The following is a 1,088,480-nucleotide window of genomic DNA, read 5'->3' as shown; positions in this document are numbered from 1 at the left end:
TTAAGACCCAAACTAGCCATTGCCTAACATTCACCCAGATGAACACAAATTTATTTTCTTACCCACAGGCTCCACTCTGTTCACAGATTTCTTAAGAGCTGCTTTCCATAGATGTGCTGAGGAAAACCAGTTAGATTTTCTTATAAGGGTGATGGGTCTCTTTAGCATGGTCCTCATGATGTGTTGCAAGTTTGTCTCCTAGTGCTGTTTTTTGATGTGGGATGCCTGTAAAAAAAATAAAAAAAAATCCTTGATGACCTTCCAAAAGTCTCTGACACCATCATGAGTCTGCGTGACTTCTTCATGCACCCCCAAGCAGTGCTGCAGGTTCTCTTGGCAGCCAGAGCTGCTTTTGATCTTGTGTTTTCTTTTCACCTGCTGTTCAGGAATTCCACTTTTTTGGCACTTAGATGCAATGAAAGAGGTCTGTTTAAACAGGAGGGAACACAGTGCTAATATTTTAGTCTTCGTACAAAGAAAAGATTTTTCTGCAGAGGGGAAAAAGAAAAGAAAAAAAAAAGACGGCTCTCAGCACTGAAGCCTGGTTTTATTTATAGATGGGTTAAGTATGCTGCTTTTTTTTTTTCTGGCTCATTCCTCATCCAGCTGCTAATGTTCTTGGTATATTAAAAAAATGAAAAGCTCAACCTTTGTTTTAATTGTCTCCAAATGTGTCACTGGCCTGAATTTAAAAAAAAAAAAAAAAAAAAAACACTACCAGGTGCTCAAGTGTTTTGCTGTCTTTGTGGACTTCAGCTAGGATCTGAACGCTCTTTATGGTTACGCACAAAAATCCCGGAAAGCATCATGGAAAGGGCTGTCACAACGTCATGCTAACAGAGACATGTGGCATGAAAGACTACGTCTCTGTCTCGTTGAGATAGTGTCATCACATTTTTTGCATCTGCCATGCCTAATCTTTCTTGATCATAATTAATATTTATATAGAGTAGAGCATGCTTAATTCACAATAATGACTCAAAATGTACTGCAGAGCAGTTTGTCAGTAGGAAAGCACAGTAAACCACATGCAACAGCGATTGCCTTGACAATAGGGCTTTCGTTTCAGCGCCAGGATTTTTGACTTTTCTTCATCCATTACAAAAGAAAACGTAGCCTGTTTTCTAAAAAAGAGCGAACAGTGATCTGAGGCTTCATAAACACAAGCTGCTGCACTTCTTTGCAGTCTATAAATGATTAAAAAGTGGGAGATTCATGAGTCTCTACTATATTTAAAAAACAGACACAGATGAAATTGTTAATTACTTTATGAAGGCTGAGCTTGGTCGCTGTGGTGCCAAATCAGCCTTTGGGCATGGCTTATGCCTTCACCTGGCAGCCCGGGGTTGTTCTGGGCAGCCCGCAATCAAAGTGGTTTCATGCCAGGTTCCCAGTGTCATGCTCACAGTCTCAGGCTTATTTATTAGTAGCATTAACATAATCCAGAAACGTGTTGGTTTTTTAAATTCTTTTTTCAATGTATTGCTTGGTCTCTGGAGCACGGTTACAAGGGTTTAACACAAAGTACCTCCCCTGCAGCGATGTGTTAACTTGGTTGACTGAGAAGGCACGGCTGGTGGGGTCCGCACTGTCTCTTGGGTTACACACCTCTCCCACCCACACCAGGAAGCAGCTTTGCACCTCCCAGCCACCACTCGTACCTTCAGTAATACCACAAGGAGAATACCTAGGTTGTCTTCAGTCCCTTAGGGGTCTGGATGGTGCGACCTTGCGTCTTCGCCTCCCAGCGCTATGTGAGCCTCTTGCAGGGCCTGCTTTATTTCCCCTGCCATCGAGTTCTCCTCCAGCTGGTAGCACAGCCGTGATGGAGCAGCCCCTTCCCCAGGCATTTCGGTATCGCACAATGCAGAGCCTTCAGGCAGGAGCAGTATTTCATTCACGTATAAATGAGTTAAAATAATTTACTCCTCTTCGTCTGCCTCTGTAATTTTTTTCCTAAATAGAATGTGCATAATAATAAAAGAGATTTCACTAGAAACATAAAGTACATTTTAATGCGATCTCATTTATGAAAGTCTATCACTGGGTACATATGGCCAGGAAATGAAAGTATTCGTATAACAGATTAATAGCCAAGATCAAATATTTCACTTTCTAATAAAACCCGCCTATATGTGCTTTTAATTCCTCACTAAATTTAAATTTAAAAGGGCTTTTTTTTTGTGCATTGAAAGCAAGCCCCTGCCTGCCATGCCATCCCTGGTTTCCCATTACTGCTCACTGATGGCTTGCTTTCATCAGCAGACAACGACTCCATCCCTAGCCCTCAGAAGAAGAAATAACTCTTTGTCTCCAGGAAAAGTAAAAAAGAGACGGGAAGGTGCAGGAAGGGAAGGCGCAGGAAGGCACCGGGACCTCTCCCATCACAGCAGCGCGATGCAGCCGCGCCTGGCCCTGGCTTTGCAGCTGCGTCCTCCATGCACGTGTAGGAGTTTGCTGCCAGCCAAGGCACCTCCAATCTCCTGATCTTCTGCAGTACAACTTCGTAAAGAAATCATGCTCTGAAATGCCCTTCCATAAGACAGCCTGTTTAAAAGAATGTTTTTTTTTTAAACCCCCCCCGCAACCCCCCCACATTCCCTTTTTGAAGCTTTTTATTCTGATTTAGTCCTTTTCTCTGCAGAGCCCACACATCCATAGGCACTGCCCCCTCCGGCCCTCTCTCAGGGTGCCAGCACTCGGCTGCTCCCTGAATCTGAGCTGCATCACAGTCCTGTCCTCTTACGTGGAGAAGTGCCGAATTAATTTGCTCAATCATTTAATTAATTAGCATAAATTACACTAGTTTCAATACGAGAAGTCAGGAAATAGTAGCACAAACGTAATACTCTCTATTTAATTAAGCATGCCGTAGAATGTGTGTGTGCATCAAAAGGAACTTAGTGCTGTGCAGCCAGTGAATGAAACGACACTGATTTGTACCAGCTGCCTCTCGATTCAGCCTCAAAAGCAAAAAGGCTTTTTTCCCCCCCTTTCCTTTTTTATTTTTTTTTTATTTTTTTTTCCTTTTTTCCCCTGCTTTCAACTGGCCTTGAAGATGTTATAAAAACAAACCAAGACATCCCAGCAGGAGCCTAGCACAGCAGCAACGCCATGGTTTTATTTTTAGTCCCACTCGCCGGCTGGCGCACCGCGGCTTGTGCACGACGTGCGTCACGCAGGGCTGGAGGAACGTGATGGTGGCACTGCCGGAATTGAGCCCAGCATCCCCGACCCCTCCATCCTCCTGCTGGTTACAGGCAGATCGTGAGGCTGCCTGCACCAGGATGGGGCAGCAGGACACGTGCTCCTGAGCTCCCAGAGGGTGTTTTCTCCAGGAGAAACCCTTAAAACACCGATGTTTGGAGTGCTGCCTGCCTCGCTCTGCTCCATGTCTGTGCATCTGACCCCTGGGCATGGAAAATGAAAAGTGATGGTCTGTTGGACACACGTAGCAGCGAGTTTACCCTTAAAACGGGGGCGGCTGCAGAGCTCAGCCAGGAGCCAGCCTCACTGCCAGGAGCCTTGCAGCGCCCACGGCCCTTCCCTGCGCACCACCACTGCATGGGGCTGCTTAATTATAACAAACAGGACGGGCTGAGAAAGTGAGGCAGCGATTTATTCTGCAGCTCTTCCATTTTGGTACCTGAGCATCCCAGTGCACAGATGTGAAATGCGGCACTGCACGCCTGATGTGGGCTGTAAGTAACTAACCTCAAAACACAAGCAGTTCACATCAGAGGAACACTTGGAGGACTTGCGAATTTCTTTTTCTCTGCTCCACTCCGGGTAAAAGCTGTGACTAACGGCGACACTGCAGCTCCCACACAAGCAGGCTGCTCTCTGTCTGTTTGCCTGATGTTTCAGCAAGACTGCAGCCCGCCCTCTTCTTCCTTTGCTCACTCTAATTTAGGACTTTCAGTGTTTTGAGCTGAATCAACAACAAAAATACTGTTTATTTAAAATATAGTGAAATAAGCCCCAAAACTGTTGTGAAAAGAGAAAATGAACCTGTCCCTTTTCCATATATATTACATTGCAGTGTAGTTTGTATCCCCTGCCAATAAGAACTGCACATTTGCTGGCACGGCTCTGCAGAAACCTGAGCACTGTCAGCAGCTATTCCACGGAAAACCACAATTATTAAAAAAAAAAAAAAAAAAAAAAAAAAAGCAGCACCCTGTGCTCTGCTGGACCTTTTATTCCATTTCTGACTCATTTTAATATTAATTTATGAGCAGCAGCCCTCTTTGCAGGTGGTTTTCTCCCCACAATTAGCCGTGTACATTACACTACCACCAGTTACAGCGTGTTACATCGCAGGGTGACTCCTGCCGAAGCCCCGACCTGAGCGCCGCAGCTTGGCCCTGCAGCACCCCCTGCCTCTGGCCCACCTCCAGAACTAGTCCTTCACACCCACATAGGTTTTAAAAACTCTTTTTTTGGCTGATTGATACAACCCCGCTACAACTTTGGGTTTTAAAAACTTTGGGAAGGGAAGGTTTTAAAACTAGGGAAGGGAAGGGAAGGGAAGGGAAGGGAAGGGAAGGGAAGGGAAGGGAAGGGAAGGGAAGGGAAGGGAAGGGAAGGGAAGGGAAGGGAAGGGAAGGGAAGGGAAGGGAAGGGAAGGGAAGGGAAGGGAAGGGAAGGGAAGGGAAGGGAAGGGAAGGGAAGGGAAGGGAAGGGAAGGGAAGGGAAGGGAAGGGAAGGGAAGGGAAGGGAAGGGAAGGGAAGGGAAGGGAAGGGAAGGGAAGGCTTCAGCATTAAGGCTTGATGGTTGTCTCAGTAGAAATGACTTTACAGAGCATCAGCTAATCCATGGAAAAATGTAATCTCACGACTCTGCCATGCATTACCAGCTGCTCTTGGCCTGTTCCGTGATCTTTTCCCCCTAATCAGAGGGGGGGAACTCCGTTTTCTAATTGAGAGAGTACTCTGCTGAGTAAAGGCAGGTTTTTCGATTCATACCTTGCCTTTCATAAAATGACTGCCTGAAGGAAGACCAAATGCCAGTAAAAATGAAGTGTAACATGTTGCATCTCCCTGTTTCTTCAGAGGTAACAAAATGCTCTTTACTATAAAAGCCATTTTCATTAGCTGAGCTTTCATCTAATATTAATGGCCCACCCTGGGGAATTGTGAGTGTGGCTGAATGAGAAGCACCAAGCTCAGACGTTCGTGCACGTGCGGAGCCCTCCTGATGTCACCCCACGTGGTTACCAAGTCTTCTCGCGCGGGGCCAACACTCTAAGGCCCAGGCACTGAGCACTGAAACGCGTCTCACCTGTTGCTTAAATAGGTGCCTGGCTTTTTTTTTATAGGCAGTTCCCTCTAATTTGGATCTGAACTTTAAGATTTAGATGAGGGGACACAGGTGAAAGGTTTTGCAGTCCCAACCAATTGTAGGTCACCGTCTGGAGCCTCCAGCTGCTCACTGATTTCCAGCAATGTTCAGTGCTGCGTTTATATGCCGACAAATGTGCAATTTAACAAACATCTTGCAAACGCAAGCTCATGTAGCGGTTCCCTCATGCACAACATGTACTACAGCACTGCATCCCTGCAGGCACCAGCGCTCATTTAGCTGGGTATAAATGAGACATTACAAAACTGACATCACTTATGAAGCCGCTGAAAGGTGACGTGCGGGTTTACACACGGCCGTTTCACCGGGTTTGTCCTTTCCTCTTCCTGGTCTTGCACTTCGAGCCCCATTCCTCTGCTAACACCCCAGGAGCTTTCTCAAGGCCCTTAATTTAAGGGCTCGGGGGTGCCAAGCCCACAGCCCTCCTTGCCACCAGCCTGTGGCTGACCTGCAGCTTGCAGAGCGCCGGCAGTTCATCCTTTCTCATTTGCTCCAAGAGCTGCAACAGCCCTGCTGCCTCTCCTGGCTGCAGCCTGTTACACAAATATTGAAGATCCAATTAGGTTGCCCAAGCACCCGGTGTATTTTATGTTTTTTTCCCCCCACAATGGCTGTTGTTAGCACGGTGCAGCCAGCAGCTGCCCTCCCACAGCTCCTTTCGTGGGCTTTTTGTATGGACAGGAGGCTCCCCTGCCGTCCCCTGAGATCTGCATGGTGTGTTGGGTCCGATGGGAGACTGGCATAAAAACACACCTAATAAGATATAAACGACTGCTTTGCCAAGGAATTCTTATAGTCAACTGATCAGCTCCTCAGGAGATTGCAGTCATGCTATCCCAGCTTGCTATCCCAGTTTGCAGTTTCAGTCCCAAAAGTGCTTACATGAAGACACCGGTGGCTCCCAGGCACTGCACGACAGGGGAGGGAAACCCGCTGCTCTGCGGCAGGCTCCTGCTCGGCCGTGCCTCCTCTGGAGGGGTCACTGAGAAGAGAGATGTTTGTGCCTGCCACAGGCTCAGGAGAGGCCTTAGTCCTGTACCAGAAGAAGAAAGGGGCAGCTCATTTCTGCCTGAACACCACCCGCAGCTCCTGTTGGTGAGCGCCACACGCACCAGGCTGGGACGCAGCGAGCTGCCTCTTGCCCACGTTGGCACAGTGGTGGTGACGGTGGGCACCAGCAAGCAGCTCTGGTCCCATTGAGAAAGCGTGTCTGTGGTGCCAAGGAGAAATCAACGATTTGTAACCCTCAGCATCGGACCAGGCCGGGCTGTCCTCACCTCCATAGGTCGGCGGTGCTGCGTCTCCTGGGCTCTGCACGGCGTGAAGCAGAGGTCCTGGAGCCTACACAAACATCACGGCAGGCAGAGAAATAATGTATTTCATGTCAGAGAAAAAATGGGCTCCTTTTCCAGGCTCATTCCCCGCCTTCTGCATCACTCCCCGCCTGTTTTCATAAGGCACAGGGGCTATTTTTGAAAGCCGATGTGGTTTTATTAGTGACGAGGCCATAAACAAACACCCTGAACTCGCTGGTTCCCTGTGGGAAGAGCTTTGGTTCAGAACCTCTCCATTTATGGGCAGAGTCAAAAGTAAGTTCCCAAAGAGAAATGACATCTTTTACATTTTTTTTTTCCAGTAGCCACAGGGTTGGTTCCTGCTGGGGTGAGAGAATACAAGAGATCCAGAAGAGATGCCTCCTTGGAGCCCTGCTCTGTCCCAGGGCTCAGCCTCTTCCACGCACACACCAGGACTCCTGTACACAGCATAAATCTGGCTTTTCCAAGCCCTGCATGGTCCTGAAGACAGCCAAACACCCCCCCCTAAGGTCAGCAGTGTCTATAGGGCTAACAAAAAAGCTTTTGAGGGCTGCACAGAGCAGGAAAAATTGATTTTTTTTCATGAGTTGCTGGATGTGGTTATTTTTGTCCCCAAAATCAAACCTCAGGAGAGAACTTCTGCTGCCACGCCTAATGACCGCCAACAGTGACTGCCACTGCCATGCCAGTCACCCCTGCCCACAGCAGAGCCTCTGTAGGCCGATGTGTTTGTAGAAAAACAGCACTGAATCCATATATACGTAACGTTTTTCTTATTACAAAAATATTTTTGTCTGGAGGGAGAGGCACAAAAAGGAGTCCAATTTATTTTAATTCTTTCACTTTTGAATAAAAGGCATGGAAGAGACTCCGAAGAAATACCAACAATTTCCATTCCTCGGTGAATCCTAAAGCTTCCCTGTCCAGAGGAGCAGGACTTGGCTTGGAGCCACTTTGTAAGGAGTTAACCAACATTTAAAGGTTTGTTTGAAAAAAATAAAGCCCCCAAAACCCCAACAACTTCCATGGCTCAGTTTCCTCAAGCACTACTTAACTGCACGCTCTTTAGCAACCACACCTGACTTTCACATGCATTATGTGAAACCACAAAGAGCTGTGGCCTCTCCAGGCTGCACTTCGGTGGGGGGAAATAATACATAACACTTTCTTCCTGTAAGCTATTATCACAAAGCAAATGCATCTGCTTTCCCCACGACAAGGAGCAACGGTGCTCACAGTTGCATTTAGTCCTGCTTTGCCCAGCACAGACAGATGTTGGGCAAAGCAAGACTAGATGGACAGATGGACAGATGGACAAAGGGACAGCTGGACAAAGGGCTTGCCAGCTAAGCCGCCCTCGAATCTGGGGTAATGTTTGTGTGTTTCTGCTGTACCTGCTATTATCGTTGTTTGGCTCCAGCACCTCTTTGCTCATTAGCCTTGGGACTACAACGGGAACGTCTTCCTTTTGCTATTCCCTTCAGATAAAACAGGCGAGACGGAGGCTTTTAGCCTTGCTGCTGGCTTTCAAAGTAAACTGTTTGGAATGTCGTTTAATTTCTGTTTCAAGGAAGGATAAAAGACAAAGAAAAAAAAAGTTTTAATCGTCATATGAAAAAAATTAAAGTTTTTTTGATGCCAAATGGGAATTGTTGACTTTTTCTTTTTTCCTCTCCTTTTCTTTTGGGACCAGCTTAACCCACAGAAATGTCCTGTTCCTCCACTAAACCACTGAACTGAGAGATCAGTCACCTGTCAGGGTCCAGGTATAAATACAGCTGGAAACTCAACCCTCACTGCACACAGCTCTGTAACACTGAACGTCTCCCAGCGAGTTTCACAGGTGTTCTTTATTTTCCCAAATACTCCCTACTTATGACCAAAAAGCTAACCCCTCCACTTCCTTAAACAACACTAGCTGTAACGCCTTAGAGCTTTTGTTTTATTCTAGGTAATTAAAAAGAAAAAGAGAAAAAAAAATAACCAGAAGCACAAATTCCCACCTACAGGCATCCTTCCTAGATTCCAGTGGGCAGCAATATCTCAGCAGCTTATGGCCTGATTTGCTGCTGCTGGATGGTTCCTACCTCCTTGTGACGGGGAACGTATATATCCTTTACAGTGCAATAATACCCATCTGATAAAGCAATAAATAATGGGAGATTTAACAGTATGTGGCTTTTCTGTGTGCCCTGCAGGTTTATGCTTTGGTGCTAATATTTATGCCCTTGATTTATTGCCTTGATTTTCTGCCATCGTGAGGAACTCCCGCTGCAGGAGGGTGAATCTCCCATCCCAACCCCCCGTGCAGCTGCTGTCCGAGCAGACTCCCTTGCAGGGATGCAGCGCGGAGCAGCAACGCGACACGAATACACCTTGATAACTACAACTGTATGCAAAACCCACCGCCAGCTCAGCGCCAGGAGGGAGCAAGATTAGTTGTACCGAACAAGGGATTCAAGCAGAGAAAGAGCGGTAAATGATGTCTTTTATGGAGAGTGAAAGGTTTAGCTAGCAATTCCCAGCGGTGTATCAGTTAGCAGGCTGGACTGATCTCCAGGATGGGGAATGTCCCTAGAGAAAGAAAGGGGGAAGCTAGGAGCAGCATTGCCATTACATGGGCAGCAATTGCTTCTGCCACATGTGCACTGAGGGCTGATACGGAGTCAACCAACGACTGCTGCAGTGCACTAGGTAAGGCATAACCTGTATGGTCAGGCACCGAGCCTGAGCATACAATGTGCTTCATGGCTGCATGAAGGAGATGGACTTTGCTGTAAGGGTTTGACCAGCTAAATAAGCACAGTCATACATAAGGATGGCCGGAGAGAAGAAGAGAGCAGAAGTCATGAACTAAATGTACACAGATTGAAGTCAGGAGCCTTGGGCAAGCAGCTGTGGGCTGCTCTGCTGCCTCTTCTATTGGACATAAGGACCCCAAGAGCTATAGCCTCTCTTCCATGTCTGAACCTCCCTGCCAGGAGGTTTGCTCCATATGTATACCTTCCTTTGTCCCCATAAGGTACATATATCTACGTATATAGTGTGGGCAGTGTGGAATAAAGCCCTAGGCCAGAACAGGGAGCAAAGCAGCTTGCTGTGTGCCTGCCTTGGAGGAATGGGATCCCTAAAAGGCACATGAGAAGTTCATTACCATATGCAAGAGCAAATCCAAATGCTTGCAGGCAATATTATTAAAAGCAGACCCTGGAACCTCACAAAAAAGCAAACACTAACCTGCTCCATGTGCTGCACAAATACAACCAGGCTTGCAAAGAAAGCCACCCCAACCTCAGAGCATGCAATCACTTCCTAAACTCTGCACAGATAAAGCCAAGTTTCCAGCACAAGGGCAACCTAACGCAGCTCCGGCTCCAACAAAATCATTTGACTCTTTCCATCGGCTATTTCCATAGAGAGGAAATTGTCTCGGCCTTCTTGAGCCCAGGAGCTGCACTGATGGCCATGTGAGAGCTGAGTTTTAGCAAACAGGTGCTTGAAACGCGGGGCTCTGCAGATACACACAGATGACTAATATCCACCAGGCGCCTGTGCATGCCAATGGCAGCTTTCCTGCTGAGCTACATGCCCAATTAGGACCCATAATTGCACATAGATATTATCTAGGTTGCTGATGTCTTTGACCAGCTAAACGTCTCAGTACAAACGCGCATAACTCAGCCTGTGAGCAGCTCCACTGAGGCCCAGGTCGGTGTGTTTAAGGCCATCAGGATTTGTGCAGCTTGCTGCAAGCAACCCGGGGAAGAGAAGGGTTTATCTGTCAGTTCAGCATGAGCTAGAGGTGAGTTATTGTGTACATATATCAGCATACAACACAAGTGTCTCCTTTCCAGTGCAGAGAACCTAAAAAGACAGATGCAGAGAAAAAAGAAGAATTCACAAAACATTTCCATCAGAGGATGCTGCAAAGCAAAGCCCCGCAAGACCCCTCCCAGCCCCAGACTGTTACACAAAAGGCATCACCAATGTATATTTCTGTATTTAGCAAGTTAGCAATACTTTTTTTGAGCAAATGGTGCCTGCAGAACACCAGCTCCCATGTGTGCATCCCTGGAAATTGTGCCACAAACTGTGTATCGTGCTGACCTAGGAGCCGAGAGGTTGCATCCTCGGAGTACCTGAGTTACCTTAGTGTCAGCAAGGGGGTTCAGAGTATACATGAACCTGATGTAACATGCACAGAAAGAGCACCAGGAAAAGGGATAATGTTTTGTTTTTTCCCTCCTGATTCCATGTCTGGAGCAGGTGTAGCTCAAACTTTAATCTCGGGCAACTTCACTGAGGGTGCAAAGGCAGCTGGCAAGCCCCAGTACCGCTCCCAAGCCACGGAGAGCTGTACCCACAGCGCCCTGCTCAGCTGGCAAGGCACCCAAGGGACAGCACAGCCTGTCTGTCCTCCAGCCGCCTGCACCCTGCGGGGACACAGGCCACTCTTTGAGCCAAAATATTTGGCAAAGCACAGTAAGCAGCACGGCAGGCCAGGACATGGCTCGGGCCACGAAGACAGGAACATATCACGTACCTTTTGCCTCCTAAATCCAGACATTGAGCAGAGACGGCTGAGTACAGACACTGGCTTTGCATGCTCGTACCCAGCTAACGGGTGTTTGCTTTTCACTCCCAACACACCTGTGGAAATATTGTCCATCAGTTATCAAGGATTTTCATATTACTATCACTGGTGACAATTTTCTGTGCAATACACAGTGGAAAAGACACACTGATGCCCTCAAAGCATGCTTTCCTCTGTCCTGTGGATAGCTTCTTTTGTTAACAATTTTCTTGAGATAACTGGGACAGCAAATTATTTTGAAATTGTTCTCAAAGATATATAGATATTCCATTTTTTTGGCTGACAGCTTTAATTATTCAGCCCTGCTGTAGCACCAGACGAAATATAATCATAGGAACAGGCTTCCAACACCACAAATAATAGCCAGTTGTGGGGATGGCATGTTAAAATCAACAGTGAAAAACAGCTTATACTCTCTGACCTCTACCCAGCGAAATCCTACTGTTGCTATAGCTGCTCTTCTGGACAGAGCGATATTTCTGTTAGCAGTCACTTGTGAGAGAAAAGGACAACATTGCCTTTCCCTGAATCGCTCCTGTGGTTCCCAGTCATTGTCTTAGCGGACTGATCACTCATTTACAACACACACCTATTAAAAAAGGTAAACATTTCTGTGCCGCACTTGACGTACATTTCCCATGTGCTCCTGTGGAGAGGCCGTGGTTCACGCACAAGATCTGTGCTTCTGAAACTTCTCTCCTTAAAGCCATCCTTCCAATGATTAGTGCTTTCCAACTCATATTAGGGCCTTTCAGTTCAGGTTGAAGGGATAGCTCACAAGAGGCACCCCAGAGCGCCCGGTCTGATATGCAAAACCACCTAGATGATGATGAAAATCCGATTAAAGCTTCCTGGGGCACAGCTCCTTACACTGTGTTGTACTTTTTCCTGCAAGCATCACCATAAAGACATGAATTACAGCAGCACTACACAGTATTTGAGCAGTCTGGCAACCCCCTGAACTGTTTTTTGAAGGCTCCTCTGTTGGTGCCCGACCACGGAGGCTGTTCTTTCCCCACACACTGAGCCCTGGGACAGTGGCTTTCTCCAGAGCAAGCCTTGCTCCACCAGCCCAGCAGACACTGATGGTGACCCCTGAACACGTAGACAAGCTGAGTTTTGTAGTGGTGTCTCAGGCCCTCCAGCTCTGCCTCCACCCCACCTGAAACCACAAATCACATCTGTACTTGCAGGGACATTTTACCACCAAACATAAAACTGACATTTCTTTTTTATCATTTATGGGAGCTTACGAAAAATAAAACTTCTACTTTCTTGCTTTTGGGATGAAGCTTTTCAAGCCATCTAAGCCTTTCTGATGGGTTTATTACTTAAAACATGTGTTGGGAGGCAGAAAATCCTGCCCAGAGCCTTTGGGCACTGCACCCAGGATGACTGAAACCCTCCGAAATGACCCCAAAGTTCAGAAGTGAGCCATGGTGAGGAAGTACATCAAAGCCCAAATATGAGTGGAAAATGTCACTAAGTGCTTCTAAAACCTTGCTGAAATGGGGTACAAGAGACACTGTGAAAGGACTTTTGTCTGGGTATAATCAGTGAGGTCGAGGAGCACCAGGCTGGTTGGAAGGAGAAGGGCATCAACATGACTGACAGCAATGTGGGGCTTTATGGCATCCGAGCCACTCCCCACCTTGTGCACAAATACTTCTTTAAGTGATTTTCAGTAAGGGAGCAGCTAAATGGCCAGGCTGGAAAATAATTAAAAGCTAAGGAAGAATGGAAAGAAGAACGTGGCGAGGAACAGGACCTCGCCAACTCCGTTTGTTGAAGTGTTCAGTCTGGTTCCTGTCTGGCAAAAGTCAGAAACACTGGCTGGGAAATTCACTTAGTTAAGAAGAGAAGGAAGAGTAAGAGTAAGTAATTAAGGTTCACATTATCCTTTGAGTCTGGCATCTACTTAAATTAGCTCATTTGATCTCTACTTTCTCCTCTAATCCGAGTAGTTCTGAAAGCATTATTACAGGACCCAGGTCTCTGTTCTGCTTTACCTCTTGGCCCTCCTGTTTATCCAATTAATTTCTTTGCTATGTATTTTACATTCCTTTGTCTGCATTTACCAGGTCCCCTCCAAGCACTGTCTGATCTTTCTGCCTGTGTTCTCAGCTTCCTTCCCGCACAATGCATTTGGGTTTGGGCTTGTATATTTTTGGTAGAGGAATTTCCAAGGCTTTTCTTAAGACTGCTCAACCCTGTTTTGGTTATTTGAAAGCAAGGCAGTTTTCATTTTGCAGGTGCTGAAGGTCACCAGTGTTAAGGGTTCAAAAGAGCAGCACCCTTGGGCTCTGCACTGAAAATCCTTTTTGTTCACCATCCTACTGCTTTCTGTGCGCTTGGGAAGGAAGCGGTCCTACAAGCCAGATGTACTCTCAACATTAAAACAAGACCCACTGGATTTTATTAGCAATTTTCTACTTTGTTAGCAATTTCATGCTGCCTATTAACATTTGGGTTTTTTATATATTGTTATCACTCATCATGAAAGGCTAATCCTATTAGCGCTTTCCGTATTGTATTACAGAAAACAAACAAGAACAGCACAGTTATTCCTCCCTGTGCCATTCCCATGTACTTACAGACCGCGTTCTCCTCACTGTCCACTCACAGCCAGCGCTGCCCAAGAGGCCAAGGCATGGCTGGTGGGAAGGTGCCACACCAAACATGCTCAAACGTGCAAAAACCAGAGAGGAGCTCTTTGCAGGCAGAGCAGAGTGATGCTTTTTCATGTACAGGAGCGTCCTGTTGAATCTAATCAGAAGTGATGTGTTTCCTGGTAGCACTTTTTCTTCCTCCAGTTACAAAACAACTTAATAGAAATCCTTTTGTTATCAGTTTTAGTATTTTTTCAATATTGCCAACAGCCAATACCATTCTGCTTCGGTTTGATTTTTAACTGAAACTTCAAATAGATTAATTTTAGTGAAATCACTAATGAAATATCTATTCTAAAATCTATCCTAATTGATTCATCCCCCACTAAATACTGTAAAACATTTTCTGCAAGAGACATTCATGCATGCAGATGCATCTACAAAATACAGAGTGCAGTATTTAAAATGGAAGCATAATATTCTTGTTCATTATGAGCAGGGGAATGTATGTTTTGGATATATATCCTAAACTCATCTTTCCCTTTTTTTCCCTTGTCACCCTGGAGTTCATTACAGGGTAAGAAGCAGTAGCAGCAAGAGATGTCAGCAGTAACGTCCCCGGGAGGTGCACCATGCTGCTCGGGACAAGAGCTGCCCGTGCTGCTCGTACCGCCCTGAGCCCTGTGCTAGTAAAGAAGTACGTGATACTGAAATGTCAGAAGACATATATATAACGTGTTGCAGTATCTCACAAAAAAAGGGCCTGAATGTTTGTCCTCCGCAGCAGGGCAAGTTTTCACCTTGCTGGTGCATTTGCATTCACAACGTTTTTTAGGCTTCATAATCCTGTTTTTGCTTTCACATCTGGGACCACATTAGCCTGACTTCCATTTAATCCAGGGACTATCAAGAGAAAGAGAGGGGTACATCTTCTGCGTAGTGGCTGTGAAATTACCCTTATCCTTTGATATATTAAAATTGAAGTGCTGTAAATTTCTGTTGTCATGGAGATATTTTCCATGCCACGCCGTGATTGGCCGTCTGAATTCACTTTCCTTTGGGTTTTCCAGCCTAATTAACTGTTATATTTTTTTGCTGGTAGAGAGGAAAAACCCACATGAACGGTTTTTGGTCTGTGATTGCACCCCTTACAGAGCAGACTTCATTTTCATATACTACTAAAGGCAAAATGCACCAGCTTGGCTTGTATTTATAGAGCAGAACTTCTGGGGGGCGGGAGGGGAACGCAGTAACGCTCACGAAGGAGTCAAGCGTTATTGGGTCTGAGCACACAGTTGGTATTTATATCTATAATGTAAAGCAGCAAAACCCTGGTTAAGCCTACACACTGCGTGCTACAAGGGCAGGGCACGACGGCGATGCGGGCGGTGAGGCCGTAACCGCAGGTGAGCGGGGCTGCAGGCAGAGCAGGCAGCAGAAGCCAACCGGGGCTCACCGTGACCCTGGTGCATGGCACCCAGCCGCGGCACGGGGATCCCAAAAGACATGTGCAAACAGTTTGTCTGGGGCCAGGCAACAGAGGAGCACCTCTGGGCAAGGTCTAAAGCAGGCCAGTACCAATCACATAAAGAAGCACTGTGTTTACTCATGCCCGTATTTTCCTTCCCCCCGTGTCGCTGGATTCTCCAGACTCGTCTTCGGAGCCTAGGGATGAGCTGTCAGATTCAGAGAGTGGGCAATCCCACTTATTTTGGTTATATCCCCGTGCAATTTCAGCTTACTGGTATGCTTCCAAGTGTCAGATACAACAAGTTAAACACCCACGTTATCAGATGCTGTTTGAAGAGAATGACTGGGGTACAGGTTCATCCATACCCAATCCCCAGTGATTAGGTTGATAACAAATTCAAAGCTAATTTATCTGCTCCTCCAAGGTCTGCAACATGGACAGGCCTTGAGATCAGCTTCCCGTATGTTTTTCAAATTAAAGCGTCTTTGATGTACTTCCCTTCCTGCCTTTGAACATTTGGAGTCCATTGGTAACGAACTGAATGCTTTGGTACTAAATAGACTCCCTTCTCCTTCCCCCCAAGAGGATTAGCATCAGGTCTTAATTTGCTAATGGACTACAGACATCCATTAACTTAGCAATTAATTCAGTGCTAAAGTGCCTGTACGATGGAAACACGCTGAGTGCACCGGGAAAAACATTACATGTGATGTCTTCCCAGTGAGCATCACAGGGCTAGGGTAGAAAAGACAATTTAACAAAGAAATAGCGCATTTATTCCTCGTCTGCAGCTCTGTGTCTAATTACAGCATTTGACAACAATCCTACACTCGATTTTGAATTTTTGGATGAGCGTCCAGCTTTTTCCGTCTTTGAGAAATTAAGCGCAGCGCCAGCTCACGCCAGCACAAACAGCGGCAGCTCCCTCTGAGCTTGGCAGAGCACTGCCAGCAGTGGGGCAGGGTGCTGGCTCCCATCCCGGCTGGCGAGCCGCGCCGCCGCGCCAGGAGCCTCGAGTCAACGTGAGCAGCTACAGCACCTCGCAGCAGCAGCGCGGGTGATTTCATGCACACCTCACCCTACCAGCGCCGTACGTCCGCGTTGTCCAAAAGCAGTCTGTCCTGCAGCTCTGGGGCCAGCAGCGCGTTTCGTTGCTCCCTCTAGACCTGCCTTCATGGGTGCTGGGCAAGGAGATGGTCCTGAGCGCTTGGGAAGATGAACTCCGCTTCTGCAAACCCCACCGGCGCTCTTACAAAGTGAAGCTGGGTATTCAGCACGCTGGCATGCCGCTGCTTTGTTGGTGTTTGTAAAAGACAGGACGGGTGTTCCTCGTGTTTCAGATCCCCTCTGCTGATTGAAATTAGCCGTCCTTCTGAAAATAATTGCTGCCAGTGGCGATTATTACAATTAAAATGTTTACTAATGGTCTGCAATGCCCAGACTAAACTAGGCACCGTGTGCCAGGTCACAGATGAACTTAATTAGAGATTATTTAGAAGCACGTCTTGGTTCATAAATTAAGCACCTTTCCAGCTCTGTTCATTTGTACGGTATCCATTGCATTCAGATGAGAAAGACAAAAGAGTAACAGAGCAGTTTGCGCTTACAGCTGCTCAAAGCACCGTGAAGCTGATCAGGAAACATTTTTTTAAATGCTAGATTACCTATTTTAGGAATGCACCAGCCAATTTAAATAAACACACCAAATTAATGAAGCATAACAATTACGTGAGTTCAGGGCTAGCTAACATGAGCCTTCCAATGAATTTCATGTGGCAGAGTTTAATTTGGATGGAGAAGCTGGGCTGCAAAGGATATTGCAACCTTGAAACAACCTGCACCAAGTTACTGTTGCTGGGTTTGTGGGTGCTGTTGATACACATCCATGTGGCTTTTATCATTGCTTGTGCTTTGACCCAAGGGCAAGAATACACCAGATTACCAATAAACTGATTGTTTTTACCTGGTGAAATGTTGCAGACAGTGAGTACGTACTGTGGTTCGATTATTAAGTATCAATAGGATAATGATTTCATGCTGCATTATCAGCATGAACAGGATGATGGGGGTGCTCAGGTCCCAGTGTTCCTGGTGATGCTCATCAGTGACTGCTCAAGTAGGGTGAAGAATTACCGAGCTAGAGATACAAGCAACCCTGTTGACTGTTTATCGTGTACCTAAGGCAACATCCGTTGTGTTACGCCCTCCTTGGTCTCAGTATTGATCACAAGATGACGCTCCAGATGTGTAAATAGCTCATCTGCAAGAGGGAAAAGGTTTCCTGAGCTATGTTTTTGTTCATCCAGTGCCAGCTGAACAGCTTGGCTGCCTCCGAGCCAAACCAAGCGTGTCCTGGTGTGCTCCCAGCATAAATCCTTCGTGAACATCTTCACCTCTGAGCCCAGGCTTCCTTTTAAAAACAGGGACAGGAGTTGCACATGGTGTGGGTTTGTAGGTACACAGAAGAGGTGCAAATGCACCCTTTGGGTGGGGACGGAGAATTTTTGTTACTGTGGTCTTGGCATCATGAGCATTGTTTGTTAACATTCAGATATGGCCTCTGGCTTCAGACAAGGCATGGCAAAGGGGCTATGTATGCTGTTTGCTTCTCAGAAGGAGGCTCTGGGACGTGGTGCTGTGCTCCTTCACCTTGCTGCCTGTGGCACCTCTTCTGGGAGAGCCTCCCTGGCCATAGCACTGCCTGCTATTGTAGCCTGCAGGAGCATCCCCAGCGCTAGCAAGTCGCCCTCACCTCCTATTTATCAACCACTGAGTGCCATCCGACAGCAGGGGACTTCGTGCCCCTCTGCTTTCATGCTCTCCTCTAAGAAAAGGAGCTCACATCCCAAGCACATGTTTGACTTCAAAGCTCTTGTGATCCGCTGGTGACATACATACGTTAGAGTGGCAATCCACGTGTCGGTCAGAGCTAATAGTGGGGCTCTGCACACAGCATTCTCTCTGGCAGGAGCCAGTGTAGTATCAATATGCATGTGAGGGGTGAGCGTGTTTGGTACAGATGTGTTTACACAAGACGGGCTCAGGCAGGGACTTAGTGTTCTAGGTGGGAACATTTGGGATAACCTCAGAGCTGGTGCTACGCAGACGTGTTATCCACAAACAGAGGTGGAATAAGGTCTTCTACTGCTTTCCTTGCCCGTGTCTGCTTCTGGATCATGCCTTCAGATAGTTTTTAGAAGTTAAAATAAACATTAAAGGCGTCAGAAGCATTTTGAAAGCTGGCATCTTGGCACTTCTCTCTAATTCTGCCACTGCATCAACGAAGATGGGGTTTTTTCAAAGCACTGCTTCTTCAGTTGGAAAGAATGGATCAAAGGAGACCAGAGATGACTGATGCCTATAAATATCCTACTTAAATTCACCACAAACAGAAAGGAGCTGCATGTCGCTGTGAGCTGCGTTCACTCCTAATGCTACCAACAGCCCAGCCGGACTGGCACGGAGCGGGGCAAGGAAATTTCCCCTGAGGCTCTTGCTTCTGTGGTTTTAACGGGCTATTCTGGCACACTTTATTGGGTACCTAGTAAATAATTTTTAAGAGGTTTTATACAAGCATGAGCCAGCTACACTCAGGACTATAACTGCTTTTTTTTTGTTGTTCCAATCAATCGTCCATAAAGCTGTGAGCTGATGTTTACCTTCTTAACACACTTATCTGGTATTAATGGGGCAGGGGATAGAGGAAATGAAAAGCCCAGAGAAGATGATGCTACTGTGATAGACAAAAAGGAGCCTTTTTGTACTTTTTTAAATTCATTCTCAGTTGAGTGGGAAGTGACTAGTCTAAAGAGGAATGTGAGACACTTCCCAAGACACTCGGCTGGCTGTCGCTATATGCAGACAGTGCACCACCAGTCTCTACATATGCAAAAAGGCATTGCACGTGGTACCAGCAAACAAACACGTGTCCTCATCCTCAGCTGTTTGTCTGAGGGCACCCAGACACATGTGAGCTCCGGTCCCAAGAAGAAATGCCCCAAAACGCCCATAAACACAGCCCCGTGTGCTGTGACCTGCAGCTCCCCCCAGCCCACAGCACTTCATCACCCCACCACCTGCAGAAGTCACTAAAGTCTCTTTCCTTTGGCTTTGCTCCCTGTTTAACAATATATAGCGTTTAAACCTTGAGCCTCAAAGGCCAAAATTCCCCCCAAAACATCCTGAATTGCCTTCAAACACCACAGCTGTGTTGTTGGGTAAAACCAATGGTGCGATGCGGACCACAGCACGAAGGGCAGCAGGATGCTGCTCTTTGGGGCTCCTAACCCTCACAGCTCCGCTTCACAGCTTGCCCCCTGCGAACCGCGTGTATCAGTCATAAGCCAGAAGCAGAAAACCTGTGAAGTTTAAAAAATCTCCCCCCAAAAGCTTTTCCCAGTGTTCAAGGCCAAGGAAAACAAACCAGCCTCACAGCATGCAGTGGGGAAGGGAACGGAGACCAAAAAAAGACCTCTTAATTAGAGCAAAATTCAATAAGCCGTAGGCTTGTTTTAAAATGAAAATGCTACCACGTTTTTGCAGTGGTGACCTTACTTTCTGCCTTGAGGATTAATACAAAGCACAGAAGCATTTGCAGCCGAAGTTTTCAGTGCAACTGCCTGAGAGCATGCGAAGTTTGGAAGATAACGGCTTTCTGGGTCAGGCTGGCGGTTTCTCACTGAGGTTTTGACTCATTTTCTTCCATTTTCTTTAACTGTCTAGCTCTGCATGGCTCACCATGCTCATTTCAGCACCCAGCCACATGGCTCCCAAACGTTCTATAAACATCGGTCACATCCCACAGCTCTCCATGGGGACAGCACCAACTTTGCTCCCGCCCGGGTGCGACACCGAAGCTGCAAGCAGAGAGCAGAGCCAGGACTAAATCAGATTTAAATCAGACACTTGTTTCTCTTCAGACCCACTTGCTGTGTACAACAGTAGCTAATTTCAATACACCTGAGCTGAGTATAATTAGCTGAGTATATGAGAGATTATTCAATTTATTATGTAAATGAGATAATGATTTTCCTATGGGTTTGCAAAACATAGCAGGATGAGAAGGTGCTAATCTGCACTTCCAGCTCTCACCTGCCACCCCAATATTAATACAACATCTTAATATATTAGATGCTATATAAACATTATATTAACATTTGTATTAAAGCAATATGAATACTAATCTTATTTGCCCCCGGGACTCACCCAACCATACGCCTGCCTCCTCCCTAAGAGCCCATTTGTCCCCACGATGTGCCCATGGGCACGGTGTGCACATCATCAAAGCACCCGAGGTGCCTGTGTGAGCTGTGATACCAGACTTTCCCCCGCTTCTCCGCAGCCCCATTCTGCTCAAATTGACAGAGATGTCCAAAAATCCTACTCCCTCACACTGGGCTATGCTTTAATGATCACACAGCGATGATGAAAGCTTTCTTGTCCAGCATCACTCAGCATGCTCCGCTCTGCCATTTGTCTATGGGGCCCCTCTCCTGCCAGCATTTAACGGTGTTCTGCATAAAGAGCTTTGTGGTACCTTGAGCATGGAAGGTGTTACTTACAGCACATTCTTACACTAGTTGACTAGGTGTGCACACGGGTGGATTAGGCTGTACTGTACCGGAGCTGGAGCAAAAATGATGCAGAAGACTGGAACAGAGGATGAGCATCTCCAAGCTTGCACCACTGCGAAACACAGCCACTCGGAGCATCCCTGAAAAGTCACCCAGGGACCTGCTTGTGGTGGCAGAAAAACAAAGCTTTGGTGCAAGAAAAAAAAAAAAAAAAGCTCAAAACCCATGACAATATTACAGAAGCAGGTGAGCAGACCTGAAGCTGTTCCTGGAGCTTGCTTTGATTATCATCCGTAAGGCTCTATTTGGAGGGAAGGTCAGAGATGGTGTTTTTCCTCTCCAGTTTCTATTACATGTTTTTCACATTTTTTCACATTTTTTCATGTGATAGTTTCTATGAGAACTGCACACCTTCCAGCCACTAATAGAAAAACTCAGATAATGAAGAGTACAGCTCATGATAAAAACTCTCCAAGAATGACCTAGCCCTAAATAGTAGTATTTTCTGCTTTAAAGTTCATGTTTGTATGAAAGTAAAAAAAAAAAAAAAAAGGCTGATCTGAGAAATTGTAACTTCACTACAAATCACAAGCCGTGAAATACTGTACCTCGAGGTACAGTGGGACCATTTTTAATAAAGTGGGACCATTTTTAATATAAGATAAGGGAGCCATGACTTTGTTTCACCTGCTCAGACATGTCTGTGTAGCAGAGCAGCCTGCTGTAATGACTCCTTATTTCAGCTGTCCATTTGTCACAGCAGGTTTTCTCCCTGGTTTGGCAGTGCAGAAAAAGACCAGGGCTGGAAACTTTAATTCTCTGTTATTTTTTCCTGCCTGTAATTTGCAGATTCTCATGTTTCCTGGTATTACATGAATCCCAGCAAAAGGATTTACACCTCTCAGACTGTGCAGGTTGCTTCTCCAGCTGAAGTGCAGAAGACCTTTCTGTGGCTGACAGATGCCCAGGAGCTGTTCAGGCATTTTCGGGATGCTCCCCAGTTCAAGGACAGCACACAGCCTGCACTGGTGCCACTGACGTGGGAGAAGGCAGGAGGATAAAGCTTTTTACTAGGAATTGTTGTGAGTGCATCAGAGAACTGTGTCTGCCTCCCATTTGTACTGTGTGGCATGTCGTCTCCGCCAGCTCTGCGAGATCTTTGCACGGAGCTTGCAGTTATGCACATGAGTAGACACAAGACATCTTCATTGCTGAAAAGGTCTCTTACATACCCAGACAAAAACCTGATGTTCAGAACTACTCAGACACACTCTGAATTGCTTCTGTGGCCTTCCAGAAAAAGGATGAGGAAGGTATTATTTGCTTTCTCCCACCCTACCATATCTGTATTCAGAAGAGTGTGTCTGCTACGTTCATTAAGCCTGGCTTCTGTGGTTCCTGGGCAGCTTTGCCAAAGCATTAAGTCCGGGCAGCAGAGCTATAGGTAGTAGAGGCCACGGGTGTCTCTACAACCAGTGTAGTCAAAGCTCCTCTCTCCGGAGGGACGTGTGCTTGTTCATCTTTTTTTCACCTTCTAGGAGAGCTGGAGCAGTAACATGCTCTCTACTGTAGTCCAGAGGGAGCAAGGATGGAGAAGAAATAGTCTGAAAGAAACAGTCTGTAATTTTCAGAAGAAAATATGGGATTCGGGATCCCAGATGCTATTCACATCCTGTGGGATGTGGCTGCCCTGGATGCCTCTGGAAATCCTACGGCAGTACTCACTGTCTCACAGCGCCCAAGCAGCCCCCACATCTCCTCTGGGCTGTGATGTTGTTTGCTACACCTTTTTTCAGTGCAAACCATTTTCAGATCCTCTTGGGGACAAGCAGGGGTCCACCTTCTGTCTCAGCCCCTCTGCCAGAGTTCATTCTGAGGGTCACTGCCATTCCTCGCTACGCTGACACGTTTTCCAAGCTGCTTAATTCAGGCTCCTGGTAACAAGTGGTTGCCTTACGAGCACGCTGGGACTCAGCACCGGGTGTTCACTTTCCCTGCACAGGAGCCTCAGCTGGCAGGCAGCGTGTGGCTGCAGGCGGGGGAGCTTCTACAAGCAGAGACAAAATGCTGCTGCTAGCTGGCACTACAAAGCCAGGCTCAGATGGCATGTCGTCCCTTGGAGGTACAGAGATGAAAAAACCAAGATGTGAAGAACTTAAATATTTCATCACAGACTTTGCTCCGTTTTGTTCTTCATTTACATTAGTAACACACACTTTTAGGCTGCAAAAACACAGTGTTCCATGGTTGTCGTCTTCTCGGCTCAGGATGACAAAGAGCACCTACCTACTTGCACCCTCTACATCCCAGAGGTAATGATAAGCATCACCTAAGTGTGTCTCCACGATGAATGACCACGTCTACAGAGCTTCGCCGCCAGTCATGGGCCACGTACAGAAAGACCATCCCGGGATCCAAAGGCAGACTCTTCTGTAGGCACAAAGGAGTGCAGCTCGTGTCCTGAAGGAGTACCTCCGTGTGCTGCACTAGCAGGTGCTCTTTTCAGAGCATTGCATCCTCAGGGGAGGAAGGTGGCTGAAGGGCCAGAAAGGAAAGGGCAACGAAATTGGAGCTAATCACAGCAACTGGCAAAGGAGCTGCCTCAGAGAGGAACTGTTGTCTTTTGCAGAGGAAGGCTGGAAAAGAGGTAGAAATGTGAAAGAACAGCCAAGCTACTAATGAGGCAGGGAATAGCAACAGAATATAATAAAAGAGATAACTCCATAAAAAACTCAATCTCTCGTTTGAAATCGGTGCCTGAAGTAGCAGTTCAACAGTGCATTTACTCCACCTTCCTAAATAATCCTGGGGAAAGTACTTTGTTCCCAACCTGCTTTCCAACCTGCTGCATACAAACATGGTTTCACAAGGCAACCAGCAGCACCTAGCTGAACGCTTCGCTAGTAGTGACTCCAACACCATGCTGGTGAGAACAGCAAATAGCAAACCCCCTTTTGACAGCAGGAGACCCCGGAGGAGGGCTCAGTATCTCAGACTGCGGAGGACCATTCAAAAATTAATATCAGTTAATTATTCGTGACCATTTTTACTGCCTCACTGAAACCTCCCTGAGCTCTCCTCTGCTGCAGCAGTGGCTAAGAGCAGAGCTGGACACTGACAATATCAACTTGCCTTGAGCAGGGGGCTGAAGGAGGTGACCTCCAGAGGTCCCTTTCAGCCTCTGCTATTTTCCGATTCTAGGAAAAATCAATTTGCTGTAACTGAAATCTAACTGTGAGAGCCAGGTTGCCAAATCCCAAAGAACTAAGAAGGGATTTTGGTTCCTAAGCCCCATGTGCTCTTTAACAGTTCTCTGACCATGTCTCAAAGGCCAGCGTAATTCCCTCTCTGCAGTGTACCCCTAGCGGTACCAAACTGTTCAGGCGAACGGTCAGTAAACTCCGCTGCCCGGTGGGCAGGAACCAGCTGGAATGCTCGTATCGGTCTCTGTTAGTGCTGTGAGCGTGCTGCTAATTGCAGAAGTGATACAACCCAAAGTGCTAATGGGAGACTGTTCTGGCTGCAAAGTGTCACTGTTTGATGAAATCATCTGCAGGAGGAAATGCCTCGATTAATTTTTCTAGCAGCTGTTTACAGTGCAGTCCAAGAAGGCTGAAGCCTTGTCCCAGTGGTCTGCAGTAACGGCAAGACCAAGGCAGCAGCTTCGTAACCACCCCAAGTAACCAGCAGGTCCACGGAGGGCTATGGAGGAATGTGGGCTGCAGGACGGGTGTCCCCCTCTCCGCTCACAGAACCTGGCTCTGTGTCTTATGTGTAGCTGCCATTTCATTGTGCACACCCAATGGGGGAAGCCAAAGCTCATGCTGTAGGACTTGGAAAGTGGAAAACTGAGCAGCTAAAGAGCTTAATGAGATCCCCGAGAGGGTATGGTGTCCTGGTGGGTCACCTTATGCAAACAGCCTGCTCAGACGGTGCCTGGACAGGGCTACAGCACCAAATAGTCCAGGACCCAGGCAAGGAAATGGCTGTTTTCGAGGTAATTTTTATTTACTTCCTATATATTTTTGAATCTTCAGATTACACTGGGAAGATAGTTTACAGACCACAGTTTCTCTCCCCATTACCACATTCTACACTTAACGCTCACTGAGGAAAAAAATACCCACAGCAAAGCACCTCATGTAGCACACGCGTTGGGCATATACTGTACTGGAGAACATCCTGATGTTCTCATGAAGGTTTCCCGGTCAGTATGTGAGTCATTTTTTGCTGGTTTTTAGTTTTAAGGTAGCATGGCTTAATGTACAAGTAATAGTTGCTGTCTCCTGTGACTAATCACTGCCTGTGACTGCAACATGCACAGCAGCTGTCAACGTGTGCCGTGAAATAGGAATTGCTATTTCAATTCACTCAGTAGTCAACAGCTACTGACACCAGCAGGGTCAAGGAAGCACCGAGTGCAGAGCTGACCGAGAACGCTGACTGAATTGACTGAAGCTGGTAACATTAACTCGGATGTCCGCACGTTTGCAGAATTAATCCTGATGTGCAATAGGCACCTTCAATTCCCACCAACTTCAAGTTGCGCAAAGGCATGGCAGCTCCTTCAGGGACAGGCTCAGAGCCTGGCTGAGCCGGGAACTTCTCACCCCACCAAAGTGTTTCTGCTGCTCCCACCCAGTGAAGGAAGAACTGCATGGTTACAAATCTAGAACAGGTAAAAAAATTGCACCATGTAGTCCCCACAGCTGAACAAACACAACGTCTGCAGGAAAGCATCAGATCTCAGTGTTGAAAATGACTGGCATGGTGCATTTCTCCCGAAAAGGATTTCTGTTCTGCAGCAGAGACTACAAGACCAGAAGTTCTGTGTGTAGAGACTGCCAAAACACTCTGTGTGCATACACGCAACCCTAACCATTAATGCCTTTTTAAGAACCTGGCACAAGGATGTCACAATAGGGTGAGCTACCAATTTCCATAATCCTAAATCACTTCTTCCACTGGGCTTTGCAGGACCGAAAGCTGCCCACAACTGGATAAAGGGTGACTGCACCCTTCATAAATATTGTCAGCAGAAATGTCATGAACTGATAGATTAATCTGTCTGAATTTAAGAAGGATTAGTACAAATCTTTCTTCAGCCCGTTACTACACAAGTGTGAGCCCAACCTCCCTGGGTGCTCCAAGACATGCAGTTGGCTTTTGTTGCAGGCTTGCTCCCTGTCCCAGGAGCCACCCAGACCAGGGCCAAACCTCGCCCAGGTTCGCGATGGGTTTTGGGGCCAGAAGCAGATGTGCTGAATTACTGTGACAGCCTCATCTTGAAGGGTTTCCAGGCAGGCTGGAAGCAGAAATCAGTGAAAATCTGGTGAGAATATCTGCCTGTGTTGGAGTTTTCAGCCTCGTGTTTGGAAAGCAAACGTGGTAAGATCATTTGGAAAAAAACTTAGAAATAATATGCATGACACTTTCTCTCCTTTCCCTCATACAAGTCCCGTAGCTTCCCTCATTTCAAATCCGCCTTTTGTTCCACTTTCTCATGGAGATGCTTTCCCTCCTGGCTCTCCTGAGCCCTTCCCATGCAGTGTCCAAATTCACCACTCCCTCTGGATCCATCTCAATCTGGTTAGATCTGTTTTTTCCCCACGTGGCACAGAACATTTCAAATGGCCTTTCCTCACCTTTTCATATTATCCCTCTCCCGTTGTTTTCAAAACTCAGGCAAAACCCAAACTTTTGCTATAACTTGAACTTTTCCAGTTTTCCCATTTCTGTGTGTTTCGTGGCTCAGCTTAACCCATGGTTATTTCAGTCCATTTGGACTGGACATGGAAACACTTGGATTTTCCCATAAAGGTTACCTGCCTTCTTTTAAAGCCACCTCTGGTAACAACCAGCAACATTAATAAAGTATTACTTATTTCATTTCTTACTGATCAGGACCTCATCAGCGCAAAACCTGAAAACAAATGCCACAAAGCTGTAACAAAATGATGGCAGAAATGCATCCAGAAAGAGCACAGCTCATGAAAATAAATTTTCAGTAGGGACAACCCAACAAATTCTGGAAAAATAAAAGACCATAAGACTACAGACAAGAAAAGAAATCTTAGACCTCCTTTTCTGATATTATGAGGTTATGAGTGAATTAACTTGGCACCATTTTCTGGAATGAGCAATGGGGCAGGCTGAAAAAGACTTCGCTGTGGTCTCTTGGCACGAACACTAAACTCTCGGCAGATGAACCAGAAAAATAGAGGGTGGGGGGTGGTGTCTCATAGAGCACGAAGAAAAATATCTGACCACTTCTTATTTCTGTTCAGCGCCACGTAGACAAGATGCATCACACAGACACCTCCTGGGACAGCGATACGCCCTGCTGAACTCACTGGGTTTACACCACGAGCTGGCTCAGCCTTCCTTTTGCCCTGTGGAAAGATGAGGCTGACCAAAGCTCTCCAACCCAGCTGTCTCCTCACCAGTAATAGAAAGTGCAGACAGCCAGCGTGAGTCATTTACGAGGCTGATGTAACAGTCTGGAATAGTCCCAGGCTTTTCCCGAGTGAGGCCTAAGAATCCCCGCGGCAGTGAGTGCTTCCATGGCATCGCTCTCGAGTTGTTCTTGGAGGGACACGAAAGGTTCAGGCTAGACAGGAAAGTCTGTTAGAGCTGAAACTGGTTGTGTACGGGACACCTTTGGGGACTGCTGGGCTTTCCATGGCCTCAGCATCAGACCGTGAGCAGGCAGTAAGTGCTAACCTGCTAACTGGGCTGAATGAGAGGAGAAGGCGAGGAGGACACGTGGCAGCTGCCTGTGCTGCTCAGTGCTTGCAGTGCCCCAGCACCTACTGAAAGCGAGGAGGAGGTGTGCTGGGCCAGCCGTGGCTGGGTGCTCTCGTGTTTTCAAGAGTTTTGTTCCTGTAGGAGAAAACCTGTTGTGGCTGGTGCTGGGCTCACGCCCATGGAGGCAGCCAGCCCAGCGAGGGTCACCACCCAAAGAGGAGAGAAAACAGAAGGTCAGGGCAGGTAAGGGGAAGACTGCAAAGAACTGAGAAGGTGAAGGATTAACTAACATGACAGCAAGTGTCTGCACCATAGAAACACCTTAAGTACTGCCTGTTGGTTTTGTTTGTTTGTTTGTTTGTTGTGGAAAACAAGCCAAAAAGTTTGAACAGGACCGAGAAAACAATTGCTTGCATGAGGCACATCATTTTTGGAGACACACACCATCAGTCCCTGGAGGACCAGGCAACACCCAGGCATTCCTGTGCAAATTGAAATCATATTTCATGGACATATGAAAGAGATTGGCCCTGGGGGAAAAAAAAAAAAAGAGAGAAAAAAAAAAAGAAAAAAAAAGAAAGCCTATCTTAGCTCTTACATGAATAGTCCTTGATGAAGAAGAGGAAGAAGATGCACGATGCCTGTGGCTGAGCTGAGATGGGCCCAGCCTTTCTCCCAGCCCCCCGAATTGCACACCCGTGTGCACACTGCAGTGTGCAGCACACGAGGTGTCAGGCTGTCCATCTGCAGTGACAGGTACAGCGACACCACCATGGGATGCAGTCACTTCTAACAAACCTTACACAGCCTGCAAACCGCTGCAGTTACTGCACAGACTGCCATTAGTGTGACTCAGGAATTTAACCCTCACACTCATCCTTAGCCAGAGAACTCAACAACATTAAAAAACAAACATGCAAACAAGTAAAGCTCTGCCAAAATTCAACTTGCAAACAAAAGTCAGTTGACATCCAAGACAAATTCAGGCATGCAATGAGCAGAAAGCTTGCAGTCCGGGTGCTTCATGAAGCCAGGGAGACGTGAAGGTCTTGTGGGGCTACGAATGTTTTCTCTGGGGCGTTCCACCCCAGTGCAGGTCTCAGCACTGGCCATGCCAGCTGGCAGCCGACCCGTAGCCAGCCCCAGCCTCTCGCCTGGCCAAAACCTGCAGGCAGGGAGGCAGAGCTGAGGCTCGGCAGGGCCCAAGCAGCAAGGATCTGCGACGTGGCAGGGGTACGGCCTGAGACTGCAGGGCTGGGCCAGGGCAGGGCCTTCACGGGGACGCTGCCAGCAGGCTGGATGCTCCACCACCGGTGAGGTGGAGACAAAGAGTGGCCTGCTGCACGCAGCAGCTCGTCAGTGCTTTTCACGGCAGTGAGATGCCCTGGGCAAGGGCAGACCTTGGGAGAAACAGAGCGGAAAAGCTACAGAGAAAGCCCAGGGAGCAATGCCTGGGCTCAGGAGGGATGAAGAGTTACAGGGGGATCCTCAGCTCATAGGTTTTTCACTTACAGAATCTGCAAATTTGCGAGCATTGAAGTGAAACCAGGCTATGAATGGGGTTGTCCCACTTAGGCGAGGTGAGATTTTGCATCGGAGAGGCTGGGTAGTAAGAAGTAAGGCATTCAGAGAGGTAGCTGCAAGTGCTACGTGTCTGTTTTAGGTTGCTACAGGGTTTTGTTCTTTTTTGCTCTGCCAGTTAAGTTTCTCGGTGCCTTTCACTGCTTTAACAACAAGAAGCCAAAGAAACAAACGCTCATCTGTATATCACATCACACCCTGCTTCCTTCACAGAAACATACAAATTGGTATTCTCCCTTTGAAACATCCCCAAAGAGCTACCAAACAATTCGTACCCCTCTTCCATCAGCCTCCATCAAGTGTAAAGTCAAGCAGATGCCGCAGACTGCACATTTCCCAGCACTGAGATTAACGTTTGGTGTCTTAAGTGCTTCCAAGAAGCCATCAGAAATTTTCAGAAGCTGCCCCTTTTCCCTTGAGGAAATTTCAAGGGAATCCCAGGAAGTTTTGTAGTTGAGGCTCTACCATAAAGCAGCAATTATGTGAATGAACCACTACAGGAAGCACCTTCAAAACCAGAGGTTGGGAGCTCACGAGTAGGCATAGCTGAAGCTTCAAGTGCTCTAAAACACCCTTCGGGTTATTTTCCTGCCATCTGGTGGGCTTCAGGCTTGAGAAGCGCTAGGAAATGGTCAGTGGCTCCCTCCCAGTCCATCTGAACAAGCAGGCAGTAATCCAGCAGGAGGGCAACAAGGCTGATGTGTCTGCTAGGCTGACAGGTTTCCAGGCATGGAATTCAGGAGCGCAGAGCTCCCCTCCCCTGTGCTTTCCTTGGCAGCGTAATTTGTGCTGTCTCAGTGCCATGGACCTCTTCCCATGGGTCTTTCTTGGGACCTAGGAAACAGTTAAATACCCATGCGAGTAGTGCCCTTGGCAAGTGGCTGACACCTGCCCTTCAGAACGCATGCCCCGCTCCTGCTGGCAAGGCAGATCAATGTCTAACACAGCACCCTGACGGTGCTGTTAATAAAGATGCACAGAGTAAACAAGGGAAACATCTGAAATGGCAAGGCCATGCCATCCAGCTTGCTCCTCGGGGTCTGAGCTGATTTGCAGTGAATTTATGGCAAGAGTTGTAGAGATGTATAAATAAGGGCTCCATCCTGGTCTCCATCTCAGCCTCACGTCTCTGCTTTAAAAATCACCTCTTCCATGAATTCCCCCTTTTAATCTCCCCAACAATAAGTTCTGCACTAAATCCCTGAACTGAATTAGCTGAGTGTTGTGCAGGCCAGACATCCCACAAGCCTGTACGCTTATTGAGACAAGCGACACAGCTAATGCTTTGCCTCGCAGGCACCAGGCACTTTAAGGAGTTTATTAACACTGGTAAATAGTAAGGTTTTATTCTCTGCATTAAGAATAAACAAACCTCCAAAGATTTTTCAGTTCAGGGAGTTATCCAGACATCTGGATGCTTACTGCAGCTTCTCCAGACTTTGTTGGCAGGTACACTGTGCTGGAAATCATGAGATTTCCAATGGATTTTTGGTTTTGCTCCAACTGGAAATACTGCAAGAGAAGTTTTTCTTTCCAGGGTTTCTAGTCCATGTGCAGGGTGGACTCAGCATATAGAGAGAGGCATGAAAAGAAAGCCTTGATTAAGAAAAGCTGCACAAATATCTGTACTTCAAAGGCATCTTTTCAGCTTGGGGTGATGGTTCTAATTAGTTTCTAATGAAGCGAAGCTAGTGAAGTCCTACTTGGTGGGAATGTTTAGATGACCATCACAGTTAAGAGACAGGGATGCCAAGGAGGTAAGATCTGCACCAAACACGTGTTTCTGATCAGCTGTTGTGGGCGATCAGTGTCTGAATCACCCAGTTTTGAGCAAGAGCTTATCTCAGTTTCTGAGCCTCTCTTATTTTCCAGCCTCCAGGCCTCACTCAAGGACACATGTGGGGACTGTTTCTGCCCCCTATTTTGCAACATCAGTGGAAAGTGAGGAGGAGACAGCTGCTCTGAGTTCAATGGCATTTTCCCATGACACCCTCCAGCAAAAGGACATAGGGAAATGGATCAAGGGAAAGGGAGAAAACTACAATGGAAGGGCAAGGCAGAGATCCAGAAACGCTCGTGTGACAAATAAGGGGAAAGGAAAAGGAGGAGGAGGTTGAGGAGATATGGTTTGAGATAAAGGGGGGAAAAAAATAAATACACACACATGGCCTCTTTCCTCCAAAATCAGGAAAGACAGAGCAAAAGATAAAGGCCAAATCCATATAGGGGGTGGTAGGAGACAAAGCAAGGACAAACTGTAGGAGCAAGGGAAGCATCACCAAAGCAGAAAAAAAAAAGTGCTACTCAGTGAAGAGGAGATGCACCTCTGAGACACCACCTGTGCTGCACTGTTGGTTTAGTAGCACCACAAAGCACCCTGTTACCACCACGAGTGGGTCAGCTTTAGCACAGCTGCAGCAATTCAGTAACAGCCCTGCTGGAAGCTGGTCCTCCATACACCAGTCGGACTTGTAGAAAGCCTGCTCCCAGTGAACTCATTAAAACCAGGATTCCAGGAACACAGATTTCACACATTTGGAAGAATTTTGCATTATATTTAGTTTCATCAGCATGGGATGAACCAACAGCAGGTTTCAGCAGCTGTGGGCTCTGAAAGCTGTGAACACATTTATCAGCGCATTGCAGGACACAAAGCACGCGGCTGGCACACACTCAAGGTCACCAACAGGTGATGATGCAGACAAAGCCAGACTAGATGTCCTGCCATGGCCTCTCACACTTCCACTGCGGCACGCTCTTCCACTTGCTCTTCACCCACAGCAGGTCAGGGGACACTGCTTGTGTCCATCAGAACAAACAAAGGCAGTGTAATTTCTTTGAAAAGCACTGCCTGTCGATGTCATCTATGGAAATTACAGGTACTTGGCTATGAAGGGGTGAGTTTTCCTCATGGAGTGAGCACAAGGAGCTGAAGGTAGGCAGAATTTTCGTTAGGGATGCTAGGTGTTGTCAAGTCTGCTGTTACTTCTGTATGCTTAAAGGGACTAAGTGTAAAATGCTATTTGCCATAAAACATCTCCAAAACTTGAGCTGATTCACTCCAGAGAACCATTCCCAACATGTTTTAAGACTTCCGGAGCTATCAGAATAAACCAGAATTCATTAACAGAGAAAATAAGATTGTAATTAATGAACTTACTGAAATAAGGAATCAAGGACTACACAAGAAAGGCTATGCATCACTTTGCAAGATATTCTGTTAATCATCTAACTGGGCAGCAATATTTTCATTAATAATTGCACTAGAAAGTGCTGATCACAATACTTAATAAATCCAGACTGTTAATTCTACAGACTCTATCTCTACTCTGAGACGTATATACAAAAAATCCATCTGGTATAAGGGGAGGTTTGGAGTTGTGTCCTCAGAGATCAGAAACAAGTTTTCACTTTTGCAATCTGACAGTCATAGGGAGGGTTGGGAACTCACCTATGTTCTTTCCCTGTCTTCTGCAGAAGGTTCAGGCCAAGTGGTGTTTTTAGTGACAACTCCTAAGGAAGGCTGATTTTGAAATCCCAAGAGGGGAACACTTATAATGTGAGAAATGCAGTAAGTCCATCTCTTGCCCTATTCTTTGGAGCCGTCACAAAAGGCAAAGGAGCACAGGCATTTCTGCTCTACACCGTCTTTTAGAGAGACAGGGGACGTCACAGCCACAAGTTGCACCCGTTTCTCACCGGTGGAGAACCAAGAGTGGAACAGTGACAACTCGTGCCATGGTTGCAGACAGAGCAGTTCTCCTGCTCCTAGTCCTACAGCGACCATGACCACAGAGCAGATCAACAAAGAGCTACAACCCGAGACGACAACCCTGGAACTGCAGTAGCCAACAGCCAGCTCTTGCATTTCCCAGATATAACTCACCCTGTTAGCACCTCCCTACGAAGAGGAGACATGGGTGTCTGCCCAACCCTAGACGGGGCAGCAGCAAATCTCCTGGAGGGTCCGCAGCCAAGCCCCAGCTCAGGAGCTCAACCTGGCCCCACGTTAACTGGGGCTGGGGGACAACAGCACCAGCAGCCCAGCACCAGCAGCCCCCCTGGTGCCTTGGCTGCCTGGTCTGAGCTCTCTCCTGCATGTCTCAGCTCTCTTTTCCTTGGCACCCTCGTCCAAACCCTAATCCAGCCCCTGCGCTGAAATTTATCGGAGGGGAAAGCAGCAGTCAGCTGGCCAAGGAGCAGCCTTCCTGCACTTTGGCAGCCCCCTCCAAGCCCACACTTACCATACGTACTGGCTTTTGTTTTCTTGGATCCCAAACCCAGTGGAACTTCAATAATTTTTACGTGTTTGGGATCTGAACGTTTTATCAAGCCTTTATAGACACATCTCAATCCAGACATATGGAAAAGCATGATCCAGACTCGTTCTCACTTCTAGGCCAAGTAAAAGCTCCTCTGCTTTGCCTAAAACACCTTAATTTTATTTCAGCTGTGCTATTCATCCAGTCTCATTTCTCTCCTCCTTGTCACTTATTCGGGACTTTTTGACTTTGTCGATAAAAGCAGTAGAACAGTCGCACGGAGTCGTGAGGTCTCCAACTGCCTCATATCGGAACCATTTAATTCCTCCATTTGATACAAACACCAGGCTGTTAATATGCCAAGTGCAGTGCTTCGCTGCATCAACTTCTTCCCTGAGTTGCAGACGTACTTTACAAGCAATGGACCTGTAAGGTTTTGTTTGGCGACACTGAGATGTAATTTTTGCCCTTTTGTCTTTCTTGCTCTTTTTCTCCCCACAGATCTATTTGCTAAAATAAATTGAAACTGGGAAAAATAATATAAGGCACAATTTATACTAGATATATCTGCAATTACTAACTCTGAATTAAACATATCCCTTCATGAATAATGAAGCAGAAATAGGCCAGAGGAAAAATGAGATAAGATCTTCAATCCATGTATTTTTAATTGCTTCATTATCTAAAATTTGGTATGAATAGCAGTGGATACAGTTTGCTGTTAATGCACAAAAAGAAATGAGAATTTCCAACCAAATCACAAAAGGCTATCAAAAATTAATTTTGTGTGCTGTGATCATTGAAAATGTAAGTGATTTTGTGGCAGAGTGACATAAAAAATATCATTTATATGCTAATAATGAACAAGTCATATTTTTACATTTTGATGCAAAATAAATTTTATTTTCATTTTAATGAAGTGTAATGAATTATAAGCTGTTTCTTTTTATCTTTAGGTAAAAGCTGGAGGACAGATAATGGAGGGCTGACAAAAAGACCGTCCCCGAATGAAAATAGGACGGAGCAGAGCACGACCCTGATTTCAACCAGTTAAACTTCACCACTGACTTTGCAGCCCATGGTAGATGGGTGCTTTTTAGACCTGAGGTGTGCCCTGTGCTCTAACAACACACTCCATCACGGGGCAAAAAATCTGAAAACCAGCCACACTGGGCAGAGGAACCCAACATTTATTTCATACAAGACGGAGCAGCCTCAGAAGGGGGTCTGGCACGTACCCGGCCACGCACGTGAAGCAGCTCTACACTTGGGGATAACTTCCGTAACTGCAGATGAAGCCAGCAAGGGTCGTAAGGTATACTAGATATATTTGCAGTCCCTAACTCTGAATTAAACATGTTCTTTCATGAATAATGGAACCAAAAAAAGGCCAGAGGTACTAAGGAAACTGATCCAAAGCCTATTAAAGCCAATGAAATGTCTCACATTGATGCATACCGTATTAATAAATAATTATGGGATGGGACTTTTTTGCAGTAATTCTTAGAAGCACTAGACGTAGTCAGGATCTTTATCACTCCAGTTGCTGCGCACAACGAAAGAGATAGCCCTGTCCTAAAGGCACTACAATGTAAGGATAAGGCAACAGACAGCAAGCTGGATAACAGTGGCGCAGAGAACCCAAACAAACCACGAGATTATTGTGCTCGGTAATTACATGCAGCAGTCTCAGCATAGCAGCTGCTCCAACACTTCTGAAACTGTTGAGCATGCACCGACACCAGCTGAAATCAATAGGTATCGCAAACATTAAGCATCCAGGAAAACCTGGCTCAGCTTTTTACAATGAGCCAACCACAATGAAAAGCCACTTCTGAAACTGTTTATCCTGTCTACTGCTCCCTTCTCCCACCGAGGGCTTCCCTCAGGCTACCTGTGCCTGCCTCAGTTTGAACATGACTCTTTTTGCACCTCTCTTGCATGGAGGTTGCCCACACGTGATCAAATTCTTGGTTCAACTCTCTTCTTGGGGTCTTCTGCCTATTCTTAAAAACAATCTGTCGCAAACTCTGAAGACCAAAGTGCTTCTGGATTCCAATTTGTGCTTTCATGCACCAAAATACTTTTAAAAAGCTCATTCTAAATAAGTCCATCTCAAGAAGAGCTCTTCTGCTTATTTGTACTGGAATAGTAGCAGTAAGACATTAATATTTATTTGTCAAACTTTGCCATGAGAAATAACAAGCCCAGACTAAATCTTGGCAACAGGACAAGCAGTTAATGGATGTGAATTATAATACAGGAAATTCTATTAGATATTAGGGAAAATATTTTCACCCCGAAGGTATTCAGCTATTACAACAGGAACCCAGAGAGGGTGTGGGATCGCCACCCTTGGACACACTCCAAACTGGACTGGAAAAGCACCCTTCTGTGACTGGACCTCCTTTGAGCCCTGGATTGCGCTGGAGACCTCTAGATACTCTTTTAAATATGAATTACTCCAACACTATATGTCAGGGAAGTTTACAGCCATTGCAATGTCACAAGAATGACAGATGGGTCTTATTGCTTCGAATTACCTTCTGACTCCTGCAGGCCTCCTACACAAACGCTGTATCAGAGACTACAGCCCTGAGACCCCGCCTCAAGGGAAACCTCCTTTCACAGTGCCACAGCCTGCACGGACTGCAATTCCCAACAGAAAATGTGCTGTCTGACATGGTCAGGGCAGGCATCGTGCCTCTGGGGACAGCAGCAGAGCTGGGCGAGATCCCACCAAGGAGAAATCACCATCAGCAGCTGACCCACAGCTCTCCACTGAGCACGTCCTCCCAGCCCTGGGGACTCTGGCCCTCCTCTGTGCGTGAAGCACATCGTGTTATTTGTGCAAATATTTACTTGTGTATTCATTATTCTTTGCAGCAGTTCTACTTTTGCTACTCCTCTATGAATAATGCAATTAATGGGGGAAAAATGCAGGAAGTAGCATTTTACCTGTGGGTTGTGCCCTTGGCCAAGCGCTAGGAGAGGCAGGTGGTGATTAATAGCACTGCAAGCCCTGCTCACATGTCTCACCGAGATACTTGGGGAATAACCTGGGTAAAATTATGAAATAAATGAAGGTGCACTGAAGAAATGCATTATTGAAACCAGCGTCCACGCTCAAAAATAAAATAAGACAGAGTTATTTGGCAGCCCAAGTTAGAGTTCCTTGGTAGCTGATTCTCTAGGTTGATCTGGCCTTAGCACCTGCATGGGATTTCACTTGGAAGGGGAGTATCGGGTTGGAAGAAGACAATAGCAGGATCTTTTTCAGGCACTACCACTAATGCAGCTGCATCACATTTTATCCTGCCAGTTGAACTGGTTTCAAAATTAGAAAGCCATCGCACTCACAGTAAATATTTTCCTAATTCTTTACTGAAATTGTGATAACGCAGATCTCCCACAGAGCTGTCCAAAAAATAAATAAATAAATAAAAAGATTGAGGTGAAAAAAGGGGGCAGAAGTATTAGATTTTGCCCCAAAATTAAGATGTCTCAAAGTGTTTCTGGTCACTTTGATCCATCTTTAACTTAAAGTCTAGCCAGCGACTTTTTGAATGAAAGAGAAATGTGTAAGCTGCAGCTAACAAGTTCTAGTATTAAAATTAGTTTTAGGAATTGAAGGGAATAGCATAGCATGGAAAAAACACGTGAGATGACAAAACTAAACCTAAAAGAAACCTGATAACTGGCAAATATTTAGAAAAAGAAAGAATCTGTGATAATAAGGCATCAGAGGAACATGTAAAGCAAAGATGACAAAGAAGGAGCTATAAAATATTTACATGTAAAGAAAATTTCATTCAGAAAGCAACTTTTAATCCTAAAATTTGAGAGGAATTTATTACCAGTTGTATTCAGTGATGAACCTGCTCATCAAAATACAGAAATAATGCAGTAGCAGTCATGTCCTGGAGAAAAAATCAGGCACAGGAGCTGGACTGGAAGAAACTGACAGATGCAACCTCTTTTTGTGATAAAATAAACATGTGAGAGGAAGCTTATTTTGTTAGTGTATTGATTGCAAATCAGATCAACCAAAAGGGCTTTTACAGAAGCAGATGTTGGCCAATACACATCCAGTGCTAACAGCAAAAAAACTCAAAGCACCACATCTCACCTCTAAAAGCAGGTCTTGGGATCAGGGACAATTCCTGTCCTTTCCTTGTGGCACTTTGATGTTCCTAGATTGGGTGTCATATAGAAAGATGTGTTGAAGTTCAGCTGCAAATTATTAAGGCTGAAGAGAAACCCTTGGGCAGACAGTATACAATTATCAGAACAAAGGAACTCATCATCTTCAAATTAGGGTCATGGAGCGGCGTGGTGGGCGAACACCTATTTTTGCAAACCCAGACTGATTCCAAGTCAAATACAGCAAAAATCAGGTGCAGAAACCCATGGAGTAAACATTAAGACTCTATAAAGGCTGAGACAACTCAATAGCCCAAGGTTTTCATAGCGTGCCCTGCCCTCCAAGCTCATCCCAAACCAGAAAAGACTGATGAGGCCAGTGCCTGCAACACTGGTTTAGCTAATAACCCAGAGGTTATTATTAAACCTGGAAATTATTTATGTTTTGTTTTAGTGCCTACTTTGATTTTTTCCTTGAGCCAAACGCTAAAATTTCCAGTTGCTACGGGAGCGAATAGTTTAAGACCTCATTTGCAAACTCTGCTTTGTTTTTCTCCTCATCTCCAAGACATATACAATACTTGCACTGCATCTGACAAGATCTCTAACACAAAGCTTTATTGCAAATCCTATTGGTTTAATGTAATTATGTCAATTAATTTGATAATTAATTTTAAAAAATGACAAGAAAAAAGGAGTTGCACAAAAGACCATCTAAATGAAGCTTGAAGAGGAATGGACTATGTTTTCACTTTTGGAAATTTGCATAAAAAGGCTATGTAAGCAATAACAGAAAAATAACAGATGTCTACAAGAAAAAAAATGAAGAAAACAGAGAGATCAGAATAAACACAGTTCCACTCAACCAATTAGAAACATTTGTTTGGTCCAACAAAGAAGCTTTTACAAGTCTTAAAATTTCTGTTTTAGTTATTGTCCTAACATAGTTGCTGAAAATTGCCCAGATTTTTAAGGATTTGTCCTAATCATATAAAATTGTACCATCATTTTCTTTGGCTGTTACTGTGCTCAATAGCAAATCTAGCCAACAAGAGACATGTAAGTCTTAATCATGCTTCAATAAGAAAGACCTACAATTCATTTCTCAATGAGACATAACGAGTCAGATAGAAAGTGACTGGCTTGTTCACATTGTTTGGGGAAATTCAAGTACTATAGATTTTCTAGAAGCTCTACATACATTTTTGCGAAAAATAATTCTGTTATTGTATTTTCTGTCTTTACATTTTTCCTCTTCTTTTATCATTGTATTAAGGTTTGGATATTTGAGAAACAGAAATGGGGAGAGGCAAATATCTGCCCTCTTGGCACACTTCTGTCTGTTGGCATTCTGGAGAACTGTGGTCAAGTCCTCTGGGCTACATCGGGCCCCCTCCCTCCACTGACTGCAGCAGCACTAAGAGTAATTGAATTAAATCTTCCTGAACAAATCTTGCTCTCAGATTAATGATGGTTTGCTCACATTTCAGCTATCTGCAGGCTACACAGGCAGGAACTGACCCTTCTGAGCTAGAAGTCTCAGGAGCAAGCAGGACTTCCAGGACCACAGGCTACAGCTGCCCCTATGCTCATGCAAAAATTGCACAGCCTGAAGCAGGGATCGAAACGTTCCAGGTTAGCCATACCTTGGCATAAACGGTCCATAGAACTGATGAATTTAGTAAAGCCTACCTTAGGACATAGAAGTGAAAAATAGTTTGCATGAAGTCTGATCCTTTCCCGATCACCATTCAGTATATCCTCCTCACCAAGAACCACCTGCTCACCTACTGAATGCTTGCAATGGTCATTTATCACATCCTGCGCACGCATGGACTGAAGCCCAGAAATGAATCCAAAACAAGAATGGCAGGAGGGAAAAAAAACCTTCCCGTCCTGCTGCTCTTTCATGTAGCACACACAAAACCTAACCACCACGTTCTTCAGATGACCCTGAAAAGTCTCTGGCATCTCATCACCCTGCACTGATTGTTGGTCCAATGATCACCCACGCTCCATGAGTTTTCATCTAAAAGTTTAGAGGAAAAAAAAAAAGTGAAGCCTGTTGGTTTCATCTTGTGTATTGTTACGAGGTTTATTATTTTTTTTTTTAACTTTAGTCCAGCATGAAGAAAATCAAAGGGATATTTTAATGAACACATTTTTTTTTCCCCTGTAAGACAAGACTTGCTCTGTGATAGTATGCAGAAAGTATTGGGTGATAGATCTGAAAGGAAGGTTAATGAAGTGACAGGATGGGTATTGCTGTGCTGGCACCAATCGTGCCCTTCCAATATACCTCCATGATCAGATGGCTCCACGTACAGATTGGTTCCTACAGTCATTCAGTCAACAGCAGTGTTACCTTGGATGACGTGGGCATCTTAATTCACTGGCAACTAGACTGAGATCTTGACTTGCTCTATGGTTTGTTTTTTTCAGCACATGACAAATCACATATGATGGATGTGACTTCGTGTCCATAAGGAGGGCCTGAAGTTGTCCCTCCTCCAGACGTGCTTTGCTGCGTGTTACCCTACTGGTTTTCACCAAGTACTAGGCGCAGCAGCTGCATCACCCACACTACCAAAGAAGTTCATTTTTCTCTGACATGAAAAGTTTGGCACATACGGAGCAATACAAAGGCCTAACAAGAAAAAAAATCCAAAATAATGACTACTTCTCCAACTGCATGAAATCAGTTACGAAAGAACGTAAAAGTTAAGAGATGTTGATGCAAAAGGCCAGAATTCATTTTACATCATTTGAGTCTGCTCACTTTTGGAGAGCATTGTCTGCAGATTTATGATTCACCAGATAGCTCTAAGGCTGTCTAGGCAGTTTGGCAACAGCCTCCAAGATTGTTATAAAAGAGAATGGAAATCGAAGCTGAAGAGGATGCAGTAAAGTAATTGGATTATTAACTGCTTCCATTCTGAATGACATGCAGGTGCATCCAAAAAATGTTCTTTCCTATTACTTTTGGACACACTGTACCAGGTATTTCCAACACATTTCACAGAATGCCCTACTTAGAGGAGAGGTGCTTTATTCTCTCCATTAAGGAGAAGGTAGGAGCTATCAGCCAAATCGAGGTCCTTTTCAACCACTTGCTAAAGACTCTATGACTCATTTAGAAAAAAAGGAGGAATGACATCTCTGACAAATTTCAAGCTAGGTAACAGGCTTTCGTCTCCCTACATTTCCTGTTTTCTTTTGTATTTTACAATGTGCTTCATTTTGGCATGTGGTCAGAAGGAGACCACTACTGGATATGACCTCTAGGAACCTGATGCTTTTCAAGTGGCTGCTGTAGGAAAACAGAACTGCTGAGTGCACGACAGGGATGGTGTGCCCATGTGCATTCGCAGAGCTGGTTTCCAGTGCTCCGCCTTTGAATCAAGCAGACTCCACAGGGCTAAGAAAGTCAAAGACAGAACTCAATCAAAGCCGTGTTAAGGAACCCTGCTGCCTCACTTCTTACTTTCCTTTATTCTATTTTTAAGCAATGGTAATGAATAAGGACATATAAATACAGGCAGCCTGAAGATGCCTGATTCCTACAAGAAAATCCTATAACAGCACCCCATGTAACAGTGCAGTGCTCACTTTGACAGGCAAAACGATGTGGCATGGCATGTGAAAGGTCACAGGAAGGTGGAAAGAAAGGAGGGGAAATAGAAAGAGGACTTTTTTTTGTTGACAAGAATTGAGTGACAACTGCTCCCTGCAATTGTTTGCTCCATCCTATTGCCTTTCCAGCTGACACAGTTTCATTCAGTGAGAGCAGAAGAGGAATGGGGGAGAGAGAGCTAGAAAAGAATTCTGTCCCCTTCCATGGAAATTGCAACAGTGAGGGGAGGGGAGCGATTTGATTTGAAGTAGGACAACATGGCAAAGACTTTCCATTGTCCTTACAAGTATGCAGAGCAGCAGCACGTAAAACCACACTAATGAAGCCCCGAGAAGGCTCATTACCAAGAGCCTGGGCAACAGAGCTAGCGCTCGCAGCGAGACAGCCAAATTTCTTGCAAAACACGAGTGCTCACAGACAACTCGCTGCTTAAAAGCAACAAAGTACTGTGAAACAGTAAGTTAGAACGATCTTATGGATGCCTTAGCAAAAAGTAAAGCTTCAGGAAAACACAGCCAAGTCTTGGTGAAGAGGGGAAAAAATGTATGTTGAAAGGTGAATTGAAACGTGTGTGTGAGAATAGCGTGAGACAGACCAGCAGCACAGCAGTCATCCTCTCTTCCCTCCTTGCAGAGAACAGGGAGGCAAGAGGGAAGAGAAGACGCACAAATGCCAAGACGTTGCAGGGAGGATATTATGTTTGGGGAACGTCTTAACAAGCAATTGCCAAAAGCAAAATTGATAGCAATACTTTTTTTTTTTTTTTTTTTAAAAAAAAGAGATATTTTGGAAGAAATTAATTATCAGAGGAATTTTGCATACCATGCATTTCAGACATATCATTTTACACACAGAACAGATCAAGCTTTTTTCTCACTTTTTAGGGGAAATAAGCCGCAGGGAGTCTCATAGCCTCTCCGTATCATGTCAAAGGAGATGTGAACATTTCAGACAGTCAGATCTTTGTGAAGCCTGTTCAGAGGGTACTGTAATGTACGGTATTTGGCAATGAGATTTTCAAAGTGTTGCCAAGCCCCAGTCAGTTTATAGATTTAAGACCCCGGTTGTTTAAGACCCTGTTTACAAAGCAATGCATCATGTCACAGCGTGGCAGTGAAGTCGTAAATGGCTCCCAAATTTTGAAAAGGCTCTGTGCTGCAGTGGAATACAGATCACCGGGACACAACCATAGGTTTCAGGAGAAAACGCAAGCATCTTCCTACAAAATCTGCATGTTATATCGTGAGCTGGCATAAATCAAGGTGACCCGTTTTCAGAAAAAGAACACAACGCTGATTTACACATGCTGAATCATACTGAGTATCTTTTGAGTAACACTGGCCTAAAAGCCTCAGGACTGGGTCCTCAGACAGACCTAGCTGTCTAATTCCTGCTGGCTGCACCGAATTAGGTATCCAAATCCCTTCACGGGTCTAAGCCTAAGTGAAATAGCAGCCTACAGGTGTGCTTACAGCACGTGATAAACACAGTACACTTCATTCATATCCAGACTAGTTCCAGATTTGGCACCAGAAGAGAGACAACAAGTGATGCATGGGCTAATTAGCCCTGCTTAAAGAGCCGGATGGGACTAACACAGATATCCTGCTCCCAGGAGCTGAGCCACTATCCCTGCTCAGCTATGCCTTATGGCCGTATGCACTCGCTCAACACTGTTCCACGGCTTGCTAACACCAGGCTAAGCAAGACGTTTTCATCAGAGACACATGCCTATCCGTTCACTACAGTGCTGCAGGGGCTCCCAAGATGTGAGGAACTTTGCTGGCAAACCCACAGGGAGTCAAGCTGGAAGAAGGGAGCAGTGTTTGGGACATCACAGCTCAGGTACACTGCAACCACGTGTCACCCCACTGCTAACAAAGCCAATGCATGGAGCTGGCTTGTGTCCCTCTGCACCCAGTCCTCCAATCTTGCTGATCCCAGACCCGTGCAAGTGAAAAATGCCTTCATCTCTAGCCACCAACAAGCCTCAGACAACACTTTTCCTTCCCACCCCCAAAAAGTCTGCGCAGACTTTGCTCAGACAGGATCTGCTTACGCCTTTCACCATTCAAGGGCACAAAGGCTGCATTCAGCTGGGTTGTCCTGGCAGCTGCTCAGCAGGGTTAAACTGACCTCTCGGCCCAGCCGTCTTCCTCTCCTCCACCGCTGCCCTCGGGGTCCTCTCAAAGCCATGCACTTAGCTACCACTGGGATCTGTTCTTTTCAGTTCTGCCTGAAGGACCTGTGTTTTACAGACAAAAACCAACTATTAAGAACATTTCCATTTCCCCATGCTCCTCTGACAAAACAAAAGCACGGAGGTCTAGCACCTCTGCAGGAAAGGAGCTGGGTGCTGGTGGACACCAAGCTCAACGTGAGCCAGCAATGTACCTTTGCAGCAAAGAAGGCCATCAGCATCCTGGTAGGGCCTGGGTCATCCACGGCAGACCATTGCCAGTGGTGGAAGAGGTAATTGTTCACCTCTGCTCAGCCCTAGGGAGGCCTCTCTGGAGTGCTACTGTCTGTGGCCACTTCTGGACAGGTTGGTACTCAAAAAAGTCCAGCAAAAGGCCATTAAGATTAATAAAGGCTTGGGACACCTGACATGCAAGAGGCAGAGAGAAGTGTTTATTCATCCTGGGGAAAGAAGGCTTAGGGTGGTGGAGGACTTATTTGTGTATGTAAACATTAAATGGGACAAGTAAAGAAGAATGAGCGAGACTCTTCTTGGTGACAGCACAAGAAGCAACAGGCACAAGCTGAAATACAAGAAAATCCACTCAAACATAAGAAAAAGCTTTTTTTCTCCTGTGAGGATGATCAAACACTGGACCATGTTTTCCAGATAGATTGTGGAGTCTCCATCCTTGCAGGTATTCTAACCCAAACGTGGCCCTGGGCAACTCTCTGTAGTTGACCCTGTTTTGATCAGGGGATTGGACTGGGCGGACCCTAGACATGCCTTCCAACCTCAGCCTTTCAGTGATTCTGTGACTACTCCGCTCCATTTAGATGTGGAGTTATACTTGCAGAGCTGAAGAGAGCGGCAAACCTCAGGGGAAAAGGAGAGGACAAGCTGTGGGTAGTGGTGATCTCTGAACCCAACACAGCTGTGGCCAGGTCAGCATTCCCAAAGGTAGCTCCACGCTCCAGTCTGCAGTCTAAGCCACACTCAGTACCGTGACACCAGCCAGGATACACCTCAAAGGCATCAAAGTGATTGCTGGAATAATAGACGGAAATACAAAATAAAGTGGGATTTAACTGGCACCTGATGGGGTAAGCAAATTGGGACATAATTGGAGGACAGAAGTCCTAATGAGTTATTCCGCTTTTAAGTTACTTGCTGTAGAGTTTCATTACATTTTTTCATACCAGCTGAGCATGAAAGTTCTTCCTCTGCTGATAGAAAGAGAACAGATAAAACCCAGAACTCTACGCAGCTTGCTGCCTCGTTCCTCTGCTGGAAAACGATAATTATCTCGGGCCTGCCTAACACTGTAGGATTTATCCCAGAGGGTTTTAGTGCGTTCATTGTTCTATACAGCTCTGGGGTTTCTTCATCCACAGATCGCAAACTGTTTTACTGTGGGGAAGGCAAGCTGATCTCTTTAAAAGACATAAAACTCTCTTCAAGCCACATGCATTTTATGATGTATTCATCTCTCTTTGTATGTGATTGCCAGAACTGGGACAAGGGCTTGGCAAGTCATATAAGACAGAGGGAAAATCTTTGCAAGACTTGATGGGGGGGAGAAAAGCCAGAAAAATGTAAAAAGCAACACAGGACTTGGTGCCCATGCAAAGAGTAAGGATGGTGCTGTAGTAGCTTTCAAGCTCTTTGCCCTGTTTGTGTTCAGGGTGGCTTCATGTTCAGTCCCAGGTGAAGCACCCCCCGATCACCAATAAAGTTGCAAGAGCCTTCAAGGGCCTTAACTGTGTCCAGGCATGCTTGGATTTCTTCAGTTCTGAGATTTGGAAATAATATGGTCTGAATGGGTCAACTGGTAGTAAGCGATGTTCTCCTGGGAACTTGTACTCAGGCTTCAGACACTGCAAGAACCTCCCAGTGGGCCAAACATCCTAAGCTTGTTGCCTTTGAGCACTCTGATCCTCCACACGCAAGTGACAGGCAAGATTTCTGACTGGCGTAAAACAGATAAAGTTTGACCACAATCCAAAAAAACCGTCTTTCTTGCTCACCTATTTCAATAGAAGATTACCCGTCCTGATCAGCTCAGTACCCTGCCTCTGATGGCGATACCTTATGTATTTATGGAACGAGGAGCAGAAGTAAGACAGCCATGGAGTGCTCCCTCCTCTACGATCCCGCCACCTCTGGCAGTCCCCAATTTCGGGAGCTCTTAGACACTGGCAGTGCATTGCACCAGAATGCTGATTAGCCACAGATCAACCCTTCAAAAACTTGCCCAGTTTCTCCCTAAACCACTTATAGCTTTCAACTCCACATTTCCCATGACTGATTTCCACATCGTATGTATAAATGGCATAAGAGATTTCCTTTTTTTATTTTGTATTTGAAATGTATTGCCTATTTCTATTCTTGCTTTTCATTTATTGAGAAACAATGAGAAAAAAAAAATCATACCTAATTCACCCAGTCCACACCACTGCAGATTTTACAGAGCCCTATTTGATCTTCTCCTCAGTGATCTATTTTTCCAAGACGAAGGCTTGTAGCCTTCTCACACAGAAGCTATATAATAATATTCATGCCTGTCTCCACGCTAGTCCTACTTATATCCTTTCTGAGATGAGGACTTTAATAGCATACCAAATCAGAGAGATGAGCACAGCTTTATACAGTAACATAATGTTTTGTGGATTGTTCTCACTTCCTTTCCTAATAATTCACAAGAGTCAATTTGCTTTTTTGACTGCTGCTAGAATTAGCTGATGCTTTCAGAGAAATATTCACAATGACTTTCAGAGCACCTTCCTCGGTGGAAATAACTAATCTAGACCCCATCAAGGTGTCTGAATACTTAAGGTTATTTTTTCCCATGTATATTACTTTGCATTTATTAATACCGAACCTTTGGTTCTGTGCTGCCATTCAGTCATTTTTTATCATGTGTATTCTGCAGTCAATTTTAGTTTTTACCACCTCGAATATTACATTTCAGTAAATTTTATCATCTCACTATTAATTAATCCTCTTTTCCAGACCATTTATGAATGTGTTGAATGGCATAGGTTCTACCTAAAATCAACAGAAAGCCCATCAGTAGCATCCTTCCAGTGTAAAAATAGTCATTTTTATCATTTGCTTGCTGTCCTTTAACCAAAGTGCTTTCCCTTATTGAAAGCTTAGCTGTTAGTGTCAGACTACCAATGAACACCAGCTGGATAACCCTAATATACATGATCTTCTTAGAAAATTCTCATTTCTGAGACATAACTTTCTTTTGTATAAAACCTATTTTAATTCTCTCATGAAATCATATTTATCCATGTATCTTCTGTTTTTTTCTTTAAGTAAATGAACAGAAGCTAAAATCCCATGTACTGTTTTATTTTCCCAGCAGATCCCCCCAGAGCCATGAAAGTCCTGTCTTTTAGCCTCTTGCTTAACAGACTGCACTTAATATTAACTCACCCATGAGACTAGTGGTCGATGTGGTTATCAATTTCTAATAATCAAACCCTCCCAGCACTACAACCAGTCTGCCTGTACCAGTGGGGGCATTCCTCCTGATGAGAAGATCCCCTAGCTGGTGGACGATTCCTCCCGTGTGACCTGTTTCTCCCTCTCCCAGAAGATGCTCTCCTCCTACCTAGCAGTCTCGCTGGATTGAAGGTTGGATGGCTCCACCATGTCCCTGCAAGCTTTGCCTACGTATCTCCTGGTCTCCCTAAGTTGCACCGCAGCTCACCAAGGGCCAGGAATCCCCTGCACTACCTGGAGACAGAAACCATCATTTAATCAAATCAACAACTGTAACCAGAATACATCAGGCAAACAACAGACCTCCGACCTACACCTACTTCCTTTTTGTCTTACTTCTAGAGGGTTTGGTCTACTTGCTTCCCATCTGTTTCTTTCAGAACTTTTCTAAAAGTTTGGGTGTAAAGAACACCAGAGCTGAACTCCCCACATATCCACCCTTCTTTCACTCAATTCCAACCAAAATGCTGTTTCCATTATTAATGCCAGAAATTTGGGTGACTTTGAAGATGTCATCAATGAGGCTAGGTCAGAGTTTCTTTGCCAACTAGAGATGATAAAAAGTCTCTTCAAATTTCCTTTACAGATTGATAGCACCTATGCCTTGCTTCAATCATGTATAGTAAAAGACGTCAGTCAAATCGGTGGCAGGAGTGTGGTGATACGAAGTAAAGCTATATATTTACTTAAACTTTGAATATAAAGAGTGAACAAGACAGAAAAAGGAACAACTCCTTAGTGTGACTTCAGCAGTTGAGAGACAAAGGTGTTTTTTAGGTCTGTCTCTCCTAACACTTATTTTATTACGTATCACTGGGCCCTTTCTTCCCCTTTTAGATAGAAGAGCAATATCTGCTTTTTCATGGTTGAGTTTGCTGAAGGGCAAAGAAAGGTCCTAGGTTTCCACCCTCTGTCCATCAGTATCAGGAAATCATTATTTCTATCCTGTGTCCTGGACTAAACCCATATAATAGTGCCTTCATTTCAGCAAGTTCAAGGTTGGCCTTAGGTTGGCCTCCCTGTGAGCTTCCTCAGGAAGAAAGGGTTGTTACTAACTAGCCATTAGCTAGACAAGAATATCAAGAAAAGGATGTTCTAGTGTCAATGAGACAAAAAGAAAAAAAGATTTCTTCTGCCAATTGGCTGCTGCAGCCCTGAATGGCACCGATTGTTCATGACTGACTTTTGCAATGAGCAAAGCCAGAGCTCTTTGGCTAACGCTTCTTTCTGTGCTCACTGATCCCTTCCATGGACAGAAGTCTAGAATAGTCTGGTGTAACTTGATGTGCATGAGCAGAGAACCAGGTCGCATATTTTCATCTTTGTTGGGCTGAAACTTTGAATTTAGTCTGTAAGAATTTGAGTACCTTAACTGCTATTTGCAAGAGGCGCATACGAGATCTGTATTACATTATCAGCCAACGTACTTACACCAGATCAGCCTTCCTTGTCTTGAATTTGTACCTTGCACGGAGGTGATAATGACAGATTGAGCTACTGATAGAAACCTGCAAGCTCTTCATTATGCATCTTGCAAAAGAATTCATTAAACAGTGGTTCGAGATGTGAAGAGATCCTTAAAGAGTCCTCCCCAGCCACTTCAACATTTTGACTCTTAGAACTGCAGTAAGTGAGCCTAATGTTCAGGAGCTGAAGAGGCTCAGTGCTACGAGGGAACGAGCATTCAAGTTCAGTTTGGCAGAGATGTGAGATGTGTGCAGCTCCAACAAACTCGCTAGAAAAAGGAAACACACCCTCTAATACAATCTAGAATTTAATTTATTTGAGAACATTAAAAACCTACAAAGACATTTCATTACAGCCTTGTCTCACCAATAGCAGTATCTAAGCTCTTTTTGAGAATAATTCACTCACCAGAGCGCGTATCTTAAAGATATAACACCTCACCTCAAAGCCAAAGGGCTCCAAGCATCTTGAAAATGGAGATACATGGAGGAATAAATATCTGCAGCAGAAAAAGGGCTCTTAAATGCAAAGCACTAAAGCCCTGTTGGTGTTTATGTGCACAACCATGGGGCAGCCAGACCAAACAGGGTCAGTTAGTCCCACAGATCAACCACTACCTCAGATTTCTTAGGGTCTGCCTCTTGACATGGCATGCTCAGCTTCCCAGATCACTGAACTGCCTTCCAAGACACTGGCTACACGACGTGCCCCCAGCGAAACTCCAAGTCAAAGGACCAACAACAACAGCTCCTCTTCCAGCATCACCAGATAGCCCTCTGGACTGAGGGACCCAAGGTATTGCTTGGCTAGGTGGCAACTGAGAGTTTTCTTGACATGGTAAGGAAGCCTGAACAACAGCCTAACAGTCTGTGGATTTAATTAAGGCTGCTACCCCTCACTTATTAGCATTTAGCTGAAACTAGAGTTTAACTATCATTAGAATCAGCATAATTACCATGTGCCAGAGATCCATTCACCAAGCTATGTATCTCCACTATTTATATTTCAAGACTAACTTGGAAACAGTATGAATTTTCTATCTAACACCCCTTTGAAAATTAGACTATTAAAATGATCATGCAGTGTAATACACACTATTTACTATTTCAGGTTTATCTTGCAGCCTTATAGTTTACAGCTAGCTACTGACTGGTAACCTAATTTTGTAGATGTGTAAAATGTTGCAATAAACAGATTACTACATATTTCAAACATTAATTGCCTTCCAAGGTCTAGAAATTTCTCAGTGAGCTCACCAACAGGTTTTATTGGCAGTACAAAATTTACTGTGTTGACATACCCTTTAAAACGCCGAATACATCAGAGCTAGCAAAACACCGGGGTGAGATTACAGAGAATGAGTCAAAATTTTTATATGAATTTCTTCCCACCCCATGCCCCCCATGTCTTTGACACAGCAACCCAAATTAAGCCACAGGAGAAGTGACAACACTTGTAAAGAAAAGTAATCACTCTTTACCAGAAGCATTCGCAGGGAATTGCTAATGAAGCAATGCATTTATGCCAGAGAAGTCTAAGACACGAGAAAAAGGCCTCATTATATCAGGCGTTTGCAATATCTCACCAAGGCAAGCCAACGCAACGCAAGACCTTTCAGTTTGTCAGACAAAATGAACCACTTAAAGACACTGTTGTGAAAGTCCTGATTTATATTAAATGAAATTTATTGCTATCTTATTAAGTTGACAGCTTCTGTAAAACTTACCCCTGAGAAAGGCATGCTGGCATCACACAGTTTGACCTAACTATTAATAGGAACTTCCAGTAGACAAAACGAGAGTACTTAACTCGGAAGAGAATTCATGAAGACAACAGACATTCGAATTAAAATCAGAGGTGAAGACTGTCTCTCATAGCCAAAAAGAACACGTGAGACAGAAACAGAAATAACTGTAGATAGAAACTCACAACCTTTTCCTTTAGTAAATGCACGGCCTGAAAAACAATGGTTTACAAGAAAGGTCAATAAACTATAGTTTTATGTACATCTAATCTGTTCGAGCAAATTTGATTTTATCCGTTTTTATATATCTTATTCAGTGAGGGCACACTGTATCTATTTTATTTGGTGGAAGAACTACCCAACTAAAATGCCCCTGCCTGATGGACTTGATTGCCTTACATCCTTTTAGACAGCTTCAGAAGCAAGTTATTTTAAACCTTGCTGGAGCACGTCTCTGAGCCCCTCTAGAAGAGGTGACACCATGGCTCCCACAGCATCCAAAAACAGGGCAGCAAACATGGCCTTTCCCAAGGGAAAATAAAACAAAAACGGCATAGTAATGTTCCCATAGTACAACTGTGAATAAACAAATATTCTTTATGTGATTCTACAAAAAAAATAACAAAAGAAAAGCAATACTTCAATTTCCAAAGAAGGAGTATTAAAAAAATATGTTGAAAACATGCAGTTTGCTTTAAAAAGTAGCAATAAACTCAAAAGGACTCAATCATCTTGAAAAGAATAAGCAGACTCCTTCCTGGGAAACGCAGCTTTTCCTCCTTTCATGCCAGAATTGACTCAAAGGAGATTTGCTATTGCTGTGTTCTGTGAGAAATTCAGCATTAAACATGTGATCGGTGTTATCAGCATGGAGATGTCTGACTGCTAACCACAGCCCCCACAATCACCAGAAATTAGGAACAACAGTCACAGCAATCCCCGCCCCGGCTGACAGAGTAGGGTTGGTTAAAACCTAGTAGCTATTTTTCCCAGTGTTCATTTTCCATGCAAGTCCACGTTTAGGTGCACAGAGAACCCAATCCCCAGAGCCTGGAAGCATGATATAATTACCTGCAATTTTTTGCCCTTCTTGTTTGTCTTCCTTTCTCCAGTTGTTTCCCCATTTCACACCGTGGATATCTATTCCCTCCACCTAACATGATGAATACACAGCTTTTGGGAAGTATGAAATTTTCTCACCACACCTACGCAATCTCAAGGCACACATCAGTCCTTTTTGAAAGCAAGCACCTTCCCTCTTCCCTGGACTTGCACATCCATCCTGCATGGCAGCCACCTCTTCTCCAAAGCCAGCCCACTCTAATGGATGCCCATCCGTGTATAACTGTTCTCTCTGACAATCTGAAAGCTGCAGGAATTGCATCAATTTTTGTGATTTCATTTACCTGTATGTAAACCAACATCAGCTGGGAAGATAAATAAGCCCCCCCATTTAATTAACGCTGATACAGCTACCAAACCCTCTGCATCACTCACATCATACACTGGGTAAAGCCCAATTGCACTTCTCTTGAAAAGCCGTCATGAAAACATGCATCCATAGGCACCTGAATCTACCAGCCTGAATTTGGCTTCAAAAATATGTGCACGATTGACATTCAAGAGCCATAAACAAAATTAGCGGCCATCATTCAAGCAGAAAGTTATTAACAGGTGGCACTAAACAAACATGGGCTCAAAGTGGAACAGAGGTTTTTGGTGATTTTTTTTTCTTCCTAATAATGGATGTATGAGTAATTTAACTAATCGCTACAGTCGGTCTAGCAGAGCACATTTTTCTGGTACATAAACAAACAGAAACCTGGGAAGTTATAAGGACTGCGCTAGCAAATTAATCTTGGAATATAAATGTCACTCATGGAAAATTCCTAAACCCTTTCATTTTCTATTTGAACTATGGATTCATTTCAGTTGTTTTAAAGGTTTAATCTGGACCTGTATTCCAAGAACTCAAATACCACTGAAAGAGAGGGAAGGAAAATGGCATCCAGCCCTACAGCGGGCTGGGCATGGCCACAGCACCACAATACCTCCCTTCTGCAGGTGGCAGGATCAGGCCCCAGTTAATTAATTCTTGCAGGTTTCTAATGAGCAGAGATGGTTTATATTCACAGACTGCATTTGCTGCTGTTTCATAATATATGCAGTAATTATGCAGCTGATGGAGCCTTATGTAGCTGCTACTTCTTTCCTATACATAAATTAACAGCAGGATTTGTGTAATGATGGGATAATGAAGGCCCAGGTCATTGGTATTCATCTGTAGAAGGCCTTGACAGGCTGGGTCAGACAGAAACGTTAGTTGGCTAACAGAGACAGAGACTGTTAAGGCATTCGTAATCTTACTCCACTCAAGACCTACATTAACTCTCTCAAGGGCTGATAAAAGAAGTTTCCTCCCCCCCCCCTTTTTTTTTCTAAATGTGTTTGAGGGAAACATTGTCCTCAAAAGACTAAGCCTGTGCTGGATCCCCCATGATTTGCCATAGCATGAGGGGAAAACCATGTGTAGCAGTCCCACACTTGGGTCTGGGCATGCAGGAGCAGATGGGAGCGGGGACAAGGCCTTCTGGAGCCCAGCTCCCTCTCCTGCCTCCTGCAGTTCTCTCTTCTCAGGGCTCTGGTTCTCCTCCGTGCCACAGCACATTTCCGCAAGTGCAATCGAGGCTGTGTTTTGGCTGCTTGGGCAGCAATGTTTTCATGTTACAACTTCTGGGTGCCTTTACTGGTTAATCTCCTGGTTTTGGCACTCAGTATCTGTGTGCTGAGAGAACATCTCATTCCCTCTCTCCGTATTGCATTCCCACTGCCTCCAAATCCTCTCCAGGTAAATGGACCATGGCTGTCTCGCTACAGAGGGGAGCAACGAGGGACACAGCCCCCTGAGGAGTTAAGGGAGAGCCATGCATGGATGATGGAAGCATAAAAAAAGATACTCTAAAACATCAGCACAGAGGACTGTCACTGGTTTACATGTGAGCCTGAGAGGTGTAAGTCCCTTTCACCCCCTATGTTTTCCAGTAAGAGCACTTAAAATAAATATTTGGTTTAACAGAGATCTTTTCCCGACACGTCTGATTTTATGAAGCACTTTGAGGTCCTGTGGGGAAGAGGGATGCTGCACCACAGGGCTTAGGAGCTGTTTGAATGCTCCTTTTCCATGGTGCTGCCTGCGAGTCCAGCAGCGATACCTGAACTGACTGGTACAGCCAGTGCCTCAGGGGGACTCTCCTTCAATAGTCTTAATCCCAGGATCCACTCCTCTTTGATCTTTCCCGTCCCTGAGATTTACAGTGTAGCAGAACCAGCTCCTCTAATGCCACTGTCTTTACCTCGCCTCTTTCATTTTTAACTGATAGACTTTCAGTCGCTTGCACATCCCCATATACCCTCTCTGCTTCCTGTGCACTGGTACAGCATTTTGTTCATCACCTACAGCATCCAGCACCCACACCTCCAGGCTTCCTAACCTCTGCAGTCCAGCTTCAGCTCTTCCACTGTAAGCTTTGCTGATCAGATCCTCCAGCTTCTCTCCTCGTGTTCCCTTTCTTTCACAGCATCAAGGTAAAGCTTCTCATCCTTGGATCCAAGCTTGAGGAGCTCCCCAGCTTTCTTCACCACTTCTGTTCACTCCTACCTCTTTTGCATTAACACCTGCTACTTAACACACCAACTCCACTGCTGCAACAACACAGACGCGCTGAAGTTATCTGTGGTTTGCAATCTCTTCTCCAAACTTACAAGAAATTGCAATATCATATTAACAGCTGAGCTAGAATGGAATTAGTAATAATTATAGTAAATTAATATCAATGCTCCAACCAGTCATAATTTTTATAGTTAGTTTATAGAAGCCTCAGAATCATGAGCTCAGCAAGTGCACGCATACAAAACACTCATTTAGCAAGAGCTGCTGACAGCTTCTGAACATGACACAGTATCTCCTGGCTCTGTAACTCCGGTGACTCAGTGGAGAGGATCTGAACTTCCTTGTCATTATTAGCTTAATGAGAATACCTTAGTGAGTTTTTCTCTCTCCAGTTTAGAGAGATACGTTTGGCAATGGCTGAGTCCAGCCAATGGCTGGAAACCAACCAGCTTGCTGCAATAGAGATATGGTAGAAGAGAAGTGCTCTGATGACTACACATTGCTCAACAAACTGCTTTCAGTGATACAGAGAACTACTGGGGCAAGAAATAAGGGAACAGGGTTTGAAAATAGCAGGAAAGAACATTTAAAGTGTAACATTCAGAGCTGCAAAATGCTTGTCCATCTGTGCACAGCAATCTATGTCTAAACTTTTCTTCTCTGCTGAAGCTGTTACACATTTAGTGGAAGTACTGAATTTTAGGGGCAGTTTCAGCCTCACTGAACTGACATTTCTCATGCCTTGGTAGTGGATTCAGGACAGAAATAGAGATGACTTCCCATCCTATTCATTCTCATTATGAACCTTCTCTCCCTTCTGCAATCAACATACACATACATGCTTACAAAAAAGCATACATCTCATTACAGTTTCCAAAACTGCTCGCTGGACTGTTAGAGATGCCAGTGTGGATTAAGTCTCTCTCGAGAGATCCTCTAATAGCTTTGGAAGCTTTAAAAGCTTTGTATATTCTATTACATTTATTATTATTTGAGCAAAGTTGTCAGAATGAGATGTTTTGCTCCAGCTTTAGTCTCCTTGCCCAAACAGAAATCATCTTACCAGCCTTTAAAGCACAAGTATTGATCAGCAACACACAAGCTCTAACAAGAGTAACCACCCCACAGCCTATAGTCCCGATCCTATTGTGTGCCTGCTGTGAACAGACCCCTGTACAGCCCCAGTGAGATCGGTAAGACCCCATAAAGCCATGTGGGTTTTGCCATGCAGATCAGATTAAGAGCTCAAGGCCTGGTAATATCCTCACTTAAATCACCCATAATGTGCTACACCATCTACTATGAAGAGAGCAGGAGAGATAATGGTTTATAGCCTCCACTTTACATACAAATTCAGCTGTACATCTGTCCAATAGTCTCTTAAACTATTTCCAAAGGGCTTTGGTAAAATATGTTATTCTAATTGTTAATCATCAGAACATCACAGCTGAAATGAGAAAAACACTGAGAAATACCTTAAAATACTCATTACAGCTGAAAATGTCTATTTCTGACATGCTTTTGGAGCCAGGAAATCCCTCATGCTTTCCTTTGCCAAATATCACATTCAGTGTCAGTTCCACCATCATTTACATCGAACACTCACCCAGCACAACGCCAATAAAATGCCATCCAAAGCCCCTATTTGCTCTCAACCTGAAAGCACACAAAGGTTTATAAGCAAGGGAAGGTCTGACCTGACCAGCGCCTTTCTCAGGAAACAGCCAACAGCAGGACTCCTGCTCATGCACTATCTTAGGATACCTTTACTGGGAGCCAGCCTTTCGGTGCAATTGGCAATATCTGCACACTCCCTGCAAACCAAACCAGGAGCATAAAGGGGTTAGAAAGTATTTAAGCTTTTAAGCCCCCAGATCTCCCTCTGAAGGTGTCCTGCTCTTCTTTTCTAATTCATTAGAGAATAAATCTGTGATAAGCAAAGTAAATTAGATTCAGTGACATTCTGCTAATTGAGTCATCTTCCCCTGCCTGGCTTGGCTGGGTTTTTAATTACCAGCTAATCTCATCAATATGGTGGATGACTGGCAGCGTGCAGATCACTGCCGTACAACCGCAGCGAAATAGAAAGAGAAGTTCACGGCTCATTGCCTGACCCGGGTCTCTTTTGTCATACACAGGAATAAATTGGGCAGATCTGCCAGTCGTGTAGTGACCTCGAAGTATGGAGAACAAGGAGGATGACGGAAGGCAAACAAACAAGCAAAGCCAGTGGAGCTGCTGGGAAGACCTGCAGCAGCTTCAGGAAGGAGGGAGCAGGAGAGAAAAGGGCTCTGCAAACCCATCCTGCATCCCAATGAAGTCCTAATGCAGCGAGGCCTTGGGGCTGCAGACAGGATGAGTTGTGCAAGACATAGCTACAGTGGTTGTCATTTTCAAACTCAAGCCAAGGCAGCTGGCTAGGCAGTGACGCTACCTGCTTTCCTGCTGCCCAGTTAAACTCAGTTGCATGAAGCAAATTTTCAGCGTCACTGAAAACATGACCTGGACATTTCTTTGCTGTGGTTCCCAGCAAGACTGACCCTGCTGTCAGATTTATACTGGTGGATCCCAGTCTGCAGGGATCCAGCCAAGATCTTAAAGCAGGATCAAGGCTTACATTTCCCTGCATCTGTTTCTTTGACATTTATTTTTAGGCATAGCTATAAGACTTAATAGCCTAGGATAGCTTACTGCCTCCAATAAGAGATTTACTTTAAAAATCTCCGGCTGAAAGATGTGCAACCTTTAAATCAAACACTTGATTCATAAAGCACAGACCATAAATATTTCTTACGCTTTATAATTCTCTCAAGCCTCACACCTGCAGTGTTGACATCAGTGGAGTTTTATATCAACTTCAAAGGGGGCAAGCTCAGAGTTTTTATTTTTCCAAAGTATCTTTTAAGCTTAAGCTTCCTATCTATTTTTTATCTGGCAATAGTAGGTTTGTTAGGGTAATGGCCAAAAGCAGCCTTTTTTGAGCAGAAACTCAGTTCCATTTGTCTCTATAATGTAACTGTTAGTGTCTCAGACAGTCTCTGGAAATAGCCAAATAAACGGCTGCCCAGCATAAATATGTTCTGACTGTATAAAGTATTTATAAATCATCCATGTCATCCAGGAGCCCGCTCACTTAGAGCATGCTGTTTCAGGGAACAGCACTGACAGTAAGTGCTAAACGAGTCACAAAAAATGAGCATGGGAGGGATGCAAGCACCATCGCAGTAAAGCCATTAAACATTGGAGTTAATGTCTCTGTTTTAATCCCAGGAAGAAAGGAAAGGTTTTTAAGCATACACTTAGATCTCTTTTAAAATGCAGTCCTTAGAGAGCCTGTTTGGGCACACACATGCTTTCACAGGAGCAGAGGAAGTAACATTGCTGTAAGAAATAGAATTACTCCCTGCATTTCTCACCAGAAAAGCCAGCAGAGCCAATGCAGCCCCGCATGGAGCATCGAGGGGAAACGGAGGAAGGGAATTGCAATAGCAAGGGTCCTGCCTGCAAACACCACACCCTCTTCTAGTTCACGTTTCAAAGTCCTTTGGAGTCCACTGTGCAAAACCAACGAATATTTAATTCCTAAAGGCCTGAGGTGAGGTGCAATGATTACACCCCTGCCAGCGCTGCCTGATGGCAGCTGGGGGCTGCCCGGGGGTGTGATGGCCGGGGAGAGGCACTGGCAGGGACGCAGCTTCGGCACTGCAGGAGCAACTCAGTGTCCTACAACAAAGCCCTGCAATGCAAAGCTTTGTGCTTGGACTGTGTCCATCTGAGAGGGGTTAGTCCTCAACTGCCTGTTCAGCAAAACTGGTCTTTATGTTCTGCCTGCAAACACCCACCAAAGCATTCCCAGCACCCAGCCAGCTGTTTCCTTGGCTGACTTAAAACCAACCTGAGCACCTGCATAGATACCTCTGAATCCCCCCTGCTTCTCTGTAGGGCAGAGCTTAAAAGGAACTATATACTTAAGTAACTGCATAGATTTTTCTTAAACTACGTAGCCAAAGGCTGCAGACAGAGATGGATTCCCAGGGGCCAGGGAATCGCTGGCTGCATCTACTCTGCCCAAGCTGGATTGATGACTGCCAGCCTTAGATAGGAAACCCAGCAGACAGCGATGTCTCCCAAGCTGACAACAATGCAGGGGGAACAGGAAATAAAATATCAATGGCTCAAGTTAATTCTACCAACCCTCCCTCCCAAATAAAACAAAAACCCCATGTGAATATTTGCTGGGCAGCCAAGTCCCTGAGCTGGTGATCAGAGGTTGGTTCTCATGAAACGAGGCTATTGACTTCTGTGGAAAATTACTGCTCCAGGAAAATTCAAGATGAGACATCACACTTGGCCTTTCCTAGGCACTTGAACAACTCACCAGAAGAGCATTCAGATACTTTCTCAACCTATTTTGCTTCCTACAGAAGGAAGGAGGAAGTGCTACAGCCAGCTCCTGGCACACGTGCGCTGTTTTCTTCTCATCTGCTGTGAAAGCAAATTGACCTCAGCTGTTTGCTGCAATAAATCTTCTCCCATTTTCTCCTTCCTTCATTCTTTTCTGTTTAAAGTTATTTTTACATTAGACTTAAATACATTATACTCATTTTTCTAGGAGCCCTGACACGTTGTTAAATGACCATGAATCTATTTTAGTTGCACCTTAATTTATTAACTCCACTGCCTGCCTCCAGTGTTGGTGCCTCTATTGTAGGATCATAGGAGGTTTGGGTTGATTATCCCTCTAACTATTTCATATGCAGAGCCATTATTTCACTCTGCTCCACGCTATTATAATAAAGCAAAAAGCTCTCATTTTTTCATTTCAGCTCACATTGGGGGACTACATACCTTATTAGTTTCTTCTAAGTTCTTATATTCCATGTGTTGTGTAGTGCAGTCAGAATACAGATGTGTTCTGCCTTAAAAGCTGCTTTGCAGAACTTAGTGATGGAGACAACCTGAAGGGAAAGCATTTCTCCTTTTTTTTCCTTCTTTTTTTTTTTTTTTAAATCAGGTGAAGCAGTGAATTTTAACTCCTCTGGCTCCTTTCCCTATCAGTGCCACCATGCCGCCGTCCCATCTCCTTAGAGACATGTAATTTTCAACCTGCCCACTGATACAGCCCTGCCCACCACTGGGATATTGGTATCAATTCCTAGCTGCCACTTGGTCTCCAAAACGCTTCTAACCCCATAGTGGACCTCAGCATCTGTTGCTCTACAAAGCCCAAGTGAGCAAAGCAGCAGCACTGCCTGCCAGCTCCCAGCCGTGCCTGGAAGGGGATGTCCCCAGCCCATCAGCCAAGACTGATCCCATGAAGGCCCAAAGCTGGTCCTATCCCACTCCCCAGGTGTTTTATCCTCCCTAAAAGAGCAGACATGGTTTCTCCGAAGAAAATAATCTTGCCCCTTTTCAGCAGCTCCATTTGCACGCTGATTTTTCTTTGCCTTGATCAGCCAGTTTCACTCGAGCTGCTCTTCAGTCTTTGACTCCCACCGCTGTTTGCAGCCCTACTGAATTTGTTAAGTGGACTCAAGTGGCCACAAGTGTCTGATTAGCGCTTGGTGGCCCCCAGACGGCCTCGTGCCACCCGGGGGTGGGTGACCTCAGCTACACCGGGATCGGAGCACAAGGCAGCACGTGCACCGCAATGCCCCTGGGCTGCCTGCAAAGAGCAGCCCCTCCTGCGTGCCGGAGTAGCTATTGATTTTTCCTGCTGTTCTCAGGGGAACTCACAAGAAGAAAATGATTTTCTTTTAAGTTCAAGCGCAGGAGTCTGCCTTGCTAAAGGGCTTATCTTCACATAGAAGTTTTACCGATTCAGCTTGAGTTGCATAATTAAAGTCGTGCAACCCCCCATAGTGTGGAAAATCCTATAAAAATGCTTTATATGGAGATAGCTGCATGAATTTAAAGCACTCTCCTACCAGTATAAATACCACCCTCCATGAGAGCCACTACAAATATAGTTACTGTCCAAAAGCATACATCAAGGAATTTTACAACTCTTCTGTGATCTATGTCACTGTACAGCACCGAGCAGCATATAGAGCTCAAGCCTTCCAAACACAGCAGATGAATCTTTAAAATCTCAGGAGGAAAAAAAAGATCTATATTTTATATCATATATTTATATTTTATATTGAGCGTTAATTTAAGTGCCAGTTATTTCTCCTTGGATTTCTAGCTTCAGTTCAAATGGGTTCTGATATATTCATTACAATTCAGTCTGTTTATTTAGCATTAGAGCTAGCTGAACTATTCATTACTCATTTAGCCTACTTATTTATTTTTATTTATTTATGGTAAGTGAATCTTCACCAAATAAATCCTAGCTCTCCTCCTACAGTGTTCAGACTAGCGGCATTCCCTGAAGACCTTGGGAGAATGATTATTCAGACCCATGGTCTATTCACATGTATCAATTCCCCATTTATTCTCTGTGGTGTGTACCTGAATGCCTGAGCATTCGCGATGCCTCCTAGGAGTTCCTGCAAACCTGTTTCCGGGACCAAACATTATTTCCCATTGAGCTGTGCTAAAACAAACAAGCAAACAAACAAGCAATAATTTAAAAAAAAAAAAAAAAAACGCAATCCTCGCTCTGACACCCTGCCTGAGCACTCCAACCATCAGTGTGACACAGTGCCGTGTATTTTGGTGAACGGCAACAAGTAGCTCTCATCCACAGCAAGCTGGCTAATCCACACCACCAATGTAGATTCCCATTTGCATGCTCAAGCTCATTCTCTCCTTGCTTCTTTCAAAGATAGAAAGAGCAGAATATTTTGCTGAGATTGTAGATATCTTAGTAAGAGTGGGCAATATCTCAGGTTACCTCACAGTACACACTAGCAAGGATATAAATAACTGAACCTTTGCCATCATTACTGAAAGAAAAAAAAAAAGGACCAGAGAACATCGTGTGCTGCAGCATCCTTATTTTCTGGAGCTGACTGTTCACTCCTCCAGAGTTCACTGCCTCAGTCTGCTCTGGTCTGCATTATATATTGCCATGTTTATTTTCAACCACTTTAAAACGCGCTGCTGGATGGATGCTTGCACACACCACTCGGCGAGATTTGAGAGGACAGCCAGGTACGAGCTACAGTTCATTCCTCTAACAAACAGCCCTGCACACCGTGCTCGTTCTGCAGGAGGTTAGGACGCTTCCTAGGGCGTTACTTTCTCCTGTGCCACATGCCCAGCTCTTAATGCCCTAACGCAGCAAGAACAGACAATGCTGCTGACCCTAAAAGCTCCCTGCAAACCTCTTACACACCACAGCTTGTGAAGCATACGCCCCAGAGAACCACGGGGAAGCTCTCAAGCTGTCATCTCTGTGAAAAGGAGATTCCCACAGCGATCCTGGTGCTTTGCTGCAGATAGAACAGTGCTGAACACAGGGCGAGGGAGACCACCAACCTTGCCCACAGCAGCCTTTGCTGCTTTGCTTCCCCTCAAACCGGCAGTTCAGACTTCCCAGCAGCAGTGGGTATTTTTCACTTTTAGTTTCTCTCTTTCAGCACTACCTATATATTTCATTTTTTACCCCTGCTATAACCAGGAAAAAACAAAGTGAACACCAGCATCTGACACCAAGAATAGAAATCCTGCTCATCTTTCAATTCCTGCCTTAGCGGAAGTAAAATGTTCTCGAAACGTGGTTTTGGGCAGGAGGGCATTCTCAGCTCTAGGCGTACTCTGTGCAGAGGTTCTCATTGCCCGGAGACATCCTCAAAACTCCTCCTCATTGATTCAGTCCCTGACCTTTCAGTGAACCGACTCCCGAATTTAAAAACACCAAAGACTTGAATATGCTTAACACAATAACGAGTACTTTCCCCAGCTGTTATCACAGCAAAATCTTTTCCATTTATTTACCCCTAACTCATTCCTTTAGCTGACCACCAAAAAGCCAAGAGTGTTCAGCTTCCACCCTGTTTGACTTCCCTTTCAGGGCTAAGAGTGATAATACATGAGATGATGCATCAGTTTTCAATTTAAAATCAGTAAATGTTCTGTTTGCTTTCAGGTTGTTAGTTCATTCATCTTCTGCTGCAACAATAATATAATATTCATCTGAAGGATAATCCTGTGCAACTCAGGCTGCCATCACCCCCACATATCAAACTGGTGCCCAAAGAGGCAGCAGTTTCTGCAGGGCTCTGACTCTGAGCACTGCAGGACCCTGGGCATCAGCCCCTCTCCGTGGGACCCCAGAGCTGCTCTCACACCTGCACCACCAGCATGCCAGGTCACCTACCCATCCGGAGACATTGAACGGGCAGCTTGTGCTCCATGTGAATCCAATGGTCACAGGTTAATTTGAGATCTTCCAACAGATAATCTCAGGCTGTTTTGTTCCTTGCCAGTCCTAATCTGTTTTATCACATACTCTGCAAGCTCTGCCAAAGTTTCCAGCTGGACCCTTCAACCTGTCACTCACCAGTTCTGCGGCAGCCCCAAATGTCTTCCAGATCCTTCAGTTAAAGTCTGCCTCTCTGAAGTACGCCACGTTAGCAGAGCAGTACTGAGACATCTTCAATACACCGACCCAGACCATCCTCCATGTTCCCCAACCACCACCAAGTAAGTATGTGAAGTGCATCAAGGCTATCACCCTGAGAAACAGCACCTCTGGCTGTCTGGCTTTCCAGAGGTGCTCTGCACATACAAATGCAGAGAGAAATACTGTTCAATCCTTTTCCAGCTGTCTTCAAGACTTAGCAGAGCTTTTGGCAACTCTGTTCCTCCATTCAGACTATTATCTTTTCCTTCATGGCACCATACACTTGTTCAACATTTACTCAGGGCCCAACATATTCGAAAAATCTTTTATTTCATTTGCCACCTGACAATGCCCCCACGCTACACATTGTGCTACCATTCCCAATAGTGTAAGGGGACTCGGCGGCAGCTCAGAGCAACCTCAGTATTTATGACACCTCTTGGCTGCAGGAGGAGCCTCCTCCCAGCCCTCAGCTCACAAAGTCTCTTCTAATGACCAGCCTCCCTTTGCAATCAGCAACCATTCAGCCCCCCACCTAAGGCACATGCCCCAGCGATCGCCGCTCTGCACTTACTCATCACAGATGTCCTGCAGAGCTGGCCCAGAGGCGCACCTCGGTCGTGTTTCTAGGAACTCCATGCATTCACATTCTGATGGAGGACTAACAGGTCCTGTGGGAAAAAAATGCAAAACTATTACAATCTGAAATTATAAAAGCCAAAATAAACTAATTTTCATTCTAAAAATCACTTTCTTTTCCTTATTCTTTACTTCAAAATAATGGGAAATGGCTCATCATGCTTACAGACTGCATTACTCAACAAGGTGCTGAGAGTTTCCACCTGCAGTAAAAGCCTGATGGGTCTGTGGCAGATACCTCCACTTGCACTCTCCAAATCGCATGCTTTAGCTCACAGGCTGCAGCATTAAGGCAGAGCTGTGAGTCATCTCCAGAAGACTTTCACGAAATGGTTGAACTCGCCTGTTGATCATCTTGAACTCAAAGCCATGGCTCTGGGGTCGGTCCTCCCTTTCTCCTAACCAGCGTGTGGCTGGGACGCGGTGACTCATGGTGAAGTCAAGAGGGTTCAGTCCACCACTTTTCCTTTGGTAGGAAATGATTCAAGATTTCCTGCTACTTTTTGTGTACTTTTTAAAAGCATGTCTTTTAACATTGGCTTTTATAGTGATGTTTCCGATCCTCTTCACCCCACAGGGTTTCAGATCACAGATGGTCAGGGTTAAGCACTGAGCAAAGCAATTCTGGTCATCAAAGGACAGTGTGAGAACATGCTTTGTCAGAAAACAGTGGTGTTCAGAAAGGCTCTCACAGCATTCACGAGCGTGCAACACTTCCCTGCTTCAATCTGCTGCTGCCTGTGATCCTTTTCACTTCCCCCACATAGCTTCACTGGCACTGTGCATGTTTTGGGTGACCTCTACATCAGTACCGCAATTAAATAAACCCCATCGTTAGTATTGAATAAACCCAATATCTTTATGCTACCTGCCTATCCAACATGATTACCCAAGGCTTTCTGTCCTAAGGACACGATGACAAGCATATTAGGTCTGGCAACTAGCTCTGGTGCCATTGTCCTGCACCACATAGGGTCTCCCTTCCCCCAGAGCACCTCTGAGAAATTCCTGCTTGCTTTGATTCCATCAGAAAACAACCTGGTACATTCTTCTATAGCAACATATGGAGACCCATGCCTGCTAGGAACAACATGACCCTCTAACACAGCCAAGCCGAAGAGCTTATGTAGCTTTAAAGACATGTCGAAAATCTTCTAAGATTAACAAAGGACCCCAAGATGAGCAATTTTAGTGGGAAAAGCATGATATTTCTTTGCAGGCAACTTCTTCCTGAGGAAAAAAAAAAGGAGAAAAAAAATCTAATTTCAGATTGCATTTGCCAGATGTAAATTTGGTATAAAGTTGAATTCAGCTTTGTCTAAAAGATGAGCCTTCAAGATTCATACAAATATTTGTGTCCTCCTAACACAGCAGTAAAACTCCAAGCAAATCCACACTCTCTCCAACCTCAGGATTCCTTAGCAAGAGGAGAAATTTTTTATTTTGATTTTTCAGTTTCATCTGTAACTTGGGAAGGACAAAAGTCTCTCGCTGTACACAGTGACCAGGTCACAGATGGGCCTTTGTTTGCGGCAGGGGATGCTGGAGGGGCTTTGCGAAAGGCCCAAAGTCTTGAATAATGCAGGAAGTGAAAAGTGATTTAAACAAAAATAGTTTCTGACTAAGCCTTCTTACAGATACTCACTATCCATGTCGTGTAAAGAAACTAATTCTAGTTAAACAGAGGTTTTGTTGTGCTTTTCATCATAAGGCCCAACAATGGTACAATTCAAGGGCATACCGGTGAGTGTCATGATCCCTTCAGTTCCCGGGGCAGCTGTAATCGCTGCTCCAAGAGGCTCACAACTGGAGCCCTCACAGAGGAGGGCAATGCACATCCACCTTCCCACAGCAATAGTATTGGATAGTTGCAATTAACTAATTGGCAAGAGAGCATGTTGAGATTTTGGTATTGCTAAATCAAAATCTAGCTTGACTTGTACTGACCTGGAAACATTCCCAAGAATTTCCTCCATTCCAGTTAAAACTCTACAGAATTAATTTCACTTTTGGATGTCATATCCTTTATTTCTTCCCATTAAATAATTTGTTTCCAAATTATCTGCCATCCTAGTCTGGGAAATACTTTGAGAGACAACTGTCACAAACTGCTTACAGACTACCACCTACACTGCATCCTGTGGGGCATCTGTTTTGCTTTGTTGTTTAAAGGCTCATTGATGTCCTTCTCTCCATTTATTATATATACCCACACGTGTGTCCCCTTACAGGAAAACAAAAACTAAGAGATACTTTCTTCACACACATGAAGCTGGAATCTCTAACATCAAGAATTACTTGCTTACATCTGTTTTCCCTTCAGGTTTCTTCTAGCTCATCAGTACATTCTGGAATGACAACCCTACATGCAGTTCCAGTCTTGATAAAAAGAACTGGTTAAACTTCAGTGAAAGTGGTGATTTTGGCTGTATTACTGAGTCACTGAAAGAAAAGAAGGTTTGTGATTAAAAGAAATGTTAACATACTCATGAGATCTGGCTTCGGCTCCTGACCCTGCCTGGCTTGTGAACAGGCTGAGACTTCTTCCTGTCAAAGCCTTTGTTTAACGTGCCTGCTTTGTTGCAGAAGCTGCAGACACTGGCAATGTCAATACAGTGCCTGTAGCAAGAAACTTCTCAGAAAGAAACATACATCAATTCAAATAATCCTAAGTGGAAGGCTTAGAAGGAACGACCAGGATCTAGGCTTCAAACAGCTTTAAATTGCTTCTACTCCCGTTAATATCTTCCAGTCTGCGGGAAGGCTGACCTCTTTATTGGTTTGATAGTCATGGGGAAATATTATTCTGAGGTTTACAAAATACACAGGCAAAGGAAGCTGGGGCAAAGGAGGTCTGGAGATCCCAGCTACCGGGGAGATCTGATAGGGCAAATCTGATTAGCACCATGACCAAAATGCTCAGCTCTGCCCCGTCCCCTGTAACCGTTACCCATACAAGCAGCTGCAGCATCACTGAGAGGACCATGCTTGTCTGCCCAGCACTGCAAGACCTCCCACTTCTTGCAGCGAAGAAAAAGTGCCGCGGTTTTGGTTTGCAGCTTTTTATTCTCAGTGTCTGAGGCCCATCTTTCTTACTGGATGCTGACAGTGATAAGGAACAATGCTCCTGGCATCTCATCAGCTGTTGTACCGTGGTAAAAATGTTTGATCACACCCACCGCTCCTCCAGGGAGGCTACTGCTTCATTTTTGCCTTACTGAACATCCAGTTGAAGAACATGGGATTACACGACCGTGTTCAGCAAATCCTGTTGACAGCCACTCACAGAGGTTCAGACCTCTCTCCCCAGGATGCCACCACAAGCCATCATGTCCTTGTGCTGGGGAAGTCTCCGGTGCAAGGCAGAGAACTGATGAGAAAGAGCAAAATCTGTCCTTTGGAAATTCTGAGGCTTCAAAATTTGGCTGTGACTTGAAACATAAGAGACACTGGTGAAATGAAGGTCAAAAAGATGACAACGTGATGACAAGGTCACATGTATTTTGGGGAATTTTAATGCTTTCCTTTTGACTCTTATCTGACATGTGGTGAACTCTAAAACATTGGCAACGTTGCAATCTATAGCTCTCCAGCCCATCCCAGATCCGTAGGCGGGACTTGGCTGGAAGTTTTGGGAAGGGCTGCAGGATGGCGGCCAAGTGATAGAAACACCTAACCAGCCACGTCTGAAGGACGTTTCCCAGCCCTTCACATGCATGTCTGATCACACGACAGGGAAAAGTGCTGCTTAAAGCTCTCAGCTACTCCAGGATGAGCAGCCAAGACTACACCAACAAAAGAGAAATCGCTACGCACTTCATTTGGCTCCTGTTCTCTATGGCAAGGGACTTGATCCAGGCAAGAATTAATCTGAGAAGTCTTTGATCTCATGTCTCATGTGCTGGTAGAGGTGAGTAGAGGGGTACCTCCAGTTTCACTTGGAAAAACAGATAATCTCTCAGAGAAATACACTGAAACTGAAAGCTGTGATCCCAATTCAAAGTTTGAACATTTCCTGTCCCGTCACAGTGCCTAGCTAAGTCACATTTGCACCCTACAGAAAACCAACAAAATTCAACTCTTCTTTTGCTTTACACGCCCTTCAGGTTGTTTCCATTCCTGTAATGTGTCATGCCTGTATCATCTATGTCTGCACTTTAAATAAGAACAGGGAGCTAGAATTAGTGAGTTTTAGCTAATGACTTTAATTGGTGTTGAATAGCTAGCTTTGAAAAGCCTCCTTTTTGACCTCTACCCTGAGAGCTGAAGTGTTTATCATGGAGCTTAGCTGCAGTTTTGCAGTGCTGTAAATGAGCGTTATATTCCTAGGTGCTGCTTCTCAGTGGCATCCCTAAAGGAGACGCCACATGAGCAGGACACCGGCATTACAGTACCTGCACACCGAGACCAACGGCACCTACGTGGCATTGACCTCCGAGCTGAGGACTTCACCTGCTACGACCAGAAGCAGGCAGGAGGGTGGGTAACGCTGCCTGCTGTACGACGTCAGTGTAACCACACAAATTATTTCATGCTTCCAGGACTGGTCAAGAGTGGGGGACCTGTGAGACCCCAATACAATTACAAACGAGAAACAGGATGGTGAAATTCCACTAAATCTTCTGCTCGTTCACTTCAAGTAACCTAACAGGCAAAAATTTCAAAACCATCTAAAAAGATACATTCTGCAAAATCTTCAGGTGGTATCTAGTGTCCAGCACGTGACTGGTAGCTGCCTCAGGTGATGAATGCGCAGCCATGCGGCTCTCGAAGCGTCTGAGATGGCAGCACTGTAACGCAGCACAAAGCCATAATGCACCGCGTAGGTGAACGCTTGGCAGAGGAGCGAGGCAGTGTTTGATAAACACTGCCTCTGACAGACAATCCCATCACAACTGGGGCTTAGAGGTTTGTTTCAAAATGAGACTCAGAGCCATAACACAAAAAACCCACAACCTCTGAGTAATAGCACTTTGCAGGATGGTATGAGGAAGAATTGCTTTATTAACAAGTAAAAAAAAAAAAAAAAAAAGCAGCAGCTCAGCCAGATGTTATTTGGAAGGCTTGACCTGACAATTGATATATTGATACCTAGTTATTGCCAAAGCAGGAGAACTCAATGAGATGCATCTCTCTCACATGCAAATAAATCAAACGGCTCCCGCAGTGACACCCCGAGCACTGCCTTGCATACAAGTAGCAAAGGCAGAAGGCTCAGGGAAGATGCAACAGCACACCGCACTGCCCAGCCAACGAGCAAAACAGAGCACACAGGAATCCACGAGGAGAGCATGCAGCAAGCGAGGCAGCTGAGGTGGCTCTTTGGCCGTCAAGGAGCAGCACTGAGTCACTGAGAGGGAAGGACAAGCGAATGATGTCACAACAAAAAAAAAGAAATCCATGTCTGAGGTTAATGATACACTTCTGTGTGGGATGAGCCAAAGGAATATTGCTAATTGGCCAGCACTGCTGCAGTGTTAATTAATTTGGGATCTAGTAGTAGAGTAAAATAACCAGATCGTAAATCAGACCAATTAGAGCAGTCAGATAACAAATCTATGCAAGAGAACTTCAGTATTCCATAATAATAATAATAATAATAACTCCATAAGAGAGAGATGCCATATAAAGATCATGCTAAACGTGTCTGCAGTTGAAAGGCAGAAACGTACTCTTTTAGGGGACCACCAAGGGTTGCCTTGGCGAAAGGATGGTAGCTGGAGAGACCTTCAGGGCACGAGCACAGCTCCTACTTCCGATCTCTGAGCAGTCCAGTATCGCAATTTCATTCTGTTCGTCCCCTACAAGGCCAACAGAGTTGGTGCCAGGGTACAGTGGCAGTTAAAGAAGTGAGGCCAGAGTTACAAACTGACCAGAAGCACCTCGTGCTGATCCAACTGCTTCAACCACCCCCACCCCACCCCATCCCACCCCCCAAAACATGCTGACCCCCAGCAGATGCAGCAGCTTGGTTTTAGGGAAGCGCATTAAGCAAGCCAAAAACTTGTAACGATGCTCCAGACTCAGCTAATATCAATTATTGTGGCTCCACTGACCACAGCAAGGCTCTGGCTCTCTGTTGAGATAACAAGCTGCATACTGCTTGTCTGCCATTAGACACATGGCAATAGTAGACACAAGAAGGACTCATCCAGACTGCAGAGCGTATCAGGCACATCTTGCCTAACGAGAACAAAACAAGGTGCTGGGGATGCAAAGGGGATGGGAACGGGCACAGCAGCGCTCGCACAAAGCCAGAGCCCAAAGCAGCACCAAAGAACAACAGGGGCCATTTGAAGCAAACAGTTTCTCGCAGTGATCCTAGGCTCATAAAAGCAAAGTAAGGATGGCCTAGGAAAAGCTATCATAAAAAGATAAGGAGTATCAGAAATTCATCGTCTTCTGCCAAAGCAGATAAATTGAGTGCTCAGCTCAAAGCGAAAGCCAATTCAGCCCATGCATTCCACTGCCTAGCCATTTGGCCGTATTTGAGCTTTTGTGGAATATTACCACTGATGGATTTCTGTGCTCATTTGACAAAAGCTGCAGCCACTAGCAAACATCATTACAAGAGCATCATATGCATTTCCTGATGTCCTGTCTGCCAGAATGTCTCCACATAACGGGCATCCCATTTTTACTTTACACAGAAAACAGTTCCACTGAACATGCTGTGGAGACAGCTGACTGCAACAGCCCTTCTGCTGGAAGAGGATACAGTGGGGAATGACGGAGGCAGGTTGTCCTCCTACTACGATTTACGCTCCACTTTTCTATTAAAGAATAGCTGTCCTTCAAACCTCTTTTCTAGGAGCATTTTCAGGTTTCTTTCTCTAGCCTCCTCTTCAAAGTAACCGGAGAAGGAGCTGGAAGGGTATTTTTCCCCCTGCAGCATCCATCACTGCAGCCACAGGAAATCCTCTGGCTGAATATTTTTGTCTGGAGCAAAAAGTACTCCAGCTTCCAAGCCGATGCCTTAGTAATAATCACAGCATGGTCTATCACGTCTTCCTGACTGCAGACACCTAAAGCGCATTATTTTTGTATAACCCTAGCTCTCCAGAAGCGCAGTTCCCTCCAGGACAGAAGGCAGCAAAGCAGCAGATCAGAGCGCACTAGCAGGCTGCGCCCCGCACAGAGCACGTACCTGCTGCCTGGGAACACGGGTGGGAAAACCCCGCATCTTGTGCAACGAAAGCTTATCCTCCCGGACAGAGCCCTGCAGAGGGCATGTTTCCATAGCTCCCCAGAACACCAATACCAGGAAAAGTCCGCTTGGTGAGAAGCTCTTGACATCAGCTCTTCAGGCTTTGGTCTGCATTAGCGTAACAGTGAGGTTGTTTACAGAACTGCCTTTACAGAACTGCCCACTGAAAACGTGCAAGAAAAAGGTGTGATTCCAGAAAAGCACCTCACTCCTATTCTCCAGCTCAGGAAATACTCATTTTCATAGAAAGTAGAATACTTAGCAAGACTGAGATTGCCTGGGGAGTGTGGGATTGGGTATCTTCATCTCCCCTAGTGCCGCACGCCTGACCCTTTAGCTCCAGGCTCCTTCCAGGAGCACTGCAGGGAACGTGACATTGCCTGCGGCAGAGCCGGGCAGGGGTACAGGGCACGGGTGTTCATCTGCTGGCCCCTCACCAGCTCTGCTGCCCGCAGAGAAGTGCGGCTCCACTGACTTCGTGCTGCATCATGCGGTCCAACCGCCCCCTCTGCCCGAAAGCATGCAGTTGGTGCTGCCCACAGGAGCTTTGCTACCTCAGGCCAAACACCTGGCCCACAGCTGTACCTCCTAGGAAGGGAGCAAAGAGCAGCTCTAGCGCAAGGTGCTGCAGCTAAACAGCCTAAAATCTCAAACACCACATCACAGCTTGGAAGGCCTAAGACTTGGGAAGCAGTGATATGCTCCAAGCCAGCAGCACCACGTACACGTTAACGAGGGACCTGCACTACAAAACTCAAATTCAAACACATAATTCCCAAACCCAAAACTTAAGCAAAGGTCCCAATTCATTACTGTGTATGGAACTATACCACCAAAAAGCCAGCAAAGGCAAGGGGGATGCTCCTATTAAACTCACCCTGAGGGGGGGGGAAGCAGACACCCAGGGTGAAGAGAAGCGTGGCTGAGCTGCAGCCGGAGGGATGTGCATTTTTTTAGAGCTTTTGGTAAAGCTTGGAATTTACTTGTGAAAGTATAAAATTCACCATTCACCTATCACAGCTTAAAAAAAAAAATGTTTAGGCTTCTTCGGAACATACCACATGTGTGCTTTATTGCTGTGATTTACCTCAACCCTTCAGTTAAGGAAGAGGATTTAACAAGTGCAAAATACCTGCTGGAAACTTAGGTACTGGAGCTAGCAAACGTTCCTGCACTCAGAAGCCACTTGAATTCAGAGAACATGGACATTATTTCCCAATATAACCTCTGTAGTCCTCTGTTTCTGCTGCCAAAGAGATAAGGACTTAATTTTGGTTGTTGAAGTTTTATTACCTCTCCCAAAACACTAATTAATAATTTCCCTGCTTATTCTAGCAGAAATCCTAGACAGACTGAAGATACTTTCCTTCTACCAGCTTCCTTTGTGTTTTTTTTCCCCTAAGTCAAAAGCCTTTATTTAATACTTTCACATCTTCATCACAAGGAACTTCCACTTCGTCAGCGAAAAGCTCTGCTCTTCTGCCACTAAAAGTGCCTGGCACACAGGGTACAGCCAAGCAGCCTGCGGAGACGCCGTGTGATGGGAGGCTCCCCTCCCTTTCTGAGGGTCCTTCAACATTCCTGGTCCCAGGACAACTACAGGGTTGCAGGTCAGCAGGTTTGAGCCCCAGGAAAAAGAAAAAGGCACCAGAGTCTTTTCCCACATATTTTCTCAGCCTAATTTTCAACTGAGGCAATGTCAATAGTCTTTTGTGGCATAGGAGAAACTCAGGTCAGGAGCAGAAGAAACCCATCTCTCCTGTTATAAAGTATCAAGCTCATTACACCTTCAGCACTGCTTAGACATACAACTGTTGGGTGTAAAGGAGTATTTTATCTCCTGCTCTTGAGGCAGGCAAGCTGTAAATAACACTGCTGTTGGCCAAGATGCCCCAGGAACTTTGAGAGCTGATTTAAAAAGTGCAAATCGGGGATTGTGCAGTGCAGGAACCTTCTGCTGAGGCACAACAGAACAAGTTTCCTTTGACAACGTAAGCAGCTGTCACGGAAGGTGCTGCTGCTTCATTGCAGAGCTCTGATGGCGCAGGAAGATAAAGAAGAACCAGCACAGCAGCGCTTTGAAATCTAAAGAAAAAGATGTTCAAAGAGACACGAGTTCACCTGAACGTTCAAAAAGCAGAGCTTGGGAAATAAAGAACCTAGAAAAACATGTAACTAATTCCTCTCTTTGCACGTCCACCAAAGGCACGGATGTCACTTCACTTCCACTCCAAAAATCTGTCAGAAGCTGTACGTACACAGGGAGAACAGCAACGCGCAGCACTGTATTCATGCAAAAAGCCTTAAGACAGCTCTGGTTAAGTGTTAAACACTGGTGCTGCCGTGGGATTATGAGCTGCTGTGAACATGAAGCTTCATTTTAGCAACTGGTGGAAGGAAGGGTTACAGCAGAAATTTCTAGAATACCAGCACACATCTCGTTAATGGCAGACGTTTTTTCCAAAGTGCTGTAAAGACAGGGTCAGGCAGTGAGTGCAGATGATGCACGTGAGGATTGGGTAAGGAGCCTGCTTAGCAGCATCACTTCTTTAGGTTAAGACTCCAGTAAAATGGTCATCCCAGGCAACACGAAAACTTACTTTTTAATAGTCTTACAGATCAAGCCACGATTTCCTTCAGTCACAGAGCAACCCCATGGAGGAGCAGGATGACCAGCATCCCTCCCAGTTAATCAGCCCATCGCCACCGCCGTGAGCCCAGTTTCAGCAGGTGATATGGTAAGGGCTGCATCTGGCCTCGGTCCAGCAGGCAGCACACAATTTCTCTTTGGATGGATCACCTGCTTTGGCCACTCCTCTCCAGCAGAAAGCATCAGGAGCGCAGCAATGCGAAACATAAATCACAGCTATTCATCCTTGTCCTCTGATTTATGCAGGTGTTAAACTAAAAAATCCTCTAACCTGGTACAGCCATACTTTTCACATGAAGCAGCACTTGCGGGGCGCACGGTGCCCACTGCTCGGAGGCTCGTTTTCTGCCATCCCTGCCCCTTTGGGTCGAGGTCTGGCTGAGTTGAGCAGCACATATGTGCATGCACGCACTCCACAGCCACGGGCGAGTACATCTTAAAGTGTACAGCTTACCATGCAGCAAACCAACCACGAAACAGTACATAGAGTAGATGTAGTACACAGATATGGAGGACGAAGAAGGTGCATCGAGACCCATCACCAAACTGCTGTGGCAGCTTATGCCCTACTTGTCCATCTGCAAAAAACAGAATAAACCCCATACACACACAAGGTGCCTCAATGACCCAAGCAGGGAAGGTACACGCAGGCTTGCAGCAAGGAATCAACCGTCCTTCCCCCAGTAACACCTACAGCACACACGTTGCTGCAGGAAGAACCACCCCTGCCTTCTGCTACTACCCATTCACACCTCATCTTCCCCGACTGCTCAGCGCTCTAACTTCACACTGTAGCAATGAAAACTAAATGCTATCAAGCACGTTTAAACATCCTCACATAACAGATGCATTAAGGGATATTTTGTTTAGTGAGATATATGGACAGGACCAGCACTAACTATTCTCAGGCAATAGTGAGGGAATTTCCCATCTGGAGTTTCACATTTTGTTGATTTGGGCCATAAAAGGAATGGTTTTTAACGTAGCAATGGACAGGTGAAATTAAAACTAAGATCTGTATCTACTCTGAATAATATTTTTCACATTATTTCCACTTGAATATGATTAACTCCATCATTTTTATTTCTTCCCATGATTTAAAGTCATCACACTGAGTTACAGCAGCTGGGGGAATAGGAAGGCACCCAGCTGCATGGAGCTATGCAGAAGATGACAAAAAGCAGAAGAATGTGCTCAGGCTACTAGATGAATAAAAATAGTTAGAAATTTACCACTGTTTCACCTCAAGAATCCTATCAGCAGCTAAATCTCTATTAGAAGAATAAAAAGGCTCAAATCAGAGAACTGGAATGGAGTAATTCCAAGGGAAAAACAACATTTTGATTTAAAATGGCCTTATTAAGTGGTATCAAGTCCTCTCTTTAGTTCTCTTTCAGAAATTGTTCAATACTGTTCTAAGTTGCAAAAGCATTGCTCTTTTCTTCTCTTCTGTACAACAAACCAAAGCAGATTATCAGGATGCAGTTACACTTGGTTACTCCATACTTGACTGTAGTTTTGTTAAAGAAAGCAGATTCACCTCCACCTATGCCCAGTTTGTATTTATTCCTGAATCTTGCTTTTATGTCCAGACAAGAAAACTGATGCAAATTTCTTGAAACTCCATGATAGTCCATTAAAAAAAAAATAATATCTGCTGTAATCTGATGAGGTATTTTTTGCTATAAGGGCTCAAAGAAACAACTACTGCCAGGAGGACGCAAGCACAGGGTTAGAAGCACCAGCACAATCTCATTTACTGACACGCATGTCCAAAGCCAATTTTAATTTGGAATTCCCCAGCTTCTTAGGCTGAGGATTATAAACCATTTCTGTGAAATTTGCAGAACATTTTGCATTTGCTTCAGTGGAAAATTTGACTAATGCCACCAGCATGACATGACTCTGTACTGGGAGACTGCAACGTGGGTATTTCCTTCAGAGCACGCTGAGGGAGAACCAGCCCAGCTGGGAGGTCCTTCATATAAGAAAGCAATGACAGAGAACAACTAGTGGAAAGGTGTGGGGGGAGCTGTTTTTGTTTTGTTGTTTGTTATATCTCACATTTTCTATTTAAATTAATTTAGCCCTTCTGAAAAGCCCTGGGAGAAAAGATTTTGTCCAGAGTCTTTCATATGAAAATTATCCAGAGGGCTGGTATAATCCTCAGCTTATTTTTTTAAATCAAATGTACATTTTAGAAAGTCATTGGGATCCTTTTTTAAAGCAACTATTTGCAGTGTCTGAGTATTAAGAACATTATGCATTCATATGCCAAACGCATACAGACAACACTAAATACAAAGTTTCTTTGCATAATACAAAAGCAGTTCTGATGTCTTTAATGAATATTTTAGCACTGATTGAGGTAAACAAAACCATCTTCTGAAGGACAACAGATTTCACCCTCGGTTAAAAATGTCTCTCGGTGCAAAACTGCACCCAAACTAGAATACATTATTATTATTATTTTTTAGGGCCAAAGGCATTATATATTGCTTCTGTGCCCAAAGTGCAGTAGCCCAGGGGGAGGGCTGCGAGGCTGGGGGGCTTCCTGGGGCACTGCTGGCTCCTTGTTGTTTCCAGAGCATCACAGTTGGGTTTTGGTCCATAAGTAGGGTTTCTAAAAGCAATTGCAATACAAATGAAGTTATTTACAAAGCCCACTAAGCCCTCCTTTCTCTGCAGCTGAAAACAGGTCAGGATTAGGCCTTCAGAAAGATGTAGGTGTCTGGGGGAATTTCAGAGAAATTAAAATCCTGATGTTAGGGCACTGTCACCAGGACAAGGCTCCCCCACAAGCGCTAGGTGCTCACCCAGTCGGTGCTTCCCATACAGGGAGCTGCTGACAATAAAAAAAGATATTCAGAATTAAACCAAAACATATGTTCTGGGTGTTAGGGAAATGTCAGACCCTGGGAACCGTTCATTTCACAGTTTTGAAATTCAGTATCGGTATTTTGGAACAAGTCAGTCCTAAATTCATCACTGAATATTTATGTTATTTTCACATTTCCTGGTAGCCTAATTGCAGGGACGCAGCACACACCACAGCCTGCCGATAGCAAGCCATAGGATGAAATCGTGTTAGATGAAACACAGCTCTTCAAAGTCAAGCTGATTACAGTGCAGACAGGCACTTGCACACAGAAAAAAATGCTTTAGCTCAGGAGAAACTGTCTATAAATTATTTTTTTAACTGAGAAATTATTTAATTGGTGTGATGATACGCATATTAAGGAAGACAAAAATGAAAAAATGAAGTGAAACATACTCTATTTGCTTTTTTACTAGCAGAAAAAGAGGCTACACATTATTTTGTACACATTTCTGAGCTGGAAATGACTATCCTGAGAGCATTCTTGAATGTGACATCTACCTAGTGGGCTGGGAAGCAGACAACACATTTCTTATGTTTTCTGCAGGTGATGCAGAATTAACTTTGAATTTAAAGTTATAAACAAAAAGGTATTTTACTGTCAAGTTAAATGATGATAGAATTTGGCCACGTTCATGTTGAGCGCAATACCTTAGAAAACTTCGTACTAAAGAACATGACAGAAACAGGAATTTAACCTGAAAGGAATTCACACCATGCTTTGACTTCCATGTACCACTTTCTGCAGAAAGAAGGAAAAAAAGCAGAACTTTTCATTGCTCCAGGACTTGTACCTTCTTTCTGCAGCAGTGTAATTCGTCAGTGAGCAAAGCAGATTTGGTTCATTTCACCAGGTGGGGTCAAACCTCTGAAGGGCTCCTGCTACTTTGCATCAACTGATGGACAAGCTAGGAGCCTGGAGAAAGAAAAAATTAAAGGTTCCTGGGGAGTGGCAGCATTTCTGCTGATCTTTCTAATGCATGTACCTTTTTCATATAAGGTGAAAAGGTTTTTTTGCGTGCATGTTTCTCCTGATCAAATTATTTTAGTCACCAATAGTCAGTTTCCTACCCTATGGTTCATTTATAGCGAAATTAATGAACCATTTGCACAGCACTTCTCTGCTTTCCTAAGTCTGCTCTCACAAGTACATAGTCATTAATGAAGTGTCCACTCAGCTTTTCCACTGCTCTGTCTGAACATCCTCGTAAGCAAAAAAGTGTGGCCGGACATCCTCCGGTATCCTCATGCATCCTAATAAGCAATATATTATCGGGTCTTACTGGCTCTGTGCGTGTGTCATCAGAAATGCCTCGTGCCACAGGGGAATTCACCTTGCGGCTGGAACACGGCAGCGCCGGGTGGGGACGAGGCGCTCGCTGCTGCAGCCACTGGGAAGCGCAGGGGCAAGAGGACGGACGTGCTCTGGGAAAATCCCCCAGTGCATTTAAAACAAGCAAGTGCAGGTGGTATTTCCTCGTTGTTAGTGCTTCTGCAAGAAAAATCTAATGTACGTAAGCTAATGAACTTCTTTGTCATAGAATAACTATTTTATTGGCTCTTACATACATTGCTAATCCTTTAGTTGATTTTTTGGGGATTGTTGTAGATTGCTACTAAGGGAAAAAAGTTTCAAATAATTCTAGTAGTATAATCATAGGAAAGATTGCCATATTATCACATGAGAAAGTCTGAACAATGCAGATGATTCTGCTATGGTCTGCTTTCGGTACCAAACATTCGGTACCTTTTAATCCTAACCCAGAATTTAGTATTCTCAGGGAACACAAGTGATCCTCGTGTTTACAGTAAATGCTTAACACAAGAGGAGTACCAGAAAAAGGAAGAAGGACCTTTAGAAAAATTGCAAAGTCAAGACCCGTTCCATATTTTCCTTTCAGTCATACAAATCTTTGGCTTAAAAATAAAAAAATAGAAATACCTCCCCAGACTGATCTGACTGCAGACACACGGCATGTCCAGCCTTGTGTACCTTTTTGGACAGACACCAAGTAGGCACGCTGTGCTGAAATAACAAAATCCCCATCAGTAGGACAGGGGTCTAATCTGATCCAACCAACCCATGCTCCTTAGCATGTCCAAAGTCCTAGAATCACAGAAGGGTTTGGGCTGGCAGGCACCTTAAAGAATACCAAGTTCCAACCCCCTGCCATGGACAGGGACACTCCCACCAGCCCAGGCTGCCCAAAGCCCCATCCACCCTGGCATTAAACACTTCCAGGGACAGGACACCCACAGCTTCTCTGGGTAAGTCACCGTACAGCAGTGATGCATTGCTACAAGATTTCCTCAAGGTGAGGTGCTCTGCTTCTCTTTGTGTCCCCTCTGCTATTTAGGCACCAATCATGGCTATTTCCCCCCAAAAAGGAAACATTCAGCTTACACGGTAGTAAGAGAACAGTTTTCAATTTCAGTTAACCTTTACAGCAGTAACACTAATTTGCAGTCTGTTCATAGTGAATGCTAAAGCCTGTCTGTTTCCTGCTCTGAATTTCATCCCATGTCAATTAGTGTTATGGAGTCGGTCTAATAATGATGTATGGTTAACACGGGGTTTGCGTCGGAAAGCTAAGAGGAATGCATGGAGGACAGATAATTGCAGTGGCGCCATCCGTGAACTATTCAATGCTTTGTTGAAGCTAAAGGGTCTAGAAATGTGCTATAAAAACATGTTTCAATGTAAGTGCTGGTAACATTTAGGGAAAGAAAGTTCCCAGCACCTTTGCTGAAGATAAGTATAGGATCCAGCAGCTTTTAGCTGTGTGAAGGTCAAAGGCCACAGAAGCGTTTCCTCTTCCTCTTCACTGAAAAGTGGTGTGCAAGGAAAACACACAACCAATACCCCCCAAGACCACTGCTGTGCTTGTTCACATTAACATGCTCAAAATACACAGAGACAAGCACAAAGTGATGCCTGCCGAGTCCCCTGGCTTTTTCCATATTACAGCCATAAGCAGCTGCCAGGCAGTGACAAGAAACAATAACAAGTGATCCTGTCAGACCTGAGATGAGCAGAGCTTTGGCCACAGGACGTGCTATGTGGCATCAGGAGGCAGGGCAGTGAGTTACCTCTTCCAGAGCAAAGGACACCCAGAAACTTTGGACCAGATTCAGCACAGCTCACTGCAGCCACCGGCAGAGCAAAGCCCATCTGGAGGAGTAACTGCTGCTTCATCAGCGTGAATGAGGAGACAAGCGGCTTGTTCTGGGTGGGCAGCGTGCTACCCACCTACACCTCCAGCAGTGAGAAGAGCTGTGGGAAGCACCTCCATCGCAGTGTCACTGCTGCTGGTCAAACACCCAGTGAGCTCTGGACTGACCATCAGGTGGTCCTGGCAAGTCCTGCTGCCCCCAGGATCACCCCAGCGTTAGGTGACAGCAGCAGAAGGTCAAGAGAATGATTTTCACTTATGCTATGGGATCAGCAAGTTATCTGGGGGATGCATGTGAAATGTAATTAAAAACAAACACTTTTCCAGCCCCTCTAAGAGCAGAGCTGGATCTGTTCCCAGGCATCCCTCCACCAGCAGAGCTCCGGTCTCCCCTGAAGGTGGGCGATGACACAGGGGATGCCCACGCTGAGCTCCCTGCTTCCCACAGTGCTGCTCGGGCTGGCTGGGTTCACGCCAGCCTGGGCAGGATGGCACAGGGCTCGGTGTTGTCACCGCTCCAGGCATTTCCTAACTTTGACAGTATTTGCTAACTGACACGTTCAGGAGCTTGCTGGCACGTCACTCCCAATCATTTCTGGCAATGGTACATTGCATCTTCCAGAAAAGAAATAAAAATAAAAAAACTTATCACTATTCCTCTCCCATTTCCCCTTCCACTTTGGGCTGTAAAAGGAGGTAGAAGGCAGTAATGATCCGATGAGCCTCAAAACTGCTACCCTTAGGCTAGCAGAAGTACCTTAGGAAAGCAGTGTGCACATGCCTGTAGATGTAGAAGATTAAGGAAGTAATGGGAAGAAGCTAGAAATGAAATAATTTTAGAAGAAAAAAAAAAGAGGAATGCAGTTGCACAGCCATGATGCTGTATCAGTAAGATATATTAAAAATCCTGATGAGTTTCAATATCAGCCAACACACTGCCATAACAAACCAACGTGGTGGCAAAGGGCAGCCTTTGTTGCTAAGCTGACCAAAATAAATTAGTCACCTGTCACTACTTGCTTACAATTTCCCAGCATATCAACTTTTGAGGAAAGAGCAGAAAATAACCAGCACATTTTTCCATCAGAGCATCGCGCAGAGCGAACAAAGCGCTTCGTCTTCACCAGTGACGTAATTCCATCCTGCACAGGGAACGCCTCCTCTGGGAGCAAGATGCCGTCTCGCTGGGGGGCATGGAGCAGCCCAAGCTGATGAAGGCAGGCAGAAGCAGCTGGGGACAGGTGGGAACTAAGGGAACAACACAAAAAAGTATACAACACAAAATAGCCAGGGATAAAAGAGATTTTCCTGTAATTAATTTATATTATTTTTGTTCAACTTCCACATGCAAGCATTTAGCAAAGTAGAAAGACTAAAACACCTAGAACACCCAAGAATTTAATTGTTAAATATTAACATTGAAGTTGACTGCACTCATTCAATTGAGAAACAGAAGCATCTTCAGCAAATTCCAGCAGCTTGACTGGGGAACACCGAGTCACAGGGAACCTTGGGTGAGAAACCCCAGCCCAAAAATTATTTGCAGGAATTAGCTGGGAAATCATTACAAGTAACAAGCCTGGGAAAACAACAATTCTGCCACAGACAATTCATAAACCAAGAAAGGAGGCGATGTTCAGTCAGTCAAGTGATTTGCTACAAATTATTTGCCCAGGGCCACTCTTGCTGCTAAAGCGATCAGCGAAGATGCACGACCCGGAGCGATGCAGGGACGGAGCTCAGACTAACAAGCTGCTACACACAGCGCTTTAATTAGGCCAAACAAGGAAACAGTAATAAACCAGCAGGTCAAAAGAAAGAAATCCCTAACTGAACAGAGTCAAATTATTTCTTTTTATCGTGACAAGATAAAAAAACCTCTAAAATGAGATTTCGGAACTGCAGTGCTCCCCAAACTTACACCGAATGGGAGTGAACCCGTTCTGCCTGCAGCACGTCAGCTCCAGCCCCTACCCCAAGCAGCAATCTGCCGGTGTTTTATTTTAGCAGCAACAAATGGCTGGTTGAGCAGAGCTGCTGCAAACCGGGAGGTGGGAGGCAAGGACAGGTGTGCAGTTGCTTGAAATATTCTTTCAGGGCTCGTGGCACGGAGACTTCTTGCAGACGCAAACCGTAAGGCTGAGAAGCATCTATCATGCTTAGCTCTGGAAGTAGGGATTTCAGGGAAGTGTGATCACGAGGTGATAAGAAGAATGTGATTGGAAGTTGATGTGTTATTGCTTAATTTAGACAGAGGAAGGCTCTTTTTTTGTCCATGCCATCTGCCAGCCTAGAAACCCAAGAAATAAAGGGACGAGCCGCAGATGGCTTCTGTAACGGCTGTACTCAAGCTGCAGAGGAGCAAGAAGGATAGAAGCCGTATAAATCAAGCAGCAACATCACTGTGGCTGAGCAATAACCAAGCCACCAGTGGCATTCAATAAAAACAGAGAAAACCAGAGACACTTCCCCAGCCTGCTGCACTAGGATTTGGCTGCACCTCCCTGCAGGCACAGGGAATGGCCAGGACCCCCCTGCAGTTTCAGGTAGGACCTGACCCTTCTTCTCGGCAGAGGGAGAACTGCCCCATATGCAGAGGTGCTGTTGGGAGCACGGTGCTGGTAGAACAGCAAGGCAGAACAGCAAGAAAAACTCTGCTTACAAATCGCATTCGCACACGCAACTGTTTACAGGCTAGTTCTTATCCTTTCTTTCCTCTCTATTTTTTTTCCTCTCCAAGGGATGAAGGAAAGAGAGAAGAAGCTAGTTTACTTAAAGCCAGTAGGAAGAAAACAAGCTTGGATGAGAGACGCAAGGCTCAGCGGGACGGGCACAAGCTGCTGCTGGCCACGCAGCGCCCCGGGATGACCGCCTGAGCCCTGCTGGGCGGCATGAAGGGGCGGCTTCGCTTATCTTGCTCCAGCAGAGCGGCGGGGCACCGGACACAGGGCACTGCAGCACGTTACAGAGGCTACTTCAGTATTTTCCTCCTAAACAGCTACATCAAACACCCACGTTTACACAAATATAACAGTCGGAACTGGGTTTCCAGGCAGGACTGGTGGCACATGGACTGACAGCACACACATTAGAAAGCAGAAGAAAATAAAAAAAGTTTAGTTCTGTTTATTAACTATACACACACACACGTTCATTTCTTTGCATTTTTGTTGTTTCACAATTTCTGATTCTTTCCTGCTTCCCTGCAAAGCACCTCCAGCCCACCTGAGCAGAGCTTGCTGACAGAGCAGGGCTGCCCGACCATCAGTCCTGGGGGGAGTGGGACGTTTTCCCAGGGAAACTTGCCTAGCTTCGGAGCTTTGTTGCCAAATCACAACATTTTGGTCAGTTCACATCAATTGAGGAGAAACTAGGATCTTACAAGACAGAGCAAGAGGGAGGACGTCTCAGGTGCAATGCAATTTTGAACTGATGGCACTTTAGCTGTATACAAGTGCCCTTGGGGCTGAACCAGGCCCAGGACAACCAAGAAATGTTTGGTCAGCATAACACAGGAGCCTCAAAGGTATCATTGCTAGATGCATTCAATAATCTTCTGCAGTTACACAGACCAGATTTACTTTCGGATAGTTCCAGAGCACTTACAACCTACAGTTTCTCTCTTTTGCAGGCAATCAGATGTTTCTGGGCTGTTCTGCCACACACCAGCACTCTAGGAAATAACACACGTTTAGAGGGCACCGACAGCCAGGCTGTTGTTTAAGGCTACGCAGACAAGTCCAGCAGGGGCCCTTGCCCCTCCGGGCTGGGGGCAGGCAGACTGCCCACTGCAGGGCTTTTCCTCCACCTCGCACTCGCACCAAGCGCAGCGTGGTGGGGTTGGTGGGCACTGCTGCAAACAGCAGCCCTGTGATATGGATCCATCCCTGGCAAGATGCTAGAGGGGTCAGCGAAGGCAATCCATGGGCAGTGCTGGCCTGAGCCACCTGAGAAAAATAAAGAATAAAAACCAGAGCTTGCGGACATGCTCAGCCTGCCTCAGGTGAGGGCAGCTGCAGGGACACTGCTCTCCTGCCTTCGTACACGCCAACATCAAACGAGCAAGTTCAAACAACACTGCATCAACTAAGTTGCCAACCCAATAACCTTTGCTATTAATTCATGACCTCCTGGAGTTTGCTGGGATCAGGAGAGATTACTTTTCATGCGCTCGCATTCGTGAGTGGGGGAAAAGGGAGAGAACAGGGAAAAGTAAACCAATGATGCAAGAGATGCCTCCAACTCTGAGTCTATCCATTATGACAGCGTGAGCTGCGAGAAAGCCCCGAGGTCATCTGCCCGTGTGCTCATCAGGAGTCTGACACGTATACAGCCACAGCACGCGGTTAGACAAGTACTGCTGTGGCTGGAAGCGCTAGCGGAGTTCATCCTGCACATCCAGAAAGGAAATTAAAAAAAAGAAAGAAAAAGCTAATCACCAACAGAAGATTAATGACACCTTGTCTCTTCGTTAAACCCCACACCACTGCAGGGGCTGCTCTGTAGCGTAACAGTGTATCTAAGAGAGGAACCGCAAACATTTTCCTTTGTCCTCGTGCAACTCCATTGCTTCTCAGCTGCTGTCCCTTCAGGATGATCTGGCAGAGGAGCTTCAGCAGCCCCTGGCTGTAGGACAGCCCTTGCCTAGGGCCCCTCTACATCCCCTCAGCCTCGGCAGCACCAGGATCAGGAGTTGTGAATTGCTCAGACTGACCGTGGTCAGCACAGAGGAGTGACCCTGGGCCATGTCCAGGGGGTAGTCAAAGACCCCCTCGCTTCAGGCGGGAGCCCAAACTTCCACTGGGAACGTTTTAGGGTTCTGTAAATCCCAGCAGATGCAAGCTGCCGCTTTAAAGCTGCTCTGACTGTGCCCAACAACTGTTACGAAATACCCTAGACAGCATTAACTGCCCCCCTACCACCCCGCCCCAGAACCTGGAGGATTGCCTCTCCTTTGACGCCACAGCCAAACAGCTGTTTCACGCAGCCACAAGCAGGCAGCGTCCCTTCAGGAGCTCTGGCTGATGGTTCGGCAGCTCAGCTGGGGCACTGTTGCTAGCTTATCCTTCAGTGATGCTTCTTGGAGTACAAGGGGCTTTTGCTGGAGTAATTCAAACAATTAGTAACCTACTCACAACTCTGGTAAAAAGGGAGTTTTTTTCTTGAACCTGTTCTTCACCATCACTGCAGGGCTTCAGCTCAGAGACCACTTGCAGAGCTGTTACATGCTCATCCCCATTCTAATTCAACATTGGTGCAGCCAACCTGGAAAACTCTCTCTAGGCTAAATCCTCCCCAGGTCAGCCTTCCAATCAACCCTTCTTTTAAGAGTTTAATGAATAAAAACCTAGCTGGAAATAGAACAGAGCAGTACTTGGAGGCAGAAGACAGAGCAGCACACTTGAGCCACAGATCAGACCAACACAACGCGGCCCTTACTGGGGCTGATGCTGTTGGACACGTCCACTGACACCAGCTCAAAAGGCATGACCCGGCACAGACAGCTTCCTAAAATGCTGGAGGAACACAGACATCTGAGTTGGGTAAATCAATAAACACAGGCACAAGCCTTTTCCAGATTCACGTAGCACTACTGAGGTTGGGATAGGTAAAGACATGTTTAACTCAGAAGTTGGAGTAAACTCCAATATTAAGGTATGTGCCTTTTAGAATGATGGATGAAAAGAGATCAGAAAAGATACATAAAGTGAATAAAAATAAACACAACATGGAATTGAGAGAATAAGTAAATATAAAGGGAAAAAAACACTTATCTAGTGAAAAAGCAAACACGATGATCCAGCCCCCAAATGTCTCATTTATGTGAGTCTACAGTGGAGCAGGAACCACTCGTGTGCTATCGCTCAAATGCCTGGAAGCAGCTTCGTACAAATACCTATGTTGCATAAGGACAAAGAGGCTTATGCATCAGCAAAAGCATTCACCACTCATTAATGTTAATTCTCTATTTCAAAACATACAAACTACTCACAAAATAGCAAAAAGGCAGATAGAGCAAATGCTTTGTGCGATCAATTGCATAGCATGAATAGCAAATAATCAGAGAAAGCTCTTGGCAGATTCCTCACAGATTAAATAAATGCAGGCAAATTATGCAATAAAGACTTACAAACAAAGCCATTAGTGGATTGGCTTATAAAGAACTCTCATAAGAGGGAGCTTGGTGTTGGGTGACCTGTTTGCAATGAACTCAGCCACCCGTAACACTGAAGTACCTGACAGACTTGCAGCGCTGTGTTTACCACGAAGCATCACAGCAAGAACCTTTTGTACCAGTTTGGATTGGCAGCTTTTCCGACTCCCTTCATAAAACATGAATTTCCATTCAACTGGAAAGACAAGAATTTTAAGAAGCTCGGTATCTTAGCAAGTAGAAGAAAAATAACAGGGGAAACAATGGGGCGAGATGAAAATAGTTTTCAAAACAAGAAGAAGTGTTCCTAAATACAGGAAAAGAAACCAGTGGCATGAACAGGTCTAAGCAGCACATTCTGACAGACCGAGGACAGAGATTGGTATAGATTCCCTGGACTCAAAGCACACCAATGTTCATCTTATAAACAACCAGAGAGCATCAGAGGGCAGCTTGCTCCGCGCAGGGTTCACAGAGGGGACACATTGCTATTTACAACACGGCACATTAAAATGACAGTGACACACACCACTCAGAAGTGATCATTATTACTGGCTGCTTAAGGGATGATTTGAGAAATGATCTGTAAATTTAATTTTTAATTAAGCCAGAAGCCCTAAGGGCCTTCTGAGTTCAAGCATAAAGGAGGGGTAGAGGGGGAAATCAATTCTTGGTGATGGAGAGGTCTAGCAGAATCTAATAGGCCTGGGTAATACATCAAGAAGCTTTTAAGATCAGTCACACAGCTCAACAGAGGAAAGCCTAAAACCCAATTTCAGATTAAAAAATATGCTGTAAAGTGGAATGGATAGTCACCATTGTTCAAGCCTCTGGAAAGCTACTGTCTTGAGCTCTGACACACAAATTACTCAGAAAATAGATAAATGATCAACTCTGGTGCACAGAACCTCGCAGGGAAGCCCTCCTGCTCAGCTCCAACCAACTTGGAAAAGCAGCTGTATCCCAATGACCTTGCAGCCGCAATAAAACCTCAGCATAGCCAGAAATATCTACGTTAACAATTAAGAACCGGTCATCAAAACCTTGTGGAAGGTGACTTTGTGCTTAAAGACAAAACCTTTTCCCTTGATGCACGGCACAGGTTCATCACAGGTGCCAAGAAAATAGGCTGATGTCACAGCTAGGCTACTCTTATCATCTTAGCGATGTTGTTTGTCATGATTGAGGGAGATCCCAATGACCGGAGAAAAACAAGTGTTGCACCCGTCTTCAGAAAAGGCCAAGAAGAGAGTCTGGGGGCAGTCAGCTTTGCCTTGGCTGGTCCCATCATGGACTGGGTCCTCTTGGACCGGGCTTGGAGAAGGCAGCAACTGGAACCAGTCATCATGGATGAGGCAAATTGTGCCTAACCAACCAAACTGCCTGCTCTGGAAGAATGACTGAAGCTGTGGATGACGGGAGAGCAGTGGATGTCATTTACCTTGACTTTCACAACTTCTCCCTTTCAACACCGTATCCCACAATCTTGTATACAACTCAAGACACAGTCTGGATGCCAGTCTGGAAAGCAACTAGATGGGTAAGAAGCCAGTTGGGTGGTCGGGCTCAGGGGGTAGGAGTTACTGAGCACCTGGAAATCTCCCTGTCAGGCAGGGTACTGCAGGGATCTGTACTGAAACCTGTCCTCCTCCATACCTTTATCGGAGACAAGCAGGAGCTGATGATAGCACTCTCATCAAGTTTGTAACAGACACTCAGCTGAGGAGAAGAGCTGATATGCTCAAGTACAGGGCTGGCACTCATCAGGACACAGCCACAGGCTGTGGGAAACACCCCAATCTCTCCTTGAGGACACATCTAATTCCACATGCACATTTTCAAGAAGAAAGTTGGGCAGAGGAAACAAACGAGAAATGAGATGAATGGTCTTGTTTTCACAAACCTTCTCTTCTAAGAAACAAGTCATTTATCAAAGTGCTGTAATCCTACCAACTGTCATAACACTTGGTCTAATTACATCTGGAGAACAATAAGCTGTATGTTCAGGAAGAAACCGTCTGCAATGCGGTCGGTAGGGGAACTGCTACGTGCGCACCTAGCTCACACGTCCAAACGCAAGCACAAACACCACCAGGCAAGGGGTGGGTGACATGTAAAGCAGATGCAGCATATTCTGTGATTAGAAAAGTGTTCTTGCTTCATTTTCTGAATTTTCATAAAATACCATTCCTGTTGCGTTAATCTACATCAGAGAAGGTCCAAAGTGTGTTTTCAGGTTAGACGTTGATTGGGGGGGGGGGAGGCAGAAAATGCATCTTTTGGAACAATAAGCACATTGAAACATTGTTAAGTGCTAAAAAGCTGACTGGGCTGAGGCTTCACACTGAAGCTTGCCGTAGACTTACATTGCTGAGAGCCGTAATACAATTACTTATTTCTTAACTTTGAACCTCGAAGGAAATGTCCTTCAAAGCTCACACTTTAAAACCCACCACATAAGGAGTCTACTACTCCTCCTCCACAAGAAGGTATTCCAATGTCCCCTGTGCATCCCCTGCCTCTGAACTCTACCAGGCACCTTTGGCCCCAGTTTTGGGCCTGGGACTCTAGAAATAACTGTTGCTCTGCATCTGTGACAAGATGTTACAGATAAACTGGAAGGAGTAAGAATTATTCCCTATAAATTTTGCTCTTTACTTAATATATATATATATATATATACACACACACGCACTTTCTGAGTTGTATTGAAGCAAGTTGTAGGGAATTCTAGTTTAGTACTTTCTTACAAAAAGTGTTCTCTGATGAAGAAATAGGCAAGTGGAAAAACAGACATCAGATGACAGTATAGTTTCAGACTCAATCAAAACCAATTTAACTCAAAGAAATTCTGGCACCGACACACCGCCTCCAGTGCCTTTATTTGCCCAGGCAGGCACTCGGCAGTGGCTCAGACATCCCCAAGCTCCCGCTCCAGGATCCTGAGCCTCCTCGGGGAAGACAGATGGCGAGTTTTTCCACAAGTACTTGTTACCTGTCAGCTCCAACTGTGAGTCACAGTTAGCAGGCAGGTTAAAGCACTGCACCGTGCCAAGGTGCACAGAAAGCTGAATATTCAGGTGAGCAACCCAGTGTCCAGAGAAGAGGCAGGGCTGGAGGCTGTGCACCTCCACACTGGTGGGCTGGGCTCTCGTGGTGAGCAAGAAGTGCAGGAACAAAGGCCAAAATCAGCTTGCTTGATAGTTATCTGCCAAGAGAAGACTTGACACCCTATCCGGTGGCTTGAAGAGCGCATGGAAGAAGAGTTGCTCCCCTCTTGCCTTGCTCGCACACAGCTGCCCAGGCAGCGCTGCAGGAGTTCCTCCAGCCCCCGTGCCTGGAGGCACCCTCACTGCCCTGGACTCGTGGAGACCCAGCCCACCACTTTGTATATACTCACTGTGGGAACAGCAGCCACTGTTAGAAGTTGAGAGTCCTCCCAAGATCACATTTTATGGTTACTTGAAAATTAATAGAGGGAAACATTAATAGAAATGTGAAATACAGATGCAGAAGGACATGCAAGGAGTGCCTGTGCTGCGAATGGAATAATCATGTGTGTTTTGGCAAGCAAAACTCTGATGAACATGGATGAGCCCTGAAAAAGGAACACATTAACCATGGAGACCATGCCAAGGGCTCTGGCTAAACCCCCCCCCGTCGGTGTCACACCACTCCTCTCCCTTCCCTGGGGCAGCTGGAATAACTAAAGATGCAAAATGCTTCATGGTCCTCGAGCAGAAGCTAAAAACCCTCAAAAAGCCAAATTGCAAAGCCAGTCCACAGTGGGAGTGGGGCACCAGTTAACTTGCTGGACCCCCGTCCCAAGCATGGCCCCCGCTCTGCCCACAGCGCAGCTCAGTGAGCCAAGGGCAGATGCGTAAGAGCAGTTCAAGGTCTCAACAAGGCAGAACTTTAAAGCCATCCAGTTTGTTCGGATTTTCTTTTCCTCAAGGATAAAACAGGATATGTTAGCTTATTTTGCATTTTTATGTCCTAAGCAAAAACAAACAAGCAGGAAACAAAAAAAATCCAGCAATACCGCCTCTTCTAAAGTGAGCAGCCTTGAGAAATCTTTTCACCATTCACTTGGGTACGATGCTAGAGCTGGCTCGACTTTTGGCAGCGAGAGAAAGAGAAGGCAAGAAGGGCCCTTGGGAAGGTGGGGAATCTCTAATGTTTTCAAGGTTAGAAATCTGTCACCTCTTTAGGGGAGAAAATTCAGAATGTAGGAAAGAAATGTTTTCATTTTGATACTTCTTAAAACAGCATTCACTTTTCATTATTTTTCAGTTAAAGGAGCAAAGCTGGTAGAAAAATCTGATCAGAAACCTTGCTTGATCTTTTCTTTCTCCATAACTTTAGAAGAAAGAAGCCAAGAATGCCTCCTCCATAGACCCCCACTTTTTATAGCTATTCCAACTTTTCCTGTGAAAGGATGAGGGGAGGAAGTGAGAAAAAACAAGTCCTAGATTTGAGGCAAAAATAAGATTTCTACAAAAATACATTACATAAAAATCCTACACATAAATCATTAATTTTTAAAATAAAACCCATTAATCTACAACCTTTTTTGTTGTTAGAGGTGTTTGACTACCAGTCGCTGATGTTTTGCAAATATAAACTCAGCTCTCTGTAATTCCTTATATTATACATTTAAAGCTTCATACAGATGCCTGTTATTCACCCTCTGCTGTCGTACCACTACAAAGGCTGCCTCCAACCTGGCAGAAAAGCATCACCAGCCAGGTAACCAAACACTCGGTGTGAGCGTACAGCAGCCTGGCCGTAAGGAGCAGCAGCGTCACTCACACGACCCACTTGCCAGTTGCTTGCAATCCTTTAACATACCAGAAAAAAAATGAGTTAGATTCATAAGTTGTCTCCTGACCAAAATTATTTGGTGACAACCTTTTTAATATTATTTTAATAAATGGGCTAAGGTCCCCCATAGATGCTGTCCACGATGTCTAGATGACAGCAGCTGTAGGGGTTTTTGTGTGTGTATGGTTGTTTTGTGTTGCGTTTATTTTTTTTTTTTAACAGGCCCATATTGGGTTTCAGCTGGAATCAGGACAATGACTGTGAAAACCAGATGATGTGCCGGCAGGAACTGAGGAGTCTGAATAACACAGACAGAATTAACCTCCTGAGGTATCCCTGTGGAAGAAAAACCATAACCATTGCTTCTGCTTAAAGCCTGCACTTTCCCAAATACAGCTTGAAATTCAGAGAAATGAGAATTACTCAGACACCACAGGCGACCAGTGCTGGCCCTGAACCATACAGCACACGGGAAAAGCTGCAGGCTGAGCCTCTTTGCACCACCACCCAGTTTCTGCTCCAAAACATGCGCGTCAACTCGGTAGGAACCATCTACTGGTAGGACACCAGGTCAGCCCAGATAGTGCAAATCTTGTCCGCTCCAGTTTAACAGCAGAACTCCTCAACTCAAACACAGAACAATCTAGTCCCAGAGGGGAAGCCCCCAACCCCAGAGTTATTTTCCTTCTAACAAATGCATAAATATTTTCCTCTAACAAGGATGTGAATAGCATAAAATAATTAATTACACAGATATGCAACAAAGCCAATATGAGAGAATCCCTTGGTTACACAGTGTTAGCATTGCAGAGGTTGTAATTAAACTTCGATTCCTTTACAACTCGAGACAAGTTCCAGACAGTGGGCTGAAAATACATTTCAAACAGATCTTCAACATTCAGGACCATCTGTTTCCTTTTTGTGTGAAGTATTTTTATTTGCTGCAAGTAATAAGCTTAAACAGATTTTTAAGAGGTTTGTTATTAATAAAGGAATCTGAGAAATTTGCAGAAGGGTGAGAGAACCACATTCTACAGCCTGGGGCTGCTCAGGAGGACCCTGGGCACGTGCTTTGAAGGCGCCGTTTTCTGTTATGTCCCTAAATCCAGTTTCAGGTTCCTAAATAAAGGGGATTTCATCTCCAGCACTAAACACCATTTAGAAGAGGAAGATTTTCTACACCTAAATTTTCATCAGGAATATATTGGTGAAAGGGCAAAATGCAATTAGGCAGGCTGGATTTTAGCCAGAACATTAGGGTTAATGGCCCTACTGCTGCTAAGTACCACGGGTACTTAGGAATACAAACAGGGAAGGAGGCCACCAGGGGTGTCCTCCGGGGCAGGACACCTCCTGTCCTGCCACAGCACCCTAAGGAGCATCCCTCTCACCAACATGGGGCTTTACACCAAGGCTGAGCTGGTCACTTGCACGCACCAAGGAGCCAGGTGATACCATCCGTGAGGGCAGACAGGGACCTAAATGTGTTAGATTTCCGATACCCAGTCAAATCTTACTTACATTATGCCAAGAGGCTGCATCACCACTTAAAACTCAGCAACCTTCAGGCATTTAGTGTGTCTATTATTAAAGCTCTGCTTTGGCCAAGACAGATGTGTGAAATACATCAACACCAACTGGCAAAAATGCATTAGCTGCATCATTTAAAAAAAAAAAGAAGAAGAAGAAGAAACCCTTTTCTCCTTGGTTGTTCTTTTGCTCACAGGAGCACAAAGGACCGCAGCCCTCCTCCACACCTTTTTCCCCAAAAGCCAGGCTGTAACATCTTCTCTCACACCATACACTGCTACGGTGTGAATTCCTCACTGCAAAAGCAACAAAGCCAAGGCAACACAACACCCCCTGGGCCAGGGTTCCACGTACAGCCAGGAGGCCACCAGCCCAGAAGGGTGTCACTAGAGCAGCCACCACCACCAGGACTTGAGGCCCAGCACCACTACCCTGTGGTGCCTGTTCAGGCTGAGCCAGGGAGAGGCCAGCATCTAACTGCACCTGAAAATATGCTCACACAAGCCAACAGCCATTCTCCAAACATAATTACATAAATAAATAACCAAATGAGGCTTCAGCCTTCCAGAAAGTCAAGGTCTTCATCTGAAGGAGCAAGCAGGAGTAACCAAGAGGAACAACGCCTTCCCCCACCATCTTGCACCAGACCGCTCCCTCACAACCCACCCTCACAACCACACGAGCCCTTTCCCCTCCCGGCTCCTCACTTCCCCACCACAAAGCACTGGCTGCAGCAGCCCCCAGGTCACTCACCCATGCTGGTCACAGCCTGCACTGCCACACCTCGGAGAACAAAGCCGTGTGGTCACATCCCAGGCCTGGAAAGCTCCCCGTTTCCTCAGGACAACTTTCCTCCTCACCCCTCAGAGCAGCCACGGCCCAGGTGAGGGCACAGCTCTCGTTAATTCCTCCTCCAGCCTAACAAGGCCCTACAGGTGCGGGATCAAATTCCACTTAGCAGCCAGCCAGTAAGGCTCCACAACCACTGATGTCCCCAGAGGCCCCGGCACTGTCTTATTTGCCCCAGGTGAAGCTTGGTGGAAGGGACAGACATGCAACTTGTGACACAGGAGTTTCTTACACAGCCTCACCACATGGAGCCTGAAGGACAAGCGTGTGGTCTGTGCTGTACACTTACCCCAGGACAAGGGCACCATCGGGTCTCAACTCTCCTTGCTGGCACCCAAAAATTGTGGTTTGGGCAGTGCTACTTTTAATACCGATATCAGAGCATTTACCACTGGGGTTAGGACCTAAAGCTTGCATATTCATGCAATAGCAATGAAGTGCTTAAGTGTTTAATGCATCTGGCTGGGCCATGTCAGTCTTTTATTTACTGCAGTCAGTCCCTAAATCTGTACTGCATCTGCTGTCTGCATAAATAATGAATAAAGCAATAAATTTGGCAGGGTTACCCAACACTTCACTCAGCTTGTCCTGAACCTGTTAAATTCTGCTGTGGTTCACCCACCTGGCTGGGCTGCAGAGAGATGCTTCTGGGGGAAGAGGAGGGGAGGGAATGGAAGCAGAGGAAAACTTCACTTCTGTGTCCTGCTTTGGAGCTTCCAAAAACCAATTCCCTTTCAACTGAAATCCTGCTTTTTCTCTCTCTCATTTTTATTTTGAGGCACAGAGGGAGAAAGAAGCTCTTTTGAACTACAGAATCTTACCCTGTTACAGGTCCAAGTCTTAGATTTTCAGAAATCTCAGACACCTATATTAGGCTTTCTTTTTATGAAAATCCGTTAGCAATTTTTCTTCCGGGACAATGCCACCAGAAGTCACTTGCTATTATGCTTTCAGCGAGAACCACGTTCACTTCCCTCCTGATGTGGTGGTGTGGGGAGGTGCCACCGTCATCCATGGGGCAGGACAAATTGCCAGGCTGGGGCAGGACGAATTACTGGGCTGCTTGCCAAAGGTTTTTTGGATGACCACAGCTCGAGCCTTTGGCAGAAATATTAAGCAGAGCCTGACAGTGGTGTTAGTGCCGATGGGCTATTCAAGAGTCACAGATATTTGGGTCATCTCTTAAAAAAAAAAATGCATGATTTAATTGATGAGTTTTCCTGCTGTTTTCTATGACTATGGTGAATTTCTAACTTACAGTATTATTATCATATATATTACAAGGCAATACCTTCCAGACAGAATAAGGATGAAATCCATTGCACTGGTACCTTATAACCACATCCAATATTCAAGGCAAGAGCCTATAGGATCTGATTTGACTGAGCAAACAAGAGGAAGAAAAGTTTGGTGCTTTTATTTTCCAGAGCAGAACCTGCCCAACACTTGGTAGCAAAATTGGGCAGAGCTGAGAACATGTCTCCTGGCTCCCAGGCCACAACCTTAGCAAGACCACATTTAACCATGGGAAGTGTATTCAATACCCAAACAAGCCCAGAGACTGCCTCTCTCCTCACACTCCTGTTTAGAAGTATTGCCTGGCTAGGTATTTCAAAAGAGACCAGAATAGATTTTATTGAAGTGAAAATCAGTGGAACAAGAATAATCCAACTTCATTATGACAGTATTCTGGCAGTAATATAGTGTGTACATGCCTGCATCTTTCCAATGGATTGCAAGGTTATAAACGTGGAGGATCTGACAATGCAGTCAAATACAGGTTCTCGACGCATTTCTTTATGTATTATGGTATTTTTTCTTTCTGCTATTCTTGTTTAATTCACCAGTGTAGTACATAAACTTTACACCAGTAGTGGCACTGCTTACTCTACGCTCCCTGTGCTACCTCTGCTTTGATGTTAAATTTCAAGATGTCATCTGATACTAGGTATGAGACAACGACTGATAGGAATTGGTAGACCTAATATGCAAACAGCCTCAAAAAAAAAAAAAAAGAAAATATGTTTTACAAAAATAAAGCCAGTTTTCTATCTGGAAAAAATGCTTCTTCCAGCTTAAATTAATTGCTGTTGCTTCACTATGTAAATCGTTAAAGCTTTACTTTCACTATATGGCTTTTTTCCCCACAGAATGACTGCTTTCTGTGCCATGCACACTTACCGTTTTCTTCAGTCCTTATGCCTTTTTCTGGATCTCATCATGCTCAAAGCATATTACATAAATTTCTGCTTGCCCCAGCTGACTTATTTGTTAATAGATGCTCCATCTTTGGTGTATTTATTTCTTTCTCCCCACTGTTGAAAGAAATTATCCAACAGCAGTAAAATCACAGTTATACTAATGAACAGCTCCGTGTCATGGATTTGTCTTATTTTAACAGCAGAAAAAAATCAGCAGATTCAACATGCTATTCAGTTACCTTTCCAGTCATGTTTCTCCATTTCAAAATAATTCATATTCTTTTACCAAAAGCTCTGCCAGTTTGTACCTTCGACATCATTTTGTCAGCTTGATGGTGGCTTTGTTTTTTGCCCTGAATTTTGAGCTGGCAGTGTGAGAGGCGTATTCCTAGAACGTGCGAGACATCAGGACCTGCCTTTTACTCTAGATCACCGCTATTTATTTTTTGTCATCCAACTGTATTTTTATGCAGGAGCACTTGATATGCAACAGTGCACACGCTGTCAAGGAGACCCTGACCTGGGACAAATCTCCAATCTGTACTTTGGTTTTGGAACCATAAACACGACATGCTCGGAGCACAATCCTGCCCTGTCGTCCAAACAACCATCTCTATTCTCAGTGGCAGATGCAGTCTGATTCACCCGACTGCACTTGTTAATAATACAGAGGTAAGGTGTACTTCATCAATGGATGCGAGTCATTGTTCCCTTCCAGTTAAATCCAAAAAAAAGATTTAACCGCCGCCCAAGGAAATTTGCATTTCACATATTCAGAGTGAATAAAATCTCCTTTTTTCCTTGTTCTTAGAAGCCCTTATAAACTGCCAAAGTCAACTTGGGGGGGGGGAGGGGGGGCATGATAGAAGAGATTTACACAAAAATCTTAATAAAATTCCTTTGGATCTATTTATCTATTTACAAGACTGAATGTACATGACAGATATCTTTTAAGAACCTGCTTGAAAATTGTATACATATAAGCCATGTCTTAAAAAAAAAAAAAGCCTGGTGCCATTCCCCACGCATCCTTCTACTTAATGGTACTTTAAACTCAGCTGTGAAATTCTTTAAATCACCCTGAGTAAAATCACACCATGACTGCACTTGTGCCCCGTTTGTGGCATTGTGGCTGAGTGCCATTGGCAGCAGCTGCTGCTTCGGGTGTGTGGTTGAGAAATGCCCCAGGTGGAGGCGAGGTGTCAGCTTTTCCCTCTCCCCCAGCTGTGCTCCCCACCCCCTGCTGCCCTCTCCAAGCCCCCTGCCCTGGGAGCCACCCCGGTCACTCGGTGCAATGTTCCTGCAGCACCTCTGTGCCTGCAGCACCTGAATCCAGGTACTCCCAGGACTTTGCACATAAACCGCCTGAATCCAGGCCGAGTTCCAGATGTCTGCGAATCTCAGCTGTCCTCAAAGAAGGTAAAATCAAGTTCTTGGTAGAAAAGAACCCATCTTATCTGTCCAGGCAGGCTGAGGGACATGTGCAATGTCCTTTCTGAGTGTACTTTCAAGACCAAGCCCCTCCAACGTTTCTTCTAAGGCCACCTAAAGCTAGCCTCAAACACAGGCAAGTAGCATGGACAGGCAGCCAAACTGGCCTTCAGCCTGCTCAGCTCAGTACTATAAATGCAGCCCAGTGGGTCGGGAAGGCAGGAGACTGCCTTATCTCCCTTGCCAACCTGCTTCACCTCCAGCCTGCCGCATCCAGGAGCTCTGTCTGAGCCTCTATCAGGTCTATGTGCTACGACAGATCCGTGCTTCTCTGGTTTCCCTCTTATCTTCTGGTTGCTTTGTGATCTGTCATCCACACATTAACCAAGCAGACAGCAACAATTTGCAGGCAATCACCAGGAAAAAACGACAGTCCGTTTAGCACACTGTTTTGCATTGTCTCAGGCTGTCCGGCTCCCCAAACGATGTTAAACTGCTTCCGCCAATTGGTGTGAATGACGGTGGATGCTGTGCCCGCAGCTACATCAGAGGCATACTTCATGGAAGCCATTAATATCTTTTAAACTGAGTACTTTTTTTTTTTTCTACTGGCATTTTCTTAAATGTTTTTAAGCTCTAGAACTACCTTCCTTCCTTCTTTCTTTACAGAATATTACCCTTTCCCTGCCAGATCTCCAGCTGGAATAAATTTGGCCTCCAAACCCTGATTCAATTAAATGATGTCAACATGTGCATTGAGTTAAATAGGCTGTTCACATGCTTAAAGCCTACAGATAAACGCTTGGCTTGTGGAGGACTTCAGATGCAACTCAGAGAAGGACATGCCCAAGTCCAGCCTGTGGACTGTGATATACTTCAATATACCTGTGAAACAACACAAACAAAAACGTGTCCCAAACGAGCCTTTCTGAATTAGGGAATACCAGGCACTTCCCAGGCACTCGTTTAATTACAACCTGATATTGTGGAACATAAACATCACTGAATAATGTAATTCATTCAAACTCAGAACAGTAATCTTTGACTAACTGAAGCATAAATACAGTTCACCTAGGGCAAGAGATAAATTACATTAATAAAGTGTGGTGGTGTTAATTAGTTTGCCCAGGCGTGACAGAAGATGGTATTATTGAAAAGCTCCATTTCCAGAAGTAAGGAATTGGTGCTGTAGATCCCAATCTCTGTTTTGGTGTTGTTTTTCTTTTTAACAGCTTCATGAATTGATAGAATATTGCTCTAAAGAGGATTTCACAGAACAGGCAAACATGAGCTCGTCAGCAGAGGCTGACACTGCTGTCCTTGTTGTTTGGTGTCCATAACCTGCTTCTCTCTCATGCCTGCATTCAGATGTGATCTCCTCCTAATAGATCCTACAGATTTTCACACTCAGACCTTGAACCCATTTCAGGTTGTGTCAGTTCCCTGCACCACGCTCCCTGCTGTGGCCCTGTACGTTGTTTTTTAAAGGCCAGATTCCTGCTTCACTGATGCACTTGAATAAATTTCAAAACATATCTTAAGGTACCCAAACATGTATCTGACTACTGGGAAATGATACCTGTCTTCAGAAATCGGTGAAAATGCTTCCTTTGAATTTGCTGAATCAGAATTGTATTCTTTCTGAACTCAGCAGCTGTTTTTCTTTTGACATGCACAAATGTACAGATTGTGGCTAAAATTTACAGCTGATTATGGTTCCAGAACAGCTTGTATCCCCAGACAGCAGACAGTCAGTCCTGCCAGAATACAGGCATTCTGCTGTCACCAAACCCTAGTTTTGTAAGGCAGCTCCACTAAGGTGGATAAAAAGGTCTTTCCTGCCCATCGATCACAGAAATCCAATTTGGAGACTTGTTTTCTCTACATGACAGTTACAGGAGATAGACCTGATTAAATATTTCTGTTCTGATCAAGAAGCATCTCATGGGTAATCCCGTGACTGCAAACCGAATCTTTCCCCACAGCTCAGCCGCACGCTCTGCCCCAGGGGCTGTGCTGAGCTCTGCTTCTTCCAGACCTGTGAAACAACACACCTGGATACCAGCGCATGATGAGATTGTAGCTTCAGGAGCAGAGACCGGGCTTATTTGTCTCTGTACTCTTATCCTTGAGATCCAGCCAAGAGTGCTTCCAATCTAAGGACACTCAAGGTTTTCCCAGGTTTCCTGAAGTACACGCAGAGCAACTGTTCATCCACTCTCGCACACCTCTCCTTAACGCCTTCCAGTTAAAACACTGACCGAGTTGATGGCATACTTCATTAGCGCCCAAACGGCCAGATGTCAAAGCTCCACATGCTGCCTATTTATCAAGCAGCACTAAAGGCTGTACTAACAAGTCCAACGATATGGAATTTGATTCACATTTCACATGCAACCCGTTCCCTCCAGGAATGTTCTGTTACAGGTCTTTTCATGGCACAGGCACAATAACTGATCGAACGTATTTCTTGAAGGTATGCCAATAGCTATTTGCTGTGTTTTTCTGCTTAGCAGTGGAGACTGTGGCGTTGATGTTGCCCTCAATTGAATAACTGAGGATTAATTCCTACAAAACAGGTTACCCCAGCATTACATTTGAAATCAGAATCAACATTACCATAGCTGAATAATTACAGTCAAGTAAAGAACAGCAAAGCACAGAGGCTTTGCTGTTTTCTCCAAAACACTGTAGCTCAGACCCTTTCGGACCAGTACAACTCAAAATAGCATTCTCACTGATGCCAACTGACATCACTGCACTTAGTCTAAAGGTAACGCGGAAGCACAGTGGACTTCCCAGGGTGAGCACAAATTTCAGAGTGCATTCTTGTTTCTGCCAGTCTGCTTCAGCGACATGCTTAGCCCACTGCTGTGCTGCCCCCGACCAAATGTTCTGACAAGTCTGACAGTATTCAGCTTAAATCACTTCTCTTGTCCTTCAGCTCCTTTTACAATATCGTGCCCTTTATTCGGCTCACTGTGGAACGTCTGAAACACTCCATGACACACTCATTAGGTGGATTTGAAAGAAAATTCCCCCGAGAAAACTCGCCTTTGAAAAAGTTCCTATTGGAAAATTTTAGAGCTCCCAGAGGATACAAAGACAGCAGGAGGAAAGCAGATTTCATGTTTGCACGTAGTGTTAAATAAGCTTTTGATTCCAAGCTAAGTGATACATTTTTGTAACTGGGGACAAAATTTAAATGATTTCCTTTTATTCTAAGAGATTATTGTTTTCCTTCCAAAATATCTCATTATAATTGTTTTTTTTCTAAAATTAAGGTTCTAGACACAGAGAAAAATAATTACTCTCAAAGCTCTGTTTTCAAAAAAACCCTCACTGGGTTGCTTTTAAAGTGGCAATATCAATGACTTGTATTGAAAGAACAACAAATAAAGGCACTTTCTGCCTCTCCCTAGCTACCTTTTAAAAGTCTGTCCACCAATCCAATGGTTCCATCTGTTTCCAAAACAAAATTGCATTTTACTACTAGGATATTCTCTATCCAAATGCTGAACAGCTTGTAGCTAAGTATTAATCCATAAAAACCTGAAAACAATATCTTATTAATTCACAAAAGTCAATATTCCAGTACACATTTTGGAGCCAGTTCATTACAGTTAAGCTCAAATTTATACCACAGTCAATGGAAAACTTTCCAGAATGTTTCACTTATAATGAGACAAACTGGTTGCTAAACCTCATTCTACCAAATACAAGGTCTGTGACAGAAATCTGGTTTAGGGAAAAAGAAGAAGTGACCTTACAGTATATGTAATCCTGGTGCAGTAGTTACCTCTTCTTTAACACAGAATGACACAGGTATTCTTTGGTTTTCTAAAATATCCTGTAGTCGGGACATTTAAACGAAAAAAAGAAAAAAAGACCAAGCTCTATACCTGTTCCCATGACAATTTTTCATGAAGTCTGTCCTTCAGTTCAAATATCCTTGAAAAGCACGTGCCATCAGAACAGGCTTAATCACATCAGTCTGGGTGTCCCATCACATTCCTTTGCAAACTAAATCCTATAAAGGCTGATTTTCCTAAATAATTCTAATATCTTCAAAAATAATTGGGGGTGGGGGGAGTAAAAATACCCAAAGTCTATAACTCTAACAATGGTGTTCTCATTAGTAATTCAGATTTCAAATACAACAACTATTGATACCAATGAGAATTCTTACACTGGTTTCAGTATGTATCTGTTCTGAGGTCCTAAAAATAAATGAAGCCTAAAATTCACAGAAATAAGAGTCTATTGTCACTCAATACATACATATAAGCATACATATGTATAGATATATATACATGTTTATGTATGCATGCAAATATATGGGGTTTTTTCGCTAATAATGGAAAAGCTTTCTGTTTCCATTACTGACAAATAAAATATTATCATTTTTCACATGGCAATATCAGGCTCTAAGATTTTCCCTCCTGTTCTCCCTTGTTCCCAGAATGAAAGTGCTTCATGAATCATGAAGGTTAAATACAAATAACTTGCATTACCGCTCACAGAAAACATGTGGTTAATCGCTGTCTGCCTTTATTGTTAATTGCTGAACAACAGCGCACTGACACACCTACCACAGGCTTCTGAGGGTAAACAAACACAGCATATGCCCTAATTGCTTGCATTCTCTTTACATCACTTTTTTCTTCCAGAACAACAAGGCTAAAATTCACAGATCCTGTCCCTAAATCTCCTTTCCCTTACACTAATTTTAAACAGGTCAGGTCCTCTGGCTGAGAACTCCTGTGCTACTCCAAGTCAGAGAAGAATCACGCCAAATAAATTAAGTAATCTGCTCTCCATCCTCTAAGACTAAGATTTCTTCTCCACCTCTTTTCCATACACGAGCTGGGTTACTACCACTCCTGCTTCTGTTGAAAACACTGAGCTGAGCTGATGTTCCTTCCAACACCAGAGAGTAAGATGTTCTTATCAGCCACACCCTGCTCTAAGAAAAAACAGAATGGAAAAAAAAAAAAAAAAACAGATAAGATGGTGTAGGGAGATGAAGCAGCTCCATCATTTGACCGATCATTTCGTCCAGGTTAAACTCCCTGAAGGAAAGGTGAAAACTTTGGCTGAGGGATGCGGTCACCCAGCTCTACCCTGATGGTGTTCGCAGCCCCCCTGAGCCCTTGCCAGCCCTTCCCTGGGTTATCGAAGAGATTTCTCCTTGCTGTCAAGAAGGAAAAAAGAAGGGCCAGCAGGCAGGAGCCCCAGGACGAGATGCCCCACAGTACATTTTTTCTGAGAGGCTAAGCCTGGCTGGTCACAAAGGCAAATCTCCCCTTTTGAAATAAATCCTGATCATGCCAGGAATTGTCCTGTAACACACAGCACTTCAGCCTCCCTGCAAACTGTAAACGCATCAGGAGCCTGGAGCCCGAGCCTCACAGTATGCAAATATAATTGGATTCACCAGATGAGATTGCATTGTCAAAGGGTCTCCAAGAACGGGGAGTGCACAGATTAGAGACAGCACATTTCTCTGATCAAATCAATGGATTCTGACAGGAAAACAGCAAAGTATTTGCTGGAATGATACCCCATCTGTGTGCCGTTTCTCTTGAGCTTCCATGTCACGTTCGTGTTAACTTCCTCATTACTGTCCCTCACAGCCATTTTATTTTCTCCTCACTTTTCTATGACATGAACAAAGTTCTGCTGGAGAGCGAGCGTTTCTTCTCATTGCATTTAATTTCCTGTCTACAGAAGCAGACTAGCAAGAACCATATTTGCCAGTCTATTCTTGGCCATGCCATGTTCCTGACACACAGGCTGAAAACCTTGGAAGGCAACCTTGCCAAAAAATTCAGGTTGCCACGCAAGGAGATAAAATCAGTAACAGAAGTCATTAAGGAGCTGGAGGTGCTACTTTGCAAGGGAAGACTGAAAAACCTGAATTTGTATAACCAGGCTGAATGACAATTAAATTAGCATACCTACAAGCTACCGAGTAATTAAAGCCCGAATTTGCAAAGACTTGGGAATCAACAGGATTTAGGCACCTGAATGGCTCCCAAAAGCCAGGTCAGCAGGCCAGAATCTCTTTTTTTCTCACTCTTTTAGGGAGGATTTTTAGTTTTGCCATCGCATCTCGGAAACCAGCAGAGTTAGTGAAACTTTAAATAACTCCATACAGGAAAAGCAACAGAATCACAGCTGAGGGAATTAGAGGATAGTTAGGTTCATCTATCTAAGCACTGACAATTAATGGGATAAAACTGAAATTAAAAAGCTGCAGTATACAGTATAAGGTGAGGTTCTCTTACTTCCAGATCAGTGGCAATGGAGAAAAGAGTAATAGTGGAAAATGAAAGTATCAGTTTCTGACACACTGAAAAGTGGAGCAGCCAAAAGACCACCAGTGAGGAGAGCGTTGCTCTTGCAGGTGAATGAATGCTTATATGTAATTCATACACTGCCTTTATAAAACACCGCATCTTGCAGCTCCTTACAGCAGTATTCCTGGATCCCCACAGCCCTCTGCGAAGCTGGCAAGTGGCAGTTCTGTACTTCCCAGGTGGAGGCACAGAGGAGGGTGCGTGATGGGCCAAGGCCAGAGGCCCAAGGCTGCGGGGTCCTGCCGGGAGCCATCCCACCTCTCCTCACTGCCTGTGTCTATTCCTGATAGCCATCACTCTTTACAGATGTCATTAAAATCCAGGTAAAACACAGCAAATACTTATTATGAATTTCCTAAGAATATACAGGGTTGTTTTTTTTCCATTGATTCCTGGCAGATTCTTTCTTGAAATTTGCCGGATTGGTACAAAACCAAATATGTACAAATTAGCAATATATGACATGACATGAATGAGAACATTCACACTCTTTAATCATTCCCACAAGAATTTTGTCATCTTTCTGTCAGTTCTGCTCATAGGAAAGGAAAACACTTCGCAATTTTAATCTCTTCTCCCCAAGCACATTTAGTTCTTAAAGCTAATGCATCCGAAATGTGGGAGACTACTGAGAAGTAGGGGGAGCTCTCTGTTTCTTCATATTTCAGAGGGAACAAACATCCACTGGCACTTTTTGCAGCCATCTCACTCCTCCCCTCATCTCCTCACCTCCCTAAAATAAGCAAAGACATTTTCTCTGTGAACCTTCACGAAAAGGAAAAGGACAGATACCTCCAGCCAGTCTTTGTGATTCAGCCAAAAGTTTGCAACAGCCACTGGCTGCCTCTGCCCAACCTTGATGTAAGGTCAGAACTGCACAGCTGTATTCTCACATTTTCAAAACTGCACCATGTCAAAGGCATGGAGGCACAGGAGAAACAAATGGGGAGCTCAAGAGCTGGCGATGAGCACCATGGCCCTGCCATCCTCCCTGCCCAACCTGGGGGAATTTTGCTGCTGTTTTTGGATTTTGTTTTTGCACACCCTTTCTTGCACACTGCAAAGCAAGCCCTGAGCTCTGCACAGCACATCTAGGCATAATCAAAAACAATATGATAAATCTGTGACAAATATGATGCAATACGATGTGCTGCAATAATATTACTACTGCACAGAATATGACATTGCACAGGAGAAAACAAGAATGGCTGGGAAAATATAAAAGGATACAAGAGGCCATTATTTGTTTGACAAGAACTGAGTAAGATATCACAAGAAAGGAAGGGATGAGGAATTACATCGTCTCAAGGCTCCCAGCTCCTGAAACCCATGACTGCCAGCGTTCACGGTACAGCTGAGACTTGCAGATATCAGGCCCAAAGGGATCCGAGGGCTCACCTTGTGCCCCAGAAGTCAGTAAAGCTCCCAGCAACTGCAGAGATTTTTAATGGGGGCAGCACATAAACAAAAAAGCGTCAATGACTTTTGATTAATTAGGCCCAAAAAGCTAGTGTGGTCATTCAGAGGGTAGCCTGGCTCCACGAGACACAGAATTAACTTCTCAGAAAGGGATTCTTCCATGTAACAAGTCCAAAGCATGTCTTATAAACAAGAAAGACAAGTAGATCTTGTGAATGCAGGTATTTAGCCATCCCCCAAATTAGAGGCATCTAATAAAAATCTTCTCTCATATCAGTTTATATTGCATTTCTTGGCTAGGATCCATTTTCTATGAATATAAAGTGCGTGTTTGTGCCTATTGCTTTATCTTTTTCATGCCTCTCAGACCTAGCTATTATCCATCTTGCCAACAGTTATTTATTACTCTGTGATTATAGGCAAAGTAGGTAATGACCTATTAAATCACAAACCAACACTTATTATCACCAAAACCAAACTCCAATTGCCAGAAAAGAATTGCTTAATTTCATATGTGGTTAAGAGTTTACTTTTTTTTGCAGCGAGATAATAGATGGTCGTTGCAAACCTTTTTCCCAGGAAACTGGCAGTTGCAGTAAGTACTCTATAGCTCATTTTTAAACTGTAAACAGAGGAATTGTTCTTGATACATATTCCAGGCATAGAGCTATGCCCCAGGGTAGATGAAAACAAAAGCACATTTATTTTAGGTTTTACCTTATAATGTGCTCTAAAAAAGTGTTGGCATTTGTCAGCACACTACCATCTCTCTTTGACCAGTGAGAGATGGATTATGCAGGCAGGTGATGCAGACAGCCTTCCCTCTGATCACGTTGAACTCTCTCCAGAAACGAGGCATGACTGCCTGATTGAGGACCAGATCCAGCATAGATACAGGCATGTTCTTCCACTTGCAGCAGGAGAAACAGAGAGGCAAAAAAGGGGTGCCAAAGCTAAATGCCATCTTTCCATGGAAATGCTCCTTTTACAGACGAAGAGACCCAAGTATCAGCCTGCAACATCACTTGTGCATTTATGTCTTTATGATTCTGGATATATCATTTGTATTGGCTCTGAGACGCACACCAAGTCATACAGTGGCAGAAACAAGCCTTAACAAGGAAACATCAAGAAACAAACGCGATAGACATTTAGATCAGGTATAAATCAAATGCACATATTCTGTATCAGATACTATATTTAACTGGTAATCAAACAACTTACCCAAGAGCCATTGCTAGCGAGAGGCTGAAAAAATTGGAAAAAATTCAAAATCAAGGCCAAACAACAAAGAAAAATGTAGTTAGGTTTGACATGCCTAAATGAAAGACTTCTTTGATAAGCAACTGTAAGCCTTCTGCCAGGGCCTGACTGACTGCCAAAAGGCTGCATTTAAAAAGATTGCTAGCACATCACAGGCTCAGGTCTCCCTCCCAAAACCTGTGAAGTTGAAAATAAAAAACTCTGCAATGTTCAGTGTGTTACCTTCCCCACTCCCAACAACAACCGATGTAGCACAGAAACCCTAGTGCAGTAGATAAAGCAATTCTATGTTATCTGCACGTAACACCTAGTTCATGAAGAATTTCATCGTCTCTCCTCCGGGCAGGTGGTTCCTAAGACAGCTAGGTACTACCTTCCTTTTGCAGTACCACCGCACTCAGAGGTCAGGATTTAGCCAGCAGTAAAACCTAATTCAAGTCACCACGGGCCTGGGACAAGCTCCATCTCTGCTGCCAGGTAATCCTCTCCCCACTCCCTCTGTGCTGACCTCCCTAGAGCACGTTTTCTCCCACTTACTTTCTTAGCAAAAGCACACATGGTAGTGAGACCCTGCGCAGTGCTCGGACACACAGACCCCCCCTCAGTGTGACTTTCGCTTTCCAGCTGAAGGAAGCTTTTCCAAAAATTGATTTCCAGCCTTCAACTTTTGCATCCTAATAGCCGAAGCCATCACCTGCCTATATTTAAGGAGGTATTAAGCATGCTTAGGAATAATAAATCATGCACTGGTCCAGTGGGGAACTTTTCATTATAATACGCCTCATTTTTAACAGAAATTTTTCTCAAAGAAAACAAAACAAAATATGATAAATGTTTCAGCCCCTTCAGGCCCTTACATTTATTTTCCCTTCACCAGAGCGTTTTGCTTCTTTTGGGATCCTCTTGCCTCTGAAAATCCGACTCAGCATGATGGGGTATTTATTTTGATCAAGACTGCAGTGCCCAGGTTTGTGCAGCCTGAGACAAAACCATGAGAGAGCATTATTCCCAACCAGTTTTGATCAGGTTTTGCTGCTGTGACAGCCTGAGTTTAAAGTCATTTCTTATGCTCACTTAAATGGCTGAATCCTCAGCTGATACAAGCAAGCATAGCTCTGCTTTGACTTCAGCACAAGATGTCTAATGAAAATACACCTCGATAGCTTTGGAACCCGAAGTCAGGTGTCCCTGTGTGACCCCTCATACAGTCATGTGGAGAGAAGGGTAAATAATACATTTTCTTTAAATATGTTACTCATTTCTCTTCCAAGAATAGCCCCTATAGACTATCAATAAAATGGCTTTTTCAGATGCAGTTAATTATACAATGGAACACAGAGATCCAGCAAATCTCCAAAGTATCAGCAGAAAACAATGATGAGAGACTTCTGCCCAAGAAAGCACATAAAATGTTAGTTAAAGCATGCTGACTTCTTTCAAAAGAGCCCAAAGGGTCTTAGTTTCCAGACAACTTTTTTCTATTATGGGTTTGCTAATACTAATGTGAAATCAGGGTGCTTTGGGCTTCGCCTGTGCACAATCTAATGGATAGCTTAACTGTCCTTTTTTTTTTCTAGAGCCATTCTCTTGTTTTTCTTCTCCCCATTACAGGCACTTTCAAACAAAGTCCTGGAAGAAATGTGTGCTGAGGGTTCTCAAAATCCTGCAGCTGGGAGAAAAGTGCAAGGGAATTATTACTGTTTCTATTTATTTATTTGTCTTGAAATACTGCCCAGAATGTCATACAACATGATAGGATGCAGGACCTCTGCAGAGAATAATTCACAATCTAAATAAAAAAGCCCAGCCAAATGCCTCACTGGGTGCTTATATCGTGCCAGTCACTTCTTAGATTCTATCAACTCAGCTGCCAAAGCCAGCTCGCAATCACCACCGATCTTTCCCTTCTTTTGTCCCGCCCCCCTGCAGCTTTGCATTAAAGCCCCTGCACAGGAAGAGGCACAGTGGAGGCTGGAAAGAGTCAGACCGATGACGCCTAGATAAGCAGGCTTCCCAGCCACGAAGCAGAGGCACTCCTTGACCAACCTCATGTTTTCAGGACCGTCCTGGGAGTTCTTTTCTGTCTTCCTTGCCAAGGAGTTGGAGGATCCTTCTTCCCGTCAAAGGTTATGTGGGACCACACTTGCCATACAACAAAGAAACGTAAGAAGTATATTGGCCATTTTAACTGGGATACATATAACATTCTCTGCACAAAAATAAATAGTCCTTAGAATAAAGGAAGAGACCTTTACTGGTTACACAGATACTATTTACAACACATGAAGATTAATCTCTTGGTAAATTTTGTCCTCCCACTAAAATAGGAAAAATGTCAAGAGTTCAACAAAGGAAGTAGAGAAAGTTTACCTCCATCCTGCAAAGCAATCTCCCTTTTTTCCTGTTGTTGGCTGCAAGTTTTGTTAGGCAGTTCATTGGGAAAATTTTCTATTAAAGTACTTGCTAGGACAGTCTTAAAAAAGTATTAGATTTAAACAGAATTCACAGAACCTATCCAACTGAGAAATAATCCACAGAAAAGGTTGTTCTGTAGAGTCCAAATTCAAAGGCCATGACATTTTGTCTTGTAAGTTGCTTAAGGAAAATTGTAGTTGAAAAAAAAAAATGATCCTGGGGAAAAATCTGTATGAAGCCAAGTCTTTTGAATTCCAACATGTATTTGCAGGTCAATGACTGATAAGTATCCATTAGCTCCACATAGCTCATAAATTTCTTTAACAAAAAACACATGCTTGGAAGGTAATGCACTGTGCTAGTGCCTAGTTCTTTCTATTTCAGAAGGAGTTTCTATGAATTATACCTTCTCTAGCCCAGGAATCCATACACTACTATGTAGCTCGCACTTACATCTAAACATGCTAGGTAGATGGCCCCTCTCGTGCATTAACTGGGTATATGTTGCATCAGCACTGCTGAGAAGTGAGTGTCAGGACTGCACAGTATTTGCTGTCCAGTAAGATCTGATAGCTCTTCTCCTGGTTGATTTTTTTATTTCTTTTTTACTGCAGTTCATCCCACCAGATGGGAGATAGTCTTCAGAATACAGGCCTGTAAAATTCTTGCACAACGATGGTATATGAGGAATCCTGTTCCAGCCAGGCGCAGGGCTCATCAAGTCTCCCTTTACCACTTACGTTGCCTTTACCAGCTGAGTAAGTTCCACAAATACTGATCTCTTCTGGAACACAGACCTGCTACAGCTGAGCTTTGGGGTAGTCAGGAATTTGGCCAGAGTTTTGGGCTTTCTTCTCATTGTCTCTGTAGGCCTTGCTTTTGACCTGCTTTCTGGAAACATCCAGGACTACGTTAAGATCAGAGAGCTGAGAAACTTTCTTCCAAAAATCAAAATAATTATTTAAAATAAAAATAAGAATTTCTTCAGTCCTCATCTGATCAGCATATAGCTGTAGCTCTCTTTAGATCTGGCACCACCACCAAGTAACAAAGCCTTCTACAGACCTAGTCTATCCCTCCCAGCACCCTAGATGTTCAATTGTGTGAAGTTATCCAGGGCCTACAGAATCCAACTTGCAAATCTGAGGGTACCAAATTCCCTTTCAAAATACCTTCTTTTTTCTTTTTGGAAAATTATTTTTTGTTTTGTTGCTGGTTTTGTTTGTTTGTTTTTCAGCCGAGGCATATACTACTTGTCATAAATAAGAGCTGCCAGCTATGAAAAACATTCAGTTCACTGTTCTAAAAATGCTTTATAATTGTTTCTCTCTACAGCAAAGAATCCTCTAACTACTCTGTGGTGCATCCAGCCGACCAGGGGGATGTAGTGCACGGAGTACCCATAATCTATCACTGTCAGTCAAAGGGACTGGAGCCCCTAGAGTGCCCTCACTAAATAGAAAGTGGGGCGTTTGCACAACACCAGCCAATCCCTTAGGATTACATTGCAAATGAGGATGCTCAAGAAATACTATCATACAAAATGAAAATATAATACCAAACATGTTAAAATCATGCCCTTACCAGACCTGGGATGTAGTTCTCCGCTTTTAAACTGTCATTTGAGAAAGAGTGGGTATTGATCACAGGAAAGAACAAAACAGTTTTTGGTAGTGAATGCCTAGCTTAGAGTTGAGAATGAATAGCGATGCTGAAGAAGACATTACTCTTGCAGATGGTATTGCCTGCAGATGAAGACTGCAAGAAATTAGCAAATTGACTAAAAAAACTCTTGCTTTAGGTAACTTTCTTGCAGTGTCTGAAACAGAGCTGGAGCATGGAGAGATGAACTGCTCCAAACTTGCTTGTCAAGCAATTCACATCAATTCAGACAGATTTTGTTGAGCAAAGTTTTACATTTCCCTTTTATATTTATAGCCTGAACAATACTAAAGTGAAAAGAAAAAAGTTTTAGTTTAGATAGTCAGGGACCAGTAACCAGGAGAAATTATGTTTCATCGAGCTTTTGAACTTTGGGGGGAAACCCAAAATAAGAAAAGGAATGAAAAAAAAAAAGAGCACTAATAAGTAGCTGAAGGAGTTCACAAAACAGAAAGCCAACGGCGTAGCCAACAATCGTCTTTCTATACGCTGAAAGTTATTACACAAAGACAACAAATTCTAGGTTATTCTCCACCTTCGTGAGTGAGAAAGCAGGAAGGAAGAATGATTAAAAAAAAGTGCTTTATTAGCAAAAAAAACTTTTTTTGGAAGAAAAACATTATCTTAAGTTAATAAGGAATTGAGATGCTGCCTTTGGATGCGCATAAAGCACTGCACTGCAGCTGTTAGGAACAGTTAGATTGTGAGATGTCCTGGGAGCTGTGTGGGCTGACTTGATCCTTCCTCAGAGTGGCACCTTCAGCTAGAAGGTCTCTGGAGGCTCTGTGCAGCCTTTCACCCCCAGCTTTGTGTGATACCCTGGTGTGACATCGAGGGGAAAGATTAATTCTGCCTTCCTGTGGCCAGAGTTACACTGGTAAATATCTCACTGGGGAACTGAGAGGAAGAAGTTTTCATGCCAAATGAGAGAGCGGATGACAAAGACAGCCTTCAGGCTGTAGCCTGGGCAATGAGGGAACGATCACATAAATGCTCGCAGCAAATCCAGCTGTAAAATAAAGCCCACAGTCTGAGCAGAGGCAATACAACTTTGAGGGAGCGGTTTTCTACAGGAATTAATGTTGCTGTGTAGAAATGCACAGCTGCTGCTTGGCAAAATGAAATACTCTCAAATGGGGTCATGATTCCCACAGCTAGATTTTGGTGGTTACAAAAATGATTACTTATACTATTAGGAAAATGCTGGCTGAGGACGTAGACTGAGGGTTTGTAAAGCTAGGTTTCACTGTGCTCTCAATAAAATCAAAATACTTCCATGGGAGAAAAGCTAGACCACTGCAAGGGAGCAATTTTGCAGCAAATAGGTTGATTTTTCTGTCCTGTGGCAGCAGGATTTTCAAGCACTCACTTCAGTCACTGAAGCAGCCACCTTCAGTGTCCACTGAGTAGCACCTCACCGCCTGGAAGTCCTGCTTCTTTCACAGGGAGCACAGCACTGATGCAAGCAGTTGCTGACATTTGGTCTTCCTTCTTACCCAGAAAGAGGAATGGATGTCATTGCTTCTTCACGCAGTTGTCAAGAGATGGTTGGCTGTCATTGCTCCTTCTTATCACTGAGCTCTTCATCTCTCGCCCAAACCTGTTGGCTCTCGTAGGATATTCTGGTTTTGATGAAACACATGCAGGAAGGAATCCCACCACCCTCATACTAGTTAGCAGAGTCATGCTGCTGCTAATCTTGTTATGAAGCTTGGGATAAAAGAAATACTAATTAGTCATTTTAACATGAATATACAGAGAGCTCGATGAGAGCCAGTATTTTCCAAAGAGACCTATGCTTAGATGTTTTCAGGTTTGGAAAACATTAATAACCCCATTTTCGGAAAGCCCTGGGCACTCATACTTTGGGGAAGAAAAAGAAAATTAGGATTTGTATCTGAGCATCAGAGGCCACCTCAAACCTGTGCACTCAAATGCAGAGTTATATGTAAGTCTAAGCAATTTAAGCAATAAGCATTAAGGTGAGAAATTTCAGGTGATAGATCTGTACTCCAGGAGGGAGCAGCAGGCAGTCCCCAGAGCCCTCCAGCAGCTTTGCTGACAGGGTAGGGTGCGTGATGCATGTGCACCGTGGCTAATCAGTGGCAAGACTTCAGTTTTGAAATGTTCATCACATGGTTTAATACCTCAACGCAGCAGCACAACGCAATTCATTTTGGAGGTGATCTATTCCCATTTAACATAACAGTTGGGCTGTGTTTACAGTGAAATTTCTTTTGTCCTTATAGTGCTGGCTTTTCAGATACTGAGAAAACGTAAATTCTGGACTGATGCGAAGTCTCTACGTGGGTAGGTAATTTGGCTCCAAGCTAGTATCAGACAAGGGGATACATTAGAGCCTACACGAGAGCTCAGCATAATACCTGTAAGGGAAGGTCGGGATGTGAACGTTCATGCAATTTCTCCCTCACTGCATTTCTGCTCCATCCACCCGACAGCCCCTTCATGCTGTGCACAACTGGGCGCTGTTTCACCACCAGAAGTGACGCGCACAAAAAGAACACTTGTACAGCTGTGGTTTATGCCCAGTGCTCCAGCAGTGGAGATCACACCTAGGTACCGACAATATAGTATCAGCTAAACAGGATGCCAAGGCGTATTTCAGCAATGATAAAGTAGACCATGCCAAAAGAGAAGACAAATTTAGCATTTGTGCACGGAGAAGGTAGCTGCTGAGCTGGAAGCTAGGTTACCTGTTGCAGAGGTCTCTGTAATTCTCATGGTTAAGACATTTAAATTTTCATAGCCTAATTTCCAGCAGAGCTCATCACCTCTTGTTGGTTTAACAGCTTCAGGGGGAGCTCAACCATACTCAGTAAATGCCTGATTTTCAAAGAGACTTTAAATTTGTGACTTTGTAGGTCATAATTTGGATCCACAGTCTTTTGAAGGCTCAAAGGGCTAAAATTGCACTGTCAGAGAGGTCCAATTAGCGCCATCTGCACCCGCAATTCATTTACAGGTTCGAAGACATTGACCTGGGCAATTCCTATTGAAAAACTGAGCTTGAAAAATAAAAAGATGTCATTTTAGAACATCCTCATTAGGCAATATAATTTGCTTGTAACATAAAGAAATCAACCACCTTGAGTGGCAGGATAGGGAAATCAAATAGTGCTGTGCAGCCAGACCCACCCAGCAAGCACTTGGACAGTCCTTACACGCAAATCCAGACCTTTCTTAAACACATACATGCACGAAGCTACACAGCTGATGTTAAAAACTGACACAAGTTATGCCATTAATCCAGAGTAACAACCTTTGCCATGGCCAGGATCGCCCTGTATTCTTCCTACAGAACCCAGGATCAACACTGGCCTGTTCCTGATGTTTTCCTCATCTGCTGGTAGCAATTGTCAGATACACCAAGACAGTACTGCAAACTGAGCAAAAGGAAACTGAATTAATTGTATATTCACACTTTGTAAATTTGTATTGAATTTAGCAATGAGTTTAATCAAAGAAAGAGAAATACTTAAAAAGCCTACTGGTCTTACTTTGTTTTCAAGATTACTAATACCACATTTCACACAAATTTTACTCATTTTTTTCAAAGGAAAAATTAAAAGATTTAGAGCATTTGAAAATAAAATTAGCTATTCGTTTCAATTTGAATAAACATCTGGGTTGAAGCGATGCTGAGTTTTTTCTTTTTCAAGAAAGAACTACCTGGATTCTCCCCCTCCTCCCCCCCCAATTCATTTTCTTATTGCTCTTCTCATAAGAGGTGGTAGCATGTTGATGGCATTTACTGCCTCTCAAGGAACCTTATGCTCATGCTGGCATAGTGAGGCCACAAATCCAAATCTCAGACTGTATTTACAAACAGGTACACAAAAGCCTTTATGCATGTGAAAGGAAATGACAGCTTTAGAAAAGGAGAAGGGGAGAAGAAGGTCCACATACAGCTTAAATTTAGTAATAGCTCTGCAGTTTGTTTTGTGAATCAAGTCACTCCCAGATTCCTTCATCACTCTGCAAAGAATGGATCCTATCATATTACCTGCTGGTACCGAAATCAACTGATTATATACGACAAAGTGCTCCCAGAACCTATTACGTGTGCTATAGGAAGGTTTTTATTCTCCTACCTCAAAGCACTCAGAGTATTATTTTCACTGCTATGATTTAGCATAACTTGAATACAGGTGCACACAACTTTTCGAGATGCCAGAATGATTATAACGTTATGAAGTCGAACAGGATAATGGGACGGTATTTGTCACCCCTGTGATACCTAGTACTTTTGGAGGGATAGTGCATGAAAAGGACAACCAATCCTGTCTACATAAGTGTAGAAATACATACAGGAGCTGAGTTAGAGCAGTTCTGTGGTGTAGGATGGATTTGAGTACGTGGAATAAAAAACATGGAGACATCTCATGCAAGCATTATAAATAACACCATGCACTTCATTGCTGGGCAGCCCTAAGGGAACACCAAAGGGCAGGAGAGATTCACCCACCTTCGCAGCACTGATTCACATGACTTTTAGTGTTAAAAGGGCCTAGAAGGGTCACTGTTCCAACTTGCATAAGACATAATTTTGCCCAGGAAGACCTTCACCAGACACGTAACTTCTGAGTTGATCTTATTTTTAGAAAAGGCATCCAGTTTTGATTTAAAGACTTCACATGACAATGAATCCAGCACAATCCAAGGTAAATTGTTCAAATGATTAATTCCCCTTGCAGCACAAATGTATACCTGTTTCTAGACATAATACATCTACTCCCCCTTCACTGGTTTTTCGGTAACCAGGCAAGATGCTTCAACCGGTGGAATAGCTTTTTGAGAAAGAAAACTCTCTCACGGCTGTAAATGTTACAGTCCGTTCATCCGTAGAGAGGAAAATGCCTTGTTCCTACAGCTTGGTGTCTGCAGAGCTAAATGAGACCTGATGGGCACTTGTTCTGTGAACTGACACTGGTGCGGCGAGCCTTTGTACATCGCAGGGGGATAAAGAGAGGGGGAGCAAGCGATGCGGGGAGAGAGGAGGAGGCAGAGCTGCCCACCACAGGGCCAGGCACAGCACAGCTCCCTGGAGAGGGGGCAGCAGGCAGATGCACGTGGGACGCCAAGCCAGCAAACCCCCCTGGTTTGACTAGGACAGGAGCCCCTAGCTGTTCATCACAGCATCCCGACTGCCTACACAGCTTCCCGTGGTTTAGCCGGAGGCAGATCCAAACATAAAGGATACCAAGGATATACAGTAGGGCTGGGCAACCTCTTAGCCTTGCCCCCATCACAGGATATAAACCACAAACCTGCACAGCGCTAACAAAGGCTACAGTCAAGAATCTGCCTCTTTTCTTGCCAGGATCAAGCAAAACAGAGTCCAGAGACAAGCCAACAACCTTGTAGTACCGAGCGTTATGGATGTATGAAAGCTCAAAACTTTTCCATCTTGACAACAGCAGTGATTTACAGCAACACAAAAGCTCTGTAGAACAACTTAAAGCAAGGCTCCAAGGAGCCAAGATTAGTTATCAGACAGTAGAAAATAGGAGTAATCAATTTTGTTCAGCCTGGACTGAAGTACTGCACCTTTCCTGCAGATCAAAAGAAACACAAAGGTGTTGGAACATTATTTTTTTAAGCTGTTGAAGAGAAGATGATCCAAAAAGTCATAGAAGGAGGAAAAAAAAAAAAAAAGCATTGCTTGGCTTATGTTTGGCAGTTTGGGACGTATAAACCAAACTTAAGTAAATAGGGGTTAACATAAACGAGGATGCAGTTAAGATTTTTCTGTGTTTCTCCTGGGGCTACTTTCTGCCACACTCACTGCTACTAAGTAGGACCTTGGTCCTTAAACAGTTCACTGTGATCAGCAAGATTATTCAGAGAAAAACACTTTATACAAGAGGCTAGATCAGACTACAGGAAAAGCAAAGGCAGGATCTGAATAAGCGGGTGCTTTAGGCAACTGGACTTCAGCTGTGCTGAACTATATCCTTGGCTTCTCACTGCTCAGTGTGGCTTCTTGGCTGCACAGTCTCATTTTATCTTCAGTAGGTGAGCCAGAAACAATGGGAAGCAGCAGACTAATGGAAACAATGAGTGATGAGGAGGGCTTTGAACACTAAGGGGTTTATAGCTGTGCTTTTTAAATAAAATGCTCTCACAGAAAGGTTTAACAAAATTTACCTATGTTGAAATACCCTGCTAGATTAAAGACTTAGGCGCATTTGCAAAACCAAAATGAATCCTGTGTTTAATCATTGTATTATAATATTCATTAATATTGCAACAGCTTTGAATTACACAATTACACAAATATTTTGCATTCTATGATTTGATTCAGTAATCTCATTTATTTTAGATTTTATTAGCTGTTTGCTTCAAATGCATTCAGTCAGATACTCATTTGGTTTGCAGCAGTGGGAAGAATGATTTCTTCTTCCTAATGGGAAGAAGAGAACCAGCCCTCATATCTCAGTGCTGCTCGGAAGACTAAGTCTCTTCTCCCTGGAGCATTGTTATTCTCACAGAGGGAGGTAAGTTAATCTCCTACCTTTCCCGTATTTTCCTAAAGTAGAGGGAATACACTGGATAAATAACTAGTGCTTTCTGCTTGGGGAAGTCTTCCCAGCTCATCATGGACCTCACTGCTCCCTTCCCTCATTGCTGCAACACATTTGATAAATTTCCTCCTCTCCAGTGGGCATCTCCCCCACTTTTAATGATTTCCCTTTCATTCCTCCCACGGAGTCAGCATACTATAGTGCAGCCTCACGGACAAGGGCCAGTGCAGGTTTTTGTTGCTGAGACTACTCAGACCTGCAAAAGAGCACATCATTTTAGCGCTTTAGACTCTATGCTGCTGCTGTTTATATGCAGGATGAAAAAGGAGGATACTTTAAAGTCGGAGATGTGTTCAGTCCAAGCCTTCAAGGATTTTGATTAACTGTGCTGCAGTTATATACCCTTTCCTCCCCATCCTCCCCCAATACATAGGTCATAACCAAGCTAGCTTATCTGAGCTTAATAGAACAACCGAGCAAAAAAGAGCAAAAAGAAAGTCCCCGCGAGAAGTCTCTGCAAACACAAATACCATTCCTGCTCCCTACTGATCTGGGAAGGAATTTGTTTTAGCAAGAAATTATGAGTTAAATATACAAAATTGAAATGTGCCTGTAAAAGCAACGGTCCCACTCCCTTGACCACTGCCCAGGCATCTTTAACCCGGAGATGATTTGAGCATCAGGAACTGAAGACCACTGGGCGTAGTCCTTCTGCAATCACAATGGATGCTATGAACGGGTAAAGTAAAGCCTGAAGGAAGCATTTCTCAGGCAGGTCAGCCTACACAGACACGCACACACACATTCTCCATTCCAAGTGTTCAGAGTATTTTGTTATTCGGAGACAGGATTAAGAAATGTAAGCCCCCCAAAGCCTTTCCCTGAAAGCAAACATGTGATAACAGTTTGAGTTGAATCATAAAGCAGTGAAAGTTGAGATTGAAAACAAAAACAAAATGAATACTGCAGATTCACAAGTAATTCTTTTTAGGGGTTAAAAAAAGGATAAAGCAGGATTACAGCAGCCATCTTCAGGCTTTGAGGGACTTTGAAGGCCAAGAGAGAAAGAAATATTTCCAATGTAAAAGGCTTCCTTCCAACTTGAAGGGCAGAGGGAGGAAAATAAGAAATTATAATGGGTGTAAAGTTCTAGTTCATAGACAACTGAAAATCTTATTTCCATATTCATTGTGGAAGAATAAATCTGGAACCACAGTATGATAAAACCGCACAAAATAAAATCTGCAATCCAGTACTCCAGGGGCTGAAAAAATAAAACAGCTCTTTTAATGCCATGTTGGCAAAAGAGGGTGAAGTATATAAAATAACTGAGAAATACCAAATATCCATTTGTGAAACAAATCCCTGCTCTGTGCAAGTGTTTATAAAATATTGATTCCATTTAAAAATAGCTTATACATATAAAAACATTCAGCTTGTTTAACCACTCACAAAGATAACATCTCAGTACAAGCATTTCCATTTGCTGCTAAGTCTACAAGAGCTGAAGATGTTAAAGCCTATGTTTAGACATCATCCACAAAAGGGTGCCCAGAAAGAATACAGTAAATTCAAGATACACATTTTTACCAGATTAGTTAAGACCATATTACATTGCTGTAAAGTTCATCTATGTAGAAATGGTCTTATTTCATTTTCTTATTTGACTTTGGAAACGGATTGAGAAACTGAAATTGAGTACTTTCAGCAGTGTGCATGGCAGTTCAATCCAAACTCTCAAGCCCCTATAAATGTTTCGACTTCATAATAATGCACTTCCCTAAAACAGGTTATATACCTCAGCCCTCCCCAGAAACACCTCGCTTGTACCAGAAGTAGATAACACGGATGTTAACTAGAGTGAAGAACTCCCTGCCACCAAATGCTCTGCCCCGTGCAATGCATTCAGCACAAAGCTAGGGCTGACCTGTGCCAAACCCTGCTGGCGCCAGCCACCCCACTGCTAACGTGCCCGCAGTCTGCAGCCTGCTGCTGGCTCAGCTTTCTGGTCTGCTGGCAGCACCTGGGTCGCCTGCCTCGTGTGAAACAATTTCACCAAGCTGCCAAATAACAGGTCACCCCAAGGAAGTTCTGTAGGCCACCTGCAATAGCGGTGGGCTTTGCTGCTCACCTCCATCAGCTTGTCCCGCCGCAGGAATAGCACCTCACCGACAAACTGTGGACAAATGGACTAAATTTAAGTCAACTCCTAAGGGAAATTACAATCTCAAGGAAGGTTTGGAACCAAAGCACTGCCTATCAATAAGGTCTCAATTGTTATTAATGGAAGGCTATACCATTATGGAACTTTTCTCAGCCCTTTTCCCCTGCTGAAGTGGACTTCAAACCCCCTCCCAGCACAGGCTTGTGGTGCTACACAGATGGAGCTCAGAGGATAGCAAAGAGGTCAGCGATTTCCCCACCACTGAGGAACTCTGAGATGCCTCTGGAGGCAGTTCTGGCTACCCCCAGGAAGCTGACTAGCTTGGCAGCCTCTCTCAGGTTCAAGGCAAGGCACTGACAAGAAGAGAAGTTCGACCACTTCTAGCTTCTCCCTGCTGCTGCCAGTCCTTTCTGATGGCCTTCAATCCTAGGCCAGCACAGCTGGGATGCCAGGGAACTCTGTTATTTAAAACACCCACTGAGCTTGGGAGGTGGTCAGCTTCTCCCTGGCTCTCAGAACTGTCAAACGGATCCCAGAGCAGGCATGCTGCTGCAAGCATCACCCCCTGGGAGCAATTCCTTTCCCTTCGAAAGAAAAGCACTTATAAACATGTAGGTGTACTGCATTTCTCTGAAACACGAATAAACACAGTGCTTCCAAGGTCATTTGGGTGAGAATTAGCATTATTTTCCAACATCTCTTCTCACTGACTATCATTTAAGAATAGTTATTCCTGCCTTTGCAGACCAATTTTCAATGGCTTAATTCTGTTGCTTTTGTACATAGAACAAAGTATTTTTAGTTATACTGAAATCGGTAAAGATCTCTTTCCTGAAGATCAAGTGTCTTTTTTTTTTTTTAAACTTGCAGACCCGAAGTCGCTTTAAGACAAGGAATATCTTCATATCATATTTAGGGACCTCAGTCACCGTTTCAAGGCAGTGAAAGACATGCAGGGCCTCAAGACGGGTCTTCTTATGCAGCAGTACCTGTGGCTGAATGAGAATCAGGCTTATTAATTCTGTCACTGAAATAAAGCTGCAAAGTTGATGCATTTGTTAGGCTTGCAATTTTTCTATCATTGCCTTCCCTTTAGGTACACATCTCAAGGGTCTTTCCTCTTCTCCACTACTTTCCTGGTCCAGCTGCCATGGTACGTGAGCTCCCCCGAAGGCAGTTATCCTCCTGGCCCCAGGGAGTCAGAATTACCTGCTCTTCGTACTTGGGAGACAGGGTGCAGGTAGGCTAAGTGCCTTGTTCAAAGTCACGCAGGACATGCACAAGCTCCAGACTGCTAACATCAGCCTGGACAACCCCTCCTTCACGTTAGGTGCTCTTTATATAGTATCAGCCAGCCATTCTCAGCTAAGCGAGTCTTATAAAGACATGGAGCAAGGCATGCATGAAAAGAAAATGACTGTGCAATAGAGGTAGGGGGTTGACACTAACGGGTATTTGAACTACAAAACCAAAACCAAATTAAAATTAAATCTCCCTTATTAAATTTTTAATTGTCGTGTGATGCTGCGCCATCATTTTTAAACCACCAGCATCTTCGTTTTATGTGAGACAAGTGGAGGAAAAAATGGGCTGAATCCAAGTCTTTGTTTGGTTTTATTATGTGCAATTCCTTTTTAGCATTCTGAGCATTTAACCTTGAAAAATAGTGTTGTTTTGCCACTGTGTTTTCTGATTGTTAGTCTCAAGGCATCTCAGTGGCATCTTTATAAATCTGCTGTAGCTGGTAAATATTTCTTGCAGTCCAGTGCTGAAGACTGAAAAACCCAGATCACTTTTAGCTGTCAGGCAATTAATGTAATCCAGAGGAAATGAAAGGTATGTGCAACTAGGAGTGCTGTTAATAACGCAGGGTTCCTGACTCACACTTCTAAGGGGAAGACTGAGGGGGGGGGGAAATTGCTAAAATAAAGCATGAAGAGGGTGCTGAAAACCATCCTGAGACTCTGAATGCTGCTTCATTGCAGATTATGTGACAGCTAATATTTGGACAGACTAGTATTTGGAGAGAAAACATGATAAATGGATTTATTGATCACCTGTTTCAAACGACAGCCACGGTAAACTTACACAGGGCTGCATCATATCACATCATCAGTTTGTAATTTTTCCTCTCCTGTGTTTTAGGTACAGTCAAATACAGGAAGGAGGTATTTGTGTTTAGGGATGCAATGCCAGTATTGATGGCTGTGTTCCTAGCCAAAACACAAGAGGACAGAGGGAGCTAAGCCAGGGAGATACGAGGGTAGTAATACACAGGATCAAGAAGCTCTGCATATGTGCCAAGTCTGAAACAAGTTCCAGGCTCTGCACGGGCAGAGGGATTTGAGCCTGAGTGCTGTTGCTATCAGCAGCAGCAACTGCCCAGCAGGTGCCACCGAAGGCCAGGCTGAACTTTGGGCTGCTGTCATTTCAAAAGTCAGACCAAGGTGTATGGTATGAATCTGGGAACCCACTGCAGGTCCCAGCAACCTTTTTATTTGGTCTATAACCATCACTAGCTGGGGACGTTACTGCTCCAGCTGAAAGGACGACAAAATCTGGGAGGAAACAAAACCACATCTTCCAACCTGAACAGTCCCTCTAGAGCAGAGGTGGGACAGCATCAGTGTTAAGACACGGGATTTTCCAGATGTTTCTCTGCCCGCTTCTACCCTGAGACCCACTTAAACAGACCCCTGTACCACCAGCAGAGCTTCTGTGTACGTCTCTGCAAGCGTCTGCAGCATTCCCATTTGTGTCTCCTGACCAGTTCAGCTTCCATCTAGCCTTTTTTCCTCTGGAGCCAGAAGGAGCTCTGTCTGTATTAAGATGGCAACACATGAAACTGCCAATACAGAATAATTAAAGCAAACTAAATGAATAATTCCAGCAGATGAAAATTAACTCGGTCACATAGGCAGATAAAAGCATTGCCTGTTATTTGAAGCATCTGTGGAGCTGTACCTTTAAACGCCATGGCAACCAATGCTATTACTGAGTTCTTTTTTAGATCTCATTTAAAATGTAGGAAAACTGATGCTTTATTCACTCAGAGTAAGGTGGGTTTTCTTTTTTTTTTAATATGAAAAAAAATTTTGAATCTGGTATGGCCCTGCTTTTAACAACTAAATCCCTTTTTCTGTAACAGCTTTTCTCATCCTTCCTCACACTGCTTTTCCTTCTCTAGCTCCCTGCAGGTTGACCATTTAACTGGCACCAAACATTCCTCTCTGAGAACCACTTATTGATCTGTTTTCTACTCTTTAACGTATCCTTTCCCAGCTCTGAGGGCTGCATCTCCACTCAAGGCTAAAAGCACTGGCTTAGTATGCTTTCTTCTTGGCACCCAGTTCTCTCAACAGTCCACAACTGCCACATGCTTTTCATCAATGAAACAATCTTTTGTTAATCCTGTTTACTAACTTACACCCAAGTATTTGCCTTGGCTAAAGGACAGCCATGCCATATCCCCGTTCATACACTGCAGGTGCTGGGAAGGGTCTTCCTTGGTAAGGTATCACCCAGCTTTGCTCTCCCTGGTTTGGATGGATGGTTTATGGTCAGCCATTTCCTTTCAAACACCAGTACAGGTATCAGCAAATATACGGAAAACTCAAATTTTCTCTCGGACTGGTTTAGCTTTAAGAACAGAAAGGCTGAAGACTGTGTAGGAATTACCAGATGGGATCAGCCAGCCCAGACAAGCATCTAGAGACCAGTCCCTTTTCAGGAAAAGCTAACAATTAATACCCTGCCACAGGAATACGCCAGCAACCTCTCCATCATACTCTGCCACACATCTTCACCTCAGCTCTGCTGGGAAGCCCTACGAGATTTAAAAGATATGTGAGAACTGCCAGACTGGATGAAGCCTCTGGCTTGTGTGGTCCGGCTGCAGGACACCAGGCAACTTCAGATCTTCCAGAGAAAGGCTGCAACATCCCTGCAGCAGGGACAAGGCGATAATTTTGTCATGACAAAAATGCTTAATTCCAGCCACTAATAAAGTTTACTCTATAATTTGATGGATGACATAATAATTCCCTTCCAAAATTTGCTAACATCACCCTTCTGGATGTTCTTTCCTAGTTCAATTACAAGCCCAATCCCCTTTTTATTCTTGCTGTATCTTGGCCACAGTGAAGTTCCTCAGGACAGCTTTAACACCCCTGCTTCCATTCTGCTTGCTGTCATCATCTAAGTGTTCGCATCCTTTTAGAAAGGCCAGAAACCCGCCGTACCACTAAAATATACAGGAGGCAATTTATATCTGACGCATCTAGCTGGGAGATGCAACCACACTCCTGAGTCAAACTGTTCATTAAATGACTTGTTCAATAAATTTAGCCATTTTTCAGCTCATTAACTGCCCCTCCAAAAAACAGATTAATTTTTACAAGTTTGTTCATTACTCACAGCTGCTGTTTAATGTATCCAAGAGTGTAGACTATTCACAAGGTGGCCATAGAGAGAACTTAAAGTGTTAGTGGCTATTTGGAGCTCTGTATTTAACTCTGTCTCTCTGTGGTTATTGGGTATTGATCCTCTCAGCCAAATCAAACATTTCTGGTTGTTTCAAAAGTAATTTTTTATTGGTCCTTACCCACATTCTGCTTCATCAGACACACAGATAGAATTCACCTTTTCGTGAAAAATTACCTAACTAAACTTCAGCCAGACAAGTGTCCACAAACAGTAAAATGGAGGAGGAATGAGTCCCCAGGTGCTTCTGGAGATCATAGGACTCACCTTAACACTGCCACTGACTTTCTAGGTGATGTGAGGCATATCATTTTACCATTCTGCTTCTATTCTCCATGTTTAGGACGTATAAAAGATCATGACTGTTACATAAATCAGTTAGGATGATAATTCGACCATGTGAAACATTAAGCAAATACCAGGTACAATTAATGGTGTTGAACATATTAAATCTATAATCCTTCCCACCAAGAAGTTTTACTTTGAACAACTCTTCCACTAAACTGCTTATTGTAAATGTGCCATCACAGGAAGGGCAGATAGTTAGATCCTTCTGAGGAGTTTAAATAAACAAGGAAGTTCTGCAAGCTATTTCGTTTCAAGAAATTTGGCTTAATCAGCAAATAAGTTACAGCAAAGCTTGTACAGATCCATTTAGTCCTCAGGAGAGTTAAAACTGCTGCATAGTCCATGATTTGCACATTTTCACTCACTTAAACATAAAAGTAACGACATTTTCTACTCCATTCTATACACTTTAACTTAAAGCAGCAAAAGCAAGCTCTGAGCTTTCAGCTCAAAATACTCCTTGCCATCACAGATACAGCAACAGAAATTTTCAGGGATGCAATTTTTACTTGCTGGGTTGCCTTTTCTGCCGCCTATTAGTGCAGAATATATTTTTTTATACATATCTATACACACTATTGGGAGTACACGTGCTTAATCTAAGATGAGGTTTAGACCCTTCACTGAAAGGGCTGTGAAACACTGGAACAGGCTGGCAAGGGATGAGTCACCATCCCTGGAGGTATTAAAAGACGTGTAGCTATGGTGCTTAGGGACATGGTTTAGTGGTAGACTTGGCAGTGCTGGGTTAATGGTTGGACCTGATGATCTCGGAGGTCTTTTCCAACCTAAATGAAAATATTTTCAGTAGCCAGAATTGTCATACACGGTACCAGTAATTTTTGTTCAGAAACAGCTTGTTAACCAAATGAGTTATTGCACCCAACTACCAGCAACACCTTAAATTCATTGTTAGCTTTTTTCTTTTTTCCTCTTTTTTTTTAAAGTTGTTTCACTTAGTGACCTAAAATATGTTTACAACCACAAAACGTAAGCACAGATGTGCTATTAAAAAAGATTTTAAAGAACTGAGGAAAATGAAATATTGTACTATAAGCCAAAATGTTATCTTCATAGACACCATCTTACTAAAATCTGAGAAGCAGCCCTTTTAGTACTATTCCTTCTATTGCTATATGGAAGAGTGCCTATGATAACATATTAGCTTTCAGATTCACCCACTTTGTTGCTTCTATGTCAGAAGCAGCATTCCTTCTCCTACGGCCAAACAATATATACTCTATTTACATCCTTTATATTGTGTGGGCCCCTATAAACAGTTGGCCAATTTTTGCCCCGTAGTAAGTATGCCATTACAACTGCAAATCATCAAACCTATCTCCTCCAGAGAATAATTGTCCTTTGTGTCCTTAAAACTGGATGTTTTTCCTAGAAAGTAACATGCTTTCATGGAGCTGGCTTTGACCCCTTGACGGGGGGAAGAGGAAAAAAACAAAACTCCCACTGACTTCTGTACACTGCTGGTGAAAAAACAGGATGTACAACATATTGATATTTGTTTCCATTTGAAATTGAATGAGAGCACAGAATATGCAGTAAAAGGAAAATTCAAGAAGATTTCATTCCAAAAAAATACTGACATATCTGATTGTAAAACGCCTGGGACTGTGCCCATGGCAGCTATTAGCTGCATACCTCCTGTCCTCCATCTCCTCTTCAACCAGGCTCTGCTGCAGGGCTGCCATCTCCCAGATGAATCACTGACACACAAATCCTGCAGCTCCATGAGAAGAGAGATGTCCCAGTACCAGGGGAGCTGTACACAAGCTGGAAACCTGGCCAATGAGAGGGAGATACCCATCACTAAAAATACATCATCTCTGGCAGTTCGTGTTAATATTGAAATGATCCACAGTATCTCCTTGAAATATTTTCTGTAAAGAAAAAGAATTTTGACAAAAATCATAATTTTCTTCTAAAAATATTTTGATTTTGTGGAAATAGAGGCAAGGAGTTGCTTGGGGACTTTGCATTTGAAATTTACAGGAAACTTGCACCAAGTGAATTCCCATCACAACAGCAGCAAAAGCAAATAAAAACCACAAAATACTTGAAGGCATCCTTCAGTAAGCTGGTCCAATGTAATTTACTATAAAACCCCCACACGATCTTATAATATATATGTTTTTGTAGCACAGAAACTCACGGACATTACTGATGTGCCCATCCTTTTTCAAGGCACTATGTTAATATGCAAGTCAATCACTCAATTACTTTTGCCATGAGGTGCACACATCAGATGAAGTTTCATTACAAAGAGATTTCTATAATAAATAATTGACCTCCACAGAAGAGAAAAGATTTCATCCTTTGTATATAGAGCCAAGCTATATGGATGCCCTTAATGAACTCCACGACTGCACTTAGACAAAGTAGAAAAGTTCCCATAACAATTAAGACCTATGCCCAAAGTAACAAAACAGACATCAGCTGAGATAAGAGAGTGCTGAGATTTTACAGGGACTCTGCAGGATACATAAATGGTTCTCCACTCTTCCCCGGTCCTTGATAATATCTACCTCCACAACTCTTTACTCTCCTTCAATGATTTGCAGAATACATTTGGTTTATGGAATTTCCAAGATTAAATCGCACCAGGAAGTCTTGGTCATGCGATTAAAGTGGTATTTGACCCCGTTGTTTCCATCACCTCTCAAGAAGGCAGGATATCGTTCAAAGACTTGCTGTTGCCAAGATGCCTTAGCCAGGATCTTCATTTTCGGATATTCATGATACAGGAATGTAATCTGATGAGACTAGCAACAATATAAATATATATATATATATATATCTACTAACTACTTTTTGGGCTCCAAAACAAACCAGTTTGACCATCAGAAATAATGCATCAGACAATAACCAGCCTTTATATTCACGTACTCAGAGCATGTCAGAAGGCAGAGATGTAAGCAGGATACAAGTCACAGGCTGGGTGAAGAAGGAAGGGAGCAGCTCACGTGGAAAGAGCAGGATGAGGGGCTGAGGGCTCCTCCTCACCTCCAGAGAGAGGTCACCGCCTCACCAGCAAAAAGAGGTCTGATTCTGCCCTCGGCCCAGTTCTGCAGCCCTCTGCACCAGGCTGTGTACCGCCTTGGTGCCTAAGAGCATCTCGGATAATTTCCCTGCCTAATTCACCATCTGACCATCTTCTTTCTCTTTTTTCTTTTTAAATCATTCGCTTGGCTTTCTGCTGCTGCACACTCACAAACAGCCCTGAGGAACAGGTCCCTTCACAATGGGATTTTCTGCCCTGACAGCTTGCTATAAAGATCCTCCTCAGCCTGGCTCCATAGTGTCTGTGTCACTTCATATTAGAACTTAAATAATAGGAATAAATCAAGTAAATGAAAATATGCATCCTGAAGGCCTAACGTAAGTGATTTCATCCATTTTAAAAGCCACCAGACCTAATTTACCTTAGAACCTTGCACCTTCCTTGAGGGTGCCTCTGAAGTACCCTCTGACTGATGTCCTTATTTTTAATTTTGTAGCAGAAGCCAAGGAGAAATTAAAGAAATAAAATGGAAAAAATAATGAGAGCTCATTTCAGCTTATAATGGTATTTTCTCAGGTGACTAAACATTCATTTGACTTTTGGTAGTGTTGAATTTGTTCTCCATTAGGGCAAATATGATTTGGAGGCTAACTTGACCTCTGGAGTGTAGAATTTTTCTTTATCTTTATTGCTGGCTTCAGTTATTTATCAGGTCAGTGTGTGCTCAGATTCCAGGAAAACTGAGCAAAGAAATGAAATTAGCACTGCAGACAAACACAATTGGAGGAGCTGGCTGTTGACTCAGACGAGCAATTTCTTTCAGACTGTCACTAGCCTCAATACAAGATGAGATGTCTGTCAGAGTCCAGTATCTGTCATCTAACGGTTCATTTCACTGTATGACAGGAATAAGAAAAAGCATTAAAAAAAAGTCAAGTCTGCAAGAATTTGCAACGTGTTTTTACGAGTACCTACTCCCTTTGGCGTGACCTTACAGTGTACAACTTCTATGGGAGAAGTCTTAAAAGAAGAACAAAAGTTTGGAGATATATTTTCAGGAAATAAGATTGCTGTGGAAAACACACCTAGTAATAAATTTCACATAGAAGAAACAAATGGTCTCCTAGAAAAACAAAAACAACTTACTATTTGAAAAACAGCAAACTCTGTCTGTCTGTGAGAGAGAAAAAGAGGGATCGCTTTCAGATTCTGTGAGGAAATAACAGATTTTCCTGATTCAGGTCAAAATATTCATTTATCCCCCTGGCTCATCTGAGTACACGTGTTGGGTAATGGCTGCATCAAGGTTTAACCGTGACAAGTGCGCTGCTCCTCTCCTGGCATTGCTTAGGTTATCTTTGCCACAGCCCCGCCGTAGCGTACCAGTGAGTTTGCACCGCATCCACAGGGGTTAAGAGATTTTGCTAACTAGAGCATTGCTAACTTATTTAGCAAAAAGTCATCCAGGACAAGGACCTTGCTCGAGTCTGTTTTGCTGAGCATTCGCATTATGAAGAGAGAGACTAAAGTGGGTTGGAAAGCTATTAGCAATCCTTCCTCCGTCCCTTGAGAAACACTGAGCCAGATTCAACAGGGCTCAGAAGCTCCATGATACAAGTAAAAATGGCTTCGAGCTGCAAAAAAAAACCTAGCAGGACTCCTGCTCTGTCAGTGGAAAGTGCTCCATTTAACAAATTCAATTCTTAGAAATGCAAAGTGCAAACTAGAATGCTCCCCGCTGAATAAACGGCACAACTGGTGAAGTTCAGCCAGCCTATATGAAAGGTGACATTTTGCTGAGAAACGCTTCTTAGAAAATAAAGGATTTTTGGTGATTATTTTTTCACAGATCACAAGGGGAATTTCTGCACTAGTGAAAGGTGCCAAAAGCAGCTGCAGATATTCAAATGCTATTTATTGCTCAGCTTGAACAGCAAGCAGCAATGCAAGCCTCTTGAAAATGTCCTTGGAAGGGCCGTTTCCAGAGGCGAGCAGGAGCTGCAGTTCCCAGCTCCATCAGCATCCATCTCTGGGAGGGGTTTGCCAACACGGGTGCCAAACGCAGCCTCTGCAGGACGTGGACATAGTCACATGGGAACAGGGGGGCAATACAACAAATTCCTCCTATGGGGGAACAGAGGCAAGGTGTTTGTCCATGCACTAGCCAAAGCTGCAGGAGGTGGACTCACAAGGCAGGGACCAGTGGCAGGACCGAGGTCCTGAGCTGCCGCCCTCTCCTTGGCAGTAGGTTGAAAAACTGCCGAATGTTTGCTCCTTGCTCCCTCTCACCCTCCCTCACCTTAGAAGGGGGAAAAGAAATAAATGAGGCTTTGGGTGTGAAAGAAGGAAAAGCAATTGCCTTCACTAATTGAAACTAATTTGCATAAGAAATTCTTTCTGAGTAGCTGTGCTTCTTTCAGTACGTGCTAGTTACCTGCTGGCCCTGCTGTTAGAGCTGAGTGGCTCCTTTAGACAGAGCACTTCCCTCTTTTGTTTTTTTGAGGACATACATCCTTACCATATTATTAGCTGGATGTCGTATCCCAGATCCCTCTTCATTTTTTGTTCTACTAATAGTAAAAAAATTCAGTTTCTACACCACGGTGTGTCCCTATGCATCAAGTATACTCAGTTGTGCTGTTAATAGGAAACATACAGCCTTCTTCAGCAAAGTGCTGCACACAGGAGCAGAGCCTTTTTGCAATTAATGCTGAAAGGATAAGGGGATCAGCTCAACTGCTGCAGCAAGGACCAATACATGACAGAGCTTTGTTTGCTTTTCCATTTCAATGGAAGAGAAATAACCTGCCTGAGAACATCCTGTTCGGGACATTGGAGTGATCATACCGGCTATTTCAGCATCCCATCCCCACAAACTACAGCAGTGCATGGAGAGGTAAGGGAAAGAAAAAGTGTAAGAACCCATACTCCCAGGGTAGACTCAGAAAGATCAGAAGGGGAACAGAACCACAGCAAATCCTGAAACTGGGACGGGTGCTTTTTTAATCCCTTGCACAGAACTGAGGACCCCTTGCAAAGAACCAAGTATCCCTTTCTACAAAAAGACTAAGTTCTAGTTGTTGTTTTTTCAAATTAATCTGTGAAGGCTGCTATTCTGCTTTGGGTAGGATTTCTGGTTGATAGCTGCTCCTTCCAGTTGTTTAACAATTTAAATTACAGTCACAGCGCCACGTCTTCATTCCACCGGTCAAAGGATTTTGCCTCCCACAATGAATTAGAAAATGCACATTAGAAAAAAGCTGGCAGACAGATTATTGTGATTATCTTAGCAGCAGGTATTTAAAGCTCATTGTTGCTAAAGCTCCTTGCCAATGCCCAGATTCTTTGTCACAGTCGTAAGGTCTGTGCTGCTGGGACGGTGCTCTGACAGCCATCTCCACCAGTGACGGCTCTTGTTTGGACTTTGCGAGTGCGGCTCAGCATGCGCTGAAGTAGTGCCACGGTGACATAGGCCGTTCATGGAGAGGAGATGCGACCTGCCATCTGCTCATCTTATATTTTATGGTCTTTAAATTGCACTGTAATAATTTCCTGGCTGTCATCCTGGAAGGAGAAACAGGCAGCGTGAGTTCAGCCAGCCGGCGAGGCAGAGGTGAGCAGAGCTTTCAGGCATTGAGAAAGATGCTTTCACAGTATACATGGCTAAACTGGGAGGAAAGAGATCTTCTCTTTCCTCCATCTCTCTCTTCAATATTTGTTCACTTCAGACCACGTTATAATACAAGGTGTTTCTGAAGGGGGATACCTGGGGGCTTCAGGACAGGTGAAGTGGCAGAGCACAGCTCCATGGGAGGCTGGTTTTTCAACCTTTTTTATCACTCAGTTATCTGGAGCTTGAAAGTATCTTTGCTCTAAAACTGTAAGACGTACAAGACAATACAAAGTGGTTTAGGGCCAGCTCTGATCACAGGACCACCATCTTGCACTGCCCACCTCTGAGGTTTTGACCACTGAAGCTGCACCCCAGGCCTGGGATAAAGGGTGAAGCTCCAGGTGAAGCGTGACAGCCAGGCCTCCTGGGCGCACGAGGCTGAGCCAGAGGATAACTGTGGCTACCGAATACAAATAGCAGGTCAAAAAGGCAGCGGGAAGGGCACGACACCGAGGCCTGATGAGAAACAAGAGGAAGGCTGTTTGCCTCCGCAGGCTGCGGTGGATGCACACACGAAGAGCCACGTGCTGCCGGCAGCTGTCCTCCAGGCAGGAGCCAGCATCCCCAGGGATGGCGGGAGGCACTTCTCAACGGGAAGGTACTGGGGTCAAAGGCTGAAGTCAGAGCAGATTATAATTTCTGCCCTTTCTGTTATTTTTTCCCCATTGAACCAATTAATAGTGATTATGAAAGGTCAAAAGCCAAAGGTCACATTTTTAAGAAGAAGGAGAATACAGAAGTAACTAACTTCCAAGGGAAAGCACTGTTATTAACAGTGCAGGCGATGTAAGCGCTGGAGCCAAGCCTAAGGAAACATAGGATGCTGGCAAAAGAGTGAACTCATTTGGGGCTCCTTTAATTTTTAATTTACTCTCTTCTCTGCGAAGGCCAATTGTCAACTCTTAAGGATGGGAAAAATATGTTTGTTTGCTTATCAAGTCACAGAGAAAGGCGGCTTCCTGAGGCATTTTTCCAGCAGCACGTAAGCACAGCTCTCTGTATGGGCCATCAGTGACTGGGTTACTTGCAGATCTGCCCCTCGTTAATTCTTCTAATTGTGCAGGTCAGCACGCGTGGCATACACAGATTCAGTTAGCGCCTGCCCCGACGTACCCTACTCACCCCATAGCAGCTTTGGTGGCTACTCCACACAGAATTGGTGGCTCTCATCTTCTGGCCTTCTGGTTATGCAAGGTCATCAAGTCAGTGAAGATTTTTGAGCCAAATTCTCTACCAATGTAGATGAAGTTTTCCTTGGCCTTTCTTTCTTTTTTTTTTTCTTTAATTAAAAAACACAGAAGGTAAAGAGATCAGGTGATCACTCTTGATAAGTAATTTTAAAACAAATATTTCTGTGAAGACAGACCACATTTTACGTTCCAACAGTGGCATGGGCAATAGGCATGATTTTTTTTCCTCCTGTTGTACTAAGACTTTATGTCAACCTGCAAATGAATTTGATGCAGAAACCGCTCAGATTTCAGTCACCTTCACTTACTGCCCAGCTCTGGACTTGGAGAGTCCTTCAGACAAAAGGCTTCATTTCTTTGCAATAATCTACCCAGCAGCCTGTTTCTTCCTGAGACTTGTTAAATCCTGACCTGGAGCTGGTACAGAAGGATGTTTGATCACCATGCATCACCTCCTCTTAGCAATGATCTGCAGCACCACATTTCCCTTCCATAGGTGTAACCTCTATTCGACAAATTGTATTAAAATTTAAAAAAAAAAAAAAAAAGGAAGAAACTATAAGAAAACATTCCCTTGTATTTATTTTTCTGTCTGCATAAATCACAGATATCCCACAGCAACTGGAAAATGTGAACTGGCAGAGCATGCCACCACTGCTCTTCTCAGGGTATGGGCATTATTAGCAAGAAAAAGGATCTTATTATTTGAGCCATAAATAAGGCTCCAATTGAGTCTATTAAAGAACATCAGATAATGACACAGCTACTTGACATATTCCACGTAAACTACAGCAGCTACTCAAAGGACAAAATATTTAATCAGAAATACATTCAATACATTTAGATTAATAAAGTAGCAGTTTTTCTTCTGGCATCTATTTCAACTGAAAAAATGTTCTTCAGACCTCAGCTCTAGTTCTTTTATCATTATTTAAAATACCAATCCAATATCCACTGTATATTTTTAGTAAGGCTTCATGTGCTAGGACAAAGTGACCTGCCATTACACCCTGTGTCTAAAGACCACTGCAATAAATGTAAAGTTTCCCAAACCAATTTTGTATTGCAAAAGATCTACCAGTTTGGGCCTGTTTCTCCTCCTTTTTGTGTTTTGTTTTGCTGCACATTCTAGGATCACGTTGGAACAAGATTTTATATTACACCGATGTAAAAGAATCAAGAGGAAAATCATTCCAGTGTCACCCTGGGGTAAGGCTGGCATGGGAGGAGACTCAGGCCCAAAGACTTCAATAATAATGCTCAAGTCGAGGGCTCTGTGTGGATGCTTCTGAAGCTGAAGTGGGCTCTGATAGTTCAAGGAACCCCCTGCAAGGACCAGCTCCTCCGTTGGAGCTGAGGGTGTTTTTACCGTAGCCCTTGCCCATCAGCAACATCTCGCTTGCTCGGGCAGGACTTCAGGTGAAGTTTCTCCCCGTTACCAACCAGCTAATATCAAATCAGTAATAAAACCAACCCCAACTGACAGCCCGTTGCTCTTCGGGGGGTTACAGCACCTCTCACCAGCTCCCTGCTGGGTTTGGGGGCAGCTGGATTAAAACAAAGGCAGGGTTTAAGAGGGAGGAGAGGCAGAGGTAAGCTGTGTGGCCACCAGAGTGGGACCAGATCGCGATAAGTGCTGCCTCCCGCAGCATCACACAGCTCCCCCAGCCAGCAGTGACAACGGGAAACGCTGGCACGTGAGCTGCTCCTGCTTAGCAAGACTCTAATTTCAGGCAAATGAAGAAAAATGCAGAGCGAGACCCCACGGGTTGTTGTAGCTGGGATAACTCTTTACCTTTCCTTGTCAGAAATGTCAACGCAAACAGGGTGAGCTATGAACTCAGGAGAGCTGCTGGTGTTTGCCAGCTGGCTGCATCCAACTTCCTACGAGATGTGATAAGAGACACACAGCGCTGCCTCCCGTCAGCCAGACTCGCTTGTCTGTCAGCCTCACTGCAAGTAAGAATTAATGCTCTTTATAAAAACGAGGGTATTTGTGTTACCTCTTTTTGGGGAATCCATACACAGAAACAGGGAGCAGTTCTCCCTATTCCCACCTTCTGGATTTCAAGAAAACAATAGAACAAGTCTCCAATAGGAACGACATTTGGTCACTGCAGTGTAGAAATCACCAGTTCCATGCCTGATAAACATTTAAAAAGAGAAGTCGAGGAGTGGCACCCAGGGACGGCAAGCAAGCCTTTCCTGTAAGATACAGAGGGAGCTGCAAGAGGGTGCTGCACACCCCTGCAGGGGGCTGCAACACAGAAATCAAAGATTTCTCCACCTCCACAGGACTAAACCCCTCCAGTAGATTTGAGGGCATCAGGCCATACCCTAAACGACATGTTGTTTTGCCCCACATTGCCATCCACTGACATCCTGTATCCTTCTCAGGGCCCCCAGGTGCGCCCCCATCTTAACAGGCGAATAGCTTGTGATAGAACCAGTTGTTTAAATGAATTCATTATTCCTACATTTATTAATTTGGACAGTTAAGCTGTAAAGGAAATTTACAGCTGGAGGTAGCATCATTTGTTTGTGCTTATATTTACAGACTATGCTATGGTGCGCTGCTGTCTTCCTAATAAATCAGCGCAAACCCCTGCTGTGTCTCGCTACTCCGATACATTCAATGCAACAGTCTCTCTTCTATTCTCCTGCACAGAGGAGTATCTCACATCGGCCAGGGAGATTGCTCTAAATGTCAGTGGAAGTCAGCAATCACAAATCCCCGAAGTACTGAGTGTCCCTGATAGCGTTACAGCGCACGGACAGCTGAGCACCACGTCGAGCTCGGTACCTGCTCCAGCAGCAGGAAGAAAAGCGCTGCCTGGAGGGCAGAAGTCCGTGCAGGACGGCAACCACGCAGCAGAGGGATTCCTGGAGCTGCTCCCATGATAACTATTAAACCGCAAATCTGCATTTTGCAGCAATGCTGGTTAGTTTTCCAGGAACCATCCCTTAGGAGCTGTGGCTCTCTCACCAGAAGGGCAGAACAAGCCATCCTTCATCAGCCCACGCCACATTTCAGACACGTGAGAGCTGCCGCCACGGGGAACGAGCCAGGCTCACCCAGAAAAGCACACCGCTGCCGTGCACACTGCGCTGCCCAGCACCTCCACGTTCCCTGCGCCTTGGAAATACCAAGGTGACCACCCCAGCAATCACCACCAGACATCACACCCCAGCCGGGCGCTTCCGCAGGTTGCCCTGCATGGAGGATGACCTCTGTGGAGCTAACACCGCCCGCCGGCTCCGAGCGGAGGTGCTGAGCCACCCGAGGAGGACGGCCCCTTCCTCCCACCAGGAAGGCCAGCCCAGGGCACCCGCGAGCTGCTCCCGCAGGCTGCCCAGCAGGCAGAAGCCGGGGGCAGAAGGCTGCCTGCCGCTTCCCACCAAGCCGCCCTGAGGGAAGCCCGGTCCCAGTCCCAGCTCCAGCACCTCCGGGGCTGCTCCGGCCCAGCGGAGTCCGACGCTGCCACCTACCGACCCTGCCCGGACGGCCACCGCCACGCTTCCCAAGCCAGGCAGCGGAGATGGAAGCTGCCACCGGGCCAAAGACGTCTTAGGAGCAAGGAATCTTCTGGGTTTCACCAAGTGCCGTTCCTGGCTCGCTCCAGACTTAGCAAGCATCCCACAGACACGAAGCAGATCAGCGAACAGAGGTCAGCCACGGGGACAGGCTGATAGGCACTGGGATGCCGGGGTGCTTCTAAAAGCCACGGTAACGTCTGATACTCTCGGCTTATTAACACAGAATGAACTAATTGTTGATGCCAGTGCAGTTGGTCTGAGCGCTGCGCTCGTTTACAAGGACAGCCAAAACACGGACAGAGCGAACACTGTTGTGTATGTGACCAGGTCTGTTTTAACAGGGGGAAGTTGGGGATAGTCAGACCAGAGACAAGAAAATCAGCACTGGTCCCATCTTCATTAGCTGGTGCCCACTTTGTGTTAGGGGGCCACAAACAGCTCTTCCTAATGAGAAGAATGGTGTGAAAGCAAGACTTAGAGCACAGAGGAGAAAACGCTGCAGCCAGCCTTTATACCGGGTCAGGCAACAAAACCACCACAGCTAGAAACCAACAGAACGCAATAAAGCAAAAATTGGCATTTTTTTCATCCTGCACGGTCTCCAAGTACCGCGAGCGGAGGCATGCAGACGGCAGCGTCTGACAGCTGCCCGCGAGGCGCTCGGCGTTGGGACCGCAGCGATGGCGGCGGGGGCTGCCAGGGGCACAGCACCGAGCCCAGCCCTTCCAGCTTCTGGCGGTCGGTGATGTTTGCTGCTATGCTCGTGTCCGTTTTCCAGCCCCTGTACCACTGACCAGACCGGTGGCGATTTGGCAGCCACGGGCTCTGCCTCCAAGACCGTCACCAGACACAAGGCACAGGGCCAGCCCCGGTGCCACCTTCCCATCCTCTTCATCCTCGGGCTGCCTCGTACCTCGGGTCCTGGTGGCACGGCACTCGGTTTGCTCCCTTTTCCTCCTCAGCCAAAGGATTGTCCGTAGCTTCGCTCCCCCGATCTCCTCCCACTCACACTATTTGGGAGCTTTAAAGAGATGATTTAGTGGGGATAACGCCGCCCTCCCCAAACCCAGCACACGGCCTTACCTCGCACAGCTGCCTCCCCTCTGCAAATACCCACCAGACAGCGAGGTTTAACCATCTACCCTCAACTCCTTGGGCTCAACCCCTCAAGAAAACTCAGATCTGAACCAGACATCTCAGAATTAAAGCACAGATCCGACAGCAAGTTTTCCACCACATCTTCCGCTGCTTGCAGTCCAGAGTGAGTGGCCAACCTCCCTCCCTGCACCATCCACTCAAGGAACTCGGCACTTACGAATTCCAGCCACGCGTTGTGAACTGTTTGTTCTAGTCAGACCAGGAATTATTTAGGCAAGAAACTCACAAACAATTTGTTGTAATGAATCGTTTGAGAATTTAGCAATCTGCTCACAGGCCATTTTCAGACAGAACAAAAGAGGAATTCATCCAATAACTTAATTGCAAATTATTTTCTCATGTGTAACGGAAGGACTTTGCACTGAGCTGCACCTCCTATGCAGAGATGTCAGAGCGCTTTGCACACAGGAAAGCTGCAGTACGACTGTGCCGTGAGGGGAGAAAATTGCTCTGCTGTAGAAATGGAGAACAATGGATGGGAGTTAGATGTTAAAAAAGTGGCTAAAATAGCCAAAGTGCTAAGTGACTCAACTGTGACGTTCAGATAAGGATGACCCAATAGATACGTGGAAAATTTTTTGTCCTGGGGTAGGGAACAAAATTGAGACTTGGTCCTTCTCCAGTTTATCCCAAGAAGTAAGGTCAAGATTTCTACATTTTTACATGCAAAAACAAGCAAACAAACAACAAATGGAGGAGTTTCACATGTTATCCTGAATTCTTTGTTATAGAGCTAAGAAGATTTGTAAAACGTTCTAAAATGGAAATTTAGAATCCTTTTTCTGCAATTTCGGACGGTCTTCAACAAAACTCACTTGGGGAGTCTCGTGGAAGCCAGCACTTTCCTGTGATGTCCCTTTCCATAAAAAAAAAAAAATCTGAGTTCTCAATCTCTGATCCCAGGGAAACCCTGACCTCCCTCCCTCCTCACTCCACACCATGCCCGTGCCTTGTAACCCCAAAGGCAGCCGATCTTGCAGTACGCTCTGCCCAGGGCGCCAGTCACTCCAGGTCTGATCTGTTCTCCGCTTGCCTGTTCCTCTTGTGGCCCATGGGGCATTTTGCTGCTCTTTTACATTTTGGCTTCAACTGTCTAATGCACTGCAGCAGGAGGATCAGAGGAAATTAATCATTGATAGAGGAACGTCAGAGAGATTGGGCTCCGGTACAAAGTGGCATCCTCGGTGTCCCCAGGCCTCCTGGCGCGATGTGCCCCGAGGACAGCCATGGGGCATCAGCCTCACGCCGAGGGCAGAGCTCCCAGCTGGGGCGAGGTGTGCAGAGGAGGGGACTCAACGCGGTGCAGACACTGCATGCAGCCCTGCAGCAGAGGAAAGCAGCTTGCCCAACTCCTGCTGCAGGCAGCAGCCCTGCAGAGGAGAAGCCTGCCAAGCTCTCTGCTCCCCTGCCCCGCAGAAGATGCGGTTTAGGGGTGCAGCCTGCCCGTGCCAGGGTCAGGAGCATCCTAAACCTCCAGGCCTGCATCACCCAGCCCAGGACATTTCAGCTGAGCAGTTAACCCCCAGCAAGGGCTTTGCTCTTCTCAGCAGAGTCAAGGTGAAACGTCAGCAGATGTGCCTGGTCTCCTGGGCTAGCCAGGACTGGTGGCTGCACCTGGCTGCAATACACGCAGCACAGGTTACAACAGCTGTCAGCTCTAACCACCCAAACTAGCTATTTACAGCTTCTGTGAACTCTCAGAAATAGCGACGCCTTAGAAATAGTTACAGCAAGTCCCTCTTCCGAGAGAGGTGGTATAGGACAAGAATAAAACAGTTGTGCTCACAGCTATATGCAGCAATGCAAGCCAGACCAGATGCAGCTCAGTTGCATTTTTTTTTTGCTTGCTTGGAGTAAGAGGTTTGTTGTTCTTCCTCCGCGTCACTGAGGCCTACTCGCTTTCTGACATGATAATGCCAACTTGGTGCCGAGTGCCTTTACAGAGAGGTGACAACACCACAAACACAGCCCGAAGGGCTTTCGGACCCCTTTGAAGTGACACTCCAAAACAGTTTGGCTTCATTCAGGCAACTCTGAGCAGCACAATCCAAAACACACATTAGGATCCCCTGTCTAGTCCAATTAAAACTCTTTCAAGATCTCCACTGTCAGGCATAAAATAGAGCTTGCACGGAGAAGTATTCACCTGAATGCATCCTTACAGTTAGCTTATTTTCAAAAACGCTTGGCTAGAACATCACGTCAAAGGATCATTATGCTTTCAGCAAAGTTAAGACTTCAGAAGAGGCTGTTCTGGTGTTTTAATCGCCTCCTCCAGTTCCAAGGTGCTATTGTACAAATAAAGTATCTTTTAATTGTGCCACATAAATTAGCTCCACATACAAAAGGGAAGTCAAATACTTCAATTAAGGTTTATGAGGTACAAATATCCTCATCTAGATTAGTTTAAAGGAAAGTAAGCTCAAGACTTGGAAAATCGTTTTCATTCTTTATCTCAGCATAGGAAGAACATCTCTGAGACGGGGTTGTGGGGGGATAGCTGCTGCTCTAGTGCTTCAGGACGTCCCCTGCACTTAGCAGAAGCACTCAGCCTTCTGGTCTCAGTTCCCCATGGCTCCGCTGCACCTGGACGCCCACCCCAGCCCCCTCCTCCTCCTCCTCCTTCCTGCCCTGCTTCATGCCAAGGCCAGCCCTCCTCGCCTTCCCCTACCTCTTGCTGCACTGAAACTTGTTCATGCCCAAAGCACTGCTGAAGAATACTGGTGAGAAAGGTCGTTGTGCTTCTCTCCTTGGGGCCAGGGCACGGGTCACCAAGGTTTGAACCATCTCTCACAGGGCACATCTTCCCATGGATGCTACGGCTGCCTTCACCCACACGAGCTCCTCTCTCAGCCCCTTGGCCACGCACACATCAGAACTTATCTTTGTGGAGACCACTCAGGAGCTTACTTACCACTTTGAGATTAATCCTACAGAACTCAATCCTTGACCCAACTGAACTCCCAAAGCGTCTTCAGCCTTGGCTTAGGTTCCTATGCCATCATCACCTCAACATTCCCAGCCCAGAGAGAAACCCGGTGATTATCTGATGAGCTACCACAAGACTATGTTAGAAACAAAGCACAGATGACATCAGTAGTCCAAGATATTCCATAAATTGCAATAAACCCTCAGAATTCAGCCCGGTTCTGTCTCTCAGAGCAGCTGCTCTAGCAAAGCGCTCTCAATGGTTGCTTAAAAGCAGAGTAAATTCCAGTTGTCACACCATCAGCACAGCCGATTGAATTAGAGGAGCATATTTATGTGCCTAACAAGTTTGAATCTGCAGAAAAACCTGCTGGGAGTGATTTGAAAAGACTAATGAGACTTTTCCCATCACCGGCCTGGTATACTCTCCTTTAAAGGTTTATGAGCATGTCATTTAGTTTCACTACAGCTTTTGCAAAATCATTAATGAACTTGTGAAAACAATTAGAGAGATAAAAGGGCAAGAAATGTGTGTGTTAGCTTGAAACCTGTGATAATACAGAGCAAGTGAAGCAGAGAAGAATGCACTGCTTTGAAGGCATCAGACAAGATCCTGATGTTTTATGCCTGTTAAAACTATCATTCCTAGCTTTGCTCCTGCTAATCCTAAGGTGGAAAAATATCTTTGTAGAACACGATCTTGGAGTCTCTGTTGCTTATTAAAACAAGAGGAACAGCAGAACAATCTCGTTAGAGTAAACAGAAGATATGAATGTCAGGCCATATAAAATGCACCTCATTAATATCTGCATCAACTGAACAGCAGAGCTAGGAATGCTGTAAGGACTGGATCTGACTTTGATCTTTGGAAGCTACCTTTGAGTAACTCCCAGCCAAATCAAACACACATTGCAGAAGAAAACGGACTGCTGAAAGGGAGAAAAGCCCTAGAATTACAGGGGTCTTTTCTTGCTTTGGGTGCTCATGGGTTATTTTGGCAGGCAGACCCAGCTCACACCACGACCAGTGAACACGCCGACATTTTTCCCTTGGAAAGACATTCTCCTCCTGTGCTAAAGGGAAGGAGAAAATTACACAAGCGGGAGTGGACATGGAGAAAGTCCATCTCTAACCAGTTCAGCTTTAGAGCAGCACATCCCCACCACACAAGCAACCCCAGCTGTCCAGCAGCACTGATCTCCCGTGGCTTCAGGCACCAGTCTGCCTGTATCACCACTCGAGTGCCAGCCTGTCCTCGTGGGGCCGAGTGGTTCCTGGGCAGCGGGGAAGGGGCTTCCTGGTGGGGACCAAGCACAGGACGGAGCAGAGCACAGTCCTGCCACTAGCTCAGCACGGGACTGAGCTGCACAGCAGCTGCCGACCTCCCTCCAGCTATCATACTGCTTCTCCGCCAGCTCCCAGCTGCTTGGCAGCCCCCAGCACGTCTCTTCCAGCAGAGACAGAGCCTGCTCCTCAGCTCAGAGCCTGGGCTCCACCCAAAAGCATACACCTCTTCGTTTATATCTATCACCATTAGGAAGGAGACACCAGGCTGCAGTGACAGCAAACGAGAAAGTAATAACTAACTTAACTCCTACCACTTTCCTCCTCTGTACAGCTACTGGGCTCTTAGCCCTGTGCAACCGGGTGCAACTCGCTGTGCTTCCACTCAAGTGATTCTCTTCTTTGCTGGTCTGTCTGACCAGTTTTCTGGAGCTCTCAGAAAAACAACTGCTAACTCACAAAATGGAGACTGAAAACTTCACTTCTTACCTTGGAAGCACTGCAGGTTTGGCCAGCTATGCAGCAAAAATATAGCTAAATATAGGTCAAAAAACAATGCCAGTTCTGGATGATTTGTAGGCTAGGTTTGAATGTGAACTGCAAAAGAAACTTGCTGTCCCTGGGAAAGTCTGAAAACAAGTTCCTTCCCTGCACGTTAATGACCTGCAACTGGCAAATGGGATCACGATAGTCTGTCCCATCCCAGCCTGATGAGTTAGGTAATGTCTGGAAAGCACTTGGACCTCAGGAAGGAGAGCTTTTTCAGTGCAGTTTCACTTCTTAAGTAACTAAGTCACTTTTAGAAATAGAGCTTGGCTGCCTCAGCCGTGGCATCATTTGTAAGTGGTTTAACCTACGTGCTGGGCTCTCTTCTCCAGTAGCTGCGGATAGTTCCAGTTTGGGCCTAGAGTCCCAAGGCCTGGGACAAATACAGAGAACTCCTGGCTGCGAGTCAACCCATCCTGGAGAAAAAGAAATCCGTACAAGTGGCTCAGAGTCAACATACACAGGGAGGGAAAAAAAAAAGTAGGATGTGTCTGCCATCCCCTACACCCACACTAACTGGACTGAACAGGATTGGTCCACAGCCCAGAAAAAGTACTGGAAACCTTTGCAATGACTTCAGTGAATTTGAATCCTGCTCAAAAGCTCACAGGTTTTGGTGGTATGAAACCCGAGCTGGAGTCTTCTGTCTCTAGGATATGCTTCTAGGAAGAGCTGCATTGTGCCTTTTGCTGCAACAATCGGCATCTTGCACAGACTGCCCTGTGCACAATAGCCGGGACTGCAATCCCTGCTGCCACTCCACAAACCTGTGCACTCCAGTATTTGCTCCACTGTATCAGAATTTGGCCCAGCCCCTGCGTCTGGCAGGGAAAAATGCATTTAAGAGTTGTACATAGCAGCCATTCCTCCTTTCCATAACATGCTCCAGTCTTAATTGCCTTGTTTGGATTCTCCTCTCATCCCTCAAACCTTCCTGATGGGAATAAAACACACAGTAGATGACAACTTTCAAGTAATTTTCATGTCACATCTGATAGCTGCTGTAGTAAGGTTATTGATACTGTTATTAATTCTTTCATTTCAATTTTCCCTATACGTTTCTGCCCCCAGCAAACCCTCAATATGAAATTATTTTCTGAACTGTTTCCAGCCTGCTCCTGATGTTGCTCTCAGAACGATCTGAAGACAGATAATACAGCTGTCATTTCTCAAGACTCCCCTGCCATGCTTTGATAAAACCCATATCGTGGTTTTGATGGTGCCAGATTTTACAAGCCTATTAAGCTGTCTCTGCCAAGCGATGGTTTTCCCTTTACAAGCCCTGGGCTGACACAGAGTTTCCAGGCTCTCCACAATGTTTAACATCCCATCTCCACCCAACTGCCTCCCATTTTCTCTCTTTTTTTTTTTTTTTTAAAATCTGCCTGCCCATTATACCAGCAGATTCAAGTGAGGAAACCAGCATAGCCACGAGGAACAATTGCCTTATTTGTCCTCAAACAGGATGATGAGGAGAAATATTTGCATTTAAATAGAAAAACATAAAACCTGCTAAAAAAGATATCCTGCTGCATTCTGTTTCTGATTTCTGTGTGTTTTTTTTTCCTAACAAAGAGATCTCCATTCACCAAAGCATTTAGCACATATTTCAGTCCCTCCTAAATCTGATAAATTAGAAACTAAACACATGCCCAAGCACTTCATGGAAATCCCATCAGCTTTAGTGAGAGTCAGCCATACACAGACAGCAGAGACGTGGCACAGGTGGGAAGAAAGAGCTGTTATTCACTCCAGCACTGTTTGGTACTGTCAGACATTGACTGTTCTGATGTACGGAACGGGTCTCACGGGTGATATCTGCCCTTCTGCAGCCCTCCCAGATTTTGCTCATGTGGGTCACTGCACAGGGGAGCAGACGCATTAAATTAATCTTTAATTAAACACTGACTCCCCATAACGTTGCCCACTTTGAGTTTTCAAGGGTTCATCAATTCTTGTGGTAAGTAGCCAAATAACAGAGTTCAGAGAAGGAAATATTCATCATAAACAGAGATGGCTCTTCTGGACAGCAGCACAGCCTGCCCACAGCAGATGGTTGCTTTGAATCACAGTCACTGGCTTCTCTGCAACTGCCTATAAAAGCTCATACACCTCAAACAAGCCATCTCGTTGGTACCCTAATGCCTCCACAGTGGGCACCAGACCCAGCTTCCCCTCCACATCCCCATCTTTCTCTTGATACGCAGCAGAATCCCAACAAAGCGAGTGGGAGCAGTTCCTCTTCCTCCACGCTGCTGAAACCCAGCCAAGCCTGAAGAAAGCTGGTTAGGAATTTTCTAATGTTGACAAATGTCAATTAAGTTGCAAGCAAACTGTTTTGAAATGGGGTCACAGGGAGATGTCTCTCATTTCCATGAGCACTAGTAACACGCAGACTACTGACCTGGCAGAAAGCAGCAGCTTGGCAGGCTGTGCCGATGCCCACGAGTCTCGCGGAGCCCCAGCTCCCACAGCCCCAGCTGCACTGGCTGCAGCAGCGAGCATGTGCCGCACTGGGTTGCTGCAAGGCAGCACGTTCGGGAACCAAAAAGATGTGGCTGGATTTACAAGACAAAAAACGATACAGAGGAGAAAGCAATGATCATGGAAAATAATTCTCACTTAAGCTCTCCGCAGTGCTGATGATGGTCTTGCACAGCTGAAGTGTTGGGCAGCATGAGGGTGACCTCGATTTTGTATGGAGACCTGAGAAGCCCCCAGGAGAACTGCATCCAGACCAGAAAGTCAACTTTCAGAGAATAAGAAGACACAGAAATGAGTTTAAACAAAAGCCAGAAGAAAAACAGGACCTGGAGAACAATTCCCGCTGAGACAGACATAAGGAATTTAATGTGTCTGAGCAAAACAAAGGGACAACTCAATTGATGCTCACAGGTACTTGCACACAAAAAAGATAGCCAGGAGTAATCCTCATCAAAATAGGACCCAATGAGCAGAAACTGAAGTCAAACACATTTAAGCTTTGAAATAAAAGCTTGTTTCCCAGCAGTGAGAGTAATTAAACCATTGGAACAGCTTCCCTGGGGAAGTGGCAGACTTCCCCACTGGGAAGTGTATCACTGCTGGGTGATATACTTTAATCTGCTTCATCTGTCCCCGCAGACCCGCGCATGCCAGGCCGACATATTGCAGTGGTCCCCTCCCACTTGGCCTGCCTCAGGGCTGAAGGCCCTTGGCTTAATCTGTCCTGCTGGGAACCAAGAGCATGACGCCAAGGAGCTCCTTCCCAAGCCAGGGCTTGGCTCTGGCTCTCCTGGCAGGGTCTGTGGAAACCCAGGGACCTCCAGACCATGCCAGGCTCAGAGCTCCTAAGCTCTCAGCTAACTCCCAGAGCAGCAGTTTCCATCCCCAAACAGGGAGCATTGGTGCAGGTATCCAACAGCTCCACTGCACTGCAAAGCACTCCAGTTCTTCCCCTCTCCTAGGGAGTGTTGAGCTGTTCACTTCACATTCAGAAACAGAACCTGTTTATTTCACCATATTCTAGTCGAAAGACCTCTAAGAGGACAGCCCGTTGCTGAGAGGCTCTCTGCTCCCAGCTGGACAGCCCGTGAGCAGAGCTCACCAGCAATGCTGCCTGACGAGGTCCCTCCAGCCCTGCAACTACAGAGCCCAGAGCTCCGAACTGGCAAGAGCAGAAAACAGACTGGAACAGCCATCTGCACCATCTATCACCAGGCCACAGATCATCCCAGAGCAGTGTCACAAAACGGGCTTGGTTTTCCTCAACACTTTGCACTGTGACTGGAAGCACGCTTCCCAAACAAACACGTGGGGCACCAGACCAGAAACCCATAGTGTGAGTAGCAGGACCAGTGTGCCTTCAATGTGAGGCTCAGGAAACAGTTCTCTTTGAATTCTTCCCTCCCAAGCATTCTAGACCTGGAAGGGGGCAGTTCAGCAGCCAGACAACACCACTCATTCACCTGCCTTCCATTCCTTATACATGTTTCCAACCAAGAGACTTTGCTGCAACCTGATAAGCACCGGAACCCCATTTGCACTTGCCTCCACGTTGCTGACTCCCCAGTAACCACCTTAAGATGGCGAGAACACTAAGTTAAGTGGCAGTCATTTTCCAGCACGGAGAAATGAGGTCAGTATCTGCCTAGTCTACCTTAGGTTTTCCAGCGCAAGCGCGAGCCATTTCTTTTTATGCATTGCAGGCGCCTTTCAAGCATACAGTAGGTTGTTTTCTAACGAGCCAGAACATCTTGCTTGATGAGATCTCTGTTCAAATTGTTATTTTCCTCCAGCGGGGTCAGGGCTTTCTGGCTTTGGCACAACAAGAGAAGCACACACATTTTCTGAGATTTATGTATTGTAAAGACTCAAGTGTCCACACTGGCAGAAGCGGGGCTCAGACATCCACCCTGCTCCGACAGGTTGCTTCCCCTTCCTACAAAACACTGCCTACAAGGGGACATTTCCCCTCCCTCCACCCTGATCCCACCAGTCTCAGGGGAGCAGTCACGGTCCTTGCACTTGACTACACATGCAATTGTCCTGTTGCACCCACCAGGCAACGTGACGGAAATACAGCATCATACAAAGAGGAGGAGCAACGCATGTGTGAGGCGCACGGTGCAAATGTTGCTCTCAAGAGCAACACAGCAGTGCAGCAAGGCTGCAAGCGTCAGTGCCAGACGAGTTCACCTGTCACGACTGATGGAGCCCTTTCAGCACTTGGCCAACATGCAGTTATTTGCTTTTATAACATCCCCTGTTTGATGACAAACCTACCCAAACCTACCTGCTGCTGCTTCAAAAAAAGAGATGTTTCACAAATAACCACGCAGGGCTTTAATCTTCAAAGGCAATTCCCAGCGAGGCCACTGTTTCCACTCCGGTACTCTCCCTCCACTGCCACCAGGTGTCCACCCTCCCCAGCATGCAGGGAGCAGCAGATGTGTGGCAGACCACATTGCACAATCTGTTAGATCAGGGCTAGAAAAACAATAATAATCCTGCCTGAACTCATGAATAAACAGACTGGTTTAATTATGGGTATGCTCTAACAGAAAGAATTTCCCATTTAAGCCTTTCATAGCACTCTCTCAAAAATACACGAGGACCTCAGGAATATCAACATGTGTATCCTCACATTACCCTGATGGGTGAAGCAAAATCCATTTTACAGAGGAGAACCTGAAGTAGTGTTTTTGTGTGTTTTGACTAAAGAAGTCTGAGGCCTATGATTATCTACCAGCCCAGTGAGGTGACAGCAAGAGCCTGATGGTGGAGAGCTGGACTTCCCATCCCAGGCAGGCAGCACATTGCACTCATGTGCCATATTCTGCCCAAAATGCCATGGTGCTTTATTAAGTTTTGGGCTGTAGTGCTTGATTTATCAGTGGAAAAAAAAAAGAATAGAGGCAATTCCTACCTCTTTCCATTCTCCTGGCCTGCCCTCAGACTATCCAGTACCTAGACTGCAGAACACAAAAGCTATCACGTCTTTCCTAGCCATGTTCCTTAAAGCCACCCAGTGTGCCGGCTCTGTGTGGTGTTACAAGTTCCTGCAGACACGCAGCACCAAGATTACTGGATACATCCCTTGGTTTACTTGGTAAAGACTTAAGGTCAGACATCTCTACAAGTCTATCCCACTGAACCATAGGAAGACTTCTGTCCCTTCAGACACGGAAATGTGTGAGAAGACAGCAGAGCAATCATCACCTGATGGATTTAATTTTTACTCATGCTGCAATTCCTGCTCTCTGCTGCAGGTAGCCCATACACAGAAGAAAAAATGCCAGCCAACAACTGAGTATCTAGGGAAGGAGATAGAACCATCGCTACCCAAAATGCCCAAGATAACGTCACAGGGAAGGTGCAGCCCCGCAGAGACAGTTAGTGCCTGGTGTGCACAGAGTAAATAAAGCAGTGCCTTACTCACCAAGGATTCAGTAACCCCTCACCCTGACTTTACTGAGGTGTACAGATGCCATAGGAATGGAGAAATGGGAATTTGGGTCTACTTGAAAGTCAAAGGTCAAGTAGATAGTCAAGTGTAAGCCAGAGTAGCGCTTCAGCTGGCATTTAGGGGCTGGGTGCATAGGCTCTCACCCATACGTCGGAGCACCAAGAGCAAAGAGAGGGACAAATGTGCTCCCTGCACCTTGTGTTTCTGGTCAGACATTATTTTGTGGCCACTGCCACCTCGTGGCACTGTCACCAACAGAGGGGACCAGAAACGAAGTAGGGACTCCTTCACCCCCATTACAACTTAAAACAAAGGAGCTCTCTGGACTTCACAAGAGCACAGAAGCAAGAAGAGACCAGGCTTGAGTGTTTTTACCTGGCTGAAATACCCTAGCAAAACATTGTCTGCCTAATTCCAGGCCTGTTAATTCAGCCCGGGGCTTTGAAGCCCATCCCTGTCAACACAGGCTCTGCTGCATGCAAAACAAACTTGGAACTAAAACATTTTGTGTGTGTTACAGTTTCTTTAAAAAAAAAATAAATCTAACATTTAAGAGAAGAATATGGCCTGGATATATCTGAAGTTTTCTGTTCTGGCAGATGGCTGAGAAGAAGCAATGCTCCTATCACCACAAAAGTTGTCTGGGGTTTACTGGACAGTACCTCCCTGCAGGTAAAGTGTGATCTGCTTTATTCCTGCTGCCTCTTGCTATCTGAGAAGCTTGTCCAACAAATTTCCATCCATTACTGCTGCTCACTAACAGATTGGTTTCTTTAGATCCAACACCAACAGCCCAGGCTCAGTGATCCGGACACCCCGGGTTCAATGTGCACCCACAGCCTCCTCTGAAGGCTGACATTTAACACCTCCAAACTGTTGCTACACCCTGTTTGCACACAAAGTCAAGGACAGACTCTGCCCGTGTCACCAACAAGGACCTACTGTGAGGCTACATTACCTTCATCATGAAGGCAGGCCCTGGTTCTCCCTGCAGATTGACACTCAAATGTCCTCAAGGCCTTCCAGCTGGAAGTCCTGTTTGCCAAAGGTAGCCTACTACCACTAATGAGTCTTCCAGGGCAACTTGATCACCAACCACCATTACAATATGAACTTCTGAGGACTGCCTTTAACAGCAGGTCTTAAAATTCAATGGCTAGTGCCATTTGTGCATGCTTTCCATTACTATGTTCTTAAAGATCACTGTGCACATAAGCACAGCGAGGCCTAAATCAACGTACACAAACTACAGATGAAATTGTAAGAAATGTCTCCTTGAAAGTGACTTTCTTCCTTATAGGGGAAAGAGAAAAGCTGAGGTTATATTCTTAACAATCCTGAGCTTCCCTTCACCATAGCTGAACAACCACCTGACACCATTTGAAAAGATCTGATGCAGAGCCCTTGTTTTCATTGCCTGCACGCGGTCCTTTGGAGAAGGATCACTATGGGTTAGTCCAGGCAGCGCAGCAGCAGAAAACATTTCCACCCGGGACACAAAACCTTCCCCAAACTTCCCCTCTGCAACTTCAAAACACTAGCAAAGGTGGTGTAAAAATCTGTGTGAAACGTGCAAGCTATACCTTTAAAGATGAAATATCTGCTTTCAGGTGCCAGACAGCAGACAGACCTACTTCTTACTCCACCAGGTTATATTACAAGCAGATCTGGGAGTACATGCACTGAGCAAGCACCCCGCATGCACACAGCCTTAATTATAACTTCAAACTGCCTTATCCCGACCCTTCTGCAGAAGCGTGTTAGCAGGAACCCTTCTTCTCTCTGCTGTGTGACCTCTGCCTATTGTCTGTAGTGATATTTACCGTTGCTTTTGTTTCCCCTGCTCTGTAGGCTGGTTCCCAGAGCCTTTTCATACTTGGAATGTGTCAAGTAAATAGAAACACTGACAGGGAGACTAATTTAAGCATCAAGGAACCAAACTACCATTAAAACACTAACACGCACAAGAACACATTCTAATATGCTAAGGAATAATAGCCAATCTGAAAAACAATAGGTAATTTTCTTCTGCCTCCTGCTCTTTTTATGGTTCATACTACCTGCCATAAGTAGCGATTACAGAGCCCATAACTCGGCATGGAGGAGAGGAGGCGGGGAGCCCAGCATACACTACAAAACATTCACCCTCAAACTCTGCCCATCAAAGGGAATTTAATCTCCAGATGTCTACCATTTAAGAAATATCAAGCAAAATGGTGAGAATAGACTGCAAAATGCCTTTTTTTTTGCCATTATACTCACTACTGAGGGAAAACATTTTTGATGGGGTGACCTTTGCATTGAGCTGTGTTCATACTGAAATGCATTTTGCAGACCATGAAAAAAGCAGCTCCTTTTGACAGCTGAACTCAATACGTAGGAACTATTTAAGAGAAGCTGCTTTACAAACAGCAGGCGGCAGATGACAATTAGTTTTATTCTTCTATTATGGTACTGATAGGAAAAAAATTATCTCCATTAGTCACAGTTTGCTTGATACTACAACAAAGAGACACCAGGCTCTCCCTGTCTTCTTTCCCTTATTTTCTGTGTGCCTGCCCGCATCGCCTTAATTCCATCCTATGCATACACTTACATTTACTCTTCTGTCTGTTCCCAATTTTGCCTCCCCTGGGTTTAATTCAGCCCTAAACATGTTGCATATTGAAATACGTTAAATGCAAACCCTAAACTATAGCAGAGCTTTACATTAGCCTTCGAAGACCAAAACACAAAGCTGAATCCATAGAAGACAAGGACTGAGGAGGAGAAGGAAAGCAGCACAGAACAAGCCCTTTTACAAGATTATTTTCTTTCAAACCCTCACCTTTTACCTCACGGTGGTGACTCCAGCAGCTGAGGGAAGGCAGGGGCCATGCCAGGACCCGCACCAGAACCACTACTTCCCTGCAGGGAAACCAGTTTTGCTGTTCCTGCTTAGAGCTAGAAGTTTTGGGGCAAACCAGCACTTGTGGCTGTACACAGGGAACACACAAACGACAAAGCCCACCAGAATGCCTCAGAAAGAAGCACTGAGACACCCTAGCGCACCTCCTGTCACGCCCAGGTCTGCCACCATTACATGCCCCTCCCTCTCACAGCCACCCCGGCCCCACAGGGAGGACCCCTCACTCACCCACCCTCACAGCTAGAGATGGTAACAGTCTGCAGCTGCCTTCCATGTCATCCTCACCAGCTCGCCAGGAGGGGCCAGGCCCACGCAGCACAGCTGTGAGGGGCCTGCACTGGGGCAGGGCCGGCAGCCATGTTAGGTGGCGTCCCTCAGCTGTGGCGCCCCCCTCAGCACGGCCCTGTCATGCCGCTGGGGCTGGTGGAAGCACTCATCTGTTTACTGCCAAACACTGGGATATTTAATTCCTTCAAAATATCCTCCAGAAATGCATCTTCCTCCAGCTGGTTAACAGCTTCTCACTGATGGCCCAGTGTGTGAGGAGAAAAGCACGTGGCTGTTTCGGTAGTGGCAGTGTGGCTCTTAAAGAGCTCTTAAAGCTCGGCTTCTATGTAAACGTCTTTCAGCAGGCACAAAATCATGAAAGTCCGAGTCTGGTGGTGATTGCTGAGACAAAAGAGAGAGAAATGGGACACTGGAGTGCTTTTGGAAGTAGAGCTGCAAGAGCATAGGGTATCAATGCAATGTTTGCTGGCACTTGTGCTGTATATACGACAAGGGCCCATTCCCTTCCCTTGCTCATCATGTTACCGAAAATGACAGCCAACTGCTTTTGGAAATAAAAAGAAACACAGACAGACTTTGCACCCACTTCTGAGTGCCATTTGGGGAAGCACATGCATCTGGTGCCTCTCTGAAAACCCAAAAGGTGAGGACAGGGCACCAGGACTGCAGGTTAGCAAAGAGGGAGAACCCCAAATGCGCAAAGGCAGCCCAGCACCACCAGTCTGGTCCCTCTGCATGAGGCTGAGGAGGGCCAGGAGGGCAGCAGTCCTTGTCTGTGGAAAAAAACAAACGTGGGTGTTGCTTAGCCTCTGAAAGGCCCGGCTTTGGAAGCACCAGCTCCTACACAGGAATCCCCAAAACCCCACTATTACCTTGGTCTGCCCCAGCTGCCACCCAGCATGAACATCACAGGCGGGAGCAGACATGGATCTAGAAATGCCTCACCAGTGCTCGTCTTCCCATCTCCTCCCTGTCATTCCCAAGCTAGACAAAAGGATTAACCCCACCAGCATGGACACTACTTGGAGCTGGTGTCCTCACTAGTATTCAGTAAACCAGGAAAAGCTACAGCACGCACTTGCGCTTGTTGTAGGTGTTTCACAATTTTTGTTTCTTGTTCATATAAGTGCATAGTAAGTTTCTTCAGCGATAAGCTGAATTTGAGAAGAAAGCTTTTTCAGTCTCAGGCTGGTCTGAGTATGCAGCATCATTTTGCTACAGAAGGGACTAATTTCACTGCACCATTTGCAGAAAAGTGATCATTTTCCTCAGCTTGTCAGACAGCTCATAAGAGTGATGGAGCAGAGGCCACAAAGGTGGCAGAAGAGCATTCAGTGTGGTCTAGGGCCTGAGAGTGCTGTGTGAGACACCAGACAGTGACCCACAAAGACAAAGAGATTTACAGAACCCATTCTCATCCAGGCAAGCGTGTAAATGAAAGGGCAAACAAAACTAATAAAAATATATATCTTATAAAGAAGTTATTTGGCCATAAATGAACACCAGGGTGGCAACATCAGGCATGACAGTTCCCAGATATGTTTTTTCCTGAAGGTCAGGCAGCCCTTTGACTAATAAAATTTGAGAAGCATGCCTATAAAGTCTATTCCTGCCTCTGTTCTCTGCCTGCAGAGAGAATATATGTGCATGAGCCTGTATTTCAGATAGCTGTGGCCAAGGATAACTCAAAAGATCTTCCTTGATAAAAATATCCTGTGTTGCATGGCAGCTCCCAAACAATGATTTTGGTAGAAAATAGGCATAGTCACATGAAAAGCTACACACAGGATCCAAAAGGCAACAAACAAAAGTATGTGAATTCAGGCTGTTCTTTAAACATTTTAATATCAGCTGAAGCACTGAAAATGTGATCAGCATATAGTTAGGAGACACTTCTTTGCATCTAAAAATACCAGGCCAGCTCTGGAAGAGAGCAGTCATCAGCAGACAGGAAAGTTACATGAGCCTTTGTGTGCCATTGTCTATGAGAAGCAAAAGGGCCCCAGGTGCTTTCTTGGTGTTGTGGGAAATAGCACATACTTTATCAAGCAGGTTGATTTTTATGACAACTACTGTAACAAATCCATCAGGGTCATCCTGAAAGAACCACAAGACACAGGTATTCATGTTATACATTGGCCTCCTTTGATAAAAGGCCAGGCATCACCCATAGCACTTAAAAAATAATACCTACTTTTAAATGTACAATCTCCAAATAACTTCTTAAAGCCTGAAGTGAGAAACAACATTTGGGGCCAATTTTGTGACTCTGCTTTGCATGAGGCCATGCTCCCAATACAGCAGAAACAATAATGAACTCCATGGACGGCTTCCAGTTGGATTTATTGGGCAGTATTGCCTCTCGGAGCCATCACAGCCTGGCGGTGTTTGGATCTGTGCCAGCGGAAATCTTCCCTTCAGTTGTTTGAGCTTTGGATCACGACTGACTTGCACAGACCTTTAAATGTGAACTTCAGCGAGATTCACTGAGAAAGGTGAATTCAGCACATATTGCCTATTAAAGGTCACTGGTTCAGGGACAAATTTCAGCAAGCAGGAGCAGGCAGTGGCCAAGATCAGACATTATCCTCAAGACTGACCATAAATTACTTTATCCTTCAGATCAGCTAAAAGCAAGGACCTGAACATCTCCTAGACTGCTAGAGACACCTGAAATCTGGGGCCTTCTCAGGCCTACACAGAGGTTTTTATCCTTCCTTCCTTTGTGGCTGAGGAATGGTGAGCACTGGCACGGCCCCACACCAGTCCTGCTGCAGTCCCGACTCAACCCCATTCCCCACACCCCCATGTGCTTCCCATATAATCTCAGTTGTTGTTCCAGGCAGATGGCTCTGTTTTTACTTAAGGCAATTCCATGCCTTTCATTGTGTTTTTAATGCTCATTTCACCAAGATTCACTCCCACAACTGTGCTTTCTGGCTTCCTCCAGCTTTTGTCCTTTATTTTTACTGCTGGAGTCAGAGATGATTATCTCTAAGAAAAAGATTTCAGCTGAACTATGTTGATGGTAATCACTGTTTCTCCTGTTCTGTCTGATTTTCCATGCAAGATGTTTTTTGTACAGCTTTAAGCGTTTTATTATTTGGAAATTGGTAGCCACACCTCCAGGTCTCCCTTTCCCTGCTGTGGAAAGCTCCAGCATTGCTGCAGGGAGGGGACTGTAGCCTCTGGCAGGCCTGGATAGGAGAGGACCACAGAAACATTCCACAAACACAGGCTGCTCCGGGGCACTGTCACCTCCTGTGGTGGCACTGAGGTGGCTCTGAGCACCTCTGTGTGCCCCTGGAGGCAGGGATCTTCCTGCACCAGGGCACATCTCACTGAGAGGCAGCAACAGGAATGCAGGCTTCCCAGCAGCAGCATGTGCTCCAATGTGACACAGAGATAGATCCTCGAGCCATCTCTGTTGCTGCTGGTGCTGGGAGGTGGCCAGGCAGTGGGGAAGCATTGCTGAAGTCCAGGACTGAAGAAGGATCCTGATGTCACTCCGAATCAGCACAAGTTGGGGGTGGACAAGACTGTCCTTCTAGAGCATCCTCTTCCCCCTGGCACGAGGTCTCAGAAGATGCTACATGCATCCGGCCATGACTAAGGTCCTCATGAGAAGCACTTCCCATCCTTTCAAGCAGAAGGAGCCAAACCCTCCCCAGCCGCACTCTACGTTAGACCTCCCCATGTTTTCTTCCCAATGCTGTCGCTGCCTACTCACAGTTTGGACCACCAGATCTCAGCTGCTTCTTCAGCCACTTTTCACACATCCACAGCAGCCTTGCTGTCCTACGCACCTATTACACAGGACCTGGCAATGATGTCAGCCCTCTTACATCACTTAGTGGGCTAGCACCCAAAGCTAGTAGAGCAGATGACCCTGTAAGGGAAGGAAAAAGCATTAGAAGTGTCCCCACATTGCCACAGGCTGCCAGCAGGTCCAACAAGGTCCTTGTCCCCTCAGCTGGCCATGCTGCCCAGGCACTACAGGGGAGACTTGTCTGACTTCAGCCAAATCACTGCTGTAACCCAAGCATCTGGGTTTTTATTCCCTGCCTACTCATTGGATCCCTGCATCAGTATAAATTACCTGCTTATCTCACAGCATGCTGAGAAACGGCAGCTTCATGCCCATACAAGACCTCCTCGTACCATGCAACATCCCATGGGCTTGTGAAATAATATGTGGTCAGAACCAGGAAATAGAGCAAGAACTATTGATAGCCACTGCTGGCTCAGCATTTTTGTTTTCATCAAAGCAGCGGGTTTTTTTGGTAATAGTTTTTTCCCCTTTTGGCATTTTCATTAGAAAACCAACAGGGAAAAAAAAAAGGAAAGGAAAAAAACCCTCAACAATCTCTGAATAAAAGTTATAAGCGGCCTGACACCTGGTAATGAGATATTTCAAGCCATAGCCTGGCACTTTTATAGTATTTCTAAACTATGCACTCAATCAAGTGAACTTCAGAAGAATGGAAAGTCTGTTACTCCCAGACATATGTCTTAAGGTTTTTCATCTTATATTTCAGCAATGGAAGAATACAGTACAAATAAGGCAGGCAAATAACTGGCAAGTAAATACTTTTGCCACACTATAATTATTTCCCTCAACAAAAAGACTTCCAAGACAGCTCCTGACACAGTACTCAGCACTCACAGCCAACCTGAGAAGATCCTGGCTCCTCTCATTTAAAATACTTCATGAATTTTCTTAAGGAAACAGAGCTCAAACATTCCCTTTGTCTGTCCAGCCTGTTGTCTTCCCTTCCCCAAGCAAATCTGCAATCCCCTAGCCAATTTCACTCAAAGTTTGAACAAGGCACTAGAGGTCCAAATTTTCCATTTCTGCATGTTCCCATTAAATCATAGTAGAAGAGAGAAGAAATCCTAGTGCCACTGCAGAAAAGCAACTGGAAGACAGGTACCCATGGAGCCACTTGTCCAGATTTGTCCAGAAGCTGCTGCAATGGGACCCGATGCCCCACACCGGTGTGGGCACAGTGAGGTGCCTGGCTGTGGCAGGGATAAGCTCTGCTCCAGAAACCTGAAAACAAATGGCAAATATAGTAGGAAGCCCTCATTGAACCAGGCAATACTTTTAAGATTAATCTCAGGGATCAGGCCAAAACCCTGCAAAATCAGAAGGGGAAGCTCAGCAGCGGGGCTGACAGATCCCAGCACAGCTGGCAGGACTCGGCAGGCTCTGGGCACGCAAGCAACAAGCGCCTCCCTGCGGGGCCCCAGCACGGCTCCTGGCTGCTAAGCACTGGGGACAGGGGCATCTGAAAGCACCCAGCAGAGAAAAGCAAGGCAGGGAGCAGGAGACGAGCAGGTTCCCATCAGCAGAAACATGGGCAATGGGCACACTCAAGCAGCCAGCCATATCGTCATCACCAATCTCTACTTGGAGCATCCAACTCATCATAAGACTTTTTTTTTTTTTTTCAAAAAAAATGTTTGTATTTTCTCAAAGCACAGCCGTGCCTAGGCCACTTGCTCAGATCCCGCACGTGATGCCATCCTTTGGTGCTAATTGTGGAGACAGAAAATCATCCGCATTCTGCCCATAACGATCCATTGTTATTTTTATGCATGCACACACAGACACGAGTAAAGAACCCTTCTCATTTCAAGCTGTGCTATTATGCTAACTACAGAGAAATAAATATGCCACACTGTAGCTAATAAGTGTCATTCACATCAGTATTTATTCCAAACATGTTTCCCCCATCATGTCTGCTCTGCCTGGAACTGCTCATCACTAAAGAGGAGACCTTTATTTCTAGTGATTTAAGCAGACAGGAAAGAGTTAGCAATTAAAGCACACTTTTGTACAGTTTAATGCTTTTTATTTCAGCTATGACGAGTGTCACCTGCCATCACAGTATCTTTCTATTTTTGAGCCACTACCTACTGGCACTGGGCTCTTATTTCTCTGATTTGCAGGTTGGGTTCTCCCCCATGTGTGGTTGCCTACCAGGAAGACAGGCTTGGGGTCATTTTTACCCAAGCCCTGGTACGTTCCCCATACTGCTGCCACCAGCTCCTGCCACCAGGAGGTTGCTCAGTGATTCCCTTGCAGGGTTACTTCTCCGCTCTTCAAAGGCTTGCTGGCAAAGACTGAACATCACTCAGGAAAAGTGTTTCAGAGCTGAAAATAGAGTCTCCTGATTTTTGCTTTTCTCCCAGAACAAACGTCTGTCTGCCTTGCAGGTAGCAGATGACTTTAGTGGTCCTACCACCACAAACATCTCATCTTTCGCCTGACAATGCTTCACAAACACAAGCATTGCACCAAACTCAGAAACTCCCTCTGCCCGGACTAAACTATAATTATTTCTTCATTTTTAAAAATAGAGCCAAGCCAGAAATCTTCCACCAGCTGTGGAAAACAAGCAAGGCTTTGACTCCTGCCCAGGAGGGACAGATCCACCTACCCAGCCGCACCAGAGCAAGCACCAGCCTCTGCACAAACACAGCTCCTGGATCTGCAGCCTGCCCAAATGAAGTAAAAATGGCTTCAAAATCGAGGACTGCAGATGCTCAACTCAGGGGCTGATGTTGCAGCCCTAAGGAGTGAGTCCCGAGGACTGAACGAGGGCCAGCACTAATTACCTGCTCAAACAGACCTGGATTGTATATTCAGGATCCTGTTAGGCAAGAATGTAGCTGGGCATGCCGCTGCAAGTGAGGAGACAAGCAGCCATGGGAACTGCAGAGGTGTAGGGAGAAAAGAATGAAAAAGTTATGGGGAAAATGATTTTTTTTCTTATTATTAAAGGCTTGATTTATAAAGGTATTAAAAAGTATTTAACCCCAGAATTCTCACTGATTTCCCTGGACTTTACTTTTTAAAACAAACTCATACTGCATGAAACAATGGACCAAACTATTAGGTTAGGCTCCATCCATAGAGTTGGTAAGACTGGGGAAGTCAACCAGAGGTGGGTTTCAGCAGCAGCTTTTATTTTAAACTCACTCGTTGGCTGCTTTTCTCCTGCTGCTCCCAGACATAATCCTTGCTCCTTCCTGCTCACAGCCTGGTCCAGCTGAAAACACAATTTATGTGCATCAGTGGAAAACAACAAGAACGGCTACACTACATTTCTTCCCCACAACAGAACAGACAAATCCCACCCTAATCTAGCTGTGGAGAAGACAGGCAGATGTTGCACACACGTTTCTATCCCAGATCACTTACCAAGTGTTTTGCTAGCCCTGCCTTTTTCATATTTTCTTGTGTTGGGGCAACAGGGACATCTAGAGATCACAGGCAGAGGAGTGCAAGCTTCTGGAAAAACAGCAGTTTTCTGTAGAAGGGGTAGCACAACGTGATTACAGAACTGGAATAACAAATAAAACGAATGGAATTTGAAAGAAATCAACTCCTGGTTATAACCAATGGGACTCATGGCTTGCCCCCAGGCTGTGGAGAGAAGCACCCCCCTGGCAGACCAAGCTCAGGTTGGGTCGCTCAGTGTACGTACCCTGCTAGGGAGCCCTGTCCAAAAGCAGCCGATACACAAGGAGTGCAAATGCAATGAAAAGTGCAGCACTAGTAGACATAACACCTGATAAAACTTATCTAAACTAGACTCAGTACTTGAATCCTGCCTTTTCAATTCCAGTGCATCTCTGAGAGCATCCCTTTGAGCTGTTGTTTTCAAACCAAGGCATTTTCACATGACTTTCTTACTGGATCAACATCTCCCCTGGTAGAAGAAGCCCAAAACTCTTCCAGAGCCATTTCGCCGTCACCAAGTTTGTGGCGTGTTAGTGCAGATGCAGGATGTGGGGGGTGAGGATGCACGATGGGACTGTCACGTGGGGCCAGTGACACCCCACAAATCCAAGCCTGAATATTTCATTGCCCCTGTAGGGTGCTGGGACTCCTCCATGAGCCACAGGAGCTACAGAACTGTGAGCTGCCAGGAAGGCCTGAGCACTCATGAAGAGCAAAGTTGTTCCATATGTAATATTTTGCAAGCAGTCGTGGACACACAGCCTCATTTCCGATCAGCTACTGGGTAGCCAGATATATCCGAAAGCTGAGCATGAAAACGAGTATTGCTGCAGTGTAACAGAGCATTGTGCTGGGCACCAGGTAATTATATTTGCTTTTAACTAACTCAAAGAGTAAAAACTTCCTTCGGTTTACTCATTTTTATATGCCTACAGCCAAACTCACAAGAAAAGTCATCAAGCAGCCCAGAGCAGGTAGAATAAGCTACCTATTTCATTACAATATGCACCAAGCCCATTTGCTTTTATAGAGCGTTCGGCATCGGCTTTAGCAATTTTTTATGTCACTATAAAAACCTAAGTGGTGGTTGCTGATCTCAAGCGCCCTGCATTATGCTGTTGCATGGCACTAAAATTTGATCAACTACAACCGTGCAGTGACTGTTGTCCTGGTGGCAGCCCAAGAACAAAATACACGTCCCTGGAGGTTTGTCTTAAGCAGCTGAGTGCCACAACCAGCACATGAAGGAGCAGAAGCAGGGCTGCAGGACACACAACACGGTTGCAGCACAGTCAGCTACAGCTAATCCATTACAAAGAGCAGATCTTTGATTACCTTGTTAGACTGAAACTTGTCACCAGCATGTACAAGACTTTCATAAACTTGCTTGATGCTTTCTGGGAGTAATTCTTGTAGCTTTGCTCTGCTTGTGAAGGTGGCTTCACCACTACAATATCTTCCTGTTCGTGCTCACACCTGGACAGCACCAAATGGGGTGAAATTCAACAGGAATGAGGTCTGGGGCCTTTGTTACACAAAGTCAGAGAAGGTAACCGAGTGTCTCTTCTGGACTTACTTCCTAACTCAGATGTTAGAAGGAAGAACAATTATCCTAACGACAAAAGTTTTATTTTCCCTAATTTTATGTGGTGTGCATTTTTGGCCCACAGTTTTCCTTCCTCCATCCTTAGCGAAACTACAGCTGGAACGTGCGGCAGATGACGAAGGAAACCCATTTCCCTGCTTCAGGAGAACTGGCACACCAAGGAGTCAGCCCTCCTGAAGCACTAGAACCCAGCTGAAACTGGTGCTACACAGACTGAGCTTGATGAAAGTACTGTCATATCACAAGTATTGCATTTTTCCAGGTTGCAGTTTGGTTGTTAATCAAGTATCTGCTCATCCTTTCATTCCAGGTAAGGCATGGGGAAAAAGCAGGCCCAAAGATATTTTTTCACTGTTGTTTTTGAAGCATCCTAGCGAAGCACACATCCTAACCACACACACAGCACCGAGTTATATCACAAACTCTCACAACGTGCAGTCCCATCTGTTTCTAACAGACACAACAATCCCGCCCTTCCCCAGCTAACAGCGGTGCCTCCCAGCCTTCCCAGGAACAGGCTGAGACGCTCTCAAACACCACAAACGAGCAGGAAAAGCCACCGCTGTTAGCTGCAGCCTGTAGAACAGTGGATGGAAAACCCTACTGATGTTCAAGCAGACGGGTCTGGAGAACACTGACCCAGACAAAACAAGCCCCTATCCACAGGAAAAGCTGCCTCTGTTTTGAGACCCCTGTGCTTTTGCCTCCTGGTGTGTCTGGAAAGCCTTCCTCACTGACCAAACTCTAAAACTGAAGACTATCATGGGCAGCCTTCAATGTTTTTTGCTGCTTACTCCAGCTGCAGCCACCATCCACCATCTCCGAAGCATCCCCTCTCCGACAGCTCCCCAGTGCCTCCTCTCACCTCCCAGGCCCTTCAGAGATAAATGAAGCCTCTTCTACTTCACCATCAGGTTCTCCTGCACATCTCCATGACGTGCCCAGCACTGCATCGTGTTCCTGCACCCTTCACTCAGCGCTCCCCACACCAACCAAAAGCAACTTCTCTTTCACTGCCACAAAATTACTCGGTGCCAAATCCACTGAGGCAAGTTATAAAGCCTTGTTTGTCACTTCAACCCATTTTCTCTCCCTGCTTTCTGTAGCACAGCAATGTGCATCCTTGTCTGTCACTGCTGGGTTTTGTCTCAGCTCCAATAGGCGTGAAAGAGTCACTAAAATATCTGTGCAGACATCCACGATCGAGGTTTAATTACTGCTTGCATTTCTGGTGCAAGTAATTGACACACAAGTTTGAGAAACAGAACACCCATGCTCCACTCAGAACTGAGCTGACCGAATTACCTGTGGCAGAAAACAAACACAAAGGAAACGGAGGAGAGAGGGCATTTCAGTGAACTGTCACATACGAGGGTTTACCCTGGTGCAGTATTTTGAAGGTCCATATTTATTCTTATCTCTCATATTATCTCAAATTAGGCTCTGTTGGATCAAAGAGAAGAAATTTCTTCATGGACCAGAGTACAGGCCCGGATATTTAGCTCCGTACAAAGAGCAGAGGCCGGCAGCAACGCCAAAGCCCTCTTAGGACTCCTCTCATGATACAGATTGCCTTCGAAGTCTCCAGTGATACAAAGCCGGATGCTGCCATCTGTTGACAACTTCCCACTGCAAAAATAGATTTGTATTTCTCTTAATGCACGGCAGGCTGTTCAAACATGCTTTATTCTGTTCTTAAACAGCAGCATAACAGGAAACGGCAATCAGCATCAGGAAACACCGACCATGTATCTGACAGCACCAGCGTGGCTGGGCTGTATGAGTGATGGATCACCAACCCTCTCCTGACTACACCCCTTAGTAAGCAGTTTTCCTAACTCAGACCAACTTCTGACCCCGTATCACCACGTGGGGCTCAGGCTGCTGCTGCTTACTTACCTTGTAGTCAGCCAAACAGAGCAGGTACGGAGGGACCGCAGGCAGCACAACGTTGCCACACACTGTCCGTAACACAGCAGCAGCCTCTCCCGCAGCACAACAGCTGGGCAAGCTGGCACTCTGCTGTCCTGCTCACACAGAGCTTGGTGTTGAGTTTGGGCTTAGCAAGTAGAAGCAGCACTCTAGCCAAAAGGCTAAGACCTCTCTCTACATCTTGAGAGGGTATGGAGGTGAAACAACCGCTTCCAGATAGCCAGGGCAGCACCAGAACTAAAACTGTTAAGAAAGGGGTTTGCAGCACATGCACTTTCTGCAGCTGTCACTCACCCTTCCAGTTTTCCCCATATGAAAGTCAACTGCATCTGTCCCACCAGGGTCTCCTCCATCAGCACGCCCTTCCGCTCCATAGGTATCAAAAACCTTCTCTCAAATTAACGCTTTGCTTTCACTGCCAGTTGTAACCTGTACTGAACTTTCAGGTTTGTGCCATCCTACCTGTCACCTCTGTTAATCCTTTTGTTACCCCAAAGGACAATGAACTTTTACCTACAAACATTGCTTTCCCAAGGTGTGCAGCCTCAGCTCAGAAAACATCACTGAGGCTTAAAAAAATACCCCTTTCAGGTTTTAAACGTCAGAAAATGAGAATTTCTGCCGACCCACATAAAGCAGCTGCATTCCAGGGCACGTCACAATCCTGGTGTCAGCTCCTGAACCCCACTTGAGAAGTTTCCTGGACCCCAGCCAGCAGTCACCACCCAGGGGCAGAGAACTCTCACTGGAGAGCTGCAGGCAACGTACTCAGAGATCATCTTATGAACTCGGACCAGCCGCATTAGATTCCGCATGTGGCACCTCAGCATGTAATTGAATTACCTTTGTTAGATACACTGCAGAAAAGGTGCATCTGCTGCTGCATGTTTCCCTGCAAGTCTTTCTGTTCACAGTGGAGCTTTCATTTCCATTTTCTAGTTCTAATAAAAGGTGTTGGGCTGGCCTGTGGAAGAAGTTAACACAGATTGGTCAGCTGAGGATATTAGAAACACTCTTGCTTCAGAAGTCTCCGTGCTGGGGTCTTAACAGAGAGTGCACTTGTGCGGTAGCAAAGCACATACACAGGTAAAGTTGTTCAGAAAAACTCATGTGTTGTCACTAATTGGTTTAAAACATGAATGTCTGGGAATCACAAAACCGTCATAGAAGGGGTTGGGTTAGAAGGGACATTAAAAATCACCTATTTCCAACTGCCTTGCCATGGGCAGGACACCTAGCATGTCCTTCAAGGTACTTGAAGCCCTAGCAAATTCATCTAAAGGAAGCCTTTTTGATGCACCTCTGATCTTCTTCCATCAGGGGTCAGGAACATTTGTTCTATTCGGGTCTGATACAAATCAAGATTTTATAAAAAGGAACAGAGGAGTCTGGGTACAATTTTCAGGGTTACTTTGAACAAGAAATGTAACAGCTCAGCTTGTATGTGCAGTCAATACTGCAGAATTACCTCCACTGTGGGTGCCAAGACAATAAAGATGTACCAAAATAGCTTGATTTGGCAATAAAAAGGACCAAGAAATATATTGTTTTACTTTGTAACAGCTCTGTAATAGCTTCAGCTAAGCAAATTTGTCTCAAGTTAAACTGAGAACCATACTGATCAGATCTGCATGTTTTGATGCCATCCGCAATTCAGACTTGGCGACTTTTAACTGAATGGGACTGACAAAGCAGGAAAACCAGCTTTTTAAATCATTTCCCTGCTCTTCTCAGGTCAGCTGCAAGTCTCTACTACAGGACACTAGTGTACACCACGCTATTATTGTAAGCATGCTTTTGCAGCTCAGTTGCTAGCTTCTTGTTCCTCAAAGATCCACATTAGGCAAGACTGTATGATTGCCTGGAAAGAGTTAAGACCAGTTTGTTCATCAGCCAGCCATCACATCTTCCTCTGTAAAAAACAACAACAAAAAAAACTAACAGACTAATTTGAAATAGGTTACATAGTTACAAACTATAGTTTAAAGGGTTGTGCCTACAGTTGCTTCCATCCCAAGCCTCTCTGAAAGCTCTGTGAGGAAGCATTGTGTCCTGGTTCCAGTTAGGACAGAGTTAATGTTCCCTCATAGTAGCTGGTAGGGTGCTATGTTTTGGATTAGGATGAGAAGAGCGCTGATAACATGCTGATGTTTTAATTGTTGCAGAGCAGTGTTTACACCAGGCCAAGGACTTTTCGGCTTCTCGCTCTGTCCTGCCAGCGAGCAGGCTGGGGGTGCAGCAGGAGCTGGGAGGGGACAGACCCAGGACAGCTGACCCAAACTGGCCAAAGGGGTATTCCATACCATCTGACGTCATGCTAAACAATATATAGGGGTGGCTGGCCGGGGTGGGGGGGCCGGCTGCTCGGGAATAGGCTGGGCATCGGTCAGCGGGTGGTGAGCAATTGCATTGTGCATCACTTGTTTTCTTACACATTATTATTGTTAATACTATTACCATTATCACTATTATTATTATTATTGTTATTATTATTTTCCTGTCTTAATAAACTGTCTTTATCTCAACTCACAGGCTTCACTTTCCCGTTTCTCTCCCCCCATCCCAGAGAGGGAGGGGGGAGGGTGAGCGAACGGCTGTGTGGTGTTTAGCTGCCAGCCGGGTTAAACCACAACACATTGCCTTCAAGGCACAGTACATCTACCCAAGCAATTGTACTCCTGACCAGAACTTATCACCAAGAAGGAAAATTGTGTCCAATGGTTTCTATCAAGAACCACAAATTCAAGTCGTTTTAAGCTGTTGAAACAGGTTTGCTACATTTCAATATGAGCATTCCTAACAAATACTCCAAAAAAGCAAAATAAGGCAAAGATTTCCAACTGGTGTTGAACAAGAAGCCTGCTTCCCATTCTATACCATCTGCAAGCAGCTCTTCAGCAGTAGTCATCTGCTCTGTGTGCTGCTTTGAAGGAAGTTTGCTGATATGTCTGTATCGAGCACACTACACTGTCACATATCACATGCCTGAAGACTAACAGCTCATTCCATACAGAACACACTTTCTTCCTCACTATGACAAGTGACTTACAGAAATCCCAGTTCTTTGCAATCATGCAAAGCAGAAACACAGCAACTGCATTGCCCAAACTCTGATGTTTCACAGGACTATCAAACCAGAAATGCAAAGGAAAAAGAACACTTCATCCCTGTACCTCAACTACTCCTTAACACTGTATGATTTAAAAGAATTCTGAGATCTAAAGTCAAACTTCAATCATCTAATTACTCCACAATCCCACATCTCATAACTTCTAAAATAATCTTAAACCACAAGCCTTGCCAGAACGCTATTTCCTGCATCTTCTATTACTTGGCCAAAAAGTGAAGCTATGGAGTTGCACTTCTGTAACTGTGGTGACCCACATATCTAAGAGCTAAGAGGCGATCCCACCAGCAGGTAGCAAAGTGCAGTTTTGCACTTTGGTGCAAATGTGGTAACTATTACAAGTATGTCATATCATTAACAGAAATTAAAGTTGTAACCAGGAACGTGTGGAAACCAAGTATCATTTGAAGTACAGGCAGAGCTTAAGCACTGTTGAAGAGCTTGCTGTTACAAGCACTATTGCAGATAGCATTACAAGTCTTTAAAATACCAACTGGAAAGACCAGAGTCCATTTGAACAATTTATTAGTAACCTCTTTTACAAGTTTTAGAAAAAGAATCCCAGGATTTTGCCTCCTGTGTGTTTTCGCCTAGCCTCCTCATGGTCCATGATGCCAGCTGAGGTTGTCAGAACTATGTACCTATTAAGAAAGAACAAACATTCAGTTTATTGTCAGTTTTGTTCTGTGCTTATGCAGAGCTGACGGCACTAACTTCATTTTTGTATTACAATAGTAAGATTTGATTCTTTCAGTAAGGGCCCAACATAGCTAAGATCGTGTTATCAATGAAAAAGAAACTCCTCTCACAACTCTGAAGCACACACAGCACATCCGCAGCCTTCTGTTCTCCAGTGAAGTTTACTCACACATTCCTACCAGAAGTCAGGTTAGCTGTTCCAGCAGTAGCAAGTAACAGTACTCAGTCTGCTTCTATTTCACACAGACATTTTTCTTGGGAGCAGGTAGAGTTGCCATGGTGCCAGACAGCTCAGCTCCAAGTGCTTTGTCACTCACTGTTCTGAACACTGCTCAGCCTGATGCAGATGAATATCTGGACCTGGACTGACAACTAAAGCAGCCTGAGTCATTTCTAACGCCATCATTTGGATTATCAGCATACTTCACACATCTTCGTGTTTGAAAACCTCCTGTCCTACCACTCTATAAATACTCTTGAAAAATCTCCATATGACAACACACGGTAGTAAGCCATATAGGTACAGCTCAACTACGCAGCTTATCACCGGAGCTTTAAGAAGAGAAATGACAAGGAACTGTTAATCCTGCCTTTGACGGGGCAGAGTAGCTGAGCCACTGCAATTTATTACTCTTGACTAAGTGAGTTTGGGGAGGGAAAAACAAACTGTAACATCTACATTTTGGAGTTCAAAACGCACTGAGTCTTGCATCACTTAATATCTCATTCAACTTGTACACAATCAGGAAGCGTAAAGCACTGCAACCTACTTCCAGTCATCTACTGACTTCCACTACTCCTCTCCCATCTCTAAAGGGCCATTCATAAAATTAAAAAGAGCAAGAGAAAAAGCTGATTTTCTTGCTAAACTACAGAAATGGTGAAACCAGAAAGTACCAAAGCCAAGCAAAACAAAAAAACGTTCTTGCTTCATAGTGCCCCTTTAGAACTGGTTAAAAGGAGTATTTATATGGAATTTGAATTTTTAGGCTCTTACCTACTTTCAGACTAATGAGAGATGAAAGGTATCAGGTGACTAACTCAGGCAATATCAAAGTGTAATTAAAAAAAAATCAGTTTCACGTATGCCAGCCACGGATTCAACTCCTCTCCATACTTACCCAAACTGACGCGAAGGCAATAGGTTGTTCTGCCACTTTTCCAAATCCTTCAGCTGAACATCAAATCTGGGACTGATTACACCACACTATAAAAGAGAATTCCATTACAAACTGGAGAACTGTATAAAGTGCATTTGTACTTATATATAAATATAAGTACAATAAATATAAATATAATATATATATATAAAGTGCAGCTGTCATTCTAACTCATTATATGAAAGAGTTAAACAACTGCAATTAAAATATTTTGGCAGCAAAAGATAAAGCATGTATCATCACCGTAGTATGAAATAGCTTTCTCTCAGAGAAACCACGACTCACGCAGTCATTCAGCTTTTATTTCCTTAGCCTTGCCTCCTTCCCCTTGCCTAAACAGAGTGACATACACTGCTGCTGATGCTAAACAATTTAATGACTAGACCTGGGAGAGCACAAAAGCATGCTATAAACCATTAAAGATTAAGTAGTATCCTACTTCATCAAAAAGCTGAGATTATTCAAGGACAAACTACTTCTAATCGTCATATGGAGTTAGCAAAACAAAACCTAGGTTTTAAACAGGGAGAAAGTAACACACACAAAGCCACCAGCATTGCCAAGTTAATCGTATTACTTATTGACCATAACCACGACTACCACCTCCAGTTACCTCACTGGCTCCAATTTTCTTAACTTCTAAGAGCAAAACAGGACACCTTACTGCAGTGACGGACATTTTCCTGAACCAAACAACTGTTCCCTTATTGTAGCTGTTGAGAGAAACATCACATACAGCTGCACCCTGCAAGATCTGCTACAAAATCATCCAGAAAGAGTTCAAGAAACACTATTCTCTATTCTGACACAGATTATTCTTATGACAGACACACAAAACTAGTAACTGGGGGTTGTGTCAGAATTCTCTGCCACTACACTGAGGCAGTTTTCAGCTGCATTATCTGTTCATCATGGAGACAGACCTCAACATGTTTTTGCAAATTAATTTTAGCTTTCTTTACTTAAAAACCACCTCTCATTCAAATAGCGTAACTGGAAACAATGGTGCACGGCATGTCATCACAGAAGTAGAAAACTACTCAATATCTTAAGTCAAATGCATTTAAAAAATGCCAAACACCTATAAGTACCTCATACACCCCAGGAATCCGCAAAGCACTTGTTAATTAACATTTACCTTTCTCTCAACCATAAGCAATGCCCGTCTGGCAGCAGCAGGAGGGCTTGTCTCTCACCATTTACAGGTATTAAACATCAACTGGAAAGCAACTCGGTTGCTCTCTCTTATGACACAAGTCTCCTAGATAACTAAGGTGTCAAATAAACTGAGAAATCACTAGGTAGCAAGAAAGTCCTTAAGAGAAACACACCGTACCTACAAGCTGACCTCCCTGAAGATGTGGCTTATTGTATGGTGTATTTAAAAGAAATGTAATTAGCCAACTGAGCTATTATGAATCTAAAGTTTAGCATCTAATAACTACTGGTACCACCCATATTACTCTCGTTTACGTGGACTTAATTAAATACCCTCTCCTCACAAGTAATTCATTCAGAATTGGAGCAGACAAGCAAAAAAGCCTCATTTAAATATTCCCCCAGAGAACTGAATTCAGGAAAACGAATCCTACCTTGTTGAGTCTGCCTGTGAGATTGACAACAATCTTCCCAGCTCTGTGATCGTCAATTATCTCAAATTCACCAATGTAACCTACAGAAGATCAGAAAACAGACAAATCAAAACATGGTAACTAGATCCAGTACAGCTTACTTAACTCACTTCAAGCATCTTGATTTAAGTCAAAAAAACACCTTAACGCTACAGCATCTGCAGAATTCCAGAAGTTTTCAACAATTATGCTTTAAGTCCCCTTACATGTGCCTCTGGTATGGCTCAGCTGCACCCAAATATTAATTGCTGTCTTTAATTACACTCTGTAAAGGTAGAACCCAACTGGAACAGTGAAGAGGGAGGCTGGTTGGTTGGTTTTTTCTTCTCCAGAACTTGTCCTAGACAAGGACACTTGTGGTAGTTCTAATATCTGGAGTTTCTTTATAAAGAATACAGTAATCAATAAACTTAGCCCCCCAAAACAATTAACAGCCCATTCACCTAAAAACATGCCTGCATACATAATTTATAATCATTTTAGAGCAACAATTACCACCAATTCACTGTGAAAATTTGAACAGAACCAAATCAATTCCACAAGACGCTCAAGTTTTACCCAAAGATCTCCTTCATTAAAGCAAACCAGCCACAAACCCTGAACCAGAGCAACATCAGCGCTGCAGGGTCTACACTCACCATGTTTCATCATCACAGTTAAAAACCGGACGATTACTTTAGAGCACGGTCTGATGAGAACTTGGCGTTTCCCACGTTTCTCTGCATTGTTGATGCTTTTGAGAGCATCGGCCAGTACGTTCATGCGCACCATGGTGCCTGGGGGGAAGGAGAGAGCCAGTTAGGTACACCAGGTTTCCACCAGGGCCACACCGACAGAAGCAGACCTTTTTAAGACTGATTTTAGATCTAAGAGACCTAAGACTGATAAAGAAAAAAAAAAAGAAGTTGCACTAAACCTCGAAAGCAAAAAAACTGAAGCAAAAAAGCAAGTCAAAACATGCACTCAGGTGTGCTCATGAGAATTCACAGCTATTGTAACTTGGGAAATCTTGACACAGTGTTGTTTATACTTGGACTTTATCAATAAGCACATGTGAAGATGTGAAGACCACCGTGAAGACAACGTCATCCGTGTGACATCTCTCCCAGGTGAGCATTTGGGGTTTTAAAACCCAGTTACACACTATTAGCCCCACTCAAGGACCAGCACGCGCAAAGCATTAAATATGCCAGGTGGTGCTTAGCTTGCTCATCACCACGAGAGCTACAGGACATCAGTAACACACGGCTCTTCCACCCAGGAGCGTGGGCATCAATTGTTGCACTCCAGGGACGAAGACAAGCCCCACAAGCCATGACATGCCACCGTGCCACCCCCTAACCGAGCCAGCGCTGCCGCAACCCCCCGGGCAGCCGCCGGGCCCAGGGGCCGCTCCCCGCGGGCCAGCTCCCGCAGCACTCGCGGCTTCACCGCAGAGCCGGGCAGCCCCCAACGTCCCCAGGGCCGAGCGCAGCTCCCCGCCGCCCGCCACCCCTCACGGCCCCGCTCCCGCCGCCTCCCTCAGCGCCCTCCCTCCCCGCCCCCCCCCCGGTTCCCCGCGGGCCCCGCAGAGGGCCAGGCGGGGGCGGCGGCGGCTCAAAACGCCCCGGGCGGGTCGGGGGCAGCCCCCGGGTCCCGGCGGGGCGGGCGGGGGCGGCGGCGGGGCGCGGATGGCGGCGGCAGGCGACGGATGGCGGGCGGGGGCGGCGGCGGCCCCCAACTCACCGGCGCCGCAAGATGGCGGAAAAGGAAGGGGCCGGCCGCGCCGCGCGGGGTTATGGGAAGGCCGCGGCCGCGGGGTGGCGAGGGCCGCCCGGAGAGATCTCGCGAGAGCGAGCGAGATCCGGGCGGGAGGCCGCTGCGCGCGAGGCTCGGCCCCTCCCCATTGGTCGGGAGGCGCGAGTGGCGCTTACGGGGCGAGGCGGCTGCCCGCGTTCCCATGGCGACGGGGACGCTCTCGCTACGGCGGCGCCGAGGGGACAAAAGAGGCGGCGGACGGCGTTGGGTAAGGGCGGGGAGCAGCCGGGGGCTCCCGCTGTGCAGCCCCACCGCCGGCACGGCAGCGGCAAGGCGCAGGCGCTCCGCTGGCCGGCAGCCGCACGGTGTGGAAATCCCTGCCGCGTTCTGCTTCCACCGAAGCAGGGCCACGCGCACAGCCACTGCTGCTGGTGAGAGGGTTACCCGCGGGCTGAAGGGTTGGGGGTAACCCAGCTGCACCATGACGCGCTCGTCCTGCTGAATTTTAACCCAAAATGGGTTGTCACAGACAGCTCACGCCCTCTGAGCCAGCACCAGAGGTGCCAGCAGAGCTGCCAGCACCCAGCCCCAGCCGCCTTTTCACACTCCCCCTTCCTCCCCGCAATGGTTTGTGCCAGTTAAGCAGAGCATTTCCCAAATAAATACATCTCTGCTGCTGAGATTTACTCCAAGTTTTACTTACTGAGCCTGTCTGTCCACAGCCCCAGGGGCTTCCACCAGTGTTAATTACCCACAGGTAGCATTACAGCCTCACAGCCCTCCCCCTCTCCAGCAGGAGCTGGCCCTGCACTGCCAGGGCAGGACAGGAGCTGTGCTGATCTCAGTGCAGTATTTCAAGAGGACCCAGCCACGCATGGGACTGCCACATGACACAAACACAACTTCCTCCTCCAGTTCTTCAGATGCACGCATGGGATTTTTTGTATGGTCGCAAAGAACAAGTCTGAGAGAAGTTTCTTTTTAGTCTGTATTTGCCTATTCAACAGTTACAATACACCAAGAGTTCATTTTAAAACAGTCAACTTTTAAAATGCATTAACACAGGTTTTAGCTTTTCAAAGAAAAAAGTTCGGTTTTTAAAAAAGAAGGGAGGTCATAGAAAAGCACAAAACTCAGACAGGCTTATTTACAACAGACAAACTTAGGATATTCAGGGTGATTTTGTGTACAGACAACATTCATAAAAACCAAATGTGCTACATGGCTCCGTGACAACAGCAGTTTCAGAACAATCAGCTGTTGAGGTAACACACCTTACCTCATTATCTACAGTCTCAGTGCAATAAATTGAGGTTGACACTACAGCTACATAACTACAATTTATATATCCAGACCCCAATCTAGCAGACGATCCGGTCTATGCAGCCAAAAAAGCAGACAGATTCAGTCAGACAACTAGCTCACCTTCTGCCCCAGATGCGGGTACGCCTCCTCAGCTTTGGTCATTCTTTCCCAACTAGCTGTGCCCCTTCCACAAGGCTCAGTAGTAGCAAGCTTTCAAGAAGCATAAGCTTTCAGAGCTTTCACACTTGCCTTAACTACAAGACATTAACCAGTGAAGCTACAGGTTACAAGAACACTGTCGCACATTACAGCTGGGATGGGGCACTTACTGAAGGGGCCTCTCAATTTGCTGAAGAAACTAAAGCTCCGCAGGGCAAAGGCCAGGATCCTTCCTACAAGACAGCTGCAGAACCTTAACCTGGACAGCAAGAGAGACACAAACCCAGAGCAGCTGCTAGAGCAACATTTTCACTTCATCAGGGAGCCAGTAAAAAAAAAAGCTAGCCAGTGAGCAATACAACTTCTATTATCTTATGTATACATTAATTCTCAAAACTCTTTCCAAGGAAACCTTTTACAAGAGCAAACAGCAGTCAAGTCTTCATTCATTTTTCTTTTCCTTGTGCTTGAGAAGCTTGTTTATCTCCCTTTTTGCCATTCCAACATACTTTGTAATGATCCCATGCTGGTTTAGTCCAGGAAACAGCAGCAAGAAACTCACTGGAGAAACAAAACCAAAAATTATTTACTAACCCTTTAACAAGCTTCTGTCACCTTGCAATTCCTCACTTCCCTTAAGCCCCGCTAACTGCTGGAAAACAAAAATAAAACCCCAGGCCAAAAAAAATCCCCCCACAAATCAAATCTTAGTTCCACCAGCCTCATACCATTTTAGGAAGCTAACACACACAGTTTTGCTTTGCACACTACACACTTACCAATAAGATAGGTCAGAAAAAGGTTGTGAACTTGCTGTCCAATCCAGGCAACCACAGCAAGGGAACAAAGCATGGTCATGAAGTACTAAAAAAAGAAAAGGGAACAGTTACCACAGATTTCTCAGGAATTTTCCACCTTCCCTTCAGCATTCAGCAACATGTCAAAGTGTAAAACCTGCTAAAGTTCCCTGGGTCATCCCCATGCAATACTTACACGCAGCCTTGTTAGAATTGTGATTACACAGACTACATCTGTACATTCCCTTTTAGTTCCAGACCATCACTATTATAGTAAGGCAGCTCTTTTCTATCCAGATATCCCTCACACTTTACTATTCCCATTGGTAAAGCTTCTGCTTCACTCAGCGCCTGAAGCTTTATTCTGATCAGTGTACTTTGTAGCTCCTGGACTTACCCTGACACAGTATTAAGGTCCTGTTTTTCAGGCAGTTAGCGTGCACACACCTATTTTACTGTGCTCTTTACAGGCTGTTTCTAAAAACTGGCCTATCCAAAGAAACCCAATTTATCTTTATTTTAACTTCAAGGGTATGCTCCTAACTGAACAGTATTGCAAGTTTATCGACAGGTATCCTGCCACTCAGGGTTTGAATAGCATGTGTGACTGGCATTAAGCCACAGGCAGAATTGTTGGTTCTTGCTTCAGAATACGGGTTTATTCAGACATGTCCCTTGCTAAAGTACTTAGGACTGAACAAAGCAGAGATCACTTAAAACCAGCTCCCAGAACTCATTACCATTTTAGGCTTCTCTTCCTTTATTGTGAAGAGACGTTTCCACCAGCCAACAATTCGGCGACGAGACTTGACCAGGTTGCTGCAAATTTCATGAAATCTTTGCTGCTGTTCTGTAGTCCTTTTTTTTTTTTAAAAGGAAAGAAGACAGGAATAAGTTTTTTTTAAATGTCCCATACTATTTCCCAGTAGAAAAAAATTGTCCAATACTTATCCTGACATTTGCTTCACTTTGTTTTGTGCCCTATTTTTAACTGAGCATTATAATGTCTCAAATCAACTCCGAAAGAACAACCCCTATTCAAAACAGGAGAGCGCTGCTTTTAATTATTAAACACCAACGTGTGTTACTTTGGTACATTAGACAAGAACATTTATCCACTAGTCAAAGTATACTAAAAATTTTTAACACAAAATTTAGTTCAAATATGGTTCACCTCCAGCGTACTGTTTTTATATAAGCCTTGCCCTTCTTTGAATCCATTTCAATCACTTATGATCACATTCACAGTCTTAAGATCCCTGTACATCACTTCATCTTCATCATATTTACAGCTACTACTTTTTCCAAACGTAGAATACAATCCTCTTCATATTCTTAGCAGAACTAGAATCCTTAATGGACAGCAAAGAATGTACCCTGCCCCTTCAACAGGAACAATAAAGACATGTTGCAGTAGTTACATTTCAAAAAAATAATGCAGGACATTTTACACTAGTTCTCACTTCATATACTATAGAGATTGTCAATTGCAATGACTATATAGGAATCATTTGACACTTGCCAAGTGGAAGATATCCATTTTGCTAAGATTAATAATTTCTTTACACTCAAGCTATTTAAATTTGAGCTTTCCTCACCATTTATTAGAGCCAAAGATCCTAGGTGCAAGAGCAGGAACCAGATAATCAGCTAAACAGAGGAACATAACGAAACAGGAGACACCTGAAAGAACTGATGGATCCAAGTAGTAGATCATCCTGGAAAAAAAACAGCAATAATAAATACTCAACGTATTCATCCACCTTAACAGATTGGCTAGGGACTTCAAATAGCAAACCTACCCCCTTGCCCAGCCTCATTTTTTTTTCCAAATTTGCTTGACTTACTAATAAAAAGAGATTTAAGTACTTCAAATGCATTACAAGCAAATTCAGATGAAAAGATCAAAATACATTTTTCTGAACGCACTAGAACAAAATTCTAACATAAAAAACATAAAAAAGTTCTGGGCACCACAGTATAAAAAGGACATGAAACTGTTGGAGAGTGTCCAGAGGAGGGCTACAAAGATGGTGAAAGGCCTGGAGGGGAAGACGTACGAGGAACGGCTGAGGTCACTGGGCCTGTTCAGCCTGGAGAAGAGGAGGCTGAGGGGAGACTGAGGAGGCTGAGGGGAGACCTCATCACAGTCTACAACTTCCTCGTAAGGGGGTGTCGAGAGGCAGGAGACCTTTTCTCCATTAACACCAGTGACAGGACCCGCGGGAACGGGGTTAAGCTGAGGCAGGGGAAATTTAGGCTCGACATCAGGAGGGGGTTCTTCACAGAGAGGGTGGTTGCACACTGGAACAGGCTCCCCAGGGAAGTGGTCACTGCACCGAGCCTGTCTGAATTTAAGAAGAGATTGGACTGTGCACTTAGTCACATGGTCTGAACTTTTGGGTAGACCTGTGCGGTATCAAGAGTTGGACTTGATGATCCTTAAGGGTCCCTTCCAACTCAGGATATTCTATGATTCTATGATAAAATGCTACAATACAGCAAGCACAGTATGATGTTTACTACAAGTAAAAACTCATTATTGCTCTCCCAGAAGATGAGAAGTTGAGTTTGGGATAGGAATGAGTTAGGAAACATGTGAAACAACCAGCCAGGCTGAAAGCTCTCATCTTGTTGGTTCTTAAGTAAATCAGTGTCCAGATCCACTCCAGGCTGCCATTTACTGCCTCACCTGTGACAGCTAACCAAACCTGTTTCAGACAAGGAGTCATAAGCCTCCAAGGAGGACAGTACTGTGCTCTTATATGCAAAGTTTGCCACCACTTAAATGCGGCTGTACAGGTAGTGGCCAAGAACTAGCTTTTCTCATAAGCCTGTTAACATTCCATTGAGCCCTGTGTTACTTATTTGCACTTGCAGAACTTCTTGAACAGTAAAGAAATAAAGAGACAAACCACTGCAGGGCCAGCCTTTCTACGCATCTGGCACAGTGCTGCTGTGCTGTACGTCCATCTTCAGTACAGCACCAATTAAGAATTCAAAGCTGTTCTATTTCCTCCAAGTATTATTATTCAACACATGGTATTTCCTGCAGTCACATTACTTTTTAAAATTACAATTACTTTTTAAAATTACTCTTCAGTTTCATTTGACTTACATCCTCCTCACCTCTCAAGGGCCGTAAAATCTGTATTAGCCAGAAGACAGACTGTTCCTACCTCACCTCATTTGGTATTTGTTCATCCCCTCTTTTCCTTAGTCCAACAAAGCATGCAGCTGCAACTCTCCAGCTGGTACAGACACTTACCTGTACAAGGTAGGTAGGAGCCACCTTGACTACTACCCTGGCACACAAAGGCATGCACACAGGCCTCCAGCAAGCCCATTTTGTATCCCCAGTCAAAAAACAAGTAACATCCTCCCACTTTGACTCAATGCTGCATTCAGCCTGTCCTTCTTTCTTTCTCAAAGGAGAAAAGAGAATCTAGAAGGATCAAGTTGTGTGAAACCAGCTGAATTTGTCACTAAACACCAGAGAAAAGAAACAGAATAGCTAGTAAAGAAAGTTTGCCCTATGGAAGCAGGTTTTCCCTTATGACCATAATGACATTGCTGGTAGCTTAGGGAAGGCGGCCAGAAGATGACCAGATCTGACAAGCAGAATACAAACACACCAATGAACAGCATACAGCTGAGCATGCTAAAGAGATACAGCAACTACGCCTGCCAAACAGCTTTTGCAGAATGCAGTGTCCCCCCAGGTAGGATACAACTTATGTTACTTCCTGTTCCCAATACTTCTAGGTTCTTCTTTTCAAAGTTTACATGCATTCAGAAATAGAACCTGAAGAAGCTTCCTAGTAGATTTTTTAAGATGTCTTAGTAGTCTTCTCTTAGCAGTTTTGCTACTAGCCGTGAGAGTGCAGTGCTCGTGCTCTCTCCATGAGCTACTTACAGGAAAGAAAAGGAAACAACACTCATCAGTGCAAGAGGAAACCAGGCCCTCTCCCAGCGAAGAATCTTATCAGTCATCAAAATCACTTCTCCCCATCCTTGCAACTGCTCTTCCAAGCTAGCAGTTTCCGCAGCCTACACAAAAAGAGAAGAAAACGTTATTACTAATCAGAATCTGGTTAGCTCCCACACAGAGTAGCTGAAGAAAATGTCAGAGACCCCAGCCACAAATCCAAACAATTAAATTATTAGTAATGCACTAAGTTATGACACTATAGGAGTGAAGCAGTAGCGTATCTTATCAGACTAAATGATACCTCCTCACAGATTTTATCAAGGTATTCTCCTTGAATCTTCCCTCCATGGTACTCTCTTCCCCCAGTTTAGTGGAAAGTCAAATTTTAAAGCCTAGCTAAAACCTCTCAAATTTTCAGTGTCAACATCAGGAAAACATGTATTTTAAACAGCTCTCACATTGCAGTATTTTCAAAGATAACCCTAACACACTGAATCAGTTTTCTAGTTGTTGTCCAACACTAACTTTTTGCTATCTGGAAGATGGTTGAAAACACTCAGAAGTACAGTATGGAAAAGTTATCCAGCTGATCACATTTGGCATGCAAAGAGATAGTTTTCCTACCAGTCGCCCACAACAGTGACCAGACAAGCCTTTAAACTCCTGTTCCCATATTATTCCTCCATTCCTCCCCACGTACCTTTTGCAAAGAGGCCCTGTCTGCTCTGGCAGCAGCTTGCTAAGCAGTTCACCTCAGGTGTGCCACATTTAGCATGGCTTAATAGTTTGCCCTCAGGGGGACAATGGATCTCACAGATTACAAAATCCTTGTAAACATGAACAGAGCTGACTTCCCCCGCAGTAATGGGTTAAAAGTCTTCGAGACCAGCACATGTGCTGTGCAGAGATAGCAGAGCAGATTTAGCTCTCAACCGCATGATACTCTTATCTTAAATGAGAGGCCTGACACCACTAAATAAAGACAGCCGAGTGCAGCTACCACTGTAAGGCATAGTTTACTTTTGTCATACCATCAGAATTATTTGAAAACCACAGTTCAGGGCAAAAAAAAGAGCAGAAAACTATCTCACAGACTGCTGAATACCCTTCAGTCATTACATCTACTTCATGTTATAAACACAAAACCGCACATAAAAAAAGCTGCTTTTCTCCAGAAATCATTTGATGACAAGCTGTTTTGGTTTTATTACCTCCGGCTGCATGCATTTATTGCAACCAAGAGAAAACTTAATGGGAAGCACACTGGGATGTAAGAGCATTATTGATCACGGTCAGACTACCACAAGTTGTCTTCCCACTACGCCAAGCCAGCTTTTGCCAACACCGCTCCTGTCCTAAACACTCCTGATGGCCAGGATCTACAATGGGGTTGTTGTTTTCCTTTCCCCTCATTAAACAGAGTTTCTATAAACATGAACTTCTGTTGTGAACAGGGCATCCACTCCTCTAGAATATTTGCATCTAAAACATAGCCTTTTTCTGCAGAAATTCAAACTTCCCTTCCAGCTCTGAGCTGCTGAGGGTTTCCTTCACCCCTTCCCAGGTGAGGGACAACAGACACTGATGAATAATGCACTAGGAAGCTTCCCTTCTTCACCCGCTTTTGTTTTTTAACGCTCCTCCAGCACCCATCGCTTCCTATTACAGACACAAACGCATTTCTTTAAGCTTATCGGTATTTCAGCCCACCCCTACACGCTTCCCGCAGACCAACGGCCCGGCCGCTGCCCCCTCCCTCAGCCCCGGAGCTGACAGGACGGCCCAGGGAGCCCAAACAAAGCCGCGGACGTTAAACGCTACGCCTCGCGCACCGAGCAGGGCGGGATATCGCCACCAGCTCCCGCCCGGGCGCCCGGGCACCAGGGACACCAGCCCGGGAGCCCCGTGACGCCGCCGGGAGCCCCCCGCCCGCTCACCAGCTGGTAGGCGCTGTTGTTGTCGCCCTCCGCCATCTTGTGCCGCCCTCCTCACGCCGCCGCGCCCCCGCCCCCGCCGCCTTTTGTAGCCGCCGCAGCCCCCTCTCCGCGCCCTGACTGGCCGGCTCGAACGCCGCGCGGGCCAATCGCCGAGCTCCCGCCGCAACCCCGCCGCAGCCGGTTGGGCGGCGGGGTTTGAAGCGAGGCGGCCGCCCAATCAGCGCGCGGGGGGGGGGGGGTGCCTCCTCCCTTCTCTCCGTCGCAATGCGACGGCGGCGGCGGGCGGGGCCGGGCCCGGTGCGGGCGGGGGCTGAGGGGGCTCGGCGGGGGGCTCGGCAGCAGAGGGACTGTCAGCGCTCGAGGCGTGTTTTTAGTTTAAAACTTGCCCCCCCCAGGGCCTGAAATGTCGTTTTTAAGAGGCAAATAAGTGAAGGTTCGGTGTTTTCTAAAATTCACAGAGCCATTAGGGTTGGAAAAGCCCTCCGAGATCATGTGGTCCAACCATCCCCCTGCCACCAACGCCACCCACTGAACCACGTCCCTCAGCACCACGTCCAACCTCTCCTTGAACACCCCCAAGGACGGTGACTCCACCACCTCCCTGGGCAATCCGTCCCAATGCCTGACTGCTCTTTCTGAGCAGAAATGTCTCCTCATTTCCAACCTGAACCTCCCCTGGCACAACTTGAGGCCGTTCCCTCTGGTCCTATCACTAGTTACCTGCGGGAAGTGTAACGCATGGCACACATGGCTTGGGGATGGGTTTGGGGCTTAGGAACTGGAGGGCGCATTGCTGAAATAGCACACTGCCCGACCTGCGCCACCACGCTGCCCTTGGTGTAAAGCTGGCACAGGTATTTAACCAGCTCGCAGGGCAGCACAGCAGCTGTAAGGCAGCCCAGCGCCTGTGTGTGAGATTCCTGGATTACCACACAGGAAGGCTGCCCGGCTCCGACAACCGCAGCTGCCTGACCCAGCTGGTGTAATTGACACCTGTCCTGCAACTTGCTATTTTTTATTATTTTTTTTTAGAGGCCAGTGCAGCATGGGAACGGACGTAGGAGAAAGGCATTAGGATATAAATATTTTTTTTCTGACACAGCTTCCTAAATGTTTCAGTCACACACAACGCGAGCTTAATCATAGTCTCTGCAATGCAGTGCCAAAAGGAGAGCAAAAAAACCCCACATTTTTAATTATTTCCAGCACAAAAACTGCAGTGCTTTTACACTCTTTCTCCCCAGCTTCATATAGCGGAAAAAATGAAGGCCAGAGAGCAGGCTATTATCTCAGATGGTGCCAAGCATACTTTAATATGTGCCTGTACGGAATTGTTTGATCTGTTCCAAGGTTCTCTTTGGACTCACTCAAGATTGTGTATAAAGAACATATATATGATATTTTTGAACAACTTTCAAATTAATTTACATGTTATTAAAATTAAGAATATCTTAGTGTACTGTTTTGCACTAAGAAATGGTGGAATCCACTCTCAAAATCTGTAATTGCACCATAGCAAAGCTCAAACAAAAGCTAATTTCTTAAGGAAATGATGCCAACGGTGATTTTGAAGAAAGTATTTGAGGAAGCATGGTCTCAAGCAGAAAGCGAAGCCTTTACCATTCCTAGGAGCATTTGCAGCCTCCATAGCTACTTGATATAACAAGCCAGCTCCTGGTTTCATCCATCTGTATGATTCTCGCCGAAAACCACAACCACTTACCACTGAAAAAAGCAGGAACTTCCATCATCTCTAATGCCGCTGTCAGATTCATCATCTTCCAACCAGTCTTTCGAATGCCAGCGCCCGCATCAGTCTCCCATTAGAACTTTCCCCCCATCCAAGTGAACCCCCGCAGATGCCATTTCCTTGTGTGCTTCTCCGTGGCTGAGGGGCAGGTGGGACAGCGAGCCTCGTGGGACAACCTTGCCACCCCGAAACAGCATGCACCAGCATGCTGCAGAGAGCAGAGCACAGAGCCCTGTCCCACTGTCCAACACTCCCCTCACTGAGCAGCCAGACTGTTGGAAGCACAGTGTAAAGTGGGCATTAAGCATCACCAATGCTTTTAAAGAAACTTCATTCCAAAAACTTAGAGGATATTTTCTCATTTTCATTGGAGAAATGGTTCCCACCCTGTTTTTTTCTTTTAACTGAAAAGAAAAATGAAGCAACTTAGTCTTACTAAGGAACATATTACCTTTTAGAAGACATGCAATTAATGCAGTCTTATTTAATATGCAACATGCAAGTACAGAATCTACATTTTAGGTTTAACCAAGTCTGTACCAGTGTGCCATATTGTCACCCTTTACCAAGAAGAACATGTCAGCTCACAAATGCTGACAGTCCTACTAACTCCTAAGCATTAGGTGTTTAGGTGTATCTTCAACATTAGCTAGGCAAATAAGTCTCTGTAGAATGCTGTTCTAATTTGGGATTTGTTTTAAATTAAGCATTTTATTCTCCCCCATAACTTTCAAAACCACAAGTAGTTTGACATAAAAGGAAATTATGAATACATTTTATTTTTTAAAATTTTATTAAATTACGCAGTAAAGAACCCATCTCCACACAAGTGTTTCATTTCTGGATAGCAGAGGTATAATACATGAGCCACAGGTGAGTGCATTACCCCTCCCTTCCCCCCAGCTTCCAAGAAATAAAACAGCATGTATAATACACTCTTGTTACTCCGGTACTCCAAACAGATTGTTCGTAAGGTCATTTTTAACTGAAGTAAAAAAGGACCAACAGTGTAAAGTGTCTTGTTCTGCATATGAACGTTCTTCACGCAACATTCAAATACCTTCTTTCTTGCAATACTGGGCATGGCAGAGGGTTCAGGAAGCAATGACAGTGGAATGCATTTGCAAGGGTATTGTTAAATATAAAGCCTGTGATTTCCCTAGAATTATTCAGGCAATCAGAATGAAAAAAAAAAAAAGGCCGTATGTCTGTTGAAAATTCTTACACTTCAAAGTGCATGTCCACAAAAAATTGGCAACAGAGTAGAAATTGAATCCTAAGACCTACTGAGGAGGCAGAGCAGTTAGTCAGCATAGTGCAAATAATGAAAATAATACAAGTTCTATTACTTATGCCTGGTGTTAATTTATATTACCTGAAACTAGCCACGCTTTCTACTCAGATGAACTGCTGCAAATCCATTCAATTGAATGAATATGTTGCCAGTAGTGAGCTTGGCTCAAATCCTTTAATACTTAAATTTTGATTGAAAAAATGCTGTATTTAAAGTGTGCTTTTACTCTGAAAAGTGACTAAAATGGCATAAAGGATCTTCCCATACCTCATTCTTCAGCAACTGCGTGTAATGAACTCACAGAGTTTACAGAAAAGAAACACTTTTCATATATAGCTATGCAAATTTATCTTGGTTGAGAATGCCAGTGTGGATTTCTGCTTTAGCTATCAGCACCTGTAAGATTCTGTTGTTGTAACTGAATTGTTAGATTTATTTGCTGTAAGAAAAAGAGGTTGCCTTTTCCTAGAGGTGTCCCACTTAAAAAAAGGAAGCAAGAAGTATTTTAAACAACTCTCAGACAAGCAGGACATAGATCTAAGAAGATGCCATTTTTAGAGAGACTCTTCCGATCACAATCACACTTTGTGTGCAGAACTGATTTGAAAAAACTTGGTGGAAGATTCGCTATGGCTGCATTATTGAACAACCATCTATAAAAGCAATATGGCAAAGCAAAATTACTTTGCAGAAATCTTTACAGATCTGGTTGAACAAAAAATCTGAGAGTCCTTCATTTCTTGGATTATATGTATACCCCTGTGAACTGAAGCACTATAATTTACAAGTGTGAACTAAAAGTATTAGGAAAGTGAAGTAAAAAGCGTATCACTCTACCTCCACCAGAACATCACTTTATTGTTTATCTGTCATCAACAATGTAAAACTCTACTAGATACTCTATCCTGGTTTTTAAAAAGGTAAAGATTACATTGGATTAGCTACGTCGTACGAAAGAAACTACAGCAATCACAGTAGAATGAGATTGGAGGGACAATTTGAATTACAAGAAAGTGTACACTGCAAGCAGAGGGAAGTGCACATTAAATCAAATGCCTGTAGGATTCATTACTTTTAAATGCACAGTGACAATTTTGAGAAACTGTACATAATAGAATCACAGAAATGACTTTAAAATAACCAAAATTACATTTTGCATTTGACCATCCAACTCATAAGTAATCATTGATGTTCCATGTTTTCAGTGCTTTTCGAAAATTTGTTTACCAAACAAAATTTAAGTTGTTAATTTGACTAAACTGTGAAGTAGAAGGATTGAAATAAAAAGTATATTGGAAGTACGCCTAACCTACAAGAATAAGCCAAGAGGGGTGTATGCAAGGAGAGGCTGGGAGGGAGGAAAGAAAGGAAAGAGGAAAAGGAGAAGAGAACAAAGGCTTTTTCTTCTATCTCAGAAGTTCTTCCAATGCAGCGTATTCCTGATGTATAGCTCTTTGCTTTCAGTCCATTTCTGAAGTTTTGTAGCCTTTTTCCGTACTAACTGGTCAACTCAACCAGCACTGTTGCCAAGCAACAAGAGTAACAAGAATCTGAATGCATCAAATCTTCCTTGCTGTGATTTCTTCATGGCCCCATTTTTTCTGTTTTTCTTTGAACAGGGTTCGGTGTTTCCTGAATTGTTCACAGGGTCAGGTGGAATTGAGTTCCAAATCACTCTGCGGTTTGTAGCATCCCGATTTCTTTCTGCAGCTAACCCCCAGACACGTTTGCAGTTCTTCCAGAGCAGAAAGACAAACCGTGTTGTTCAAGCGGTGAACGTGCACCCTTGACCTTGGGGGTTGCAGACCATTGTGTTTAGCGTATCCCTGAGTGCAGCTATCCTGCAGGATTCACTTCCCAGTGCACCGAGATTTCCTAGGTTTCCTCAGATTAAGCCCCAGTATGCATCACCACCGACTGTGGTGCGGCTATGGATGCCTGAGGCCGAGTTGATTCTGGTGGATGTCTGACCTTGCTGAACCAGACTGATCTGCTTTCTCCCTACTCATACCCAGGCAGTCCAACCTTCATACAGCTGAGCCAAGTTATCTAGATTAGTTGCTTCCTTAATCACAAAGTCAACCTATTAAAAAGGTCAAACAAGTAATTAAAACATATTAAATTTTTTTTTTTTAAGAACGCTTAAGTGATCTTAACATTTACTGTCAAATTTCTTCACCTGCCCATACAAAATTTCAGTAAGAAAATCTATAGTCACTGTAAACTTATATAACTTTCTGTATTCCAGATAAGAAATAAGAACTTGTACTGGAGGACCAAAAAGAGATGAAGCATCATCTCGTTCATAACCCCTACACTGAAAAGTCACAACGTTCTCAAATTTATGGGTCCACTGAGAACTTCTCAGAGAGAAGCATGGCTGTGTTTGTTATATGCCCGTGAACAGATAAGTCTTGTCCTTCACGCAGCTATAGAAAGCTAATATTCTCACTGGATACCAACAGCTGTTTAACAAATGTTAGCTTACTCATGTACAAAAAGCCATTTCATCATTTCATTAGTTTATATAAATCTGATAGAGGAAACAAAAATATTGGATAAAAAATATTGGATAAAAAATGCAGCAATACAAGGGAACAGCCTACCTTCACTTGCTTTGGAATTTAAATAGCTTATCTCTAAAGGAACCACAAAAGGATTTCAGTCTTTAAGACTGAAATGCATGCATGTGTGCATGCATACACACATACTTACTATGAAGTATTTAAAGCAAGGACTGGTACTTTCCAACTAACCTGTTCAGCAACAGACATTCTCCTGTTGGGATCCACATCTCGGCCCTCTAACTTGGCTTTGACTCGCTTCCACACGCTAACAGCATATGAATTCCTTTCCTGCACAGCTAAAGGCACAAAATAAAATTCAGTTTTACATTCCTGCATAGAAGCCAACCGAGGGGTTTTTGCTGCTGTTGCCCATGGTACTCCTGTATTTACCTTTTCCTGTTTTAGGGTCCCTGGCTGTCTTTTTGGGACTACAGGCAACACTTTTGCCAGTTCCTGGGACTGTGCTCGGAGGAGTATCTGCTGACGTGGCAAGATTTTTCTGAATTAGCTTTCTTGCATTCTGTGACATCACCTCTGGCTGAGTTTTCTGCCCCGTATTGCTACGTACAGCTGTGAAGAAAGTTTGAGTGTTTAAGGCATTTTAAATAAATATTAGATAAAAGAAAGCACAATTAAATGTGTACCAAATGCAGCTACCAGTACTTCATCATAAACAAATGCACTTTACATGTGTAGTTTAAACTCTGCACCACTTCTCTCTTCAGTCTTACCATTTTCTAATTTCTTCCACTTTACGGAATTAAACAAGAGGTTTTATTCTATTGCAGAACATTTTCATTAAGCACAGTTTAATGGGCTCTCTTAACCTCTCTAACTTAATTGTTTTATACAGTTCTAAAACACAGTTATTGCTCTTAATGGAAGTCAGAAACTTGTGTTTAGCCTAAATATTCAGAGTAGAATAAGTTTTTAAATAGGAAGAAATCCATACTTCGGAGAAAGTTTATTCATGTTTTTAACTGTGAAGAAATGAGATTATTTGGACGTGAATACATTTGTTGGGTTTCATGATTAATTCTAAAGTTTAATAATTTCAACAGGAATTACAGTTCAGTTTATATACGTGACAACAGGTTCTGTGTATTCTGGGCTTTGTGGAGCAAATCCAGATCTCAAAGACTAAGATCAAATGGTCGTTCAGCCTATAAAATTAATGTCATTCAGCATATAATCGAACAAATTTTATGGAGACTGCATTTCAGAAAGTTAACTCCCTCTCTAATATGAATTCCTAGTATTTGCACTTCTTCAATATTACCTGCAGCAAATGTTGGTTGATATGTAGCAGCTGATGTTGGGCTTGAGCATTCATTTGATGTATCCGTGACTAAGGGTGATGCAAAACTCACTAGATTATTGTAGACACTAGAAAACATAATGGAGTTGATAAATATTCGTGGCACTAAAGTTATTGAAAACTCAAAATGAAAGTTATAAGTCAAACTTAGCAAACAGATTTCTGCATTTTAAGACAACCACCAACTATGTACTCCTTGTTGCGTTTCTGCTATATACAAATAGATTTGAGTAATGCCTTCAGCTGACAGAAGGTGACTTTCTTACCTTTGGCTCTGTGTTTTTAGTTCTTTCAAGGTGGGAGTTATTTCCTGCAGCATTTCAACATGTTCCTGACTGCGGACTTGACCCATAACCTGAACTAATGTAAACAAAACTGTCTGAATATTATCTTGCCACGATTTATATTCACCCAAGAACTGCCTAACACTATTCTCATAGGGAACATCTTCACCATCTGCCAAAGCCGCTTCTTCATCCTGCAACAAAGGTGTGCAAGAAGATTAAGTACTCACTATATCTTGGCAAATAGAATGAAACTGAACATTTGTTAGCCTTATCGGCCTCTCAGCTTGCCATTTGATTACAAATAACCACAGCTTTCAGTAGCTACATTCCAAGAAAACAAATTTGAAAATGATTAAACGTTTTCCTGATGAAAATCCAAGAGGATTTTGAAAGCATGAAGAAAATCTTTGAACTAATAGATGATGAAACAGGGTTTAATTTAACCAGAACCTGATTAACCTAACTGCAAAAATAAAAGCTTTATAAAATTTATTTAATCTTTAAAAAAATCATGTATTGAACTCCATACGCATGAACGCATTTCACTGTTTTTATATACTTCAAAAAGCACAGTTACAAGTGCTATTTTTCTTCCACTGTACTGACGTGGTTTTGAGCAATAAGTTCAATAAAGTTTCAGGCATACCTTTGCCATAGCTTTCAGTAGATGCTTGACATCTCCAAGTTGTCTATTATGACCCGTGAGCACAGTTTTAATACTATCCACCAGATTCTGAATTGTTTCACAAACTGTTTCTGTTTGTTGTTCTCTCTCTGTCTGTACTGTTCTCTGTGTAGATATTTCTTGGGTCAACTGCTTGTGAGCCGAGTGAAGCCATTCAGAGCTGCCAATAGGATGTTCAAGACCAGTGCCCTAAAAATAAACAGAAACATTTCTATATCTCTATCCAGAGATAAAACTCAATTATTGCGTCAGTGCCACTGCCAAGTGTTTAGCAGCTGATGGAATAGCTACATAATCCACAGCCCATTAGGAGGTACACATAATATTGACTTAGAACGGAAGACAAAATTGAGAACTCTTGATTATGGCAATTCTGTAAAGCTACATATTTTGTTTTGACTTTTACTCACCACTCTCTGAAGTAACCGAAGCTCCAGTTCAGAGACTGAGCTGTTGAACTGCGATGCAAATGAACACATTTGTTGACAGCGTTTGAGAAGTTCAAATAATGCAGCATCAAGATTTAAGGCTTCTGCTGTTCTAGTACGTAAACTTTCAAAATGGATGATATTACTGCAGAGGAAAGTAACCTGAAAATGAAAGCAAGAGTGAGAAAGAAGACATTCCAGTTAAGCTGCATATTACACAAACTGTATTTGTTCCATATCCTTAGGAGGGAGAATTTTAAATACAGAAGTAAAGCCGCCCTGTTACAGTAACAGTATCATTTCAGGGTAATCCAGCCCTGTGGCAACTCTCCCTTAGATGATTCCCATTACTTTTAAAGTGGGATTCCCATAAGTATTTGGTTATCTGTGCCTGCTCTTTAAATGCTGAGTAGGCAAAATATCTGCTATGTAAATTGGTTAATCTCAAATAGGAAATAGAAATTGAATGCACTTATCAAGTCTGTACTACACGTATAGTACCTGACTTGCTCTTTGACTTTCTTTCAGGACAAGGTTTCTTCTTTCAGCAATAGTGGCATCAAAATCTTGCAAGACTGGTGCCAGCGCAGGATTAGCACCTCCTGCCCATTTTAAACGCTGCTCAATACTTGCTTCGAGTGCTGCTAGTTTCTCCTGCAATGGGGGAGGAAAAAAACCACAGGTATATATCAGTATGTATCCACTATATCATATTAAGCCTAACTTAAAGAGAAATTATGCATATGTAGCACAAGCAGATATATTTGCAAACCCATATATTTAAAATACAGAGGCATTCATTAATGACAAATATTAGCCTATGCTGTTTAAAGGTTTATTTTCAATACACATCACAACTGGATTTGATTATTAGGGAAACTAAGTCACCTGTCTAGATTCTACCCTGCCAGAAAAGAAAACACACAAAACCAAGTTAGAGTAATCATGTTTCTAGAGATTAGATAAAAACTCAAGGAGCCCTAGATTGTTTTACAAATAAACTTCAAAAAAATAAAGAGGGTCTTCACAACTAAAACCAAAATTAGAATTCAACAAGCTAAACAGTATACATATATATTTTTAAAACAATTAAACGACCTATGTTGCTGATATCCAAAAGTCTAAAAAGATGAGCCAAGCCAGAGCATACGGGAATCTTAACACAGAGTAAGTGATTTGCCGAGACCTACAAATGAAGCTTCTGAGACTTGATAGCAACAAAAATAATAGTTAGGATGATTTAAGTCTGACATTCGAAGACTAGGGGCATGATCAGCCTTCAGAATCGAAAGTGTTCTGTTTATTTGTTTTTTTAATGTATCAAGGATTTTGCTCGTGAAATGGGTATTCCAGAGAGAATATTGTGTATTAGGAGACAGCAAAACCAAACAATGTAAAAGTACACATAGCACAAAAGTACACATAACAGCGCAAAACTACACAATCAGAGCATGACAAAGTAGATAGGAAAATTGATGAAAATACCCCAAATTTGTGCTTTGAGAGCAAGAGAATCTGGAGGTGGCAGATAAATCTTGCAGCGAGCACTTGGTTAGAGTCACATTCCAACATGCTACTGAAAAAACTCCCCAGAAACAGCCGTACCTGGACTGTCGCAATTGAAGCTTCAATCTGACTGAGTGTATGAAGTTTCTTCTTCATGCTGGCTAAAATTGCAGAACGAGGTGGAGGAGTAACAGAAATGGCTTGAGGGCGACTGATAAGGAGATCTTCATGCTGCCACTTTAAGAAAAAAAGAACAACTTGACTGTCAATAATTGTGAAGCAAAATATTTTGTAATGAGCAGACAGCAGTTCTAGTACTCTGGTACACCTTTTAAAATGCTCTTACTTTTAAGGATTAGGTGTCAGAAGATGGAACCAGAACATTTAAAGTTTTAAAACATTGAGTACTAAATTATGTAAGTAGTTGCGATCCATGTTTTGTTTGCTTGGACACTTATATCATTAATCAGTCATTAACTTAATAGGAGTTGTTTACTCACATTTCTTTGATCATCAATATTTGGAAGCAATTTACTTGCGATGCATAACAACCAAAACAGACAAATTTTCTTACCAGTCTGTGAAATGGCTTAGTAATCAACTCGGACAAAGCCTCTGACCTTAACCTACAAATCACTATAAAATGAAGATCATTGATACTACGGTACAACTGGATACCAGCATAAAGTTCAAGGTACACAATGGTATTTAACTAAAGTCTCAGAACAATGCTTGAAAGGATCAGTCCTGCTACTATTTATGTTTTCAAATGAGGCAACAAGGGGAGCAAAGAGAGATTTCACACATTAAGATTTAGAAGAAAAGGAACAAGATGACATTCAGCAACACATACCCTCTGTTTTAAGCAAGCTCCTCCTCTACAATCATACTCTATATAAAAAAAAGCAGGAGGGAATGGGACAATATTGCTAGTATGAAAGCCAATGAATTGCTTCTTTTTTTCTAATAAAAGATTTAATGGTTACTGAAAAAAAAGTGTATTCGCTCAAAGAGAATTTTCACATTTGCATCTTACAAGACAGGAAGTCTTCCAAAGAAACTAGCTGTAACACTTCTCCTTACGTATTTACAGAACAGTCTAAAATCTAAATATGTGATAAAGTCCATAAAAATACTCTAAAGCTCATTCAGCAAAATATACATTTCCTGTAGTGCTTAGACACAGTAACTAAAGCTCCTTTTCCACATGCGCAATAAACACATGGTGTAGTCTTACCTGGAACATGGCAATATGCAACTGCACTCTCTGAAGACTGGTCTTGCAAGATGAAATACTAGTTTCAAGTCTGCGCACTAGATCATGCTTCTTCCACGCTGTATCATACGAGCTAGCTAATACTGTTGCCCTGTTCATAACCAGCTGTGAGAACTTGCCAATTTGGATATTGTGCTCCACAGCTTTCTTGCACAGGTCATCCACAGAAACTTTGCTTTCTGCTCCGAAGTCTTTAGCTTCTACCTGAGCAATGATATCTACACCCAAAGCACTGATGAAACTGCACAAAGTAAGTCCCAAAGCTTGATTTGGAAGGCCAATTAAAAGCTGTCTCACAAAGTCAGCTGTAAAAGCCTTGATTGGTTTGGCCATTTGGTCTTCACTAAAACAAGAGTTTCTGTAAAGAGCTTTCACATTGACAATCTGAACAGGTCCATTTACTGCATTCTGGTCTTCAAGTGAACTGATTCCTTTTAAAAGAGAAGAAACATTTTTGTTTTAAACATTTGATGGATCTAGAAAAATATTATCAGACGTAAAACCAGCAAGATTACAGGAATCTATTTTTAACTTCTAGGTACTTGCCATGTATGAAAGGGGAGTTACAATAAAATACAATAAAAATGACTATCATTTTATGTTCTCCTCAAAAGAAAATGGGATGAACAGCAGACAAAGTGATGCTGCGTATTGCTAACACGCACTTACCTGACAATGTTTTCGAAAAGGTACCACAGAGTCTGAAAAATTCTTTAATTGTTTGCAATCTCTTCAGAAAGAAGATTTCCTCTAGAACTTGCCGATTGTTGTCATCATCAAAGAAGTTAACTTGAGTGCTGCGGGCTTCCCTAATTATGTCAATCTTACGCCAAGCAACAGGTATTTCCATCTTGTTTAGCTGAGCAATGTAAAGGAAAAAAATTGTTCTGATTTATAAAACTCTCATACTCCTGGCTTAAAGAGTACTTTAAAGAATACTTAGAAAAGAACAAATCCATACCTTTTCAATCAATAAACCAAATGCAGTTTCCACTTGAGCAAACATTCCATCAAATGCTACCAAAAGCATCTGACCAGCTGACATTTTGGGAGTTTCATCAACAGAACCATTCCTTGGCTGAATCAGCTCACCATACTGCGCATGAAGTACTCTTAAAATAAATATTTTTTTAAAAGAAGGAAAAATTACATGTTTTTACTTAGTCTCCAACAAATAAACAGAAATAGGATTTTCTTAAATTCATCGTTCCTACAGCTAGAGCAGTTTAGAATTAAGCCAAATTTGAAAAAGGTCAACTTTTCCCCAGGCTCTTTATCCTCCCATTTTCCATATGATTCTGTACATGAGTTCTGACGCTGGACTTGTGAGAATAGTCAAGGATATTATGTAATACAGGAATGTGTTAAAGAATCAACTATAAAGTCAAATTATAGGTAAAGGATACAGTCTGCACTTCCTCTGAGCATGGTAAAAAAGTTACGGATAGTAAATAATGCAAATATTACCTTTCCTTCCTTAAAAAACAAGTACTGACTTTGACAACATACACATATATAATTAACTGAATGACATATGGGCTAGAAGTGTGGAGGATGAGATCTTAGGTTATGGCTGAGATGGTTTAACAACTTGCCACTCCTGAAAGGATGGTCTTACTCTCCCTCCCTCGTATCACTTTTGACCCTCACCTACCAAGCTGAGCAGGCTTGCCAACAGGTTAAGCAGGAAAAAAATTAACTTAAGAGGGAAAAAAGTAAATTGTTTTCAACTGGTATAGCAAGCTTCATTATACCGCTTATGAAGCCACTGTTACTGGCTCAAGGGAAGCAGCAAGACCACTCCTTTTACTCGGCACGAAGCTTTTGAATCAGCTCAGTTGACCAGCAAGCACTTTCCTAGAAAGGTACTGTCCCACATTATAAGATGCATAGGCGTTTGTTTTGTTTTTAAATCACGTCACTGATTCATTATGCAAAAGCTGCTCACCAAAGCTCCAAATGAGAGGAGAATGCCACAGTTGCAAGCTCTCCTTTTTGCAGGTTTCTCCCACAAACTAAGGGGACCAGTTCCTATTTTTAGCATCCCTCAAAGACTTCATGCAAAATCCTAACTACAAATTATGGAAAAAGTCAACTACCAAACAACTCAAAAATCTGTTTTAAGTAGATGTAAATGCACCTCTTACCATAAGCTCTGTTTTGCCATAAAATCTATGCATACATGTGTGTAGATAAATATACGTACATGCACCCAGAGGAAACGTACACATTTTAGACGTTGCACTTTGCTTAAGGTATTTTGGGGCAAGAAAAGTCTGCACTTCAAACAATCAAATTCAGACAAACTAACATGATTCTACTGTCTACATTCTCTCTCACACTAAAAGTAGTAAATTACTTACCTTGCAACATCAATGTAATGAGTATGTGTTTCTTCCTCTAATCCCATAGCTGCATTTCTTAAGTAGGCTTGAAGAGATTCAACCAGCGTTTGCAAAGGGACCCCATCAGTTGTTTGTTCAATAAGGTTATCTAATTCATGGAGCATACTTTCTAAAGTATACTCTCCTTTCATTAAGCACCTCAGCGCTTCAGGAAAAATAATCTGCCGGAAGTTTGAGTTCAATTCCTGTTGGAAATTCAGCAGGAAAACATAAGAAATCTCCACCCTTCAAAAAGTATCATATGCAACAGCTTTCTAAATTCAGTATTACACCTGTAGTAGATATTATCTACAATCTTAACATGATGCTGGTCAGCCAAGGGTCTTTTTTTTTTCCTGAACCATCAGGAATATTGTTCTCTCTAAATTTAGGTTTAGCAGCAGATTTTAACCACAGCACATTATAACCCAAACTAGCGCAAAGGTGTAACATTTGCACAATGCAGCAACAACTACTACAACAGCAACAGCAGCAATACCTTACAGCAATCCTCAGCAAAGGATTAGCGGTGCATAGACCAAGCACACTTTGCAAATCAGTTTTATAAAATGACATAGTTGCACCATAGAAAAGAAAATGTGAGTGAGTTAAATTATTAAATGTACGATTTGCTAAACTGTCTGAACTAAGCAAGGGAAAAGAATAAAAAGTTTTCCAGATAAAGACCTACTCATGCCACAGTAATCAATGCAGGTAAGAAAAAATACCTTAAGTGACATAAAACAACCTTCTACATGCAGAATACAACAGAAAGCTAAAGGCAGCTACAGAAAGGACCAGCCAATGCACCCAGTCTCCAAAGTTAGACAAGACACCAAAAAGATTAGTTATACTGGCTGCTTAGTTAGTGACACATCTTATCCCAAGAGCTCAACAGGGACTTCTTAGATACAACAATGTCTGGGTGAAGCATCTCAGCTACAACAGAGTGAAACTGCATGCATGTTTCTGAAAAAAATCTGAAGTAGTAAGAAAATATTTTTCAGATATAATACAGTGGAACCAAAAGCCTCAAAGCACTATTTATAGCAGCCACAGTTTATAAAACCTAAGTCTTCAGCAGATATTTTACTCAAGCTGTCACTCATTGATTTTGTTGTTGTTTAAAAGGGAAAATATTTCTAAAACTCATGATAAAAAATGAATTTTTTCTTTCCAATCTTGGAGATAGGGGGCCTATAAAACAGGTTTTCAGGATTTGCTTCCAACTACTTGTTTCAGCTGAGAATAAGTAAGGCTTGGCAAGAGCACAAAACAGAAAGGGCACAGATTAAACAATCTGAGAGCTGTTCTCGACCACCAGAGTAAAAGAATGAAAGCAACACGAAGCCAGTGTGTCCACAAATCTGCTACTAACCTCCTGCTTGTGGTTACCTGACAGCAGTTTTTATAACTTGCCATATAAAGATCAAAATGGTTTCCTTCGAACAATGAAAATCTAAGTGGTAGTAACAGTAAATGGCTGGTAAACTCAGAAAAGTAGAGCAACCAAGTCTAAAGCCCCCCCCAGATATCACAGCAGCATTGTAAACAATTATTTAGCTGTTTATAAGGACGAAGCTGTTAAGAATGGCTTAGATGAAGGCCTAGAAGGTTGAAGATGAGGGAAGAAGATATAACATAAAAATAAGTATCACCTGAAGTGAGATGTATACTCCATTAGCTAAATGAACAGCTTCTGATGCTTCAACTGGATTAGGAATATCCAAGTCCTGGGGTACAAGATGACACTGCTTCAGCAACTGCACAAGGCACGTGACATTCCCACTCATGCTGCAGAGCTCCTCCAAGAACCAGGCTCCGTCCCTTGAAGTCAGGTCAACCAGCTGCTCTCCAGCACTAGATGCTGCACCTTCCATCATCAGATTTCGCCTAGACAGATTATGACAGTTAAACTATCTGTCCGATACTGCATTCTCTGCATAGCTATGAATATTCCTTTTACATGATCTCAAGCATGAATGCATTCAAAAAAAATTCAAAACAGGCAGCTCACCTCGTCAGTGTACAAAGAGCAGAGATGATAACGCTTGCTAAGCTCAGTGAGCCCTCCTCTCCATTTTCATGAAGGAAAACTTTTATGCAGCGTTCGATTTCTTTCAGCTGCTCTTCACAGACAGGTACAGTAACTGCTTCCTGTTTCAAACGCTCCACCTGCCTGATAAGCCTGCTATTTATATCTGCTGCGTAGCGCTGCAGAGTCATTTCCGTTGCAGTTATGAACTGGCACATACTTGGAGGTGGTTGAGGAGCATACTGCATTTCATACCTGTAAAGCAAAAATGCAATGACAAAATTCACCCTTCTCAAGCTCTAGCATGCTGCATTCTGCTCTATGGGGAAGAAAATACTCCACATCTGAGCAGTTATTTATATCACCTACTTCGTATCAAATCTGAAATACCACAGTTGACGCCTACCCAAGTGACACAATTAAGTTCTTCAAACAATCCGTTATTCTGCCAACTTACTTCCTAAAGATATCCTGACAACGCTCTATTGTCATGTTACAGATGAGTTCTTCCATCCAAGTTTTCCATTGCTCTATTCGGTGCTTCTGAAACACAGCTTTTGGATACTGAAGAGCCACTGTTGCATAGTTGTGCAATTGTTCAAGACAACCACGTAGAACAGATCTTCTCTGCTGGAGAAGAGCACCAACCTCTCCTTCTAATTGCTCACACTGACTGATTAGATGTGCTTGGCCTGCATTTTGCAGAAACGCTGTTGCTGGTACATAACTTGGAGGACCTTTAAAGAAAGGCATTTAAAAATTAGGTTTTACTTATCTTTGAAACATACACATTTTACAGCATACAAATAAGCATTACCATCATTAAAGAAAACAACAGTCTTTTACCTGTGGTAAAGGAGGCATTAAGAATTCATATTGGTAATTTTGCTCTCAACACAAGTGAATAATCTCATATACAGCTAGGGCAAGATGGACAAGTTCCTTCAGACAGCTAAGAAGAGAAACCTCGAAGTGCTCTAAATCACTCTTTGAAGCACCCCATTTTTTTCATTTCATATATACAGGTCTTTGCCTTTAAATTAGAGGATACTCAAAGTCTCCTGATATTAAACTCTAGTTATTTTCAAACCACTAAGACAAACAAAAAAACCCACCACCACCACTTTATACCTAGGTCCATTTGTGTGCTGATTTCTTGAAGTAGACTTGCAAGTTGTGTTGCCTCTAAGTTATTGAAAGCAGCTTGGTAATGTGTTATCCACTGCTCAAATTCATTCAGCTTCACCTGAATTGCTTCCTGGACAGCTCTTTGTTGAGTTTGCAATTGTGTGTGCTCAGAATACCTGAATTAATGAAGCCAAAGAATCAAGTACTACAAGAAAATAGCACTTCGATGTACTAAATACAAAACTATATTGAACAATACTGCACTACCTTGTTGACTAGAAAATTAATACATTCTCATCTATTACATAAAACTTAAGTGTAGTTAATAATTGGGTTCCTACAAAACAACTGCACGTGCATGTACACATCCATACAATTTTGAAATCATTGATCAATTACAACTGAACTTGAAGAATAAAGTTAAGAATTACAAACAGATGCAAGAACTTTTGTACTATGCATCAATAGATGCATATATCAATAGATGCATTATGCAGTTAATCCAATGGTAGCCAGCTTTCAACATACTCTATCTTGCCTTGTGAGTCAACTGTGGAACATGGAATGGCGGAGGTTATACTGATGGAATATAAAATCTAGGACATAAGAACATTCATCAGGAAAATGGATTTAATAGTTCTTCTGTAGAAGGAACAACTTGTTTACTGTAAGAATAGCTTTTATCCAGCTATTAATCTCTTTCATATACACATTTTTAACATTTAACTTACAAGTACAAACTAAACTAACAACTGTATTAATATGAGATTTCCAACAGAATTCCTAGCTCAAATGTACCTGTGCTGAAGTGTGTGAGAGGGATGATCCACTCCTTCTGCACCTTCAAGAAATTCTATCTCCTCCAGTAGTTTTCCTTGCAATTTTTCTACATCTGTCAACTGTTCTTGCAGGTTCAGATACTCTTCTAAACTACTATCCAATTTTGGAAGCACGGCCAGCATTTCATCTCTGTTCTTAAACCAGTTAACCTATAAACAAAATACAGAACTTATAGAACTGCAGTTAATTCAAACAGTAAGAGAAAACGTATGACAGCACTTAACTTCAGTGATGTAGTTCATATCTAGGATTACCTCCAGTGCCACAGGTCTAAAGCTTAAGGGAAATTATTTAGATGGCTCTCTCCAAGCATCTATTTTTTATACCCCTAGCCTCATGCCAAACATTAAAAAAAACATGTTTTATAGTTAAGCACACAAAAGTGAAAACTAAACACCGTCAAGTTCCGTACAAGCACCTCCCTAAAAAACAAATGCTGTTTAGCTCAATAAATTTTGTCAACTACTTCTAACAAATGACCACCTGTTCCACCACCCTCAAATGCAAATAAACCAAGTGTGAGCACATGGGCTACTTCAGTTATATAATGGAAAAGCATTGTAATGAATTCACCTTTATCTCAGCCACTCTTGAAGAGAAGAGACTACGTGTAATATCTCTTTCCATTTCTCTTTTGCTTTGTTTGTTTTCAGCCTGCTGGCCACCACCACCATAGACTGCTCCTGCAAATCCTGCTTCACCTCCTGCTGTCCAGTCCACCAGAGGATCATAAACAAAAGCTTCAAGCAACGTAAGCAAAGTCTCTCTCCCACGCCGCATGATATGAAGGACCTGTATCATGTATTTTAAACAGGCTCATTTTGATCTGGAGTTATCCTTGCAGAGGAGTGGAATTTTGCATTTAAAGTATCATGTTTGAGTAGGTACAGAAATCCATCAATTATTCCTAAACACCTCAAACACAGGGAAAGCACCACAGTACATACAAACACAGCTAACCTGTACTAACATCACTAACACTAAAGTTTGCATTCTAGCTTCCCACACAAACTCTAGCAACAGCCACTTGAAAAAGACTCTTTTGTTCAGAGCTTTAAAAAAAAGGAACAACCTTCTGTCACATATATAAGAGAGTCCTGAAAAACTTCAAGGCATTTAGTCTTTATTCATTTGGTGTCAAACAGTAAAAAGATAAAAAATGCTCATGTCACATCCCCTCTGTCCTCCCCCCACTACCTTTTTTTAAAAGCACATCTATAAGGCTAAGCCACAAAATAGAAAATTGTCACAGCTACGATCCTTATGAAAAGCCACCTTATCTACTTAGCATGGGCGAGAAAAGAATTAGAAAGATAATATCAAGACTGAAAACACCTTTAGGGAAAAAAGAAAGCCCTGGAATGCATTTGTTAAGACTTGATATTAGAGCTCAGAAAAATATTCCCTTTATGTGGCATGAATCAGTATTTTCTTAAATTATGAATTCTTCTGAATTCATCTGAATTCTTTTAGTAAACCTGAATATCATCAGAAACTTACTAAAAGATTTAGCTACTTAGTAGTAGTAATTCACTGAATTTACATAAAAGAATACAGAGTGAACAGTCTAGTTTTGGGCCATTATGTTTTCTTCCAAGTTCATCTTAATCAAATGACTTATACTTGGCCAAATATGTGCTTTCATCAAGTATATATTCCAGAACGGTAAATCAACCTGAATGTCAAGGCTTCTATTAAGCATTCTGCTGTTGATATATAAAGGTATCTAAGACAATATTTGCAAGTGATAGCCCTCATTGTTTTTTTGTTTGTTTGTTTTGCAAATTTTTGAGCTTACCTGTTCACAAGAAAGCCTGAAAACCCCTTCTACTCCTGTCACTCCCAGTGCTGTTTCAATATTGTGTGTCATCCGGAATGGAACCTTCTCTGGTACCCTAAGGCTTTTCCCTTTAAGATAAAATTTTAAGTTGCTTCTTTTAATTAACAAGAAAGGAAACCTTTTATTAGAATAACATAAGGCATTTTTTTAAGTTACCTTTTTCAAAGCAAACATTATAATCTATGTGGACAACTTCTCCTGTAGTCATATCTATAAGAACATTATCCAGATGTCTGTCGCCAAGACCAATGATGTAGCCAACCATGGACATAACTGCAGTGGATCTTGCATACGACTTTAAAGAGAGTTTCAGGAAAAAATTATTTGTGGGAATCCTCTGCCAACACACTGGACTGACTACCATCTTAAAACATTATTTTAAGTGTAAGACAAATTAAAACCAACTTTTTCCAAGCTGTTTTCTATTTGATGCTCTCTTAGAATAGTTTTCATTTCTTAGGCTGATAAACCTAGTTTAATACTGTAGAGCTATCAGGTATATACCCACTTTTTATTCCAGATGGTACAACTACAACACTTCCTACCAACATTTCCTGTTACTTGAAACTTCAGCAGTGCTAGCTCACCTAACTCAGAAGCATCAATTGATTGAACACATCCCAGGCCTTTGTTGCCCCCACCCCATTCGAAACATAGCCTTTCAAAGGCAACAGATAGTTGTTGTAACTTACCTGCGTAACTCTCCACCACTCATCCGGTGTAGTACATGATGACCAGAGCTCTTTAGCTAGGAGGTTTGGGGGAGTTGCTTCCATCAGTTCTTCTAGAACGGCCCTCATGACATTCAAGGGCCAGTCACGACGTGACACATCAAGACTAAGTCCAACCGCCTTTAAAGCGGGTCCAATTTTACTGTAGTAAAGTTCACTGGGCCTAGGCACTATTCCAGGATTCTGAGGAGTCTGATAAGAATCCTGAGCCTAACAGAGGTTAAACAAATGTTAGTTTACATATCACAGCTCACATTACCACAGAGAAGCTTCCAGCATTCCACATGAGAATAACATGAAATAAACTCCTCTAACAACGACTTTTATGGCTCAGAAAAAATTATTTTAAAGTTCAACAGTTAAAAAAACTCAAGATACTGAAAACACTATGTTTTGGCCTAACTTTACTCTTGCCAAGGTCAATTTTGGAAACACCACCATAAAAACTACACTGAAAATGGAAAAGGAGTGGAGAATGAGATGTGAAATTAAAACAGTTTAAACCAATTTTAACTATTTGTTCAAAAACATTTCTCCTTGAATTATCATGACAGAAAAGTATATTTACGTTAGATACTGTTAATACATATAATACACATGTATATATATGCAATTTCTTTGACATCTGGTAAAATCCCAAGACATATAAATACACAGAACCATTCTGCTTAATTGTGAACAAACCCCACATCTTTTAAAACTGTGCTGTTTAGAATTGCAAAAGCAAATGAGAATAAATGCTGCCCTTCTGATTTGTCCTAGATGTCAGAGAATACTGCCATTACCTTTTGTGCTTGTAAAGCAGCTTCCCGCTGTTGCCACCGCTTGTAAAGACCAAACAAAGGTGTAGCTCCATCCACCCACTGGATCAAGCCAGATCTTGTTCCCAGAGGCGTCACAGAGTAGTGCCTCGCATGGAACCTTGGTGTCTCTTGACGGTTAATGGTAGCAAACATTGTGTTCACAATTGACAAGAATTGCATAATTCTTTCATCTAGATGCAAGTCTTCCAAACCTGTGTTAATTTAATTTAAAAGTTAGTTTCTAGGCAAAGAAAATCCTTTTCTTGATGCCCAAAACTTAGTATTTTTTGAAATCCTATTTCATTTCAGACTATGAATAGCTTTATAAATTGTGCAGATTAAGGGTGAGTTATTCAGCCTAAACCAAAATGTTGACATATAGCATTTACATACTCGAATCAGTTTATCACAGCTGTCTGTGAACAGTCCACACAATAACTGACACAGTGAATAGGTCTTTCCCTCATGGGGAAGGCATGAAGTCTCAAAAATTCTCTTCTGGGTGCTACCTTAAGCTTCTGGAAAAGTATGTCCAGATACTTTAATCAGTGTGCAGGCAAAGCACACTGATGCAACCCTTAAAAAAAAGATCTGGAACAACCCTGACTTACAGGTTTGGAAGGCAAAAATCCTTAAATATATGAGGCAGAATGAAGGGAAGAGTGAGCAGATAGACCAAACGTTTATTCTGTATTATGCAGGTAGATACAACCACGCATCTTTCCAACTCTAATATAGTCTGTGTAGTTTGCAAAAAGAAACAGTAACTTGTATGAGAAAAACAATTTCTTACCTTTGAACAGGTAAGGATAGTTCTTCCCATCTGAACCCAGGAAAAGCAGCTTTTTAGGTTTGGTTTTGGTAGGCAGAATTGTGATGGTGCTGCCCACACTATGAATTGTGACTGTGTCTCTGGTTGATACTTCTCCAGGGAGTGCTATTTCAGTATTCATCATGGCAGCCAACCAAGGACTGATTTCTTCAAGCCGTAAAATGTAACTAGCTCGTTTCTGTGCTCTTTGCTGCAAACTTAGCATAACCTATTACAAAGAAATTTTTTGATTTAGGTCGAGGTTCACCTTAACAGCTAGCACTGAACTGAAAAAAACACTTATTGGTCTTATTGGTCTTTCTCTTCCAGAGAGCATGGAGATTTTCTTAAACTGCTTTTCACCCCTGGCACCCTATTAATCTCTTTATAGCTTAGGATGAAGGTGACAAAATCTAAGAGAACATCCTTTAAGCAGCAAGTGTATCCTGCCTTGTGATAAACACCAAAGTCACAGTAAACCAAACTCCTCAATAGGTTTGCTCCTGAATTTCAGTTGTGGTCAAAGAAAGCAACCTTCAGCAATATCCTGTTTACATATCTGCATGCCTGCTTGTTATGCAAAGCAGAAGGAACTACGAAAGAAGCCTGTTTATAAAACAAGTTTTATCAGGCTTTTTTTTAAAAAACACCGTGTTGGCTATGGATATCTAAGTGGACACCAAAAATATATATTTGTTGTAGTTTATTAGAGAACTGAAGAGAAACAAGATCACATAAACCTGAAGCCCACTGCCCTCTGTTCTGACAGCATCCCAGACACCAGAAGATGGAGAATTTTAAAAAGTAAAATAATTACACTGGCTAGAGAAATGCAGTAAGGCAGACAGTTGAGGCATCAGTAGCATTCATTATAGAGTTAAAAGTCACCGTGCTTCAGTGTGAAGCATACCTACATGGTGATTGCAGAGAAGACAAAAGGCTGCAATTTCAGGCTGCAATTTGAAATGCCAAGACAATAGGAATACAATACTAAGGAGAGATACAAGCACACGCTGCAGCAATAGTGTGGAGAGTCTCTGCATTATACTCTTAATCTGTATATATAATACCTCTTTAAATGGGAGCCAGCTGCTTCCAGGTTTAGCAGGATTCAAAGGATTCTTAAGTTTCTCTAGTGCATTTTCAATTGCATCTCCATAGGTATCCTGAAACCATTTCTCATGAGGAGTTTCTGCAGGAGCTGCAGTGATGCTCCGTACATGTTCCAAAGCAAATACAATGGGCTTCATTAGAGCTGTATGCTTTTCACGCATGATTGCTATCTTCTCCTCTCTATTAAAAAAATAAAAATCCTCTTAGCTCCATGAAAACAAGTTACTTCAAAAGCAGAGCATTAAAATAGAGTGCAAATGAGACATCTGAGATGTCACAAAAAATTAACCCTCTACAATGAGGTCTTTAAGAATAACCATATTAAAATGGAAAGGAGTATTTCTTTCCACGTGAAATGACTGTTACACTGAATCATACTTTGTTTTTCAAACTGAAAATTTTGATTAGTTTTTTTTAAACCACTGGAGACCTAAAGGAGAAGCCCAGGGAGTTTAAAGCATCCTAAGCAACTGATTACCATTATTAAGAAAGCTCTTAACTACTAATTCCTGAAGGTGTACCCCACCCCAAAGAAGGGAAAGAGGATGACTGATTGCCCCGTTCTCCCATTCCATGTCAGACTTGACTGTAGAATTCAAGGTGTTTTTAAGCTTAGCCAAGCGTCCAGTGAATGGCTTTCCTCTTCCATTAATCCATTCACAGGAGAACCTAGATAAAGACCTGCTCGACACTGAAAACCAAAAGCAAATTATGATGTTCTGTTTACTCCAACTATGTGCATTTACTGTAAACTCCAAAGAGGTCACACCCATCAACACGTTTGTCCTCATCTCACCTGACTTATAAGAAAAATTGTGGAAATGGGGAAATATAGGACCACAAACCACAACTCTATACGCATTGGGTTCTAACACATTATTACTAATGAATCTTAACACAGGTTCACAGACAGACACTGTTGTTGCTTCTCATTTCATTGGAGTACTAGATGTATGTAGCTTCAAAACGCTTTTGAATAAGGTCAGTAGCTTACAAAGCAGCAGCTAGGACAGCAAAATTTAGGAGCAACACTTGATCAGTTTGATGGTATCCTTCACTAACAACAATTTTTAGTTACTATTTTTACTTGAATTATTCAAAAAAGACCTACTTCCTTAGAGTGTTGTTGTTTTGGACCCTCTTGACTTCATCTTCCAGTTGCTGAATCCTTCTGAGGACATACATGTGCTGCTGCAGTAGAACTCCCAACCAAAGTTCATCCCACAGAACTGTAACTCTGCGCAGCTCAGCCACTAGCATCTGAACCTGTATAAAATAAAAATCCAATCACTTTTAAGTACTAGTATTATGACTTATCATTGGATATGAACAACTTGAGAAAGATGACAGCCAAAAAGCACCTAAGATGCACCAAGCTTTCAGCAGCCCTACACAAGTTACACAAAGTATGTATTTTGTGGTTCGAAGTAAGAGCACAAGTAACATACATTTGGGTTATTTACCTGCAAGACCATTGTTGGATTTGCAGCAGAGAGTTTCTCAACAATTTTGCTGTAACAATCTTGCATCATTGCTTGATCTTCATTTAATCCAACTTTTGTGTCATCCTTACTGCTTTCTTGGGAAGCTGGGGGGCTCCCTCCATCACATTCACCACCCAACAGTTCTTCTCCTTGAATATTACCTAGCAAAGTAGGAATGGCAGAAGGAAGCTTGTTCCCTAAATTTGAAAAAAATGGAAATAAAGGACGTTAAAATATTATCTACATCAGGCAATACTTCATTTAGTACCAGGGCCCCATGTTATATCATATACTTGGCCAATAATTAACGATAAAATTGAGAACTTATTTGCCAAACTGGTAAATCAAAATACAAGGCTTCAGTGAGGTCCCAAAATACCAAAGTTCTTAAGATAGGAAGTATCAAAGTCACTGAAAAAAATTAATATCACTTTATCCAGTATATTCAATATGGCTAAAATATTTTTGAACATTTGATTTTTCCTCCTTACCTGAGGCCTGGGATTCACTGCTAAGTGAAATAGTTCCCACTATTGCAGGATACAGTATGAGATGAGGAGAATCTTGAGCCACTCTACAGAGAAGGTTGCAAATACTCTGACGAACATAAACTTCTGGGTGATTGAGGCGGGAGAAGAGCTGAGGAATAATACCTTTATAAACAAGAAAAAGCATACTGAATCATTTCTGTACACTTCAAATGATACTTTTTTTTTTTTTTTTGCTTTTTAAAAGCCTATCATGCATTAAGAGAATGTAAATGTCTAGTTTTCCAATAAAAGCTTCTCCTGGCTTTAAATAACTGTCTTTCACAATGTGGACGATTACTTGCTTTCTCCTTCAACTCAAACAAGCATGACATCAGATGAAATTTATACATCCTTTAGTCAAACACTAGAAATTCAATTTCACACATTGCATATTTTATGATTTTTCAAAAAATAAGGGAGTCACTCTAGTAGTTCCTGAAGTTAACGTAACCGGATGTTTCAAATGAATGCCCGATTTTGCAATAGTTGGCCTCCTTCTCTGCTGCCTTCTAAACTTTGACTCAGTAACGTTCTGTGGGAAAGTTCCTGATCAATCTGAACCAGTAGCGCAGAGACAGACAACTACTGAGACATCTGGCTTTAGCCACATATCTTTCTCGGAACTGTAGCTGGGAGAAAAAAAACAACATTATTTTCAAGTGGTAAAATAATGTAATGCTTCACAAACTACACTTTCTTTCTCCTTTCAATGTCTCAAGACAGGTGGAGAATCAGTGCTGTTTTCTACAATCAGAATGCATGCCAGAAACTGGAAGAGCACCATGAATAAAGTTATTTACTAGAAAACATACTTTCCCTCCCTGAAGTTTAAATCAAAATTTTATGAGAATGCAATGAATAACTTCCTGCTTATATTTAGTGAAGGCATGAAAAAATAATTTAACAGCTAAGTAACATATACCTACCTCTCCAAGGAGCAGTAGGTGTAGTTTCTAGCCCATGCTCTAGATACTGTCTAAGTTCTCCAGCATGTTTTACAAGCAGCCGCAATAGTCTTAAGGTTGCCATCACAATAACATCATCAGTGCTTTGTTCAGAAGTATTTCTTAAATGCAGCCTAGGATCATCTTCATCAAGTGGAACCTTGAAAGAAAGAAATACTTCTCTAAGCTAAGTATATAGTTCACATAATCACTTAGAAATGTTTGCAACTGAACTTTCCTCATCAGCACAACACTAACCTGACCAGCATTGAGTTTGAGGAAAGTAAAATATGCACTGCAGGAGAGTTTATAGAGACTGAAGATTCTGTCTACAACTTTCCTCCACACTTTAATTAACCCTTCTGTTGCATTTTCATCAAGATCGGAAAGCCAGGGACAACTTGTTAATAACAGACGCCATATAACATCCACCATATCATCTTCTTCATTGTCTTCATTTTCAGTGATTTGTAGAGTCATATCTTCATCCTAAATGCAAATAAAGAGAGAACAGATTTTTGACTAAGTCTTCCAACCTTTTTTACAAGCATATATTAGTTGTGAATCCATTTTTTGTTTGGGCAACTCACCCAACTGTATTACATCACTGTTCTACCACAGTCCTTAGAACAGATGAGTTACCACTTAGTTAATAGCTGGTTTCTTAGAGAACTTGTGTATTTATCTGAATTTTAACTACAAAGCATTTACAAGTGTTAATACGAATGACAACTAGAGGAAAAATAAGTTTCACAGCAAAGTTGAACATTTAAGCAACCAAATTTACACTCACTTGAATCCCAGCTGGACGACACACTGCCTGACCGAGAATCCCATAGATTTTCTCTCTATCTTCCTCTGTAATGTTGTCTGGAAGCAAGCTCTGAACCTCAGATTTTTCCCGGGGCAGCAGACGAACACCTTCTCCCTGACTGTAACATGTAACAAATTATTGATCCCCAGTATATTCGTATTTGCAGAGCCCATGAACATTGTATATAAAGAACTTCTTTAAGGACAAATCCTCACCCTAGAACTCAGAAATAAATTTTTTAGAAAGGGCATGAGAATAGTTCCCTGCTCGTATGTGTCTTCTGACCACAAAGAACTGTAATAATAAATACAATGCTAGGTTTTATCTTAAAAAAGAAAATCAATTATGCTGTATATATTTAATGTTAGGATGAATTTACCTGGCATTATCAACTACTTTACGGCCCCATCTATAAGCCCAACTAGCCAGGGCTGCCCAAGACTTGGCCACTTCAGGTGCCTGTACTGAAGACAAGTGATACAGCTGCCCCAAGATAAAGTCAGGCTCTCCAACTCCAATATTTACTGTAACAGAACAAACAGAACGACATATTTTATGATGCAAAACATACTTCTAATTTCCTCAACTTACAAGATAATAGCGAAGTATTATAAGTACGTAATTCTTTTTGGTCATGCTAGATCCCAAAGAGTCAAATTTTCCAAAACACAATTATTTTTCAGTTTTGACACTGGCTGCAAAACACCAGTTTTCCATTTGCTAAAAACCACTGCCTGTGCTCTACAACTGCTTTCTCTTTCACAGAAAGCAATAGATTCATGACCTTCAAATGCAACAGATTTTATGCTTCAGAAAGCAGACTTCTACGAAGTACCTAAGGCGGCGTGTATGTTTACTTGCATATTTCATTTTCTTCTTCATCATCAAATCAAAAAGCACCAACTACTTAATATCTAATAACAGTTCTACAAATTCTGACCCTGGAAAAAAGGTACTGAATTATAGGCTAAATCCACTTTTAAACAAAGAAAGAATTATCTTGACATTTGAAGAAAAGTCTGGCAAAAATTGGGAATTAGAGTGCATTTGATGGCAACAAGAATAATGTTCAGATTAAGCACAGATTAAAGATTACGAGAAAACCTAAGGTAAATACTTCTCACATTTATCAGGGTTTTCAAAATATAGGTGTTTCAATGCTTAACCTAAAAGATCTCCTCTCATTCAAACTTTAACGAAAGTAGAACCTGACAGGAGACAATCATAAAAATATTTGATATCCTCCTTCTATAAACAAATTCCAGTTTCTCCTTCTAGCACAAAATGACAAAAATACCAGAAGATATCATCTCATATTTTTCTCATTACAAGTAAGTATCATTTATTTTTATTTTTTTAAATTGTGGATACTTACCTATAGACAGAGGCACATTGTTCGTATGTATATTAGTAAAATAAGTACGTAAGTGATGGATCGCTCACTCTATCAATATAACTGGTGCTATCCCTCACTGGAGCCATCAGTAATTATTTATCAAAAACCAAGGAAGTAGGAGAACACTTTTACCTGTAGATTCACTTTCAATCCTGGGATATTCTTCTTCTAGTGTATTAACAGCTGGGAGATCAATCAAAGTATATATGTTTTTAGACAAGGTAGACAAGCCAGTGTGATTCTGCTGCTGTCGAGCTCTATATACTTGTTTCAACTGTCCTGAGATTTCTTTCCATTCAGCTTGAATCCATTTAGCCAGTGTAAGAATAGATTTAGCAACTGCATATTCAGCCTTGGCAGATTTGCAAAATGATATGGCACAAGAACTCAGCATTTCCATGGCATGCGTTGACTGACCTGCACATCATGAAAAGTGTATTTTCAGTAGTGTTAACTTAATTTCAAACAAATCTGAAATTCAGCATAATCAGATACAGCTTGTAACAACATATGTCACAGTGAAAAAGTCTCTTTTAAAGCCAAAAATAGAAAGTAAGAAAGGATTGTTTGAAGACACTAAGATTGAGACAACAGTTATAGGATGAAAGCAATTCCTAATGATACTGTCCTATTATGATTTACTGAAGGTCAGGAAAATTAGCCTGGTTATGAGGACAAGAAGCTCAAGGATCTACAACAATTAGCAAAAACTCACCTGCTGTGTATAACAATTTTGTTTTCTCAATATCAAGTTCAGGACCCCATTTTTCATCTATCTGACCTGGCGCAGACAACTTTTTAAAGTGCTGGACTAAGTCCTGTGCGGTGGTGGTTTTTCCTAGCTGAACTTCACTGCATTGAGCAAGCAATCGTGTAGCTAGGGCAATATTTCCTCGCTTCCGTGCAAATTTTGCTGCTGTTAAGCCCAGCTCCATTAGATGACTTTTAATTGGGACTGTTGGTTCTGAAGAAGAAAGCAAAACATTCTAAACAAAATTATTAAACAAACAATATTGGACAGAAACTATGCCCCAGGTACAATTATATTCTGTACATGGCTATCAGTTAAAAAAACGTGCTCAACCCTTTTTTATTTCCTAAAAATTCTTTAAGAAATTTCAACTACTTCATTTTTATCTAGAATATTTATCTCCTCTGATATTATCTCCTCCAGACTGTCTGCTGGACAGAACTTTTTGACTACAAGCAGTCTTTTCAATTAAGAAATATACTTGTCCAACATTTTCCTTCCATTACCTTTTAACAAACTGCACATTTAAATCACTTTCACAACCGTTTTTAAAATCTCATTGATAATATTGAGGCATTCAAAAGTGAAGCATTTAAAGCATGAAGAGATGAGCAAGCAAAGCTTGATTAGAAGAATAAATGCAGAACTTTTTTAAAGACAGTGTTGGCATTACAGTAGTAATTGAAACCCCTGGATGTAACGCAAGACACCCACAAACCTTGAATTTAAAAAGGAATCTAAATAATACAAAAGGATACAGATGTAGCTTTTAACAGAAGTTTTAAGTTCAAATTCTGCATTTACCTTTTGTAACACTAAAACAAGAGCTTAAATACCTTTAAGTTTTTCCATCAATTGATTCTGGTACACTGTGTACCTCAGTGCATGCATCCATGGCCTTACATCATGCTGTTTGCACGACCTCAAAGCATCATTGAAGAGAGGTATAAGACAGTCCTGAAAGAAGCATAAAGGTTGTATAGTTGTCACAAGAAATATTTATTAAGATGCATTTTCATTTGTTAAAACCAAAGGCCATTTTAGTGCAAAGTAAACTTTATCATCTGTATTTGTAGCCAAATTGTATCATTAACTAGTAAAAAAATTGAAGTAACTTTTAATATTTGAAGGTTACTTTAATCTTGTTTTTAGAGCTTTGTTAGCTGTTTTTTAAAGAGGTTGATGTATTTATTCTAAATACCACGTAACATTCTTACCACATAGCTGTCATTTACTGTAAATGCAACTGAAAGAAATGATATAGCTATAGAAGTAAGTCCAACTCAAGTATAAGTTGAAAAAAGTCCAAGGATTTTAGAAAATTAAATGAGATCTTTTTACAGTGTGATTAACAAGGGTCAAAGGAAAGGGTCCCAAGTTGCACTGGGGAGGTTTAGACTAGATACTAGGAAGAACTTCTTCATGGAGAGGGTAGTCAAGCATCACAACAGGTGCCCAGGGAAGTGGAAGAGTCCCCATCCCTGGAGATATTTAAGAGACCTGTGGACATGGCACAAAGGGACATGGTTTAATGGTGGGACTTGCTGATCTTGAAGGTCTTTTCCAACCTCAATGACTCTGATTCTACATTCCATATTCAAAACTTCATTACACAACTATTCAATAAAAAAATATTACTCAAATTTAGGTTTTAAACACATAGGCATACCTCTGATGTCAGCCTGTTGGATACGGTGTTTTCTAAAGCAGAAGAACAGTACAACTGAAGAGTGCTCAACACCGGTAAAGACTGAGACACAGTGAGTGTGGAAAGTCTTAAAGGTCCAATAGCTATTCGTGATGTTTGCTTTAAGTACTTTATAACATTTCTGAAATAAAAGTTATCGGAGCAGTTATTTTCATTAGACTATTTAAGAGGAAATAATGATACCAAAAATACTGAACACAACAGCAAATTCAACATCTTAATTTGAATGATGAGGAAAGCTTGCAAAATCATGCACAAGTTACAATATGATACTACTACTTAACTGACAAGAAGCAGAACTCAAAGAGCTAACGTTAACGCTAGCTCTCCACGTTAACGCTAATCTCCACGTTAAAGATCAATTTATGTCCCTCAGCCTAAGCTACAAACAATACCATAGATGCTGAAGTACAAAGCAGCGTATGTTTTTAATAGTTATGTTTAACAAACCAGAACAGTTTTTTACAGTATCTTACGTTCATAGCACAGCACATTTTAACCTACTCAGATATTGACTGCCACTTTTGCTCCTGTTCTATGTGGTTTACAGCTGTTGCCAGACATACTGAACTTCTCAAAAGTTGTACTTCGACTGCTTTTTGAAGTTCTCTTGGGTCAGGGCTTAGCATATTAGGAAGGAGCTTCTTCATGTCTACAAAGAGATTAAAAAATTGGAAACAACCAGAACTGCCAAATGTTGCAGTTTAAAAATGCATTTTTGAAAGCAGGGAACTTTGGAAATAAACTATTTTTATGTGTATATATTCATATTCATTGATGACATGTTACTTAAAATATTAACTCCAGAAAACACAGATCTGAAAAAAAAACAACCTTGTGACAACATTTAGAATTATCATTGCCAATCATTTTGAAGCTTGATTCATAAAGGTTACAGGTCAGTCCACTGAACAGAGCAAACTGCATTCAAAAGTTTCAGTTTGTCATTTACACATACACACATGAAAAAATATTTCTTATTTGAAGTAATATACCTATTTTTTCTTTTGATCCTCCTGCAAGTAGGTTGATATTTTCTCCTGGCAATAATTCTAGTTGTTCAGTGCATTCAGCAAGTTCTCCAGACTCAAAGCTGCTCAGAGATCTGCAATTCAATGTTTATAGGTTTATTTTCACATTTCTTTCTGCATTCCAGAAGCTTAATAACTTATATTCAAACAGCAAAAACTAAAGACTCAAATGAAAACCCTGAAGTTTTAACAGAGCGTAAGTGACCAATTCTAAGCAAAAATCCAGGTTTTGCAAAATGAAAGGCAATAATACTGTACCAAATGGTTAGATTCTCTCTCTGAATGAATGGAAGAACATCCTCTCCAGCTAAGCAGCTTTTCATGTTATCACACTATATATACTACTCTTCTACTCTTCAGGAAGGAAAGGAAAGTCTAACTGCACAAGACTTTTAAAGACAAAAACTTTTTTTCTTTATGTATAGAAAAGTAAGCTTTTGGATAGAATGTCATGATTTTAACTCTTGAGTTTACATTAAGCTGAAATTGCAGAAATATTGCAATATTGTACATAGTTTTACACTAAATTGTAAGTATTATCTTTTAAAAACGGTACCATGACATGGATTTTTAAAAATTAAGTTGTATGAAGGGATTCATTTTCTGCCAGTAGAAGTAAATTAAGTTTGCTAACTTTTACTTCCAGTTGAGATGTTTTTCTTGAACAATAAAAAAACCTCAATAGTCAGAAAGCTACAGCAACTATTCATAATATTAACAAGCCATACAGATAAGCATATTTGTCCCTCCTAAGGATACAATTTTTTTCTTATCATAACTCTATTTCAATGACATCACTTCTAAAAGCCACAAAAACTTAAGTATTTCAGTAATCTAAGATACAGTTGAATAAATCGATTATATTCTTACTTTATGTAGTTAAAATCTGCTTTCAGATTTATTGAGGTATTACTAGTGCTTTTCTTCATTTCATGGACCATATTTTGCCATTCCTGAACAGCAGACCAATCAGCAATGGAAATGTAACATTCACATGCTTTGTTACCCAAGTAATTTATAACTTCAGGTGAAGAGTCACTTGGCTTAGTGAGAACAGTTTTTCGACTTTCTCCTGTGGAAAAATATAAATATATATTTGAGAGTACGTAACATTTTAAAGTATGTAACAAAAATTAACTTTATTATTTAAATCTAATTTCCAAATCTTTTTTCAAGAAATACACTTTTAATTAATGTTACATAACAGTTAAATACAAGTGGAGCAAGAATGGTTGTTTTTTGTTTGCCTTTTTTAAACATACAGAAAATTTTCAAAGGAGGTTTTGGAAAACTGCTGTCCATATCTCTAAAAAAGTTTCAAAACAGGAAAACAGAAGAACTAAATTAGGAACAAAGAACGTCTCTTCTCAAAGATGAAACAGAATACCGAAGCAAAGTCTCAGTTTGAAAAACCCTTAATAAATAGCACAGCTATAAGATTTTGTCATAAATACTAAGTCTTAAGTTATGATGATCTAAATAATTTGGAATTAAGCTACAAAAATACAAAATATTTTACTTATTACTTTTAATTTCATTCAGCTAGACATCCGTGTTGCAAAGCCTCATGTATAGATAATATTGGTTTCAATGGAATTAAGTAGTTAACTTTAACTGCAGACAGAAGCAGTTCTTCAGATTTAAGAATTCAATGCTATAATTACTACATCTATATTGATGAATGTTCTATTTCTACATACACACTTTTCAAAAGAAACCAATAAATACTCACCATTCAAGGAATGCTTTGGGCTGGCATTGTTTACACTATTTGAATTGGCCAACTTAAGAACAGTTTTGTCAAAGCCTGTTATGCAGCAATCCACTCCTGTCATGGCACACAGGTGCTCCTGGTATTCCACAGTTGCTTTTTCAAACCTTAAGTGATTTAATATTTTAGTTAGCATTTTACAGTATTAGTTTTCTTCTCTGGTAAACTGAGTATATTTTAAGCATTTCTTTACCCAAAATAATGTGTCCCCTTCAGCAAAAGAAAGGTTGATTAACATAGAATACTAGTTTGTGAGTTGAATTTCCAGGTTTTAAGAGAGGATAAAAGCTTTTCCATTCAGATTTAATGCCAACTTCAAACTAAGTACAGGCTGAAGGAGATGCACACATTGAATTTGACTGTCACACCTTCTACCCGAATGAATGTGAGTTAAATATTATTTAATAGAGGATTGTAAAATTGGGTCTAGGACAACAATTCATATCTTAAATTTGACATTTCTGAGCAACTGCTCATGTATTATTACAAACCTGCATATTATTTAAGAAAGTTTATTTTAAAAAAGTTTACAACGATTTACAAAGTTTACAAAGAAAGCTTACAAAGACAGGAAAAATACTTAAATACTAAAACCTCAGGTGTGTTTGTTAGCAGATTGCAGCTAAATAATTAAACGTGTCCTTTTTTCATTTCACACAGGAGACAGTATACATTGCTTTAAAGAGATAACATCACAATTTAGGTGTACACTGTCTTGAACACTGACCCACCTATTAGTATCTGCAGCCAAAGATTCTACTTTAACAGATGTAGAAGCCACTTTTTCAAAACAGACCTAAAAGTGTAAAGCATCTCCCTCTCGGCAAACTGTGTCAAATAATCAGATCTTGCCATGCGCCAGAAAGTTCAACAAGCAATATATACATTAATAATATTTTGCAATGGAAAAAAAGAAAAATAGTATTGCTATGTACAAGAAACTAAGAAGAAAGTTTATAGAAATTATCAGGACTTGAGTATAAATGATGTTCATAAACTATCTGAAAACCAATGCATTAAATATCTCTGAAAAACACGGTGACTTTAACATGGAAACTGTATCGACAACATCGATTCATGCCACAATTTAAAAGATTCAGAAGTATGATTAAGCATAAGAAAGAAAGTCCAAATTTGTAACACCCCATTATCTGGAAGAAAGACTTACCGCCCTTCTGCTTGTTGAGCTACAGAATTGATCCAGGCAAGACTCTTCCCAACTACAGCAGAAGACCAGACAGCTATACCCTGAATGGCTTCAGGACAGTGAAGCTCACATAATGCTTCTACCAGCATCATAATGGTCACTTCCAATTCATTTCCCTAAAACAAATACAAAAAAACTTTAACAAATCTTACATGGAGTAAGAGTTATATGCGTGGTTAAACGCTTGGAAATGGTAAGGTAGTACTTCACTTCACTATAGAGGGATATAATGAAGTGTTCTGTGTATCCATCCATTACACTGCTTTTGGAAAAGCACAGATGCTCAGGGAAGAGTTCGTGCTATGAATTCCCAGCCTGAATGTCAATAGTTAGCAAACACTGTATGGTGGGTCTACTGCTATATAAAAACAAATACAAGAATTCATAAAGCAGCAGGAAGGTAATTAACAGCAAGTCTTGTTAAAGTATTTAAGCAGATCAAGTCATGTACTGTAAGAACTATTCAACTTTTTAAAAACACTTAACCACTTTATTCCCTCATCCCACCCCTGCACTTATCTACTGCTTACTTCATATCAGAAAAATTCCCTCGTGATACATCCCCCTCCTGCTCAGAGGAGCAAGTCAAAGACACTACCACAGGACTCCTCACAGTAATACAACAAGAGCATCAGGCAGAACTTTCTGCTTAAGCAGGAACCACTCAGTTCAAATTCAATGAACTATATCATTCATTCATGTGAAGTATTTGACCAAATGCACACAGTACACCCTAATCTCCAACCTACATTATCACCTAAATGCAGAAATCTGTCAGTACAGAAGCATGAATTTAAAATGTTGCTTTTGTGTAAAATATTAAACCAGATGTTTTGTAAGAGATTCTTAATAATTGATTACCTCAGCTTAGTTTTTATAATATAGTGGGAGTATTTTGATGACAGTCTACAAAATTTGAAAAAGATAGTACCTGAGATAGACTGTTATTAGTTTTCATTTCTGTGAGTAAATCAAAACCATGTCTGACTGTCACAGCAGGCTGGCCAGCCAGCAATCCAACTCTCATGATGGAAAGTCTAATCCGCGTCAGCCAATCTTGGCATGTCTGGCGATTAGTATAAAAGAATGTCCTGATAACCTTTTAAAACAGGAAAAATGTAACAAGTTTTACAATATTGTTCATGTGTATGAATCAAAATAATTACATTAAATACTTAATATTTATAAACACCAAAGTCATAACAGGTTTTGCTGCTGCGATTGACTTCTCAACTGAGGGGTGAAGAAACAGATTAAGTTCTGCATTTTGAATTTTTTGTATACAGGCATTCTGAAATCTTGCACAGCATGCAGCTGTCCAGGCATATTAGCAAGCTACAAATCTTAAAGTGAACTAACTATAAATTATATTTTACTGTCACATTGAATTCTAGTAATTAACTGATTTCAACAGTGAAGAATGTTTTGCAGCTAAAACTACACAAAAATGTATGCTGTTTATAAATACTTCAAATGACAATCTGGTCTCAAATAATTGTTTCTTTATACTGCTGATAACCTACAAGTTAGAGGTACGACAGAATTGCTTACTGTTGTACCTCTATGCAAGTTGATATTCCGGAAATAAGTCCTGTTTTCACATGCTTTCTCGGAATAAAATTACAAAGCCAAACAAATTAATAGTCTCAAACTTGCGTTAGAAGCTATTCTTCTCCTTTAATTAGGGTACGAGATTAAATGCTAGGAAACAAAGCTTAACTGCAGCATCCAAAAAGTTCCACAGTTAAGACCTGGACAATCCTGAAAACACTGCTCATTCAATAGACTGTTTCAGGTAACGTCAGCACTGTAAGACAGACAAACCTTGGGTGGAGAAGTGAGAGCATTGGCACATCCTTCATATGCATTGTACATCAGTTTTTCCAAGTTCTCCAGATACTGTAGAAGGAGAACAAGCCGAAGCTGGTTGCTGCTGTGTCCTTCATCATTGTCTGCAGTAGTCCACTGGCTAACATCTTGATCTGGGTTTAATGTATGGGCTGCAAGGCTCCTAATAATACCTATGTATTTTTACCAAAACATGGAAAAAAATTACCAAATACACTTTAGAATTGCTGTCTTGTGACACACTTAAAGTAAAATCTCTCAAAAATTAATAGTACTTATGAAACTGCTATTCTGGCGTTGCATCTCTTGATATGTCAAATACTTGCTAAAATCTATAATCACTGAAAAAATAAAGCCACTGTGCTTCTTGCCTTGAACATGAAGTTCTTTAGCTGCACAATCTCTTACATAAAAAGAAATTCCATGAAAATAAGCTATATTCTTTACATTACCTTCAATTGTTTGAAATGTATCTTGGGCTCTACCCAGAGGAGTTCGTAACTTCGAAAGAACAGTAAACTGAGCTGCCTCCCAAACAGCCCATTGCCAAAGAACAGCATCAGTCTTCAATAGATTACGAGGGATGGTTGGTTGATCTCGCTTATCTAGCCTTTGACAGCTGTAGAACAGCCTTTCTAACCAGTTATCTTTCCTGAAAAAAAAAAAACACATCCGTACATAAACAGAAGTTCATATAGTAACAAGATTGTAATGTACACAGATCAACTATCTATTGCTATCAAAATCTCTCACAAGATTGTTTTCAGCAGCCATGTACATAATGCAAATATTTACAAAAGTTGTATATTGAGGCTATTTATAAATACTTAAAGAGAAAGGTAAAGAACTGAAAGAAAAGCAATGTAACTTCTAAAATAGTTATAAAATTTAAACTAGATACAGTTCGGAATTCTTCACTATCAATTCAACAGTGATGAATTTCAGTTTTAAAAGAAGTTCTTACCCAGTTCGATGAGAGCTTCCATACAAAATAAAACTAATGACATCAGAGAAATCCTGTGGATGGAATGTGTTACTTGGAGCTTTGCTCATGTGACTTCTTATAGCCAAAGAAATTTCTTGTATTTCTGTGTGGGTACGGTTACTGCAGGAAGAGGGGAAAAACAAGTCATGTTATTGAATAAATCAGACACAAAGTTATACAAAAGAAGATATACATATGCATATATAATGACTGGAAATAAGTATACTCTGGTGATAAGACAAAGTGCTTTAAGAGTTCAGGTCTTTGAGACAGACTGCAGGGCATAGTGTTGCTGAAGCTCTGAATAACATGGACCTTAGAAGTATTCATATTTGCTGCAAGAAGTATTGCACGGTTTATCAAGTTTATTAACGACTTTGTGTAATATCTACTGTTCTTAAATCTGCAATACAGTAGAAGAGACATTAAGACATTCTGTTATGCTTTTTGATTTTAAATTAGGAAAATACAGTAACATTCATCTGGCATTTTTCAGATAAATTTCAGGGAAGAAACCAAACCACTCTCTATATTGAAGAGAATCTGAACAACTTACCTCAACACCACATCTAAAGGAATTGACTTCAGAAGTTTTCCAAAAGTTTGCCTTACACGAGCACCACTATGTACTAGTTGAACACGACACACATCAACACATCTGCATCACCAAAAAGGGTGAAAAAAAAGGTCATAACATTTCCATTAACAGTATAATTCAAATCATATACGTAATTCTGTGCCATTACCTTTGTAAAAGGTCATCTGGTAGAGACGAAGACAGGGCATGGAGGCTACTACATGCTTGAAGACAAATATTCACATCTTCCAAAAGTGCTGAATTAAGGAATTAAAAGGAAAATGTCACTTGGCTTGAATTAGATAATTTACAGATTACTCTGGTAGTAGAGGAGCATCTAGACATTTTTACAGCACAGCTAGTATAGACACAGGCTTTATGCTTTATCTTTATTTTCATTTAGTTGACTGGTTTTAGTGTACCAGGTAAATACTTAGTAACAGAAAGTCACTTGTCTTACATGTTACTTATGTGGCCTTTTCTGACCAATGACAAGATTAATTTCCTCATGGCCTCCATACACTGTCATTATACGTAATATATTTTCAGTAAGAAGAAACTAAGGCCAAGTTAGTTAACTCCTAGCCTTGGGAAGTTATTGTTCGTGCTGCTACTATAGGAACAAATGCTTTTGGTAGAAGCTCTCTATATTCAGGTTATTTTGAGATCCAGAACAATATAACAAGTTATGGAAATGTTCCACTGCTTTTGATTAATACAAAATCTTACTTGCAGGATTTGGCACGTCACTGATGGTTTTGGAGATTAACATCACAAACACAAAGTATTATTTTAAGAAAATAATCGTTTGCCTAAATAATAGGTAGGGATGTGTTTGAGAAAAAGGACAGAAGGAGAGTGTAAGTTTTTGTGCCACACAAACTGGAGGTACCCCTAAAATTGATCATATAATCACAGTCACTTATGTATGGAATCATGCCATAGAAAAGACAGTTAATAAACAGAAGTTTGTGCTATCTTACTGTTTGCTAAAAGTCCTTTACAAAACTTATGGAAAGATGGGAGAGAGAATAAAGGTGCATATGTCTCTGATTTTTTCATCAGAACAGCCACTTCCAAAGCCCATGTCATTAGTAGTTTCCTACAAAAAAGGAAAAGTATTAGTCACTCTATGCAGTTACAGAAAGCTATCTTTCAATATAACTTAAATTACACTTCAGGTTACAGATCAGCATCATAGCATAGCTCTTGTTTTTTAAAGAAAAGGTTTTGTAACATCGAAAACATCCTTAAATTTCACATCATCTTGGTAATACAGGTTTGCAGTTATTGTAAAAGAGTTCAATTAGCAAAATCCTCCTTTCAGTAAAGTTTGACGGCTCTGCTTTTAATATATAGATCTTATAATAGTTTCCATTTTCATAAATTTTGTAAGTAAAAGTGAGCAACTATTTCTGCCCCCCCCCCCCGATATTGTTATTTGTATTTCATGCGAAATACATACTTCACTGGTTAAAGTTACCCTAAGCTTTATGGACAGAAATAAGACCTATTTTCTGAGTTAAGATATTCTATTGATAAAAACACCTCCTGATTAATAAGAAAATTATAGTTACCTGGTATCTTGAGTAAGGTTATCCTTCTTAAGCAGTAGCCCCAAAAGGTTTAGGATGATTGAGAAATGTTTTTTTGTTGCTGTGGTTACAGTACTTATAACTGCTCCATCAAACAGAGAGGGAGAGGAAGAACTGAGGCTACTGGATATGAAATGGTCATGCCTGCATGGCAAAGAAAAAAATATAAAAAACAAAATGAATAATTCCTTCAAATGTATAAGAGAAAAAGAAAGTTGCAAATGTTATACAGACACGTGGCATTATAAGGACATTATGTCAAAACTCAAGTATTTTGATGCCTGGACTAAAAGAACAAAGCTATAGTTTTACATCAGTCCATGCAGTCCAATAACCTGGTTTCAATGGTGGCTGATATCAAATGCAGAGTGAAAAGTCACCCAAACTGAGATACGTACAAAGTAACTTTAGAACTAGTGTAATTCCTTTAGTTTTGACAACATTAACAAGGTCCAAAGTGTGTTTAAATCTGTTGTTTGCTTTTCATTGACCCTCCTAGATCTCACAGTAAGCAAAATAGTAACTAATCTTTCTTTATTCACTTTCATCAAAAAGTTCTCCCTCACTTATCTCTATTCAAACCCAAGACTCTTAATCCCCACTTTGAATAAAATGTCAAATTTTAAGCCAGGATACACTTTCTTGGCATTTATCTACAAGTTATGAAAGTAAAAACTGACTAGGCTAGTTTGGGCAAAACCTTAATGGCAAGTCTCTTAAATTTATCCCCCCAACAATATATTCCATTCAAGTAAGTCCATCCTACTCCTCTTAAAATACTGATGAATTATTTGTCTTCATACCTGGAACAATGCGAATATAACGTATACAGTACTGCATACTGGACAGCAGGAAAATGAACTGCTATGTCACCATGAACAATCATCAGATTTTTACTCAGTAGTGCAAACACGGTTGGTGAAAGGGCCCACATCTGTAAGAAAAATTGCAACATAAGCACAGAAACATAATAATTAGGATCTATTTTAAACTGTAGCTTCCACACTGTTAATCATTGTATTTTATTTATAAAATGCTATTTTCTGTGACAATAACTCCATTAATTTCTTAATCTTCTCTGTTTAAAAAAGGAGAAAGAAAGTAATCACAATCTGTTAAAAGCAGATTCTTTTTATTTGGAATAACCTGTAACAAATATTTTCGCATGGCTGATATACTACCAGCAGACACAATGAAGATGCTTTTATCTGTCTTGCTTTTCACAAAGTAGAATTACTCTGACAATATTATAATCAATCCAAGAATAACCCTGGTAAGACACTCTTCCCTAGAAACTATTTTTCATTATGCACAAACTAGATATAAGAACCACCTGGTCCATTTCCTCCAGGTTTTAGTTCTGAATGTCTTTTTCTATAACCTATTAGGAAACAAATATGATCATTTTAATTATACATACATACTACTAGTGAAATGTATTATGATATATTTTAAATTAAAGTGAGTTTGCGCAAGAAGTACTAAAAACAATCTGTATATTTTTTACTCACCCCAATTAATGAATTTTTAGCATTTCCAATAGTACTTAGGGCACTGAGGTCAAATATAACAACAAACTTTGCATTGTCCACACTGAATACATGCTTCTTGAAAGATTCATGCTGGATTTCAGAACAGGCCTCGGGAAGATGTAAACTATAGAGAAGACTATTTAGGGCACAGGTCATTTCTCCTAGAATCAACCTGTAAGCAGTCTCCAGAACAGGAATGTTCTTCAGGCTCAGTACTGCTTGATATACAGCATGGGCTGCTGCAACAACCTTGGGAGTATAAAAATAAAGAAACAACTGATTAGTCTGAAAGTATGTCCTGGTTTCAGTTAGAATAGAGTTAATTTTCCTCCTAGTGGCTGGTATGGTGCTGTGTTCTGGGCTTAGGATGAGAATAGTGTTGATAACACACTCATATTTTAATTGTTGTACAGCACTGCTTACGCTAAGCCAAGGACTTTTCAGCTTCTCATACCGCCCTGCCAGCAAGGAGGCTGGAGGTGCATAATGAGTTGGAAGGGCACAGAACCAGGACAGCTGACCCAAACTGGCCAAAGGGATACTCCATACCATGCAATATCATGCTGAGTAATTGGTGTGGCTGGCCAGTGGGGGGAGTGGGGACTGCTGCTTGGGGAAGGGCTGGGCATCGGTCAACAGGCAGTGAGCAATTGCATTGTACATCACTTGCTTTGTACATATTATTATTACTATTATTATAATTATTATTATTGTTTCTCTTCCTTTTCTGTCCTATTAAACTCTTTATCTCAACCAACAAGCTTTTTTTTTTTCCCCTTCCCAATTCTCTCCTCCATCCCACTGTGTGGGTAAGGGACAGTGAACAAACAGCTAAGCACCCTGCCAGGTTAAACCACAACAAATCATAAAAAATATTAATTGCCAACACAGAATTAAAAGCTGTGATTCTTTATCTATGAATAGCCTGGTCTAGTACTTGCACCTATCTTCATCTCTCTGTAATTAAGCACTACTCACTCACAGAATCTGTGGATAGCTTTCTAGACCACCCACATAGTGCACACCAAGTATGAACGCCACATTAACTACAGACCTCTCTATCTGGTATGACTGTAAACTTACCAATTCCGTATCAAATCTAAATGCCAAAAGCAAGAACTAGCTACATCTGCTTTCTCATAGCTTATTTAAGATGAATAGAATTTTCCAGCTTAAGAAATATATTTTAACAAATGCATTAAGACTGTTATAATACATCTGTAAAGTCACTCTTACCTCTTTCTCCTTATGATAACGAAGTACAAGTAGTTTAGACTCTGGTATAAATAATTTTTCTACAAACGAAGATGGTAGCTTTGTATTTATTTGTTCAACAATCTGGAGAACAAACACAAAATAAATACTTTTAAGTATCCAATTTTTTATTACAACAGATTATTAAAGTTGAATCAAAATACTGTTTTTCTAGCCTCTATATGCTATATTTAGAAAAAAGCTTCCCAGTAACACAAGTATTTTGTATTTGCTTTCCCAAATACACATACAGAGAATTACTTTCAGGCTTTAACGTGACAGCTAAGAGAGAAAATTGCTTGATTAACCTGCATCCATATGGGCTTTCAAAACTTATGGCCTACTTTTAAGAGCTATGTTTTGATTTCTCAGGTCACGGCATAAGCAGATATACAGTAGATAAATAGCACATATTAGCACTAAGGTTCTGAAATTCATCAGATGGTGGTATCAACTGCAGAGACCAACAGTCAAGCAACAGAGGAAAAAAGCACTCATACTAAAAACTAAAAGCCATGTTAACAACCCAATAGCATGAACAAGCTAGCAGCATAAGCTATACAGTAAAGAATTAAAACAGAGGGATTTCTTGCTTGTGGTCAGGAAGAATTTTAAATAAATATATGTAAAACATATGCAGAAAAAAACATTTTGCTTAAAAAATAACATTTTCCAATGGGAAAACATTAATAATAATAAATAAGTACAAACCAGTGTCAACAGATTCAGGACTGAAATGATATAATCAGTGCCACACGTCTGACAATTTTCCATTTGATCTAATCCGTATGTGATAACCATGTCACAGTGTATAGTCATACTTGGATCTAGACTACCAAGTAAAACACCAACACATTCATTGGCAGCTGTGAGTACTGCTTCAGAGAAGAACACTTGATTTGCTGCAGTCACACATCTCATTACTCTGTACAGAACCTGGAAATTAAGAACCTAAATTAAGATCAATTTTTAAAAAAAGGAGTAACTACTTGCTATTTAATTATACTGAACTTCCGTTTGATATCCTATCTCATAATATCTGCGGCAAGGTATATTCTGTTAAAAGAATATTCTGAATAATGTACATCATGGCATTACGCTCCAAAGTGTAAGAAAATAAATGTACCTTTGCTTGATTTCTTACTCAGTTAAGGGCCTAGATAAACCTTCTTGCATCACCAGAATCCTCTGTAGATTAAGACAAGTTACATAACTATCTTGGCTTTAATTGGGAAATCCATACCATTATTTATTAAAGAAGTTTTTCTGTCTCTAACAGAATTCTGCAGAGGAATATATTCCAATTGTACAGCTCATCCAACAACAGCAACAAGATACTTTTACTTTGTTAAATCTATTTAGAAGTCATTTACACCCTCTACAGGTCCTGTTGCAAAAGTATAGAAGTGACTTTTCATGTTGTACAATATCATGTAGAATAATGAAAACTCAACAGAAGTTCTCTCTAGAACAAAAGGACTTCGCTGTTATATTTAGCTTAGATACAATTTCAGCATGAATAAAGTAAAAACTACATTTTATAAATCACACAATTTGAATTTGAATAAATGGTAACAAAGACAAATAACACAGACACAAATCTTGCTACATAAAATCAAAATGCCTACAAAAAAACGTTGGTTACTGCTACATGATTCCAATACCTCACTGTCACAATGTATGCCTTAATATTTAATACAATTCCCACAGCATATTTCTTAAAGGAAATACATTTGCTTAAAGCTGAGAATACACATTTATCAACTAACAAACATGCACACAACCTAAATAAACTCAACAGTAAAAAAACTGTCATTGTATGGTGATAAATCATGTCAGCAACAAAGAAAAACAAAAGCTTGAATTCTTACATCAGTTACATATGCTTCCGTAATTGGAGGTCCTCTAATTGGGCTGAAGCGTTCCCCAATACTCCTCACCACAGTACTGAACACCCGAAGAAGCGCAGCCAGTTTAGGCAGGGACACAGAAGGAGGAGGAATATCTTCATCTACTGATTCCCCAGAAGCCACATGGCTGAGGTCCTACAGTGCACGTTTTATATATCAGTATACATAATTAGCAGTTATAAATGCACATAATTATTTTTAATCACAGATTTTGATTTTCTGTGTCTATTTCCCAGACACATTATAGATATTACACAGTTGTAGACATATTTAGCCAACACATTTAACTTCACGAAGACAGGATAGAGGCACACAAAGATAAGCAACTCACTGAACAGTAATGAAATTCTGTTCAGCAGTTTAGCTGCTGCAACAGAGTACTCTTAGACTGTCTTGTAAGTGAAAACAGAGGTTTATTTATAAGCCACTGTAGCATGTTCTGCTGCAACAGTTGCCTGCACACTTTTACCACTCTCCCAGGCAATTCCCAGCTTCAGGCTGGCATCAGGATGTTTGAGAGGCCATTCCCAATACACTGTTTACGTGCAGCTACCTTCATCTGGAGACTGAGTTTACTACCAGGCTATCTCATGCCAGCTGGCAACAGTGCTGGGAACCTTCCCAGAAGTGCTGATCTCATTACGACAGATACTGTCTACCCCTCTGCGAAATAAAACACACTAGCTTGAACCACCTTCTCCGTGATTTAAGGTAACACATTACCTTAAGGCTCTTCCACACGTAATATGCACATTGTCCAGTTCAGTGGACAAGCTGATAAGCACTGACTTACTGTGCTAACTTAATAAGATAAAGTCTAAGTGCACATATAAGTACACTAGCAGAACTGAATGATTTATTCTGCTTTTAGTGAAACAGACTGCGTAGGAAGTACAATCTTACCCATAGAATCTGCAGGTAAAAACAAGGCAATAGCACTTCTGTTAACATATAGACTGTAGCCCAATCTAGTTATAAGCATATATACATGAGCACACATACATTAAGATCCCTTCCAACAGTCTTGGTTTAATGACAGCTTCAAATAAACTCTATACTGTATTAACAAGCAAAGGTTACAGTGTCAAAGCAAAGTATCTGTTAATTTGTTTTAGTTTTCTAACAGGTTTCTAAGCTCCTGCTACCTTGTTTTCTGCACAATATAACCTGTTACTTTGTTTAAAAAACAGGTTTACTATTAACTATGGAAGCATTAAGAATCTCTCTCCCCATGAATAATCACTTCTTCCAAAAAAACTCTGAGGCTGGACAATTAGAAAAAATTACCAAGGAAAGACAGCAAAATGTCTTCACTTTAGGTTTTTAAAAATAAAAGTATTCCTGTTTTGCTAATTACTTTTATATACCTAGCTCCCCAACCTCATCAGGTAAATGCATATTCTTACTATAGGCAATTAATAATCTAGGTGCAAGGAAACAGCCTCAAGTTGGGCCAGGGGAGGTTTAGATTGGATGTCAGGAAGAATTTATTCACAGAAAGTGTTTTGGCATTGGAACAGGCTGCCCGGGGATGCGGTGGAAGTATTAGCCATCCATGAGCATTCCAGAATTGTCATTCTATGCACTTTGAATATGCTCTGAATTTGATCCTGTTTTCCCCAGAAACATTCTATAATTTCCTTTTCTAAAAATGTAATACATCCATAAGTCACATCTATGTATTTTTTTAATAAAATCTATAATAGTAAACACTGGTGTGTATATATAATAAAGCCTTACTTACCTCAGCATATGCTTCCATATCTTCTAAAAACTGACCCAAGAGCGTGGTAGAAAAAGTAAGATCAGCCACCCAGAAGGGCTCCAAGCTCTGCAGCCACCCTGTATAAAAATACCAGGCCAATTAAAACAGGGGTACAAGTTAATATACAAAAACGACATTTTTTGTAAAGTACAATATCTTTACCACAACGTATTCTGCAGGTGCATCAAAGACAAGCTCATTTTTTCCTAGTTTTTGAGAATTGACCTGTAAACCTACTAAAAATTGCTAAGGAGTCACACAAATGAACTGACGTTTACATGTAGTCTGAATAAACATCCCATTTTTCCATCTACAACATGAAATGGCAAACACAAATTTACTAAAACATTAGGACCAAAATGTATTGTTACACAGCCAGAAACTCATTTTGGTTTTGTCAAGTTCCACATCAGTAGGACCCAACCTGTGTAAGTAAACCCATATCTCCTGCAAGCCAGACTGGACATTAGCAGCTCTGGACAAACTCACCGGACACCTGTTGCGTCAATGAAGGTTTCTGAGTGTGATCTATATGCCACCCAACCAGTATGTCCACTGTGTCCTGAAAAGCAGTTTTGGGGGAAAAAAAAAAAAAAGGTTGGTTACCCAATACGTTACAACAGGTTTTCTAACTAGGAGAAAATGAAGAGGACATATGAAGCTTACCCTAAAATTGGTGCTGAAAATGTGTGGGTAACATCGTGACACCAAAAGTATGCACTTGACACATTTGCACAGTAACTCTGGTGTATCCACATTTTCTAGAATGGACTGCAGGCTGGTCATTACAAGCTAAAAAGTAAAAAGCAAAGCAAAGCTATTAGACATTTCACTTCATTAACACATGTGAAACAGTTACAATGTAAAGACATGGATTTACTCAACTTTCAACAATTTTTAGCAAGCTACCTGAAGTCAAACTTCTCAACACTCTTTTTGCAGGGAGGAAAAGAGTAAAAAGCATCACATATAGGGCTTCAAAAGAACCATTTCAACAGGACATTTGCTTGAGTTATGGTATATCCAGACTCAAAGTTTGCAAATACAGTTTTCTTAAATTCCTTAGCCACAGAACAATTAGTTGTTTCTAAGTCTGTTTCTCCTGCTGAACCTTTTTGGCTCTGGAACTAAAATATTAAACAGGAGCACAGACCTGAATGCAGTTCTACACCCAAAATAAGACCCTTAAAACTAGAACCACGGGATCAAGGATGCACACATCCTGTTCTGTCCCAGATCCAGAAAAAATTCAACCTAGACACTACAAATAGGAGGTGGCAAATCAAAGCAATTAACACACTAGGCTGTGTGTAGCATTCCACTTTTTTTTGTGTTTTTGTCGATTTTTATTATTCTCAACAAGATTCTTCATCTTGGATCTGCAACATACACCAAAAAGTAGCATCAAAATACGTACTAAGACTTGACATTTTCTTCTAACAAAACCAAACAACTCCATTCAAAGTTCCCTGCCAGTTTTAATTACACTTATGTCAACATAGTATTACTTATTGTTCATCCTAGTTTAAGAGTTAATTCAAGCATTGCACTGGAAAAATCATTAATATTCCTGCTTAAACTTGTAGTCTTACCTGCATTAAAGATGAAAAGGCTTTCTTTTCTCCTACAGTCTCTAGTGCTTTGTAGGTTGCACACAAATAAAGAAGTTTAACTTCATCTTTTGTGGATGAGCTGAATTTGCTAAAAATCCATTTAAAGATCTTCTCAGCCTCATAGCTCAGAGAAGCACAAAGAAGGCCAAGACAGCAAGCTCCTTCCTGTCTCAGTTCTTGAAGCAATTTGCTACTGTATTTTCAGGGAGAGAAAAAAGAAATGTAGAGTCTCCAGACATTAAAGCAGAACAGAAGAAACCAAGAACAAATTCAAACATTTTCTCAAGCAGAAAAATATATGCATAAATGAAGTACTTCCCTCCTATTTAACTGCTGCAGTGACCGTAAAGTTAAAATAAAAATGTGAAATAAATTTTCAATGAAATACTATTTCTATGAAATAAATTAAATTTAAATAAAAGAATAAATTGGCCAATCTACTTGCAACGCGTTATTCAAGAAAGAAAATTTTTAACACAGAGCTGAGTTGGGGTAACAGCACTGAACACTAAATACCAAAAGTTGTACAAAACCTTAAGTTCAATTCTAAAGCTAGATAACCACAGCAGCACAATACTACACCTAACCAATTAAATGTAGCTGAGAATTCATGCTACCTACAGCATAAAAGCCACACACGTACAATAAAATTTTCTCCATGAAGTGTACTCTAGACAATCTAACAGTATCATTGGTATGCCTATGAGTCTTAGCTTTCCTCCAATACTCTTCCATTACTAATTTTTGTCACGCCCAAGCAAAACTAGGGAATGAATTTCTTTTAACCTTTTCGATTTTTTGAAAATCAAGAACTTAATGCCATTACTTTTTTTCTTCTTTAAAACCTCTAAACTGCTTAAATTTTCTAGCTTACCTTTCATTGAGTACATCATGAATGGCAGTCAGGATATTATCCAGTTGTTTAACTAGTACCTATAATACAGGATACATAAAAGGCATAAACATCATAATGCTACAATAACTTGTGCAAACTAGGCCCTGTTTACACCCACATTAAAAACACCCCTGGCAATTCTGTTTGCTAATAGAATGCTATTATGCTTTCCATAGCCACTGCGGACTAGCAGGAACTATATTAAGCAATACTGCAATATTATCCTACATGTTGTATTTCATATTTATTTCTAGTAGCCACGAAAATACACTGGCAGCCTGCTATCAAGTCTTGTTCTAAATTTAGTTCTTGTTAATAACATTACATCATAAACGTAAGACTCACCATACAGCTCATCAGGAACGTCTCCTGAAGACCTAGGCTCCTACATTAATAACTGAGTGTATCAGCAGAATATTTAATTGATCTGATAATAGTCTAGAGTATTACAATTTCTCCTTAGGCAACACTTACAGAGAAATGGAGTACTATTTTCTGGGGATGAAACATTACTGATGAACCACCAATTCTCAGTAAACAATCAGAATTTTTTTCTTAATACGCACTGAAAAAACATTAGAGGTAAGTTGCAAAACAATACATTTAGCTACAACACTATTACAAACAAGGTATTATCAAGAAGCTCTTTTGACAGGTTAATGAAAAGGTCTGTTCTCTTTTGTTTAGAAAGACATTAATCTTCTAACAAAAATTAAATAACATCACTGTGTTAAGTTCTGAGCATGGGGGGGGGGGGGGGTCGCATACTTGGCCCCTTAAAACTCACACAGACATTTTAAAAGAGTACCTGATGCCTGCAGAAGAGGCTACAAAAAGAGAGGGGAAAAAAGACATCTATACAATTCAGAAGCTGGAGCACAATGCCATTACATGGCAATGGCACTGCCCAGTTACTTTTACTACTTCACTTTGTTCAACACACCTACATTTTGACCTCAAGACCGACAAGAACTCTGTTAAACTACATTTAATGATGTAAAGAACTGCAAGAATGACTGCTAGGTTAAGCACCGTCCTTTACAAAATGTTATGCTCAACATTGTGGGATCACTTGATAGCTGATCTTGTTCTCATTAGCTAGCTGGGAGAAGTTTTAAAAAGTTTTTCAGTGACAAACTTTTAACATTCTGCCTGCTAGTGAGTACAAACTTTGTCACCACTGAGTTAGGCATCAGAATGGCAATTCCCATATGCCCCAAGAAATAAAATAAAAATGAACCTAACTTACAAAAAAAATGTTTTGTGAATACAAGAACAAAATTTAAAAAAAATAAAAATAAATTTGGAAAACATTTACTTTTCCAAGCCCCTGTATTAACAAAGATTTTGTTTGAAATAGAAGCTGAACTACTAGCTAGGCTTGCACACAGTCTGTCTGCTTATGTCTATGTGCACAGAATCCAGGTCTCGCCGTTTAAGTGTCACACCTTTTGGAAAAGAGCAGAATTACCAATGGTTAACTGACTCAGAGAAATAACCAACTTCTTTTAAACACGGATAGAAACAGTCAACTTTTGCAGACAGATTTCAGACAGGCAACTAAGCTATCACAGCACTGCCTACAAGTGTGTATCAGGGTATTTAAACTTGCACCTCCTGCTTTTTAAATAATACAGAGGTAACTCCTAAGTTCTCAAAAAAGAGAAAAAGGGGGAGAGGTGTCAGACAAAAACCTCTTAATACTTTACTTCAAAATAACTAGCTTTAAATATTCATACCCACACTAGGATATACTTTTATCCCCCCTGTATCCTTCAGAAACACTTCAGGATATTAGAGTTCAACAACCCATTAAAAACAAAACAAAGGCCTAATGAAAACAGACTTACTTTGTTCCTTCCACACAAAAGAGGATCCACATACAAAGGTGTTTTTTTCTTTTTTCATTTTACACAATGCTGAAAAATTGTGGGCTCCCTTTCAAGTTTAAAGGACACGAAATATATATTCACCACCTGGAACATTACATCCTAGTTTTTTCCAAAGAACACATTTTGTTTCTCCTCAGATGCTTGATAAACATCAGGAGTCTTTAGGGATTCAAGGTTTCCTTAACTTCATTTATCAGTATCTAATAAGATGATTGCTATAACCAAGACAAATGAAAAGCAGAAGCCAGTACCAAACAACTATTTTCAAAAGATACTGCAGTTAATTTTTAATACCTGTAGACAGAGTTTAAGCTCGCAAATTTCAAAAACAGATGGCAAAATAGATAAGTATGCATCAATTACTGAAAAACAGGGGCTGCAACTGTCACACTTTTCCACTCCTCTCACTGTAAACTTATCTTTGTACATAAATATTGACAAATTCACTGCCTATCAAACAGCAAACCTGTAGCATCAAATCTCTGCAACTCCCAGTGTTAGAAATTGTTCCTCTGTCCAAAAGCAACTCAATGGAAGCAAAGTGATTTTTTGTATCAGCAAAGCCTTTGTGGAGCCTTAGCCAAAGATGTTACATGCAACAGAGTTTAACAAAGATGCTGCCATCCTCATGGAAGAATTCTGTATTTATGAAAATTCTGCGATATTCCTGGTTTTAAAAAAGCTAATCAAAATGCAATTTCTTTTCCATGAGATTGCAGCTTTCTTCATGAAAACCAGTAATGTGCTGTCAGACTTGCAACCCGAATCTGGACAAATACCCATTACAACAGCTGCCTTAAAATAACCGTACACATGCCTTGAACTCAAATTACCAAAAAGATGTCAAAGTGGTGTGAAGCCTCCTACTTGCTCTACCAGTCTCCATCACAGTTATGAGCACACATTGACTATGTCACAGACTCTTCCTATTGAGCAGTTATTGAGGAAATACTACAGCAAAACAGCACCGTTCACTTCTCGTGTTCTCTGAAGTTAACCTCTGCTTGCAGTACCATAATGGTACAAAGGCTGACAGTTAATGGTCAGTTAATTAACTGACAGCTAATTGCTTTGAGCAATTTTATTCCAAGTGAGATTCAGATTTAAGTGCAAATTACTGTAAGACTAATTATAAAAAGACTCTTTACTTGAATATAAACCATGGAATCAAAGTATTTTTAGTATTTCCATTCTTCCTCTCAGGAGAGCCTATTGGCTTGTACCACACAAATAATCGTCCTTCCAAAAATAAGGCGTCATGTTTACTCCAAAGGATTAGACTGACTCTTCTTCCTTGCCCAGCATACAGGAAGCTACTGAAAGAAACACTGATGTTCATCTGAGGATGCTACACAATCCAAATGGGGATAGCATGCTCCTGGATAAGACAGTGAGAGAATTTCTCCTGTAACTCAGTTTTTGTATACATTTAGCCAGAAAGCTCAGTAACTATAAGACAAGCTATGTGTGAGACTGTAAAAATATCTGCACATTTTTAATTTAAAATACAGAAACAGCTCTTGAACAAGATAGCAGCATGTTTGGTTTGCCTCTTCCTTATTTTCTTGCTAAAGGATCTAGAGGATATTTAAAAGACCAGTCAAAAACAAACAAACGAATGCCAGATTTATTTCTGCAGCTAACATATTCAGTAGGGCAGTTTGTCATAAATAATCAAGCAATAGAAAGTTTACTGAATGCCAGAGAAAGAACAGACAATCCAGGAACACACTTCCCTTTACTGGATATAAAATATTCCCCATAAACGTACCCCAATACTCAAATTTAAAAAAAAAAAAAAACTGTTTTGTAAAAAGATAAATGCCCCAGTGCTGTGGAAAAGTAAAAACTACTAACCAGTTTGTTTTCTGGTTGCTGAATGAATTCTTTCAGTTGCTTTACAGTAGCCAGTCTTCGGTCTCTGTCGTCTTCCCGAGTAATCCTCCGAAGAAGATTTGACAGTCGAGACTCGTCAGAATAAGACAACGATCGCTCTGGAAAAGAAAAGGCAATTATTTCTTGTTTCTACAGTGTTCTATCAACAATAACTATATTGCCTAAAATGGGCATTTGCATACTCAATAAGACTTAATAGTAATTTAGGAAAAAAGCCAATAAACTTAATTTGTTTTAAAGCTAATATGAGGAAAATAAAAAACAATTTAGCTACCAATATACTTCATCTCTTCCAGTGGACAGACTAGCACCTGGGTAGAATGATTTAACCTCATCAAGGTTATAAAATGGATTTCTGGCTGAACATATGAATAAAACAGTTCAACAAATAATATTTAAAGAAAACCTTTTGGAAAAAAAAAAAGCAAGCTGTTTCTTGAAGCAAAGAAACAGATTTAAGCCCAAGCAACCACCAAGAAATAGCATTTTCTCCGTCATTTTGGCACGAGAAGACAGATTACAGTTAGTCTTCTGAAACCTAGAAGGGTTCTACTTCGAAAAGGAAAACGTATACACTTGATCTGTAGAGGAACAGAAGCATACATCTGTGCAAAGGTGCAGTGGCTACTCATTTAAGTCTTTTATTTTAGTGGATCCTAATACAGGAGAACTAGCAGCATCCTAAGAAAATGGATAGCAGCATCTTAAGAAAACACTTCCTGTAAGTTGACCAGCAGAGCTACTCATACTAGTGAAGAAGGTCGCAACCCAATTTCCCTGATTTAGATATCAATTGCAATACGTTCTTCCTAAAGTCATATGAGTAACTCCTCTCCATTTTTCGCACAAAAGAAGCAAGGTTTCTTTTCAAAAGATTGACATTAGATATTTTTGTGGTGATAAAGATCAGAAGATTCATGGAACATGAAGATTTTCTTAGTCACTGACTATTACGAGAACACAGAGGTCTACCACAGATGACTGATCTCTCTGCTATGTAACACATCAGTCATTCCCACGAGAATACCTTCTGCATTATGGTCATGAAGAATATTCTCAACCTTACTTCCAGGTCTTTATTTTTTGAATTTTAAAAGAGAGTATGAATAAAATCAGCTTTAATAATCGGTTTCTCACCAGGCATCAGTTTAAGCAATGAACTTTGAAGACACCTGACATTCTGAAAGATTAGGGAGGCTTAGCAAACATTAAAATAGCAAGATGAGTATGAGGATCAAATATACATTTTGTTCCTAGCTAGAACATCTACATAACACATGCTGAGATGTTATCTGACAGGTATGAAAAGAGCTTGTTTCAAGATGTTGCTGATTTTACAGAAGACTAAGGCATTCATATCCACTGAGGAAGAATTACATTTATTTTCCCTTGCTTTATCTTGAAGCTGCAGTCTTCGGTAGTGGAGGGAAAGCTGCGTGGCTGGTGAGAATCACACAAGGAATCATGATCAGAAGAGACATCTTCTGAAGCTATATTTGAGGTCTTCCTGAATGATGCTGCCATCCCAAGAACTACAATCCACACTAGATGATTGCTCATCTGAGGATCACCTTTTATTTCTGCCCAGAGTTCAGCTAGCAGCTGTAGCTGAAGGCTTGCCTGCCAATGGCCAATACATAGCCAAACTTCAGAAAAAGGGAGCTGGTACAGTGACCCATATGGGAAAAAGAATTCATATCAGCCTTGGAAAGGAAAGAAGAGGACTGATACAAAGGACGCAGCCTGCCCAGCGGTATCCCACATCTACCATTTTCTTTAAAACTTGGGCAGTAGTAGGAGGTCACTAGACATTTAGGAAAAAAATGTGTTTTTTTTAAAGTTCAAATGGAATTGTTTGGAGACAAAACATACATAAACAAGAATGAAAGTTCTTTAAAAGCTTGGTTAGGGTGGAAATTAATTCAGACTACAGTACGCATAACAAAATGTGCAACTGCTATCCATAAATAATTCCATGTGAACACTCTGCTAGGAAAGTATCTTGTCATACATTAAGCTTTCATTCAGTAAGCTGAACAGAATCTACACGTCCTTCACTGCTACACTGTCCACACACAAAGCCTCTCAAAACAAAACGATGAATCTATCCTTGAATAATTCAATGCACGGACAGCCCCTCAACACAGTCCTCTCCTCTTCAAGAAAACAGATGTGGCTCATGAGAAAGAGAAATGTCTACTCTACAGTGTTTCCAGCTACACTCTGCTGAACACTAACCAGGACCACAGTACGTGTCACCTGCCTCTTCTGTAACTCCCAGCTTGTGCTGACCCCTGACACTTCGCAAGCATGAGGGAAAGTACACCAGCATCAGCTGGGTTAGGTCACTAGATACTGCTCTTGAAGGGCAAAACAGGATACAGTGATTTGGAAAATACTTAAAGTTAGTATTACTAAATAACTTTTTTTTATAAACAGACTCTAGATCTTTGCAAGTTATCTCCTATCCCCTGAATAATGTTATTTAGCTCTTCAGTTTCAGAAGAGCCAATTTTTTTTTGTTATTTTTTCCTGAATTAGTCCAGTTTTCTTGAAACCTTGAATTAGTTAAATCCACATCTTGCATCTTCTTAGGGTTGTCTTCTCTGTGTTCATCTTTTTGCTTATAATCTCTTCATGGAAAACTGTCTAATTTATTTTGAAAACATTGCAGTGTCCTACATTAAAAAAAATCCTAAAACCAGAACTGTGTAAATAAACCCACCAAGGTTACTGGTAGAAGAGAGACATTTCACTGCTGCTAGAACAAGACATCCTGTTCAAAACTCTTTACTAAAAGCAGCTTTTTTTTTTTTTAAATCAGTTACTGCCTGATAAACATTGACATTACTCCATAAAACAATAACCATTAACTGTCTGTTGAGCCATAATCATAACCTAAAAAAAAATATCAGAAGAGAATACAATAACCATCAACATGACTGACTCTATCCTATCAAAGCACTGGCCAATGAACACCTGTATAAGACTTTCATTTCAAGACTTCCATTTTGTGAAAAATCTGCAAAGTGTCGGCCATATGTAAACTAACTCACAGAAGACAACTATTTGTATTTAAACTTTCTGAATGCACACACCTATCAGACAGGAAAACATAAAATTATTTTCAAGGATCCTGTTGCAACATAATCCCAATTTATTTACAGAAGCTATGAAAAAAATCAAAATGACTTACTGAAACCTAAAAGCATCACGAAGACACCCCAGTTAACAAGGAGACTCAAAATCTGACATCTAGAGAAGGACAAAATACATACACAAGCATACAAGTCATAGGTAGCGACTTCAGCCATACAAGATTGCTAACATTTTACTGATTAAAGAGGTGCTCACATACATAGAACAGTATGAATTTCCTGCCAATACTAACAGCAAATTCCCTCACAATTTCACAAGTATTATTTATACTTAGTTCTGTTGGACAATTCTCTTTCCTCTGCACGTATGTGACTTAAGACACTAAGAACACTGAAAAATTTTAATGTCAAGACATCAGAACAGGATTACAAAATGTGAGTTTAACCCATTCCAAAGATCAGGCCTTTCCAGCAGTCATGTCACTGCTTACACCTCAGTTCCTCCACCTGCAAAGCACACTGAATAGGCTTTTCTTTCACTTCTGAAATGTAAAACCCCACGTCCCTGTATGTTTAAAAAGTATCTGGCATAGAGTAGTCAGTTTTTTTGTCAGTGGCTCAGCTACCACTTATAAATTATAAGTGATGCAATAAATGACAGTGCTTAGTCATAACCGAGTTTCTATTTTCTTTCAAATGTCCTTGGAACAGTTTTTAAGAAACAAAACAAAAAACAACAAAACAAAAAATGCACTCCATGATTTAAACCCAAACAGTGGGAAAAGTAAAGCCTTCCTTCTCAAAATACATGCCCAGCATTCTTGCACCCTCTTGCAAGACCCTTCCAGATTTCCTTTCGTTTCCTCCTCTTATGCCTCCAGCTCCTCCCTGATCTCTAATCTTCAGCTGAGCAAGAGGTAGCATGAATTGTGGCTGGTTCAGGAGTACACATCCACTGACTAATCAGCTAGTACGATGCGATGACTGTTGACCTGCAGGCCAGTGAGAACAGATAACGGCTGAGCTCGCCGTTATGCATTTTCCCACACTAGGAACCCTTTATTGGTGACTTTTTACCGAAGCATCAATTTTCAACAAATCTAAGAGCATATTCACTGCCCTGGAGCCCTTGGTCTCTTCGCCAAATTTGGCCACATTGATTAAGGTTTCAAAAGTTTTTAAAAGGAAATTGAAAAACTGATAGTATAAGCCTTCTAGGTGAGAGGTCTAACCCATGCAGGAAGTCTCGTTGCAGGGAACAGTAAATATACCTTTCTTTTAGCCTTTCTGAAATTCTACTCCTTACCTTTACAGAGGAATAAAACAATTTATTTTTTTTTTCTTGGTGTTTCTTTTAGAAACATTTCTGAAGATGACAGTTTCTATCAACATCATCAAATTGTACATTACAAAAAAAATCCACACAGGTTGCCTAACCATAATGAAATTTTCACATTCTGAACACGAAAAGTTGCCAAAAAAAACCCCTTTTCCAGAAAAATTGTGGAATTCTTACCCTGTGATTTCCTCATGTCTTTTGTGGCTAAAGCACGATTCCCATGCGGAACACTGGTAAAATCAGGATTGGTCACATTGTTAACTCTCAGCTCTTGCCCCAACGACTTCCGACCATAAGTATTTTCCCCAGATCCTCCATTGACACTGTAGCCACCTGTGGGAAAAGCAAGGTGAGATTAAAACAGGCTAACAAACTATATGTTTAGTAGGGTAGCATGTTCTGAGTTATTTAATTCATATGGACAGCAAAGTTTCCCTTTTCACTTTCACATGCAAAATTGTTTTATCTTTTAAGTTTCCAGGTCACACATTCGGAATCTGATCGTTCTTTCTTTGAAGTAAATATGAAACTCTATTGCAATAGCTTATTTTTAATATTTTTTTCATATAGATTTCGTTGTATTTTAGGTTCTCATTATTTTTGACCTTGTATTTTACAAGACCTTTCATATTGACCTGCTATTAAACAAGGCCTAGATGCATTCACTTATTTGCTCCTTGATTATGCAAATCAAATTTCAACTCCATTTTCATTGTACATTCACAACACAGCGTCAGTAAAATGGCCAAAATAACAGAAAGCTTTGAGAAAGTCATGGATTATTCAAATGACAACACATAAATTGAACAAATTTCCTTGAACATACAACAGTCAGTATTTTCACACATTAATACTGACATTATCATAAACAATTGCATGCAATCCTACATTCTCCCACTTGAGATAAACATAGTAAATCTTCAGTAATGATACAAAATAGAAATAAGTGTGTCGTTTGGAGTAATGCAATCGTTTTTACTCCTAGATCCCCAAGTATTTACATACTCAAACGGTGAAACCAAGTGTTGTTTTTTTTTTTTTTCCAGTCTGCCACTCCACTTTGAGGGGCAAGTCTTTCCCCTGCACTGTGGAGAAATGAAATTGCCCACTGAGCCTCTTCAGTACTTCCCTCCATGTGTTAAAGCTCACTTTTGAGGCCAGCTGCACAGCCAGCTTTCTAAAGTGCCCTCCCTGCTTGAGACAGTGAAAAATCACCTAAAAAAATGAAACCCTGAGCAACAAAAGATATGCAAAATTTCTTTTAAAAGGTATTTCCACAATTCCACCTGCAGTGATACATAAAAGTAAGCCTGGGGCAAGGAGAGGTGGCTCTGTGTAAGAAGAGGCAACCTTCTGAGACTGAAGGATGGATAAAAAACATCCAAACATCAAGGTGAATCTGGACTTCAGTAGATGTAAAAAGAAATGTCATCTTAAAGGCAAATTTTTTGATAAAAAGAAGCTGAGAACTATCAGTAGAAGTTTGGGCAATTTTACACTCATAAAACTACCTTACCATTACAGAGACTCATATTCAAAATCTCAGTTATAGTTACACCTACAGTAAATATAAATTATGTTTATTTTGATTTACATTAAAATAGATTTTTAAACAAAGTAGCACGTATGCCACCTTAACATCATTTTATCATAACAAACCAAAACCACCCTATGAAGAAAATGACTTCTAACAGCAATAATTGTATTTATGAGTGTAGAGAAGTGTATCACTAAAATTCAAAGCAACAAAGAAATTCATTTAACTGGAGATGTCAGATAATCATGCATTCAGAGCAGAGATATCAACTGTCAAAAATATACATGCTACCAAGTACAAACAGAGTTCTTGAAGTTATTTCATACACTCCCTCTAGCGCACAAAAAAAATCCTAGTTGTTTTTGGTTGCTTGCTAAGGAATCGGTATTTGCTACAGCATTTTTGACATTATCTTAAATGAATTAAACCAAACCTATGTTATCTCAATGTATACATTGTACATCTTTGGTAACAATATCAAACATAAAATTGCCATTGTTTTGAGTAATTAGAAACAGCTGTCAATTAGGTTTCTAGGCATTAAGGCTCTAAATATTACATTATTATTCTCTTCAGACAGTTATCTGCTGGTCTGAAAATTTTCTCAAAATCTTAAATTAAAATTACTCTTAAATTAAATAACTCAATTAAAATATCAAATCTGAGACCAAATAAGAACATGATGAGCTATGTCACTTACTAATTTTAGCAGAAATACACAGATACCGCAACATGGATACTAGTGTATTATCTTTTTTTGCAGTAAGGACTGAGCACATCATATAGTAATAAAACCAAAAGGCAGAAAAATGATGCTGATAGGGAGAATATCTCATCTATATAAGTAAACCCCAGGAGGCCTTTGATTTAGTTTAAAAAACTTAAATCTGCAAATTCACCTGTCTTATTTTGTAAAATAAAGGACAGAAGACAAAGGGGAGAGGTCTAGATGCAGTCTTCCACTATTTAATGTGAAAGATAGTTTAAAAAAAAAAACAAACACTAATCTTAGAGATGCAGAGCAAAAGGACAGGAGTCAGTCATAAGTTGTAACAAGGGAAATTTGAACTGGTTATGAGAAAACAATTCTTTACCAGGAGAACTAAACAAGCTGCTAAGGGAGGCTGCAGAACTGCCCAGCCTGGGGGGTTTTCAGAACAGAACTTCCAGAAATTATCAACTTGGAAGTCATTTTTATTATCAACACCAGTAACTGGAAAAGAGAAGAAGTTTCTGAAAGATTCTATGTCTGTTATGACATACTGTCATCCCGGAGAGAAAAGCTACAAGTTCTTAAGATGAAAACTCCGTGTTAGCAGACTCCAGCAGAATAACTGAAAAATCTCAGCTAAAGGCACTACTCGGCATCTGTAAGCTTACAAGTTTCTCCCAAAATAAAAATGAATTAGATATACCTGAACTCTGGTTTTACAGCACAGAATATCCTAATCATCTCTTTTTAAGTCACAATCAAACAAAATAGCTGAGATAAGGTGCTGAGCTAGCAGAGCATGCCCTGTAAAATACAGTACGTGAGGGAGAGAGAGGTACATTTTCTTCTCAGCTGGCACTTCCCCAGCATCTTCACAAAAAACTACCTTCCTGAATTCATATAAACCTTACCATTTCACTATACTCCTGCCACACTTCTAAGTATTTAAGAATAACCTAGCACATTTGAATCACAGTAGAACTTTCCATGTTAGCAAACACACTGATAAATAAATGTATCTGCTTTCTAATAAGTTTCTCTGCTAAAATTAACAAGCTTTGAAGGTTCAACAAGGTATGCATATAAACAAATACCTGTTTCATGCTCATTTACCCTACTCACAGAACTTATTACTTGTAAAAAATAAATTTGCATCACTGCACTTGGCTGTAACTTTCCCTGAGTTGCAGAATGCAGTTGTTTACAAAAGTTACAGAGTAGACAAGATGGGGGAGTGTAAATGCTTCTGAGGTTCCAGAATAAAAACTTGACACTAATATTACCCTGAGATTTGGAGTTCACTGATCTCGCATGTCTGAAGAAAATGTGGCCTAGGAAGTGATTGTGCAAGTAAAAAAATCCTCATATTTCATCTCTGTATTAGAATTCTGAATACAGGTTTATTTTTCATAATGGATACTATTTTAAATTTTCAGCTGTTTTCTAGAGAATGTATTCCCCCCCTCCCCAAAGAAAAGACAGGCAGAAAAAAGTAGAAGTCTCCATTCACGACAAAATATAGATCTGATCCCCAAACTAAGATTTCAATTTGCTGCAGTAAAGCTGCAAAAATAGTATACCTGAGTAGTAGTCCATTTAATCAGGCAGCCCATTTTCAATACCAGAAGCACCAGACACTATGCAGGAAAAAATTACATCTTCCAGACCAGACATATCCAGAATACTCCTCAGGAAAACGTGCTTAATCTGTTAACATACTAAGACTTCTCTCATATTCTTCGCTTAATGCGATGGCATATTGTCTCACCACTCACATCAGCCACAGCTTTTCTTTGATCCCTGATAAAGGGAATTGTATCAGCTCACTGCATTTTTTTTTTTTAAAGGAAATAAGGTTTCTCAACCATTTCAAGTTTACTGCCTTTCTCTAAATGTCCCCTCATTAATTACACATGAAACAGCAATCTGTGTACCTTTTTCTTCATTCTGTATGTCAGTGTGGACTCTGATATCATCGTGTCTTTGTCGAGACACCACAGCTGAATTTGAGGGTTGTAATCCATAGGAGGCAGAACTGCCCCGATCTCTGGATGAAGAGTATTTTAAATTGTCCTGGTCAGCTGATGCACTGTCAGTTCTATAAAGAGAAAAATATTTTTTTTTTATGTAGGGGTATAACAGGAGTGGGATTCACATTTTCACTTATAAATGCAACATACTTAAATGACAATCCCAAATGTATTTTCCTGTGTTAAAAAATTTGCATGTCTAACCTGCTTTTTAAAAGGTGACCTTAAATTCACATTGGGATTAAAATTGATTAATTAATACAACCGCATGCAAAGGAAATGCACTCCAGTGTGTCAGTGCCATGTATCAGGACATTCTCAAGTATATTTTCAGTTAGATGTCCACACGAGATATAAGGACAAGTTACTTCCAGAAGTGAAAAATAAAATACAGTTAGGAATAGCTCTATACCACACTGTCTGCCATTTGTTAAAGTCATTACTAATCCACAAATGAACATTTACATAATAAAATATGGGCCTTAGTGAGCAATGCAAAACCAGTTAGTAAATGGAGGTGTTACTAGCATGTAACTGATCATCAATATAGGAATAACATACTGAGTTTTCACCAAAAAAAAAACAACACTGCAAAACAAGAAAACAGGCTTTACTGCGGAAAAAAATGTAACGTAAATCAATAGTTGTTATCCTTTAGAACAACACCTGCAAATAAGTGATTTAAAAAAAATCTGCATGAAGGTTAAACAACTCATATCAGAAAGCCAGTTTATATCCCAGAATAAACTTTCAAGGAACAAGGTGAAAATTATCACAACTGGCCTCCCTGGACATGCTAAATCATTTTGTTTTTAAAAATACCATTACTCTAATGTAGTATGAGTATAATGTTTGTATGCATGCGATTTCAGAGTCTGAATTCAACCAATCACTGTAAGTTCATTCTTACAAGCAATACTGGAGGTTTTACATTAAAACCAGTAAAACAATACCCCTCCGAAACAAAAACTGGCAGAAGTTTGTACATCTCAAATATATCTGGAAGCACACTATTGAAGTTACTCACAGCAGTTTGTGTGTTTTGTTTTTTAAGCAAACTCTAAAGCTTTGGATAGCTCATATGGTTATTTAGCAAAAAGCAGGACATGTAATTCCTTTTTGTTTCTGTAAATTAACTACAAGTTGTATAAGGACAAACACCGCAAGTTCTTGGGAAAAAATATTTCGTTTTTACTTTTTAAAAGAACACTCTGATTAGAACCGGTAGCAAAACTCGGGGAAAAGGAGTTAAATACATCTCAAGGCCAAAAGGGAAAAACAAAGTGAGATAAAGATTTTTGAAAGCTACTGGTACTTCAGCTATCTCCAAGGCCTGCTATTTTCAAACACTGCTCTTCCTCAGTACAACTGGAAGAGTAATATCATGAGGGTTCATATTTGCAAAGACACTTGAAGAAAATCTCCAGCTATTTTACCCCTTTGAAAATGTTAAAGACAATATACTATCAAATTGGACAAGGGCTCAAAAGAAGAAACTTGTACTTTTGCCCTTTTCTCTGAATCACTGCATTCAGATCCTAGCTAACACTTTCACAGTGAAAGGCTGACCCTAGGTTAGCTTGGCAGGTGCGAGTGCCTTTTGCTCTGTAAGCAGGTTCACCTTTAGATACAGACATTAAGGCTATTTCCTTCGTTCAGTAGTCACCCTGGCATCACAGCTACTGGCCTGTCAAACACTTGCTGGGGCTACCACATACAGCAGGCTGCTCCACTCAAGAGGCAAAGCCTTGCTGCAACTCTTGGCTCATGACAGTCAACCAGGACTGCAGAAATACAGCTGGACCCCCATCACTCACCTAAACTACGTTGAACAACAAAATTCTGCAGGGTTTCTTCAAATGGTATGAGCTTTAAATGTGCTTACAGCGCGTACAAGTTCTCCTAGCAGTTACACAGCCCCCAGATTTTCTCCCTGCCCTGAAACCTCGAGGGACTCTCAGCCCACTTTGAGGAAGGGCAGTCTCTTACAGAGAACTCAACTTGGCTTAGCCTTTCAATGAAACAGATGGACAGACTTTCAATTAATAAACTTAAGTACTAATGGGTTCTTAATACCACACCTCCCCAAAGAGCATTGCCTTTTTTTTTTTTAAGGTGATGTGCTGTATGCTGTATCATCTCCAACTGCCAAGCACAGTCTGCAATTCTCAAGGCTGACCGCGAGCTGATTAAGCAGACAACTCGAGACTGCGTACCCCAGTCAGCTAGAGGACGACACGTGTTCTCAGCTAACCTCAGCACTGCCTTTCAACAGTTTGTAGTATTTCCCACTGTGGCAAAGTACATAAGGACATAAGGGTATTGTTTCTCTGGGAAGAACTCCACACTTAATTAGTCCTGTCTTTGGGAACAGCTTTCTGCAAGCTACCCAGCTCACAGCTCATCACCCAACCAAAAAGGTAAGATCTTATTTAAAGTGTATTGTCTCCCTGCCACTTATCCCCGTAAGATACACTAGTTCCCACTGAAGACATTTTTCCCACTACAACAAACGTGCAGTTTAGATAACCAGCAGTTTCTGCCCTTTCTTTACGACACAGAAAAAAAAGCCATAGAAAGATATTGCTTTCCGCAGAACCAGGTTCTGGGACCCAGCTGCCTTCTAGGATCCACAGTGACCTGAATGATCCTGCACGGAGAGAAGCCTGGAGTAAGATTCACCCGCTGCAGGCACCCCAGTGGACGCCAGGCAACGCAAAGAACTGTGTTCCTGGCCATGTGGTGCCTGCCCGTGTTTCAGGACAGCATTTCTCCTGCCCACATGGCACGACTTCCACTGCACTGTGCCAACTGGCAGGTGAGGTTACAGGACAGACGCAATACTCACTGTCCTCTTTCAAAAGGCGTCTACGTAAACACGAATTTATCACCTACATACATTGATGCTGTCACTGAAGTGAACACACACGGCGCACCAACAAAGTCAACACACAATGCTAGCAACAGACGAGCAGAAGTACAAACACAAGCATGACATTAGACAATGCTGGAATGGGAAACTGCAAGAATGAACATGACGTTATCTTGTACTGTAGCTTCAAAAGCTTATTTCCCACTTCATGAAATGCTATGTAGCTTTATTTCCACTTAAAAAGCTCTCACTGATGAAGACCAAAAAAGTACTTCAAGAGCTCACGTGAGTTTTTGGTTGTGCCTGGTCCTGGTGGAAGGCTTCCCGACACCCACCAACACAGGCCCAGCTTTCCACACAGGCTGTTTTCACAACGTCACTTACACAGAAGGGATCGCATTCAGTTTTCCTAGGGGGCAATTTTTAACTCTGTTTTATCTGTCAGGAAATAGTTCTCCTGCCTAAATACACTGAAACAGCCACTGCAGTTCCCTCAGAGAAGGCCACTTAATTTTCTGTAGTTTCGAGGACATGCAACAAAAAAACCTACACGCCTATTAGTGGACAAATCCATCCGATCCCATCAAAAGTATCGGCAAGATTTGCCTACACCAATTTGTACGACTGAAGAAAGCATGGCTGAGAACAGTTAGCTTTAAAAAAGTCTTTATCTAGAATAAGCAAAAATAAGCTGATCAAAAATATTGTGCTTCTTTGGTTGTATGGAAACCTTAAGAATTTTGGTCCAAGAAACTTGTTACAAGCAATCTGCCATACTATTCATTATCTGTAATTCTTTCTGAGCGACTGTACCATATGGATATTATTCTGAGACAAAAATTGCTTAATTATTCTATTCTATTTTACTTTATTTCCAAGTACACACTTCAGATGAATGATTTATTCTGATACATCTATCGTGTACTAGAGATCTTATTTAAGTCAGTCAGTTTGATTATTTGCCAAGTTTATTTGCTATCGTGCCCATCAGTTCTTCACTACTTAAAATGTTTACCAATAAAACATCTAAAACAAAGTGACTGTACCCACTCAAGTTAACAGCTTCCCAGTAAGTTTCCAGCCCTCCTTCCGCTGGCATGCAGAGCAATGACAACCCTCTTTCGCTCTCCCCCTGCATTTACCTTTTTGCCAAGCTCTTGTCTCATAGCTTGAGCCAAGCCCCCAAGCCTGGCTGAGCACACCCCAAACCCTGTTTTTGCTTCTACTCCTGTGCTGAGAGAAGCTTAGCAAAATTGTAAATGGCCATGTTTACTGAAGTAACAGCGAGTCCCCTCTTTTCCTCCTGCAATCCTGCCACGTCCACCGCTGGACAACGACCTGCAGCCACAGCAGCTTTTCCAATCGGCTCTCAGGCTGCATCACTGCTGCTTGCTCAGTAGCTCACCAAAACTCCCTTCTATCCTGGGATGGACATTAGAAGGGAAGGTCAGGGAAACATATTCTGTCCTTATTCTCCCACAGGCATCTTGTGATAGCCCCTTTTTGGGCTGGTTAAATCCCTGGCCTGCTCCTGTCTGGAAGACTATCTGCTCTCCAAGTTCCCTTTGCTTCCCGCTGACACACTTTTGTGTTCTTTCATCTTTCGCATATCTCGGTCTCCCCTGGCTTCACATTAAAAACAAAGGCTTTCACATTACAAACTTAGGCTCCCCCATTTTACCAAGGAAGAAAAAAAAAAAAACAAAAAACAACCACCTCCCCAAACCAAAAAAGCTCTTTGATCTCACACCTTCCCATCTTATCAGCATATTCAACAAACTCAGATGTGAAAGGAGATCAAGAATTACTTGTTACCGGTTCAGAAGTGAACCCATTCCTGTTCAACATCTCCCACACAGTCCACTGAACCTCTTCCCAAAGTTTCCCTTGACCTTTTCATAATTACTTGTCAAAACTGATACTGCAACTCATTCTCTAGCCATAAGCTTGCCTTTGACATCTGGGACTACGTGGTCTCTCTATGTATGTACATATACATTAAAACTCACTTCCTTTTTTATTGCAATATACACAGTTACTAGTTCTTGCTTCTTGTAAAAGACCCACCTCTGCCCTTTACGATCACAGAAAACGCAGTGCTCCAAACATCGTTTTCTTTGCCCGTTTCCTCTGCTGGGTCTCTGCGCTCCCTGCTGATACCTCCTGCTCCGACTCAAGTTAAACACAGGGTACTTGTCCAACACCGCTCTCCTGCTTAGGAGACAGCTACCTTGAAGGAGAATCATATTTTCCTGTTTTCTCTTACGATTTCTAGACTGATGGGGACCTAGAACGTAACTTGGTTTGTCAGGCACTGTGGTGACAGAAATTAGGAATTCCTAGCACTGACTTACATTTCACGAGAAGGATACACTTCATTTTCAGGAAAAAATTCCAAGACTGAATCTGTGTCTAATAAGCCACCTCCAGATCTTTTATCGCATGTGCAAGACTTTCTTTTTCACTTCTCCACGTACACCCCTGCTAACCTGTATTATTGTTAGAGAACCAGAGGTCCCGTTAATTAAAATCTTACCTCCTTTTCTCACTTTGGCCTAAGAACAAGAAAGCCATGGCGCACACAGCACTGGCTGACCTGCCACCCTCCACTCTCCCTCCTGCTTAGTACTACTACAAGTGCATAAGAACTGTTTTGCCACCCAGAGCATTTCCTATGAAAGAGAAGTATTACTTATTCTGCTGTATAATCAATCTTCAGTACTACATTGAATCTACTCTGCCATACCTTGACCTTTGCACTGACATGAAGTTATTTTCTCCCCCCTGAAGTCATATCAGGGAAAACACAGGACAACCTGTCAAACAAAAAGGAAAGGGAAAAGAATGAAAGGTCTAGAAAGCTGTTAAGATTGGAAGAGGGGGACAGGATCTCACCAGGCTTTCTCAAAACGAAGAAAAATCCACAACCACTGCCTTATTGTTCTCTCACATACACCCAGCATTTGTCCAACAAGTTTTGTGCTGCTATTAATTTAGGGTATGGCACATCTCTGTGCACACACTAATATGTCCATATATATGAGCACAGCTTCTTCCTCTGTAACACTTGTTACTCTGTAAGGATCTATCACTACACACACTGCGGTAAGACCAGTCCATATGCACCTGACAGATACAACTGCATTTATGCAGGTACAAAAAAATGATCACGTTCTGATCAAAAACTACTCTCCCTTAGAGAATCGTCCGAGCTCCAACTTTCAGTTTGGCCATTTTCACCCCAAGCCCCGGTGCTTATTAGCATTACTAAAAACTGAGGGGAATCGAGACCTATAATGGCAATTATCTAGCCACTTTTACACACACATGAATGCGTTTGAAAACACAATCCATCTCATAATACATCCAGGTATCAGGAGCTTCCGTCTCCCCCCTCAGCAACTTGAAACAACAACATTTTTCATTATTTTAGCCACGTACATCCCTTCTTCTATGCCCTGCAAGAAAGCATTTACCAGCAGTATCACCTGTGCTAAAAGAAACTAACAGCCAACAGAAAAGAAAGAGGAAGGAAACTACACTTGGATATATGCTGCACTGGGGGGCTGTCCAGGAGCACATTCAAAACAGAAGAGAAACACTGCCCAATGCACGGAACACATGTCCTTTCAACAGCCCATGTGAGTCACTTAAAAATTAGTTAATGTCAAAACAACAAAGATTAAATTAATCTCTAGTTCAATCTTAAAAGTTAGTGTAGACTCACAGGTCCCATACAGCCAAAGTTATCAGTTTAAGATTTAGAAACCCTACACAAAACACAAAGAAATGTGAGATCTGTGTTTGGGACCAGGTGAACATTTCTAATTCCTGGGTTCTCTCACCTGACTAAAAAACACAAATATTTAAAGGAAGAGATAAAGTGTAACTCTTACAAGTATCAGTGAAGAGACGTTAGGTGTTTCTCCACAGGAGACCTAATAACACAACCTGATGGAAACAGGCCTAGACCCCATCCACACACCATGAAGTTCCCCTTCCTGACACACTTTCTGTAGTGCTTTCAGATTTGTTTCTCATGTGGCTTTTTGGACAGTTATTTTAGCAATGCCATTTACAGCAACTGTACTTGAGAGTTAAAACTACAGCATGAGGAAAGGAACAGAATCAGACACACAGGGAAGAGACTAACTTCTTAATCCAGCCTTATCACCACGCAAAGCATTTCTGTGGCTAGGTCCTCATTCTCACTCCTAACGCAACTGAAACCCCTGCAGGCAATGGTTTACTGGAAAAAGTCTTTTTTTCTAGACGCTGCAAGACATTTTTTAGGCTAAAACATAAAACCTGTGATAAGTTAATACATCCAACTAGGATGCATTTATAGAAGCCATCCACTGCAAGGACTCAAGGTGTACACACGATTTCTTCGACATGGGAACTGCAGGTGAACGGTTAGGGACTAGAACTCCAGGCTGCAGCCCACAAATCTGAAGCAAGGCAGTAGGAGAGAGACCAGACATCATACATGCCAAAAAATCTTCACTAAGAACTAGATGCTGTAAGATGTCACCAATGAAGTTTGCTCCTTTTAAATGTGGAAAAGGTTATAAAACCATAGACTATCCCGAGCTGGAAGGGACCCACAAGGATCATCAAGTCCAATTCCTGGCTCCACACAGGACCACCCAAAAATCAGACCCTATGTCTGAGAGCAGTGTCCAAATCCTTCCTGACCTCTGGCAGGCTCAGGGCTGAGACCACTGCCCCAGGGGAGCTGTTTCATGGCCCGACCACCCTCTGTGTGCAGAACTTTTCCCTAACATCCAGCCTGACCCTCCAGTCACAGCTCCATGCCGCTATGGTAAGTTATTTGACCAAGCAGCTCAACAGCAGAAGAAATTAGAATTTAAATGACCATGGCACACACACCATTAAGAACCGAATATTTGAGCCCTTAGCATTACCCCCGGAGGTGGCACCGCTAGCTGTTCAACCACAAGGCAAGCTTCTTTCATAGTAAATACTGAAGTGACATCTGTGTTTCGCAAGATCTACCCTCATACGCACCCGTTTTCCCCAGTCCAAATCACACGTGGCTAGGACTGTCATCGGTGAATACATTCCCAAGCACATGGCCCTCCGCTCTGTGCTGGCAATTTTAAAAGCAGGATCCCATACCACATTAGAGTTTCAGAAACAGTAAAAAAAAAAAATCCCCAAATTTCCACGTTAAAAAAATAAATAAGTAAGAAACACCAACAATTTCTCCACAGGAACGTAGACTACTAAAATAGCAATGCTGGGCGGCACAACAAACACACCGGCACAGGGTATAGCTGAGGTAATCGAGGCCCCAGCCACGCTCTGTACACCTGACCGAAGATGTCAACAGACCTGGAGTTTCACTTACTACGAATTAAAGCACTGGGCACAAACACACCTTTAAACCCAGCGCATTGCACAAGCTCCCACCCTGCTCTCCTTACAGCTCAGCCACTTTCCCCAGCTAAGAAAACAATAATCTGGCGTTACTTCGTTAACCCGCACGAGCGCTCCTTTGGCCTCCGAGAACCAGCCTGCACAAAGCTCCCCCAAACCCCCCAGCCCCTGTAGGCCCCCCAGGACCCCCCCCCCACCCTATGACACCCCATCCCACACCAGGACCCCCCCACTACCACAGAACCCCCCCCCCGAGTCCCCCACCCCAGGACCCGCACCACCACCACCCCAGGAGCCCCCCTCCCTCAAGACCCCCCCCACCAGGCCCCCCCACCCCCCCAGGACCCCGCTAACCCCCCCCCGGACTCCCACTACCAACCCCCCCAGGACCCCCCCCCACTCCCTGCAGGCCCCCCCCAGCCTCACGGGGACCCCCGCGGAGCCGCAGCCGGGGGGGGCAGCGCTCTCAGCGCCCTCCCCGGGACCCTCCCGGGCCGGCCGCGCTGACAGCCGCGGCCCGTCCCCGCGGCCCCGGCTATCCGCCGCGCTGCCCGGCTCCCGCCCAGCCCCGCCGGCGCCCACCGCCCCCCCCACAACCACCGAGACCGGCCCGGAGGCCCTCACCCCCCCCCCCAGCCCCGCACCAGGCCCGACAGCGGCCGCCGCCCGCCCGTAGGCCCCGCAGCCAGGAAGCGGCCCCGCCGCCGCCCCGCTCCCTTCCCCGTCCCCCCCCTTCGGCCTCCCCGGGGGCCCTGCCCGAGCCCGCAGCCCCGCGCCGGGCCGTGCCGCCCGCCGTGCCCACCTGGGTTGCCAGTCATTCCAGCCCCGCGGGTGGTAGTGCTGCCTGCTGCCGGTGCCGCTCAGCCGAGACCCCGGGGCTCTGCGGCTCATTACCTTGCCCGAGACGGCATGGCCGGCCGGGCAGCGGCGCGGGGCGAGGCGGCGGAGGACGAGGAGGAGGAGGAGGAGAAGGACGAGGAGGAAGGGGAGAGGCGAGGCGCGGGCGGCTGCTGCTGTCTCACACCGCAGGGAGGGGACGCGGCCGCCGCGGCTGCTCCGGCTGCTGCCCGGCCGCGCGGCACGCCGGGATGGCGGACATGGGCCGCCCGCCCCCTCCGCGGGGCAGGCCGGGAGCCAGGCGGCGGCCGCTCCGCCCTCGGCCCCGCGGGGACGGGACGGGACGGGGCGACACGGGGCTGCCCCGTGCCTCAGCGCCGCCCCGAGCCCTCAGCGCCCCCCCGCCCCCCAGTCCCTCAGCGCCGCCCCGAGCCCCTCGGCCCCCCGTGGGGAGGCGCTGGGCTGCCACAGGGGTCCGCTCTCCCCTCCTTCAACCGCGAAGGTTGAGGGGGTGTCGCCCTCATGGCGCCAAGGTTGAGGGGTGAGAGGAGGCAGCCCCAACAGTGCCCAGACCGTGAGGGGAGCAGAGACCCTCCGGGGGGACTCTTGGTCCCTAGGGAGGAGCTGGCTGCTGTCAGCCCCCTGGTTGTGAGGGGAGCCAGCCCCCAGCTGGGGTCACTCCTTCATGTCCCCATGCTGTCACCTCTCCTGGGGCTGCCTCTTCTCACAGATAACTAGTGATAGGACTAGAGGGAACAGCCTCAAGTTGTGCCAGGGGAGGTTCAGGTTGGAAATGAGGAGACATTTCTCTCAGAAAGAGCAGTCGCATTGGGACGGATTGCCCAGGGAGGTGGTGGCATCACCGTCCCTGGGGTTGTTCAAGGAAAAGTTGGACATGGTGCTTAGGGACATGGTTTAGTGGGTGATGTTGGCAGTAGGGTGATGGTTGGACCGCTTCCCTCTCTTCCCTCACCAGTCACCCGTGCCCAGGTTTGTCCCCATGAGGACGTCACCCATGCATGGCTGCCAGGGGAAGTCTGATGCTTGGCAGTGGTCAGCAAAAAGCTGACTAATCCCATACTACTAGTTTCTCCTTCTTCCAGCTGCCAAAACGTGTTTCAAAAGCAGACCAAAAACACAGCCTCTTTCGAAGCCAGAATGACCTCCGTGTAAAGCAGCCGCCACATTTGTTGGGAGGGCGTTTGATGCATACTGTGTCGAAAGCCTACCTGTAAATTGGGAAGGCAAACAAATCTCGGGTGAAAAAAGTCTCTTCAATGTGTTAGATATTCTGGGCACATTTCCCAAAACATGATGTGAAGATTGTCTCAGGCATATTTTTGTTTCTCCTGCAAGACCTGAAAACTTACATGAGTGTGTATGATAAACTACATTCCTGACTGCAGAATATTTCCTTATTTATGAAAAATTATAATAGCGTAGTCAGATATTCAGCAAAGAGACCTGAGTAGACTGAACTATTTTAACTACAGTATCCTAGATTTGCCATCGCTGAAGGATTGAAGGAGCCCTTTAAATTCCTACGTGCTTAATAAGCCAGGGTTCTGCTAGTGCCTTGGCTGAGACAGATGGCATACTGCCGCCTCCCTTGGCTTCTGCTGGGCAGCCATGATCCCACTGATACGGGCCTGTTGGCTTCTAGTCCATAAGTAATGCTTGCAAGACGTGCACAGATTTCAGACACAGTTCCAGGAGAACAAAAATTATATCACGAGGCTTCATTGTGGCACAAGTCTGTTTTGATGCAGTATGACCCAATGCCCATCAGACTACACTTCAACTGTCATACGCTTGTATATCCTGATTAAGTGAATTGGTTTTGCGAAAAGAATCAATTCCACAGGCCATGATAAATAGTTTTATTTTTCTTTTTTACAATTGAGATGGACGGCCACAATTACACAACATGCAGCTAAACAAAGTTTTCATAAGTATAGCAACAATATCTGCTGCAAAGTTACTCACCCTTTCAACAAAGTCTAACAGATCCTCTGCCACTGGTGATGCAGCAGGAGGTTTTTCTTTGTATTTCTTGACTAAGTAGTATCCTAATGGTAACAACATAAATCTCTTGTAGGGAAAGGTAATATCAGAAATGTATTTTTAACTACCTTTCAAGCTGATTTAGTGAGCAGAGGCAGGAACGAAAGCTGGCACAAAATGACCAATAACTGCCTGCATATAGCAAGAGTTTAAGAAACACTGATTTATTGTTTGGTATAAGAAATTTTGTATCAGGAATCCTGTATTCTAGTGGTGAATTTGCTGCAGTCTTGTGGTCTAATGCAGATCACTTCTGAGTGTTGATGTCTCTATTTGTCTAATGGATTGGTGATGTTTAGCTCTCTTAACTGGTGTTATACGCAGCCTTAAACACGTAAAATGTTATAGAGTTGCCAAATGCCATTAAAGGCATACTTGATCTGTTTCTACAAGGATGATTATGTTGTGAATTTCAATAGTATTACAGATAGTAGTTAATATTCTCATCATGATCTGTGACGTAGAGCAACAATTATTTGTATAGCACTTTTTCAGTTGCAGATTTCACTTAGCCACTTTGCAAAGATGGATAAGGCCATTCAGGCACCACTTTATGGATGAAAAAGTGCAGGGAGGCCAAGGCCTGGGTTTTCAAAACTGCCTTCTAATTTTCTGTCCTGAATTTTGGGACTGCAATTTTAGATACTTAGGGGCCAGCACTGCCATCGGTTGAAGCTGCAGGTCCTTGAGTCTTGCTAAATAAATAAATAAGATGTCTAAATGCGGACCCCCCAAAACAGAAATTTACAGACTTAAAAAAAAATCCTAACTCTCAGAATGAGTCAATGACACTCACAGATACATCTCTGGTCTCTCTCCCAAGTGTGTGCTCAATCCACTCCATCAAACTGTCCACGTCCATCATAATGAAGAACTCTGGAGTGATGGAAACTGTGAACCACACTTTTCATAGTTTATAATTCACAGTAATGATTTCTCTTTTAATAATTAAAAGCAGGCTGTATTAATCTGAGTATTATTTTTAGTTGGAATAAAGTATAAATTGTATATATTTAATGTGCTTAAGTAGGGCATTAAGCACCATATTAGATCTTTTACGCCTTTCTGGTTTATTTCCTTACTGAGCAAGTATGTCTAGAAAAAATTAGCTAGTGGTGAAGATTACAAGTCACTTCCGGCCCTTGGCTCGCTCTGATCCATAACAAAGCTACAGATTGAGAAAAAAAGAAAAATAAGAAAAAAAAAAAGAATCAGCAACCATGAGAGGGAAAGAGATGCTATTTCCTCTTCTAGAAATAGGACAGGAGCCAAGGAGCAAAACAGTACTTAACTAGAGCAGAGAAGGACCAGATGCCAAGATCCTGTGGCTTGAATATTGCAGATGGATGCCTCTTAAAAATTATAAAAGATTCCTAGAACAGTTGTTTCCTATACCTGCCAATTCTACCGCTTTGATGGTAGAATCCTGTTTTTATCAGTAACCCACCAGATTTTCAGTTGAATGGCTCCATACCCCACCAGCCCACTATTTTCTTGACATTGTGGACTCAAAGCACGTGTGATGTGTGGCCAATCTGCGCAGGCATGGAGAGCCCAGGGTGTCCAAAACATATTGTACCGGTGGTGCAGGCACAGCTCGTCAGCGCATGCACAGGAGGTCCCTCAGGACTCCTACTGTTCTCTTCATTAAAAATGTCGGCAGGTGTAATTATCTATGGAGATAGTAGTGCTGAGCAAAGGTACTGTGTATCATGAGCAAATGGTGCAATCTGCATTGGGGTCTACTTTGTTTCATCCCAAACTGCTTGTCTTCCTGCATCCTTCAGTGTGTATTAATACAGAAATACAAGGAAAAATAGTCCCCAAAGCAAGGTATATTGAACCATTCTAGGGTTTTGTGTTGAAAATCTTTTTAATGAAAAAAAAAAAACACACATCAGTCTTACATTTTAGAATTCCCTAGTAAATGCACCGTGAATAGAATACTAACAAAAATCACATACCTTCTTTTCTTTACATAAAAGACAAAGGAAAATATTTTACTATTCTGAGTATTTATTAAGCTACTTTGAGTGTAAGTGGGATAGCACATGGAGCCATCTGCTCTATTTCCTCAAGGTCTTTTAGAGGATACCTTTTACTGAACAGCATTCTTCTACATCAGTGCAATAGATATAATAAATTAACTTTGTTGCAACTCACATTTTTGCTTTACTGGATTCCTTTAAGGCTATTATTTTAAGAGGTGAGTGTTTTACATCTCTGGGTAAGGTAGCATTAGATACTTCTGTATACAGAATATGAGAACATATTTGAGTTCCTATCACAGATGTTCGTTATAGTGTTGTTACACTACAGACTACAGAAGTCCTTGGTTGTACATATAAGCTGTTTCTTGATGCTCTGTTTATTATCTAGATGTTTTGCTGTTTATTATTTATATGCTATCTTAAGTGTTCTAGACACCACTTGCATACTACCAGCAATAGTCATCAGTCATATATAATACATGAACTGAGCATTCCATTTAAGTGAATGGTACCTAAACAAGTAGTCGTTCAACTTACGTTGACCCGACAAATCCATAGACTGTAACAGGTTTAGGTCTTGAAGTATTTAGGTCTTGAAATGTCTAAGGAAAAATGGCAGAATAGTAACTTTTTTTGTTCATACAGTTGGTCATATTATGTCTGTTAAATTTCAGCCAGGGCAAAAGCAGAAGGACAGAAAGCCCAAAGTAGTAGTTTCCATGCTGGTCTTCAGGAGAGCATAAACTGCAAGTATTCTCTTAAGAGTTTTGGAACTCACACAGAATGCCTCAGAGGAAAGTCATGGTATGCATGCAGTGTCTTATGTAGTTCAATTGACAACATCAGAGCAACTCAGTTAAAAAAAAAATTACCAACATCTCAGAAAAATCAACCTCTTTGTGAAACAATTTCACATAGTATTGGTAGACAACGCTGGCTGAGAACAAAGTATGCTTCTACTCATGCCCAATAAACGCGCGCCACAAGCAGCAGTCCCCTCTCTTTTGTTCCGTAGGGCTCCAACCACACTCCCTTTCCTCCGCACCATACCCACGGCCCTGCCCAGGGTGTTCTCTTACGCTGCAGGTTAATTCATATTACTGCACAAGTTGGCTCTTTTGATGGTCAGTTTGGGGAGATTTGTACTATTTGCATTATTTCTGGGGAGCCTGGACTGAAGCTTAATGAAAAACACGGCATCCTGCAAGAATGAGAAGCTGAATCAGGACTTATGAGAAATTGCATATTACGAAATGCTGCACAGAGCTGGAACAGAGCTGGCGTTAACTGTACTGCACTGCAGAAAAAGACAAAGTTGGAGCAAGAAGCACTTTTCTCTTAGTGTGGATGCCAAGAGTACAAGACTTACACAGTGAAGTCCTCAAAAAATTAATAGTGTACTTGATGCTGTGTTACCTTTCCAGTGAATCTGAGAGCTTCCATCTAGTGAAATAGCTGCCCTCCCACATGAATTTTCAGGCTCAGTAGACCCAAGTTTATATCATGTTTGCTGAAGGGGCAATTTGAAAGAGGCTGCCAGGAAAGTATCAAGCCCTTAAGGCATAATAAGCCTAGGGAAATTTGTTTGGATGGTGTAATGAATCCAACTTGTTAATTTAGCTCAGTTTGGTGCTGATAGCAGAGAGCTGTGAAAATTAAAAGAAAAATTGGTCTAAGAGGTGTTGTACGATTAAAAGCAAAACACTCAGTAAACTCCCCCAAGGTATTTGTCCTTTAATCTTCTCTAATTTTAATTGCTTTTTCCAGGCTTATTTTCCTACCTGTTTTTTTCATGTGTTCCAGGTCTCAACATTACCAAGTCCATATCTCTCAGTCTTTGCTCAGTCTCAGGAAAAGACATTGGTGTTATCACTAGAGACGTCACACAGGGTCATACTTCGAGTGACAGCTGGATAACCAGGTTTTATGACAGAAACAAAACAAAACAAAACAGTATCAGAGCACAATAGGGAGGAGTCGTGGGGTGAGCCAGAGAGAGATTTAAGCAGCAGATCCCCATCCGCCAGAGTACACTGCTCCAACCTGGGCAGCCTTCCATGGGACTGATTTTCTTTGTGAAATACAAGAGCATCTGCCAATTCTGCACACATTTCTCAAGCCCCACTTAGCTTTTCTCACAGTCCTGAACGGCGTTTTGGTGGAAACACACATCGAGTCTTTTGACTACAGAGCTGGCAGTGGGTGTAAGCATTATTATCAGAGAACCCATGGCCCGAAAGTTGGTCAAGGGACTACGTAACTTCTGCTTCCTTAAGAAAGCAGCCAAAAATCAGCCTTTTATGCCACTTTGCATGGTCATGAGCTACAAGGACGTCAGTATGGGCTCTGGTGGACAGATGTCCCTGTGGCCATGGCCACCTGGCTCAATCCAGAGCAGCCCCAGGTGGGCTCAGAGTCTCCCCAGGGGGAATTATGGCCCCAGGAACAATCTGATTGAAATGTCACCTGCATAGCTGTTATTGCATGTTATTCTTGTGAGGAAGGCTGCAGCCATATCTGAATAATGACACAATGCAATTCAAACTGAACCAAAAAAGTAAATTGTCTCCCACTGCCAGATACATTCAGTGCAAAGACGATACCAATTTAAGCCCACAAAAAGCTTGGTTTGAGGGAGGTGTCTAGCAGTAAATGAAAGAGAATCTGATTTCCTAAATAACACACATGCATCATAACCAACAAATCATCTTCCTGGAGTACTCTATCTAAATCACTACAATTTCCAGCTTCTGCAACAGCAGCCTTACAAACCACAGCTTCCTCCAATACACGGCTTTGACTCATCCCCAGGCCAGGATGAAAAAAAGAGTAAGTGGTCTTGCACATAAAAACTCTACATTATTGATAGTCAACCTCAATTCTGGCTTTTTCCCCTATTTGGAGGTTTTGATTTGAGAACCCTCATAAAATTCTCTTAATTCAGCTTTTGCGTGTTTACAGAGAAAACTCCAAGGGTTTAATCAGAAAGAAACAGAAGGAAAACAGCAGATCTCATCATGCTATATTTACACGTTCTTTTAACTCCTTTTGGCAATTTACACCTAATTGATATTCCTCAGTCCCCACTAATTTTAATCTAAAAACATGTTATTCTGCAAAACTCTAAATTTTAAAGCTTTCTAGGCAGAAGTGACATCTTTGCTTATGTTTAGCAGAGCAAGACCTTGACCTAGTTGGGATCTCTGAGCACAACATAACATTAATTTTAATAATTCTCCTACAGAAGAGCTCAAGAGCCTGGAGACAGTGGGAGCCTCATCATTTGGAGCAGAGTGAGCTCTTAAACACAGCCTTTCCCTCCCTCCCTTTGTTTTTCTGGACTGTAGGCTATGCCACACTTTAGCCCCATTCCTTGCAGTACAGCTGTCCTCCTTGGGGTCGCAGCTCCTGGAGCTGATGCGCACGGCAGCTTGTAGTCCTTTAACCCCTAGGACCTTTAGCAAACATGACCGGCCTTTCATTCGGCTGCAAAGTAATCAGTAAGTGTCATAAATTTATTGTCATCTGTCGTCTAGGTTCCTCCAAATTCTTACTTGAGATATTAATTAGATTGTTTTCAGTCTGCAGTTTGTAATTACTTAATTCTCTCAGCTCCTTGAACTCGTTGTTCTTCAGTCTTACAGATACGGAGACCATTCAGAATGAATAAATTTAACCTTGAAGTAATCAGTGGTGCGCAAGGATAGTGCTTCATCATGGTGCTTTTTCTTGTTGTTTTCGCTTGCTGAATATAAAAACAGACAATGTTTTCCTCTCCCAGCTCATTCATTCAGATGTTTTTGTAAAACACTGACACTGGGAACTGCATTTATGCCATGTCTGATGTGCCCATTAGTAAAACACCTACTCTCCAGATAAATGGATTTCAGCTTCATGCGTGCAGACCCAGTCCACACACCCCATTAACGACCTGCTCACAAATCCATAAATCCTTTCACCAACACACGGTACCAGACAAGCTAAGCATTTAACCACGGAGAAGAAAACCCATGATAAGACAGAAGAGTGACACAGAAACGCAGCAGCACAAACCTCAGCTGGACAGGTTAATTGCTGTTTCAGCACAGGTACCGCTCTGAAATGCATGCAGTTTACATACATACACATACATTTCCACTCACACTATCTGGAGCAACATAATCAACTTTAAATCTGGAATACAAGTTGCAAAAACAAAACAAAATGAAAATCCCACATCTGTTTGAATGAAATGTCCTCTAAATTTTGAACTTCATATAATTAAAAATGACACTGCAGAGAATTACAAAGCAACCCATCGTTTCTAAGATCTACTGAAATCAGTCCTTCAGGGGTATATTTTTAATGCGTTTCCCTCCTCTTTTCATTTTCTTCTGCCTGTGAGTGTCAACTGCAGCATGGTGACTCCCTGAGGATAACCCAGGGCATGCCTCCTAGACCAGCACAGCTGGGTGCTGAACTTTGCTGACATGGCTACAGTCCGGTGTACGTAAACGCAGCCCGATGCACTTCAGGGAGATGCACATCACCACCTTAAAGCAGCTTCACATGTAACTCACTGATTTTTTTTCAATCAGTGAATAGAGAGCAATTTGCATAAGAGGCAGGATACATATAATTCCTCTTCGTTCCCCAAACCCTACTTCATTATAAATCACGTGCCTTAGTAAATATGTAAATTTAATGTATTTTTTTAAAATGCCTGAATTGATTAATTACATCATTTTATTTATATATTTAAATTATTTTAGCAGGGTTCAGCCGTTCATAATACCTGCTGAATATTTATAGGTCTGTATAGCACTAAGGTGATGATTTGGAGAATATCTGGCTCCTTATAGATTTCTGGATATGGGTTGGCTCTGATTTGTCTAGGGAGGGTAACGGAGTTACTGTCCTCACCTCAGAGCCCTCCTGTGGTCTTCTAGCCCAGTACCCAAATGACAGCATATCTATTCCTGAGTTACTGCAGGGCACAGACCAACATATTAATGTAAACCGGAGTTGCGGATTATGTTAATATGTCAGGCTGGGCACTGGAGTGGGGAAATAGGGCAGGGAGCTGGGAACTGCAGCCTCAGCTGCCATCTCTGTGAGAGCTGCAGAGCTCAGGGAAGGAGCAGGAACTCCCACCTTGAACGTGCAACTCTGTTATTTAATAGGCTGCCCTATTTATGTCTAATTTTTGCCTGCTCACTTGCATATGGATTGCAAAGGGTCTTTCCATGGTATTGAGTCCCTGTTGGGCTGAGTCGTGAGGATTTGTCTCTGGTATGTTCAAACCCACTGCTTACTGACCATCAGCCCAGCAGTGCCTGCTTTCCTAAATATCAGCTGCTGTAAACCCCAAATGATAACTTTACTTATGTCTTGGTTTTCTAAGTAACAGCCTACGCTTTCTTATGGGCCAAAGTGATTTAAGTGCACGCTGCCAGCGCAGTTAGGTTTCTCCAGCCAGCCCCTGCCAGGCTGTTGCTGCTTCCAGTGCAGCTGCCCCACTGCTCACTGGGGGTCAAAGCACCACAACTTTACAGATTTTTTACCCCACACACTGCCCTGAGCAGGGTGCAGCCTCTGCCTGCAGCATCAGGACGCTGACAGTCTTGGGAACTGGTGAAACCAACTAGCAGATCCTCGTCCCGCTGCGTACCCCATGCCCCAGCCCTGCTGCGTGCCTCCCTCTCTCCTACCCTGCAACATCAGCCTACAGAGTCATTCTGTTTCACTCTTTTACACCATCATCTTGGCACTTTCATTGGTTTGCTTCCCTGTTTTGCTTCATGTGGCATCCATGAAGGACCATCACACCTGCATTCTCTGCCCTGATCCTTGAGTCCGCAAGCTTCTCTGCTATTACCCCAGCAAGTTCAGTCCCTCTTGCTGTCTGGAAGCTTATCCCTTAACAACTTTTCCTGTTTTCACATGCTCCCAACACGAATGATTAGGAAATCCTTAGTGTCTCCAGTCCTACAGTTCTCCTACACCATGCAAACACGTATTCGTTCGTCTGCAATGGCTTCTTTACCAGAGATAGCAACGGCACAGGAGCTCAGCAGAACACAAGGTGACAACCTGTAGAGGGTTTTGTATTTGGATAGCCATGCCGAGTAGCCAGGGCAAGTCTCTGAATGCCTTCCACATGTAAGGTTTGTCCCAGCTTCAGAAATGGCCCCGCTGAAGCCACCCTTTTATAGCCCAGCCCTTCGAGTTGTGCTGTACCGGTTCAGAAGGTCTCAGCACAGACGGCCCCTTGTGGAGCCAGGCTGGGCAGTGCAGGTGAGAGGCCAAAAATTAAACAGCACTCCACGTTCTGAGCAGTGAGTTATGAAATACGCATCCCTAGTGGGGCGCTGGGAGTTGCTAAATGAGTTTTTGATAGTCTCCATAGCAATGGAAAAGCATGCTAAGATGAGAAACCACAGAGATGATGTATGCCAGAGATAGGTCTCCTTGACAACAACCGAGGCATGGGACCGAGAAGCTAAAGCTGGATCCTCCCGTCCTCCCCTGCCACGGTGACTCAGGACGCCGTACGGGGGCTACTCTAAATAAAAGCAACAAGCACCGAGACGAGAATAGATGGAACCGCTAACATCAGCGATGAAACCACCCATTTACACCGCTTGGAAATATGTGTGTGTCTGCATGTCAGTTCTTTTGCCTACCCAGAGATGCTGTGTGTTAACAAGCTGCAAAATCAAGTATACAAAAATTGCCACGCTTACTATAAGCCCTGCAATCATATGCATTCCTCCTGTTTATTTGCCTTATGAGACATTCCTTAATTACATGATCAAATGAGATTTTTCTATAGGAACCCTGCCTTGTTCAGCATGCTAGGCAGATGATGCCTACTGAATTGGTGAGTCAATATTTTGTCTTTTCCTTGTTGTTCAATAACTTGCCTCGGGCCTTCTTTATTTCATGCTATACAAACATATTCATGAAGACAGAATAAATTCCCCCCTGACAATTTCTGCAGCAGTTATTATAGCAGCAAGGTTAAACACTACCGAACTGCAATAATGCTAAAAATACTAGCTAAAAAATAAACTCCAACTACAAAGGCAAAAAAGCAGGAAGAAGCAAGCCAAAAATGTTCTACAGCTGTGCTGTTCCCCAGCTTGCATGCAGCACTCCAGCAACCAAATGATCCAGCTGTTCCTTTTGTTCCCATTTCCCTCCCCACTTCCCCAGATTTCAATAAGGTTTTATGGCACAGGCATGCCCAAATGTCCCGCTCACATCCCTTTGCCATGCCCTGCAGTCAGCAATGCCCTGCAAGGGACTAGGATACTTGGGGTGTGTGTCTGTGCGTTTAAAAACCGTAGTTAATAACTGATACCAAAACAAAAAAAAAGAGGTGCTGGGTTCTCAGTGGATGTTGGCACTGGGAACAGGTACTGCCATGCAAGCTTGGGGCTGTAATGTAAACACAAAGTGTCAGTCCCTGTTTGATTCTTCAAGCAGGTGCTGGGTATTGAGAAAAGTCCATGCCATGGTTTGTCACGTCAATGGCAAGGATAAATAAAGCACAGTGTTCTCAGGCAGGTGAAATATCGCATAGCACAACATTCTGTCACTTTTGTAATAAATAAAAATCATAGTTGGGTAGCTTGAAATTTTATTGAAATTAAATCATATTTAATTCCTCCAGCTTTCTTGTAATTAAAAGAAGTAATGGCCCTTTGATTGTTTAGGCAATTTAAAATTAATTCCATTGTTATATCCTACTTTGGTTATTAGCTGAAGACTGCAGATCCCACAGGGCAGCTGAGTAGCTCTCCCTCTCCCTCTCTCACCAGCTGACTATACCCTGCACGGAGGATTTCAGTATTCCCTGGAAACCAAGAAGAATCTCTGAATCTTTCTGTAGTAATGTCAGCAGATGGGTTTTTCACCTTTGTAACCAGCAGTCAGATGAAATTAAAAAAAAGTAAAATAAAAAAGAAAAGGGGAATCAGGTCAAAACCCGGGGCCCAATAATCTCTAGGCTAGAAGCAACTGGTTCCTAGGACAGGAGGCCTGCCGAGGAGCTGTACCTTCCTCCAGGCCAGCTGCTGCCTAACATTGGAAGGTAATTTTGGGCCACAGTTTGCCCCCATAAGGGGGAGAGGGCCACCAAGGTGCAGGGATGAATCCAGTGAGAGCTGGGCCTCATCCTACGGATGTAGTTGCTGGTGCAGTGCAGAGTGTAATCACGTTGACTTTGGGCTCATCCAATGCATCATCTTCTTGTAGTCAATGTTGTTAATCCCTGTTACCTTTCTAGGCATATTTTTCCATTTCTGCACACACACAGAGAAGTCGTTTTGTAATTAGCACAAGGCTGCAAGTGCTGCCCCTGCTCCTGGAGGAAGTTTCTCTTCCAGAGACCAAGGTGTCTCAGTGCCTTGGCTTTGGCCATGCTGGGCACCGCATGCAGACACTGATCTGCCAAATTAAAAAGAACAATGGCAAAATATGTCACCGGCCGCCAGCAAGACAGACTGCATCACATGAGGTGTCTGCCTGTGAAGCCAATTAAATGCACACCACTGGAAGAGAGTCTCAGAGTGCCTTCAGCATGAGAGCGAGTCCCAGAAAAGGCAGCGCATCTGAAAAATCAGCGAGGTTTTCCTCATGCCTTTCATCCAGGTGTGCAAAGCTGGCAGCCTTCACAAGCCTTGGAAGAGATTTTGTCCATGTTGTGTGAGGAATACCATTTGTCTCGTGGCAAGAAGTGCCTCGACGTAGGCTTCAGTTTGACCTCACTGTTCTCCACGCCGTGGTTTCACCTGCTGTTGTGCAGTGCAGCCACCTCTGGATCAGAGAGCAATAGCCTGAAATACAGCTCAGCTGCTCCCTGCAGCACAAGCAGGCAGGACACCTTTCCCTGCAGGGGGCTGCTCATGCCCTTTAGAAGTCACAAGTTCTTCCTGAGGCTAGAAAAATCCCATGAAGATCAACACGGCCCAAATAGCCTGGCACAGACGGGGTTCTATTTCAAGCAGACCTCGGTGATCATTGGGATCGCTAACACGAGCCCATAACTACCTTTTCTCTTCCCCTTGTTCTTCAGAGCTTTTTCTTTAAAAAATAAAAATAAAAAATAAAATATGAAAGGAGAACATTAATTATATCAACTACGAACTCAGATTAAAATGAAGTATTTGTGAGTATCCTAATCTCAGGCTTTGTAACTGATAGACATTCGTTCTGTACCAGATGTGACAAGTGTAACAGCAGGGTTAAATGCTACCAGGCTGTTATTAAACTACCAAATGAGAGAGGAAATCAGAACACAATTGGCACAAATGCTCTTAGGCTGCAGGCTGATCTTAGCCACAAGTGAAGACTGCCCCTTAGGATTACAGATTGTGATAAGGCAGGATGCACAGCTTTCCACCCAGCAGTAGGGCAAAGGAATTGCACAGTTTTTTTCTCAAAAGGAAAACCCCATCCCCAGAGGTCAGACAGTGAATTTGTCCCAGCAGCTCTATTCAATAGCACAGACACATCCTGTAGCTCTGACACAGGTACCTCGCTCTTCTGTATGATATCTCTATCAATTCCTCTGACATACAACATTTATTTTTACTCTAGGAAAAAAAGCAACAAACAGACAAAACAATAAAGTGCCACAGGAAAACCAGCTGAACTTCTTCATACTAGAGGGAACTCTGAACAAAACACATTCCTGGCTGCGCTCATTTTAAACAGCATCTGGATCCAAATTTTTCAAGTCATTCACATCTTCAGAAAAAGCCAAGCTAAAAGCCCTTGAACAAACATCCCCATCCAAAGTGTGCAGCTCCAAGTCTGAGGATCTGCCCCGTCACAGGGTGCAGGATTGAATAGCTTCCAGAGAGACGACGAGAAATGTTAAACGAAAAAAGAGTTGGAAAGCAAACGAGCATAAGTGAGCCAACATGCTGCCTGTCAAGTATAAAAGCAGTTTTCAAACTGGTGAAAGTTGAAAGTAAAGAATTAAATGCACATATTTAACAGACAACAACAACAGCACCCCTACCTGACATGAATTCAGTGCAGCAGTGGATGACCCTGGGCTCAACCAAGCTCTAAGGGGCTTCAGGTGGTAACTTTTGACAGATGATGATGATTTCTCCTTCTGCCCCCAAGAAAGCCAGCAGCAATGCACAAAATTGCTCCTCAAACCAGAAACGCCTGGTGCTGGCCAGCCCACTGACCATGTTCCTACTGAACTCCTCCAGTCCAGCATCCCTGCCATGTCCTTGTCCCCTTCCCTGAAGCTGTGCCAGCTCTGGCTGCAGGAGTGCTCCTGTGTTTGTGGCTCACAGCCTGCAGCTGAGCCCAGGGAGTGATGGATGTGGGCAGGACAGGCAGTGCAACCCATGCCAGGTGCCCCCGTCTCTGCTGGGTGGTTTTCAGGGCAAAATGCTGGCTGTGCTGAGAAAATTCAGGAATAATTAAGCAGAGAAGGATTTGAGGAAAGTAGGAAAGTTCTGAAGAAAATGGCTGTGTTATTATTTGGTCTATCTCTTCTAGAAACCTTCCCTGACCCGTTATGTTTGTGTGGGTGTAAAAGGCAAGTCCTCGTTTTCCACCTCCCTGGTACCTTGGGGTGGCAGGGATGAGAACCTCTGCAGGCTCCCTCTAACGGGAGGAGGATGAAATAATCAGATTTTGCCAAAGCTCACCTGCCTCCATCCACTGGAAGGCTGTAAATTCACATCCCCCTATGGACCCTTTGGGATGTGCCCATTTTGTACAAACACAATGCCAACATCCTGCAATGCACACATATGATCGGAGGAGAGCAGGAAAGGATCGTGAAGGGCATAGCACCGGGTTTCCCCTACGTGACATGCTGGCATGTAAAACGGGACAGCGGCCACAGGCAAAACAAAACCAGCAACTAAACCTTTACAAATTCCTTTCAGTTCTTCAGTGGAGTTGGGCAAATTTTGCCTGCACTACTGCTGTATGGTTCTTGTTGCTCTGCCCTCAGCCCAGCTCCTCGTCACCCTCCAGCTCAAGGGTGTCAGAGCTCAGCCCATTTTCCCCAATGTACAGGGAAAGCCAGGAAGCTAGGATGGTGCTGAGACACCCCATGGTGCCCCGTGGGACAGGATGTCCCACAGCCCCAGAAATACAAGCATCAGTGCTGCCAGGGCTTGGACACGAGCAGAAACATCCTCCACCTTCTTCCCACCCCTGCTATCCCATAGCCTGTGCCCAGAGGGGAAGCACAAGGGACTTCTGTTCACCTGTCATCCCACAGATGCTGTTACCTCCATGGGCACCTGCTCCCAGGACCCCTCGTCCTGCCCACCCCAGCACCCTCCGCTCCCTCAGAAGCGAGCAGGAAGGGGCTGCTATGCCATGCAGTTCTTGCTATCATCAGCAGATGGCCAAATATTACCACACATTCCTCACATTTACATCAAAAAGGCCACCTAACTGGGTACAAAACTCCTTTCCCTGCCAGAAGCGTTTATTTATAAAATGGCATATGTACACTTGGCATTTACTTTTCTATAAGCAATATTACAAAATGTGTGACGAATGTTAACACTCACTTCCTTTCTCACTCTTGGTGTGCTTGCCAAAGTAAAAAGCACTAAGCAAACAAGGAGTAGGATAAAGCTCTGCCCTCAAACACCTAAGTATTATTTCTTATTCCAAATGGATTTCAAAATCAAGAGAAAAGCCGAGGCCCAGGGCCGGCACCCATGTTCTCCCAGCTGGCAGGAGGTGGCAGAGCAAAGGCTCTGTCACACAGAGCTGAGAGGCAAGAGGCATTTGAATGCAGAAAGTGTTTCATTAAAAACGTGGAAAAGGCCCAGTGAGGGCTGGTTTTTTGAAATACATGGCCTGATCGCGTGTGCTGCTTTGAAGAAAAGCAAGCGAAGCGCCTACCACGCTGCTGCACCAGGGTGTAGGGGCTCCAGCTTGGTGCTTTAACATTGTGTGGTGTCTGAAAATAATCGATACGGGCACCGGCACCGATGTGACTAACAGGAGCAAAAAGCCAAGGAGCAACCTTTCCAGCATCACCTCGGGGCACGCCTGTGCAGACGGCTGGGCTGATTCAGCTGTGGCACGTGACGGGCAGGGGAAATGAGCAGCTGTAGCTCACAGAGCACCAGGAGCTCAGGTCCCACATTATCCGATGCTATGCCATCTTTGCAGGCAGAAATGCATGGCTGTGGCCTGGGCTCTGGGGCCGTTGGCCTGCCAGATTCACCTTTGCTGGGGCTGGACATGAAAAGCAGCACAGCACCTGCCTCTGCATCCCGCTGTCCACCTCGGTCACAGAGGACAAAGGGAGAAGAAACAGCTCCGTCACTCGAGCACACTTCGGGAGATTGATATTCCTGAAACGCTGAGCTTCCAGTAGCTCAGGAATTGCCATTTAATGTCTAAGTGATGAAGGATTACTCTAGAGTGCCAACTGTAAGCAGACTGACACGCCTCCCCCTTGGTGCAGCACTCTATTTCACTTCTCCTCAAGCTGCATGAGCTCTGTCCCAGCCAGCTGGGTAGTGATGGGGGCACAGGGAAGGCTTTTGGTGTCACCATCACCCGCAGGAAAGGCATGACTGCCCCACTGCCATGTCCCCACCTTGGTCCTGGATGATGTTTGTCAAGGCTGGTGGCCCATTACTCTTAGTTACATGGAGGAGGTGAGATGGCTTTCTGGAAGCACATAGGACCTAATCTGTGGACTGAGATGGCAAAGCAGGTAAAAAAGAAGGTAAAATTCATACTTGGGTTCTGCCTTTTGTGCTAAACCGTTAGGATTACGTATATGTCCACAGGGCTTTCATGGTGGGAGACAGTGCTCCCACCTCTCATCCCTGCCTGCTGCCCAGGAGGGACTTGGAGATGCTCCAGATGAGGAACTGGGCATAAGACACACAGTGAGACTGAACAGGGAGAGATCTTCAGAGATCACCTCCCTTGTGTAGGAACCTGATCCCTGGCCTGGATTTGAATGCTGCAGTCATGCTCTGAGACATGAGTGCTGCAACAGGAGCTTCCCAAGGCTCTTGGACTCCTCTGCCAGCAGCAGCTGGGATGTGCTCACAGCGGTACATCATCTTGGGCTCCTGCCATTTTGGAAACCTGTCCCTAAAAGTACTTTCTACCTACCGTAACTCATTTCAGGGTTTTCTAGCTTTAAAAGAAGTCTGTCATGGCATGGAGACTTAAAAGATTTTTTTCTTCAGCTTAATGTATTTATAAGGTTATCTGTGGCTCAGCAATCTGATTTAATCAATTTGGGCAGATATAATTTAGGTACCAAACTTTTCTATTTGAGAAAATAACTCCCTTTGTCTTCTGAGAGCCCTATTATGACTAAGAGCATCACCGACTTTACGACAAACATAATTCCACCCAGAGACACCAGCAATCTTGGTAGGCAGTTTGAGAAACATGCAATTCTATATATGTCAGAGAAAACAGATGATCTGAAAGTAAAATGGCTCACTAAAGAATAAACAGAGCATCCTGCCAATCTTTTGTGCTTCGTGTTTTCTTGGCTGCAGGTTGGGGACTTCCAGAGGAATATTTGGAGCCCGAGCCCTGTTTTGATGCCTGGCCCCAAGCAGGGAGGAAAGGGGTCTGCTGTGCTTAAGGGGTGAGCACGGGACAGGGGACACTTAGACCCAAGGAAGGTGGGATGGAGGCCGAAAAGCACATCCCCAGCCCTGCACACCTGCGAGATGCTAGATTTTCGGACGGCGACTGAATGGTGGAACCCGCAAGGTAATCTCCGCACATGTGCATTAATAACCGCCTGCTCCCGTGCTAATCACGCCAGCCACGAGGCGGCTGCTAAGCAACTAAACCCTGGCGAGGAGGCACTTCTGAGATAATTCTAAAAATAGGCTCTGGCAGGCGAGACAGCATGAGCACCCGAAGCGGTGACGTCAGGCTCCTTGCTGCCGCCCGCAGCCCGGGCAAGCACCTCCGGGCATCCCCAGGGACCGGCAGCAGGGACTGACAGCGGTCCCCGACACGGCCAGCAGCCTCTGACATGCTGCTTCTGAACATCCAGCCCCAGCCTGTGCCCAAAGGCGGGTGCAGCCCCACGGCAGCCTTTGGCGATGCTGCAGGGCACAGGGATACCCCTGCTGCATCCGTGCCTGGATGGGAAAGGCTGCCCTGAGCAAATCTGACGTTACAAGGAGCAATTGGATTAAACTGACAAAACCACGCAGATGACTGGAAACGAGAGATGACATCTGGGGCTTTGGCAGAACCTGTCCTGCCCTGCAGGGCTGTGGCGGGTAGGATGGTGCTGTGGCGGGAGCTGTGGGCAGGGAGGGCCGGTTCCTCGCAGGCGCTGGGCATCCTCCTCCTCCTCGCTACACCACCACAGGAACAGGAAAGTCCGGGCAGCCACCACCCACGCTTCAGGATGACTGCTGCTTTCAGCAACGCAGACGTTTCTCTCCTCCGAATACCACTTTCTGGTAAAACGGGGGCCTGAGGGAGCTGATAAGCAAAGCTTCTTGACAGCAGTAAGAGCCCCATGGTCAAAGGAGCGGAGGGAGATGAGCACCCCAACAAGCAGCAGGTCTTGTGCCACCCCCATGCAGACAGCCACAGACCAGTGCCTCCAGGAACCCCAGCAAGCACCTTTGTCGTGCTTTCTCCTGCTCCATCGCTTCTCCTGAGAGAACAAGGTGCGGAATTTGGCACCAGCCATTTGGCTGCCCGCTCTTCCCAACAACTCCCTCACCGAGCATAAAAACACACTCAAAAGTAGAAAGAGCAGTGCTAGAAACTTTCACACCCCTTGCAGAGGAAATGACCTCTGAGCTGTGGAAAGGGCCATAAATTTCTCAGCAAACATACTCCGGGCGTGGGTGTGCGTTCATCTCCCAAATACCAGCGTTGCCTCCAGTGGGAGCGAGAGCAAGCCCACCATTAACACACAGCGCTTGATCTCGGCGCCTCTTGTGCATCAACACTGCCAGTGAAACAAATACCAGGCTTTGATAAAATGAGTATGTGTCAACATACTTCTGACTCACGAGGTTTCAAAGGGAGAGTCGGGAGGATCCTGTTTCAGCGCTTTTTATCAGGCCATGACACAGACATCCAGGCTGGAAATCCTGCCGTGCCCTGGGCCTGCCTCGCTCAGAGCGACACTGAGATCTCAGCGCACTTGGAAGGAGATTTCCAAGTGAGAAGCCCTGTACCTATTCACTCCACATGCACCATCTCACAAAACCTCTCTACAAACCCAGAAGGAGGGCTCAGCCAAAATACAATGCCCATAAACATTTTACAGAAGGTTTCTCATCACCCATCCCTGTCACTGATGTGACAACATGACAAGTGTCACGCGTGGGGTGGCACCAGGATGCCCAGCTTGTAGCTGCTGCTGCCATGAATGTATTCACTGCTCCCCTTCATGGGTTACTCTGATTGCTTGGTAAAAAGCCGAGGGTTTGATACCCCCCAGCTGTGAAGTACAAAGAAAACCTTTCGAGAGATCTTGCACTGCAAATGCACTTGCCTGTTCTGGTCTGTATCTGGGTGATAAATGAAGCCCAGCACACTTGAAAGAGCTTCTTATTCTTTGAAAAGCAAACCAAACCCAATAATCCTTTGTACTTTCATTATACCATCCACTCAGTTTCTTTTGCTCTCCTTCCAGAAGCGCTTGTATCTCATGGACAGCCTGGCCTGGTTCCCTCGTGGGGTTGGTCGCACAGGGGCACCGGCACCTGGGAAGGAGAGGGGAGAGGAGGGCAAGAAAGGGGAGAAAATGGGACCTGGAGGGACAGCCTTAGAGCAAGGAAAAAAACAGCCTCTCTAGAACGCAGGCACGGCACCTACAGGCAGGTTTTTGCCCCGTCCCTCCTACCTGGAGGTGGAAGCACCGTGGAGCAGAAGTCCCAGGGCGGCCGGAGGGACCTCGCAGAGGTTCACTCCCCACCTGCAGTCAGCTGCTCTAGCAAAGGGTCTCCCCAGCACCTCTGCCAGCAGCACAAGCATCGTGGTTTCTTCTTTACAAATGCGAGTGATCTTTTCCGAGAGATATTGTGGAGCCCTTGAGGCCGCCTCTGAATGTCCTGCTCCCCACAAGACCTGAATTCAGCAGGCCGAGATCTGCTGGTGTCTGCTCCAAACTGCCTTTGCCTGCCACAGCCTTGACTCATCCCAGGCAGCCAAAGGGCTTCTGCTCTGCTGTCTTATCACCGCTTCAAGGAATACAGGAAGAGATTTGAGCTCTCTGGCCTTGGGATGTTTTGAAAAATGACTCAAGGGAGCAGTGAGTTTGGCAACTTTTCCCTGCATCTCTTGGTCGAAGGCATTTTTACCCTTTAACCATCAGGGCATGTTCAGGTTCTCAGTGAGTGGAAGGGAAGGAAGTACTCCTAGGACCAGTTCTCCAGGTGTTTGCCAATAAGAGGCATTAGGATGACCATAAACTTCTACTTGCCAGAGCTCCTCGGGCCACCTGTGCTCTCCTGGTGACTCCTCATACATGTGCACAGATCCCAGAGGCCCACCCCAGCCTACAGCTGTCCACAGCTCCCTGCAAACCCAAACCCAGCCACAAAAAGGACCTACCACCACTGCACCCCTCCAGCACAGTGGGAGGATGCTACAAAACCAGAAGCCTGTTGCTAGGCTTTATTTCCCCCCTAGGCTCCACCGTGAAGTCTCTTCAATAACATTTTTATGGCTCCATCAATCTTATTTAAACTTCAGTACAAATAAATTGCAGCACATTCACAGTCCCATCACGGTGCTCTGACTCACCCAGTCCCAGCAGACGTTGTATATTAAATTAATTTTGGAATGTATTCCAAAGAAATTGTTTCAGCTGGAGAACTCCCCATGCCGTTCATCAGGGCAAGGCAACACAGGATAGCTAATAGGAGGACTTTAATTAGCTGGTGATTAGCCTCATTAGGACTCAATTCGTTAATAATGTAAGTCACTCCCCTCTCCCTTGGCTCAGTAGAGGAGGGGGAAATAATTCTTACACTGATGTGGGAGAAAACGCAGCATGGGTTCAGGGCTTCCTTTCCTGCAAAGGCCATGGGTCCCTTGTTGGATGTGGGGCCAAACTGCATCCTGTTACACTGGGGGCAGCTCTAACACACCAGACAGACTTCATATTTACTTTGGCATTACTCAGAGCAGGGTTAAGCCCACAGAATAAAATGTTTACCAACTAGGTGGAAAAAATGTATTTTCCAGCTATTAATTTCTGCTTCAACCAGCACATGCAGCTTCACTTACGCCCGTGGGAAGCATATGAGACTGATGAGATCAGGGACAGAGGTAACCAGGCCACCTGCTGAACACAAAAATTTCTGTACAGCTGGTTCAGACCCACGTCTCTCATTAAAAATATTTGGGCTATTATTTTCCAGCTAGCTTTGGCCCTTGCAGACTACCACCCTGGTACAGCAGGCTGAAAGCTTGTTTGCTTGAGTTTTGTCTTTTGGTTCCATCCTTGAGATGTAAGTCAGGGTCCTGTGGAATGTAAAAGAAAATATATATTTTTTTAAAGGAAAATGTAACCTGAACCCAACATTTTGTCCTGTTTTGCTCTGACACAAGGGTGCAGTGTCAACCCCGGGACCACAGGTGGATGCCAGGGCACCTTCCTGCAGCGCTGGGTGAACGGGCTGCAGCACCACAGCGTGCAGGGAGAAGCCGAAGTGCCCAACATGCTTAGAAATAAGAAAAGTGTGATTAAACTGAATCACTATTTGACTGACTGGCTGACAAGATAATTAGCTGTCCCACACAGCTAATTAGCAAATTCCTGAGGCTGCAGTAACCAACAGACCTAAAGCATACCAAACTCCCTGCTAATTCAGCCTTGCTGCACGTCTCCTCTTCTGACGCAGCCTTATCTCCTGCGAGCGGAGCCTGTGTGTGAGCAGGAGACACCTGCCTGCTTAGCTGCCAGCTCTGTGGTTCCCAAGCAGGGGACATCAGCCCATCACTTTCTCCATGGGGAAATGCCTTCTCCCCGCACCCTGGGCTGTGCAGCTCTGCTGGGGGTGCAGGCACAGACAGCACCAGTGCTTCCACAGACCAGAAGCCAAGCTGTGCCCGGCAGCTTTCAGCTCTGCTCCCTTAAAGCCAAGCCCGTTTCCCAGCAGGAGACGGAGAGGTGCTGCAGAGACAAGGACTTCCCAGGCAAAAGGGCATTTCGACCAACCCTGACAAAGCTACTGAAATACATCTCAGTGCAGCGAGCCGAACTGTGCCCTGCCAGCGTGTTTCATCATGGTTTGCTATCTCTGGCCGTGCCCCCGGTACCGACCTGCACCTGTACTGCACAGCCCGCCAGCCGGCTCCAGCCACCGCCTGACCTTTGCTCGGCCGCGCTGTTTGACCTTGGAAAACAACTACAGGCACTGAGGCTTTCTGCTTTTCCCTCTACATCACATCATGCTGCTCGGCAAGGGCTGCTCAGCCGCATCCACCCCCTGCAGCTCTTCTGATAGCCCCTGGTCCCCGCTGGAGTGCAGGAGGCCGGGAGGAGAAGGCTTGTCCAGCCCTGCTGCTCTCCCCATGAGGCACCTCCATGCCCTGCAGGTGTCCCAAACGCATCCTGGGGCACCACTGGGAGAAGTCCCCGCTTCCCCACCCTGCCTCCAGGCCACAGGGTGCTGCGGCACAGCCCAGCCAGCCTCGGGCAGCTCCCGGCTCCCTCCCCTGCCCCATCTCTGCCCATCTCCCATCCCTGCGCAGGAGCAGGGCACTGCTTGCTTTGCAACTGGAAATAAAACCCAAGGTCTCTGGCTCCTGAAACCACACTTCAGTTAACCAACAGATTTTTTGGTGCCGAGTGTGGCCAGAATCAGCCCTGCTCCTGCCAGCAGCGCTGGAAAGCAGCGGGTTTGGGCAGCAGGCGCTGCGAGACGCTGCGAACGCCATGGCAGCTGACAACGTCTGCCCGTGATGACTCACCGCTGTTGATTTGGGCAGAGGCAAGAAAAACAGCCTGAAATGTGCCTGTTCGGCATTCATATCCTCAGCGATGGGATATTAGCTCTGAGCACGTCCCCGATCCCCCTCCCTCTTTCAGTTCAGCATCGCTGAAATTTGTTTTGCTGCATTGGAAAGGTGATATATTGACAGCCACGTATTTGGGGAATCAGTTTGTGTCACGGCCAGAGATGTCACATTCAAATGGATCACATCTACATCAACAAAATATCTGGCACTGTTCGACCTTCTTATCTCCCCAGGCAATTTTTCTTCCTTTCTTTTGTCCCCCGAAGCTGCTCAATTATTAGCTTTGTCACCATAGTGGTGACTGACGGAGCCAACGCTCCCGATGGCTTTTCAGGGCTGTTTTTGCAGGGCTGTTCTCCCCAAACAGGGGGACAAGGTATTTTGTCACAGCTGCCAGGCTAGACCCCGACCCCAGGGAGCTGCAGAGGGGACCGAACACCGCTGCCAGCACATCGTGGCCAGGGACGGGGTCAAACAGCACAAAGTGACCTCAGACATCTAACCACCATGCTGCAGCGTGGGCAGCAGCTCATCTCAAGCTGTCAGGTCACGTTTCTGGTGCTCAGCCTCAGCGTACTGAGTCCTCAAACATTATTTTTCAGACACTGATATTTTTCCCCTCCGAGAAGTAGCATCTCCTAAAACCATGGGTGTGAATGAGCCAGGGCTGCTCATCGCAGCTTGCCCTTTCTCAGCCTCACTGCTCACCAAGAAACCAGGAGCTGCTGCAGTGACCACGTGGCGTCACAGGGGCTTGTGCTCCTGGCTAGCCCTTTGTCCTCTTCTCCTCTCCCTTTCTATCCTCACTTCAACACGTACAGCAGTGCTGTGTGAGCACGAACAGCCTCCCCATGGGAAGGGTGCAATGCAACTATTCCAGCTTTAAGTACTAACAGGTTCAAAACAACCATCCAGGTGTACGCATCAAAAAGTATGGATGGAGGGAGTTTTTCAAGGGGCAATGACTTCAGCTATGCCTGGAGAGTCCTGGCCATCATCCTGCAAGTCCGCATCAGCAGCCATGCTCGTGTTCTGCCCAAGAAGTACTTGCAAGGTTAATGTTTCTTATAAAAGACTTATTTTTGCAATTATAAAATTGAAAACCTTAATGATCCTTATATTTGAGCAAAACTGGCCACGGATGAGCCACAGCCATAAAACCTTACTTGCAGGGAAAACCAGCCTGCCCATCCAAATGACCATTTATCTTGTTATTACACACATCCCTATTCATTTATATTTTTTTCAATGATTTCCATTTTCTTTTCCCTTTTCAAAAGCAAAGAACCACAGAGGAGCTATCTGCAACCACATGAATGAAGAAGAAAGGCTGCTGCACCACCGAGCACCCTCTGCAGCTGTAAAAGCATACATAACCTGTTCTCTTTGACAGAAATGGAGCTGGTGGGGCTCCTGGTTATCGACAGAAGGGAGGATGCAGAGCAGGATGTGTGAAGGCTCTGGTGATCACTGGGGGGGGGCAATAAAATTCATTTCTGAAGTCTGTTGTACTTAGTGGTAGCATTTGCCATTCAGCCCTGGGCAGCACACACAGAGCAGCCAGCACAAGTACCACGCAGCGCTCACTTCTTGGTTGGAAACTCCATTTACAAACCCAGGGGAAAATGCTTGTTACACGGTGCCAGATGTGCCGCCACACCAAACAGGAGTTTCCATCATCCAGTAAGTAATTCCCAGTTTTACACAAAGTCTTTATCCACGTTGGGGTGAAACACCAGGATAGGGACTTGGTGAAGCGTTTTGCTCGGAAGGAAGGGGACGCTGGTGGTCCCACACAACAGCACGTTTGCTTGGAGGCACAGCCAGGGCTGTGTGGAGCCCCCACAGAGCATTTTGGTGAGCCCCCCAGCCAGCGCTGGGCCTGGGGCAGGGTCTCTGCCCCCAGGGTCACTTCACACGGTAAAGAGAATAACACATGGCCATGGGGATAACGGGCAAAACACGCCAAACACAGCAAGGCGGCGCACAAGCAGCAGTCTCCCAGCCAACACAAGTAGCTGCAGGACTCCTGTGTATCTCCTCCACGCCTCACCTGATTTGCATAGCCAAAAGATGGCAGCACTTTCTCACATATGTGCCGCCGCAACGCTCCCTCTCCCCTAAAAATGCACATACATGTGTACAGCTCCAGACCAACCCAGCGGCCGCCACGTCCACCCATCTCACCTACTGATGGCCACAGGGCTGGGTGGGCTGCGAGGGGCAGCGACGAGGCTGGTGTTACCCACGGCCACTGGTGGCAGAGCCAGCGGTAACGATGGCACGGGCACGTGGGCGTCCGCACTGGCACCCCGCGGGCACGGGGCTGCCCAGCCAGGCAGCTGCAGGAAAGGACTCGCTCTTGGTCTTCTGAGTGCTATATGACCTTTTTACTATTATTTTTTAAAAAGGGAAAAAATTCAAACGTTAACAGGATTTGCCCTCAGCCTGATTTGACATTCAGGAGATGTTGCATCCTCTGCCACGCTGCGTGGTGCGGCTCCCAGCACAGCCTCTGGGTTAGGTGCAGTGGCAGACAGAGAAAATGCTCAGCTTTGATTTTCCCCTTTCCCAAGGTGGCAAATCCACCCCAAGTTGTGAATGCAATTAATTCCACTTGCCTTGCCCCTGCCCCTCCTCCTAACCTGCATCCATTTCTCCTGTCAATCTGCTTCACTCATTTGCTGAGCATTTCCCAGCCGGCCCCTGCAAACCCCCTGTTACCCGCATGGCTCTGCCAGGTGACTGCCAGTGCCCAGGACCAGAGCAACGCCTTCCTCAGTCAAACAGCCCCCTGGCACCAGTGGGAAATTTGGGGAGAGAAGCACCTGGGACAAATTAATTAGTGACATCACTAATTAGGAGCAGCAAGGGGTTTCCATCCACAAATACCGCTGTGTTGTGGCCACCTTACCTGGCACCAAGGGAAGTGCTGCCTTGGGGCTTTTGGCTTAAAGAAGGTGCCTCAGACATTTTCATCAGAGTGAAAACTTGTCACATGCCAGCTGCTCCTTACACCCAGCTCCAGTTTTGGTTTTCTGCTCTGTGAGGGTGTCACAGCTTGAACTGCTACTCTCTGGCTTACATACATACAAGTGTACATATGCACATGGGGAAAGACAGGCTGAAAGCACAGATTTTCTTTACAAAATCAGGAACCTGGGGTTGGGACTAAGTGTAAATCAAAGGGGGCAGAACATCCTGAGCCTACTATGTGTAGTATTTTCTCCTTGATTCCTCACAGATGAGCTGAATTTCCATGACAGCACTCCCCAGGCCAGGCAAGGCATGGGCAGCGAGCAGGACTGCCGCACAGTCACTGGTAATCCTTTCCCCTCCTTGCTCTCCGCATTTTCCATGCTGGCTGAGCTGCCCAAGCTGCTGGACACTAAGCTCCCAGCAGTGACCAGGCTGGGGTGGATGCTGCCTTGCCCAGAGGAGCAGCAAAGCCAACGAGAGCCCAGCACTGCTCTGCCAAACCCGGCTGACAGCTCAGCAGCATTGCTAGGGGACAGGCAGCAACAAACATTACAGCAACCTGCACGGGAAACATGATCCATACTGTGTCCCTTGCAAAATGAAAGTGCAATGTCTCCCAGCCTCACTCGTAGGGGCAGGCATTTCGTTTTGGTCCTGGCGGTGCTCGGGGATGCATTGCTCACACAAACCAGGCAGCTGAGCTGCTTGCTTAACAAAAAGCTGCAGGGAAGCAATTTTGCTCCAACCTCCACCCCAGCACCTGCAGGTGATGGGCACCACACCCTGGATTTTGGGGATGTGTTAGCAGTTTTTGTGTTGCATCTGAAATACATGTTCAGAGCATAAGTTTGTGACTCCTGCCGTGGCTGCAAGGGCGTTAATCCCCAAAAGGGCCAAGGCAGACCTCTGGGATAAACATGGGTTCCCCAGGAACCCAGCCTTCTGGGGAGGCAGAAAGCCCCAGCAGGGAAAATTGTTATCCTCTGCCGCAATTTATAACCTTCGAGAACAGGCAGAGGCCAGCAGCAGTCATGGCTTAATAGCAGTGATTTCAGGCTTTGTTTTCAAACTGCTTATTTAGTATCATGTTAGGATGCAGATAGGAGCCTTTCTCAGTCTGGCACTATTTGACACCCTGGATATTTCCAGGGAAGTCAGTGGAGGGGCACAAAGTAAATCAGTGCAGAATTGGGCTCCATGAAAAAAAACTGTCCTTAGTGGAGAACCCAGTTCCCAAAATCAGCTAGCGGAGACAAACCACTTAACTAAAATAAATCATTGCAAAGGCAATTCAGAGAACAAGAGAGAAAATTGCTTTTGTTCTCCAGTCACAAACTGCAGACTGACAATCACACCGGGTACTTCCATGCTTACTCGCTGGCTGGCCCTTTCCCAGCTATAGGGTCTTGTTTACACCTAGTCTTGCAGTCCTCACAGAGCAGAAAGAGGCCACTGGGCCAGATTCAGGTCACATAACGGTTTGGGTGATGGCAAAGGAATAGGAAAATAGGTGGCCAGAGATGCTGCAAGTATGACCCCACTCTTCCAGGGTTACCTTCCTGGCCTGACTGCGGTGCTGGTCTGACTGCCCCATTGCTGCCCATAAAGATCATATATTACTGGTGATGACAAGACTCAGGCTGGAGGCAGCCTCATTTCAGCAGTGGGAGCCATGATTCATTTCCTGTGGCCTATAGCTTGCGCGACATATGGCAATGTTTTTTTAAAACCCTGGGATGGAGACAAGGAGTGACAGCATGCGCTCAAGGAGGGTGCACGACCACGTCCATCTGACAGCAAAGCTGGCACATGGCTGCTGATGGGCTTCTGCCTCCCTCCCTGCCCTGAGGAAACACGTGGACCCCATGAGAGCCACCTCCGATGCTCTCCATCCTGGCATCCCAACCTTCTGCCTCACCCAGGTGACAATGGAGCTGTGCTGCAAGTGCTGGCTTGGGTTTGATTTTGTGTTTTTAACAGTGAGTCCAAGCAAGAAAACACTCATGGCAAACCGTGTATCTTTTGGTGAACTCAAGGAGGTTAGGTTCTACCTTGAAAAAAGTATTTGGGGTGCTTCTTGTCCTGTCCTGGGGGATCTCACTTCTCCTGAGATGCCGAAAGGTGGATTTAACCACCCTGTGGAGTGGATTTTATCTCCATACAGGACCACTGCCTGGACAAATCTGATGTGACTAGAACCTCTTGGGAATCCAGACTAAATCATTTAAAGAAACTTGGGAAAAAAAAAAAAAAGGGTAGCCAGAAGTACAGAGTGCAAGCTCTAATAGATTCAATAAGTCATCGGTGACAGCTGAAACTAACTTAACAGTGCAGTTGTGGAAGTGGTACTTAATTAACATTCTCATGGGTTCCTGCTCTGAGCATCCAGAACTCCATTCAAAAAGTGGCTGGAGGAAATCGTGTTGATGCTAGGGATGCAAGTATTAAGCATGTTGCATCTAAAAGTGCCCATAAAAAAATTTCAAAATAATAAATAAATAAATAAAAGAAGCAATCTATCCTTCAAAAAATCCCTTACATAGATACCAATTTAGTTGCAATGGGGCGCAGCCATTTAGCATATGCCATTAATTGTGTAGGCTCCGTCACTGAGTGGAGACATAGCCACTGCCGGAAAATTCAGATATATTCCCCAAATGGCATATTAATAATGAGATCTTTCATAGGAGGATCCATGACTCATTTGAGAAGAAAAATGGGTCATTCACTGCACTGAGCCATCTGAAGAAAACGGCAGCTTTTTTGGGAGGGAGTTGTTCAGTTTCAACCAGAAAATGGAGAAGGCAAAGGGGGAGAGGACGGGTGGCTGGTGCTGCTGGATGACATTAGCAGTGTTTCCATTTTAGAGTTAAAATCCCCACCCTGAGAGGCATTTCATGCCTTGTAGGGCTGGATGCTAAAAAAATAAAATAAAATCAGGAATGGAAGAAACTGTGAGTGTCACTCAGCATCACTTCGCCCTGCCTCACCCAAAGCCACAAGCTGCCCCATCTTTCCCAAAGTCCCGTCCTGGTGGCCCCTGGGGTGGAAGGCACCATGTGCACAGGGATGCTTTGGATGCCTGCAGGTCCTCAGCTACCTTCCCAGGTAGCTGAGGTTCCCAGGTTTCTGGAATAACGTGCAATAGAGGAAGAGTTAATGGTAGATGCTGAATACACGCAAAAATGTCAAATCAGAGCGAGCCCTTTCGGTGTCCTGCCTGTGTTTCTGCCTGCACTCACTCAAGCAGGAGCTGCTCCCTGCTCCTGTGTGATGCTGCTTGCATGCATGTGGGGCCCAGGGTGATAAATAATACAGAAATCCTCATCGGCACAAGTATGTAGGGGAGATTGGATGGGTTACATGCAAAATGACAGCCAGCTCCCCCGCACAGCTACAGCACAGCCTTTGTGAGGAGTTAACGCATGATAACAGGGCAGGTTACAAAGCTGGCGTTTAAGATTTCATTATAGCCATAAATCTTACTGCTACTATAGAATTGTAATCGCTTTCACAACCCAGCTAAATCCAGGGTAACTTTCCGTATTAGATGAATGCATTCATCATTCCCATTCAGCAGTTACTTGGGCCCATGACTTTCTGTGATGCTTTGGAGATTAACAAAGACCACAACCCCTTCCTGAGGGCATTTGCCCTCTGCCCTGATGACAAGACTCACATTTCTTTGCTTTATCCTTCCCTTCTGCTGTTGCCTTCCCCTCCCTCTGCCCTCAAATTCAGATCCATGGGTCCAGCCAGAGGGAGGAGGCGATGGGGAAAGGATGCCCCTGTGCTGCAGGCAGGGTGTTCCCTCCTCAGGCAGACACAAAACAACCTCTGTCTGTAGACCTGCTGCAGTGTCCTACCTCCCAATTTAATTATCTCAACAAGATAAAAGAGGAATTAATGGCAAGTGGATTTTCTCGGTTAAACAAGTACTTGACAACCAACACCGAGCTCTTAAACTGCCACTGGACTGTGGATAAATTGATTCTCATGAACCAATGGCCACTGAGTCTAAACAGCATCCAAATCAAATTAATTTCCTCTTCAGGATAAAAACACCTTCCCTATCCCCTTCAACAGCCACATCTGAACATTGGAGCTGGTCCTGCAGCAACTTTTTCCCCTGGTGCTCCACAGCTTTGCACCACCAAGTGAAAATCAGTGAACATTTAATCCAGGCTGGCTCTTTCCCAGACCACAAAGCCTTCAGGCACTCTGGAAGCTGAAGTTGGTGGTTATTTCCCCTGAGAAATAACCCTCCAGCCCCTAGCTCCTGTCCCCATCACACAGGTGATGGTTATCCACCAACCTGCCTCCTGGTTAAGCCTCCCCACCTTCCTACCCTGCAGCACGCCCAGACCTCTGAGTGCACAAAGATGAGGATATTTTATTGCAGTCCTCTCCATGCTAACAGAATGCAAAAAAGAAATCTCTTCCTGCAAACCCTTTCCTTTCCTTAGCAAGGTCTCCAGCAACTTGGATTTACTGTTATCCCAAGCAACTTCACGATACAACGAGCAGACTTCAGACAGGATGAGCAGAGTAAACCCACCCTGATCGTGGGGTTGTGTTACCCGGTCTGGGCAGGGGGATGTGGATGTAACACACGTCACACCCCAGCAAAGTTTCCATTTGGAAATGTGCTCTGTAGCCGTACCAGTCACTCGTGCACAGCCCTGACAAGTGCCGGTACATCGGCACCCTGACAGGCAGCTCCACAAACACCGCAATCAACAGCCGAGAATAATTTTCAAGAAATACAAATGAGCAAATATCCGGTTGCCGTGGCAACCCCAAGAGCCGGACGGTATTTTAACAGATGACAAAACACAGCTCCGGTTAGCCAGTGCAGCAGGAGCTCTGCATGCACAGCCCCCTCTGAGGACACCACCCAAAGGAGCCCGAGGAGCGTCACCTCCTCCTGCTGAGAGCAGCCCCGGCCAAGGTGGTGGCACAGCGGACACAAAGCAGCAGGGTGGCTGCAGCAGCATCCTCTTTAAGCAGCTCCGGTGAGTTCACTGTGCTGGTGCCAGCTGTGACTCCCTTCTCTACCACATCACCTGCCTTCTGGCACAGTGACCGTCAAGGATGACCGGCTTTACCAGCAGGAACCAATTACTCCCTCATTAGATCTGATCAACAGCACCTTGATGATTTGCAACCGGGAATGGAAGTTTCCAGCCCAGGTGCCAAGTCCCTGCCAAGCGAAAGCATTTAGTAAAAGAGCTGGTCACCCTGTCTACACCACACCAAAAAGGGCTGCAAACCCAGGGGCCGGTGCTCTTCATCATGCCAGATTCCACTGGAAGCCCATGCCTTCCCTGTTACCCCCCGGTGCGGGCAAAAACTGCCACGACACAGAAGGGAAGCCCCCAATACACCAAAGTCTGTCTCCTGCTCAGGGGCCACATCCTACTCAATGCCTTCTTGTAAATGGCTCCAGAACATGGCCGCACCCCTGTCCTGGGGCAGCAGCAGTCTGAAGGGCTTTAAAAAATGCGCTTGCCTTCTCAGAACCCTGAGCTTGGCTTATCAACCTCGCACATAAGTGCTAAACGCTTGTGTGATGCACAGACCAAAGACAAACCGGACTCTGGGCAGGTTTTATGCATAATCCCAGGTTTTCAAAATGTAATGGCATTGGCAAAGGGTGGTGCAGGCTGCTCGCAGCTGTACAAACCAAATGCACTGAGCCCAGCCCCTGCCCCCTGCCGCCCTCCCCGCATCACAGCACCCATGAGCTGTTTTGGTGGCTCAGAGGCTGGAGCTTGTCCTTACAGCTTCCTCTCCTGGACATCCAGCAGTGAATTTCAAGAAATAAAAATAAAATAATGATAGGAAAAAGAGAATTAAAAGGCAGTTGGTCCAGGCAGTCCCATGCATCCTGCCTGTCATGCCAGAGCTGGGGACAACATCATCTCTACAGACCAAGAAATGGGGTACAGGAGGGCAAAGACATTTGTCACCAATAGGTGATTATTTTGTTTGCTCCCAGTGTATGCAACTGGCTTATCCTGAGTTTCATGTGTTACAGAGGAAGATATTCAGCTCCTAAAAATCTCAGAGAGGTAACAGGAGCCTCCTGCATACACTGCTTGCAAGTGGAGGAGCGTGGGGGAGTCCCCTGCCTCCAGCCTCCCAGTGCCTGCAGCCAGCAACGCAGAGACAGCCAAGGCAAGAGGGCAGCTGGGGATCACGGGCAGGGGCACAGAAAAATAAATAAATAAATAAATGTTCAGCCTGAGGAGCTGCAGCTCCTCCTGGCCAGGAAAGCACCAAGGGCACGGGCACATCTCATCCTCCACCAAGTAGACCCCATGGATCCAGGAGTCCATCTGGGAGATGAAAACTCCCTTTTTTGTTTCACGAGTTGGATTTGACTGCTGTGAAACAGAAGACACCAGCAATGGAAGAGGTGTGGTTTCTTATTAAAGTAAGGATCCTGGAGCCTGGGGAGAAAGCAGGGGAGGTTTGCAAAACAAAGCCCTTATTAACTCTGGCCCCAACTTTCTGGTCATGCAAGTTCACTTCTTTTTACCTGGAAATGAAGACATTGATTGGAGCTGACAGCTTCCATAGGCTCTCCCCATTAGCAATATTTTTAGTCACTGTAGGATCCAACTCTTCAAACACTTTCCCAAGGGAACTTGTCAAACCTTTCCTTCAAAAAGTCTGAAGCCACTTGCAGGGAAAAGTGGGTTTATTGGCTTGAGGGGTGCCGAGCTCCCAGCTCCTCCGAACAGGAGCACAGGGGAAGAAGCAGTGGGGAGGCAGCACCAGCCCCAGGCCCAGCACCGCCCGCACCCAGCTGCCTCCTTCAGTGCCCAGCATTTTGCTAAACTTGTCGGAACCAGGAAGGCCCTGTTTCCACAGCTGGTTCTTTACAAACCCTTGTTATCTGTATGCATTGTTTTCTGATGGCAGATGAAGCACAGGCCTGGAGAAACCACACACATTACTTCCTGCCCCACATGCCAAAACCATCCTAAAAACTTTATTTTCACACATAAAAGGAGGAGGAAAAGCACAGAGAGAAGGTAATGCATGCATGGTATCAACAGTAACTGGTATCATTTTATGGGTTAACCCATGTATCAGTGACCATGGTGCCTTTGAGGAGCGGGGCTGCTCACGGCACCCACCCAAGGATGCAGCCTCTTCGGCCCAGATGCTTTTGCTTCCCTTCAGCACCATTTGTTCCTCAGCCACCAATTCCAGGGGACAGCAATTTGTCTGACCCATTAGCCACTAAAAGAAAAGCAAAGGAACCAACCCACAAAGGCCGTTCTCCACGGGGAAGCAGGGCGAGTCTTCCTCAGTTGACTCACTCCGGCTATGCAGCAGCAATAACTAACCAAATAACGGAGAAGGTTTGCTCTCCTGGAGGAAATAAATGGGCTTTGTCTTCTGGAATCTCGCAGGCTGACAAAACATTGAGCGTGTGCCTGCCTCCTGTCCGTCTCATGTCTCAACCAAGAGTTCCTGCTGGGGTGCGAGGTTCCGCATGCACCCGTGACCGAGGAAAGACACAGCCTCCAGCCCAGCGCCAGGACAGCCCAGCGGCACGAGGCATTCCCCACCTCACACCCTGATGCCAGAGGGGTTGATTTTCAGGGCGGATTATGGCACTGAGCCCCGGTCCCTGGTCTTCGGAAGGGCAGAGAAGCAGAGAAGCTGGCTGGAAGGGCCAGCCAGCACGTTGAACATCACAGCCTCCACAGGCCCAGGAGGACACAGTCCTCGGCCTCCTCAGCCTCTGTGATTCCCAGAGCACAGGGGAGCTGGAAAAGCCTGAACAGCACACACTTTCTCCCCATATATATTTTTCCCTTGCCTTCCCTATATATATATTATATATAAATACAAATTTATTTTATATATATAATACATTTTAAAATGTATATCTTTTAAATACATACCAGGGATGATAGCATTACCTCATTTTAGAAACTGGCTCCTACACACGTTCCCACCAACAACCACAGCCTTACCCCCACCAGCTTTCACATTTTCTCTCCAAGCTCCCAGTTTAGCCAAAAGCAGCAGTGACACTGGGGGAAGCTGTGTCAGCCCCATTGCCCTTTACCTCATTGCACCCGATGTAATCACTCTGGAAAGTGTGAGCTTTCAGATGTTATGGGTTTCAGATGGTGACATCAGGGGCGACCAAAGAATTTTATGTAGATGCTTTTAGTCGTCTTCACAAGGGATTTGCCTTGGTTTTGTGTCAAGAGGCCCCTGCCCTGCCTGGGACACCCTGTGGAGAAACTCCTGTACCTCCAGAGAAGCCACCATGCCTTGAAGCTGGTTTTAAAAGGAGAAGGAAATTTGGTTTCTTATTTTATTATTGTGTGGGGAAAGAAATCTCTATCTCTATCTATCTATCTATCTATCTATCTATCTATCTATCTATCTATATGTCCTATTCAAAGGACCTGTGAAAACGATGATGTTTTATATGCCAGTGACAAGTTAATAGGAAGCAATTAGGAGGAATTAATATTACATTTTCTCTTTAACAGCAAAAAGTCGAACCTACCCACAGCCGAAAGGCACAGACATGCCGTTTAGCACGTGTGTGTGTTATATGCATACGCATACACGCAGATATCCCCTTACAGCTCAGCCCAGCTGCTCCAGGCACTTCCCTTCCACCCACACCGAGTTGCTTCACCCTGACTAGGCAGCGCCCAGCCCCAGCCCCAGCCCTTCCCCTTGTCCCCTGCCTCCTGCTCCTCCGCTTCTGCCTGAGGTGCCCTCACAGAGCTGCATGCTCTGAGAGAGAAGAGCATTTTTATTTTTTTATAATTCTCTTTTTATTCTATCATTATTTGTATTTTTTTTCTTTTTATTTCTTATTTTGTTCTTTTTTTTTAATTTAGTCTTTTGTTATTACTATTATTAATTTTTTATTAGTTTATTTGTCTATTCTATCTTTTAATTCTATCTTTTTTATTTTCTCATTTTTTATTTGATAATTTAATCTATCTTCTAATTCTATCTTTATTTTCCTTTATATTGTTTTTCTTTATTATTATTATTATTTAGCTGTTGATTTTATGTTTTAAGGAAACTCAACAGTGCTGCTCTCCCCTCAGGCACCCCGCTGGGCTCCCCCACAGCCCGTTTCACCAAAACCCCACAGATCCCCGCACACATGCAAGAAGCAGGGTGCCAACCCCTAGCAAGCGACTGAAACACAACCACCACCCCCCGATGAGCCTCCCCCATAACGATGCCCCTGCTGGGTGAGAGCACCCCGCCGCCCCCAGCTGGCACACGTCAGCCCCCTGCCACCCTCCTGTCACACACCCAGCCCAAATCGGGTGTTGGTGGCCCAGTGCTGCACACCTGCCCTCGGCCCTGGGGTCTCCAGGTGAGGCAAGGGCCAGGCATGAGGCTTGTCCCAGGGGGACAGGTTGGGGAACCCACTGCTGCCCCCCAGCTCCTGCTCACCACAGAGCCAGAGCCACCTCCATCACTTACTTCAGCAGGGAGAAAATAATGCCCACGACACAAAGGCATTTTGTGTAACTTAACAGAAAACCAACACCTTTTCCCTGCTCGTCTCACATCAGCAGACAAAATCTTTTTTTTTTTTTTTTTCCTAACGGTTTGGTGCATTGATAAAATAACAGATTTCCTCCAACACGGTGCAATAGTTTATTTAAAACCCAACCCCAGGGTTAAATCTGGGTCCTCCTTTGCTCCGCAGCACGCCTCCTGTCACTGCTTCCCTGCGGGGAGGGCTCCGCGGCTCCAGCCTGCGCACGAGGCCTCCTCCATCCCGTGACGTCCCGGCCGGCTCGTCCCCGCTGAGGTGGCACAAAGCCGGGGTGCAGGATCAGTCCAGGGCCAGCGAGGGGATTTTGCAGACGAAGGGGAAGGCTCGGCTGCAGGCGTTGTCATTCCAGGAGCGCAGCGCTGCCCCAAAAACAAGGCGTTAGTGGGGATTGAGGTTCAGGGCCTTCAGGGTTTTGGCTTGTGGCACAGGCAAGGCCTCGCTGTGCTTCAGCAAGTGCTTGTGGTGTGAGTGAGGGAGGGGACACTGGCCAAGGGACAGGTTTTCAGCAGGCCATGTGTGGGAGGGAGAGATGACAAAATTTGACCTTTGACTAAATTTAGGGATTCTCTAAAGTGATGTTCCCCTCCTGCTCTGGAGAGGAGATGGGCTGTAAGCAGAGGGAAAGCATGTGTGTGTGTGTGTGTTTATAAAGAAAACACCCTTCTCTACAAAGAAAAAGAGAAAATAATAATAATAAAGATTTAAAATGCAAATCACCACCCTGCCAGCAGCCTCTCCAGAAAAGCCCGAGCAGCAGCTGGAATTTATTCACATGCAGAGAGCACTCAGCGCGCCCTTGAGCGCCGCGCGCCGCGCTTACCGCTGCTGGCCCGGTACCAGATCTGCACGCAGTCCTCCTCCTCCGGGATGGAGTGGATGCCGTCGTCGGGCTGGCTGCCGTCCCAGTAGTTATAGTCGTAGGAGGAGCCATCCGTCCACTCGAAGTTACCCTCCTGCAGGGCACAGGCAGAGGGAGAAATGTGGCCACTGCAGAGCTGCCAACCCCCAGGCACCCATGGCCACGTGCCCAAGCAGAGATGGGTGCGAGACAGCCCAGGGACATGGGGAGAACTGGCCAAGCAGCACGTTGGGGTTGTGCAGCTGAAAACGTACAGGGAAGTGAAGTTTTACAATAAATTTTGCAGGTGATGCCCAGGACCGCTGCAGGTGCAGAGGCAGGGGCCACTCACCTGCCGCAGGTCGTTGAGCCCTGTCCAGATGTCGGTGGGGATGCCGGGCACACGGCTGTTCACCAGGTCGTACACAAAGACATTTTCTTCCCAGCTGGCAAAACAGCACGAAACACAGCAGTTGAAAGGTTACAGCAGGCAAAGGGTCGTGGACATGCCCCTCATATTCCACCCCCGGGCTGGACAAATGGGCTCCTGTTTTGTGATTGCTGGTGATTTGGTGCTGGGTCTTTGCAAAAGGTGTGTAGGGTGAGGGAGAAGGAGCGTGTATAATCGTATTAGATCTCTACCCCTTTTTCAAGGATAAAAAATGCACTTTGCAGCGAACTTGGGGAATATTATAGCACTACTCCTGCCAGCACTGCTAAAGGCATTTTCTACACCATCTTTGCATGCCCAAGGCATCGGGCCTGTCCCAGTTGTTGCACAGAGGTTGTGCTGCCTCGGTGGCACCGTGCCTGCATCCCTGCTTCCCCAGGAGGAGGACATGCCCGCAGGTCTCACCTGTGAATGGAGGCCAGCTTCGCTGACCTGATGCCGATGGAGAACTCAGCACAGTAGAGGTCGGCTTCAGCCCAGGTTTTGTTGATGGGGAAGTACCGGTAGCAGTGGCCTTCATACTCCGTCCAGAAGAGAGGGCAGGAGTAGGCGTGCACGGGCTCCGGCAGGGCTGGGGCAGAGCAGAGGACATGCAGGTGCTACAGGAGAAGCAGCGCCCAGCCCTGCTCCCCACCAACAAACTAAAGCCACATGCATGGGAAAAAAGCAGATTTTACAGAAGCCAGGCAAAAGGTAGCTAAAACCCAAATAAATTTTGCAATAGCCACAAGTTTCCAAATTTTAGTGTATGCCTAGGAAAATCAGGAGGCTTGCAATGCAAGCCTGTTTGATGTGGCTTCAGGCAGGGGGTGCTTTAAATGGAGGCACTCACTTGTGCTACTGCAGATAAGATAAGGGCTGCTCTCGCCTCCATCAGACAGCACTGGGGCCACCGTGCTAGGACAGAGCTGGCGCTGGGGCTGCAGGGTCGTGGCCATGCACTGCCCTCCTGCTCACACCTCCTATAAGACCAGATCGCATCTCTCCCCCCCAGCAACCACCCTGGCCGCCCCCTTGTCCTGGCCTGGTGGCAGCCGTGCATGTAGGCACGCCTTAGATTTTAGACCAAAAATAGCCCCGTGGAGGCCGCAGGGAGCGGTGCCGCTCTATCTGCCTCCCTGGGAGATAAGAGCTGGGGCCCCACAGAGCCACCACAGCTCTTCAGCAGGACAGGGGAGCTCCCCCAGATGAGGCTATTTTGGGGGTGCAGGAGGCATTTCTGGAGCCTTTGCACAATATAAACACTGCAGCAGTGTTAACGGGTCCCTCTGCCAGCCTCCTCTGAGCAGAAGGGAGGACACAGAGCACACACTACGCCCCGACAAATACTAACACATGAATGGTGCCCAAAATCATGTAGTAAATGGGCTCCTGGTTTTTGAGCCTTGGGGTGTCGCCAGTTCCCCCAGAGATGGCTCCTGCATCCCTGCGGGGTCCTGCCAGAGAAACCATGGTGCTGGGAGCAGGGGTTAGGGCACACCCCGAGTCCTTGGGAGAGGCAGATGCCACCGAGCTACCCAAGCAGGTAACAGATTTAAGCCGAAAGAGGTCAGGGCGCTGCTGAATGGCCTCCTGTGTTGAAGGGCCTGGGGGGAAATCGCTGTGACCGCGGGTCATTGGTGGGCAGAGCGAATCCCTGCCAACAGCCACATTTGATGTAGTAGCAGTGAAGGCAATGTTGGTATGGAGAAAAAGGAGAAATGAGAAGAATTCAAAGCTGAGTGGAGCTGAACTCTTCTCCAGCAGCTCCAAGTGGTAATTACATGTTTCGTCAGCTCTTTGGTACAGGGTCTCTGAGCATTTCCCAAACACCCCTCCTGAGGCTGCTTTAGAGCACACAGCAGAGGACAAGCCACAAAGGCAAAGAGCAGTTTTGTTCCCCTGACATCCGAGGCAGCCCTGCTTCACCCCCCTGCCCAGCTCCGTGCAGGAGCCGTGGCTTTGGGCAGCTTGGAGGGGCTGCAGAGCCTCTGAGGAGTAACCTCAAGGCACGCCTGGTTGGAAACAAGGGGAGAAGCTTGGCAAAGCCAAAGGCAGCTCAGAGGTGGTGTGGGGCTCAGAAACACATCCAGCCAGCCTTTCTCTGGAAAACCCTTGGAACAGCCCTCAGAAGGGCGAATTATTGCTGTTGTGCCAACAGAGCAGAAGGACCAGGAATGCCACAAGCTGATGTGATTTCCTGCGGCATGGCACTGGTCAAGGGCCCCTGTCCCCACCGCCAGCAGCCCGGGGCAGGGGCAGAGGGCCAGATCCAGGAGACGGGGCTGCAGCAGACAGACACGGCCAGCAACTGGCTCTTTTATAGAGGTGTAAAAAGCCCCGACGAACTCTTCACCTCCAGCAGCACAGTGGCAAAATTCACGGGGCTGAGGCCAGCGGCTCCCTGCCTTCCCATGGCACTGTGAATCACAGTGGGCCCCCAGCACCCCCCTCCTTGTCCCAAGCAGCCAAAACCTAGTGTGAGATGGAGACAGTCCTCCTTTGTTATTCTGCGCTGCTTCCCATTAGGTAGCATTAATTTGATGAGCTTCAGCGAACCAGAGGTGCCTGAAGGAATTTAAGGTTAAATATACCAAAAAGGAAAAGAAGGGAGGTCAGCATTTAATTAGCATCCTCTCTGTCGGGTCAGGATCAGAGGCTTTGGCACTCTCTTTGGAGGAGGACTGCTGCTCTTACATTTACAGGCAGCAACAACTGGGGGTGCTGCCCTGATCTGGGAACTGCAGGGGCTATTTTTAGCAGGAAAGCCGTAAGAAATTATATGCATGTGTGTATGAGCATACTCACAGCTCTGTAGGAAAACCTCATAACCTAAGCCAGCAGCTGATAGTGATATTTGATGTAAAAAGAAAGGGGGGAAGCATTGGGGGGGATATTCAGACCAGATTCTCACCTTTAAGTGTCCCAGTAAAACATTGCCCTCAGCAGCATCAGCTCCTCTGGGCTAGAGCTGCACCTGCAGCAAAGCCACCACCCGTGGGACCACGTCCCTGCCATCCCTTTGTCCCCAAATTTCTGGCAGAAAATGAGGGCATGAATCCTTCCGTCCTTCCTTTTCCTGTTTGCAGTGCAGCAGTTTTATGGCCAGGGACGTGTTTAAATGCAGCAGCAGCAAAACGGTTGTCTAAACTTGGCTGAAGATAAGATCTGTGTCAGGCAGATAATACTTACTTACCCAGAAAAGCTGGAAAACAAGAATTTGGGGTCAGAAAAAGAGCTCTGCGCTCTCTGAATTTGTTTTGGTGCCAATACAACTGGACTCTTCCTAGTTAGTGATTTGCTGAAACCCAGCTCAGAGGCACCAGGATCCCCCTAACTGGGAAAACTCCGTGTCAGAGCTGTGTAGAGTCTGACACAGCTCTGGCAGAAAGCTTCACTTCCCCGAGTGGCTGCTTTCCAGCGACAAATTAATGAGGGAGAAAACCCCAGGCAGTCCAGTCCCATCAGCCTTTTTGTCCCGGGATGCTACTGAAGAAGCAAAGCACCGACTGTGCGACTCCCTGCCTCATCAGTGAAGGTGAAGGGCAGGCTTTTCCCTACCAGCTCCACGCCAAGGCTGAGTGCTGCTTCGCCGGCAGCCAGTAGCTTTGAGAGACAAAGTCTGGGGCTAGGACAGGGTCGGTGAGAGATGTCCGTGTAGGGAAGACCCCTGGGGGGATGCAGCTCCACGGAAGTGCTTTGGACAGTGGGTAGGGTCGGTTCAGCAGCTGACGGCTTACCAAAAGCTTGTAGGTGCTAGGAGAGACCTCACTGACGTGCACGGTCTTAAAACCGCGTTCCTGGCACATCCGTAAGCTGATGCTGCCTTCTGACCTCAAAAAGAAAGCTACCCTGCATCTGAGCTGCTGACTGATGGGCAGTCAGAGGGGGGGCTGAGACTGCAGGGCTGGGACCAGGCAGCCCAGGACCCTCCAGGATGGCTCCGGCTGAAGCATGGCTGGGGGTGGGGGGGCACAATGCCACCTGAGGCAGAGCCCACGTCCTCCTTATTGACTTAAACCAAATAATAAGGGGAGTTTGAGGGGCAGGAGCATGTAGCAGGGGCTAAGACAGTGCTACCGTGTGATGCTGATATGCCTCGGGTCACCAAGGGCTTTAGGAGCACGTCCTTAACACTGACACCGTGCTCGTTACTGACGAACAACCCCACCTTCGTGCCATTTGTAACACGGATCTTTCATTAACAGGTAAAAAAGTCTCATGCTCAGTGGCCACATTCAAAACAAGCAGCTCATGGAGGGTTTTTGGTCTCCTTGTGTCTGGGGGATGCAGGGAGCTGGAGGGGAGGGCAGCTACTGCTGGACACGGAGACCATTTAATGACCCAATGGTACCTTACACACACTGAAGTGGGGTTTTTAAGTGCATGTTACAAATGTCCAAGTAAAACTTTAAACAGCTGTTGAAGCACGTTGGAAAAGTGACTTCCCTTCACGCAGAGTGTTTTGCCTTTTAAATGCCCGTAACAAAACCAAGCTGTCTCTACAGATTAAAATCTTCTGCCACATCCATTTGGAGATGCAAGGCTGCCACAGCCGCCCCCCTGCAGCTCGCAGTAACAGATAGGAGTTATCTTGCATTTTTTCTCCTTAATTAGTGCTGGTGAAGATTGGCCAGCTGGGAGGAAACCCATAGCTCCTTTTTCTCACAAAGTCTCTGAACGACACTTAAGGGTCCTTTCCTGCTCTCAGCAGCTGTAAATGTGACGGGGCGCACCGCGCGATGAGCACAGGCTCCCGCTCCCCCCAGCCCCATCAGAAAGTTTGCAGGAAACCAAAGTGACACAGAGCGGCTGCCGCCACGCCGTGCTTCAGGCTTACAACCAGCTTAGGAAAAAGAAATGGGGAATGAGGAGGGGATCTCACATCGGTGACCTTTTTTCAGGGACAGGAGGTGCTCCTCTGGCACCGTGGCACAGCAGCTCGCATCGCTACGGGTGAAAGCCCAGCTGCCTGCACACAAAGCCAGCGGAGAGAGCCTCAGCGTCCAGGGGAGATAGCAGGGCTGCTTGGGGCACCCAAGAGAAGAAGAAAGTTGATTTCGAGGCAAGCCTGAGATTTCTGGAGCGAGACAAACTGCCGAGCCAGCTGCCGCCCCTCCAAGACCCCTAAAACCCCCCTACGAGGCCATCCCCACCCTGCACGGGCGGTGCGGGGTTACATCCCCTCCTGGCGCTTTGCACTCACCTTGGCTGATCTTGATGTTGGTCTGGGGGAAAGCCCCGGCGGCCAGCAGCCCGGCGGCCAGCAGCGCGCACACGGCGCGGCCCCAGCCCATCACCGCGGCACCGGGCGGCTCCGCGGCCGCTGCGGGACGGGGGCGGCTGCGGGCAGGGACCGCCCCGCACCTCCCCGCTGCCGCCCTCCGCCCTCCACGGCCCACGAGCGGGGGGGGAAAGATGCTTTTCGTAGGTCCCCCCCCTACTCCAGAAGCAAGGCTGAGATGCTTTTCGTGGGTTTCTCCACCCCAGGAGCGAGGCGGAGAAGCTTTTTGTGGGTTTCTCCCCCCTAGGATCAAGGAGGAGATGGTTTCCGTGGCTTTTACTTCTTATTTTTAAATCCGTTGCCGCCTCTTCTTGCACCTTCTTTAATTTTTTTTTAGTGATGTCGCAGGAGCAAGCCTGCTCCATTTGCTCACACGCTGCCCGCGCCGTGCTCGTGCAGCCCTGTAACATCAGACAGCCTGCAGCAACAAACAGCGATGGGACGGAGGCTCTTCCACTTCTCCTTTCCATGGGCAAAACCGTATTTGGAAATAAACTTCAGTTTTTAAAAATCTTGTGTCAAGTCCTTCTTTAGGAACAGCACGCAGGTAAGGGGAACAGAATACACACACATGCTATGAAACGCCACAGCCCTGCTCCACTTCCAATTTATGCCTTCAGCCAGCACTGAAGGAGCTGCTTGGGAACACAGTCAGTGCCAGTCCCATTCTTTTCTCATCCACAGATTAACATTTTCAATTTTTTCTGGGACTTGAGTTGGGACGACTCCTGTTTTTACAGGCAGGATTCAAGTAGAAAGAATTTGGGATGACACAAAGTTTTCAGTAAAGTATCCAGGCTTATTCCAGAGACAGCAGCTCACGAGATCCTATATTAGATTTTCTTTGCATTAAATAAAACGTTTTAAGAAAACTCCTTCCCCTTTTCATTTGTAGTTCCATATACTGATCCAAAACTATACTGCTCAAGGAAAAGTCTATTGATACACCAGACTATTACAAATGAAGGAGTTCAGAATTAACATTAGAAGACCATCGCATGCCTTCTCCCTCCTCAGCTGTGCACAATTCCCAGATAAAGCTGTTATTATAGGCAATTATCAGCAAACTGTAGAACAAAACTCTGGTACGTGTTACCTCACTCAAAGTTTCCATCTCCAGTGCTTAAGCAAAGCACACGGTGGGTCTCAAGTTGGCTTCAGGGAAAGCACAAATCTCATGCTGCTGCCCATAGACAACAGGTGAAAGAATAGTGAGGCCAGTGACTGCTGAAACCACCAGCCCTTGCCTGAGCCTTTGCAAGCTGCAGGAACAGGTCAGCATCCTCCAGGGTGTTCACCCAGGGCTCCCTCTGCACCGTGATTTAGCAATGAGATGAGCCGGGAGGAAAGCCAGAGAAGAGAAGGATTTGCTATTGCCCTTGCTGTGGGACAGGAGAGGAATTTCACCTGCAGAATTACCATTAACTCGCAGAGACAGACCAGAACTGAAATCCATCACCCATGGCAGAGAAGCTCGGCAAGGACACCCACGGGCAGCCCAGCGGCAACCACTGTCCCTGCAGCTGGGGCTGCCAACGTGCCAGCTGTGCTGGAGAGCAGCAGGGAGGGATCCAGGCACTGCAGCTGTGCCGTGCGGGTGGGCAGCCAGGGGCTTCCCCAGGTGCAGCACGTGAGTGATGGCATGGCAGAGAGGCCACCAAGGCTCTTTGCCACCCTGTGCCTGGGGACACACAGCGCTCTGCCCTGGAGCTGCTGCAAGATGGCTTCTTGAGGCAGGGAGGCGAGGACATCTCCTGGAGGAAACCACAGGCACCCGAATCATCCCTTCCCTGCTCAAACCCATCATGCCTGCTGCTGAAGAGCTGTTCGACAACATTCAAAGACAGTGGGCGCTCAAATACCAGAAAACAGACACAAGGGCTCACAGCTCCCAAGGGGTTTGGCTCCATCCAATGCCACCCTGCTCACGTGCCGTGAGAAAGATCTCCTTGTGCAGTGTCTCCGTGCTTGCACTTCGTGGCTCCAGCATGGAACTGGGTGCCCCTATTCCCCAGCTGCAGAGCACTGATGTTTGCGTTGGCTGTCAGACAGCTGACGGGCTTCCTTCTCCAAAATGAATATCCAGAAAGTCCTGTGTTGAGCCCTGCTGCCTTGCAGGTGACATCCTTCTGTAGTTTGATTTGTGAATGAGCTGTAAGCAAGATACAGATTTTCATGCAGACACAATGTTGATAAATAAAGCAATTTTAAAACTACATAATAATTTGGGGCCTACTCCTGCAGAGGACAAACCCACAGCCCCGTGCAAACGCACACATTGGACCCCTCTGCTTCAGGTGTATGTACACCGGGTGGGAGCCCTGCCCAGCAGGAGCAAGGCACCGGGCTGGCCATCAGGTCACCAGCTCTGCCCCAGTTTCCCCTAAATAATTCCGGGATCACTGCAGTAAGAAGGGGTGAACTCCAACCTCCCAGCTTTCTTTGTGCCATGGATGTAACTGAGCTCAACACAACGATGAACTCTGCCAACAAGTACCACCTCAGCATGCATGGCACAATTAAATAGATTTTTATTTTCAATAAATATACAGTCTGCATCATACCAGACAATATGCTGTGGAAAAAAAAAGAAAAATGTACAGAAGCAACCAACAGGACAGCCTGACTGCAGCTAAGTTCACGTGGTGACCTCGAAAACTACCTCAGTTAACATACAACACAGAAAGAGCCACTGCAGTCTGTCAGGGAATTAAAATTGTGCATTTTGGGTGTTCTTAACCGCAAAAGTCCCCACAGCAGGTTTCTTTTGCACAACACAGGGAAGTATTGGAAAGTATAAGTGCTACTGGAGACGTTTACTTCGCTATATCGTCACGGTATCTACTTGACACACACAGACTGCTATGGAGAGTGGCAGACCTCACTGCTGACGGTACATCAGACCCGCGTGCACGGGGCTGCGTGTGCCTGGCACGTACTAACAGGAGCTTAATTCTGTTGAAACGAGTACAAGGACAAAACTGGAGCCAGAATCGATTTCACCACAGCTTCTACCATTTAAAAAAACATCCTAGCCTAATTACCACGTTCACCAATGAGAGCACACAGGTACGTATATCTCTGAGAGGACGAGTCATGGATTTGGACCGTAAGGAGAGCGGAGGCAACTCAAAACTCTTCCCCATCTCGGCATGTCCACCGGCACCTCCGCCTGCAGCCCGCCCTGCTCTGGACGATGCTCTCCATCGCTAAAAAACACCGGAGCCGGACGCGGGTAGCAACAGGTCCTGCTGACCAGGCCGCTGGTGGCCCCAGGGGAGCTGCTGGCATGGGACCCGGTGGGACATGGTTGGTGCTGCGGAGGTTTCACTGAGGCCAGTGCAGCCAGGCGGGTACCGGCAGCTGCTTCAGTCCAATAGAGCTGCTGTGGGGTGGGTGTGAGGTTGGGTGTTTTGGTGGTTGGGTTTTTTTTCCCCCACCTCGTCCGCCTGCTTGGTTTGGCTGCCGCTTGTGTCACAGCTCATGTCACCTCCAGGGACGCGGGGGAGACGCGGTCGCACTCCTCCCGGGAGCGCAGGCTGTGCCACTGCTCCACGGCCGTCCGGTGCGCGTTGAGCATCCGGCGCCAGTGGTTGGACTCGGGGGCACCCGTGGAGTATTGGCCGATGACGATCCTCCCGATGAAGTCGTTGCTGCTCTTCACGTTGTGCCCGTACACTGCGGGAAGCAGAAATGGGGACAGGTCAAGGTAAGCGCACCACCCGTCCAGTCTGAGCCCTGCCTGCTTGAGGATGGCCATCTCCTGTGGCTGTGCCACCCCAGCACCACACGGGGAGGCTCCTGTGGCCTCCCCAAGACCAAATCCACACTTAATAGTGAGCATCTCGCCTGCCACACACGGATGGTAGAACACCATAATTTTTGGCATGTAGCTTAGCACCTCAAAATCATTCAAAAGACCTGCTGAGCAGTTTGGAAGCAGTAAGAGAAGCTGTACTACAGATTAAAATACAGCTCAAATAAATAGGGCCCACAAATCCAGGGTGATATTTAGCAAGAACATGGTGAACAATTACACCTTCTAAAGAACAGCCGGAATCTTTGTCCAGGCACACCGGGATGCTGAAACATGCGGAACAGCCTAGACCTGGGTGAATGAACAAGAATCACTCTCTGGAGCATGACATCCTTGTCATCCTTCAAATGCAAACGTTAATGACTCCTTCTAACGATAATCGTATCATTCCCAAATTAAAGACACGAATCACACACACACAGGCTGTCAGCAGGATGTTTATACAGAACCAATTTTCCATAATTATCACTTGTTAAAAGTCCAGGGAAGTAACCAAGGGAGGGATGCAAGCCTAACGCCCCGTCCTTTGTATTAGCCCAGCCTCGCGGAACAAAAGCTTGCAGACAGCCGCAAACTATAATTACGGGTCTGATCCAGGCAAATGCTGCACACTCCTGTTGGACAGGCATAAAAGCACTTTGTGTTTTGAAAAATAAAGCTTCATATCGTTAGAAAGTTGAACCAAAAGTCTGCGAAAGCTGAAGCCAGGATATCCACAGGCATTGGCTAGAATATTAAAGATTAAAAACCTTTCCCATGAAAGAGGGGGAGTTTTAAGAACAAATGTCTGCAGGGACTCCAAAATCCATGCAGGTTTGTGCAGCCAGAGGAGGTTCAAAGGTGGGTGCTGGCACAGAGCCCCTCCAGCACTGCCAAATCCAGGATCCCTCATGGCAGTACCAAATGCGCCCTTCCAGGCAGGTAGGTCACTGTGCAGCAGGCACCTGGCCCCTATTTAGGGGTGCATTTGCTATCATAATATATCCTGTGATTAATTAATATTGCTTTATTATGCCACCTAGCATATCTGCCATCTCCATCCTTATGCAAGTGCTGACTGCAAGCTGCTGTACCAGGATGGGACCTTGCTCTGGGTGACTCAGGTGCTGCCTGCTAGTACAGTCCCAAAACAAAGCCGCACAAGCTTGCATCTCACTTCATGCCTTCTGACAGCTCTGACACATACAGTTTAAGGGCTGAGATGCTCTGCTCATCAAATAACCTGGGGATATTTTTGGCAACAGCACAGATGGTGCTCTTGTGTCCACGGGAGCCATGCGGGCTGCTCTGTGCCACCACGGCATGTCCAGCATCACGGCCAGTCCACTTACTGCTAGCTCAGCTGTCTCTACACCACAATGCTCCTGGCCACACAAGCAAAACCGTCGCATGTCCCCAGCAATTCTCCAAGTTAATGCAATAATAACATTGCATTAAAACTCAGATCATGTTAAAGAGGTACCTCCCCACATTAGGAAGTCCACGTCTGCCCAGATTGCCACCACCAATTATCTCAAGGTGATGCCATCAGCTCTCTGAGTGCATCTGCAAGTGCCAGTGTCCAGAGGACAGCTCTGTGCTCTTTGGAACGGCCACCTTCTGAGGATGTGCTGAGGAACTTTAAGCCGTCCATTCCCAACCAGTTTGCAGCCTGCCAGAGTTAATAATGAGCTCTCCTACAAGGCAATGGATCACAAATGTAGCTAGCATGACTATGCTAAATGACCTGCTATGATTTATTATCCTAGAGAAAACAAGTATTATGATAAAATCACACAGAAGTACCCCCAAATCTTCCCTATTTTTTTCCTTTTTTTTTTCTCCTTCTTTATTTCAAGCATGAAAGAAGATGAAGCTTAATCCTAGGAGATGATACCAAATCAAACTATGAAGTCTTAAAGCCACCAACTACTCAGTTTAAGTTAGCAATGGAAAAGTATCCCAAGCATACTGATTCTTCACAAATAATCCACGTCAGGACTGTAAAATGAGAAGGTGCATTACAGCTCCTCATTTTGGGACAGTTTATTTTACCATTGATCTAAGTATTTTGAATTCTTATAATGTAAAGCACCTCACCAGAAGTGTTACCTGTTAAACAGAGAAAGCTTTTTACATTTCTAATGGAGCTGTTTGAATCCATAGGACTCATCCCCTCATCTCTACTGGAGAATGTGACCTCTAATATCATCCTGTTGGGTAATTAGCATGCTGATTCCTTCAGGGTATTAATGTGCTAATTATACAAGAGTCGTTGCTTCTATCATTAACTGATTTAGATACCACAGAGGTAGACCTACTGCTGAAGAACAGAGGAGATGTTTTTCAAGGCCAAATGCTTATTCACAACACATCTGCGGACCATAAGCAGCAGCACTATATCCCACACAGGTTTACAGACTTGCAGTTTCCCATGGCAGCTTTCCCAAAAGATGACCTGCCATTTGTGTGCCCACAGTCCAGATCCACAAGCCTTTCAAATTCTAGGACATGCCTTTCTTGGAGGTTAATTGCTTTATTCCGCTCTCAAAAAGGCCATTGTTTGCTGAGCAAGTTTGCTTACAGTTCAGATACACGGAGCTCCTGCATGGACCTTACCCAGGAGCAGGTGCTGACAGCACCATCGCAAAAATAAGCCCTTCCCTTTGCCCACACTCAAGAGCACCATTTCCCCTGTTGCTGTCACTGGTTCTTCCAAGAACAGCTCAGAAAGCAGGACTGCAAAAGCCCACAAAGCCAGGTGAGGAAAGCTGAAAGCAGAGCCTGGCTCCGCTGGTCGTGCACGATGCGCAGTGGGCTGGAGCAACCCACTCCCGTTCTTCACTCCTCTTGCAGCCATTACTTTTCTCAGTCAAACAAACAAGGAACTGTTTCCTCAAGCACCGACCAGCGTGTGCCGGCCACCACCTCGGGAGGAGGAAAGCCCTGGCTCTTCCTTTTCACCTCCTGCACCAGGCAGAGGAGCCCCTGCAGCTCCGGTCCCACAGGCCAGCGGCCGGGCACTGCTCCAGGCCGTGGGTAGGCCACGAGCGGGCTGAGCCACGCTGCCTGAGGTCTGAGCACTGCCTTCCAGTGGCCAAAGGGAGTTCAGAGGAGATTTCAGACTAAATGTGCTCCTAACTCCGTGGGGCTGCTCGGAACCAGACAATGAGGTAATTACCGTGTGGGTCTTTCAGAGCGACCCGGCCTCTGGTTGCGGACAGGTAGGCACTGCTTTGCAGTTAAGAAACCTATTTTCCTGACAGAAGCCACACACCTGATCTCATCAGCTCTCTTTCCACCATCGCAGTAACTTACACAATAGCAACATCCATTTCCAGGCCAACAAAGAGCAAAAAGCAATTAAGGAAGCAGAGGTCAAACCAATTCCTTCTGCAGCTGCTCTTTACTGAGGGATGCATTTGGAATCAGAAACACTTCTTAAAAAAAATAATCTCTTTCTAGTAGAAATGCTGAAATATAAAAGAAAATTGGGTTCACTCATGTCCATTAAAAGGGTTGAATTCTTGAGGACAAGCACTGTGATGTAAATCAAACATTTCTATGCTACCTGCTTATTGATGCATTGATCCTAAGTGATCCATATCAAACTAGTGGCAGCCTGCGTACTCAGGGAAGCTTTGCCCTGGGGCAGGGACCAGTGCAGCAGCCACAGGATGGCCCATTCCCCACCGGGCTCCTGCACAGGACAGGCTGAATAGCGCCCCAGGGCCAGGCTGGGCACAACCACACAACCACAACTGCCATCAGCCTGACGCCATCACTCCAAAAACTGGCTCTGGTGTGAGCTTTCCCTCCTCTCCTCCCAGCCTTTGTCACATCAAATTGCTTTTAACCGGTTGACAGCTTTGCCTGTTGCTGTGCCACCAGGCACTTGCCTCTGACCCCTGAGTTTGCCTGGACGGCGTCAGCCCAGGCACTGGATCCAGCCAAAACGCCCTTTGCCTTCCTCTGCCTCTGTGCTGACACTTCCACACAAGTTCTTGTGAAGAGCATGACAGCAAGATATTAGTGATTTATGACCGATGCACACAGTAAAGTTTAAGCTGGCATTTCAAATATAAATTCCTCCTTTAACTGAGCATAACAGCAGCCCTGAAATAGCCAGGAAGACGTACTAACTCACAACATTTTCTTAAGCTATCTGCAGAAGCATTTTGCTTAGCTGAGACCACGCAGCATCTGCATCCCCTGAAAGCCCCAGGCCAGATGTGCCCGAGCTTTTCCCAGCACCGTGGTGCTGAGCGCCCCTGCTGCCACCTGCAGGCGTGCTGGGCCCAGGGCCCCAGCCCCAGAGCCTCCCCCAGGCACTGACCCCAGAGCTGGCAGACAAATCCCAGCACACAGCAGCGGGTGGGCACGAAGAATATAACTTCTCCAGCCTCCTCCATCAGTTACCTGCAAGGCAAGTGGAACCTCACAACTCCGAGAGAGGGGACAAATGGCAAGCAGGAATCCGCCTCTGGTTTTTCATCTGTGTTCTCCTTCAGGTTAGACATCAAGCAGAACACCTTGACCCAATTTATACGTCTGCCATCAGCTTATTTACAGAATATTCTCTAACAAATAACCCCTAAAGTGTGGTGGCTTCACATTTATCAATTTAATCTCCACCAGGCTCCAACTTGCATGTGAAGCTCATTTCCCAGCATCTCCTTCATCCTCTGTGGACGCCCAGCTGCAGCTGCAATCTGAACCAACCGAGCGCGTGGCCAAATCCTAGCCATGCACGTACCCATCTGCTGCTTCACAGGGAAACCACCACCAATTCAAGGGAACTTTCTCTGGAAAACCATTTTCTCTCCTCATCCTGCTGCAAGGGCAACCCCAGTGCTCCAGCTGGAGCACGTGCAGACAACTGAGAAGAGGCAAAACCAATTTACAAACTCCTGCGTGGCTTTCTCCTGGTAAACGGCACTTTGTGGCATTCACAACAGCAAATCGATTATACAAAGCCCTTTTTTTTTTCCTTACATGTCCAATCATTTGTTTTCTAATTAAACAGATCTAATCAAAGCAGAGCTCCAAGTAGCCAAGTTACACGCAGAAATTAAAGCAGCGACCAGAGAAGCGTGTGCTGTCCCAAAGGGCGCTGCGGGGCTCAGCCCCCTGGCAGCTCAGATCCCTTCCAGGTCAGGGGCATTTAACCAGCACAGTATTTCATACCCAGTGGTTAGAAAGCAAATTCCTAACCTGTGCCAGCAAGGCAAGCACGTTACCAGTCTCCTCACCTGTCATAGATGGACCATTGGAAACAAATGAGGGGGAAAAAACAAAACAAAACAAAAACACTAAGACATGGAAATACAGAGGTCAGATTTACACACAGAGCATTATGCCTCGATGCAATCGAGCTTTCATAGCTTTGGAGGCAAAGCAGACAAGGCAGCAAGCCCCAGCGCAGAAGCATCCCAGCTGGGAGGGGGGCAGCGCGCTCCCGCACCTCCGGCAGCCGCAGGCATTTCATCTCCAGGCTGCCCCGCCGCCTCAGCAGCTAGCGCCAAGCAGATTTCTCCTCATTTGATACACAGGAAGATTACACCCAGTGAGACGCTTCAGCAATTTCTTTCACCGTGGCATGAGCAAAACAAGATAAAGGAGCAAGGTTGAGAGAGGCGTGACTGTTTAATTTAATGGGCTTGGGAAAATCAGCGAGTGCTGGAGGTTGGCCTGGAGAAAGGAAGTTTTGGTTCTTTCCTTAGGAGAAAAAAGATTCCTAAAAAATTCTAGAGACGTCCAGAAAAATACTATTCTGCCATGCCTGCAGTGATGCACATACTGAAGGCACAGACTTCTTATTAACAAGGTCAGTCAGATTGAAGAGTCTTCACTCTGCCTTGCTTGCAAGCAACAGATTGGCTTGGGAAGCACAAACATCTTGGTGCTCTCGCCACTATTAATCCTGTCTCACTCATGAAAATGGACAGTCTGTGCAAAAAGCTAAACCCTGCCCCAAGCATCTTCCCTGAGCAGCCCAAAATATGCGGTACAGGCAGGGGCTGCCGGACCCCTGGCATCACAGGGAGACCAGTATCTTCTCACCACAACAGCTTGCCCACAGCCTCAAGGTCGTATCTGATTATTTTTATAATAATCCTGGGTGTGGTTGCTTGGTCCTATCACCCCAAGAGCAGAGATGCCCTTGCAGGACCTGCCGGGTCACGTTGTGTGGAGCAAAGCAGCAGCACCGTTGTTCTCGCTAGAGCTGGGCACAAACCATATGGTGCCCAGTGCATAAATGCATTTAGTATTTTATAATGCCAGACACAAAGGCCAATTTCTGATCTAAATTAAACAGGTATAAATCCTGAGAAAATCCTCTGCTGACATCAATGTTTTTCTTTTTATTCGCTTTGACTAAGAATAGGATTACACAGATTTAAACACAGATTAGATTCCACTTCTGACCTGCAATATTTATATATTCCTGACATATGGAATATATAGATACCCCAGTGCTTCAGAAGCACAGGTCTAATAGAAAAAATTTCTAGCAGCAAATTGCCTATCTATTCATCTAAGAGAGATTATGGTACCCAACACGATACCACTAAAAATCAGAAGCCACCTCTTATTCCTGTGCGCCAGCACAGAGAAAAAATGAATTTGATTCTTATTAAAGGGGACAGTTTTTCCCTATACATGTGTGCAAAAGACAGTGCCTGAATATATATATATATATATATTTAATAAAAAGCAATAGGAGAAACAAGAGATCAGCATCTGAAGCAGCAAGTCAGAAATTAGATGTGTAATGACCCCAAACAGATTGGGTTTTCCATCCCTGCAAATGGGCACCTGAAGATGATGAAAGCATGACCTTCAGATGCCAACATACAGACAGGCAAATCAAAATTCACACGTATTTCCAGAGAAGCCTGAGGCCAAATCCATTATTTGCCTTCAACCTGGTCAGCTAACTCGAACATTTGGAAATCAGCCTGTGAATTAAAAAAATACCATTAAAAAGCCTCGATATGTCTCCATCCCATTCCCGGGACTCTTAAAAATCTCATGCAGTCCCAGCAAAAACCAAAAGCATCACCCTGTCTCCAAAGCCTACACCATGAGTCTGACCACTCATCCAGGATGAATGAGTTAGTTTTATTTCAAGCTGCTTTGGGTAAACGTGGATTTGGGCTCTCTAAGCCTTCGGTACAAGGGTTTGCCTGTCTGCCTAGCTTTGGCTCACCTGGAAGGTGTGGTGCTGATGAAGACCTTCAGCTTTGGCCCATCTCTCCAGGGTTTTCTGCCCGGTGAAAGTTGCTCTCCCCTTCATCTACACCAATAACTGTCCCAGAAACACTGTCGCGTGGATCAAGAGCACCCCAAACCATTTTCTACCATGCAAAAAATACTCAGTAGACAGTGCACAAAATCAAACGGGTTTGTACCAGACCATCTCCACCAGCCACAAGAGCAAAGGGCTACAGTTGTGAGCCTGTGCTCCCAAGTGTCTGTCTGTGCCTTTAGTGACTGCTTATTCCAGACCTTGATCCACCTGAAATATCCGCCTCCAGCAAGAAGTCAGGATTTCAAGGGAGACCCTGTTCTTCCCTTCTCACGCTGTAATGGCACAGAAGGAATGAATATGCTCCAGCAGGCAGTATTTCCTCAAAAAGAAATCATTTCAGCCAAAGCAAACTGAACTACCCCAAACTAAACCATTATCAACACATCCTGATCAGGATTTTTCTTCCTCTAAAAATTCAGATTTCATTAAATGGTCCTTAAATTTTCCCAAAGGCCAAGGGAAAGGGAAAATGAGGCAGTAGAGGAACAAGGTATATTACTATTGAACAGCAATCTGTTATTTTAATTAAGCACTCTCTATTAACTGGAAGTTAATTAGAGCCGCGGGATAAAGCATCAGCGTGATCTTGTGGGCTGAAGACATGAATTGTAACAGCACTTAGTGTTGTTGTCAGAGCCCCCATAGTGTGTGGAAGCCCTTGAAACCACGGGTGTAGGTGTTTGTCCTGGTTCCAGTTAGGACAGAGTTAATTTTCCTCCTAGTAGCTGGTAGGGTGTTATGTTTTGGATTAGGATGAGAAGAGCGCTGATAACACGCTGATGTTTTAATTGTTGCAGAGCAGTGTTTACACCAGGCCAAGGACTTTTCGGCTTCTCGCTCTGTCCTGCCAGCGAGCAGGCTGGGGGTGCAGCAGGAGCTGGGAGGGGACAGACCCAGGACAGCTGACCCAAACTGGCCAAAGGGGTATTCCATACCATCTGGCGTCATGCTAAACAATATATAGGGGTGGCTGGCCGGGGTGGGGGGCCGGCTGCTCGGGGATAGGCTGGGCATCGGTCAGCGGGTGGTGAGCAATTGCATTGTGCATCACTTGTTTCTTACACATTATTATTGTTAATACTATTACCATTATCACTATTATTATTATTATTGTTATTATTATTTTCCTGTCTTAATAAACTGTCTTTATCTCAACTCACAGGCTTCACTTTCCCGTTTCTCTCCCCCATCCCAGAGAGGGAGGGGGGAGGGTGAGCGAACGGCTGTGTGGTGTTTAGCTGCCAGCCGGGTTAAACCACAACAGTGTTCAATATCCCTCTGTTCAACAACAAGTCCTTGAGAACTCAAAAAACAAACAAACAAAACAAAAAAGAACAAAGAAAAACAGCTTGGTCCTAAATCAGCATTAAAGCATACTGAACAGTGAAGAGACTCATAAAATCCTACAAATGGTTCAGAAGATAAAGTGCCTGCAAGCTGTAAGCGTTCAGAAGATGTTAACGAGTCACCAAGATGCGGTTTGCCCCGGAGCTCTGGTGGTTTTTATTGGGCCATCTGGGCTTTGCTGCAACGCAAACAGCATTACCGCCGATTGTTATTAACAACGTTATAATCATTAACAAAATACCACAGTGCTCAGATTTCAGGTGTCATCTTACCTCCTGCCTGGCTGCCGGGGCTTTTGGAAGGTTAGGCTGGGATTTAGAGGACAGCCTGCCCAAAACCCCTTCAGCGGGGAGAGCACACCTCTACACGCCAGCATCCAGCCCTTTGGAGCACAGACCCTGACGTTGCACCTCAAATATCTCTTTCTGTGCTCCGAAGTGCCCTCAGAGCATCACTGGAAGGCAGCAGCTGACAGCCCTGCTGCTGGGACCAAATTCCACACTCCCCTTACCAAGCGACAAGGAACAATTAATGCCTTTGTTCACAGGTATATCTGGCTAGGAGAACATGTCCTTGAAAGCCCTGTTTGTCTGCAAGAGACAAATTCTGCCTGCAGCGAAGCAGAAGATGGCCCATGGCCACGCTGCCAAAAGCAGCACGCGGAACAAAGCACCACACCGAAACGTGCCTGTCTGCCACCATCTGGAAACAGATGCTCATCACCTAGACAAGGTGTTTGGTGGAGTAAATTAAAAATCAAACATCCTCCCCACGAGGTGTTGCCTCATTGATTATCTTTTTACCAAGTACCAATCATTTTCCTGGTTTTATCCTCTTTTGGCGAGAAGCCATGTACAGCTGACATTCTGGTGGAGACAGCCTCCCCCTGAGCTCATCCCACCTCATTTTAGGCATCAGGGTGGGACACTGAGGCAGTGACACCTCCAGCAAGCATCCGAGGTAGGCACAGAAGGGAAGGCAGACAGAGAACTTGTACAGGGGACCCTGCCCCAACGGAGAAGGAAGGAGAAGCACTTTGGTCTGTAAATGCCAACAATTTCCAGTGTACAATGATGATATACCCAAGGAGGATAAAACATCTAAGAACTGGTCCAGAATGCCCCAAACCTCAGCTAAGGCAGTTTGTGTGCCCTGACCTGGAGGCACATACTGCCTGTCTCCCTCAGAGGCTATACTTCAACCCCACGGTCAGTCCAAAGGACAGGACACCACAAGGAAAACAGCAGAGAGGTGGCTTTTAGAGAGCTGCCCATTTTCAGGGTTGGCATGCGCTGTCTTTGGGAAAGCCACAGGAAAAACATGCACAAATTGTTATTACAGTGCACTGAAAGCCAGACAGTCTATTCAAGACAAAAAAAAAAAAAGCCACCACCACGGAAAAAATAATAATCATACTTTGTCTAGATAGCGCATCACTCTGTGGTGGAGCTACACAGAGGGAGGCAGGAGCCCCAGCTGATAGGGACTGGCACGGCTCCACTGGCTTCAAATGAAGCCAAGCCAATATAAAGACAGCTGCAGACTGGGTCCAAAATATGAAGCCACAAAAAGGGCTCCTTTAAATTATTGAAGATATACTCGATTTCTGGCTCCCGCAACAGCTTTTGCAGCTCCCTATCCATTCAAAGCATCATCAGCCACCCTTCAAGCAGGATTATTTTCCTTTTCAATTGGACTTCGACTCAACAGCAAATTTAATTAACTGACCTAATGGACTAGAGCTGTGGATTGAAAAAATAAAAAAAAAAACATCAACTCCCACAAAACAAACAACAAAAAGAACCACCATTTCAGCAAAAACAAAACAAAACAACCTAGAGCAAAAATGTGGCTTGTGCTCCTGCTTTGTAGAGATGCAAAATACCAACAAGACCTGAGCTGTGTTCCTCACACTGTAAGGTCTAGAGAGCTCCTCTGCTTTGGCAACCATTTGTTCTTTGTTGTCTTGTAATGGAAGATCCCAAAGCCCTTTACCGGCTTCCCCAACGTGCCAAGAGCAGGCTACGTGGGGAATGCTGCCTTCCCCATCCCGGGACTTTCATTTCACTAAAACCACAAATCACCCATCAGTGCCACGGTTCCTGCTGGTGACACACTTCCACCAGTGTACAGAGACTGAACGTGGCTCTCAGCCTTCACCACCACTACGTCCCCAGGACCACGACATCCCCGTGATGCCACAGGTGTCTGCGCAGGCTTCCTCAAACGTCCTCATGATGGGACAGGTCTCGTTTCCTCTGCTAACCGGACAGGAGGCTCACAGCAGACCAGCGAGCAGAAGACTGTAAACACAGCGATGTGAGTGACACCTCTCTATGCTGGTGCCCACAAACCCCATGAGTGCCTGAGCTGATCTCTACACACTTGGCTTTTGGACTCTTCCCACTGGTGCCTGCTAGCAGCTACTGCTGGAGACAGGACGGAGCTGCATGGAGCTTTGGTTTCTCCTGGAATGACAGATTCAGGCTGCTCTCAACTTGCTGCATGACCTTGGGCAGTCTCTTTGTTTGATCCCTTCCCGTCTCATCCAGACGGCCACCTCCACGGTCACAGCACCACTCACCTCCCATCAGACAACAGAGTCCCAACTGCAGCAACGATGCCCACAGCCATGCCATGCCCGCATCATCCCTCAGCAGCAACAAGAACTTGGCCCCGCTGCTCCTCTGTGCACTCCTCACCAGCTCTGGAGCTGCCATTGACATTTCTGGATTATTTATTGCAACTTTCAAAGCAAGCACCGCGTTACTTAACAGCGAAGTGCCACTTAAAAGACATGCCACTGAGATCCGGCTGCATTACGTATGGTTATGAATCAACTAGCTTCCAAGTGACTTATTTTAAAATACATCCATTTGCACACAACAACAAAAAAGTAAAATAAATCAGGCATCCATGCATCAATGCCAACTTCATCAGCTGCTGTGAGAAGCATTGCATTCCACTCATCCTCCCTGATTGCGCAGAACTGATACTGTTTGCCTTCTGTTGTTCTCTTAGAAAAAGGGGAAAACAAAGAAAAAGAGTATTTCACATCTGTCGCGTGAGCACCTGACAGAAGCTTCCAAGAACAAATTCATCACTGCACGTGAAAGGTACAGTCAAGAACGATGTGCACGCAAAGCAGTGATTAATTAGGCTTTTTGCTGAGGAAATTTTCGTACATGAAGGGTAGGATTTAAATCACTGATCAGCATCACTTCTGCTACGACACGTTTGGAAACAAGTTAATGGGTTGGAATTAGGCTCGTGTGCAGGCTGTGACACCTGTATCTGCCACGTAAGAAATAAAGTAAGAAAATACTTCAAAATATTTTCTTTCAGATGCAGATTCCTTTCTCTTCTTCAAAAAGACAGTGAGTAATGGGTGGAAAGCTGTGAAAAATAGAAGTAAAAAAAAGGTTTGGGAAGCACAGGAACCCAGAGTGGCCAAGGGTGCAGGTATGTCCCCAAATCCACCACTTGGACCCAGCTCTTGGGCACCTGCGGTGAAGTTGTGCTGTGGGAGGAAAACCCACCACCTCCTGGGGGTCCCACACTTCCATGGAGAAGCAGAAAAAGTCATCAGCCACAGCGGTCTCTACAGCAGTGCTGCCTGGAGGTCCACAACGCTGTCTCAGCTCTACCAGAGCTGCCCAACTCCCAGCCTACAGCACATCCCCACACTGTGCTACATTGGCTCTGAACAGCACACCCAAGTGCCAGTTTCTACTGAACGTTTTCATAGCTAGAGAACAAAAATAAGAGATTCAGAACCAATATAAAGTAATAATTCCTATCCAAGCCAAGCATTTCCAGTGCTGGCAGAGCTCTCATGTGAGGTTAGCACCTGCGAGGTCTGGGGACCCCATCTGCGATGCTCCTCCGGGCTTTTCCCCAAATCCCAGCCTCTCAAAAACAGAGATATGAACGAACCCACTAATGGAAGAGGTGATGTCAGTGTCAAACACCTGTACCTGCCTAATCTCCCAGGCAAAAGTTATCTTTGCCAATGCTTGGGCTTCAGTATCACTCAGTGCTCCTCTCTCATTTGTCCAATTTTTGACTTTATGTCAAGTTGGCTACTGCCAAGAAGTATAGTTAATGCACAAAACCGTTCCCAATGGCACCAATCAAGCACAGAACAGCCATGGTGCTTCCCCAGCAGCTCCAGCCTTCAGCTGGGAAAGGCTTATGCAGAAGACAGCATGCTGACTGAGCTTCCCTGGAGGCTCCAGCGCTGGTTGCCTGTTGCACCGCAGTTACCAGACAGGCACCACCCTGCACGGGTTCCTCTGCACACCTGCAACTACTTCTTCATTCACCTCGGAGACAACCAAGGCCATGCTAGACCAATAACGGCAGCACATTTACCTGTGAACACCAAGCTGGCATTTTCCAGTTCTTCTTGGGGAACCTTGAAGCTGAAGGACTCGTTGTAAAAGGGATCTATGGTCCCTCGCATGCAGGAGGTTTTCTTGGTTTTGGTTAACTTCAATCCATGAACAAGCTGAATTTTCACAAAGGGATCTGACAAAAATATGAAAAAAACACAGGCTGCAAGTTACTGGTGCAGTGAGCTGATGCTCTGGTTCGGGAAGGTTCTGCACAGCTGGGCATGCGGGAGTGGGGCTGGACCACGCTGGAGAATGGCACTGGGAAAGGAGCAGGACTCGTACCGCCACACAGTGGAGAGACAAAAGTCGGGCAGCTGGCTCAGAAATGCTCCCTGCCAAAACCACGCTGAGCACAATTAATGACAGCCTCGACTCAGACCAAATGCACTGCTCTTTCTGGAAAATGCCAATGTTCTGGCAGCATCAGCAGTTGGGGCAGGGAGCATGGCAAAAACCCATCAGGACATGTGCATGAAGCAATTACCAGCTCAGAAACAGCAGGGAACAACGCATGGACACTGTAAAAACTGAACATCGCCTCCAGAGCAGCTAGTTACCCTAAATAAAACCACTGCAATATTAACATTCATGCAGTGCTTGGCACCTGCAAAACAGAGCACAGCCTTAAATGGGCTGCCTTAACAGCACGAAGCGTCGGGGTAGGCTGGGCTCCTGGTTTCTCACTTCGCTCTGGGTCAGAGATTTTGACTTTAAGCAAGATGAAGGTATTCATACTCTCTATTTTTGCTCAGGGTAAATGTTCTGGACACTGGTTATTGGTAGCTATACATATAAAATGAATATCTGCTGCATCTATTAATAGGAACTGAGCATCCAAACCCTCTTGGGTCCCCACCCAAATTGCAGGCTTGCTGCCGATCTGCTTTAGAAGTACATACAAGCTGTGCATGAGTAATGTGAGAAATACCCTGCCCTTTACCTGAACCTTGGCTCATGTCTGTCTGAAGAAGCTGTTTTGCTCTAATGATGTCCACGTTCAGTCTTCCTGCGCTGGGTAGGTAGTTTAGTGACAACAGCAGCTCCCCCAGCTCGACTTCATTCTACAGGGAAAAGGCAATGTGGAAATTCAGAACAAAGCTTGGAGGGGAAGAAAAGAGCAGGAAGATAAATTAAATAAAACCCATTTGCCTGAGTGCCTGAAAAACAAATTTTAGTCACACTCTAAGCTGCAACCAAGAACCATCTGGTGGTATCTTGTGCTGAGCAGAAACAAGAAACAATACTATCCCCAGACAAAGATCTGTTCCTTAAACCTCTGACCACTCATCAGCTTTTCAGAAGACACTGCAAAGAGGACCTATATGGAGGAATGAATACAGGGTCAGTAATTTCTACTCCCCTTCATTTTGAGTAGTTCCAGGTGGAACTACCTGTAGTTCCATCAGCCTCACCTCCTGATTAATGCACACAACATGGACCCCATTGGAGAAGGCCTTCTCCTCCCTCCCCAGCCCCCATGGACCACCACCAGCCACCTGGGAGCTTCAGGTATGGTTCAGGCAGGAGATGATTAATGCATCCCTGGGGCACATGAAGAAATCCAGAGACATCCCCTTGGTACCTGGCTCTGTCCTATGCAGAGACCACAGCAGGATGCACTGCTGCATGCCCAGCTTAACCCTGCCCTTGCTTCTTGTCAGGCTATATCACAGCCATCGCTTCACTTGAATATAGCTGTTCAGGCGTTATTTCTTTTCCTTTCACTTAATGGTGCTTAAAAACAGTAATTAAAATAAATAAATAAATAAATATGGAGAACTGAAAGCGCTGCTCCTCAGACATGGCAGCACAGAACAACCTCTTCCCCTTAGCACAATGTGGCTCAGAGACGCTGCTGTTCTCGGATGCAAAATAAGCACACGGAAGCAATGCTGGAGGTGCAGAGCACACCCACCTGCCCTGGCAGGTCACCGCTCCTTCAAAGTTGTCCCGGGTCCATGCAGGAGCCCAGCACTAGCTCTGCATCCCTGATGGCAGTGTAAGTCAAAGCCCAGCCAAGACGTGACCGCCACCGCCCGCTCACAGGAGAAGAGGAGCTGCTGCGGTACTGCAATCATAGCAAAAGGCTTAAATATCTTTAACGGTGCCCCAAATATTAGATTACAGAAATCACAAAGTGACTGGCTAGGCAATAAAGAAAAAAAAGCTCTGAGACACAGCAACAACCTGAGCTGGCCCAAAGAACCAAATTCATCAGCAGATGGGTCAGCACACCCGGTGCCCACCCCAGGCAGAGCTGCGAACACGAGCGCACCCAAATTCTCTCCAGGCACCCAGGTCCTCAGCGTGGCACGGGGCTGCACCCGCTGCCTGGCAGGAAGGCAGCACACCAGCAGCTCCTGCTGCCCGCCGGCCATTCGGCTCCTCGCCTAACAAGCCCAGCACTAAATCTGACGTCAGGTAATCATATTAAAAGTTCTCCCCCAGGCATTTTGTCTCCTCTGTTCCCGTTGACTACTCCCGGCAAAGGCAGCAGGATGCGCTCGGCATGCAGGAGCAGGTGGCAGGCTGAGGGAGCCCTGCACCTCCGATGCAATACAATCTATTTTTATTTATTTATTTATTTATTTGCCTTCAATGGAAAATATGCCAACAGGCTGCCTGATCCTAAGCCAAAACCACGTGCCCTATTCACACACTTAACTGCCCCAAAGCCACGCCAGCAGCATCAACCCCCAACTAGCCATCCTGATGGCACCTCTGCACCTTTCCTACAGCCTCTCTCCCATGCCATAAAAAGCATCTGATTTCTTAACCTTAACTCTTTTCGTCACAGCATCTCTTGGGTCGCATTACGTGGCAGGATGTGATTACACAGCACATGGACTCCTATCCACCATGTGCTGCAAACTGTTCTGCTGCTGCTGCAGTACTTGTGCTTTTCCTGGAAGGCAACTTGCTTCCATCAGCCTTCATGAAGCCCCACATCACAGTTCTCTTCAAAATATGGTATTTTCAATTATTTCAATCAGAAATACATTTCCCAGCACCTGACCCAACACATACCCAGTGCTCACAACCCTTGGAAGGTCAAGCCACACCTAAACAAACCATTGTGCCCACCTGTAGCACAAGGTAAGGATCTAGGAATCTAGGACAGCATCACACGCAAGGTAATTTACATGACCAATTCTATCATCTTTGCTTTGATCTTCCCCCAAAACCTCTGACACATTTATCACTGAGAATGGTGACCCCAAGCAGGACCATGGTAGCAGACCTGGCCAGGAGCCCATGGGCAGCACAAAGCCACCCCGATGCTGTCACTCAGGATGACTTCTCCTTCCCCCCTCCTGGCTAACAAACCACAAGGGCTAATCTCAAAGTTCACACCTGGCTTGTAAAATCTATTACCAGCATGGTAACGAAGCACTCAGCACCCACAGCACACAAACAGGGTCCGCCTAAGATATCCCTCAACCTCAGCTCATTTTTTTATAACACCAACAACGTTTTTAATGCATCCAGGCTTGTTTTCTGCTCGCATTCACTGCTGTGCTGGGCTCTACGCAGACTTTAATTCCTAGAAATTCAGGTACATATAGACAGCACAAATTAGGAAACTAATTAGTGATGCTATTACCAGCTGGGAAGAGACAGTCAAACAGTTTAGCCTGTAAATATCAAGTTCCTGACACAGCCAGGAGGCAGGCTGACACTGGGCAGGAAGGTAGGACTTTTCAGATCACCTCAAACTTAGAGTGCTGGAGATCCACGTTAAAATTTGGGGTAATTACTTCTGGACCCACCCATGGTGGAACCTGTGGACCTTAACCAAGACGTGCAGGAATTAAGAGGCTCCTCGGCCAAAGGAGAGGCTGCAGGAAGGGGTCTCCCTGGGAGGCGAGGGGAGGCTCAGCAGGGACACGCAGGTCTCCCCCAAGGGTCTGCACCAATGGGAGCAAAATTGCTCCATTTTTTACACCCACAAAAATCAGGCTAGGTTCCCTTGAAGCCAAGCCAAGTTTATTCAAAGAGCTCCTGCAATGTAAGCACCATGGTGCTGCCCAACATGAGACCTTGCTGGGGAAAGGTAAAGCTAAATCCCTGATTTTCAGCAGGACCCAATCTACCAGGGATATCGGCAGCTCTGCAAGAACCTTTTTGACGGTTTGGGCATATATTTGAGTGAGGAGAGATATAAAACGCTATATTTTGTAAGTGTGATCCAACAAAGTCAGAAGACTACAACTGGCTTTAATGAGTCTCAGCTCAGGCTTAAATTCCCAAATCCCAGTAGTGCCTTCTGTCTCTTGCTGCTTTTCAACTGTGTCCAGATTTTTGCTAATTATCTTAGGGGAAGTAAGGTACAAGCCAGCCCAGAAAGACCACGGCAGGATGAGTGTGCTCAAAAACAAAGCAGCCCCATGGCAAGGCGGAACAACAAAAGTGTTCCTGGTGATAACAAAAGGTGCTTTCAGAAGGAAACCCAGCTCCCCGAATAGCTTACAGTATGAGTGACTCAGACCTTTAAAAGCACTTAACTCAAGCAGTGAACTGCCTCTGATCCTATAAACACATTATTTCTACTTTAGCTGCAATGATCTAGGAAACATGTCTCAAATCCTGCCACAGTGGCCAGGGGGACACCAAGCGCACAAGAAAACATCTGTGGTTGGTAGCTACCATGCGTTTCTCCCCAGAACATCGGAGGAGCACCTCCACCCTGTGATGCCCAACCACACTCAGCAGCCTTCCCCTGTTCTTTGGTCACTTGTCATTTGCCGTCGTTGTTAAGCAACAGGCAAGGACCCAGCTGGGTGCTCCAAGAAGCCCTAGGCACAAGGAGGTGCACCTCCTCACGTTTTTGCTCCCCGCTCTTTCCCCAGCAAGCTCACACCAGGTGTGCCCTTGCTGACGTGACAGCCTCACTAAGGCACGCTGATGGCACACTTTGTGTTGGACGGGGAAATGGGGATGTAGGCAGAGGAGCTGCTTAAAGGACTCGGTGCTCAGCAGGCAGAACAGAGATAACTGGGGAGCTTCTGGAGTTCACCGTACGATGGACAAAAAGGACCCTTCTCATTACAGGACGGGCAGGAGACCCAGCTCAGGGATGGATGCATGGATGTAGAGGTCTCATGTGGCTGGTGGGGCCCGCAGGGCTGGCCAGGGTGCTCCTCCAGCACACGGACCTGCTGAGCTTGGGCACCCACACTGCGCAGCCGTAACCACTGACCCCCGTGGCCACCATGCTGTTCATAGGTATTTTTATCAGCAAGAATAACGTCAAGGCATGTTTTCCTGGGGAGACTCCAGGCACAGCAGCACGGCTGTTGTTCTGTGGCACACCGAAGCCTCCCCAAATCTCACACCCATGTATCGGCTGAGCGCAGAAGAGAGGGATGCGAGCTTAAGCACAAGACGTGTCACCGGCACATTGGTCATGGCAGGGGGGGAAGTGTCTGAATTTTCCTTTTCCTCCGTCTTTGCATCGGAAAACTGAAACGCTGCTGGTTTTGCCTATGTGAACACAAGATGTTCACAGAACACAATGTGCAGAGGTGCCCCTCAGGCACGGCTGCGCAAAGGCATGGTTGAGTTACCATTATTATGCTGATGACGTGCTGATTTGTGCTGAGATCCCAGATGACCCTGGGAAAGCAATTTCCTGTTTGATTAGGTGCCTAAGTGACACAAGCCTAGATGTCTGAGACTCTCCTGAAGCTCTCATTTACATTTCACTCCTGGCTGTTTCCCTCCACAGCCTATTTCACAGCCAGCCTTGGGCTCGCCTTGATCCAGAACCTTCTACCTTTACTACTTGGGTTGAACCAAACACACAAAAGATATATTTTTTTTCCCTCTTCTGTCCTCTCTGAAACACAACAAGGCTGTCCCAAGGGAAAAAGAGTTTTTAATTAATGCCACTTGCACATCTTGTTTGGATCAGGGCAATTCCTTACTCGCAGCCCCCCCCCCCAGCTGTTCATTTCGTACTGCTACAACACCAGCAAAATCCTGCAGCTAAAAACTCTCCCCAGTTCCCGACGGGAACCAGAGCACATTACATCAGCACAGACATCTATGCAACGCTCCTAATGAAGTTTCAGATTGATTTTCCTCCTCAAGGTTATCTGTGATGATACCTCCAGGCACAGCAGAAAACTGATGGCTTAGAACAGTTTGCTCTAACAGGCTCTCTACAGCATCCCGTGACACACAGCAATTATTTCTGGAAGGCTGGGCTATTAAGGACCAGAACCTGAAATATATACACACACATATATACATATATAGACAGATAAATATATACACACACACCAATGGAGAAGAATGTTACCTGTGTAACAGGCTGAGCAGATACATAATGAAGAGAGTCACAAAATCCTTTCTAAAGTCTTTGCAAATTCACATGGCCATGAGGAAACCATTTATTCCCACCCACCCTCCCAGGAGATACTGCCCATCTCGAGGTTCTCTGATACTTTTGAGCTTTCTGGCAACAGGACAAAAGCAGCTCACGAACGGCGCGTTTAGAGGAGCCGTGGCACAAGTCCTGCTTCTGTAGACACAGACCTCGGGGTAAGGGAGGTTCGCAGGCGTTTGCTCTCTGCGTGGCACCTGCAGCAATGCTGCGGCTGGAGCAGTTCCCCCAGCTCTGCCAGACCCATCAGCATCCTCTATAATGACACCAGCGAGGAGAAGCAGCTTCTCATTTTCACCTCACATGGGGAGGCAGTGCGAGGGGAACTGCCCACAGGGCCAGGGACCCGTCCCTAGAGGAAGGACTGTTTCTGATCCGGATCCCTGGGCTGTACGAGTCAAACAGCCCTGACGCTTCAGCCATAAAGCAAGGATCCATCTGGGAATCTGAAACAGGAGCAGAACGGCCACCTGCCACCTGTTCCCACCAGCAACTGCAAGAGGAGGTATCTCTGATTTGCCTCTCTCATGAAAAAGCCTCCGGGCACAAGATGCAAGGTTTCCTGCGGGGAGCACCAGCACCTCCTCTGGGCTCCGCCTCAACAAAATAATCCCCGCAGCATCGCGGTCCTCTGCAAAAAGGGCAAGGAGTGACTGACACACGGGTGAAGGGAGGAGGTGACTGAGGTGACAGCTGGAAGCAGAAGAGACAGATGAGGGCAAAAAGAGAAAATGTTCAGGAAGAAAAACTTCCCAGTGCTGGGGCTTTAAAGACTCAAAAAGGGGGGAAACCAACCAACCAAAAAAAAAAAATCTGGAATGGACCTAAAATAGAGAAAAGATGCAAAGAAAAACGGCAGAATGCCATAGGCCAAAACACTACAACCAACCACAGGTTAAGAGCTGAAATGTTGTCAGGAGACAAGGCCAGCTGGGAAGGGAGCGCGAAGACCTCGGAGCCGGCTGTGCTGCTGCTGAGGCTGCACCACGGCCACCGCCACCGTCCCGCAGCACCAGGCACCCATGGGTGGTGGCAGCTCCCCAGACCCTGCCTCCAGCCAGGCACGGGCAAACCACCGGCTGGATTTCAGCATCCCATTAATGAGCAAGTAGATATACATATCCAAGCCACGTTCATCAGCAGTGATTCTGCATCACCCCTTTAATTAAGCAGCTGCTAAGCTTCTGGACATCTTTAAAAAAAAAAAAAAGGAAAAAGCCCTGACAATGCTCACTTCCATATTTAATTTCCTGCAACTCTGTTTTACCAGCACAGAGCTCCCTTCCATGCCGACACACACGAGGTTGAACCAAACACTGCGCCAAGGCTCTCTGAACAAAGTCTCCGGACACCTTTCCATCTGTCCTACGCCTGTATGAGAGATGTGTGCTGGCATGTTTTTTTAATAATACCCTGTGCTACCAAACGCAAAGCATAGCATGTTCCCCAAGGATGGCTCCTTCTCAGACTGCAGTGGGCAAGCCCGGGAGTGTCAGTGCCAAGAAAAAACGTGGTGCAGGCACAACTGCTGGGCTCCAAGCAGCGTGCCAGGGCCGCCCGCCTGCACGCCACAATTCAAGGTAATGTGCAAAAGAACTGCCCCAAAGTGAATCATTACCTGAATTTCAGATTCCCTTCTTGCTTTTCCTTCCCAAGCAAGGCATGGTAAGAACAACAGAACAATGCTTGCCGTAGGCTTATCCCTGAGATGGGAATCAAAAACTGTAGAGCCCTGCCACAGGAGAGCTATTTGTGCAGCACATGCTGTTTTGAATGGACAAAGATGACAGCTCCTTAAAAGACTGTCACTCTACTGCTCTCATAGTATGAAGTTAAAAAAGCAAGTCCAATACTTATCCCCTCTATTATATAAATGGCTTAATTTGAGGGGAGAAGGAATTTTTGTGCTATTTTCCCCAACTACAACCACGCAAGTTTTTTTCTTTTGCAGAATGATCTCCAAGCTCTCATTACTGCTGGTCTAAAACGTTTATTCCTGCCTACTCAAATCTGCCAAAAGAGAAATGAATCATATGTCAATAAAACTTGGGGTCCTGAACATGTGTTTTGGAATTAATCTTAACAGAGAAATGTGTGAATCTGAGCACAGCCACGGCAAGGGCTGCCAACTTCATTCATGGTAATTAAGCAAAGCCACACACATTTAAGGGGATATTTAAGGAGCGCAGAGCGTTCCTATGGGGACTGGACTCAGTGCTCCTCCGTGAGCAGCTACTGCACTTTAGAAACACTCTAATTATACTAGAAAAAAAAGTCATCCAGAACTACTAGGGATAACGAATTTGGCAGTACCTAAACTGACATTTCCTACAAGGAGTCAGACCTTCTGCGTATTCGCTGGCCCTGATCATATACTGGGCAGCAGCTCACCTGTGCCTCCGTGTTGGACACAATCCCACCAAATGCTGCACACACTTCCCAAACCACCAAAAGTGCTTCTGTACAGGCACAGTCTTTCACCTGATGTTTAGCATTGAGTATCTCCTTGTGCTGATTCCTCAGGAGGACAGCATGCTGCTCGCCCATATTCAGCTTCTCTGGTGACACAATATGCTCCTGATATAACAACTGTCTGTATCCTGGTATGATGAGCAGTCCGGTTCATCTGACTGGCTAGACCCAAGGTAATTTTTAGGCTGTCTGTTAACGAGCAGCTCTGTGAGGGGGTAATGGAGACGTTCTGCTACCAAACACACCGTGCCTGTGCCCACCCGAGAGCTGCACACACCATCGTGTGGCTTGCAGGTGGTTATCCTGGTCCAACCCCAGTGCAGCCGATGGAGTTGCTGCTGCAGGAGCTGGACCATGGCTCAGTTTGGGAGACAGCCACCTGTCCCACCAACACCGCGTGCCCCAAAACTCTGCTGGCACCCCATTTGTGGTCCTGTGCTGAGACACAACCCCACCTCTGGGCTTGATGGGGCTCATGGTGAGTGTGGGATCAGGGCTCAGCACCCGCCCTATCAGCATGTACCTTGGCAATGGTTTCCAGGCAGCAAAGCAGATGGGTATCTTAGCTGAGCCCATTTAAGCTGCTTTCCCTGCTCTTCTGCAAACCCCATCCCGTCCCACCCCATTGGTATGAATCAAAACCCCTTCTCCTCAGCTCCTGCCGCCTGCATTCACTTCCCTCCATCTCAACACGCTTCTGTCTATAAATACCAGCTAAAAAACAAACAAACAAAAAAAACACCACATATTTTCTGTCTTCCATCTCTACATTTCTCATCTATGCCTGTCTGTCTTTCTCTCCCTCTGTGGCTGGTTTTACAAGCACCTGTTGCAGAGCTTTCTTCAACACGGGCTCCATCACTGGTGGTGGAGCTGCTGCCAGCTGCTGCTCAGCCTCGCCGCCCCGGGCAAGCCAGCCCAGCCCGGAAAGTTTTCATCACCTAATCACCAGGGTGGCACCACTGCGGCTCTGTCTGGCTCTCAGGAAGCCCACAATACCTTCTGTAAAAGAAAATACCAGCGGCGGTGGGTTGCTCTGTCCCAGTCTATCCTGATCTCACTACACAAAATGCACTTGGGCAGCCCCAGGTTCAGTCAACAAGAAGTGAATAAAGGCTGCCCCACAACTAACCAAGCAAAAAAAAAAAAAGAAAGAGAAGTATTAAAAAGAAAAAAAGTCAACATGTCAAATCTATCATGTCAAAGGCAGAATCTTTCAATTGGCAAACAAAAATTACAAATTTCTAGCCTAAGCATTACTGTTATTGAAAGGCATTAAAATGCAGATTTTCAAAGTAATAAGCTTTATTGTTTTACTGCTTCCAGGATTTATTTTAACCCTTTGATCAATGCTTTTATCTTTAATCTGCACAAGCAGAAAATGAACCCTAGTCAATGAGCTTTAAAACCTTATCAGTGACAAAACATGGAAAAATGATATAAAACATCCTGCCTGGATGTCCTAGTACAAGCACGGCTATTCTCTTTGCATTCTGCCAGTTAGCTAGCGCCCAGCCAGAAAGAACAAGGAAATATGAGAAAACACTTAACTAAAGCCACAAAACAAGGCACTTATCCAACCAAGGTGCAAAGGACTTTTTGGTTAAATTAAGATTTGACTTTATCTGCTTTCTATCTTATGGGAAAAGTCTTGTAAGGTTAAGCCTGTCCATTCACAGGGAGTTTTCATTTTCTCCTTAATTTTACAAAAATCAAAATGCCAATTCCTGCATAAATAATTTAGCTGAAATCCTGCTGGAGCAGACAGCACTGCTGAAAGCAGCAGCAGCTTTCACTGAAACTTTGGAGAGGCCGGAGGAAGAGCTGGCTCCAGGCCAGGCACGTGAAGGCTGAGATGGTCTTGGCGAACCAGGGTAGGCATTAGCTGTGCAGTGACTCCAGGTTACTAATAAAGAGATGCAAAATGCAGAGACAGGTTTGTCATGCAAAGGCAAAGAAAAAAATAAATAGCAAGGCCGCATGGCATGAGTCACGGGAGGATAAGAGGGATGCAAAGAGAACTCTGTTCTCAGATACATCAATACTGAGCCCATGATGAGCCACTAGTACCAAAAAGAAAAATAAAATCACGTGCATTCATGAATAAACATTTGGGAAAAAAGGTGGTGAGGGGAGCCCAAGAATATCTGTTCTTGTTTATTTTCCTTATGCACATTTGCCCCTGCCTCTCCAACCATCATGCAAAGCAGACCCCAGCACAGACACCAGGGAGCCCACGGTTTTCACTTGCACTCAATTTTCACATCTTTCCTTTTTGCATGAAAAAATGTCCTGGCAAATCCCATAATGCCACTGTTTCTACTCTAGCAAATCCAGCCAGCTCTCCTCCAGTTATCAGGGTCTTGTTTCTCTTCTCCCTGAGCTCTGAGGAAGCACAAAGCTCTCTCCAGTCGCTGCGCGCCCAGAGCCGGGCAGAGACCTCACCGACTGCACACAAATGCTGCCTGGCTTGCTTTTCTTCCCACCAGCACCTGATGACAATTCCCATTTCAAATCATGCTCTCAGACTCACTATAAAACAGAGGCAAGGTCATTGATTTGTCCTTCATCTCATCCAACACTTCTGGCTATGACATCCTTTCGTAGACACACAAAAATCAAAGGAACTGTGAACTGTCAGTGTTCACATGGGGTTTTTGATTCAGCGAAGGCTCTAAGGCCTAGAAAATGCACTCCCAGAGCTGGTGACACACAAACAGGGGCAACCATGTTAGACCAGCCTTCAGCGATACTCCCATCCTTAGCACAAACAGGTAGGACACCCATGCCTGGCTCTTGGCTTGGCTTTTAAATTGGTCACTGCAGGTGATGGTGCTAAAAGCAAATCTGGTAGCTAAGGGCAGGTCCTGGCTGCAAAGCTCAGATCTCAGAACTCCTTCCCTTGCTGCAGAGGAGGTGGCACTGCCGGGGGCCCTATCCTGAGAGGACCCTCTGCAACCTTCTCCCATCCCACCCAGAGAAAACTGCAGACCCAAACCTGCAGCAGGCCACGTACATCAGATATAATCTATGGCAAGTTTAATTTCCTTCAGGGACATGACACAAATAAAATTATCTTGCAATTTTTTGCTCTGGGATAGATTTGTCTTCCATATACCTTCTTTGCATCAGATCATTACTGAACTGGTGCCAGTGGTTCTCCATGTGTACAACCACAGGAGTGACCCAGCTGGGACAGTGTCACTGCAGTCTCTGGGAAGAGATGCAGGTCACTGCAGTGACGAGAAAGATCTTCCACAAGGTGCAGATTTCCAAAGCAGTTTTGATATGTTCTCATTAGAGTTGACATAGATCTTCTGTCATTCCACCTCCTCTGAATATAAAAGAAGGCAGCTCCTCTACCTCACCGTAGAACAGCTACAAGGCCAGCTACAGGCCCAACGTTATTTCAGCCCAGCAGATGCTGTATTAACAAGATGACGATGACTAATCAGAAATAGTATCAACTGCCAACAAGCAAAGGAACTACACACACACAAAAAAAAAGAAAGTGAGAAAAAACGTGGCAATAATCTGATAAATTCTGTTACCTGAGAACTAGGAACAAGGGCTTTCCACCAGTGACCGCCTTTCACAAGGTCTACATCACTCAAGGGCATTGACACTTTGCCAATAACACAATGGCGTGAGAATTTGTCAAAATCCACTACGGTTAAAAGCAGAGTTCTTCTCTGGGCTTCTAAAAATGGGATTTCAAATGTGTACCTCTCTTCAAACACTGGGTTCTGAGTTTTGCGCTTAACTCCGGTCTGCTTGGAGTTCTTCTGGTCTGGAAGCAGGCAGATCTTCACGTAGGGGTTGGAATGAGCCATATCTTGCCTTGAGCCATCGTATGAAATCGGGGGAGGCAGGTCCTTAGCCTCAATGACTCGCACTATTAGGTAATTATGCAACAGGTCATACTGAGTGCTAAAGTGCAGCATGCCCAGCTGGTACTTCGATAAGATTTCCTCATCTGTCAAGGAGTCCATATCATCGCTGTTTGAGTCAAGAGAGTACAGTCTTGGTTCAAATTTTCTAAAATAGTCATCCGGGCTATAGGTTTTCCGCAGGATAGTTGGCTGAACTATTTCTTTCTTGGCTCCTATTATTCCAAACTCAATAGGTTTAATGTCAATTAATGGAGAACTTGGCCTCCTCGACTCTAAACCTAAATGAGAAAAATGCACAAAAATGATTATTAGAAACTCAGTTCATTACAGGCCCAAGTCACATTGTTGTTCTTTGAGTTCAGCTACTCTGTATCCGTGCAATGCCTCGCACAGCAAACATTGCTAAGTGGGACTTTTCACCATTACATTTGCGAACAACTAACAGTACCCTTAGTTATGCTGCAGCGCAACCTCAACTACAAATTTTTCACCTTGTCCATTTTTTCATCACACACACGTTTCAGCAAGAAAAACAGGACTGGCCCCTTCCACTGTGCTCCTGTAGAGCAGGATAAGATTTTAATCAATGTACCTTCAGCTCTACTTGATTCCCTGTCTAAGAGACGAAAGAGCAGGCAATACACTCTGATTTTTTTTTTTTTTCCACAAGAATTACATTAATGTTGGAAGGACGACCTTACTTGAAATCCGCCTGGTGAGGCTGTAAGTGGACCGTGATGCATCTGAAGATGACCGCCTTCTGTCAGGGGAAACATCCTGAAGAGTGGGAGGCAGTTCACTGATTGTATTATCAGAGTCTCCATCTTTGTCCTCATTTTGGCTGCTTATCCTGTTATAACAAGAGACCTTTAGGTGATTCAGCCCAGTAAAAGGACTATATACAGAATAAAAACGTATTCAGATATTCTGTGTCTAATCTTGTGTGCACATCCCTGGATGCCGCAGGGTATCTCCTTCACATCTATTTGGCAAGCAAAAGGCTGAGCAACTGACTACATGCCTATGTAAAGGGGAGATGCTTTATCTTTCTGCTTGCCTTTCAAACAAGAGCATATCAGCACCAGTGCGTGACACAGGCTACAGAGGCACGTGTGACTTGGACCTCAATCAGCAATACTGAATTCATCTTTGAGGAAAATAAAAAAGAAAAAATAAAGCCCTCATAACATGAGCTGATTGCTGTAAATCTACAGCTACCCTTTGGAAGCATGGCCATCACCAGGAAATAACTAGCATGGGAGCCACCATGCTCAGACACCTGAATCCCTCTCTGAGTAAAATATTACTTTGCAATACAACACCAAGGTTTCAAAACTCAATAAGTAGGATTAATTAACAGCTATCTATTGACATTTTTTTAAATAACTGGTTCCATAAACCAGAGGTGACTCCCAAAAGACAGGAATTTTGCTGCCCAGGGGTCTTGGTGAGGGAGGAAAGGGACAGAGGGAAGTCAGCAGGATCTCACTAACAAAGTAAATGTTAGTGAGAGCTGTAGCATCCTTGAGAAGACTCAGTAGGAGACTTGGATCATAAAGAAGCCTGCATACAATTCCCATCTCAGCTTAGTTTTCATCTATAACAGCAGTTCAGTTAAAAATCTCAACTTCTCACAGCTGCTGTGGTTTGCGCCACGGGCCAGGGCCTCCCAGCTTTGGCTGGAAGAAGAGCAAGAGCCAGCAGTAACCCAGCTGCACCTTCTGAGGCGAGCCACTGCTAGAAATCTGCAGGTGGAAATGAAATCAAGCAATGGTATGAGACATGTAAACCATCATGCTAAACTAATCCATGAGACAGAGTACTCAGAAAAATAGCAGCAGATCACGAGGAAAGCATCAGCGTGAAATGAGCGAAGCAAGGGGAATACCGCTTGAGCCTTGCTCCTGATTCACTCATCCTATGTTCATGGCCAGGCTGGGTATAAATGAAGTATGTTGAATCATTCGCTCTAGCAATCAATGACTGAACTACAGCAATAAAAATGTTCTGGAAAAAAAAAGTTGGAAACTCATAGAAAAGGGCCCCTGAATATAAAATAGACTTAAACTAGAATTTCTTTTCCAAATTCACAAAATTCCCAGCAGGATCTAGCGTACATGCAAATACTCACCAACCCAGACTCATTCAACTCATCCACATCAAAAAATAAATCACATCAAATCAAATCTAGGAATCAAAACAAAACCCTATATTAAAAAGGGCATGCAGTATTTGCACAATCCGGCAGCCCATTAAAGGCAATCCACACCATGCAGTTTGACATACAATCAGCACTAGGAACACAAACAGCTTTTTCATGCCTAAATGCAGGTCTGCACAATCATATGTAGCATTTGGACATCTTTGTGTTTGAGAAGCAAATGCACAAAATGAGGAGAAGGCAGGGTGAAAAGGGAATCAGGAAGAGAGGCATTAAAGATGTTCTACAACGGGTAAACGTAATAGTGAGTTAATAACGTACAGATGACCTTTAGTAAGGAAATTGCTACTGAGCCACAATAATTTTTCCTCAAATAAACTTTGGCTCTGGTTAAAGCAGCTCTGTTTCTGTTTAATCAGAGCCTTTGGGAAGAGGAGTCGCGTTCTGATTTCAATTTAATCTCACAGAGTGTGCAGCATTTATCTTTGGGTTTTTAGGGAGAATACTCCATAACAGGCAGTGCCGACATACACCCTCCTTCCCAGCCCATTTTTGCAAGGACTGGGATGCAAGCACTCATTGTGAAACAAGCAGCAGCAGCTACCATGCATTCAGGTCAATACAATTAGCCTCAATTCAGTAAGACTTTATTTATTTATTTATTTATTAAGTTGCTACTGGAGGCTACTATAAAAAATTCAGGAAGTGAGAAAAATCAACAGCCTCCCAGGAGGAAAGGCTTCAGCTTGCAGCTTTAGAGTCCCCTCCTGAATTTCCAGGACATCAGGTGTCTCACAGCTGCCAAAGGGAAAACCTCTGGCAAAACACAAAGGACAGGCTATCAAGCACAGGCATTCAGGTGTTTGCTAAGTAGGCAAATGAAGACCATAAAATCAGTTCTTCCCTGGGGACCGAGTGGGGAGGTAGGGAAGGATCAAACTGCACTCTCCATGTATCAGCATCCTGGGTGCATGAAGAAGTGGCAACAATGAAAGATCGCGGCAGAAAGCCTAGATCTGGTTTTAAAACACTTGCAGGCTGTGAGCAGCGAATACAATAAATTGATTTGCTCCCAAATTCAGTGCATGTATAAATGCAGAATAGTGTTATCAAATCCATCTTCCACTTGAGAGGTTTCCATTGAATCTAAAAGCCTTTTTTTTAAAAAAAAAAAAAAGTGTGTATCAATTAGCATATACAGATGTCTGAGCACTTTAAAAACACACCCATTAAACATGTTATTCTGAGACCAGTTCCAAGCCCCTGCTCTGCTCACACATCTAACCCCAGACATTGTCTCCTACCCCCAAAAATGCATAAGGAGATTGGAAAGTGTAAGATTAACAAAATGAAAGTAAAAACCTTCAACTTGTGAGCTGCACGCCAGCCGAGGCTGCGCAGCATCATTTCCACCTTAAATCCACACGCACAAACAGTGCAGCCCTCCTATTGATCCACAAACAAAATACATCACTTCTGTCTCCTGCCTTTTACTCTCCTTTCCTCTTCATTTTCCAAACCCTTGCTTCCCTACAGTTCCTCCTCTCTCCTTTTCCTCTCAGTTGCATCTCTTCGGCTCCTTCCTCACCTCCTCACCCCAGTCATTTGGGGCTGCCTCACCGCTTTCCAGCAAGGTCAGCCCAGAAGCTTAAAGCATCGCCATCCTTCCTGGCACTCCCCTGGGTCCATCCCTGCTGAGGAGCAGGAGCCAGCAGCCTTCTTCAGCAAGCAGAGCCCTACAACAACATGTGTCAACAGCCACACTTAGAGATCATGAGATTTACAGTAGTACCAGGGGAGATGGTGATTCAGTCATCCTAAGGCATGACAGCATCCATGCCTCCACTCCAAGCACAATTACTTGGCTCCTGCCTGCCCTTCCCAAGCACTGGCTTTGGGAACTTGCCTTCTCTCAATGCTACAGCACAGCAGAGAGACCCTAATTGTACCAGGCTGCCTGAAGCTGGAAGGAAAGAGAGATGTGACACTGGAGACACAGCCCTGGGATGTGACCCAGGCTGGGGGGTCCTAGGTCCATCAGTAAGTGCAGCATGAAGCATGACGTGGTTGAAGAACTGGGCTTTTTTTCCTAAGTGTGCTGCCTTCTGCTTTTGGTCACTGCAAGAAACTAACCACCAAGGCTTTCAGATGGAGCAGGAATGGGAGAAAACAATACAGGATGGAGACAGCATTTTGTGAGTCCAAAGGTCACCGTGTTTTCAGCCTGTGGCAAAGTCCAGCTCATCCACAAAGTCACCACACACCTGAGTTTTAAGGCCACAAGAGGAGCAGAGCCTCCACGCTGACAGTGCCCTAGAGGCAGACAGAAGGAGCCGGCAGCCCAAACCCAGGGGGCCAGACACCCCCCACCTGCCCGTCGTGTCCCTTCTGCTCCCCAGCAGAGCGGAGCAGCTCTGAAGCACCCTCTCGCACCAAGCCTGGCTGCTTGTTCCCAGGTATGTAATAGTTTCTGCAGCAATCTTTCTACGTCCAATACTGCTACCTCATCGCTGTGTTCTCTTGTGCCCAAATGCTTTCCTATTTAGCATTGATTTTGCTTCCATTTCCCACTAATTGCAGGTGAATCCATTTCTGGGCATATATCAGACTCTTAAATATGCTGCTCCAAATTTAAAAACCACTCTAACACATCTCGAGCATTTCTATTTTTATTGCTTCAGTATTAATTACCATCCTATTCTACCATGATTCAAGAAGGTATAGAGACAAGACTGTGATTTAAACATGAAACAACTTATTTCGTGCAGCCACAGCACACGGACCTTCCAGACCTAACAGGGTGGATGAAATTAACTGAGTGCCTTAGCGCCCAGGCACAACATCTCAGCATCGTGTGGTGTGCTAATTGGGCAACTCCAGTGCCCCAGTTTCTGGACACAGTGAGGTTTAGCCATCTCCATCAAGTCATCTGCCCTCGCAGAAGACAGCCCAGCCCAGCAGACAGAGCCAGCATTAAAATACAGGAGACCTCTATTTTCTTCCTGGTTTCGCTAAAGCCTCCACAGCCACCTCTGTGATTCCCCAAGGAGAGGGAGTAAAATGGGAAAGACATCACTGCCTTTCTGTATATTAGGTATGCAAAAGCACCAGCCAAAGCACCAGGTAAAGCCCGGTGTTGTCACTCTCATTCTTTACTGATTCAAGAGGAAATCTTGAAAAGCACTAAGGTGACGTAAGAGATCAGGTCTTGCTAATTGAACCTGTCGATGGATTTCCCCTTAGAACTCATATGAGGTATTCCTTTCATCTTCCTAGGTTATAACCACCTTAATGCCAGAATAAGAAAATTTTCTGAAACAACCTCATCAGCATTTCAACTAAGCTAAAGTGCTCCAAAGGGCTGGTCCATGTGCAGAGGAAGTAGGACTTTGGAAGAAAAGCATCTTTAGATGCCAACCCAACAATTAGCTTGCTATGCTAACTTACAAGCTAACTTCTGTTTTACCTAGCAGAAAGTGTTTTACAGATTCCCGTTATTATTTGAGCTAATGGGACTGCTGGTTTTTACCTTGCCATTGAGTAGCCTACATTTCCACCCTCAGCAGGAGACCCTTCCTTAGGATATGGCATCCTCTGAACTCTGAAAGTCCTCTCGCCATTTCATATCAACTTTCCCACCGCAGCTGAACAGCCCTACCCTTCGGTTAGAGCTGTGAGATTGTGCATCTAAACTTACAGCCAGGCTGGAGTCTGAGCAGGAAAAGGTCCCAGGATTTCAACTTCATCTTCATTTGTTTGACAACAGCTACAGTCGAAACACTTCTGACAACAATTTCTACAAGTCCACCGGCACAGCAAGAGATCCGAGATTCTAGCGAGCAGACCCTGAAGCCATTGGAAACCAAAGTACAAGATTACAACCCATCAATAGCTACTGAGAAATAACATTCAGCTGTATTTATGTTTGTGTTTCTGCAACAGCACATATTTATTTATAAAGAACTATATTTATTCCCTCTATATCAACAGACAAGTGCTGTGCAGTTACTAATCCAACTTCAGGGATGCCATAACAAGGCAGGAAAATAAGCATTCACGGCAGGTACTTTCCCTCTGGTAGTGACGTATTATTACATAGGTTGGCAAAAGGGTGATTTGCAAAACACTATGGCGTAACAACGTGCTGGAGTGGAATCATGCTTATTCTACCACACACATCAACAAACTAATAGATCGGCAAATGTATAACAAAAGGAATTTAAACCAGAAGGTAAGTGAAAGCCCCAACTTAATTCTGCAAGAGTCTATTTAATTTGAAAAGCTTAACATAGCAACATGAATACATTCCATCCCTGTAGATACATCAGCATGTAATATTCATATGATCCATTCGCATACAGCATTACAGCCCAACAAATTCACTGCCAAAATGGATTAGCAAAAGCAAACTGTCCGCGTGCCTCCCCTCTGCTAGGACGATTAACTTAATGAAGAACCTACAATGATTTTTTTTTAAGTTACTTATCCTAAAAAAGTATTTCATTTGTGAGGTTTCCATGGCGGCACCAGTAGCATTTCCTGTAGCAGTGCTCCTCTGCTTTCACAAACCCATCACACGCCCCATCGGAGGGAGGACAGATGCTGCACCATGCCCACACCATCCCCGCAGCCTTCCTCCTGCTCCAAAGCTCTGCTTGCTTCAAGCGGAGCAGAAAGCCCAAACTGAGGCCATTTCCCACCCATCCCAGCTCCGATTCTGCAGTAAGAGGCCTTACTGAGCAGCACCAGGACACTGCCAATGAAGGGCATCGCTCTGTGGTCCTGGGGGACACACAGCTGCGAGGGCACAGCATGTCCCCATCCAGAGTGGAATCACTTTACAACTGCATGGGAACTTGGAAAGTTCATTAGAAGCTGAACAAATAAAGCGCATGAGCATTTCTCCACAGATATCCCCCAAAAGTACTTGGTACAAGGGCGCTATCACACCACACTAAGGGTGTGATTTCTCTTGGGAATGCAGGTCTGCAGAGAAGGCTCCACAGGAACATCTCTCAAGCTGCAGTAAAACAGTTTTTCCATAAACAATATCTGAGCCTTGCAAAAAAAATAAAATAAATTAAAAATTACCAGCCCAGAATGTGGTGCATTACTTATATCTAGGACATCAGTAAAGAGTCAGAAAATACGAGACAATCCCCTCAGGATGGAGCGAGGAGACAGAGCAGAGAGTGAATCATCAGATTAACTCACCTCATTTATTGGTTCCAACTGTCCTTTTAGACATCCATGATGAAGCAAAGGGGAACAAAATGAAAGAGACAAAAACAGGTTAGCAATGCTCAAATAACTTCAAATGTTCTGCCATGTTCGTGCCCCAGACTGGGACGGGCTTTAATTTCTGGCAGGACGGTCAACGTTCGGCGGAGGCAAGGTCTCCAGGGCAGGCACCGGCTTCTACTGCTTCCAGCCCTGTCCCGCTAAGCTCCCTCTGCTTCCCGAGGAGCGAAACTCCCAAATCCATCCTGAAGCACGAAAATCCTGCTCATTGCTCCCTTGCTAAAGAGCTATCATGTGCGACCACTTTGCTTTTTCCTAATAACCTGTCTCTAATTGCAGCCAACAGCGAACCGCATCCAAACGCTCCAGTTACACGCCGCGGTGGAAAAGGCTTTCGTCCAGATCCTGCCCTTATCAACAGAGCTTCAAGGGCAGCTCGTTAGAGGCAGCGTTTCTAGGAGCACCTCTCCGTTGTGCACACATCACTCGAGGTAGCCGGGCTTCTTCAGCCTCACCCTCCGACTTGACTCGGAGGAGAGAAGACCCGAAGTCAAGTGCTCAAAGCCTGCGTCGCGCACTCCAGCTTGAACACTTGCACTGCAGCCACTTCCCCGAAGGCACAGAGAAAATCTACAGCAAAGGAAGAAATTATCGCGAGCCAGTGTTTTAATCACGAAGCCATCCTTGCAACGTTATACCCACCGTGCTTCAGTTATAAACAGAGATTTAGCAGCATTCCACGTGCCTGATGAAATGCTTTTCCTACCTTTCTCTCTTGCTAATGACTAAGAGTTTCTTAATTGTCCTGGCTGTCCTTCTGTAAAGGGGAAGCCCTAAAAAAAAAAAAGAAGCAAAACCAAAACCCCTCTTCCCTACCCTTCCATGTGTACAAAACTATGCTCAGGGACAATATGGACAAGAGCCGGCTTATATGAAGAAGCCAGGATGCCTAAGTTGAGTTCAGATCCAAGATCACTTCCGCGGGCTGCCCTCCAGCACAAGCCTCCCTTCCAAACTTCTCCAAAACCAGCACTTGGCACGAAGGCTGCCACTTGTTTGCAACAAAAATTAGAGACTGAAAATGCAGCAGTGCAATGTGACAAGAGCGATTAGATACCCGTGGACCAACTGGTTAAGGAAATCCTGAACGGTTTAAAGGGCTCATCAGTCCTTATTAATGCGAACTTGCAGCCAAGGTGCCGCAGCCAAAGCGGCGGTGGTTTAGCAAAGCTGCAACAAGAATATTTAAATTGCTGTAAAATGAACCTGCTGGATTCCTGCCACGCAATCAAACGCCGTAGCAAAAGAGGTGGCATTTCCGAGCGGCCCTTGGGGACTCAGGGCAGGCTGGTGTCACACAGCCATGCTGGCGGCCACCACCAGCCACCAGTTATGGGAGAACGCACGCGTGTGCCACCAAGCCACGGAGCACGAGTGCCACAGGCACCGTAACAGTGACTCTGTGACCACCCCGAAATCTCTGCCAGGAAAGGGGAGGGCAGAAATAACAAGAGCTAGGCATTACAGCGCAAACGGGCAAACAAGTCAGCGGTGCCATACAGGGTATAAGGGCAGGGACCCATGAAAGGAAAGCAAACAGGAGCAGCTGCATGCATCCACCTGAATAGCGCGGAGCGGGAGGTGGGCGCTGGGGAAGGGCAGAGGCTTGCAGAAGGATGTGAAAGACGGCAGCACGGGGCCAGCACCCCCGGCAGCACCCACGGGAGGGAAATCTGCTCCAAGTCAGCACTCAGAGCAGGGTCGAGGCACACGGCAGTGTCCCCCAGTGATGCTGGGATGGGGTCTCCATCAGTGATGGCCATTTTGTGCCCCTCCTGCGACACCCAGCACAGCAGCGTGGGGACAACAGGGTGCCCCCAGCCCCACCACCCCAGCGCCACAGCCTGGGGACAAGGGGGTGACCACCGCCAGCACCAGCCCCGGGGGTGCCACTGGGGCGCTCCCCGAGACCCCTGCTCCACAGGGGGATGGCAGGAGGGGAACGGCCACGGATGGCAGGGGGCAGTGGGGGGCTCTAGCAGAGCTCCAGCACCCGGACATCTCTTCCAGCTGCAAACGCTCTGCTCATCTTAAAATTGGGGGTGCAGCCTCCGGAGCTACAGAGACTGAAAAACAAGCGGCTGGAAACCGCAGGGCTGGAGGGACAAAATCCCTCCGGATTTTACAAAAACCGCCCCAATTCAGCCCAGCCTTATGGGGGGCTCGGGCTGGCCGCAGCCGGGGGCGCTCGTTTCCCCCCCTCTTCCCCAGCCTCTACCGGGCCATGCCCAGGCAGGGGGGGCTCCCAAAGGCACCGCCACCCCCCGGGCTGCCTGCGGGCTTCTGCAGCCCCCTTTGGCTCAAGGCACCCAGTCCTTGGGGGGGGCTCTCCCGCACCCGGAGCCAGCCCGCTCCTACCGACGGACAGAGCGGGGCTGTCTGCGACGTCCGGAGCACCTCGGAAAGCCGGGGTCTCGCTGCCAGCCCCCTGCCCTCCTTGCCCGGAGCCCCCAGAAGTTCCCCCAAAGTTGCGCGCACCAAGCGCGCAGCGCCCCAGCCCCGCAGACGGCGCCTACAGCGCACGGCCACCCCCCCCCCCCTTGCCCCCTCCCAGACCCCCTCCAGGCCGGGTTCTGCCCCTCAGCACCTTCGCTCCGCACCCACCTGGATGTACGCCATCTTCCGCGGGGCTCCGCTGCGCCGCGCTGCGCCCCCCGGCACGGCACGGCACGGCACGGCACCGCCCCGGGCGGGGAGGGGGCGGCCACGAAGGCACCGCGGGGCCGGGGGGCGCCGTCAGGGCGGGGAGAGCCGCCACCGAGGCCCCCCCATCCCCGGCTCGTCGGGAAAACGCGAGGGGGCTTCGTGCTCCGGGGGTGGGGGGAGCCGGCGGGCGGCCACCCGGCACGGCTCGGCACGGCTCGGCGCTGCCCGCGGGTGCAACAGGTCCGCCGCAGCACGGGCAAACACTGACCTCCAGAGGGCCCGGCGTGGAAATTCAGGGCTGGGAAGCCCTCCTCGGACCCCGGGGGGACGCTCGGGAGAAGCCCAGGGATGTAAGTGTGGAGCTGGCGTGGCCGCGTTGGGTAAGGCGGTTGTTGCGCCTGTGCCTTCCCCCGAAGAGCTGACGGTAAGAGGAGATGCCCTAAACGCACCTGAGCTGTGACAGGGACGCGGTTGTTGCAGGAGGTTAAGTGCACGGAGTTATAGCACGTACGCTCGCGTCTCCCCGGGTGAGGAGGAGCTGGAGGAAGGTGCCCACGGTCCCTGCTGAGCATCGCTGCTTGGCTTCGTGCCCACCTGCTGAGGGGTCAGTCCCCGGGCTGAGGTGGGGGCAGGGGATGCAGCCCAGCGATGGGACCTCTCGGGCAAACCCCACCGAGTGGGTGGCTGGGCCTGGGTAGCATTTAAAGGGAGCTCAGTTAGGCAAGTGGCCCATTTTGAGGTCAGTCTCCCCAAAACGAAATCTCAGGAAAGGTGGAGATTTGGGGCTGTTCCTCTTGAGCACCGCCTTGGCAGCACACAAATTACAGCTTCCCTACATGCCGCCCTAAACGAAGGCTCCTGCCCACAGCCTCAGAGGAAATTCTGTGGCTGGCACCTCCCCAGCCCGCGGGTTTCTGCAAAACCCTGCACAAAGCCAATGCTTGTGCTGTTGGAGTAGAGTTCCCATGTCCATGTGCCGCTCCTTGGGGAGATGTAGGACTGCCCACCAGGCAGGGGCTCGTAGCCATCCTGCTGCCAGCACACAAAGACATACCTTCAATGGGAAACGGCCTCCCAGATGGAGATTTTCTGACAGATCCTGGCCCCAAGCTTTGGAGAGGACCAGAACTACGGGCGCCTTGCATGAGAAATTGCAATGCAATTTCCTGCTTTCCTTCCTTGAGCAAAGGTGTGCGTTGAGAGGAGAAGAAAATCCCTCTTGTGCCCAACATGTTCACCGTGGGATGCGGAAAGGGCCTGGTTTGTGCAGCACTGATGAAAGGCGAAGGGGACTTTGGTGGCCAGCCTCGAGCATGCCACTCTGAGCAAAGCACAGATGCAGCGAGGCCAGAGGTTTGCAGCCCAGCCTGGCCAAGCATTTGGGAGCCACGTCCCTGCTGCCCAATGCTCCGATGAATTGCAGTTCGGAACGCTGACCAGCCTAAAAACACGAGTTGCTACTGCTCCTTGTGGCAGCGAGCTGGTCTGGGGGACTTGGAAGGCTCTCACCCCACTGATCTCATTTAACGGCCCGTTTAAGCTCTCACTGAATTCAATGAAAAACTCCCATTGACTTCCGTGGGAAGGGTGGGAAGGGCCTTACTCCCAGTTAAGGACATAAATTCTCTTTTTCCCCAGGGAGAGCAGCTACTGCTGTAGAAGAACTACCACAGTGGAGATAAGCAAGACAAAAACTGTAATACTTTGTTTCAGGCAGTTTTGAGCGTATGATTAAACCGTGGTACAAGCTGTTTGTCAATTTGCGCTCTTGGATTCTTTGTCATTCCACAGCCTCTTTCCAAGTGCCAGTGTTTAAAATGTCAGTCTTTACTTTGAATATCACTGCTCTTTTCATCTTGACTCACCACCGCCTTAATGCAGCTTGCAATAAGTGAACACATGGATTTTTTTTCATGTTACAATGTAGTAGAGAGAGGTTTAAACTTTCAAGACAGATTTTTTTTTGACTCTTTAAAGCCATAATGCTGTGAGTCACAAAAACTATGACACGCTTCACTGTACAAACACACACACGTTTGTACTTACTCCTTTGACAACGTAAAGGAGAGAGGAAGACCCGATGCCGTGGCCATCCTCCCTCACAAACCGGAGCTCGCTGTGGTGTACCTGGTATGTCCACAGGATCAGTGCTCTTCTTCGTCCTGAGGCAATGGGCCCTTTGGCTCACATGTAAAAGCATGAACCCAAAAAGGAGAGCAAAAGAATGAAGTTTACATGAGGTTTCACTAATGCTATTGATTGTTATGGGGAATGAATTCACGTGCTTTAGTAGCAGACTGGAGTACAAAGCTTCAAGATAGATGTGCCTCCACTGCACGCTCATACATATACATGCATTTAGGTGCCTTTTACGCTGTTGCATGAAGGCTTTTAGATTACATTCTCTCAGCAAATATATTCAATAGGCAAACACTGCTCTAACCCAAAGAATCTGATGGATTCAGAACAGCAGACAGGTGGTTATTGTAAAATCTAATTTCAAATCTGCATATGGCTGATGCTCTGATTAAGCTCTGCCTCTACAGCATTCAGAATAAACAGACCCATTTGACATGATGACAACATAACCTTTGGATGTCCTTTGCTGTGCACACTCTGTGTCTGATAAGACACATTCCATGCTTCCCACATGCAGTGGCTGCAATGCAGATGGTGAGGCTTACAAATGCAAGATTTCAACACAGAAAACAATGTAATTAACACCGTGTTCACAAACTATTTTTTTTATGATAGATTTCTCTTCTTACTTGTATTAATACACAATGGGAATAGCATCAGCTACATCCAGAGGATGCACTTGAATCACTACAACCAGCCAAGCAAGTAGCAAAATCTACCTCCAGCATAGGAAATGAGTTCAGCAGCTTCTCAGGCAAACCAAAATCAGGACTAGCAGCATTCAGAGAGCCATGTCTGCATGTGTCCTGCCAGCACTAGTCAAAGACTTTCAGCTACTTCATGCCTCTAAGTTAACAGAGAAGAGCATCACTTGGAAAAAGCAGAGAAAGGAAGGAAAGGAAAGAAGTCTGAGGGCTACTTCTAAGGATTTTCATTTGAATCCTCCTAAAGCAATTGGCACCGCTTTCTGCTGCAACAGGGAAAGTGAGGAGAAAAGTGGCGGTGCAAGATAAGATGAGATGTCTTACTCTGCTGTTCATATGCCAGGTCCTTATCGTCATTGCTTGAGCCTGCTGGAATAGCCAGCTACCACTCTGCCTAAAAATAAGACCCTTATCTCCAGAAGTTTTTATAAATGGCAAGCCATGGTAGCTGGTGCTTCCCCGCTGCTGTTGGCAGCCCACACTCTAGATGCTCCTTTGATTGCAGGATTAGCTTTGTTCCCCCACAGCATCATCCCTCTAAAGGCTTCTGAGATTCACTCTTCCAGAGCCTCCTTTAGCAACACGTTTGTCTCCTTGTTGGTTTCATGGAAGCGCAGCTTCCCTCTGTGGTTTTTGAGGCCTTTTTTCTGCCTTGGTGTTTGTACCCTGATCAGGCAAGTCCATGAGATTTCATTCCAAAAGCTCTGGACCACCAGCTGCAGGACTGTCCTCTGCGACCTGCACCCAGCAGAGACAGAGAGCACTGCTCGTGGCATGGCAGGGATTGATGCAGACATCAAGCAGTGAAGTGGCACACAGCAGGGAAAAAAAGCGGGCAAGTACCTCTACTGGGGAGTGCAAGCCAGGCTCTGAAAAGCAGATCTGCTCCAGCTGCCAAAGTAGAAAGCGGCAAGCTCTGCTCACCTACCTCTGCCCCCAGCTGTGTCCCAGCAGAGACTGGACCTGCCTGCCCCGTTAAAGTCCACTGACTGCGAGACTAAACTTTTATTTGTATTTCATCACACTCCCCTCCTCCTTTTGTGCGATGTTCCTAAGCTCTTAGCCCCTTCTGGCTTGGCACTACCTGCCCCAGGATCTTTCTCCTGTCACATCTCTTGCAGCTTGTGCTCTTCCTGGCCTGCTGCTGTGCCCTCAAAGCACTCCTCTGCCTTCCCCCACTAACGGCCTCTGCTGATTCTGCATCTTCTGCGGCACAGCTGGGTTATTAACCAGCCACCTGGCAGCTCCCTAATTGGCAATACCGGTAAAAGCACATTTTTCACTTTTCTTAAGTCTCCAGACAAAGTGGGTAAATTTGATCTAAAATCCTCAAATCTTCCTTGCCTCACATAATTTACAATGTCCTAGCTCATGCCACAGAAGTTACAGCTACTGTCTTGCACTCACATTTTCTAGTGTGTCTTTAACATACATTCTGGCAGGGAACCGAATGACGCAGCATAATCTCCTCAAGCTATTTCTATAGTAAACACTGATAAAAAAAACACAGCCAAAGGGCACGCAGCCTCTGAGGAAGCAGGCACCACATATTATTTTATGAAGCCCTCGGATACAATCTCTGGCTCAAAAGAAACCCGTCACCACTGGGTTAAGTTGCGTTCGGTCACAACGTGCTGACCGCAGCCTGGTCCCCTCAGAGCGCGGCCCTCGGTGGCTTTTGGCTCCTGCAGTAGTCACTAGGCCCGAACCAAGTGTGCCAGCCAGCAGTGCTGAAGGGAAACATAACTGCTAAGTCACAAGTGTAAATATGAATTTAAGGCCACTTTCTTTCACCCACCTGATTGCGCAGTAAGGACAGGCCCGTCACGGCCTGGCCGGCCTGCTGCCTCGGTGCAGCCACGGCAGTGCAAGCGTCCCATTGAGAAGGCAAAGCGCTGCCAGGCTCTTCTGCTTGGAACTCGCTCCCTGCGTTTAGGCCAAAAACGCTTGGATACGGAGTATGAAAAAAGCCCGGGGTATTTTCAGACTTCCGAGGAGAGAATGCTGTATTTAAAGGAAGTTCAGTTTTACAGTTGCTTTTATAATCCATTTTGTTTACGATTGGTTTATTCAAGCTGTATAGCTGCTAGATTTCTTTTCCAAGCTCCCATTTCTAACTGTTTGCAGACACAGGACAGAGCTATTTTTGTAATATAAATCATTAGAGAGAGAATATCTCACAGTCCCCACTGAAGCAAATTCCTAAGGAAGTGAGATCTATTTTTATAGAAAAATTCTACTTAGTGTTTGTTTTAATACAATGACTGAGAAGCAAGCACCACTGGCCTTTCTGAAGCAGAGGAGCAGTGTCCCCGCTTGCTGGCAGCACAAGGGACATGGTGCCAGCCCAAGGGAGCTGCAGAGCTGGGCTCCCAGCCCCAGGGGACACAGCACAGTGCCGGTGAGCGGGGCTGAGCAAAGAGCTAAACCGAGGCCCCAGAGTTGTAGACCTTTAGAGAGAAAGATACTCGAGTCTTAAAAGCGTGAGAGTATCTTCTACAACAGCCAGGATGTGTAATTTTATAGAGTAAGGCAAACTCGGTCTCTCATGCACTCAAGGTCATCTCTCTGGGACTCAAAGATAAAATTGTAAGATGAATGCTGAGAGTTTGGGCTGCACTAAAAACTCACAGAGGACTTATTCTAGAAGAACAGTTTCATCCTCTGCAAGTTCTTTCATATAACTGTGCTGTGACTCTTCCTATTTGATTCACACTAATAAGTCGCATCTTAAAATATTTCTTTCCTAATCACATGAACACTAAAAACCGTAACAAACCTAAAAGAGGAGGGGGAGGAATTGGCATCTACAGCTTTCCCCTTTCCAACAGTGGCCTAGAGATGCAAGTTAGCACAGAAACAGATGTGGTCAAATGCAGTTTCTTCAACTAAATCAGCAGAGCTTTTTAACTGAGCCCCGGGGCTGTACAGCTGTAAAATGTAGCAAAAATTATCCAGTAACATTTAAATACGGCTGCTAAGAGAAAAGCTTTTAAGTTATGAAGCAAATGACCAAAACAGAAGAAAAGAGATTGCTTAAGGGCTTAGGAAAAAAACAAAATCAACAGCAATGAAACCAGCTTCTGAGCCGCGAAGGAAGAGCTATAGAGATGAGTTTAGGATCATTTAGTTGCAAATACCAAATCATCATTTGCAAAAACATGCCTGTGTCTTCTTCACAATTCAACAGGTTCAAAAGGGCAGGACTGTTTTTATTGCAAAAGGCTCCTTTTACAATCATCCTGTCACACCAGCAGAGACTGTTACATCTGGTTTTCCCATCTCATTAAGCAGATGTGCAAATACAGTATCACACGGTAGACCTTAACTTCGTGGGTTAAAGAGGTAATTTGTATTCCAAAGCACTGCAATGCTGTGGCTAAGAAATACATGGAATTACTGAATATTTCTGGCTTGGAGGGACTTTGGTTTCATCCATCTTTTTCTGTTGTTCAATTCTTTCTCCTTATACCCCCTTCCGAGGAGTTTCCCTGCAGTGTTTTTGCTAGAACATAGCTCAGCTGATGAGGGAAGCTTCAATCCAGCTACAAGGAACCAGCAGAAACAAACCAAGCCCCTTCTGAACTAAAATTTCCTTCTCACAAGGAATCTCTTCTCTGGACATAAATGGAAACCAAAATCACCATGCAGAGGAACGCACTGTGCTCACTGCAGTCCAGATTCAGACGCATACTTTGAAAGGAAACCTGTCTTCATCACAGACTGAGCCAACATCATATGCAACAGTCTGCTAAAACCCAGGTCATAAAATCTGTCCTTGCTGCTGGGTGTCTGGCTGCAGACACCTGTTTTAAGGATTAGACGGTAGCACTTTTGATCTTGGTTTTGGCCCTGCATTACATAGGCAGCAGCACACCATGTTCCTCCTCCCATTTGGGACCCCGCAGCTCACAGCTGATGAAGGGATGCTGCTGGGAAAGATGTCTGATGCTGAGGGACTGTCCTGGCTCCTTCCAGGTGTGGGCTGAGCCCCATCTACCATCCCATCCTGCCGTGCCAGTATTTCAAACACTATCACCTGCCATCAAGGGTGACTGACTGCATGCCCCACTGCCCTCAGAAGGGCACTTTACGGGAGCCACGTATCATAGTAGCCCTAGGGCACAAAGCTTGCTCGTCTCCCTCCCTGCAGCATCTCTTCTACAGTGTTGAACTGGGGACCTAAGTAGCAGAACAAATCAATTTCCAAGAAGGGAAAAAAAAAAATAATCCTATCTCATCCTGACCTCCTCCCCTGCTGGAAGAAACGGAGCGGCTGTAGGCAGAGCGCAGTCACCATCTTGTCTCTGTTCCTCCGGGATGCCATTAAAAGGTTATGAAAATACTGTGCGGGAGGGAGAAGGGAGTTATTTTCTGCTCCCTTCTCTGCAAGGGCCTGCCTCCTCCACAAGTCCTGACCCATCACAGAGGGGAAAAACTGCTGAAAACCAGCTCCAGTCACTCTCGAGGAGCAAAGGCATGACAGGGCAGCCAGGACAGCAGATCACTTGTGCTACTGTGTTCAATCAGAGCACTGTGCTACCCACCCAAAATTAATTTTCTGTGCCACTCGCATGCTTCCAGCACAACATTGCACTGTCTGTGTGTGTGCTGTCACCCACTTGTTTATGAGGGGACCAGGGAGCAGAACAGGAGAATGTCGAGGGCAGCTGTGTTTGCCAACCACTGAAAGCAAGAATTTTTATTCAAATAAAATACCAGTGCACTTGTAGGTACTATGCACAAGTAGCCGCTCCAGTGATGGTCTAACAAACAGATACTCAAACTGTTGGGCTCCTAGAGCCCTTAGATATGAAAATTTGTTGTAAGGGTTATTATCGACCAAAAATGTGAACTTTGCCACTGAAGCGGCCGTTCCTCAGGCAGCAGGTGGCAGAGCTGGGGGAACAATGCTTTCACCAGGTGACATTTCAGATGGCGGGGAGCAGAGCTCAGACCACAGTCTTCTACAAAAGTGACAAACCTTGACAGCTCTGGCTGAAAAAGTTGGTGCAAATCACAGGCAGCTCTCAGAAGTGCTGCCAGTTTTCCTGGAGAGGGCAGACTCTTCTGGTGACAGTCGGGTTAGTTGCAGCTTGCTCCAAAGTGATGCACCTGCCTCCTCCTTGCAGCAAAGCTGCCTTCCCCTTTATCCCACCATCTCCCCTCTAGCTTATCTACATGGATATTTCTGTTGTCACTCTAAGTTGGATACTAATTTCATCCCACAGCATCTCATTATAATTAGCTCTTAATTGCCACTAAACAAAGAGATCGTTTTGGAAGTCTATAACAATCTTCCTTGAAGAATTATTTGAGCATTGAAAGCTAATTATGTGCCCCATATGCCCCTGTAAACATTGTGGATAATGAGAACTATTTCAAGAGGAAAATTTAAAGTGCTGTTACTCACACAAGCTCTGGAGGCCTGCGTCGTCTCTGCGGCTTTCAGGTGAGCACGGGCTGCAGTGTGGGCTGGCACACCTCGCCCGGAGCAATGTGTTGGTCTCTTGGAGACTTTGTAGTGTTTGCAAGGCATAGACCACACCAGTCAGGGTGTTTTGTGACCAGCCTCCCTCCCTCTGATGCCCACCATCTCTTCATACTGAAAGCATGAACATTTCAAGGAGCACCTGTAAAACATGAGGGGTAAACACCACGGGCAGTTGCTCTGCCCTCATGGCATTACTGCTGCTGTTGTAATTGGCACTCTCAGCCAGGTAAAAGCATGCAGAAAATCCTGAAGACTCGGCACTTCAGGTCAGGCAGCCACTCAAGGAGCAAAGAGAGAAGCAGACTGTTAGAACAACCTCAACATCATCCTTTGGCAGACACAAAAGCTTTGTCTAAGACTTGCTTTGTTCCTGAAGAAGTTAAACTCCTGCAAGATTTGAAAACCAACTGGATGCAATTTGACAAATTCCTACCAAGAACCACTGCCTTTTCCAGGCAGAAGGTACAACAAAGTGCCAATCTGCTTTATTTAGTCACCTACCTACCGCAGCAACAGCGAGATGGCACACAGAGGAGATTTTGCTCTGCCTCACACGCATCATGCCTCTTAAACCAGTCACCCTACCAAGAGACAGTTTAATGTGTGGTTGCAGATCTCTGGAAAACACCACACTGAAATAAAAGTACAGACATGGGTTTATGGTTTGCCAGAGTCTACTGATGTGCTCTTCTTTCCCCCCAACCAATTTTTTTTTTTTTTTTAAATTTTCAGGAGATTTTTTTAGTTTTGGTAGGGTCTGGATGGTTGGTGAGCTCAGATAGCTTCTGGGAAAACACTTCCAGGCTCTGCAGAGACATACTTTTTGGAGAAGTGCCCATGATTCAGAATCCTTATGACTAGCAAGTTTCTCCTTTTTCAATTGCACTTAAACAAGCCTTCAGTGGTTTAAGACAAAATAAGGCGCTCTGAAGCCACACTACCAAAACAGCCCCCTCCAGCCACCCCTTCGGCAGCAGCCCATCTGCCTGTGGATGGAGCCGGTGCTGAGCTGCACGAACTAACTGCGCAAGGAACACCCTGGGAAACACCTCCCTGGAGAAGCCAAGCCTGCACAACCTATTTAATACCCAGTGGAAGTCTGTAACGTGCCTGTTAATACGCTGGTGCTTAAACCCCTGAACGTGGTCCTAGTGTAATGGGTAAGATGTATTTGTTCATTGTATAAAGAAATAAAAAAAAAAAAAAAAGAAAAGGGATAAGATGGTTATAAAATAGATAGTATTTTACACGAGGTTGGGACAGAGCTTCCTGATCATAATAGAACCTTGATATATGATGACAAAGTTGGGGAGGGGGGGGATTTGCTAACTATCTGTAAGGAATTTGGGAATCTGCGAGGGAGATAAGGTTGCACAATGTTGCCTCAATGAAGGGGAGGCTTATTAGGCAGATAACAAGAAGGGGGGGTGTTGGGTAAACATCCTTGAACAGGTACAAAGACTCTGTGAAATACCCCATCGCAAGACATCCTGTCTGCTACTTCACTCCCCCCACCCAAACATTAGCACAACGCGTGAGCACCAAAGAAAGGAAGCAGCCCCCCCCCCCCTTTGGACTGCATAGCCGCAGCTGGTTCAACAAGCCCGGACAAGCTGGAACTCGGATACTATAAAACAGCACCCCCGGAGAAGGAAAATTGTGCGCCGCTGCGGAGTCGGAACTCCCCGGCCGCCCAGCGCTGTTTTGCTTCTGCTTGCTTACTTAATTAATTAATAAATTCTGTGATTAATAACATTTATTAACAGACCGACTTCGTATGCGAGTCTGTTCATAACAATTTGGTGCCGTGACTCGGATAGGCAATTTGATTGAGGACTCCCCTTTGGGGGTGGCGCCCCGCCGATTTTGGCGGCCCTCGAAGCAGGAAGTCTCATTCAGGCCTTCACCGATGAACCTCAAAAATTAAGCAGAAGCAAATAAAGCCGGCAAACCCTTAGCAATCTTTGTGCACGAAGACCGAACGAAGACCCACGGGGTGGGTAAGTATAGGCCGGTGATCCGTTCGGTAAGGGTGGGGAATCCCGGAGTACGGCTCTGAGACGGCCAATCGCGGCCGAAGCGAGTGCGGACCCCTCGGTAGTGCGGTTCCCACATCCCGCGAGGGACTGGGCCACGAAAAGGGGGAAGTGTGTGTGTGTGAGTGAAGGTACTCCGGAAGATGGGACAGAAGAAAAGTAAGCCTTCTGGTCCCATGGGTGGGGGAAATAGCGGTAGGAATATTCCTCCTATTCCCCCTGGATAGCCCGCTGGGGCTAATGATTAAGAATTGGAGTAATTCCCCTTCTAGGCGGGGAAAAAGTAAAGTAAAAATGATTCATTATTGTGTAGAGATCTGGGGTAATAAGCCCATAAAGGGGGACAGTGTGTTTTGGCCCCTTTTCGGTTCCTTTGAGGATTGGATATGTCAGGCTCTAAATATTTATGTTAATTCAAAGGAACCATTTAGTTTAGAGGAAAGCGAATACGCACATTTATGGATAAATTTTGAAACTGGGACCCAGTTATACCCTCTAAAAGAAAAAGGAGGGAAGGGAAAGAAGAGAGATTTGGAAGTCCCAGTTGCGCCACCTCCCTACGTGCCCTCTTTGCCAACAGCACCCTCTGCTGCCGAATCTGAGGATTCGGATGACAGTGCCTCGGTCCAAGGGAGACGAGGGCCAGTAACTAGAAGCCAGACTCGTCGCGCTAAAGAAGGGTTGTACCCCTTGCGGGAGATTGCAATGGGGGGACCTCAACCAGGGATGGGATATGTAGCCGTCCCCATTAATTCAGGGGACGTTAGAGACTTTAAAAAGGAGATGGGAAGTCTCTTAGAAGACCCGTTAGGAGTAGCCGAACAGGTAGATCAGTTTTTAGGGCCAAACATTTATACTTGGGAAGAATTACAATCTATTTTGGGAATATTATTTACATCAGAAGAGAGAGGAATGATAAGGAGAGCAGGTATGCGAATTTGGGACCAGCAACATCAGCAAGGTCCTGCTGCTGATATTAAGTGGCCAATGCAGACACCTAACTGGAATAACCAGGATCCAATACACAGGGGCCACATGCAGGATCTAAGAACAATCATAATACAAGGAATCAGAGAATCTGTGCCCAGAGGACAGAATATAAATAAAGCATTCAGTGAACAACAGAAAAAGGATGAAACTCCAACAGAATGGTTGGAGAGACTTCGTAAAAGTCTGCAATTATACAGTGGGTTAGACCCAGGTACCCCGTTAGGGGAAGCATTACTTAAGACACAGTTTGTGGCTAAGTCTTGGATAGATATCAGAAAGAAATTGGAAAAAATAGAGGATTGGCAAGATAGAGGTCTGGACGAATTATTAAGGGAAGCACAAAAGGTGTATGTTCGTAGGGAAGATGAGAAGGAAAAGAAGCAAGTGCGAATGATGGTGGCAGCGGTGCGAGAAGGATCCAGAAGGGCTGGCAATGAACAAAGATGGAGGAATGAAGGGTTTACTAGAAGGAATAGGAAAGAGAAAAAGGGTGCCCAGGAAAGAAGAGATGTGACCTGTTTTTACTGTAATAAGAAGGGTCACATGAAAAGGGAGTGCCGACAGAGGAAAGAGGATGAGAAAATGTTTAGAAATGAATAGGGGTGTCAGGGGCTCTATTTGCTGGGGACCCAAAGGAACAGTGAGCCCTTGATAAAGTTACGAGTGGGCCCCCAGCGCGAGGAAATTGAATTCCTCATAGACACGGGAGCTGAAAGATCAACTGTCCAGACATTACCTTTAGGATGTAGAACTTCAAAGGATAGAATACAGGTAATAGGAGCAAAAGGGGAGCCTTTTGGGGTCCCCGTTATAAAAGAGGTACCGATTGAATTGGGATCAAAAAAGGGTACGGGGCATCTGCTTCTTGTGCCAGAAGCCGAATATAACTTATTAGGTAGAGATTTGATAATAGAATTAGGCATAGGACTAGAGGTAGTAGAAAAGAAACTGGAAATAAAGCTGTGTCTTCTTCGGGTAGAGGATGAGAAAGAGATAGACCCCGAGGTTTGGTATACCTCGGAGAGCGTTGGAAGGTTAAACATTAAACCATTTAAGGTAACTATCAAAGAGCCAGAAGTACCAATCAGGATAAAACAATACCCCTTGTCTGAAGAGGGTAGAAAGGGTCTGAAGGAAGACATACAACGATTATTACAACAGGGGTTGTTAGAACCCTGTATGTCTCCTTTCAACACCCCTATATTACCAGTTAAAAGAAAGGATGGTAAATACCGATTGGTACATGATTTGAGAGAAATTAATAAGAGAACTATAACCAGATTCCCCGTGGTAGCAAACCCACATACCTTATTGAGCCAATTAAGCCCAGAGGACAAGTGGTACAGTGTAATAGATTTAAAGGATGCTTTCTGGGCCTGTCCTCTTGATGAGGACAGTAGGAATTATTTTGCCTTTGAATGGGAGGATCCCGACACTCACAGGAAACAGCAACTAAGGTGGACAGTGTTACCTCAGGGGTTTACAGAATCTCCAAACTTGTTTGGCCAGGCCCTGGAGCAAATTCTAGAGGATTACGATAGAATGCCAGGGACCAAAATGATCCAATATGTAGATGACTTATTAATAGCGGGGAAAGATGAGAAAATCGTACGACAGGCAAGTATAAACTTGCTGAATTTTTTGGGCTCACGGGGACTAAAGGTTTCAAAAGCAAAATTACAATTCGTGGAGGAAGAAGTAAAGTATTTAGGCCATTTATTAAGCAAAGGAACAAAGAAATTAGACCCTGAAAGAGTTAGAGGTATTTTAGAACTCAGGGCACCAGAGACGAAAAAACAAATCAGGCAGTTGCTAGGATTGACAGGGTACTGCAGACAGTGGATAGAGGATTACAGCGGGAAGGTAAAATTTTTATACAACAAATCGAGTAACGAGGGCCATCTTAAATGGACAAAAGAGGATGAGGAACGACTGATGCTCCTAAAAGAAGAGCTCGTGAATCCACCGGTTTTAAGCTTTCCCGAATTAAAGAAGCCCTTTTTCCTGTTTGTTAATACTACAGAAGGAACTGCGTATGGAGTACTGGCACAAGAATGGGCAGGATGTAAAAAGCCAGTGGCCTATTTGTCAAAATTGCTAGATCCAGTCACTAGAGGCTGGCCAAACTGTTTACAAGCAATTGCAGCAGCGGCCTTATTGGTTGAGGAGGCACAAAAGATTACCTTTGGAGGAGAAATTAGAGTAATATCTCCCCACAACATTCGCGGAGTGTTGCAGCAAAAAGCAGACAAATGGATCACCGACGCAAGGCTGTTGAGATACGAGGGGATATTGATCTCTTCCCCAAGATTGACTCTAGAAACTGCGCCAGTACAAAACCCTGCGCAATTTCTCTACGGAGAAACAAATGGCCATCTAGAACATGATTGTCTCAGCAACATCGAAGAACATACGAGATTAAGACCGGACTTAGAAGATACCGAATTGACTCATGGGGAACAGATATATGTGGATGGATCCTCTAGGGTAATAGAAGGGAAAAGAAAATCGGGGTATGCCCTGATAGATGGGAAAACATTTAGAGGCATAGAATCAGAACCCCTCAGTCCGAGTTGGTCAGCTCAGGCTTGTGAATTATATGCAATGTTAAGGGCTTTGAAATTATTGAAAGATAGAAGCGGAACCATCTATACGGATTCAAAATATGTTTATGGGGTAATACACACCTTTGGAAAAATTTGGGAAGAGAGGGGACTTATAAACTCCCAGGGGAAAGGACTAGTTCATCAAGAATTGATTGTTAGGGTTTTACAAGCGATTAGGGAGCCAAAAGAGATAGCAGTGGTACATGTAAAAGGCCACCAGCGTGGACTGACCCCGCAAATAAGGGGAAACAATCTTGCTGATCAAGAGGCAAAGCGGGTAGCCCTCATGACTAACTATGTAATAACAAAAAGGGCGGATTGCCCAACTTGTGGAGAGGATTTAAAGAGGGAACCTTGTTATGGGTGTTGGAAGAATTGGGGGATGGATGGAGTAGAATGTAATTGTTCAAAGGAAGAGAGCCCTCCTTACAAAAATTGTTTCAAACATGGCTTGCAAATGTCTTTGATAGGAGGGACTTTCTTCTCCCCCTTGTTGTGTTTTACTGTGCAAGAAAAAGGGAAAATGATACAAATGGGAATTAAGGAAAATAAGGAAGGGAGATGGTTGCTACCTGATGGGAGAGAGGTATTGCCTAAATCAGTAGCTGTGAGGGTGCTACGGAGATACCATGATCAATCCCACTGGGGGGTACAGGCCCTAGTGGACCAATTTGCATACAAGTATATGTGTATTGGAATATATGATATAGCAAAGACAATAGTTAATGGATGTATAACTTGCCGAAGGGTAAATGCCAAAAACATAAGGAAAAGGATTATGGGAGGAAGGGAATTGGCCCATCGACCCTTCGCAAAAATTCAATTGGACTTTACGGAACTCCCCAGAGTAGGGAGATATAAATATTTGCTCGTGATAGTAGATCATTTGACTAACTTTGTCGAGGCATTCCCTACGGCAAGGGCAACGGCACAAACAGTAGTAAAAATTTTACTGGAGAACATAATCCCTCGATAAGGAGTTATTGAAATGATAGATTCTGATAGAGGGCCTCACTTTGTGTCAAAGGTTATACAAGAAATTATGAGAAACTTAGGAATCAAGTGGGAATACCACACTCCTTGGCACCCTGAGAGCTCGGGAAAAGTAGAACGAATGAATGGGGAAATTAAGAAACAACTTACTAAATTGATGATAGAAACTAAAACCTCATGGATAAAATGCTTACCTCTTGCTTTGCTAAACCTGCGTACGAAACCCCGAACTGATCTGGGGTTGTCACCATTTGAAATGCTATATGGGATGCCCTATGACTTAGAGATACCCGTCGATCACCCCCACATTCAAGATGAGAGTTTGAAGTCTTATTTAGTACAGTTAGGGAACAGAAGGAGGGAATTGCAGAAAAGGGGTCTGGTTATACAACGCCCTCCTCTGGATATGGCAATACACAATATACAGCCTGGGGACCAGGTCTTGATTAAAACTTGGAAAGAAACTGCATTGACCCCACGTTGGGAAGGTCCCTATATTGTTTTGCTAACTACAGAGACTGCTGTACGGACTGCTGAACAGGGATGGACGCACGCCAGCCGAGTTAAAGGGCCAATACAGAACGACAGGTGGGAAGTGACTTCCGGCTCTGAGGACTTAAAGCTGACTCTGCGACGAACTCGGTAGGCATTACTGGGAAGGGGTGGAGGCTCCATGGTCCCTGAAGAATACTACTGCTGCCGAGAAGAATCATAACCCCGTAGGTGGTAGCACCCCATCTGACGGGCGAGGCAGAGTGGTAAAACAAGTGGGAATGGACCTTCACTACCCCCTGTGGTGCTTGGGGTTATTCGCGATGGTCATGCCACCCACCGCTGGTCAACACCACCCGCATCAGCCTTTCTTGTGGAGCTTGATAAGACTTTTCGATACTACGGTCGTACAGCAGATTGTTACGCCAGGGGCTCCCAGCTTTAAGACTGATCTCTGCAACCTCACAACGACTTTGGAGCTATGTAACAATCAGTCAGATTTCTACTTATGCCCAGCTTCTAACCCAGGGAAAAGCTACTGTAATTCCCCAGCACAGTATTACTGCGCTTATTGGGGTTGTGAAACTATAGCCACAGCATGGAATCCAGGCGGGGGAAAAGATAAATATTTAACTGTCCAATTTGGGCCTCAGGGTTGCAGTAATCGGAACACGGTTGAGGCAGTCTATCACCGTGGAACAGGGACCGTACAAAAAGGGAATTGCGCGTTTTTGTGGGTTAACGTAACTAATCCGATGGATCCGGGGTGGATCCTTGGAAGGACTTGGGGAATAAGGTATTATGAGAAAGGAGCTGATAGAGGGGAAATAATTTTAATAAAGAAGGAAGAACCGCCTAAAACACCTCGAAAGGTAGGCCCCCTCTCACATTTGGAAAACAAAGGGACGTCTCGCCCCACGACAACTAAATTGACCCCCACGCGGCCTGGTAATAATAAAATGACGTCCATTCCCACTCCTACTCCCACTGCGATAGGAAGAAATAGGGATGATTCTTCCTTAAGTAGAATGTGGAAAATTATTGAAGCCAGCTATCAACTCCTTAATCAAACAAACCCGGAAATTGCAAAAAAATGCTGGTTATGTGTCAGTGCCCAGCCTCCATATTACGAGGCAATAGGGGATATGGGTGCACTCGAATACTCGAATGAATCAAACCCCAGCAAATGTAACTGGGGGCAGGAAATCGGGATCACTCTAACACAGGTGACAGGGAAAGGTAGGTGTATAGGAACAGTCCCAAGAGGGAAAAGAGATTTATGCAGTATTACAGAAGATAGAAAACAACCCTCTAATTGGTTGATTCCGGCTAATAATACTCGATGGGTATGTTCGTCTTTAGGGGTAACTCCGTGTCTGTCTTTAAAATTGTTTAATTCGTCCCGCGACTTCTGTGTACAGGTAGTAATTATACCAAGAATTCTGTACCATTCTGAAGAGTATATATACATGCAACACACAATACCACAATTTAATCTAAAAAGGAGGGAACCGGTAACAGCTGTTACCCTAGCCACTTTAATGATTTTAGGGGCCGCGGGAGCTGGAACGGGGATTGCATCCCTAGTTAAACAAAGTCAAGAATTTACCTCTTTACGAGTTGCTGTGGATGAGGACTTGGCTCGCATAGAGCAATCGATAACGGCCCTAGAAAAGTCAGTCAGGTCATTATCTGAAGTAGTGCTCCAAAATCGCAGAGGACTGGACTTGATATTCTTACAACAAGGAGGACTTTGCGCAGCCCTGCGAGAAGAGTGTTGCGTATATGCTGACCATACAGGAGTAGTAAGGGACACTATGACAAAACTCCGAGAAGGATTAGAGAAACGAAAAAGGGAACACGAAGCTCGCCAGAGTTGGTATGAATCTTGGTTTAATTACTCACCTTGGCTTACAACATTGTTATCTACTATTGCTGGACCATTATTGTTGCTAATATTTGTGTTGACTTTTGGCCCATGTATCTTTAACCGGGTAATTGCTATTGTAAAAAGTCGACTGGAGGCTGCACATTTGATGCTTATACGTGCTAAGTATGAAACTGTAGATCAGGAAGAAGATACTGAAACCTTGATGATGTGTAAAAAAGCTTTGGAAGCATTTAATGAACAAAATAAGTAGCCTAAAAGAAAAAGGAGGGATTGTAATGGGTAAGATGTATTTGTTCATTGTATAAAGAAATAAAAAAAAAAAAAAAAGAAAAGGGATAAGATGGTTATAAAATAGATAGTATTTTACACGAGGTTGGGACAGAGCTTCCTGATCATAATAGAACCTTGATATATGATGACAAAGTTGGGGAGGGGGGGGATTTGCTAACTATCTGTAAGGAATTTGGGAATCTGCGAGGGAGATAAGGTTGCACAATGTTGCCTCAATGAAGGGGAGGCTTATTAGGCAGATAACAAGAAGGGGGGGTGTTGGGTAAACATCCTTGAACAGGTACAAAGACTCTGTGAAATACCCCATCGCAAGACATCCTGTCTGCTACTTCACTCCCCCCACCCAAACATTAGCACAACGCGTGAGCACCAAAGAAAGGAAGCAGCCCCCCCCCCCCTTTGGACTGCATAGCCGCAGCTGGTTCAACAAGCCCGGACAAGCTGGAACTCGGATACTATAAAACAGCACCCCCGGAGAAGGAAAATTGTGCGCCGCTGCGGAGTCGGAACTCCCCGGCCGCCCAGCGCTGTTTTGCTTCTGCTTGCTTACTTAATTAATTAATAAATTCTGTGATTAATAACATTTATTAACAGACCGACTTCGTATGCGAGTCTGTTCATAACACTAGGGGGTGAACTTCCAAGAAGCCTTAAGAATATATTCCTAAATGTATTGTACAGCGCAGAGAAGTCTTTTGCAACAGAAATAGAGGAATGACTCATTTCCTCCGTAGCTGCTGCTCCAGCACTCCCCTTGCACAGGAAGCGGAGCAGTTACCTATGCCTTGCCGGCAGGAATGAGCAAACTCCAGATCAGTTTTCAGCGTGTATAAAAATACCTGAAAGGCCTAAATTTCAACAGGTGCTTTTCTTCTAAAAAAAAAAACGTTATCCCAGGTGATAACGTGGGATAGAGAGGAGACGGATTAGCAAACAGTTCCCAAGGACTCCCTCCCTCGATAGGAGTATTGTGCTTCAGCGTTTTTGTTCTGCAGACTAAAACACGGGAACCCAGAGCTGGGAGTTGCCTTCTCCCTCGCCCTGCAGCACGGCTGGTAAGCCGGCTGGGTTGCCAGCGATTTCAGCTCTAAGTTTCTCTTCTCCCCCACTTGAAACTGGAAAGCAGTGGACTAAAATAGAAGTGGAAAAATGGCCCATCCTGTCACGTTTTGCTGTTCTTCCTCTGTGTCTTCAGCCAGCGGGTTTGTATCAGTACAGAGACTTGTCACAGAACTCTGCCATTTTCTCCTCTAGGAATCTATCAGAAGAGGAATTTTTCTTCCTTAATTTGATAGCTAGTAACCTTCACAACATAATCCCTGTCACTTCTGTCATCTTGATTCCTAACCTCCCATCATTTTTTCCTGCCCAGATTATTGAGGAAACGCTTTGTGGCAGGGATAGGCATCTATAGAGGACCACGAGTATCATGAAAACAGCAGCAAGCCATTATTAAACCCAGTCCAAGCCAGAGAACTGCTTATTCTTTATGCAGCTTTGGTCCTGGTTTTAGGAAAAAAAAAAAAAAAAAAGAAAAAATCCCAGGGGTTTCAAGAAATGCAGACCTGTAACTTGAGTACACAGAAATTTTCCAAACCTCTGAATCAGTACTGCTATCCTTTAAAGGGAAAAAAAAAAAAGGCTTCCTTAACGCAGAAAACTGGTACGCAGTGACATTTGATGCATATGCGTTTGTAACAACCTTTAAGAGTTCTGCATGTAAATCATTATTTGAACACTAACAGACTGTCATGCAGATACAGAGCATATGTTATCTACAGCTCTGTTGCTGATTTCATAGCACAATGCTCTGAGTCTCTTGTAAAGCAGCTGCAAATGTGCCAATTCTTGGGTATGGATTTAAAATAGGACACTGTAGGCACACACACAAGAGCATAGGTAGTCTCTTAACTAGGCATACCATCAGGTTGAGAAATCCAAGATGGCAATACAATGCAGAGGAAGCTCTGTGCCAGCCCTCCATGTCCTGCTGATTTTGGGGTTGTGAGCTACTCAGATCCCTCAAGGAGAGCATCAGCAAGCACAGAAGCTGAATCCACAAGCCTAGAGGGGTGCAGGTTCCTTGCCCTTATGTTGATGGCAGCTTCCCAGCACTATCAGCACAACAAGAACGGGGCTGGCTGCTCTGCTGCCAGCTCCTCAAGTTAATTATCATCAGTCAGAACTTCACTTACCTCAGGAAGACTCAAGAGGCAGACATTTAAAGATGTGACACAGGAAATAAAACAGCCTAGAAAAGCATGTTTCTCCTGCCTGAACTCTTTGAAAAATGGGATGAAAAAAGCCTTATGAAAACTGGATGCACACATAAGAGTCCTTTCCCCTCCAGGCAGCTTTAACTCGCATTAGCAGTACTTAATCAGCAATTCACTACTGACCTTGGCTGCATTACAAGGGAGGTATTTGCACAGAGGTGGAAGGATTTTAAACAATTTATCCAATGAGTTGGATGCAAACGGGCTTTTCTTTAAACACCAAGCATGCAAGTCCTTAGGCCAGTTAATTTTTGGTTAACAACAGATTTATCATGAAAGAAAATCCCTATGTTTCTCTGATGATTTTCTGCTGAATAGAAACTGAGGATTCAAATGGAGAAACACTTCAGAGAAAGGAATTAATGGAGACCAGAGACTTGCTACTGCTTTTAAAGGAAGCCATTAATATGAGATAATTTTATTAAAGAGGTAAAGATCTAAATACACTTCCTCTGTTCTGACTTGGGTGAGTGAGTGTTGACGCTAAAAAATTGATATTCCTTAAATGTTTGCAAGTGAGAAGTCCATTAACCAGCTGGACTTCCTCAGTTTTATAAAATGCTTGATGCCCCTCTTAGAGAAGCTACTGTCAGCAATGTAAGAGGCAGGCACACAAAGATCTGGAGGTAGTTATTTGCAACATAGCTTTGATTTAATGATCAAAAACGTAGAAATCTTGCTGTTATTCCATTCATTAATAGGGAAAATCAGCACAAGCCACAAGTGTTTAATTCTGGCTTCTTACCAAAGAGTAGTAAAGGACAGGTAACTTGCTGGTCCATCCACTCAACTCCTGCTGGCTTCAGCGGGAGTTTTTTCCATATTTAATAAAGCACAACCTACGTGGTTTGGAACGGAGGCGTGTTTGTACATGCCATGCTGCAAAGCTCACAGAGGTACCGTGAAATGAAGTCCTAGCTCGTCAGTAAGCACCAGGAAAAGCAGATTTTGTGCAGTGACCCGAAACAGAAGGTGGGGAAGCAAGAACCGATACCTTCCTAACCTCAGAGCACTGCAGGCACAAACCTCAGCATGCTCCATTTCAGAATTCAGCAACACAACCACCTGTGATAGCCATGCTCCAGTCTCTCTCCTGGCTTTCCTCCCGTATCTCTCTACACAACTCCCAAGGCGTGGACTTCCTGGTTTCCCATGGTTTTGCCACTTTAGTAGTCACCTCCTGAAGAGCATATAAACCTGCAGATCACAGTTTCACAGCTGCGGGTAGCTTTTACTAAGACAAAAAAAATAAACAAACCAACAAGGAATTTCAATCTTGAGGCACAGGTGCTTTAAAACAGCTGTTTATTACTACAGTGAAATATTAAAACAAGAACACCAACTTCATGGAAACAATAAAAGTGCAAATGTATTTTGATATTAAATAGGAAATGAATTTATAAATGTTTCATTAAAATGGGCTGACATTTTGAGTCTATAAACACTTTTTTTTGAAAACAAAACAAAAAATAGCAATAGCAGCCAAACACTTTAGTTTAATCTTTGGTCTAATTATTAACCAGCAAAAATAGTTGTACCAAAAACATCTATTGCAGACAGACATTTGAGATTTACATTACTCTGTAGAGATTCAAATTCAAAAGAGGAGGAATGTTTTTGAGACATTTGGTCAGATAAGAAATAATGATGTCTTTGAGAAATACATATTATTTTTCAATACAACGAGAAGTCACGTATATGCATTTTGGCATTGCCATTGCATTGCCAATATGCATTTTGGCAAATAAACTTACTCTTTCGCAGGTGTGACTCCCCGTCCCAACCAATGTTCAATAAAACCAACTTCATTTGCACAAAGTCTCTGTAACATTAGCTTGCAGATAAAGAGAACCAAGAACCCACATTAGTGCTAAATAACATGCTCTTTCTTCTGCATTTGCGTTTCAGTTTCCGTGTACAGAGGCCACCATGCTGAACCTATAGTACACTGTAACAGCTACGACCTTAACACATGGCACATATTCAGAACCTTGGTGTATTTAGTACAGTATCGCCAGGTCAAGTTCTCTACACACCTCCTTGCAGATAAGGCTCCATAATGGCACCAGGACACTACAGTTCCTACCACTGTCACGTTTCTTGTGGAGTACGATGAACAGTGTAACAACCCAACTTCGTCAGCTCCTTTTGTCAATCAGACTCATGAACACGCTTTGCAGCGGATAAAGAAAATACACTTAATGTCTCAGCTGCCCAGCAGAGCTGCAAGTTAGTCTAGAGGTCTTCCTCAGCCCTCACCCAACAGCATGCACATGGTCACCTCAAGAAAGGTTGCCCAGACGGATTCAATTGGTTTCGAAATACTGTCAAAATAACACCCAGTTAAATCTCTTTTCCCTCCACCCCAAGTCTGCCTAACTCTCAATAGATCTCCAACCTTAACCCCATGTCCCTTGGCTTATTTGTAGTGCGTCTTCACTGAGAGTTTACCATCAGTCTCACTCACCCCTCAGCCCAACTTTCATTTTCTATTTATTTTCTCCATCTCTCCTTGCCATGAACTGCCTGACGCAACCATCTCTTCCTTTTACTACACTTTAATGACAAAGTTCTTACCAGGTCTACTACGGACTCCCACCAGTGCAGAATCCACACCAAACACGCATCCCTTTTCACAGGAAAGATCACTTTTCAGAGAGAGGGATGCGCAGCGATGTGAACAAACCAACAGCTGACTGAAGCGGTTATGATGCCAGGATTAACAGCTGGAGTGTTTTTGTCATGAGCTCAGGCAGCCACAGTACCCTGGACTGGCCATCTAGTCCTTCGGGCAGACCTGCATCTAGTCCATTGACTGCAGACCTGCATCTCATTTCAATCAACAAATAACACAAGTCTGCAGAAACAGTACATATCATGGTCTGCTACAAAAAAAACCAACCAAACTAAAAAAACCACCACTGACCAAGGTAGCTCACTTAGCCTTAAATACCATGTGCAAAGAACATTTGATCAGTACTACCTTTAAATACACTATTCGTATTTGTAGAAAGAAGCACAGCGCTTCATATATAAAAATAACCCAACTTGCGGGTGTGACCTACACTATAATTACCTGAAAATAAGACAGCAAGAGCACTTAAAAAAATACACAGACAGAAGTAGGCAAACATCTGCCTGGGGAGTGTTTCCATTTAGAAAAATAATTTTTTATAAAGCTTCATAGATTTAAAAAATGTTTGTTTTGTGCTTTGTTGCATAGAACTGTGAATAAAGCACACCAGTATCTCTATGTACATCAGGGAGAGGAGGAGTGTATTAGTAATTTCAAGTTATCCTGAAGGTTCCCAGGAGTTACATTTAGTAATTTATAATTCATTTCAGATTGCTCACCTAGGACACAGTAGAGTGGGTAATCAGGCAAATGTTAACATCCTGAGCATCAGCAACTCAGTAACAGGTTTTGGCTTTCAATACATCAAATACTTGAGCAGGTGACCCAAGGTTTTAATTTAAAGCAAAGATTTGCCATTCTGCGTTTGCTGACACCCTAGGATACATCAGGCTCCTGTACCAGGAACACAGGACACTTGCAGAGCTGCATTACACCTCGCCAGGTTATTCCAGAGACCAGGACATAACCAGGCAGAGGCCCGCAAGCCCAAGCACTCCTTCAAGCTGAACTTCACCACCAAGACCAGTGGGAGAAGTTTAGCAAACAGTTAAATGATGCCTGTTCAGCCCAGTAAGACCCTATGTGAGGTGTTCTCAAACAATCTTTCCACTAGAAGTGGAAATTATCTCACTGATGCTTACATTTAGGAGACACCATAATCCATAGCCTAAGACTGCCCCACTGTACCATGAAATCGTGCTACAGAATTATCAAGTACCCTGAAATATTTTACTTCCTCCTCCCCACAACAAGATAATGATTTGCTATAGCACAGCACTAGAAAATCCCATCAGGTTATTTGGTCAAAACGCTGCCAAAGTCAGAGAACCGGCTAGGCATTAATCCAAAAATCCCACCACACTCTTACTGGAGAGCACAAGGGCACAGCAGTCAGCTTACAGCACTGAGATTTGGACTGGTTGAAGCTTTGTTCCAAAACAAATATAAAATGTCTTTGTTTTGTTGTTGGTCCTTGTATTAAAGAAAATTCTGAGAAAAAGTTACTCAAAAAAAAGAAAAGGTTCAAAACCAAGAACCCACAAATGGACTCCCGAGTATTTCTGTCAAAAGAAGGTTTTCTTGGGGATGACTCAAACATCATCCCTTTATGAAAATACTAATGCCTCCTCCATAGCAAGTATTTAGAGCAGCCAATTATGGTAGAATGAAGGCCTTTGTGAAAATAAAGTGCTATTTGTTTCTTTTTATCCATATTTCAATCCTTCAGTAAAACCTTCATTTAACACAGAAAGGCACAACTAGATTCTTCATACATCAGAGAGGTTTAACTTCTTCCCTCGATGCCACATTAGCATGCATATTATATTTCCATTCAGCATGATGTATTAGATTACACAGGAAATTTAAATCATGTCATTGAGCATTTCAAACTGAGATCAGCACCCATGCTCTAATGCTCATCTCATTTTAAGAGCATCTCGGTACATTAGGAGGTTTTGTTTGCACTCATGGGATTTTTAAATCCCAAATGGATTTTGTATGATAAAAAGCAAATCTCAGAAAAAGGTCAATTTTGCCACTAAAACAACAAGTTAAGACAAATTTCCAGAATTGTTGCTTGGAGCTGACCAAACTTTAACACTTCCCCACTAAGGCATTTCCCCAGAAATTTCACAATTCTCCACGAACCAAGAAGGATGAGATTAAAAAACTGAAGCAATCACAATTTCCTTAAGTCTTGGCCTTTGGTTTCCTAGTTTTCTCAGGTCAGGGACAAAGCCGCAGAACATTTCAGCGGATCCCACCTTCCTTGGGGAGACGTGGGCTCTGGGCAGACGGGCACACGGGCAATGTCGGTCACTCTCCATGCAGCTCCTGCCGGGCCTCGGCAACATGCCGGCATGGTGCAGGCGTTGGCCGCAGGTACCGGGGTCTGCTGTACACCCTGATGAGGTGCGGGGCCTGGCTCCAGGTGTAGAGCAGCTGGAAGGCGGCCATGTCCAGCGTGGGCCCGTCGAAAGGAGCCAGCAAGTTCACAGGGGCGGCTTCCTTGAGGAACCTGGGCAGCGCCACCGCCTCGGGGAGGCTGGTGTTGCCCAGGAATAAATGCATCAGCACCTGCTTGCGCAGGCAGTCCCTGAGGTACATCACCAGGTCCTCCAGCCGCTCCACCAGGAACCGCTCGTCCCATGCCTCCAGGGGCCCCTGCAGCAGCAGGGAGAAGAGGGCCGTCTTCAGCACGTAGGAGGAGAGCACCCGGCCCCACTGCGAGCAGAACGGCTCCTCCAGGCCCTGCCTGCGGAGGTCCCGCAGGCCCTTAAGAATCTGCAGGCACTTGAGGTGGCAGGAGGAGGCCGGGGCTTGCTCCTTCAACCAGCTCAGCAGCCGCTGCTCCTGCCGCGAGGCGTTCAGGCCCCACAGGGCCTCCTGCGCCGGGGCTGCCTGCAGACCCTCGGGCGGCAGGGCCGTGAGGTAGAGCGCGTCGCCCAGGGGGATGGCGGGGATGAGGCGCACAGCCATGGAGATGTGGCAGCACACGTAGTCGGAGCAAGGCAAGATGTGAAGCGTCGGTGGGCGCCCTGGGCAGGCCGATAGGCTGATGCGGCAGCGCTCCTGCAGCCGGTACCGCACGGCGCCCAGGCAGCGCTGCAGGTGGCCCTGGAACCAGCGCAGCACCAGCGCCGACGAGAGTAGGCAGCGGCCCTGCGGCTCCACGCAGAAGCCCTCAGTGAAGGGCCGGTAGCGGCGTGGCCAACCAGCCCCCGCAGGGGCCCGCAGCCCGCACACGAAGGCAGCTCCCGGTCCCAATCCTGGCCCCAGGTCCCGTCGAGGCTCGGGCTCCAGGCGCGGCGGCAGGTGCAGCGGCACCAGGACGTCGAAGCAGTCTGGGCTTCGCACCTTGTGCTGCTCGTAGGCGCTGCCGATGCGCACGAAGTCCCCTCGCAGGCTGAGGGCCAGCGGGCCGGGCTGCAGCCCCTGCGCCTTGGCAGCGCGCACCAGCTCGGCCACCACCCGGCCGACGTGCGCCTTGCTGTGCCCCAGGACGTGGGGCGAGAGCCGCAGCTGCCGGGCGTGGAATCCCTCCAGGGCTCCCCGCCGAGCCGCAGCAGCCCCCCAGCCCGACCCCGTGCCGTGCCGCTGAGCGCCCCCCGCCGAGCCGCAGCAGCGGGCCAGCAGGCTGCCCAGCAGCACCGCCACCAGCAGCAGCAGCGCCGAGCCCTTCAGCAGCGGCACGGAGCCCGCCTCCGCCGCGCCTTCCTCCTCCTCCTCCTCCTCGCCCGCCGCCGCTCGGCCCCGCGGGGCCTGGCAGAGGCAGAGCAGCGCGGTGCACAGGCAGGTGGCCAGCGGCCACAGGACGCGCGCGTCCAGGCTGTCGGACACGGCCGGGGCGCGGCGGGGGCTCGGGCCATGCTGGCCGCCGCCCGGCCCTGCGGGCGGGGAGCGCCCGGCCCCGCCGCCGCCGTCCCCTTCGGCCGCCCCCAGCGCCGCCGCCGCCCCGCTCCCCACCGCCGCACGCCCCCCTGCCTGCTGCCGCTGCCACTGCTTGCTGCGAGGCTTCCTCTTCCGAGGGAAGCGGCGCCGCGTCAGCCGCCGAGTGAGCTCAGAGGAAATGCCACGGGCCCGGCCGCCGAGAGAGGGCCGGGGGCGTTGTCAGCCCGGGGGCCGGCCGGCACCGAGCCGCCCGCGGGGCGGGGAGCGGCGCCGCCCGCTCCTGCCCGGGCCTCCGGCGGGCCCGGCTCCTCAGGGCCTGTACCGGCTCCTAAGGGACCGCCCCGGCTCCTCAGGGCCCGTCCCGGTTCCTTGGGGTCCGCCCCGGCTCCTCACAGCCTGTCCTGGCTCCTCAGGGCCCGTCCCGGTTCCTCAGGGCTTGTCCCGGTTCCTCACAGCCCGCCCCAGCTCCTCACAGCCCGGCACCGCAGCCAGAAGATGTCCTCACACCAACATGCCCCCGGAGCAGAGCCACAGCCCCTCGGCCAGCAGCCCCCTGCCCCTGAGGGTTCTGGCAGGCAGCCTCAGACCCATCTCGCCATGCCCCCATCACGGCCAAAGAACGTTTTGGGGCACACGTTTGGTGTAAAACTGCGTGATTCTGCAGCTCCCCATCAAGGGGTTAGGGAGCAATGGGGCCAGGGCAGCGGGACAGCATCACGAGCTCAGCACCGTCCATTATTTCCACAAATAAAAGTGATAAAGGTCAGCCCAGTGGCAGGGGAGTCATTGTTGGTCACAGCTCCGTGGGCCTCAGTGCCTACGGAACAGCAAAGTTGTTGCCATCAATACATCAGGGTGCCGACGGGCTGCTGTACTAATGCTGCTTGCATTGCGGTCTGCTGCTTTACCCATAGCTGCTTGCAGACTCTTAATTCAAATCATGAAAAAAGCCTCCTTTGTTTTGTTTTGATCGTTCCCCCTCCCCTCCCTTTTGCCCAAATCACTCATCGGCTGACAAACTAAAAGGGAAGAAGAAATAACCCTGGGAAAAGTTATTCATGTGTTGCACAGGGCCCGTTTCCTTGCCTGCTGTATGACAGCTGCCATGATGTCAGCCCTGCTGCCGTTAACGGCGGCTGTCTGCACAAACCAGATGGGAGAATTTGAGATTCATCAGAAATACACACCCAGGGCTACGGCGGGAGTCATCCTGAGCCCACGAGCGGCAGAGCCAGACAGGTTGGAAGACAGGCACAGAAACATCTCCGCGCTTGCAAAGCCTCCGGCACTGCTGACAGTGTCATCGCCTTTCCCTTGCAAGCTGTGGTCTGCGGGGAGCGAGTGGCAATGTGACTGGAGATTGCACCGAATCGTGCTGACCGAGGGAGACGTTGCTCATAGTTAACCCTGCCTTTTGTTGCCAAGAGCTGGAGGGTCTTGAGCTGAGCCTGATGAGGATTGTCCTGGTTCCCTCGAGAACACCAATGTTTGGGCCCTGTTCTGGGACCGAGCAAGTGGGGCCAGGTGTAGGAGTACTCACATAAAGCTTTTGTGGCAGGGTTTGCTTTTAGGAGAAGACAGTGTGGGCCAGGGATCGGGAACTTGTTTGCAGAAGATGTAAGGAAGCACACATTGCTTCAGACTGCATGGCTGGGCTGTCACAAGGTCCTTACATCAGCAACCACAGCCAAAAATGACGGTCTGACAGAAAGAGTTTCTTTGTTTGAGCCCTCCCTTGACAATCCTTTGAGGTCCACTGCACGAGGAGAGGGTGTGAAGCAGATTCAGTTGTGTGAGCAGCCTGCTCCACAGGAGCGATGTACAAACACAACTGCTGCAACCGCTCACATGGGTACTTCTCTTGGAAAGCAGAACACCCTGGAAGCAGGGTTACTGCAATAAATATGAATAATAGAGCTTGTAAAACCCCCAACGATAGAAACTACAAGTGTCGCTAGTTTGTTGCCTCTCAGAGGAGCAGGATAAATCACTTCTTCATCTGTGGTTCCCTTCAATTTCTCAAATACCCGAGCCATGGGAAACTGGAGAGCTGAGGAATTATTGCTCTTCACTGGACAAGCTGTGCAGGTCAGCCAGGGCTGCAGAGAGCAGCTGTGGGCCAAAATCTGGGAGGAATAGCCTATGTCCTAGAGGAGACAAGGGGGAAAATAATGGCAGCATCATTAGTTAACCTGCGAGATGTACACAGCTCTGTGTCACCGGGTTATGGTTCTGACCTTCAACACTCAGCATAGAAGCCATAAGCAAGATAAAGTGTTGGGTGTGAAACAAAATATAGATATGACAGCCTACTACATTTAAAAACATATGGCCATCAGTCCACGTGCTTGTAATTTGCATTTTTTTTAGTTATGCTTATGAAGGAGCAAATCAGATTCCTCCACGTTTCTGCCCGCAGCCCACATCAGTACTCCAGACTCACCGAGAGGAGGTTTCAGCAGTCGCATTAGGCCTCCGGGACTCGTCTGTCACCGAGACCTCCTCACCCAACCCTCTCCCTCAGGGCGCTGCCAGGTCCTGATGATCTCTTCAGACCTGCTTTTCCTCATCTCTCTCATGGCGTCTCCCTTGTGGTTTGTACCAAGCCCACTCTAGCCAAGCTGTATTTTTGGATGCATCTCTGTGTCCTAACTAGCTTTTGCTTCAAGAGTCCTGTGGTGACGATGCTTAAAACCAAGAAATGAGCATATTGAGTTAATTGCTCCTGAAAGACTGGTGTTTGTGATCGCCTGGATATCTGCAAGCAGCATCTCACATTTGCAGCCAAGGAAACTCCTGCCACGCAGTAACACACAAATCCAGTCACCGAGCTGGTCTGACAGTTCAGGACATGACTCCTTTACATAACATTTTCCTGTCACCGTTTCTCAACCATAAGTCCAGATCTTGTACTGCTGTTGTTTTCTCAAGAATTCCTCCGCTGCTTTCTGCACAGATAACTCAAGATCATTTTTAAACACGTATTTTGCTGGCAGTCTGTTAGCTCCATCTCAGATGTCAATACAGACAGGGCAATCATCCCTGGCTCCTCTTTGTTTAGTAAATGTTTACTGAGATTTGAAGCTGCTTGCAGAACTTTAAGAAGCATCTATATAAACATCGCTTGTGGTTTCATTTCAGGTGATGGAGTTCGAACTGCATTTCTGCAACACAGCTGCATCTGCACAAGGCTGTGGGAGGCCCCGCTAAGGCATAGCAGCAGCACTTGGATGCGAGAGATTGAACCCAGTGAACTGAAAATGTAACAATCTGAGAAAGGAGTTAAAAGAAGGAATGAGTCAGGGAAATAAGTGCAAGAGAGGCTGCATAAATGTTTTTGTAATTTGTCTTTAAGTGAAACAAAACATTACTTCGAGTACATAACTGTACTTTCCAGAAAGAAGCTCACGCTCAATAGCCAATATGCTACACGCTGCGACGTCAAACTGGGTAACCAAGGCCAAGCAGCCTGAATTCATTCCCAAGCAGCCAAACCAGAGTGAGACTTGAGATTATATTTGAGAACTACAGGGAGCTACTGCTCCAACACTGACCCTTGGAGTTATAATCGGGATTTTTTATTTTATTTTTTTTTAAATAAAGCAGATGAAAAGGTAAGGAAGCATAGGCTATGCTATGACACCTCACCGAGCAGAATAATTCCATGCTCCATGAGGATGTTGCTGACAGCTGAAGTCACAACCTTGCTCCTCAGAAATGTCCTTCCAGCAGTCAGATTTTTGAAAACAAACAGGAAATGAAAAGCACTTTTCTCCCCCACACTCCTTATTTCACGCTTTCCTGTATTTCTTGGTAAAGCAGGACAAGAAGATCAAAGCATTCATCATGCTACTCATTGCCTGTGAGCCATCACTGCAAGCACTTTGTTCTGCACCCACAAACAGCAGAAGTGGTTAAAAAGCACTGCTGTGCTGGTACGAAGCCTATCCTTTAAGAAGCCCTATTACAAAACACCATTGAACTACACGAACCCTTTGGACCATAGCTTCAATTTTCACTAGCCTGTGCTTTTTTACACCCTCAATCCCAACGTGTTTCACATGCCTTCAGGTCTTTGCCACAGGCACACTGATTTTTGACCCAGCCTGCGCTCTGTCTTCATGCGAGGCTGATTTGAGGAGCTGCCCCTCCACACTCAGCAGCCAGCCAGCCACACCTGCAGGAGCCTGCATGGCCGTGCCGGGCACCCACTGCCCTCGAGCTTCGCAGCACGGCCATTGGCACTGCAGGACCAGCGTACGGGGGAAAGGCTGCAGCCTCCACCCAGTCCTACATGAATTTATCTCTGCAGGCTTCGCTGGACAGAGGAAATCCAGATGTCACCTGCACCGGTGGGACACGAGCCTGGGGCCATCTGGCAGCAAGTGTGCATCAGCTGCTCCAGATGAGAGTGCAAGCACGAGCTCTGTGCATGTGCCAGCAGCGCCGGGACAGGCTTGCCTGAGCCACAAAATAGCAGCTTGTACTCCAATAACCACGACTTTAAATCAGGACCAGAGCGAGTCTGCAACACTGATTTTTACTGCCATCGTTAAAGTTACCAGCCGGTACCTCCTCAGCCAGCAGCAAGACAAGAGCTGGAGAGCCGGGGGCTGATGAGGGATAGCCAACGGACTATTTTGCAGGACCCTGGCTGCTTCCGTGTGTTCTGAGCACAGGTAAAAAGCTTTAGGCAAAAAGCTGAGTACATCAGAGGTAGGAGACTTCACAGGGGCGAGCAACTGCCCAATTTTGCTGTCAAGAGCTTACTTGGAAATTGCCAGTTTAAGAGTCACTCCATCTACCTGCTCCCACAAGGTAATAGCATCTGATGGCTGCTGTACCAGAAATAAAGGGGTTGTAAACACAAAACTACTTTCAGTTACCAAATAGCAGCAAGCATTGCTGCTCATTACCCATCATTGCCATCCTACTGAAATTACGCTGCAGGGGCTGTATTCGTTTTGCAATGGAAACAGCTCATCCACGTTATCACCGTTGATCTGTAGTTCACATTTTACAGCCCATCACAGAGGAAAGGAAACAAACCATTTTATCTTGTCTGGAGTGCTTTGCTCCTCTTGTCACTTTGAGTACCAAGGTTACATTGAACTTGAGGACAAGCAGCAGGGATGTGATTCGTCCCTCCGTGTCTGGGAGCTGGACCACAGGCAATGCATTTACTTCTGGAGTGGCTCTCCGATGTGTTTTCGGCCTCTCCTGGAGAAATAGCAGCTCATTTGTTTGGATTAAATTATCTATAAACTCCACTGCTGGCAAGTTACAATGCTAATGCTCCTTGTTTTTCACTTAAGCAGTAATCTTATTGTTCCTGCATAAAACAACAACAAAAAAGTTGATGAGGTTTTTAATAGCAATTGCATACCCCAGAAAAATAACGTCATACACCAATAACCATAGCCTCAAAATCACAGAGAGAATCCACAACATTGATTTTTACTACCATTGTTTAAATCACCCATTGTTTAAATAAATGTTATCTAAACACTTGCTTCAGAATGCCCCCTCTGCAGGATATCCTGTTCACTAAATAAGGAATAATGTTACACTTCATCATGTACAACACTGAGATAAAAATAGACATCCCAGTATATACCATCTGCATGACATCCCTGCGGGAGATTTGTGGAGGCAAAAAGGAGCGTTGGGTGTATAGCATCCATTAAGTTTTCCGCCGAGAGCAGTATTTCATACATCTGTGTAACTGATATGTCAGTGCTACAGCATGCCAGACACTGTCTGAGACGTGGGAAAAGCAGCCTGCACCAGAGAGCTCGCCGTCTGGGCAGGCAGAAGAAAGGAGCAGAGAGGCAGAAGGCACACACAGGTGATGACATTTGTCTGGTGCTTTCACGACGTACCTGACGTGCGAGCCTTAGACCCCTGCCGGGTGTCCCATGTCAGTACCTGCCCCGGGGAGCCCAAGCTGCACACGTAGCCTGTGGCAGGTGCAGGAGGCAATATGTGGGCATCCCTTCCTGCAGCAGGGAGCTACAGCTGCGAGTGGGTTATACCTGCTGCTTCATACCACACGCTATTAGACAGTCTAAAGCAGAAGAGTACAATAAACCACACACACAAATAAAAAGTGTCTGGAAGAGCAGTCAGACTCAGCAACCCAGGCCTCCAGAGCATGCCCATGGACATCCAGGAGTTTGTCCTCTCATGTCCTCTCTTAAAATATTTCCTATTTTGTAAGTGGGATGTTCCTGCGCCCTCTGCCAGTCTGTTTGCTCACCAGCTACCAGCAGGGTATAACACTGAATCAGAAGGTCTGCAAGCAGACCCAGCTTCTATGAACCACGTATAGCCCAATACAGGATTTCCTTGCTGCAGAAGGACAGCTTCCTGAGTAATTCACACAACACTCTCTTGTCCAAAGCAGTCCTTATTATAGCCAGAAATACCCTGGCTCCGTGCTGGTGAGCAGCACGAGCACCAGCGGGCTCACCTCCAGGTTGGCACATGCTGTTTGAAAGCCTTCAAGGTCTCTTTTTGGGATCGTGTGAGCACAGCACTTATGCCTTCCCCTTACACTGCTGTTCAGGAAGCCATGCCTGTATGTTTCCAGCAAGGCAATGAAATGGGAACAAAAACAAAGAAAAAAAAAAACATATCTACATTAATGTACACTTGCATGCTGAATTCTGCCCACCAAGCTGTGAGTATGGGACAGGAGCGTGCAGCCACATCCTCCAGGAAGGTGAGGCTGATGCTGCTGTGGAGACAGCCTCGGTATGTGTGCGTTCAGATGTAAATTTAATCACCAACTGCAATGGTTTAGCTTAATTAACGGTAAGCCACTTAAACTTGTATTTGCTTCTCCCTGAGATGCACCGTAACCTGCTGAACTAATGAAAAGTGATCGCATAGCTGATTTCTAATTTGCTGATTAAAGCAGAGTAATTTAAATGAGGATTATAACAGTTTTGTTGCACCAGTTTGGGGTTATTTTGCTATTTGATTGATTTAAAATCAATTTAGCAAGATTGGAACATTTTAAACTGGTCTAGATTGTTAATGTTTGTTTGTTAGCAAAGAGGGAGCCTAGGAATGAGAATTGAACGCCAGTTTCAACCGCCTATTTATTGCTCAAATTACTAGAGCACATTTTCCCCTTTGCTTTCCAAGAAAACTATGCTGCTTGTCCTGAACTCCCACTCCAACTAACTCCACAAACCATTTGGTTGAAATTAGGGAAAAGAGCAGAAGTCCAAACCATTACTGTTCACATTTTTGTACAAGAAAGCTCCTACGAAGGTACCAGGCTGCAGCAGGAGGTCAGCCCTGCCTGGCCCGCTCCACTTGGGAGCAGCAAGGCCAGAACGGGTGCTCAGATCATCACCCATTCTTTCCCACATTTAAAATATAACTTTTCGCAGAGTATGTTGAAGCTTCCCTCGCTTTCACCACCACCTGCATAAATCCCATCCACAAGCATTTGTCAATTTGTCCTGGCAGAAAGTCTCACGTTACACAGCAAAAACAGCTCCTCAGAGGTACTGATTACCTTGACCACCAAACAAACAGAAAACCAAAATCACTTCTGCTCTGAAAAAAAAATAAAAACAACAGTGTGAGGGAGTTAGAAACAAGACCTCAGGCTTGTACCAAGGCTCCCTGCTGTTTTCAGCGGCGCTGAGGATGTGTCCGTGTCACTGACAGCTTTTGAAGAGCAGCAGCCGCTGCCTCCCGTTGGCGATGTTTGTTATGGGGGCGGCAGCCTCAGCCCCAGCTGTCAGCCTTCCTGGTGTCTTTTAGCTTTGGGCTTTTACACCCCTAAGTTTGAAATCAGAGAAGGGGTTTTGTGCCTGACAAATAACCTGTGGTGGTGCTGTGACCATGAAGCAATGCAATCCAGCGCGCAGAATCAGCAGCACATCGGGTCGCACACTGTTACTGGCTTGCAGCCTCCTGTAACGGGACAATCCTGGCTCAGCCAATACTCCTGATGAGCCTGGACCAGATCACTCACCCAGGGAAAAGAAGGACAAACAGCATGGCAGGAAGCCTGAGCGAGGAAGGATCTGCGCAGGGAAACCTGCTCGTCAACACTCTTCAATTAGGGTGGAAAAAGCAGACCCTCTGCCCCCCAGCTCTCATTCTGTGGGGCTGGAGGGTGGAGGTAGCTTGAGGAAGCCTGGTCCTAGACCCTTACCTGGTCCTGTTGAGGACCAAGAGCACAATGCTAAGAGCTTTAAAGGAAAGCGGCAAAAGAAGGAAAAGCAACCCCAAAATGATAAAGGATCCTGACCAAGCACTGTTTCTCACCCCTTCACTCTGAAGGGGCTCACAGCACAGGTGATGCACGTCCTTATGATGCCATCCCTCCACCTTTGCCATCCCTTCCCATCCTCCAAACGGGATCTCTGCAATGACTGGCACAAAGCAGGGCCTCAGAGCTCTACCAAGTGCTCAGGTTTTGCGTGCTGGCCCCTGTGCCAGCACCACACAAAGACCCCAAAACACAACCCTGGGGCTTAGCCGTGTGTCCAGGGAGGATTCACCAAAACCCCACCAGCAAAGCCAAGCCTGGTCTCTTCCAGCATCCCCTGCACTGATTTCTCAGGCTGCAACCCTCTAAGTAAGATTAAATGCTCCCCAGATCGATGCAAAGCAACACAATTAGCTCATTAGTGATACAGCAAGTGCAGCATATCCCCGTCTTTGTTTAAGGCCAGTTAGATGAGCTCATTAAATGACAGCTATTTTTACATCTGGTGTCATAGGTTTCCTTATTAGTACAGTGCCAACCACTTGAACAGAGGTAGGATCATCTTTCACATCCTACCTAATTGAATTTAAATCAACTTTTTCCATTTGCCATACAGAAAGCATCACTTTGCTCCCTGGAACTGCAAAGCGCAAGCCATCCTGCTCATCTCACACAGGCGCAAATGCAAAGCCAAGCCACCAAAGCAACAGGCTCAGCACAGGCTTGTGTAAGTGAGATCGAGACCAAGCCCAAGCAGCCTCTACAACAAGCTATCCCACAGCCATGGTCTGTTTCCTGCTTTCCCTCCAGGAATATGCTCTGTCGCCCTCCTCCCTTGCTGATCTCTGAAGTGACACCTGCAAGTGGGGGATGAGAGCTCACAGCACTCTGAGAAACGCGCGGGAGGTTCTGCAGGTGGGGCAGCAGGGCGCCTTCCAGAGGAGTAAGGAGAATGCTGAGATGGCCTCCTTGGCACCGTCAGTACCCATTCCCACTGAAATGAGGCTTCTCACCAGCATTGGGCTCACTCTGCCCATCAAAACATCGCTTTCCCAAGCAGCTGGGGCACCCGCACCTCTGGGACCTTCATAACTAGGTCTCCTCTGAATGGAGAAAGGACACGCTCATAAATAAAAGGGGACATAAACGTCTGGAGAAAGCATGGGGCAATAAAGACCATGCTGAAAGTGTTCAAGTGAAACAGTCAGGCACCTTCATAGCATCACATGCTAGGGACAGCGGATGCAGCGCTGCAGAGCAGACCTCACCAGCCACCCTTGCAACAGCCCTGGCGGTCATCATGGCAGCAGAAAACTAGGGGTGTCCGTGGTGGCTTGAGAACAAAAAGCCTGAATTGAAAAATAAAGAGGAATGGTCGCCCACCTGAAACTAATACTTCTGCCCAGATTGCAGCTCTTAAAACGACATGACACTGTCCCCATACACACTATTTGCCTCCCACAGCTCCGCTCTGGAGGCTGCCACAGCGCGCCAGGTGACAAAGGCTTGGGGACCGACGCCTCGGGCTGGACAAATCCCAAGCTCCATTTGAGAGCACTTTGATACTGAAAGACACACACTGGAAATTTCCTTACCTTTTCCTCCGTTGTGGTTACAGCTGTTCTGGGAGCTGATCAGATGTGAGCTTTAACAATTCATCTCTGTGGGGAGGCTTGGGTTCAAGAAATGTAAAATACCGAGGGTTGCCTCTGAACTCACCGAGAGATTTCAGTTCTGACAGTTTCAGCACCAGCTTTTGGCTCTGAAATAACAGATCCTGCTTCTAGGTCAGGTTTATTGGTTATAAGCCTAGGAAATACATTTTAAATATCACTCCTAAACACATTAAAGCACAATGAATTATTCCTGATGAATGAATGCCTCATTGAATTCATTTCCCTTGCTTTAATGAATCATTCATGAACTTTTGGAAATTCATCTTACTTGAAATGTTCACTAAATACCTTGAATGAGCGATTTTGAAACAATGGGTTTCTTGGGCACCATTTGCCTCCACTGTCTTCTCACCATCATTTGTGGTTCGAGTTCCTGCTGTGTGGGCAGCTGCACACGTGCTACAGCCCTGACTTAGCTGCCTGATTAGATGACTAAAAAAATAACAATATAAAATTAATCAAATGAAGGTGTTTGTACAAAAATCAGGCATCCCCCATCCAACCAACCAGCAAGATCATTGATCAAAGAATACAGGGGGAAAAAATAGGAACAGATATAACCTGGTTTTAGTTGTATCTATTTTGTATTTAGTCGCTCAATGGAAAAATCATCACCAAGTTATTTTATTTGCTACAAACTCACACTAATAAAATCTACACCCCGTTACATCTTTAGGGAAGCAAAAATAGTATTCCTTCCTTGCATGTAGTGAGTGGGTAAAATTAAATATTTCTTTCCTATATCCTTTCACTATGATGGAAAAGCGTCCTCCAATAGAGCTCACAGGAATGCATTATCATTGACTGGAGAGGAGATGAACTATAAACAAACCAACCAACCAACCCCAAACCAATGTCCAAGGTGAGCAGGGCGAGCCTGGAGTACGAATAGAGTGCGGCACAACAACCGCCAGACACGCCAATGTTTGCGGTGGTTTTACAGTGTGAACAGCTATCCATTAGAAAATGTCCTCCTCAAACCTCTCCTCTTGGCTTTATGCTGTGTTTTCCTACCTCACGCGTGCAGCTCCCACTCGCAATTTGTTCTATTGGTTTCTCTCAGCTGTGACAGTAAGTCTTCACAAGCAAAACGGTTTGGTGTGTCTTTTCACTTGTTGGTTGGTTTGTTTTTAATTTTCCAACCCCCAGTGGATCAAAGACGAGCGTATTTGTTCTGCTGACTATTAACTCATTGCAGCTCAGCCTGGAGTAAGTGCTCGGTACAAGATGACATGAATGGTATATTAAAATGCATCTGCTGAAAACAAAGGCACACGTATTTTGACAGCAGCAGGGAATGTAAAAAGGTGAAGTATAACCACGGATTTCTTGTCATTAGGAAGCCCTCTGTAAACACGACACAGGGCTTTCTCCATTGCAAGTGTGAAATTTATTTCACCACCTCCATCTAAACACCAAACCTACAGGCAATGATGAGTTGATTGGAAAGAAATGTCGAAGCATTAGGTCACTTCAAAGCCCCAACTTCAAGTAAGCATTTATATCCCAACCTTTGCCACACCACAGCCACGCAATGCATCAGGCAGATCCAGATAGCTGCTGAAGCAGTCATTAACCGCCAGCAACGCAAGCTGAAAGCCAGGCTGTACTTCGCCTGCTCCGTTTGGGATTTTTCCATGGATTGTGCTACAATCCACGGGAAGGCTCGAGGTTGCTTGTGTCTGCTTACCGGTACAAATCATCTTGCTGGTCACAAACCCAAAACATCCCCTGAGCATTAGGATTCAGGCCACATCTGCAGGAGGGGAGCATATGTTCCAGCTCATGCTGTATTAGTACTTGTGCCGCATGTGTCTGCATTTATGACAAACGATAACATAACCAGATCTAGAGTTTGTCTGTAAACACACGTAGCTGTCATCTTCCTTTACAAGGCTCAGATCTCTGACAAGAGAACTCATTTCTCATGCATTATCCCCCTAAACATATGCCTGATGTCTTACTAGATTCTCACATTGTATGTAAACAACAGTATTCGTGTCACTTAAAATTGAGATGTAATTATTTCTCATTAGCAAGTATTGCTGTGATATTTGAGTGGGAGGAATTGAAGAGCGGACAGTTATTACTTTTTTTTTTTTTTTTTTAAAAAATCACATTTCAGCCACCCTAGAAGTTTGCAGGCACACTGCATTTTTCCTCCCAAAGTCAGACCCAGGGGGGCTGACAAGACGAGAGGCAGAGGCAGCACCTCAGCCATCGTTAGCAGTCAGCTTTCCAGGTGAGGGCTGGAAGCAAGCCATTAAGCTGTGCCCGCAGAACAACCTCACCAGGGACTTGAAGTCCCACTGCTGTTCTTTTGCTGGGTGAAAAATGCAAAAAAGCTGCCAAGTCTGGACATTTCTGTGAGATATCAGGAACGTGGCACAGGTAGTGCAGACATCCAGGAGGCCCAACTCCTCTCAAAGCATATTTCCAGGAATTTCTGCCCCTCACCTGCTCGGTGACCGCAGGTGAGTTGTGAAACCTTCAGGGCAGAAGAGCTCTGCCCTGGTTTTAGCAGTGGTACACTGGCCCCAGGAAAGCAAAGCACTTGTGTCTTCCCTCCTGAGCAGCAAGGTGCCACCTCTGGAGCATGGCCCCTCCCTGCTGGGAGGGAGATAGAGAGAGGGAATGATCAATCAGCGAGATCAGTAATTTACTTTAACCCAGATACAAAGATGTATGCAATCAAGTTGTTTGCCTTGGCACTGTGTCTGTCTGCTCCTATAAGCAAAGGCTTCTCACTCCTTGAAACGTTTTAGCCGTTTGCATGCACAGTAAGCAGTCCCTGACTATCCAGCAATCCTCAAACCACTGACTTGAGAAATCCATGACAGCTTGCTGAAATGCAGCTGGCAGAGCGTGCCTTCAGAACAGGCTGCACAAAGCTATCACCCCCTGCCCCTGCTGCCTCCGCTCCAAACCGAGCAGCCACTGGCAGGTGGCTGGCCAGCAGCCATAAAGAAACGTGCTTCTAGTGCCAGTTGTCTTTTCTTATTCTGCAGTCCACAAAATGTATTTTACACAGCAGAAACACAAAGTGCATGTGTTTGGCTTGCTTTCATTGCTACCTCGGTGTACACGTGCCCATCTGTACCGTCACATCAATAAATCCACACATCCTAGGCGCACGTAACATGAAAGAACAAATCATTGACACGCAAACAGTTGGGTAGAAAATAACAGCAGGGAAAAACAACAGCTTCAGGCATTCGTTTGAAGCCTGGAGTCTAAAACAAACAGCATGGGAGACAGCCAAGCTGGTCACTGGATCCGTCTCTTGCTTTTGCATTCCTCTGTGCCAGCTCAGGAACCACACTGCAAGGGGAGCGTACTGCTCAGTGCCCTCCTTCCTCAACACACGGTCCCACTGGCTCCTACCTTTTGTTGTGAAAGCCATAACTGCAGTGAAAAAGCAGCAGGAATGATGGAGCCGCACAGAAGACATGTGTGTCCTGCTACCTTCTGTAGCTCCTTAGTGAAAGGCTCAGGGGGGACACACGCACAGGGAAGGCGAGATCTAATAGTAGCCTCCAACTTTCCGAAGGGTACCTACCCAGATGGCTGAGCCACTCTTCTCCATGGTGCTGCAGGACAGCAGCAGCCACCACCACCTTGGAAGGTGCAGGATGGACATCAGGACAAAAAAGCATCACTGGCAGGGCAGTGCAGCACTGCAAGAGGCTGCCCAGAGGAACGGTGGAATTTCTGTCCTTGCAGGTTTCCATGACCTGGTTAGATGAAACCACAGCTGAGGGACATCAGTGCTGGTGGCCACAGCGCTGCCGGCGCAGGAGGCTGGGCTGGATGAGCTCCAGAGCTCCCTCCAAGCAGTGCTGCCGTGAAGCACCCCCAGCACAGCACCACTTACTTCAAGTTGAGATGGAGCACAAGTAAAGGCAGGGCAATGGCCTTAATTTGTGAAACAAAGAGATTTACTACAAATAAACAAACAAACATAAAGGTACGTATATATTATACACACACACATAACATTAATAGCATCAAAGGTATACTAATCTGCATCTTCACATGATGAAATGCTGCCATATACTGTGTTACTGACAAAGAGGTAAAACTCACTGCTGTGAATCTGTTTAGATCTCAGATAACCACAGATAATCGCTGCCTAGATTTGGGTCCTGCTCTGTAAAACAGTATCATAAGGTAACACTCCTCAAAAACACCTGAAGGTAACAGGAGGATGCATTATTGAAAGCACTTAATGACAGAGAGCAGAATTTTCCTTTGAATGCAGTCAAGTTGTTTTAGAGACCTGTTACCGCTGTTCCAATTAACTGTTAATTCAGATGCTCAGCACTAACTCATACCCCCAGCTCCAGGTGTAAGTGCCAACAAGCTTTCTCCAATGCAAGTTAAGATCTGCCACTCTAGGTGGAGTTCAACTGCAGAGCTGCTGTTGTTCCCTTAGATCTATTCAGGTTTTTTCATCTCAGTCACTCCAGGGAAACAGAATTAAGAAGTGGTAAAATGAATGGTGCTTTTAAATGCTCTCCTATCATCACACATTCCTCCTTTAACCTGGCCAATATTTTGGACTTCTCCCTTTAAAGTCCTTAAGCTGAAAATACCTGCAGAACTCAATGCAAGTGACATGCCACAAATTCGAAGCTGCTGACAAAGAGTGATTGGCACCAGTCTGAAATGGTATCTTCCCTGAAGTCAAGAAACCAGGCAGACAGAAAGGACCACACAGATTAAGTAAGCCCTTAAATGCTAAGGAAAATCAAAGAGGTACAATCCACGTCATCACCAGCATAAATTGGAGGCACATCCTCATCCGACCTACAACAAGCCTCGCTCTATTACACTCAAGTAAGCCACGCAGATTCAGTCCAGACAAAGCTCAAGCCCATTATATCTGGCATTCATCTTCTATCAGTAATATTTATCATCTCAGACAATGATCTAGCGCTCTGCCAAACAATCTGATGAGCCCCATTTTACATAACTCGCGGCGTAACGTCCGTTCAGCTTATGTCAGCATCGTTACACTAATCACAGACACCTGGATTTGGCTTTTGCTCAGCCTAGCTGCAGCAGCAAGAGACCAAAACACGTCCTGCCTATAGCCAGCTCCAAGCCTCTGTGGCGTCACACAGCTTTGCCATCCTGGCAGCTCTCTGGAGTTGAAGGGATGCAGATCTTTGGAGCTGTTTGGAACGTGCAGAACCACCCTTTGCTTGCACGACAGAGCTGCAGCTGTCTGCCCGCTTCCCTTTGCTTGGCTTTCCCTTACCAGAGCCAGCAGCTGTGCCTGCGGATGGTACAGAGCTCTCAAAACACCAGGAAAAACCCTGAAAGCTTGGCACGAGACCCACACCAGCTGGCTGTCTCACCAGCCTGCCAGAGATTGCATTGCCTGCATCCCTGATCGGGAGCAACTTCGGGGAACAGGGGCCAGCCCCGTCCCAGCACCAGCCGAGGCAAGAAGCAGCGTGAGAAGGCTCAGCTCAAGGCACAAACCACGGACCCCCTGCACGCAGGGACCCCCGCCTCACTGAAGGAGAAGGAAACGACTATCAAGTCCTGTGTTACTGCGGAGTTGCAAGAAGCCATTGTTACTCTGAGGGGAAGGATTTTATCTCACTGCATACTATGAGATACAAAACGTGTTTATCTTCAGGCTCCCCCCAAACCCAAAGGCACCGTGAAGATCCCGCTGTCTCACCTGCTCCCTGATTTGAAAAGGCAGCATTTCACAGACTCCCCGTCTGAGCCAGCTTCCTTTTCCTCTGGCAGCACGACCCAAGCCAGAGCAGAGTTCACTGGAAGTCACTATGACAGCAGACTCGTACAAGTGATACGCTTTGACTTCTGCACGCCATTAACCTCTACCGGGATGGCTGACATCAGCCAGCTTTAGTTCTGGCTGAAAACAATATACAAAAAAAAGCAGCACAGCCTTGCAGAAGCTCTGTACCACACTTGACCACCACATGTCTTTTTGTTGCCTTTTGTCACCTTTTGTAGTCTTTCAAAACCTGAAATAGGTTTTGAAGCAAAAAATGTCCACTTTGCATGACAAAAATGGAAAGCAACTCCATTTTCTATGCAGAATAACGGAAGTGAAGAGTAACTGGCAGCAAACAGAAATGCATAGCCATGAAATTGGCAGAACAGCTCACCCCCACTAACAGATGAGTGCAAATATGCTGCTCCAGTAAAAAGAAGAAATCCTGATCCCGAACATAAAGCCGAGTTGTTCTCCCAATTCCTCCCTCATGCTCGCAGCTAGAGACGGCAGTACTGTCTGACAGCCTCCTCAAATGTCCACGATGTTTTCAGCTGTTGAGGACAAAGAACTTGCTGTGAATGCTTTCACAGTTACTGCAGATATGGCCAAACACAATGACCTCATACAGTGATTTACTGATGTTTCCACTCTTCAGGCAAACAAAACTCACTAAAAATGGGATCTGTCTCTCAAATGGTGTTGCTCCAAATGAGCAGTGTGTGATGGTCCCAGAGGCCACCCACGCTGGGGAAAAGGATCACATGGACCCTCCTGTGCCAGCAGCAAATTCCCGAACAGCACCACAGACATCCTCAGAGAATCTCTCTGACCAGCACCATCGAGAATATCCGGCTTTGGCAGTGTTGTCGATCTAGGAAAGCGCCGCACACACCTTGACTGGCATTCAATCCTGATGCAGCAGCTGAGAAAGCAGGCTGCTGGCTGGCTCAGGGCTCCCGGTTTATACCACAGGACCACCGTATGTGTGGGTGTGCGACTCCCAGCTTTGATTCAAAACACTGTTCTCCCTCCTTGATCTAATCATGGACAGTGCTGCCCCATGCTGCCCTGTTATTAAAGTCTTTACAATAGAGTATTCATCAAGCCATTTTTTTCCTTTTTTTTTTTTTTACTCAATTATTAAAGTCCATGGCTTACAGGACTGCGCTGCACATTCTTTCAGCACCACTTGCTACCTCCTTAGCCACTTTAGTTAACTATTCCTTCATACCAATTCCTCACTTCTTCAAATAATTTAGGAATTTTCCACACGCAACCAGATGAATGTTTCAGTGAAATTAAGGTAAGAAATTCAAGAGATTTAACTTTTGTTCAAAGAACTGGTCAAGCCAGGAAGACATCTTAAGTTTAACAGGCACTACCTTTAATAAATTCACATTTACATGCCTATTGCTCACAACTGTCTGAGGCTCAGGCAAGAAGAATGAGAATGCCTTAGAGCTACCCTGCTATTATGTAGTGCCTGAAAAAACAGTGATGTAGCTTTGAGTTCCTTACGTTATTCCAGTGGATGTGCAAACCAGTCATTGATAGAGAACCAAATACTACTTTGTTTAGACAATGTAAATAACATCTGCAGTTTGAGTATAACCAGGCCAGCCTTGCGATGGTTTGATAGAAATTATTCTCAAAGAATGTACAAAGCGTCAGTCATAATAAATCTTACAGGAGTTTCTATATTAAGATTTTTCTTTCAGTCTAAGCTCCTTTACAAAAAAGGGAAAATAATCCTCTTGAAGAAGTCTTTCATGACAAATTACACACTGATCAGTACCTACAAACACTAACAGAACTACTCAAAAAGGCAAACTCAGAGAGGTACCTGGATTACATACTGCCTGAAAGCTTACCGAGCACACTGATACAGGATGTTCTGGGTTCCTGCGCACACCTCAGCATTGCTTCTCCTCCTCTGGTCTCAAAGCAGCTACAACGTCAGTACATAGAACTGGTCAGCAACACAGGACCGGAACCATCGCACAGCAACTCAATAGAACGACTTAGCTTCAATATAATTGTGTAGATTTGCCATGGCATGGTGGCCCCGTTCCTTATTACGGTAATGGGCAACACTGCTACTGTTTTATTTCTTGGTTTCTAGTTCCTTCCTTTTCCGCTAGGTTTTCATCCATTACGTCCCACATCCAGAGCTGACCTGTTCAGTTACGCCTGGCTAGTACATTGTTAAGACCCAACAACCAAGGGATACAATCTTGCAAGAAGTCCTTTTCATCCCTACTAGTTTAAGACATACTAATTCCATTGTACTTTCATCATCTCATTAGAGTTTAGCAGAGCAGATATGCAAAATTCTGTCTTGTGCATTCCCATCGGTCCATGGCAGGATATCAGCAAGAAGCATGCAGAAATTGTTTGAAAGTTGAGAAAGCAACAGCTTTCTATTCAAGAACCACTGAAGACTAGACTAGAGGCAAAGATAATTTTCTCTTACAGTTTTCAAATTTAAGTGCAATTCCATAGGTGCTCCAAGTTGCTCTCTCCTGCTATATACACCCATATAGTGCACACACTCAGGACAAATTCAAGGGAAGAAAAACTTCAATTAAAAAGAATTCAGAACTGAGCCAATAGAAAACAAAACAAAACAACAAAAACCCCACAAACAAGTCTTCAAATAAGAGTCTTATAATAACAATCTTTATTCAAGAGAAACTGAAAAGAAATACTTACTAGGACTTCATGTACTTACCCTGAAAATAGAACTCAAGAATATGCTACTTATTAAGTATTAACCATTTTAAAATGAGCTAATGAGCTCCAGCTTATTTCAAGAACGTATAAATTTGAAGGCAACAGAGAAGATAGTTACCACTTTCATACATGTATATGTTCTATATACCCATACTCTCTATACACACATATATATAAATCATGTATATACAACATATTTTACTGCCACCTTGTGAACAGTTCCTGAATAAGGTTTACGTCACATAGACCCAATTCTATCATCATTCACATTCAGCTCAACTGACTTTAGTGTAGATACCTTTTGAACAAGTACTCAACGTGATAGCAGAATCAGGTGTTTAATGAAGAACATTTTAAAAGCCTGAATAAAATAGATTTTAGTCTTCCACAGTTTTCATAATCTTTGGCTTCACAGTTTATTGCCACAAACAGTATGGAAAATATCACTAAATTCTTTCTGATAAAAATATTGCAGCTTTGCATCCAAGCTGTATTACTGTCTTCAGAACAGGATAAGCTGGTGCCTGTAAAACAATGAATAAAAGATTAAATGCACCTAGTAGACTGGTGTTGTCTTTGAACTACATCTATCATAAGGAATAGTAAACATTTTTAAAAATTCACCCATATTTTAGCCTAATCTACCCTAGAGAAAACCAAATAAAAATTAATTCTAAAGTAATGATTCCATTTCACTACGAATATGAGCCAAGAGGAAAAACAAGTGAGGAAGCTACAACTTCCTCCTCTGATATTCAGGGGAGCACAGAATTTACTTCAGTATTTCACCCCTTCTATCGTAGTTGTGTTTATCAAGATGGTGCCTCAATTTTCCAGCTGCATTAATAGCATTTATTAGCCGTATTTTAAAAAATATTTAATCCAAACTTAAATAAGAACATTATTGTCCATAGGACAAGTCTTAAGAAAACACAATCACTAGCACTTGACATGAGTTTCAACAGATTCAAACTGTTCTAGAAAAATGAAAGCTCTAAGATGCCGTGCTATGTCAGCATTTTCTTATATTTATCTTTAGAAAAGAATATCAAGCCCCTTATTTTCTATTTCTCAAAGAAAAAGCTGTGTCACAGTCACTGAATAAGGAAGACAAGAGTGTCACACCTAGATCTTTGCTAACAGCACCCATCAGTTAACATTGTACTTACTCCCTCGGCATCATGTTCAAGCCCAATGTCATGGTGCTCCCGTTCATCATCCCGAAATTGCTTTATTATCTTAAAAAAATAGCAGTTAATTAGTAAATTTACTTTGCAGAGAAATCAAGGCAGCTAGAATACAGAACTACATCCCGCTGGCCATTGTATACACCGGGGCTGGCATCTGAGGCCCAAGTCTCTCAAAAGCTTCTCAAAATCCTAAACCTCCAATTGGCCAAGAAGGAGATTATTTACAGCACCCCTAAAACCTATTCAAGTGTTCTAAAAATTCTTTAGAAAATTAAGCTACGGTTTAGTATATCACTGTCTTTTTCGACGTTTTAAGAAAACCTGTAGTCATAGTGACTTGTAACACTAATTTCACACATACAACAGTTACTGACAATTTAATTAACAAAATTGAAGTCCCTGCCTTGCCAGACAATCAGTAACAGTGCCTTCCTGTAACTCCACAGGGCTTTTGTCCATTTTAGTATACTCTAAAGAACACTATTTTTCTCCTCTATTTTTTCAACTAGTGCAAAAAGGTTTAAAGAATTTCCTCTTGAGATACCTACAGATAATTAGGACTGCTTAATAATACGCTCAGAATTTACACTCAGGTGCTGTCCCTGCCCAAGGGGTTTGCCTTGGTTTTACCTTCATTACTGGTCCTCCTCATACTGACACTGTGAATAATTTTGCTGTTTGATTTTTTCCTCTGTATTTCACACTCAGTTCTTAGCCCTTATTTTCATGGGCAACATTTTCCTCACATGCATCAGCACAATTTGATTACTTCCAATCCTATTTCAGTATTGAGACAACAATTTGGAAGGATGCAGTCTTGGCTAAACATTAAACTAAGCACAACTGAACACAGCAACAGTCAGCAGAGAGCTGGAAATCTGCACAAAGGCCCTAGAGCAAGCTCCCACCATCCAGAGCACAGATGAGGTGAACATGCAACACTTGAAAGCCTCTCATAAGCACTCTACAGGAGTGTGTCCCACATTGATGCTGGAAGTACTTGGGAACTAGTTCTCTTGCAGAGCTAACAAACATTAGCTCCGTCCGTGCTCTGAAATGTTCAAAACTAGACATAGTCATATGCAGTATAAGCAAAATGTTACTATGCAGTCATGCTTTTTCTTCTTGTTTTCCTCTAAACCCTTCCTTTCAATTAAAAGTAATCAAAATTTAAGTACAATTCTCCCAATCAAACGGAGAGTGATGAATTAATGAAAGCATGCTGAAGCTAATCTTACATTTTAATCTTGTTCCTCGATCAATTTAGTGTCGCTGAAGGAACAGCCATCCTTTTATCCTAATGTTTCTATTGACTTTGGAATTCCAAAACGACAGAACAAAGAAAGATATGCTGCAAATTCAGTCAGCATATTGTTTTCTGAGTCAAGTCACGTTATGTAGTTCAACGAATTTGTTATGCTAGTTTTCAAGTCATGGTTAAATACCTGCAACAGCTCCTTGTACTTTTCTGGATCTTCTTCCATAAGAGTTCTGATCTGGCTGTTATAGTGATCCGATATGCTCTCTTCCACTGCCACTGTGCAAGCCATCGCACCTTTCTTTCCAAGTAAAGCGCTTCCAGCCCCTGCGATTGGGGTACCAAACATATGCAAACCATGAAATCTGAAACAATGTGAAAAATTTAAGCACTTAAAAATTTCATAAAGCAAAACCAGCAACAATATGACAAACTCACCTAAAACAAAACCTGCTACATTCCAGAAAGGCAGCAAAACAGTAGGTCGAACTCTGTAGGCAATCATTAACTCGTTAAACTTTTTCAAGTGGTCTTTTTCTTGATTCCACATTTGCTGCAACAAAGAAAAATCACAGTAAAGCATAAGACCAAAACAAAAAAATTAAACATTTCCAATAAAGCTAATAAATGAAAGAGTAAACTAAACAGCTGAGGTCACACACTATGACTGTAAAGGCAACACTATTCACATCACAAAAAGGAAATGGGCAAGATGGGGAGGTGAAGAGCCAGCAGTATGCACTTGCAGCCCAGAAAGCCAGCTGCATCCTGGGCTGCAACAAAAGAGTAGTGGCCGGCAGGTCGAGGGAGGGGATTGTCCCCCTCTGCTCTGCCCTTGTGAGGCCCCACTTGGATCACTGTGTCCAGGGCTGGAGCCTCCAGCACAAGAAGGATGCAGAGCTGCTAGAGCAGGTCCAGAGGAGGCACACAAAAATGATCAGAGGGCTGGAGAACCTGTCCTATAAAGAAAGGCTGAGAGAGCTGGGGCTGTTCAGCCTACAGAAGAGGGGGGAACCTCGCTGCAACCTTTCAGTACTTAAAGGGGACTTACAAAAAACATGGAGAGCAACTCTTTGCTCAGTCGGATAATGACATGACAAGGGGAACGGTTTTAAACTAAAAGGGTGGCGATTTAGATTAGAGGTTAGGAGGAAATTCTTCACTCAGAGGGTGCAGAGGCACTGCCCAGGGAGGCTGTGGATGCCCCATCCCTGAAGGCATTCAAGAGCAAGTTAGATGAGGCCTTGAGCAACCTGCTCCAGTGGGTGGCGTCCCTGCCCGCGGCAGGAGGGTGGAACAAAACGATCTCTGAGGTCCCTTCAACCAGAGCCGTTCTACGATTCTCAGCTAAGACAGTTATAGCCAACATAAGAGTTCTTTTTACGTTCCAAGCGTTTTGTCAGAGCACCGCGACAACACGCTGCTATTCCCCTACCGAACAACCCCCCCTTCTTATAAACCTAACCGCCGACTACAAGACAGACAGCCGCGGCGCTCGGGGAGCCGTGACCTTCCCCGGGCGGCTGGGGGCGGGGCGGGGGCTGCCTGCGGGGCGCCCACCTGAATGACGGGCCCCACGGCCGACCGGCCCAGCACCGCCATCTGCCCGGCGTAGATGCGGTTGGCGCCGTACTCCCCGGCGTGGTCCACCCGGATGATGCGGTCCACGACGGCCTTGTTGATGCCGTCCGGGCCCGCCCCGGTGCTGCGGGGCCTGGGAGCTCCCCCCGCGGCGGGCCAAGGCCGCGGCGTCCCCCCGATCCCCCCCCGGGGCCGCCCCAGCGAGCGCCGCAGCGCCGGAGCCAGGGCCGCGGCCGCCGCCATTTTGCTGACCCCGCCGCTTCGCGTCGCCAAGCTCTGACGTCATCACCGCGGGCCGGCCTCCCGCCGCCCCGTCCCGCTCTCCCATTGGCTACTCGGCGCCTCCGCATTGGACAGCGGGGCTGTCAGTCAGAGGCGGCGTCTGCTGGTTGCCATGGGAACGGGGAAGGCGGGCGGAGGGGGGAGAAGGCGGTGCTGAGGGGACGGGGGCTGCTGAGGGGGCGGCCGCGCCCCGCGCCTGGGCGGGAGGCGGATGAGGGGTCCGGCCCGCCTCACCACAGCCAACGGTACGAGGGGGAAAAATAAATATATAAAACCCCACGGCGTCAACGGAACTTTTCTTAAAAATAAGTCAGCCACTAGGTTTAAAAAGAAGACTCATTTATTACACGTTAATTTCTTAGAAATGAAGACAGAGAACATCACAAAACATTCCATAAAACAAACGTCGTATCTCATGTCAACTACCAGTGTCCTGACAGAAATTTCAAGTTATGTACACATTCTTTACACAAGTTCTTGAGAAGAGCAATCTTTAAAAATAGTAGGCTACCTAGAAACAGTATTCTGAGTCACACAGCTCCGTCACCTCAATTAACTAAGAATTTAAAGGATACTGGCATATAAGTTTTTGAATGCTGTATTTTTAATTACAAATAGCATAACTCTCAAATATTCACAGTTTAGAACAAGAAGAGCAGGCTTCAAGACATCTGTACACGAATGAAGACAAGTAATAAAGCCTTACACATGTTAAAAAAGGCTACTCCATGCCCGTGAGACTGGCAGCGAGGACACCCCTTGGTGACCTGACAGCTGCCGGTTTCTCCCTACTCACAGTTTAGGCAGAACTCTCCTCTGCTGGTTTTCTCTAAACCATTTTATCTAGTGTTCAACTGGCCTGACTGTCTCAGAGCAAAATAAATATCAAAGTCTCTCTAAAAATTTACAAAGCTGATTTCAAACCCATTACATGTTTCTTCTCCTATGGACTATTTCAAAATGCAGACATTAAGTCACTTTGCTTTGGTTTTATAAGATAAGTGAGTAGGAAACATGTAAAATCACACCTCTCCCCTCACCAGTTCTTAAAGCATAATTCATAAAAACAGTACAAACTTTTTTAAAAAGTTTCAATTCTGATTATATTTTACCAGAAACACCTGAAAAAAACAGGGACTTATCATAAACCTTAACAGCCTTGAAATTGCAGCACCAGTAAGTGTCCTACTGTACAATTTTTGGACAGGTCTAACACAGTACAAATAAGCAACATTCCAGTCTTGGAAACTTTAAGGCCTACTAGCATAATCAACATGAAGAAGTATTCATGACAGAGAATGCAGTGCCACAGTGCCAGTCAGCTTCGCAGTTTTCACATTATGCCGATCTTATCTTCTTACCTAGTGATTCCAGGAGTGTCAGGAAGTCAAGTTCTTCTGGCTTTTTGTGGTTTTCAAGTACACTTCTGAGCTTCTGTTATTTTTCTGATTAGGAACAACTTGTCACGACTCTCCTGGAAAGACAGAATACAAAGTACACTCTAGATAAAAAGAAGTACGTTACCTATATACAGCTTATTTCTTTATTAGGAATAAATTGGTACTCTCACTACATGGTACTCTAATTAGCAGTTAACAACACTCTCTCACCTGCCTAAACAATTTTAAGTTTACAATGGTTTTGAATTCATTTACCTCACATTAACAGTTCTGCTTTGGGTCTAGTAGAAACATCTGACCTACTCAAAATCTTTGAAACTGTACTTCCGAGAAGCCTAACAACAGTGAGCAAACAAAAATAAAAAGCAAGAGCAGCAAGGCTTTTGCTCCTAAATCCATTATACTCTTCAAAAATCTCTCTCCAGCACACTGTTTTTCTAAGGACAGATTGTTAAGTGTCATATCTAAAAGAAGCACTTCGCAAAACCCAGATTCTTCCTTAAGAAAGTGAGCAATAGTAAAAAGGTTAGATTTGGACTAGAGCAGTTTGCAAACACTATCAAACTGGTAGATGGCAACAGATTTTGATGATGGCAAATAAGTATATCTACGCTAGTAACATTCTCCAGAAGACTAGTTAGTGGTGATTTACTCCACCTTGAGTACCTGTTGCAGGTAGTGCTGGGACCCACACTCAGGAGTAAGACTGGATGTGACAAAATAGAAATATAGGCCTGGAGAGAAGGGTAGTGAATTAGGTGATTGTGACAGTAGAGAAGGAAACAGAGACAGAGGTTGTATAAGATGGTGGAACAGACAGGAGCCACAAGGTCGAGGTTCTAGTTTGGCAGGAAAATACATGCATATGGGTAGATTTAAGCAAGACAACAGAAAAAGAACAGCGACACCACTTCTTAGAGGCTACAGTTGCAGCTAATAGCTAAGCAAACCAACTAGACTGAAAAATGCTTCTGTACTTCAGTTATTTTTCCCTTGTAACCTGCAAAACATTCTTCACTGCCTGTCCAAACACCAGATATCCAGAAGACTTTGAAAATTGTTGTTCCTCTGCATGCCTGATTACTGATACAACAAGGAAAATTTTGGGGGCACAGACAAGATAGTAGGTCAAATCTTACCATAACCAGTTGTTCCCTCAGCTGCTCAACCACTCTTTTATGGGCTCCAGCCAAGGCAATAAAATAGAACATAATAAGGCTGCGAACAACAAACCAACATTAAACTTTAGCATCATACAAAACAGAATTGATCAGACAAAGGCTGTTGTGGATCAGAGGAAATATTGTTTTGACCATATGAGAAAAATACTGGGGAAATAAAAATAAATAAAAATAAACACAGAGCTGGGTTAGGTAGGGCATAGCTCTGCTCAAAATCACCCGTGAGATATTTGTGTTGTCTGGGATAGAACTCTAGGAGATGTAGAGGCAGGGCCTCTACCAGATTTTACAGGTTGTGTTCAGACAGACCCAAACACACACAAAAAAGAGGGCTTGATTTTTCCTGTGTACACAGCAACAGGTTCAATTCAGGAGAACACATTCAGGAGAAAAGGCTGGGTGGAGTCTGAGGTAAATTGCATGGTTTCTCAAGTATAGAAGTTGAAGAAAATACTTGAAAACAGTCAGATTAAACTGAAATGAAAAAAAAAATCCATTTAAACACAAGAAAACAAACAAACAAACACCATATTACAGCAAGAGCAACCAAACACTGGAAAAGGTCGCTCAGAGAGCTTGTAGAGTCTCGCCTTTTAGCAACATTCAAAACCCAACTGAACAAAGTACCTGACAAACATGAATAAATGGCAAAGACAAAAGAGCTGATGCTTCATAGGTACTTTGATGCCTTTGACTGCAGATGGACAATATGGTCCAATAATTGTTTGGTATCAGTTCAGTAAGGAAGGAAATGAACCATGCAGCTACATGACTAGATCAGGTCTTCTCACTACTCACCAGACAACCATAAAAAAGGGTACTGCAAAGGCTTCTGATGCTATGCCATTAAGGACCTTCTGTAGACCTGTCGGAAACCCGAGTATTGTATCTGGAACAACTGCCCACGAAGTGTTAAAATTCCTGAATGGCCCACATGCTTTAGAGGAGGGGATACTGTCAAAAAAAAAAAAAAAAAAAAAGAACAGAAAGGAGATGCTACACCAAAATGTAAAGACAAAATAATCCAACACAAGCCCAGCGCCTTGTTGCCAATGGGGTAAAAGCGTACTTAATCTTAAACCCAGTAACCTTTGTTTATATGGACTACATAATAATTTGATTTCATTATATGCAAGTGTATTTTATTCTAATTTATCATTACAAGTGTATATGGTGTCTGTTTTCTAGGGAAATTACAACCTTAAAGCAAATACCAACTTCGTAGAAGTTAAATTGCCACTTACTGTGCTATGCTGATTCCCAAAGGGATAAAAGCCAAGACGAGCCCAATCAACAGCACCACCAAGAAGAAAAAATTGGAACTCGATGCTCTGATAGGCCTACCTGGAGGCTTACGCGTATGTATCAAGCTGATCTGGAGAGGAAAAGGGAGCAAGACTATTGCCAGGTACATCTGTCTACATACATGCAAATATACCTCCCCCACCAACTCTATTTTCCCATCTTCAAATACACTACCAGCTAGCAGGTAACCATCATTCCTTTGATGGACTGAGAAGGGGTAAGACAAAAATGATTTACATTCTAGTATAAATCATCATCTCCTGTTTTGTGGAAGGGTTTGATCCAGAGAGCCTCACACACTTGCACAGAGCCAAATGACATCAGACATATGGTATATGATCTATGGCGCAGCCTTTAGTTTTGATCTGCTAGAGCTTCACTGAATATCTCCCCTCTTGTCAAAATTAATGAGATTGATATGAAATTGTTGCACAGAAGGAGATGTCTAATCATAGAGCAAAGCTTCTGATACTGAAATCACATCTCATATCTAATACATCTTCCATTTCCCATTTTGCTTCCAAATTTGTAGCAGCTTGGCAAAATTGTGTCCAAGTTCAAAGCTCTGTTGACAGTAAACACTTTTTTTTGCAATGATTTGTTATATATTATTACCTTTACTATAAAAAGATATTCTTTTAAAAAAACATCATGAATTATATTGATGATGTAGTCATTAAGGTGCTGTTTTGCTTGATCTCAAAGGAAAATTCTACCTTGTCTTAAAAGCAAAAAAAAACACACAAAAAATGGAATTCTATTACCTCATTTCCAATATACTGCATCCTTGTTTTTTTGTTTTGTTTTTAAGGTTTTGTTTGTTTTAAATCAACTAAATATCTGTATTGAAAACCAAACAAACAAAACAAAAGCAAACCACAGATGTGCTGCTCAATTTTATTTACCACACACCTTCATTACCTTTTTAACATAAAAGATGATGAAGTATTTTATAGTTGCTATTGCAGGAAGAAGTGGTGAAAAGAAGGTTCCAATCCAGCAGATAGTCTGTCCGTAAATGATTTCCAGGACATTGTCAGAAATCCCAAATTCCTGCAAACCACACCACTGAACTGGCTTCCAAGAGCAATGAGTAACTAATAACCTAAAAACAAACAAAACAAACATAATTAGTTCTAGAGCTTAGCTGAATTCTAACACATCTGAGATATCTGGAGTGCAGAAATTTAGCATTAAAGCATTAGACCACACAACATAAAAATGTCTAAAGAAGATTCAAATATCAAAAACTACTTCCATCTGAATAGCAAACAAGTACTCAAGTCACCAGAAACGTTTTATTTTAAATTTTGTAATTGAGTTAGAAATATAGGGAATTAATAATTGAAAAAAGAAACATTTCATAAATCATTTTTGCAAAAGCATGCTCAAAAGGCAGAGATACTTACATCCTAGGAAAGTCCATAAAAAGTGTCACAGCAAGAATTATCATGAAATCAAATATCAACAGCTTATACATTTCTTGCCCAACTGCAGACTCCCAGCACTATAAAAGCAAGTCAGGAAAAAACAGGATTATAAGTCTAATAACAAATGGGGAAAAAAAATCTGTCAATCACTACAGCAATACACTTTTCAATCAGTTAACATCAATAAAGTTCAAGTTGTATTAATTGCATTTCTAGAGCGTTTAAGTGTTTTCAGAGCTTCCAAGCCATGCTTTTTGTCTGTTTTTGAAGACAGACAATTTGTCTTACTGAAGCAAAAAGACAGTAACACAACCGTCTCCAAAACACAGCTACCTCAAATAAACTTCATGTCAGTCAGAAAGTCTGAGATAAAAAACCTGTCATTGGAATAAGATAATCGGAGTTTTAGACAAATGGAAGTTGTATGAGAATTGTACTGGTTTGCATTAAGCAGTAAGAAGCAGCACTAAGTACAACACGAATGACAAACTCAAGTCCAAATCTGAATACCTCTAAACAGGCAAGTCTCATGGAAAAAGAATCTTTGTTTTTAATCATCTGAACTTGTGAATAAAGATAAATCTGCTTACAGGATAAAGTTCATAATTGTATCCACAGGCCTTACAGCTGTCATTGGCACAGTGGATCTGACTCCACAGCGAGAACAAGAGAACACCAATATTGGCCAACCGCACAAAGACACACCTGGAAGAAAAGCAAAACCCAATTTTAAACGTACCAAAACACAGCCATTCTGGCACCTGACTCAATTTGCATAGGAGCCCAACAAAGCTGCACAGAGCCCAGAATGCGAGAGCTTTAATAGAATAACCAAACAGATAAAGCTTGCTTTCTTTAGTAACAGGTTAAATCACTTTTCACCTTCAGGCTACAGTCCCTTAGTTACTTTTCACAGTATTGCTCATAGATCAGTCCTTTAAGTTGTTGTTCTTCAACCCACAGTGGGCTGCTATTCTCTCAAGTACACTTTGAGAGGCCAGACGACAACTCTGTGTGCAGCATTTTCCTCTTAGGTGGCTTCAGGCCTTCACAGACAATAAGCCACATCGGAAATAAAAAGCACAGGGGCCTGACCAGAGTTCAGATGCTTCAGTCTGGATCTTACCACCTTCAGCTGCCAAATTCCAGTTCTTCATGCTGTCACTTTAAGGTATCTTTTATCCCCAAACTTTTACCTTCTGCCTTGAGCTGCTGTACAGCATGAGTGAAGCTGGTTGCTGTGCGCACACAACTGCTCATCCAGGGAGCTGCTGCACATAAAGCAGTGTGAATTGACAGCTCTGCAGCCAGCACTTCCCTAGTAATTTCCCTACAAACTTTCAGATTGTTGAAGATGTCCAGATCACACAGCTAAATGGAACAGAGAGAAACTTGGACACTAAATGGCTGCACTGTACTGTCACCAAAGAGGAGATTGTTTCCAGATTTTACATGAATACTTCCAATGAAACTTAAGTCAAACAATGCCTGCTTGGCTTACAGTGCCCAGGCCCTCCATTGCAGGGTGTCCAACCTCTCTGTGTCTTGATATTGGAATGTTTACAATATCTCTAACCTCTCAAGAACAAGTTGTTCAAACATCCCAGGCTACAATAAAACCATCTTTACCTCAGCAGTGTCAGCTTGATTTCAAAGGCTGGTGAGTAATCTTCAAATCTGATCAGAATTGAAAAGATCTGAGGAGCAATGAAGTTGGCCAATGTGATCACTATTGAAGGCAAATACTGAACTAAGAGATTAGTCTGCAAGTCCGCATCGTTGCTGTTCTGTACAAGAAGAGATGAGAGAAAGATGACACTACATGCACAGATACGTTTCTGACATTGTGCTCCTTTCAGATACCTACCCAGAACTCAGGTAGCACCTTTTTTGTCTTCAGCTTCCTCCTATATTTAGAACAAGCCTGACCACTGCCGTTTCTGCAGTTTGCTGCTACGCACCCTTGCTTTCTTCTCCCTTCCTTCTGCTATGAATATTTTAGTGCTTCCCCAAAGCTTCTGTTGAAGAGGCTGTTTTCACCAAGGCTTGCATCTGGCCATATCGCCTAGCCTAGCACTAAATCTAACAGCTTTTAGACCTATGCCAAAATGCCAACACTTTTCAAGTTATTCTTACAGGTGCCAATCAGCTCCCTGACTTTCCCGTCATTTTAACAAGCTCCTCTACCTAATAATTTAGGCAAAGTCAAGATATCAACCCTTATACATAAAGCTCCATTTCTATTAGGATCCTTTAACCCTGGGGTCCTACAGAGAACTCAGATACTGTTGTGAAACTGTTAAACTGCTGGTTGCTCATGCTGTTCTGCTTCTGAATCGCTCTTCCTATTTGTTTGTCCTGCCAGGGGCGAACATGCTATCAACTGTATTCCTTACACTACTGATGCAAGAACCTTTTCTTCTGCAAAGCGCTCCCTGCTCCAAGACTTCCTGTCTCACCACACAGCTGTAACTCAAGCCATGACACAGATCATAATCTTTGCTCTCCCTTTCCCTTACTGTTTGTTTTTGCAGCTGAACACTGAACCAGATCAAGAAACTGACCATAATGAAGTTTGTTTTGACCCAGTTCCCTGAGTCAGATCACTGCCCAGACACACAAATGGTTGTATAGCAGATAACAGATGTGAGAACAGTTACATGGCAAGGAAAGTGAGGGTTGCTTTTCTTTTCAGCTGCTTCCAAGGCACTCGAGACAGAAGCCTTTGTATCAAAGGAAGACATCGTTGTGTTTTTTGTTGCACATGCTTCTTGATCCTTCTCACTCTCTGCTACTAGTTAAGTACAGGCCTTTTAGAAAGCAAGTGTTTTCAGATCCATTACGTGAAAGGTGCTATATTAAGATACTTGACTCTTTCACAACACTTCCTCTTACTCTAATCACCAAACTCAATTGAATCTGTCCTAAGGTCATGTCTGATACTTACATTGGATTTTTCTTGAGAGAAGACAGTTGCTCTATAAATAGAGTAAAAACATCCCGATAAAACTGCAAGAACAATTATATTTAGAAATATTCTCAGAGAGTAGATGCGTAGCTTTTCTTTCACTGTCCTGTCAGCTATTTTTCGTTTAATTCTTTCTTCCTCCAAGTCTGTCTACAAACAAAAGAAAAATAATGTGTCATTTTTTGATGCAGCATATAACTTTTGACACTATATCTTCTACTTCTGGGATGTTCTGCCTCTGTGATATACAAATCTATAGCCTGTTCTAGGAGGGTCACTCCACAGCCTGCCCAAATGGACTGAACTGAGAGTGCCTATTCATTGCCAGAAACATGTCCACGCAGGAATGGGAGCTCCCTGTGGGAGCCCAGCGTGGTTTGTCTCCTCAGTCTGGGGGCCCCATAGCCAAAGACAAGCATCCTGTAATCCTATTACCTCTACTGTATTAGTAACGTATCTTCTTGATAAAGACAACTTGTCTATTTTGAGAGACTGGTCTCAGATAGCCTGGTACTAAACTCTGAAACAGGCCGTCCCTCTCATCTCCATAAGGTGAGTTATGACTCAAACTTGTTCTACTCTGTGAAGGACAAGTGGAAGCTGACACAGAGAAAAACAAGCCCAGCCTGGAGAAGCTAGTCGAGTAAACTTTGTATGTTTCATCTTAACTCCTGAAAATGGAGTACTGCCTGTGAAGGCAACATAACCTGGACAAAAACAAATTATCCAGGTATTTTCTGAGGACTCATTTCCTTCAAAGAGTACTTCAAACAAAACAAAAATATAACAAAGAAACAGAACTTCAAATATTTCCTTCAAACAAAGGGGACAAACTTTTTTGTTTTGTTCTTGGTGGTGGTGGTTGGTTGTTTTTTTAAGATATGAGTTATTGAGGCAAAAATGCAGTAAGAGCCTGTCTGGCTCTGGCTGGAAGATTTAAAAAACAAAAACAAAACTCTGAAGACGGCAACTGAACTTTACAGGAGAGGAAAGCAACTCACTGTAATTTATGAAATCAATAATTATAGCTTTGTGGCTTGAGGTGGAAATATTTTTTTTAGAGGTCACTGTTTCACTACACAAACCTCCGCTTCCAGTGTACAGATGGGAAAGAAAAAAAAGGTAACCGGTTTCACCAAAAAAGCCTTTCAGAGCTCTCTAAAGATATTTGGGAAATTTATTAGCTCCCTCAGTGTTTTGAATGTGCACGTGTGTGAAAGACAACTAGTGAAAAAATTTTAGCATCTTCTTATGACAACAATGCACTGAATTTGTGAAGTATCCCTTCTGAATGTTATTCCTCTCCTAACAACTGCCTACCGCATTGCAGACTTACAATCCAACATATTCAAACTGACTCCTGACAGTAGAAGTTTTTTTTTTGCCCACAACTAGAATAGCTTTTCCTGTTTCATTACGTAGAAACTAACACAGGAAGCACGGTTGGAGTGTGAGGAAGAGGCAGATAAACAGCAAACAGGTTTGGCTTCAGTCCCCAGTGAATGGGGAAAGGGCCTTCAACATCAGTACCAACTCTTGTCATGTTACACCACAGTTCCAGCTACCTAGAAAGCATGCAAGAGGATGTGGTTCCCTGGTTCCCAGCATAAACTCCTTCAGTCCTTCTTATCCTTATTCCATTACCTACACAGTTACACACCTCTCTTTTTAGTCATCCAAGTTATATTAAACAGTAGTTGTAAAAAAATACAGTAGATTCTTACTTGGAGCTCATACTGCAAGCTGCGATGTTTTAGCCGTGCTGCGTTCAGATCTGTAATGCAGAAGTCCCAGCCTGCAAAGACTTTGTTACAGTAGCTCTGAAACTGATCTTCATCATGCACCAAACTCTGCTTAAATCCTGACACAGACCTAAGGAAAAACACAACTTTACTTCATTCATTAAAGACATATTTTAGTCACAGGGAACAAAAATAACCCAAAACACAAAAACCCTACAGCTCAAGCAACCTAGCTGAAAGTCTAAACAATTCCCTAAGAGCAACCAGGCACATTTGTATTGTATCATTGAGTTTCTTAGAAAATTTCAGCGTGTGGTTCTGCAGCAAACAAAGTCAACTGAGGCTAACGCAGGTTAATTCACTGTGCTGTTTAGCCACGGTCATACTTTCTCTTTTTACATATATAAAATATTGTTGGAGTTGTGTTCTCCTTACTCCCCGTTTCAGCTCCCCAAAAAACAGACAAAGGCTACTGTGGTGTTGCAACCTCAAAAGATTCTCCATTTCCATATAAAGCTGTTCTGTAATTCAGTGTTCCCTACAAGCAAGAACGCAACGTAAATTGTGCAACACATAGCAGTAAATGAAGTATACCAACATCTTCACCTTTTTATTATCCAGACAAGACTTAGTGCAAGGTAGGCAAATGTAGTCAGCAGGTATGCTAGTGGAAAGTTGTATCTCACGATACTGAGCAACGCAGCATCTATTGTGTAATAGCCATAAAACAAACTTGTTGTTTCTAGGAATCCCTGTGAGAAAATGCAAAGAACACTGTTAAAAAAGAATTTATAACAGTAGCAACAACTGCTCGGCTCAATCCAACCTGGTTTGAACCAAGCGTTTTGTACATTTAAAATTTCTGTTGGGGCCACAAGCAAGCTACAACAGTCTGTAGCTTCTAAATAGTGACACGCCTCTAACTGTCATGTGGATGCTACATACTTAAAATCCCTCCCCTGTCCAATCAAACAACACTGTGACAGGGACACTAACAAGCTACAGAAAGCATAAAAGGGAGGTATGCTCTAGATCATGTAACATTTAACAACTGGGAAAGAGAGCACAGGCTGCAGTGTGCAATGAAGCTTGACACTCAGTAAAAATCTATTTAAAAATGCCCTTCTCACAGGCAAGGGATAAATGCTAATTTTACCCAGTGATGCCTATGCCTTAACATTTTTCAAAATTATCAAAGCACTATTCCTTAGGTAAAATATTTTTGTGTTTTACATGTTATTTGAAACTTAAAGGAAAAAAAAATGAAATTACTTACAGTCCCAGTGAGCAAATCTTTGAGGTAAGTAAAGAAGTAAACAAGTCCCTTATTACCACTAGGTGTATAAACTGTGCAGACAGAGTCTGTTAAAAGAAAGGCAGGAAAAGTCACTCTAGTAGTAATGCCCACCAAACTGCAAGACCAAGTTAATTCAAGGATGACATGTTCTTACAGGAAACAAACAAAAAAACACAATATTTCTCTGTCCTGGTGGGTGAGGGAAAAGCTAAAGGCATACGGAAATCTTACAAACAGTAGTACATAGAGAAGACGTTTACCTGTGCTCTTTGGAGAAATTTTAGCAAAGCTACTGTTGAAAATTCCATATTTAGAGATGACAGTGGGAAGGGTAACAAAACCAAACATCAGGATAAATATTAAAAAATTCAGCAGGACCAGAAAACGGAGGAAGGAGAAGTAGGACTGGATGCCAGTACCAAATTTCCCTGGGAATAAAAGCAGCATGTGTATCACTAATTAAGATGATAAAGATCACTGAAAAGTACAAACAGATTAGAATTTCAGTTACACTAACAATAATAATAATAATAATATAACAGTAGTAAAGAAACATTACTAAAGCCAGTTTTAAGCACTGTGGGCTTTTAGAAATAGAAAAGGCAATGTGACTTTTTAATCACTTTCACCATTATATTTCTATCTACCCCATTTTATACAGTTAACACTTTCTCATCACCAGTAATAAGGGAAGCAGGTAACTGTTTAACCCATACAGGTACATCTGACATGTAAAACCACTAATAAAAGAGCAAGTTGAAAGAGGAGAAACCAAAAGAAGGTGAATACCTTCTATGCTGTGAATATCATGCCGCCAAAGCTGCAAGTAAGATAACGATTCCTTGATATCCTTGAGGACTTTTTTCCATGATTTACTACTAGTTCTTTTCCACTGATTCCATCCAGATAAATATTTTATATCGGCCTGCTGATAATCCCTAAGAAACAAGAAATACAATTACTGAGCACAAGAAATACTTTTTCATTGCATGTAACAGGACCTAGTGCAGAGGAGCCTGCCTGGAGCCTTCAAAGGGATATCGCAGTGCTAGCAGCTGGAGTAACGTACGCTAGCTGCCCCCATTTGTTCCTCTTCTTAACTGTGTTATCAGGTTAATTCAAATATAGCAAGTCCTCTCATAGAAAACACTTGCCTCTCCTAGAAAAAATAATCAACTTGACAATAGGACAACACAGAAAAAACACGTAGCTGTACTTCCTGGCAGGATCTTTGAGAAGTCGGTGTCAACAATCTCATATTCACAAATGGCTGGAAATGGAAGAGAAAATTCTTCAAAACTAACCAGTATATCATTACTAAGTTGCTCTTAAAATTTTTATCTCTATAAAGTATTTACCTTCCCTCTTTTCATGTTATAAATGCACTAGAAAACTAATCTTTTTGTTAGAAAATCAAGAAATCAAGAGATTTCAAAATCAGAATGAAGGTCAAAACATGTTGTGGAAAAAAAAAGTTAAAAAAAAACTTATCTAGAGCTATGAATAGGTTTAAATATTCCATTTGGGTTTTATCATTTTAGTTTTTATACAGTTCTGTGCATAATGTAAAACAAATGTTTTAAAAATGATTAACTTTTACTGGTTCTGTTTTCCTAAAATTCACTATAAACTGCTAACTCAATGACTTTGAAAAATTGTTTCTTTGCCAAATATGTACGGGTGTAAGCCATTCTAAGAATAAGCTGCAAACAAATGTCAAAGATGACCACAAATTGTCTACAATTTTTGGTGATTTTTCAATAATTCCCCATAGATTTTTATACAATCTGTGTATACATTTTCATTTTAAAAACTGCTACATAGCCAGCAACAGTGTCAAGGAGAATTCTGAGTGGCTCACTGCATTTTGTTCTTTAAGAAACCTTAAAAACAGACAGCCCCCCCGAAACATAGCTTGAAAACTGATTTGTTTGCAGCAAATGCTGTTCCAAAGTCTGACACCCCCGAAGAAGGGCAGCAGTTAAGTACCCATGAGGAAGGAGCACTAGAGCAGAAGACAAAGGCTCTGATTTTTTAATAGTTTGTACACAACCCTACTTATATGCATAAGTGACTCACTGAACAACAGCGTACTGTGTCACGACCACAGCTACTGCCACATGTGCTCTATGTTGACGTGGTTTCCATAACTTAAGGTGATATTAATTTAATTCCACTCAGCTGAATGTGAAATTAGGATTTGGATAGGAAACCTGATTAAACCCTGCTTGCAGCAATCAAAAAAGCAGCAGATGATCTCATTTTTAAGTGTAAATACTCACAAAAGGTTTCATTGTATGGAAACTACAGGCTACAGCATGCAATGTTTTAAACAAACACTTCACAGAACGATCTGGCTTGTGTTTGCATTTTAAATGCAGGCGTGGGCTGCATATTCATTCCAGACATTGAGTATTCAGCATTTATTATATCAAGCATTTTGTGTTGGCAGCTGCTGCACAATACACACACAATTACTGATCTGCGGAGGAGCCAAGGAGCCCCACCAGAATCCCATGGTGTTAGAAACTTGTAAACAAGCTCAGGACATCCCAACTCCATTGCTAACAAGCACCATGGCCACAGAACTGCAGTTCCTTTTTAATTGAGGAATCAAGCTTTATACACTCAACTTTAAATAAAATTTGGCGTATGGAGAATGTTCCTTTATCATGATCTAGATCTAGATCTGCAGCTCCTTGTGTTCCATCTGCAGGGTTAAGCTTTACTCTAGAGACAGGCTGCAAAAGTTGTTACCCAGGTCCAGCCACCCCTACCTGGTCCTTCCCATTTCCAGCTGCTCTTGCAAGCAATGGTTCTCTGTGGTGCATCTGTTTGTACTTTCACCTCTCCCCAGCTCATGACCACAACTACCAAGCACCTGATCTAAAGGTCCAAATGTGCCTAGACAGTAATGTTGTAAAACCAAGTAATGGACTCTCTCCCCAGAAGAGCTTTCAGGATAGCAGCAGGACAGGAGACGACAGGATACAAGCAGAGACACAGGCGGGGCAAAGCACACAACCCCTGGCTGAGGGTTACCACCAGAGGACAGGAACTGCTCACGGCAGAGAACAAAAAAGAAGGGGTGAGGAAAAGAAAAGGTCTCGAAACGTTCATTCCAGGCATAATGAGACACATCAGGGAAAGCACAGTGTATTTGAGAAAACTGGCAAAGGGACTGAGGAACAGCAGCAGACAGAGCAGAAAGGGAAGGGGCTAACCCTACTGACAAATGACCCTTAAAAGGGCAAGGCAACAGAAGGAAGTGAATCGTTTCAGAAGCCAGAAACATGTTTGTCTGCCGCAGGTAATGCGCAGTTCTGACTGTTTTCTTCCAGCTCAGCGGGTCAAATGCTCCTTAATGCCAGCCAAGAGTCCCCAGTCACACCTCCGCAGGTGAGGATATGACAGGGAGCCCTGTCTTGTGAGGGAAGAGCCTGGGGGACTTATTTTCAAAGCCATACCCCACAGGGCCAACTAAACCCCATTCTATTTCTGTCTCCCATCGTACGTGTATTACACATATTTAACAGCGTGTAACTTTTAAAAAACTCAAAAAACGCGTGAAGACTAACCTTAACCTCCTCTTCTCCGCGATGCTCAAGGCGTGCTCCCTCAGGGGGCGAGCGGCCAGCTCGGCTCCCTCGGGCTGCGGCCCCCGCGCCTCTCCGGCTCGGGGCCCCACCGAGCCCTGCGGGTCCTGGCCGCCCCCGGGGCCGGCCCGGCGCCTCAGCACGGAGCGGTAGCTGGGCAGCTCCTGCAGGAAATCCGCAGGTGCCGCCGCGTGCGCCTCCTCGGGGAAAAAGATCTCTGCGGGACGGAGGAAGCACGGCGGTGAGGAGCAGAGCTCGCTCAAAACATGGCACCCGGCCGGCAAGCCGGGAGGGCAGCCCTGTTACAGCCTCCGGCACCCCGGGGCGCTGAGGGGGGACGGGGGCAGCGCTGCTCCCTCACCCCGCTCCCTCAGCTCCCCGCTCCCTCACCACGGGCGCCCGCCGCCGCTCCGTCCCCACGCAGCCCTCACCCGTCCCGGCCACGCGCGGTGCCCGCCCGCCCCGTCCCGTTCCCGCTCCCTCACCGCCTCGGCCGCTGGGGCCGTCCGGCCCCCAGCCCGGCAGCTCTCCGGCGGCCCCGAACCCGCTCATCGCCTTCCCGGGGCCGCCCCAGCCCGGCGCTGCCGTTTCCGGGCGCTGCGGAGTCGTGAGGCGAAGGCTGCCGCGGGGCCGGGGCCGCTGGCGGGGCGGGGGCGAGGCTCCCCGCTCCGGGCCGCCTCCGTGGGGCGCCTCGCCCGAAGAGGGCGCCCTCAGGCTGGGCTGCGGGGGTTGGGGAGCTGAGGTTGGGGTCGTTTCACGTGCCTATCCCTATCCCCATCCCCGTCCCCGTCCCTGTCCCCAAGGGAACGGCTGTCCCCGGCTGAGGGCAGGGGGTGGTGGCGGCGGGGGGCTTCTCCTCACGTCCCCTGCCAGGCGGAGCCCCGCGGTGTGAGGAGAGCGGCTGAGGAGAGGGAGCTCGGCACCGTGGCTGAGGTATCGGGCTTCCCTCCCTCCTCGGCATCACTTTGGACGTTGAAAAGAAGGATTTCAGACTTTAGGGCATTAAAGTCTTTTCATTCCTCATACCCAAGGCTTACTTGGTGTAAGTAAGGCTTCATGTAATCACATGAAGAAACAAACGGCATATAGACACTAATAAAAACCTTTTTTTGGAGTGAAGTGAGGCCCAAACACCCCATGAGTGAGGGCAAGGCTGAGGCGCATTGGCTTGGAGATGGGTTTTGTTTACCTGTCTTCTGTTACTGGTACATGACAGAGCGAGGTGCAGTAAAAACTCCTTTAAAAATGATATTTGGTCAAGTCCTGTCAGATCATATGGCTGAACTCCCTACCTTGTTTGGAGGAATTCTTACCTTCGGTGTGAAAATGCCGTGTATGTGAGGAAAAGTGTTAAGTAAAATGAAACCTACAGTAGTTTCAACAGTGAGAAAAAGTAAGCAAAGCATTTCTGGCATTTCTTACTGTATTTTATTGGTAGTTAAACAGATAACTGGATTTTTCTGAATATTCCTCATCCACTTCCTGCAGTAGCTGTTAAAAAGAATCATCGTTAGGTTTCAGGATGATGAATCAGACATAAATAAGGAGGTTTTTTTAACTTCTCTCACCTATGCGTCATCATGTCAGGTATGTGATCTTCAAATAGATTTATTAGCAAGAAGAATCTATATGGCTACATCACTTTTCATAATAAAACCATAAAATGTTAATGATAAAACTGTAAGCTGACATCTAAATGTACTCAAAGTAATTTAGGTGTACATGTTTACGATTAATAAGTTGATGTATTACTTGCAGAGAAAAAAAGATACGGAGAATACTGAGATGTAATTAAAGACTAGTGACTTCCTTATTGCACTGAACTAATTTTCAGAAAAACATTTTGTAGATATTCATGTTTTCGTGCTGGTATATCTGTCTACAATATAACTAATATTGTCAATATTGCTTTTTGGTTTTATTCCTTTTCTTACCCCTAAGAATAAAAAGCAGAAAGGTAATATACTTGCTGATTAATAAGATTACCTTTCTGAAATGCTGTGAGGTAGAAAAGTGTTGAGTTAATGACCCTGTAAGAACAAATTTAAATAAAGATTGTACAAATTGAAACAAGATTAACTTTCCCAGGAATTTTGTGAGAACATTCTCTATTCTTTCTTTTTCACTAGAGAAAGCTTTTTAGGCACTTGGCAATGTTTCAGTTAATTTTGAGGATCACAGCAATTTTAGGTGTGAGAACAGGAAGAGCAGCACGCTGAGGAGATGTGAGCGGGTGATAGAGCTGGAGTCTGTCAGTCACACAGGGAGTGCAGCAGCTTCTTCTCTCGTGTTATTTGTCCAGTGTACCCTGTTCACAAAAGTAGCAATTTTTAGTCCGTGCTGAGCACAGAAGCCAGTGCCATATATTATTTCCCACAGCGCTGGAGATCCAACTGTTTAATTTAGCAACAACACGTTTCCAGGACATTTTTTCTTTCATATTCCTCTTCATAATGCCACAGCTTAAAATGGCTACTAAAGGTTCACAAAGTTCTTAGTGAGTGTTTAATTCTGGGGCTTCTTGTGTTCAACTACCCTGTTTTTCTCTGTGGTCTGTGCCACATGCAGGCAGCTCCCGGATCAGTATAGGAGATCTACAGACAAGTCCTCTGCAGTCACGTCAGGAATGTTGCTTTGGGCAAAACATAAAGTAGGACCAGGAAACTTCACCCAACTCTATGTTGAATGCACCTGGTACAGGATAGACATGTTTTACCCAGTTTAGGAGCTGGAAAAGCACCATCCATTCAGTAAAAGTGATCCTCAGGCATTACAACAGCACAGCTTCTGAACATGGAGCAAATTGGTTTGTTACTGATTCCCCAGTGGCTGGTAAGGGCATCTTTAGTCAAAAAAACAAACAAAAAAACAAACAAAACAAAACAAAAAACAGAGAGGTATGTATTATGCTAAAGGTGAAGAAATTCTGTATGTTCCATACAGAGTTCAGCAGCGTGAGGCTGGTATGAAATCCCCCACCCAGAAGCTGCTAAGTACTGCCAGCTTTAGTGTGAACTCACTTTTTTTTTTTTTTTTTTTTTTTACCACTAGATGAGCCTTCCTGCAATACAGGTAAAGATGCAAGGTCAAGATATTTCTTTCTCTCTGCTCTACAAATGATTAATCCAACAATCAATGTAAACACATCACGCGTCTAGAACTAATTACTTTCTGTCCCTTTGTTGCGTTGCTATTGCGATCCGAGCCAACAGCAAGGCACGCGTTAACTCCTGGAGGGAAGGCGAGTGCCTGGGAGATCAGCTGGAAATCAAGTGACGTGTTCTGTACCAGGTAAAGCAAAAAAACGATCGTTTTGCTCCTTCCCTCTCCGTAAGCCTCAGGAGCAGGACTTCACTGGAGGCGGTCCGGGGCTGCGGGAAGAGCCGGCAGGGTGTGGGACCCAGGTGCCTGCTGTGGGACGTGGGGTGGCCGGCAGCAGGTGAGGGGTCGGGGCTGCGCTGGGGTTTCAGTGGAGGCAGCCTGGGGAGCCCCCAGGGGACCCTCAGAGCCTTGCAGCGGCTCTCCGATGGTGGGGCTGGGCGGTGGTTTCTCTCTGCACCTTGGGCTGGAGGAGTCGCCTGAACGGCCAGACAGCTGGCTGCAGTTTTCTAAGCTCGCTGTTATTGTAGAGAGATATAAGTCTGAAGGCTGGGCTGCATGTGTGCTCGGGGATGTGCCCGGCTTCTGCAAGGTGGGAGGTGAGCAGTCACCTGGAGTGGTGTCCTCACCTTGGTGGCAGCCCAATTATGTGGCACCTCGCAGCTTCAGCTCCCCATTTGTCACTTAAGAGCTTCTGCTGGCTTCAGCTGGAAGGGTCGATCCCTTAGGGGATTGCCACAGCAATTTTCAGCCTTCCCTGATGTGTTCAGCGTGATGGGGTGTGCCATGCACCAGTCTGTGAGGGGTTGCACCAGCCGTGCTGCGATCACCAGCTTGCAGCGTAATGTCTGCTCTTGCTAGGTGCAGCTTGTGGTTTGGAGTCTGCTAGCTAGTGAATGGATGTGGCACTGCATTTTCTGAACAGCAGGTTGCGATTTTCGTAAATTGTAGAAGGTAAAGGGAAGTCTTTTTTTGTTTGGTTTGGTTTTGGTTTTGGTTTTGTTGTTGTTAAAGAGGCAGGGAAATCTCCCATTTAAGAATCATGTTCTTTGTGGTCTAGCATTCTGTAACACCCTCAAAACACACAGGTTTACTACTTAAACATCGCTCTCTTTTCCTTCAGTCCCAGCATTACTTTTTTTTTTTTTTCCCTCTTTATCCCATACCTACAAAGGTTTAAACTCTTCCATGCAGAAGATTATATCCAAAGCCCAATCTTTACATCCAAGATTCATTGCTAAACCTCTGTTCCTTTGAAACAGTCTTTGTTAAGCAAATTGCAAGGAGTCAGTTTTACTGGGTTGAGGCTATGCTAACTTCTGCTTCCACTGACCTTGTGTCACCACAGTCTCCTCTGCCACTCATGGGACTCAGTGGCCTGATCCTTTTCCATGTAGTAGTGTTACACACCAGTGTATAACTGAAGCTGTGCTCGAGAATGATGGCTCAGATGTGGGTGCTCTGTGAGTCCCTGCCCACATAGAACAGCCTGACACAGGACAAAGACAGCAGCAGACTTCCGTACTAAGCAATGTAATGGAAATTGCGTCCTGTTTTGGCCTAGCACAAAGCAATCAATTATTTTCCTTTATTCTTTTTTCTCCCTCATATTCTCACCTCTTTTATTTTTCTTTCTAGAGTAAACTTGTGAGACATGCATATGCTGGGAGATCTTTTTTTCTTGCCATGAAAGTGGTGAGGTGTTGTGGTGTTGCTCTATGGGCTGACATAACAGGCACTAGCACTTTGTGGAGATGTCCCTGTTCATAAATTTGTGAAAAAGACTCTAACTGTGACTTGTATAGTCCATAGCTTCTGTATGTTCACTAAGGAGTAGAGCCCTAATGTACTGACGCGTTACACTGTATTCTAATTTAGCTTCGCTTTGCCAGAAAAATAAGTAGTTTGTACAAAATTAATTGTCCAGCAATTTGAAAACTGCATGTAAGGCTTTTGAAGAGCTAGGAGAAAGCCGTGATGGAACTGACTCTCTGCTCTGCTCACTGGTTCTTCCCAGATGTTTTCTAGCTTCTTAGTTGACTTGCTAGAATATGGTGAATAGCTTTTGTTTTCCCTCAGGGTCATCATAAGTGCTAGCTGTGTAAATAGGATGAGATGACAATATCCTAACAGGAAGTTAAGCTAAAAATTACAAACAGAACAATAGCTTTTTGTCAGATCAACAAAATTGTGTGTCTTCAAAACACTGTTTTGACTTAAAATGACTGTATATGTAGTTTTCATAAGGTGAACTTGTGAATGAGACTCCTGTAACTGATACTGCTCATTAAAGTATAATTCGAAGGTTGCATTTAAACATAATAGGTGTCCATTGCACGTACAGAATAAACAAAGCAAAACATTGGAACTGTTGTAATCTGTATCTCCTGCCTCTAATACTCTAATAGACCAGGTGTAATAGGCTGTCTTTCCATGGAAAGCAGTAAAGTCAATGCCAAACAGGTGCTCAGGTGCTCTTGAAAACTGCTTCCTTTTTTTTTTTTTTTTTTTTTTTTTTTTTGTAACTAGACATTTCCTTCAGATCTGAGTAGCTGGTAGTTTTGATTAGTAGACAGACTTAACAAACTTGTTTTGCAAAGCAAGATTTAGTCCTCATATGCAAAGAAGGTGATAGTTTGTAGTTAGGAAATTTAGTCACAAGACTGACTTGCACAGGTATGAAGTGATGCTTGCCTTAGACTTTTTTTTTTTTCATGATAATGATCAGACAATGAGCTAGGTAAAGTTTTTCAAGTGTCACAAAAATAATGCAGAGTTCTGTTCACAGTTTCTTATTCTTGCTAATCATCTTTCCTCTGTCTGCCAGGTATACTGTTTTTACTCTTTAGTTCCCTATTCTAATTTTAGTAGTTAGGTACATCCCTGATTTCTCCTTTTCACCCAACGCTTAGGTTTCCCAATGGATTAAGTTGGCTACTTGAGGTAAGAAAATAAAAGCAACAGAGCATCAAAGCACAAGAGATTTGCTGTCAAAAGGATCTCTTAAGAGGGTCAGATAATACAATTAGATAATACAAAATCATCACTGTATGTGCTTCAGTCCATAACAGTTGTGATTGTGTGAGCCTTTTTAGGTGGAGGAGCAGGTATTTGTGTGCTAGATCAGGGAGAGTACTTTGAAGTACCCGAGTTTTAACCCATTTCCATTAAGCAAAAATTTTGAAGTGTGTGCCAAGTTCTCAAGACACTTAACTGGACACAGAAATTAAACTATATGCTGTAATAATTTTTTTTAATGTTTAAGGAGCATGTTTATTGTGAAGGCATTTAAACTCAGATAGAGCTGTAGAATTCTGCTTGAGACCTGCAAAGATTCAGTAGCTGTCAGTCCTTCTCCAAAAGCCTTATCTAAGCAACCACAGATGATAGAATTAGATTAACTTGCAAACAAAACAAAACAGGATGAAAACGTTGTAGTGTTACTATATTTTGGGGTAGGAAGAAATAACAAGAAGAATACTAAATGGGAAGGACAAGGCAACCCAGTGAGCAGGTAAAAAATGGATATACAGCAGATAAGAAGCTGAGCTCATCGGGCTGAAGCTGTAGCTGGAAACATTGGGAGCAATAAGCTGACAGCAGAGATAGTCCAGCAGTAGGATGTCCCCATGTCAGACAGACACTGTTCTGTCTGCTCCTGCCAGCCTGCCCAGCCTCTCTGCGCCCTGCTCCCTCCCATCAAGAAGAGATGGAGGGGACAAAGAGAATGGGATCTGTATTCTGGTAGGGAGCGTTGAACTGTAGGACTAGGAAATACCTGCCTTTGTGAGCTTGAAGTTCAACAAGGTGTTGGGAGAGGTAACAGCGTTGTGACAGTAATGGTAATGCTGTCACCCTTCCCTTCCCATTTTTCTTACCTGTAATTTGACTATGCAGTGGTAAACAAACGAGTCTTTGCTGCTACCACATCTCTTTCACTGGGAAAATCTTTTGTAGCTGAGGCGTGGTTTGCATTACTGAAACTGACCGAAAGTCTACCATAATAAAGCTCTGTTATTGTCTGTTGTGACCACAACAAAAACACAATGGAAAGCCAGTAAGAGGTGGCACCTGTCAGTGCCGACCGGGTACTTTTGCAATATGCATAAAAGCTAACCTTCACTTCCCTGTATAATTCACACTTATTTCGTTGCTAATAGGTCAATTTAAGATCTGGTTTTCTCAAATGGAGTGCTTGTTTAGCTCACAGGCTCTTTAGATTTCTGAGAGACTTCCTAGTTTGTTGCAGCTGCCTTGAAACTGTTGGGGTAGAGATGGTGGAAGAGTAGTGGTTAGTACCAGACCTTTGTTACTGATGCAACATGTAATCTAATTTTAACTCCAGTCTGACTCTCAAGCTTACTTTTCACTTCCAGAAATCAATCTGATACTCAGTTTGAAGCTGTGTGGAACACGTTAGACAGGAGAGGGGTTCATGAATAAAAATAACATATATAATGGGGAAGTACTGTTCAGTCCTAGCTTACAAAATTAAAAGATCTTTATGCTAAAGGAACACATTCCACCATATGAATCATTTTTTCCATGAATTCTATTCCCTTCATTCATCACTGTTAGGTAAACTATGATGTAGTTCCGCAACTTACCGTTTGCATTTGTCTACAAGATTTGCACAAGTAGAATTTACTTTATGTAATTCTTGTTATTGAGAGATTACAGGTAAATGACTCGAAGGTGTAGATGGCTTTCCTGAAACTTGATACCAGGACAAAGTGTAGTTAGCAAGACAGTCACGTTTGTTTGATTAATATTCTAAAAGAGGATTAGTTCCTATAGCAGTGAATTACCCAAACAGGAATAGGTGAAAGTAACCTGGAATATTTTGTCATGGTTGTTGGTTTGTGACGTGAAAGCAGTTATTTTTTTCTGGGAATCGATCCAGAAGCGCAAGTTTGCATTGCTTGGAGTTTCCTGTTCTCTATCATTACAGAGTGTGTTGAATGATTTAAGCGGAAAGCACCCATTCTCCACCTATCCTGTACCTTACTTACATATCTTTGATTCTTAAGCCCACTGACCTTAAACCGTTCTGTTCTCCAGAGGGAGAGCACAAGATTTGTTTAGTTGTTTGCCAAAGTACAAAATGTCATCCAAAAAATAGATGCCACCCTGAAAAGGTTTGTCAAGCTCCTGCTTTCTTTCCTTGATACATAACCTTTGTTCTCCAGCTATTTTATTTATTTTTTTTTCCTTCTGGAAAATAATTTTTTCAAGGGGAACCTAAGTCTAAACCTCATAGCTGTTCCTGGAGCTATGGTTTACTGGATCCAGCCATAGGTCAAAGAGAAGGAGATGATTTAGCTTCAGTATTACGTGCTTCTGGTTCCTTCCAACAAGCTACACCTGATCAGAAATTTATAAACTGCCAGCATATCGAACCACAAACCAAACCAATAATGTATGTACCTGATTTGATAGGAAAAGTTTCTCATGGTCTTTGGGCGTGGGATGGAGGAAGAGGGTGGATTGGTGTGCTGTGTGTACACCCTCTCTGTGCTACCTGTGTAACCCTGGCATGCCACTTGTACACCCTTAGCATGCATGCACACACACACCTCCATCCCACTCTGCAGCACAGTGTGCACCAGATATCACAATAATCTTTGGGAAAGTACAGCCTCAGACAAAAAACTTGGATTATGCATGTTCTCGCTTGCTCTAAATGCCATTCAAGGTTTAGGATCTAATATTCTCAGCTAGCAAGAGAAAAATCTCTAGTTTTTGCAGGAGCAAACTGCAAAAATTTGAATGTCTCAGCATACGTGGGGAATTTATTTAAAATCCTCTAAGCTTCAGGAGTGCAGAAAAAACAGTGTGTTGTTTCACGTGCTGGATTCCTTCTTAGACTGTAAATGTCTCTGTGGGTTTTTGCAGAAATCTTGGCATAAAGTGCATCTTTTAACTCAAAGTAAACAAAGTGGATAATGATGGAGCCCATGGACTGTCTGTCTTGGGCTTATTTGGGTGTTTTTGCAAGCCTAAGGTCTAGAGGTCTTCAAAAGGAGTAAGAGAAAGAAGTAAAGGATGTATTTTTTAGTCATGCTGATCTGTTTCCTCTGGTTGGGTGCATTTTAGTGGGCTGGTTGGTGTAGCTGGGTGATGCTTACTACCAGAACAGAGCGCTTCTGGGTAGTGCTGGTTCTACAGATCCTACGTTTATCTGTCTGAATGTTTGATCTCTCTACAGTTTGAATGAAGACCAGGCAAGTTGATGAGCTGGTTAGATCTGTGCTCAACTCTCCAGCTGCCTTGCTGGCAGGCTTCCCAGCTTTCCGGATGGCTGAAACCGAGAGTTTGGCTTCCTGGGAAACCAGTGTATTTTGGGGCACTCTTCAAAGAGAGTTGTCTGAGAGAGTTGTCTCAGAATTTTCTTCCTCTCAGGAAGGCATCTTTTCTTAGTTAGCTTTCCATTACAGTTTGAAATGCTAAATGTTCTTAGAGAGGGAAATTTAGTTTTCCAGGCAAATTCTTGCAGAAGGCCATCATTATCTTCTTCAAAAATTGTATTTCTGTGCTTTTTGATGGAGTGTAAGGACAGAACATGCTAATTCCTGAATAGTTTGTGTAAAACTCCATATATATTGTATAGTTTGTATAAAACTCCATATATATTGTAAGCTAGCTCTCAAAAGCTCATCAGGGGCTAAGTGGTTTTCTGTCAAAGAAAGCTTAGCTCTCAGGACATTAAAACTTGCCATGACTTTTCATGTAAGACTCTTACATTTCCTGGAGTGATTGTTGGTTTTCTTTGGGGATAGGGGGAGGAGACTCTGCTTGTTACTTGCCTGGTTACATGTGAATCTCACCCTGTCTCAGTAGGTTTTTGCCTGAAAAATACAAGTTTCACCAAGGGAAGGCTGTGTTTACAGTTTCTTGTTGGCAGGGATCAAAGTCCATTATTTACAGAAGCCAAGGGTGATAGAGCACATACCAATTGCCTGGTGTGCTTTTTTTTTTTTTTTAACTGAATATTTGCTGAAGATGTGGACATCATTAAAACATGCTGCATCATGATATAATGAAAGCGTAGACAATTTTCTAATTACAATGTAAGAATCAATAATCTATGTTTACAGGCAGATCTCTTTGCAAGTCATTGTGCAAAACCTGGACAATGTTTTACAAATGTATGTCACACAGCATAATTTTAGAGTATCTGCCAAAATCCTTAGGTGTGTAAATGACACGACAGTAATTTAAGAGTTAGGGTTTTGACAAGCCTTCAAAAGCCTTAAAAAGACACTACAATTATCCATTTGGAAGATACTTTTCTTCATGTGATACTTTCTTTACTGCACTAGAAATTAGAAGTGAGAACCACTGAAGACAGAAAAGCTGTTTGAGAGGGTAATGTTAAATGAGATTCAGCTTTACATTTCTAGGAGTGGAGCTGAGATTAAAGCATGCCCTCTGATAGATTTTGCCAGACATGTCCTTTGGTTTTATTTTATTTTTCTTCCCTGTTGTTGGATATCTTTCCAGCTATCAAACTTGGCATGACACCTTTAAGAGGAAATGCTAAAAATTGCTTCTTTTTCATTTTTTTTTTGAGTATGACTTCTGAATAATTTCAAGAATTGCTTGTTTAATATGGATTCTGTCTTTAATTTGAATATGAGGTTCTCCTTTTGCTAGCTTAACTGCATACTCCCATTCTTGTAAATAAAGTTAAACTCTGAACAAGTCTGGTTTGTTTAATGGTAAAGTGGAACACTCTGTAAGAAATAAAGCTAAGAATGAAACTATTTACAAGATCAATACATTAAGTCATTAGAAGAGCCCTCATTACGAATGGTTCTCTAAATAATGTCAGCTCTGTACACAACATTAATCCAATGTGTCCTGTGTTCACAACTAAGGCTTAGAGGTGCTGCTGCTAGGAGGGAAGTGGGCAGAGTTCACCTGCTCTTTGGTTTTTGGAGTCACAGTGATCAGAGAAAAATTGTATGTCTGGCTTTTCCTGTATGAAGAAGAAAGAGAATTTTTATCCTTAATGTTTCAACATGTTTTTACTTGTCTGTCAATGCTGGGGAAACATGCTCAAGTTCCTTAGTTTTTTGTAGAGATAGCTATAGAAAAATAGTTCTCATTTTACCTGCAACTTCTCGTGGACCCTAATTTCTCAATGGTAAGTAGAATAAAATCAGAGAACAAAATTAGAACCATTTCCCATTTATATTGTTTCATGTTACTTGTTGGAAGAGTGATATAATCTAACTATTGTGCTAAAATGAACTTCCTTTCTTTCCATTTCATATGTATATGCATCTGTTTTGTAATTAGGTCTAAAATCCGTCTTGTCATGAACATATTACTGAAGCAGCAGAGACAAAAATAAGGAAGATTTCTTCCCTCAAACCACAGACTCATCATGTCTTATTATTACAATGAAGCTTTTGAAAATCCCGACTACCGCTTCTCAGAGACACTGGAAATTGATAGAAAGTGAGTTTATTTAATTCTGTTGTTGTGACTGTGCCATAAGAAATGCAATTATTTATGTGCAGGGGAAACTTTTTTCCAGAGTTTTGATTTGTGAAGTTCTTTTAATCCCTCCTTTTTGCTTGCATTCTCAGGCACAATTTTTTAAAGCTGTCATCAGGAAGGTGGCATTTGAGAGAAATGGCTTGCTTGCTTTTTACATGTTCATAATTTATCAGTTAAATTTATTTTAGGATTCATGGCATAGATATCATGGATATTTTTTAGTTCCAGTAATTTTCACAGTGTGTTATAATCTTGCATGTCCTCTCATTTTCCAAGCACTTACTCCTGTTTAGGCAGAATCCATGCTAATTTCCAGTGGAGAAAGTTTTAGTCTTTCTAATTCAGTTGACGACGAAACCCGAGTTATGACGTTGAAGTTCTAAATACAAAATACCTCTTAGTATCTGAGTTTGTACTCAGATTTAATGATAAGAGGTAACAATTTTTTAGGGATATCTATTGAAAGGTTTTATGGCACTCAGGTTTTTCCTTTTTATTGCTCACACAGCAGGAGATCTCAAAGGAATCTGTTATCTCACCAAAACCCCTATGATTCTTCACCATATGGTAGCTACAGAGAGCCCAATGGAAGAAGAGAGAATTACTCTCCAGCCATACCAATGGCCTCTGTGAGACATGACTCTGAATACAGAGAAAGTTTTCCAAGAGCTGATGTCCAAAGCAGAAGTCCATATGGAAAATTCTATGGTATGTAATTTCTCCTATCAAAAATTTATATGAACACTGAAACAAATTATGGCTCACTCTGTCCTGAGGGAGTCCTGTAGCTCCAGAAGGCTCAACTGTCTGCATATATTTGTACTTGGTGGCAGTGTTTTTGTTTCTTTTTTTTTTTTTTTTCCCTAGAAAGGAGTTCTGATAATATATTAACAAGTAACTATTGTAGTAACAGATTGGTAAATACTGGCTTTTATGGAGTGCATGATTCATTGAACAGTAGGATATACATAGTAAAGAGGGAGAATTTTTTTTAATAGGATATACTTCCATATTTGTAGTAGAACTGTATTTGGTCAAAAGGCCTGATATTGTGTGTGTGTAAATAATCCATAGCAGCACATGTCTTTCTGTATAATTCTGATTCCCTTCAACAGATAATCGTTCCTTTGAGCCTGAGCCAGAATGGGCATACAGCCCACCTTCTCCCTTCCATCCGTTGGATGGCCCCTATGCTTCCAGTTTTTCCAATGTATCAGAAGGTAAGATACAAGGATTGTGGTGAATCAGAATACTGAACGTTAGTCTCACCCTCCATGAAATAATGAAAATTATAAAAGCCTTCTTGTTCGGGTATGAAGATTTTCACATAATGAAAGGAATCAGAACACACAAATTCTATTTTACTATCCTACATCACTGTAGCTGAATTTTTCAATATCTTTCTGAAAGTGATGATCTTTGTTCCTTGAGGAATGAAAGCTGTAATACCTACCCATTTCAACTCAAACTCATGGTAAGTGGGTCAACATAAAAAATAAAACAAACCCCAACTTATACAGTTATCTGAAAAGGTTAATTGGAGAAGGAAATAAGGGGAGGATAGGATGCATTTTTTGAGACTGTTTTTAGTGAATTTGTCTCTCTGTTGTCTAAAAGTAAATTCTGGACTATAACAGTAATTCGAGATTTATGTTCATTAAAATATAGGTGGACTGAAATAGTACAATTTGAGTTCCCTTTTAGCCTAGCATAGCAGTTTATTGTTCATTTTCTGGGTAGGAACTGTTCTTCCCATATCCTGTAATCTTATTGTTACAGTCAGTTTGGTTCCTGCCTGCTGCTTCTGGAATGTAACTAAGAGTTCTTTTCTGCAATTGTAACCTAGATGCATTGAAAGAACCATTTTTCTGTGCTCTCGTAGTGAGAAATTTTTATTTTTTCCTCTTTTCATCATAGGAACATGGTCTTTAATTTGAGATCTGATTTGGCAAAATCATGTTTGTATTAAGGTGTAACAAATTTTATTGGTATTTTATTGTCTTGCTCTGTAACTGACCATAGAGATAGGATATTTCCAAACATAGCTTTTTCCATAGCTTTTAATACCTGGTAGGAAGGAGAGTGTGCATTTCCAACATAATCAACTAGAGGTTAAATGTGTAGGTGCTGAAAGTTCAAGAAGTACCTCCACAAGGAGATACAGTTGCTTTTCTTTTTCTGATTCGTTTTAGTAGCTACAAAGGAAGTTGGCTTAAAGTAAAAATGACAGTAACATCAGGACACCTTTAGACCCAAATAGTAAATCCAGTTGGGGGCCTGCAACATGTGCATCAACTAGCAGAATCTTCAGTCAGTTGGGGCCTTCCAAACTAGCGGGTTGAGCTCAAAAGGGGGGTGTAACGTTGAGCAGATTGGCCGTTAGCTTACTGGGGGGACAAAGTAAGGAAAGCTGTGGCTAAACTCATTGGCATCATAGCTGGAAGATAGATGCATTTAAGGAATAAAGTTTGAATAGTTGGATGAAAGAAGCTTGACATATGGAATACCTTGAGAACAGCTGCAATTTGGCCCCAGGGAAATGGAAGCTGATACATATATTCAGCATGATTGAATGTGATTCTGAAACAATCTCTCAGTCAGGAGAAGGATTTTGAAAGAGAGGAGGTGTCTCCTAGGAAGAAAACCTTCAATAATCAATGTGGACGTTTATGAATGGGTTAGATGAGACAGTTTTCTGTGACAGCTGAAGACTGGGCTCAATACCATTTTTTCCAGTGTGTACCTGAAAAATTGCATGCAATCATCAGGCGTGACCAGGGAACATGTGAGAGGGAGAGTGTACATTTGCATGTAGGTAGAGAGATTGAAGAGTATATTTTTAAGTTCTTTCTGTGAAAGTCAAATTGTCCTAAGACAATTTTGCCTAGGAGCATCCTGGCTTATTAGACAGTGTATGTTATTTAGCTAACTTTATTCAGAAGAGAAATAGAAGGCCATCTGAAGAGATCTTCATGACATTTTCCACCCCGTCTGAAACAGACCCAGTGTGCAAAGAAGGTAGGAGTTTAGAGAAGTGGTTTAATATTAAATAACATCTTGCACAAGGAAGGTTTAGTTGGCACTGTTCTTGGTTTATCATCAGAATTGCGTGTACAGTCTTTCTGTGGTTATGAGAGCAACTTGTTTTTTCGTTAATGCTAATACTTCAACTTTTATACTCCAGTAGCACACTAAAGTCCCATGATAAATGAAGCACAGTGCAGTGTGATTTTTTTTGGCTAAAGTTTAGCTTTTCTTTTTACAATTTATTAGGATATGTTTGACCAGCTAATGAATTGTCTTCACTCACTGTATGTATGGAATTAGCATCAAATTCCAGCCATGTGAAAACAAGCTGATTGCCAAGTAATACCTTACTATCTATTTCATACAAACATCAACTAAGATTATAGAATAAATAACACAAAAGTCTAGCTTTCAAATCATTACGTAGTGTCTTAGAAATGTAACTATCAAATGATGATCAGCAATAGACCAGAACCTTGGAGTTTGTTAGCATTGTGTCCTCCTTTATATTACAGCTCCTTGTATTAACATTAAATAAACAGTAGATGAGTAACACTTATTTTTTAACATTCAGTATTGTGCTATTTCCATACATCTGTATTAGGGTACTGGTAAGGATACTCTGAGCAGTATCATTAAGTCTCAGAACCTGCCACATGTTAGTGGCAGTGAAAGTGGGGAATGTTATTATATCAATTTCAGATTTTTAATAAAAACTACTGTTTAATCATCCCAAAATTTGGATTTTTCATGTTTTTTGTGCAGAAGAAAAGTTAGTTGAAAATCTTGCAAGTATGTCCACTCGTGAAAGGATTAAAGCAATCCAGAAAATGCCAGAGACCATGAAAAAAAAGAGAGAAATCAGGTAAAAATAGAAGTTTATCTGTTTAGCTTTACAAGCAGTATAATGTTGACATCTAGTTATCAAGCATAGGTTGCCATCTGCTCAGCTTGAGTTTGTCACTTTGAGTATGAAAGAACTGAAAATACTTTTTTGTTCACTTTTTAAAAGTTAACATCTTGCGAGGAAAAATAATTTAAAGATGTTTCAACGTCCTTTCTGTGAGTGAGAAAATCTCTTCTGTAATATAAAATGAAACAGCAAGGCAATGCCTTTCAGCATGCAGGAAGACTTGTGATTATTATTCAAAGGGAACTTGGATGTTGGCCATTACAAATGAAGAACAGACCACATGATCTCAGCCATCATTTTGTCTAGTTACATATATTTATTTAATATATGTGAATATATATATATATTTTCCATCAATGAGTTAGTGGAGGGGCTAGGATATGCTGTCATAACTCAACTTGTAATGGACAAGAGCTATGGTGTCAGCTAATGCAAAAACAACCATTAGAACTGTCTCCACATTCATGAGCACATGTGTTTGCAGCAGCTTCTTTAGCTTCTTGTTTTAATTACAACCTGTACTATAATGCTTGTCACCCTCTGCCCTGCTCTTCCTCAGGAATAATGTTCTGAAAGAAATAACAGAAAAATCAGGGAGACGTGGTACTCAACTTGACTGCTGTACACAGTGTCTGCGCAGAACAGAAGTGGTAAGTGTCAGACACTTCCGTGAGTCACAATCAAGTAAACCACTACAACTGCAGTGTTATTACCGTCTCCAGAAGTATTTAGCAGCTTGCTTTCTTACTTACCAAAGAACCAATTCATTGCTGCAGTGTTCATTAGTAATGACTTGCATTATGGTAGCCATTAAGAACACCAGTTCAGCATCTTACGGTGCATGTAGTGGGGGAAATATGTTCTTATCATCAAAATGGAGCTGTAAAAATGTGAGTCTGTATTATGTGAATTTGAGCCCTGTGTAAGACTGCTTGCTGAGGTTCATCTCTCTCATATCTTTTGTACTTTAGTCATTTCGACGATTTAGAAACAGCTTGTCAGAACATTTTCACCAACTGTGGTTATGGCACAAGACTCTGAAGATCATTGGTGGCGAGTTTGGAACAAGTGTTCTTTCGTATTTTATTTTCTTGAAGTGGCTGCTAAGTTTCAACATCTTCTCATTCCTCATAAACTTCAGTTTCATCACAGTGCCTCAGTTTATTGCAGCAGAACCAAATAACCTTTCATTCACGGGTCTGGAGCTGCTCACTGGAGCTGTAAGTATGTAACAATGGATTTATGTTATTACTCTGCAACAGATCTACTTTAAAAATCATGACAAAGTAAAAAAGCAATTATTTCTTCTTAAGAGATTGAGTTAGATGTTTATATGACTAGAAATGATAGTTAGTATGTATTTGAAATAAAAAGAAACTACAACAAACATTAACCCAGGGTGGAACTCATTCTGAGGAATGTGTCTTACTGCAAATGATTGCTGTGTTCAGCTATATATCAAGATTTTTTCATTGTTCTTCTAGAAAGGAGTGGAAGTCAGGCCTTCTGGAGGCGGATACAATAGTCTTTAGCAGAACGTTTTTCCCATGCTGATTTTCCTTTAAAAATACAGTGCAGATTTCAGTATATGTTTCTGTGAGTTTTGCTTATTTCTAAAGCTTTATTCTTCCAAGGAGGGCACAGATCTTTGTGTGGCAACCCACCAACTTTAGTGTGCCCTGTAGACAGGAGGATCTTTTCACTATGCGGAGATCTTTATATTCAGGGAATAAAATCCCAGGATATTTATAAACAAAAATTTTGCACTGCTCTAAGTTTAGTAGTATTCATCAGCTACTTGATCTGAGAAGACTTACTCTTTTTTCTGTCTTTGACAGTTGTAAAAATTGTGTCAATTTTATTGTTGTTGAAGGATTTCTCTGGTTAATAAACATCATTCTGCTCTTGCTAATGCTCTTTTTCAAAGGAAAGGTGTCCACCCTTTCTTTCTAAAATTGGGTTTTAAAGTGCTGTATTTTATAGTAACATTGTTTAATTTTGCAAAGTACAGTCACCATTGCAGGAGGTCAGCTGTGATGTAATAACTCACGTATTGAATGTCACATGCTTCCTCCTTGGTTCCTTTGCAGTTGTTACAATTTGGCAGTTCAGAACACTGCTCCGAAGAAATAAATGATTAATGCTTTCCCTCTTCAGGAATTTTCAGAGAAGAGCAAGTCCTGAAAGCATATTGAATGCTCACAATCATCCCAAATGATGCAAGTCATTTATATACCTCTAAAAGTTCTCAAAAATATGGAAGTTTATAGCTGATAGAATGAAAACAGGGTTCAATTTTCACAAATTTAATCACACCTGATTTTACAGCTGGGAATGGGACAGCTCCCACATCTGAATTGTGCTTCAGGTGATGGTACTTCTCTCTACATGCAGGTACTAGCAAATATTCTGAATGATGTCCATATATTTTCAGGGTTATTTTCAACAAACAGTACTCTACTATGGCTTTTACACCAATGCTACAATCAGTAAAACGGAGAATGGTGCATCTTACAACATGCAGCTGGCCTATATTTTTACTGTTGGAATATATTTTGTCATCTGTTTGCTTATCTTGTTGTTCAGGTAAACTAATCATATATTCTTATTTCATTTATATTAGCCAAAAAAATATGTAAATGTCTGGCAGTGATAATTACCTGAGTGTGTTTCTGTAAGTCCTTATTTCCAGGTCTCAGGTTTAAGCAGAAGATTCTGCTCAAAAGACAGTCTCATACACCAAACTTTTATTAGGCGAAGGAAGAATAACTGCAGAATAGTGAGGGCCATGCAGGTGAATCCCAGCTCAAAGCAATTTACAGCATGATCTCCCTTTTAACATATGATATTGACATGGCCTTCTAATAGCAATGAAGTAAAGATTGTCAGCAACAACTGGGAGAAAGAAGTGTGAGAGTTTTCTCTTACGTTAAGATCTATTTTCCGTGCCTTCTTATGTGAGATGCTCTGACATAGGTCCGCTAGCCAAGGGAAGGGATGGAAGAACTGAAAAATTCACACACACACACACACACACACACACCCTTTTACTGTTGCGAAAACTTGATCTATTTCCCCATTATGCATCTCAATTTTGTTGTTGTTGTTGCAGCATGGCAAAATCCTTCTGCAGGAACTTCATTAACCCTCAAACATACTCTGGAAATGCTAGCAAACTTCTCTGCACTTGGGACTTCAATGTAACTAATGAAAAAGCTGTTAAGCTGAAACAAAAGAATCTCAGCACACAAGTAAAGGTACAAAATCCAGGAGATGCAAAAAGGTGCAAAGATGCATAACTAGCATGCTTGGGTCACTCTGCCAGAATGTATGCACAAATAAGCCTCCAGAACAGTGACTCAGGCACGCTAGTCATGTTTCTAATAAACTTAAGTTTTCCTGGCTGTTAAGTTTCATTTGATTTGAACTTCTGGAGTTGTCGTAGCTACTTGTTTTTCTTTTTTCTTTAAGCTACATATAAATATTTATATCCTTTTGTTCTACTGAATAAATGCTTTTGTTCTACTGAATGCATCTCTATGACTATTAAATATATGCTAGAATATTGCTTTTTTTTTTCTTTTCCTTTTTGCAGTTTAAATATTTTGTCGACAAAAAGCAGACTTATGATATTAAATGTTAAATTAGCATAACTGTTGAGAGAAACAACTTTTAGGACAGGAACACAAAATTGGCCATTTAATTTTCCCAGGATATTACTGCGCTGATCTTCTAGAGAAAAAAATCTTTTATTCAGTCTCTCAAGTAGTTACTTGAAACAGGTTTTCCTTTATGCTGCTGACTAAGCAATTCTTCATTAACATTTGTTTCCGTGCAGGAAGGCCTCACTGATGTAAACAAGGAAGTTCAAAATTTTTCTGTAACAGAGAGACTTGTTCATATTCTTCTTCATCTCGGTGCCTGGGCTGCTTCCCTGGGAATAGCAGTGGCTGCTTGTTCCGGTGTTTACTTCCTCTCCATTAATAATCTAGAGGTAAGGACAGACTTTGCAGCCTGTTTTTGGAGACGTATTTTTCCACATGTGTGTCTTTCTTACACAAAATGCAAGCTGTGGTCTGTTCGCTACTAGGGACAGTAGGAAAGCATGGGTGTTGTTTCTGCCAATACACACACACGTTCTGCTGTACCTAAAAAGCTGGTTTGCAAAGACTCACACTACTGGGGATTACGGCAAGACTGTAGGACCTGAGGGATCTGAGCAAATGTCCCACTTCATCCCAGCAGTTGCATGCCTGGACCCGCGTCCAGCTTAGAGAGAGTGCAGCTGGTGGCCTTGAAAGAAAGTGCAAGAAGAAGCCTCATCAAGGACTGCCTCTCCTTTGCCCTGGAACAACTTTTAAGCTGGGGCTTCCATCTGTGGTCCCATGTAACACAGTGGAAAGGGAGGGTCATTGTGCTGCTGGATATGGACCAGTAAAACATGGTAGCCTCTAATCAGAGAACATTCAGAGATGTGTGTCAGGTGTGTGGGCACAACTTGTGGCAGCATTTCAGCAAAGGTTCTAAGTTTGGGGTTGGTTCTTTTTGTTTTTCTTCTCTCAAAGCTGTTTATTGAAGGGCATGAAAATGACCTGGAGAGCCAAGCTGCCATGTTGGTGCTACCAATTGTTGCATCTCTCCTCAATGTGCTCATCCCATTCTTCTACTCATGGCTTGGACACCTGGAGAAATTTCAGAATCCCAGAAATAGGACATATGTCACTATTGCCAGGTATTTTTTGCTCCCTCCTCTTAGTGTTTTTTGCCTGAAGATGGCTGACTCATCTTTTTACTGCAAGCTATGTCTGGATGGTGTGGTGGGCAGTAGGGAGGTATGGAGCACATGAATTCATCTTCTCCAAAGGTTTCTGCACACTCTTCCCTCCCTGTTCTGTTTGCCTTCTGTGAGTCTTCCGGAGTGTTCTCTGCATGAGGACAGGGTACCCCTCCCAGTTAGGAACACTGTGACTCTGGGCTTGGCTTTGTTTGTAGCTCCCACAGATACCTAGTGGGCTGCGGACCTCCTGGGGAAAGGAAGGGAAGTGGAGAGAGGAGTGAGCAGGTCTAACTTTGCTACGGGTGCCTGGAATTAACACTACATTACCACCAGTGCCCCTCAGGCCTTCCTCTCTTGTGGAGCACACACACCCATGTCCAGTAGCATGTTTAGGCCTGTGTCAAGGTCGTCACACCTGGCTTCACTTCTGCCAGGACAATAGAGTAACATGGCACCAGAGCTCCTGTTAGTCCTGGCACTGTGCAGCGCTATTGTTGGTGTGTAAGAAAGTAGTAACATGACCAATGGCCATCCTACCATTGTTCCTTCCTGTGAGCTTACACAGCAGTTGTCAGTGCAGTTACTGGTACTTTTTCTTTGTAGAAACATCATCCTGAAAATATCGATTATTGGAATACTGTGCTACTACTGGCTTGACATTGTGGCGGAATCGAAGTCCCAGGTAAAATTTCAAAAGTATGCATCTTTGACCCATGATAACTCATTCGGAACCACTTTGGTAATAGGCCTGCTTCAGCAAAGAGAAGTACATAGAGTCCTTTGGACAGCTGAATTTCCCACCCCAGCATTTCTTTATTAGAATCTCTAGAGAAATGAACTGTATGAGAATGAGTAACCCGATTTGAGTCTCAGCTGGTTTGCAGCATTCTTCAATGAGAGGTCAACTGTGACTAGTTAGGGTGCCAGCAAGTCTTTGATCCATAGCCCTGATTTCAGATGCCCAAGCATTTGCATTTGGGAATGTTAGAATCATGTAATTTTTTACTTCAGATATGTTTGCTTATTTATTTATTTCTACCTCTTAAAGTGCTGGGAAACACTGATTGGCCAAGATATCTATCGTCTTATTCTGGTTGACTTCATATTTTGTTTGCTTGGCTCTTTCTTTGGAGAATTTTTACGAAGGTGAGTACAATGTTTCTAATCTTGTTTTTATTCATTAGCCAAAGACATAGTTCTTTTGGTTGGTTGCTTGCATGCTTTTTCCCCTCCAGTGTGAGAAAAGGAGAGGTCCAACAGGATTATGTCTGGGATACAACTGAAGCTTTCTCAGTTCTCTCTACCAGGCATGGTAGCTGGGTATGTGCCTTGGGTATATCCCAGCTCCTTCTTAGGAGAGGTCACAGTGTGTACTGTTCTACTCTCCCAGTGTGTCCTTGTTCTCTCTGGAGATGGAAACACAGGCAGGGAGGAGTCACACTGTACTCCAGTAGGTCTCCTTAACAGGTGCCAAATGACCAGGTGTCTCAAGCAGAAAACCCTGCTTTTCTGCATGCACACAGATGCATTGCTGGCTTTTCTTGGTATGTCCCTCTGTAAATGTTTTTTCTTTTAGTTATCACACTCTACAGAGTGCATGCAAGTTTAAAATCTCATTTTAATCAGTCTTATTAAGGATGTAATATGACTCCCAAGTGTAGAGGTCTGTAGTGTGGTATGTGAGAGAGTATTTTTAACTGAAAGTAAGCTCAGCTAAACATGTAAAAAAAAAATTCATTTAATTCTGTAATCTGTTGCATGTCCCTTCCTACTGCTAAACATTATTTACGACTACAGCAATAGAGTACTAAATGCTTGCCACCTCTATAGAACATTTAGGGATCCTGGCTATATATAGGAGATCCTTATGATTGTTTGCCCTTCGCATGTGATGAGAACAAGATTGGTTTACAAGTTAGGACTTTGGCTTTTGTGTCGAATCAACACAAAGCAATGTTGAGAAGCCCTTGAAGACTTTCCCTTCACAGCTCTTGTCAGTGTACTTTAATCCTCCGGTGTTATCATTCTGTTTAGACAGAAAACCACCTCCCCACAAAAAGGCACAGTACTAAAACCGCGTCATCAGCCATTATGAATGTTCCCCACTGAGCTGTGTGCAAGCATCAGACTTACAGCCATAAAAGGTTAAAAGTACAAGTACATTTGATTACTTGCATGTCTTCAGAGTAACTGGAACTCAGCCCTGAAACGTTGATGATGCAGCTGATCAGGTGGTACCCAGACCTTTACTCAAGGCAAGGTGGGACAGTAACCAAAATCCTCCCTGTTCTTGCTACAGAAAGCAGAAACTGAATCTTCCCAGCTCAGGAAAAAAATAAGTGATAAAATGAGATTACTGGTCCTCAGGAGGAATCCTTGGGGTACTTGCTTACCTGTGTGTCTCAGTTACCTGCCACCTTGGTTAGTTTAAAGTAGAATATGCTTTAGGATATGTTGCAAATGTCAGGTTAGAAGATTCATTTTTTTTTTGATTAAAGCTGAGAATTTTCAGGAGGCGGGAACTGGAAAGCTGTTAGGTTTTTGTAATGAGGTAAACTGTCATTTCAACTGTTAAATCATAAGCGTAAGCATACTTTTCTGATATAGTTATAAATCCTTTTTTTTCTTTTGGTCTTTTTTTTGTCTTGCATTAAAAATATTCTAAGTCTTTCTTACTCCTGCTGTGTGTTATGGGAATTCGCTTTTGCCAGATTCTTCTGTTTCATTTTGATGTGCTGTCTAATCAACAAGCTGTGGCTGCTTTGTGTGACGTGGTTAATGGAACCCCTGAATAACCTGTCAGTGATGCATTCAGGAGGTCATTTGCAGAGGTTTTTACCATTTAACAAATGCTATTTTTTTTTCCAGAATTATTGGAACTACAGTCTGTGTAAGCCTGGGAGTGCCAGAATTTGATATTGCACGAAATGTTTTAGATTTGATCTATGCACAGACTTTGACCTGGTAAGTGGTAAGTTTACAGCTAAAACTTTGTTTGCATGTAGGAATACCATGGAACATCCCGATTCAAACATTTATGGGTGCTTTGCATCATGAAAGAAAGTGTAGGATAAGTGAGAGATGATATATATTAAGTACTTTTGTAAGGATTGTGACTCATCAGTTCTGTGACTGAAATTATTACTCGCATAATTACAGTAATTTAGATTGTGGTCCCTGGTCTGGGAAAAAACTGTAAAAGGAATATCCAAAAGTTTTGTTTTAATCCCCACTGGAATAGTGTTCCTGTTGAAATAATCTCAGTGTTAAATACCAGAAAAGCTGCCTTATTTCCTCCTTATTTCTGAGAATGAGTGCAGTACTCCAATTATGAGTTTTGCAGATGTGTACACAGATGTGTACATTTAAAGTTGCATGTTTTTAAAGGCTAACTTACTGTTACAGGATCACTATTAATATAATTACACATTTGCAAATAGCCAAACACTAACTGTATATGAAGATAGTCTGATGCTTTCTATTTTTGGTGCACTGAGCACTGTGTAGTGTATAGTGAAGATGTAATTTTTTCTTATAAATCTTTTCTGTTAGGATTGGTATTCTCTTCTCACCTCTGCTGCCTGGTATCCAGATGATATCATTTTTTATAGTATTTTACACGAAAAAGGTAACAAGCTTTACATGTGTTCATCATACAGTACCATGCCATTTACACTGCTTGAAATACGGGCAGGATTTATTGGGTCAAAGTGCTGGGTTTGTCTGGACGCTCTGGTTTTGTGCCCAGGGGAGCAGTTTGGTTGGTTTTGTTGTTGTTGCTTTGTTATTGTTTTGTTGTTGTTGGTTGGTTGGTTAAAGAAACAACATTTGGATGCACACCTTTGAATTGCAAACCTGTAAAACTTGAGAGGGGAGAAGTGTGAAAGCATAGGAATTAGAAAGGAGAAAGAATAAAGGACTAAAATTAAAGCCTAGAGAACTAATGGTATGTGCATTTCATATGCATAATGCATATGAACTGTACGTTAACTAAGTGCATGTGCCAATATAGACAGTCATGCTATTGCTGTGATTTTGGATTCTCTTTCTGTTCCCCAGCAACCTGTTTACTCCCCCCGAGTTATCTAGGTCTAAGTGGGGTGATTCAGCTAAATATCATGGTGGAAATTCTTCTTTTCAGAGTTCTTTGTCTCAGCAGTGTGATTAGACAACAGATTCCTTGTTAGGTGACTGAACAGTTTGTAGCGTTGAATGCAGAATAACAAAGCTAGAAGCACCAATTCAAACTTCCCTGTATCATATCACAGAACCACTTGGTTTGGAAGGGACCTTAAAGCCCATCCAGTTCAACCCCCCTGCCACCCACTAGACCAGGCTGCCCAAATCCCATCCAGTCTGGCCTCAAACACCCCCAGGGATGGGGCATCCACAGCTTCTCTGGGCAGCCTGTGCCAGTGCCTCACCACCCTCTGAGTGAAGAATTTCCCCCTAATCTCAAATCCAAATTTCCCCTCTTTTAGTTTAAAACCATTCCCCCTTGTCCTATCGCTGTCTGCCTATGTAAAAAGTTGTTCTCCATCTTTTTTATAAGCCCCCTTTATGTACTGAAAGGCTGCGATGAGGTCTGCCTGGAGCCTTCTCTTCTTCAAGCTGAACATCCCCAGCTCTCTCAGCATTTCAGGTGCTCCAGCCCTTTGATCACCATGAACATTGGGTTCATGTGTGCTGCAAAACCAAACTACCCAATGGAGTCTTGTAGAATCCATCAGAAACTCACGTTGCCTCTTAGTATTTGAAAGACTATACTCTTTTTCTAAAACTACACTATATCTATCAAGTTCTTATAGTAGAAGTCCTTGGAAACTTTTGATAGATGCTATTCCAGCAATTGCTTCCAACAATTTCAGTAGTATTGACTTAAATCCATTTAAAGTGATAAGTAACACTGTTCTGAGAATGAGTATATTTTCATCTCTTAAAAGGTCAGCCTAATGAAGAATTGCCAACCCCCTCGCCAAGTCTGGAGAGCAGCTCAGATGACAACGTTCTTCATGTTCCTGCTGTTTTTCCCTTCCCTCATTGGAGTCCTGTCTGTCATTGCAGTTACTGTCTGGAGGTAGGGAAGAGCACTGACATTCAGTTCCACTATGTTATGCTGTGACCTTATACCAGGCAGAAGAATCTGCATTGTTCTGTAGACAGATTTGTATTAATTGCTAAAGGAGGGTTTCAAATGTTCATGAGATGTTTTGTATTCTGAAAACATGCTCTGAAAGTTTGCAAAAAAAAATGGTTAATGCAGAACTTGTCCCACAAGAAAGTGGGAGGGGAAACTTTGTTGCCTTCAAGTTTTAGTATTCTATTTAAATGTCAGAGAAAATTCTTTGATTCGTCCTTTCCTTCTCCTGAAAAATTTCTGTGACCCAGCCTGTTCCTGGGATTAAATGTTATAGGCCATACCAGGCCTATTAAATGTTATAGGCCATGACTGTCTAGATTAGTTCAATTTCAAAGCAAATAATATTTTCCTCTTTCTGTCTATCTGAAAATGTTAATTTTTGCTAAGGAAACTACCTTAGTTCACCACAGCTTGTTGTTACTGAAAGTTTGCAGTGACTCATGTCCTGGAAGGCAAGGTGGGATGATGGTTCCTTTACACATCTTTTGTGCAACTTGGGAAATTCAGATTTTCAAATTGCTATAGGCTGTGCTACACTGATTGACTTGTTACATTTAGGTCAAGGTTATGTACACAGGTTGGTGCAGATCCATTGCGGCAGGGTGTCTTAGATCTCTGGCTGCAGTAGTCTCAGGGGGACATTGGGGTGGCATTTTAAGGTGTGGGAGTTGACCCAAGTGAAAAATCAGACATAAATGATGGAAGTTCCCTGAGGCTCCAAAGAGGACGGAGGGCTATATCAAACTAACAAGCATCTTCATCAACAAAGTGTTTAACTAAATCATGTTAGTAAATGAAGCTTTAAATAGTTGTTTTCTCACACTTTCAGGTTAAAACCTTCAGAAGAATGTGGTCCTTTCAGAGGTTTGTCTTCTATGTTTGCAGCAGTCTCTGAGTGGATAAAAATACTGGAAAATTACACTGGCTCAAAATGGGTAGTGTGGATCTACAACAACTTAATTACAAGTGAACTTTTCTTCTTCATCCTCTCCATCATTTTCCTGTAAGTATCTGTTGATGAAAAGCACTTGAAAAGGACCTGAAGTGGAAAAACCTGGCTATGTCATAGCCATTCTCCATAACAGAGTTGCAAAGTACATTCTAGAGCATCAGAAATGATTAATAAATAGGAACATCATGTCTTTGAAGTACATAAATAAGTTATAAAATCTATTCCTTTTATGTTAGGATGCCAAAGCTCTTTGCAAACCAGCTTCATTCTAACTATAGAATATGCTGCTTTCAATTGAATGCTTTTAGTTTAGTGATGCCTAGGCTTCCAGATCTTAATACCACTGGCTTACTTAGCTTTAGGAACATCAGCAAATGGGAACATGCTGCGTACAGTTGGCAGGTGAAATTGCTTTTTTCATTAGTGTATAAATCAGTAGGGAAAGAGAAATCATTCACAAGCACAGGTAGTACAGGCTAGATCTCTACTAGAACCTTGGGCAATATAAAAAGTGGAGGTTCAGAAGGTGTTTTCTTTGTCTTTTCTGACTGTGGGGTACTGTGGTGAAGGGCATGGTGGTACACAAGTGGCACGTTAAAGTGAGCACACTATTTCGGGACATGCTAATACGTATGTTGCCGTCTACATCCAGCTAATCTCAGGTAAATTCACATAGTGTCTTCCTGACTGAAATGAATTATATTGGCAAAACCTGCATGTGCATCTTTAAGGTATTTGCCTGCTGGTAGGGTTTGAAGTTGTAGCTGTGCTACTTGCTATTTCCATCATAGCCTGTGCACATGTAACAGCCCAAACCTGTTCGCATTAAACAAGCTCCCAGCCATTCTAGTGGAACCAGAATTGGCCTGAAAACAATAAGTGTTCAGTGTTGTGATTTAATGTCCATGAATGTGTCTAAGCAAATGACACAAAATTGGTTAAGAACATTAGGTTCATGTTTGTTATCTTAAATGCAACTTGTATTGTTTACTTACGTTAATTGTACCTCTCATCTTGAGTAAGTCTGTAAACCTTTGGGTCTTTTCCAAGAGAAAGCAATTTCATGTTTGCCGTTTGATATACAATTATATACATACAGACATATACATGTGTATATTATTAAATTTCTAGTGGACAAAATGAACAAGATAACTTTCTGTTTAAGCAGTGACTAGGAGGAAATACACACGGGTATGAGTGTTCATCTGTTGCACTTTATTTATTTTTTTTAGAATTATTACTTATCTTTACTGGCAAATAATAGAAGGAAGAAAGACCATGGTCAAGCTCTTACGTAATCAAATTGTTAATGTAAGTTCATCTTTCAGCTTTATCTTGTTTAAAGTTTGGCTTCCTTGTTGATTTTCTCATACTTCTGTTATGCAATTGTAATCTGCTTCTCCTATAACAATGCAGAGGAGGGTGGAAGCCCTTCTGCATGTCAGTTGCAGGGAAACTTACAAATAGAGTTGTTGCAAAAAATTTTTACTTCCAAGCTGTGCTGCTGCAGCTCCCTTCATAGACTGATTAAATAGGAATCTTAATGAGTATTCTGGTCAATGGTTACTCACAGACCTTGAGCCTCCCTTAATGATTACTCCATTCCAGCTAATGATAAAGAATTTCTTGACCACAGGAAGGAAAAGATAAAATGTTTTTACTTCGAAAACTCCATTTACTACAGAGGGCAAAACAAAATCCATCTGTACCAAGAGGACGAGACCAGCAGGTCAGTTTCGTAGTTCAGATACTCCTGTTTCAATTACATGCTCATTACGATTCTATGGGATTTCTCTAGTCTTGCAAATAGGATGTCATTTTCAGCTATGTCTGTGTTTAAAACTTCACCTAAATTGCTTGCTTGCTAGTTAGCTCCAGCCAGCAAAAGGATACCTGGGAAATTCCCTACTTGCTCCAGAGAGGAATTTAACTTGGGAGGATGTAGAAGGTCCTTCCCCTCACCAAATATTATTTATGATTATGAAACTGCAAGAAAACATTTCTAATCTAGGTGTAGTGATGGTCAGAAAAGGGTTCAGCCACACTTAAACCTTGCCTAGACTAAGAAGGAAGCTGCATTCCTCCACTGACTCTAGATTTCCTTACAGGTTTATGTTTTGTGTCCTCCTCACCCACCTTTGCAGACGAGTTAAACTGAGTGCCCTGATCTAACCTGATTTTAAATCCCACACAACATCAATAGACATCTAACATCTTTAAATTAAATTTATTTTTCAAGTCAGTGGTGCTTGCTGAACCATCAGATTAGTGTACATGTAGGTGCTGTGTAGTGTTTTCATTTAGGCTGAGTGAAAACTCTTTGACCTACATACTTGGGCAACAAAAGGGTTTGTTAGGCCCAAATAAGTACCTGTCCCATGGAGAACAGCTTGTCATCTGCAGTTGCTGCTTTGCTCTTTGCCACTTCTCATTGCCATTTTAGAGATTTGAAGTAAGATAAGACCATTTTTTTTCTTCTCCACCTGTTCATTCAGGTTAGTTCCTAGTAAGTAGGTCTGGATGTCACTGTCTGCTCCACACTCTTCCCTGGCATGTACTCACCTGCCACAATCTCATATAATTGGCACTAAGTTACAAGCACCTTTGTCCTCACAGTTATCCTGCCTCCCCAGGCTTCCCTTCCCCTAAAAGAGAAAGGAAACAAGCTAACATAACTGCAATAACAATCAAAAATACCAAAACAAAAGTAGTCTCTTCAAGGCAGGAAGCTCCATGTATCATTTTTGGCATCATAGAGAGACCGGGCTCCTTTGCACAGCATCCAGTATTATGTCCCAGCACTGTATTTGCTCTATTGTGCACAACTGTATCTGCTTCTGTTCCATCTAGTTATTTGTGAATAAAGAAATATAAAGTATTCTAATAACAGCTAAATCACCTGCATAACTCTTAAGGTGTCAAAGAAGCCAGTCCGAGAAAGAGAGGTGTTACCAGCAATAGTGTCTAAAAACAAGAGTCTGAAAAGGAAAAACTGAAATTTCATTTCTGTGTGGGTGGCAAACCGTGAACACCTAGGTCCTTTTTATCTCAGATCCTTCCCCACCCCTCCCATTTATAAAATCGGGGTTGTGACGTTATCTGACTAGGTGATAATCTAACAAAAAGTACTGTGCAGTTTGCAAAGCACTAAGGCTGCATCTCTGTGTCACTATGAGATGGAGTCCTGGGCTGCACAAAGGACAGTGCCTCGGAACTCAGGCAGGCCCTGGTACAAGTGTGCCAGGTTGCCTTTTGGCTTCTAAACATCTCCCAAAACCACGGGTAATAGATGTGGATGTGGGTACTGACCATAAGGCCAGGACTGGAAGACATAATATATTACTGCTAATGTCAAATATAATGTCTTTCAGGGAAGAGCTTCATACCACCCATCCATGCAACGTGCCCAGCAAGAGCCAAACTACCCAGGCAGGACATTTGACAGAAATCAAAACGCATCCTACAATGAGGTGAGATAGTCAAAGAAGGAAGTCTCTGCTTGTTTTCCCTATATAGACAGTGGGCGTACGTTGGACAAAGAGGACAGACAGTACTGTATGTGTAGAGATCATTTTAAAAGATTGAAGAGATGAAAATATGTAATCAGAATAGGTGTTGGCATATTTATGTTCATAATCCTGCTTGAGATCTGGAGAGAATGATTTTGTTACAGGAAATGCATAATTAAATACAATAATGAGCACACGAGGGAAACACTGACTTAAATCTACTTGTGAATTTTGTTTCCAGTATCCCTATTCTGCTGGCATCTTGAAGGGGACTGGCTTCCCACCTGGTAAGCAACAAATGCTAAGCACTGAGAAAGTAACTCTCGTCAGCTCAGCTCAGTAAAAATGTTTGATTTAGTATAGACACAGCATAAAACAGATTGAGGTAACAGACAGACTTTTAGCACCCTGTATAAAGAGAAAACAAAGACTCTTGTTTCTGGGGCCAACGCTTGCTGTTGGTAGCTTATTGTTAGCTTGCTGCAATGTTGGGTGGAGACTTCTGAAGGCTGATCTCAAGGTTCAGTATACCTGAGTTGAATTTCTTTGGGTAAATGAGACATTTTGTCTTATGGGACCAGCTGTAGGAAAGAATATTGTGTCATATTAAATGAGTACTTAACCACTTCAGAAGTGGTTATTAACAACATAGAGGCCTTAGCACATTGTACATCCAGAATAAAACACCTACGGAAGCCTGCCTGGCAGCTTGAACCATTCCTGCTTCATACAAACATGTTCCTTCATTCTAAATATTTGACAGATGAGACTTAAAAAGCATGGGGCTTTCTAATACAGGACAGCTGTTGTACCCACATCAACACAGTTAACATTACTTCTCTTGTGAAAAATAGATTTGGAGACATCCCAGCCCAGCAGCAGCCCAGGGGTGTCCGAAGCAGTGGCACTTGCTCTACGTGCCAGACAAGCAGCACAATGGGAAGATTAAGAAGACGATGTAGATTTCCAACTGCGAGCAGGCAGAATCAGTGGTGAATGTTGTCGTTGATGTTCTGCAGAAAACAATACTGATTCACATTAAGGACTGAAAGAACCACTTTTTCCTCCCCAAATGGAAGAAAAATTGGAGACTGCAAAATGCATCCTCCCGGCAGTTTATTGTAAGACAGGGAACGCACTGCATGTTTGGTTTGGTTTTGTAGTGAAATTCTGGTGATAATATGGCCAAGCCTGGAGGAAGTCTTTATCTTGTTTCAGTAAGGGTCACCCCACAGCTAGTCATTTGTTGTTGACTAAATGTAAGAAAATTTGTGCCTGATTTTAAGTAAAAGCTTTGATCTAAAACTATTTTTGTGTGTTAGATTGTTTGAACAGCTTTTTATCTGATCTAAACCAAAGGTAGAGTATCAGTCAAATAAAAAGAAAATAAAACTAAGGTGCAGTTGTTTTGAATGACTGAGACGTTGTAATAGCTGTAGACTAACTTGTATGAATGACCGTAAAGCTTTTATTCCCTCTTCACAGCCATTTTTACAGGGTTTATTTCACTCAAAACCAGCTTGATGAATTCTATTTTTTAAGAATGACTTCTTATCAAACATCTCACCTGTGTAAAACAACATTGTGAACAAAAAAGTTTGTGACCTCTGTTCCAGTAAAGAAGGGATTGGAAGTAACACAACAGGGACTTTTTTTTTTTAATCACGTGACTTTGAGACATTCAGTGCAGCTGCTTTTTACTCATAGCCCCAACTCTGCTATGATGATAAATCTTAGCTTTTTTTTTTTTTTTAGCTTTGGTTTGTTTTGTTTTGCCTGGTTTATTCCTCCCTAGCTGCTTTGGACATAAAAATGCCAAGGAAAGAGATACACCTGTTTCTCAGGCTCATAATTTACATTAAAGACAACCCAGAAAGAAACACAAGAGATATAGAAAAAAGGACAAAATTTACATGCAAGACCAGAGATTCAATTTTATTATTTGTTTCTGCATGCATAGCCCTGAAGTCTGGCTGTGAATATTTCAATGTGGATCCAGTGTTGGCACTGAGGACAGCGAGATTCAGCAGTACCAGCAACCCGAGCAGCAACAAAAAAACCAGACCTTTGTAGAAACGATCATTTGCCGTTAAGCCAACTCTTCTGATTAGAGATTTGAAAACAACTGTAGAACACAGCAGTAAAGACAGAGGTTAGAACTCAGGGCTGGACAGAAACTAGCTGATGGTATAAGTAACAGACACAGATACAGGATGTGCACCAGAAGGCTGAGACTGTTGGTTTTGCAGTACCTGGTAGAAAAGTGACATGGAGAGGTTCTCGTAATCATGACGAGAAAACCCATCATCTCAAGGAATCCAGCATGCCTCCTTACTCCTATGTTTCTTTGTGCTTATATATATCTTAAGATAAAAGCAAAAAATAAAATAAAAATTCATCACCCGTTGCAAAAGATAGCATTCATTGGCTAAATAGCCTTACACTTAGTTGCCTGAGTAGCAAGTTTGCTTGAAAAGTGGTGTAATAGTGTTAGTGTCCATTTGACATCACCTCGAGCAGCCCTCGGTGTAGCTGCGGTAGTGTACAAGGCTATCTACTTCCAGAACGTATTTCATCTTCTCATTAATGTGTTCAACTATAATCGCTTCTGCTGCTGTCTTCCAAGAGAGAGTATGTGCTGTAGCAAATATCCAACTCATAGAAGTAAAAAAACAAAACAAAAAACCCCACAAAAACAACAACAAAAAAGCTTTTATAAACAGACTGGAAAGATAAGATTTCCTGAAGCATGGCACATGCCAGGAAGTTTGCAACATCCGTGCCAACCAAATTCAAGTATTCTCTTAACACATGAAGGGGAAGATGCAGTTCATCTGCCACTAATTCAAAAGTCTGGACTTACCTTAATTGGGACAATTGTGTAGTTCTTTCCACTGGTGATTTAGTGCACCAACAACACTTACGCAGCACAAGGATCTACCTTACCAAAATGATTACACTGTCTAGTCAAATATGCACACTGCTACATGTGCAGTCTAAGGTAGCTTGTGAGATTACATCTGAATAACCTGTAGCAGGTAACCAATCCGTTATGTTTGAATTCCTCATTTCTGTTGAAATTAATATGACATTCTTCTGAAATGAAAGTATTAAACTTAGTAAATTTTCCACATAATGGCTATTAAGAACAGGTGGTCCCATGTATGTTGGGGCTGGCTCCACATGAGTTTTATGCTCTTTGCTAATCATCGACAATCTTCTCTAACTACCAGCTCCTTCCAGAGCAGAGCCAAAATCGTTCATGGCATATTAACAGCAGCTGTGATGAGAACACCTATGAGTTTTACTTAGAAAAAAATATCAAGCAACCTGCACTCATTTTGACATACTACATCAATCTACTAGTGCACAGCTGGTAAGTATACTGTACCCTTAAGCTATCAGATATGTGTTTATTGTGACTGCACTCTTTTTTGATTTCAGGTTAAATCTGGGTTACAGATTCTTACGTATCCTTGTGAATGTCCTTCAATCATGCAAACAATTTGCAAAGAAAAAAAGACAGCTCTATTTATTCTACCACTAGCAGCACTTGGTATGTACCTTGGTTTTATAAATAAATACATTCATGTGTAGTATTAATAGAAGAAATAATCTAGCCTCCCTTGGTGCTTTTAAAAAGACTGGAGCATAAGAAGATAATCAAGTTTTAATCATTAATTCTCATAGTCTTCACAAGAAACATGGTTTGTTGGCTTTTCTTTCCCTATTAAGATGCAACGTAGTCGTTTTTCCATGCAGCAGGAGGGAAATACACTCGCCCTCTATTTTGGCACCATTTTCACCATTGTTTTGAGAACAATAGTGTAGATGCTTTTAAGATACCATAAATAAACCTCAAATTATTACACAGTTATAGAACAAACTGTTTCAAGTACTAGAATCAAAGTGCAATTTTACATTATGCCATCAAAAAGGCTGATATGACTTTATAACCAAGATTCAAACAAAGCAAAGGAATAGTTGGAATTATAAAGCAATCTGCACATACAGAGATTGCCAAGTTAGCTTATCAAAAATGACCCTTTTACATTACAATGCGATTTCCCCAGACCACCACTGGCTGTACGTCAGCTTTGGTCAGCGTTGCACCAGAAAGTTTTCCTGCATTCAAGACCTGATCATATAGCAGAAGTAAAATACTGTTCCTCCTCTTCCCAGAACTATCATTAGTAGTCCCATCTGCATTAGTGGATACTGTCTTGATGGTAAATTCAGACCTGCCTGAGTAAGAGAGCTTCTTTAAGGTGGTGAATAATTAATCACAGGCCTAGTAATGAGGATCACAGTCTTCCACCAAGCTGTCTGTGATGTAGCTGGATTCAAGGACGTTTTCATAATATATTTTTTCTGCAAATGTGTTCACTGTCCAGGCAACCACCTGAATTCCTTTTGAAGACCAGTGCCTCACATAATCTCTGAAAGGAACAAAGACACTGTAAGAGGAAGACAGACACTATCAGAGTCAATACAGACAGCACTAAGGTTAAAATTGAGTTTCAGTCTTACAGTGGTAACCCATCAGGAATGATGGTTGCATTATCTTTTGCAACATGCCATTTTTTGGTGTGTGTTGCTACTATAAACAGGCAAAAGCAACAGTATTCTTTCCCTTTGAGATTAAACTTAGCATGTAACATAAAGTAAAAATAAAAGATAGAGGCTTAAAGAATAAAATAGCATGCAATAAAGAAACCATCTATACAACCTGACACAATACTAAATAGAACATACTGATTAACATACTATTCTAGTGAATGATAGTGCCTCCTGATATATTAGCAAGCTTTAACACTCACTGAGAAACAAAATTTTTCTGTATGAGGAAGGCTGAAACCCCACATAATCTCCATAAGAAACTGTGTAGGCTCCAATCTAGAATGACATCCATCATCATATATAAATAATGTTTCCAGAAGGAATCGAAACGAGGCGTCCCATTTCCAAGATGACTCAGGTGCCAAGGCCTGTGTGTCAGGGCTGTTACCACATTTCTATCAGCTTGTCTCATCTGGAAGATCAAGGTAAAAAGACTAATTCAAACAAAAACCAAGTTGCTTTAAACATAAATTGGGAGAGGTTGGATACAAACTGCTAGCTTAAATTTGCAGCTCTACCACAACCCTTCTCCCCTTTCCCCCCAGATCCTTTTGTAACACTTTTAGAAAGCTGTATATGATCCTGTACTGTTGTTTTCTTAAAAATGGAATTAATAAGCAACTGCTCTTATGTAAGAAATAAAAATTAAAAAAATGCTGGAGCAAAACAGTCACGCAACACAACAAAATAAGTGATAAATAGCCTTAGCAACAAAAATTAGGAAACAGTTTTAAGAAAAGTCTACATTTACACCAAAATATGGTATTTGTCAGTTATCTTGCACATAGATACCTGGTCATGTGCCATCGGTAAGGGTGACACACTTTCAGAATGGAGGGAATCGCTGTAGATTCGTAATATGTGCATCTAATGAGCATAGAGCAATCTAATAAGATTTATGCAGGATTTATGATTTATGCTGCATGTGGTTTTAATGTCTCCACAGTTTTAACAACTCGAAGGTACTCTGGAAGTTGCATATCTTACTGAAATTCCCAGACAGAATTAAAAAAAATCCAAAATAAATTTTGAGGAAACATCACCTTATAAACAACATCTGGCATGAAAGAACAGACTATGCTGCTGTTATACAAACGAGGAAATTCCAGGTAGAGTTGTTTTAGGGCATCAACTGCCTGCCAATTAGAGATACACACAGTTGTTATATTTATACAGACACATATATTTACTTTACACAGCAAAGTCATTTTAGAATAACCCCCTTTAAAGTACTTTCCTGTTTTATGTAGCAAGATTGAAATGGAAAAAAAAAAAATCTGTTTAAGAATGCTACTCATTGTTCTAGCGTTTGAAATACCCTTAAATATATTGCAGAAAACATTCTGAAGTACTGTCTAGGGTTTTGTTCAAGGGCAAAAATGAATTTATTTCCATATTTTGCTATGCTAGAATAAAAAAAATTAACTTAGAATAAAATATTCAGTTGGAAGGGGCCTTCAAAGATCACCTAGTTCAACTTGCATAAATTGTAATGATAAATCATCTAGTTCAACTTGCATAAAATGATAGTGATTCATCACCTGTATCTCCCTCAGTAATGCAAATTACAGACAATTGAGATCCCCAGTTGGAAGCTGAAGATGAGACACTAGGTCTCCTCAGCACAGGCGGGGAATTTGCTTTGCTTTGTTGTGTGATGGTGATGTGAGCTAAACTCGACACTCACAAGCCACATTCTAATTTTAAGTTGCCACTTCCTGGGTCAAAGGAACAGGGTGAAAGAACACATTGTCTTTGGTTTTGACAGGCCCATTTTGCATTACGTAAGTAGCAGACCCAGTTTCACTCATGTTAGAGAGGACTGTACCACAGGTATCAGCTTGAGACCATCAGAAGAGGGTGAAAACCCAAAGCAAGGGTGAAACGAGGTGTCTTAGTACAGTATATATAGTACAGTAAGCGGTACCTGATTTGCATGGCCTTTGACGTCGAAGTAGATTGTAAGGTTGTGATGCATAGACTCCACAACAGCTTCTCTCAGAGTTGGTACCTTTTCACCCTGGAATTTGCTCCTGTAGGAACAGAGAACTACTCACTGGAATGCTGTCAAGATACCCATGGACGTGCACACACACACATACATCCCCAACTACACAGAACTGCTTCCTAGGGATTCCTAAATACAGCAAGCTGATACCCCAGGATTAGGGGTAGGATCAAGCACCACTAGTAACAGCGGCTCTCTCATCCAGTAAAAGGCTGCAAACGTACAAGGGTACGTGTATGCCTCTCCTCCCCTCAGAAACCCACTAGACAACTAAAACCTTCCAAATTCAAGGTCTAATATGATGTTCACTGACTCAGTGTCCCACACTGAAACACTAATCTCAGTTCTCAGAAACACTAATGTCCTGTCTCAACTACAATAAATATGCATTCAATCCCCATCGTTGACAACCTATCCACCGACTTTGCCCTGCTTTGACTGTGCTCCCTAGCCCTGAGACAGAAATGCAGATCCTGGCAGAATATGCTAGACAAGCTGAGGATGTAAGACACACCAATAAACGTGCTTCACGCATCAATAAATTATTCCTGATAAGGTGACAGTGAGCAACAGCTGATCACCTATGTGGAAGTTCTCACTGTGCTGCCCAGGTGGCCACTGTTCCAGTAACAGACTGGGAAGATTCTATTTGTACCACAGACTCCTTGGTTGTGCATTTACAAGAGTCTGTACAGACAGTACACTACATGCAGTGTACCAGAAACACAAGGAGCACACACTAAAAGTTCGTACTCTAAAATGGATTCACTTATAATACCGTAGAAGTTGCATTGTTATCAAAGGTTTAGTAGTAACATACAATTTTCCCTGCCTAGTACTGGAAGGGACTTAATCAGTAAGTGGGGTCACCAGTCCTGTCTGAGACTACCCAGTCTGATAGCTCCTTTCCAGCCATATAATCCCAACGTTTAGAAATTCTAAAATCAGAAATTCCCCAAAGCACAACCAGTCAAGGTATATATGTGAATAGAATTTCAGAAGTAATTACTGAAGCCAAGATTGACGGATAATGAAACTCCCAGTCTCTTTAATATTCTGCAGTCACTTTAGGGGAAGCTGATATACAGATAAACAATTAGATGCCAGTAGATTTTCTCCTTGAAACCAAATTATCTTGATTCTGCTTCACTGCTCCTATTGCAAAGACGGATAAGGAGACATAGTCTCATATGCCTCTAAAATCAAATGAAAAGTAACATATGGGACTCTTAAGTTTTAAATTTACACAAATTTTAACACTTAATTGATCAAAGCAATCATTTTATCAAGGATTTTTACCGTTGAAACAATAGTTTCAGAATAGCAATATTTCATTTACCATAGCCTATGTTTTGCAGATGGATTAAGCTTCCTAATTTCATCAAAAGTCAAGTCACGCAGTCTGCCAGACCCATCAGTTGTTCTTTCTACTGTTTCATCATGCATTAGAATAGGAACACCATCCGCAGTAAATTCAAGATCCAGCTCAACACCTGTTGCTCCATTCTCAGCTGCCTTAAAAAGAGAGAAAGAGGAAGTCACTTACACAACAGAAGAGACAGCTTCATAGAATTAACATAGGCACAGGTATAATTCATTTGTATTGTTAAAAAGTAATAAACTACTAATGTTCTTTTCAGTAAGCCTGATCTGCAAAACAAGGTAGGCTTTACCCAAGTTATTGTGAGAAGCATTCGTTGATCAGCTGAATGGATGTAATCTATGTTACAGACAAAGTGATAATGTCTTGCTGTCAGGATTGGGACTGTTTCAGATAAAATGCAGAAAAAAGGCCCGCTCTCTCCTTCTGGCTCAGTAACTCCCGACTCCATAAGCTGTGTTACCTTCTAAAAAGCAGGGCAGCGAACGCCTTCAGTTCAGATATTTTATTACGACTCGGGACGGCACACCTGGTGACAACGCCTTACCCCAACGCAGAGGGCTGCGCTCCTGCCCCCGACTCCAGCCTCCCACCCACCACGCGGGCAGCGCCAGGCTCCCCGCAGCCCCGGTGCGCCCCGACCGCTTCGCTCCCGACCTGTCCGGGGCCAAACGCACCCCGGGACCCCCGAGAAACCCCGGGCAGGGCTCGGAGAGGCGGCGCTGACCTGTCGGATGGCCGCCAGCGTGTTCTCGGGCGCGTCGTGCGCCCCGCCGCGGTGGGCGATGCGGGAGGCGGCGCCGCGGGGCTTGAGGACGCGCTGGGCGCTCTGCGGGGCGGCGGGCTCCAGGCTGCAGAGGTGCAGCAGCAGGTAGAGGCCGGCCGGCAGCACGCACGACAGCGCCGGGCTGCGGCTCAGCGCCAGCAGCGCCACCAGCAGCGCCGTGAGGGAGCCCAGCAGCCCGTCCCCGCGGCACAACATGGCGGCCGCGCGGGGCGAGCGCAGCCCCAGGCCCCGCCGCCTCACCTCAGCGCCGGGGCGATGGCGGCGGCGCCGTGAGGAGGCGGGGCGGGCCGGGCTGTGAGGCCTGGCGGTGGCGGTTAGGGGGCGCTGCGGGAGATACGGGGTGGTGCAGGCGTGTCTCGGGGGAAATAGCAAATAAATAAATAAATGGGGGCGGCTGAGGGAAAGGTGCTCCGCAGGGGGTTGCTGGAGGTTTGTGTCTGGTTTTGTCCTGTCAGCTAATTAGGAGTGTAACGTTGATAATCTTAATTATGTTCCAGTTATATTCCCAGCTAGCTGCCTGCTCCGCCTGCTCCCACCCAGAGCGAGCCCCAATCCTATGAGAGGCCAAAAGCCAAATCCATCAGAAAGCATCGGAGCAACGAGATACAGAACGGGGCAAAGGGTAAAGAAACGGGGCGAAGGGTAAAGAAACGGGCTTGTCTGACGTGGGATAAGAAAGGCAGAGGAGATGGCAGTTTGTCTTGACATAAATAAGGATTTGGGGTACGATGTGAGAAACTCGCTCTGTAGCGAGGAATGCTTTCCAACCAGCAGCGGAACAGGTACCAGGGAAGCTTCTGAATTGGATCCTAATCAGCTAACACCAACGTCTGTCACACAGCGTCCCAGCTGCTGCTGAGCATCTCAGGTGCTCTTTTTGTCTGTGGCTTTGTGCTTGTGCCAGCTGTACACAAAGGGAAACCAGACACGTATGCACAGACACACAACAACTAACGGAACATCTTACATATTTAAAAATATTTTGATAAACGATGGCATTTTTAAGGTTAAAGATGAAGATTTAAAAAATAAAACGCAATATTGAGCGGGATAGCAGCGGCGAAGGAGCTGTTTCTAGCAGCCAGCTTTCACATCTCGGGGTGCTTGCTGGGATCCAGGCGCTCCCCCCACCCCAAGCGGCTGCCGTGCGCCGGAGCGCGGTGCGAGCCGCCCCCCTGCCCGCCTTGTCACCGCCTGCCCGCCCGGTACGGCCCTGTCACCGCCCGGCACCCGCCGGGCTCTCCCGCCCCGAGGGAAGGCGGCGGGCGCGGAGCACGCTGGGAGTTGTAGTGCCGGGACGGGCGGCGGCTGTGAGGGGCAGCGGCCGCGGCGCGGTACCGGGCAGGCCGCGGCGGCGGGGGGCAGCGGGACCGGGGCCGGGGGGGGCTCGGGGAGGGCGGCAGGGACGGGCCGAGGGGAACGAAGCGCCGGCAGGGCCTCCTGAGGAAGCCGGGCTGTGGTGGTTGGTTTGTTTTTTCGGTGGAAGGGCTGGTCTGTGTTGCTACAGGGATACCTGAAGGAGGAGGGTGGTGGGGTGAGCTACCTTCCTGTCAGCCCTCTGAATATCGAGGCTGGTCTTGCCTTAATATGGACTTAATATTAGTATTGTTTTAGTTTAGCTGCGTTGTCTCTTTTAAACGGCTGATGGGAAGTAACTGGTGGTGATGGGAGGCCTTAAAGGTTTAGCCTTTGATGGAAATTGTTAAGATTACCTGTAGCACATGTAATTGTGTGTGTCTGGGTTATCTCAGTGCTTGTCTCATCAATTTATCTGCGATTGAACATGTTTTTTCACTCATATATGCAGATCTTATAAGCAAATTAGCTTTGCTGCTTTTCGTAATGGCAGGAAAAGATCAAGTGACATTTCTAACCTATCATTTGTTTCCCAGATACAGTGATACAGACATAAAAACTTAAATTAGTTGCGTTGTTGTTTTCTATTCATGGCCTTGGAAGTACAGTAGCTTAATTTTATTGCTCTGTGCTGTTTAGTTAGATGAAAATGGAGGACTATGAAATATTCTGTAAGAAGCATCTTTCCAGAATCCAAGAAGAGGCAATAAAGACAGAAACCTCTTTCATTGTTCAGCACAAAAATATCTCCTTCATTCAGTTCCATGGAGTTCCTGTGCTTTCGCCCCTGGTAAGGCGGCTTCTTTTTCTTTTCTTCCCCGGTGTGTTACCTGTGCTTTGATATGTGTGTAGTGATGCTTCTGAAGGTACAGTACTGTTTTAAGGTATTACCTGACCTGCTGCTTAGTGTAGTCTAGGCATTCCTAGCTTTAATTTTACAATGTAAAGGGTAAGTTTTTTTTCAGTTGGTTGGTGTTTTTTTTTTTTTCTGTTTGTTTGTTTCAATGACTGCTATCATTTCTTGATTCTTCATTTATTATTTTCACATGGAGAGTGAAAATATTTGTAGTGTTAAATAGATAAATGTTACTGCTGGGCTTAACTTTAATATTATATTGACATTCCAAATATCAAATAATCTGTTTGTTTAAAACTGTCCAAAAATAATAATGTGACAGTAGGAATAGGAAATACTGAGGTTGTTAAAAAGCTTTTAATTATACTTCTTTTCCTCATATATTTGCACCTTCCTCTTATATATTTTACAGGCTCATCAATTATGTTAAAGCTATTCTATTCTTAATTTAAACAGAGCCAATAAGAAAGCTGTTGATAGTTCGTGTAATGCAACTGACTTCCTTTCAGTAATGAGAACTACGAATGGAGAGTGTCTGACAATGATCTCCAAAAGTTGTGATGCAGATATACGTTAGAGATTAAAAGAATATATTGCAATATTTTTCATTTATAAATGTGTGCCTTTTTTGAATTATCATAGAAGAAATGTGTAATTTGGCTAGAAACTACTTAATTTTGGAGAACTTTGTGAAACCACTTTTTGGAGATGAGGTTTTGTAGATTTAGTTTTGACTTTTATCCAAACTATATATTCTAAAGTAGTAACTTGGAAGATTTTCTGATATAGTTTTTGATAGGATCCAGAAACTTGCTAGCTTACATTTCTTTTTTTCTGTCTCATGAAATTTACCACTGGTTCAGAGGGCAAGTGCAAGCTAGTCCTTCGCAGAACTTAATAGATTGAGCATAGGTAGGAATGTTGGTCACAGGGCTGCCAAAACATCCCATCTCTGTGGAGGACTGGGAAAGACCTGTCCTGCAGTCTCAGTCCTGTGTCATTTGAAGTTGGCATTGCAGCATGGAATGCTCATAAAAAAATTATAAACTATCTTTTAAATTCATGTTCATTAGCATGTATGCCAAAAAAAGACTTTTTGTGCAACTGCATAAAAAAGTGTAATTGGTTAAAAAGAAATTGGCATTTAAAGTGTGTGCAAAATCTCAGCTTAGGTGGTTGTTTTTCTTCTGTTCTTTGTTTCTGTGGTTTTAATTTATTTTTGTAATTCTGTATTGTAACTTGCATTTAGTGGTATAAACCATGTTTCTTACACTGTTTTGCAGCTGAACTTTGAAAAGAAAAAGGAAATAGAGCAGTATAAACAGAAAGCACTGGATCTAGAGACCTGGAGACAGAACTCCAAGAAAAGAGCTTTACTGAATCGTGTTCAGGAGATTCTAGAAAACGTTCAGGTAGTGTTCAAACCCTTCTTATAGCTTTAGAGGAAACATCTCCTTATATATGTTTTGAGAAAGGGCTGGGATTTAGGTATTCACTAGTGAAATTAATAGCAGTTAACTCTCAAGAACCAGCATTTGCTAGTATTTGTGCTGTGTGACCGGATGATTGATTATTTAGCAGTATTCTCTACATTCATTGTAATGTGTGGGATTTGCTCTTCACTGATTTGGTGTATGCAAAAGGTAGACTACACTAACTGATGGTTGCTTTTGTAACTCTCAAGCAACTAGATTATAAAAGCAAACAAACGAAACTACTGTTGTTACAGCAACTGGCTTGCTTTATTTGCAAACCTGTAGTTTAATAGAAAAATGTGTGTATATATATACAACTTTATGATTACAGAAATAAAATTACCTTTGAAACAACTTGTAGTTCTGTTGGGTGCTTTGTAATTTTGCTGCAACTATTTTTTTTTTTCTTTGGTTCTTCGGTGATGAATTCAGTAGGGTTTTAACTGAAAAGAATATTAAATACATCTAATCAAGCAGTATTATTTGTCTTTGTAACATAGCTATAATACAGCCTTTAAATTAACCTTTTGATTGAATGGGTACAGATAATGCTGAGTGTGTTGAGTTACTAAGGTGGCAAACCTCTAAGTTACCGAGCTCGTAGTGTTTACTTTAGCGCACATGGCAACAGTCACCTGACTTGGGATATGAAGAGCAGACCAGGAACTTAAGTTCAGTACAAAAACCTTAGCTTTTTTTTTTTTTTTTTTCAAGGATGTCCCCTTGATAATTGAGTTGCAACATGTAGGATAACCTGTATTTTAGTGTGGAAGTGTGGAAATCATTTTAACCAAATGCTGGCTACAAGTAATTTTTTCACGTAAATACAAGAGAAGCTACATAATGCATGACATGTAACTAAAGTTGTTTTTACAAAACTTGAAAAGTTATATTTCACGTCTCTGGATTAGTAAAGAAATGAAAAAAATATAGTTCCTCTACTACCTTTAGGAATTATTTTGATTTGTTCTTAGTTGTCTGTAGGTTAATCTATATTTGATGTTGATTTTTTTCAATTACATTTCTTATTTAATATGAACGCGATTTCATATTTTAACAGGAATCTTGCAATATAATTTGAAGCCATAAAATTATTTGAATGTATGCAAATTACTGTGTGAAGAAAAAAGCATCTTTGCGTTCAGATATTTTGTATCACTAAAAATTCTGAGTGGACCATTATCCACATTTACATTTTAATTCCAGTAGCCTTTTTCTCATTGCATGGAGCTTTATATTGTAAGGAATTTGAAGGAAATTTGCAATACTCAAACTGAAAATTTTTATGGGTTTTAAGGTTGTAGCATTCTCTTTTAAGTGCAGATGAAGTTTGCATTAATTTGAAAATCAGAGATTTCATCCAAAATACGTGATATTTTTCAATTTTTATTTGCAGATCAGGAAGGGATCTAGTGCAAATGACGTGAACACGGGGGAGGGTGAGAATACGTGCCCTGCTTCAGACTCAAAAGCTTTGACTGACCTCACAGCTCCACCTGATGCCAGTTTGCCATGTTCTCCTAAACAGCATGGTCCCACGGAGCTTGAAAAGACTCCAGAACTTGTGTCATCAGATACGGTAGGGCAAGTGACATCAAATGTGACAGAAGCTCAAGCAGCTGAAGAGAACGTTTTTTCAAAGCAAAGCGAGAGTCGCTTCTCCGAAGACATACCTTGTCCAAGGGCTGCATCTCCTGACAGCACGCAGAGTAAGCTTGTGTCTCACGCTTTGCAAAAGCAAGAGGGAGCAGCAGTGCCATCATCTGACAAGGAAGTCCAAGATCCGTATGTAATGAGCCTTCAGAACCTGCTGAAAAAATCCAGGGAGTACGTAGAGAAAGAGCAAACGAGGCGTGGCTCAAAAAGTAATTCAAAGAGGAGTATGAGTGAAAGTCATTCAGACAAAGAAAATGATGCAGTTAAAACAACTGATTCTGTGAAAGAGCGAGCGAAGCTTACAGGCAGAAATTCCACTGCTGTGCCACTTGATAAGCCCAGTCTTAATAAATCAAATACCCTTCTCCAAGGTACCTCTGCTCATAGCAATAACACAAGTATGTCAACTTTATCCAGTTTTTCTAAAGTGGACATTCCTATGAGAGTTGGAACACCCCCGCTGGTGGATTCAGATTCAGATGAAGAATTAAAAAATACTTCTGTGGTTGATCGTGACAGTAGCATTGTCAGGAGCCTCATGGGATCGTATACCAAATTGCCAAGCCCAGAGCCAAGCATGAGTCCTAAAATGCACCGAAGACGCCCAAGACCTCTATCGATGGGACACATAGTTATAAATAATCCTGTGAATGCTTATGAATTGAGCCCTAAAGGCAAGGGGAGAGCGATGGATTTAATCATGCAAGATATTGCTGATAAAAATAATGTGTCTGAATCAGTGCCTAAGTTCATGGTGGACTTCTCTATGCTTTGCCCTGGCAGAGTTCCTGGTGTCATCAGGAATTCTGCAGCTCCCTGTGATGGGTTGGTGGTTGGCAAACCAATTCGACATTCCTTTGGGCCTTTGGAAAGCAAGGGGCCGTTGTCTGCTACAGTGGAAGGACAGGTGGCGATGGACAGCAGGGGACCATATAAAGTAGAGACTGCTGCTAATACTGCAGCTCCAAAACTGAATGAGCCATTTGGCATCAGTCAGTCTACAGTATCACAGAAGCTCCTAGCTGTGCATGAAACTAAACCGTCCAGTTTGCTCGAAAATACTAAATGTAATTCTCCAGTAGAACTCAATAAATCTTACGATGTAGAAAACCCATCCCCGCTGCTAACACAGAGCAAGCATATGCGTCAGCAGATGGATACTCCAAGTGCTTCCCCGGCAAATGAGCAGTTTCTGGAAAATACCTTTGAAAAGGTAAAACGTAGGCTTGATTTGGACACCGACAATTGCCAAAAAGAAAACAGTCCCTGTGCTGTAACAGTTGGAATGGAAGAACAAGAGAAGCAGTGGTTGCAAGAACAGAAATATTCTGTGGGATCAGTTTACATTACCAAGAACACAGCTCCTGATTCAAGTATAGTAAAAGGTAAAAGATTCCTGTAGTTGAGGGTTTTTCCTTCAACTTACTTCTCAGTTTAGAAATCTTTTAGGGAGAAACAATGATAATTGAAAATGTTATAACGTAGTCATTGGTGGTTTGAAGTATATATATCAAAAGACAAAAGTTTGATTTAGTCAGTTATCTTTTTTCAGTAATCTCATTATTTCTCTGGTTTTTAATGACAAATTCTGAAATTTAACTTTCTACCTGAGCCTTTCCTAACTGCTACAGAATGGAGTCATTGCTGACTTAGGAGTCGATTGGAGTCAAAAGTCTTACAACACCTATTTGTAACAAATACTTGATTAAATAATTTATGAGGAAGGGTCGGATAAAACATTGTTTCTCAGTTTGGTGAATTCTGTATTTATTCTCAAGGGTGTCATTTAACCACAAAAAAATACTAAATTCTCATCTGAATGTAGAAGTTTGAACTTAGTTTTAATAAGAAATAATATTCCATTAGATATAAATAAGCCTACTAAAATACCCCATGTAAATTAAAAGAAAATGCCTTTTAAAAGGTAGGTTGCAAATTATTGTATAGGTATTTTCTTCCAATTCAAGACTCTTACATTTGTGTGTGTCTCTACCATGTCAAGCCAAAGTGGCTTAAGTATTTTTTTTTTAACTCAAGTGAGTGTAGGTATGCTCTTCTCAGAACTAGATTTTTTGCATCTGTGTTTTAATGTAGGCTCAGTTGGTGCCACTGCTGTTCCATCCACATGCTTGTCCTGCAAATATGAACATGCAAATATTCTGAAGGACTGAAGTAACTGATAAAGTTCTTTGTAATACATAGTGGCACCTTGATATCAAGGTTCTTGCAATACGTAGTGGCCGCTCTATGTGAAAGATGTCATGCTTTTTACCGATGGTGCAAATTACTCCTGTTAAAGCATGTATATCTGTGGCAAAGATTGCATAGAAAATGTTTAATGCTTGATTCTTTGTATTGTATATATCTTCTCAGAAGAGATTTTAAAAACTAAAATGTTGGCGTTTGAAGAAATGAGGAAAAGGCTTGAAGAACAGCATGCACAACAACTGTCAATTCTGATAGCTGAACAAGAGAGAGAACAGGAGAAACTGCAGAAGGTAAAGCAAAAAAGAGGAAAAATTCCAAGCTAAAGTCAAGCGTGTTGAAGTTTGTCAGGAAGCAGTTGTTTTTAAAATGTATATTCTGTTGCTTTGGAGTCTTAGAAAACTAGTCTTACAGTTGATTCTTTCTTTTGTAGGAACTGGAAGAACAGGAGAGGAAGCTGAAGGGAAAGAAGGTTGCTACAACGGAAATAGAAATTTCCAAAGTGAACATTAACAGCAGGATGGAGTTGGAGTGGAGAAAAAGCGAAAGTGGCTTACTGGAAAGCGTGCAGTCTCAGCTGGAGACAGTCCATAACACAAACTCGACCAGCATTGGTAAAACTTAGAATATAATTAGATATTGTGGTATGTTTTTCTCTACAGTGCTTGACTGGAGTGACTGCCCATTGTACTGATAGAAGCAGGGCTCCTGTTCAGGCCTCTTGTCAGCAGATCCTGACCAACAGCTGCTGCCTTCAGCTGCTGACAGCATATGTAAAACAAATTTTCTTTTGCATGTTTGTCTGGGTGGCAGTTTCAGCCATTCTTGTACTGTTCCAGGTGTTGCATCTGCATAGAGTTGTTAAGGGGAATATTTGAGGAAGGCAAGTTAAAAGTAAATTGATCTGGTCAAGGATGAGGACATGAATTTGCATCGTGTCACAGAACGTTCATCCTGATGCCACGTAGCTGCGGTCTAGTGCTCTTGTTTGTGTGGGAGGATTAGAAGGGCTCTACCAGGGGGTCTTGTCTGTAAGGATGTACAGCAGTAGTCAATGGCATGTCTTGCCTGTTCCAGTGTGTTATGAAATGGTTGTTTTTCTTTCCATTGGTTTATCTAATTTTGCTCTGAAATGAATCAAATTTTCAGATTGCTTCTTGCCTGTAATTGACCTTGTAAACAAAGTTGCTACTTCTGAGCTGCGTTCTGTTTCTTCACTGTTTTAACATGCACTTTGCAAACACAGATGGAAATCTGATGTTTTAACAGGCGAAGAGCAAAGGAACTTCGCGAGTAAAATTGCTGAACTATATGATTAGGATTGTTTAATATTCATCTTTAGGTTCCATGTTAACAGCATTAAACACTTCAAAACCACTTTCTTTGAGATGCTTTATGGATAAGATTTTGTGTAGCAACTTTAATATTATGTGAGTGATTTATTTTTTTCATGCTGTAGCATACAGATATTTTTTCTCCCAATATGTAAGTATTATAGTCCACAATTTGAATAAGAATAGCTAACAGCATTGGGAACCTCTCTGTTCTCTCCAAAAAGACTTCCTGACTGCAGCCTGAGTTAAGTTTATGTGTGTGATTGAATTTTTTTTCTTAATTAGTTATTTTTATGGAGCGCTGTCTTATGTTTTGTTCTGAAGTATGATGATTGCATCTGTTTTTGTATATAGAGCTCTGTGTGTATTTGCATGCATAGTCATTACTTTATGGAAAGAAATCTGTGTGTTAAACCATACACTCTGCTTTGCGTGCAGGTTTTGCTCATACCACAACACCTAACACCTTCACTTCAACAAGTGAAACTTCATTCTACCTCTGGGGACCATCGGGTAGTGGAGTTATAAAAACCTCAGTATCTAGGCCAAGTAACAGGATCAAAACTAGGTGGACTCAGGTAAGGAAAAAGATTTATTTGTAACTTAAAAAGCCCTTTAATTTTTGTAAGACGCTGGCAATTTTGTAATAGCTGTGTAGTAATAAATTTCACTGAAAAGTTCGGTGTCCCTTCCTATATTGACTTGAATTACATGGGACAACTGTATAGTATGTTTTTCTTGCTATTCATATATGCAAAATAATCATATAACAGTATATTGCTTCTGCTAAATTAATACTGTGGTGGGTACTTCTGGCCTAGCCAAAACTTTTTACCCTTATCAACAGCTTGTTTCTTACTTCAAAACTTAAGTAACTGATGTTATTTGAGAAATAATTCTTAACTTCTGCTTTGTTTATTCAGTGTTTAGAAAATGCTACTTTTCTTTTAAGGTTTTCAGTCCAGAGATACAAATGAAGTTCAGTAAGATAACTGCTGTGGCAAAGGGATTTCTTACTCGTAGACTCCTGCAGACAGAAAAACTGAAACATCTTAAGCAAACTGTAAAAGTAAGATCCACATTTTTAATTATGTGGCTTCTCCTCCTGTTGAGTATGTTCTTTTTATCTTTCTTTCTCTCCTATTGTCAATTGACAGTTGAAATCATGCATTTTCTGCTTTCAGAAGAATTTAGTAATATCTGCCATTTGAACATGTTTAAGTGCTGCATTGCTTACTGTCATAAGGTCCAAGTAAAAGACAACCAGCACTACGCAAAAAGTTTGTGATGATTCCTTGGTTGTGAAGGATTATGCTCAGTGCTTAATCTTGTTTCCCCCTCTCCCCCAGGATACTATGGAGTTCATAAGGAATTTTCAGTCTGAAGCCCCATTAAAAAGAGGAAGTGTTTCAGCACAAGATGCATCCCTTCATGAAAGAGTAATGGCTCAGGTGACATAATTTAAACTTCCTTTTTCTTTCCTAGCTATTCTGCTTTTGTAAAAAGAAGTTGGTTGTTTATGTGTGGTAGTATAAATACCAGAAACTTTCACAGTGGCTTTATTCAAAAGAAAAAGTGTAAACTCTGTGAAGAAAAGATTAGATTTTTCTGCTGACACATTAAGAGGGATTTCTAAATTACCTTTTAAAGTGTTTTGTCTAAATGGAGTTTGGTGATCAAAACCATGGGAAAGCTAACTATTTTATGAATTTTTTAACTATTCTTTCCAGCTGCGAGCTGCTCTGTATGACATCCATGACATATTTTTTACAATGGAGGCATCTGAAAGAATGAATATTCTGCGTCACGATCGTGAAGTTCGTAAAGAGAAAATGCTTAGGCAAATGGTGGGTTATAGTCATGACAATGTAAACTGCTTTTTCTTTTTTTTAAGAGTTTAAATACTGAATCATTTTGCTTTTAAGAGACTCTTCCTGATGAAGTAAAAAGTTTACAATCTTAATTGTTAAATTGTGCTCATGTAATTATTAAAAGTTAAAAATAATAATAAAAATCACTGCAGTAGGAGATATCTGTCTTGAAACTTTTAGTGCGTAGGCATAATAAACAGTGAAAAACATGATGAAAGTGATAACAAAATTTCAGACTTCAAGAATTTATTATGCCACGCAAGCGTTCTTAATCTGGTAGTATAAGGAAGATTCTTTGATTTTAAAGAAGATAGAAATCTTGGATTTAGCCTGAACATGAACTTTGTACTGAAAAGAGAGAAATTTAAAATATATCAATATTTTTATTTATTTGTTTTAAAGTAGGGTCAGGTCAGATGAGGTTAAGCTCAATTAAAACAGTAATGAGTGTTGCTGTTGGTTGTTTTTGCTTTTATAGGATAAAGTAAAGAGTCCAAGAGAGAGAGCAACGCTTTCAACAGCTACGCAGAAATCTCTGGATAGGAAAAAGTACATGAAGTATGTGCAGTTCTCCCTTTGGTGGGTGGAGGGTGCGAGAGGATGGGTAGGAAGAGTAGGAAATAGTGAAAATAAGTTTTTGGAGAAACAGATTCTTTGGAAACCAACATGTCTCCTAAGAAGAATGAATAAAAAAGCTTCAGACGTGTGGTGTGTTACCACTTGTAGCAGTTCTGTCTAACTTTTGAGAGACTTGTTGTCCCTGTGGGCAAAATGGTTGTTCCAGGTTGTGCATTTACAGCATATTTCAGTGGCGATCAAAACAACCTCTGTGCACTCAATTTATGGTTGATTTTTGTAGGTTATTTTATCAACCCTTCCAAAGTGCCTAGCAAGAGGGATACTTGGTAGAGTATCTCTGGCAAGGAGTATTTTTGGGATGGTGGCAGACATTATCTGTCTACTGCAACGCAGTGGACAGAATAGAAGTGTTACGCTTGCTCATGCGTAAAAAGCGGTAATCCGTAGAACTATTCTGGCAGTATTATATGTAGATGTAGATTCTGTTGCTGGTTTTCTCTTGCTATTTATGTTTAAGACCTACATGATGATTTTGTAACTTAAATATGCTTCAATGCTGTTGTTTCTCTAGGGCTTCAGAAATGGGAATGCCAAGTAAAAAAATAATCATAAAACAAAAAAGTCCTGAAAGCCGGTGAGTGAAGATTACTCGTATTGCAATGCTTCTAAAGAATTTATGATGTTAGATTCTTTGGTCTTTGTTGCTTGTTTGACATCAATCAGCTGGATTTTAGCCATTATTGTGGCATTAATGAAATCGGATTTAGTGTGGTCTGAGAAAAGGGGTTATTACTTCTAAAGTTAGAAAAAATATTTTTTTTTATTTTCCTCAAAGTCAGTTCAGAAATTATTTGTTTACAGTTGTATCTCTGTATGTTCAGGTTCAAGGTTTCTCTCAGATATACTATTAGTATCTCTTAAGCTTTTCTTTTGTGTGTGTGTCTTTGCTTTAAATAGCTAGTGAAAGTAGTATTTTTACTCTGGAATTTTAATTCCTGCCACTTTTGCCTACATGTCACAGCCCTCTAGCCATTCTGAAACTTTCTGTGTGAAAGATGATGCATAGTTCAGTATTCCTCGTGAGATTTTTATTTTATTTTGTTTTTATTTTTATTTTATTTTATTTTAAGAGGGGAAAAAGCACTAATAGAAGTTTGTGTTTTAACAGAGTACTTCAACCAAATCAAGGACAGAATGCCCCAGTTCATAGATTGCTTTGCAGACAAGGGTAAGGACACAGCATGTTCTTGGCCTAACATTAAAAGTAAATGCATAGTGCAAAAACACAGTAATTTTGAAGTAATATTTATACTTAATGGTGCAACTGTTTTTCAAAGGCAAAATAATTCTCACAGTATTTTGAGAGTGATAAAGCTTTATTTTACCTTATACTGCAAGAAAATACTTAGTGTTATCATCCTCTTGTGTATTGTCTCCATTTACACCGTGTTTTGACATTTCTATTTGTAACATTCATTCCATGAAGCTTTGCTTCCACTTAATGAAATATATGTATTTTTAAATGTAGACTGTAATGCCACAGTATCTGAACTGAATCAGTTTGTTGAACAGAGTTTTAAAATTCTCTGGAGAGATGGTCTCTTACGTAATGTATCTTCTTAAGCCTTAATAATGTCAATAGGTGTTGTGCACAGAGAATCATTAAGGTTGGAAAAGACCTCCAAGATCATCTGGATGAGCCTATATGGGACAGTGTAAAAATGATTTCATGCCAAACAGTTTGATAGTGTCTTTGTATTTTTGGATACGGTCTTTCAACATTGATGCAAGTGACTTATTAACTCTTTTATATTTAATTAGAACCCCTAAGACCTCAATGAAGGGGGTTGATCAAAATAGAAAGAAGGCCTCAGAGAGCAGAGTGTCTAACAAGGCTGTTCCAGGTGTGTAGAAAATTGGTGCTTGGATTGTATAGTAAATAAGTTACTAGTATCAAGAAAAAATAGATGGGGGGTATATTGTTTTCCTTTTCTTGCGCACCTGCTTTGCTGTGTCTTAGATCTAACCTGTCTCTTCAGACATGCACTGGTAACTTAACCATCCGCTGTAAAGTTCTGCAAATGTGGGGTATAGAATGTACTACATAGCTCATTTGATTTCACTTGTCAGATGCCCAACCATAAGTATTTTTTCCAAATATATTCACTGTAACTGTTTGAGAGGCTAATAGTAGTCAAACTAGAGTTGGATCGATCGTGTCGTTGCAGTTCTGTACATGCGTAACTTGTCCTTTCAATAGGTTTTGTTTCAAAGACAGGACAGTTTCAGAAGACTTGCCAGTGGGCATTTAGTCTCCATATGCTGAAACTTAAGTTTCTACTGTAGAATCTTACAGAATGTGTGAGTCTTAATGAGACAAAAATAATACTCCAAAAGTGGAGTATTCCTGAGCTTGCATACAGAGATTACCAGTTGGTTACCTTTTTAATAAGAAGGTTTGATAATAGTGCCAGACCTCTCTGTTTTCAGCCTGTTCAGGCATGAAGAGAATAAAACACTATGAAATATCTTTTGCAATTTCCATTTCCTAATCTGATTTCAAATTTCTTAAGTGACAAGCCTTTATTTATCAACAGATGAGTTGGTTTGGAGTTTTAAAAGCTGTTTAAGATCTTTATGACACTTTGCTCTCAAAGGAGAGTTCCACAAGTCAAGTATAAAACAATTAGGAACTTTTGGGCTCAAGAAGTCAAACTATAACGTGGTAGAATTTCAGCTCCTTCTCATGGTGATCTGAAATAACGTTGTGTATTAAGTATCAAACCTTTCCTAGAAGGAAGATTCTGCATTTACTGCTGACCTGGAGCAATGCTATAGGGAGTATCTCCATACTTCAGTACAGAGTGTGCACTGTTCAAATGTTCTGTTTTCTCAGAAGTGATTGTCCTTGTACTTCGTGAAGCCAAGAGAAGTGGCTGTAGAAGGACATACGCTAATAAGAAACCATGCGTATACATCTTCAGCATTTCATTTTGAAAGCAAATAAAGGGGATGGGGGGAGGAGTAAATGATGAGATTCCAACCAAGGTTGGTTTGTTTTATTTTTCAGTTACCAATTCTCCTGGCAATGTTGTCACCACTAAGGTGCAGCAAGGCAGTTACTCAGTTGCACTCAAAATTAGCAAAGATTGTAAATAATTTCTCTGAAATAGAAAGAAGAATATTAAGTAAGCAATGTAACTGTAGCAAGCAAAGGTAACCATATGTCAGTTACTATTTGCAAGTTTGATGAACCAATCAATAACCCTTCCAGTTACAATATTCCAGAAGTTGTCAAGAGGAGTAATGAGAGTATGGTGTCAGTATCAAGCTTAGCATTGATTTGGGATCTGGATGTTTCCCCAGTCTCATATAATTGATGCTTGGGGTGTGATGATCTATCGTGTTTTTTGCATTTAAGTCTGACATCCAGTTAAAACATTCTCTGTCACTCTCTTGCATTGGCAGTGCGTGTTGCTCTGCTGAGTCCCCAGGTTTATCTTAGTTGTAATTATCTAAGTCCTGACAGTTAGTACCAGGCAATTAAAGGAATCCTTTAGAATACATCTCTAAATTTCTCAATTCCATTCTTTATTGCTATTTGTTGACTATCTGGAAAACTGTATAATGCCTCCTGTAGTGACCTTCTTCGAACGCGAAGTAGATGATTTAACCAGTTGTATGCTGTCTAGTTCTGGTTACACAATATAACCTCAGTTTAGTGTTTTGACGTCACTTAATTTCCTGTGGTATATAAAAGAGCATGTGGAAGTACTGGTATTAAATAGGTTAGACTACTTATACCACGTGGGTAGTAGAAAGGCATTCTGAAATTACTGGATGGGGAATGTTTGGCATGAAAGAAATCTGCATAACTTTGCATAATAAAGAATACCTTAAGTTGAATATATTTAATGTGGTTTTCTTTATATATGGATTAATTTGAATAGTGAGAGGTTTGGCAGTATGTTGAATATATTTGGTTTTAGTGAAGTAAGTTTCTTTTCAAGAGAGATTCTTGGAAGTCAACTGTAGTAAGGCAACAAGACCATTGAGAAACTATAATCTCAAGTCAATTTGAAAAGAAATGACGTACTTATATCTGTAACTATGTTAAGTCTGCAAACTCTTAACCCATAATATTTCTATTTTGTTTATTGTCCTCGTTCATCCCTAACTCGCAGTTAAATCCCTAACTCGCAGCTTGTTAGAGGGACAAAAGGGAAGAAGGGTTAGTAGAATACAGATATTCCAGATGTCCCTTAAGCATTCAAACTAGGTGTGAGAAACAACTTCAGAAGAAGACAGTGACATAGCCATCAAACTACTTTTTTTTCCCATTCTTTTGACTGTTCTTTTAACTTCTGTCAACAAAGTGCTTTGTAGTTCTGATACCACTCTGATTGGTGTCTTTTTCTAGCACAAAGGTATTTTTCTTTAATAGGTGGTCTTAAATTTAGTTTTTGTTATGTACTCCTTGAATCCAAAGGTCTGTACTAAAGAGAGAACCTAATAAATCTATGAAGAGTCATCCTTTTGTTTGTTTGGTTTTGTTTTAATGGGGTAACGATGCTCAGTCAGTAGCTTGCAAGCTGTGCTAGGCAGGGCATTTACAGGGAGGGACTAGGCAGGGGGAGAAAACTGACTTGAAATATGTCCACTTATTTCCTAATAGTAAAACATTATTAAAGGTGGGCTGATTCAAAACTATGTGGTGTTCAAGCACTACTAAAGCATCGTGCTTGTCAGCCTGGTTGTTTGTCATACGGGATCACAGGTGAGCTGAAGAGTACAGCACCGGCGAGTGCTGGGCCAGCGGGAATGCCTTTTTGTGTAGTGGGAAACAGTGTTCAGATGTGAGGGATCCTGCTGTGGTAAGGTCTCTGGGGGCATTTGCAAAGCTGCTTTGCACTGTGCTAGTAACTGAAAATCATTTAAAAAAAAAAAAAAAAGACTGGCACTTACTTTGTCACAGTTGTTTAATTGCCTGGTAACTATTTCTTTTCCATGGCTGTCTTCCATTTTCACTGCTCTGCACCATGTGATATAACTTTCACTGCTTTCATATAAATGTTTGCTCACATTGCCGGACACTCTCAATAACTTCCTGCACCTAATGAATGCTGAATTGTGCTTCTTTTTAGCAGCCTGCAGTGCTAAACCCTTATCACTGGAAGATAATTGTGCTATGCATAGTGTAATATGGCTTTCTAAATATGTATATATTTAGAAATTTGTTACATGTGGAGAGATTTTTATTTTACTTTTTACTCTTAAGCAGCTTTCTTTTTATTATAAGGGCTTTGCCTGATAAAGTTATTCATACTGCACTTTTAATTCTGGTTGTGTTTGTCAACATATGGAAACCTGCAACTGTTCTCCTGAAAAGACAGTTTGCTTTTATTAAGATTTGAGTATTCTCTGGCACATATATTATTTTTTTAATAGTTTATTGAAGTCTATCAAACTGTCAGAGTGAAACTTTACATTTTGCCTATGCCTTACACTTGCTTCCCTCTGGCTCATGCACACGTTTCTCCTGAACCTGAAAACTATTCATCTTGGGGGCTGTTGCTATGCATTAAGAACAAATGTAACAGAAGAGAGATCTGTTGTCGTGTGTGGATGTCTGAGGAAGAGAGTTTAGGCCCACATTCCAAGAAACAAGAATGAAGATAATTAGAAATACTAAGATCAACTTACAGTGTTAATTTCCTATGCTTTGCATTACTCTTGCTCTGTCTCTACCTCTTTGTTTATTAACATGGGAGGTGGGAAAAGAAAAGAGTTGTCTTAAATATTTGACTTGGTATAGTATTTTCTTAATTGATATTATGTTTAAAAGTAGTACATGGAATAGTTAATCATATTTAATCTGTCTTGGTAATGTTACAAACAGACTTACCTTTTAAAAACTTCTGAATTATAGTCGCAGATGTTTTAGATCAGCAGAAGAGACAATGGAACAATTACTGAGGAAGGAAAAACTAGAACATGTTACTTTCAAGCCTACTAGTAGTTTTAGCAACCTGTTCCACTTACGTGTTCATAAGGCATTTCAAGTGTAACATTATGAAAAGTGTCGTTTTCAAAGTAGGCACTGAATATATAATAATGCTTTAAAATTTTGTCTTTTCAGCTGTATTTGCTAGATAATCTTGTTGCAAAAAACAGTATCAACTGTGAAATGGTAATATTTCTACTTTGTTTTTAGGAGCATATGCAGGAAGAACCCAAAGAAAGAAGCCAAATGTTGTGACAATTTAAGACGACAGCACTCGCTGGGATAAACAGGCTATTTTTTAATGATGGCATTCTCAGCACTGATTCAAGTATTTCATGCCCTAAATTTATATGTATATTCAGAAATGGTAAACATACTTTGTTTTTTCCAGATGATGACATATTCATACAATCATATTTAAGTAATAAAGGGCTGCAAAGCTCTAATACTGTGGAAAATTGCATGTTAAACTTATTAGATCTTCATACTACTGTGTACACATAAGATTCATAACATTATTTAAAGAAGACCGTAGAGCAACATTAAGTTAATTCATGACTTAACACTCTGTAATTCTTGTATCTCTCATAAAATTTTTGCAAATTGCAATTTCTGTGTATGGTTGCCACCATAAATAAGTCACGCGTATATATTTTTAGTTTCATACCATAAAGTTAAATCAGTTAAATAAGCAAAAATATAATCCTTAAACAAAACTGAGCTCTTCAGTCAGTGAATTTGTCAGCAGCCTTTCTGGATGTGTTTGTGTAAATGCGATTACCTAACTTCATGGCTGCTGAATTGAACAGATACGGATCCAGATTAACTACTGGACAGACAGATGTACTTGCAAAGACTGTACTGAAACTGCCCCTTTCTGCACATGGTAGATCAAACCATTGTGCTGGAAGTCCTATGATTTTTTTTCCTTCCTGTCTGTGGCACTTTGTTACAGAAATAATTTTAGCCGAGATTAAGAGAAGTATATGTTCAACAAAAACATGAGACGGCAAGATTTTAATTGTTTTATCATTTCAGACTTGCACATGATTGTCTATAATAATAATTCATATGCCTTATGTTTTCTTTTTGACATCTGCAGTTTTTCTGAGCAGTTTCTCTTGTACCATGATCTAACAGCCCTTGTACTGAAATAACGTTTCCTGGTCTCGGGGGGGGGGGGGGGGGGGGGGGTTAAAAACCTCTACCAAAACCCAAGAAAAACAGTCTCTCATTTAAGAAAATCTAATACTGAAATATCATGTTCATATTTTGTCTTGGTTGTCATACTGATGGATATTATTCTTCAACATGAGGTGAGTGGAAGTCTCTAAGTTCTTTCTCTTAATGAACTGGTGATGGGATGTTAACATTAGAAACCAGAGGAAAAGCTTGGTTATTTAAGTCTTTGCAGTGCTCACTTCTTTGCTCTTTTACCCTAGCACTAGGGAACTGATTACTTAAATGTGAAATGGGTTATATTTTGTTTTCTTCCTGGTATCAGTACAATGCAACCTTGCAGGCTTTGTAACATAGGGACACTGATAAAGGAGAAAAAGGACTGATAAGTTCTATTGGGTTAAACAATAACTGTAAAAAGGAGGATTAATAGTAGGATGAAGAGAGTTATCTTCAGCGACAGCGATGAACAAATTGGCTTGCTTGTGGCACTAGTTGTGACCTCTATCAGTAAGTGTGTCCTCTGCAGCTAGTTACGTCGTTAAAAACAAATGTTTTGTACCAAGTGATACCAGATTGCTTATGTAGAAAAGGCAAAATGCTTCCTAAATACTTTGAAGATGTCACTGCTCAGTGGCTCTGTGCTGTAGCTTTTATTTGAAAGCTTTGGGGTGCCTTCCCTAATGGTGCAAATGTAACAGTTTACACCACTGGAGAACCTGCCTCCTTCATATAAATTCTATGGCTCTTTAAAATTTCAGATGTAATCCAAAAAATGCCTGAGACAAGCTTCCTGCTTACTCAGTAGTCATCAAAATGCTGTTTTGATTTCCTTTGTTTGAAAACTCCAGAAACAGGAGTGGAAAACATCTCAAAGGGGAAAAATACTGACAAGTGTAACCTGTGCTGCAGGTGGCAAAGCTTGCTGTTGATATATCAGAGCTAAAGACTGATGCTTTTAAAGGATGTTTTATATACTGTATTTATTATTAGCATAGGCAATATGTTGACATAAAGATTGGTTTAGTGTGTGAGTAAAACTGAATGCTTACCTTCAGGTCAGGTTTCACACCTGAGCCTCTTTTACTTTAAGCATGTTTCCAATGTGTGTAATAAGGCCTTGTAGCACAACTTCGTTTGTTTTTAATGAACTTTCATGCGGCCTTTCTCTTGACAAGTGCCAGAATTTGTTTTTTGTACTTGATCTGTGTTTTTTATTTAAACATATTTAATTTATCTTTTTGTGTGCGACTGTAATATCATTACAGAAGTGTATTTATTTTTGTACTTTCGTTTTCACCGGTCTTGCTTTTTACTTAAACATATTGCACAATAAACCTGCGATCTTTCAAAAGACCTGTACTGTTTGTTTGTTTTCCCCCTAATTTTAAGAAAATCGCCGCGTTAATTAGGACAGGGCCTTTGGATGGGGCGGGGCGGGAAATGGCGGCGGAAGGCTCGGCCCGGCCGCGGCACCACGTGACGGGGGGGCAAGATGGCCGCCTTCCCCTGGTGAGCCTGTGGGAGGGGGCCGGGGGCGGGCAGGGCCGGGGGCCGAGGCTCCCGAGGGGGCCGCCGGGCTCTGCGGCTCCGTGAGGGGGGCGCGGCGGGGGGCGAAGCCCTCGGGAAGCGAAGCCCCGGCGGGGTTCGGGGCCGCTGGGCCTGAGGGGGCTGAGGCGGCGGCGGGGGGTCCTGGAGCGTCCCCTGGGGTCGTGGCGCCGCGGTCCCCCCTCAGGCTGCCGGGGGAGGCGGGGGGGAAAGCGGCTGAGGGGGGCGGTGGCTGAGGGAGCGGGCTGCTGAGAGCCTTTATGGCCTCTTTGTTTATTTTGCTGAAGTAAGCAAAATAATTAGTTTAGAGCAGTTCATTTCTGGCTTGGTGTGATCCTGCTGGATTTTATGATGCCCCTCTAAGAGGAAGGGGCAGGGGAGATAACGGAGGTTCAGTCCCGTCGTGCCCAGCGGATGTCGCTGTTGATCCCCAGCAGGGCAGGAGTTGGAGCCGCCTTGGTGGGTACCGTGAGGTGAAGATTTCTGTGGAGAGAATTTAAATTTGCTACCAAGAGCTTTAGTTTCCATTAATTATCTTCCACGAGCTCACTGGGAGTGGTTGCTGTGGTTGTGGGCACGCACTGAAGAAGCAGAGTCCAGGCAGCAACACGAAGTGTTTCCACAGGAGCACAGCATCCCGATGGGGAAGCTGCGCTTTGTAGTTATGGCGAGGAAGGATAAAGGGGGCTCTGTCACTGACAAAGTGAAGGAAAATATGTTTGTAGCTATTTTTTTTCCAAACTTATTTTTCGTTATAAATAAGCTATGTTTCTGGAAGGCTTGCTCTCCTGATGCAGCTGATTTACTAGAGTCCTGAGCAAACTAGCAGTGGAGCTTAACATAGAATCAAGAAAAGTAAAATGCAGTTATTGGGTTGACATAAATTTCCTATATGTGTATATATTCATGCTGAAAGTCATCTCTTTTTTGTTATTAACATGAGTGAACACTTATATTTAATGTAAAGTGGAAATAATTTGTAGCTGAAAAAGTTTGTTGATGAAACCAGTTGAAATTTTACAACGTCAGAGCCATGCTTTTTAAAATAAAGCATTTTGCACTGCAGTGAATTTAGAACTTCTATTTACGCAGCTAAGAAAATCTGAGGGTGTAAGACAGTTGTAACCCATGAGGTGGCTGTTGGAATTGCTGGTATGCCTGTAGTGTGCCCTAGTGACCCTGCAGAAACTGCAAGGAACAGGTAGGGCTGCAACTCCCCGATTTCAGGCGGGCTGGGAGCTGAAACAGCTCCAGTAGCCTGTGGGGTAAGGTAATAGCAGTCCCAGGAAAAAGTACCATTTGCCATGAGGAGGCTGGCCATCTGGCAGGTGTTCAAGGTTGATGGCAACCGCAGTAATCCTCCTGTGTGGAAAAAGGTTGAAAACTGCTGTGGGGACAGTACCTGCAGGCAGGGGCGTATCCTGCTGTATGCACTGCAGGTGAAAACCTGACTTGGCCTGAGTCTTGTTTTCTCCTGGAAGCTGGCTGTGCTGCTGTGGCCGAGAAAGGAGAGCTTAATCTGCTTTCCCTAGAGGAGAGGCAAAACATCATGGCAACTCCTTACTCGTATTAGTTCCATTACAAGCTGCGTTGATCACTTCATCACATTGTAAATGCACTTTCTAAAGACTTATTTACGGGGTAAACAGCTCTTCTTCATTCCCACACGTGTATTCGACATGTATGCATGCCCAGTGATGCTTTATGGTATGGTTACAATACAACTGATTTTGGCCTGGGAATGGTGTGCCAAGGGGGAGCTGTGAGCAGCGTCTCTCTTTACTGTTGGTGTGGAAATATAAGTAAAGGAGGTATGGAAATACTGGCAGAACAGTAACTGAGCAATGGCAGTGCCGTAATTAGGAAGCCAGAGTTTGTCGGAAAGTTTGTTCACCCAAATGCTAATTAACCCATGAAGTAAGTGAATAAGGAGAATAAAGCATGGGACAATAGTAAATTACAGAGACTATTCACGTGTAAAGACTGATGCATACAGTCGACATCTTTTTTTAGTTTCCTTTTTGTCCTGCTTTTGCTTAGAACTCTAGGTAAGAGCAAGCTTTACCTGGACATCTGCATTCTTGCAGTACCACAGGAACCAAGGGCATGAGAGCTGAGGAGGGAATTTTACTCCTCTTTAACTGTTTTTTGGACAGGATTTTTAAATTCAACTTTTTTTTTTTTTTTTTTTTTAAACGGAGGGGTGTATGGTACATATTTATATTAGAGCTGGCTCCTTCACACAGCTGAAATTCGTACTAATGACTTTGTGTCTGAGTAGGAATAGCCATATGCATTAGATTTTGTGGGAAGGATGTATATTATGTGGGGTGAGTGTTTTGTTTCTGTTAGGAGCCCGATTCAAGACACCTTTGCATATCCACTGTTTTCACTCATGGATGCTTTACTAACATAAGGCCTTAGTGCATGCTATAATCTTTCTCAAGATTCTGAATGAAGCAGGAAAGAACAATTGACTGTGCTGTACATCTCAAAAGTTAAAAAGAAATGAAGAAATTGTGGCAGGTGGAATGCAGAGAAAACCTTTTGAAATATATTTTTTTAGATAGTAGTAGTTACTGCCTGGATCTCTTTCTGCCTTAGTTCTCAGCTATAGCTGATGGAAGGTACCATGTGGTAGCTGTGATGTTACTTGTTTGGGGAAAGCAGCTGTCCTATGTATTTTTGTCACCTTGTGTTTTCAGTTCCCTGTTTTAACAGTACTACTGTTGCATACATTAAAAAAACATACTGTTGCATACATACATTTCATATATTCACATATTATTGTGCCCCTGTACTCGGCTCTGGTGAGGCCGCACCTCGAGTACTGTGTTCAGTTTTGGGCCCCTCGCTACAGGAAGGACACGGATGTGCTTGAGCGAGTCCAGAGAAGGGCGACCAAGCTGGTGAGGGGTCTGGAGAACAAGTCTTACGAGGAGCGGCTGAGGGAGCTGGGCTTGTTCAGCCTGGAGAAGAGGAGGCTCAGGGGCGACCTCATCGCTCTCTACAGTTACCTGAAAGGAGGCTGTAGAGAGGTGGGGGTTGGTCTGTTCTCCCACGTGCCTGGTGACAGGACGAGGGGGAATGGGCGAAAGTTGCGCCAGGGGAGGTTTAGGTTGGATGTTAGGAAGTACTTCTTTACCAAAAGGGTTGTTAGGCATTGGAACGGGCTGCCCAGGGAGGTGGTGGAGTCACCATCCCTGGAGGTCTTTAAAAGACGTTTAGATGTAGAGCTTAGCGATATGGTTTAGTGGAGTACTTAGTGTTAGGTCGGAGGTTGGACTCGATGATCTTGAGGTCTCTTCCAACCTAGAAATCTGTGATACTGTGATACTGTGTGTGTGATACTGACGTGTTGTAAGAGATATTAGAAAGCACATGGAACTCTTCATTCTCTTTTAAAGTTGTCACCAGTGCTAGTCAGGGAAGTTGTGGTTTCCCCTTTTCTGCCTTCCTACATTGTCAAGCGTTCTTTAAAAGCCTTTTAAAATATAAATTTATATTTGAGCAATTAAAAATAGGATGGATGGTGCGTTGTAAAAAAGAGCAGTGTCCTTAAACTGTGGTTGATAAAATGTATTACTGTTAGTTCCTAGTGGCAACATTACTTTACTCCAATATTTTTATTTATGTTGATTTCTGGAATCAAGTCATTTTTAAATTAGAAATGCAGATGGTTCTCTCTTAATTTCAGATTAGAAATAAAAATTGAAGTGCCTGTGGTTTTGTGATTTATTTCACTTAATGACATACTTAATTTTGTAGGAGAGGCAAGGCTTTTTATACAAGGGCTTGTCCACAGTGCAAGCATACAAGTACTGATAGTTTTTTTCCTCATCATTTTACTTTTTTGACTTTCATTATGAGTACAGTGAACAGATGGAAATAGATTTCCCATGAAAGAGCTTTGCAGCTACACAAATTAATCTGTGCAGGCCCTCATTATATCTGTGCACAGTCACTCAGATTTCTTCCCTTGTGTTTTCACACTTACCTTTTTCCTTCACTCTGACAGCTCAGTTTAAAAGATGTGTTTAATAATCTCCATCAGCCTGTCACACAGTCATATGCTTGGTTAAATTGCTCTTTTTGTGTTGATTGGAACAGGAGAGAATACAGCTGAGAGAATACAATTGAATGGTTGCAAGTAAAATTCCTTCACTTTTAGTTTATGTAACTGTAAGTAAAGAGAGAAATTTTAGTCTGTCCATTGACTAACTTTCCAATATGCATTTTTTTTGTAAACATGCCTGCATCTATGTAGACATAAGAGCTGTTTCTCTGATCATAAGTATGTGATTATTTATATGCATATATACTTACCTTTTAATCTTGCTTTTAAGGCATGCGAGATCACGAAACTATGTTTCAGAATCTGACATGTGCAAACTGGAATCCGTACCCGTGGATTTTGGCGACTACCATCCGTTAAAACCCATTACAGTGAGTTTCCTTTTGAGCGTTTGGAAAATGAATGCAAATTAAAACTGATTGTGTTCCGCCCTTACTTCTGTTCCTTTAAAATTGAAAGGCTTTGAAACTGGTGGTGGTACTAGCTGCCTTCTGTGTTAGTGGCCTTTTGTTTTAGAGGCATGAAGGTTTATTCTGTTGTTTGTCCTTTACAGAAATTTGCTGGTCCTGTTACGTATCAAAAATGGTCTCCTTCTGACTAATATAGCATCACGACTTGTGGGTTTTATTGGTTGCATTAAATGCTGAATAATGGATAAGTTTGAAATCAAATTGTTGCATTACAAATAACCTGCATAATTGCTTGATGTAAGATTTGTTTTGGGTTAACTTCCAGTCAGCTGTATGCTTTAAAACATTTATCACTACCTCAGTGTATGAGAGGCTTTTAAAAATGCGGATGTACAAAAAAAAAGCTTCAAAGAGATGATACTCATACGCTAATGAATGATAAATGGACAGCAGCTTCTACTTGGGAAGGTCAGCAGGGAGGATAAGATGAAGTCCTTAAAAACGGATTTGATGTTCAAGGTTTGCGTATTGTGAAGGAAAGATCAGACTGGCAGAGGAAATGAAATAGCAAGAAAGAGGTTGAAGGAGAGGGAGGACCTGATAAAATAGTAGAGAGATACTAGAAAGAAATTTAGAATGGATGTTCTTAGGGTTCTGTACACCCAGAATGGAGAAGAAGGAGAGGGGGGGGAAAAAAAAAAAAAGTAACGGGACTTCTCCCAGATTCAGAGGGAAGAAGAAGTGCTTCAATTTAAATGACAATGCTGATTCCAAAGACTTTCTTGTAGATGGGTCCTTGCTTTGTTGCAACAGTTCAGTGTACGTAATCCGTATTTTGATGATTTACTGAAGAAAAGAGGGGGATGACAAAGACTTTTTGTTAAATGGTTTTGAACTTTTCTTCCAGGTTACTGAATCCAAGACCAAGAAAATGAGTCGGAAAGGAAGTACTTCATCTACCTCCTCTTCTTCTTCGAGTTCTATGATGGATCCATTGAGCAGTGTTTTGGATGGTACCGATCCCTTGTCATTATTTGCAGCAGCTGCAGATCCTGTGATTACTACTGCTACCATGGTAATAACTAAAAATGTAGGACAGTTATCTCAGCTAAATAGAAAGAGCAAAATGACAAAGCCAACCCTCGATAATGTATATTTGTCTCACCAATTAGAAGTGTAATGTAAATAGAAAACATACGGTATAAATAGAAGGAAGTATTTCCATTTACCTGTTTTATGTTGATGTATATTTATTTAAATAGGATATTTTTTTTAATGTAGTAACTCGTGGAACAATCAGTAAGCACTTTAAACATCAATCTTACCTTTATTAGTCTTCTTTTCTAGATTTGTATTTAACATTTGCACTCGTTCTCTCCTCATAGGATAACACACGAAAGAAACGAGATAAAGATGATGGCCCAGCAGTAGGAAGTGACTTTGAACCATGGTCAAGCAAACGTGGTGAAATCCTTGCTAGATACACAACAACTGAGAAGCTCTCTATTGTAAGTGGCAGCTTCTCCAATTTTATTTATTTATACTAGACCTATAATGGATTTTGGATGCTGCTGTTTTGTGATTTTGTCCTGAGTAAATATTCTCCGAAATTTCAGTTTTAATGCTGTAGAAGGCTGTACCACAAGCTTCCACTTCTAATTGGTTGTTCAGACCAAAAGTCTGTTGATATTTAGGAGCCATCGCTTTGTCTTTTCGTAACAATAGAAATAAACTGTCTTACGTCCCTTTCTAAATTATTAGAGGCTTCATTAGCAATGTTATTACTCTGTGCATTCTTGGAGTGCTAGCGAGAACATGTTTTCTAAAAGTCTGCATTTTCTGTTTCTTCACAGAATCTGTACATGGGATCCGAAAAAGGTAAACAGTTTCTTTATATCCAACAATAAGAGTTTTTGCTTGAAGTAGGATACAAGTGACAGATTAGTAACTAGGAGTAGTTGAAATATGGTTTCCACACACGCACACCCACACACCCTTCAATATATGCTTGGATCTATGCTTTTTTATGAATAAGTCATCTGGATTTTTACTTAAAACGATTACTGAAAATAAACCAACAAACCACCTTGTCTTGAGTTCCTGTAGGCTAATGAATTCATGATTACGTGTTGAGGAAGGAAATGGAATTCACTGCCTTTCACTGTAGCTTAAAACTTTTTTCCATTTAAAGTGAGTATTGATGATGTTTTGAGGATCACGTTTATCAACTGTCCTGCTTGCTGGAGTGAAAGTGAAATGATTTCAACTGTATGCTGAGAGTTTGAAAAATAACCAGATCTTAAATTTTTCATAATTTTTTCCAGTGAAGCAATTCTGAGCTCTGTAGTCATAGCTGATTGCTTAGTAAATCAGAATTTTTATGTATGAGTAAACATGCAGCATTTAAGCTTCTGAATAAAATGAAATACTTTTTTGGAATGAGAATGGTCAAGAGCTGGAGTAGGATGTCTGGAGAGGGTATAAAGTCTGTCCTTACATATCATTAAATTGATTGGATAGCCTGTTATAACTTCAAAGTTGGACCTGCTTTGAGGAGTGGAGTTGGCCAAAGACCTCTGGAGAGCTCTTCTGACCTAAATTATCCTATGGTTCTATCCAGTCATTCTATCTGTACCAACAAAACTTGCAAGAAAATCTCAAGCTGTATTTGTATGCAGTTTTGATTACTTGTCTTTCCATGTCCAAAGCAAATGAAAGTAGGATTAAAATGTTTTTTTGTTTGTTTGTTTTTTAAAAAGAAGCAGATGTAGGTAGGATTAAATGTTTGTCTTCGAGGAATAGCTACCAAATGAATTAAACTACCTGGCTTCTGTCATGTAAACTGACTAGTTGTGTGGGTTTGTCAAGCTCCTTCAGGTTTGTTTCCTTTTTGAAGTCCAAGTCTAAAACATATAACCCTTTACAGGAAAAGGTACAAGTACTGGCTCAGCAGTTTCTGAAAAAGTGAGAACTAGGTTAGAAGAGCTGGATGATCTGGAAGAGGTAAGAAAGGTTTTGGTCCATTTACATTGCTGTTTGAAAAGTGAAATAAGCTGGTGAAATAAAAATCTTTTGTGAAACTTTTTAAGAAGGTCCCGAATCTGCATGTGCTTATGCACTATTTAGATAAATCTATTCTCCACTGTAACTTCAGCCTTTATAGAATTTAGGCCAAATCATTGTATCTTATATCACTAGAATTTGTAATCCAAAAATTCACCTGATTTGCCAATGTTGATTAACATTTGTACTGTTTATGGTCTGCAGCTGCTATAAAACTTCATGGAGCCTAACATTCTGAACATTGGATAATTTTGTCTGTTTCTAGGTTGTGGAAGCTGCATGTTTTCTACCTGAACATAATTATGTTGTGTTTACGTGTTTAGTTGAAACACTGAGTTTTCAAATTATTCTCAATCTGCAGCATTTTTCTGAATCAGGATGAAGTGTTCTGTAACTTACTTTCCTGAAACCTGAATCTGTAGGTTACTGATACAATTGCTTTGGATAATGTTGTTTTGAAACTTCTTAACTAACTTCAGCTTGCCTTTTGCCTGAGCAGGCACAGTTATAATAGTTATGTATCACAAATAAAGGATTGGATTCTTTGAGTAGAAAAATACAGTATCCCTTACTGTAGGGTAAGGTGTAGCCTTGTGTGAAACTGTAACGGCATTTGCATTTTCTCTCTTCATCTGTGATTGTTTCTACTTTTGGTAGTTTCTAGATATTCAGATATTATGAAATATGTTTTGTAATACAGCTTGATAATAAATTGATCAGAATTTGTCCTGAAAGTATTTTTTTTAATGTCGCTGGTACATTTACTGAAGACCATTACAAAGTTAAGAAGGGGAAGTGAGGGAATTCTCTAATAAGTTGCTTTTTTTCACATTGATTTGACTCTATAATAATGGATCTCCCCTTTCCTCTTCTTCACTCTCCCCTTCCTTTCCTCTCTTATTAATTAGACTTGTGTTTTCTTGCAAGGGGTCACAAAAAGAGCTGTTGAACTTGACTCAGCAGGATTACATGAACCGAATTGAAGAACTCAACCAGTCTTTAAAGGATGCTTGGTCTTCTGATCAGAAAGTAAAAGCTCTGAAAATAGTCATTCAGGTCAGTGTTACATTTTTGTAGTAATTGCAGCTTGCTACCTGCCTGCTCATTATTAGCTCTTAGTGCTCTATGGACATAATTGTTAAGGACATAAAGTGGCAGTTCTGAGGATTTTGTTTAGGGTATGTGGGGTGTAATTTCCATTAAAAAGAGTGGCCAAAAGACAGATTTGTAATTTTTACCTGATTAAAGAGAATTATAATAAATAACATGTCGTTAATACCAACTTCTCTAGGACTTGGAATTTCCTTTCCTTTTCTCTTCTTCCCTACCCTAGTATGATAATGTCTTTTTGAACCGTCAGTGTTCCCCGTTCAGATCTGATATAGGACCCTAGCAAAGTGCAGAAAACTCATTGTTTGTTTGTTTAATCTTTTCTACAGTCTTCCTCTTTCTGTGTCTCATCTGAGGTGATGGGCTGTGAGGGGGCACAGGGAGGAATGGGACAATTAAATGTTCTCTTGTTTGGCTTGGCCTTTCAAAGATGCCACAGGCAGAGTGCATCAGAGGACAGAGGAGATAATGACAACCTTAAAAGCTGTAAAACTGATGTAATGCTAATAGTCATCAAGAGGGGTTATATAAAGTTGGGATTTTTTTTTTTTTTTTTTTCATGCTGGATACTCTTGTGAAAACTGTTAGCAGCAACTTCATCTTAAATTGTGGTAAAGACAATAAAAGAAATGAAATGTAAATAAAGGGAAGTCAGAAAATGATATGTAACCTAAAGTGTCTAATGTTCTACTGTAATATGATGAAATCAGCAAATTATTCTGAAAAAGAAATCATGTCATTTGTGAAGTGTGGGAATACTTTAAAGAAAGAATACAATATTAGGAGTCTTTGGAGGAGGAAGAAAGGGACACGGAGGCACTGTATTTACAGTGCACTAATACATATATATACAGTGTCTCGCACTGATAATCTGCACATTCATACTTTTTAATATTATTTTACAAATGGTGTCACTAATGTTTTTGAAATAACATCATTTCAAAGATGGGGTTCAGTACTTCATTTTAGGAAAGTAGTATCAAAATTGCATGTGCTTCTCTCTATGTATTGTTCACTTTGTGTTTGAATTTTGTACTGCAGATACTCATCATTAATTGAAAGACTGGTAAGAATGAAAGAGGTGCTTGGGTAACTAGCACGAACACAAAAATCCTTCATAAAGGAGTCTCCCAAATAACTAATAGTTAATCCTATACTTATAAAGCAGGATAGGATAGAAACCTGACTGAACTTTTCTTGTTGCTGGTTCTTAGTAAATAGCATAATTTAAAAAATCTTGTATCCTCATAGAAAGCTCAGTAGTTTCCTTGACGTCAGGCTGTGATTATACATGAAGTCTATCACTATTAGCGTCACATACTCATCAGTCTGCAATAGGATGAGTAAGTTTGGCTTTTTTATATTTTGATTATTTTCAGAAATGTATACTGAGCTGGAAAAAGTAATTTAATTTGCGTGCCAGAACTATCTTGATTTCAGAACTAATCATTGAATTACGTGAGTTATTTGGCTATGGGGACAGAACCTTCATTCTCTCTGTGAGAGTTTTAAAGAGCTTGAGTGCAGAAGGAGTTCTGGTTATTGAGACAGGATCTGAATTTATAGCACAGTAGCTACATGTGAATTCCTAAGTGCCTTTATACAAGATGCTTTACTTGTCAAGACAGAATAAGCTAAGCTACTTACTCAGAGTAAGCTGAAATAAGTTGATTATGTGTGTGAGCTCTAAGAACAGTGGTACGTGTTCGTGGGATGTGGAGGCACTAACCAGCGACTGAATTGCCTTTCTGTGGGGGTGCCTCACTGACCACACAGCAGGGACGATTTTCTTTGGGTGCAAGATGTGAATGCACTCACCTGTCTTTCTGGTGCGCTCCTGAGTTCATCCCTGATAATAAAGCAAAGAGACTAAGGGTGCCTGTCATTGAAATAAGCTCAAATGTTATGATTTACTTGTTTTAACAAAGCAGTTGTCACATTGCTTCCTGGATTTTTGGAATGCAGTCAAAACTTGCACTTTATTTACTTATCCCATTGAAGCAGGGGCGGAGATGGCAGAGAATGCTGTACTTGGCAGTCTTAACTAGAGACCAGAGAAGACACATTGGGCTCACGCAGGGATGAGGTGGAGCGCTCTCCTCTCAGTCATTTGCTTCTGCAGGCAGAAGCTGATTCTTGTGAATAAACTTCTGCCAAAGTTTGTGACTGCAGTTTAGTCTGCAATTTTTGCATAACCTTAGAAAACCAGGTATAGCTCGATTAAAATATCTTATGAATATCCAAATTCCTCATTGTGTGTTTTAAGTTCATATGGTAAATTGACTTGTTCCTACCAGGACTTGCATACAGCAGTGCTAGAACTAAGTTGACTGGTACATTTCAGATGTGACTCTGCACCAGCCGTCATTGTAGGCCAAGTGCCTCAGTCACGTTGTGTGCCCGGGTGTGGTGATTGATCAGATTCCTCCCTAGAGCTGACTATGGACCAAGTGGCTTGTTTCCAAAATGTTAGAAGTCGTTATGGGAACTGTAAAGATGTGTTTAAAAGCTCATTAGCTAAACTTTTAAAATATTTTCTTAGTTTACTCTGTATCAAATTTTGTCTTTCGTATGGATGCTTATGGCAAGGATAGGAAACTGAATAATACCCTTTAAAAAGTTGTTTTAGAAAAGTGCCTTTTTATGCTGCTTCTGGAAGACAATTTGTCTTGTCTGAATGAATGCACAGGTCTGCAGGGTCAGCTGAAATTCTGCAGTATGGATTACCTTGTATAAAGGAAAAACAGATCTGTGGCACTCTGCTGGAAATGAAGAATAACCTGAAAAATACAGAGTAGCGTGATTCATTATGTTAGAGATTCTTGCGCTTTTTGCTGGATAGTTCTTCATGTTGGTTCTTTCCATCTGTAGATATTAATTTGGTCCAGTCTGTCAGGAGTGAAAACACAAACCTGAATTGTCCTCTAAAAATGTTTTTTTGTTTTTTTTTTCCCTTGTAGTGTTCTAAGCTTCTTTCAGATACGACTGTAATCCAGTTTTATCCAAGTAAATTTGTTTTAATTACAGATATCCTTGATACTTTTGGTAAGTATCTAATTTACAAGACTTACTACACAGTTGTTAATAATATGAAATAATGTTTTTGTTATTCTAGAAAACATTGAATAAAAAATACAAAATACCTTTGATTTCTCAGTGACTTGCTATGCTTGTGTGGTTTTGTTTTGTTTTTGGTGTAGTAAAAGCGCTGAAATAGCTCTGCTTTAATAGTGAATGTTTTCCAACATAAATGCTTGGAAACCAGTGATACAAATGTGTTATACAATCGTTCAGAAATTCTTATTAGTGAAATCTTTAAAATCAAAATACAAATCTTGCAGCAGTTCTGTGTTTTGTGTCTTAGTGAACATGTAGAACAAAACTGTAGGAAAAAACATGATCTCTGAATTTCAATGTCTAAAATGCTGTAGTTGTTATGAAAATACTTTTGACAGCCTCTTGACTCTTAATATTTCATTCTGTATTTGTCTGAAAGTCTGAAAGTTTTCTTTAGCTGAGTGAGGACTATGAAGTGATAAAAATAATAAAAATAGATTAAATAATTTGGTAACTACATTTTGAAATGATCTTTTAGGTGAAATTGTCATTCAACTCTGTCTGACTTCCTTGTTTTTCTACTGTGTTACGGAAAAAATTTACGATGGCATTCAAAGTTGAAGGATATTGATGTTTAGCAGGATATGCTGTGACATAGAACCAATTGTTTTTTCAGGTCTTGCTTCCTCTTTGTTCTTTCCTACTTTCAGCAAAGTTGCTGAAGATAACATAATATCCAAACCCTGCAAAGACAGGACACCAGCTGTCCTTCCCTGGCCTGGGAGAAACCTGACCTGTGTGCTACTCTGCACTTTATGGAGCCAGATACATTTTTTGTGTGTGTGTGCAGTGCTAAACTCAGGCCATTAAGATTTCAGCTTCACTAGAGGGCAGCATGATGTTAGCATTCTAAAAAGTTTTTTTCCAGATGATTTCAATGCATGTTGGAGAAAGCAAAAACACTAAATGTTGATTCTGTTTAAAAATGGCTTGTATTGTTTTCTTCTTTCTTGAAACAGGTAAACTAGTGTATGAAAGAATTCTGTCAATGTGCATGGACAATCGTGTCTCTTTGTCAGGTAACTTTACTTCTAATGTGCTGCTGGAATATCATGTCTGAATTGATTTGAGGACAGTTAACTGGAACCCATGCCTGTATCTCCCATGAAAAAAAGTTCTGCTTTGAATGCAATAATTTTTAGTTTAAAAAAGTATAATATCCGTTTCTTACAGCTTCCACCATTCACAATGATTATGCAAGTTTACATTTTAACTGTGAAGAACATACCTAAAGTGTAATAAAATGTGCGTGGTTTTGGTGTTGCTAAACATAAACCGGGTCTTCCTGAGACTTGAGTTCACAAATAATGATCGATAAGTAAACAGAGTTAAATATGAATGGCAAGATGAGATGAGGAAGACCTCTTTTTTTTGTTAGCATATGCTCTCTTCTGGAAGTACTGTTTTTTAATAGCTTAAAGTTAATGGTAAAATAAAGCTGAGGCTCTTGGTTCTCAGTAAATAGATGTTTTTGTTGTTACGCTGGAAACTATTGATAATTTTGCTTTAATTAAGAATTTTGGAAGAGGAAGCAGGCGTTCACTTGCTTTACTAAGCGAGTGTGATCTTTTGAGCTTGGGCCCTTTTCATGTTTTCAGTTGAAATTCCAAAACAATGTACAAGTGTAATTTGACAGTTACAGTACAAGTGTACAAGGAGGAACCTCTTCAGGAAGTCTCCTAAACATTCTATATGGGCATGTCCTTGTATACGAAGTGTATTAAGGGCCTCATCCTGAAACACAAAACTTTTTTATTCTGTACTTGGCACTGCAGCAGTAACATTAGGTTGCAGTTAAATCCATAGGATTTGAGCCAGAGCCTGAAAGCAACCAATATTGAAGTTTGAAATAAACTTGCAGTAAATCCTTCAATTTAGCTGTTGTAGATCTGACAAACATTGATGAGGGCAGACAGTTCCTGTACCACAACCTAATTACTGAGCACAGTTCTGGAGAGTTGAGCTCGTGCTGCAGCTGTATTGCTGCCCAGGGCATTGCTGGTGGGAGCTTCTGGAGCAGCTATGGCAGTGAGAGGGAGGAAGAAGATCTCTGCTGTGCTTGCTGTGCACAGCTGTGTGAACCCTAGGGGATTTCAGGCTCAACCTCCACGTTGGTTGAGAACTCCTCTGGTCCTAGCTGAGGAGGAGTGACTTCCTATGCTCAGTCTGCATCTATAACGCAGCTTCTCTAGTCTTGGAAGTGGGACGCTTCTATGTGGAACAGGGCGTTCTTACCTTCTGAGAGCAGGGATGGGAGACCACTGCTTTCTAAATCTGCTTCAAAAGGAGTTCATAAGCAGATATTCACAGCAGAAGCTGTAGCTTTAGCTTTAGCACTGAGAGAAGAGGGACTCAGCCTTCCCAGCCATCCTGATTCAGACCCGGGTGGGTTACCAGAAGCCTGTTTTGCCTTCTGTTTCAGGCATCCTAGAGAAAGAGGAGGCAGTTTGCCATGCAACTGCATGCCCACCTGACCAGAGTGCTGTCCCCATAACCCATCTGTTCCTCCCCGGGATGGCAGCTTTTTCCTGCTGGCAGCTGATGTAATTAGTCCTGGAGCTCATGAGGAGACTGCACTGCAGTGCTAGGTGCTTAGTGAAAAAAGCAAGTGTTCTCTCCGTGCTTAATATCGCCCGCTCCTTCCAATATGGTTTTAAGTAATATTCTTTTAAAAATACATTAGACTTCTCAAGTAAATAATTAGAGTGCTTAAACCTCATCTACCATCTGTATATGTATGCATTTGGTATAGATTACCTATCCATTATTTTATAATTTCTGCTTTTATGGGGAGGCAGGGGTTAGATTTTTCAGGCAGCAGATCCAGGATTAGCTTTGGGTGCTTGACTTCAGCTTCTGATATGTTACTTAATGCAAGTTGTATTTTCTAGCTGCCCATATACTGAGTTCTTACTGCTGCGAGAGAGAGCTGAATCAAGCATATTACTTAATTTATTATGGTGTGCATAATTTCTTGCTGAAAGGAAAGAGAATACAGTTTTAAATCTAGACTGAAAAGCAGCTTGTATCCAGAAAGAATGTACCTATTTCTGTTTCTTTTTTTTTTCCCAGATAATTTTTCTCCAGAGAGTGTTAACGATACTGCCAAAGAAACATGCTTAAACTGGTTTTTCAAAATTGCTTCCATCAGAGAGCTCATTCCCAGATTGTATCCTTGTCAGTGAGACAGGTTTTTCATAGACCTTTCCAAAAATGAACGTGTTTACTGCAGTAAGACACACAGTAATCTGTTGTTTATACTAACTTGGTTTTGTTTGTTTGGGGCTGCATGTTTTCCATTTAACTTTGAATCATGTTTAATAGTAAACTGAATGCTGAGTTATTGGCTCTGAACAGCACGTCGGTGGTAGAGTGGATGTGTGAAAGCTGGGAATAAATGAAAAACTTCTACACAAATTGTAAAGAATAAGTGTGGTGAGGTTAATTACAGAAAGTCTTGAAGGAGTTTGTTCAATATGTCTTCAGTTTATAATTTTGGTGTTGTGTTTTTAAATGGCATGTTCATCAACTTTGTTCCTTAACTTGGCTTCATTTTAGTTATGTGGAAGCAGCCATACTGAAGTGCAATAAGTTCCTATCCAAAATGTAAGAGTAAATGTTAATTGTGGGAAGGAAGTGAATGGGCAGACGTATAAGCTAATTTAGGGAGTTAAGCATACAAGTTCCGTTATTAATAGTGGGTAAGGTGTTAATAGGTCTGAGAAGAAGCAGTTGAGTTAAGTTTGTGGTGATAATACCATGGAGTAAATTCACAGTGGACTGCGGTACAGATTGGAATGCAGTGGTGTTTGCAGGTTTGGGATATGTGTTTAATTGTGACATCCAGGAGTTTGCAAATTAGAAACCAGTGGCTTCAGATGGTGGAGAGGAAAGCAAGATTGTTGAGATAAGTGAGGCAAAAAGAAGGAAGAGAAAACTGAAGGGAAAATATTGATGTGTCATATTAGTAGAGACAGAGTTGGAAGAACAATTTAGGAGCAATGAACCATTGTCTGTTGAAAGTCTTGGTATAAGCTTCATATGTTGCCAAACAGTGTCAACTGCTGAGCTGAAAATGTTCCTTTGCATGTAATTGTCCTTTTTAGTTAAATTTTGAAATGAGTGTTGTAAGCCAAATTGCTACTACAGTGACAACTTCATTATCACTGAAAGGCAGTTCTTGTACTGGAATTGATGGGCCTCATCTCCAGGTACTAGTACAGCTCTGTCAAAAAGAACCTGTGGGAAAATGGGACATACAAGGAGTTCTGCCAGTCCTTTAAGTGGTTGCTTTTTTCACATTGAATTACAGCCCTTCCAGAGCTCTGCTGTTTCTCCAAACTAGAGGAGGCATTTCTCACTTGCACTTCTTGCAATCCAAGCATACAACCTGGCTATCTGGGCAGCTCCTAATGGCAAATAGTGTAGTTCAAATATAGGATATCTGTTAGCATGCATGTTGAATTTTACTTTTGAAATAAAATTTTGTGCTAATATGCTTCACCTTTGCTAGGTGTTCCTATAACTCATGCTCACTTGTCAGTCTACTGGGCAGCTACTCAGGTTATCTGTCTGTGGTATAGTTCAGTTACCAGATATTAAATCTCGTTTTCATTTCTGAAAAATCTTAACAGGGGGATTTCCGAGTGTCTCCCACGATTAACGTCTATGATTAGAGGAATTGGAGATCCACTGGTCGCAGTCTATGCGAGAGCATACCTTTGCAGGGTAGGCTACCATTTAGCACTTCAGATCTGTATCAAAGACTTACTACAGCTAGCTCTACTGCTATGGGGGAAAAAAGAAGTAACTACCATTTTTATCTGAAGTAGTCAGAAGCCTGTCTCTTCCTTCAGACAAACCAAAAAAATATATATTCTCTTTGTTTTAATAATGGGGGATCTTTCTTTAAGTTTTTATAATATGTAAAAACTAATTTTATGTGCTGCTTATGCCAGCTTTTTATCTTCAGGTAGGGCAAAAGCCAAGACATACTTACCCAAGAAGAGATCCTAAAATGATTCAAAAAGTCATCAGTAGTGGAAAAGTATTTGTGAAACACATTTTTGAAGTAGTGGCGATGATCTTGACTATAACTGGAAAATATAAGGGCTGTTAATTGGCAATACTTGCACAAATTCAGCTGCCGTTATAAATTGCAACAAATCTGTCCTGTGTTGATATATTTGATATGTCTGAATAAACTGTCCAGTGTGCTTTTGGTATACTCTTCAGGGGTGTGCATATGAATTCCTGCATCGGCAAGCAACTGCTAGCCTCTGCTTTATTCTGAGAGATGAGCTGCTTAATTTGTTTGATTCCTGAAATACAGTAATGCCTGTATTTTTTTTCTCATAGCCCAATCATTCCTGCTACATAGTGCAAAGTTCCCAGAAGTTTTTATGAAACAGTTTATAAGCTTAGTCTAGCTTTTACTGCTCCTGATACAGGTAAAATAGATGCATAGAAGAGTTAGGGCTACATAACTGCACTTACTGTTAATAGATTATTAGTGAGGAAGAGCTTAGCACGCTCCTTTTTGTTCATAAAGATGAGTGTACAAAATAAATAGTGAAAACTTTCTTGAAATAAAGGATCATTTGTTCAAATCCTGACTTTTCCTTAAAATGAGAAAACTTAATAGTTTTTCAATTGAAAGGCTTTTAATCTTTTGTATTCCAGGTACACACACTATATTAATGCTTCCCACTGAAGATGGGGATTTTCACTGATTTTCTGCAGTGAAAATAGATTTTCAAAAATATAAATCCTTAAATAGGAAAACTGTAGTACAGATGTAACTGATGTCTAAAGCCACAGCATTGTAAAATGTGGGAATAAACGTTTGCGTGAAACCAGAGAACCAGTTCTGTATGCAGTGAGGTGACATATTTCTCTTTAGCCCCATAATTTGAAAGGAAACGATACGTAAAGAAAAGTGATAGATGACTGGCTTGGGTTTGTGCCAGTAACGTGGGCTTTGTGATGAAGTGAGCTGGAATTGCAAATGTTCAGGGATCCCAAAACTCAGACATCTGAGTCTGATTGAAGAGAGGATCCTTAATCTGTTGAGATTTATTTATTTATTTATTTATTTAAGGCTGAACAGTTATTAACTTCTTGTATTATGCCATGCTTTCATTTTTTGTCATTTTCTGTGTTCTTGAAAAGAGTTCTGTATGGATTTGTTCCCTTTGCAGTTCCAGCTTTACTATGTAGGCCTTGTATTTGTGTATATCAATAACCTTTATTATTTATCAGTACTATTTCTATATCTGTGCTAATATTTTCATTCGAGATCTTTGATTCTGTGAAAAGAATGAAGCAATACAATGAATATAGGCGGTTGCAATGCAAGTACTAGTATTTCCTCACTGCTTATAGACACATGGAATTGATGTTGTGAGAACTGTGTTTAAATTCAGCTGTAATTACCTCAGAGTAGTTGCCAGTGGACTCGATTATAATAGCAAGCATGGAGATAATCAAAAGCATGTGATTCAATATTGTTTGTTTTTTTTAATGGATGTGACTTGGTATATTCCTCTGAAAAATATATTTTGTCTTGCAATTGGAGGAGGAGCACGGGTGATAGATGCAAATAAAATCTTCCTCTTTTAATACAGGTTGGGATGGAAGTGGCACCTCAGCTCAAAGAAAGCCTTAACAAAAATTTCTTTGACTTTCTTCTAACGTTTAAACAAGTAAGCAATTGTTTTTTATTTTCTGAATCACATAAATATACTTCTTAACCAAACTACCATATACTTTTCAAAAAAATTTCAAGTTCTTAAATTGAGATTTAGGGATATTCCTGTACCCAGTTGTAGCACAGGAAGCGTTACATTCATGCTGGTTAAGTTTCAGCTGCTCTATTTGTTTCTGTGCTTTAATAATGTATGCTATGAGCTTGGTATTTTGCCCAGCTAGCAAGGAATGCCTCAGATTGTCTATGCATCTTTATCATAGAATCAAAGAATCATTTAGGTTGGAAAAGGCCTTCAAGATCATCAAGTCCAACCATCAACGCGAGCTACCAAGTCCCATCACTAAGCCATGTCTCATAGTGCCACATCCACACATCTCTTAAATACCTCCAGGGCTGGGAACTCCACCACTTCTCAGGGCAGCCTGTTCCAATGCTTGACCACCATGTCTGTGAAAAAATTCTTCCTAATATCCAGTCTAAACCTTGATTAGGAAAATATTCCTAGTATCCAATCTTATGATCTTGTTTGTCATAGTTTCAGTTCATAAGCAAAATTTGTCATAATTCTGATTAAGTACCTCTTCACTGCAATGTATTTTTGTATTTTTTATTTCAATAGATTCATGGGGATACAGTTCAGAATCAGCTGATAGTACAGTGTGTGGAAATTCCTTTATATTTGACTCTATACTCTCCTGCTATAGACTGGATTTTACAGTGTATTGCATACCGTGCTCCTGAGGTAAGTAAGTGTGCTAATGCTTGGTTCTAATGGCAGCGTTGCAGTAGAGAGCTAGTTTTACTAAAGAATTGATAAACTCATTCCTACATTTTTCCCCACTGTTTAACTGCGTAATGCAAGGAGTGATGCAATGCTTCGTAAAACTTAAGGACACTGAAAGCATCTGATGTAAACACCATGTATTTTGTGCTAGAAATTCTTGGAGAAGGTGTCCAATACAGAAGTATAAGTATTAAATATGAAATTGAAGTTTAGGCAACATAAATGCCTTTTATTATAGATTGCAGAATTCTGTGGCAAAATGCGCTGAATCGTAAGTGACACGACTTAAAATACCAACAGTAATTTCAGCTCAACTGCTCAATTTTTTACTGTTACAATATTCAGATTTGAGTTTTTTCTTTGGAATGATAATATAGAATTATTTAGAATTACAAAAAAAGTATTAAAAACAACCCTTAAAAATACAATGCTTAAGCAGCTGAGGAAGAAAAACTTATGTAATTCAGTGGTATCAAATATTTAAATCTCTTTCCTTCCTTTCTCTAACCCTTCTTTTTAAAATGAAAAATAAAAAATCTGTCAGTACTTATGTGAGTGTACAAGTTAGTATAAAGAGGCTGGATCTGACTGCTTGCTTTTCTCTTTTGTACAGGAAGATTGTTTGTTTCCCCAAAGCCCAAACTAGACCACTTTAAATTCATAGGCAGTATGTCTGTTTGTTTCTTGCTGTCCTTTAGCTAGTTTAATTTTTATTTCCTGAATTCATTAGTTTTTTCTGTCATGCAGATATAAAAATGATTTGGGTAAACTGTAGCTTTGTAATTGCTTAACATAGTCAAGAGGCTATTTTAGTCTCAAGTCAGTCTGTTCTGCATTCTACAGAAGAGAGTTTGTAATAGTCACCTCTTCTGCCAGAGGTAATTGACCTTGGTGGCAAATAGAAATCATTTTGAGAAATAGCACGGCTGAAGGATTGCAAATTTGACTTCCATAAAATAGTGGTTTTGATTAAAATGTCACTGTACCCATTCCAGTAGGTGTGTTTTATGTTGTAGTACGCTGTTGTTTGCTTGTGCTGTAAATACAGGATAAGACAGGATTATTGGAATGAGTTGGGTTGGTAATTAAAACAGCTTTTAGTAGATTTTACTACAGTGATTAAAGCTGTATTTTTTATGAAATCTTACTAATTTTAGTAAGTAATTCTTACAGGTTCTGCTTACTGAGATGATGGAGAGATGCAAAAAATTGGGGAACAAGTAAGTATCATGTAATCCAGAAGATGTGAGTCTGTAATGAGTGCCCATGAGTCCCTGTAATAAAACTCTCTCCATTTTGAAAATGTGTCTTGGATGCACAATATAGCTTTTGTTCTTCCTGTAGCTTACTAAATCATAATTATGAACATCTATTTTCCAGAGATGAATTCTAAAGTATGGCAGATTACTTGTAGAGCAAAAGTTAAATTAATTTAACTCGGTTGCTGCTCCTAAGCCAAAGTTTAGGATGCACAATGTGTTCTATATCAGCCGTGTCTCTGATTCCTGGTTATGCTTCATTTTTCTCTGATTTTCTTCCTTTCCTTCCCCTCTCGCCTACACTGGTTACAGTTAGCCCATACATTCATTTTGCAAGGGAAGTTGTAAAGCAGCTGGCACCTTTGGAAGACTATTTAGATGACTGCCTTTTTCGAAACTAAAATTAGTACCCGAATGTCTCCTTGAAGTCTGTGTGCAGGCTAATCACATTAAGTGAATAATTCAGGAAGATTGAAAGTTTTGGATGTGCTTTCTGAGCTATGTGGATGTGATTTGGCCTGCTCATGAGCTAATCTCTGTTCATTTTACTTGGTAGGTAGGCAGAGTTCTATGAAGGTTTTCAGTTACCTTTTTTTTTTTTTTTCTGATGTGCTTTGTACAGTCTAGTTCTGCAGTGGCTGAGGAACTAAATTATGTTAATCACTTAAAGAGGAGGAATTGCCAGCATTAGCATTCTGTGACTGAACTAAGGGCTGGGGTAAAAGTGTGATTTTAAAAATGAAGGAAAGACTTTATTTTATGAGTGTGTGTGAGTTCATGAGTTTATTTTCTGTGTAATATAGGTAAAATAATCCGCATACTCTGCTGTATTAATTTATTTTGTATAGGTGTTGGTTTGTTTTGTGGAACATATTTTTAAATCAATTTTTAGCATCCTGTTCCAAAGATGGGCCAGGTGTCTCATCTTTGTAATCATTTGTTCTTTGAAGGAAGCACAAAATGATGAGTATAATGAGGTGCGTTTTTTTCCAATTAAATGTTTTTGGGACGTCTTTTATTGGGAAATTGAATAATCCAGTTGAGATGGTCTTTAAAGTGTGATAGTTTTCCTTAAAATGGAGTTCTGTGGTTTTATGTCTTCTCATGGCTGTCAAAATACCACAAAGCAAGTCACATAAGTCCATAAATCTTTAAATAATCTCAGTATGTTCCAAGAACCGTGTTGCAACCATCTAAGTGAAAAGTGACAGCCTGCTTGTCTATATTGCAAAGCACATGCCTGGTGAACTCAAAGTACTTGTCTAATGAAAAAAAAATGCAAATTCTAGTCAAATTGCAGTGGGACCACTAATGCTCAGTCAGAAACAGAAGGGTTGCTGGGCTATTTTAAGTGCTCTGTACAATTTCCCTCAAGGTAAACTGCCTCATGTTCAGAGCGTCTGCTTCAGAATAGTGAAGGACACAGCTTGCTTGGATTGTGAGACAGCTTCTGTGCTAACTCGTGGCTGAGTTTGCCCAAAGGAATTGCCTTTTGAATGATAGCAGATTTTGTTTCCTATATTTGCACAGTAGTATCAGTAAAGTGGGTTTTACAGTAATGAGTTGAGTCCTCCATTTAAGTTTGGATCAATAGTAATACAAACATGGGTCTAAACAGTTTATTATAAATATCTAAATATATCACTGCCAACTACTGTATAATTGCTGTTTGGATTTATTTTAACCATAACAGTGCTGCTACTAGAAAACTGACTCTTATAATGCATACATTTTTTTAATTCAGTGAGAAAAACTTAAGAGATTAAGAAAAGAGATTAAGAAAAACTTAAGAGATTTAAGAAAAACTTAAAAGAGATTTGCCCTGCCCAAGTGTACTTCTGTACTGTAGTCAAAAAGGAGAGTGGGTTTCAAGAACTTCTCACTGCTGTTGAACTGTATTGATTTGTCTTATGTTCATTGTAGTGCTCTGCTGTTGAATTCAGTAATGTCAGCCTTCAGAGCAGAGTTTATTGCTGCAAGGTCTATGGACTTCATTGGCATGATTAAAGAGTGCGATGAATCTGGATTCCCAAAGGTAACTTTTCTGGGGTAATTTATAACACTTATTTTTTGTCTGGCTGAGTTACGATCTGCTTTTATCTTTTCTTTTACTTTCTGTCTGTACGCTATTTATACTAGTTGCCTACATAAATTGCATGTTATTTAAATGAAGGGGAATCCAAACAATCTTTCTGCACACTGTACCTGCTAAAGGAGTGTTGGGCGAACATGCATTTTGTGCTTTAAATTTAAAATTTCTTATTATATTTCAGCACCTCCTCTTTCGCTCTTTGGGATTAAACTTGGCATTGGCTGATCCTCCTGAAAATGATCGCCTTCAAATATTAAATGAAGCCTGGAAGGTTATAACAAAGCTGAAGAACCCACAGGTGAGTTACTGACAGTTGTTTCACTACTGATCCTTTGCTCAGGGTAAAACTGTAGCCATTGTTCAGCAGGCTGTATATTTTGATGGCATGGTTTACGTTTTCTAGATACATGAAGTTGCCAAAAAAATAGGACCTCTGTTTACAAACATAAGCAGTACAGTTGTGGAAGTTTGTCATTAGTGCTAGATCTTTAGGTCTGCATGAATCATACCTCAGGAGTAATTACTTTAAGTGTAATTTTTGCACGTATATTTCTTTCCTGTAAATATTGGTAGTCATTAGAGACATGTATTTCTAGGATTATATCAACTGTGCTGAAGTGTGGGTGGAGTATACATGCAGACATTTTAAGGTAAGTGATAATTACTTTGCTTCCTCTGAAGGTTTTCTGATGCAGACTAAGTGCCTGGATTAGTAACTTGGTATTAAAAACAGAAAAGCTATGAGTATTTAAGATGTCTGTAGGACTTGTTTAGTGTACGAAAAATGCATTTCCTTTCATGAAAGATGAATAGGGACAAAAGATGTGGCTTTGAAGCAGTCTTTCATGCCCCTGAACCCTGCATTAAATTTCTTACCTTTTATCAGACCAATTTAACTAAGAATTTAGTGGAACTATAGCTAAAATTCCTTGCTTAACTGGAGTTCTGTAGAAAGCTGAAGCTCTGGCAAGTGGGAATAAATTATCCAATGATTTTGAATCATTTGATTTACGTGCTGATTTTATTACTGTATTTTGTAACTTCTATTTTTCGCTACACAGAAACGAGAAGTCAATACGGTTTTGGCTGATATTATCAAACACATGACTCCTGATCGAGCATTTGAAGATGCTTACCCACAGGTAAATAACTTATTTTTCCAAATCTGTAAAATCTGTGCATTTTCTTAGATTAAACTAATTCTTAAACATTTCTGATGTCTCTTAAAACAATATAATTATTTTTAAAGGCTGTCTATGATTTGGGAAGCTTTTTGGAACAATATAATGCTGTGGTTTGTTACTTTTTTTCTCTCTCAGTCCAGGAAAAAAAGTTAAAACAATGATTTATGTATTTAGAAGTAGCAATATCTAATTCTCAAGTCAACAATATTATTCTACTGAAGAAAATCAACAATCACGGCAGCCTGTGAGAACAGAAGTAAAACATAAATAATGATAAATCTATGTCTACTTAACATTGCTAAGGCTTCAGTGGATTGTAGTGTCCAGTTCTTGAGACTGTATGTCAGGTGAGATACCGATTAGTTGTAGAGGTTCTAGAAGAAGTGTTTTGTGGTTACTTGGAGAGTAGAAAAAGTGCTTACAGAAGAAAATCTAACAAACTCTACTTCTTGTTTTAGTCAAGCGAACAGGAGAGGTTGCAGATTATAAAACAGAAAAATCTTCCTAACTATAGAAAGTAAAGAATAAATAAAGCCTGGGTAGGCTGGTCATCCTCTCACTTCATATGAGTTCTGAAGAGTATGTTGGAAAAACATCTGCTAGGAGTAGCATAGCTGTAGTTGATCCTGCTTAGGGGAAAAGAAGTGGCATCAATGAACACTTGAAGTGCCTTCCAAACCAGTTTTCTATAAATTATCAGAGAAGAATACTCTCTGGTTTAGATAGTTGTAATGTAACTAGTATTACAATCATTTTCCTTTTTTTCTTCTTTTTCTTTTTAGCTGCAGTCAATTATTCAGAAAGTTATTACCTATATCTATGATTTCTCTCTGCTTTTTTCAGTGGTAAGTAATGTTATGCTTACTAAGTTTTTAGGAGGAAATATTTTGCACTGTTTTTGCAAGACAGCTAACCTGATTTGCATATCTAAGTTGTTTTCAAATTAGCATGGCAAGAGGACTTTTTATCAAGTAGATAAGTGCAGAAACATCTTGGAAGCTCTATGCTGCTTACTACCTCAATGTTCATTATTTTAATTTCACTTTTCCAATTTTCTACACTTTGTTATTACAGCATAAGAGACAATCAGTGGGAAATAAAATGCCATTTATTTGTGCATGTGTGTTTGTGTAATTGCTGATAATTGTTTCTATGTTCTGTTATGGGGTTTAAGTTTGGTATTGAAACAAAGTGAAAATTAGGTAAGAGAATGCATAAGAGGTAGAGAAAAGAAAGAAGACAGCAGGTGTAAAATTGCTGAAACCAGCTGAAGAATAAAATTGAAGACTGACTGTGGCTTTGGAGTCAAGTCTTGTTCACAAGTTACTTAGATAATTCTGAAAAACTTACCTTCACTATATTTTTGAGACAATATCAAAACTACATATCTCAGTGTCTGAACAACGTAAGCCCTTGTCTTTGAAGAAAATGTGAATGTCCTGGACCTTCTTAAGTTGCCGTGGATACATCCACAATGGAAAACAGGCATGTGGCCTGTTTTAATTGTTTTAATACCTTAATGTTTTTCCCAAAGATGTCTGAATTTCAAGTGATGTTAAGCTGTTTCAAGTGTATGATTGCTTTTTAGTAGTTCGCAACATTTGGTTCAAACAGTTTAGTATTTTATTTTGGATCACTCCAGTCAGTAAACTGGTAAAACCCTTCAGCCATCAGTGCTTTGCCATTTGTTTCCCTCTTTCATGGAATGGAAAGATGGTTCTTCAAGATAAGTTGCTGTCTTCAAAAAAAGATTAAAATTATTTTCAATAAACCAGCCATGATTATAAAACTTACCCAAAATATTTATACTTTGAATGTGTTGTTTGTAAAAATACCTAATTTTACTTATTTATATATTTGTACTTCCAGGAGAAATTCTTGCCATTTCTGGATATGTTCCAGAAGGAGAATGTGAGAGTGGAGGTTTGCAAGTGCATTATGGAATCTTTTATTAAGTAAGTGGAGATTATTCAGATTAAATGCACTCTGGAGGATTTGGGCAATGGATTGAAAGATTGTTTGGGAAGATGGACTGAGCCAGTGTTTAGTTTAGTCCACTTAGCTTGTTGAGTATGTTCCAGGCTATGGAGAAGGAAAAAAATCAGGTGTCAGTTTTGTTAATCTATTGATTCACTGCTTAACTGGTCATGATTGAAAGCTAAAGTTGAAGTAATACATCGATGCTGACTTACTATTGACCAACAGATCAGTTGTTCCCTGAGCCTTTTTCAATTTATGTCACTTTAGTTAGCCTATGAAAAGTTTTTGTATTTCATCTGATATCACAGTGCAGAACTGTTTGTTACCTTGGTGTAACAGAAGAGGAGGAGAGGAGAGACAGACTCTTGTTATAAGCTCCATTACATGGAAAAAATGGATATTTCCCCAGTTGAAAATGAATTTCGAAGATGAGGCTTCATCTTCAAATATTGTAAAAGTCAAGCAGACTTCTTCAATTAATTATCAGGTGTTTTTCTGAAAAACAAATTATCACTTTTTTATTTTTAAATAACAATATTGCAGGCAGATGCTGAATTATGATAATTCAGTGAGAGAGATTGGATTGAGTTCTACTTTTTATTAAAAAAAAAAAATCATGCATTCAAAATGCTCTTTTTTCTGTGTTTTTTTTTTCATCATTTGTTAGTTTGGGGAATATAAAGATAATCATTTTCTGCCCAATATAGAACTGACGTAACACAGTCTCAGTATAAGATCAAGTTTTTGTTAGCAGAAACTTTATAAGGAAATAGCCTTTTAGCAAAAACCTGCAGCATTCGACTGTGAGAAATACAATCACATATAGCTTTAAACAGCAGAAAAAGCACAGGGAATGGTAAACGCTGTGCAGGTTCCTAAGTGGGTTAGATACTCAGTATATGAACAGACACACTGGTCATTGATTCCTTCAGTCCTGTCCTCCATGTGGTAGAAGTTTAAATTTGTGATAACCAGTTCTAGTTAAAAGGAGGGAAACCTGCTTTTGAGTTTTTACGCATTTTTGATGTTTCTTTTCAAGCAATTGAAACGAAAAGCTTTTAATACTAGGTAGCCAAAGAGCCTTTTTTGTGTATGGAAAACAAGTATTTATATTCGTGTTACTTTCTACCACCAAGGTACCAAATAAGAGAGGACAGGCACTTGACTGCCATGTTATGCATCTACTCCATTAGTCTAAATGTTTAGCTGTGCTTTTGGGTTTGGTGGTTGTATGTATATATTTTGATGAGATCCCCCACTGAGTCTTCTCATCTTAGTAGTGCACATGTACCTCTGTACCTAAGCATGACACTTACCCGTTCTGTCTGTTCATCAGTACCTGATAAGCTATATTACTTTTGGTAGATCTAGGAATGTTTTGTTTTGACATTCTTAGATTGATTCAACTTATCACATGTCTAGCTTGTTGTGTCCCTTAACAAGTTAGATTCCATGGCTTGGCAGTAAAGCTGCATGTGTTAAGATAAAAATTTCTTGACTGGTATTAATTAGTACTCTGCGTCTGTTAACCATGTGATCTTTGAATTCCTGAAGGCTAGAAAAAAAAAAAAGAAATATAAAACTTCTGTAGACTGTTAGTGTCTTACAGCATTGCTGGTAGGAATTACTCGTTAAATGGGTGTGCTATTCATTGTTTCTCATTTTGACAGTGCAGGATTTTTCATCACTTTTTCTGAAACATTTTATAGGCATCAGCAGGAATCTACAAAGGATCCTGTTATACTCAATGCTCTTCTGCATATCTGCAAGACAATGCATGACTCTGTGAAGTAAGATTAACTTTACTCATATTAATAACCATCATTTATGCAAAGTTTGGCTGCTTGGTGTACAGTTTCACACTTCTGAGACTGTTTTTTTCATGGTGGATTAAGACATGAATCCAATTAGTAGTGCGGGAAGAGCTGTGCGGTGATGTGGTAACACATACTATTTGTTCCTTAATTAGTGCTTTATATGGAATACTGAAACAGAATTTTAAAAGGGAAGTAGCAGCAGTTTTGTAGAGGTTTTTAGTAAAGCAAAGACACTCAAAAGTACATTTAAAAAAATATTTCTGGGAATGAAACCTGTGTCATCTCTGAGTTATAGTGAATAAGAGACTTTACGAGCTTTAAATGAATATGTACCTATTAAAGCACAGATTGCCATATTTAATTTATACCTTTATACCCTGCTTTCAGCCATTAACAAGGGGTGTGAAATCTTTAAAAGTACAACTGAAAGACTTCTAGCAACATCAGTAAAGGAACCTAAAACAAGGGAGAAGCTTTTGAATCATCTTTTCCCCTAAATCCTTCTCTTCCCTTTTCCCCTTGGTTCTGAGTGCTGAGGTTGTTAGGGATCTAGTTTGTGCCCTGTTGCAAACCCCCTGTTTGAATGGCAGTTGTGTAAAGGTCAGGGCCTTTTATTTTCTGTGCTAGATGCCTTCTGATATGCCAAGTTCTCAGCAATTGTGACTTGACAGTGTACCTGTAATTTCAGCTAATATTTATTTAAAAGATGTATAAATAGAAAAAAAAAGGGGGGGGGGGGGTTGTGCGCCAAACTTGGGACTATGACAATAGTTAAGTTTTGTTCCATTTTTGTAAGTTTCAAGTAGAGTGTCTTAGAATATTGAGCCAGATACTTGTGAATCAAACTTCAAAAGCTTCTGTGTAATATGGAAAACAAATGTGGTTAGTAGGTTGTTTTATTTTTGTTTTATTTTCCAAAAATCACACAGAAATCTGCATCTGACTGAAAAAAGAGCCACAATTACCAGTGTGATAATCTTATCTCTTAAGAGCAAGAACTACCCCGCATGCACACTTTCTCGTTTGAACCCAGAGCCTCTTAGTATGGCAGGCACTTCAAAGGAACTTGTAACTTTCTCAGCCTTGATATGCCATGAGTACAAGATTTATTGTCAATGACAAAGTCAGGTTTGGCATGCAATTTCAATTTATACCAGTCTGAGTGCTTTATTTTGTGTTAGAACACTGCATTTGTCTGTATGTTGCACTAAAAGCCTCTTCAACCTTTTAAGTAGAAGAATGTATTGAAGCTAAAACAACTTAATAAAAAAATTAAGCAGTATATGGCAAGCCATATTTGGTACTTCCTCTGACATTTTGCCAAAACAATTTTGCTAGTTTTTGGAGCTCCTTAAAATTCCTTAAACCAGCAGTTCTTTTAGCTGAGACAAGATGATGTACATCATTTGCTCGGTTCTGTCTGTTATCTTTTATTGGCAAGTCATCATAATTGTAACAACGTTAAAGTAACTCCTGCATCTATTTTTGCATCCTGGTTCAGGAAATTCCCAGCCCATTGTGTAGGACTCATTAACCCAATAACAGCTGTTGGAGGGTGACAGCCTTTAGACTGGCAGTGGTATGATTCAAAATTGAATTGGAAACCTATAATTGACCTGGAGATCCCATTACAACTCTTCTGAGCCTCTCAGAGCCCATCAGTTGACTCTCTTGATTGGCAGTGCCCTAATGAGCTAATCATGCTGAGATTTTCTTTCTTCCTTTACTGAATTTGTATAATAAAACTATTGTCCTCTTCCCATCTGGTGTCTGCGCTAGGAAAATGGTAATTGCTACACTAAAGTTCAAAGCTGGAGCCAACTACATAATAGTAGAAAGATTAAATTGTATTAGTTAATTGTTATTTATCTTTTTATTTATCCATTTTCAGTGAAACAGGTTTGATTTACTGGATTTTCATGTGATGTAAATTTGTTTCAAATAAGATTTAGACTCTTTGTATAGAATAGGTATCCCTGATAATTGTAAAAAGAATCTTGTTTTTATGTATCAGTTTACTAAGTTCTTATAGTGCTGTCTTTTCGATGTTTTAGTAACAAGGTGATATTAAAGACAATTTTTTAATTATGTAACAGGGTTAGTCATTAAAAAAAAAAGTAAATATTGTTTTTTCTAAAGTAAACACATTGACTATTATATACTATTTTAAGTGCATATTAAAAGCTTTTCCCTGTTAATAGGATGATTTTTCTCCTAGAAATGGCTTTACTAATTTCTTAAGGATTTTATAACCAGTTCCTACTCAAGTTCTCATGTTGTAACAAGACTGAAGCCATTTTCTTGCTGCAGTTAAGAACCTTAGCTTAGCTAGCTTCTGTTCATGCCGAATCTAAGTTTCTGTACAATCTAAAGACTTTGCAATTGTTACAATTCTTAAATTTAGAAATTTAGTTTGGTGCATGGCTGACTTGAAGATATGTGTATTAAAATTGTTCTCATTTTATAACTAAAGTTATGAGATTAGTGGTCTTAGTATGCAATAAATAATTTATAGAAACATAAAATTGCATAAATTAGCATGTATCATTTGAACATTTACAGATAAATAGTTAAGCAATATTCAGAAATTTACCGTGTACATTTTCTGTTATAGTGCACTGACACTTGAGGATGAGAAAAGAATGTTAGCAGCTTTGATAAATGGATTCATAAAAATGGTGAGTGACAATTGTATGCAAGTGTTGGGGAGTACCTTACAGCTTGGACTTTCATGAGATCCCCATGAGAAACAGGTGCCTATGTAACTAAATTAGAGACGGTATATGACTTGCCAAAGACTGTTGAAAACCCCAACCAGTGTATTTTAGTGAAGTAAGTATGTGAGTGTTGAAAGAAATATACAGTGGTGAAGCTGGCATGGTGCAGTATGTTAGTTTAAACTGTACATGTATATTTAATCATTTTTCTGCTATTTTTTAATCTCATATAAAACAAGCTAAGTATTTAAAAGCTAAACAGTAATTAGTCTTTATATTACAGCCTCAGAGAGATCACGCTTTTGTGAAATCCCACTACCCATCCCTAAATGAGACCATTTATCTCATTTACAAATGAGATCATTTCTATCATTAAATCAGTAGTCCCGCTAAAACTTCAGTTGTCTTGAAATTAATTTTTAACCCTTCCCTCCTTCTAATCCCAGTAAAAAATTTTGTTCCCGTCCCTTGTGTTTGAGATGTCAGGTTGTTCTAGGGAGATATTTGTAAGCTTTTGTTTTTGTTGCTCTTCTTATTCTCTAACTAGGTACTTTCAATCTTGCTTTTCTTTGTATAGTAATAAGCTGACAGGCTTTGTCTCTATTTGTCCCTTTTATTCTTTGTTGTAATTCTGTGAATTTATCTCTAGATGGTTGCTTTCTCTTCAGTTTTCATATTTTGCTATATAATAGAATGTTTTTAATATATTTTTTTCTTTATTAAGGGTTATATGCAATATAATGTACAATTTTAGAGGATTTCGCACATTGGATAATATTTGATGTGGCTTTACAGTCATGTCTGGGGGTAAGAATCCCAGAGCAGCAAAATGACTTGGTACAATTTTTAAACAGGCATACGTTAAGATATGGAGGGAAAAGTAGTTATAAGTCATTGTTACAGCCAGGGGTTTTAGTGGAAAATGTTATATTTTTAGAGAAATTTTCTTAAGACTAGGGCTAGAGAATCAGCAGTTGCACAAATATAAGAAAGGCAAGATAGTTAGGTCTGTAACGCAGGATTGCCTGTAACAGTGCAATCTGGTGCAGATCCTTTGATCTTTCACTGTATGGATTAAATGCAAGTTTTTACAGAAAAAAAGGAAAATTCTTTCACGTGTGACTTGAGAAATAAGGAATAATGCAACCATTACTCGCATTAGAAGAAAAGTGATCCATTTGAATACATAAATGTAGACTGTCTGGAGACTGTTTCTCTTGCTAGGCTTTTGATTGACAGCTGAGACACTAGCTGACAGTGCTCAGTTTTGAAATCCGAAGGGTTGGAAGTAGGGCGTTCTCACACAAGGGCTGTTTTTGACTTTTCTTTCCTGCCAGCGTGCAAGGTTACAGGCTTTTGCCATACAATATAAACATTTAATAAATAAACTTGAGGAAAAAAACTCTTGTTACTGGTATACCTAGTTACAAAAACTATCATTTTTCTTTGAGGCCCTGTAATGACTGGGAATTAGGAATCTGAATACAGATTCACTGATTTATTTCTGTGTTTTTTTTGTGTGCTTTTTTTTTTCTCATTTAAGTATAGTCTATACCAACCCTATATTCCTGGTTCCATAGTGTCGTGAATTCTGCTAATTTTCAAAGTACTTTTCACAAATCTAGGAGATAAATTTTGATTCTTGATAAGTATTTGGTTTGTTAAGTAGACCATGTGGAAAGTGAACAAAAAAAACCAGCAAAACCTTCAGGTTTTTCTTGGAAAGCAGTTAAATGCTTGCACAATGGTAAAATAAATTTTTGTTTCTTCTATAGGTTTCATTTGGCCGTGACTTTGAACAACAGCTGAGTTTCTATGTTGAAGCCAGATCAATGTTTTGCAATCTGGAGCCTGTTCTAGTCCAGTTGATTCATGTAAGCTATAGTTTATCTACATTATCTTAATACTCAGGGTTATATTTGCAGTTCTCTCATTTCCCTGCCCAGATTATTGTGCAGTATTTGAAGTCTTTATATCAGGTGTTTTAAAAGTAGACTTCGATCTCGTCTCTCATTTTTATCACCCCAAATTCACTGAAGTTCTTGCTTGACTCTGAAAATCGGATGCATGTTATCATTGCTACAAAGAAAATTAGCTATCTTGGGAGAGATTTCATGGCCAATAAAATAAATAGTACTTTTATGCATTCAGATTTTGGGTTCTCTCTTCTATAATCCTCCATCTAGAAGAGATTAGACTGTGTCTGGTCTGCAGACATAGTCAGAATCCTGCTGTGACTGGGAAGCTTAATTGCTTTTCTGTATCGAGTCACATGACAGGTGAGCACTTGCTGCATCCGATTCCTTTGTATGATATGATAAATCGTATATCCTTTTAAATCCTGTTTTGTTTTTTACTAAATGAGTTTGCTAGAAATGGTGATTTCTGTACTAGGCAAGCAATGATGACAGCACTTCAGCTGGGAAACAAGGGATGATCTAAATCTTGAATAAATCAACAAATCTACCTTGACAAACCTTCAGAATCACATTTGCTTTAAGGAACAGTCACTAGAATTCTCAAAGTGGAAAGGAAGTAAAAACTAAATAATACAGTGGGAACACCACATCTGGGTCCCTTTTGACAGTTTCTGTTCTCTAAATGCATGCAGTCAAATGTGCAGTTTACTTGCAACTGACCTAATAAATCTGTGCATTTTTCTTAATGTTCTGCTTTTGTTGTTTTTTTTTTTTTTTGTGTGTGTGTGCGTGTGTAGTCTGTGAACCAACTAGCAATGGAAACAAGAAAGGTGATGAAAGGAAATCATTCCAGAAAGACTGCTGCATTTGTCAGGGTAGGTCCGAGTCTAATGAATTTTGAGCCTGCCTTCTAAGCAGATAAGGTCCCTTCTAAAGGAAGTCATTCTATGATATAAGTGCTCCTTTTGATTTTAGTGCTTCTAAGTCTCTGCAGCTATTGTCATGTGAGCTTTGAAACGCACACAGGCTATTCAAGTTTTCTGGATTCCCATCTTCTTGCCTGAAACATGTCAACTAAGATGAATTTCATCTTCATGTACTGTGAAGGAGTTTGCATATGCTATGGTTAATGAATGGATTTTCGTTGGCAGCACCTGCACGTGATGTCCTGGACAGAGAATAGCTAAGGTGACATTAGCCAGGTTCTGTATGCCTGGGAGCCACTTATTCCATCTAGATGTTTCGGCTGCTCCAGTGGGTCTACATCAGCAGCATGTTGTGCTAGATCTCCTTCCTCCCAAACATACAGTGCCATTGCTGTGACCTGTTTGATACACAACTTGTCCCTGAGGACCAGAAATCTGCTTTGCTAGTTAGGTTTTGGTCATGAGCTACAAGCTGGTTACTTGAGAGGGACTGTTATAGCTAGAGTCACAGACTAAATTTGGATCTAATCTATTAGTAATAACGTTAATGGTAAATATAATTATTGAAATAGTAAAGAGAAAATTGAAGTTGCTGATTTTGGACTTAACATAATACTAGCTGTTTAGGGAAAGTCTTTCCCTAAACTGATTTACAGATTTTGTTTCCTGATCAGGTATATAATCAGTAATGATTGCTGTAACGCTGAGTTAGGAATTTTGTTCATTTTTTTATTATTTTATTTGCTTTAGGCTTGTGTTGCCTTTTGCTTTATTACAATTCCATCTCTGAGCAGTATCTTCACACGCCTTAATCTGTATCTACACTCTGGACAGGTTGCTCTGGCAAATCAGTGCCTTTCACAAGGTAAGACAAGAGTTTATTTACTTAAAGGTTTTCCTATTTCAGAAATATTTCTAGCTGTGAATAGTAACTTGGTTGAAAACATAAGTCATATAAGTATATTTATTATGTAATTAAAATACAGCCCTGTTTTAAGCACTGTTAAAATGAAAACTTGTAACATTAAAGCAACTCTTCAGTTTCAGCACTAATTGTGTTGAGTAAATAACTAAGACAGCTGACTCTATTTAACATAGTTGTGGATGTGAGGCAGGTTGTCCTAAATTAAATAACTTTAAAATTATGGGAAGATGGAATGTTTTTCTCCTTCATAATTGTCCAAGTGCTCTAATAGCAAATAATATGCTTTAACCTAACTGTGAAAGAACCTAGTTAATCTGTGTAGTAGTGCACAGGCTGATAAAATCATGGAAAATGCTGGAAAAAATCTAAAACTTAGGCCAATGACACTAGAAACTTGCTATCAAAGCGCAGGAGTGATAAACACTCAGCTAAAGATATGCCCCTGTATCAGAAGGAAATGAAGAAGTAACACCAGATAATGTGAAGAATGAAAAAGGTATTTTCTTTTTTTGATCTGAATTATTGGCTGAAACAGGGCCTGAGTACAGTTTTTGACCATCCTGTTTGTTCAGTCTTAAGTGATTTGAAATTCTGACAAAAGGTGATTTGGGGAAAAAAATTAAGCTACTCTGACAACAGTATGAGCATTACTTATGTATCACTATTTAAACATGATCTTGTTCTTGTTCATATTGTAAATGAGAGACAGTTACCTATTCTGAAAGTCTTCTCCTACTTTTAACTGTTTCCAGTATCTTTCTTCTCCTTTTCAAAATGTTGTCTTTCTACTTTGTTTTGCAATTCTAATATCAACTTGAAATGTGTACTTTCCAATGGTGAACGCTTTTTTATAGCTTTTCTCAATGTAACAGTGAAAGTAACACACAGGATTACTTCGCAACATCCTTTGTGGCTATTAATTCTGTGTTTTAGCTCTGTGCTTCTTTACGAGACAATTAAAAACATTTTTGTTGTGATGATTTTAACCTATGACCACTACATCATTACTATCCTTGTGTGTTCTGCACTTGTTTCATTCTGCTCTTACTGCTACCATGTTTTGTTGTTGCTAGGGCTCCTGAAATGAATATTCAAAATTCAGGGTGAACTGTGTGTGTGCACATAAATATCTGTATATTTTTTACAAGTGACAGTTGATCTGATTGTGAACCACCTGAATTTGACATTGTGCACAGGCAATTTTGATATTTGGAGTTTGCATTTTTCCTATCAGGCTGACCCTTTTATATGCTTGATGGCTCACCTGGCTGTGAGTTTGTGCTCGCCTTGCCTCACTGTGGTATGGTGGGCCAGATAATATTGTGCTGCTGTGCCACATCTGAATATTTATGGTTACTGAAGCAGAGGTCAATCGGGCATTCTTTTGAAGAAAAGAAGCATAGGCTGAGTGTATTTAAGTCTTGTTAGCTAAGCTTTGTTGCTTCAAGTCACAAAACATTCTTATGTTTGCCAGAGGAAGGTGTGAACGTGGTAAAGTTGAAATTGTAGCTGGATTTTTTTGTGCTCTGCCACAAAAATCATAGATTAGACCTTTGGAGAGGCCTTGTCTATGGGAAGTAAAGAGAGAATGCTTCAAGTAGGTTTAACTTGCCAGAAATTAGATGCACGCAGAATATTGAAAAGGATAGATTTTCAAGTAAGGAGATGCATTGGAATTTGATATGGGTCCGCCAGTGGAAATGTCTGAGATAGCCTTTTAATACTGCTGTAGGGAACGTACTGCAGGGACTAAATTCCTGTTTACGTAGAGACAGAGCAGGGATTCATTACCCAGCCTGACTTCTGCGACGTCGTATGAATGAAAGGTGAATATATCTTTTCATTCGCTTACTTGGGTTTCCTTTTCAGTTTGATGTTTTCCAAGCTCTGCATTTACCAGTAAATTCCAGCTGCACAAACAAGCTGACTTAGGATGCTGATTATGACTTTTTAGTACAGGATGGCTGTTGTATTTATTTGTTTTGAATGCAGTGCTGTCTGTACAGCAAAGGCGAGGGATTTAGAGTAAAGCTTTCTGTTGTGTCCAAGTATGTTGTTCAAATAAAAGATCTGCAAAGTTGGTTGTTGTGAAATTAGTATTATGCAGTTTTATTGTACATAGACTTCTTTTCTTCCTATAGTGTTTAGTTTAATTGACCAGCTTACCTTCTCTGTTGTATCAATTTTTGTTGTTGCTGCTGTGTTGCAGTGCATCTATTGTTGGAAACAAATCCAAAGCAGTTTTTCTGTAATATTCAATCTTTGAGGACTGTGCTTTGCTACTGTTGGGACCAACTCTGTGATTTAACAATTTTTTCAATTTCGAAACTGCTTTTCTGCTATTTTTGTGACCCATGTCTTGTCTAACTGAGACTGCTGGGCCCCAGCAACTGTCCTTTTTTTTTCAGTGTGAGAGGTTATGAATGTGCACAGCTGTTGTCTGACATGTGAATGCAGTGCACTCACTAAACAATGAATAGGCATCCCTGTTCTGAAATCTTTTAAGGTAGCAGGTGTATGCAAAGTCAGTCTTGAAAATGCTTATTTATTAACCACTCTTTTTTGAATTTTAGACCCCCAAGCTAGTGAGAGGAACATTTGGTCAAACTCAGCTTTTGTGGAAATGAAGCATGTTCTAAACTGGTGGATGTTCAATAACTTGGTTCATTTAGCAAGGTTTTATTGTTAAACACTTTTTTGCTTCCTTAGAAAATTTATTTGGGGCATAATTTGTGTTCAGAGACATGTCGTTTGCATGAGTAATTTAGCATTTGTTAAACAGTTAGACAACAGTGGCACCAGCCTTCGGACATTTTCCTGAGCTATCTTTGCATATTCTGGTCTATTGTAGTCAGCTAAAGTGTTCTTGAAAATTACTTTTAACACAGTTTAATCTGCATCTTAACAGAATGCATTTCATGTGTGTAAGAAGTAATGATTAATTCATAACAGCAAATTCAAATCCAGTCAGCTAACTGATGCCAAATAGATGCTGATCTATTAAAACCAATGCGGCATGAAGCTTTAAGAGGGTGCAGTTAATGAGAGTATTAGGCTAGGAAGTGAAATCTTGTCTTATGTGTAACCTTTATTTCATTCCTGATCAGAACTAGCTTAACCAGTTCAAAATTGGGAAGGGAAATAAAACTGGAAGGCAATGTACCTGATCTTATGGCTCAGTCAGTAGCAGGGCATGCATATGTGCATGTAGTTTTTCTTCAAGAATTCCAGCTGTTGTGTTTAACAACTTGAGTTCTTGGATTATTTTTTTTTTTAATTTTAAAGTCCTACAGGGAGTTTAGTTATTTCAGTTGGTTGAGTTTTCACTTAAATATGTAATAAAATTGAATTTTACGGGGTAGACTTCTGTAGATAATAGGATGTTTTCTCTAAATTGTTGAGGTATCTAACTCAAAAAGGGAGTAAAGTTACCTCTTGAGGTAGATAAGGGGAATTAAAAAGATTCTTATAAAGAGGATGTACAGATCGTAACAGTGAATAAAACCTGCTGAACTGAGGATTGCACTGATAAACTCCATCAGCTGGAGAGCCACAACTAACCCGGTTACAGTTGAAGATGTTTGTATTCTGTCTCATTCTCAGTATGAAGGGGCAGCAGCAGGAGACTCTCAGTGTCTAATTGTTCCATTTTGGGTCCAAGCATTGCCTGCTGGGATTTGGCAACAAGTTAATCAAAGCAACTGTGTGGTGCTTGGTTGAACTCACCCAAGTACTTAAGTATTAGAACTGTAACTGTCATTTTTCTTGGAATAGATTTTCTTTAATACAAGTGAAATTGGGTCAGAAACATGAATTTGTAGGTGCATGAAAAGGCCAATATTAATAAACTGACCTTGTACGCAGCTGTTAGCATTCAGAGTTTTGGCAGAGGACAATGAAGAATGTAAAATGACAAAACTCATTGCGTGGTTTGGAGACGTAGGCTCCAAAAGTGCTTACAAATTGTTTTTAAACCTAGTGTGTTCTATAAAACCAGTGGGGAGAGGACAGAAATTAAAACTAATCTATCAGAGAAAAACAGCCTTATTTTTATTTTGGATCAGTTCTACAATACAGTGTTGTAATACCACATCTGGAGGGAGGAAGGACACCGTCTGAAATTGACATTGCTGTTAGAAAGAAATATTCAGAAAATGACTTCCTTAGTTAACTGTACAAATGCAAGGAATTTCCCTGAACACAGATCTAGTATGTATTATTTCTGCACATCAAGCATATATGAAAATGTCAAAGAATCCTGTAGGAAATGTGGGCTTAAAATTTGGTTATTTTAACTTGACTCACAGGTAGAAATATTGAGATGAATTGTTACAAAGGATGCAGATCCTGTGTCTGCTTCTGAGGTCCAACATTGGAAAATATATATATATTTTTTTCTGGAACTTCTGATTATTCCTTCTCTTAAAAAAAAAAAAAAAAGTCTTTACATCTTTACTGAGCCTTCCAAGTGGCTCTGTCTCTTGTTTACCTGCTCTTCCCTGCAGTGATAACCTGGAACAAATGCTGGAAAGAACTGCAGAGCAGGAGTAGGGAAACAGAATTAGCTTTCTACTATGTTCTTTGATTGTACTAAGCTTTTTTTGGAGGGCCATCTAGTACAGTGAGTCTTCACCCACGTGGATGTCTGTCCAGGTATGCTGTTCAAAATGTATTAAATATGAATAACATCTCTTTTGTCTCCAGCTCACAAGGAGTGCTTTAAATAAAATGAATCTATAATTACAGAAAGTTTTAGGGGATTTTTTTCCTGGATCCGTTACTTGTATCTCTGGAGGGCCTATTAAGAGCCCACCCTAGGAAGAAGGACACTAGATTTTACAGAAATTGTGTGCGCTTTCTCTTTTATTTTTTTACTTTTTATTTAACTGAGTCACAGAACTGTGCTTTGTAGAGGCATGCTGCCAGCATAGAATAATAAATTCTCATCAGTCATGCCTTCTGTCATAGGGAGTGCTTGGACTAAATTGAGATTAAATGCATGCTTCATTGTGTCACTCTTGGATTTTGAGACGTAGGTATTATTTTAATTGCACATATTTCCTCCCTGTGGAAATGCTGCTTTTGGCTGTCAAAGAACAAGACAGCGTGATTTTAATTATTGGTCACAGCATTCAGCAGGTGGGTAGAGATGACGCAACATTCTGGTAATGCATGTTGAGTGGTGTTTTCATCTTAAAGGCTTGTGAAATCCTTGCCTCGCTTCAGAATTAAAGTAATTAAATTGATTCTGTGTGACTTATTTAAAACATAATGTTGTCAAACAAAAACTTGATAAAAATGGAGAGTCTGTCCCCAAAATCAACTGATGCATATATTTGCTTTAACAAATGCAGATTTTAATTCTGAAGCATACAGTGCTTAACATACTTCTAAATATTCATTGGGCTGTTTTTTAAATGTAACCGAAACACATTTTCACTAGTGGATTGCAAAATTATTTTGTTTTCTACTTCAGAAAATGTTACTTTTCTATGAATATTCTCTAAACTTGTCAGGCTTCAGCCACATTTTGGAGAAAGAGTACTATGGAATTAGTAGTGAGTATTTTAAAATCATACTCTAATCATATTTTAGCATACTTTCTCAGTACTATTAGAGAACAATTTTATTAGTAAAATTTCCTTTCTAATCTAAAATCTTTATAGATGTGAAGAATATAGAGAGGATTTGACATAAAGAGTTCAAAGAGATAAGAATCTAAAGAGTTTTTTCTGGTTACAGTTAGGTTTGAGGACTTCCCAGGAACGTGAAGGAAAAACAATAGTTGTATAGAACTGTAAAGCCATTTAGGTTGGAAAAGGCCCTTAGGATCATCAGGTCCAACCATCACCTACCACTCAAGTCCACTAAATCACGTCCTGAAGTGCCACTTCACACGCCTCTTAAACACCTGCAGGGATGGCGACTCCACCACTTCCCTGGGCAATGTGTTCTAGTGCCTGACCACTCTTTCCGTTAGGAAATCCTTCCTGATATCCAGGCTAAATTTCCCCCGGCACAACCTGAGGCCAGTTCCTCGTGTCCTCTCACCTGTCATCTGAGAAAAGAGACTGATGCTCATCTCGAGGCAGTCTCCTTTCAGGTAGTTGTAGAGTGTGATGAGGTCTCCCCTCCATCCCCTGGAACACATTCCAGCAACACGATGTCTTTCTTGTAGTGAGCAGCCCAAAACTGAACAAAATATTCAAGGTGTGCTCTCACCAGTGCTGTGTACAAGGGGACCATCATTTCCATCGTCCAGAGAAGGGCAACGAAGCTGGTGAGGGGTCAGGAGAACAAATCTTATGAGGAGTGGCTGAGGGAGCTGGGGTTGTTTAGCCTCGAGAAGAGGAGGCTCAGGGGAGACCTCATTGCTCTCTATAGGTACCTTAAAGGAGGCTGTAGAGAGGTGGGGGTTGGTCTGTTCTCCCACGTGCCTGGTGACAGGACGAGGGGGAATGGGCTAAAGTTGCGACAGGGGAGGTTTAGGTTGGATGTTAGGAAGAACTTCTTTACTGAAAGGGTTGTTAGGCATTGGAATGGACTGCCCAGGGAGGTGGTGGAGTCGCCATCCCTGGAGGTCTTTAAAAGACGTTTAGATGTAGAGCTTAGCGATATGGTTTAGTGGAGTACTTACTGTTAGGTCGGAGGTTGGACTAGATGATCTTGGAGGTCTCTTCCAACCTAGACGATTCTGTGATTCTGTGATTCCCTAGCCCCGTTGGCTGCACTACTTCTGATGCAGGCCAGGATGCCCTTGGCCTCCTTGGCCACCTGGGCACACTGCTGGCTCGTGGTCAGCCGGCCGCCAGCCAGCACCCCTGGGTCCTTTTCTGCCAGGCAGCTTCCAGCCACTCTTCCATGAGGCTTTGTTGCTGCATGGGGTGATTGTGCAGCACAATGTGTCCTAGCCTTCAGCTGCAGCTGGTCTAAATACAGCCTTCAGTGCAGGGTGCCTGGGGACCATGGTATTTATTAAAACAGATGGACCAATCCTTATGAATTTAAATTTGTAACCAGTTTTTACTTTTTGGCCTTTGTAACTTCATGTTGCATTGAGTTCCACAGTTACGTGCTACTTGGAAATGTACTTCACAGGGATTTTTTTTGGATTTTCTTGAAATGTGAGTGCAGCTGATCTACTAGATCAATCATTCTCAGTTCATTTTCTACATTACCTATGAGAAGTTGAAGTTGATAGGTTCCTGAAGAATTTTTGTCCTTGTAATCTTTTCTAATGAGGAAACATCCATGCTGTAGCACCTTTTTAATCTTCTCTTTATCCTTTTGGAAATGGGAAGGTCAGGACTGTGTTCTAGGTACAAAAGCACATCAGCTATATAAATGATACGACGACACTTTAGTTTTCCATGACTGGCCTAATGATTCTTATAATTGCTTGCCTTTTTGACAGCTGTTCAGGGTGTATTCTTCAGGAAACCAACCATAATGACTCCAAAATCTTTCGTGAGTGTAAATAGCTTATTTAGAGCTTATCTTTCTATAGTAATAGCAAGTGCTGTTTCTTTCCCCACATGCCTTGCTAATATTAGATTTCATCTGCTGCTTTATTGCTCAGAATCATGAGCTCCATCTGCAACTCCTTGCAGTCATGTTCCGGAGTACTCTGCAAACATTGTCACCTCCCTGCTCACTGCTCTTCCCAGCTCATCGGAAGGATGTGTCTTTCTGCAAGACCTTAAGAAATTCAGTAGTCGTTTCACTCTACTTTGAGAACTCTTATTCCTGCTCTTTTCCCTCTCCACCCCATCCTTTACTAAGTTATTAATCCTTAAGAGGACTTCCTTCTTATCTTTTGTCACCTTAGGGTAGGGTTTTTTTTTTTTTTTTTAAAGCCTTTTCCGGAGGGGCATTGTAAAATGCTTTTTAAACATCCAAGTATTTGCTTTGGCTGGAACGCTTAACACAGACTTCCAGGTTCTTTGGAAAACTTCGGGGATTGGAGGAATGATTTCTCTCTGCAAAAACCATACTGACTCTTCAGTGTTGTATCATGGTGGGGTTTTTGTTTGTTTGTTTTTGGTGGTGGTGGTTTTGTTTGTTTTTCAACTAGTGGAGTTCTCTATAAAGACTGATGATATTTTACTGTACAGTCTTTAGAGATTACATGGAATTTAGAGAGGCAGGCTGAAATTTGTGGTTGTATTTTTTATGTCCTTTGTTTTTGTGTTTACTGATTACAGCTTAAAAATAAAACTTCTTTTACCCAGTGTTTTTGCTCAGACTTTGATCTCCATGTATGACTTTATGCCTCTGTGTGCCTTTGTTGGGAAGTACTAAGGCCTTGCGAAAATCAGTTTTATAATCAAGGTTTTCCTCAACCTGGCAGTAGCAAGCTTCATCCACATAATTACATTTCTGTGTGTGGTTGATTCACGGTATGGATTAACATGGTACATTCCAGTTCACCAAACAGCAGTGCATTCATTTGCTTATTTCATCTTTGTTACTTCAAATAATTATTTGTAGTTTCTGGATTGGGAGTGATGTTTAGAGGGTTTTAGTACTGGAAATGTTCAATAACTCAATAGCTTAAGGGAAAAACGCATTTCAATAATGTGGGAAATCTATCACAGTGACCTCAGCAATGTTAAGAGAGTTCCAAATGTTTGCAGTGCTTTGTCATCAAACCAGCAATGTGCTAATTTATTTAAAAACAACAGCAGTGAAAAACCCTGCTTGCTTGCCATTCATTTTTGCACTAGAGTATAAGGCTTCATTCAAGTTCCAACATCTGTTGGATGTGGAAGCAAAACCTTTGAAGTACAAGGATAGGCTTAACAGTGTTGTAGGACATGAAGGTGATAGGGAATGCAGATGATGTTGTATGGTCCCTGTTTTTGTCCTTTGGATAGACTTAGCCTTTTGTAACTGTATCTGGGACTAAAAATAGTTTGTGTAGGTATGTCGAACCTACTCACTTTTACTCATTGAGGGTATACTTCAGGAGCTTAATTGTTTTCCCATCTCTAATGGCTTTGTTTCTCCCTGTTTTTTGGTGTGTGGGTTTTTCGTTTTGTTTTGTTTTTTGCTTGCCTGAAATCTTGAATTAGTACCATTTACTCGTCTGTCCTAGATGCAGGAAATACAATGTAAGTTATTTTTTTGTATGCAAAGATTGATACATAGAAACGCATGTAGGTACCATCATGAATACTGATATAGCAAAACATTAACAGCTTTCTCACTTGTTTTTTTCTGTAGCAGAATATTACTGGAAGTGCTGTCTTGGGTGTGACTGTTAGTTTCCCTAGCCTGAAGGTCAGCACGTAAGCTCAGGGGAAAGATTTATAGGATTATGGTCAACCCAAATGAAGGAGCTGCACTGAAAGGATAAATTTAGCGAAGCGTGAAGTTTGTCATGTTCGGTGCACTGCACAAGATATTAACAGCAGTCTGGGAAGACTTTATCATGATGATTTGTTGTAATGAGCAGGCTGCTCTCCCCTTAACCAACCTAACAGTGGTTCACTTTGGAAGCAGGATCCTACTTTTGGTAGGTAAGAATACAGCATCCCTCATTAGACGAAGACTTTTTCATCTTTTTCTTGTTTTGTTTTTAATCAAGAACAAAACATCGCTGTGGCTTTTTTGGTGCTTTTAAGATTGCTTCTTGCACCTTTTGGAAACCAGGAAAAGCTGGTGCGTGGTTTTATCTTGAAGTACGTCTACAGTAATAGCTCTATAAATTGACTTTTAAAAGATGCAGAGAAAGCACTGTTGCATAACCTCATAATTAATGTAATTCAAAATTACTGATGTTTTTTCATACTTATTAAGAAAATAGCCAGTGCTTCCATGACAACTTACTAAATGAACTTTTACTCCAAACTTGGAGCATGTGATACATAGTCTGTCACTTTTCCACAAAACAATAGGGCGGTAGTGGTTGGCAGACAGTTACTTTTCTGCAAAATCTTTAATAAAACCTTTGCATTAATGTGAAATCACTTTCTCTTTGCTTCTTATGAAGTACACACACCTTGGTTGAGTATGCTTTAGGTGTTCCGGCACAAGGGCAATTTTGTGGTTAGCAAAGGCTGGCAGTACTCTTAACAGAATGAACGTATTCATGTATTCCCCTTTGCCAGAACTTCTGGATGTGCATGTCCTCATTGACAGAAAATGCAACTAACTGCTTTTATGTTGTATTGCTTTTTTGCCTTACCTTGCTGCATTGGGGTCATGGAGGGCGAGGCAAAGAAGGAGAATCCAGCGCAAGGGAGCCAGAGCCCTGCAGTGTCCCCTTTGTGTTGAGGCGTGACAGTTGCAGGGGGCTCTGTGGTTGCAACCAAGCGGCAGTGGTGGGTCTGAGAGGATGGCAGTCAAATCTCCATTTGCATCCACAGCAGGGATGCAGCAGCCCTGTGGCTGCTGTGGTTAGGGAAGAAGAAAATGGAAGCACTGAGGATCTTGTTGCAACGACAGGGACTGCTGAGCTTTCTGTGGTGTGGACGGGTCTCTCCTCATCTCCAGCAAGCCTCCAAAGTGGGGCTGGGAGTGCTGCCGTCACCAGCAGATCTAATGAAGTAGCTCGTCTCAACCAGGGAGGAGGCAGTTCTTATTCTCAGCAATGTCAGGAGGCCGAGAAGAGTAAATCAGGTCAAATTGCGGTGGTTCATTGTGAAGACGAGAGGTTTTAGTTTGGGGCTGAGGTAAGTTTTGAGGAGAACCTCTAGGACTCTGATGGCTGGGAGAGCAGGTGTGAGGTACTCTGCAGCTCTTCTGTTTCGTTGTAGAGACTGCTGCACAGATCATTCCTGTCCTCTTACAAAATAACTTCAGAAGGCAAGTTCCCTGCACAGACACGCATGCTTTGGCATGCAGACTATTTTCTGAGACATGCTTTCTCATTTGTCTGGTCATACATTCTGATTATATGGTGATGTGGGGCACGTACTTTTTTTTTTCTGCAGAGACAACTGTGGAAATGATAGCAATTCATTTACTTGTGCTAGAATGAACATCTGCTGCTGCTTTCCTTCCTCTAATAAAGGAAAGGACAGATCACTTACCTTCCTTTGGGTTGCCTGTGTAAACTAAGATGTTCTTTGAAATAAATAAAAAACATTCCTTCACCTCAAATTAAACGTGCAAGATAAAAGGAAATACGAGGTTTGACTGAAGGAGTCTGTGTGCAGGCACTGAGAAGTTCAGAAGTTCTCAAACACTCACGTGCTGAAGCGAAATAAGAGTCAGAAGAATTAGTTTTTCCAAAGCACATGTTTCACTGGTATTCCTCATAAGCTTAAATTAGATATCAGATGGTACTATATTTAGTAAATTTGCTTGGAGTATCATGTGCTCAAACGAATTTTTCCAGAGCAAGCTGCGCTCCTGAAAATGACCATGCATGCTTGTTAGTGGTTATCTGCATCCCTGCCTAACACCTCTTGTCTTTTGCCAAGAATTATCTTTGCTAAAATTTGGTTTCAAGGCTTCGGTCTGTGTTCTTGTAAAATAAAGATGAATATAGCATTAACTCTGAAGTATGCTTCCAATTATATAACTAAACATCTGGAAAGGGAATATGACTGAATAACTTGAAACTTGGATGTTTTGAAATGTAGCCAAGAAATTGCAAAAGAATGCTGCTGTCAGATATTCAGGCTGCATTTCCTTAGGATTTTAACAGTCTTTTGTGAATGGATTAGTGAACAAGTTAGACTGATCTAATATGTACGACCCCACCGCCTTTCTGGTTCCCCATTCTCCTGGCATAAATGTTTCTTTAGATAAGTTAATTTTGAATTGTGTGACTTTTTTTATTTTGTTTGTTTTTATTTTTTCCATGTATGCCATATACTTGAAACAACAATGTTCTGCTGTTAAGTAAAGTAGAAGAGTGTTAATTTCAGAAGTCTCCAGTGATGTAGGAACTTCTGTTGGAAAAACAGCATTGCTTGAATTACCACAGATTTTGACGGCTGAGTCTTGAGTTTCTTTACAGTTAAGCATATGGTCGTTTTCTGGAGTCTATTTGAAACGAACTGTAAGAACCATCAGATCATAGGCTTGAGTGCTATAGCAGTTGGAGTGATAACTATAACAGCAACTATATTTTTATTTTGTAGCTGATGCTTTTTTCAAAGCGGCAGTGAGCCTTGTTCCTGAAGTGCCAAAAATGATCAGTATCGATGGAAAGATGCGACCTTCTGACGCCTTCCTCTTGGAATTCCTTTGTAACTTTTTTTCCACATTATTGGTTGTTCCGGTAAGTCGCTTTTTGTGTGTGTGTGTGTGCTATATATGAATAGCACACAGCCTAGGCAACTTTCCTGTTTAAATGTTTACGGTAGATCTGGTTTAATTTGAACTTTTCTCTTTATTGTACAATGAGACAAAAATGTCAAGTTCCTTGAGTATTAGCTGGAGCGTGCTGCTTCACAATTTTGGCCAAGGAGTGCTGCGCGCTGAAGCCATGGGTGTATTAGCAGCTAATCTTTATTGAATCTAGCCCTCCAGTTTTTCCTTTCCATGGGTCGTCAAAAAATGCCTCACCACAAGTCCAGAAAATGTAGTGTTGTTGGTTAAAAGATGAGGAAAAATTGTAAACTAACCTGAAAGATCTGAGATAAAACTTACATAACCAAGGTATTTTGTTGATCTTAGAGAAGGAAGAGAGGCCTCTGTCTCACAAGATTTCATTTGCAATAGAAACCAAACACCTGAAGATTTTACCTCCCTCTGTTAACAGCTCTAGCCCTCTTTGAGAAGATTCTGTTTTCCCTGCAAGGATTGGTTTAGTATCATGGCATGTTTTTTTGGTTTTGTTTTCTTGTGGCTTTTTTGTTTGTTTGTTTTAATGTTTGAAGGTGTTTCTTTTCATCAAAGAAGTAGCCCTTTCCTCTTCACTGAAACACTCTTCACAGTTTCCTCTTTTATTCTCCCTTTTCTTTGACTATGTTTTTGGTGAAGCAGCATAGTGTTACTGCCCGAATCCTCATAATTAGAGAAGCTTATTCTCCGTTTTCCAGTGGAAAGGGGTCTCCTGAGCAATTTTGAGCAACGTGGAGGTGCTGTGTTGTTAAAGGGGAAAGTCTCATTGCCACTGTGATGTGTCAGTGTAGTCCACTGACTACAGAAGTAAGATGTTGAAGGAAAGTTGTGTCAGAACTGGATGCTCCTCTGAGGGATGACTCAGACTAGTAACAGATAGCTGGAGGAGGGAGATCCATCCTCTTAGATTCAGTAATGAAGAACTTGCAATGAGATACCAGGGTTCAGAAATTAGTTTCCATAATTTCTCCTATTTACTTTACAGGGTAGACAATCAGAAGAAAATTTCCCTAGTGGATTGAGACTTGTCTTACAAACATTTGTGTCATTACACCAGCTGCGAGCTGGAAATAAGCTGGGTGCAAGTATCAAAAACTGCTTGCAAAAAAAGTCATGGTTTATATAAAGCAGATGTCTTTATAAAATTATATTCCTTTCATATTAAAAGATTGTTGATTGTCTGTGACTTTGACTTCCCAGTGTAGGTGTTCTTCTAAAACTCATAATTATGAGTAATATACGTGCTTCTGTAACTTACATTATTTGAATTAAAAAAAAAATCTACTCTGAGTGTGTAATTTTACAGGCCTAGCTGTTAAAAAGCTGACAATTCTGCACTACTCCCCCATGGATAGAAAACAAAGCATTTCAAAGTTTGTCTGTGGAGGCTGTCTAGATCAGGTTTATTATTATAGGTCAAATGGTCATTTTAGAATGAAACTGGAACGTATGTTTTTTAAAATAAATTACTGGAAGCACACTTCAGAAAAGGAGTTGAGCTTTGATTGTATCGTAGTTTTTGCTCTTATAGAGTTAATATTGTGACTTTAAAATATCAAATGGCCCCTAATAATCCTCATTTTGTTTTGGGGTTCGTTGGGGTTTTTTTTTTTTTTTTTTTGACTTTTTCTTCTTTTCAATAGGACCACCCAGAACAAGGAGTGTTATTTCTTGTGCGAGGATTACTAAATGTGATCCAGGATTATACTTGGGAGGATAACAGCGATGACAAAGTCAGGATTTATACTAATGTTTTGCATCTGCTGTCTGCAATGACTCAAGAAACATATATCTACCATGTAGATAAAGGTAATACATGAGGGTGACCCTGGATTGTGTGTTCCACCATGCAATTTGCATTATTGCTGTACCTTGCTAATGAAGATCAGTGGTAGTAAATGTTACACGATGGATTATTTTCCTGTGGAAATGGATTTAAAATAACCATGGGAGGTGGCTGCCAAGCAGATGTCTAGTCTATTATTGAAGCAAATCTATGAAAAGTGGTTTACTTTGTTTATGGTGATGGTGATGCAAATACTTAGAACCATAAACATTTCAAGTAGATATTAAAACTTTGTATGTATAGAGTGTTTTCTTTCAGTCTAAAGTATCAACTTGATTTATATCTCTCACTGGTGTTTCATTTGCATTTATTAACAATGGTAGTTCTCAGAATATGATTTGAATATCTTGTTGTTTGTGTTAGGTAAAATATAAACTGTTTGGCCAAGTCCTGCGGCCATTGAAGATGATGCCTAAACTCTTCTAGACTAATGAAAGCGAGGGAAATGTGAAAATTGACACTATTTGTTGCTTTGCATTTGGGACTAGCAGTCATTTTTGGACCTGGCTGCATCCAGGAATAAGGACTGGCTTTTAGCTAGGAGATTCTTTTCAGCGTTAGGTTCCTAAAATCAAGTAGGGAACCAAGTGGCAGTCACTTAAATAAGATAGTTTTGTTTGCATTTCACGGAGGAGGGTCATTTTATAACTTCCAAATCTGGTGGTCTATAAATCGCTGGTGTTTTCAGTAGCAAACAAATGCATAGCTCTTTAGCCAGACCTAAGCTTCAGTTTGTCTCTGCAGTTGATTCCAATGATACCCTGTATGGTGGAGACTCCAAGTTCCTGGCTGAAATTAATAAACTGTGTGAAACTGTGATAGCACAGATCCTGGATCATCTCAAAACCCTTGGAAAGGAAGAGGTATGTCCTTACTTTAACAGGATTTAATGTACAACTAAAACTACTTTAAAATTGAATAAACAGACCACCTTTTTGACCAGGGTTGGTCTTTTAGAAAGCTCTGGGAACTTTGCAATGAGAGGGAGTTAGTTTTACTTATTTAAAAAAAGGGAATTGATCATGTAGGCAGACTTGGGGTAGAAAGATCTAATGATGCAAAAGAGATTACATAGCATTTATAATATGTTTTAAGATACAGGCTAAAGTTAACTGCTTAACCATATGCTGTACCTGGATAGTCTGATAGAGGTGACAAATGTCAGAGGCTCTGTCCTACTGATTGTGGCGGTGTGCCAAAGGATGCAATTCTGCTGTAGCACAGAATGGTGTCTGCAGAGCAGTGTAATGAGGTTAGAGTTTGTTTTAAATTACACTAGGACTCAAGGCAGTTAGTGTGGGTTATGGAAACATGATGCTCAATGTGGCATAACTTTTTTTTTTCATTATGAGGGTCAGCTGAGTTCCATGTTGCAATCATTGGCCTAAGCTAGAGAATTGGAGTTGAGTGCCACAGCCATTCCTTTGATTGCTGTATAAGGTCTGCTCCTTGTCCATCCTGCTTGTTTTCTCCTGGCTGTCACCTTTTTCTCTCTGTAAATAAACCATATTTTCTTGACAGCTGTTTCCAAAAATGTCCAATTCCGTAATGAACAAAATGAGAATTCATTGTTAGTCTGTTACTGGGTCAAATACAATGGAAGCCTCCTTTAATTTGGAAAAGCTTTGGATCCCAGACGTTAGGATGAGAAGTGCAGAGGGAGAGAAAATGTGTTCATTTTTTACCCTGTTATGTTAGTACAAGGTCATATTTATTCAACATAAGAGAATGAAAACTATTTTGGTAGTTGATTGGATTTCTTTATTGGAGTTCAGAGGGCCTGAAGGATCAAATATAGCTTAACTGACTGGGTGTGAAAGACAGATGACTGTTGGTTTTGACTATTACTGAAATCACAAGAACTTACTGTTCTGTTAACATACGTGTTTCTGAGATTGAGCCCCTCCACAGCTTTCTAATCGCTCCTTCCAAAGTACTCTATATTGATTGCAATCTTGCGGCTCATAGACTGAAATGGGAAGGCAGGAGATAATAATTTGATGGCACTTTTAAAGTACGCTGTTTGCACAGTAGCTTGTAGTGTTTACCTCTACAGAATGTATGATGTGATGAATGTTTGGAGGCCACTATACTAAGTTGAGCCTTTTCACTGCTATTACTATCTTACTTACCTTTTCTTAAAAGACAGTAGAGATGTAAGAGAAACAAGTCCTTTGCTGTAATGCCTTTACATCACTGTATGTATGACCACAGTGAGTGGCATATTTTTTTTCGGCACAATAACAGCAAAAAAAGACACCTTGCATAGGACTCTGGGTTGTATATTAGGGATGGTTTTGCTTCTGATTCCTACATGGAGTATGTAGATGAGAATGTTTGTAAGGCTTCAAATCTGTGGTTTCTGAAAGGCTTTTTTTCATCTTTTAAGCTTAATACTTTAAGTGATGAGATTCCATGTTATTTCACGGATGCATTTGTTGCATAGAAAACTGGATTTAAAGCTAAGCAGCATGGATGTAGATCCTTGCCCTACCTTTGTCACTGCGGTCTTGGATTTACTCCTAGGTCTGTCCCTACTTACCAAGGAGGAGCATTTATTTTGCTTTGTTGTGTAAAAGTCCTTGAGAGATTTCAGTAAAAAATGTCATGTAAGAATGAATACTTTCCTGAGGAAGCTGTTGTTGCTGAAGAAATAGAGGTGACGAGAATATTGTCAGAGAGACCTCCCTTTGTGCTAAAGCAGCACCTATCATAAAATCACTGTGGCATTTGGACTGCTTTGGTGTTAGTGACCTTTTATTGTTCATCTGCTTGGCTGCTCATTTAAATGAAGAAGCCTCTGATTACACTGGGTTTTTATTGGTTCATTTGCTTTAAAAGCTATAAAGGAAAATAAATTTTTCTCATAATAAAATGCTTTCACCAAATGGCAATTTGGAGGAGAACAATGCATCTGGTGTTAACACAGTGTGATCTTTTTGTGTTATTGAAGAATCCTTCATCTACGTTGCAGTGCTTGAACTAAAATTTTCACTTCTGGGCAGTTCTGTAAAGTTCAAGCTGCTCCTGGTGATGAGAGTATGTATCAGTGATTCCTCTCTCTACCCTGTGGGGGTGGGTGGAAGGCTACTCTTAAGCTCCAAGTTTCTTAGAAATGTAAATACCTGGCCTCTCGCTGCTCAGTGATAAATGTCCAGATGGAGCGTGTTTTCTTCAAATGCCACTTTTGATCCAAAACATTAAGAGCAGGTGGTTGTTGCTGTGTGAGTGCCGTGTTATGATGGCAGTCTTCCCATGTGCCATGTGATAGATACTGGACTTTTTATAGCAAGTATAGAGATGGAGCAAGAGAAAGCAATTCCTGGGTACCCTTTGGAGGCTTCTCCTTTCAACACAGCTAACTTTTAGGTTTATAATGTGAATCTTATGAAAACTTCAGTCAATTTCACATGTGTTTGAGCACTGAACAACAAGCAGAGTTGGGCAGAGCTCTCCTTTGTGTGTGGGTGTGCTTTAAATTGAAAAGATCTTGCTCTTCCTGAAGGATTTTGTGTCCTCGGCCAACATTTTCTAAAGGTGGTTAAACATTTTGTTCCTCTTATGAGAAGAGGGAAGCAAGAGAATTTACCTGTTGCAGTTTCCAAAAGACATTGCAGGTGGCGGAGGTGCCTGTTTTGGCATGTTTGCAGCTCATTTGCTGCTGGCTCAACAAGAAAAAAAGAATGGGTGCATTGCCACGAGGAACTGTAGCTAGCTAGCACACAGCAACTCCACTTGTTTTTATTACACCCTTGTCCACATGCTGGTGGAATTTAAAGACTATAAACAATTTGATTGGGAACATTGCCTCTGCATGCTCGTAAGATAAATGGTGGAAAACAAAATAAATCGGGATTTTGCTAATGGCCCAAAGCAGGATTACTGAGTATAGTTTTTGGAAAGCATGGCCTGGTCCTCTATAAGCCTCAAGTTCCACATGGAGCACATCTTTTGTTGGGTTACATTTAGAGAGAGAAATGTAGCTGGTGTGAGCAGCACTGTGAACAGTGAAAGATTTAAAAATCAATTAATGACTTTGAAATAGAGATGAACCAACCATGGTGGCAGTCTAAGAGCTGGGATTTAGACATTTTAGCTTGCCTTCACTACAAGATGAGTTACTGCACCCTGAGCCTGCAGGGACTGCAACTTGTACTCAGTTGAGTATTCCGGGGGGTGCTTTTGGACTGCTTTTTTAAGGATTGTGTCCAAAACAAGGCACATTTTCTTCTGATCATCCTAGTGTGCTGGAAAAGTGGTGAAATAGGGGCCACATGTCCTCTTGGATGGTCTGTGAGTTCCCAGGTGCAGCTTGGTTGTTGCTGCTTTCTCTGCCCAAGTCATTATTCCCTTTTGTTATACATGAACTCGTTGCATGAGCTGCAGTTTGTGCTAGGGGCTTCATTTATCCCACGTTAGGGTAGTTGTGTAAGGCAACCTGGCCTCCCTGATGCAGCTCCTGCTCTTTCCAGTGAACTAACAGATGTTACAAGGTCCCAAAGGGCTTCCCATCAGAGCTTTTAAGGAAAGGAAAGGCTGCCTGTCAAGGCTTCATTCAGGCATATCTAGATGTGGATCACAAGGACATAACCACCAGCATCACAGTGGTGCTGGAATTAATTTCTGGTTAGATAGCTCTGGTAATCCTAGCAAACAGATGCCATATCAGCATGGAGACTCGGCCTAGACCGATATATTTAGTACCCTGAAGCAGCTTTGCAGCCCATGCTGAGCTCTGTGCTGCCACAGATGGACTGGTACCAACTCTCCGAGCCAGTTGTTTTAAAGCTGTCCATGGGAGCAGCAGCAGACTAGATTTACCTTCAGATGAAGCAACGTATCCAAATACCCAAAGGCTTTTCCAGCAGAAAGCTCACGGTATCCTTATGTCAGAGGTGTCTGGCACAATTCTCTGAAAGACAGGAACGTGTATTTGTAGCACTAGCCAGCATGCCATGAAAAACAGAGTTACATGGTCTCTTTTATGAAAGATCCCACTTTTCTCTGATAAGCTGTATGAAATTTAGACTTTGCACTTTGGACGGGCTGGGATACAGGGGATCACATTATGGGATGATGTATTATTTTGTTTCATAGTCATGAGCATTATCCCAAGAGTTATGGAAAAGGCAGTGCCTAGAAGGCTGGCAGTTCTTTCTGGTGTGGGAATTGTTAGTCCCGTGATGTATGTGGTTGCCAAAGAGCTGAGTTGTTCTTTATCCTTGCTGCCTGTAAATTCCTCCTGCACTGGAGTGCCACCCGCAATTCAGTCTCCGTGAGGCCAGCAGAGTCGGCAGCGTGCTGGGCTGGAGGGTGGTGCCGTGCTGCACCAACATTGCTGCTCATCGTCACCTGAAGCCTTCTCTGACTCCTGTTAGTTTGCAGACACAGGGGATTTAGTCCATACCTGCACTGCCTCCCTTTCCCTTCGCCTCGCGTTGTGTGACTGGTGACGGGATGCCAAGATCCTGTCTGTGACTTGTACCTGCCCCCAGTTTGATGAGAGTTAGAGTGCGTCTCGTTCTTCCAGCTTTTTCATGTTTCTAGATGCTTTTAGAAGTACATATGTTTCAAATTTGTCAAAATGTCGTCCTTTAAAGAACGGATGGTATGTTTGTATTCGTACTGCCTAGAAAACCTCGCTAGTTGATAGTCAGGCTCCTTGAGCAGAGCTGCTTTTGCAATCTGCCCAATAAAGTAACTGTCCTGCTTCTTATGAGGATACAGCCCACTGCTTCCCAGGAACCCCTCTGAAGGTGATTTTCAGCAGAAGATGCACAGGTGTCAATTGGAAAAAAATGTATAGGTAACACCTTATTTTGTTAATTCAGCATATATGGTGAATGTGGCAGGAGGGAAGCCTTGTGAATAACGTGGCAAACATTGGATTAGCAGGCAGTGTGCTGTATCTGCTTTTCCCCCAAAGATGCTAGTCCTACAAGAGAAATACTGTAGTAATATTTAAGCATTGACAACTGCTGCTACTCTTACTATGCTTCCGAGTGGCATTTCTGCTCTTTCCGTCACTACTGGACGAGACTGATTGTGTTTCTCTGGCTGGTAAGGAGTACAGTTCAACACTTCCTTACTAATGGTGGTAGTTTTGGTCTGTAAACCAGTTTTGGAGCTACTGGGATGGAAATTGCCGAAGTAGATAACTGTTAGAGGGAGACCGGTCGTCGTGGTAGTTCCATGTAATTAATTTAGCGTTTAGAGAACTTCTCCTGGGGCCTTGAGCAGCTCTGGGCATTGCACGTGTGTGTATGCACGTGTGGTTTCTGCTGTGTCAGATTTGCTCGGCACGTACTGCCGTGTGGCTCACGTACAGTATCAGCCTTATGCTTCTTGTTTGGAGCATCCTGTGTCCTCTTTTCTTGTTAGACAATTCTTTAATGGCACAGCTTTCTCCTTTTTCATATTTATCTGGGGGACTGATAGCTCAGTGCGTGCCATTTCTTTGATTAATAGCATCTGACCTCTCTTCTGCTGGCAGTGAGAAGTGAAATTAATTTACTTTCGGTTCCTTAGGGAAAGGGCAGAGGCTGTGTGACTGCCTTGGTACAGTGTCAGGAGAGCACGAGTTGCAGCTATCACTCCTCTCTCCCAATCCATGCCTCGTTCTCTCTGTAGCTTTGTATCTGAGCGCTGTATATTCACTACCCCTAACGTACATTTAACTGCAAGGGCCAAAGTGAAGTATTAAATTCATTAATCAAGGTGATGAGCTGACAGATCTACTACCCTGCTGCTGCGGTTTCTGTGTGAGATGGAGCTTTGCTTTTCTCAGTGGTCTTTCTTGAGCCAAAACCAAAGGACAGCTGCAGCAAAGCAGTATAAATACATACTACATCTCAGATGCATCCAATAATCATTTGTCTTTCTAGCCTTTTAAAACATTTCATAGGAATGGACAAAATCTGCAATAGGATTTTTATTACTTCTATTTTCCACTCGCTCCAATTTGGGGTGGGAGTACCCTGTAAGTTTAGTGCAGAATTGTCTGTGCCTGAGAGCTCCCCTGCAGAGGCTCAAAGGCATGGCTCTCCTCCAGGGTAGAGCACAAGTCCTCCTCAAGGTCCTTCCTCAGCAATTTTAAGGAAAGTAAATGCAAATATGGTATAAGTACGTTGGTATCATCGAAGCTTCAGTGGAAGAAAGCAGGAGGAAAATGTCTTAATATATTAAAAAAAAAAAAAAGAAAAAATAGAAGGAATTGTTGAAAAATTTGAAATTGTATACATCTAGTCTTAGACTGGTGATCATGGTCTCTCTAAAAAATAAAGAACAAAAATTGAGGGAGAAAGTGTGAAGTCATGCCGATCAAAGTCGGTTGGTGGGAGAGTGATTTCTATGCAATTGTGTGAAGTCCTGAATTGAAAATGTTAGAGCTACGTACTATGCTGTGCTGAAGTGGTGTGAGATATAGGAGTCTTGTCTAATTTTGCAGAAACTTAGGTTGGTTTGTGATTATCAGTTCTTGTTGTATTTTGAATGAAATGTACAAACTGTCTGTGTTTCTGTGCCTGTAATTATTGCTGTGTATTACAGAACGGGTGTCTGCCCCTTGCACTTGTAAGTGAACTTGGAGAAATTTTGCTGGGGTGACTGTATAATAATACAGGAATTCTTTTTTTTATTATAGACCCTGAAGCGACAGAGCCAGTTGGCACTTTATTTATTTAACACTATTTTAGCTCATGGGGATCTAAGAAACAACAAACTAAACCAGCTTTCAGTAAATCTCTGGAATCTTGCTCAGAAACATGGCTTTGCTGACACCAAGACTATGGTAAGGAATACTGCAGAGATTCTTTTCCAACTCCTTATTTGGGAAAAGGTTGCACTACTTTCTTGATCTGAATAAAATATAATATAAATCCTGATATAAATCTGAATGAACTCTTTACAACTCGCTGTCCTTTTTTTTTTTTTTTTTAATATGTGTAAATTAGGTTAAAAAACAATGTGTTTTTTCATGCTTCTTAATGAATAAGCAACTTATCTTATTTGGAATAGTCTACTATCTTTCTTGCATTTTTTAAACTATTTCACGTGTTAAAGGACCTGGAATTGTTGGGTGCTGCACTTTTCTTTACAGTAAAGAAAACATAAATTTCAAAAGAAACAGAGCATTTTTATTTAGTGGAGGAACTGCATGGTATAAACCTGAAAAGTAGGCATTTTAGAGCCTTTCTTAAGGAAGATATACACGATAATGAGCTCTGGAGTCAGAAATGCCAGCAGTTGCATATCCAGTGAAATTTAGGGAAAATCACAGGAGTGTCTATTAAAATGTCTTCACGTAGCATACATGATAGGTTCTGAAATAAGAAAAGACACAAAAAATCTCAAAATGCCTTTCTTTTCATACCCAGGTAAAAACTCTAGAATACATCAGGAGACGAAGCAAACAACCTGAGATGAGTCACTTTGCAGACTTGGCTCTTCGGCTTCCCCTGCAGTCCAGAACCTGATGAGTGCCTCTTTTCCAAGGAGTCATATGTAAAGTGAGCATGTAGCCAAGGCTATAAATCACTGATTCTTCTGGTTTTGACTGGAGCTCGGTGTATTTTAATTCTACTCAGTGTGACAGATTTACTTCGACACAGGTAAAACTGTTCTGAGTGCAATAATTTAGTCTGAATTTGTTTCCAGATCTGCCATTATATACTCATTTTAAATCCGATTTAGATTCAGTAAAGGGTACTTTGAACCTCTGTGGTTGCAAAAGCCTTTCCAAATCTAATCTGTTGTCATTTTAGTGACAAAGGAAGAAGATAATCTGCACGGATCAATTCACAGCCTCCAAACTTCATCCTGCTTGCAGAATAGTCTTTCTCCTGTGTAGAAAGCAGTATTTCAATATAGTAATCCTACTAAGTCATCTTTCTGCTTTGGGATGCTGCCAGCATTTGTTTGGTCAGTTCCAGTAAAAGAGAAAAATGGCTGAGATGTTACTGTTCTAATTTCTACCATACATTCTCACAGACATGTTTATGCTTTCATTTTAGTTCAGTGGTGTTTTGTAAAATGGAGGGAATCTTTAAATACTGTTTGCAAAGGAAAATGGAAATGTATGCAAAGTACTCCATGATCTCCAGTACACTGTATCACGGAATAAAACAATTTTCAGCTCACCTATTTGTTCTGGGGGATTTTCTTTGTGTATACAAATTTATCACCTTACCATTCTGTAATTTAGCTGTATGTACTGCTTTTATTCCTAATAAATTTCACTCTCACCACTTCTGTCCCATGGTAAGGAATCATGTTGAGATCTTGCATCTATTGCTACTTCTGCTAAGTGGTAAGTATTTTAATGAGCTAAGTCATATATATTGAGATATATATTTGCACAAAAATGTTTTATTTTGTTAAGGTTAAACATATAATCAATTCTGCTAGAACCATATATTCAAGGAGTTAGCAGGCTGTTAATAAATACCACCCAAATTACTATCTTGTTCTTGTTGTATGGTTTTCATCTATTCAGTGGCTACTGAAGCAAGGTACATATGAAATATGCATTTTGTGTTCAGGTTGTAAGGAATTGAACTAGGACCCTTTGGTAACGTAGTCTTGTACAAACTATATATATGTGTATCTATATATATATGCAGAGTAAAATTGCAGAAACACAAGATAATTATGAAGTAGTATCAACTCGATAGAGAACCTTTCCAACTTGTAGTGTCCATCTTAATTATACTGGCTTTCCTTAGATAATTCTGTATAGTGCACACACGTAATGATATGGCAGTACTGCATGTATTATCATGCCTCAGTTTAATTAAGCTTTCCTTCTTGCTGCAGCTGCACAAAACAACCTTCAACAGCACGTGGCCGATTCTTCCTGTTGAACTTAACCCACAAACTGGGTAAGTGGTATTAAACTGTGAGCTGTCTAAACAGCCAGGTGGGTCACACTGAGAAGCGGTTGTATGGCAGAAATTGCCCTCCGGGGCAAATGTCCTGCTACAAACCCAGTATGGAGATTCTGTAGAATGGGAACTCTTACGGCAGGCTTATAAATGGCCCAGCTGTTCCTTTTCACCATACAGACACCAATTTTTGCCTGTTGTCTTTTGAGCACAGTATAACTTCATTTATTGATGTAAGACTGCCATGAGAAATGCTTTCAAATGTTTTACTGATGTTTTTATTGGTGCAAAAATAGCTCAGTGACATCCAGAAGGCTCTAGTTATCAGGAGAAAACTCAAAACATCTAGCTTAGAAGCTAACACCGCCACTCTAATCAACTGCTTTTGGCTTACTTCCATGTGACAGCAAAATTAATTCTAGTTAAAGCACTCCACTCACTATAGACCTGATCTTCTATATATATTAAATATGCAGGCTAAAGCAAGTTTGACTGCTTGAACAGGTTATTTTTCCCCAGATGTCTGTCTTGTTTTTCAAACTATGACATTTTCACGTGCACAATGTTATCAAGAGCAAGGTGCCAGAAAGTTGAGCAATGCATTTATACATGATATGTTCCCAAAGGGGAGAAAGAAGTCCTCATCCAAAGGCAAGTCCGGGACTATCACCACCTTCAGCATCTTCATTGGTGGCAATGCAAGAAGGCCAGTCACTACATCTCCAAGACTGGCACTGCAACAGAAATCTGTACGTGCTCACCTGTCCCACTCTTCTCAAAGGAAGTCATTCGTTGAAATTTTCCTGCCTGTTCCTTTATAACTATTTCTTTGCTAGGCAAGCAGTTGAGGGCCAGAATTAAGCATTTGTCTTAAATCAGTAAACAGAGCCTCCACTACTTGAGGTAAAGCAACAGCTGAAGCCTAGAAAGGCTGGCTGATGCCAGTCACACAGCTTTGAGAAGCACTGGTGCAAATCAGGCTCACGCTGTCATAGTGGTGGTTTTAAGTAACACTTTAAAGGTGATGGTTTCCTTGAAGCCAAGCCTGTAGGAAGTGGTTCAGCATCTCCTTCTCAGGTATGGGAGAGAATTCATGGCAACTGCTTATGCTGGAGCCTCTGTGTGAGTTTTAATTTCCCCTTAGGAGTTGCCCAAAATGCACTGGAACAAGTGCTGTTTTGCAAGTGTATTTTCTCCCAGGAGTCAGCTGCTTTCAGGTAGAGCAGTCCAATTGAAAAGGCTATTGTGGAAAGTAAGGTTGCTTTAGAACAAGAAAATTAGCAGATTAGTAGGCGTAATCTTATGAAAAAGAATAGGTAACTGAAGAAAAACAGTGAGCTGGCTAACTAGAGAGAATGACCTGAGCTAGGGCATAGGGGGGTTCCCCTGCAAGGAGGCCACTATTACTACAGCAGGAATAGACACGAGATGGTCACCTGGTCCTGCTCAACAACGAGAACTACACCAAAACTTAGGGAACACTAGCTCCTGTAACAGATGGCACGCAGTGACAAAATATGTGACAGTTTTCCACTATCTCTGTAACTTCCCACAAGACACTGAGACTGCTTTGGACCCTAAAGTTCTGAACACAACATACACAAATGCACTCTCATACATACTTTGTACTCTTAAAAGTCAGAGCGCGGGTTGTCTGGAAGTCTGAAGATTAGAAATTTCATTCAAACTGATTTATACTGAACCCAGTAAGCATATTATTAAAATTACCTTGCTTTCCATAATTTAGAAAGCCTAGATCCATATATTTGGTGCTGCTATCCACAACGCATTTAGCTCTATTTACAAGTAACAGCTGCTTCTTGAAAAATCAAACTGCACAGTTAAAATAAACAGGATGTTCAACAGTATTTGTTGTTATATTGAAGATACTAATATTTAAGAACCCACTTTCAGAGTTGTTTCTCCTGATCAAATCTGTAGGCATACCAGTAGTGTTTCTTCAAAGTAAGAAACCATCACTTTGAACCACTCATTGAGTGTAAGAATGTGAAGATTTTACAGAATGCTAAAATCCTTCTGAATCACAAAGATGTAGCTAAAAATAAGCCCATGAAATCAGCTTTTTTTTTTTTTTAAAAAGTTTCAGCTTTTTGTAGGCATTGTCCACATATCTTCAGTCTTTGAGGGAGGCTGGGTCTTGACTGCAGAAAATATTGTAAAGGTTTCAAAAACTTACTGTTGAGCTCAAGTGAGGACCCAGCTCCACATAATCTGGAGCATTCAGCTGAAAACTTGTACTAAAAAGGCCTCATGTCAAATTTGTTGAACATTTCAAATTTTATTTCAAGTTAAAAAAAAATGTTAAAAGTGAAAAGAAATTTACCCATTGAATTTTCATTCCTTTTATTACTTCAGAGTTCTAATCTTCAAATTTTATAGATCTAGATGTATATTTGTCTATGTACACTTTTTTGTTGGCAGCAGGTTGAAATCCAAGACCGATTCTTCTATGTTGTTTCAAGTCCATTGCTTTATCAAATTCCATCTTCAGAGCCTGCTGTAATTTTTCCTCCCCTTCCTTGTTCAGAGCCATGTTCGGTTTGTTTGTAGTTGCTGAGAGATCCTGGGTAGGTGCAGAGCCCTTTTTAAAACCACCCATCAGTCGAAGAAATTTCATTCCTCGCTCAGAACTTTGAAAAGCAGCTGTACTCCACTGGCCGATCTTTGTATCCTGTGAAACAAAACAAGACAAACACTAAAATACCACCTTGAGTAAGGAAGACAATTTCCAGCTGTGCACCGTGAGAACACAACCAGCCACCGGAACCCGACAGGGCTAACAATGCTAGGAAGCAGTCATTCACGTCTTGGAGGGTGTAATTAAAGAATGACATAACCCTGCATGGGTGCATCTTCATTAGCGTATCAGCTCATTTAACCTAGAGACAGAGTTTGATGCACTTTAAGAATCTCTCTTCCCTGTGTCTTTAGAAAACCTGACTTTTCTGCTCTCTGGATAATATTCCCCTAGCTCAGAGTGCCAGACCTTGCCCCGTCATTTCTCTTACTTTAGGACAGTTGTAAGTTTTACCTTTTTCTCACTTTCACGGTTACCTTTTCATTTTCCTGCGTAGGTAGCTGTTGCTTCCAGACTATTTTGTTGTATTAGTTTAAGAGATGGTATTCCATCTGGCTCATATGCATTAAGGAACAATTGCATTCTCATCCCCCTAGTTAGCAATTATACTGCAAGGGTGCAAAAACTGAAGGCATACCCTTAACCGAGAGGACTAAATGTAATACTCTTAAAACCTCACCTCCATTGCAGTTTGCCCTTTCCGTAACTGCCTCTCACCGTATTCTTTACCTAATTCACTCCAGGATTTTTGTCTTGCCTGCAGATATTGGCTCCTTTCTGAGACTATAGGTAACATCCAAGTAAAATCAGAATTCAACCACTTGTGCGTTTGTGTATAACCCAAGATACAGGGTACAATTTAGAAAGCTTATGAACTTTTGGCTTACCTAAGACCATGCTTCATTACCAAAGGATCTTATTTGACTTCTGAGCTATAGCTAGGAGCTATGCAGTCATTTGTAACTACTTTTGGCAAGAACTGCTACTCCCTTTTTTCTTTAAAATTGGGGGTGATATTAAATGGAAGAATGCTTTATCATCAATTAAGCAGACTGATCTGGCTACATCAAAGGAAAAAATGAATCTAGTGCTGTGTTTATGTGAGCCTGAAATCCTTCCAACTGAACAGTTGTAGTTTGCATGAAACAGTCATTCTCTAGACAGCCAACACAACACACAGCATGCTACACAATATTGCAGGCAAGCTGTAGCAGGTTTTATAAGTTATAAAAATATAGGGCTGGAGTATCCTTCAATATCACAGGCCAGAATACTTCTCATAAAAGAAAATTATCCATAATACTTTTGATAAAAGAAAAAAAAAACTTGCTGTATAAGCCCAGGTCTGTGACGTAGAAGCACACATGATAGTCCTCCCTTTGGAATGGGAGACAGGTATCTGCACAGATGCAGAAATAATTATGCTTGTCAAGCCCTGTAATTTTTTTTTTTAAGTGAACTGAGGGCAAACACTACACATAACTTTTGCTGCAGCATTTCAGGTTTACTCCTTGTGAAGCTCATGATTTAGTTTTCATAGCTTGTATTCTTCTACGTACTAATAAACAATGATAGATTAGCTAAAAGAAATGGGATCCCCTGCCAAAGAAGTAATTTTTCCTCAGTGATTTCATAGACTATTAGGTAGTTGCAGTTCCACAGCTCACGGCAGTCTGCCTTCTACTGCGTAAGACTGTACGTGAGTTATTTCTGGGATTTTGTTGAGGTCTTACTTTCTAGGCAAACTGGCACTCCTGAAACACAGTTTTGCAGACAACTAAGAATCCTTAATTATTAGCAAAGCTTTCTCTCCTCCTGAATCTTATTACTTCTGCTGAACACTGTTGGAACAGCTACATTATTGTATGGTAACCCTGCCAGGAGGCAAGCTGTGTAAGATGCAAAAACAAAGAATAAAGAATCATCTTTCAAAGAGGTGGAAGAAAGATGTAGAAGTTAGGAGAGTACTGCCTGTAGATATCACAGACGCATTGTCAGTTATCATCTCTTCCACCTTTTCATGTACATCCTCATTTCTGAATGTCTGCAAATTCTCCCAGATAGCAATTCAGATAAAATTCAGTGACAGCTATGTCCATGGCCTAGAATCATTTATATTTCACAGTAAGCAGAAAACATTTTTGTAGCAATTCACCGTGGCTAGTTCTCCAGAGGAATCAGAGAAAATGCTGCTTTTGAGGACTGATGATGGGAATCAGACCTCTAACAATTCCAACTCACACTGGAGTTTCACTGGTCAGCTCCCAGATTGCCTTAGTATTTGTTCCATAGCATGACCTTACATTCAAGCATGTAATTCGTTGTATAGCATGACCTGAAATTTACAATCAAACTGTTGTGCCAAGCCACGTGCATGAGCTGCATACAGAAAACTGCAATTTTCAGTGGTTTTTTTTCAGGAACTTGCTCTGGGACACTGTTTCCAACAGATCAAGGTCTAAAGTCATACATACCGTTTGCATTTTGGAACCATAAACTTTAGTTTTTCCAGATTCTCTATCAATTTCTTCTTGTAGAGCCTGCCGCCTCGCCTAGCATGCAGAAAAATCAACGAAAGTCACTGCCTTCAGTGTGTTTAATGACAATTTAATTCAAAGTAAAAAGAGGAGGGAAGAATAAGATGGTTACTTATCTTCGGTATTTTGCAAGGATAATTAAAAAGTTGCATGTGATCCCCTTTCACACGCAGCTTAAGAACTATGCTTTTTCTTGTGCTGTTTTAAATGGACGTTTTGTAGTATCAGGTATGTTTAATCTTCTAACTGCAGGTAACAGCTACACTGAAACTGCTAACAGTGATGAGAGGCAGAGAAACCTGTATTTAACCAAATAAGCTACTTAGAAGCTTCTGACATTGACTGGAGCTGTACATTTTGGATTTAACCCATAAGAGGTAAAGCACATTTTAAGTAGAGCTCTACTTAGGAACATACTGGCATAGACTAGCAACAAAGCAGTCTTTTTCTTACAAATTCTAGGTACACCTTAAATACTTATTCACTTTAAATCACACATAATTAATACAAAGCATACCTTGTCTATATTAACTTCATCACAGTTTCCTTTTTTTTCCTGCACAATAGTTACATCATCCATATGTTCCTGTAAAATGGGAAAAAAACCTTGTATAAATATTATTATCCATTCTTGTTAATTAGAATTTATACAAGAATAAACAGTAAAAACGCTAAGCAATGCAGTATTACTTGGGGGCCAGAAGAAATAGACCTAAGCTGGAAATGCCAACTAAACCCGTGCATTTCTTTAGAGGGATTTTCTCCCAGAGAAAACTTTCACAACAGAAATTTAGGGAGGTTGTTTGTTTGTTTTTTGTTTTAAGCAAAAAGGATAAGGGACATTTTAAATTCACACATAAAACTGGACCTGCCAACATTACTGGCACGCACAGTAATGTTTACAGACAGGGTCATTTCAAATTAAAGACTTGTGTAGGAGCTGAAATTGAAATAAGGGGCAGAAAGAGTGGGAAAAAAATTAAACCAGTGATATTTGTCAAACAGTAAGATAATGGCCCCTCTAAATGCACATGACAAGCTTGGATCATGTTGCTCCCACTAGCCACTACTCAAAATAAACAAACAAAATCACTCAAGAGACCGCTGGTTTATGCTTGTCTTGTACAAATGCAGAATAGGTGATGGTCCCTAAGGAGCTTCCAGTCTGGAGAGTATAGGGAGAGGCATGACACGTACATAAACTTTCCCTGACAATGGCAGCAAACAGCACATTAGTTCCACATTTGAGAGTAAGGAACAGGAACCTGATGGTAAAGACAGAGCAGCTACAGCAGGAATGGATGGGCAGGATGGCAGGAGGTAAATCCACAAGCAGTTACTGGTAACTTCCACACAGTGCAGCCCTACAGCAACCTGTGCTCCTACTGACTGGAGTTTTTAGATCACTGCCCTTGGTCTTTCTTTTCCAAATTCGTAGTAAGGATAAGATTGTTGGACACCCAGCGTAATAGGTAAGTTTTAAGCCCAGGATAGTGGTAAATTAGAGCCATAAGCTTTAGACCAGCCTGGAAAAAGCAGCCAAAGGGAAGATCTATTGATACAGCTAACACAATAATCCAAGCATGAAACAGCCAGGGAACATTAAGACAAGGAAAAGATTTGTAACACACTTCTGTCAGCAGAAGCTGCTGTTACTTTTTTGAGGGTTTACAGTTTTATTTAAGGCCGTGAATGATTTACCTCATTTTCCAAGCTACCTTTTACACACCGATTTCACACACACTCACAAGTATATCCATTTACAGAAATGAGAATACTGTCTGCAATGAGGAGAGCTCACTCTCTTAACTGAAAAAAAAACAACAAGAAAAAACCTTCTAGATGGCCTGGTACTGTCTTTTCAGATCTCTTAAAACAAGCAGGAGAACTGTCATGACAAGATTCTGCAAACAGCTGCACTGGATTTTTTTTTTTTTAGCTGGAAGGGTAAGAGGCAGACAAGCAAGAAGGATTGGTTTGCCCCCTTCCTTGCTAATTCACAGCATGTTTTTGACCAGCTGAAGGTCACCGAATGGCAAAAATAAATCCCTGCCTGGGAGTGAGCTGATCTCTTCTTCCTCAAACTTCCTGGAAGGGGAACATATTCACACATGGAAGGGTTATGCTATCTGCAGACAAAAAAAAATAAAATAAAAAAATCAAAGAAGTAAACTGGGCCCTTTAACATTGGATATACATTTGTTGTACTTGTCATTTGACTCTTCTTGGACTCCCTAACAGTATGAAGTCTCTCAAACACAAGGCATGCCAGACACTGTGGTAGCACCTCTGCTGTGAAGCAAGGAGTGCTTTCTTACAAGGGAGAAGATCCTGTGCAAGCACAGTGGTAATGTCCTTGCCAGAATGACCACCCAAGCACAACGCCTGCCAACCACAAGGACCAGTGTCTGCTCACTCTCACAGTTATTTCCGTCTAATGTCTACAGAAAAACTGAGAAGTTCAAGACCCCAGGCTGTTCCCACAGACATCAGTGGCAGTATTCATTCAAGTGAAAGAGGACTGAGCCTTGGATGCCCATGGCTGGCATATGTTCTCCTCCCACACGCTCCAGACTGGTAGCCCAGTGTGCTTGTACCAGCTGCCCGTGTTGTTCTACAGGCAGCGCAGTTACATCTGCAAACTGAGGGAGTGCTAGCAGTGACAAATAATTATTGGCAAAACATTTTCAGAAGCTGTCAGCTCTGTTTTCATATTTTAACAAAGGGACCGAACGCCACCTGCTCCATACTATCAAGATTTAGCACACAGCAGCCTGAGAAGTGACGACAGCACGTGACAAGTTCACTGTCGGTGCAATCAATTCACATTCACTTTTCTCAAGCATTTCCACGTTAGCATACAGCAATCTTAGAGTTAATACTGTGTATGTTATGTATTAACTGACATGTTTTGTATTAACTGTCTTTTTTCTCTCTCTGGATTATCTCAGCCTCCTTACTTTGAGTTGCCTGTAATGGTATCCAATGGGGAAAACATGAATCTTTGACACGAAGCGGGTAGCATTCCACACTATCTTCATAAACTTGCTACTCTGCTTGCTGCAGAAGCCCAACAGAGGATTTTTCAAGGCATGCAGCAGTGTGTGTGATGCAGTGTAGCCTAGAAAATGGTTCAGGACTGTGGCACAATTAAATGCAAGACTGACATGATCAGCCATTTATTGCAGTGGTGTCTTTTGGCCTGGCAGGAACTAGATTTCTCTAGAACAAAGTAAGTTACCCAGAGTTTGAAATCTTGAGAATTTCTCTGAAGTAGCTTTTATAACGTACCGAGCTGAATATGGGGAAGAGGAACAAAGTGTGCACCACCCTACCCCCTTTCTGCTCAGTAGTTTGCAGGGCATTTGTTACATTTTCCATAATTGGATAGCACCATCAGGAAGGTTACTTATCATTGTAAGGCTTATCTTGCCTCCACACACATGAGCAGCTGCAAGAACCCAAGTAATGTCCAACCATCTCAAAAAGACAATGTAAATTTAATTAAAAGATATATCCCAGCAATAAAACCACCCTGTCTTTTGAAAGGTCAAAAGGAGAAACCTAAGTTAAAAAAAAAAAGCATCTGCTAGTCTAGACATCTTGATAGTCTAAATTTCAGAAAACTATGAATAAACCCCCGTATTTCAAATCTTTCATCTTTTAAATACATCAAACAGATCTGTTCTCCCCATTATTTCATCAGTTCCTCTCCATGTTTACTTCACCTTAGAAATAGCAGTACTCAAAGATTCTTGGATGAGATTTCCTTTAACAGCCTGGATACGGTTCCATTTACCTTGAGTTAAATTTACACAGCTCTTAAAATCTATTTATTTCTTGTTTTGCATAGTTGTTTTTTTCCCCCCCAAATTAAGAATTTGTGTTCTAGTTTTTGTTTAGTGTGTTCCCTAGTACTTTTCTATCACAATTTATACATTAATGCTCTTGGTCTACTCTATATTTAGGATTTTCTCTTAAGTTTCATCAAAGTTAGATGACATGTTTTGGCTAAAATTCCCCCCTTGGTTTCTAACACTACGCAGTTCCAGTAGCAACAGCAGCAAAGTCTCAAGGAAAAGAGCCTGTCTGAGTTAGAGGTACTCATGCCACCCCTGTTAACGTACCTGCTCTGGTTAAATGACATAGTATTAAAATCCTGTTTTATATGATTGTTACCTCTTTTTAAAGAGAAAATGAAAGAGACAAGAACATTTACAACTGTATATACCAGCATTCTTTCTGTTCCACTACTTGCTGTTAAGCGAGTTATGCATTTTGTATTTTCACAATCGAAGCACTAAATTACTACAGCACTGGCATAACAAAAAACTTTCCTGTGTTTATCAAATATTATGGGCTATAATCAACAGATGATCTGATGCTGTGTGCTGTTTCTAAAAACCCAGAGGAGGCCCCCATTGACCTTAGTGTAACCGACGGGTCTGAACAGGCAGAACAGCCTGCAAAATAGGGAACTGAGGATGTAAGATGCTTTCAATTCCTTAGCAGGAGGGTGCACAGATACCTTCTTTAGAACTTACCGATGCCTCATTTCCCATGTCTTCTCGTTTGATTTTTTTCTGTTTTATATTTGCTTTTGAACCTGATTCTTCTGCAGAGTCCTGGGGTACTTTTTTTCTTTTTTTCCTTTTTTTGTCACAGAGCATGTGATTGGAATTGCATAATACCGTATCTACAATGTCCCCTGTGACACATTCAGCTAGCTTCATTTCACTCTCTTTGTTCTTTTTGTTGCTTTCTAATAGCATTATTTTTTGGCTGTTAAATGTGTTGTCATTGCTTAAAGAAACTTCCGAGTAAGTTGTTTCCTTGTCCTTTTGAATCTTCTTTTTCTTCTTCTTGGTTACTTCACTATTATCCTTGTTATTCTTCCAGCATTTTTTTCCAGACAGCTCTTTCTGCTCAGACTCAACTTCTTGCTTATCTTCACACATTAAGGAGAAAATGTCTTTGCTTTTCTTGTTTTTCTTCTTCTTCTTGGTCTGTCTGATACTTTCAGAGTTCTCAGTAGTGTCTTCTTCCTCTTTATCTGTGAATGTAATTTCCTTTTTTTGTCTTTTTCTGAAGTCACTTAATGCAATGGGTCTATCATGAACTCCACAGATGTCTTGATTACCTGCTGGAGGTAAAAAGGAGTCAGACCTATTTTTCTTTTTCTTCCTCTTCTTTCTTCTCATACAACCTTCCTCATCACTCTGAGTAATATCTGTTCCATGACTTTCATCAATAACAGCTTTTTCTTCTGAAATGTGTGTGCTTGTTTTTTTACAGTCTTTTTTATAATGTTTATATTCATTGTCCTGGATGTCCTCTAATACTAAAGAAAAAACATCTTTCTTCTTTTTTTTCTTAGTTACTTCACTATCCAATTTCAAATTCAAAGTGACATTCTTTCCGCTTTTTTTGAAAAAAAGTTCATTTCCCTGAGTACCATCTGTATAATGATTTGAAAGCTCCACATCACTACTATGATTACTCTCCAGTGAGGAGGAGGCACGACGTCGATCTTTTCTCTTCTTTTTGAAAACTTTAATTTTTTCCTCTGATTCCTTTTGTTCTAAATCCAGATGGCTTTCTACATTCACAAAGCTTTCTGAACATGTTTCTTTTGGTAATTCAGAGCCAACTTTCTTTTTTCTGTTTTTCTTCTTCAGACTTAATTGGTCTAAACATTCATCTTCTTTTAAACTTTCCTTTTTCCTGGCCTTTGTTTTTGTCTCAAACCAGTCATCATCTCCTGCTTTAATGACACTCTGAACACCTTTCTCAATGTTAATGATAGTCTGGCTCCCACTACGTTTCACTCTTTTCTTTTTCTGTGCAGGTTCCTCATGAATTTGTTTCTTCTTTCTCTTTACTGTCATTCTGAAAAATGAAATAAAGATGTTAGTGCACAGCTTCAACATGACGATGCAAATCCTAGCCTATTTGGTATTCCTTTATTCTGAAAGCATTCAGTACCTCTGATTGCAAACCTGGAAAAAAGTGTCAAGGACAATCTGCTTTCTGCAATGGAAAGAACCAGAACTGTCAGCAGCACTGAAACTATAGTTACGGGAGCGGTGAAGGGGTGACTTTTTGTCTTAGCGATGCCCTAGTTAGTTTTGTTAACTTTCTATTTGTCTTTTTGACAGCTGCTGAGCATGACATTTTCACAGAAATATCTATGCTCCAGAAATCCTTCCTAACAAGATACATACGTACAAATAAAATCAATCAGTAAGTATAGTGAAGGCGGATTTCCACACAGGTATGCTCTTTCATTTATGTGTGTTGAACTTCTCGTCACTTCATCTCCCACTTATTTCCACAGGATTCTTTCAAGGCACTTCAGCCATCACCTTGAATTTGCTCCTGCCTGCAGCTCCACGGCCTTGCTGTTTCCTTTCTTGGGACACTTACACCTACAAACAGGTTAGAGCAGAGAAGCCTTTGGGACCCACGTGCAACACTCTCTCCCTCTGCTGAAAACCCTATTTATGCCTGCTTTGGCTCCCATCTTTTAACCAATAATTAATCCACAGAAGAATTTCTTTAGGTGCTCCTTGTCGAGCTCTTTTTAAGGACCCGGTCCTGAGGGGAGCACCGCACCCGTGTGCCCCGGGGCCCTCCCACACCCCCAGCAGCCCCGTGAAGGGGCCGGGGCACATCCCCGCTGCCGAACCCCATTTTAATTGATCCCCCCCCCCCCCGCACCGTGTGCTTCCCAGCACGGGGGGCGGCTAAACCGCCTCCAGCTCCCGGTTTTAGGCGGCTCCATCCCGCCTCCGCTCGCCTCCGCTCCCCTCCGAGCCCCTCACACGCCCCGCAGGCACAGCGGAGCCCTCAGGGCGGGGGGGCTGGCACCCGGCAGCGGAGGCCGCCGCTTACCTGCCGCGGCCCATGTGCAGCGCCCGCCGCCCCGGAAGGGGAACGGGGCCCGGGGCCGGGGCCGCCTCCAGCCCCGGGTAATGGCGGCGCGGTTGCCGTGGCGACACGGCGCGGCATGGCGGCGGGCGGGCGGCCGCTGGGCCTGTGGCAGCAGCTGTGCGCAGGTGGGCGCCGCGGCCGCCCCTTGCAGCCGGGCCTGCCCGCTGTGGTATGGTGTCCTGCCGGGCGGCCGCACCGGCACGGCTCGGCTCCGCAGCCCCGCGGCCGCTCCGTGGCGGCAGGGGCAGGCTCCCTGAGGTCGGCCCCGAGCTCTGCTGAGGGGCAGGGCAGCAGAGCCGGCCCCGGGCAGGCAGCCTCTGGTCTCAGGAAGCCCTTCTGCTAAATTCTGTCCCGCCTAAAAAAGCCTTTTTTGCTAAATTCTCCCCTGCTCCACAAAGCCCTTTCTGGCAGCTGAGAGCAAGTTCCAAATGTGTTTCTACTCAAGAGCATTAACGTTATTTTGATGGCCAACATCTTTTAGAAACTTAATCTTTGTGTCTGCTTCTGTCCTGTGCTGCCTGTAGGGCCAAAAGTGTTAGTGCAGGCCTAAGGAAGCAACAGCATTGCGTCTGTTTGGCGAGGTGGTAGTCTGCTCCACAAGTGAATTCAGCGCTGCGCTTTGTGGTGGCAAGGGAGTTAGATTACTGCCTTGGGAAAGCAAGAGAGGCGACAGGATTATTGCTATTATCATTTGTATTCAGCAAAGGCAAAACTTACATTATTACAACCTGACTCTAATAACAGTCTTGGTCTTTTCCCCTAATCTGAGGTGACTGAGAATGTTCAGGAGCTGAGACTCCAGCTCTGTTGTTCTGTGGTGTCCAAATGATGTTTTCTTCCTTAGTGCTTTGCAATGCCTTAAAGTAGATAGGTACTTCACGTAAAAATGGCCATTTGTAATGTAGGAATAAAGTTTCTTGTTCTAATGTGACTCAGCTGAGGCATCTGTATTACCTACAGAAGTGATGACGCCAGTAAATCTCATAATTAAAATGGTGGAATGGTAAACCTGCTGGTTTTGCCTGTAAGAGTCTTCTGTCTTCTGTTTTTGTGTAATCTATATGTGGTGGCTTTTTTTTTTTTCATATCAGGTCCATTGTCCTTCTCTGTTCTTTTTCTTATCCTGATTCACTCTAACGTAAGTGGGTCATATACTGCTTTTGCATTGTTTTTTGCAAGTGGAGAGAGTAAAACTTAGCAATGTCTTGGGCATTTCAATGCTTATAGATGAAGTTGAAAAGCAGTACTATATACTAGTAAAACCAACAATTAATGCCATGAAAGCATCTGCATTTTACTTTCATTAAAATATCCTAAATTATTATTTTGGTCAAAAATCTTTTTCCCAATAGAGGGTTGTTTTATCACTTAGAACCTTGAACTTGAATTAAAACCAAGGCAAGAGGCTTTAAAGTTCTCCCTTGTTTAAACACGTTAGATTCCCTATTAAAAAATACTGATTTTTATTGTTTCAAACTAGAATAAATACCTTTAGAAAGTAATACTTATTTAAAACAAAAATAAGTGTTTTTAAAGTCTTTTGGATAAATGCTGTACTTCTTTTTACTCTTAGAGTATGAAGCAGAACAGCCTCTGTTTCCAGATATTCCTGAATCAAAACAACAATCCGTGAGTATAGTTCTTTTAAAAATGTTCATAAGGCTTCATATTTTAAATAACTAAATGGGAAAATTAGGTACCCACAGAGTAGTCTTATTCAGAAAATGAAAACAAAACTACATTTTGTAAACAACTTTTGTGAATCAAAAAATGCAATATTCCAAATCATTGCTTTTATTTAAAGCAACTTGGGTACTGCTGTCCTAAAATTAGATTACCAGCTGTGTTTGGTTTGTACAGCTCACTGTCTTTTTGCTACGACTGTCTGCTTTGCAGGCAGGAGTCAGAAGTATGCAAGGATCTCTTTCTGGTGGTGTCGCAAGCAGACCGAGTTGCAAAAGAGGAGTAAGCACAGCAAAGGAGTTATACCCCAGTTTCACATACATGATAGGGCACTTAGATGTGGAGATTGAACTCAGCAGAATTAAACTTGATCACACTTGTTTGAAGTCTAATTTTGACCAAGTAAAATCAGTCTAGGAAAACTTGTGTGGCAGACAGAAGCAGTATGTAACTTAAGAAGGACAAACCCATTTATCTCTTTGTCCCCAGCATTTCTGTGAGCAGCAGAATTAATTATTTTGAGCATCACATATCATTTAAGCTAGGTATCTTTTAGATGTTTTATCTTATTACGCTGCATTTAGGTTATTTTGTTATTTTAAAAATCAAGACCTTGTAGTTGTCTGACATTGTGTTGGTATATGTCTGACACTTGGTTGGTAAAATGTCTGACACTTGGTTGGTATAGATCTTTATATAATGTATCCTGTTTCCCTAAGTGAAACGAGCTTCATTACAGGACATTATCAAATTGGAATGGTGAGCTTTGTTTGGGACATTTATTAGTCTGGGCATAATTTATCGATGTATTTGCGCATTTAATGTCAAAATGTAATAGTATATCTTTTTAATGTTTATGTGTACTTTTTTTAATTTCCAAAAGGATCATTTTATGAACTTTGTATATGCTAATGCATGTGATATGGCAGTCATTGACATGCAGAGTATAATAAGTTTGGTGGCCTGATGACATAGTTTTTACAACACATTTTCATACCAAATGTAATGCTAGTGCATTCTTTGGTATAATAGGAGGTATCTGAATTTCTGTGACAGTTATAGTTCACTGTCTAATAAGAGTACTCTTCTGGCTCACTGTAACAGTCTGTGCGCTCCTAAAAACAGAAGTAAAATGGTGAACTATCTTTTTTCGTGGTGTCTATAATTGGTTCTGCATGGGGAAACGTAAGATTTGGATTTGCATCTGCTCTGAATTTGTCTGCTTGTGCTTTGTTTAAAAGGAAAGTTTATTTTCTTTAAAAGGTGCATGTCATGACTTCTGAACAATATAGAAACAAATATTTAAGCATCTAAATGGAAAAATAATAATTCAGAAAACAGTGCCAATTTTAATTTTCAAAAAATTACTATTTTTTACAATGGTTAAATTATTTTTTAAACTACGATACCTCAACAACTTCTTTTAAAAACATTCACATACTTTCTGTTAGGTTTGGATGTTTTTTATTGAAATGGAAACTACAAAAAAATTAAACTGATTTTTTTTAAGTATGCAGAAAATACTGAAATAATATTTGGTTTAGAAATTAGAACTATTTTTTTTAACTGAATGACATTATATAGTTCTTCCTGTTGAACTGGTTCTATGTTTTTTACAGTTTGATTGGGGTATTTTTATAGGTTACATTTATCTTACATTTTTCTTGAACAGGTGTCTTTGGAAGCAGGAATGCTGCAGCCATTATGTATGGGACAATTTTACTCAGCCTCTGCAGCTGATACTGTTGTCCAACAGTTGCTTCCCAGTCCCGAGGCAGCCCCCCTTCCAGAACCACCTGATCCAAAAATGTGTAAGTAGGAGTGCGTTTTCTTGAACTCTGCTGTGAATATTTTTCTTACATTTGGCAGGGATTTGTCATTTGTTGCACTGAAAGTGTTAACAGCTACAATACCTTTTCTGAAATGGAATTTGCGCTGGTCTGTATGCAGGGAGCCAGCTTGAGCTCTGTGTCAGTGGAAGAAAGCTCAGATGAGATGGTACGCATTAGAAATCTGTAACAGTGTCTAGCTGTTGAGGTAGTTCTACTCTCTTCTGATAAACTGACTTTTTATTTGGCCACTTAAATGAGAGAAAGACAAACATTTCTGCCTCTAAATTAATGATGAAAAACTAGGATCAATAGACTAAACAGATAATTAAATCTGAAAACTGCTTTCAAAATATTATCTGTGCCCGATTGATTACAAATAAGACATAACTGATTTGAATGGAAACAGCTCTAAAGTTTTGTTCTTCCATTTTTAACTTCTATATTTTTTTATCAATTTATGAAGTAGTGATGTCACTTTTATTATGCATTTTAGTCCTACATTTGTCTTTTTTTTTTCTTCACCTTTTTCCATCACTTTCTCATTCTGTGTTTCACCTCTTCCATTCATTCTTGCCCATTAGGAATTCCTGTTGCTACTCAGAAGCAGTGTTACCCTCAGCTTTTGTATATGTAGTGTCCTTCCAATTATGAACATTTTCTGGCAGTATATGAACCAATTAAAAATATGTAGCAGAGAAGGAAATTCACTGTTTCAGCTGTGTGTTGCCAGAAGAGGAAACTTGCATGACTTAATCTTTACTGCACACACACTAAAACCTGAACACTTACTGAATGGCAGGCAGTCTGGCTATAAATTGAGGACAATGCTTAGGCCAGTAAGCCAACTCTGCTTCTCTGAGATCCTAACAGGTTCTATCTTGTTCACCTTTCGGAGAGGATGGCTCTTACAGCTTCCTACAGGGTCATGCTCACTGTTCCCTCAGGCCCAGTAAACTTCAGTTCCTACATGTGTGGTATTTTCATTGTAAGGAATAGATTTAAACCAGTTTATAAGTCAATGGTGCAAGGTCTTGTTAGGGAAGATGGGAATGTGGGGAAAAGCTGAGAAAGAAACACAACTTGAGTCTCTTGGGAAGTGTTTAACCATTAGCCTATATGTCGAACATATACAATAGCACCACTGCTTTTTGGTTTGGTTTGGTTTGGTTTTGTGATGCCAACTGTAGCTGCCTTCTTTTGCATGGAACTCAGTGACGCCAGTGTGCACGAGCACTTAGGAAGCATGGCAAGTAGACCTTGGTGTAAGGGCAGTGCAGTCAAATGAGAGATGCCAACCTAGACAGACCTTTCACTGTGGCAAAATTGGGTATATGGAGTAATGTTCAAATTTCTGAAGGATCTGGGTAGGAAGTAGTTGTGAGAAAGAAGTCACAACCCCACTAAAATACAACCTTTTTTCCCTCTGTCTAGAAAGTGAGTTTTACAACCAACTGTATTACTGCAGATTGTAAAGGGCATGAGTAGAGATACCCAGAGAGGTCTAGCTGTAATGGCACTGAGTTTAGCATAGGCTCATTTACTTTTCTTCCTGTAAGGGTAAATTAGTCTGCATTGCTCCTCATTTTCTATGCTAAGCTGCTTCTGGCATCTGAGTTTACTCATTTAAAACTAGTCTGACATCTCTAAGGCACACTGTAGTTTGAAGCGTTGATGCACCTTTGGTTTGAAATTTACTCAAGTCTATGTCTTCTTGGCTGAAGGAAAGGGAAGACAGATCTGTGGCTGTATCTAAACTGAAAGAATCTGTGTATAGTTCAAGCTGCAATGGTATTGATAAAATGACTGATACTTGATTTACGTTATCTAATGTTTGTCATTTTGTGATATCTAAGTGCTTCCCTCTAAGTGAAAGCTGTGCTGTTTTGCTCAGGTTCTCCTCGAGAATACTTAGAGTATTACATCTTTCCAGTGCTCTTACCCGGACTGGCTGAACTTCTACATCAAGCAAAGAAGGAAAAGTGTTTTGAGGTTAGTTCTTAGTTTTCAGTTCAGATCACTGTCAGGAAGTCACAGCCTTTTAATTCACAGGCTGTATTTCTTTATTTAGTCTTTTACAAGAAAACCGATGACAATACTATGAAATAACATATCATGAGTTGTTTTGGATCTTGCCAGCCTGGAATGTTCTTTTGTCTGGTAATTCAGAACAGATTGCATACTCACCACACTTGGTCATTATGCCAATCTCTAGCTTTCACCTAATTCTCCTTAAATATTCAGTTACATCTAGCGTAAGTAGTGTAATATTCCAGACAAACAGGCTTCCTTTCAGATTTGTACATGTCACTCATATGAGGATGATGTAAAGAACTTTAATTTTACTTAACTGAGTAATGAAATGAACTGTGTTACTTTTTCTGGTCTAACATCCTAAGATAGTTGTATTTTCTCTTTTAGCTCTATAATTCTGTATAAATTCAATTTAAGTGGAAAGCAGAGTTTCATTAATGAGCTTATACAAATTGTACTTTTAAAAAATCTTAATCTTCTATATGTATTTACAAATTTGTGTGTGTGTGTGTAAACATATCTAGAGAGACATTCTTAATTGTATGTTGGGAATGCTTAAAAATACGTGAGAACTGTTACAAGATAAAGCTCACTGTATCAGCATAGCTTAACTCAGTGGTAGATTAGGAACTGGGACTTGTGGGGTTTGCATCATTTCAACTATTTTCTCCAACTGTGGAAGAAATTTTTTTTCTATTTCTTTCCTACTTTTTGCTTGTCATGAACACTTTTCATTGTAAGGCTTTACTCCTCTATGTTTTTATGCCTGCAACTGAACCTCTTCTTACTTGCTTCATAATATAAAGAGCAATTAATATAATTGACAATGAAAGTATCTCCCTTTTTGTACATGATGCATATCTGAGGAAAACAGTCTGTGCTGTTGGGGTTATAGATCAAAATGAAAACTATGTGAGGATGATTTTGTGTGGGTTACTAATCATCTTAGGTCTCAATCTACCTCCGCTCCAACTACTGGCATATTCCTGTTACAGGCTTATATATATATGGCAATAGACATCATGGAAGAACTTGTAAAGGTTACATATGTACAGTTTGACACTGACTTACATGTGCTTGGCACAGCCAAAAAGTCACAAGTTCACTTACCAAAATTCACTTACCGTGCTTGAATGGACACCTCAAACTTGCATTTCAAATCCAATTCTATATTTTTAATAAAAGTATGTTATTTCCATTTTTGCATACTCTTCACAAGATTTGTGTCTAAAAACTGATTGGTTTATAGATGATTGCGTATCTGTTTATAATTTGTGATTAGTACAGGAGAAATAGGAAAGTGGTTCATCTGCATGCCATTATGGCATGACATCTCTGTACATTATTCCTGCCATCACACTTAATTATCTGGCGTAGAACAGATTTGATTGAACATATATATATTATTCATCACACTTTTAATGAAATTTATATTGATTTTATATTTTTTTATTATTTTTTTAAGGAAGCAGGTCTCCTTTAACAAAAAAGGGAAGTCTTAAAGCTGGCTTAAAATACTGTCCTAAAGAGATCTTACATATTTTTGAAAGCAATAAACCAGCACTTAATACAAAATATGAGAATTCTCAGAAATACTTTAGTTTTCAAACTCAGCACAAATCTCAGATTACTTTGTCTATTTTTAATCGGAAATATTTTGCAGAGTTTCAGTGGTCTATAGGTTAGAAAGTATCTGTTCTCAAAATAGATTTTTGTACATTTCTGTGTTGCTTTATAGTAAACTAGAAAAAAAAATCAAATGTGAAGTTTAAGCAATTCTTTTCTAATATCTAGATGCTTCATAAAAAATAGCACAGCTTATCAAAAAGACACTGACTGATTTTTGTTTTAATTTGGAGAAATGTCCTGCTCTTGGTCAAGGAAGTTTAGGAAAGCAAGTTTATGTCCGATGATCATTTTCAACCATGACATCATTTCCTCCTCCTTTTGAACAATAACTAGTAAAACAATAGCTCTTGATGCTTGCCATGTAACTGAATATTTGTGTTCTTTTCCTTTACTGTCCAGGTATTTGTGCTTGGACACTATGTTTCTTTATCTGACTTAAATGGGTAATTTCTAAGTATACTGTTATTTCATAAGAAGTGTGTTGTTCCGTATGAATTTGAAGAAAAGACCATGCCATACCTTGCATTAAAATGGAACTGATTTTTAGGATCAACGGCAGAGCCCTTAGACACCCTGGAGAAAGTTAAGGACAGGGAGACGGGTTCTTGGGAACACAGCAGAAAATAGCTTTGAAAATAGGAAGAGAGCAAAGAGTAGAAAGATTCATGGAATTCATGAGAGAACAACAGAGGTAAATGATTAATTGTGATTAAAGTTAACTGAAATCATAAAGGATGAGAACAGAATACTGTATTTGAATTTTGGCTAGACAGAAGTCATTAAAGACCCTTTACAAAGGGCAGCTCCAATAGAATAAACCAGTGGAAGATAAATGGAAGAAGCAGTGGAAGAGAGGGAGGAACAGTAGAAATGACTGCGGTCAATGTGGCACAAGGCTGGAGGAAGAGAGAGAATTCTGAAGGAGAATGAATAATGTTTTTTATGAGAGTAACTAAAGGTCTTCGTGTTTTGAAGGTGAATGAAGAAGAATGAGAAGAGAATGAAAAATCAAGTAGGAGAGTTTAGAAATTGAAACTAGGGTAAGGCAGATTGCATCATGGGACCAACTGAGGAATTCAAGGAAGAGATCAGAACAGAGATATCCATGCCTGGGAAGGAAGAATTATAGAATCAAAAGGGAAAGTCGGGAAAGGAAAGGGAAAAGGTTATGCTGAAAGTAGTCATTTGTGTAGGAAAGAAATCTGCAAGGTCTTAGTTGGAAAGTGACATAGCAATTTAAACATTTCGTTTAAAATAGGCTTTTTTTTTTTTTTTTTTTTTTTTGCACCATGTAGTACCTATAAAAAAATCTGAAAAGCAAAAACCTAGAAAAACTATCAGCTTCCAGGTATATTTGCAGACTTCAAACTAACAGCAATATGAGAACAATCTGCAGAAGCTTCATTTTTAAGTTAGGAGTGAAAGAGACCTATTAGGTTGTCCAGTGTATTCCCATGCTGAATTGTGTGGGTTTTTTTCCTACCATAATTTCTCCTGTGCTTTATCCTATCTGCTGTCAAACGTCTCTGGGGGAAAGACTATTTTCTTAAATCTTTGCTCTCATGAGACTTCAGTAATGCATTCATTTTTCAAAATCAAAACTGATCAATGTTTTAACATTTTTATTATCATAACTGATGTTTCTTTCTGGTTAGCAATTGCAGAAAGAGGTTGCTGTAACAGACTTTGTAATCATAGAGTCGTTTAGGTTGGAAAAGACCTATAAGATCATCTAGTCCAACCTTTAACCTATCATATGGAATATGTTTTATTTTAAAGTATGTTAGATCAGGGAAAGTGAATGGAAGATGATCTTGTGATAACTTTGTAATGTCCTGATCACCAATATTTTTGCATGATTATTACGAAGCACATCATACTTAAGCTGAAAAATGCAAAATGAATTCTGATTATAATTAGTTCACAAAGACATCTGCAGGTTAACAATGCACATTGTGCAGATATTTCCTGTGTTTATCCTGATTCATGTAGCATAGGAGGAATGTGTCAAAGACAGGTCAATTTATGTCATTTTTTCCTTCTATAAATGTTCACTGCTGTGCAACTAAAGATTTAATTGACTAACAAAGTGAACTGTTTCCTGGCAAAAAAATAACAAAAGAAAAAATGTTCAGATTGAATTCCTCCCTGATAAGCTCACTGAATCTGACAAGGATAAACTAAAATGAATTTGTTTCCTTTGATAACTGTTTTGACAACACTGTTCTGATTGCTGCAAATTCATTGCAAAGGAAAAACAATTTGCTTAAAACAGATTAAATTACAACTGCTAGATTAAATTGAATTTTGTTGTCAAAGTATAGAATTTATTCTCTCAAAGAATTCACTAAGTAGTGGGACCCAGTTTAGTACTGTGATTGAGAATAGCTGTATGAGGATGATCAGACGTGGTTGTTTTCAGATTCTGTTCAATTAAAAAATGTCCATTTATCATCTAAAATAAGCTGTAGAAATCTCTCCGGTGAAGGTGTTGGTCTCTTAAAGCTTAGGTGTTTGGCTTCTAGGAACAGTGCCTGGTATTATCCTGACAAGTGTGAAAACTCGTTAGGGAGATGCGTGTTTCTGTACAGCCAAGCACTGTAATGGAGCTCTATATGAACCCTGAAGGTTTTTTTGTCATGAAAGAGATCATCAAGACACATGGGGTTCAGGACTGATAGCTGTGTTGTCATGTTCAAAGCAGTTTTCTTTCTTTTCTGTGGAAGCCGCCCAAGCGTGTATCTACCTATGATAAGATTCACCTTGCAAAGTAGATGCTTTCTGGGGAATTATCTAGGGCTGCCAAACAATCTAGCTGTAAACCTCACTGTTGTCATCCCCTAGTTACATGACTACCCCGTGTCCTTCACCATGAAGTCAGCACCTCACGTAACATTTCGCATCCACTCACTTGTGGCTGGAATTCAACAGTGACCCTCAATTTATGTCATGTGCTAATATCCCAAACCGTGGAAAGAATTAAGCCATATAGAGCACTTCTTTTCTGCCTCTGTTCACATCCCTCAGATTTTTTTTTGCTTCATACTCATGCAGCACAGGGAGTAACACATATGATGAAGGTAATACCTAGAATCAAGTCATCCTTCATGCATTAAATCTCTGATTACGTATTTATTCTACTTTTCTTAGCAAATGGCAGTATTTCCATCATTTCTTACATTTATTCAAAGCTCCAACCTCTTTCATGATATCTAGCAGTTTCACAAATGTATTTGACCAGTTTTAATTGTCTTCCTAAAAAGTAATAATTGCAGTTGAGTCCCCCATCTGACAGGGTAAGTGTTACCTTCTGGGTGGGGATAGCCTTTCTCTTTGCTAAACGGTGTTATTTTGATAAAGCACTCAATGTCTCTCTTCAACAGGGGCTAAGTATCTTCTAGTATTCACTGTCTGGTTGTGTATGTCCATAACACAGCTTGTGTAAGAGTGGTCTGGAAGAAACTAGGTAAATCCTGTGATCCTGACCAGCAGTCTAGGTTGTGTTTTCTGTATCATGGCTACTCTGGTTTCTGAAATGCTGAATAAGCACCTGTAGTCATTTGTACACTTAATCTGCAAGGATGGAATGCGGAGAGGAAATCTCTAAGAAAAGAAAGGCTGTAATCAATTCTGTATTGATCAAAATTCATGCTTTGAATTTTGAACTCAAAAAGTATTTTATAGCATGTAGTGCAGTCCAGTTAAATACGGCCTGGCTGCGTGAGTCTCTAAGGATACCTAGCTGCAAAGCATTTTGCCAAATTCCCTTTAGTGGTGAAGATATCTCCGAACTGGGAGCAAAGGGCACAATCATTTTGCTCCAAGACTCCAGACTTTGAATTTTTTGCCTGATTGTAATGTGTACGGTATCTGTGATTGTTGTTGTGCATGTGTTTGGTTTGTGCCTTCCTTTCTGGACTACCCAGCAGATAATTTTGTCTGAGCAGCCATACAATATGCTTGGGGGTGTGTCTAAGTATGCACAACGCCTTCAAGCTGGTTCCATGCAAGAGGAAACAATATTTATCAGTGTTCTTTCTAAGCCTTGGAATCTATGAAGTATTTTAAGTATGATAATAGAGCTATGAACAAAATGGCAAGTAATTTACAACAGATTTTCATATATGAGTTCTGTTAATTTCTTTGCAATGAGATTGCCACTAAGAAAGATTACCCTTCAGAGGTATTTGTTATAGCTATACTGCAGCAAATATCAAGATAGTATATGCAAAATTTTCTCACTCATTTTTTGACTAGGCTTGAAAGCATTCCACAAAAGGTCTAAAATTTTGGCTGAGCCACTGGCTGTTGGCAGTAGCAATATTAAAGTAGACAGAGTAATGTCCTGTATATTTTATTTAATAAAAGCAGTCAATTTAGCTTCTGTTCCTCTCCACTAGTAAAAACATGTGACCAGTCCAAAGATAATAAATAATTTGAAACTATCTTCTATCTTTAGAGAAAAAGGACGAAATTTATTGCCTGTGATTTCCTAACTGAATGGTTATACAAGTAAGTTGATCATGGCTTTTACTATTAATTATGCCCAGTGATTCAAATACATTAATTTACAAATTGAATAGCTGCAATTTAAACTGAGTTGTTTCCTTTTTTTTTTCTTTATTATCAGCCACAACCCAAAGAGGAAAGATGAGTCATTCACAGGATTCTTTTCCATTCCTTTTGTTAACGACTGGCTAAAGGACCAGTAAGTTATTGCAGTACTTAGAGTAACCTTTTCTCTTTTTATTCTTTTCCTCCTGTTATTACAAAAAAGTAATAGAGCTTCAATGCATTATAATTTTCCCCTCTGAAAGCCCTTTATTGTGTGCAGCAGAGAACTATGTGATGCTTTCTAACTTTGCCATGCATTAGTTACAAGGTATTTTGTACCGGCATTGTACCCGGATAAATTGGTTTAGAATTCTTACACATTTTAATTGTTGCAGAGTGTGGGACATTCGAATAGCCTGGTAGTATTATGAATATCTTTCTATTAAGGAACAAAGCAATGTTTTCAGTGTTGCTGTGGAAATATTTGAGGATACGTAGTCTAGAAATTCTTTCCCTAACTGTAAGCAGCAGTTTTGAAAATACCTTTAATAATCCTTGGCATTAGAATGCATTTATGCTGATATTTATGACTTTGCATTTGAGAAATGAACATTTCTTTTGGCAGTCTCAGTCTTAGGTTCCTCATTATTCCTGTAGAGCCAAGCTACACATCAGTTTTGAGAATATGTTACTTTCCTTGAGGTTGCAGTTTGTTTTCAATCTAGCTGTTGTATGAGAAAAGAAGAAAAGTGAAGTAATACTCTACAGTGAGAGAATAAAAAAAATTATGAAGGTTAGATTTGGAAGAATTTTTCTGTTAGAAAACTTAATTGGAGACTAGATTGGTGGTTGGTTAAAACTTAGAGATGAGCATCTTTGCAGGCATGTTTGTTTCATTATGCTACTTAAGTGGAAATTGAGCTTTCTTGAACTCCTGTCATGTGAAACTTAGAATAAAATCCTTTGGAGAAGCTTTAAGCCTTGAGTCACTGACCCAGCAAGAGGAAAGCTCCTTGGCTTTTACTGTCTTTGGAGACAAATTGGTGATTGAGGCACAGTTACCTTTGGCTACCTTAGAGGTAGTCATGTAGTCAAAGCTGTGTAAGAAGCTTCTGAGTTTCCTTCTGTGATGACTCAGTTCATCTCAACTCTGTTACGTTCAGGTACCTGCTGCCACATCGTACTGCCCAGCCACTGTTGTTCAAACCTACCACTGATGGGGCTCTTGTAATAGTTTCATTCTCTAAATCGCTTGGCCTTGCCAACAAAACTCCTGTTTAATGCAGTGGGGTTGTGCTACTCATTTCTTCAGCATACTGAAGAGCCATTGGACAGTAAGGGAATTCTGATACCGTTGAATTGTGAGGATGGACATCTGTACCTAAGATAACAAAGATCAGTTTTACAAACATTTCCTCGTGGAAGTAAAAGTGACCTAAGTTGTTCCCTGCTCTCTCCTGTTCTTCAGCGTGCTTCTAGTCAGCCTGATATCACCCTGTTGGGTAGGATGCTTGGTTATTCTGATCAGGGACCTCCTCTGAGCTAGAAATGTCTCTGCCAAAATATGAGGGGTTTGTATAGCTGTTTAGATTGTAGATTGTTTCTCCAATCTGGTTCACCTGGGAGCCAGGCAGGCCTTTGCATTGGCACAAATGAAAGATTAAAATGAAGGGCTTGGGGCAAGGTGAAGAGAACAAATGAGCCAGTAAGATATAGAGGTGGTGGCAGGAACTGCTTAAGTCAGCTTTGCCAACAAGAGAAATACACTGTGGAATCACAGCCTGAATGACTCATAGCTTCTGTTCGGACTTGGGCTCCTGAATAACGTAGTGACAGCTCCACAAGGACACTGAAGAGTCAAAGTGCTATTTAAACTGATACACACTTGATCTTAAATCCTCCAAACAATTAGGCCTTTAAAAATAATTTATTAAAGAGCAACTTTTTGTGAACGCACATTAAAATTACAGATTTCTTGACAAGTATTGCTTATGAAGTAATCGTTGTTAGAGCAAACTGAAAGATTGCAATATTAAATAGGAATAAGAATTTATTATTATGTCCTGGATATGACATTTAAAATGTAATTGAATCCGTACATTTTATTGCCACTTCCATTTTTAACTGTAGTACAGGTTTTATGTTTTAATAGGATCTATGTGTAACAGAATATGCTAAAAACTGTTGGTCAGATTTTGATGGGAAACATCCTTATTCCAAACTTTTAGATGATATAGTAAAGAAACAGAAGAAAAAGGTGTTGCTACAGGCTTAAGGAGTAAACTCTTCTGTTGATTTTTTAGTTACATGTCGAAATTTGAAAAGCATAATGGAAGGTCTGTTAAAGAGGAACACATTTCTATACTGTATTAAAATAGGGTTTATGATTGCGAAGCCGTCTTCATGCTTAAAAATAAATAAATAAATAAAACAAAAAAAGAAGGTTAAATATTTCTTCTGCAGAGATCCAGCTTTTTTAATATATTCCATACTTGAGTATAACTTTTTTTTGGCCCTCTTCCAGTGCCTCCATTTTTTTCTTTGAAGTTAATTTTTTTTTAAGAATAGTCAAAGCCACAGTCTTATGAGCCTCACTCCCCATATGATGTGTTTCTAAATGAGATCTTGCAGCCTACTTTTTCTTTAAAGGGAGAGCCAAACACTGCATCAGCTTCCAGAATTTTGAATGCAAACATTTTAGCTTCAAAAGCTGGTTGCTGTAGGTGAAGAAGCTTGTAAAATTACTTCAAATTTGTTTCCATCTTTAGTATTTACAGTAATTGCTATGACATCAGTAGATAAAAGCCTTAGTATAGTTACCTTGTCTTCCGCTGTGCCCCATATAATACCAACAGCACTGACAAAATATTATATCCTGTGGGAATCCTTGATTACTGAAGCAGATTTCAAAAGCAGGAGAAGGAGCAGCTTCAATGCTGACTGGTAATCTACATTTCACTTCCAGAAGAGCACAAAGCGTTTGTGTTGTCTTAAAGGATAGCTGTACCTTTTAGAAGACAGAAAACTGTAGTTTTAACTGGCAACTAACAAAAGTTTTTGGAAACTTACTGGCATACATACTGATGTCCCTATCCTACATTCAAGCCCACTGATATAGTCAAATAAATAAATCTAATTAAAGTTTTGGATGTTTTTGCACTCCTTCTTTAAACATGATAATGAGGAACACAGTTGCCTTTTATCAGTATTTGCCAGTGGTGTTTCTGGTTGAATAGCAGTGAAGCTCAATCACAAGTAACCAGACTGTATATACTGAATCAGGGAGAAGGAAAGAGCTTGACCTGTGTTTATGCCCTGATCCTACTTCAACTTTGCTTTTCTAGCATTGATAGGCTGAGATTCTGAGCATCACGGGAGTATCATTAGCCAACCCTCTTGAGTCTATTAATGGAAGAAATAGGTAGAAAACAATTTTAAATAAAAATGTTCCACTGCTCTGAAAAATACTGGCATTATAAAAGTATGCTGTCACATGAATTTAATAATATGACAGTATCGTTCAAGTTCATCTTCTAACTTACGTTCAGTGAAGGAAAATGGTGTATGGATCTGGGTTAAGAATAACTGTGTGTATTTTTCTGGCTTTTGAAGATTAGTCTTTGCTTATATTACAGGGATTATAGGAACTGAAGAAGCCTTTTATAAATAAACATTTGTTTGCAAGAGTTGATTTATCTGCATTTCGTCATTTTCTGTATAAAGGTATTTACTTGATACTCAGTTCAGAAGGTCACATTTCCTGGTTTAATATCTGTGTATACCAAAACAAATATGCAGATATAGAGCAAATAAATTTATCATTGCTTTAATGAAATGGACAGATTATTTATTTGTTTATAAATGATTACTATATGTGAAGAGTGGCTTTTTGCCAAATATCTCAATATGAATTTATACACATTGATTTTTTTTTTTTATTTTTGTTTTTTCTCCCCTTCATTCATTCCTGGTATTCTAATTAGACAAAGCCTGCTGGTCTCAGCTGCCTTTACAGTTGACTTCATTGTCAGTTCTCAGATGGCCAATAGGGGTAATTTTGCATGGGTGACTGATTTCTTTCTTTCCATAATATGCCCATTTTCTACAGGCTTTGCTTTCTGCACACTTGTATTTCACTGGTCAATGTCTAAGCTAGCCTTTTTTTAGTATAGATTTCATTTGCATTATGTTTTCTCTTTATGTTTTTCTCTTAATAATTTGAGCTTTACCTTTTTTAGTGTAATGAGCAGCACCTTTACTTATAATAATAGAAAAATCCAACAAATATGTCTGTATGGATTTTATTCTTTGTGGATCTAAGCAAAGAATTGACATTCCAGTAATGTGGCATTATTCAAGTTAATGAAGGAGAAAATTTTTGACTTAAAAACAGTGTTTCGGAAAATTGCATTGTCAGAACTTCTTCACAAAGTTTATGTATAAAATATTTATATTGCATAATGGTGTTTTATGAGACTGAGGTTTTATGGCTACAAATCCTGATGCAGCATCATAACTTGCCTTAATTTATGTAAAGATTGTCAAAATGGCAATGAGAAAATTGAAAACGAATTAATGGTTTGTGATGTCTTCCTAATGTTGCTGTTAGAGCACTGATTGGAGACTATTTATGCTGCTGTTCATTTTTCATGTTCAGAGGATATGAGGTCTGATTTAAAGTATACAAACATAAATGGAAATTTCTCCACTGACATCAGTGGACTTCAGAATAGGTCTGTGTTTGGTTTCCTTCAGTCCAGGGCTACACTCTTAAGGAATGCATAAATATTGGTCCCACAAAGGAGATGACTGAGGCAACAAAGGGAGGGCTGAGTTTTATCATTAAAATGGGTAAGTTCTGCACGAGTAGAGAGCATATTAAGGGGGAAGAAAGCCACTATAGTTTTCAGACAGAAGCTAAGACAGAAGATACTTCTTGTGTTGTTATTTTGTCTTCTTACTGTGCTTTCTCTTATTCCTCTTCTTTTCTTGTCCTCTTCTGTTCTTGTTACCATTCACCTGTTCTACCTCATTCTCTGTTATATGACTCTGCGTCCCTACTTACCAAATTTCTCACGTTAGTTCCATACCATCTTTTCTTTTTACTACATCTTTCCTTCATTATAAATAGGTAGATAACTATATCAATAGTTTATGTTAACAGTTGTATACATATTATCATTATGACCACTTTGATAATATTTCTGAATGTATTTTTATAGTTTTATTGTACTGTAATATTTTGGGGACAGTAACTGTTTACTTCTAAATGTCAATAACTTACCTAGATATTTTTTTTTTTGCTACTACAGTTATAGATGATAATGTATGCACAAAATTGTCCCCATTCTAAGGTCTTTATGTAGAAGTAGGTAATAACCTGAATGAAACTACATGTAGTAGATATTTTTTCCTAAATGTTTTGGAGGTGAAACAAGTGCAGGGCTAAACTCTTGGGGTTTCCAGCACTGTGAGTATGGAGGTGTGGAAGGGGTTGAATATCTAGCTGACACTAATGTATTTTACGTTAGATTTATTCATCCTTTTATATCATCAAAAACCATAAAATTAATCAAGACTGAAATTTGCATATTTTTTTGTTCTTAAATTTGTGAGGGATAGCAATTAAACAGGTGATTTAAAAGTGAAATGTTTTGTTTCTTCACAATCTATTGCCTTTATGTTTGAGGGTATTCAAATAAAAAAGTATGAGCCAGCAAAGCTGTGGAAGATTCAGAGAATAGAAGCAGGCAAAAGGGGTCAAAATATTGTGTGTTTTTATTTTTTTAATCTTCATTTAGCTATTGACAACATCAAGGAACTGTTACTTGGAGAAGGTGATAGAGAAGAGTTCAGACAGTTAGCAGGAGTCACACTTCAAAACGTCTGCTCATTTGCACTTCCTTTCTTCAGAAAGTTAAACTGGGTTATGCCCACATTCACAGTCCTTCAGAAATACGCCCTCCACATAATGCACAAAAATGTTTTCTTAATAAGGATTTTTTTTCTTCAAATGTTTTCTCTAATTATAGTGTATTTAGATTACTGCAAAAGAAAACCAGTGGTTAGTGTTTTCTTTCTGACTGTCAAATGGTTGCGTTAGTACTAATAATGTTAAGAGAGGTCTCAGTTCACGCTCAGTTTGGCCTGTGGAAATGTTCCAGGAGTATTTTTATCAAGTGTCTGTAGGAATCTTTCCCTGGAAACTTGTGAGGCTCATGCAGTGATAGTGTAATATGTGGTTAATATATCTAATTGCTTTTAAATACCAGGTCAGATAAATCAGTACTTCGGTCTCACTTTCTGTCAGCAGTAGCCTTCCTGCTTTTTAAGTAGATATTACATACTTAATAGTATGTATAAGCAAAGATTCTATAGACCTTTTTAAAAAAACATTTCTAGATTATTATTATTTTTTGGCTATAGTATTTCTAGATTCTCTGAGTGGGAATAAGAAATACTGGAAATATAAAAGAAATCTACTTTGACAAATTTACAGAGAAAATCTTTTGATTGTTTAGGCCAACAATCAAAAGTACTTTCCAAACCTAATACTTTATCAGAATCCTTTTTTAAAAGTTAAGGAGATCACCATGTTCATTTATTTGTCTGTCTTGTATTTCTCCCTATTCTTTGGTCTGTTCTTTTGTCTTTTAGATTATGAATTCTGTAGTGATTCTGTCATTGCATGTGTTCATACATGATATAAATATTCAGGAACAATAACCATCACAGTCAAATTAAAGGTGGAGTGGTTTGGGCTGTCATCTTGAAACTTCCAGGCCTCCAGAGGGCCTGATGCTTGTTGTGAAGGGTTACTTCATTATTTCAAGAGACTAGCTTTCTGAAAAGAGAGCAAAACCCTCATCGTTTATTGACTGCACCTGGGTACTTCACTGTCACCTGCACTCCATCCTGTCACAGGTACTGGTGCTCTGTAGCTAGCACAGTGGTCCTGCAGGCACCTTGCTGCAAGACTAGACTGGTAGTTAGATTTGGAGGTTTTCTGTTACTGTTAGGAAATGGATTGGAATTAAAAAAGCAAATACAAAATCCTGAATTACACATGGTGAATTTTTCCTTGATTAATTTTTTCTTATATTTCCTTTTCAAGGAAAGAATCAGACCTATATGTAGGACAGATGGGAGCTTAGTGACAACTGAGGTTTTTGGACTGCCCAACAATACTGACTGTATACAGAGTCCATCAGTGTGACTGTGAGCCTGCTCCTTGTTTGCTGACAAACAGGAGCAGGTTCCTTGGCTGTTTTGCTGACAAGAAAATGGAGGTTCTTCCCCCTCCTTGAAAGTTCATTGAGAAACCCAGATCCTCTCCAAGAGGAGATGAGACACACATAGAATCATAGAATTTCATGACTTGGAAGGGGCCCACAAGTCCAACTCCTGTCTCCACACAGGACCACCCCAAAATCAGACCCTATGTCTGAGAGTGTTGTCCAAACGCTCCTTGACCTCCATCAGGCTCAGTGCCATGACCACTGCCCTGGGCAGCTGTCCCAGTGCCTGACCACCCTCTGGGTGAAGAACCTTTCCCCAACCCCCAGCCTGACCCTCCCCTGTCCCAGCTCCATGCCGTTCCCTCGGTTCCTGTCACTGTCCCCAGAGAGCAGAGCTCAGCGCCTGCCCCTCCGCTCCCCTCGTGAGGGGGCTGCAGGCCGCCATGAGGCCTCCCCTCGGCCTGCTCTGCTCTGGGCTGAACGAACCAAGGGATCTTATAACTCTAGTGTTGCTCTAACAGCAATTATCTGTCAGTTATGGCATAGAGCCTGTATACTTGTTTCTTGTTACCACGTTTTAACAGGAAAGGAACTAGTATGGTTAGTCCATCTTCATGTTTTTTTTGACTGTAGTCTGCCCAGGATAAGAGAATTTTTATGGATACTTCATGCCTTCAGTAAGAACATCTTTCAATACCTCATACATCTATTTAATGCAAGTCTTTTTTATTTCTTCTGGGTGCTATGTTCCACCTGCGTAATGTACTGTAATTAGTAAGTATCTCACATAATCAGGATCTGTAAAATCTCGATTGCTCAGAAAGCAAGAAACACGTTTATTGGCATTTAACTGTCCTCTGGTCAGTGCCTGCTTTATGCACATTTGGCAAAATATATACTTAAGAAAAAACATTTTATTGATACTTTTTTACAGGTGCAACTTACTTTATGCAATATATTATATATATCAAAATAGATATTAAAATGTTGAGTGTGTGGACATTTAAGAGTGTGCATAATCAAAGACTGAATAAGCAGAATATAGCTACCGTGCATTTTACTGTCAGTTTTAATCTTCTTGGAGTCATACAGCTGTCTTCTGCCACAAATGACATATTCCCTCTTTTCCTTGTTCACTGCTGATGGGTGATTACCTCTGCTCAGATTCTATTTTTATTTGACCTGAAGCCAATTGCATATATTCTCTTAGATAAAAATGGACCTGATATGACTTTTGTTCTCTAAAGCTGCCCTGCTGAAATGATTGATATTTGCCAGTGACTGTCATACTGAAAATTAAGTCCTATTTTTCATGCTTGATTTTATATTGGTTTCTCAAATTTAGTGTGGGATTCTAAACTACATACTTTTATAATTTATAAATGAAAGCAATGCAATGCTAGGGTTGGCCTTGCAGATGTATTACTTCTTAGGAAAGTTCAGTGTCTTTGAAATAACTGCTGTAAAATATGTAGGTCTTCCTGTGATTTTTGCACTCTAAGATTTGGTTTTCAAAAAGATCAAAAACAGAACAGTGAATGAAAGCCTATCAGCCAAACCAGCACAGTCCAACTTCATATTTTTAAGTCTGATTATCAGAAGGAGTTAGCTCAGGAAGCCTTGCTTATATAGCACTTATAAATTCCCTTGAGCGGTAGAAATGCTAATTAATGTTCACAGAACTAAAACTGTTTAGCTTAATGTAAAGACCTCTTTTTATTTTTGCCTTATTTCCACTCTTCCAAACAGACTGAGTTTTTCTTTCACATGGAAATAAATGTAGGCCAAAACCCAGCTGACATGACGATGAGACCAGTTTAGCTGAGTATACTGACTCAAACGGTGTAGTCAGTAGAGCGCTAGGTAACAGTTAAGGTTGTGCACGAAGTTGAAATGTTCCTTCAGTGAAGACAAGCCCTAAGAGAAAGGCCGCAGAGAGCATAGGAAGCTTACTAGGGCAGAGACTAATAGAAATTAAATTAAGTGAAAGGAAAATGTAAGCTGTCAAGCCTCCTAGCCTGAGCTGGAATATATTTATATTTCCTAAAGGAACGGCAAAAGTAATGCTTTAGCCAGTAAGTGCAGGACTGGATGAATAGCTTGTTTATCTATGGTCTTCGTAGTATATGCGTCTTTATAATATAAATAGTATAAATAATATTCCTGCAGAGTTTGCGTGTGTCACTAGTTTTGTTCAAGTAAACATAGTTTAAGACTAATACTGATTAAAAACAAATTTGGTAGTTAAATCCAAATCATTGCTGAATCCAAACTCATGTTGTGGACTTCCAAGTCAAAGCTGTGATCAGTCCGTGTCCCATGCAGGGAGAGTGGCGCCATTCTAACACTGTGCCAAGTCTACTGCTTATAAATGGTCTTTTCATAAATTGCAGTATTACTGCTCTATATTACTCTATTGACTTTTAAGACTACATATTATATTCATTATAAAAGAAATCCATATAAATTAACATTGTTTCCTCTTCCAGATAGATGTGTTTTGATTAATGTATGTGAGAAATAAATCAACATCCATAGAAAATGTTTTTTGCAAAGCACGGCTTGATACTGTGATTTGAATTTTTGTTAGTGATGGCTGAAAGGTAATTATAGTTTCTCATTAAAAATAGTTGCAACAGAATCACCAGAAATGCTCTCAAATTACTGCATATTGTGGCTGAAAATTGTTAACTTTACATATCTGTTCCTTTCTTTTATCACCAAGCAATGTGTATACATTATCAAAAGTAAAATTTCAGCCTTTTAAGAGCCTCTTTAGATGTTCCTGATCATGGATGCATGTTTATGCCTACACAATTATCGTTTTTTTCATTTTTCAGTACATTTCACTTTTAACTGAAATTATAAGGTAGCTGAATGTACTAAAAAGTATTTATGTTGTATGATTTTAATAATTAAGGTATAAACATTTATGTGATAAATTTGATCATTGTTGCATGCATACTAGAACCTCTTCTGCTTTACAAATGGCATGTCTCCATCTCTCACTCCCTTCCCACCACCCCCCCAAACTCTACCATAGTGGTAGGAATTCAAAATCCATGTAGAAGAGTAAGAAAGATTACTGCACTTGATATGCTATTTGTATATTACTGTTTTAAGGAAGAAGTGATTGTAGTGTACATAAGATACATTTTTTAAAGGAGGTATTCTTTGCACCTTCTATCTCAGTATCTCAGAGCAATAAGATATTTTAAGTTTCAAGCACCTGAACAACCTTTCTCTTTTGTGTAAAATATATTGCTAAAGAAGACAGTCATTTACTTGTAAAGGCTGTCTTTTACAAAATACTATTATTTTTTATTTTTTATTTTTTTTTTTTAGTCCTAGGCAACCAATGCCTCTGTCTCTCCACCTATCAGAAGAAGAAGCAAGCATAATAATCCAGTCGTTTTGGAGAGGTTATCGGGTAAGAGTAATCTATAATTACTTTGCTTGATGTTGAATTTGTAGGACTGTGAAGGCCGTAGGGAAAATCCTTACATAAATTTTAAGTAGGGGATACTATAAATAGCTGTTGAGACCCTCATGGTTCATTGGCTTTGGATGTTGCTCTGCCTTATGCCTGGTGACTACAATTTCTTCACAGGCGTTTATGCTGATGTAATCTCCCTGTTTTCCTCATAAAATCCACTGAAGGTTGGAACAATTTTTTTTTTTTAATGAGTTGATCTTTGGCTAGTTGCTAAGTGTTACTTGGCTTCATTCAGGGATATTTAAGTGAGTGTAGAGGTACACAAAGAGGACTGGTGAGGTCTGTACAGAAATAGAAGCGTATAGAAACAAAGATAAAATTGAGACAAAGAACAAGACAGGAGATACAGGAAAGGAATGAAGGCTGTTATTCAAGGAAAGGAAAAACAAAATGGTAAGCAGATATGGCAAGCCATACTAGTAATATAGCACTAATGCGGTCCCCAATTTGAGGGGGAAAAGAGAGGAACATAAATTAACTCTGAAGAAGATTGGCTTGTACTATTATTTTGGAGTGCGACAGCAGTGCTAAGCCTAGGGTACGATATAAATGATTTTGAAAATGCTGAAAAGATTCTGGAAGCCTTTCTTAGAAAGGCTCTAACACCTTCATGCTTTGTGAAAAAATGGACTTAAAATCCAAAAGAAGCATCTTTGACTGCCTTTTTCAAAATTTAAGGTTGTAAATAGCCTCCAGCTATAGCAGTAGTTTCATTGTGATGGAGAGTAATGCATCTCTGTCTCTACATCAGTTGTTCTTTAAATCACAGTCAGAACAAAACATTCTCTGTTAAGTTCTTTACTATTTTAACAAGCATGAATACATAAGAGTTGCTACTCTAATGTGCCATGCAGACAAAGATGACGAAATATCCTGAAATGATCTTCTTGACTGATAGATTTTTATGACAGTTGCTGTTTTTCGTTTTCCTTGATTTTTTTGTTGTTCTGAACAGAGATGGCATTGACACTAACATTAATTAGCATTGACAATATCACTGCAGGCATCCTCACAGTGGATTATTGCAAAGGCAAACATCCAGTAACAGTTCCATTAGAGCTGAGCAGTGCAAGGTTGCTCAGATACCTTGTGCTTCAACCAGAGGTTCCAAAGGGCACTGTCCCTTCTCACCGTGTTAAATTTAGAATGATAAATACTATGGTGAAAATTTTAAACCAGTTCCTAGAAATGCGAGGGTAACTATAGCTTAAAAAAGCAGAAGACAGAGAAAATAACTCAGACTATAAAATTGGCTGTTACATGTTTTAACTTCTTAGAGCTGAAAGAACTTAGGCTTTTAAAAATTAACATTAAAATCAGAATATAAAGTCAAAATCATTAGTAACAAGTTATTACACAGGGTAACGTTATCTTTGATTTAAATGAGAATTCATCACAGTAATGATAAAAGTAGATTCCAAAAAATTAGAAAATAGTTCAGATGATATGCTTTTAAAACAAATATCCCAGACATGAACCTTGTAAATTTTTTTAAATTTTATTCTTAAATGATGTCATATAATGTGTGAGAAGCCACAGCTGGTAATTTTTCATTGACACATCGTGTATGGAATCACTATTTTTGAGATACTTTGTTAGCTATATTGATCTAGGCAGTAGACTTTACTTAGTTCTGTAACTGACTGAGCATTGCATCTTTGCATGGATATTTCACTTGTTTCTGCCACATGTAGCTGTCTGCACATGCCAGTATCAAAACCACATGAGATTCAGCAAAAACAAGGTGTCAGGCAGTAAGGATTTTTCTATGTGAAGAAAAAGAACCCTGTAGGTACAGAATATTGAGCACTTTCTGATAACAAAAAGTTAATTAAAAGTGTACATACATCCTTATCTGAAGCAGGTTTCAGAAAAATACTTGTTGTGGTAATAATAATTAATAGCTGTCATCCACAAAGTCTTTGCTAGAATCTTTCATACAAAGACATTTATGAGTACTTATTTCAAGTTTAATCAAGAATTAAATCCCATAATAAAAAGCTGTGTTAGCTACAGAAACATTAGGCTGCACTCTGAAACACAAACAGCAATCCAATTACTTCTATAACCGTTTTCTGGTAAAAAGGAGAAAACTAATTAGATTGCAGAATGTTAGATTAGGACCTAAGCAGAAGAAAGCCACCAGGAAGTGATAGTAGCTATTGTGTGACCCTAATGGAAAAGGTTTCTGGGTGTAGAACTTGTCATAAAGAAAGGTGTAGGGGGTTTTGAGCAAAAAGGCAGTTTGCTGTTGCCACATCCATTGTGACTGTGGAAATCTTGTGCTTGATTTACAAATATGAAGGCTTGCTCCAAAGAAACTTTAATTAAAATTATCTGTTTCCCATTCCTGGCGGAAACAATCTTGAAGTTCCAGGAATAAATAACATAATATTGGGTAACCACTGTAGTCCAAAGGAGTAATGATAATGTCATTTGTTGCACGTGTATATATGAGACACACCAGAACAGTCTTGCATAGTACTCTGAGGAGATCAGAAAGGAAGATGTCATCTTGAGAGGTCTCTTTAAGGCAAGCAAGAACAGCTGGAATAAGGCTTTTGACAGCTCTTTCATCAGATTTTTCTCTTTAATTCTTACATCCTCTTTTATTGATGTTCCATTCATCTGTCATGGGCCAAGGCAGTACTCCAATATCTGATGAAAACCCTGGATTGGTAGGTATCAATTTTCCAGGCACTTCTCCAATTCAAGAAAATGTGTATCTTCACTCTTCTACTGCTGAATCTGTGCTTATTGCCATTTAGTCTCGGGGGTCTTTTTAATATTTACAATTTGCATAACTATTCTAGGCAGAAGGAATTTTTCATTAATAGAATTTTCTCTAACGTTTCTGTCCAAAGCTTTAGTGTTATCCTTCCATAGTGCTAATCTTTTTTAATATACAAGCATTGAACCTAGCATTGAACACAGTGTATTTTGATTATATAAATCTTGTAATACTATGGAGCTTAGACTGGACAGCATTAGGTAAATATTCAGTGCTATTTTGTGTATAAATATCGTTTGAGCAAAAATTAAATCCAAATTGAAGTGGGTTTATCTTTATGTCTTACAAAGCGTTCTCGTGCTTTTGCTGTCATAATTTATTTTCCTTTCCAGGAAGGTGTGGTGACTAGCAAAGGCTGAAACCTAGAAGGTCACGCAAATATTTGCTGTTCTTAACAGCAAGTGTAGATTCAGTCGGGTGACTTGGGTTTTTAAAGAGACACGTTAGGCTTTCTCTCAGTTCTTTGTTAGACTCCTTCAGTGCTTCATGCTTTGTTGATCTGCAGGAGAGTCATCAGTTGTTTGGGCAAGATTTAAACCTTAGATTACTTACCTGGAGATTTGGCTGCTGAGTCATGGCTTTTTAATCATGCTAGAATTGTACTCTGATTTACGAAATAGAGGCTACTTTCTGCTAAATTATCAGAGCTATGTTAAATTAGAGTTCGTTAAGAATATTTGGAACACGTAGATAGGATTCTGCTAAGTTCCTATCACCTGTTCTACTGAAAGTGACAGATTTACATTCCTTTTTCTTTCACATTTCTAAAAATCTGGAAGCTCACGTTCACTTCTTGGTTTTGATATTGGACCTTGCAGTATTTTAATATATTAATATATTGTATTTTTGAAACATTATTTGATGGTTTTAATTAAAAAATAATATGATTTTTTTAGCTAATAACATTAATGTTTGTTATTAATTTTAAAAATTTTATATTAACCTTGAAAGAACTAAATATATCTTTTATAGAAGATAATACATACCTGTATTAGTATAATGGGATATTTTAAGACGCCTGGGAGGTATCTGATGTCAAGTCACTAAGTAAAAGTCTTCCCTGCCTGTATTGATCACACAACCTTGCATTGTATTTCTGCTCTGTCAGTGCACTGAAATATATATCTGAAATCTGGCAAGTTATCTTCTCTGAAGTGGATTGAAAACTACGCTTAGAGTACAGTTGCTGTCTGTTGCTTTCATGGTTGCACCACAAAGGAGAAATTCTGTGTGGAAAGAATACTTTTGCTAAATAATTCATATTGTTTTGTTTAATGTTTTTAACAAGTGGAAAACTGCATCCTTCTCTTTTGCGCTGTGTGCATTTCAGGAAAGCATGTGAAAACTGGGATGTAATGGAGTGGAGTAATAGAGTTCAAATCACACAGCAAACTCATTACCATATCATGTAAGAATAAAATAAATATAAGAAAGTCACTAGAAAATTTAAGTAGTCAGCTTCATGAAAGTAGAAACATGTCCAGGAGAAACCAAGCTTATTGCTGCTTGTTTCTACCATGTTACGCAATTTCAGCCTGAATAACTAGGACATTAAGTCGTAAAGCGTAATGACATTTCATCTATGTAGCAATTAGAAAAAAAAGAACAGAAACTCCATTTTAAATAATTCTATTATAATTTGAATGTGACTCTAAGAGAATAAAAACTTCCCATTGTTTAAGCAAATACTAGCATGTCCCCTTCCTGCTGTTGTCCAAGGGATGGTATCTATTCTGGATTTTTGCTCGAACACTGGAGGTAGTAATTGTGTGAATGCCAAGGTATATGACAGGCAACATACTGCTATTTAATCAAGTCTTGCTTAGAGCAAGTTTAGGTAGACTGGTAAAAGCTAAATTCTTTCTTATGTTAGTAGAATCCATACCAGTACAAAAGCAATAAAAGAGGAATTCAACTTAAATGGGGACAAGGCCTATTACTATTATCATTTTATATGGAAGCAGGATTAGGCTCTTCATAGGAGTGATTGCTAAAGAATGGATACCATGTAATGCATTCCAATTACTTTAAATAACAGATTAATGGCTCTCCTGTTTGTGAAAATTGTGTGGCTGAGACTGTCGGTAAGCCTATTTGCAGCTGGTAGCAGGTGTGAATCAATTTGCTGGAATAAATTTCCTGCTGTATGACCCTTCATGTGCCTCTTCTGTTCTATTATGTTGGTCAATGGGCTGGTTTTATAGTGTTGTGGTTTTCTAAAGGCACTAATACCCTTCAGTATAATGCTTTAAATTTTAATTAACTCAAAGAATGAGTGTCTCACTGCAATCACATTCTCAGGAGTCCTTGGTAATCAAAATGATCCCCTAATTGGCATATTTATGTTTTCAAAGGAGTTTGTCAATTACGTGGCTTTTATTTCTGTTTAAGCTGAAAACTGTAAACCTCTGGGATCATACTTTTATATCAAGCCCTGCAAAAAGGATGTATGTCACATATTTACCCAGCCACAGAAAAAATACCTCTTGTCATCTTGGGTAACACGGATGTACATAATTTTAGTTGAATATTCTGTTTTCCTTTTCCAGGTCCGCTGTGATACAGAAGTACAAGAGCTACGTCAGTGGCAAAAGCAGTTGAGAGAGGAAGAAAACATTTCTCAAAGAGTGGAAGAATTCTGGACTAAGCAGGAAGCCAAAGGTAAGTGGATTAAATTACTGTAATGATTTTTTTTTTTTTTAACATTAAATGTTTAATTGTTATACTTCAAGTTGTATTAAGAAATAAGACACGCGGTGGAACACTGATCATGAGTGACAAAAGAAGGCAATGTCTGGCGGAAATGCCTGGCTATTTCTTTACAGTTACTATGTAAGTTAGTTGCTTGTCTAGCAGAAAGTGCCAATGGAAAGTATGATACAGGGCCAAAGCTCAGTAACTTCACAGGACTACGATAATGTAGTGGCACAGTATTTCCTAGGGCAGGATTAAACTTCTACCAGCTATGCAACATTTGAGTACTGATTTTTACCAGACAGGTTGTGTTGTAGTTTTTCTAAACTGCAGTATTTCTATCTGGTAAATGTTCTACTGGCATTTTCCTGTAGTTATTTATAACAGAAGTTGGCCAGTACTGTTCTTACATATATATATAATTGCCAAGGGATATGAGGCCAGGTTCCTTTAAGAACCAGCACTGCACCGTGTTTCCTTTTTGCTCTGATTGTGGACAAGGCCTTACTGACAGGGCTGAAGTTATTCTTTACTTACTCAGGCACGATGGTATAATAATGATTTTTCTGTGCCTGCTCTCTTTGTCTAATAACAACGCAGGAGGATTCGCTAGCTCCTCAACCAGTCTACATTTTTTCAGCCTCTGTGGCTAGACTCACATGTGATATACGTAGGGATGTGAATTACAAGTCAGTAGAAGAGGTCATTCAGCTATATGACTCGTAAGCTCTTGAGAGGGAAAATTCTGTTTTACCAGTCACCATTGTGTGGTCGTTCATTCTGACGTGCCAGAAGGGGTGTCCCACCCCGTATCTCTTACATCAATTTCAGCCATTGTGTAAGTGCACCATGGGTTTGGATCAATGAGAGGTTTTGGTGTTAGTTTCCTACAACATCGTTTCCACGTGATCCCTGTATGTACCACAGCAGAGGAAGTGAGCTGGGGGAGAGAGGGATAATCCCTTTCAGAAGCCCACAGCTTGGTTAAACGGAGCAGAATTTGGGGTGGTATTCTCATAGCTGGTTACTGTTCACAGCTGAAGAAATGCCAGCCTCCAGATGATTGGTAGGCGCTAACAGTCAGGGGCAAGTCTTAGACCTCCTCAGCTCAGACCACAAAAGGGTCAGTGGCCTAATTCGGAGTCTGGCGTTCGTGGGACTTCACTGGGAAAAGAGAGATTTACTTTTGAATTCTTGTAGGGTAAGGGAGTTTAGAATCAGTTTTCTGTGAAAGTTTTTAAAAATACTGAGAGCTGGTCGGTTAGATGCCAATTATCCAGAAAAATCAACAATTCTGGATTTCAAGAGGCAGAAAATCGCTGATGCGCAGTCTGGAATTGGGCAGCTTCATCGTAATGGGGGTTACCTTTGGTCTCAGTGTTGTCAAATGACCTAGGCATTTTTACTGAAGCACTGCATATTTGTAGGTCAGCGTTTGGAGCTGTTTCTCTTCTCTGCACCTACAGGCCTTGTCACTGCTTTATTGGTTAGACTTCTTGAGCCACATGCCCAATTCCTAGACATTTAAAGTCCAAGCTGAGACATGGAATTTTTCCTACTGCGGCTTCATTCAAATGTTGTTTCTTTCAGAATTTTGTATGCAAGCTAATTCTTCTTCTTAATTATGTGGAGTTATTGTATTCATGCACAGATACGAAATAGGGTATTCTGGAACTGAGTGCTTGACATTCTCACAGTATGCTTTGTTTTAGAAACTACAGTAAGGATGTCCGTACATAAAGAGTACTTATTAATATCACTGCTGTAGCAATTAGGGCTTGTTGTATATAATTAGAGTCTTGCAATTCTTCAGTAACTTTAGTCGTCAAACCTTTTGTGGCTACTGCTAATTTCAAAATCGTCCTGCTTTTTAATAAATGATACAATGAAACTTTTCTACCAAGCAGTTTAATTATAAAATAGTCCATGCTCAGTAAATGCCAAAGGAATTAACAGCAGTCAAGTCATTAACCTAATGCACTGCAATTATTCTTTCACTTTTTATTGTGCATCGAGTCTATCTATCCAGTCACAAGTAGATCAGGCTTAAAAGGATGACATGAAAGTTCCAAACATTTCCCTTTGTGCTTGTAATCTTCTGTAGAAAAGTTTGCCTAAAGGTGAAGGGGGAAATCTGTCACTAATAACAATCGTTGTAACAACTGGAATTACAAAGTAGCGCCTTGTTTTCAGCTTTCCATATTTTGATGTCGTTTTTCCTTCATATAAAATAAATGTAATAGGCGCTTGGGGCTAATAACAACATTTTAAACTAATGCTAGATTTTTTGTGTGTGAAATCCTGGCAATTCCAGATGGGCTACATTTTCATAATACCAGCAAACACAAAGTTGTAAATGGGTAAGGTCTCCATATTTTCAAGATTCCCTGTTGACAAGCCCTCGATTCCTTAAACCTCTTTCCAATTGTTTCCTAGTTACACTTGTATAGCTGTTGGATAGCACTAGTTAAGAGATCCAGTCAGGGTAATGCTGCAGTTTCTCAGTGTTAAGTTTGCTGTTAAGCAGTCTGAAGTCTATGTAAAACAACAACTATTTCTGCAATCACAACTGGGTGAGTAGGTATTCCTACTGGATGTTTCTAATGGACACAAGGTGCAGTAGTTATAGTATAAATCTTTCAAATAGAGGTCTTAATACATGGTGCTGTTGTACCACAATTTCTCCTCTATTGTGTGAAGTGGAAGAGTATTTAAACCCACTTGCAAACAGAGAGTACTGGAAGTGAATGTTTTAACTCGTTGCTCTGGATTTCTGAAGTAATCTACATAATCACATAATAATAAATTTTATCACATAATACGAAATGAATCAGTGGCAACTGTCATCCTGTCGGACAAGGTAAGCTGTTAAAAAGCTGCCTCTATGTGCCTCCTCCTCTTGTCATCTGCAGCGCTCACCTGCCAATCACATGCACAGGCTGGTACCACCAGGTGATTTAATGTTGGCAGATGCAAGAGTCATGTCCTAGTACTGCATCCGCCATGCCCAGGGCCTGGACAACCTCAGCAACTGCTCCCGGCTTACGTACATCGGACAAAGCTCTTACACAGAGGGAGGTCTGACTCCGGTTCTGCTTTTCCTGTGCTAACAGATGGTGACAGCAGCAGCAGCCGCTGGATAGTTCTGTGGTTTGCATGTTTGCAAGTGGGAGGAAAGCAGTTTCCTGTTGGAGGTGTTTTCCTGCCCAAACAGCCATTCTTCGTGATATCCAGGGAAAATGTGAGCTGGATGGAAGCTCCTGCAGGCTAGCTTCAGCTGCGTGGTGATATTTAATGGAATATGTCCAGTGAAATCTGCTTTCATTTTGATCTTGGAAGATTTATAGTGTATGTATTAAAACCTCAGTTCACTAGAAAGTATCCAATGGAGAAACCTACTTGTCTAACACTGATGGCAGAACTAGTTGGTGTTCTGCATACACTCCAAAATGCATGACATTCTTCCAGTGCTCCTTCGCAGTATTCACTGTTGTTTGCATAAGAAGGACTGGCCTGCATTGATAACAGTGCTGGTGCCAGTACAAATAGGAGTAGATTTCTTTGAGGAGGTATTTAGATACTCTGAGAGGCAGCCCAGAACTAACAAAGACAGTAATGAATGACAACACCCTTATGGTTCTGCACGTCTATGCCAACAGCAAGGACCACAATCAAAGCTGTTCCTGGCTGTTCTATTTCAGCTGTGAAGGCTTAAGTGTGAATATGGTCTGCAGAAGCCTCACAGTAGAATTTTTTAAATAATAAAATCAGTTAAGTATCAGCTAGGAATATTTGCACACAATGAAATCTGTAAAAAGGAAAAAGAAAAGTTAAAGCTGTCATAGAAGAGTAATTTTTCAAAAGACATCATGTTCAAAACCTTCCTTTATGTATCATGGCCTCCTTGGTTGCCTTGCTATTTCAGCATTATATAATGCAAAGTGTTATGAGCTGGCACACTTTTCTGTGTCTGCACTTTGCTATATGCAGGACTTTTTGGTCAATGCTTCACTTCACTGCAAAATGGTCAGAACATGAAGAATTTTCTTCAGTGCAGTATATGTTTTAGTACAAATACCGAAAACAGAAGTGTCATGATTTTATTTTTTTTGTGATAGCAATTTGTTATGAGAGCCGCATAGATTTTCCAAACATTTATTCATATTATATTGCAATTTTAATCCACAAAAGTCAGGTTTCATTTACCAACCCATGCAATTGCTCAAGGGATATTTTATGGCTGAAAATAATTCATTCTGAGGAGTGAAATAGTACATAACAATAGGAAAAAAAAATGCATCTGTATGTGTGTATATATATGTGGGGTGTTTGCATACAGAATTCATAGTTTTAGTAACTTACAGTTGGCAGATGAAATAAAACAGTAATTAGTACCAGTATACAGAAATAATGAAAAATAAAATCCAACATAAGTGCTTGTCTTCTAGCAGACCTAACTATATGTAAAGAAAATTTTGGTAGAGTGACCAACATTTTATTTAAGTCTTTGTGGGATTTCATAGCCTGTTTACTACGGTTTAATAAGAGTTTTAAAAAATGTAGATATCTTCAAAAAAAACACAAGATACAAGTAGATATTTTTTGAAATTCAAAGTATGTTTTCAGAAGATAAGATGAAGCCATCTTCAAAATGCTGGGAGTAAGAAAAGTGGGGACAGGGGGAGCGGCTGTACCATTTGGCAGATGGATTCATTTAAAGAACTGTCTCTGAAGAAAGTGAATTTTTCTATAAACTGTACTTAGGTTGTGTTGGAGAGTAATGCAGTGATAAGATTTCCTTTGCCTTCTTTACCAATTATTTCAGAAGGAAAAACAAATTTCCTTTTAATCACCCCCATAGAGCTTTCCTGTCATCAGATTAATTGTTTTAGGACTATAGGACACACAGCTGTTCCACCACTTCAAAGTATGTTGTAAAATTGCTCCTTTTCATTTTTTTTCTTAAACCAGTGCTAATTCATATTGTTTATATCACATTAGGTTGCAATATTATGAAATGGTTTCTGTAATGATTTAACTGAGCCCTGCTAAGTTAATTTAAGAGTATCCGTACATAAAATAGTCAGGGGGCACAGACAGATGGCTATCTGGAAACAGCTGTACTACTTAAAGAAGTTACTGTCCAGGGGTTTTCATTATCAATCTCAGCTGTAATGCCTTAATTAATTTTGTTAGTGCTCCAGCTGCTCTTATTTCTGCTATTATTATTCTGCTGTTTATTAACATTGTTAAACCCTGTTTCACTGTAAAATCAACAAGTTTGGGTAAAGCTGCCTTCATCAGTGATTCAATCTAACCCAGCTGGCTTTGCACTGAAGTGGGTTCCGAGCGCTCATACAGTAATGAATAGCACAACACAACTACCTTTCAAGCTCATCTTTCTAGGCATTTGGTTGAACTGAGTTACTGTGAAATCTCCCCTTTAATTAAACCACTGAGCTCTTTGCATTAAACCAGACAAAGCGCTTGCTGTTACAAAAAACTCAGATGTCACAAATAGAGCAATGGGATTCATGATCAAAAGAAAAAGGAGAAAAGCTCTTTTTTTAACAAATATATCGATGTATTACAAAGTTAACTACATTAAGAATAACAATGAAGTCTCTCTTAAATTTGTATACGACTCTAACTCTGTTTAGTAGATGCTGTAAATAGTGTTGAATCTAACTGTAGGGGATGAATGGTGAGCTGCCAAATAGCTTTTAGAAAACGCTGACTCAAGGAGTAATGCGATTCTATTGACACTACTAGAAAGATCAGCATACCTTCTGTGAAAATATCAGCCAAAATGCAAGCTAACAGTCAGATTCTGCTGTGTTGTGGCTTTCAGCACAATGCTACATGTACCTTATTTCACGGGTATGTTTCGGGCAGATACTTATAATTTTATAAAAGTATGTTTGTATGTTCTTGACCAGTGTGATGCTTAAAAAGGATATCAAAAGGAAGTTATAAATGTAGATGTATCATAATAAAAAAGTCCATAGGCTTTATATCGTAAAAAAAAAAAAAAAAAAGCCCAAAGGCATTCTTAATTTATTTTCTCATTTTCAGTGAGTGTATTCATCATCATTGAAACAAATAGTGAAATTACAGTTTTTGTTAGAATGTAACCCGAACAAAACATTTTTTGAGTGTTGTTTGTTTATTTTTTTTAAGTAGGGACCCGAAGTATGATTTTTCTTGGGTGGCTAGGGTGACCAATAACATGCCCATTGAAAAGGTAGTCCTGTGCTTCCTTGACCACAGTTTCTGCCATCCTTTCCTTTTCCCAGCTCTCACAATCATGGCTGTTTGTGGTGAGTCGGTTCAGCTGGCTGCCCTGCCACAGCACTGCTCCCAGCTCTGCGCTGCAGCCTCTGGGTTAGTGTTCTGCTGGATCAGCCCGCTCAGCTGACTGGCCCTGTAATGACACAGCCCTCAGCTCCAGCGTAAGGGAAATGGTGCAGCAGTAATAGAGGCAAGGAAAACTGCCCACGTGTGACGGCAGCTGGCTTTTGGATCAGCTAATCTGTCCTGTGCCTACTGTGTCATATGAAACCATACCCTACGTGGTATGTCTGCTTGGTTCGGTAGGCCACGATGTAATGTAACCTCATATAAACCACTGACTCTCCCCACACTAAAAAACACATTTAAAAGCATCTCCCTCTGTCTCTCTTTTCTTTTTTTTTTTCTTTTTTACTTTGTAACTCGTTATTCTTCTTTCCTTATATCTTCTATACTAGTTATTGATAGTTTTGAGGAGTATTCTGGGATATAATGTGTGAAAACTGCATAAAAATTACTGTAGAAAAGGAAGTGGGGAAATGAATAGCATCCTGCAGGACTGTGGAACTCTTAGTACATAGAGCTACTAAATTTCTTTTTGAGTGGAAAGAAAAAGGTATGTTTCTTTCAGCCTCTACCTGAGATCAGAAAGCTATAACATACTTAGCTGGCACTTTGTTTGCTCCACTCTTCCACTGCTGTAAAATTCCATTCCAAAAAAAGGTCTATATTTAAGGTGTGAAAGTACTTACTCTTAACAGTTTCTACTTCCAGACTGAAAGCGTAGAGGGAAGCATAACACTGAAGGCTCAGTTGAGTGGCTTACAGAGTCAGGCTTGTAGGGAGAAAGAGAAACCTCCTCTGTATAGCCCCACTGGTTTAGCACAACGGATGGGATAAATTTGTTCCAAAATGTTTTACAAAAGTTTATTAAAATATTCACTTCACCATAAAATACTGCTACTAAAAACAAACAAACAAAAAACCCTCCAAAGGATATGAGTGAACAGTAAATGAGCTTGTTTTCTTTTTTTTTTTTTTTTCTGAAGATGATGGCCTTTCTGATTTCCTTATTCCAGTTTGCTGAAATTACTTTAATGTAAATGTATTCAAATAGCTGCTTCATTTACCTGCCTGTAGTCTGGGATCGTACATGGCAGGATGTGACAGTAGCAAACACCATAGGAAGGGCTGCTTTTGGTTTCATGAGGCTACTGATCTACCATTAGATTGTTTGTTTAGGAGAGCTTCTTTTCCCAACTTGCATTTATGTAGGGCTGCCCATATTAATTTTGTCAATACCTGCAGCCTAAAACACCCATTTCAAACTGGACATAATTTGCTGCATTTTCTTGCTTTCTAGCTGGTATCCCACATAGCTCCAGATGTGGTTTTGCTTTAGTGCTTTTAAAAAGAAATAGGTCTTTGGTTAATGGCCTGATTGATCAGGCCTGTGCCTCCATGCAGTGGATGAAACCCATGCCATTGTGATGCTGAGCAGTACCTTCTGCAGATGCAGTACTGATGAGACACTGCTGGAAATGAAAACATATGTGTTGTACAATGAAAGGAAGTTGAAAATACTTGGCTTTTGTTTTTGAAAATACCTAAATCTTACTGCATCGCTTAGGTGAAAGACAGACTGCTACAACAATTATTTCTCTCTGCTGGTGTGCTGTTGAAAAAATTAGTTCTTTACACACACAGTCTAGTACTTTCTGCTATTTTTTTTCCTAAGGGCTTTCCTTTCTTCTTCTTACCTGGGTAAAATTAGTAAATTTTTATGTTTAAAAAGCATTGTTCTTAGGAGGAATAGTAGAAAAAATAAACATTCTTGGTTTTATATTTTAAAAAAAAAATTTTGCAACCCTATTAGCTACCAGTTCTTAGAGGTCAACCATAGTCTTGGCTTTGCAAGGTGCAGTGAATGTACACAGTGTGTGGAAAATCTACTTAAACCAAACTGAGAAACAAAATAATCTTCACAGCAGGTGGGGAGAGTTGATTTCCAGATACAGGAGGGAATATTCCTTTACGCACCATTTGATTTCCAAGCTGTATTTCTCCTTTAGCAGTAGAAGTTATTACTTACCTATACTGAGAGCTTGCAAACAAAGACTTTTCCCTTGGGAAGATGCAACCAGCAACGTGCTGAAGAACTCAAAATGTAGGTGTTCTGTCATTGGAAAATCCTTGAAAACATGAATGAGGCTGCCGATAAAAGGGAGAATAGGCTGCATATTTTAGGAGCACATCTTGTGCTGGAGCAGGAACAGATGCACGTTGTCAAGAAGCAAGGAAATGCAGTCACTCCTACAGCTGTAACGTGTCTCCACCTGAATTATGAAGTAGGATTTGAAAATTGAATAGGCTTACCAAGTCAAGTCAAACGGAGGAAGTCTAGTTTGCATACTTTTGAAGGATGGCTGTGTCATAATCGTATTGCACTACATAATGATGTCATATCACCACAGAATGAATTGAGGAAGGGAAAAATATTAAAATTGGTCCCAGAAAAAAAAAAATTTACATAATGAAACTTCTTGGAATTCATTTCATAAACAAACCTGTGAATATAGTCATGTGCTCTAATAGATGCTTACTAATGAGGCCATAAAAGAAGTTACAGTTGCTTGCATGTTTGCAGACTGAGTAGTTTCCCCCAAAAAATACCGAAAATGGGTTATATGAAAATGGAGCACCTTATGCTAGGGTTTAAAAATATATTTTAAATGTACTGTAGGTGGTAATGTTGGATTAGCTTAAGAGGCAGTCCGAGTAGCTAATGAATCTCTTAAAAACTGTACCTCTGTGGTTTATGAAAATTCAGCTCCATAAAATGTAAGGAATTCATCATTTTTATTTGACAGTCTCCTCCTTTCGTATTTTTTTTCCGCTTTGATCAAAGGTGGTTGAAATTTAGTCATGTTTTCAGGTGATATTAAAGTGATTTTTTTTAATTTCATCTGCCCTCCTTTAACTGTAGCTGTAATTCTTTAATTCATCTCATTATGGAGCTCTTGTAAGTGGGGACCTGCCCGTATTCCATGGTTTTACACTTCTAAGGTGCTATATTCAAAATGATTTTAAATGGATTCATATATGTTATTGCTTTTGAAATAAAAGTAAACATTTAAGCTTTCAGTGACACAAAAGACATTACAATTTCTTTTTAAAAAATGAAAGAAAATCCAGGAACAAAGTAGTGAGTATGTGGTGTTTTTCATCAAGCCTCATTCAAGATGCTTGGGATGTTTCTGAACGTTTAATCTTGGCACTAACAGCTGAGAATGTAGTGATAAAAGTCATAAGACTCATGATGTAGATTCTGCTTTATTGGTCCACACCCCAGACTCAGACATCTCTGAAAAGTTACAAAGATTACAGGAACATTTCATTTCTGAAACTACAGTGGGAATGTTTGGAAGAGAAAAAAATTGAAGATGGCAATTTAGATAAGCTACAAAATATGTGATCTTCTGAATTGAGCTTACACAGGCACAGCAGTTATCAGCCAGCACAAGTCTGAACTAATCCTCCAGTGCCATAATTGTGCTTTTACCCATCATTGCAGTTTTTAATAATAATTTGTAATGGAAAAAAGACAATTGCAATTTGGTGCTTGTTCTGTGATTATAGAAATATATTTTGTTGGATTGTTTTTCTGTTTTAAAGGAGAGCAGAAATTCTTCATGGGCTTTGCAGGGTTTTTCTTTTAGCCTTTTTCAAGATAGTAGTGAAAAAATGCTATATATTTACTGAAAATTCAGGGGGGTTGTATTCAAGTACGTGAATTTGTTTCTAACTGCGAGATGAATTAATAAAAGCCTGAAGAAAAGGAAGCTATCAAGTAAGAAGTAAAACCTCCAAATATTTCTGCAGCAAAGCTAGACTTGAGACTCTTTTGGTTGAGGAAAAAAAAAATAGGAGACAGGGGAAGAAGGACCATGAACCAAGTGGAACCTTAAAATATGACTTGCAGATCAGTGAAGAAGCAGATGACAGATTGCAGAACGTTCAAGCTGCTTGCCTCAAGCTTCTCTTTGGTATTACTTGTGTCTTTTTTAATGTAACTTTTTTTTTTTAATTTTTTTTTTAACCTGATCACTTGGTTTAGTCTGTGAGAGTTTACGTTTAGTGACTTTACAGAACTTACCATGTTTTCCACATAGGAAATGCCTCAGAAAGAAGAGGGATTCATGGGTGTAAGTGCAGCATTTGTGAAGCTGCCCAGCAAATCTGGCATTCTAGTTTTCTGCCCCAAATGGCTTCTGCCTGTAATTCCCCAAATGCTTGTTGCTGGGGGCCTGGCACTCTGGAATTATTTCTGTCTGCTTCTTGTCAGCTTCTTTCCATTTTCATGACTCTTTTTCGATCTCAGGTATTTACTTGCAAAACCCGCATTGATCGATTCCCGCTGAAGATGTGCTGGTTGCCTTCCTTCTGGGCTTTTCTCTGAGTCCTGCATCTTCTTGCTTAACCTGTTGTGTTTCTGGGGCTTTCTTTTAATGGATCTCAGGTCACTGAGTGTTTTGGAGGACAGTTGGGCAGTCACTAGCATACAGTCCCCAGTATATCTAGTTCTTTGTAGTTTGTTCTCTCCTAAACTCAGGTGTCCATCTCAGTCGTTCATGTAGTTTAATGGGTGTCAGTGCTTTTCTCTTTGTACACCTTGAACGGGAAAAATGCCATCCAGATATTTAACAAATTTAAAGATTTTGAATAATGAATTCTTAACTTTTCTGTCCAAATATTAGGAAAGCATTGTGTATTCACAGAACCACAGAATGGTTGGGTTGGAAGGGACCCTAAAGCCCATCCAGTTCTTCCTCCTGCCACCCACCAGACCGGGTTGCCCAAATCCCATCCAGCCTGGCCTTGAACACCCCCAGGGATGGGGTGCCCACAGCCTCTCTGGGCAGCCTGTGCCAGTGTCTCACCACCCTCTGAGGGAAGAATTTCCTCCTAACCTTGAATCTAAATCTCCCCTCTTTTAGTTTAAAAACCCTTCCCCTTGATCTATCACTGTCCGCCCGTGTAAAAAGTTGCTCTCTATCTTCTTTATAAGTTCCTTTTGAGTACTGAAAGGCTGCAGTAAGGTCATTCAGAGCCTTCCCTTCTCCAGGCTGAATATCCCCAGCTCTCCCAGCTTCTCCTTGTAGCATTACATACACAAATACTGCTAGACATCTTTCAACCCTTTTTCTCATCTCCATTGCTGGTTGTTGGTGTTTGGGGGTCTCCTGTATGTCAGCTTACACTTCCCTAATTTGATCCTAAGTGAATAAACAAATTCCCTGACATTCATTGTTCTCTGAAGGAATTAAATGCAGCCAGCATGACTGCATGTGCCTGGTATTTTGGAAAAATTTTGGGCAGACCAGTCACCAGAAAGCAAGCTTTCTGGGTGGTGGGCTGCTCTGGCATCACCTGTGCTCTGCTGCTTTCATTTCAGACTTGGTGCTGCCTCATATGTGGCTTTGCAGCAAATGTAATTACGGGAAGACGAAGTATTTTACAAACTCTGTTGTTGCTTTGGAGAATTAGGTTTGTCCTATCACTTTTCTGTGTCCTTTTTTCAAAAGCATCATCTGATGAGTGATCTGGTGATTCCGTTAAGGTTCATGAGTAGCAGGCATGTCTGTGGGCATAGGTTTCAGTGTATTTTATTTTTTTAAATATTTCTTTTTTATAATATATCACTTTGCTATTACTAGTGACTGAAGGTTTCCTGAAGTGGAAGGTTTCACTAATAATTGCCTGCATGTTAACTTCCAGTAGTAAGAGGCTAAAATTATACACACTTTATAAAGAGCTGTCTCTTTAAAAGTCAGGTCTTATTTCAGAGAGATTGCTGGCAGCTCCAATTTCATGTTCAGGCTTCTTTGGCATTTCATTGGGAGGCTGGGGTGAAACTCCTTTCTATATATATATTTTACTCTAAGCCCTTGCTAATAAGTTATTCCAATAGATTTTCTTTTATGGATTTTCATCTTCTTACAGCCTGAGTCTGTGGTATTTTTCATTACTGTTTTCACTTGTTTAAATTACTAAATGTAATTCTCATAGTTCTTACGATTTAAACAAAATCAGGAGTGTGGGTGTATAAACCTTTCATAAGCTACTGTCACAAACCAGTTGTATTACACAGTAGTGTATAAAGTAGGTCAGAGTTTCTTCATTGTTAGGCTGAAACAGCCAAGTCTTAAACCAGAACATCAGTCCTGATTCTGTTTTTGTGCATTGAGATGAGGGAAAATTGCCTCTGTTTTCGAAAATGGATGGTAAAGATGTTTGAACTTAATGCATAGATAAAAAGGACGAAGACTTAAGCAGGCAATCCTCAAATGTCTAACAGGAGTTTCGCAGATTTTTGAAAATCCTATTCTGAGGAGTTGCCTCAAACAGTAAATCCAAATACATTCAATGCCAGTGCTTCTTTTAGCTGTCATCTGTGCCTCAACATTGCAACACGTATACAATAAACTGTGTTAAATGAGCTGCATTTCCAAGGAACGTGGCAAACAAACAAACGGACGACTTTATTAAAGTAGGAACAGCAAGTCAAAAATATAACAGTTCTGCTTGGAGAGACCCTCACCTCACTTCCAAGGAAATTCAGCACAGTCTTCATTAGTGCTTCTTACTGTAGTGATGGGTTGAAGTGTTGTGTGATTTAGAACGTGTGTGACTAAAGTGGGGTTTAATCAGATTAACGCTGCATTTTAAAATAAGAATCGTTAAAATCAGTAATGTGACAGCTGTATACCACCACCAACTTCAACTGTACTGACAGTAGAAACCTTATGACCTGTGCAGATAGAAACCATAACATTGGAAATAAGTGAGATGCCCAATACTATTTGTCAATTTCAAAAGTGAGCATCACGAGTAAATCTTCAAGAAACAATGAAACTGTTATGAATGCATTAGATCCTGTGGGAGAGATTATTTGCCTTATGTAGTTGCACATCTTATGTAGTTGCACATTTATACTGTTTGTGTCACATCCTGAATAGTAATTGTAGAAATTCACCTGAAAAGTTCTCTGCTTTTTCTTGCTTGGGCTTTTCTTTTTTTTCCTTTCCCCCTTTTTTTTTTTTTTTTTTAATTACTGTCATAGCACCTAAGGGTCTCAGGTACTCTGTCTTAGGTCTTGAAACAGGAGTTGATATTTCAAGACAATATGAAATCCTGTGATAGTGCCTCCCATTCTCGTGTTTTACTTCTGTTTAAGTCTTACCTTACACCTCCTATGAATGCATAATGAATGATTAGGCATTCTCTGTAGATCTTTTTCATGCATTCTGTTAGGCAAACAACTTAGGAGATAAGGTGTGTGAACTTTTGGGAGCTGAATCCAGCTTCCAGTGAGAATGGTTTTATTGGCACTGCCCTGCGACTGGCAGCAGCAATCTCCCCTGCATAAGTGGCATCCTCAGGCAGTTTGTTCTGCCCAGCTATGTCCATATGCCTTTCCCCAGCCTGCAGGAAATCTAAAGAAAGAGAGGCTGTCCCCATTGCAGTAGAACCACGCCACTGCAGTGGCAGTAATCTGCTAGCAGAACTGCACAGTGACTAAGGCGGTAGAGGGATATAACAGGAACTGTGCTGCTCAACTTTAATATGTTTTTAAGGCAATTGAAAATAGAGATGGGTCTTCCTCTTGCTCCTGCTGAACGAATGGCAGGACTCCCAAGACTTAAGTGGTTAAAATTCAGCATATGAGTAGCACGGTGGTAAGCTAATTGTTCATATCGGCATTTACAATATTCACTGCCTCTAGATACGTGTTGTCTGAAAAAATGTGTTGGATTATCAGCTAATGTAAATTGTTCTAAACTCCATGGGAGCTATGCTGACCTGCCAACTAAAGATCTTCCGTAGGCCTTTAAAAATATCAGAGCAAGTTAGTTCAGTTGAGGTGTCACAACCTGAAAAATACATTTTTCCAATGGAAATTTCTAGTGAAAGGACTTAGCCAGGCAGCCTTTTTCCCTGTCTTTCCAGCCTATCTGAATCCTGAGGACATCTTTTCTGTCTGCATAGGAAGCAAGTGTATGTCGAAAGCTATTTAAATAACTGTCTGCAATCCAGATTCATGCTGACAACCTGTGCTTCCTGTTTAGTGTGATGTGATTCAGAATTGTTATGCTTAAGTAACACAGGTTATGATAAGATGTGGATGCCCCTGACTAAAGCTAGAAGCTCCCTAAAACACCTGCTCATTCTAATATGGAACAGCATGTGTGAGCCTGGGGGTGTCTGAACTTGTTGCATTTTTATGAAATACTTGCAAAGGCCTCCTCACCACCAAGGAAGGTTAGGTAATTAGATATCTTGCCACCATGGTCATATCTGGGGTTTCTAAGGCGTCGTCTGTGCTTCCTCCTCATCAAAGATCCCCTTTCCAGTATGTTTTCTACTAGCAGAGATCTTCCAGGTCGGTAGCACTCTGAGCACCACAAATTAGCACATTTGCCTGTTGCAGCCCAATATTCTGGGTATGTACCAAGAATTCTTTGTTTGCTGTTTACAGTTGCATAGCTCAGAAGAATAACTAAACTCTCCTGAAACTGTATGTAAAAAAGGTGACTTTTGGGCTTGTTTGGCCTTCTTTCCCTTTAACGTAATGTTTATAAATATTCCCCAAAAATGTGCTTGATGTGAAAGGTGTACAGTACAGACCTATCTTCTGAATAAACATCTTTTTATATTTAAAAGTTAAAAAGTGGTTTGTAAAATATTAAACTATTAAGAACAGAATATGACAGCTGAAGGCTCTATCACAGAAGTAGACTGAGGAACCAGACTGTTGTATCAGCAGAAGAAAAACATTAGGTTAATCTGTATTACAGCACTCTGAAAGAATACAGAGCTTTGAAAACAGCTTTCACTAGGGGGGTGGGACATTTTACTTTTATGTAGAGCTTTTGTTCATTTAGAATTGTTTACTCCAGCAAGCAACCCTGTGCTCTTTGTTTGACTGATTTTTCCCATTTGGCAGACCCTTTGCAATCACATGGATAACATTCTTCTTTCCACTGAGACATAGAAAAACTATTCTTTATTGACCTTGCTTGTTGTCCTTAATGGCAAAAATATATTTACATACTAGGTGAACCATATGACTAATCGCTGACTTTCAGTGAAAATTCTTCAAAGCAAGAAACTCAGAGTTGCTTTCATTTTTATTTATTTATTTTTTAACAATCCAGTGATTTCTTCCTAGCAAACAACTCTGCCCTCAGCTACACATGCCCAACTCCCACAGCTGGCACTGAGAACTATGTACCAGTATCTGAGGGCTGAAGTTGTCTTAAAAGAAAAAATGCCATGCATAGAAATAATGTCTTCTGGGTTGGGTGGGGAGATTTTTCTCCCTTGTATTGAACAGCAGAGTATTTGCTGGGGAAGTATGGATGTGTACTTTTTCATTTCTGTGGATGTTTTAGAAAGCTAAGTATTGAATGTTTTATTTTGTATGGTTGCAGTGGGAAGCAAATTGCAAGACTTAAAACGTACACAAAAGCATTCACCATTTCAATTTTAGTTGTTGCACCAGTATCACAAAACATGGATTAAATTGTGTGGTACTGATTTAGAAACACATTAGCATTACAGTTTTACTTTGACATGTGAATTGTTGTAAATCAAAAGGAGATTACATAAGGGCCTAGCATGCCAAGATGAAATTCTGTCTTAATATGAGCAAAATTTTGTTGAAACAGATGGAATTGTGCACATTTAGCCAAATTTTGTGTCCATATTTATTTGTGTTTCTGAATGCTCACATAAAATCTTTTCTGATAGACATAAAACTCTGGATGAAATAAATGGGCTCTCTAGTTAGCATAAACTGGAGCTGTTTTACTGACTTCTGCAGAGCTGCAGCAATTTGTGCAAATTCAGGCTCTGCTCATAACAGTCACATTTTCAGAAACACTGTTTCTGCAATTCCAACTGAAGGCAAGGAAAGCTAGGGTTGCTCTGCATTTCTCAGAGGAAAACTCGAAGGGCCTTTTGTTATCGCTTAGCACATGTGCTGAGAAAGTGTAAAACGAAGATCACAGGGACAGTGTTTTCAATGATCTCGCCTACGTGTACTTACTTACTTACATAAGGCGCAAGCAGAATAAAAAGTGGATTGGGCCCCCTGCTAAAGTCCCCTCATTATTTTTTAATTCGGTCTTGTCAAGCTTAGCCCTATTTAGACCTTTAAAATTTCACAGTTAGAGAAGATAGTTGCAGTTCTCCGACTAATTCCATACAAGTCCAACAATGGCCCAGTCAATTTCAAGAAAAGCATAATAAAATGCAGATACCAGGTAGTGCTGCTGTGGTTCAACATGAATTTATTCCGTCACTTAGGCAGACTTCATCTGCACTGTTATACCAGGACCCATCCCCCCCCCCTTTTTTTTTTCCTGCTTCACAATGCTGGTGTTTTACCAGATCAGGAAAACAAAATGTTTTTTGAGGAAGAACTCTGATAAAACGTCAGGGTTGCCACAGTTCTGTGTTCTTCAACCACAGCTTTGTGGTCCTGTCCCCTCCCTTTTTACAAGCACTTGAGGCGGTTCAGGAAACTGCTGAGCCAACTGGAAGAATCAAAATTAGCTGTAGTTTTAGGAGCTTGTCTGCTCAGCTGCTTGCCTGGCTCACAGAGGGTTTGAGAGGTGCCAGAGCTAGGGGCAAGCATAGGAATGTGACCAAAGGTAGAGGAATCTTGCCCTAACCTTTAGGAGAGAGTTTCCTTCATTTCAACTTTGCTCATATTGCAGAAATAAAAAAGGTGGATTTTAACACCAAGTTAACACAAATATTGTAAGTAAATAGTAAAGCCTTTATTCTCGTTAAGAACAGCATTTTGAAAATAAAACATTTGCCCATGCTTTACAACCTTTGTAGTTTTGTATACTTATGTACAGTCATCATGGTACACATTGATTGTCTTGAAAATCCTTTAAAGATGTACTTAATAAGATACCAGTATGCAACAATCAGCGGGAAAAAAAGGTACGTTATAAAACACACATTAATACATTTAATAAATATATTATCTATCAAAAATGAGCTTTAGCTCTCATCAATTAATAAAAAGCACCTGCTTTGTAATCATGTAAGTTGGTAGAATAGTCCAATTGTTTTATTATAAAAGCTACAGTGCTCCCTTTTGCATTGCCTTTGGTTAAGCCCAAGGCATCAAGCTCCAAAGCCAACCAAGATGCCTGTGTTTACACTAAAAACAGAAACATCTAGTTCTACATTTCATGTACCTTGTTTGTAGAAACAAGTGCATGTACTGAGAGTGCTATTCTGAAGATGCTACATATTTTCTGGCAAGTGTCAAACACCCTCAGCTCCTCTGAAAGCAGGACAGGACCTGTGAAGTATGGCTTTGGACTCTTCTAGCCATTGATCAGAAGCCAGTTATTATAAATCTTGTTTTTCAGATGCTTTACAATTTCTGTATGGAAACACCACAAGCACATACCATCAAGGGACAACATAGTAGCTTTTATAGTGTAAAAGCTATGTAAAATTAACTGAACAGTGAAAGGCTTGTGCTTACACTTACTTATGTTGTTCACAGATGCTCTACATTCTAGATAACTCATAAAAGGCAAAAGTAAACAATGTGTTTACTGTAACAGAAATATAAGTTAACATAAAAGTGCCTTTCTTCAATTACATTTTTATTTGGGGCATTTTACATAACAAACTAGTGACTTACAAAAAAATTGCTTATTACTAATTGTATGAAGTTGGAAAGTAAAGACCCTCCTAACCTATTGCCACACCTTCACCACAAATTAAGCCCAATCCTGCTACTTTGCAATGGTGTGAATAGTTCATGTGACCAACTAAGGACAGTAGTCATGTGAATAGCAGATTGTAGGATCTGGCCATATTTTTGTATAAGGCCTTAAATTCCAGTCAGCTTCATTATGAGCAGGATTGGGAACTCTATTTATCAATTCAGTCACATCTAGAAAAAGAAAAAAACACTACTTCTTAAGAGAACTATATCTCATACAGTTTTTGTCCAAGGTCTGTAAAATGTGTATTATAGTTCATAAATCTCGGCTGTAGCATGATAAACCTTTTAAAAGAAAGCTGGACTACCATTTATGCCATGGTCATCTTATATGTTTTTACAGTAGTTTTCTGATTTTTTTTAAAACAAAACCCTGCAGGCAAGTGATGATAAGGGGTTTTATATTATTCCAAATGATGCAACTTCTGGGTAACTATTGCTATCATAAATGTTACCTTATTTGATCAAAGCTTTGCTTTTAACAAGCAAAATGCATTTCTAAGTCACTGGATAGCATGCAATATCCACCCCTACCCTACTTGGTTACCTAGGCCATCTAGTTACTCACAAAATAAAATAAGCAATCCCTACAACAAGCACATGCTTCCTTTGCCTTGAGGAGGGAAGGGCAGGGGGGAATATCTGACATGGAGCTAACGTGCTCCTTTATTCATGCATGACAGAAAACTGTTGCTTCTGGAGGAGAAGGGCTGTGAAATAAAATCCTATAAGATGATCATGGCAAGAATGGCAATATATATTTTTTCATATATATATATACACATATATATCTGTGTGCAACACGTAGGGACTGGTCTTGCAGCCACTGTACCTGTATGTAGACCCAGACTGCTCGTGGGAGTACAAGTCTGCAAGACTAGGTTCCTAATTCAGTAGAAATGGAGGTACATGGAGAATCAGGAAGACTCTTGAAAAATAAAACGCTTATTTCTTTTGCAGTATACAGCAAGTAACTTCTTTCTGTGAAGCTACTAAGCTATTCGGTTATTTGTACATTATATTTTTTAGTTTGAAAATATATATTTTTATTATAGCATATGCAAAGTTTATTTGTTATATGTTTCCTATGCCCTCAAGTAAAAACAATTTGCTTTTAGTATTGAGGAAAGCTAAGATTAACATTGGCCAAACAGTGAAGATACAATGATGTTTTCAATGTCTGATATGTATTAAATGTTAAATAAAGGAATGATAGCTTAAACGTAATGAAAACCATGGCACAAACAATGGGCAATGGGAACCTTTCAAATAACCTGGAGAAAACAAAGATAAAAAGCTTTGAGAAATTCTGCCTTATATCAACTCAAAAAAGTGGAGGTGGGGGGGAGGACAAAGGAAGAAAACACCTTAAGAAACAAAAACAACGACAAACCACCTCCAGAAAGGAGATTCTACCCACTAGGCACTAAAACGCACAACCACATTTAAATGCACAAACAACTGCAGTCAATGGGACTACTCATATGAACAAGGATTAGAAACAGAGGCCTTGACCCTATATGCTGCTGAGTTTCTCCTGACAGGTGATCAGTACTTTTCAGCTGCCACCAAATTCCTGCTCGACAGTATCAGCCTACCAGCCCAGACCGGCTTGTGTCGTGCGGTGGGTCGCCCATCATCCACCATCACAACGAACGTACTTCTGGCAAACGCGAGTCACGTTCTCTCCCCAGCTAAGTCTTTGCAAAGCGTATCCCTCCAAAGTTTCTTTTCATGGCTTCTTCTGTAGGAGAAGTGACAATGCGCGCGGCTCTGCTCGCACCTGGGGTTGAGGAATAAGAGGGAATCCGATTCCAGGCTTCTGGAGAGAGCTGACTATGCTGGACCTACACTTCTTCTCTGCCTCAAGAAGCTCCATAACTCCCATAAACCATGCACAGACCTTTTGTCTCTCCAGAATTGCTTTCATACACAGGCTTTTTAAAGAGAAGAATATCAACCTACAGTGTAATGGTAATTGAGTTGCCACAGAATGACAATGCTTGACTGCACATGATGCTACATGATGTTACAGTACAGCTAGATAATGAAGCAAACAAGGTACTTTTCATGACATTGGAAGTGAAGGTAAAAGGAGCAAAATGGAAAGAAATCCTGTATGTTTTCACACTGTAGTGGCAATCTTTTGTGGCAACGTGAATTAAGTTTAGGTGAAAGGAGGGTATTTTGCAAGCAGCTGGCAACCAAAGTCAGGCTTGCCTCGCACACTAGTTACAGACAAGAGAATATCTTACATTTCAGAATACAATATCCCTCTCTTTCATTTTGAAGTGTGCCTACTTCTATTTTAAATCAGATTCAGCTTCAGGCTTACAATTTTGTTTTTGCAATTAGTTTATCAGTTCAGTGGTGTTCACGTTTACACAAAATCCTCTGTAGGATTTCACAAGCTCCTGGATGTTCTGTTGCTTTGTTCTGGTACTGCTATGGATTCCTCCCTCAAAGACACACTGCCAGGGAACAAAATCTGCAACAAGGATTCTTATTCTCTACAGCCTACAGCCTTTCACCAGAGGTGTCGTCCAGTGTAACTTGGCGGAGCAGTTGGTATCTGCAAATAAGGATAATAAACCCATAACTGAGAGATCTAGTGTGTTCAGACATCAGTGTTACCATGCTACATGTACATGTCAGCTTTAGAGCCCGTATTTCCAGAGCAAAATGATGCAATGAAACTCATGTTCAACCCATACAGTGCATTTACCTCTCTGTAAAAGCCATGACTATAAATGCATTTCTCTCTCATTTTACTATCTAATGCTCTCTAGTAAGCTCTGTATCCACCTCAGAACAAAACAAATTCTCTAGCATCTTATCATCCTTAAACTGCCTTTTTCCTGAGCTGCATATTCTGGTATCAGAAAATACTGGAACAGATGAATCCAAGTATCAAAAGGAAGCTATTCATTACTGACAGCAAAGCACAAGCCTCATTTTATTAAAGTCAGTATGTTTCCCATTGTATTACCCACACTGCAGAATCCTCATACCTAATCTCTCTTGCTTACTAAACCCAAACAAAACTGTACTTAATTAAAAACAAAAGAAGAGACCTGCAATCAGATAGCATTCTTTGGCTTTAAATGTAGAGGCTGAGTTATGGAATCAGCTCATGATTCAAAATAAAAAAGCCCAACTCACATGAGTATAAACTGGCTCATGGGTAAATTTTTAACAAGCATGTTGGTATGCATGAAAAAACATGGGGATGAAAATTATTTTTCAACATTATGCCTACTATATGCGATTTCTTAACTGCAAATTAAACATCATGCGAAAAACATTTAGAAAGCCTGTTTGGCATCAGATCACTAAGCCATTCTTACAACTGCAAGGCTGCAAAAAACAGGTCTATCAAATAACAGCATGCCAAACTATTGCCTGAGAGAGAAAAATCTATGTTGTTATCATTAAAATATTCTATACTCCTTTTTTATGAATCTCTTTCACAGAGATCCACACATATGTAACTTACAAAGAATTATGGACATTTTACAAGAAAATGGAAGATAGGTGAGAGACCACCGTTATCTGCAACAATGATTATTATTTAAAGTAAAGTACTGGCTTGAAACACTTGTGTGACTCACAAAATGTTGAAAAAAAATCAGGTGGGAAACTGTGTCACTTACTAGTTAACAAACTTAACACAAGCGTAGTTCAAAGGGGTCATGTAGAGTCACCAAAGAACTTGGTTCACCCAAGCTACAATGCAAAATGTGAATGGCTAAGGAAGGAAATACGAAATACTTTGTAATTACATCTTGTCTAGAGGGGAAGAGGAGCATTACATGCATACTTGCTCCCTGAATTTTCATTTACAGCTTTCACCCTGTTATGAATAAGCTAAATGCAGAAGGCTTTTCAATTAGTAGCAGTTGCATATGTATCAGTACAAAGCAAAGATTTCTTAAATCATCACGTTTTGATACTTACAGTCCCACCATTTAGTACAACTGCCATCTCAGTTGGCTGATAAACATTGCTTCTAAAGGGAGCACTAGGTCGGCTTCCCAAACTGCCGTTTCGAAATCCTGCCGTCCTTAGCGCTGTGTTTAGAAAAGAGAGATTGTTCTTAGAACCCGGTCAGAGCTGCGCATCTCCTTTGAAATCATAAAAGTTTAATCTTCCAGTTTAGTTACTGGGAACTGTGCCATTGATTTTAACTTTTATGCTGCCATACCAGTTTTCACATTGCTTTTGAACAGCAGGTTTTTGTACAGAATTGGGGATGGATTGCAGAAAAGAAATCAGTTTTACATAAAATTAACTGTTTGCTGTGGAACAGGAAAAGTTTCTCAAACTTTGCTTAGTCTCATTTCACCAGGTGTTTAATGTCTTCAGTCGGTGAACCTGTGATGCATCTTGCACAATGCTTTCTGCAAAATACTTCCTCTATCAGTCTGGATACTGTGGGGTTAAGTAAAATGATATTACCCTTTGCTTTCTATCAAACTCAGAGGACAGAGATCCAAAACATTGCTTGAGCCAGCAAGCATGCTCACAGTCCCCATGAGCATTACTTCAGCATGACGAGCACATAAGGATTTTCCAGATGTTTCAGATTATATTTACTCTGTGAAACTAGAAATATGAAGTAAATATTGCTTTCGAATAGCTTAAACATGGCAATTAACTGAGGCAAGAGAGATGCTGACTGTCCTTCTGAATGTTTATAGCAGAACTACATTAGTGTCTCCATTAATTGCAGCACAAGTTTGGATTCAAGATGTATATTCTGAATGAGTGATGCGTAGTTAGGGATGTGCTTCTTTCCCTCTAAACCAGTCCGGGGACTGGCACACACATACTCTATTTTACTTCAGGGGTAAATAATGGCTTCACTGAATTCAGATGTGGCCAGGGAACAGAGCTCATTTATACACGCTGCTTGAGCGGTTACAGCGGGCAATACTCATCTGTCAGCTGGTAAATAGAAACATGCCTGGATCTGGCACCTGGGGCAAGAATTTCTCTGAGATTTAATTGAAATTACAATACTCAGCTCTCTAGCTGAAGTTGAGGATGAACTGAAGTTTAGAGGAATTTCAGCATAAACTTCAATGAAGTCAGGATTTAATATCATTGCACTGTGTGCAACAAGATTTAAATAGATCCTACTGCCATACACATTCCTCTGTCCACTGCTGCCCTTCTCTTTGGGTGTTGTGCACAGAGCTGAAGAACAGTATTCATTTAGCACAGATATTTAGAAATCCAGCTCTGCAACTGCTCAGCTGTTTTCTTTAATTATATACAGAACCTTAACTGCTCTATATTTTAAGATTATATATATACACACACTATATAGATACATTTTGCAGAACACCGAGAGGACAAAAGATGAAACCCTCTACACTAGAATTATATATCTTTTATTTTATATTTAACTACCTCAGGGTCAGTAGTATTCCTTCTTTGTAGTTTTGCTTCTTATTGTGTGTTAGACAACTGATTGCTCTGATATTTGATAGTACGCACAAAGAAAAAAGATCTCTCTGTAATGCATATGACCATTAAAACATTTACACGTTTCAGTATATAATTTACATGTTCATTTCAAAACTATTTTTAAATGACAGTAAATTTAATTTCAGATTGCTAAGTTTTCCTTCCCTATTACTGCTGTTAGTCTAAAATATTTTCAGCATGAGAATCAGAGAGAAAGTTGCCAAGAAGGTTTGAGTAAATGTCATGTCATAGTCTCCTTTTAACACACATTTTAAATTTAGTTAGCTTTGTTTTTAGGCACTGGCTCAGAGGATGACTTTTAGTACTAAAAGTTATTAAATGAAATTCAGTAACAGAGCTTATTGGGCTTGGGTTTCTTTACAGTTGTAGCACTCCACATTTCTTATCCAGGTTTTTCATGTATAAGACAAATCCTATTTGCCTTGCAGAAGTTGCCCTGTTATTGAGCATTGCACTTTGAGAGAGCACTGAGAATTCATTTAAGTTGCCCTTTTCCAGGGATTCTAAATACTTTACTAATATTTTCTAGAAGACATGGGAATGAAAATAATTCTTCTAAGTAGATATTTCAACATATCTATCACATGAATATTAAAAGCCCAGATTACTATGTTGTTTAAATAACTGAATTTAAAACTGTTTTGCTTTATTAATACTTCATGGTATTCCTGGAATAGAACAGCTCTTGTAGGTATGTATAACTTGGAGCTGTTTTTTAATGAGAAAAAGGAAAAACTATGAGACCATATGCTTATTTGAACCTATAGTTTAAAGATTATTCAGATTCTTAGAATGCTTATTAAAGTCTTAAAAGAAAAAAAGGAAAGCAAATTTGCTTTATACAGAATGAATTAATGGGAAATACATTTAAGCAAACATGTTTTCCATTTAAAGCTAACCACTTATTTAAACAAATTTTACAGTCAGGGAACCAAAAGATGTTTTCTAGTCAGAGAATCACAGAATCACCTAGGTTGGAAAAGAGCTTCAGGATCACCAAGTCCAACCATAAATCACGTCTTCCAAAATTTACGTATCTTTGTTATTCTTAAACGTCATTATTATTATTGAAGAAAGTATCCCTCCTTTAATTCCTAAACTCTTAAAGACAAATTCTTGAATTGAGATTAATTAAACGAATAGCAGAAAAGATTATTCTCTATATACCTGCAAAGAGTCAATTGCTAATGGATTCTGGGTGCTTAGCCACTGACAGCCATCAGTGCAGTGATGTGACTTAAATTAATACTTGGAGCCATAATATGTGACTTGAATACTTTTACTTGTATTTACTTTTACTCTCTACCATGTGAGTAAGTTACTTCTACTCTCTACCATGTGAGTAGGTTTTGTCTCCAAACCCTGTCATTGTAATTCTGTACATAAGTTAGAGAACCAGTAAAAAAGAATAATGAATCTGTTTTGGTTTATTAAAAACATATCCGTCTTCCACATGCCATGGGAATAGGAATGACGTGCATTTATTATGATAAATATTAATAAGGGTATCAGATAAGGAAATCTATTTTGTATTCAGATAGATTAAAACATATCATAAATTACACTATAATACATACTATAATTATTTTATAGCTATCATACTTTAATCCATTTCACTAAAAAACTTGATCACTGAATGACTAGATAAAACAGGATCTAGGTTTTTTTTTTTTTTTAATGTATGCATGAATGAGAATAGTACAGGGTGAAAGATCCAATTTTCTTCTTATATCTGCCTTAGTCAGAAGTAACTCCACTGAAGTCGCTGCAGTTACCTTACTATGAAATTAATTTAATGGGAGTTGGAGGGCAGTAAAAAAAAAAAAAAAAAAAAAGAAAGATGAGTGCACTAACAGTCTACGGTGAAGCTGCCTCTGCTTCTTTGGAACAGTAGTAATAAATAACCATTCTTTCATCCTCGTGACTTTTGTTTATCACTACCTGTGTTACATACTCACAGGATCTTAACTCTTTTCTGTTCAAAGCTTCCATGCAAGGAGGAGACCTTTAAAGTTCCTGCTAAAGCACATGGAGGGAAAATACTTTTCTGACCCGACACTGTCACAAACAAGAGTGCTCTTTTCCTACATGTCTGGTCTACATCCAGAGGAAATATCAAAACCAGAGGAAAACAATGATACGTAAAGATGAAAACAAAGGTAAAGTGCCTGGATAGCCATTGGCTGGGATGCCAAAGTTCTTGTCTCAATTACAGTGAATAAAAAGCAGTTTGTGTAGTACCAAAATCCTTTGTCTAATTGTGGGACTTCACCAGAACACAACCTACCCTACACAACACCATTAGGCTAGTCACATCACCGGTCACATAAGCATCCCTGTATATTTTCTGATATGTGTTAAACTTTCAGCAATGGTTTGGATCTCTTAAACAAACAGTTTGGCTCTGGCCCTTTTGGTAATCACTCAAACATTTTCATTGCAAATTTTCATTGTGTGTCATCACACATTGTTCTGTGTCACCAAACAGCTATGACAAGGAAAGCAACCATTACCTTGAAACCTGTCTCTGCATATTCTGTTCACATATTAAAGTCTTCAGGACAAAAACTGTCTTTGAACTTGCCTGTATGCCACCTTGCATTTTTTTCTCCAGTGTCACAAAGTAGCAAAGTCCTGTGCTATTACTGGTAGCATGATTACTATGCTAATGGTAGTATGATTAGTAATAATTATTTTGTTGCTGAAGAGACTGAACACTTTGTAACATGGAGAACTTACTTGATTTTTTTTCTTGGGTTTTAAAAAAAAATACTTCATATAAAGTGTTGTTAGTAATGACAAAAATGTTATGTACGTTGTTTGAAAACAGAAGTTATATTTCCAGTGTTTTCCTTCTGCTTTTGGTGTTGTTCATTTTTTCAATGAAAAAAAACAAGACTCATTCTAACCAAACACATTTTCTGTATTGTTTTTCCTTTACTATTTTCTTAATTGATTTCTTAACAAGCATTTTAAAAGTGAGCTATATGCAATGTAAAAATAAATAAATGTAATGAGCCTTGTTCTGAATACCTGAAAAACATCTCATACAGATTATTTTCTTTGTTACTACAGAAAAATTGTAAATTCTTACCTGCATTATGTTCATCCATTGAAAAGGCTTTATTTTCCATGTAGCTTCGAGGAAGCTGTATATCTTCCTCAAAAGCAGTTTCACGCATCCTTGGCTGTGAAGTATCAAAATAATTGGGAGTGTTTTCCTGCTGTGATGGAAGGATGGTACAGTGGACCTCAGGGATAGCATGAAAAATAACAAACACCCAACCACTGGACACCAGTGCAATAGCAAGAGTGGGATCACTCCATTTGTCTCTTCTCTTTAGTTCAGCATTACCAAAGAGGTACATAGTCATCCAGGCTACCCAAATCAGAATGGAAAAAAAAAGTGTTATAATGAGACATACTCCATTTTTCTTCCATTTCTTAAACTTTCCACAGAGAGTGAAAAGAGAAAACCCCATGGTAAATACCATCAGGAACATAACGTAAATCAAAGCCATAGCAAAATCCATTGGTTCGTAGCTGCAGGCCAACTTGTTATCTCTGACAACTGTTAGTATTAACCACTCGGTTGCAATAATGACCTGAACGAGCATCAGGCATATTGCCACACCAGCTAGATGCCAGCCAGATGGACTTTTCCCATGTCGAACTAGTCTACGAAGTCTCCAGGCTTGAGCTAGCAAGCACGAGAAGCACAAAGCAAAGATAACTCCCCATAGAAACCTTCGGGTAGAGCACACCATTTCGTCTTCTTGGATGATGAAAGCAAATGTCAGCCCAAACAGTCCAAGAGTCCCAAAAAGAAAGAGGAAGTGCATTCCCAGGGGGCTCTTCTTCTCTTTCTCCTTGATGAAGGGCAGCCTCACCAGCAAAATCAGCATCAGCAGTAACGTTGTCAGCACACCTGCTCCCGCAACTGCCTCCACAACTATTCCCCAAATGGCATCCAGGTCGCACAGGTACACATACTGCGGGAGGAGATCCAGTCCGCACCCTCTCGGCGTGCTGGAGTTTTCAGAAGAGCCATAGCTGATCACGAAGAGGAGGAAGAAACCAATGGCTGGGTAGGTTTTCATTTTTCTGTCTGAGACAATAAAACATTTGTTTGTTTAGCTACAGGTCACTTTAGAGGATTTCACAGGAATTGGAAGTACAGCCTGTTTTAGTAGCTCATGTTTACATTTTTTTTTTTTTTGCACTGAATTTCCAGCTGAATTAGCCTACCCCTATCCCCTTGTGCTGCCCTCCCAGAAAGTTACTTTTACCTTGTACGCTGAGTGCAAACTGCATTTGCATAGATAGAAAACGTTTCCCATCACCACCCCTGCAAATATCCTAAAACGCGACCAGAAGAAACAATTTATCATGTTGTGAAATCATACATTATCTACAGTATTTTACTGTTCAAATTTGGCTTCTTAAAGAATGTGCGAATTGCACTGGACATGATACAAGCGTAAGTTGTATCCGAATTAGACTATTTCGGAGGCTTGCTGCTTTACTGGAATAATGATAGAGTTACCCCCTCTCTCCTCCCTCCCCCCATCCCCACCCCTCTTTAAAAAAAAAAGAGAGAAAGAAGTCTGAGGAAAATAAACATTGGGCTTTTTTTTTTTTTTAAAAGGAAAATCTTGTTTTCATCCTCAGTCAATAGGCAGTTACGATATTCATTCCTTTCATCCTCTTCCAAAGCCCAGGTATTAGATTGCATTTGCGAATGGGAATGGTTGGCTGGAGAAATCTCATATTCTGCAACAATGGTGCACACATGTAGTGTCATCAATCAACTCATCAAAAATGAATGTCTCTTTGTGCTTCTTAGCAAATCTAAAGCCATTCAGTGAAACAAACAACAAAAAACAGAGCATCACTTTCCTCAGCCTACAGAGTGAACAATTGTAAACTCCCCAGGAACACCACATATCACGCTCAATCATCAGGACCAAAAATCTGGACAAATTCCAGCAAGTCAAGACAAATTCCTAGTTTTAAGCAGAACACAGATTAGGTGATTTAAAAAGATATATGTTACGCCATTTGCTTTTACTTAGCAAAGCAGGAGATTGTTAAAAATGTAACGTTTAAATGAACAATCTGTCCCAGAGAGAGAAAACACCACGTGTACCAGATATGAAACCTCATCCTGTTAACCTTCACTTGCATAATAAGTGCTGCAGATTTCAGTAGGATTACATTCAGTGATATGAACTGCATGCCTGGGTGAAAATGCTCAGAATAAGAATTTCATTATATGGTGTATGGAGAACGTATGGAAGAAAAGCACCATGGAAGCAGGCACTAATGTTACTCATGTAGCTCACATGACATGTTTAAGATACACAGCAAAAAACAGAGGCACTATCAGTAGCTTTTTTACAACTTACACAAAGCCCTAAATGATTACTCATATAAAGGTGTTTTATAAATCAGAAATGTGTTTAATGAAAACATCAAAAATTTTAAGGAGTTGAAAATAGTTTAAAGTAACAGTGCAATGTTGTTACATTGGACATAATCAGTCCTAACCAGTGCCAAAACTATTTACACACACTGCACAAAACAGTGCAGTGTCTATTACAGATGAGCACTATGGGTTTTCTTCCGGTGCATTATAATCCTGTAACAAGCAAAGTTAAATCTTGAGAATCTCAATCTTTAAGCTAATGTTCATCCCCTTTCGCTGAATAATGAACAGTGCCCATTTTAGGCTACTGCCAGGAGACGAATGATGGAAATTACACTTTCCTATTAGAGGAACCAAGACAGCAAATGTGCTAATATAAATGCGTAATGACTTTATGGTCTTCATTTATGCAACAGACAAAAAAGCTTATTACAAAATTTCATCTCTGAAGCAGAAGCTGTGACAAATAAGGTGACAGGGCATTGGACAAACAAGAGAAGAGTAATGAATGAGCTGTGCCTGCCCACAGAAATTACAGTATCCTCACACTGTTGGAAGGGCTAAAATGTTCTAACGATACAATGACTTGCAGCTAATGACTAAAGATTTTTTCCTACCTAACTGTAATTTTCTTTATGGTGAAATGGTAGATGATTTACTTATTTGTACCTGATTTGTATAACAGGTTTCTCAATGACTGTCATAACACGGTAAAAACACTGACTTTACAGAAAGAAAATTAATCATCAGTGAAATATATTCATTTTCCTATTGAAAATTGTTATGCTCGATAAATCTCTTTACGAGTACAGAATTAACTAGAAGGAAACATTCTGAAGGTAACTTCGGAATCCCTTCTACACATAGGCGGTTCTTACTCCAACTAGTGCATTTACTTTTTAGGATATCCAAAACATCCAAAAAAAAAAGTGGGGAATGGTCAGCACCTGCTGGTACAAAGGGAGGAAATCCACTAGGATCTAAGGCAATGCTGCAAACCATGGGTACCAATTTCAAGAAGCAGGAGGTCATGTGGAAAGTTACTCAAAACTCATCCTCAAACAATGTCTCCTAAATTGGAAACAATAAACAGCCCTTTAAATGAGGATCATGTTAATTTTCCACTACCCTACCACTTAAAAATGATGATATACATGCACTAAATTGGTTTTAATACTAGCTTTGTTTATTCACTGCTCTCCAAAGACCTGGGGGGTAATGAATTAAGTGCAAGTATCTCTAGTTCTAAGATATTTTCCAGTTTTCTGGTTACTTTATTCATGTCATGTAACCCTCATGTGATTGAGCTATTCTAGGACAGTCTGTTTCCATGGAGATTGTGCTGCATGGGTAAGCAGTCATATTGTCAGCCCATCATTTGTTTCCTCTTCCTATTTGGAAGTGTTTGCGAAGGGAGGGTTAATACATTTGGAGTATTTTCCCCTGCTTGAAGGAGTAGTCTCTTTAGGAAAGAGGGAAACACAGAAATTCAGAGATGTTCAACTCGGGAGTTTTCCCAAGTTTCTTCCCTCTGTGAAATTACTTTTGGGAGAGCCGACAGAAATAAACAGTAGTTCTCTTAGAAAGCTCCAATGTAGTTACAGTATAAAACAAGAAATCTCTAGGATTGCTGACAGGTATTCTTGGTGTGCAATCACATTCCCATCACATGTCAGCAAGTCATGCTGAACAGTAGATGCTTTCTACATCAAAGCTTTCAAACTGGGCTTCCTCCAAATGAGGAAGCTTCTCCTTGTCACTGCTATATATATAGCCACATTTGCAACCAGTTTACTACATACTTCTGCCTGACTAGGTAAGAACTGGCAACATTAATATGCAAGCCCCATTATGATACCAGCCCAAAACCTCTTGCTAGCACTGTTACTCAGCACTGAACTCTCACCGGTACATAGACGAGGAAAAACTGCATTACAACACTGAAGTTTTAGCTTTAGCTGAAACCACAAACTGAGTAAGTAAAAGAGAAAACTGTAAAGCCTTTTTTTTCCAGAAAAGTTGTTTTGGAAAAGCAAAGTATATCAGTATGGGTTTCTTGTTAATATAGTGCCTTCCTCAAGCCTGTGTTGTGGGTGGAGAGGCAGAAGCCCGTGCGTCTCGATTTTACTACGGAATCTCGTCTCTGCTTATTATTCCCAGTAGCTACATAAATCAGTGACTGTAGGAGAGTAGTATTTTTACCTCTTTATGTCTAGATTAGCTCTCAGCAAAGTTACGCAACCTCTCGGCAGTAACAATAGCTCTCTGTTTGACTGGCACCTCACTCCTACTACCACCGGAGAGCTACAGCAATAGTAATGCAGAAATGTCACAGAAACATTCCAGCACAGACACAGTCAGCGACACCAACGTATCTCCGGCAGAGCTGAATGAAACTGTTAATACAGAAGGAAATCAGCTTGATTTTTTTTGTCCCCAGATCCCCCTCCAAATTGCAGTACGACTGGTTAAGCCAACATACCTGGACCCGAGAGCAATCACAAGCACATAAAATGAATCAAGGAGCTTTAGGTATTTCAGGCATAAGCAGCAAACAAACAGTAGGATGGCTTGCAAATCCAGTCCTCAATTTTCAGTCCAAAATCTGTACTCAGTTACCAAGCACAAACTGCTGTTTGCAGCAGAGTGAAGTCCCCTGCGCTATCGGGTGTAGGGGACAGTGCGAGAACCGGTACAGAAATGGCAGACACGGAGCTGCCCCAGCGGTACAAAGTACAATTGCAAGCAACTGAGCAGAAAGAGAAAAATCTCACAGTTGTCATCAAAAAGTTGTCATGGTTAAAAATCAGCGAGGCTTTCAAGAGCTGAAGCCTTCTGACCAAAGACTGCAAATCTCTTACCTAATCAAACACATACTGCTGTATGCTGTTAGAGAATATCTATAGCAAGAATAAATCTGTAACCATGCAAAGGTTTATGTTATTTACGCTTAGATGCATTGTCCGATCCCCTTCTTACAGTCCTAACGTTAATCAACTGATACAGGAGAATGCATCCAATCTCAGAAAAGGAAAACAGCCCAGTAAATAAAAGCAGTAGTAGCACAAATAGTAACCTGCTCTGCCATGCACAGGCAAAAGACTGGTTCACTGTAGCATTTCCAAAGAAAACCGCCCCCACCACCAAGTGTTGTGGAGAGATGGTAGCAAGCGAGGAATTAATCACAACACGGGATCTCTGCCAGCTGCTTTTGATCAGATTTGAAGAATGAGCTCCAAGACTGATAACAGAGCAGCAACAGCCAAGCCAAGATCAGACTACTGAGGAGATGTATTTCTAGAATAATAATTAATAGTACAATTGCACTTTGTATGCAAAAACACAACCCTGGTTCAGATTTACCCTGCGTTGGAATAACCCACGTAATGCTCACAGCTACAGAAAGCATGACCCCACTCCAAAAGACGTAGGAAGATGTGTTTTCATTTAGAAATACTTTGCGATGCTGAATGTTATATGAAATGATCTTTCAGCTGTTCTAGGTGCTCACCATTTCCTTTGGTCAGACCCTGTATATTCTCTGTGCCTAAATGCTTATGACTACAAAATCTGGTCTTATTATGCTACTATCGACCAATGACACCAATCAATGTTTTTTCTTTGCTTTGCTAATTCTCAAAACTGTTTCTCTTCATGTCACAGCCTCGTGACGGAGGGGTTCCCTTCACCTGATGGCCCTGATGCAGTGAGACAACACCTCAGCACCCACATCCCCGGCTGATAAGCAGCATGTAAAGCACCGCACAGGCTCCGTGCTCCAGCAACGAGAACCCACTGAGGTGTCGAGGTTCAGCGGGCAGGAAATCCTGTTAGCCTTGGGATAAACATCAGGTCAGGCGTAAACAAAGGGTTCACATAAGTGCTAAATCCTATCGCTATTTAGCTTTGGGCAGAAGCAGTACAGAGGGAGGGCTTTTTATTAAGTGGAAATTAAACCGCTGGCGGTGCTCAGCCCTCCCGAGTCGCGCTGCACCCCGACCTGGGGCTCCCACCTTCCAGCTGAGGCCGGGACCAGGCAGAAAGGAGCAGCCAGGGGCCAGCAAAAGGCTTCTCCCCCCGGTCCCGGTCCCGGTCCCGTTGCCCGGCCCGGAGCACAGCGCCCGGTGCCGGCGGGCGCTTCCCCGCCTGCAGCCGCTTCCCCGCTCCCCCTTAATCCTCCCGCACCGCCTCCTCCTCCCCGCCCGCACCGAGCCCGCTCCAGCCCGCTCCCCTTCGGCCCCCCGCTCCTTCCTCTCCCCTCTGTCCTCCCAGGCTCTCTCTCCCTCCCCCAGCCTGGCTCAAAGCCCCCTCCTCGCCAGCCCTTCCCGGCGGGGGCAGCCCCCTCCTCCGCCCCCCTCTCCTGCCCTATATCCACCCTAATCCCCCTGCCGGACTCCCTGCAGCCTGCTGTCTGCTGCCGGCCACCGGGCTAATTCCGCGGGCACAGCTCGGGGCCGGCACCTCCGGGGGCCGGGAACTGGGGAATGGGGACCGGGGGCTGGGAAACGGGGACCGGGACCGGGGACCACTCACCCGCTGGCTGCTGCAGCCGAGGCCGGCGGGGCAGCTGTGTCCGCCTGCCCGCCGCAAGTCACATCCCGGAGCCTGCGAGCACCGAGCCCCCCCGAGGCTGCTCATGGAGCGCCTGGCCCCGGCACGGCACGGCACGGAGCGGTGCGCTGCCCGCCCTGCTCTGCACCCTCCGCCCCGCTGCGCTCCGACCCGGCGGCCAGCCCCCTCCCACCGCCCCGCCCCGGCACGGCACGGCTCGGCTCGGCACGTATCCACCTCCACGGGCACCGGCACGGCACGGCTCGCCCCCAGCCCGGCCGGATTGCTGCTGCGAGGTGCAGGGACCGCAGGGCACGGGGAGCAAGCACCGTGCGCACCCAGGCGTGCGGTCCTCCGCGCCCCGGGGCTGTGCGGACGGGGTGCGAGAAATACGGGCTGCAAACCCATCCCGGCACGTCGGCTGCGTGTGCACACCTCCGGCTGGTTTGGGGATGTCAGGGGAGGGAGGCTTGGCAGTTCCGTGGCAGCTGGGGGTTTGCGATGGGCTGGAAATATTCACCCCATCTGCCTCCAATGCACGTGTCCAACCTGCTGCTACCTTAGACATTCAGAAGAGAGAAACTGTATTGAGCAAGCGACATTTTCCAGGTTGCTTATGCAGCACAATTCAGGAATAGGCCCTGTGAGCGCATGGGGCCCCGCAAAGGCGATGCTCGGAGCCGGTCGGTGCCTCCCAGCTCGCAATGAGCAGCTCACGTCCCCCTTCCCTGCTTCTGCACAGCCCAGCTCTGGGAAAGCTGCAACCCCTCCGAAAGCAGATGCTGTGTTCACAGGACAGGGCTTCCTGCAGACTTCAGAAGGAGTTATTTGTAGCAGGGAAAGACAGCTTCAATTGGGGATGTTCACTGAACAGCAGAAACTTGTCTGCCTTTTAAGCCTTTAGAGTACATCTGTGCGACGCCCCTGTGACTGGCAGCCGCTGTGTGTTGTGCGTCAGTGTTTTGATGCTTTCAAACTGCTAACGGGAAACTGGGCAGACACAACTGCAACGGCGTTGTCAGTGGGAAGCGATGGACACCCGTCCTTCCTGACCACAGGTAGCGCGCTGTGCATCTTGCCAGGCTTCCATGTTCAGAGCCTTTCAAAGGGAAACTGCCGAAATGTGTTCTCCAACACAGATCTGTAACCTTTAAACAGCCTCATGCTAGCATGCATGGGTTCATTTAGATGTCACTTGTTATGTCCTGGGGGGTTACCTGAACTTCTCAGGGTAGCTGACGTGCGGTAAATCAGATGGTGCTGTTGCAATGCGATTCCCTGTGTGTAGGCTGGGCAGCAGGAGGAGAACAGCTGCAACAGAACAATTTCACGTTTCTGCTCTTTTCTCCCTTGCTGATTCTGGATTTTAGGCACTGGCGTTATTTGAGTCACATGTAAGCAATAATACCCTGCCCTTGCATCAGTCGATATCTACGCGCTATACAAAGTAAACCAGGAAAATTTTACAGAAACTGAGGCAGTGAGAAGTGAAGTGGCTGTGAGCTGCCCAAGGTCACTCGGCAGCCTGGCAGGAGAGTAAAAAGTACCGATTCACCAGCTCCGCCTGTACCCCCGCTCTGGCTCGGGAGCGTGAGCCAGCACCTGCGTACTACAGTAACAAGCAAAGACCTTCTTGTATATGTGTGTTTCTTTAAACACACAGAGTTCTCTGTACCGCGCTGGATACAGCGAGGTAGACCAGAGGGGAGGATGAATCACAAGAATTCATGTGATAAAGGTCTTGGCCCGCTCACAATGGAGCAATGTACTGAGCCCTTCAGCAAATGCAAATTTTTGTCATTGTTCCCTTCCCTCTGTGCATCCCTAGCACAACTCTTGGTACCAGTAAAGGAAATGGCCTCCTCCATTTGCCTTTTACTGGCAGAGCAGGGACAATAATGCTCCTCTCAACAATTACTGGTGGAGCATTAACAAATAAGCCTGATTTCTGTCCCAATGAAGCATTTTTTTTAGTATTAGCTGCCATGAAACTGTGAAGGATAGAACACAGAATTACCAAGGACTATTGTGGAGTAGTTGGACTAAACCATAGCTCCCTTTGCATTACTTTCTTCTGATAGTTAACTTTAAAAATATGTTCTGAAAATATGTTTTTATTAAGGGGAAAAGAATTTTCATCAGCAAACCACTAGCTCATTCCTTCCCCCAAGAGAATGAGAAGGTAGAAGGGTGGAGCAGCTGCTGTGAGCCAGGTGGGCCGTAGGAATTCCCTGGTTGAAAGTGGTGCTCCCAGCTCCTACCCCACTTGCTAGGACTGCCCATGAAGTGCACCCTGCTGTGGCTGCAGCCAGCGGCTGCCTGCATGTGAGCGCTGCTCGGAGGAGGCTGGGGAAGGGGTGAGATGTGCAAGGCCCAGGTAAAGGGGAAATCTAGAAAACTGATTATGCCATGCAATACTTCTCAGAGCAGAGGACTTAAAAAGAAGTAAACTCATTGCTTTTGTCTGTCTCTGAAAGACTGATAAAACCACATAATACTTATTTTTCTTTACACTGGGCATATATTATGCTCAGCTTAAAAAAAAAATACTGTTTTTATCTTTTTCCAATATTTGACTTCCAGCTTATGGCAATATGTAAACAGAGCCTGTGTGACACTGCATATCCCCAGATTTTTCTCTTCTGCAGCACTGCTTTTAGCAGTACGTGACAGCAGAGAGCGAGAGCGCATTACAGCAGCCCCGAGTGGATGGCACTCACCTATCAACAAACGCCAAACCCGTATTGCCACAGCCTGTCATCCTCATTTCAGAATTTCTTCTGTCTCCCAACCTGAGATAAAGGCAATTTCCATCCTCTATTCTCTCCTCCCCTTCAGCAAGCCAGGAGGGTGTCATGCTTCCTGAAAAGCTGTCAAACAGTATTTCACCAGCAGCTTTCTTGTTGTACAGCAAGTCCTTCAGAACCTGTACACTTGGTAGAGTGATTCTGTGGCTCCTACCAGCATGGGACTGTGCTCATGCCGGTGTAATTTAAGCAGAATATTTCATGACAAGATCAGCAGTAGGTACGTGGAAATGGTGGGGATTGTTAAGTCTGCATTGCCTTTTTTTTTTTTTTTTTTTTTTTTTTTTATTATGGGAGCATGTAGAGAGGCCCCAGGCAGACACAGGACTGCACCACGTGAGATGAAGCCAGCCCTCCTGAGCACAGTTCAGTCTATGAAGCAGCCTCCTTTCTAGCAGTCTTTGGAAGAAGACCCTGAGACAATCCACGTGGCTTAATCACAGGGGGACCAGGCTGTGGTATCACTTCCTAGATGTTCAGATGCCCCAGTGATGAACAAAACTGAAGAGAAGAAGGAGATACTGGATGGACTTTCCCCAGTATGTGGTTGATTTACACCATTTCTGACCCACAAGCAGAGAGGTACTTGTCATTACACAAATCCCTGCAGCATGATTAATTTGCCTAATATTTGCCCTGCTTTTTATCAGGGCAAGATACAAATCCTGATGCTGTCATTGATTAGCAGCATCAAGGAGACAGCAAGATTTGTGTGGCCACTGCAAGACGATTTCTCCATAACTGCAGAGGGTTTCACACATTGCTCCTTGCACTGCCAAGGCAGAGTCTGCTGTCCATAGGACTCTGTTAAATTCAGGGAGGAGAAGAGGAGAATGGGAAATGAAAGAAGAAAAGAGTTTCGAAATCTATTGGAAGCAAAAGATGGATGAAAGGAAGGAGATGGACACATGGAGGAGAAAGAATTACTGAAACATTAAAGATAAATGTAATCCAGTACAACTTGTATTCATAGTACAAAAGAAAGGTGTACTCAGCATGGATAGTGTGGGCAAAGGGCCATGGTGTTGGATGTCACATCCACATTCAGATCCCAATTGCACCTGTTTTTCAACTTGGGTTGGACAAACCAAGGTAACAACACGCTTTTTATAGCATTGCACCTACCCATCACTTATCTTGACTTGCAGTATACGCAAAGGCAGTGGGTGTTCACCACTTAGCAGTCAGCTCTCAACACCAGGACAAGAGAGCAGCAATACAGGCCGAGTTTACAATGCAGTCAATATGATATTTGTTTGTTTTCTCAACACATTTCTTTACTACATGAGTGATGAATAAATGATGCAAAGAAACATGGACAAGTTAAAATCGAATGCACCTGGCAGAATTTGATTAATGCACAATTCAGATCAAGATGTTATGTGGCACCAGACATAGCTGGTTAAAAATCTTATTTTCGTATACCTTCAAATCCTCATTTCACAAGGAAAAGCTGCCATAGATATTTAAATAAGTACATCTCTTGTGGAATTGTGAAGTTACATGCTGTCTGAGGCTCCAGCTAGACAGATACCTCTCGAGCTGGCCAAACCATTCAGTTTTTAAAAGTTTGTACTTGACCTTTGCTCAGGCAAAGTCCCAGTTCTGTTAAAATAGGTCTGATGAGACAAAGGATGTGTGGCTTTTTCTTTCTGGCCTGAGAACATTGCCTTAAAATTGCATGTGTCGGGGAGCTAGTGACCGTTGCCAGAACTGGTAATTTCTGCTTGACACCATAGAGCTTCTTTCTGGAGATTAGCTGTGGACGCTGGTGGGTCCAGCGGGGTGTCTCAGAGTGCCAGCTTTACGTTAGGAAGTAAATTAAATGGTTGTGGAATAGAAAACCTCGCTCTACCCATGGGTTTTCATGTTTCCCTTGAATCACTCATTATGGTTCTTATTGATCCATTCCAGCATTTTTTTTTATTATTTTTTATTATTATTCCTTTGGATTTTAAACAAGGTTCAGCCATTCCAGTAAGTAATGTGCACAGTGGCTAAATGAACAAAGAGAATGTTTTCTTAGCTTTTGCTACAAAGGTTGTCTTGGTCACTGCAAGCAGTTGTGTTGTAGACACATGACTGTGTTCATAGGAGGAGTTTGTGTTCCAGACACAAGCCCTGCCTAGGGCTGCTGCAAAGAAAATGTTGCAGCCACCTAAAATGCACATACAGGTTTTCTGCGTGCTGTTCTCTCACATTGGAGGTATCAGCTGGTGTGACTGTGCCAGCTTGAATGTGCTTATGTTTCATGTGAGCTTGATTTTTAAGATTTTTTATTTTTATTTTTTTAACTATGCTAGCCTTGAACCTGCACTGAGATGTAAAGGTATTTTTTTTTTTCTGAATGCAGCTAAGAGTTGTGTTAGTGCCTCATCTACAGTACCGTTAATGTCCTCCTTTGTCATATCTCCTCTTGGGAGGTCAGGAAACCACACTCAAGAGCTTTGCTGACCTTACCTTTTACTGGCATGCTAGCTGAAAAATATCTCCCCCTGTTGCGGACTGTCCATATGTATAAGCAGAAATAAATAACATTTACATTCTGACAGAACAGGGAACAACCCCTCTTTGTGAGCTGCCCAGGTTTTTTCTGTTGGAAAGACTGTCACCTACTGGCCACCGAGCTGCTCTCCAGCATCCCAGGAACAGTCTGATGAGTGAAAGATCCAGCTTTTTTTCGAAATGTCACCACCGAGATGGTCCTGCTTTATCTAACCCGAAACAGAGCAGTAATTCTGTGAATGGAACTAGATTAAGATCCCAAAAGTCTTCCTGTTTTGTAAAATGTCCAGGTTTCATGGAGTTATATTTCAAAGGAAACCAAGATCTAATCACAGTGGGGGACAAATCTTGTCCCAGTAAGCTTAATGAGAGCAACCAGTAGTTTAAAAATAAGCCATAACCAACACTCAAGGGAAAGGCAAAACCAAACAAACAAAACCAGCTATTCTGCCTGCGGTGGATTTTCATTGTATTAGGCTGTGGATCCGACAGGACCTGAAGAAAGGGCCAGATCTCAGTATTGCCCTGCAGAGTTCAATGGGTATCAAAGGACCTTTACAGATCTGCTCTGTAGCTTTCACAGGAAAGGAGGAGAAGTGCTCTAAAAAGCTCTTTTAGGCCTGTCCTAGCCCCTCCCTCACATCTCTTTTCACTGGTGGCTCATTTTCTGACAGTCTTTGGGCCAGAACCTCAACCTATGTAAACGAGATGGTCTTGAGTTCATGGCTGGACTATGGGACTGGGGTGTGCTCTGTTCTCCCCGTTGGAGGACCCTGCTCCTCCCCACACCTGACAGCAGGTACGTACTGCCTGAAAGATGCTCTTCAGATGGGTTTTTCTTCTGTTTAAGACACAGAAATGAGTTGCTGAGCTGGACAGCAGGTGCTGAACTGCTAAACTGCCTCTTTACCATTTATTCCGATGGAGCATCCCTCTGCATAGCTCTTTCTAAAATCTGTATATTTTCTTATATGTACTTGAGCTGTATTGCTGGCATTCTGCAGGATTGCTGATAGGAAAGGGAAGCTACTGCCATTGAGGCAGTTTCATGGCAACTATCCTCATCTCCCTGGGTGTTACACAAGGGTATTGCAGCCTGAAAGCACATCTAAAGTAACCCTCAAGCTCACTGCTGTATGTCATACTGAAACTTTAAAGAGGATGTTTTTCATATGCCTCTTAGTGTGCATCTCTAAAAAATAGATTTCTTGTACTTTAAAAATACTTTTTGACCATGTCTGGAGTCAATTTGTAGTGCTGAATATGTTCAAACTGGCTGTATATTTATTTCTTACTTTTTTATTTTATTTTTTTTATTTTATTTTTTTTTTGTGAAATGGGTACATTATTTTCCTTCACTTCATTCCTGTGCTTGGACACTTACAAACTTTAGTTGTTGTCAGAGAACAACATCCAGATGCATCCAGATGCCTGGACATCTCTCCTATGAAAGAAAGTGGGAGGTTTAAAAAAAAAATCCACAAAACTTTATAGAGGTTAGAGTCTGAAATTCCACTGAATTCAATGAAAAGGGTCATTTCAAAGATTTTAGGATCAGATTTCAAATGCTTTTCGTGAGAGTCATTGGTCTGGTGGATTAACAGAGGATGCTGTCTCAGTTTCCCCCCCGTACAGGAAGGATAATGATATTTTCCTCCCCTCTAAGTTACTTCTCTGCCCATTACTCATGCTCTGTTGTAAAAGAGTAAAACACTTCAAGGCCATGCAGTGTTGAGATGGCTTAGAAACCTCTGGCTCGCAGCCAAGGAGACCCTGGAGCCAGCTCTCACAGATGTCAGCCGTGAGCAGCCCCAGCCTTTCCAGTTTCATTGAGAACACAAGTCTTTGCCTGAAATGCTCTCTTTTTTTTTTCAAATTTATGAATGCAAAACTAGAAAAATCCCTCTGGCTTCCTTGTCTGTGATCCACCCACACTTCTCAGTAAATAATTTCCTTGAAGCTGGTGATGTCTTTATTCAGGCAGAGGATGGTTTGGGAGCGCTGTCTGTGTGAGTGCTGTGGAGGCTGAGGAGGGCTGCCTCTCCAGAGGCCATCGCGCAGCCTCTCCAGCCCCATCTATCACTTTGTTTATGACATGGAGATGTTCTCTCACCATTGGAGAAGTATTTCCTTTAAAACTACTCATTTTCCAGTGGATTTACTTTGTACCCAGACACGACACAAATTCATGTTTTTTTGGGGGGTAAATAAAGGGCAAGGAAGATTCCAGCCCCAAAAATGTATCCTACGAGTTTTATCACTGCACTGCGCACTCATTTTAATGGTCCTTGCTGTGTGCTTTATTGAGGGCTGAGTCATAAGCAGATCTTACTGCTTTGGAAGGAAGGAAATGGAGTTTGGGCAAAAACATTACAAGCCTCGAATCCAGCAAACGGGGACTGCTCAAGCTGTGAAAACATGATGATGTATCTTAACAAGTGGGAGAACTGAAGGTCAAAAAGAATTCCTTGTGCTGCATTACAGATTTCATCACCTGAAGCTTATCTGGACTCTGATTTTTCTGGTGACAGGGCCATCGCAGTGAGAAGGGCAGATCCTGCTCCTGCCCCTCCCCTCAAAAAAGGAGCTCCCTCCTGGCTCTCATATTTCTGTGTTATGATGATAAACATTTCCTCACCTCTTGGGACTGAGTTTTGCATGCAGTTGTGGTTAGGACCTGGTAGAGGCAAAGCATTTTTGACTGAGCTTGTTGGGGAAGGTGAGAGAAGCTCTTCTGTTAGGGCAGCACCTCTGTGGGTTATATGAAGGTCCCTTTGCAGACACCCCTAGGAGCTCTGCCCTGGGCTGGGGAGGAGCCCTACAAGCTGAACTGTGCAGCTTGGAAGAAGGTGCGGTCTGTAAGGCAAAATCAGCACAGCATCCACCCCTCGTTAGAAGTCATTTCCATCTCATGTCATGAGTAGGACAAGTCGGACTGGACTGTAGTATAGTGCAAGAGTTGATTCAAAGAGTGATCTTTCATGCCCTTTGTAACAAACAGTACCTTTTTTTTTTTTTTCCCTCCTCTCTTATGTTTGTGTTCCTTAAGGCAGAGACTGGATCAGGTGTTACCTCCATTGCCCTTTCTCTGGGGTGCTACTGAGCACATTCAGAGGGAAGATAGGAGAGATGAGCAGGGGAGCAAACACCGGGAGCACAGCCCAGCACCAGGAACAGCTCGGGCACAAAGATAAACTGCAAAGAGAAATGGGGAGAAGGCAGCTGGGCTCAGGGCTCCCTGGGGATCCACGTGGACAGGCACAACTGGCTGCAGCTCAGAACGTCCCTGACTTGCAGCCAAGTCTTGAAATAGGATTTGTAGAGAGCTGTGTGTTCAGTCACTGATAGTTTGACTTTGAGTTTGTTCGGAAAGTTAAGTTTCTTGATTTTTTTTCAGATAAAACCTGGCTATTGGAGTTCAGAACCTTTTTGGTTTTCTTCAGGAAGCACACCATGGAGAGGTTTAGATGTATCTGATTCAAAGCTCTGGACAAGCTGGGTCCTTCCACCCCCTTTTCTGGTGCAGGATGCCACTGCTGTCACATTCTCAGATGTAGTTAAAGACCAGAGACATTCCTGTGGCAGGACCTCTTTACAGGAGCCACAGACGTGCTCATGAGAGGTGGCTCAAGAGTGATCCCCCCTGCATCCCAGGCAGGACTTCATGGTCCATCCTCTGCCTCCCCTGGACTTGGCAGGTCACGGTTTGCTGCAGTCAGTCAGCAAAAGTGAAGAGCCTGAGGCCTTTCCTCCTTAGATATCTGCCCAGGACTCAGCAGAGCGAGTAGGAATTGTGTGGTCTCCTACGCTGAACTCCAGCACCCAGGGGCTCCTTGCAGGATATAAGACCCAGCGCTCCCCTGTCCCCAGCTCAGGTCCTAAGCAGCAGTGCCTGGGACCTTCCCTCCTGGGAGCACTGGGTCTGTGTTTGCAGTGCTGAGACACCTGGTTTGAGCAGTTTCACTGCGCTGCGAGCTGAGCTGTTGCTGCATTACTTCAGGGGAACATTTCGGGGGACACCATTCCTGCGCCTGGGAGCACTGCTTGCAGACAGCCTGCTGTTTCTTCTGAAGAGTCACTCCCAGTACCACGAGGCATGGCCAGACCACTGCAGTTATTCATCAGATTATTATTAGAAAAGGTACCTGTCAAATACAGCTGTGAAAATGTGGCCTCTTTCTTTTCCTCCCCTCCCCTTGGCCATCTGGTGTTCCTCCTAAATGCTAGGTACAGAGGAATTTTATTTTGTTAAGGTTCAGGGTCGGGCTGCAAATCTGGCCAATGTTCAAAGGGGCTTTGGAGAACATCTGATGTTTCTGAGAGTCCTCGCCATAAAGGGTCACATTTGTCCAGTTTCTAGTATGGGTTTTGTATTGCAGAAGGGAGAAATAAAAGGCCCTTTCCATCTTTGGAATAGAAGATGAAGGAACTGAACAGGAATAAAATTATAAATTTAGTTTTAGTAATATTAGTAGTTTAGTTTCTTGAACTTCTTGACTTTAAAGAATGATATCCAAATAGGCGGTGCACAAGCAGGTTTCTGGTTTAAATTGAATGTGTGCACACAGGCTGTCTCTGTAGCATCCCTAGACTTGAGGCATTTATTGGACTGTGTACCCCAAATTCATACTGATTGCAGCTGGATCTCAGGACCAGGAGTTCTGCAGTGGGGCAGAAATTGGGCTGCCGCAAACCAGTAGATCAGGATATTTAAGTGCCTGTAAGATATCTTGATTTTGCAAATATTTATACAAGTATCATTGCATTTAGTTAGCAAGCCCCATAGGTGTGATGGCACTTCAAGTGTTTTCAAACCTTGACTTTACATCTTAGTAAACTGAAGAGTCCTATTTCTGATTTTGGGCAAGAGGCTTCCAGATGTACTTGTATTGCAAATACAGGTCCAGGTGCTGCACACAGCTATGTACAGACATAATATTTGTACTTCCCTAGTCTGGCAGGTGGATTTGTATATCCATATGGGAAGGAAAAAAAAAAAAAAAGCATCTGGGTTTAACCACTATTCTGTTAATGTTGGGGGGAAGGTTATTTTCATTTGCCTGTTGTTTATCATTGTAACATCAGAAGATAAAGGTCTTTAGTGAGCAGGATGAAATGTTGCTTTGTTTTACTCCTTACAGTGTTGTATTTGGCTGGAGAGCTGATGCTGTAAGAGCGAAACAGCATGTAAATAACTTGTTTATCATCAGACGGGTGCTTTGTGCTGTAACAGGCTGTGCTGTTGACTTGACCTAGCTTTACTTTCCCAGAATTTGGGAAGCTGACAAAGATAGCTGAGGAAGACTTCTAAAACAGCCAGCTTTTGATTTGAAAAGTGCAGTTCCACAAAGAATCACAATGCTTTGATCTTGTGGTATTGATCACATGAGAAAGGAAAGGAAGGTGGGAAATGGAGATATTAAAATAAAATGCCCAAGCGCAGGTTTAAAGATACCACAGCAAAATCTAAGAGCAGTGTTGAGTAAGCAAGGGGGATTTGTGGGGTCATCAGGGAAGCTGGTGACTGGCAACAAAAGATAGCTACTTTGTTAAAAGGTTTTTTTGTTTTCTGTTCATCATGAAGAGACTTTTTCATACCGAAATACATACAAAAAATTGTGTGAATCAAACATTTTAACATAAGCCAGAAAGTCAGTTCCTTTTCAGGCTTTTTTAAATGCCTAAAAAATAAAATCTTCCTCAGTTCAAAAGCAGGACATTGAAATTCAATGGAGAAATTTTCTTTCTGGATGCATGGAAGCAAAACCTTAAAGTAACTTTTTTCAGGACTACGATTTCTCAAGTTTTGGCCAAAGTTGATACTTCTGGCTTTCACCAAACCATGCAGTTTGTTTACTAAGTTATTCGTTTAAAGCTTACCTACTAATCCTGCTGTCAGCAGGAAGAGCACATGATGTTTCTCATACTGAGGGACTGAGCACCTGTCCTGAAATCAGCAGGCTGTCTTCCACCCAGACCTTCTGACGGCCCTGTTGGTTGGTTCTGATGACTTGCCCTTGGTTTCTTCTGTAGCTGAGCACCCAGTGTGACTGAGATATTAGAGCATGTTTATAGTAATGTCTCATGTAATTGCCTTTCTGCATGTTTGCACAAAGATATACTGATCCTGAATCCCAGTTACGACTTCTGAGAATATGGATGGGTGGCTCAGAGACGAGGGAGAAGGAAGGAGATGCTTAAAACCCCCCCTTGTTTCCCACTGCTTAGCAGGCTCTGTGCAAGGCACGTTGTGCCTCTGATCCCTTCCTCTTCTCAGTGAAACAAGATGAATACTGCTCCCCACTGGGGCTGTTTGTGAGGCTTAATCTGGTCTTTATAAGCCTCGGTAGAGGAGGTTCCACAAGAGCACGATCACATTAGAAGAATTATTGGGTTGGTTGGAAACTTCTTTTGCAGTGTGATGAGAAATGAATACATCTCTTAAATAGCCTCCCCTATACTCCTCTCTGGGATGAGGAGAACATCAGTGCATGATTGTGCTTCTGTATAACCAGATGTCCTGGGGGAGGTCTTAGGGCCGGGTTGCTGTCTCCATGTAGCTGTGCTGATGGAGCTGCCCCGTGCGGGGAACTCCTCATGAAAAGGGACACAGATCTGAGATCAGAGCTTGCAGCTCGTGTCTGGGAGGCAAGGTTGCCTGGCCTCACTTCTGTGCTGCTTGAAAACAAGTGAGCCCTGTTTTCTCTCATATGAACAAATCTATACATTTTTTTGTGAATATGACTAGGTATTTCCTGTGCTTGATCCTTTTTACCACTGCATTTCAGCACATGCAGTCTTCTGTAACAGTCCTGTGCTTTTGGGAGCAGAGGCGTGGAGGAGCTGCAGGAATTCAGGACACTTTCAGGAGAGAAGCAGGGTTTGGCTTGTGTTGAGGTCTGCTTTGTGCACACGCTGTTGTATTTCCCTCCCCCTGCCCAATGTTTGTTTTGCTTTAACTGAGACCTACCAGGAGAATATGATATGCTTTGGAAAAATGCAAGACAAAATTTTATGCAGTATCTTGTCCCAGTGTTATCAGTAGAAGAAAATGCTTAGAGTAGTGCTTGGCCTGTTAGTCCTTCAGAATGTCTCTCTCTTACTCCACAAAGTGTAACTTGTTAGGTAAAGTAACTGTCAGGGTTATATTATCCTGAGCAATGGGCTTCTAAAGCTTCCATCAGATTTCTTATCTCAGGCCACTGATAGTTTGCAGAAGTGTCCGGATGAAATATGTGCTGGCAGTCTCAGCTGAAGCAGAAAAAGCCCGTACACTTTCCTCATTGGGAGGAAGGTTCTGGATGTACACAAACCCCAGTAGCTGCACCTCCTGTCTCCAAACCCTCCAGCACGTACAGCTGGATGCAGACCCGCGTTTTCCTGTAATTTCTGCTGGGGTGACTGCACCAGTCAGGTGTTTGGGCCCAAGCGGCAGGAGCAGACATTAGGGGTGGACATGGCTCCTGACAGGAGCGGTCCTGCCATAGGCCGTGTGGCCAGCGAAGCGATCCCTAAATCTCTTACTTACCTCCAGCAAGCATTTTAAGTGTGTGAGGAACTTAATTAATTAATCCTTGTGAGGCAGTGAGCTCTTCAGAGAAAAAAAGCAGGGAGGGGGAGGGGAGGTGAATTTTCACTAGAGCTGGCAGAAAACTTTCTGTCAGAATACTGAGCAGTGTGGTTTCTGTCAGAGACAGAGCCAGGGTTAGGCCTGCTTCTCCTTAGCCATTTATCACCGCCAAGAAGTGGATTTTTGTCACAGCAGCACTCCATCCAGAGCCAGCAACCAGCCATGTGGATCCCTGCGCCTCAGGTAGGGCTGTCACTCGGTGGTTAGCTGGGTTGTGCTACCTGAAACAGCAGTTTTCCTGAATGTGGTGACTTTTCCAGCATCTAAATTAATTATTTGTATTTAGTTCTACTCTAACCACATTCTTTTGGTTTTAAAAAAAGGAAAATGATCAAAATATGAAAATAAAAAAAATTGTGCTTGGAGCAGTGCTTCTCCAGGCCTAGCCACCCCCAGCCCTACCCAGATCAAGGCAGAAGAAAGCCACCATCTCCCCATTTCTCTGTCAGTTCTCCGCTCTGTGGAGCCAGCCCCTGCAAAAGTGGATTTATTTCAGTTGAGGCAATACACAGTGACCTTCAGTACTGAGCTGGAAAAGTCATTCCTGTGAGTAAATGATTACTAACTGACTGGCCTCTATCTGGTGACTCCATGGTCACCATCATTTTCCCTAATACAATCTGTGATCATTGCCTGAGAGAAAATTAAAACAATTTCCATCCAAAAAGACCATCATTAGCTGGACTGATGTCAGCAGGGCCTCACAACTCCAAGACTTTGACATCATCTCATAAATTAAGATGATGTTCAGGCCAGGCAACACTCTAGCAGTCTACGTGGCCATTAAAGGGCTGTGATAATGAGCCTCGTAAAATGAAATGCTGACTATAAAAAGGAGGAAACAACTGCTTGCCTTCAGCACTCAGAAACATGCATGAGGGCTCTCAGCCAAAATCAGCATAACAGATTTAGTCAGATCCTTGCTCCTTTTAGCACAAACCTGGAGTTAGCAGCTTTGCAGTTTCTGATGCTAGGGGTGAGAAGAGACACCTGCCTACCACACATGCAAAGCAGTGGCAGACTAAGGAGATGAAGAGAAAAAAAAACAATGTAGTATTGCTGTCAGAGTGAAGTAAGGTTGCAGTGACTGCTTAGGTGGAGTAAATGTCTCTTAGCTTTGCGAACAAACCATGACCTTTGTTATCTAGGCCATGATCTTGCTTTCCCTGCAGCCAGTGCCAAAGTGCTCCTTGACTTTCCTGTTGCCAAACAGGCTCCAGCTTGTTTTGTCTGTGAGTGACACTGCCCCTTGCAAATGATCTGTGCGAGCAGAGTGCTGAACGAGTCAGTTTGGTTCTCTGTGCCAGTGATAGATCTGATCTCACAGGATGTTATTGTGCCAATGCTTTTAGCCAGTAAAATTTTGGGCAGCAGTTATGCAAATGTTCAGCTTCATTTAGCTACATAAGTACACTGGGAAAATCAATGAAATCACTTAGATGATTAAAATTACCCTGTCCGAAGTGTTTCTAGCCTCTGTACAGGTCCTTGATCTGTATGGATGGCTTGGCACTTACAAAGATAAAAAAAAAAAAGCTTTTTCCTTAAGAGATCTTGCTCTGCTTGAGTGCAGAGAAGGTGACTATGAGCAAAGCAAGTTATTTTTCTACTGGCATATGTTGTCTCTATGTTGCTGTGTTGTAACATACAGATACTATCTGTGGGAGACAAGAAAAACTATTATGCCATGCTCAGTGAATCCCTGATACTTGACAGTGTGTTTTCTTTATTTTTAGTATTTCCTGGAGAAGGGTTGAGTCCATCCATGTGCAAAATATTGCAACTGACAGAGAAGGGAGGCATGCATGTGTTTCAAGACATGTGCCTAGGGTGGCTGTGGTTATGTAAGGGCTCTTTTGACATGGCCAATTACATAAAATAGTAATACTGGAAAGGAAGGCAGTAGATGAATGCAGGGAAGGAATCTATTTGCAGCAGTAGAGCTGCAGGTGACAGGAATGGAGCAGAAGAAGGTTCAGTAGGTTCCTCGTGGGCTGCTCCGGCATTCTGCTCGCCTGTCCAGTGACCCCAGGTGCTGCTGACTTCCAGCAAGCGAAGCAGGAACCCTCCTGCTGCAGCCCCTGCGTTGGATGGCCACAGGCAACCATATGTTAATGCCTCTGCAAGCAGGGGAGAGGAATGAGGCCATGAAGCCTCCCAGTTAATAAGATGCAATCTTTGGAAAGCTGTTGCTTTTGTTACATTTTTAAGAGAAATGTCCTCACTGAGCTGCAGGACACACAGCACGGCCCGTTCTGCCACTGCAGCGGTAGGAGGAGAAGGATGAGTGCTTGCTTAGTGACTCAGTGTGTGCACAGCAGAGGACGTACGCAGAAATGCCCAGTGAAGCATATGCTCTGGCTGTGGGAGCTAATCCCCCAGGGTAGGATCCATAGCGCTGATATCCTTGAAGATGACACTTTGCATTGAGAAAGGCTTTTCTCGGTGAAAAAGAAGCTCAGAATTGTCTGGGCAGGCCGTGGACTGTCAGCCCAGTCCAAAGGTGGACTTCTCTCGACATACTGCGAGGTCATCGCCGCTAGACCTTCCTCTCCAGGTATCGCTCTTGCTTGGGCATCACTGTTGCCTCACTGGTTTAACAGCACTGTGCCTGCTGGCAGGTGGGGAGAGGGGAAGGAGGTTTGTATGCTTGGACTATCCTACTGTATTGCAGGTAATAAATCATAGATCTCCCTTGAGAACAGCCTCACTGCACATATATTTCATGTGCTTTCAGCTATGTCAACCTTTCTAGATGTAAGGGCCACACTGCAACCAACCAAAGGTGTCACAACGGGCGAAATTTGGGCCACAGAGCAAATATTTCGTGGTCTGCCATGCAGGTTCCAATGAGCTCTGCTGTCTGCGCAGCTTGTAGCTCAGGGCATGGTGACCTTTGCCCAGTTTTCCTTCGTGAGACTCCTTGGCCTGGCAGTTCTCTGCTGAGGACTGGCTTCGTTACAACCAGGTGTCTTCACACGTACACGGTGACCAGGTTCAGCAGCAGGAGGGACCACCCAGGTGGGGGCTGACACCAGATTTGGTGGGGGTTCAGGAAGGTTGCCTGCCTGGGGAAATGTACATTTACCAGCTCACCTCCTCTAGGCCAGCAGCTTGCAGGTTAGCCCAGCTTTTGGTTAGTAACTATCGGGATGACCTGGGGAATCAGGGTTTCTATCCCCGGACTGCCCACTCATGCATATAAGCATGAAATGGTTTGTGTATGTCTCAGCATCGCTGAAAACAGAGTGTAGGCTAGCCAATTTTAATGCATTTCCAACAGATGGTGCTGCAATGCCACCAAAAGCTAAACGCGTGTAAGGAAGAGAGGTTTTAGAGAGCGTACCCTACTCCCCATGCTTTCCCCTCCCTGGTTTCCTAGTTGAACTGCAGTGTTTCTATGATCTGCACAGATGTTCCCTGGCTTTCCAGTTTATTCCTAACAGCTTTATGTTATTTATGCTGCCCAGACCGCAGCCTCAGGGGAGGAGTGCCACAACAGGACACTGCCTAGAAGGAGCCTGCAGCTCTTCCACTTCTCCAGTCTCTTGATCTAATCCATCTGCTCTTGCAGCTCAGCTGTCACCCACTGCAGACTCATGTCAGCCTTGACATGGGCCCCACTGCTGCGGTCCACCTCTTGTGACGTGGGAGTAGCTGTGCCACTGCCAGCACGTGCCATCAACACAGAGGCTTCAGCCAGCTTCTTCTTGTACCACACGGTTAAGTGTTAGATCACTGGCAGCCCTCTTTCTGTCTAAATATTATTTAAGTTGTTGAGTCCTTTCTCGAGATGGGCAGGGCTTTTGGTGTCTCAGGGTGTTGAAGACCTGTGGGTTTTAGGGCTGACGGCAGCAGGGCCTTCACTTTGAGCTGTAATGAACACTCGTGTTGGCAAGGGAGCCACCCTTGCGTTGATGGGATGCCTCAATGGATGTTCCTTGTCTCCTAGCTTTCCTCTATGCCCTTCTTTAAATCTTACACTCCTACTGGAGGGCTGATAAGAGCCCATTGCATGGACCTTACCCTGGCTCTGCAGCCACTGGGGAGCTCAAAAGGTCACCTAACACCTGCAGTCTGGGGTAGGGCAGCCTCTTCTGCAGCTGCAGGTCAGGGCCTGAGCACACTAATTGGTCCTAAGGACCCTGATCTGTCCTCACCTGGGCCCTTCCCTTCCCCCAGCTGTGGACTGGGAGCTCTATTTAAGGTCAGTTCATGGGTTTTTACCTTCTTTTGAGCTATTTTGTAAGACTGTTGGTTTCTGGCTCAGTCACAACATGCATTGCTTGGCCAAGGAGCTGCTTCGTTGCCCTGGACCTGTATGGCAACCTCAACTCTTGCTTGAACCTGGCTGTGAACTCTGCACCTGCTCTGCTCACCATGCTCAGGTACCGTTTCTGTGTGATTTTAGAGACAGTTTCCTTTTGATGAGATCTGATAAGTCTTGTGGGGGATCAAAGCTAACAAAGAGTCTGTGAGCAGTGGAGGTCTCCCACCTTTTTGGTGGGGGAATGGTTATGGGGATGTGCTGTGGGTCAGGCTGAGACCGCAGCGTGGCACTGAGCAGGTGTTGGTGGCCATGTGAAAACCTTGGTGCAGTTCATGGTTCTGAAAGGCTGCTGGGGCCAATGTGTGTGAGTTTGCTTCTTACCTTCCCTGTAGTTTAAAACTGGCATTGTTCTTCTATTTCTTCTCCTCCCAGAAGACCTGGTACATTCATATGCCTTCACAAACAAGTCAAGTGATCTTAATGGGGTGCCAAAGAATGACCCTGGGAAAGTGAACTAAACCTATTTTTTTTTTTTTATATATAGGCTGGAAACTTTGTTCCTTCTCTTAGTCTTGGCAAGTGCATAGGCAAAGCCAGCAGTGCCTGTGCCTAGGGCATGCTCAGTGGTGGCTCTGAAGCAACCCTGACTTAGAGGCTCTTGTCTGTTCTCCTGCCTTGCTGTGTGCTTCTCTAGTGCAGCCTCAGGATGCATGCTGTGCCCTCAGGGGTGCTGAGGGGCTGCTGGTCTGCAGGAGGGGGTCTGGGATGCTGATGGGGTTCTTAAGGTTCAGTGCTTGAGTCTTCCATTACCCCTGCCAGGTGTCTGTGCTTGTTAGGATGGACAAGGGCCAAATTCTTGGTTTTCCTTTCTGGAAAAAAAAAAAAATAAAAAATTGCTATTTATTAGAAGCAAAACTGTAAGGAAGGAGAAGCCAAACAGGGCTGTGATGGGGAAGAGGCAGGAGGGACAGATTCTTCTTTCCCTCCAAAGCCCTGAAAAGAGCCACTAGGTATTAAAGGCTGCCATGTGTCCCCTGCTGTCCTCCCACTGCCTGTCACTGTCCAGGGAGGCTTGCCCACCGCTCCCTGAAACAGGAGAAGCCCCCATCCCTCCTGCAGGAGAAGCCCCCATCAGCTTCCACGCAGCATCCAGTGCCCTGGGCAGGCAGTGCTGATGGATGGGGCCAGCCCTGTGCTCTGAAGGGGACCACAGCCTGCTCACACCTGCCAAGACTCTCTTACTCTGGGACAGCAAGTAATTTACTGGAAATGCAGCAGCCTACACGTCACAGGGGAGGGAAGAGCCTCTTCCTTCTTGGCTCATGTGAGCTCTGGCTGCAAGACCTCTCTGTGTGGGAGTTGCTGGTTTGCTGAAGGAATTATCAATTTCTACTACAACTCTCTGCTTATTAGGCACTGAACATCCTTTTCTGATTGCTAGACAAAGCTCACTTAAATCTTCTGCTTACAGATCTGCTTGGCTGAGAAAGCTGGGATGTGGAGGGAAGTTATGGACCTGGTTTAATTGCATCATAGCAAGGGCTGGGGATGCAGGGAACATTGAGCTCAGGTAATAAGTGAGGTGGTGAGGTTCTGACCTGTGGCATGTGCTGGTCCTCTGTCCCTGACCTGAAAGACTATGGGAATGATGTGATTTACCCCAAGCTCTGTTGTGGCACGCTGCTGTGACATCTGTCCCTAGAAGCACTCAGGGTTTTTCTGTGGGTGGGACTGATGGGCCTGTTCCCTGCTTGCCAACCTCAAACACGTTGGGAATATCCTGTGCCTAGTCTCGCCATGGTGTGATGCCAAGTTACAGGGACATTAGTCCTGACCAGGTGCTAGTGGAGGGACAGCAGGTCGGGAAGGGGCAGGAGCTGGGAGCAGCGGCAGGGCCCTGCTGTCTGCCATGGTCAGGGGCTGTGAGCATGGGCACAGACCTGCACAAACATCCCACGTGTCCTCCGTGTGCCCATCCATCTGGGAACCACGTCCTTGAAGCCTGTGCTACAAGATGAATTTGCTGTTCTTGAATGGTGCTTAAAGACAAGAATGGGAAGAGTATGAAAACACATCCAAATAAAAAGTTGAAAATGGAATTTCCCTTCCCGGTAGGTCATCAAGTTGCTATCCAGCCCCCTTTCTGACTTCTGTCACCAGAAAACATTTCTGAGATTAGTTGCACTGCAGCCCTGAACAGCCTCTCAGAGCCTCGATCAAATCCAATTATTAACAGATCCAAACAGCAGGTGAGGCATTGATCGGAGCTGATGATGCTCTGCTGGTTGGCCAGGACATTGATCTAAGCGGGCACCTCATCTTTCAGACCCAACTCCACTCCCTTACAAAAGGACAATTTCAGTTCTTGGTATTTCAAGGCTATGAAATGAAGTGATTCCTTTTCATCTCATTTGTTCAGGTTGATTTCTTCAGAAACCCAGGGGAGCCCTTGAACAAATACACGATTAAGTGACCAGTTTGTCTAATTGATGCTGACAGTAAAATTTGATCCCACCTCCAAGTAGAGGAAATAATGTCAAGATCAATTCACCCTAATTTAGTTGAAATTACATGGTCGCACTTTGGAATACCGAGAACATTTTGGCTTTATTTTCACGTTAATATTTTTCTAGGTGATTCAGTCCCATTGCATTCAGGATAAGACTTGAATACTGTATGCAGTTTGAAGAACTGTCTGTTAAAATGATCTTCATTTTCTTGGGCTGAAGTACCATCCTGGGGGGAGAGCGCTGGTAGCAGTGATGGTTTTATTGTACTCGTGGGGCAGGCAGAAAGCTCAGCGAGGCAGCTAATCTCCTTTGTTCTGCACTTGGCCTTTGAGCTGTGACTCGTAGCACGGTGGGACCAGTGGGAAATCTCTGCCCAGCTGGGAATAGAGCAGTAATTTGTCTTGAGAAAGCCTTTGGCACACAGGACAGCTTTCAGGACAACCAGGCTGCTTCGTCTTTTTTGCATCCTGCCCTTACAGGAGCAGCGGTGAGCCACGGCTGTTGTCCTTGTGGGGCTGGGGTTTCACTCTGCCTCCTGGTTTTGGGGCTTGTGCCCCTGCCTGTATGGACACAGGGGAACACTAAACTCCTATAGGGTTCTACACGTGGTCGTCCTCATGCAAAGCACCACAACTTTGGGGCTTGCTTACACACCCTGTTATTCTGTGCAGACCTCAGTGGTTGGGATCTTGGCTCCTTCATCCAGGATTGATGCTGTTTACAATCCCAGAGCAACTGTGTCATTATTCATGTGGCTCTGCTGCAGTCATCTGAGCGATGACTCCATTTGTCACATGCAAACCTCCCACGGATGGACCTGTCAGAGGTTTGCCTCTCTGCCGCTGGTGTCATTGCAGACTCATTTCCTTTTGGCCCAGCGTGCCTGCACCAGCCCCCAAAATCCAGCCCTGCAGCCCCCCTTAAAGATGTTAAGCCTGTGATTCAGGGAGGTCTGGCAGCTAAATTACATTCTGCAGGTTTTTAGGCCTGTAAGGTAGGTTTTTAACCTATTATATCTGATCTGATTGCTGGCCATTTGTGGTCCAGTCCTCCTGGAGGGCTGCGAGCGGTGGCTGGCCGTCCTGCAAGAGTGCGGTGAGCTTGGCCGAGGTACGGTGGTGGGGTGATCCTTCCTCTAACCCTGCAGACACTGGGCTGAACAGGCAGCGGGAAGTCAGGTTGCAGTCTACAATCGTGGTGGGCAGGAACACTTCCACAGCTGCCTGAAACAAGCTGGAGCTCAGGGGGTTTGCTCCTGATGGATCCCTTGCTTGAGCACAACCGGTGCTGGTGCGGGACAGATCCCATCCCCTCAATGGCTGTCCGCTAAGAGTGCTAGGTTGGACCCCAGGTGAAGCCAGTTTGCCCAAGAGAGTGTAAGAAAAGCATTGCTTTAGGGAATGTTGGGCTGTCCTGTGCCAGGGCCGGTGGCACTAGGTGGCACCATTGAATTAGGAGTGAGGAGATGGGATGTGCAGGGCTCGGGAGCTGCCCAAGGGGACTGGGAGAGGGAGCGCTTCTCGGGCAAGGTCAGGGCAGCCTCCTGCCGGGGCGTCCTCTGCCACAGCTTTAGGCTGTCTTTCCCATCACAAGCCCCTCATGCTCAGAATAATTAACTGGAGACCAGAGCTGCCCTTTGCCCCTGCCTCCCTGTGCTGTGTGCCCTGGGAGCTTCTCCCCTCTCTCCCCTGTCCCGAGGAGCGGGGGGCAGCTCGCAGCAAGGCTGGGGGCTGCGCCTTAACCTCAGCAGGGGCAAACCGCGGCTGCTGAATGTCGCTGCCACCTCTGCATCCCTCCCGGCACCCCACGCTCCTGCTGAGTAATTAGCTCTTCTGTCAGCAATTTGCGGAAGGGGAAGGAGATTTCTTCCTCTACCTGCTTGACTTTCTATTTCTGACTTTTTCTTTCTTGCTTCCAGCATTACAGGGGCTTTCCTATGAGCTCTTGCTTTGCTCAAAGCCACCCTGTGCCCACAGAAGTTTCCATGGACATATTTACAATGACAGGCACCACCAGCAGCAAGAGCTGCTCCAGAAATTTTTTTTTCTTACAAGATATTGTGATTAAAATATATTTTAATCAAAGTGTTCCCTAGAAAATCTAGTTTTATGGAAGCAGAAACCAATATTGTCTGGGGGTGTTTTGCTTGTAAATATTTAACATTAGAATTTCCCTGTAGGAACAAAGCATAAAGTGATGGAAAGAAAAATAGAGCTGAAGAGGGATAATAGACTGCACGCAGAAAATTCAAGGCTAATTATCAAAACTAATTAAAATGAGAAGCCGCTCTAACTGACTAGCGATTGATTAGAATTTGCTGTTATGTTATGAGGACAAACATATGCAAAACATTCTTTTGTCAGGGGAGAAGTCATTAGACAGAAATTGTGCTGTGCTTCTGCCACGAGCCGTGGGGAGCGTGCCGGGGGCCCGGGGCTGCCCAAAGCTGGCGGTGACAGCACCAGCATGGGGCAGGGGGGCTTGCAGCCCTGGGTGCTGGTGGGCATCACTGTTTGGGAGTTGGCTGCAGGTTTTTAAGGCAGTTGCACCTGTCCTAAAGAAAAATGCTGCTCGTCTGTGCTGACTCAGCAGGGTGATGCTGGTGCAGGGCCTGGCAGTTGATGGGGCTCTATGTCCTCTGGGTTGTGCTGCTGGAAACAAGGCATGGCTTCGTAAACCTGGGTGTAATCCTGGAATGACCTTCTGAACCTGGGTGTAATCCCAGCCTAGGAAAACAGGTAGCTTGTGCAGGGGCTCCAGTGCTGTGTGCACGCAGGCCTGGGTGTACCTGTGGGGCTGACCCAAGGTGTCCACAAACACCCGAGTGTCCGGGGAGTGTGGAGGAAGCTCCACATCGATAACCCAGGTGGAAATGAGCTGCCAAGCTTTTCCTCGTCTGGGTTTGTCCAAGTCAATGTACTTCCCTGATGGACCCAGAAAGCTGGGTTTGTGCCCAGCTGCCCCCACTGACGCTCCCTGCAGCAGTGCTGGGTGGCCATCGAGCTGGGAAACCCGAGGTGATGTGGAGGAGCCCATGCATCTTTCCCTCATGTGCTGCTGAGCAGCCCCAGAGCTGCCTGGGGCTGACTCAGTGCAGTGTGAAGAACCTGGGATTGCTGCTGAGGTGGTTATACTTATTCCATAAATATATTAGCCTGTTACCATTGTATTCCTGTAAGTATAGACCGATATGTCATTACCTTACACTTAGGCAAGCTTTTCTTACTCAGGTTCAGGCTTGTCCATCTTCTGAGAGTCACCGTAAGCTCCTGCTGCCTGGCCCTGCGCTGACCCAGACTTGCCTCTCCTGATGCCCCTCCTTGGGAAGAGCACCAGTGGAAATATGGTACAAAAAGCTCCTTTCCCTCTAAAATTTAAAATATGTCAGTGTTTTAGAGCAGTTGCTGCTGTTGATGTCAGTGCATGATTATATAGGTTAAAATATGCTCAGTGTTTGCCTTCTCATTCAGAAAACGTGTGGCAGAATAGCAGTGGATGAGTAAGCAGAAGTTTTTGGCAGTTGTAGTTAAAGATGTGAAAAGAGATATGGCATCAGGAACTTTTTAAAAACAACTTATGCTATCTCTTTAATGCCATGGAGTATCAGTTAATGCTTGGAATAGACTGTCACGTAGGGTGTCAGGGCCATGATTAGGCAGTTTCTCAGACTTCACCTGTCAGCAGGAAGATATGTGCTTGGCATCTCTTCCTAAATAGTTCACTGGAACTTCATTTCACGGAGAAACAGATAGTTTTCACTGTTTAGATGAGGGGAACTTGAGAAACCAGATGGCAGAAGTGATAAAAACTGGTGTGTGATGGGGGAAATGCTGCAAGGGACAAAGCTAGAGAATCAGGTGGGGGATGGAGAGAATCTGAAATTAGCTGGAAAAATAATTGGCATGGTTTGTTGCTTCTTTCTTCCTATTTTTGCTCTTTGTTCATCCTCCTAATTGGTTAGTCAGACCGACCCATCCTTGTACCAAAAGGTTATTTCATCTCTAAAGTGTAACAAGGGCACTGAAATCAAAACTGTGTGTGCTGGCAGAAGTATTTAATGCTGCCTGGTGTTAATGACACTGGCTGGCAAGGCTGAGTGTAACATTTCTTTCTGTAGCTGTTATTTCAGAGTGAGTTTGAGCTTGCTGGATGTTGCCTCCTTGTCCCAGCTCACCTAAGCTTTCGTTCCTGTGGTGCAGCTCCTCTTCATGATTGCATTGTTAGGGGTGAGCCTTAGCTTCAGAGTAGGGATGTCCGAAGGAGACCCGGGGACGGAGGCTGGGGAACACTTCCTTCTTGCTGTGCTTTCTGAGAAGCAGGGGCTTAGGGCGAGCACACCAGAGGACAGTTCTGTAACCTGTTCTCTTCAGCACCAGTACCTGTGTTGTGTGCTTATCTCTTTTCTGACCCTTCCAGGCATTCACTGAGTATCGTGGCTAGCAGCACTTCTCCTCCCTTAGGAGAAGCATTGACAGTGAGTGTCTTGCAAGCTGCTCTTTTTAAATGTACAGTCATTTGTTAGCAGAGGGCATGCCCAGGAAAGCTGCAGCTCGTTAGATCCCCTTGGGTGAGAAGCTTTCTGTCAGTGCTGTTGACCAAAGAAATGTATCTCCCCACGGGTGGAAGGTGATCTTTCAGCGTGGTGAGGCATGGAGCACGTGGAAGAGAACTCTTCAGGGTCCAGTGTGCAAGAGCTATGTTCAGAGGCAGACACTTGTTTGTGTTGCTCAGCTGCCCTGTGGTCTCCTGTGCCTAATGAGCTGATACTGAGGTCCCTGGGGACGTGGGGGGGTGACAGGTCTGACAGCAGGTGATGCTTTACCAAAACCACCCAAAGCTCCAGGCACCTGTCCCGGTGTGGCCATGGAGGTCCCAGGGAGAGCACAAATGGTTCAGCTTCCACATGGACTGCAGGGGTTGGAGTCTGGCAGCTGCATTAGCCTTAGCAGGGTGTTGCACAGCACGGATGTCCCAGTGTTTCAGGGTGAAGAAAAGAGAAATAATGGTCTCGTCAAGGCCAGGGTCTCAAAAATACCGGGCCTTACACTCAGGCTCTGATGCACTGAAATAGGTGGTTCAGCGGGCACCTTGATCTACCCAGAAACAGTCTGCTGCTGAAAGCCTCTCCAATCTCATTTCATGCAAATGTTCCCTGTTCTCTGCATTAAGATGCTGTCCCATTTTTACCTCCTTTCCTTCTGAATAGGAATGGGAAATGGGCGAAAAGACCTTGAGAAGTGTAAATGCTGTGCTAAGGGCCTGTCAGTCTGGTCTGAACTAGAGTGCATGCTGTGATTGACATAGGAGATGGGCTGCCCTTTTTGAGGAGGCTCATTGAGAGGTGGCACCTAATTCAGTTATCTCACGATTGAAAAAAAAAAGAAACCACAAACCCTTTCTAATCTAACTTGGTTTGACTTTCCCATTGTTACAATGTGCACCAATTTGCTGAGTATTGTTCTGTGTTGCACTGTCTGTCTAACGATGCAGGATTCTTCTGATTCTCCTCATGGAAATGTTCTTTACAGGGTGCTGCAGTACAAGTGATTTGATTGTGCCTTTTAATATTCAGCCCTGACCCTCTACCCAGGTATCAGTGGGACCTTTGTTGCCCCAAGCCAGCTTATGCTGCAGGACATGACCTGGGTGAGAGCGGGTCCTGGTGCTGCTGGGCTTGGTCCCAGTACAGGGTGCTGGGCTCAGGGGCCTGCCCTCCTCCTGTTGTGATGCTGGGTCGGTAATTGGCAAGAGCAGGCTGGCTGCCCAGCTTTGGCTGGCCTGGCTGCGTTAACCTGTCCTGCCTCTACAAATCTGGTGCCCAGCGTGGAACTTCAAGGGCTGTCCAGTGCTGCCATGAAATGCTTCCAGAGGAGCCGTTACAGCTCGCTGCACCTTCTGTTACAGTACCTAGCAAGGGTGTCTTCAACTTATCTCAGGTGGGTGTTTTACTCAGGGCTTGTAACAAACTATAAATAAACCTAAAGCTAATGCCTACAAGAGTGGCGAGGTAGGTAAGTCCAGAGGGAGGGTGGCAAAAGATCCTGGTGAAGAGATTGTGTGCTGGAGGGCAGCTGCTGGCAGAAACCATTACAGGTTGATGTTGATGGCTTGAAGTCGTACATTGACGAAGTGACATGATGTTATGCTGATGAAGTTTCTCGATAGAACACAGGGATTGCAAAGGAGGATTGGGATACCTCACCTCAGGGTGGACTGAGCAGAGGTGAGAGGTGCTGTGCTCCTCAAGCATCTGAGCCAGGGTGCCCCAGCCCACAGCAGGAGCTGTTACACTGGGCACACAGTGCTGGGGTTTGGGTCCCCCTCGGAATTTCTTATGATGCCTGCATGAGGTGAAGTGTGGGGCAGCAGCAGGCTGAGGAAAGCCGTGTCTGGGCTTCAGCATCTCTGTGGCTTCAGGAAAGGGAACAGGGCTACGGGGAGCAGCTCAGGTATTCTGCACGCTGCTGCCTTGGACTGGGCTGATAAGACATGACAGCTGATAACGGGCTGTGCTGACAGGTGAGCACATGCTGTCAGCTGGATATCGGCTAGCAGTAAATGGGAAGGGCGCTGCTGTATCACCAGATCTGTGAGGCCCAGGAACAACTTTTGGACAGTATTTAAAAGCAAAAACTCAAAATGCCTCAGAGCCCGTGTTCCTGATCCCCATGTTCCCACTGCTTGGCTGCCGGCGTCTGGGGACTTGGGACCTACTCCTGCCTGTGCTGCCCTGAGCTGATGTCCTGCAGGCATGGCAAGGACAGTAGGGGGGACAGCTCTGGGAATTTTTCTAAGGAACTTTGGAGTTTTGGTCCTGACAGCCTCGGCCAAGCTGAGGGATGCATGGACTTACCTGTGGGTGCTGAACTGATGCTCTGCCTGCTCCTCCATCCTAAATCCTGTGCACGCTCATCTCTCTGCACCCTGGATCAGAGCACTTGCACACGTGCTTTCAGGCTGCTGGAGGGCTTGGTGGTGATTCTGGGTGGTTCATTGTCCAAGAGGAGTGGTGCTGAGCCCAGGGGAGGGGTTATCTCTAGCCTGAAGCTGGCTCTGTGCTGCTGAGCCCTACCCTCCAGCTCAGCCTCTTTCGTTATTCACTTTGTGACATCAAATCACAAAGGGATGAAGGAAGCAGAGTCCTTTGTGCAAGTGGCCCACAAAGCCAGGCCACCTGAAGTGCTGATGTGTGTCTGAGAAGGGACTAACCTTTAGCCAGGAGGTCTGAGCTTTATTAGAACAGCTGGAGCTGTTCTGACAGGTGGCTCCCCTGGCACTGGCAGCATACAAAACCAATGTGTGCTGCTAATTGCAGATGCTCATCTTGCTCTGGGAGCTAAAGTCTTCTAAGGGATCAAGCCACCCCCTGCCTTCAGTGTGGGCAGCGCACGGCAGGTCATAGCATGGCAATGCAGTTAAGCAGGTGTAAGAAGTGCTGTGTGAGCTTTGGCTGTTGCTAGTCATAACCTGGCTCGCCGTTTTTATTGTAGAAAGAGCTCAGTGTAAGGGCAGAGGGCTTGAATGCTCCTGGTGCTGTGGCTGGGAGGTGGGATGTGTGCAGGTCACTCTGTCCTGACACTGACACCCTGGGGGAGGTGGAGAGCTTGCAGCTCGTGGTGACACACCAGAGAGCTCTGGGTACCTTCCAGAGGGAGAAGAGAAAATGGGGAGCCCCAAAACTGCTCCAGTGTTAATGAACTCTGGTGTTTCCTTTGTTTTCTGGATTTGCTTTTCTGTGCTGAGCCTGAGTATAAACATAAATCAAATATAAATGCTTATGCACTATAGTAAAGTCTTGTTTTCCCCACCTCTTCCCAAAGTCACCCTGCTGTAGTGGGAACCCCATCATATTGTTAATTAGGAATGGATCAGTGTGCCTCTGATTAAAATTCTTCTTACTTCATGCCTTTTAACTAACTACAGTGTCTTTGGGTTTGTGCCAGCTTCAGTTTTATACCTTTGAAGAATCTCTAATCTGCACAGCACAGACCAGCCAATTATTTCCTTTATAAACAGTAAATATCCATTGAGTCTTTCTGTTGCTGATGAGGATGCTCCTTAAAATGAGGTCCATTTTTCCTCCATGTTTTGCTAGGGTAGAAAATACCTGAGATGTACTACCAGCCTTACACCAAGTATGTGGGAGAAAAGGTGCAGAAAAGAGCAGCTATTAAAGAGGCTCCTTTAGGCTGAATGCATCCAGGCTGGAGCTTCAGAATGAGTTCACAGCAGAGTATCTTATCTGGAGGGGTCGGATGCTGTGCACAGGTTTTTCTGTTTATGCATATTGGAAATGCAGAGCAGGGCTGTGACTTTTTCAGGAAGGGTCTTTTGTCTGAGCCTGATCCTGGCCTCTGGGTCAGACCTTGCGTACCACGACATCTCTTGAAGAACAGAACACTGGTTACCAAACACTTGCTGCTTTATCAGACTCATTATAATTTTATAAGAGCTGAGCCTTTAGGACATTTTTCCATGTCACCTTGGCATTTTGGGAAAGGTATTAATTTTCTGCATGGAGGAAAAAGAGCTGAGATTCAAGCAAAACCATGCCTGTCCTGGATGAGCATGACCACCTGACAGTATCTCATGTCCTTAAACAATCTTCAAACTATGGAAGATTCTGCAGCTTTGGTTCCAAACTTTGTCTTTTAGGATGTTATTTTCTAAGCTGTAAAAGCAACTTCTGTTCTCTTGCATTTTGGTGTAAGCAGGTCTGTCCTCATTAGCACAGAGTTCTTATTTCCCTCTTGAAGGGGTTGTGCCATAGCAAAGTGGCTTCATACAGGCAGAGCATGAAGGCTCAGATGGAACCCAGACAAAGGAGCGGTTCTGACCTGTGGAAGGGTGTTTGTAAGTCACCTGTGGATGTTCTTGCTTTGTTTGGTGTATTACTGAGAAGCAATGACCTAGTAAATCTCCTGAGGTTCTGGTGACACTTCCCAAAACTGATACTGGGTCTCTTTATAAAAGTGTGTTAAATGTATCTTCCTAACAAGCTTTGCTTGCCTTTGTTCTTCACTTTCTGGTTGTAACATCACATCAAGAAATAGCAGTCAGTGTCTGACCCACTTTAGGTAAAGCTAAAGCCAAGAAAATGCATTGTCATCTGTTAAATAACTAAGGGGGAAGCCAAAGGAGGAATAACATCCTTGTTCTTCTACCAGCCTCAAAACTAATGGTACTAATATGCTTTTCTCCAGTTCTGCCACAGGACAGTTGCTCTGCACTCCTATGAGGATGTCAATCAAAGTGCTTTGCTGCAATAAACAATAGCTCCAATTATCTTGACAGCTGATGGCAAGAGCTAGGAGGCTTAAAACTTTCCCAGAGGAGTAGGTAAGATGAGAGCAAGCAAACAGAGCTAATAGTCTCCTGTTGTACTGCCTTGATGAATGGGGAGCTGACACGCTGCATCAGTACAGTGGGTCTGAGGGCAAATAAGAAATAGTGTCACTGGGGGGCTTCCTCCCTGAGCAGAGCCAGCTAATTTACTGTCAGCAGTGTGACTGCAGCAGAGATCAGCACAAGGTAGCTTGTCAGGAACCTTCCCAGCTTCCCAGGCAGGCTGCCTGCTGCTCTGCCTGTTGTATTAATTCCAGCTCAAGGTAGCTCAAAATGTGCTCAGGTGCGGTGCTTGACCCTTACTTGAGTCATGCACAGTGTTCCCCTGGCTGTTAAGGGAGGTGGTAAGGAGGTTAAAGTGCCATGTTTGCGGTATCACCCTGAACATGTTCTGTTCAGCCTTCCTCATCAACAGAAGTGTTCGCTGATTCCCAAACCCGTATATATATATATATATATATATGTATCCTTGTGGGTGTTAACACCTTATATTAAAAAGCACTGGGGCTTGGTGGTGGGATGCTTATTCTGCTATCTTTTGTGTTCTGTATGGACATCCACATAAAACATGAACTCCCTCCTAGAAGTGAAGTCATCCTCGGCAGCGGTCAGCTGAGGAAGCTGGGAAGACACATTTAACAAGGTGCCTTTAGCAGACTTAAAATAGGTCTGAAAATGCTTTTAAGGTCCTGGAAAGACTTATGTCATCTTGCTGGGGCACTGGGGGCTGTGTAGGGGAGAAAGCTATATGGAAAGACAAAAATGGAAAGTAAAATGGAAGGCAGTTCTTATTTAGCTCTTACTGATCATTTTAAGTGTTTAGGGGGCTGTAGAGATCCGGGCTTTTCATTTGATTATAGCACGGAAAAGGTAGTTAATCACACAAATGAGAACCTTGTGATGCTTTTAAATAAACAGTACATAGAATTTAATGTTTGTGGCTTATAAGCGCTACAAGCTTTGTTACTGTCTTTAGAGCAGGGATGTGTGGTTTATAGATTGGTGGTCAGTGGTGCTCTTAACTGAATGGGGACTTGCGCAAATGAAATCTGGACGCTGCTCTGGCAGGAGTGCTGCTCTCCCCAGGAACAAATTGTTCTGATGACTTTTCTGGCTCTTCAAAAGCCCTTCATGTGTAAAGCCCTGGAGAAGTCCAAGTCTGTATCTAAAGATGTTTGGGGGGACCCAACTACTTTGACAATGAGACATTTTGTCTTAATTAGAAGGTTTTCTGAACATGTATTTTTGAGAAAGAAGCTGTTTCTATAGCCTTTATGTGCAAGTGATCACAATTGGTGTCTCTGGTATGAGACAATTTCATGAAGTTTAAGATGTGATGTGCAGGTAAAATAGATGGGTAACTGTATTTGTGGTGTATTGCATTGCAAAACGTTCATAACCTAAGAGCATGTCTTGTACTTCTACTAGTTCACAATAACATGCAAAACGTTGTATAAATTCACAATGTGTTGGTGTGCGTCAGCTTGTTAGAAGTGGGCCTCTTTCAGCTTGGAGGGAGTCGGGCAAAAGGAGAGAAGAAGCAGAAGGATGTTTAGGGTGTGAGTGGGTGGATCTGCAGGTATCTGCAATGTTTCCAGTCCTCTGAGTTAGTGGCTCTTGAAGCTGGGGGCATCAGCAGTGCTTTGGGCTTCCTGTTGCGTGATCTCTGGCCTCCTACCTCGTCCTGTTACCTCTTTCCAAACTTTTCTAGGTCAGCAGCAGGAACTGGCTCATGCAGAGAAGCTGAAACCTCTTCTGCCAAAATCTTTCTCCATTTGACTTTTCCAAACTCAGTTGCTGCTCTCTGCAGCTCTTTACTTACCCTCTTCTCCTGGCTTTTCAGTTCAATTCCCTAAGCTACTTTCTAAAGAGGTTGGCTTTGGTTGCTCTGGCAACTAGAGCCCAAGTATTTTAAGAACTGTTTTTTTGGTCCCAGACTTGCCATAGCTCTTGTGTGGGACTGTCTTCATGGAACAACAGGTTGGGTGGCTCAAAGACTAACTGGTGGCAGGGTCTGTGAGCAGAGGATGAGCTGCTGAGGAATTTTTCAAGCTGAAACCATACAAAGAAAGATTGGGTCTGTTCTTCCTTCTTTGCGGACCCTTGCTCTGCTGAGAACAAGAGGGGTGCCTGGTCTGACTCCTGCATTAATGTGCCTTGTTCCACACTCAATCTGCACTGGAACTGCTGCAGCATCTATTTTAGGCTGTTGTTACTGTTGACCTTCTGGCTCTGGATGGTGAAGGGTTTCTTGGTAAGCCAGTCACTTGTTCATTTTGATTTGCTTAAAGTTTCTGCCTTCATCTTGCTTAGTGCAGGCCAGATGCTGGTGGTAGGTGTGTGGCGTGGTGGTCTGAGGGCAGACTTTTCTTCCGGAGCTCTGTGGAAAGCTCTGCAAGTAGGAGTAATGTTACTGGGCAAGTGTGGCTGGAGAGCTGGGCACAGTGACACAGTAGTTCCCCAAACCAATAATAGTTTGGCAGCTGCTGTAAAGGTCTAACAAATCAGATGAGTCTTTTTGCCTTCCTTTCCCCCTCAGGCCTCTTTACAGTAGTTCACAATTCATAGTGAAGATTAGAGTCTTTCACCTTGTGCCTTGTGAGGACATCGTTGCTGGGATGGATGGTACCCCGTGTGCTTCAGCATGTGGCTGCTCTTACTGTACTAAAGACCCCGAGAACAGGGAGGTATTCAAGCAAATGTTAAGTTTTCTCAGAGAAATGGAAACTAGCCAATGAGATAGAACATCTTTCCTACCAGCACGGGGAGCAAAACAGAGCAAAAAAGAAGGGTGGCAGGGAGAAACAGGAAAGAAAACTAAAAAGCAGTTAAAAACGCAGCCCCTTCTTAATTCCATCAACTACTGTGATATTTGTGTAAAGCAGTTAATGGGGCTGAAGTTTGGGTCCTTCCTGTGCTGGGGGAAGGCAGAGGGTGATGAGGGCAGGCAGGGAAGGTACAGAGCAGACCCCAGCATCCCCCAAGAGCGGCGCTGTTGGTGACAGGTGTGTAACCATGAAAGCGGCTGGGACCAGAAGTGCCCCTGACTTCTGTTCCCCCGCTGTTGTGTGGAGTAATCCTGGTTGTGGGGCAAGCCTTTAATCAGAGGTAGCAGCTTGTATACTCTTCCCAGCCCTGCAGTGTCACCCAAGTCCCAGTTCTTGACTTTCACCTCTCTCGGGTACAAACATGGCAAGAAGAATCAAATTTACAGCCACAGTCCTACTGCCAAGGACCTTCCGCCTTGGGTTTTGTTCTTTCCAATTTGTTCTCCTCGCAGCCTTAGCCACTTGCTGCTGCCAGTAAAATGCATGCTGTCAGTGTATGACTGTGCCAGATGCAGCATTTGATTTCCAAAATGATTTTAAAAGCTTAATTTATTTTATTCTCCATTAAAGAAAACTTTCCTCTGTAAGGAAGACATAAATTAGGATTTGGGAATGAAGAGGTCATACACAAGAAGGCAGAAGCTCTGACTTTCCCAGTAACCTCAGACAGGAACTAGCCTCGTGCTCTGCTGTTGTGCTGTTACAGGGCCAGCAGCAAGTCTCACCCAGGTCACCTCCTCTTGCCTAGACGTGTTCAGTATGTTTTCCCTCAAGCTAGCTTTCCTTGACTGTGGGTATTCCCACCTCTGAGCTTTGGGTTTGAGATGAGCCTGGAGGACTCAGCTGCACTGCTTTAAGGAGAGCTTGCTTGCTGTGCTCAGCTTGCTGTGCCAGGTCCTTTGAGTGGGTTTACAGAAGGGATGGGCAACGTTGCCTTGGACCTGCCATCCAAAAAGCTTTCGTGGGCTATGAGATAGGCTCCAGAAGTCTAGATAGCACGATGTCACCCTGACAGAGCTGAAGAGCTGGTGTAGCACGCTGGTTGGGAAATGTCGCATGAAGCTGGAGACCTGAGCACTTGAGGAACATAAGGACAGGTGCTTTCTGGATTTTTTTCCAAGCAATTTGCAAGCACGTGACTGTTTCATGTTCTATGAGAAGGAGGTGGGACATGTGAGTAAATATGTGAAGCAACCACTGGAACTCTAGCTATCCTTGAAGGCTTCCCTGCTCCTCTATTTCTACCAGACAAAACTCTTCCATCAAAGTGGTCCTGTCCTATTCTGAGAAATTTGGCCCATGCGTTTCATCTTGCTAAAACAGAATTGCAAATTGGGAGCATTTGGCTGAATTAACTTCCTGAGTAGAATCACAGGATTGCTTTTCATTGGGAAGAGTGGCTGTAGTTGTTCTCATTTTTATTCATTTATTTTTTTACAAGGTGAGCCTTTTTTTTAGAGGTGCTGGTATAAGTGAAGCTGACTTACAGATGAAAACTAATGAGTGAAATTACTGTATTAATGAAGAAAATGCTACTAGCAAGTTGTGAGAAGTACTTTAATCATAATGAATAGGACAAAATTAAAACTTTAACTCTTCTCTAGTGTTTTAAGAAATTAAATTTAATATTGGTTACGGCACATATCTATATGCTTCAAAGTACCTGCGTCAGGGCTGTCAGGAGAACACAGCAGTTCTAGTAACTTCTACAATGACACATTTATCAGCTTTGATCTGGAGGGGCTGTTATGATCAGCTTGTCTCATCCAGTATAAATAACCAGTCCTATAAGAAGTGGACTGAGATGTGACATGGCATGGTGCAGCACCTTATCCACGAGACAGGTAATAGTTTGATGCGGCAGCTGCTTCACAAGCTATTTCTTCTACTGTTCAGCCAATCTGGTTTGTGTTAAGTGAAAGCTTTCTCAGAGGTTCCATTTATCATCCCTTTAGAGCACTGCAGACCTCCTATAAAATATAGGCCAGTGAATGCTGTCTGGTGATTTTTTCCATCCACCTTGAGCTACAGGCTACTTTCCAGAAATATTTGATTGCAAGATACTGTCGCTGCCTGCAGAGGCCAGGCGGCAGCAGGTGAGCTCCCACACAGTTTGCAGAGGTGGGTTTTCACAGCGCTCAGCTCCTCCATCCCAGCAGAGCACCTCTTCCCTGTGTTCTGCTCCATGGGAATAGATTGGAACTACTTCTCCTGGGGGTGTCTGTTTTGTCTTTAAGCTTCCTTCAGAATATGCCTGGGACATGAGATGTGATATACCTGAAGGTGATGAGTGCCCAGGAGTTACGAGTGGGTCTGTAGCACAGGATGTTGTAATGAGCAGGTTCTACAACATGGTTTGAGGATGGATGTGAAGCCTGTGGGCAAAGCTGATGGCTTGGCAGGGAAAAGCACTTAGAAGGTGGCAGCTTTGACTTGCAAGGGCTCTGCTCCAAAGCTCTGATGATGCATTGCCAAGCTGACTGATGTTTGTGGCAGTGAAGTGTATTTGATGGCCACTCTCCGCAGGATCACAAAATAAGATGCCAGCTGCATCACAATGCAAACAGTGCTCTGTTTCTCTACCACAGAATTTATTCCCAAATTCAACTGAGGATTTATCTGAGGCTCAGTTCTGACATGTCATAGCTTGCCTCTTCTGAACTTCCTAAGCTATGCAGCCTAAGTCCGTGGGGAGAGCAATATGGCATTTTGAGATGCGGCTGGGGTTACAGGCAGTAATCTGGAGACAGGGGAGGTACAGATGGTGTTGCCTTACTGCCAGCTGGGGGCTGTTGGGGCATGAGGGCACCCATAGGTCTTAACTGCCCCAAGCAGCTTCACCTGGGGCCTTCACATGTACTCAGCTCATGGGCCCAGTTGTGGTCTTTGTACTCTTAACAATGCTGACTGGAAAATCTTCCACTAGAGATTGAGAGGAAGCAATTGTCTTCAAAACATCTATATGTGCATATAGATATAAGTGTATGTAGATATAAAAGCCAAGAGGGAAAAACAGTCATAGGATACCTAGAAACTCAAGAGGTGAGAAATGTTTCTGGCTGGACAGGGCTGGATGGAAATGCCGAGGAGGAGTAGAAGGTGGGAGACATCCTGTGCTGCACAGGAAAGGGGTTACAGAGGGAGGAGGATATGGTTTTATTTTATCTATAGTGCAATGAACATTCTCTCAAAATGTGGGCTTGTATCTAAATGGCATTGGGTATAGTGGGAGTACTCCTGTTTGACTTCAGTGGGCTGTCTCCCGTGTGGAAGATGCTTTGCTTAAATATTTTGTTTTCAAATATGTTCACCTTCAAAATGAAATGGGTACATGTTAGGGAGGATAAAAGACTGGAGGCATGCAAGGTAGCTGAAGGCCTCATCCAGTGAACGGTACACTTTTAAATTCTTATCAAATTAGTGCTTGCTTAATGAGGCCATTCCTATCTATGCAGGGAGATGGCTGTGAGAAGAATGAGATGCACTTGGAGCAATTGTTTTCAGGTCTCTGCCTTTGTCCACAGGTGCTTGTGAAAGGCTTAGATTACGCTGGTCCAGAGGTGAATGTACCATTTGGAAGCAAGGCTAGGAATTGCTGGATCTTTCTGGCTTTAGGGGAGTAGCTTCAACAATAGCAGTAACCTCAGGCAGCTCCTTACCTCTTCCACCTTTTACCTGCAAGCTTCATTTGTTTGTGCTGCTTCTGCATTCTTCGGTCTGTGAAGGAGTGAACGAAATGCAGCAAGCTGTAAGGAACTATTAGAAGTCGGTAGAAAGTGAGCTTTGAGTTTACAAATGCAAATATTAATCCTGAGATGGTGATTGTTGTTCCCCATCTAGTTGGGGAGTAAACTGCTATTGAGTTACTTGTCAAATCTAAATTGTGCACCAAAGATTTGAATTTCAAATCTCAAACCCTTGCAATGCAGTGCTCATAAACAAGTTATGGATCAGGAATTAGTCACCAAAATCATTATGACTAATTTTAAATAACTTAGATATGGGGAGGGGGAGAACAAATCTGCTCACAGATCATTTGCAGGCTGAAGAAAATAGTCTAAATATTATTCATCGAGCTTATCAAGCTTCATTCTTGAGTAATGTTGTGTCATCACTGGCAGGTGGTGGGAAATGGCATAGCATACCATAATTAGTAATAGCCATGTATTTTTGATACTAGTTTATCTGTGTGATGCACTTCCAGATGGTTTTGAAAATGGAATAAAGATGAAATAAATTTCCTGGATCAGAATTTGCTTTGTAGATAATGAGTTAATTCAATGCTTATTAGAAGAAAAAAACTAGATTACTAAGGAATGGGTAAATGGGTAAATCATTCCGGCTTTATCATTGGATTTCTTTTTAGATCGATATCACACATGAGCACTATTATGGATATGTGTTATAGTGCTGTCTTGCTATGTGCCTGCATACAAAAGTTTGTTTGCAGATGCTTGCCATGTAGCTTTGCCAAACTTCACTTGCTGACCCCCAGAAGTTACCGATGACTTAAAATGGAGATGTTTGGTGTGGTGGGCAATAGTGCTATCAGCCTTGGTTTTAAGTATGTGTAAATAGCTGTCTTCCCATGAAGGTTCAACAGGTAGCGTGGTACTGAACTGACAACAGCAGGAACTTCCTCAGATGGGTGCGACCCTCCCTTAAAGAAGTAACGCTTATTCACAACACGAAGTGTGCTTGCTGGGTCACAGTGTTCTCATCTGCGTGTCTGTAGCCTTTGCTAATACAATTTTGCTTTCAAGTAGCCTTCAGTTCCGTCAAACGTTTCTCAAGTCATGTCAAAATCTCTTGACCTGGCATACTTGGACATCTTTTGCAGCAGAAGTGCTGTCTTCCAGGAAATCTTCAAGCAATTTCTTCCCTTTTGATCCCTGTTGGCAAGTCTGTAAACTTGCTTGCATATATCAGTGCCACCATCTGCAGATGACTGCAGTGTAGATGTGCAGAAATTAAGTCCCTGTCAATGAATGCGTGCTGTCTTCTGAATGAACTCAAAGTTTGTTCACTGGCATTTAAAACTCAGGTGAATAACTTGCTCCTGGGCAGAAAAAGAGCAGACCAAAAATAACCCATGGAAGAAGGTGTCCTCCTGAGACACAGGCAAGGGAGCAAGCAAGGCACCTCCCTGGGAACAACTTCTGTTGTAGCGAAGGACCAAAGGTCTGTTTCTTAGCAAGATGAGAAGTAGGCAGGGTAAAAAAAAAAAAAAAAAAGGAAATTGAATTGTGGTTATATGGATTTGTTTAATCATGCTCCTGTTTCTACTTCCAGAGACTCTGATGCAAGAAATGTAGCTTCTAACAGAAACCATGAGTGGACGTGTTAAAAATGAACTTGGGAGAGGTAGCGAGGCCAGAGACAGGAACCCCCCAGGCAGGAGTAAATGTGAACTGTGTTCTCAGGAAGTGGAGGGTAGGGGAAATCCCCACATCTCTGGGCCTGAATTTCGAAAGACACATCCCTCAGCTCTTCCTAGTTTTTTCAGCACCTGTTGCTTTCAGCTGAGCTAAGGTGAGCCTTTGAAAACCAATTGAAGTTAAAACAGATATGGAACAGGTCTCTGTAAAACATCTGTCTTATCTTTGCATTTAATGAATTAACAAAGATGAGCTTGAAAGAAATGTAATAAATTATTCAAAAACCTCCTATGCTTTTGAAATGCTAACAAGTCAAATCCTTTGAGACAGCTTGATCAGATTATGGTGTATCATACAGCAAATCTAATTGGTTATATTCAGTCCTGAATTATCAGATTTACTGGTTGGCCAAACTAATTTAAACAGGGCATATAACACAAATGCTGCGTAGAGCTGAAATAATGCTAAATAGCTTAAATATAAACTCACTCTTGCAAAATAAGGAATTCTGCCCAAACTCTCTTCAGTTTGGGAGCTAGGATGCATTTGTTCTTTTATCAGACCTCTGCTCAGCTGCAGTGCTCACAGCTTTTCTTCCCACTTGTGCATGCCCAGCTTCAGACTGAGTGAATTCACTGAGGAGGGGCTGGGACTTTATGATCACCAGGCTTTTAAGGCAAATATGCAACCATAGTAAAGACTAAAAATTCAAATGGAGTTTGGATTTAACTTGATCGCTTCTGACCTAACCGTTAGCAGTGTATATACTAAAGTGTTTGGCTTCATGACCAGCCATGTTGTGTGGGGAAGAAAGAAGCTTTCTGTGGGACCCGTACTTTATCACCTTCTGAAAATATTGGGCCAGGACAGATACTTGAACACAACTCATTCACACTGAACTCTGAATCACATTCCTCGTAATGACCTAAACCAGCCAAGTATTTAGGTGCATATCTAAGTACTTTTCTGCACAGAGCTGACTACTGAATTAAAGCCAACAAAAGAAGCAGGAGGAATCCTTCTCTGCAATGCATAGGCTGTCTTCCCTTTTCAGTAAGCTTTAGGGTGCAGCTTCCAACCAAAGCCACTCACAAAGGATAGGCTGTGGTTCATGCCAATGGGAAATCCATAATGGCCGGGGGCTTTCAGGGGATGTGTGTTACATGGGGCTCACAATGATGTTTCCAATGAAACATTTTCCTGGATGAGAGGAATGTATAAAATGTGGTGATTGTTTCCAGAGCTATTTAGTTGCCAACAGACTTCCTTCAAAGGTTTTAGCTGTGTAAGGGCTTTTGAGATAGCGTTGCCTGGCAAAGAGGTCTTAGGCATTGCTCTACATTTTCTTTCTCACTTAAAGCTGCCTTGTTTCCATCTTTCAAACCTTTGGGACAGGCTGACACAGAAGAGAGCATCCAGTTCTTAAACCAGGCAAAGCTGCTGGGTGTGTGAGGATGGGCAGGGGCTGACAAGGTGAGCCTGACAGCCAGCCTGAGGAGGGGAATGGGGTGCTCAGCATACCCACAGCTCGTGGCAGCGTATTTATTACAGCTCACCCTATGAGTCTTGGAGCATCTCTGAGAAGCCTTAATTATCACTTTCCCTTCTAGAGCATATAGCACAAAACACTGCTTAAGAGCTTCTTTTGTGCTTCTGAAGGCTCTTGATGGGATCCTCTGGCTATCTCTGTGTGAAGAAATAATAAGGCTTGAACAGTAAAAGCATTCTGCTTTAGAAATATATTTTCCAGTGCTTGACCTATCATGATTGATAATACATGTGCTGAGTGAATGAATGAATTCTTTACCAGCCTCAGCAATCTCAATGCCAACTGCATTTGTTATTCAGGAGCACTTGACGCTGACCAGTGCTCTTATCTCATTGCCTGGCAAAGAGGAAGAACGAATGCATCTGTCACCTCCGTGGATGGCGAGTGTTCAGGCTCAGAGCACAGAAACCAGGGAGAATTGGCTGTCCTTTGCCTGGGTAGGCCACCCTGCAGGGGCACAGGCAAGGCATTTTCCCTCTTTGGAAAGGTGGGAGGGAAGAATGCTAAGCACAGCTACATCCAGAAATGCTGATGTCCTCCTTCTCCAGCCGTTATCCAGACCCTTTGGGTAAGTTGTGACGTGTCAGTGTGCTTGGGCAGCAAATCACAGTGCTGTTGTGTCAACTGCAGAACGCATGAGATTCAGATTGAAAACCGAGGTGCAGAGGAGCCCTTGGGTGTTCAAAAGGCATTATGCTTGTAAGAGTATTGGGTGCTAAAGTCTCAGCTCCTTGCGAAGCTCAGAGGAATATTGTGTTTGGAGGAAACAGGGTTTTATTGTACAGCCAGTTCTCCGCTGGTGGTGTCTCCTTGGCTGGGAGGTGTGGCTCTGATTTACGTAGCAAACTTAAATGAAGTTTGCTGTGCGAACTTAGACAAAGACTGTAGGCTGTCCCCACACCTCCAGCGGTCACTTTCATCTATTGATGCAACAGGGTATTCCAGGATCATCCTGCTGGGCCCCAGTTCTGAGCTTGGGCTGTTTTTTTTGCCAGATGTTAAAACCTTAAGTCTGGTGCTTGCTCTGCTGCATTGGTGTACAGTTGGTACAATAAGAGTATGTTGGCCTGAATAAGCCCCTGCCTTGGCAGATGCATGCTGCTAAATGCAAAAAGGAGGGGTGATATAAAGCAAAAGCTGTTCACATGGTATGCCTCAATCCACAGGGAACAGGCTCTGCAAAGACAGTGCTGAGCAGCACGAAGAACTAACAGCCTGTGTGCAAACAGAATAACGTGTAACGAGACAGCTAGACAGACAGAGGCGCAACCAGCGTGGTTAAAGAGGCTAGGGTGTTAAAGGCAAATATTGTGATGAGCGCTAGTGCTGTGCGGGGAGTGCTGCGGTACAGCCTGTGCTTAAGAGCAAACAGAGGGCTCTGCAATGCCTCCTGCCATTTCGGAGACAGGGCATGCAGTGACTTGGGCAAACAGAAGAGAACAAACCTCTTGGTTTGCTGCCCCGAGGCAGGTATGTTCTCGGTGTTTATTCAAAAGCATCGCAGGTCTAGTCCTCATAGGTCTCCAGCGTAGCTTGAACCCAGCCCTGCTGCCCTGGGTGGTGTAGGGCTGCTGGAGGTTGTGCTGCATGCATTTGGCTGTGGCACTGGGTAGGTTTGAAGCCTGAACGCTTGGTTTGCTCTGCTGGCGCCTGGGCTGGGATAAGGCTTGTCCTGGGTGCATCAATGTGCCGTGCTTCTGGCTGCACCGGGGCTGGCCCTGCCACACGAGGGGACCTCCTGCTGCTTCCCTCCATGGCTGTGAACTGCCATGGCCCCAGCGCTGACCTGTAACACACCACTGCTCAGCATGTGGACAGGTTTGGCCTAAAATTAGTTTTCTTTTTTTTTTATGAGGCTAGGAACAACTCTGTTTTTTGGGCACAGCCAGGTTACAGTACAGGTCTGAGGGTGTTTGCCCAGACCTGGGTCTGTGGGCATCTGCAGCAAAGCTGGCCAGGGCTGGGGCTGCAGCCAGGTACTGCTGCTGTCTTCCAGTGTATTTGTCCATTCTGAGATTACATTAAAAAAAAAATAGCTCTTACAGACATCTATAGCATGGTAGGAAGATAGAACAAGCTTGGTTGTAATGTCTTTTAAGCATCATTTGAAGAGACAAGGCTGGTCCCCTGCCTTCAGAGCAAGTTGTGGTTAAAAGCTGGCCATCTGCAGTGAGTAGCAGGCAAGTGGGTGAGCACCTGGCAGATGTTTAATCATTTTGTGGATTCTGCCCTTTCCACTTAATTAAAAATCTGCCTGCTTGCAAACCTCCACTGGAGAATACAGCTCCTTCTGCACTTCTGCTGGGGAGAGGTTTGTTTTTGCTGTGATGAGTGCTCAGATGATAGTTCAGCCGAACAGGGCTGTGATGGACTATGGAAGTTCTGACTTCACGGGGACTGCATGTTGTTTTTTTACATTAAACTGGCCCACTCCTTTGGGTGGAGGTGTTGGCCAGGGAGGGCTGCCTGTAAAATAAGATATTGCTTTCTCTAGGAAAGCCTGTCAAGTGTTTACATCCTGGGGCAAGAGAGCTCTTTGCAGAGGGATGGAGTGGCTGGCAAAAACTTGGAATGATACAGAAGGGTATAACGGCTGTTTAAGGGTGGATGGCCTGGTGCAAAACTCTCCAACTTAAATAGCTTTCCTCCCCTGTGGTGTGCTTTTATCTTAGTCCCCCTTCTGTGGGAAACGGGATGGATGGTCTCCTTTGTGGATAGACCTGGCAGGGGATGGCAGAGCTGCTAGAGACTCATAGTGAGGTGACAGTGCAGGGAAGGTGTCCCATGCTCTGAGTGTGGTGTGGTCACAGGTGGAAGCAGTTGGTGCTTGGAGGGAGTGACACTGGTGCCTGCAGCCCAAGGCTTACACGGGCTGGCTCCCCTGGCTGCCTGTTGCTGGCTGACAGAGGTGCGAGGTTTTCCCATAGCTGTTTCCTTTTGGATAGGAAGCAATAGCTCACCCAAGTCAGCTTGACAGCCTGAAAAAGAATTGAGAGCATCAAATTTGCTAGCAGAAGCTCATAAAATCGTAGGCTGTTTCAACTGGTCTGCACAGAGCTGTGAAATCCATAGGGCTGCAGTGGAAAAATGATATACGTATTCCCAGCTGTGATATACGTATTCCCAGCTTTAAGCTCAATATGCCTTGGTCCAAACTGCTGGAAATCATCCTGGCCATGACAGAGGTCTTCTGTGCTGTCTGCCAGGGTAACTACTGGAAGCTGGGGCTTGCCAGAGCAAAAGAAAAGAGATGTCCTTTCACACTTTCTACTTACCTGCCAGAATTGCTTTTAGGTCATTGCTTAACCTCTTCAGCCCCACGTGTCTGTTTTGAGTAGTCTCTTCATCTCTGTTTTAAAACAAGGGTGGTAAAAACTGAGTTTGTTCCTGCTCCACGTGATAGCACTAGACTGCAGGAGTCCCTGACCTGCGTGGTACCTCCTGCCCATCCCAGGCTCTGGTGTGAGCAGAAAAACCTACAAAGCCATGGGCTTTCCATCCCACACATGGGGGTGGGAAATACTTTGCTGCATCTGCTCCGACAGAGAACATGAAGGGGAGCTGGGGAAGGGTTCAAGGAAATATCGAGCTGACCTTGGTGGACGTGGCTGGAGTGCCAGCTGCAGTGATTCTGAATACAATTCTCTTAATCAAGAGGTGGTTTTGTTTTACAGCCCTGTGGTGTGAGAAGCAGACATTAGTGGTGATTTGCTGCTGTGTGGGCTGCTAACTACTCAAAATGAACGGCTGCAGATCTGCTCGCTGCAGATGTCATCAGATCTTGCTTTATAGGTGACTTGAAAATAATATAAAAGCTTCTTTAGGCTTCTAGTGGAGAAAGATGCTGGTCCAAATCTTCAGCTAGTGTAAATCGGCGCAACTTCACTGAAATCCATAAAGATTTATTGACTCTGTTAGAGGAGCTGCCCTGCTGGCCTTTACCGAAATGCTGCTGAAGTTACTGGGCAGTTCACATGGGCTTTCACTCTGGGGAGGACACAGAGTGGTTTGGAGGCAGTGAAATATTGATTTGGAGAGACACCAATAAGCAATTTGTCCTAATAATCAATCCCAGAAGCAACATTAGCATAAGTCAGGATTAAAGCGGAACGTGTCATGGTGAAGCACGTGCTGCAGGCTGCTGGCAGAGGGACCCCCAGGATGGGCTGTGCATCTGTAGGGAGGAGCCCTGGGCTTGAGGCATTCAGGTTTGGTGTTTGGAGAGGGAGTTTTGTCAGAGATGCACAGGGAAGTTGTTTTAAATCCCTATTATCAAAGATGAAGTGGTACACTTGCTGTTTGTCCCTGCATCTCTCTACCCCTTGACATGGAGTTGAAGGCAGAGCTGTGATTCAGGAGTCTGGGTTTGGGTGCTGGCTTCCTACCTGGCTGGCTGTGCCTCAGAGTGTGGAGTGGCCCCAGGGCATGGAGAGTTGGATATGGACCCGGGCTAAGCCAGGGAGCAGCGAGGTTGGGAACTCTGACCCTCTCACATGGCAGTTATCCTGAGCAACAGATGCTGCATACAGGTTACGGTCCTAAATATGAGCTGCTTGCACTCGTGCTCTCCTCTGCTGCTTGGCAAACCTCTCTCAGACGAAAGGATGGGCTGTACTGGGCAAGGGTTAAAGGCAGGCTGTCCTGTCATATCAAGCATCCTCCCTTACTTGTCTTGGGGCTGAAATGCTTAGGCTGGCTTCTATCAGCATGTCAGCATGTCGTCTGCTTAAACTGAGGGGCCCAGGGGGGCTTTGGGGGTTTCCTTGCTATGCACTGCATGTTAGAGCAGATTCTTGTGTGAGTCTGCATTGTCCTGGCAGAGGAATCCTCTGACTTACTAGTTGGTACTCTTATTTCAGACATTCATTAGGTTTAACTTTTATTACATTTTTTATAGCGGCAACTTTATGCTACGATAAATCCTGTTAGTATACTAAAATGCTGGATCTTTTGAACTTCACGTAAATGAAATGAAGAGCTCAACAAATGGCTGCGGATGAAGCCATGCAGTCTTGCTGACGTCGGCATGGTTTCAATATGTTTGAAGAAGGACACTTGTCTCTGCACTAATACTGCTGCTGATGAATAGGCATTGCCAGAAAGCTTGCTAAACATGTGCCTGGTGCATGGAAATCATATCTGGTGCAGGGAAAGCATCCATCAATCCTGTTGCCTCAGCTAATGTACAAGGAAATACAAGGAGTGCAGTGTGTGCAGTGCAGGCTCTGCCAGCTCATGGCTGCTGGCATGTAATTTGTACTCAGAACGATTCTGCGAAGATGAATTTGACAGATGGTGGGGGACGCTGGGGGATGTGGGAATTCTCTGAATTGGGAGAGATTGTCCATGGGATTTCTTGAAGTTGCAATTATTGAAAATCTGGCTCTGGTAAGATGGCAGGATTTGTCCCTGCCTTGCTAATGCTGGGGTCCTTGGCAATCTGGACTTCAGAAGAATTGTCTTTAGCAGTTGGCTAATGCACAAATGGAGAAACTCTGGAATGCAGGGTTCTAGTCATTGGCAGAGCATTAGTTCATCAGAGTCCTTTCTGAATTGTTTTGCAGTCCTTGAGAAGATCTCCTATTGCTTCAGTAAGTTTAGCTATAGCATGTGGAGAGAGCAAATGAAACCCCTTGATTGTTGTGGTGTCTCAGGAGGTAGATCCCTCTGAGGTGGTACCTACAGAAAACAGCTGAACCCATTGCTATAAGCCATAAAATACGTAATTATTCTGGGGCGTGAACTGAACAGCGCTCAAAATGGAATTAGCCTTCCCTCTTCTCCCCATGTCTGAATCGTGGCACCATCAGGTGATTTGGAAAGCAGGCTACTGGAATTTGATCCTGTAGATTCAAATCCATGGTAGTATGTATTTCACAGAACAGAAATCAGCATGTATCCTCAAAACTAAAATACATTTCTGACAGACAGGAATGTGAGATAAGGCATGTAAAGGCCAACTTGCAGTATGAGTTTGGCTGGGAGAGGTCTACCAGGCTGCTGCTGCACATACTTAACATGTGTCAGCTGTTAACATGTCCCTGTACCCCACTGACATGCTTAAAGCCCAAAGCACAGTGACTCTTCAGCCTCTGCAGGAAAGCAGATGCTGCTGCTATTTAAGGTCTGTGCAATAGCGGGAACCTGTTCAATTGGAACAAATGTTCCTCCAGAAGTCCCTGTTTCACAGTATTTGACTTCATGTGATACCACCCCATGCATTATAGATCATAGCTGTGATTAAGGGGTTATCTTGAACATGGGTTTGGATATTGCTGAAAATCTTTGACCTCAGCATGGAGTTGCAATTTTTACTTGTCTTCTGTTTTTGTAAGGGTCACTGTATTGAACTGTATGAAAAACTCCATCCTTTGGCATACTGTTTCCACCACTGGCTAGTAGGTGATTAAGAGTAGCTTTCTGCTTTTACCTGTCTCTCTTTGCAGGGAAAGGGTTATCAAATCCTGTGCTTAGCATCTGAACTTGCCTCTCAACAAGGGGAGTAGTGTTTCTCTTCCAAGCCCTGTGATGATTGCTCAGGTATTACTCAGTCTGTGCTCTTTGGAAAGGTGCATTTTCAGAAATGAGCCTTCCCATCTTTTACCATGTTTTTTCCCATGTTCCCTTTGAATCAAATGCATGTGTCCTCTCTACACACAGATACAGCCATGAAAGGAGTGGTGTGACTGGAATGGGAGTTGGTCTTCTGAATGTAAACAGTAAATACATATTTTTCTCATGTCTACTTGTTTCATACATACATGGCTGCTCTTTTGTTATTCCTGGTCTTACTTTGTCCCCCCCCCCTTACCCCGCCCAGATTCTGGCACCTGGCAATAATTGATTTGGGACTTTTTTCTCATTTATTTCCTCCTGCAGACACTGTAATTTTCACTTGTCCCAGGATCTATATTATTGATCTCTCATGGTCCGCTTCACTCTAGCAAATGCTTCTATCCCAATTCCAATTGGATTGACTTTGGTTTGTTGGCCAATTTGAGAGCTGGCGAGCTCCTAAGTGACTCCTAGTGTCTGTGTAATACAGTGAAAAGCAAGATTCAGCTGTAATGATTCTGAAGGGGGCTATTTATTAAGGCCACTTGGTGTTCAGAGGATCTTGTACTACTCTCTGACTTTCCAGCCCTCAGGCAAATTAAATTGTTGACTGTTGTCAGTCTCCCATAGCTTTCTTTGGCTGGTCTGCGTCCTGGGGACTATTTAAGTTACACAACCTGCACTGTGTCCTGAGAGCAAGAGCTTAGGCAGAATGTCAGGAAAATCTTCCTGAAGTTAACTGTATAAAACCACTACGAAAATCTTACATAAGACCCATTTGTGTCAATAAGAGTTCCTACGCAAGATGTCTTTTTCTGTTTTTATAAAAAAAGCTATTGCATTTTGGGGTGGTTGTGGGAATGATGGTGTGGTCAGTCCTTTCCCAGCTCAGCCAGAGTGTCAGAGCAGGGACAGGATGAAGCCCACCTCAGTGCATCACTGAACTCTCCTGTGGTTTGGATGAGCCACTGAATGGCTGCTGGGTTAACTTCTCCTCCAAAGCTGCATTTTGGGGAATTGTACCCTGACTTTCCATTCAATTTTAGCTTAATTGTTAGTATATTCCTATGCAGAGTGGAAAAGCTGACTTAGTTTCCTCATCTTGAAGATATACAGGTCTATTAATGGGAACTGCATCCAATCAACAACATCCCTTAGAAGTTGCAGCGAAGGTCCATTGAACTTGTCTGTGTTTTTTCAAGGAGAGGCATCAAGATCAAAGTCTCAGAAAACCATTTGATCTTCCAGCTGTAAACAACTACTAAGAGAACATATGCTATATTTAATTAGTACCCAAAGCAGTCCTTGCATCCAAACTCTGCTGAGCTGGTTGAGTTTAACCATTGCTTAAAACAAGGAGAAAAGAAAGATGAGCACTGCAATAGAAGACCAGTGCAGAAAGAAGAGGCAAAACCAAATTTCAGTCCATTAGTACTTTGTTTCCTGCAGGAACTGCTAGAATGCACCTGGAACACTGGTTTTGCTTTGGGAATGTAACTGTGGGTGCTTGCTTTCCCCTTTGTTTTCCACTGCCTGTTCTTAAAAACAGCATCCAGAAAACTCTTGTTAACGAGCCCTTATTCTCAGAGGCTTTCTCTTATATGCACCTCCCCACCCAATAAAATGAACAGATGGTTAAATCTGGACAGTAGTTCCCAATTTTACAGTTGATTATCAAAAAGACCTTGGTATGCTTCTCTCATTCTCCCCCTGCTTGTCAAATACTCTAAGTTGATGTGATGACCTGATCGCACCAAATCCTGGGGAGTTTTGTAGTGAAGGTGGAGTCGGGGTTCTCCAGGAGAACACTTGTGTGTGGAGCTATCAGCACATCAGTCTCTGACCTTAATGGAATTATTTGTATGCTGAGGTTCACATCTGTTTTTGCATTTTAATGGCACCCAGATGTCAAAATTCAGTCAAAGGCAGTGGATTTCCCAGTCATTTCTGTGAATTATTGAGTCATTATTGTAATGAGAAGTAATTATCTACGTGGTCTTGGAAGGTCGTTTCACTTGCTAACTTGATCAATCTGGAATACTTCCAATAGCTAGGAGCATTAAAAAAAAATTGGCAAGCAAATAAAGATCTAACACAACAGATATGCTTATCTTCCTTGCATGAGGAGGCCGACTGGATTATTCGTTGGGTCCCTATCAACCAAATTTGAGAGATTCAAGGCTTAACAAATTCTGTCTTGGTGATACTCTTGAGAAAAGAAGGTAAGTAGTGAGGCTACATTACAACTCTGGAAGCCTGTTTTTCCTCCTCGTTCCACCCTCTCCCAAGCTTCTTAGGTATGATTTTGTTCCAAAACAATGATGCATAGCCATGAAACAGCTTTGCCCTTTATCACTAATAAGAAAAGATAAACTGAACAGACCTGTTTATTCATTTTGGAGGAAAAAAAATTAAAAGGCTTCTGTGTGTTGCAGTAATGTAATTCCTAATCAATGACAGTAGGTTTAACAGATTTATGGGTTTTAAACTTCTAAGATTAATGGCTACACACATTGATGCTGTCAAAATGACAGTATCATGGTCACGTACTTCGTGAAACAGATAGCAACCTCCTGCCAGACGTGTCCTTAAGGAAATGCAATTATTGCTGCCCATTTTACAGTGCTTAACTTTTTTCCTCTTGGTAAGTGACAACAGAATGGGTTTTGAGAATAAATTAATTTTTCTAGATGAACTGTTAACCCTTCATGCCTAGCAGCTAGTTTTATTAACTCAATGCTGTTATAGTGTTTTCTGGGGTGGCCCTGGCAAACAGAATAAATCTGTGCCAGAAGTACCATCTGGAGCACTCAGCTCCAGCAGCCGTGTGGAAGGATCAGATCTGCAGTGTAACTGTCTCATGTTGGATTTCATTAGTGTAGCAGTCACTGACAGTGCACTTGGCATCACAACTCTTTGGTGTGCATGTGTACGTATCTGAAGTGTAGCAGGAAGCTTCTGCATATGCTAGGTAGCTAGAAAATGCAGATGTGGGAGGATATCTGCTCTGACTGTGGCTATGCTGAGGATAGTGGAGTCACTGTAACTTCTGCTTACGCGTGGTTAGAAGATTCTGTGCCCCAAGAGCTGGTGAGGTGCCAGGTCTGGTGGGAAACACTGTGCTGACCTCTCTGAGCTGGTCTGACCTTCACATATCTGCTTCTCCTACTGCTGTAACTCCTGAGCACTTAAACTGCAAGTCCGTCACTTTCATTTTAGGTTATTTACATATTGGGAAAGATCAGGTTCATTTCAGCAGGCTTTGCACACCACCAAGGTATTTATCTCCAAATAATAGCCTCATGGTAGTCTCACACAGGCAACAGAATGTATTGAAAAATAAGACTATTTTATCGGGCAGAGGAATTTCTAGCACTTGTGTTTAAATACCTGTAGAATTGATTTTGAAATAACTAAATCTATCTCATCAGCAGTCAGTCAATGAGTTCCCATGTTGGGAAGCAGACTCTGCTCTATAGGCAGGTCATCAAAATATTATAACTTGTGGGGAAATCTGCATAGAAATCGCTGTCAGGAATGTCAGTGATAAGCAACAACACTGGAGTGCCTTAAAGACCCTGAGAAGCCAGGAAGCAAAGTCACTGATCAAGAGATGTAATTTGGCATAATTTCCTGCATCTTTTTCTTGTCTATGGTACTTATCTCGCAGAAGTGAAATGCTTGAGTATGCAAAGAAAATCATAGTGTCCTAAAAGGCTTCTGGTGAGATCAGCTTCCTCTGAGAGCTGAGGGAGGGAACTCGAGGGAGGTGTTCAGGGCTGCATGAGAACTCAGTGGCAAAACTGGGAGGAGCTGTTTAGTAACCTAAATTCCCTCACTGGCACCTTTTGTGTTATTCCTCCTCATCTTCCATGCAGACACTTTGCTCCAGTTACTGGCACCTGCCAAACTTGCTGCAGAAAGTGGCTTTTCTCCAGGTGAGTTTTCTGCATGGTATAATGACGGTGAAGTGTTCTTGGAATTGGGCATTTTGTTGTCCCCAGAAATGTGTTTTTTTTAAGTACAAGTTGGAATTAAATACTTACCTGTTTTTTGATAATAGCTGGTCCCCAAAGAGTGACTGGTCTTCCTGGTTCACTGGTGATTTTTACCATTGTCACTTCTGGCAGGGTTGCACCTGCAGAGTGGGACACAGTATGCTCGCTGCTCTTGATATGTAATAAATCTCAGGTGCTCCTTTCTAATGTATGAGAATTTAAAATTACCCTATTAAATTGTTAAAACTGCAGTTAGTCTCCTTGGCTTTCCTTATAAGCCTTGGATGTGCTTTAAGATAGTGAGCAATTGTAGACCTTATTTTTGTGCTTGAATATCATGTTTGTTGGCTCTGGACTTGCAAGGTTGTTCTCCTCCAGGGGTTTTGAGATAAACTCGTATCCATGTGTTAATAGCCATCTTGGGAAAGTGCACCCTGTCCTGGTCTCCAGGATTTTATAGCCCTGGCTCCATTTTCAGTCAGTAACCTCCAGTCCATTTGTAGCTTCTCTGAGTGTTTTCATACTCATCTTTCACATGTGTTCAGTGCAAAAAGCTTAGCACAAAGTTGGCCTCTCCCCGTGCCTGACCTGCTTTTGCTGTGTATTAAGGCCCTGTCCTCTGGTGCCAGCTGCTCACTTCAGATCAGAAGACAGCGGCATAACAAGGCCAGTGTGACCTAAATTGCTGACCTGGATGTTGGCACACGTTCCTTGGAAATATGCAAAATTCTTCCTAAATCTTTAAACCATTGGAGGAAAAAAAAAAAGATAACTTCTACAGTTAAGCTACAGTCTTGATTGTATTTCCCATAGAAATTTGACCCAAGTGACCAGACACCGTGCTGTATTTTTAGTATTTTGTTTAGTATTGATGGAGGCACATTCAGTCTGGTACAGCACTGTCAGATCACACCGACTTTAGCACAACTCGTCTGCATACAGGGCCTGTATGTGTTTTGTGGCCTCCTGGTCAAAGGCAGGGCTCTTCTGGGAATCAGGCCTTTGCTTAAAAGAGGTGTCTTAATGGTGGATCATCTGTTTGCAGTAATCCTTATGGCAGTTTTCTACATCAGATTAGTTCTCAAAGCATTTATAAATCTATAAAATGTGGTGTCAGTGCTGCTCAGGAGTAACCAGGTATGAAAAGCAAGCATCTGTCCTAACCCTAAGTCTTGAAGCAGATCTCTGTCCCTGCTGAGAGTCCCACCTGGGCAGTGAAACCTCAGCACTGGGCACAGGTTGTGGCAAACTATATTCACAAAGCATTAGTGCACCTTCAGGTATCAGCATGTTCTTTGATTTTGTACTAATTCAGCTTTCAGTTCCTGTTTAGTTATGTGAAGGAAACATTGGGTTTAGGGATGGCAGATGTTTTGGCAAAGAGAGTCTGTGACTGGAAGGGCTGATCCAGATGAGCTGCTTCTCCTGATCATTCATTGCTTAGCTGAGAGTTGACAGGAAATTAGCAACTTACATTTTTGAGCCCCTGCCTGTTTGAACTGCATCACAAACTTCATCAATGAGCATCCCGTGGCAGGTGGGGATGTGCTAGTGTTGGCTGAGGAGACAAGACTTGCAGGTGCACAAAATGGCTTTCCTGGGAGGCAGGGTCTGGGTGGTGGTGCACAAACCAAGAGAGGCTGCTGTGGTGTGTTAAGAACTAAAAGCAAAATCCATTTCTCCACCTGCTTCACCCATAATGCGAGAACTGCTTGAGGCTGCCAAATTCTCATGGCCCCTGAGGTTCGTGTTGAGGCAGTTGAATGGCTGGCTGCAGAAGGCTTGTGTGGCTCCATGTAAGGCTGGGAGCACTAAATATCCAACTGACTTGGAGGAAAAGGTCAGAATACCTTCTGTAAGGAAAATGCAGCTTTTAAATTCTTACCTAATACCCACTGTGATAAATGACTACCAAGACACGGGGCTGTGTTCCTCTTTGTAGACCACAGATGTGTTAGGGAAATGGCTGCGGAGGGAGCACGTTGTGGTCCTGCTCTGGCTGTGGGGAGGTGGTGGCTCATGTGGGGAGAAGGATGCCTGGCAGCCTGGGCAAGGAACCACGGCCCCGGGGGCAGGATGCACGTAAGGTGCAAACCAGCCAAGTTCCAGGAAATTACTAGAAAACACATGCAATGTAAATTGTCAATGTTCAATCTCTTGTGAGGATATGAAGATGAGTTTTGTTGAATCCATCTGGTAGTTAATATTTTCACTTGGAACACCTAAAGCTTTAAAACCTGGTATCGCACACTGTAAAGTTAAGAGGGAAGCAGGAAAATTTTTTTTCCCAAGCATAATTTGCAATTCCATCTTTGGAAGGGAGTTTTTCACCTGAATGTATCCAATTCAGAAATGGAAAAAGGTATTTTTGTAGTTATAGTTCAGTTCAGCCCTGGCTACCTTGAAAGCATGGAAGCCTGAATGTTAGGAAGTGTTAAAATAATTGGTGTGAACACAGGTAACACAGGGAATGGGTATGGTAAGGGATGGCATGCCTAAACTTCCTCCTGCAAGGCCTTGTGTCGATGTCCGTTGTTCAGCACAATGGACACAAAATGGAGGCTGTGGTCACCTCCTCAGGGTGCTGATGGCAGCAGCTCCTGGGTGGGTCCTGGGTGTTTGTGCTTGAGGGTCACGTCCACGGAGCACCTGGAGACAGAGCAGGTCTGGACCCATGTAGTTTTGTAGGTTATGAGGGTCTGTGTGGTTCCAAAAATAGCTTTTCCAGTCTGCACGAACTGAAAGCTCTGGTGGGTTTAGGACCGGAGCATGCGTACAGTCTGTGCTCTTGGAGCCTTATAAACCTCTCCTATAAAGGAGAGATGGGGAGACAATCAATTATGTGAAGTTTTTATATACACTTTTTGTCATAAAAAGTATTAAAATTCTCCAGCTGTCCCTCAGTCAAGCCATTACTTGTGACTGATTTCTTAGAGGCACCCAAGCATGAGTGGGGCTGGAGAAGCAATTTCCCTTCACAATTAGTTTTGGGAATGGTTTTGGTAGTGAAGTGCCATCACACTGAGGTTTAAAGGCAAATCTTTGAGCCAGCAGCATTTCTACCCCGTCTAAAGCCGAGAGGAGGGAATCTTGCCTGGTTTGGGGGTGGTGGTTTGTTTTTTTATGACAATCTGTGGCCACATGGTGCAGATCAAACCTTCCCCTGCTGTTCCCATGTCTGTAAGACTTGTTTTGAGGGAAAATGCCAAGAGTTCCTGGTTTACATTGGGATCTGAAAGCAAGTGCATCTTGTGCGGGGCTTGTCTTTGTGTAGCACTTTGGTTACCAGCGGTGTGCAGACTCTGAGGGGAGCAGAGCCTGGTGGCTGCTTTGTGCTCAGAAACCTGGTCCTGGGTCCACAAGCAGGTCCCATGTTGCTGAAGGGAGGCACAAAGGGGTGCTGGTGGGCTGGGTCTCCTGCCACCTGAGGCTTTCTCTCTTCAGTGTAAGCCAAAGCTCTCTAAGTGGACACAACGAGGGGTGGCTCACTGCTGAGAGAAATAACTTGTCCTCATACATCTACCCAAGGTTTTAGCAGACGGGGAAAATGAAGACAAACAGCTTTAAAAGAGAAAAGCAGGGAGGTCTATTTGGTAACTTCTCCCTCGTGCTTTATGAAGCTCAAGAGGAAAACCAGTGCAGAGACACGTGAATGGTAAAAGGCTTATTTTTTTAATGTATGTTAGCATCAGTGACTAGTTGCCATTGCTGCCACTGCCTGCACCCAGCAGGCTGTGGCAGGTCCCTGCTCTGGGGACACCTTGCAGTGCGCCAGCTTGGTGTGTCACAGCACTTGCCCTGTCTAGCAGCTGTGGGGTGGTTACCAAAAAAGCACCAGTTGCCCTGTCTTTAGGGATCCAGTTATCCCTTGCTGCCCCTTCCTGAGGTTTCCTCTGGCCTGGAGAACAGCAGAGCCTCTTTTGGCAAATCTCCCCCTCCGACTCTTCTGGAAGATGTATGGCTGCTTGGCCCAAACATTTTCCTTTCAGCATATGTTTCAGTTCAGATTTTCTTTTTACAGTTAGTAAAAGAGATTAACTAAATGCTGTGAAAATATGGGTAAGAAGCTGCTTCTGTGTCCTGTGAGTCATCACCTGCACATCATTCCATGGTGGGGCAGGTTTGCAGGTTTTCTTAGTGAGAAGCAGAAATGTCTCTCGATGGCTTTGTGCTGCTGCTCCAAATGGATGTGGAGCACGGGAGGACCCCAACAAGGCTCTGTGGTGCTGAAAAGGGGCTGCTCAGGTAGTGAAGGACCCTGGCTGTGTGGGCTGGGTACTGCCTGTATGGCTCTTTCCAGAGCTCCTGGTGAGGTGTTTTAATATATCTGCTCTTCTGTAGCGTGCCAGCTTTTTGGCACATCTGTTAAAGGTCTTGGGCCCTTGCCAGCCCAGAATGGACCAGGGGCTTTGGCCAGGGCTGGGGTGGGATGCAGGAAGCAGAGCAAGCACAGGTGCCCCTTTGCAGGGGCAGAGCTGGAGAATGTGAACTGGCAAAGTGGAAGGAGCACAGAGCTGAACAGAGAGCAGGGGTCCCAAGGTAGCTCTGGGAAGCCCTGTCAAACAAGGGCTTGATGTCTTGAATTGTGCAAGGATATTAATTTGATAGTAGGTGTAGTGGGTGGTGTGACCGTTGTCCAAACTGGAGACTTGCTACAGCTGTGCATACCCAGGCTGTGGGGAGCATGGGCCCTTTCAGACAGAAAGGAAGTAAATGATGGAAGTCAGAATAAAGATGCAATCAATGGATGAGCAGGACAACTGCTTTGCTGAGCAGCAAAAAGAACAGCAGCAGCAGCTCCCAGGCTCCAATCCTAGTAGTGTCTGGCTAACTCCAGCAGTTTTATTCATTGCAATTACACCTATTGATCCTTCAACTCATTCATTGCTATAGCTACCAAACTGTGTTAGCCTAGGTAACTGCCTCAGTGGTGCCCATGTGTGAGCTCATAGAGGTGGTGCCCTGCTGAGCACGGGAGCACCCCAGTGGCTTGCAGAGTTCAGCTGGTGGAGGGAGGGAAGCTGCTGAGATGCCTCCAGGCCCTGTGTGATCACAGCGAAGTTCTCTCCTTCATTGGAAGGAAAGTTGAGCTGGTTGAGGCTGTCTGATATGGGCTAGGGTGTGCTGTTCATGTGTGATGCCGCCTTGTCCTGCTGTGCTTTTATCCTATCCCTTTTTAGGAGACTCTTCAAACTCCTCTCTCCACCATTCCTTCCTGGCCATTTCTTTCCCCCTGCAACCCAGAGCAGGATGCTTTCCATGTCTGATTTTGGAGAGCTGCTTTGATGCTCCATCCTCCCAGTCTGGTAAAAACTTGTTTTTCTTCAGCTGTAGCAATTGTTGGGGCTGCGATTGCAGAAAGACCTTTCTGGGGCTGTGGTCCTGTTGCAGGTCACCATTGCCATGCTGTAGATCAGCCGTGCCCTTGTGTGGTGAGACAGCCTGAAGGGGAGCTCCTTCTCAGCCCGTGTTGCCCTTCAGCTCTGCAGGGGTCTGGTAGAATTCCTCTGTTCGACCCAGAGGAACGCCAGCATTCCTGCTGCTCTGCACCGTGGCAGCCTCGTTCTTGTCTGCTTCCTGGGCTTCTCCCTCCCAGAGACCCAACTAATGTTTTCGGGGATTTTGATTTTTTTATTAATACTCATGTACTCCTGTATTAGCAGACAGTTTAGCAAAATGGCCACTGCCTGTGGATTCCCCTGTGCCATTTCCCTGATTTCCCCCCATTCTTGATAATTCCTAGTAGTTTAATTAAACTGTAAATTTCATCCCCTGCCTATTCATTCTCCACTCTGAATCACTGGAGCAATTGCTTGTGTTGAGCGTGATGGTTCTGCATGTTAAGCAGGTCTCTCCTTCAGCTATTCTGCAGATGTGTATCCTTATCTTCACCCCATGAGCACTACCACCCTCTCAGTGCGCGCAGGCACAAAGCACTGCTCCCATCTCAGCGTCTGCAAGGTTTGCCTTGGAGAGGTGAATTATCAGGCACGAGCCTTCCCCCATGCAGCTGCTGAGCTGTAGTGCTGTTGATTGCTGGAGTTTACACATATGCACTCTTGAAAAAGGTCACACCAGTGCAATATTGGCTTAAATGAAAATCTGTTTATTCCGTGTGTCTGTTCCTGCAGGCTGCTGATTAACCAGCCAGCTGTGGCCAGTTGTCTCTGAGATCCTTGGGGATAAATGCAGCTGTAAGATCGTAGGATGATTTTGAGTTGAGCATGGTGGGACTGGTGGTTTTCATGTGCTCAGGCATGGTGCTGTATCCTCACCGCTGGCTTGTGGAGCACCAGGAGAGAAACCCACCTTTTGCCTGAGTACCGGCGTGCATGGCTGTGCTGAGCCCTCCTTGCAATGCCTTTTCTTTCTGGATCTATCCAGAGGAAAAGACTTCAAGTAGCACCTTGTTTACCTGCACTTTGTACTTCTCTAACCTGAGTCAGATGTGATCTATAAAGCAGCTTTCAGCTAACTTTTTCCATACAACTACTGTTGAAACTCACAATAAAAAATAGTGGATGCTATTTTAAAGAGACTGATCAGGAAGATGTAGGTGTGGTGTGATTCACCTGATATCTACAATTTGCAATAAAAATAGTAGCATTTTCTGGTCTGTTTCTGCACCCCTGGGCTCTGTGCTTTACGCTTCAGGGTTTGCTCTCAGCATTGCCTTCCTGAACTTCCATGTTGCCCCGACGTGAAACCATTTAGGACACTGGGGCTGTCCCCTTCTGTGGCAAGGAACAAGTCTTGTATTTCATGCCATTCACCCCTGGTTTGGCAGGGCCTCTTGGGGATCCAGAGCTGGGGCTGGGTTGTTCCTGTTGAAGTGGAGCCCCCCGGTGATACAGCTGGAAGAGGAGGCAATGTGAGTGGTGCCTCAGCTGCTGCTTCTGTGTTACTGGCGTGATTATCCCTTCCCTGAAACTGCCTCCAATTCAGTTACATAGCTTTTTTGCAGAATGCTTAAGTAGATTGAAAAAAGGAGGAAAAACCCCACAGTGCATGCCCTTTTTCTTCATTAAGGGGACAGCCCCTCTACCCCCGATCCTTTAAAAACAGGAGAAAATGAGAAAATCAGGGAAAGATCTTTGCTAAGGCCATTGTAAGCAGTGTTGTTAAAACACAGCTCGCTTTGGCTGCATCCCTGGGTGGTTTTGTGGTCCCAATACCTGTTTTGTGTGATAGGCAGCCAGAGGCTCTGACGGCTTTCCCCACGAATGCAGCATACCTCATGTTTGGACTTCTTGTCTGCTTTTTTATCCCAGAAACACAGCAACACTGAAGGTCGGTGCTGTCTGTACCAGGGGGACAAAGCTGGGAGAGCTCAGCCCAGAGCTGCTTCTGTGAGGGTGGTGAGTTGCTGGTGCCTTCACCCAGCAGGGCCCACCTGGCCTGTGACACTGAGTCCCTTTGCTGCTCTTTCACTTAAGGAATGCGAGGCAATCGCTCCTCCCAGTGCCTTACTTCTTGATCTGCAAAATGAAGATAGTAAAAATGCACCGGCACTCCTCTCCTGCTCCTTTCCTCTCTGGCTGCAAGATCCTCAGGTCAGTGGCAGCTTCATTTTGCTCTGGCAGCAGACAGTGTGAGGTGCCACTCTCAGCTGAAGGCCTTTGGTACTGATCTTCTGCCTGTGATATTCAGTATCATGCTCCTAGCAGACTCGATGGTGAAGCTGCTGAGTGAGAAATGCATGGTGCAGGGTTTCCAGTGTCTGTGAGGCACTAAGACATAAGCCTTTAATTTTTTTAACACATTTTTGTAATTACAATAAATATTTGTTGCTTTGGTCCACTGTGGCAGCTAATAGTAAATTCATTTGCAATGCCTATTTATTACAAAAGACTGGAGCCTTTCAACCCCCTTGTTGTGTCTGGCAACTCCCGGGGATTAATTGCATGCTGTCAGAAAGGCAGCTCTGGCAAATCCAGCCCCAGCCTGCTAAGAGTGGGATTATTATTTAACAGTTCAAGTCTGAGTGAGGCTGTTTTTTATTTGCCTCTGGTGGGTTTAAAGAGGTTTCTGAAGACCTGAGCAGCTGATACAGAAGTCAGTGCTAGTTCAACAGGGAATGTGTTAGCCCTGGTCTGTGCCATCCTATGTGTGCTTCCAAGTTCACCGTAGCTGGGGTGGCTCTGACAAGCAGCGAGTGGCTTTCCTGCCTCTTGAGCTGGATGTGTGTCCCCTGAAGCAGCCCAGGTGGGAATGGGCTTGGGGGCCACTGCTGCTGCCCTTAGGGACCTGCTGAGCTGTGCAGGGACTCAGGGAAGGGTCGGAGTGTGGGGCTGCCAGCTCTGAGGATGCCTGGTCCTTGACATATCCCGTTGCTGGCTTCGTCTCACCATCCTGTTTGTGAACCCACTGAGCTCCATTTAAAGCCACGGAGGAAATCCAGACTTCTGGGCAGGCTTTTGCAAAGCCTCCCTGCTTTGGTAGAGACGATTTTCTGACTTCAAGGGTAAATGTACCTGAGGGAAGTCCATAACCACTTATTCTTGTTCCTGCTCTGTTTCTTTATCAAGCTCTTCTCTGGCTACTGCTATTTATCCATTGATATATATATATATATATATGCATATTCCATGTAAGTATTAGTTGCAAAATGCAATTAATACTCTGCTGTATCTTTAGAATGTCTTTGATTAAATCCTGGGATTTTTCAGCTGCTTTCTGTTGGTGACTCATTGTCATTCAAGCCCAGCTGGCACAACTGGGTTCTTGGTTGTTTCTGACTACTGAGGTTTTATGGCAAATGCATTGTTACAGGCAGACAAGTAGAGAGCCTTGTGTTTATTACTATTGAATTCATCCAATTTTTATCACTTGAATCTTCAAGGTCATCCGGTTCCTACATGAAATACCTTTCCTTCAGTCCTCCACTGGCAGTACAATGCCTTTTTAATAATCTCTGCATTTTATCGGTACTTCGCATGCCGCAGCCGTTAATGAAAATACTGAGACAGGCGGATCCCCGGCTTCCTCCTGGAGGAACAACTCCCTGATAAGCACCATCAAACCCAACACTACCCCTTCCAGCAGTGTCCCTTTCCTACTGATTTGTCTCTCCTTGCTGCTGCCCTTTAAAACCTGTTCGAAAGCTGTTCACGCAGCGGGAACTGGGGAGCGGGTCCGACATTACCTAGATCACACCTCGTACACCTGCCAGTGCTCGGTGGCTTCAGCACAGCCCAGCAAACCTGTGCCATTCCCCATCCACCTCCAATAGTCCGGGGAGGAGGCTGGAGGGGTTCTGGGCTCAGCACTGACACCCCTTGGGTTGCCTGTGCTCCCCTCCCTCCTGCCTTGCCTGCATCCTTGCAAGCCTGCCTTTGGCACTGGGCTGCCCTGACACACACATTCCAACAGAAGTTTCATTAGCTTTAAAACTATATCTAGTTCATTCCTAATTTTGACTTCATTAGACTGAAAACATTTTTTTGTATTGCTGACAAACCAAATTTGACCACCAAGCCTTTTGCAATGCAATGCCCTGCACAAGACCTGGCTCAGCTTTCTTCAGGGCAATTTTCACGTTTACCTTGACCCTTCTCAATCTGAGATATGTCTTTTCTGATCACTTTCTTTATTCTGTTCTCTGCTTGCTTTTAATTATCTAAGGTCCTACTACTTAGGAGAAGCAAGGAGCTTGATCTCACAAAGTTTTACATTTGATTGGGGTACAAATTCTAGGTGGTGTTGGTATTTTTCATTTGAAGAAATGTTGGGCTTCCTCCACACTCAGTCCCTGTGGTCCTGAATCCAGCTCACTTCAGTTGGCTTATCAAACTGTCCTTTTAGGAAATAAAAAGTAATCTGTGATTAAGGTTTTAGTCTTTCAGATGAATTTAACTTGAGGTCACTTGAGCTAAAATTATTTTCTATTAGCTGGGAAAACCAAGTTGAAAACACTTATTTCTTAAAACATTTATTTTGGGCCTGGTTACCTACTTGGTGAAGAAATTCTGCTTTGTGGAATCTGCGAAGTTTGAGCCTCACCATTGCAGCAGCAAACAGCGTGGTTTGTTTGGAGGAAAATTCTGTAAGCTGATGAACTGCTAGGAGCCTGTCTCCCAGCATGGGTGGCTCCAGCAGGCTCAAAGCCCCCTGTGGCTGTGGGGATATGATACAGCTGCTCAGGCAAGAAGCCTTGTCCCTTATGTCAAAATGTAATGCAGTTAGTCTCTAGTAGTTTGTATTTTACCATTATGGGTGGCTTTTTCTCATTTTGTGGTGGTTTTTTTTTTTTTTGCACTTACTTCTGGCAAAGGCTATGATATAAAGTTCATCTTTAACAAGATATAATCCTTAAGTCCAGTGTTTCATGACAGATCCTTATCACTTGAACAGACTGGAGTACCGTACAGGAATGAATGTATGAATGACCCTATGAATGACTGGGATCACCAGCTGATGGAGCGGGGGCTCTGGATGCTCCCCTCAGAACAGGAGTTGCCTGGCCTGTAAAACACACAGCCCCTGGGCATCCCCAGGCATGTGGACTGGGAGTATTTCCTTTTTATTAATGCCTTTTGATCCCTGATTTGAATCAAACTGCTACTTGTCCCATTTCCACCAGCTCCTCTAACTGAATACAGCCTATCTGCAGGGAAGTTTACAAAATTGATTTTGTCATTGACCAGTATTGGGACTTGAGTTTGTGTCTTGTTCTTCCGGACCCAACTTCATGGATATTTCAACGCTTCCAATGTTTGTGGGCAGCAGTACAATTTCTTGGCATCACACCCACTTTGGTCACATGTAAATGATCTCTGCAGGTCAAACTTTGGACTGGTATTTGGGACAGGAGTTTGTTGACCTTAACAGCTAAACTACACTCACAGCAGCTGAGATGTTGACTTAAAAAGAAGAATTGGGCCAGTAGTTGTTCATACATCATGCATTTCAGATTTTTACTTGCAGCAAGTGAATGAACACCTGTAATCCAAGGCTGTGTTTTACTCAGTAACTGTCACAAGGACTGGTCTTATTTGCAGTGTATCATAAGTATAAAAAAACACAGAAGTATATGAGAATCTATAAGTCAGACACAATAGCTCCAAACACTGTAATAAGTTATGCACCATCTCATAATTTATTATAATACAAACAAGTCTGTCAAACACAATATATTGTCTACTTATGAAAATATCAATATTCACAATTTAAATAGGTGATAGGTCTCATAATTTTATATACCAGCAACTCATCTAAAAAGTACTTTGTTCCTAGCTGTGGTCTGGAGGGACATATGCCTATAAGTAATCATAAAACTGTCCATTCACAGCATATTTTTCTAATTGTAGATGCTTGAAATATAAATTAGAGTACAAAAGACCATCTACAGAACAAAGATGGTTTTGTCTCCAGGATACTTCCCTAAATAATGACACTATATGTGCTTGGTTAAGTTTTTACTATTGGAAAATCAGGAGGTATGAATAATACAGCAAGACATTGGCTAGTTAGCAACAGTCATTGCAAGATGCTTCACAAAACCAAAAATAAGGCAAGTATTATCAACAGCAGCTCCCATATGGCAGACTAAAAAGTCAAGGCTTTATTATCCAAACTGGACTCTAAGAAGGCTTCAAACATCTGTTAACAAGATACGGCTTGATCCAAAGCCCTCTTAAATTGATGGGGATTGGAAAAATCAACCACAAAAGCCACAAGCAACCTTCCCTTTGACTTCAAGGGGCTTTGGAAGTAAGCTCTTAAAGCCCTAAATTATCAGAAACGAAATGACCAATTCACTGTACATGAAAATTGCACCGTGTCATTTCTAAAATGATATGGAAAAAGGTTGAGTTGTTTTTCAAATGAAGTTACAACACTTTAATGAGTTGTTTTTAGTTGGAAATAAATATTCACACAAAAAGATTTTATTTTTAAATATGGTAACTTACAAAAATACATCATCAGGACAAGAAAAAATCAGATGACTGCTAGTTTGCAGGATAAACATCATGTTACAAAAACTGATAAATCACACCATGTGTATGGCAGCATATGCCATGCACTTAATTTATTTTTTTAATAAATAAAAGCCCTAAACATTCACTATTTTCTGTAAGGTTACTATTATATTAAGTAGAATAGTGAACTTCTTGTATAAATATTTCTTCAATAGATACATTCTCAAAAATGAATCACTTATCTATATAGATATTGCACTTCAGACTCATTCACATGTAACTCAAACTAGCATTCCTCATAACAAGTTTAGCATAAAAATAAGTTATAAATACAGTGTTTTCCCCCAAATGAAACATACAGTACCTTTTTCATAAGGTAACTTTGGTTACTATCAACTGACACAAAGAACAGAGGTTTCTGAGTCAGGTAGAAGGCATGGCCACCAGACTGAATTTATGTAAAACCCTAGTAAAGGGAGGAATCATTTTAACCTTGCTGTGATAAATACAGCAAGGCTGAGCATCCCTTTTATGCTTTATTATTGCAAGTAAGTGTGATGTTTGTTGAGATTAGAGGGACAAACAGCCTAGAAGAGGAGGGGGTTCTTTGCTTCCCTTTGGGTCTGGGGAGATTGAGGCTTGTAGCATTCCTTTGGTTGCCCAGGTTGGCAAGGGTCAGCTCTTGCTCTGCCAGCCATGCCCCTCTCCTGGTTCTAACCAGCACGGTCCAGGGGTGTTCGAGCACCTAGCAGGGAAGTGCTGAACATCTCTGGCTGTGGGCTGGCCCTCGCTGCTGCAGCCTGGTGGCTCTGCTGCTGGGAGAGGACCAGGTGGCACCTGCTCACTGTCCCCTCTCTGCTGCTCCTGACCGACCTGAGAAGTCTTGACTTTTCCTGAGAAAGCCCCTTCATCCATAAGCCAGCCTTTGCATGGGGCCCCACTTTTTGTGGCTTGTGCCTTCTGCTACCATTTCTTCCCAAAGCGTGCTCGGGTATGGGATGGGTTTTGGTCTTGCAGGATGCCAGTAGGAGTAGGTGTGCAAACGCATGGCAGAAGGAAACCAGGCTGTTGTCCTCAGCAGGACTTCTGCAGATTTCTTAGGATGTGATAGTGCACCAAAGATGAGCTACCCAGGTTGTGGAGGGATGCCTTCAGCCCTCAGATCCCACCAAAGCAGAATAGACTGGATCCCTCCTTGGGGGACATCACTGTGTTAGTCCTAGATGCACCATGAGCTCCCTGCTGGTAATGGAGATGGGCACAGACACAAACACACTGCTAGCACCGAGCTGTGTTTCATTTGCAGTTACTGAGAAGCTGCTGTGTTCACTGACCAAATTGTGCTTGTGTTCACCGTGCAAGGAAGTCTGCCCTCCTGGTCAGTAAGGCTGTACGAAGTGCCCAATTATAAGTAAAAACCTGGGGTACGTGATTCTGAGAGACCACATGCCGAGATCTAAAAAGGAGATAAAAGAAATGCCCTTTCAGCCTTTCTGTAAATCTCATTTTCTACACCCAGCATTGCTGGGATGCTGTTTTTTGAGTGTGGAGGAAGAGAAGTTAAGCTGCTTTAAATAAGGTAAATATTTGAAACTGATCTATGCTTTTACTGTTGAGTATTTAACAGATTTAATGGATTTCTTTCACAAATAGTCTGTTAACAATTAAATTGCAAATCTGCAATAGGATGGTATAATCTGTTAGGAAAAAAAATCTTAGGTTGAGGTTTTAAATATATATATTTCCCAAAGGCCTGAACATGGGGGATAACTGAGAATCTTCACTGGATAACAAGGAATCTGAGTGCTGTAATCACTCCAAACCTCACAGGACCAGCTTCTGTGGGAGCTCTGCATCAGGCAGGATTTGGCCTCACACTTGAAAGTCTTTAGACACCTTAATTGAAATAGCTGGGAAAATATGCTGCTTTTGTTCTTGGCTCTAGAAACCTCCCTCCCTCAAGCTCCACTGTCTTGGTCACATCTCAAATAACTTAAAACATATGAACACTGGCAGCTTGCAGGGTTGCTTTCCGTGCCAAGGCTGTAACAGGCCATATATCGGTCCTTGAGCTCGCTCAAATGAGCTAAAAAGGGCTTGTCACAGTTCGTGTCTCAGAGACTGCCTCCTGCCAAAAGGTCTTGACAGCAAGTCCGTGTGGCGGTATTTCATGTCAGAAAGAACACATTTTTGGCAAGTGCACGCAACAGAAATGGCACCTTCCACAGTACTTAAAAGCATCCATTTGCTCTGTCGATGGTGAACTACATGGTCAAGTAAGACTTTGGTGGTGGTTTTGAAAGGTCTTAATTAAACACTGTTGTGGGTTTCCCCCTCCAAAGACTTTGGACTGCACTGGTGTTTAGATGCAAAACATTTGCGAGCGACTGAACACTAAGACTTGAACTCTGAAGCATGTTCAAAATGCTATGTAGGAGACAGAGGCGTTTGCCTTCTAGCTCTTGCTCCTAAATCAAGTGCTCCTGTTCCCTCCTAACAGTCTCATCTGCCCTCAGCCTCCCAGGGAAATGAAATCAAATGACCACTCTTTAAAACAGCCATTTCAGCAGATTACATCCTGAAGATGTAACCACTTGTAAAGAACTTGCACCTGGAAACTCCAGCTATTGCCCTCTTCATGGTGATATTTTTATAGGCTTTCCATTCTTATCATACTGGTAAACAAGCATTTTGATGCAATGAGAGTTGGCTGGGGAAATCCAAGGGCTGCTTGTTATTGAAAAGTTATGGTTTGTATAGAATTGCACAGGTTGCTTCTGACACTTAAAGAAGGCTTTCAGTGTGGCAGCTGCCATTGTGCGAAATCTTTTGCTAATAAAACAGTAGAGGAAGAAATTAATTGCAGTGTTTAGCAATGCTAGCATATTGGCAATGTCTGACACAATATGTACCACCCAGCTGTTGTTTATAGGCGATACATAGAGGTGATACAGTATCATGATTATTCTTGGTGCCCAGAGTATGGCAAAAATAGAAGTTATAGTAAACAAAATGGCTGTTGTTTTCCCTGTGGAGTACCCTCGCAGTCGGAAATTACTCTTCCGTCGCAGCTTGTACACGATGATCGAATTAAGGATGAAGAAGATGGAGCAGGGCACCAAGTAAACTGTAAAGCAGTGGATCCAGATGAGGACGTGATGCATTGATGTGCTTATGTAGTCTTCAATCCAAATGTTGGGCCACCAGTAGTAGGGAATGCTGGTCAAAAAGCAGGTGATGTAGACACTTACAATGACTTTTCGAGTGCGAGCAGGGTAGGAGACTGTATGATACTTAAGCGGATGGCACACAGCTATATACCTATCGATGGTTAGTGGAACAGTAATCCAAATGGAGGTATGGATGGAAGAAAATTCCAAGACCTCAATTATTTTGTCCAGTACCTGAGGCATCTGTTTATTTAAGATGAAATCTTCCATGAGGAAGTCAACAAAGACGATGAAGAAGAGAACCAGGATGTCAGCAGCAGCTAGAGCTAGAAGATAGTTATAGGAGGACTTCTGCCTGCGAGCCACGAGCTGGGAAAGGATGATGACTGTCAAGATGTTTGCTGTGGGGACAGAAACACACAGTTAGGCCATTAAGACATAACGTTACCTTTTCTGAGCAATTGCTTGGATCAGTGGCTCTGTTCAAACGCTTGGCAACATGACCTTTATTAAAATCCAAGAAACCAAAAGGAAAATGCTGCAGCTGGGTCCCTCAGAGCAGCTGTCACGCTGAGAGGAGCATGCGGCCCTGCTCCCAGCTGTCCTTACACTGTCACTCCTTGTCCCTGCACACCAGGTCAAGTGACAGAAAGCTGGGACCTTCAGCCCTGATATGGGGTTAGGCAGCGTCCAGGAGCCCTCTGCCACCCCCTCGGAGCTGGCCTTGCAGCTGCAGGCACAGCAGGAGCATCCTGAGCAGGGGGTGCTGGGTGCCCCCACCCATGTGCGGGGTGGCAGGAGGGAGCAGTGAGTTGCACTTGCTGCCGAGACAGCTGCTGTAGGACAGCAGCTCTCCTCTTACCTGCTGTGCCCAAGCTGGCCCTGTATCTGGCTCGAGTGGGATTGCATTGATCGGAGGACTCCCAGGGAAGCACGTGTCCCTGGCTCTTCCTGAGAACTGGAGGCACTTTGCAAGGCTTTGAGAAGTTCCCAGCTCTGCCCAGGATGTGCCTCCTGCAGCTCAGCCCTGTCTGACCTGCTCTCCTACAGATGGGCTCTGGGGAAGCATCTCTCTTCCCACTGCTGGAACAAAGATCTGCTTGCTTATCCAGAGCTGCTCTTCAGAGCTCAGCTCCTTCCCCAGCTTACAAGGTCTTTTGCCTCTGGAGTGATACAGCCTTTAAGGAAATCCTGCTGGTCAAATCAGACATGATGGATGTTCTGGCTCAGCACAACTGTAAACATCCCTGAGTTTCCTGAAAAAGCTTCTGCTTGCAACTCTCTGGCCACAACACAGACCCATCACCTAACCCATGCCTAGAAGTGGTCCGTGACACTTAAATAATAATGCGGTGAAGCACTACAGTATCTTGTCTTTGCTGTTTTCACTGTCTGGTTTGTTTCAGACTTCTAAAGCTGCGACTCAGCTATTCAACTTAAAGATAAACTTTACTGGCTGGTTGAAAAGGGATTTTAAAATATGTAAGTGCATATAAATGCTCTACAAAGGGCTTGGTCCTACAGCACCCGGCCTGGCAGAGCTCCCCACAATGGGTACGAACAAGCCTTGCAGTCCTTGAGAGCTTTGCTTTAGCAGTAAGGTGTAGCCAAATTTTAACTACTTGCTTATGTTTGCTAGAACTTACTGGGTAGTCTTGAATCAGGACAAAAAATCCTGTAGTTCCTAATAGCAGCATGGCTGGAAGGAGACAGGCAAGATTGTTCCCATCAGAAGTTTAAATCACTTGGCTAGAATACCTGAAGTAGTGCTTAAAAATCAGAGCACTAGCTTACAGTATAACAGACTGCCAAATGTTTGTATTTGACATTTTCATAAGTGCTCTATAAATCACCTCTTCTGTGCGTTCACTGCTTCAAACATTTCTGCAAGCTTTGATGGGTTTCCCAAAACAAATCAGCAATAATAGTAAGGATTCCTTCAAACTGGAGAGAAAGGAAGTTAAAGGCATTATAGTAACGGTGACCTGAGACTTATGTCCTACAACTGAAAATGCACATTTTAAAACTGTTTTACTTGGTACTGGAGAAAACTTCCTCCTTCACAAATGCCTTCAGAAGTCTGCTTTCTGAGAGCACATTTCTGTCGTCAGGGGAATGAACTGCAGCAGAGTGAATGATCTTGAGTAATAGCCCTCATAAGTGTCACCTATTTCTGTATTAGCTGAATTTATTAATTTTGTATCTTGGAACAAAACTAGACCAAATACGACAATCAACTGAATCCTTCCCCAAGTTAAATTATGTAATCTTCCCAACAGTAGTCTGAAATCACCTTCAAGAGAATTTTCCTGAATCCGTCCTCTGTTAACAGGAATGCAACCTCATGGATTTCAGCTCAGAGCGGACGGGGGGGTGATGCACTCAGAACTGCTGTGCCATTTTTTGCTTACTTGCTTACAAAATGCACCTGTTGTGCCTGCTGATGAGCCCTAGAGGTATGGTGAGTGATGTACTGTCAAGGAAATCCTCGAGTATGAGGGTTTGACTCGACTGTGCCAGTCGCTGTTGGTTTTGGCTAGCCGGGCTGAATAGCTTGGCTTTGCAGATATTGGATGTGACCCACGGTGCTCACCTCCGCTTTAAATCCTTTGGATTTGATTCACTCCAGCAGCTGGAGCTTGCACACAGCGAGGGGGACAGCTGGGGACTTTGGCCCCTGCTGGTAAATTCTGGCCACGCTTGCAGAGGAGCTCCTGCAGGGATGCTGGAGCTGCGCTGTGCCCAGGCACAGCAGTATCACTCCCCATCCCTTCTGTCCTTTCTGGGGACCCTGCTGTTTGGTCCTACACCTTCTTTTTTTCCTACAGGAGCAGATTTATGAGCAGGCCTTTCCTGTCGCCTCTCCCCCACCTTTCTCAGAGTTCCCAGCAACGGCAGTAACAGCATGTACTGAAATGCAAGTTATCCGTCTAACGCCAGCAAGCTTTGCTTGGTGAGCCGGATTAGAAAATTGATCTGACAAAAGTACATGCAAGCTCTGTCCAATTTTTCTGCAAGGGTTACAATATCTTGTATTGGAAATGCTTTCCCTGGGATCACATTAGTGCTTTTTCTGGCTGGATGGTATGAAATACAGTAACGTCATTGACTTAGTGAAAGCAGATATATAGTGGGGTGCAGCAGAAAGCTGCCGGTGTGGCAGTGTCGTAGCACAGGGTTGGGGAGTATTTCTCCTGCTGCAGGCTCTATAGGGCAGAGCAGCCATGAATAAGTCTCATTTGGTTCTTCGTCTATTTCCTAGTCAGTGTTAAGTTAGCCCTTGGAGTGTCCTCAAATGCTGCCTAATGCTCGATAAATGGGGAATGGGTGGGAACGCTGTTCCGTGTGAACAACCGTGCCCTTGCGCCATCACCTTCGTGACTCCTGGCTGCCTACTCAGTGCCCTGCGAGTTCCTCTGTGGGCAAAGGCAACCTACTGCGGATGAAAGGGGACAGGAGCGTTTAAGACAGAGACCACATTTTAACCATATTTACCCTAATTCTTGTTCTAATATTGTAGTCGGGGTGAAGACTGGGATGATAACGGAGATATAAAAATATCTCTGTGCTATAAAATGCATGCAGCTTACAGCTGCTGGATAGGTCAGTGCCCCTAAATTGTTCTGGATGGCAGTATCCATTTCTTGCAGTGTTTTTTCTGGGTATTAAGTAGTTGAGATAATCTGAAATTGAAAAAGATTGATCGCTGTGCTGGGAGTTGATTAGGGGATGACAGATGGGAATTTATGCCAGCGTTGCTTGCTGCAGTGCAGTATTTCGAATTTATAAATATTTAGTTGAGAACTGGGGCTTGATTAGGGAGTTGCTGGCTGGAGCTTCAAGAGTTGTCACTAGCAGATGATGAGAAGCAACTGTAAGAAATGGTGGAGTCTTGGTTCTTCCCCTTTGATCGCAAGGATCTATTGCCTTTGAAAGACAGCATCTGAAGGACTCCGACACCCAAACTCCATCAGTCTGCGCTGCTCGGAACATGGCAACCTGTGTTATCAGAGGGTTCGTCCTTTAGCAGTAACCTTGGCTCTTGTGTGGGTTTGGGTTTGCTTTCCATACCAAAGCCACGCTGCCTCGCTGAGCCTCCTGCAGCACCTGGGCAGTCTTCTGTGCTGCCTCAAAGCAGTGCCCGCGACCTAAAGGCATCGCTATTTCCCCAGCTCCTTGTTTCGTGGATTACAGTCATAGCTCTAATAGTGTCTGACCATGGCTTTTGGGGGGGGATTCATACAACTCCTTCCATTATCACTGTGTGAGCTTAAGCAAGAGCAATTTTATCTGTCTGAAGAAGAAATAGGCATATTTCTTGGGTTTGTTTCTTTTATTGAGAGCGTTTTGCATGTACGTGGCAGGCTGCGCGGTGAAATAGCCTTTACAACACAAGTGGAAATGCTGCTGGGCTGTGAATAAGGCCCACTGTGTGGTTCAGTGGCTCAGGATCATAAACTGCCTAAATGGAGTAGCCATGAGGGTCGCTTACTGAGTGATAAACATTAGGTCACTGGATATAATGGACACCTTTTACCAAATACAGTTGTTGCTAGGATCCCTACGAATCATTGTGCAATGTATGAAACTACCAGCCATGCATTAGTCACCTGACTGGCACATAGGCTGTTTATGAACATGAAATTTTAATTGCTTTGGAAAAATATGTTAGTCACACCTCTTTCATAGTTTGAAACAGTGTGACTTTAACTTCAACATACTAAAAATGTATGCTGAAAAAAGGGATGTTTTGGCTTGGTGGGAATAGATGATTTCCCCTCAGCTAGGAGGCAATATTAAAATGTAAACATGTACTGTGTTCAGCAGGCTGATCTGACAACGGTTACTAACACAGTCATTTGCCAGTGGTTACCAGACCTGAGATGCGAATGGCATTTAGCCTTTACTTTGTGTGGGAGATCTCTGGAGACACTGATGACAACAGGTGATTTCTGACAGAGGCTACACGGCAGGAATGATTTTAAAAAACAAATGCCATGGCAGTGTATACATCTGTTTATTAGGGATGCTGGCTGTAGCTGTTTAGATATTCTTTTTAAAATGACCCCTGCATCTCATCTGTCATTAAAGAGGACAAGGCAGTTCCATGTTTTTCTCGTGCAGACGGTATAGGTCGGACACAGCACTTCAGCAGCTGGGAACAACCTTTCAAGCGATGCCTGCTCATGCCTAATGTAATTTGTTCTTCTCCTTTATAATCACATCCTGAGATCCTTTCTTAAACAGTTGCCAAGTGTAAAGAGATACTTTATAGAATATAATTAGTGCAATACAAGTTTTTCCTTCTCTGAGAGTCCCTGTGAGGACTGATTTTAAAATGAATTGATTTATTTGTTGTTCAGTTGTCTGAGCGCTGCTGAGATGTATGCACCCACTCACCCCTGGGAGGGAAGAGCCATCAGCCTGTACTGCCGGTGCATGCATCATCTCCCACGGGATGGGGAAGGATCCAAGCCAAAAAAATGAGCAGCACAAGAGCTACAACATGAGTGCGTGCAGGATTGCGACTTGAGAAGGCTTCACACCTTCTAGAAAGGCTCTCGTGTGATTTGCGCTTAGAAATCCCATGTGCGTGGACAGACCATGCCAGGTTGGAGGGCAGAAGTGAAACCTTTAACCTGAAGACTTAGCAGGTGCCAGAGAAGACGTAGCATAGCCTTGCCCTTGCAAGTCACAGGTGAATTAACAAGTTGGTGTCACCAGCCAGACTCTGACAGTGAGATCTGACCTCCAGGATCGTTTTTTCTCAGTGACAGTGTTTATTAACTGAGGCACCTTTGGGAAAGAACAGTGAATGGGGCACTCTTCTCAATGGCTGGCACTGGCCATAATTGGGTCGTAGAGGCCAGAGAAAGATTTTAACCAAGCCAAAAGCACTTCCTCCAGTTTTCAAGGGCGCAGACGCTGTAATGGTGCGGCGACGCCAATGGCCGGTATTCATTTTGAGCCTTGCCAACCACTCAGGCTTGTTAAGTGCAGTAACTTGTCTGGCAGACAGGTGTAATTACATTGCATTGCCTTTGGGTTTCCTAGACAGTTGGAGTAGGCTTTTGCTCCTAGTGTTCATAAAATAAAACCGTTCTTGCAATATGAAAACAGCCAGCAAGAAGACTGGACTAAGACTGCATGGAGGCCCAGCAGACACTGACTGGTGGGGACACGTGCTTTCATGTCAGAGGGATCTGGTTGTCCTCTTCTTGTCTTAACCCTCTTCATCTATGTGATGAGTCTACCCTTAATTTGTGCGACTGCGTTTGGGCCAGAACATTACTTTCACTCCACGGTCTTCTGCTGCAATCTCCAGAGCAGCACCACAAGCCATTCCCAAGCAGGTATGATCTCTCAAAGACAATTTTTGGGAATATTTTCCCCTTCTTTTTTGTGACACAGCTGTATGGTTCCAGAAAAAGTGTCGAGGGTGGTACTAATAATGGTTTTTTTTTTCAGAGCTGTAACGATAAGTCTAGAACACCTCACGGACACACCACAAAGTATATTTGTATATTTCTAATAACTGGCTTTTCATGCATTCCAAAACCACAGATGGAAATGCAAATAGAAATAGGCCTTGCAGGAGTTAAGTTGCTGGACATTTTTAAGGATGTTGGATCAATAGTGAGACAGGACGGGCAAGGATATGCCCTTTCCTCAGATGGGCCTACAGTGCAGAAAGCCTCTAATGACCTCAACATTCCCCACACAAAGCCTTCCTCAGAGGCACCTAAACAAGGATGGAAATGTCTAAAATTTTCATCTCAACGTCTAGCCTCGCACCATGCTACTAGGGCAGTAAAGCTTTTTAATGGAAATCTGTGCTGGGAAGAGAAAAAGCAATCTGCAAAATAATGCAGAACTCATAAAAGGGATTTGGTTATTCATGTGACATAGCTGGACAGACAGAATTTCAAGGCAATTTGGGTGTCTCACTTGGCAGGTGTCTGAGCTTCTGAATGTGGGCTGTCGGCAAAGTTTTAGAGGTCTCAAGGTGGGTAACTTGAGCTTGAGGATAACAAAACCATTCCACACGCTTGAAATCAACCATCAGAGCACTGAGTTAAGTGCCAAAGGTATTTGATGGGATGACTAGGATGGAAGTGGGACGTGGTGATTTCATAAGGGCAATATCATGAATTCTTTACTGAACATGAATAATTAAGAGGATTTTACCTTTGACTGCGGTTTTGCTAAAAACAAAGTCTTCATGTCTTCCTAAAGCATTAGCTAATACTACAGGAGTTCGTGCTTGCAAGCCCCATGGCTGAGCTTTCTCAGAGACAATGCCAACTTTACACAATAAGCAGGAAGTTACAGACTATGTAAAACCATCCCAATTTGGCTTTATTTCCCCCACTGTGCACATACCGCATCCACACTAGATACATTGCTCTTCAGTGTGCCAGCCTGGACATTGAACAAACCACATCTGGAATGCACAAATGTTTGTGAAACGTCCTAGTTGGAAGGAGCTGACTGACAGGCAATTTGTCTCGAAACCAAGAGCAACCTTCAGTGCACCTACCCATGCAGTCAATGCACCCGATGATTGAAAAGTTGGAAAAGTGTCCAGGGGCTCTCTGTTTCAGATGATGCAAAAGAATTTCAGTGAAAAAAAAATCTGTTAGGTGCGTTAATAGGCAGGCTTATCTCCTCTTCCATGGTTAAAGGGATAAAACTCCTCTTGGCCGTCTTCTACACTGCTAATCATGGTCCTACTTAGCTGCTTCTGCTTCATTCCCTCTGCACGACCGTACTGGTGTCCTGAGAAGCAACCCAATACAACCTTCTCCTATCCAGTCACCCCCTGAATGGCACAGACAGTGCTCTGCATTTTGGAGTTTAAGATCTTGACATAAATATGTATCTTTACTGTGAAGAATGAAAACTGTGTGTGAGGTCCCCTGTGCTCAAGGAAATATTTTTGGCTTTGTTTCTTTTCTTTGTGTCTCAAAGTTAATAGAAAAAGAGATTAAAGTCTCAAAAAGACCACCTGAAACAGGAGGTGAAAGCCTTTGTGCCTAGGGATTGTTTTGCATTTGGCCTGTGAATGCAGAGAGAGCATCAGGTCAGGAAATCTCGGTTTTGTTTGTCTGCCTACAGTAAATTGTTTTGACGTGTGCGGATGAAGGCTTTCTCCTGCTGGCTTGTGTCTGCTGATTCACCCCGATTTTACAGAGGGGAGCAGAAAGAGGAGGAGGAGAGAACTAAGTAATGGGGTGGATGAAGAACAGCGGGGTATTAGGCTGCCTAGTGCTTCTGAATGGCTTGACTTCTTAACAACTGGGGGCTCCGCATTACCCACCTACAGTGAAAACTGGCTGTGCTCTCTCTTTTGTATCGTTGTCATACCAAGGAAAAATCTCCTCCAGAGATTTTCCTTCCCAATCCATTTTTGCAGCCTGCCATACAAGGTTGTGCACTTCATAGTCTACTGAGCCTCCCCAGTACCGCACCTCGTTATCATTACAGCCCTGACTGCGTTGTTTCCTGCTAATGTGGCAGAACAAAACTGAAGTTAGCAGTTGTACTTTGTAGTGGTGTTCAGAGATGCGCTATCAAGACCTCTTCTGCATCAGCATGGGCTCTGCCATACGCGTCCTTTCAGGCTGCAAGGCTTTAAGTGGGCACAGTCTCCGGATAGACGGACCAAACTAAACAGCTTCCATCTGCACGCCTTGCCGTCACTGTTTCTGTGCAGGAGCACTGTAATGAATCTATTCTTTTTCATAATGATTCTTCTTTCCTTAAAGAAAAAGCATTCATTTTACAATAGGAAGTGATTCATTTTAAGCGCATTGGCTGAAGTTTTGTTCCCTTCTCTGTCCACCTTGCTACTGTACCGTGCTGCAGTGCCCTTTGGTTGCTCTAACAGCTGAGTGAAAGTTCTGCCAATTTATTTGTTCTCCTTTAGCAGGATGTGATGTACTGGCTTTGGGTCCAATTCAGATTTTAAGTCAAAGGAAGTATGGTCTTTGAATAAAATCGGGGTTGAATCAGGCCTCAGGAGGGTTCAGTTCTTATTTACTGTGTGAAGTCTCTCTAATGAGCGGCAGCTGAAGAGTGCTGGTTTTTCAAAGTCATAACTCTGCATGTAACAATTCTCCCACTCATAGTTTCAGCTCTTCTTTTGGTACTTCTGTTGTTCAGGTGTGTTGTTATGAGGGGCTATTTATTGAGGTGTTGGAAATGCTCTCTTTAATCAGAAACCTGTACTGGGGTTGCAGAAGAATATACTAAGTAGACAGTAAAAATCCAAAATGGGTAAGATGCTCCTGAGTGAGTGTGCAGCGTGTCCACCTTCCTACCGCCTGCTTTGGTATTTACTGGCTGCTACCTGCTGCCTGTCACCAACACACATTGCTACCTGCCCCTCTGCCTACTCCTCCTCCTAACTGGGTCATGCCGGTAAGCACAGAGATGGCAAAGCTCTCCAGGTCCTGTTCCCCTGACACCACCGTGGAGCTGAAGGAGCTGTGCTGTGCTGTGCACATGCTCAGCTTCATTCTGTTTGTTCCATGTACACCACTACCTCATCTCCTCCCCTCTTCCTTTCTTTACATTGTCATGCCTCATCAGATTTTTTGCTCTTAGTTTTTGTCATCTGGTAGAACTTCACCCAGGTGACCTCTGTGCATTCTTTCCTCTTTTCCACTCTACCAGTGGCAGCAACCCAAAGGGAATGCTCAGCTGCTTCTCCCACCTCCTGTCTCTGCTGCTCTCTTCTGCACAGTTCTGTTCTCTCCTGCATCGCTCTCTGTCTGCTTCCACTTCCCACCTCAAATGCTCCTAGAAGTCAGCCAACAAGTAACGACCTGGATAACTGCCGTGTACCATTTGTGCTTACGTCTGTAATATATACAAAAACTTCGTATATGCGCCACAGATCTTTTACCAGGCAGACAGGGCATTGTTCTCTTGGATCAGGGATGCTCAACCCGCAGCCCACCAGCAGTATGTGCCCTACCAGGACCATTACCCTGGCTTGCGTGCCTCCCTGCACAGCCTCCTTACTCCAAGCTGCACACAGGGAAAAGGCTCCAGAAGGACCACTTCTCCATCATTTCAGCTTGCCTGTGACTATGCTGCATTTTGCACAGGCGCAGTGCAAACGTTACGCACCTGCGTGCTAATCCGACACCCTAGAAAGCATCGGCCTTGCTGTGTGAGGACAGCTGGCTGTCAGCTGTTAGGGGAAGGTCTGCAAGGTGTAACCCTCCCCTGACAATGTTAAAAAGGGTAGGCACCCCTGCTGAGCTTACACACTCCTCTAGGTCCAGGCTACAGCTTCTCCCCCTCTGCATGCAGCCCACCGAGCGTGCTCTGTGCACGGCCGGGTCTTGAATGACCTGGGTTGTCCCCATCTCCGTGCCACCTTGCTCAGCAGCAGGTCTGACACAAAAGCTACCTGTTTGTGCTCTCCAGTCAGAGGTACCCTTCTGCCACGTGTGTTCTGCCACTGCTTTCCCGGCCTTCCAAAGTCCTGAATCTGCATTTAAGTTGGTTTTAAGCAGAAGCCTAAAGCATGAATGAAAGAAACATCTGTGGAACAGACTCTCCAAGCAGCCACTTTGGAGAAGTGTTTCCCTGGGGCACCTGTGTGAGTGTTAGCTCCCAAGGGCTTAAGGGTGCTGGGTGCGCGCCCTGTGCTTTGTGTCAAAGTGAGCCAGACATCATGCGGTGAGGAAGCCAGCCTGCACGCTGCCTCGCAGCACTGTCAGGAGGAGGAAACCCTGGGAAGCATGGATCAGGTCAGGCCCTGATCTAGGAAATGCTGCCACCGCATCCTTTTAGCAATACACTATACCCCCAAAGGGGAAAGGGATTGCACGGCAATTGTGTTGCTGCTGCATCTCCTCACGAAGCAGGAATCAGGGTCAAAGCCAGCTGTCTGCAGTGAGCACTGCTGCTTCTGTGCCTGACCTTTCTGGCTGCGTTTGGAGGCACCGCCACAGCCAGAGCTCTTTGGCGAAGCTGCTTTGTGCAGCTCACTGGCAAAGAGACGGACAGAGAGTTGATACTTGTTGCTCTTTGCTTTCTACCTTACCAGCCTTCTCCTTGACTGAATCAGAGCAATTCCCTCCCCCGCATTCAACAACACCTTTTCTCTGACATTTTCTCTAACTAAATCAAGAAATGCCTCCATTAAGCCTTCCAGCAGCCCCTCTCTTGCCTCCCTGCCAACCAGAGGTGCTTCAGAGGTCCTCCTTGGCTGACAGAAGGGGTGAGTGTAGGGAAGGCAGTGCTGGAGCTGCAGAACAGCTCTCTGAATTGTAGTACTGCCCCTGCTGTGGTAGCATCACCCCAGTTCCAGCACCACCGCCTCTCTGCTCCTCACTGTCCTGTGCAGTCTGTTCCCACAGCATCCCAGGGGTGGGACCACGTGCTTGCCAGCCACCTCTCTGAACAGGAATTTGCACATCTGAACTCAAAATGAGTTTCAGAGAGCAGTATGTTTCTCTGTCTTGTCAGCCTGTGCCTAGAGAGAAAAGAACAAACCTTAGCTGGGCACAAGGCACAGTCTGGGAGGGGTGCAGGGGTGCAGCCACCCCGGTGTGCGGTACCTGACTGCGGAGGGTTGGCGTGCAGTGGTTCATCTGCTGCTGCGCCTCTGCAGGGGACGGCCTCGCTCTTGTCCCTGTGTGCACTGCCGTTACACCGAAGGGCAAAGGGAGTTCACTTTTCCCTCTGTTGTCTCTGCCTTTTCCAGACTTTATGGTGCCTGGGTGAACGGAGGGGAGAAAGAGCCACTGCTGAGAAAAGGATCTGCTCAGATGCCTGGGTTACACAAGTGAGGGAAGCGATGCTTTCTCTGCATACACAATCAGGCCTGGCATAGCTTGGCCTCAAAGTGGAGTTGTTGAGTTAGTGAAATTTCCTTCAGGCACCGGAGCAGAAAAGGCAAAAACAGTTAAATGTTTTCCCCTCTCATCGGTCCTGTCCAAGACTTGTCGCAAGGAGTTAACCATTGCCATGTCAGCAAAACACTGCACTGGTGCTCTGTTTGAGGACAGGTCCTACACGATGTTTCTCTCAAATTGTTGGCACCCTGCAAAGCTGGTTACTTAGATCCCACAGACTTCACAGCTCTTTGTCTATCAGGTAAATATGTGCATTACCTCTAGAGTTTTCTAATGTTAGAAAACTGTAGAGTGGCTTGAAATTAAAAGACAAAAAGCTCTCTTTAGCACTGTTCTCACTCCATACCACATCCTCAAGGAAGCTTGGCTGTATGAGTCTTCCCCTAAACTTACCCCGCTAGTTTTCATCTCTTGCAATGTCAAGATGAGAATCTTAAGTTCCTCAGGCATGCAGCACACTGTGCATTTACTCAGCATCCTGTATGTGTACAGTGTTTCCAGGTGTTAGTGCCAACGTTACCCTCAGATAACACGCACCGAACAAGCTGATGTGCTAACACCTGATGTAAATCCACTGAGCTCAGCAGTGTTGCACCACCAAATGTTTTGGTTAGCTCTGTTAAGCGCTATTGCTGGTTCTCTAATCAAACGGATGTCTGAGCTCTTCAGAAATGTGTGTCACCACTGCTACTTTGGATCCTTCACTGATTTTAAGCATGTTCTTAGAATGGCAGCATTAGGTCTGTAATTACAATGTAGTATCCCTAGGGAGCTGGTGCGTATGTGCAGAATGCTTATTAAGTGATTTTTCTAGTCTACACACGTAAGATTTTCCCCCATTTAAGAGACATACAACGGCAAGCTTAGCCACAGACCGCTCATGACAACTTCTTCACTGGATAATCTTGAGAGGGTCCTGGTCAGTTCCTAGAGGATAGATGCTGAAATCGGAGCCTGTCATTACTGTGGAGATCTGAGCAGCCCCTGAGGAATCAATGAAGAGGAAACCACCTCCTCAGCCCTGCTGGCTGGGTCCCTTCAGGTCAGGGCTGAGGCTCACTGATGCTGTGGAGCACAGACACTTGCCAGTGCCCTGCATGCTCTGTAGGTAAATGCAGGACTTAACTTTCAAGTTCTCTGAACTATTAGCCAGTCTTCAAAATTTAATTATAAGCCAGGGAGAAATGAAAAACACAAAGAACATCAATTCATATGCAGAGTGGTAATTGCATATGTGCTGTTCAGAGGCAGGCTTCTCTTCATGTCTGATTAAAATTTTTTTCTGTGAATTAATTGCTTGGAGAATATTATTTTCTAAGCCAGAGAAATTAAGGTGAACAAAACATCTAGAAATTGCAGACTATTAACTACTAGTGCTGCTTTCCATCTGCATGCCACTTTAAACGTGCAGCAGTAGCTAGACACAACCAAACTCTCCCGAATTGCACCCTTTGAATGCTGCCTCATCTCAGCAATGCCGATTGCTCTAACTTTGCCCGACTCATTCTGCCTGTCCTTGGGATTGCTGTAAGTCACTCTGAGGCTGGAAGAGCTGAGCCAGGGAGTAAGCCTGATGTTAACCCGCCTGCCAAAGCCCCCCATCTGTAAGTGCAGAAGAGGTGCTGCAGGCACAGCTCCCTGCAGTCCTGCACTGTCTCGCTGACAGCCTCAGACAGCCCCCCGGGAGGAAAAACCTGCTGGGTCCTCGGCCAAGACAGGGATGCCGATTTGATGCTCGTGTGGCATCTGGGCGTTTTGAGCCGTGGTACCCGTGTGCGGCAGCGGTGCCACACAGGTGTTCACACCAAGCCTGGAACTTCCCTTCCTCCCCACTCATTTTGGGGTCTCTCTTGCTTTTCTCATCCTCTGCTTCCCCCAGCAGCTCCGCCTTGTCTTTGTCCCCTTTCTAAGTGGGAAATAGTGCTGCGGGTCGCACAGCCTGGAGGCTGGTGGCAGCGAGCTGGGACTGCCTGCCCAGCTCAGTACCGTGCTCAGGGATCTCGGGGTGGACATTTCCATTACCTCTGCGGAGCACAGACCCCAGGAGCACACTTTCCAGATGCCTCCAGCCGCGGGCTCCCAAGCCCGGTGCCTGGCCAGCCCTTAGCCTCAGGCAGGGCGCTCCTTCCCCGCTCCAGCTCCCCCAGGAAAGAGCCAGAAAACCCGGACCCTCGCACTTCTGCTTGCCCCCGGCGTGACAGGGGACAGCCCCAGCGCCCTCCTGCCCGGTGTCGCTCCACCTTGTGTATGGTGGAGGCAGAAACTTCGCTCCGGGCCGAGGCTGGATGCCGAGGGGCGAGGGGAACCGGGCGGGCTGCGGGCACCCCGGCGGCTCCCCCCGCAGGAATCCCGCAGCCCCCGGAGCCCGCAGCCCGCAAACTTGGCGGCGGGGAGCGGCACTCACCTGGCAGCCCGAGGCATAGCAGCAGGCTGTAGTAGACGACGGGCGCGTACCCCAAGCCGCAGCCATAGCGGTGGTGCGCCAGGAGGGAGCCGTTGTGGAGGTGGAGGTGGTTGTGCTCCATCGACCCGCTCTCCCCGCTTGCCGCCGCCCGCCCGCCCCTCACACGCTTGGTGGTGGCGGCGCGGCCCCCGCGGCGGGAGGAACCGGCACCGGCACCTCACGGAGCGCCCCCGGCCGGGCGGCGCAGGGCCGAGGGGCGGGCAGGGGGCGAGGCCAGCCCCAGCCCCAGCCCCTGCCTCAGGCGGCCCGGCCTCGCCCCCCGGCCCCGCCGCTGCCACCCGCCGGACGGGGCCCGGCCGCCCTCAGAGGCGGGACCGCGGCTGCTGAGGCGAGGCGGGATGAGGAGAGGAGAAGGGCCCCTGGCGCCACGGGTGGGTTGGAGACCCAGCGAGCTCTTCCCTCAGTGAAAGGCAGCAAACATAGGGGAGGGTGTCGAGAGGATGCAGCCGGTCTCTCTTTAGTTTTCCCAGTGAGAGGAGGAGAGGCAGCGGGCACAAACTGAAGCACAGGAGGTTCCGGCTCAATATGAGGGGGCACTTCTGTACTGTGAGGGTGACAGAGCGCTGGGACAGGCTGCCCGGAGAGGTTGTGCAGTCTCCTTCTCTGGAGATATTCGAAACCTGCCTCGATGCCATTCTGCACAACGTGCTCTGAGTGATCCTGCTTGGCAGTGGGTTGGACTGGGTGATCTTCAGAGGTCCCTTCCAACCTCGGCCAATCTGTGACTCTGTTTCTGTGATTCTGTGAAAAAGGATTTTTTTGCCAAGTCAGTGTGCAATCACCAGGGCAAAAGAAAAAGCTCTGACAGGTTTTATTGGTGGCATACCTGCCTGTCAGCTGTCAGCCCTGTATTGTGCTTCGAAACCAGCCAGGAAGAAAGTAGTAAGCCCTTACATGAGGGGTTTCATCTGTAAAATTGAAATACAAACCTGGGGTTAATTACACTGTCACTCTCCTCCCCACAGCACCGCCTGGACTGCCAGCAGTGCAAGACACCGCGCTCCCCCCATGACCTAAGGAAACGCGTGCAATTCAGGTGTGGCAAAGTAAAAGGGAAACTGGGATTTTGAAAATGTTCTCCACCAATTCCATAGCATTTGTGTGTTTCAGCACATAAAGTACATGTAATTAATAAAGGATTTGGAGGTAAGATTGTTGTGTTAAGCTGGTGGAGTACAGTACTTTGTGCTACCGATTAGCGGGCTGGATGGCTGACAGCGTATTGACAGGTTCAGGAGGTTGTTGTCTAATGATAAAATAGGTGCTTAATTGCAGTGCACTTTCATTGGGTAGAAAACAAGTTTGTATCACCAAATGTGCGTGGGGTTTAAGTCCACAGCCTGGCACTGTGTGTGGGAAGAATCCCACTGATTTCTATGGCTGCGAGTATGTATGTATGTAACATATGTGGAGTTTGTCAAAGAAACAGTTCTGTTGGGATAGGCATAAGAACATAATGTGTGATTTGCAAAACTAAGCGAAGATGTGCTCTGTGCATAATAATACAGCATAAAAAGAGTGTTACAGATGAGAAAGCACCATTAGGACAAAAACTGTAACAGATCATCGAGTTACTAAGCAAAAGCATGAATGTCTTTGGGTTTCCATGATCTTGTTTGAAAGGTGGTTTAGCTTCTGTTTGGAAACACAAAGAGGGGGCAAGCAAGGCTCTGATCCTGCAAACACTTGAGTAAGTTACTTTGCTGGGAGACTTCGTGCGATTATTCAAATGCTTAAAATATTTAATAGAAGAGGACTTTTTGAACCGTGCTTAAACTGTTGTCAAGCATCTCAGGTTAAACATGTTGGAAAACGAATACATTTTTCCTCTTCTTTTTCAGTAGATGTCTCTGTGAATGTAGCCTTAAAGATGGTTAGAGCCTGCTTGTATGGCCTATAAGTGAATGTGTCCCCTTTAAAAAGAAATCTTTTGAACCAGTTCATTCAAATAACCCACAGAGTTGCATAAAACAATGTGTGTGGTGGGTGTGATAATAAGATACAAAGCCCTGTGAATTCAACTCTTCCTGTTTTTTCCAGATTTCTAACCTAAAGGTTTTCTTCTTGTTATTTGAAAAAGTATAGTTTCTTCTTGTGCTCCTGCAATAGAGCTGATGAGGAAAGATCTTTTACTGCCTACTGAAAGTGAAGTGGTGATTCCTGGAACCTTTTCTTAGGCAGCGTAAATGCATCAGCAGGACTGAAAGCATGACTCACTGTTTTGAATCAAAGTGAAGTTTATCAGCAAAGAAACGTATAGAAGAAGGGTATGGCAGTGGAGTAGTGGCTTGGCACTGTGGTAGTGATGGTTGGAATGCCTCACACGCTTGGTTTGCAGCTCCGTGGGCCTCAGCTTCCTGATTAACACAAGTGAAATCCCGCAGAAGCTAGAGGCTAAGGAAGCGTCGCCATCATCCATTTTCTATTGTGCTTCTGCCACTGTTCTGTCTGGCCTAGTTTTAAATATCCTGAGCAATAGGACTTCCCTGGAGAGGTTTCTATAATAGTAGCATTAGTTTCCTCAGAGTTAGAGTTGTCTCCGGGGCACGGTTCAGGTAGCTGCTTGTATGCCGGGAACTTTTGGTCATAAGAAAATTAATCTTTTCCCATCTCTCTGCTTTGAACTCTCACTACAGTCTCCAAGTTGCATGGGACTCTGTTGCATCTGATGTGTTTCCTTTGTATAAAGGGAAAAACTGGAAGATGTGTTCATTTTCACTAACCCTTCCTCTGCCCTGCCCTGCAAATGGAGAGGCAAGAGAAAAGGATTTTTCTTCTGGTAGCTCAGTTAACTTGTTTAAAGCTCATTGAAGAGCTTCTCTGCCTTCCTGCATGCAAATCTGCACAGAAACAGATACATTTCGTGGTGAGCCAGGAGCTTCTAATGCAGAATGGACCGGGTTTCCAGGTCTGATTTGCGTTTGCTTCACTGAGGTCAAATTAATGAAATAATTTGGAATATGTCAGAGTGAAAGCCCCAAAGTAAATGAATGTGAAGATTGCTGTTGTGTTCAGAGGGTAAAAGATGATTTGATTTTTTTTTGTTTGTTTGTTTTTTTGTCCTTCAAACAACTTCAGACAAATTTTTGGCCTACATGAAATGATTTTGATTATTCTACTCTCTGACTTCTGCAGTAACAGAACCTCAGACGTAAAGAAACATCAATAAAGCCAATTCAGAAGTAACCACAATGCTTGCTTCTACTTAAAGATGTTTATTTTTAATGTCCTCACTGTTTTATAGCCACTTTCCGAAGGGATGACATTTACGTGTATCATCAGGCCTGCAGTGAGAAGGGCAGTGGTCTACTTCTTGGATAACAGTGATAGGAGAAGGGCTCTGGAGTTTTGACTCTCATCTCATAAACAGTCATGTGCTCAATGAGTGATGTTTATTCTTTTCCAAAGAGCAGTTTATTTCTTGCATGACACACTGTATAAGAGGAGCTTATACTTTGCTTTTAAAATTCTAGAGCCACTTGAACTGGTTTAGCTTTATATTTTTCAGAGGAACTGAGTCTCCCTATAAACTCACAAGCAGTGAAGAAAGCTCGAGTGACATGCTAGTCACATATACCACCTTCCCCTCAAGCTGTGGAGCAAGGCAGTGGTGACTTCAGGAGGAACGAGGAGTTGACTCAAGTCATCTGAAAGAACTAAATGTCATATTGTTAGAGGACAGCGGTATGAGTTTTGCTTGGAAGATAGCAAAGGTGAAAATGGAAGACTAATATATGGTCTGTGTGTGAGGGATTAGGAGAGGCAGTGGAAAGGTTGAGGTGTCTCACAAAGGAAGAGAGATTGGCCAAAAAAGGGGTTAGCAGTTGCAAGAGGCAAGGGACATTGGCAAGAAAACTGGTTTATGGCCTGATCAAGGTTTTCTTAGCTGTGTAGCAGTGCTGGAGGGATTCATCTCAGAGCTACTGCAGAACAAATGATACCTGTAAGACTGGCGAGTCTTAGATTATATTTCATTTCATTAGATGCTTGTATATAATTTTGCTGCAATTAAACCCCTTTCTTCAATATTCTCATCTTTTCTTACTGTTAACCTGCAGAACAATTGAGTCAATTGAATCAAATTTTATTTTGGGGTTAACCGACTGTCTTTCTCAGTAATGTCCTGCAGGTTTCTCCAGGCTTGCAAAGGGAGGAAGGCCTTCTAGCATTCTCATAAGAACCATTAGAAGGAAACGTCATTATCAAAGTTCTTTACAGGGGCCTCATCAGTGCCTCTGAATAGACAGTTTTACAGGAGGGCAGTGAAGATTTGTTCATTTTTAAGGTGAGAAGTTTTTGTTGCGCTGTTGGCCACTGCTAGGGGAAGGCTATGGGACCAGCTCATGAGTATGTCATGGCTCCTTCAGCTTGTTCTGTTAGTTCACAGCCGGCACCCTCGTACCACTTCCTTCACAGCCGGTTTCGTACCACTGTAGACACCTGCTTATCCTTTGGCTTTGTAGCTCCTTGGAGACCTGAAGGTCTCAAACAGTGGCTGCAATGGAGCCCTGCCAATCTGAGCCATCTGAAAACATGTTTAAAGCTGCTAAATGCTTTTTCCCCCCTAAAATTAAATGTTTATTCCCTGAACTCCCTTTTAGGTTTCAACTGAAAAATCTTATTGTAATTCATTTGAGCACTATTATGAGTATATTTTCCAAGGGAAAAGAAAGTAGCTGTGATAAATGCCTGAACAGGAGATTTAACCTAGCATCTGTTGTTTTAAAGAAGCATTACAAAACAACAGAGGGTAACCATGTTTTGTTTGGGTTTAATTGGTAGGTGATACACCTGATTTTCCTTTGTATTCTTTTCAGGTCACCCTGAAAATATGGGGCAGAAATGCGCGTTGAGATAAACTCAGTATGACCCGTCCAGCTTGCAGTGGTTATGACAAATTTGTGCTATTTTTGCAACAGTCAGCGTATCGGAGGGGTTTCAGATGAAATTAATCCCCTAGTCACAATATAAATTAGACTCTTTCTGCAAGATAAGGAAGTAAGGAGAATCAATGGTGGTAGATACTATTGCTCTATAGACCTAGAATCCATGCTTGTCTGATGTACTTGTATGATGCTTAACTACAAAGTTAAGGGGCTAATTCATATGTTTAGCATAAGCATACACTTAAGTGCTTTGCTGGATTCAGACATAAATAAATCAGGATCGAAATATAACTACTTGACAAATACTTCTAAAGATGGAAGCTAATTTGTCCTCTTCTCAAGGTGAAAAGAAAACACATGGCATTCACGTCACAGAGATTCTTTGCATTTTTACTATCATTCAACTTTTAAAAATCCCAATTAAATACTCAAATATTTATCTTTTCATTTGGTCTTGAAATGCTGCATGGCTTAACTGTAGAAAAGGTAGCATGCACACAAACCTAGCAGTGCACTGGTGACAAATAGAAATGAAACTTATTCTGCTACTTAGCGGAAGTGAATTTCAGCCTGTGAATACTAAGAAAAAGGGTAAAAGGGTGAATGTAGATCAGATTATCTTGTTTTAAATTAATTATACCTGTTACTTGTACTAATTATTGCAAAATCGATGTATGTCTTTTGAAGAAATATTAGGACTATACTTCAGGATTTGCGATTGACACAGGGTATATCTGGGTTAGCAGCTGATTTTTCTAAGCCTCCTTTTTACTTTCCTGAAAAAAGAAAATGCTGTGAATTACCTTGTCTGTACTAGAATGCAAAAGACATTTCAAATTGAACACTGGTTACTAGCAGCATAACTAGACATTCATATTCATCTTGCTAAACCCCATTAAACCTTATCTGAGGGTCAGATCACAAAGTTACGTACTTTATTTTGTAGTTTAGGGTTTTGCATGCAAATGACATGTGTAGTTCGTCCAGTTAAATTCACCCTCTATATCTCAAGATAACAGTACGATTTTTATTTAGACTTGGGGCTCTTCTTCGCTTTAAGAAAACATAATCCTTCCCCATATCTACTTGTTGATGCCTCTGCTTTACTGGAGGGTAATGAGTGCCAGCCAAATCAATGCTCCTCTTCATGAGAGCAGGGAATGTTTTCTATACGGAGCCGTCATCACTGGCTGCTAACGAGGAGCCTACAGAGCCCGTCTTGTCAGAAGTTGCGGCTGCCATTTGCGTGCTTGTCACAGGCATGCACAGAGGCGAGCCGTGCAGCTGTGGGAGCTTGGACGGCGAAGGCAGCTCTTCCACCGGCTCGCATGGGGCTTCTTTCTGAGCGCCTGGCAGAGCTGAGGGAACGGCGTACAGAGATGCCTTCATTTTCCATGGGGAGGACCGGGAGGCACAAAGGAGTGAGCTCTGTGGACAAAAGGCTGATGCATACTCTGATCTTTTGGTCAATTAAATAGATTGCAGGGCCCCTCGTTAACTTCTGCCCGTCTACCAACTGAGCAGCCAGCCTGAGCAGAATAAGATTACTTTCTCATTTTACATAAGGCTTTCATATGCTATACCCCCTAGTAATTAACTGGATTAAAGGGTCTGGCTGCCTTGAACTCTTTTCTTGTCTGATGCACTTTGAATTAGATGTAACCATTACAAAAGGTATCAGAAGCAAAATCCTTTTTTTTTTTTTTTCCTCACTTTCTAGGTATAGCGGGTATTTTGAGGTATCACACTTAGCAAACACTGCAAAAATACCTTTCTGCAGGTGGATGCTCTAAGTGCCATAAAAACCCCTGTCTACGTGGCTTTATTTCCTTGATGTAAAGGTTCTTATTTAAAATTTTCAGCAGGAGTAATTTGTCTGTCAGTGGACATGCATTTTCCTGCTTTGGGCTTTTCATATTTATTTATTTATTTGTTCTAGATAGAGTTAGTGCTTATCAAAAAATTAGTGCTATGAAAAACCCTAATGAGCTTTGTATCCAGTCTTACCTTCATGTAGTTCCACTGACTGTGCCTCAGTTTCTTTTGATTTACCTTGAGGCATAAAAGCAGAATCAGGCTCAGTTTAGCCAAAGATTTCCTGTAATCCACAAAGCCAGTGAGAACGGAAAAAGAAGGAAGCTCTACATAATCAGAAATCAAATAATGCAGTCTCCCTACATCTCCGGTTGGTCGCTTGCTGGTGATATCAAACGCATGTACAAGCCTACACTAGAGGCACAACGAGCAGTTGCCTAGGGGAAGAGCAACAAGACCAGTAGTGTGTCTGAGCCCTGAACCTAGAAATGGTTTTGATTAAATTCATGTCATTTTACAGGCAGGTGCAGTGCTTTGATATCCTTATGTTTATTCTGCAACTCACTTACCTCAGTCTAGAGCAGGAGGAAAAGATGTTGGAACATATCGCTGAGTAAAAAAAAAAAAACAACAAAAAAAAAAAAAAACAGAAAACAGAAAATTGAACTTGTCAGTATTCCAGGGAGAGTGATGTAACTGCAAAGTAAGTGTTGCAGTTCAACTCACCAGGGACAATCAAGCGACTCTCTGGGCATGGTGGCAGAGCTGCAGTAAGCCTATCTGCTACGTGGGGACCAGTTTCATTAGCTTCAGTAAAATTGCTTCACTGAGTAGGATGAGTGGGATCTGGCTTTTAGAAAACTGCAGAGAATGTTATTGCAGCGTTCTCAGATTTTTTTTCCCTGTTTAAATTGGCTCAGCAGGCCTTGGAAAAATCCCTGTAGGTTTGAACAAAAAATGATTTGCAGTTTCCTAGAGGCCGACAACTGTTTCTTCTCTAATCAGATATTGCCCTGAAGGGAGATTTGGTCTCCCTGTGGATCAGGCAGCGATAATCCAGAGTTACTTACATGGGGCCAAATCCTGCTTGCCAGCATGTTTAGAAGAGGGTTTAGCACTTTGCTTTACATCTTAGTCCACAGTGGCTCTGGATGATATACGGAGTGTGGTAAGATTACATGGCAAAAGTGGCTGTCCTTGATGATATTAGTGCTTGGGCACACTTTTGACAAAGACATATGGCAGTGATTTTCCTACCTTGAACTTGAAAGAGAAGTCAGGATTTAATTTTATGTCAGCACCCGGAGGCTCTTTATTTCTTGCCTTTGCTCTTTATTGCTCCCACACTGCAAAAACATACACCAGACTGAAGTCTCTAATAATACAGTCCATGGAAATCACAAATGCAAGGTCACACATTGTTTTCTATTGGCCCCTGAAGTCCAACTTGGGCACTGCTATAAAAGCAGAGACTCTTCTGCCATTGACTCTTCTCTCTCCCACTGCTCTTGGCCTGGGAACACTAGAGCACTTACTAGACTGCAGAGCTTTTCTTCCAGATACTTGACAAATGGAATGGTATCTTCCAAAGGGGCCACTGATCTTTACCTGGAGTCTGTGGAAGTCATCAATGGTCAACATTTCCAGTGAAATAGCAAATAGTCATGTGCCCGCTCCTGAAGGCTGATGTGCAAGGGCTTTGTTCAGACCAATGGCAGAATTAAATTCCAAAGTCAGCCTTGAATTTATTTTTTTTCAGTGGACTTGGGTTTATGTGAGAGGGGAAAGCAAAGCAAGCAGCAGGACTTCATCCCTTTTCCCCTGGTTGTACTGACTGGTGCTCCTGGGTCAGATAATGCAGGTGTCTCCCTTGGTAGCTCTGTCAAGTTCCTGGGGAATCACGCAAGCATTGGAGTGCTGCACCTACAGCCATGGGTTGGATACTTACTGTTTAGTCTTTGAATGAACATGCATATTTCTGAACGTTACTTCTCTTGCACAATACTCATGGTTGATTTTAAAAGATACTTCAGATCAGACAGCCGAGCGTTTCCTCCTTTTCAGGGGTTTGTTCTGCCTTGTGATGGCTGTACAATGACGGATGAAAAAAGCATTTGTTTTTCAGTTTGAGGTAGCTAATGGATTTCAAAGCTATTTGCTATTGTAATTTTTTTGCCTAATTGTTTTCTCTCTGTAACCATATGCCTTCACTTCTAGGATTTACTCTTACATTCCCATGTAGTTAGATTGATGCAGATTCGGTGCACTTCCACAAAATGCCTCCCTGTTCAATAGCAATCAGGGATGCAGACAGGAAAGACAGAGGCTGCAAGAAGATGATTTTCATCTGCCACTTGAAATGTAATTTCTAACCTGCTTTTGGAAAAAATGACACCCTAAACTCAGAAAGTGGGTATCGTACCATTTTATGTGGTAATCTTTTAAAACTGGGCAGCTGACTAATGAAGCAGACAGACAAGCCGTACATAAGTCAGATTTCTGACTGCTTTACAAAGGCGCTTTTTGCACCGGCACCAGTTTATAACCAATGCACTTTTTGAAAGATGTGGTATGGCAGGTAGGGAGGTTCTTGTAGGTCGGCACCACATCTAACACTAGAGTCATATCTAGTTTCCGTAAATATTGATTTCTCTTTAAACAGGTTGACTTTAACTTGTTTTTAATTAGTAATGGCAGATGTTCAGCTGGAAGAACAGCTAGGGATCATTATTCTAATAATGTCCTATTAGCTTTTAAACTTTCCTCTTAATGTAAATCTGTAATTAGAGTGCTCTGCCTATCTGCTGTATCCTACTTCAAATTCTGTCTGTAAGCCAATATACCGGGATGCCCAAAAGCTGCAGGGATTGTAAATTGTGCCTTATGATTCTGTGTTTCGGGTAATTGCACTCTGAGGACAAAGCGGAGTAACGCAGCAGAGCTGCAGAAGCGGTCCCCACCTTCTCTGAATCCATAGGAAGGATATCCCATAGTGATTCGGAAAGCTGCTCCAACTGCAAGAGCAGCCCCAAGCAGATCAGGTGCAGAATAGCCATTGAATTAGAAGAACAGAATTGATGGGGGTGTCCCCTGCAGCCGTGTGAGCTCCCCCTTTCCAGGAGAAGCTGGTGGCAAGGGCAAGGCTGGGGCTGGGGTAACCCTCTGTGCCAGCAGGGCAGGGGGGTGGCCCACGGGGGGAGGATCTGCGAGGATTAAGGCAGCTTCATGTGGGTCCCTGGCTATGTGACTGGAATAATGTGGGGTGGGTATCTGAGGCAGCTTTCCCTCTGCTGGAGGCCTTTGGCTCTGTGTATTTAGATGCAGGTTTTCCCCCTAAGTTGTTGTTTCCCCTTCTCACACATGTTCACGGCTCTGTTCCAACACAAGGCACTGTCTTGGCACTTCCTTCAACTGATTTTGTATCTGTGTAACTCCGCTGAGTCTCACCACACCATTCCAGCCCCATCCTGCTATAAACCAGCAGTGAATCCAGCATGAGATGTCTGTCAGTGTTTGTGTGTAGAATTAAGCTGGTTTCGTTGTTTTATCATTGTAACTTGTCTCTTACAAACAAAAAACCAACCTGTTTTATTCACTGCCCTCTGGTGGCATACTCACTTTTCCTCATATTAATCCTCCTCATGTACAAATATATCATCCATTTCATCTGCTGGTCCCAAAGGAGGAGTTAATAGCATTATTTGCACATGGCAAATGTGCAACAGAAAAACAGATGCGCAGACCTTATTAGTTGCCTACAGCAACATCAGCAACGTCCAGACCTTTGATGGCCCCCGGGGATTCAGGAACAGAGCAGCAGTCCTGACTCCCACCCCATGACCATGAGAGGTGCTCTTCAGTGTGTTATTCCCGAAACCCCAGTCCCATTCACATTCTCAGTTGGAATAAAAAGTGCTACTTCTTGCCATCAGATAGGAGGCACATGTGATTGTGTCTATATATTTGATGTTTCCCTCAGGGATGTAGTGTCATTAAACTCCTTCAGTTTTGAGCCTTAATCATATACCCCACTGAAATAAAATGACATTCTAAAAAGCTCGCTCCAACTTTCCAGCCTTCTGGAGTCAAGCCCGGAGTGGCATAAATCTGCCACGCTGTCTAGAAAAGACTACTTTCTAGTCCAGCAGTTACACAACCCTGTTGACTCGTCTGCAAAGATTTCCTTCCTTGCTGTCTCCCCAGCCTGATGACCATATCTTTCTTTTCTCTTCCTGAGGGCATCAGCGCTTAGTTACCGGTTCGATTTAAAATAAATAAATCACGCTCTAATATATCCATCAGACTCTTCTGGATCACATCTGAGAGGTCGTTCCATCCTTACCTGACGTGTTGAGCCTGCTGACCTGCTTCCCCGTCCTACAGCCTTCACACCGCCAGTGTCCGCCTGTACTGAGGAGGTCTCTGCACAAATGGAGTTAACAGGCCGCTGTGAGACAAGAATCAGATTCCGTATCTACCTCTGCGTTACTTTTTGAGGACAAAGCTACCTGACACTTTTGAAAGCCACCAGGGCAGCTGGCAGTGCTAGCCTACAGGTTGCCATACTGATACGTCTAGTTTCATTCCCTTAAATTCATGTCCTGCTCTCCCTCCGGACACCACACAGTCTTACTCGAGGACTGCCCCGTGTGTTCACCTCTTGCCGTTTCAGGGAAGAAGGTATTAGGAATCTTTTTTAATTACTTTGTATTTCTCGGTGTTTAACTTCATTCTTTCATTTGGGCTGTGCTTGAAGCATATCCGGCCTGATGTGACTAAGCTGTTGACTCACTTCTTTTATGGCTGTAATAAAACTAGATCTAATGACCAGTGTCTGGATATCAACCACCAGCAGCATTTGCAAAAAAATCCAGGTTGTTCCTTCTCAAGGTTCTGTGTCCTGGTATAACATTCATTTAATTTAAAATGCCTAGTGAGCATGGCCCAGTTGTAATCACATTTTTGTCTTCTTTTCTAGAGATTCTCTGCCTGGCTTTAGCATTATCCCAAACCCTCCAGTTCAGAAAGTTTTAAATAACATTCTTTTGGAATCTGTCCCTGCAACCATTAGCACTGGTAATTGCACTCAAGGACTTAATGTAGACAAATAGTATTGCATGAGGCTCTAGGGATTTGATAATTTTAGGAATTAGCATCTTGCTCAGTGTTACCATCCATCTGGTGTAATTTGGGTGCATCTCAGCCCCTGCTGTCATCTCCAGTGGGCATCTCCTGTGATTCCAACATGTCTGTGCCATGCAGTGTTGAGGAAGGGCAGGCTTGTAGTTTTTGCTAGAAGCAAAACCCCACAGCATGTTCCCCAGAGGTGAGGAAGTCTTCAGTGAGCATCCGCATGAGAATGTGGCCCTTGCACTTCTGCTCATGTCTTTGCTGAGCACAAGATGAATTTCATGCACAGGAATGTGGCACGAGAGAATCCATTTGCTCACTCTAAATCCGTGGTAGTTTCCTTGACAGTGGCAAAACAGTGGACTATTAAAAGTAATACAGAACATAGAAGGGAAGGAGAATCGGGGACCTGGAATTGGTTCCCTGGAGCCTCCACTATCTGCTGTACCAAGGAAAGCCCGCAGTAATTCTACCCAGACAGCCCGGACTCAGAGAAATGATAGGTTTTAGCCCTAGGACATCTGCAATTGCAAGGCTTCCAAATTGAGATTGTATCGCAATATTTGATGCTGGAGTCATTCAATTACATAAGGTTCTCAGTTTCATTTTAAAGAAAAGATAAGTTTCTGTACTGCACAGCAGCAAAGATTAGCTTGCGCAGATCAGCTGAGGGGCCAGGAGAAGCTCGTCGTCCAGAGACTGAGCAGTCCTGCAGTTATTGTTTAACATCTCATGGTTTTAGAATCTGTCGCACGACAGAACCAGTCTCATAATGGGAAGTTGCTTTCAGTGAATACTAAGTTGTGTTTTTTGTTTGGTTGGTTGGTTTGGTTTGGTTTTTGGTTTTTGTTTTTTTTTAAGCCCCAAGCCCAACAACTGCAGTTTCAGCAGATCTGAAGCTCTCTGTGAATTCACAAGATATTCAGCAAACACTTTGGGAGTGAAACTGTAGACATTTGCTTTGGAGAAGCTGAATTATTTTTCTCAAGCATCCTAGCTTTTGCCTTGATATGGGGTTTGCATTCCAGAATCAAGCTGTTATTTAAAAAGTAAATTAAACAAAGAAGATAATGAAACAATAGGGGATGATTAAAAAAAAAAGGAAGGCGCAGAAGTTTTGATTTTCAAATTATGCACCCATTGTATGCACAACTCTTAATTTGGAGATCTGTCTGGCAAGCTCTTGGTCTGTTGGGGATGAACACTGCAGGGAAAGCTGCCCTGGAAAAAACAGATTAAGACTGGGCCTTGAACTCACTTAACTGGCTTGTGCCCTTAGTACCAGTGGAAAAATCCAGCTTTTCTCAGAGTCCAGCCTCCTCTTTCCTAAAGAAAGCAGCTGGTGGTGCATGTGTACGTGTACAAGTGTTGCATGCAATTTCCTTTGCTTTAGTTTTCTTATCTTGCAACTGGGTTCACTTGAATGCCTCACCTTTCGAGGTCTACTCAGCAGGGAATTAAATACGCATCAAAACCCTGGTTCGAAAGGATTTTTAAGTTTCTGAGGAAACTGAGAAACTTGAGAGCACTGAAGTGCTCTGCTGAGCCCAGCAGCGCCACACGGGAATTTGGCTCCTCTGGCTTCTTCTCGTGAGCTTTCCCTTGTGTTGTCATCCCTGCAGACATTGCTGGGGTTGTGTGGAGGGCTGGGGGGCAGGAGCAGCACTGGAGCCCCCTTTCCCCTTCCTGCAGCACGGCCAGTGCTCCTTGTGAGGTGGCAGGGAACGGACCTTGTCCCCCTGCGGCTCTGCCATCACCACCACCGTGGTGGTGATCGCCTTGGCTGATGTGGCCAGCTGATGGAGGAGGTAACAGCCATGGTAACGCTGCGTGGGTGAGAAAAGCCTTTCCTCTTGTTTTCACCATGACTGTGTAGAATGGAAGGTCTCTGGGGTGGGGATGGCTGGCTCTCTTTCTGTATGGACTTCAGACCTCCTGGGCATTCCCTGGTGGCATCACTCATATTAACAAGGCAGCGGGCACATTTCCTGTGCCAGTACTGGTACTTATTGCTGTAACTCTTGTCCAGGCTTGCAGGAACCATCAGACCCCAGAGGAAACTATCCATATACTAAACCTATTTGGAGAAGGATGCTTATCCTGTATCTGCATTATTTCATGTGAAATTCAACCTCTGAGATTCAATAACGGAGCCAGAGAGGCAAACAGCCTCTTGGAAGTTTGGGAGAGAGTACAGCACCCCGGTTTCCTCTGATAAAAGTGGGTGATGGTCCCCATGGAGCCATTTGAGCGCCATCAGATGCACAAAGGTGTGCTTTCTGCACACCTGGGCTTCCTTGGCTTCCCCCGGGTGCACTGAGGGTGGCCGGGGACCCTGCCTGAGACTTCCTGCAGCCAGCATTGCCCCCGGGGGGGGCTCAGTCCCATGTGGCTGCTGGTGGGCATTCGGCCAGGGAAAGCCACGGGTCTCGTTGTGCTGCTGCAGCTCTCACAGGGACCCAATTTCGTGAAAAAGGACGGACTTTTCTGTGTAGCCCAGTGAGGAGTTTTTGTGCTCATCTGTAAGAGCAGCACTGGCTTTTGATAAGTGGTTGAGTGGTTTTAAACAATGAAAAATTAAAACAATCATTCAATTAAATGTGAGCACATGCCCTGAAGTGAACTGGTGTGGCTAACTTTACAGTTTTATTGATGATAAGGCTTGAAAGTATTTGATCATTCTTATTTCATGACTCTCTTGCTTAATATTATCCTTTTTTATAGCTGAGGTGGTTTTAAAACCTGAGATAAATTTTTGCAGCAGCGATACGTTTTCCGAAAAAAAAATATAAATGCAAATCTCCAGGAACAGATTGTTTAGTATCCCCCAAGCCAGAGGGGGTCTTACTTCATTTTTACATAGAGCAAGATTCTAAAAGATATTTAGGTGTCTACAGAGCAGACTGACAGTTGGGATTTTCAGAATCACTTAGGCAACAGCCCCCGTGAGTGTGTTTTGAGGACTGGCTCTTATTTCACACAGAGACCCCAACACCAAAGGAGTCACAGGGCCTTTGCTCCCTGGGGGAGGGAGCTGCTCTGTCCCTGCTCCTGCAGGGACCAGCATGGTGTGACAGCAGAACCACGGTGAAAGAGAAAGGCCCCCTTTTTAGAAATAAATGTTTAATTTGCCTACTTCTTTATAAAAACTGAAAACTTGCCCCTTAGCTGCCTTCATCCCTAGCTCCCCCTTAAATGTCCTAGCCAAACTGATACCTAGATATTTTTGAAGGTCTGGCTTTATTATTTTATTCTGTTTTTAAACTCTGTGAGCTCTCTGAGCTAAAGGAAAGTTCTGGGAAGAAGCCCCAGTTTGGGGATCCTTCGTGTCCCTGCGTTCAGGGCAGGGGAGAAGCTTGCTGTGCCCCGTGCCCCGTGTGCTGGAAATAGCTACGTCAGGTTCAGGATGCTCAGCGCATCAAGGATACACGGGGCTGTGTCTGAAGGGTCAGAGAGCAGCTGGCTGGCCTCATCACTGCCAAAGCGGGACAGTAATGAGGTGGCTTTTCTTAACGGCAGCTTGTCCTGTCACTGGATATGACCCTTGGCTTACATCTGGTACATAGCATCATTTTCAGTAGCATTTTGTCCTCGTTTCTGTATTTACTGTACTGTTTCTGCTGCATTTCTGAAGGAACCAGGTGGTCGCTTCACCCCTCTCGCAAATGAAGAAGGTGGTGCAAGTACTGAGAAGCAGAAAGAGTGCAAATAATGACTTCCTTGGAAAGGTGAAGCGTGGTTTACCTCATTACAGTAAACTAATTAAAGCTGGACTCAAATCTTGTCCTTGGGGCTGTGCATTGACACCTGGTGATAACAGGGCTAAGTACACATAAGTCAATAGGAAATAAAAGTCCTTATTTGTGTTAATATGGCAGAATGAGCTCTATGCCTTCCTTTTGGGTTTCTCAGATCTGGCTATTAATAATTTTGAGGGAAAACAATGTTCTAATGCTTCTACCTGACCTTTCACAGTAGCACATGGCAGCGGGGTGGTGGTGTGGAGTCAGGAAGGAAATTCACAGATCTGGACCAGAATTTAGTGTTCTGGAGGCAAAGCCTGCAAAGATCCTGCCTGCGAAAAGCAGCTCAGGCTTTATTTCTCTTTGAAGCTACCTCAAATCCCAAAGTGCTCTGCACTGCTTCCTCAAGCCAAATTGATTTCCCCATGTCTTGCTTTTGTGACTTCTTTTCCTAAATCCAATCCCCAAAGATGCTGAAGATGCTTCAACAAGTTCCCTGCACAGGCTGCACCCCTCTCCTTGGGCAGCAATTACTCCTCACACCTCCTTCTCTCTTGTCTCTTGATTTCAGCAGAGCTGTGTTTTGTGTTGAACCAGCCCCTAATTATCTGTATGTCCATGCTGTTCATTCTTGGCTTTGGATCCCAAAGGGATGCTCTAATCTGGGCTGCTGTGGTGCTTTTACCTTGCTGGGCAGCTGAACTCCACCACATGCGCTCTCTCACTCCCCCTCCTCAGAAGAATTGTTGGAGAAGAAAGTATGCTGGAAAGAAAAAAAAAGGCTCATGGGTTGAGATAAGGATAAATTAATTAAAGGGAAAAGGAGAGGGGGAAAAAACAAGCTAAGGCTGCACGGAAGCACAGAGAATGGAAAAAGAAATTACTCTCTACTTCTCTGAGTAATTTCTACTTCCCCAACTCACCTGTCTGTGCAAGCGTTGGAAAATAAATGAGATCAAGAACGCCAGCGAGGCCAGCCAGCAGGTTGCATTTCTGAGAACTGCAAGGAGCGTGAAACTCAGTTCCAGTCTGAGCAGAAGGAGCTGCCTGAGAAGCTCTTGCCTGCCCAGAAGTGTCATTTTAAAGATACTGCCGATATTACTGGCTTCTTAGCCATGCCACTGCTTAGCAACTGCACATTGAAATGTCCATAAACCGCGTGTTAGGTTGAAAGAGGAGAAGCAGAGAGAACTTCAAAGTGGGAGGCATCAGTTTGAAAACCCCATGAGAAGGACAATGTGGGCTGCTCCACTCGTCTAGGGCCAGACTATCAACGCAGCAGCCGTTTCTCACAGATAAACTGGCTTCTTAACAGAGGGAAGAGACAAATCCACCTCCCCATCAGGCTGCGAAACATTTGCTGGGCTAGTCCATGGTGGCTCTGGCACTGCTGCTGTCCCTGGCATGGTGTCAGCTGTGGCTCTGAAAAGCTGGCATAGCTGATGGCAGACACTGGCCAGCTCTGATCCGTGCCAAGCCAGGAGAAATTTAGCCAATAATTAACCAAAAATTAAGCATAGCGTTGGGGGCTGACTGTTGTTTCATTACAGAGCACCAGGGCATCCCTTGCTTTGTCCACCAGATGTATTCCAAGGGGTCTGTTCTGCAGTGGTAACTCCTCAGGTACCGTTTGTCATAGCAACACATGATAAAATCACAGAGACATGAATGTCATCCTGAACGGCTGTGTTTGGGGAGTTATATGGGAACATTTCTTAACAGCATTTGGGATCCCATCCTGCCAGGAACTGAAATGCTCCCCTAAGGCAAAATGAAAAAGTCAACATGAAGTGTGGAGTCTGAAATTAAATACTCTGATTTGGTTTTGAACCCATAAACTCATCCTTTGAACACATCAATCAGGACTGTGATTTTGACAGACCATTATTCAGGGTAAAACTGCTCAGCACATTCAGGTAGGAGCACTTTGTTTAAAGGATTCCTTCAGAGATGCGTGAAGTGGAGGAATACCTGCAGTCTCTGCTAAGCAGTGCAGGACATTGTTTGTGATAGTTCTAAGAGGTTGTGTGTTGTCTATGTTAAGTTACTTCTCAAAGGCTTTTAAAATGAAGGACCGTATATTAAAGAAGAAACGTCTGTGGAACTTTTTCAATGACAAAAGCTACATCTATAAGGCAGAAGTGTGCCTTCATCCCAGCAAAGGCTGTCAGAAAAGGTAGCAGTACTTAGAAATTATGTCACGGTCAATTGGAAGCTTCTGAAATACTGTGTGAGGAGATTGGGTGGTAAAAAAGAAAAACTGCCAAATGGCAGACAGGGAAAAATTAAGGTGAAGGGAAGGTGTGCAACGCAGAGTGCAAGTGTGAGCCAGCGCTTTTTTTCCAAATAGAAAGACTGCAGTTAAACAAAATTAGGAAACATCACTTGTCTGAGTCAGAATGTGAGAAGGCTGTAAGAAGAAATCCTTTCGAAATGCTTAAAAACCACAAGGGAATGTAAATCCAACTTGAGATTTACAAGCTCAGAGACACTGGTTTGGGCTCATATCTTTGTGAATGTCTCTGTACATATTTTCATGGTGTCCCATGCGTTTTTCCCCTTTTTTGGAATAGTAGCACTGATTTCTGTGCTAAGCAGAACAGATTTTAAAGAATCTTTCAGTGAATGAGAAGCTATAAAAGTCTACTTGTTGCCACAGAGTTTGTAGTTACTAGGAATAAGTCCACATGAGAAGTCGTTCTCTGGCTTAAGTGTATGGGAATTTTCCAGAAATCTAGATTAGTAGTTTTTCTTTAGTTCAGAATTGACTATACTGAAGATCAGTCCGTGTCCATACGTGATTGCAGCTGTTCTGAAAAAAAGTTCTTTAACAATAAAAGAAATGTTTCTGCAGGAGGGAGCGCCGTGTTGGCTTGTGGGGAGTTAGAGGACAACCTTAAGTCCCAGCCCTTTCCCATCCCCGTGATGCATTGTATGCAATTAACGGGAGTGATGAAGAGACTGGAGGCAGAATCCTCCCGAGCAGAGTGTAAGGTGAAATGGTCTCTGTGTACTTATTGAATCTAATAATTTACATCTCATTGAATCCAATCAAGTTAGCAGTTTATCACATTAAGATTGCATTAAGTCGGCTGTCTCCAGCTAGGCTGAATTACTGCTGAAAGGGACCCTACAGCTCCGTGCTTGGGGCCTTTCTATTCCCCAGGTAAAGGGTCCAACTTGGCTGGGACACGTACGGCCTTTGCAGTAGCCAGAGTACCTGACCCAGCTCCAAGCTGTTTGCTAGCAGTGGCAGAAAGCTGCGGACCATCGAAAAGAGACAGCCCCACACTTGCCTCTTGTTTACCCTCAGGCACTGAAATGTCACTGGGATCAGCAGGGTTGCTTCTGATTTTTGTCCTTAGAGCTGATTATTGATCAAGTCTGGTAATGTGGCTTTATGACAGTGGGCTCTTGTTAGCTGGGCCTGTAGGTGGATAACAGCCGTAGCACTTGTATAATGCCACTTTTTCTTCACGTATTGAAAATACAAAGTTATAAGTTTGTTACTGGAATATTTTGATATTCAAAACCTTAAGCTGATCAATGGCAATCAGAAGAAAAAACAAACAACAAGGTGTCCAGTTTAGTATTGATGAAGATGTGGCCTAATGCTCACAGAAACCTACAGCGGAAGTGAGGGACAGGGTTAATCTCAATGCTGAGATTTGGAAATTATAAAATGAGGCTATAATATCCCCAAAATACCAAATATTTTCATAACTAACATAAACAAAAAAACAAAACCACAAAGGAAGACTATAGTTATGAGGCAGCTAGTTCCTCTGTACAGTTTACAGGTGTAAAGACAAGTGTTTTCACTGGAAGTAGGCTTTTAAATAGCAGATTGCAGCTGCTCATTGCCCAACAGCATGAAGTCTGTTGGGCTGATTCCCTGTTCCCTCTCAGCTCAGCCATTTTCCCACTGCTTTGCAGCCCACTTGCGTTCTCCTCAGCAGTGCAGAGAAGGGTTTTTTGTATTTTTTTAAACAGCTTGTGGGCAATTGATCTAAGATTACTAGTATCCTGCAAATTGCTTGTCATTATTTAAACATCAGATTGAGATTTTTTGCCCTAGGCCCTGGGCCAAATAAATATGGTTTTGCTGGAAAATGCGTTTATAATACTAATGTGAACATGAGCTGAGGAGAGGGGAAGGCCTTCATCTCCCTGCCCATATCTCATTACAGCTCACCCCAGTGCAATGGCTTGGGAGCCATCAGGAAAGACGGCTCAATTCCTATCAAATGCTCGGTGTCATTTTTCTTGGGCGTGCGGTAGCCTAGGTGTGTTTTGGACTAGGCTGGATAAAATAGGATTCCACAGAGGCTGAAAAAAAATCCCGGTGTTCCTAAATGGTAATTATAGGATTACCAGAAAGGCACTGAAATATATACTGTATTTTCAGAAAGGAATGCAGATTTTTAGTAATTCCTTCTTTCACTGCTGAAACTATTGAAAGTCAGTGGAGTTGCATCTTCATGATGCCCCCCTGCTCATGCCTGCAATGAGCCCCGTGTGAGTATTTATGCAGCTTGTTGTATCCGGCCGCATTTTCTAGAGCTCTTTGGACAGCCTGACTGCTTTGCAGGTCCTGCAGTCCTGAAATTAGCTTGATTTTTTTTCAACTGCCGTCTTACTTGTAATCATGTAATGCTTGCAGTCCTTGCAAAGACCTTTCAGGTTTCCAGGAGGGCTCACACCTATTTTAATGCAGCCAGACTTTGGTGCAGAACCGGGGCTGCAGGGACATGCGCATATTGCAGCTCCGCTGCTTAAATAAAGGTGACTTTGAGCTAGCTCTGTGCTCTGGTAATTGTGAGGTTGGGGAGCTCTGAAGGAAAACTGGAAGGGACCAGGTTATATCTGGCCATGAAACCTTTCTTTTCTTAGCCATCATTTACATGTTTCTGAGGCTGGGGCCTGACTAACACTTCCAGCTGATTTTATGTAACGAATCATTAAGTAGCTGTATTTGCCTTGCTGTTTTTAAGTCTGACTGTTACCATCATAAAATAGATCAAATGCACTAATGAGCGGAGTCACCGTGTTTAAGATTTGGCCAATGAGCAGCTGGGCAGGAAAGACTTTAAGAAGTCATCATGTTGGTAATGATGATTTTTCTCTGCTATTTTTGCTTTTTCACTGGGGTTATACAACAATAAACACAATTAATTTAGTGGCTGTATTCCAAATCATCTACATGTTACTCACAGGGAAGTAATACGAAATGCTCAGAAGTGTCATTGCAGTGAGTTCTCTTGGTGAGCAGTTTAAAACGGCTGTTGCATTTGGACTAGATGGAAAATCCAATTTGCCAGGCTGGGAGAATACTTTGTTTTTTAAAATCAGGCATGTTTATTAAACTCATAAAAGTTAATGGAAACAACAAAAAGCCAATAGATCCGGGGAAGCAATAAGAAGGTTATTCCTCTCCTGGCAAGGCAGCAAAGAGGCAGGGAGATGCAGGGCTCCGGCCCCGCTTCTTTAGGGCTGGATCTGCAGAGATGCTGCGTAGCGTCACCTTTGCTGTAGTCCCTAGCTAAGGATAGGATTAGCTCAAATACAGAGAGCAAACTATTAGCTTGTTTCTGAGATTAAATTGTATTTTATCCAAGCAGATGCTGTGATCCTGCTGAAGCATTGCCTTCAAGAAAGATCAGCAAGTACAATTCCCACTTATTTCTGAACACGTGGTAGATATAACAGCTTGCTGGCTATTTACTCCACTCTGCTTGCTTTAAAGTTTTTCTTTCTAGTAGCCTTTACTCACCACAAACTTGGCAAATGCCCCAGAAAACAAAACACGTGGATTAGCTCTCATGTAGTATTGGCAATGGCAGCGGGAAGGCTCGAACAACCAGAGCAGAGCCTGGTTAAGTCACAGAAACAAGCACTCGTGTAAAGCAGGGCGAGGGCTCTCATATTTCTCCGAAGAGCAGACATTAGTCTGAATTACAAGGAGGAAGCCCATCTTCTCTTAGGAATGTAGAGAAGACATCATTAACTATTTGGGTCATGGGAAGCTCACGAGGGAAGAGATGTATTTTAGGGTTGCGTTAGAGCTGGGGAAGATTAATAGATTCCTCGGAAACAGCTGGCTGAGATTCGGGTTGGAGCATCCTTCAAGCAAGAGGCCAGCTGTGACCCCGTTTCTCCGTGTGGCCGTGCTGGCTGCCAGGTGCCCGAGACGTGCTGGCTGCCAGGCAGGCCGGCCGCGGGGGCCCCAGTCGTTAGGAGAAAGCCTGGCTTTATTCCTTTTCAATTAACGTCATCACGTATAAATCTGCTGTGGGACTCCAGTGAGAAAGAAAACTGACGTGCACCGCTCCAGTGCAATAAATCTTTGGGCTCTGGCTGTGGGAATGCCAAATCCGCTCGTCAGCTTGTTATTCTTGAGTCCATCAATTGTGCAGCGCTTGGTGCTGAAGTCTAAACACCATTGTTTTGTGCAGGGCCCGAGCTCTCTGGAGCAAAGGAAAAAATCCTTGAAGTGTGAAGCTCAGGTTTTGCTTTCCTGCACATCCTCAGTTTTCTATAACCCAACACATTCCCATGATCATGTTAGGACCCTGAAATTCACTTTCCCACCCCATGTTCAGTGCTGAAAATTTTAGATTCTTTCTACAAGACATGCATGTACATGGGGCATGTATGTGCAGAAGTCCTGCTATACGGTTGACTCAGGACACTTGTACCAACAGCAGGGATCCCCCCAGCGTGGCCGTGTCACCCCAAGGACTGGCACTGCTCACGCAGGAGCCCCAGCCCTGCAGTGCCATGCCTCTTGGGGCAGCGCTTTTGGCAGCGACACAGGGATGCAATCAGACAGCTTCCCAGCCCAAATGATTCATTTCTACCCCAATGGTTTTGCACCAGCAGTCCTGGTTTGGGGGCGAATGCAGGTGGAAGTGACTCAGGTCTCTGCTGTTGGTGTATTTCTGTAGGACACAGGTATTTCTGTAGGACCCAGGGTATTTCTGTATTTTCTGTGTGCTCATGGCTGGGGCTTCTGGTACGCCCAGGCTGTAGGTAGGGGCACTCTGAGTGCAGCCACCCACAGACCAAGGTGCAGCTCATAGTGGTGAACTCTCTCAGCCCTGGGCTCAAAGAGATCCCCTCCTCCGAAGCTTCCTGGTATTTGGGAAGTTGGACATGATCTTCCCTTAAATAAATTGAGTTGTTTTGCCAGAGACATCAGTGTTTTGTCCAGTTGGTGTCAGGTTTAATCCAGCACATCAGGCTGGCTGAAGCATTTGCAAAGGCCGTGTGGTTCCTAGTGATGGACCGTTTGGGGCTTCTTCTCATTACAAGCTTTTTTATCATTATTCTTAAAGTAGAAGCCTGCCACAAATAATGTATGTAGTGTCTGGCGTGAGCTAACTAATGGTCTGCTGGCAGGCGGCTGCTTTGCTGCCCACAGTACTTTGTGCCTGAATATTCTAGTGGGATGGGAACTGTGTGATGTTAACTGTAGTAATGATGGGCTACCCGTACAAGCCTATGTATAGGTCCCAGAAAACTGCTCCCATCGGTACTCATTTGTTCTTTAAGTACCGTATATAGGCTATAGTAACACTACAATTTAGTATTAGAAAAATCAGGGGGAAATTCAAAAAAAATTCAAAGACATAAAATTGCATATAAATCATATTATTCCATTTTTCAGAACCACCTTTATTTCTTGAAGGGAAGGTGAGGGACTGTGAGATTTGAAATTTCCCTTCTGAGCAGTCGTTATAATTATTTATATTACATCAAGACAGCAGTCCTACTAAGGGATGCTGTCTTTATGGTGGCTGTACAGTGGCATGAAAGATGATGTACTGCTGCAGGAGAGCTGTGACAATGTATTACAGTACTTGGAGAGCTCGAGAAATGAATTGGGTTTTGGGAAGCTTGTGAAAATGCTGTAGAAGGGAAAAGACCCAGGGGAAAAATGTTTTAAAAGTAGGGGATTTTTTAGCATTTATTTACTGGCTCTTTAGATTTTTTAAAAATCCATTGATTACTCAAAATTTCAGCCAACTCCACGGCTGAGCAAGCAACTCCAAAATGTTCAATGCAATTTGTCATTAAAATTTTGGATCTTCAACTTTTCCTCCTTTACTTGTCCATTAGCTATTACAGGAAAAAAAAAAAAGGGAGGGGGGGGTGAGGGGCAAAAAACCCTTCAGTTTCTCTCTCAAAATTTCACAATATTTGAGCAGCTGCAGGGTAAGAGTTTTGCTGAAATCATCCATTGGCATTTCTGCATGAATACCAGGAGGTTTCAGTAAGTATTTTTTTATGTAAAAAGGAAAAGTTCCGTGATTTTTGAATGAGGGTATAGGATTTTAACATAGAGGTTTACATTTTGTACCTGCATTATAATTCACATTGTTTAATTTTGTGTGTCGGTGAGACATGAAGCACACAGCATTAACGATAGAGCTCGTAGCTTCTCTGAGAGCAGGAGAGTTTCTTTCATATGCACACAGCCCATCTGCAGAGCAACTGAGTAGCATGTACCAGTGTTGCTTGTGTCTTCCTTGTCCCATCTATCAGGAAATCCCATCCATAGCCCTTCTTTTTCCTTTTACATGGTCCAAAGTAAATGTGATTGAACAATTCATACAGTGTGTTTGCACTCTGAATTGAATCTGCTCAGACTCGTGATTTGCAAGGATGCAAGGTCAGTTTCATAAACTTTCTGGAACTTGCTGCTACTTTCTGCATGTATTTAGACCACTTAGTCTGGAATCAGACATTAAAAGCTAAATGCTTCAGAAGCTACCACCACCAAGTAATGTATCAGAAGGCTGGATTTGTTAATGGTCTTGCTGCATTACGATAAAATTGCACCAACACAGAATTTTCCAATTTTTGTTTAATTACCCGAGTCACTTTTTAATAAATGAGGATGTTGTTTCCCTTCTTGTAAACATGCCTATTTGCATAAAGCTCCTTTGAATTCCAGGAAACCTGTCAAACCTTCTTTCTTGCTTAAATTTTGGGTGTCACTTTTTATCACTGTCAAGATGATGGAATTTAAATTGGTGATTAAAAAAGACTCCCTTAAGGATCTCATTTGCTTTTAAGAACCCTGCAAAATACAAGTGGTTCAATTCCAACCTGCCAGTTAAGACAATGTTGTTACAATTTCTGGAGATGTAAGAGACACCACTAATCAGAATAATGTATCATGGCCCCACGTGATTTACATTTAGGTTTCCTTTGCCTTCGTATGCACCCAGTGGGGATCTTCTGAGCTGGATGCAGATTGGTTTGGGAAGGTATTTAGGTTAGCAGCAAGACATTGGAAAGGTAGGGATTTCTAGGACAAAGCTCTGTGTCTTGTAAAGTCTCTGCTCTCTGAAGGAAGATGTCACGTCCCTGGCCGCTGCCACCACAGAGGTGGGTTTAGCTCCTTGGAAATGCTCTGGAACCATGCTTGCTTTAAGGTACTCAGCAGACACAAAAGATAGAGCAGACACCATCTGGGACACATTTTGTTTCCAGTCTTATTTTTTCATCTTTTCAGTTGCAACTTATTCTTAGCTATTGTAATAATTCCATACTTAGTAAGCACCTAGATAACCACATACATACAGAAAGAAAGAAAAATAAAATATTGATGCAATCTGGACATGCTGTGCTCTTGCAGAAATAAAGTAAACTATTTATACTACTCTGAATAACAACATAAATTATAGATCAGGTAATTATGCTGGGCAACTATGGGAAATAATAGGGTAAAATTAACCAAACCAAACTGGTGGTAGAGCATTGGCTTTAGATGGAGTGAACTGCGAACTGAAGGAAAAGGTTCGGGTTTTGCTGTTGCCAGTTAGGCAAATAATATCTGTTGCCTGGGCTGCATCTAATCCTAGCTGGTGATGAGAGCCTGTGGCATGAATGCTACCTGGGATAGCAGCTTTAAGGAGGGATTTTGGTCCAGGAATTTTAGTTCAACACCCTCCAGATTTCTAGAAAATCTCAAAAAGGCATGGTAGTTTTACATTTCCTTGTAGAGATTTCACTAACAATTCTGCATGGATTTTTTAATTTTTTTTTTAACCATGGGTATGATCTTTTAAAAACAGTGAAATGCATTTTGGCAACAGCTTAATGAAAACTTTCTTGTATTTGGTTGGCCCATTGCAGTTTTTAAATGGAGGTGAGCCTCAGAGGCTTGCCAAGACAGCACATTACTGATTCTTCCTCCTTGTCCTTAAATGACCACATCTCCAAAATGTCTGAGAGAGAAGGCTGGAGCTATGGCGTGCCAGTAAAACCTGGCCTCTGGCGGCAAAAGGTGAAAAGCATTCTCAAAGGGTGCAGTGGTTTCACTGGTAATTCTTTGCCACCGAATGCTCTTGGCTACATCAAAGCATCTCCAGTGCAGATCTCAACTGCAGCAACAAAAGCGTGGTCTGATGGCTCCTGAAAGCTGAAGTCTTCTGTTGACTTCATTGTGCTTTGAGTTGCTCTGGAGGAAACGTCGCCTTTCAGCCATCCAGCCCAAACCACAGGGGGTGCAGAGCATTGGGATCGCTGTTACCTGTGTGGGAAGGCTCCATGCAGTGTGAAGGAGCTCTCTGGCAGCCCCAGCTGCTGGAGCGAACCGCCGCACCTCAGCCTCCCTAGTACAATGCTTGCACTACTTTGTGCTTCACGCTGAAAACCAGCATTTGGTAACTGATAATGATGATCTTGTCTGCCAGCTGCAGGGAGCTGGGGAGCCTGAAACAGTGAAGCTCTTCAAAGTGGTAATGCAGGCGCTTGTTAAATGTCACTGTCAGGGTTTCGTCCTTCTGCTGGACCTTTGTCCAGAACTGCTCCGTTGTTTCCATTTCTTCCTGATGTGCTATTTCATTGTGATGCCTCATGGATTAGATAGAAGTGCAATAATAACTTTAATTGTTTAATCATTGATGAGATATGGCTAAATCAGACATGAGTTCAGTTATGTAATTGAATATAGTATTTTGAGATTGAAGTGAGAATGGAGCTGGTCGAAATCTCAGCCTGCAGCGGACACATCTCCTTGTCCCGGGCCTCTGGGAACTGGCTGTAGGAGAGGTGAGGCTCCCCAGTGGCACGTCCTGACTCCTCTTACTAACACAAAGCAGAATTTTGCCTCTGTTCCGGGGAGATTCGGAGGTGGCGCTGCAAGTCAAACAGGTAAACACGGTGGTCATGGCATGCTGTTTGGACAGAAGGTAAAATAAAGCCTGGGCTGTGGAGTAAATGAATGTGAGCTTAGCTGCAGTTGCTCGCCTTTGGGTTGCGACACTTACCGAGCAAATCAGTAATGCCTGGTGGGGGATGATCCCCTAGTGCAGACACAAGTAACCTGGTGGCATCTTAAATGAACAAAAGGAATCTGCATAGATCAGTATAACAATGTAGGCATAGATTTACATGAATTTATTAATTTGATTCATAAGAGCCTCCTGTGTCCTGGTCCCCATTTTTATTGGCTCTTGCGTATGCTGATATGCTGGAGTTTGCTTTTCTACAAAGGAAAAATAATAAAAGACGAACCTGCAGGTATTGTTGTTTTTTATAGCTTTCATACATCTTTGCAAAGCAACACTGGTTATTAGAAAGCCTAGCTACAGAGCTACATTACCTGCAGCATGTAAGATGCTTTTCCAACCAGTGTGGTAAATACACAGAGCAGCCACAGCACAGCTGTTCCGTGACATTAATGAACTAACCCAAAGCTACGAGTCTGGTCACTCTAAAGTCCCGTATAGGTAGTCTTGCTGATTTACAGTGGAACTTTTGAAATAATTAAGTTATTACTGAGACTTTTTTTTTTCTTCTGGAGCATTTTATTCAGCAGATTTACAACCATAAGTAACCGCAGTGAGCTGCTGCATCAGCTGGTGCAGCTCAGGACAGCTCTGCTGAAATCACGGAAATAGCTCCTCTAGAAGAGATGCCCCTTGTCTGTAGGAATTCATTCTTGATTCACTCGCTGCAGACCTAAGTGTGAGGTAAGGGTCATCATCTACAGCGAAAGTCCTCTGTAGCTGGTAGCTTAGCACTGACCTAATAACAGAAATTCTTGTAGGCATCTTTATGTGTCTATACGTTGATATATTCACTTTTTCAGTTGCATGAGTAGTTTTGGTTGGATGCTAAATATTATTTCAGGAGATAAAGAGAGAAACTGTATTACCAATTCTTCATCAGCCTGTAAATATGGACCCGTTCTTCTTCTGCTAGGTACGAACGGAGTCTAATTTTAATCTGCAAACCTATCTGGATGGAAAACCCCAAGGCTCAGAGATGTGAACTGTGATGATTTGCTGGATTAAGGTAGCACAAGAGGCTGAATTCAAGATCACTTTGTGTTATACAACAAAAGAGGCTGTGGTTTGGGGGTTAAACGTATCTGTAGCTCTCAAGTATAGTTGTATATAGAACATTATGAAAAAAATGAGAATCACATAGAAAGAACTATTAGATATACATTATGGGGTGGGGCTAACAGGGTGGCAGTCCACCCCCGTGGTGAATAACACTTCGAAGCATCTTGTATGTGGTATTATGGGGAGGGCTGCAGTGGGCTGTCCCGATCAGATCACAGCAGTATTGGAGCTGTGCCTCCCCCCCATCAGTAACAATTATGAAGACCTTTGCAAATTTGAACTCACTTGTCCTTGCATCACCCCTGAAGAAATATTATATCCATTTTACAAATGGGAAGCTGAAGCGCAGAGAAACTGGATGACTGTCTCTAGCCTCATCCTCAATCAATGTGTATCAAATTAGCTTAATGTTCATCCGAGTGCTCAGATTTGTCTAGAAGAAAGTGTGATCATCACCAGATAATGTCATTCACTTGTCATTATGGTCAAAATGACTAGACAGCATAAAGATGTGTTGCTGCTTGTCCTGAGAGCCAAGTCACTCAAGCTGTTTGTTCCAATGGTAAAGTTTCACCCTACAAGTGATCAGGTTGCAATCAGGTTCAGCTCCCCAGCTTTCAGCTGAGGACATTATCTGCTAGATCTGTTTCCCCCCATTAGGTGCAATTAACATAGTTTAATACAAGTACAATAAGGCCGTCTTTTGGATGATGAATGCTATTTGCTGTAAACAGCATGCATGCTCCGCAGTTCTTAGATCCTGGATGACAGATAGATAAGTAAATGCGGTCACTCCCAGAAGGTCACCCCTGGTGAGTGCATGGCTGTGCCTGCTGGGACAAGGATTAGTGTGTGTCCTAATAAAGGGAATGATGAAATGAGAAAAAAAACTCATTTTCAAATCAGAGATTCTGGCTACAAAGCAATTATTCTACATGCTTATAGAAAAGTAACTCCCTACAGGCTATGATTTTTGCGGGGCTTTGGACCTCAGAGGCACTGCATGCTTCCATGGCTCTGTGCTTATAAAGAAAATATATATCAGCTAATCTCATTCTGTGACTTACAGCACATGGGCCGTAGCACCGCAGACACACCAAAAATACCGCACTGAGAGTGCAAATGGCTGCCTTCAACACCAACAAACTGCCTGCCTTTGGAAATATTTGAATGGGAAGTCGTTTCCTGGTATTATTCTCCACAGATTTTCCCGAAGACATTTTGAAAAGTGGATGTCAAGACTCTCGACCACCATGATCCAGGTATGTATTCGAGTTAGACTAGTTTGCATTTAGAGACCCACTGAAGTTTGTGGAGCTGTGTGTAATACTTTATGTCCTGCCTATAGATTTGTTACTAGGCTCTCTTTATAATAGTAGCCATGGTATTTGCACATTATGCCAAAGAGAGAATAGGCAAATTGCTTCTTTAGTAGTCAAAGGGTTTCGTTCCTCTGCAAGGGTTAGCTCTGACTAAGCCGTGTTTTGTAGTTAAACTCATACCTGAAAAAGGGTGAGTTTAGGTGAGAAAAACAACAACAACAAAGGATTTATGAGTGTCTAAAAAACTGCCACTGCAGGGGGGAGAGAAAAATTCAGCCAGAAGCTCCTAGGAAGCAGACTGAAATCGAGTCACCAGTGTCTGGGTTGCTGGATTTCTGCTGACAAGGCAGGCATTCACTTAGGCTTGCTACAACAGTTATGATCTGTTCTGGGTTGTTTCCACTACCGCATTTAAACCAAGACTTAAAAAAAAATATGCTTTAAGTCCTCTAAAGTATCCCATGTCGTGGTTCCAAATCAGAAAATATGGAGGAGGACAAAATCATCCTGACAGATCTGTGTAGCTGAGACCAGGATAGCAAAAATCACAGATAAAGGCAAATTAAAAGATTAAAGATGGGAAAGGTGTTGTTATCCTTGAACTATAGACTATGGGTGTCTTTTTTAGAGAGTATTTTAGGACTTGTTCTAATTGAGGGCTCTGTTCATGGATTTCTGTGTGCACTGCCATTTCTTCATAGAGCCATGGGCTTGATAATCCCCTTTGTCGTCATCAAGGCATGCCCTATAGTAGATTCCTGATCCCACTGAAATCAGTGGAAGACAGGCTGACTTATTCACCTCTCTCTTGATGAATCATTTTCCTCTGAACTCCAATAAGGCTCCCTTCTCAGTGCTACCCCACGACTGACACCTGAACTCACCGGTCAGGTTAAATGCAGGTGCAGAAGTCTGTGTCTTCTCACCGCTTGTGTTACGTTTCCCTGCAATTAGATTCTCCCCTAGGTGAATGTTGGGGAGAGAGGTCTCAGTTTACCATGCTCAGGAGGATTTTATATTCTCAGGTAAGCCCTGGATATGATGAAAAGTTCGGAGAATAGTGAGTGGACTGTGCAGTAATCCTCATTTCTGGAATTTGTGTCTTTCATTAACTTTACCACCCAAGTGTTACCTCCACTACTGAACTTCTGAAGCCAGGTTCAGTGTAGTTCTCCGTCACCTGAACTCAGTTCCCTTTCTAGCCTACTGCTGTATTGTTTGCTTTTCCCCCAGTAAACGGCATAAACAGCACCGAGTAATAGTATGCACAGGCATGCAGATAGCTGACTTTGCTGCTCTGGTGTAAGATGGATGAGTGGGCTTTGTTTACACTCTTGCTCTCGCTGGGTTTTGGATGGCTGTGAAACTGCAGCACACGGGGAGCATCACTCCAGTGCTCAAAGCTGTCCTCTGGGAGGCCATGTGATATCACAGCTATTTCCTGGCTCTTCGGCAGGGACTATGTAGTGCTCTGTATTTTGGACCCAAAGGACTGCTTCAGTGTGTATTCTGGGAGTATGAATGAGATTCCAATCTACAAAGTGAGTTTGAATATGTACCAAAGGAGTAGGTCTCTCCTGAGAAAAGCTCTAGTGATGAGCAGAGGGGGGAATTAACATCACCATCAGCCTCCTCCTGGGTAGGAGCATTTTGTACAGCTCTTCTCTGATACCAGCCTAGTATATATGACATGCATGAGGAGGCTGTGCCTCTGAGATCAGAGAGTCTTTAACTCTGGGATTCCTCATCAAGGGCAGAATAAATAAAGATCAATACTAAGATGTAAAGTACAAGATTTGGCAGCCGTGATGAATACCACAAATGCTCACTAACATGGAAATGAAACCCAGTGAAACAGGGAGCAGTATATACCATCAAATAAATGAAAGGCAGTGCATTTCAACAAAGAATGTTGATCTGATCTCTGATTGTATTTATTTTGCCAAATCATGTTTCAAGAACACAAACAAAGCAAAGACAGAATAGCTGACGAATTTTCAAATGGAATAAGGAGCCCTGCAGATGTGTCTTGTAATTGCTATTACGTATTCAGCTTGAGTTTCTCTGCATTGAGACATATGTATAAAGATCTGAAAGGGCTGCAGTAACATCTGGATGCTGTTTTGACGGCCTAATGGGTTGGTAAATAATGTTTTTGAAAGTGAGGAATGATGCTCTGCATATCTTTTTTCTGTGATTCCACTCTCACAGTAGTTTCCAAAGAGCGCTAAAACAAAGATACCTGATTAATGACCCATCCAGGCTCTTGTAGCAGATTTGCAGTGGGGTTCTCAAGAGTAGAATTCATTAGTAATATTTGTTCTATACAGTTCCTAAACTAAAGTCTCATTGACCTGGTGGAATCATAAATCCTGAGCAGGAATACTGCCACACTTCAAAGAGATTTTGTAGCCTTGATGATGCTTCGCCAGCTACAAGGCAGATTTTCAAAGCTAGAAAAGCCTGAGAAGCAAATAAGTGGAAGCATTCACTTTATGTAAAGCTAATGAGAAGATGACAAGATCATCCATCATTAGCCCAGTTTGTGGAAGTACACAGTGGGAATTCCAATGTGTATCTATCCTGACTTCCATGGCCAGTGCTCAAGTGGTATAAGCCAGTAATTTCGGTATAAACCAGTATTTTCAGCTGGAGTTGTACAAGTTTACAGCAGATGAGAGCTGGCTCCTATACTTCAGCAGACTGTAAAGGTCAGATCTTACATGTAGAAATATAAAATATGGAGCACTACTGTGATGCACTGAGTGATCTTCAGCCCTTAATCTACTTAATCAAACAGAAATAATAGAAATTTTGGCTAATTCTAACACCTTCACTATTCCTTTCTTGGGAAAAGTGTTGACTTTCTCAGAGATCCCTGTACTAGTGAATTTTTACCAATATGACAAAAGGGGGGAACAAATGACTGTGTTTGTTATTTGCATATGTTTTCCTATCATACAACATGAAGTTAGTCCCAGCTATTCATATAAAGGTATGTTCTCATCCTCAAATACTTCACTGCATCATTTTATTAGCATTCTGCTGAGACATTTCCTATGTAATCCAGGACTGCTTTATAGTTACTGACAGTGAAAGGGCTTTTTTTTTTTTTTTTTTTTTTAAAACTAGATACAAGAACCGTAATCTATTTAGAAAGCAGTGAGTTAAATTGAGTCTTGAATAAAGGAAACTCCACAGGCTCCAGTTAATTTCATTCCATATATATTTTCTTCTATTCATTATACCACTGCAATACAAAGGGTAGTGTGCCTTTCTCTTAGCTATAAGATAGACCTTGACTCTGATATAATTCTTTCCTGCACTACCTCAAACTCCTACTGAGAGCCAGGCATCACAGTTGAGATCCTCCAAATGGAGCTTTGAAGAGTTTTTTTTTTTCACACTCAATTTTTATTTATGCTCCTCAAAGATTCTTACAGCGTGGCAAAAGGAAGGGCAGCTCTTTCAGGTACTGCAAAGTGTGGGCATAGCCAGTGCAGTGAACATGAAACCTCTTTGGTCTATGGAGAGAGCTGTGCCTGTAGTATTCAGAGGGAGCTTTGGCCTCATACAAGGCAAATCTACAGAAATCTTCCAAACTGATAGAGCTGTGAGTGAGCTTTTAAAGGGACAGGGGGCAGAGAGGTGGTGGAAACCTTCCCAGAATGAAGGAACAGGCTGCTTTTGAAGCAGAGAGTACCACATGGCACGCTTTTACCAATTCATGTATATCCTGTCCTAGAGGAGGTATCGAAATATTTCTAAACATGGGTATTGAGGCTGCATATTCCGATTCAAATGCAGAAGCAGATACAATCAGTGGAAACTCGAGGCCTACATCATTAGGGAGCCAATCAGGTAGATTTTATGCAAACACAATTAGGGCTTGCATGACTCAGTAGCTGGTGCTCTTGCTATCTTCTTCCCGCATTTATTCAGAACCCACTTTTAGTGCAGCTGAGCATATACCGGATACTGAGGCATGCAAACATTGACTTTGTTTGTATAAAGTCACTTTTTTGGGCAAATTAGCTTCATAAGCTCTGATTATGCATTGGTAGTGTTGATATGTACAGTCAGACTAAACCTGAAATACCAAAACAGACAATGCATTTTGAATTAAAAGATTGCTGAGAGAGATGACATTGTTATGGGTGAGCATAGGGATGTTTCATTAAAAAGCCTTAGATCGTGCTGAAGTTATAACACACTGATGTAACCCTCTGACACTGCTAGTAATGAATGATTTCTAGTATCAGTTTCAGGACTACAGCCTGTTAGTGAAAGAGGAATTTTTTTGGCATGTATCCGTGCAGCAGTTAAGAGCTGAGACTTTCTGAAAAGGCAAATGGAAAGCTTTCTCCGAGTTGTCTTCAGATATAATATGTACATAAAGTACATGACTTTAAGGTTTGGTGAGTGACTCTAGGTTTGAGAGCAGGCTGAGGCTTGAGCTATATGGCAGTGAAAGCATCTTATAGATGCTAGCAAAGCTCAAGGCTGTAGCTAGACATTCATTCCCTCCTTTGAGATATCTGTGTAATAACTGTAGCAGTACTGGATGTCCAGGAGCATTTTGGAGCAAGGATCATAGCAGTCTCAGCAAGGTTTCTGTGGGTTAACACAACCCTTGCTGAATTATAAAAATGTGCTTAAAACTGAAGATGTTACAGGAGGAGTCAACAGATCAGGATGCAGGATCTGCATGTTCTTGTGAAGTATCTTGCAAACTGTTTCACAGGGCATAGGTGAGACTGCCTGAAGCCTGGTGTAACCTCTCGTTGGGCTGGTAACGAGGGTGCTTTTGCTGCTCTAAACACAGTAGTTTTAAACCTTCAAGTGGGAACTTTCAGCAAAGGATGATGTAAATATACTGCACTAGATATAAATTAGGTTTTAAGACTGCAAAATCTTCTAACCTTATTTAACTTATGTTTTGAAATATGGTTTTCCCTGTACAGGAAAATTGTGTGTATCTAGTGAGCATGCATTGAAACTCAGTTAACTCTTGCATTTATTCTTTTCCAGAGTATCATTGGTATAGTATGATATTATTTATACAAAGTCTGCTTGGGCTTAGTGTTTCTCCATTTGCAAGCTCAGTTTTATGTTCAATAGCAGAGAAACTGCGTCAAATGTGTTTACAACCCATACAATGTGAGTCTTAAAATTGTAATCATTCAAGAAGCTAAGTGACATAATATGCAATGAACGAATGAATGCAGCTGGAATGGTTAAACATCTCTACAGCACTAGGTATTCATAGAGAGACACAGGGATCATGTTTGAGGTAAAGCGTTCATTTTTGCTGACATTTAGATGGCAAGACTGAGAAGCAATGATAAGATCACAAAAAGGACTTTTTACAGTTTGTTTCTCTAACCCTAGAATAAGGTCAAAGAGAGCTTGGCTTCTTGGCAGTGATAATGGCTGGTGAGACCAGGTGAAATATCTTTCTAACACTGCCAAAATTAGTGCTGGCAATGGCAGCTAAGGTGTGCAGTGAAGGGAGAGATGAGCAGTACACACTGGGTCAGTTCCAAACAGGGCATGAGGATGTGTCCCAGGCAGTAGAAGCTGTGTCCCACAAGCTGGACGTAGTGTCAAGACGACAGCAACGTTTACTGCAAACCGCAGATTTAGCAGATGGAGGCAGTTAGCTGGAGCGCTTTGGTCACGCGTAAAGTCATGATGAGCTGCCAGTGTGTCCAGCCTAGGACAGCTGGCATGATTCTCAGTTGCATCAATTAAAATATTTTTGGTGATGATGGGAAGAGTTTGTACTGTAGTATAAGATATTGGCAAGGTATTGTTAGGAATAATCAAAAATACAATAAAAGCTACAAACAAGATCAAGCTTAAAAACATCAATGTTTTAAATAAACTAAGGAAGTGTCAAGTCTGTTGGACACTCGTACATCAAGGACAAGGTCAGTTCGTAGCCAGTGGGGCTCTGTCCAAACCACACTTCTCATTTATTATAGAACATTTCTCAGATTCAGTGAATTAACCTCTAATTAGAGGTCACCCTTTTATAAACTAAACATACTTAGGAAAAAAAATATGGTGACTTACACCAAGTCATCTTGAAAAGACAAACTTGGGGGAAAAAATAAATGTTTTCCTATGTGCAGGAAATATTACAACAATTTATCTTTTCATGTCATGGTGAACCTCTCGGAAGGATGTAAAGCAAGGAAAAATAATGGGGATGCCAGATATTAAGTTTAGAATTGTAGCACTTCATTTATTAGATGACAGAAATCAAAATGTTCCAAAATGTCTATTTTGTCTCGAGGCAAATGACTTAAAACAATCTCTGTAATGGTTTATTGCACTGGTAAACACTTTGGGAAGCTTTGTATGGAGAGTTTTATAAGGAAATTAGTTAAATTAAATTTTGCATAAAGAACTCATCATTTAATGACTCTCTGGAGAGCCTACACACCGTGGAATTTTAATAAATATGAAAAATAGATTTTTAAAATTCTGCTTAGCACTCAGGGCCTGATTATTACCTTGCTGCCAAGAAAAAGCTGTGAAAATGGGAGACATGCCTTTTCAAGAAAACAGAATAGGCTGTAGAATCCACTTTTGCTAGGCATATATTACCAGGGAGTAACAAAGGATGACTGCGCCTGTACAGCACTTCCACAGATCTCTTACTGTTTATGTAAGACATCTGCATGCACTGTTCATGCCTGTCAGTTTAGGATTGTTTATAACCACTTGTGTGTATCTTTAAGAGCACAAAGCTGCATTGTCAAATTAAGCATTTGCTTGCATGTGGAAATTTGTTTGCATGGGAAATCCCCAGTTTTGCATGTATGTATGCCAATGCACGTGGGTGTGAGTAGCAGGTATTTTAAGTAAAATTTTTAGACCCTCCATCTATCAGGCCAAAATGAAGCAATGTGGTCACAAGATCTCACATCCCAAACAACACAAGCTGTAAAACCTCATTTACTAGGCAGGGAAATATTTTTCTGTGCTGCTTAAGAGAGCTCAGTTTGCATGCAACCAAGAGCACATTGTGCGTTCCTAATGATACAGCTGCACGGGCACAGATCGGGCCGAAGGGCTTAACCTGCAGCATGTCCCCACTCCTTTGAGCACCAGGACCATTAACAGCCTCGAGTCAAGAAAATACTACAGCCAGATTCTGGTTCTCAGGCCTAATAATCAACTGGAACAGATGCAGTGAAAATAGTATTAAAAAAATCGTTTTAAATCAAGAGCTATAAAAGAAAACTATTTACATGCAATTGCATGAACGCTTACAGTAAAAAGATGAGGAGAAAGGAGAAGCCAACCAAAACTATTGGAATGGTATAATATCCAATTACCGCACTTCAGGGCAATGGCATCGTGCACATTGTTTAAACAGAGTAAAGGCATTAAGCTGTATTCAGAGCTGTAATGGCAGCCTCCAAGTTTAAAACATTGGGCCCTATCTTCCACAAGTGTAAATCAGCCTTGCTGTGGTGTTGTCAACGGGGCTGCACTCATTTGCGGCTGCCAAGGATCTGTCTCATTAGGTTCATCTGACACGCCATGCTGGAAACCCGTGCCTTTTGCAAGCTCTACAGTTTTTGCTGCCAAAAACTTTTCAACCTTGAGAGAGAGAAAGAAATGTGTGACAAAACAATTGCACTTTGGGATAAAGCTTCTCCGAAAAAAATCTGGTTTTCTCTGTCCGGTTGCCAAACGCTTCCTCTCATGTAAGCAATTGAAAAGTCTCATTTGAGCAACTCCTCATGAATAGCATAACTGTTCCAAAGAATGTATAGCCTGAGAGTCCATCTTAAGTATTTAAAGCAATATTTTCTCAGGCCCAAGGGAATAGCTACCGACCTCTCACAGGCAAGTCCTGGCCAAACGTGAGGTTGCCAATAAGTCCATCAGCCACTTGGAAAAGGAATTTTTTTCTGTTCTCTTCCTGCTATCATCCTCCACACCTGAACTCTCAAACAAGCTACAAGGCTGGTCACCTGCTCGTTCCCTTTCTGTGGGCAGTCACTGGGCACTTGTAAGAACAAAGAGTTTCTTTGGGTCACTAACAGAGTTTTATAAGTAACAAAGGAGTGATATTTATTTATAATGGAACAGAAACGTGACCGAGAGGTAGTGCTATCCTCATTTAATTATCAAGATTTGAAGTTATCAGGCCAAGATCTGGCAGGAATCATGAGGTAAGTTCAGAGTAACACCATGTTTTCGGCTCCTCAGGAAACCATGTTCTTCTGTTACCTCCAGCCTAACTCAGGCAGCCATCATGACGATGAAATAATCAGAGGGAAATGCAGGAGGACAACTTGCTTGAGCAAGGAGCTCTGCTAGAAACTTCCTAGAGTCACTGAAAAACAAGAAGGGAAATGCAAGATAGGAGCAGGTATAATATAGGTCCAGGAGTAACAAATATGTTATTGAAAAGTAATGCTTCATGCACTTTGGAAGGAAAAGGTAAATAAAAACGTATTATCCCAATGGTAGCATCTCATTTAGTAAAAGAAAAAAATCAGTTGGTGCTTCTCTGTGCTCCTGGGACAAGCCTGGGGAGACGTCCCCCAGGGGGAGCAGCGTGGGTGCAGCAGAGCTTGAGCCTGATCGCGAGAACAGGCATCAGTAGGACTCCCAGTACTCTGGAAAAACAGTGTCTGTGGAAATATAACATATTGTTCAAAATTTAGAATGGGAGAAAGTTGATATTTTACCTTGCCTCTTATAACTGTAGTAAAAAGTACATTTCAACTATTTTTATCATCTGCCATACAGGATTTTATGCACTAAAGGCTCTGTTATTGTAACATTTATATAGCTGGAGAAGTTCTAATTTATCCCTGTTGATTTTAACTTACTTTTACATGTGGGCAGGCATCTTCAAATATCAATATTTTTACATTTTGACAGATCTGCTGCAAATGGATTGTTTTGCCTATCAATCCTTTACTTTTGAGTAGCAACAAAATATGACACAGAAAGGAAAGGCTGTCAGCATAAAACCTTCCCCACCTTACTTGAGATCGCTTCCAGTAAGCCTCATTGAACATACGTGGTATGTGCCTCTGGGTTTGTCTTTAAGGCCTCACCCAAAACAATGGTGTTGTGGGACATCTTGTACGTCAAATGGGGTAATTTAACAATAACTCTAGGGAGAAACTTTCCAAGTGTATTAAATTTTCAAAGTATATATGACCACTGGCATCCTGGTTTTACAGGCAGAGAAAAAAAGGACTGGCAAGGTGCTGTGGAGGCCACATAGCAGATCAGTGAATTTTCTCCAAGTGGGTGTGCAGCTTCTGCCTCCGGCACCGTTTACTGGAGCACATCCAACTGGGAAAGAAACTGGCTGCCTGCACAGGACCAGAATTCCTCCCAGTGTAAGTCCCCCAGACTGTGCTCTTGCACAGGACACTTGCAGACAGTCTCTACAAGTTCTGCTTTGTTGCTTCCCTGAAAGCTGTGGGATTTTGCCATTGACTTCAAGTGCTGCAATGACAACTCCAAAATATTTTTAAATTATATATATATATATATATTTAAATAGGCTGCTTTCACGAAAACTTCCCTTAGGCAACATTAACTTTTGTGACCAGCACTTAGCAGGTCATCTTGGGTCCCACTGACATTGGCAGGGATTAAGCAGGTCTTAATTTTAATAACGAGAAGCTGTCAGACAATTTCTCATGCTGTTTATTCACGAATGTAAATTCTTTTAACAGCCATTTCGGGCTCTGAAGGACACCTGTTGTTGTTTAATTTCTTTCAGCAAATGCATTTATTATGATTATGCAGCGCTCAGAGGCAGGAGCACCTCCCTGCCCTTTGCAGGCAGCCCAGGAGGACAGGACCTCAGCTAAATGCAGTTATATCTGCCCAGGAGACATGCATCTCGGGGTGCTGCGTGCCTGTCCCCTCAGGACAGGTTCTCTGGCCACTTTAGGGAGAAGTAGCCATGATCACTGACTTCAGCTGAAAATTGGCCATTAGCTCACAGCGTTACTCGGATGATTTCCACTGAGCCTGCTCCTGCATCCCACCTGAGTGAGGCCAAGGTAGGGGAAGCTCTTGCTGCAGTCATGAAGGTGCTTTCAACCAGCCCTGTTCCCCTCTGCCTGGCAATAAGCCCTGGCTGCAGCCCAGCTGAGCAGGGGCAACTTCTGTTCAAAGCAAGGGAGAGGGTGTCCCACTCGATGACACAGTGGAGCAGGAAAGTGTTCTCTTAATGAAGAGTTAATATCAGGTAAACTTCCCTGTGAAATCTGCCCTGCCTTTTTGCCCGCTGACCGGGTTGTTGCAGGGTGCACGCCAGGACTGCACAAAGGGAGAAGCTGTCTTTCAAGCAGAATGAATGCTGATGGCACGTAATGCTTATTGCTACATCCATGCTGTGTCTGATAGCATCACACTAGATAGTTGCGCTTACTTCTCCATTATTCCCTGTCCTTAACCAGCAGGAAGAGGAGTGTTCAAGAACAAAATACAGAGTAGCGCAAAGTAAGGTACAGGCTTGTTACAATGCTCTTGAATCAAGAGCATAAAATGAGGTCTGGAGCCCTGCAAAATGAGGCTCTGAAATACACATTGCTATTATTTAATGATGGTATTAATCCAGCCAGCCAGTTCATTGCTTCCTGCTCTTACCCTACTGTGCAAGCCATCATCCATCTATTGTGCCGAGGCAGTTGCTTTGGAAAAGTTTCTCCATCTGACAGAGAAAACAAGAAAAACAGCTGGAGACTGCTCTGTTGTTTCTAAACGCCAGGAATTCAGGGTCTTGTCCTGTAACTATAGAGGACGAGGTCCTGGCGCCCTTCCTCCCGGTGTCGCTGGAGATAGCACTGGTCCCAAAGTTCCTGGGCTGCTAAAACACGTGTTTTGACTTCTGAGATGTTCTCCATGGTAGTTACAGTGTCTTTCTAATATAGATCCCAATTTCTTTTGAGTTCACAGGACAATGCCTTGATTTCTTGTTTGAGAGGGGTGCCCAGGGTGCCCCAGCCTGCAGTCACTTCAGTGCTGCAGTCACAGAGGTCTTGCTTTGACAAACAGGAATGGGGAGAGCTTTCCCAATTTCTAGAGCATCCATTTCTGCAAGTCCAGTTAGAGGCTAGGGACACCCACAGGCACGAGGTATGTGTGAAAATCCTGCTTCTGGATTTTTTCATCTGGGCCACAAAAATATTTCTATGTTGCCAAATGTTGTGCTTTGTTGTTGCTCTTTGTCATTTCTCCTTATCAGTAGCTGACATGAGCTGGGTATCAACTGCCTTGCTGATTTAGGGGATGGAGATCATTTGTCTAATGGTATAGTATTACTCTCTTTGTAGTTACTAATATTAGCTATATATAAAATGATAACAAGACAGTGATTGGACAGCTTTAGTGTGAATTATTTATACATGGAAAACTACTGCAGATTTTGCTTATATCCTGTCTCATTGCTATTTTGTAGGATTTCCTGGACCCTCTTGAAGTCTGTGAGCAGTCCTACAGTTTCACATCAAGCTGTGTAGTGCTGCACTGCTGAGACCATGCTATATATCACATGAAAAATCAAAACTGATCAAGGCATGAGCAATTCAGTGCTGAGCTATGACATCAGGAGTTAAAATCTAGAGGCAGCTTTTCTAGAGGTAAGAGAATGGCTTAACAGCACTTTTGGGTTTATTTCTCACTCCAAGAACAGGATTCCACTCTCATTCATGCCCTTTTTGTTTTTAGATGCAAGATTGAATCAAGCCAAAGAGATCTTGTTTTGCTGAGATGTTAAGCAATTTTTTTTATTTTTTAAATAAAAGGACTTAGCTAAGTAATTCTGCCTATTTAATTGGAAAATACTCTGTACTGCTCTCGCTGACCCCTCTGAACAAGGCGACATTATCAACAGCATGCAGAAAAGTCCCTGACAGAAAGCACACATTCAGAGTATCTTTAATACAGTACAAATAAGGGGGTGGGACTGAACTTTGGGGTGCTCTTGCAGTCATGCCATCTATTCCTCTGAAAGTGCATGCCCTTCCGCCTGCTTCCAGGGAAACACCAAATTGCATTATCAACTGCTCTGAATGCACATAGCTGGTGCAGAGATTAGAGCAACTGACAGCATCAACTGTTTGTTCTGCATTCAAGAATATAATTCTCCACAGATGTCCCTTATCTACAATATTGTATATTTTGGTCAGTACATTCAAATAATGCCACAGAAGTAAAATACCTGGGGTGGAATCCAGACTGGGAAGCACTCGGCACAGACTGAATCACAACAGAGCTATGAAAAGACCTTTTTCATTTTAATTCTGGACAGTAAAACCAGAAAGAATACAATGAGTGCGATGTAAAATAAACCAGTTTCTCTTCAGTGGTTTGAAACTTACTGTATGCTCTCTTTCGGTTTGCTTGCTAACTCTGTCACTAGGACCAAAAGCTGTTTTCATCTCCATTTGAGTCAAATGAGTGTCAGTACCTGCAGCCAGCTGGGGAGGGAGGACAGCCACCCGGATGCGTGGCATGTGGGCGTTTATTCCCCCTACCCTCTTTGCCCTCACTTCCCCTGCAGTGCTCCAGCCAGGCACCAACATCCTCACTGCTTTAAACAGGGTTTTAATCCTGAAGCATATTCATTCCCATGGGAGAAGGCCTTGCCTTTTTTTTGTCAAAAGAGTGACTGCTGCTTTTAGGCTAACAACGTCTTTCACAAAAAGAGTTTTAATTCCAGAATGCAGAAAACACCTTGAATGTTGGTAGCTTTGCTTTTTGTTACGAGTGTCATCCTTGGTTGTTAATATTATAGGCCATTGCTCTTCTGTCTCCTCTGGGGTATGAGGCATCACTTTTGTTATAAATAGGAAACATGCAGTCATTTTCTATGCATAGGGGAAGCACTTTGTTCTCAGAGAAAGGTGAATTATGTAGTCCAAACAGGTGACACATAGTAGATGTTGTTGCTTTCCATAACCTGAGATGTAACCCAGCTGTGCCCTTTGCTTTTGCAGATGTCAGCCCTACCATCTGCTACTGAGAAAAAAAAAAAAAAAGCAACAAAAACATGCATCGCTGTGGAAACCCTGAGCAGTTCTGTGGTCTTTTCTGCACTCTGGTCAGGCTGGGTATTTTTAAATAGCGTGACCTTTATTGATTCCTACAAAAATGAACTACGCAAAATGGAAAACCTGAAACGCATACTGTCAGAGTTTCCTTTTAGGACAAAGAATACAATTATATTACAGGAGTGTTAAAACTAGAAGATACAAAAATCATTTTGTTTCCTCTGAAAACATTTGGGAAGGCCTCAGAGGAAAAGAATGGGTGACAACAGAAAACAGAGATCTGATCAGAAAGATAGTGGAAGGATGGGAAAAATACTTGTTCCATTGAAGTCAGAGGTAGTTATGGCATTGCTTCAATAGAACAAGCTTTTCATCAACTAGAGTATTTAACACATGACAATTTTACATCCTTCTGCCTAAGAAGAGTGATGCGGCCTGAAGTTGTTCTCACTGCTGTAGGCGTGAGCTGGCTCCTGGTCGCTAGCTGCTGGCAGGTGCTGGCTGGGAAGTGGTGTGAACAGCCCAGGAAAGGGAAACCCGCAGAGCCATATGAGCCTTAGTGCCTTGCATTCCTCCCCTTGCTCTGAATGTCACTGTCCCATTGCTTTTTTAACAGCAAGAAGATAGGCCAGACAACAGGAGCCCTTTTGCAGTATCTACTTTGTTTAATATCTGCTCCTTGTCCCAGCTGGATAGCCTCAGGTCTTCGGCTGCATTCTGCTGCTGGTCTCCAGTGACAGACGAACCTAAGTAAGTAAAACATTGAAGCAATCACTTTGTAGTGTAAAGCATGTGTCAGTGGTTTTGTTTCCTCTTCTTTGTTTGATCTAATTCTAGGTGGCTGTAGAAGGAACACTAGTATCATGGAACAGCAGGTAACCAAAGCACTGCAGCGTGCAGGAGAGCGCAGTGAGTGCTTTCAGCTCCACAGACTTGTGCCGTTCTTGGCCACTGCCAGCATGGCAGTGCTCAAAACAAGTGTGCAAGTACTGAAATGAAATCACTCAAACAATTCTGAGAAATGTGATTGTTTTTCCTGAGTTTAAGATTTGCTCTATCTACGTTATTCTGTGGCTAAGGGCACCAAACTGTTTCTGCTCTTGCATAGCTTTTAGGTGCAAACCCCATTTGGATAAGTACAAAAAGGCTAGTCTTAACAGACTAGCTTTTCTAAATCAAAGGAAATGGAAGACAAATTTAAGGAGTACTGCGCTGCTTTGTGTCACTGTGAAACATCAGGTATTCTTCAAACAGGTACCAACAATCCAACAATGTTCTCCAGACTTCTTGAAAAAAAGGAAAAATGGGAAAATCTGAATAAAAATGGGAAAATAAGGACTTGTACTATTAGGCTGTTAGTCTGGCTGGTCTGAGAGGGGCTGTCTAGCAAAGGGGCTAGTTGCCGTGTTATTCATCAACTTTGCTTGCAGCCTGAACAATCCTTATAGCTGCCAAAAAATCAGGACAATTCCTCCATCTGTTTAGGTGAAGGCTGTTCAGGCAAGTTATGACACTTAAATTTGTGAGAGATATTTCTGAGACTGTTTCTGGGAGATGATATACCATAATAGCAGGTGAAACTGCAGACTCCTCCAGAAAAGAATATTTGATGTCTAACACAGACAGATGCTGATGTAAATGTTTATGAAGAGTGTAAGTATGTGACATTGCCTTTATGGCAATGCAGAAATTATACTGCTAGTGAAAGATATGTTATGAAATAAAAATCAGTGGATGAGGAATGGATGAGAATGGTGCCAAAGCAGGACCACTGCCATGACAAATGTAGTGCCAAGCAAGTGCAGCAAGAAGAAAATCTATTAATTACATATATTCACTGTTAGAGGCATATCTCGAATCTGTCATTTTAAGATGCTATTAAAATTAATGCTGTCCTGAGAGGTAACTCTTGGAACTATGTATAAAAGTACCCAATTAATTAAAAAAAAAATCCAGTGAGATACTAGATTTTGAGAGAGAAGCAGTGAGCAGCTAAGCATACAACCAGTCACTCATAAAATGGACTCTTCTTGGAGAAGAACGCTTTGTCTCTCATTTCTGAGAGCTGCCTTGCAGCTGGAACTGAACTGGAGCAGGAGCTACAGGAATTGAAGATCACATTTGCAAATCTGCGATTTTGAAAGGTATTCTTTTACTTATTAAAAGGGCATTTTACCGAATAGATTCATAGCAAATACCAGTGGGTTTACTTAAGTGAAATAAATTACCCCCCTATTGAAACACTCTTTCATTTATAGACGCAGACCCTGGAGTCACTGGTCACTAGTTTCCACATCCATGATTTAATCTGACAGTGAAAGTCGAGGAATCCCTGAGATACTCAGCTCTGGCAAATGAACTACAAACATTTTTCAGCTCTTTCTCTTCTTCCCATTCTAGTCGACTGCAGGACCCAAAAACATACTTATGACCTGGCTGTGTGTGGTAGGATCTGTAAAATAATCAGAACAACCAAACTTGTGGCTCCACTCCTTCCCCCACCACTTAGGAGTTTTGAGTGGGTTAATAATGGTGGGGAGGGAATAGACCGAGCATTTCTGCAACACAAATGGAGCTTCTGGTGTCCCTGCACTTCACTGCTCTGGACGTGCCTTTATCCTCCTGGCTGTCAGAGCTTGTGAGATGTGTGTTATTTTATGTCTGTAACCACCACAGCAAGGCCTACATGTATAATCTCTACTGTGGCAGTACCCAAAGTCAGTAAGTGAAATCACAGCCTTGTATTGATTTTATGTACTGCTGATAATGAATTTGGGAATCCTCTGGGATTAGGTAAACGTGCTGACATAGAGCTATGGGGTAGGCTCCTATATTTCTTTTTCACAGCAGGTAGCCACTATTGACATACACATTTTTGTTACAATGATGTATTAAAATTCAATATGTGTGTCTCGTCTTATTTAAAACAAGGGGGGGAGGAGTGGGGAGGGGGATGGGATTGGCCTGCTAATCCTAATAAAAGGAAACCCATTCAAATAAGTAATTTTATAAACTACTGAGCACTTGTGCTGAATGAGAAGCGAAGTCTCTTGCTATTAGCTTTGGCAAAAGCAGAGCTGCTTTGATTATTAAAGCCACCATGAGGGAATACCTAGCAGCAGATGCTGCCAGTGAACCACATAGACTGGTCAGGAAATCCTTTTGATATGTAAGTGCAGGGAAACATTTCATTTAACAGATAGAAGAGAATCAAATTCCCACTACATTCAAAGCAAAACTATCATAAACAACAACAAAAAAGGCTACTATTCATGTTCTATTGTTTATTTACATATTTATTAATTATCCTTTTCTGTGCCAGGAGGTATACACTTCATGGTACGGACACAGCATCTCACCATCCAGTGCTGTCAACTGCTTAGAATAAATGCAGCAGAGATATGGATAAAAAAGGAAGAGGATGTGCACCTGGAAACCTGGAGGGAGATCCCTGCATGTCAGACCCTGCCTCAAGCAGCTACGGTTCCAGCCCCCTCTCTGTGAGTACAGGGGGACACAGAACAGGAACCCCATGTGAACAGCTACAGAATGTATCAGAAACACTTGAGAACTGACTTTAATAGTTAAAATTTAATTTTGTATTTCAGTGATTTATATATTATTATGTCCTGATTCTTGATTATGGAAGGCAGTGCTTGTAACATTTGCAAAGCTCACACAATCCTCAGAATTTGCTTAGATAGTGATTTTGAAGGCATGTGCTGCTAATCAATGTGTTAATGATTTCTTCCAAGCTGTAATCCATCATTTTATCACAGCACACAGTTTAGCAATTTGCTTATGCTAATTATTACAACAGCCAGAGCAACCTGAGCACAGCTCTAGGCTATGTTTGCTGTTTATTTACATTTCTTCCATTTACCATGGGGAAGGCCTAGAATCCTACAAACACCAAGAAAAATTTACTTAGATACCAAAGATATGTATCTTGCAATTAGCAAATTCCTGTTGGTGCTCACTGCAAAGGTGGTGTACAGAGAAAGCTGCTCTAATCTCCAGCACCCACTGCACTCCTGGGCGAGGATATGAAAATGAGACAGGCAGGAATTTGAGGTAAAAGGGGCTTCTTGCACTGATGCTTGTACCGCAGTAAATGCGTTCAGTGGTCAAGACTGTTAATCACAAGAGCAAAGCAGTGAGTCAGCAGTTTTGCAGGTAGAGCACTAGGCGGGCATCAGATTAAGGCTTTATCTTCTAGCTTTTGTTGCAGTGACTGTTTAGGCTGTTTTGACCCTTCCGAGGGCAGAAAGCATTGCCAGGTTATTCTTCACTTGTGAGTGTATTCCTAACTGAAAGGAACTTAGCAATGCAGTCAGCAGTGCATGTGAAAATATGAATTTGCCCCTGCCATATTCTGTGCATGTACTGCTGTTCGTGAGGGTAAACAGAGTTCCTCTCCTTCCCACCTGTGCAGTCTAAGTGTGACCTGCCTGTTTTGTCCAAGAGGGGCATTCGCTATATCTAAACATTAGTGCAGCCTCCCTGTACAGTGAGCTGAAGGTGCTTGTGAGTGAGGAGAAGCCTTCAAGGTGTCCTGTAAAGGGATTTTAGTTGGCAAGGGTCAACCGTGCAGTGTGTCTGAGGGAGCTACCAGCAAGAATAAAGGCAGAGACACTCTTCTCCCTCCCATCCACCCTGGGGGAACCCAGCACGTATCGGTGTAGGCTTGGGAAGTGTCAGACATGCTCCTGGACGGAGCTCTGCATTTTGGGGCATGCTCTAGAGCCAGTCATCCAAGACAGTGAGTGCTGGGCAGTTGTTTCAGTGGGCAGATGTGTCTGGAGGGCATTTGAACCTTCTGCCATGCCCCTGGCCTTGCTGAAAACCTGAAGGTAATGTTGAAATTGCAGCCTGTCACAGAACAATAGTTTTCAACCTCCATCATAATTGCCCTCTTAAAAGTAGCACAGAAGAGTTTCCTGACAAGGCCATTACTGCTGAAAGGACAAAGGGAAAGTAGTTAGTCGGCTGTGTTCAGAACTGGGTTATCAAATTAGCTTCAGCCACTTTCAATTACAGAATCTCATGGTTTTGAAATGAGTTCTAAATGAGGGGCTATAATTCTTTGTCTGCAGTGAGCAAAAGAACATAATCATCATTATTTAACAGGGGCCTACAGTCTAGCTAGCTCTGGGATAAGTTCGTCCAAAAGAAGAAAGGATTCAATTGGTGTGAGCGAGGCAGAAGATTATCAACTGGCCAGGCTTCAGTGCATTTCTTAGTCCTGCAGCTATGGAAGTGACCTTGGGACTCATCCAGGAGGGATTTACTCCCAGAACCATTCTGAACTGCTAGCTAATGAAACATAAATACCAGAAAAATTAGAGCGGTTCAGGTTGTCCCACACATGCATCATTCCACCTTAAGCTAGGGCTTTGCTCTGCAGTGGCTTTGATTCTGCCTGAAGAGCGTTGTCGTTATGAGGGTGTTAAATCCTACCTGTCTGGTGGCTGTTTGGTATTACTGCAGCTCTGTGTCACAGGAACAAGGAGAGAGAAGAGCTGGTCTCATGCCAGTAGAAAGGAGGTTCATCTGTGGGATCAGGCAGCCTGCTGGAATGAGCCAGTGCCTGTCCTGCTGCACCTTGTTTTCCTCAATGAAGCAGATGGAGTAGCCTTTTGCTATGCTGTACCACTACAGACACTTTGCCCCACTCAGCCAGGGGTTCTGGGCACTGTAGACAAGCTTGGCTAGGGATGACTGGATCATCCAACACATATAGGATGAATAGCAGTGAGTGCAAAACTTCCAGAAATGCAAGGGAACTGTATAGGGTCTGTGCAGGAAGCCAATGCCACGCCATGACCATCCTCACAGGCCACTTCAGGAGCCCCTGTGGGTTCAAGAGAATGTCTGTCCCTGTGCAGACTTGCTGCCTCCCTCCCCAGGCTGTGGTTAGGTGGCTTGGGGTGGGCAAGTCCATGGAGCCAAGGCAGTGACTGGGACCTCTGAGGCCGTCTTCCAAACACAGTCCTTTAACAATATGCACAGGCAATATCAGTGAAATCATCCAGGCTTCTTGGTCTCTGAGGGAGCTGCTGCTGACCTCCAGTTTGCTTTTCAGTGCATGGTCGAGAGCAGCTACAGCTACATAAATTGCAAGGACACCACTGTCATGCAGGCACTGGTGGGCCACCAAGGGAGATCAACAGATATCTTGGCAGGCTTCATTGCACACTTCATGACATCTATGTTCTCTGTAACTCAGGCCCTGAAACCAGTATAGATTAAAGAAGTTGAATTATGGTCTCTCTTTTTCTCAGTGCCTCCATCTGGAAATAAAAGACACTGTTTCTTCTTTATATCTCAGGATGGCACCTGCAAGGATAAGAATGAGAAGAAAAAACTTCACAGATGGAGTCATAACAAATACTGGCTTGTCTCCACATGGAAGTAAGCAGTGTGTGGTACCTGGGATGTACACCACATAAACTGGCCTGCATTGATTCCCTCACTGCACACTCCTAATGCAAAGTAGGTGTGAAATTATGTCACATCTTGAAAGTAAATTCTTATCTGGCTTATCTCACACTAAGACATGTATTTACCTCACTGAACTCTGGACTGACACATCTATGTAAGGAGCTTCCGCTATCTCTGAGGTAGTACAGAAAGAGGGTTCACCAGATTATAATGAGGTGAGGGTAGGGAAGCAAGTTTGGAGTGTTGTCTGATACATTTTCAGGAAAGATTTACCAAATAGATGGACAATCCAAAGACCATTTTTCTCCTCCTGTTCACTGGATTTCCAAGGTCAAATTTACTCTCTTTTGGCTGTTTATAAGTTTGGCCCAAATAGCTGGGGAAAAATTCTGTCTCTGCTGAAATCAAGGGAGTTCTATCATTTATTTCAAGAGGTCATTGATTCTTTAATTTTTGTTCTGTGTTTCTGAATCAACATTGCCCTCAGGCTTATGAATGTATTTAGATTTACACACAGTCATGAATATACACACAAATGAAAGCAACAGAGGAAGAAAGAATTTCTTTTCGAGTTCTGCAGCTTTTATGAATTTGTTCAGTCCTTGTTCTGTACATTAATTTTGTTTTCAGCAAGATTTCTATTCTATACAAGCTACAAAATGGATATCTGGGGAAAACTCATGCCATTTCACACTAGATTTGTTGTTATTGATGCTGTCAAGAATTTAGACATTGACTTTCTTGTTTTCCTTGACTGTTCCATGGGTTTTATTCTGTTCTTCATCATAAATGGAGTTTCACTGGCAATGTCTAATAGCTGCTGAAATTACTTATAAATTTTCCTTGGAGAACATCATAATATTATGTATGAAAATTAAATGATTGTAAACAGTGGGAATATCAAGGTCAGTCAGTTGTGTAGTATAAAATCGTATCATAAAAAAGTGCAAAATGTCTCCTTAATGGATGCATTGCCTGACTAAGGGTTATAGCATTTACGCTCAACTTGCTGCTCAGAATGGCAAAGAACTCAGTTACAAAAAAATGAAAGTTAACGGAAAAATTCATTTTCCAATTAGCCCTGGAGAGGGAGGATCTCTTTTCTCATCAGAGAGATGGACATGAGAAGAACAGTATCTAGTCTGGGCACACTGGAGTAGAAGCCTATGAGGACCATCATAAAAGGAGTTTCATTCAGGTGTTGAATGAACAAGCAGGCCTTGGGTTGGCTCCTGGATTTTTCACCAGGGTGACGTGCTATTTCACTGCCTTGGCTTCACCTCTCTGAAATGAAGTTTGGCCTTCCTCCTACCTTGTGGACTTCTCTGTTTTGACACTTGAATTTTAGATACTTTACAGGAGACAGAGAGAGTCTCGGGGCCTTGATTTCGTTAGATCCACTTAACACTGCTATGAATCAAGGTGTTTTTAATTATAGACAGTTCTGTATACATCTGGCACATCCCCAAATGCTAGCTGGTTCATGGAGAATGTGTTGTCAACACAGTGCAAGCAAGCTAGGTCCAATTTTGAACTCTAAACACACTGGAGACCATTAGCAAGTCAAAACCTCTCTCAAGGGGTCTGTAACATTCCTTGCAGCTTCTTCTTGGCTTTCAGCAAAGAGAAATCCCACTGCCTCCTCTTGCCTCCATGACCACGGTGCATGCATGCCCTCCTGTGCATGGAGTGCAGTACACGTGCACCCACAGTCTGTAAGAGGAATTAGCACTACAGTGCACAAAACAAAGGGGCAGCTGGTGTGTTGCTGTATTGTTTACACACCTCATTCATGCAAACCTCTGTTACATAGTCTAATGAAACAAGGTGCTCTGAGGGAAAAGCCCATTTAACAGAATAACAAATCCCATTAAGCTCAGTGGAGCTGTAAATCTACTGCATAATAAATTAACTCTGAATTCGTGGCTCTGAACATAAATTTCCAGGTCTAGACTGATAAATTTTAAGCTTGCATGCAACTTGGCTAATAAGCTCAGCATTGTTTTTCCTTTGGACACATTTTACTGATAGTTTTTCTCTCTCTTAGTTTCTGTCAGAACAGCAGTTTAACGGCTCTGATCTAATTTTACAGAAGGAAAAGCTGTCATATTCAAGCTTAGGAACACTTGTGCATTCCCATTCATGAGTGAGGCAACAAAATGGAAGGTACCACCCAGACTTGTAAGCAAGAGACTGTTCCTGTCCCAAAGGCTTTGCAATCTAAGGCACTCAAATCCAGACCTCATACCCATGTTGATCAGGGAGAGAAGAAATGCTGTTTCCGAGTGACCCAGTCAGCTGTATACAAGTCATTTTAGACTGGGAAACGGTATGGCTGTCTATGACTTGGTAGAAGGCCCAAACTGGTAAGTCAGGAGACATGTTTTACTAATCTGGATGCAATTCAGCACAAACATGGCTATACAACTTCCAGGCCAGATCTGATGTGCCCCCTACTCTGTGGGAATCTACTGGTGGCCTGTCCAATATCTCAGCTTGGGATTCTGTCATGCAGGGTAAGCATATGTTGTCTCCAGTGCAGTCTGCATCAACCCTTGTCTTGAAATGGTCACACTGGCATGTTATCCAGGGGATAGAGCATATTCAGCACATTCTCCTGGTAGGAGAATTAATCTGAGCAACCTTCCTTTCAGTTATTGCTTCTGATTGATCACAGCAGCTACATGCATTAAACAGTGAAGTCACCAAATCAAACCACTTGAATAAAAGCTGAATTTCCATCCTGTGAAGCAAGAATGCATCCTGCAAAGCTCTTTACTGACAAGGCAGTTCAGGTTATGTAATTGGCAGCTTCACAAGCTTTTCATCTTAGTCTGAGTGGTACTCAAAAAGGAGTGAAGTTCTCTTCTATCTCTTGAAAATATTGATGAAACTCAAAGAAAGTGCTTACTGCTGAATGTCCCACTGATCAGAAGAAGCCAAGGGCACACTGCCTCACTACCAAAAAGAAGAGCGACTTTGGAAAGTCAACTCCTCCCTCCCCCCTTTTTTTAAGTGAGTGATTTGCAGGAGCATGCTCACCAAAATTATTTAGATTCTTTGGGTCTCCATGAAATAGAAGCTCCAGATCTGATCTGGAGGCTTTATAACTCTTGCAAAAGCAATCTCAGGAAAAGCTGTCTGCATTTCTCTGGCATGCCAAAGGTTTTGTACAGCCTGTCTGCATGTGCCAAGTGGCAGTGGAGTGAGACCCTCAACAAGCTCCAAAGGCACTGGGTAAGCTTGGGCATGTGGGCCAGCTCTGCCCAGCGGTGGGAGCACATTTTAATGAGTTTGAACAAGCAGTGAAACTGTCCTTGCAGGCTGACTGCGCACACCATTTTGAAGGGCAACAGGGATGTGGAGAACAAGCTGAAGTCTAACTTAGTGGGGTAAATCAATTCTGATGTAACTTCATGCATGTCAGTAAAATTACACTTGGTCCGGGATCTGTCCGTGCTGAGTATGTCACTGAATTTATTGCTGTCTTCTATAGAGCAGATGAGACGTTTCTGTGGGGAGAATTTTCAAGGGCAAGCACCAACATCTCTCCAGGTACATTGGAAAGGTTATCAGGATGCTGTCCTTAAATCTCCATTAGTTTTAGGAGTCAGCAAACCCTTTGCAGAGTGCAAGCCCACAAGGAGCAAGTACCGAGGTTGAGGAGACCTCTCCAGCTGAAGCCAGAACTGGGGGAGTTAAGAGAAAATCACTGTTCATTAGTTAGTGGTTTTTTGTTTGTTTGTTTTGTTCTGGTTTTGCTTTTTACATCTAGGACAGACTGACTAGGCTCTTTGCTTTGGTGTTGTTATTCTCAATTCCCTTCAGCTTGTTGCTTTTTGTGGGCTTCTTAAATCCAGAAAGGTGTCAACATGACGAACTGGATGAAAGATGTCAGAAAGGTGTCAAGAGGATGAAGGAAATCTGTTGTGAAGGACGAGAGAGCCCATTATGGGCTGAAAGGGGGATGTAAAGAAAACACAGGGCAGAGAAAGGAGCTGCAAATGCTGGGAATGACCCAACTGTCACAGGAGCAGGTCGCTGGGCCACGCTGAGGGGCCTCGCCAGGGCGGTGCGTGCGGGGATGGGCACGGCCGCAACGGTACGGCCGGGGCTGAGGCGGGAGCGGCTGAGGCGGGAGCGGCTGAGGGAGGCGCAGGCGCCGCGCTTCTTCCAGGCCCGGTGCCGTCGGGCAGCCGGGCCGCTGTGGGGCTCAGGCGGTGCTGCTCGGCTCCTGAACTGACGGCCCGTCCTCGTCGGCCTGCTGGTGGCGGTAAGGCGGCATTGCTCCTGTGTTTGCGGGCGTTGACAGCGCCACAGGTACCGGGTGCTGCCTTGCAGCAGGTGAGTGCCATACGTGAGCTCCTCCAGCCCTCAGAGGGCCTGAAGTTAGCATTCTGTGCCAGTTACTTTCTCCTCTGGTTGCTTATCTAAGGCAATAGAAAAGCAAAGAGAAATTGGCCCAGCAAATTAGCAAGCTTCTACTGATGTGCTCTCTGGAGGATTTCTGTCTGTAGCCACATCCCTATTGTGACTTTTCCCTTTTTCTAATGTATGTTTTCAGTATCTTAATGTTTGAAGGTAAAATTATTTAACTCCTGTTTTATTTCCTGGACTTGAGTAGGCTAAACCAAGAAGTGAAAATTGGAGAAGATTGTGGGGAAAGGGATGTTGCTGGTAGAGTGTTTTTGCAGGTCTTTATGGCAGAAAAAGGGACATAATAATATTATGGGGAAAAAAATTCATGAACAATATTTTTGTTGTGATGCAGTTCAGCTTGGTCAAATATTTCTGCTGAAGAGAAGAGGAGGAAAATGGCTGGTGATACTTGACAGAAAACATGTCCCTGAGCTGTATCTTAGCTCATGTTGCGGATCTGATACCACATTGGGTGAGTTCCTCAGAGATGGGAGAAAGGGACTGGAACTCCAGAAGTCTCTTCTGGGAATTTAAATGGCCATTGCATAAGGAGAGTTTATCATTTTCTTCTAGTGTATTATGTTTAGGATGGTTCCTGAATAGCAGAGCTGAGTATGAGCAGCTGTCCTTGAGTCACGTTGTTGTCTTTAGCAAGAGCTAGTTCATTGTTCCAGCTAGCCTCAATGTCACAGAGCAAAGCACTGAGGCTTGTGAAATTTAATATTCCTAAAAATGACAATCACCATCACCCATGAAGTTCACTGCACCATGTTGTCTGCTGTCTGCATTTCTACCACAGCAATTCCTACACGGTCATTTTAAATAGTGAATATTATCAGTCTCCAAAGCAATTCAGGTACATCTTTGCTTATTGAAAAGAGTCTCTGTGAATATTCTCTCTTTTCTGCTTGTGAGAGAAGCACAGACTACTTTGACCGTAGATATTAACATTGGAATTGAGCTCGTCCATATTTCTGAATGCGTGAAGCAGAGATGAGCTCACACAGGTTGTGCTTCCAGTTTCACAGAAGGAGACTCAGTAGCTTTTCTTTTCACAGGAGGGATCAGTTGATTATTTTGGCATTTTAAAAGCATAAAACGTTGAAATGCATGGCTATGCTTTAAGAGTAGTTGGTTTTCCAACTTTTTTAAAATAAATGACGCACAGTATTTCTTATGTCAAGGCAAAGTTCAGATAGAGAAAAGTATCGTGTTCCTGTATGCATTTTTGTGTAGGAGTTGTCTTTTGAAAAGCTACTAAAATAAAACTGTTTACAATAACCTCCTCAGAGAAAAATCATTTCACTTCTAAGACTAAGTATTAGAATTTACACATCTTGCACTTCATCTCTGATGTGCCTTGCTCTCATACTTTGCCCAGAGGTTAGATTATTGTTCCATTACTAGTATAAATGGGAGAGTTTTTGTTTCAATTCAAGCTCAAGTAAGCTCTTTTCAAGTCATCAAGGTCTAGCCGTGGTACTCTTTTAATCTTTAGCTCTTTGTTTTTTCCACATAGTGTCTAAAATCTGTTTTCTGATCACTCTTTTGACAACTTGCATGTAGTAGTATTTTTCCTCTTTTCATCACTGTTCTTGCTTGCCACCTTTCTTGCTTATGATGGTTTATATTATTTGATTTCTCTGCAGCCCATCTTGTACCTTGGAGTCTGCACAAGTTTGTTGGAAGAAAAATGTAAGGGGATAGCAGTTTGCAATACCCCAGGGAACAGCATTGTTTATGCTTCTGGCAGGCTTATTGTGAGATACTAGAGGCTGGTGTGTGCTAGATACTACAGGTTCGTGTGTGCATTCAGCGAGTCCAGTTCTCTGCCTGTCAACTTGGTATGTAATTAATACAAGCAATTGTTACTATGGTTCATCTGCTTGTTCAGTGTTTCAGCACTGCAAACGCATTGTTCCAGGAGTTGCCTCAGCATACTCTTAAATGAAATTAAGAAATGTCTGTTGCCCTGCACTGGATGCAAATGAGGGATGAGTTTTTTCTGACAGAAATTTCATAGTAGCAAAAATGAAAGTGTCACATACTCATTACTGTAAACAGCAAACTTTCTCTTAGACACTGCTGTACAGTTTTAACTGTAGCATACATGTACAAATTACAGCTCTGATGAACAATTATCAGGGGTGTTACAAAACCCAGTGCAGTATCTTTTTGTACTTAGAACATAAGAATCACATTAACTACATTGGTATATGTCAGTCTACTGAAGTGAAAGTGTCATTTTTCTAACAGGGTTTGGGTCTATGACTGTATTGCTAAAGCCCTCTTCGCCCTGCTTCCTAGGAACAGCCTAATGAAAGGTTTAATGTTGAATAAATGATTAAAATTTGCATGAATAGGTATTGAAGGAACTTTTTTTCAGTGAGTCAATAAGTAATAGCATGTATTGTTGGTAAGTACTAGAGCTCTCATCTGACGGATGTGCTAGACAGAAACATCTATTCAAAGAATGGCCTTTAATTCTAACTTCTTTGAGACTTAAGCATGTCTTTAAAGTTAAGGAGGTATTACAGAAGATATCCTGAATAGTGAGTGAAAGCTGTGTGCTAGTATTTGGCAGGATCGTGCCCATAACTCTGCATATGTATTGCCTTTTGAATATACCTTTGGCAATTTAAAGGATGGTCCTTCACATAATGAAATGGGTGAATAACTAATACTGGGTAGACTTGTGCTGAGTGGTACATGCTTCATCCAGTAGCACCACTGAAGTAACAAACTGTCACAAATCTGCCAGTAATGCTATTGGAATCTGTCTCATTGTTGGCTGACTGAGAATATCAATATTCTTCGTGCTTGCTTTGAATTCATCAATGTGTATTTAAAAGGCACTTGTTTCTGCATGTTGTGGTTTAACCCGGCCGGCAGCTAAACACCACACAGCCGTTCGCTCACCCTCCCCCCTCCCTCTCTGGGATGGGGGAGAGAAACGGGAAAGTGAAGCCTGTGAGTTGAGATAAAGACAGTTTATTAAGACAGGAAAATAATAATAACAATAATAATAATAATAGTGATAATGGTAATAGTATTAACAATAATAATGTGTAAGAAAACAAGTGATGCACAATGCAATTGCTCACCACCCGCTGACCGATGCCCAGCCTATCCCCGAGCAGCCGGCCCCCCCACCCCGGCCAGCCACCCCTATATATTGTTTAGCATGACGTCAGATGGTATGGAATACCCCTTTGGCCAGTTTGGGTCAGCTGTCCTGGGTCTGTCCCCTCCCAGCTCCTGCTGCACCCCCAGCCTGCTCGCTGGCAGGACAGAGCGAGAAGCCGAAAAGTCCTTGGCCTGGTGTAAACACTGCTCTGCAACAATTAAAACATCAGCATGTTATCAGCGCTCTTCTCATCCTAATCCAAAACATAGCACCCTACCAGCTACTATGAGCTACTTAACTCTGTCCTAACTGGAACCAGGACACTGCAACAAGCAGGAAACAGGCCTTAGTGTAGACACTGGCATAATTTTTCTTCCCAATGCAAATGTATTGGCCTAGGTGAAGTTACAGTAGTCCAAATTAGTCATTGATGTATGTAACAGAAGCTGCAGTACTACTGGAGGGAACTTTCTTCCTGCTGTTCTGTTGTCATAGAACTGTTTCATCTACCTTCCCTGCCATGATATACAGTGGTTCCGAAAGGATTCAAACCTGCAGGCAACTTCTGCTCTTATATCTAGAGCTCGAAATGTGACATGTAAATCAACTAACGGCAATTACAGGAATTGCCAGGAGCCCTGCAAGCACATGGCTGAATGCTTATAGGCAAGAACTTACTGTGCATTGCATGTCCATGGGGTTCAGAAGGGTAAATGCTTCTTTCCTGTTTTAGAGTTGTGTGCGGGCATGTGCAGACTTCTGTGTTAGTTAGCTCAGTGAGGAAGGAAGGATTCACTGGTCATCAGAAACTCTAGATTGGGGACCTTCATGAGCAAAATAAAATAGAAGGTATCTCAAGGGGTCATACATTCTTGTGTTAGCTGTCTTCCTTTCTGTTCCTTTGAAGTGTGTCTGCAATTTGGTTTTAAGTATCTGTAACAAGAATTTAGGCTCTAGCATATCAGGCTTAAGCAGAGCAGCTTCTTGTTGCAGTCCCACTGATGCATTCCATGCTCTGGGGAGTTAGCACGTTTTGAAGACTTCAATCTTGAATCCAAACTTCTGCTGAGTAATTACCTGTAGAAACATAAAACCTTCCATATTAAGATCTGACACTGTTCTAGCAATGAAAGCTGTATGTTGGAGTTTCACAAAAGGCAAGTAACCAAAATGTTAACAAGAATCATTTGGGAGTTACATCATTTACATCTGGAAAAAAGCTCTCTTGAGTGATGGGGGTCATTTCTAGCAACTCCTGGCATTTCTTGAAAACAGAGTCTTCCCTGTTACTGGTCATCCTGCACCCTGACCTCTCTGCTGTCCAGTTTTAGTCACAATTTACCTAAGTACGCTCATCCGAACAAAAGAAGTAGCTACGTGTCAAGGTAGGCATGTTTTACTGATCTGTCCTGTACCTGTGTCCCCTTGGATAGTTACTTCAGTTGCAGATGACAGAGTCTTGAGAATGCTGGGTGGGACCCTGAGCGTGGGTTCTGGTGGGTGTGTGACAGAAAAACCACAAAGTATATTTTCACCGTAGCTTTGAAGCTGCTTTGTGGGGCTCATTAGCCCCGATTCTTTCTTATTGTCCATGCTGCAAAGAAATGTCCCTGTAGCAGTGTCCTTCCTCCCTCCTTCAGCAGGGTCCTCGCATGCCAGTGTGAGCAGAAAACCAACCCTGTGCGTCCCTGCTGGGAAGCTGTTGTCCCATATGACTTAAGATAGTCAAATAGCCAGCCTTCGTGCCTGCCTTCTCCACCCTTTTCTAAGCTTTAAAGCAAGAAGCAAATGTGATTGTTGTTGTTGTTGTTCTTTTTTTTCTTTTTCCCCTGGACTTTCTTTTTCTGTGGACTAGCATCAGTTTTTCTTATGATTAGCAGTATGTAAAGTACATGGAGGAAAGTCATTCCTGAAACTAATAAGCTTTTTCCCCAAACCGAAGATTAAAAAATAAAAGTAAAAACTTCCCCTCACTGGCTGGAGATGTTCTTCTTGAGCTGTTTGGATACGAAGGTGTTGCTTAGTCAGTGACAGGGCTTTCAGGGATGCTACAATGCAAATCAATGATGCCACAAATTGTTTTTTCCATGTGCAGGGGTAGAGGTAGCACTATATCTGCATAGGCAGGGTGCTAGAGTGAATTAATTCAACCCCTGCAAAAAATAAAAAAAATCTCCATTATACCCAAATGCAACTGAACAGGAATGCTCATTTTTTTCAGAGGCTTATTAAACTTTGAAAAAGCATAGTACACAATAGAAAGAAGATGTGCTGTGCATATGTAATTGCTGGCCTTAAATGCTCTCTCTGGGCACAGCTAAGGAAAAGGAAGAAATCTGCACAGCAGAGCTACAGTGAGGTAGAATGCATTAAATGTCAATGCCTGTCCCACAAACTCCCCCAAGTCTGAGTACCGGGGAGGGTGTGGAGCCTCTGCATGCTCTGGGATAAGCAGTGAATGCAATAATTGAAGACTTGGCAAACAAGCCTTTCAGCCTGGGAAATAAATTTTAGTGGCATGCAGACTTAGATTCTACTTGCCTGTATTCAGTAGCTGTCTTTGCCAAGAAATAATGACAGCATGAGATTCAAGTGGAGCTGCCTGGCTTTGATACCTCTTTTGCATGTCACAGCACTGTTCCCCCCAGCCTGCTCCCCAGTGCCACTCACCTGTCCTCTGTGAGGTGCATGTCTAGCACAAGCTTTGGTGTTTGCCGGCTTAACTCAGTCTCCCCAATGGTCGTAGTAAATGAGCAGACATGGGACTTAGTGGGCAAAGGCAACTCAGCTGAAGTGGGTAATGCTTAACATGTAAATAATTCACTTTCTTTATGCAGCCCTCCCTGTGTCCCGCACTGTGTGCAAGTGAAACGTACTTTCTCCTGTAATTTTAAACGTGAATATGGGAGCAACCTTGTTCACTGTTGTTCTACCAGACATGTTATAAATCTCCTTATACAAATTAAAAATGGTGTCGTTAATGATGCTGCTGAGAATCCGTCACTGTTGTTCAAGGCCCGCTATGGTAGGCACTGTACAGGAGAAAGTAGCCTTGACTGGAAGAGATTCTATCGAACTAGGGATGCCAGATGGATATGGACAGTGAAAAGAAATGCTGTGGTTAATAACTACTCTGGGCAGCCTTAGCAGTCTGCCTAGTGAGTGTTTTGTAGATGTCCCAGGAAAAGAGAGGTTTGAAAAAAGAGCGCAGATGACGTCTGCACATGCAGTCTCTTTATACAATTACCGTTAGGTACAAATGCCTGAGCAGGAGGAGGAAATGGCTCTGCTTCTCACTAGCACATGGTGTGTGTTGGTGGTAATTACACTGTGGAGAAGAATCATAAATAATGAAGGAAGAATGAGCTTTAGGCGACCTAATTAAAAACCTGTACAAAGCTCTCTTTATTAGTTAGCAAGGTAATCTAAGTCAACCTCTGGCTCTAAAGATTTTCACTGTACTGCAATGGAAATTAATCATCTGTTAGAGTATTTTCCTTAACTCTTCACCTTGGCGAAAGAGCATTGTCTGGGAGTGGATTTTGGAACAAAATGAATGGGTGCAGCTGAGATTGTTTATTTTCTTAATTCTAAGAAATAACCTACATAATACTTCTTGCATGGGTAACTACTAGTCTGAAGTGCTGCACTGTACCCGACTTGCGTCCATGGCAAAATCTTCGCATGTTTTCCCTCGTGTCTAGTACTTCTGTTGACAAAGCCTTCTCTCAATTTTAACTTCAATTAACAGATGAATTGCACATCCATCAGTCTAAGAGGCTTTACATACTTATTTGTATTTGTGTTTTTGGTAATAGTCCTGACAGGGAGATGTGGGGAAGGAGAAGGGTAGTCCCTTAGAAATACTGATGCTTTCATATGTTCTGCTTACTTCGGCAGAGGAAGATCTTCATTAAAAGTTACTGTGTGCAAACACACGTGAACCAAATAGTAAAGCTATCTCAGTAGTTGAAGTCTCTGCTGCTTTGTAGCTCTTGACTTGGATTTAGTGATATCTAAGGTAGATTTTCAGGTCCTGTTTCCAATGTGAGGACATATAAGAAAAATAAATCTTTGACTAAGCTGATTCCTCATGAAAACGGGCATTACTCCTTCAAAATCTGTAGGATTTTGTTCAAGTTTGCATCAGCTGCAAACCTGACCCAGGGTGTTTTCTGTGTTGGAAGTTGCTTGCCATTGCTACTTTTTTTCTTAAAACATTGTTTGATATTTCCAGTATAACTTTATATTGGGGAGGCGGGGGGTACTGGAAGAAGAGAAAGATAATTAGCATTTTTGTAGCAATCAGGCATGCCAGGTTCTCTTGAATTATTAAACTTAATTAGTTTCATTTATTATTCCTGCAGGCTACAAATATCTGTATTAAATGCCAACCTAAAGTGTGGTATGTTTGATCTGATGGAAACATAGATTTGGGAATATACTGCAATGCTACTAAACTTCAAAATAAACTGATGATTCTGCTTTGCTCTCCCTTCAGAAATAGCGTGTATTTTTCATACGATGCTGATAGAAAATAAGATCATCATAAAATTTACTCAGCATTGTTTGATATATCAGTAATTAAGTGGATGTTGCAGCCTGTTTCTGAAATTATTTAGGTCCTGATTTTGCCAAAGCCTGTATGTGTGGAAAATGTAGATCGCTGTTTGCAAATACGTATGCAAAGCCTTGCTATAGATGGCAATGCTACTTGCAAAACCTGGCTTCTATTGCTTTTCTTCAGCTCATAGTGACCTATAACCAACACCCCTGATATGTCACGATAACTAAAATAGTTAAAAGAAAATACTTCCTCTCATTTCTTACCGTGTAGATGATTATTTGATTTCTGTGCCGTGTTAATTATGCTTCTGAAACAAAAGAGAAAAATACCCTTTTCCAGCTGTTGGGAGTAGTTGTACAGAGAGCAAGGGACTGATACTGAGCTTGTCAGTGGGATGAAGAATTTTTGCCTGTAAAAAGTTGTCCTTGACAAGTGGGGAGATTTCAGGTAGCAGTAGCAATAAATCCTGGCTACAGTGCCCCAGTCGTTACCACAGCATTGGCTTCCAGCTTCAGCTTCCTTGTAGACAGGTGTTCATGGACACCAGGTCTAACATACCACCACTGGCTTGTTAGCCTGCAGCTCCTGCATAAGTCTACGAGCATCTTTCCTGCTGTTGGCAGCTACAGGATATAACTGTATGTAGAATAGGGTGTGGGAATAACTCCATGTATGGTAAGAGTAGGCTTGTTGCATAGGAAGCTTTTTACTTGCTTGATTTTTCCTTTCAGAATTCTAATTATTTATTGCAAGCACTGACTTCTCAAATAGCTGCTGCTTCTCATCCTGCTTTGGACATGTTTTATGGCCTTCTGGAAATAGCTAAGTACAGAGGTACAGTTAGAAAGGCAGAAGTGTATTGAAGCAGGCCCAACTTAGTCACTTAAAAATTGAAGCCTACAGTTACTTAATTTTGCAAAGAAGGAAATCTCCCAGTCCAGCTGACATTTTAGTACTTTGTCTTCATTTTGTGGCTCAGGTGAGATTTTTTCTAACCCTTACAAAACAGTGATTTGATTCAACCTCTTTTATTATTTCAACTTGGATTTGGTTAGAGGTACCTTTCTAGAGCTTGTGGCTCCATTTTACAGATTAATTTGTAGGCAAAGGAAGGATAATAAAAACATCTCTAAATTGTTGGCCTGGGAATGTCAACTGACCATTGTTTCTTGTTGACTTCTCTTTTGGCAAGATGTCATGCCGCTGCACCTTTGTGTGAAGACCGTTCTCTTACCAGAGAGCTAGCTGTAAGAGTAGTCCATTTAGATGGAAAAGGACGTGAATTTTGCCACACAATTGACAGACGAACTGTACTGGGGAAGGGATGCAATGCAGTGGAAAAGAGGATAATGAAATAAATGAAGAGATTTTACTACTCTCCAGATTTTCAGCATAACTTATATCTGCAGCCCCATTCACTGGATGATGCTTTTACAGGCTGGCTTTTGAATTATTCTCATATTCAAGGGATTTCAGTATTCCCACATGATTGCACTGCTTTAGTGTTGTAATAACGTTGTAGTCTGCCATTAATTACCCTCCTGTACTGTTTTAGTCACAATAGATCTAGTGCTAGGCTTTAATTGGTCATCCTTCTTAATTATCAGTTAATGGTGTGTATTTCTGTATTGGTTTTGGTTTTGAACCCATGTTGGAATATGCCGAGAGATTATCAAAAGGCTGCATAATAAGAGATTGTCTTTAAATGAAACAGGGAGGGTGAAAGGGCAACAGTGGCAAACAGGAGCCTCCTAGAGCTGTGTCCTCCAGTCTCGTTTCCGAAGAGCAGAATATGTGCAGTGTCAGAGTGCCTTTACTGACATGTGGGGCTCAGGTTGCAGAGCATCCTTAACACAGCATTAAAGCAGAAAGATGACTGCAAGGAGTCTGTTGATACCAACTGCAGAGGTGAGATGATGAAGAAAGTCTCAATCAACAGTGAATTTCACAGTAAGCAGGGAAAGCGTTAAGGAAAATGACTCCTAATGAGCACAGAGCTAAACTACTGATAATAGTACTGGGAACTTACCTTAATTTGCCTTGACAAGGAAATAAATTGTTATGAAAACAGCTGTTTAACAATAATTATCATGCTTTGATCTATTTATGTTATGGGATACCATAGAACATCTGAAGTCCATCATTAAAACTGGGCGGCATGATACAAGGCATGATGCTGCTAGCAGGCGGCTTCTGCTTTCTCTGGAGTAGCGTGAAACTCCACAGTGCTGATACTGTGCTGATGTTAAGACTCGTGCAAAAGCTGCTTAGAGCAGTAACTTAGAACATCTTCAGTATCTTTACATTAGAGTTGGATCACAAACGGTCCAATTGTGAATGGTTCTGAGTGTCTGTAATATTCATTGAATTCATTTAGGGCTACCTTTCTTATTTTTTTGGTTCTTTCCCAGTAGGAGCTGGGTCTGTGCTCAGCAGATACTCAGTTTCTGTCAGAAAATTCATAATCCCTGTCTTGAATGTCTTTTCTGGCTGTTTTTCCAGCGTGGATGAAGCTCTTGAATTTAAAAATACTAATAAGCACATAGTAAGCACATTTTCAAATGTTTCTATGTGAATCAGCACTAATCTGTGAAAATAAAATTAGAATTTCATAGAAAATTGAGTCTGATCATTCACCACATCTAAATTCCTCCACAACCACAGAGTCAGACTTCAGTAGATGAGGTGTAACACTAACCAAATCTACTTAGTTAAATGTGCTGTGAATACATGTAAATTGTTGATGGAAACAGAGAGATCTTCTGGTGCCAACTTAAAAAAAGCTAAATTGTTTCAAGCCCTTGGCAAACTTGTTGGAGAAAAGAAACATCGGAAATAGTCTAGAATAATTCACTATATTCTGGGGCCAAATTCTGGTGTCCACAAAGCTCTGTCTTAGTTGTTGCTCATCCCAGATCACCACAGTATCATTAACTGTGAAGAGCTGTGATCAAGGGCCAAGGTACTCTTACTTAATTTGAAGTCCAAACGGAACAAAAAAGCTATACCAGCTCCCACAGCACTCTGCAGTCAAAATGCTCAGTGCTACGTCAGTGTAATTTGGAGGGTTTTTTGTTTGTTTGTTTTTTGTTTTTTTTAACAGGGACCATTTAAAAAATGGGGTTCTGTCAGGGTTGATCAGTGTGTAGTGGCTAACTGAAATGCAGACTTTATGAAATACTTACTCATGGAAAATGTAGCACTCGGCACCTCTTCCTAACAAAATGACAGTCAGATAAAACAGGCAGAATGGGTTTGTGCTATACTTGTAAATAAAAGCAGAAATGCAGTGGGAATGAAATGAACTTGTGAAAGTAGACCCTCTTAAAAATAGTCATCTAGGTGTCAAAAAAAATTAAGAGCTGCTGTTCTTCTGACGGACTTATGTGCCATTTACTCTGGAGGTGAAAAAACAGCAAGCAGGACAGTCTGGAGAAAACAGGCTGGTAAATCTGCTCACTGAAATCTAATGCTTCTGTATTAAAAGTAATGAGCTTTATTAAAGGTAGCGAGGAGTGAGCAACTGGCAGGTGAGACTTTTGGCAGGGGGCAGAAAAGGGAATATGAAATTGGATTTGGGAGCATCACAATGCCTGAGCATCATGTAACCCTTCAAACTGACCTCTGAGCTTAAAAAGCTTACTTCTATAATAACTGTGGTGTTATTGGAATGATGCAAGTATGAAATGTTTAGTATTTCACAGGAACTCTAGCAGTTTACTTACTAAGTGATTTGCTCTAAAAACTTCCTAGAGAAAAACCTCTTACAGTCATTCAGTAAACTTACTGTTCATTACAGGTTAAGGACCTAATTTGTTTCTGATACAAAATTAAAAGCCTGAGCTCACCCAGCAGAGAAAGATTTGATCAGTCAGTGGAGAGATGGTCTTAAAGTTCATAATTCAATACAATATAAGCAGGGCTGGAGACAGGGAAGCCACTTGCCACAATGACACTGACTCTGCTGCAGGTTCCAATCAGAAGAGAGGGTGTAAAACTGTGCAGGTGTTAGTAGGCTGTTGATTTGAAGAGCAGCCATGAGCCAGAGCACATGCTGACTTCTTGGTGTGGTCTCATTGGTACTAGATACAGCAAAAATACAGGCAATGTCATGTCCCCCTTAGTCTGGGGTTGGCTGATGTCCTGCAGGATGGCAGTTAATATACTGCTGTTATCAGCAGTGTTTGCATTAGATGTTGAAAAAGAAATGCAGGGTTTTGTTTTGTTAAGTTTAAAACTGGCCCTGATTTCCCTGAAATAAGAATTGTGCACCTTAAACTAAAGGCTTAGGATAAAATCATAAAGGGATAAACAGGACAAAAATAACATCCTGACCTCCCTCCCCACTTTCAGTTTCTCCCAGTGGTGTCTGGAGCGATGCTGTATGTGGCAAATGTGTCTGGAAGAAAGGGCATGCTATCTGCGTCCAGAAGCATGGAGGTGCAGGTATGTGAGGAAAATGTGCCACGGAGCTCGCAGTGCTGGAGGTAAGATGAGCCCACCCTATGCCCTGTCAGGGCTACGGGACACTTTCTTTGTGGGTGTAATACGGACTTACAGAGTTGTTCAGGTTGGAAAGGACCTTTAAGTTCATCTAGTCCAACCTCTAATCTAGTACTAAAGTCCACCACTAAACCATGCTATGAAGTTCTATATCTGCATGTTTCTTGAAGATCTCCAGGGATGGTGACTCAGCCACTTCCCTGGGCAGCCTTTTCCAGTGCTGCACAACCCTTTCAGGAAAGAAATTTCTCCTAGTATCCAACCTAAACCTTGCCTGGCACAACTTGAGGCCATTTCCCTTTGTCTTATCACTTGGATATGAAGCTTGCTGTGTAGTTGGCAATGTGGCAAAACAGCTGTCACCTGCAAGAATGTGTCAGCCCTAAATACCAGAATATCATTTTAAATTGCTTTTTGTGATTGCCCTGTTGTTGCATTGAACAGATGTGCAGATTAGAACTACTGAAACGTCTCTTAAATAAGGTCAAAAAACGCACGACCAAGGAAGTATGCACCAGGACAATCTTGAAAGCATGACAAGATTAATTCTGAGCCTAATTCTTGACTGGTGTCGAGAGGAAGAGTTCCATTTACTTCAGTGGGACCCAGTTTTCACTTGGACAGACCAGAACTGTTTTCATGTAGCTTTGCCCTGAACCTTTCAGTAGCACATCCGTGGGTGTGTTTGCAGCTAGTGGTTCAGCAGAGCCCCTCTGGGGGAGCATAGCTGTGCTGGCAATCCTGGCTCTGCACGTTCAAGCAGGACCAGGTCTTTGCATGGAAAAGTTGCTTGCTTGAGGCTTTGGGGTGGAGTTTCCATTGCTCTGAAAAAATATTTTATTCTTGAAGTGGAGAAGGAGGTTAGTGAAGCATTCCCAGAAGTGGGTAGGATTGGTTATTAGGACTAAGTTCTGCCTCCACCCTGCATGGACATGCATTGCAGGACCTTGGTGACTGGAATAAGTCAGCTGTGTTATATCAGATCATCCAGCTGCTTGGAGAGAGAGCAAAAAGATTTTATATATTGAGTTTCAACATATGCTTGCAGCATTGCACATTTTATAGTGTGCTCCTTCCTCTAAATGCTGATATTTATCCTCTGCATGGGAAAATTACCATACAATCTGTTCTAAGCCTATACATTGATAAAGTGTAATAGTGCAATATCTCAGGGTATAATACCGTCTTTTTCTTAAGAACACCCTTTGCTGTCCAAAACAGACAAGTTAGCATCTTGACAAAGAGAAGCTTTGGGGTTTAGGTTTTACAAACTCGCTGCCTGACACCTCGTATGAAGTTGTTAATCTCTTAGGTCATAAAGCAAAGATTGAGGTGCAAAATGGCTTCTGGGCAGCTGTTGTATAATGAAATCTTAGTTCAGGGATTTGTTCTCAGCTCAGTATTCAAGGCTTGAGTCTGATTCCTCAGATATGGAAAATGTTCCGTGTTTCTCCCGTAAGACCAGTGAAAGGGAACTTAAATACGAAAGAGGATGCGTTGCCTGTCTGCTTGTCCCATTCACAGTTTTTTTATTTTGCAAGTATGTTTCTTTCTAATTTCTAATTCTCCCTGAAATCTACAGAATGAAAATACATGACCTACTGCATTTGCCTACTGTGCTCTGTAAACAGTGGTGGGAGGCAGAGTAGATGTGACCTTTTCAGGCTGCTAAATAACTCTGTATGTTGCACTATCCTGGAAACTTAAAAATGCTCCATAACGTGAAGATCACAGCTCATTCATGTCTCTAATGAGAGTGGGAGGTTTTCTGTCTTACTGTAATTGTTTTGGCCCTCAGCCTGCAAGCTGGGTTGCAGCGTGTGGCTGACACACGATGCAGCAGCCTGTGAGGAAAAGGCAGAGTTCTCCCGGTAGGTCTTGGCCCCTTGACAAATCCACCGGACCCCTGCTTCAAGACACACCATGCCGTATTTGTCTCCTTGGGCTTCCCTCAGTTTGAGTGGGCTACAGCTGTGTCTCTGCTTGGAGCACCCAGCATGTTTCTGAGCACAGTGTCAGTCTGTTAGCTTCCTCCACGCGGAAGTGGTCTTTAGGATCAATGCCTGTTAGCCTGACTTGTGGAGCCCTGCTAATGGTCCTTCTCTTGGCACCCATTTTCTGAGCCTGTTGGGCTCTGGTTTCAATGTCCCCAGCACATGTCCAGAGGCTACCTGGGCAGTTCCAGAGTTGTAAATCTGCCAACAATGTATGGACAAGGTATGATTTGATCTTCAGTAGTCTGGAATTTCCTTTGCATTCAGCACCATGAATAGAGGGGTTTGAAAAGAAAGGGTGAGAATGAATGTGCTTTTAGTGACCCATTGCCAGGATCTGCTGTGGGTCTGGCTCAAGCATCAAACTTTTCCTCTACTGACCAGGAGCCATTTCAGTGCAGGAGGTGGTGCTGTCCTGAGTTCAGAATAAGTTCCTTTCCCTTCCCAGTCGTTCTTATCACTTAAAATCTTGCATGAATGCCGTGTGCTGTCAGTGCCCAGACTAAGCAAAAAACCTCTTGTGGTGAGCTCTGCATCAGCAGGAGTAGTAGTTCCATGTCTATGGAGACATCTGAATTTCTGGTTACCTTCCAGTGCATTTCTGCAAATGGCTGATACTCAGCTTCATAGCACATAAAAAATTTAAAGAATCACTAAACGCTAAGTAAAAAAAATACAATGGAGTTCTCTGCACTCAGTGAAATTATTGAAGCAATAAAGAATAATGCTTTTGCAGATGAGGCTCCAGACCAAGCAGTGCAGAAGCAAATCAATAATGTCATACTTCTTGCCAGAATCAAAATACTTGTGGAAATAGCTGTGGAGTGAAAAGGGAAAAGGTTTGTTTCAATCAATCATTCTTGTTGTATAATGCAATATCACAGACCAAACTAGCTTGCTTGCTGGGGACTTTGAGCTTGAAAAGCATTTAATCAAAAATGTTGAGGTATTGTTTATCCTGAAGGCTTGTTATAAAGGGAGCATGTGATGGATACAGGGAAGGCAGAGTGAACCAGCGAGGTTGTATCGGGTCCTGGGCTTTTTCCTTGTGTGGCCTCATGCAGAAAGGAGATCACTAAAGCTGCAAGCCTGCTGCTTTGTTCAGAGCATCTCACTGCACGTTCAGCAGTGACTGCTGGTGGAACAGTGGGAGAAATGTCCAGTCAGGGTGTGCTAACAGGGAGGAGCTTGTTTGGTGTCTTTATGTTGGTAATATCACATTGAGCTGGAGTGCAGCTACCCGGTGCAGTGGTTCCCCACTCTGCTGGCTGCTACAGGTACACAGTGTTAGGTGCTCCTCTACTTGAGTAATTTGCAGTTTAAGCAACTAGAATGTGCTTAGAGAGGAGCAAGTTCTAATGAGGCTAAATGACCTGCTCAGGAAACTTGTAGTGGCACTGAGAATGGAATACAAATCTCCTGAATCCTAGTCCCCTACCTTTATAGGCAAGCTGGCCTTCTAATTGAACCAGAAAAGTTTTGACGGCTATCTTGCAGTTCTCTTGAAGGTTATCTAAAGGCTTGAAGCATTTTAGTTTTTGGAACAGAAGCTGTGCTCTCCATTCATTCTGAGTAATAGTGGAAGGAACTAGAATTATAAATTGAGATTCAGTACTTCCTTCAGCTTCTGAATAAAAACAAAATGTATAAAATGAGATCCATCTTATGATTACTCAGAACAGGATTTTCAACCTCTCATAAGGCAGGTCAAACAATGCCCAGAAAGTTTTCCCTCCTTTCCTTAGGCCATTAGAGAATTAAATTGATTGCATCATTTTCAGCATCATTTCACAACAGTCAATAGTCCATCTTCCAAATTGTATCAGTGCCTCATACCAGAATACCCATCTGGGAAAAGGAGCAGCTGCCCCTTACTGATACACAAGGCATTTAAAATTCTCCTACAGAAAATTATTCAAACAAAACAGTAAAATGGCAGTAATTTTCCAGCTCTGTTCTCCTGCAAATAGATTCTTTTGTAAGAATGAAATTATTTGCTGTTCTTTTCTTCTTCCCCCGTCAAGTAGTCTAAATTCACCATTATGTAGAGATGTTTAGATCAAAGGAGAATACACATAGTAATTCTGCTGTAATAGTCATAGGCACTAAATGAATAAAGTAAAGCCAAGAAGTCAACATAAGGGCTGGGAGGAATCAATTCTGACAATGTACTCAGTTGCACCACTGTGCCTTGTTACCTGGAGGCTTATTTACTGGTAGAGAGGGGAAGGACTGCCAGCCTGGCTGGTGTGAGCCTTGGGAATGAAGCAGGAAAGGCAGCAGGAACTGGAACATAGCTTCACGCTTCTGGAGGGTTTTTTCCCTCCCAAGCTACAGCACATTTTTCATAACTGCTTCATGAAAAATACTTTGTCCCTGGCTGACTCCTTTACGGATGATCCTCCTCCTCCATAAATTACAGCAGTGTAAAAGAGCTACTTGTAGTCTCATCAAGATTGCCCTGTAAATATATTCTGCATCAGTAACAGGGTGCAGCCGTGGTCCAGAGCAAAAGTTAACTTTAACCTTCCTGCTCTTGATTCCCAAATATAAAAACCAAAGCAGTTAGTGTGTATGTTTTCAGTGTTGGATCACACCTGGGAGGAGAACAGCTGTCAACAGACTTGCACCAAACAAAGCCGCAGTCTTCCTTCCAGCTCCCACCCGTAGGAAGCCATTGCTGGTGCTACTGCCGAGGTTAAAAGGCAGAGAAAGCATTCTGTCGCATGCAGCAACAGTTTATCACTTACTGGCCCAGTAGTGTTGCCCGGAGGCCAGAAAGGATTGGACATCATACTCTTAGATCAAGTCATTTCTGATTATTTTTTGTTCTGGAGGCCTAGAGTCCTCAGAATATTAAGAGTGGGTTGAAAGCAGTGAGACAGAGAGCATAACTTCGTGCTGGCCTGACCTTTCAGTGTTAATGGAACAAGCCAGCATCTGGACTGTAAGGATTTTCAGCTGCTCAGCCAAACTTCTCTTCCCCAACCCCAGAAGTTTTGCTGCAGCACTTGGCGCAAACAGCTCAGGCTGAGCCCCTTCTGCTGAGGGCTTTTGGTATGCTTATGGTTTGAGGAACCCCTGAGCTAGGAAACTTCCTTTCCCAGCATATCAACAGGGTTTTCCAGAGCACTGCAAAAGCAAGATAATTGCTTGCCTCTGGTTCAAGCTGGAGATGACCCCAATGGTAAGGTGAGCTGCTAGCAATCATTAGGGCTTAATTTCAGGCCCAACTCCATGCTAATGCAGTTATTTGGCTTCTGGCTTTGGCCCGTGGGTGATGGCTACTAGTTCAGACATCACTGCAGTGTACTTGGTTTGGTTTGTAGATACACCCTAAGCATAACAGAGCTCGAGATAAACTGATGCAACACTCCTAGTGGTGAGGTAGAACCTGGAAATATGCAGTGGTGTCAGTGTTACCTAACCTGTATCCTACCTGAAGATGCATACCCTTAGCAGAGTAACATCCTCTCCTGTGACTGCAGTGTGTAAGTGAAGTCCTCACGCCACAGAAAACTGCTGGGTAAGCTGACAGAAATCCTCCTGCCAGACCATCTGGCTGCAGGCACCACATTGTTTTGATCCAGACCACTGTTAACAAGCTGGTAACAGAAACCCCCCTGTGGGATTGAGAGTTGAATAAGAAAAAGCGCGATCTTGATTTAAAAAGGTCTTGATCGTGCATTAACCTGCCAAATGAGGAGGTCCCCATCCCACTGTGAACATAAACATGCTCTTAATGAGAGCACAGGAACTGTCAGGGACCAGTTTAAGTGAAAACAGCTACTTCTCCAAGCACCACCTGGTAAATCATAGGATTGCTGTTTGAGGTGATGCAGGAAGCGGAGAGGAGTCCTCTGCTTGTCTGAGAATGAGTGCTGTTTCTGGTAAGGTTGCTTGTAACAGTTCAATCCACATAATTTCAGTCTTCCTGGGTGTTAATACAGAGCCAGAAAACCTTTCTTCAGTGTGTAAAGAGGGAGGTACAAAGCTACTAGTGACCTTATCTGTTTGCCTACAGCTACTCCAGTTGTGCCCTCTCATTTTCCCAGAGACACATCTAGACTCATGTAAGAGATGTGCTTCCATATTATCTGACTGAGACAAATCTGTCAATACAAATTTTCTCCCTCTTCAGATGAGAGGATGAAGTTCCTCTCTCAGGAAAAGGCGGACTATTTTTCCTGCATAATTTGACTGGAGCTGACAGCGGCCATTCCCTGGCTGTATTACCCATTTACCAGCAAGTGGAATAGATCAAAGGCCAGTAGGGGAAACAAGAGGTTAAACATAATTCTCCTCTTCCAGAACCCGTGGAAGTCTGATGTATAATGTGCCTGGGAACATACCGTATGCCTCTGGTAACTGAGCTTCTCCGAGTACGTGATGGTTTTAATGGGGCTCTTGCTTCTTCAGATACTGCTCCAAAGACCTTCAGAGACCTTCAGCACAGGCTTTGCTCCACAGCTGAAAGCAGCTGAGAGGGCTAACAAAACACATGGGGGTAGTAGGGGGGGTATTTGCTGTTCTTGTTCAAGGGTCACCTTGGAGAGAGGAAGCATTTGTTTCTAGAAAACCTGGAGATCACAGATGTGTTCATTGTCAAAGAATGAAGGGATTAGTTCAGTCCTTTATTGTTCTCCATCCCACAAGTACAAAGGAGTGTATATGGCTTCAGGTTTGGAAGCCCTGTTTGTCCTGCTCTAGGTCAGCTCCAGAGGCAGGAGCTGCTTGAAGTGGAGCAGCATAGCTGGATCTGTAGGCTTCTGTTTGTGACCAGCAGCCTGCTTCATGTCGTGCTTGGCAGTGCTGATGGTGGGCTGATGCCATGAGCCTCCTGTTCCTAGCCTGGTATTTCTCCCTTGAAAGTGATCTGGGCTCTGTTCTGTGCGCTGCGGAGCTCTGGTTGCAGGGGAGACTGGAAAGAAATTGGAAGTGCAAATGACTGTGGTTGTGACGTGGCACCTGCAAAAACTGCTGTGACCTCAACAAGGGTCTTCATGGCCCACCAAGCTCACCGTGGCTCTCCTCCAGAAACCAGCAAGAGATTGTCACGCTCAGCTTCCCTTGGAAGCAGGGAGGGGAGGGATTATACCCTGTGTCACTGGCAGCTATATCATGCCCCTCAGAAGGTGAACGATTTGCATCTCCTTGCTGTTATTATCGGTCTTTACTTTAGCATTTTAAGTACCATTATTTCTTCCAAAATGCATTTGTATTGACCAGCAGAGACATCAGCCATCAGCAAACCTAGATATTCAAATATAATTTCTTGCATTTTGTTCCTATACTCGAAATGACACTTCCCTCTAATAGCACTCCCACAGCCTCTTTCAGAAATTATAACTGCTGTAGACTGCATGCCCCAGGAGGTGATCTCTGTAAATTGGCAGCTTTGCCTCTCTGTAAATCTTCTGCCAACTTGTGGAGTTCATGTGGTTCATCCTTTAGGCTAACAGCTTCTTTATATTTAAGAACACACACATGCTCACCCTTGGTGAGTTTCTCATCTTAACTCAGAAAAGCATTTCTTGCTGTTTCATTACCCCCTAAAATGAAAGCTGGTGCTCCCTTTTATGCTATAGCCACTTCATTTGGGCAGCTGCTGTGTTTGAACCTGTGGTACCTTCAGTGGGGAGAAGCGTTCTGGTTTGGGTCTTTGCTTGTGCTTATGCTGAGCTCCTTAGGAACAGCAGTTAGTGTAAATGACAGCTGGTGTGAGTAACTAAACTAATACACCCAGTGTTACATCTGTTAAATATGGGAAATACATTGTACTTGAACTATGCTGTGCAGTAAGCACATCTGTGTAGCTTGTCTGTGCTCCCATACCCTGTATCGTTCATCTGAAAACCTATACCAACCAAAGGGGCAAAGCTTAATGCTGTTTGTACTGTTACCATCAGTAAATACTCTTAGTCACAGGCCAGTTATGCTCCTTGCTTTTAACACAATTCGTCCATGGCTATGTATTGCTCTCACTTCTTGGAGTGAGTTCTGGCAAGGCGATACTGACGGCACCACACCACGTATACCTGACGTACTTGTGGCAAAGGTAACCAGTGCTTGATTTTGCACTACTAAACATCTTGTTTCAGAAAAGGACAGCTACTTCAGGAATGAGATTTTTATAAGTTCTTCTGAAACATGATGGATTTATGGATCCACTGCAAGATTCAGTAGTGTGAATTTATGCTAAAGATAGCATCCATAACACTGATTCGAACTTCCTTGTAATTTGGTCAGCTCCTCTGGCAGATGCTTTACCCTTTGCTGTCATGTAATGGCTGCCTGGGACCAAGAGCTTCTTTAACTCTTGCCCCCAGCTGAAGTCACAGGGGCTGTGGAGAGTTCAGGCTAGAACTGAAGCCGGGTGTTGGGAGCAGCACGTGATGGAAAACGCTTGCTTTGCCAGCCCTGGGAGGCTCGGTCGCCCGGCTGCCCTGGCTACATCTCCCACCCAGGTCCTTGATCACAGCTCACTGTTCCCTTCCTCTGCCCCGGTCTGGAAGCAATCGCTGTCTCTTCCTGTTGCTGTGCTGAAGCAAGGAGGGAAATTATGTAGAAACTGAAGGAACAGCTGTAAGCACACATGGGCAGGTTCATCCTGGGTGGAAAACCTTCAAAATGGTCAGCCCTGGGGACAGGGTAGTCAGAGAACGAAGAACAAATTGTTGGTTGGAAAACGCAGCTCTTGTTCTGATCACGTAATTCTCTATGTAATTTTTATGCTGACAGATGCACAGATCATTCTCTGACATGGTCGCTTTCACTTGCACCCTGAAGTTTGGGGTTGTTTAGGAGAGTGATTGCCTGGGATTTCTCTGCCTAGGATATGGTTGGCCACCAGGCCAAGCTAAAAGGCACTTGGTGAAGGGTTCGTCTCAGAAAGCAGGCTGGCTCAAGGCAGTAGGAACTGTTGTGAGGGGGATAAAGATGAAATGCCTGCACTACCAGTACTCAGATGATCTATTCCTCAAAGCAGTAGCCATAAATTTGTTGAAATAGGCTTGGCTCCTGTGGTCAAAGCTTCATTTATGTAGCTGGTGATCTCTGTAAAATCTCTTCTGACTTTGCTGTCACTAAGTTGGTGTTGTGGTAATCCTGCCCTGCATACCAGTAGGCAGAAAGAGAATTGGGTGCCTGTTGTGTGTGATAACACACACATAACATTTGTGTGTGATAATGTGTGATAACACATTCACGTGCTAACCAGATTGACCATCTTGCTGCATCTGCTGCTCACAACGATTGCTCTTTCAGAGATATCTCCCCGTGGTTGGTGTTGTGGTGGCAGGACCCTATAGCTCGCAGTGCTGTGGGTTCTCTTGTCTCAAGACACTAGAGGTATTTTCAGAAGGTGTCATGGGTCACGCTGAAAAGGCATTTGCTGAAATGGCATAGGGAAAAGACATGGGGAGCTATTGGATCCACAACTTCTTTAGCAGACCGACTGATGGAATAAATAAGTCATTAAAAATATGAAAAAGTTATAAACAGGACATGAACAACTCTGATGGGGGGTCACATAGTCTGTTATGCAAAGTCTTGGACCTTTCTACTACAAAATGCTTGACAGTAACCATCCTGGCAAATTTTCCTTGTAGGTTCTGCTTACATAACCCAAATTAATGTATGTATTCTAGTTCTCTGAGTGACATAAGCTTTACAAGGGGTATCTTTTGGTGTAGGTTTGTACTTCTGCCGTTGGTATAGCTGGCTAGAGATGAAATATTTTTGGTGTGCACTGAACCTCCATGACTATGCAACACAAATGAGGAAGTGTGGGCCATGTCTTATTTTGATGCAAAGGTTATCTCAGATAGGTAACAGTACAGGACTTTGTAATTATCTTTAATTAGAAACACTGATAATTATCTATTGCAAAGTGGATAATTGCAGTACTTCTAACTAAAACTGACTTGGTGACTTCTAGAATGAGAATGAGGGCTGTTCTTCCTCTGCTGTAACATGGGTTATACCTGTCACTCAAGACAAGGGGAAGTACTGATCTCGCAGCTGTGCTCAATCTATTTCCTGACAATGTGAACACTGATGGATTCAGGGAAAAATATCCCAGCACAGTCTGGTGTAATGTATCAGTGGTGCACACTGTACAGTTTTAACAGAAAACCCATGATCAAAAATTTTTCAGGGAATTGTTTTTTTTTATCCTATTGGCAGCTTTCACTTTAGGTTCAGCTGGAATGTTCTCCACTGTCTGGCAGTCTGGGCTTTGATTAAAACCGCACTAAAACTGTAACCGTAAAACACAGCCTTGTAAATCACACAAATAATTCCATGCTGGAGTCTGAAGGCTCTTCTCAGAATATAGCAGTGCAGGGTGGGTTGCACTGATAGTTGGTCCTCTGTGTGTGTGATATGTCTTAGAGATGGAATCACTGTGTATTTAGGACTGGATGGAGGAGCAGTCAGCTGCAGAACGTCTCTCCTCTTATAAAACTTGTACTCTTATTCTTCATGCATGCATCTCCTCTCATGTTCTTTTATCATGCCCTATGTATTTTGTTTTCCATGTTGGGAAACCACTAGCATTTGGTCAGTGGTTTGCTCTTCCACCAGTCCTGGGGTAGCTCTTCATTTCACACATCCCCGTTGCATCTCCTGGATGCACTCTGCCCTTCCCTCTGTGTTTTCTTTTTTTTGTGACACTAAAAGAACATGGGGAAGGAGGAGGAATAGAACATGATGAAGATGTGTCACTTATCTGCCGTGCTTGAGTATGAGGTTGAAAAGTAATATCAGCAGAATGAGTAACTTAAATAGAACACAAGTCTTCATGTTGTCCTCTAAAAGAGATGCTGAGAATCCATGAGATTGAAAGGGTGTCAGAAGTTTTGATCAAATTCATTCTCTTCTGTAAGTGAATGTATTGATAGTATTAAACTTTGAGAAATGCTGGATTCTTCTGAAGAAGACACTTGTGTCTTGCTCTGAAGCCTTATCCTACTCCTAATGCTACATTCAGTCTGCTAAATATAGATAATTTTCTGATATTCAGGCATGAAGAGAAGGTAATTAGTGGTGTTTGCGTACAAAGAAAGCTGATTTGTGCAGGGAAATCACAAACTCTCTCTCCCTCATTTCTGTGATGGAGAACAACTGTAAAACTGTAACATACCCTTTTTCTGCCTTTCTAAGGAGAAAGTTAGCTTCTTTAGTCAAAAATGGACTCAGAAATGTGGAAAGTTGATCCAACACAACAACTTGAGCAACTTTTAATTGAAAACGTTTAGTAGCAAATCATGTTCATGAGCAAATGAAAATCAGAATTTGAATTAGGACAATACCAAGTCATATTAGCTAAAAATAATGATCTGGTCTTCAACGTGTATTAATCATCCTAGCTTCATCAGTTGAAGAGCGTGTCAGACCCTGTTGCTGTTGTCATCAAAGCTCTCCTACAACAGGAATGTAAAAATCAACAAATCGATAAGATGGAGAAGAACCAGCAGCTGGAAATTCTGTTGTTCCTGAAAGCTCCAAAAAGTCCAGAGATATTTCCCACATGTAGCACGTCTTCAGGTGTTCAGTTGTTTTAAATTTGTAGAATTAGGCAAAACATTTTAATACCACTCAGGAAGACACTACAGAAAGATTTTTGAGACCCTTTTTTTTTCGTTTCAGAAATATTTTTTTTGTCTCAATGTTTTAGTTTAAGAAAAAATACATCAATCAGTCTACTTCCAACAGGCCAGTTACCCCTCTTGTGAATAGCTCCGTCAGCTTTAATTAACTGGAAGTCTCTGGTTATTTGCATTTATTGGAAAATGTACTTAGTGCTCAGCTGATCTTTCCAGAAATGCTAGAGCTTGGTAAGTGTTACATATGGATGTGAATGATCTGGTAGAACCTTCATTGAACACTTCTGTAATGTGAATACAGGGATGGGATCCTTAGGGTCCTCACGGGGGCTGTCCATGAGGTCTCTTCCCTTCCAAGTATGATCTTTGACCCTGTGGTGCTCGTGTTCTGTCCCCAGGTCAGCGAGTCCCCCAGGGGGTCAACACAGAAGAACAAGATCTTGCTGTTTACCAGCAGGTGGCATTAATGGAGCAGTCAGATGTGCTTTGGGCATTGCTAATGAAGAAACTTGCTGCGCTGGCTTCCTGGAAAGTTAGGCTTATCGTGTCCTTTTTACTTGCCAGCTCACTCACTTAAGCTCTGCCTGGTTTGCTTTTCTGACACTTCCAAATCTTGTGCTGAATGATGGCCTTTAATTTGTATTGTTTACCACTCAGTGATTTTTTTTCTTCCTGAAGTCATACCGCCTTATTTCTCATCGGCCTGTATGACTGAAATGTTGTCAATACTAGGCTCGAATACATTACTAGGAACCAGATTATAAAAGAATAAATGGATTTGGAAAAGTCCTTTGGACGATTCCAGTAAGAATGAGAATTTGTATGCAAAGATTTGATCATTCAAAAACAAAAACCACAGTGGCTGTCAGCTGGAAGAAGAGACTTCAGGTCACAAAATGAAATGAATTTCAAAATGAAGACATTAGTTTATCCAAATGGATTTTCTTTTCACATATCACAAACTACTGTTCACTTTCAGCAATGACTACTCAACAAAAACCCATCTTCCCCACCCAGTACGAAGTCCCCTGGTTGCTTAGGAGCACATTCTTCACATTTCCACCCTGATGTGCCCTCTGAGGAAATGTTCTGATTAATTCTTATGCCAGCCAGCATCTTAGTTCAAGGGTTTCTTCTGAGCAAATAAACAGAGGGATTTACAGCAAAGATCGTCAATCAAGTATGGACTAAAGTGTCCAAGTCTCTTCCTTCACTGAGCCTTAATAAAGGATTACATGGGAAATTATCAAGGACTAGAAAAAAATAGTATAGAGGCATATAGTTAACATGACTGGGAAGGTGGTTAAATCCCACCCTTAGCTCTTACAAAAGCTGTAGTCGCCACACATAAAACCAAGTATTCTGTGAGGCACTTGCTGCTGTATAGCCCGTGTAAAACAGCAATACAGGGTTTTGCAATGTGGCCAGTCCTCCATGCAACTGTGGTTGCCTTGGTCCACTGAAGTCGGGGAATTTTCACTTCACCTTCAGCAGAGCTTTTTTCCCCCCTTATGCTTGCAGGAGGCATCTGAGCAAGAAAGGCACGAGTTCAAACTCAGTGCTGAAGTAAGTGGTAGTGCACAGAACTTGGAGTGCAAAATACAGAGATGAACTTAAGAGGACGTGGGTTAAGGAGCCAAGCCTCTTTTTGCCTCAGTAAAGTAAGGACCAGAGCCACAACCAGCTACATTGACTGGAAGTGAAATTCCCATCTTTGGTGAGAAGCCTGGGCTCCTGGCTCCTGGCTGTGAACGCTGAGGGCTGTGGGACTGCTACACTCAGTGTGGTAGTGGTTAGGCAGTCCTGCAGGGAGAAATCCTACCTTCCCAGCTAGAACCTGCTCCAGCTCTATAAAGAAGGCAGCTCAGCTTATGAACCGGTAGCTTTGCCTCTGAAGAGGAGAAATACTTAGCACCTGCTCAAAAACAAGGCCAGGGAAGGAAAAATTAGGTAGAAGCCCCACATTATCGCGGTCTATTAAATACATGCTTCGAAAAGCTCATGCTTGAGCAGTGATGTTTACACATGGGGATACCGTAGCCTCTAATTACGATTCTACCTATGCTGTACTTGGCAAGGAGACAGCATTTGTTCGAGGGGGCTCTTGCCAGCTGTGCTGGTGAAAGTGCTTTTCAATAAGATTCCAATTAAACGCTTTATTAATATTTATTATTCACTGGCTGCAGCTATTGGTAACATGTATTTGCCCAGGAGAGCTGAAATGAAATGCAGCAAGGTCTGGCTTGCTGGGGAGGTGGAGGAAACGATGCCTTAGTTGCTTGTTCTCTGCACGGTGGGTAAGCGCTGATGCACAAATGCAGCCTTGTGAAGCGTGGGGTCCCCGTTCAGTAAATCCCTCAGCTTCGGCGTAGCTTCTGCCCGTCGGCTGTGGGTCAGGAGCCCGTCCCTCCTCGTCCTGCCAGGAGTGGGCAGTAGATCTGGCGTGGTGCTAGCCCTGCTAATGTTTCACGTAGAGCAAATACTTTCCAAGGTGAACCTGGTAGCTGAGGACACGGCGGGGAGGTGTGTTCATCTGGATCCAGTAGTGTGCCATGTGAAACAGCCGACTCCTCCAAGATTAATGAAACAGCAGAGTTTTGCCTGGCCTTTGTCACACTAGTCCCCAAACATCCTAGCTCAGCTGGCAACAGCATACCAACAGAAACAGAACCACTGTACATTAGAAGAGATTAATCCAAATGCACAGTTGCACTGACTGTTCAGAAGGCTGGTTTTGATAGAAATGTGCATGCACGCTGAGAGTACTTCCAGGGGACTTAAGCTAGGACGAAGCTGTGGTAGAGACTAAAAGAATAATTCAGTTCTCTTTAGGACTGATTGTTTTCACTGTGCATCTGAGTGTTTGTGGATGATTGTCAATTCTGAACCATATTTTTCTTCCTTAGGATTTAAGAAAAGAACTTAATGAGGTGAATTGCCATCTGCAAGGTGTTCAAAACTTGTATTTTAGGGCTGAATAGGCAGCCATTTAGTGTTTTAAAAAAAATAAAGTCAGCATTTCTTGGGGACAGTTCACAATGCACCCCTTTTTTTTTTTTATTAATCTTTGCTATGCCTCACACTGATTTTGAATGCCTTTATAAGTAAGATTCCTGGCTGAGAGTTTTGTTTCCACGGCTCCAAACCATCTTGGTGCTACAGATTAAATGAGCTCTATAGACGGTGCACATTGATATCTCTTTACTTAGTCCTGTCAGTTTTAATTGATAGGGCTTATTTGTGTGCATGCGGAAATTTTTCAAATGATTAAAAACCAGTGATATTTGTGTGCTCACTGATACTCATTTACAGGAACAAATTTGATTAATAAACATTGATTTTTTTTGCATGGATTTAAATAATTTTTAGAATGTCTGAGCACAGTTATGATGAAATGCTCTCCTGTTTAGTCTATAGTAAAATAGCATTTAACTTAGTAAAGCTTGAGAAAGTGATTCAGTTTTAAACTTCTGGGACTCAGTTCTGCTTGTGCCAGTTGAGGAGCCACCATAGAGGCAGTGCAAGTTCTGTTTATTAAACTGGCAGAGGTTGGCATCATAGGGGAAGTGAGTTAGTGGGTCAGCTGAATCTGGTTTAAATTTTGGTTCCAGTAAAATATTTTGGAACTGTCTTGGGTCAGATGGAAAATGACCAGGCAAGGCCACTTGTGGGCACTGAGGGCACATCCTGCTGTGGTCCAGGGCCGGAGGAACCCAGCCCAGCTGGGAACAAGACAGACGTCACACCGCAGGAGGACCGTGTCTTACAGGCAGACTTTTACCAGATGCTCCATCAAGTAGATTTGTACCTCTTGCCATGCACCAGGGCACGGCAGGTGAGTCTGCACTTGGCCCCTTGTCTTTATACAACATCTGAGTGGCTGGAATAGAAATGAGACCATCATTTGCCAAGATGGCACATGTTTTCATTAATATGTCATCATGCACCTTATAATAGGATAGATAGCAGCTTCTGGATTGAGTCTCACATACAGTGGGTAGGAGCAGTGAAAATTAATATTTTTTCATTATCTTGAATGGTAAACCAATCTGCCAGATAGAGTGGTGCTGAACATTGCTTGCTGTGTTTTTCTGTGGATAAACTAATTAAAAGATTATAGCTTTCTGTGTTTAATAGTTGTTCAAAATATATTGGTGACGCTGCTTGCCATTCAAATTTCATCATGCTGAGAGCAGCAAAGGGAAGGCACGCTGACACGTCCTCTTCTGGATTCAGTTTGTCTCATTCACTCTCTAATCTGATCTCCCAGGATATCAGGTAAGGGCTTCTGTTCGTTAGTGAATGCCCATGTCCAGCAGTGAGCACGTTTACTTTGTGCAGGGCCCTACTGGCAGCGTCCCAGAGAGCTTGTTTGAGGTGCACAAGAGAACTGACCTCTTCATTTGTGTATAATTAAAAGAGCTTTGGCATGCTTAGTGCTAGAACTGTTTGTGTGATGTTTGATTTTGTAAATGACAAGGGTGCTGAGAAGCACCTGGTGTTAACTGCATCCCACGCTGCCCAGCTGGGATGGGAGCTGATGCTGGTGGCAAAGAGGCTGATCTCTTCTGAACCAGCACCCTGGTATCAGGGATCCTGAGGTTTGTTGTTGCTGCTAAGTGAGACTTCGATTTGACCTCATGGTGTTGCAGTTCTATGAAAAACTTGTTCTGTCCTTAAAGCAGGAGAATTAAATAGTACTTGGCATCTTCGAAGAAGAATTTTGCTTTAAATAATAGCTCAGCTGTGGTTCACAATTAGAAGTGAAGGAGTGAGCTGCATTTCTCAGATCTGCTCTCATGACTTAAGCTAGTTTCCAGTTTTAGATATTGCTATCTTTAGTGTCTTTTGAAATGTAAGAAATGAAAACATTTTGCCAAAGAATTTGAGGCAAAAAGTAAATTTGAATATTTGAATCGTCAAAAATATCTTCATGAAGCTTAGGAAAGTAGAGCACACACATGCTGTGGGTTTTCCCATGCTTGCAGTTTGCCACCTAACCAGCTGGCCGGGTGGTGGGACTGACCTCAGGAAGGGACTGGGACACTGCAGGGACCTTGAATGCCCTCATGTGCTTCCAGTGGAGAAACTTAAGACAGGTGAGCCTCGATTCCTAAAGGGCTAAAGGTGGTTAAAGTGCCAAAGGACATTGCCAGGCACGGTGACCATTTGTGGTCTTCTACTGTATAGGCTGGGAGAGGTCTTGGCCATGCTGAAATTCTTGGGAGTCTGAGTGACTTTGCTGCCAGGAATCTGCTTTGCCTTCTCGGCTGTGGGGAGTGACACCTGTCCCAATGGTTTGTGGGGTTCTAATAGTGTATACACTGATGCTGTTGGGTTCCTTTCTGCACGAACAGCCCCAGGGTCTGTTTAGCTTGCATTCCTCATTGGCCTTACAAGAAAAAGGGTTGCAGATACAGACTATCTGAAATAACTGTACAGAGAAGGAGCAGATATTTGACCGATAATCTGTCTGTTTATCATTTGCCTGCAACAGTTTTGTTATCTGTGCAGTAATAAATAGCAGCTTGAGATTCGCTCGAGTTTGAAACTTCATGCCTGAGGGAAGCTTAGGTACAGGAGCCTGCAGCAGCCACACAGGTGGGCGGCAGGGCACCAGCTGGAGCTGGGAGAGGCTCCCTTCTGCTCTTGAGGTGATGTTGCTGTGACAGAGGAGGGAGCTGCAGCTTGCAGAAACACCGGTGTGTGGAGCCCATCTGACCGGTGATGTTCACCTATTTCAGGTACTCTTAAAAACTGCTCGATAAAGTAGGTCCAAGTGGGTCCACCCACAAAACCCAGGCAGATCCTCTTAGGAATGGTGATCTTGCACAGAACATGCTTCTACAAGTGGCAGATTATGAGGATTTAATTGCAGTCCCAATGAAGATTAGCTCCAGCAGAGATTAAAGTGTGCCTGGAAAGTGTTGACATAAACTGTTTTACTTTCTGTCTCCTTGTTATTAACACTTCATCACTGAAGGCTAACTAACAGCCACATGAGGTGAAAGCATTGCGTGTTGAGTGCTATTTGTTTGCAAGAGCTGTGAAGTAAAGAGAAGTTGATATTTCATCTTAAATCTGTAAGTGTGGGTATTTAATTACACATTGCAGCCTGGCTGGCAAACAAACCATCTGTTCTGAACTGCGCTTTCTAGCAAATAGCTGTAAAATATAGGAGGTCCAGTAGTTCAAAATTGTCCATCTCTTGCTGACTTTCATCAGAGAGGCGAGGCAGGAGCTCGCCACTGTTCTTCCAGTGCTGTGTTCTTTACTGCAGTGACTAATCCTCCTTCATTTTCTAAGTTTTCACCTTTTTTTTTCTTCTGCTTAAATAGAAATATAGCTTATTGGCATTAACAAGTTGGGAACAAAGATGTTAGAAGTCTGCTTTTGAAATGGATGATTAATAAATGATCTTCCCTCTCTAATTCTGCAAGAAAAGGTTTCAAATTTTCAGACTTATTTCTGCTTTATCTGGACTTTGCAGGAAGAAATTACTGTTGTCCAGCAGTTTCACTAGCTGCAGTTGTGTAACTTGCATGGGGTGGTTCGGGGACCTCTCCTAACTGAAATGTGAATCATACCAGTGACTTTGTCTATTAGGTATAGTGGTTTTCTTACTGGAATTAAATTTTATTATAGTTTCTCCATTTTCTGCTGCTTGATAATGAGCAAAATAAACACAAACTGCCCATTGGTGCCACTTTGGGCACAGCCTCTAGCTTCAAGGAGCAGTTGCTCTCCGGTTTACCCTGTGACAGCCCTATTGTTTTAAAGGGAGATTAACTGTTTGCAAACCTGCTCCATTTTTTGTTCAACAAGAATAGTATTATATATTGATTCACCAACCATGGCACATAGACTTTTCTAAATGAGAAGTGGTTATATTAATAGTAATAGTATTATTTAGGCAAAATTGATAATATTTTAAGAACCGAAGACAACTGATCCTGATAAAACTATTAGTAAAATTGGATTCAGAAGAGAGGTCACACAATAAGCAACTGATACTGAAGTCTTTACTTTTATTTTTTGGTCCAGCTCTGTGTTCACTTGAGATGATTCATTCTTGCAATGAATTCCTTCCAGGAAGGATTCCCCACAATCCTCAGAATTTTTCTTTTTCTCTGTACTGTTAGAGTTCTTCTTTCTCTGTTATTACAGTCTCTTTCTGGCTGAGATTCTCTTTGATTCCTCCTGAAGGATCCTTTTGAAAAAGCAAATGCAAGAGCAAAGCTGTTTATTACTCGTGTTCACAAAGAGAATTGCTTTTGTAATTCTTTACTTTCAAAAAAAATTTAAGATAAGAAATGTGTTTTCATCATTTCAGCCAAGGAACTTGAGGGCATGTAAATGAGGTAAGAAGTAGTGCTGCTGTTGATAACAATGTGTTTTGTTTTCACACCCGGAGACTGATTTATGGAGAAGTATAGATGAGGTTTTGTGTGAAGTTTTAATACGAACTTGGAAACCACATTTGATAAGATAATGGGCATACGACAGTATTTCCTGGGCAATTACAGAAGACACTACCTTCTCATTTATCCTGTCTGGGAATACTCTGAGGTCAGGAGGAAGTTACTCCAACAGGAGACTTCATATCAAGCACAGTATTGCAAAAGGTCTAATACTGCACTCTTCTGGGAAAACTCAGAGAGTGTCTAGTAAGGATGGAGAATATGAACGGATGAGCAAATGTCAGCTGTCTACCCCTTTTACTACACAAAGCATGTTTTCTGGGTAGTGTTTCACAAGTGGGCTTTTATACTTATGGTTTGATGCAAAATAAAGTGTGAAGAAGAGATGACAGAATATACACAGCTCTGTAACATTGTACGTAAGACCAGGGGGGGAATTCAACAGATCTGTTGCAGACAGATCATCACTGAAGAACATGCAACGGAGGCAGACACCAAACTTAGGCTTGGGGTATTGGAAAGTGGAAGCGTACACTGACTGGGCGGAGTCAGATGTCTGATCCTGCACTGCAGACTTCTGGTTCCTGATATTATTTAGTCACTTCTCTCCGTCTGTAAGCACCTAGTTGAGCAGTAAAGGCAGGAGTGAATCAATGATGAGTGTGATCTGAGACAGCTAATGGTTAGCCGGTCTGACAGGAGATGAGAGTTGAGGAACTGGACAGCTGTCCTAACCAGATGGCCAAGAGAGGGGACAATGTCTGTCTCAGTTGTGCTATTGTTTTACGAAGAAGGGACACCATGCTAAATGCAGCACGATGAGATAATTGTGGATGTTTGAACCAGTCCAGCTGTAGCTGAGACCAGTTTTCTGGAGTTTTTTTTCCAGCTAAAATCCTGGCAAGGTTTTGCTTACACTGGTCAAGGTGCAGGTTCCTTCCTGCCTTGTGGTACGGTGTTAATGTAGAGGCTCAGGGGTACCATGAGCAGTGGGAGAAGAGCCTTCTGTGTGATGAAAACAAGGATGTGAGTGGGTGTATGCCTGTCTGGCAGTGGTATGACTGCAGCTAACGTGGTCCTGCCAAGCTGGTATGCTTGAAACTGGCTGAGAGCTCATAAGAACCATCTGAGCATTGACGTGAGCAAGGGCTGAAGCCCTTACACGTGGGCTATGCTATTGCCAGTTTGGGTGGGCCATATAGGGTATGAACATGCCTCGGATCGCATAGCAGATCAGTCATTGTCAGGGTCAAAGGCCTACCTTTTCTCCTGTTTCTGCCTTTGTCTTGATTTGTTCTTCTAAGAATTCAGAAAATGCCTCCAAGGTATGCTCCCCAGCATAGGCCATTTCCTGCAAAGAGTTTGAAGATTAGGAAAGCATTTAACTTTCTACACAAAATGCTGGAAATAACAAACTAATAAACTGAAAGATTTCAGTGTTTCAGATTGCCCACGCTCTAGACTTTGGTGCTCAGTTTAAATAAAAAGTGAGGACAGGGTTACAGCAGCTAAATATTTCCAAGATATTTGAAGAGCAGAGCCTATCACAGTTCCAGCCATGATATTAGAAGCTGTATAAAGATTTTGATGGAAACTCAAAATCCTGAACCAGTTTTAAAATCCACAGTCCAGAAGTACCACCTGTTCCACAGCTTGAACGTTCAATAAGAACAGGAGGAAGACTGTGAACAGAGACATTAATTTTCCATCTTAAGTTGGAGATTTATTGAAGATTTTCTTATGAAAAAGTTTAGGGAAGAAACACTTTGAATTTAGGGCTTTAAAATGTTCTGAGTAAGTATGAGCACCATACTGTATTTTAAAGATTTTTTTCAAATACTGTTGTTCTCTGGACGTCTGAAAGGATTTTACACAAGTCTTTCAACAAAAATTTATAGAAGCTTATGTGCGTGACATTGGAAATTGACTGCTGTTAGCTGAGTATATTTAGAAATAGGCAGATGCCTATTCTCACTTGGGGGTAAGCTGACTTACTCCCACGGAGACCAGTAATGCTACGTTACTTTATCCTAGTTGCTACTATGCCTGACGTGAGTTCAAAGGACTATAAAGAAAACACCTCCATTCTCTAGTGAATTCACTAGATGTAGACACAGTTTTAATACTCCCTGTGCAGTAAGGTATTCTCGTGTAATAAAATGTGTTGCAGCCTTGAAGTTATTTTTTGTTTGCAAACTTTCTTGAGTAATATTATTTGATTCCTCCAGAGGCAATTAATATTCCCTGATGAATCTTGATTTTCATCAACTCTGACGGCAGGAATAGCAATTTCTCAGACCAAAGACCTGTAAAGCCAGAGAAGCAGCTGATCCCTGCCCTAGTACCTGAGGATGTGTGTCAACACTTCCCGTTAGAGCAATCAGTGCGTAAGTGTATGTAAATGTTATTTTTCTCACTTAATCCATAGAAACAAATAGAATCATCTTAAAATCTGCCTGAAAAACTGCATGTTTTTCTCTCACATTTGGAGTGGATGACACAGTGGGTGAATTGTTCATCTGCTTCACAGATGGAGCTCAGATGATGCCTGGTCACTCCTTCCTTGATGTAACTCATCAGATTCACTCCCTTGTTCCTCCAGCTCTGACTATAACTCTTCCCCAGTGTACAGCCAAGTGCTAAATTTAATTGTTCCATGGGGGAGGAGTAAACTTTTTTGTCTCACTGAGAGAGTTGATTTTTGCTTTTGACATCAAAAATTTTTTATATCGATAGCTATGCAAGCTATTGATATAAATAGCTGTTAGGCTCAGCATCCTTATACTGAAACCAATGGTTATTAAATGGAGCGAGAATGAAAAAAACATAGGAGCACTGAGTTGGTAATTTGGAAAATTGGACACATGCTTAAATGCCCAGCTATATAGGTGTCTGAGTTCGTCTAGCTCCAGTTAACCCTAGATGGCTCCTGGTTTAAAAAAAAAAAAAAAAAGTAATCCATCTAGCTTTGCATCCACTGAAAATAAGAGGGTGACTTGTCTTTAATTTCAGAAGAAACTGCCCTCTTCTTAGACTAAAGAGTGGCACTCCACTAGAAAGCAGGCTGGTCGTAGCTTGGAGACCAAGCAGATGCTTCTGCCTGGAGGAGGGTGGTTTCTGATCTCGTCTCATCAGGTGAGAGTGCTTGCAAGGGACTGTGCAGCACTGTGTTCTGCCCATGGCTTTGCCTTTAAGGAGGTGTAAGGGGGGCTCTGGTAGCCAGAGAACATGATAACCCAGTCTAGAAATGAGCTATGGGTCATGTTATGTTAGCCACATTTCCAGTGGTTTATCAGGAGCCGGTTCAGACTCCTTTATTTGCATTTATCTGTGCTTTGCAGAGTCTTCTAATAGTTATTCCATCTTTAGAGTTCTACCTGCTTCTGCAGTAGCCTTCAATCCATCCTTAGTCTTTAAAAAATGTGAAGGATCAGTAGAGGATATTACAAGCTCATGTTTGGGTTTTTTTTCCAACATTAGCAAAATACGGACGGCTGGAGAAGATGCCTGTGTGAAATCAAGGCTGTACCAGGTGGTGGTGGACTGTATGTTTTTCCTGTTTCTCTTTTTCTTCCTTCTGCACATACCAGTTTCTCTTGGGTTCCCAGCCCCTTCCATTGCTCTTTTCATTGCCAGAGTAAGGGAGCAGGGATTGTAAATTTGGGGCAGTGCCTATACAGTGCGAAACACAGGAGAACTCTTGAGTCTTGGCCCATTGGGATATTGCATTTGTAACCTGCACCCTGGCCTTGGTTAACTTCTGGAAAAGTACAGGCGTAGTTGGAAGAATTCCCTGTGTAACTGCTGGTTGGGTAGGAAGTGGCTGAGAGCTATTGCAGTGCTTTTGTGTTAATGGCTTGAGCATGTCCCTGCTCATCTCTGATTGCCTGCGGCCAGCAGCTCATATAGTGCAGTAAGAAAGAGGACAGAACACATCGGTCAGCCACCGCAGGCATCTGCACGGGCAGTCAGGTGCAGGCTAAAATCTCTGAAGCCATGGGAACTGGCCTAAAAGCCTGGTAGACGAGGGGGAACTTCAGATTTCAAACACACTTTAGTTCTAGGGTATTTTAAGTGTGAAACTATCCCTTAATAGTTAAAGTTGTTACTGATATTTTTTGACAAACTGACATTTATTATGAGCATTTAATGGGTTTCTGCTCTTCTGTGCAAAGACTAAGCATGGTGCGAGTGTGCAGGACTACAGTTCAATTCATTAGAAGCTGTGCATGCACATCTGAGAGCAAAATCTCTGCCTAAAAGACTAAATGAGGACATAGGCAAATGTCTTAGAATTCAATTTAAGTTTGGGACTAAGAAGAAAAATGAAAAGCTTAGTAATGTCTTAATTATGGCAGCGTCTTAGAATGTAATTTATTTTGGCTTCAGACATATTTTCTTTTTAATTAGATTATCTGTGTAGTTGGAGGAATGTAACTTTGCCTAATATTTTTCTTTTTCAGCTGTGGCATCTTCTGATTATTCTGTAGCATAGCTGATGCATTAGGTAGCATATTCTAAAGATCGTTAGTCTTGACAACAAATACTAAAACCCTATTGAGGCTGAATGAAATAAAACTACTGGCATAACTGCATAGGAGAAAAATTTGAGATCTGGGTTTTGTGAAAATATAGTGGATGTAACAAGAGGGATGCCAGTATTATTGAGGTTATAGTCATACTTGCTCCAGAAACAACAGACCCAGTAGTTCTGAGACTGTACATCTCTTGCAATGGTGAGGAGGCGAGCTCTAAGTTTGCTCCGAGTTGACTGCTGCTAGAACCCAGCAGGCAGATTGCAGGTTGTTGAACAGTAGAATATGAGCAGCAATGACTTCATAGGTCTGCAATGGGAAATGGTGCATGGGCTCTTGCCGCAGCCTCACACTTAGCAGAAGGTAGAAGGGTTTCCCCTCCAAATCAGGGTCTTGTCATCAAAGAATTCAGTTTTGTGTAGATGTGCAGCAAAGCCTTCTTGCTTAAAGGACTCCTTTCTCACGTGTTTGTTCACTGTGATCTGTGCGCGCACACCCAGCCACCCACCCCTCAGTGTGCAGCTGTGCCATCCCATTCTTCCCCTAAAGCTTCTCACCTGGTAATCAGCTCCAGCAGGAAACAGTCTGAAGAAGGGATAGCGATCCAACACAACTGACAGGATGTCATTTGCTGTGACATCTATCTTTGCAATGATTATGTCTTTGCGATTTTGATATTTCTCTCCTAGCTGATCCCAGATTGGCAGGAGTTTTCTGCAGTCATGGGACCAAGGGGCATCTGCAGATGTAAAAGGAAAAGTATACAGTCTGGTGGAAGGGCATGCGCTGGTGTGCTCAGTGGTACCCACTTCAGCCTGTAAAATTTAACAGAGTTTTGAATTGTGAACTTGTGGTCAGTCTCTACTGGAAACCACCCACCCTTCATGAGTTTTCATGTAGGGATAACTAGCTACTTCTCTAATGCACTTCTGGCAGCAGCACTGCTTTAACTCTTTCTAGCCTTTCATGACTATAACAAACACAAAACACTTGTCATATGACTGTTGAAGAGGACTGCTAGATAACCAGCGCAGCCCCAGTAAGACTCAGATCATTTCCATGATGAGGTACTTGTCAGAAGCACAAAATGCTTCACACATACTGAAAGTAACTGTGTTTAGAAATTGTGCTGTAGTTGTACTGAAAGGAGGAGTTAGAGTTATGGTGGTGTTTTGCACTGCACACTTGCCAGGTTAGCAAAAAGGCAAATCCAGCATGCCATTAAGTAACATACATGATCACAGTCCTTTGGTCATGAGAGGAGTGGTCATACTCAGTTTGGATGGAATTAAAATTTCTGGGGCACTTTCCTGAAAATGCTACATCCCATTTACCAGCCTTTCATTTCTAGAGGACGTGGTTTGGTTCCTGCCTACATCACTATTATGGCAGCTTACTTGTTCGTGGTACTGTAGCGTGACCTCGAATGGACAGAATGGCTGCTGCCAACAACAAGGATTGCAGGACTGTGCTACATTTAAGAATTTCTGTTAATGTTATATTTAATGTTGTATTTTTGTAAATGCTGTATGTTTGCTCTATCAAACTAATTAAGACACAAACTAACCCTGCTGGCTGGTACAGCATAGAGCAGTGGTTTCTTGCAGGGAAAGGTCAAGCAGGGAAAGCTACTTCCCTTGCAGACAGAGGAGGAAAAGGAGTTTGATTTCTTAATCTAGCAACTCCTCTTCGGGATTTAATGCTAGAGCATTATAACTAGACAACCTTACTTAACTCTCCCTCTGTCCTCGGAAGACAGACTGACTCATACTGTGCGTGTTATAATGTTCCGTTGTACAGCGTGACATTCTAGTGTCATTTTCTTTCAACACTGAGATTTGTTATTGCCTTGACAAATATTTATTTAAGGGATCCAGTGTTACTCAGTGCAACCCTAAGTCATCAAGGTATTGCAGCGTTTTCATAGATATGAAAAAAAATTCTTTAATGCTTTCATCAGACACCAAAAATTTGTTAAGCATGACTTCTGTAAAGTGCAAAGACTAGTTTGGTCTGTAAGCATGAGCTTTCTTTTTTCATTTCTAGTTGATCATGTTAAAGCAACTTAATATTTGAATACAACAGTGACACTTACAAAACATGACAAACACAGTCATGGTCTTATTGAAGACAATCCTGTTGAAATTCTTCCCAACAAGCACTTTGACTGGCATCTTGTCCCAGTCCTCTGTGATTTCTTCACTGGAGAGATGTAACTAAGCAGAAACAAACACTGCTGTGAAAGTGCAAGGAACATTGAGAAACTTTACTCCAGGATAAGTTAATGTGAGACCACTGGGACCTTTCTCTACCTGATGTCCACCATTACTGTATGTTATTTTTTTGATATCTCAATGTCCTATCTGGCCTTCACACACTATTCCCTGCTCTCCCTTGAGTGGGGAACTGCTGTCTTGCACCCCTGCATAGTTGATGGTTAGAATTGTTTGTCCCTCTCTTGAATAGAGACATATTAGACTGTCTGAAAGTCTTCTTTTATCTCATCTCCTTAGTAATGAACATACCTTTGCTTTTCCATCTAGGTAGCTCTGGCAAAAATGTCTTAGGTTCTCCACAGTCACCTCATCTGCAGGCATTTTGTACTTTGCATTGCTCGTCAGGTTTAGGATTCTCACAGTGGGAACATCAACGTCCCTGATGCGAAAATACTCAAAAACTCGTCCATTCCTTGTTTCGTTAGTATTCACCAAGACAAATGTTATCTGATAATAGAGAAAGAGTCAAGCATCTGGTTGAGTCTTCCACCTTTGGTATAACAATTTAGAGAAATAGAGCTTGGCAGTGGGTTAGGACCTAACCTTAAACGCAAGCAATTGTGTAGAACCAATTTTGATCTCAGTCCAATAAGCAGCATCTCTGTGAACTTTATCATACCTTGATCCATGTTAATTAATGCTAAAGCAACCAAAAGGAACAGAGATTTTCCTTCTGTCCTTGCATAGTGGTTTGCTACCGATTATTTTAGTAACGCTTCTGAATTACCGCTCAAAGCTCTTACTGCCATTCTTAATAAATCTTCACAGGACAAAAGAGCTGAAACACATGTAGTCCATGTGTCTTTTTAAATATTCATGTGTGCTATTTGTAAGACAAATGATCATTCTTCAGTCTTTAGCATACTTAGAGTAGGAGTAGCAGCGCAGTGTCTGACAATAGAAACTGAAATACTCATCTATGACTGCCTGTAGATGTTTGCAGACACTTGTGTGTTACAGACAAGGCTATACAGGTGCCTTGCAATATTTCTCAGGCTTTCTACCTGATTCTAGCTCTGGCTTCAGGCAATACCCTGCAGTCTTAATGGTGTTGCCTCGTGCTGGCAGAAATTGCCAGAAGCTTGCTGAAACTATCTTTGGTTGGAAGTTGCTCCAAGAAAGTTGTATGCATAAAATCAGAAGCAGGTTTATTGGGAGCAGCTGGAATCAGTGTTGGTTTCTGTGATCTTTGTGTTTTAAAGAATCATTCTGAAGTGAAATTTATTCTTTGAATTTGTCAGATCATTTTGTTAAGAGCCCAAGCTGAAAAATAGTTGCTGAAACTTTTAAAGGGATTGATAGACTTAAGAGACAGGCTGACAGCAATGTAATTTTAGCAACAACATTGGTGAGTGTTTTTCCGTTGATTTTTGGCATTTGTATTTGCAAAGCAGGATTCGTTATTACAAACCTTCCCTCTAAATTCCATAGCAGCAGACTTGTAGTTTTCATAAGTCACATTGAATGTCTTTGAGTTCGTTGGGATGAACAGCAGGATGTGATTTTCGACAGGGACATCAAAAATCTTCACAGATGTCTGGGAAACAAGACTCAACATCTGTTCCATTCTTTTTAAGCAGAACAGTGAATCAGAGGCTCAGAATACCAGTGTCATTCAGATCTGCTATTGCAAATTTTACTTCTTAAGACCCTGTTCCCCATCATTTCCATAACCCTGAGATTTCTTTCATTGTTTTAGAGAAGATAGAGTGAGAAGAATCAGCTGCTGAGTATTTTTTGTATTCCAGGAAAAAACTCATCGTTATTCATAGATTTTACAGTCAGAAGCAACTGTTATCTCTTAGTCTGACCTCCTGTGTAACACATGCTGAAGAATTAATGCTGAAGATGTGCTGAAAGTGAAAGGCAACATTACCCAGGGAGGCCCAGCTGCAACAGCTAGACCTGACAGGGGCACTTCCTTCACTTCTGGGTGGCATCAGCAGCCTACATCTCCTTTCCTGGACAGAGCTTCCCTTTCTCATGCCACACCATGATCGGTCAAGGGGTTACTGCCTCATGCAAACAGATATTTCCATGTCTTTCCCCTCCTACTTGCAATTTTTCTCCTTTGTCTTAGCCCAGAGGACCGGGTTGCTGCATGGGAGTGGAAAGGCTGGAGCCAGGCTAGAGACTGACCTTCCACCGTCCCACCCCTCCTAGCTGCTACAAAGCCCAGGGCATTGTGCTGGCTCCGCAGGACGGAGGTATTTCTATGTCCAAGTGGTTCACAGCTTGACCAGCCATTCCCTGTCTCCTTAGGAAACATCTTGCTAGAGGGATGCATCCTCTGGTCTGGGTTTGACGAAGAGCTGCCTGTTGGATTCTGCTGGTGTTTGTAGATCTGTTTTGGGCTGGCCTAGTCAAACAAAAGTCTCAAACATTTAGGAGCAGATGAGCTCCTTAAGTTGTTTTCTGTATGCATTCCTCTGCTGACAGTTGCTGCTCAAAGAGCATTCACGGTAACAGCTGTTGTTAGGAAGAGAGACAGCACTCTTCCCTCTCCCCTGAATTCTTATATGGAGGCTTTACATCAGGGGGCAGGGGTCTTCCCCCCACACTCCTCCACCCTTTCTTTACTATAATGTAAGAGGTGCAGCAAGTGAGGAAAAGCATATAGTATGATAGCCAAATATCCCTTCTACTCCAGGTACTAACTTGTCAAGGCATATAAGCAGTTTCATAACATGCTGCCTGTAGCAGTGTAATAGCCTAAAAAAAAAACAACAAGAAATATAGGGAGGTTTCTCATAGGTTGATGTGAAATGTTACTGGCTGTTCTTCTCCTGTGGCTTTTGTTAATACAGTGAAAAAACAACGTACCTCAAGATTATATTCAGTGACCAAATCCAAAGTAAAGGTTTTGATTAGCCTTGTAAGATCCAGTTTGTTCTGTCTGCCATCTTCAAGCACTTCATTATGCACAGGTTTTCCCTTGGATAAATAGTGAAGTTTGAGGTTGTTGGCTATATCAACTATAGGGACAAAGGTACTGATTATAATCTAAAATACTGCTGTTCTCAGCTTTGATGTTTTATGACCTTCAGTAACTGAAATTCTGTAACTTGTAAAATAAATGTCATAGATTACAGAAGACTATAGCTAAAATTCAAGATACAGCTGACAGTTTTAATTTGCTCAGTAATGTTAATATGCTAAGAGAACTTTTCTATATCTAGACATGCTGTCTGTGACACATCCACTTCAGATGTCCTTGATCTGATTACTTTGTAGCCTAAATGTTGTGTATTTGCTGTGTATTTGTTCCTGTTGGCCACTTCTGATGTGGATTGGAAGATTCCTGACCAAAAGCAACTCAAAGGAAAAGAGGTGAATTAATAATTGGTGGTTTAGAATATAGGGATCTGGGTAAAATGGCTTTAAGTATAAACTAGGAACCTGAGTGTGGGCAGACAAATGGAAAATATCTGTTATCCTAAGGTTGGTGTTTGCTTCCTGCTAATCTCTCTGGTCTGCAAATGGAGTATTTGTTTTGTTAAGCTGTTTGAATTTCAGCTAGGAAATTATTTAACCTAAATAAATTATCCAAATGCCTGTCTATAGCCTGAAAGTGCCACAGCAGCTTGTTGCACCTTACCTTGCTAGGCTTGCACTCCTACCTTCTTAAATACAACAAGAGTGTTCTTTTGGATGCCATAGTTAGCACAGATGTCCTCTCTGCTTGTCATCCCAAAAGGCATCTCTGGCACATCTTTGGCAGTCTCGCAGAAAACTTCCATGCTGTTATTGCAAAGTTCCTACTCCCAGAAAGAGAATTTATTAAAACCAGTATCCTGCTAGTATGTGTAGGAGTGAGAGCCACAGGTGAGGCAGGCCCCTAAAGGCTTGTGAAGTGAGATGAGTGTAGAATGGGTATAGCTTGCCCTGATTACGTTCAGGGGGAGATCTTCAGCACAGGGGAGATCACAGGAGTGCTGTGACAACACTAGTGCATTCCCTTTTCCAGCTAGGGTCAGATGGGCTGGCAATATGGGTAGAGTATGGTTCCCTTTGTCCTTCCTGTGCTCATCTCATCTGCCCTGCACTCTGCTGGCATCCACGCTCTACAGAGACTTCAGCAGCTGCGGAAGGATCACACCGATGACTACTCCCCTGCTGCAGCTTGTCTGCCCGGCTGTGGAGGGACCCACATGGACAGGCTGCCATGGATTGCAGACAGGGCTCCCTGCTTGCACGAGGACCTGACTGATGTGTTCGGTGATGTGACCGAGGGCTCTTCAAAGTAGGGACCTTGGTTCCTACATCTGTCAAGTAGTCACTGTGCTGTCCACCCTCAAACTAAGAGTTAATAAGCATGATGAAAGGCAGCAGCTCTTTTGGATTTGATTTAATCAGACAATTATTTCATGCTAGTTGAATAGTAATTTATATGCTGAGACCTCCCAATACATTCTGGCACTCATATTTGTGAGCAATCTGTGACTAATAGAAGGCCAAATCCAGCTCTTTATTTACTTGGACATTATTTTGTTAGCTTCCACCCACTAAATTTCTGACATGCCGTAGCTCACACTGATGACCATCTATTGTCATTTCAGCCTCCAAGTAAAACCATGGTGTCCAGTCAAACACACCTGCAGGCACTATCTGCTGTCAGCCTGCTTCAGGAAATTCTCCAGCATCACTGTAGTAGCAAGGGCTTCTTAATGTGGCCCAGCATTGAAAAACTGCCCTCCTTCAGACATGGCTGCAAGCAGATTGCTGCAAAGCAAAATTCTGGGCACTGTGAGTATTTCCAGTTTGTCCTGTTACGCTCTATGTGTTCATCACTTCTGTTACTATAGGGCAATTTGGTAATGAATCCTGTTCTCCTCATCCATGAAACATGGTCTCTCCACTGTAGCCAGCACATTTGGGACCTTGTCAGTTCAGGTAGGAGTGCAGACATTGTGCTTTTAACTGAGCAGAAAGTTACCAGAATAAAAGTCTCTTTAGAGCGTTGATTGAATGTTTCAGGTAATAAAGGCTTCAAGGACACACTGAAAAAGCAGCAAAAAACTATTCCTATTTTGCTGACTTCTTGACTGCATGCTTTGACAGCTGATATTTACTTTATGCTTTGACTGTTCTATATTATTCAGTCCCAAATCCTGAAAACCTTATTATGCTTTGGAAGGTAGATTTTGCCTGAAACAGAACTACAAGAGTTGGATCATACACAGTGTAATATTTTATGACTTCCAATTCATGCAGATTTCTTAGCTGGCAGGAGCTAAAAAAACAGTTAACATGTTACTGATGGAGCTCAGTTCCACTCCCCTTGGTCTCACTGAAGTTGTTTAAATCTTCAAATGGAAAGATGAAGAAAAGGCACTGCAGCGTATTTGACAATATTTACTGTGGTTTTTATGGACTTGAGCATGAAGGGAACATTCCTTCACCACAGCAGCCTGCCTGCAACTATTCATGTCTATGATTTTACACTCACTGTCTTTGAATAGAAATGCTGTGATTAGGTGCCATGGCTTTGGCTGAGATAGAGTTAATTTTCTTTGCAGAGACTCGTATGATGCTGTGTTTTGGATTTTTGATGAGAATAGTGCTGTTACAATGCAGTGCTTACTCAGCGTTGAGGACTTTCCTGCCTCCCATGCTGCCCTGCCAGCAAGGAAGCTGCAAGTGCACAAGAAGTTTTTCAGGCAAGTTTTGGGTCATTTGGATGTGTGGAATTTGGTGGCAATGGCAAACAATATATCCCAAAGGTGGAATGGAAACCAGCCTTTTGAGTTTTCCAGCGAATTACCTTAAAAAAGCCAATCACTGCCAAATTGTCAGCATTTATCATGGCTTCAGCCTGATCTGTAGAGTTGATTAAGACTGTGCTGGGTCCTGTTCTTCTTTTGACCCATGTAATAAAGGCTGAGGCCTGTCTGACTCCTGTGGAAGGAAAAGAGAATTGAAATGACTGTCAAAATGAATGACACCTTTCTGAGCAATCAAAATAGAAGTGGTGGAGGTGCAGAAAGATGCTGAACTTGGACTCCTATGGACTGAGGGCAAAGTTGATTCAAAGTGGGCTTGAGCATCCAAATCCAACCTCAGGTTTTAGCCAGCATTTTAATTATTGTCAGCTCTAGAAGATCAGCAGTGAATGAACGCTGTTCTGTGGGATATCTGCAAATGACTATGTCCACTTAACTGCTTGATCACAGGTGGAGAACAGAGATGAGAAAATTAAGAAAAGCAGAAAATCTGCTCTGCAGCATTTCATGTGTCCACAAGTGAATCGAAATCATAGCAAGTTATAAACAGCTATCGACCTGAGGCTTAATCCAAAATGACTTCAAACCAATTGCAGATTTTATTGAACTGTCTGTTCAATTAAATTAGGTGTCAAAATTGTTCCTTTGGTGCTGCAGAAGATCTGATAGGTACAGAGGCACGTTAAAATTCCCCTGTGCTATTGCAGCTTCACTTCTCAGCTTAGACTTGAGAAACAAAGCCGAAATCTGTCAAAGGTGTCATTTAATTCTGGAGAGTTCCATCTTTTGGGATCCAAATTACTGCTGCTATTTTTACTGAGTTCATACTCACTTTGTTTATTTGGTAAATTCTTCTCAGGCTTTCAGGAATTTTAGGAATCGTGAGTCTCTTTAAAAATAGGTTCTAGCTATTGTGTTTTCAGGGGAAATGGAGCCACAAACTGAGGCTCGGGAGATGAAACTCTCAGCCATAAAGTAGTGCCTTCATCTCTGTGAGCAAGGTGTCCTGGATGGACTAGAGCAAGAGTCTAGCAAAGGGTTAATGAAAATTGTATATGAAAAAAAAATGTCCGTATGCTGTGAAGTGCCAGAGTCAAGATGTACAGCACAAGTGGATTATCAAAGATGCAAGTCCTGGTGCTGTGCATTTTAGCGATATGACAAGGTCAAAATTGAGTCAGACCATTTTACTGCCATCAAGTCATTTTGCAGCAGGCTGCACTGCAACTAGTTTAAAATACTTTATTTTTTCTTTTCAGCAGATGCCTGCCTGTTTGGCCTTAAAAAGTGTCTAAGCTGCAGAGCAAAGCACAGAGCAGTATCTAGTGGCCACCCGGTGCTTGGCTTCTGCTGCCTAAATGCAGAGTTGAGCTTCTGCAGCTTGTGTCAGCAATATAAGCTCTCAGCATATTTTTCATGTGGTTAGTCTTTATATTGGGTTGCTTTAAACAGCCTGTACTTTGTTTTTTCTGGGCAAATTCTGGCCTCGGAGATGATATAAATGATGATTTTACAAAGCCTAGAATTTGGCTCTCATTGTGTGTCCGTTGTCAGGACAATCATTCAAAAATGCTCTCTTCCATCAAGTACTTGAGTGGATTTCTTGATTTAAGCAAGATCTGCAGTTTCTTTCGTGGTGAAGTTTGAGTTTTGTATAAGAAGTCTTCAGGTGGTTGCCGAACATTTTCAGTTGCTGATTCTCAGTGGTTTAAAAGTTACACCTGATAGGTGAGATTTTACTAGCTGTTGCACATAATCATTTAGCAAGTCAACAGAGTGTAATTTAACTCATTATTGGCCGTACATGTGCTCTGAATGGTTCGTGCTACTTTATACAAATTGCAGGACAGAAGCCAGTTTCGTAACTTCTTGTGTCTTGCTTGTAGGTGTCCCTTACATTGCAACTCTGTGCTGAGAGATGGCTGTGTGCATCTTGTGTTACAGTGCTTTGTATTCACTGGCTCTCACAATACCTGACAAGTAAGTTTACCAGTTCAAATGATGTTTTCAAGTCAGCCCTATAGATGTAATCAGAGACTTCATTCTCATGTGTCTGCACCTCTAATAGAAGTTCATCTTTCAGCTGCAGCAGACACAGTGGCTCAGGAGTTAAGAAAACCAAGCACTCAGTTGTGTACAGTTTCAAGAGGCAAACTTTATGCTCCTTTTTGTTTTAATTTATATTAAACTTGTGACTCAAAAGTACCTACTCAGAGTATGAACTGACCCTTTTCCAAGTCATGATTTTTTGCCAACTCTGTAATATTTACCATTTCAAGGGAAAAAGAGAGAAAAATATGTATACGTTTGCAGTAAAATAAAAGATCTAATGAGGCCAGGATTTCCCAGGATTGCTCAAGTCAGTCCTATTCCAATATTGTTGTCTTTGCTTAATGACTCCCCACAAAAGATTTCAGACTATTCCATTGTTTTTTTCTGAGCCACAAATGAGCTCCCTCTGATGGCTACACTGCAAAGTTCTTTTCTTTGGTTTAGGAAGTATAACTGCATATTAAGGAACCTAATGAGTTCAGAATTCATTGTTAAATACAGTGTATTGCTCCAGTCTACTTCTGCAGTCATGCTAACTGTGAAAATTGCAGTGAACTACTAGAATTGCAAACTGATCAGGTTTGGGATCGAGTTTGTTTGGTGTGACTTATTTATTTTTGTTGTAGTATGTGGGGATACGTCATTTTTGGGGTGTTTCTATGTCCTGAGTACAATTACACCAGCAGTGGGTTTGACTGTGTGAACTAAACATAGAGAAGCATATTTAGTTATAAACTTAGAAGATGCATTCAAATTGAATTTCTTATATGGATACAGAGGTAATTGCATGTTTAATACCAGGGCAAAAACAATTTGGCACCTTGCATATTCTTTATCTGATCAGTCGTGTTGTACTTCTCAGCAGCATAACAGATGGGTACATCCAGTCACTATCAGTGCATGAGTTAGTTTACCTTTGCAGTCTATGGGATCTTCCCTGCTGCCATCCACAAAAAATTTCACAGTTGGAAACTCTCGAATGTTAAATTCTTTCCTCAAATCGTGTTGGTCCGTGACATCAATTTTGCCAAATTGGATTCTTGGAGCTTCTTTTTTAAGCTGTCGTGCAGCCTCAGCAAATTCTTCAGACAAATTCTGAGATGCTTGAGATAAAAAAACATCTGGAAAGGGTCAAACAAAAGAGAATGGGTTACACAAGGTGCAGCACGAAGCTTTCCAGTGGAAATTGTTGTGTCAGTAGTAGCTGGAAGGGTTGAATAAGGTCATTTATGACTCAAGTAAATGAGAAATTATCTTTTTACTTCTTTGTATTGGTTCTGACTGTTCATCACTCCACATGTACTTGGACCAGCTACAGTGAAATACCAACAGGATTGCAACAGTCTCCTGTTGGGAAGAAATGATCTAGGGGAAAAAAGTAGTTTGAATATGCTCTAAAAGGATTTCAAAGCTGAATGAGGTATTACTCGCATTAAGACTCTTTGATAAGATAATGTTTTTGTAAGCACTTCATTCAGGCAAACTCCTGTAGTGCAGAAACTACTTTCTCAAGATAGGGAGGAAGGAAGGAGAGAATAAGAGAATATGTTCTCAGAGACTGTCAGTGGTTCTAAAATAACAGGTGTTTCTGGGGGCCACGGGCCACCCCTTCTGTAGCTGGAATGGCAGTTGTGGTTGGAGGAAGGAGACGGGCCATCCTAGGCTGTGCTGTGAAGTTGTAGGTTACACCAATATGAAGAAAGGACAAGGGAAAAGCAACTAGTCGCATATCGCTGCTCCACATTCAAAGGTAAAGTGGTATAGGCCTGGTGCTTACAGCTTTGCAACTTGTAAAACTGAGATACCCTTTCTTGTTGGTTTTGCCCATTTTCTTTAGATTTGGCACAAACAGTTTCATCATTAAAATTTTCAAATAGGAACCAATGAAAAAACTCAGTCTTGCTTTCATACATTTGTGTGTTCTTGTGTGTATATGTACGTTATTTACATTCACATGTATACTTACACACTTATGTGCCAAAGCATAAATCTAACACAGTAATTATCTCTTGCTCTTTCACAAAATTACAAATGCACTTCTGTACAGCCTACCTCATGAAGACATCACCCAATACAACTGTAACCAAGAATTGAATGAACATTTCTGTATGAATTCTAATAAATGAAAGAAAGACAAAAACCTCTAATCCAGCTTAGAGCTCATTTACATTTCTTGCATTATTCATCGTTATCCTTGCTCTGAATCCCAGCCATCAATCATTTTCTTCTCACCAACTGCTACAGGGAGGAGCATGAGGAGTAGTATTAAATAATGTTATTTTCTCAATACATTAACCTGACAGACCCTTCCAGATTCTTCTACACATGAACCCATCTTGGCCCAGAGCTCTTAAGCATTGATACAGCAGCTCCAGCTGTTAATGTGCCAAATGAGGTTCTTGTTAGCAGGACGAAAGTTAGTGTCTGTTCAGGGGCCACTCAGCATGGTGTTGAATAGAAGGTACTTCTCTGAATAAAGTAAATGAGCCTTAGCCCATCAGTCCAAAGCAAATTGTGTTCTAGTTGCCTATAAAACTTGTTTCATCAAATAGTTTTATTGCAACTTTACAGAGATTTTAAAGAGATTTTATCCTAACTTCAATTTCCTTTTTCCTCATTATAAAAATGCTCTTATCAGTGTTTTTCCCAACAAGTTTGTAATATGTTGTCTCTAAAAAAAAAATAGAGTAGTATCTCAATCTTGGCTAGTTTAATATACTCTAGATAAAACTGCAGAAAACCACAATACCTAATAGAAGTTCTGACCTGTGAACATGAGACACAGCATGTCTACCATAGAAAACCACTGCTGGTTCTAGAGGCAGTGCTTGTTGAGCAGTTACGAAATACCATTACTTAAAATGACTCTAATAAAACATGGGGTAGTTGCTGTGCAATTTAAGAGTGCTGATAAAAAACGACCTCACGGACAGGGTGAGCCCAGAACAGTTAGGCAGAACTGTGGGGCTTTCTGAGAGGGTGTGAGATGGAGTGCAGCTGGAATAGCGAGCAGGAAGCCACATAACAATTAGGAATCCGAAAATTCTAGCTAATTCCAAGGCAATGGTTTACACCAGAGGCTATTTCAATGTAATGGCTTTTTTCCCTAATAACCTAAGGTTGCATAGCTGTTTTGTCACAGCTGGGGGGAATTTGGAAGATCAGATGCTAACTGCACAGTGAAGTGGGACTCTCTTGGGAAGGTGCAGAAGACATCGCTGGTGAATTTCAGACAGAGAAGCTGAAGATGCCTAGAGGCTTTCCAATAAGCAGGGAATAGTAGGCTTTCTCGGTGTTAGATATGCATGTAGTTTGGCTGGGGGATTTGGAGATCCATTTTTCTCTGAAACATTTCAATTCCAAACAAAAAAAAAATGTTTTAAGAATGATCTCTCATCACCAACTGGCCTGAATAGGCAGAATTGCAGGTAGCTAGTAACATTGCTAGTGTTGTTAGATAATGAGAGCTGGGTAGTTTGTAGCTCCTGGCAGAACTGGGAGAAGCGCATGCCTCCATCCCCTAAAAAATAAGCAGTGCATTCAGAGACCAGAAGTCTGAGTACCATTAACCTGATAACTGTGAGACAAGTTCACTGAGTGAGCAGCCGCCTTCATCAGACAGATAAAAACTGTTTCCTTGGCTACCCAGCAAGCGTGTGGAAGCATCCATCACACACCTTTCCCTGGCTTTCCCGAGTGATTAGACTCCTTTTCAGCTTTCCATCAGTTCCTTTTTATTCCACTCATTCTTTGTTTGCTTCCCAGGTGCTTTATTTTTCAAGTCACTTGAGTGTTGCAGGAAATCATCGCTCCTCTTATTTAGAGCCTTTTCTTGAGTTTTGTTTTGCTTCCTCTGTTTCAGATTTTTACTGGCACCGATTGCTTCAGGTGTTGGGGTGAGGAAGCAGCTGCTGAGGCTAGCACGGGGTCACAGGCTCCACACTTGAGGAGAGCTGGGTGCCAGCAGAGGATATACAAGGGCAGATGAAAGGTAACAGAGATGGTGGCAAGGTCACTAGGGAAGATGTGCCTGGGTGGTGAAATGCCCATGTAAACACCCCCCCATGCACACACACACACACACAGTGTACCAGTGTGCTGTGCCACAGCTGCCAGAAAAGAGAGGCTCTTGAAATGTCATCAGCTCAGGAACAGCATTATACTAACAGTGGGAGAATGTCTTCACTATAAGTAGTTTTATTTTTCTTATAAGCAGAGAAGCATAATTTAAGGGGTTGTTAAATTTTTTATTATTATTTTCCTAGATAGTGTTTTTGATCTGTATTTTGGAAGCATCACTGAATTCCCTCTCACACTGTCATTGCTGTTTTGTGAGGTGTCCTCATCAAAACAGATGTGAACCTCCAAAAGAACATTTTACCAGATTGGCACAATTTGAGCAAGAGCAAAGAAAATCCTGAAAATACGTTATCCAGCATCTGAGTACAACTCAAACTCCTTGACTCAGACATGGGAAGATGAAAAATGGTCCACAGAACTATGCGTGTTAAAGCAACTGTGAGGTATCCTCTTGAATTTCTACACTTTTTTTCTGACAAAAATTGAGCCGCAACCAATCACCTTTTTAAATTACTTGCAGGGGAGAGTCTGTAGTACCATTTCTGCAGCCACTTTGCTCAGACAGCAAATGCTGAAGAACAGCATCACATTTTTCAGCACCTTCCCTGATGACCGCAGTTTCCCTTATTTTAAGAACTGCTGTAAGAATGCCTCCCTCTAAAGGTCATGTAGGACAAATCTTACATACACCCTCATTCCCTAAAGACAAGATTTGGGGTGTGGGAGGATTGCCATATTTTCCGTTTTCTAAGCTAAGTCTATGTATTTGAGGATTTAAATGCACTTTTTATATTTTACCTGTCTCATATGTCAGCAACTCGAAATTTGTCAGTTTTGTTTTCCATGAACAGAGAGCTAGGTTAACGTGAAATCACATACACATTGAAAGCAAAGCTTGACAAACTGAAAGGCACTACAGATTTTTAATCAGACTGTCAAAAATGCTGATTTTTACAGCTCAAGCCACCAGCATTTTTGTTCTGTGCAAACAAAATGTTTTGTCAGGAACCAGTCCAGCTTTCCTGATGAACTTAAAGCATTACTGCATCACTGTCAAGAACAAGGCAGGGTATTGTCACATGCCATCTCTGTCTTAGAGAGAGTCTGAGTATATTTTGCCCAAAGCCACACCAAATGGATATGGCAAAAGTGGGAAGAGAACCAGAAATGGTGTATTTAGAGAGTATTTCTCTTGGAATGCGTAGAAGCATATAACCTGAGTAAGCTACTACTTTATTTCGTAGTGCAATATACTGAACTAAAGTACATTGAAATGTGGGCAGAGATACAGAGATTTTTGCTGATACATAAATGTGTTTAATGACCCTAAAGCATTCTTCAAGTGAGTTTACATGAAAGCGTGATGAGTTCCTTCTTCTTTAGCTAATGCTGAAGGCCTCCAATTTCATTTGGCAGTCTGTACCGATGGTCCAGTGATTGCTGCAGACATTGTGAATATGCTTGTTGTCATGCTAAATACTGATTTCCTAGCTGTTAGTTTCTGGCATGGTCAGAAAGTCATTTCAGCAGTCCTACTTTTCATCTTTCCCTGCGTAGGCTGCTTTTGCAGTTTTCACTACAGATATGTAATTTTCTCTGTAGAAGACTTCTACGATGAAGAATGGTTTTGTGTTTAACATGTTAGAGTGGAAGTCAGAAAAGCACGATGTTGATTTTGCTGCAGGTGCAGACTTTCTTATTTCACCTTCAAAGTGTTACCATTGTATTCTACAGTGCAAAACACAGCCCAAAACCTCCTGTGTTGACCTCTGTACTTTTAAACTGAGCTAATTTAATGTTTGCAGTTTGTAGTTTGCTTGAGGTCTTCTGGTATGCAAACACTGAAGATCATTCTAAAGTTTGGATCCTTACTCAGAACATTCAATAAAATAAGCATGTAGAAGAGACATCTACATAGGGAATGCATGTTAATCATTGTCTGCAGCAAGCAACTAGAACATCATCTAATGACTCTTGTACCTGTCTCAATGTGTATTTCCACTGTCTTGCTTATTTTTATAAGCACATTTTGCAAACAAATTGTCTCTTTTCAGACAATTTACTCCTAGGGACTCACACGGATTTTCAACAAAGCCTACAGGAATGAGGCACCCACATCCCAGTATCCTTTACACTTCATTAGGAGTTTCCTGTATGAAGCTGAGTTGTAAGATATAACTGTTCAGGGTGGTTTTGAACTGTTTTTATTCACCCAGACCAGCCATACGTGTTGAGGAGACTGCTATATGCTGGAATTGGTTCTTAGCACATGAGTGGGTGTGCTTTGGATGTTGGTCTTATGCGAGTTGACCATCTGGTCTATATACACTGATTTTAAATCAGTTGCGCTCCCCCTACTTCCTAGAAATCTCCCTTTTCATGAACTATATATATACACACAGGCAGCAATTTCTCATTTTTTTCAGTAACATCACTTTCAGCTTTTGTGCCTTGAGAAGGAGGTGTTTGTCTTTGAGTCACCCCATCGTGCCTATTAAATGTCATTATCTCAGCATAGATTGTCAGTCGCAGGCCGCAGGGATCCTACAGCTGATCTGGTGGCTCACTGGGTAACAGACCTGCTAGGAAAGGTAAATGTCACCTTTTTTTTTAATAAATGGGAATGTGCGTAGAGAACAAAGCAGCAATGCAACTGCTGTACCACTTGTATGTTTGTCCTTAAGTTATAAAACTACGAACTAAAGAAAATGTAACCCCCCTGATAAATAAGACAGGCAAACTAGTGCCAACTGTCACACAGAGGGACCTTGACAGACTATAGAAGTGGGCCCATGTGAACCTCATGAAGGTCAGTGAGGCTAAGTGCAAGGTCCTGCACCTGTGTTGGTGTGATACTCAGTATCAGTATAGTCTGGGAGAAGAACTGATTGAGAGCACTTCTGCAAAGAAGGACCTGGGGATGAAAAATTGAATGTGCACCACTAATGTGCTTTTGCAGCCTAGAAAGCCAGTTGTTTTACCCTGTTCAGACTGTGCTTGGTCACAATTGCTGTACTATTCCTTCTATATCTGTGACTTCAAATGGTTACAGTTCGTTGCAGTGTGCAGTAGTATTTGTAGTGTTCGTTTATAAGTGTACACAGTCCATCGTCCCTGTGGTGCCCTATTTTCATCAAAGTGCTTGGGATTTTTTATTTGTTAATTATCTTGATTTCCAAGGTGTGTAAGTAAAACTTAAAAGCAACAATATTCTGCAATGCAATTCACCGCAGGGGTTTATATTAACGTATAGTGTAAATAGTAAAACTCTGCCGTGTAGACAACACTGATGTATGATCTTCTGTCTGCTGGTGGCAAGTGCTCTGTATTCCCTATGCTAGTAGGCCTGTGAGTGATCGCTTAAACATTAGTGGAGGTGCCATAGATTACAGAAGAATGAGAGACACCTTTCATGTGAGCTTCAAGATTGGGTGCACCAAGGGCATGTAATTTGGCCAGAAGAACAGGCACTGTTCCGCACACTGCCGTGTGCTGCTCATGTTGTTTTCAGACATTGTTCTGTGTTCCTTCACAAAAAGGGAAATGGAAGCTGGAACTCTGTTCCTCTGACCTCCCCTGCCTTCTTTATGCTGCCCCTTCAGTTACTTCCTTGTTGCAGAAGGCAGCTGGGATGAGGGCAGGAGAGTGCTGGATTTCTGGATCGTTACTTTTTTTCCATGCTCGGTATTTGCCCAGTGTACTTTGCTCAGCTCACTAGAGTACTGACCCTGCATGGCAGAGAATCAGCATATGTTTTTATATTAAACCTTTTCTGAAAGAAGGCAGATCTGCGACACAGTGAGGGTGGAGCTGAAGGGCATTAGGAGGGTCTGGGAGTCGCTGGACAGAAGACATCAGAGCAGGCTCTTCCTGATTAAATATTGTGGGACTGGTAAGTAGATAATGATATAAAGTGGGGAAAGGGTTGGGGTTTTCACCTAACAGATAGACCTAAGGCAGATCCTAGAGCTTTGGATCAAAATTTGGAGCTCACACTTTTTTCTATCCTGGTACAAAATTCCACTTTCTGTGAATTGTGGGTTTCCTTTGCATTCTCTTACTGCACCTTGGTGATTGAGAATAGGCCAAGAAGAGAAGGGTCTCAGCTCTTATATTCATTCTGGATTTCTGAAACTAATTCCTGGCAGCCTCACAAATTCCCTGCGTGGTTTTGGGATAACTGCTTTGTCTTTCATTATCACAGCTTCCTGAGTGATTCCATGTTCGCATAGTTTACATAGCCTATTTTAAGGAGTAGGGCATAAAACTTTAGTACTTTATGGATTCTCTGTTCATGTGCATGTCCCATCTTCAGACTCCTCTTGCTGTGGCAATGGAAATTACAGCAAACGAACCAGCTTGTTCAGCAACGTGGGCTGAACATTGTTTCACACATCCCAGGGCAGTGCCTCAGTGCAGGATGATTTTTCACTGTCCCAGAGGCTGTTTAGTGGCAGGTCTCCAAAAGGAGCTGCTGATATTGAGGCCAGAGATTTCCAGGTAATGCGTCTTGAGCTGAGGAGCTTGTCAGTCTAGTAATTGATTTCATAATTCTCTGCAGGGACTGTAGATGCCATTATGGTTTGTAGCTAGAAAGGCAAGCCATGAATTTTCAGTAAGCCTTTCAGATAGATGTGGTGACCTTGAATCCAAACCAGAGTGCAGTGAGGATCACTGGTGCAAGGTGTGGTTGGGGAGCAGTGTTTCATCTCTGACCTTCTCAGAATGTGCAGAGTACAGGGGAAGGGTGTCTCTGTCCCTTGGATCTGAAGAAACCCAGTTGTGAGGGCAATAGGGTATCAGAGAGAGGTCCCAAACTACTCTGAAGTAGGGACAAGAGAACCTGTTTTTTCAGGCTCTTACAAAGCTTGAGAATAGAGCTTGACAAAGGTTTTTTGTGTGTTTTTTGTTTTTCCGGATGAATTATTTTTTCACCAAAATACTGTGTCTTTAGAGGGCTCAAGGCAAATCACAATTTCAGGGTGAATTTGGCAAATAGTTTTAAACCCTGCACAATTAAATAAAATCTTGATAAATTTCAGCACTTTGAAACTTGTCATTTAAGTGCTTATAATACATTTCTGAGCGATTGTTCTAAAAGTTCTAAAACATATTTGAAGTTTTGTAACACTTTTGGGATTAATGAAATGTTTGGTATGATCCAAAGTTAATTTTAGTTTCATTAATCCTCAAATGTATTTCTGCAAAGTTAAGAAGTTGCTTTAATTTCAAATATCCATTTCAAATTCAGGATAGATTTGGGGTTTTCTGTATGTGCCTGTCTGTAATGCCTACCTGCCTCCAGAGGAGTGCTAGTTTGCAAGATGTTTGTGTAATTTAAGGCTGAGTTGGTGTGTGTGCTGAGCTCAGTGAATGTAGCACAGTCGATAGCAGGGTGAAGCAAGGTCAAGCCCAAGGAACAGACACAAAGCTTTTGCTGTCTTATGCAGACTGAGGAGTCTGTTGCCCATAATCATTATGAACTTCCATACTAAACCTATCTCAGAAAAAGTTCTTGCCATAAGTAATGTCCTTCCTTGCTTGTTTGGCTGAGCTGTCTCTACCTGGAGATTTACATCATTTTTAGTTAAACTGCTGTCTCTTATAAGGCTCCCTATCTCCCTCCACACCAACCATAGTACCTGGCATTTAATATGAAATATGTCGTCTCTCCATGCATTTTGATTTCAGTCCTGCTGCAGGCTGAATGATCACTTCTAGTCCAGCAAAGCACTAGGCACAAGGTATGTAGATGTGAAATTGTAAGGCCATGTGTTGAAATTCAACATGAATGTAAGTGGTGATCTGGAGAAGGGGTGGAGTGAGACTGGCCTCCCTGATGGGTTGTATGAAGCAAGCTAGAAAGATGTACTGGAAAAATTTTCAGTGCAAAACCAATGCTATCCTTCAGACTTGTGCAGTCTCACTGAGAATGAGGTTTGCTGCATAATCCTTTTGAACACCTAAACCCTATTGTGGCCTGGAGGGGGGCTGCAGGAGAGCGAAGTAACCAGGGCCACCCCATCTCTGCAAAGAATCACAGAAGGACTTGCTTAGAAGGGACCTTGATGCCCATCCTGGTCGACCCCCCTGCCACCCACTAGATCAGGTTGCCCAGGGCCTCACCTAACCTGGCCTCGAACACTTCCAGAGATAGAACATCCACAGCTTCTCTGGGCAGCCTGTGCCAGTGCCTCACCACATCTAATCTAAATCTCCCCTCTTTTAGTTTAAAAAAAGTTTTAGTCAGTTTATTATCTTATTCCAGGGACTGCACTGGGAACCCAAGAGGTTTGGAGCTGGGATGGTGGGAACAGAAAACTAATGAAAGGGCTGTAGTCCTCATAGGATCCCAGGTAAACCCATGCACAGTCAGCATTTACAGCATCAATATTTGTTCTATCTTTAAAAATATGTTACTGTAAAACAATTCCCCTCTAGCTGAATCCATAGTGGTTGCCATGACATCTGCTCTACAGTAACATCTGCTCTCTAGAGAGCCGTACAGAATCATATACAGGCTAGACCAGGGACACTGGCAATGGAACTCAGAAGAGCTGTGAACTCAGCCAGCCTTCTTTGATCAGGAAACCATGCTACACAGCGCCAGGCTCTCCTTGTCCCCTGTCACTCCAGATGCCATTCTGTGCATGGGTTTGGGAATATTTAACTAGGCACTGGCCAGGGGTGCAGAACTGTGCTTTTGAGAGGCAACACATTTTTTTGGCAATTTAAAGAGACCCTACCGTGGCCTTAGAGTCAGTTTTTCAGTCCAGCTAAGCCAATCTAGCAGCCAGCTGTCACTGCACAGAGAGGCCCAGTCCTCCCACTCGTGCCTCCTGTTGTTTCCGTGGTACCAGTACTGGCCCACCAGTAAGCCAAGCCAAGCAGATAACCAGCCCTGCCAAACACTACACTTTTTGGCTTTTGCTTTTGTGATACACTTTCTGTAAGGCTCAGATGGCCAGACCTACCTCTCAAAGTTAGTTGCTCAAAAGACCCCACTAAGTTTCTTCCCCATGAGGAACGAACATGAATGTAATAGAAAAAACTCAAATCTGCCTTCACCTAACCAAGTGCATTTCAGGGAAAGAGTCTTGCAGAACTATATAATACAATTACAGACACTAAAATATTGTAAAGAGCCATTCCCTGAAGTCCAAACACAGACGAGAGATGCTATCTTGCTAAAACTTCAATAAAAGGTATGGATGAAAATGTAAGAGAGAAAAGCCATCTCTGATTTTTGAATACCTGGAGTCTCACCTGTTATTGCTGTGAACCACCTCCTTACAAAATTAGATAACGGAAGCAGAGAATGCCAAGTCACAACTCCGCGTGTGTGGACCCATCTTAGTATCAATATCAGTCTTACAGAACAGACTGGTATTTAACCACCTCAAAAAGCAATAAGTGATTGTAGCCATAGTCAGAAATAGATACATGGAGAACATCAAACAAGGACTGCTGGAGGACAAAGCAGCAGCAGAACAAATGTACCTTGATGCCCCAGCATCAGCTGTACTCTGCAGAGTTAGCAGGGTAAGAGACAGCAGAAACGATACTCACAGAACTCCACCAGTAGGTACTTTGTTTCCTTCAATGCTCTGTCAAAGTTGCTCTTTTTCAGCAAGAGTACATTGTTTTCCTTTTTTATTTTGGGGAGCTTGGCTTTCTTTAGTTTTGTTTCATTTGGGCCAATGCTGTCTATAGCCGGGAAAGCTGTGAAAAATAATAATGGCAGAAAGAAAGACGGACGTGTCTTCATCTTGCTCTGCCTTTACTCAGTTACCGAAAAAGAAAGGAGTAAAGGAGCACTAAGCACAGTATTTGCTGCTCAAATGGCTGCTGTTGTATCAGCCAAACTAAGGGGCTGATAAGGTTGATAAGTCTACCACCAGGGGAGCCAACTGTACCTTTCCACTGGAAGGCTAATGTAGTTAATTACCTCCTCATCTCTAGTACAGTTTGGAAAAACAACTGTGGAGACAATGGGTTTATTGTTTCCATAAATAATCAGAACAAAAGCCTGGCGAGAAGGTGAGAGCACAGGAGGAAACATGCCCGCAGAAGGACAAGTTGATTCGTAGTGCACCTTTCCAATTAGACTCCCTGCTCCCCTTACCGTTACCCACCACAGAGCTACGGACAAAACAGTAAGTGAGGTACCTAGGAAAGTATCTGGTGGCTGCTCCTCTGATTAATATTTGGTTGTCTGTGGCACTTAGGGAGCTACTTCTTACAGATCCAATTCAGAGTACGCTGAAATCAGGGAAGAACTCTCCTTGCTTTGTGTATGTACTTTTAGTGTCTGTGTTTCTTCAGCGTGTTGTCTGTGAGGCTCCTGTCATGTCACATTGCAGCTCAAGGAAAATGTCTACATTGTAGGTTAAACCAGAGGATTTTGACATTGATTCTCATTTGTAGCCCATTTTCATGCAACGTGAAGGGCTTGTGACCCACATCAATTAGCTAATATCTGTAGAGTAAACTGAAGGTATCAAATGTACTATTTTATTCTTAGGATAGCTTTCAACTATGTTTGTGAACTCTAATGCCTCCTAAAAATACCTTATAAAAAGGTTAAGAAGGTGCCATTTACTAAGAAATCGTTATTTTTGAAAATATTTTCAAAAATATTTTCTAGCCTGTAATTATATTTTGTATTCTGGCATTTGTTTCACTGGTGCGGGCGAGGACTGAGGGGACTTGAGGACAGTCGGTCCAGATAAGTAGAACCAAATTTGTAGTTAAAGACGTTGCTCTCTGGAGGTGTAAGTGTAGCTTTGCTCCTTCATGCCCTTAGACTACAGGATGAAAAATTTGGTATGAGGAGGGTACTGCTAAAGGGAAGGAGGCTTCCTAATTGTGGTTGATTTAGTAAGTCTCCATTTTCTTGGTGATAGCAGATTGCCTCAGTTTAGGTTGTTTTCATTCCTGGTGTGAGTGGGGCTTGGTTTTAGGTGAACTTTCTATGGATCTCAAAGGCTTTGGGTTGTAATGCACCTTGAGAGTTGTCCGATTAGCGCTTGTACAGGGTGCCTAATGAAATCAGGGAGCTGTGTACTCAGGCTGCTTTCAAGATAAGGCCACACGAATACAGATACAGTAATCAGGTTCTAAAGGGAAAAAAAAAAAAAAAAAAACAGGAAGATAAGAGTCTCCTTTTTGACTTTGTGGTTTTCTCTTTGTAACAGAGAAAATGTCAGTTATTCATCTCTTTTTTGAAGCTGTCTTCCAAGTAACATCCTGGGAGGGTATAAAGCATCTTTCAGAAGAACAGGGGAAAACTAACAAGGCATGTTTAATCTGAACAGACCATGTTGTAAATTACCCCAGAACACAGCTTAAGGCTCCCAGAGCACACACAGGTAGAGTGACAAAGCCATTTGCTTACAGAGTTGATTTTTCCCTGTGTGCCACTGAAACAAATAGCGATTGGAGCAAATTCCTCCTGAAAACCTCCTACCAGGTAGTAGACACCAATTTGGAATGGTCTTCTAACCTCCAGGAAGGAAGCTGGAATAAGAGGAGGAGCACACACAAGTCCTACCAGGACACAGACTCCCAGAGTGGCTAGATCCTTAGGGACTTGATTAAACTCATAACAAGTTTAATCAGAAGATTTTGCATCCAGGAGCAAAGATCCGGTTTTCTTGACTTCCAAAGCTGGGCTTTAAATAACTGCGGTATTGTCTGTTCTGTCTCTTCCACATGAGCCTGCATGTTGTGTGGGCAAGACTAGAAGTGGTGGGATTTTCTTTGTGAGTATATTTTACAATGTACGTATTTCTTGAAGGCACACACTTGAGATGAAGTGAAAAGCAAATGGAAATCTTTGGAATTTCATCTTTGCTTGCCTACTATTTATTTTGTGTTTATTCTATACCCCCCAGAAAAATAGAACTTGCAAGGAAATATTCACCAGTTTTATTGATATATGCTTTCGTGTGGGGAATCGCCACCTAGTGTGTATTCAAGACATAACATAGTTACATATACGAGTTTGAATCGGTGGGATAAACAGTTTCCTTACTTCAACACATTTCCTAACTTTTAGCAGTAGATCATTTCATTTCTGCGAGCAGACGAAGTAAAATATAAAACTTCCAAGAATCAAGAGAGAGAGATTTAGAAAAGAACTGGCTAGTGAAATTTTATAGATGGGACATGAGATTTATTCATCAGCTGAAAAAGCAGAGGGCAGATTATAATGAAAAAACAGTTACAGTCTCTGGAAAAGGAGGAATACTTATTTTAAGAATCAAATAAAATAGTGGGGAAAGCAGGGAGGGCACACAAACAACCTATTTGTTTGAGCTGATTTGGATTCATTTCTCCAACACCCCAAACTCAACAGCATCCAATATCTGTCTGTTTTTAGATGTATTTTCTGTCATTGCAGATGACTGATCCCTGTTGGTGTTCATCTGATATTTTTTTCCGCACTGTCTGCTAAACCATCATTTATCATGAGGTCATTTGTTAAATCCTGGATTCCTCAGTGCTTGCAGATCCTCAGGTCGCCTTGCAGATTGTTCCATGGATGTAACAGGCTTCTTACATCTCAGATTATTTCATACTATGACTCTGTAAACCGGTGTGAAAAGGAACTGCCAGAATATTTCAACTTTGCAAGTGATGTCTTGGATAAGTGGTTGCAACTTGAAAAGGTAGTGTTTTTCTTCTACTTCATAGACTTTGGAACAAATCTCAAATAATACAAATAAATTTTCGTTATGGATGCTGTATAATATTAGCTGGAGAGTAGAATGCAGTATTTTCTTTGTCAGAAATGTGGGTATCTCTCTAAGAGACTGATGGCCAAGGATCATTTGCTTAGTCTGGAGTTATTTTGGATTGAAAATAAACCTTTTAAGGTTTGTTATCTATAATATATTCTGTTGCATTCTAGGATGGAAGACGACCAGCAAATCCAGCTTTTTGGTGGGTAAATGATGAAGGAGAAGAGGTGAAGTGGAGCTTTGAAGAGTTGGGATTTCTGTCCAGGAAAACAGCTAATATACTTTCTGAGACATGTGGCTTGCAGAGAGGAGACAGAGTTATAGCAGTTCTGCCTCGTGTTCCTGAATGGTGGCTACTGAATGTGGCCTGTATGCGAGCAGGTGAATAACCTTATTGATTTCTTAGACACAGAAAGAACGAAAATAAATAAATGTGAAAAAAAATTGCTAAATCAATATATATCTATAAAAAAAAAAAAGTGAGCAGGAATTAGCTGCTCTGCCCTGTACAATTCTTCTCTTACATAGAAGGAGAGTTGGCAGCACCCACACAGGAACCGAAACAGCATTGTACTTGATGCTGAATAGACACGGTTCAGTTAAATGGCATCCTCAGTTGAAAACAGTGGAGATTAAATGTTTACAACCTAAGGCCAAACTTGACCAGACCCATTATCAGAATGAACAGTTTTAATGCACTAATTTATATGACTACAGTGGTTTCTAATTCAGTACAATATTTTTCTGTTCTACTGTTAGTTTCCCAAATTCTTCAGAAGAAGTTGAACCATTTCATTTTTAGTCTGCTAAACATCCATTATAAAACAATTCAGCATCAGCAGGGACACAATCAAGTATTTTTGTATTGTTTGCTCTGTGATTCTTGCAGGTTGCAGATGAGTCTGAGACTCAGGGAATCCGGTTCTATTGTATCCAAGATTTTCTTAACTATGACATGGGAATATCATTCAGTAGCTCAGTGCTTCAGTTTCCCAGTTGTAAAATTTAGTAGACACCTATGAAGGTGTAGGAAGACTGAAATCAATCATGTAGGTGTAGGCTATTGAAATTCTTGGGAAAAGGAGGTATAGAAATCCAGAAAATTGTTTTTCCTTCTGAAAACGTGATTTCAAGCACATTGTGCCCATTATCCGAACTCACATTTATTCACATTAGAATACTAATCTGTGCTTGACAGATGTGTTGACTGAGCAGTATGTGTAAACTACCTGACCTCAATCTGTTGAGGTCTATATACCATGTCAGAGATATTAATTCCTTATTGAAATGAACAATGGCTTTATGCCACATGTAAATATTATCCAAATGCTGGCCTTATACACTTAAGTGGATGGTAATTTCACTACTCCCTTACTTAGTTACAGACCACGAAGGAAGTGTTAAAAACAGTCTAAATCTAGATCTTACTCATCAGACATACCTTTAACGTGGATGACACAAAACTCAACATCAGTGTTGCAGATTTTGGAGGTTGTTCAGAGCCAGATGAGATCTCGCAGGTTGGGTCTATGCCAGGTCATTCCTTGACCGCAAATTCACCCAACTCTGCCTTCAAAACATGAGTTAAACTTTGTTCCTTGTTCTGAAAGAATAAGTTCTTGGCAAGCAACTCAGCTTTTCTGTGACTGGGGTCATGTTGTGTAAACATCGTAAAGATAAATGGTGAATTTTCTGAATTGCTTGTTGCTTTTTTCTAGGAATTGTCTTTATTCCAGGAACATCCCAATTAACAGCCAAAGATATTTTATACCGACTCCAGGCTTCAAAGGCCAAGTGCATCGTTACCAATGATACACTGGCACCTGCAGTAGAATCTGTCATGTCTGAATGCCGTTTTCTGAAAAACAAATTAATTGTAGCCAAAGGGAGCCGAGAGGGGTGGCTGAACCTCAAAGAACTCTTTGCGTGAGTACAGCTGTTTTATCAACATCTATGTGAAATAAAAGAAGCTGTGTTAGTCAGGTGATGTCACTGAGTTTTGGGATTCCAAAATACAGATGAGTTACATTTTTCCATCCCTCTGCCAACTCACTGTAATCACTTCATTAAGTACAAATTCCTCCAGCATACTTTCTGGGAGCTGAACTCAGGTTTTTGAGCTTCACCTTACTCAGCAACTTGCCAGCTTCTAAAATGTTTCTGTTTCCACCTGCAGTCACAACACAAATGCACAGAGTACTAATCTTGCAGTTGTTTTGTGCTCGTTTTCTAGAGCCCAGCCTAATGTCTCTTTAATTCAATGAGATGATAATATTGCCATAATATCTGTTGGTGCCCCACTAACATGGCGTCAGTTATTTCTTCCCTTGACTGTCTTGATAGCCCAGGCAGTCTGACAGTTCGTTGGTATCTTGAACTTAAATGGTATAATTTGTCTGTAAGACCACTTTGCCTGGCATCATAGCCTGAATATGGCCCCCATTGACTTTAAAGTGGGAGACAGTATATGTTGAGGCAGAAGTTATTTTTGCATCTACCTGTTGTTCTACAAAAAGTGTTTTGAGAGCCCTTGCAAAATAATTGTGTGCAGTCACTGGAATATGCTCTAGGTGCTCATGTTGTGAAAATTATGATATACAGAGCAAACTTGTGAGTAGCCAAATGTGCTCTCTAGCTCTTATGTGTGCTGTCTGATGCAACTATTTATTTTGTGAGATCATATAGCTGGGGCCAATCATTTTCCTGTTTATTTCCTAAACCTTAAAAAATAGTATTTCCTTCGTGGAATGTAATAGCTATCATATACTGTTTCTTCTGAAGGGTGACATCTGCTGACCACAAATGCGTCAAGACAAGAAGTCGAGACCCAATGCTGATCTATTTTACTAGTGGAAGTACAGGTTCTCCAAAGATGGTGGTACAGTCTCACGGCAGTTACGGCATCGGATTTGCAACCAGTGGCAGGTATAGCTTGTGGTTGCTCCCAGTGTACTGATTATGTGATACAATCACTAATTGAAAATGGGACAGTAAAAAATACAGTAAATGTAGGCGTTTAGTGAGCATAGGATCTTGTTTCTTCCTCACCTTCCCCTCTTAGGGTGAAACGCTGGTTATTAAAAACTTTTGTAGACTCAGTTGAGATCATCAAGCCACAGGATTTTATCACTCACAGGGCTGACTGCAGAGTAGCAGTCAGGAGAGCCTCCTTATAGCAAAACCAGATAAAGTTGAGTTCTTTAGTATTATGTAAGCCTTCCCTGAGAACCAAAGGCCTTTGGACCACAAGATTGTATCTTACAAGTCACAGTTCACTTGGAATCTGGCTTGGCAATGGTTTGCTTTCACTGAGCATCTTTCTCATTTGTACTTCCCAAGGAGTCAGAAATTTTGAGAAAACCAAAAGATGCATTTCCCTAGGCATTCTCTGTTGAAAGTTGGTGGTGTGGAGTCAACAGAAGTAATTTGTTTTAATTCCTAGAGAAATAATCTGGGATTTAGCTGATGTCTCTAACCCACAAGGTGAGGAAAATGTGTTCCAAATGATCTGTTCAGCTTTTGGTCTGGATCCAGATTCTGCAACAAAGGCCAAGGATGCTTTTGCATGGTTCAGAAGAAAAACAGACACTTGAAATATTAAACAGGAGGAAACAAAGGGAAAAAATGTTTTAAGATTTTCTTAAATTCTTACAAACTTTCTAAACAGCCCTACTTGCTGACACTTCATGTTCTAATGGAAGCCTCCTGTCATTTCCTTTAATTGTGCTGTGACTTGGGCCTGAGTCTCTCACACTGTATGAAGCATTTTTTCCCTTTCTGCTTTATCAGGTACTGGATGAACTTGACTCCCTCAGATATAATGTGGAATACCTCTGATACTGGCTGGGTAAAGGCAGCTTGGAGCAGTGTTTTTGCACCATGGATCAATGGATCATGTGTTTTTGTACACAGTTTGCCAGAGTTTAAACCAGCAGTTATTGCAGAGGTAAGCATAACATTTCTTTTAATGAAAGCATAACTTATCTTTTAAATAAAGCTAATTTTTGTTGACCTTTATTTCCATTTTGCATAAATGAAGCAAACAAGGTAGATTTCAGTGCATATGTACCAACTGCTCTGTAGCATCAAGCATGGTACTTCCCACATCCCAAACAACTATCCCTCCCTTTGGTGCCCAGTAAGCTAGAGGAGCAAGTGTTTTCCCTCCTGGTTAGGCCATGTGACAGGGCTACAGGGTGGAGGATATGTGGTGAAAGATGCAGGATAAAATTAACTGAAGATCACTGGTGTCCTGTTCCATACTTAGCCTAAAGCAAAGCTTGAATATGAACTTCTAGGTACTTTGGGAGAGGGGTGGGCATTGGCCAGTAATAAGAGTTGGGTATGAACCTGAACTGGGGTTCTGCTATCCTGAATTTTCTGTGAGTTGCCAGTGTGCCTATTCCTCCCCTCTGATTCACAAAACCAAATAGCTGGGCTGTTCTCCTCAACATCAGCCTCGTGTGTGGAAGGGAGACCCAGACTTCCTCAGGAACAAACTTGAAAAGCTTCATTCTTATTCATTGTTTTCACTTTGCCTTGAGCCTAGGACACGATTGCCTTGGGAAGGAGGAAAGGGTCTTAAATGGAACTACTAGCTACTCTCAGTGGTCATTCATTCACATGAGTGATTTTTGTTGGACGGAAAGTATTATTTTTTTCTACAGCAGTGGCATTGACTGGTACAACCACTCCATGGTCAGGATGTCTCAGGCATTCACAGTTCTTTGTTGAATGTTGAATATACCTGGCATTCGTAGGAGTTTCATTTTGCAAACATTTTAGCTCATAAGTCGTGTTAATATCACCTGACACTTACAAAGTGAGACTCACCATTACATTTTCTTTTCAGCAAGGTAACTTTCTTTTTTTTCTAGACTCTCTCAAGATACCCCATCACCACCTTTTGCACTGCCCCCACTGCCTACCGCATGCTTGTCCAACACTGTCTGAGCAGGTACTGCACATCTGTTGCAAGGGTAGCAGAGAGGCTGGGATATAATGCTCTGACAGCTCTGGCTGTTTAGTGCCTTATGTTGTTTTATTTTTTCAGGTAAAGGAAAACTAATTAGCAAAAATTTGCTCTCAGAAGAGAAGGCTGTGTTCTGAAACATGAGAATATGTAGTCACACCTTCGGCCATTCAGGCTTCAGGAATGGGGTCTTGTTTAAAACAGCACAGAGGAAATAAATTAGATGTGTTTTAAGGTATCACTTCCTTTGAACTTATGGTTCACAGTTAAATTTAAGACAACGAGGATTTCAGACAGCTCTGGATCCAGGAACTGTTGGAGTACAGTGAAGTTGTTCTGTATACTTGAGAATGAAGTGATCATTTAGAGGACTTTCACATGCTGAGAGTTATCTGGCAGCAGTTGCTACTGGTTTTGTTACGCTGTAAAATATTCAGCTTATGAGAAGTAGTCAATGTGATTTGTAAGGAGTTTTCACACCTTTAGTGATGCACTTACTCTTCTTGCACAAGTCTTTCATCCTGAAAAAAGCCAGCCCTAATTTAGTAGAGAGCTCAGGCTCTGTGTTCCTATTTAACCTTTCTTTTGCTTTAGAAAATTCTTGATTTGGTCTTAGGTGTTGGGATATAGCCACCTAATTCAGCTTTCCAAGAACATCTGACATGCTTGTTCAGATTGCTCTGGTCAGTTCTTTCAAGAAAACACCTTTGCTTGCTTTTTTTCGGACAAAATTTGTAAATCCTTTTTTGTTCTTACCAACTCCCAGTGACACAGAGAGAAATCACATTGCCCTCAGTGGTAACATGACCAATCTAGGAGTTCAATCCAGGAGCGTGTAACAGGATGATTATTGTCATTTTCAAACTAGCTTGTAAAGTTTCAGTTATACTTTATTTGAAAGTTGAGGGAAGCTGCGCAGGTAAAACCATTCACTGCTATTTTCAGAAATTAAGAAAATTATTTTATTTGCTATTCTTCTCAAGCTACAAGTTCATGAGTCTGAAACATTGTTTATCTGGAGGGGAAGCACTCAATCCTGAAGTGATGGAGCAATGGAAAATCCAAACAGGGCTGGATATCTATGAAGGCTATGGCCAGACTGAAACAGTACGTTCATTTTAATTCCTACAGTATGCCATTCCAAAGGTGACAGTACCTAAGGCACGATGTGCTTTGATAAATCAATGGAAAAGGTGAGAATCATTTAAATTAACTTCTTTTTAAAAGGAAGCTCCTTGCAAAAAGCATACTAGAAGTTACTTCAGATCAAATAACTTGTAGTAGAGCTTTTCATCATCTTTGCTTAAAAAGAAAAAATAAAAAGTAATTTGCTCTGGGTATCAGCTTGGCCCCTTTGAGCTTCTGATGGGAAGAATTAAATCAGTTCACGTCCCAGACCATTCTGTAAGCAAACATAATGAAGCTACTATGAGTCAGATTTCAGGCATTCTCTCCACTTATCTTTGAGATGGTCCCAAGTAAATTATCCCCTTATTGAAATAAGACATGATCATCTTGTATCTGCTATCTTGCAAATTCAGGTGTTTGCAGAAGAATCCACTGGCTCAGACTGAGCAAAAGCAACCACATTCCACAGGGCTGACCATTCTCTCATGTGGTGGAGAACCACGGCGCTTTAGTCTTGATTCAGTCCTGGTTGTTACAAAGCCATGAAGAGGTGTCACGCCTAATGCAAGCTGATAATAAAGCTTAGAAAAAGCTGCACTAATATGAATACATATCTGTTATGCAGGTTACAATATGTGCCAATATGAAAGGAATGAAAATTAAACCTGGCTCTTTGGGAAAAGCTGTTCCCCCTTACGATGTGCAGGTATGTTGATACACTACATCTGAGCTCAGCTACAGTTTAGGGTATGTGCATAAGGGGAATGCTGTCTGTGTCCTGGTCTGTCATTCACTTGTTACAACACAAGTATTTCTCAAAGCTAGTCAAAGCAGTAATGGTAAGTCCTTTCTGCAGATCATAGATGACCATGGAACTGTTGTGCCTGTAGGAAAAGAAGGCAACATCGCTATTCGAGTTCAACCTGAACGACCATTCTGTATGTTCTCTGAGTACATGGTAAGTCTGAGTTAGCCTCTCTGCGCAAGCTGAGAAGCTCAAGAGAGACCCAGGGCAAAATTACCTTACTGAGGAGAAGAATTTCATCCAGAATCTTCAGAGGGTCTGACTAGGTTATGTGAGAGCTTTGATCAGTACATCTGATCAAGAACACACAGGCAGGATATTACTGCATCTTGCACCATGAAGCAGGAAGTACCTTGTTCCAGACCTGTATCTGGCTCTTAGCTTTACGGGCTTTCTATTCAGTGCGTCACTCCCTTCTGTTCCTTTCCACCCCTATCCTTGGATAAAGAGTAACGAAGCAAAACCATAAAGGCTTCTCTAATATGCCAAGAGCTCAGGGAGGGTTTCCAAAGAGCACAAATACGTTACTCCTTAATATCACTAACATATTCAATGTTTCATCAAGTCTTATGTTGTCAAGTTGTTTTTACTTATGTAGAAAAATAGATAAGTGTAAGTTAATGAAGTTTTTCTTGTAGGTCACCTCATTTACGCTTTCGTCTTGAAGGTCGGGGGTGAAAAGTTTCTATTGACAGGAGATCATTGTGGAGACCCCCTGCAATAAAAAATCATTTCTCTGAAGAAAATGAATTACATATTTTAGCAAAATGCTGTGTTGGATGGGCATTTTGAAGGATAGCAGCCTTTTTTCTAAAAAAAATAGGTGTATGCAAATGCCATCTCTCATGCATTGCCTGTTCAATACTGCTAATTAAAGTGGCTCTTTTTTTTAATTGAACACATAAAATAGCATTAAATATATTACTTTGAGTCTAACTAAAAAATAGCCTTGATCATTTTTAGCACTACTTTAAAGTGAATGAATTACATTCCAATAACTATCAGATATACTTTTCTTTTTTTGAAATGTTGGTTGTTGTCAGGATAATCCGGAGAAAACTGCTGCATGCATGTCTGGAAACTTTTATGTCACTGGGGACAGAGGGATTATGGATGAGGAAGGATATGTCTGGTTTGTTGGAAGATCTGATGATATAATTAATTCTTCTGGGTAAGTCAGTTGCTTTTAGATTTGATTGTTTGCCCGGTAAGAATGTTCTGTTTTTTAGCACGAAATTCAATATCAAAAGACCAGCTGAATGACTAACTTGCTATGGCTGTCATATTTATGTTTTCTCCTAGGTATCGTATTGGTCCCTTTGAAGTTGAAAGTGCCTTAATACAGCACCCTGCAGTCATGGAGTCAGCTGTTGTCAGCAGTCCTGATCCCATTCGAGGGGAGGTAAAAAGGAAAAGAAAAAAAAAGATGTGGAAAGAAATGTATTTTATTCTAAGCATCAAGTTCTCTATATATACCAGGCTTCCTTGGAATGAAAAAGTTGCAAATTTGAAATTAAAATGAGTTAAAAAAAAATTAAACATTCCTTGACACATCTCAGAATTTCAGCGTTTTCCTCTCAATAAGTCCGAGGTGGAAAAAATAATCTATTGTGTCATCTTTTTGTCTAAGAAATAGTATTAGGGATTTTACTCCTTCTGTTTTTTCACTAAGCACATGGTAGCAGAGAGCTTTTTGTTGTTGTTGTTTCAACATTGCAACATGTTTTTATTGAGGTGAAACTTTCAGCTGTTTTCTTTTCTGTTCTAAAACATTTAGAAAGTTTAGTAGTGTATAAAATTAAGAAGAAGAAAAAAGTGGAGAAAAAAACAAAGAAACAAATAGCCCTGTACTTCAGTATGTGTCCTTTATTACAACTCGTTCCATAATAAACAGCAATAGCCCAGGACATAAGAGATTAAGAAAAGCTTTCTTATATTTTGGTATTCAGTTTTAGCAACAAAAGTATCCCTTTATTCCTACATCTGGAAGTTAATGGAGTCCTTTAACTTTTGTGGTACAGGTAGTCAAAGCCTTCATTGTTTTGGCTCCTGCTTTTGTATCACATGATCCAGAAAAACTAACTCAAGATCTTCAGCAACATGTCAAAAAGGTGACTGCTCCTTACAAGTATCCAAGAAAGGTAAGTACACTACAAAAAGGTCTTCTAATTGTGTCAGGAACTGAACTGTTTTTGTCCTGCCTCAGTTCCTTTTCAACTGCTGACTTACACTTTAAACATAGTTAGATAAAATAAAAATAAATTAGAGAGTCAGCTGTAGCCCTGGGTTTGCTGTTTTCACTAGAAAGAACCCAAAAGGAGGAAGTGGTTCTTTATCTTTATCAGGGACTAATCTTACTTTCATGAATTACAAGATTTTCACAGTGATTCTGATGGACAAGGCATTCGTTCTTACCAATTCCTTCCTTGAGCTCTGTTTAGACTCTGAGCCAAAGCAAAGTAGAAATTCCTGCTGGCATCAAAGGAGTTGAAAAACAACAATAATTTGCTTTCGTAATAGCTGAAGCACACACACCTTCAGGACTGTGGTTCTTGCCCCTGCAATTACTGCCTGTGCAGCCCAGCTAAGATGTGTAGTAAGGAATTTCACCATCCCACCCCCAAGCTGTGCAGCTTCCCAGCTTTTTACTCTGTCTATAATATTGGTATGTCTTTCCTTGCATCTCAAAGATTAATCAGAATTTGCTTGGCTGAAAGTGAGCATGCATTTTTGTCATTCAGGTGGAATTTGTTCAGGCTCTGCCAAAGACAGCTACTGGGAAAATCCAGAGAAAGGTTCTAAGGAACAAAGAGTGGGGAAAAGCGTAAGATTAACGGAAATGGAGGAGAAGAGAAAATTTCCATCATCCATACCAGCCATAGCAGTGTTTGGACTTGGCATGTTATCATGACCCAGAGCACTAAGAGAATGTATGGAAGAACAAGCTATGGGGGGAGAAAAAGGAGGTAACATTCACGTGACTTGAGGACATGTGATATTAGAACCACTTTTACCATTGACCTACAAATTTTCAGAAGGAAGAAGATGCAAGTAATTATGAATGAAGAATGAAAGAGAGAAGGCAGAGACTGAAGAGTGTACAAAAGTTTAATTTTTTACTGGAATTAATATAAACAGCAGCTTTATTAAAAAAAAAAGTTACAACAATTTTTACTATTACAAATAAATGATAAGTTAATAAAAAAAATCTTTACCTGTAATGAGTATATGCAATGATGAAGTGATATTCCCTCTTTAAAAACTGTCACTATAATATTCCCAAATTCTTTCTGGATGGAAGGAGAAAGACAACTTCAACTACTTCTTGTCTTGATGAATTTGTGATCTACATAAATGGTTAAAAGAGGAGAAGAGAATATACAAAGTGCTTCAGGTTAAGGTGCAAATTATACACAATTTACAACAGTGTAAATGATTACAAGAAAAAGGTTACTTCATGGAAAAGAATTGTACTGCCTGGTCAGTTTTGTACTATGTTCTGTTCTCATTATTTCAAAAGAAGCAAATGATAAAGTAGAAAGGGCTTCACTCCAAGTACTTCTTGATTAGTGTGTCCAGGCTTCGCATCTCCAATCTTCCCAGTGCTTCTTTGGGAAACATGTCCTGAAAGCTGAATGAACCACTGAAGATTGAGCTGCCTGGAGTAGATCCTCAGTAGTGTCCACAGCAAACAGGTCAGTAAATCATGTTTGTCTGAATTTTCAGTGGTGCTAATCACTGAGAAGAAGCAGTTGGTACTAAATCAGGAAAAATAATTTCTGATTCTAGCAGCTATTCAGAGGACTTTGTCATTACTGGGCCCTTTTCTCAATTTTCTTGTTTCATTTTCATTTTTAATTTTGCAGGTAAAAGTGTTAAGAACTGTTGAAGGCTTTTTCTCAGTAAAACTTCACATAAATTTTGGCAGACCACTAGGGAACCCTGAATTTAAAATCTTTTTCATTTTGTTAGCTTTGAATACCCTTTCCTGTCTTGAACATTGTTCCTAAATGTCCTCAGTCTCCTCTTTACCAGTTGTGGTGTATATTTTGTCTTTACAATGCTCTTAGATCTATAGGCTTTAACTAAATCATAGAATTAAAGCAGAATGAGCAATGAAAAATGGCTTACTATGTTATTAAAAATAATAATCAAAATAATTAGGCCTTTCTGTTACAGGAATTAAAGTAGATCAGTTGTTTATCATTATTAACAGTAGCGGTCACAACCTCAAGGAAAGGTTATATTTAACAAAAAGCTTGGTAATTTTACTGAAGGATGTTTTCTTAAGAAAAATAATTAAAAATGTATTTTAAAAAATATATTATTCCAATATCCATTTTTGATATTTAAAAGTCCATATTTTACCAGTAAAACACTGGTAAAGTAAAGTAAAACCTTTTCTTACATGAAGTTTTTCCACCAGTTCTTTTTAATAGGGTTTTGATTTAAAATGTAGATATCACTTAAATTCTAAATTTCTGCTCAATAATCCTGATTCTGAAGTAGATGACATGGCTCTCCTGTTGCTTGTCACAATCCCTCTGGGGTACATACTGTAGTTATCTGAATGCATGTGCTGGATTTCAATCCGTTTTGCTTTCCATTCGGTATATTAAACACCCCCTTGGGAACCTGATTCTCACTGTCAAGGGAAAAATTCCCCTTACTGCTGTGAACCTAGTTCTTTTGATTTTAATGGATTTATTTGTTGAGTTGAGCACTGTTTTACCTACTGTTACTGAAAAAGATGCCACTTAAGGATGTAGAATCATGTGAGGTGAATATAAAATCAAGTGTTTTTTCCTCTGGAGCAAATGATACCTTACAGGATTATTTAAAACTGGTCAGGATTTCTCTACCACAGTCTCAGTGTAGCCTTGAGTACACCATGAATTACTGTTGGTTTTACCAAATTATCTGTTTGGGGTGGGGATGGGAGACCCAACGTTCCAGAAAAATTACATTTTTAAGCTACTACTATATATTCTCTTAAAACAGTCTTTCAAATGTATTCAAATTTTATTTGAGAGAGCTTTGTAAATCTAAGCAAAGCACTTTCTTTTTGGTCACCGAAATGTTTAGTGTGATTCAAGTTGTTCTGTTTTTATCCAGTCTGGTTCTCCACATTGTTGATGGTTCTGGAGGTGCAGGTAACTCTGTTCATACTGGAACCCTGCTGATAATCATGAACCGATATTACTGGAGCCGGGCAGACCTGCTGGGGGTAAGCAAACATAGACCTCCCAGGGGAATTCTTGCAACGCCATCTCAGCCCTTCCTGTCAGCCGCTGAGCCAAGAGCATGTTTCTCTTTGACTGTGCTGACTTCCAGGCACTGAGCTCCGCCTTGCCTCTTTGCTTATTCTACTGTGTTAAAGGCAATGAGTTAAATGTACTGGGTTAAATATTTTTGTGAAATTCGCCTTCGCTCAGCAAATTAGAAGTGAAGAATCAGTAACTGTTTTGAGGATCTCTGGTATTGCTATTTCCCAGCAGTGTTTTTACCAGAATGATATTACCAGTCACTGAATGTTTTTTTTCATGGCAGAAATGATCATGCATTACACTCCAGCAGGTTTTGTGTAAGTACACGACAGTTCCTGTACGGCCTATATCCAGTAACTCATTTGTGCATATCTGGAAGGATTCTAATATCTTCATGAGATTTCTTTCTTCATCAAAGATCACAAAGTGTAACAAGATGATGAAACATTCTGCATCTGGTCCACACAATTTTTTATGCTGTCAAACATCATTGAAAAGATTAAGTTGTGAAAGTCACAGGTATCTCGGTTCATTCTCCTCATAGGAAGATTAACTATTATTGTAAGAGCTTCTGCGAAGAAAAATTGAAATAATTCCACTGTTAAATTAGTTGTTTTGTCATGGGGAATAAAGTTTTTTATAAAAACCATGATCAGTGCATCAGAGGTAAGTGGTTATGGTTGAGGATATGGGACGAGGTAACTAGAGTGCTGAATACAAAACTAACTTAAAAATGTGGGACAAAGGGCAAAGCTCACTGTCTTTGCAGCTTTGCTCAGGCCACAGACATTTAACATGTAAAAGAATTCAATCAAGAGCTTATTTATAATTTTTTCCTAGCTGATAGATGGGTTCATCCTTGTAAGAACAGGGAAGAAAATAACCTGTATATCAGCAGTCATTCACCGTAGCTTGTAATGAGCCTAGTAATTTGCATGTAGCAGTTGAAAATGGAAAATCGATAGATGGGCCCCAATTTTAGAATCATTGTAGCCTTCCAGGACCCCACTGTCTCCTGCTCTGACTGCAGGCTCTTCCAGACACAAACCAGGTTTTGCTCCATGCTTCAAAATGTTCGTGTATGTTTAACAGAAGCTTCTAAATAGCATTAAAATGACAGTTTGGCAAGGTTCTGAAGCAATCTTCTGGACTGCTGAAAATAACAATAAAGATGGGAAAAAAATAGAAAAAAAAAAGAAAAAATAGCAATGGAGAGGAAGAAAGTCAAGGAAAGGAAGAAAGTCACTGGACTTGAGAGCATTTAGGATTATTATGGTGAGTACAGGTGGAAAAGGGAGGGCATTTACAGTGAAGAAACTGGAAATATCCTTTAGTTTCTTGTGAAGGAAAAGGAGTCTCAGAGAATCAGCTACTGAGTGCAGTGGTGTAAAAACAAATAACCTTCTTATAATGTAGACAATAACAAGCTGATGTTGTGTTTGACTAAAGAGAGTTGTGGGCCATTAGCAGCCCTAAAGAGCACATTGGGAATCTATAAGGTTCAGCCAAGCTACAGAAAAGATACCAGATGAGGACGGTATATTAAGTCCTTAAAAAGCTGTTCATACAAAATATAAGAAAGCAGGCTGGGGAACTTTGCATTTAATGAAATTATTAGAAGCATCAGTTTTGCTGCGAATCGCCTAAGTGACTTCCATTAATAATTAATCTGTTCATAACTGAATCATCTTTCTTTGGATAATTTCGAGGTGATACTTGTCTTTTTCATCATTTTTGTTGCAGGATTCATAGCAACAATTCCATTACCTTTCTTGTGTAGTCTACAGCATCTACATCCATCTTCTTCTGCCATGAAGATATTCAAATTACCAATTCTAAAATCCTTGTGGACTCAGAAACCTCTGTATAGGACTTTCCATGGACACCCCAAGCTGCTTGCCTCTGATGTGTATTCACAGTATCAGGCTGTCAGGCGGGGCGAACAAGAAATACCAAAGTACTTTAACTTTGCAAGTGATGTACTGGACAAATGGTCTGAAATTGAAAAGGTAGATGATCTTTTGTTGTGCAGATAGGATCCTTTAATTCATTTGAAATAAATATGTTTTGCTTTTATTTAAAAAAAAAAAATAAGTTGCTAAAACTAATTTGCATTAGGTAATGATACAGAGTCTCACTGCTTGCTTTATTTTTTAAAAATGTCTCTGACCCTTGGTGCTCTCTGTGTAGGTAGAAGAAGCATTAGTAAGACCTTTATGACTTTGATTTAACCTTGGAATGGCTGCGCTTATTCTTTCCACATGCCATAATATTAGATGTTCGCATCATAAAAATAAGGGTAGCTTAACAATAATAGTGCATACCAGGGAAATTTCTCCCACAAATATGTAATTGCCTTGTTCCAAGGTAGATTCTGCCCTGTAGCTGGTTAACTCCTCTCTGAGTTTTCATGCTAGTCCTGTTATACTGCATTGTCCTGTTTTATTTTGTCCTCTGTTTGTGCAGTTTCTGTGTATTAGTATTCCACAACTCCATCCAGAATATCATGGATATGAGGTCAAGTGTTGCATGTTAAGTGTTACCTTCTTTGGAGCATTAATGCTCAGCATGAAGCTTAAACTGAAATAGGATTCAGACTAGGACTTGAGTCTGGAGACACTCAGGCTGGTAAACATTTCAGATTCAGAAAAGGGCAGTTTATTGGGAATATCTGAGCATGATCAATAACAAGTCTTGCACCCATTAAAAAAGGGAAAAGGGAAATAATAGCTCATGTGCAAGTTGTGAAACACTTGAATGCTCCATAATTTGCAGATATTTGTGCTTTAGAATTCCATGACCTTTTGGAAGAAACTGTTTTTGTTTTGAATCCCTATGTTTTGCAGGCTGGAAAAAGACCATCAAACTCTGCTTTTTGGTGGATAAGTGGAAAAGGAGAAGAAGTGAAGTGGAGCTTTGAGGAGCTGGGCTTCCTGTCACGGAAAGTGGCTAATGTGTTGACTAAAGTATGTGGACTGCAAAAGGGCGACAGGATTATTGTGGTCCTGCCACGAATCCCAGAATGGTGGCTGGTGAATGTGGCTTGTATGCGAGCAGGTCAGTGAGCATATCTGAGAGTGGTAAAACTGGTTAATAAACTAAATCATCTGAGAGGATCAAGAATTGTTTATAAAGGAGAAGTAATATAAATTAATAATCTAGCAAGTGTCATAGCTACCAATTATTCAGGCAGTCCTGAAGGATTTGCACTAGGTGCCATAGGATGGGTGACCTGGAATCATGGAGGTGGCAGAAGATGGGGAGTTATGGAGGTCAGCAGACAGGTCCACAATTCATTTCTTACAGGAGAGCACAGCAGCTGCATTACTCCACTGTTAACTGACTTGGGAATGTCAGGGCAAATTCATCTTAGAGGTTGGTTTGGGAATAGTTAGTAGTTTAGATTCTTAGAAAAGGATCAGATGTAAAAAACGTTATCCCAAACTAACTTTATTGCTCTTCCAGGAATTGTCTTAATTCCAGGAACGTCCCAATTATCAGCCAAAGACATATTATATCGACTCCAGGCTTCAAAGGCCATGTGCATCATTACTGATGATACAGTGGCTCCCGCAGTAGACTCAGTGGCTTCTGAGTGCCAGTTTCTGAAAACCAAGCTGATCGTGTCCAAAGGCAGTAGGGAGGGATGGCTAAACTTCAGTGAACTGTACAAGTGAGTATGCATTAGTGACATTGCAGTCATGATGCAGAAAGTAGACATGTTCTCCACAAGTGCTCATTTAGAAGTATTCATCAACTGAAAATACTTATCCAATAACATTAAGCCTTAGTGGCTTAGTAGGCATGACTGCCTGATTGTTGTTTTCATATCAGAATTGTTTGCTAACAGCAGTTGTTTACTAACAGCAGTCTTATTCCAGGAAGTTTCTATCCTCTTCTTTCTAAGGGAAAGTCTATCACTGAGGAAAGCATAACTTGACATTATTTAATCTAGTTTGGTTAAAAGCTTCTGTGAAGATTATTTGAAATAGAAGTTGCAATGCGTAACCCATCATTAGATTCTGGAACCTGTGTAAAGTAACCATTGAAGTCACAATTGCATTCTGTGTTTTAAAGAAACCAATCTGCTGACCATTCCTGTGTCAAAACAAGGATTGAAGATTCAGTGAATATCTTCTTCACCAGTGGAACCACAGGTTCTCCAAAGATGACTGAACATTCCCATGGTAGTCTTGGTTTCAGACCCCTGTTAAGTGAAAGGTATGAAAGGTTTGAGCCTGGTTGAATGTGAGGTAATTGGAGCTGCATGTAGTAGAACTGATGAGAAGTTACTGAGTAAGAAATACTCAATTGTATGGCCACAGTCCTTCTTCCTCTGCAATTGGGTTTGAAATGCTGACAGATTTCCAGGCGATAGGATCAGCCCCAGTGTTTCCATGTTCCAATGAATATCTCCTAGCCTTTCTTTAGAGTGGTTCAAAGGACAGCCATCAGCTGGGAATATTCTAGCGTGCAGTACCGAAAGATATCATGCTGTTTGGGCTATAAAAAGTTTCGTTATGTGTGTGGATGAAGAGAGTCAGAGTTTATGTTGGTTACACGGATCATCCTGGTCCCTCAGCAGACTTAGAACTGAAATATCTGGTGTGTAACACAGCGTCCATGCATGCTTCTGCTTCAGCTCTATCTTCCTCCCTAGTGTAAATTCACTTTATTGGAGTTCTTTCCCTTACTCTATCCTATGTTATGACTGACATCATATCTGTATGATACATTTATGTGTATATATTTCTTTGTACAAACATGTACTTAAACCTTAGGTGCCCTTTTATCCCAGAGCTAGCTCATAAGATGAACTTACTGAGAGTGGCCAGTGCCCATGTAGCTCATTAGAAGGTGGTTTTTTTTTGGAGGGTGTGTGTGTGTAAGGGGTGGGGAGGAGGGACATGGCTCTTTTTTTTAGTTTTCTTTCATTAAAAAAAAAAAGTTACCATTACCTTTTTATTCTTTTTTTTTCCCTCCTGTGTTAGGTACTGGTTGGATTTGACTCCATCAGATGTAATATGGAGCACAGCAGACACAGGCTGGATATTAACTTCACTGACATCTGTTTTTGATCCCTGGGTTTTTGGATCATGCATCTTTGTGCATCAGCTCCCACAGATTGAATCAGCAACCATCCTAAATGTAAGGAAGAAATTATGCATATGTGTTAATCTGCAGAAAGGGAGCAAAAAATAATTCTTAACTGCATACAAAGATTTATTGAGGGTTATGTCCACTGTTGCATTCAAGATGCTGTATCCTTTCCATAAAGCCCTATTCATGTTTTTAATATACACAGAAGGGGCCAATCCTGAGATTCCCTCATATGTTTTGCTCATAGCTGGTGAGCACGAGTGAAAATCATCCCAAAAGCAGTACTAATTGCTTACATATATTTCCAGTCACTGTGGAGGTAATGTTGCCTGGCATTAATGCAAACTGAATCTGAAGTGATTCTCTGTACTGGCCAAGATGAAAGTGAAAACATCCCAGTAATGTAGACAGGCTTATTCTGCCCATGCTTCCAGCTGTGCAGTCTGGGTGCTATGTAGGGATGTGAGCATGGGATTTTGTCCAGTCAAACATACTGTGATTCTCAGCCTGTTATGCCAAGTGTAGGAGAGTTTCTTACCCAACAGAGAGTATCTGGTGCTCTTGCATGGAAGGGAGAGCTACGTTTGTCCCCTACTGTACATCACCTGTGTACTGTACTTACACAAAGCAGATTTTTTTTGGTCTGAGCTTCATATGTCATCTTGTTTAACTCACTAGACTCTCTGCAGATTCCCTATTGACACTCTGGTTGGTGTTCCAACATTGTATCGCATGCTGGTGCAAAATGATCTCTCCAGGTAGGTTAAGAGATTATCTACCCTAACTACCCTTTAGTGATCTCCCAGATCTGGCTTTTTAACTAGTAGTAATTCAGTTTAAAATATCCTTTATGAAAAGACAGTCATACAAGATTTGTGAGTTTTGCTGAGCTTTATGATCAAACATAGAGAAACTTGATGTTTTCCATGAGAAACTTGAGACTTTTCATTACTGAACTTGTAAGCAAATCCCAGAGGGTATGAAACTGAGCGCCTGTAAAATTCTGTCCTAGTTTTCATTACCACATTAATTGTCCGTGCTTTGGGAAGGGCTGTTATCCTAGAAAGTCAGCATTAACATAACTGCTGGGGACTGACTTGGTGCAGCAGTTGTACATCATCTTCTGTTCCAGTTTCACTGACAAATGAACTGGCACCATTTGTTTCTTCTCTCTTGCACTTTCTCACTTGGACTTTCGCTGAGGGTCAGCAATCAGGCCCCTGGCTCAGCAAATTGATCTGGGGTTAGTTACAGGCTTATGCTTAAATTCCAACTGACTTCAGAAAAAAAAAATTTCTTTGTTTTCCATGTGTGTCGACCTGTGCTACTACTTTTTTATAATGTTGAGTAAAGACTGATATCCTTGCTTTATTGGGAGCCAAAGGATCAGGAGTCCTTTGATTTCCCTATTTCATGGGAATAACTCTCCCAATAAGCAGCACTCCAGAGTTATTTGCTTACACTTGCATGCTATTTTTCTGCTCCTTCTTTGACCTGGTAGATGTAAGTGTTTCTCTTTGTTCTTTTAACTCCATGTGAAGTTACAAATTCATGAACCTGAAGCACTGCATGAGTGGAGGAGAGCCACTAAACCCAGAAGTTATGGAAAAATGGAAAAGCCAGACAGGGCTGGACATCCATGAAGTGTATGGCCAGACTGAAACGGTACATCTATAGTGTCAATATTCTGCTAAATATTTGTAATTCCTTTTTGCTTTATGATGCTTTTGGTTTCAAGAACACTGTTGATTCTTTCATGTTTCTGTGATTGTTTCAGTAACCACCTCTACTGATAATCTCTGACAGAACGCATTTTCACGGTTGTCCTCACAGAATCACCCAGAAACATGGATAGTTGGGAGGGGATGAGCTCTAATATTTCCTTAAATGTCATTAAGCAAATTCTAATTGACAGTGACAGCAAAAAGGGCAGAGTTTGAAGGTAAGGAAGAAGATTGGCTAGTAGAGGCACTGATTTGCAATTAGTGGAACAGGATTCTTTGTTTCTTGATCTTACTTGTTTCTACCATACAGCACTAATATACAGGATCCTATGAATCTTAATTCCTTAATTTGAGATTATTCTGGAAAATACACTTAATGAATTGAATGTGAATGTAGCAGTTTTCTGTGACAAATCTTTATTTTGCTTTTTATTTTTCAGGGAATAATCTGCTCTGTTTTTAAGGGGATGAAGATTAAACCTGGATCAATGGGAAAGGCGGCTCCCCTTTTTGATGTTCAGGTTTGTTGGGTACTCTTTAGATTTTTTTCATCAGTTTGGGGGGTTGTTTATTTTTTTGGCTCAAGTACATGTTGTTTTTCATTCTAGGTTGTAGACAAAAATGCTAATATTCTGCCTCCAGGACAACAGGGGGAAATTGCTGTCAGAAGCAAACCTATAAGGCCACTTGGTTTGTTCTCTGAATATATAGTAAGTATTTTCCAAAACAGCAGTCTTCCCCAAAATATCTCCAGTTCCTTAGGGATTATAAAGGCCCGATATTTTTCACCAGTTTTCAGGTTTGCTGACCCATCTTTCAGTCCTGACCTGTAGAAGCAATCTGGTTTAGTAGAGAGAATCTGAGAAGATGCTGTTGAGAACAGAGGGGAAAAAATGTGATCCAGACTTCATTTCATCCTATTCTTTGATTCAGATTTTGGGTCCAGAACTTTAAAACCCAGATTTGAAAACCCAGCCTAAATCATTTCCCTAACATCCTCCCCACTTACCATGATCTCACTGAGGAGTACCATATGTTCACTGTACACTATCTGAAAAGCTAGATAAATATTTATGGTAAGGATTGACCAAAAGATCAAGAAATCTAGAGCAAAACCGAGTAATTCACTTATTTGGATTGGTGGATGTTAGAAAAGCAAAGAGAATAATTTATTTGAGATTGAGTTAATTTTTTTTCAAGAGTCAGTTTGGTTTTTTTTAAACCTGTTTTATTGTATTTTGTAGCAATGTCAGTAAAATTCTTCAAGAGCCTTGACTGAAAAAATTATGTTCCAATTAATTTAGCATTTTATGTGTTATAGCATAATGCATAGCTGATACATGCTAAAAATTTAAATGACTTTGTAAACCAATTCAAGGATAATCCTAAGAAAACTGCTGAAAGCGAGCGTGGGGATTTTTACGTCACAGGGGACAGAGGGACTATGGATGAAGATGGATATTTTTGGTTTATTGGAAGAGATGACGACATCATCATTTCTTCAGGGTTGGTTTGCATGCTTCCTTTCTAAATCTGCTATTGTATAGTCTTACGTGTTACACTTCTGGTGAGCTTCTGACACAGTGATTTTGTGAAATGCATTGTCCACTTGCCTTATGAATGCTCACATCTATTATTAGTTTTCCATAGACCAGCAGTGTCATCTTGGTCATGTATCTGTAACAATTTCCCCTGCAACATCTCATCTGTTTCAACACAGTGAAAAATTCCAATGGCAGTGGAGGGATTTTAATCTAGTTTGTTTTTTAGCTGAAATTGAAGGACACCTCTATCAAAGAGCATTGAAACATTTTCTTGCAAACATGTTGAAATGAAACAATTTGGTATTGTATGATGTGATACCGTAATGTGACATCAGCAGGTACTGCAGACCCCAGCTATCGGGGTTGGTGTAGCCACAGCTCAGGAGCCACCAGGAGAGTTGGGGGGAGATGGAGAGGTAGCCACTGCTTGTCTGCCAGCAGTCCTCTACCACATGATCACCATGAAATGCTCCTACCTTGTAATACAGCTAGCCTTCCCATTCTGCCTGAATTAGCTGTAGTTGTTTTTTTTTCCACTATGCAAATTTTAAAAAGCCAAAACATTTAGTACTGTTTTTCCAGCTCATCAAATCAAATCCTTCATTGTTCTTTCCTTACCTAGGTATCGCATTGGGCCATTCGAGGTAGAGAGTGCGCTGATGGAACACCCAGCAGTAGCAGAAGCAGCTGTTGTCAGCAGTCCAGATCCCCTCAGAGGAGAGGTAGTGATGCTGAACAGCAATGGGGGAAGCAATATGTTTGTTTAAATATATAGCTATATAAAGCAAAGTTCCTTTGCTGTAATGTACAGCTGTAAGGCAGTCATGCCATCATGGATAATCCTACTTGGGATGACAGGCAAACCTCTTCCTGTTTACATGCCTTTGCTCTTCTTAATTTTTGTTCATCTCAAAGAGGGTCTTCTCTGTAGAGAGCATTACAGTGACATTTGCTTTCCCCTCATCAGACCTGCTTGTTATCAAGCACTTTCTACACACTGAAATTTTTGTTTCTGGCTGTCTTGGTATATTCAAAGTTATACTCTAACTGCCCTAACATTTGACTTGGGTTGCCTGTGTGGGAAAAGCACAGTCCTGCACTGGGATGATACAGTCCTACTGTCCTCAGTGTGAACTTCAGAGAAATAGAATGTCCCTCAGCTTCTGGGCAGCCTCTGCTGAGACACTTCTTGTTACCCCTGTCTTCTTTACATCCCCCTGAGACCATGGAGCAAATCCTCCTTCTCTGTAATGGGGACAGGAAAGGCTTTTTTTAAAACTTTTCCTTTTTCATGTACATGTGCAGAAGCTGGGCACAACCATTTCATACACTGTGCTGGTTTTTCTCTTTCTACCTCTTGCATGTTATGACTACTTACTGGTAATCAATGTATCAGCTCTTAAAAACTGACAGTGCCAGATCACTCTTGCTGACCTTGTCTTACAGATTGTGAAAGCATTTGTGGTCCTGTCTGCCACCTTTTCATCCAGCGACCGGGAGCACTTAGCTTGTGAATTGCAGGAGCATGTCAAGAAAACTACTGCTCCATATAAATATCCCAGAAAGGTAAATGTTTCTGTGGAGAAACTAAATTAGGGCACCCTTCCATAAGTCATGGGAGAATTATAATGTGGATTTTCATTGTTCACCTGAAAAAGACAGTGGTAGGGGATCAGCTAGAGCACAGGCTCCAGAAAAATCTTCCTAAATAACAATAGTTTGTGTAAAGTATTTGTTTAAACCTCACAAATATTTCTAGGCTTTGTATGATATCCTAGTTAGATCTGCATGTTCTAAGTCAGGGTCACAATTGCAGTTCTCCATTTTTGCATTTTGCCTTTAACCATGCACTCTCCAGTGACTTCAGGGGTAGCACTTGACCAAGTCTGAGTAAATATTTATCCAATGGTCCTCACAGTTTACATATAAGAGGAAAGTCCAGGAGGATGCACTTCATGTTTCTCAGAAAACCCAACACTACAAGAAAATTACTGTTAACAGTGCTTTAGTTCACACGTGTAGAATGCGTAGGAACTAAGGACGGTTAAAGACTTTGTGCCAATAGCATCCCTCTTCTCTTCATTTTGTCACTCATTTCTGTCCTCTGATATTGTTTAGGTCTTCATCCTTCTGTTAGAGTATCCAGTTTGGTTAGCTGGGAGGCAGCTACACAGATGTTTGGCCATCTAGGCAGCCAAAGAAATTTACAGAAGATTTGCATTGTGCTGCCTTGATTTGGCATGGACTTGATCCTTTAAGCAAGACATTCTTAGTGATGGGAAGCCTCCATGTTTTCCACATATCCTGAATGCCTTTCTTGGAAAACCAACTCTACAGAGAACATAATACATTGTCTTCTGTCTTTTTTATTTAGGTGGAATTTGTCCAACAGATGCCAAAGACAATCACTGGGAAGATTAAGAGGCATGAATTAAGGAATAAAGAGTGGGGACGGATGTAACATTGTTTGGAACTTAACAGAACTTCTTTCATTCCACTGTTGCTATATTTCTCTGTTACAACTGGCCTAGTTGGTTTTTGTCAAATGCCTGAGCATCAAAACCTGTAGATAATACCGAAATATGATATTTGCACATGCTTGCAAAACTTCTGTCAGTGCCACAGGTTCAGTTCCTGAAGCACTGCTGGGAGGACGAACAAAGTATACAATTCCATTCTAGTTCTTAATATCCAAAAGCTCAAAAGAGCTTAGCTGGTGATCCTTCTCTTTTAGGGAGCATCCAAAATCAGTGAAGAGATATCGCTGATACAGATCGTATAGTTCCAAGTCGCAGAAAAAGACAGACATGACTTTGAGGTGTTCAAATGTGTCCTTAAATGCCACATGCTCTAAAGTGAATGCAGTCCTCCTAACGTTTACTGATGGAAAGACTCCTCTATTGATACTCAGTGTCTCATATGCTTCTTCCGCAAATATTGTCTAATATGGACAGTAGCTTCATTGCTCACCCTCTATTCTGATCTTCACATGCAATAGACAAAAACTCCCGTACCACTTGTGGTGGTCTTTAAAATAAAGTTTGCTGTTAGACAAGTGACGCACTTTGTAGAACAAACCATGGCTCTTGGCCATACTAGCCACTTGCTGCAGGACCAGGCTCTCTCTGCAACGTAGGTAGAGGTGAATCCAGTGAACAAACTCCTGTGATCTGGTTTGGATGATCACGTGTCAGTTTAATGTTTAGCTCTTAGCTTTATGAAGAAACATGTACGGTAGTGTACATACTGTTCCTTCAGTTGCACATGCAATAGTGGGCCAAGCTTTAAGGCTGTATTAGTTCTTAGCTGTTCATCTTCAGGCTTTTTGATTTTATATACTCAAAGACTTTATTTTCTGGCATGAATTTTCATTAAATCATGAAAATGTCTTCAGTGGGCCTCTTGTGTTCATTAAATAAGAGGAAATCGCCAGAACACAGCAGCATCTCAGGGCAGGAAAGAAGGTCTTCTACAGCTGTCTCACTGCCTGGAGTTCTGTGTCTACTGCGCTGTTTTAAAGTGAGATTTGGAGAATGCTAATTTTGAGAAAATAAAGCATTTTGTTTCTTGAGCTTAAACACTTTGGTTATGTCAATGAAACAATAAACAGTTTATGTAGCAGCAACGGCTGAAATGAAAGGAATCGTCAATAAATACAATGTTTACTTAGTTCTTTTCTGATAATCACTTCATTTTTTTAATGCTACTTAGTCTTTCACAGAGATTTCATAACACTTTTCACTATTTCACTCCCAAGATTTATAGAAGTATAGATTACATAATTGTAAAACTAGTCATGAGTTACTTAAATGCAGTTGTTTTGGCACGTCACTCATCGCTGCCTCAAGCTCTTATTTATACCCAGTTCAGTTTCCCTTAAAAGTCACATACTGCTGGACCTTCCAGGGACCCTGCCTCTTCTAGATCTTTCTGCTTGGTTTCAGACATTGTTTTACTATTGCATGCTCAGCCAGATGCAAAAAGTATAATCATAAGCAGGTGTATGCGTTGGAACTCAGAGACCCTAGAAACTATCCCTGGCACTGCAATTAGCTGTTTGGGCCGTTAAACTCCAGGAATGTTTGAGGGTTGGTGGGATTGCTTTTTTTTTTCTTTTTTTCCTTCCATCACTAAATTGTAAGGGCCCAAAAATCGAGCAGCTAAATTGAGAGTTGGGAAAGTTAAAAGCCTAGAAAAGGTCTAAATGAAACTGTACCATACCCACCATAACAGTTCTACCACTGATTTCAGTGGGGTCAGGAGTCTTTTGACTCAAAATTCAAGTTTGTCTTGTTAGAATAGTTTTTGCCAGGCTTCAGTGCTCGAACTATGACCTACTGCAATCCCTTATTTAGCTGACTCTAGAAGATGGGTCTTTCTTGTTCTCTAGTACCCATTTTTTTGCATGAATGGGCTAGGATCAAAGTCAAACATATTTTCAGGTTATTCATTCTGCTGTAGTCTGCGAGGTACCCTGCTCCATGCTGCAGCAACCTCTTAATTATTGATGTTCATTATACTCTTCTGTCTTGTATTCAGGGTAGATGGTTTGTTTAACTGTCCTCTTCCCAAGATCCAGAGAATCACCAATAAATTTCCTCTAATCTGTGCAGAATGATTTTGGAGACATGGATTTACAGATGCAAGCAGTTGAAAGCAAAATCTCTCTCCAGCACATGGCTGTCTTTTGGAACCATGAAGTTTGAAATCTGACTGGGTTGTATCATTCTAGCTGAAAAATACTGTTTTCAGTAGACCAGCCTTTGTCTTTCAGGCCTCTTTTCCAGTCCTGTGATAGCCCAGCTTCAATTTAATGTTATTTTTAGAGACAATAAAATAATGTAATAGCTGCATCTGAAAAGGTGTTCTGTATTGAATATATTTTTCCTGTTAGCTTTCTGATAGCTTATTTCCTGAGGTTTTAGCTTCTCATCCAAAGCCTATGGAAGCAACATGATGACTTTATTACAGAAGTACATTGCTATGGTAAGCTTGCAAATCAAGCTCCCCCAGGCGTTAATGCTGCCAGTGCCTCCGCATATTTTGCTGAACTTCTGCAAAGTCAATACTGTTATATTAGGATTTCAAAGAAACAGAACTGGATCATAAGGAAGAAGCTGTTGTGTTCTTGGGACTCCGTGGTCTTCTCCCCCTGCTTCAGAAGATAAGTAGCCCTGTACTCTTTCTGTGGTGTTTTAAGTGTGTTTAGAATGGGCAACACAGCTGTTCTAAGGATAGGAGACAAGTAAAACAACTGATTCCAGTTGTTTTAAATGACTTCTTTCCTTTGAAGTTTTATAAAGAGACAAAACTTCAGTTTCAGCTGGGAAGAGGTTCTTCTTTATTTTTTTCCCCTTAGTGGTTATATCAATTTTTGTCTGCTTGTTCGTTTTTTGTTTGGGACCATGGCAGCACAAGTCCTGAAAATGCATTGCTACAGATAAAGGTCTAGAAGTTTTATTTCAGCAAGATTCAAAATCCACATTTATGTTGGTAGGATGAGAACCATGTGTAGGTTTTCCCTTCTTTTGATGGAGTATCTCTTGTACTCCAAGCACAAACCAGGAGTGGAATTCTCAATGCAAAGTTCAAGTGTGATTTTTTGGGGAGTTTTTAAACTGTAAGGAATATTCTTACACATAGTATAAGAATACTAAATAGCACAAGCAATATGTATACTAAATATTATTTTGAAATAGTAGACTTTTGAGAGAGGTACGAGCATGAGACCCCATCTTTTGTTCTAACAGTCTCTCTGAGGTAAATGCAGTGAGAATTTGAGATTATCTGCAGTATTGAGGAATGATCCTTTCATGTATGATGCTGTCATAGACAATGAGAACTAACAGTTGTAGAAAGTTACAGTGTGTACTCAATATTACAGGTATACAGTCATACTGTGTGTCTGTGTATATATAGACATATATATAGTGTTGTGTGTATTTTAGCCCATAAAATTGCTTTGCTTGCATTAGTAAGAAAGTTAATATTTAGCTTTATGTCTGGAAGTCCTTAACACATTTCCAGAATGTGTTTGGAACATGGTCTCACAGATTTGCTGGATGGCAATTTTTGTGACTTTTCGTGTGTTATTTTAGCCAGTCCATTGAGCAGGAACATTTTATAAGTGATCTATGACTTCATCTCTTTTTCCACAATACAAAAAATTGGAGTAAAGCTGTAATGAAAAATAGAGCAGCAATTAGGTGAGTTTGTTTTCAGTTATTCATAAGGCTTTTTAGATTGTTGATGTTGTTGATGTAAAACCAATTATTATGCTAATGCTTTGTATGAGTCTTAATAGTCCCCCTGTACAAATAAAAATGAGCACAATTTATAAATGAAATGACTGTAAGTAAATCTGTGTAAGAAGGATTCATTACTGAAAAGATCAGTTACAGAAGGGGTAATTTGCCAAGTTCAACCTTCACATTCAAATATTAGATTTAAGATGCAGATCAAAAGCTCATCATTAGTGTCTGAGCTTTTGTTGGCCGTCTCAGAGCAACAGTGTCCAGCAGCTGCTTGTTTCCTAGTGGATTCCTACCATACAGTCTTAAAATACAAAGGAAAATTATCTTCCAGCACAATCCCGTGGGCTTTGAGGGGAACATAGAAACCTTTGTAAGCACAGGAAATCAAATCCCCCATAAAAGCAAGAAGTTTGCTTATTATGATTTCTACCAGAAGAAGAAAGAACAAAATGCTGTTGTCAAATTTGGTTTCACCAAGGTCTCAGTCTGCTGAGAAGTCCACACTTCACATGGCTACATGCTCTCAAGTCAGGTCCCCACTGAGGGAGTGAGGCTGTGGGCATGAAGGTCCTCAGCTTTTTAAGGCCTCTGTGAACTTTGCCAGGCTGCTCAGGACCACCCTGGCATGACAGCAGAATGAAAAAATAAGGTTAGATGTCTACAAATGTAACAGCCAGACCAAAGCAGTATGTTTGCAGACACTCGCATACAATGGAAATGTCCTTACAGATGTCTAGAGTAGAAGTTCCTTGGAGAAAATTTTGAACTCAAACTAGACTATGCCATGGTGCCACTTCAGTGGTTCAGATGAGGAGAAACTCCAAGCCCCACAGATACAAGTTTCTGGATTTGCTAATCCCCCTACAAGAAACACCAGTATCGAAAAAAATCACTCCAAATGATTGCAGCTTTGCATTTACAGCATTCTTTTAATAAAATATTACATTCTGATGTTGTCAAAATCAAAAGATTTTACTTTTTCATTTTGAAACAAAATAATTTTTGAGTATTGATTTAAATTTAAGACAAGAATCATATTAACTCCAAATATTTTATTTGACCAAAAGAATTCTGCTGTTTTCTGTTTTGAGGTGAATGAAGTATTTCAGTTTGAAATCAGTTGCAGTCATTTACCTTTTTCATGTTACTGGAAAGAAAGTAAAGAAAGCTGTTGATGTTCATGAATAGCTGGTCTGATTTGGCTTGGTTTACCACTGAACCAAAGATGTGAGAATTACTTGGCCTGCTCTGCTTCTTGATACCAAATTCTTATTTGCTCTCTAGGTACAGAAAATTATCCAGCATCTGTCCTAGAAACTTGTATTTCCATTGGTTTGAAAGGAGTTTGATTGTAGAAAATTGAGTTATTCACCTTAGTCTTTCTTTTGAATGTTATTCATCAAGATATCAATTGCTGAGCGTTGCCTAACTCTATCTCTCTCGTTGAGGTGGTAAAAGTTTTTATTGTTCTGTCTCATGAATTTACATTTCATGATCCTGAAAAATTAATTCTTCATCAGCAAAAGCTTGTGAAAGCAGTTGCTGTACCTTACAAATACCTGAGAAAGGCAAGTACCAATGAGTTCTGATTAGACAAGTAGTTCTTGGCAATGCACCCTTAAGTGAAAACTACTCTAAGCAAGCCTAATAATCAGTTTAGAAATACAAACGGCTCACGTTTTTGAATAATAGAGTTTTGTCTTTTTTCTCCTGGTACCTCTGTGTCTTTTAATCATTTTTAGAAATGCAACTTTGAAAAATCTGACCACATTCTAGCTGTATAAGTAAACACTAATTAGTTGAACATCATAGGCCTGTGCCGATGTGATCTGATGATCTTACATGGAGACTACAGATGAACCTGTATCAGATTGCACTGTGATTACGTACAGGGAAATTAAATGCTCCTTCATCTAATCAAATTGTCCTTACGAGCATAGATTTAGCTTAATTTGTTTAAACACAAGAATCAGATTTTACAAATTAAATACAGCTATAAAATATTAAATGTATTTCTAGACATTTTCATTGACTAACCAAACAAAGATGATGCTGAGATGTTACAATAACAGAGAGTTTACATACAACAGTGCGGGTGAGAGCCTCAGCTGTTAACAATCAATAGCCTGTCGAGTTCCTCAGCAGAGTTGTCACAGTTTTCTCTGGTGCCAGATTGTCAGGCTGAAAGGGTACAGCAGGTTTTGGGGAATTGCAGCGTGATTTTCACAGCTCATTACTGGTGTCAGTGGACTGTGCAGAGGTGAACAGTAGTACAGCCTTCACAGGTGGGGCTTCCTTTGCAGGAATCAAACTCCACAAGTAGTGTATTTAGAATGGTTGAAAAGAACTCCAGGGCGTCCACGTTCAGAGTTAAACTTGATCAGTTTGTCCAGGATAGCAGAATAAGCCCCATCTGGCTAAGCAACGATGCACCAGTTCCCACCAAAAATCAATGGACTGCACTGTCTGCCTTTGGCTTCCTCACTTTCTGGACAGGGTTTCAACAGCATCAATACATGGTTTTAAATTTCCATTCCTTTTTCCTGAGTAACAGCTTTGTTCTGGGAGATTAATTTTTTCTCTCATTGATTTAATTAGAGCAGAGGGAAAACAGGTTGAGTATTTTAAATGTAATCCCATTTTTGAATGGAATAACTATAAATAGCATTGGATTTTTAAGTGCAACCATAAAAAATATGTTGAATAATGTAATCTGGTCACAGCTTCAGAATCTGATTCTTTTTAAGTGCATTCAGATTTGGAATATGTTTTGGCAAAGTAATCCACTTCGAAGCAAATAAATCAGATTGTTCTTGTAATCAATTTATTCTTTGTAAGAAGTTTTTTAACAATCTAATTATGATTTTAGGAAGTAATTGTTTTTAAAACAATCTTAAAAATATAATCCCAGAACAAATTCTTGCTTTTTGGCACTAGCCCATATTGGTCTTCAAACAGGTCTGGGTGGGGTTTCCCCTAAGCCTTGTTCTCGTGGTGTAAATTACTCCTAATACAAGGGAAAATCTCACCCAGGAGTTTTCCTTTCTGCTGAAGTTACAGGGTTCTCACTATATACATTGGGCCTGTTGGACTCACCAATGTATTAGTGCATTTTTATAATGATACAAAACCTGAATCCGAATAGGAAAATCCCGAAGGATTTTTTGTCAAGCACTGGAGCTGGAGTGTGGCCTGCCTGCTTCATCCTCAAAAGAGCCCATAACTTTTGAAATTGCAGGCTTGCCACAAAAAAAAAGAAAAACAGTCCAGCTGTGTCACACTGCTAAGTACTGTTGTTATCTCTCTTTATAAACTAGGTGGAGCTTGTTCAACAGCCAAAGATGATCTCTGGGAAAATCCAAAGGAAGCAACTAAGGAACAAAGCATGAGAAAGAACTTTGCTGCTGAGCTCCCAGTCAGAATGTGCTGATCCTGGATTGCTTTTCTGCCTTCTGTCATCCTATCAGTCTTAAGAGGTGTTGAACAACCTTCTAATCAAGAGTAGCTGCTGATTTTTGTTCTTGTGCTTTGAGGTGTTACTAAAGCAATATATTTCCTATGATTTTAAATATATGTGAGAGAAACTGTATTGAAAGTAACAAGAAGAGGGCAAATAAGACTTTCCTTTAGCTTTTGCTTTTATTTTCATATGTGCATTGTTACTGCTGAAAGCCACAATGAATTTTAGGATGACTGCAAGTAGGTATCAAACACTATTCTGTGAGAATAATTTTAATTGTTTTTGATTATCAGACTTCCACATTAGTTTTAGCCAGTCACATATAGTTTCAGGATTAAATATGATCAAGGATTTTCTGGGCTGAGTGGTGAGTTTAGACTACGAGGTATTTCCATAACAGTCAAGCACGGTTACGTGGGTATGGCAGTAGCAGAGGCTTAGTTCATCCCTGCTAGGTTGCATCTCAGATTTCTTGTTACCCCTCAATAGCACTGGCAGCTCAAACAGTGCTGCTACAACACAGCCCACATACTCTTTATTCTTGATTCAGACGACGTAAATAGCTGTTGAACTTTATTACCAAGTCTTGCTGCATTTACTGGGCACACAAAAACACCAGTGAACCAAAAAATAGGTTTATTTATCTCAAAATGTCCTGGTTCTGCTCTAAACCCACTGTGTGGTACCCATGAGCACGTCTGCTGTTGTCTCAAGGGCTTGGAAAAATAACAAACATGCTATGTAGTGAAGCTGTTGATGACCTTTCAGGACAACTAATTGAGTTACTAACTGACAAAAAAACACAAGTCCCAGGAGATGCTGTGCCAGGAGAGTACTTACCTCTTTCATACCCTTAAGCTCTGAAATGAATATTGCTTTGCTTTCCACCTACTAAGTACATAATTGCATGAGGGTTTTTTTGTTTTTTGCTTTTTTTTTTAGAGAGAGAAATCAAATGCACAAAATACTGCATCCTTGTAGATTACAACCGTCTAAATGGATCTGAACTTGCATTGCTGAAACCAGGGGATAGCTGAAAATTGATTTCTGTAGGAGCAGAACTAGGCATGAAATGAAAAATAAACCTCACTCACTGGACTATTTGCATGCTGAGAGCATTATATTTTTCAGGAAATGACAAAAGTGACTGAAAGAGGTGTGGGGTACATTTGGGGGTTTTATTTATATATAATATTGTTTTAATTATTCCTTTGGTGATTCATTCCAGAGAGAAAGTCTTTAGGCTACCTCCTGTCCAATGTGTTGTACTTGAAGTAAGCAACAGAGATGTCAGACTGGAACTGCATTATCTACCTTGGGAGGCTCTCCAGTACATTCTCATCAACAGCTGCTCTGAATCCTACTTTCTGGGGGCAGCTAGTTACATTTTGGTGAGCAAATGAGAAACTTCTCCAGATTTCATCGCTGCTATCATAAAAATCACCAGTCAAGTGTTTTTTTTCTGTGTGTGCTGGCAGAAAGCTGCTGCAGTATGCTGTGTCCAGTCAAAAGCTTGGCATACTTTTTATTTGTTTATTCTAGGACTTAGAGGACAAATTACCTGTCTGACCTATCTGTGTGTATATTGCCCATCACCGTTGCACTGAACAACGGTTAAGGACACCTCCAAACAGTAGCAGCTATGCTGTGTCTCAAAATGCATTGACAGAATGCAGGCCAGCCAGGTTGGATGTCACTCGAATTGTTGCTGTAAACCCCTGACTGCCCTTAGGATTTTACCCCGGTTTACTCTGCGAAATGGGCCAAATCTGGCTGCCTTTCAAGTGTGTGAGCAAACTCACTCATTGATTTCAGTCTCTCCAAACTGGATTGAAGATGGGCTCTCTTGTTTTCATATGCTAGAAACTCCATGTGTTCAGAGTGGCACACTTGTGGGTTGTTTTTTGTTTGTTTGTTTGTTTTGTTTTTTAGTTTGGTTTGGTTTGTTTTTTTTTTTGTGTGTGTGTGTGTTATACAACTCAAAAGCCACTTACCAGTCAAGGCAGTGTGAGGAATTAGAGAAATTATTTGCACCGTGGGGAGAGAAGACAGAAGATGCTGTGCCCTGCTATAAAGACATGAAGTTCCTCAATACCCAACCCAAACGTTCCTACTCTGAATCTCACTGTATGTGCTCTTGAAGTGAAAATTCAAAGAACTGAGCACCACACAGTGTTTTTCTCCAGGTTTTACTAGGAATTCCCTGTGTTTATCATCGTCCTGTCCATCTTAATTTCTCTGACTGTGTATAGGGGCTTCCATGTACCTCTATCCATAGTTATCTTTGTTCATGCTCTTGACTGAAGAATGGTAAGAGCAAAAGCAGAACCACTAAAATAGCACTCAAATCGGAAGAATGCAGTAATTCTCTTTTCACATTACCATAACGTCAGCTAATAGTGTCACTTCAGGAATTCTGCTGCACACCCTTTTTAAAAAAATGTTAAAATGAGAGGTGGACAGTCTACAATTACTTTAACTTTGAGTATATGCTTTTTCATTATGTTGTATGTAGTTTACCAAGGTGGGGAGGGTAATCTCCTAACAGTGAACTCTACAGAATTTAGCCTGGGAGTTGGTTCTGGGTCTACAATAAGACACGATAGACAGGGAGAGAGGCTGTACTTGACTTGTGCAACGACACTGATGCCAGATTGGATAGTTTACCTCTGAGTAATTTCAGAGTTTAGGTTCAGTTTGCAAAAGTGACTTGAAAGCTTTCAGGTACTCCTAACATGTAGCAATTTAGCAGTCTATATGAAGAATCAGTCATACATTGATATGGCAGAGACGCATGGGCTCTAACAGCTTGGTTCTGCCTCTCCATAGTCCATTACTTCAACAGCTGCTATCTCTGCTAGTTTCTAGCATCATCTCTTGTCATTTCCTGACTCTGATCCTTAATCATACAGTTTATTTCCTCTGTATTTCTATACAGTCTATATATGCTATATGGTCTATATGTATGCTTATGTATATCCTTTATTTAGTTAGGTCTTAGTTTATAAATATTTTCCCCTTGCTGGACTCAGCGTTCCAGGTGGCAATACTAAAATGCTGTACTGTGATCATAGTAGATTCTCCTAAACCTATAGTTCATACATTGTGTTGCTACCTTCCAGAGCGTGGACTTTGTCTCACCTCATCTTTGTCACCATGTTTCATGGCAATGATTCTATAGCTTGAGTTTTCATTGATCAGAACTGATGACACACGGCTGAACTGCATATATTTTATTCATGTAATTGTCTGTCAGATATTACAGGTGACATTTATCAGCACCAGGTTTATGAAAATCTTCATATTTTTATTGTACCAATTCTCATACTGTGTTTAACTCCATGACCTGAAAAGAAAGACCTACTGTTGCAGTTTCCAAAATAATTGGTGCCATAGAATGGAGTTATATATTAATCTTTGGTGGATTATCCATTCTCCTAAGGCAGTGAACTAGAAATGTGGTCATTTGTACTCAGTGCTCTTTCTGTCTTCTCACGACTTTTTCAGTAATTGTGCCTTTCTTCAGAAGGTAATTGGAGAAATGTAATCTTCACTCTCAGGAGGAAATAATCCCCACCACAGAATGTGATGTGTGATGCTAATGAAGGGCTATGACTGCTCAGAGAGCTACAGGCAATACTTGCCAGCAACTACTACACAAGATACGTGTGTAAGAGTTAAAAGAAGTCTCACCTGATCACAAATAACATCTCCAGGTAAGGACAACCTATTCAATTGCCCTCAGAAATTAGTTTTTATTTAGTGATTGTTAAAACACTTATTCTCAAATATGCAAGATGATTTCTACTAATGTTAAAAGAAAAATCTATAATGCAGCATTTTATTCCTCTTTCTTCATATGATTTTCACTTTTACGAAGGAAAGTGGACTACCAGAGAGCAGTTGTACTTTTCTGCTTTGTGTCAAGCAGACTGAAGAAGTAGCTTCTTTCTGGAAGAACATTTTCCAGGTGTGAGTCTCCAATCACTGTATCAGATCTGGGAGAAAAATAATGTGGTAGCCAATTTCTGCACAGCTTTCACTGATTTATTGTGAGTTTGGGAATTGGACTTTTCTTTCATGAACTGTTAAGAATAAAGATAAGAAGCAATATGTTATAAGCAGAGTACAAAAAAATCTAAAAAAGAAAAAGCCTCTCTATTTTAGTCTTTGAGACTGAATGTACTGTGAGCACCATGTTCCCATACATACAGCTCTAATTGGCTTCACTCTTTTGCAAAGTATTTTCATTGTGATGCATAACTATGAATTTTATTTTATTTTGTGAAACCAAGTTCATCTGTGTATGTTTAGGGATAAATACAAATGTAGCAAAAACATTATTCCAGTAAGCAAATCAATAAGAGAAAGTGAAAAACCACCTTTGAGTTATTCATGATACTTTGCTATCTGACTAATATGTTAAGGTAAATGCCATGGGTGGATTGCAAATCTTCTGTTTGGACAAAAGGAAAGGAGAGCAAACAGTGCAATGTGGAACATACTTCTGCTTTGTGTTTTTTGCTTTAGCAAAAAAATAACAGCATGGATATTTATTGCCTCTCTTGCATATTGGCTAAATGCACAAACTCCATCACAGCTCCTTTGCCCCTGCTTGCTGGTGATTACCCTGGGCTTTGAATAGTTGTGCGTGATCATTATGTCCTGAATTCCAAGGCCAGTACCAGAGACAGATGATGGCAGCCATCCTGTAATCAAATCCGTGTTTGCAATTGGTAGCCTTGTATAGGTAGGTAAGACTCCCGTGGTGCCTACAACATGGGAATATTGGATCCAAACCCTGACAATTGGAGAGCTGGATTGAGGACCTGATGCCACAGTAAATCTCATAGATGGGAGCAGGGAATAGTAATGGGAGGATAAGAGCTATAAAAAGACCAGATTGGTCTTTAGGTTAACTTCAAGGAGGTCATCGTGGATCTCTGGAATACTTTTGTTTGGTGGCATAAACAAAGAAATTCCAGAGATGATTTGGAAGAGGTCTGTGTTGCTACTGGCATCACAAGAGCAAGAGGTTTTGCTACTGTTGAGGTTTTTAAACAGGAGCAATAGCTTTACAGATGGGCTATGGAAATATCTGAAGATAAGCAGAAAGATGGCAGAGCACCCTGGACCAGATTCATTGGTGTCTTTCTCATTCTTTCAGTTTAATGAGGTGGGAACTCCCTGGGCTCATCGCAGGGTGCTCTGCTAGCTCTTTCCATGCCCAGCACATTCAGAGAGACTGTGCCTAGTGTGAGCTGTCCCTGCTGGCACCTGCTCTTGGACTGATGAGCCTCGGCCTCCCTGCAGTGCTGATCCATAGTAAACATCAGGAGCAATGACCAGCTTCAGTCTCTCACTCTGTCATGCGCGTTATGTCCAAACAACAAATAACCTAAGCCCTAAGCATCTCTAGGACTGAGTTCAGCAGCCAGTTCAGTGGGGTGATAGAAGGCGTTCACGGGGTTCATCCTTTCTAATTGTGGGCTGAAAACTGGCTTCTGCTATCCGGGGTTTGGTGTTTTTTTGTTGTTTTTGTTTTGTTCTGTTTTTGACAGAAATAGCTGCAGTAGTGCCCATCCAAACACACTATTCGCATGCAACATGCCAAAAACTCTTAGGAGGTGCGTCCACAGTTTCAAGTCCATCCTTTGGTTGGACAGCATGGGAGTTGTCATCTCAAGGGGGAATTCTATGAGAAGCCTGTGGACAGCTTTAAAACCAAAAGACTTAAAAGGGTTATTGGAACTCTATCTTAACCATAAGGAGAGGTGGGATAAAGTGTCATGAAGAGGTGGACTTTACTGCTCTGTATACATCTGATCTATTTGGAGTCAGCTGGGAATGTGTACATCATAATGCTATTACTGATTTTTCTGTCTCTTTTAGAAGGGAAATAATCATTAAAAAAATAGCTCTGGTGGTTATCCTCTCCAAAAGCCCACATATATCTGGTTTTGCCATGAAGATTTTACTTGAAATTCAAGTGTTGCGGTCTCCATGGAGCATCCAGACACTCTACAGATTATTCCACCAGTGTCGTAAGACTTTTGCACCTTTGAATCTCTCAGATTATGAAGCCATCGGTCGTTGTGAACAGGAAGTGCCTGAGTACTTCAATTTTGCAGGTGATGTGCTGGACAAGTGGTCTCAAATAGAAAAGGTAGTATTTCCGACCCTGCAGATTCAGTATTTTAAATGAAACTGTGCCTTTATCCCCAAAATTCATGTCTAAAACTGTCACTGACTTCAACAGGACCAGAATTTCCTCCCCTTTTTCTGGTTTAATGTCTTACTTTGCAGGGAAAGGACAGTCAATTTGCTTCAGCATCAAAGGGGACATGGTGCTTTGTATCTATGACAAAGTGCCGGGTTTGTAAAAGCCTCCAAGTAATTTATGAGCATTGCAAATCAGCTAAATATACACACAAACTTTTATGTGCCTTAGAAAAGGGTTCTTTTAAACCGAAACTAAACACATGCTTAAGATCCTTGCCCTGTCCTAGAATATATAACATTGTTGAATTGCACTGCCTGAAGCGTCCCAGAGGAACTACAGGAATCTTGGAAGTAACCAGCATGTCACTTGTTCTTGCATTGTCTCTAGGAACGAAAGGAACCATCAAACCCAGCTCTGTGGTGGATAAATGGAAAAGGAGGTGAAAGGAAGTGGAGCTTTGAAGAGCTGGGCTTTGAGTCACGAAAAGTGGCCAATGTGCTCTCTGGCCCGTGTGGTCTGCAAAGAGGAGACCGAATTATAGTAATTCTACCCAGAATCCCAGAGTGGTGGCTGCTGAATACAGCTTGTATGCGAACAGGTGAATTGTATCATTCCTGATGGTCTGTGGACTGCTTGTTACCTTCTGTGTCAAAAGTTGGTTAACAATTCATTTAACAGTTACATTTCTTACCTGACTTTGTAGGTTGAATATTTGACAATCAAAGGTGCTGACAGGGGTAGTGTCTTATGACTGGTGAAATTACCTTCATTGGTTTTCTTTCACTTTTTGTGGCTTGTGATGATTTAGAAATCAATTTGATTTAATTTCAACAGATTTATGTTAAAGCTGCTAGCATTAACTGCCCTGAAGTTATACCTTCTACTTACATTGTGCCTGGAGCAAAGGGTGTCTTAGAAACAGAAACTATTTTGTGCTTTAGATCTGCACATCTGTATTCAAGTGGAAGCAGAGTCAATCTGTTAAGGGATGTGTGATTTGTTTAACCCTCATCTCATTTCTGGATTGAATGGTGATGATATTCAACAAATCAGAAGAAGCTATGAAGTGAGCAGGGCTGAAAGTGAAAAATAGCTAATAAGTTTCCCGTTTTATTGTACTTTCAGGTGTTGTCTTCATCCCAGGGACAACACAGCTGACAGCAAAAGACATTTGCTATAGATTGCTGGCTTCCAAGGCTAAGTGTATTGTTACAATTGATGAGCTTGCTCCTGCGGTGGACTCAGTTGCATCCAAGTGCCAGTTTCTGAAAACAAAGCTAATTGTATCTGAAAGCAGAAGAGCTGAGTGGCTTAACTTCAGTGATTTGTTCAAGTGCGTGCTTTCTGCCTCAGCTCTATCACTGTTACCTCAAATGGAAGATTTCTCATTGTTTAAACACATACTTGTGTCTTGTTAATGAACTAATACCTTTGAGAGGGTGGAGGGAAGGCAATTTAGTCAGTGTTCTACAAAGAAAGAGAATATTTGGGAATAGCCAAATTGCTAAGTTAAAAAAAAAAAAAGTGTAGTTTAGACTTAGGACATCTAGGTTTGTTTCATATGACTATGAAATAATATGGGAAAATAATATGTGAAAATGGACAGGAAAGTCTTTCATTGACAGCTGCGGGCTATTTGCCCTCTAAAGTTCAAAGAAAAATATTCTATACAAATTACTCCAATCCATATTCCTAAAACTTGATGATGATAAGACTTACGTGAATAGCATTTCACTATGAAAAGCTAAAAGAGCACAGTGCAAAATGTTCCTAATGCATTTAAAAATCCACCTGAGTCACTACTGAAATGCAGCTACCGAAGTGGCACCCAACAGACAGCTTTTCACTGCAGTGCACAGGACTGTACAAGGGGTGGTGAAGCACCACAGGGTAGGGAAGCAAAATATCCTGCTGCAATGTGCTCAGGGTCCTAGATGTGATTTTTACAAACTGGCATTTTGTTAAAAGCATCTGTGTAACTAAAAACATTCTTTCATGGTGGAATACAAGCTCTTTAGTCACTTTGAGAGCTTTGTAAGATGTTCTGTGCACTCTTACAACCACTGAAGTCTGAACTAGCATTACCAGTTGTCACTGTATTTCCTTCAAACAATTACCCACCTCAGTGCCGCTTAACTGGATGACAAAGAAAGCAGTAACACTGCATTCTTAAACCTCCTAGAGCTACTAAAGCATTGTCAAGTGGATTTGAAGCATCCTCTTGCATGCTGGGCTTAATAGTTCAGGGCTCAGGTCCATGGCAGTGGGTAAAATTGATTTGATAAAACCTGAATATTGTCTGGAACTGTGTCAGTCCTACAGAGGATGCCACTGGGGGTCAGGCAGGTAGGCTGTCTGGTTTCCCCAGATGGCTGCCTTGCAAAGTGCTGGCTGTCTGGCTCCAGGGTTGCTCGGCTGTCAGGCTCCCAGTCTTCTCAGACTGCTGGGCTGCTGTCCTGCTGGGCTTGCTGTCTCGCCAGATCGCTGGCAGCCTGCCTACCTACTGGGGTAGCTGCCCGGCCTCCCAGCACCATGTCCTCAGCTGCCTTAGCCAGCTGCTGAGGTGGTCAGGGGGCTGTGGACCTTGTCAGCGAGGCTACCTGCCAGCCAGCACAGGGAGACAGCGGGCCCACGAAGACAGACATCCTGAGCCCAACCTCGCAGTGGGGGCCAGGCATGGGCAGTGTTTCTGTGCCAAGCAAAACCTTTTCAAACATCAATCCTGGCACAGAAGAAGAAGTGGTTTTGCTTTCTCATCCCATTACGGGTCCTGTCATGGACCAGACTGCCAGGAATTTGTGCATCCCCATGCTTCCCCAGGATAATTAACTGGTGGGACCATCCACCACCTGAAATGGTGGGTCTGCCCTTAGCTAATCACGTTAAGGCTGGAGGATATGCTTTCTGGAGGGTACTTTGGTCAAACACAAGATGCTGGAACTCTTGATGGTTATGGGAGGTGAAGGAAAGTGAGCCAGTTGGGGGTATAACTGTGGAGAAGATGTACACAGAGAAAAGTTAAAGACCGAGATCAACGACACTGATACAGAACTAGCAGTGCAAGAGTGAAGGAATCTCAGTAGTTTCTTAGCACTAACACCTCACTATACAGACAATCCTGCTTAAAGGAGCCAAGCTAAATCTGCCAAATAACATCATTCACTGTTTCATATGTTTCCTTTTTTCAAGGGCTGCCTCTGCTGTCCATAACTGCGTGAAGACAAGAAGCCAGGATCCAATGACAATCTATTTTACTAGTGGTACCACAGGCTTCCCCAAAATGGTTGAACATTCCTATGGAAGCTTTGGTCTGGGTTTTTTTATCTGTGGAAGGTGAAGTATTGAGCTAATTATGCTTTTACAGCTCTGAAATACAAAGCAAACAGAAGAATTTTTGTATGATAAAACTGTGATAGATGATGAGGCTCTCACATACAGTGCATGTCATTTCTTGTGGTCTCTTCAGCTGAATTGTACCTAGGAAGCAAGGATCTTGTTTGACATGGTATAAAGCACCATTTTAGAAACTGCTTGCCGTGTAATCCATGCAAAATAACATATTTTGAAAACTCAGTAAGGATACCATATATTTTTCTTTATGTTTACCATCAGTATAAAGGATAGGTAAAAACCATTTATTTGAGCTCTTGAGTTTTGGATCAAATTTACCATGCCTTTAAAAAGGCATGGCCAAAAAAATAAAAATAGGCCAAAAAAATAAAAACACACAAAACCTCTCACATTTTTGATTTCCACTTGCAGTTATCCTTATACTGGTCATCTTTGTCTTTAACAGATATTGGATGAATTTGACTCCCTCAGACATCGTGTGGAACATGTCAGACACTGGCTGGATAAAGGCAGCTATTGGGAATGTTTTTGGTCCATGGTTCCAGGGTACATGCGTTTTCGTACATGCCATGCCACAGTTTGATCCAAAAGTAATCTTAAATGTAAGAACACCATGCTTACAATGAGTAGTTACTCATATTTCATGTTATTTTCCAGGCAGGACACAAAACTAAGCCTCTTAGGTTGATGGGATTAGCTGTTTTAAATTGGCATAACCACAAGGTGATTGTGCTTTGAATAGGAATATAATACAGGAAGGATTTTGCAGCATGACTTTTTTGGGCATAGGATATTACCAGCTGCTTCTGATCAGCAGGAGTTACTGGTATTACGTAAACCTCTCCCCTCCTGTATTTCACTATTGAAATGATAAATGAGCTGAATTACATGTAAATTAATATTTTAATTAAGATGCTCTGACCCTTAAGAAAGACAAGTCAGCACTGGAAAACAATGAAGTAGTGAGATGGGCTTGTTCCTAAATCAAATTATTTTCAAGCTTCTCAAGCTAATCTGAGATTTACTCTTGCAACAGAAAAAGGGGAGAGTGCTATTCCTAAATGGCTCAAAGTGGAAAAGTGTACGTTCCTAACACCACGAGGTTTATTTGGACATTTTAATCCCATTTCCTTTTTCAAAATGGTAGTTGTTAGTTTGGTTTTAGTTTCTTTAAATAAATTTCTTAGCCTTGCTGACATCTGCTTGCAACGTGCATGGGGTATCAGATCTCTGCACAAAATGAGGTAGACATTAGAGGCTGCTTTACCCATGGTGTGACTGGAGTGAAGACTGGTAAATGAGAGGTCTGCCCTTTGCTTTTGTTTATCATTACCTGTCCCCTGCCTCTGAGCAAACTTTCACTGCAGGCAGAAGTGAGGTTTAAAAAATATAAAGTATGGCTTAGTTCTTCTACCTGAGTGATTGAGAATCATTTGCTGGTGTTATTGGTGAGAAAAAAAGATGCATCAGAAAAAGGAGGCTCAGCTGAGATCTTTACTTTTTCTAGCAAGGCACTCATGTCCTGTGTTCAGTGCCAGCCAAAGAAGGAATATATATATATAAGTGTGCCAGCCTGAAAACAAACAAACAAACAAACAAACAAAAAAAAACCACCAAAACCTTTTAATACCGCATTCCTCTCAACCCAGCCTGGACTTACAGAGGTTTGGCTCTGCACATTGTACTGCATGGCAGGCACTTTGTCAGGACTGCTGAGGAATTGCAGCATGTCTGGAGCTTTGTGGCAGTTCTTTTCAGCGTGAGATCAAATAAAAGACGGACATAGGCAAAATATTCAAAAGAAACCTCTCATGTTAGGTGCCTCCATTTTGCAGTGCCTGACTTTGTCCTAAGGTGAAATGTGTGCTTTACGGAAGTCCCTTTCAGAAATTATGTTGTACCTCTACAGCCAGGTTTTCACACAAAAGGATGGTCCTTTGTGCTTCAAGTGAGTATCAGGACAAACTATGAACACCAGCAGTTTACCACAGTGTGTCACCTCTTCAGCAGGTGTTTTAAGCACTGTAGTATCTTATCTCAACACTGACAGTCACAGTTGTTTTTGTTTGTTTGTTTGTTTGTTTTGTTTTGTTTTGTTTTACTTCGTGGGTTTGACTTCTTTTTGCTTTGGCTTACAATGTTAAGTGAGGTTACAGTCAGGCTTTACAATTTGTGCCCTAATATGGAATAGAAATGAATCGTTAGCAGCAAGTTGTTTGTTTTTTTTTTTCCCAAAACAATATTGTTGAATTCTAATTTTCTTTTTAATTTGTCAGACCTTGTGCAGGTATCCAGTGACCACTCTGTGCAGCGCCCCAACTCTCTACCGTATGTTGGTACAGCACGACCTCACCAGGTACCTCACGTCTGTTAGCAAGTGGCCATGCCATGTCCAGACAAGCTATTGCCTGGGCCTTAATATTGCTTTCTACTTAAACTCTCAGAGTGGTGGAAATTCTATGTTGGAGGCAAGGACTGTCAGGAGGCGCAGCCTTTTCCTCAGCGTTGCAGAGAGGTGACAAAACCTACCCTTTGCCACCTCCAACCCAGAGCATGTTTTGCCCTGAGGCATTACACAATAAATATACCTCTAGGCATTCTCTCAATCCTAGCTCTAAGAAAGTTCAATATGCCCTGAAGTCACAGGGTTGGACATACAGATGTCAGGGAGAGCAGAATTTGTGCCTTTCTTTCCTCTGATATCAGCAATGTCCTCTGTCTATGAAGGTACGCATTCAAGACACTGAAGCACTGTTTGAGTGGAGGGGAACCAGTCAACCCAGAAGTGATGGAACAGTGGAAAAGCCAAACAGGACTGAATATCTATGAAGCCTATGGCCAAACAGAAGTCGTACGTTCACCCTCGTTTGTAAGGGGCTACAGCTCAGCTATCACTTGAGACTCTCAGGGGACTCAGATATCTCATTCCTCCTGGCAAATACAGAACTTGGCTATATATATTGAGAAAGAAAGCTGACATTAAAATATGTAGCAGTTGCCTTCAGGAGGGTTTATTGTTTTGCTTACTGGCTGTAAAATGTCATAGACTTTTTGTTGAAGACTCTCAGTGAAGTCCTCAAATGTTTTGGCTTACACAGATGGCAGATTTAGATCTTAAGCTAGCTCAGCAGTGGGCACAGTACAAGAGCAGGAGTAGCCTCAGCAATGACAGTGAAAAACATCTGGGCTGGTTGTTTGTCTTTTCCAACAGGGAATGATATGTGGAAATATGAAAGGAATGAAAATTAAGCCAGGTTCCTTGGGCAAGGCAGCTCCCCCCTATGATGTTCAGGTATGGTGATCTCCTTTTCTGTTTGCTGTTATCATAGGAAGTGAAAAATGGGAAAGCGCAACATACAGTACAACTTTCAGTACCATATGGTGGTATTAAGGGCTGTGAGTGGTTAAGCTGTTGTGTTGGTTAGTTTTAGAACATGGTGTTCTTAAAATGTGAAAACATAACTACCCATTTGCCTATTCTATTGCAGATTATAGATGAAAAAGGCAGTGTTCTGCCTCCTGGGAAAGAAGGAGACATTGCTATCAAAATTGATGCCAAGCGGCCATTCACTTTTTTCACTCGATACGTGGTAAGCCAACAGTGAATTTCCTGAGAGCCAGTTCAGGCCTGCAGCATGATATACATTTATACCAACAGGAAGAAGTGCAGCACAAAAGGCTTGTGGCTCTTCTTGACTTAACAGTGCTTTGACTTCAGTGACTTTTTGACTCAGTGGAATTAGCTAAAGTACCAATGGCAGCAACATGCAACAATTCAAACTTCAGCCTCAGACGGTCACCCATACGCTTCCCCAGCATATCCCACCTTGACTCCTGTAACAGAATTAATCCAAAACAAGCTGCCAAACTGAAGCCCTCTCCTTCAAATTTAGTGGAGGGTGTACTCACCCCTAGTGCATTTTGAGGGAGCAACTCTGCAGCTTCTATGTTACTTTTTTTTTGTGTAGAAACACTGGTCTTTTGCTTCTCCCACCATCTCTTCTTCATAATTACAGACAGCATAGAAGGCAAGAGGAGATTCTTAAAGTGTAGACCCAAATTATGCACAAATACTGAGTATATGTATTTGTTCCTCCCACCATTATTCTTTATCCCTTTTCATCCAGAAAGGTATACAGCAATAGTGCTGCTGTATGTATGGTTTTTTTTCTTCAAACTTGGTGACTCGACCAGGGTGCAGTTATAAGCACCCCAAGGGAAAAGTAGCTTGATCAGGGCCAGATAGAGACAGTGATTTTCTATTTCTCAAGTTCCATCTGAGATCCAGCTACTGTGATAGGGGCAGGGTAAAATATTCTTAGTATTATAAACTATTTATTTTTGGACTGAGCAAGGAATTCATGATATGAAACCTCCATTCTCTCCCCCTTTCTTCAACAGACCTACTGTGTGATCTTCACTTCTGTATGTGCCATTGTGATAAGTTTTCCCTTGTGGAAAAAACAAGCACAAGCTCTTAGAAAGAATGCAATGAAAGGTATTATGGGTAGTGTCCAAAGTGGCAAAACTCATCTCTAAGCTTAAGGCTTCCCAATATTTTGAGTATTTAATTGTTGCTTGTTCAACAGGATGATCCAGTGAAAACCGCTTCAACAATCCGTGGGAACTTCTATATCACTGGAGACAGAGGGAGCATGGATGAGGATGGTTATATATGGTTTATGGGGAGATCTGATGATGTCATCATCTCCTCTGGGTTTGTAGATTTCACTTGAAGTGCCAAGAAATGTCTAAGAAATAACTATATACTTTTCATCTAAGCATTTAATTTCTCTCTCCTAGGTATCGTATTGGGCCATTTGAAGTAGAGAGTGCCCTGATAGAGCACCCAGCTGTTGTTGAGTCAGCTGTTGTCAGCAGCCCAGATCCCATCAGAGGCGAGGTAATTAGTGATCACTCTTCCATTCATGAAGTGTCTTGCATCAGTTTACACTCAGTTGCCACCGAATTCATAAGACCCTTAGTATAGCTATCACAACTTTTTCATCACTTTACTCAAAGGGAGTGAAGCAGTAGTTTGTATATCCCATATTCCATGTATGTTTTTTTTGAGTGACAATATAATCATTAGTCTGTTAAAGAACATGACAATGAATATAAAAGTGAGTCTGGTAAGAATTGGTGTACACTTTCACCTACTGCCTGGAGAATTATATTCCTTAATTTAACAATGTAAATTTTTTCAGAAAAGGCCCCAGCATCGAAGAACTTTATAACAGTCTTTTGCAGAACTTTTACAAATTTTGAAGCAGCTTTTGAAACTTGTCTTGTGGTACTTAGTACCTTCGTTACTATAAAGTAGAAACATTATTTAGTCACAATTTTAAATTTGTTTACAGCACAGGTGTGAAACAGCAAGCTGATACTACAGGCAATACTCATTTATTTGCAATTAACTGCCTCATTTGCTAGGTTGCTCTAGATTAATTAATGCTGTAATTTTGGTTTATTTTCCCTTTGTAGGTGGTAAAAGCTTTTGTGGTCTTGTCTCCTTCCTTTAAGACACAAGATCTAAAGAAACTGGCCTGTGAATTGCAAGATCATGTCAAGAAAGTCACTGCTCCATACAAGTACCCCAGAAAGGCAAGTAAATAAGAGTGTGTTAAAAAATAAATAAGAACTTCCAATCACTTTTTTAAAGTGGAGAGAGGCTAGAAACTGAAGGATTAGACTCAGTTCATAACATCCAATTTAGTAACAAACCAAAAAGCCCAAATATGTGGTATGCAAGAGAAATGACAAATACTATTTTCAGGAAGACTGTGGAAAATAATAGACACTACAAAATCTGAAAAATAAACTGGAACTATTCTACAAGTCACCAAATTCTTATTGAAATTAAACAGAATGGAAACCTATGTTATTTTGAATCAAAAATCTATAAATGAAATCTGCTTATTTTACTTTTTTCCCTCTTTTTAATCAGATTGAATTTGTCGAGCAGCTGCCAAAGACAATCACTGGGAAAATCAGACGGAGTGAACTGAGAAACAAAGAGTGGGGACAGATTTAGTTATGATAAGCAATCTAAAAAAACTGTCCCCATTGATTCCACTTATAATGGAGATTTTCTATTACAATTGTAAGCACCAAGATAGGATTGTATTTCACTCACTAGGCAGTGAATGTGTACTAATGCACAAGGTTTAAAAAGTCCCAACTGTATGGTCCTTAAATGTTTGTGCTCATTTAACAAAAATCATAGAATCAACCTAGCAAAGCATGTGTAAATGCAGCATCTTCCAGCTGCCTAACGCTTGTCAGAATTATGGTAGAAGTGATTACCAGGTGAAGGAGCAGTCTGTTAATTCTTTGAGACCAGCTATCTTAACTCACAAGAAGCTTATTAATAAGGAAATCATAGTAGTAGGTGATAACGTACCCAGAAATGGCTATAGATCATGCAGACATCCAAATTAAGCACCCTATTTATATGCATCTTGAAAGCCTCCAGGTTCACAAATGTGTGTGTTAAAAATGAATGTGCAGCAAGGGCAAATTAAAAAAAAAAAAGAAAAAATGTCAGAAGTAAAAAAAAAAAAATGTGGACATCCTAAGCCTGCAGCATAGGCAGCATCTGTATGTCAGACACAGACTAGACAAAGGGATGGTAGTTATTCAGCCATTTCCTCTGAAGACCTGTAGATTCTAAACCTCTAAGAGTGAGAGGCAGAAGGAAAAAAAAAAAACACTATTCATGATGAATCCATCTTTGTCCTTGGTAATAAGATGAGTAGGCGGTCTTGAATCATGATCACCAACATCAGCCACTAATAAACAGTCACAGTTGGCCTTTGTGTCTGGTCTCTAATGGTTCTTTCCTAGGAGTGACCTAGACATTGCTGGTTTTAATCCATACACAAAAGCTTTAAAACGTAAGGAAAACACTGACGCAGTTAAGAAAGCATATTTTTAATAAATGGGTGGTAAGGGATACAGGACTAGGGAAAAAGTCCTCTTAATAAAAAGTCCTCCAGCTTCTAAAACAGTTTTGACAGAAGTGGAAAATACAAATTAAACACTGTTTTGATTTGAACAAATCCTTTTCATTAAACCAAGACAAGTAGCAAGACACGCTTTTCCCATTAGCAACCCGCAGGCTTTTATACTAGAAACGAAATACTAAAGCTAGACAGTTGTACTGGAAGCATACTCCAAATGCTAATGTAAAGCAGGTTATAGCTGTGGTTTTTGGTTGTTGTTTTTTTTTTTCCCCACAGTCACTGTGATATCAAAAGAACTGCTGTAACAAACTGACAACAGAAAAACTGACATTACTTTCAATATGAAACAAAATTAACATTGTAAAGCTAAAACTGTATCAAAAATTAAATTTATTTCCCCTTATCCAATGTGCTATCATGGAGAGCTTCTTTCATTAGAAATTTCCAAGCAGTTTTTAAATTCAAATTTTGAAACTTAAGGAAACAATAAGAACAAAGACTTAATAAGCCTCTGCCAACAACCCCTCCCTCCCCCCGCCCCCCCCAAGGATTATGTCTTTGGAAAGAGCAGCAAAAGTCTGTTTGCAAGAAAATAGCGGAAAGGATTCTGTTCAGTGACCACATACAGCATTTGTTATAAGCCAATAACTGCTGTATACACAGCTAATGTAAACACACATGTAGCTTTTGCTAAAACCATCTGCAATGCCTGCACCGTACTTCTACTGTTGTAGAACAGTCAAATCTATTATTCTAAATTCTCTCATAGTATTCAAGTATTTTGATCGTAGCGGCCCTTCCAATACACTTTCAAGACTTAGCATGTCCTTGTAGAGGGATATGTATATACAACCTTCTCTCATACAGGAAAGGATCAGGAGTTTTAGCTCATTCTGCTGTTTACATAGAAAAATATATCTGAGTTCTGCAGTCACACAAGTTGTCAAATCACTTCCCTAGAAACTCTCTGCAAGCAACCGTCTTCTTCAGATCTCTCACTTTCGTCAATACTTCCTGACAGAGTTGATTCTGCACTGCCTTTGATTTCTGTAGTTATCAGATATAACAAAACAGAGTCAATATGTGTTGGGTTGGTGGCATTTATGTATGCATGCAAATACACCTGCTTTCTGTGCTAACAAAAAGCAATGCAGAACCAAGCTGTAGAAGAATGACAGCAAACTTCACCAGTGGTGAAGCATTCTTACATCTGCAGTATAAAGTCAGCTCCACCTGCAGTGAACATTAAAATTCTTACACGTGTGGATTTTAAAAACTAGATTTCATAACAAAACCCACTCTCCTCCTTAAAACACGCTTACAGAACTCTAGGGCAACGTTTTTAACAGGTTTCCATCGTGTTGATCTTTCTACCACATTTTCTACACTGTCAGCGTATCATTCCCCTTGGACTCAGCTTGTATTTCACCTTCATTCTTGTTCTCTTGTGTTACTTCTTCTGAGCTCTTTTCCTCCTCGGTTTCTGGTTTTACTACTGTCAAGTTCTGTTCTTCTGTCACAGTTGATGGGTTTTGTTGTGCATCTTCTTTGTTGCTCTTTACTACCTCTTGTAGATTGTATTTTCTGAATAGAACATAGTCTCTCACCACACTCAAGCAACAGACGTTCTTTATTATTTCTACCACAACTGTATATTGTGGGTTATTAAGATCAACTTTGTTTTCTGGATTGAGGCTGCCCACAATTCCTGTAAAACAAGATATAGTTTTTAAAATGATGGAAAAATGGTTTCAGAGCATCAGTGTACACTACTAAAAGGATAAAAGTTAGAGAAGACAACATCCCCCCTAGTTGTAACTAATTGCTAGTTATCGCAGTTGTTTAAAATAGTCGAACAGAGCACAACTATTAGAAGATACCATCAGTAGGACTGCAGTAACTGAAAAATTAACCCATTGCAATTATCAAGAAACAAAATACCTGAGTAAGGCAGAGCTATTTTATGAGTCGTACGTTCAATGGAAATAGCAATATCTTATTTCAATATAGCATTCAGAGAAAATGCCTGATAGCAGTCCTTTCAAAGTATGTGAAACTAACATGCCAAATTAAATTCAATACTGTACGCTATTCTGCTCATCACCTCTTAAGACATCAACACCAACAAGGCACACTGATATCAAGTTGTATTCACAGTCACAGAGAAGTTTTTGTAATTCAACATACAGATTTTAAGCAACAAATACGTATGCCCATTTAGACAACTTTTCTTTTAGTAGTCTGACTTAGGCTGTTATCCACACAATTGTGGCTGCTTCTATACTTGTTTTCATTCTATGTGAAATCTATACATACCTGCCAATTCCTTAATTACTTCTTCCCTACTCATATGACTGTTATTACGAGCTTTGTAAACAATCTGGAAAGTACCCTTATTAGGGGCTTTAAACCAGGGCTCAAAAAATGTTTCCGTGTATTTTTTCATGTCTTCCATAAAAGCCTTGCAAGTTCCAGAAATGGGCAGCATGCGCAGAATGACTCTTGTTTTCTTCTTTTTAGTGGCATGCATGTCCTTTAATATATGGTGCACCAGGTTTTCAGGTTCTAAAAGACAAACAGCTAGGTATGAGAAACAAACTGGAGGCGCTTCCCCCCCCCCCCTTTAATAAGCCAGGAAAATGCATGCTTAGCTGCACTGCGGTCCGCCTCAAATTGTTTACTGGGGAGAATTGTTTTAATACACCAGAACTGGATACCTGAGGATCATTTTGTCAAAGCAGACTCCTCTACTTTTAGCAACTCTGTTTATGACAGAATTCAGCAGGAAGGTTAAAGGGAAGGAGAAACTCTCTTTGTCTGGCATACACAAGCTCCTGGGCAGCCACACTGCGGCCTGTAACCGATGCTGTTCAGAGAAGCATATCCCTGCAGCACCATACAGTGTCTGTGTCCCACCTATGCCCCGGGTCCTGATGAAGACCACGTTGTTGGCGCCGCTCTCCACCGACTGGAACCGCCGCAGCTTCTGCTCCGTCGAGGTGCGGATCTGATCGACCTCCTTCTTCAGGGCAGCCTCAACGTCGTCTTCATCCTCTTCCCTCTCGCTTCCAGAGAGCCGCTCCTCGGGATCTGAAAACTGTTCACACAAAGCACGTCCCTACTTCAGTAAGTACAGGGCAAAAGTGCTGAAAGCTTAAAACCCGGCAGGGGCCACATCACCAGGTGGGCTACACAGGGCTTCACTTGTGGAAGCCGACACCCCCGGGGGGCACTGCGGGGTGCAGCTAGGGACAGAAAGGCTGCGCCGCTCCCCCCCAGGCAGGCCCTTACCACCACCACGCCGAGGGGAACGCCCGTCACCGCCGGGGCAGCCCGCACGCACCTGCTCGGGCCCGTAGAGCAGGTCCCCGTACTCGCCGAGCAGGCTGTAGGCCTCCCCCACGCACTTGCGCTCGTTCATGTTGCAGGTGATGAGGATGCCGCGCATGCCGGCCTCCAGCTGTCGCCCGCCGCCGCGGGGCCGCTTGGCCCTCGCCGCCGCGAAGTGGCCCTTGGGCCGCCGCTTCCGCGCCGCCACCGGCTCCGCTGTGGCCATGGACTGGGACCGGGACCGGGACCGACCGACCGACAGACACACAGACACCGACACCAGCCCCGCCGCCGCCGCGCACCGCGATGGCGTCAGCGCCGCCCCGCCCGGGGCACCATGCGGCGCCGCCTCACGGCCGAGCCTCGCCACAGGCCCCCCTGTCCCGGGCTGCAGGAGGCCAGGCGGCGCTCCCGGGGGATAAAAATAAATAAAGCCCCCGGAAAAGGGTGGGTGGGTTACCTCGGGAGGGACGGCCACCCGGGAACGTCGCGGCTATGCAGGGTAGCCTGAGCTCCCGGCGCTGAGTAAAGTCGCTCGTCTTGGTTGCTTTTTCTGTGCTTGGAAATTCAGTCCCGGGATTAAAGGCTCGGTTTGTGTTAATGATTGTGGAATTAGGAGGCAAGGTGGGCCCGGGAGTGGGCTGGCTGCCACTCAAGAGCGATGGAGCCAGCTGGCTTCAGTCCTGCTTTTTTTTTTTTTTTTTTTATTTTTTGCTTCCACATGATGAGTGCGCCCCAGCAGAAGGAACAGCCGCTATTTGGCCCTTTCCTCAGTGGCCTGTCAAGTTCCTGAAGTTTTCATGGTGTAAAGGGGCCAGCTGAAACAGAAACTCCTCATACAGGTAATTTTAACCTTGAAATACTCAAAATGTATTACCAGAGTAAAAATGCACACCACTTAGCATTGGTTTCTGAAGGAAGGTGCTTCTGTGTACTACTGTCCATGAGGGCCTCATCTCCCTCTGTTAGCCCTTGAGCTTTTTTGGACAATCAAAAATGAAGATATTTTGTGAAAGCAGGTAGAGGACAGAGCTAAGGAGGCCGCACTAGGGGCAGGACTATCATGTTATTTACACATAGGATAAAATAGGGGAAAAAAGTTCATAAATGAATGGAAGTATTTATCTGTTACAACTGCAACAGGAGATGACATTTACATTGTATATAAAGCTTTGCTCCTGCAAAGTCTTGGAGGCTCATTTAACTCTACAGCAATTGTTATACCTTGGTGGGATTATTGATCACAAGTAAATTAAAAGTCATGCAATCTTTGCTGGGTTGGGGGTGTGTGAAAGACTCAAAGTTCTGGTGAGTTGCAGCAATAGTCTGTGGAGCTGGGCCTGTGGGGACAGCCTGGCACAGTGTTGTGGTTTAACCCGGCTGGCAGCTAAACACCACACAGCCGTTCGCTCACCCTCCCCCCTCCCTCTCTGGGATGGGGGAGAGAAACGGGAAAGTGAAGCCGGTGAGTTGAGATAAAGACAGTTTATTAAGACAGGAATATAATAATAACAATAATAATAATAATAGTGATAATGGTAATAGTATTAATAATAATAATATGTAAAAAACAAGTGATGCACAATGCAATTGCTCACCACCCGCTGACCGATGCCCAGCCTATCCCCGAGCAGCCGGCCCCCCACCCCGGATAGCCACCCCTATATATTGTTTAGCATGACGTCAGATGGTATGGAATACCCCTTTGGCCAGTTTGGGTCAGCTGTCCTGGGTCTGTCCCCTCCCAGCTCCTGCTGCACCCCCAGCCTGCTCGCTGGCAGGACAGAGCGAGAAGCCGAAAAGTCCTTGGCCTGGTGTAAACACTGCTCTGCAACAATTAAAACATCAGCATGTTATCAGCGCTCTTCTCATCCTAATCCAAAACATAGCACCCTACCAGCTACTAGGAGGAAAATTAACTCTGTCCTAACTGGAACCAGGACACACAGGAGGGAGGATTTCTGCAGGCAGCTGTGAGCGGTGCAGAGGACATGCAATTCACCACGCAGAACATAACTAGGGTGCTTCTGTGGTGAGGAGAGCTGAGGGCTTTGGAAAAACCCGCCCGTGCTCAGGAAAATAGTTTTATGCTTTATCAAAAGAATAATACAGAGAAACAGTTACACCTCTTTTACACTTTGGTCACTGTGGAAGGTTTTTCTTCCTAAGTATTCCTGGCGCATTCACTGACATCACAAGCTGGTTGCTGTCATGTTTGGTTTACTTCTGTGCCTCCTCTGGGGTGATGCAACCTGAGTAGGGAATCCCTTTAAGGCTGTTGGCCTTCTGTGAGGATTTTGTTGCTTGCATTTCAAAGAGCTTTTTAAAATGTTGCTCCTGCAGACTGCAGGTCCTTCTTTACTGCTAGGTAGAGAGCAGCTTTGTTGTTTGGGGGAATCTTTTGAATCTTTTTTTTTTTTTTGTGCTGCAATGAACATTTCAGGGAGCTGGTTAACATTGCCTTTTTGTCTGCTTGTCACAGACTGACATGGGCAGAACCCCAGAAGGGAGTGCAGGCAAAAGCACATGCCAGGTAAGACTGCAGCGCCACCCTTGCTGGTCAGCACTGAGAGGGCTGTTTTGCTCCAAACACATTGATGGGTGTTAGCAATCTCTCTGCTGGCCTTAGAGAATGAAGATGCAGCAGGAAGGACTTAGGTCTTGAGCAGCCAAACTCTTACAAAAAAATCTTGGTGCCTCAATTTAAGCTACAGCTGTCTCCACCTCCCTGGCAAGTGCCATCCTTGCAGCGGAGGCTAATGGCAAAAGTATGTACCAATGCCATGGCCATGCCCACATTGATGACAGGCTCTGCAGTGATGCCTTGCTGTGGCCAGGACAGAGAGGGGTTGGCATATGTTCCCTCCCATCTCTCCTGTGGGAGAGGAGCAGAGGAGGCAGCAATGCTGGAGCACAACTTAACTGTTTGTTCTCTGAACATGAGGCAGAGCACTTATAAAACCTCGCAAGTCTCTAGCGTACACATTAACACAGTTGGTCAGGGCACCAGCAGCAGCATCCCAGGAATCAATACTCATTGTCAATCATTGCTGAACTGCTATGGTTTCTTGAGGTACCCCAAGCTACCTGCTCAGCAGTGTACTCACACAGCCCATTAATTAATCATAAGGCTGTTGTTCCCTGTGTTGCCCTAGGCAGAATGTAACAGATGTGATTTGGTTGCAGCAAGGTCTTAAGTATGTTTTTATCCAGGGGCTGGTGAGTGGGAGCAGGGGAGGAGAAAGAAATAGGAGAGATTTTAAACTCTCACTTTCTACTCCCTCTTGGAGCTCTGCAGAAATTTGTCCGCTCTTCTTACTGGACAGGACTTGACTGCCTTTTGTGTGAGTCCAAAGTACATGTAACAAACACAGGAGTCGGTCACTGAATGCAGTGACAGTGCCAGAATAGGTGCACAGCCAGGAGTCGAAGATCTGTGTGTGAAGTCAAAGCTGGGATGCATCTCAACACTGAGAGGACTCCATTTTGGTGCAACGCCAAGAAGCAGTAAATTGGGACTGACAGCTTTTTCACAAGGTAACTGACCCTCCACCCGCCCCTGAAAGCTGCTGGCCAGGGCACTTTTTTGGCACTGGAACAGTATGGATTTGCTTCTTGTCTGACCACATTCCCTCTTTTCCCTGTTCCTCTACATCTTTCATTTGGCTGTGTTTCTTTCCTGTGTTTTTCATACACAAACTGAATGTTAGAGATTGAAAAAGAAAAGAAGTCTTTTTGCTTCATTGAATCACTAAAATCACATGGGTTTGCAGCTGGATGATTATTAATTCAGTAAGGAATTATCATTGTTTATATTATTTTGTAAATAAAAATTGACAATGCATGAAAATAATGACTTCAGATTTTTCAGTCCTCCTGCTAAGTTCAGGCTACAGAAGTTCAGCCTACAGAAGTAAGGCTCTACACTTTGGATCCTTTATCGGGGAGTCTTTTAAAGTTTCCCCATCTCATAAAATGGTGTTTTTTGCTGATCACACATCAAAATAGTATTTCATACATCAATACTAAAACTATTTTCAGGGCTTTCCTACATTGATTTAATTCCTGGCAGACAGCCTATTCCCAGTGCTGATAGACTAGAAAAACTACAGATGTCTTTGTACTAAGTAACACTGGTCAGCCAGTAACTAACGCAGGATTGTTGGATTATCTTTGTGGCATCTTGGTCCACACTGGTACTTCTGCGTTGTCAATCAGTAGCAGACATTTCATTTACAGAAGTCACAGTTTAAGAGCTTTCAGCACCTCTCTGCTATATAAGGTAACTGCAATGTGATCTACCAGATCAGCAGGGCTTGTGGGTAGGGAAGGAGTGTGAACAGGTAAGCTATCACACTGATGGGGCTGAGTGCTGCTGCTTGAGTGTGTGGTCAGGATCTCAACTGCATGATGGTCAGGAGAGAGCAGGGGCTACACAGTGGCAAAACCAGAGCTGTCCTCAGCAGGCATTCCAATTAACAGTTACTGTTATTCCAGTGTATGCACTGTGTGATGATAAAAGCTGTTCTGAAACCACGTGGCTAATACCAGGTTTGTATCTGTGTCACTGCAGAATTTCTCGGAGAGGCTATAGCCATTGTTGCTGCCATGCATTTTCTACTGAAGGTCCCAAGTGCTGTATCTCTGCGTGCTGCCCTGAGAAAATCTCTCCAGCTTTGCAGCCAGAGCTACACGGTTTCCACCTCTTTTAGTTATGAAGCCATGAAACAACAGTACAGACCAGAGGTGCCAGAGTACTTCAACTTTGCAAGCGATGTGCTGGACAGATGGACTGAAATAGAAAAGGTAACAGTTCCGTGGTTTCTCAGATGCTGAAGTAGTTAATGCTGTCAGTGACAAATCCAGTAACCAAACCACTGAGTTATGCTCTTGATTATAATCTGATGATCATCTCATGCATTCTCAATCTGCAGATCCCGTAGGCCACATGCTGTCCTGTCCATGAGTCCAAGTAGTTCATTGTTTTAATCAGTAACTCCAGTGAGAATGACTGTAAGCAGGTGCTTCAAGAATGAGACAATGGACTTTTTACCGCTCTAAACCACACATTAGTTCCACCATCAGCTGTGACTTGCACCCTGTCTGGTTGTACTGGCCAAATCACTTGACCTCCATACATTTCATTGCCTGCCTACAGAATGAATAATACTGTGTAATGTCAAACCTCTCCATCCTTTCCCAACTGAGAAATCTTTGCATCAGGGACTTTATATCTACAAAACTGAAAACTGAGTGCCCAAACAGACACGAGGTCTAAACAAGGAAAGGAGAAAAACAGGGAGAAAAAAGAAAGTATAGGTCTATCACCTATCCTGTTATGTAACTCGAGTCTGTGGATGTAGGACTGGTTTTGCAGGCTCAGGTTCTTCATGATGAGGGTCTAAACATAGTTACGTCCACCTGGCAGCAGGAACAGAGCAGAGGTATCACCTATCTGACACAAAGGGAGCAATTGTTCCTTTTGCAGAAAAAACAGATTTTGGCAGGCTGTAAATGGAGCAAGAAACAGCATCTGGTGCCCTCTGAAGTGCACAGCTAAAATCTGCTTCCTAAAAATGAGCCTTAGAGTTACTGTACCTTCAAATATTTAAAAATAAACCATATTTCTTTTGCCCCAGAGAGTTTTGTTCAAGAAGCGGCTTGCACAGTGCTACTGCTAAATGCATTGGGCCCCTTTAGAGCACATTGTATACATATATTTCACTTTTCACACATCAGTTCACACTGTGTGGGCCTATGCTTTTGAACCTGTGATTTAATTTTCAGAATTACCAAACAGGACCAATTCCAGATGAAGTTGGAAATGACTTCTGAGGGTTTGGGAAACTCTGGGGCACAGCCCAGAAGAACCCATATTTATCAGCTGCTTTGTTTTCATGGCCTGAAACAAAAGGTTGTACAACCTCTTCAGAGTGTAACATGGTGAGCTCAGGAAAGGAAAACAAATTTAATTTCTTAAATGACATTCATAGGCTGTTTATGCTGAAGGAGAATTCTTTGCCTCATTTGGAATCAGTGGCAGATTTCAATTACATCCCCAGATTTCTCCAGCAATGAATAACTGGTAAATGCTCTTCTTCCTCAGACTTAAAGGCAGCATGTTTCTAAAAAGAAGTGTTTACACTGCACCCTTTTGTTCTACAGGAGGGAAAAAAAACTAAAAATCCTGCGTTATGGTGGGTAGATGGTGATGGAGAAGAGATAAAATGGAGCTTTGAGGAGCTGGGAATCCTTTCCAGGAAAGTAGCTAATGTACTCTCCAATGTCTGTGGTCTGCAACGGGGAGACAGAGTTCTTCTGATTCTGCCCCGGATCCCAGAGTGGTGGCTGGTGAATGTGGCTTGCTTGAGAACAGGTTGGTAAAAGCATACAAATAGCATACAGGTATAGAAATTATGACTTAAGCCAATCCTTGCTTTTTAACACAATCAGAACTACAAACATGCTGTTGAAGATGAGCTATTGCCACACTGATCAAGAACATCCTTCGTGCCAAGTTTATCTTTGTGATACTTGGAGGACTTCTGCACATGCTCTATCTGTTAAGGAAACCCTGTGAGTCCTTGTGCCTCTGTCATTCTCTTTCCAACGCTTGTGATGAATCACAAATGCACCTTCTTGCAAACTTGCAGTGAAATTAACCCACACTTAACCAAGTGTTTCATATGTTCCCCTGTGGGATCTGTTACGTACTCAGCTTGCCAGAATTTACAACCTATAATGTATTGGTGCCTCACAAACACTAGCAGGGTACAGCTCTGTCTACCAGTAAAGAAATTGAGTCCAGAGAGAAGGCATGGTCCAGTGGAGGTGTTTTCAAAACAAGAAAAGTTGTTCTGTTGATTTCTGTTAGTGTCCTGTGATCAGCCTAGTATTGGGTAACTTGTGCTAACCCTCACATAGAATTTAATCCATCAAATAAATCAGTGTATTTACAAATGTAGGGCCAAATCCTGCTTTAATACTGCCTTGTCTCACTCAAAAGCACTAGGTAAGCTGAAGTCTGCTTGTAGGTACAAGTATTATTATTATTAAATGTTTAAGCTCTTTTTCCATTCTACTTCCTCCCCTTTAGGAACTGTCCTGATTCCTGGCACGCAGCAGTTGACAGTGAAGGACATTCTCTATCGACTACAGAAATCCAAGGCAAAGTGCATCATCACTGATGATTTTGTGGCACCAGCTGTAGATTCAGTTGGGGCTGAATGCCAGTCTCTGAAATTCAAGTTGCTTGTGTCAGAGGGCCACAGAGAAGGATGGCTGAACTTTAAAGATCTCCTGAAGTGAGTTACCACCACTGTGAAAGTGCCACAGCAAAAATAAAAACATGTTAGTTTGTTTTGAATAGGAAATGCTGGCACGTGCCAATATGTTCCTATCCTTCTAGGGCTACACAATGGAAAAATGTCAGTGTTTTTGATGTTTCTGATTGCTGCAAAACTTTAGTTAAACATTTTTGAGAGCATGTAAGTCACACTTTCAAATCACTTTATTCATCGTTTTGCTTATTTTAAAGAAATGCTCCTTCTAGTCACCAGTGTGTGACCACAAAGCATCAAGATCCAATGGCCATCTATTTTACCAGTGGAACTACAGGATTCCCCAAAATGACTGAACATTCCCACAGCAGCTGTGGTATTGGCCTCACAGTAAGTGGAAGGTATGGATATTACTTTGGCAGACATGTTTGTGTAGCTGGTCACATGGCAGAAGGAAGAGAAACACAAGATTTTTTTCCAGAAGCCTTTGTTTCACTTTTTTAAAAAACAATCATTCTTTTAACTTTGAACGAGGTTTGTTTGTTTTTCCTGGGAAACAAGTCATACTTTGAGTCTAGCCAGTATGTATAGAATGTAGCAGTCAAATGGCCTTACTAATTTCTTCTCAGTGTTTTCTTTAACTTTTGATAACTTCTTCATTGTGTACGGTTAACCGATTACCCCAAACCGAACATCAGCACAAGTTTATAAAGTCTATATCATAAAAGAGAAAAAACTGTGGGTGTGAGGTTACTGAACTCACACACGTCTAGATTAGACAAAACTCCCACAGGAACAAAATGTTGATAGTTCAGAATCCTTACGTTTATAAAGCAATGTTGTTTATAAAATTGATATGGCAGTACACTTCACTGAAACTGGGAAGGAATAACAAATCAGGAGAGACCAAAGTGAAAGTAAGTAAACAAACAAACAAAAAAATCCTTATCTCTAAAAGTGAGTTCAATGAAACCCTGGCAATCTTACATTCATACAGTACCACGTTCTGAGGTGGCGTTTGCTTGTCCATCAGTATAACTTCCTGTAGAAAAATGCAACATCAGTCTGTCCGGATGACATCCTCACTGTGCTGTGGCTCAGTTGTGCTCAGAAATTCAGCCATTTTTAAGTGTCATTTACCCAAGACAAACAGTGCTGGATGGGACTCCATGACATATCTTGTGTTGATGTTTTAATGCTTGTCTTTTTCCTGCCAAATACAGATTGTGAACCGTGTTTCCTTTTGTTACCAGGTACTGGCTGGACTTGACTCCTTCAGATATATTTTGGAACACATCAGACACAGGCTGGGCAAAGGCATCTTGGACCAGTGTTTTTTCAACGTGGATTCAAGGGGCATGTGTATTTGTACATAAAATGCCACAGTTCAACCCAATTACTGTCTTTGAGGTAAGTGAGGAGGGCTCAGCAATAAACAGCATTATTCTTGCTTGCTGGTCTTGTCAAAGCCTTCATTTCCCCTGGTGGTGCACAGGGGGCAGCATGCAGCACAACGGTAATATAAAGTCATTATTTCAGTACTAAGTGCTGCAGATACATAAAAGCACAATTGACATCAGAACAGTTTAATCATATACTCTGCTGAAAACAGGTTTTACTGCGCAAGCTTGCAAACATTCATTCTAAGGCCTGAAAGAAGCACGAAAGAAATTGGACTGGGATTTGCAGAGCACTTAGTGGTGTTATTAAAATAAGTGATAATAACAGATAAATGAGAATTTCAGTTGCCTGCACCAAGTAATCCAATGTTAAGGAGTGAAGATGCAGCAAGGCTGAATTTCTTTAACAAATGGCATCAACGTTATATTGTCTTATGTCCTCCACACACAACCCTTCGTCCTTTGAAAAAGACTACCATCATCATATTTATTTTACTTAGATGGCTGGAAACTGTTAGATAACATTAGGCTCTGTTGAAGAACACTTGGTTTTACTCCTACAGAATATCTCAGAAAGTAGCCTTATGGTTTCACTTGTTTTCTACTTAACCTTCAGTTATGAAGAAACTCTGCAACAAGGACTGCAAAGCTTTCAAGAGCACAAAACTCTGGTGTGGTGAATTAATTGAAAGATGATGTAGATTCTGTTTTGAAGAAGAAACTAGTTAGATAAAACTTCTGTATGTTGGTGTTGGCAACTATAGAACTAACTGTTTTTTGGACACTAACATTTTGTTCATGTGTTTTATAAACTCGATGTAGACAGAGATCATTACATTATCTCTTATAATGTAGATGAGACTTCATGGGTTTCAGTGTATTGGCAACATTCACTTTTCTTATTCTAAATTCTCTAGAGTTTGTCAAGATACCCCATAACTGTCTTTTGTTCTTCTCCAACTGCATATCGAATGTTTGTGCAACATAAACTGTCCAGGTAAGAAAAAGCAGAGTACCTCTAGTGGTGGATTTGATCAAAACAATGAACCAAGTGCTCAGCTCACCTTGATTTTATTCCAGATTTACAATGGTGTAACAGTAACTCTGTGTATTTCTCAGCATCTTGAGTCTTGTGTGTGATAAAGAAAGTCAGAAAGAGTCAGGGTGCCACCTCAGATTTCATAAATAACAGTGAAAAGCAGTTTAGCTGAAGCTATAATAAGATAATCATGGTATCATGCTTAACCTATCCTCCAAAGTGCTTTTATAGTCACGTTCTCCTTCCCTTTGTTTTTCTACTGTGTTTCCCCAGTCATACACACTACAAGAAGTGTATGTCAGTACAGCTTGGTGAAATGTATGAAAAACTCTTCGGCCTCATTTAACTCTCCTGTGCCTTTTTTTTTTTTTTTTTTTTTTTTTTTTTGTCATTAGGGTTGAATTTCATCAATCCTCTTCGGTTTAGACTCCAGTTCAGTTTCTAGGGTTAGAAACACAATATTGATTGTAAGATTTTCAAATAATACAGGAGTAAAACAGGTGTTTTTCATTTTTGTTTGCCTTTTTTTCAGATTTGTTTCTGTTCAGTGCTACACAGTTCAAACAGAATTAATAGCTCTCAGTAAAATTTTTATTTTTGTGTAGAAAGGTTCCCACAATACCAGAACAGAGTATTGAATGGGACATAACAGATAGATAACTGGCAGTTATTTAATTTCTCTTTCCCACCAAGCTATACATTCAAAAGTCTGCGTCACTGTGTGAGTGGGGGGGAGCCGATCAACCCCGATGTGATGGAAAAATGGAAAGTGCAGACTGGGCTGGATATTCATGAAGCCTATGGACAGACAGAAACAGTATGTACAGCTTTACAGATGAAAAATTATGCTTTACAGATACAACAATAAATTCCATTCATGTTGCCAAGAAAAAGCGATTACACGGTTGTATTTGGTTTATATACTCCTCATCCCTTCAGCACATTCCAACAACACCGATTCATCACAACTATCACAACAGTTACAAAGTCAATTGTGATAGGCAACAGTAGAAAAACGTAGTGTTTTTTTTAAAGTCCTAGAACAACTGTAACGTCTTCACCGAAAATCCAAGCACTGTTACTCACTCTTGTGAGCTTTGATTTGAGAACTAACACAAAAGAGGTATATTCCTCATTACTGCATTCCAAATTCTGCTTTAAAAGCTATCTTTAGAACATTCATTGTCATTGTTTGGAGCTGTGGGCAAGATATCGAGGGCGTACTTTATTTCTAGAAGTTTAATCATTGGATATATGATTATAATGAGGACCGTTATTATTTCTTATAGAAATTTGCAATGTTAGCTGAGTATTTTAAACCTGAGGTAAAGACTGAATGTACAAGTTGTCATTTAATTAAGAAAAGAAAAACAAACAAACACATCTGTTACAGGTGGTCGTCTGTGCAAATTTTAAGGGAATGAAAATTAAGCCTGGTTCTATGGGAAAACCATCTCCAACATATGATGTCAAGGTATTGTACCTCTGGTGGCACTGTCTCTCTCTCAATAATCATTTTCCATGAGCGAGGTTTGAAAGCTTTAACATGGAGTTGTACTGTGTAGCATCATTCAACAGGAAATGAAAGAGTGAAAAAGAAATGCATGTTCCTGTCCCAAACTGAATGTGCCAAGTGAGCATCTAGACCTCCCTGTTGTATCAGCCTCAACAGGGTTACATAGATGGCAACCTACTGATAACTGGTGGTTATATATCAAATGCTAAGGCAATGACAGAAATTAAATTACCAAGTTAAGGAAGAGTGGGAGCGAATGTTATTTCCTGGTGATAACAAAACCGTTGATGCAGATTCTAGCACTAGATCAATTTGCAATATTGTTTAAGATTTTAGTATCTTTCAGTTCTTAAGGTTTTCCCACCCCATTGCTTATCGTCTTCTGGGGTCTTACCAACTTCAATACGTGTTAGCACAGTATTTGGAATTCCTCAGATAAAAGACCCAGTGTGAAATACAGTGGATTTGTAGTGATCTTACACTTGAAATGTCAGGGTAAGACCTGTCCTCTACTGCTCCGAATAATTTTCCAGGAAATATTTCAACTAAATACTTTAAATGAGCACCAAGATTCTATAATCTTAATTTAATGATTTCTACTTTGAGTCCAAGATAATAAAACAGTGTTTTGTTTATTTTCAGATTATAGATGAAAATGGTAATATTCTGTCTCCTGGAAAAGAAGGAGATATTGCCATCAGAGTAAAACCTACAAGACCGCCTTTTCTTTTTACTTGCTATACTGTAAGAACCCTACTACAATTAAAGCAGATGTCCTGTTAAATCTCTGTCACAAGGAATCTGATGCCTCCTATACATATTCTCTACTTAGAAGGATAAAAGCCTGTGGGGAGGAAAGAGGGATTTCCATTTTTTTTATGCAGCTATTTAGTCTACTTACACAATTAGTCATTCCATGACAGTGTCTTGCCTAACAAGTTAAAATCCACTTTCTTTTGATTGTTATTTCCTTAATAAAAAGGGAAATCTTTGACAGATTTAGTTTTGTGGATTAGTAATGGTGAATGTTTATTATAATTCATCATTATTTGTGTCCCACTTGAATTTGATGCACATGATGACATGGACCAGTCTGAAAAGTATTTGGCTTTACCATAACTTATATACTGAATATGTTAGAATGCAATGTAATGTATTTTTCAAGCTGTTTTTATATAAAATACAATTTCATGTTTACCAGGATGATCCAGAGAAAACAGAAGCAACAATACGTGGGGATTTTTATGTTACTGGAGACAGGGGGATTATGGATGAAGACGGATACTTCTGGTTTGTTGGAAGATCTGATGATGTCATTACTTCTGCTGGGTAATTTAACTGAGTAATAATACATCTTCAAACTTGAACAATACAGCTGATTCAGGTGTGATGGTATGTGTATTTCAAATGTGTGTTTCAAAAAGACCTTTCATTTTAAAGATACCGTATTGGACCATTTGAAGTAGAAAGTGCCCTATTAGAGCATCCCGCAGTGGTGGAATCAGCAGTAGTCAGCAGTCCAGACCCCATCAGGGGAGAGGTAAACAAAGTTAAACAAGCTTATATCTAAAAGTAGCTTTGTGCATACCAGAGCTGTTGAAACCCATTTTCCACTGTATTTGTCTACCCAGTGATTAATTTTTTAAACTAAATAAATTCAAGTTGGCATTCTACTCTATCCCTCCATGCCAGAAAAACTGACCTGAGACAGTTGCCCCAATATCACATATAACAAAAGCACCATTTGAAAATTTTTCTTAACATTCAAATACTTAAAATTATGGGTCTTTAGTAAATGTATATAAATTACCTCCGGTCCATACAAATTCAGCATGTGCAGATATTGGCAAAGCTGTTTGTATCAGCCCTATACATTGTTCTACATTTTGTCAGCAAGTGTTTGGTTAATGTTTCAAATCTTACTGTTGTGCTGTGTTTCATTGACATTTAACCCATTGTTCCTTTAAGGTAGTGAAAGCCTTTGTTGTTTTAACATCTGACTATGTTTCACGTGATCCAGAAGAAATAATGAAAGAGCTACAGGACCATGTTAAGAAAGTTACTGCTCCATACAAGTATCCTCGGAAGGTGAGTCTTCAATTACCCCAATATTTTAAATATTTTTCAGTAGCAGGTAGTGAATTATTTGATAGCAGGTATCAACTGTTATATGGCTTATAAGGCTGTGCTGCTGAGATTAAGTAAGTCAAAATTTAGGTAAAGCGTATCTTATTTTGTATTGCAATTTCTTCCCTTTCCCATTAGATGGAGTTCGTTCAACAGTTGCCAAAAACTGTCAGTGGGAAGATCCAAAGAAATGAACTACGCCAGAAGGAGTGGAGAAAATAGTAGAGTTCTGTTGTTTTTTTTATAGAGTAGGTCTTTTGTTTTTAAACAAAAGTAAGATAATGCTGATTTACATGGTAATGTAGAGTAAAAGACTATGGCCTTCTTAGTTTAGGTTTTCATAAATTCATAGAATCATTTAGGTTGGAAAAGACCTCTAAGATCATCATGTCCAACTCCTAAATTCTTACCTGATCCCCAGCATTCGGCTGTCCCTGGTGCTACACTAATAGCTCATAGTACAAAAGCAGACAGACTGATACAAATGAAATGGAAAACTCCTGTAGTCAAGAGTACAACAGATGCATTAAATAAACTTGAAAGTGTCACTGGCATTTTATCTTTATTGTTACTTAAATAATTAAAAAAAGAGTTTAAAAGAACACTTGCTTCAAGAATCACTTCTGAAAAGTGTGACAACTTATAAATACATTTTCAAAGTTATACTTATAATCACTAAAAGTATATTTAGAAGAAATAGTGCAAGTAAAATTACATCATTAAAGTGTTGAGGACTAGACTAGCAAAGAATTTAAAATACATGATACAGTATAAATAATAACAGCTGCTCATACTAATTTTAGCATTTAGTATTTTCTGTTCTCTCACACTTCATTAATTATATAGTTTATAATATATGAATATTTCTGTATGCTTGAACAATTTCAATTTTTATCCACATTAACCAAGCAATGTCACGTTCTGAGAATGGGATGAAAACATTCGACATCATTACACTGTCCTGGTTATATTAAGTATGGTTAACTAACGATTAAAGATTAAGACAAAAAAAAGTAGTAAATGTCAAGTTCTCATAGATGGCCTAAGGAACAAACGTTTTTTGTTGGAAGAATTTCCTAAAGTACTGGGGCAAGTTCTAAGAGAGGTTGAGGCACCTGCATTCAGGGTGAGAACATTAGTTTTCTCTTTTAGAAAGGCATTTTCCCACTTGAAGTATCCACAACCTTTCTTATTACTGTCATGCTTGCCAACAGGACAACAAAAAAATGCTTTGCCATGATTTGGACCAGCATTTGATACATACAGCCTTTTAGCTCTTCGACCACAGTTACACAGAGGGGGAGTTGGTTTTTCATTTTTCACAGCTGTTACAGACTGATTCAGATTGACTGTGGAGTTCAGAATGGCATGAGACACTTTGGACAAGTTTGAACTTCTTAAAGGTAAAGAATGATCAAAAGATGCATTTTTTTCTTTATATATAGAGAAAGACCGTTTCTTTGCTGGTGGGAACATTTTTGGACTAGTTGGCTTTCTTTTAGGAACCTCAAAAGGAGTAGAATTATTTTTCATTGATGTTGATTGTGATGAAATAGCATTTACCTTTGCAGATGGTAATTTAAAAGCTGAAAGATTTGAAGTCTGCCCTTGTACTGTTCCTACATTATAGATAGTAGTATCAGGACTTTTGTAAATAATAGATTTGAGAGGTTCCACGGGTACAACAGTTTTCCCTGAACTTTGATTATCTGAACTCATCACAGCTGATTGCTTTGGAATTGTTTCTTCTTCAAACACTGTTAAAATATCCATACTTGAGCCAGCTTTAAATTCAACACAGTCTGATTTTTGTTCGGATTGAGATTCTGGTATTAAAGCTACATCTTCCCAGTCAGCCAGCAGAGGTAAACAATCAGAACTAGTACTGATATCCTCAGTGGAGATGTTAACTGAGGAGATGGTAGTGGAGACAAGTACTAGTCCTGATCCATGTACTGGAAAGCTGTATCTGGTTGTACTCATAATATGCCCGTTGTTCAATCCTTGCTGAATGCCTCTTGATAAATTACTGTGAGATTGCTGCACATGTCCAAGAGGAAGAGGAAGTCTGTCAGTAGACACTGACAAAGAGCTTTGGGCTTGATTGTTTAAGTCAGTCCTCAAGCTGCTGCTAGATGCAACATGGATGTCTGCAGAGGAATTGGTACAAGTGGTCTGCTGTTCTTCATTTTGTACTTTAGAATTTATGATAATTCCCACAATACTGTTGTGGTTTTTCTCTGCCAGAGAGTTTGTTTTACAAGTTCTCTCTCTGGATGTTTCGGGTTTGCTGTTACTTCCCAGTGGAGTCTTGTCAGTGAAGTTTGCATTCAGTGTTCTAGAAATTAAATTCTTCTTCAGATATGCCTAGGGAGTCCATAAATCAAACAAGATTTTGGAGAGTGAATACCCAAGAAGTTTTAGAAATCAATGTACAAAACTAGTAAGTGTGTCAGCTTAGAGATATTATTATTATTCATAGTCAAGATATTGATTTTGTTATAGCTCACCTTTCATCTGTATTTCAGGCTATAAGACAAGTAGGAGGATAGATACGAAATAGTTACTAACCTTATCCAAAGATTTAGTAATTTTCAACACACATCCATCACAAATCATCCTCCAAGCAAGACGGGCAGTATTCCGAGAATCATCCAACCCTTCAAAAGCATGGTTATATTAATGCCTTCCTTTTAAACTACTACTGGGGATGGTTCTTATTAGAGGAAAAGTGACATTTAGGTACACCTTACATAAATGAAATGGATTCACATAATTCTGACACTGTTATATAGTTCAAAAAAGGGCAGTGGAAGTTAAAAAGAAAAAAAAAATCCCCTGTGCTGAAACATCTGAAGGACCAACCCATACAGCTGAATATATAGCCACAATTATCAAAATCCAGGTTCAGTTGTATTAGCTAGGTCAAAAAAAATAATTAAAAAAATCACATTGTGCTGGTATTCTCTTACACTAATAAGCTGTCCAGACCTATCAGGGAAGATCAAGTTTTCTTATCTTTCCCCCACTCTTTTTTCTTTTGCACCCTAGCAATCCAGAGCTTGATCTTGTGCAACATACAGGCAAAAGTTTTAGGAAAGATTTCTGAAACAAAGCACAAGGTTAGAAATGACAAACTAATCTTTGAATAATCTGTCTTTTCTTACTTTGATGGTTTTGTTGAACAGAACATTGCATAGCCTGGAAGTAACATTTATGATTTGTATTAACTAGTAGATATTACTAGCTAGTTTAGTTTAGCTAACTAAAGCTAAATAGTAGCTATCTAGTCTTATAAAAGATATGTATATATATTAAAATGAGGATGATCATATCATGCTTACCAGAATGTTCCCGTCCTGCAAAAGTTAGCCCCAAATCCTGCAAAGCACCATTTAGTCCTTTAGGCTTTCTATTATAGAAGGCCTAGGGAAAAACATGCAGGTGGTTAATAAAAAGTATTTTAAAACGCCTTCACAGTGGAGTGAAAAACAGTTCAAAAATATCACCTTACAAATAGTACATCTCACAAGGCCATTGTGCAAATCAAATATTTATCATAACTGTAAAATGAAGATAAGTATAACTCAGTATGTGACTTACCCTGTAACAGATTAGAATGGAAAGAACCATAAATCCCTTCTCCCAGCCTTAAACTAATCCATTCTATCTAACCTCATTTCATTTTCATTTGCACTTTATAGTTTACATTGATGAAGGCTTTAACAGAACAACAGCCCTGGGGAATACAATTATAAGTACTATCTTGAATATTTAAACCATTGCACATTGCAAAGGTATAAGCATTAAAAAGAGTTTATATATGTGCCAAATATAGTACTTTTTCTCACTTAATATTCCCTGTTTCTCCTATAATTGCACTGCTTATCTTTAGAGACTTAATTCTGCTGCTTAAACTCCAAGTATCAGTGGACAGGTAAGACTCCTGGATAAACCTTTGAAAGCTTCCCTGGCTACACAGGGGAACCTAGGTGCCATTAGTCCCTAAGGCAGAACTCTTTGCCACGTAGACTATGAAAAAACAAGCCAAAAAAATCCCACCACCACAAACACACACACATACACAAAGCCTTTCATCTTCTCAGTATAAATTCATTTTTATATACGTATATATATATATATATATATTCATTTTCCAGTATTACTAATGCTGTTCAGAATATACTTTCTGGTCAAAGTGTGTATATATATGTATATATTTAATTCCCATACTATATCCATATGTACCTTCTAAACAGATGAGGATCACTATTTTCCATGCAGCAGTGTAAAGCAGTAAGGAGAGCATAGGAAAAACAGGAGTTAAGGCAGCAATCAGAGCAAAAGATGTCAGCAAAGGAAGAGCAGCTCAAAAAAATGTTCTGGGATTATCATTCATTTATGTAACAGAAACACTCAATACTTTTCCAAGCATTAAGACTCTGTTAAAATTCACGCTATTCTAGAGCATGCAATTTGTTATTGAGTGATAACACAGAAAGAAAACAAAGGGGTAACTAGACGCTGGAACATACATTATTAGTTTAGGTATACTTGGCCTTTGAGATGGTAACATGGGTATAAGCGTTTCAGTCTAATGATTTTTCTCACCTTATATGTTGCTTTGAGATCAATCCAGGAATTTAAGATGTCAGGTTTTCGCAACTGCTTCCTTTTACACTCATACTGCAAGCACACACCCAGGTCCCAGTCTGCACAGAAAAAGCAAAAACAAATAAGGATTTATTATATTTTTTTTAGTCCTGATGCCTTCCAATTAGGCCTTTCTCATCTCAATGAACTAGAGGTTACAAAACAACAACAAAAAAAAAAAACACAAAAAATTTCAGCAAGAAAAAACGCAACCGTTTGCATGATAACTCCAGATACAGAGCACAGACATTTAATTGGGCAGGTCACCAGTACTGCTGTACTTCCATCGCTGTCCTAAGCGTGCCTTAAAAACCTACATAAAGAGATGAATCAACGTACTAGTAACATCCTGTACAGATGCGTACAGGACACATGAAGCCTTTGGACATGAAAAGCACTTAAGTTGCTGCAATGGGATAAGACGACAAGTGAGCGCGTGTTCTTAGTGAACATTGACTTTGTGATGCATAAATATCTTGGAGACCTCACTAAATCATTTGCACTTGTTGAGAATGGCAACACATTGCAGTCTATGTAAAGCAGAAAAATGCGATAACCCTAGAGACAAATATGCAGTGAACAAGTCAGAATTCAACAGTATTCATATTTTCAGTCTTACCCAATATCACGTCCCTAATATTTAACAGGATTTTGACTCCCTAGCAGTGAAGATGCAATCTTACTAGCACCACCAAATGTTCAGTTTTAATGGGTATTAATTTGCAGAAAAATCAAATGAAACTTTTACCTACCTGTCCAAGTGACAAAGGTACCTGGTTTTGCTTCTGAAGTAGAATTATTTAGAATATCTGAACTGAATACAATTTTCTTCTCCTGTTGTATCTTTTGAATCCATTTCAAAAACTGCGATAAACAGATGTTTAGAGGGACCCCTTCATCGACTTGATTCTTTATGAAAGAGAAGAAGAAATATGTATGTGTTAATATGGACTGAAATTTATTTGAGGCTTATTTCTCCTTAGCCCTCTTTAAAGGTCTCCATAAAATAGTAGTAAGTAGCAATTCTAACTTCATACTAAACGGCACTATACCTGCGTTATGCCGGTCAGTTCCGTACAGAACTCGGAGAGCACAGGATGCTCTTGGGGCTGGACATAGGTGTGGAACTCAGCTTCGATCTCTCCTGTGGCAGTGTTTAGCAGGACTGCTGGAAATTCAACTGCGACAAAACCAAAACGAGGTGGGGGAAAAAAGGGCCAGAAAGGTTAAAGCTGCTCACAGAGGTTATTCCGTCCGCTTAAACGCGGGCTGAGCCGTCAGGGGAGGGCAAACACGGCGCCAAGGACCCGGCGGGCCGCCACTCACTGATCTCGGGGCTGTGGCGCCGCTCGCCCCGCCAGCAGGTGGCCTCCAGGTCCACGACCACCAGGTGCCCGAAGCGCTGCGCCGCCGCCGCCGCTCCGCTCCGCGCCCGCCCGCTGCTCCTCGCCAGCCCCAGCTGCCTGCGGGCGGCACCGGGCTCTCCTCAGCACCCGCCTCGCCCCGCTCCCGGCCTCCCCTCCCAGCCCCCTCGGGGCGCTCCCCAGTGCCCAGCCCGACGGCCCGCACCTGGCCAGGCGCTTGGTGGCCATCCCCGCCTCAGCGCCGGCCGCCGGCCGCCATTTCGAGCTTCCCGCCGAGCAGCGGGCGGGGCGGGGCGGAGCGGGGCCGCGGGGAGGGGCCGGCCCTGAGGAAACCTCCCGCGGCCCGGAGCGGAGCCATGGCCGGCAGCGGGAACGCCTGCAAGAGGCCCGCTGAGGCCGGCGGCGCCGCGGAGGGGCTGGGGGCGGCTCGGAAGAGGAGCAGGACGGAGCGGGGCGGCCGGCACAAGCCGAAGGTGGGCGGCCGGGGGGGGGAAACCCCGGGTCGGCGTGAGGAGCGAGAGGCTGAGGGCCATGGTGTCGCGAGTTGTTCCTAGCGGGGGTTTGACCGCTCGAGCCTCAGAGGCTGGCACCTCTGTTTAACTTCTAACCTACGGCCTTAAATTGCACCAGCCCAGCCCAGGGGGGCAGGCTCTGCCACAGCTAACGAGCACGAGGCTCGTTAGCGTGCTGGGGAAAACACTGTCTGGTAGCGAGGCAGCTGCCCGAATAAGCCCCCTGCGGGATTCGATCTGTAGTGTTGTCTGCTTGTTTGTGGTTTTTTTCTGCTTTTTTTCTTTTCAGCTATGACATCAGTATGCCGTGATGTCTTTTCATTAGGTAAAAAAGAACATCCGTAAAAACTTACAGGCCTAAAGAGCACTATTGGAACAGGGCAGATGGGCAGCAGAGGCCTCCAAAATAACGTACCTGCTTGCTGAGTAGCTTGGGAGAATTCTTGATTTTAGAATCATTAAAGAGCTGTTGTGCAGAGTTGTGTGGTAGCATTCATTTCATCGCATCTAGTCTGATGCTTTTTTCCTGTATCTTCCTTGCATGTTAATGGAACATTCTTTTTCCTGCAGAGGCCAGCAGATCCATCCACCAAAGCAGATGACACAGTGTAAATGAAGTAAATGGGTTTCAACAAAACAAGTGGCTACATATAACGCTTGTATAAATGCCCAAAGCTCTACAGCAGCAAGCGGGTGAATGGGTTGAGACTGTAGCACATCATGTTTGCAAATTAAGTAACCTTAAGTCTCCTTAGTATGTATGTCTTCACATGTTCATCGTTACAAAATACATCTGTAAAGTTAGAGGACCTGGGTTACTGAAACACTGAGAGTAAATTTATATTGAAGTGTGATCTGGAAAGAAACTTTTTGTCCATATTGAATGGAAGAGTTATTTTACGTGTAGTTGATTGCACCCAAGTGGTAAATGATTTCCTTTTACTGTATAATTGACTTCATTTTCTGTAAACTTGTGTGATCACATGAAACTTTCTTTACTGGCCTTTTCCTTTTTGCAGGAAAAGTCATCTCACTTGTCTGCAGCTTTATTTGGTGAGGACTGTGAAATCAGCCATGACCAGGTTTATGAGTTGTTAAAGTATGCAGCTTTGGGAAAATGCCACAATGCCACGCAGCCCAGGTATAACACCTTCATATTTGGGAGTCAACCCTGTCTTATGTCCTCATATGCTGTGAAAACCTACCTAAAAGCATAGGCAACATTTGTTTTAGAATCCTTGCAGCACAGATCCCATAATGACAGACTGCATTGTGTAGATATGGTTCTTGTTAGACTTGGCCAGAGACCAGAATTTCTCCTCTGATAAAAATTCTACCATTTCATAACTTTGCTTCATGCAGTTACCAAAAACTAAACAATTTTGTTGTACAGAAGCTTCACACATTGAGGAATAAAATGATGTTAAAATACTAACGCAAAATGTTTCATGACAGATATAATTGAACTGTTTTCTCTAGAGTGTTTTGGGAAAGACATTTTAATCACTGCCCTTTTTTGGGGCAGTTTCTCAGCAATGGAAGTGGGAGGCTCAGGAGTGTATATAACCTCGGATGGCATAAATATGGTGAAATGTAATAAATCTGGCAATAAAGCTAAAGGTAAAAATGCTCCACTTTGGATTTTTACTGTCAAAGAGAAAATGATTTTGTGAAACTTTCATTTTGATGAAGTGATTTCATTCTTCAGTTTGATTGACTAGACTGCATCATTACAGCTGAAGTTACTTGTATGTATTCCTATTCTGATGCATATAAATGAGATGGGTAAGTTATGACTTGAAATAGTACTGCAGCAGAATTTTGCTACAATTCATCCTTTCTGTCTCTCATGTTATGTTGCTTCTAGGTATATGTGGCTGGTTGAGATAAGCTTTAAAAGCCTCTTCTCATTGAAGTCACTTGGCACTTTGCCGTTGACTGACCTAAAAGCTGGGTTGGTGCCAAGTTTGTTTTTAAGAGTGCTTGATGATTGTTTTGCTTTGATTTCTTTTTTTTTTTTTTTTTTTAATTGCAGCTGGTGCCATATTTATCACCAAAGCCACCTGGCTGGGGTTGTGGTTATTGTTCTACATGAGATGAGCCAACTCCATTTCTACAAATTCTATTTACAGTTCAAACACCTCAGAAAAGTGTTCCAGCATGTAAGTCCCCAAGCTATATTGATGTCTACTAAAATTCCTGCAATCCTTAAAGCATGTCCCAGTGATTAATGCTGCAGTGAAATTATTGTCTTTCCAATAGGAAGAGCCTGTCTTTGACTCCCAAAGCAATGAGAGGATCTGTTTGTGGCCTTTGTAAGCTCAGAACAAAGGCCAGGGATTTAATATTGGAAACAGATTTTCAAGACTTAAGTCTTTGAAGCCTTACCAGGTGAAATGTGCATACATTGGTGTTTCAGCCCTCTATACTTCCAACATCTTCAGGATGCCTGGGAGATTGAAAATACCTCAGTTGATTTGAAATTTACTTTAAGGTATGAGTAAGGAGAATCTCAACAGAGTTATGCTATTCCCACTGGTTGAAAAATCTCTCTGACAATTTACGCTTTATATCAAACTTCTCCCATTTCCCAAAAGGATTATTAAAATAACTACTTTAATTTTCTGAGCTACAAGCAACGTTTTTGAAGGAAGAAAGAAGTGCTTTGATTGGGACTTCCAGAGAATTCTCTCTGAACTGCAGCAAACGCAAAATGACGGCTTAACTGGAAAGTCTGGAACTGCTTTAGTTTCTATCAATGAAAGTCTGAAACTTGCATTCTCAGTCATATCTGGGAAGGCAAATCTTTCCTTAGTACAAAGAATTCTATAGTGTGCATCATCATAAGATGTTTGGTTTGTGTCTTGTTTTGTTTTCCTAAGAAAATGCCCAACATACTTCTGCTACTTTTTTTTAACCATCTTTCTCTAAATTTTATTGCTTTGGGGATAAAAAGGCATCTTATATGCTTGATGTTTCTGCTATGATTCAAAGTTCCTAAAACGTCTTTTTTTTTTTTTTTTTTCTCTCCAGAGATTCACATTACCACCTTCTTCAGCTAGCTTCCTAGCCAACCTGTATGGAGAAGGAGCAAACATGAAACCTCAAAACAATGCACAAGGTATCTTGCTTGGTTTTGCATCATCCGTTTCAGTCACAGTGATTCGCTTTCAAGGGTAATTTAATAGCTTTGCATGCTGTGCAATCCCAGCTTGCTGCTATGGTGAACTTGTTTACAAAGAAACAAGTATAATAGCTTATGCCAAAAGGCTAGTTCCCCTAACTAGTTCGGTAACTCTCTGTTGGGCTCATTGTCACAAGTAAATGTAAAAAGAACAGATTTTTTTTTTTAGTAAGTTTAATCCAAAATTCTGATGCTTCATTACCCATTTTGTGATTGTTTTATTGTAACATATGTCTAATAATAGATACACAGATAGAAATTAGATTCAAGCTAAGTAGTTACTCATTTGTTCGTAGTTTTCTTTTGTTATACTGAGCTGCAAATCAAGGTAAAGAACAGGTATGTTGACAACTGATCTCCTATTTTTACACTCTTTATAGAGGTGATTGTAATCCAACGGGCTTGTACAAAACCCGCAAGAGACTACCATGAGAACTTCACTGAAATTGTTAGAAGTGTAACAAAGAATCTTGAATTCCAGTCCTAAATGGGAGAATGAACAGCTGTTGCTTTCAATGTATTGACAAAGTCCTCTAGCATCCTGACTGTAAACCTACTGCACAGTCACAGATCTGAGATGTCAGGTATATTTTTCTTTAAGTGCAATCTGCAGAGAATCACCTACAAAATAGTTAGAGTTTATACAGCTGTGGATTCTGGTGTCAGTTCAATGCTTGCTTCTTTTTGAGCCACAGAGTGCATTTTCTCCTAATAATACTTTGGGGAAAGAATTTCACACGGAAAGTAGATAAAAAGTACTTCTTTTACAGCTTACATGAGGTAACAGATGACTATGCTGTCATGCTTATGAGGAAAACGTTCTCTCTTACTGAAAGGAATGTGAGACAGACTTGTGATGTGACTTGCTCACAATCAGCTAACTGTCAGTAGCTGAGCTGGGAGCAGGATTCAAGTACCCTGTCACATGTCAGCATATATCATTTATCCTTTTATATATATATATATATACATACATATACATATATATATGTGTGTGTATATATAGCTTATTGTTCCACGTAGTGTTTTATTGTATTATATGTATTATTATATGGTGTAACCTCTTAATGTGCGTACTAATACAGAAAACTGCAAGTAAGGAGAGCTATCTGAATTTGACAGGTGATTTTGTATGTTACAGGCTTGATTTCCACTAGCAGTGGATGTATTCCTAAAAACTCAGACTTGCAATGTGATCCCATCATCCGGAAATACGGAGAATCAAAACAAGGCCTTACTAGGTACATTCTAACTTCAAAAGAGCTGAAGAAAAATGATTATCCCCTGAAAGGTCAGTTTTCTGAGGTTTTTGGTTGGTTGGGTTGGTTTGGTTTTTGTCTGTTTTTAATTTTGCCAGTTAATGATATGTTTGGTCATATAAGATACATGATGACTATTAGAAGAGAGGTCTGTGTCTTGTTCACAGGTGTCTTTTCGTTTTAGGCTCCCCTGGCTGTAGGGGTTATGTGCATACAGCGTGTGATCAGCAGAGGACAGACAGCAGCCCCCTCTTTGGTCTGGATTGTGAAATGGTAAAAATAAACACGTGACCTTACAAAGCACAGTCGAGCAATCAAGCTTCAAGCAGCTATTCCAAAATGAGCCAGGCACCCTGGGTATTTATTAAACCCCTTCTGATGTATTAATATCTGCTGCCAGTCCCTTCAGTGATGGTACCAGTGTTAATACAACCATAGGAAGGTCTCAGTCCTTCCCGAGCAGTGCACCAGAGAGCTCAGTTACGTGGTGGTTTTCAGAACAGCATCTGGAACTGCCAGGTCTACCGCCAATGCTGCAGTAACTCCTGAGACTTTATTTTTTTAACAATTCTTTTTCCCAGCCCTCCCCAAAGTTTGGGAATGCAGAGATGTCTCTCTGCTACCCCTTTAGCCATCCCAGCTCTTCCAGCAGCATGTTGTGGTAAGGATTCCTCTCTTAGTGCAGTTCTGACCTTGCAGATATGCCCAGTCGGCATCAGCATTGAGTGACTAACGATGCGATCTGGGCTCTACTTTTAAATTACATTTATCTTCTCTGGTGATGGTGCTGTCAGTTGCAGCCCTGCAGTGCAGAGTACAACCTGATTCTGTGAAATCAGCACTTCTTTGTAAAGGCTTTCTTTGTGTTGTGCTTGCCTGCGTGTTTGCTGTGTTTATGGTGGGCATTTAACAATTCAAATGAAGCGTGCTACATAAAGCAAGCTATAACTGGTAGATCTCTAAGTAAAGCAACTCCTTAGCAGTGATGCTGGCTGTAGCCAAAGCAGATCTCAGCTAAGGTTGTTGAATGGCAGCATTGTGCTGATTCAAAAGCTGCCTCTGCTTTTTCCTGACAGTGCCTGACTGCAAGGGGGAATGAAGTCACTCGTGTCTCTTTGGTGGATGCACAGGGTCAATGCCTCTTGAATGAACTAGTCAAACCTGAAAGCACAATAGTGAACTACCGCACCAGGTGACTCGTACTGAAGTTTCTTATCTCTTCAAGAGCTACAAGCCTTTCAAATCAAGCCTGTAACACAGGACCTTTCAGAAAACTTTGGTCTGTACACTTGTCTACTCACCGATGTCTACTGTATTTTACTTGGTGTTAAGAATCCAGTTTGTGCTTTGTGGGTAGAATAACCAATGTTATGTATGCACTCCCTGCTGTGCAGTGCCCCAATGTCTAGACAGAAGCATTATCGTTCTGCAGTGTTCTAGGAAAAGTTCTGTTACAGGTTAATGATACACAGTACAGGTTACTCTTTACTGCCGGATATAAAATCGGATACAGGGTGAGTAAGAGTACGGGATTGCAGTCTGGGTCTCTGCTCTGTAGCTAAGTTTGCTCATCTGTAGAAAATGAACAGTGCAGGTCATCAGCTCACTTAGAGCTCTAGGGCTGGGCTTAGTATTATAATAAAAGAAGGCAAAATTCAAGCCACGTCTTCTCCAAGACTTTGCCTGGATGTATCCAGGAGGTGAAGTGCCAATTCCCTCAGGTTACTTGGAAGCATTTCCTTCCATGTCAGCTTTACAATATTTCCTTACCTGTGCTATCTGGTGCTAAGAACTGCATCACTTTAAGTTATGCTTGAGAGAGAACAAACTTTTGAAACAGATGTGGTAGCTGCAGCAGCTTAATATTTGTGCAGTATGTCCTCTTATGTTGGAATGCACTTATAGAGGAACCAGTAAATTGCATTTTGTCATTAGTTACACTGGGTTCTTTTTCTACATACCCTGCTTGTAATGTTCTCCAGTAAGTGCTGTTGCTAATGCACTGCTTGTACTCCATCCACCTTCTGTTTTGAAGATTCTCAGGAATCACAAGGAAAATGCTGCTTCCAGTGAAAACAAGATTGCCAGACGTACAAAGCAGATTAAAAAAAATACTTCCGCCTGATGCAGTATTGGTGGGTCATTCTCTAAATGCTGATCTCCAGGCTTTGCAAGTGAGTATGCTTTTACGAGTGTTTTTCCCAAAACTGCTATTAATTTCAGGCCTAAAAGTTCCAATTATGTTTTTTAATTAGTGAACACTTGTTAGTTGCTTTTCATTATGAATAGCTTTATGGCTGTAAGGATTTAAAAGAGAAATACTCCCCTTACATCTATAAAACCTGCAAGGTGCTGTTCAGAACCCAAAAGGAAGGAAGGTTGCAAGAGAAGCTTTACCTTTCTGCTTCAGCCAGGTGCTTTCGATCACTCTGTCATGGGAAGAACTGAAGTCCTTCCTGTACTGAATTTAACCAATCTCAAATGCTTGAGTCATAATCATTCCAACCCAACCTAGGTCTTCCCAACAGACCTTTAGAAAGGAGATTTGGGCCTGTTTCTTGGTTCCCATGTGTTCTCTTGTCCGAACCAGTTACCTGTCAGTGAGAAATGGGCAACTGAAATGAAAGGGCAGAGGCACAGATAATGGAGTCACTGCCCAATTCTGTATGAGTGCTGTTCTTAAATTAAACTGGTGATGTTTTCTCTCCTCCAGATGATCCACCCTAGTGTTATTGATACTTCGTTGCTTTTTGCCAGAAATGAAGGTCGAAGATTTAAGCTAAAATTTCTAGCCAAAGCTGTTTTAGGGTAAGATTATTCTTGCATTGTTATGGGAAGCATTAGAAACTGTTATGGGGGCTATAGGGTCCTGCTCTTCCACCAGTAGGATGAGAAATTTTTTTTCTGATAAAACTCAAAAGGAAGGAGAGCAGGCTGTGCAAATAGACAATAAAGAGGAGTTTACTGTGTGCTTGAAACATCAGGCAGTGTAATAAATTGGCTTATCTTTGAGCGAGCAGGGATGCTATGACACAACCAGTAATGAGCTCGTTTGTATGTGAACCATAAAACTAGCTTTTCTGCACTTCTACCGCTATATGAAATTGTAGAGCAGCAAATGAACTCTGGCTTACATAAATGAGATCTGTTGCAGTTATCTAGAAAGAAAAGCTAACTTATGGAAGTATAATTTACTGACTTAATCATGTCCCTTACTATACTAGCTATTGTAGCACATCTTAGCAATCCAGCACGCACCATTTACTCTGTAGCTCCAAACCTCACTGAATTGGAGGTTGCCTCCCTGCCGGTGCATTGGGTCATTGGTCAAGGAAAAAGCAAAATTAAAAATAATCACGCCTTGGAGTACCAAGTATTACTGCTGCTTCTGTCAAACCCTGTAAACAGTGTTTTGCTCAATGTTGCAAAAATGTTTCTTGCAGTAACTTTGGGGAATATTTCACAAGAATACTGCTGCACAGAATTGAAATCCTTTTTGGAGAGGGGAAAGCTATTTTGCCTGAAAAAGACCCAATTTAGAAAAGACGAGATGTTGGCCAGTATGGAAAAACAGATAACCTGCCTGTACACCTAATTTTGATGCCCTAGGAAGGAGATCCAGTGTGACCAGAAGCTTGGTCATGATCCTGCAGAAGATGCAAGAGCTGCATTGGAATTGGCTCAATTCTTTATTGAGCAAGGACCAGCAAAGGTAGCTATATCTAATGTCTTTAATAGCAGAATATACAAGTTGTGTATATGAAGAAAAAGTATTCTTGCCCATCCTCTTACCAATTTATAAGAGAAATTGGGCTGATCTTGCAGAGGGGCATTGGGGGAAGAAAGATTCAGACACTTGCAGCCTACAGGAGTGCCTATCATTTTTTTTCTAAATAAAGAAGTGAGGGACCTTGCATGTTTTGGCAGCGATTCAGCAGGTTTTATGAATCCCCTTGTATTGTTGGTTTCTGGAGAGGATGTTTTGGACATGCTGGTTGATGCTCTAAGTTCTGCATGCTTAAAATGACAACAGGAAATAATAAGGCAAGAAATGAATGTCTGTCTTTCTCCACTAGTGTGGAATGTGCCTAGGTGACTCATAGAGAAGGCACATGCTTCTTGGTTAGCTCCAATTAGCTGAGATGAAAGCCATCTACTCATCTTCCTTCCACAAGGTAGCAGAACTAAATTTGGAAATGCTGCTGACAGCTGAAAGACTGACTGAGGTCTCACAGAACAAATCTGCGTTACAGCCACAAGGATGTAGAGTCCAGAAGCAGTCGAATGATCCTCCGCATCTATCCAAACCATGGTAATAAGATTCTCAGATATACATGTTTTTCCTTTGATTGAATCCTCAGTGAAATCAAAGAAGTGTCTTATGTTTTCAGAAGCCATCAGTGTCTTCAGAGAGACACAGATAATTGTAGAGTAGCACTGAAAATTTTTCAGAAATAGTATCTTAAATTTCACAAAGCATTTTCCAGGCTGCTTTTGATCTTGAGGGCAAGAATATTCTTTAAGATTTCTTTAATGAACTGTATAATTTCTCATTGACAGGCACTTCCTTGCATGCTTTTAACTCACCATATCAATAACTACTGTGATTCACAGCTTTTTTTTTCTCTCTGCTAGTTTTTTAGACTGCTTGCAGGTGACCGGCCAAAAACCTCTCCTTTTGGGCAGACAGGAAGCGGACTCTTCTGGTCTGTGTCAGAGTAACATGAGCACTTCAAACAAACAGGTGAATGGATTTGGGTGGGTTGGTCTAAGCAAGCTTCAAAGTAGTTTGAAGTTCTTGTTCTGGGGGTGGGTTGATGAGTCCTATTTTAAAAAGCTGGCTGACAGTAGCGTTAGCAATAGTGTTAATACCAGGTTAGCTAAATCCATTTTCTTATTTCAGAAATAAGCTTTGATCCCCTATCACCCTCTCATGACTCACTAAAGAAGAATTTCTGCCTGAGGGCTTCCTTGGACAATAATGACAATTAAAGTAGAGAACTAAATTCAAGAGCTTTGTTTCTGGTCTTTTGCAGTAGAATTATCTTGCACCTCTTTGGGCCATGTGTACTCTTTTCCTTCCAGATTCTTCAGAGAGCCTTAGAAGATGTTCCCCTCTCCACATTCAGTATCATTCAGTTCAGTTTGGGTCCAGAGTACATTGCATCTCATCTTCTTGCTGGATTTTGTGAAAAGGTACCTTTTTTTTTTTTTTTTCCTGAGCAAGACTAGTTTTCATTGCTCAGTTTGGAAAGAGGCGTATCTGGAGGCATCTAGTAGTTCCTTTGCTTTGTGAAGTTCCTTCTCTAATCTGTGTTCCCACAGGTGAGAAGCAAGCTGACTGACATGCTGACAATCTATGCAGGTCCTTTTGAAGAAAGTTTTTGCCTGAAGGCTGTGAAAAAAGAATTTGGGAGGTGTGGGCCAATCCAGTCTCTGACAGTGGTAACGGAAACATACCAGGTGAGGGGCACTCAAAGCATTCAGCTTGTTGACAGGCAGTGAAGTCCTGAGTAATCTCTAGGATAGATGTGGATGAGAACCACTTAAATACCTTTCTTTTGCCTTTGTTTTTTTCCTCTGGCTGTTTGGTCATGAGCTACAACAATTCAGCATGTATAAAAGCTGCTGCACGCAGCAACAAGAATAAGCACAGCTGATGTGACATAAGTGCTGCTCAAGCTAGAGAGCTTTAACTGAGTACTGGTGAAACCGAGATGATTTTTGTTCCTTTCAAGAGCATTGATATGCTAAGGTCTTTAGTGGCAAAACAAGGTTGCTAATAATTACCAAGTTAATTGAAGGTTTTTTAAACAGCTACGGTATATGGAGTGTTACCTGTATTACCAACCCACACCTTTTTATACCCTATTTAAAAAAAAAAAAAAAAAAAACAACAACAAAAAAACCACACAACTTATTGAGACCTGAGTTGTAAAGGGGGAGGGCTAATGTGTATTATTCATAAACCTGAAGTGTATTATCTTGTTTCAAGCCCTACGTCTGTATCCAATATGAAGTGCTGGAAGCTGCTCAGCTTGCTGTGGAAAGCCTAGATGGAGCTGAGGTAGCAGGATCCTGCATTAAGGTAAACAAAGTAAATAGCAAAAGCCCAAGTTACATGTAGCACAGGAATACTGGCTAATATGTCACTTCTTAATGCCTACTTAGAGTCTGGGCAAAACCTGGCTGGCTGTGCTGTTGCCATCTCCCTGTCCCTAGACAATTTAGGGCCGCTGGCAGAAAGGAGATGGCTGTTGCCCTCTTTCTTTCCCATCTGCCAGCAGAAGGGGGTCAGAAAGCATTCTGACCTGGCAACTGTGTCTTAAAAATGAGGAGCCAAGTAACTGGGTGTTAAAATGCCACATACGTAGTATTCTTAATTGTCCTGCATTACAGACATATCTTTCATGACTAATTAATCTAGCCTTCCTTAATTACATTGGTCACAGAAGGGAAAATAGCTAACCGAATTTTGGTAATTGGACAGAACCGTTTAAAACAGAAGCTCAGAACACAGAGCTGCTTTGGCTGATGTGCTGTGTTTGTTCCTGTTGGACCCACCCCAGGTTCAGAGACCCGTCTCTGCTGCAACGCTGGACTGTGATGTTCTGATACAGGAACTAGAACTGGATATAGAAAATGAAGGTGTGATTTATGTGGCCGGTCTAAAGAAGTCATTAACAGAGACAGACTTGCAAGAAGAATTCAGCCAGTTGGAAGCCCTGGAAACTCTATTCCTGCCAAAGGATCTCCAGAGTGGAAGGCACAGGAACTGCTGTTTCCTCAGTAAGTAGCTTTGCAATGCAGCCTGGTTATTTCCTTCAAATAAGCTTGTTCAGCAGTACTGGAAAACTCACAGTGACACGGCAAGAGCAACTGAAACTCACGTCTGCTCCAAGTGACAGTATTTAAAATACTCAGGTGAAAGCACAGCTGGCTAGTGTGCAGCTTTGCACTGACATGTAATCACCTCTAAAAAATGAGGAGAACAGCCAGATGAGTGGTCTTGCATTTAACTGGCAGTTCTTTAGTCTGACACTTACCTGTTTGCAGGATGAGCATCTGCTTACTGCAGTGATCTCAGTTTCTCATTTCCCTTTAGCCCTCCACCTTTTTAGCACTGCCTTGCAGGTGCCAAAGAACAGGGCAACATAACTGGCAAAGGGTGATCCCTTTCTCATTCTTTTTCAGAATTCCAGACATCACAAAGTGCTGTGGATGCCCTTGAAGTTATAAACAGCTGGGCTGTGAAGGGCAGCAAGTTAAGAAGTAGGAAGGCGCTTGCTTCAGGTCACCTCTGGAGATGGATTTGGCAAATGAATCACAGCAGGGAGAAGCAAGTAGGAAACAGCTTATGTGAGAAGACGGCACCTCTACCTGACTCTGTGAGTTTAAGGCTAGGCTGGTGTTTGTTGCAGTTTGTTAGCGAGGTTAATGGCATTGAACTGCGTGCTGCCCTGGGAACCAGAGGTGGTCACTGGGAGGAGGCTTAGGTACAGAGCTGGATGTAGCAGTAGGATCTTCTGCTGGTGCAGAGGCTGCCATGGCTCAGTTTTCATAAGACAGCTTGGAGACGTAAGATCCCAGGAGATAATGTGGCATTAGTGGGGTACAGTATAACTAAAAACAGCCCAGGCATATGGAACAATGAGTTCCCTAGAGAGGAACTGCAGCCTCCCACCTGAGAGCACGCTGAGCAATGCACAGGTATAGGAAGGGGTATGGAAGTTGGAGAGAGACAACAAGTTGTGTAGCCTACCGGAAAGAACAGATCTAGGTGCAGCTCCCATTTTTACTGGAGGAAGCTGCAGTGCCCCGTGAGTAGGGTGTGTGCTCTCCCTGCAGAGGGGCTGTTGCCCTTCCCAATGCTAGCCAGAAACAGAATCGCCCCTTTCATCCCTGACACGGCTCCAGGGTGAGTCACCGCATAAACACTTTTAGATGTGATTGTGACATATCTGCAGCAGAACGGGGGATTTCAAGGCTTGTATTCTGTTACACAGGAGCAGGATCTAAGGAAAAAGGTGAAGAAGTTGGACCAGATTATAAAAAAGCTTTATAGAAGTCTGCAGAAGAATACCTTGTGCGTTGTTCTCTTTCCTGGAACAAACAGGTAACTTGCCCCTTGTTTTGCTAGGAGTCCTCTCCTTTCCCTCGCTGCAGCATCCTCGCAGAAAAGACATTTAAGGACGGAGAGAAACACACTTCAGAAGCTCTACTATTTGTTGGTAGTGTTTTATATGGGGTCAAGTTATTTTGTTAACCAAAGAAAATCATACCCCTCCCTCTTCCTTCCCCCGCACCATCTACCAGTTGTCTTGTGGTACCCTGCCTTACATGCTTCATCCTTAGTATGGCTCAGGGATCCAGGTTCACTCCATTCTTCTGTCAGGGACATGAAAGCATGATTTGGGAAAGAGGGAAAAAAAAAAAAACCCTGCCATGCTTTCATAGGAAAGAGCAAGTTGTTGTGCTGGGCCTCAGGGGTAATAGCAGGGATGCTTCCACATGGGGTAGGCTCCCTTTATTTCCCAAGGGCCCGAAGTGCCATGGATAGCCATTCCTTGTTTAATTATTAACAAGAAAATTGAATCTTTCCCAGGCAAGGCCTTAGTTACTGAATACATTCTTATTTCAGCGGTCTTCTCTCAGTTTGTTCAGCGTTGCTCTTCAGCCAGCCAGACAAGGGTCATGTCTACCCCTGCCTTTTTGAAGTTCATCTTCAACACAAGGGGCACCAGGCCTTTGGGGAGACACGAGCCAGGCCCTGCTATAGAAGCAGGGAGCCAGAGCAGCAGCTCTTTTGTCAGGCTACGCAGCCAGGCCCAGCTCCCCGCTCTTACTTGCAAAGCTTCCCGAGGAGAGGACGCCTGATGCTGTATTATCTTCGTGACCGCTGTCCCTGCAGGGGGGAGGCATCCCAAGCCCAGAGGCTGCTTAGGCTCAGTGCCTGTGACAAACCCTTTCAGCAAGGGTATGTGCCAAAGCCTGCTCTTGGCATGGCCTGCTCTAACTGGGCAGTTGTTGGTAACCTTATTTTTTTTTTTTCCTTAACAGCATTTAGCTGGTTTCCCATCACACCAAAGAATAATAGCATGCAAAATGAGGCAGCAGCATTTCTTCCCTCATTAGACAAATGCTGATTGCATGTAGCCCTCTACAACTGCTTTCTTGCATAAGGGTGGTATCAGCTACTGCTTCAGCGTAACTCAGCCATGTCTGGGACAGTTTGGGAAAAAGGGTTGCACCTTCCCAGGCCTGGAAGAGGTTTCTTGCCAAGTGAGGATCCCAAATTACTGTTTCCCAGAGGACTGATAGGTCAGAGCAGGCTTCTTGTTTAAAATAATGATGACTCATGGTTGGCTGGGGGAAAAAAAACAAAGAACAACCCAACCTTGCAGTTTTTCAGTGTGCTGACACATGGGCTTCCTGGCTCCTTACTGCTAGGCCTACTAACTTCTGGGCATCAACGCTACCCTGAACAGAAATAACATCTCTTGTTTATGTTGCAGCGTACACGGATCGCAGTCTGGCCTTGGTCTGATGGGAATAAAAGATGACAGAGGGAGCAGTGCTTGTTAAGCTGCCAACTTTTAAAGCAATCTTTTGTTAAGATATTCTTAATTACTTTAAATATTGATGTCTCTGTAAAGACCCCTTATCATAAGAACAATAGGCTTTCACTATATCTTTTATAAAGTCTAAAAATAAAAGGTATTCAAAACGTCTTAAAAGCATACTACTGTTTCTGTTAACCCTTCTTGGTATAGCATTTTCCCTGGCAGTGACCTAGGCAAGAGCTCATGGAAGAGCTGGGGGCAAAGCAGAGGCACTGTTTTTGCAAAAACCCCCAATCAGTGTTGCTCTGTGCTCTAATTCAGCAAGTTGTTTCCTTGCAGGAGCCTGACATACCAGCTGGGTTGTGTTCAGCAAAATGTTGGAGGCCACAAACCAGTAAGCCAAGCTACTGTAGTACCTGCAGCAGCTGCTCAGCAGTTAAAAGCTCTTCTTGGGAATTGCATGGCTCTCTGGAAAGGTGCTGTGCCAGCTCCTCAAACAATTCTGGGAAAGCACTGTACTTAGTCCATGGAAAGGAGGAATGGGTGATTCATCCTTCTTGGACAGTCTCCACTTTCTCCTCCTCCATCACCCTTTTAAAAAAAAAAAAAGACTACAGTGGCTGCAGGGGGAGGGACAAGGGCCCTCTTAGGGGATGCACATACCTGTGTGAACGTCACACATGGTTTCAGGGGCAGCTGGGTGCAGAGCTGCTGTAACAGTCAGTACATGCCCAGCAGTAGGAGGAGATGGTTTACAGCCTGAACCGCTTCAGACCTGTGCTTTGCAGCCACTGCCACCTAGAAATAAAGGCTGCTTGACCATCTCTTGGTAATTGAATTTGCAAGCACAAGGATGCCTAGGCAAGCTTTGGACATTGAAAAAAAAAAGTTAAAGGAAACATTTGTTACCAAGTTTAAGACAAAGGACTTCTTGGGATGAATGGGAATAGGCTGAGATAACTTTGAAAGCATTATTATTTCAGACACGATGCATTACAGCTGATAGAATATCACACCCTCCTACTTTCAATCCCAAGTTCGCTTTGCACAGCTCTTGAGCAAAGAGCCATTTATGGCATAGAAGTTGGGAGATGCTGCATGGAGGAGCAGGCAAAAATAGTGGGGAAAGGCGAATGCAGCACTAGTGAGTGGGGGTAGGAGATGCTCACATCAGTGTTTCTCATACCTAGAATTTAAAGCCTTCCAAGCTCTTGAAATGAAAGCTCTTACTAAACAAGATGAAAGCAGCTTGTCCTTTTTTTTTTGTTTCTCCCCCCTTTTAAAACCAAAACGGATCCATGCCAAGTGAGCCTGGCAGCCTTAGGCTTTAGCTACTGCAAATGGGGATGACTACACTGACACCGGCAACAGTGCCGCTATAAAACCAGAGCGGCAGGCAGTCCTTCATCCCGCACTGCCAGGCCCCGCTGCTCACCTGAGCGCAGCAGCGACCACAGTGTCAGCTGGGTGAGCTGGCCCCTGGGGTGAATGGCAGACTGACCTGACCTCCGCGCTCATCCCTCCGTAAGAACACTCCTGTTACAGTTGTTTACATCCAGCAGTTGCTTGTAGACACACGCACTGCAGCGTTGAATGACACCAACAAAAGCAGCTAGGTTTCACTATATGCACTTAAAAATGATGTGGTCACGTCCCAGCAAGGCCTGAGAAGGCCTAGTAAGCATCCAAGATTCCTGTTTGAGAAACTGTGGATTACAAATAAAACTAGCAAGAGTCCTATTTACAGTCATGAGAAAATAATTATTTTTTTCCCCTTTTAATTGAAAATGTAAAAAGGACTTCAGCGTTAAATAAGACATTTTTGTACAAAGCTTCAGCACAAAAAAGTGAACACCAAAGTGTCATTATGTAAACACCACGTTACTCATTTGTTCAGTAATGCACGGAACAATGTGCAAGGTCCCTTTCCAGTGGATTAGGTTTCTCTAGCTGCTCCCCTCCCTCCCTCAGACTTTACTGGAATACAGGAAACCCAGAAGCTCTGGAACATTACAAAGCTGCAGTAGTAAGGATACATGGTGACTAAAGGTTGTTGGGTTTTGGTGGTGGTGTTTTGTTTTGTTTTCCTTTAAGGGCTTGGTCATTTAAATATACAGACATACATACAGTAATCTCAAAGGTAAATGAATGGCAGCCTGGATTAGAAAAAGCACCAAAATATTTAATATACATCTGGCACAAACTCCACAAGAAGTCAGTAATGGACAAACCAATGCTTTGCTTTTAAGTAAAGAAAAACCTCAGACTGCACTTAATGCTTTTCTTTCAAAAGGAACACAACAAGAACATTGCACTCAGGATTGCTATCAAGTGAATACAACCTTCTTATTACAACCTATTTGCATTGTGCCTTAGATTGCACATTCTGTAAGATGCTGTTTCCATTCTGTTCCAGACAATAATGGTGAGCAAAATTTGATACACAAAAAGTAACTGTAAAACAACAAAGCAAATGGGACTCAGTATAGATGCATCATCTTGAACTTCTCCCACTTTGTCTCTAGCTTGTTTTTTCAAATTTGGCCACATCCCTTTATAAAAAGGTCCTACATGAAACAGAATTTACTCCAGCCATTTTCAAGCATTACATTTACACAGCACTTGGGAGCGTGCTGTCTAAAAGAGGAAGCATGGTTTGCTCCACGACAAGCAATACATTCATCGTTTCCCAGAGTGACAGAATCGGATCACACACGGTATCTATTGGCGAGTCTGAAAAGGCAAAGTCGCTCCTGACACGGAGAACAGTAGATTTGATCCTATGTACCCTTGAGGGTTTACTGAGGAACCGAGGGATTGGTCAGCTAGTTGTAGTCACATGCAGGTCAATGAAAGCTGCACAAAGGTGTGCTTTCACTGTTTCCTTGGTTAGTTACTTCTCTGGGAACAAATATACCATCAAAATGCATACCTGCCATAAGGGATGACAGGACTACATTGGGGCTGAGATCCACAAGCAAGTACTCCAAGAAATCCAGCTGCATCAGCTCGCCCACGCTGACAGTCGCCTCCCTGCAGCCTGCTAATGACTTGCGGTTGCTTCATGCCCTCAGGACCAGCCAGTACAGCTCCCGGAGTCCTGGGTTAGGCCCTAACCCTGCACACTGCAGCCACTACTCCTGGAACCCAAGACACTCAGCAACTAACAGCATGAGCCCGTCCAGCTGCTCCTGCCAGCCCATTTCCTCTTCAAAAGACTATTTCAAACTTGCAGATAAGAAAGAAGGAATATTTTTAAGATAACTATGTTTAACGTGACTAAAAAGTCACCGCTTCAAAATATTAAGCACTATTATGCAAAGTCCTCTTACATTTACTACATGGGGGAGTATAAAACCAGCAACCAGCCTCCAACTCCGCTGCCCCTGCACGGAGGTGCCACGTGGGCCCAGAGAAGAACAAGAGCCGGCAGCTGTAACTGCATAAAACGGCAACATTCAAGTAAACACACTGCTTCAACAGCAGGCAACCTTCAGGCCAAATATAATTTACAGGTGTGAGGGAGGGGAGGGGTTACAGCACGACCATGGGAGACTAAGGTATGTTGTGTGTGTGTAAAATGACGTGTTGTCCAGAAAGGGCTCATCTGAAGAGTGCAATTTCGCAAAGACGGGAGCTTTTTAAAAATAGAAAAATTGTACAACCTCCGGAACCTGTTACATTTAGAAACCTAACTACAGAAAGACTGAGAATTGCAATAGTAGTGAGGGCCCGCTGTAATATCAGTGATTTAAGGCAAGCTGTTAGCGGCACGTTCATGCTCCTTTTACCTATCATCTCCAGTCCCCCAGGCTCCTGAAACGCGGGCCTGTACACATAGTGCAAGCAGTCCCCCCGCAGCACAGCCCTCGGACTGGAAGCAGCAGCTTGTGGCAGCACTTGCTGCAGACCAGCCATTTCACTTTGTATAACAGCGGTTGTGCTGTAGGCTCCTCCAGGGAGGAAAGCAAGGGGCGCAGCTGTGTGGCAGGGAAGAGACACCACCTAACTGCATTAATGAGCAAACAGCACTGGAACCAGCCCAGCATCTCCAACGCACTTGTGAACTCTCCAGCTCTGCTCTAAGCATATCATGAGGAAGGTGCTGTCCTCAGAGGGGGGAGGGAACACGTGTGTTGCCCTTACACTTTTGCAGCCCCCCATTTTTTTTTGGCTGTTACCAGTACAGCACAACATGGAACAAGCCGTTGTATTTTTCACCAAAAGAAAAATACGCTTACAGCAGAGCATCAGGTGAGTTTCTGAAGTTTTTCAGCGGCAAATGAAAAAGCGACATGGCTCCCTCCTGGGGAGCAGCTGCTCCACCTTCAATGTATTGTCAGTGCAGGCAGCCTCAGCAGGAACATGAAAGCCCCTGAGCCACACGTGGTGTAGCTCCAGTCACTCTACCGCACTCCAAAACTAGCACCCGGAGGACTGACACTTGCTTGCAACTTGACTTCGCTCCCTTTCAAAGGGGAGAGTGCATGCAGGTTAAAAGCAGTATACCAAGAAATATGGCATATAGATAATACTTAACTTGGGTCAATTTTAAAAAATCTTACTTACCCAGGCATAAAATCCTGGGAGAAAAGGATGGTAACCTTAAACTGTTCAAGTCTAAGAACAAGAGGTAGAGATACCTACATACTTCATGGTGAAGCAGTTACAGCCTTCCGGGTTATAATCTCACATATGTCACTTCAGCTGACAATCAAAAAACAAATATTCAATCTTCAATAGTCCAGAGAGAAAATTTTAACACTGGTGTTTTGGTTTGCACACAAAATTTAAGCAGATACTTAGCTCTTACTACGTATGCATTTGAAAAAAATAAAACTGACTCAATATTTATGTTCTGCTCTATACTGAAATACTACCCTGAAGAATTTTGAGTTTCAGGTTAAGCATCTTCCTTTTCAATATGAAAGGCTAAATTCACATGCACACATTTCAAGATTTGGGCACTCGATTTATCAAGGATTTCTAAAAAAGAAAAAAAAAAATGGGATCATGCTGCAGAACACAAGGCTGCCAGACCCAGAAATTCACAATGACTATTATTTTCCAATGAATGGGAATGATGTAACCTCAGCCAACAAATTACAGCAGACTGAGGTGGCCATTAACTACGCAGTGTTTAACTTTGCTGTTTTGTTTTTTTTTAAACAAGGCTTAGAAGTGTAAGGAAGATACTCATGCTGACAGCATCATGAAAACACCAAGGTCGCCAGTCAGTGCATAGCCCTGCCTGGGGACGCAGGTGACAACAGGCAGTACCTGTCCTGGGACCCACAGGTTCTTCAGGCTCTGGCGGACACGCAGGGAGTCAGGCAGCACTCACCCAGGCACGGCCACCACTGCCTGCAACCCCGATAGCAGTGCTGCCGCTCCAGAAGAGGGGCAGCTGCTATTCACCAGCCCCAAAGTCACGTCTCTTCAGCAGAGCAGGGGAAACGCCTTTCATGCGCTTACACGTGCTTGGCTGAAAAGCTGCCGTTGTTCAGAGGCTGATTCACGAGCAGAGCTGCTGTGCCAGCCTCAGGGAGTCAGCACTTGTTCGGTGGACCGAACTGCCACAGGCTTAAGCTACCTGATTCTCTGCCACACCTTCATTTATTTTTCCTGTGGTTCTTTCATTACAATTGCACAGTATTAAAAAGCTATAATTCTCCATATAGAATAGCACCAGCAGCAAGTAAACTCACAATTAACGTTCAATGTCAATTACTTCACTCAGTCACGTTTCATGGCCAACTATGGGCGGAATCTTTCAAATCTTCACATGAATCAATAAATAGTCCTTGACCTCTGAAACACCCCCCCCCAAAAGAATTGGCACAGCTGAGCCTCCAGTTAACCTGGGAGCCAAATTTAAAGGTATTGCAAACTGTAACACTGTGCAAGCGGTCAGTGTTCTAGTAGGGAGTACAGTTCACAGGAGTTGCATTTCTTTGCACGTAAGGGAAGGCAATAAAATGCTGCAGTGTGGACATCAGACCGGTTTTCCAGTATATTACTAAAGCTATCTATATAATATAATTACCTAGTTATTTATCCCAAGTTGCAGCAGATTCATTACATGCATCAAGTTTTCCAATGCATATTCTGATAAAAAAAATTAAATAGCTCCAATGGTTTCAAGGACTTCAGCATCACTGCAGTCCTGTGACCTACACATTACAGACTTAAACTATGTGAGAAGGGAGAGAGAATGTATTTGGCCTGTTCCACAGATATTCACAGCTTAACCATTAAACAAGCAATTTTCAGAGGCTCCAATATAGCTGAAGACATCCCAGAAGCACGTACAACACAGCACTGCCCCAGCACCGAAGAGCACAGCCTGCTGTAGTTCAGGACCACAGACGGACCAGGCAATGCAGCGTGGGCCCAGTGCCCTCTTTCACTTTCGCTACCGTGGCAGAGCTGCACCTGAACTGTAGCTCCTGGCTCAGGAGTTTAAAACAGACACAGGCCTGGCTTGTGTTCTGTAACTGTACTGTAAATAATGAGGTTAGACTGAAAATAAATGGTTCTTTACCAGGTAGATATTTTGGCTATTTTTGCACGTATTTTACCCAACAGGCTGGAGTTGCTCCTGCTGGGCTGGAAGAGCAGCACAGGAGCACGGCTTTCCTCTCAGACTGAAAGCACGGGGCAGGAGCTGCTGAGAGCCGGAGATTCTTCCTCCAAGGGGAAAGGAAACTTTCCCTTCTGTATATTCACCACCACTGTCCTGAAAAAGAAACTGCATTATGTTTGCTGCACTAAAATGGCTAAACCTTGCCATGCTATCAGATCATTTCCTTGCTGCAATCCACGTTCAGACCAGACAAACGCCTGCCTTAAAGGTCTCAAGCCCTGATCCTTCAGAGCTGCTGCAGTTCAGAGACAGCTCGGTAGCAGCCGCTGCCACAGGCACCGGGTATCCATTTGAACAGTTAGTTGTCACACACTGAACGGTTTAAAATTCCCTTTAGGAAAAAGATGAAGTGATGAACAAAGCATTTAATAGCTGAATGAATGAGTAGTCTCAAACTTAATACAGTCATTTACTGTCAAATCAGGTCTCCATCTGGAACTTTTGCTAACAAAGCAGCCTCTGTTGGAGATTATTTTTTTCTTTTTTTTTTTAATTAAATAACAGCACCAGCAGAAGTCTCACCATAAATTCAATTATACCAGCACAAGTGCTACTGCCTGTTTTGCCAAAGATTTTGCTGCCAAATAGCGCTTGTGCCAGGGTAGCTTGGAAGATGATAGTAGCAGGGACAAAGCTTCGGGCATATTCGCCTACAATAAACCAAGATCAGGGCTTCCCTCTTGCCAAGGAACACTCAGCTAGAACTAGCTTTGTTTTCCACAGCTTAACACGTCTCCCAGAAAGAGCTTCCAAAAGCAGCATGGACCAAGTTCTCCTTTTACTAGGTGAAAGAGATGCTGTCTGCAGCTTGCGGGTTTGTTTTTACGCAGTTTTAGACAGCCGTGGTTTGTTACTCATCTATGACCTCAGACCCACGGTACTGCACAGGCCGTGCACCAGCAGAGCCAGCGTCAGGCTTCAGGAGTTCCTCCTCTCTGCTGACCCCTCTGGGTGATGCATGCTATCTGGGATCCAAGGACATGCTCACCACTTAAAATTGTGTTTTCCTTTAGCTTTAAAACCTTTACAAAAGCCGTTAGATGCTATGGGTTGTTTTGTTTGCTTTTGTTTTTTTTAACTGAAGCCATTTTATGATCCTGAAATACAGCTCTGAAAAGAAAGGGTGTAAAATGTAAATGTATTGGCTTAATGAATTTGATACTTAGCTTAATAGAAAGCCTTGGCAATCATCTCTTTTACCAAAACGTGTAAAAAAGTTGACATACTAAAATTAAAAAAGGTAGCATCAATAACCAAAAAAATTTCAACCAGTGTTAATAAAACTCCCTTTAAAGTCACAACAGTTTCAACAGGCAAATAATCCCAATACAGGCATTGTAAAATAATAAATTGACTCCTATCCAAATATTATCAAATCAGTCTAAAAATGACTCATCTACACTGTTGTCATCAAGAACACATTAAGAATTCACTTTGTCATCAGATGCCGATATTGTTGCTCCAGCAAGTGTGGAGTATTAACTGCGATTTAGCAATTAAATATAGGTTTAAAAAAATTGGTTCATCAATATTAATGCAAAAGATAGTTCCTTACATAGAAGTACTGTGCTTGCCAGACAAGTAAGATAATACTTTAGGTATAAATCAAACAAATTAAAGCAGAATTATACCACAGTTTTCCTTGAAGACTTAGGGCTTGTGTGTTGCTTCTGTCAATGTTTAACAAACTTAAGAAGCAGAACCTTTGGTTCTTTTAGTCAAGTAAAAATATTCTCGTGTAACCACAAAAATACAACTTCCAGAGAAAATGGAATTCCATCAAGAAGTCCACTTTCAATAAAACTGAGGTAGTACTGCTCTTTTATTATGTGTTGTATAAGAGATTTAGATACAAATCATCATCTACCACTCAGTTGACTGACAGGTACAGTAATTTTATAAAACAATCCCAACATTTAGTTTGAAACTCTGAAAAAAAAGGAATGATCTGGACTCAATCGCTGAGAGTTAGCTTGAAGTGGGAATTAGCCATATTACAAAAAGCTGTTGCTTATGTTGGAATTTTTCTTTTTTTTTTTTTTTTTTAAGAGCCTTATTACCAGGGGATTAATGCATTTATAGTTAACAGTTAACACTGCTATTTGTCTTGGTATAAAACCTTAAAATTATTACAGCCTAAAATTTCAACAATGTAAACAGCACTACACACAGTACAAACCTGCCCTGACAGATGTAGTATGAAAAACTTAATCTGGCACTGTATAATTTAGCAATGTTAATTTAACCTAACTAAAAAGATCTACATTGTGCAAGAAATATCAGACTTACTTATACTAATCTGAAGTCTTAAAAGAAACCAAGAATGCTTAACTTGTAGCCAGAGTCAAATATTTCAGGGCAAGAGTAAAAGGAATAACCAAAATTAAGAAAGTGCCTAAAACATGATACAGCATTTTAGAGCCCTTTCAAATACAAGGCAGAAAAAGGTGTAAAGTAGAAAAGATCTGGAGCCTTGGTAATCTCCAGAAACATCCAGAGTTTACATTTCATGAAGGGCAACAGGTTGCTTTTGTCACCACTGCTTAAATGCTGTAAGTCTGTTCTTCTGTACACAGACCCTCTGTGTCTGAAGATGCAATACATTTGGTTTCCTCTTCCTTTTTCCTTCGCTCCATTTCCCACTCCACAAAGGTATCAAAGAGACTCGGCCACGCCTCGTCTTCACTGTAGTTGCTAAGGTCTGGTCCAATCACCTGAGTAAAATTTAAAAACATGTTCCACGTGTCCCGGGAGATTCCCTTGATTCCTGAGGGGTTCTCGACTAGGAAGTGTAACCACTGGTCCAAAATGGGGGGTTTGTTTTGGGTGAAGACTAATTTCCAAAGGGCAATGGCTATTTCCCGATGTAGCGACCTCTGTCCTTCCTCAGAGTCCAGGCCAAACTGAAAGGTGAAACGGTAGAGATCCTTAAATTTATCTTCCTGCTTGGCTTCATTTAAGAGGCTGGGGAACCTTGCACAAATGCCATCAATGCTGTCCGCATTTATTGCTTTGCAGCCTTCAAAAAACTCCTTCCTATTAAGCAAGAGAAGAGAAATTAGTGTGAACGCCTCTCATGTGCTGAGTGCCTCCCATCTCCGCTCAGATACGCCACAGGGAAAGAGTTACCTCAACACACACGGCGGCCGCCAGCAAGGTGGCACAAAGTGCTTGGTAACAACACCTACGGGAAGGAGACGTTTCCAAAAAGCCTCTGCTGGCTCGGAAAACATTCACAACGCGCACACTGCCCTAGCTGGGCCGCTACTAGCGTCTGAAAAACTCAGCTTTCTCACTGTTTCACACTACCATACCCAGTGCCTTTCACAAAAAAACAGACAAACCCACAAACACAAGTAAAATCTACCACAGAAAACATGCTGAACGCATTGGAGAACACCATTTGCTCCCTGTAGCACTACATACAAAGCAGCTCGATGTGATACCGCCTATGCCTAAGTGCCACGCTCTGGATGAGCCGTTCGCAAGGGAAAGTAGTTTGGGGTGGCTTTCCTTCAGTGTTTGGTTGCTCTTCTGTGCTGCAAAATAAAAGGGGTGCCAACTGCGACAGTCAGCGGAGGCACCTGCTGAGAGAGCACAGCACCACGTAACACAGGCTACAGGGCAACATACAAACTGCTTCAAAAGCAGTGCTTCAGGAAGCCCCCAATAATCCGGCCATGAGGGCAGGTGGCTAACAGATTTATCCAATGCCCATGGTCAGGTGTTGCAGTACAGTAACCAGCTATACTAACCGACACCACGGATTCTGATGCAGGACGGGCTGGAGGGAAGGCAGGAGAGCACAGAGCTCAGACCACGGGACTGCCTTGCCTTCTGTGACAGAACTCAACCTGCATCAGTATCATGGAGCAGGCCACTGAACAAAAGTACCCTCTCACCACTGGCATTGCCATCTCTCCAAGAAAATCAAAACACCAATAAAAACCATGCTGCTGTGCAAAATCATAGACATTACTTGTGACTCCTTTACCACGCTAGCAGGTACCTGCTCCTTCAGCCCCTAGCAAATCCCCGTTGGCATCCCAGAGTAACTCGTCTATGTGGCACACACCCACACCGCCTCTGCAGACGCAGGGAAGCTGTGTTCAGACACAGAGGCTCGGTTTAAGGCTCAGAACACCAAAGTAACTTCGAAAGTTATAGCTGAATAAAAAGTTATTACTCAAACCACTCTGGATTGACTGATGGGTAGTCATGTTGGAGGGGGGTGCAGGGGATTGCTGCTAAGTTTTAGCTGTTCTGTCACTTCCTATAGCATTCTTGATGCTACGAGCCTGCTGACTGACAGACAACCTTTTCCAGAAAGACAGACAGCACTTCAAATGCCAGTCACTTGCCAGCCACCACAGAAACATTTCTCTGTGCTTTAGGAAAATTAACCTTGGAAAAAGACATTACATGTAACACTGGTTGGGCAAGAACGATTCTTAGCAAGGAGTCTGCTTTACATTCTTCACATAATGATAACAGAGTTAGTAGCAATTACTAAGGAATCTCACATTATTTTAAAGCAAAAATGATTTTCAGTGTCCAATCTTATCATTAAGACCACGGCGGATACAGAAAAACTGGTTTTGTAAGTCAAGAATAAACTAACATCCATTCAGAATGCCACTACGTTGTCCGTCATTAGCAGCATAACGTCCAAAAACATTTTCAGCTCTGAAACCCACTGTGAGGGGAAAAGAAGTGGACAACACACAGATTTCTTCTGCAGCGGCAGGAATTAATTTGATCAACATGCAAGTCTTAGAAAAAATAACTAAGTGAAGTTAATGAGGCTGTCTCTGACATACAGATGACAGGATATACTTTAACATATGAAAATAATTACAAGTTCTACAAGAACTAACCTTGTAAATTTGCACATGGTAGCAGCCTGGAATTTCCAAGCCAAAACTAGCACTTTAAATTCAGTGGGATCAACGCAGAGGTCATTGCAAAATCGTTCCATTCCTTCTTCCAGTATGGCATCCTCCCGTTCATCCTTGTATCTCCTAAATAACTCTCCAATCCTTTGGAGTGAAGATTCTTCCGCACTGGAGACAGAGTCTTTCTTTGTATCCCCAGGAAACGTTGAAGGCTGGCTAGACTCGACAGCAGTGTCCGCTTTCTTTGTCCCGTTCACGAGTATATCTCCTGAAGACTTCCCACAAGCTGAAGCGTGGTCATCTTTGTGGACTGCGCTTCTCTTACTGTGCGACTTGCTGCCAGATTCCCTTTCCCCATTTTTGCTGCCAAGGGTGGACGAAGGATTCTTACACTTTGTGACACACTGGCCCATGATGTTGCAAGCCCAGCTTCTAGAGCAGTCCCCTTGCCGTCAGACACCCTCGCAGCTGCTCTTCAACACATTTCACCATGCCATTAGCGGCAGTCAACTAACCTGAAAAACAGTTTCAGAGTGAAATAGCTGCTTCTCCACAAAGAATATTGTAAGTATTAAATGTGGGATAACATTCACCAGTAAGAGACAGACTGCAGGATATTTAAGTTTTGCGTACTGAAAAGGAGCAGTGTACGGAAAGTTGGCACATGCTGTAAATTTCAGGCAATTTCAGGCTGCTTCACCTAGAAATCAATGCAGCTCACTCAGTGGTTGCAGTATACTAATGGGCCCTAATAAAGGAAATTCCTAAAATTCTTACTGCAACATAGGTTACAAAGAGGTTGATTCATGTACAGACTTCATCAAGGCAGACTACTCTAACCCAGAAATATTCTAAAGGAAATGGTTTTAAAAAAGTATACCCGCGTTTTATTTATAGAATACAAAACACTGAAACAAAGCACTGGGTGGGGGAAACACGGGGACAGCGATGAGACAACCTGACACAGACTCGAGCTAGAACCGTACCTTTAGCAAAGCAGCACAAGTTTGTTTTTGTTTGTTGTTTGGTTGTTGTTTGGTTTTTTTTTTTAACAGAGTTGGGAATCCAGATCTTTGTTCTGGAAACACAAAGAACATGCTTGCAGAAAGACGACAACACTTGCTTGGTTTTTAAGTAAGTATTCATTGTTTCAGTGCGCTCTTCCTCCAGGTAATGAGACAGACAAGGAGAGGGGGCCTTTTTTATTAAACTCTCCAGAAAGGCATACGCACAGATAAGAAGTAGTAATTCTAGTTCAGTCTTTAAAATCCAAATTAAAATGCCAAAATGATTCCTTCATACTGTTTTTCTAAATCATAATGCTAAAACATTGCATATTTGGAAAAGGTATTTCACCCATGGGGAACAGACTCTAGGTTATCCCCATTAAACCTAAGCAAACTCTCTGACACCATGCTATCAGCATGCAGCCGTGCCACAGACAGTCCATTTCTTAGAAACATCAACTCCGGGAAGGCAGTTGCTTATCACAGCCCTCCTTTACCCATTTACTCACATTTCATCTCTGCTGTCAGTTAGGAAAAAGCCTCCAACACAAAAATTGGATTTCCTTCATCTTTTTGTTTATTGCTTCCAGGTTACAGAATTAGAACAAGAAAAGAAAAGAAATAAAAACTAAATATAAAGGAAGAAAACAGATGTCCTGACAGTCTTTCTGTATTCTTTCTTGGGGAAAGCTCCGCAGAGACCGAACTCCATATTTAAGGCTGTAAGCCGATCTGGGACAAGAGCACCAAGAATAGATGAATTCTCCAGAAATTATGACTACAAGCATGCATCTTCTCTCAGCCATCATACCTATTTTGGCAAAACGGCACTTAGGCAGTTTCATGACCAAAAAGGATTCCTTTTTTTCTGTACAACTAAAACAGTCAAGATGCTGGTTTCAGCTACCTGGTTTCCCAGCCCCTCTTTTTTTTTAAAAAATTATTTTTTAAAGTTAATAACCCACAAACTACAACTCTATCAAGTAGTTTCCTCACACAACAACAAACCCTGTAACTGCAGACTAAATCACAGAAATCCCTCAAAAAATCAACCAAAAAAAAAACAACTTACATTGCTCTCCATACGTTTTTTTAAAGTAAGTTTTCAAGTATGAACCTGCAGTTTAAACCAATGCTTATCTTAGAATAGCTACACTCCTACAGTCTTCACTACTTGTTTTATTGACAGCATCCAAGTCAGCCTCACAGGCTTCACTCAGTCCACAGGTATAATTTGAAGTCACTTTGCAGAGAGCATGGAAATGGGAAGAAGGTAGGAAAAAAAACCAGAGCAACAGAGTGCAGAATTGGGGAAGAACTATGCATTTTCCTAACCTGACATCTTAGAAATCTACATTAACAAAAGTCATTTAACAACTCTTCAATTAAAGAAAATCACTTTGAATTTGTATAACTTTTTTTAAAGCAACAGGTAGAAACAAACACCTGGCGCATCCTCTCATAAACTTGCTTTAAAGATGAACTGGGAACACAATTTTTATAGGCAAATAGAGTTCAATTTAACCTAGTCGAGAATAATTTCTTATTAATTTGTATTCAGATGATTCATTAAAATATGCATGTTCACCTAACCCATAAGAATTTCCCGGTTCCTTGGTATTTCACAACTCTGTGAATTGCAGACTGCAGCCTGGCACTGGTTCCTTGCTATCATATGTCTGAGGAACATTGCCTTCTTCAGTCTGCACCAGTCATTTCTTCATTACACCAAAACAAAATAGGGTATTATTAGGCATATCAGCCTTCCTTCTTTTTTTCTTTAAATTAATCAGAATTCAAATGCTAAGTCTACACTAACTCTTGCTCTTCTATCAGCTTCTCAAAAGCAACTGGCACTAATTTGGCTAAGTTTTTCTTTAAAGTGCAGCCTGCAAGTAAAAGAATAAAAAAAAATCTAAAAGCTAGCAATAGAGCTTAAAGCAGAGTTTAGACAGTTTATAAAATTTTCTGGTCAAAGATATAACAGCAATTGCTAGCTGTTGTGGATTAGGAACAGCTTTTCCCTATGGGCAGGTTAAAGAAGAGCTGCCTATTAATAAATGGTACTTTCTTCTAAAGCAGCTGGTAGATGTCAAATCGCATGCAGCACAATGGACAGATTAAGCCAATTCACTTTAGTAATCCACATTTAGATCTGAAAAAAGAAAGACAGTTTGCAAGACTAACTTACAAGCTCTGTCCACACACTTGCCTAACAAAAGTGATTCATGGTGCCACGCTTCCTAACAACAGCTTGTATTAATAACAATAATCTAACATTGAAATCTACAAAGTGACATCATCAGTATGAGGAAACGGGAGTTTTGCTGTTGTTTGCTGCCATGAGAAGACAGAGGGAAGGTCAGCCAGCACTATTAACACCCATACTTGAGGAAGTGTCCTCACTGCTGTTTCTGAAACCCACTGGAGAGTACAGTAACGTTAACCCAGGGAGTGCAAGTCAAGCAAGTCCCCTGCAGCGCACCCCTCTAAACAGAGGAGTTTCCTATACCCCAGCCTACCTGCCTTACAGAGGCTGCTCCTGCTCCCGCGAGCTGCCACTGCCAGAGCTCTGCTAGCATCGCTCTTCCTTGCAGCAATGGAAATCCTCCTTTCTCCACCTGACTGAGATTTTCACAGCACAATCCTGCTCATCAAACACACCAGAAGATACTCAAGTACAGTTGCTGTAATTCCTCACTTTTCTACTACCTGAAACTTGATGCCGTGTGCCATGTGTACTTTGAAGCACTCCACCCCCAAAATAGCAAAAACCGCTAAAAAAAAGTCATGGTGCATCCGCTGGCACTTTGTCAATTTATCTGGATTTGTAAGAGACAAGTCTTTTGGCGCTCCATCAGTTACCCTTTTATAAAATGCTTTCGCTGGATCCACTTCACTTACTAGTCACCTCCGCTTCCTACGTGACTCAGGTTTCAAGCCATGAAAGCAGTAAGAGCCTCGGAAGGAGATAGAAACAAGTGGGAGAACTCAAACCTTTTGTTAAGGAAGGATGGAGAAAGGATCTGATTGCAGCATCGGGAGCTGCACGGAACTCAGTGTTCAACAAGCATTAAAAAAAAAAAAAAAACACTTTCCTGAAAGCAAACAGAGCTACTCATTTAACTGTAGAGCAAAGCAAATGTCACATCTAGGTCACACCGATTACACTGAAGTTAGCACAAAGACGTGCAGACATATTTCTCCCAGCTGGATTGAGAACTTCAAGTATAAAGTTCTTTTGTTATGTGATACAAAGGTTATACTGGACTGGTGGCAAAGCACCAATTCCCAAAACAATCAGTTCTTAAGAGCAAAATTACTGTAACATGCTTATACAACTTGTCAGTGCAACAAAAAAAGGCAGCACTGATTGGCAGTTTTGCCATTCTCGTAGTAAAGATCAAAATCCAGGGCTAGCACTGGAACACACTCAGCGCTACAGGAGGCAGTACTCCCAGAGAAGTCTGGTTACTCAGACAAGTATTGAGTAATAACCTACAGTAAATATGAATCACCGAGATGCCCATGAGGCCATCTTCCCCAGAACAGGAACTGCTAAGCAGAGATCAACAATGATGTTCTCTATTCCTTTCTAGAAGGGAGTAAGCAACTGGAAACACAGGAAGACTAGTGCTGGTAACTGCCGCCAGCTAAAGGAAAGCCACCCTCCAAGAACAAAGGGTATGTACAACTGTATCACCCACTACATTAAACACAAAATCTAGAGGAGATGGGAGAGACCTTGCTAATGCTTGGGTTGTTTGTTTTTGTTCTTTTTTTTTCTTTTTCTTTTTTCAAGTGCTGCAAAGCAATTGGTTTTTATCCAATATTTTCAAGTGACCAGATCAGACATAACCCAAGGTCTGAAGGGAGCACAACAAAGTGACTCAGTAACAACCCTGTCACACGCAGCACACCGTGGCTCAACTGAAAACACCAGAACTGCAGTGGGGGAGAGTTAGCAGAAGTGAAAATGTGAAGGGGATATTAAGTTACGCAGTATTTTTCTTCAATGACTAACATTATTGTAGTAATAGAAATTATTGGTTATGTCCAGAGAATAACAAAACACAGCCAAGCATTATGCTGTTTAATAAAGGGTTGCATCACAAGGTATTTACAGCAAGTTTCAAAAAGTATCAAGTATCAAGAAACAGGAAAAAAAAACATACATACATTCAAGAAGACTTCAAAGACAGGATTATGAAACTGCATAACAAAAGGGGACACAGCTCAGCCGCACATTAAATCCCTTCCCAAGTAGGGGTTCAGTAGCTAAGGCAAAGACAATATTTGCCGGAGTTTAACCAAGCCTCAATGTTTTGCAAATAATCAGGCAGAGCCTTTAAGAATTTCACAGAATTTCACTGTGCATTATTTACCTTCTGTGGGCAAGGAGGCATGACTTCTAAAATAGCAGAGCGTAGGGAACAGTATCATGGGTGCCCCATCTTTTTCCAGCTCTGAACAGACACACAAAGCTTTCCATAGGGGAGGCACAAGAGGATCATTGCAACTGCTGAACCAGAAGCAATCGCTGCTCTAACAGTTGGTGCTGTGCCAGTGACCTTGTAAGCAAACATCTACTTACATAGCTTCAGCTACACAGGGAATCATTCCACCAGCTTTTGCAGCCTCCTTCAGGTTCCCTGGGTTCCACATGGAACACTGTAAAAACAAGAGGACCGCACAAATCTTTACATTTAGAAGAGACTACAAAAACCATAAAACCCAGCAAATTGCTCAGTAGTGACTATGCATTTAATAAAACCTTGTAGAGCCCAATTCTGTTTGTTAAGAGAGTCATTTTACAAAACTACCTCACTTTTGGACTTTCTAAGTAGCATTGACGCCACTATGTGTTATTATAGAAAGCACAGATCAGGTACTGAATATAACAGACAAGTTCAAATGTTTGTTAAAAGCAAACACACACTTCCAGACAGCTTTATGGCTTTCAGCAGGGCAGTGTTAATTCCTCATTTCATGTGCTCATGGCAAACCAGAGGCCATGCTATCACTGCCACTGCATGTTAGCCAAGCGGCTGTTTAATCTGAGAATGCCAGACAGCTGCTACCTAGCAAAGCATGATTTCGGTCTAGAAAGTAACTCTTTTCATTCTCTAGCGCATTCTTTTCCATGTTTGTTTTCCCATGTTCAGTCCAGTTGGCTCAGCTTCACTTCTCTGAAGTCCCCAGCTCTGTTAATATAAGTAAGAAGCTCCGAAGAGATGACGACAGACAAAGGTACGTCTGGTTTGTATAGCACGGGCTACAACCACAGCACTTTGACAACACTTCTGTTCGTACCTGATCGAGGAAAAAAGCTAAAAACAAGAAAGCGACGGCAAAGCTCCTCTGCTCAGTCACACTACCACCAAAAGGCTTGTTTTTACAGCTCTCAGTACATCTAGGGAGCAGGGAGGTGATCAAATGCTGCCTTTCTGCACGCTGACTTTTTACATGAGACATTCTTGTTGGGAAACGAGGGGGAACGTTAGCTGCTTCAGTGCCTTCCTCAGTGCAGAGCAGGGAATGGGTGTAGAAAGTCAGCCACAGGACTGGTTCCTATTGCACGTGCCATTCTCCAGATCACCTGAGTTTTCCCCAAACTCAAGCCCTGTACTCAGATATGCTGAGCAAACAAGAATAAAACCTAGTTGGCTGTTATAAAGCCAAGGCTGTTATAAAAGGGGCAAGCCAGGGAAACAGGCAGCCAAAAGCTTTGAGAGCAGCAGGAACGACGGGGTGGTACTTCTGGCTGTAATACACACCACAGCGCAAAAACACACCTCACTGAATCCTTCTTCGACTGTCTTTGAGGCTGGCATTCCAAACAGCCCATTCCCTGTGGGTTCACACCCTCTGCCTCCAAAGCCCCCCTGCATACCAGCAGCAGCCCCCAGCTCTTTCAGACCACGCTCCTCCCGAAGAGGCCACCCTGCACAACACAAGCACCAACTCGGGCTTCTGTGTGAACACAGCTTCCCACAAACCCTTGAATGTAATGAAATTCTACATCTGGCACCTCTCTGATAATATTTTTCTGGCCTCCTGCAACTAAATAATTCCTTTTATAAATCACCTGGGGAGCAAAGGAGAGACGGGCAGAACATGGCAGCGTGCAGCCTCCTTCCCCAGGGGCCTGCTGAGATAGCGGAGAGGCAGCATCTCCCACTTCTCATTTTAAAACGGCATTGTCATGGCAACTTCACGCAACAAACTAACTGCTCCTCAAACAGATCGGTATTTCTCTGGAAGACGCCTCTGACCCACCAATTCCACATTTCCAGCAGACTACAGCCCTTACTGGAAGCTGATGCGTACTGCAGGTTCAAAGGCAGCTGAAGCTGATGGAGTTCAGCCCCACTCCACAAGAGCCAAACGTTTTCCAGGTTGTTTGAAGTAGTTTCCACGTTGGCTGACCTGTAGATACACAGTCAAGAGCCAGGAATTTTAACATCTGCCAGAACTGCCAGCCACAATTCTTCCTCTGTTGTTATAATTTTTATTCTACCAAGCTGTCCATTTCACTTTATTTTTTTTTTAATATAAGCGGCAAGCCTAAACTTCTGTGACAACACAATTACAGGGCGCGGAATAAAAAGTTTGTATGAGTTAGTTGAAAACACACGAGGAGCTCTTCAAGCCTGTATTTAAAGGTCATCACAGCACAGCGATGCTGAGACTGACTCCAGCCTAAGTCATGGGAGATGAATGCAGCGGGGTGGGGAGCAGCATCGCCACTCTCCTGCATGGTCTGAGTTTGGTGCTTGGGTGAGGCTCCAGAGGCAGGGCTCGGTGCCGTGGTCACACAGCATCTCCCCTGGCTGGCATGAGACAAGAATCAGGCTACGGCAACTCAAACAGCCTCCCTCGTGGTTACCAACCCCGTGCAGCAGTCTGTAGGGAAAATAAGCAAGCCCTCAGCATCCCCAGGACCCTTGTTTGGCTCGCCTGCCTTCCTCCTGCACCTGTGCCTGGCTCCCTGCTGTGAGCCGCGCTCTCCTGAGCACCGGCACCCAGAGGATCACGCTACAGAAACGCCGCAGCCCTGAGGCTGCTGGTGCCTGAACGCTGGTCCTCAGCTGCTTTTCAAGAGCAAGAGCTGGTAGTGCGCTTACTAAAGGCAAAGTTCTTTGGTTTTTTTTTTTTGTGTGTGGAATCAGTGAAGAGTTAGCAGTATTGTCTCCCTCTTCAGCGGGATCAACATTGCACCTGCCCTGCATTTACGCACTTGGTGAGTAAACATTAAAGCATGAACAAAGCTTCTACCAAAGCCATCACATTATGGGAACTGCTCATTCCAAGCCATAGCCTGCAGTGAAACTACCTCAGCCCGAGCACCTGGACACAGGTACGACGGACATGTGATGGTTTTTCAGAAGCCCCGAACTCCCCTCACTGCATCCCTTACCGAGCAGCGCGCCAGCACGAGGCTGTAACACATCTGCTCTGCATCTCTGCCGCAGAAGGACCACCAGGCAAAACTACTCAAGAGGAAGTCTAAAAGCAAGAAAGTCCCGCTGCAACTAGTTAAAAAAAAAGAATTGCGAGTTAGTCAGGCTTCCTGCAGCTCCAGCAGCTGTCAATGAACTAGAGCCAGGTTATGGCTCGGGGGGAATCCCGATGGGAACGCTGCTGACCTGTCCCAAATCAGGTTAACAAACCATTTCTGGTGAGCCTTGCTTTGAGCTTTGGAATCAAAGCGCAGTATTTAGAAATGTGATCAGACTGGACAAGGTTTGCCTCTGCAAACCACACCTGTATCAGAGCAGAAGGCACTCACACAGGCGTAGGGGACCGCATGGAGTTCTGGCTGCCACCTGGCAGAAGGCTAAATGGCAGTCAGGGGCCAGCTCTCAGCGCCAAGAGCCAGAGCTACCACCAAGCCTCCAAAGACAGCCTTGGACAAGCCCTACAGCACCCAGCATACAGGCCAGAACCCCTTTAACAACCACACCTCAACGCCGTGCGCTGTCACTTCACATCCAGCCCCGAGACGTCACCAGAGATCCTTCCGTTCAAGACCGAGCAGGAGAAACCCACTCTCTGCACTCTCTAGGAGCACCCTGCTAAGACACAGGGCATAAAACTATTTCATGTTCACAATGGGGAAAAAAAAAGCCTGAAAACACTGGAACAGATGTTTCAGATCTGTAGCTCGCTGTGTGCAGCTAATTGTATGAGGTTAGCTTAAGAAAAAATGAATAATAATGTGAGAAGTGATAGGGAAAGAGAAGGGAAAGGTACTTCACTACATTTGCTCGTGGAAGGCACATTCCTTAAACAGCTTTTTCAACACACAGGCATCATGCTTGAATCCCTCCCTTTCTTTTACATTCTCTAACCACACAATACCTTACATGCTGATTATTTTTCATTGTCTTTTCCACTTAGCCCCATTAAAAAGTTTTAAATCCTTTCCTACTACATGCTTCATCCTATTTTATTAGGTGGGTGGAATGATTTGTTAGGATTATTGTATTTTCACAGAGCAAACCCAAGTCCAGTTAGTTAAATAGTGTATAATCTTGGAAGGGTGCCTCCAGGTGGTTCTGTAATGTAAATAAGTTAATGAACTAATTTACAGAGCAGCAGTACTTGTTTTTAGGAGTCTACTGAGGCTATGAGCAAGACAACACACAGTGGGGAAGTTAAGACAGTCAAAGGTTGCAGCCACTTGAGGCGACACTACCAATTTTCAGGAAAGCCAAACTCAGATCCCATAGCAGATTCCATCCAATTTCCCACCTGGTACAAACTTTACATACTTCTACACGAGCAAACTCATGTATTCCACCGCAAGTAACTCAAACCTGGAGGAGCTGGAACCTACCAATTTCAAAAAACAAAGATTCAGTCACTGAGCAGTTCATGTCCATCTACTGAAACCATCAACCTCCCCTCGCTTCCCTGCCAAAATCCATATAACTTTCAATGTCCAGCACTTACAAGGAAAGCAAATCATCATTTAATGACTTCTTTTTTCCCTTAACATGCAAAAGATTGTAAAACAATATTCCTTCCTCATTTTTCCAGGGTTCACCATAATTTGTGCACAGCATGACAGACCTTTAACACTTTGATATGTATTATGAATCACTGAAGCAGCACACGCCAGGGCAAGAGCTCCTTTGTGCTCAGACACAGCCAGCTCACCTCGCTACAGCAAAGCTGCAGCTTAGGGAACCGACAGAAACCGTGATCCTCAGATATCTGACACAGATGCATTGCGCTGTAAACATCTGAGAGTTGCTGTGGTACAAATATTTACTTTATTCTGCCTCAGTCAATTCTGTAAATTACAGAAATCTGCGACTGTCCTGCAGCCAAACCAGAATAACTTTGAGACCTCAATCTACAACACACTCTGCAATGGAAAAACATTTTCTTTTAAACTGAGTTTAGTGTGTGTGGATTTTCTTTTGCTCCACGTTCGGCTGGCAGACTTCATCCTGAAGCAGCTGAGGTACCTCCATATGGTATGTTGAGCAAATGTAATTTGGGTAGCTAATAAGTGACTCCTGTAATAATGAGATATGCTTAAAAGTGATGTAGCAAGTAACTTTCTATTTCCCACTGCTCACAACAACAAAGAAAACTACATGAACCACACACAAGCAGAAAGACCTCCTAGCAGCTCTGGTCAGCAGGGTCCCACCTCCAGCATGTCTCAAGGCGGCCGTGAGAACCTCGAACCACACACCCACCCACCAGGCCAGAGCAGGGACAGGCCCAGAGACGAGAGCCAGACCATCTCCTGAGGTCACTTCTGGCATCAGATGCTCACAAGACGTTTACAGAAGCACCGCCAGCCTTCTTGGTAAAGTGTAATGTAGTTTACGGGCTGCCAGCCAGAAGAATCACTCATTTCATACGGCTGTGTAGGAACTTCATGACCAGCCGACCACGTAAATATTGGAATAATATTTAAGTTACGTACAAAGAATTGCGCTAAGTGAAAGGCCTAAAGCTAACTGAAATCTAAAAGCATGTTAAGAGCATGTGCTTGGATTTTTAAAACTCCAGCTGTAGTTTTTAAAGCAGAAAATACACAAAGCCACCCACAGAGACCTTAGTTCTGACTTTCCTATTACAGGGCACTTCACACTGTACGAAGGATACAGCACTATTTAGATGCTAACTGTATCAACACCTTCAAAGTAGATTCTTTGAATACTTCAATTTGGTCATCAGTTACAACAAAGACTCTCAGCTCCTCTTAGCAAGTCCGGTGGCAGCTTTGACCAACACACTTTTAAAATGTGTTTTGACTTACCCTTGATTTTGCTCAGTAACAATTTAAGAAAATTGTCAAGGCTTATAGGTATCTATCTTTGTGTCTTGTAAGAAATATAATCACTAACTCCAGGCCCAGGCAACTATGCTTGAAGCTGGTATACTTCACATATAAGACCTTTGGCATTTTTAGACCACCCATTTAAGTGGTGATCCAAAGTACTTAAGGATCTCTGCACAGACTCATTTGTGATGAAATACTGAACAGTCAGCATATGACCAAGTTCTAGGACATTTGGATTTATGAGTCTATTACTAAGCTACACACGCCTCCTATATCCATTAGGTGCTAGGATGATTTTCTCCCTCTCACTTTAAAACAAAAGACTGACAGCATTAGACGTTTCAAAACTGCAAAAGGAGAAGCTGCGTTACACTAAAAAAATTCAGAGTAAGAAATGAAAACTGTCACTTGCTGCTACTACTTGGATGCAAAAATAAGACTGGTATTTTTCAGGAGCACAAAAATCGTTTTGGTTTAAAAAAACCACAGACACTAAGTAGGAAAAGTGAGACAACAAATAACTATGACTGTCATACCGTCTTCAGCAGCCTGACTTTTTGGGAATAAAACACTGTGACAGAAGGTCAGTAACAGCATTCTCACATTTTGCTAAGTAAGTTTTGTCTTTCACAAAACAGATGTCACAGACAGAACAGCATTTTTAACTATTCTTCCTGAGACACCAGAAGATTATCACAGCTCATTCTGTTTACTGGAATCCTGCCTTACCACCTATACCTTTGTTAGTTTCTCTACAGTACACCTACCTGCAAGAAAGAGTTCTTTAATACAACTAAGTCATCCCCTAACCATCACTCTTCACATAAAGAAGAATTACAATTAAACAAAAACTCAATTCTCTGCTTCCTTCATTTGACAGGAGAGCTGTCCCCCCAGACAGGGATAAAACACGCACATACCAAGTCTAAGCAGCCTTGTTCTCACATTACCTTTAGGGCACGAAGCTTTCATTCACCTATTCCCCCTGTATTTCCTCTGGTCTGGTCAACACTGAAATCAGAATGTAGAAGCGTCACACCACAGCTACCTGTGACAGGGAGAAGCTCCTTATGTCACCACAAAGAACACGGCACTGGGGTAGGACAAAGCGAGCTCCCCTCTGCTTTGCCAACCACCAACACCCCGGGGTGCTCCAGCCTCTTGCTGACGGCCAGTTACTGACCGCTGTGCAGCTCCTCAAAACCTTTTCATGCAAGGGGGAAGCTGAGGTAGAAGCAAACAATGCAAGCACGTCCGCAAGCCTTGGATTTTCTGATCATTCCCTGGGAAGGCTTCAACCCAGATCTGTAATTACTGGACTCAAACTAGAGCTTAAAAAAAAAAAAAAAGATAGCTGACTGAGCCGAGTGCTTCACACAACGTGCTTGAGACTGCTTCTGGACTGATGGTACAGAAGACACCAAGACAGCCAGCACAGACAGCTTACAAGTGTCCTGTGTTTACAGGCAGTAAATTGCAGGTGGCTCGTTACCAGAAAGGCAACATTTGCTAATGCAAGTCGCCATGAAATTACCATTGTTTCGAGTCAAGCTACTATGTCATTACTGCTGAGTAAGTTAGAGTCAAGTATACAATTAATCCATGTCACCACCACAGATAATCTGCAAAACATTAGAGCCATTTAATCTAGTATTTTTTAAAGGAGGAAGAGGGAAGAGACAAAAGGAATTATTAGACTTCCAGTAACCACAAGACAAAGCCTATTAGTCAGAGGCCAATGAAGGAAAGGAAGCCAGCAAGATAAGAGGCAGACCCCTAGGGAGAAAGAGCCAGAGAGAAGGAGCCCAGCCAGGGAATTCTGATGAAGGCTGTTAGAGGGTTCCCCCTTATCTTGTGACTAGCAAGTCCCTCAAGTGTTTACAAATTGTGCTTTCAGTCTCCAAAAGTTCTGGCTGGCAACCTTCAGCTCCTCTTTTATTTTTAAGGATGAGGATGAAAGAAAGCACTGTTTTTCTGACATCCCACACCTCTCATTTTGCAGTCTCTTCTTACTCAGAGGAGTTTTCCTGTTCCCTTCATTACTACAGACTCACGTGCCTAATGGAATAATGACATTGTTCCTGCGCTTCGAAAGTTCTCACAAACAGCCAAAACAACAGGATGATGGGTTTTACAGCGCCCCGAGGCTCTACATTAATTACACTGATGAACACTTCCCCATGCCCAAGAAAAAAAAGAGAGTGCCACAGTGTGGGACAGTTCTGAGCAGTACTGGGGTACTCAAATTCCTGCAGACTCACAAGCTTGCATCTGCTTATACCAAACCACCCTACCATCATTTTCTGCCATGAGGAAATACAAGTTCACAAGGCTCAAAGTGTTGGAGTAGTCATGTCTATCCCTCATTCCTCCACCTCCTTTCTGTCCACTTGTTATTCCCCTGCCCCAGTACACATCCACACAACATAACACAATTTTCTTCCTGGTCCTTAAGGTGAACCAAAAAAATGAGCAGAACTGAGCCTCCCCCTCAGCCGCACACAAATTTGTCAGAACAAGTCCCTTTGTCTTAGAAGTCCACCAAATGCTCTGGCAGCCTCTCTTCCTCAATACACACTACTATAACTAAATTAAGGCCTTCCAAAAGAGCTGTTCTGGGTTTTGATGCAAAATCAGCCTTAATTCACCAAATCATCTTTTTCTTTCATGTTATTTAATGCTAAATAGAAACAAGATGTAATTAAAATGAATTTCCAAGATCAACAAATTATAAGAAGTGCTGACACAAATTGGCTAGAACTTACTATGAATGTGACAGTGTTTGACTCAAAAATAAAGCAAGAAACCCTGCAGAGAAGCCACCTAACTCAGCCTCAAAGGAGCAGATTACAGATCACGTTGCAGGTTATCAGTCTCAAGCTGAAAGCAGTTTCAAAAACATCACATCGAGCAGTCAAACAGTATCACAGCTGTAAGTTTGCCCCATTAAGAGTTCTGCAATATTGTTTAAGGATGATAACAATTCATGTCCACATAGAACTTGCTATTAGGAAATAATCAGAATTTCAGAAATCATTACAAGAGCTGATATTTGCAGTAAGGTTGTAAAGCCAGTTATACTAATCTGAACTAATTCAACACAGATCACAAGCTCTCCTTTTCTGCTGATCTGCAGGAAATCTTTGCTTTAGGCTTCAGGCTGCCTGTCACACAAAGGGCTACGAAGGTTTTCCACAAACCATTAGGTAACGCCTGTGCAGGGAAGGTACAAGGTTTTAAAGACAAACTACAGAATAGACAAGAACATGAAGGCAGATTTCCCTACTTTCACACACAGCCTTAATGAAGGGACTGTTTCCTCTTCTGAAGAGTATCTTACACCAGAAAAGCATGCAGCAGACTTCAGATGCGCCCAAGAAACACCAGCACTCAGACCTTCTCTCTGTCCATTGCAAGCCCAACTAAAACACTAATACCTTAGTCACACATTAACTGTTTGACAAAGAGGCTCTCACACAGCTAATCAGAATGTGTTTAGAAGAGATATCTTTTGATCAACTGTTCTCCCAGAAAAGACAGAGCGTGCAACAAACCTCCAACAGCCACTGAGGCCTGTCAACAGGTTTTGTAAAGGTTCAGTCAGCTCTGTGCTTTTTGTCTGTACTGCTATAGCCCTTCAGAGCACTGACACTGTTACCCCTGTAAATTATGCTGTGGATGTTACCATTTAAAAAGAAGTTACCAGCTGTGGATCGATGTGTATTTGAGTACTTGGCATCAGGCTCTTCAGTTATCGACACAACGCTTTGAAGGGCAGCACACCAGCAGCATTAACTCCATAAAGGATGCTCAGACGACGATCCAGCGACCAGGGCGCTAACAGGACAGGCACATCCCTTCAACCAACGTTCACTTCAAGCCCTGACCACGCAGAAGTTGTTGCAAGCGGCCTGTTAGCGTCAGCACAGCCCCACAGAGCGAGCGGCCCGCGCCAGCCCTCCCAGGCAGGAGGAGCGCAGGAGGGGAGCGAAACGCGCTCAGGAGAGGGAGCAAAAGCTGAAACAAGGAAAATAACAACCGAGGGCTGCCCGGGCAGCCGGCTCCTCCGCTCTCCGCTCCCTCTGCCTTTCATCCCCCCGGTGCCCAGCGGGTAACAGCACCTCAGGGGCCTCACAGACCGCCCGCACAAAGCCGGGCAGAGCCGCCCCGTGCCCGGCCGCCCCACTCCTCCCCCCCCCCAGCCCCCTCACGCGCCCCGCGGGCCCGGGCCCGGCCGGCCCGAAGCGCTCGGGACGGGGCCGCTCCGCGCTGGGGCTGCGAGCCCCGGGGCTGCGGGACGCCCCGGCAGCAGGGGCAGGCGGCCGGGGGGAGCCCCCTCAGCGCCCGAGCGGGGCCGAGGGGCGGCGCGGAGCCCCCCGGAGCCCCCCGGTCCCGGCGCCCCCCCCCCCCCCGGCGGCGCCGCTCCCTCACTCACCGCCGCGCTCCCGGCGAGGCGGCCGGCCTCCCCCCCTCCCCGCATCACTTCCGGGAGGCTTGCAGTCAGCTGGCGGCGCGGCGCGACGTAAGGCTGCGTGCCCGACGCCGCACGCACGGTGAGGGCAGGGAGGGCGAGGCGCAGCCCACCGCCGGAGCGCCGCGGGGGTGGAGAGGGGCCGAGCCGCCGCGGGGAGGGTGCGGAGAGGGGTGGCGGAGAGCCGCGGCGTGGAGGTAAAGGGAGGGGGGAAGGGGGGGAAGGAGGCGCGGGGGAGAAGGCGGGGGGGAGGGGGAAAGGGGAGGTTTGGGAGTGCTGCCCCCCCGCTGCACGCGTTGGTTGCGCCCCAGTCGGCAGGGGGCAGGGGGGTGCCCCGCCTGCAGCGCCCCCCGGCGGCCGGGCGGGTCGGGGGGGAGGGGGCGGCCGCCGCCATTTTGTGGCTGTGGCTGTGGCTGGCCCGGCCCTGGCAGAGGTCGGGGCTGAGTTGGAGGTGTCCCTGCCCAGGGCAGGGGGTGGGAACTTTACGGTGCCTTCCAGCCCGAACCGTTTTGTGATCGTGTGATTTTAGCACTGGCAGTGCCAGGCACAGTCGAGCTCCGCAGCACCCTGCACTTGCCTGCAGCGCCATTGCCTGCCCCTTGGAGCATGGCTGCAGGGCAGGGAAGGTGGCTGCTTCCTCCCCTGCCCAGCTCCCTGCAGAGTGCTGGAGTGACTGCAGTGTCACGTCCAAGATAGACCAGGGTGTTCTCCATCCCTTACCCCACCTGCCCTGAGTGTCCTCGCCCACAGATACGAGGGCACTCGGGCAGGTGTCACTGTGCCCAGCTGTGTTTCAGTGCTCCAGCTGCAGTCCGTGGGGCACAAGGCCCCTAAAACCATGTGCCAACCCAGGACAGTCAAATGTAAATATTGGTGAGACTTAGCAAAACATAAGAATTTGAATGAAATTTGTACACTTGATTTCCAAAAACCAAATATCTTTTTCAAAATATATCCTCCTTATAGCTCTCAAATTGTGACTAAAAATCTTTAGTAGCATATGTATGGAAGTCTTGGCACAGCAGTGTTTGGAAACTGAAGCACAGTGTTCACAAAAGGAGTTTTATTAAATGCACCAAGGAATGAAAGGAGAAAGGGGGCAGGGAGGATTGTTGCTCTGCTGGCATTAATATTTATACCTGTTCTCAAGTTTGGGAGCGGTTCCAGTGCTGGGAAATACTTGTATTCATACACTCAGTTGCATTTGGCTTAAAGCCAATGTATGAATAAGGTGAGTAAACGTATGCTGGGTTTTATGTCTATGTTGCTATATTTTTGTATGCATCAATATTATATAAGTAAGGCCATCCAAGGATAGCTGAGACTTTATTTTCTCTGCTAAATTTGTTGCGCTGCATTAAAACCTCTTTCTCTGTTTATGACTAATAGAGAACTAAATACGAGGAGAAAACATTTCTAAATCTATGAAATTAAGAGTGACAGGGTTGCATGACACTAGAGACAAGTTCATATTGCTTTAGGATTTACCTGGAAACTATATGCCTTTTAACAGAAAATTAGTGAGTATTTAAAGCATTTTTTTCTGCTTTAAATCCTCCTCTCCATAGTCTAAGTCAGCATTTGTATTTTCTTCCTGAGGCTACTGAAGCACACGAGGCACTCCCAGAGCGAGAGTATGTCCTACAAAATCCAGATAATGCCTCAACAGCCTCAGACTAAGAGAATGAAAACTCTGTGATCTAAAGGAACTAGTTAATGGTTTCCATTTTCATTTATTCAAATGAAGAGAATGTTACAGAATCCTAATTTTCTGCACTTTCACCTACTTGAAATTACATGGGAAAACCAGTGATAAAATCCAAGCCCTTCCTTTTACTATATAATTATATTCTCTTTGCATTTGGTTTCCTTTTTCTGATCAAAAGGCTGCTCCATGTGTAGGAGAAAGCTTAAAAGAGATCCAAGTTCAGTCAAAAATCCCAGGCATGAATAGAATGGCGGAGTTCTCATCCCAGCTGTTGAACAGCGTAAGTACAAGACTTAGGCTAGTTAAGAGGTGTTCAGTGTTTCAGATCACTTCAATTTGCCAGCAGAAAGATACTAGCGTAACAAAATGTAAAACCATTTGAAACTTCCCTTGCTTCCCAATTACTGAACAACTTGGTTCAATAACTTCTTCACCAAATCTGCTTAGATTTATGACCATAGCAAGTAGATGGAAACAATGAGAAATACTTGAAATGAAATTAATCCTTAATGGAAATTTCTTGAAATGTAAAGGTTTTGCATCACTGGTAGAAATGAGAATGTAACGTCATCGTGGAAGAATACAATCTTTCATTTTAGTTTGTTTTTCACCATGTGAAGTTTAGTTTGTTATTCACCATAGAATATTTTAGCTGTGATTGAATGGAATAATTCAGCTGTGATTGAAGCTTCACTGTGATTTGGTTTTGTCCGAATCAAAAAAATAAAAAAGGTACAAATATTCAATCAAAAATGAAAATCAGACAAAGTTGCCGCTTTGCTAACTACAGAATGCATTCACATTTGGTCAAATGTGTGCAGTGAACTAGCTGTCAAAAGCCACTACGTCTTTGATTTGAGTAGAAGAAGATTAAATGACTTTTGTGGAAAGTGGATTTTGAAATTTAGTATCTCTGGAAGGTAGTGACCTGCGCAGCTATCACAGGAGTGATAGCTCCTGTGATAGCTCCTTCTCTTCTCCTTGTGCCACAGGAACTCACGGTGCCAGCTGTTGTCCCTTAAGAGCAGCGGACTTGCTTTGGCAAACTTGCACAAAACATGAATACGGATTACTGACCTGCAGTTGCTGTGGATAGCTGTGAAATGAGTGATTGATTATCTGTTGCATTAGCTTAGCTAAGTGGTATAATTTAGCTATGCAGTTTTTTGCGTTTCTTCAAATAAACGTTAGCCAAAGGGTACATTTGAAAATATGAGGTAGAGATTCTCATACGGGCTGAAGCTGATCATGTTCTATATTATAACGTCACTACATTGTGCTTTTGAGTTATTTCCATAAGCAATCAGCCCAGCAGTTTGTCATTGTGTCTTTAGGACTCCTTGACAGTAGCAACCTAGCTGTCAAATAGAAGTTGTGTTGGTCCTAAATAAAACACTTCACAGCTGAGAAGTTCAAATGTGCTTTTCAAATGATTGCACGCAGGGTTCTTTTCCACCTTCTCCTCTGAGCAAACGTGGTTTCACCATCAGCACTAAGCATCTGTGCGTTACTAATGCATGCCCTAGTTAGCTGGGATGTAAAAGAAGAGATAAAATGTTTTAGAATATCCTTCTTTTCTCCATGGGCTATTATTTTCACCCTTTGTTTCCTACAATCCTTTATACACTCTCTGCCGGCAGATTTGATGTTTAACTTGAGTAGCTAATAACTGACTTGAAAGGATGAAATAAAATAGACTTACACCTTCAGCAGAGGAGCTGTGCAGGTAGGAGGAAGGTGCTGGACATGCATTCTTAGCCAAGCATCCATCGCTGGGAAGCAGCTCTAATTTAGCTGCTCGTATATGAGTATTTGGTATCTGTGCAGCTTGCCCTCTGTCCTGTCTTCGTTTTGACTCTGCACTGTTGGGGTCACCTTACAGTGCCTCTGACAGATTCCTTCCTTTTTTATTTTTTAAATAAACTTCTAATGTAAATTCTATGCAAACCTGCAAACAGCAAAAGAAGACAGGTGTTTCACTGATTGTTCAGATCATTGAACTTTTGTGTAAAGCATCCAAAAAACCAAAGGCATGTGTATTTGTTTCCTGAAAGAAGAACTTGCTATTGCGTTTTATAGTCTAAAGGACTATTTGTTTTAATTAACACAAAAAAAAAATCTGCATTTTTATCATGCAGTAACTCATTAAGTGCTCAAGCCTCCTTTGCAGGTTTGGATACAATGGGATGTTTCATGTGCTTGATCTGCATGTTGATAACAGGGGTTTGCATGTAGATCAAAAGAACGATACAACGCTGCATTGTCAGAGCTCTGCCTCAGCATCCAGCAGATGCTTACTTGGAAGCCAATGCTTGGCATATTTCCAAAGGCTTAACTCTAGCAAACAGCTCAAAAACAGCATGCCACTTTTCCCATTGATATGTTTGTGCATGCAGACCTACCTTTGACCTCTCCCTGTTTGTTTTGTTGCAGTAAACACCTGAGATTTGCTCAGCTAATACAATAGCCATGTACTTCTTGACAAAAACGCCTGTGGTTAACATCTGTGGGCTGAATTCTGCCATGAAATGAAGGGTGGTAGAAGTTAAACAATGGGTGTGACTACCACAAGATGAATGTTAGTGGGAAAGTGGTGTAACATCCACTTAGCATTCCAGAGATGTGAAATATAATTATGATTTAAATGCCAAGATGAGTAAGTAAGAGGACATGAAAGCTTTCCTTATCTTCCTTTCTGTCCCACTCAGAGTCATTTTGCACACCCACAAAACTAATACAAGTAGCGTCACTTGATGAAATTGCACCTAACACATGACTTGTACCATCACTTACGTTTCTGGCCGTGTGGGCTCTGTTTGTACCGAAGAAAATAATTTCAATTTCTTTTACGATGTTCCATGTTGAAAATAATTTTGCTCTCTCAGTGGCATTACTCCATGTTTACACTCTGAGATCAGAGTCTGACCCATGCTTTGAATGTCGTCCACTGTTCTCTCATCCTTGCCCACGATAGTAAGGGCGTGGAGAGCTCCTTACACCTTCATTTACGTATCTCTGCAGGAATGGTTTATGAGCAGGTCTGTAATGTAGAAATTGTTGACTAAAATCACCTATGGGAGCAGCTGGTTGATGAGTATACCTGGAAATCTGCTTAATGTGTTCTACATCATCTATCATATGCAGGAAGGAGAAGCAACCATGCAAAACTGCAGCCAGTATCTCGATGAGGGGCTGTGCAGCCCTGTATCCATTCCAACACTGGGAAATGAAAGAAAGGAAAAAGTAAATAAAAGGTGGAGGAGTGGAAGCAACCCATGGGAAAAAAAAAAAAAAAAAAAAGAATGCTGGTTTGAAACTTTTAGACAAAATCCAAAAGCAATAGGTGTGATTACAGCTCCGAGCTAAGGGCATGCATGGCCCTGAGCTGTGCCTCAGAAATTGTCTGATGCATAGGTCAGAGTTTAAACCTGTATTCTAAACTTATTTTCCCCTGAAATTATTCCTGTTATTTTTGCTTTATGGATTACATGAGAACCTAAGCTCAAATTCTCCAGTTCAGAACTCCCTTTTAGTAGCTGTCATCAGGGAACAAACAGCATTAGCAGCAACGCCAGAGGTGACACCCTCAAATGAAAGCAGCGGGGTGAGGCCAGGAGGGGCTGGAGGTGAGGCCGTGATCTGGGACTCGGCTTGTGCCAGGTCAGCCCTCGTAACTGAGCTGTTCATTCTCTGGAATATAATGCACTCAGCAGAGGGAAGCGATGATTTTTCAGATACAAGTGCATGCATAGCTTTGTGTATGACTATTTATTTATTTATCTGAAATGGAGCTGTAGAGTGGATAAAGCAAAGCATTCATTCCAAGGTGTTTGATGAGTTAGGACTACCTATCTTCTTTATTGCAGATATGTTTCCTAAACATTTTCTAGAAATAATTTGTGCTGGGTATGAAGGATCATTTTTATATGTGGGGAAAATATATGATTGGTTAAATGTTTTAAAATATGAATATAATAATGTTCTGTCTTAAGAATCAGATAAAAATAGTTTTATGTCTATACTTCTTCAGATCCACAACAGAGTTCATGAAACAACTCTTTAGATCATGGCAATGCTTAAGACAAAAAGGGCTAGGAGTTAAAAGTTTAGCTTTCTTAGCAAAAAGAACTGTGAGCCAAATCTGGTCTTCAGGTTAACATCCGTAACCGAATTTGGTAAGGGAAAGATCGTGTGAATGTGTGAAGCGACAGGAGGGCTGTGCTGCAATATTATCCCAAGAGCGGCTGCAGCCCCTTGAGAACTGTATGGCTTGATTTAAAACGCTCTTGTGCTTTCCACAGTAACAGGAGTTCCCACAGACTGCAGGGAGATAAAATATCCACATTGTCAAAGTTTTTGCAGATTTCCTGTACCACTAAGGCAGAGAGTGCTTCCTCCAGAAGACAGTTCAGGCTGAATTACCCTGTTCCAAACTTCGGAGGAGCGATTCCCAGCGCATAGGTCTGATTTCAGGGTAGCTTTAGCCACAGTAACCAGAGCTCCAGGTTGGCAAATGGATCCTGAGACCTTCAGATGTCCCCTCCTTGCACTTGTTCCTCATTGCACCCATACACTTACTCACTTCGCAGTCCTGCTGCATTTTACTTTTGGACAGTAAGGTACCTTTGATGATTCCTAAAGCAGAAGTCATGGATTCAGCAAATCTAATCCACGTGGAGTAGAATATGACTCTGGGGAAGAAGCGGTCTTGCTACTCCAGCAGTGCATTTGTCTCCAGGATGTTTCTGGTCTGGGATGAAGTCGTGACACTAGTTCCATGACAAAGTACTCATTTACATAGAATGAGAATAGGATTTCACTTTTGATTTCTGATAAAGATTCCCAGCACACCTGGAGGCTGATTCAGGGGGCTCAGCAGGCAGTTAGCTCTCTGAAAATCAAGACAATCAGGACTTTCCTAAATCTGCAAGTAGTCTGCCTCTCTTGCAGTGCTTAAATAACATTGCTTTCATCACCTTTTCATCACATCAAACTCCGGCTGAATCGTTACTACATACCGTAATGGTATCATGAACAAGCTTCTCGGCACCTGACACCAAAACTGGTTTCCAGCAATATTGTAGTGGTTTTATCACATACTTTATTCACAGGTCTCAAGGCACTTTGCAAAGACAGGGTCAGCATTGTTACAATAGAAAAGGGGATGCTCAGTAAGAGTTTCGGTGACTTGCCCAATGTCTGTTGCAAAATAGCAGGGAAAGAAAATCTGGCCATTCTGGAACCAGGACTCTGATTCAGCAAAGCACTACAGCAGGTGCTTAACTTTGAGCAGGAGCTCAAGCTGTTTGAATGGAGGCAGATTTAAGTATTAGTTTAAATGCTTTAATGGACCGAGTCTTCAGCTTTCATCAGCTTATTATTGCTTACAGCTATTTCAGTTCTTCTCATAAGACTCAGCAGATCTTTAGATGGTGGAAATATTTTTACACTAATTCAACTGTGTGAAAAACTAGGTTTGGTGGCCTTTTTAGCAACAAGTGTTCATGTACACATTTGGACTTTTGTGTTATTTTCTTTGTTTGTTTGTTCTTTAGATGACACCAGTTACTCGACAAGAAGTTCTTGGCCTTTACCGCAAGATATTCCGGATAGCCAAAAAATGGCAATCAGCATCAGGACAGGTAGAAGAAACTCTTAAAGAGAAAGATTACATTAAGAAAGAAGCCAAAACATTGTTCCGAAAAAACAAAGATGTAAGTGGGTGTCCTTATAGATTTGAATTTCTGAATGATTTTTGTACTCTCTTAGTGACTGGATGCTGAGGTATGAATTTAAGAATGATTTCCCCAAATTTCCTTCACCAGAAATTCTGGTATAACACATTATAAGGTATATTTGAGTTATAGTTTATTATTTCAGGGGTGAAATTTAATAAGAAAACTCAAACCATTTCAGACCTTTAACTCCTATAGAAGGCTAAAAGGTCTAGAGATATCATTAAATAACTCGGAGAGAAATAAGTTAATTCCAAAGATACTGCCCGTGTAATTGAAGCACCTTTTGATCTTTTAGAAAGCTAGCAAAGTGTATCATTACCCATGCAAAGGCAAGCAGTGCTCAGTAGCATCTTATGCTTGTTTTTCTAATTTCAAAGCAGCAATTATTGGCACTTTTCATAAAAGTCTCATTTATTTTTTCTTAAGGACAACATTTCAAAATTCTTTCAAAAGGGACAAAACAGACTACATGGTAATCAGATGTCCTTTTTGTAATCCAAGGTCATAATACTCTTTTATATCCCATTTCAGTGTGGGACTAAATTCCGCTGATGCAAAAATAAAAATTAAGTCCTAATTAACACCAAATTTCTGACTTCAAAGGGATTTTCTCGATGGAATGATAACAGAAGGTAGCTCAGAGTCTCTTTTTCTCCTCTAGCTACCTTGCAGTGTGATGAATGGGTGAGTGTGCTTTTCCATGGATGTAATGGTAGTTTACATGTGTATTGTTTCTACAGATAAAATACCATGTTTGGGTAAAACCCTCCTTTCATACCATACTGTCAGTTCTGACAGCCTCTAGGCCTTTAATGCCTAGAACTATAGAGTCATGGCAAATGGTAATGTTAATTTTATGGATGTGCAAAATAGAATCATTATATCCTTGGGATTGCCCAAAAGCAAGTCATGTGGCTGTGCCACATCATTTACACTTGAGTTTCCAACTGCTAGTTGTTGTACTTATACAAATATATATATATATGTATTTTTTAACTCTGAATTATCTTAGGTAACAGATCCAAAGTTGATTAAGCAGTGCATAGAAGAATGTGAGGCAAGAATAGAAATTGGACTTCATTATAACATCCCCTACCCAAGACCTGTGAGTATAAATCTATTCACAAAGACTTCATCAGTACCCTCTTAGCACTCACTTGACAATAAAATCGTAAGTTCATACTAGTGTCAGCACACTGCATTTTTAGATAAGCTTGTATTTAAACACTGTGCTAAATCAGAACCAAATAAGCTAACTGCACATTGAAACATTCTCCATTTCTTTTCTCGCTTTAAGTTGGCTAATTTCTACTCAGGGAGTCAAAACCTAAATGTAGTTGTCTCAGTTAAACTCCCAGGGACTGAGAATATTTAGACAGCCTTGACTGACCAATGACTCATAGAAAAAAATGGTAACAGAATCAAATCCATTTAATCATCTTTCCACGTAATTAAAAGAGAGTAAAACAGACTCGAAATACTTCATTACATCTGCCATAGATGTAATAATTTTCATAGCCTATGCTACTCATAACTGTTCTCCCTGACATAAGTCAGGTCTTATAAAAACACCTTCCTATCTTGCTGATTCTTTTCACCTGTTCCTAGAGAAAAACATGCCTTAGATTAGTGAAACTGCTGGAAGTTGTAACAGTATCTTCTATTGCACCATGCAATATAGGTTCCTCATTGTCCAGTCATTTCTGTCTGTATTACCTTACGCTGTATCCCACAGAGACTTCCTTCCTACTCCTGTTAATTAGTTTGCATTTTCACATCTATAGTTTCATTATCAAGCTGGTCATGGTACAAATCAATCTATATCTTCATCGGATGCTTGCCTAGAATAGGCATTTTTAGCATCTCTTTCATATATGGCTCACTCTTTTGCTCCAGTATACAGAACAACAATGCACATCTGCCAAGCTGTGCTCCTAGAAACGGGCATCAAAACATTAGTTCTGCAGCAGCTTCTAAATCTTAAAGGATCAGTCCTACATCATCACTCTCACATAAACTGGATGATCGTTGTTTTTCAGATTCCAGAAATGTCTGTTGCAGGTTTCGTCAGTAATTTTACTACTATTTGCACCTAAACAGCTGTCTTAAAGGGTGATAGTTTCAGCAACAATAGCATCTGACTGGTAACACCTACATTTTTTCAATTGCTTATAGGGGGATATAGCTGCATGACTCCTACTCCCAGTCTTAAAAAGTATAAAGACTTTGTCAATCAAAAGAAAAACCTGTCACCTATCGAGCCTTCTGCTTGTAGAATCAATGACATTGAGTGTGCATTTGAATATAGTATATATAATTGTGACAATAAGAAGGCAGTCTTTCAATACATACAGCTTGGCGTTATTTTGCGGCTTGCTAGCTGGGTATGACTAAAGCTTTAAGAATTCTACTCAGAAATGTATAGGGTTTTCTGGGTCTTGCTGTTCTGGAGTATTGGCAGCAGTCATATTTCAACATCTCAAACTGCAAAACAGAGTTACTAAAGCTTAAAATATATAGGATTTTAATAAACACAACGTTTAAGGCCTCAAAGTCACGCTACTAATCACTCTTCAGAGAGTTCTCTGCCTAGAAATCTAAAAACCTGGTTTAAGACAGTGCAGTTACCCTCTCCAAAATGTGAGAAAATTATTTAAAGCTCAAAGAATCTAGTCTGTATATATACTTTTTTGTTTTGATTTTGTTTGTTGTTGGTGGTGGTTTGGGGTTTTTTTTGGTATTTTCTCCATTCACACCTAACTGATGGGATTTTCTTTTCCAGATTCATCTGCCTCCTATGGGTCTTGCCCATAAACGAGGCCGTACATTTCGACAGCAGGAAAAGCTGAGGAAGATTTCTAAGCCAATATACCTGAAATCCCATGATGAAATTTCATAACCCATCACTAAACTGTGATGTGTTTGGACTGTAATCCAGGTGATTTGTGTGCACAACTGTGAATGAAGCTATTTTGGTCACTTGCTCCCACATTTCCTGAGGCCAGAAAGCTAACTGATGTAATGCATATGATGGATAAGGTTGGTCTAATACTTTTCAACCATTGACTCATCAATAAAAGTAGCACTTTTCAAGGAGTGAGGTGTGATACGAAGATTACTTTGGCATCAGGACAAATTACAGCAGTTTTTCAAACTCTGTTAATCTGTAGCTGGGTTCTTTGGAGGTTTGAGGATTATATATGCTCAATTTTGAGTCAAGGCAGTGCCTTGTGTCAGCAAAAAGCAAGAAAGTCCAGGAGAATAAGGCAGGTCACAGTGCCTCGAGAGCTTATGAATTCACATGGGAATGTGGTGACTGCCACATGCAGCTGCTCTCCTTCCTCTCCTGTCCCTGCTGTGCCTGTTGACCCTGGAGGAATGTGCTGGTTTCATAGTGCCCTTATGGTGAAATATATTTTCTAAAGGGACAGGAGCAAAGAGACAGCAGAAATGCCACCGTTTGTTTTTTCCTTTTTGCAAACTGCACAGGAATGGTGTGGAGCCTCTGTGTCAGCTTCACCTTCCTCTGGAGAGGGCATGGAGATGAAATGCAAAGTTTGGAATCCCATTACACAACTAAGAGCAAAACATTCCAGTGTTGGATTCCTCCTGTTCTCATGTATGAACTGAGTGAAAACTTTCCCTTCAGGGTATCACTGCAGAAACAAACTTAAGGTAATTAATCTTCACTGTGCATTTTCACATGCTTAGTATTTCAACAAAATCAGCACCCTGGCTTTCTCAACAATTATGTTAGCGTTAGGTTTTTTACTGATGACATACAGAACAGAATGACAGTTCTTCCCCCAAGAATGTACTTTCAAGAGTGGAAAAAAAAAGGCAGATGAGAAAGTACAAGGAAACAATGAGAAGAGCTAGTCAGCATGACAGGTACTGGCTAGCCCAATTTCTGACTACCTTTTATGGCTCCAGTCCACAAGGGTATCTATTCCCATATAATTATTTCCTTGGAATGCCTTATGTGGGAAGTACCTTGCGCTGAACATGTAGAATGCCATTGTTTTGCCTGTCAGTGGGAGCTTTGCAAATTTACTGATGCCAAGAAAACACAAAATAAAACTCCTTTAACCTAGGAAGAGGGGGGTGAAAGACAGAGACAGTAAAAATAACATGATTATGTGCTGCTTAGCCCTTCACTGAAACAAGCTCCCAAACAATCTTTTCCTGTCCTTAGTTCCAAAACACCAATGTGGAGATATGTCAGCTGAGCCAAAGCAAACCTTGTAGAGATAAGCATTTTGAATGGAAGCTTAGGCTTATTCTTTGTCATGAAACTATGACTTTAATATTTTTAATTTTTAAAATTCATGTGGCTAATGAAGATACTGATGCTGTGATTCATCAGGCAAATAAGGAGTCATGTAAATAAGCAGTCTAAATTTACTGTCTGTGTTATAGTCACAACTCTTTCCTGAGTGAGCATCCATCCCTAAAATTACAGACACTTTACACCAAATTGAAATAACAGTATGAATTTAAGTTTATTTCTGAAGGGAAATATAAATATTCAATTTTTAAAAAAGCTCAAGTAGCCTAAAGAAACTAAGATGAGTATCCAACTTGTTTAACTGAAAATCCAGTAAACTGAACTTCTGTAACAGCATCACATTATTTGAGATGCTTTTAAATGCTAAACAGCCTATTAATTTTCCAAAGTAAGTGTTTGAGAAATGATTAACTGCTGACTGATCCTCATCACTTTCCAGCACCAGGAGGCAAAGACTGAAATTCGTTAAAACCTCAGGCTGTTCAGCTAAAGGAAGGACTACATCAACTCTATTGTCAAGGCTGGAGAGCAAAGCCATTCTTTCACAGCTCAAGCTAAACACTGTATGAGTCAAGAGAACCAGTCTCAAACAAGAGTCCTTTGTTTCTGAGGTCAAAGGTCGGCAGATGTCTCAACTGGTACTTCTTTAAATTCCAAAGACCATGTAACTTCTGTCAAGAAGTATTCCTACACATTAATTTTAATTGCAAAAAGATGCTGCACTAAAATGCCTCTGAGTTCTTAAGAGTTTGTCATGCACTGGATTCAGTCAGTGTACACTCAGTCCTGTACTTCCTTAGCTTCTCTTACTCTCCTTCCAGTAAATACTGTCTCTTTCCAATTTATCATGCTAGTCAGGAGATGCTTTAGAATAATAACCTGTCAAATTAATTGGATATTCTTTAGAAATAAAACCTGAGTCAGCTTCCTGAACTCTCCTACAAGCTAACTAGTAGACAATGCATGGGTGATTTGTTGACAGGACATGTGGCCTTGAATATCCAAATAATATCTCTTCCCTGGAAATTCTCTCCCTAACTCCATCATTAGAAAGGTTACAACATATGAAGCCAAGCACTTATAAACCCAAGGTTAACACTAACATTTGCAATGATCATTTAAGCAGATGTCAGACTTGGCACCTGAATGTGCCCACTCAATATTTTCTAGGGGTGAAGAAATTCTGATTAAATTGTCACAGTGACCCAATCTATTCCAAGGGAAGTATCACAAAACAGAGTTTAAGAATGAATCAGTCATCTGATACATCTTCCTAGTAATGCAAGTTTGCTCCTGTAATCCCATTTAGATCTGGAGAAAATAAGGCAACCTCACTCTTCTGGGGCCCTACTACATATCTGTCAGAACTGATATCAGTAATATCCATCTTTTATCCACAAACAGGACAGTCACTTACTCGATCATACCTATGAATTCAATTTCAAGCATACTAATTACAGGAGAGACCTGCACCTTTCCCTATTTTTTTCTAATTAGCCAAACATTCTAGCTTACAGGAACCTGTCAGTAGAAGAATTTGGGGCCTTTATGTTGTCTTTTTGCTTTCTCATTGTATAATTTTCTTTTATAAGCCCAACAGTGTTAAAATCAGATGTAACCCTTTCTATTTCTGAAGCAGCTTTTGTACAGATAAGGTGTAAGAAAAGTTTGCATTTCCTGAGAAAATGTACTAACCCCACCTGTCTTACAGCATCCCCAGCTGAAAGTCTATCTGCTGTTTTTAAGGAAAAAATCTCTCTTGTTCTGTAATGCCTATACTGCATTTTTTTTCCATCTGCTTTGAGTTATTAGTAAGGCTGAGAATTTATGATTTGTAATAATTACAGGTTGGGTTTGTGTGTGTGTGTGTGGTTTGTTTAATAAGAGTTTCTAATTGAGAAAGGGAAATAGTAAGCCTGTAGAGTCAAGAATTCTAGTACTACTTCTACAAGGAATTTAATCTGTCCATTTTTTTTCCCTTTTTATAATGAAATTAAAGTTGGTCCAACTAACAGTTGGGTTGCCTTTTTTTTTTTTTTTAATGCATCTCAGCCAAGAAAGGTTGTGAAGTCTAATGTCTGGACAGTGTATCATTCTTCAGGAAGGCCTAGACAGTGCTCAACAAAAAGTTAGGATGTTCATTTTCAAGAATCAAAAGAATCACGGAAAAAACTCTCTAACACAGAGTAAATTCCACTGCTTTCTCTCTAATAGTAAGGGCAGCCCAGGAAATCACATACTTCTTCAAGACTTCAGTATTCATCAACTAAAGCAATTCAGCTGTACCTGATCCCTGGCAAAGGGGGACATAGCAAATGACAGATAAATGAACACTCTCTTAAGGACTTCTCTCTTATCTACATATTTTGGTCACATCTACAAAAGCTTGAATTACATCTTTAAATATGTTCTAAGAGATATCTTAATCTCAAATCTAAACATTAACACACAAAAACCTTTAGAATATCAACACGGCCTTTGTACACAGTGTAGTAGCAAAGCCACTGTATATTCACAAGACTCATAGCTGTGTCATTTAATTAACTATCAGCTAGTGTTTGTTCACAAAAAGACAGTAAAAAGAAACCCACACAACAGACTCCATATTTTTCAATGGTTCAAAAGTAATTGATCTCAAAAAAATGTAATTCAGCTAGCACATACTAGTGAATCTGGCTTTTAATTTATAATGGCTTAATTTAGAGGACTGTTTGCAAAACTAGCATTATCCAGAGAAGGAGGGAGAAACTCAATCCTAAAATTTTAACTTCTCTCACACTAAGTGATCAGAGTCAGTTACATGCATAAGATCAAATGTAAAAAGAAAGCTCCTTTCAAGAGCAGTGACTGAACTGACAGATCCACAGGGAGAGATCTACAGCCAGGTCCAGCCTCCTTGGACTGCGTGCAAACAGGCTGGTGACTGATTTGTTATCTCTAATGTCACAGTGACCTAATCAGTGATCTGATAATCACAACAATTAGATGCAGCCATTCAAAAATATCATAATTACCACTTTGTTTAAATATGTACTAAATTTCAGTTAGTTTTAATGATATGAAAACTAAAAACTGTCCATGTTACTTTTATGAAAACAAAGGATTATGTTTTTAAAGGAGAAATTTTAATTAATTTACTTACAGATCTTCTGAAATATAGTTCTCTTCTCAAAAAATGTCAATGTGGGTGACCATGTTGTAACATTCATACACGACAAGTTTTATCTTTGCTGTAGGTGTCAAACATAATTTCATCTGAATGGTTACAGATAGTTTCTCCCTATCAGTAAGTTGAAAGACCTGTATACCTCTGTTCCCTTTATTAAAACAAATATCCATTAAGTGTTCTTGCTGATATCTTTGCTCTAGTCACCATGTAGCAATCATGATGCACTGAATGCCTGCATACTGTACTACTAATGAGGCATCAAATAGGGTACGTAAAGATACTGGTACTAATTACCTATGGATATCATTATGTAGATCACTGCACAACATACCTGTAATACTACTTACTACTTCTTGCTTACCTGTATGTTGCCATTCTTAAAAGTTGCTATTTAATGAATAGCTACATAAAACAAACCAGTGGTTAAGAAAACAATAACGAACACTTCTCTCCTGTAACAGCTAAGCATGACAGAACAGATAAGTTCCTAGTAGCATCACTGTAGCAGGATACTGGGAATTGCTGAATTAAAGCTACATCTCTGACTTTGTGAGGCTTCAAGCAAGTCATTAAAATGCTGCAATTTGGGCAATGAAAAAAAAAAAAAACAAGACCTGAAATTAGTGGATGTTTATGCATTTGTTTTGTTTTGTTTTTAAATGCTTGCCTTGATCTTTGTGTTTCCCTTGTACTGTGTGTATAAAAAGTCTAATGATCCATCTTTAGTACCATCTTGGCATGCTGTGGGGATTAGTTAATGACTGCATAGCGCTTTGAAGATGTTCAGGCTATTTTATTTTTAATTAATGTTTGCAAGCTACCTTGAGCTTCTCTGATGAAAGGCTTAAGTACAAAATATCAGGTGGTTTATTAGTCTCACATGCAAGAGGGCCAGACAAAGAAGTGAACTGAGACTATGGGAGAAAGGAAACATAGCTGCATTTATCAGGCACCTGGGATATGTATGTAAGTAATACTGAAATTAAAAAGTTAAAAAATTATGAGACAAGTATACTGCTCTGAGAAATGGCAGGTTCCTAATGCATGTGGTACATAGAATTCTTCCGTGGAAATTCTGAGGCACGTGTTCAAGGAGTGCCAGATATTATAGTTTTATAATACAGCTCTGGCAGTTAATTCTAGTGGAGGATTAGTTTTACATGTTGAGAGCAGTCTATGCTTGTGCCCTCCCTCTTTGCTCTATATATTCCTGGGACACAGAAGTTGTAGGCAAATCCAGAGAGTCCCATTTGCAAGAGCTCTGGATTAGATTCCCATTAAAATTAGCAGCAAAACTCTTTAGGCCCAATTTCATTGGGGGAAAAAAGGCGCTGTGACAACAGCAAGCTGATAATATTAGAATTTCACAAGATTTGCAATAATGTGGATGGCACACAGCTTGATGGGAGTTCTGTTTATTCTGATGTATTGCAAGACAAAGCACAGGCCTTTGAAATAAGTATCTGTTTCCAGTGTTCTATTTTCACTCACTTCTGGCTAGTGGCTGAGAATGGCTAAAAAAAAAAACAAAGGAAATTGGGAGCTGCTTTAAAGACAGCAGAAGGTAGTGATGTTTAAAAAAAAAAAAAAAGGCAGCCATTAGGGAGTGAAGTGTATCTTTTAATTACAAAATATGAGTGTTTTGACTTGCATACTCTCAGTCATCTAACTGGCATAGTGCTGCCACACCTCGATTTATCCAGTGTTTCTGGGGCTTGTCTGAAGGGAGTTCAATTGAGAGAACATAGTTGGTTGAGTGGCCAGTAGTGGATAAGACACCTCTTCTTGCACTTGTCTTGTATACAGGGCATGAATAGATATTCATATGACGAAATCTGGAACTTTCTCCAGGTTTCAGCCAAATTATGGGTAAGGAATCATAAAGGATTTTTGGAAGTGATTCTCCAATCACCAAGGAGTCTCTATCCCATCGTGCACCTTCCAAAAAAAGGCCTTTTACATAAGCTCCATCTTCCGGCATTTTTTCCATTGTGTGCTCCTCTTTCATCACCTGGAATGATGAAACCATTTGCTTTATTTTATTTTTATCTGGAGTATATTAAATCCTGTAAGTGATAATCCGAAATTACTCATTTAAATACAATTTCTTATCATTTGAAAACTCTATTCCCTGCTGCTTCAGAACGTGTTTCAAGCTGTTCAAGAAAAACAGAATTCCTCTGCATTTTCTTACCTCAAATTCAAATCCAATATGGTCAATTGGTATGGTGTATTTTCTGGCATAGTTTTGTAAAACACCAGTCAAAAAAGACTGTGTGAAGTAGAATCCTGATAGCCAAAAGACTGTGGGTGGCCCATTGATGACCCAGTCCTGAATATGGAAAGAAAAAAAAACAGAATTAAATATACATTTTGTGGCTTCACTGTGCAAATTCACCAGAAAGCGTTGTCTTTTTCTGAGATAGAGTTGAACAGCACAATAAGATCTGGGCTTTGATTGGACCCTCTGGATACTACCATTAGGTATATATTTATATATTATAAATTTATATTATATATATATTTATATATTAGGTATATATATATTATAAATTATATATATGTGTGTGTACATATACATATACACATGTATATATATATACACACAAATGCATATTTTATATATATATATATATATATATTAAATGTTGCCCCTAAATATATATACAAATTACCTAAGTCAGTTATTTTAGATGGTAACAAAAATAATTACTCATTCAACAACTGGAACTCAGCACTACTGAACGAAATTTCAGAAAGTAGCATAACCATATTATGGTTATAAATAATATAAGTCTTCACTAGGAGGGTTGTCGCACACTGGAACAGGCTTCCCAGGGAAGTAGTCACTGCACCAAGCCTGCTGGAGTTTAAGAAGCGTTTGGACTGTGCACTTAGTCACATGGTCTAAATTTTTTGGTAGACCTGTGTGGTGCCAGGAGTTGGACTCAATGATCCTTATGGGTCCCTTCCAACTCAGGATATTCTATAAGTCTAGATGCTAATCAGCAATAAGCAAACAAGCAAATAAGGAATACTTTTATCAATATACCTTCTCTTACAGTCTTGTAAACCCAGATTTCCTAACATGAAAAAAGGTTGGATTTTCTCACATAGCATCTTTAACCATCACTATGAAGGCAATCTATCACTACAGCCAACAAATAAGAATCTTGTAGTGGATATCATTCCTGTACAAAGATGCCAGACAAGGAGATCTTGGACTAGTATCTTTGCTGGAAATCACAAAGGCAGTAAGGCAAGGACACAATGTCCCCACACCAGTCTAAGCAATTAGGAGCCATGTTAAGTTAAAAAAAAAAAAACAAAACTGATATAGTACTGTAATTCAGCAAACATGAAACTGCTGCTCATATAAGACTTCCAGATGCTTCTTTTTAGGTTTCTCCTCATGTGATTTGCATGGGATTCCATTACATCTCAGTATCTCAGCAATTTAAGGTACATCTGAAACTTTAAGCAATTTAATGAGTACGCTAAGAATGTGAGGGAAATAATGGAAGGCTGAGTAAAGAATCAATTAGCTTGTTCAAAAGGTATGTGGAAGTCGTGTCACTGTTTACTTAACTTCAAAGAAATTTACAGTCACATACATAAAATCTAATAGTGCCTCTTATACACCATAGGTTTGTTTCTAAAGCATTTTTACTCCTAGCTCAGTGTTCTTTGAGCAGAGAAGTCATTATGACATCAATGCAAAATAAAATGCATCTTGTAGAAGTAAAAAAATTGAAACTACTAAATGCTGCGCTGGACTAGCACCAAAGAATATATTCCTGGACTCGCCCTGCAGAACAGTGGCCCAGCATATTCCAGTGCTATTAATGCAGTGTGTATTTGGTCATGCGTGTGTACAAATAGTTCACAATCTGGAGCTACTGGGGGTACTGTTGAGTGAGGACAGTACCAATACAAATTTTATCCATTCAGCTTTCAACTACCCAGTCTTTAGACCTGTCAGTCTCAGTTTAGCATACCTGGAAGAAGTTCAAACGACAGAGCAAATCAGACACATAGCTGCCCAGCAGCTTCAGTGATGGATAGGATTTGACAGCCCACATTGATGGCACTTTTCCCATTAGCATGCTGTTGAAAACATCTTCAAGTTCAGATGACATCAACACTTGCCCTTTGATGGCTTTGCCTAAATTAACAAGGCTGCTCCGAACAACTTCAGTAAGCCTTCAGATAAAAAAGAAATTGCCACCTCATTATTAACATATACTTTTATCTGGCTATAGACCTCCAACTCTAACTTGAAGGAAGGGCTGATCAAAGCTTGGGAATGTCCTGTCAGAAAATCTTTATCCCACATGTAGTAATCAAAACTCTTATTTAACTTGGAAAAAGCAAACAAACACACACACATACAGAAAAGAAAGATAGGGAAAATTCCTGTTCTAGACAAGAGAAATCAAATGACAAGAGTTTTAAGATTCTGACGGTAGATAATGTAGTGTGTTATGAATATAAGGGAATGGATATCAATTTAAAAGAATAATGTAGGCTGCCCCATCTCAACAAAACAAATTCAAATCTGATTTAAGTTCACACTCAAGAAAGTAGGTTCTGTTTCTATATTCAGGTACTCAGCTCAGCTTTCAGGTTTTTCTAATAAGGTTCATCCAAAGCATAATCTATCATCTTAAGAAACATGTATTGTGAAAGGCTTTTAACTGTTTAAAGCTTGTCAGCAGCTAGCACTGACAAACAAGCATTTTTCAGTCTTAGTAATGCTACACAAAACATTGAACCATACCTGTTAAATCGGATCAGTTCTTGCCTAAGAACTGTATTCATGGACTCTTCATAAAGTACTGGGTATATCTTCATAACCTCTTTAACATCAAAGTCATTTGGTAATTTGGTTAGGATGTCCTGTGCCAAATCTTCAACAGTTTTCTGAAATCACAAACTTGCCGTGAATTAGGACTTTTCATTTTTCCTATTTCTATTCAAGAAATTCCTCAAAACAGCGTGGACTTTATGTTTTTGCTGTATAACCACATAGGTATTTTAGTCCATTTTCCTAATGCTTACATGATCATACTCTCTTTGTTCATCATCCTGTTTGTCTCTGCATGTGCCTGCTTGCTCCTTTTCTCTTCTCAATAATTTTACATTTGTTAACAATTGGAGTTTAATTTGCAAAAAGGTTTTAGGCAAATTCTGAGGAAACAGGCGGCAGGACAGATGAGCATAATCCTACTATTGCCACAATGAAGGAAAAGACAAAGTATGCAGCATGGGAATAATGAAAATGTGAACATCCCAGCCATGAGAGAAGCTTAATTTTCAGCATTATCAGACATCAGAGAATACAATCACTATACACCCTCACAAGAAATGAGGCTCCATCAATTCAATTTTTCTAGAATCCATGTGTGTATAACATACAGGATATCAATTCTGAGGGGGGCATGAAAGGCCATTTACCTATCTCAAAGGGGCATGGATAGGGCCCAAGTAACCTCAGCCACTAGGACAAGATGAAGAAAAAGAAGTTCCCAGCACCTTCACAAACAGGTCCCGTGGAGGTGTAGACAACAGCGAGGTCTGGGTTCACACAGTTCCGTTATGCCAGATTGGCCTGTCTTTGTGCCACACAAGTCATACACAGAGATTTAAGTCTGGGACTGTATAAACTGAAGCAGCCAAGTGAAAGCAGAAAATCATACCTCAAAAACTGAGCATTCGATGAGCAGTAAAATAGAGTGGAAGTGCCATTATAGCACAAACTTCACCAGGAAGAAGACTTTCACCTCTAGCTATTGCTATATTGCTTGCCTGACAGTTGACTAGCTTGATATTATTTCCTAGCACTCTGGAGTCTATCCCCTAATGATGATAGGGACAGTCATGCAACCAATAATGGTTGATGTCAGGCCAGTACATGAACCTCTAACATTCAAATTTGCAGACCGAAATTGAATGTCATACTGTAGAAGTGCCTAGAGAGGGATTTGATTTGAGGTTCTCTAGGAGCTGTGCTTGTTAACTGTGCTCTAACTACAATTCATGACTGAAGTGAAGCACTTCAAGTGCTGTTATAAAACATGGACAGAAACTTTCTTATTCAAATTACATGTTCTATTTAACTAGGTGGGGTTGTGTGGTATTTTAATACCTAGATATACCTATTTGAATACAAAGTCTTTACTGTATCTTCCATCTTTAAAGGTTCTTCTAGTTCAAATCCATTTACTTCTCTACGCATCTACTCCCTCTTCTCTACATATCTACACAACATTCATGTGATGAGAGGTGTTGGATTATTCTGAGAACCAGGGCATGAGGGGAAAGGGCACTTTTCCAGGCTGCAGGTTGATCTTTCTTCGCCAGTTACCTGAGGGGACTTGCCACCTCCCCCTGCTTCTCTAGGCAAGGTCAGGAGCACTCCGCTGAAAAGCTGATTAGTCTCCTGGTTATCCTTGGTGATGTCTGCATTTTCATGAAGCCCAAACACTTCAGGGTGTGTTGTAATTGGTAAGTTTCTTAGGTATTCAATGTAAGACTGTAAAAGAAACAATTAAATAACAGAAATCATGCAATAATATATTCATAAATGATCAGTAATTCCAACTTTATTAGGACATTCCCATTTAGAACCACACATGTAAATTCCCAGTTAAATCATCCAGGAATTGACATCCAGGCTGCACAGATAAATATAAAAATATATATATATAAAAGTTTTGAATGGCTCAAAGACTCACTGAGAAATTGGCCTTACTACCCTCGTATAAGTAGCAAGAGAAAGCATGGAAAAGAAATGTACATAAAAGAACATGCAAGGAAAGTTTAACGCTTACAACTGCAGACTAAATAAGTGTGCTCAAATCACACCTATTTGTGATATCTGTGTAGCTGGTAGAAGGGAAAAAGGGGACAAAATACCTGCCATTCTACCTTCTCACCCTGATCATTGCTATTAAGGCAAAAGTGGTTGCAAGAGAGTACCGAACTACCCTGTAAATTCCTTAAGCCTGACTCCTGTTGGTTTTCCAGAACTGTACTGGAAACCTGCACAGAGGTTGCTCTCTGCATCAACATGCATCAGAATATTGGAAGATACTGTACATTGTTACATCTCTGTTGGTGTGTGTTAGATACCAGATTCATATTTCATACTTAACTTGTACAGTGTGGCATGGCCTTGTGATCTCGTGTTTTGTTGTTGTTGTTGTTCCTATTTGTTGTGTTTAGCATATAAAAGTGCAGTGTAGATAAACTTTTTCACAACAATTCAGGGAGAATTTATATCTGCTATCTCCTCACCTCATATGGACCATGTGGTGGTATGTAGTAGTCATCTCCAGGTGCAAGCATATACTTGTCCTGCTCTATATCCTTGCTATAGAATACAGAAAGAAGGGACAGGAGAAGCCGCCTGTCTTTATCATCTGTTACTCTTCCCCCGTAGTTACATTCCCCTGCGAAAGGACAGAGAAAAGCAGGATGAAAAGATTAAAGTTAATGAACAAATAAAAATTGTTTTACACTAATGTATTGCTCCAGTAAGCTGAAATCCTGGAGCTCCAGATCTTCAAAAAAGTTTGGGCACTTCCAATGATTCAATGGAAATTAGGCACTGTAACACCTTTGGGACTGTGAGCTCAATCTGTGCGTCCTGATGGTGAAAGATAAGGAACACTCTGAGATGGTCTGAGAAACTGCTACTCATGCCACAATGAATAATGGCATGTTTCAAATTACAGCTGTTTTGCTTGCAATTCTCATTGGTAAGAATTTTTAGAACTGTCAATCTGAACAGTGAGAGATAGCTGATCCTTGTCTTGTTCCTTTCACACAAACTCAAAGCTGATTACGTATGCATACAGTAGAAAACAAGGGATCACAAATATACAGAAGGGGTTGGAGACAAGAAATGGGGAAGTAGTGAGTGAAGGTTTTCACAGATATAAAGTACAGGGAATAGCTAAAAGCTCACCGTTATTACTCTAATCCTGCGTCCCTACACTGTTTCTTCATAAAGCTAATTATAATAATAGCAAAAATCAGGAATCATAGAGTTGACAAGGGAGATGTCAACAAGCAGCTGTCTTTCTGGAGAAAGAGAACTGCCACAGCAACTAAGTTGTTTACACAGGTCAACAGCTACTGCTTTAAACTGATGAGGATAATCACATCCTATAGCAAATCACCAATGCTTACTGTGTCAGGATCAGCTAAGGCGAAGCAGAGGCCACTGATGTTTTTTTTAACATATATGAAACAAAGACAAGGAGGTTTGCTGGACCATTAGTAAGTCTTCTAGCTATATATAAGCCAAGACAGCAATCAAATCTGAGGGTTTGGGATCCAACTTGTCATTATGTGGAAGACAAAGAAAGTAAACTTGAATGGAATCTACTACATTTGTCAAGCACTCAGTTTATCGCTGGACCAACTGAAAGTGCCTAGCAAACTCAATATATGTTAGAGGGTGCAACACCTATACCTGTTAGATACGTCAGAGCTTCAAAAGGGATCTCTTCATATTCATTCAGAAACATCTGGATCTGTCGCATACTGATTCTAAGGTCAGATTCATTGAACTCGTACGGAATATTCCAACCTGTTCAATTCAGGAAAGATATACAGAGTAAATGGTGCACTGTGCTGATAACCATGCTCAGGAAATGATGGTATTGGTATTACACTAATACTACAGAGCTGAAGATCACAGCTGCCAGATAACACCAAGATGAAGCCCTGGCATTTACCAGGCTGTTTATTGTACAACTGAGAAATATGACTCCACAACAGTATTGTATCCTAAGGCATTATAACCATCATTCTATGCAATTAAAACATCAGCATAGATATTTGGCATCGCTCACTCCTGAAACACTGTGTTTTACCTGAAGTAGAGCACAGACCTACTCGGTACTTTCAGCTAATCTTTTGCTATCTGGAGATAAACTTACTGATATATAACTTATCTTTTCGGTTGTGTTATTAACAACACATAGCAGCCACAAAACTTTGATTTTACACCAAGTAAACATACGCACTAGCTTTGCTAAAAAAAGTACACACAAAGGCACTACTGAAGATATGTCTTTAAAGATGAAAATTTAAAATAGAACTGGATTTGATAAATTACTGCAGTTAGTGATCATCACAGTATTAAATTAATAATAATTTAGTAAGCTATAATTTAATGCAAATACTGTATGATATATTTCCTTGGAAAACTGATGCTTTCTAATCCTCCCCCCCAAGGGTATCACTTTTAGTAGCTCCAAGAGTAGCTTTGCCTGAACAAGAATCCCTGTAAATAACAGCTTTTGAACTTCATTATGTTCTTCACAATACAGATTGCGCTCCTGCAATGCTGCTAACAACAACATTGCTTTTTACAGAGGGTTTCCGATAATACATTTCAAAACTACTAATCTTTTTGAAACTATGCAAAATAATCTAAACCTTACCCAATGGGCCAAAGTTTCTCCTTTCCTGTACAATAGCATGAAAAAAACACAGACCAAACAACATTTTTTGCCATATTTCTGGCTTTTGGCAACTGCTAAAGAATGCAGGGTCAGAGATGGGGTCATTAAGGTATGATCGAAGAAGATTCGCTCTAACCCCTTTCGGCGGTTCATTTGTCATTTTGATGCCATTCTGGAGGATACTAACAGGAAACTTTTCTGATGGATAACTGGTTAACCACAATCTGCAAAGAATTTTAAAAAAGCATATTATCAAAAAATCATTGATATTGACAAGTCCTCAGTATTGATTTGCAGAAGACTAAGTTTGTTGTGGTTTTTTTTGTTTGTTTTACTTCTTTAACTATGATGATAACATCTAAATTTGTTCTAAAATGCAAGCATAAAGGAGATTATATTAAACAGGTAGAAAGATGACTTTCTGATTAGGTATCTTTATTTTATTATTATACATTAATATGAATCTTATAAGTAGTTATTCATAAAAATTAAATTTCATTTGTTTTTACTAGTGTGTTCAGCAAACAAGAAATACATAAAAAGAGCAAAATATTAAAACTCCTACCTGAATTTGTCATTGGTATTCTCTGGCACTATAACTTCCTCACAGATTTTTTCCAAAGCAGGCATCCAGCTGGTTGCAAGATGGCAGTTCTGTAACACTACCCAGGTTCCATCAGTAATAGCCTGAGAAATCATTTTTGCTGCTATTGGGCCCTGTCCCTGTCCAAGTGAAATAGTCTGAATGCTTGTACCTCCCATGCCAACATCATCAGCAAATTTTAGCAAACCTATGATGGCAAGTTTCACAAGCGCAAAGAAAGACAAAATCTGTTAGAAAGTAGATCCATATTACATTCATCATTTTCAAAATGGAAAAAGTAATTGAAGGTGTAAAAGTCAATAGATATTTTACTTAAATGAAAACAAAACAAAACAAACAACAACACCTCAACAACCTACAAGTAGTATCGAACTCTGTATCAGTCCTGTGTTTTTGAGGCACATGCGAAAATTTAGATGTGCAAAGTAATAATAAAACACAACAAAATAATAATAAAAAATAGCCCTGTTAAATGCCTGCCCTTTTCTTCAGCCCTGAGTGCTCAGTTCCAGCCTGTGCTACTCCTGTCTACTCTCTCTGTTTCTTTTATAGGATTGAGCTTGAACCAAATCATTAGATCTTCAATACTTACAGGGGGCTTATAGAAAAGATGGAGAGCAACTATTTGCTTGGGCAGACAATGACAGGACAAGGAAGAATGGTTTTAAACTAAAAGAGGCGAGATTTAGATTAGAGGTTAGGAAGAAATTCTTCACTCAGAGGGCAGTAAGGCACTGGCACAGGCTGCCCAGAGAAGCTGTGGATGCCCCATCCGTGGAGGTGTTCAAGGACAGGTTGGATGAGGCCCTGGGCAACCTGATCTAGTGGGTGGCAGCAGGGTGGAAATGCACGGGCTTCAAGGTCCCTTCCAACTCAAGCTGTTCTATAATTATATTATCTGGCTTGAAAGTAATCCTACTGCTTTACTATCAAAGCCAGTACCTCCTGGAAATACTTCCTTACAGCACAGATCCACATTACAATTGTTTTGGCAGAAAACCAGGTTTAAAAATAATCTGGGTGGTTATTTTTTAAAGGACATTTAACAGATGTGCTTTTCATTGTGGCCATATGCACCATTTAATTAGTAACAGGGGAGGAATCTTTCTGGGGAAGGGGTTGTTACAAAGACTGGAGCAACTCCCAGACACTCACTGGAGGAACTGTAATATAAGCATAAATTATAAACTGGTCTGGATGTTAAAAATATCCGGACCTCTGAATTGCTGCTCACAGATCCATATATTTCATCACCACTTCATGCATTCCACCCTCTAGCAATTTTTGTGTCATTTGCAGATGCAAATGCTTGCTATTCCATCATTGCTGTGTTGTGCTTTAAAGACGCTTTTAAGACACTTTAAAGATCAGGTGAAGGGACTGTCATTTAATGAGAGAATGTCATTTAATGAGAGAAAAAAAGGATTTTAAGTGTCAATCTCACCTGCCATAGGATCAGCACCTGGTGATAACACAAAAATCAAAGGGGCACAACAATTGGAATCATTGTAACTTCTTCCAAGATCAAAAGTAGGTGGTTCAATAAATGTTCTTCCCATATTTTCTACAATGAACTCCTGCACTGCTGGAACAATTTTGTCAGGTCTCAAACATCTGAGAATAACTATTCGATCTAACCCCATTAACATACTCCATGCATCTGGGAATTTTTCTTCATGGGGTCTTACAGAGTCATATATTAGTTTCCACTTCAAAAAATTTTCCCTTACATGTTCCATTAGTCCCTTAAGGTTTGTCAGAGAAGATGCACGTACGAGCTCAGCCCACGATTTGTCAGATAGCCAATCTGGAGCTGGATTGGGATGAGGATTATCAAGAGCAACACCTCCTGTCAGTAGGAAACGCCAAACTTCATCATCTATTTGGTCTTTTCCCTTCATAATGCCTACTGTCAGAAGGAGGGAGAATAACAGTTTATCCTTCTCAAACAGTGAACGACAGACATTATTATAGATGCTTACTGTGAAATGCTCAATTATATTTTTAATTCTCTCTTCTAGGTCTTCACTCTTTCGGCTTTTAGCAATGGATTGAACATACAAGTTAATGAACCAAATCAATGAATACTGGTACATAGGTTCAACGTTTGCCAGATCAGAGATGCAGAAGAAGACAACAGCTGAATGAACAGCAACTGGCTTATACCCTACTCGAGTAGAATCTATTTGCATTTCAGTTGCAGAAGCAATTTTTTGCTTTTCAGAAATTTCTTCAGATAACTCTTTGGATGAAGACAAAATATTAATTGCTGTTTCATCTTCTAAAATATTTCCTTCTGACTTGGAAAGGACCTCCAGGATTTTATCTTCTATTTCCTTTAATTGTTTCTTGTTGGCTGCACTTTCTACAATCAGTTCATTTTTCTTTTCTTCTAGTTCAGGCTTTTCCTTTGCAGCTACAATTCCAAGAAGTTGGTCCTGAAGACCCAAAGGTGTAATCATGAAGTTGAGTATACAAACTTTCACAGCCAATTCAGGAAGATAATGAGGATTTCTTAAGCGGGTTGTTATGTAAAACCTGAAATCTTTTGAATATTCAATTATATTTTCCCCTAATTTCATGTATTCTACTCCTTGTTGTTTGAATGTTAGCTTTAATAAAATGGGTTCTATGAAGGCATCTAATTCTTCACCAATATTTTCCAGCAAGACTGGTGTTCCAAGCTGAATAGCATTTTCTAATGTCCTAACATAATGTGTGTCAGATAATTTGATAACTGACAGCCTATTAGTTTTCTCCATATTTTTTACCCACTTGTTAGCTTGCCTTTGAGGATCTATCATTAAAGCCCATCTTCTTGAGTTGGAAACAATTATGCCATTATCAATGGAAAAAGAATCAACTGGCAATCCAGCAATCTGCCATGCACGGATTTTGACTGGATCCCCCAATGTATTACTTAAGGTAAAATCACTGGAGCACGGTATGTTCTTTTTATTGCACAGAACCTGCCATTGCTTTTGACATTGTAGACGGTAATCTACAGTAAAGGCTCCCAAATAAGCCACCGTTCCTGATGATAGCAACACATCTCCTGTAAGGTCTATGTACCGGATTCTTAATAATCGTGCAGCTTCTGTCCACCTGTCTTTCTCTCCACCAAGACCGCTAATTAGTTGTTCAGCTCTCACAAGCTTTTTTGAGCAGAGTTCAATATTATTTTCTAATTCTCTCTTCCGGTCATTCATGTTTTCAAAGTCATCATTCAAAGCTTGGAGGCGATCAACTACCTCCTTAAGTTCTGCTTGCTTCGTTTTTAGCTTCTGCATTTGAACATCCAGTAACTGTTCTGCAGTTCTCAAACGTTCACGTTTTGGAGCAACCACTTTTGCAACACGGTCATATACCTCCATGGCTCGCACCCACTTGCATAGTCCTTCACAAGCTGACGATACATTTTTTATGACAGCTGGCTGAAAATCTGGATGATTGATAAACCTCTCTCTAATTCTCTTCATTATAGCAGGAGGAATATTATCCTTGTCATATGCCTTCAAGCTCTCAAGGAATTTCAGATCTCCAAGAATTTTTCTAGAGGGCCCCCAGTAGTCTTCTATCATTTTACCTATATTACACATAATATTAAAATCAGGCTCAAGTCATGCATGTTCAAAGTGAAAAAAATACATGAAACATAACATGAAGAATTAACATCATGATTTTGCAACAGAATTTTACTATGCTACTAGTGTTAACTAGTTTTGGAAAATTCTCCCCTAAAGAAATTCAGACAGGAACTAACCTATGTCATATTTATTAATTACATAATAATTCTACATCAACAAAGGAAACAAATTATTATACAATCTCTCTTATCACATATGCAAAAGTGTTATTTCCTAATCTAAGCGAGACAGTTTTGGAGGAAAGACAAATTTACAGAATTCTTATTTTCTGTTATTAAGGGTTGAATTGTGGGGGCATAAGGTAAAGAGAAGTGAAAGAAAAGAGTCTCTTTCTTTTCCTACCTCATAAATCCTGTACAATCTCACAATAATAACATAATCCACAACAAAAGGGTTTGTTAGAGTAACTACCTATGGCAGGGGGACAGCTAGAATTCTGTCTCCCAGTATATTTGATAGCATTTAGTAGCAGGACTTAGAGTGGAAAACACAGATGAATGGTGCACCTCCAGCTCCCGGAGCTCCTCAAGGCAATGTCAACCTCAAAACTGGATAAAAGCAAGTTGAAGATGTGACTTTGCACCCAGTGAGACCATATCTACAAGGCTTATGCAATAGTCAAGCAAGTACAGTATTTGACAACAGTAAAAGAAGTTCTTAGCTATTCAGTGTAGCTTTATGTCATTGCTAACAGAAATGCACTTTTTGTGCACATGGCTGCACTGACACTAAAAGCACTTCACTAGTCCAACACTGCAGTACCTCAACCATTCCTAGGGCAAGGATAAGAAATATCACGTAATTACCACTGCCACTTGGGTCAGGCTTTCTCTCTGGTTTAGTTCCCTTCATGACACAGATACTCTCCATGACGAGCTTAACAGGACCAGGTGGATTCTGCATGGATTTCACAAGAGAAATGTCTGAAGGATTCAGGGTATCAAGAGCTGCAAGTGCTGCCTCCAAAGCTGGCATGGCCTCAGCAAGGTCTCCTTCACATTCATCCTGTTAAGACATTGAGGAGATGCCTGTAACCCTTCACACAATACCATGTCTGCAATCTGATTATCCCTCTCCAATATGGTCTCAGAGAATGTTATCTGCCTGCAAGTACCTAATAAAAAGGAATCTTCACAAGATTGTGTTTCTTAAAGAGACAACTACTTTCATAATTTGTCTGAGCAGTTTAAAGAGGGAAGGTTTGTAGAGAAATTAATAACTTTCATAAGCTCAACTCATAGCTGAGAAAGCCAGACAAACTTTCAAGCTCATAGTCTCTCTGGTCTGACAAAAAGAATTAAAATACAGGTTAGATACAATGGTTCTTAGTTAAATCTTAGAATGCTGATCAGGTAGAAGATACATACCATGTAGCTTAAATTCTTTATCATGTACCCAGATCTCAGTAATTATCTATCTATCACTGGCATTTCCAACCGGTTACAAAATATATTGAGGAATCCCGCATCTTCCCACAGGAAATTCTGTGCTACAGACATCTGGCTATGGCAATATCTCTTCGGTTATACCTAAGAGGGCTCTGTGCAGTGCTATGCCAGCTTAGCTCAGCTAACTCTAAACAAACCATATCTGGGCCTGGAAACAATCTAAACTCATTACTCAATCTGTTGAGAAGCAGAATATGTTAGTACAGAAATGAAAGCTATTTGGCTTTTGGGGTATGAACTAGTAAGGGAAGCTATGCAGTACTGTGAGATACAATCATACACTAAGCAGCCAAAATTTACCTTGTATATATTAGGATCATCTCATTCATCATCTCTTGCAACTTTGTTACTTTAAGAGTTTGGATCATCCCATTAACACATCATGACAACTCAAATTTACTTGAAAAGATGCTAGAACCCACCACTTACACACTACCTTAATAGCTTTAGCAACAGCTGCTGCTTCATTAGCCTCTTTTTCATCTGCTGACACAAGCTCCTTCTTTGCATCTACTTCAATTGTTTCCTTTTCGATCTGGATCATCATTTTTTCTGTTTCTGCAGAAGTCTGAATCAGTTCAGGCTGAAGGGCAGTCAATTCTTTCTGCATCTCTGAAACCTGATGAACATAACAGGAAATCAAGAAGAAATCTTTATAAACATCTGCATGCATTTCACGTCTTTCTGTCTTAGGAAGAAAGATCAGAAGACACTATGTTAAATACAATCTAAAAAGGGACATTAGATCTTAAATAATTATTAAAATACTCCTCTGGCCTGTTTCTACTAGGGCTATTTTATTTAACTGAATAGAATTTTTAAAGAGGGTTTTTAAATCATCCATGTAATATGCTTCCTTTCTTACGAACCACTTAAGTTCACCACTGATCAATCATATTTTTTTTCTTTACAGGCAGTTTCAGTTTATAGAACCCCAAATAATCCTTTATTACACAGGTGGAATATAAAATCCAAAAGAAACTGGGATTGAAACAGAATTAGTGACAGCAGCAGCTACAAACTGAATGTTCTTCTTTATCAGGCAAGTGCCTGGAAGCCCCCTTACTTTACATCTTGGAAAGATCAGTCCCTGGATCAGATGGGTTGAAGAGGGTACTGTTTACATTGAACCTGATCAATTTTCTACTGGGATTCTACTCAGGAATCAATATTGTTAATGTCTTACAATATTCTTCATCTTCTTCCCTATTTTATAAAGTGTAATAACTACTAGGATGCCAAGGCATGAATTCTAGATATAAAGTTTTGAGAAAATAATGAAATCTGTAAGGTTTTTCCCTTTGACATTCAACGAGTACCATCAGCTTCATGTAGCTTTGTATTAAGTGATATAATCTGAAGTTTAAATGACTAAGCAGTAGTCTAACTTCATGATGGCTTTCTGTAGAAAATTATCAACAGCATCATGAATATAGTGAAGAGGGAATTTAATTAACTTTTTTTTTTTTTTAAGTTTTAATCATCTTATACAGATCTCACACTAAAATATGCATATGCCATATATTTAGTGTTTTCATCTGAAACTTACTTGTGAAGATGCAAAGTCAAGTTTTTGAAGTCCCATAAGATAGCGATTTCTCATCATGTCAACTTCTTGCCTTTTGCTATTCAGCAGAGTCTTAAAGGTAAGAATCAATTCTAGGTATGAAGTTGGTGTTACATAGTTGTGTCTTCGCAGTGTACTGTAATAGTTGATGGAGAGCACTCTCACACTTTCTTGGAAATATTTGCACATGGATACAACCCTGGAGAAATTTTTTCTTGTTAATACATAAATATAATCTGTTTATATAATCTGTTTTTACATTAATTATGAGGAAATTACTCTAAGCCTATGAAATTATATCAGTGTTAGTGAAGGCAGAATTGTTAATCGCCATTATATGAAATATTTTAGACTCCTTTCAAAGAATGTTCTGACTTTCAGAAACGTCAGATACATATATCTAGGTATCTTTGTCTTGCACTGAAATCACAGAATTGGTTTAGCTTGGCCAATCTATAGGGACAATTTCCTGGTCATTTATGCTTAATAAGGGGGAGGTATGCTTCATATGTTTCTTGATAGATAAACTCATAGATAGATAAACTCATACTCTTTTCTAACGTCATCTTCAAGTTCAACATCCTCTAAAAACTTGTTAGCAACCATTTCCAAAGCATCTGTAGGCCAGGTTTGGAACCAATCAATGGTGCAACAGTTTATCAGTGAAGGGAACATCCGTAATCGATTCCGAAATGCATCACCAATAGGGCTCATTGCTAGATTAAAACAAAACAAACAAACAAAAAAAAAAAACAGAACCACACGATTGTTAACCAAGTTTGTCCACAGTTAGGAAGCAGAAAAAAAAAACATTCAAAGAAATAACACATTATATACAGACCTAAGACAATATGCAAATTTTTCTTCACCCTTTCAATAAAGAAATTGTACATAGCAAGAGGAGTAGCTTCGATTTTCCTGTTTTCTGTCCTTGCTGCACTTTGCATTTTCTCTACAATTTCAGCTTTCTCATCAGCTGCAAAGATATTAGGCACATCACCAGTATTTAAAAGCATGTTGATGTCTTCTACAAATGCTTCATCCTTTATTTGATTATCACAGAACAAAAAGGACATGTCCTTGTTACCAACACCAGCTTTCAGCATCACTTGTTTGATATCTTCTTTCCATTCGTTGATTCCATAGGACTTTGTAATTTCAATTTGAAAGAGTTCAAAGCTACTCATGTAGGTGGCTAGCTTGGTAGCACTTTGTCGGCCACTTCCACCAATCCCCACCAACAACAGATGTCCGTTATCCTGTTTCAATACCCTGCATATCCTTGAGATATGCTCAATAGCAAACTTGAACATGACTAAGGACATTGGTGCTCTGCTGATATTGTTGTATTCCTCCAGGTAGTATTCCATCACAGTTGTCAGTTGCTTCAAGTCTGTAATTTCATCATACACTTTTACATTACTGTCCGGCTTCAAATAGTCTCCAAAGAAGAGGCTGCGAATATTATCATCAGAGACCTTGCCAGTAGGTGAGAGATGACTCAATACCTAAAGAAAAGACAAGAATCAACAGATAATTCAGACTATTGTAGAATATTTTTCTTAAAGCCTTTATCATTCTTATCCACGTAATAATAATACTGTGGAAAGCACTGTTTTCCAGCTATTCTAGTTATTACCTTAGTTTGGAAGAAAAAAAAGAAAACAGGAAAGAAAAGGAGAGGCGGAAATGTGGGGGAAAGGTGAGGAAAGGGAAGGGAGGAACCACCTAAATGCGGTAATATGCTATAGGCTGACATGCAAGTTTCCACGGTGAATATCTCACAGGCGGATTTTGCTGTCACATACAGGACAAGTTCCCAAAAGCTTTCTCAGAAATGTACCCGCTACTCCCAGTGGCTCATTCAAATGTATGTTAAGCAAGAGCACAAATATACAGTGTAAGACAGTTATTCCAGATAGTCCCCTGTACCAATGCAGAATCCTTTTGAAGTTATTAATCATGCAGATATAATTTTATTAATTTGCACAAGAATATGTATAATACATAATACAAATATAAGACCATCCAAACTCTTATAAATGCAGTGATAGAAATCATACAAAATGTGTCCAATACTAATGCAATCTCAACGTTTAAATATTTCTGAAAATATATCAGTCTCGTTCTTAGGCCCAGCACATTACTGAAAAATACCTTATCAAGGCTCTGCTTGAAGCTATTTGATGTCGTCTCTTCTACCATATGAAAGAATACCTTCCTGTCCTCCTCATCAACGAAGCGATCATAGAAAACTCGGTATATCTCATGAATCCAAAGTCTGATCAGTTTATCCTCATCCTGAAAATATAAATACAAGAATACATATAAACATAGTTTGGGCAGGATTTGTCTGAAAACAGAAGGACAGAAATGTTCATCTGCAACCTGATATATCTTGTACTAATCTTGGTGGGAATCTTTCAATTTCAAGTTATTCGGTGCACGGCTCAGCATCTGCTAACTTAATTGGCATCTTCACCTAGTGACCATCTTACCCTTCCTGCCGGTACAATCTGGGACTGTTATGTCAATGCATTCTCCTTTCCTGTATCAAATCTCCCCACCTTTTCTACATAAAGTAAAGAATAAAACTTGCTAAGACAAGGGCTCTAACCCTACCCCACTCAAACTCTGTTGCCGGCCAAGATGCACTCTGAATAGACATTTAAATCTGTTCCTGTACCAAAACATTCCCTCAGTAGAAACAGAACTTTTAATATTCCTTTAAGATGAAGTTTTACTGAAAATGAAGGGAAAAAAAGTCAAAGGATGAAAATTCTACACATCTGCCAGTATTCAATTGTAGTATGTTACAACAGCTAAATTCTGAGCTAAATTGACTTGCTCACTGATGAGCTCACCATTTGTAAAACAGATACTGAGTCTCTTCCCACATTTGTTTCTTGAGTACGTGTACTTTTTTAGTACAAGTGACTTGATGTACAGGCCTTAAGAGTTGGACCTTGTACCTCTGGGCACAATTATAATACATGCAAAGAACATTAACAAATGTAACAGCTGTTTCCCCTCAGTCAGAGATGGACAGAAAATACAGAGCAAGGTATTCGAGTGCTATCCTGACTTACAACCTTGTAAATCAATTGAAATCGTAGTTCATGTATTCTGAGACATTTGCTTACTAATATTACACCAGTAATTTGATTTTCCCATTCCTCTTTCTTACAGCAACATAACTAAACTACAGCTTACTTGCACATGAGTGTGTGGACAGAGCAGCACTCCTTTAATAACCCGGGAAAAATCTCGTAGATTAAACACATAATGAGATTTTGAAGGAGTTGGGAGAAAATTTTCAAGTGCCATTTTATAAATCACCATTGTTGCTTGGACCATTACCTTACCCAGTCTGAAGAGGGAAAAGAGATACAATATAAGAATTGCAGAGAAACTGCAGGAGAAAAGATGAAAAAAGTATTACAGGAAATATATCACATCACCTTAGAAACACCGACTCAAAGCCTTTGCTAAAGTGCCAATCAGCAACTGCAGTAAAAATCCTGGTTAATATGTTGTCATCAAAAGAACAAATAGATACAATATTCAAGTGCCGTATGAAGCGTCCTGAAATACACAGAAAAAGATGAATAACAATCTAGCAACATCCAAGCACTTTTCCACCTTTCACCTAGCATTTGTCTAGGATTGACTTTCGCAAGAAATGGACTCAAAGAATGTTTGAATCTGGCTCCAGCTCTTCAATTGTTTGTGGTAAATTTCTACCCCAGCAGTGATGCAAAAGCAATATCAACTGGTTTATATTTAATGTCAGTATTTCTCTTAAAAGGACTGTTTTTAATATGAAAAACATGATTTTTCATTACAACAGGGACACTATTACCCAAATTTAAATTTCAGCTCACATTAGCCCTGACAATCATGTAAAACTTTACAAAAAGTAAAGGTACAGTAAAACTTTACAAAAGCAACTCACCTTGTTCTCAGCCTTCATCTAAAATATTCAGTCTATACACTAGTAAATTTTACAAATTTAGCTGTATCAGAATAGTTATTTTAATAATGCCTTCTCAGAGCGCATACAGTTATACCCGTACTAGAGTGTTAATATGAAGCATAAATGACTGTAATGATGGAGCTGTAGCTACATTAAGGCTTTTACTGACACAACTTTTTCATCAGAAAATATAACCTCCCTTACGGTAATATGACACGAATCACAGATTTGTAGACAACATGCTTGTAAATAAATGCAGACAGCCTATCTTAGCAGCAGGAGATAGGATTTTGGATGAGAATTGATAGTGTAGCCAGAGAGACGTGGCAAAAATATGTGCTCTCTTCCCTTTCCAAAGAATAGAAAGTGGAAAAAGTGTCTGTTTCTCAAAGTTTAATATAGCTTTCATCATTTGTTTCCTAATGTTGATTAAATTCCCCCTGAAAAGGTATACATTTGACCTTGAGTATACATACTTCTTTTTGGAGCGATCCAGACAGTGAGCGTACCTGTAAGGTTTACAAGTGATAGATAAATGGAGAATCTGTCATCAGCAAAATCATATGTGCCTCTTAACTTCTGCCAATTAAATAACTACTTGCCACAGTGACACATTTTTCTCTCGTGCTCATATAGACTTTTCACTATATTTTATAGATTTCCTACCTGTGATATCATTCCTGCCTCCCCCAGGTGGACCCATAGCTGAAAGAAGCAGCACATCTACGATATTAATCTTGGATGTATCTTTCTTGTCATACCAGTGACCATGATCAATCCATTGTCTGAGAAGCTCAATAGGTGGCTGGGCTCCATACACTTCCTTTGCTGGCATGTTTAGGTCATCTATGGAAAACAGAGGTACTGAGGAAAAAAATCCTGAATGTTTAGGAATCATATCTTTTTTATTTGCAAAGCAAAGAAGACGATAAAAAAAAATGAAATAGAGGTAGAAAAAGGTTCTATCTTGTTATTCTTACTTTGCATTAAAACAATAATCAAATGACATTACATTTGCAGACATGCTTAAAAATCAGGGTTTAATTTAGTGTGGCTAGTGATTTGGTTTTATTTTATTTTGTGTCACACTGCAACACGTTTAAAATGAGTCAATTAACTAATCTGAAGACAACTGTCACTTCAACAGTTAGAAACCTTTCAGCAGGGGGCACTGCTAATCCTTCCTTGGATGCCTGAAAAGATAACAAAAAGCACTGAGGCAAATCAAAATTACTAATCTCAGTGGATCACTTCTTTTGCCTATAAACAGAATTTGAACTATATAAAAACATGAAAAAAATGGTCTTACCCACAAATATTAAAGCTTTTTTCCCTGGAGGAGGCCCAAATAATCCTTTTCTTCTTCTGTCCAGCTTGGACATAATAAGGTCTTGGGTTTGGTTAGCAGAGGTTCTTGCAGAGAAGTTGATGAAGCTTGGGATGTATTTTTCCTTTGGAAGTTGTAGTAGAAAATTGTTTGTTATAGCTGATTTTCCAGTGCCAGTGGGACCCACAAAAAGCAAAGGGACGTTATGTTCCACATATGTTTTAAGAAAGAACACTTGTCTGGCAGTTTCCGTTGTTGGAATGATCAGCTCAGACACCTGTTACATAGGAAAGTAAAACAGCACATGAAAATCAAACATCTAACATTACAACCTACATGAATATTTTTATGTAACTACAGGAAACCTGTAGCACAAATGTACGCTGATGAAATTCTTTTCTCTGAAAATCTAGGCTATAATGAGGTTCTGGTATATAGCATAGATGGCACCACTTCTTCAGTGTTTATACATTAAATAGCACAACTGGTATTTACCTGTATTATGGTTCATAGACACTATATAAAGCCTGGAAGGAGAACTGCATGGCTAAGCATGGCTCAATTCTGTCCCCCTGTTGTACAAAGGGAAAGGCATGGAGCTTTGAAAATTTCTTTCTCTTCCCCATCTTCCACTTTCATTAATGTGCACTGTGTGCTAGTCATCAAGAAAAGATTTTAGACAGCAAAATAAAATGTAATCTTACATTTCTCATGTATTTAATAGAAAATAAAATTGCAGGTACAATGGGATGAAAAGCTGAACAAACATTATGTAAGTTATTTTGAAATGACACCTGCAGAATAAGTACTTCATATAGATAGATCTCTGCTGTGCTACACTTCCCTTGAGTTCACAGATGCCATCAAAATGCAAGTCCCACTCTGTGAAAATGAAGGGTATCCAGGACTCTCAGTACTGCCCACCATATCCCAAGCAAGTAGTATAGGTTTTTGCTTGGTTTCTCTAATTAATGCATACTGTATCATGATATCAGTCATACCAGAACTAAGATATAAAGGTGAAAAGGGGCCTACAGACATTAATGAAATGTTGCTGTTGAAACATTAAACAGCCTAATATAATAGAATCAGAGTTAGCAAAGGTAGTTGATTTAAACCTCTAAATCATTTAGCGAAATAATAATTTTCTATAAAGATAGATATCAATGTAAACCTTAGCGCTTGGGGAGATAACTTGTTCCTCTTTTGTGACATAATCTGTCCACAGGTTCCATTGACCACTGCCATGCTTGTAAAAGTAAAAGTCATAAACAGTCCCTGTTAATTAAAAAACAGAACATATGAAAACCATCTGATTAAAGAATAAAAATAAGTTTCTATAATTTTAGTGTGAGATGTCCAACACTGTGAGATAAAGAAGGCCTTTTTTTTCATGAGACACCCTCCTCCCCCCACTGTCATTATCATCACAAAATTATTTTAGGTCAAATTCAGCTACGTTGTTTGAGTATATGAGGCATATGCTACACCTGGTTAAAAGGACACCCAACTGTGCAGCCTATGGCTTGGCAGATGGTGGCTCTGCTGCAGACTTAATATCTGACAGGCATTCTATTCTCCCTTAAAGTGCTGAGTCTTCTTATTGCTTTATAAAAAGCCAGGCAAGTACAGTTATGAAGAAGCACCTTTTTCTGGGAAGATGTTGTTTCTGGTAAGCTTCACATTTTTAGGGCGTGGGTTTCCATCGTCCTGTCCCATTAGCAAGTTGCGGTAAAACAAATCAAATTTCTTCCTGCTGTCTGCATCAATGGTCCCACCAATTGTCCAAACCAATGCAAAAAGGAGGAGCCCCTGCAGCCACAAGGTGATCTGCTGACTAGACATGCTTTCCTTCCCCTCTTCCTCAGGTTGCTTTATTTCATCTAAAACACAAATTTTAGTTAAATGCCAGTAACAACCATAAGTCCCAATCCAAAACACATCTTTGCAAAAGTATTCTGAGGCAAACTTAGAGCATTGTCTTCAGTGGAAGAAAAACAATGTAGATAGTGAGGCCCTTGTCTGTGTAAAATACTAGTTACAAATAAAAATAAATGAGAAGCAATTACAAATTGTCTGTTTTTTTTGTTGTTGGTGGTGGTTTTTTCCTTCAAATGCTAGCAAACTGCAAACAAAACACATGGAATACACTCAAAAGTCATGTTCAGTTTTGTAATAACACCAATGTCCCAGTGTGAAAGCTCTGTATGGTAGTCAAAGCACTATTATTAATACACTGATCCATAAGAAAAGATTTGTGTCATATGGTCTCAGGCAGTAAAGGTATTCCTTTGGTATTTCCTTGCATCTGATAATCTGCATCTTGTTACGGGACACAGGAAATAAAGAAAAACTGAAATAAAAAGAATGAGGCTTAGGGTACTTACCAAGCAGAGAAGTATAAAGTTTCATCAAGCTGTAAGTCAGATGAATAGAGGATGTTTGTACTATGGTTTTGCAATGATGGTGAATAAACTCTAAACAGGGCTCTACTAGCCACATAAACATGTCATTCACCTGCCAGGAGAAAAGAAAATGGCTTTAAAACAATGCTGGAGTTGCCACATTTCCCATTGTTCCCCAATTCTCTCTCATTAAAACACAAAGTATCAGAAATTCTTCAAGCTGGTGGAAAGAAGATCAGGAAAGAACCTTTGTGAGGCAGTACATAAGTGATCACAAAGTCACACTGTCATTATCTGATGGTGAAAACAAGCCGCTTCTGTGAAGGGAAGTTTTCACCAGAAATCTTGCTACCCAGTTAGTTGTCCAGACAGCAGAGGAGTACTTCAGCCTAAGGAGGCCACTGCTTTGCATAAGCAACAACAAAATTATTCCAGTGGGAATAAGCATATGGGCCTCATCCTCCTTTAAAAAGGATTGGCCTCTACTGAGTACCCAGCATAGCTACTGTGCCATAGCAGTTCTGGAAAGCAGTGACTCGTACCTGCAGGAGTGTTACAGCATCGGGGTAGTTAGTGACCAAGGCTGGTGGTATCTACTCCATGAATTCAAGTGGGAAAACAGGAAAGGAACCGTGACCTAGTCTCTTCACAGGGACTAGTACTCAAGGAGACGCACTAAAGGATGCACTAACTTATCTGCTAATTAAGAAATAATTTGTTTTGATGAACTAAGATGACTTTTTCAATAAAGAGCTTTTATAGTCTTTGTATTTCTTTTGAATTTAGTCCCAATTTCCTGCAAAAGCTCAAAGCATCTTGTCGGATCACAGAAATCAAAGCTTTCTTCAGCTCTAATCCAATTGTAAACATATTTTTTTCTTATTCTTTTACTAGATTTTAATGACCAATAAACAAGAATTTGAATTTTGATGAAATTAATAGGTGATTACCACAAACACCTACTTTCATTTGCATCTGTACTGAAGATGTAACACACAACACAAAGAGCTCTTATTCATGCAAGCAACCAACACACGAAGGACAATTTAGCTTGCATTCCTGAGGTGACTAAGCCTTTGAAGATTTAGCTATAATAATAACATTATTATAATTAATAAGTATTTCTCAAGCTGAACTCTCAATGTCTCAGACAGAATGAGTTCAAAACATTTTAAATCTTTCAGTTTCTCCCACACTGTATTTCTGTTACTCATGGCATCTCCAGCTCTCATGTACTTTCCTTACAAAAATGGTTGACAGCGATCACTGCAAAATAAATTACAACAGCCTCTTGTAGATCTGGCACCCTATAAATCATGAAAGAATCATATGCTTGGTTCTGCATGCCAGCTTTCAAGTTGATAAACTGAACATCACCTTAAAGTTAATGTGCTAAATGGAACCTACACCAAAAATATTAAATCTCTCACCAGTTCTCGGTGTTCTTCCTGCAGATTTGGAGGCAGTGTATTCATGTAGGAATCCTTCAGTGGCTTCCAACCTAACTGCTGTGGGTCCATATAGATCATACCACACCTGGGAAGAACAAACAACTATGGTACAGGAATAGGCATGCAAAGTGGGACACTTCAGGTTTGAGTGCTTTCACATTACCTGCTAACAGTTGCTGGAGAAGCCTCCTCTAAGTCCGCTGGCTCAAAGATTAAACTCATTTTTGAATTCATCTGAATTATTTCACCACTCATTAAGCATAGCTAGAAGGAAAGCATCACTTAAACGTGAGTAGTCATGCCAGTGCTGATCATTCAGTCAAAGCAATGCCTGTCATACAATCACTGAACATTCTACTTAGTGTCGCTTCTCATTCACTCATGCGTGCTCTTGTAACACAGGACATCATCTGACCTTGCCTCAACTTTTCCACGTGTTACTGTAATGGCTTGCAGAAACAGGGAGAACAATGCTATATCTTTAAATAACTCTGTAAGGAAAAGCAATTACGACCTGCAGCTTTTCTTTAGTTAATATGTTTACTAAGTAATTTATGCAAGTTCATTTTCCAGTTCCAGAACTGAGTTTACTTATTTTGTTTTTCTAAAATGGCCAATAAACAAGCCTCAATAAACAACCTCATTTCAATAAAATAAGAGCAAGACAAGGCTTCTAGGGAGAAGTAACAGCTTAATATCTTCTACTAAAGCAAAACATATAACTGAGGGAAAAAGCAATGCTTTTAAGCACATCAGCTTTTCCCGAGGCTTGTACCTTATTGTCTTTATGCCCTTTGACCACCATGGTAATAATACCGCTCCTACTACAATAAAGTATACACGTTCAAGTATACGGTAACTGGCAAAAGTTAGGCTACCTTTTTATTATCATCCAGCACAGTGTTCATGTTCTCTATCCAAACTGCATCTACTGGGCCATCAAATATAATCCACTTTCGATCATCTGTAGTAGAAGATGCTTGTGCCCGGAAGGCATTTGCAAGAACCCCATCTGTCCACTCATGGCTTACAGGATCAAAACTGCCATACAGCTGTCCCATAGTAATTGCTTTGGGATTAATAACTTTGTATTGAACAGCAAATTCATCCATTGATTTTGCTGTATAAGACAACAAACAGATGAGAAAATCTGATAGGTTAGTTTAATTCAGCAACTAAGAACATTCCTGAAAGGATCCTACTTTAGCAGCACAAGGCAAAAAGGAAAGACATTTGGAAGTAAGAATTTCCTTTACTTGTACAACAAAAGTGCAAAGTGAAATATACAAAAACACACGAAAAAAAAGAAAGAACAGAGCAGAAGAGATTTTATACATTTATGGGAGGTATTTACAATTTCCCCATCAAAGCCTGCTTTTGCAAGAGTATTATGTACAAACACAATGCTTAACAAAATTCAAGAAAGTGTAAACACATTTGTATGTTTTAATATTCCAGTAAATATAGACAAAACTTCCAGAAAAATGTACCAGACAAAAATAGATGAGTAAACAGAATACAGGAGGACTAGCAACTTCAATATGTCTCTACAAAGAAAACAAACAAACAAAAAAATTACACTTATCATTAAATGAAGTTGATTCTAATTTTGTGGCTGAACAATGTTACCTGCGCATAAATCACCAAGGGCTCCAGCTAGCACTTTGTACGCACAGGTCTTCCCACCCAAAGGATCTCCAACAATCATGAAACCATGACGCACCAGCATCATTTCGTATATCTGTAACAGTGACAAGAGACTGATCTTTAGCGTAGCTCAAAAATAAGCATAATGTCCATGAAACTATAGGTATCTCTCCTGCATTCAGACACAACTGGATAAAATATCAGCCAAACATCTGCTCTTTATTAAGGCTGACTGAAGCATTAAACCAGATCAGAGTGCAAGCAAATTACTATGGCAATTCACACTGTTATAATTTAAGAAGTCCTTGCCCCTACTTGTCCTCCCTTTCTCTTTCCTAAAGGTCATCCCTCAGGTGTAACAGCTTCATTGTATAAACTGTGACTACACTCACTAGACTCTGCTGATCACAGTCCAACGTATAGGCCTAAACTGAAATCAGTGGTTATCAATGAGTCTAATACAAAGGAACTGAAACTACAGTTCTGAGGATCTTTCATATAACCGGTTCCACCAGGGCTGCCTTTGAACAGTAAGGGTGGTAACTTCTTCAGTCACCCCACCAGAACTTGATTAACTCAAGTCAAAGCTTTCAAACAGAACATCTTCAAACAGAACCCTAAAAGGAACACCTAAGAAAATATTCTTTATCTCAGTTGATATTAAAACTGATTATTTTATGGTTTAGCTTAAATCCTTTACTAGTTAATACTACCACTACTTAAATGAAAGATAAAGCATGCTTTGCAAAGCAGCATAAACCCATTAACGTCTGAACTGATGTTGGAGGGAACACCAGGCCATGCATTTCTGCTCCTCTTTAAAAGGTCACTAATACTAGTACATGGGAGACAATGGGAAAACAGAGCTGGAGGTGAAGCATAAACAAAGATGAAAAATATCACCCCTTTTAAGACTTCTCTAGGAGGACTGTAAGAAAAATTGGGAACAGAGCCTGACTTCCAGTCCAGAGGTCAATTTGCTAGGCTGTGCTGTCTCAGTTACTAACAGATTCAGCTTTGTTTTCTATCCTGAATCCTAAGACCTAAGATGTTGCTACATGGGTTAGCTCCTTCACAAACTGGCTGAATTCAAAATTCACTATGAGCAAAGCAGGCTTTTTCTTCATGATTTTTTCCTCAGTAAAAATATGCTGTTTGTAATATCTTAACTGATCGTGGAGACAATTAGCTATTCATTCATTCACGACACAGCCAGAGAGTGAATGAAGAATATTTCTTAGTCATCCGCTCTCACACTCTTTTCCCCCCAGAAGTATAAGAAAACAAACCTGAATAATTTTTCCAATAAACCATGGAACAGGTTGAAGATCCATTTTTTTAATATTTTCAGTTAATGCCTTGACAAACAGGTCATAGTCAGGTGTAGGAAGAACCACTCCAGGGAACAGGTCAGATATGATACCCTGTTAAGGAAAGACAGAATAGAACACTATTTAAACACAGATACAAAAAGGGAAAATTCCTGAAGTGTAATAATCTACAAGTAAAACAATACTCACACAGGTAGCAGGAACTTAAGGTGAAATGTCTTTTGCTGGACTAAACTAACTTCTCAGTGCAAAACATAGCTGTGAAAGTATTCTGCATGCATGAGAAATAAGTGAATGCCTGCAATCTTCATACACACATTGATATTGTAGAAGAAAGCTTAACCTTCTGCAAATTTGCACCAAAAAATGTATTGCAGGAAACTAAGAGGCTGAAAGAATTTCAGAGATTAAATAAAAGTGTATGTGTTCTGAAATTTCAGCGTGATGACTATTTGTGCTTGCACCTTAGCTTTTGGGTCTTTAATTTAATATTGGTTGATCTGTAGCTTAACATAGTCATGAAGCATAGTCATGAAAGCAGCATATGAGCAAAACTTCATTGCTTTCATTCTGTCTTCAAATTTCTAATTGACTAATTCACTTGTCTACACCTGTTTTGCAGCACAAAGCTAGAACGTAAACTGCAAAAAAATGGTTTCTATTAATGAAACAACACAGTGACTTTTAGCAAGATATCTTATAACACATTTCATGGAATAACCTAAGAGCTACAACAGAACCCAAGAGTGCATCCAGATCAGTGGACTGAATTAACTGTACACTAATATGGCTGTATTGTGATCAAACTGTTATAAATTAACATGATAACCTGTTTCTGCAGGTTCTTCTGATGGACCTCATCATCACAAAATTTAAACACACCCACCTGACAGCTTACCTGAAACAATGGCACATCCTGTGCCAAGAATTTGGCAAGGTTAACATCCATCAAAGCCCGAAGTAACAATACACTTTCATTTTCAGTTGGATACTTCAGTTTTAAGTTTCCTGCTGCTGTCAGGACTGATTTAACAGCACGCATTCCATAATCGTAGTGATGCTGAGATGACAGCTGCTCAGAGCACAAACGGTAAGTGGCAACAATTTTCTGGGCAAGACTGTGGGTATTAAAATACCACATGTAGAATGAAAATATCTCACCATGCAAAGAAAATAAGTAAAGTACCTATATTCACAAAGTCACTGCAGTGATTATCAGACCCACCAACTAGTAAAACTGGTAAAATGGCCTAAAACATCTAGGAAGCAAAACTGTAGACTGTGACGTGCCAGAGAATGTGTGCGCCAGTTAGGAATTCTGTTTGATGCTACGATACATTTTCCAAATGGTTCTGTGTAGAGGTACATATCTGTCAAAAGTATGTGGTAAATGAGGAGTGATTGTAAAGTAGGAAATTAAAAAGCACTTTCTGAAGAAACAGAACATGGACAGCCTTCCAGAATTCCATGCCTTAAAGGTGCGTATATGCATATGTGCCTTATATAGGAATGAGGTGACACAATCAAACTGGAATATTCAGCATGCCTTACCTTCGAGAGTCCAAAAATCCCATTGAATAAAGTGAAATTTCTCCAATCAAAGCATAATCTGGAACCATCATGGCAACTGTTCGAAACAACGCCTGTAAGAATAAAAAGAAAGAGATAATTTTACAGTATGTAATACGGTAATAACTTGTGCTTATTTTGTAAGAATAGTATTTCTGTAAATTTATCAACTTTTATACTTCATGTTCCTTTTTCATTACTTTAGGAATTATCTAACATAAATGAGGTTGCATTAGATTTGTTACTAGAACTGTGATCTTATCAAGAGATCTGTGATAAGCACTGAAAGAACAAATATTTAGAGAGAGTCATAATCTTAAGGAACTATTCATAGACAGAAATGAGTTATTATTCATCTCTCTTTCATAATAGAGAGACTAGCACATGGCACGGTTAATGTTTTGTACAAGGTCATGCAAAAAATGCATGCCAAAGCTGGGAAAAGAATTAGGACCATATCAGTCTCTCTGCAGTGTCTAAGGAACTTGCAAAGTTATAATTAAATTGGCATTTGGAACTCTCAGGATTGTAAACTAGGAGAATTTCCACATAAAGAGAGCACGGTTAAAGCTGTGAACAGGTATCAGTGTTATCAGACTGAGACCTTTCGTCTGTGCACTTTGTACAATCCTGAACTTATAAAACCTTAGTGAATAGCAGAGCAGAATAAGTTATATCATTTTAATACTTTATCGATGTCTTTCTTTTCTTGTTAAAGTAGATAAGAAGCAGCAAATTCTGTTTAATTTCCAGAAGAAATGAAAATTCCAGATTTACCTTCAGATTATCAGGCAGCTCTGCCCGTCCAGCATACCCAGGATTCATTGTGATAAACACAGCACAGGTAGGATTAAGAGAGATCTCTGTGCCTTCAAAGATGAATGTTTTGAGTTTACGAATAATGGCTTGCTGTATACTAAGTATTTGTTGAGCAACTACAGATAATACTTCAACCTAATAAGGCAGAACAGATTGGAAAACATCAGACAATGGAAAATGCTTTTGTTTATATATTTTGATGGCTATATATTGCATTCCTCCAGGTGAAAATCACTCCAGGTAATACCTAGTCTGACAACTGAGCCTAAATATTAGCTGCCTATTGAAGCAATCCTCTGAAAGTTAGTACCCCCCATTCCCTATCCAACCAACGCACAGACATTAACAGCGGCTTCTGAAAGCCTCCAGATGATCTTCCTGAATGTAGACACTAAATTTAGGTGGACAGGAACTCCCTCTGGAGGCCTCCAAAAGCACTTGCCTTTTGCCTCAGACTACATGAAGAATTTGGGGTTTCAGTAAGACTGATTTACTCAATATTTCAAATTGAGGGGAAACGTAAGGAATGAATAAAGCAGCCTAGGGCTAATTCTCAGCACTTTAATATATTAAAGTAGCAGAATATTGGAAAACGTGAATGCTAACAATTGAGTCATGAGAATTCAAATTACAGCAGACAAATGGAGAAATTAAGATGTTAAAGATACTAAAACATACAAAACTGATCTTCATGGAATTTCCAGACTTACTAATATTGATCTAAATCTAACTCCATCAAAATAACAATAAAACTTGTCTAAAGTCATCACTGACAAAATCAAAAAAAATACACACCCACCCACATATACATATATGTGTGTGTGTGTGTGTGTATGTATCAGAGCAATACCAAGGAGGGGATTAGATGCACCTGGTTACACAGTTAGTTAACCTGGTCACTCGGTGACACTCAACTAGCCATCACAGGATTCCTCCACTGGGATTTGTCTGTCTTGTGTTAGACATAGATAAATGCAGCCTCAAGGAAAAGAGGTGTACAGTTCTTTCCCAACAAAAATCTGGGTTGCTCTGGAGTCAAATTAACTATGATTGTCACAAACAAAAGTGGAAATCAGATGTCAGTAGGGTTGTTGTTTTTGTGGTTTTGTTTTTTTCTTTTTTCACCTGGAAAACCCAGAACACAAGACTTCTGCAACACAGCACAGGCAGGCATGTGCTCCGACAACAGTCACCTAAGTACCTACTTCAGTGGCATTGATCATCAAAACAACGAGGCTACATCACAAAATAAAAGTAGAAAATTGGCAATAATGCTGTGATATCTAAATCTAGAACTTCTTGTGTCTTAGATTAAAGCTTTCTCATTTTACTTGTCTGAGTTGAAAAGTTACCTCAATTCTATTGAATTCATCAAAGCAGGACCATGCACCAGACTGTGCCAATCCTTTAAAGAACTTGCCCATTGCCTTGTAATCAAGACCATCGGAGCAATTGAAGACCACACACTACAACAAAACACACAGAGAACATCTCTCAGTATTAATGCAAAGTCCACTATAAAATCATTAGCGTCTAAAATGGGAAGGGATTATTATTGCCAGTTTTTGATGACTACACTAGGACAACATATAGACACATTCCTAAACATGTGCTTCTTACCATTTCTGTGAATAAAGAACAGGTAGAGAATGAACTGTACTTGATTAAGAATGACATTGCAAGATCTATCTATGTATCCAGAAAAAAACCAAACCAAACCAAAAGATTATATTTTGGTACCTGCTTAGCTAGTGCTTTTGCTAGATCTTTAGTTGTTTCTGTTTTGCCAGTCCCAGCAGGTCCTTCTGGAGCACCACCAAGATTTAATTTCAAGGCACCCATTAATGTCCTATGTAAACAAGAACACAGTCAATAGAAATAGTGGTTTCTAATGGCAGATTGCTTCTGAAGGAATGGGTCAGTTTTCTTCCTATACAGGTTCCCGTGAAAATGATTTACTTGTTCCCTACCAACTTTACAGCTTGCGCCAACAACCTACTATTGTCTCATAAATGACTCCCAGAAGCAGAAGCTTTCATCCAATTGTTCTACAAGGAATGTCAACGCTTTTTATTACATGCATCCACTCTGCATATCCTCGGTTGCACAAACAAATGCACAGTGCCACAGGGAAAGTGTCAGAGTTTGCAAAAACACACCTTTTCATCAAAGAGCACTCCCCATGACAAGAACCTGAGGCTGGCTTTATAAATGCAGCCAGTTTTTAGAAAAGGCTGAGAAAGCATTGACCAGTGCTATTGTACAGTTCTTTATATTTTCAGTGCCATGATCTGCCAGCTTTTTTCAGAGGCACATTCTTGGATACTATAGAAATTATTGCTCTACTGGTGTAGAAATCTAAACATTGTAAATATTGTACCATATCTGGACAAAGAAGATATGTAAAATCTGCCTCCAGAACCTATGGGAAAATCTTAGGTGCTAAGGTTCCTACTATTATTAATTGTAACAAATGAAATTAAGTATAGACCAATCTAAAAAAAAATATGTTATTCTTAAACATGGTTTTACCTATAACATCGATCTGTTAGTGGTGTTATAACCAGACGTAAAGAATTGCCCAGATACTCATATCCATATTTGGCTTCTGTCGTAATCATTCTCACTATTACATCGTTCTCTTCCCAGTAGTATCTCAGCTGAGAAATCCATTGGAAGTCATTCAGATCTGTGATTTTGTCTTCAACCAATTTTTCAACCACATCACGAGCTGCACATAAAGAGAGATTATTTTTTAAAAACTAAACATTTCTACTATGTTAGTTTACTTAAAACAATGTATAAATAAGCTAACATTTACTTATAATTATGTAAATAAACATTCAGAGTAGTAGGTTGAATTTCATGTTAGAAAGAAATCTCCATCCGTTTTGTACAGGGAGTCAGGTTAGTTTGATTTAGATTCCAGTGCTCAGTGGGCTGAGCAACATCCATCAGCCCACCATGCAATAACAGTGTAAAGGCTGCTTACAGTCAGTAGCTGAAACAACCCACATGGGATACTTGTTTCCCACTAGCGCAGGAGAAAAACAAGGCTTCATTTAAATCCTTAGTAGGATATAAAATCCAATCTCATGATCAAATTCCGCTCTGATATATAGACCAGAAAAAAGACAGGAAATAAAAGAACGTTGTTTAAGACAGAATTTGGCTCTATAAATACAGTTACACAGTTGCATGGTTGAATGCTGAATGATGTTTAAATATTAAAGTTAAAAGCTTACTTTTTCTTCTTCCTTCCTTTATATACAGGAACAATCCAGGAAGCAAGTTTAATGTTATTAAATATTAAATTGAGCTGAAGAGAAACAAAGACTGGAAGCACTCAAAAAAAAGTTCACAAATCGCAGCTTCATGTGGCAAAATAAAAAGTGAAATAATTTTTATTTTAATGCCCTTATATGATCTAAGCAGCATAAAAATGTTTCACAGGGATAGAATAAAATTTTTAAGGCAGAATTTTAAACTTCTGCCTTTTCAATTATTGCTGAAATAATATATTTGTTGTGTTTTTCTGATCATTAACTACACATCTAAATCCTCTAGTCTCAATCCTCTAAGGAGCCTCCCATCAGCAGTTAAGTCTAGTGGGTGTCCATTCCCCCAAGGATCAAAGGTGCCGTTTCCTTTCCCAGCTATAGAGGTAGAACAGCACCTATGCTATATGTACCAACTTTACGTTTGTGAAGAGCTTCTAAATGCATAGAACACCACCATTCCACTCCTTTCAAGCAGCAGAAATGCTAGCAAAGCTAAAGAATTCCACCTGCTGTTCCCCAGTGAGAGGGTAAGTAGTCTCCCTCCCTCATCAGTCCTGCTGCTGGAAGAAAAAGGGAGGCCAATCAGAAAAGAACTGAGACTGTGCAGCCCACAAAGGTTACTTAAAGTCCTTGTGCCTAAATAAATAGCTTAGCTAGTTCATGCATGATTCTAGCCAGTATATCTAGTTTTCAACTTCTGTGAATTAACGAAAGAAACTTAATGTTAACTCTCCAACTCATTTTATGCCATGGTCCTTTTGGTGAAGAAAGTATTCTAGCTGCTTCTCTCTAATAGTTCACCAAGCTAACTACAGAAGCATGGCCCTAGAGTACTAGCAACTGCACGTTTACCATGGACGTCAATGACAGTAAGAGCTCCAAGAGTTAGCCGGGCTCCACTGGACAGCTTTCCTCTCACTAACTCAACAATATCTCCAATTTGTAGATTGCTCTTCTCCAAGAAATCCTGTCACAGAAACAGAACACCGGCATTAGTATAATGTTGTAGCTAGCATTTCCTGAACTCCCATGGGTGCAATCATTGGAAACAGCCCCTCTAACAGAATATAGTAATCAAACTCCTGGCACTACACAAATGTTTTAAATTCTTTTTCATATACTGGCATTTTATTTTACTATGAACACTTTAGAAAGCTTTATGGCTTGAAAATAATGTAAACAGAAGTATTTTCTTTCTTCCTAATAGAAACGCCAAAATTCTATCATAGGAAATGTATAGACTCTATTGAGTGAATCTGGATTCACTTCTGGAAATTTGTAGTAAATTGTAAATTAATAACATCAATATAAATCGAAGATTCTCCACACTTTACTATAAACATTTTATATCACTGTCTCAATTTTCATTAATGACCTAGACAACAGGACAGAGTACATCCTCAGCAAGTCTCCAGATGATACAAAATCTGGGAAGACTGGTTGATAGACCCTACAGGTGTGTTGCCATTCAGAGGAACCTCACCAGACTGAAGAAATGGTCAGACAGGAATTTTGTGATTGAGTATGCAAAATAAGATCTTCAACTAGTATTAAACAACACAGGCAAGTTAAATCTAAGATATTCAGTAAAGATATGGAAACAAAAAGCTAACGTTAAAATGCAGTATTTGGTATAAAGTTTTAATAAACTTTATTATTCACATTTAAAAGGCAGCCCAAACTATCTGCTGACAGATTTAATCCCCAAATAAATCCTCATACACCCACCTATATTAGGATCAGACAAAACCCCACTGAATTCAACAGAAATTATTTTCATTACTTGAGTGTGCATTTCATCAGCCTCAACAAAGTGCTATGTAAAAGTTTTTTGATGACAAAGGCACCACAAACATATGAGGAAAGGCTCTTGTGCAAAATAACAAATTTGTCTTAATAATTAATAGAATGGTAGAAGAAAATCTTACTCGTAAAGTTCCTTTTGTTATAGCCTCAGACACTTCTTCTGTCCAGTAAATGGATGAAACACAAATAACCACCTGTCCAGGCCACTGAAGTACCCATGTTTTTCGAGGAACCTTAAACATAAAGATCCATTCCAATCAAAGTCATGTAAACATCCGATTATGGCACTAATAACAATTATTTTCCCCAAATTTATTTTGTCTCATGCAAAAAATAAATGAGAACTAGCTCTGTTACTTTTTCCCCAAGAAAATCAGAAATAAAACTTTAAATAAGAAGAGATGGATTCCACTTAGCTTCAAACATGTTTCCCTGGTTAAGAAGAATGTGAACAATCTGTTCATGTACAGTTGCTTGTGAAATCTTACTTTACACTATAATTCAGGAATAATTACCTCGATGTATCCTTTTATACCATCTTGAAGAACTTGTCTTACACTGGCCAGCATCATTTCCTCGACTTGCAAAAGCCATTTTTCTACCATGCCCTTCAAACAGGAAAAACAGTTAAGAGTCAGTAAACATTTCTTAATTATATTCTTTTTAAAGGGCAAATTCTTTGAAATATGTTAGGCTTAAATATACTTTCTTATGACCTCTGTGGGAGATAAATAGGTGGAAATTATCCAAATTTGACAGGCACTGGTCCAACCATCACCCTATTACCAATGTCACCCACTAAACCACGTCTGTAAGTACCACATCCAACCTTTCCTTAGACAACCCCAGGGACAGTAACTCCACCACCTCCCTCGGCAACCTATTCCAATGCCTGACTGTTCTTTCTGAGAAGAAATTTTTTCTAATTTCCAACCTAAAACTCCCCTGGCGCAACTTGAGGCCATTCCCTCTAGTCCTATTGCTAGTTACCTGTGAGAGTTTGACCCCCAGCTCCCCACAACTTCCTTTCAGGTAAATGCCACAATTTATACCCAGCTACCCTTTGAACTAAGGCTCTGACTCCTCAGTGGCAGTCATTCATCTTTTCCTTCATTCCGCAGTGTTTTAGCCATGCTGTGCAAATATATATATAAATGCACATATGTATACATGTATTTGTAAGTATGTAAATATAGTGTGTGTGTAAATAACATCTTAAAAGTAGATAGTGTGTAAAGATGTAGAAAAGTGCCCAGACTAATTTACCAAAAACTTGGTACATCTTACTCCTTTTTGTAGGAATTCCTTTTTGTTCTAGAACACTGGTCTGCACTCTCACTTCTGAAACACCTTTCATGATCTCATCCTAGATGCCTTGGATCTCATTCCCCCCAAAAAATACACTTTAGGCAAAACATTAATTTAATAACATAGTAAAAAAAATTACTTTTGCATTCATCGGATAGATTTTATCTATGAAAGGAACAATTTCTTTCTCTGAACTGATCATTCCTAGGATCTCCAGATCTTCCGTGAACTCCAGTTTAGCAATTCCTTCGAAACACTTCTTTAAATGAGGCTGCACTCTAAGGGGATCCTTTGTTTCTGAGAGTATTTCAAGCAGTTCATCATTAGACAGGAAAAAGAATCTGTTAGGAAAACACAATTAATGAATATAAACTTTCCAAACAAGAAAACTGTCATTATAATTCTACTGTTAGCAAGAAAAATCAAATTGTTTTTATTGTTGCTTAGGACAGTAATATAACAGAGGGGAAATTATCATATCAGATCTCTTTTCTAAGCTATTGTTAACATTATAAAATTAATGACACTGTTTTTTCAAAATTTCAATATGACCATCCTTTCATGCAGAGAAGAAAAAACAAGCATTTCAAACACACAGGAAATACCAGGTACGTCTGTGCAGCTAATAAAAAAATTCTGTGTAAAAACACAGAATCTTGTTCCTCGTGATCATATACAACTCCAATGTACTATGAATCTCTGCACAGCTAAAGAGAGTAGGGCTGAGAGATAATTACGAATCAGTTATGGGAAAATAGCAAATTCCCTCAAAATGCCCTGGAAGTGATGATGTGTTTCTAATCTTAAATTAAAGCTGTGCTAGACAGATTTTTGCTTCCCCACTATCACCTGTCCCTGGCACTGCAAACTTAGCTGAAGCTGAGAAAATAAATGGAAATTTGGAAAAAACAACAGGTTTTCTTTTTTTTTTTTCTTGTTGCATGGTACTGCGTCCCACACATGCTTATGAAATGAGACTTACCAGCTCAGTATAAATTAAAAGAGCTTCTGGATTTTTATCTCTAATTTAGGCCTGCTTAATTAATTTACCTTGGGAAAAATAATCTTTTCTTTTCCAAGTAAGTATTCAGCCCCTTCTGAATGTCTTCTAAGAGAGTATTTGCTTCCTGAAATCTGTCTAACATCATGGGCTGTTCAGTTGCCACAAGCACCCTTGTGTCTTTCACCTTTATAAAAACAAATACACAGCAGAAATTGCTAAAAGTCACATTATGTTCATACATAAAAATTGTTATCATCAATCACTTATGTTTTAGGAGGATAAAAACTAGACACTCTTCTCTGTTGTGTGCCCTTATGTTATTAAATATGTATGTATTATTTGATAGCTTTGCTTTTTAAACACTTTTACCGATTTCAACTTTACAGACAATACAGCAACAATACTCATAGGAATTAATTTTTTTGGCACTTCCTTCTGTATCTTGGGCTTGCTACATTTTTTTTCCATTCACATCTAAGTTTTGTCAGTCACAGCACATGGAAATTATTTGGCCTGAGCTGTTAGATGGGTCTCAGCTTCTGTTTTGTTATACTGATTATTTCAACATCTTTGTCACACAATCATGTACTGCCAATGTTTTTCACGAAGATCTCAGCTCATACTACCACTAAGTATCTGGCCTCTTATCCAATTTCTTAGTTGTATAAAACTGAACAGAATAACCAATGTCATTTACTATCCCCATAATTGGTAGGTCAGGTTGATGGTTGGACTTGACGACCTTGAACGTCTTTTCTAATCTAAATGATTCTGTAACCTTATCCTGACACACTATCAGATCACTACATATTCACCGAAGTTTCTAATAACCATAGAATAGAATAGAACAGAACAGCACAGTTGAATAGACAAAGATCATTGAGTCAATCTGCCTGACCACTTCAGGGCTAACCAAAAGTTAAAGCATATTGTTAAGGGTATTATCCAAATGTCTGTTGTACACTGACAGACATGGGGCATCACCCCAAAGGCAGAAAGGTTGAAAGAAAGAGGGAGGGTGGGCGGGAGGAGGAGGAGAATGGTAGAAAAGAAAATAAGCCATTTAGTTGCTGTAATAATCTCTGAGCCTTTAAAAGACTAATCTAAAATCCGGCTGTATACAGTGAAGACTTCCTACCAGTGAACTCTTAAGCAGATCTTGAAAGCACAAATTATCCACCTTTCTACCTAATTCTGACCATTTAACTGAAAAATGCCAGAAAAAAAATGTATGAAAGTATATTTTCTGGCCTTTTTTTTTTCTCTACAAAAGCCAGAAAAATTAGAATTAAAACTTTACTTGATCTCTAATTTATCCTGCAATATCCATCCTCTACGGAAACCTCAAAGTAGTAATGATATGATCTACCACTTTTATTGCAAGACTAGATTTTGGTAGGCTTTAGTAAAGGTTTTCCCACTCCACATTAGACCTTCTTGTGACTTGAATACAAATATCTAACTAAAAAAAAAAAGCAAGCTTGTACATCTTCATGACAGCAATCATTCTGTTATCAGATATGTATTCAATACATGCTTTCATGCTTTATTGAATACAAGCACTTACCACTTGTGCCATAATGTCCTTCCAGTATGTATCCACAACCCCAAACTTTCTGCCCTCCTCAGGCATTTGAGATATAATGTCTTCTGAACTAAAAATTGGTTCCAAATACAACCATGTTGCCTGACATTTTAACCAGCAGTCTAGAATATCTTGCATTAAAGTCAGCTTCTCTTCCCAAGCCTGTATTGAAAATATTTAATATTTAAGAATTATGAGCAGCCATTTAAAACTGGAGATTGATTAGAAGAGCGACAGTACAAAATCACAAGTTACTAACTTAAAGGATTCCTATGTGTTTTTTTGTTACAGGACTTTGGAAACATACCACTCTAACAGTTTCTCCTGTATTGTTACAGACTTACAGGAAAGAATCTCTTTAGAAAGGCCTAAACATTCAGGGACTGATAATGCATCACTAACTCACATTGTAGTCCCACAAGTTGTCCTGTCAATATTACTTGTATGATGGATGACTTCTTGTTTAACAACAGTTCAGGAGTGGATTCTGCATCTGTTTCTCTACAAACTAACTGATTAGACCAGATGATCTTGAAGGTCTTTTCCAACCTTAACGATTCTATGATAAACAATTCTCCAACTCAGGGCTGAAGGAATATGAGACTACAGAGTTCATGCTTCCAGCTTTCTTCAAGGTTATTTTCTTTACAGGAGTTGATTTGGCTGCTAATGTCCACAGCTAGCAATCAAATGAAAGGATATTTTATACCTTAACGAAGCACATACACACACTTGCAAAATCTATGCCAAAGGAGCTAGAAACTTTTAAAGTACTTGTACAAGATTGTTTTTCAGCAGTGAAGAAGTAAAGCCACATTTTTTCTCTAGGAAAAAAAAAAACCTCTTTGAAATGCTAGCTGTGTACTTTCTATCTGATCAGCAGTGAATAGATACCTTGACAAGGTAGCCAGCAGACTGAGTAAATGCCATTTTGCAGGCCTTTTATATAGTGGGTTCGATCTTTCCCCTCCCTGCTGCCTTATGTATTGTGCCAATGCCAGAGGATTACAAATACATCATCTCTAACAAATGACAGACCTGTGTCTTATTACACAACACAGTAGGATTTGTTTAAATTAACTTCTCCACCCAAGACAATGAACTAAAAAAAATGCATATTATGACTAGATTAGCAATGAAATTATATTTTCTTTAGCTGTAAAGCAAGCCTTGCATACCTTTGTCTGGAAACTTTAATCAAAGATAAAGATACAAGTGTGCATTCCTTAGAAATGGTTAAAAACTATACAACATTCTATCATGCCAAAACACCTGAAAGGACTTACAGAAATCATATTATGAGAAACACAGAAGCTCAATGAAACCAGCTTTTCCTTACCCGGCATTCAGCTTCAATTGGTTTGATGAAGGGAGAGCCACACATTGTCTGAGTCTTAACAATGTGATCATCCAGTAAAAGCTGGATGTCATCAACTGCTGACAGGATGCTGTTGTTCTGTAAAGACATCATATTTTGCTAAGGTAAATAGCAGTTGCTTATTTAGCTGCTCTTCAATCTTACATTCATTCAGCTTCCTGCTGCCCCCCCCTTCTCTCTGAAGGCAGGAAAGTAGCAAGGCACTGACAAAGCCTGCAATATGTCTGAAGATATGAAATGATATCTCTCCTGTACATCTCTATTTAAAAGGTCAAGAGATGGATTGGTGTTGTGAATAGGAAGCTAGCCAGAGATGCTAGTGACTTATAACAATCTTTTGCACAGTATGTGATTTCCTATATCTTCTGGGCAAGTTAAAATTTCACTACTGTTCACCTTTCCATACAATACTGCAGAAGCTCTCAGGCTCACAGATTTGTTAGGATTAATATGTTGAGATTGAAAGTTAACCACACACTAATAGTAATGGATACATTTGCCCAGGCTTTGAGGTATGATACCACTTTCCATGATGCCACAATGTATCAGCAGTACTTCCCTCTAATATTTCTGAACTGATATTGAGAATCGAAGTAATTCATTTCAACAATGTGTATCTGGATTTCATGTTTACTCACAGTATCCCTGTATTTCACCAGATTGAACTGCATGTTGACCCACTCTGATTTCATTTTCTCTATTGATTTCTCTAAAGAATACTCCTTACTTGCAGCTGCTCCAATAGGTTCCAGCCTAAATTGGAATGAAACACATATCTCAGAAATACTTTTGCAATGGAGCAGAAGTGAAAAGAAGCAAAGCTGACTACCTTTCCCTTTCATTTGGATATCTATTAGTAACACACACTCTTATTTCAGGAAATATTTATTCACTTTTGGGCTCACCAAGTTAGAAAAATCAGTATGAATTTGGAGACAAATAGAGACAGAAAATTCCAAATGCAGAAATTAAGCAGTTTGGGAATATGATTCTGGGTTTTGTTGTCTTGCTTCCACAAAGACATCTGACAGTTCCATCTCTATCTTAATAAGATATAGCTGTGAAAACATGGAAGTTCTGAACAACACACACAAAAAAATAAAACTAGAATTTTGTATCTCACATACGAAATATCGTGATCGTCTAAAAAAACTGAGAATAGAGTAAGCTTCTTACTGATCAATATATTTTGAGAGTCCAAATTCCAGCATATTTAGAAGAGTAGTAGTTTCATTGGGTTTGATCTCACATCCTACAATTTCACTAATCTGAAAATAAAGAAAAATCTATTATTGAGGTGGATGCTTCTAACAGACTTAGTAAACAGCAAGGAAAAAATGCTAAAAAAGTATTAGTGCAGCACCCCAATTTGCTTTTCTGCCATTAATTCAAAGAAGCTCATGCCTGTACCATTAAAAATTTCAAAACTGCATTTATTAAGTGACAGGATACAGAATCATCTTATTGTGAAATACAGAACTATTACCAATATATGGAGTACTGCATTGAACTGTCAGTTTCTGAGGTAGGATACCCCCACAGTTAAAGTAGAGTTTAAAATACCTGCTCCCAATGTCTCTCCTTCATTCCACGATTGCAAGCAATTGACAGGACAGGAAGATGCTGTTTAAACTTATCAAGTTTATATTTTGTACTTTCTGCTAAGCGTCTAGGCCCAGCCAAATCTGGAAAACTCTTACTGAGCTTGTACATAGTCCTCCACATATTTCCAGTTTCTTCAGTAATTTCATCAGCATTCAATTTCTGGAGAGATCCTGAATACAGCAACATTAAAAAAAAAAAAAAAAAAAAAAAAGCAGTGTAATTCAGCACAAGGGGATTATCAGGGTGGTTTATTTACAGGTATTTATAGTCATTCTCCTTTAACTGGAAATCATTTGTGTTACAAAAAAATCTTTATGCAAAATCCATGTCAACAATTTTATTTCACTGATTGATTTCGCTGCTTCTCTCTTCAAAATTATTTTATCACAACAACTAAGCAACACGTTCAGCTTCTACTTAACTAACTGAAAATGACACATTTCATCAGTATCTCACCATTCATCCATTCCTCAGACTTGGTATGAAATTCATAGGCTGTTAACCAAAGTTGTTCAAAGGGTTGCTTGTTTGTGATTATAATTTGCAGTAAGGGAAATTGACTCTTATTCCGCTCAAGTAACTCCTCTTCTTTATTAATAGCCTTTAATGATAATAATAATAATAATAAAAAAATATTTCCATCATAAATTCCTGCTACTGCTTTTTAACTTTTTACTAAGTAATGTTGGATAGGATTTTTTTTTTTTTCACATGTCAAAACCAGCCAGTTTTGTAGACTTAAGCCTGTGGCTTTCAGGTAAATAACTGTGTTCTTGTAAATTCCCTTAGTTATTTGTTGGTAGTTTTTACTACTCGAATAATTTTAAATATCTGTTTTAAAAATAGACTTTTAATCATTCTATGTGAGTTGCAGACAGAGAAACTTGAAGATCCATATTTCAAGGTAATCTTTAACTTCATGTATTCACTCAGCTGTTCATGGTGTCATTTAAATTGTGTGGATACAAATCTCATTGTGAATATGTATTAAGAAATTTCACCAACTTAATAACTTACTCTGTTCTAACCATTACAACTTACCAATGCTGTTAACTCAAACTAACTAGATACACTGGATGCCTTTAAATCAGTTTAAGGCTCTTGATATATAGGGATTGTAGCAATTTATCTGTATCCCAAACTGATTTAATTGGTCCAGTTTTCTCTTTTGAGCAGGTCTTAATTAACAGCTTGATTCTTAAGGCTCCGTATATGCAGAAATCTCATCATCTCACTGTGATTTAGAACATTAATTAAGCCTCACAATACCTGTGAGATCTCTCAAAGGTAACCATTCTCATTTCCCAACAGAGGCACAGCTAAGAAACTATTCAGCCAAGAACCACACAGCATATTGGTTAAAGAGCCCCGAGTAGAATCTAGGAATCTCAGTGTTCAGCTTCCTTCTAACATCTGAAAACATATATTAATGCTTATAGGCAACTTCTGGAAATGATACATACAGTTGGAGAGCATTTGTTTTTAATTAGAGAACAATGAAAGAGGCTTAAATGCAGCTCAAGTAGCACAAACCACAATTCAGGGAAAATACCACTTCCCTAATTGTTCTCCTCATCAGCTCTGCCAGAAAAATTGTTTTTCATGGATAGTATCCTGCTACTACTGACTGTTTAGAAATACTGAAATTCACTGTTTAAATTTAAAAAACTCTCTAAACATTCCCCCCCGAAAATATGCTTTTCAGCTCAACATTAGTACTGTATATGGGGACGAGAAGATATTGGCCACTTGTTGGTGAATTTGGGAATCTTAAAGCCAGCTTGACAATATATGTCCAGAACCTGGAAAAAAACATTCATTCATCCAACACACTGTAACCCACTTTATACCTGTCAAAAATACTAACCTCAAGTTCTGCTAGTGCATTATTTAGATTCTTATTTAACTCTTTAAATTTCTCAACATTGTTCTTCATTTCTTCTATAGTCATGACATCCCGCTTTTTGTAGCTTTCTACTTCTCTATTATAACCTTCAAGAGTTTCATCAAACTGAGAAATCCTGAGGTAAAGATAGGTAAAGTAATAAGATGTTCTGTTTCATTCCTTTTCAGGTTTCGGTTATTTTATGAATTATAACAAGCACTGTGAAATGAAAACTGATCTCGGTCCTAGTGTAAACTAAGTAGAGATTCCAGTCAAAACCCATTAGTTTATCAGTTATGTCAACCATATGCATTTAACAGCATTAGAATTCATCTTCAAATTCAGTTCACTTACATTTGCTACTTTTACCACTTAAAGCAAATAAAGGAAGAGTGAAAACATTGTGAAAATGTTTAATGCCAAGCCTAGCAATATAACAGGACAAAATTAGGACTATTCTAGCAATATCTTTCATTTCTCCTTTAAGACCTGTTTAATTATAGGAATATTCTAATCTACCCTGATCAAACATATTTTTCTGAAACCTCCATAATACTGCAAACCAGGTTTCTCCCCTACTTTCTCAGCTACTTTCCAAGTTTTACTGGTAAAAGAGATATCCTTTTACTGATGAGATATTTTCAGATATTTTCTTTTCTTTAGAAATATCCAGTGTAAGAAAATGTCTTAACACCATACCTTTCAAGCAAAACCATCTCTATATGATTCCTCCTGCTATACAACTCATCTCTACTGTTATCAAACATTATCTCAATCTTATTAGGCCAATGGAAAACCATGCTATTCAGGTGCATGTCATAACCTAAAAAGAAAACAAAATAGATATCTTGAAGAAAATACCTATAAAGCAACGATCTAATAGAATGGTTGGTGTGAAGAGTAAGCAAAAAACCTAAAACTGTATTTAGGAATACATGAGTTATAAATAAGCTTTCCAAGAAGCCATGTATTTCAAGCTTCTAACAGCATTATCTTCACTGCAAAAAAGAACTGCTTGCTGAAACAGATTAGACTCTAAAATCAAGTGGACAGTGTAAAATTCTCTGAATAAGACCTTAGCTAGACAGAAATTGGTGAGAACAACTATTCCAGAACGTGTATTCTGTTAAACTGTATTTAAGTCCAACTATATAAAGACACAGACCATTCCAAACCAAATATATAAAAAATATCTAAACAAGGTGGATAAAAGTAATGTTTCAAACATATTTAGTCCACAGTGTGTAAATGCTGAATTATTCACAACAGCAATAGCATAATAACTACAATGAGCCAACATTTACATCTTCATATTTGTCTATTTGTTCAGCACACTCAGTTCATTACCCTTTGGCAAAATAAATGTTGCATGAAGCCTCTGCTCAGCCTAAACTTTTATCACGTGGAACTAGGATACATTCTGCTTCTAGTTCCACCAGTTTATACACTTGGGAATTCCACTAGAATCCAATGAATGGCATTGAGCCATTTGTATTTCTGGCACTGAGGGTATGTTTCATCCTTCAGAAAAGCATAGAGAGTACATCAGGTGTTAGTTTCTTCAAAATATTGTTTGTGAAATATGACATCTGCTAAAAATTAAAATGTAAAGATGCTGATTGAATTTCTTAACATGGGCAAAAATATTCTAATAATTAGCCTGCTCCAAAATTAGTATTCCAATAAAACAAATTCATTACACTTCCATATATTGAAAAACTGTTGCTGGGCATTATTTCACATTTCCAAACTACCATATGATTTCCCTCAAAATCCCTGCAGCATTGGATAGAGTAGGCAGAAATATCTTTCACAAAGGACAGCCTACTGATTTCACAAAGGGCAGAATACTTGATTTCGTTATTATGACATGAAATAGTACTGCTTGAATCACTGCCTATTCTATGAAAATGTTTCAGAGTTTTCTCAGTACACAGTCTTTCATCAGCATTCTTGACGATGCAACATCTATCCCAGTATCTATATATAAACACTTCCATGTGGAAACTTTCATAATCTGTAAGTGAGACATACTAGAAAGATCAGCATAGTCCATGAGGAATTCCAGTCTGCGTGCCGCTTCAGAGACCTCCTGTCTCAATTTAGATGCAGTAACTTTACTGGATTTCTTTAAGAATGCATCAAATTCCACTAGCTCTTCAGTGTTCAGAGGCAGCTCACTCATTCTCTTTGCAATTACGTTATATTCATCACAAAGTCTACAACAAAAAGTAAAGAGACATATTACTGGGATCATAAATGAAGTAAGATGCAAGACCTTATTAATGAAGTTTGTCTTTTAAACAGTAAGTGTTCAGATGTATTCACACAGCAGACATGCATTTATTAAGGATGATATTTTACTCTGTCAATAATTTCTATTGTCCTACTATGTTTACAAGAACTGATATATAATAAAGTGATAACTACATTGGTTCCATAATACAATTAACAGAATATTAACAGTTTACTTCCCATAGGCCTAGAATTTCCTCTTTCAAGATCTGACTTGCTGCAGAAAGCAATGTTTGAATACAGTAAGCAAGAGCTTGCAATCACCCCACAAAAATAAAATTAAGTGTATGGGATGAAACACAGTTATAAAGAGGAAGATTATTAAAAAAATCACATTTATTTATTTATTTGGTTTGCACATGGGAAAAACATTATTTTTCGTCTTTGTTAAAATTATAAATTTTCTTGTTCCAGATTCTAGCTCAGTACTGCCAATATCTAAACAGACAGCAGGCATGTGAACAGCAACCACACACAAACAGGTTGATTTAAACCAGCTCAAGCCTTCCAAATCTTAGATGTTCAGCATAAGCTTGTTGCCTAGATTCCCTCCCCAGTAAGCAGAGACAGAGGCGCTGCTAAAGAGCAGTTCATCTCCACCTGGAGGTGCTTTTCAGACAAGTGAGTTGAACCTCCCCCCATCCTTTTTTTTTTACAATGGTTATTGTCTCTTTCCATTCACTGTGAAATAATTATTTATGTGCCACTGTGTTATTTGTTTGTTTGCTTTTAATTCACAGAACCATGATTATCCCATTACACTGGAGCCAAATTTTATCCTTAGGTTTTTTATTTTAATTTTTACTTAAAATTGCCATCATAAGAAATGAGGACCAGTACTTCCCTAACAGAATAAATAAATAAATCAGAGACACCACAAAAACTTAGCTCCATAGTACATTCTTCATGTAGCTTTAGCTGGATGCCAGCAGGGAAAGCAAGGGCCTCAACTCAAATCTTAGCAGGTCAGTCAAGGAGGAAAGAGCAACACCATATTTTCAGTCTAAACTTTATGTACACCCTATACAGACTAAGTTATGTGTTTATTTACAAGTATTTCTATACCTGTTAATTTTAGATACTGGTTTGGTTTCCTTGCACCTGTCTGGCCAGCACTGGTAGAAAAGCCAGTAGATGAATAAAGTTATCTCAGACACAGATATACAGCATTAGTCTGTGCAGACAGCAACAGTCATGCACGACAACAACATGCGACAACAACATGTACCTTTTATTTAACTCTCTGTTTTCCATCACCTCAAATTCAATCAATCTATCCTTAAGATTTTGAGTCCGAATGCAAAGTTCCTCATTCAGTTGTACAGAATCCAGACAGAACATGGCCAGAGGGACAGTAACATGCATAGACGTAATCTCTCTTTTCAGTTTTGTTAAGCTGTCGATCTTCTACAAATGGAAAAGAATAAATCTGATGTTTTTCCTTAAACTTTATAGATGAAACAGCTAATTAATTCCCATCCAGCAAGTGGATAATATATTCCAAGCAGAAGAAGGGACAACATTTTTTTTCTTTTTATATATTTTCAGAGCTCAGTTACTGCCCACAGATTTCAGGGCTGAACGCCTTGCACCATAAAATGCCGTATTAAGGAACACCATAAGTTGCTTAAGGAAGTATTCAGCCAGAAGCTAACTCAGGAATGCAGCAAACAAAGTAGACAGGGCTGACGAAGGACAAGACAATCAAAAGACCAGTAAGATTCAGATTCAACAAATACTCTGGGCAGTCTTCCACTGGCTATTTCACCCAACAAAACCCACAGAAGAAGGCCATAGAGAAACCTCCTTCTCCATTGCTACTGCAGCCCTACAGTAAGAGGCTATGTAAAGTGCAATGGATTCCCTAGTGTTCCCAAGGGCAAACATAGCCATTCAAACGGAAATTCTTTAGAACAGCAATATACTACGAAGTCAAGCGTGATGTGTTAGCTGCTGTATGAATATGTAAGCAGTTGTCAGTTACATATTACCTCTGCCAAAGCTCCTAAAGAATGACCTTCTTTCAAGAAATCTGTAACATCTTGCTGTGCACTGTTGTTCAAAAGATTGCTGTATTTCTTGTACACGTTTAAATACCTTAAATACAGATCACAAAAACAAGAAGATCCCAATGCGAAGATTCTATATAATAAGAAACAAATCAGCTCAAACTGTTTAACGTTTGAGCTGAAGAGATAATGTTATGAATCTGAGGACTTGGATGGGCAACAGAGCCAACAGAAAAAACTTACTTCTGTGGACCAAGTATGTTGCTCTCAAAGATTATTTCAAGCTTGTTCACATAATCTGAAACCAACGATTCATCTGGTTTGACCGTACGGAGAGTGAGATCATCTCTTTTTAATTGTGGAAAGAGAATTTTTTCTACCTGAAGGAAATCATTGCAAATAATGTGATAGCATGTACAACAGAGGAAATAAGATATTAATCCATTCACCATCCACTTCAAAAAATGTATAATTTGGTAAACACAAGCCTGGGCCTTCAATTCTATGGAGCTCAAACATTTTGAATGCTTAAGCCAGTACATATACACAAAAAATCTATACAGAGGTATTGATATTTACATTAAAAGTGCCAAGATAAGTATTCAACTAAAGGACTGATAACCTCTCTTGGACCCCATGTTTGCACTTAAATGGGCTGTTCCTCTCATTTTAAGTAGAAACATTTAAGTATCCCAATGGGTGCTGCACAATGGAACAAATGCAACTCATCCAAGTATACAAAGTATTTCTATTGTAGGAAACAACAACAACAACAAAAAACACAAACTATAAGAAAAACTGTAGCAACAAAGGTAGTAATAATCTCTGAACAAATTTTCACTCAGTTACATACGCAGTTTGTTTGTGAAAACTATACACACACAAAAATCAGACCAGGACTTTAAAACTTGAATCAGAAAAATAACAATTCCTATGCTATCTTCTATAATCACAAAAGTTCACATAGTTCCTGATATGTGACCCTCATCTTTATGCTGTATATGGCAGTTTTCTGCCTCATTTTTATATCACAGACAATTTTTATTCACATTGTATTTTGCATGCAGCTTTAATTTATCTAGTACCTTTGGAAGTTCCTCTGTACTTCGTAGGATCTCCCTGAAGCAATGACTGATCAAATCCCAACATTCTTTCAAAGATGGCTCAAAGACAATCTTGGGTTCTTCCACATTGAGTTTGACTATTAGCATTTGAGGTACAAAGAACTGCATGTCTTGGTATGGTTCTGTAAAATCACTCCCATCCTTAGGGAAAAAGAATTAAAATTGGACATGTCAAATAAACTTGCTATAAATATAATAATAATTAAAAAATATTCACATTCCCCCCACTTTTAACTGTACAGCACCAATGGGATTTTCTTCAGTGATTCTTGTTCATAACACTGATGCCCCATTATATAAAATTTTGAAGGGCCAACTCTTAAATGAATCTATAACATCTGGAATTAGGAAACTGGATCTAAGCCTAATTGCCTCAGTTTTTACTGAACTAACAGAAGTAAAGCACTAATTACCATGCAGAACCAAAACTCAAAGAAAAAAAAAATCTATAATGCTATCAGAACTAAAATCCAGCATCAAATACAAGACCTTGTTGTTGGTTTTTTTTTGTTTGTTTTAATTGTCTTGTATGGTTAAAAAGAACTGTACTACCCCTAAATTACTTTTACAGTAACTGAGTCGTAATCCATGACTAGAATCATAATGTAGATGCTATAATGATTTCAAACAAACAAAAAAGCAGCAGCAGCAGCACCATCATCCAGATGCAAGGTGAGGCCTATCGTAAGTTTGACAACATAGTGTACCACATTGCCAGGTTGGATAGGGCTTTGAGCAACCTGGTCTAGTTGTAGGTGTCCCTGCCCATGGCAGGGGCGTTGGAATTAGATTATCTCTAAGACCCCTTCCAACCCAAATCACCCTATGATTTTATGATTGTGTGTGTGATCCTCTGGTTGCAATGCGGTATTTCAGCTGACACATTCATTCTGTTTAAATAGGTTTCATGTTGTCTTGTCATGGCAGATCCTGTGTGATCTGATACTTAAAGAACTCATGTCCACTAAGAGGCAACCAGTGATGAAAACTTTCACAATCTAATGTTTATTTTCACATTTGAGTGCGTTACTTGAAATAATACAGGGCACTCATCTGGCATAGATGGGGACACAACATACCTAAATTATCTCTGCAAAGGATTACGTGTATGACTATGCACACTTTTTACTTCAAGGAATATTTGTGTGCTTTCAGAACAAAATACTTCAGAGTGTTTTGCCAGGTTAAGGCCAAAACAGATAAAACTGAAAAATAATATTAAGAAATCTACTTCCATTCAAGACAGAGTTGTAAACTCTTACAACTGCTAATTATAAGCTTAGGCCTGCAAAAGGATTATTTGAGTAAGCAGTTCTTGACCACTCAAAAAATCCACTTAGTAGGCAGAACAGTTTGAAGGATGCAGACATATTTTATTAAGACAAGATCTAGAATATTTTAGCCTTCAAAGAGCATTACACTTTATAGCTGGACGAATTATTGTCTCTATGTAACACTGAAAACTATATGCATAGATACACCTCACAGCATATACCTTGTAGATCATAAAAAATGCAAGAAGATCTTCCAAGGAGTTAACAACCATTCCACGTAGTTGTAAGGACATTAGAGTCGCCACTGAACTAAAATAGCTTTCAATTTGCTGAGGTGAGTCATAGTCATTTTGAGGAGCAAAATTTAGCCATTTCCTTTTCTCATCGAGGAAGATAGATGCACAAGTTGGGATCCACCTAAAAGAAGGCAATACATACAAAGTTTTTAAAAGCTTGTTAGTCTTACCTTGCTCCTTGCAATGAATTCTATGAATGAAGCTCAGAAATTACCCAAAGAATGATCAAAATCCAAAAAGCTACCAAAGAACTGATAACTACATGTCAGATAAAACTGTATCTACCAGGACTTGGAGGAAACTTATTTTTTTAAGTTTAGGGTACTTGTTTTCGTGGGCCCCTACTATTAGTTTAAATTAATATGAATAGATGAAACAGTAGTGACAAAAGATTACCATTAAGTGGGAACCTTGAGACTGGAAAAGATATCAAGTGGCAGAACGATGCCCCCTACTATCATGGCCTATTACCTCATAGAATTTCTTTCTTATATTAATTTATTTCCATAATGAAAAAAGTTGTGTTTCTTGTCACAAGTTTTATAGATGAATGGCTGATTTAGCCTCCCTTCCTCTCATGGTTAGAAACCTTCTTATTTCCAATCTGCCTGTATTTGTAGTCACTTTATTCCCATTTGCTCTTGTGCAAGCACTCTTGCAGTTCCAAAAGCTCTTTCAGGATCCAGATGTTTTTCCCTATCATTTATTTATCCCTTTGCTTTGGCAGCCTTTTGGTTGGGACTAGCATCGTCTTAATCTAAGATCTGTTTAAAAAAGCTCTCCAGTTTTTCCCTATTTTTAAAAATATGTATATTTTGTATATATATTATGTATATTAGTTAATACAAAAATAATAAAATATAATAAACAGGAACTCTAGAGGCTCTGGGAACCACGGGATAGAATTTATTAGGTATCAACATAAGCCATTCAACGTATTTTCTGAAAATCCTTTGAAATGGACAGGGCTTAACAAGAATTTTCAGTGAACTGAAGCTAGAAACAGTTTGTAAAAGGAAGTGTATCCATTCACAGCCAGCTCCCCTTTCACACTCCTCTGCAAACAGCATGAAGCCAAAGAGAAAAATAATTCTTTCATATTTCAGAAAGGCCTCAGGATGCAGGTGGGTCTCCTTTAAAACTAAGAGAATATTCCACTCAAAGCAGTATGGTTCTGGATCTGTATGGGAATGGCAGTCTGCTGCTGCAGTCAATGAGAATTTTGTGCTCTGTTTTACCTAGATGAGGATCTGTAACATATACCTAAAAATCCTTATTTTGCAACTGAAGTCCATATAAATGGAAACCAAAATGTAATCGTGTCCTCACTTACATTAATGAAGTTAGGATTTGAACACTTCTATGTACAAATCAATTTATTGGTTTCTCATGTTATAGGGCAAAATTTTTTAAAACTGCACATTTATGTGCAGTTCTTGTCATAAATCAGACCCTAAAATACTCTATCTACTGTTACTACAGTTGGCACTGACTTGTTCTGAAGAATATCTCGAGCTTCCACACAGTGTCTGTGAACGACATCCACAAATTCAGTAGGCAGCAGTGGTAGGTCTCCACAAAGCATTTCTTCAGTGCGGACAAACCTTAGATAACTATATCTATGGAAAGTAAAACAAACATGAGATGCTTTAAGGACCTCTGTTTAAAATTAAACAAACAAATAAAACCAAAAAACTATTATGAAATATAGTCAGAAAGTCTTGTAGGTAGTGTATATATGTATATGTTGGAAGTACTGTATGTACTAATAATATTTTTCGTCGATGCATGTCTTGTCACTGCTAAGTTGTCCAGCAAGTCCATTTCTAATATTTTTTGTTTGCTTGATTGATTGTTTTTTGCTATTAGCAAATGTAAAGGGCTTCATAAATTTCATTTTGTACTTGTCAGATTTCAAATTGTGTTAATTTTTCTAAAACAGTCAGAGTACTTTCTTGTCTATCCTGGCTACCCTGAGGAGGAAATCTTTTTTTTAATTTCATCAACATGGCATACATTACAGTCTGTAACAAACAAGAGCTTAAACTACTTCAAATGTTATTTAAATGAAAAAAAAAAAAACAGTCCTCAGGATTAGTAACTACCATATTAACTTCACAAGAAAAAAATGCCTCAGTTTTCCAAAGCCCCCAGTACAACTTCCAACTACAAACATTTGAAAGGGACTCAGTTTAAAGAGATGTGAATGCTTTTCTTTTGTTAACTTCAGGAATGAAGATGAGAATTCTGAATTACTATTTAATTGAGCATGGACTCAATTTAGGGATAACATCTTTTAACAAAGAGGATGACCTTTTCATAGCACTACATCCACATTCTTCACTGTGGACATGTAAAACATTCACACTTGCATTTACAGTCTGCAGGTGGAGATGGCTGAGATTGCTACAGACTGAGAAAAAAAAAATCTTCAGAAAAGAGAACTCATTTTCTCTCTACTGCCCCCACCAGGACCTCAGCAGCATACGTAGAGAAGTCAGCAGATGCACTCTAATCGAGCCATTAAATGAGAACATTCCCAATTTAATTGTGATCCTATGAACAAGACTTCTTACTCAGAAAGCCAAAGCTGTTGCAAAGTGTACATCAGTGGATTCACTGTGAATAGATTGTTTTCATTCCAGCTTTTTGCTTCTTCATAAGAGCTGTGCCATGGGACTGGTGCACGGATAACTCTCTGGGGAAAAGGGCGTGGGGTACTTCTAATTAGAAGTCTCTCCCTCTCAGCCGGATCCATCAAGATGTAATCAACTGGAACAAATCATATATATGTCACGGTGAGACTACATCATACCCACATATGAAAACACAGGATCTCTATAGCTCATAAACTCATAGAGTTCTCTACATTTTAATCTTGTTTTTAGGAGTAAGTACAGCACAATAATCAAATTACCAACTTAACTATGACGTTTTTTCAGAATAAGAAAACAAGGATTGGTCCTGATTCTAAAAATGGGAGACAGGAGAAACGGCTTTTCATCCTACCTTACCAAGCCATCTACTTAGCACTTCAACACCTTGTCTGTTAACTGGGGATAGAAATACCTTCATTTCAAGCATGATTTTTAGAAAGCTTCTTAAATGTTTGTGAAACACAGAAATGTTAATATAACGGAAATCATCCATTGCATCTAGGAAACGTGATATTCAAAGTCTGATCTATATTATCTGACCCCAAACGAACTCTCCACTGGCACTAAGAACAAAACGGAGACTTGCTCTTAAAGTGCAATAAATGTTTACATATTCTGAATTGCTAAGAGATTATGAGTCTTACCAATAGCTTTCATGAGGCTGATACGATAGTCTGCCTTAATCTCCTCTTTTAAACATACAAGTGAATTCTCCAGGTATGGATTAGCAAGAAGATGAGCTGGAATTTGCTTTAAAATTACATTCATCACTTCCTTATCCTGAGGTGCCAGCATGTCTTCCTGTACTCCATTATGTATGTAGTAACAGTACCGCTACAAAATAATGTTTAAATTATGCTTATTGTAGGAAGTTTCTGACAGATAATGAATTACTATGAAATATTTTTGTCCCTTCTATTACTTGAACCTTTTCTGCAATCAAAAGGTGCTTGAATATCACAGATTTTGGCTATGTCTATCTCCTGGTTCTTTTTAAAGCACTGTTAATGCCTGACATTTTTACAATACTTGCACATTTTGAGGTAAGCATATATTAAATTAAGTGCAGCATATTAAATTACTGATCTCTGAAGTACAAGCCAACAATGTGAGAGGTTAAGAATTTAGAAGGATAGTTTTACTTGCAAACCCTTTGGACAAGAAGCACATTAAGTAGCTAGGAAGAGAAACAAATAGGAAAGGAAATAAAAATTAACAGCCAGTTGCTAAATATTCATATTTACATCTTCTAAACATCCTGCACTGCATTCTCTTCTCAACTACTTTTAAGTAAAGAGATTATAGACATATCACTGATGATTATTGCTGCTACTTTTCTCAACCTTAAAACGAAAAGTAAATACCTCTATATCATTACTTGAAGGTGAATTTTCTTGCTTGTTTATCTCCTCCTCATGTAAGTGCATGACAACAAACTGTTCTTCTGGAGTCAATGGTTGGTTGTCTGTGTAATGTATAACATGTAATTCTGGCATATGAGCAGGTACACACAGTGAAATGAGATCCACACTGTTTAACAATGTTGGTGTACTTCTGAAACAAAAGAATATAAGAGAATAAAGAAGCTGTAATGGATTCTTAAATTAATGTGGACAAACGATAAGCTACTGCACTGAGGACAAGTATGACCTATGATGAAGTACTTCAATTACTCAGTAAAATTGTGTAACTTACCATATTACTTTAACAGAGGAAATACAATCTATCATTTTAATATCATGTAAACTTTCCTATTGTACAATATCACTGAGACAAGCAAGATTTTACAAGCAATTCTATCAGAGCCAGGCCTACTTGCATTATTATGTAGGTTGCCCAAGATCTTACCTATTTTCAGGTGATTATCTTTCCAAAATCTTAACAATCTGAACCAAAAGTTCAAATTGGCTCATTTGCATATATATATATATATATATACACACATATGTATGTTATACTGCAGTTTTCACTCTCAGGTTATATGCAATATTCTATAAATCTTTTCTCTACGCTGCTCAGGATAAGCAACAATCAGCCAACAAACTGTCACTCCATACTTGATTTATTCCACATAATCCCATCCTCAGTTGAAAAGAATTTAAGTTTCCATTTTGTCATTTTTATGATACAGATCACCACATTATCTTACCATGGAGCAAGACAGTTACTGTCATAGCACTTCCACAGGTGACTATTTCTGTTCCTACTTTACAGATGAATACAAGCAAAAAAAATATATATATACACACACTCATTATAGAAGAGTGCCCAATTTGGCATAACCGCAGGAGCATTACAGAGCATTTAAACACTGACAGCATAACTGAGAGTTGCATCTCCATTAACTAAACTCTGGGTTCTCAAGTCAATCATTGTAAAAGGAAGACCTTGTTAGCATGCCTAAGACTGAAATTTGCCCTGCCACAAAGAAGCAGTGAAAGCTACTCATTTAGAACACAATGAAATTTCAGTAGCGATGCACGTACATTTTTGTAGAGACTTAACATTCCATACTTGGAGTCTTAACATAGCATCCAAGTCAAAAGAAAAATTAAAGCACAAATCAAATAGCTAGAATGACTGTAATCATTTGTATCTTTATACTATTACAGAACATTACCTATCAGAATCACATTGACTTCTCTGTGCAAGTTTGAATCTCTTCCTGGAAGGTGCAAAATCTTTTGAAGCTTTAAGTGTCAGTTAAGAAAATCACATAAGTGAATATTTTTCAAATAAGATATTATTTTAGATTGGAGAAAAAAAGAAAAAAAAAGACCTAAATCAATTCCATCAGGTAATGAAATACCAGACAAATGCAGTATCACAAAGAAGTCCTCAGTTCTGACTTAGGATTTAGCAAGGCATTAAAACCACATGTTAAAGAATCTTGCTGAGTCTGAAACTAAAAACTAGGTTTAGGAAAGCATTCAGCTCACGCTTATGACTTCAGTGCTTACATATCTCTCTGAACAAACCATGTTTTCTGCCCTGTGACTTCATATTTTGAATTTAAAAGCAGTTCAATATAATGTATAGCTCCACAGAATATATTGCATATGAAAAATCTGAGAAGTACAAATCATTACCATGTGTACAAATAAACACATCTTTTAAAAAAATTAATACATTATGAATTTTCTCCAAGAAACATACCACGACCTGCTTCCCACATCCCACCCATGTACTATAGAAATACAATGAGTAGGAGAATCAGGTGTATAATTAAGAAACCATAGAGACCTAGTGAACAAAATCAAATCCTTCTTAAATGATGTATAAGGGGAATAAGCAGATATTGAATCTATTATGTGTCATCTATCCCAGGGGTAAAAAAACAGTTTCTAACACTTGAGAGAAGCAAAGCAACAATGTAGGATGAGTAGTTTCACAGAACAATGTTATACAGAAAGCAATAGTGTACGGATGACTTCCCTTGATACAGAGGACATGTAATTAGACAATAATGAAATAAAGTTCATGAATAACTTAGTTCTAGAATTTGAAGACTAATTATTGGAGTTAATTTGACACCTGCAACTGGTAAGATATTTAAAAGCCTGAACAACCTTTTTGTAGAATGTTTGATCAGTAAACTTAAATAGCAAGAGTATTACAGCTCTTGATATCCTTACCTGAATTATATCACAATGTTATATCAAATCAACAGCATATAATATCTCATATCATAGGACTTACATGTGCATATACATTTTGCTAACACAAACTTCTACTGAGTGGTTTAGACATAAGAAGTGTATTAAGTAATGTTACTTGGAGTTGATCCTCACAGGAACATTTTGATGCCTGTCCCCCATTTTATTGTGCTATGCAAGACTCATGAATATGAACATTAGAGGTGCGTATGTTCAATGTGTTTCCGTATTTTGCTGCTGGTACCAATTTTTACTTCTAACAACAATCAGAGCTTGCATCTTTTTCACTTTCTGCTTTGCAAACAATTCCCTCCTAATAATTGTGTGATTATTTGGGAGGATGAATCTAACAAATTTATTAGGCCTTACTTTTACTAAAATGAATGCACGCTTTTGGCAATTTGTCTATACTGACCCTGAGGTAATAAGCTTGGAAGCATTTATTAGGGAAGAGTGATTTCGCCAGATGACGCTTTAACAAACAAGTAATGTACAGAACAAGCAAGGATAAACCTATGAACATGTTCAAATGTGGATACACGGTGAGGCTGTTCTCCATTCCGCTGAACCCAGTGATGTCCTTGTCATTGATGAGGATGTTAACTTGTGAAGATTTTTCAGTTTTAAATCCCGTGCAGTAGGAGTATAATTATTAGCTATGGAGTCACTTGGGCTTCGGTAGTGACTCTGTTCTTTGAATGGAGCTGCCAAAGTCCATGATGCTTGTTGCATCAAACGAGGATAACATCTTCTTTTAAGGACAAACTGCAATGGGAATAAAAAAAGAAATCATAGTTTTACATAGCACAGCATTTTTAAGTCTACTCAGAGCTACAAATATCAACACAAAGATGAAATAAACAAGTCTGAGTCAGAGTCATTTGACCACCAATTTCTTTTTAGATCCCAATGCTCCACATACATGTAAGAAAAATTTTATACAACTCTTTTGTGGGAGTACTCATGGTTTTTGTTTTGTTTTTGTTTTTGTTTTTTTAATAAATCAGAGGAAAGCATTAGTACATTATCTGGTACTCATTACTTCCCCACATCTCCCTCTTGCTTCTTTTCTTCACCATACATTTGGGTAAATTTAGAAAACTCATTATTCTTCAAGCGTTTGTTAATCATGTCTATACTCAATCCTTGTAATAGTTGAACAATAATACAAATTAGCAAATTCAGCTCTCATCTCTCTCTCTCTCCCATGTCAATTTGTAACAGATCTTCTGTCTACTCATTCCATGTTTCTTCTCAGGTGAATTAGTATCTATCGATTGGCTCTTTATCAGTCCTGAGATCTAAACTTTAATGAGGAAGCTCACAGGCATAAGGGATGTGGGTTTGAAAAGTAAGTTTTTTTTAATGAAGATACCCTAAGAGAGAAAATGCACGTAAGACAGAATAATTAATGTAATTCACATCATGGCGCCTATAGCTCTTATTTTAAATTCATATTTAGCTTCTGTATTACATCTGGTTTAGTGATTTTTTTTACTTAGTTGGAATAACACAACTGTATCCGTACTACCCATTTCTTCCTCTTTCTTCCAGTCATCCTGGAAGACTCAGTAAAGCAAGATTATTGCTTCTGCCTTGAATTCTTCTTACTGACAAGGTTAATCTTACCAGCAAAGAAAAAGTCATTCACACTATTGCTGCAACCATATTCCTTAAAATAGCTTCTGAAAGTTCACAGGATCATTTCAGTTCCATTTCTTCCACTGCACACACTAGACAGGTGAGTAGGTCCCTGAATTACAATTTTGGGGTATGAACTCATAAAAGAATTAAAAATAGTTTGGAGATTTGGAGATCTTCTGAGGAAAGTCACTGGCTATCTTTAGGAATTGCTGAATTGAGCATAAACTCTGAATTCTCAGCTCTTCTCCTAATTAGGTCTGCTTTCAAAACTACATTCTTTCTTACCCACTACATAGAACAACTTTCTGCATGCAAAGCCTTCTTAATGGTAATACCAAAGGGAACCACCTGGGCAAAAAATTGGTCACAAAAAGCCTGCTCTCTCTCTGGAGAGTGTAGTCACTTGGCAAAAATCTAGTGCTTATGTGACAAAAATTTCAGTGGCTAAATCAGCTTGTGTTGTATTTAAACTTTGACACGTCCCCAGAAAGTTTAATTGAGTTTTTGATGACAATAAAAGTTTTTAATGCAGCATTTCATTAAATAATTTTCACTTTTAAAAAATATACATTTTCAGTTAAAGTTTCTTAATCTCAAATGAAGTCCAAAATAACACATTTTCCATTACAATTTCTTCACAAACAGTAGCTTACTAATAAAAGACATCTCAGAGAAACTGAAGTAGTGACACAAATGAGCCAAATAAGCAACTGGGAGGCACATATGATAGGGAACGCCAGCCCTCTCTTCTTCTTCCCATTAAGTGCTGGCATATGTAATTTTTATTTGTGTCATCTGTACAAGTTGTTTGTTCAGATCAGTGCTGCACCTGCCAAGCTCTCAGCTGTTTTTGGAACAGCATTCTAATTCAGTTGTTTTGTGCTCTGCCATAAAATATTTATGTTGGAAAAAAAAAAAAGGAAAAAAATCACAATTTGTTTGGATGAAAAATATTTTAAAACCAAAATGTAACAGCAAATAATAATGAACTATATTGTAACAAACATTTAAATTGCCACGGTTTAGTATCCAAATAATAATAGAAGTTGCAACAACACTTTTTTTTAAATAAGAGCAGCTCTAATAAAATACCCAGTGATCTCCTTAGTACTTAACATGAGTAATTTAATTAGTTTTTCCCATCTTTAATTCCTAAGGCCTAGTATTATATAATGCCTAAAGTCACTCTAGCACATGTAATTTAACATATATCCTGGCAAAAGGGGAGAGCGCACATACCTGATACAAATCTGAAGGTGTAGCTGAAGAAGCAGGTATGGGTGGTAACTCTGGTAACTGTTTTGCATGGCTCATGTTATACACTGAATCATTTTGTGACTAGAGAGAAATGAAAAACACTTTCAAAGGCATTTATGAATTACATTGCTTTGAAAAAGGTTCATCCAAAAAGAATAAGGACTTTCAGTTTACACTGAAAATGAAATAGGGCTACTTTTCTGATGTTAAGGACATGGGCATTCTCCGGATGGAGTTCCTCAGCAAAGCAGGCTTTCAGATTGCATTTTTCTTTGTAGTCATTTGATAATGTATCTAGTTACTAATAGATGTCAGATTAAAAAAAATAAAGCATTTAAACATTTATATATCACTGAAAACAGTTCAAAGGTTTCTAAATCTTTTAGTTGAATACACTACTAAAAACTCCATGTAATGTATAAACAGTGGATATTACAATATTAAGCCTGCCAGATCACTGGAAGAACAGATTGTTCATGAGGGCTCTGCAAAATGTTTAAATACAAACATCAGAATACCTAATATATCTTAGGACAATGTTCCATCACCTCAAGGAGATGAAAGTTTGAGGTAGCCTTCCATAGTATCATGTAAAATTTTCTAAGGGTATTTTCTCAAAATTACTTAGCCCCACAGTGTTTTTGAGATGTTTTTGAATCACAATTTTCCTTAGTATATGGCGAAAACCCTGCCCTAGTCTGTTCAGAGTTTCCTAAACCATATTTGTTTAAGACACTAATGAGGAATAAATTCCCAAATACACAGTAAGACTACCAGAAAAAAAGGTGGAAGTATGTGGTATCTGAATGCCATTGCATTAAATCACCATGAAAGACAAAGTTTTTACCCCGTACAATTATGATTGAATAAAGTATAACCATTTTTACATAACTTCTAATACATTTACAGCAAATAGCAATTGATTTCTGATATATGACTAGAAAACCTGGCTGCCCAAATCTAGCTTTCATACAAATAAAATTGTGCTCTCCTCAACATCAAAGTAGAGCCCATTTAGAAATAAAATCTGAGAAAAGACTGATCTGATTTACCTCCTTGGTATTCCCCAGTGTGCATGCACACAGACGCATAGAAATTATTATAACTGCCAGGCATACTTCAGTAAAGATGACATGAATTGTCCTTGATTAATGACTAAAGGATGGGGCTTTTGGGTACTTTTACAGAATAAGCTGTGCAGTTTATTGGTAGACTTGTTCATTCATAAAGGTATAAGAGTTATGAAGAAAACCATTGTACATTCTAATGCAACTCTTGATATATATGCTACGTAACCATTTAAAGAGTTAATGCTTCTTAAATACTTGAGCAACAGAATTATTAATAAAAATTATATTATAAAGGCTAAGGCCCAAAAAATATTGAACAAGAACGAGTGTCTTCAAATAGAGTCCTTCTTAATGTGAAACCATAAGCCACTGGTAATGGCCAATTTGAAAAAGATATCAATCTTTCAAAGTCCTAGTGGAAAGAACTTACCCCTGGGACCCTGGGTCTCTGTGTTGGCTTCATTTTGCCTTGTCTTTCATCAGCCTGTTTTTTGTTTGCTTAGAAGATTTCGGTCCTCCCCCTCAAAATAAGTATCCTGGTAGTTACTCACACTGAAAAAGAGTTAGAGAACTATTTCTGGTACTACAAAAGGTACCAAGACAATCAGCTTCCTATCCCAACTGCAAGGAAAAAAAAACTCTCCCCTAGCTCTCTTCTTGCTTGCTTACAACACTAGGCCTTTTTCCCCTCCAGACCACACACTTTCTTTTTGTCTCTTTTCCTGTTCAAGCTCACTTTTCACTTTCTTACTCTCTCCAGACATCTGTCAAGCACAATTTTTTCCACCCTACCCTCTCCACTTTCTCCAGTTTCTTTCCTCCCCACTCCCTGCTCTCTTCTAAGGCACCAGGGACTCTGAATCCTCAGTAGTGCTTTACAGCAGATTTAGCCGTACATTAACTGCCATGAGAAATAAACATGTCCAAAGGAATGAGAGAAGAGAAAGAGAGATATGGCCCACATGCCCTAAACAACCACAGAGTGTAGGAGTAAGCAGGGTCAGAGGGAAAACTACCTGCAGACGCCCTAGTAACCCGTTCCTCTGCCTGCTCTAGCTAGGTGGACTTCTCCAACGCTTTCTCTTCCTCTCAGTCCTCGGCTTTGTTGCCCCAGTTACAGCATAGCTGGTGCTAGGAGACAGGAATTTCCTCCCTGTCTTCCCAGAGCTGAGAAAACAGCTCCTTTCAGCGCTGTGCTGCGCCAAGCTGTGGTCACAAAGACTCAGTTGCGGAACCGATGAGGAATAGAACAGGTTCATCTTACCTCCAAAAGCTACTAAAACATAGTCCTAAAACATCTTAGATATTCTGACATTTGTATGAAAACACTGTACACAGCAAGGGAGATCCCAGAACAAGAAAGGTAGTATAAACTTGACTTTTCATAAGAAGAACTGGGAAAAAAAAATAAAGATTCAAAATCTTGAATCCAAACATCACCACAATTTTTTTAAACCATTCAAAATCAAACTCCCCAGAGATCAAAGACATCAGGATACTTGTACTCCCCATTCCTCTAGATCTGTATGCATTTGCCTTACAGTCACCATTGTCACTATGTGCTGAGAGAAAGTGTCCTCCTTCAAATTTCTTTACAAATGGGAGCTGTTACTATCCAACATAAAATCTAGTGCAGTCTCCTTACGCTGACCCTCCAGAGAGGCCTTGTACGCATTCTGCCCAACACAGCAAACCTTCCGTTTTAACTTAAACTCTTCACCAACATCTTTGGATGTTGTTTTTCATCCTGTTTTATGTAAAATGTGAGAACGGATGTTATCCTGGTACAGCAGCATTGTTTTCTGTGTATATGGCAGTAGGTCAAGATGAGAGTGAAACATTGTCCTTTCCTGGCCACACAAAGTTTTTACCAGAAGGTAAGCTGCACTTTAAACAGAAGCCAACTGCATGGGTAAACAGCCAGCACTGCTAATGATGGAGACAGAAATTACTCGGCTAGTTTGTGAGGTAACCCTACAAACACTTCGGTGCTGTTTTGCAACACGAATATCTTCCTGCTAATTCAAGATGATGCTGGCAAGAAGACAATCTCAATTAAGCAACAGTTGTGATAACTATAGTTTCTCTGCATACAACTCAGATGTTTTTATATGCATGCCCTTTAAAGTTAAATAAATTGCTTGTGCTGTTTGGGAAGCATTAAAAACAGTTATTTTATGTGGAAAGAGATTATACAGTTACACATAGCAGGAAAATAAATTACTAAAACGTACAAGACTACCTCCAAAACTGCAGCTAAGTCATGTTTTGAAAACAGCCAGAAATTTAAAATCTCCAATATACTTCCAAACTCAGTGGAGCCATTACATTTTATAGTGCCATTATCAATGGATTATGTGACACTATAATACTACCAGTTAGTTTTTCCCTATGTTCACTTTAAAATACATATATTTATATAAAATCAACAAATTGAAATTCAATTTTACATACACTAGTCTACTGGGTATACCAATATACTATGCACTTTAATAATATCAGATATAAACACTAATAGTTCATGCAAAATAAACTTGCCCTCACCATCCTCTTCTTGTAGAATCTTATGGTGTGCTCTTCAGAGCCCATGGTCCAAGTTCATTAACATGCAAGTCTCCCCTTTACTCCATCTGTCTGCACAGATCCTTGTATCTGCAGAGCTCAATGAAACCAGCACCTCAGAGATACCAACCTTGGACAGTGTGATAGGCTAAAAAAAAAAATTTTTTTTTTTTAAAAAAACATACTTTATAAAAGTCATCTTTGCCTTATAATAACAGCATGCTCCAAATTAAATATCCAATTTATTTCATTGCCTTTAAAAAATAATCATGAAACTTGTAATGGTCAGTTTTACAATACTCCCCTTTTGGCACCAACAAAAACCAGTCATTAAAGCAGTCAGGAGAAACATGAACTTTTGGTAATTTCTGACTGTAAACTGCAGCATTAAGAATTCTATGTAGCAAAAGCCTGGGAAATCACTGAAGTTTCAGGCTTGCATGTAACACCATTATAATGGCCCTGGAAAGCAGCCAGCGCAAACAGTAGTGCAACACACCTAACTGAGCCCTTCCTAATCCCAGTACAAGTGCTGGGATACCATATGGTGCACAGCTCTTGCTGAAAACCCAGCAGATTTTCTAAGTAATAGTTTCCCACGTGGCACACCTCCCCAGACAGGTTTGCCGCGTGGCCACCCACACACCCAAGGAGGCAGCAGGACTGGGTGGAAATGTGGGAACAAGCAACTAGAAACAGAGGAGAAGGCAGGACTGCTTCTTTTGACAACATGTTGATTATGGCAGCCAAAGCGTTTCACCCCTGCAGCTCCACTACATTGTGGAGCCAATTGTAGCTGTGCAGCCACAATTCACTCAAAATTGCCTTCATAGCCTCCAACAGCAGAAAGCCCTCTAGCTGTGGATGGTAGAATTTTCTCTCTATAATATAAACATGCGTGTATTTCTGGTACATCACGAGATGAGTTGTAGCTCGGAAGCAAGGCAGTCACTGTGCATCTCCTGGCCTGGCCTGTGGCACCCCAAGGGCTGAGCAAGCCCCTGAGCACCACACTTCTCTGAGGGAAGAACTGTGTGGTCATTGCTGATATCCTCATTTTCTGTTCTTAATTCCAGCATAGGAAAAATTTAAAATTAAAAAAAATAATAAACTCAAGGATACAACTTGTGCCCTAAGGGCAAACCCCACCCAGAAACCCTGGGGATGCACAGCCCCGAGTTGCTGAGGCAGGATGCTGGGACCGGCCGCGATGGGCAGCACTTGAGGGGACACGAAAGTGCACAAACCAGGAAATAAAAAGCAAATGAATTCCCCTAAACCCCCGGGCGGTGTGTGGAAGCGTGTTCAACCCTTTCCTCGCTGAAATCCTCTATACCGCCTGTGCCACACGAGGGAGAAGCCCTGGCCCCCCTCCAGCCTCCCGGCCCTGCCCGCCGCTCCGCCGGCCCCCGCGGGGAGGAGACAGCGGCGGAGGCGGCGGCAGCAGCGGCTCCCTCAGCCCCGGCAGGCCGGGCCCGGGCTTAGGGCCGAGGGGGGCTGCGGCCCGGCGGGCAGCCGCCGCAGGTGAGGGGGAGGCCGGCTCCAGCTCGGCGGAGGGCGGGCGGGGAGCGGTGCCGCCCCGCTCCAACCCACCCGGCCTCGGGGGCTGCGGTCGCGGGCCGGCGGACCCCACCGCCCCGGCTCGGTCGGGCAACGGCCTCCGCCCCCGCCCGGTTTCTCCGTGCCGAGGAGCGGAGCCCCGCGGGGAGGCCCCGCGCTGTGCCCCGGAGCCCCGGGTGGCGGCGGCCTGGGCCCGGCCCCGCCGCGGGCTGCGCTCGCCCCGGGCCCCGCTTTGAGAGCGGCGGGTAGCGGCTGCGGGGCTCGGCGCTGTGAGGAGCCGGGCGAGGAGCGATGGGTCCTCGCTCACCCCGGCTTCAAAGCCCGAGAGGAGGCCGGGGGTGGTGGTGTGCAAGGGGCAGCAATTCGCTCGTCCCCGTAGGTGGGCCGCGCCGGGTGAAATTCGTGAGCCTGGGGGACTCAGGTGGCGCGCACCTGTGGGTGTCTGTGCTGAGTTGCGCTAGGAACGAGGGACAAACCGTTTTTGTATAAAAATGCTGTGTAAACAGAAGGAAGGACCGTCTATAAGTATTAAATATGTGTATGCATATATATTACGAAAGTATAAAAACACATATAGCATGTATACATACATATAGCATGTTTATATATGTAACATTGACACGATGAATATTTAGATTTAAAATAAGGAAAACACATCTCTTAATCTTCCACTGATAATGGCTTCCCTAACAACAGATTACATTTTCTGAGGTAGGAACAAAAAGATTTTTGATCTGATGTTGCTTAAAAATTGTCATAAACGTGGTCAGTGTTTGAAAATATTTTTCCTTTACATGTTGAGTTTTGAAACTGCACAGGGTGTGGTTTCAATTCTGAATAGCAGGCTACTCACAGAAACAACTCTCATTATTGTAAGTATTAGAAGTTATCAGCACTAGTAGTGATAATTGTCTATATAGATAGAATTGACTTTTTACTGGTGATTCAGTACCCTCATGGTTAAATACAGGGTTAATGTTATAAAGGAAGAAGGTGAGAATTATCTTTTATATCCATACTTGTCTCTGGGTTTGGGAGTTTCAGAAGAGTTTTCAGGGAGGAGCACCCTGCACTAGATTTACTTTCGTAAAAGTGAAGTTTTAAACTCCGTGGATGACCTTAACATCTGAAATGTACATTCTCTGTTTTTGCAAGAGAAAAACTTTATTTTCTGGAAACATCTGCATGACCGTGTTACTAATTTTACCTTAATTTTAAGGGAGGTTGGATGGCTGAATGAGAAGTGGTTGTTCAGAAGATTCACAATTGTCACTGGGGATTACAACATGTCTAAAGAAATGCAAGAGCTGCAGAAGCAATGGCACTCTGTGGTGGAGTCCATCCACAGCAACTCAAATGTGGGTCTGGATTACAATTTTATAAAACATTTATAATATACTCCTTTTGTAACTCTTGGAATATCTCACCCCAATTTATTTAAATGCAATTTCAAAACTTTGGTTTTATGGAGAACACTGGCACTCCCTTTTTTAAGTGAACACTGAGGAGCCTATGAGAAGGTCTGGCTTCCCACACCTTCCACAATTAACAAAACAGGATATCTATTCTTCGTTACTCTGATTTACTGTCATAACTATTTGAGACAGAAGAGTGGCATTTTAGTGAAATGGGTTATTTCCCTAAAGGAAGAGAAATGTCTCCCCGACAGTAAAATCGTAGTGTATAGGTATAACAGCTTGTGCAAGAACGGAACCGGAAAGTCCAAGAGAAACACATCTGCCCTTGTTAGGATGGTGTTTGCTATGCAGTTACCTGTATTTGCAATAGGTCCTCATGCCTGTGAAATTTAAAGGCAATGGTTGCCCTCTATTCAAGCTGCAGACTTGGAAAAAGATGCTACCCATATTTTTCACTAAAGTAGCTGTGGCCTTTTAAAGTTATCTGTGATGAGATAAAAACAAAATCTGAAATATTTTTCTTTTGTCCACAGGTTGTTGCATTTATGAATTCTCGTGTTGGCCTATATTTAGATGACCATCCTTTTGTTGCCTTATCACTCCTGATGTTTGTTGCGGTGTCTGCTATTCCTGTTGCATTTTTCCTGATTTTTATTGTTACGACAGCCATAATGGCTTGTATCGGTGTGATAGTCATGGAAGGTACTGTAAGCAAGTATGCATTTATTTACATTTTCCCTTTTAAGACATGACAACTTCTCCTTTTTCTCTTCTTCCTTTTGGAATTCCCAGTTCAAGTGTTTGAAGATTTCTGTATGTAGTCCTTAGCTCTCAGCAGTAGTGAAACTCTTAATACAAGATTAATCTGATTAACCGTAGTTTATACAGGGGAAATCCTATTTCCCTGTTTAATATCAACCACCTGGACAGAGCTAAACCAGTTATCTTGACCATGCATAGTTCTAGTATATAGTCTTTTATGGAAGACAATTTTGCATTTATTTATTTTTTTTAATGTGGTCTTATTTTATATGCCAGGCATTAAAACTTTCTGAAGTATGATTTCTTCTAGATATTCTGTGTATCTCTGGCAAAGTATGACTGACAATTTCTTTGCCCCTTCACCTCCAAAGTGAAGGTTCTTCATGGGCTACTCGGAGGTGTATGACAGGCTTTAGCATGGCATAAGGTATTAACAAAATGTGCAATATATAGAGATAAATAATCACTCCAGATCATTGAGATTGGTGCACGCAGAGCTTGAGAAAACATTGCTCTGATTTCGGCAGACCTTCCTTCCCCTTCACATAAATAATATAAATCTTAGAAGGAGTGGTTCTCTTTCAGAGTGCTGTCTGGGGATTTCCTATTAGACTGAGGCTCTTAGCTATTAAGTGGCTGATAACGGTAGACCATTTTTCTGAATGGTTTGAATTTGGGATTGTGGTAGAATGTCTGCTCTTCTAATTTACTTACATATAAACTTGTTTAAATAACAACCTTGATTTTTTTTATTAGGTGTTGTAATATCCATAGGTGGCATAGCCCTTCTTTGCGTGCTGTGTGGCCTGGGTGCCCTATCACTTGGAGTTTCTGGAGTACTGAGTGTTTGTTACATCGTTCTTTCAACTCTGGTCAACTACTGGTATGCTTCAAGGTAATAATTAATGTCTTGATCCATTGTCTGACTTCAAATTACAACTTCACTATTACATTGGTTACTTCATTTACTTTAACAGTTAGCCACTTTTGATTAGTTTAATGAATGTTAATTAATGCTAGAGCATCTTTGACTACCTTGGTGATTTAATATTCAACATAAATGGCTAGTTATCAATATGTATTTTGATGAGTGTTAATATGTGGCCTCTGCTGCTTCAGAAAAAGGAAGTAAGTCTTCAAATGTTCATGTGCTAACACAATGTAACTGTAGTATCAAACAATAAGGTATGTTTTTGTCTCAGAATAAATAATGCTTTAAACGTCATTAAAACACACTTTCAAGCTTGCCTAGAGGATGAAGCTTTCCCTCAAGTATGCCACAAAGTTCTTCCCATATGATGTAATACCCAGCTGTCTCAGCTTACCTGCATTCACAGAATGTTGGACCAAAATTACTTGTAGCCTTAGGATAAGTAGATGGGTATTTAAAAGGAAGCGTGTGGCTATAATAGAAATGACACGCTTTGCTGGGTGCTGTACATGTGCTGATTGCCAGTCATGTCTCTCTGTGCTCTCAGAACTTGAGGCTTGGAGGCCTACTTCAGTCAGCATTGCCTTAGCCATGCTTTTACTAAGCAAGTGGCTAAAGGTGAGAGGCAATAGCAGATTATGCTGGAGTGCCATCTATTGCTCACTTAAGCATCTACTAGGGAATTAATGACAATCATTCCTAAGCATAGGGGAGGGCAAGAAAAATTGTAGCTGCTCTGTCCTGGACTTCCTGAGTTTGCTCCATCACAGCAGTGCTTCCCACACAGTTCTCAAGGCCACACAAAACTGCCTGTGGAGCCCATGATACCTTCAGTAAGACAAGACCATGGTGCAAGTCCCAGCGTGTTTGACTTTGTTCCAGGGCTCTGTACCACTCCTCCAGGGCATGCTGCCAGGTCCCTAATATTGCCAGCCATCTCCAGCAAAGACTTTTCTATAGCATATTCTAATATACAGCCCAACCTACAAACCAATCATACAACTTTGATGTAACACAGATAGCATCTGGAAGATCGCTCTTTTTATGTTCCTGTGCCTTTTGAGAGAACTCTGGTAGACCAGCAGTGAATGTTCCAGGAGTCTCAGATAGGTCTGTCTCATGTTGCTCAGCTTTTAGGCGAAAGTTAAAAGACAATAATCTTATGAAAGAACAGGCTGTAAAACCGTTCTTTTCTGTTGTATACAGAGGTGAGATAAGAAAGCAAGAAGCTAATGGAAATTCTTCACAGAAGAATCCTTCTGTCACGGATCTTTCTGCCAACAAAGGAAAGAACGAATAAGTGGAATTCTCCCCATTTCCTTCATATGCACATAAGTGTACTATTCTGACCTTTGCAATGTGATTGTTTACTTGGTGAGCATTCAACCTCTGTGCACTCCTTATGGGAAGTGAAAAAATCAATATGCATCTTATACCGTCACTGTAAAACTAATAGTAAGAATACCTATTAAGCAGTGCATTGTGATATTAAGTCTATGTGCATGATGAGATGTTCCAAAGGATTTGGTAAAGGGATGTAATAACAGCCACTAGTAAGTTGGTGACAATTAGGTGAAAGGGGTAGGTGGGTATTTGATTTGCCATTCGTTACTGGAGTTTTAAATGTACTATCTTTTGAAATTTGTATGCAGCCATGGGACGTTTTGATACATAAGTGACAAAGCTCAGAACATCAAATGTTTTTGAATGTTGAAAAATATTTTTAAGCCTTAACAGCCTTTGTTAAAATACTGTGAGCATGCCATGCTGATGCTTTATATTTTAAGAGAAAAATTGAGTTACAACATACCTTAACTCGTGGTATAAGCTTTTATATACCTTCAAATGTTGCATTTTTCTGAAGGAGTTATTTTCCTTGTTCTCATTGCCTCATCACATCAATGGTGTGCAATTTGGTCTTGCGTTTTGTTATATTATTTTGAATATTTAAATTGCCTGTTTTGCTTCTCATTTGTAACCTTGTACTTTATTTAAACTTTTCCCATTTTTGCAAATGCTATAATATTTTTAAGCATTAAGAAAGTATCTAACTATATTAGTTTAATAAAGTGTTGTTTGTTTAACCAAGTTGTCTTATGAAATTCTATTTACGGTAAAAGTTTTCCTTTCAAGATAAAACCTACTAGGTAGGTAACACTTTTCTCAGATACTTCAAAGTTTTATCCCAGATATTATTATTTTTTTTAATTTCTAGCTGATAAAAATATTCAAGTGGCAGGAGGAAAAAACAAAACAAACAGAAGTGTGCTTTCTCTATTTCTCTTTGTAAAAAAAAGCTAGTGCTGTGGTACTGTTTATATAACAAACACCTTGGAGAAATCCATCTAAAAGATGGAACAAAGGTTTCATATGAATATATGGGCACAGTTTTTTTACATTGCTGTTATTTCCACTTGATCAAATCTGCAGTGGCTGTCAATTACAATAGAGCTTTACCAGTTTACAGCAGATCAGGATTGGTGTGTAGAATAATGGAAAGACATACTAACAACTGTGTGGTGCTGCCCGGGGGTAAGACTGCACATCAGAGCTGTAGGTAATACAACCCAAATGCACATTCCCAGTGCGTATGCAGGACTGCAAAAAAAATGAAGGATACCAATGTTTGCAAATGAAGAGACTCCAACAAGGTTGTATGCTGGCAGAACTGAGGTGAAAAGAGGTGTTTTGCAGTGTCTGGTAAATGGTATGCATTATCCCTTGTGCAAATACCGGTACCTGCTTTTAAGAGCTGTGAAGTACTGAAATAAGAACTATTTTTAAGTGCTAGAAATCATTATGGCTAGCGAAAAAATGAGCCTCGAAATAGCATTCTAATCATTATATAATCCTTCCTGCCTTTCACTAGACTGCTGTCCCTAATCATCAGAATATAGTTTGAGTCTAATCTTACTTTCCAAATGTCTATACAGTAATGCCCTCAATCTAGGACTTTAGTGGCTGCTACAAGCGAACTAATCGTTATGAGGGAAATAAGACAGAGATCAGTGTGACTTGATTATAACAGTCACCACCTCAATTATTTAATGGCTCCAGTGTTCTGCCTTTATTACGTACCAAATTATTGTAATTTTAAGTACACCTTGAAAATCAATCCCTTGTTTATCTGCTACTTTCTTCCATCAGTCTGCCTAAAATGAAACATACAACTTTATTACCATGCTATGCTTAAGACCTCAAAATGAATTGAAATGGAGAAAACACTTCACAGGAGGGAAATAATGATGCTGTTTATCCAATGTGCTGCAACTGATCAGGTATAGCCAGAAAATAGCTGATTTCCACATACATACTTACACAGCTTATACCTTTTCACTTTTGGGAAGATCATATTTGAGGGTCGAAAGAGATTAACCCCAATCTCCACTTGCAAGTCTTTCCACAAACTAAGTTTTAGGCACTTTAGCTTAACATGGTTCTCTGCAGAATAATGTTGTGTTAAGTTATGCTCAGTTATCCCCCCAAAAGCAAGATGTGCTCTCTATTCTTACTGCCCATCATTTTAGTAGTGGATTTTATTTACTTCCAGTCCTCGTTTGCTTCTCCAGAGCACAAGTCCAGTGCTTAGTCTCTCAGTGGATCTTGATTACTGCCTTCAACACTAAAAATGAAATTCTGCTCTCCCTGCAATTGCATTTCCAGCACTCCACTGACAGCCTGATGACAGGCACTTTGACTCATTACATCCTGATACCAGTTTTGCCTGGTGGTGGTGCAGGGAGCACAGGAGCAGCTTTTTAACCCACATTAACAGCTTCTGCTGATTCTTAGAGCATTAGCTTTCTGAGCAGCTCCACAGACCTCCGAGGAATCAGCAACCTTTATTCTTTCCATACGAAACACCAGCATCTTGAAGCTGCTGGTAGGGGCCAGTTTTTACTGAAGAATGGATTATAAGACAGATCACACAGACAGCTTGAACATCTCTATCCCCAACAACTCCAAGGCTGTTCAAAACTTTTCTATGTCTGGTAAGTGCAATAAACGGTAAATAGAAAATATATAAATTATAGGTATAAGGCAGTGGGAAGAAAAGTCATTTGAGATGGCTTTGAAAGCCTGAAGAGGGATACTAATATCCATACAGTTGAACATATGCATCATATAATGCATGTATTCATAAAATGTTTTTATATATGCATCTGAAGAGGTGTACCCACACATACAGAATGACAAACCAGTGTTCTCTCATTTTGTTGTTTATATGTTCATTCATATGAAGGGAGGAGTGGGTGTATGCACATTTCATTAGACACATCTGATTCAGTCTGTAAGATTGTGAAAGCTGCTGAGAAAGTGCCTGTGTGGTTGAACACAACCGCATACACAAAGCGCATCTTCTCTTTACGTGTGCCTAAGAAATCCAATACCGTTTTGATTCTGATCACTCATTGTCTGTTAGAATATCTAGAAGGCATATCCTCAGCTGTGGCCCTGGCACACCTGACTTTTTTTCTTGCCTGCAATTTATCTCTGCAGATGACCTCACCAGGATGAGCTATGGCAGCTTCATCATGCCCACCTTGTTTTTCAAGCAGGGATTTTCAAAAGGGGATATGCTGAAGCAACAGAACTAGGTCAGCACAAACCACATATTTTTACTGGAGACAAAAGTCATCCCTCCAATGATGAGTTTGTGTTGCTGGTTTTAACGTTATTTAACAGTCCAGTGAAGTTCCTCATTATGTAAAATATTTTTTTATTACAATGGTCCATTTTGCTCTTGGAAAAATATAGAGCTAAGGTATGGCCATATCACAGGCTTATCATAGGATAAGCTTCAGGAGCAGAGAAGACTTCCACACACCCCACAAACAGCTCTCAACCAGCTGACTCAAACCCAGAACCAGAGGTGGGCAGCTATCATGGCCTGGTGCTTGCAGGACGTGACTGGGGCAGCTACTCCACACAAGGACAGTGATACAAGTCCAGTTGTGAGCAAGGGAGGTGTGGAGATGGTACTAAAATCTTGTTTCAACTCTTGGCTTCCTGCAGAAGAGAGGCAGCCCAGCAGGGAAACAGCAGATGCTTTTTCCACCATGGTGGTACCAGGCCCAACTGGTTCCTCAGCATGACCAACTCAGGCCTTCTGAGCAGCATTGCCTCCTAAAGGCTTGTGGGCCCCACTTCAGAAAGAAGCTTACCTCAGAGGGCTGCTCTCAAAGCCCTCATCCTTATATCCCAGGGTATTCCAAACAACCTGAGCCCTTGTGAGGAGGTTTGCAGCCAACAGCTTTGAAACAGATTCTCAACCAGCTACTCAGAGCCTTGCCCACACATCCAGTAGCAAATGCCTCCTTGCCATCTGCTGTCTCCACATGCAATAGTTATGATTTTTGTCCTCTTGCTGCACCATTATTTGCACTATACCCTTCTGTATAGGTTAGCTTCATTAAGACTTCAAAACTCCCTCTTGATGTCCACAAGTACAGCAGAATTGAACCACCCTGGGAGAATAATGAAGTTAATCCTCTTGGAGACTAGGGACAGATCTCTCATATGCCATGTCTGACAGCCTTCCCCCAAGCAGATATTAGCCAGAAACAGGAACCAGGCTAGAACCACCTTCAGTTGACCTGTGGGACTGTCACTGTATTCCATCTCCGTATATAACCACCCCAGCTATTAAAAATAGTGCAAAGGATAGAGGAAGTCAAACAGCAAAAGCAAGCTTTTAGCTTTAGGTAAAGGTATAGGTAAGTGACATGTTTCAAGGGTCCTTGCTCCTGAGACCTTCCAGGTGATTACATGAGCTACTTAAGCAACAATTTATGGGGATATTGTTCTGTAAAAGACAAGTGGTAAATATTCATGTGACAGCTTACATAACATTATGTAAATCCTAGTTGTTCTAGATGGAGTTTGGATCTCCATTCTAGCAGAGAGAAAAAGCTTCTCTACCCAAACAAGCACTAATATTTTCCCACATTTCAGAATGAGAGGAGAGATAGGGAGGGAGAAACATTAAGAACATTAGCCTTGTTTGGCTCAGAAAAGCCAAGAGCACATACAGATAAGTGCTATGTTAACAACATAAACCCCTCTTCTTTAAGTACCACTTTCACTAGCTTCTACAAAAGAAATGTAGACAGCCAGGAACAACACTACTTGAGTGTTGCTATTGCTTCACAATTCATGTAAGAGGCATTAGAAAACAGCTAGCTAAAAACCAGAGGCAGGGCTGCTGTGCTGTTTCTGCTGCCCCCCGAACAACTCTGCAAAGGAAAGAATGGTACTTGGAGGTCCATCATCCTAGGAAGTATCTGCTTATCACTGGATGTAACATTACTGTAAATATGGTGACCTAGCTAGAAAAGATTCTGCTTTGCACTTTCATGTAGAAGACTATCAGTTTCAGTACAAGAACAAGAGTATGAATTCCATCATTGATATAAATACTCCATGTTACACCTAAAATCCAAAGCAATGGGACTTAACCTTAGTAAGGTTGCTTGCTATGAAACAACCCATTCAATCATTTCAAACCTAACCCTTATCAACTTGGTAAGAGATTGTGAAAACACCTTGTAAGTAAATGGTTCTGATTTGAAACAGTTTCACTATGCTTTCATTGACAGTGATTAACCTTCCTATTTTCTCTCAGAACTTCCTGCTCCCCTCACAGAATTAATTCACATATTTGGAAAGTATACCCTAAAATTCCTGTATGTATTCAAAATAACTCATTAATAATGCTTATTGTGAAGAGACTGCAGCAGGTGAGTCCCCCACTCCTATGCTACTTCTGCACTGAAGACTTGACAGTTCGCATTAGTAGAGTTGTCTGCCAACTTCATCTGATGTCCCACATGCCCACAGAATACAGAGCTAGACTTCTGGTGATGATTCTCCCCCTTTACTCCAAGGCGTAAGATGACAGTCAAACTCAAGTTACCATACCCACAGTGCAGAGCATTTTAATTCTTCTCCATTTTGTTTCACGCAATTGTATTTTCATGCACCATTTCCTTAACTGTGTAAAGTCATATGTACAGAATATAAAATAAAGCTTAATTGCATGCCTGGAACCACCTCAACTGACTGAAAATGGACTGTTACATTTACAGGCAGTGCTGTCATTTCCTATACTAAAAGCAGCAAACCACCATACAGTGACTTTTAAAAACATAAGCTGACCTTTTACCAAAAGCACTGCTTTACTATATCTCATGTCCTGCTGAAGCTCTAAGTGCTACCACCTTTCATACCAGAATAGTTAGTACAAGCACTTTTAGGGTCCATTTATGGGACAGAAAAACTAAGAAACACAGCCTCCCTATGTTCCTTGAAAGTGCAGTGATTCTTTAGTGACTGCTTTAGTGACTAGTAGTGTTAGGCATCAGTGCTTTTGCTCTGCAACAAAACATATGAACAATTTAAGCGTTCATACTGAAAATACAGTACTTTTAAAGTGAACCTTATTAATCCAAGCACTCCAGGACTACCACTGATTGGTTTAGCGTGGAAAGGTAGTTCATGACAGTTCATGTCCTTCACATGAGACAGCAGAAGCAGGAAATAGTATTTCACAAATATAGTAACATTTCAGCATAAATCAAAAGCAAATGAATGTACTATGCAAATTAAGGAACCAACCACATACTCATACTATTTATGACAGCAGCAGGAGGAAAATAGTATGGCAAGTTAACACTTAGCATCATAGAACTGTCTCTTGCTTATCCAGATTATTATATTCCGTAAGAATGGGTATCAACTGTCGTAATAGATAACATAAGACCCACATCAAATTCTGTCTAATTAGTATGGCACAACCAGTCTTCAAAGGATGCGTCATTAATTCTGAGGTAGCATTGGTATTTGCCATTCCCTGCCCACAGGTTAAATACCCTGTTAAGCTACTTGGCTCTCTACAATGCAGTAGTGTTTAATGTTTACCTTATCTAGATTAAAATGTGAAGGGAAATTAGTTTCTTTCTAAAGGAATATTTTAGAAATAGAAGTGAGTAGCCTATATCATTCAAGGCTTTTTTGATAGAAGGGAATACTAATAGCACAGGGAACCCCCAAGGAAGACTTGGGAGATCTTCAGTCTCTCCTGGCACCCAAACTGAAATCTGATTTTTCCAGTTCTGTACTGACTAGGAGGATAGGAGGATCTGCATGTAACAAAAACATCCGAAAACAAACATGATTCACTACCACATAGTTTTTATGAGTACCTTCCAGCCAAGGAAAAAGGTACGAACGCTTTTTCCCATTTCTCTGCACAGCTGTTTACACTTCAGTGTGTACATTACAGTGAAAAAACAGCTGCTTTTTCCCTTCTTCTCCCCCCAACCCACCCTTTTCAAGGGAACACCTCCACCTTAATTCTCAACAGCCTTAACACTACATACTCCCCCCTATCCTCAACAAATGGTCAGGGAACTGTCGGGAAACTGCCAGCCACTAGAGTATCAGCTGTAGATTTCTTTATGTGGATTTCTTTTAAAAAAGAGCATTTGATAAGCACTTCAAGGAAATAGGCTGTAAAATTCAGTGATAAAGTAACACAGCAATAGAAGATTCCAGACCAAATAGGAAGTTAGTTTTACCTGTTACCTGTAAATCTAAGTTTCTTAATAAGTAGAGATTAAGAGGAAAGCAGTATGCAGTTTCATAAGTATACAGAAGATAGAGAGAGAATACATAGTAGACAATGTATGTGCCGCACTGAACTCTACCCTGACAGAAGGAGAGCCACAAGAAAGCAAGCCTGAAATGGACCTACCAAACGCACACCTTGAAAATCTGTAATTAGTATGAAGCACTTACGAAGTGACAGGGAACTGGAAAAGTTCATTATTGAGTAACAAACCTATTCATGATTGTTAGATAGCGCCTTATTTTTAAGGCATTTTTTTCAAAGCACTTGATTATCCCTGGATGACTACTACTCTGTGACACAGCATAAACTGTTAGTGTAAGACACACTAGTAAGGACTCAAGAAACATGAGTTTGAAACATTGAACTTGGAGCCTAAAATGTACTCTGCTCATTAATAATCAATAGCAATGACAGCAGTCTGATGCAAGAGCAATCCTTTTTTGCAATCCTGTTTGCAAGTTCCTGCAAACAGGAAACAGCAACTGTGGGGAGAGGTGCTCAGCAGCAGCACTTCTGGGGATCAGAGCACTGTGTCAAGTGTAACCTAAGGTTGTTTGCTCCACTATACCTTATTCCTAGAAGCAGCCCTGTAGTTTCATCCACCTGTAGACAAAACCAACTAGTCCCAAAACCTCCATCAGTAACCCCTCTGCACGTAAGCACACCCACAACCTTTCCTATTTTAAAGTAGATGGCCCCAAAACCCTGTTCCCATTTATTAACTGTTCCACAGCTCACCCCTAGGAAGGCACCACAAAGCTTTTAATCCGGGGGTAAAAGAGGTCAGCTGCAAACTACAGCTGAGCAGCCAGGGGTTCAGCATACCACTACTGAGGCCCACTTATCTTCAAAGATCTTGTGATCTCTGAAGCCCACAATTCAAGGGTAGTTAAAGATCAACCATAATGATCTTAAAAGCTACCGATACACAATCCTTAGCTCCTCAGAAAAAATAGAGCTCACTTGTCTCTTACAGCCACTTGATTCTCAATGTCACCTTTAAAGACAGTAAGCTTCATATGGCCAGTCACAGGTTACTGCCTACTCAACATGAAGGATCTTAGAAGCTTTGGTTCTGGTTTCAGCTTGATTTCTGACCAAATAGTGTAGTAGTACCACTGCTCAGCAAGACATCTATCTTGTCAAGGAAATATACTAAAAAAAATCCAGAGATAAAAGCCTTTCCTGAAAGGGTTAAGGATCACATCACTCCAAGTTTATTTGGAAAATTGCACTAACATGTTACATTTAGCATTGATGCTCTTCTCTGTAGGCATTTAAGAACAGCCAAAAATAGCAGCACTGTGGCCAGCAGACAGAGAGTGGCAACAGCAGTCATTGTAACACCAGCCCATACTTCCTTGCTGAGAGTATTCCCTACAAAGGGAAAAGAAAGTTAAGTACAGTAAAAAGCTGCATCCTCAGACTAAGCAATATGTTACCATAACATTTGCTTAGTACCTTGGGTTGCAGACCATCCTTCCGGCACAAGGAGAACAGGACCCCGCAAGCTCACCACAGCAGAGTTCACACCTGACATCCCACTCTCTACAACAATAACATAGCAGAGATGAGCCTCATAGTACAGCAGGTTCATCTTGAATCAGTGCAGCCTAACATCTGCTTAGACATTACCTCTCTTGCTTCTAGATTGTCTAGGACACTTTGTCACACACAGAGGGGAGTCTGGTTGGAAACGGTTACAGATCAGGACGCTGCAATGGAAGTACACCTGAAAAAAAAACAGATCCATCACTTAGAGAAATAACTGGTCCTACTTATTGTTTTAAGCAGAAGTAGTGTCACTTACTAGGCCAGGGAGAGATTTGTCACCAGATATGAAGGCAAAAGTCTTCACTTCCAGCCTTTGACGATAGTTAGGGTAGCTGACACCATGCCCCACAGGATGAAACACAGTCTTGTAGCTGTCCAAGTCATACTCACACCTGCCAATGGTTAAGAAGAAGCAAGTCAGAATAGTACAGTGTAGGCCAGATCTGTTTTTCAGAAGCAGACTAGCTTTCTATGTAGAGATGTTGCCATTCTCCTGCAAATTCCAAAATATCCAGGATGGTGCCACCAAGATGCCTGAAAGTGCACCTCTAGCAAAGCCCTTATACCTGAGGCTCTGTTTCTAGAGAGAGGTGGTGGTAAGGGAAGAGTCAGGGGAATCTTGCCACCCACTGCCAACAGGGCACTAGTACTCACCCATCAACAACAATATTCCACTGGGGAAGTGAGCTTGGATCTAGTGATGCTGTTGCCCAACAGTCATCCAATACAAGATGAAGGTTGGGGTCATTGCGGTTCAGGACCTGCACTTCCAGGAAGATGGGCTGCCGTAGGTACCTTACTATTGGGTATTGATCATCACGGTAAGGCTGCCTGTAGGAGTCCTCTGCAAGGCACAAGCCAGAACCTTAGTAGGTAAGTTAATGTGCAGAGTCCTGAAGAGACTGGCCTACAGCTCTTCAAGACCAGCCAGTCTGCCAGCTGCACTTTGTCCAAGAGTCAGATACTAAGCTATAGATTTAAGGCTATAGATTTTCTACCTCAAGTAGCATGGGAGAAGAAAGCATATAAAGTCACTGGAAGTCCAAGCATCAGTTCACCTATATACCCTCCCTCTCACCAGAAGGTTCAGTTTTTCCCCAGCTATCTGAAACTAGAGTCAGCATTACCTGGGTAGCTTAGAAGAACTAAGGAGAGGGGACCTTGGTTCATTGAAGAAGACAGGGGAGGAAAGTTGTCTACCCTTACAGAAAGGGATGCATCACCGTTGCTGAAGGAGCACAGAACTGTTAATCTGTAAGAATGAGGGAGCAAGTAATTATCACATTCATACTATCACATTCACACAGAAGATACCTAGACCCAGAACTAGTTACCACCTAAAGAGGCACCCAGACACACCTGAATTCACTGTCCCTTGAGATCCTGCGCAATGGAAGGTCTGCCCATAGTGCCCTCACCTCATTCTCATAAATGATCTTCTCTCCATCAAGCTGAGAAGTAACAACAGCATTAGTGAGGGTATTCCCACTGCACAAAGTCTTCCCCGTTAGCCCTGGGAACATACTTACCCAATACCTGGTTCCACACCCACTCAGTGGGACATGAAACCAAACCCTGTCATTCAAAGAGGACTTAAAGGCTGGCTTGCATGCTGGGTCTCTCAGCCTAAGCGTATCCAAGTCCAGTGGTGGTACAGTACTGTCAGCAAGGACTTCAAAATCCATGTACCCATCCTGGGTGCATACAGCAGCTGGAACAGATTTACAGAAGTTATTATGCCCAGACAGGGGTGGCTCACTCTGACAAGAGCAAGTGTATTTTAGCTAGAGATGTACCTTCCTGTGGAGGCCTAGCTCAAGAACAAGCCTGGAGGAAGTATTACCAGCTGAGCAGCAGACTGGGCTGAGTCCACTGCAGAGTCACTCACCTAATGGTATATGCTGGTCACAGGGACACTCTGGATGCATCACCATTGCCACTGTCTCCCCATGGAACTGAAAAGCCAGTTTCAAGGCAGACATGTAGGACTGAACTCCTGGGCAGCTCTCCCCATGTAGCTGGAAGACAACAATTACTCTCCTGTAGTATAAATACAGGTGTCCATTTTAACACACATGCATATTAAAGTTATTTTTACTTGCCCTGTGGCCACATTGCTCTTCACTCAGCTAGTCAAAGTCTACCTCCAGCTCTTTTTGAGAGCATACTTCATGAAACCTGGGTTACCTTTGAGTGATCGCTGTCTGCCATGGTCAGTTTTACATTTGCCTTAACCACAATTGCCCTCAGCCAGCCACCGGGCACACAGCTGACTTGACCAGTGCTTAGCACAGAAAGCTTTGACCATGTTCCCAGTCAACACAAATGAGTTACATGAGTTACCACACCAACCCCCAGGACCCCAGAATCTGAACTCACCCTGAACTTCAGGACTTCCCTGCTAACATGCAGCTTGACCCCTCTATTGGTGTCCAGAGCAATCCCATTTTCCTGGAGCTGGTCCATTGGGATGGTCTTATCCTCTACACCCACAGCCTTAAGGGTGCCTGGGAAGGCTGGGATGACAACAGTCATGTGTGTTCCATTACAGACTGCTGGACCTGCAATGACAGCCTCATTAAGATATAACACCTACTCCTCAGGGCAGAGGAGGACCACCTTCTTCCATGCATTACCTGGTGCACAAAGCATTCTTGACTCCACAGTCAACCTACGTTCAGGAGGGCCGTATGTGAGCTTGAGTGCCACAGTGTAGAGCACCTTGCCATCATGCTGCAAAAGATATACAGCTCTATTACAGTGCACTCAGCTCAAGCCATCATAGGATGAATCCTGCAGGTTGGTATATCATATCTGATCCAAGGCTGCTGCTTTACATATCTTGAACAGTTTCTTCCCACCCTTCCAGAAAGGATCTGCTCATGACACTGCTAGTCAGATGCTCATGGGACAGGCTGCAGCTGGAATCCCAACTATGTAGACACCTATCAGCTGTGCTGATCTGAGGCGCACACTGTATTCCCCCATTTTATAGGGCTGGACAATTCAGTGGCAACTATGTCAAGTCTAACAGACTCATACACACACACCAGCTAAATACAACATCTGATGACATAAGCTCTGACATCTACAGGTGCTTTCAACAGGAGGAAAGTGTCCGGACTCAGAAGGAGCAGAAGTAGTTCCCAGTCCTAACTCTTCGTGCACCTACCTTGTATGAGACTACTCCAGTAGCAGTAAAAGCCACCTGAAAAATCAGGTTGTGTCCATCAGCTAGAAAGTTGTAGCCTTGCTGCATGGCTTGCCCAAGGCTCAGCTGGTGTACCCTGGTTCCATCATCAATTGTCAGAGTCCAGGTCATTGGAGTTGCTGGAACCTGCAAAGCAGGAAATCTTTCCTTAGGAAGGGAAAGATAACCACACAACAGCAAAACATTAGTTCCTCATCCTGCAGGGCTGCCACCTTGCAGATGCTACACTCAAGCTAACAGTACTGATAGCACCAAATTAGACTTCCCAACAAGATGCAAGTATTCCAGCCTGAAAGCATTAGGCTCAGTTTAGATTCAAAACCAAGACACACCCACATCCTCCCTTTTGTAAGAAGGTCACCTACTGTATGCTCATCATCGAAGCTTGGAATGAGTCTTGGGAAGGTAACCTGAGAAAGAAAAGCACAAGAGTTAGACAACACAAGCAGACAATAGTTATGAGTTTACCATTCAAGAGAAATCTCTGCTACAAGGTTCCAAAGCAGAAGCTGGCCTTAGCATCCCAGTTCCCCCTTCAATAGGGCCGGAGCCAGACCATGTGCATTGTTACTGTCAATTTGCTGACTAGCTCTTCAAAGAGCTGTGGGTCATGCCAAGGTGGACACAGCCAACAGACCTCCCTGAAGCTGGCTGGAGCTTTCTGCAGATCCCAGCCACACAGTTCTGACAGACAGCCATCCTGCCTCACAAAGACCTATAGCACTCCCATTCCTCTACTTACTGCCATGAAGTCTTTTGTACAGTTTGTTGCACCAGCAAAGAAAGGAGCAATGATTTCATCTGCATGGACAACACTGCAGTGAGTGCTGTAGGTTATGTTCTTCTCCTCTCCCATTGTGTCATTCACCATCAGCCTCAGTCTCAGCTGGTGCTGACCATGCTATAGGCAACAGGAGACTTTAATTAGAAAGAAGCAGGACTCACAGCACAAAAACAAGTCTTTATGACTTGCTCCAACTTAGAGTTATTTCAGACATTTGTACCAGAGCAAGGACAAGATTAACCATTATTTTAGAAGTTCTATGACAGAAAAAGGATTCTCTAGAAAATCATGGGTACGCAAGACTAGGCTGCAGAGTAAAAAGTTCTAAAAGATACAGGAATCAAGAAGCTAGAAAGCTGCAAGGACTGCCTGACCAGTGGGCTGTAGTAGCAGCTGTTGAAAAGCACATTAATAAGTACCACACATTGATAACAACCACAAAACCCCACAGAAGTCTGAGGGCATTTCTAATACCTAGAAGCAACTGATAGCTGTAAAGCTTCTGCCTTTGAGGCCAGTTTGGGGTGGCCTCCCAGTTACTGCTCTACCATAAGAGAGGATAATCTGCATTATTTGATCTATCAGTATACATATGTAAAAATAAAGTACTATGCAATTCTTGGACCTCATCTACTTCCCTACATGGTATCATTTTAGCTAGCTCTCAACTCTATTACAGGAGAGCACAGCTTTTATGGTGGCATCCAAAAGCATTTAATGGACAGCTAGAAGAATAAGTAGTCAGGCAACAGTATTTTTGCAGCTTAAGTCAGTAGTCCCCTGGACCAACCCAGGCATTTCCACTCCTGAATGAAATTAGGACTGAAAACCAAATTAGTACTAGAAACCCTCTTAAATCCAATCCTGACCAAGAAAAAACCAACCAGAAAACATCAACAGCACACTCATAGAACAGAGACTCCCTTTACCTCCAGGCTAGTGCAGTTCAGAAGTGGGACACTGAGCAACAGCTTCTCATAATCCACAGTGTGGTCACAGGACACCATTTCCTCACCACTCACATCTATGAAGAAGGCAAATGATCAGTCCTGCAGGCAGGCACCCACCTACTTCCAGGCTACAGAGGAAAGGACCAAGCCAGCAGCAATACCTACCTACTGCATACACTTGCCAGGAAGAGTTGCCAAGCTCTCTGGAAAACTCAACCTCCATCCTGTCCATATGACAGGTCACACTCTCTGCAAAGCAAAGGCCACAATCAGCTCTGCCCTCACCCTCCTGGAGGTGCACCCCCAGCCCAGAGCCCTCTCTCACACCAGGAGAGGGAGAAGCAGCTCCAAGCAAACAGAGACCCCATCCAAACCCCTACCAGTCCAGGGAGGTCTTATTACCTAAGAGATCCTGATCCCCCAGGCCACCAGCACAAGGGGCCAAGGGCAGCAAAAATACAAACAGGAGGAGCAGCAACCTGCAAGCACAACAGAAGCAAGTCAGAGAGCAGCAAGGAAAGAGCCCAGCTCCTCAATCCCACACCCAAACCCCACTCACCACATCCTTGGTGCACTAAAGCACTGCTGCCCCACACACAACCACATCTCTTTGCCACCACAAGCTTACTCTGGGCTGCCCAGGCAGAGTTATATAGGACCTGGTGCAGGCTCCACACAGGTGCAGCCTTTCTGCTGCCTAAAGGACAGAGAGTTTGCACCTGTGTCTTGTTGTGGTGTAGCCTGCTTGTGGTGAGGAGGTGAGGAGGAGGGCTCATAGGAGACCTTAAAGTGATGCTAAAGCTTTGGCACTGTTTGTTGTATACCGTTTTAAGGCATTTTCTTCTTGCCCCAAATTTACTCCCTTTATTCTCTTGCCAGATATTGCATAGAAAAATGTACATCTTTTGTCAACTATTTTTTTTTAAAAGGAGATTTCTGTGTGTCCTGGTTCCAGTTAGGACAGAGTTAATTTTCCCTCCTAGTAGCTGGTAGGGTGCTATGTTTTGGATTAGGATGAGAAGAGCGCTGATAACACGCTGATGTTTTAATTGTTGCAGAGCAGTGTTTACACCAGGCCAAGGACTTTTCGGCTTCTCGCTCTGTCCTGCCAGCGAGCAGGCTGGGGGTGCAGCAGGAGCTGGGAGGGGACAGACCCAGGGCAGCTGACCCAAACTGGCCAAAGGGGTATTCCATACCATCTGACGTCATGCTAAACAATATATAGGGGTGGCTGGCCGGGGTGGGGGGCCGGCTGCTCGGGGATAGGCTGGGCATCGGTCAGCGGGTGGTGAGCAATTGCATTGTGCATCACTTGTTTCATACACATTATTATTATTAATACTATTATCATTATCACTATCATTATTATTTTTATTATTATTTTCCTGTCTTAATAAACTGTCTTTATCTCAACTCACCGGCTTCACTTTCCCGTTTCTCTCCCCCATCCCAGAGAGGGAGGGGGGAGGGTGAGCGAACGGCTGTGTGGTGTTTAGCTGCCAGCCGGGTTAAACCACAACACTGTGCCACTTCAATTTTCTGATAATTTAAAAGAATTCCACTGGTAGATTTGTATGTAATTGAAAATATTTTGTTCCCCTGCATGGACAAATCTGCAATGCTGATAGTAGATCTAATTAGGAGGAAAACATGAGTGGCAGGTTAAGGAAGTGAGAAGTCACGTATCAATTTTTAGACTGGAAGATCTCTGGAGGCTCTGGACTGTTACTGTTCAAAGCTAGGATCTGCAACTACACTGGAGTAAATAGCAGCTGATGTTAGTAGCAGAAAAACAATTTGGACTTCTGCTTTTGCCATCAATAGGATTAGTACGAAGCAAAGCTTTGGCAATAAATTAACTTCCCAGAGACCCCTGGACTCACAAAATGTATACCATGTGCCTTTATTTATTTATTTTACAATCGGAATCACTGCTCTCAAAAGCCATGATTATAGCGAAAATTAATGAAACAGATTCTGAAGCTTTGTGCTAGGTTGTTGCATTATTTATCTATTTCTATTTAGCTTGGACTTAACACGGTAGGGGAAAAAAGGGTTTCAAGTACACGCCCTCTGTAAAACTACCCAAGCGAGGTACTTTCAGGCAGAGTCAAATCTGATGCAAAGTTAAACCCGTTCAGTTTCCCCGTGCCTGATTCACAGCTTCATCCAGTTGGTGGGAGATGCAGGTCATGTTCCTGGAGGCTGGCTGATGCTGGGCTGGTGGCTACACGGCAGAAGCTCCATCTCAGGTCATGTCTGAGTGTTGCTGCTAGCTGGGGAGAAATGCAACACAACGCAAGGTATATTAGCAGAAGGACAGGCTGGCCTTGCCTGCTAGAATTAACTGAGGGTTTTGCCTGCTCCCAAATGGCTTGTAACAGATTCTGGCTTGTGTTAGCTGAAAGATAGTGGTGGACCAAACAGCATTTAACAGTTAGAGCAATGCGATTGCCATAGTCACCTGGATTTGCCCTGCAGTGCACGTTAGCATCTCCTGACATCAATATTCTAGTTTGTAAGATTGCAGGATGTGATCCATCAGCATGTGCTAGGATAATTGGTTGTTGCTTCACTTAACATGTCTGAATTCCAGGGTGTGCAACACAAGCCGCAGAGAAAGCACGGCCATTTCTCCTTTCAAAAAGTTCAGTTCCACCTGTTCTGAGTTGCTGAACCTGTGAAAATAACTATGGCCTGAGTTATGTGGTTAAATATCTAATTCATGTCCTGGAACACAAAACTATCTCCTTGACTCTCTTACTTTTCTGCTGAAAAAACCTGCAAGTTCTCCTCTTCAGTTCCTCTTCTTTGTTTACTTATTTGAGTTTCTGACTTCGGCAAAAAAAAAAAAAAAGGCATTGCTCAAGATCAGTGCTGAGCACTGGGGCATTGCATAACAACACTGGAGAACACAGATCATCTCAGCCCGGATGCACATTCCCATGGGTTTTGCCTGCCTTTGGGTCACATAGCAGCAGCAGGACAGCATTTCAGACAGCAATTCACTGTCACACAACATCATCACTGCTTCTAGCCCTACAGAAGTCCCCCAGTCTGCTTTTACATGCCCAGCGTGGGCGGGTGTCGAGGTGTGAGGGTGAAGAGAGACAGGGCTTTGGTTTGCTGGGTTTGCAAAATTTCCAGTTCATGCATCTTTCCCGATCAACTGGGACCTTGCTGCTGAAATGCTGCATGCAGGCAGACGGCGAGGGCTGGAGCCCACAACCTGAGCAAAGATGACTGCAGGATGGGGTCTCAGCCAGCGCTGGTGGGGGGGGACACACAACCTCTCTGTGGAAACAGCGCGTACAGCAACGGTGTTCTTGGACACAGCAGTGGGAGCTTTGCTTGTGTGAGGAGTGAAAAATACCTTTTTATGGTTGTTTAGATGTTGCTATCATCTCTGATTTGTGTAGCCACAGTCACCCTGTGTGAACAACCTCATTCTTCTCCAAGCCCATTAGTTCCAGCGATCTCATTAGACAAGTAGAGACTTACTTGCCTCCCCTTGTATGGCCTTTACCATCCTGCATTTGTTGCCCATGAAAGTTGCAATGAGGCAATGTTGTGCTAGATAATACCTCATGCAAAACAGATGGCACAACTTCGCTGTTTTTCTCCCAGGCAAGTAATACAGGGCTCTGAATTATCTAGAACAACGTAACTAGTGATGCTGTAGTATTACTAGATAAATAGTTTGTTTAACTGGCAATATTTTCTTTGAGATAGTCCTTGAAAGAAATAGAACAATAATCATATATGTAGCAAATTCCAATAACAAAAGAAAACTGCTAGTTAAATAATTCATTAGTTTACAACACGTACCATTACAACAGAGTTTCTCCTGAGCCTGGTAGGACATTTCAATTGGAAGTGGAATGGTTTTGAAGTTCTTTTCAGACCCAAAAAGAAAGGCTTCATTCTAACTACTTAGAGACTTTAAAAAGTTCTCAATTTTGAGCGTTGCTCTCAAAAGACACATCTCCATTCAGGCTGAGAAATTTAATTCATTTGACATTGAATCATTTATTGCATTTTAAGTTGAGGTTTTTAGATGGGACAAGAATAAACAAATACCAAGAGTTTAGAAATAGATGGAGATTTTGTTTGGTCTTTTTTTTTTTTTTTGTGATGCCTGCTTTTGTGACATAAATAATGAGAAAGTCCTACAGCCTCTCTCCAATTGAAGTGGGTTTTGCTTTACCTCTAATTAAAACTTAAAACAATAATTTTCCACTTAGTATCATATAAAGCAACTCTCTTCTGAAGTAAATATTTTGAGATGTTAAATGACAAAAATCTCTCTGAGATCAATATTTTGTGTGATGAATTAGTTAACAGAAAAGCTAAAGAATATAATTCTATAGTAGAAATCAATAATTAAAAGAAAACAAAAAGGACTCTTTTACCACTGACTCACTTTGATAGATGTAACCGACAATGCAAGATGTCAACGTACAAGAAAAAAATGCTGTCTCCTCTCTGCTACCAGGCACTGGTGGTATAGGTAATACATGCCAGGGTGATCATTCTACACTCATGAGAGTAAAAGAAATTATAATACCCTTTATTAAGTAAAGGAAATAAAATGTGATGGCATTGAGAAACAGCTAATCTAAAATATATGTAAAAACTGTGTGTATTACCTGTCTTTGTTCTGCACCTTTTTTTTTTTCATTTTTTTTCTAGTAGCTGTAAATTTAACTCAGTGCTGAGCCTGGTTAAATAGAAAATAGAATAAATCACTGCAGTTTTTCTTAGAAAGGTATAAACAGCGGTGCCAGGAACCTGACAAGAGCTGAGGGTAACTGTCCCCTGCAGCAGGAGAGAGGTGGGCTTGGGTGAGGCACAGCCCTTCCTCACCACCCCGGGGGGCCGGGCAGCACTGAGGCAGCCCTGCCTGTGGACCGCATGAAGGAAAACCAGAGCTTCAGCTTACCCCTACCTGGACTTGTTTATTCAGAGATTCAAACCTGTTACAGGACCTGACAGGCTCTTCTTGTCTACGTGGAGGAAAATGTTGGTACAAGCTTGTTCCTGAAGAGCTCTTCAGTCCCTGTCTGAGAAAATAATTATGAGACAAAGCCCATTTGGAGAGGTCTGCTGTGCGTTACATGGGTGGCATTATGGGAAGTAAATGAGGTGGCTCTCCATCCAGTAATTGCACCAATTTCAGACAATGAGCTGGTTTGCAATCGCTACCGCTTCTGTAACAGGGGCATAATAAGCAACAGAACCTCACTGCTAATTGCCAAGAGTACTCTCTCTGAGATACAGGTTAATTCAGTTAGTCATGGAAAACAGCTTGACAAAAAAGTAACACTGAGCTGGCAGCTGTTGTCAGCGTGACCAGAAAAACACACAGCCCGGGGCATTTTATTTACCTACTGATATCTTCTCAGCTACTGTGTTAAAGCTGACTTTTTATGTGGTTTTCTCTTAGCAATTCTTTTGAACTTAAACATTAGAATTGTGGTCTAACTCTACAAGCTTTCACTCATAGGTATAGCCCTTAACTCCGCTGAAATCAATGTAAATAATTTCTACGACAGGAAGTGTGAAAATGGGACTGGACCGATCTGTTCCACGGTGAGGACTGCAGTGCATGTGGGGCAGTGGGCTCAGGACCATCACGTTTCTATTTCTTAAATTCCGTCTGCCATCTTGAGGAAATCATTCCGATTTTTTCACCTGCATCCAAACATAGAGATTACAGTACCAGTTAGATGAGCTTACATTTGCCAAGTGTGTTAAGATTGGAGACTGTGGTTTTCTCTACTGTGCCTTGTGGACCAGCTGGCCAGCCTTAGCCGAACACCTCCCGGCCCTGACAGGCCTGCTTCCACCCACACATCCGTCTGCGTGCACCAAATCGCTTCATGGATGTGGCTGTCTTTGCGGGGGAGAGGCTTGTTTTTAAATGCAGTAACCCAAATAAATGACAGGTTACAAACAGCTTCCCCGGTGAAGGTTACACAATATTTTAGCTTATCAAAACTCAAGGATTTGTTTTTACTTAGGGTGAAATCTGGTCACGTTGACATCAATGGTAAAGCTTCTTTCAAAGACAGTTTTCCCAGAATAAATAAGTTTGGAAAAGCAGCTGAGACCCGGAAAAGATGAATGAATCCCCTCTGTGTTTAAATAGACAAATATGCAATGGGAGGTAAGCAGCAGAGCCACCCCTCAGGAAATGAAAGCATTCACCACACCGCTGCCCTATTGCAGCACTCCAGTTGTTTGCTAGGATGAACTTTGCCTCCTCATATTCATCCTCAAGGTGACGTCTCAACTTGTAATCATTAATGGACTATCCCTGTAATGGAAGGGTAGCTGTACCGTCTGGACAGAGCTGCTTCAGGAAACCAGAAGTTACTGAAAATGTCGAGCAGGTATCACAAAGCAGCAGCTGATGGCAATCTGGACCTTTTGAAAGAAGCCACTAGAAAAGATCTTAATACTTCAGATGAAGATGGGATGACGCCCACCCTTCTGGCAGCATACCACGGGTATCTAGAAGCTCTAGAGGTCATATGCCGGAGAGGGTGAGTGAATCAGCCTCCATTTCTCATGAACTTGTGGCTCAAAACTATAATTAGTGTATATTTCTAATGCTGCCGTGACACCAGACCCAAAAGGCTGAAAATCCTGGTCATTTCTTTCAATGCATTGCCAAGAACTGTTTCTCCTCATTCACACGGGTTTAGGCCCAGAACCTGTAAACGGGTCTGTACATGGGGTTGGTGAAGCTCTCTCTAATGGAGAAGTGGGCCGACAGCCTTTTGTGGTTATATATCTTTGGAACTGGCTTTAAAGGTAAATGCCTTGTCTGAAATATTTTTAGCAAAAAATCTATCTCATTTGCTTCCTAAAGTGCAGGTATTAGACACCAGAAGATTTAATGCTTTCCAGAGGCAAGTCACGACTGATAGTTTTGAGACAGTAACATCTAAAATTGTTATTTCTCTGTTTTTTATAGTATTAGCAACTACCATCACACTAAAAATTGTAGTACTGTTTCAGAACTTGGGTAGGGTCCTTGCAAACTGAAAAAGAAAAAAAAAAAAAAGATTTTCTACTGTTTTTGTGTTTTGTTTTGTTTTTGTTTTTTTCCTAATAGTAATAGTTCTCTTTTTGTCATTTAAATGTACTAAGTTAAAAGGTATTATTGAAAAGGCCATTACCTCTACATATCATCTCAGTATTTTCTCTGCTTGGAGTCTACCTTTTAAGGCATGATTCTCTAGCAAGATTTAATAGAAGAAAATGCAGTACATAAAATATTCTTTCTGGAATGAGATGAAGATCAACCTGCATTTTCAATCATAACAGTTTAAAGAAGATTGGAGGGAAAGTTTAATAACTATTTGGGTATATTTAGTGTTACTTTCTTAAAAAAAAATAGAAATGAAAATATAAAATAAAAAGGGGTTTGTCATAGACTTGCTTTAAGGTTCATTGAGCTCAGGCGTGGCTGTAATAGTACAATAAAAAAGACCTTTGGACTCTACAGCTATGGCTGTGTCCCCGAGGAAAAGCAAAAATAGACTGGCAGTTTTTCAACTTGTATAATTAAGGCAGGTCCAAGGAAATACCTAGAGTCAGTAAAGGTCTCTGAACATCTAGAAGACAGAATGACTACCTAATGAACAAATAACTAAGTAATCTTTTCAATATGTGAGTTAAAAATGTCTTCTACTATATATGCTCATAGAAGTCACAGCAGGTGACACAAAGATAAGAAATTTCTATTTATTTGTTACTTAATGTATTTTTAACTCACTTTTTTTTTTTTTTTTGATAGAGGGCAACTTTGGGATAGCATTGCTCTCAAAATTATCAAACATATACATCCACTTCTATTTTAATCCAAAATTTCTTGATACAATCAGTAGGCTGAGGCTGTCAGAGATATGGCTGTAGTCTCAGTAGTTCTCTTGGCAGAAGCTGAACTTTGGAAGGTGTTCAACCTGTTCTGCAGTCAGGCAGTGTCTTCTGAGAAAGTATTTTAATTTTTTTAATGAAGCCATCCTTTCCTTGAAGCAAAGAAGGCTTTCTGACAAAGGCACTGAGATACAGGATGTTTTTTCTCTAGTGGTTGCAGATTTTAGGACTCTGAAGCCTGCAACACACTCAGCCCTTGGAAAATGTAGCACTATTAAAAATAAGCCCTTTCATCTTGTAAGAGTTTGTCTCCCAGACATTAAGAGGTGTTTTCTCTGCCTGCTTTGAAGGCACATGAATGGAGGCAAGACCAAGTAACAGATCTGCTCTCTTTAGTGTGAGCTTCCTTCTTGGTGCTTGAGAAAGCAGTGGAAGAGGAGTAAGAGATGCCAAAGTAGATGTAAAACTTTGTCCAAAGTCCCCCTGAGCTGGGAATTGACACTCTGGTTTGTGAATTGTTTGAGACTCAAAGGCTGGCAGGCTCCAGAGGGAAAACAGACCTCAAACAGCTCTGAAGGGGCCCTGGGGAGGATGGATGTCCCAGCCCTTCCAAGGCCAGGATAATGCAGACAGTTGCTAATGTGGGAATGAAGGAATCTGGCACGCTTTGCAGCAGTTCCCCAGGGTACAGCCACAAAAGCAGAAATTTGTACACATGGTTTTCACATGTCTAAGTGGGAAAACTTTGATGCTCAGCTGCCACCTCCCTGTAGAAATGCCTGCACTCTCGGAGCCTGGCCTGCTCAGGCTTGCTCTTGTTTCTCAACACAAGCAGCTGCGTGCTTCAATTCTACATGGCCCCTAGTCTCCCACTTGCCTGTAGCATTTTAGGTTGAATTCTGATGTTCTCAGAACTGGCCCTCAGCAAATATGTTAGTGTTTTTTCTTCCAGAGATATTCACTGACAGAGACCAACACCTGAAGGAGATTTTGTGATAGTATGTACAATTTCATCCATGGTACAACGGCCATGGAACAGATATCCAAGACTTTGTAAATTTTTCCAAGGTTATTAAAGGCTTTGGAATACTGTGGTTGCCTGACCTGTTGGTCACAGATGACCCAAGTTTTGATCGGAACCATGGCTGATGTTGATCCCACCAAATAAGAATTAATAGATTCAAGCCAATTCTAGTCCACAAGCACCAGCTCAATGTGAAGTCAGTGCAAGAGTTAAAAAGTTCTCTGGCTTTAAATTTTATTGAAAAGACATGGTATTTTGTTTTCAAATGAGCTTCTGCTTTCCAAACCCCATGAGTAAAAGAAGCTTAAGGAGAACAAAAGTGATGAAGAAAAACAGTAGCATCAGTCTCAGCTTAATCCAGCAGCAATGGAGAGAAATGTGTAATCAGGGCTTTACTCCTAATCATTTACCTATTACCTGCTAAAGAAGTGACTGTATGGACACAATACAATATGCATCAATGCGATCACTGAAGAATCCTCCTAATATTGTCCTTGTGTTTGACAAGCAAAAGGAAAGAGTCACCCAAAAGCCTCTAAAATATTCTGCCCAGGAGCGGTTGAAACAGTTTTGCAACCAGTTCCAATGACTATAAGTCAAAGCCTGCTTTCAGCAGTCTGTGGCAGAGTAGTCAGAGCTGCAGCCTTTTGCCTGCATACTCAGTGCTTGAGGTAAGTAGGTGCAGCACCGATCTCCAGAACGGAGCTAAACTGACTCATTTTGTTTGTGCTGTACTCCTCACAGCAAAGCTGAGGTAAACATTTAGTATTTGTTCAGTTCCACTGCAGTGTTATGCTTGGGTACGTCCAGCTCATTCTGTGCTATTTTCCTTCTCAGAGGTGATCCAGACAAATGTGACATCTGGGGGAGCACTCCTCTCCATCATGCTGCTTGCAATGGTCACATCCACTGCGTTTCTTTTCTGATCAACTTTGGTGCCAATATATTTGCTCTGGACAATGACCTCCGCACACCTCTTGAGGTGGCTGCCAGCAGAGATCGCCATGAATGCGTCAGAATCCTGGACAAAGCTGCCACGGAGCAGAACATGCTGAACCCAAAGAAGGTCTCCAAACAAAAAGCCCAGGCCCAGAGGAATGTGGAGAAACAAATTAAGGAATGTGAGAAACGACAAGAGAAACACCAACATGAAATGAACAGGAATTATATGAAAGAAAATGTTGGCACAGTAACCTCTTCCAAAGGGACACACTCGAGGGTAAAGATGCCTAGCCTCTTCACTTCAAATACAACAACTCCTTTCTCCAAAAATCTGAAAGATACCTTCAAACTGAGGACAAAAAAGACAGCTGGTAGCACAAGAAGCCAGGAAACACAAAGCAATGGCCAAGCAGATGACAAGGATAGGAGAAGTGTGATGCATTTATTTGATGAGAAAGAAGAGGATGAATTACCGAATGACAATGACAGTCGGCTCTCTATTTTCCAGAGGCCAGGTCTCGGCAAGATTGTATTTGGAAGGAATTTGGCTGCAGATGTAAATCCTGGAAGCATGTCTTCTGAGAAAGAAGTCATAAGCTTTAAAATGTCCAGTGAGCTCTTTCAGAATGAAAATGCTGAGAATGACAGGGAAGATGATGTTGAAAATGGTGCTAATATCCCTTGGCAGGAGGAGGAACTCATTTGGGATGATGAGGAAGCAGAAAACACACCCCTTGAGGTATTTCTGGCATCACAGACGCTGGATGAGTTTCTTCCAGTCTTCATGAGGGAAAAAATAGATTTAGACACCCTGATGCTATGTTCTGATGAAGATCTACAAAGCATTCAGATAGAGCTGGGGCCAAGAAAGAAGGTCCTGAATGCTGTGAATAAAAGAAAACAGGTTCTCAAGAACCCTGGAAAGACTGTAGATACTTGCTTATAAATCAATGTACCTGTTGCTGTAACCTGCACACTGATTATCTTTTCCTGATTCAAAATAGCATGCAGTTCCTTTCAGACATCTGCTAAAGTGAAAGGCAAAGAGGTTACCAATTGCTTTAGGATGTATAGCAAGGCCAAAGACATAGATGGCTGTGGTACACAGGATGTTAATTCAAGCACATTCTGCCAAAAAGAATGAATGTGAAGGTAAAAAAACTAAAAGCTTTAGATTCAAAGCTTTTTCTCCCTTCTTATGGAGATTGGATTTCTTTTTGTCTGAATAACTTAAAATATTATTGAAGGCCAGACATGCCACATTCTTTAATAAAACCCTTCCCTTCTTCTCCAAAGCCACAAAAAAAAAAAAAAAAAAAGCATTCCCAGATCTTGAGAGCTTTGAGTTTTCTCCATTCACTCATTCACTTCTGTTAGGTTGCTACAAACTGCCCTTCCTGGTAGTGATGGTATGCTAGAAGCAGAATCTGAACCTTGATTTCAGCTGTGACTTATTGACTCTTATAACTGCAGAATTAATATAAATATGAGTAATTTACAGCAAGTTTTGTGTTCTTGTCAGTCAGGCTTCTTGCTACTGCATTTATATTAATTTAAAAATATATGAAGTACCTTGCCGAGAGATGTTTGGTGTGAGTTGCACGTTCTTTTCTCTTGTATCACTACACTGGACCCATTTGCCAGCATCCATCATGTCCTAAGTGGCATCAAGATGCAATCCTTCTAACTACAAGAAGCTAAGGATTTATTTTCAAAGTTTTTGATCTTTTCTATGTCCTCAGCTTGGTTCCTATAGGGTACATTTGTCATGCAAAGTCCCAGAAACTACGGCTCTTTCATCCAGCATTTTCTGTTGGTCATTTTCAGCCTCAGCCTCAAAATGGCATGTGACTGGGTACACATACACTGAACCTAAAAAAAAAAAAGAGAAAGAGAAAGAAAACAATAAACTGCTTCTGTGGAAGCTCCTGTTCTTTACAGTCCATCCGGAGGCACCCACATCAGGCTTCTCTTCATCTGTCTTGGACCTGTTCCCTTGGGAAGCCAGCACTATCTGATATGAATTAATCATTCCTGTTGTCTTGTGAATCTAATAAGGCTTTGTAGTAACCATGCTCTGGCTAACATCTGAGGTTTTAGAAGCACAATTATTAACAGGACTTTTACCTTTAAATCTCTTTTTATATCTTTTTATTATATATATCTATGATTTCTTCCTTCAGAGTATACTCCATTTATGGACATGTATTTATCCTTTATCTATTTCTCATGGTTCCTTCTTTCTACATCTCATTTCTTTGATTTGTTCATGATGATTCCTTTTCTTGGCTGGACTTTATTCTGCATTCTTTTCTCCTTGGATTCCTGTACTTCAGCACATTGATATTTTCTCCTATTAAGCAGTCACATCAAAATCTTATGCTATGCAACCTCAGATGACTGCTGTGTTCAGCACAGCAATTAAAGCAGACAGCATCCCTCAGCCTCTGTGTTATTAACCTGCTGGGGTGTTTTGGGTTTGGCTATGGAACACCCAAATTTTTAACAAAACAAGAAGCAAATGATGAACTTTTGGTATTCAAGGGTATACGACAAGTGGATTTTGAAGGGTCAAACCCTATCATTCTCACTCACACAACTGAAGTAAAAGTGCAGGGCAGTTTGCTTGACTAGGCCTACAACCCCATTCCCCATCCTGCTCTACCCGATAAGCTATACAGCCATTTATTTTGCAATGTAACTTGGACATCGTTCAGGATTGGCACTCTCCCCCCCAGTCGGCCCCTCTATTTAGCTGCCTAAACAAGTGCTTGTGACCTTCCCACAACTCACCAGCAGTGAACGGTGTCACTCATGGAGGGCCTGGTCAATGGCTACTCTTACCACAGAGCAGCTCCACCTCTGTGGAGCCACCACTGCTATTCTGTCAGGGAATTGAGTGGAAACAAGAAAACGGTCTTTGAACTGTTCTGTGCAGTTCTAAGGCAGCCCCTGCACTGCTGGCCAGAGTACAAGGCAGAATTACTTCTTGGCAAAGGTGGAACGAGCCACTCCTTGCAGGTGCAGGTGGCTGAGAACAGCGTAAGAGCCACAGCCCCAGTGCTAGGACGTCTGTGTCACTGCCGGGGAAGCCAGGCCTCTCCCCGCCCTGCTCCCAGCCTCAGCAGAGCAGGGGGGAAATCCCTCCTGTTTCTCCCAGCAGCCACAGAAGCAGCAAGCCCAGCCTCATTGCCCTGCAGCTCCCCTGGCTGAATTCTACCTCCCCTGAGAACAGGTTGAGACTACAGCTGCACTGCTGCTCTGAAGGCTTGTCGCTAGTACAAGGTGGTGAGCATAACGCACCTTTAAAGCCAGACTTTAAACAACTGGATTGGATCCTTTTATCCAGGGAAATATTTTCCAAGGTTCTGTTAAGCATGCAGGTGCCTGTGGCTGACCAGAGCCAAATGGAGTACCCATAAAGGCACTTGGAGAAATTACACTTTAAGAGTACCAGATTGGGAGAATCTCTGAATTGCACTGAAAATTTCTCTCTGCATATTCAGCTGTAAACCTGCTTAACTGCTAAGACCTCTGACAGTCAGAGAGAATGGCTGAAACTACCTGCACATAATTTGGTTGATGCAGTTGTCACAAGCATGCAGTGTGTTTCAGTGTGTCCTTAGGCATCTGCAGTAACTCTACAGAGCTAGCAGATAGAGCACAAGATCTACAGAAAACCTTTGTCCTTCTAGAGCCGCATGTAGAGGCTGAATATTAAGTCCCAGAGAATGCCCCATGGATTTTTAGGCAACCGAGGAAGCCCCAATACAGCTGCCATTTTAAACTCCAGTAAAATACTCCCAGCCCTTTTCTTGCAGGGTGGTCCTGGAAATCGGCCTCTGGCATAGAACAGCCATGTTGAACAATAGAGGGGGAAAAACAGTAAGAATGCTCACACTTCATTCCCCCTCCCCCCGCCCTTTGCTGTTTCCCTCGAGTTTTTCACCACCCTCTTTGTTTCTTCTATAATTTGGAAGCATTTAAATTAGTGAATCCTAGATCTCACTCCTTAGTAACATTCATACAGCACATTCAACGAGAGACGTGTATCATGTGCGATCTTATGGTCCAATCCAAAGCCAATTGTAAAACCATGGGATCTCACACAAACACAGCTCTGCCAACTACAAGATTTTCTTTCTTTAAGGATTTATTACTCTGCACTGGACAGAGATCAGGAGGAGGGAATGTACAATGCAGGACAATGACTGCAAAACTGAGTATTACAATGGAGCAGAGTGGTCTGTCTTTTTCCCTTTACATTGTGATCACATCTACTGTAACAGCAGTCACTGCAACAGCTTACTTTCTTCCTGATCTTCAAAACACTACCCAGAACAGACAAACAATGGATAACAAAATGAAAGTCAAACAGCAGTAGCTATTTATTTTTAACATAAATGCAAGTTACACAAATCTTGAGACACTAATTTGTAAGAGAAGAAAACATGGAAATTAAGCCTACTATTTTTACCCTTCCCCCACCCCCCAAAATCTAAGATGACATAGAAGCAACTTCCACTGTAATTGAATTGAACACTCTTCAAGAATTCAGAAGTAAAATGCTGAAGCTAGGCTCCCAGACCCTCCTATTGCCAAGGAAAGCTGAGAACACTGTTTTCAGACTCAGGTCTTTGGACTGGCTCCATCTACTTTTTAAAGTGCATAGTCTGTAGACAAGTACATGTGAAAATAAACCGTATGTCTGCTTCCCAAACACCGTGCCTCATCTCAAATTACAAATTTTGATCCATACAGGCACAGAACTTTGATAATTTTCTTATAAATAGTAAGTGCAAGTGTCCATACAGTTCCTGAATTACAGAACACCTAAGGCTGTCACATTTGCCTCATGCTAGTGGAGTTCTCCATCACTGAAGTAACAGGCTCAGCCAACACGCACATTTCTGAATGCTTCATGAATGACATGAAGAAAAAAACACGTCTAAAAATACACAGGTAACTTTGCTATAATTAAAAAGTGTAAAAGGTAGTAGAGAAATATCTGTTCTTGTTTCCACTGATATAAATAAGATCAGTGGAGTTAAACTTTTATCCTCATGAACATATCCTTTGGCCCCATTCACTTACTGGCCTGGTACCCTTCCATGCTGAAATTGTACACATTATAAACTCTGCCACTTACTAGCTTTTTCCAACTAATTTACACCAAGCTTATAATTTGGAGTATTACTTACGCCACACCTGCACTGTACTCATTAACATCTTCTACACTTACTTACGCACCATCAGAGGCTTTAACACTAACTGCTTCTGAACCTCCTTCCTCTTGCTCCATTTATTCTATGTCATCTAATCCTTCTACAGAAGGAAGGAATAGCCTACAAGAAATAATATGCAAGACGAAATAAAATTTCACAAGGCACAACTCTGGCTTGAGACAAGAATTTGTTTCCAGGGCAATGGCTATTTTTCAGCAGATGCTCAATCTTTTGTAAGGCAGTTGCATAACAGCACAAAACTGGAACTTCTTCTGTAGAACATCCCTGGGCTCCTCTGGCAAGAAAGGATCATTGAAATTCCTGCTCCAGCAAATACCCACTGGCATGAAAGAACAATTACCAAATGGTGCATGGTACAGCCAAGCTGAAAATATTTGCCTGTATACTTGAAGTTTATCCCACTGAACTCAGCGTTGTTTCAACCTTCAAGAAACTTAGAAAAGAACTTACAAACACTATAGATTAACAGGCAAATCTCCCAAGAGAATACAGATAAAAGTTAAGTCAAAAAACATTTTTAGTGCTCACATTTTGGATGACTCCTTGCAACAAGAAAATTGCAAAACTCCAAACAGGAATGTACTAAAAAAGGTACTGCATATAGTTTCCTCCCAGTTAAAATGTACATAATAGTAGCTCCGATTTTGCACTCTTTGAGCCTTCCTGAGCCAGGTCTTTTATGGAAACACATCTAACCATAGGGAAGGCATCATTTTTTAATACAAAAGTCCCACTCAGGAGTGTGCTCTTAAATGGAAATCAGTCGGGTCTGAGGGCAGGAAGTGAGGGCTGTCAGGGGCTGAAAGTAAGGATGGTGACTTCTAGACCCCAGCCTGATCTGGAAGGGAAGATGCGTACTTAAGCCTGGGTGGGCTGTGTCCCCAGGAGAGACTGAAGACTAGGTAACTGCCCGTGTAGTACCGAAACCACAGTGCTATTTGAAGTACCATCACAATTAAACATCACTCTGTTCTCTGAACTGCTGTCTTCTACCCAGTAAGAATTACCCCTCTGGAAACATGAAATCTACCCCCAGATTCCTGCTACAGAAATAATTAAGGAGGAAATGCACTGATTCCAGAATTATACCAAAATACATAAATACCTGTTAGTGTCAATGCAAATATCTAACACTTGCCATTTACATGAGATACATTTACTAGTAATACTGCAGGTATCTAACACTTGTCATTGGAAAACACTTGACATTTTACTTTTCATTCTTGAAAGTTGCAGAAGGGCTGCATTCAAACAGGATTGCTGCCTTTCTCGTTAGCAAAAAATCCAAGGAAACTAAGTGCAAATGATTTTCTTCATATTTTATGGCCTCGTTGGCATTGTAGACTTCTGTCTTTAGTTAGCAGCTGACCAGGAATCATAAACAAATTTTGCTGCTACTGTATCTTCAACCGCCATCCCTGAAAGAGAATTAGTCATCTTCAAACAGCTCTTCAGCTGTATGCAGTAGTATAGCTTCAGAAGGGAACAGAAGGACTTAGGAAGTTATCTAATTGGACAGGAACAGGATTAACTCCCCAACCCAAACACCTTCAGTGTTATGTTCAAAATTATTGTCACCATGTAATTGTTGTGTGTCTGATATGAAGTTAATGTAATAGCATGAATCTGATTTTCTGATTCAGCGTTTACATCACAGTTTGACCCTTTCAGATACATCATGCAGCTCAGAACATGGTAACTAATCACCACTCCTGTTCCTTCCCCCAAACGGCAGCCACAACTCTACACTGCACTGTCACATTATCTGTAGGTTGGACAGACTTTAGAGGCATGACAACAGGACATTCACGTTGGAGCTGTCTTAATAAACGTTGCATTCATTTTGAATAACTGAAATGGAAAAGGTACTTTTCCCATTGTTTGCTTGCTTTCTTATCTCTTTTTATTACATCAGTCCTGCTAAATCAATAAAAAGTGAAATAAGGGAAAATGCAAATCACAGTCTAGTTCCTTTTGGAGAACGTGTTGCCACTGCAGTTTTAAAGATGATTAGCAGTTTTCCCACGCATTGGGGACCTAATAAATAACAAGGCATTGTCTTCTGTCAGGCTTGCACATAGGAGGGGCTTACCCAGTGATTTAAAGACTGTTGTTTTCTCAGGCAGGGCTGGTTTTGTACCCTTCAGTACCTCTCCCAGCTCAGCAAAAATCTCCGCCTGTGAAAAAAATACATTTATAAAAAAATATATTTATACAGAAATGTAATATCCGTATGTACATTAAAACTTTTTTTTTCTGAGTGACTTCAAAAGAAACCCCTCCAGTTCTGCTATCCCATAACTGATTCCTTTCTGTTGAAAAGCAGATCAGTATTCAGATCAATAATAGAGAAACTGGAAAGAAATCTCAGAGAAGTGGAATGCTTTTCAGGGAAAAAACATTTGTCAGAGTTTCCTCCGTAAATAAGCTTTTCACAGTGGATAGTTTGTTACCTATCCAACAAAAGAGACGTGGCTTCACATACCTTACTTTATCTGACCCTCTTATATTAAACCTCAGAAGTGGAAACCATATTCATTCTGTACAAATATTAGAAGAAGAAAACTCCAATAAACCTAAAATAGTCTCTTCCCATCAAATTTCTGCAGATCAGTAACTGTCTGCTTGGCTTCTGTCATCCAGTCTCTAGAGGCCAGATTTGTGTCAGTCACACTGAAATCTCATGGGAAAGAATTTACAGGTTTTAACAAAAAGATTTGAAAAATATGCAAGAACTACTGAATGGTGCAGGAAACATACATCTTTCAAAACAATACTTTGTACACAAAGACCAATGTTGAAAGTATGCTAATGTCATATGGTGCCATGTAATGGTTAATAATGAATGCACATGGTTCTGTCAGAGATACACAGAATTTCCCATTCAAGATCTGTTTTATCTTTCAGCCTGTGCTTGGAAATTCCTAGCAGCCACATCTGATGCTCTGAAAAATTTCAGTGCAGCACATCATCCACACTAGCTCACTTCGAACACAAGCCAACTGCCACAAAGAGAAGGTCCCTCATTTTAAAAAGCCTCACCTTTGATAATATAACATCTCCTGATTCAGTAAGAGCAGCCTCTCTGGAATCCACAAACAGAACAGAATTGTTCATCAGTTCATCATCCAGTTCTCGCCAGTCTGGTCTGCTTGCTCCAACAGCTAAAACAATAAAACTGATGAACTTGGGAAGAATATTTAAAGCAAATTCAAAACATGTTTTGTCCAAAAGACACGTGTGAACTAACAATGGACATCACTGTGGAAATGTAATATACAGTCTGACATTATCACTGGTGACATGCTCATTGGTTTTAAAAAAACAACAACACAAAACGGGATGCACCTGAACAACTGGTGAAGGCTGGGATTTCTCTCAACCTGGCCTCAGCTGTAATGCCGAGGTGTATATGGCCTGCTTCTGTAAGGTGCTAATGCCTTAAATTTCCATTAGCGTCAGTTAAAGATGACATTGGGTCCAACCCTCCAAAAGCATTACTGTTCATTAAAATGTACAGCAACCTTGAGCTCTAGTCAGCTAGATGCTGCTGCTGACAAAGGTCTTGTAATCCTCATAAGCGAACCCAGAACAACTGGAACCAATAGGTCATTGCACTTCAACCTGCTGAAGCATTAAGCTGCAACTCTCTGTGAAGCAAATCTCACAGAACTGAGGTTCTTCGCTGGCACTGTTTCCATCTCTTTGGTAGACTAGTCAAACTGCTCCTACCAAATAATGCTAACAAGGCAGAGAAGGGGAGATAGCACTCAGCCTTCCCTCATCACATACCTTTATATTTCTGTACGGATGTGAAACTGTATGTGTAAGTACAAAACAAACAAGCCTTTGTTAGCAGCACTGAGAATGACACCAGTACTTAAGTGTGACATAATTATTCTTTTCTGCTTACATAAGGCACCATTGGAACAGACCTCAATCATCTGGCAAGGCAACTCAGGGAAGATAATCTTAAGGTTAAAGAGACTACATCTCTTCTGCAGACAGTGGCCTCAGTTTCTGTGACTGCCAAGTTAAATGATGGTGGTTGTTTGTGTGTCCCCCCCAAACAAAGTTAACTAACACAGCTTCTCTAACACATTTTATATTTGTCAGAAGATTATCCCTGGCCAGACACTCTGGGTAGCTGAGCCATAAGAAAACCATCTCCCTTTGTCCATTATCTCTTGCACCCTCCTCCTCTTTCATCAGATCGTTGCCAAATGACCTGAATTTTATCATCCTTGAATTTGATCCAGAATGCGTTCATGTTATATGTCTATAGAGACAAATAAGATTTGAACAATCCCTCATTTATCCTTAACAGATCAGAAGCAAAGTAGTTTGCAGCAAAGACCTGCACAAGCAGACAGAGCTGAATTTTACTAACAAGGATTTTTAAACTTATAGCTCCTATTGTCTCCTTGCAACATTGTAAGTAGTACAAATTGAGCAGGTTATACATACCTAGAAAAACTAAAGAAGTTAAACTGCTTGATTTGTCTTAAGTACAGAAAGATCATTACAAACTTTTCATAGGTTAATGAAAGTTTTACTGTAGTCAAACATTTTCTAAAAGTGTCTGACTGTTATGGAATAACAGATTCCATGTTGCCTGAATGCCTAAATGGAGAAAGAAGAAAAGAAGACAAAGAAAGGAAAAGGTTTTTTGTGTTATGTGTCGCTTCAGTGACTGTAGATCTTAATTGATTTTGGTTGTACTTCTGGCTACCATGCCGTGACATAACACAGACATCATTCAATGACAAATGACTAAATAGAGTTTGAAAAATTGGTAGGATGCTGCTGGAATGTGGGAACTTACTTTAAATCGTGCCCTTTGACAAGTTGCTTTTGCCTCATTACCATGCCATTTGGAAAGTTCACAAGGTCATCTGAATCAGGCCCACAATTAAAAAAAATAAACAAATCTGACCACGTCCAGGAACTCCAAACAATACCATGGTAACATCATAAGGCAGGAAAAAAAAAAACTCCCTATAATGAGAGGTCAAACTATGAGGTTCTTACTTGGTTACTGCATTTTTTATTTTTTTTTTTTTAACTCCAGTAAAAATCAATGTGATCAGCCCCAAAATGGACAAATAGAGGAGCTTATGAAAGTGAATGACAGAAGGATGAGTGCTACCAGCAAAACAACAGATTGAGCAGGAATCACTTGGGAAATAACATTTTTGTACAGGCTATTTAAATGGAGAGCAAGTGAACATGAAATAACAACACAGCGGCAAAGATGGTGCACGTGAACATACATGATAATAAATACGTCCTTTAAATGACAAGAACATAGCATACCGTTGATATGGGCACCTGGTTTTACCCACTCTCCAAATAAAATTGGTGTTGTTGCCATGGTGACTGTTATAATCACATCAGCCCCTGTAACTGCCTCCTGAGCAGAAGAGCAGACCTGCACCGGACCATTAACTGAGTTAGCAAACTTCACTGCATTCTCTTTTGTGCGATTCCATATCCTGACCTTCAAGGAAGAAAGGAAAAACAGATCAGCCTGGAGATTTTCTCCTTGTTGAAACAGAACAGACTTTGTTTCAGTTTTCAGTCACATCCATCCTAAACTTTTTTTCTTCCTCTTTAACACTGTCATCATGTAAGTGAGTAAATTCCATGGGTGGTCAGCTACATTTGAATGGCTGTTTTGCAATGCCAGAATAACAGCTCCTTGTCGAACTGTATTTATAAAACCCAAGTATTTCCAATAAATACATTTAATGGAAAGTCACAGAAAGCTCACTCAAACATGGCATACGTAGTAAGATTTTCTCAGAGAAAAAAGCCATCTGAAACATGACTTTGTTTCCAACACGCTTGGACCAACATTTGAGCACGAAATTTTACAGATGTTCATAGTATTACTGTGCTCTGCATAAACAGAATCAAAAATACCATTAATCTCTTACATGAAACTTTGTCTGTAGCATCTTTTATTTATAAAATGTGCTCCTGAAATGTCACAGACAAAAATGAATGTGCCCTGTTGTGTCCATTACCTCCTTAAATGTAAACAGCTCCATGAAGATTTCATAATGGCTATATGCTTGAACACCAGCTCCCAAAATGCACAGCACTTCTGCAAAAGCTGGCATTAACAACTAAATGGTATCAAACATAAAAAAAAAGCAGAGGTAAGACAATATATTAACAGATATAAGAAATAAATATTAAAATACTACAAAAAGAAAGCAGTAATCTTAATCCATTTAAACAAAAAAAATCATGGTTTTGTGCAAAAGCTAGTATTAAATTCCTAGTAATAGAAATCGATATTCAATAACCACTATATACACACATATATATACACACACACACACATATACGATAATGCAAAAGCTAGCGTCAATAGCACCAAAGTACCCCTTGGCTTGATTCTCGATTTGAATTGTTTAGGTTTGTTAAGTCTGAAATTCAGACTTAACATCCAACAGCGTGAACTAACACAGATTCTGGGGCCTTAGCACACACTACTATCAGTATAATGTATCACATCTATGGGATTAATGAAGTGTAAAACTGTAGCGTTGATGTTCTGTACTGGCTGAAAACAGGGCTCACAATACCAAAAGCTATCAGTAGTGAAAGTGGTAGCTGTGTGTGTAAAATGCTCCTGGCAGGCCCAAAATAAACCTTCTTTTGCAGTTGTGAAGTCACAAACTGTAACACAAGCAGAATTTAGCACCGCAAGAGGTAATTCTGATTGAACAAGTGTGGTGATACCCTTTCCCTCTGCCACCTCCTACCTGTCCTTTTACTGGGACGTCCCCAGCTCCTTTCTTTCCCTCCCCCCTCATATATCAACACCGCATTACATTCAGGTTCCTCTCACCCCTTGTTTTTTGTCTTTTCTCCTACACTGCCCATGTCCACATTTGAAGTTGTGATAGCACTGGGCCCTTTCAACATTTTTCCTCATACATAAAATATTTCCCCAGATACCCTGTATTGCTACATATATTTATCCTGTATCCCAAAATACAATGATCTCTAGATCTAGACACAACAGATGGTGAAACTCCTGATTTAGAAGCCTGAGAAAGGAATTTTCTTAAAAACTGTATGTATGCACCATGTACTGTAAAAACAGCAATGTGAAAAAAAATATTGAAGTTCAGACTTATGGTTGTTTTTGGTTTTCTGGTTTAGTTCTCGCCTGTGATTCACCACTACTTGGCAAGGGAGAAGAGAGGGCTGCTGGAGTCCAGCCCTAAGCTATCCTTGTGTCTTGTTTATGCATTTGCTGTGGCCACTCACTTCTGAATAAAGAGCTTTTGAACTGCGTAGGCTCTCAACACTTATTCTGCTGCAAGAAAATTGAAAAAAATCTCATTGATCACATTTTTCAGTAGCAAGAACTCTTTTTAATGTTTCTTTCAAAGACACTGAAGCACTTATTTCAAAGGTTCCTTGCATAAAAGCACTGGGTCTTTAAAAAGTGAATGCCATAAAGGGGGCAAGATGACAACTATGAGCTAAACTCAAACACTCCTGAATAATTCCCAAAACAGCAGACAATAATGAAGGGTCTGATCTTGAAGTCCCTTTAACAGCCAAACTCCTCTGAGGCCAGCAGAGCCCTGACTGTGTAAAAACTGTCAGAACCGTCTAAGTAGAGAATAGATGAAATGAATGAGGGCCTATAACCTAATGTTTGAGGAATCCATTTTAAATTGTTCTGTCCCTTGGGAAGCTCTTGGGGACAGGTTCTTCACTCCAATTTTATGTCAGTTTAGTTCTATTGCCATGGATAGATTTAGGCTGGCATGAAGACTGCCACTAACGAAGTGGTGAGGTCAGCCTTCAGTCTGATGTAAAGCTGACAGGTGAAAAACAAAAGTATTTTTCAGCTCTGGCCCTCTTATTGCCTCATTCTTTGAGGTGAAGACTAAAATACTGCTGCGCAATGGAAGGTGACTTGCTCTCTACCCACTGATAGGGGCCCAGCCAAATATTGTTTTAAAAAAGAATTTGAGAGCAACAATTTCCATCTGAAACAATGTAAAGCAACATACACTAAGATTTACATCACTTGTCTTTCAGACACGGAAGTTTATGGTTGTAGTCAGGGCTAGTCATCTGGACATCTTCCACTGACAAAGAAATTGACCAACTGGACAAGTCATCCAACTATCTTAGACATCATCTGCCTTAAGAGGATCCACACTGCCCCCCTAGAAATACACTTTTTTCTTCTTTCTCCAGGTCCAATGAAATCCACCCCTACTGACCTCACAGCAGAAAATACACATCTAAACAAAACTGAATACGTTACCACAGCTTTATCACCCAATGCCATAAGAAGCATGTTAAGTCAAGCACAGAAAAAAAAAACAAAAAATCAGAGCAACCAAAGCAAATTCCCTGAAGAGTATGCAGAATGAACCACAAAAACACAGCACAGATTCCTCGTACCATCAAATACAAAATATTAAAGCCAAACAGGACTCACACAATTAAACCAGAAAATTGTGCTTTAAGTTTTCCCTGAAGGTACATACACTTAATCCTAATTTAAAGCTGTACTTGAAGTAAACTGACATGCAGTGAAAGACACTTATGTCACTCTCTGTAGTTACTTTCTATATATAAATAAATGTATATATATATATGGTGGTGATAACACCACTAACTGATTCTGTTCTGATTTAAGAAATAGAAGACATACCTTGGTAGCTATTGCAGAAACTGCTGCGGTTCGTTTTGCTGTAATGACACTGCCATCTAGAACCTTTTAAAAAACAAGATGAGACTGAAACAAACAGTAAAAACATGAATAAATGCCCAATATTTTCACCAAGTTGTGGATTATATGCATTAAGTGATATTAAAGGGCATAGACAAAAATATAAAGGTCAGTAATTAGTACTGCAGCAACCACAAACCACATGAAGCCCAAGTACAAGGCGGGCAAATTCTCTGCTTATTCCAGTTCTTTCATGCCATTCCACCAGCATAAATGGAGTGAAAAGCGGTCAAAGTTGAGCTACTCCTAACTCACATGCAGCTGCACTGCACTTCCCTGGGTCTCCAGCACAGGAATTGATACAACTGCAATACTCTGCGCTCTGGTACAATCAGGTACCAGCGCAAGCTAGCAGTAATTCCTGAGCTGCACTGTCTTATTCTGTAACAGAAGGGTGACAGAGAACCATGGAATTCCTTACATGTGTGTATCATGCATGGGGGGACATCCTAGTCTCAAAGTGTATTAATTGCTGTGTATAAATGACTTTTGGGACTTTAAGATAAAGGATGTTTTGCCAATACAGTGTAGAATGAAAGGCTATTATACTTTCCATGACCAGTTTCTGTCCTTTAATAATCATCATTACAACAGTGTAATTAAAATGGCCAACATTCTTTAAAAAAAAAAAAAAAGGATCGTGAATACTATTCCCTTTGATACCAACTGCATTTCTCTTTAGATTTAGGCTTAAGATAGTGCAAGATTCTTTACTCAGCAAGGTTTTTTCCTTCAAAATTCAAGGTAAACTTTTCCAGATCATCTCTCTCTTCTAGTCACCCTGGGAGCCAGACTCCCTTCAAACCACACATGACAGTAAACAGCTGACAAAAGGACACAGAGTACTGTTTAACACACATGAAAGATGTAAGACCTCCGGCCAAATTCCAATTAGGCACAAACACATTTTACTAATGATAAACTTACACCAGTTTACACCAGTGAAGTTCAACGTCTACAAATTAAAAGGAAGAGCTGGCAGAACATTCACAGAGGAGGATGCAGAAGTGTTGCACTCAACTCACAGCTTTTAAAGAGCCGTTGGTTGGGTCAAACAAGAGGACAGTCGCTTGGTGAGAGGGAACAGAGGAATCTTTCTTGTGCTCATAAAAAGTCACCAGCTTGGTTGTCAGAGCATCGTCTGCGGCGCTGTAAGCAGGCATAACTCCCAGGTACCTTTCGAAGAGGATTACTTAATTTCAGCATCAGAGACACCGAAACGGTTAACATCAAGCGCTTACAGGGAAGTTAATCAACAACTGGGTACCACCACCTTTTCCCGACGCTTTGATTTCATCGATCCCTTCCCTTCCCCGCTGCGGGCCCGACCCCCTCCCTCTGACAGCGGCCACGGGAGGCATCACCCCCTGCCCGGCCCGTTCCCCTCGCAGCCCGGGGAAGCAGCCCCGCTCTCCTCACCCGCCGTGAGGCCGCACCGGCACCACGGCGCGCACGGGCTGCACGACGCCCCCCGCCGCCCCGGCCGAGAAGTTGCCCAGGGCGGCCTCCAGCGCCGGCAGCAGGAGGCTGGCGCGGTGCAGGTGCTTCTCCACCTCCTCGCAGCCGATGAAGACGGGCGGAGCCGAGCCCATAGCGAGCGGCGGGACCGAAGCACCGGACAGAGGCACGGGTCTGAGGCATCAGGCTCTGCCCCCCAGCCGCCGCTAAGTATCCGGCGGCTGCCACCGCCCCCCGCCCCTCAGCAGCACCGCCCCGCGGGCCCGGCCTCCCCCTCCCTCAGCCCCCCGGGGCACGGTCGCGCCTCCCGTTGTCCTCGCCCGCTGCTGAGGCGCCTCGCACCCTCAACACACACAGCGGGCGGAGAAACGGCCCCGCTGGAGCTTAAGCGAGCTCCAGAACCCCGAGATCGGCCGCCGGCCCCCCTCAGGCACTGCCGAGGGACGGGGCGGCTGCGAGCGCCACCGAACAGCCGCTCCATGGCTCGCCTCGGCCCCCGACAGCCCCAAAATGGCGGCGCGCCCAGGGCCCCCCACAGCCCCAAGATGGCGGCGCGCCCCACAGCGCCCCGCGCAGGCCGGGCAGATGCGCCCCCTCCCAGGCCGGGCAGCTGCCGCCTGCGCATGCGCACAACCGCCCCCGCCTGAGGCGGAGCTGTAACCGCGAGCAGTAGAGTTTTCGCTCTTGGCTTGCTAGAAAGTCGCGGCGGCGCAGGGTGTGCCGGGAAGGCAGAGTCTTCCCCTGGGGCAGCCATCTTGTTCTCCTCAGCGGGGCGCGGCAGGATGAGGGGCTTCGCGGGGGTCGCGCCGGCTCTGTCGGTGAGCGTCGGCTGAGGGGTGCGGTGTGTCGCGGCGGGGAGGTGGAGGAGGACGCCAGGGCGGTTGTCAGAGTCTTGGTGGCTGCTGAGGGCCGGCCTCGGGGCGGCGAGCCCGGCCGGGCCGTGTCGGTGGGCAGCGGGCGGGCAGCGCGGGCACAGCTGTGGGGCTGCGCGTGAGGGGCAGGGGCAGGAGGACGGGGCCGGGGCAGAGCGAGCGAGCGGCGGAGTGGAGCGGGAGCGGGCGGCTCAAGGTCAGGCAGGCCGCGGGCCCGGCCCGGAGGGGGGCTCCAGGCAGCTCCTGCTGGGCCGGGGGCTTCTCCCGGGGCTCCCAGGGGCTCGGCTTGGTGGGGAGGGGGGCGAGCGGCCTCCCGGCGGTGCGGCTCTACAGGGAACCGGCTCGGCCTGGGGCGCTTCTGCCAAGGTGATGCCCTTGGCGAGCTGAGCCTGGCGGCGGGGTGGTGCTGGAGAACGTCCCGGGGAGGCCGGAGCACGTCCTGGGGGAGCTGCCTGCTGGAAGCATCCTGAGGGGATGGCAGATAGCTTCTGTGTCAGCGTGTTTCGAAGTCAATTTTAGGCATACGCTACTTGTTAATAAATAAGAAGGCTTAGAGGTTAAGATTAGATGTCTTAACGAATTTGTGATGAGGGAAGAAAGGAGTTTTTTCTGGACTCACAATATGTTAAACGGTGTCTGTGGTGAAGTAAGGGGAGTACCAGCATTGTTGTCCCTCCTGCTGACTGCAATGGTGTTCCTGTCACTCAATTTATTACTTTGAGATGTAAGGGGATGAGGTTTTTCTCCTTTTATTTGAGAAGAGCAATAAATACACTTATTTTACAGAGAAAAAATGTGGAAGGGAATAGCATTTAAGATTTGAAATCAACATTAATGTTATTTCAGTTGCCACCTAGTGAAGGGAAGGCTTTTGTGTTCACCTGTTCAATTTGAAGGCCTACTTCTAATTATTGCTCTGCCGTTTGGGGACTTGCATCTGTGTCCTGTTTGTGCTCAGTAATCAGTGTAGATCGGCTGATGTTCTGACTCTGAGTTGAACTGCCTGTACCAAATAAAGTTATCTGTGAAGTTATCCTGCGTTTATGGGGATTATTGTAGCTATTTGTTCAGTTAATTCCTATACAGTAGTTTACAGACTATATAGCGTCAAAAGAGATTCATACTATGGGATGACAAAGGAGAAAAATCAGCTTTCCTAAGTACTATTTGTTGAACTTCCAGAGACCTTACATAAATCATTGCACAGATTTCAACAGTGACATAAAAGTGACTGGAGGACTTAAAAGGAAATCACTGGTTTAACGTGGGACTTGAAGTTGTTTATTGCATTTCAACTTTAAATTCATTTGCTTTTTCAGTATACAATGTTACACGATGAACTAATTCAGAAAATCCATTCTTTTATGCTTCATCCTGTAGAAGAGACTGTACTCACTGAAAGTAGCTCCTAAAGTTGCACCATCGGCAACTGCTGAACGAGTGAAATTATCTCCAGAGTCTGAGGATCTGGAGGTCAGTATGAATACTGGTATTTTTCTCTTTTTATTTATTTATAAGTCAGTCAAAGAAGACCTGTGACGGTATTTCCAGTGGATCAGTAAACCAAATTTTATTTTAATGCAGATCACAAAATTACCAAATGGCTTAGTAATTGCATCTCTGGAAAACTTTTCTCCAGCTTCAAGAATTGGTGTGTTCATTAAAGCGGGCAGCAGATATGAAACCACTGGTAACTTGGGAACTGCTCACTTACTTCGTCTTGCATCTACTTTGGTAGGTGTTTATTCTCTGTTACTGTTTTTGTCGATGGATGAAATGGTGGGAGGCTTATGGCTTCAAAAAGAGGTGATATGGTAAAATGAAGTGTACGTGATCATACAGCGCAGAAAACAATGTACGTTGATAGTTGGTTGCTGGGCTTAAATGCAGGAAAAATGCAATTACTTCCTGGAAGGCAATGTTATTTATTTGGCTCTGTACTTTTTCATAGTGTCTTAAACTATGTACACAATTCAACTATATTAAACTCTGCATGTAGCTTGTTTAACTTAAGCTGCAGTAAAAGGTAATTCAGATGTCTGATAGAAACTCGCGTGTGTATGTAGAAAGTTTCCAAATTGTTGTTCTATGCTTTTCTCAGTTGTTATCTGGCTGTAGCTGCAGATGCTTGCACATCAGCCAGGTTGTGACAGTTACTCAGCACTAGTGACTGCTGTGAAATGTTCTCAATCTACTTCAGTTTCAGGCAGGAAAAAAATAATGTCCCAGCTGCATATTACTTCCTTCCTAACCACTGCCAGAAGTCACTTTCCCCAGACAGCTTGTAGCCTAACAGTATGTGTAGGCATTCATTGTCCTGGTTGTGTTAAGGTTATTTAAGTTAAAAATCCTATTAAATGTTTGATGAAATTTGGATTATTCTCATGGAACGGGGCTGGGGAGCAACTATGTGAGCAATTACATTGGAAAATCAGAGAGGATGATAGAAATGATTGTGAGTAAGGGTGCAGTAAGTTGGCTTAACTTTTCTTACATATATAATGGTTTCTATATAAATGAAGAAACAGATACTGTTTCAAATCTGCCTGAGTGCTGAACCACCTCAGGCAAATCTGTTCTTAAAATAGCTATAATTTTAAGTATTTTCTTTCCTATTTCTTTTTTAATAGACTACTAAAGGAGCATCTTCCTTCAGGATAACTCGTGGCATTGAAGCTGTTGGGGGTAGCCTAAGGTTTGTAACCGCACATAAACCTAATCTATCTTGGTAAGATAAAAACAAGCTACATGACAAAAGGAAACTTAAAACAATAAGCATTAAAATATGTAGGTGGATAAGCTCAGTGTGGGAATGGTGCACATTGACAAGGAATGACTTTTGTACTTCTCATTTCACTAAGGTTCGAGAGCGCACACATGATTTGCATTTTAAATAATAGCTTTATGGTTTGTACAGAAAGCTTAATGTGCTTTCTCCCTTTTAAGTCTTCAAGATTAAACTTGCTGAGGTCTGCTGATTTGTTTTTTATTATTATTTTTTCCCTTCTTTTGTGAATAGATAACACTCATACTGCAGTTTTGGGAACAATTCAAACAGTTGCTGGATTTTGTGACTTGAGACTTTAAAGCCTAGAGAACAAAACCTAAAAGAGAAAAGAGGGATCTAGCTGTACCTGCTTTCTTGCATTGTTTCTTGGAAATTAACCAGTACGATTATTTTACGTAGAATTTGGTTAAAGTCAGATTTAGATAAATCTAAACTTTACCCTTTTTGTTAAGCAAAAAAATATGTTGAAGCAAATGAAAAAGACTGTTTTCTGCCCAAAGAGAATCATTTCTAAATTACCTTGTTTGCTATTCATACACATTTTTCATGTTTGGCTTTTCATGTTTTGGCTCTTTTTTTTTTTTTACCTTGAATTATGATGGTGTCCTATATTTGGATAGTCACATGGAACTTGTAACCTGAATATACTTATTATTACCTGAATACCTAAGACATTAGTTTTAGGTATATCTATTTCTGCTATAGGACTGTGTGTGTATCAAAACGCTCCTGTTATCGCTCCTTTAAACATTCATCTGAAACAGAGTTAAGGTTAACTTGTATTCTAGTCAATACCTTGCTGAAAGTTTCAGACAATGGGAGAATATGTGTAGAAGTCCACATTTTTGTATGCTCTCTGCTAAAATGGCTCTTGTATTTTTTCTCATTTAGCGTGTACTCAACGAGAGAGAAAATGACTTACTCTGTTGAATGCCTGCGTGACTATGTGTAGGTATCCAGATAAACTGTAAACCAAATAATTTTAATTGCTCTTTAGTAAAGCAGAGACTTACCGTTTTAAAGGGTAGGAGTTACACTAGTTTTAATGTCGTGGTAATAAATCAGTAAATTACTGCATTAATATTTACCTCCTGTTTTTCTCCTACAAGCATATGAATGCGGCAGAACTGAATTAGAATTCTCATCTGTCATACAGCAGTGCTAATAACTACTCTGGCTTTAGTGACATACTCTGTTGTTCATGTGTTCCTTATCCGTTGGTTTGAGTTGCTTTCAACTTGGAAAGAAATACATGCTACTTCTGTTGTGTTTAATCCCTTTGTAACTTTTTTCTCTAGTGATACAGTAATGGAGTACCTTCTTAATGTCACCACAGCTCCAGAGTTCAGACGATGGGAAGTAACTGATCTTCAGCCACAATTAAAAGTTGACAAAGCAGTTGCATTTCAGAATCCTCAAGTTGGTAGGTGTATTTTCTGGTCCAATGTATTGGCTTCATGGGAGTATCTTCAAAATGACAAACTTTGGAAAACTTTTGCTTAGTCACCTGGTCATTCCATTTTTCACCCTTTCCCTGTTGATGGGTATGGTCTTTCTGTTGCTATGGGACTTCTTAGCAAATCCATGATTTTTTCCAGCTCCTATATAAAGTTACTGTTTTTTACTACTCTCCATCCCAAAAGAAAAACAAACAAAAAACGATTGTATCTGCAGCTTGCTGATGAGGCCAAAAAGCATTGAGCATTTACAAGTGTTTAGTGTTTTTAAAAGGTACAAGTCTGCAGACTGTTGCTTAAGGACTTAGCTAAAACTCAATGAGTATTGGACTATTACAGTCCTGCTATTGCAGATCTTGTGGGTGAATGCCTTAGTGTGGAAGTGGACCGTAGCTCAGTCACTGGTGTAACATTTAGATTCATTCATAATCTTCATTAAAAGGAGCTATTATGTTAATCATAAACTTTGTTCCTCTTAGGAGTGCTGGAAAACTTGCATGCTGCAGCTTACAAGACTGCTTTAGCAAATCCCTTATATTGTCCAGATTACAGAGTTGGAAAAATTACATCTGAGCAGGTAGGATTCTTGTGTTATAAGTCTATCTTAGTTTCCTTTCCAAGGATATTGATACTTGACAGAGAAAATTAATTTAGCAAATATATAGTAAGTATTTATTATCTTATTAGTCTGGTGTTAAACTAATCTGTAGCCTTGATGCTTTTAGTATTGAGTTTAGAACTCACATTCACATTTAGAAAGGTTGTTAACATCAGTGGCTTTCTGTTGATAGTAAGGCTGTCAATGAAATGTGTCTTGTATAAAAGGGTTTTGTGGCTGTCACTGGAAAGCATGTAAAATGATGTTCTATAGACAGTTCTTTTTGGAAACATTGGAGTCGGTTGCTTTAGGAAGTATAATGTCTGAACAGTGCATGTCAGGAACTCACTTGTCATTTTTGTTCTTTATAACAAATACCCTAAAATGTGATTTTACTGTTGCAGCTTCACCATTTTGTACAGAACAATTTCACAAGTGCGAGAATGGCTCTTGTAGGAATAGGTATGTATGTTCTTTAATGGACACTGCAATTCATAAGGGAAAACTACTATAGAAATTTGAGTTCTCCGGAGAAGTAGATTGTTACGATACATTTAAAAACACTGTTATTTAACTGCTATAGTTTTTCAGTACTATAGTTTTTCAGTAACATGACATTACTTGAAATAAACTATTGCATTGCAGGTGTAAAGCACTCTAACCTAAAGCAGGTTGCAGAGCAGTTTCTAAATATCCGAAGTGGAGCTGGTACTTCTAGTGTAAAGGCTATCTACCGAGGGGGTAAGTATATGTTTCCTGTACCTGTTCGGAATGATTTGGGGGGATTATTATAAAGGTAGTATTATTTAAAGTTACAGCTGAAAACTATATAGATGTGCTAAACGTTCTGCATGGGAATTAACAGTTGAGAGGTATCTCCCACCTAGATAAACAGAGGATTTTCCTTCTCCCCACCATGGAAGGTCCTGGGGTAAAACAGAACCTGTATCTTCAATAAAGCTTTACCTGCATGATCCACTTTTCTGTAAAGTGGAAAACAAGCTAGCATATGTTTTTTCTTGGCATATTTGGGAAGATTCCCTTAAAAATTGGGAAAGGTAGAGAGTAGGTTAAGAATGTCTAGAATCAGTCGGAGACTGTTAGGAAAGATATGTTAGACTGTCTTAAGTGTTTAATAAAAGACAAAGCAAGGCTTAGCTCTTTCAGAGCAGTATCTTGTTCTAATGCCACTCACTGTTCTTTAGCTGGGGTATCAGATCACTCAGTAGACAAATGGAAAAATATCAAGTTTTGAGGTTTGAATGATATAACTTCAGTTTCTATAAAAACAGAATATTCTTATGAACAGAGGGTACACTACTTTTTCTGTGTATTTGTTATCTGGAGACTCACTGAGTTTTGTCATCTTGTAGTAGGTGTGGGTTAGGATCAGGCTCAAATAAGGTGTAGTAATGTACTTGGTTTTATGCTTGCAAGACTTTTTTTTCGAATGCAGAGGATTTTATTAAATGCTTTTTTCAAAAGAATGTATTTGCTTGTTTTAATAAGTGTTAAGAACAACCTCTTAGGGTTGTAAGTATAAAGGGGGTTTAATGATTAGGAAGCTACAGGATGACCTACAGCTTACTGACAGCTTCTTTGTCTTTCCTGACTGCATATGCAGTAACTCCACAACCTGACTTCTCCATCACAAAAATAACTCCTGGGTAGAAGTGTTTGCTTTCCATACCTCTGAATGCGTAGTAGTTTATAACTGAATGCTGCATTATCTTTTATTCTGTTACTGTATTTTTAGGAGAAATCAGAGAACAGAATGGTGATAGCCTTGTCCACGCTGCTGTTGTAACAGAAGGAGCTGCTGTTGGAAGTGAGGACGCAAATGCGTTCAGTGTCCTTCAGCATGTTTTGGGTGCTGGACCCCTTATCAAGAGGGGAAGCAATGTTACCAGCAAACTGTACCAGAGTATTGCTAAAGCAACTTCTCAGCCATTTGATGTAAGTTCAAAAGGTTACTACACTGATGTTTTAAGCAAAATGCATGCTATCCTTTGAGAGGTTACTATTTCCAGCTAGAATCTTCATTAGTTAATTCTTGCATAAGGTAAAATATTTCAGAGAAGGCATTCCAGTGTGATCTTTCCTTTGCACAGGTGGAGTCTAGCTTCCTGAATTCCAGTATTTTGGATCCTTATAGTAACTTTCCTGTGCTCAATACTGAGTTGTTCTGATACTTGAAACAATAGATAATAATGTTTGTTTTTCAGGCTTCCGCATTTAATGTTAATTACTCTGATTCTGGGCTCTTTGGATTTTATACCATATCCCAGGCTCAAGATGCTGGGCAGGTGAGTTGCCGATTAGAATTGAAGTATTAACAACCTAACTGTCAAAATAGTGCTTTGGCTTGAGGCAGAGACTAATTCTTCTTACATACAATTGATCTGGCTTTTTGTATAAGAATGCTGCATGTTCAGTTATGACATCTCTGCAGGCTGGCAATGAGACTTACTTCTGAAAAGTACAAATGTGTAACATGAACTAGAGCTAGTAAAGTACCATGGATTGCTGATTGTAGGACTTCACATTTTTAAACCTAAGTAGATTGTGATGAGCATGCTGGCTCTTTAAGCTGACAGAACTAAATACTCTGAAAAATGGTGAGGCCATACAAATTAACATGGTGTTGCAATTCAGATCCACACAGCTTTTTTTAATCATGTTTTGGCCTTTATGGGTGTTTTTAGTTTTGTTCTAAAGCTGTTCAGCATTGAGGCTGAGCTAACAATCCTACTACTATCAACTGCTTTCCCCTGAAGTCTTTCTGAATGTCAGATAATAGAAATAACATGTTTAAATTTAATGCTGGAAGAAGTCCTACGTGATTTAATTTTTCTCAGGTCATTAAAGCTGCTTTGAACCAGATGAAGGCAATTGCTCAAGGCAGTGTCACAGATGAAGATGTCACAAAGGCAAAGTGAGTAAAGAACCATCTCGTGATGGAGAGGTTTCTTAACGTGCATTCACTTGTCAAGCACTTGGGCTATTCTGTACAGCAGAGCTTGTATAGTGCTGTAACTATTTCTATTACGAAGTGCTTACTTTTCTGTGTTAAAATTGAAGCACTACCAATAGACTTTATTTTCCCTGAAGCTACACCAATTCTCTGCTAGCAGTATTTCCTCATAAAAACTTGTTAAATAAATGTTAATGTTTTCAACTAACTGTTTTGATATAAGAAATTTGCAAGCATCAACAGATGATGTTGTTTTAATCATACTCTCTTTTACTAAGGCGCTTAAATTAGAATTCTAAAATGCATTGTTTAGGTAATTCCCTATACGGTGACACTGCAGTAATTCCTAAAACAGTCATATTAAGCAACTATGCCCTTCTGAGTCTTCTAAGAATAGCAGTAATGAGGGTTTGCAAATGTAAAGCACTGAATTAGTGATATTACATCCAAGTGCTCTAAATATATTTTTCCTTTAGGAACATTTGAGGTGGGGAAAATTGCCGTCAGAGGTGCAATAATAGCAGAGTTTTAGAGTTCCTGATTTACAGAGGGCTATGCACATTTAGTGAGGTGGTGTTTAATGCTACTCAGAGTTTAAACTGCACTGAGCCTCTAAAGCTGTAATTGGGCAATACAATACGGTACAGATTCACGCAAGTAGAAAAATGAAAATGCTGTCTGCTGTGTATATGAAATGCGTATAGGGCTCCATGTAAATGTTGATTACAGAATACATAAGCTAGACATGACTGGTTGTTCCACTGTCACTTGTAGCTAAATGGTACATTCTGTACCTTTATGTTTGGCATTACTAGTTGTGTGGATATCTGCTAAGAAGCTGCCTAGTGTTAGGGAGTTGCACACACTGGTATGGTGGTATTTATTTAGTTACTTATTTTTTAACTTCTGTAACTGCTTCACATATTTTCTGTGTTTTACACTTGTTTTATATGAGTGACAAAAAATACTCAAGGTCAGTGATGTTTGTAGAGTATTGCAATTCAGTCAAAAATAGCAAGGCACCTAATCCTATTCTATTGAAATAAACTATTTTCTGCCACTTTAACTTTTTTTCATTAAGATTTTCTTGAGTAGCAGTAAGACTGTCTATACCAAGAAAAAAAAAATTACAGTATAAATCTGGTGTCTTTTCACAGAAAATTGAACTATTCTACAAGGAACATTTACAATCACTGCTGCTTTACCAGAAAATTGCTCTACACACATCAGTTCTTGATAAGATGCAGGCATCAATTTCAAACCTAATTTTTTAACTTAATAGGTTATTTTGTCTTAATTTGTGAAGTACTTGTATTAGTTACTTCAAACAGAAACAAATTTTGAGCTAGAGATCTCCTGATTGTGTGGGGTGGCTGATCATTCCAAGGCAGGTGGTATTCCATTACCCTGTTGATTTCATGCTTTGACTATTTGTGGTACCTCTTTATTAACCATAGAAACCTTCCATGCTTGAAAGGGAAAATCTTTCAAAATCTTGAAAAGGTCAAGTGCTAAAAACTCTGCGCTAAAAACTCATTGCACTTGCAAGGGTGGTAATAACAGGACCTATGTGCTCACTTTGTTAATGCTTCGTTTGATGGCAGAAATCAGCTGAAAGCTACCTATTTGATGTCAGTGGAATCTGCAGAAGGTTTGCTGAATGAAATTGGCTCCGAGTCATTGGTTTCTGGCACACACACATCACCATCTGTTGTTGCTCAAAAAATTGACTCTGTATCCACTGCTGATGTTGTGAATGTAAGTATGTGTCAGCATGTACAGGTGTTCCTTAATCACTATGTAAGTTTTTAATACAAAAGTGGTGCTCGTTTGTTTAAAAAACACACATCTTTTCTTTTAAGCAGATAGCTTACAAATACCAGTTGTCTATCTTTTGAGGCCTTTATTAACAGAAAGTCTTTTAAATTGAATTAAAGAGCAATGTATTTATTTATATAAGGCCAGTGTAGCTGAGAGTACCAAACTGCCAACCAGTATTAAAGGAAAACTTGCTGAGTTTCAGTATGGGCACTTCTGTGTTAAGACTTGTAGGAATCGTGAGCCTAGAATACTTGGTGCGCTTAATAAAACAACTAGGCTTTCAGTGATAAGCTGATATAGCAGCAAGGTAATTCAGAATAGCAATGCAGTTTATACTTGAAGCAAACTCCATCCAAAAATCCATCAGAGAGAAATTCTAAGACAGAAAACTTATTTTTCCAGTCATCACTTACTTGTGTTGCAGTGGTAACTAGCAATAGCTTTAGTAATAACGACAGATCCACTGTATCTTGTGGTGGTATAATTAGAATTCTGGGAATATCCACTTTCAAAGAGTTTATGCCTTTTATAGCTAGCTGTCATTCTGCCATTCCTATTTAAAGTAATGAGGAGCTGAATTAGGAGCAAGTAAGCTTAGACAGCCAAAGGAAAATTGTTGACTTGGTGACCTACTATAGTAGGTCATAGAGTCGTTTTTATTTTTTTAAATTACTTGAAACTGAGGCTATGAGTGGCAAGATAAACTCTGTTGTAGTGAATATATCCTTACATCAATTTTTCTGGTGTGTTTCCAGGCTGCAAAGAAGTTTGTCAGTGGGAAGAAATCAATGGCAGCTAGTGGTGATTTGGGAAATACTCCTTTTCTGGATGAATTGTAAAAACAAAGCTGGGATACCGTTTCATGATGGACCTGAACTATAAATCACCTGTGTTCTAAAGAAATTACTACATTGTTATTTATGAATTCAGTTCTTTCAGGAAATTAACCTGGTGTAATTGTGGGCTTGCACTCATTAAATAAAGTGCTGAGTTCATACACTTTGTGTTGATTTTTTTCACTGAAGGTGGTATCTATAATGCTGGTAAGTCTGGCCTTGTATGTTGAAGATAAAACTGCTGTGAGAAAATAGGTAACTTTTAGTTGATATAAAAAATATGTATGTCAAAAATGATCCTTGTGATCGAGACAAACCTTGTAATCATTACTGGTTGTCTATGTATTCTTGTATAGGAACAGGAAAAGCTCTTGATAAACTTTGTATCTGCACCATCCTTGTGTTGCATAAATGAAGAAACTTACTTTCAAAAATAACTATATTATAGCTTCTTAGAGCTTGCAACTCCTATTCATCTGGAACTAGTAGAGGTAGAAGTGTTTCCATAGCATCTTGTCCACAACTAGCATTGATAGAGGCCTTTGAGAGGTGGGAGGGCACTGCTAAAACAGATTTGTATAGCTATCATGTAATTTTAAATATGCTAGTACTTCTGTGTTTTCGGAAGTCTAGGCATGTATTAAAAAAAATCAACTTTTGAAGAAGTCAAAGTTTTGAATTATTACAAAGCAAAGGCAAATTCCTTCAGACAGGTTGTGTCTTATACTGAAGAGTGGGAAGAAGAGGAACTGGTCTCACTGTTTTCCACAGTCCGGTATGAAGGAGGTCCAACACCACTAGCAGCAAACTCAGAATTGCACAGTGCGTCAACATCATTATGAAGAACAATGTCACACCCACTGTCTCTCCCTTCTGTAAGTGTCTGGATTGTATCAGATACATACCAAATCTTGTATATTGATGGTAATTCATGAGTAAACTCAGAACAGGATGACTGGGAAGATGTATACTGAAAAGTTTCCGAGTCTGTATCATCATCACTACTGGTCCCCGTGTCTTCGTCCTCAGTGTCTTCACTTGTGCTGAAAGGATACAGTGTGGAATTACTCAGATGTGATAATTCCCTTAGTCATTTAGTTACCTTGCCTAATCACGGAGTCTTTTTTTTTTTTGCAAATACTTGTTCTAAAGACAAGTTCATTGGTTCTGTAGATGCTCTAATACCAAAGTAATGCTATTGTCCATTGCCCTTTGCGCACTGTTTCCTTTGGACTCTAGTGGCTAAGCTGTTCTTTGGTCAAAAGAAAAGCAAGCTACTGTTTTTCTGCTCCTTTGGAATAGTAAATACTTTGATTTATTTAAACATAAGCCTAGAGGTTTAATCTTTTAGAAAGCCTTTTGATGCGTGAGCTTCCTCTCTGTCTCATTGTTAGGCTGTTCCAGCCTAATTATCTGTTTTTCATAATTAGGTTCCTTCCCTTAGCTCTGAGGTTTTCTATTATAACTTTGTGCCTCAGGAAAACTTGTAACTGCCATGTATCCCATCTAGATTAATTACACTTGCTATATGAACCACCTTTAGGATTGCGAGCAATACAGTTTTAAAAGCTGCTGTATTTATGTAGTGGTTCTCCCAAGATATGTGCTTTTCCCCTCACGGTGAATTTAAAATGTTATTCGCCACTGTCAGTAGTTTGAGTTATTAAGAAACAGTTTAGCTTTTAACATGGTTCTAGCAAGACCTCCATCTTGAGATCATTGATTACTTGTAAGTGTCTACATCCTTGGCTATTACAAATTAATATGGCCTCATGGACTTCAGGGGAATTATTGGAAACCAAAATTTTTATGGTTTCTGTGGAGAAAGGGGAATGTCTAAAATAATATTTATCCTGACCCTGTCTTGAATGAAACTAGAAAAGTAAACATCTCTGATATTTCAAATTACAATTCGCCATGAGAAAAAGTAAAAATCTTTACAGACCCCTGAAATGAAAAAACTAACACTCTTTCTTGCTAGACTAATAAGCAAGGTATGAAATTCTAGTTATGTACAACACTTATTTCTTACTCTGCTGTCATCACAGGAAGCTTTACTTCAGGAATTAATTCAACTGCGCTCTGCCAGTGTTGAGGTACTTCAATAAAATCTCTGTAAACCCTGATTTGTAGAGTAGTCCCTACAGGAATATTGAGCAGGAGTTTCCCAAGCTCTTGCAGAGTACATCCTAAAACGTCAGCATGTCCAATCTTTATTAGCACATCACCTGCCAAGGAAGAAAATTGACAGCAATCAGTTTTAAAGACTTTCTCAAGTTTATGTCCATATTACAAAATAGGTAGTCTTAATTGCTATATTTTTGCTTTTTTTTTAATGCATGTTTAGCAGCTCTTCAACTGGATGCAACTTTACTTTTGCTTTCTTTTTTAATGAAAGAAAAGTTCTTTAACAGCTCTGTCAAGAACTAACTTTTTTACAACACTAAGGAAAGCTGCAGTTGACTTACATGCTTCGGGATGTTTCTGAGTCAATGTACCGTACTTTAGATTACCTATTCAGTGTTACCTTGCATTTCTGTGGGGTTTTATTAGGGAAGACAAAGGTACCATGGTGAATTCTCTGATTAGTAACGTTACCTGTTGTGAAGAGGAGCAGTTATTAATAAACGTGTATTGAACTGCAACAGAACAGCATAGGGAATTTAAATAAGCAGTACAGCTGTCTGCTGCCATAATAAGCAGATCAAGGAGCTTCACTCCCTTTGCTCTATTTTCTTAACTCTTTTTGGGTTACAAATGCCTGTATTTGAACCATATTTTCATTCACTTTTTCCATTAACTGCTACTCCTACTCCATTATCATCACACTTTCTCTCCACTTTAGCTTGATGCAAGGTACTGGTTCTGCTAGGGCACAAACATGAAATTCTGGAACAAGTACCAAGATAGCAGGTACTAAAAAAGCAACAGAAAAAGCTTTTACCAACAGTTGTAAGTTCTCAGCCTCACTTAATCAGAAAGGTAAATCATGCGAGTTGCATGTTTCAAAATACATAGTCATAAATGTCCTTATATTTTAAAATATCTCCGAGAAACTACTGGTGTTTAACGGATTATTTCAGAATTCTGATTTTCTGCACATACTATGCTGATAACACTGCTGTGGCAAGTCAAAGCTATCTTTGAATTGCAGACATAAGATAGTTTTGCCTCCACTTCAGCATCTATACACTGATAGTCTGATACACTACCCAGCTTTTCAGTTCACCTATCCGTTTTGTGCTAAATATCCTTCAGTGGCCCCTAAAGATTTGTGTTGGGATAACCTCTTGCAGCGTGAAGGTATTTTGAGGAAGGCACATTTCAGGTTTAAAACATTTAGAAAGGGGAACATCTCCGTGGGTTGTCAGAGCATGGAGATTAGTCCATTACGACTTTCTAACAAGTTTGTAAAATGAAGAGAAATAAAAAGCAAACAATAAGGCAAATTAGTTTCGAGCCCTCAGGAAGTTTTGCATTATTTGTAGAATGAAATTATTTGAACAACAATGCACTGAACAAAGAAAGAAATTATTGAAGTTTCATTGCTATATAATGGTAATAGACAAACTATTCTTGAACAAACCTGCTGATGAATCGGAAATCTGTTTTATCTGTAGAATAATATAAAGATTTAAACCTTGATCTGATTATGAAATAGTCGTCCGTATCAGCTATTTTAAGATCACAGGTATTCCATTACAGTGGAATGTTGGCACTGAGCTTTATACAGTTTGTGCTAGTTTCTTTGCTCTGTGGTTTTTAAATTGAGTCTCTTCTGATGTGTGTAAGTGTAAATAAATCAGAGACAGGCCTAAAACATAAATGCAGAATGGCAATATTTTTAACGCTACTAAATTTGAATATTACTGGTTGTGTTTTTTTTGTCGTTGTTTTGTTTTGTTTTGTTTTACCTGGTTTCAGCTTTCCATCTTTAGCTGCAGAGCTTTTCTCAACCAGGCATATTATCTGGAGATATGGTCCATTCTGTATGATTATAAGACCCAATCCTTGTTTGCCAGTCCTAATATTTGCCTTTAATACTGTAGTCCGTCTGTGCTGAGTAATGCTTTCCAGTGCTGGTAATTGTCCTTTGAAAAGCCAGGGGAAAAATTGAATAAACTGTGATACCGTTATTCAATAAAATGTTTAAGGAGACATTTAGCAGAGGCTGCACCCATTCTTGATTGTCTAAACAGTTAAGTCCCTCATCCTTAACTGCTTCTCTTAGAAGCATTGCCTGCTGAGTAGCTGACAAAAAGCTATAATAACAACACTCAAAAAAGTCAGTTTACTCCATAAACTAGCTCTCTGCAAATAAATATCTTGAAAGTATTTTTTATTTAGAAACTTATTTCTTAAAAGTCACACATTTTTACCAAGAAAAAAAATCCAATACTTCTCTTAAATATTCATGACAAAGGCTGATATATTCAGGGAAAGTAGAGAACAGGGTACAGAATCACAGAGCAGAGGAGCTGTCAGCTGTTAAGAAGTTCAAGAAAGGATTGACTTCCTACCAAAAATGGAATTTTTCATATCAATATTTACGGAGGAGATTGATTTATGAATTTCCAGCAGATTGGTTTCACACCCTACTGCTGACATGAAAGAAGCAACTGCAATTGCCATACTTAGCACCTGCAGAAATAAAATACTCTTGAGCATCCACTATCCGTTAAAATGCATAATACATGTAATACAATATAAACGACATTATCCTAGCATCTCCACCAAGAAATATAATAGGGTAATAAACTACATTCTCCATCTCTCAAGCCTATTCTCCTCATCAATAACCAGGAGAAGTTAAGACTGACACACAAATGCTTGAGATTCCTAAAATAAGCCATCTTCTGTTAAAAATGAGTTATAAAATGCTCTGTTTTAAGTAATCTCTAAATATTACTTCTAACGGTAATAACTTGAACTGCTTGAGATGTCTGTCTCCAGCTGTCTGAAATCACTTAATGAAAATTCACACTATTTTTCCCTTTTGTAAAATATGGAACCTTCGTCACCTTTCCAATGTCTTCTGTAAATCTTTGGATCAGGCTCTAATTGACAGCACAGAATATAAGAAATTAGGATTAAAAGTATAGTAATGTGAACATGTGATTTGTCAGTTTGGCTGCTGAAATGAAAAACAGAGAAGGAAGCAGAAACAGTTTGAATTTTCTTTTCCTTCCCCATGACAAATGCGGGATTTTTGTTGCTGATGAGTAGAGTACTACATCTGATTTGAATGAAGTATTTAATTTTCAGGGCTATTTAAGAAAAGCAAAGGAAGACTGACACTGGAACACAGTCTCAGAATTCTGAGATGTCAGATGTCTGGCCTGCTACTCTTTCACCAGCTCAGGAAAATATGCAAAGTGGTGCAGTATTAATGGAAGGGATTTAAGCCTTTCCCAGGGTGTTCTTGCTCTTTTCGATACATGTGTTTCAATCTCCTTCAGCCAGAAGGGGGAACTGAATGCTCATTTCCTACTTCCAGGATGAGTACTTAACTCCAAGGCCAATAAAGGTAAACAAATGATATTGAGATGCAGGGCTGCTTTATATCATTTTCTATCCACAACTTTTCAGCAAATTCTATTAAAATTCTTGAACAGTTGTAGGTCTGCAAATGATCACCACTGGGGAAAAAAAATGCTATTAACAAATCCAGATAACTCTAATTTGAAGCCAGAATCCTGATTTTAAGTTTATTTTCATTTAAGTTGTCTTGCTGGGCATAATAGTTTTAAAGCCATAAAAGCTGTGACTAATTCAAAGCCCACAAAACATTTAAAGACAATGCTGTGATTTCACTTTCAGACTTTTTTCCTTTAACCATACATGGTATCAGTCTATTTAGTCTCTAAGGAAATTATCTTGATTTACTCATTGTTCTGTCACAGAATTTACATTACAGTTCCCCTAACACTGTACTGATTTTCTTCAAGGTCACCCTTAAATTCTGCGGTTTCTGCAGGTAGTAGCACAGGATCTTATCCAGTCCCCTTCTGCTGAAGAGCTTTCATTTCCTTTTGTCATTTGCCTATGATTCCACTCCAAATACTCAACCTCAAGAGCAGGAATATCTCGATACTATGAAAATGTGGGGCAATGGGACTCTGTGAAGGAGATACACTGATAGAAGGATTTCAGAGGCTTCAGACTACTGAAATATAGGACTGGAAGAACAGTATCAGGACAGGAGTGAGGAGACGGAAATGAAGAGGAAAAAGAAACAGAGAGAGATTGAAACATCCTTAGTTTCATCCCCACCTGTAGCCCAAGACTGGTTATGTTCCATTGAATCCAGGCAAAGAGATGTTTCTATGCAGTCAAAATCACTGGGCAGGTGGGTCTTTGGTGAGCCTCTTGGAAATGCACTATGCCTCCATGATGACCTGTAGAGGAAGAGTGTACTGGCAGACAAGGAGGCCACCTGAACCCCTACTAACTGCTCAGAATGCTGGGGCAGGCAGATTCTGAGCCCCCCGCACCGGGTGAGCAGGAGTCTGCTGGTCAGAGATGCAGGCACAGGGACATGTGGTGTGAGCCAAAGATGTGGCTGCGCCCAGGGGACTGCTGCAGTCTGGAGGAGTTACTCAATTTAGGTTGCCTGTCTGTCAGTATCTCAGCCCTGCACGGGGCCTCAAGACTTTCCAGAGAATCTGTGTACTTCACACAGCATCCTTTGGCATGTGTTTGCCTCTGAATAAACCTGAGAAAAATTAAATAACTGACCACAGAGTCTGCAGGGTATGAAGACTGTATTCTGTCACTATTTCTGACTTCAGATTTGTCTGTGTGTCAGAAAACAGTTAAATAAATCTTCCTTTTCTGTGTCCTCTCTACCCCCCCTTCCTTTACTCCCTTTGCCGTGAAGCTGAGTTATTTAATGATAAACTAATTTTGAGGCAGACTTTTACATAATGCTTGCACTGAAACTATTTAAACACCGCTTAAAGCTGGTTTAACTAAAGGATAGTTACAGATGATTCTTGGAAATAACTTCTTTTCAAGACTGCTGGATTCCCATTGTTAGTGCAATATGATTTTAAAATATTTTTAATAAAATCTCAATTCTACCACTTCTGCCACACACCAATTGTTCCCTGTTAGAAGGAAACAATTTCAGCTGCTTTTCATCAAAAGCCCTATTATGTTCTCCACCCTTATGAAAATCTCTCAAGGCTAGCAGAATAAATACAACTCTTGTCCTCAAAATAGTAAGGCTCTCCGATTGCTGTTGAACACTTTAAGTTCACTTTCCTAATATCTCCTTTTTGTTGGTACAGCGTGCCATCTGCATTAAAGACAAACAAAAACAAACTGCATGGTCGCCTGCTTGGCATCTGGGTCAGTTCGGATTGGCTTTCAGATACGTCCAGCTCCACTCCTCTGTACGAACAGGTGGGTGTTTGCTGTTGGTAGGAGAAAACATGAATGCAATCGGGTATTTTATAAGCACCTGTAGGTTTGCGGTGTGCTGGATGAAAGCCAATTAGTTCACATCGCCATGCCAGAGTCAGAATACCGATGGGGTGGTTGCTGTGACCGAAACTGGGCTGCCTTCCCTCGTTTGGAGCATTTTTAACTGCCTCCAAACATTTCCCTCTCCCTCCAGTATGGGTTAACCCACAGAAAAGCCTGTCATGAAAAACTGAGGTATTCGGGTGAGTTCTGGACAAGATGAGTTAGTTCTTTTTTCCAACACAGTACAGGGACAGCAATTTCAGCTCGGGGCAGGAAGAAGAACGGGTTGAAAGGTGAAAAATACCCTGGGGGGGGACTGGGGAGGGTCAGGGGGGACTGGGGCGCCTCAGAGGGGCCGAGACACAGCCCCCTCAGGTACCGCCGCCCCTCAGCGGGGACGCGCCTCAGGCAGCAACCCGGGGCAAGCCACGCCCTCTCCCCGAGGCCACGCCCCCCTCCGGTCGCCGCTCCCGGTACGGCCGCAGTAGGTCCCGCCCCCTCTTGAAGGCCTCCCTCCCCGGTGAGCCCCGCCCGGCCCGGCGCGGCCCGAGGGCGGCGGGTTTCCCTTCCGGAGCAGCCGCCCGCTCCCCCCCCGCCCGCCGGGTTCGTTTCCGGCTCGGCCCGGGGGCCCCGTTCGTGGCGCCGCCGCCGCCGCCGCGGGGAGCGCGGGGCCCATGGAGCCGCGGCTGTGAGGCGCCCCCGGCCCGGGCCCGCTGCGGGGGGAGCCGGGCGGAGGCAGCCGGGCGGAGGCGGGAGCCGCCGGAGATGGACAAACTGACCATCATCTCAGGATGCCTCTTCCTGGCCGCCGACATCTTCGCCATCGCCAGCCTGGCCAACCCCGACTGGATCAACACCGGGGAGTCCGCGGGTGAGGGGGCGGCGGGACCCGAGCGGCCCGGGGCTGGGGGCTGGGGGCTGCCGGTGCCCGGTCCTCTGGGAGCGGCGGGTCGGGTCCTGCCGCTCTGCCTGGTGCGGGGAGGCGCAAACCCTGCGCCCCCCTCTTGTGTGTGCGCAGGACGTGCTCTGCAGGCTGGCTTTTGCCAGCTTCTGAGCCTAGAGCCCGCCTGGCTTTAGTTTGGAGCCTGGCGTTGTGTTCCCTGAAGAGCGAGGCTCTTTGCTCGTCTTTTTCCTAGTGTCTGTGAGCGGTTCAGCCCGCCGGTGGGACACGCGTGGTGCCAGGCGACAGGCAGAGTGACAGGAGGGGAGCCGCTCCTTCACGTCCTGCCCCGGAGGAGCCCGGTCTCCTTGTCAGGGAGGCAGGCTGGTCTGCTGCAGGTCCAACTGACTTACGCTTCTGATTTCCAAGCAAACCATAGGTATAGAGAAAAGGGGTGCTGGGGTAAAGCTTTCTGTGGTAAATTCTTGCAAAGGGCTTTAAAGGTTTTCTTTCTCCGTCTTGCATCTTGCCTGATGCTCAATGTCTGTGAGAGGATGGAGCTGTTTTCGGTGGGATTGTATTTCCTTTCCTCTGATGAAGTAGCATATTTAAAATGTTGGCTACTAGAGACAGGTGACTGGGCATTCCCTCTGACCAGGCTATCTTCATCTTTGTGACTTGCTTGACTAGCTTCTAGTTGCCTAGGACAGAACCTGGCTTTCCCTGCCTGGTCCAGAGAGGAATGAGTCCCTTCCCTTCCCAAAGTTCAGCACTCAGGATCTCCCTAGATGCTTTCACTCCTCCCTATAGCTAATTCTGGTGATCTTCCTGCCTATGCCTGCATAAAGTAGTTGGTTCTTTCCTCTTACAGGTACACCTAGCAGCAGTGCTGCAGCAAGGAGCCCTTCTTGAGGTGCTTAAAGTCAAATAAAATAATCTTCATTTGAAACATTTAAGTATATCTGTCTTAAGTCCTTCCTCGTGTTCATATACCCTATGCAGTGTTGAAAATGTTGGATTCTCTCAGCCTGTACAGAAGTGAGATAAAAACTGTTTCGAAGAAGTTGCTCGTGGGGAGGAGAAAAGAGGTCTTTGTGGAGCTAAGTACAGCCCACTGATATCTCTGTTAAAGAAAAGTGTTTAATACCTACTCATAAAACAAAAATTGCTTCTTGATGTATTGTGCCCAGAAATCATTAATTCTGAGTCTCTTGATGGATGATTACGTGAGGATCATCGTGCCATTCCTATCCTGTACTGCTTTTAGGGGTACAAAGAAGTTTTGGTTTTAATTAAGCTGGCAAACACGAAATCTGTAGGGATTTTTCTGAAGCACTTAACTTCTTAAATTATATTTTGACAGACCTAAAACTGGCTCCTTTGCTATGTTTTGAAGCCAAACAAGTTGATGGCTTTTTAAAGTCACAAAGGAGAGCTAGCTGTCATATGGCTGCTTCCTTAATGACCATTTTGTAGATTTTATTGATGTGGGATTTGATGTCCTCTATCACGAGACTTCTGGTTAAAAGCAATGTAAACATTTATTCCCAGTACTTAGAGCTTTGCAAATGAGCCTTTTGCCCGAATGGCAAAGCAAGGAAGTGCACGGATGCCCATTGAATCGAGGACTTCCTGTAGTAAACACTGTAGTATTGATTTAGGAGGGGAATGTGTTTGAGTGCCATTCAGTAGCCAGAGGCTGCCGTGAAGGAGGGCCCAGGAAGACGCTGCCCTGCCCATAAACCCTGTCGCAGCTGCTAGCGAGATTCAGGGATGCTTAGCAGAATACCACACTTGAACTGCATTCAATCCCTCTGACTTCCATCCGTACAGCTAAGTACTGTTTTGAAGCGTTGTGCCCTCAGCTGGTGAAAGAAACTATTTCTTTACTTAACCTCTCTGTCCCTGGGTTCGTCTCCTATAGGAATAATTCTAGATTCTGCTTCCACAAGTCAGCCTAGTGCCAAGGAGAAAGGAGAGTAATGCTGTCCCTGCGTGGCTGCTGTCCTCGGAATTCTGAAAGGCAGCGTGAAGCAGCCTGGGCTGCTCGGTACTGCAGCTCTTTGAGCGTTGCATGGAGGAGAGGTCTTGCAAATCTGGGCAGACAGCACTGTACCAGCTCGTTCGGAGCTGTTTACAGCCATTAAGATTGGAAACCTGGGCTTATATCTCAGGTAAAAAAAAAAAAAATCTGTTCTGATTCAAATGCTAAACAGCATGTACATCTTACTCCAGTGGAAATGGTGATTTTCTGCTAAATTGGATAGCAAAACAGATGAGCTGCTTTAATACTCTTCTGGAAAATCTAGATTGTTTTATGTATTTTGTTTAAAGAAGCCTATGTTATGCGGAGACCAGGGCTCATTTGTCTCCTAAATCTTACTCTTAAAAAAAGCTTTGTAGTCAATTGAAAAATGTTGGCTATATAATTTCCTCTCCAGTGTTGTAATTGAGGAATTGAGTACAACTGAGAGCACTGAAGGTTTCAGATGCTTATATGTCGTTAGGCCAGAGAGGAAATACACCTTCCTGGATATGGGTCCAAGCCTTCATTTGGTGCTTTTTCTTTAAGTATTTTTGCAAGATTTGTTCCTTCACATGGCTTCAAGTATTTCTTTAAGATTATAAAGGAAAGATGGAAATGAAATTTCAGAGTTCTCATTGAGGTTTAGTTACATGTAGTGTACAAGCACAGAGTACTGATAACTCCCATGTGGAAACCTCGGTCTTCTTGCACGGGCATCCTTTTCTTTGTGACCTGATGCTCTGTGTGAGAAATAAGGGCAGCGTTGGCTTTAATTTAAGTCAATTCCAAAATTCCCACTGATTTCAGTAGTAATGAATTTTGCTCTTGTATCTGTATACTTCTGCAATGAATTTCAAAAGCGGATAGTTTTATCTCCATATGTTCCCTTTTTGTGTGGGATGCTCTTTAATGATTTTGATATTTGCCTTCAGTAAGGGAGGAAGGGGGGGATACAAGTTATTCTAGCATCAGCACTTGATCCCTTTGTAGGTAAAAGGATATGAATAGCATGTATGGTTGAAGTTAGACATGTTAAAAGCTGTACACGTGGGGGGTTGATTTGAAATGCTTTTTAAATAGGTCAAATAATTCAACAGAATTTAATCAAACAAAATCCTCCTTCGGAAAGTTAAGCTATCCATTTGTTTATGTGACTTAGTCATCCCTTTCTATGTAGCGTGATTGTGCATTTGATTCCAATTTATAGTACAAAGTGTACCTTTGCTGTAGCAGTCATTAAATAAAACAATGTCAGAATTTCAGGGTGCTAAATTCTGGTGGATGTTTCTAAAGCAAATACTTGCCATGTTCTGTAGCTTTTTGTACCATGCTGTACAAGTAGCAGTATGACAGTCAGTTGTGGGTTTCACTTGTCTCTGTTTTGCTTACAAATGCTGACTTTCCATGTATCTTCCAAAATGTTCTGTGTAATTCTTGGTTTTGCATACTCAGTTGCTGTGTTATTTGTGAAGTACGATTCCAGAGTCAGTGGCATCCATGGAGCAAGCTATGCCCAATGGCTGCTCCTCAGTTAATGAGGCATTAACTCCCTGCTCTTGTGAAGTGCTCTAACCCATGTAGGAGATGATTGCTGTTCAGTGTTATTACACCACTTTTGATACCTCCTCCTGAGGAATTTCTCCCCACACTTCAAACAGTCGCTTTGTTGGGATCAGCTTATGAGGTATCGCAGGTGATATGACCTGGTGGTGATTTCCAGCTCCTGCTGAGTTTCAGATCAAACTGCTATGGAAATGTTTTTCTCTAATTGGAGCTCTGGCTATGCATGAAACAAGCCCAAGGCCACATGAAGGTACTTGAATCAACCAGTATTGCTAAATAAAGCATCAACAACTTAAAAAGGGTACGAACTTTGAGTTCCAGCTGGTATCATTGTTCTAAATGCAGTTGTCTGCTGGAAAATGTAGCGATAAGATATTTAAAAATCAGTATGGCCCTTCAGGGTCTGTGCTGAGAACCTGGTAATGTTTCGTGCTGCTCTGTGGAGGAACTGTACCACAGAGCAATTACTGTGCTGTGTGCTGAAGTAGATAATGTTTTGTTTTCTTTGATTTATGTATAACTGACTTTTCAGAAGGGTTCTGGTGATTGTCTGTTAAATACCTCGCAATATACTCAAGCCACAACATGCTTCTTCCATGTGTTAACAGAAAATGATGTGGCGTGATAGGAAGTAATTCTTTGAAATGCCTTTTTTTTCTGTTTCTTTTGCACCATACCACGCAGTCACTGTGACAGGAGATGTTATATGCCCTTCCACTGACTTGTTTGGAATGTGTGCTGCGAATATGTAAGAATGCTCTGATACAGAGAATGAAGAGTTACATGCTGTCATGGCTTAGAAAGAGGCAACTACTGCAAAGCAATCTGCAAAGCCATTGTGAACATCAGAGGTGTTTGAAGTCAGGTTCTTGAATACAACTTCCAATAATACACTTCCCTTTAGGTGCCCCAGGTGTGTGAGCAGGCAGGCAGAGGTGGTGCTCTGTGGTAAGCTGCTGATCTGGGCAGTGAGGGAATCAGGACCTGCCTTAAGATGTAGGCACCAGTGCTTGCAGTTTAGAGATGCTGCCAGTGCCTCTAAAAACAACCAACAAAACTGAATAAGAACTGGTAAGGCCTGGTAAAGAATGTAGAGACCAAGTGGTCTGAAGACAAGAGCAGTCTGTTAGAAGATGTGTCTCCGTCGGGAGTGCAGTGCTGTCCTTAACATTTCCATTCCATTTCATGACTAGATGTTTTTCAAGTGGATGTTAAAATCTGACAAAGCAGAGGGCTTGAATTGTGTTTGGGTTCTGCAACTGACCAGGCCTTAGGGCACGAGAAAAATTAATAGTAAGGCATTGTTGTAATGAATTAAGTTTGTGCTTGCTCAACATTTAAACATATGGAACTGTTTTATGTGTAGGAAGAATCTCCTGAAAGAGAGCTGTGTCAGCCTGGTTATTTGAGCTTGCCAGGGCAGGCATGAGAGGTCTGGTTGGTTTTGTCCATAGAGGAACTGATGTTTTACATTTGCATTTTAACAAATACAAATTAACTCTGCGTGTTAGGTGAATGTTTTGTTTTCTCAGTAGTGTCTGAACATACAAAACTGCTAGTTTGTGTCACCAAATCCTGTGGAATTCCTCAGTCTCTAGTACTGAAAAATTAGGTAAGAAACATAATTTGTAGAGTACAGATCTGGGATCCAGTAACATGTATTTTCCTTTCAAATCTAGCAGCTGGCATGACTGACTTTGGATGTTGGAAAGTTGTCATGGTCGTGCTGCAATTCTTTCGTCAGTAAACCAGAGCTGGTATTCTTTATCTCAGAAATGCCTGTGAGCACTATCAGCAAAGCTTTGATTCTTGTTGTACCACAAAATAAGGATTTAAAACTGTTTGAAAACTAAAAAATGGAATCCTGTTAAAGACTTAGGCTTATTAAAAACACTTGTATCATTTAGTTCCCAGCCAGCACTTACATGTGAGTAGCATTATGTAAACTCAATTTGTACTTCTGCCAAAGCAAAGAAGATCAGTAGGTCAAACTTTTAAGCCTGACCTACATTTTTAATATGTATCTCACAAGCTCAACTTTTTCCATCCTCTTTTTTTTTTTTTAATAGTCTTGAAACAAAGTAGAGAGAACTAACTTTTCTTGCCTGTTTGTAGTATGGTATTCAGGATTTACATCTTATGGAGGAGTTCTTCTCCACTTGGTTCTAGTATCCTTTTCCAGAATTTGTTGACATCTGCATAATTCAGAAAAAAATGTAACCAGAGTAATTCATGGATAAGGAAGAGTATTAACCTTTGTAGAGGTTAAGTGCTGCTTTCTGCTTTAGAATTAAATAGAAAATGACGTTTGTAGTATGGTGGAACAAATACAATATGGAGGCTGTTTTTATTTCTTGTACAAAGTAATATGGGAGTGATATATTATTATAAATTAACAGTTTATGGAACTTCAGATTTTAAAATCAATTTATTATTGCTTAATTAAAAGTTCTTATTGTAATTTACAGTGCCTACAAATTAATGGACATAGTCTCTTTTTATTGGGGACTATATGCAGGGGGAAAAAATTTCTATGGTAACTTTGCTGCAGTCCCCTTTTGTGTACTCCAGCTGCCCTTCTCAATCTCACTTTTCTTCCCCAAGCCTCTGACTGATGGAGGTATACACATCTGAAAAAACTGGAGATATGGCCAAGAAGAGGATCTGTGCAGGGTACGTGTCTGTTTTAAGGAGAGGGAAGACATGCTAGAGCATTGGAGTGGCAAAACACTTAAATTTACCTAATTCCATATAAATCGATATGGAATTAAGCTGTAGGTTAGATCCTTTCTCAAGGTGAAGCTCTTGGCTTCTTCCTATTTTATTGCATTTGATTTCCTATTTATGCGTTATCATGTTTGTATATGTTTTTTAAATCTTGTAAGTAGAATTGATTGCAAGAGGTTGGGCTTTCTCGGGTACCTTAGGGAGCATGGTCGGATGGTTTGTCTGCTGGGCAAGCTAATCAAATATGAAGCACTAGCCACACTGAAACACTAGTCAGAGGTTCAGAATTCCAGAGTGTGTAGAGTTGCTTCCTCTCTTTGAGCAAGACATAGTCTATTATGTCCACATCCTTGGGATGAACTGAAATGTTCCCTTGTGTTGGCATCTAAAGCCTCCCAGGGATTTACTGCAATATTAGAGGCCATCGTTTCCTATCTGTGCAATGTCGTGTGATAAGCAACAGTTGGCTGCTACCCAAGAGCCTCACGGTAGGTGCAGTTCTGTGCTGGAATTTCCAAAGCACTTTGGGATTATTAAGGATGACAGTCTCTCAAGGTATAATGGCTAATAATCCACTTAAGTTTAAATATTTTTCCAGTTGAATACATCTCACATTATGCCTTGAACTTGACCGCAAGCAATTCTCTGTGTGGATACTGGGGCACTACATTAGTAGGGCTGAGCTGTCTCTGAACTCGGTGTTTCCAAAAAAACTAATCAATTACGGTGTTCTTAGGCAGTAAAGTCAAGTTGTTTACCTTTGTAGTGCTCGTCATGGAGTTGACTTCCCTGTTTATAGCATTCTTATCCCTGTGTTTTCTGTTTTGTTGCTCTCCAGTCATTGCCCACGTTTTCTTCTTGCCTGGTTTCCTCTTCTCTTGCTGTGACTGCTTCCAGCTCTTGGCAGCCTATGATACACAAGAAGTGTAGATTATTTTAAGAAAGAAAATGCAGAAATTTCAGTGGAAGCACTTGTAATGGAAACCAAATGACCAGTGTGGCCTTCACTCCTGAGACAAAGCGAGTTCCCCTCCTGACAGTGTGTCAGAAGACCAGGGGTCTTTCATTCTCATATGTGACACTGCAGGGCTCAGCTTTGCACTTGGCTTAAACTAATGGAGTGACCATCAAGGAATAGTGGTTTGTGGGAAGTGAATTGACAGAATCTGTCCTGTAAGTTCAGTAAGAACTGAAAGATGTCTGTTTTCAAAATGGCGTTACACCAGCTGATGTTTAATGGCTATATCTACAGGTCAGAACCACAGTTATCCTCCTGGACTGCCATAAAGTTAGCTGTTCTGTTATGTCTTGGAAAGAAGCTGTTGCTGTTTTTGTGAAAATAAACTGTGCACTTCAACATGCATCCTCCTAAAAGAGGAAATCTAAGTTATTTTTAAGTCTAAGTTATTTCTAATCTACTTCATGGGTTCAGGAGCATGAGGCTTGCACACTTGCAGCAAGATTTGTTCCTCAAGAATTTCTGAAAATCCTTCACAAGTAGCAAATAGGGTTTTAGAGCAACAGAAGTGATACTACTGGAACATCATACTGGATAGCTGGAACATCGACAATAATTTTAGTTTCCTACAATGGATAACTTTTAGATAGATAATCAGTAAGATCTGCAGGTTCTTCATAACCTTGCAGAACCTTGTGGCATAGGATTATACTTTAATGTTACGGCATAAGTGAAAGTAATGTATGGATAGTCCCAAGAAACACTGAGGCTTGAGAACGGAAAAAGTAGTACTGGACGTCTTAAAAAAATATTATGAAGCAAAGTTTATGAAAAAAGGAGTGATTCCATTTTTGAAAGGGAGCCCCTCCACAAAACTGGTCACCTTAGCAACTTTATGCTAGAAAAACTAAGTGACATTCTTGTTTTTACAGACTTGTGCACTTTTGTTTCTTGATTTAATTTCTGTTGATGACAAAGAGTAGACTTGGGGACACTGTTTACTTATGGCATTAACTATGGATCTGGCTTTGAAGCTTGCCTGCTTTCCTACCACTATCATCCTGCTCCCCAGTTATATAATTCAGTTGTATTTTAAGGAGTAGTTATGGTATCGGAATAATAAAGAATGGGATAAGTTGGTTGTCTAGTGTTCTTCAGAACTTCTTTGCTGCGAAAACATCAAAACAATTGTTTTGAATCTAGGTTATTTTTACACTTTTCTAACTGATGACACACATGTTAATGTTATTTAGATATTTCAATGAAATGGTTTGTTTTCTGCAGTAATAATCTTTGTAAACATCTGAAATGAGATGGACTCTGATCTCCTTGATAGGCACAGCAAGTGTACAAGGGGGAACAATTTTATCCGTAACTTCATCAGTGTGAACTTAACATGTCAAACATGCAGCCTTTAATTGTGACGTCCTTATACCAAATGCAAGTGAAGACAATGAAAATGAGAGGTTGTCACGGACCTCAAGCTTCCTGAAAGCTGACTTTCGCACAGAAAGCGACTTGTTTGACTTGCAAATATTTTTTTAGCTTGCATCCCCAAAGCTTTTACTGTTTTGTTCAGTCTTCTCTGTAGAGAATAGAGATATTCTAAATTGCAGCATTCAGAGCTACCTTCTTCATTTTTTCCAAAGCATACACAGCAACCAACTTTATTCCCACAGTCTGTGGTAGTGGAAGTGTCAGCTCCAAAATTGCCACAGTGGAGGAATCTGATCTCTGTTCTTACACAGGAGAAAATGCCCTGCAGCTTCTGTGCCTGTTAATGCAAGGAGTTTTGTAGGCGTAGCATGCTGTGGGGGAAGAGAAGCCACAAGGGTGAAGGAAAACCTTTTTTTCCTTAGGTTGAATTCCATTCTGAAACTAATCATGCACCTAAATTCATATGTTAATGATGTAGTTCTTCATTGCAAAAACTCACGTGGGAAGAAGCATGTTTCACTTTGTTTTTTAAACCCACACTTAATTCAGTTTTAAAACCATGTAACGAGATTGTGCGGGAAACCTGGAAAGATCAAATGGCCAAAGATTTCTAATGTGGTCTCATAAAATCTTCAGTGGAATACTATTGGATCATTCAGCAATTACAAAAAGCACCCTGAAGCTTAATACATGAAAAATGTGAAATAGAGGTGAAAAGGGTGAAATAGAGTAAAAGTTAGAAGCAGTAGCTGCTCTTTTACAAACAGAAGTCTGTTGACACATGCCCAGTATAATCTGAACTAAATGCTCTGTAAGTGTGTGTTTGGTAAGATGAAGTTAATGATAAAGACAGAGCATTTCTTGCCTGCTTACATTGAATCTAAAATTAGAGAGGCTTCTGTTTCAGAATGTCAGCGTAACAACTGTATAAACATATGTGAGCAGATAGGCTTTTTGGAGCACAATATAATATCTGATTGCTTTTTAAGAATAGTCCCACTTGTTCAGAAGGGACTGAGCCCTGCTGTTCAGAGGCTCACATTTTATCTCAGTCAGGTGCAAGGTGAACTGTTCAGAAGTAGTCTGTCTTCTCTTATTCTATCCAAGAAAGTCTCCAGGCTCTTCCAGTCTATATTTGTAGATGCTGATTTGTGATAAGGGAGTGTTATCACCACACAGACAACACGTGCGAATTGCCTAAATAATCCAGCCTTAAATTCAGCAGGTTTCTAAAACAAGGACTTCCCATAGGAAAATGGATAAAGAAAAATATAACTATGGGGTATAGTTATATATATATATATATATATATATATATAGTAGGGATATCGGGATATATATATATAGTTATAGTATGGGATAAATTCTGCCTATGCTTCCTGCCTTCCTGTTCTCCATTGTTTTTAATGTTTCTGTTGTGATGGGAGCAATGAGGAAATGCCTAAAATTGAGAATTATTACTACAAAAGAAGCATTTTTTTTATTTGCCTGAGAAGTTAAAGCTACCCTTTAAATTAGGAGAGTTTAAAATGCTAATCAGCTAGAAAACTGCGGGCTGTCCTTGAGGATAGATTGTATGGACTTAAGTTGTGTGTCAGTCTGTCTTTCAGCACGAGGCTGTACTCACAGAGAATAAATTCTTCATTGGAGATATTCTTTGTTGGACCTGTAACCTCTGAGGAGCAGACACCTAAAATTTGCAAATAAGTTTTAACACCTCTCTTTTCACCTTACACCACTGGGAGGCTTGTCAGACCATGCAAGAGCCAGACCAGTGGGTGTTCTCAGAGCTTGTCTGACAAGAGCTGAGATCAGCAGCAGCTATGGCTGACAGGAAAATGATCCTTTTTCCTCCCAACTTTGATTTCTTAAAATGTGCGGTATTGAGTGCAGGGCCAGAACTTGAATTTTCATCCTCCCCTTGGATGCCCTTGTCACAAGGCCAGTGAAATTGCTTTAGGTTGCGAACAGGAAGTTTGACAGATGTTCCTCCTCCTTGAATAAAGAAAGAAAGAACAACAGGATGCTTTACTTGGTGTGATTTGCTGGTGGTGGTACATCTGGCCTGATCCACTTGGACATCTGAGCCCACAAGTCAAATGACTTGGTGAAATGGTACTTCAAGATGTGCAGAAGGAGTTGAAAGCGGACAGTCCTGATACCCAGTTGTTGCCAACCCACGAACAGATCGGTGTAAGACACCAGTGTGGGAGGTGATCCCCTAGGAAGTGCCGATTGGGAACTTCAGTGCTCTCGCTGGCTGTGGTGCTGCCCCGTGGCCAGCTGGTGCTGCCGTTACTGAGCCAGCCCGGCCACCGCCTGCTGCTGGCTCCTGTAGGTGCTGGCCGGCCTCGGGGAGCCCCCAGCTCAGCCGCCTGCCCGTGCCACTTCAGAGGGCTCTGAGGAGGCTGGGTAGGACTGCGTGGTGCACGGGAGGAGAAGGATTGCGTTACAGGCCAAATATAACGCTCTTCAAAAGCACAGAAGCTCATCAGATGCTAAACGGCAGAACAGCTGTAGGTGTCACAGCTTCTGGCTTTCTACTGAACATATGGCATAAAACTAGCAGAGCTGACTGGGAAAAACACTTAAATATTGACACTGCCTTTGATCTTTTTTTTAGGCACAATTTTGTCAAATTTGAGTAGCTCTATTTTGGTTGAGGGAAGACTGAAAATAACTATAGATTTCGTTTAATTTTTTCTTTTTAAGTTAAAACCTTAAGCTTTTTGTTGATTTGTTTTAAAACAAAGCAAGGTATTTTTGCCAGGCCCTTGCCACTTGAGAAACTCAAGATTCTAGTCCTCACTGACAACTGTGTCCTATTGTGCAAATGCTTATAGTGTCAACAAACAACCAGAAGGATGCAACTTATTAGAGATCCTGTTTACCAACATTTAATTAATGCTGTATTCCAAAGTAGCAAAGAATACCTTTGGCATGGGCAGATTTCTTGGCTCTGATATGTGAGAACGCTCAGAGCCTTTGTTATGTCCTCAGGAGAGTTGTTCCTGTGTTGTTGCCTGAGGATAACTCTTTCAATGTGTGGTGGTCCATCTCGTTGTTGTTGGGTTTTGTTGTTGTTTTTTTTTAAAGGAAATAATAATAAAAAACGCCTGGCATTGAAAGCCTTGGATGTTGGAATTCGGAAATAAACTTACTGCTTATTGGTCCAAATGTCTGCAATTTAAACACCACTTAAACTCCTATATCGTAACGATTTTCATCTGCAATAATAAATTTCTCTAATACTACTAAGTCATAAGTCATCTTCCCCAATATACGGCCCCTATTTTTTTTCTCTCTGGGGGTGGTGGGAGGGAGGGAAAAGGCTGTTTTTTGTGGAAGGGGGATTTGGTTTGAATTAGGCGTCATACAAATACTGAATTGAAAACTTTTGAGACAATTCAGGCACCAGATGGTCTTCAGCAGCAAGGCTGCTTGATAAACCATGACCCTTTAACGTTGACTAGATCTTTAAAATGAGAATTCTTCTGTTTAAAAGTCATTAAACTTTGGATTTCTAAAGAATGTCAAAAATGGTACCTAATAAGTTAAGTTGTCTGGGTATTGGATTGTTAAATAGAATTCAATTAATAGGTTCATCACAGCTAGTAAACTGAAGCTAGGGAAGTTACCTCATCTATTATTGCCAATATGTGTGGTTTTTCGTAAGAGAGTTTCTGACAAAGGAACACCTTATGTATCTCTAGTGCAATAAGAATAGTGCGTTTCAAAGTTGGTTTGAGAAGTAAAGAACATTCTGAGTTCAGAGAAGGGGATAAATGGAGTAGAAGAGAAATAGCAGCTTATATAATGTACCTTGCAATGTTGACTTGCTCTTAAAAGATTCAGTCTAGGTAAAGCAAGGACTTTGCAAGTAAATCTAGGTCTTTATTAAAACTGATCTTTCAACATTGTAAAAAATACTTTTTAGATGTGGGTTTTGAACCAATAAATATCTATGGGACATATCAAATGACCAGAAGCAAGGTCAAATTATAAAATAATACTGGTCTGCTTCAAAATGATCAACTCTTAAAACTTTTCTTCCAAGGTTAGCATAACTGTTACATAATTCAAGAGACGGAGTCAAAAACCTAAGATCTGGCATACAAAGTACAGAAATGATAACTCATAATCCATTGTGTTTTGCACTCCTCTGTATTCTGTGCATTTGCAGTTAATCCTCTGTTGTTCTTTTAACCCTTTCTCTAAATCATCCTTTAACATTCATAAATCTTATTTTAGTGAGTCAGAACTTGGTTACTTCTTATCTACTAACTGAACAACACAGTGGATCATCTGCAGTAAAAGAATCAATCTGTCATACCACAGAGCGAATACAGGATTTGCATGGTAACCTTGAAGTTATTTTAGTGGTGTAAGTGCTAAACAGCATCTCTTCAAACTATGCCCCATTCCTCACAAGAGAAGTAATTATTTATGTAGCAGATGTGGTTTTCTCATACTTAATTGGAAATTGGCACTTGATCCTATTCTTATATTTGATCCTTATACAATACCCTTTATAGTTATTTAGGTAATCCAGATACTGTCCTACAACAATGACTTAAGCAAAGAAGTGTAGAAAAAGGTGTTATTCCATTTAGAGTTAAGAGTTTAAGAGTTATTCCATTTAGAGTTTAGCTGCAGTTAATTGTGTGTGTACGGTGATTTACAAATGCTCCAACATGACAAAATTTCCATTGCAGGAAAATGATTTTGGTACGTAAGACTGGGAAACATCCCACTTAAAAAAAAAAAAAAAGGGGGGGGGGTGGGAAATGCAGAATTCTTTGAATTACTTTGGGGGGAAAGAAATCTTCTTGGAAATACTTCCTCCTTGTTTGCTGTTACGGGCAGTTGTGTTGGAACCATTCTTACCTTATTCTGTTGTTTGTTCCTCTCAGGAATTCCTCGGCTATGCTTCGCTCACTTTGAAAACGTTCACCTGTCAGAGAGGCTTGGTTGCAGGCAAGGAGCAGCAGACATGTTAAAGGCAAGATGGCCAAAGTCAACTTGATGGTTAACCTGAACTTGATACAGGGAATTAGTTTGCGATGAACAAATCGCTGCATTCTCTTTAGACTTTTCAAGTTTCCGCTTGGATCAAGTAGTGAGCTGCATCTGTGCTTAGACAGCTGCAGTCTGTTCCTCCACTTCGGTAGACCTGGCCCCTTTTCCATTCAAGTTTATTAATTGGACAGATCTTAGAAACTTTCCAAGAATAATTTCATTTCCTCCTGTCCCGGTCTGTGGCCCAGTTAAGTTGCAGGAAATGGCTTAACTGAGCTGCCCTTATTTTACATGTCATTGTCTGGCATGTGACTGTTACCTAACCAGCAGCTATGAATGTTTTAGTGTGCCCAAATAACGTAGCTCCATGTACTGTGCTTATTACTAAAACATAAAACATTTCAGTGTCCTTGCCACATTGGCAGTGCTCTAAGATTTACATCTCCAGCGGCTCATTAGGAGCCCTGTAAACTATGTTCTTTGCTTAGCAAAGATGACGTAACAAATCTACTGTACGCTAAAAAGAAGTTTGAGCAGAAATCGTCAGGCAGATGCAACTGGGGTTTCTAGCAGAAGCACTCCATCTCATCAGGACTGCAAGGGAGGGAGGGCAGGTGGGTGGGCTGTTGTGGAGCAATTGACTGTTTTAACTTCCTCAGTAGGCGTATTTGTCCATAATACTAATTTAATGTTAGTAATAAGCATGTTGCTTAGGATGTGGTTAATATATGGAAGGTAAAAGTGAGGAATCTGTTGTCAGGGAATATAAAAGGTTGCAGATGCATTTAAACCCAAGGAACAGTGTTATCTCTAAAACAAGGGGAAAGAGTATTTGCAAGTGGGGGAAGTGCAGGGGACAGGCAGGTGTCCCAAGCATTATGAGGAAAAGCAGTTCTGAGGATTTGTGCTTTGTATGTTCGTGTGACAGTGTAGCTGCTGAGCTCTGACTTATCAATGTTTGAGCCCCACCTCGTTCACTGCATCATGCTTTTATCATATTAATTGATTCTTGTGCCACAGTTAGCTCTGCAGGTCACTGGCACCTCTGCTGTGTCCATGTGGCATGCTTGATCCTGCACATTCTGGCAATCAAACAATAGATAAACAGCAAACATCTGAACAGCTGCTATTATGCCCCTGCTTTCCAGACATGGTTTCGCTGTGCCACTGTTAATAATTCAGAAGTGATGGAGAGGTGGGGGAGTGAAAGGGCTGCAGCAATCTTTGTTTCTCCCCGCAGTGTGTGCTTCCTCCTTGGTGGCTCTGTAGTTACCACGGAAACAGGAGAGGGATGGCAAAGCATCGGCAGGGCTGCCATGGGACTCGGGGGTCTGCTCAGTGCAGCGGCACATCTGCTCGAATGGGAAAGCCTAGGGCTTGCCTGCCCTTGGTGGGGTGCCTTCTCCCCCCTCTGTCTCTCTGTGGTTTTGTGAAACTTAATTATAAAATAGATGATGCTCCCAAATTTTAGTGCATTTGTTAAATAGCCTTTTTATTAGTGATCCTGCTAAGAGAAAAAAAAAAAAAGCAGTGTCAGAATAAGCGTTACTGGAGGAGTAAGGTAAGGTAGTGTGGGAATGTGATCATGAAATCTCTCACTGGTATAATGTGGAGTCCTGATTATGATCAGACTCACTGTTGGAAGGCGGTTTCACGTGTCTGAAGCACCCTGGTACTTTAGGGAATAGATTTACTGGAAAAGACTAAGGACCACTTCACATACATTTGCTCAATTCAGCATCCTCTGCTTTGATCAAGGCTGAGCCTCATTTTTAGTAATTCTGAGTGCATATACTAATCACTCCTTGCACTGGCTGTACTGAGGTGCACAGTGCTGGTCTGGGAAGCTACGGAGGGGGAGGACGTGATGTGACGGGAGGGGAGCCGCCCTCAGCATGCCCACGCTGTCCTCCTAGCTCACTGCAGGTCTGGGGCTTTGGAGGATGGGCAGGCATACTAACTCTGCTGCACGTGTTTTAGGGCTGTAGAGTGTATCTGGTTAAGCTGCTTAATCTACTAGCATTATTTCTGCTGTTTGTTTTACTGCTGCGTGTGGTGCTTAGATTTTCAGCAGTTATGCTGGCATTATTCTGAAGGAAGGACTAAAAGCCCCTTTTTCCTAGGGGTAAGATTGGAACTTGATGACCGGCTTGAGACGGACTATTGGGCTGTTCTCTAACTGCAGGCAGGAGGAGACTGTCCAATATAGTATTCTCTGTCCCTCCTTTCAGTGGTAAATCAGATAAGAGTAACCAAGATTTTCTACACCTAGATATATCATTGGCAGCTGCCTAGCAACTGTTTGCTTGCCGGCTTTAGAGCAGGACCTACATAATCAAATACCACGTAAACCCACTCTTCTGTAGAGTTTTATGGCAAGTAAATACTCCTTTTACACACCAAAGAAAAGTCTTATTTATGGAATCAAATTTTATGTCTGTGTAGGTATGAATATGCCCAGCAGAATAATCCTGGCTGGCATGTATGAGGTTCTGCGGCCTCAAGCGTTCATTCATTCTGTACCTGCTCTTCTTTTGAAGTCTGCATTCAACAGGAGATCTGTCACTGGGAGCAAGCTATGAGGTTTAACTTCGTGCTTCCTCAGTTTATGTGAGATAACCCGGTATTGTGAACTTAATCTTGAACTTGAAATTTATGAGTGAGGTTGTTTCTCCTAGTTACCTTTATGGAACCTTTAGAAATAGTTCACAAACCTTTTCTTACCCTCATTCGACCTCCAAAGAGTCTGTAGGCTTAGGGTTCAAAGCCTTAGCACTGTTGCTTTCGTCAAAGTTAAAAATGCATTCAATTATTGTCTCTGAATTCAGGAAATATTTGAGCTCATGATGTAATTTTTACACTTTTAAAAGTTATTCTTTAGTTTAGAACTTCAGTTTAGACAGAACTGACTTTTGCTATAAAGGCAGCAAAATTGATGTTAAATCCTATTCTTGCAGAGCGACTGGGATTAGTTTATTGTTCTGTCATGCTGCAGTGAATAGCCTCTTTATCCCCAAGCTACTTAGTGTTTTGTATGAGGTTCTGCAATATGTGTGTGTTTCAGGGAGCTTGACTATCAAGGACACATGCACATCTCCCTTCTGCCCTGGCAGCTGATGTAAAATGAAAACATGGCAGGCTGCAAAAAAGGAACTGAGAAGCCCTGCATGCAAAACTAGTATACAGGCATGTGGGCTGTGCAAGTCTGCTTGTGTAATTCTAGCTGAGTTCTGATTAATCCTGGTGTGCAGCCATGGTACGATTGCTGTATATCTGGAGTAGAAAATGCCAGTTTTGCAGTAGTGGGTTTTGTAACTGACACATTTTTAAGGATTTTACTCAAACTTTTACTCAAGATGAAAATACATCTCTGAATCTTTCAGTGAATCTTTCATTTTTTCTGAGTTGCACACTCTATTTTTAAGTAAATAATGTTATAGTTGACCTGTTTAAAATAATTTGTGGAGGAAGGTGTTGACTCTAATGCTATCCATTGATGACTTTAATTTAGATAAAGGACAATTGTGATTATTTAAGGAAGTAGGTCAGAAGAAAAATTGTGAAGAATTGAGAAATATAGGACTTAAGTGTTGCAGGAAGAAATAGATTTTAACCTTACATGTTAATGTTGCATTAAAATTTTCCAGGTAAAGAACTTCAGTATTAAAGCTTACTAAAAGCTGCTTTATGTATTAGTCTCAGATGCACTGAAATAGATACTAACTCAGATTTACTTGGATCTAATAGAAAACATCTGATTTTTCTGTCACTTGCAGAGTTCTGCTTGTCATGATATGTCTTAGGCTCAGCCTGTTGGTTGCATTCCAGTTTGCTACTGTAAGAGTCAACTACAATTTTAAAATGATTTGGTTGTTTTTTTCCTCTGGTGGACTGTGACAAAACAATACAGTTCCTGTACCAGTCTCGTTCTTTTCCTAGGATCTCTTTGGCTAGTAGTATAGATATCCCAGGTGGTGTGTGTTGTAACTCTTGTTAGCTAACAAAAGAATTGACCTAAGTCAATTGACTCTTAGACAGTTATTGTCAAGAAGTGGATTATTTGGAAAACATTCTTAAAATCTTCATGTGAACTAAATGGAGATTCTACTGCAAGACTTTGAGGATTAAAGCTGTGTTTACAGATGAGAGAAAAAGGCATTAGACTGAGACCTGTTAGGGGGGCTGCATCCTGTTTTATCAGATTATAAAAGTATTTTTTCTTCCAAAGATGAGGGAACTCTACACCTCCACTACCATTTTAGCTGATAGTGGTAGGCTTCATAGGAGTGCTTTATCCCTTTGATTAGACCTCGACTGCCACTCAAGAACCAGCTTGTACAGCCTGTAGCCATCTCACTTCAATTTGTGCAAAGGTTTGATGAAAGAACATGAAGATAGATGTCCCTCCTATCCTCTGTCTTTGAAAGGCTTATTAGGGCTCATCAAAGAATCCCTTATACCTAGACAAATCTGAGATTCAATTTGCAGCTGAGCGCCCCTCAGAGAGGATTTTGAAAGTTTACTTGCCTCTCTGCTATGTATTTTCAGGTGCTCTCACAGTTGGCCTTGTGCGACAGTGTCAAACCATCCATGGACGTGACAGGACCTGTATTCCTCCACGGCTGCCTCCTGAGTGGGTCACTACGTTATTTTTCATCATTATGGGAATCATTTCACTAACTGTCACATGTGGTTTGCTGGTGGCTTCCCACTGGCGAAGAGAAGCTACTAAATATGCCCGCTGGATAGCTTTCACTGGAAGTAAGTGACCTCAACTACACAGTTGACCTGTACACAGGATAAACTGGTGGAGTCTAAAATAACGCTGTTGTCAGGGAACAATGTGTAGGGTTCCTACTATATAAAACGTTCTTTCTCTTCAAATACCACATCTGAGAGAAAAAAGAAATTCTTCAAAAATTGAGGGATTGATAATTGAGAGGGATTAATAGCCTGTTGGCCCAAGGTGAGATTAAAGGAAGGCGTTGCATTCCCTGATCCCTTTACCTTCCTTGAGGAGTGCCGTTAATTGGCTGAAGAAAATGAGCAGAGGTGGAAGAGGTCAGTCCCAGGTTGTGTCTTCCCCATACCCATATCTCCAGTCTTACTCCTAGCAAAATGGAATGACTGGAAATTCCCTCTGCTAGGTAGAGAAAGCAGTTGATGCATCTGAGACTTAGTAGAGTCTGAAATCCATTCCTATTTCAGGTATCTCATGAATACCTCATTCAGGGTTGATGCTGGTTCAGTCCTGCTTGATGCTCACAACAGGTTTTTTATTCGGAATATCTGCATCCTAATTGGCTATGCAGGAGGGTTGCCCACTGCAGAGCATCTGCTGTGCTTCACAGCACTGAGACTTTTTCTTCCTGTGACCCGCAGCAGTGCTTTAGTAGAGGGACTAGTACCAGTGTTTTTCTGCCTCCCTTGGTTCTGCTCTGCATGAGTACTGGCATAATTCCTCCCAGCACAGGCTGAGCCTCCTCTAGCAGCCCTGTGTTTCTGCACGGGGAAACATGCTGTGGCTACTTCAGTGCAAATGAAAAATAGTTGTAACAAGTAAGGGGAGTAACTTTCAAACTTCCTTTTCTTGGTGTGTGTTACAGGCTTATGCCAACTGTGAAATGGTGCCTTAATGGTGGGGATGACAGCATGAAAAAACTGGAAACCTGAGGGCTTTTAAATTGACTTGAATTATGACATACCACTAAAGGTAGTGTGAACACTAACTGGAAGATGCAAGTTTGTGGTTTACACAGACATAAATAAGGTTTAATGGAACTCTATGACATCTAATATGAATGAGATTGAAGTTTGTTTGGGGGAGGGAATAATGTAAAAAGGCGCTGAGCTTCAACAGAGGCACTTTGCTGAGGCACTTGTACAGTCAAAGCCGTCCTTCTGACAACTTTGCTACATAGCATATTAAATTGGTAGTGCAGCTTTTGCAGACAGTGGAGCTGTTGAAATGCTGTATTCATTGTGATTGACTTTTATTTTCAAGTGAATGACTAAAATAGACATGAGTATTACTGAATATTACAGCCCAACTTTTCTAGTTGCCATAGTATATCTATACATATTTCATGTGTATCTGATGTATGCAGGGAGGGTTTGAGCTCAAAATGCTATGTAAGATTAAAATGCTTACAGTGAGCTAAAGTCAAAGCTTGTTTTATGGCATGTTTTTTTTTTTTAGTACTATATGTTGGTTTATTTACTGAGTTTTTTTCTTTAATTCACAACTTGCATTTTGGGCTTTACATACTTTAGTGTTTTAAAATATCTCCATTAATCAAAATCTTGCATCTTTAGCTTTCTATAGCTTTGCGTGGTTCAGCTGAAAATTCTGGTAACCTAAAGCTCTTTTTTTCTGTAGATTCCTTCGGGCTTGCAACTGGTCCATTATTAAGGTCTAAATATAGAAGGACCTGCACTTGTCTTTGTTATGTTTAATAATGAAGCATATTAACTTTTTTCTCTTGCAACTCAGAATTTCTTATAATTCTATTAAGATATGACTGTGTTGCTGAAATTCAACATCTTTGATATTCATCTCCAATACGTACAACTCTGTGACCTTTGTGTTCCTGTTAACAATGATGATGGGAAATTGTATTGCTTGACTCACTTGTAAGAAAAGTCACTTTGGGAAAAGAAGTGAATGGAAGGCAGAGTTCTTTATTTTTCAGGAGGTAGACAAGAACAAATTCTCTGGTTCATTGAATGGCAACACAAATTAGTTTTGTAGATTTTTTAGTATTTGTAGATTGGTATTAGGCAACATGTGGACTTGTGGAATTAACTTGGACTACAATGAACAGGTCCTTCCTGTGAAGTGCCAGAGTACTGTGTTATGAAAAGATGGGTAACTCAGTAGAAGGGGGTAGAGAAAACTTCATAATTGTATTACATCTCTTCTGCAGGTGATTTCAAGACTCCACAGCTCAGTACAGGCAATTAGTAGATATTCTTGCAGAACTTTCTGAACATGACATAGGATGTGCTGTCTTAGGTGGCAGCAAAGTTTGCTGGGGTTGCTAAAGGCCGCTCTGGGACTGGCAGCTCTGTTCTCTTCAAATGCAAGGGGGGTCTAAATTAAATCATGTAACAGCAAAGGAATCCTTTTGCTCAGCCCTTTCCTTGCAACTCTGCCAGTAGCAAGGAGGGCCTGCTAAGAGGTCAGTCTTGCCCAGTTCATGCTGGAATTTGACCCTGATGGGTTGAGTCAGTTTGTTTCCAGATCCAGCGTAAATACCCTTCTGTTCAAGGGGGTGGAATGCTATCCAGAAGAGTGATGAGAGTCTCACTCTTATTCCTGGATAACTATCTGAAATAACCTCTCTTTTTGAGGAAGAGGATGAAGACCTCCCTTGCAGAAGAGAAAAGTCTTGGAAGCGCAGCTCCCTGTAGCTGTTTAACAACATTGTGCAGGGAAAGAGAAGCTTCCTGATTTCTTTGTCTTGATTTTGTAATAATCATGTGAAAGACCCTAAGGGACTATTTGATGTTTTTCTCAATTGATCGAAGTCTGTAGAGTAAACTGGTGCAAACATCCTCAGCGCTTCGTTCCTTTGCTCACTTTACAGAGCACAGTATGATAATTCAGGGAAGAAGAGTCCAGGTCATAAACTAGTGCTGGTTGCTTGGCATGCCTATACCAACCCCTTCAAAGAGAAGCAAAGGTAGGATAGAGTTTTTCTGCTACAACTAAAAGATTAAGATAGTATTAGATTGATTTTGGACATTGTTTTGGATTGTGGTGACTTTATCCGGGCTGTTGGTATCACCTTTTATTGCAGTCTGATTTTCACTTTCATTTTTTACCCAAGTTATGGCTGTAGATGGGATCTATAGGTTCTTGGGTGACTCTTCACACACATCCCTCTGTATTCAGCAGTTTGTTGGCACTACTGATTATGGCAGAGAAGCCTGCTTGCTTTTATTTTTGTATCCAGCAAAGGTCACAGAGGAATAGCTCTCCTGAAGTAAGAATCAGAGCCTTTTTCCTCAGCGAAAAACTGTTTCTCTCCTTGATTTCTTAATCATATTGAGAAATTAGGCTTGGAGAAAAGTTAACCATATTATGTACCTTATCTTTGCTGGAATTTTTGCTTGTAGTCTTGTCATCTTGGATAACACACTTTTCAACAGTGCATCTACTAAATATGAATTATTGCCAAGTGATCTTGTCTGCCTTAGCTAAGGGACATGCAAAGGACAAAATTTTAATTTTTATTTCATGTATATGCTTTCCTGTATACACTTTTAAAGGGATGCACCTGAGAGTATTTACTAGCACAGCATTTGCATCCTTCCTCAGCCATTGGTGACTTTACTATGTAGAAACTTGTCCTTCAGGCTTCTCTGCAAACTGTCTTTGCAGACAGAAGAGAGATTTCAGTCTTCCAGATCACGCTGCACGAGTGACAAAAGTCTTCTAAAGGCAAATGCAAAAGTTTTCCTATGCTTCCTGTAGAGAAGAGTCTTGCAAAAATCATAGTATTCCTACTGATGTGATAGGTATTGTCACCCTGGGCATAGACACTGTCAGAACTATTGTTGTTCTCTGAGTCCCATTAACTGTAGTGCTGAATTCATGCAATGTAATGAAGAGTAGATTCCTTCTTGGTGTTCATTTCTGTACTGCCCAGGTCTTTGTGTGCTTCCTCAATAAAAGAGGAGTTGCAGACTCACAGCTGTGCCTCATCTGTTGATGGCAACCAAAGATCTGTCAGCTATTCATTGCATGGTATCACTTACCTGTTGCTCAAGTGTGAGCTGTTACCATCCCAGCTTCTGTACTGCTTCATCACTAATTCTGCCCTGTGACAGGGAGGCATAAGTTGGTAGCAGGCAAGAAACCTGGCTTTGGTATTGTTCCATGTATCTCTGAAACTACTCCTTTCTTGCTAGTCCTGCTTCAAATTAATCTAAATCCCTTTCCTTTACAGGTCATTATGCCATCTTCTGTTTTAGAAGATAGGATGTGGCGAACCTATGGTAAATCTTTAAAGCTGTAATTCTTGTGGTCCTTGGGACAGATACTGTTAAGATCTATAATTAGGAACTGTATCCAGAGCTTATCCTCTGCGGAGGCCACCTATATGCTATTCTGTATATTATAACAATCTTGAATGTTGCAGGAATTCGTAGAATAGCCTACAAGGTCTGTTTACATCTTAAACAAATTCAGGTCTCTACCATCTGCTACAGCTAGAAAAGGAACTAATTCTGTTACCACCACTGAAGTGTAGGTGCTTCTCTGAGATATATCAAGGGAAAAGATGCTGAATAGAAAATCATAATTCTACCTTTTTTTCTAGCAGTTACCAGAGAGTCTGTTACTCATTTGTATGAGGATTTACATGTTCATGAGTGTAACGGACTTGATTTTTGGAATGCAAGTAGAAACACAGTAGGACAATCACATTCTTAACTAGTATTAGCTATCTTGCAAATACTTGTTCCTGGTGTTTCTGAGTGAATAAAGGGCTTCTTGGGTTACAAAGGATTTGTACAAGCTGCTGCTTTCTATGTTATGCATCTCAAAATAGACAAGCAGGTAGTACCATGCTCTCCTAAAGACTAGTCTATAGCCTTTTCCTTCTTTCAATACACTTTATTCTGGATTCTTTGAAGTTACTGTCACTGGATGCTCAAAACAATTTCAAGCTTAAGAATTAAAGGATCTAGACCTTTTTTGACAGACAACATTCAGAAGCAGACTAGAAATTGTGTTCTGTTACCTAAATATTTTTGTTAATAGCAACTGTAATGATTGTGTCTTTTTCTGCAAACTTTCCCTGAAATCATAAGTACATACTCCTGAGGAAGAAGTTCTTTATGGGTTGCTGGAGATTTTGCTGGAAATTCGCTGAGCTGATACGACCAGATTTGGAAAGCTACATTTGTGTCACAGCTCTAGCCAGCAATTCGCATTCTAGAAGAATATATACACTAAGTTAACTCAGTGCTTCCTTTCTTGGATTTTGTCTCTTTTTAATTAATTAATCACGCATTTTTTCTTAATATGTCAATTTTTTGAGATGATAACTTAGACTTCCTAATCTGACAGACTTTGAAATCTGTTTTTCAGTAGATTAAAAATTCTTAGACCATGCTAAGGAAAATTGCTTGGAAACCCTTGCAGCAGAACATGTGCACTGTTATTTGGAAGAAAAAAGACTGCTGGTTACTTCTGTAACAAACATTTGAAGCGTGTATGTGCATTAGCATTCTTCACAGTCTGCATTTGCAGAATTTATTTTTTCTCCTCTTGCAAACTGAGGGAGGGCTGAGGTACCTGCCTATTCTGTCCTCCCACAAGAACATGAGATACTGGGCAAATTTTTGGCTTGGCAGTACAATGCCAGTAACAGGTCTCGGACCTGGAAGTGCTGGTGGGTGCAGGTATGTACAATGCACCTCAAAGAACAATTGGTCAGTAGGGGAGAGAATAAAGATATATTCTTCAGCCTTATCCATGACGCCATCAGAACTTTTTCAGCTATGTAGTTCTTGAAAGTAACAAAGGAGACTTAATCCTGGAAGTGGAGGTGGCTGTTTCAGAATCATAAAGCTATTTCCTATAAGTGCATTTTTGTTAAAAATCTAATAGAAGTTTGGTAAATAACTGGAATGCTCCTCAGGGACAAACTGGATGTAATAGAAAACATGCTGAGTTATGATAATGTGACTCATCCTCAGAGTATTGTTGAAACTGTTACTAATTATGTGTTGCATTAATAAGTATGCATTATCAACCACTGTTTTCTGGACCACTTACACACAGAGCTCTTCTGTGCTTACACAAATCTGCTCAAGAAACATGTACCCGATCTTTCTCTCCTCAGATGGACCATTTACTGGTTAAGATACAATTAAAAAAGAGGAAACAATCTTTTAAGGATTTGATTGTGTTGTATGGAATTATGTGGACCAATAAAATAGATAAAAACTTTTAGATTAATGTTTAACGTGTGTAATGTTTAATGTCTGGTTTCTGGTTCTTTGATTTTGTTTTAACAGATGGTCTAATGTGGTAGCACTGAGCAAGAATTCAGTAACTATGCAGTTGCCAGATTAGTTTGTGCTCTTTTTCTTCCATAATCCGCTGGCGTAGTTATATTAAAAGCAAGTCACAAGCTCCCTCTAGTGGAACGTGTATATACATATTACTTAGTTTATTTTTATTTACTAAAATACTTACTGGGGAATAAATAAGTAAGCAGAGAGGCTGATTCTTGTGTTGGCAGCATTCAACTCAAGGTATTGTGTAAGCTGCTTCATGTTTAGGAATGCAAGGATCAGCTGAAAGTCTGATGTGCATCATGTGATGAAACTGGCCTTTTGGTTCATATCCATAATTCTTCATGGACATTTCTTGAATTCAGATTCTTCATGCCCATAACTAGTCTCTTCTACAGAGCATGAGAATTTTTCCTCAAAGCTGAGACCTGTGCTATGCAAATTGCAAGAACTAAGCATTAAGATGTGACATACATAAAGACAAGCAGTTGATCTTGAATAAACATGGAGTTGATAAAGTTTTTAGTATGGGCATGTAACATTGTAAAGCTGGAAAGACAGGAGCACATGTATTTAGGCAGGAAGAAGAGTAATGAAGTTGCTTGACAAACTATTAAGTCTGCTCTAACCCATCATCTCTGCATTTGGAAAGAATAGAGACTGTCCTGGTAAGGACAGATGAGCTGCTGAATTTAAGGTACCTTTTGGAAACAAAAAGATCTGGAGTACTGCTGACTTGCACAGGAGCCAGTAATTAAGGTTGTGGCTATTACTAGTATGTTTTTTTTGTTTGTTTTAAATTGTTGCTTGTTTGAATTGCAGGAAGCCCAAGTAGGGAACAGCACCCCTAGAGTTCGTTGTCTTAGTGGTAGAGAAGAGAGTACTGACAAGGACAGCACCTGTGTTTCTTATTAACAAATAAAAAGCAGCAGTCTGTTAAGTGAGAGGAAACTCAGTGAACTAGTATGTAGTGTGCATTATTGAGAACTGAGAGATGTTTGTGTGAGCTGTGCATCATATGGGATGGTGGGATGAGTATGTATATAGTTGGTGGGACGTGCCCTTAGACGTAATTTATATTTGGTTGAATGAGTATTGGGATACCATGTTCCACTCACAACAAATGTTTGAAATAAAGTTGAAATATATATAAATGAAATAACAGTAAGGCACTAGACATTGACTTAACTAGTGGAAAAAAAATCTGTTGTGCTAATACTGATTTAAAAACAAAAAAGTAACTAATGCTATATTCGTGAATATGCAATCAAACCAACTTAAAAGCTAATCCTTTTTCTTGTGAAGAGTCTCTTCTCTCTTAGAGAAGTCATTCCCTTGGTTGAGGCTGTACAACCCTGCATTTTGCTATGTTCAAATTAAGTAAGATTATTTATCCAGAGGCGTCTTGTAGGAACACTGGAGTTCTCATCTGGGAAAGATTACAACGCTGGATATCCTTTACTGGGTTTGATCAGAGTACTGAAGTGTGCTGTGAGAAGCGTTGGTCACTTAATATCTGAAGGCCTGTGAAATCCGTAGTGTAATTCTAATGAATGGCTTTAATAGGGGTTCTGTTTTTTGTATATCTACACAGAGTCAGTTGTAAACATGAACCATGTACCTAAGTCCAACTATTCAAGTGAAATAAGTGTCATTGCTTGGTTCTCTAAGTTCATGGAGTCTGAACTTGAAGTTTCTTGCTAAGAAGCTTAGATTAAATTGAATCAGAAAACTTTCTTTGAACTCCAATGGAAAATCTTAAGGATATATGAATGTTTCCTTAAGAAATGAAATAAATTTAGGAAACTGCTGTATTTAAATCTAAAAGAAACCATAATGACAATGTTTTCTATTTTTAACAAAGCTTGGATAGAAAAAGATTTTGGAAGAATGGGAGACAGCAACTATAGTTGGAAAAAGACAAGTGATTAAAAAATGAGTTTCTTCAATGTTGAATGTTAGTTTATCTTGACTTCGGGGGAGGAAATGGCTAAAATAATTAGAAGGAGTAATGAACTTCGTGATTAGACTCATGGGTGGTGGTAGAAGTACATCCTCTAAATTTATTTATTTAAAGAGTTCATGATCCAGTGAGCAAGGCTGAAATTACTGTTAAAATGGGGATCTTTTAGTCTGTCTTCGGGATAGATAATGGATCTTTTAAAAGCAAGGTAGAGCACACTCAGTCATTTCAAGCAAGTTATGTATAGGAATATCTCAGCTCTTAGGCTTGGTCAGAATACTTGGCTTGCTTTCCTATACTGCTCTATGGATTTGTAAATATTTTGACTCTTCTGAGTCACAGCAGTGACTGTCTTTTTCTTTTTCTTTGCAGTGATTCTATTCTGTATGGCAGCCCTAATATTTCCAATTGGATTTTACATCAATGAAGTTGGAGGTCAACCATATAAATTACCCAATAATACAGTGGTTGGGTCTTCGTATGTACTGTTTGTCTTATCCATTTTCTTTACAATAGTTGGACTTCTATTTGCTGGCAAAGTTTGTTTACCTGGCTGATGAATGTCTGGACTGTGGGACTTTATTTTGGAAAAGAGACACAGAACTGCATTCTCGGGAGGATGCCTAGATATGACTATTAAACACTTACTGAAAAAGGAATGCTTTGACTTATTCTCACTATGCACTTTGGATTGAAAAAAGGAGAGCCTTTCCCATAACCAAATACAGACAACGTTGACTAATCTCCTGAGCATATTTAATGCAGTCAGGTCTGCACTGTGATAGGAACTAGTGAAGAATGCTTTACACTGAGAAGCATAATGCCCCGTCTTACTGTACTGTTCCCATTTTTAACGTCTAATGATTCAGAAGTCAAAGTATTTATGAACTTTGTTGTAGACCAGAGGGTTGCAGAGGAATTCAAGTGAGGCTGGCCTCACTGATTAGGAGATTAGTATTTTACATCCTTCTTCTAATGCGCAAAGCCTTTGGCACCAATATGGATCGATCTTGCATTACTGCACCAAGAAGCCAATAGATCAATTGTTCTCCAAAACATATGTAACAGCAAGAAGACGTACATCCCCTCCTCCCCCATAAGCTCTAGAAAAACACTAAGGAACATTTCAGAGGGGGATTTCTTCCTTATATTTATATAAATATATATATAAATATATATATATTTTGCTGATGCAGTATACAGTGTGTGTGTGTATGTGTGGGTGTGTATATACATATATATATGTATATATACACAAATGGTTTCTGGAAAAGAACTCAGAACGCTTTGCTAGCAAAACACTGTGGTGTGCAAAACTAGAACTCAATAGAAAAAAAGCCATTTCTCTGAAGGCCACATAGCTGAGAGTCTTCAGTTTACCTCATTCTTTGTAGCAGCCCTTGATTTTAACAGTTTTTGTAATAGGTACAAATGATCCCATGCCTTTCTAGGTGCAATTTTAAGTTAAGCTAAAGTTCTTTTTATGGTAATTTATTTGTATATGAGGGTAGAAGGTGAGATCATGTCATACCTTAAAGTTAAAATCCTAATTTGGGGAAACTGACACTATTTAAATTATTAGCAACTGTTGTATAGAAAGTCTCTTTTTCTACTACATTGTTATTATTGATATTCATATGAGTTCAAGCACTGCAGTTTACAGCAGAGATAAGCATTTCTCTAGCACATGTAAAATGCAGTGTTTAAAGTAATGCAAACGCTATTTCACTGCAAAGATGGATGAACTTATTCACCTTTACTAAAAAAAGCAGTATAATTGTTTAAATGGTATATGCCTTATTCACTGAAGTAGTTATAAATGTGGATTTAAGGACCATCCAAATCTGAAGTATTCCTCACGAAAAGCAGTTTTACTTTCCAGCACGGCTCCATAGGTATTGTCATAATTTACTACTCAATCTAAACTTGCAGAAAGTAAATTTTTTCTTGGTGTCCCAGGAAAGCTGCCTGCACTATCTATATTCATTTTCCAGTTAGCCCAAGGTTTTATCTGAGGTCCATTATGACAGCAAACAAAAAATTGTACGTTTCAAGTTCTGTTTTGTGGAGCTTGTTTGAACTGCATTAATAGGCACTTTTAAAAATGTTATTGAAATAATCAGAAGCTTCCGAAATAATCACTTATCTTCAGACACTTAAGCTGATAAGACAGTTTGCACAATTCTTTGAAACTCTGTGCCATTCAAATCCTACAGGACTCTGGTCCTCTTACTTCTCCCTGATTCTGCTGAATTAAACAGTTCATAGTTCACATTTTGATGGTTTTGAACAAATTTGCTACTGTAACGTTTTTTAAGTGACTTTTTTTTCCACTTAGTTCACTCACAGATAGAAGGAAGTGTTCAAAAAATGCTTTTTTCTCAACTACTCTAATCTGTAAGTACAGCCAGGCACCTACTTAGAACTGATGCTTTACAGATAATTTGGTTCCTTAAGCCTTCATCTGCACAGATACTCTAATTCCCTCTAGCAGTGTTGTGGAAGAGAGATAAAATGCCAGGTTAAGCTGCTGGATGTGTCTAAATTTTCAGTGTTATTGGTGGTGTACCGGAAGCTGAACTATTGACTAAAACTTAGCAATTCTGATGCAGAAAAGCTCTTCTGTTTTCAGGAATGTCACTCTTGTAAAGAGTTCTAGGAGGTTTTTTAACTGGAACATGAGTGAAGGGGGCAGGTTTCTCGACTGCTAAGATTCTTCTTCCTCACCTATTTTGGATATAGTAACATCATGTATACGGTTGATTTAGGCTTTGATTAAATGGATCCTCATGCAATAAAAAACATGAACACTTACCTTGGAGCATAGCCAGTCTGTGGCTGGCTGGCTGGAAATTTTTCTGATCTGCCAATGCTATTGCTATGAATTATTAAATAGTGGAGATTTAACTAGCTGGCTGTTTGATTAAATATTTGAGCATTTCAAGTCCAGAAATAGATACAGCTATCTGCATTGTAAAAAAAAAAAAAAAATAATAAAAAAAACCCTCCACTCAGTAAATTAAGAGACAGCTGTCAACAGTTGCTTTTAATGAAGTCACTAAGTACTATGTAGTACAGTAATAATTTATAGCAGAAAATCATATCTTGTAAGCTGTATATAAAACACTGTCTTATGGTGCAATCATTTGTCAAACTTTTGTCTGTTACTTTTGTTTGAAAGATGTGTGCATTCTTTTTCATACCTAAGAGCATCACTGTAAAATCTGCTGAATACTATTTATAGGTTTTATTTGCACAAGGTTTAATTTTAAACTACAAGAAGTTCGTATTGAACATGCCTAAACATCTGTAGACTTTTTCAGTTCATGAAAAGCAAATGTTTCCATATGAATCTTCTCCAAAGGTAATCCCATATTTATGGTGAGTGTTTACATAAACTTTTCTAATTCTGCCAGCCATTATATTTAACTTTTTGAAGGACAGCTCATTTCATGCATCACTAGACATTCTTTAGTCTTACGCTTCAACATTCTCTAAAACATTTCATGGCCCATCCCAATGTGCACACTTTGTCACTTATTTGCCTAACAACACGTGAAATCAGAAGCTTAAAATACCTTCAGAAGGGAAACTAGTTAATTTGTCTGTATAAATGTTATGGTTGAGCTCATCTGAAATCCTTTGGAAGCTGGAAGCCATTCCTCTCAGAGGAGGGTGGGATGCTTGAGTACATGAGTCTAACCATTTAATATTCTGCAGTCAGTTGTTACCTTGCTGGCAAGTGATACCTGCTTTACTGGAGATGCTGGCAGGGTGCAGCATCACCTGAGCCTGACCCCCTGGCTGCTGTAAATACGGCCAGATGGGGGCCCTTCTGTAATACCTGTGTTTAGAGCTGTTACTTAACCACTCCAGAACACACTTGTAGATTACTGTGTGCCCCAACAAACGAAGGGGGGAAAAAATGAAAGCTGTCCTTTAAAAACTTTGTGAAGGATGACAATAATGAAGGAAAGAGTGTCTGCCAGCCGCTTGTCCTGCTCGAGGCCTGGCCGTCTGAGTCCTCCGTCCACCCCGCACCACCTTTACCAAGGATTATTTTCTAATCGGTTAGAACACTTATTTTTTTTTCCAAGTAATGATCTCTGAACAAATGTTAATACAAACTGTATAAAATGAACATAATTTTCTTCACTTGTATTTTTGTTATTGAGCAAGTTTATCAAAATAAATTGTCTACTAAAGCGATCGGCCCCGGCTGCCCTGACTGGAACCGGCGCCTCGCGCGCGTGCCTTCCCCTCACACGCCGCCGCCGCCCCGCGGGCGCTTCCCGCCCATCGCCGCCCTCTGGCGGTCGGCAGCGGCCCCGCCGGGCCCGCCCCGTCTCCACCGGCAACGCCGTAACGCGGAGGTGCAGCCGGGGCCGGGGGGCGGCTGCTCCCGGCCGCTCCGCGCCGCCGGTACCCGGCCCGCACGGCGGAACGGGCGGGTGAGGGCCGGGAGGCGCCTCGCGGTGCTGCTGCTGAGGGGGTGCGGGGGGTTCTCGGCTGCAGCGCGGGGAGGACACGGGCTGTCGGGGGTGGGGAGGAGGGATAAGGGGCTGGAGAGCCGTCCCCGTGAGGTGGGGGGAGGCGCTGGAGGGAAGGGGCCGGTGGGGGCGCTGAGGGGGCCTTTCTCCCGCCCGTGGTGAGAGGAGGTGTTGGGGAGGGGGTTCTCTGGAACCTGCTGGGACGGGGTGAGCTGGAAGAGCCCGGTGAAGTGAAAAAACAGCGATAGGCCTCAACAGGTCAGACTGATGGTTGGACTCGGTGATCTTGAAGACCACTTCCAGCCTAGATGGTTTTATGATGGTGGTTCTGTGACCGTCCTGTGCCAGTTTTGTCAACCTAACTCCCCCAACTCACGTCTGTGCCTCACAGCCCGCTCCTTGCCTCTTGTCCCTGCAGCTCATGCTCACCCGCAGAGCCCTGGCTTTTGCTTTTGGTAATTTTTTTCTGCTTGAGCTGTATCGCTTGTCTCCCAGCAGCTGTGCATACATATAATTAACTTCATAAAGCCCCTGAACAAATAACTATTCCAGAGTATTTTCTAAATGCGTTTTCTATAGATGGATAATTGTGACTCCTCTTTGCAACTGCTTTTAAATTTTCTGTTGTCCTACGTGCAATGTAATTATTATATAAAAGTTGCTGTCAATTTTAATGTTTTGTGAATAGTATATTTTAAGCATTTTACTGTAATATTTTCTCTTGTCTTTTTTTTTTAAAGGCTAAGTCTGTTCATATAATGAATAAACACGTCAGGAAAATGGCACAATTGTTGGACAATGATCAGTTTTTGGAAAACGTTGGGTAAGGGTACTGTTACAAAATTCTATTGGGATTTCATAAGTATATATAGAGAAAATAATCGTAGCTTGTATAAACTATGCAGTATATCCCTCCAAAACACTTATCAGATATCAAATGGAGTGTGTAAACAAATGGCAAAATATAAAAACACTTCCCACATTAAAAACTTTAAAAGGCTGTGTGTCAGTACAAGAATATTATTGGTAATTAAGTCATCCCATAAAATTCATTGTCTTGTAGTGTGACCACAAAATCCAGTGTACAGCGTGATCATCCACCATGGCAAGATTTTACTCTGTCCGATCTAGGACTGGATAATGGATTGCTGGAAATGCATATTAATGAGACACAAGATCTGCTGGTAGGCAAGTTTTCCTGCTAAATGGAACAACTAGAGAAGTAACACACACACGATAAATACAGAGTGTGGAATAAATAAACTGACATACAACTGATGCGTCTCCTTGAATATATTGGCATATATATACAGATAATGTGATAGATAAAGTCACGAAAGTCATGAGTCCACATGACGTTTTTCTGCAGAGATGAATCGGTATGTGAACAGGTCAGGCAAAATGATAAAAGTAAATTGAAAGTTGCTGCTCTGTTTTTCTTTAGAAAAATGGAAGACAGTATATACCCCTTCAGAATCTGTGAGGCAGGTGTTGGAGATGCTTAATTTTTCTCCCTTTCTGGTTAATCACAAGGGTATATTCTTTTATTTCTTTTGCTGAACTATTTCTTGTCTTCCTTCTTACCTCCTCCAAACTCTTTCTTTCCTTTAGCTCTCAATCTGGAGTATTCTGAAACCTTCTTTTACTTTGTATCCCAGATTCAAGATAGTGTACTAACTGTGTTATATTGGACTATGTTGACTCAGTCACGCTGGTAACACTGAGCTTTCCAGCCCTATTTTTCTTAGTGTATATTTAATACAGATAAGGTAGTAGGCCTATCCCAACTGCAGAGTATTTTTGCTATCCCTTGTCCTAAAATTTACTGGTTGTTGAATGTAGCTGTGTAGCACTACCTACAATTACATTGTTTTTGACTATGTACAGCCTCACAGCAGCCGTCCTTGGAACTTAGATGTTTGTTGCATTTGAACAGCACATTTCATTTTTTCTACTGCATTTATTTTTTTCTTAATTGATTTATAGAGAGTAGAAATGAAGAAAATACAGTCAAAAAAGGTACAAACCACAGAAGAATGGCTAAGAAACTACAGTTTAGAATCCTTGCAATTAACATTAGAACATCTGGTGAATGAAGGCAATATTATTTTGTAAGTACAATGTTGCCCTTTAGTTAGTCCTGATTTCTGTGTGTGTCTGATGCTAATTATGCGTAGTGTTCCAGGAATTCAAGAAACGGTGTTGAAGAGATAGAGTTTACAGAAGAGACTGTTACCAATTTTGAGTCCAGACTTTCTGAGTAAGTTTTGATCTTGTTGATAATTTTGATACTAACTGATACCTTATCCCTGTTCTTCTTTAGGTGTTTACAGGTACTTTCTTCAATCCTAATTTGTTATCTCTGGGAATTAAATCAGTATTAAATCCCTTCTGCTGAGATTCAAGGCAGGCGATGATTATGTGTCAGTATAGCTGAGGTTTTTTATTTGAGGGGGGGAAGATGTCTATCAATCAGGTTTTGAACTGAAGCAGGAAGCTGATTTTAGAAAGGCAGCTCGTGAATTGTTGACTTTTCGCAGGTAATACTATATATATGTGTGTTGTGTTTATTGCAACTTACAGTAGTTTCAAATCATGTATGTAGTTATGAAAGGCAGTATTGCTCAGTTTTCTGTTCAAGGAATGGAATGTTGAAAGTAGTTTGAATTGGAACCAGGAGGGAAAAAGCCTGTGTAGCAGATACTTAGAAAATTGTTAACAACCAAATGAATTTTAAATGTATAAAATGAAGAAAACTTAAATTGAGGAAGACGTTCAATGAATAGGTTCAATAAGCTGCACAGTAATATTTTTGCTAGTCTTCACAATACTTGTTAGACTGTGCCTAGGAGTGCCATTACTTCAGCATACCTCGCTATGTCAGTCGTGAAGATCCTGAATCTTCAGAAGGTCCCTCTTCAGTACTCTGCCATCTAACCAAAGTGTCAGCAAATCTGGTTAAAAAAAGTAGCTTTCATGTTTCAAGGCAAAGATTTTTTCCTACTTTGAAGTGCTGATTGAAACCTTTTATTCTCCAAATAGTTAAAACAATGCGCTAGGTGTTAAAAATAAGTTGGGTCACATAAAGCAATGTTTGGGGACAGCAAGTATTTTGTTTTACCTCAGTTTATGCCTATTTTAAAATTAAATTGCTGAAAGTTGTGCTGCATTTAGTCCAGAACTTCAGTGAACGTGCTGCCTTCCGATCACAAAGTTGTATTTCACGAGTGTCTTAAACAGTTTAAACAATCGTGTAGTTTGTATTAAATATATCTCCTGGCAATAAGCTATGTGTGATGAACTAGCTCAGTTTTGCCTGAACTTTTTTTCTTCATGCATACACATGGTGAACACAGCTCTCCTTCCTCTCAGTAGAAAAAAAAATGAATAAATAAATAATAAAACTGATAAGAAAACATTTCAGTGATCCATTTTTTCAGCCAGCTACGTTAGTCAATTAAGCAACTTTAGGGAAGGGTATTTAAATGGTTAGCCCTGCAACCACTATTTGTATAAATACTGAAAACAGTATTTTCAAAACGTGATTTTGCATCTGCAAGAAAAAGGACATGATAAAGACAAATTGTGCAATATTACATTGATACAGAATGCAAAAAAATGTCTTGGCTAAAGCTGTGCTATGCCTTTTGTCAGGGTGATTGAACTATATCAGCAGCGAATTCAGTGGCTGTTGAAGGACAGCAGAAAGGTAACTAACTTTGCAGGATATTTTTAGAAGGGAACTCTTTATAGTATTAAAGAATAAATTAACCTTTGAATACTAGTGAAAAGTGGCTTCCAGAAATGTTATGTATTTTCATTATTTACTGTTTCATGTTATATGCAGCGCTACTTATCCCAACAATTTATTACTTTTGTTGATCTTTCATTGATATGTGGGTTTTTTGCTTTCTAGATTTAGTCTTTCTTTTAGCAATCTTAATCAGGGCCTCTCAGTACCATTTAAACAGAAGCAGATGAAGGGGAGCTTAACTTCTGACTGGAACGCAGCTGTCTTTCGGTCAAGTGTGTCCTCTGTTGCACAGCTGGTTAATCACTTACTGTGCCTAGCAGTGCTAATGGTCAAAAATGGGTAAAGACATAACTCCCTCTCAGAGAGGACAGGGAAACAAGCAGCATCCCAAAATCCAGCTTCCACAACATGGCTTGATTTAATCTGACCAAGAAGCTATACACAAAGTCCTGATTTTATTGTCCCAAACGATGAATACATTGTCTTGCAAGGGAGGCAATATGACTCACTGATAAGGATAAACTGTGAGCCAGCAGTACTCTCCTGTTTTCTTGTCTTTGTTGCCATCTCATTTTTGTGCTAGAGAGCTTAAAGTGAAAATAAATACGTAGTATTTGAATTTACCATGGCATTGTACGGAACAAACAGAAACATTTTTGAACTTTAGGTAAGCTTAATATTTACAGTGACTTTTCTTGTTCAAGGTGTTTGGCCTTGTAAAAGGAACCAAAGTTGGACTTGTGGTTGATGTGTCTGATATGAACTACAGACCTCGACTACTGGATTTTCAGAAAGACCTTTTGGTAAGTAATAGCAAAGCAGACTTTGGCTATTATAACATGATAATCAAGCCTCGGAATAACTACAAGTAAAGAACTAAGGGGAAGAAAAATCTGCTTGAATTCATAGTGTACAATACAGTGGAAGTTTTCTGTTGTAAGAAGTATATTTAAACATCTTTGGAATTACAGTTTTTGTTACTGGAGTTTGTTTGGTTCTAGACGTTGCCTACTATAATAATAACACCAACTTTTAGCAGTTTCTTAGTGCTTGTACCAGCAGTCTCTATCATTCTAAACTTGTCTAACAGAAACAAGAGCTAGAACCAAGTTGTACACAAAGCTATGTATATTAAGTGTAGGTTTTTTATGCCTGTATGTTTTGTCAAAACAAGATGCACATCACAATTTTGGTCAAAAATTTGGTGAGTTAATTGCTTCCCAAAGTCCCCAAATAAACTTGTCCTTTATTGTGCCCTTTTCTTTTATAAAACTTTTACAGTAAGGAATGTATCACGTAGCTGTTTTACTCTAATTTTGAAACTTTGTAGAACTTTATTTACTGCAATCAGGAATTATTTAAAATTGATTTGTATTTTCTGCATTTTTCATTTGTGCATTTTAAATGAAGCTGCTTTAAGAAAACTCAAGTTTGCTTGGCTTAGCCCTAATGCCTCGTCTGTTGTTTAGCCCTATCCATGAATATGTATTCAACATTTTTGTAATTTATTGGTGGGTGAGCATGCCCCTTCTAGATCAGTATGTTCTGTTTCATATGCACATCAACTGAAGAGAAAAAAATAATATCAGTAGAACAAATATTCCCTGCCTTCATTAACAAATTGGCTGGTTTACCGTAAGTTTGCAGGTTTTGTTTGAGTACTCCTTAGGAAATACTTTAATCTGTATGACTTCCTTTGGAAGCTTTTCTCTGCAGGAGCTGAAAACATTACTGTAACTATTTTTAGTAAATTTCTGTTTTTATTCTTTTACATAATAACTACTAGTAGCAGCATGGATAGTAATGTATTAATAAACTTTGTATTTATTAGTGTTTAATAGATGAACAGCTGTGTTATAAGAAGCAATTGTATTGCCTCTCATTTGGTACAGAAATTTCACCTCTGTGGGAGAGTCCAAAAACCATCAATGTTCATGTGTAAGTAAGTTAGTTTCTCTGTAAAATAAAGGTGTTTCAGACAATGTCTTTGTGTAATTAAAGCAGTCTCCTGGAGATAATAATTAGTGTTCATCATCTTGTGCCTGTTGTGATTCGTAAGAGGAAAAAAGAATGAATTTGAAGTGCAGTTAGTGATTTCACACTGATTGTTCATGTATAAAATGTCTTAGCAGCCCCTGTGGTTTGTAGTAATCTTCATGGTCTGTTTTATTCAGCATCTGCAGATTGAGTGTGCATATTTTTTTTTCATTTTTTTTTCCTCCTATAGGCTACGTGAAGCAAGACAGTGGGTACAGCAGCTGGCCCCTGGTGGAAGCTGCAATTTACTGAAAGCCTTAAAACATGTCCTTACAATGAAAGAGCTGAATTCTCTGGTTATTATTGTAGGAAGCTGGTAAGTCCATTATTTGTTCTAACAACCAGTTTTAACTTGGATACAGAATCAGTACAAGAATATGAACTTGATACAAAAATAAATAGAAAATTTAAGTTTCAAGTCTTACATCTTTTAAGTTGGTACCACTGAATTTCTTTAGTTCTTCCCACTTTTGCTATTTACAAATCTCATCTCTTCTAATACGAAGTTACTTTTTTCATTTGCAGATTAGCTAATGCAGTAATCTTCCGAGAGTCTGTTAGCTCTAGTGTTACATCAATAAAAATTCTTCAGCAGATCTCACTGAAAGGGTCCGCACTTCTGAGATTAGATGAGTAGCTATATTTTGCTGTAAAATAGCATTAAACTTTGGAAGGTAGTCTTCACTCTGTGGTCTTAGTGGTGCTGGTGGAAAACTTGAAATGTCTGGTTAATTAAAAGAAACCAGTCAACAAGCGCTGCTGAGATTAGGTAAATTATGGACTGAATTCTTCAGTTCTACTGTTGTCATTTGAAAACTTGCAGTACTGGAGCCATGATTACAAGAAAAAGGCTGCAGTAAGGGTTCTGGGATTTTTACTGTACTCCGTATTTATACATTGTATTTATTTTAAAAGTGCAAAAAAGGGGTGGTGTAAGCTTGGCAAGTTGGATATTTAAGGTTTACTGAGATTACATTTCAGCTAATTTACCGAATACAAATTGCTCATTTAAAAGATTCCAAGTTTTGCTTGGGTCTGCTTTGAACATGTTGAAAGCAGAAGTTTATAGTATGTGGAAGTGAAAATTTCCATAATTTCTGTCCCTGGCAGAAATGTAGCTGGAAGGAAAGGCTTTTATGAGCCATGGAGAGCCACCAAAATTCCAGGAATGAAAGCTGTGGGGGGTCAGAAAATTCTAATCACAAAGCAAAGTTTTGCTTTATTTGGTGCCTTTGGAAGGCAGTGGACATCCTTAGGTACATACACTTGAAGATCTGTGTTGAAGACTTTTCTGTTGAAGTTTGTTGAAGGGGCAAAAACATAATTCCTGATTTTTAGCTTCCATGGCTAGCGACAAACAACTTAGAACTTATTCATCCACAGGTCGTTATGAAGCAAAAGAGAATCCTAGTGCTTTTATTAACATTCAGATTTTCAGGACAGACTCAAACTCCAGTAGTTGTACCTCAGTAATTGTTGAAAGGGGAAGGGGAGGTCAAATTTCTTTCCCCTTACTGTTGTCTTCCCTTTCTTCTACAGTATGGCCTTTCCCCCCACCCTGTTTGATTACCGTCATTGCTAAGATCTTTTTATTTTTTTCCTCCTGGTTTATTTATTTATCAACATCAGCACTAATCAGCCTTTGGAAATACTGGCTGACTATGCTCAGCAATGTATGCTGGGGAGAAAACTTCTGGCTCATGTTGTTATATATGATTGCAGCAGTCCCACTGCTCTTGTAAGTAATTGTGTTGATACTCACTTCCTCCAGTGTCTTTTCATTTATTTCCTATCCAGCTGCAGTGTCTTCTCTCATATACTTTGTGGAGATGCTAAACTACTCATTAAAGACTTCCTGATCTAGAGTTGTATTTTTTTCAGAGCAGATTTGCACAAATGAAGTAACTTGTTTGGAGCATCTTTTTATTCATCTTGGTTCATACAAAGCCATGATGTGAAAAAAAAAACAGCATAGGATTTAAGAAGTAAATGTGGGCAGAGGAAGCAAAGCCTAATATTTATACTTCTTGACTTCAGTGATATACCTTTGATCTGACTAGCACAAGCCTGCTTTCAAAGGAAGTAACTGGCATTTTAATGCAATGAATAAACTTGTGAATAAGCACACTGAATGAAATTGCTCCTTATTACCTGTTTTGTAAATGTCTTTACTGAGTTTTTCAGCCATGCTCTTAAAGTAGAAGTGAAAACATCTCCTATTTTAAAAAGCAATGGAAACATCTTACCTCTTTGGCTTTCTCACTACATGTATCTTAAAGATTTCTTCTCTATTTCTAGTTGAGAATTGAATACTAACAACTCATGTTATCAAAAGAGATTACCAAACTGAAGTAATTATTTTTCTTCCTATTTATATATGTAGGCAGTTCTAAAGAACCTTGCAGAACTTATAAGAGGCCGTTATCATTGCTACTCTTCAAAGGGGGAGGTAGGTGACAGCCAGAGAGGTGAAGGATTTTTCTCTCATCTATTTGATGATTCTTTACTCTAAGAAGGTAAACTACTTATCATCTGCATATAAGTTTATAGCAATACCTGGTTCCAAAATTCTTGGTCTGACAAGTGCTGAGGATGTGGTCAATAAACCTGTGGTTAATTCTTTCTGTGACTGAAAATACTGAAAATGTTCTTGTAAATTGCAAATATTTCTCACTGACTCAAAGCTGATGGATGAGATGAAACTAGTGATGGGTTTATTGTACACTGACTCAAAACAATAATCAAATGATATATTTTTTTTTAATAACTTCTATATGTAGTGTGTTGGGTACATTTATGTTCTATTCTGCAATGCCAGGCAGTCCTATATGGACGCATATCCATTAAATAAGAAAGCTGTGCTTAGCTGGTGTTTGAATAGTAGTTAACTTATTTTCTCTCCCTTTTTTTCATATATACAGATTTCTGATAGTAGTGATCTTAATCTGCTACTTCAAGAATCCCAGAAGGCTAAGGACCTGCTCAAGAGTATCAAACAAAACTTTCAGAGGCGAATTGGTGGCTTGCTTACCAGTAGAATAGCAGATGTATGTGTATATATTTTGTTTTCAAATGTGCTTTGAAGTATCAGAGGTAGAATTTCTTAGCGTTCACAATATGAAAAAAGAAAAGTATGTGGTTAGTTGGATATTGTGATAAGTAAAGCGTAGGTATTATATTTTGGTCATCCATTGGAAGAGCAAAGCAAGGCTAAAACTAGCAAAGGAGACATTTTGCTAGATGTTTTCCAAAATGTCTTTTCTTCAATAAAATAAATTCAAAGTGCTCTTGATGAACTTTGGATGAGAAAGTAAAAGAATCTCCTGTGATTTTTCCTCTTTTTATGGAGTGTTTGGAGAATTTCTAGTTCTGCTTTGTTCTGATAGGTTATTTACTCGTATCTTTCTTTCACCCTGTGCAGATGGTCATAAATGGAAATATGCATCTCTCTTTTGCCTAACTCTCATCTCTGTATGTCCATAAGCCTGGAATTTTAGAAATTTGCCGAGTTCACATATGATTGCCAATCTTTTATGCTAAAAATTTGGCAGCACTGTTCTACAAATCTATGGCTGTGGAGGAATTTTTATATTAACCAAATAGTCTATTCTCTGTCACTATTGTGTGAAGGCAATTGTGTAAAGTGGACAAGTTTGCTTTTAAATAGGGAGTGAAATTTTCCATCAGGTGCCCTTGTATGGCTGGTCACCTAAAGCCATGAAAAAGCATGAAAATGCATGAAAAAGCATCTCCACAAACTTCCATCCACTCATAAAAGCAAGGTCTCTTACCCATTTTTAAGTAAGAGTTCTAATGCCCTACAGGAGTTTGTTGACTTGTTTCCATTGGTGTGAATGGAAGTAGAATATGTTTCACTTTGACTCAATGCTTAGAGCAAGTAGGAAATGGAGAATAATTCGGTGTGTGTATAATGAAGATCTTTTTCTGCCTTGTCTTAGAGAAACGACTGGCTACTTTCCAGCCAGTACATACGACCATGATGTTTTCATTTCCCCTGTGGATTTTTGCATTGTGGCCAATGAAGTGAATTTAATGGAGCACTGTCCCACAAAATCTATTTCTAGGAGGACCAATGGTAGCAAGTTTTGAAGTATTTTGATTATTGAAATCTCAGCACTCCAGTGAGCAAAAGTAAAACAAATATTCTATGCTGGATATTGAGGATTAAGGTGGAGAAAAAAGTATACTAAAACTTGCAAGAGTTTTTCTTAAAATCCATTTTAGGTTTCCACAGAATTTGCAAATACAGCAACTTCCAGCTTCCTACCAAAGCCTCCAAAGCATGAAGGACCATTAGTTATTCAAACACCATGCTTCCTGGCCAAAACCTCAACAGACTGGTTAAAGACAAATGGATTGAAAGGTAGCACAGAAAGGAAAGCTTAACAGGTATGAAACAGGAATTAAAGACGGAGAACATGTTTTATTTAATTTCTTTGTTCCTTGCTATAGCTAAGAAGTTAAACCTTTATCAAGTTTTGGCTCCCAATGCTTTCTCTCCTGTGGAAGAATTTGTACCTATTCTTCAAAAAACAGTATCATCAACTCTACATGAGGCAAGTGATGGGGACCTGTTTCTTCTTCTTTTTAAAATTGTTTTTTTCTTTCTACTGCTTTATTTTTCCAACTAAATTGGTGCTTTACAAGATAATGAAATTCTTCAGGCTTTAAATGAAATTGGAGTTGTGTATTCAAACCAGATGCTTATATTATTCTTAAGAATAATTCAGGAAGGAATTCCATGCTAGTGCAGCCTATAGGGTTCTGTAAACACACAAAGTATTATTTATCCTTCTAGAAAGTGATGATGCAGTTTGAATGGCATGATGGAACTATGAAAAATATCCATGTTGACCTGCCAGTATTATACAACTATCAGGTGAGTTGTCTGTAGTGACATGGCTTCATCAGGGCTAGATTATCATCTAATTATTTCATGTGAATTTTCATGTTACATAAGTGCTGCAGGGATTCACATGCAGACAGCTGTCCATGCAAGTCTGCAGTCATCTGGCTGGACTTGGGACCTAGCTTGATGTGGTAGACGGGTAAGTGAGAGAAGGAGTTCATTGGTGAACTCATAGTTTATTTATTGCTCATAAATATAGCAACGTGCATTTTATGATCTGTGTATAAGGGCACGTTCACGTTATTTTACCCATACCATATGTATGAATCTTATAACCTTTACAACGAAAGGATACAGTGGAATAGAGGACTCTTCCTTGCTTTAACAAAACTATCCCATTTCATCTTAGTTTAATAATTAAAAAAGAAATTCCTATTTTATCTCTTTGGAAGTCAAACAAGTCTTATGAAAAAGAATGGCTAATTGTTACTGGCTAGGCCAAGAAGGACTGGAGGCATACAAGAAGAGCATTCTAGGAATTAGTGTAGCAGCAAGCGTGGATGATTGTTACATGAAATAAGAGATGTCGCATGGAATGAAAGATTATGCACAAAGGCATTTATAGCAGCAAACAAGATTTAATCAGGAATTTCCCTTTCTTATTGAATTCACCAGTGTCGCCATCTACAACACTGTTTGTAAAGCTCTCTTTTAAAGCTTCCCTCTAGACAGACACCAAAGATTTAATTACTGATTGTGTTGCCTCAGGTTATAGTAGCTCTTTATTCCAAAAGGTGTTCTTCATTTGTGTTAAGCACAACTGGAATTGTGTTCAGTCTGAAGAACAGATAAGATTGATGTCTAAGACAATGCTCTAACATGTCTTCTTACTTTTTTCCTTCTGCCTCCTTCCAGCTGCTTTGTACAGTGTTTTCCGACATCCCTCACATTCACCTTAAGTTTCTGAACTGGCTGCACAAACTTACCCAGTTTTGCATTTGCCTTCAGCCTGGTTGGCAGTTGTCAGACTTTCTTCAAGAGGATAGCAAGGCTGTTACTAGAGTTTTCTGTTCAAGCTTGTATATGAATTAAAAACATTATTAGGTCAGGGATTTTTGGATTTAGATTAGGATTTTTAGATTCAGATTAGGATTTTTAGATATTTTCCATGGTCAATATTACTATATAGGTAGTCTTAAAACTACTGTCATGCCAGGAGAATGTTTACACTGTATGGGATATTGAAGATCTTTGAGTACTCTTGTGAGTGTGGAAGAAGTGGAGATATATATACCAGTAACACAGTGAAGGCAGCTGGAATTCTTACAGGCAGTAGTGATTCTTGAGAATTTCTTCCTTGGTAAGAATGCAAAGCATCAGAGAGTAGGAGAAGTTTAATGAAATAGAAGCTGCCTGGGGATATTGGTAGTCAAGATACGTTATAGAGTGGTCTGTTCTTTTCTCTTTGCTCTCTTCCATACTACTCCACTGAGGAAGGGCTATGAGAATGTTTCCAGGCAGGACAAATATTCCTTTAAAATGGAGGAGGGATAAGAAATCTGTAGAACTCTATTTTGTGGTCTGACTGTAAAGTTTAACTGGCTGACATGAAAGCAGTATCTGACTTCTTGATTCCTGGTAGATACTCGTGTTTTGTGCACCAAAACTGTGTTAATGTTGTAGTTGTTTTCTGAATTTCATGTCCTTTTCTACTTTGACCTCATGCATGTTAGTGCATGCATATGCTTGCAAAGGTCATATTCTGTGGAGTTTGGTCAAAGTGCCCCAATGTCTTCAAATTGATATTGTGTTAAAGAATTACATGTTTTTATTTGAAATGATCTGTTTTATTACAAACACTGCCTAAAAATGCTGTTGAAGAAATCGTAAGCTTGCAATAACTGTTCTGAAACTTTTTTTTTGAAGAAGTGAAGAGACTTCAGATCATTTGTTGGTTTTTATCGTTTCATGCTTATCTCATAGACTGTATTCTCTAATCTTTACTAAGAATAAAATGCTACTGTCAAAATTAATGAGAATTATTAATATTTTTCATTACTATACTGTCTTGTTACTTCTGGATTAAAAATTTGTCAATAAAAGATCTACTTTTTTATTTATTTATTTTTGGCTTAAATTTTCTATATTTTATCCACAGAAACTCCTTGCTAAAATGGTAAGAATATATGAAAAACGAATAGACTGGCTGTCCGTTGCTAGCAGAAGAATATGGGGAAGTGTTTGTGAAAAGAGGTATCGTATTCTGACAGTCGTATTCTGTATATTGGTGATGATTCTCATTTGTCAACCTTTGGTTTTTGTCTAAGTGAGCACTCAGGAACACAGAGGAGAAAACAATCATATGTAGAAGTGGCAATTGCAGATACAACCAGTGCAAGCAATCCATGTTTGACAACAGATGCTGATACTCCTGTATTTAATAATCTAGTGAATTTACTAAATCCAATGATTGTCAGTCAAGAAAACCGTGCAATTTACAGGATGAGACTCTTAAATTTGAGTTTTCTAGGGAGTAAGCCTTTGGGACATGTTCTGTCTTAAATCACACACAAACAGAACCTGATGTTTCTGGCCAAATGTAGTGTTAGCATCAGGTTTCAACTCATGCTATTAGTATTTATACCAGAGTATTTCTGCACATCCTCTTATGGATTCTTACCAGAAGATGGATTTCAACGTACCAACTACCTTCTGCCTCCACCACTTAGTAAGGTGCATTCAAGTGCCAGATGCAAATGTCAGTGTAGATATACCAAAAAAAAAAAAAAAGAACTTCCCTGCGTGTGTTTTGAGGTCTTTACCTGACTTTGTCTGAGGATCGTCCTCAATAATAATAGTAACAATAACAGTGTTTATTTACATTGTGTCTGTGTCTTTACCAGAGGTCTCCCATCCAACATCAGTTGCATAAATGCTCTTATTGTTAGGTTTACAAACTTTGAATGTGAATATGAATTCAGACAACAAAATAGCTGAGGCCTCTGTTACTAGAGATCTCCTTGTTCATTTGTCCAGGACTGAATTAGCCCATCTGGTGACTGTATTGTGTTGGGAACTCTTGTCCCACTCACTGTCCATCACATCTGTGATTCTTTTCATAACCACTGCTCCCAAGGTATCCCGTCTGTTAACACTGACCATCCTGCATTGTGTCTACAAGCACAATCTCATACATGACTATACTGAAGGTGATCATCATTAATACTTTTCTTCAAAACAGGTAACATGTACCAGATAACATCAATCAGTCGATACCTGAGCAGCCTGTCTATCACGGACTTGCTGGGAGAAAACTTCCCATTTATCTTTGAGTGATTATATGTTTGTTGAATGATGGTTGGAGAAAGAACAATGGACTATCCAACAACTCTTCTTGTTGGATAACACCCACATGTTTCAGCCATGTTCTGGATATTCAAGTACAGAGAAGAAAGAGGAGCTGTTTAGGGTTCAACAGCCAATACGGCAATACATGTGCCAGTACCCTGATTACTGTATAGCCTAAGGAAGACAGAATTTTCTGTTATTATTTTTAAAAAAAAACTCACCTGATGTTCTGCAGATTATTTTTTCTTATATTGATTGTCTTTATCTATTTTTATACATAGCTAGTAGATGCTTTTCTTGGTGAGCTAAGGAGTGCAGTGAAGATTTTAAAAAAATGTAATTAAGTTCTTTTGACAAATAACATGTTTCTTATACAGGGTGGTTATACTTGTTGATATATCAGCGACAAACTCTATGTACATCATCCATATCCAACATTATTTGCGACTTTTACTTGAGGAACAAATGTCAGATAAGGATTACTTCAATATTATAGCGTAAGCAGCTACTTAAGACTATCTTTTAAAATACTCTTAACTTTGCAATGAAAGAAGGATGCTGATAGACTAGTTACTAATGGGCATGTTTTAGATTTCTGGTTGTATTTCACATTTTATGATGAAATAGTTGCAAGAGAAACACTGATATAATTTTATTGAATAGATTTATGGATCAGATGTACAGAGACGAAATTAGTAATTAAAAATCATTTGGGGGAAGGGGGCACTGAAACCAATTGGATCAAATTCTCTTTCTGTTATATTGTTCATAACAACAGTATCAATTCACATGGCAGAAACTTTTACTAGATGAGGGTTTTGGAGGTTTCTCAGTATTACTGAGAGTGCCCTTTAAATTTTACAGTAACTCCAACACTTCTTTACTGTTTAATAGTACTAAAAATCTGTATTCATGTTGGTAGTGAGAAATATATGGCACAACTGCTGAGCAGCAGCTTGGCAGGTTCCTGAATGACAGGTAAAAAAGAGAGACAACAACTCGTGGAGTTCCAAATTTGGTAGGAGAGGAGAGCAGAGTCATGAAGGCAGCATCTCAGTGTTACTGGTTTGGGGTATGGGGGGTGTTTGGTTTTGTGGGTGTTCTTTTTTTTTTTTTAATTGCAAGCCTTTCTGTCTTCTGCTGAACTTTTACTAGCTCATTAGCATACTGTTCAAGACAGAAAAACGCAATCTGGCCCGCTGCTTTGAAATTCTGACAACCCCTGAGTGATGGATAAATTGGAATAACTAAATGATTTGAAATAGAAAATTTTACCTCTTAATAACCCAAATCGTTTTTTTTTAAGAATTCATTCAGTCCTTTTCTCTGTTCTATGAAAATTAATTGCTATTATCATTCTGTAAAAGATTTGGGAGTGACATTGTGCCTTGGCAGCTGGAACTAGTTCCTTCCCAACCAGAAAACTTACAAAAAGCTTGGAGGTAGGATGAAATAACTTTCTTATACTTCTGAATCACGTGAACATAGATACCATGAAGCAGATATAACAGAGAAACATAGTTAATTGGCATTGCAAACAGTTTAGAAAATTGACGTTTACCATATCTCAAAAATAATTTGCCATGAACTGTTCTACAGTGATTGTTTATGATGATTTGTTGTGAAAACAGTGTCATAAAGTTCAGTATGTCCTAATGACTTTGTGTTTCATATGTATACAGAATACATATGTACATGAATAGAGAAGTTTTTAAGAAACACAGGTTACATGAAGAATTTAAAACTATTTCAAATTCAGTTTAGATCTGGAATTTAAACCATGGTTTTCCCCGCATACACTGGAACCAAATCCCACATTTCTCTATGGAATTATATCTTCAGTGGTTTCATTATACATCCGTGGTTTTCTTTTATTCCTGTCAGTTCTGCTCTTACATTTTTTCTTCACCTCTGTGCTTTGACTCTTATCTTAAAAACTACTTTGTCATGGTTGAAATACAGAAACTAGAACAAGTGATTTGGATCCATGTATAATCTGGTTTTACTGGCTGTCATTGTCAAAAATTTCAGACTCCAGAGCAGTGTTAGTTAAGATTCTTAGTTCTCTTACTGCTTTATGCAGAAACAAAAGCTTTTCTAGATCAATTCTTTGAACTGTAAACTTCTTCTTAGGTGGGTGTTGAGCTTGCAATGCAGAGGGAGTAGAAATTTCATGAGTGCTCTCAGGCGAGCTGTGGAAGTAGACTTCAAATATAAAGATAAACACAAATCACAAGGACTTTACCTCTTGACTACTGGAATACCTGACCAGGAAACAGTGAGTATCATCACAGGTTTTACAGCTCTTCCAAAAGTTCCTATCAGAATTAATCTCAACTGTATTTATCTTTTTTTTCTCTTTTGGCTACTCACTATAGCTTGTTGGTGGAATACTTCTTTACTTATCTAAGCCAGCACAAATGTTGGTATCTCAGACTTTTCTTTCTGCAGTCACTATTTATGTGTTGGAGGTAGTAATTATTAATAATATGTGAATCAGAAAACTCTAGAAGTGTTTTTAAGATCTTTGTCTCACTCCAGCTGTGGCTATCAATTCACTGCGTATTTCTTAATTTGAAGAAGCCCACTCAGATTTTTGTATTGTATAATTTTCTTATGATATAATGATATAAAGCCACAGATAATTTTACAGTGAAATTTCATAGTACACTATATAGAAACACCTCCTCTTTTTAATAACAGTAGTCCGCTGCTTGGATGTATTTTCATAGTGTGTGTGCTCTGTTGCTGTTGAGCCACTTGCACTGCCTAGGACTTCCGAACTTAGAGTAGTCCAATTGGTTTACCTATGTGTGTACAGTAGGCCTGTCTTGCCTTTGTTACTAAACTTCTGGAAATTCTGGGCAAACCCAAGAAATTGTTAAAAGCCTATGTAGAAAACAAGAGAATGAAAGATGCATACAGAAAGTCCAAATGAGTAATTTCCATCCCTACTTCTTTGCTACAGTGCATGGGTAGCTTGAAGACCGTCACCTTGGTGTTTTGATTCTCATAACTACCCCAACTCACTTCTTGGCTGCAGCAGTGCAGTTGGTGTTGTCACAAGTAATAACAGCATTAGCTTTTGTGTATATACATGATTTAAGGAGGCATTCAGCTACTCGGGGTGTATTCCTCCACTGAATTGCACACGCTGGGCACTGTTTGTTCATCAGTTCAGGAAACAGTGGAATAGATGGAAGTTCATCTGAGGTACAGGGTCGCTACTGATTTTTTTTTTTTGCTTTGCAGCACTTAATCAGTACCTATATGGCTGAGGTTTGCAGAGGTTTTGATCTGCAGCTTCATGTCTGTCTGTTCAGTGTAATGGAAGATGTTGACTCCAGTGGGATTATTCCAGCCCGCTATGCTAACCCAACTGAAACTGCCATCGCTTTTAAGGAAATAGTACCTGCAGCCAATGGGAGATTTCATTGGTTTGGAGAAGCAGGTACGTGAAAAAGAAAGCCAGCACTTAGTTCTTTTTAATTAAGTAAATAATATGTGTTAATGTATTTTCCCCCAAACAAGTTGTTTAGTTTTTAGGATGTGATAATACTACACTAATATTGAGATATAAACAGAGGTCTTAGTTTGATAAGGGCTTTTAGCTGTCTTGTAGAATATTATAATGCATCATTAATGCAGGAATTTGTTTTTTCTATTAAAATTCAGTATTTTCTGGTATATATTTTAAAGATGTACAATTAAAATTTGTTTACTAGTGTAGTAGCTCCAGACTACCTGGCATACAGGAAAAGAAGGCTTTCTGATTCTTTTCATTGATATTTGACATGCTCTACAAATTGTTGTATACTTTAAATATATATATATATGTATATATATTTTACATTTAAAAATACTGATTAGCGTATATTTGATTATCAGGTATTTTTGAAAGTGATGATATCACTGTTATTGTGTCTGAAATTGAAAAAGCAAACAACTACTCCCAAAAGGTATGAATTATATATCTTTTTAAATTCCGTTTTTCTTCAGAAAAAAAAAATCCACAGTGTTTGTTCAGCTGGCAGAGCAGAAGATTGGACAAAATGAAAACCCTTGTAAGATGGGGAGAAACACTCTAGAATGTGAGAATAGTCACTGTAGAGTAAACATGGACTAGAAAGCAGTTATACAGTAGCACTGCAGTGATTGGTGTTGGACTGTCTGTGGTTTTCTATCAAATATAAGCAGTTTACAACTGAAGCGATTCTCTTCTTTGTGGCCAGTCCTACGATGAGTTCTTCTCGAGTAGAATTAATTGTTCATTTACTCCTATAAAGCACAGCAGAGGGAGTGTTATTGCGTTATTGGCACAAAAGTGTACTAAGGGTGTAGAACTAGACAATCTCTCTCGATATTAAATGCACTTAATTTTTCCTAAAGATATCCAACAAATTTGCTGAGGCAGTGTGGCCAGCCTGGCATTATGATAGCTGTTTCTTATAAAAGTGTGATGAGAAAGATACTTACAGTGAAATTACCTGTCCGGAGGTCAGAGCAATTTGTTGAATGCAAGTCTGAGACAAAAATCTGTTGTTGTTTTGTTTGGTTCTGTTTTTAAAGAAAAGTCAGTGGATACTCAATAGGATCTTGACATATTTTATATTATAGTTTAATAGTCGAATGTATTAGGTTCATCTTCCTCCTATTTGTTCTAGTTTTGATGCAGGTAGCATTGCATTTTCTTTTAGAATGTTTGCTCAGAGCACAGAGGATTTTCTTCCCATGTGTTTGAGGAAGCACAGTACAAAGAAGTTAGAGGCGTTAAGCGTCACCATATTAGTACATTTTCTATTTGTTTTATTTACTGTAAAAATAATAAATAAAGGGTGTCTGTCCTTGAAATGTCATTTACTTAAATTTCATGTATATGAATTACTGAACAGTGTGAACTTCCATTTCAGTGTGCATTCTTAGTGGAATCCTTAAAGCAACGTTCAGGAAATCAGTCTGCTAATCCACTCGTACCAGAAGCAAGCTCAAATATGCTTGTGACAAAAGAGAAAAGAAAGCCACAGAAGCTGACATCTCCAAAACCCACAGCTCTGAGCCTGGCTAGAATGGTTTGAAATTCTTCACGGTCTTATTTTTAAGATGCAGTCTGTTTTAATTAGCAACTCTACCCAGCTCATGCTGGTCTTTGTGAAAGAAGTGCTTAGGCTGAAAATTTGAAGGAAGTAAAAACAGTACTGTGATACTACTCTGAATTTACATTTTAATTTGCATTCAAAGTGCTACGTAAACAGAGAAGTACATCTTAATGAATCCTGCTAATTAAGTAGAATTGTAGTAATTAAACAATATTGTAGTATCTAAAACTATCTAAATAATTCCTCCTCTGACCTTAAAAAATTAGTGTTTAATAAAAGCAAAGGCAAAGCAGAAATGTGTTTTACCAAATTACTTCTATTTAGCAAGACCTTCTAGGAAGTACTGAATTTTGTGGTATCCTGTTCATGTATACATGAAACAGCTGCAGCTGAGTAGCATGTCTTTGGCCACACAGAGAGGTAATATAAAGCAAGAAATAGGATTTGGGATTTGTTTCCTGCTCCCTGTGCTTATTTCCATGGAGTTATACTACCTCTGAGACCCTTGGGCTTTGCTGATGCTTTCCTTGTTAATTTTGACAGTTTATGTATCTGTTTTGAGAGAGTGGGCAAATCTGGCCAGTGCCAGTGCTTACTACTTGGGAGTATAAATGACTGAAGTCAGAAGAGACAGTGTGAAACAAGAATTAGGGAATAATGAAGGATAGTTCCAGTTTGGAATAGTTTATGTAATTATGATATGGTTGAAACTTTTTATTTTTTATTATCTATGCTTATATAGTATATTAAAGACAACCACAGTACGGAGAAAACTACTTCCATAGGAGTATTGGCATGGCGTCCTACTAGTGCAAAAGCAGAAATTCCACCAGGTCTGTATGGATTAGGGGCTTTTTGTCTTTAGTTTGCTTGGTTTTTGCTTAGAATAAAGTATTAAATTAGAATTGAGAGATTTAATCTTAGATTTTTAGAAACATAAGCAATTTTAATCTGTAGTCAGTGATAGGAAACATTGGAGTTGTTTTTGAAATACTTCTGTATGAGTTTTAGTTGTAATGTATCTAGATTCTGTATAGGTTGGGAGAGGAAGGAACAGTGTCCAGCTGCATAACAATTTCCAGGTTATTTGACTGAACGTTCATCCTGCATCAGGAAATTTAAGTGTGTGTGGTGGAAAGTAGAGCCCCCCTTTTATCGTATCCCCGAAGACATAATTAAAACCTCACTTTTCTTGGTTTTCAATTCATACTCCATTTTTATCAAAGGCTTAACGATTCAGAGATTTATGTTACTAGTTCAATATATAATATTTCTGTTAATATTCTTGTAACCAATTGTTATTAATATGCTGCTCTATTTATGATCCAGCAATGAAGGGAAACTTCAACACAAACATCAGGTTATCTGCAGTGCTGTCTCTTGCAGCTACTGCTGGTATATAGAACAGTTCTTAAATTTATTCCAGTCACTGTTGGTTAATTAAAGTCCAATTCCTTCCTCCCCCATTTTTAAAATTTTCCCCCATTTTTATAATTTTCCTATTCTTTGTTCATTGCATCTTTGTTAACATCTGCAGAGGTGTTTTTCTTGTTGTTTGTTCTGTTTTGATTTTTTGCATTAAATTTGGGCCTTGATATCTATTGATTTATTGCTATACAGCAATGTTTACAAATCTGGATTCATATTTGCATATGAGGTACTGTGTGCAATGATAACTGGCTTTTCCAATACATGCTATACTTCTTCTGAGCCCCTAATCTTTTCAGGTTATACCGTGTGACATTCTTCCTGATGCTAATTTATAAGTCGTAAAGATTATGGTTCCATTTGTATGAAACGAACATGACTAGTTCTATAATATGGATTTTTCTTGACCAGTATCTAAGAAAATTAAGTATGTATAATTGTGGCAATAGGAAGTTATGAACTGAAGAACTGGGTTGCATGTCAGTTTTACACTTTGCTAAATTAAACCAACATTTGTATTTTTTTGTTTGTAGTACAAACAATAAAACAATGGCCTCAGACTGAGAATAAAAGAAAACATAAATCAAGGAAACAGACAGAGTGTTCTGTGTCAGTATTTTATACTGATAAAGGAAGAAATGTGGGTATGTGTTACCAAGATATTATTGGTGAAGCCTTTTTATCAGTCTTTGCATTATCAAACTGTTTGGATGCAAAGTCACATATAATCAGTGAGCTTTAAATAGTGAATGGAATTGAGTTTCATTTATCAAATAGTAGTGAGTGTTTTAATCGGTTTTTGTAAAGTGCTTTGAGATCTTCTGGTCAAAGATGTTTTAAGGAAAAATGCCATGGCTTAGGTGAATAGAAGATTTTATTTTTTAAGGTAATTTTTAAAACTAAATGGCTTCTTTAGAAGTCACTTTTTTATAGAAACTTTCCATTTTTGTCAAATGAAAATCTGTGTGTGAAATAGTAGGTGTCTTTTTGTTTGGCTGTTTGTATTGTTTTGTTTTGTTTTACCAATATGTAACCTCAAAAGGGCTATGAAGTCATGTATGAAGGGCTATGAAGAGGTAACCTAAGGTTCCCAATACTACTTTGTTCATTTTCTTGCTAGGTACAGTATACCGAAAGTATCCAAAGACAATGTGCACAAGAAAGAGTGTTCCATCTGTTACATTGCCAAAAAAAGAGGAAATCTGTTCAAGCAAAGAGGTATTTTGTTCCTTATCAATAAATAGCCATTTTAGAATTCTTAGTATGAATTATGTGAATGTCTTAATTGTGATTCTGTACAACATGTTATTACTTAAGCAGTTTTAATATTTACTAAAAACTAATTGCTCCATTTGTTTTTCTTACAAGTGGCTGACTAAGTACAGTATTAAAAAACTTAAACTGGAATTGCCCAGACTGATGTTTGGTCCAAGCTGTACTCACCGAAAGAAAATTGTGGAGTCTCTGCACAAGAAAGTATCAGCAAAATACTGTACTATCTTCCCTAGTGTAGAAGTCAATGTGAGTTTTGCAGATGTCATATACCTACATAGTTGAAAGGCTTTATATTTGCTAAAGACAGCGCATGATAATCAGTGTTTGTGGCATGCCAATGTAATGTGTGTTTTCCACTTTCCTCCATTATTTTCTGTTCTAAACCACCCTGCTAATAGAAGACTTTCTCTAGCTTTCTGTTCACCACAAAAAATATTTAGTATATTTGAAATGCAAACTGCATAGGATCTTTGGAATGTATGGCAACTCTTCTGCTCATCCAGCGTGAATAATAATTTTAAAATTTCTTTGTAAGTAAGGCTTTGGAATATCATATGAGAGTGGAAACTAGGAAACTGTTGGATATTGATTGGTTTGGTTTGTGCAATTACCAGAGAAACATAGCAAGTTAAGTCCAGGGTATTATTGGTCTATTTTATCTACAAAAATGTCAGAAGGAATGCAACGTAAGCACCTGTCCAGCCACATTATATAATTTTGTTGCTCGATACAACTGGCTGAGATTAGAACTAGGCTTTCCTAATTTGGGTAAACCAGTTACTTAGTAGTGACAGAGCCATAGAAATTTTCTTACACTATTTCATAGAGTTAAAGACAAAAAAAAAAAGGCAAACAACTAATCACCCTGATTTCTGTTGCTAATACTGCATATATAGCCGCAGAGCTCATACTTGTTGACATAAGATGCTATTGTACAAACTGAATTTTCCAGGGGGTTGTGAAACATCTGCAGGTTCAATCTAAACAACTGGAAATCTACACTGAACAAATGGAGAAGGTGTTGCAACGCTATCTACAAAGAATACAATGGCTTCTGTCAGGTAGTGCTGTGCATCTTTACTGTAAAACAGAATTTAAACATTTATAAAATCTTCTTGTCTACTATTTCTGTGGGGTTTAGTCTGAATAAGTCTGGACGTCAAATATGAGGTTCAAAGAGCTATTGTGCCTATTCTGTGATTTGTAGCTGCAGAATTGTAAAATTCGATTTGTTTGCTTGTAGTTTCAACTATGCACTGGAAACCAAGTTCTTCTTTTTCTTTAAAAAAATATTTTAGCAGTGAGCCTTTGTTTGTGGATAAAATATTAATGAAGTGTGAGCTTGACACACAGTTTTAAACAATAGATTTGAGTTATGCCAGCTGCCTCCTTTAACATGAGTTGTTAACCTCAAGCCCAAATGTGGTAGGTTAAATGACAGTGCTAATTATTCAACCTTCTAATACATGTTTAATAACAATGTCGTAATTGCAAATCATTTCCTCTTGACTTCTCCACACTAGACGTCTTTGGCATTTAGTATCCAACACTAAGAGTAGGGCAAGACAAAGTATCTAACACAGGGTAGGCCAAAGTTAGCAAGTTCTTTAGCACAGTTTATGACAGTCATCATAACAAAGGTCTGTACACTGTAATTGCACAAGAAATGTAAAGGCAAAAGTAAGTTTATCATCAAAATCATTTAAGTTCTGTTTTATTGTTATCATCTACTTATTATTTTGTTTAACTGTTTTTAAAAAGTATTTTTATGACGATAAAATAAGACTATAAGAGAATTCAACATCTATGCAGTAGATATACATCCAGCTTGCAGTGAAATAATTACGGCCATGATGCAAAATTTTAATTTTTATGTATTGTGTTCATGAATGCAAGGTAGATGTTCATAGTGTTAGAAGCTTTCCATCAACAGAAGAAACACAATCATGTACACAAAAAAAATAGCTTTTTTGGTTCTTTTACTAAGAACACGCCATATTTAGAAGTTTAGCATCACTGCTGGTGAAAAGTATTTTGATCCCTCTGTTGCTCATAAATATGTTTGTTAGGAAATCGTTCATCTTTTTCTGTGTTGCAAAGTAGGAGCTACACATTTTTAATGCAAGTTGTAACAATTGGCTAGTAATTAATGCTTGATAGTACTAGATTTGTAATAGCAGAAAACTTTTCTATCACTAACCCTTGAACTGCTTAGTTTCCACACAGGTTAGAATTTATTATGTAGAGGTGTGCCCAGAATAACTCCTAAAGACTGAAGGTTTTACTGTATGCTCAATACAATCTTATGTTCAACAAAATAAGCCTATGTAATGACACGACATTTGAATGATCTGATGCAGGAAGCCGAAGATTGTTTGGTACCATTTTAGAAGCAAATGTCTGTGTTTTAATTGATACCTCTGGTTCCATGGACCCATATTTGCCACATATCACAAAAGAACTTGCATCTCTTATCTGGGAACAGCTGAGAAAAAATGAAGTCAGGTATGATAGACTACTGATACAGGCTGAAACCTGCACTACTTATTCTTATGTAATAAGATTATGTAGTAATTACTAAAAATACAGTACTGAAACACAGTACAAGTCATTACTGTATGTTAGTGCATAATATGCACGTGGCATTAGTGCTTTTTCTTTTGTTTTTCATTTTAAGCAGCTTGGAATTCTCAGCTCTCTAAGATTTGTGCCATGTTTGCCATAGGCTGATGCTGTTTAACCTTTTGGGTTCAGCATTCCAATTGACTTTCTGTTGATGCAGAATGAGTTACGCTTTCTGACACGTTCTTATTCCAATAATAGGTTCTTGATTGTTTCTGTTTGTTTGGTTTTTGGTTTTGTTTCTGTTTCAAAAGTAGCTTATCCAATGGGACTGATAGTATTGATTAGGTTTAAATATTTTGGTCATTTTTCTCCTCAGGTTTAACCTGCTGAGATTTTCAGAAAATACAGAGAGCTGGAGGGAGTATCTCGTACAGGCAACTGATAAAACGTGTCATGATGCTGTACAGTGGGTGTCCAAATTCCACGCTCATGGTAATACATGTATCCTTATGGCTTTACAGGTTAGTAAATTATGTACTATATTTTGGAGAAGAAAGAGAGTCTTGTGCTGATAAAACACTTCCATATGATTGATAATATACTAGAAAACATTTGGGCCAAAGTACACAACACTTCTTGTATTCAAAACACCAAATGGATCTGGAATTAAGCCACTGTTCCTGCCCACAAGGCTCAAAAATACAAACATTCATTGTTCATACTGAGTTTAGGAAAAATGTGAAATGTCAGTAGTTGCATTAATCTTTGTGTTCAAACAGTCATGGAGAGAGAAAATAGCCAATTCCTCAAAATGATGGTTATGTACAATTGTGGTTATGACATATCTGGTCTGAGCCAAACATGGATTTTAAAGAAGTAATGGTGGTTAGAATCACATAGGCATTGAGTGTGATTCTTGAACTTCAGTAGCAGATGAAGAAACTTCTATAAAAATTCTTGGTGTAAAAATTAACTAGTAATAACAATTTAAAATAGACTGAAAGAACTTGCAATTTCATAAGATTTAAAATTTAAATCAGTAGAAAAATTGTGCCCTAGATGAGTGATTCTTGTTCTAGATACCTTTAGAGAATCTTCATATAAATTTTCTGGAATTCTTGGCAAATCAAGTGCAGTAGAATTAGAAGACATGTTTATATTGCAGAGATGTCCACTGAACTAATTATCATAGCAAGTTTTCATAATATAAAATGCCCAGGTCCTAATGAGCCTGATTTTCAGCCATTAAGCATCTTTTACTCCCACAAAGTGGGCTGAAAAAATATTCTGTCAGCAGTTCTCCAACAACAGTTAACTGAATCTATTTACTTGAATCTATTTAGCTTATTTCAAGGAGTCAGTTTTTGGTGGTGTCCTGCTTTTGTGACTATAGTGCCATATGGTACAAATTATCTACTTGTTTATTTTTACAAAGTTATATCCTTGATCTCTCTCATACTTGG

General features: G+C 41.9%; 34 protein-coding genes and 2 long non-coding RNA genes across 124 annotated transcripts; 17 read left to right on the top strand and 19 right to left on the bottom strand.

Moving 5' to 3' along the window:
• Positions 1–163,476: 163,476 nt before the first annotated feature.
• RPS15A (ribosomal protein S15a) lies at positions 163,477–168,311 on the bottom strand. Its single transcript, XM_048061457.1, has 5 exons — positions 168,184–168,311; positions 167,097–167,234; positions 166,420–166,499; positions 164,789–164,874; positions 163,477–163,609 (listed from the first exon to the last, which is right to left on the bottom strand). The coding sequence occupies exons 2-5, from the start codon at positions 167,227–167,229 to the stop codon at positions 163,516–163,518; spliced, it is 393 nt and encodes a 130-aa protein (XP_047917414.1). The 5' UTR covers positions 167,230–167,234; positions 168,184–168,311; the 3' UTR covers positions 163,477–163,515.
• Positions 168,312–169,165: 854 nt separating this feature from the next.
• On the bottom strand, positions 169,166–176,468 carry ARL6IP1 (ADP ribosylation factor like GTPase 6 interacting protein 1). The gene is made up of 6 exons (XM_013176960.3): positions 176,325–176,468; positions 174,373–174,506; positions 172,055–172,174; positions 171,197–171,314; positions 170,439–170,523; positions 169,166–170,220 (listed from the first exon to the last, which is right to left on the bottom strand). The coding sequence occupies exons 1-6, from the start codon at positions 176,358–176,360 to the stop codon at positions 170,102–170,104; spliced, it is 612 nt and encodes a 203-aa protein (XP_013032414.3). The 5' UTR covers positions 176,361–176,468; the 3' UTR covers positions 169,166–170,101.
• Positions 176,469–178,844: 2,376 nt separating this feature from the next.
• Positions 178,845–266,389, bottom strand: SMG1 (SMG1 nonsense mediated mRNA decay associated PI3K related kinase). Of its 5 annotated transcripts, none has more exons than XM_048061409.2 (63): positions 266,252–266,389; positions 237,139–237,302; positions 233,133–233,288; positions 228,480–228,616; positions 224,710–224,768; positions 223,815–224,028; positions 222,889–223,014; positions 222,712–222,784; positions 222,202–222,299; positions 220,419–220,592; positions 219,259–219,483; positions 218,530–218,631; positions 217,273–217,542; positions 216,565–216,695; positions 215,744–215,905; positions 215,150–215,268; positions 214,336–214,423; positions 214,146–214,247; positions 213,569–213,709; positions 213,057–213,256; positions 212,581–212,777; positions 211,688–211,855; positions 210,718–210,872; positions 209,511–209,656; positions 208,649–208,850; positions 207,743–207,852; positions 207,252–207,399; positions 206,709–206,868; positions 205,876–205,996; positions 205,004–205,252; positions 204,421–204,705; positions 203,272–203,416; positions 202,872–203,010; positions 202,337–202,567; positions 202,061–202,238; positions 201,096–201,257; positions 200,584–200,801; positions 200,232–200,386; positions 199,078–199,300; positions 197,990–198,236; positions 197,179–197,408; positions 196,355–196,603; positions 195,819–195,957; positions 195,621–195,730; positions 194,396–194,614; positions 193,781–193,971; positions 192,986–193,158; positions 192,312–192,591; positions 191,837–192,109; positions 191,478–191,712; positions 189,799–190,025; positions 188,397–188,547; positions 188,105–188,294; positions 187,397–187,866; positions 186,259–186,396; positions 185,155–185,307; positions 184,636–184,815; positions 184,187–184,414; positions 183,520–183,731; positions 183,215–183,321; positions 182,326–182,505; positions 182,125–182,231; positions 178,845–181,451 (listed from the first exon to the last, which is right to left on the bottom strand). In XM_048061409.2, the coding sequence occupies exons 1-63, from the start codon at positions 266,380–266,382 to the stop codon at positions 181,374–181,376; spliced, it is 11,031 nt and encodes a 3,676-aa protein (XP_047917366.2). In that variant the 5' UTR covers positions 266,383–266,389; the 3' UTR covers positions 178,845–181,373. The 5 variants fall into 5 exon arrangements, with proteins under 5 accessions (XP_047917366.2, XP_047917373.1, XP_047917378.1 ...); XM_048061416.2 differs by lacking the exon at positions 266,252–266,389 and adding an exon at positions 246,312–246,609; XM_048061421.2 differs by lacking the exon at positions 266,252–266,389 and adding an exon at positions 242,853–242,887.
• A 15,621-nt stretch (positions 266,390–282,010) lies between these two features.
• SYT17 (synaptotagmin 17) lies at positions 282,011–329,836 on the bottom strand. Of its 7 annotated transcripts, XM_066977913.1 has the most exons (11): positions 328,153–328,302; positions 325,462–325,479; positions 323,945–324,093; positions 318,788–318,936; positions 317,745–318,364; positions 306,274–306,394; positions 305,311–305,466; positions 283,621–283,786; positions 283,117–283,210; positions 282,747–282,879; positions 282,011–282,285 (listed from the first exon to the last, which is right to left on the bottom strand). In XM_066977913.1, exons 1-11 carry the CDS (start codon positions 328,165–328,167, stop codon positions 282,206–282,208), a joined length of 1,701 nt encoding a protein of 566 aa, XP_066834014.1. In that variant the 5' UTR covers positions 328,168–328,302; the 3' UTR covers positions 282,011–282,205. The 7 variants fall into 7 exon arrangements, with proteins under 7 accessions (XP_066834014.1, XP_047916639.1, XP_047916651.1 ...); XM_048060682.2 differs by lacking the exons at positions 282,011–282,285; positions 282,747–282,879; positions 283,117–283,210; positions 283,621–283,786 and adding an exon at positions 290,988–292,156 and having other exon boundaries at positions 328,153–328,307; XM_048060694.2 differs by lacking the exons at positions 282,011–282,285; positions 282,747–282,879; positions 283,117–283,210; positions 283,621–283,786; positions 323,945–324,093 and adding an exon at positions 290,988–292,156 and having other exon boundaries at positions 325,462–326,118; positions 328,153–328,283.
• A 19,558-nt stretch (positions 329,837–349,394) lies between these two features.
• ITPRIPL2 (ITPRIP like 2) lies at positions 349,395–354,848 on the bottom strand (the record flags this gene model as incomplete). The annotated part of the gene is made up of 1 exon (XM_066977876.1): positions 349,395–354,848. A coding segment is annotated over one exon (1,788 nt), but the record flags the coding sequence as incomplete, so codon positions are not given.
• Positions 354,849–372,965: 18,117 nt separating this feature from the next.
• On the bottom strand, positions 372,966–377,328 carry COQ7 (coenzyme Q7, hydroxylase). The gene is made up of 5 exons (XM_013176764.3): positions 377,050–377,328; positions 375,928–376,042; positions 375,677–375,816; positions 374,211–374,279; positions 372,966–373,565 (listed from the first exon to the last, which is right to left on the bottom strand). The coding sequence occupies exons 1-5, from the start codon at positions 377,311–377,313 to the stop codon at positions 373,488–373,490; spliced, it is 666 nt and encodes a 221-aa protein (XP_013032218.2). The 5' UTR covers positions 377,314–377,328; the 3' UTR covers positions 372,966–373,487.
• A 346-nt stretch (positions 377,329–377,674) lies between these two features.
• TMC7 (transmembrane channel like 7) lies at positions 377,675–392,932 on the bottom strand. The gene is made up of 16 exons (XM_048060434.2): positions 392,757–392,932; positions 392,254–392,488; positions 389,465–389,613; positions 388,936–389,103; positions 388,655–388,740; positions 387,985–388,130; positions 387,361–387,508; positions 385,616–385,786; positions 384,298–384,455; positions 383,259–383,373; positions 382,648–382,745; positions 382,160–382,343; positions 381,178–381,308; positions 380,732–380,887; positions 379,892–379,970; positions 377,675–378,826 (listed from the first exon to the last, which is right to left on the bottom strand). The coding sequence occupies exons 1-16, from the start codon at positions 392,821–392,823 to the stop codon at positions 378,767–378,769; spliced, it is 2,151 nt and encodes a 716-aa protein (XP_047916391.1). The 5' UTR covers positions 392,824–392,932; the 3' UTR covers positions 377,675–378,766.
• A 2,492-nt stretch (positions 392,933–395,424) lies between these two features.
• Positions 395,425–423,504, top strand: TMC5 (transmembrane channel like 5). 4 transcript variants are annotated; one of them, XM_048060401.2, is made up of 22 exons: positions 395,425–395,562; positions 403,675–403,836; positions 404,390–404,586; positions 404,994–405,098; positions 407,671–407,770; positions 408,378–408,468; positions 408,790–409,038; positions 410,253–410,404; positions 410,931–411,075; positions 411,657–411,812; positions 412,384–412,550; positions 413,199–413,277; positions 413,644–413,741; positions 415,464–415,559; positions 416,148–416,223; positions 417,539–417,672; positions 418,565–418,738; positions 419,920–419,998; positions 420,324–420,416; positions 422,059–422,157; positions 422,438–422,483; positions 423,051–423,504. In XM_048060401.2, the coding sequence occupies exons 2-22, from the start codon at positions 403,763–403,765 to the stop codon at positions 423,143–423,145; spliced, it is 2,505 nt and encodes an 834-aa protein (XP_047916358.2). In that variant the 5' UTR covers positions 395,425–395,562; positions 403,675–403,762; the 3' UTR covers positions 423,146–423,504. The 4 variants fall into 4 exon arrangements, with proteins under 4 accessions (XP_047916358.2, XP_013032628.3, XP_013032631.3 ...); XM_013177174.3 differs by having other exon boundaries at positions 404,387–404,586; XM_013177176.3 differs by lacking the exon at positions 395,425–395,562 and adding an exon at positions 395,569–395,710 and having other exon boundaries at positions 404,387–404,586.
• Positions 423,505–425,848: 2,344 nt separating this feature from the next.
• GDE1 (glycerophosphodiester phosphodiesterase 1) lies at positions 425,849–431,272 on the bottom strand. 2 transcript variants are annotated; one of them, XM_048060737.2, is made up of 6 exons: positions 430,933–431,272; positions 430,164–430,339; positions 428,744–428,849; positions 427,860–427,952; positions 427,017–427,228; positions 425,849–426,635 (listed from the first exon to the last, which is right to left on the bottom strand). In XM_048060737.2, the coding sequence occupies exons 1-6, from the start codon at positions 431,185–431,187 to the stop codon at positions 426,488–426,490; spliced, it is 990 nt and encodes a 329-aa protein (XP_047916694.2). In that variant the 5' UTR covers positions 431,188–431,272; the 3' UTR covers positions 425,849–426,487. The 2 variants fall into 2 exon arrangements, with proteins under 2 accessions (XP_047916694.2, XP_047916708.2); XM_048060751.2 differs by having other exon boundaries at positions 430,164–430,335; positions 430,933–431,066.
• Positions 430,394–449,513, top strand: CCP110 (centriolar coiled-coil protein 110). 6 transcript variants are annotated; one of them, XM_013176964.3, is made up of 16 exons: positions 430,394–430,411; positions 431,490–431,614; positions 432,988–433,138; positions 434,488–434,616; positions 436,076–437,720; positions 438,709–438,833; positions 438,974–439,154; positions 440,313–440,452; positions 440,827–440,943; positions 441,224–441,325; positions 441,605–441,721; positions 442,224–442,303; positions 442,896–442,958; positions 443,493–443,552; positions 444,146–444,228; positions 448,539–449,513. In XM_013176964.3, the coding sequence occupies exons 3-16, from the start codon at positions 432,992–432,994 to the stop codon at positions 448,589–448,591; spliced, it is 3,042 nt and encodes a 1,013-aa protein (XP_013032418.3). In that variant the 5' UTR covers positions 430,394–430,411; positions 431,490–431,614; positions 432,988–432,991; the 3' UTR covers positions 448,592–449,513. The 6 variants fall into 6 exon arrangements, with proteins under 6 accessions (XP_013032418.3, XP_047916277.2, XP_013032419.3 ...); XM_048060320.2 differs by lacking the exons at positions 430,394–430,411; positions 431,490–431,614 and adding an exon at positions 432,187–432,326; XM_013176965.3 differs by lacking the exons at positions 430,394–430,411; positions 431,490–431,614 and adding an exon at positions 432,323–432,454.
• A 1,413-nt stretch (positions 449,514–450,926) lies between these two features.
• VPS35L (VPS35 endosomal protein sorting factor like) lies at positions 450,927–508,425 on the top strand. Of its 2 annotated transcripts, none has more exons than XM_048060363.2 (31): positions 450,927–451,019; positions 455,402–455,501; positions 456,448–456,615; positions 456,926–457,048; positions 457,394–457,418; positions 458,467–458,543; positions 459,531–459,659; positions 462,674–462,758; positions 463,790–463,849; positions 465,903–465,999; positions 466,389–466,436; positions 467,465–467,558; positions 469,457–469,534; positions 470,159–470,281; positions 471,497–471,543; positions 473,506–473,617; positions 473,856–473,972; positions 474,271–474,324; positions 474,736–474,816; positions 475,641–475,703; positions 476,728–476,813; positions 478,548–478,628; positions 481,270–481,333; positions 483,148–483,246; positions 484,089–484,166; positions 484,968–485,082; positions 497,238–497,377; positions 499,086–499,251; positions 500,033–500,151; positions 506,931–507,077; positions 507,664–508,425. In XM_048060363.2, exons 1-31 carry the CDS (start codon positions 451,003–451,005, stop codon positions 507,760–507,762), a joined length of 2,892 nt encoding a protein of 963 aa, XP_047916320.1. In that variant the 5' UTR covers positions 450,927–451,002; the 3' UTR covers positions 507,763–508,425. The 2 variants fall into 2 exon arrangements, with proteins under 2 accessions (XP_047916320.1, XP_047916335.1); XM_048060378.2 differs by lacking the exon at positions 450,927–451,019 and adding an exon at positions 451,292–451,514.
• Positions 508,426–508,626: 201 nt separating this feature from the next.
• Positions 508,627–521,332, bottom strand: KNOP1 (lysine rich nucleolar protein 1). 5 transcript variants are annotated; one of them, XM_048060456.2, is made up of 6 exons: positions 521,200–521,331; positions 520,671–520,733; positions 518,850–520,194; positions 514,823–514,891; positions 514,243–514,320; positions 508,627–511,861 (listed from the first exon to the last, which is right to left on the bottom strand). In XM_048060456.2, exons 1-6 carry the CDS (start codon positions 521,211–521,213, stop codon positions 511,550–511,552), a joined length of 1,881 nt encoding a protein of 626 aa, XP_047916413.2. In that variant the 5' UTR covers positions 521,214–521,331; the 3' UTR covers positions 508,627–511,549. The 5 variants fall into 5 exon arrangements, with proteins under 5 accessions (XP_047916413.2, XP_047916422.2, XP_047916442.2 ...); XM_048060465.2 differs by lacking the exon at positions 520,671–520,733 and having other exon boundaries at positions 521,200–521,332; XM_048060485.2 differs by lacking the exons at positions 520,671–520,733; positions 521,200–521,331 and adding an exon at positions 521,026–521,170.
• IQCK (IQ motif containing K) lies at positions 521,235–575,832 on the top strand. Of its 2 annotated transcripts, none has more exons than XM_048060786.2 (9): positions 521,235–521,363; positions 522,812–522,867; positions 524,594–524,732; positions 526,645–526,742; positions 532,873–532,925; positions 533,044–533,121; positions 543,551–543,635; positions 549,042–549,153; positions 574,777–575,832. In XM_048060786.2, exons 1-9 carry the CDS (start codon positions 521,315–521,317, stop codon positions 574,800–574,802), a joined length of 696 nt encoding a protein of 231 aa, XP_047916743.2. In that variant the 5' UTR covers positions 521,235–521,314; the 3' UTR covers positions 574,803–575,832. The 2 variants fall into 2 exon arrangements, with proteins under 2 accessions (XP_047916743.2, XP_047916768.2); XM_048060811.2 differs by lacking the exon at positions 521,235–521,363 and adding an exon at positions 521,419–522,262.
• On the bottom strand, positions 566,303–582,942 carry GPRC5B (G protein-coupled receptor class C group 5 member B). Of its 3 annotated transcripts, none has more exons than XM_048060716.2 (4): positions 582,753–582,942; positions 575,886–576,895; positions 571,256–571,368; positions 566,303–569,870 (listed from the first exon to the last, which is right to left on the bottom strand). In XM_048060716.2, the coding sequence occupies exons 2-4, from the start codon at positions 576,889–576,891 to the stop codon at positions 569,826–569,828; spliced, it is 1,164 nt and encodes a 387-aa protein (XP_047916673.1). In that variant the 5' UTR covers positions 576,892–576,895; positions 582,753–582,942; the 3' UTR covers positions 566,303–569,825. The 3 variants fall into 3 exon arrangements, with proteins under 3 accessions (XP_047916673.1, XP_047916664.1, XP_013032486.2); XM_048060707.2 differs by having other exon boundaries at positions 575,886–576,899; positions 582,753–582,941; XM_013177032.3 differs by lacking the exon at positions 582,753–582,942 and adding an exon at positions 580,702–580,877 and having other exon boundaries at positions 575,886–576,899.
• Positions 581,863–788,796, top strand: LOC106033474 (acyl-coenzyme A synthetase ACSM4, mitochondrial-like). 26 transcript variants are annotated; one of them, XM_066977928.1, is made up of 34 exons: positions 598,945–600,100; positions 605,723–605,838; positions 689,370–689,462; positions 690,720–690,777; positions 699,751–699,895; positions 700,059–700,220; positions 702,296–702,476; positions 704,506–704,639; positions 704,727–706,033; positions 707,212–707,389; positions 710,221–710,384; positions 715,105–715,224; positions 716,402–716,596; positions 726,800–726,933; positions 757,343–757,529; positions 758,303–758,443; positions 760,393–760,486; positions 764,421–764,549; positions 766,693–766,760; positions 767,080–767,229; positions 775,044–775,311; positions 775,554–775,764; positions 777,102–777,309; positions 778,165–778,308; positions 779,173–779,329; positions 780,261–780,340; positions 781,339–781,462; positions 782,109–782,189; positions 782,340–782,441; positions 783,332–783,459; positions 783,591–783,690; positions 784,310–784,429; positions 785,030–785,983; positions 787,404–788,796. In XM_066977928.1, exons 21-33 carry the CDS (start codon positions 775,111–775,113, stop codon positions 785,114–785,116), a joined length of 1,743 nt encoding a protein of 580 aa, XP_066834029.1. In that variant the 5' UTR covers positions 598,945–600,100; positions 605,723–605,838; positions 689,370–689,462; positions 690,720–690,777; positions 699,751–699,895; positions 700,059–700,220; positions 702,296–702,476; positions 704,506–704,639; positions 704,727–706,033; positions 707,212–707,389; positions 710,221–710,384; positions 715,105–715,224; positions 716,402–716,596; positions 726,800–726,933; positions 757,343–757,529; positions 758,303–758,443; positions 760,393–760,486; positions 764,421–764,549; positions 766,693–766,760; positions 767,080–767,229; positions 775,044–775,110; the 3' UTR covers positions 785,117–785,983; positions 787,404–788,796. The 26 variants fall into 26 exon arrangements, with proteins under 26 accessions (XP_066834018.1, XP_066834020.1, XP_066834029.1 ...); XM_066977917.1 differs by lacking the exons at positions 598,945–600,100; positions 699,751–699,895 and adding an exon at positions 581,863–582,071 and having other exon boundaries at positions 690,585–690,777; XM_066977919.1 differs by lacking the exons at positions 598,945–600,100; positions 699,751–699,895 and adding an exon at positions 593,778–595,895 and having other exon boundaries at positions 690,585–690,777.
• Positions 627,467–632,187, top strand: LOC136786446 (uncharacterized). The gene is made up of 3 exons (XR_010825136.1): positions 627,467–628,132; positions 628,253–628,311; positions 629,256–632,187. It is a non-coding gene; the product is annotated as an uncharacterized lncRNA (long non-coding RNA).
• On the bottom strand, positions 643,221–661,771 carry GPR139 (G protein-coupled receptor 139). Of its 3 annotated transcripts, XM_048060729.2 has the most exons (3): positions 661,517–661,651; positions 658,816–658,973; positions 643,221–647,637 (listed from the first exon to the last, which is right to left on the bottom strand). In XM_048060729.2, the coding sequence occupies exon 3, from the start codon at positions 647,504–647,506 to the stop codon at positions 646,703–646,705; it is 804 nt and encodes a 267-aa protein (XP_047916686.1). In that variant the 5' UTR covers positions 647,507–647,637; positions 658,816–658,973; positions 661,517–661,651; the 3' UTR covers positions 643,221–646,702. The 3 variants fall into 3 exon arrangements, with proteins under 3 accessions (XP_047916686.1, XP_013032492.2, XP_047916693.1); XM_013177038.3 differs by lacking the exon at positions 658,816–658,973 and having other exon boundaries at positions 661,517–661,771; XM_048060736.2 differs by lacking the exons at positions 658,816–658,973; positions 661,517–661,651 and adding an exon at positions 648,728–649,518 and having other exon boundaries at positions 643,221–647,642.
• On the bottom strand, positions 745,398–755,076 carry PDILT (protein disulfide isomerase like, testis expressed). The gene is made up of 6 exons (XM_066977944.1): positions 754,195–755,076; positions 753,033–753,230; positions 752,603–752,723; positions 751,065–751,246; positions 747,234–747,323; positions 745,398–745,761 (listed from the first exon to the last, which is right to left on the bottom strand). The coding sequence occupies exons 1-6, from the start codon at positions 754,348–754,350 to the stop codon at positions 745,690–745,692; spliced, it is 819 nt and encodes a 272-aa protein (XP_066834045.1). The 5' UTR covers positions 754,351–755,076; the 3' UTR covers positions 745,398–745,689.
• Positions 785,844–799,592, top strand: LOC106033478 (acyl-coenzyme A synthetase ACSM4, mitochondrial-like). 5 transcript variants are annotated; one of them, XM_048060638.2, is made up of 14 exons: positions 785,844–785,983; positions 789,336–789,564; positions 790,402–790,612; positions 791,021–791,228; positions 791,633–791,776; positions 792,547–792,703; positions 793,334–793,413; positions 794,197–794,320; positions 794,820–794,900; positions 794,988–795,089; positions 795,758–795,885; positions 796,546–796,645; positions 797,370–797,489; positions 798,298–799,592. In XM_048060638.2, exons 2-14 carry the CDS (start codon positions 789,367–789,369, stop codon positions 798,382–798,384), a joined length of 1,740 nt encoding a protein of 579 aa, XP_047916595.1. In that variant the 5' UTR covers positions 785,844–785,983; positions 789,336–789,366; the 3' UTR covers positions 798,385–799,592. The 5 variants fall into 5 exon arrangements, 4 of the variants coding, with proteins under 4 accessions (XP_047916595.1, XP_047916580.1, XP_047916586.1 ...); XM_048060623.2 differs by having other exon boundaries at positions 785,847–785,983; positions 789,299–789,564; XM_048060629.2 differs by lacking the exon at positions 785,844–785,983 and adding an exon at positions 787,401–787,515.
• Positions 799,593–805,105: 5,513 nt separating this feature from the next.
• LOC106033477 (acyl-coenzyme A synthetase ACSM4, mitochondrial-like) lies at positions 805,106–822,029 on the top strand. Its single transcript, XM_013177023.3, has 16 exons — positions 805,106–805,653; positions 806,866–807,028; positions 809,145–809,353; positions 811,530–811,803; positions 812,248–812,458; positions 812,986–813,193; positions 815,050–815,193; positions 815,657–815,813; positions 817,488–817,567; positions 817,939–818,062; positions 818,423–818,503; positions 818,700–818,801; positions 819,801–819,928; positions 820,015–820,114; positions 820,696–820,815; positions 821,159–822,029. Exons 4-16 carry the CDS (start codon positions 811,603–811,605, stop codon positions 821,243–821,245), a joined length of 1,743 nt encoding a protein of 580 aa, XP_013032477.2. The 5' UTR covers positions 805,106–805,653; positions 806,866–807,028; positions 809,145–809,353; positions 811,530–811,602; the 3' UTR covers positions 821,246–822,029.
• Positions 822,030–822,128: 99 nt separating this feature from the next.
• Positions 822,129–825,732, bottom strand: THUMPD1 (THUMP domain containing 1). Its single transcript, XM_013177037.3, has 4 exons — positions 825,520–825,732; positions 825,093–825,273; positions 824,493–824,741; positions 822,129–823,884 (listed from the first exon to the last, which is right to left on the bottom strand). Exons 1-4 carry the CDS (start codon positions 825,730–825,732, stop codon positions 823,559–823,561), a joined length of 969 nt encoding a protein of 322 aa, XP_013032491.3. The 3' UTR covers positions 822,129–823,558.
• Positions 825,284–839,422, top strand: LOC106033473 (acyl-coenzyme A synthetase ACSM3, mitochondrial-like). Of its 6 annotated transcripts, XM_066977938.1 has the most exons (17): positions 825,284–825,302; positions 826,236–826,348; positions 827,989–828,039; positions 828,833–829,043; positions 830,080–830,312; positions 831,672–831,882; positions 832,603–832,810; positions 833,044–833,187; positions 834,040–834,196; positions 835,104–835,183; positions 835,919–836,042; positions 836,619–836,699; positions 837,384–837,485; positions 837,943–838,070; positions 838,182–838,281; positions 838,710–838,829; positions 839,007–839,422. In XM_066977938.1, the coding sequence occupies exons 5-17, from the start codon at positions 830,115–830,117 to the stop codon at positions 839,088–839,090; spliced, it is 1,737 nt and encodes a 578-aa protein (XP_066834039.1). In that variant the 5' UTR covers positions 825,284–825,302; positions 826,236–826,348; positions 827,989–828,039; positions 828,833–829,043; positions 830,080–830,114; the 3' UTR covers positions 839,091–839,422. The 6 variants fall into 6 exon arrangements, 5 of the variants coding, with proteins under 5 accessions (XP_066834039.1, XP_013032439.3, XP_047916621.2 ...); XM_013176985.3 differs by lacking the exon at positions 825,284–825,302 and having other exon boundaries at positions 825,876–826,348; XM_048060664.2 differs by lacking the exon at positions 825,284–825,302 and having other exon boundaries at positions 825,876–826,348; positions 828,805–829,043.
• Positions 839,423–839,891: 469 nt separating this feature from the next.
• ERI2 (ERI1 exoribonuclease family member 2) lies at positions 839,892–845,975 on the bottom strand. The gene is made up of 8 exons (XM_066977909.1): positions 845,813–845,975; positions 844,848–844,984; positions 844,574–844,701; positions 844,274–844,430; positions 843,480–843,580; positions 842,213–842,294; positions 841,440–841,528; positions 839,892–841,235 (listed from the first exon to the last, which is right to left on the bottom strand). Exons 1-8 carry the CDS (start codon positions 845,854–845,856, stop codon positions 839,892–839,894), a joined length of 2,082 nt encoding a protein of 693 aa, XP_066834010.1. The 5' UTR covers positions 845,857–845,975.
• REXO5 (RNA exonuclease 5) lies at positions 845,178–859,577 on the top strand. Of its 3 annotated transcripts, none has more exons than XM_048060411.2 (19): positions 845,178–845,358; positions 846,417–846,538; positions 847,433–847,559; positions 848,431–848,518; positions 849,723–849,872; positions 850,025–850,113; positions 850,917–851,032; positions 851,876–852,014; positions 852,554–852,648; positions 853,450–853,552; positions 854,016–854,152; positions 854,476–854,584; positions 854,926–855,036; positions 855,166–855,303; positions 855,836–855,928; positions 856,410–856,629; positions 857,035–857,228; positions 857,847–857,956; positions 859,356–859,577. In XM_048060411.2, the coding sequence occupies exons 1-19, from the start codon at positions 845,242–845,244 to the stop codon at positions 859,423–859,425; spliced, it is 2,328 nt and encodes a 775-aa protein (XP_047916368.2). In that variant the 5' UTR covers positions 845,178–845,241; the 3' UTR covers positions 859,426–859,577. The 3 variants fall into 3 exon arrangements, with proteins under 3 accessions (XP_047916368.2, XP_066834009.1, XP_047916374.2); XM_066977908.1 differs by lacking the exons at positions 845,178–845,358; positions 846,417–846,538 and adding exons at positions 847,660–847,891; positions 848,962–849,165 and having other exon boundaries at positions 847,428–847,559; XM_048060417.2 differs by lacking the exons at positions 845,178–845,358; positions 846,417–846,538 and adding an exon at positions 847,660–847,891 and having other exon boundaries at positions 847,428–847,559.
• Positions 859,578–867,308: 7,731 nt separating this feature from the next.
• Positions 867,309–886,832, bottom strand: DCUN1D3 (defective in cullin neddylation 1 domain containing 3). Of its 5 annotated transcripts, XM_066977941.1 has the most exons (5): positions 886,696–886,826; positions 885,964–886,142; positions 876,546–876,622; positions 870,927–871,459; positions 867,309–869,085 (listed from the first exon to the last, which is right to left on the bottom strand). In XM_066977941.1, the coding sequence occupies exons 4-5, from the start codon at positions 871,355–871,357 to the stop codon at positions 868,593–868,595; spliced, it is 924 nt and encodes a 307-aa protein (XP_066834042.1). In that variant the 5' UTR covers positions 871,358–871,459; positions 876,546–876,622; positions 885,964–886,142; positions 886,696–886,826; the 3' UTR covers positions 867,309–868,592. The 5 variants fall into 5 exon arrangements, with proteins under 5 accessions (XP_066834042.1, XP_066834041.1, XP_066834043.1 ...); XM_066977940.1 differs by lacking the exon at positions 885,964–886,142 and having other exon boundaries at positions 886,696–886,832; XM_066977942.1 differs by lacking the exons at positions 885,964–886,142; positions 886,696–886,826 and adding an exon at positions 883,211–883,484.
• LOC106033488 (uncharacterized) lies at positions 871,372–881,107 on the top strand. Of its 3 annotated transcripts, none has more exons than XR_007162184.2 (5): positions 871,372–871,508; positions 872,000–872,078; positions 875,551–875,635; positions 877,117–877,201; positions 880,997–881,107. It is a non-coding gene; the product is annotated as an uncharacterized lncRNA (long non-coding RNA). The 3 variants fall into 3 exon arrangements; XR_007162180.2 differs by lacking the exon at positions 880,997–881,107 and adding an exon at positions 878,248–878,414; XR_007162179.2 differs by lacking the exon at positions 880,997–881,107 and adding an exon at positions 878,197–878,414.
• Positions 886,696–900,479, top strand: LYRM1 (LYR motif containing 1). Of its 3 annotated transcripts, XM_066977947.1 has the most exons (5): positions 886,816–886,928; positions 888,618–888,719; positions 893,995–894,153; positions 895,190–895,282; positions 896,960–900,479. In XM_066977947.1, exons 2-5 carry the CDS (start codon positions 888,678–888,680, stop codon positions 897,074–897,076), a joined length of 411 nt encoding a protein of 136 aa, XP_066834048.1. In that variant the 5' UTR covers positions 886,816–886,928; positions 888,618–888,677; the 3' UTR covers positions 897,077–900,479. The 3 variants fall into 3 exon arrangements, with proteins under 3 accessions (XP_066834050.1, XP_066834049.1, XP_066834048.1); XM_066977949.1 differs by lacking the exons at positions 886,816–886,928; positions 888,618–888,719 and adding an exon at positions 886,696–886,813; XM_066977948.1 differs by lacking the exon at positions 888,618–888,719 and having other exon boundaries at positions 886,793–886,928.
• Positions 900,480–902,975: 2,496 nt separating this feature from the next.
• Positions 902,976–968,366, bottom strand: DNAH3 (dynein axonemal heavy chain 3). Of its 9 annotated transcripts, XM_013176972.3 has the most exons (63): positions 967,847–967,943; positions 966,582–966,747; positions 964,468–964,589; positions 962,950–963,048; positions 960,606–960,831; positions 959,031–959,100; positions 957,775–957,964; positions 957,055–957,244; positions 956,330–956,525; positions 955,247–955,372; positions 953,679–953,874; positions 952,145–952,324; positions 951,303–951,439; positions 951,042–951,147; positions 950,279–950,457; positions 948,790–948,974; positions 947,455–947,578; positions 946,738–946,891; positions 945,327–945,471; positions 944,829–945,040; positions 944,442–944,533; positions 943,904–944,018; positions 943,227–943,343; positions 941,870–942,049; positions 940,350–940,486; positions 939,439–939,640; positions 938,507–938,599; positions 938,114–938,224; positions 937,038–937,152; positions 935,437–935,635; positions 934,645–934,753; positions 934,257–934,370; positions 932,863–933,039; positions 932,068–932,159; positions 931,415–931,634; positions 930,475–930,609; positions 929,168–929,279; positions 928,417–928,658; positions 927,702–927,802; positions 927,518–927,623; positions 926,070–926,199; positions 925,329–925,565; positions 924,857–924,960; positions 923,665–923,959; positions 923,022–923,201; positions 921,841–921,964; positions 921,593–921,749; positions 920,537–920,680; positions 919,221–919,887; positions 918,930–919,095; positions 918,362–918,578; positions 917,249–917,431; positions 916,171–916,369; positions 913,162–915,303; positions 911,679–911,904; positions 911,093–911,337; positions 910,117–910,233; positions 908,934–909,088; positions 908,002–908,169; positions 906,415–906,557; positions 905,633–905,837; positions 903,829–903,966; positions 902,976–903,645 (listed from the first exon to the last, which is right to left on the bottom strand). In XM_013176972.3, the coding sequence occupies exons 3-63, from the start codon at positions 964,498–964,500 to the stop codon at positions 903,292–903,294; spliced, it is 12,213 nt and encodes a 4,070-aa protein (XP_013032426.2). In that variant the 5' UTR covers positions 964,501–964,589; positions 966,582–966,747; positions 967,847–967,943; the 3' UTR covers positions 902,976–903,291. The 9 variants fall into 9 exon arrangements, 8 of the variants coding, with proteins under 8 accessions (XP_013032426.2, XP_047916231.2, XP_013032424.3 ...); XM_048060274.2 differs by lacking the exons at positions 964,468–964,589; positions 967,847–967,943 and adding an exon at positions 968,193–968,366; XM_013176970.3 differs by lacking the exon at positions 964,468–964,589.
• On the top strand, positions 967,967–973,354 carry LDAF1 (lipid droplet assembly factor 1). 3 transcript variants are annotated; one of them, XM_048060854.2, is made up of 5 exons: positions 967,967–968,123; positions 969,379–969,517; positions 970,111–970,279; positions 971,096–971,234; positions 972,477–973,354. In XM_048060854.2, the coding sequence occupies exons 2-5, from the start codon at positions 969,446–969,448 to the stop codon at positions 972,568–972,570; spliced, it is 474 nt and encodes a 157-aa protein (XP_047916811.2). In that variant the 5' UTR covers positions 967,967–968,123; positions 969,379–969,445; the 3' UTR covers positions 972,571–973,354. The 3 variants fall into 3 exon arrangements, with proteins under 3 accessions (XP_047916811.2, XP_047916822.2, XP_066834047.1); XM_048060865.2 differs by having other exon boundaries at positions 967,970–968,123; positions 969,383–969,517; XM_066977946.1 differs by lacking the exon at positions 967,967–968,123 and adding an exon at positions 968,515–968,538 and having other exon boundaries at positions 969,383–969,517.
• A 7,742-nt stretch (positions 973,355–981,096) lies between these two features.
• On the bottom strand, positions 981,097–987,113 carry ZP2 (zona pellucida glycoprotein 2). The gene is made up of 18 exons (XM_013176759.3): positions 986,961–987,113; positions 986,804–986,880; positions 986,567–986,650; positions 986,381–986,475; positions 985,410–985,568; positions 985,033–985,077; positions 984,629–984,793; positions 984,093–984,189; positions 983,836–984,017; positions 983,345–983,474; positions 982,986–983,167; positions 982,816–982,907; positions 982,584–982,708; positions 982,111–982,300; positions 981,713–981,848; positions 981,538–981,634; positions 981,364–981,450; positions 981,097–981,279 (listed from the first exon to the last, which is right to left on the bottom strand). Exons 1-18 carry the CDS (start codon positions 987,005–987,007, stop codon positions 981,137–981,139), a joined length of 2,133 nt encoding a protein of 710 aa, XP_013032213.3. The 5' UTR covers positions 987,008–987,113; the 3' UTR covers positions 981,097–981,136.
• Positions 987,114–988,316: 1,203 nt separating this feature from the next.
• On the bottom strand, positions 988,317–1,012,312 carry CRYM (crystallin mu). 4 transcript variants are annotated; one of them, XR_010825072.1, is made up of 10 exons: positions 1,011,696–1,012,312; positions 1,011,302–1,011,452; positions 1,010,199–1,010,261; positions 1,007,530–1,007,631; positions 1,006,817–1,007,000; positions 1,004,543–1,004,664; positions 1,003,593–1,003,677; positions 997,827–998,126; positions 988,866–992,095; positions 988,317–988,677 (listed from the first exon to the last, which is right to left on the bottom strand). XR_010825072.1 is itself a non-coding variant. In XM_048068277.2 (8 exons), the coding sequence occupies exons 1-8, from the start codon at positions 1,011,866–1,011,868 to the stop codon at positions 992,043–992,045; spliced, it is 933 nt and encodes a 310-aa protein (XP_047924234.2). In that variant the 5' UTR covers positions 1,011,869–1,012,306; the 3' UTR covers positions 988,318–992,042. The 4 variants fall into 4 exon arrangements, 2 of the variants coding, with proteins under 2 accessions (XP_047924234.2, XP_047924228.1); XR_007165029.2 differs by having other exon boundaries at positions 988,317–992,095; XM_048068277.2 differs by lacking the exon at positions 997,827–998,126 and having other exon boundaries at positions 988,318–992,095; positions 1,011,696–1,012,306.
• Positions 992,526–997,838, top strand: ANKS4B (ankyrin repeat and sterile alpha motif domain containing 4B). Its single transcript, XM_013177044.3, has 2 exons — positions 992,526–992,949; positions 996,150–997,838. The coding sequence occupies exons 1-2, from the start codon at positions 992,786–992,788 to the stop codon at positions 997,198–997,200; spliced, it is 1,215 nt and encodes a 404-aa protein (XP_013032498.3). The 5' UTR covers positions 992,526–992,785; the 3' UTR covers positions 997,201–997,838.
• A 74-nt stretch (positions 1,012,313–1,012,386) lies between the features above and the next one.
• On the top strand, positions 1,012,387–1,023,243 carry UQCRC2 (ubiquinol-cytochrome c reductase core protein 2). Its single transcript, XM_048068188.2, has 14 exons — positions 1,012,387–1,012,552; positions 1,013,987–1,014,079; positions 1,014,191–1,014,340; positions 1,015,237–1,015,301; positions 1,016,286–1,016,342; positions 1,016,693–1,016,817; positions 1,017,331–1,017,428; positions 1,017,854–1,017,911; positions 1,018,095–1,018,190; positions 1,019,206–1,019,405; positions 1,019,675–1,019,755; positions 1,020,308–1,020,384; positions 1,022,028–1,022,181; positions 1,023,000–1,023,243. The coding sequence occupies exons 1-14, from the start codon at positions 1,012,517–1,012,519 to the stop codon at positions 1,023,081–1,023,083; spliced, it is 1,374 nt and encodes a 457-aa protein (XP_047924145.2). The 5' UTR covers positions 1,012,387–1,012,516; the 3' UTR covers positions 1,023,084–1,023,243.
• PDZD9 (PDZ domain containing 9) lies at positions 1,023,050–1,029,519 on the bottom strand. The gene is made up of 4 exons (XM_013177047.3): positions 1,029,354–1,029,519; positions 1,026,995–1,027,171; positions 1,025,113–1,025,308; positions 1,023,050–1,024,123 (listed from the first exon to the last, which is right to left on the bottom strand). Exons 1-4 carry the CDS (start codon positions 1,029,379–1,029,381, stop codon positions 1,023,802–1,023,804), a joined length of 723 nt encoding a protein of 240 aa, XP_013032501.3. The 5' UTR covers positions 1,029,382–1,029,519; the 3' UTR covers positions 1,023,050–1,023,801.
• A 1,024-nt stretch (positions 1,029,520–1,030,543) lies between these two features.
• Positions 1,030,544–1,059,175, top strand: MOSMO (modulator of smoothened). Of its 2 annotated transcripts, XR_010825073.1 has the most exons (8): positions 1,030,544–1,031,421; positions 1,037,624–1,037,692; positions 1,045,055–1,045,143; positions 1,049,709–1,049,921; positions 1,050,767–1,050,873; positions 1,052,750–1,052,845; positions 1,054,115–1,054,163; positions 1,058,527–1,058,667. XR_010825073.1 is itself a non-coding variant. In XM_048068303.2 (3 exons), exons 1-3 carry the CDS (start codon positions 1,031,316–1,031,318, stop codon positions 1,058,709–1,058,711), a joined length of 504 nt encoding a protein of 167 aa, XP_047924260.1. In that variant the 5' UTR covers positions 1,030,546–1,031,315; the 3' UTR covers positions 1,058,712–1,059,175. The 2 variants fall into 2 exon arrangements, 1 of the variants encoding a protein (XP_047924260.1); XM_048068303.2 differs by lacking the exons at positions 1,037,624–1,037,692; positions 1,045,055–1,045,143; positions 1,050,767–1,050,873; positions 1,052,750–1,052,845; positions 1,054,115–1,054,163 and having other exon boundaries at positions 1,030,546–1,031,421; positions 1,058,527–1,059,175.
• A 2,692-nt stretch (positions 1,059,176–1,061,867) lies between these two features.
• Positions 1,061,868–1,084,395, top strand: VWA3A (von Willebrand factor A domain containing 3A). 2 transcript variants are annotated; one of them, XR_010825070.1, is made up of 24 exons: positions 1,061,868–1,062,605; positions 1,063,385–1,063,467; positions 1,063,708–1,063,828; positions 1,064,631–1,064,755; positions 1,064,830–1,064,904; positions 1,066,299–1,066,353; positions 1,067,103–1,067,201; positions 1,068,230–1,068,336; positions 1,068,626–1,068,751; positions 1,070,065–1,070,173; positions 1,070,819–1,070,884; positions 1,071,357–1,071,482; positions 1,072,681–1,072,819; positions 1,072,909–1,073,012; positions 1,073,255–1,073,335; positions 1,075,464–1,075,558; positions 1,077,031–1,077,150; positions 1,078,021–1,078,095; positions 1,078,787–1,078,931; positions 1,079,906–1,080,104; positions 1,080,542–1,080,612; positions 1,081,564–1,081,722; positions 1,083,711–1,083,821; positions 1,084,298–1,084,395. XR_010825070.1 is itself a non-coding variant. In XM_048068186.2 (22 exons), exons 1-22 carry the CDS (start codon positions 1,062,291–1,062,293, stop codon positions 1,081,726–1,081,728), a joined length of 2,601 nt encoding a protein of 866 aa, XP_047924143.2. In that variant the 5' UTR covers positions 1,061,868–1,062,290; the 3' UTR covers positions 1,081,729–1,082,484. The 2 variants fall into 2 exon arrangements, 1 of the variants encoding a protein (XP_047924143.2); XM_048068186.2 differs by lacking the exons at positions 1,083,711–1,083,821; positions 1,084,298–1,084,395 and having other exon boundaries at positions 1,081,564–1,082,484.
• Positions 1,084,396–1,088,480: the final 4,085 nt, after the last annotated feature.

This window comes from Anser cygnoides, chromosome 15 (assembly GCF_040182565.1).
Source record: "Anser cygnoides isolate HZ-2024a breed goose chromosome 15, Taihu_goose_T2T_genome, whole genome shotgun sequence".
NCBI lineage: Eukaryota > Metazoa > Chordata > Aves > Anseriformes > Anatidae > Anser > Anser cygnoides.
This window is presented reverse-complemented; position numbering and strand designations above follow the sequence as displayed.

Coding starts and splice junctions, on each gene's coding strand:
- RPS15A (XM_048061457.1), bottom strand. CDS start 167,229: ATGGTGCGCATGAACGTACTGGCCGATGCTCTCAAAAGCATCAACAAT. Junction 166,500..167,096: donor AACTGTGATGATGAAACATG/GTGAGTGTAGAC, acceptor GATCTTCTGTAG/GTTACATTGGTGAATTTGAG. Junction 163,610..164,788: donor TTGCCTTCGCGTCAGTTTGG/GTAAGTATGGAG, acceptor CTTTCTTAATAG/GTACATAGTTCTGACAACCT.
- ARL6IP1 (XM_013176960.3), bottom strand. CDS start 176,360: ATGGCGGAGGGCGACAACAACAGCGCCTACCAGCTG. Junction 170,524..171,196: donor AGGAAGAGAAGCCTAAAATG/GTAATGAGTTCT, acceptor TTCTTTTTTTAG/TACTTCATGACCATGCTTTG. Junction 170,221..170,438: donor TTTTCTGACCTATCTTATTG/GTAAGTGTGTAG, acceptor TTGTTTCTCCAG/TGAGTTTCTTGCTGCTGTTT.
- SMG1 (XM_048061411.2), bottom strand. CDS start 242,352: ATGATTCTCCTTCAAGGTAGCTGTCTCCTAAGCAGGAGAGCGGTGTTG. Junction 196,604..197,178: donor CTGCTTTACAAGCACAAAAG/GTAATGGCAGTA, acceptor AACCTCTGTTAG/GCTCAGGATTCTTATCAGAC. Junction 188,548..189,798: donor CATTACATTGATGTTGCAAG/GTAAGTAATTTA, acceptor ATTTATTTTAAG/AGTACTTCATGCGCAGTATG.
- SYT17 (XM_066977910.1), bottom strand. CDS start 328,766: ATGCTCAGCAGGGACCGTGGGCACCTTCCTCCAGCTCCTCCTCACCCG. Junction 318,365..318,787: donor CCTCACCAGGCGGATTTCAA/GTAAGGTCGTCC, acceptor TTTCTCATTTAG/GTTTAGAGTCGAGGAGGCCA. Junction 305,467..306,273: donor AGACATGAGCCAAGGTTCAG/GTAAAGGGCAGG, acceptor TATTTTTGTCAG/ATCCCTTTGTGAAAATTCAG.
- COQ7 (XM_013176764.3), bottom strand. CDS start 377,313: ATGGCGGCGGCCGCGGCCCTGGCTCCGGCGCTGCGGCGCTCGCTGGGG. Junction 376,043..377,049: donor CCGTGGGGCCCGTCATTCAG/GTGGGCGCCCCG, acceptor TCTTTGTTGCAG/CAAATGTGGAATCAAGAAAA. Junction 375,817..375,927: donor TGTAGCAGGTTTTGTTTTAG/GTGAGTTTGTCA, acceptor CCCCAATCGCAG/GGGCTGGAAGCGCTTTACTT.
- TMC7 (XM_048060434.2), bottom strand. CDS start 392,823: ATGAGCGGGTTCGGGGCCGCCGGAGAGCTGCCGGGCTGGGGGCCGGAC. Junction 388,131..388,654: donor AAGATTTGCTCACTGGGACT/GTAAGTAATTTC, acceptor ATTTTCTCACAG/GGATTCCTAGAAACAACAAG. Junction 384,456..385,615: donor TCTCTCAAGAAAAATCCAAT/GTAAGTATCAGA, acceptor CTTCTTGTACAG/AACAGCAACGATGCGGACTT.
- TMC5 (XM_013177174.3), top strand. CDS start 403,763: ATGTCTTATTATTACAATGAAGCTTTTGAAAATCCCGACTACCGCTTC. Junction 409,039..410,252: donor TGGAGCTGCTCACTGGAGCT/GTAAGTATGTAA, acceptor ATATATTTTCAG/GGTTATTTTCAACAAACAGT. Junction 411,076..411,656: donor ATCTCAGCACACAAGTAAAG/GTACAAAATCCA, acceptor GTTTCCGTGCAG/GAAGGCCTCACTGATGTAAA.
- GDE1 (XM_048060737.2), bottom strand. CDS start 431,187: ATGTTGTGCCGCGGGGACGGGCTGCTGGGCTCCCTCACGGCGCTGCTG. Junction 427,229..427,859: donor TGCCAGATGTTGTTTATAAG/GTGATGTTTCCT, acceptor TTGATCTTCCAG/ATGAGACAAGCTGATAGAAA. Junction 426,636..427,016: donor CAGAAAAATTTTGTTTCTCA/GTGAGTGTTAAA, acceptor TGTTCCTTTCAG/AGATTATGTGAGGCACTGGT.
- CCP110 (XM_066977907.1), top strand. CDS start 432,992: ATGAAAATGGAGGACTATGAAATATTCTGTAAGAAGCATCTTTCCAGA. Junction 434,617..436,075: donor AGATTCTAGAAAACGTTCAG/GTAGTGTTCAAA, acceptor TTTTATTTGCAG/ATCAGGAAGGGATCTAGTGC. Junction 441,722..442,223: donor AGAAAATGCTTAGGCAAATG/GTGGGTTATAGT, acceptor TTGCTTTTATAG/GATAAAGTAAAGAGTCCAAG.
- VPS35L (XM_048060363.2), top strand. Junction 457,049..457,393: donor CAACTGAGAAGCTCTCTATT/GTAAGTGGCAGC, acceptor GTTTCTTCACAG/AATCTGTACATGGGATCCGA. Junction 466,437..467,464: donor AATAAGTTCCTATCCAAAAT/GTAAGAGTAAAT, acceptor AAATCTTAACAG/GGGGATTTCCGAGTGTCTCC.
- KNOP1 (XM_048060456.2), bottom strand. Junction 514,321..514,822: donor ATGAAGTTAATATAGACAAG/GTATGCTTTGTA, acceptor TCTGCATGCTAG/GCGAGGCGGCAGGCTCTACA. Junction 511,862..514,242: donor ATGGTTCCAAAATGCAAACG/GTATGTATGACT, acceptor TTTGTTTCACAG/GATACAAAGATCGGCCAGTG.
- IQCK (XM_048060786.2), top strand. CDS start 521,315: ATGGCGGCGGGCGGGCGGCCGCTGGGCCTGTGGCAGCAGCTGTGCGCA. Junction 532,926..533,043: donor CTAACTGAATGGTTATACAA/GTAAGTTGATCA, acceptor CTTTATTATCAG/CCACAACCCAAAGAGGAAAG. Junction 543,636..549,041: donor CGTTTTGGAGAGGTTATCGG/GTAAGAGTAATC, acceptor TTCCTTTTCCAG/GTCCGCTGTGATACAGAAGT.
- GPRC5B (XM_048060716.2), bottom strand. CDS start 576,891: ATGAAAACCTACCCAGCCATTGGTTTCTTCCTCCTCTTCGTGATCAGC. Junction 571,369..575,885: donor AATGGATGAACATAATGCAG/GTAAGAATTTAC, acceptor TTCTAAACACAG/CGCTAAGGACGGCAGGATTT. Junction 569,871..571,255: donor TTGTACTAAATGGTGGGACT/GTAAGTATCAAA, acceptor CCTTATTTGCAG/ATACCAACTGCTCCGCCAAG.
- GPR139 (XM_048060736.2), bottom strand. CDS start 648,933: ATGCTGCTATTAGGAACTACAGGATTTTTTGTCCTGATTCAAGACTAC. Junction 647,643..648,727: donor CCCTTTGTAGAGCATTTATA/TGCACTTACATA, acceptor TGTTTCTGTCCC/CACAGCAAACATCTTGACAG.
- PDILT (XM_066977944.1), bottom strand. CDS start 754,350: ATGGAACAGATGTTGAGTCTTGTTTCCCAGACATCTGTGAAGATTTTT. Junction 752,724..753,032: donor ACCTAGATGGAAAAGCAAAG/GTATGTTCATTA, acceptor GTTTCTGCTTAG/TTACATCTCTCCAGTGAAGA. Junction 747,324..751,064: donor CTGCTGGAGCTGATTACCAG/GTGAGAAGCTTT, acceptor AACTCTTTGCAG/GAAATGGCCTATGCTGGGGA.
- LOC106033474 (XM_066977917.1), top strand. CDS start 775,111: ATGAGGTCATTTGTTAAATCCTGGATTCCTCAGTGCTTGCAGATCCTC. Junction 779,330..780,260: donor AACCAGCAGTTATTGCAGAG/GTAAGCATAACA, acceptor TTTTTTTTCTAG/ACTCTCTCAAGATACCCCAT. Junction 782,190..782,339: donor TTCCCCCTTACGATGTGCAG/GTATGTTGATAC, acceptor TCCTTTCTGCAG/ATCATAGATGACCATGGAAC.
- LOC106033478 (XM_048060638.2), top strand. CDS start 789,367: ATGAAGATATTCAAATTACCAATTCTAAAATCCTTGTGGACTCAGAAA. Junction 793,414..794,196: donor GTGCAAAATGATCTCTCCAG/GTAGGTTAAGAG, acceptor CTCCATGTGAAG/TTACAAATTCATGAACCTGA. Junction 795,886..796,545: donor GACATCATCATTTCTTCAGG/GTTGGTTTGCAT, acceptor TTCCTTACCTAG/GTATCGCATTGGGCCATTCG.
- LOC106033477 (XM_013177023.3), top strand. CDS start 811,603: ATGAAGATTTTACTTGAAATTCAAGTGTTGCGGTCTCCATGGAGCATC. Junction 811,804..812,247: donor AGTGGTCTCAAATAGAAAAG/GTAGTATTTCCG, acceptor CATTGTCTCTAG/GAACGAAAGGAACCATCAAA. Junction 819,929..820,014: donor GATGTCATCATCTCCTCTGG/GTTTGTAGATTT, acceptor TCTCTCTCCTAG/GTATCGTATTGGGCCATTTG.
- THUMPD1 (XM_013177037.3), bottom strand. CDS start 825,732: ATGGCCACAGCGGAGCCGGTGGCGGCGCGGAAGCGGCGGCCCAAGGGC. Junction 825,274..825,519: donor TGCTCTACGGGCCCGAGCAG/GTGCGTGCGGGC, acceptor TTGTGTGAACAG/TTTTCAGATCCCGAGGAGCG. Junction 824,742..825,092: donor CATCAGGACCCGGGGCATAG/GTGGGACACAGA, acceptor TTTGTCTTTTAG/AACCTGAAAACCTGGTGCAC.
- LOC106033473 (XM_066977938.1), top strand. CDS start 830,115: ATGCATTTTCTACTGAAGGTCCCAAGTGCTGTATCTCTGCGTGCTGCC. Junction 831,883..832,602: donor TGTGGCTTGCTTGAGAACAG/GTTGGTAAAAGC, acceptor CCTCCCCTTTAG/GAACTGTCCTGATTCCTGGC. Junction 833,188..834,039: donor GGCCTCACAGTAAGTGGAAG/GTATGGATATTA, acceptor TTTTGTTACCAG/GTACTGGCTGGACTTGACTC.
- REXO5 (XM_048060411.2), top strand. CDS start 845,242: ATGGCCGGCAGCGGGAACGCCTGCAAGAGGCCCGCTGAGGCCGGCGGC. Junction 847,560..848,430: donor TCAGAAAAGTGTTCCAGCAT/GTAAGTCCCCAA, acceptor TTTTCTCTCCAG/AGATTCACATTACCACCTTC. Junction 850,114..850,916: donor TTGGTCTGGATTGTGAAATG/GTAAAAATAAAC, acceptor TTTTCCTGACAG/TGCCTGACTGCAAGGGGGAA.
- ERI2 (XM_066977909.1), bottom strand. CDS start 845,856: ATGATTCTAAAATCAAGAATTCTCCCAAGCTACTCAGCAAGCAG. Junction 842,295..843,479: donor ATCTCAAAGCAACATATAAG/GTGAGAAAAATC, acceptor GTTTTTCCCTAG/GCCTTCTATAATAGAAAGCC. Junction 841,529..842,212: donor TGCAGGACGGGAACATTCTG/GTAAGCATGATA, acceptor ATGCTTTTGAAG/GGTTGGATGATTCTCGGAAT.
- DCUN1D3 (XM_066977940.1), bottom strand. CDS start 871,357: ATGGGCCAGTGTGTCACAAAGTGTAAGAATCCTTCGTCCACCCTTGGC. Junction 869,086..870,926: donor ACCATGTGCAAATTTACAAG/GTTAGTTCTTGT, acceptor CTTGCTTAATAG/GAAGGAGTTTTTTGAAGGCT.
- LYRM1 (XM_066977947.1), top strand. CDS start 888,678: ATGAATAGAATGGCGGAGTTCTCATCCCAGCTGTTGAACAGC. Junction 888,720..893,994: donor CATCCCAGCTGTTGAACAGC/GTAAGTACAAGA, acceptor TTTGTTCTTTAG/ATGACACCAGTTACTCGACA. Junction 895,283..896,959: donor ACATCCCCTACCCAAGACCT/GTGAGTATAAAT, acceptor TTTCTTTTCCAG/ATTCATCTGCCTCCTATGGG.
- DNAH3 (XM_048060274.2), bottom strand. CDS start 966,626: ATGGGCTCTGAAGAGCACACCATAAGATTCTACAAGAAGAGGATG. Junction 919,888..920,536: donor TCAAGCAGAGCCTTGATAAG/GTATTTTTCAGT, acceptor TCTTTTCTTTAG/GTATTGAGTCATCTCTCACC. Junction 903,646..903,828: donor ATATTGGATTTGAATTTGAG/GTAAGAAAATGC, acceptor TCATCATTCCAG/GTGATGAAAGAGGAGCACAC.
- LDAF1 (XM_048060854.2), top strand. CDS start 969,446: ATGTCTAAAGAAATGCAAGAGCTGCAGAAGCAATGGCACTCTGTGGTG. Junction 969,518..970,110: donor CCATCCACAGCAACTCAAAT/GTGGGTCTGGAT, acceptor TTTTGTCCACAG/GTTGTTGCATTTATGAATTC. Junction 971,235..972,476: donor AACTACTGGTATGCTTCAAG/GTAATAATTAAT, acceptor TGTTGTATACAG/AGGTGAGATAAGAAAGCAAG.
- ZP2 (XM_013176759.3), bottom strand. CDS start 987,007: ATGTGGTTGTGTGTGGGGCAGCAGTGCTTTAGTGCACCAAGGATGTG. Junction 986,476..986,566: donor CTGGCAAGTGTATGCAGTAG/GTAGGTATTGCT, acceptor CCTTCTTCATAG/ATGTGAGTGGTGAGGAAATG. Junction 981,280..981,363: donor AGGATGGTCTGCAACCCAAG/GTACTAAGCAAA, acceptor TTCCCTTTGTAG/GGAATACTCTCAGCAAGGAA.
- ANKS4B (XM_013177044.3), top strand. CDS start 992,786: ATGTCGAGCAGGTATCACAAAGCAGCAGCTGATGGCAATCTGGACCTT. Junction 992,950..996,149: donor GAGGTCATATGCCGGAGAGG/GTGAGTGAATCA, acceptor TTTCCTTCTCAG/AGGTGATCCAGACAAATGTG.
- CRYM (XM_048068271.2), bottom strand. CDS start 1,011,868: ATGGGCTCGGCTCCGCCCGTCTTCATCGGCTGCGAGGAGGTGGAGAAG. Junction 1,007,632..1,010,198: donor TTTCTGCAATAGCTACCAAG/GTATGTCTTCTA, acceptor GATACCATTTAG/TTGTTAATGCCAGCTTTTGC. Junction 1,002,919..1,003,592: donor AACAGTCTTTAAATCACTGG/GTAAGCCCCTCC, acceptor ATTCTCTTTCAG/GGATGGCGGTTGAAGATACA.
- UQCRC2 (XM_048068188.2), top strand. CDS start 1,012,517: ATGAGGGGCTTCGCGGGGGTCGCGCCGGCTCTGTCG. Junction 1,019,406..1,019,674: donor CAACTTCTCAGCCATTTGAT/GTAAGTTCAAAA, acceptor TTTGTTTTTCAG/GCTTCCGCATTTAATGTTAA. Junction 1,020,385..1,022,027: donor GAAGATGTCACAAAGGCAAA/GTGAGTAAAGAA, acceptor GTTTGATGGCAG/AAATCAGCTGAAAGCTACCT.
- PDZD9 (XM_013177047.3), bottom strand. CDS start 1,029,381: ATGGAACATAACCAGTCTTGGGCTACAG. Junction 1,027,172..1,029,353: donor TAACCAGTCTTGGGCTACAG/GTGGGGATGAAA, acceptor GGCTTTTCAAAG/GACAATTACCAGCACTGGAA. Junction 1,024,124..1,025,112: donor CTTCCTGTGATGACAGCAGA/GTAAGAAATAAG, acceptor GTATCCTTTCAG/CACAAGTGAAGACACTGAGG.
- MOSMO (XM_048068303.2), top strand. CDS start 1,031,316: ATGGACAAACTGACCATCATCTCAGGATGCCTCTTCCTGGCCGCCGAC. Junction 1,031,422..1,049,708: donor CAACACCGGGGAGTCCGCGG/GTGAGGGGGCGG, acceptor ATGTATTTTCAG/GTGCTCTCACAGTTGGCCTT. Junction 1,049,922..1,058,526: donor CTGGATAGCTTTCACTGGAA/GTAAGTGACCTC, acceptor TTTTCTTTGCAG/TGATTCTATTCTGTATGGCA.
- VWA3A (XM_048068186.2), top strand. CDS start 1,062,291: ATGAACATAATTTTCTTCACTTGTATTTTTGTTATTGAGCAAGTTTAT. Junction 1,071,483..1,072,680: donor TTACCAGTAGAATAGCAGAT/GTATGTGTATAT, acceptor AATCCATTTTAG/GTTTCCACAGAATTTGCAAA. Junction 1,073,013..1,073,254: donor TATCATCAACTCTACATGAG/GCAAGTGATGGG, acceptor TTATCCTTCTAG/AAAGTGATGATGCAGTTTGA.